Source organism: Bombus vosnesenskii, unplaced genomic scaffold (genome assembly GCF_011952255.1).
Source record: "Bombus vosnesenskii isolate JDL3184/JDL3185 unplaced genomic scaffold, Bvos_JDL3184-5_v1.1 scf7180000016261, whole genome shotgun sequence".
NCBI lineage: Eukaryota > Metazoa > Arthropoda > Insecta > Hymenoptera > Apidae > Bombus > Bombus vosnesenskii.
Genome location: NW_022884330.1, coordinates 864,258 through 1,869,272, shown reverse-complemented (window position 1 = coordinate 1,869,272; position 1,005,015 = coordinate 864,258). Strand labels below are relative to the sequence as shown.

General features: G+C 35.8%; 92 protein-coding genes, 15 long non-coding RNA genes and 1 other non-coding gene across 283 annotated transcripts; 56 read left to right on the top strand and 52 right to left on the bottom strand.

Moving 5' to 3' along the window:
• Positions 1–5,514: 5,514 nt before the first annotated feature.
• Positions 5,515–28,432, bottom strand: LOC117241738. Of its 12 annotated transcripts, none has more exons than XM_033507797.1 (10): positions 27,847–28,426; positions 27,545–27,604; positions 26,866–27,305; positions 24,267–24,505; positions 22,108–23,085; positions 20,431–20,782; positions 18,182–18,587; positions 16,730–17,001; positions 16,109–16,293; positions 5,515–6,017 (listed from the first exon to the last, which is right to left on the bottom strand). In XM_033507797.1, the coding sequence occupies exons 3-10, from the start codon at positions 26,965–26,967 to the stop codon at positions 5,954–5,956; spliced, it is 2,598 nt and encodes an 865-aa protein (XP_033363688.1). In that variant the 5' UTR covers positions 26,968–27,305; positions 27,545–27,604; positions 27,847–28,426; the 3' UTR covers positions 5,515–5,953. The 12 variants fall into 12 exon arrangements, with proteins under 12 accessions (XP_033363688.1, XP_033363685.1, XP_033363687.1 ...); XM_033507794.1 differs by having other exon boundaries at positions 5,954–6,017; positions 26,866–27,154; XM_033507796.1 differs by having other exon boundaries at positions 5,954–6,017; positions 28,333–28,413.
• Positions 28,433–28,870: 438 nt separating this feature from the next.
• Positions 28,871–33,872, top strand: LOC117241734 (Golgi apparatus protein 1). Its single transcript, XM_033507774.1, has 13 exons — positions 28,871–29,392; positions 29,498–30,478; positions 30,572–30,673; positions 30,751–31,035; positions 31,127–31,296; positions 31,368–31,485; positions 31,573–31,769; positions 31,847–32,066; positions 32,140–32,466; positions 32,536–32,715; positions 32,799–33,027; positions 33,128–33,234; positions 33,305–33,872. Exons 1-13 carry the CDS (start codon positions 29,069–29,071, stop codon positions 33,467–33,469), a joined length of 3,405 nt encoding a protein of 1,134 aa, XP_033363665.1. The 5' UTR covers positions 28,871–29,068; the 3' UTR covers positions 33,470–33,872.
• Positions 33,873–36,293: 2,421 nt separating this feature from the next.
• Positions 36,294–43,216, top strand: LOC117241770 (carboxy-terminal domain RNA polymerase II polypeptide A small phosphatase 1-like). Of its 2 annotated transcripts, XR_004495112.1 has the most exons (5): positions 36,294–36,405; positions 36,625–37,058; positions 37,144–37,329; positions 37,402–37,708; positions 41,156–43,216. XR_004495112.1 is itself a non-coding variant. In XM_033507879.1 (4 exons), exons 1-4 carry the CDS (start codon positions 36,336–36,338, stop codon positions 37,591–37,593), a joined length of 882 nt encoding a protein of 293 aa, XP_033363770.1. In that variant the 5' UTR covers positions 36,294–36,335; the 3' UTR covers positions 37,594–39,460. The 2 variants fall into 2 exon arrangements, 1 of the variants encoding a protein (XP_033363770.1); XM_033507879.1 differs by lacking the exon at positions 41,156–43,216 and having other exon boundaries at positions 37,402–39,460.
• A 1,390-nt stretch (positions 43,217–44,606) lies between these two features.
• Positions 44,607–47,405, top strand: LOC117241756 (KICSTOR complex protein kaptin-like). 7 transcript variants are annotated; one of them, XM_033507845.1, is made up of 8 exons: positions 44,607–44,777; positions 45,359–45,568; positions 45,646–45,911; positions 46,023–46,189; positions 46,306–46,478; positions 46,568–46,646; positions 46,708–46,999; positions 47,085–47,405. In XM_033507845.1, the coding sequence occupies exons 2-8, from the start codon at positions 45,364–45,366 to the stop codon at positions 47,154–47,156; spliced, it is 1,254 nt and encodes a 417-aa protein (XP_033363736.1). In that variant the 5' UTR covers positions 44,607–44,777; positions 45,359–45,363; the 3' UTR covers positions 47,157–47,405. The 7 variants fall into 7 exon arrangements, with proteins under 7 accessions (XP_033363736.1, XP_033363734.1, XP_033363735.1 ...); XM_033507843.1 differs by having other exon boundaries at positions 45,341–45,568; XM_033507844.1 differs by having other exon boundaries at positions 44,607–44,805.
• Positions 47,406–47,607: 202 nt separating this feature from the next.
• LOC117241740 (tetratricopeptide repeat protein 7B) lies at positions 47,608–53,611 on the top strand. 2 transcript variants are annotated; one of them, XM_033507805.1, is made up of 15 exons: positions 47,608–47,941; positions 48,534–48,685; positions 48,796–48,964; positions 49,393–49,455; positions 50,277–50,459; positions 50,763–50,892; positions 51,035–51,171; positions 51,256–51,494; positions 51,577–51,765; positions 51,838–52,016; positions 52,084–52,523; positions 52,612–52,850; positions 52,951–53,055; positions 53,140–53,231; positions 53,332–53,611. In XM_033507805.1, exons 1-15 carry the CDS (start codon positions 47,818–47,820, stop codon positions 53,462–53,464), a joined length of 2,574 nt encoding a protein of 857 aa, XP_033363696.1. In that variant the 5' UTR covers positions 47,608–47,817; the 3' UTR covers positions 53,465–53,611. The 2 variants fall into 2 exon arrangements, with proteins under 2 accessions (XP_033363696.1, XP_033363698.1); XM_033507807.1 differs by lacking the exon at positions 49,393–49,455.
• A 1,021-nt stretch (positions 53,612–54,632) lies between these two features.
• Positions 54,633–55,955, bottom strand: LOC117241781. Its single transcript, XR_004495113.1, has 2 exons — positions 55,766–55,955; positions 54,633–55,519 (listed from the first exon to the last, which is right to left on the bottom strand). It is a non-coding gene; the product is annotated as an uncharacterized LOC117241781 (long non-coding RNA).
• LOC117241783 lies at positions 55,410–56,734 on the top strand. Its single transcript, XR_004495115.1, has 2 exons — positions 55,410–55,536; positions 56,119–56,734. It is a non-coding gene; the product is annotated as an uncharacterized LOC117241783 (long non-coding RNA).
• Positions 56,735–59,933: 3,199 nt separating this feature from the next.
• LOC117241777 (calmodulin) lies at positions 59,934–64,515 on the top strand. Its single transcript, XM_033507889.1, has 4 exons — positions 59,934–60,167; positions 63,217–63,391; positions 63,651–63,893; positions 64,055–64,515. Exons 1-4 carry the CDS (start codon positions 60,165–60,167, stop codon positions 64,081–64,083), a joined length of 450 nt encoding a protein of 149 aa, XP_033363780.1. The 5' UTR covers positions 59,934–60,164; the 3' UTR covers positions 64,084–64,515.
• Positions 64,516–67,348: 2,833 nt separating this feature from the next.
• Positions 67,349–69,764, bottom strand: LOC117241772 (GILT-like protein 1). The gene is made up of 4 exons (XM_033507881.1): positions 69,396–69,764; positions 68,684–68,862; positions 67,886–68,206; positions 67,349–67,774 (listed from the first exon to the last, which is right to left on the bottom strand). Exons 1-4 carry the CDS (start codon positions 69,508–69,510, stop codon positions 67,685–67,687), a joined length of 705 nt encoding a protein of 234 aa, XP_033363772.1. The 5' UTR covers positions 69,511–69,764; the 3' UTR covers positions 67,349–67,684.
• Positions 69,765–70,277: 513 nt separating this feature from the next.
• LOC117241764 (DNA-directed RNA polymerases I and III subunit RPAC1) lies at positions 70,278–71,948 on the bottom strand. Its single transcript, XM_033507867.1, has 7 exons — positions 71,825–71,948; positions 71,682–71,741; positions 71,410–71,600; positions 71,145–71,329; positions 70,886–71,074; positions 70,529–70,777; positions 70,278–70,439 (listed from the first exon to the last, which is right to left on the bottom strand). Exons 1-7 carry the CDS (start codon positions 71,876–71,878, stop codon positions 70,324–70,326), a joined length of 1,044 nt encoding a protein of 347 aa, XP_033363758.1. The 5' UTR covers positions 71,879–71,948; the 3' UTR covers positions 70,278–70,323.
• Positions 71,949–72,436: 488 nt separating this feature from the next.
• LOC117241769 (ATP synthase subunit gamma, mitochondrial) lies at positions 72,437–74,934 on the bottom strand. The gene is made up of 3 exons (XM_033507877.1): positions 74,786–74,934; positions 73,141–73,687; positions 72,437–73,056 (listed from the first exon to the last, which is right to left on the bottom strand). Exons 2-3 carry the CDS (start codon positions 73,668–73,670, stop codon positions 72,690–72,692), a joined length of 897 nt encoding a protein of 298 aa, XP_033363768.1. The 5' UTR covers positions 73,671–73,687; positions 74,786–74,934; the 3' UTR covers positions 72,437–72,689.
• A 466-nt stretch (positions 74,935–75,400) lies between these two features.
• LOC117241742 (transcription factor IIIB 90 kDa subunit) lies at positions 75,401–95,612 on the top strand. Of its 3 annotated transcripts, none has more exons than XM_033507810.1 (15): positions 75,401–75,408; positions 82,987–83,200; positions 83,298–83,382; positions 83,478–83,614; positions 83,883–83,987; positions 93,169–93,318; positions 93,553–93,646; positions 93,725–93,857; positions 93,934–94,027; positions 94,111–94,266; positions 94,344–94,429; positions 94,488–94,725; positions 94,815–94,989; positions 95,074–95,252; positions 95,328–95,612. In XM_033507810.1, exons 2-15 carry the CDS (start codon positions 82,987–82,989, stop codon positions 95,459–95,461), a joined length of 1,980 nt encoding a protein of 659 aa, XP_033363701.1. In that variant the 5' UTR covers positions 75,401–75,408; the 3' UTR covers positions 95,462–95,612. The 3 variants fall into 3 exon arrangements, with proteins under 3 accessions (XP_033363701.1, XP_033363702.1, XP_033363703.1); XM_033507811.1 differs by lacking the exon at positions 75,401–75,408 and adding an exon at positions 82,499–82,744; XM_033507812.1 differs by lacking the exon at positions 75,401–75,408 and having other exon boundaries at positions 83,064–83,200; positions 83,275–83,382.
• On the bottom strand, positions 75,839–77,024 carry LOC117241774 (protein jagunal). The gene is made up of 4 exons (XM_033507883.1): positions 76,716–77,024; positions 76,394–76,535; positions 76,116–76,331; positions 75,839–76,035 (listed from the first exon to the last, which is right to left on the bottom strand). The coding sequence occupies exons 1-4, from the start codon at positions 76,805–76,807 to the stop codon at positions 75,907–75,909; spliced, it is 579 nt and encodes a 192-aa protein (XP_033363774.1). The 5' UTR covers positions 76,808–77,024; the 3' UTR covers positions 75,839–75,906.
• Positions 77,420–79,322, top strand: LOC117241766 (tRNA (adenine(58)-N(1))-methyltransferase catalytic subunit TRMT61A). The gene is made up of 5 exons (XM_033507872.1): positions 77,420–77,663; positions 77,774–78,194; positions 78,360–78,632; positions 78,757–78,926; positions 79,147–79,322. Exons 2-5 carry the CDS (start codon positions 77,840–77,842, stop codon positions 79,306–79,308), a joined length of 960 nt encoding a protein of 319 aa, XP_033363763.1. The 5' UTR covers positions 77,420–77,663; positions 77,774–77,839; the 3' UTR covers positions 79,309–79,322.
• LOC117241755 (tubulin gamma-2 chain) lies at positions 78,970–81,836 on the bottom strand. The gene is made up of 9 exons (XM_033507840.1): positions 81,788–81,836; positions 81,288–81,490; positions 81,028–81,174; positions 80,827–80,963; positions 80,543–80,737; positions 80,344–80,455; positions 80,111–80,242; positions 79,863–80,045; positions 78,970–79,723 (listed from the first exon to the last, which is right to left on the bottom strand). The coding sequence occupies exons 1-9, from the start codon at positions 81,834–81,836 to the stop codon at positions 79,520–79,522; spliced, it is 1,362 nt and encodes a 453-aa protein (XP_033363731.1). The 3' UTR covers positions 78,970–79,519.
• On the bottom strand, positions 84,161–92,233 carry LOC117241750 (BTB/POZ domain-containing protein 3). 2 transcript variants are annotated; one of them, XM_033507832.1, is made up of 7 exons: positions 91,959–92,233; positions 89,867–90,148; positions 89,620–89,767; positions 89,336–89,552; positions 87,690–87,876; positions 87,448–87,626; positions 84,161–87,323 (listed from the first exon to the last, which is right to left on the bottom strand). In XM_033507832.1, the coding sequence occupies exons 1-7, from the start codon at positions 92,053–92,055 to the stop codon at positions 86,859–86,861; spliced, it is 1,575 nt and encodes a 524-aa protein (XP_033363723.1). In that variant the 5' UTR covers positions 92,056–92,233; the 3' UTR covers positions 84,161–86,858. The 2 variants fall into 2 exon arrangements, with proteins under 2 accessions (XP_033363723.1, XP_033363724.1); XM_033507833.1 differs by lacking the exon at positions 91,959–92,233 and adding an exon at positions 90,756–90,774.
• A 432-nt stretch (positions 95,613–96,044) lies between the features above and the next one.
• Positions 96,045–97,879, top strand: LOC117241765 (COP9 signalosome complex subunit 5). Of its 3 annotated transcripts, none has more exons than XM_033507871.1 (5): positions 96,045–96,164; positions 96,534–96,713; positions 96,801–97,035; positions 97,107–97,301; positions 97,376–97,879. In XM_033507871.1, the coding sequence occupies exons 2-5, from the start codon at positions 96,562–96,564 to the stop codon at positions 97,826–97,828; spliced, it is 1,035 nt and encodes a 344-aa protein (XP_033363762.1). In that variant the 5' UTR covers positions 96,045–96,164; positions 96,534–96,561; the 3' UTR covers positions 97,829–97,879. The 3 variants fall into 3 exon arrangements, with proteins under 3 accessions (XP_033363762.1, XP_033363759.1, XP_033363760.1); XM_033507868.1 differs by having other exon boundaries at positions 96,063–96,223; XM_033507869.1 differs by lacking the exon at positions 96,045–96,164 and adding an exon at positions 96,311–96,425.
• A 2,246-nt stretch (positions 97,880–100,125) lies between these two features.
• LOC117241736 (AP-1 complex subunit gamma-1) lies at positions 100,126–109,578 on the bottom strand. 11 transcript variants are annotated; one of them, XM_033507781.1, is made up of 16 exons: positions 109,456–109,578; positions 108,193–108,257; positions 105,583–105,644; positions 104,883–105,066; positions 104,636–104,782; positions 104,231–104,546; positions 103,697–103,714; positions 102,630–103,040; positions 102,317–102,547; positions 102,008–102,229; positions 101,758–101,885; positions 101,405–101,651; positions 101,028–101,283; positions 100,792–100,952; positions 100,624–100,716; positions 100,126–100,534 (listed from the first exon to the last, which is right to left on the bottom strand). In XM_033507781.1, the coding sequence occupies exons 2-16, from the start codon at positions 108,249–108,251 to the stop codon at positions 100,433–100,435; spliced, it is 2,637 nt and encodes an 878-aa protein (XP_033363672.1). In that variant the 5' UTR covers positions 108,252–108,257; positions 109,456–109,578; the 3' UTR covers positions 100,126–100,432. The 11 variants fall into 11 exon arrangements, with proteins under 11 accessions (XP_033363672.1, XP_033363676.1, XP_033363674.1 ...); XM_033507785.1 differs by lacking the exons at positions 108,193–108,257; positions 109,456–109,578 and adding exons at positions 106,001–106,119; positions 107,235–107,371 and having other exon boundaries at positions 104,883–105,075; XM_033507783.1 differs by lacking the exons at positions 108,193–108,257; positions 109,456–109,578 and adding exons at positions 106,001–106,119; positions 106,748–107,262 and having other exon boundaries at positions 104,883–105,075.
• On the top strand, positions 107,045–107,621 carry LOC117241782. The gene is made up of 2 exons (XR_004495114.1): positions 107,045–107,177; positions 107,258–107,621. It is a non-coding gene; the product is annotated as an uncharacterized LOC117241782 (long non-coding RNA).
• Positions 108,671–110,439, bottom strand: LOC117241773 (ADP-ribosylation factor-related protein 1). The gene is made up of 5 exons (XM_033507882.1): positions 110,098–110,439; positions 109,854–110,024; positions 109,704–109,785; positions 109,456–109,627; positions 108,671–108,890 (listed from the first exon to the last, which is right to left on the bottom strand). Exons 1-5 carry the CDS (start codon positions 110,188–110,190, stop codon positions 108,791–108,793), a joined length of 618 nt encoding a protein of 205 aa, XP_033363773.1. The 5' UTR covers positions 110,191–110,439; the 3' UTR covers positions 108,671–108,790.
• A 1,293-nt stretch (positions 110,440–111,732) lies between these two features.
• On the bottom strand, positions 111,733–113,142 carry LOC117241699. Its single transcript, XR_004495100.1, has 2 exons — positions 112,673–113,142; positions 111,733–112,265 (listed from the first exon to the last, which is right to left on the bottom strand). It is a non-coding gene; the product is annotated as an uncharacterized LOC117241699 (long non-coding RNA).
• Positions 113,143–113,294: 152 nt separating this feature from the next.
• LOC117241698 (vesicle-fusing ATPase 1-like) lies at positions 113,295–116,850 on the top strand. The gene is made up of 10 exons (XM_033507701.1): positions 113,295–113,456; positions 113,682–113,770; positions 114,111–114,335; positions 114,407–115,034; positions 115,116–115,340; positions 115,425–115,724; positions 115,829–116,119; positions 116,200–116,384; positions 116,472–116,630; positions 116,693–116,850. Exons 1-10 carry the CDS (start codon positions 113,445–113,447, stop codon positions 116,808–116,810), a joined length of 2,232 nt encoding a protein of 743 aa, XP_033363592.1. The 5' UTR covers positions 113,295–113,444; the 3' UTR covers positions 116,811–116,850.
• Positions 116,851–118,962: 2,112 nt separating this feature from the next.
• On the bottom strand, positions 118,963–124,651 carry LOC117241894 (serine/threonine-protein kinase STK11). Of its 2 annotated transcripts, none has more exons than XM_033508146.1 (6): positions 124,103–124,446; positions 123,419–123,539; positions 122,781–122,966; positions 122,499–122,635; positions 122,011–122,354; positions 118,963–121,000 (listed from the first exon to the last, which is right to left on the bottom strand). In XM_033508146.1, exons 1-6 carry the CDS (start codon positions 124,444–124,446, stop codon positions 120,840–120,842), a joined length of 1,293 nt encoding a protein of 430 aa, XP_033364037.1. In that variant the 3' UTR covers positions 118,963–120,839. The 2 variants fall into 2 exon arrangements, with proteins under 2 accessions (XP_033364037.1, XP_033364038.1); XM_033508147.1 differs by lacking the exon at positions 118,963–121,000 and adding an exon at positions 121,321–121,446 and having other exon boundaries at positions 124,103–124,651.
• Positions 124,652–125,820: 1,169 nt separating this feature from the next.
• Positions 125,821–127,864, bottom strand: LOC117241896 (zinc transporter ZIP9). 2 transcript variants are annotated; one of them, XM_033508148.1, is made up of 5 exons: positions 127,438–127,864; positions 127,165–127,291; positions 126,687–126,913; positions 126,453–126,587; positions 125,821–126,359 (listed from the first exon to the last, which is right to left on the bottom strand). In XM_033508148.1, exons 1-5 carry the CDS (start codon positions 127,531–127,533, stop codon positions 126,108–126,110), a joined length of 837 nt encoding a protein of 278 aa, XP_033364039.1. In that variant the 5' UTR covers positions 127,534–127,864; the 3' UTR covers positions 125,821–126,107. The 2 variants fall into 2 exon arrangements, with proteins under 2 accessions (XP_033364039.1, XP_033364040.1); XM_033508149.1 differs by having other exon boundaries at positions 127,165–127,344; positions 127,438–127,857.
• A 465-nt stretch (positions 127,865–128,329) lies between these two features.
• Positions 128,330–136,617, top strand: LOC117241893 (serine/threonine-protein kinase SIK3-like). Of its 3 annotated transcripts, none has more exons than XM_033508144.1 (13): positions 128,330–128,528; positions 129,276–129,572; positions 129,691–129,861; positions 129,939–130,062; positions 130,154–130,274; positions 130,354–130,591; positions 130,668–130,992; positions 131,064–131,197; positions 131,284–131,443; positions 131,967–132,098; positions 132,279–132,497; positions 132,586–132,782; positions 132,930–136,617. In XM_033508144.1, the coding sequence occupies exons 1-13, from the start codon at positions 128,376–128,378 to the stop codon at positions 133,431–133,433; spliced, it is 2,775 nt and encodes a 924-aa protein (XP_033364035.1). In that variant the 5' UTR covers positions 128,330–128,375; the 3' UTR covers positions 133,434–136,617. The 3 variants fall into 3 exon arrangements, with proteins under 3 accessions (XP_033364035.1, XP_033364034.1, XP_033364036.1); XM_033508143.1 differs by having other exon boundaries at positions 132,276–132,497; XM_033508145.1 differs by lacking the exon at positions 131,967–132,098.
• A 342-nt stretch (positions 136,618–136,959) lies between these two features.
• On the top strand, positions 136,960–141,679 carry LOC117241892 (histone-lysine N-methyltransferase eggless). Of its 2 annotated transcripts, XM_033508142.1 has the most exons (15): positions 136,960–137,117; positions 137,250–137,520; positions 137,618–137,747; positions 137,818–137,961; positions 138,039–138,403; positions 138,486–138,715; positions 138,797–139,205; positions 139,276–139,509; positions 139,602–139,755; positions 139,855–139,946; positions 140,029–140,196; positions 140,258–140,566; positions 140,629–140,891; positions 140,982–141,309; positions 141,423–141,679. In XM_033508142.1, exons 2-15 carry the CDS (start codon positions 137,290–137,292, stop codon positions 141,627–141,629), a joined length of 3,264 nt encoding a protein of 1,087 aa, XP_033364033.1. In that variant the 5' UTR covers positions 136,960–137,117; positions 137,250–137,289; the 3' UTR covers positions 141,630–141,679. The 2 variants fall into 2 exon arrangements, with proteins under 2 accessions (XP_033364033.1, XP_033364032.1); XM_033508141.1 differs by having other exon boundaries at positions 139,602–139,946.
• Positions 141,680–142,223: 544 nt separating this feature from the next.
• LOC117241785 (myotrophin-like) lies at positions 142,224–143,905 on the bottom strand. 2 transcript variants are annotated; one of them, XM_033507895.1, is made up of 4 exons: positions 143,818–143,905; positions 143,660–143,740; positions 143,283–143,393; positions 142,224–143,083 (listed from the first exon to the last, which is right to left on the bottom strand). In XM_033507895.1, exons 2-4 carry the CDS (start codon positions 143,726–143,728, stop codon positions 142,907–142,909), a joined length of 357 nt encoding a protein of 118 aa, XP_033363786.1. In that variant the 5' UTR covers positions 143,729–143,740; positions 143,818–143,905; the 3' UTR covers positions 142,224–142,906. The 2 variants fall into 2 exon arrangements, with proteins under 2 accessions (XP_033363786.1, XP_033363785.1); XM_033507894.1 differs by having other exon boundaries at positions 143,660–143,857.
• Positions 143,906–144,471: 566 nt separating this feature from the next.
• On the bottom strand, positions 144,472–151,711 carry LOC117241701. The gene is made up of 2 exons (XM_033507704.1): positions 151,465–151,711; positions 144,472–145,517 (listed from the first exon to the last, which is right to left on the bottom strand). Exons 1-2 carry the CDS (start codon positions 151,580–151,582, stop codon positions 145,174–145,176), a joined length of 462 nt encoding a protein of 153 aa, XP_033363595.1. The 5' UTR covers positions 151,583–151,711; the 3' UTR covers positions 144,472–145,173.
• Positions 151,712–152,084: 373 nt separating this feature from the next.
• LOC117241809 (uncharacterized abhydrolase domain-containing protein DDB_G0269086-like) lies at positions 152,085–157,897 on the bottom strand. Its single transcript, XM_033507950.1, has 3 exons — positions 156,711–157,897; positions 153,842–155,027; positions 152,085–153,776 (listed from the first exon to the last, which is right to left on the bottom strand). Exons 1-3 carry the CDS (start codon positions 157,699–157,701, stop codon positions 153,716–153,718), a joined length of 2,238 nt encoding a protein of 745 aa, XP_033363841.1. The 5' UTR covers positions 157,702–157,897; the 3' UTR covers positions 152,085–153,715.
• Positions 157,898–159,097: 1,200 nt separating this feature from the next.
• LOC117241808 (plectin-like) lies at positions 159,098–166,710 on the bottom strand. The gene is made up of 3 exons (XM_033507949.1): positions 164,205–166,710; positions 162,042–163,053; positions 159,098–160,405 (listed from the first exon to the last, which is right to left on the bottom strand). Exons 1-3 carry the CDS (start codon positions 165,927–165,929, stop codon positions 159,309–159,311), a joined length of 3,834 nt encoding a protein of 1,277 aa, XP_033363840.1. The 5' UTR covers positions 165,930–166,710; the 3' UTR covers positions 159,098–159,308.
• On the bottom strand, positions 161,675–163,161 carry LOC117241700 (antifreeze protein Maxi-like). The gene has a single exon (XM_033507702.1). The coding sequence runs from the start codon at positions 162,955–162,957 to the stop codon at positions 161,974–161,976; it is 984 nt and encodes a 327-aa protein (XP_033363593.1). The 5' UTR covers positions 162,958–163,161; the 3' UTR covers positions 161,675–161,973.
• Positions 166,711–169,336: 2,626 nt separating the features above from the next.
• Positions 169,337–179,285, bottom strand: LOC117241651 (sorting and assembly machinery component 50 homolog). 7 transcript variants are annotated; one of them, XM_033507584.1, is made up of 9 exons: positions 179,090–179,285; positions 178,769–178,840; positions 178,603–178,677; positions 178,301–178,519; positions 177,945–178,159; positions 177,492–177,870; positions 177,111–177,405; positions 176,001–177,017; positions 175,359–175,377 (listed from the first exon to the last, which is right to left on the bottom strand). In XM_033507584.1, the coding sequence occupies exons 1-8, from the start codon at positions 179,108–179,110 to the stop codon at positions 176,833–176,835; spliced, it is 1,461 nt and encodes a 486-aa protein (XP_033363475.1). In that variant the 5' UTR covers positions 179,111–179,285; the 3' UTR covers positions 175,359–175,377; positions 176,001–176,832. The 7 variants fall into 7 exon arrangements, with proteins under 7 accessions (XP_033363472.1, XP_033363474.1, XP_033363473.1 ...); XM_033507585.1 differs by lacking the exon at positions 179,090–179,285 and adding an exon at positions 178,928–178,998; XM_033507581.1 differs by lacking the exons at positions 177,111–177,405; positions 177,492–177,870; positions 177,945–178,159; ... (2 more) ...; positions 178,769–178,840; positions 179,090–179,285 and adding exons at positions 169,337–169,711; positions 173,334–173,568; positions 173,659–175,231 and having other exon boundaries at positions 175,314–175,377; positions 176,001–176,514.
• A 914-nt stretch (positions 179,286–180,199) lies between these two features.
• On the bottom strand, positions 180,200–190,379 carry LOC117241794 (anoctamin-1). Of its 5 annotated transcripts, XM_033507922.1 has the most exons (13): positions 190,082–190,379; positions 189,549–189,782; positions 189,262–189,461; positions 189,091–189,191; positions 184,252–184,377; positions 183,711–184,190; positions 182,518–182,911; positions 182,209–182,441; positions 181,919–182,116; positions 181,412–181,841; positions 181,128–181,333; positions 180,765–181,049; positions 180,200–180,690 (listed from the first exon to the last, which is right to left on the bottom strand). In XM_033507922.1, the coding sequence occupies exons 1-13, from the start codon at positions 190,150–190,152 to the stop codon at positions 180,379–180,381; spliced, it is 3,270 nt and encodes a 1,089-aa protein (XP_033363813.1). In that variant the 5' UTR covers positions 190,153–190,379; the 3' UTR covers positions 180,200–180,378. The 5 variants fall into 5 exon arrangements, with proteins under 5 accessions (XP_033363813.1, XP_033363812.1, XP_033363810.1 ...); XM_033507921.1 differs by lacking the exons at positions 189,091–189,191; positions 189,262–189,461; positions 189,549–189,782; positions 190,082–190,379 and adding exons at positions 184,480–184,784; positions 185,190–186,292 and having other exon boundaries at positions 181,406–181,841; XM_033507918.1 differs by lacking the exons at positions 189,091–189,191; positions 189,262–189,461; positions 189,549–189,782; positions 190,082–190,379 and adding exons at positions 184,480–184,847; positions 185,190–186,293 and having other exon boundaries at positions 180,379–180,690; positions 181,406–181,841.
• Positions 190,380–190,383: 4 nt separating this feature from the next.
• LOC117241797 (wee1-like protein kinase) lies at positions 190,384–197,908 on the top strand. Of its 7 annotated transcripts, none has more exons than XM_033507925.1 (7): positions 190,384–190,520; positions 191,158–191,201; positions 191,353–191,507; positions 191,583–191,845; positions 194,034–194,352; positions 194,439–195,321; positions 195,402–195,719. In XM_033507925.1, the coding sequence occupies exons 4-7, from the start codon at positions 191,650–191,652 to the stop codon at positions 195,717–195,719; spliced, it is 1,716 nt and encodes a 571-aa protein (XP_033363816.1). In that variant the 5' UTR covers positions 190,384–190,520; positions 191,158–191,201; positions 191,353–191,507; positions 191,583–191,649. The 7 variants fall into 7 exon arrangements, with proteins under 7 accessions (XP_033363816.1, XP_033363820.1, XP_033363819.1 ...); XM_033507928.1 differs by having other exon boundaries at positions 190,398–190,520; positions 191,158–191,161; XM_033507929.1 differs by lacking the exon at positions 191,158–191,201 and having other exon boundaries at positions 190,391–190,520.
• Positions 197,909–198,405: 497 nt separating this feature from the next.
• LOC117241799 (sodium/bile acid cotransporter 7-like) lies at positions 198,406–201,252 on the top strand. 3 transcript variants are annotated; one of them, XM_033507939.1, is made up of 6 exons: positions 198,406–198,504; positions 199,395–199,552; positions 199,633–199,859; positions 199,960–200,103; positions 200,173–200,422; positions 200,611–200,855. In XM_033507939.1, exons 2-6 carry the CDS (start codon positions 199,417–199,419, stop codon positions 200,853–200,855), a joined length of 1,002 nt encoding a protein of 333 aa, XP_033363830.1. In that variant the 5' UTR covers positions 198,406–198,504; positions 199,395–199,416. The 3 variants fall into 3 exon arrangements, with proteins under 3 accessions (XP_033363830.1, XP_033363829.1, XP_033363828.1); XM_033507938.1 differs by having other exon boundaries at positions 198,423–198,748; XM_033507937.1 differs by lacking the exon at positions 198,406–198,504 and adding an exon at positions 199,123–199,268 and having other exon boundaries at positions 200,611–201,252.
• Positions 201,253–201,995: 743 nt separating this feature from the next.
• On the bottom strand, positions 201,996–207,140 carry LOC117241796 (RNA-binding protein 26). 2 transcript variants are annotated; one of them, XM_033507924.1, is made up of 10 exons: positions 206,914–207,140; positions 205,780–205,898; positions 205,425–205,722; positions 205,179–205,337; positions 204,748–205,106; positions 204,425–204,673; positions 203,837–204,352; positions 202,953–203,737; positions 202,608–202,862; positions 201,996–202,434 (listed from the first exon to the last, which is right to left on the bottom strand). In XM_033507924.1, the coding sequence occupies exons 1-10, from the start codon at positions 206,970–206,972 to the stop codon at positions 202,354–202,356; spliced, it is 2,880 nt and encodes a 959-aa protein (XP_033363815.1). In that variant the 5' UTR covers positions 206,973–207,140; the 3' UTR covers positions 201,996–202,353. The 2 variants fall into 2 exon arrangements, with proteins under 2 accessions (XP_033363815.1, XP_033363814.1); XM_033507923.1 differs by having other exon boundaries at positions 205,179–205,340; positions 206,914–207,139.
• An 810-nt stretch (positions 207,141–207,950) lies between these two features.
• On the bottom strand, positions 207,951–210,516 carry LOC117241798 (excitatory amino acid transporter 3-like). 3 transcript variants are annotated; one of them, XM_033507934.1, is made up of 10 exons: positions 210,207–210,314; positions 210,095–210,129; positions 209,836–210,013; positions 209,721–209,763; positions 209,559–209,589; positions 209,299–209,482; positions 208,986–209,219; positions 208,711–208,902; positions 208,234–208,368; positions 208,027–208,160 (listed from the first exon to the last, which is right to left on the bottom strand). In XM_033507934.1, exons 3-10 carry the CDS (start codon positions 209,997–209,999, stop codon positions 208,034–208,036), a joined length of 1,110 nt encoding a protein of 369 aa, XP_033363825.1. In that variant the 5' UTR covers positions 210,000–210,013; positions 210,095–210,129; positions 210,207–210,314; the 3' UTR covers positions 208,027–208,033. The 3 variants fall into 3 exon arrangements, with proteins under 3 accessions (XP_033363824.1, XP_033363825.1, XP_033363826.1); XM_033507933.1 differs by having other exon boundaries at positions 207,951–208,160; positions 210,095–210,516; XM_033507935.1 differs by lacking the exon at positions 208,027–208,160 and having other exon boundaries at positions 208,326–208,569; positions 210,095–210,516.
• Positions 210,517–210,791: 275 nt separating this feature from the next.
• LOC117241793 (ankyrin repeat domain-containing protein 50) lies at positions 210,792–427,306 on the bottom strand. Of its 6 annotated transcripts, none has more exons than XM_033507911.1 (19): positions 426,654–427,306; positions 355,776–355,822; positions 314,829–314,907; positions 287,511–287,618; positions 220,208–221,097; positions 219,437–219,970; positions 218,489–219,263; positions 218,013–218,186; positions 216,656–216,826; positions 216,066–216,377; positions 215,115–215,436; positions 214,760–215,006; positions 214,496–214,679; positions 214,209–214,425; positions 213,904–214,095; positions 213,557–213,804; positions 212,646–213,184; positions 212,272–212,449; positions 210,792–211,485 (listed from the first exon to the last, which is right to left on the bottom strand). In XM_033507911.1, the coding sequence occupies exons 5-18, from the start codon at positions 220,531–220,533 to the stop codon at positions 212,278–212,280; spliced, it is 4,413 nt and encodes a 1,470-aa protein (XP_033363802.1). In that variant the 5' UTR covers positions 220,534–221,097; positions 287,511–287,618; positions 314,829–314,907; positions 355,776–355,822; positions 426,654–427,306; the 3' UTR covers positions 210,792–211,485; positions 212,272–212,277. The 6 variants fall into 6 exon arrangements, with proteins under 6 accessions (XP_033363802.1, XP_033363805.1, XP_033363806.1 ...); XM_033507914.1 differs by having other exon boundaries at positions 213,566–213,804; XM_033507915.1 differs by lacking the exon at positions 216,066–216,377.
• LOC117241800 lies at positions 252,649–274,150 on the top strand. Its single transcript, XR_004495117.1, has 3 exons — positions 252,649–253,208; positions 259,045–259,046; positions 273,955–274,150. It is a non-coding gene; the product is annotated as an uncharacterized LOC117241800 (long non-coding RNA).
• Positions 427,307–462,311: 35,005 nt separating the features above from the next.
• LOC117241639 lies at positions 462,312–523,528 on the top strand. 3 transcript variants are annotated; one of them, XM_033507558.1, is made up of 5 exons: positions 462,312–462,433; positions 462,690–462,781; positions 510,416–510,553; positions 513,493–513,585; positions 513,686–513,842. In XM_033507558.1, exons 2-5 carry the CDS (start codon positions 462,736–462,738, stop codon positions 513,721–513,723), a joined length of 315 nt encoding a protein of 104 aa, XP_033363449.1. In that variant the 5' UTR covers positions 462,312–462,433; positions 462,690–462,735; the 3' UTR covers positions 513,724–513,842. The 3 variants fall into 3 exon arrangements, 1 of the variants encoding a protein (XP_033363449.1); XR_004495084.1 differs by lacking the exons at positions 510,416–510,553; positions 513,686–513,842; XR_004495083.1 differs by lacking the exons at positions 510,416–510,553; positions 513,493–513,585; positions 513,686–513,842 and adding an exon at positions 523,188–523,528 and having other exon boundaries at positions 462,313–462,433.
• Positions 523,529–524,608: 1,080 nt separating this feature from the next.
• On the bottom strand, positions 524,609–527,436 carry LOC117241635 (S1 RNA-binding domain-containing protein 1). Its single transcript, XM_033507551.1, has 2 exons — positions 525,511–527,436; positions 524,609–525,426 (listed from the first exon to the last, which is right to left on the bottom strand). The coding sequence occupies exons 1-2, from the start codon at positions 527,362–527,364 to the stop codon at positions 524,653–524,655; spliced, it is 2,628 nt and encodes an 875-aa protein (XP_033363442.1). The 5' UTR covers positions 527,365–527,436; the 3' UTR covers positions 524,609–524,652.
• Positions 527,437–527,561: 125 nt separating this feature from the next.
• Positions 527,562–529,192, top strand: LOC117241637 (mitochondrial potassium channel-like). Of its 2 annotated transcripts, none has more exons than XM_033507555.1 (3): positions 527,562–527,826; positions 527,930–528,228; positions 528,318–529,192. In XM_033507555.1, exons 2-3 carry the CDS (start codon positions 528,064–528,066, stop codon positions 529,083–529,085), a joined length of 933 nt encoding a protein of 310 aa, XP_033363446.1. In that variant the 5' UTR covers positions 527,562–527,826; positions 527,930–528,063; the 3' UTR covers positions 529,086–529,192. The 2 variants fall into 2 exon arrangements, with proteins under 2 accessions (XP_033363446.1, XP_033363444.1); XM_033507553.1 differs by having other exon boundaries at positions 527,899–528,228.
• Positions 529,193–529,227: 35 nt separating this feature from the next.
• LOC117241638 (protein SGT1 homolog) lies at positions 529,228–530,648 on the bottom strand. Of its 2 annotated transcripts, XM_033507557.1 has the most exons (6): positions 530,485–530,648; positions 530,311–530,421; positions 529,963–530,164; positions 529,684–529,883; positions 529,528–529,606; positions 529,228–529,412 (listed from the first exon to the last, which is right to left on the bottom strand). In XM_033507557.1, exons 1-6 carry the CDS (start codon positions 530,524–530,526, stop codon positions 529,402–529,404), a joined length of 645 nt encoding a protein of 214 aa, XP_033363448.1. In that variant the 5' UTR covers positions 530,527–530,648; the 3' UTR covers positions 529,228–529,401. The 2 variants fall into 2 exon arrangements, with proteins under 2 accessions (XP_033363448.1, XP_033363447.1); XM_033507556.1 differs by having other exon boundaries at positions 529,392–529,606; positions 530,485–530,646.
• Positions 530,649–530,745: 97 nt separating this feature from the next.
• On the top strand, positions 530,746–533,041 carry LOC117241636. The gene is made up of 6 exons (XM_033507552.1): positions 530,746–531,128; positions 531,362–531,763; positions 531,856–532,060; positions 532,243–532,458; positions 532,536–532,795; positions 532,954–533,041. The coding sequence occupies exons 1-5, from the start codon at positions 531,059–531,061 to the stop codon at positions 532,783–532,785; spliced, it is 1,143 nt and encodes a 380-aa protein (XP_033363443.1). The 5' UTR covers positions 530,746–531,058; the 3' UTR covers positions 532,786–532,795; positions 532,954–533,041.
• A 116-nt stretch (positions 533,042–533,157) lies between these two features.
• LOC117241633 lies at positions 533,158–543,393 on the top strand. Of its 3 annotated transcripts, none has more exons than XM_033507550.1 (3): positions 533,158–533,600; positions 533,956–534,342; positions 538,678–543,393. In XM_033507550.1, exon 3 carries the CDS (start codon positions 538,680–538,682, stop codon positions 542,619–542,621), a length of 3,942 nt encoding a protein of 1,313 aa, XP_033363441.1. In that variant the 5' UTR covers positions 533,158–533,600; positions 533,956–534,342; positions 538,678–538,679; the 3' UTR covers positions 542,622–543,393. The 3 variants fall into 3 exon arrangements, with proteins under 3 accessions (XP_033363441.1, XP_033363440.1, XP_033363439.1); XM_033507549.1 differs by lacking the exon at positions 533,158–533,600 and adding an exon at positions 533,807–533,854; XM_033507548.1 differs by lacking the exon at positions 533,158–533,600 and having other exon boundaries at positions 533,861–534,342.
• Positions 543,391–559,388, bottom strand: LOC117241632 (intersectin-1). Of its 15 annotated transcripts, none has more exons than XM_033507531.1 (38): positions 559,058–559,383; positions 558,883–558,938; positions 558,509–558,662; positions 558,276–558,424; positions 557,970–558,197; positions 557,537–557,632; positions 556,746–556,835; positions 556,163–556,336; positions 555,999–556,022; positions 555,559–555,717; positions 555,114–555,471; positions 554,814–555,027; positions 554,570–554,721; positions 554,364–554,486; positions 554,145–554,283; positions 553,765–554,079; positions 553,308–553,679; positions 553,070–553,227; positions 552,793–552,994; positions 552,442–552,726; positions 552,196–552,306; positions 551,928–552,023; positions 551,812–551,820; positions 551,505–551,642; positions 551,284–551,410; positions 551,035–551,199; positions 546,770–546,897; positions 546,585–546,691; positions 546,440–546,512; positions 546,171–546,377; positions 546,012–546,095; positions 545,773–545,928; positions 545,556–545,702; positions 545,249–545,489; positions 545,005–545,079; positions 544,720–544,794; positions 544,132–544,305; positions 543,391–544,051 (listed from the first exon to the last, which is right to left on the bottom strand). In XM_033507531.1, the coding sequence occupies exons 2-38, from the start codon at positions 558,902–558,904 to the stop codon at positions 543,900–543,902; spliced, it is 5,679 nt and encodes a 1,892-aa protein (XP_033363422.1). In that variant the 5' UTR covers positions 558,905–558,938; positions 559,058–559,383; the 3' UTR covers positions 543,391–543,899. The 15 variants fall into 15 exon arrangements, with proteins under 15 accessions (XP_033363422.1, XP_033363423.1, XP_033363427.1 ...); XM_033507532.1 differs by having other exon boundaries at positions 553,076–553,227; XM_033507536.1 differs by lacking the exon at positions 544,720–544,794.
• A 977-nt stretch (positions 559,389–560,365) lies between these two features.
• Positions 560,366–577,503, top strand: LOC117241630 (organic cation transporter protein-like). Of its 6 annotated transcripts, none has more exons than XM_033507525.1 (10): positions 560,366–560,933; positions 574,524–575,098; positions 575,253–575,544; positions 575,641–575,899; positions 576,018–576,186; positions 576,279–576,512; positions 576,601–576,815; positions 576,905–577,086; positions 577,156–577,292; positions 577,375–577,503. In XM_033507525.1, the coding sequence occupies exons 2-10, from the start codon at positions 574,956–574,958 to the stop codon at positions 577,490–577,492; spliced, it is 1,749 nt and encodes a 582-aa protein (XP_033363416.1). In that variant the 5' UTR covers positions 560,366–560,933; positions 574,524–574,955; the 3' UTR covers positions 577,493–577,503. The 6 variants fall into 6 exon arrangements, with proteins under 6 accessions (XP_033363416.1, XP_033363414.1, XP_033363417.1 ...); XM_033507523.1 differs by lacking the exon at positions 560,366–560,933 and adding an exon at positions 562,775–563,009; XM_033507526.1 differs by lacking the exon at positions 560,366–560,933 and adding an exon at positions 569,766–569,984.
• A 537-nt stretch (positions 577,504–578,040) lies between these two features.
• On the top strand, positions 578,041–581,727 carry LOC117241629 (DNA replication licensing factor Mcm3). Its single transcript, XM_033507522.1, has 11 exons — positions 578,041–578,498; positions 578,566–578,678; positions 578,786–578,994; positions 579,094–579,224; positions 579,299–579,537; positions 579,612–579,854; positions 579,939–580,302; positions 580,368–580,672; positions 580,742–580,892; positions 580,963–581,381; positions 581,457–581,727. The coding sequence occupies exons 1-11, from the start codon at positions 578,430–578,432 to the stop codon at positions 581,653–581,655; spliced, it is 2,442 nt and encodes an 813-aa protein (XP_033363413.1). The 5' UTR covers positions 578,041–578,429; the 3' UTR covers positions 581,656–581,727.
• Positions 581,728–581,915: 188 nt separating this feature from the next.
• LOC117241631 (sodium leak channel non-selective protein) lies at positions 581,916–599,351 on the bottom strand. Its single transcript, XM_033507530.1, has 53 exons — positions 599,164–599,351; positions 598,974–599,059; positions 598,753–598,902; positions 598,522–598,680; positions 598,310–598,457; positions 598,002–598,235; positions 597,762–597,935; positions 597,529–597,676; positions 597,285–597,433; positions 596,945–597,055; positions 596,392–596,502; positions 595,760–595,902; positions 595,221–595,679; positions 595,016–595,142; positions 594,787–594,932; positions 594,590–594,714; positions 594,332–594,519; positions 593,982–594,258; positions 593,760–593,913; positions 593,557–593,685; positions 593,203–593,479; positions 592,953–593,118; positions 592,695–592,878; positions 592,417–592,609; positions 592,185–592,344; positions 591,111–591,244; positions 590,808–590,993; positions 590,518–590,741; positions 590,177–590,451; positions 589,842–590,089; positions 589,381–589,770; positions 589,079–589,267; positions 588,882–589,019; positions 588,596–588,802; positions 588,316–588,512; positions 588,113–588,235; positions 587,844–588,017; positions 587,575–587,754; positions 587,213–587,465; positions 586,974–587,141; positions 586,662–586,870; positions 586,459–586,579; positions 586,265–586,398; positions 586,019–586,184; positions 585,562–585,756; positions 585,256–585,473; positions 584,914–585,137; positions 584,683–584,819; positions 584,464–584,600; positions 584,241–584,397; positions 584,064–584,180; positions 583,813–583,990; positions 581,916–583,737 (listed from the first exon to the last, which is right to left on the bottom strand). The coding sequence occupies exons 2-53, from the start codon at positions 599,042–599,044 to the stop codon at positions 583,559–583,561; spliced, it is 9,441 nt and encodes a 3,146-aa protein (XP_033363421.1). The 5' UTR covers positions 599,045–599,059; positions 599,164–599,351; the 3' UTR covers positions 581,916–583,558.
• Positions 599,352–601,614: 2,263 nt separating this feature from the next.
• On the bottom strand, positions 601,615–606,797 carry LOC117241622 (heterogeneous nuclear ribonucleoprotein H). Of its 2 annotated transcripts, none has more exons than XM_033507513.1 (9): positions 606,672–606,797; positions 605,869–606,146; positions 605,656–605,799; positions 604,679–604,817; positions 603,220–603,392; positions 602,940–603,133; positions 602,736–602,855; positions 602,551–602,650; positions 601,615–602,438 (listed from the first exon to the last, which is right to left on the bottom strand). In XM_033507513.1, exons 2-9 carry the CDS (start codon positions 606,125–606,127, stop codon positions 602,353–602,355), a joined length of 1,215 nt encoding a protein of 404 aa, XP_033363404.1. In that variant the 5' UTR covers positions 606,128–606,146; positions 606,672–606,797; the 3' UTR covers positions 601,615–602,352. The 2 variants fall into 2 exon arrangements, with proteins under 2 accessions (XP_033363404.1, XP_033363405.1); XM_033507514.1 differs by having other exon boundaries at positions 605,869–606,136; positions 606,672–606,796.
• A 283-nt stretch (positions 606,798–607,080) lies between these two features.
• On the top strand, positions 607,081–611,470 carry LOC117241623 (MOB kinase activator-like 1). The gene is made up of 5 exons (XM_033507515.1): positions 607,081–607,494; positions 608,425–608,591; positions 608,673–608,900; positions 608,971–609,134; positions 609,217–611,470. The coding sequence occupies exons 1-5, from the start codon at positions 607,481–607,483 to the stop codon at positions 609,295–609,297; spliced, it is 654 nt and encodes a 217-aa protein (XP_033363406.1). The 5' UTR covers positions 607,081–607,480; the 3' UTR covers positions 609,298–611,470.
• A 3,021-nt stretch (positions 611,471–614,491) lies between these two features.
• On the top strand, positions 614,492–627,766 carry LOC117241803 (fatty-acid amide hydrolase 2-like). Of its 4 annotated transcripts, none has more exons than XM_033507942.1 (11): positions 614,492–614,704; positions 621,632–621,811; positions 622,650–622,869; positions 623,893–624,110; positions 624,560–624,671; positions 624,821–624,978; positions 625,441–625,578; positions 625,819–625,911; positions 626,110–626,277; positions 626,793–626,975; positions 627,089–627,766. In XM_033507942.1, exons 1-11 carry the CDS (start codon positions 614,702–614,704, stop codon positions 627,194–627,196), a joined length of 1,581 nt encoding a protein of 526 aa, XP_033363833.1. In that variant the 5' UTR covers positions 614,492–614,701; the 3' UTR covers positions 627,197–627,766. The 4 variants fall into 4 exon arrangements, with proteins under 4 accessions (XP_033363833.1, XP_033363834.1, XP_033363835.1 ...); XM_033507943.1 differs by lacking the exon at positions 614,492–614,704 and adding an exon at positions 614,895–615,009; XM_033507944.1 differs by lacking the exon at positions 614,492–614,704 and adding an exon at positions 618,622–618,716.
• A 262-nt stretch (positions 627,767–628,028) lies between these two features.
• On the top strand, positions 628,029–636,471 carry LOC117241719 (fatty-acid amide hydrolase 2-B-like). Its single transcript, XM_033507751.1, has 10 exons — positions 628,029–628,213; positions 632,510–632,688; positions 633,491–633,716; positions 634,355–634,572; positions 634,772–634,883; positions 634,966–635,270; positions 635,393–635,485; positions 635,599–635,757; positions 635,852–636,034; positions 636,122–636,471. The coding sequence occupies exons 2-10, from the start codon at positions 632,515–632,517 to the stop codon at positions 636,209–636,211; spliced, it is 1,560 nt and encodes a 519-aa protein (XP_033363642.1). The 5' UTR covers positions 628,029–628,213; positions 632,510–632,514; the 3' UTR covers positions 636,212–636,471.
• LOC117241714 (myosin heavy chain 95F) lies at positions 636,335–657,071 on the bottom strand. 5 transcript variants are annotated; one of them, XM_033507732.1, is made up of 19 exons: positions 656,976–657,071; positions 643,483–643,676; positions 643,150–643,223; positions 642,696–642,825; positions 642,453–642,617; positions 641,958–642,370; positions 641,733–641,744; positions 641,258–641,517; positions 641,029–641,186; positions 640,787–640,951; positions 640,490–640,713; positions 640,121–640,312; positions 639,048–640,031; positions 638,753–638,892; positions 638,482–638,526; positions 637,984–638,104; positions 637,779–637,896; positions 637,477–637,692; positions 636,335–637,245 (listed from the first exon to the last, which is right to left on the bottom strand). In XM_033507732.1, exons 2-19 carry the CDS (start codon positions 643,661–643,663, stop codon positions 637,094–637,096), a joined length of 3,750 nt encoding a protein of 1,249 aa, XP_033363623.1. In that variant the 5' UTR covers positions 643,664–643,676; positions 656,976–657,071; the 3' UTR covers positions 636,335–637,093. The 5 variants fall into 5 exon arrangements, with proteins under 5 accessions (XP_033363623.1, XP_033363624.1, XP_033363627.1 ...); XM_033507733.1 differs by lacking the exon at positions 656,976–657,071 and adding an exon at positions 649,675–649,886; XM_033507736.1 differs by lacking the exon at positions 638,482–638,526.
• A 1,750-nt stretch (positions 657,072–658,821) lies between these two features.
• Positions 658,822–659,593, bottom strand: LOC117241722. The gene is made up of 2 exons (XR_004495103.1): positions 659,190–659,593; positions 658,822–659,056 (listed from the first exon to the last, which is right to left on the bottom strand). It is a non-coding gene; the product is annotated as an uncharacterized LOC117241722 (long non-coding RNA).
• A 5,311-nt stretch (positions 659,594–664,904) lies between these two features.
• On the top strand, positions 664,905–681,592 carry LOC117241716 (zinc transporter ZIP3-like). 8 transcript variants are annotated; one of them, XM_033507745.1, is made up of 8 exons: positions 664,905–664,921; positions 670,831–671,085; positions 671,468–671,635; positions 671,731–671,892; positions 671,981–672,142; positions 672,392–672,599; positions 672,691–672,817; positions 680,083–681,592. In XM_033507745.1, exons 2-8 carry the CDS (start codon positions 670,859–670,861, stop codon positions 680,370–680,372), a joined length of 1,344 nt encoding a protein of 447 aa, XP_033363636.1. In that variant the 5' UTR covers positions 664,905–664,921; positions 670,831–670,858; the 3' UTR covers positions 680,373–681,592. The 8 variants fall into 8 exon arrangements, with proteins under 8 accessions (XP_033363636.1, XP_033363632.1, XP_033363637.1 ...); XM_033507741.1 differs by lacking the exon at positions 664,905–664,921 and adding an exon at positions 664,976–665,138; XM_033507746.1 differs by lacking the exons at positions 664,905–664,921; positions 680,083–681,592 and adding exons at positions 664,976–665,138; positions 676,227–676,562.
• On the bottom strand, positions 666,292–671,456 carry LOC117241724. 2 transcript variants are annotated; one of them, XR_004495107.1, is made up of 6 exons: positions 671,368–671,456; positions 668,464–668,609; positions 668,309–668,404; positions 668,065–668,240; positions 667,191–667,354; positions 666,292–667,114 (listed from the first exon to the last, which is right to left on the bottom strand). It is a non-coding gene; the product is annotated as an uncharacterized LOC117241724 (long non-coding RNA). The 2 variants fall into 2 exon arrangements; XR_004495106.1 differs by having other exon boundaries at positions 668,133–668,240.
• On the bottom strand, positions 676,437–678,990 carry LOC117241721. Its single transcript, XR_004495102.1, has 5 exons — positions 678,508–678,990; positions 677,117–677,877; positions 676,847–677,024; positions 676,684–676,761; positions 676,437–676,573 (listed from the first exon to the last, which is right to left on the bottom strand). It is a non-coding gene; the product is annotated as an uncharacterized LOC117241721 (long non-coding RNA).
• LOC117241720 lies at positions 681,541–683,712 on the bottom strand. Its single transcript, XM_033507752.1, has 3 exons — positions 683,391–683,712; positions 682,761–682,883; positions 681,541–682,678 (listed from the first exon to the last, which is right to left on the bottom strand). Exons 1-3 carry the CDS (start codon positions 683,549–683,551, stop codon positions 682,501–682,503), a joined length of 462 nt encoding a protein of 153 aa, XP_033363643.1. The 5' UTR covers positions 683,552–683,712; the 3' UTR covers positions 681,541–682,500.
• Positions 683,713–683,947: 235 nt separating this feature from the next.
• LOC117241718 (probable pyruvate dehydrogenase E1 component subunit alpha, mitochondrial) lies at positions 683,948–686,613 on the bottom strand. Of its 2 annotated transcripts, XM_033507749.1 has the most exons (7): positions 686,409–686,613; positions 686,225–686,242; positions 685,589–685,825; positions 685,293–685,511; positions 684,976–685,224; positions 684,650–684,898; positions 683,948–684,579 (listed from the first exon to the last, which is right to left on the bottom strand). In XM_033507749.1, the coding sequence occupies exons 1-7, from the start codon at positions 686,457–686,459 to the stop codon at positions 684,394–684,396; spliced, it is 1,209 nt and encodes a 402-aa protein (XP_033363640.1). In that variant the 5' UTR covers positions 686,460–686,613; the 3' UTR covers positions 683,948–684,393. The 2 variants fall into 2 exon arrangements, with proteins under 2 accessions (XP_033363640.1, XP_033363641.1); XM_033507750.1 differs by lacking the exon at positions 686,225–686,242.
• A 107-nt stretch (positions 686,614–686,720) lies between these two features.
• LOC117241723 lies at positions 686,721–688,711 on the top strand. Of its 2 annotated transcripts, none has more exons than XR_004495105.1 (4): positions 686,721–687,003; positions 687,869–687,979; positions 688,157–688,383; positions 688,494–688,711. It is a non-coding gene; the product is annotated as an uncharacterized LOC117241723 (long non-coding RNA). The 2 variants fall into 2 exon arrangements; XR_004495104.1 differs by having other exon boundaries at positions 686,992–687,073.
• LOC117241715 (amino acid transporter AVT1B) lies at positions 687,132–691,253 on the bottom strand. 2 transcript variants are annotated; one of them, XM_033507739.1, is made up of 10 exons: positions 690,318–691,253; positions 689,507–689,627; positions 689,320–689,432; positions 689,127–689,259; positions 688,911–689,045; positions 688,737–688,846; positions 688,607–688,660; positions 688,454–688,534; positions 687,600–688,372; positions 687,132–687,321 (listed from the first exon to the last, which is right to left on the bottom strand). In XM_033507739.1, the coding sequence occupies exons 1-9, from the start codon at positions 690,547–690,549 to the stop codon at positions 687,669–687,671; spliced, it is 1,683 nt and encodes a 560-aa protein (XP_033363630.1). In that variant the 5' UTR covers positions 690,550–691,253; the 3' UTR covers positions 687,132–687,321; positions 687,600–687,668. The 2 variants fall into 2 exon arrangements, with proteins under 2 accessions (XP_033363630.1, XP_033363629.1); XM_033507738.1 differs by having other exon boundaries at positions 688,454–688,660.
• Positions 691,254–691,391: 138 nt separating this feature from the next.
• Positions 691,392–698,567, bottom strand: LOC117241713 (DNA-directed RNA polymerase II subunit RPB1). Its single transcript, XM_033507731.1, has 9 exons — positions 698,405–698,567; positions 697,417–697,686; positions 694,671–697,332; positions 694,393–694,598; positions 693,644–694,303; positions 693,185–693,573; positions 692,976–693,094; positions 692,705–692,893; positions 691,392–692,616 (listed from the first exon to the last, which is right to left on the bottom strand). The coding sequence occupies exons 1-9, from the start codon at positions 698,480–698,482 to the stop codon at positions 691,481–691,483; spliced, it is 5,709 nt and encodes a 1,902-aa protein (XP_033363622.1). The 5' UTR covers positions 698,483–698,567; the 3' UTR covers positions 691,392–691,480.
• A 359-nt stretch (positions 698,568–698,926) lies between these two features.
• On the top strand, positions 698,927–700,569 carry LOC117241656 (pre-mRNA-splicing factor RBM22). 2 transcript variants are annotated; one of them, XM_033507594.1, is made up of 3 exons: positions 698,927–699,145; positions 699,220–699,273; positions 699,366–700,569. In XM_033507594.1, the coding sequence occupies exons 1-3, from the start codon at positions 699,092–699,094 to the stop codon at positions 700,491–700,493; spliced, it is 1,236 nt and encodes a 411-aa protein (XP_033363485.1). In that variant the 5' UTR covers positions 698,927–699,091; the 3' UTR covers positions 700,494–700,569. The 2 variants fall into 2 exon arrangements, with proteins under 2 accessions (XP_033363485.1, XP_033363486.1); XM_033507595.1 differs by having other exon boundaries at positions 698,937–699,145; positions 699,418–700,532.
• A 241-nt stretch (positions 700,570–700,810) lies between these two features.
• Positions 700,811–705,414, top strand: LOC117241655 (transmembrane 9 superfamily member 3). Of its 2 annotated transcripts, none has more exons than XM_033507590.1 (10): positions 700,811–701,124; positions 701,486–701,681; positions 701,774–701,896; positions 701,967–702,211; positions 702,500–702,739; positions 702,859–703,143; positions 703,226–703,434; positions 703,497–703,643; positions 703,726–703,809; positions 703,878–705,414. In XM_033507590.1, exons 1-10 carry the CDS (start codon positions 701,044–701,046, stop codon positions 704,020–704,022), a joined length of 1,755 nt encoding a protein of 584 aa, XP_033363481.1. In that variant the 5' UTR covers positions 700,811–701,043; the 3' UTR covers positions 704,023–705,414. The 2 variants fall into 2 exon arrangements, with proteins under 2 accessions (XP_033363481.1, XP_033363484.1); XM_033507593.1 differs by having other exon boundaries at positions 702,859–703,147; positions 703,230–703,434.
• A 956-nt stretch (positions 705,415–706,370) lies between these two features.
• LOC117241657 (stress-associated endoplasmic reticulum protein 2) lies at positions 706,371–708,009 on the top strand. Its single transcript, XM_033507596.1, has 3 exons — positions 706,371–706,667; positions 707,172–707,244; positions 707,346–708,009. The coding sequence occupies exons 1-3, from the start codon at positions 706,584–706,586 to the stop codon at positions 707,381–707,383; spliced, it is 195 nt and encodes a 64-aa protein (XP_033363487.1). The 5' UTR covers positions 706,371–706,583; the 3' UTR covers positions 707,384–708,009.
• A 217-nt stretch (positions 708,010–708,226) lies between these two features.
• Positions 708,227–709,571, top strand: LOC117241907. Of its 2 annotated transcripts, none has more exons than XM_033508184.1 (5): positions 708,227–708,440; positions 708,567–708,775; positions 708,869–709,061; positions 709,152–709,250; positions 709,319–709,571. In XM_033508184.1, exons 1-5 carry the CDS (start codon positions 708,392–708,394, stop codon positions 709,441–709,443), a joined length of 675 nt encoding a protein of 224 aa, XP_033364075.1. In that variant the 5' UTR covers positions 708,227–708,391; the 3' UTR covers positions 709,444–709,571. The 2 variants fall into 2 exon arrangements, with proteins under 2 accessions (XP_033364075.1, XP_033364074.1); XM_033508183.1 differs by having other exon boundaries at positions 708,228–708,440; positions 708,567–708,808.
• A 98-nt stretch (positions 709,572–709,669) lies between these two features.
• Positions 709,670–711,684, top strand: LOC117241908 (putative malate dehydrogenase 1B). The gene is made up of 7 exons (XM_033508185.1): positions 709,670–709,919; positions 709,976–710,179; positions 710,259–710,572; positions 710,642–710,931; positions 711,018–711,202; positions 711,258–711,393; positions 711,459–711,684. The coding sequence occupies exons 1-7, from the start codon at positions 709,773–709,775 to the stop codon at positions 711,662–711,664; spliced, it is 1,482 nt and encodes a 493-aa protein (XP_033364076.1). The 5' UTR covers positions 709,670–709,772; the 3' UTR covers positions 711,665–711,684.
• Positions 711,685–712,039: 355 nt separating this feature from the next.
• LOC117241906 (eukaryotic translation initiation factor 2 subunit 2) lies at positions 712,040–715,597 on the bottom strand. 3 transcript variants are annotated; one of them, XM_033508180.1, is made up of 7 exons: positions 715,361–715,597; positions 714,558–714,818; positions 714,311–714,467; positions 714,203–714,235; positions 713,351–713,535; positions 712,979–713,263; positions 712,040–712,891 (listed from the first exon to the last, which is right to left on the bottom strand). In XM_033508180.1, exons 1-7 carry the CDS (start codon positions 715,376–715,378, stop codon positions 712,847–712,849), a joined length of 984 nt encoding a protein of 327 aa, XP_033364071.1. In that variant the 5' UTR covers positions 715,379–715,597; the 3' UTR covers positions 712,040–712,846. The 3 variants fall into 3 exon arrangements, with proteins under 3 accessions (XP_033364071.1, XP_033364072.1, XP_033364073.1); XM_033508181.1 differs by having other exon boundaries at positions 714,203–714,208; positions 715,361–715,575; XM_033508182.1 differs by lacking the exon at positions 714,203–714,235 and having other exon boundaries at positions 715,361–715,573.
• A 380-nt stretch (positions 715,598–715,977) lies between these two features.
• Positions 715,978–729,970, top strand: LOC117241901 (protein spire). 6 transcript variants are annotated; one of them, XM_033508162.1, is made up of 16 exons: positions 715,978–716,244; positions 716,330–716,473; positions 719,603–719,928; positions 720,946–720,977; positions 721,096–721,219; positions 721,303–721,460; positions 721,593–721,811; positions 722,279–722,308; positions 722,754–723,017; positions 723,139–723,280; positions 726,490–726,623; positions 726,701–726,959; positions 727,049–727,362; positions 727,499–727,747; positions 727,820–728,106; positions 728,221–729,970. In XM_033508162.1, the coding sequence occupies exons 2-16, from the start codon at positions 716,430–716,432 to the stop codon at positions 728,462–728,464; spliced, it is 2,826 nt and encodes a 941-aa protein (XP_033364053.1). In that variant the 5' UTR covers positions 715,978–716,244; positions 716,330–716,429; the 3' UTR covers positions 728,465–729,970. The 6 variants fall into 6 exon arrangements, with proteins under 6 accessions (XP_033364053.1, XP_033364052.1, XP_033364054.1 ...); XM_033508161.1 differs by having other exon boundaries at positions 715,978–716,473; XM_033508164.1 differs by having other exon boundaries at positions 715,980–716,627.
• LOC117241910 lies at positions 725,829–726,409 on the top strand. Its single transcript, XR_004495139.1, has 2 exons — positions 725,829–725,941; positions 726,300–726,409. It is a non-coding gene; the product is annotated as an uncharacterized LOC117241910 (long non-coding RNA).
• Positions 729,971–732,019: 2,049 nt separating the features above from the next.
• On the bottom strand, positions 732,020–738,787 carry LOC117241898 (polycomb protein Asx). 5 transcript variants are annotated; one of them, XR_004495136.1, is made up of 8 exons: positions 738,134–738,786; positions 737,746–738,001; positions 736,491–737,615; positions 736,125–736,406; positions 735,193–736,014; positions 734,869–735,105; positions 732,399–734,188; positions 732,020–732,309 (listed from the first exon to the last, which is right to left on the bottom strand). XR_004495136.1 is itself a non-coding variant. In XM_033508154.1 (8 exons), exons 1-8 carry the CDS (start codon positions 738,400–738,402, stop codon positions 732,272–732,274), a joined length of 3,303 nt encoding a protein of 1,100 aa, XP_033364045.1. In that variant the 5' UTR covers positions 738,403–738,786; the 3' UTR covers positions 732,020–732,271. The 5 variants fall into 5 exon arrangements, 4 of the variants coding, with proteins under 4 accessions (XP_033364045.1, XP_033364043.1, XP_033364044.1 ...); XM_033508154.1 differs by having other exon boundaries at positions 733,915–734,188; XM_033508155.1 differs by lacking the exon at positions 732,020–732,309 and adding an exon at positions 734,509–734,552 and having other exon boundaries at positions 734,090–734,188; positions 738,134–738,787.
• An 837-nt stretch (positions 738,788–739,624) lies between these two features.
• On the top strand, positions 739,625–744,885 carry LOC117241899 (retinoblastoma-like protein 1). 4 transcript variants are annotated; one of them, XM_033508156.1, is made up of 8 exons: positions 739,625–739,887; positions 740,398–740,929; positions 740,993–741,289; positions 742,009–742,110; positions 742,304–742,401; positions 742,508–742,891; positions 742,968–744,353; positions 744,433–744,885. In XM_033508156.1, the coding sequence occupies exons 1-8, from the start codon at positions 739,750–739,752 to the stop codon at positions 744,619–744,621; spliced, it is 3,126 nt and encodes a 1,041-aa protein (XP_033364047.1). In that variant the 5' UTR covers positions 739,625–739,749; the 3' UTR covers positions 744,622–744,885. The 4 variants fall into 4 exon arrangements, with proteins under 4 accessions (XP_033364047.1, XP_033364049.1, XP_033364048.1 ...); XM_033508157.1 differs by having other exon boundaries at positions 739,750–739,887; positions 742,511–742,891; XM_033508158.1 differs by lacking the exon at positions 742,009–742,110.
• A 1,840-nt stretch (positions 744,886–746,725) lies between these two features.
• Positions 746,726–750,653, top strand: LOC117241905. 2 transcript variants are annotated; one of them, XR_004495137.1, is made up of 7 exons: positions 746,726–746,875; positions 746,988–747,182; positions 747,255–747,487; positions 747,583–748,162; positions 748,235–748,588; positions 748,658–748,721; positions 750,328–750,653. XR_004495137.1 is itself a non-coding variant. In XM_033508178.1 (6 exons), the coding sequence occupies exons 3-5, from the start codon at positions 747,369–747,371 to the stop codon at positions 748,547–748,549; spliced, it is 1,014 nt and encodes a 337-aa protein (XP_033364069.1). In that variant the 5' UTR covers positions 746,726–746,875; positions 746,988–747,182; positions 747,255–747,368; the 3' UTR covers positions 748,550–748,588; positions 750,328–750,653. The 2 variants fall into 2 exon arrangements, 1 of the variants encoding a protein (XP_033364069.1); XM_033508178.1 differs by lacking the exon at positions 748,658–748,721.
• Positions 748,624–752,386, bottom strand: LOC117241903 ((Lyso)-N-acylphosphatidylethanolamine lipase). Of its 9 annotated transcripts, none has more exons than XM_033508170.1 (9): positions 752,161–752,349; positions 751,703–751,903; positions 751,500–751,623; positions 751,196–751,272; positions 750,860–751,066; positions 750,172–750,495; positions 749,906–750,023; positions 749,565–749,751; positions 748,624–749,466 (listed from the first exon to the last, which is right to left on the bottom strand). In XM_033508170.1, the coding sequence occupies exons 3-9, from the start codon at positions 751,514–751,516 to the stop codon at positions 749,230–749,232; spliced, it is 1,167 nt and encodes a 388-aa protein (XP_033364061.1). In that variant the 5' UTR covers positions 751,517–751,623; positions 751,703–751,903; positions 752,161–752,349; the 3' UTR covers positions 748,624–749,229. The 9 variants fall into 9 exon arrangements, with proteins under 9 accessions (XP_033364061.1, XP_033364062.1, XP_033364064.1 ...); XM_033508171.1 differs by having other exon boundaries at positions 751,707–751,903; XM_033508173.1 differs by having other exon boundaries at positions 751,703–751,796.
• Positions 752,387–755,979: 3,593 nt separating this feature from the next.
• On the top strand, positions 755,980–788,998 carry LOC117241902 (synaptic vesicle membrane protein VAT-1 homolog-like). The gene is made up of 7 exons (XM_033508168.1): positions 755,980–756,570; positions 776,843–776,972; positions 781,047–781,262; positions 785,453–785,601; positions 785,703–785,862; positions 786,298–786,730; positions 786,901–788,998. The coding sequence occupies exons 1-7, from the start codon at positions 756,266–756,268 to the stop codon at positions 786,924–786,926; spliced, it is 1,419 nt and encodes a 472-aa protein (XP_033364059.1). The 5' UTR covers positions 755,980–756,265; the 3' UTR covers positions 786,927–788,998.
• Positions 781,700–785,446, top strand: LOC117241909. Its single transcript, XR_004495138.1, has 3 exons — positions 781,700–782,701; positions 782,816–782,909; positions 783,008–785,446. It is a non-coding gene; the product is annotated as an uncharacterized LOC117241909 (long non-coding RNA).
• Positions 788,999–791,432: 2,434 nt separating the features above from the next.
• Positions 791,433–799,191, bottom strand: LOC117241897 (CD109 antigen). Its single transcript, XM_033508150.1, has 6 exons — positions 798,943–799,191; positions 798,598–798,770; positions 794,362–798,394; positions 794,103–794,296; positions 793,747–794,027; positions 791,433–793,665 (listed from the first exon to the last, which is right to left on the bottom strand). Exons 2-6 carry the CDS (start codon positions 798,765–798,767, stop codon positions 793,463–793,465), a joined length of 4,881 nt encoding a protein of 1,626 aa, XP_033364041.1. The 5' UTR covers positions 798,768–798,770; positions 798,943–799,191; the 3' UTR covers positions 791,433–793,462.
• A 2,211-nt stretch (positions 799,192–801,402) lies between these two features.
• LOC117241807 lies at positions 801,403–803,975 on the bottom strand. The gene is made up of 7 exons (XM_033507948.1): positions 803,729–803,975; positions 803,290–803,575; positions 802,882–803,170; positions 802,733–802,818; positions 802,452–802,652; positions 802,138–802,357; positions 801,403–802,030 (listed from the first exon to the last, which is right to left on the bottom strand). Exons 2-7 carry the CDS (start codon positions 803,563–803,565, stop codon positions 801,522–801,524), a joined length of 1,581 nt encoding a protein of 526 aa, XP_033363839.1. The 5' UTR covers positions 803,566–803,575; positions 803,729–803,975; the 3' UTR covers positions 801,403–801,521.
• A 198-nt stretch (positions 803,976–804,173) lies between these two features.
• Positions 804,174–808,855, top strand: LOC117241726 (mediator of RNA polymerase II transcription subunit 25-like). Of its 3 annotated transcripts, none has more exons than XM_033507753.1 (15): positions 804,175–804,313; positions 804,909–805,042; positions 805,131–805,176; positions 805,266–805,393; positions 805,476–805,695; positions 805,770–806,361; positions 806,446–806,762; positions 806,882–807,066; positions 807,130–807,292; positions 807,372–807,557; positions 807,631–807,825; positions 807,993–808,178; positions 808,274–808,333; positions 808,423–808,536; positions 808,633–808,855. In XM_033507753.1, exons 1-15 carry the CDS (start codon positions 804,311–804,313, stop codon positions 808,771–808,773), a joined length of 2,670 nt encoding a protein of 889 aa, XP_033363644.1. In that variant the 5' UTR covers positions 804,175–804,310; the 3' UTR covers positions 808,774–808,855. The 3 variants fall into 3 exon arrangements, with proteins under 3 accessions (XP_033363646.1, XP_033363644.1, XP_033363645.1); XM_033507754.1 differs by lacking the exon at positions 804,175–804,313 and adding an exon at positions 804,401–804,627; XM_033507755.1 differs by lacking the exon at positions 808,274–808,333 and having other exon boundaries at positions 804,174–804,313.
• Positions 808,856–809,159: 304 nt separating this feature from the next.
• Positions 809,160–815,790, top strand: LOC117241660 (phosphoribosylformylglycinamidine synthase). Of its 4 annotated transcripts, none has more exons than XM_033507605.1 (20): positions 809,160–809,175; positions 809,882–810,160; positions 810,239–810,380; positions 810,450–810,600; positions 810,683–811,073; positions 811,148–811,260; positions 811,338–811,598; positions 811,676–811,749; positions 811,838–811,994; positions 812,079–812,425; positions 812,499–812,735; positions 812,832–812,957; positions 813,026–813,253; positions 813,316–813,514; positions 813,606–813,871; positions 813,940–814,156; positions 814,232–814,411; positions 814,484–814,645; positions 814,727–815,008; positions 815,256–815,790. In XM_033507605.1, the coding sequence occupies exons 2-20, from the start codon at positions 809,892–809,894 to the stop codon at positions 815,429–815,431; spliced, it is 3,978 nt and encodes a 1,325-aa protein (XP_033363496.1). In that variant the 5' UTR covers positions 809,160–809,175; positions 809,882–809,891; the 3' UTR covers positions 815,432–815,790. The 4 variants fall into 4 exon arrangements, with proteins under 4 accessions (XP_033363496.1, XP_033363495.1, XP_033363493.1 ...); XM_033507604.1 differs by lacking the exon at positions 809,160–809,175 and adding an exon at positions 809,210–809,229; XM_033507602.1 differs by lacking the exon at positions 809,160–809,175 and adding an exon at positions 809,608–809,768.
• Positions 815,475–820,454, bottom strand: LOC117241661 (alpha-N-acetylgalactosaminidase). 5 transcript variants are annotated; one of them, XM_033507606.1, is made up of 8 exons: positions 820,420–820,454; positions 818,177–818,338; positions 817,014–817,188; positions 816,765–816,939; positions 816,598–816,692; positions 816,172–816,531; positions 815,934–816,098; positions 815,475–815,851 (listed from the first exon to the last, which is right to left on the bottom strand). In XM_033507606.1, the coding sequence occupies exons 1-8, from the start codon at positions 820,452–820,454 to the stop codon at positions 815,663–815,665; spliced, it is 1,356 nt and encodes a 451-aa protein (XP_033363497.1). In that variant the 3' UTR covers positions 815,475–815,662. The 5 variants fall into 5 exon arrangements, with proteins under 5 accessions (XP_033363497.1, XP_033363501.1, XP_033363498.1 ...); XM_033507610.1 differs by lacking the exon at positions 820,420–820,454 and adding an exon at positions 819,683–819,931 and having other exon boundaries at positions 815,663–815,851; XM_033507607.1 differs by lacking the exon at positions 820,420–820,454 and adding an exon at positions 818,814–818,952 and having other exon boundaries at positions 815,663–815,851.
• LOC117241662 lies at positions 818,953–820,275 on the top strand. The gene is made up of 2 exons (XR_004495091.1): positions 818,953–819,092; positions 819,274–820,275. It is a non-coding gene; the product is annotated as an uncharacterized LOC117241662 (long non-coding RNA).
• A 499-nt stretch (positions 820,455–820,953) lies between the features above and the next one.
• On the top strand, positions 820,954–862,086 carry LOC117241858. Of its 2 annotated transcripts, none has more exons than XM_033508078.1 (8): positions 820,954–821,381; positions 851,917–852,133; positions 854,120–854,223; positions 854,566–854,757; positions 856,239–856,381; positions 856,839–856,965; positions 858,009–858,455; positions 858,626–862,086. In XM_033508078.1, the coding sequence occupies exons 2-8, from the start codon at positions 851,965–851,967 to the stop codon at positions 861,263–861,265; spliced, it is 3,822 nt and encodes a 1,273-aa protein (XP_033363969.1). In that variant the 5' UTR covers positions 820,954–821,381; positions 851,917–851,964; the 3' UTR covers positions 861,266–862,086. The 2 variants fall into 2 exon arrangements, with proteins under 2 accessions (XP_033363969.1, XP_033363970.1); XM_033508079.1 differs by lacking the exon at positions 820,954–821,381 and adding an exon at positions 844,116–844,899.
• A 6,037-nt stretch (positions 862,087–868,123) lies between these two features.
• LOC117241871 (charged multivesicular body protein 2a) lies at positions 868,124–870,518 on the bottom strand. Of its 2 annotated transcripts, none has more exons than XM_033508110.1 (5): positions 870,185–870,518; positions 869,770–869,971; positions 869,529–869,704; positions 869,308–869,442; positions 868,124–869,210 (listed from the first exon to the last, which is right to left on the bottom strand). In XM_033508110.1, exons 2-5 carry the CDS (start codon positions 869,935–869,937, stop codon positions 869,006–869,008), a joined length of 684 nt encoding a protein of 227 aa, XP_033364001.1. In that variant the 5' UTR covers positions 869,938–869,971; positions 870,185–870,518; the 3' UTR covers positions 868,124–869,005. The 2 variants fall into 2 exon arrangements, with proteins under 2 accessions (XP_033364001.1, XP_033364000.1); XM_033508109.1 differs by having other exon boundaries at positions 869,770–869,968.
• Positions 870,519–871,287: 769 nt separating this feature from the next.
• Positions 871,288–875,080, top strand: LOC117241861 (DNA topoisomerase 3-beta-1). 2 transcript variants are annotated; one of them, XM_033508087.1, is made up of 14 exons: positions 871,288–871,378; positions 871,520–871,662; positions 871,747–871,941; positions 872,016–872,183; positions 872,257–872,385; positions 872,487–872,605; positions 872,690–872,890; positions 872,960–873,164; positions 873,246–873,428; positions 873,504–873,713; positions 873,782–873,999; positions 874,083–874,307; positions 874,405–874,666; positions 874,764–875,080. In XM_033508087.1, exons 1-14 carry the CDS (start codon positions 871,288–871,290, stop codon positions 874,968–874,970), a joined length of 2,556 nt encoding a protein of 851 aa, XP_033363978.1. In that variant the 3' UTR covers positions 874,971–875,080. The 2 variants fall into 2 exon arrangements, with proteins under 2 accessions (XP_033363978.1, XP_033363979.1); XM_033508088.1 differs by lacking the exon at positions 871,288–871,378 and having other exon boundaries at positions 871,524–871,662; positions 871,751–871,941; positions 874,764–874,970.
• A 703-nt stretch (positions 875,081–875,783) lies between these two features.
• On the top strand, positions 875,784–911,595 carry LOC117241860 (lutropin-choriogonadotropic hormone receptor). Of its 6 annotated transcripts, none has more exons than XM_033508081.1 (13): positions 875,784–876,670; positions 902,801–902,872; positions 903,979–904,050; positions 904,310–904,378; positions 905,180–905,323; positions 906,127–906,267; positions 906,844–906,909; positions 907,011–907,154; positions 907,234–907,305; positions 907,617–907,909; positions 909,331–909,450; positions 909,539–909,733; positions 909,921–911,595. In XM_033508081.1, the coding sequence occupies exons 1-13, from the start codon at positions 876,435–876,437 to the stop codon at positions 911,315–911,317; spliced, it is 3,021 nt and encodes a 1,006-aa protein (XP_033363972.1). In that variant the 5' UTR covers positions 875,784–876,434; the 3' UTR covers positions 911,318–911,595. The 6 variants fall into 6 exon arrangements, with proteins under 6 accessions (XP_033363972.1, XP_033363971.1, XP_033363974.1 ...); XM_033508080.1 differs by having other exon boundaries at positions 876,435–876,670; positions 909,271–909,450; positions 909,921–911,594; XM_033508083.1 differs by lacking the exons at positions 875,784–876,670; positions 902,801–902,872 and adding an exon at positions 903,475–903,847 and having other exon boundaries at positions 905,074–905,323; positions 909,271–909,450; positions 909,921–911,594.
• On the top strand, positions 877,735–879,599 carry LOC117241874. The gene is made up of 2 exons (XR_004495134.1): positions 877,735–879,157; positions 879,218–879,599. It is a non-coding gene; the product is annotated as an uncharacterized LOC117241874 (long non-coding RNA).
• A 4,175-nt stretch (positions 911,596–915,770) lies between the features above and the next one.
• LOC117241863 (stromal interaction molecule homolog) lies at positions 915,771–936,217 on the bottom strand. Of its 6 annotated transcripts, none has more exons than XM_033508092.1 (12): positions 936,085–936,217; positions 930,584–930,845; positions 928,962–929,101; positions 928,773–928,892; positions 928,580–928,692; positions 928,384–928,499; positions 928,134–928,303; positions 927,918–928,061; positions 927,672–927,839; positions 927,315–927,579; positions 927,033–927,107; positions 921,060–921,592 (listed from the first exon to the last, which is right to left on the bottom strand). In XM_033508092.1, exons 2-12 carry the CDS (start codon positions 930,789–930,791, stop codon positions 921,060–921,062), a joined length of 2,052 nt encoding a protein of 683 aa, XP_033363983.1. In that variant the 5' UTR covers positions 930,792–930,845; positions 936,085–936,217. The 6 variants fall into 6 exon arrangements, with proteins under 6 accessions (XP_033363985.1, XP_033363984.1, XP_033363983.1 ...); XM_033508091.1 differs by having other exon boundaries at positions 930,584–931,228; positions 936,085–936,210; XM_033508094.1 differs by lacking the exon at positions 936,085–936,217 and having other exon boundaries at positions 915,771–921,592; positions 928,962–929,041; positions 930,584–930,913.
• LOC117241862 (protein cramped) lies at positions 931,140–935,463 on the top strand. 2 transcript variants are annotated; one of them, XM_033508089.1, is made up of 12 exons: positions 931,140–931,277; positions 931,626–931,711; positions 932,035–932,097; positions 932,204–932,589; positions 932,717–932,980; positions 933,047–933,250; positions 933,331–933,521; positions 933,620–934,114; positions 934,198–934,503; positions 934,590–934,919; positions 934,998–935,108; positions 935,181–935,463. In XM_033508089.1, exons 4-12 carry the CDS (start codon positions 932,385–932,387, stop codon positions 935,283–935,285), a joined length of 2,211 nt encoding a protein of 736 aa, XP_033363980.1. In that variant the 5' UTR covers positions 931,140–931,277; positions 931,626–931,711; positions 932,035–932,097; positions 932,204–932,384; the 3' UTR covers positions 935,286–935,463. The 2 variants fall into 2 exon arrangements, with proteins under 2 accessions (XP_033363980.1, XP_033363981.1); XM_033508090.1 differs by lacking the exons at positions 931,140–931,277; positions 931,626–931,711; positions 932,035–932,097 and having other exon boundaries at positions 932,419–932,588; positions 932,715–932,980.
• Positions 935,739–936,902, top strand: LOC117241872. Its single transcript, XR_004495132.1, has 2 exons — positions 935,739–935,993; positions 936,700–936,902. It is a non-coding gene; the product is annotated as an uncharacterized LOC117241872 (long non-coding RNA).
• Positions 936,903–941,190: 4,288 nt separating this feature from the next.
• LOC117241873 lies at positions 941,191–942,176 on the bottom strand. The gene is made up of 2 exons (XR_004495133.1): positions 942,081–942,176; positions 941,191–941,982 (listed from the first exon to the last, which is right to left on the bottom strand). It is a non-coding gene; the product is annotated as an uncharacterized LOC117241873 (long non-coding RNA).
• LOC117241869 (ETS-related transcription factor Elf-5-like) lies at positions 941,480–945,692 on the top strand. Of its 4 annotated transcripts, none has more exons than XM_033508102.1 (7): positions 941,480–941,967; positions 943,586–943,718; positions 944,042–944,296; positions 944,449–944,520; positions 944,607–944,693; positions 944,771–944,966; positions 945,044–945,692. In XM_033508102.1, exons 1-7 carry the CDS (start codon positions 941,914–941,916, stop codon positions 945,153–945,155), a joined length of 909 nt encoding a protein of 302 aa, XP_033363993.1. In that variant the 5' UTR covers positions 941,480–941,913; the 3' UTR covers positions 945,156–945,692. The 4 variants fall into 4 exon arrangements, with proteins under 4 accessions (XP_033363993.1, XP_033363995.1, XP_033363994.1 ...); XM_033508104.1 differs by lacking the exon at positions 941,480–941,967 and adding an exon at positions 942,031–942,143; XM_033508103.1 differs by lacking the exon at positions 941,480–941,967 and adding an exon at positions 942,228–942,337.
• A 1,283-nt stretch (positions 945,693–946,975) lies between these two features.
• On the bottom strand, positions 946,976–949,946 carry LOC117241866 (protein arginine N-methyltransferase 3). 2 transcript variants are annotated; one of them, XM_033508100.1, is made up of 9 exons: positions 949,544–949,946; positions 949,345–949,472; positions 948,709–949,062; positions 948,454–948,623; positions 948,229–948,387; positions 947,973–948,160; positions 947,669–947,895; positions 947,222–947,581; positions 946,976–947,146 (listed from the first exon to the last, which is right to left on the bottom strand). In XM_033508100.1, the coding sequence occupies exons 2-9, from the start codon at positions 949,355–949,357 to the stop codon at positions 947,037–947,039; spliced, it is 1,581 nt and encodes a 526-aa protein (XP_033363991.1). In that variant the 5' UTR covers positions 949,358–949,472; positions 949,544–949,946; the 3' UTR covers positions 946,976–947,036. The 2 variants fall into 2 exon arrangements, with proteins under 2 accessions (XP_033363991.1, XP_033363990.1); XM_033508099.1 differs by having other exon boundaries at positions 949,345–949,946.
• A 220-nt stretch (positions 949,947–950,166) lies between these two features.
• Positions 950,167–952,221, top strand: LOC117241867. The gene is made up of 8 exons (XM_033508101.1): positions 950,167–950,519; positions 950,654–950,900; positions 950,957–951,082; positions 951,151–951,253; positions 951,325–951,448; positions 951,523–951,688; positions 951,771–951,899; positions 951,961–952,221. The coding sequence occupies exons 1-8, from the start codon at positions 950,403–950,405 to the stop codon at positions 952,134–952,136; spliced, it is 1,188 nt and encodes a 395-aa protein (XP_033363992.1). The 5' UTR covers positions 950,167–950,402; the 3' UTR covers positions 952,137–952,221.
• Positions 952,222–952,227: 6 nt separating this feature from the next.
• LOC117241865 (fidgetin-like protein 1) lies at positions 952,228–954,659 on the bottom strand. 2 transcript variants are annotated; one of them, XM_033508097.1, is made up of 2 exons: positions 954,229–954,659; positions 952,228–954,145 (listed from the first exon to the last, which is right to left on the bottom strand). In XM_033508097.1, exons 1-2 carry the CDS (start codon positions 954,381–954,383, stop codon positions 952,348–952,350), a joined length of 1,953 nt encoding a protein of 650 aa, XP_033363988.1. In that variant the 5' UTR covers positions 954,384–954,659; the 3' UTR covers positions 952,228–952,347. The 2 variants fall into 2 exon arrangements, with proteins under 2 accessions (XP_033363988.1, XP_033363989.1); XM_033508098.1 differs by having other exon boundaries at positions 952,228–954,137; positions 954,229–954,341.
• Positions 954,660–955,104: 445 nt separating this feature from the next.
• LOC117241870 (DCN1-like protein 5) lies at positions 955,105–957,701 on the top strand. 3 transcript variants are annotated; one of them, XM_033508108.1, is made up of 8 exons: positions 955,105–955,246; positions 955,325–955,417; positions 955,498–955,557; positions 955,646–955,858; positions 956,319–956,454; positions 956,586–956,952; positions 957,022–957,229; positions 957,310–957,701. In XM_033508108.1, the coding sequence occupies exons 5-8, from the start codon at positions 956,330–956,332 to the stop codon at positions 957,393–957,395; spliced, it is 786 nt and encodes a 261-aa protein (XP_033363999.1). In that variant the 5' UTR covers positions 955,105–955,246; positions 955,325–955,417; positions 955,498–955,557; positions 955,646–955,858; positions 956,319–956,329; the 3' UTR covers positions 957,396–957,701. The 3 variants fall into 3 exon arrangements, with proteins under 3 accessions (XP_033363999.1, XP_033363997.1, XP_033363998.1); XM_033508106.1 differs by lacking the exon at positions 955,498–955,557; XM_033508107.1 differs by having other exon boundaries at positions 955,325–955,557.
• Positions 957,702–959,484: 1,783 nt separating this feature from the next.
• LOC117241672 (protein unc-45 homolog B) lies at positions 959,485–963,799 on the top strand. Of its 3 annotated transcripts, XR_004495096.1 has the most exons (6): positions 959,486–959,777; positions 959,990–960,432; positions 960,569–960,898; positions 960,988–961,428; positions 961,526–963,300; positions 963,596–963,799. XR_004495096.1 is itself a non-coding variant. In XM_033507647.1 (5 exons), the coding sequence occupies exons 2-5, from the start codon at positions 960,010–960,012 to the stop codon at positions 963,152–963,154; spliced, it is 2,823 nt and encodes a 940-aa protein (XP_033363538.1). In that variant the 5' UTR covers positions 959,485–959,777; positions 960,001–960,009; the 3' UTR covers positions 963,155–963,373. The 3 variants fall into 3 exon arrangements, 2 of the variants coding, with proteins under 2 accessions (XP_033363538.1, XP_033363537.1); XM_033507647.1 differs by lacking the exon at positions 963,596–963,799 and having other exon boundaries at positions 959,485–959,777; positions 960,001–960,432; positions 961,526–963,373; XM_033507646.1 differs by lacking the exon at positions 963,596–963,799 and having other exon boundaries at positions 961,526–963,373.
• Positions 963,458–965,581, bottom strand: LOC117241674 (cell division cycle 7-related protein kinase-like). Of its 2 annotated transcripts, XM_033507648.1 has the most exons (8): positions 965,387–965,426; positions 965,106–965,313; positions 964,938–965,031; positions 964,700–964,842; positions 964,524–964,638; positions 964,115–964,445; positions 963,876–963,994; positions 963,458–963,748 (listed from the first exon to the last, which is right to left on the bottom strand). In XM_033507648.1, the coding sequence occupies exons 1-8, from the start codon at positions 965,424–965,426 to the stop codon at positions 963,626–963,628; spliced, it is 1,173 nt and encodes a 390-aa protein (XP_033363539.1). In that variant the 3' UTR covers positions 963,458–963,625. The 2 variants fall into 2 exon arrangements, with proteins under 2 accessions (XP_033363539.1, XP_033363540.1); XM_033507649.1 differs by lacking the exon at positions 963,876–963,994 and having other exon boundaries at positions 965,387–965,581.
• Positions 965,582–965,915: 334 nt separating this feature from the next.
• LOC117241707 (mitochondrial import inner membrane translocase subunit Tim22) lies at positions 965,916–967,619 on the top strand. Its single transcript, XM_033507713.1, has 5 exons — positions 965,916–966,132; positions 966,216–966,559; positions 966,632–966,816; positions 966,900–966,972; positions 967,041–967,619. The coding sequence occupies exons 2-5, from the start codon at positions 966,316–966,318 to the stop codon at positions 967,121–967,123; spliced, it is 585 nt and encodes a 194-aa protein (XP_033363604.1). The 5' UTR covers positions 965,916–966,132; positions 966,216–966,315; the 3' UTR covers positions 967,124–967,619.
• Positions 967,620–968,171: 552 nt separating this feature from the next.
• On the bottom strand, positions 968,172–970,327 carry LOC117241706 (septin-1). The gene is made up of 6 exons (XM_033507712.1): positions 969,906–970,327; positions 969,549–969,741; positions 969,206–969,464; positions 968,761–969,126; positions 968,577–968,681; positions 968,172–968,506 (listed from the first exon to the last, which is right to left on the bottom strand). The coding sequence occupies exons 1-6, from the start codon at positions 969,927–969,929 to the stop codon at positions 968,374–968,376; spliced, it is 1,080 nt and encodes a 359-aa protein (XP_033363603.1). The 5' UTR covers positions 969,930–970,327; the 3' UTR covers positions 968,172–968,373.
• Positions 970,328–971,601: 1,274 nt separating this feature from the next.
• LOC117241692 (eukaryotic translation initiation factor 4H-like) lies at positions 971,602–974,029 on the bottom strand. 4 transcript variants are annotated; one of them, XM_033507692.1, is made up of 6 exons: positions 973,765–974,029; positions 972,908–973,078; positions 972,559–972,809; positions 972,274–972,321; positions 972,085–972,213; positions 971,602–972,007 (listed from the first exon to the last, which is right to left on the bottom strand). In XM_033507692.1, exons 1-6 carry the CDS (start codon positions 973,794–973,796, stop codon positions 971,862–971,864), a joined length of 777 nt encoding a protein of 258 aa, XP_033363583.1. In that variant the 5' UTR covers positions 973,797–974,029; the 3' UTR covers positions 971,602–971,861. The 4 variants fall into 4 exon arrangements, with proteins under 4 accessions (XP_033363583.1, XP_033363584.1, XP_033363580.1 ...); XM_033507693.1 differs by having other exon boundaries at positions 972,592–972,809; positions 973,765–974,028; XM_033507689.1 differs by having other exon boundaries at positions 972,085–972,321; positions 973,765–974,027.
• A 306-nt stretch (positions 974,030–974,335) lies between these two features.
• LOC117241691 (myb-binding protein 1A) lies at positions 974,336–978,953 on the top strand. Its single transcript, XM_033507688.1, has 10 exons — positions 974,336–974,512; positions 974,617–974,814; positions 974,886–975,284; positions 975,361–975,947; positions 976,051–976,163; positions 976,248–976,771; positions 976,839–977,483; positions 977,570–977,818; positions 977,894–978,327; positions 978,411–978,953. The coding sequence occupies exons 1-10, from the start codon at positions 974,336–974,338 to the stop codon at positions 978,829–978,831; spliced, it is 3,747 nt and encodes a 1,248-aa protein (XP_033363579.1). The 3' UTR covers positions 978,832–978,953.
• Positions 978,954–979,415: 462 nt separating this feature from the next.
• On the top strand, positions 979,416–988,493 carry LOC117241612 (isocitrate dehydrogenase [NAD] subunit gamma, mitochondrial). 4 transcript variants are annotated; one of them, XM_033507486.1, is made up of 5 exons: positions 979,668–980,859; positions 980,931–981,555; positions 981,650–982,064; positions 985,693–985,921; positions 986,083–988,493. In XM_033507486.1, exons 1-5 carry the CDS (start codon positions 979,753–979,755, stop codon positions 987,019–987,021), a joined length of 3,315 nt encoding a protein of 1,104 aa, XP_033363377.1. In that variant the 5' UTR covers positions 979,668–979,752; the 3' UTR covers positions 987,022–988,493. The 4 variants fall into 4 exon arrangements, with proteins under 4 accessions (XP_033363373.1, XP_033363377.1, XP_033363374.1 ...); XM_033507482.1 differs by lacking the exons at positions 985,693–985,921; positions 986,083–988,493 and adding an exon at positions 982,160–983,609 and having other exon boundaries at positions 979,416–980,859; positions 981,650–982,060; XM_033507483.1 differs by lacking the exons at positions 979,668–980,859; positions 980,931–981,555; positions 981,650–982,064 and adding an exon at positions 985,428–985,581 and having other exon boundaries at positions 986,083–987,922.
• Positions 983,307–984,948, bottom strand: LOC117241614 (chromobox protein homolog 1-like). The gene is made up of 4 exons (XM_033507488.1): positions 984,816–984,948; positions 984,318–984,425; positions 983,997–984,234; positions 983,307–983,908 (listed from the first exon to the last, which is right to left on the bottom strand). The coding sequence occupies exons 2-4, from the start codon at positions 984,411–984,413 to the stop codon at positions 983,682–983,684; spliced, it is 561 nt and encodes a 186-aa protein (XP_033363379.1). The 5' UTR covers positions 984,414–984,425; positions 984,816–984,948; the 3' UTR covers positions 983,307–983,681.
• LOC117241613 (probable ATP-dependent RNA helicase DDX10) lies at positions 988,116–991,687 on the bottom strand. Its single transcript, XM_033507487.1, has 12 exons — positions 991,475–991,687; positions 991,215–991,406; positions 990,857–991,129; positions 990,595–990,716; positions 990,316–990,517; positions 990,080–990,242; positions 989,819–990,002; positions 989,555–989,731; positions 989,249–989,463; positions 988,978–989,174; positions 988,495–988,892; positions 988,116–988,385 (listed from the first exon to the last, which is right to left on the bottom strand). The coding sequence occupies exons 1-12, from the start codon at positions 991,568–991,570 to the stop codon at positions 988,253–988,255; spliced, it is 2,352 nt and encodes a 783-aa protein (XP_033363378.1). The 5' UTR covers positions 991,571–991,687; the 3' UTR covers positions 988,116–988,252.
• Positions 991,688–992,544: 857 nt separating this feature from the next.
• Positions 992,545–1,001,247, top strand: LOC117241729 (collagen alpha-1(I) chain-like). Its single transcript, XM_033507761.1, has 18 exons — positions 992,545–993,127; positions 994,060–994,266; positions 994,381–994,697; positions 994,817–995,311; positions 995,451–995,958; positions 996,088–996,329; positions 996,409–996,606; positions 996,689–997,156; positions 997,217–997,261; positions 997,338–997,796; positions 997,887–998,048; positions 998,146–998,307; positions 998,379–998,756; positions 998,843–999,112; positions 999,211–999,824; positions 999,905–1,000,113; positions 1,000,198–1,000,382; positions 1,000,474–1,001,247. Exons 1-18 carry the CDS (start codon positions 992,989–992,991, stop codon positions 1,000,831–1,000,833), a joined length of 5,418 nt encoding a protein of 1,805 aa, XP_033363652.1. The 5' UTR covers positions 992,545–992,988; the 3' UTR covers positions 1,000,834–1,001,247.
• Positions 1,001,248–1,001,535: 288 nt separating this feature from the next.
• On the top strand, positions 1,001,536–1,001,608 carry Trnav-uac. Its single transcript has one exon. It is a non-coding gene; the product is annotated as a tRNA-Val (tRNA).
• The last annotated feature ends 3,407 nt before the right edge of the window (positions 1,001,609–1,005,015 follow it).

Sequence of the window (1,005,015 nt, the reverse complement as noted above, 5' to 3'; positions counted from 1 at the left end):
GATACGCGTACGTGCCGAGATCCAAAACTTCGAAATAAATCGTTCCACGTGTTCGCGACTTAAAAAAGAAAGGAAAAACTGTGGCGTGCATTGAGAAACGAGATTGAATATCGCAGGACGAAGATTTTCAGACGTTCGAACGACGTAGATCGCTTCTATCTTTCTTCGAGTAAACAGAGAACAAATCGATCGAATATTGCGAGAAACTTTCGAAAAATTCTATTTTTTTTTTTTTTTTTTGCGAAGATTTTTCGATATTCAAAATATTTTAACGTTATAAAATTATCCAGATCTCGGGATTTAATAGAAAATGAAGATGCAGGTACTAGACACTGTGCGTAAGAAATTTTTCTCATTGAGCCAGCGAGTCTCACGTACTGCGACGATTCCTCGCGGTAAGTGCGGCGCCTCTTTTCCTCTTTCACGGTAAAATGCAATTCCAGTTGAGTAACTTGCGTTTGCTGGCTATCGAGACGCTAATGGCGGATTACGGCCGATGTTTGTCCTTGATTCTACTACTGTTATTATCTGAAATTATGACAGGCAACAGTCTCACGGGCGAGCAGTATACCACGCAGATTCGATGAATATGCAACGAGTCTGCAATGCCGACGATGAATACCGTCAGGATATAAAAATAACTTTTCGCCGGTCTTTTTCCGGGCTTCGAGTCGAAGAACAAGACAAACAACGAAGGCTAAACGAGATTCACACCGCTACGTTTCCATCTGTCACCGAAATCGGATTCGAAACTCGAAGATACCCCTTGTATCGTGGTTGTAATACTCGGCGAGTTTTGCAACGACACATCCGTCGATACGTTTCGTAAAAAAAATTATTTGGCATAAGCAACGACCCGATTGATCCACATTTAACGAAATAAGATCCTACGTCGAGCTCGATCTTCGCCAGTCGCCGTACAAAGTTGCTCTCGCGATCGACTTGCCTCTATCGTTCGATCAGAACGCGATTCGCGGATTCATCGTCGATGGCCAGACGAATCTGTTCGCACGGAGCGCGAGAAGGACGATATCCGTAACATCGACGAGTCTTGGACGCGTCGTTAATCCATCAACGACCAGGACAATTGACAACGCGTGGGAAGTCAATCAGGAGGACGAATTAAAGTTGGAACTTGGTAAAATCGTAATTGCCCTTCGTCCAATGTCCAAAGACGAAATTCGATAATAAATAGACAAATGGTAGAAACGGATAGCAGAATGAAAGGTCCCGTTAACGCAAAACGTTCGGCCTGTCGATGGATCAACTGGACGCGTTTGAAAAGGATATCTCGAGACAGTCCTTCGAACGAAGACGCTCGATTAAAAGTCTAACAACTAGAACTCCGTTAGTTAGCGTCAGCTTATACTTGCGTAGTATTTCGCTTAAAATCGTTAAAACGGTACTGCGACTGTTTGTCATGCCGTTTACATGTTGCACGGATATACAGATACAGGAATACAGACACGCGTTTAAATATTATGTTTCTCCACGGATGCACAGCGATTAAGATATACACAGCTCGGATTGTACAGAGTGTCCTATAGCCTCTTAAATACTTGAAAACTCCGCCGGACGATAATGTACACGTGTATAGCCTCTCTGTCTTTCCTCTTTTATCCTCTTCTTACGTTTCTTCACAACGTCCTCTTTACATCGTCGTCGAACAACGGCGCGAACAACGACGCGAACGGCTGTCGCCTCCTCGTTCCGTCTGTTACGCGCTCTTGCTCCTCCTCACTTTCCAGCGTATTACGCGCGCACGTACAGACGTACTCCAGTTTGAAGAAATATAGCGCAGCCGTGGATTCGAAGCCCTCGAACGACGGCGTACCCGATACATCGACATACGTCAGCGTGTAGACGCTATTCCACGATTAGAAGCTTCAACTTCTCGGCGACCGAACGTAAGTCGAGGTTCGTGGAAAGTCGACGAACCGAAAGGGGATGATGATCGCGCGCGAGAACGTAGGTCGAAAATATTGTACGCCACGTCCTTGCGAGGATGCTTCCTTTTCGAGGACGTCGATGTTGAACATTTTTCGCAGTACGTTCATAGGAGCGTAACGGAGCACCATTACGTTGGAATAAAAATTGATTTCCAACAATTTTTGCATATTGGTCCTCGATCCTGGTATCGTTGAGTCGTTTACTTTGGCAAGATCACTCGATTTTTTGTTCCTCTTGTTGTTGTTTCTTGATTCCTTTTTAATTTTCCTTGTTAATGGAAACCGTTGCGGTTAATCACGACTCAAAGGTGCCAGTCGAGGGCTAACAGGAAATAGTCCTTAAGCGAGGACACGCTTATTTCGCTAATTATTCTTCGTTATACCGAGCGGTCCGTGAAACTGGAACGAGCCGTTGCTTTCCGGTTTCGGCAAGCGGTTCTTCGACAAACATCGCTATTTAAAGCGTCGTCGTGAAATCGATCGCTCGTCTATCAGCATATTCGCCGATATGAAATAACGAGACGATTGTCCCCTTGCAAACGGAAACTACGTACCGCTTCTATGCGAGAACGACGTACGATCGTAAAATATCGTTGCAACTACGACCAGGAAAGAAGCGCTTTCTCGCTCGTTCCAATTACATAGACCACTTTGTACAACATACGGTAAACACGAGCAACAACACGAATCGTACAACGATATTTCTAGACTTAATAAAACCGTGCGAGAGCATGCGTGCATACTCGATTTTCACGTTCAATTCTCAACAACTTCTGTTCCCTTCTTCTCTTATTATCTTCTCGCTCAGACTTCTAACGACAAACTGTGCGCAGGGCGCTTGGTCTAATCGCAAGATGTAACATTCTGCGAGATACAATTGCAATATACAGGGTGGTTGGTAACTGGTGGTTCTACGCGGAAAAAGAAGTCGAAAATATAGAATACAAATTTAAAAATTTTTAAAATTAAAAAATAACGTCAATCGAGACAACGATCTACGGTGAGATCCGTTATAACGAGACGTACCGAGCGAAAATTCAAAGTGGATTTTCTCGAAAACAAAGCCTCGAACGAAAAATTCTTATTCTATATTTTCGACTTCTTTTTTCGCGTAGAATCACCCCCTTTTCGCTTGTACCACCAGTTGTACCAACCACTCTGTATATACATATTCTACGTATGTACATTCTTCGAAGAATGATAATCGCGCGAAATTCGCCCAGATACCCGAAACACGTTTCGACCATTAATTTCCAACGCACTATATTTCTTCGAACGAGTATACACACACGCGATGGCGTAGAATACGCACAGTGTTTCGCATGATCACGCGAACATCTGCGACGCTGGATGCTGCGATCCACGCGTGATGGAGACGCGCGTGAATCCTTTTGCGCCGTCAGTCGTCGGCGAACACGTCGATTCGCCCATAGTTTTCGTTAACATCGTCGTCGACGCGTTATCACCTTGCATGGGGCCGAGTCGCAGCGAGGAATCGATATTGTCACTTCGGTAACGCGCGTTCAACGGTGTACTACGCGCAGAGTTTCCCGTAACGGGCGTTGCGTTGGTCGAGAGAAGGCAACGGGTCAATTCTGCTTGGAAAATCGAACGGAGAACGCCAGAGGAGTGAAATTTCGAAACGGAGCAAAGAGCGTGGAAATGGAACTGCGAGATCGACGAGAGAGGAAAAATGCACGGAATGAAATGTCGAAATTGCACGGACAACGTGGAATTTAACGAGTATCGTTTTTCCAGGATCGTTCGGTTCTTCAAACAGAAACGTAGGAAATTTTGCTGAGAATTGATTCGGCACGACGAACGTGAAATAGTAACACGCTGGGACTGATTCCATGGATATTCTAGGAATTTCGTGGTATTCGCGAAACGAAGGTAGACGACGAGGATGGAACTAGAGATTCGTCTTTTCTTTTCCTTTTTTTTCTTTTTTGGTAGTTACAGAGGACGAGGGAAAATGTTGTCAGCGTACAGTGAAAACTTCAACTTCGAACGTATGTTTTCTTTTGCACGATGATATCGTTTATGATAGACTTTTGTGCGCGTGTATGTGTTTCTTATACTTTATATATAAATAACAATCGATTCGACCGTTTATTTATCAAATCCGTGTTATTAGAAAGAAGAATTCCGAGCCTTTCGATTTCTTTTCTCAGACACACGTCACCTTCTTCTCGCCTGTTACGGGAAACTCCGTAAACGTTAAGTATCGAACGTAACGTGTATATAAAATGTAGAAGAATCTGTTGTATCGAACTTTCTCGCGAGAATCCTTCGTAATTGCCTGATCGTCCTTCTAAGAAAAATTCCAGCAATTCGTTCTGCCTTGGACGAACTTTTACGAGCTTTCCTCTAATTTTAATCGTCTAAGAGACAATCGAGTTTCTGCTCTAAATTTCGAGCAAAAGATTAAGCAAAAATACGTTGATAAAGGTACGAACACGATCTCGCGTTTATCCGTAAAATTATCAGAAAATTGATGCAAAAGCAGTCGACACGACTCGAAGAATCATTTACGCGATATCGATCGAATGCAGAAAGTAGACTGCCGCGTATTGAACGGTCCGAGTTCACAACGTTTCCAGTTTTCCCGTAGAAAACAATTTCATCGATTATCCCGGCCAAAATATCTCCTTAATTATCCGCTTATTTACTTATTTTCGTTGACCGTTAAACATCGCGAACCTAAATTTAAGAAACTAACGATCAATTATGAAATATTCCCCTTTATTTTCCTATATACCGTTTCTGCCGTTTCGTTCGAGCCTAAAAGAAACGTATTCCCTTTATCGATGTGGTATTAACGACGAGTCTACAACTACAATTAAAAAACGCTTCCGACAGATTTCTTTTCTTCAATTAAAATCTCACGATCTCAAAGAGTATTATAAAAATAGTCTCGTATTTGTCTAGCGTACTCGTGCTACGTGTTCTCCTTTGGATACGCGTTTTTCCTCTCTTTCCTTTCCAACGTATCGCATACGCTGCAAAGTGTACGTGCATTCGTTTAAGAAGAAGAAAAAACGATAAAGCGAAACAGGTAAACAGGATCGTAAATGACAATAACGAGTCCTTCATTGCGATTACGACGACGAGAGATTAGTATTACGACGAACCTTGCTAAATCTAAATATTCTCTTAAGAACTTGTTCCTCTCGCTCTATCGCTCCCTTTGCTATCAGTTCGAATCGTTCACGAACGGATGATCGATCGATGCGAAGTATCGCGAGAGATCCATCGATGCGATTATCTTCTTGCGCGTCTGTTCGACGATACACAAGGTTTGTAACATACAGGCCCGCGCGACAATTATAATACTGATTCACCGATTTTCAGGCGGAAATCGTTCGCAGAGATCGACAACGAGATATCTAGAACATCTCCTAAGTACACGCGTCGATGAAGATCGTTGCACGCTGGCATTCGTCGTTTATTATTATTTTATCTGTCGTTCCCATCGACTCTTCGTTTTCGAATTTCAAAGAACGCAAACTCGTCTCGTGTCTTCGTGGTTACGCCAACGCGAACGACCATCGATCATCGATGGAAACGCCTTTCTCCGTCTTAAGGTACCGGCGGGGGAACCAGGTCCGTTTGCCGATGCGATCGAACGTACTTCGCACGATCGGAGAAAAGAAGGAATTCGGATGGAATTTCGCACGAATCAGCTTAAAATCGACGAAATACACGATTCGAATTCCGATCGTTGTTTGGAGTTTGCGACGTACGTCGGCCGTATCGACCGCCGTCAAACGTCCCTTCGCGAAGCTTTCGAAGCGTCTCCTTCTCACGTGAACTTACCCTTGTCCGCTTTTGTACGTTAAGTGAAGCTTCGTGGACGATCACGACGGAAAGGAGCGTCACGTACTTGTTGAACCAATCAGAGATCGCGCGTACGTACGTGTTTCGTCGTTTTCTTCTTCCATTCACATGGTGTACTGAGACAGCAAAATTCGGGGAGTCGTGAGGCTGGTCGGCGGTTCGGGTCAAGTAGTGCACCAGGCCAGGATCACTTTCTTGAAGGGGACGAAGATTGCACGGCCGGGATCGCTGCAACACGATTTTGTCGTAGAAAAGGATTTTAGTACGTTAGATTTTTTGGTTATTTTCTGTTTCGGTGAAAACGCGTGGAAATTCTTTTTTTTCTTTTTTATTTAAAATTTCACATTCACAATTTGTCCAATTTGGACATTTGGTAGAATTTTTTATCTGCAATTCTTTCGTTCTTTCCTCGTTGTTGTATTTGCGTCTGGAGACGCAAATTCGCGTCTTACGTACCTCGTACGGTGTCCTATGAAAGATGTTAATGTTGAGATATGTGTAATTTTCTGTGTTGGATGGGTTAAACGCGTAGTAGAGATACTTGTATGTAAACATCAGTGTGTGGAGGTATGTGTGTGCGCGGCGTCTCGAAAACAGATGAATGTAAACAGTCAGTCGGTTAACAGTCGGGTATAGAAGAAAGTGCTGAGACGCGTGCAAGTGTGTATCGATGAATATAGAAGAAATCGTCCATGAAATAAATATATTGCTATTTTAATATTAATCCTCGGTATCAATATAGCGTTCCTATAACATTATTTCGGCTTCGAAGATCCACAATTCTCAACAGTTAACTACCGTTGAATAGAACAGTAGGAAAAAGCAATGAATGCTATAAACAGAATGTTACGAATGTGTTTTTACGTTACATGCTTGAATAATTGGAAACCATTGGGATTTTTAAGGAATTTAATAAAATAATAAATTTTGCTTAGTAGCTCTGCATCGAGGAAATTCTTTTCAAGCATATCTTTAAATATGGTAATTGATTTTGAAGAAAATGTTACGCTTGTTGAACGCTGCTCGAAAAGTTCCTTCCGATTTTTAAAGAATTTTGACGACATAAGAAATTATATCGAAGCATTTCTCGCCGAGAAACCTGAGAAATTCTGAAAGGATGGAATATTCAAGTCGCGCGAAAGGAGCAGAAAGGTTGTGCAACGAAATCACATCTATATAATTCAATAAACGTATATCGAATCGAAATGTAAATCGGAACGAACTTTCTCAGCAACCTTTCGAATCTTTTCGATGAATGCGTCAACTACCTTCGTTGAACCAGTGAGTAAAAAGAAGAAAAAGAAAGACGGCAAAGGAATGTAATAATTACAGTGTACTGATAAATACGAAAAAAGGATTGTACCGATACGTCAGAAATTGTGTTATTTTCAAAGCTGAAACAGAAGCTGAAACTGAACAGAAGAGAGAAACATGATCATTTTTTATAATATATTAGCTTGTTGTTCTTCTGCAACAAAATAGATCATACGTAATTCGATAAAACAATACAAAACCAAAAATCTTGCGCGTCTATATTTCCTTATAAAACGAAAGAAACCTTTCGAACAATCTATTGGGTTGGCAACTAAGTGATTGTGGATTTTGTCATTAGGTGGTATTGAAAAGATCCGCAATCACTTAGTTGCCAACCCAATAGTTTCAGAAGCGCCAAAATTGAAGGTTCTAGTATTGGGTTGACAACTAAGAGATTGCGGGTTTTGTCAATACTATCTAATGACAAAATCCGCAATCATTTAGTTGCCAACCCAATAGATTGTCCGGAAAGTTTCTTACAAAACTGAAGTTTCAAAAGCGTTTCAGAAGCGCGCAAAATTGAAGGTTCTGGTATTGGGTTGGCAACTAATTTGATTTTGTCGGGTTTGAAAAATCCGCAATCACTTAGTTGCCAACCCAATAGTTTCAGAAGCGCCAAAATTGAAGGTTCTAGTATTGGGTTGACAACTAAGAGATTGCGGGTTTTGTCAATACTATCTAATGACAAAATCCGCAATCATTTAGTTGCCAACCCAATAGATTGTCCGGAAAGTTTCTTACAAAACTGAAGTTTCAAAAGCGTTTCAGAAGCGCGCAAAATTGAAGGTTCTGGTATTGGGTTGGCAACTAATTGATTGCGGGTTTTGTCAATATCATCTAATGACAAAATCCGCAATCACTTAGTTGCCAACCCAATAGATTGTCCGGAAAGTTTCTTACAAAACTGAAGTTTCAAAAGCGTTCCAGAAGCGCGCAAAATTGAAGTTTCTAGTATTGTATTCTAGTATCAATACCACCTAATGACAAAATCCGCAATCACAAAGTGCGATAGAATTAATCACGCGACAGGAGTATTCCTTGCTTCGCAGTATAAAGTTCGTTAGGTTACGTATAACGTAAGAATAAACAAACTCCGAGCAAAAGAACGTCGCCGCTACATGTAACCGTAAAACAAAGACAAATTTGGATCTTCCGACTTCCCCCCGACTATTATAAATAAACGGACGCGATCGCAAACGGATTATAACTGCGACCAAACGACGTTACACACACCGTTTCGCGACTAGGACATTGTACTGACAATTTTAAACACATTAACGATTTCACCTACTAGTAATCTCATCATTCAACCTCCTACATACGAAAATCCTTAGCTTCTTCAAAGACTTAACCGAAAATTCTATCCTTCGAGGAATATTTACTCTCGTTAGAGGCAGTCGAAGGAGAAGTTAAGGCTGAGAAACCGAATCGTGGCGTACATGTTGATGATCGTGGATTATTGGAAGGCGTAAGAACGGTTAAGAGGGCAAAAGGAAGAAAGGGAATTAACGACCGGTTAAAGATCGATGTTGCTCGGTTCTCGTAGCGTGGTTCGCCCTTCTCGGAAGAATCGGATGAAAACGCCACGTAACACGTGGATCGTAAACCGGTGCCGACTTCACGAACCAATAAGTCATTTGCATTTTCCTTGTACTTCAAACTTTGAGAGCGTGCACTTCGATTTTTATCACTCTATAAATCTGAAGAAACAAGGAGAAGTCACGCAATCGAGGCAGGTTACACTACGTTGTTTTCTACGCGAATTACAGAAAAGTACGTGGCGTTTCACCTTTTCTTCGACAAATTGCAGAAACGTAATTCACTGGGTCGCGTGCTGCAGCTGTACATCAGATTATGCGAAAATATCATTTTGGCATTATTCTTCCATTTTAAATTTCCATTAATAAATTTCCTCCGCGAAGGCTGTACGAAGAATTATTTCAGAACTACTACCCCATTTTTTTTTAAAAAAACGGTGTCGAAAACAATAAATCTCCTACGAAAACATCGAAACAGCGAGATACTAAATCTTCCATAGGAATACTATACACGAATTCGTTTAAAGATCGTTCCTCCTTATTTTCCTACCAAGGCATCGAAAACTGAAAACGCTAGATTTCCTATGTAAACGCTAACGGAGTGAAATATTGCCGTAAAAATATTCCTCCTCGTTTCTACAAAAGCGCGGAAAACTCGGAGCGATAAATTTCAAAGAATTCCTCTCTCGAATTGTTCGAATCCTATCGACGGCGCAGAGCTACGAGAGGAATTTCCCTTCGACCGCATTTCCACGATTCGATTTACACGACGAGACTCGAAGCAACGCATAGGTGGTAGGTACGTTCTCGAGATCAAAATCGGAGGAGGTGCGCTTTCAGGGTCGACGATCGTCACGCGACCATCTCGAGCCAAAGTTGTAGCGATTTTCCAAGGCTCCCCGCAGACCGACGTTTCTCACGATAACGTATGTGACAGGAATGGCTATCGACCAACCGCGTAAAGCCAACAACGTTTCATCCGTGTTCTGCCATTCGTTTCACTTTTTCGCCGGCTATCTCTATGTTGCGTTTTATCGTCCTTCTTTTATCGCTAGCTATATACTACCAGCTCGGATATCTTTATCTTTCTGCCAAAATATCTCTTATTTGATACGATTTATAGACGAACAATGGTGAAATATCTCGTTTTCGCGACTCACGTTCGTTCCCCGCAACTAATATCGCTTGCAAACATTATAATTTAGCGTAAGTTTTTGGCTATTCGATCGTGACAGCTCTGGACGTATTAATTCATTGGAAACTATGACCTTAGTTGTGAACAGCGAAGGCACGCGCTATGAAACTGCATATTAGGATGTGCCGTGGCAAGAAGAAGAGGTCTGAGATATCTTCACGTTTGATTTGTTTAAGTTCAAGATGAGATTTACGTCGAGTTTACTTCTGTTTCAGTTGAATTCCAGTTTAGGCAGGTTACACGGGTAGGAAGATGGGTTTTGTGGTGAAAACAGTACGTAAGATAAGAGACAAGTCATCGTAAATGAAAATGGAAACCAGCGCCGCAGGATCGCGGACGAATAAATAATAAATAAACAATAATAAATAAGATGAATAAATAATACAAGTTTTTAGTTCAATTTGCAATCTAACGATAGAGAAATTGTTATACCGGAATCCCGTTTTTATGTAAGGCGTTTTCATCGTTTCCAGAAATATGTCGAGTATTTTATCGTAATTATTATATTATATTTTATAGTAACCGTGAATGTTCGTGCAATTGTAGCTACTTTGTATTTGAAGCTATAAAAATGGATAAATAATACAGGATTTTAGTTTCATTTGCAATCTAACGACAGAGAAATTGTTATACCAGAATCCCATTTTTATGTAAGGCGTTTTCATCGTTTCCAGAAATATGTCGAGTATTTTATCGTAACTACTATATTATATTTTATAGTAACCGTGAATGTTCGTGCAACTGTGGCTACTTTGTATTTGAAGCTATAAAAAGGGATAAATAATACAGGATTTTAGTTTCATTTGCAATCTAACGACAGAGAAATTGTTATACCAGAATCCCGTTTTTATGTAAGGCGTCTTCATCGTTTCTAAAAATATGTCGAGTATTTTATCGTAATTATTATATTATATTTTATAGTAACCGTGAATGTTCGTGCAACTGTAGCTACTTTGTATTTGAAGCTATAAAAATGGATAAATAATACAGGATTTTAGTTTCATTTGCAATCTAACGATAGAGAAATTGTTATACCAGAATCCCGTTTTTATGTAAGGCGTCTTCATCGTTTCTAGAAATATATCGAGTATTTTATCGTAACTACTATATTATATTTTATAGTAACCGTGAATGTTCGTGCAACTGTAGCTACTTCGTATTTGAAGCTATAAAAATGGATACAACACGTGTGGATGTAATGGACGTGTACGTGTAAGTGAAACAAATGCCTCCTTGAATCTCTTCCCTTAAATCGGAATCGCAAGAAAAGAAACGAATCTGCATAAATATCGGCAGTATAATAGTAAGAAACGCAAAACACCACATTGTAAGAAACTGCAACTGCGAATCGGGTTACATCACTGCGACTATCTGTTCGCCGTTAAATAATTATAGGCGAAGAATTCGAAAAAAAAAAAAAAGTTGAATCTGCATATCACGCGAATAATATACTATAGTAAGAGGAACGAACACGTTGCACGATGTTTTATAACGCTCAAAGTATAATATGTAAGTACCCTGCTAAAACGTAGTTATGAAAGCAACGACGGTATACCCGTGGGTCTAATTATTTCTTAATCTTTTAGGTGAAATTGCGCGAACTCTTATCTCGACCGGATACATTTAACACAGTCGATCCTAAATTGATACCGCATTATGGTAAAAATTAGGTCGATTAGCCTTGCATCGTAATAATTATTCATTTGGTAACACAGTCTGCCAGCGTATTTTACATTTTCGTTAAGGTATATCGGATGTAACGCACGCAGAAGCAGTCCAGCTATGAGAATTTATAAAAATACCGATCGATCGTATAAAATAGTACATTTCACGTACCCACTCTTTTTATAGTCTCGGAATAAGAACAGGGATAAACGTTTCTCGTATGATACGCGAAGCATACGTCGATTAAAATCTCAGATTTCGATGTCTTTCCAATCTGGATATCGATCGAACTTAATTAGAAGCTCAAGTACTTAAGGCGCTTTCGTAAGACGCGAACTTTTACACAAATCCATATTTATACCGATACGATTAGGGAAACGCGAGCTGAACAGAAGCTTCTTCCACCCGTTCTAAATTAAATTAAAAAATTAAAAAAAAATTAAAAAAAGAATTTTTATTCTATATTTTCGACTTCTTTTTTCGCGTAGAATCATCCCCTTTCCGCTTGTACCACCAGTTACCAACCAGCCTGTATATTTGTATATTTTTGCGTATCACGTACCTACGTATATCGATCTTACTAATTTCCTAAAATTCTTACCAAATTTCCCACAAATGTGCAAACACGCACAGTCCATTTGTAATTAATAACTATATCGTTTCGAATCGCTCGATATCTTTCGCGATTTTCTTGCCAATCTTTATCAGGGCAATGATTCGCGCGACTCTGGAAATTCTAACGAATGTAAGAAGATCAGAGAAAAGATCCGGTAGGATTCCAAAGTCGTACTATCATCGTCGAAAATACCAAAATACCTCTGTACGTTCAATAAGCATTTCCTCTCGGTCGGATCGATATCGATTAAAACGCATCACAGAGAAGAACCAGCCGTGGAAAGCGTAAAAATAACGTAGCATTTTCGCTAGACGTTTCTAGTTTAAATATAAAGCGTATAGTCGATACAGAGGCGCATATATCGCTGTACGTACGTAGAAGCTCGGAACGTGCTGGTCGGATCTCGACGATCTACGGCCACGACACGGCGGAGAGTCTGCATTACTTATTCATTGTGTTGTCGATCGGCGAAACACTTGCAGCAAAAGTGGCATTACGTTTAAACGTCGGTTCACGTGTTCAAACCGGCAAGGCGTAAAACGTTCTCAGTTGGCGAACCAAGAATAGCGATTACCTACCAGTCAGCGATAAATTCCTCAAACATTCAACTCTATGCGCCAGGTACAAAGCTGTAGTTGCACGAACTCTTGCCCGATAGTTTGACCAAAAATTTTGCTAAACTTTCTTCGCTGCCTGCCTGATAGCGTAAGTCGAATCTACGAATGTAGATCAGACGACTTGAGAGTAAGACGGATTACGCACGTTCGATCGATTAGACTATCGTCGCGTTTCCTTCGAATGATACGTGCGGTTCTATCTATCAGGCAAGTCGGTCTCGTGGTGCGATCGAGTGGCGAAATGATACATTATGCAGTTTCCTTAACACGCTATACACTTTCTTAACTTTTAAACGCCCTGCATTTTTCAAGACGTTACGCTTCTTGTTGCTCGGCTAACTTTTAAAAGCACGAAGCATGCATTCGATGTATGGACGTTCGGGTATCGGTAAGTTTTATGGCGGCCAGTAAACCGTTCGTAGATATTGGAAGATCCGCTGCTTTCGAGCACAGTCGACCCAGATTCAGACAAACGATTAATTGCATTTAAAGGCGAACTTGTTAACCGTCGATTTTAACGCGATTTCAACGTCGTGATACATAAGAATCTTCGACTATTATTCTGCCGCGTTGATTCAAATAGGCGTATTCGTTTAAGAGGATAGTTTTGAGAAAGAGGAGTTTCAGCGTCTAAGAACCAAACGTCGATTTCGCCTGTGTCCGAAATAATTGAGACGAAAGCACGCAATTCGATGAAACGATCGCGCATCTATTATTTCCTTGTGAAACGAAAGCGACTATTCGGACGACCCAATACAAACCGTCGTACCTTCAGTTTCAACGGAAATTCCGCTTTCTTATTCGATACGCACGCAGATGAACTATTTTTCTGCCAGCTGGCTGCAATGACTCGAGCATTGCCATTAGCGTTACCATTTGAGCATTTCAGCGTTCAGCATTACCATTCTACCCTCTCTCGTCGCAATCGTTCGCGATTGTCTATAATTTAGAAGTTGTAAGATTCGAAAGCCGGTGAAAAGTATTCCGTGAGCCGGCAAGTAAGCTATACACCGGCAGAATTTAGACGCGCTCGAAGCAACGAGCAAAGCCTTTTTCCTGCTGCAACAAAGAGGGTATTTTATAAAAATGTTAAGCCGACTTGCTGGAGACTCTGCTCGTTATCCGGCGGAAGTGAGCGAATTACCGGTTCTTTTACGCGAACGAACAATGATTATTAAAAATGGCATAGTATTATCGAGCGCGCGGCGTTCATAGGGCGAGCTTTGCATTCTTCTACGAGAAAGAGAGAGAAAGCAGTAAGTCCACGTTTACGTCACTCTGCACGTGAATACTCGTGCTCTCAGGTGCACGTACGCGAAACTCGTACAAACGAGAGAAACTACGAGCAATAAGAGAGAAAGAGAGAGAGAGAGAAAGTTTATCGCGAGCGGAATTGCTTTTGTCACGCAGCTCGTTCCACGTTCGGCCTATTATCTCGAACACACGATGCAATTACGAAATTAAATACGTCGCCGGCCGATTCGGGAAAGGCGGCTGCTGCTTGTGGCGCCGATTTAATTAAGGGCCAAACCGAAGAAGTCGTAACGCAGAACCTTCTGTTTCGGCCACGTCGTCGTCGAAAGGGAGGAGCGCCCATTGCCAAGACGCGGCAGGCCGACCCTCGTAAATACAGGTAAACGAATGTATCACGAAAGCTCGTGCGCGCAGCAAAATGATCACTATTATCCTCTAACTGCAGAAACTCGAGCAATCTACTCGACCATCGAATATACCTTGCTTTATACCGCTACTGGAATTCGAGGTTGTTTCGCCAAGAGTAGATAACGCCTTTTCAAGTATCCTTTGCCTCGATCGCTATCTTTTCTCTTGGCTCGGAAGATGTTGGCGAATTACATTGTCGGATGGTTCCAGGCCAATATCCAACGAACGTTCGAGCGGTCGTTTCATCTTTCCTTCTTTCAATCTTACGCTGCCCTTCTTAGTTGAAATCTGTTAAGGGTCATTCCGAAGACGAAGGAAACTATAGTTTTTGAAGGGAGAAAACGGAACATCCAAGTTCTTAAAAACGAACGTTCTAAGCGTCTGAAATATTTTGCTGTTGCTTCGCAAAAGCGCGTAACTTCGCTTAATCCCTTGACCTACAACTACGGGCACGTAGTACGTAGTACGACGATCGGGCCAAACGTAAATATTATGCGCGTAGCTCGTAGTAGATGATCGCAGCAAACGTAAATATTACGGGCATAACCCGTAGTACGACGATCGGGCCAAACGTAAATATTATGCGCGTAGCTCGTAGTAGATGATCGCACCAAACGTAAATATTACGGGCGTAACCTGTAGTACGATGATCGGGCCAAATATAATATACAGGGTGGTTGGTAACTGGTGGTACAAGCGGAAAGGGGGTGATTCTACGTGAAAAAAGAAGTCGAAAATATAGAATAACAATTTTTCGTTCGAGGCTTTGTTTTCGAGAAAATCGACTTTTCGCTCGGTACGCCCGCGCTTTGTCGCGTTACAACGGATCTCACTGTAGATCGCTGTCTCGATTGACGTTATTTTTTTAATTTAAAAAATTGTTTAATTTTTATTCTACATTTTCGACTTCTTTTTTCGCGTAGAATCCCCTTTCCGTTTGTACCACCAGTTACAAACCACCCTGTATAGCAGCTTGTTTACGTTTTCGGCCCAAAATTCTCGAACGTAAGTCGTAGCTTGTGGGGTTAGAGGATAAGAAACACGAGGAGGCGGGGGGATTTGATGTATCTTGAAAAATTCTAAAAATGCTAAGCGGCACATTTCGACTAAGAACTCGACCGAGAAAAATACGTAAGAACGTGAATACATTTTTGTTAACGATAAAGAAGGTAGGTAAGGACTAAAGGAAGATATAGAAGGTAATTTCGATCGTGTAGAATTCATTTTGTACGACTTTTATCTCGCACTATGGCGTATAAAGCGACTACTGTTTCCCTTAAATAAAAATACATCGTGTTTAGCGTCGATATCGCTTTACTCTCATGATCCGATATCCGTGTGGCGTTTGCTAAGCGTCTCGTTAACACTATTTTCACTGCGGTAACAATGCAGAGTCGCGATTGTGACGTTGTGTTAATGGGCAACTGCTAACTGCGAAAACGCGACCGACGTTCGTTCGATAAAAGGCCTCGTTATTGTTTCAGCGAAGCAACGAAGCTCGTTTCATAGAACTGTCTGACATAACGCACGAACCGTAATGTGTAACGACATGATCGTTGCAGCTCATGCGAATACGCGATGGACTATCCTCCAAAATGGATACTAACGAAATCTTTAACAGTTGACTAGCTAATTACGCTACGAATGATAATTCATAATAATCTCCAGCGACAAGAAAATATATCTGATATAACGTACACATGATAACTTACCAATCGAAGAATCTTCTGCCGTGAAAAGTGCCGTCGGAGGAGCCATTCAAATAGGGTAACTCCACACCCACGTGAGTTTCCTCTCGACTTGGCACAGGTCCGACGTATCTCACTCGTCCTTGAAGAACTTTACCCTCCGGCGATATAACCTTCACGAGATGATCCAGCTTGAGATCTCTTGGTATCTGTCGGAATAAACACCGTAGATCGTAAACCAAGATCAGCAAGTGATCTACCGTAAAGTATACGATTTTAATTCCATGTGGTAACGATTTTAACGGATCGTTAAGAGACGCTCGACGTTCGATTAAGTTTCGTCTATCATCGACGAGTTTAACACCGATAACCATTCACCAGGATTAAAAAGAGCGAAACTTTCAAGCATCTGACCATCTCTCGTACGTACGGTAATTCATCGATTAAGCGAATTGACGGGCGATCGTACGAACTGTATGTAATAACTCTCCTTCGTAACTTCGCTTATTTTACAATTATAACGGTTTAATCGCGCCGGAGTGTTTTCCACCGTTCCAAATGACACGTTATCGTGCCACGTTCTAATCAATTGTCAGCGAAGCCGGATACGTCGAGGCACACGCGAGACACGCTGGTGAAATTCACCTTTGGCAGGTACGGTCTAGCATCCTGCGGGGGATGCCAATCACGGATTAGATCAGGCTCGGAGTATCGCCGCGTACGTCTCCGCCTGGCTGTCTGTCGGCTCCAATAGTCGGAACTGACGCCGCTACTGGAGATCGTCAGCATCGAGTCGATGCTCCGTCGTAAATAATCCTCAGCCTCGTCGATCAACGATTCGGTCGAATCGCCGCTGTTATCGCCGGTCACCAAATCCGAGCGCAGATTTGGCAGACTGCCTCGCGTCATCGGGCATTCTGCGAACAAACAGCGTCCTGACAGAAGTCGCTTTACTGTTATGACGATACACCGTTTATAACGGGTGTCTGGCCAAACGATGTTACTTTAGTGGATCGTTTGGAAGAACTCGTCATTTATTTATTATTTATCGACGCCATCGGCCAGCATTATCGGACAATACGAATAAGTTTGGGGGAAAAGTGGTGCAACGAAACCTTGGGCGGTGTTTTATTTTTGTCGAGGTCGACGGGCTTCGCGTTTTTATTATCTTTATCGTTATACGCGCGTCGCAACAGAGTAATTAAAAAAGGTTTCGTCAAAGCACAGGTTCAATGGTAAAATAGAAAGAACGCGACAAGTTGCAGGTTGACTGGGTTTCACCCACTTATAATTATCGAGGACGGTTTACAGCGAAATGAGCGACACAAAAGAAAGCGAAGGTACGTTTTCAGCTTGTGCGAATAAAGGAAGTACGGGTTGAAACTTTACAGATTATCAACTAAGTAAACGTATTTGGTTTGCGGGAAAATTGCCCGCAAGTTCTAGTACTTTGTGTCTGCTCTACGAAAACATAGGAAAGGATACGTTTGTATAGTTTCTATGGTTAATAATTGGCAAGAACAAATCTGTCTCGAGGTCTGAAAGAATTCGATCCCGAAAGAATTAAGAAATCTCATTCCTGAAACAATATACAAACAACTAGCTGCCTTTGGAATTTTCAAATATTCGACATATTGATCAGAGCGTTTGCGAAAAGTCGAAAAGCGAAAAGTCCTTTTATGGATTGTTTTATTTTGCAGGAACGGAAGGTTGCGAATATAGGTGCAAAATATCGAAACGATGTTAAAATACAGCCACGTAATGTAGATCGGTTACGATCGAGTGACTCGTCTTATAACGTTGCACGGAAACGCGAACCTGCGATACGGTTCCAGCCGATCGTAAGGTTTCTGAACGCGATAGAAGGTTAATTTGAAGTGGCTGAGCCTGAGATTCAATTAACCGCAACTGGCTTCTGCGAGTAAATAGTAAACTACATGCCCATTTGCGACAGTTTATCTCGATTGAAATTAACTCTACAGGCGTCGTTTCAAATTGCACACGCACAATTAAGATGTATCGTGACAAGTAGACAAACTGTAAACTATGATTTTAAAATAAAATTTTAAAATAAGTTAGTGCGATAGAAAGACAAACCTTGGAAAGTGACCTTCGATCGCGTCCTCTTTGGAACGCTCTTAGAAGCTTTCGAGGACGTCGCAGGAGGGTGCACGTGTGTAGGCGAAGAGGGCATAGAGGACCAGGTTGGTCTGGGGGTAGAAGTGGCCGCCGGAACTCTCCAGGTATCGAAGGACGTCGCGGTTGCTCTCCACGAGTGTCTTCGAGACGGGCCACCGACAACCTCCAATCCAGGCGACGGGATCGAAGACAAAGAGCCACGATATCGAGAGGAGTAAAAGTCGGTGGAGAGGCGGCAATCGCACGGACTCGGAAGTCCTGTGCTGGGGTTGCAACGAGGCCAAAATCCCGCAGGAGAGCCGAGCGATTCGCGGCGATGCACGTCCGGTGTTCGAAGGCCACAGCCGCGAGAACTGAAACAAGTCTGAACAAAAGGAACGATATGAGTCATTGTTGATCATTCCGCGATAGTAAAACCGATTGATTATCCGGTCGATCTACCGAAATGTGTTCGAGTAGAACGAGTCAATTTTTAGAATAACGCACGTAATTGGAAATACAAAATTACAAAATAATAGAAAAGTAATTGTGTACGCTAATCCTTTTTTATTTCGTATTTGCCATATTTATTAGACTACGAATGCAAGAACAAGCTGCGGCGTTGTTTAATTTTCGTAAGCAGCCGATTTTCCATGTTTTAAATTACCGTTGGAGGACGAAATGGAAGTGAAATGACAGAAGAGCGATTGTAAAAGAGATAAGCGATTCGTTATTCGCGTTTCAGTGAGATATTTAAGATCGTAGGTTCCCTTGCACCGCAGCGCAGCGGAAAGGAGTATAATCGAATAATACAGTAAACATTCAGAACCTACAGTATCGGAATAAAACAAAACGAGGCAAGCAATTAGTCATCCAAGTTGACGGAGAGGCGGAATTGAAACGAACGTCAAAGTGAATCGCATTAGCTTTATTCGTTCGACCTTCTCCCACGCGCCAATCATTTCTGTATATATATATATATACGGAATATATATACACATAGATAAAACGGTGTTACGCCATTTTAAGAATAGTCTACTTTACTGCTTCCATTCATCACCTACGATATTGAATTTCTACGCGCATGGATAAAGATAGTTTTAACTATTATTATTTCGTGTAATATAATCGCCTCCCAAAGAGCTGTCCTTTACCAAGAACGCGTTACTCTAACGTTGTTACTTGGATTCTTCGAAGTGAATATGCAGCAATTCCATTTTAGAGGTGATTTCAAACACGTAGGATGCTTGGAATCGGACCTATTCATCGAGATAGCAGAGAATGTTACTTATTACGTTATTACGATAAATAAAAAAATATTAGACACCAACAAAATATATTTTTATTGTCCATTATCAGCTAAGTATACAGAATTAATTCATTGGCATCTGAAATATAACGTAACGTTAAACAAATATGACAAAGTACATCTCTATAAAATATATTGGTTATCAAACAAGCGTTTAAACAACACACATACAGGATTTTATAAATATAGTATTATCAACGTGCAAAAATAATGTTTGTTACAAAAACAATGCTGACGATTAAGACCTAAATGTGACAGGAAGACTGCTCAAACATTCCATCGCAGCATCGTACGTAAATATTGCGAACGAAGACAAAGAGCAGAAAGTTGGGATATTACGACCGATAATTATTCGTATTCTGATCTGGGCATCATAAAAATTGAGATCCTGATTACACTCTATTGACGCTAGAATGACGCGATTCGCACTCGCTGCCCTTCCACTTCTCTATCGCGTGTACGATCCTACGAGTCCTCCAATGATTCAGAAATGTTTCTACTACTTGATAAACAAATCTAGTTTGTATCACAAATGTTCGCTATAAGTCCAGCTTACACTGCAGCAGCAGGTCTGGTTTCGATTCTTAAACGATTAACTCCATAAATGTGCATCGTTCCTTCTCACACGAGCGCAAACCAATGTTACGCGATGTTCCTCTCGCTTTCTCTCTGAAATTGTCGAAACTTCAAAAATGTGAAACACCACATTGCACGAAAACCAATGATTCGTAGATGAAATCCATGCTGCAGTCGCGACATACTATCACCCAACATCAACATACTGCAAACTATAAACTCCTAACATAATGTATTTATCGTACTTTCCAAATCAAAAACTACAAGATTTGTCCTTTGACACAGAAGGATCGAATCTTTATATTACGGATTAGGAAGATTCTGATCCGAATTCGGATCCTACCTGTGCGTGTGGGTCGTGGCAGAGATGATCGGCGCTTCTGGACAACTCTGGCACCATGCTAGTGAAGCTGATGTCCGATAGCATTACTCTTCTAGCTTCCCGGGTTTTGTCGGACAATCGAAGTCTTCCAGGCACCCCGGTAGGCAGAGCGAACTTGCTGGGCAACGTGGTGAACGTATGGGCCACTTTGTGCGCGAGATAACTCTCGGAACGCCAGTGGGCTGGAAGCGCAGAAATGTCAGTTTGGGCACCAGACTCTCGTCTTGCTCCGCTGATTCTGTCCATCACCGGTCTCAATGGTGCCGCGCTCTTTCGTCGACTACCCGCTAAAGCTTCACGATGAATGATCGGTCTGAAAAAAGGTATAAAACTATACGGTAAATTGTTTAACGTACTTGGCATTTTCGCCATTTCTCCACTCTTCCAAGAATCGCGCAATTGCGACGGCACGCTTCTTAGTTAAAACGTTGCATCGAGCATACTTTATTATTTATTAAATATTTCAAATTCCTCGTGTCTTCTTACTTTACATTTTAAGGGAAGTTGTACGTACTGTTAAGAAGTAACATTATTACTGTTGCAAAATTTATAAATTTATAATATATGACTTTTTCTAGAAATCTAGAATGTAAGTATAGACGATTAACCATATGATTCGTTCGACATGTCGAAGCGTCTTCTGTTAAGGTGGTTGCAAGATGTTGAGCGTTAAATTTGCTGTGACAAAATTTCATATTAAATTACGTGCAATTTCGAACTATTAGTAGCTCGTCGTTGACACCCGAATACTATTAGAGCCTAGACCATCGACTGTGGCTTCTGATCTAATTTTCAGTCCATAATTGTATCAGAATCAGAGCCAATTTCTGATACAACACATACCTCGCTCTATTCTGACACAACAAACTGAAATCACCGAACTACCCAGCAAATCAATCGAGAGAGAATCGTCGATGATATTTCATTAACGATATGTGAAATGAATGGTGCAAGTAGAGATAAAGGATTTCTTTGTCGCGCTAACGAAACAATTTCAGTTACAAACAACGGTGATGTAAAAGTAAAGCAAATGACAAGCCAACGGATGTGTTTGATAAGTTATTGATAATTATAACCGACGACGTAATTAAATCGCATAAATACGCGTGTGCGCTAACGAACAGGAAACACGTTTAAAGTGTCGTTTCGTGTATGCGTACGCATCATTCGTTAGGAAGCTTCGCATGTGGCAAATTGCCGTAGGCGAAAAAAAGCAGTTGGAAGTAAGTGAAAACGTTTTATGGCTGTTAAATACCAAGCAGCTAATTAAAGTACTTTCAACGAATACACGCATACATATATTAGCGTGAGAGTCTTTCATCAAGTACAGACTGAAGAGCCCTACGAGATGTTAAATAAAATGTCGGTACACCTATTCAAGCGAAAAAGTCGGGTTCCCTTTCCTTTCCTTCGTTCAACGATGATCAACAATAATATCCACGATATTTAGTGTATCTTTCAACGAAACCAATAGATATTCGATAAAAACAACAGGTAATTTAAATAAAGATTTACGCTCCAACTGTTACGACATTTTTCAAGACGTTCGACGGAGGCCTGGAATTGCTGTAACGCAAGTGCCGAAAAAATAAAATCGATAGGCTATCGTGCAACGCTAAAAAAGAAGCTGCTAGTTACCTGTATGCAGTAGGTGGCGCGGCTAAAGTGTTCCTTCTGACCGCTTGTCTGGTAGCAGGCTCAGGTTCTTCGACAACTCCACACTTGCTGATATCTGTTTCGACCAGCACCGAGCACTGAGACCATATTTTGTTCAACCTGGTGCTGGAACTTTCGTCGAACCTATCCACGCTTTCCTCGCGATCGATGCTCGAGCTTTGCGAAGAAACCGCTTCCTCGACGGAGCTGGTCTTCTCACCGTTGCACACCAAGGACTCGCCCTCGGCTGATTTAGCGTACTTCAACAACGCCGGTTGACCAGTAGGCGCAGACTGTGGCCAAGTTTCGGTCTCGGTTATGGAGACCAGATCTTCCTGAAGACCAAGATCGCGACAAGTTTCGTCCGTGGTGAATATCAGCTCGATATCGTCCAACTCCTCGGACTCGTTCTCGGATTGATCGTTCGGCTTCGGCTGGTCGGCCAATTGATTCTGGCGTTGATGTTGCTGCAACACTTGCGTGTCCGGATTATCGCTGAACACCGAATTGTCTCCGTCGGAAACAGATTTCAAGCTCAGATCCTCGAGATCCTTCTCTGGCACCTCCAAGTGATCGACCTGCGCCGCGTTCGCATCCTCCGCCTCGACGTCCTTGGATCGTCTATTCGTCAAGGCGGAAGCCAGGTCGTTCGAAATCCCGCTCTTCACCGTATCGTCCAAACTGACACCAGATATTCCAGCCTGAGATTTAACAACAGTCGCGTCTCTCGACATCGTACACTTCGACGTCTGACTCCTGGATTCCGATTTGGACGAGGATTCTACATGACTGTTAGGCACTTTCTCGACTGTACGAGACTGCAGATCGGGAATCTCGCCGTTACCACTGGTGTTGCTATCGGCACGAGGCTCGATGACCGGCTTAGGTGCCTCTGCCATGTCCTGCGTGTCGACTTTGTCCCTGGACGCGTCCATGAGTACGCCTGCTTGCTCTGACAGACTGACACCGTTTACAGGGTAAGAATGACAGCGAGAAACCAGCCGCGTATGCACGCTACACGTGGTTATTAATAGGTGCATCGAGAATGGAACGCGTTCCTTTTAATTAACACTAACGCTACGGAGAAGCTTCATTTGGCGATTCACGCTTCTGACCGGCGAATTACGCGAATATCTTCCGCTATTATCCTGAATATTTAGATCGTTAATCTACATAATAACATTAACTTTGCTTTGAGCTGAATGGGTTATACTATTTTAGACAGAAATAAAGTGACCTTATCGTGGAAATGTTAAGTAGACTTGAAATGTACGAATAATAAGAAAAAGAAACATATATTTAACGACGAAAGAGCAGCAACAACTGTCGAAACTCTCGCACGACTCTTTTAACTGATCAAAGATTTACATAGAACTCCCTTGCTTATCGGTCATACTGCACTTTTAAAGATCTCACACGCATGGCACACAATTTTGCAAATGTGCAATATAATCTCCACGTACTACCATTCGTGTCAAATCTCTACGTGCATTCTCAGAATCGCTTTTCATTCGTTATCGATACATTAGCATAAACAGTAAACATTTACTGAGTTCTCGATCGCGCATTATCCACGTGAATTTTTTGCTGAAATATCGTGAAATAAACGATGAATAAATAAATGGAAAACACTTTTCCAGTAGTTTCTATACGTTAACACGTTGACAGCCACTACGTTGTTGCTTTATTTCCTCCTTTTTCTTTTTTTTTTTTTTTTTTTACTACATTTACTACGATTAAAATAAATCACGTCACATCGACCGAGAAATTTTTAATACAAATGACTAGATAAAATAGTAGAACGGAAAGTGTGCTATTCGACGATTATCAATTTTCATCGGAACGTAATATTTTGCATAAATCAAGCGCGTGAAACTTTTCCGCCTATTATATATATTACCGAGCGAACAAAGCGCGTAAAATTCGCGCGGCAGTCAACGTTTTCACGTTATTGCAATTCGTTTCTCCGCGTTAATGTTATTCGTAAATAAAATCAATAAAACGAGTCTCGCCGGTCCGCGCTAGATGATCACGATGATCGTGAAACGCGAAAGTAGAAGAAGACGATGGCGCGTGACAAAGAGAAACGAAATCCACGGACGATCTCTTAATTGCTCACAGAGACGCATTTCAAGACTCACTCTTTGACGTCTTCTACTGCGAGTGAAAAAAGACGGGCCTGGGGCGGCGGGCTTGTGGCAGCATCACTAGAAAACTCACTATTCCTGCTTAGAATCTTTCGCCTAAGGACGTGATTCTCAAGAGCGAGCCTCTCGACGACGTCAACGTAGCTCTCGCCAGAAAAATCACCAACGCTCTGCTTAAGACGGCGAAGCTCTTCCCGCGAAGAATCCAGCGCGGAGCGCAGCGATATCACAGTCTGAAAGCATGCATATCGAAAAATCACTTTTATCCGTCAAGCGTATAACGCTTGTTTCTGAAAAGAATTTTTAAAACGATTCTTCGCACTCAAAACACAAATGATAAGTAGAGAGCGGATTTTTGTGCGCTTATAGAAAACTCGGAAGTACAGCGCTCTTCGTAATATTCGCTAGGTAAAACAATTTCCTACCGAAGCTCCACTTTCTTAAATTATACTCTGAAAAATTTAATTGTACGAATTTGCGTAAAAATCCGCAGTCTAACGACAAGGAGGATCAAGTTCAAGGAGATTCGAATGCAAGATTAACTCTGGTACGATCCCCGAATTTTGTATGTCCCAGTTATCGGTTATTTTCTTCTAATTTAGAAACTTTCCTGACGATAAAAGGATAAAAGATTCTCGATCGAAAGAACGAGGGGACAAATGTGATTTTATAGTAAACGTTTCGTCACGTAAATTCAATGCAAATATATTGGGAAACTAACATTAGAACATTTTTAAGCTATAATTCTAAGTATTCTGCGTAAGAACGTATAACCCTACGAATACGACAAGAAATTTCCAATTTGCTCCTTTCCAATTTCCAATTTCTAAACAGTGTATCAAAGAAAATTAACCTTGCCTAATTATAACATCGTTTTCTTAACAAACACTCTGCGTCTATGATTACCGTGGACGATAACAGTAGGTTTCAGTTGGAACGTTCGCAAAATAGCTGCGATTATTATGGGTCACCGTTACCAACCAAGGCGCTATCGGGAATTATTGTAATTGAGACGATGGATGAATGTTTGAAGAGAATTGCACACATGATCAACTTTATTACCCTTTCGATTTCATTCGCCGTGTACATTTAATGATCAGGTCTTGGTATATTCTTAACGAAAATATTCACATCATACACTATTATTGTATACTATCGAGAGTTGCCTATTGAAATTACAGAGTGATCGATGATTTTTTTTTTTTTTTTTTATTTATCGAGCAGTTGCGCGATTAAATTATCCGAGAGTTCTGATTAGTCGTGTTCGAGATGGAAATTCAGAAAATGATTAGAACATGGGAAATCCGTGTGATAAGTCTGTGAATCGGCAATAATGCCTATGATTACAAAGTTAATAACGCTGTTCCGAGACGAATCGCGTACTTTCTAAGACGAATGAAATCTCGGAAGACGAAATGGATCTACCATCTCGATGGGATAAAAATCTTGGCGAAAGCTTGCATCTATACTAAAATGCTTGAATGTGCCTAAATTTCGTTGGTTTGAATAGATGGTCGTTTTATTAAGTGGTTTAATGTAATTTAGCTTAAGATAGCTTAATAATTGAGCGCTGGCAATGCACGGTAGGAAGTGCGGTTTGATTTTCCGCTGCAACGAAGATTAGAAACAAGACGAATCGCGTTTCCATATTACGCTGAATAAAAATCTCACGGTATGGATTTAAATACGCGAATAAAAATATCAGTTTTACAAATAACTGCAATAATTAGAAAATAGTTAGAATACAAATAATAATCTCGATAAAATCAAAATATTTATTATGATATCCTGAATTTTTCTTATGTTTATTAACATATACCCCTTCATCTGATGTACCATGAATCGTACACAGAAGAAACATATCATACACTAAGGTCAAAGGATCACAGAGGTAAAAAGATCGAAAGAGAGCGAACAGCATCGGTGTATTATGAAATCGATGGCTCAGGTAAGGGTGTATACAGTGATCTGATGCCCTTTTAGCAAGCATCGTGTCATCTGACCAATCACACACATACACGCGCATTAATAATAAGTCAGGCATACTGACACACGTAGGTATAACAAAGGAGCGATTTCTTCAAAATTAAACTTATTCTTTAACAGACGAACAACTAGTAACAAACAGGTAGTAACTTGACAAAAACTGGCTTTTTGTATCTACCTACATATGTTGGTACGTAATATTTTACAAAGTTGCAAACAAAAGTTCAAAGCAAGTACATAAATTATACTCTGTGCCTTTTTGTTTAAATATATACACCTTACTATATAAAAAAAATAAATAGAATAGCATATCAAACTTTAACAGAAGTATTTTTTTTAATTTTATTTTTAATTTTATTTTCAATTTGAAATCTATTTTCTAAATATAACACACATACACATACACACGCATACGTATACATATATATATGTATAATAACGAGTTTGAAATTTGTATTATTTAATTAAAATTCTTTGACAAGATTATTTTATGCCAAGATAGGAAAGAATAAAACAAACGGGATGAACACAAGTTCAATTATTGTGATTAATTGTAACAAAGTTAATCGTGGTGCATTAATTAAATTTGTGATTCAAACATTCAAACCTGATGCAAGGCCCTGACAACGTCTAGTCCGGGGATTCCCGGGGATGGCAGGGTAAGCTGCAGCCCCTGATGGTGAGACTGCCGACCAGCTTCAGCTTCCATGCCTCCTCCTCCCCACCCGATATTTCTAACGAGATCTTGCCACCGCCACAGGTCATTCCGAAACCGTCTTTCTCTTTGTTCGTTTCACCACGTTTTTACAATTTCACCGATTCGAATCGATCGCGTTGTTTCCGTTACCACATACACCCGGGACCACTGATCGATTCTCCCTCACTGGACCTCGAATCTTTAATGAAATACCGAACAGATCAATCGCTGAACCAGTCACCAACGATAATCCTAATTCGCGGAAACGATCGTCAGTTTCTATTTTCCTATGTCACGAGAGGGGCGTGAAATCGGATGCAAAAACACCATGGACACCCTTAATGGCAACGCTATAAATAGAGCCGAAAATGTCAGGGATAGTTAATACACTACGCTATCCATTTTACGTTCGAAATTAGAAAATTAGGATTGAACAGGCGATTTTAGTTTTTCCTTATAACGTTATGTTTAGTCACGGATGAAAAACGATTTAAGAAATTTCCTCGATAATGCTGTTCATGAATAAAGAAAACAATCGGAAATAACTGCATACAAGTGAAACACCATATACCGTTGTTCGAAATATTACCTTTTACGTTAAACGTAGGTTTCACCCTGTCGTGAATTTTCTGCGCGCTATGTTTGACTTCTAAGTGATTGCAAACGAGTGTTATTCGTCAAGCAAGATGTGTATAATATATTTTTACTGTAATTTTGAATGACTGTATAAATAAATTTGATATATAGTATATGTTTAATATGCTGTGTAAAATGAAACTTATTAAAAACGATAGAAGTAGAAAATTGAAACATCAATATTCAAGGAAAGAAGCTGCGCTTACGATACGAGCAAGCTTTTATAATTTTTCGTAAGATTAAATTGCAACTTACTTTTTACACGGATTTATCAATATACATCAAGACCATTAAAAAAATTGATTATCAATAAAAAAATTAATATTTTCTTTTTAGAAAGTGACGCCGTAGTAACTGCGCGTAATACCATACGGATTGATTCACTTTTACGCACGCACTTTATCGTTCACTGTCGAGAACGTACTACTGAGAACAACGTTTACGACGGTGCTTGAACAGAGTTTTCCAATAAGCAGTCATTGTTAGAACTACTAAAAGATACTAATCAATATGGAACAGCTCGAAGGGTTTATAGGTACCACTTTAATCGTAATCGCTAAGCGCTTCAAATCTATTAGCCCAATGTAATTATATTCCTCAAACACCGATTATCATTTAATTCGGAGTTTCCTTCTTATGTATACACAATTCACCGATATCGTTTAATTAAAGTTTTTATATCAATGAAAAAAAAGGGAAAGTCCACTTGTATATCTCGATCTTAATAATATATAAAATTACATTTTTCGTGAGTACGACGCGGTAGCGTAATTTTCATACGAATGTCAACAATATAGTTCGAGCTGTCACTTGGCCTTTAATGCAGACGACGAAATAGAAATACATACCCAATTACAACAGGCTTGCCAACGTTGTATGATGCTACTCACGACAAGGAGCATTTTCACTAGGAGATGAATGGCAAATATCGCAAAACTTAATAATTCCCTTTTATCGCTACACATTGGCGCGGATACAAGTATAGTTTAAGCTGAAATTAAAGTATTTTTGTCATTATACATTTTTATAAAGCACTTTTGTATTCATTATACAGTAAAGAAGTATAGTGAAACAGTAAAATTTTCATCAGCAAAATGAATTAAATCTGATTCATATTAAAAATTATTATTTTATTTTTTCGAACAATAAAATACAATTAAAACAATGTAAAACAATTTAATTCTCTTGTATAATAAATTAATTTCATTATTTTTCAGTAAAATCTGCCGTTTAAGGTTATTTGAAAATTAAATAGAACTATAGATGACGAGTATTATATAGAGCAATCTGTCCGCGCAAAGTTCGGTATTATACACGAGTGTACTATTATTCGTGACGTTGACATTACATAGTCCATAATAACAGACGAAAAGAATAAGAAAAAAAAGGAACGGAAATCTCATAAATGTACTAAAACAGTATAATATGTTTCATGGAAAATAAGTTCTAATTGGAGAAGTGAACCTAATTCATAAGGATGGAACATAAGACGAATATAAGAAGCATTTTATTTGTGATTTTTTTACACTTGTCGGTGCTAAATTGTACTCACTTGACGAAAACTTATTTTAAAGATGAAATTACAAATAATGGTGACAATATACCAAAAATCAGTTGGTTATTTAGCAGTTCTGCTGACAGTTCCGTTAGAATTAAAAGAGCCAGCATAATCAAGTTAAACGAAGATAGTTTATTAAAATCTATGAATATTAAATGTCGACAAAATTTAAATCGCCTGTGCGGTGATATTACTAAAAATAACGACGAATTAATGCTGTTAGAATGTATTCAAAGTTTTAAGGTATAACTTTGAATTAACAAAACAGTTATTTTATAATATAGAGTACTTAATAATACAAGTAAAATAAAATTACTAATTTTAATTTGGTTTTTTTTCATTTTACAGCCAACTGAAGTATCTGGTATTGATGATGAATGCCGACAAGCAATCTGGGACTATATCTTAAATGTTACAGGTAATTCAAATATAGAACGTTTAGCTAGAAGAACCTGTGGCAAAGAGTTAGATTCATTGGATTGCACAGCTTTTGGTAATAAACATGGAGCGTATCTTTCATGTTTAATTGATCAAAGAGAAAAAGTCAAAAATCCTCAATGCATTACATATATCCAAAGGTTGGAATGGATTGCATTCAGTGATTTTAGGATTATAACACCATTTTCTTCAGATTGTGAAAATGATATTAAAAGATTCAAATGTGACAAGGTACAACCTTACAGAGACATATCCCAAGGACAAATATTAGCTTGTTTACAAGAACATGTTAATGAACTTCAACTTCAATGTAAAAGACATATACTTCATGTGTCTGAGATACAAGCAGAAAATATCAACTTAGACCGACAATTGTATTTAGCTTGCGAAGAAGACCATACTAGATTTTGTCCAAATATTAGACCAGGAAGTGGTCAAGTATATAAGTGTTTAATGCAACACAAAACGGATAGATCTATGACAACAATGTGCCAAGAACAGCTTGCAAGACGAGGGAAATTAATTGCATCTGATTATAGAGTTAGTAAAGGACTGGTTAAAGCTTGTAAAGATGACATTAAAAGTAATCATTGTAGAAGACCTGTGTTTGAAGATAAAAACATAAGACTTGCACAAATTCTTCTTTGTTTGGAATCTGCGGCAAAAAATGGTAGTAAAATTGATAATAACTGCCAAGCTGAAATGTTTGATCATAGAAAACTTTTAATGGAAGATTATAGATTATCCCCTGAGATAGTTGATGGTTGTGCTAATGATATTACAGCATTTTGTAATAGTTTAGAAGTTGGTGGTGCAACAATTCATTGCTTGATGGAGCATACAAGACCAAGAAAGAGGAAATCGCGAATATCTAGTAAATGTCAGAGAGCGGTAATCAAATGTTTTCATATATACATTTATTATATACATAAGAAATTATATAATAATAAATATTAACGAAATGTTTTTTAAACATATTAATAGTTAGAGGATCTAATTATGGAAGCTGATGCCGGAGAAGATTGGAGAATTGATCCTGTTTTAAAGGAACAGTGTGAATTAATTGCTAATGTAGTTTGCAAAAATGTAAGAAAAGAATTGAAACAAATCAATTGATATTTTATTAAATAATAAGTGAATACTCTAATTTGATTTACATATAGGTACAGGGAGGTGATGCCAGAATGATATCCTGTTTAATGGAACAGCTTGGTACAGACAAAATGACAGAAGCTTGTGAAACTGCTTTAGTTCAGATACAATATTTTGTAGCTAGAGATTTCAAACTAGATCCTCAATTGTATAGAGCATGTAAATATGATGCAACACATCTATGTCATGCAAGAAATGCATGGGCTAGTGATGGAAAACAAATGGATCCAGAAAGAGGACCTCTTGTTTTACCATGTTTATATAGACATGTGTATCATCCTCAAAAGAATATGACAGTAAGAATTCATGTAGTTTCATAAATAACTGTATATAATACCTTAAGTAACTCTGGAAGTTAAAAGCTATTCTTATATTGGCTCATTTTAGTTAAGAACAGAATGTGTTGAAGAAATTAGACGCGTTATGAGGCAAAGAGCAGTAAATGTTGATTTACAACCTGAAATTGAAGAAGTGTGTCTGGCTGAGTTAGCATCATTTTGTTATGACAAAACAGCAAAAGGAGAAGAAATATTATGTCTTCAAGATAATTTAGAACGGTAATAGTAGGTGTATTCGGTCATATGAAAATTTCTAAATTTATTTTACAATCCATTTGTTTTATTCGCAGTTTAAGCAAAAATTGCAAATTAGCGGTCGGCAATTTTACGGAAGAACAAGCAGAACGTGTTGAATTGAATCCAATAATTTCTACTGCATGTTTCCATATCATAGAGCGTCATTGTGAGGTGCAATATAATTTTTTCAAAAATTTAAGTTAAATATTAACACATAATTTTTACTTATGAAATTTATATGAAATATTTAAAAAACAGGAAGTATTAAAATATGGTAAAGATGAGGGTGATATGATGGAATGTTTAATAGAACACAAAAATGAGATAGAAGTGCGATCTGATTATAAATGTAAAGCAGCAGTGGAACACTTCCAATTGATATCATTAAAAAATTATCACTTTACCTATAAATTTAAAGAAGCTTGTAGACCATCTGTTAAAAGATGGTGTCCAAAGTGAGTAGATTTCTTAAATATTTTATATGAATTTTTATCAATACAAGAATGTTTATATTTTAAAATGTAATATTTAGATCTAAAACTAAGGCAGAAGTAATAGAATGTTTAAGTACAAAAGTGCAAGAAGATATAATAAAAGATACTCAACATCACATAACAAAAGAATGTAGACAACAGTTAAAAGCGCAGCTTTATCAACAAAGAGAAAACATTCAGTTTGATCCTATCTTACAGGCACAATGTACAAATGATATTAAACAGTATTGTTATGATCTTGAACCAGGAAATTCTCAGGTTGTGATATATACATATTTATCTTTATATCTATATTTTGATATCTATATTAATGCAAACATTATTACTTCAGATTCTCGAATGTTTAGCGGCACACAAGTCAAAATTAACAGATGCGTGTCATAAACAATTGTTTAAAGTGAGGAAACAAGAATTCCAAGACAGTTCAAGCGATTTCACTTTATTAAATAATTGCCGAGCGATGGTAAGGCAATTCTGCCATGATATAAGTCGTTCACAAGCGTTAGATTGTTTAAAAAAATATAAAGATGAACCAACATTTGATGATAAATGCAAAAGTATTGTTATTCGAAGAATGATTGAACAAAACACAGATTACAGATTTAATACTGCATTACAAATTGCATGTTCTTATGATATTAATAAGCATTGTAAAGAGGTATGTTTGAACATATTTTACTTACATCTTTTTTTCTACCTTATTATATGTATGACATTCCCTCATTAGGTTTTATTAAATGAACCTACCGATAAAGAACTTGAAGGAAAAGTTATAAGGTGTTTAAAAATTAAATTCCGAGAGTCAAAACTTTTAATAAAATGTGAACACCAAATGACTAACATACTTAGAGAAGCAGCTTTAAATTACCATTTAAATCCATTATTAGCCACAATGTGTGCACATGAGGTATTATCATTAGAATATTTTCAAAAAAAGGATAAATAATTTGAAATAAATATATTGACCAATATAATAACTATTTGGAACAGATTGAAACAGTTTGTAAAGCAGATGACAATGATCCAGGAGCTGTAGAAGAATGTTTGAAAATGGAATTTAATGCTGGAAATAGAGATATGAAAGAAGAATGTCGCCTTGAAATTGCTGACTTAATAGAACAAACAAGAGCAGATATTAATGTAGATCCATTATTACAGAAAGCATGTGCCGTCGATGTCAATAAATACTGTAGTGATATTCCTCAAGGCGCAGGGAGGCGTACGTTAAACAAATAAACAATACATTTTATATATAAATTAGTTCATTTATTAGAAGTATAAATCTGTCAAAATTTTATTATTTCTTCTTCTTTTCTTAGATATCATGTGTTTACAAAATGTATTAGAAGACAGTAACAAGTCTCTACAACCTGATTGCTACAAGATGTTAACTACAAGGATCGAAATGTTCAGAAATGCAGCTAAGGTAGCGAATCCTATATTTCTTATAATACATATTATATATTAGTAATATATGTATATTTATTTATTTTCAGTTAATTGGACCAAATTCAATCCAGGAATTGTACTCAACGGTAAATCAATCTCCCGCAAGACGATATTTCATGATTATTGCGTTAACAATGATTGGCTTAATTTTCATCACCGGCTTATTTTGTGGGAGAGTAACAAGACGAACAATGTTAATGAAAAATAAGTGATAAATTATAGTGAGAAAAATCCGTCCTCGAAGATTTTCTATCGCTGTAATTAAAAAGAAAGAACAAAATCAATTCCAAGTAAACATCGAAACAAAGAAGAAGAACAGAGTGATTGTACTGGTGACCTTCCTGCAAGATATCAAACTGTGCAAAATTAAGATAGAAGTTGCATTTTTTAATATTTTTATTTATCTCCTTTTTTAATACACATATAAATTTATAAAAGAGAGCGAAAGGGAGAGAGAGAGAATATATATATATTCATATACATATTATGTACACGAATCTACAATTTGTCATTCAGTAGTATTATCATAAATATAAAAAACTGTAAGATTGAATGAATGTAATGTATGATAAATTGAAAATGATTTGCATTTAAGGTAGATTTTAATAAAAAAAATATATTAATAGAGAATATATATATATATACAATAAATTGAAATGAGGAATGAAATTTTATGTCAATATTCTATACATTTGTGATATATAACAAAAATTCGTATAAAAATAAAATGGTCACATTTTATTTAAAGCAAAACATATTATCTGGGCACAAATTACCTTGGTCTTCCATTTTAGAACGTTAGAATGCATATAGAATAAAAATTATCGGGAATTATTTACAATGAATGAACTTGGACAATTATGTAATGTGCACATAATATGAAACGTATAAGAATATTACATATTTCCTGACAAAAAAAGTTATGCTCAATTTATAGTAATTAAAGCTATTTAATCTTATCATTGAATACATATATTGCTACTGTGTATCATAAGTTAAGGTATAAGACCAAATATTGTGTTACACGAAATATATTACGAGGTGAAATTTCAAGGTAAAGATGCTGAACTGTAGTCATGCCGTTGTTAGTTATAAAAAATAAATTTTCTTTCTACCCATATTTATATTGTAAAAAAATATAACCCAAGTATCATATACGTAATTCAGTCATAACGTCTAAATATAATGAAACTCAAGGTAAATGAAGCGAATTTCTCATTTAACAAAATTTAATTTCTAGTAGGCTATAGTTCCGCTGAAAATCTATCTATCTGATATGAATCATTACTAACAAAGTTAGTTGATGGCCACAAAAGGAATACAGCGAAACCGTGCACCTTGCTTTGCTTTTATGGCAGTAATTTTTGAGTTCAAACGGTGCGCAACGGTCGTACATATAATTCGATTGAAGGTCGCGAGGAGGCGCGACAATCGCGTGAAGTACAAGATCCAGCAAAACATTAACATCAAAAACCTCTGTAGCGCAGGTCCGCAACGTTGTTTCCGTTGAACGGACGAAATTGTAGCTACAGTGAGTGTTTGTTGTGTGAGAAATCTACATTGTTTAATGTTGTGTGTGTCAAGTGTATAACATGATTGTTACGAACTATTAATGAATCCCTATTGTTACCAACTCAAATAATAAACAAATACATGAACTAATTATATCAAACAATAGTATCGAAAACCATCGTGGAAAGATTGATATATGTGACGTGCGTCGAAGGACATCATCATCGAATAGAAAAACACATTGAAGGAGTAGAACGCATACGACAAATGTCGAATCGTAATGAACTGCGCAACGACATAGGTGTGGCGCGTAAAAGAGAGAGCGTACATACACGTATAAGTAGGCATACGTGCAATACGAGCTCCCTTGGAATGAATGTAACCAAGAATTGGATTAACTTTCCCCAGTTACATTTACGTTTAAGAAACCGATCGATTCTTTCAATGCGGTATCAGCTATAATAATCTGATCCTACTAAGTTAATCGTCTCTGCTCTATATCGCCGAGTTACATTGGTATTTAAGATCAAGATAAATCCTGTACTGATCTCGGTGAAGTAAATATCACTGTTGGTATTGAAAACACACCGTGTGGGTGCGTGTGCGTGAGCGTACTCGTGCCCGTGCCCGTGCCTGCGCCTATGCGTCTCCGTTCGCCAAGTTGTGGTGATCTTCGTAGAGGTGGCGGCGGCGGTGGTGGAGACAGTGAAGGCGGCGGCGGCGGCGGCGGCGGCGGCGTATGGATCGACGCAGGTGGCGCCGGCAGCAGTGGTGCGCTTATCAGGAAGCTGACATCTTCGCGGAGGTGGCGTGGCGGCGGCTGCTGCTGGTGGCGGGTCATGATCAACCGCTCGAGAGGGTACCGTCCGTGACCGATGGCCAGAGCGATGCCGAGGTGCGGGTGCGCAGGTTACGGTATATCGCCTCTCATCCTGAGATCGTTCCGGCGGTGGAAAAGGTGTTAGGGGAGAGGTTATGAGCATAGCATATGGCGAGGCCGCGCCAACGGAAATTCTCAATGATCAGCAACGCAGGGACTCTCAACAAATGTTTAAATGGACGCATCGTCCATTTATCACCCGCGTCGCGGGATACTGTTGAAATAATTTAATGGGCCGGAAAGCGTAGGTGTTTTCAGCTGTGGAATATGCAGGGCTTGCCGCCTTACATTTTTTTTTTTTTACGTTTTTCTTCCAGATGCTGGATGGAATCTGCACCTGTTACGGGACTGCACCTCGCTCCTCACCCTTTACCTCGGCCCAACTTCACCCTCACCCTCTAATTCCTTCCAATGCTATTCCGTTTGGTACTTCATCTCTGACGTTCCTTTTCCTTCGCCTTGCTTTTGCTCCGTCTTCGCCTTTTGCTTTATTCTTGCCTCGCCCCTTCAGCCACAAAATCGTGCTCATCCTTCTTCCCTTTTTCTTTCACCTGTTTCGGCGGGGACCCTATTGTATCGTCGTACCATACCTTGCCGCCGTTTTAGACCACTTAATCCTTCGATTCGTACTTTCAATACATGTTTTGGACGAAGCCAAACAATGTTTAAATTAAGATAAAATAAAAATGTTCCCCTCCCATTTCTTAAAACTGTCAAAATATATGCTTATAGAAATATTCTACTATCCTAAAAATGGTAATTTCTAGTAATTCATCCCTTTGTACATTAAGCAGAAAATAACGTTCCATTAATTATAAGAGCAAATTTTACGTTTTATCTTCCATATATTTTTGTATAAATATATCTCTATTTTGGCACAAATTTTAACAATTTTGATCACTTTTTAATGTATATATCATATACATATTTACGTATGTGTATTTACAAGATGATATTTATTTTTTCCAAATGTAGCTCAGTTACCACAAGAGAATGAAGTGAACAGCACCGGTTCAGCCAGTGGCAAAAAGCCAAGAGGGCGTGGGCTTCTGCGATCTCTACTTTGTTGCCTCGGTAGAGGACGTGGAAGTAGTTCTAAAAGTTCAAAGACAAGCTCGTTACAAGGCGATGGACATGGTTCTCCATCCCTAAGGACTGGATCCCCAAGGTTCCTTCTCCCACCTGTCAGACATCAGGATATGCACAAGAAGTGCATGGTGATTGATTTGGATGAAACACTAGTGCATAGTTCCTTCAAACCAATCAACAATGCCGATTTTGTTGTTCCTGTAGAGATTGATGGGACAGTGCATCAAGTGTATGTTTTAAAGAGGCCTTATGTGGATGAATTCTTACAGAGAATGGGTGAACTGTACGAGTGTGTATTGTTCACAGCAAGTTTGGCTAAGGTATATTATGCAAACAGTTGTTTATTATTACCATGGGCTTCATATTTAGATTTGTTTGAACATTCGATATTTCTGATATTTACAGTATGCTGATCCAGTAGCAGATCTGCTTGACAGATGGGGAGTGTTTAGAGCAAGACTGTTTAGAGAATCTTGTGTTTATCACAGAGGAAATTATGTTAAAGATTTAAATAAACTAGGGCGGGATTTACAGCAAATTATTATTGTTGATAATAGCCCCGCCAGTTACATTTTCCATCCAGATAATGCAGTAAGTTTTACCAATGAAAAATATACAAAAAAGAAGAAAATAGTTGAAGAAATAAAATAAATTCATTTTTAGGTACCAGTGGCATCATGGTTTGATGATATGACAGATTCAGAACTATTAGATCTAATTCCATTTTTCGAGAAGCTCAGTAATGTGGAAAATATTTATACAGTCTTGTGCAATAGTAATCATCCTTATAATCAAGTACCTCCAGCTGTACAAAATAGTCCAAGCCCAGGGTCAGGTTCACTTGGTGCTTCCTAGCCCTACCTAAATTCTGGCCAAGTAGCCAGTATTATCATCGCTCAATGCACTCTGAGGAGAACTTTGATTGGAATATTCCACATTGCTTGCTTGTTATGTAGCAATGGACAACCAGGTATGACCCACTAAGTGTTGGGTGTATAATGTAAGCATACCTATCAAAGAGTCATCCAAAAGGAGGTGAAAATTCTAAACCCTCCTGTATTCATTTTGACACAACATGAATCACAACTGCTTTATCATTGGCTTCAGTTCTTTTTTCTAAGAAATAATAATATGATATAACTGCTCACAGTATATCAGGTACAATGAACTGATTGTATTTATCTAATTATTAAGGTATTTGATGAAAGATTAAAAAGTAGCTCAATTGGTCATAAACAAATAACTCTTCCAATCACATTGACATGGAATAGATTTCGAATACAACTTATTGGTTGCATAATGAATTAATGCGAGTTTCCGTGTTTGATGTACTTGAGAAAAGGAGCAAATGATAATGATAACAATGAATGTAAAAAGTGAATATGCATTTGAAATCGAATAAGTACATGTACGTGATTTAAATTCATGCAGAGTATATACAAAATTATTTGCACGAGAGAATAAATCAAAGTGTAGTATTAAGTAACACTGAGAGAAAAAAATAGATTACTTAAGAGTCTTTTGATGGGCCGTTATAATTTTTCCCTCTGTATATTCCGATTATTTACCGTAGTTTTGCATTGCTTTTAACCATGTTATGTGTGAAACTTCAATAAGTATTTCTTATATAATCATAAATATTGTGCAAAGAAATAATTAATTTTTATACAAATTTTATGAGGCTGATAATTCCAAATAGTTACGAAAAATGAAATTAAATCATGAAATTTTCTTACCTTTATAATTAGAATTTGTTAGAATTCATTGAAAATTTGTGTGTTTGATTTTGCTTGATCAAACATATATTTTATAAATGAGGTTGAGATATAAATCGGAAATTTGGGGAAATGATGCAAATATAAAAAAAATTATGTTTTAATAATTGGGTTGAATGAAAAGTACAGAGAAAGAAAGAATATATATTGTTTTTATTATTTTCATGCTATTTTAATTTCATTCCAAAGAATAATTAAAAAAAACAATGCAATGGGAATTGTATAAGATAAAAAATCAATATATATTTGAAACATTAGGTCAATGCATATCATTCTTTCCCTCCAGGCAGTTATGTGAATAATGGAACATTATGTTAATCATTACAATATCATTAACAAATTAAAATCATTTAGATGTAGTCCATAAAGGATGAATAAGTAAACAAATGTATATTTACACATGTAAATATATTTACTAACAGATAGTCGTCAATTTTGTACGCTTAATTCGTGCGTAAGAAATGTATAGCTAGCGTTATACTTTCATATCCAATCAAACTGTCGTTACTTATACTTTTTTATTTTATTCGTATCGTTGCTAATATATTTGTCAGTATGAATGATGCAGTAAATCAAATTTTATTGTACTGCCGTCATTAACTTAATTTCAAATATCAGACTACTAAGGATACTATACGTCGGTCGCATTATTGAATTTTTGGGAAAAAATTTTTACAGAGGAGAACAGGCAGTCAACTAGATACAGTTTTATAATGCCTGTTAAATAATTTTCTAATCATACATGTTACTCACGTCTTAACGTTCATCCTATTCAATATCGATGTATTTTCATCATCTATTTTACATAACATAACACAAAAATCTGAAAATTAACTTACTGTCTTTCTTCTGAAATTTTAATGTTTTTAAAATTTAAAAATAAAGAAGATACGACATTAATAAATAGAAACCAAATTTTTAATCCATCTTTTATTAAAACGAATTAATTGTAAAGAAATTTTATAAATTTTAGAATAAATCGTTGTTATTTTTAAATAATCATTCAATAAAGTTTAACAATATTATATATAGTTTGGAGGTAGTTTTTTTTATTTTAGTCTATATATTATTATTATCTGATATTACGTCGCTATTTATCATTGAAAAAAGTAAGCCATCAGTGTTGTAGGTTTTTATTTCATTAAAAAAGGGCTAGGGTATACAGAGATAAGAATATTATACAACAAGTTATACATATTGCATAATATTAAATGGCTTCCAACTATATATTTTATCAGTTTTTTGTTTTATATGGCAGTGTTTTAAACGGATCAGTATCATTCACAACTAGATCTTACTTTTAACCCAACTGGTATAACAGTGCATAGTGTACTAAAAATCCGAATAAGCAAGAACTAAGAAATCGATTTTCATAGCTATAATATTTTTATGTAAAAATCATATTAATACTATTTAATCCAAAATACGCGAACTTACTTCTCAGCATTGTATATAAATGTTGAATGTTTATATCTAAACCTTAACTTGTTAGCCGTATTTTTATGTTCATTATTACTCGTATTTAAGAAGTAACAGCATGCTATGGAACATTTGTACTTATTGTTAGTAAACGTACCTCGCCTTCTTCTGATTTAACTGTTTTCAAAATATAGAATTATGCAATAACCATATATCTTTACTTCAATCTTGATTTATATGTGTATGCTTTTCACAAACTCGACGAATTCATTAAAAGAAAAAGAAATCGAAAGTTATACAAAACGTTCGTTAGCTCTTAAAATTTCTCGAAAACGCAATCGACTTGAGAGATTACATAAGTAACGATATTTACCGTACACTTTTACAAAAGTATGTCAATAAGTGTGATTGTTTCCACTCGTACAGTGCCCATCGAAATGACTCTACTAATTATAGTGCACCTTTTCGGGAAGTGCATACAAAAAACACGGAGAATATGCCACCCACACAAGGAAATTTTATATGTATATTCCAAATTGAACACAATGTCTTTTATAATGTTCTCGTGTACTGTCTGAAAGCAGTCATAAATTTAAGATACGATATATAAGCGATTACAATGCGACATATACAGTCATGTGGCAAAATCCTAAGAAACAGAAAATATTTCTAAATTCTACGGTCTTCTCTTTTTTTTTTTTTTTACCATTATTATTTATTATTATTTCGTTCTCTTTTAATCTCAGAAATCTTTCATCTCTAATGATTGTTATCATAATCAAATTCAAGTACAGAAACTGTCATCGTAATGTAAAGCTTCATCGGTTTGATGGAAGATCGGGAGGATGTGTGAAGAAGCAAAGTTAATGTTGCATCCGACGAAGACCACGTTCCTTATCGGATCTAACATTAAACACACGAAATATCATACATCAAACATCCTTAAGCATCCATCATGTCGTGCTTCCGTGATTAATTAATATTAACAATCTAGTATATTGCTTTTATGGAATGTAAACCCGTTGGATGCTCTAGACGAGTATCCATAGTATTTCATAATATAATAAGTGCGTATCTTTTGTCGTGTTTCGTTTTTCCAAGCATTTTGTTTTGTTTTCTTTTTTAATTATTATTATTATGACTATTATTATTATTATTATTATTATTATTATTATTATTATTATTATTATTATTATTATTATGGAGTTGTAACATGATTGTAGAGACGCTATAAAATAACATTGAGGATGATGGCTTTCGTCTGCTACCAGTTGAGCGACAGAGAGAGAGAAAGAGGGAGAGAAAGAATACAGTACATTTAGATTTATTATAAAAGCAAAAAAAAAAAATGCGCCGAGAAAACTGTTAGCGCGAGAAAGGTGTAGCGAAAACGATCGTGATACGTAATTATATATATATATATAAATATTTAGGTAGACCAATTAATTTTTAATGCGCGATACTTTCGTACAGCGACGCAACGGTGTCTTCGAATTCGTAGCTCTTCGCCGCTGTAATCTGACATATATACATATATACATATACTTACATATATATATATATATATATATGTACAACGCATACATACATGAAAGTACAAGAGCTGTTACTCTTATTCACAAACAGGGAGCGTACAAGTGATATATTTTTGATTAAATTCAATTGTACAATATCATTCGCTTGTATGATTACGTTTACGATACCGTTAAATACTGAGCTATATCTTGAATTTGTTAAGAGCCCACTATTATACGTACCAGTGATTTTATTAAAATTAATTATAAATTTATCTATACCTGTATATGTGTAATGTTCGTTGCTATGAAGCGTAGATTTACTTAGCGATCTATGATAGAAACGATGGAATTTTAAAAGAAAATGTGAGGGGAAAGGATAAGTAGAACGAATTCTGTGTCGTTACTTTTATTGGCGCGTTTGTCATTGCATTAATTTCGAATGATTATTGTTATCGGCTAGATTCGCTCCGAAATAAAGCGACTATTTGGTAACGATATATCGTGTTGCAATACAGCAATAACGAACCGCTAACATTTTTCTCAGTGCCGAAAAAACATCGTTACTTCGCAGCAGCTTTGCTGTAGTACGAAAGAAGCAAATATAATAAGAGGATTTAATTTTGAAAGAGAGGAAAAAGAGAACGCGTGTGTGCATGTGTGTGTATGAGCGCGCGCGCGCGCGCACGTGCGTCTGTGTGTGTGTAACATGGAGAGTATAATTTAAAAAAGAAATTTTTTAAATGAAATAAAAATAATGGAAAGAGAAATAACAGAAATGGTAAAAACCGTTCGCCGGGCGACGGGCGCAAAGTCGAAACTGAAATTTTTTATATGTAATCAGTTTAAATGAATGTGAATGGCGAAGAGGCGAAATAAAGGAAAAAGCTCGAGACTCCAGTCGTGTTGCCCTGTTACATCCTGAACGATTGCTAAATTATTGTATCATTATTATACATACATTGTACAAAAAAGTGAAACAATTCGTCACAAATGGAATGAAATTACATACTATACTAGGGTTCATAATATCTCGTCGGTAAAATGTGTGAACGTGTCCGCGTGAGATAAAAAAAAATGAAAAAAAGATACTAAAAACAGAATGAGAGATGCGAGTATGCATGTGTAAAAAAAAAAACAAACGTAATTAACGATATTGCCTTGATTTGTAAATAAAATTTAATTACTTCCACTAATGAAATCTTCTCTGCGGATACCGAGCGGGCCGCGATCAGTCTACGCGGGCTCACCATCTTCGATTTCGTATGTTTTTTACTAAAAAGCCGCAATTGATTTTTTAACAGCGAGTATATTTTGTACAGTAACGGAACATCAAATATATATATAAATACACACACACACACATATATATATACATTATATATATGTATTTTTTAAAAAACGTGGAGGTGAGCCCTGTGCATCGTACCAGAAGAATCAGCTAGATTATGTAAATCTCCCATCCCTCCGACATGTCCAGTTTGCTCTGTGATTCTGTGTTTAATAAAAAAAAGCAAAGAAAAATATATATATATTATGTATATGTATATATGTATATGTACATATACGCGTTTGATAAACGAGTTCAAGTAGTTTTTGCATGATCCCCGTATGAAAGTGTCCCCCATTTACTGATTGTTGTACATTATATACGTACTTTAGAACAATTTTTACATTCACATATTCATTTGTAATAGTAAACGTTATTAGATTCTTGGAAGGAAAATTGTATTATGGTTTTCAGTCTTATAAAGAGGTATGGTAAATTTTCATCGTTGGTTTTAATTGTGTCGTTAATATGATGGCAGAATTAGGTCCACAAAAAGATTATACTATTTAGCAAATTTATCATAACACAAGGTAGAGCGACATTTAATAATTTTTAGTGTATATTATGATATTTCGTAGTTTAATATTATAAAAAGAATTTCATTACATGAAATTAGATTGTACGAAAGAGTGTTAGAACAGGACTGTGTTCGAAATACTATTCTTTACGTTTGCGTATGTATCATATGCACCTCTATATTGGTTTAAATGACACCACAGTATTTAGGTCAACCTGCTCGATCGCACACGATTAATTTCGATATTGAATTTTCGCGAATGGCAATTACCTTACTATAAAGGTAAATGTCATGACTGACGTACATATGTTATTAGTTTCCGGTAAACCGCCTGTCAGTGGTTAGAGCATATACCATACATGGTACTATACATGATAATATGTAGGTAGTGTTAAAACGATTGACATTCTGTCAGGAAAGGACCCTAAATTATAGGTAACTTCACTGATACTAAATTAAACAAAGTCAAGGGATATCTATAATATTTTGTAAACGTAATTTAAGTTGTATTTGGTGTGTATGTTTTCTTTAGATAAAACAGGTAGGCTTGCACTCTGACAAATGTATAGTTTTTATGCTTTTATATTAGATTATTTGGAAAATTTTCAAACGGATCAGATAATTGAAGTACCTAAAATCAAATCTATATACATTTTGAGTTGTTAATTATATTTTCATTAGAATAGAATTTTTATTTAGCGTATTTATTTCAAATCGTAGCAGTTGTTCGCAAATGTTTGAAAATCGATTATTTTTTTACAAAATAATAACATTGAGATACATTTAATAAATATATCCTAAGGTTAATTACTAAATTTTGTATAATTTTATTTATGTATTAGAAAAAATAATTTCATCGTAAATAAGATCATTAACTAAATACAGGGTAGATCTGACATCTGACATTATGTACATATATAGAACTGGGTGTCTCACGTTCTGAAATACCGACCTCGACAAAATTAGAATTTCTCACGCCCCCTGCGATTTGTTTCGGCGAATATAGAAATTACAACCATTGACTTAATCTGTGATGTGAATCACGTCTATTCTGTACATCACAGATAAGTAGATCTATGTATTTATATTTACTGTTGCAATTCGGCACAATGCACGCACGAGGCACCCTTATCATACATTTTTTTCGCAATCACAGTCACGATCATATATATGCTTTTGTTTTCTCTCTACTCTCTACTCATTTCTCCTTTCTATTCGAATCAGGTTCAATTCGAATGTGTGGCAAGTGGGTGACCTAGCGATAGCTTTTGTCATCCGTCCCAAAGCGGCGTAGTGGTCGCTAGACGCGCATGTTTGTTGAGAGATTTTGTGGTAGCGCTATGCGATTAATACACATCAAAACACCATCAAATGATGACATCTCCCACCACCAAAAATTGAACGAGTTGTCGGATCTGTGTATACTAGCGCTAGTACCTCGTCTATGACTATACGAACGATAATGTGATAAAGGTGCCCTAAAGGTAAAGAAACTTGCGACATAAAAATGCAGTGAGTGTTAGGTCTATCATGTATCTCGTTTGTACTACAATTTCAATATAAAAAATAATTACACAATAGAGAAAATAATATTTAACATTCTCAACTTCTAATGATTTAAACATATGCAACAAAATTATATTTGGCAAAAGTAGAGAAATATAGTACATATTAAATGAAAATATACATATATGTATGCAAATAAAATGTATCTTTATGTTTATACTTAATTTATTGTTAATGCAAGATGATATTCGCTATTCATTAACAAACAAAAACTTAATTTCTAACGCGAAAATTATACAAATCTGTGACTTAATCTTGTACCTAAAATGAGTTTTATATCCTTAACCTTAAATTTAAACTTGAGGCTATTAGAAGAAAAATAGGACATTAAACATAAATAAATGAATTATGATTCAGAATAAAATTTAACCAAAGAAGAACATTTTTAATGATTTTATATAAATATTTAATTTCATTTATTTGCTTTTATAAATATGATACAATCCAAACTAAATGACAATCAAATTATTGTGTTTATTAATAATTTCTTTCTGTGAAGATAACATGAATAATTTAACAGACGCACATTGGTTTCCCTTAACATCACAGGGAAATATTTATTCAATGACCAAATTGTGTTCTGTCAATGGTTCCAATAAGGTATTAGTGGCTTCTTTGAAAAGAAAAATATATTCTTGTGAATACCATTTGATGCCAAATCTACATTTAAGACCACTGGTTAAAGAACTACTTTTTACATACATTCCCAGTTTGTAACCTTAAATATTAACACTTTATCCAAAAACAATAGTTTTCTATATCTGATTAAAAGTTCCTATTTATTAGGTGGTGCAGAAATCATATCTATTGATGCTTATAATAAGTCTGACAGCGGTGATGGATTTGTGATAGGAATAACTATTTTGAAAGCAAGTACAGATACATCTGTAGAAAGATATCTAAATATATATACAGAAGGTGCCATAGATGGCGAAGGAGATGAAGGAAGTTCCATTGAAGCTATAGCACAAAATTGTCTTATGGTGGAATTAGCATATACACCGTACCATTTATATCATACTATATTACCCCAACAAAATGTTCCTAATGAGGTAATTTTTTATATTAGTAATGATCTTTTAATTATACTTAAACAAATGGAATTTAAGCAAATGATATTTTATGAATTTATAGCAGAATTATAACTTTTCCTAAGATTTTAGGTTGTTTGGTTACTCTCTGGCAGTGATTATAAAATACATATGATCAGAGAAGATAAATTAAATCACAGTTACAGCGAATCACCTATTGAAAAATACTTTCCTGAATTGCATGATATCCAAGGAATTGCAATATGGATTAATATTTACTATTATGATAATTACAATTGGTATGATATATGTGAAACGAATTTTTATGCATTACATTATAATAACTAATAATACTCAGCTAACTATATATATAATATATATATAGTTATAATAACTAATAATTTAATTTGTTTAGGAGACTGACAGTAATCGGTTGTGAGTGTGGATTGGTCAATGTAGCTATAACTAATGTTTTAGAATTAAAAGTTTGCCGAAGTTGGAAATTAAGATATGACAGACCTGTTTCCAATGTATCCATTTTTTCACTTCAAAATAGTATTGAGAAACCTTCTTTTCTTAGCTCTAATAGTAAAATTCATTACAAATATTAATATCTGTATATCCTAAAAAATCTTGATTAGAAATCAAAATTAATGTATATTTTCAACTTGTTGTAGACTCTAAATCTTTCCGAAATGATCAAGAAACAAAACTAAATGTTCTTGTTGTGAATACAAGTAATGCAGTTGTCTTTATGTAAGTTAATTTTGTTTTATATATGTATAGTAAAAAATAATTCCATATTTTTTATAACTAGGGATGTTTTAAATAATGGGATGGATGAAGATATAACATTAAATGGTAGTGAAACATCTGATTGCATTTTATGTTCTTGTATTGCTGACATAAATATGGATGGGCAAAATGAGATACTTTTAGGAACCTATGGTCAAGAAGTTCTTATTTTTTGTTTCATAAATAACTCATGGGAATTGATCATAAGAAAATTATTTGATGCACCTGTACATTCTATATGTTATATGGATATCACCAATGATGGAATGAAAGAACTTATTGTCCTTACACAACGCGGAGTACATATATTACAGGTTATAATTTGTATTTAATTAATCAATTATAATATTAATATATGACAAAAGTTTCAAAAATTTAAAGTAGACATATAAATTGCAGCATAATGTTATGGATGTCAAAGATAAGTGGAAAAAGCGATATAAAAAATTTCTTGAAGAAAATAGAATATAGCTTAATTTTCAAATTGCCATATAGAAAGACTTGAATTGAGGTTTAGTCTTCAGGGATTGAGAAGAGAGTACAAGAAATTACAAAATATAAATACACACGTTTCATATTATTGATATTATGTATATACATATGTGTATACACACACAAATGGATACATATAATATCAAAAAGAATAAAAGGAAATTTATTTTTATTATTACTATAATTGTAAAGTTGAATAATTTTAATAAATATAGTCAAAGAATAAAATATTGTTGTTTATTTCTAAATTAAGAAAGATTATTTACTTTTCAAATATAGCAAATCTATATTAGTAGATGACTCTAAATTATAAATTTTGCAGATTTTGTTTTAAGAATGAAATGATATTTTCATATAAACTAGTCAACTCACGTATTAACAGTCAAACGAATGCGCAATTTCACTGGTTCTTAAACCAACATGTTTCACGATGCATCGTATCTAGACTTCGCAGAATCAGTGACATAACAGACAGTTCAAAATAGTGTGGCACGTGCTTGAAGTGGAAATTGTCATACGTGTATCTTTTATGTTGTACCCACGCTTCTAACACTGATGATCGATATATTACATTACGTCTTGTTGAATATTTCGAAAGAATTTAACAGCGTATTTCATTCTTTTTCTTACGTGAATTAGAATGACTAGTAAAAAAGGACACACCCTCCGAATTGAATCAGAAATCGATAAAAACCGTGAGGACGGAAATTGGAAAAAGGTTATAGAATTGGCGGAACACCTGAAAGTACAGTACCCTAGTAATGGTAAATGTTTCTTTTTCTCGTAATGTTTTAAATAATCAGATTTACATGTTCAAAAATTTTTTTTTTGTTAAAAGATTTGATAAAATTTTATAGTAATTAACTGTCACGTCACGAGTTTCGTAACCTGTTTATGTAAAAAGAAGTTGTTAAGTCATTTCACGAATTATAAGGATTACATGTATATCAATCAAACATAATTGTAGTAAAATGTCATTTGATATAAATCTTCTTAATTCAACACTTTTTTAAATTTAAATTTATCTGTTTGTTAATAAGTATATCTGATTTTAACAAATACTGATAATTGTCAATAAGAATATTTTTTATGCCTTCTTAGAAATTTATTTTTGACTTCGAAAAAATAATATATCTTTCTTATGAATTTTGTATTATTGAAATCTTAAATGAGGAAAATTCTATACAATTTTACTTAAGTTAATGTATTAAAAAATGAACATTTATATCTATATTTAATAAACATTTCATATTTCTGAATATTTTAATACCGTTAAGAAAATTTAATTTCATACTAAAATATATAAGATAAAAATATATATCCAAAATTATGTATTCATGGTGCTTTTGATTGTAGAATGTTTAGCAAATTTTTTATGTGGGGAAGGAAGATTAGAAAGCTTTTTAGAACAAACTCCACCTATAGATGCCAACATTGGAAAAGCTAGAAATGGACTACAAGAAACTAGAAAATACTTGATCCTTGCAGCAAATGAGAAAGATAAACAAGTAATTAAAATCATAATTAACAGTTTTTAATTGAATAAAAGATAAAAATTTATGAATCTGCTAATTTTAACTTTGTATGAATAATTAATAAATAATATTTTTAATTATAGGCTTTGGTTGTATTGGATGCACATTTACTACTTGGTAAATTGCATTATGCAATGGGGATGTATGAAGAAGCTCTTAAACATTATCAACAAGCTGAATTACACACACTTACAGAAAAACCATTACCTTGTAGAAGCCTACGTATTATTGCAGAATCATATGCAATTAAAGGTTTGCATCAGATATTATTTAAATCATTTAGTACGTTGCTAGTATGTACTAGTGCATTATTATTTCTAATACCACACATAATAGCTTGCCAGTTGAATAAAGGAATGATTTATATCTATCATAGTTTGGTGTCTTATATATTTCACTTAACAAATTTCTTTTTTAATAATTCTGTACTTTAGAACATTAAATATATGCTGAATTTGATAGTATTGCACTTAATGTAATTATTCTAACAAAATTTAAAGAATTGCATATTTTTTTCTTATTTGTAATCTCTACTAAGTATAAATCATCTTGTACATCAGCCTGAAGGTAATACCTAATCAAAATTTAGTTACACAAGCAATGATTTTTGAAAATATTTGCTGTATTTTGAATATCACAACTAATGTACAACTTAGAGAAAGAAAGACTGTTTACTTTAGACACAGAGAAACATTTATCCTGCCGAAGACTGCGCATTATTGCTGAGTCGTACGCAATTAAAGGTTTGTATTTTGCTTCATTTTTATTTCTTTTATTTGCCATGTGTAAGTGTATTCCATTTTTTTATTTTTGTTTGACTATCCGTTAAAGTGTTATTGTATGCTTTATCATTATACAAAACATTTTTATTAATATAATAATCCAAATCAAAAATATTTTCATTAACTTTTAAAGGTTTGAAATATATGTTGCCTTGTCAATATCATTTTCATGCTTAATTTTATTACTTTCAATAATCTAAAAAAGGGAAAATGTTCTATTCATGGTAACTATGTTTCCTTACTTCTGTTTAAATTAATGTTTACTTGCATCTTATCAATATTGACAACTGCTGCATGATAAATGTATACTGTTTGAAAACATTCATTTTTTCTGTTTGTCTGTTAGACATCCTCTTATAATATTTATTTTAATTAGTGGTCATTTTATAACATATAAAAAGACTCTTTGCATGTTTTATCGATAATAACTACTACATTTCAGTTGAAACAAAAAATTAATAGTTTATACCTACTGTGCTGATGTCTTATTATGCAAAATGAAAATAAAGCTAATATACTTTCTGTAGATAATTTGATTGTTATGTTTGTATATCATAAACTTTATCAATGCATATAAATAACTGTAAGTGTATTGCATAAAATTTTATGAAATAAATCTGCTTAAAACAGTGCTTCTTTTTTGCTGCTTCTCTTATTCTCTGTGAATATAATATTTGTGTATTTAAAAATATGTACCTTAATATTAAAAATTATTGTTCTATTATATTCATACCAATCCTTAGACAATAGATCCTTTTAATAGATGTTTTTATTTACAACAGGTCTTTGTTTGGAAAAGTTACCACCAAATTCTAAATCAAAATATAAAATAGCAGAATGGCAAGAACAAATCATCAAATGTTATGAAATTACTGGGGACCTGACATTGGTGTATTTACAAGAACAAGAAAAACTTGCAATGCAACATCAAAATGGCACGTCTACCGTAAATAGTAACAATGCAGGTGATGATTCTTTTCAGCACATTCTTTTCCATCAGACAATGCTAATTGATGCTTACTGTTCCATAATTAATGAATGTATGAATAATGTTTTGATTGGTAGTCGAGATATTCACTGAATGAAAAAACAGTAGTAGCAAATAAACTTATTTTGTTATTATTAAAATAAACATATTTTATAAGAATGTTGCATTAACTATGTTTATTTACATTTTTTCAGGTGATATTATAGGGTTGTTGGTGGAATGTGACAAAACTTGAAATTTGGGTTTTGTAGTTAATACCTTAATATCATTTGATCAACAGGTACATATTCCTCTCAGTCTTCGTATTGTTCTACAAAACATATCGGGCCAATTTTGGAAACTGCACTACAAAGGGCACCCATATTGTACATTCAAACTGGTAATATTCAAGGTGCAATAAACCGATACAGGTAATTAACTGTTTCTATTAATAAAAAATGCAAGGAAGAAAATGATAGCAAGAAGATGACAGCAATAGCAAATACAATTTAGAAAAAATATTTTAACAATTAAATAAACAATCTTTATTCATGAAATTCAATAACTTATAAGGGAAATTTTATCTGCTGTGGAGTCTACAACTACTCAAAGTCTTAGAGTTACTTTAACAAGACAATTGGCAGAAGTATTAGTTCGAGGAATTAGCGGTGCGGAATATAAAGCTCCAGAAGCACCAAGTGATTCGACAGGTAATATTATTAATAAAACGATTGTTATTATGATAAAATTTGAGATAAAAATAAAATATTAAGTCATTATTGTACTTTTCCCAGATTCTCCTTGGAAGCCAAAGAAATATTTAGGTCCTAATATGTTTGTGCCAAGAAATGAGTATGAAGAAACAATTCTGTTATTATTAATAAGTGAAGCTATGGCAGTTAGAGATGCTGTCCTTAGTCAATCTCCAGAATTTAAAGATGCAAGAATACATGCTTTTGAAAATGCCACTGCAGTATATGATCTCCTCACAGTAGTCGTTGTGAGATGGAGTCAAGTAGATTTGCTATATGAGGTAATTAGAATAAAGTAAAAGAAAAATAAAGACTCAATATTTATTTCGAATGAAAGTTTAATTCAATTTTATATCTTAATAGTCATTTGAAAGGGCAATGAAATTTTCTCATGAGGAAGCCCATGTATGGACTCAATGTGCATTATGTTTAATTAGTATGGGGAGATATATGCATGCATATAGGGTTTTGAAAGTAGTAGCAAGATTATCACCACAGAAGGTAATGCCTTGTCTTTTAGCTGCAAGGTTGTGCTATGAACAATTAAATATGGTAAGGATTATGTTCTCCTATAAAATAAACTACATAAAATAATATACTGAAAGCATATTCGATTAAAAATAGATAAAAGAAGGTATTGAATGGAGTCAAAAAGCACTTCAAAGAGAAACATCAAATTCTCAAGGAATGCAATCAAGATGTCATCTCTATATTGGTATTGGTCATAGTATTCTTGCTACAAACACTATAGTAAAAATGGATAAAACCTACCATACCAAAACAGCTTTAGAATGTTTTCAAAAGTATGTACAGTTAAATATAAAATAAAGAATAAGTTACGTATTATAGTATTATACATTTACTTAATAGGGCGCAACAGTGTGATCCAAATGATCATTTAGCTGAATACTATTTAGCACACGAATATGCAATTAACAGACAAATTAACGACGCAATGGTTCATGTAAAAATTGCGTTAAATCTTCGGGCAGAACACATTCCATCCTTGCATTTATTGGTATTACTGCTGTCTGCACATAAGCAATATTCAGAAGCATTGCATCTAATAAACAGTGTATTAGAAGAATATCCAGATAATTTAAATTTTCTTTATGTAAAAGCACATCTTGAATTACAAAGTATCGGTGGTGAACAAGCATTGTTCACCATAAGACATATGCTTTTACTTTGGAAAAATTTGTATGAAGATCAAACTAACGCTAATTGTAATGAACAGCACAGTGAGAAACGCAGTGAAACAAGAAGTGTTTTTCAACTGTATGCTTCTGAAATGTCTGATAAAGACTCTAGTATGTATTTAATATCTTTTCTCTAATTTGTAATTTTTAAGATTAAATTGTTTTATATAAAAATTTCAAATAGCAAAATTTTAAATAGGTTCTGTACATGCACAATCATTGGCTGCTTCAAGAGTAGAACAAGCCTTATCTGAAGTTGCATCATCACTTAGCTCTTTTACCCCAAAGCCTGGACCACAAAGAGCATGGCTATTACAATTACAAGTTTGGTTACTACTTACCGAAGTATACCTAGTTTTAGATCAGCCAAATGGTGCTGTTCTTTCCTTACAAGAAGCCACGAATATTTTTCCACTAAGTCACCATATTATGTATACAGTAAGTTATATTATCAAACAAAAAACTAAAGATGAATACTTTCTATTTTGCATAACTTCATTATCATGATACAATGTATTGAAGCTACTTCTCATTCCAGCGGGGTCTTCTTCATGAATATAAATTGGAATATATGGAAGCAAAGCAATGTTATCAGAATGCAGTTTCAATTAATCCATCACATATCAAAAGTTTACAACATTTGGTAATGTTTATTGTAATTTATAAAATAATAGTTATTACTGTGTGAAATAGTATACAATTTTTTAACGATTATTTTTATTATTAGGGATTAATTTATCACTATTTGGGAAGTCAAAGGTTAGCTGAAAAAACTTTACGGGATGCTGCAAAAATTGACCCAAATTCTCATCAAACATGGTATAAAAATATTGATTTATTTCCATTTATATTTGAAAGTGCAATGGTGTAACTTTTAAATAATTATACTTTTAGCCGAATTAAATCTTTTTATTTGTAGGTATAATTTGGGAAAAGTGTTGGAATCCTTAGGTGAAGTAGAAGCAGCAAGTGATTGTATGGCAACAGCATTGGAAGTGGAAACCACAAATCCAATATTACCAATTCTCTCGATTCCAGTTACATTTGAATGATTTAAAATTTTAATTGTTTAAATATAATTAAGGACAAATCACAATTTATTGTGCAACATTGGCATTTGTTTGCTCTTGTGGCAATAGTACCTGCTTATCTCTAAACTGTTGCATTATTGTACAAATAAATGAATTCTTTAAAAAGTATTAGAATTATGCAAATAATTTATCAATAATCAATGTAAAAATCTCTAATAAAGAAATAGTTATAAGATACAAAATTATTATTCCTTTAGATTTTTTGTAATATTTAATTTTAAATGTTTTCTACGAATAAATTTTTTATATTTTATAGATATATTTATATTAGATAATATCAAACAAAATATTAGAAATACGTTTATAAATATTTATTTTTATACATTATAGCTGTTACACTATTTTTATCTTATGATATTCTACTATTATATATTTATTCTATACCTTAACGCTATATTGTTAATATATAATTAAAAAAACATTAAGGTTAAAACCAAATGACTGTAGAATAATAATTATTCAATAAACATTCTAAAGGGAATGTTATTTCGTAAGAATTACGTTCCGCTAAAAAATATTTTGTTAAATATAAATCAATTTACTTTTTATTATTGAAAATGCATATAATGTAGGTTATAATATAATATAGGTTATTTTCTTCTGTTTGCACATATTGTGATTGAAGGTAAGGGTTTTTTAAAGCTACTAGATAATGTTAAATAAATTTATTGAACATCTTACAAGTTACAGTTGAATGTGTGCCCTTATAATTTATTACGGTAGAAATATTTTTACAGTGGATATTGATTGATTAAAATAAATTCTAGACTTTTGCTACAAATATTTATAAAGTAATATTTTTTAAATAAATATCTTTGAAGGTTTAATTTTATAAAAATTTAATAATTATATATATATATATATCATATTTTTTAATTTCAAAAGAATTTTAATAAACGAAACAAATGGAGAAAGATATACATGAAGTATTAGAGAAACGAGAATAATTACGATACAATACTGTATATATGATATAATACAAAATTTGCGTAATTTCACGATAAAATCACTAAAATTTAATTTACTCAGAAGACTTCATAAAATATTTTCACATTGGTGAATGATGAATTTTTTTAAAAACTTACTGTATACCAACAAACTATCGTACAATATTTCTATATAGACTGAATTTAAACGTTTTTTATTTAGTACAATATTGATATTTCGAATATAGTATCATTATTTCCTTAATCACACGTACAAGTATTGCTTGCAATATCATTAATTAAAAACAAAACGTAACAAGAACCTTCTAACATTTTTAATAATGCAATCCAGGAAATTTAATAATCGCATAAAGTTTTCGATTTTTTCGAATACAATAAAGAGACAGCATCCTCTGCTGTATCAGATACATATTCAAATATAAAGCGATTGAAAATGAACATTATTTTGTAAATTGAACACGAAATAGTCTTCAATATTGTATTTTCTGTGAAATTAACACCAATTAGGCGCTACATCGATGTACGTAAGGTATAAAATTAACATTCTTTGCCGTGACACCCATTAAATTCCCTTCCTTACCGTTAATCGTGAACGCCGCTGTGCGCTTCTCCATCCCCCGTTCCGTCTCTTTTTAACGAGATTACGAGACTCCCTGTCCTATTCTATCGCGTGTCGCATTGCGCGTTTATTCGTGCGCAGGCTCACTGCAACTTAGACACAGAACTTTTTCGAAAACCTTGCTTAACAGCAGCTAGGCCCTTTGAGGAACTGCGTCATGAATCCATATTTTCTGTGTCCTATCAGGTCGAACATCGATTTTTCCCAGTAACGATGCCCAAAAACAGTGTTCCGTAGATACTGTTAACCCGCGGAACGTCGTACCGCGTCACGTTTAGCGCATCACGCATCTGCAGAGCTTACGGCTATGCGTAATACAATCGACCAACTATTATCATCTTACTCCTTTTTTCTTTTCATACTGGTCGAACGATACTTAGAGAGGGTTACAAGGCTCTACTGCATTGAACTTATAAAGATGTAGTAATACTGAACGTATGAAAGACGCAACTGTAATAATTATATAGGTTAGGAACTTTGACATCTTTTTTAACGTACAAGATACTTAAATACGCTTATAATAAAAGGGGGAAAAAGCATGCTACAAAGGATAATAGTAAATAACGTAAATTAAGTCAGTGATTCTTTTTTACATAATTACAGTGGAGAAAATTTGTTTGTTTGCTGATAATACATTAATAGAATAAAATATGCTAAAATTCATTGCGAAAAATATTCAAGTAAACGATATTTTACCTTACTAAATCTAACCAATGAAAATATTCCTTTTTTATATTTAAATGATTTCTTTTTTACAGTAGTTAGTTTCTTTCTGCAAATATTTTATTTTCTACATATTGTACTTTTACAAAATATGAGGCAATAGCTGTACAGAAATATCGTAGAACCAATTTCTGCTTTTTTTCTTTCTTGTATTAGAAGTTAATGCTTATTATTGCAAAAAAATTGAAATTATATGGTTAGTTATTGGAAATTTTTGGGAAGAGGATTACGATGAACAAAAAATTCATTTAAACAGATATCTCGTACATATTTTCATGATCAAGATGTATTTATGCTTGTTACTGATACTGGTCTTTATATCGTAGGTTCTTTTGACAAATCCAAGGTGACCTTGGTATATTTTCAAAAAATTGGCGTGTAGGAATCGTCACTTCCGTTAAGTAGCTACATACGTGAACGTTCTTTTTTGCCGCACGCATGCTCATCGCTTATTATTGATATCGCGAACATCGTGCGACGGCGTTACCGCATATCGGTCACGGCCACCAGCGAAACTGTTAATTATCTATTAGATACGAACGAAGTTTACGAATATCGATACTTAAGCGACATCGTAATTTTAAATGAATTAAGAGTTTTAGTATACAGGAAATAAGCGAACAAGTCATTTACACGTCGATGAAGAAAACCCGTGTTATATTTTATCGCACCGTGACTAGATTAGCATTTAATAGAAAGCTGCACTTGCAACCATATTACAACTTCATTATGATAATCAATATTAAATAGTAATTACACTATGCAACAGTTGAACAGATATAGCAAAAATATTGTGTTATTAAGACATTACTTCATTTTCCTCAATAAACTAGGAAAATGATATGGTGTAGAAATGTTTCGAATTATGTATAAACAACATCTGTACTTACCTTTAATTAATTTGTTCTTATCATAATAGTATAAATTATATTATACATTTTGCAATACACCATATGTCTCATCTTGTACATTTAAAGAGTTAACAACTATATATTCATTTTATAAAGTTAATAAATGATCACTTTATCCGCACATAGCTCATAATTTAGAGAGCTAGGTTATGTAACTAAATAAAATTTCATACAATTACAATTATATTTTTAATCTTAAAAGTAGATGCAGCAAGGTAAACGATAAGATAGACAAGCTTATAATCCATAACTGATATATGATTATGTTGTATGACGTAACATGGCATAACAGTATAGTATATAATATGTAGTTAAAGTAATATATGAAAGATTCTATTTTATTATATGTTAGAATTATGCAAATTATAACTTATTTCTCTTCCGAATTAATTTAAAATCTATAATTATAAATGTTACAGGTTGTTAAATGTAATTGTTTCAAGAATGTTTAACAAAGGTTTATGTATCATACTTAGACAAATATCAAAATATGTATAGTATTCAAGTATAATATTATGATTATCTTTTTAATGATCGAACAGTAGATTATCTATAAATGTGCCAGTTTAAGAAGGAATTATGTACACAAATTCTTTAATGAGTGCAGTTTTGTCTTTTAATACTAAACTTAAGTAGCAATAACTGATTACGATAAATGAATACATGTCATTTTAATTATTTGGTCTTGGAAAATCTAATTTTTATGTGAAGTACAATTGACGAATTACTCGCTACATAATGTTGGACATACCGTTGACGTAAGGAAATAAAAAAAACAAAATAACTCTGAAACGTTGTAACGTTTGAAATTACCTGGAACCTTTTAATTGCAAATGCAACAGAAACAATTGGTTTATTGGACATTTCCTTTTTTCCTCTTGCATAGAATCGTGGATTCGTCATTCACATTTTTCTCCCGCGCGTCATGCGATGATCGTATTCAACGTAATCAACCGATACATTCTCGTAAATCGAATATCTATCCTTTTAGTAAGGTGTTCAGTCTCCATTCTGCCTCATCATCTTTTTTTTTTTAAGATATTCGTAATTCTTATGATGACTCTGACTAATACAGAATTCAGTTTAAGATTGACTTACCTATCTCTATTTCGGTGGACCTAAATTATTATACAATGCATCATCAAAATAAGAAACGTAAAATCTCTCAATTTTGTAATTCAGTTTATATTAGATTAAATTTTTAAAAATTATTGCACAAATTTACGTTCAATTCGTACTTATATGATAAATTATTCGAAGCAGATTGCAATGTCATTAGATATTCTTATGAAATTATTAAATAAATAAATAAATTATTCTGATATATGAAAAACGTAAAGAAATGAATTAACAACGTGTTGTAAATTGTATCATGCCAATTTAAATTGTGTTTATCCATTGATGTAATACTACGCAATCTAATTAAATTTATGCACATCGTTACATACGTACAAAACTGAATGCTAATTTTTTTACAGATCAAATTCTTTCTATCTACGAACTTATCTATTCTTCACTTTATTTCCATATCTTTTGCTCCGACCATTAAGAATGTTAAACCCTCCTAAAATTATACAGGTCAAAATGGAACTAAAGCACTAAGAAGAGCTAAAATTTTTTGCATAATTCAACGATGATAAAAGCTCTTTCGAGAGGCATCGTGAAAAGAATTTATCTCGCGTTCTGATCTTCGAATTTTAATTTCAGTATTGTACCCGAAAAAGAATCTACGAATAACTGCAGCAAGGAATAAATTTTGGGAATTAAATATCACAATCGATAGTTGTTTCTTGGCCTGAAAACGGCATTCGCCTAATCGCACTATATTCTTTTATCCAACGAACGTGTACGCGCATTATTTTTATTTAAGAAGATATCGACCGATGCTATGAAAGGACATTGAAACCGCCAGCACTTCTGGGGTTAACGCAAGGGATGGTCCACGTGAAATAGGCCATCCAAATATTTCCTTTCCATGAGAATACGTGAGAACAGCATCGATGAATTTTTTGTAAAAATTTTATTGTAATAAAAAATTTCAATGAAAAGTTTTGTAAATCGCGCGTAAGGAAAAATAGAACTTCAAGGAATAGAAAAAGGTAAGGATTTATATTACTGAAAAATTATTCCAATTCGCTTTATTTATCTAAATTAGTAAAGATATGCAAATATCAATTAACATGTCTACTATAAATAAACGAATGAAAGATACAACTCTCTAGGGCATGAAGAAGTTTGATTCAGTGATAAAGTATTCGAAAACGTTTCCTATAAACTATAAGCATTAATCCATCGTGACCCAATATCATTCGCAGGACGAGACAGCGAAGCAGACTCAAGAACCTGTTTTGCACCTGACGACTGTCATGTAAGATGCGAATTTCCGGCCATTCCAGAAACTGGAGTTGAAATCGGAAGCTGACTAAAAATGACGAATGTCATCGGGATTATGATACCAAACGAACGAAATATCGTTGCAGCAATTATTCTTGTCAGTAGAATAAGCTACGATAGCTTAGGGCTTAGGGGACTAACGATATAGAAATCGTAAGAAAGCGAATGAAAAGAGAAAAAGAGAGAAAGAGAGAGAGAGAGAGAGAGAAAGAAAAAAAGGCAGAAGAGAAAAGGTAAAATGGAAGAAGAAAATAAGCATAAGATAAAGACAAAGATAGCAAAGGGGAGGAAGAGAGAAAAAAAGAGAAGGGATATGGTAAAGAAGAGAAAAGGAAAAAGAGAGAGAAAGAGAGAGACGTAAGGCCTAAACGCAGCCGAAAAACGCGCTCATTGACCATTGCATTCGAGCCATCTCTCGCAGGGAAGCCCGGCTTTGACCCGGTAGCCGGCGGCGGCACAGTCCGCGCGGCTGCCTGACGCATTGCAGGTGCGCGTCGGCCAATCACAGGCCTGGTTAGTTCGCCCGGACTTGTCCTGTAAACACGACCGCACCCACCCCGCATGTAAAGCGGATTTGCACGATTGTCTATGACGACCGTTCTCTACGTTGGACGTCGTGTCGTTCCTACTTCTTCCCATTTGTCCAATTAAAAACCAGTCGTTTTTTCAGGGTTTTCGCAGAGGAGAAGCCGCACGGAACTATCTGTCGATCGCGTAGGAAACGACGCAGCGCATCGCCGCGTGAACTCCCCTTAACCCCCGTCTAGACCGTCGACCAATCAGGAGACACCGTCATGTAGCCCGTTAGGGGCGGCGTAGTGATACCTGACCGAGACAAGCGGCAGAGAGGCTCGTACACCGAGAGAGAACGGTGGACTCCATTGCTGTTCGGAGTGCGTTTCTCGTCGGCCGTGTCGTATTGCGTGTCTGTCCGCGCTTTCGTGCACACAAGTTTTACTTTCCACGTTGGCCCAGAGAGAGATTGTGAATAGTATCCTTTGTGTTCAGTGCCTAAACCGATATTTCAAATCGTCGAGCGTACTGAGATATAAAAGAACCGAGCCAAAATGGTAAGTCGAATATGCTTTCTTTCCTGGTGCGTGTGCCTATGCGGACGTCGTTCAGCGGTCCCTCGCCCTCACCCTCCTCCTAGGCTTTCGTTTGCCGCATTGACGCGTCGAGTGCACGTGCAACCTACCGATACGCATTTATTGCAAAACTTCTTTTTTTCCATTTTTATCCGATTCAAAAGATTTCATTTCCAGATCCTATGATATTTTTCCACTTTATCCCACGTATGTTTTTTTTACCTACGCACTATTGCAATATTACATTCGTAATGGCCGGTATGCGGAGATGGACCGACTATCGATCCATTTCTACTCCGATGGCTTACATACGTTTTTCTCAGTCTCTTTCGAGATGTCATGAATTGTGAAACTTCCTCCGATAAAAATCGCAAAAAAACATCGAACGATCTAAACAGGAAACAATGATTTTTCAAATCTTCCGGCCGACCGTCAAGATACAGCGTTATGATAAGGCGCTACGGTGAAAACTTTTTCAGAGTCAACGTCGTTCGTATTACGTTGTGTCATGTATCAATGTAATGTGTAACGGTACGTTGGAATATCGAATGACGCGAGAAAACTTTCTTAAAATCGTTAATTCACAACTTTTATCTACATAAAATACCTTATCTTTAGATTATCAAATCTAATGAGATAATAATTGATATCGTATTTCTTTTTGGATACATCAAGGAATTCCAATTGACGATATGTTACTAGCGCTAAATTCGAATAAATACATTTCTTCATTTATTCGTCGAAAAAATTCAAGTTTTATGTGAGATATTTCTAAACGTAACAATAGTAGTTGCATATACTGAATAAAATCTTGTCGCTTATAGGCTTGATACACCTCAGTATCGTTTTCGTTTCGAAAGGAACTTGTTTTCATCATACAGTACAAACTCCAATATTTCATCCAATTTTTATCTTGTATCTAACAGGTTATTTTTTCGTAACATTTTTTAGGATTGAAGTACTTAATGAAAGAGTACAATAATCTTGTACATTTTCTTTTATCATGCGTAATCCGTTTTTTTCGCGATATTCAATGTTTTTCTTATGTAGCATATAGTATTCGACACAGTCAACCGTTACACGGTATACCTCACTATTGATTTTCGCGGTCTCTTGCTGTTGCGCCAATTTCCCTGATTCCTTGTACGTTCTTGCATTCATCTTCTTCTAACGATGACTTCAATTAACTTTTCACAAAAGTTAATTTTTTTTAATACGAAAATATAAACATTAAATTCTACATTTTATTTTTATACTTAATCACGAGAACTTTATGAGAATTTTATACTCACAGTATAATATAAACACATTTTTTGTATATTTTCTAATTGCATAAGTTCAATTTTTATGATTTCAAATCAAACAAGATCATACGCTATGTAATATTCAAATTTTTGAAAATATTTTCCATTTTTAGTTGCAGTTTTATGATGTTCGACGATGTTGGTCGATCGTCTTACCGCATAACCTAAAATATAGATACGACCATTCTAAAGTGTTTCTTAAGCATATAAATATTTAGTTTTTATAAATAAACCTTCAGTTGTATTAAAAATTAATTATACTCCAACGTAATATAAACTTTTTTAGTTAGATTCTTAACGAATATATATATATATAATATTTGCGCTTATATATATATATATTTATATACATATATACTTTCCTTTTAATAAACAACTGAAATATTAAATATCAAATTATTAGTTTATTTATGACATTTGTTTTTATATAGGTCTAGGTGCTCAATGGATATTTTTGTATAAAGTATATAGAAGAAAGCATAGTATGTAGTACATATATATATATAAATATATATTTATATATATATGCACAACTGACCTATATTGTAAGGTGTTTTATTCTAGAAATCATAGGCTGATTTAAAACAACTTTTTATATTAACGACTGCACTTCCTTATCATTTATTTAATAGTTGTTTGTCTACAAATACAAAAATGTATTTAATTCGTTATTTTATTTAGGGATCTGATTATAGCAACAGATAATTATTTCTTAGATATTCTTCGACCGGAACGAGCTTATGGTAAATATTTATTGATAGTTAAACAGCCACGATATGTATTTTATTTAGAATTAAGGTTGAATGAATTGGATTTCCGATGAAATAAAACAAATACTTTAAGTTTAGTTGGTTGTTAGATGTATACACTTGCGATTGAACGTATACAAATGCAAGCATAGCTTCATTTGAGAAATGAATTCTTCATATAGTATAAGTTTATCGTATGGTTTGACTTAGATTAAATCTCGGTTGTGTGTCTTGGTTAGATGTTTGATTGAATCTAATTCGAGTAAGAATCGAAGCTTCTTCGAGCGTTCAAGCTTCGCTCTACGATTTTTCAAAAATACACGTTGATTAGCAGGTGTCTTAATTTTCCAATCAACGGTATCCTAAGTATCTCGACCCTCGCGCTTTTTCTTAGTGAGGGTGGGGCAATACCTGAACGGACGTAAAGCGTTTCTAGTTTTCAGCAAGGTGGCGGCATTTCCTCCAGATCGAAACATCGGCAATGCATTAAAGAGCGTTATGCATTAAGCATGAAAGAAATGAGAAATTTTACAGAAAATAATGTTCATTGCTGTCAGGAATTTTACTCAAAAATAATCTTTCTGTGTAATCGTGTTACGAGTCTCGTCAATGAAAACTTAACGTATTATTTTTGTGAGCGTTTCTACAAAATATAGAATGTTCTTCATTTTCTCAGCATACACACTTACTCCATATGACATACTTCAGACAAAAATATATCTTCAGTATATACTCATAACTAGCAAGTATATAAACAATAGAAAATATATATATTTATGTATTTTATGAAAGAGAAATATAATTCCCATTATTGCAACTAATAGAATGGTATTTTATGATATATCAAATTATTTGTATGATGTCTGATAAAATAAAGATCCCATGTAATTGATTTAACAAAATTTTAACTAGATTCTTTTAACAATATTATGCTAATAATGTGAACATGTAACTGTAACTTTTATTTTTTATTTCAAGGCTGATCAACTCACAGAGGAGCAAATTGCAGAATTTAAGGAAGCATTTTCGCTATTTGATAAGGATGGGGATGGTACTATCACAACCAAAGAGTTGGGTACAGTTATGCGATCGCTAGGACAAAATCCTACAGAAGCTGAGCTTCAGGATATGATCAATGAAGTGGATGCAGATGGTATTTTACCCTAATCTTATTTTATAACTGACGTATAACTCATTGCATTGTTATTATTCATTATGCAATTTTTGTATTTCTTAGATTGCATGTGATATCATCAGCATCATTTTCAAATCTATCAATTTAGATTATCATTCAATATATTTGCATAATGAAAGAATGTTTTTTTACACTGTTATCATTATCTCGTTGTTAAAAACATTGGAAAAAATCTGATTTCAGAAAAAATCAAAACTAAAAATACTTGGAATTGTAGGTAATGGCACAATCGATTTTCCGGAGTTCTTAACTATGATGGCTCGCAAAATGAAGGATACTGACAGTGAGGAGGAAATTAGGGAGGCCTTCAGAGTATTTGATAAGGATGGAAATGGTTTCATATCTGCAGCGGAACTCAGACATGTTATGACAAATCTTGGCGAGAAACTCACTGATGAGGAAGTTGATGAAATGATTCGGGAGGCTGACATTGATGGTGATGGCCAAGTTAATTATGAAGGTTGTGCAATTAAATTTATATTTACTGTAATTTCTAGATTAAATTACTTTTATCAATATTTCGTAAATTTTGATTAAAAGTTTTAAAGCATTTGTGTAATTTCTAAGTTTAAATTACATATTTGCAATAGTAACTCTAACTGTGTTATATTCTTTGTCTAGAATTCGTCACAATGATGACATCAAAGTGAATGCAACCTGTGTAATGGAAAAACTTGCAACTTGGAGTGGTGTTGACGTATTAAAATAAATCAAGAAACAAAGAAAAATATAATGTTAACAAAAACGAATCGACCAGAAAGTGAAAAAAATCTTGTATCTGGACGCAAAGATGTCTTTAAAACGCGAAAAGTCAACGTCCAACACGCGTTAATCATCATTAACGATAAGTAATACAGGGCAATTGTTTAATTAAAGAGTTATACCACTAAAAATCATTATCTCTAAATACACAAAATACTTAACTACACGCAACATAAACATAAAAATACATATTACACACACACATAAACGAATACAAAAAATATGCAGTACACACATAAACACATCTATACATAAAAGATGATTTATTTCCGTATAAAAAATATAATTATATATATATATAAAAATGTTAGATATATATATGTATAAAAAAACAGACGCGCATGTTTGTTGATGATAAAAGTAAATAGTGTTTCCCTACTTTCCTCTCTTTTTGGCCTTTTCCTATTTCTTCTCTGCACGTATCTTTGAAGACTTTCACATGCAAGTTTTCCTTGTAAATTCTACTTTTCAATGTATTGAAAAAAGATTATTAATCAGTAGACAGAAGAGAGGAAAAGTATTAAAAGAAGGGAAAAATCTAAGGCTATTATAGCGCATTGTGTAGGTTCGTTTATTGATCGAGATAAGTTGGAAATTTATTCTACTTGTTTCTCGATCAAGAAGAACGTGCTTGTGTCATCGATACAGCATTTGTTGTAGCGAAAAGTTTTATCAGTAACGTACATGTTAAGCGTTTGTTTTACTTTGCCAAAGAAAATTCGGATTGGACATCGTTTTCCAGAGTTCGAAATATAATGTCTTCGACCTTTGGTTTATCGATGATTCCGTACATACTGAATTCGTTACTACGCCATAATGGATAATTTAATTCTTTTAATAGCTGAGAAATAGTATCAAAGAAAAAGTATTAGGAGGATTAAAAAAAATACGGAGTATCCTCAAGAAGTTCAGAGATGCGCGTAATGCTATCTTGGACCACGTTTATGAGATCTATGGAATCGGGTTATATCAAAGTATTGATATTTCTGGTGAAACGTCTCTATGCTTTTTCAGCTTTGTTAAGCCTTTGAAAAAACCTATATAATACATGACACGTATTATACATGTACACATATATACACAGACACACAAACGCGTACACAACAAAACATGTAAGACATATTTCACCAAGTGCGTTCTGTATCCAATTTCATTATAATCTCCCGTTTGTATCTTATCTCCACTGAGAAAGCCTTAAAACGCGTGCGCGTTACACAACGTCGACACCACTTTTGTTGAAATATAAATGAAAGCACACAGAGATAGGGATGAGGGATTAAAAAAGAAGTCAAGTCACAACAGTGATTGGTGCATTATATTTTCCTTCGCCCAGGGGTGCGTGCCAGTCTCGCAAGATAAGCAGGAGAAACTGGTGTGGTTTTGTGAGATTCGTATGATAATGTTAAGTACTAAGAGAAAAGAACGATCACCGAAAAGTGGAAACACATGCGTGTCGGTGATTCAGTCATTAATATATATGTAATATATATTATATATACATATATATGTATATATGCACACATATATACACATATATGTGTATATGTATATATATATAAAAACTAATTTACGAAGAAAAAAGGAAGAAAAGAAGAAATAATTCCTCCACAGTCCTTTATTATTTAATATTGAAGTGAACAAAATGAGAAGTACTTGTATTTCTGGTGACCTAGATCGCATTGATCATAAAAAGACAAAATAAATGTACCCTCATTTTTAGGTCACAACTACTCAATTCGTTTCCTTCATTAACCAATGGACCTCTCGTTTCAGCCATTTTTATCTTCATCGTCATTTTCAATGGCATCTAGTAATAGTTTGCCGACAAAATGTATGTGTATAATTCACTGTCAAGATTCGCGTTAACATATCTACGAAGTTTCATCGATTCGGAAGCCTTTTATAGAGATATTAAGGCATACGAATCGCAAAAGGAGAGCTCTTAAAACTATTTTACTTCACTTGCGGTCGTTCTGATAGTTGTTATCGTTATTGTGAACATAAAGTTAAAATTTAGTGATTTACGGCGAAAATGTTCTCACTTTGTAAAGATGCAAAAAAAGAAAAGGAAAGAGGAATCACGACAAAGTCCTTTTGTAAATGGTGATATAGAAGTTATTCAAAGAACATCCCTATTTAAATGCTTAAACAAGTTATTGCTCGTTTCATCGATCATTGACGGTTAGTGTTTAAGTCTAAGTTAAAAGAATATATTCCAATATTTAATATTAATTTTATATTCGTGTCGCAAGTTATACATAGTCTAAACTATAATTTTATGAAAGTTCTTTACAGCGGGCGCTAAGAACGATATTAAGTTTTAAAAATGAAAAGAAAAAGCAAGTCAGTATTGTATCTCAAGAATAACTAAAGCTTGAGATCTATTACAGAATCATATTCTCGTTTTCTTCAAGGATCGTTTCCCGAAACATTTATTCCTCGCAAATAAAATAGTGGAGATTCTACTTCAGTCACTCTTGTTCTCAATCTTTTGTCCGAAACTATATAAAATATTAAAATGCGATATTTATGAAACTCCGTCGTGACGTGAATAAGAAGTTATTTATTTTTGATGTTTATCTTTGAAAAATAATTCCAATAAATGTATTTATTCATTCGGCTAAAGAAAAAATATTCGCTATATGTTTTTTTCTCCTGTATTTGAGATTGTACATTCATAATTTCTATTTTATGTGAGATATTTTCCGCCATATCAAAGGCATACTTCACTTATCGTGCATGACGAAGCGACACAGTTTGTATAAAGTGTTGATATTAAGTTAATAAATTGTTCCCATACATTAAAGTACTGATTAACTCTTGTTTCTTTTAATGTGAGAATAGCAGGTTTTTTAGTTTACCAAAACAGATTTTTTTTAAGTATATCACCACTCTATTATATGTAACTCTTAATTTATTCAATTTATTTATAAATCCAAACGTAAAATGCATTATAACCGAGCAATCAAGTATTACTAATATTAACATTTTATATAATGACAAACAATTTTAAGTTAAAATAATATTGAACATCATGAACAAATTTGAAATATATATATATATCATTAATAGAAATAATACAACATAAATATTTTAGTTTACTATCAGTCATAAAATAAGTGTAATTTAGGGACTAATGACCTAGATCTTTTAATTTGGAATTTTCAAACAACAATGCTACTATATGTTACATACCAGATAGTAACAATACGGAAATTTCAATATCTTAAAATAAATAAAATTAAAAAATTTTTTTAAATAGTTCTACAAAGTATTATATATGTACTTATACCTAATATATGCCCTTCTTTGATTCACTTAATTGAATTTTTACATTTTTAATTTCATTTCTTATTCTTAATAAAAAATTGGAAGGCATTTTTCGTTTAGATCTTAACATTCATTAGATACATAAAAATTTATGTAAAAAATATTGTATTTCATGCAAATCTATCAGGGAAGTATGTTTTATAAATACTTGATGTATCTTTATAATATACAACCTTCTGGCATAATTTTAAATTGTAGGCACACTTCATGTAGTAAATTTTTTAATATCCTTGCCTGATTCTCAGAATTCTGTAAATCCATATTTATTATAATATATATAGGAACAAAAATTTTTAATAATTTACATTGATCTGAATATATTATTTTGTGTTTTAAAATTTCTTGACTTAAAAAACTTACCTCATTTAATACAACAGTTGGTATGAAGGAAATTTGTGGTGTTAAAGCATTTGTTAATTCCCCATATTTAGCCAAAAGTTCTTTGCCCTTATCTCCAATAAAGCACTTAAAGATAGGATTATAATCTATGTTCATTTTTTTTGCACAAATTTCCATGATATTTACTGGCACTATGTTATTTTTAATCATACAAGATAGATACTCTAACTGAATGGAGGTATTCTTCAGGATATCTATGGAACATGCATGAATGATATTTGCTCCACATTCAATGGGTCCATGTTGGCACATAAATTCATACCCATTTTCTGTTTTCACAGTCTGTAAGAATTTTGTAAACTCAAATAAGCTTAGACTTTAAAAGTTCATACTTATTTTCATTTATCTCTAGATTAATCAAATATTTCCAACCAAAAAATAATTAAATATTACGATAAGTAAGATATTTTCTAGTAATCTAATGTTGATTGTTACTAAAGTCAAAAATAAGATAATACTTTAGTTTACCAATAATTAGTCATTGTTTTAATTTTATATTGTTTCATGTTGTTCTTTATGGAAACATATCTTATTATACATACGTTATAATGTAAAAAGTAACGTTGATACGTATTTAAAAAAGGGATTATACAGTATAACAGGATAAAAATATTTTACTATGTATATTATCTCTACTGTATTAATATCTGTAGAATAATAAACACATACATGAAAATCAAAATTAATATGTTACATTATGAATGTATTGAGGAAACATACTGTTTTTAAATCATTTTTTCTCTTTATAAAGTATCCTACCGTAGCTTTCCCATATGGTATAAATTCCAACTGTACATTATTTGGAATTTTGTGGTACATTGGCAATAATTGTTTTATGAAAAAGTTGCGTGAATCTGGACATAGTGCTTCGTAATACACAGTTATGTGAACCTTTTGCTTACTCTCATCATTTGTTAGCTGGTTGTCCTGAAGCTGTGCTATAGAAAACTTAGCAGATACCCAAGAAAATCGAGAAAGTTACATAATAGTAAATTAAAATTTTTATTTAAGCCATTGACACAAAAATAAAAATTTTATCTAATATTTTGTGTTGATATAACAGATAATTTCTACATTTAGAAAACAAAAATACAAATTTTAATAAAATTTCTGATTTTGGGCTTACTACAAATTTTTGCACATTTATATTTTTTACTTATTTAATGTAAATATGCGATATGTAATATAATAATGAGTAGAAGATAGAGATTGTCATCAAAACAAACCAAAAAAGCAGAATCCATAAGAAAAGCAATAAAGATATTATCTATCTATCTATTTAATGTAAAAAAAATGCATTTTTATACAATATTCTTATAATTGGAAAAGTTATTAAATCAGTTAATTTTAAATAAAAGTATTAAAGAAATAACGAATAATTCTAATATACAAATCAGAAACAAATATAATCTTGAAATATTAAATTATTCCATTTCGCATGACATTTGCTCGTAGATATATGGATTTTTACCTTCTATGCCATATTTCTCTTGAGTTAGATTCAACCATACTTTCGAGGATTGCCAAAGAAGTAAAACAGATATAGCAATCAATAATATCTTCCATCGAAAAATTCCTAGTCCCATTATCCGCAATTTTAAAGGTAGAAACTAGAACGATGGTACAGAATAAATCTTACTCGTGATATAACAATTTTAAACCAGACAAGAAATCTGTGCTGTCACATCGCAATAAACATGGAAGTGAATTAACAATATTCCGTACTGCCTACATTCCAACCGAGTTTCATTTTATCATAATATAAAACGACACACTTAATATAGATAAGATAAAATTCGATCAATATATAGGTTACTAATCACATTCTTAAGATTATTTTCAATTCTTTTTATAAGTCCACTAAATAATGGATATATATACATACGTATACATGATTCTTTACTTTTACATTTATTATTAGTAAATTAATTCCCATAAATAGAAAATTAAATTTTGATTATTTATAACTTTTGAAATAATATGTTCTATTCACAAATTATATATATATATGTATTATTAACAGAGTTAAACCAGTTGGTAAACCAGAGTCAACAAATAACCTCAAATATCAATGAATCATTGGAGAAAATTATCATGCCTGCATAATTTGAATTCAACATATGATGCTTTTAAAATCAAAACTATCACAAATATATGTTTATATATATACAATTTTTATAATCATAAAAATTGAAGAAAATCAATAATTGGAACTAATTTGTATAATAATATCAAGATATTCATAGATCTTACATATAGTATTTACAATATTTTTTTTATATTTTTTATTAAATATATTGTACATTACATTTTTTATAAAAGTAAATTTTAATGAATTAAGTAAAGTCAAAAAGTTAAAATATTTTTGATTGTCATTACTAACATCTTAATACTTCTAGCTATTTTTCAATGTTTTCCAGTTCTTCCAAGAACATTTTACACTTTCCCTTAAGTATCTTAGTTGCTTCTACAAATAATACAGATGGTGGTAATGTTCCCACTGATTCAATGGTAACTATAGGAAGAAAGATATACATAATTAATATATCAGCATGTGCATAATCTTTAAATGACAAATTTTTTAAATAAAGTATTTAAACTTACAAATAATATGATTTCGTACTCTACTTAACCGTACATATCCTTTGAGGTCTTCATGTTGAAACACATTTCTAGAACAGCTATCATAGCGAGGATTTTTAACCTTTGCCTCACGTGATTCTGGATCACCTGGTTTAGTTTCAATTACTTCTATAACACCAATACTAAAGCAACTTTTCAAACGATCCGCCATTTCTCCTCTGACAGGTTTTACTAGTTGTATATCTGGTAATAGTCTATATGATGCAGTAGCTAAATAAAAAATAATTTCGAAAGTATTACAAGTAAAACTTATTGAAATAAATTCAGTTATATTAATATTATAAAATTTAATGACTTAAATGCTAATATTCAACCTACCTACGGGAGAAAATTTAGCATGGTCTTTCCCGATTCCTTTCACTGCATGCATAAAAACATGAATTTCTTGACCAGGGCGCATTTTACATATTAAAATATCATCTTCTAGAACACCTAATTGCTCTGCTCCTCGAGGATAAAGTTCTGCTTGACGACCAATGGGAACCCATTTAATATCTTTACTATACACTAAAAACAAAATTATTTTTCTTCTTACATTTGTATAACTTTCTTTTAACTATATTAAATATTTATGTACCATTGCTATTTCTATACATATCATTTGTTCTTCGAGAATCTTTAGGTGCTTGGGGATTCCAAGTACATGATACTTTAAGTTCATATCTTAGAGTATCTTGATCACTAACTTCATCTTCATCTTTAATAGTGGATGAAGGATACTCAAATAATCTTGGATCAGCTTGAAGTGGTACTAAACCTAATCTTTAATATGAACATACATATATATAAATTTATTGTTTTTGAATGAAAAAATAATATACATTTTAAATATAAATAACTACCTGTGAGCTAAAACTTCATCTTGAATTAAACTTGTGTTATTTACAATGTAAACCTTTTCTATAGCCATGGTTGGTACTTCACTTAAAAGGACTCTACGAAATGCGTTAGCAAATCCAACAGGATAACCTATTAAATCAAACTCTAACTCTCGTTCATCTTCAGACTCTCTTATCACTTGTATTTTGAATTCCTAAAAATATAAATCAGTATAGTATGTAATAATTTTATAAATATTAGAAATAATATATTTTTTATTCAGGATAAAAAATACTTTTTTAAAATTATGCAAGTTCCAATCTTGTTGTGGTTGATAATTAGTATATTCAGAAGCCTAAAAGATAAAATTATTATTAATAATTGCTAATTTGAATTATCACAAATATATATATACATATGTACATTGTAGAGCCTCACATTAGGTATACCATGTTCTTCAAGAATAACACGAGATTTTCGACTTCCTTCCATTATTTAATATTTGTTATGACATTGAGGTTACATTTACAGATAGCAGGAAAACGTGGAATAACTCTGGTGTTCCTCAAATTATAAAATATAAAACTGGTGTTCCTTAATACATTATGTTTCGCTTAAATTTAGGAAATATTTTTAGTATAATTTATGAATTAATAAAACGAATCACACAACTACTTCAGAAATATTAATATAAATAATATTTTACTTAGTTATCAGTACAAAAATTGATGGTATAATGGATTTTCAACGAAATTTTTCTTTATTTTTTTATTTTAATTTTATATTTAAATTAAAAGTTTATAGATATTATAGGTAATTCTTTTTTGATCACAGCCTATAAAATGCAAAAAAAATTTCATATACTTAAATTATTAAAGTAAATTTTTTATAGAATATACAAAGAAATGACTTAACAATAAATAGCAATAATGATAATAAATTGCATACTATTACATACATAAATATCTAATAATTCTAATATGTATTATTAGCATAGATATAATTTATTTATAGATAAGACATAATTTATTGCGTTAATAAATACAAAAATTAATAAAATCATCTAGTTTATTTGGCAGTTTTAATTGTAACAAATAAAGTATTTCAGCGAACAGTTTTTAACAGTTTATTTTCATGTTGGGTTATAAACATTATATTTTTAAATGATCATTTTTAGCAATTTCGAGAGATTGAAATTTGCTTTTCAGAAAACGACACATTCAAATGTCAATTGACAATACGTTTGTGACCTACTTCCCAACACTATGATGTTTTCCCTTTTTAATGCACATTATATATTTCTTTAATCCAAAGCAGCAGCACCAGAAATGATTTCAATTAATTCTCTAGTAATTACAGCTTGCCGAGTACGATTGAATGTCAGAGTTAATTTATCTATCATCTCCCCTGCATTTTTGCTAGCATTATCCATAGCAGTCATACGACTTGACTGTTCACTACAGGCACCTTCTTTCATAGAATAAAATAATAGAGAAGCTAGAGAAAATTCCAAATAGCTCTGAATTACACTTTCATCCAGAGAGTCATAAACTGACAATTTTGGTGCATTAACTACTGCATTTTTGTCAAAAAGGGGTAACTGATCAACAGCATATGATACCACAGACTTGAATCGATTGTACACAATGCGGCCAGAACCAAAACTGTACCTGTAGACATCAATATATTGATTCACATATGTTAACATGAAACAATTTTATACATTTGAAAATAATATATAATTATTAGCATACCCGCTATTCATAATTTCAATTGCTACTTTGGCAGCATCATTAAATGTGGGTGGTTTACGACCAACTTCAGATGCAACAAACAATATATTGTTAGCAAACAAACGTGATAAAATCGCTCGAGATTTTTCACCAACACATATAATCTTCGTATTTTCACGTTCTTTGGGATCAGCTAAAAGGACATCCCTAATGTTACGAGAAACTCCAGTGTGTACAGCACCACACAATCCTCGATCACTTGTTATTGCTACTACAAGCTTTTTCTCGTCATCTGGTGGTGCTTGAATTTCAGCTTGTTCATAAAATGCTTTTGTACCAATCCCAAGAGGTCTAGCTTGTTTTAAGTCTCTTTCTGCTCTATTATATTTAGCAGCTGACACCATCTTCATTGACTGAGTAATTTTTTGAATATTCTTTACAGATTTCAATCTTATAGAAATTGCTTTAAGAGTTGCCATACCACGTTTTTGTTGCTGCTGCTGCTGTTGAGCAGCAAGCCGCACAATTGTTGTCATATGATTAGAAAACATTTCGAAGTTGAATGTCCCTGTGAAGTTAAATAAAACATATACATATATATATATATATATACACACATTTTTATTGTAATCTCATAATATGTACACCAATGTATTTATTAACTTAGGGTTTACAAACAAATCTTACAATATCAAATAGTCAAAATAATTAAACTTAATATCTGTTTTTCTCCAAATGAAAGAATTATTTATTAGAATTAGGAAAATTACTTTCTTACATTACCTTCATATAATATACTTTAATGTAGATCTCAAATTTTATTTTCAGATTACTTAATACTTTATTGGTAAAATATAACAGAAGTAAAATAAATTATAATACTTAAAACAAATATTGCAATTTTTAATGTAGGCTACTAATCATACATATACAAAATTTTTTAATATATTAGTAAAATTAATACTAATTTATAATTTCAACTTAGACTAATTAAATATAATCAAAACTAGTGATATACTACATAGAAATTGAAAAACATAACATTTTAAAGGAACACAAAGAACATTACTGCAAAACTCTTGTGTGAAAATACATTAAACTTACCAACACCGTTATTTAAGTTTTGGAAAATAAAACAATAAATTACATAAGACATACATTAATAAGATCATAAACTTAATAAACAAGATAGTAAAATACATTCGTAGTTTATATTCTTAATACATATTAATATTGCAATGTTAACATTATATCTATTACCAATATTAATTCATTTATTGTAATTTGTCATACTGAAAGATAATAATTACTATATTGTTCCACAGAAAACATTCATCTGTCTGACTGATTTAAAGATAGACTTCATAATGAAAATGAAATTTAACATAGATAAAAGTTTAAAAAAAAAGGGAGAATGTAGAAAGCGAATAATATATGACACAATATAATGATATCACAGTAATAGCAATAATATATCAATAAATGTGAATTATTTTATACTTAACTACAATATTATCTGATTTATATAATCACAATGGATACCATTTGTGTTCAGAATTAATTTATTTCAATGCATATATTTGTTGCTTTTTATTTATTTTTTTTATAAATCAATTTATTAAAATAACTACTTTAATTTTTATCTATTATAATAATTGAAACTCACCGCACGACTTAGAATAATGCGATAAGAAATGAGAAAACTGTGTCAAACGGAATGGGAATTATCATAGAGCATGAAGTCCCTCACGAATCACGAACAAGTATAATATCCATATATGCATGTAACTTCTATTACGGACGATCAATAGGCCCCCTGTGTGTAAAGATGTCTTACGATCTAGGGTATTTATGGATTCAGTGGTTATTTCAGGATTTCATTTGTATAGGTTAGCACCAATGGTATCCTAACTTCTCTGCTCATTAGACTGCCAAAATTTAAAGTAACTGCTAGGACATAAAGTCGACTATTTACAATTTTAACTAACTTAATCGACTAATTGTACGAGATATAGATATATGATATGTGAAAATTCCCTTTTTTCAGGACCCTCTTACTAGATCTAGGTATCTTCCTTTCCAGGATCCAGTAATCAATTATACATTTGATCGATAATTCTCGCCATTATTCCTAACAACGTAATGCACACGTATAAATATAAATGCATTATGCATGGATTTAGTTAACATTAACATAATGTACATGACTAATTATGTTACTATTAGTTTTTATGTAAGTTTTTGTATTGGGTAGTTCAGGTATTTGTTGTAGCAAACAATACAAAAAAGGTTAATAATTTATTTGAAATTTTATTTTACTCTTATTACATAATGAATTGTGTATTTAATATAGAAATTGTGACTTTTATCTCTTTTTTAATATCAATTCATTATTAAAATTGCTTATAAGAAAACAAAATGAAATGTTTCAAAATATGTGATTTAAGATACGTAAAATACACATGATATAATGTACATGAACACATGTATATATACATATTTACATATTAGCAATATTTTCACAGTTTTAATTTTTATTAACAGTATATGAGTTTGTTCCAAAAGTTTCTTTTGTTTTATAAGGAAATAATTGATGCACAACATTTTTTGTTTTATATTATTTTATTGAATTTTATAATAATAGAACAAAATAATATAAAACAAAAAATGTTGTGCATTTATTATTTTCTTATAAAATGAAAGAAACTTTTGGGACAGCTTAATATATTATTATATTACCAATAGTGTTCACAGATATGCCAGATTTCAATGAATTTTATTATTAAATTAGTCAGCTTTTTTATTTCCCCGTGTTTTCCAAGCTACTATAAGATTCCAGGAAAAGAACAAAGAAAAAGAATGAACTTGAGATGCTAAAAGAATAAATGCATACCATAATAATCCATATGGTAGATCCTAGAAATTAATTTTTATAAATTTAACAAATATTTTATATGAAAATTTCCAATAATAGATAATATATGACTTATTAATACCTGCCAAAAGTGAATTTCATTTGTTTTACCAACAGTTAAATATTTCCAAACGTCCTTGAAATAATATACAACTCCATAAAGTAATGGACCATATCCTAATAGGATGATACCTATCATGTACTGTTTTAATGTTTTAATTCTGTTTCTTTTAATAGCAGACAATGCAAGAAAACTTAACATCAAACTTGTACACCAAATATATTCCCACCATAAAGGCTATAAGAAAAGGGAGATATTATAATTTAATAGATTAATGTTTTATATTAAAGATCATATACCTGAGGTACTTGTAGTTCTTCAATCTCCAAAATAAATATATCCAAATGGTCTAAAATATCGGCTGATAGCTTGGCAAGCATAACGAAGAAAAGAAGATAATGAAAAAATATGCAATATTTCAGTCTTGATTTATTTGTTGCGCTAAAAGGAATGCACGTTTAATTCTAATAATAAATAAATAACAGTTGAGGAATGATTTATTTTTAATTATTATTTTATTCAATTTTAGAAATATTATACGTGTAGAATATCAAAATATTTTTAATGAAAGAAAGAGAAAAGTAGCTGATATACATGTCGTTTTTGTTATGTCTTAATTACCTGATTTGATAATGACCAGCAATCTTTTGTCTATGATTAAAATCACTTCCATCTGTACCCAGAGCCTGGGACAGTGTTACTTTTGAAGCCATATTTCGAAATTATGGTGACTAAGATATAAGAAATCAGTTTCTGTTTTAACAACAGAAATTTACGTATAAACAATTTTCGAGCTGCAATTCAAGATAAACCATTCGGCACTTCATTACCAACTATTTTACTATTTTTAAACTTTTTCGAAGCTCTGTTAGTGGCCTCATGGGTCACGGATCTCTGCAAATGTGTCGCTTTTATTAAGTCACGTTTTCATTTTATGAAACTGAACATTATTTTTACTGATTTTCTTTTTTATATTTTTTTCACAAATAGATATTTTTAATTATTATAATTTATTATTTGTATCATTTTGTAAGTCGATAAATCAAAATCTTGTAACTATTTAGTAGATATAGATAAATAATGTAAAATGAAGATTATCATCATGAACATTAGTTTCGCATTATATTATATGATATAATTAGAATTTATTACATTTAAAAAAAATTTTTTTAAATAAATAATACAGTTTTGTTTCTAGATAATACACAAAATTATATTACGTACCACGCAATTACTTTCTATTATGTTTTATATTAGCGAAGGAAATTATATGTTTTATATATTATATGAAGATAGGCAAGACATTTTTTTAGAGTTTCATTTTTAATTTTATTTATACATAATGAAGTGAATTCATTGTCATAGATAGTAGACAAAAAAATGATAGAATGCGTACATATAACATACAAGTTCTATTTCAATTAATCTATATAATATATATGTATGTATAACAGTTTGAAACATGACTGTAATTTAAAAGGTGTGAGATTTAAATATTGAACACGTGTATTACGAAACATAACCTTAAATATGGAACATTGAATTTAACATTCAAAATATTATAAAATATTATGAATGATATAAAGTGATATGATAATAACAATGTTACAAAACGTATAAAGAAAAAGTGTTATTTATACAAATTGATAATAATTATGATGTAAAATTAATAATGTTATGATATAAAATAGAGGAATATTACTATAATATTATTTAACGAATAAATCCAATTTGTTTTTATTAAAATGAGTTTTAATGAAGTAAAAGAATTCATTGAAGAAGGAGATGTAGTCATTTTATACTTAGGACATAATAATATGCATTCTTTAGAAATAAAGGCAAAAATTCCCAATAAAAATGGTGAAATGGTTGACAATGTTTTTCAAACAAAATATGGAGCACTTAGAGTATTTTCTCTTGTGGGACACAAATATGGAACTATGAAAAGACTTTCGAAAGGATGGGCATATGTTTTACAACCAACATCAGAACTTTGGACATTGACAGTACCTCATAGGACACAAATTATATATAGCCCTGACATAAGTTTGATCATACACTTGTTGGATTTAGTACCAGGAAACATAGTTATTGAAACAGGTTCATCAACTATTAACTATTTCCTAAATACTTGTTTGATTTAATTCTAAAAGTACTAACTTATCAATATATTTTATATTGGAATTTTACTTATTAATGCATTTTGAAGTTACATTTAGTTCATATAATTATCACAATCTTAGTTTTAATATCTTATTGTTTTAGGTACTGGAAGCGGATCTCTTTCCCATGCTCTTATTCGTGCAATTCGCCCTCACGGTCATCTTTATACATTTGATTTTCACGAGCAGCGTGTAAATATTGCTCAAGCAGAGTTTGAAAGACATGGTCTTAGTAAATTTGTAACTTCAAATCATAAAGATGTTTGTATGGAAGGTTTTGGAAAAGAATTAGAAACAAAAGCAGATGCAATTTTTTTAGACCTGCCACATCCATGGTTAGCAATAGATCATGCAGTGGTTACTTTAAAGAAATCAGGTACAAATTGTTTTAGCGAAAAATTTTATTTTAGTTTTTCAGTTACTACGAACTTACATAAACAAATTAATAATAATTAACACAGTAGGACAAAGAAATGATTTTTTGATTATTTTATGTTTAGGTGGAAAACTATGTTCTTTTTCTCCTTGTATTGAGCAGGTTCAACGTACTTGTGCAAAATTAGTATCAAAAGGATTCATTGAGTTGAATACCTACGAATGTTTACAAAGAGAAGTACATGTACAATATAGAAACCTTCCTATACTGAATTTAGAATACCTGCAATATGAGGTATATATAATAGATGCAATATATAGAATTAATATATGTGTCGTAAAATGAAAGATTCTTTTTATTAAGTATTATTTTTCGTTAAATTCTTATAAAAAGATATGTGTATAAATATCATAACTCAAATGGCACGAGCTTAGTTTATGTTTTACACTTAGGATGATATTAAATATCAGTTTTGAAAATATTAATATGACCTTTTTTGGTAACTATGTTTTAGGATATACACGAAGATATGGCACAACAAAGTGAATATGAAAAAGAAGAGAGAAAGTTGCTTACTGCAATGCATGCTCGTTCTTTACCTGGTCATACAGGATTCATTACAATTGCTACATTACCTCCATTTTGTGTACGAAAGATAGAAATGGATTTAAAATAAAAAAATTGAGAATATTTGTAATTGTACTAAAATATCATAAAATTGCTATTTACTATATGTATAGTATTGAAACTTAATTTTCGTAGAACAACTTTAATACTGCTCAAAATAGCATCTGTGATAATAAAGTAAAGCATAAAATAACAAGTGATAATCAGATCTCAAGTTTTTCTTTATATGCACGATAATCTTATTAAAATTATTGAATATTTTATGTTTCTACTTTGCTGGGGTTCCATGATAAATAATCCACTCGGGTGGCTGCCTGGTATTCCTTTACCAAATATTCAACGACTTCTCTAGAATTATCCAATTCGTCCAAATTATCTTCGAACATTTTTTCCTTACGAAATTGTTCTAAAAATGCTTCTCGCTTTCGTAATTTATCATACTGTTGTAAGGCACGGTCAAATAACTGAAATACATATGTATTACAGATTTAACAAGGCCTTTAATTGTTTGTAAACATAATTATCAAATAATTTTGAAAGCACTAAATTTAATAATTAAAATAATTTAGTACCGTTTAATATAAAGATATTTTTGCAACTTACTGATGATATGTTAGTATGATTGGCTAACATTAAGCCAGATACTCTATGTGTACTTTGAATATATGGTGATTTTCTTGAAAGGGCTACTTGTATACTAGCAGGACCCCAAGGTATAAATTGCGCAAGTTTTCTTTCTCTGATCCTTTGTAAAGATTTATGAACTTGGGTTGGATCTACTTCACCCTAAAACATTGTATTTATAAGATTTTATTTTTATTTTTACCCTTAATATTTCTAATAAAACGTACTTGAATGATGTTTAAGATAGATATATAACAGTGAGATGCATTTCTATCTAATGCTGTAGAAACCATCATATTTTTCGGCTGAAGCAAACGTCTCATTACATCTAATACAGAAGTTTTTCTTACAGATGCTCCCTGTGAATTATATTTTATTAAATATGTATATTTTTAAAAAAATTTTAAATTTGGAATAAGAAACAAAGTTGCTCTATATATTTCATTAAATGAATACTTACTTCTTGATCTGTAGTAAGAGGAGTATAACCAGTCATGAGGAAATGTAATCGTGGTGTTGGAATTAATGGAGCAATTAAACCAACTAAGTCATTGTTCATATAAGAAGGATACCTAGTATTACATGTGAATTAGATAAATAAATCTGTATAATCTTTTACATTAATTTTTTAAGCAAAATACATATAAATGGTATATTACCGAAGTGTGGTGGTGCTAACAGACATTATTGTAGAAACAAGTTTATTAATTTGTGTAAAACTAGGATTTTGGATATGAAGTCTATCTGATGCTATTCTATTAAGTGCTGTGTTGTCGAGAACAACAACACAATCAGCACATTGTGTTAACCTTTTTAAAGTTAATAAGGAATTGTATGGCTGTACAACTACATCGCTGAAAAGAATTTTCTTTTTAATTTATTTATATTAAAAACGTACTATTGTTTTAATTATTATAATATAGTTTTATTGCATAATATATACCTTATCTCATCTTGGTTTGGGAAAACGCTATATGTTTCAAGTAATTTTTTTGGAAACCTATCTGCGAGGGATTCAAGCATGAATGAACCCATACCTGAACCAGTACCACCTGCGATAGAATGACACAAAACAAATCCCTGCAAATTAACATAATGATTACAATATTAATGATATAAATTCAAATAACATAACTACACATACCTCTAAACTATCACTTCCATCTGCTTCTCTGTCTAAAATATCAAATATTTCTTCTTGAAGTTTCTCTCCTTGATGATAACCAGATGCCCAATTATTACCAGCACCACCTCCATGTTTTGATAAATAAATATTCTCTGGATTATATAACTTGTGGAAAATAATATTTATAATAACAATGTATTTTAATAAAGAATATATTCATATAAATTCATGAAGTTAAACATACTTATAATATTTATACAAAATATAGTAATGAATACCTTTGAGTAGGGAGAATTCATAATTGTATGAATTACTCTGGGTTCCAAATCTAATAATACTGCTCTTGGTATATAATGTTCATCATCTGATTGATAAAAAAATACATCTTTTCTGTCTGTACCTTCTGTTGCATAATCTTTTAAAATACCTTCTGGACTAATACCATGTTCAGCGCATAATTTTTTCCAAAACTCAAATCCAACTAAAAATTGAAATTCTTTTATTATTTATTTTTTTGCTAATGTAGTATCGTAATACATCTTATGAATGTATCTTCAAAACAGAAATTTAGTTTCCTACTTTCGTGGTACATAAATTTTACAATCTTTATATTTCTAGTAGAAAACTAAAGATAAACAAAGATTATTTTAATAAAATATTAATGAAATAATAAATTATACGTAATTAAAAGTAAGTTATTTGGTTACATTTGCAAATTAATAAGAAGAAAAACAGAGAACAACATTTTAACAAAGATGTAAATTGCATGGTTACTTACTTTGATTACCGCATTGGCCAAGTTGTAAAGTTATCATTTCACAAGGCATCTTGAATTTCTTATTTAATTCTTATTGAGAATTCAATTCTTTATTATAATTACTTCACTTTGATTTTACGCGCGATGAACCTTCAATTTGATTGATACTTCACATATTACAAATATAACTATTCTTTGCGAATATTACAATAATATATATATATATGATTATGTTATTCGTACAGTTACGAAATATTTTTGATTACTGATAATAGAATTATGCACACAGAATAATATTATTCGAATCTGAATGTTATTGCTGTTGTATTCAGTTATAGATGGTGCTGCATTAAATGTCAATGTTTTTCGCCGTTTGAAACTTCAATCAGTTTAAAAATGCAAGGAAAATTTTCATCATGAATGAATTTATATTATAATGAAACAATACAGACAGAAAAACATTTTTTAATTATTTTGGATAGTTTTACATTTTAAAGAAATAATGGTTTTTATATTTAAAGAGGTTGGACGCAATAAATATATCTTACATTACACTAATCAAAATTGTATTATTATTTTTATTTAAGTTATTAAGATAATTGTAAATTTTATGATGTGTTATATAACAAAACAATTACATGAAAGTTAATGTTACTTTGAAAATTACATTTACATTGGACGATGAAGAAACTATACATATAGTCATTTAAAGCAGTGAATATATGCGCATATTTTTTGTATTCAATCTAATCCTTATGTCATGTTTGTAATAACGAGTGTGCTTCCAAACTATTTGATTAAGTTCGTTTTATCAGACGAATGTTAAACTTATCCTGATTCTACATATTTTTATGTAAAACACGATATAATAAAGTGTGACATAGTCATCATGTTATAATTATTTAATAAAATTATTTAACCTATAATACTTGATATGTCATCATTTCAATAATTTAAAGTTGAACATAAAGAACAAAGGTAATTTCAAAGTATGATATAAAAATTATTGTTTTTTCATTATTGCTTAATATATTAAAAGTAATTCTTTTATTTATTTTTTAAGTATCTTGCATAATTTAGGGAAACATTAATAAAATTTAAATATTTTAGTTATGCATTGATTTTGAACCATAAAAAATAACATAAATTATGTGAAAATGTCGTTTTAAATTCTTAATAATAAAGATTTCCTTTTGAATGATGGTGTTGTCATTTAACAGATGTCTGCGAGTAAGTGTCGGAATTGTGGATCTACAAATATTGAAACAGATCCAGCCCGAGGAGATGCTGTCTGTACAGATTGTGGTTTTGTGTTGGAAGACCAACTTATTGTTAGTGAAACAGCTTTTAAAGAGACACCATCTGGGAATATGATGGTACTTGGTCAATTTGTTGCTAATGACAGCACTGGTGGAGCTACAGGATTTGGAGCAAGTACGTTATTTTATAATAAATATGACATTAAATATTCTTTATTTTCTTATTACTAGTTTCCATCATTTGTCTAGTTTAATCATTTTTATGTTCATAGCATATCACGTCAATGGAAAAGAATCCAGAGGAATAACATTGCAAAATGCAAGAAAAGGAATAACTCATTTATGTATGCAATTACAGTATGTAAATTTTTTCTATAATACAATCAGTAAATTATTAATTTCATTTATTATATTTTATAAAATATTTAATATGTATTTTATTTTGTTACTAGATTAAATCAGCATTGTATTGATACATCTATGAATTTTTATAAAATGGCATTGAATCGTCAGTTAACTCGTGGGAGGAAGCAAGCACATAATCATGCAGCTTGTGTTTATATTACTTGTCGTACAGAAGGCACTGCACGTATCCTTTATATTTTCATAAAATAAAAAACAATATTTTTCTTATAATTATCATTCTTGAATTTATTTTTGCTACTTTATATCTATTTCATAAATACAAAGTATTTGGTTTAGTGTGAAATCTTATTGAAATATAAGTTTTTTTATGATATAAGTCGGAAGCTATCCCAAACTGAAAAGCAAGAATTATAATAAATAATAATATAAGTTTCGTTTGTTATGTATGACAAGTTTTCAGAAGTAAAGTATGTACTTAACCAATTATTTAGATATGCTTATTGACATCAGTGATGTGCTGCAAATTTGTGTTCATGAATTGGGACGCACATATCTGAGGTTTACGCAAGCTCTTTGCATCAATATACCTTCAGTAGGTAAGCATTTTATAAACTTGCATGTTATAAATTTTTACTTCTAATTTATGCCTGTATTCAATTTATTTGCTCTCATTTAAGAACAAATTAACTAATTTTTAAGTATCATTAAATGTTACATGATACATACATAATCTTTAACTTCTAATAAAATAAAATAGTTCGATTTGCAATTAATTAGATTGACATGTTTTATTCTTCAGATATAAATTTTCTTATTTCGTAAGGTACTTTTATCAGAAACAACAGTTATTGTTACATTTATTACCGCTTGAAAAAGATTATAAACAGTGATTTCTTACATACATTATCGTTGTATTAAATGTTAAATTTGAAAAAATACAAAATTAAATACTTGATTAACTATAGTAAAAATTTGTTCATATTTGAAATATCTCTAAGTATTAAATATAACATTTGTGTCTTCACATACACTCAGTTTTTTAATAGTAAAGTATAATAGTGAAATATTAATTCAAAATTTAGCCCTATTGTATACGAGATGTACAAAAAAATTGAGGACACTGCTAAAGCTGAGGATAGAAACCTTAGAAACATGTAGTATTCATCATAACAAGCAAAAAGCTTTTAATAATCATGGGTCAAAAACCGTTAATTTCAGAGATGTTTAATTACGAAATGTTTAGTATATAATAAACCAGCTGCTTTGTTGCCAAGAGATATTAACTTCACTTCCGTAAAATCCAAAACCAAGAGATAAGGAAAATGCCGAGATTTTTCAATGTATATGTATTTCTGTAAGAAAATATGCTGAAGTGTATGCTGAACTGAACAGGGGTCATATTGAGCATATGTTGTAAGGGTAATATCTTACTGACAAAAAACTTTGTAACTCTGAAATTAATAGTTTTTGAACCTATGTTTATTAAAAATTTTTGCTGAGTACTACATGCTCCTAAAGTTGTATTCAACTTTTTTGTTCACTCCGTATATTACTAAATAATCAAGAAATCTGAAGTACTTTAATACATAAAAGTATAATATAAGATGACTATTCTTTAAATTTATTGCTTGTGTAGACATTTTCAATTACACTTTTCATATTTTATATTGTAATGTTAAATAATTTTTTGATTTTAAATAATATCAAATATCTAAAATGGAGAATACAAAACTAAATCTCTTATTTATTAGTAATAAATTAATCTAACTTAAATCCAAACTAAAATTGTTCACTGAATATTTTAATATTGTTTTAGAAGTTAATGATATAATTAATATCTTTTTTAATGCCAATCTTAAGACAGAGATGCTCTCAAAATTTACTTGTTCCTTTTTTTGGCACCAGCCAGTCATACTAGTAGTAGGAAGGCATTATTTTGTACATTTTATTATTATTGGTATTGCAATCCATTGTACTTTTTTAAATAGTATTTACTATTTTGCAATGTAGACTTTGGCGCCAGATTCTATAGCATTACTGGATACAATATAATGTTTATTATAAAAAAAAAAATAAGAGAGTTATATATAATTAGTATATACTTTATCTTGAAACTATACTAGAATATTTTTCTACTTTTTACATAGATTATAGTAAATTATAAAATTATATAAACATGATTAAAATATCGTACAATGTACATATAAAGTATTGTTGTGATTTTTATATTGTGTACAAAAACGCTATTTGCTTTAAGGATCTACATTTAAACATTCCTTCTAATAATTTAACAATCACCTTTTGCAGTACATAATTTCATACATTAAAGAATCAATAAATCTAAGAAAGTAAAATGTATCTCCTCTCTTATGAATATGATACAAAAAACAAAATAATAATGTTACAATAAAAAACAAATATTATTTTGTATAGGCAGTTTCACTTATAATACTATTCTAAAATTGCTTATGACGCTTTCCAATAAGTATAGTATATTCTAAAATACATGATATATGAATGCAACATTAAATCAATATTACTTATGTTAGCAAAAACAGTATATTCTCCTCCATAAAACGATAATGTACATTGTTCATTTAAGATTCTAAAGCATTTCAATTAAAAAAAATTATAGTTTATATATTAGTATTTTTTAATTGAGAATTAATTAGTCGAGATAACAATATAGTTTCCAAAATTAATTGATTTTTGCTTATTTCTTTATATTATTATTTAACAATAATTTTTAAGATAGTAAATCCTTTTAAATAGCACTTATTAACTTTCTCAATTGTTTTCTATCAATTTAAAGATCGTTTTTACATCTTCTTCTTCTTCTTCAAATCTAACAAGTATTTTATATACTTCACTTGTTGCATATTTACAAATAATGTTTCAAGTATTTAAGTTATATAAGAAATGTAATATTTTTTCGGAAGAAACAAAGCATAAATATGAATACATCAAAAGTTGTAGTAGACACACTCCTCTGCAAAAATGTAAATTTAAAATTTAATTTTAATTTAAACATAGTAAACTATTTATTTCCTTAGTTTAATACTGCCTTATTATTTGATATAAAAGCAAATATTAGTTTTTATATATATATTTGACTTTTATTTTACGAAAATAAATTTTTATGCAATTGTTCATATTTATATTCAATGTATCATAAAACAGAAAGTTTGTTTTCAAGTCTTTGAATTAAAATAAAGACATTTCTTTTTATATTTGATTAATAGAGTGATAATAACAGAAATAAAATTATAATTTCTTCTGCAAACTATTCATTATGATTTTATACTAAATTCAAAATATTTAATATTTTTTAGAGTGCATCTATTACACAATATTCGTCATCGATTTAAAAATAGTACTCAAAACAATTATACAAAATCTTGAACAATGTCAAGGTACATATTTTTAGAGACCAGCAGTTAAACCATTATTTCTGTGGTAAATTTCCATCAGTCATCTACTGGTGGTCCATAAAAAATTAATTCGGGTATTTGCCCTCCTTGTACACCAGTACCATTCGTACTTTCCGAACTGCATTGAAATTGAAAATTTACATTACCAACTGTTATCTCTGACATTCCTTCTTGACCGAAGTAACTTAGCTCGCCTCCGTCTAATATTACACTAGCTGTATAAAAGCATTCTGGCTCGATTTGGATTGGATTCTCAAAATATACATGAAACGTACTGCTCGAGCCATCCGAAAAAAATTTCGTACTATTTTCAGATAAAACACATCCCAATCTTTTAAGTTCGATTCTAACATTATAATCTGCAGCACCAGATGAACTTCCATAAAGTCCGAAACCAACAACAAATATTCTTTTATCAACGCTAAATTGAATTGAGTCACATCTGCCTCTGTAACGCCACTGATTTGATCTATATGCACATGACTGAAACCTATGACACACCTGCAAATAAAGCATAAGAAATTTTAGTTCTATTACTCTATATGTAACTTATGCAAGCTTACTAACTTATGAATAGTTGTTTTACATTAAACCTAAATAAATGATTTTGTTTTATAGTACTTACTTGAGTTTTTAAACCTTGTCGAGGTTTGGTAGGGAAACAAAGTTGAGGTTTATTACTAGCAGTGAAATGCAAAAAAACATCAATTGTTTCTTGTTGTGTTAAGATTCCAGTCTGAGCAGCACTATTGGCAAATTCTTCCAAATTCATAGCAGGAAGTCTAATTAAATATAAAGCAGATCCTAGAATGAAAAAAGCACTAGTGATACTAGTTTTTGATTTAAAATTTTAATTTAGATATTTACCTAATAGTCGTCTTTGATTGGCTGATGAAGGTTCAAGTTCTTGCCGAATACATTCTGCAGTAGCCCATCTTAATGCAGCATCCCATATATGTATCTCTTTACAGTTTAATGTTTCTCGAGAGAGCACTGATTCAAGAGTGTGAATATCAATATCCACAAAACCATCTGATCTTAGCGCCATTTCTGCCTGTATTACATTCAATTTTATATATATAAATTTAGTAAAAATATATATTATCTTTTGACGAAAATTTAATTATTAAAAAAAAGGATATATTTCTTAGGAATATATTTTCATTGATTTTATATATATTGTATGAATTACTTAGAAGCCAAAGTGATCAACTCTATTTCCTGAAAAATACTTAATTTTAATATTAGAATATATTAGAGTTTAATTTTCTAAAAATTAGATGATTACCCATGATGTTATTAATCAGTTTGGCCTCTGCATGATGCATATGTACATATATTAATCTTATATTCAAAACATCCAAAAAGTATATTTGTGTTCTTTCTAAATTTAAAAGTATTTTTTAAATTCTGAGAATTCTTTAAAAAATATTAAGAATATTATCAAATACAATTAGTATATGTAAAATATAAGAAAATAAAAATATAAATATAAAACTAATTTCAATGATTTAGTTAAAACTTAATCCTTTGTTAATATTGATATTCGCTATATTTACTAAAAAAATGCTTATTATATGATACAGGATACAATTTAAAAGTAGAAATAAATTTTTAAAAATCTGTTCTAAATGTATATATTAAACATGATATTTTTATGAGGAAACTAATTTTATAATTTTTTGAAAAACATTTAATTTTATGATGGTATAATTTATTACAATTAAATATTTTATGAATATTAGTGTAATAGTCATATATGTACATACAAAATTAATTAAATAAGTATGATATAGTATATAATATTACAAAAAAATGTTGTTGAAGTATTTTATTTTCATACTTTATAAAATTGCTTATTATGTATTTAATCTTTCGTAATATTATCTTTAATAATTAATGAATGGAATTTTTATAATGAAGTTTAGACGAATTTTGATTAAAAACGTATTTTAAAAATTAAAAAAATATATTTTTATAGCTTTTTGTCAATCAGTCTTTCAAATATTCACTCAATTTAATTAAAAAAGGGATAAGCAATTCTATATATCTTGAACTTTTTAATATACAGAATAAATGTTATAAATTCTTTAAGTAATTATTGGACTAATATTACATGTTATTTTGGAAAAATCATTATAATCATTTCTGTTGTGTTCATATTCTTCTATAAAGTTATCTTCATAAGTTACATTTTGTGTTACTTCAATTTCTAACTTATTATCTGTAAAATAAGGTTCACTTCGAGTTCGAAATAATGAAAACGATAATTTTTTGTTGTTAAGTTTAGAACAACAATTGTTCTCAGATAAACTGAAGCAATGAGATACTACTGATAGTCCATTTTTTATATTTCCATAATTATTAGTTTTTGTAGTTTTCTGAATAAACTGCTGTTCAGAATCATGTAGTTTGTTATTCAAACAGTTTGAAGAGTTTGATTTACTCTTTAATGTTACATTTAAATTATCATTAAAAGTAAGAGACTTCAACATTCTTTTATTTAAACTTACTTGAGCATCTATAACTTCCCAGCAACGTTGCATAAGATCTGGTTCTTCAAACAAACGAGATTGACTTAAAAGTAAACATGCATTCTTTGCTGTTAAACTTGTTTCTAAATAATTAACACATGCTCTTGCTAAATGAGGGACTATATATTTTTTAGCAACATAGAGTGTTGCTAACACTGTGTCAGCTTCTAATTGTACTTCATCACAGTACATATACCTGAGAAAAGATAATAAAATAAGTAGTGAATAATTTAAGATGTCTTCATCAAGTTTAAAACATTTACCTTAATAGAGCAAGAAAAGCAGCAGGCTCTACATCTGGTACTTCTATATCTCTTTTATTCTCTGCTAGACCACCATAAAACATGGCATAAAATACAGAACTACCAGTGGCCAATACATACTTATGTGCTGGTATAGTTTGTATGTGACCTACATTGAGCAATCAAATATATTATTATTTAATATATTTAATACATTAAATTATTTTTACTGCTTATCCAATTACTAAATGACTTTATGATTAATTACCTGGGCTGCCAACAATAAATATAATATCAGCCATTAAATGATTGTTAAACATGGCAGCATTTCGTTCTCGAACTGTAGGTTTTGTTGCCTGCCAATTAGGATCTTGTGTACAGTCTTCAGGTGATGACAAATTCAATTGAGTTAAAGGAGATGATAAGGAAGACAAAGGTGAAGCAGGTGCACTAAGTGGTTGGTTTATCGTTCCTTCACGTTGTAATACAATGGAAGAAGATAATGGGCTTACAGTAGGTGGTGAATCTGATACAGGAATCAGTGATTCCGCTAAAACATATACAATATCAATATATTAGGTTTAAGTTAGGTGAAATTCATTTCTATTTAGTATTTGTTTTTGTTTTTTTTTTGTTATCAAACAACAACATATTTAGGCAAAATTATTATCTTATTATGTTAAAACAATTTAGCATACAGAACATTATATAAAAAAATTTAATGGATTTAACGGAATAAAATATGTTTAAATATTACTCTTTTATTTATTATTTTTAGTATCATTACATAAAGATTAAACTTAAAAATGGATGAGTAAATATTATATAAAAAGTAATTATAACAAACATTAAGCATATGTCAAAGTAACAATAGTAAAGTTACAAAAAGTAACACTATTCTATATTAATTTTCATTAATTCATTAATAGTACAATTAATAGATAATACCTTTATATAAATATATTAATTATATTAAGCTAGAATATATCGAAAGCTGATATTACCGATTGTATAACTTCATCAATAAAAAATATTTTTCATTACTAATAGAGGTTATGCAAGACAATAACTGTAATAAGGTTTAAGATCTCTAAATTAGATTATTCTTCCTAAAATTAATCAAAGTTTGTTTTCGTACATCCATTATTTTTATTTACCATCGCTTTAAGATGTTGTATAATCTATCACCTTTTAGCGACGGTTCAATTAAAACGAATGCAAAGCAAAATCATCAAAATTTTACCGTTAGTGTACATTATTCCACAGTTTTGAGAACAATTTTAAATAGAATCTTTTACTTCTATCATAACATAGTAAATATTTGCTACCACTGTAGCTTTAAAGACCACCTCTCATATTCAAACATTACGAACACAAATATACACTTATGTATATGTAATGTACACTATACACTTAAGGAAAATTCATCTATAGGTATAAAGACTTCGAATGATATTAAGTTCGGTTTGTTCCGGTTTTATTCGTATAATTTCGCAGAAATTTTGTGGTGCACGTGATACGTATGTCAAATAAATTCATATGAATGTATGTATACATACATATTATAGGGTTAATATACTTTTTGCATGATTTCAAATTTTTATTAAATTGGATGTATCTTTAGCTATTACAAAAAAATTTATTTATTATATAAAATGGTCAGAAGACTTTATAACAATATAATAATAGAAATTATTTAAAACAGAAAAGTCACATTTAGTTCGAAATTTTTAAAATATATATTTGGTTTAAAATAAAACATAGGTTAATAAGTATTATAACGCTATTATCGATTTATGAATTTTTCTAATTTTAATTTTTATGTTTTAATATCATATGAATAATACGAAAAATATGATCAAAATTAAACGTTAAAAATATGTACAATATTATTCTATTTGATTCAACATTCTCTGATTCATCGAACATTTATCGTAATAGACATATTTTATGAAAAATCATAAGATTTAAATGAAATTACGTAAAATAGTTTAACACTATAATATTGTATATTTGAAGTCTGTACAGTTTCATGTTATATACTACTTTGTAAAATATATTTACTATTTCATCTATCATTCATAATTCCTAATTGACCGAAATTATTTTTACAGAATGCATTTCCAAATAAAATATTTCAAAGCTCAAGGTAAATTAATTAAAATGTTGTTAAAATATCATTGTGTGTTTCAAAGTGAAAATAAACATTATGGAAATGATACAACATTACTCGGATATAGCTAAACAAAATAAAAACAATTTCATTTATTCTTATTTCTATAATTCACTTTAATAAATGCATGGACAGTATATATTTAAAGTGCATATTATGTTTATTTATATCTGTAATAATCTCTCACCGTTTAACCATGGATTAGTCTGTTTGACTGTGACGTTGTCCTGGAACCGTTTCATTGGCTTCGTTGATATTTTCGAGTAAAGATTTGACATCGCCATTTTCACTTTTTAAACTTGATTGCCCGTTTTCTCTTCAATTGCAACACGGAACGATTTTGGATTTCATTTACATGGGCGCCATGTCAGACGGGCGCTGGTTAGATAGTTCCGTACGTCGGTCGATAGGAAACTTAGGGCACGCGCGTCCATATATCTGGTGTTTCTCAAAAACGCAATCTTTAATCTGCGCAGTATGTGTATACAGGGTGTTCGCTCTAACGTGTGATTTTTCATCTGTTTTGCGATTATGTACTGTCTTGCTAACTGGCCATCACCATCCTCACCATTTCTTGAAAGTATCTTTATGGAGCGTAACTCCGGTGTTACGTACATATATTTCTCTCATTTTGTTTACAGGAGTTTTGAAATTCAATTGTCTTGTATAAAACATCTGGAATTGAGTACCAAGTATTATTATCCTGCTCTATATCTTTATCTATTTCATATTCAAGCATAATTATTGATGGTGTAAACTCCTCCCTTGTTAATTGGTCAGATTCAGTATCGAGTCGTGACCAGTTACCAAGATAGTATTGTAATAAAAAATGTTAACTATAATCTATTTATAATATGAGTGAACAAGATATAAGGATGATGAACATTAAAATAAATCCCTTTTTTAGTGTAATATGATCAACAAGATCAATATGATCGAGACTAAAGAGAAAAAAAATACATTTTATTTTAATACGTTGTCCATTCAGCATAATATATTGTTCATTTAACAGAAATAAAGTTTATTTAATAATCTTTTTATTATATTACTGCGAACAATTTGAAAATTGTGCGAAACATTAAAGTGAACACCATCTATATTTCGCAAGTAATGTCCACTTACAAACAATAGCGTACAATACAAACGTAATCTAATGGAATAAATATTAAATAGAAACTTCAGGAATTATATAATTACTATATATTTTATTCTTTTTGTTATTTTACCTTCTACGTTTAAGTAAGAATAACATAAAAGTGTATTATATATTATAAAAAGGAAATTCTTGGCAATTATTTTAATATAATATACTATATTAATAAACTAATAAAATGAATTTGTTAATATTTGATGAATTTTTAAATTTAACACATTGTTGACATTATTTTTCTTTATAGATCCATGTTTATATATTATGAGATTTGCAAATAAGCTGGAGTTTGGTGAAAAAACTCACGAAGTATCAATGACGGCTTTACGAGTAGTTCAAAGAATGAAAAGGGATAGTATTCACAGCGGGCGTAGACCATCAGGATTATGTGGCGCTGGTATTAGAAAAGTTTCATTTATTCGTAATCTAAATTTTATTTAATTTTAATATAAATACTTAGGTATTAATTAATACATTTTAAAATTTTACATATGATGCTTGCATTAACGTTTGTTACAAATTCACCTAAACACTTAAAAAGTCAAAATTATATTATTAAATATAATTAAAAAAAGAGATCATTGAAATTAAATTGATATTAAACAAATATACGATATTTCTTTTACATTAGCTTTGCTGATGGCTGCTCGATTACATGAGTTTAATAGATCACCGGCGGATATTATTAAAATTGTAAAAGTGCATGAATCGACATTACGCAAGAGGTAAAAAGTATTCAAATAAGTCTTTTTCTAAATAAACGTAAAAATTGATAACAAATTTTTATACATTAACATCTATAGGCTTATAGAATTTGGTGATACACCTTCAAGCGCATTGACTCTTGAAGAATTCATGACGGTCGACTTGGAAGAAGAACAGGATCCTCCAGCTTTTAAAGCAGCACGAAAAAAAGACAGAGAACGATTACAAAGGGTATAGAATATTTTTATTTTATAATATATCGTATATCTACATAATTAATTATGCATAATTTGTTGTTTTTTCTTAGTTAAACATAGATACAGAAATAAATGAATTGCAAGCAGAAATTGACAAACAATTAGAAGAACACAGATTAGGAAAAATGAAAAAGCGCAAAGATGGTAATTGTAATAATAATTAAAAAATTGATGAATTATTTTATTGTTTTTATTATACAAAAAAACCAAAAAATATTAATTTCCAGCTGCTTCTATAGAAAGAGCAGATACTGATAGATTTATAAGGGAAAGTAATTTAGATGTAATTAAACATTACGTTGGAAACGATGTAGATGACCCTGACAGTGATTTTCAAGATTCCGAAATGAATAACATAAACGATCGATTAATTACTGGATTAGGCAAGGATTTAAACAGTTTCTTAAATTCTATTATAATGTTATATTATAAAATTTATAATACGCCTAATTGTTTAAAGGACCTAATATTGCTTCTATGGGATTGATATCAATAAATGATCGAGAAAATGAAACAAAAGAGTCAGTAAACACAAATTTTGAAAATGTAAGTAAAATTAATTTTAATCAAAACAATTGTTATTCATTAATGTTTTCTATTTAAGGATACTGGAGAGATTGATGTTGCTGATTTAGATGACGAAGAGTTAGATAGTTATATTATGTCAGAAAAAGAAGCACAATTCAAACACAATTTATGGAATAAAGTGAATGCTGAATATTTAAATCAACAAAAAGAAAAAGAAGAAAGACGGCAGAAAGAAAAAGAAGAAGGTAAACCTGAGAAGAAACGACGGCGGATTACTAAACGTAATAAAAATCAAGTACCTGCAAATACTGCAGGTAATGTTATAATATTTACTACAAATTCTATAATATTAATTTTTTATCAATTGTTATAGTTTATTATGTTCATTTTATAATTTTATTAGGCGAAGCAATTGAAAAAATGTTACAAGAGAAGAAAATATCATCGAAAATTAATTATGAAGTACTGAAAAGTTTAAACGTTAGTTTAAATAATTCAACCAAAGAACAACAAAAGGTCGAAGAGCCAATTCAATCACCAAAGAAAGAAATGAACACTTCGTCAAGTTCTAATAAAATGTTAGTATATAATATTTTTTGTTATTTTTTTATTCTGTACAAGAAACGTATCTCTACAATAAATATCAATGTTTATATTTATAGATCTAATATTTCTAACTCATCAAGAATCAAAGATAAGCCAATCACACCAGTAGTAAAGAAACCTCATGTAGTTAAACCTCAAATACAAAAAACAAAAAAAGAAGTGCAAATGCCAGTTGAAATAGAAACTAATACAACTGAATCTATACTTCCAAAAATGGATACCTCTTGTGATATGGGTAAGTTATTAATTTCCACTCATGTAAAATTTCTTTTGCTTGATTAAATTAATTATACTTCTCTTTACAAAATAGATGAGACCGATGATTATGTTGATGAGGATGTTGAAGCTGATCCCACAGAAATGACTGTTGGAGAAATGCTTGGACATCATGGGTCAGAAGATGAGAATGACTTTGGATATGGATATGATGAAGAAGATTATTAATTATATTTAGTGAACTAATATTAAGATCCTAAAGATGCGTTTAACATTTATAAAATGATTATTTATTTATTAGAATACCATTTACTAGGATTTAGCAAAAAGACTGCAGTATATAATGTAAAATAAAGCATTTACTATTCTTAATTTATAATTCTGTGAATTTTTTATTTAATTGCAAAAGCATCATAATAATAAAATGATATAGCGGTTAGGGTCCAACCTCTTGAAGGCGTCATTCAAACGCATGCGATATAGAAAAATTAACTGCGTCGCGCTATATTTATGAAATAAAATTTATCTCTATAATACCTTTTTCTATGTTACTTAATACTTTGGAATTAATCGTAAATTAAACTTTGCAGTCTACTTCTTAGTATACTTATACTTAATATTTTCCTTACACGCATGTTGGAGATACATAGTATCAGAGTAATAATAAACAAGATAGGTTAAAATCTCTCCTTGCGAGTAGGGAAAAGATCATCATATTACATAAACTATAATATTAGGTATTGTATATAACATAAAATATTCAATTAATACCGCAAAATATAATAATGAAAATCTTGTTGATAGATGGCGTTAATAATACGATGTATTGAAAGACGTGGTGGTGGTCTATCATTTATTATATTATAGTATTGTTTAATTCGAAACAAGCATATGACGTAGTAATTCAAAGTGTTGTGGTAAAAGTATAGGAGTATGATTTTGAATTATTTTTAATTTTCGTATTAGGCGGTTTAGTAAAGGCTTATAAACGTAATTTATCAAATATCTATACTTGTATTAAACAGTCACAGAATACATTCTCATATTTGGATTATGTAAAAAATCAGATTTATGCAGTGATTTAAGATTTATATACTGTTTCATAAAATATTTATCATTTGATATATGATCAGTGGAATAATTTTATTTATTTTTTCATAATTAACAATTGTTTTGATTATAGTTGGAAAAGGTCTTATCCACATTAAATAACAATATATGTATACATTCAAGTATAATATTGAGAAAGAACATGACAAAATACATATGATAAGTCTAATTTATAATTTCTTTATTTTAGAACTTAAGCTGTTGAATATAGATTAAATATGGCGAGCACTTCTTCTGACCAAAGTACAATTGCCAAAAAAACATGGGAAATGTCAAATAATATTGAAACAATTAGCACTGTTGATGAAATTTATAGGTATGATCGTAAAGAACAACAAGATATATTAGCTGCAAAACCATGGGAAAAGGAGTATGTTATTTTTTAAATATTTGTATCAATATTAAGATATATTTTTATGATCTCATTTCCAACCACACATTCTTGATCATATTTCAGTCCTCATTTTTTCAAAGATATAAAAATCTCTGCATTAGCATTATTAAAAATGGTTATGCATGCTCGTTCTGGAGGAACTTTAGAAGTAATGGGTCTTTTGCTTGGAAAAGTTGCAGCAAATACAATGATCGTTATGGATTCTTTTGCATTACCTGTAGAAGGCACAGAAACAAGAGTTAACGCTCAGGCACAGGCTTATGAGTATATGACAGCATATATAGAAGCAGCTAAACAAGTACTTAATTATTACAGATATAACATGTAACAACTGCCTATAATGTAATATTTATTTTTCAATTTATTAAGGTTGGAAGACAAGAAAATGCTATTGGATGGTACCATAGTCATCCTGGCTATGGATGTTGGTTATCGGGTATTGATGTATCTACACAAATGCTCAATCAAAATTTTCAGGAACCATTTGTTGCTATTGTAATTGATCCTGTGAGAACAATATCTGCTGGCAAAGTTTGTTTGGGTGCATTTAGAACATATCCAAAGGTGGTATATATTTGCTAATATTTATAATACATAAAAGAAATAATAAATAATAAAAAAAAATTTGATATAAAAAGGGATATAAACCAGCAAATGAAGAACCATCTGAGTATCAAACAATACCATTAAATAAGATTGAAGATTTTGGAGTTCACTGCAAACAATATTATTCTTTGGAAGTTTCTTATTTTAAATCATCATTAGATAGAAGATTACTAGATTCTTTGTGGAATAAATACTGGGTGAATACTTTAAGTTCCTCTAGTCTTCTAACAAATGCTGATTACACTACTGGGCAAATATTTGATTTATCGGATAAACTTGAGCAGTCAGAGGTTGCACTTGGAAGAGGATTTATTTTGGGTGGAACGGATCCTCATGATCGCAGTACTGTAGAAAAATTAATGAAAGCAACAAGAGACAGTTGTAAGACTACTATTGAAATTATTCATGGATTAATGGCACAAATAATCAAGGACAGATTATTTAATCAAGTTGGATGTAATCCTATTGAAACTCAGCAACAGTAAAACATATATATAACGTGTAATAATTACAATAAAAAGAATGATTATAATCTACGTAAGTTGTAATTAATATAAGGAACATTTTTTACTAAAATATAATAAAAAAATAAGTTTGTCTTTATATTTTTACTATGATCATAATTATCTTAATATACATATTGAAATTATTCTTGCATAAGATAATCAACAAAAATTGTAATCTAAAAATAAGTGAAATAACTAAATAACTATTAATACAATATTTTTCAAAGAGTAGTGGAATAAAAATACATTTTATTTTCACACCTTGAGTCTCTAGAAAGTATATATACAGCATCTTTATCATTATTCAATATCCTCACAGTTGATTTATATATATTTATATTTATAAAACTAATATAATATTGAGAACAAGTAGGCAGAGTACACCCCACCGAAGGGCTGACACTGTGTCATAGACTTTAGGACAAGGCCACTCAGAAACACACCCACCTGTTCTAGAATTATACACCGCATTCATAGCGCACAACATATAAGGGACGGAGCTAAAATGCATACAGTTATACTGATAATATACTTTTACTAGTATGTTATGATAATTATGCTTTAAAAGAAATTTAAGAAAAAGAAATAGTAAAAGAACATTTTGTTAACTTAGTTATTCAAAGTACTAGACGTTTTATAATACTAAAATTAATTGCGCTTAAAAATCTACATGTTCATACAATACTATTAGAATAAGGTAAATTAAATACAATTAAGTACAACTGCATCGTAACTTCATTTACATAAAATCTTGAAAAAGGTGAATACTTGCGAGTAAGATTTGCTATTGCTACTTTTTACGCAATTTATTGTGTACTGTTTCGCATGATTTAGACGCACATTCATCATCAAATATTTGCTTCATATAGGAAAAAATAACACGTATAAAAAGATATGAATTTTTGTTTCAAAAGGTTCAATTCACTCATACAATTTTCAAATCCATTTAATTAAGATTAAGAATTAAATCTTTTAACTTCTCTTAAATTGAATCTTACACATTTTTACATAGTTAAATAAATCCTATAATAAAAGGAATGTAAAAATACTTCTTCATATCATAATTTCTACTCTATTTTTAGTTAGTTCACAAAGAATATTCAAATATATGTTTTTTTCAGAAATTATGTATTACAAAACGATGTTTATCAATAATAATAATTTTAGATTTTGTGCATGATGCTTAAATTATTTAAAGTTTTATGTGAATTTAATTTTTTTATGAAAAGAAAATTTGTTAATAATTTTAAGTGATTTAATAAATGAACATGTATATATAAAATAATTTGACAACCAGAAATCAGCCCTCCAATGATATCATATACTCCAAATACATTCAAAACAGTATAAACACCACCCATAACAGACGTAAATATGGGGTATAGCAAACGTACACGCTACATGTATATGTATTTATGTGTAACCCCCTTCTCACTTAAAAAAACTTTTCGTGAAAGAAGCAATGTTCCTCTATAAATTGTTGACATGTCAATTGTATCATAAACATATGTAGTAAAGAACCCCATTTTACATTCCTCGTAATAAGAATTTAATTACTTCTATGTTACTGTAATTATTTAATTATTTACAAGGCAATCGCGTCCGTTTATTACTTACAAATATAGTAGAAAAGATCAATTATTACAACGAGATTTAAGTGCTTGTCATTTATAATTGGGCAGCAACATTTTTAGGGGCAAACACCTTTTATCAGTATTATTAAGTGAGTTTAATAGTTTCTCTTATGTATCCTTTTTTTCGTATGTATTTTTTATTTTAATTATTCTATACGAGAAATTATACGCTAAATCAGAAGCTGTAAGATTAGAAATCCAACAGATCAAATAACAGTGTTGCATGTAATATTGTTCTATCTGTCTATTATTCAGTTAGAGAAAATATTTACACATCTCACAATACATGCAGCATAGTACAAGAGAAATTTTACATTCCTTTCTTTCTTTTTTTGACATTTAATAATTTCATTATAATAATAAATTTTACTATTTTTGAAAGACTTCAAAATAAATATCGTACCATCTGCTCAACAAATGCCAATTTAAATCAATTATAAAACTATTTTATAATAGCTAAAAAATTATTTTATAATGGAAGTAACCAATTTATTAATAATACTTGTTTTAAAAATACTAAGAATGGTTGTTTATTGTATAAATTTTTAAATATTTAAAAGATATTTTATTATGTTATTATACTCAACAGTGTAAAATCAGAATTTAAAAACAATTTATACACAAGCATATTTGCAAAAATCATACTTACAAGAAATTACGTCCTCAGCTTTCTATAAATATAAAATATGGCTTGTGAGCAGATGAAAAATTTGCAGATGTATGTTAAAAAAAGTGTAATTCATTATAGATTTGAATCTTATTAGATTCAATGATTATTTCTGACGAATTATTAGATTAATCAATCGGTAAGCGTTTTTGCCAAACGTGTCATTTTACCAATATATTTTCATTTTATCTGATGAAAAGATGAAATTGGGTTTCAGTCTATTTAAGACTCAATAATTATTTAGACAGGCATATGTACAATTGTCTTCCTTAATATATCTTGTCACTGCAATGTTAGGGAAGGAAAATTATTTACTTCCGTTTGTTCCAAAACTGGTCCTGTTGGTCCAGTGTAAGATATACGTAATCTCATTCTTAAAGGTACCTAAATTAGGAAAATATATGGGTGATCAATAATAAAGCGAAACACTTCTGTAAAAATTTTTTAAATAGAATACTGTCATATGAACTTACTTTGCTGATATTTGTAACTTTCAATACTTGAGTAACTTGTCCAGAAGGAGGAATGACTGTGCTTGATGGTGACAACATTTGTAGTTGGAATGTCTAAATAATAATACATAAAAAGTAATCCCCATGATTCTTTATATTTAATAACTGTAACACGAAATTGACTACTACCTTAGGAACTGCTGCTTGAAACAGAAAATCAGTCAATATAGCACTTCCAGAATTTTGCGCTGACATATTAATAATTAATAAATCAGCAATGTCTGGTGGTCTTTCCAATTTGAAGGTTATTTTAAGTCCTGCTTTATCCAATACAATCATAGAAAGTGTATCTAGAGTTATAAAATAAAATGAGGTTTGTATAGTATTAGCAGTAAGAAATAAGTATTTGATTAAGTTGCACAAACCATTTTGAATTGATGATGAATTAAGCAAACCATCCACTAAAAAGTTTGTTGTGTTAGTGGGACTAAATATTTGTAATGGCGTTTGTGCCTGTGGCAGTGTAGATGTAGATGTAGGTGCACTTAAATCCAAACTACCAAGTAGATCCAAAAGATCATTATTGTTTACTGTATTTGTTGAATTAGAAGGTGGACTTTTATTTGATACAGAAGATGTCATTCCTAAGTCGGTGGTTCCAAGCAAATCTAGAAGTGCACTCTAGAAAAATATAAAAAATATTAAACTCTGTTAATTAAATATAAAAATATTTCACATATTTTGCTGTGCAGGTTATTTCATTCAAATTATAATTCTTATAAACTGTTCGATACAAACTTACTGAATCAGATGGTGGAGTACTTGCTTCCAAAACTGAAGATTTATCTTCTTCTGGTTCTGGTTCACCATTTACCATACCAATAATTCCATTAGCTTGTGGTCTAGCAGTTTCCATAGGAGGCATTCTTTCAAGTAATGCAGGTCGTAAATGATCATATTTTCTGAACAACTGTGAAAATTCGATACCTCGTTGTTGCAATTCTATATGTAAATTGCTTCCAAATGTATCAATTATTTGACGAATTTTTCTGAAATATATATAAGGCTTATGTAAATAATTATTTAAATATGAAAATGAATGCAAAAAATAATATAATAGTATCAGTAATAATTAGATTTTTCAGCAATACTTACTCATTACCCTTCTGAAATCTTGTGCTAAGTTTTGTGAGAGATAATAATGTATATTGTTTCGTGACTACTGTATTTTGCGGACTCCAGAGTAACCTTTGATAAACATCAATAACTTCATCTTCTGTTAACTAATAATAAAAGAAAAAGATATACATATATTAATTATTTAATGCTTTTTAACTATCTTAATTTTATCATAAAGAATAGAGGGTAAGCATATACAGATATACATAGTGTCTAACATACGTACATTGACAGGAGTATCTATATCTTCTGATGGTGGTCCATATAGTAATAAATCACCATATTCACCAATACACCATGTTGCAACTTGAGCCAAAGGTTGCTTATCGGATGTATCTTTTTCCAGTGCTCTCCACAATGCACTGACAGCATAGCTTTGCTGTGATTGGGTTTCTGAAATTAACTGAATGGTGCATGCTACTACATCATCTCGAACATAATTACCAGCCTAGAAACAAGAAAATTACAATGATGAAGATTGAAAATAACTATAAATAGTGAAATATATGTAAAATTAATGTAATAAATTTCATACAGCAACAAGAACTTTGAATAACGTTTCAAGATGCCAACGTTTATTTGGCGCAAATCTTTCGGCAGACATTACTATGTTACTACTACATTGTGCTTTAAATTCTGGATCAGCACGTTCCAAAAAAAGTAATAACTCTTTCATCATGTTCCTAATATTGTTTGAATTTACAAGTGCAAAACTAAGCTCCATAGCTCGTCTTCTAATCGATACATCCGGGTCTTTTAGACACTCCTGAGAAACAAAAAATGAAAGAAATGTTTAGTAATATAATAATATCAAATATAAAGATATGAAATAATATGATAAACATTACCAGGATTGTTGAGCGATGTCTTTGTACTGCACTTGTATCTACATAAACTGTTTTTAATAACGTATTCAAAGCAACATATCGGATGTTCTTATCGTTATTTAATAAAAATCGACCTAATATATTCACTGCTAACACTCTCAGTCCACTTTCAGATTTTATATCCATAATAGATAATACAGTTTCATATAATATAGTATTTCCAACATTTTTGCTAGTTTCTGTATTAGTTGCAACTTGCGCAAGTATATCGTTCATTGCTTCGGATGCATCGATATCATTACGTCCCAAAATTCGAAGGAGACGTAATATTTTTACTTGAAGGAACGGGTCAGATACTCCAGATACATCATGTTCTGGAGAATATCCAGCTAGTATTAAATTTTTTAAGATCCTCACAAGATTTGGCACAATCTGAAATAATAATTTTATTTTTATTGAATAATATATTATTTACACAATTTTAAGTAAACAAAGTTTAACCAAGAAATCTGTAAACATATACCAATAAACAAATTATAATAGAATGACAATGCATAGTTCCATTAAAAACTTTTATGAAGTTATCAAAAAGCAATATTTAATTCTAGATACAAAAATAAAGATATACATTGTTATATTTAAGAAACAGATATAAGCTGCTAAGAAAGATCACAAAGTAACATCAATTATATTACATTATTTGTGCACAAACAGATACACCTTAACATCCATAATATAAATAATATAACTAGAAAGATATTCAATAACTGTGCTTCATATAATTAAAATACATTCTTATACAAACATATGTTCAATAAAAAAGTAAAATATTAAAATGTTATTTATAAAAATTCAATTAATATTCAATATGCATTTATTGAAAGTATTTCATGTTATAGGTACTATAATTTTAAAATACATGCATGTGTTTTCATATTTCATTATTTTATATTGATTTTGTATTAGTAAAGCATTTAATATAAATAATCAAGTATCTTCAATAAAAATTACATAGAATAAAAGATAAAAATGATATCCACAATAAGCATAACATGCAAAAATATAAAAAATGCTCGTATGCTTTTTACCTCTCGATGGCCGCATTCCTAAAGAAGATAAAACCATACTTATATTATGAATATCACTATGAGCAAAGAATTATTAAACAATAACACTTATTTAAGATTATTAATCACATTTGAAGCTTTTTTATGAAATATTTTATATATATTAAGACATTTGTGTTTTATCAACAGATACATTTATGTCCTTTGTCATAGCACTGTTATTAATAAAATATAAGTAAAATTATAGACTACACATTCTTTTTGGTAATCTTTTTTAGTAAATGTTCAATTTGCTTCAATATAAAAATTTTTACTAGGAGTATGAGTTCAATGCTCTGGTTAACTGATAATGCTACTACGATCTAGCTTGCAGCTATTGAACTAGCAGACTAGATATGACAACATTAAAAAAACTTAAATTGAATTAAAAAAATAATGTATAATGTTCTTTGATGCAATGACAAAATGTTTGTAATACTAGTCACAAACAACTAAGTATTTTACTAGTTTTGATGTAGTATCCCTCTATCACTTATTAAAACATGTAAAATTTACCTTTTTAAAATGATTCAATGTATCAACACTATTTTCACACATTTCTGTAATAAGTGTGACACCTGTAATTAATACACCATGGTTTTTCTCTGTAATTAAACTACGAGTAGCAGGTAGAAACATTTCCATTAACTCTGGTACACGTCTAATAATTCTGAATGCACAAAGTGCTGCTTTTTTTCGAATATATGCATTTGCTGACTTCATTAGCCTTTCAACTTCAGATGCCAAATCCCTTGCCATTTCTGGTGATGCAATTGCACCCAAAGTACATAATGCCAAACCAATAACAAATTGTGTGGAGCTATTTAAATCACTGCAAGAGGAATTAAATGTTTAAAATATTAAAATACCCTATTATATATGCTTTTAAAAAATATTAAAATAATTTTAGCGAATTATTACTTTTTTAAACAATTTGTAATTAAAAGATGAACATCTTGTCGTTCATCTAGCAGTAACATTGCACCTAAGTAACCAATTCGTTTGTCTGTAAACCTTGGGGATGCAATAAGTTTTAGACATTCTAGTTGACCAAAATGAGCTGGATATCTACAAAATTAATAGAATTTTTATTTCTAATAAAAAAAAGAATATTAAATATACATTGTTGAACTTATTAGTGAATATGAAGAGAAAATTTAATACAAACCCAAGCATATGAATATATAAAAGTTTCGCAATATTGCGACATCTCCATACACTATCTTCTTCTCTGAATGTTGAACGAATATAAGCACATTCCTTGTTAACAACTGTCCTTTCTTCTGCTGCAGTTCTAGCAGCTCTTATTTGTCTGATGAGATCCCTCAATCGAGTTGGTGCAGGCATTCTAACTGTTGAGACTTTTAAATTATAACATGTTATCAAGTTTAATGTTAGTAGGATTTAATGAGTTAAATGCTCAAGTTATGAATAATAATCGCAGAAAATTATTTTGTATGTGAAATACAAGCAATGATATGGAGCAATATTTAATTCTACAGGAGGAAATTATATAATAGTAAAGTTTTATAACAATGATATTTCTAAAATTATTTATGTTCTATTCTTATATCACCCTTCCATTTATTTTAAAAAACATGATAAATATTTCAATGTTACTTATTTATTGAAAAATTAAATTATATTCATTACTAAAGATAATCAATTTAAAGTAGATCAATGGAGTTAATTATGACACCTATTTAATTAGAGTTTTAAGTTAATATTATAAAAACATGAGATATTTCTTAAGTTTGAGGCTTGTAATATATAGAATTAATAATAAGCATACAAATTACAAAATACTATAAGAACTAATACAAGTATTCATTATATATTTATTATAAATAAATATTGCACTCTCTTACCTCTTTCTACTGCTTCATTAAATGCTTGTTTTATGGAGGCCATATTAAAGGCTGGGTTAAACCTGCAATATACACACCCATGCTATTTACACACACAAACCATTTACATACCATTTTGTTTGTTGTGCAATGACACTCATGATACGATTCCAATTATTCTATACTTGCTTCAAATGAACAATGTTTTTTTCAAGCAATATTACAAAAGACTATTGAAATAACATATTTTCTATCATTGCAATAACAAATTGTTCTTTCAATTAAAACTTAAGAATAACTGTATTAAAATTAGTATAGTATTAGAAAAAGATCTAAAAGATTAGCAGTAATTTACATTTAATAACATTTTCATATCTTTTCATTATATAAGGGGATACTGTTATGAATAATTAACTTAATGTTAGAAAATATATATTACCCGTGTTCTGAAGCATTCATGGTTCTCAATGATGTTCTCAATGATGTTCTCAAATGTATATGACGAACTTCAATAATACAAATGAAGTATAGATGAGTATGGAACACACAGTTTCCTTCCTATTGAGAAAAGGTCACATAATATTATGGACAATTGTAAAATATCATTTGCAAAAACTTTAAACAACTACAAGTATAAAATAAATAAAAATAAGTTGATGTTCTCTATCTTTCTTCTTGAAAAATTTTTAATCATTAATTTAATAAAACCATCATTATATAAAAATAGTACAAAATGAAAAATATATTAAAATTACAATATAACAATATACGACATAAGAACCAATTAAAATTATATTTACATATCACACAATATAAAAAGTAAACATATATATTGTTTTTGTATACATTATAATTGTTTAATTATCTTTCACAAAGGGGATAAATAAAAGTAATTATGAGCAATACTATTTGGAAAGTATTATATCTTGAAACAAATACAAATAAATTATTTGTAATATGATTTTAGTTTATCAGTAATTTGTTGCATACAATAAAAGCTTGAAAGTTTGTATATAAAAGACAAAAACAAATACAATACACAGGTTCTTTGTCGAATAGAGAACATAAACTTAATATTCTATTTTAAACGCGTTATAAAACGTGCATATAAATACAAAATAACCGGTTTCGCTGGCGAAATCTAAGTAGTCGATCAGAAGAGTGCAATGCATGCAATGGATATTACCTAGTTTTTGAATGTCATTCGACCAGAAATTCACGTGCTATAAAAACGCGTCGCGGTCGTACGCTCGTACAACTCGACAGCATATTGTAAAACGTGTAAACCGGTTATATAAAAGATCGTTCGCACTGAAGGGCATCGAACCAAGGGTTAGTTTTCTAGCTGTCAAACAGTACCAGTCAAGGACGTCGTTTTCAGCAAACTTGAGATCCGGAAATATCTAAACGACGTTTCACAGCGTACGTATGAGACGACACGAAGACGCCGTCGAATCTATCGTCGTCGTATCGCCCACCTTTTACACGTAACGTCGTATGACAAATACGGCGAGATATGCCTCGCCTCCTAGGGCGCGAGTTGTGCGCCCTCACTCACTTCTGCATAGTCTCTATTCTGCACCTGGTATATCGGCCTGTATCGGTTTACATATACGGTTTGCATTCCGAGTATTTCGCTCCTAATTTGACTTTATATCGTTGACAATACGTACCGTACGAAACGTTTGATTCACAGTAAAGGGTTAATCAACTGGGAAAAAAACCATGGACATAGTTAAACGTCCACAGTCGTTTAGCCTATCACACGACAAACACTCTTCACGATGGTCCGCGGTATTCGCACACCAAAAATCAAAATGGCTACCCATTTTCACTGACGTTGTTCCTGATAATACCATGGCTTTTTGGTTAATGTTATCGTGACCATTTTCTATAATATACATTCCTTACAATTGAAACATCAGTGAACGGATGTAACAATTATTCTTTTCCGAAATTCCAATTGTTTCATTATACTTGTACCGTTAATTCCAACTCTCTTATTTACACTTTTGCTCAACGTAGTGAATAAAAATGATGTTCATTTCTAAAGCGCGAAATTTGTACTGTTTTGTTCAATCGAAAGTTTATGATCCATTTTTCCCCCTATGTTCCGATAAGATGTCTTTATTGAGAATTTTAGTGATGCATATTTTCTCATTGAAAATAGAATTTTTTCTTTCTCTCTCCCTCTCTCACTCTTATGATGAAATATTAATATATAATTTGAGCGTCATTGCACAATTTGTATTAAAAATAATAAAATTGTGACATACATATGTATATCTACAATATGTTAGCATATCTAATATAAAAATACTTATTTGGTATAGATTGCTATTAGATATTCATTAAATTAAATTACATAATTTTTTGTTATTTCATTTGTATCAAATAAATTTTTCAATGAAATATAATTTTGTAATATTTTTCATAGAAGTAATTCTAATAATATAATTATATACACTGTTAATGTTATGGAATAATTTATATCACATGCTTGTTACAAATAAACATTTATTATATATATATAAATAGTTTAAAGTGATAAATAGATATGTGATTATACATAATTTATATATATCTAGAACTAATTTTTGTATGAGATGTTAGAGATAACAAAATCGTCACCTTCTATTCAATTCTGGTGGTAAAACACTCCAATCTTCAGATTCGTAATATGTCCACATGGTGCACTAGAAGATTATTACAAACATTTAATACTGAAATTATAAATCGTATATTGTCTAGTAGACAACTGAAGTAACAGTTTTGAAGACTTTTTATCACCAACATGACAGAAGGGGAAATAAGGTGTTAGCATTATCTCTTATCTCAACTACCTTGATATCAGTAATACAGATCAGTTAACAGAGTAATTGGGAAATTCATTAATTATACTAAATAAAGAATAAAAACTATTAAAATATCAATTGGTAATAATTATCATGTAACAATTGATAATAAAGCTGATATTAAAGTAGATTAAAAAGCAATGAAACAAATAATAATAAATAAAATGTAAAAGAGCTACCTTTTACAAATTAAAAAGAGATATTAATATTCTGTTATCGTAAATACAAAATGACAGAGTAAGTAATTCAATTAGTACAGATTACAAAACAAAGTTTATTAGTAAAAATGTAGTTTCTAATGTAAATGTACAGAGTTTTTACATTAAAATACTGTTCATATATCAACTTATATGAAAGAAATCAGGAATGTCTTGTTAGGACAGACAATTGTCATTCTGATTACGAGGGGGCCGAACGTCATTGTTTCTCTTGACACAATCCACGAGCCAGTGAATTCCTTCATCTATGCCATCCCTTTTGTATTGTATAAATAATTATATGATATAATTGTTTTAAATAACTCATAAATTTCATAACATGCCCATCTTATCAATATAACATATTCAAAATTATACAGTATAATTTGATTGATAATTTATTATTTACATTAAAAATGTTTTATGTTTTCATTAAATCTTATGTAATTATATGTATAAAAATAATATTTAAACTCAAATACTATTGATTAAAAAATTAGAAAATAATTACTATTTTAATTGTAATTTTAGTAAATCATTACAGAAATAAACAATTTACAACTAAAATAGAAAATTGACATGATATCATGTTATGAAGTATTTTTTTTACTTAACATAAGATTTGTTGCATTCAACTTAAAGTAATTATTCTTTTTAAGCAATTTTCTTTGTAATTCATATTTTATTCATTTATCAATTAGTCATTTATGTCATTACACTAGAAACTTAAAAAAATTATATGTAACTCATAAAATCATATTAATATAAATAAGTACATAATACAATTTAATTTCAATAAAAGAAAACAAAATTAAAATAAATAAGTCTAAAAATTTACATACCCATTCAAAGCAGAAACAGGCATCACCATACAATCTCTTCTACCTATTAGGTGTGCATTTTGATTAAAAATTGGTTTTACTTCTCTAACACCCATACAATCAGGCACATCCTGCTTATTAGCTAGGACTAAAAGTGGTACACCTATTAAGTGTTCTGACGATATAACTCTATCTGTAATAAAATATAAATATTTATCCAATAAAAAATGTAATAATTCAATGTATATTCTATTTTTTTTAAACTTTACCAAAAGTTTCTTTAGATTCAGGTATCTTTTCTCGATCTGATGAATCAACTATGTAAATGACAGCATGTGATTCTGCATAATACTATAAACATAAAATATATATAATTTCTTGCAATAGAATAAATAGATATATATCAAATTATCAATTACCTTATCCCACAGTGATCGAAGTTCCTCTTGTCCACCAAGATCCCAGAAGTTAAAACGAACACCAGCTATATCAATTTTTCCAATATTTAAACCAACGGTTGTTGTAATTTTGCAAGGATTCATACCTTTGTAATTCTTTGTAAATTTTGTTTTCGCCGCCTCTAAATATGTCTATGGATTCAAAAACCATTTAGAAACGAATTTGTTTACTTAACCACAAATACACAGCTTTTTAATTCCTCACCGTTTTCCCTGCATTATCGAGGCCTAATATTAATATAAAATATTCATCTTTTTGCACAAGATACTTGTACAACCCATGTAAAAGTGTGTACATTTCAAAGCGCGATTAATTATCAAAAAATTTACATTTCATGTTGTTTACATATCATGTTCGAAAAAAATATATATGTATATATGGTCGTCCATGCAGATCATATATTCTATGTGCGTATTTTACATATATGTAGTATGAAGTCACAGTGAGATTAATAAAAACAAATATACTGAAATAATGTACGCATTACTAAGTGTATGTGATATAAATTACACAATATATATGTATGTATTTTTTACGTACAAACTATGTATATTGTAAAATAGATATTTACAATTTTAATTATCTATTAACATATAACCTGAGAAAACATTATTATTTTATATTACTTCTTATTATATTCGCATTCAAATATTTATGCAATGACTTCGTTAACTTTTTATGTTCTTATCTTATTTTTTATCTTCAAGTTGAAACTTTACTAGTTCAGCCAAATTAGCCCCAAAATGGTCCAAATTTGGCAAAAAATCGTATCTGAAATTTTATTATGCGAATTTGTTAAAATCATATTCAGAAACAGATCCGATACGTCTGCCACTCAAAATTTCTTGCACAGATTCTGTAAACAATCTTCAAAGTTGCTGAAAACACATTTTTTGCATGTAATAATAAACGTAATAATCGATCCCCAAAAAGTTTACAATAAAAGTCGTAGATATTAAAAATATCTATCAAATGAGATATCGAACGTTAAGATTGGTTAGCTCGTTGAGCTGTAAGCAAATAAAAACCGTTCAAAAACGCACTTTTTTCAAATGTCAATTATTCATGTAAAATTGAATATACGAAGTCGAAACTTTACATAAATGTAGCTTTTATCATCCTTAAAAAGTGTACCATATTTCATTTCCAAATATTTATTAGTTCTTGCAAAAAGCTATTTGTCACATAAACACACAACTTCATAAAAGTTAATTTTTACAATTTTAAGAAATCACACAGCAAGTGGCAGAGGCTTTCTCCATTCTTGAAGAGTTATACTATTATGTACAATTCGAAACTAAGCGACTTTTTAATTATAAACTATTAAAAAATAACGTCATATCATTATGTCATATCGTGACTTTGACAAATTCGCAAAGATATTTTCGACATTATATATTGTACTTCTACAATTTTGGATATGTTTGGGTTAAGTTCTGTAGCAAAGCATAAAAATGCAATGTCAACAAAATCAATAATTCGTGCGTTATTTCAGATTTTTATATCAAATATTTCATTTTTTAATTTAATCATTGATTTCTTTAATGTTATATTTTAATAAGTTTTAACGTAGAATGTTCCGCCAAATCGATATGTGTAAAAAAGATATATAGTTCTATTTCTCAGAAAAAACTATTTTAATTTTCATGTGTTCTCTATGCATTCTTCTATATAAAAAATAATCACATCAAATTATTTTTTCCTTGAAACCACCCAATTTTTATCCAAAATATTTTTCATTAAAATTATTACTTACGTAATAATCGATTTTATATTATTAGTACAATATTATTATAATATAAATAAAATATTTGTATTAATAATAAAAAATTGTTCTAATTAAAGTCATAATAATCTGCAAAATAACAACATTTATTTTATGAAAGATACATATATCTTGTACAAAAAACATAAATGAATTTTTATTTCATCGCAAAGCTACTTTTCTTTACTGTTCCTGTTTTAGATCAGCAATATTTAAGGAACATTAATGTAGAATAATCGCTAAAAAATTTTTAGGAGAAATGAGTTTAAAGATATTTGTTTCCATATAATTTTTCTACCTACTTGTTCTCTGTTATGGCTAGTTCTTAGTAGTATGTATTTGGTCCAAATACATTTAATGCAAAGCTTCCATAAGTGTTTTTTTTCAGAACTATTTTTTCTTAAAGCTATAGCAATTTCCTACATAGAAATACACAAAAATAAAGTACAAATTACCGTTTCATATTTCTAAATAGAATTTCATTCTGACTCCATTAAAGTATAAACAATATCTGTTATGATTGTCTAGATGACTGTCATTGTACATCATGTGTCTGTTGCTTTTGTGAGCCACATAGCTATTGTTGAGTCAATTGTGGCAATTGTTCCTGTGATTAAATGTAGAGGATCCATGTAAGAGATCAGAAACTATTACAATTTTTTTAATTTTTACATTTGAACTATTTTTCAAAACTTAATCATTTCTGAGACATTTAAAATCACTGATTTCACTTGGAGATACTTTCTTATTATTGTGTACTATGTAATATGTAATACCAGAGAGGAAATGTAGTACTATATTGTGGTAACGGTACCAGACAGATGATCAACAACCACAACTTGTGATTATAGTTAGTGGATTACTGACGTCATGACTCATACTTAGTGTTGTATACAAGTTATATACAGTTTTAGAAACTCCCGTAGAAAGAGTAAGATTCTTAAAGCGCTTTAATCAAGTGGTTAGGATTTGTTGTGCAACGTCAATATGCAAATATAGCCCGGGTTCGTTTACCTCCGTCTCTTTTTCATTCAAGTGTTACTAATCGCCAGCCAATAGTTGCAATCACAGTAGTCAAGTTTTGTTTACGTTTACTGTCTCGTCTTGTTAGGGAGACTATATATGTACTTATTTTAAGTAAACGGTGAAAAATTATAAAAATTATGTCAGTTTAACCCAGTTGAGTAAACCCAGTAGTTTAGTTTATATTCTTTACTTTCAATCAGTTATTGTTTTCACTGCAGGATGGCGTTAAATGCAAAATCCTAATCACTTGAACCCAGCGTCTGTGGTGGCCGATTTATAAAACACAACTTCCAATGTTAAGACCTTTACCCCATCCCCAAGAGTCTCCAGATTTGTGGATATGACCATGCTCTCATCCATACTGTAGGCAAATGGAGGTAGGGGGATAACGTTGTAGATGCAACGCGAAGAAGCATAAAACGAAATTCATGTGATATAAGCGAGTGGGATTAATACGACGTTATATTCTCTCAAGAGAGAAATTTTGTGATAACATCTTTATTTACACTGTGAACATATATAGATACGGTAATTCGAATTTTTCTCTTTTGGGAATTTCATGACAGCGCCGTTATGCGGCTAGTGAGAGGATTAAAATATATTAAAACATTGATGACATTCTCCACCACCAAAATTTCGACGAGTTGCCGAACCTATCGTATACATACTTATACTGTATAAGATCGTGATGATATTTCTATCCTGCATTGCAGGTCTCATACTGTGAATATAAACTTACTCCTTTCAATTCTATCAAAAAATGTCAGCAATGGTAAGTTTCAAATATGAAAGTGATTTAATACTTTGTTTTATTTATTTATTTTATATATTTTACGTAATAAATATACGTTGTATGTAATTGAACATATCTTTAAAAAGAATTTTGTGTCATCTCCTCCTTGCTCAATACTTCATCAATACCTAGGACTATGAAAGTGATATGCTGTCAATAAGTATGATTCACTTTTTTAATCGTAAAATTTACTTTTTTTCATAGAGGATGAAAGCAGTAAGGTGTCCTACTGATGAACTTAGTATTACAAATTGTGCTATAATCAATCCAGATGATTTCCCAGATGATGTCAGGTATAGGTATCTTATTAATTTATTGATTTGTTACCTATAATAAGATTTAAAGCTTAAGTGTCTATGTATACATATATGAATACATATATAGATTTTGATAAGACTTTAAACCAATTAAATTGAAATGCAATTTAATTTATCTTTTTATTTGTAATTGTTATATATCAATCTTATGTATAAGATATTGAGTACATATTGATAGATAATTCAAAATTTCAAATTTATATAAAATAAATGAAATAATTTAATATTACTATAATAAGATAAAAGAATAATACAATTTAATTTAATTTGTAATTTAGAGTTTTAGAGATAAGTTTAACATGGTCGTATTTTTTAGGCATATTGAAGTTACCACCGCACCAAATCATCATTTTGTATTTACTGTAAAACGGCATCATGAAGTACCTAGGGGAACTGTTGGATTTAGCTTACCTCAGAGAAAATGGGCCACTCTTTCCCTTAATCAGGAAATTGAAGTGCGACCGTATCATTTTAATCCTACCTCAAGTACAGAATGTTTATGCACTATTGTCTTGGAAGCAGACTTTTTACAAAAAAAATCGTATGTACATTACATGAAAAATTTAAAAAAAATGGCACCCGCAAGAAAATTTATGATACAATTTATTTTAGGACTACTTTGGAACCATATAACACTGATGAAATGGCTAAAGATTTTTTATTACAATTTTCGGGGCAGGCATTCACCGTGGGTCAACAGCTGGTGTTTCAGTTCAAGGATAAAAAAATGCTCGGCCTTGTAGTTAAAAGTTTGGAAGCTGCTGATTTATCTGCTATAAGTTCTGGACAAAATACAGCACCTAAAAAGACTCAAATGGGACGTTGCTTGGGTGATACTGTTATACAGTTTGAAAAAGCAGAAAATTCAAGTTTAAACCTTGTTGGTAAAGCAAAGGGGAAAGTCGTTCGTCAATCAATTATTAATCCAGATTGGGACTTCCAAAAAATGGGAATTGGTGGTTTAGATAAAGAATTCAGTGCTATTTTTCGGAGAGCATTTGCATCACGAGTTTTTCCACCAGAAATTGTTACTCAATTGGGTTGTAAACATGTGAAAGGAATTTTACTTTATGGCCCACCAGGTACAGGTAAAACGTTAATGGCACGGCAAATAGGGACTATGTTAAATGCTAGAGAACCTAAAATCGTCAATGGCCCTCAGATTTTGGATAAATATGTTGGAGAAAGTGAAGCTAATATTAGACGATTATTTGCTGATGCTGAAGAGGAGGAGAAGAGGGTATGAAGATATTTTCAACCTTCATTAGGTGTTTTATACAAGTTATTACTAGTATACTAATAAATAAATATTTATTCTTAGCTTGGACCAAATAGTGGATTACATATAATTATTTTTGACGAAATTGATGCTATTTGTAAATCTCGAGGTAGTGTTGCCGGAAATACAGGGGTTCACGATACTGTTGTAAATCAGTTGCTTGCAAAAATAGATGGTGTGGAGCAGCTAAATAATATTCTCGTTATTGGTATGACTAACAGAAGAGATATGATTGATGAAGCTTTATTACGACCTGGTAGATTAGAGGTATTCTTCTTAGTATCAAATATGCTTTAAAAATAATGTTCCAAAGACCATTTACTTAATTAAGTAAAATTTGTATACATACAGGTACAAATGGAAATTAGCTTACCTGATGAACATGGAAGATTTCAGATACTTAATATTCACACATCTAGAATGAGAGATTATAAGAAGATATCACCAGATGTTGATTTAAAAGAATTAGCCACATTAACTAAAAATTTCAGTGGTGCAGAATTGGAAGGTCTAGTTAGAGCTGCACAAAGTACTGCTATGAATAGATTAATCAAAGCTTCTAGTAAGGTAGAAGTAGATCCTGCTGCAATGGAAAAACTTATGGTTTCCAGGGCAGATTTTCTTCATGCTTTGGAAAATGATGTTAAACCCGTAAGTAATTTTTAATATAATTCAAATGTTATTAACAGAAAGCTATAACTTTTATTTATATTTTATTATATATTTTTTATTAATATTTGCACTTTATGTTATAGGCATTTGGTACAAGTGCAGAAGCATTAGATCATCTTCTTATACGTGGAATCATTAATTGGGGCAAACCAGTGGCAGAAATTTTGTCTGATGGTAATTTATATATTCAAGAGGCACGCTCTACAGAAGGTTCTGGTCTTGTATCAGTTTTGTTAGAAGGACCGCCGAATAGTGGAAAAACAGCACTTGCTGCTCAAATAGCTAAAAATTCTGATTTCCCATTTGTCAAAGTATGTACACCAGAAGATATGGTTGGTTTTACAGAATCTGCAAAATGTCTTTTAATTCGAAAGGTAAATATAAAATGAATATTTTCTAATTATAATATATTTAATAATATTTGGTATATATATATATATATATGTTTTTTTAGATATTTGACGATGCATATCGTTCACAACTTAGTTGCATTTTAGTTGATAATATCGAGCGTTTGTTAGATTATGGTTCCATTGGACCACGATATTCTAATTTGACTTTACAAGCGCTGTTAGTTTTACTGAAGAAACAACCACCTCGTGGTCGCAAATTATTAGTACTTTGTACCACGAGTCGTAGGTAAAATACTTAATGTTAATACAATGATACTTAAAGATAATAATACAGTATATATTTTTATTAATATAATTACCGTACCCTTTTTAGACAAGTTTTAGACGATATGGAAATGTTGTCAGCATTTAGTACAACTCTTCATGTACCTAATTTATCTACTCCTGACCATCTCTTAAGCGTTTTAGAGGAAGTGGAACTATTTAGTAAAGATGAAATAGCATCTTTACATGCCAAACTTCTGGGAAAACGGTATGTCTTTATACTAAAAAATTATCAATATCGAAAGCATGATTTGTATATTTTTCTTTCAGAGTTTTTATTGGTATAAAGAAGTTGCTATGCTTAGTAGACATGGCACGTCAAGTGGAACCAAATTATAGAGTTTCAAAATTCTTATCAAAATTAGAAGAGGAAGGTGGTTTGGAGTAATAAGTATATAAAGCTGTAATTATTTGTGTAGAAATGAATTAGATGTGATTTACGGAAGAGTATATAATACGTACGTAACAAAGAAATTTGCATTTACATACATATGAAATCTATACCAGTCGAAAAGATTAGGTACAATTGTGTGAGGTATATATATCATAGGAATACTTAAGTAAAGCATTTTAATTATTTATAAATGTTATGCATATGCTTTATATAAAAATGATATTTTCTACTATTTTTTTAAATGATTCTGTTAAACATACAGTATTCATAATTTTTTAATTGTATTTTTTTTAATTACTTGATAACAACTTGCTTTAAAGTTCGAAAATAATTCCACTAATTTAAAAATATGTAAAATACACAATGTAAAAAGATGCAAATATAATAGCCAAGATAAATGAAAATTTTCGTTAAGTGATAATACAACTAAATATGTGCAATAGATTATTGCATAAATTTTTAATTTTTAATTTCTTGTGGAAACTAAAAGTTTATTTTACATTTAACGTAATATAATATATAATATCATTCATATATAATTTTATTATATATGAAATGGGCACTATGTGTTATATCTGTGCAGAAATGAAATTTACATGTATCTTTGCAAAAGATAAAGAGAAATGCTTCCTTTAGTTTTAATTTGTTATTATAGTCTACTGTAAAATCAGTTTATATTAGTAACGTGTTTTCTAACAATGTTATAGCAATAAACATAATTGTTTATGTATTATCGAAATTTGTTACATGTATTATAAAAATATATTTGTATGCCTTCACTTGTATGTAATGTATATCCATACAACAATCTGCTATGTATTTATTATTACTTTACAGTTTGCTGTAATTCTAGTTGTAAATGTATGTATGTATGTATGTATGTATGTATGTATGTATGTATGTATGTATGTATGTATGTATGTATGTATGTATGTATGTATGTATGTATGTATGTATGTATGTATGTATGTATGTATGTATGTATGTATGTATGTATGTATGTATGTATGTATGTGCGTTAGTATTGATGTTTGTAGCATCTACATGCTCTTAATGCCTTTTAGAGATAAACAAAACCATTCCAAGAAATATTTACTTTTTTGCAATTGATAAGAAATATATGAAAAGATGAATATTTTTTATTAATTAAAGTTGAAAACTAATTTGATTTTAGATAATTTCTAAATTAATTTTGAAATTATCGTGCATGTTATAAATAAGTAATTTATTTTGTGCAAGTTATTTAAATAATTTGTTTCATGTTACTTTCTCTGTGTAGTGAAAATGTATTGAATAATTTCATTTAATTTGACATGTGTATTTATATACAGTTAAATTGTCTACAAGAAAATCTGTATATCAATATTAAATACTAATAGTTACACTTGATAAATATGTAATGTGAATCATATCTGTGTTAATATATTACAATAATAAATTTACGACATATGTAATATGTGTAAAAGTAAAATAAAATCTGATCGAGTGTAGTGATTAAAAATGTTATTATCTATCTACATTTTACCTAATTAGTAATTTATACATAAAAAATAAAACATAATAATAATCATAATGTCGCTCACTTGATATTACTCTTATTTTGTTTTGATAGTTTGTATACAAATATGATTATATTACAATTAAAAATTACAAACTATGTAATTACATTAGTGTATATAATTGTGCAATAATTTTTAATTTTTATACTGATCGGTTTTTAAATATGCATACAGTATGTTATAATAATACAGCTTAAATTTTTCATGCAATTCTTCATTGCATTGGGCCTGTTTCGCGTTATATTTATTATTCTTATTTACAAATTTTATTTCATTTGTATTAATAATTAAAATTATGATGATATCTACTATTTAATTCAAATTATTTACGTTAGAAATATTAAAAATTATATTAAAAATCAATAGTAACAAATTATATTTGTTATAAAAACTATTTTATTCAAATTTTATTATAGCATGATAATTAAACATGTTAAAAGATCACTCCATTAATTTTAATAGTTCTTTTTAACCTTTTAGTTACAACTTTGTATTAATATTTGAGAAAAAAGAAGTTTACAATTGAAAAAAATATTGGGGGACATTATATACTACTGATATATAAAAATAGTACACATATATTTTCATGTATATGTCCTTTTTTTGTTAAATTTACTATCAGTTTTGTTAATTTTATTTTGCATATTACTAAATTTTGAAAAATATAAATAAATAACAAATATTCAATCAAAGGTAATTAACAAAGCAGTATCCAAACTTGATGTCATCAATATTCCCTATTTTCCCATAAAGTTATCATACACTTCTTATCTAATACCTCATATTCTTTAAAGTAACACATACAATTTTACAATAAACAGTTTTTAACCAGGAAAGCAAGATTTGATTATCACATAAACTTGATATGAACTCCTACTTCTTAATTATTATTTCGTTCATTCTTTACGTAACTAAAAATAATTATAATTCTTTATTGTTTATAATATGTACAATCATAAAAAGTATAACCATTTTCCATGTGCTTTCAGTGCTTGGCAGTATTTAGGCACCTTAATTCCGTCAAGGAAAGAGAGAAAGAGAATAATTTATGATTTTATTTTTGTATAAATTGCGCAGGCGAAATAAGCATATTTAAAATAACATCGATATCGATATCGTTGATCTTCGCTTATTCTAAAAAGAATATTTCTTATTCCTGCAATAAAATTTTTGTTAATATTTCTTTCTTGAAATAAATAATTCTATTGTGGAAGCGTATTAGATACATAATATATCTAAACGTCGAAATGGTCGTATATCTTTTAACTGTTACATTTACAATTCGTACTTGAAATATATGTATGTATGTGTTCCTGTACAAAGATTTTATACACGCCAAATGTATCACACCCCATTGGCAATACTTGGTGTAATATTTAAAGCATGAATATGGAATATTTAGTACAAAATTTAAAAGTAGACATATAAATCAACAATGTTGTATTTATCCTTAATGATACTCAAGTACGCTTTAATAATATCTATTATAAGTATGTGTGAAACAATCCTCAATATTCTTGTATTATAGAAGAATCGATGTTTTATATTAAGTCATGTTACAAGAATTGCGTTAAGTGTTCATAAGTCATCTCACGATGATAATACTATAATATATATGCAGTCTACAAACACAGATCATATTTTCTAAATAACAATTATATATAAAATATTTTTAACATGTACATATATTGGAGGAAAGTTTCAATGTCGATTTAAAACAATATTTGTGACATATGTTTGATATTAGTCAGCACCAAATATTCTCTTTGTATGCTCGAATAACCTTATCCCCCATTATAACATCGGTCATAAAGTTTTTATATTACAAATAGTTTGTTGATGCATTATATAAATAAGCTTGTTTAATAAACAAAAGTTTCTGCTTTCCACTGAAAAGATAAAAACGAGTACAAACTCTTACAACGTCAAAGTTAGTAAAAAAACTCACACATATTCCTTTCAGAGTAACACGCTTTTTTTAATTTATAAAATGTGAGAGTAATAGAACAATAGCAAAATGATGATTGTGAAAAGGATACTAAAAATAATTTTATAATTTTCTCTGTGTTGCCTTTTAAATCTTTTTATCGCCTAAGTTAATAAAAAAAAAGAAAGAAATTGTACAAAAAAGACGTTTAACAACAGATATCCTTAATAATTGTAACTTCATTATGGCACATGAAAGAAAATCACTTTATTTGGATGTCGAGTCACTAACCTCATAATTAATAGATCATAATGAATTATCTACTATGACTATTTAATATTAATATCACAAATGTTTACATTTTCAATGTTTTTGAATTAGTTCAAATTTCATACTCAATTCGAGCTGTAGCTGGGTCGTTATTCTAGCACGGTTCAGCATTTATTAAATTTTCAGTCATCTCCATTGCAGAGAAACTTTGTATCTGACATAGTCAGGAAAATATATAATAAAAGATAAGCATGGTAATGAGTCAAATCACGATGGCTTACAAGACGGAAATTTCTTAACGTTAATACACGAAATTGGTTTGCGCCATCGCCGTTTACTTTGATGTGAATTTGGTTTGCTGTTGTGACTATTCCAAGTAGTTTTTTGGTCTTCACTAATTTTGTCCATTTCTTGAAGCCGTTTTTCTTCTGGACAAAAAAAAAGACAAACTTATTTAGTAATTGTTTATAAATTTATATTATGAGGGTTAATTTTATTTTTTTTTAATGTATATAATATAATAACTATAGTTAATCGTGCAATATACAAAACAAGTCATCATTGCAATAGTTATAATATTACTACACACAGTTTAAAATATGCATGACACATTGCAAAAGCTAATACATAGAACTATTCGAAAACATTGTTGAGTTAAAGATTTTAATTCCATAATTAATTTATATATAACTTTAGATGTTACAAAAGGCATAGGGGCAAAACAGGGTATACACTATATAGAGAGTACCCGTTTTTGTCAGCTCGCAACATCATAGGTAGATATAAGCGTGTCATTGTTACAGAATGGTGCATGTCTTTGATAAGAATACTAGTAGTCGATTTGAAAAAGATTGTTCAGTATTCCGTTTAGAATCTGAAAAGCAAAAGCTGTATTTTATTCAAGTGTTTATGTACTTTTATTATAATTATAATTTGTATAAATATATATTCTCTTTAATGATAATTGTTTTCTAATAATGTATATAAAAAAGATAGATAAGTTTTTGACCAACTTTTAATAACAATTTCCTTTGTCTTCAATTTAAAATAATCTATACAAATTATGCAAGACATCTTAATTTATAAATAAATATGTACAAATACTACGCTAATTCTGTTAAAATACAGTTATAGAATGTTTGTATTAGATAAAATTATTAGTTCAATTATAAAATAATATAATTAACAAATCGTTGCATAAATGCTACTTATGAACTGTAATGTATTATACCACAAATGTACTAACATCTAGTTTGTATATTTCTTATTGGTGTCTTTATACATGCAGATTTTATCTTACCTTTCTGTTAGTTGTGAGAATACAAATTAATATCAAATATTATCGCAACAAAAATTTAAGCTTTAATACATAAATACAATAACACATAGCACAATGCAAAAAATCTAACTAAAAAGAAAAAAGAATAAAAATACATACCATTTAGCTGATGTTCGGTATAATACGTAGGATTGTCGTCACCTCCGTAATGATACTCCATCAGGTACGGTAGTACGGTCATGCTGTGCCATTTATGTCCTTTAAGAGGAGGTATAGGCACTTCTTCTTGCGTTTTAGGATGCCTGCATATAGTCCATGGGTGTTTTTTAACTTGTTGCAAAGTAAATCTTTTATCTGCGTCTTTTTGCAGCATTCCTTGTATAAGAGATTTTAGTGGCTCTTCTACTTCTTCAGGTATAGTATATTCACCTTTTCCTATATTTTCATATAATTTATAAATATTATCGCCTTGAAAAGGATATTGACCTGTAGTTATATTGTACCTATAAAATATTTATAATCTTATTAAAAAGTGTTTGCTAAATCCCCTTATATTATATTTTATGAAAAATAGAATTTGATTTGTAAATATAACTTATTTTAACACAACAAGTAAATAAATATAACTTATAGAAAAGTATACTTACAATGTAACTCCACTGCTCCATATATCTACTTTAAAACCAGAAAATGTTTCACAGCCATTTGCAATTTCAGGAGGCTGAAATGCTGGTGATCCTTGTCCCATTTTACATGTATCATCTTCAGAAAACATATCTAATGCCTAATAAAAACGTAAAAAATTGTACAATGTAATCTTTTAGTTTATGATCTATTCTATTAACACAAACTTTAACTTTATTAATTTGGAACACTTGAATTTAAATATTACATTAGTATAATAAAAAAAAAATAAGTTAAATATATACCTCTGCAACTCCAAAATCACTAATCTTCAATGTGCCATCTAATGCTAATAATAAATTCCCTGGTTTTATATCTTTATGTACTATCCCTTTGCTGTAGAGGTATTCTAAACCATCCAGTAACTGACAGAAATAGTCATGTGCTTGCCAAATTGGAAGCTTCTTAAGAGGTGTGCTTCCCAACATATCCTGCAAAAAATCTAATAAATAGAAATCTAATTGTTGTTAATTCCATGCAGGTTTTTATTATACATAAAATTTACATAAAATAACAGATTTTAAAGTGTAAAAAGCTATTGTACTAAATTACAAAAATTATATCATATGGAGTTAATTAGATTAAAATATTAATTTTGTTATATATACTGTCTATTGATACATATTACATTAAAAAATTAATTTTAAAACTATATCTTTTACTCTTATACTGAATATATAAGATAAATCAGTTTTAAATATTGTTATAATATATAGTAAAAAATTTTTCAAATGTTTATAAAAGCACTACAAATATATAGAAATGTTGAATTAATTATCACACAGATTGCACTAAAACTTTAAACACAATCAAACATCAATGTATAGAGGCATATGTGTATAACACATTCTAAAATAAACCATGTAAGGCTTTTGAACTTTACCTGTAATCCACATACACAAAATTCCATAACTAGGTACATCTTCTCCTTTTCATCATTATATAAAACATCTACAAGGTTAATTACATTCTTATGTTTTAATATCCTTAATAGTCTTATTTCCCTGTTAATGAATGTGAATAAATAGTATTTAGAATTCTAGAAAGTAATCATATATATGTCTTAAAAGATATATATTACTTTTATGTATCAACGTAGCCTTCTTTTCTAAGGTATTGTATAAATTATAAATTGTCAGCAAATATTTATGATTTCTAACATTGTGTTTTTTAAATAAACTACATTAAGAATAATAATACACACATAAATTTTAATTTTTTTGTATATACTAAAATAATTGTTATAAGTTTTATAATGTTATGTAATGTTACATTAAACTTTTAACGATTCTAATAATGTAAATGTTTACATTACGTGTATTATTCTATTTTGTACATTCATTCTTATTGGATTAATATGAATATCATACGAGTAAATATTGCTCTTTCTTTGTGTTTTGTACAAATAATAAAAAATAAGATTTAATATAACAGAAATCATGTGGTATCATATCTACAAAATTCAACAGATTGACTGCATAGTATTAGCAATTAAAAATTGTTTTAATCGATTTTATTTCATGAATAAATAAGATATAAAGGAAATATTAAAATTTTTTAATCGTACCGTTGAACGTTAAGCTCTCCATTTGGGATTCTACGAAGTTTCTTCCTTTTCAAGATTTTCACGGCTCTTCGACAAAGTGTCTCTGAGTCCAACACTTCTTTCACCTTTCCGTAACTACCTTCACCAAGAACATCACCCATAACATATTTACCGATAAATTTACATTTTTTCTTTTTTTCTTCGTATATAATCTGATCTGAATCCACCCTATGGAAGAACATGTTGATCTCATCCAAATCATAGTTCGGATCATCATTGATCCACGTGACTGGCTCGATATCCCGAAATATTTCATTGTTAATTTCTTCTTCGTCTGGGTCACATATTGTGATCCTATTGTCCATTTTTCACAATGCTAATTGGACTAAAGTTACTGAAAACCACGCAACTTTAACCTAAAACACGACCGGCACCACCATTGTTGTGAATTACAGCTGTGTGTTCCACCACGGCTTGTGATAATAAAGGACACGATCGTCATCCCAGTTTCGGAACAGCATGTACTTACATACTAACTATACTAGCGCTTAAATTCGAAATATTACTTTAGCACCTGAAAATATACAGTGGCTACAAGAAATATTAACACATGTTCTTATTTTCCAATGAAGCGTTTTTTAATCGAGTTCTACATTTTGTTTTCATAGTATTAAATTTTTGTAACCATATGAAAATATGTACTATTAAATGGTACGAAATTTTATATACTTGGATTAGATTAATTAGTGTGTAGGTACTATAATCAGGTACTAAATACTGGGGTATATCAATACTTTTTGTAACCTCTGTACAAGTATGTATATTGAATTGTATTATATTTTGTGTTTATACAAATTTTCTTTTTGCTTGTTTATACAGGTATTTTATTCTTTCACTTTAACATATTGACTACCATATGAATTTTATATGCATATTTTGTCTTGGGAGCCGTAATAGATTTAAATACATATATATTTAATTTTATATATATAATTTTTGCAAAATATTTTTAGTATATCTACGCACTTTTGTCTGACATCTAAGTCATTCATATTGTTAAATATTTCTTAATCCATGAAATTTATCTTACTTTAATTATACCAAAAAATTGAGCAATGTGAGTTATTGATGACACACTATAGTTGTCAACGGATCAAAGCAAAAGTACTGAAAGATACAAAAAAATTTTAATTTAATGTTAGCAACTTAGACTAGTAAAAAGAAATGTATTGCATAAAGATATATATATTTGTATGTCAGATGTTATATTTATTTAAATATTCTTGTAGTATTCTTATAAATAAATGGATTGATATAACAACAATTTTTTAAAATTATTTCAATCTATCCTTATAAAATAACGTATATTTTGATAAGAATCAGATAATTTACGGTCCCAAAATCTCATGAGTATAAAGAACTTCCTACTATGATTTCTTAAAATATTTTATATAAAAATTAAAAATATAGATTTTAATAGATGAAATAAATTAATTGTAGTATGTTATATTATTAATCAGGTACTGCTATGTTACAATATGAAATATATTTCTTAAAACATATCTTTTATAGTATAAACAATAGAATAAAACTTTAAGAGTATAATACAAAAAAGTTTTATAGTATAATCAATATGGAGCAATAAAAAAGTCCTTTAATTTATTTTTTATATTCAAAGTTCCATTTACTAATAAATAACATTTATGAAGTTTCATTGGAAAATGAAAACTTGATAGAAATGTTTTTTGCGTTATTTTATATAACTCTGTGTCTTACTCTTTTATCTTTAAATTTATACAAATATATAATAATATGATATGCCCTTTCTACAATTATGTACAGTACATAAAAGTATATCTCTTGATTATTATTGAAACAGGTGTCTGAATTGACGAACTTTCCAGTTGTCACTTCATGATTTTATATAAAAATCATGGAATATATTAAAATATTATACCTTTTAATGAGAGGGACATTTTATATTACACATAGTGAAAAAAAGATGTATTTTTTGTATGATATTTTGTCAATGATGATGACCAGTCGTAATTAATGCAGGTAAAAGGGAACCCAATACTAAAACTAATATTTCTTTAACTTTTAGTCCAGAAGAAGACACTGCAACATTTTCGGCAGTTGGTAGATGTGTATAGTTGCCACTATTTCTTGTCATTAGTTCTGGTAAAACATGTACTGTTGCAACATATAGGAATGTACCTGCACTAAATAACATTGCTACTCCAGTTGCATTAACATTACTAAGTGTTTCTTTCCCTTCCTAAAAATATATATAAGTATATCAATTTTACATTAATGTTCCGAGAATATATATTAAGGATTCATTTCATTATTTAATCTTAAAACAATTTACCTTCCCAATACCAAAATATGTTACAAGAGCAAGACAAGGTGCAGCTAAAGAAAATACTAAAAGATGTCTACCAATTTTTTTTCTATCTACTCCCTCATGTAGTAAAAATGATACCAGACCAAATGCAGCAGGTGCCTGTAAAAAATACCTGAGTTATTTATTTAACACTTACTACATATATTTTTAACATTTTTCTTCTTAGATACGGAAAACTACTTAATTTATTTTGTTTACCTTATGTAACATTATTGCTAAAAAAACAATTAATTCTACATCAGCCTGTGATGTAGTTGCAGCAGCTCCTAATGCTACTCCATCAGCTGCTGCATGAACTACGAGACCTAAGGTGGCAGTGACACTCCTTTCTCTTACTCCACTTCTTCTAGCTGAACATTGATCAATCAGTAGCATAAATACAAAACCAAGTATTAAACTAATACCTATTAAGGAGTGAGGATCACCTAAAAAGTGGAGGTCAAAAATATTAAGTTTTACTGAAATAATATCAAATTACATCTAAAGGGATTTCAAGTATTTTAATTGGCTATATATATAGTTTTTTATATAAAACTAAAATACAAAATATGAAAAATATTTCTGTTCATTATAAATATAAATATTAATATCTTATATTATAAAAAAAATACAAAATATGTATGTTTATCATATATAAAAAACTATTTCATTATAAATATTATAGTGAAATACTAACTGTGAACTCCTTGATCACTATTGCTTCCATCAGTAAACAATGCTCTTATACCTTCAGGTATAATCACAGCTAGCGCAGTGCCTACAAGAAGTCCAGCACCAAGTATCGAAACCAGTTGTAATTTATCCTAGAAAGATTAAAGGTTCATGATGTTCATGATCATGGGGTTCTTTGTAGAATCTGTAATCAGTAGTTTAAGTATATGACAATCACAGAAAATGATAGATAAAAAAATTGTTCTTTTCATCTATCGTCAAATGAAAAGGACATTACCTCAGATAAATTCATGACTAATGGCAAGGATCCAGCTATACAGGAACCGACTAACATTACCAGTGAAAGCATCCATAGTATTGTACTTTCTTCCATTTTCTAAGATGTATTTTTTGAATAAATGAAAGATATTTACTTCATCGAATTAATACTTTCCCATTGCCATTTAATATTAAGTTATCAGTTCTATTGTACCTGCTAAAACAATTCAATTTTTTTTCTATAACATTCTAACTAAAATACCATTTCTGACAGCGTTTAACAATCTGTTTTCGTCTACGTAGCAGTTTCGCGGTGAATACTGTGATTATAGCAACGACATAGAAGTGGAGAAGTTAGATGAAAATAGAATATGTCATAATGAAAAGTTTTCATCGAAGATTCATTTCGCTGAAAATATTAATATTTAATATATTTCTGTCATATTTGAGAAACTACTTAAAAGTAAAATGAATGCTTAATGAAAGATCTATTAGTTTATTTAAGAAACAAGCGATATATGTATACAAACTAAGGATGATACATTCAATGCTCTGTGAACTTAAAAAAAAAAGGATCAACGAACTCAAATCTATATATTTCTATTTATTAATTTTCATGAATAATATTTACTTGCATAGATGGCGTATAAGGATTTATCTCATAACTACGTAAAAAAAGTAAACAAACAATGCATATAATCAATAACTATAGATAATTCATGAACCCTTCTTACAGATTTCATTTATTCTATCCTATAAATCATTTTTATATGAAACATCGTTTTAGGATTTTTTTTTCGCAATTGATAATAATACTTGATTTCTTTTGATTTTTTAATTTAAATTATTTTACTAGATGGCAGAAGTGTCGATTAGCCGTAGCACCCCTAGCGGAAATATTAATGTACTAAACAGTAAATGATTGGTAACGAGTTGAGCGAGACAAGTGATTAAAAAATGGCATCCGCGACGACGTCGCACAATGAAGTTTCGCAAGAATTTTCTGTCAACAAACTTATTCGTGTCGGTTATTACGAATTGGAAAAGACTATTGGCAAGGGAAATTTTGCCGTTGTTAAAATGGCCACCCACGTTGTGACTAAATCGAAGGTAAGTCCATTGTTAACGCATTTTTCTCACAAACACGAACACCCGTCATTTTGTCGTTATATCTTTGGATAACGGCATGGACATATAAATTATATCATATTTTACGCATCATAAAAGCTTTCTATGTAATAACAATGTGTCAAAACACGAAGAGAGCTAATAACTTGAAAGAATGTTTCGCGAACCTATGTTACCAACAGATACTATTACATCGATTGAAATATGTTCGTTGGATGTTTTTTCAAATCATTATTAATGATAATAGATTGGATATCATTGAAAAGTAAAAATAAAAATACCGTCAATTAATGTTCATATAGAAATTTATTGATTCGATATGTATTGATTCTATATGATCCTATGCATGTAGTATTTTTTTTAAATTTGCATTCATTTGTCTTGTTTTTCCTCTTTGTATGTTTTCCTGTTTTCATGTAGTAATTAAATCAAATATATTACATTACTACAATTTTATATATTAATTTTCTGGTACTGCAATGCAATTAATTTTTATAATTAAATACGAATTATATAAAAAATACATCTCTTTTTTAATGATCTTTTATGTGCTTTGAAAAATTTGTAAACATTTTGTGTTAATAGATGATATATATTACTAATGATCATGTTGTGTTTTAAGTTTTTTAAAATAACAAAATATCAAATTAAACTGAACACATTAGACGTTACTTGTTTGTGATATTTCTTAACAGTCATAAATTCGTAATATGTATATTTCTGTTATAGGTTGCTATCAAAATAATAGATAAAACAAAATTAAATGAAGAAAATCTAGCAAAAATTTTTCGTGAAGTACATATAATGAAACGATTAAGGCATCCACATATTATAAGATTGTACCAAGTAATGGAAACAGAGAAAATGATATATTTAGTTACTGAATATGCTCCAGGAGGAGAAATATTTGATCACCTTGTACGGAATGGAAGAATGCCAGAACCAGAAGCAAGAAGAATTTTTCGTCAAATTGTTCTTGCTGTTCGTTACCTTCATCAACAGAGAGTTGTTCATCGAGATCTTAAGGTTTAAATGCAAAAAAATGTATTTTTAAAGTATTTCAAAAATTTATGAAAAATGCAAAAAAATGAAAAAATTGTTGGTATTTGTATATAAAATGACTATGTATATATTATTATTTTAGGCTGAGAATTTACTACTTGATGCAGACAATAATATAAAACTTGCAGACTTTGGATTTAGTAACGAATATACTCCAGGTGTCCCACTTAGCACCTGGTGTGGGTCCCCACCATATGCTGCTCCAGAAATTTTTGAAGGAAAGCACTATGATGGTCCAAGGGCTGATGTATGGGTATGTCATATTATTATTACAATGTATTAAAATAACAAAAAATTCTTATAATTTAAATATTTCATCTGTAATTATAGAGCCTAGGTGTTGTTTTGTATGTGTTGGTTTGTGGTGCATTACCATTTGATGGACCCACAATGCAACTACTACGTTCTGTAGTAATCTCAGGGAAATTCAGAATACCATTTTTTATGTCTGCAGGTAAATGTACAAATTTATATAATTTTAACATATTGTACTCCATTATGTGTTTTAAATATATACATTTGACTAATATATCAATTTTTTGTAGAATGTGAGAAACTGATTAGACATATGTTGGTAGTAGAACCAGAACGACGTTTAAGTATTTCACAAATTTTAGCACACTCTTGGATGGGTGGAGATGGTACAACAGAACCTGAACCAGGAGGGTAATATATAAATATTAATAAAATACGTACAATAAATATATGAAAAAGGTATTTTATTTATTTTAATATATGTTCTCAGGTGTAATCCTGAAAATGTGCCACCACAATTAAATCAGGTAGTGATAGAAAATATGTTAAGATTACCAGGGCTTAGTCCAGAAACATTGTTAAAAGCAGTTCAAGGAAATGCTTTTGACCATGTGTCAGCAATATATAATCTTCTTGTTGATCGATTAGAACCAACAATGCCTAGTTTACCTAGTATTCAAAGTATACCAGGAGATTATGCTCCTGATGGAGCACATCAGTTAGAAAAGGTAAATATTGCATTTTATCCTGTTATCTAGCAGCATGTATTTCAAAATCATATTCTTCTTCTTTGCTGTTCAAAAGTTTGGTGATACAGAAGCAGAAACAGAAGAAAGAAGTGGATTGCAACTTACACCTGGCACACCTTATCACACAACAAGAAGACACACAGTTGGACCTGGTGATACAGCTCATCAGCCACCAACATCATATCCTTATAACTATAACCATACTACAGGCGATCCTGCATTACGACTCCTTCCTATATTACAGTATAATAATACTGATCCTCAAGTGTTACCTCATACAAATCTACCCTTAAACCTTCCTTTAGTACAACATCAACCTCCTCAAAACTTCCAAATCAAAGATCAACATTTATTAAAGCCTCCTCCTGTGATGGGAGCAAGTAAGTAATATATACTACAATTTATTTTAATAAATCATTTCACTTTTTAATAAACATTTTATTAATTATAGCGGGGAGTTTTGGAAGAAGAGCTTCGGATGGTGGAGCTAATCTTCATGTCTTCTATCAACAACATGGCAGCAATTCTGGTGGTACTGAAGATGGAGGATGGAGTCAACCTGGTAGTAGAGAACACTTACAACCTGTAAGAAAAATAAATACTATGACGCTATGAAATATTTATTAAAACATTAGTTTGCAGCACAACTAATTTGTTCATGTTGTATATAGATACAAAGTGGAAGTCCAACTTTGGTACCATGTGCTCAGTCATTAAATGTTGGAGTTAATAGTGGAAATGGTGATGCAAATGGTAATAATAGTGGAAGTGGAAGTGGCGGTAGCGATAGAAGAAGACGAAGTGGTGTTACTGCCGTTATGCAAAGACCAGGTACTGTGGATTATCCTTTTCAGGTATTTGTGTGCACATTATCAATGCACTTTATTACAACATGTTTTATATCACTTCGACGAAAGTTGATTATTATGATTTGCTGTATCAATTAGTTTAAAAGCTTGCTATATTTCTTCATTTCTAAGTTGTAAGTATTATCATGCCTTGTTTATATCTTTGCTTTTGCAATATTTGCATATTGGTATGTATTTTTGTTTCTTTATTTTGACAATAGTATATTGCATGATAAATGTCCTTATGTGACAAAATCTTATATTGTTACTATAAATATTATAATCATTGTGTATTATTTATCACTACTAGTATAATGTTACATACTATATGTAAATATATTTGAATAATAATTTTATTTTAAATTCGTATATAATTTTATTTAAATAATATACATGTGCACTTTATCTGCCATGTACTTCATTATATTTGATTTTATTTTTGATTTTGCATGGTTTTTTGTGTCTACTGCACTACCATGCCTCGTTGGTTGGTAATATGCATGTAGTTATAAATCCGGAAATGGTAATGGAGGTGGAAGCTAGGATGAATAGAGCTTACCTCCCATCACGGCTGTTACCAACACATCTTAGAGGATCTACACATCCTAAGAAGAATCCATTGTATCATACTAGCACTGGTAATTTTTGTGTGGTTTTTTGCGTTTTGTATAAATAGAAAAACGAATTACCATAAGTATTGTATATTCACTGTTAACACATTTACATGCTTATTTATATTGTATCATATATACAAGTGTGTGATTTGTATAATTATAATAATTAAATAATACATTATTTTGTTTTGCTGTTTTTAGTAGGCAACAGAGATTCATATAAGGAACCAAGTACTCATGTTTCTACAGAAAGATATTCTCCTGTTCGAAGAGCATCCGAAGGTTCTGGTCCCCCTGGACCTGGGATTCAGGCACTTCAGCAAGAATATCAACAGTTGCAAAGGTTAGCGTCACCATCACATAGTCCTGCAAGTATTCCTGGATCTCCTGTACATGAAAGAGGGGTAGCAGCAATCACACAAGGTATTTTTAATCTTGTTGTTTGTTGTATGATATATAAAGTCTAAATAGAAAATTTTTAAAACTATAATATAATTCATTTTATTGTTAGGTTTAAGTGGATTAACTACAGCAGCAGTACAGGGCAGCATAGTTCATGGTACTCCAACGCAACCACCTGCAACACCATTAGATTTGAGTCCATTAAGACACCATAGATCACCAGCTACCACACCAGTTAGTTATTCGCCTAGTAACAGTCCAGCTTTGGATATGATTCAAGAAGAACACCCTGTAGAAATACCAAGGGTAGATAAATAACTTTCTTATTGTTAAACTTATTTAACAAATTGTTGCTGAATTATAATTTTCTATATTGAAATATATATATATATATTATATATGTTATATAATATTCTATTAAAATAACTATCATATTGTAATTATTTGTTCTAGGTACCACCTCAAATATCTGTAACAGATCTTGGGGGACAAGTAACACTAATTAGTTGTTCACCTTCACCATCTCCATCGCCTGATTCGCTCGAAGATACGTTACCTCATTACAGTCCTCTTCCCAGCTTCATCATCTCTGAACCATGTGACCCATTGAGACCTAGTATTACACGCGGTATCGGTAGGCCACTAAATACGTCAATACCTACAGAAGTTGAAGTTACATTATCTGATGAATCGAGTAGGTTGAATTCAGAAGCTATATTAGGTCGTGTAAAACAAATTATAGATGCAAGAGCCCCTCCAAAAGGATTTGTCTTCTCTAGAGAAGAAGTGAAAGGTGGCGGGCTTAGTTTAGAATACCCAGGTGGTGTTCAAATTGAACTTAGAGTATGTGAATCAGAAGAGAAGGAAGTAAAAGGCATTAAGATGCGAAGAATTAGTGGGGACCAATTACAGTACAGTCAACTTTGTCAGCAGCTGATCTCGTGTATTACTGTTTGACGACAGCCAGCTTATAATATAATGTTTTTCTTATATATTACGTTACATTCCTGGTGCCACACACACCACTCATTACAGTATTGCACATGCATGCTGCATACGTACGAGCGGTACTTTAAGCATACCATTCTTTATATTGATACATTCATATATGTAACATTCAGTGTGCTTCGTTTTTCAAGATTCTTTCTCCTTTTTTGTTTTGATTTATAAATCTGGAAAAGAGGAAATTTTTTAGCTTGTGCATAATATGAAGTCAGAACAAAAACATTACAATAATTTTTGGAAGTCTTATTATTAAGACTTTAAAAGATATACAAACATATATGCTTTTACGCAAGCAAGACGATGTTTTGCTACTTCTAAACAATCTAAGTATTAACAACCTGGACGTTTTTCATAAACTTTAATCGTTAATGTACATCACACATCATTCCTTTTTGTAGAATATTTGTCTTCATGTTAGAAGTTTATAGCTAGTAAATTCATATTTTACTGTTCAAATCATCATCAGGTGCCCTTTTTAGCTTAGGTAAAAAGAAAAGCGTCTTTTGTACCGAATTAGATGGCAAAATATAAGCATTTTCATGGTATATATGTCTTTCTAATATGATAGAGATGTTTTATATGGAATTTACTATACTTAATCGATTGCCATTGCAGACAATTTTAATTTCATAATCTATATTCCATGTTTGTAAATATTCGTTTTACAAATACTGCAATCTTTTTCTTTTATGTTATTGAAACTAGAAGAATTGCCTTCTTTTTTCTGGTACAAATATTACTCCGTTGGATAATTTAATTTTAATAGCTAGAGACATATACATAATCTTTTGTATAGTGCAAATACACTATTGTGGTTTGTAGTTCAAAAACTACACAGACTGAGTTACGATTGTATATCTTTTTTTTTTTAAATCGGATATTAACATTTGTTGCAATTTTTAATGATATAATCACAGATTATAAATTTTTGAAAAACAATGAAATATCAGAATAGAATACTTTCCAGTGGTTGCACTTATGGAGCATTTAATTATTGCCATTTAAAAAGAAAAGTATGCAACCTAGCTCTCCTTGTGTAACCAAAGAGTTGAGTTGCTTTTATAGTATCAAATATTGAAGGTACATCTTTTACCCACATTTTAAAAACAAAAGGGAAATATGAACTATAATAACTTCTAGGTAATATTAAATGAAGTTGTAACTAGGCTAGCCCTTTTTTTATCATTATGTTGCAATGAGTAGATAAAAGACATTATATTAGTGTCATATAAGAGAAGTAGAAAATTTAATTCATTTAACATAAATAAAATATTTTTCTAAATTTACTTATTCGTGAACTAAACAAAAGATAATGTGCAGAGAAATGTTTTCTGTGTATAGAACAAAGTACAATGTTTTTTATAGGATACAACTTGTACATGCTTAATTTTTTTCATTATATTATTAGATGTGTGTTTATTCTCTTTCTGACAAAAATACTTTGACTTAATGTATTTATTTTTTAAATTTATTTATTAGGTTCAATGATAAAGTTTAATGTTTTAAACTCTAGAATGTTTTAAATTCATTACGATTACTTTGTAATAAATACAACACATGTAATTCGACGAATAATTTATATACTATATACAAGTTGTATTCTGTAAGTGAAATTGCAAAACGTTGTATTTCCCGTACTAGTACATCTTTTATTTGAAAATTCCACTTTAAATTATAAATCAATTTATGTTTATTAAAAGTAATAATGCTTTTATGTTTCTGTAAATAATGAAATTTGATGTAAATATATGATATATACTATTTAGAGATCTCTAAAGTATACATTATGTAGGCTATTCTATTTGAGATAACTGTTTTTAATATTTTAATGCATTGAAATATTTGTTAATGTATAATTATTCTTGCAGTATATTTTATTATAAAATCTCTTGTAAAAATGTATATATTAATTTTAGATTCAATTAATATTATGTTGAAAGAATAATCGTGGAATCATTTTCATATTAGATTAAATCAAATTGTAAAGGAGTTTACATATATTCAAATTATATGAATAAATTATTTCATTAGAGTTAGTCAAATCAGAATAGCCTACCAATATTATGTAATGCCCAATTTCCATCGAATAATTAGTAGTTTATTAAGTTTTACCATTTTTAAGTTTTGTTTCTAGATATTCAAATCAAAGTGGGAATCTTGTACATTTGCACTTATATTAGAATTAGATTTATAATGAATATATATCATTAAATGTTATGATATAACTTGATAATTCTTTGAAGATTATTCAAGTTGCAATTTTTTAGTAATATAGATGGTATATTTCATTATAAATCATTTCCGAATAAATCTTCTGAATAATTCTTAATATATTAAGTATTAGATATCTAAAAATATCTACTACACTATATAAATTAAGTATATTGCTAGTACATGAGATAAGCGAGATTACACTCTTAGCATCTATTTGCAAAGATATCTTAAAGCAGTGATTCATTTGTACAAAAATGTTTTTTACCAAATGTTTCAATTTTTTTTCTATATTTTATATAGGGCAGTAATATTATTTGGGTCTTCCTTACAAATTTTGATTTTCTTATGATAATATTGGAATGCATGCTTTTATCCTTGTACATTATGATGTGTTGTGTATATTTTGTAAATTTTGAAATCTGGAATACCAAAATCTAATAATTGAAAACTATATAAATTATATTATTTTAGACATTTTCTGCTATCAGTTAAAATGTACATAATTGTTACGAGAATGTTAAAAAAATACCAAAAAATTTAATAACTAAATATTTTTTATTTTAGCTGAATTTTTAAATATCATGATTGAAAATGCAATTGTGCACAAACAAATTCTATATTGATGGAAAATGGGCAAAAATATTACAATTACGCACAACAGTGAAAGTGTAGATCAACATAATCCAATTTACTGTACATAACACATATACATAATTATTCATTTAGGATACATACTACGTGTATGTATGCAGAAGCAAACTATGTACATTGTAAACATTTGCTATATGGATAGGATACAGATAGTATTTTCTGCTGTCAATTCTTCAACTAAGACTGTGATTTTTAAATATACTAATGGCTAGGTAGATACAATACATATTGATTAAATATGATAAAATAAAAATAAAAGAGATATTCAAGACATGTGCATTTTTAATGTTTCTATTCATTTTGTACAACAATAAACGTATTTGTTAATTGCGTTATTTAGTATCTAGATCTCGATTGACTAATATATAAATCACTCTTTTGATTATACCCAAATGCTTAAAAATTATATATTATGAGTTGTACCAGGATTTCCTTTACTTATATTTGAAATTATGAATGTTTCCCGCGCTAGTTATTTGGTAGGTGGCACTAATTTGTCTGGCTTTCATATCGTTCTGTTGTAAATAAACTAATAATGGACATTTTATTTAGTATCATTAAGTTTTTTTGACCACCCGTGATATGAATAAATGTAAAAAGAATCAATGTATAGAATCAACAAAATATGAAATGTTTAAATATTTTTGTATGAATTAAATTCAAAATCGAAAAAAGTTGTCGAATAAGAACATATTTCATTAAATAGTTTCATCGAATAATGTATTAAAGAAATTGTGTTTATCTGCTATTAATGTAAAAATTGTTACTTTGGTAAATATTATCTTTTTTTACATTTTTAATACTTAATCAATATTTTAGTTATCTAACCTATATATTTGTTTTTATTTACATTTACGTTATTATACTTATCTGTAAATAAATAAACATTTCTTTGTTTCTAAGTTACCAGAAGATTATAATACTTTTAATAATATTGTACAAAATGGAAGTCATTGAACTTGTTTCGGATGATGAAGCATCAGGGGATAACACACAAAAAAATAGAAGTTCAATAATTTGCAATTCTAATTGTGTCAACTTTGAATGTTCTTCTGGAGTAGATATGAAATTAGCACCTTCTTTTGCATGCGCTTTTTATGGAGTGAATACAGAAAAAAAGAAAAAGCGTATGATATGTACAAAGTGTTTTATTGTTGCTTTAGAACACCAAAAGGTTTGACTTATAAAATATGTATTTTTGACTACTTAATGTGGTATAGTAAGAGACAGATTTTTGTTTGATATTTACACTATGATATTAATTTTCATAGCAATTGGTCGCAGCTTTCGTAGATCGTAAGCCATTATTGAAGTGTGAATTTCCTGACCGTACAATGGAGGTAGAAATTTCTGATAGTGATGATTCAGATGATGAGAAAAAGAAAGATACATGTGATGAGGGTAAAATTAAAATTGTATTACAATGTATTATGTATATTTGAGATATTGGTACATGTTTTATTTGTTTCAGAAAAATATTTGCCAGGAGAAATGCTTGCGGATATGGAAGAAATGTTAGATAGCACATTAAACAATATTTTGGAGAAGTATGATGTTGACTATCAAATTAAACAAGCTCATAATGTACTAAAAGATCAGTGGGATAGAATAGATGGTATATAATTATTTTGCGAAGTATAATTTATATGTATTTGTTACATTTGAATTAGATCACATAATTTTTTTAAGCAGAACAAAATGAAGTTCTGGATAAAACAATTAAAGATTTGATGTGTACTATGGATATGTTACGTAATAATTTATATGACGAATTCAGACCACAAATTCAAATGCTCCAAGAACTTCAAATAAATGATGGATATGTGGATAATGGATTTTATCCATTAGTGGCAACAAAAAAAGTTACACAAATAAGAATTGCCTCTTCTTCAACGTTAGAAGATAATCAACCAGAAGTTTTACCAATTGAACAAGATAATAGCCAAGTTGTGGTTTTGGATTTACCTCCAATTGGTCCACTTGTGAGAGCACAGATAGATATTGATACCATTGTATATATTATGAAGCATCCACTTATGCCATGGATTAAAGCAAAGGTTTGTGAATATATTCTTACTTAAATTTTATACAAATAGTTCTACATTTAATCTACTTAAAGATTTACTTATTGTTTACTAGGTGCAAACTGTAGTCTATAGAATTCCCTTACATTGTCGTGTAAAATTATTACAAAAGAAGTATAATTCTGTTACTAAATCTGTTTCTGGTAAACAAATCGCAGCTGCTGTAACTAGCCAAGTAGTAATTCCAATTGGTACACGAGTAGTTGCTCTATTTAAAGATGTTTCATCTAGTAATTTTTATAGTGGAGTTATAGCTGAACCACCAAAAGCTACAAATAAGTATAGGTATATTTCATAGATGAAATTTTAAATAAATTAATAATATATGAATAATAGTAAGTAATAATAGATTTGTTACTTTTTTAGATATTTGGTATTCTTTGATGATGGTTATGCTCAATATGTTGAGCACAAATGTATTTATTTAGTTGCTGAATCTTCCAACAAAGTTTGGGAAGATATACCTAATGAATCTCGTGATTTTGTGAAGAAATATATTGAAACATATCCTGAAAGACCAATGGTCAAACTACAAACAGGACAAGTAGTAAAAACAGAATGGAATGGTAAATGGTGGGTTGCAAGAGTAATTCAAGTTGATGCAAGTTTAGTACAAATGCATTTTGACGCTGATGGAAGAACAGAATGGATCTACAGAGGTTCAGCTAGATTAGGACCTTTATACATTGAACTTTTAAAAGCCAATGCTAGACAACAAGGACATCATGCATCTGTCAATACACCTAGTCGACATCGACTGCCTGCTATCTCTAATGTATGTGAATCATTTTAATTCTATTTTTATAGGAGATAATTAATTAATGTAAATCTTACTAATATTTTAGAAAAGCAATTTACCTTATGTAGAATATACATCTAATCTAGAACCTGACGAAGAAAGATTTTCTCAATTAGAAAAAGAACAGAATATAGTAAATGAAACTACAAATACAGTTACATCAAGTGCACCACAGCAATCACGTGCTGTTGCTAGAAAAAGTACAAGTAAAAAGCAAAATATTGTGGATACAAGTTCCTATAATCCTACAACAGAAACAAAACCTTCTCATAGTATCGTTGTAAGTGCATTAAATAAACTAATTATAATTCTTATAAGATAATTTAAAATGAGATATAAGATTTAAAAGCATATATTATCACTTCATCTTAGTACTACCAAACGCAGAACAAGATTCAAACAAAAAAATTTGTTCCACATAAATGTGGCCCTCAGTGCGTTCAAGGAATATCTTTTACACCTGATGACTTGAGAGGTTATTCACCTCTTTCAATACCATTACTTTGTGGTTGGAACAGACAACTTTGTAAATATCCAAAAGGCAAGAAAATTACATTATATCAAGCTCCATGTGGTGTCAGATTACGAAATATGGAAGAGTTACACCAATATCTTCGCAAAACAGGCAGCCCAATGTCAGTTGATTTATTTGATTTTGATTATTGGGTGCATTGTCTAGCAGAATTTGTCTTGGATAAATGTTTTATCAATATAAAGGTAAATAAAATATTACGATTATTGAGATAATTAATACTTGCTTATTATTTTATAACTCAATCGTTCTTTTTTTAATTTCAAGGATCTCAGTTATGGTATAGAAAATGTACCAATACCATGTGTTAATGAATTAGATCACACTCAACCAGATACCATTAGATATAGCACTCAGAGAGAACCAACAGAAGGAGTTAATCTTAATTTAGATCCAAATTTCTTGTGTAGCTGTGATTGCGAAGACGATTGCCAAGTATGCTCTTTTTATAATAATTTAAATTATAAGATATCTAATTATATAAATCATTTTATAGGATAAAACAAAATGTCAATGTTGGCAATTAACAATACAAGGTGCTACTCTCGGAGGAAGAGTGCCAAATACATCTGTTGGTTACGTATATAAACGTTTACCAGAGCCAGTTACTACTGGAATTTATGAATGTAATTCTGAATGTAAATGTGCTGTAAAAACTTGCTTGAATAGAGTAGTGCAACATCCATTAACATTAAAATTACAAGTGTTCAAAACAGCTCCTCGGGGCTGGGGCATTCGATGTCTAAACGATATTCCTCTTGGATCTTTTATTTGTATATATGCTGGTAGATTACTTACAGAACAGGTAAAAAATTATGATAAGATATAGTACAAACAGTATAACTTATTTTAAGATTTATCTCTAAGGGAGCTAATGAAGGTGGTAAAAATTATGGAGATGAATACCTAGCAGAATTGGATTATGTGGAAGTAGTGGAAAGTATTAAAGAAGGATATGAAAGCGATGTTCTCGAATCAGAAATGCCATTATCTACCACAGAAGATAAAAAAAAATCTATAACTAGCGATGATGAGGATAATACGAAAATAAATGCAAATGATTCAGACGAAGATTTTAATGTTAGTAGATACTTAAATTTCAATGTAGATTCTACAGAACCTTCTATTAGGTAAGTAAAAAGTACTTAATTATTAATAAATGATGTAGTCTATATTAACAGAATATTAATAATAAAAAAAAATTATTAATAATGATGTAGAAAAAGGCTAAGAAAACGAAAACGAGATGATGTCAATCAAGATGGATCTGAAGAAAATAGCGAAGATGGACACGCTGCTAAAACCACCGAAAATATTACGAAGTCTTCTACCAATGAAAATCGTTCAAATGATCTAGATGCAATTACTATAAGTGATGAAGAAGAAAATAGAAGTGGCAGACGCGAACCAAGTAGATTTGATCCAACAGTGGAACCAACGCAAATAGAAAGACCTAAATTTAAATCAGTAAGAGATTTCTTTGGAGAAGATGAGGCTGTTTATATAATGGATGCTAAAACAACTGGAAATATTGGACGTTACTTAAACGTAAGATATATTTTGAAACTTTTACATGACTAGAATACTTCGAAACAGAATTTGGTATTGTTACTTCTATTATTAACATTATATTTGAATTATAATTATTGGTCATTTTTCAGCATTCATGTGATCCAAACGTTTTTGTGCAAAATGTATTTGTAGACACACATGATGTAAGATTTCCATGGGTGGCATTCTTTGCTTTAAATTACATAAGAGCAGGTCAGGAATTAACATGGAATTACAGTTATGATGTTGGAAGTATACCAGGTAAAGTCATCATCTGTAAATGTGGTGCATCTAATTGTAGAGGTCGACTTCTCTAATATGTGACATACTTTATATAAAATTAATAAAATTTGATTAATAAACGTGATTTAGATTTCCCTTTTTTTTAAATAATATGATTTGTTATTATAAGTTGTATGAAATGCGCAACAAAGTATTTTGCTCATCATTAAAAAGATGTCATTTTTAAGTGGTTTAATAATATTTTTATTTTATATTTATATTGTATTTATTGAAATATTAGAAGTTAGTGTACAAAATAAAATAAATGCAGAAAATTTAAAAATCAACTGCACTATATTTTACAAACATAATGTTTTGTCTTAAAATATTTAATATGTTAATAGTGCATTTTATATATAGATATGATATGAAAAAAATAAGATATTAGCAAAAATATATATTTTATAACTATAATAGATACAATTTGTATTTTTAACAATTGACATTTGACAAATAAATTTTGGTATATAAAACGTTTTAATATATATATTATTTATATTTTATTTTTATTATTTAATTGCATATATATTTTATTTTCTACTAATATATGTTATATTAATATACTGTAAGCAATAATATGTTGAGTAATAAATAAATGATAAATACAGGTTTAATAAAATACAATGATATACATAACAATGATGCACTGGTTTATTATTTTTGATTATTATACACCTTTAAAACTTCTTAAGACATGTTAGATAGTTAGTACCATAAAGATAGCTCTTTAATTTTCTTTTCTATAATTTATACATATCATTCTTGAAACTGAATTAAATTATGTAGTATCTTAATTCAAGCATTCAAATATTTCAATATATACTATAACTTTTTGTCACAAAAAGCTGTTTTAGTTAGTAGGTAGTTGTAAAAAAATGTATAAAAGAAATTTGTAATATTTGTAAATTAATAACAAATATTTAAAACACGATGCTGCTTCTTATAAATGTATCAAAATATCTCTTGCTATATAATGTTACATGCTTTAAAAATAAATTTGTTTCTATTGTTAGTTTGCAAAACAATCTGTATGATATAATATTTTAAAGCTGAAACTATATATAGTTTAAATCTCTAAGAGTAACCATATAAAAGAATATGAGTTCATGATTATATGCTCCAGATGTGCAATATATTATTATAAAACTACATGTGTGTACCTATATGTTTTTGTTTTTTAATTTAAAGTGTATAAATATGATAGCCTAGTCATATGCAGAAAATCAAGACAAAGCAATGATGATACTCCTATGAGGAACATTAAAATACTAAAATAACAAAATTATTGCTTCATGATTTGTTTGGCTTTGTGCTAGTGGAATTTAAGCAATTCTTTGATCTCATCCTTTTCAGCAGCATCTAAATAATTTGTTCCATTTGGTGTCAATCCATCTGCTCTAGCTCCTTTTTCTAATAGTAATTTTACACAATTTGTATGTCCTTCCCAAATTGCTGCTAATAATGCTGTTATTCCATGTTTATCTGTTACCTGTAAGTGAATACATTTTGCTTAAATGATTGTAATACGATTCATTTTTAGTATAATTTCTCTAATGTTCATCTCTTATATTTCAAGTAAAACTAATAAAATATTATGTACAATGCTTAGTAAAAAGAAAGATAAATAAATTTTGAATATTTTCATGTTTCAATCTCACGCATATTATCTAATATTTATATACATTTACATTTGCATTTGCACCCTTTTCCAAAAGATATCTGACTACTTCACTTTGGCCATAATCAGCTGCATAATGTAGGGGTGTCCTTCCATCAATCATTTGATTGACATCAATATTCTACCAACAGGAATATATTTAGACAATTTAATATATGTTCACTTGTAAAAAAAAGTGTATAACTAATTTGAAAAGGAAATATGAATGATCTTTACAACTATTAGTTTAATCGGGTAATTAGTATTTTTTTATATGTTTTGAACTATATAAAATTCTATGAATTCTATATTAAACATCATAAAGCGATATCTTTTTATGACGTTTCTGAGTAGCGGCAATCAAAAAGCAATAGAAGAAAAAGATGATTTAACGTTTCATATATTTGCCTTTTTCTCAACGATATCCCGCACTTGCTCCAAATCACCATTTTTTATTCCCCACACGAGTTCACTCATTTTCGTTGTAAGCTATTAGAAAAATTTTATATATCACACAGCCTCTCAAATTTCTACGTTTATTCTAATCAGTTCACGTTCGTACTCACTCAAGTCTCACGTCCATTAAATTTGGTTAAACAGCGAATTTCGCTGGAACAATCTTTCCAGGCTGCCAACATATATAATAATAAAATGAAATCTTCTAAGATACCAACATTAAAGATAGCGTACTAAAGTCAGATAAAATGAACGATTTTCTGTTCCAATTAAATAACCAATGCTTATTTTATAACTACAATTCTATATGGTGATATTAAAAACAAGTAATGAACTATACTGTTTAATTTTCAATTTGTGTCTATATTCAAAGCTCTCTCCAACTATGTATAGAAATAATGATAATAAAAAGGTAGAAATTTTTTAATTTCTCAGTATTGCTTTGTTTTTAATGTAAGTACAGTAATTTAGCGTATATAATTTAAAATTTATTTATTACAGCTGCTTTTTCATATTTCTTTAATTAAAATTCTATTAGTTATGTTTATAGAACAATTACAAGATCAACTTAAATACTATTTATTCTTCCCGGACATAATGATAATAAGATAAAGATTTCCCAAACACTTGGTAAAACAATTTTTTTCTTAAAAAATTTAAAAATCAAACAAATATTATGCACATTAATTTATATTAGGAAAGTAGTTACGGTATATTGTATTCACTATTGTCGGAAGTATGGGATAAAAAGTACACAGTGTATGTAGTATTGAATTAAATAAGTATTAATTTAATCACATATAATTACAGTCACACATGTTTTTACATTACATACGCAAGACTTTCTACTTTTGGAGAAAAAGAAAGAATTAATTTCCTATGTGACAATTATTGTTTGGAGAAGGGAATAACAAAACGGCTATAGGAGCATCTAAGTCTCGACTTCCAGGACTAGGAGACTGAAGAAACTCAATATTTTCGAACAGATTCCGAAACACTGATATTACTTGTACACCATCGTTTATCAATGATAATGTTAACAATACGCTTACTTTTATCTAAGCTATGTATGTTTTGCTATTTTTTGATAAGTTCTTCGAGTTAACTCCTGAATTATATACAGTATATAATTTGGGTCTCGCATTAAGTTAAGTCGAATTGCGTTGAAGGGTAACAGGATGTTGCAGTAAACCGCCTTCTCGTGATGAAACAACGGGTATCGATGCGCGACGTTAAAAGTAATACATATTCTTTTTGCTTTAAGTAAAGACGTTACCGTTCTTTTCGACAAAAAATCTCAACTAAAATTATTTTTTCCTGTTTCAGTTATTAAAAACAGTTATCTCAGAATACGATAACAGATCTTCGACTTCTACCTTTTAATCGACCGTTCAATTTATTGTAGTTTACGAAAGTCACGACCTGCATTTTTTTCGTTTCTTTGAAATTTTTTTTAAATTAAAAATTTAAGCCTTCGCCGGAGTCGCTTCCGGGGTTTTCTCGGTCTCTACGATTTCCGTGGGTGGAGGCAAAGTCGGAATTTCCGGATATTCGAGTTTCGCTCCTTCTTCGCATTCGAAAATGGGACAGCAGTCTGGGAACGTGGCAGTCTTGTTAGTTTTGTCTGACAGTTTGCATTTCGGGTTAGCCTTCGGCAGCGGTCCACAGTCTTCAACGAGTTCGAAGAGGCGACCAGAGTTATCGTCGGCTGGCACGCAAGTGGAACGGCCGCAGAATGGTGTCAAATCCCAGGATTTCGTTGGTTCGATGGTAGCGCATCTTGTTGAGGCGAAGCACATACCGGGGAAATCTAAAAAAAAAAAGAGTTAGATGGAACTATATAATTTATATCACAAAATTAATCTTTGGCAGTAAGAAATTAAAGTTTCGAATTTGATAATTCTTATCAAAATGTTATTATAACATTCGTATAAAATTTGTGCATGAAATTAAATTCTTTCTAATTCTCTATAGTTTGTTATAATGTTATATCATAAGTAATTGAACGAGTAATCGAATATCGTAACAACTAGACAATCGCTAATATTTTTACGGAATACAAGTTTCTGAATTACATAAAATATATTACATAAAGAAGATATCGGATTGATATGTTGTATTAACTAGAACACTAGATTTGATTACGTAACGGTACAGTCTTTTATGCAATAAAACGTAGCAAATGGTAGCCTTTCTTTGTGGAGAAAGGAATCCATATCGTTTAATTTACTAGGAATAACCGGAATCTTCTACCCGGAAGGTATTGCGTATTTAGAACTGGATTTTTTAGCAAGTAAAAAAACAAGAAGCGATTAATCGTGGTCTATAGTAAATATCCTTATCAAATATCAAATTATTTCCGCGATTCCTAAAAAAAAAAATTAGAAGAAAAAAATATACATGGCATTCAACATGGTTTTTTTTAAAAAGGAGCAAATCTATATAATTGCAGTAAAAAATTTTTTATATTTATTATATTTATATAATTTCTTCAAGATGTTTTGAATTCCAAATGAATCATCAGCGGATTTTCACCAACTGTGACGTAAAAGTAAAATCTCATTCTATAAGAGCAACGACTTGTACAGGTTGTGATTCTTCGACAGAATGCATCGGTACCGCGCACGATGCGTGGACGTGCTGCATTATCTGATTACACGCACACCTGTGAAAGGTTTCATTACTTTCTAACATTAAGCCATTTTTAACGTCTCGTCGCGCCTTCTAAGTTTATACAGACACACACACGCACGGTATTCTATTATAATGCGTCTCGATCGATCGTAGATAGATGACAGAGGAGTTTCATTGGTGCCGATCGGGCTAGAAACTTCAAGGAGAAATACTTTCACTGTCACGCCGTGTTACCACTTGTGTAATTATCGCAAACTCTGACTAAGCCAATTGCCATACTTTTTTACTTCTTTCTTTTTTCTATTATAGAGTTCCCTGGATTTAACAAGGAAAGTGAATCGCTTGAAATGATTAGAAGATGATTGAATAGAAAGCTTTTATCGCTTGGCAAGATAACGTAATACATCGAGAACTTTAACATAATGTACAAGTTGAAAAATTAAGATAAAAATTGTTTAAAACGATTAAAAAATTACTGAAGTATCTGTCACTTAGGGGGTAAAGTATAACTCGTTCCTCACGTATTTGTGCATTGATATTTGTGTATTTCAGATCTATAGAAGGGACGATAATGGCAGAAATAAAAGAAAACTTTATTCGAAAAAATTATTCAAAAGCTATTTAGCGTTCTTTACTTTTTAATGACTCGACTTTTTAAACATTACGCAATATGAATGTCTAATTAATTATGAAAGGAAGACGCAATGTCTAAAAAAATAACAAGTATGTCACTCAAACATGAGTCGCTTGTTACCTTCTAGGAATAAGATTTATTTGAATAATGACGTGTCTGTTACCGTTTCCTCAATGCCAGTTTCGATACGTCGAAGGCATAAAACGATGGGCGTTTACGCCAACGCTAAAAGTGCCGTGGTATACGACACCAGTTCTTGCAAGTCACCTGAATCATAAGAAAGTGATTCGGGAGCCTTTATTCTAAATGATCGGATGTTCAATGGAATATTCCAAATCGAGGAACATTTTGGTTCGATATCGATGAGATACAGATACAAGGTTTTTCCTTCTAATACTTTTAAACACCATAATCCATCTTTCATGCAAACTTCATACAGGGAATTAAGTGCTTAGCAAAATTATAATCATATAATAAAGCTCATAATTTCCAATTCATCGTAATGACATTGATTTATTTGAAAGTAAAGCTAAATATAAAATTTAATTCTTAATGATTCAATTGATGGGCGATAACCAATATGGAATCCAGAATCATCATTGCAACGTGAATTTCAAATTCCGTATACATGTGTACAACTGCAAACAGTACAATTGTTGCGAAAATAAAGTGAGTATGTGAGCAGTTTCACTTTCCTTTCTATATGGAACATACGTGATCTTAAAAAATGTTATTGAATGTGATTTACGCTAATTAATAGCAGGATTGCAGATTCGAAGGAAAGAGAAGCGTGCTATTCATACGCTAACCGAGAAAAGTAACTCGAAAAGAGAAAGGGATGATGAAGTCGACTTCATGGTTTGCTGTGCAATTTTGTTAATAACATTGTAAAATTGCTGGCTACGGAAAAACTTTAATCTGACGCCATTCACATGGTAAAAGGCAACAATTTCGACCGGTAAATTGGTAAAAATCGTAGACTTTTTATCGCCATCACTGAGTTGAATGTATTGATCTGGAAGGAGTTATAACATACAAACACAGTGCAAATTAATTTGTAATTTTCATGGAAAGAGCTCTGGCCTCGTCACTTTTAAAGCGAGCCATTTAAGGAAGAGGTATAAAGAATGATTTATAGTGGACATTCTTAGACTTTCACCGACATTAAAGATTCATCTGTCTGCAAGGGTCGACTTTCATGCTCGTAGGAGTAACGTTACGTTCACTCACTTTGTTTTTTTCGTCGCGGTTGGCTACGTTTCCGTCTGTTAACGCTTTTCATGGCTCGTGGATCATCAGTGACCCATGATATTCCAGATAGAAATAGAACTTTCATTGAACGGACAAATATGTTCTTCGTTATACTCAAGTAAGATAGATGAGCGAAAAGATCAACGTACCAGATGTATTAAAATGTTTACTTAGAGAACTTTACATGGTGTGTATAGTTAGAGAAAACTAATGATATGAAACGTGTTAAGATCTAACTAATTAAGTATTTGTCATCTTGAAATGAAATTACTTAACAATTTTACTTAATAATTATTTAAATCTAAGCACGTTTTATTGTGCTCATAATGTAGTATTCTCGCATATATTAGTTTATAATAGTATATAACATAATAGCTTGTCAATTTCAATAACGCTAATTAAGTAGAAACTTGAGATAGAGATAATCATAGCTCCTGTCGCTTGGTTGTCCGATCAATAAATCTGCGATCCGACATTTCAATAAACACGCGATATTCTCGAGAAATAACACGTTATCTATTGTATGGTTAATCAATGATGCATGTCGCGTTTAGAAAATTAGTCACTCGTCACAGGCCACGATCACGAATTGCACATCGAGAGAATAATCGAAGGGTAACGATCTCCCGGTTGGAAAGTCGCGAAGCTAAGGGGAACAACAGAGTGCAATCAGCCTCTTTCTTACGAATTTTCATTCTGGCCCCGCTTTCGTCGCCGATGACCCAACCCAAGACCTACTTTCTGTAATCATCCTGTTTCAAAACGGGTACACTCGAACCAATGTTCGTGACTGTGTAAAACTTAACTTCAATGGGAACACGCTCACCTGCACTTAAATAGACATATTTCTCGTTTTTTATATTTCGATGTATTCATTTTTTCATGCATAATAATATTTAATTCGTGCATAAGTTTTGTAAAGCAATTTATAAAGCTTTGTAAAGGCTCTCCTGTTCACGAAAAGTACAATATTTATTGTATCGCATGTTTCAAAAAATTCATAAAGTAATGGTAAAAATGTATCTCATATTTGTCTTATCTTTTTTTACAGATTACAAATTTTCGTTCGCATTATTTTCGTGTCACTCTGTATACCTATTGGCAAACCAATCGTGCGTAGAATGTGATTATGGAACGGAGTAAACAATCGTCTAGCTGTCTTCTACTGAAAATTTCATAATTTTACCTAATTTCATTATCTTTGTTTCGATAGGATTGAATAAAATAAATGTTCTCAATGCGTAAATGACGTTCAAGACATCGTACATAAACGTACCTACGACGACACCATGTTCAGCATTCGCCGCTAGCAACTCATCAGCAATTCGATTATTCATCGGAATCTAGGTCTGGAGCGAAAAATACGGAGTAACCAGGCCACAGTCTGTGAATCAGCAAGACGCTATCTCCAGATTGTTCTTAGATCCTTCTCAACGATCTCTAATTATAGATTATTGGAACGATCAACAAACGAGGAGAATCAAGGACTATGTTCTGCATCGTTAACGATTACCGTCGATAAATGGTCCAGACTCACGACTTCACGGAAGATTTCTGTGTGATAAAAGTCGCCAACTTGCTTCCTATTCGATTTGTATGGATACTGTGTTCTTGAAACGTCGTTGTGTTTATGTATGTTTTATGTTTGCCTAGCTATACGCTACTAATGTTTTTACCTTTGAAGAATTACAATTCGCACCTCATGGACTCGATACGCGAAAAACTGACTTTGCTGCGGTAAATAGAATGACACTTAATTATAAAAAGATAACATTATTCTCTTAAGAGATTAAAACGTGGAAAGTAGTTTTTGTAGAAGGTATCTTACGGTGAACGGTAGGTGAAGTCGAAGCTTATCCGAACACGTATATCCCATATAAAGAAAAGGCTGGAGGGCAGGTTGCGGGATCGATCGAAGAAGAAGAAACGAGTCTTCGCAGTACGAAGACTTTCACGCGATGATGGTCTTGTTATTGTTTCCTATTCTTCTGTTCGTGTAAGTACGTTATTCACCTAAATTGTCACATAACTGTGGATCTACAAACCTATGAAAACGCTTATCTTCTCGATCTATCTTTTTCTTATTTTTTTAAACGAGGGAAAACATACATCTATCCGCCTTTATTTGTATTGTTGCAAACATGTCACGGCATGGTGAATAATGCGAGAGGACAAGATGGTAACGACAATGGTAGGGTGAAAAGAGCGTGGTTTCAAGGACCTGATTCCTCTATCGCGAATGGAAAGTCGAAGAAGCAGGAATTATCAAATGAAACTGTGATTTATGCCCATTTCTGTAAACTCGTTGGTATGGTCGCTTCATTTGCAATTCTGGGAATGGTTTTCAAGTCGAACGACTGACGATCCGAGGCAAAGGATGGAGAAAATGTCGAACAATTAACAAGATACGTTTACGCGGTTTTCGATTTTCTCTGCTGATCAGTTTGCTCTTCAAAAGTAATACCGATTCTTAGGCATACGTTATGAATGTGTGTGTGTTTTTTAAAAGTATTTTCTAAGTGATTTCAGTTTTGGCAAAATGATAAAAATCGTTCTACTTTCGTGTCACGCATGTACCGGGTCACGTCTGCCGTTTCAAAGAACCGCCACACCATCATCCTGACATACGTTTCTAGGTAAGAATAATACTGTTTGTGGTAGCACGATTGGATGTTGTTAATGCAAAGGAAAAAGGGGAAAAGAATTTATTCGAGTAAAATCGATTGATTTGACAAAATTATCGTGGATAGTATTCTTTTTCTACAATTTTTATTAAAATTGTAACGGCAAACATGTAATAGTTTTGGTATACTTTAGATTCTAAACTACTTTAAATTGTGACGTTTCGTAAAAAATGTTTTACCTTCACAGTATGGCGCAGCTTGCTGTAGTTTTGGAACAACAGATATACAGAAATATGTTATGTTTCATGAGATTCATTATAAAAAATTCTACCTACATTGCTTAATCACCATTTAAATATTTTTAAAAGTTTTAGAACTATCTTTCAGTATCTGGCATAGTTTAATTAGCTTCGTTAGAATTGGCGACCAAATCCATTTACCAGGCTTTCCTAAACGCCTGACAAAAAACATTAGACATTGGTACCACGATATTATTTCATATTTCTATGTGCGCGAGAGATATACATATTGCAAGGAACTACATAAACCTTTCAAATTCCAGAAACGTTCATGAAGAAAGAAAGAAAAATAGCCCTCAGAAAAATAGAACTTACCGCGAAGAACGTCAGCAGGTATGAGTCTTCTAAACGTTTTAGGACGTTCTTCCTCCTTCTTCTCCTCGGCGGCGAAAACGATCGCTGCGACAAGCAACAGGACCGGGACGAGCTTCATGATCTCGACGATGACACGGACAGAGAGAGAGGAAGGAGAGAGCAGACCCAGCGTACCTCTGAAGAGGAAAGGAAAAAAAGGATCTTCGTGTACTCTGATTAAGACTGGTTGGGTCCGATTCTCGTACCGGCATTTTATAGCTGTTCATGGGGCGGGGTCCTGTCGTCCCCACCAAACATTTATAGTCTCTCACCTCTTGAACCACCAGTCACCAAAGAATCGTTCGCGTCCCCCGATGCTCGATCGTGTGAGCTCCTCGTTCCTTGACGACGGACGCGCATGTATACACCTAATCGGTACATGAAGTGTACGATAATATACATATATACTTTGCTCTCACACCATCGAAATATGTAAATCGAATCAAATCCACAACCAATGTATTCCACTTGAGAGCGATACATATGACAAAGTGGGTTACCATTTGGTTTACGGATCTTTCATCCTTTTTTTCCTCGTTTCCTCTTTGATTTTGTTATACCAAGCTTCTTGGGCCGCTATTTTCATTCATTCATTAGTGGTGATCAAAGTATTCTTGATTCGATTAATTAGGAGAGAGTCCCAAAAGTATTCGTGATCTCTTAATTAGTGCATCTATACGATTGATATCTCCATAGGAGAATAAAGATTTAATAAAGATACGCGCTATATTAGTTAAGTCTTTCACTGGCATAAATATTATGAAGAAATAACGATGTAATATACTAAGAATAATTAGTTTAACGAACGTTACTAAAAGTTGGCAGAATACATCTGTAACCAATTGTACTTTCAACAGATCGTCGATAGCTAATGTATTAATTAGCGCTCTATGGATATTTGATTCAAGTTTTCTATCGTAATTTTAGCATAAGGTACAAATCGAAGTAAAAGTTTATATGAATCCAAATTCGTGACAAAGTATATTATATTCAGTTCAGTGAGCATCAATTTTACAACGTCGAACAAAGGGGACTAACAACTTGTTCGTGATCGGGTCACGTGTCGCGAAATCGTCATTGTATTCGAGGAAAAGAGGCTGGGGCTAACCCGTTCTCCTTTCGTTCGCCGGTTTCGTCGTTCTACCACGCACGATGCGCTCTCTTAGAGGCTGAAACAGTCGAATCTTTCACAAAACATCGCTTACCACATCACGAGTTTGCCATTATAAAAACTTGTAAAAGCGTATCGCATATACTTACTCGATGGTAATTGCCAAGCGATTAGGATGCACGCGTGCCCGTTTCGTAGGGTTGATGCAGAAATTTCGACGGCGATGTTTCGTGTCTGTTAAACTATATTCTTTTTAACCAACTTTCGCTGTTTCATTACAGTATCTTGTGGCCAATTAAAGAAGCGGCGTTCTCTCGAGAGCACTACTGTCGCGTAAGAAAACAATAATAACGGGCCATAGAGAGTTTCTTCCGGGCCATTTGAGCCAACAAGTAGGAAGCTAATCGGGTCTAGGTACCTTATGGTTAATAGCGTTTACGTAACAACCGTACGCAATATAGAAATTACGATCGAACTTTAAAAAAGTGGAGCTGATAATACCGTTTCTTTAACGTTCGCCAGTTACCACGAACCTGCTCGGTGTACAATAAATTTATTAACCGCGCAATCGCGTTTTATCATTCTGTTATGCATAATTAACGAGCTGAAATTATGAAAAGTGATCGCAAAGTAAAATCGCGCGATATCACGGAGGAAAGTAAAGAAGAAAGGGAAAGTTGCCTAGTGGCATCGTTCTTCCGAGTGAAGAGACTGTAACCTTCTGAATCACCGATCTCGGAACAAGTTCGTGGTATTTCAAGCGTTAGAGATCCTGTCTTATATCATGAATGTCATTTCTGTAAACAGGTACGTGTTCAGACTTATATCGAAATACACGACGTTCAACCATTCCTTGAGAATAATTTTTGATAATGTTGATATTATAAATAACATTACAGGGATTCCACGAGGTTGTTCTAACATACGTTTGACGAATTATTAACTTCTACGCTATCATGGATCCCTAACGACGGTGAGGCAAGGAACAAAGAAACAGGTATATGCCAGGAAGAAGAGTGAAATTTTTGCTCATTTGCTAGAACAATTTAATAATGTCATCCGTACAATTTCGATTCGCATTTACTAAACTGGTGTCTCTAATCATCTCCTTTGCTTCTGCTCTATTCTAGAATATACTCTGCTTGAAGATGTTGAACCTCTTCTGCGGAAATGTTCCTATATTGCCGTCCTTAGCTAGATCTCTTCGAGTACCTCGTCCCTACTTACTTCACTGACCATTCTTCGGTGTTTTCCTTCTTCAATGGGGAAAGACGTGCCAACGGAGGTAACTTAAGCTCTCCTGCCCATGCACCAGCTTCGGCGGATGCCTCTGAAGTCGCCGCAGCGGCAGATGCAGAAGCTTGTGCTTCCGCAGCAGCGGAGGCGGCTGCTTGTGCTACACCAGCGGCGCTCTCCGCTTGTGCCGAGGCTTCTTCTTCCGCCTCAGCAATGGCGTTCACTGCGGTCGCACGAGCTGCGGCTGCTTCTGCGACTGCTCTGGCTTTTGCGGCCGCAACGGCGGCAGCTGCTGCATCTGCTTCCGTTTTCACCGCAATTTCGGCAACTTTAAGGGCGAGTTGTGTTGCCTTGGCAGCAGCGGCGGCTTTAGCCTGGGCTTCGGCGGCGGCTGCAGCCTCAGCTTGCGCTAGCTCGTTCGATTTTTCCGCTTGGAGAGCAGCACGGGCATTCGCAGCAGCGGCGGTCGATGCGAGCGTTTCCGCCTTTCCGGAGGCGGCCCTGGCAGAGGCCACGGCCGACTCAGCTTCCTCAGCAGCCTCTGCGGCCTCTAAGCTAGCCTTCGTCGCGATTGCTGCGGCGGCAGCCGCTTTTCCTTGTGCTGCTGCTGCTGCAGCAACCAACGCAGCAGCACTGTTGGTGGATTCACCTGCATTCGCGGCAGCTGCCGCTGCTGATTTTGCTTGCGCAGCGGCGGCGGCTTGTGCCTCTGCTGCAGCTTGTCCCGCGCCAAGGGAAGTTGCGATAGCCTCGCCAGAGGCCGCCGCTACTTCAGACGCCCCGGTTCCTAGTTTCTTTCCAAGGATAGGTTCGCCCTTTAGTATGAGCTCGTCCTTCGTGGCAGTTGTCAAGCTCGCTATCTCGGTTTCTGACGTCAATGCCTCGCTTTCTGACGCCAATGCCTCGCTTTCCGAAGCCAATGTCTCACTTCCTGACACCAATGTCTGGCTTCCTGACACCAACGTCTCGATTTCTGAGGACGATGACGTTTCGGTCTTGACCTTTCCTACTTGCGCATTGGCAATGAGTGGTTTGCTTGCGCTGGCCAGACCCCAAACCAGCAGGGACACCGCGAGTATCGATGGAATCTTCATCTTCGAGGCTGCTTCGCAAGATTGATGCCGATTGGGACACGATTTGCCTGTTTTATACGGCCATTGGCAATTGTGAAAACATCGTTGTTATTACGCGAAATGTTGTTTCATGGGTTTCTAAATATTTCTTTATCTTTTCTCGTCGATATCATTATTGGTCGAACCAGAGTTTATTTAGGTGGATTCGAGTCTGAAATATAGCGTTTGTTTCCTTTCCGGGCTGGTTCGGTATTGTTCGAATTATTGCAAGATTTTGGCGGCGAACATTTATTATTTCAATTGTACCGACCCAAAAGTAAAGTAATTGCTTTTGGAACCCGTGTTTTGAGAGAAAAACAAACGTTTGGGAATTTTATCGGTATTTCAATTATTCTGCTTCAAGTATTCGTCACATTTAAATTTATAAAAAATATTATATACATGTTTATATCTTCTAGCGTGAAATGTTGCTTTTAACATAGAATGCAAATGTCGTTATTGACATTGAACACTTTTACTAAGATAGCATGCATTTCACCTTTTCAAGATGTATTCGTGCTTTCTCTTAATTAAAAGTGATTCTGGATATTCACCGCGTCTATGCTGAGTGCTTAGTATTCTCCATTAATTCGAAATATTATTTTCTTATTTGCTACTTTCTCAAGCCTATCATTTAATGATTCAGTGTTCCAATATTTCATCGAATCCTGTGGCACAAATGTTTAAATCAGTTGTGATTTCACTATTATTATTTGCTGCTGCAATTTGGACATTTAAATATTTTTAGTGTAGCTTATATTTCTCAATATTTAGAGACGAAAGTAGTGACAGCAAAATAAAAAGTTGCAAAGAAGGCAATTGAGGAAGGCAAAGGCAAATTAAAGTAAATTTATTTATTACATTCATAGTCTACAAATATATTCGATTAAAATAACATGCTTCACGTAATTATTAAATACTATAGGTGCTATAAAAGATAAGCTAATCTCTTATCTGCTTTCCAATGTATGCATTAAACAATCACTATTTCGTTTCGCATAATTATTCAGTTGTATTCGATAATCCAATATTTATCGACCAATGTAGCCGTGCATGATTAAGTAATTAGACACCGGTTTTAATGTACATAAATTTAAATAAGTTAATTAAAGTTTGCATATTTTTGTGATAATTTATACTCATATATTTAGTAAGTGTTATTTACTAATTTATTAATAGTAAATACTTGTTGTTTTAATCTAGATCAATTTAATGCAAACTGGCCTGATCCAAGATATCTGTATTTAATGTATATTTATATGTAGTCGAATTGTACACACACATGTGTATTACATGTTCAAAATACAAGCTATTTTTTCGTATTCTACGTTAGAAACATTTATCAAATATACAAGATTATAAGAAGACATTTATTAATTGTTTAAACTTTCATATACTAGAAATCGCAGGCTGCTCTACCGTCGCCGACATCCAGCATCTTAAAGCCAAGCCAGGCATGACTTCAACTCAGCAATCTCACGAAAGATTCTATGGGAGATCCATCTATCACAAAGGATTGGAGAAAAGGAAGACAACGAAAATCATCAAGAAAATACATATTTGCTAAAACAGTGGACCTTTATTATCACGTAGGTAAGCTCACTTCGACAATGTTACTCTTAATTTTTATCGACTCCGTCTGTCGTTCTGTAATCATATTCAAATAATTTTCTATCGTGCTCAATCAGAAATTTCTCAAAATCGTCTAAGAAAGACTTCCTCTTGTCCCCTTCAGATATCCCTTCATTTCCTGTCCTTGTCTAAAGCATCTAAGCTGGCACTAGCTTCAGCTAAGGCTTTAACTTCAGCGGCTGACTGAGCCGCGGCACCAGCGTCCCGTCCAAGTCCTAGAACAGCTCCATCTCCGATAGCTGCGGCTGCGGTGGCCTTCGCTGCGGCGGAAGCTTCCAGTTGTGCGGTTTGCGAGTTCGCGCTAGCCCAGTTGGAAGATCCCTCGGTGGCTGCTGCACCTGCGATCCGTGAAGCGGATTGTGCCTCCGCTGCAGCGGCAGCTTCTGCGCTGCTAGCGTCAGCGGCCAACACGGCGGCCTTACTAGTAGCGGCAGCGGTGGTTTCCGAGGAAGCGGTGGCCTTTGTTTCTGTAGCGGCTGCAGCAGCGGCGGTTTGGGCGGCCACTGCGGCGGACCATTTCGATTGCGCGGCGGATTGTTCTGCTCTGAGGGTGGCACCTGATTCAGCGGCGGCTAAGGTGGCGACACGTTTCTCCAAATCGCTGGAAACGTCTTGGGCGATGGTGGCCGCTCTGGAGGAGGCCTGGGCGCGTTCTAGCGCGGATGCGGCTGCGGCAGCCGCGGCGTCCGCGCGAGCAGAGGCAGCTTGTTGCTCAGATTGAGTTTTCAACGCTATCAAAGCCTTCTCCTGTGCCAGCAGCTGTGCCTGCGTTGCTTCTTTTACAGCGGCAGCAGCTTTGGCCGTAGCAGCAGCAGACGCTGCCGACGCACGCAGGAAAGCCTCAGCGAGGGCCAAGGCAGAAGCTTTCACTTTGGCGGATGCCTTAGCCTCTGCGGCTGCAGTTGCCTTGGTACTAGCCAGAGCCGCAGCTGTGCTCTCGCCGAGCTTCGGGGCGCCGTTCTCCTTTCGCTTCGCGCTAGTGTCCACGTTCTTCAATAGGAGCTGCTCCGCGAGGGCAGACTCCTGCTTGGGGGCACTGAGTTCGATACTTGCGTGCACCAGGCCCCATGTGAGCAGGCACGTGACGAAAATCGCTGGGATCTGCATGGTCGACGGAACTTTGCCGATTGATGCCGATTCTTCCGGCACGCGCCAGTTATATACCGGGGGTTGCAGTTGTACAAATAGTTAGGGCAAGCATAGGGACTATGCAGTTGTGTAAATGCAGGAAGGTGTTGTTGCGATTGGCGTCATTACTCGCTGTCTCGCTTTGTTATTCTCACCTTGATGAAGTTGTAGCTTATTTTTTCGGACCCAGATAGTGTTTGCAGGTGTGCTTTGCTTTGCCTGGTGAGGAACATGTGTAATTTTTGTTGTTCCAGCAGAGTTTTGTATAGAAAGCAAATGTTTAGTGAAATAATAAAAAGATATGGTTGTCTGTTGTTCTATGGTATTTGAAGACAAATTTTTGGATTCGATGTTCAATATTATTTATCGATAATGTACATATTTAGAATTTTGAGGTATTAAAGCGTATTGTATGTACAAGGTAATTTAATTTGGTAGCTTATCAATGAAAGTAAGTTTTAAATCCAATAGAGATATTTCTTTCGAAATTACGTCAGTAGCCATATGCCCATAAGATCTTGAACAGTACTTTAAAATTAGCATAGTAAATTAGCTATGATAGACTAAAACAGTTTGAAACATCTTATAGTTTAGACTTGTTTTAATATTTTGATGTATAGATCAACAATTGCAGTATTAACGATTGCAATAATTATTATTATAAGTAGCATATACACATGTATCTACATGGCGTGTACATTTTTATACATTCTTCTTATACATTCTACACGCATTTATTTCAAAAAATATATCGAGGGTAAAAGTCTAATCTAGCTTTAATTAGTCGATTAATTTAATTAATTAATTAATCAAACCGACATCAATAGGATTATTTCTGTATAAAGTAACACGCTGGTTTATTATTCATTTTTTAAACATTTTATTTACACCTTTCTATTTTTACATCTTCTCTTGAACAACAATGACATGTTACAAATGATGTCTTAAATTTCATGGGAAAATAAGATACGTAAGATGAAATACGCAAGATCGTATTCTTCGTAATCTTGTTTCATATAAAAATTAAAAAATTCGATGGAACGAATCCATCCATTGTGAATTTAGTGTAGAATTTAAAAAAATTATGCGAGGAAAGTCTTTGTTTTCACCATGTTCAAATGTAATTACGTGATAATTATCGTTCAAACTTCCTCATATACTTATGTAATACATATATTATGAAACTACGTTAAGTTGTATCATCGTATTTAATTAATTTCTTTCAAACAATAGGGTTTATGAAAAACTCATCAAAGAAGAAAGATTCAGATACTTCTATTATATATCGTTTCATTGTAATATAAAACAAATGAAAGAGAATCAAAATATGGAAGGAGAGCTTATAATCAGGGAAGGAAGAAAGCATTCGCAAAGATTTCGGGTTGCTACGACAATTTATTTCCACTAAAACAATACACGGACGAATCTCAGTTGTGCTAATCATTATCTGCCTTCATATTATTCCGCCAGTAGTCATCATGTTTAACCAAATTATCAAAGATAGTCGCGTTTGTCCCATCGACAATGTCTTTCGTCTCTTGACCTTTGCTCTGGCTTAACCATCTACCAATTCTCTTGTCTCTCGTTTAATCGATCTTCGCTAAAAGTAACTTTTTCTTGTTGATGACGTTCTTTGCCCAACCGGTAGCTTTGGTCGCGGCTTCGGCTTCCGCGGCAGAGACGGCTTCAGCCGTGACCAGCAGAGTTTCAGCCTGTGCTACAGCGGAGGCTTCCGCGTTAGCTGCTTGAGATTGCAGCTGAACGGCCGTGGCAGCTTGAGCGGTGGCGGTTGCCTGTGCGCTCTGCGACTGTTCGACGGCGACTCTGGCCTTGGCCAGTGCTACTTCCGCTTCGGCTGCGAGTTTAGTGGCCTCGGATTCGGCGCTGGCCGCTAGTCTAGCCTTAGCTAATAAACCGGCGGCCGCTTTCTTGGCGAGTTCCGCCTTAAGCGAGGCTTCCGCTGCGGCTTTCGCTTCAGCTGCCGAAGCTCTCTTGGCGATGTTTGCTTCAGCGTTGGCCCTCACCTGGGCTTCGGCAGAAGCGTCAGAGGCGGATGCAGAAGCTTTGGCAGCTGCACTAGCTGCGGCCGTCAATTGCGCCGCCCTCTCCGACGCTGATGCGGCGGCTTCGCTGGACCCAACCGCGGCTGTCAACAGCTTGCTGGCTAATTCGCTCGCTTTGATAGCCTCTTCACGCTTGGCGATAGCGACGGCAATCGCAGCGCCCGCGCCAGCTTCCGCGGCCTCTGTATCTTTGGCCTGCTTGGTCGCAGCAGCGGCTGCAGCCCGCGCGGCTGCGTTCAACTCCGTGCTCAGGCCCACATTCTGCGATGCTCTGGCGACTTTGATCCCGTTCTCCACCGAGGCACCGAGCGCGTCAGACCCATCGCCGAGTAGTTCCGGTAAAGGCGCGGGTGCCTTGAGCTCCTTGTCGCGCTTCACCACGTGGCCCTCGGCCAGACCACCCCAGACCAGCAGAGACGTAACCAGTATTGCTGGAATCTTCATGTTCGACGCAGCTTCGCTGATTGATGCCAATTCCGGGCAGCATTCGCGGTTATATACTGATGTCCGGACAATTGTAAAAACAGCAGGTGTTTTGCACGAAATTCGCGTCTGTTCTGACGCCACCCTAAAATATTGTTTCAACGGGTTACTGAAGGAGAGGATGTTCCGTACTGGAGCTGCATATTATTAAGACACGTTTATTTAGGTGTAGTGATTGTTTATAGTTAAATATTTTTATCTTGCCACGCACCTCTCGGGAGCGTTTCCTTGAAGAGCGGGAGAAGAAGGGATTTTACATTGGGGAAATTTGGAAAAGAACAGAAACGAATTGATAGAGTTATGGTAGTTCGGTGGTCATAGTTTTAGCATCTATGTTGTTCCTCTTTTTTTGCAAATATGTACTCTTACGAAATAGTTTAGAGTAGGCTGAAATTTTCAAAGGAATCTTTCTTAAGCTATCGCTGAATTATTCAATTATTTGAATGAATCCTCGAGTCTTGTTGCTCGATTAGGCAAGAGAGCTAAATTATCATTGATTCAGGCTAGTTCTGCTAACAGAAATTTCGCACGTTTGCGATTGCATGTTGACAATGAATCTCTTTAATCGATACGATCAAAATATACAATAGTGGAAAGCGAGTAAACATTATAGGCAAATGAGCAAATAATGCGAAGAATATCTTTATTCCAATAGTGACATTATTATGACAATTGGTCACAGTAAAAGCTACTTTTGACTTATCCAGCATTGAAACAAACGTGTTGATACGATAATATAATGTAATGAACTTAAATGTATTACGAAAATTTACAATAATGTTGGAATAGAAAATTGTGAAAGTACGAGGATACAGAACAATGGCAAGGACATTTCAAGTTCAGTTTAAAAATAGAAATAAAGCTCTTTCATAGTTTTCATTTTACTATATATGTTGAACTGTGTTCTGTAGGGATAATCATCTTAAAAAAAAAAGGATAATATATAATACAATCATACAAGAAAATCCGAAGTTCAGTTGAATAAATCATATAATTAATGCTTTTTCTTCTTATATTAATATTATTAAATCTGTTGAAAATTTTACAGTGTTATAATGATATTATCAACAATTGTATAACCATATAATTTCATAAAAATAGTATGCGTATTGACGGTACTTTATAATACCGATCAACGTCATCGCTTTCATATATTTCTTGTTTTCTGTATCAACTCTGTATTTTACTTACAATATTTAATTTACTTTTCAAAAAAATTATTTTAAAACGGTCTTTAAAATGAATGACCATCATCCATGTCGACTGTTCCAATATTACATCCTATTTATTCGCGGCAAATCAGCTCCACCCTAGTCAGTCGAAAAAAGGTTTATAAAAATATAAAATAAAAGACAAAGAGTTTCCTATTACTGGCAATAGTTTCTTTATTAAAATACTCTGGACAGAGTTGCAAACAGGATAGAGTACAGCTTTAATTAAAAATTCCAAAGTACGAAACTAAATGAATTTATATATCCATCTTAATTTCCCATTCAGCTAGAAAAGTGCAAAGAAGGCAATGCAAGGAATAACACCACAGGCCTACGTATATGCTAAACCAATTTATTTTCATCATTACAATCTCTGTCTGACTATAGGCAACATTGACACGTGAATTTCCTTTGGAAACATCGAATACATCCTACATCGACCAAACATTATCCTCGAACGAAACGCGTTCCCTGGTACTGCATCCAGTCATCCCTTAAATTGACCATGCTTCGCTGCTCGTTTCTACCGCCACGTCACTCTCTGAGCTCGCGATCGCGGTACTCTCTTCTTTCAACGCCAGCCCTGGCTCCGGAAGTTTCGCTGGCTCGATGGGAACCGCCAAGACCTCTTTGGCTAAATTGATGTTAGCTCCGGCAACAGCCGTTTCTATGTTTCTGGAGCTAGCCGCGGCAGCAGCGCGTGCCTTGGCCGACGTGGAAGCGGCGAGTTCCCTGCTCTTCTTGTCGAGTTCGCTGATCAGTAGAGCGACTTCGCTCCTAGCTTCGGCTTCGGCGGCGCTCCTTGCGCTGCTCGTGGCGGCTTCCTTCGCGGAGTTTAACGCGGCTGCAGCGGCTCTGGCGGCTGCTTTGGCAGCGGCTGCCTTGGCGATGGCTTCTTCTGCTAGTTTCTCAGCTTTCAGGGCTATCTCGGCGGCGGCGCTGGCTGCTGCTGCTGCGCTGGCAGCGGCGGCTGCCTTGAGTTTGGCCTCTTCGGAAGCCAGAGCTTGATTCTTGGCCGTCTTTTCGGCGAGCTTCGCCTGCACGGCAGCCGATGACATCGCGGATGCGGAGGCTTTCGCGGACGCTGCAGCCTCTCTGGCAGCGGAACTGGCCGATGCAGCAGTGGATTCTGCCTGCAACTCGGCTTTGGCCGTAGCTGCCGCTGACTCCTCGGCTGATTTTGCTCTGGCGGCAGCTTTGGACTGCAAAGACGCCGACTGTTGGGCTAGACTGGCCGACTGGTCGGCGGAAGCGCGTGCAGCGGCCGCGGCAGCCGCTGAGGCATCTGCCTGAAGTGTGGCATCCTTCTGCGAGGCCAGGGCTACCTGACCGGCACGAAGTCCGGATCTAGCGGTCACAGCGGTGGATGCGGTGGCCGACGCGCTACCCTGCACGATCTCGAGCAGGGATGAGCTCGGGCTGGCGGACGCGAAGCCCCAAAGATAGAGGCACGTTACGAGCAGTGCTGGAATCTTCATGTTCGACGACGCTTCGCGGATTGATACCGGGTGTGCAAGGATGGACGGATTTATAGCACCGCCGACAATTGTGAAAATAATGGCTCGCCTGTCTGACTAAGCGAGATTAAAAATATTGTTTCAGGTTGTGCTCTGGAGTTGGTTTGCAAGATGTTTTGCTTGCAAGTTTGGAGGTGTTTGATTAAACAGCGTTATCAGTAGAGAACAGAGAACGGAAGTGTTGCACGATCGACGAATTTAGGTAACTAAATTTTGACGATCTTCAAATGACGACTTTCGTGGTATCTTTATTCTTCGGTATCAAGGTCACCTGTTTTCGTTGTTTTTTTTTATGTTTATCTTGTTTCTGGTTAGGGAAATATTTAGGGGAATGAAGAATTATGCTTTAATTTTGAAATATTTAGAACCGGTATTGCTTTTTTGGACCATTTTTGATTCACTGGTATGGGTGATGAACAATGGAAAATTATGTTATTTGAAATGTACCAGATATACGAATCATGGTAAAAATAAAATTTAAGTATGAAGATAAAATTAAATATATATAAAAATCGTAATCAAGGATAGAGATACGTAGATATTTTAATAATACTGATTCTTTTGCACGTTAAGTGATTATTCTAACATGGTACGTTAGAGAATGACGTTCTTGCATTTATTTACTAATTTCGTGCGTTTATTCTAATAAATCATATAACAATTCGATAAACCAGCGTATAATGTTCATACATTATACCGTTATATCAATGCCCAATTGTAAAATTTTTGTTCAAACGCAAAGTACGATTTAATACAGAGAAAGTATGCTATTCGAGACATAGGTAATTCTTTATTCCATACAGGCAATTGAGCTTAAGAAATCTACGTATGTTACAAGAAATCTGTATGTTAAATTTTATTTCATATTTTCGTAGAAAAAAACACACATAAAGATCAGCAAGTAAAATAAAATACCGCATCGTCATAGTAACACGCTTTATTGACAAAATTAAAAAATCACAAAATATACATCAAAATATATACAATAATTTCGCTCTTTATGCTTCTATCCGTAATACATGGACTTCTATATAAATTCTACAAAAGAGAGGACGAAATCAAAGGAATTTAAAGGAAACAAAGGGAATAAAAGACAAGATCTACATTGCTACATTGCTTATATTTATAACTTTTCATATTCCTCCTCTAAAGAAATCAAAATATCATCGCTCTCCTTTACATCTATCCCAACTCTTTGCTACTTCTTATGTCTCTGTTATCTCTACGTTCTTCCCATCTTTGGCGGATGCATCCCATAATGCTACCGCCTGTTGCTCGTTAAGCTTGGTAGCGGACGAATCCAATCCTATTACAATTCCGTCCCTTACACCTTGAAGCGCACTCGCTTGAGCCGCGGTCGCAGCTTCAAGAGCAGCACTTTCAACATCTGCTCTCGCCATGACGGCCGCCTCCTCCTTGGCCGCTGCATTCACTTCCAACAACGAGGTTTCCGCTCTAGAGACCGCAGTTGCTTGGGCGGCAGCCAGTTTGGTAGCAGCGTTCAGATTATTCGCCTGTGAACTTGCCAATTGATTAGAAGCAACAGCTGCAGCGGCAGCCGCGGAGGCAGCCGCTTCCGCGGAGGCTTTCGCCTTCGCGATCGCTTTCTCGCGTATTTCAGCTCTGTATTTCGCATAGTCCAGGGCAGCACCTTCAGCCACAGCTGCCTGTACGACTTTACGAGCTATGGCGTAAGCTTCCGTTTGCAAAGAAGCCGCAGCTCTCGAAGAAACTATAGCCTGTTCGAGGGCGGCGCTCAAAGCGCTAGCTGCGGCTCTAGCGTTGGCGGAAGCGACTGCCTGGATAACGGTGGCCTTCTGAGCCGACAAAGCCTTAAGGGCGGCCTTCGTTCGAGACATGGCCGCGATCCTGATCGATTTAGCAGCTTCTCTGGCAGCCACGCTCGCGGCTATAGAAGCTTCCACCGAGGTCTTCGCCTTTTCCTTTAGTTCTTCCGTGATTGCGATTTCCTCTTCGACGTTGGTACGAGTACGCGTGTCGAGGATGGAAATGAGTTTAGTCTGCAGTACGGAACGAGCTTGTTGCTCCGCCTTCGCCTGCGCTTGTGCCTGTGCAGCTTCCTCGGTACTGGCCTTAGCTATTGCTCGAGCGGAAGCCAAAGCCTTGGATTCCGACGCGACCAATGCTTCTGCCTGTGCTCGAGCCTCTGCTTCTGCCTGAGCTTTAGCTTGCGCCTGTTTCAGGGCATTCAATTGAGACTTCAACAACTTTCGAGCTTCCGCTGCCTCCGCCTCGGCCTTCGCTCGTGCCTCCGCTTCCAACTTGATCCTAGCTTCCGCCTTCGACTTTTCTTCTTTAAGAAGCTCAATTTCCTCATTGGAGGAACTCCGCGACTCATTGCCCACGCTGCTCCAGCTCCAGGACTTAACCGGCCCTTTCTTCACGTACGTCTGAACAATTCGGTTCTGTTCGTCGGTGTTCGATTCCTCCTGGACGCCCTCCCAATTGGATTCGACTTTAGAACTCGATTCCTCGCTGATCTCAGCTCCGATAGATTTCTCCTTGGAAAGCGATCCATCGGCGATCAGAACTTCGCTGGAAGGTTCACTTCTTAATTTTGACGACGCTTTCTCTTCGCCGATGTCGAGTTTCTCATCCAACGCCGATAAAAGCGCTGTCGATGACGCCGCGTTTTTCGACGATGTTCGCGCAGACGAAGAGGAGAAACTCGACGCGAATGTCTCTCTGCTCGATGACGACTCTGCCTCGACTCGTTCCCCTGTCTTTCCATCGCTCTCGTACGAAAAACCATCCAACGTAGTCGGCAGTATGTACTTCACGTTCTCTACTTGGCCATCATTTTCCTGATTCTGTGCTTCGATGCCGCTCGCGAGTACGATTTCTTGGTTTATCAGCGTCCAGATGACGAAACAGGCGACGAATATCTTCATCGTCGATGGAGCGACCTGCATTGATGGACGTTTTCGCGATTCGTCAATTATATACCGTGGTGAACAGTTGTGAAAACAATGCCGGTAGTTGGATGACGTATCATGCTGATTGGAAAAATAGTATCTTCCGTCGGAATTTTTAATTTCACATGAAATACGTCGGTTTTTCTTTTTCCCTTTTTTTTTTACTGTAGGACCACTTTATTTCCAAGGATTCTACTTTGAGCGTTCAATAATGATAATATTTTCATAGCTTTTTTTAATATTCGTAATTTTCGTGTTCTATGAATTATCGAAGGATTCTTATATCGTAAGGGAAGCTTCGGACCTTCGTATCAACTTTTAGAATTTCTTTTAGCTTTCTTTTTACGAAAGTCCCCGAAGAATGATAGGAGCTGAGAGATTTTATTGACCCGTCAGCGAGACTGAGCAGCAGTTCGTCGCTTGAAGAGCTCTGCAGCGGAAACCTGTACGTGTTTTATCATATACTGCCCCGAAGTCTCTCACTTCCTTAAATAAAGCTCCGTGTAATAACAGTGTGTGCAGACGTGTGCAGTCCCTCGCCCCACTACCATAAATCTGTAGTGTCGCCTTCTTTTAACACCCACACGTTGTATTTTCTTTCTTGCGTGTCGTATAAATTTCTCGACGAAGACGTCGAATAAATACAAATTTCTAAAAAGAGAATGACGTCAACGATTTCTTCTCGTAGCTGATAACGGAAGCTTCGGGAAGAACTGAGAAAGATCCACAGAATTGCATTAACACCTTCCTCACGAGAATCACACGCGAAGCACGCGAGAGAAACATCTCTGTTCAAAATGATCTTCATATTTATCAGAAATTGAGGAAAAACAGCCATAACACTTTCAATCGCGTCGCTTATATAGATCTACGTCGTGTACCTTCGGTTTGGGAGTGGGAGTTCTCCTCTTCGATTTATTGAAATATTTATCAGCAGACTACGAATTTCTATGCGTTTTTTGGAAAAATTTGGAAAAATTTAAAGACGCGAAGATGCATATAGAATACGCATAATACGCAAAAATATATAAAATATCCAAAGTAGGTGTACCGTTTGTAATTCTTAAAACGGATAAAACAATTTCTCACCCATGTTGCAATTTTTTAGTCATATTCGCAAAAAAAAATGAGTTCGCATATGTATCTACATATCTCTGTTTATCGCGTCAGCGACGATTCGTTAAATAAGAATTTTCGATAGATATTTGCATTTGAAGACAATTACATGCTAGACGTAGTACGTGTACTCGCATTTCGTTGAAAATTTCCATTCGTTTTTTTAGTCTATGATTAAGTAATAATATGTAACATTTTTTTCTTAAAGAAAACACGCATCGGCTGCTTGAGTCGCTATAGTCATCCATCGTGGTGCGAAACATTGTCGTAAATCCGGAATGTCAGGTTCAACTCGTGTTGCAACCGGTTATCTGCTGCGAGGTTTAGTAACATCGACAATGCGCTCTCAAGTATTCCAGAGAAGGTGGCTGTTGTCGAAGGTTGAGCCAAAGAATCGAACCAGATCGTATTGTTGATTACGATTTATTAAGTGGACCCCGATCACGCCTGCGGTCGCTATTGTAACATTATATCGCTAGGGAAACAAGACGACTTGCTTTGCGATCTTAAGTAGTTTCGAAATTGCTCTAATTCAAATATTGCGGTAATTGTGGCAGTAGCGTATACAACGATATACAATAGAATTCGTATAAACATTTCTATAGAAATCAGATGTCCTGTTATTTTGCTATTTCGAAAGTAAGGGGAAAACTGGATTTTTATAATATCCTTTGATATTGCGCTACGAGGAACACATAAAGGTGCTTTCGTGCCGGATATACGGATGATGTAATTGTTTTAGAGTTCCGTAACCGGATATCGTTGCATCGTAACACATATGTGAATAACGTTCCGATCTAGTTAAATTATACCGGTGCATATATGCAGACAAATGTACAAACACCTGTCAAATCTCTCATTTCGTCGTTAATGTGCTTACATATATTCGCTTAAGTGCACGGTGCACTACCTAAGATATAGTACATATGACTAAATGTCTGGTCGGTGAAAGGGAACTTCGGTTTGGCGGATTTATAACGCATAAAATTCTAGGATTTATACGAACTTTTTGCGCCAACGATTTGCTCCGCTCGACATTATTCATACATAACGAACCGCTTATTTTTATACGGATATCTTTAACAATCGGAAACAGCAGAAGGATATTAAAGACTTTTTTTTATATTTCTACGTACGAGATGCCGTATTTTCCCAAGCCTTTCATTTATTAGTAAAAAGACTTATTAAGTCACCAACAACTTATTTTAAAAAGAAATAACGAGTGAACGAGAAGGTTCAACGTTTTCTAAAGTTTCTAAAGTTTTCTAAATTTCTATTATTTTTTAGATATTTAGATGAAACTTCGCGATGATTGACGACCGTTGTCGACCGGAAATTCAGCTGAATCAGGAGTAAGTGCAGATTTTCGCGTACTATGTGCATTCTTTAAATTTCCCAGAAATGCATAAAAGTTCATAATCTGTATATTAGTGTATCAGAAGTAACGATCATTTGATCGAGGATACTCGACACTGTCGTTGGCGATGGATGATTCGCTTCGTACATTAAACGGCCATATCTTATTACAGAGCACGAAGACCTTATCGTCGGCATAGAAAACCGGGACAACCGCTGTACATTATCTAGCCAAACGAGAAGCCTTCTAAAATTTTCTCGTACCGCGCGGAACCTAACGTAGATATGCGTCATACGCGGTCTGCCGTCCTCGTCGCCGATCGTGAAAAGGTGAAAGCAGATAGCGTGGAATAATCCTCCAATACTCACGACTATTTTCGTTTCTTCTCTTTCCATTAGAGACGAAAGGTTTGCACTCTGCAGACGAGAAGACGCCGCGTGAAATCGTAAGTCACGATAATCCGCATTTAGCAATGCGCGTTAGAAGCGACGTGTGTTGGTTTTAAATGTGTACCGTATATTCTGATAAGAAACGAACGTGTCGTTAGAACGAAGCAATGATAAGGAAAAAAGAATGAAAAAGGAACAGAAATACTAAGGAGATGTTTGAAAGAATGAAAAGGAGATTATGAAATATATCGAACAATGTACAAAAACGCTAAATTGTGTAACAAATTGTTTTTATTGGGATGTAAACAGTATCCTTACGTTATCGATATAATTTACTATTTTCGTAGATGCGTAAGAAGCATGATATCGTACCTGAGAATTCATTTAACTGACTAGTATAATATATACTTCTCCTCGTCCAACATTTTAAATAATTACTCACTGTTTCTTTATTTAAGAATTGTCATATCTTTGTTTACTAATTCATTTTTCGCGATACACAATTGAAGTTTACTGTTGTCAGACAGAAATATTGCGTCAACTGAGGAAACTTCCCTTGAACTTTATTAGTATCATTATCTGTTATTGGCCACATTAATTGCGTTGGCAATTAATTGCAATGACTGATAATTCTGTAAAATTTAATAATTTCGTAGCGCAAAGCCAAGAAGCGGACACCGGATAATTTCGTATTTTTGCAATCGAGCGACTCATCATTTGACCAAGGGTCGACGTTTGTCAACGTTGTGTCAACAACACATCGCGTTCTACATCGCATCGAGAAACTACAGTGTTGCAATGGTCCGTGGTGTAGCCCTCTCTATTGCGCCAGCCATCCAGTTAAAATCGTGCCCATCCTCTTCCGGTTCACCTTCTCTCCTCAGTGCTCTTTTCACTGCAGATGTTTGACACGTTTCCTGGACAATGATGAATATACTGTTGCGAGTCGTTGTCATCGTATTTGTCGTCATTTTGCTTGATCTTGTAAATTATGTATCTACTAATAAAATTACAGAGATCGTAATCTCTTGCTTCAATTAAATCTTAATTTCTATAAGAAATTTTTTATACAGATTTGATTCACGCATATTGAGCGAATTCTACTACACTTCTCTACTATTCATTTCTTGAGAAATTCCCTTTACATTTATTTCCTAAGGAATTTCTCTTTCTCTGATATTCGTTTCCTGAGAAACTTTGTATAGAATTAAATCTAGTGAAAATGTGTTGAAAAATATATTTGAGGTTTCAGGGAAACGTCCTGCATAAATGAAACGCCGACTAGAATACCTACGATATAACACGGGTATATTCCGTTATCTCATGTTTTCATTCATTCTGCAGGCGTTAAATCATTTAACCACTTCGAGCAACACATTACGCTTCTACTGCTTAATAGGTTTCTTCATTATATCACGCGCGCTATACCTTATGAACAAAGAAAGCGCAGCAAAAGATCAAAATTTCTAATGCTGTAGTTGTAATTCAATTCCGTGGAGTCATAATTCATTAAACGGCGCACGAAACGGAACCCTAGTAAAGAAACGAACTTCCAGGAACATAACTATACTGGGACTAATACGCTCGCGGTAATTAAATGCAATTCGATCTTTCTAAATCTTTCTAATCTAAATCTTTCGAGCGTATCTTTCTTATCCAATCGCGAGAAATCTATCGCAAATAAAAAATGCACCTGCACAGATTACGATAAAATACATCATTTTCTGTGGAATAGAACGAACAACAACGGAACTTTCCCACGAGATATTTTTCTGTTCTTCAATGTCAGAAAGATATAACAGCTGAAGGATAAAACTATTCCACTCTTATTATTTCTACTGCCAAGGCTGCGCCTTTGATGATACGTATTACTTTACTTGGAATGACCATTAGTATTTCTAATTTTCTAACGTTAGTAATTAATTTAGACATCATTAGTAATTCACTTTCACGTTCATTTGTGAATCATTGGTTTAAACACAACACTTGATTTCTTAAAAAAAAAAAAAGAAATAAAAAAGGAAATAGTTTATTAAAAAAGTAAATATTGTCTAATTAAAAACACTGTAATGAACCATCTGTACATTAGATGAAAGTATCGGTACTGTTAGAAATATCCATCGTATCCGTTCCATCGGAACCAAACGCTACAGTGTCGAAACGACATTGTTCTTCAAAATGAATTCGTAGGACAATCCGTAGGCAATTAAGAAGCGGGGTCCGTAACTGCAACGTTAATTTTCTGACCACCAATCAAGCACTCTATAGTCATGTAACTTGCCCTTGGCATAATTCGGATTGTATTATTACATTCATTGTTAGACTCTGAGAAACTTCTCAAGTTACTCATGACAGGGGCTCTAATAATGTGTCGGAACCATTGTCAGTCCTCCCTCATTGGCATATACAATTAATAACGTCATGTTAGTGACAATAAGAAGTGCATCTAACTCCAAACCAGCAAACGTATATACATATTTGGTATGTGACCAAAATTAAATGATAAAATCTCATACCAAAGCGTTTGTTGTTCTGTTACATGAGTCAGATTTTATTTTGGTAAGATCTAGCCTTCTCTAATGGTGTTTGATGGAAAATTACATTAATCAAAATCGTGAAATGTTAGTTGAAGCTTTACTCCTGTTAGTGGGTATCATATATACAGTGAAAGTTACTTTTACTAAACAGGTGTCGAAAATTTTTTCAGACCAAACATCTCATAAGCCATAGTAAAAGAGATTAATGTGTTTATTCAATCGAATATATACATATATTTACATGCTAAATACATACGTAATGTTACTCTGATTTCCAAAATGAAAATACTATTTCAATTTTCCTTGATAAAAGTTAGACATAGGCGACTACGTACGTGAAGATCGAGTCTCCTTTTTTGTAATGTTACATATTAGAACTTAAAATAATTTCTAAACTAATGGAAAGAAGTTGTTAAATAAGTGTAAGTAAAAGATTATTATAAAGTAGATTATAATTTAATTATACAGATTTTTCGTATAGCGTCACACATATCATTGACTTTTGTTATGTACACGCAGAATAATTGCTAATTGATTTTAAATATTATTAACAGTACACAAGTTTAGCAAGAAGAATTTTCTTTGTCCTAGTCCAAATTAAATTTAACAGAAACTAGACTTATAAATTAACGTTTCTTCAAAAGCATTAAAAACAAATTTATGTTCATTCGATTGAATTATGAATAAAATATGCATTATTTATGCAAATATATACTTGAACATAAGTTGAATATTTATTTATTAAATATTTTCGTTAATGTCTTCTATACATATTTAATATAATTACAATCAAAAATAAAATTTAGATACAAATAAATAAATATGATATTAGATAATGATTAAAACTGAAATAGAATTTATCTTATACCATCTTGATCTGATTGTGAATTTCAATTCCTAACTTATTGTAACTTTGCCTTGTTATAATTTTTTTCTAATTCCAATATTCGTGATACAATAGTTACCCATAAGAAATATTCAGATTCTTAAATAAAATTGTGATAAGAAATCTTTCTAATAAAAAGATGGAAGATAAATAATGCATATTAATAAATAAGGCAGATGTGCGTAAGCTGCGTATTTGAAAACGAAATTGAGTGGACATTTTTGATTTACATTTACTAATTTTTTATTATTTAAATTAGTAGAAAAGAGTAATTATATCAAGCATTTTATATTTATACTTAATATTTAATATCTACTTGAAATGGATTTAATTATATCGTACAGAATTAAATCTCTATTACACGTGTAACAAAATTGCTACAATTACGTGTAATTTTATGTGATTTAATCTCGTATTTAAAAAATGTACATATTTTATAGTTACATTATTGGAAATGTTATGAAAAAGTCCCGACTTTATTACAAAATAGTTGCACAGATGAAGAAATGATGTATATTAAATATAAGAAACATGAATAACTAGTAAATTTCGATAATTTATTTTTCTGTCATACAATGAAAATGATATCTATTTATATATTTAGTGACTAACATATAATTCAATTTCATATTTCATAGATTAGATAAATAAGATGAAATAATTTAACCAAGAATATATATGTATGTATTATTTACATATATATAGTCTGTTACCTTATGCTATTTATTAATAGTTATCAGATATTTGAGAAATATTAATAGAGAAACGCTTATATAACTTAAGTTTCCATTCTTCTCAAATTATATTAAATGATCCAATATGAAATTTCCATGTCTAGTAGGATATAAAATTTAGCACTTGTTGCATTGATTTATAAATTTGTAGTGAAAACAAGTATGTAGAGTACACCGATCAATATAGATAATCACAGAGAACAAAATTTATTTCCATCACTAATGAATATATTGCAATTTAACACAGACATCGTACACTAGTAACTCACAGCCTATTTTGTCATCCTACAAGACTTATTATACATATTTTCTTTTTCTTTTTCTTTAATACATCATCTCTTCTTCTATCTTATATAACATTAATTTTGAATGATACAGTTACCTTGAAGGAATGGTGAATATCAACTTTATTCAGTAAGTGTAAATCGCTCATGCCAAATATGAGTTCTGTGCTGTACTGTTAATATAGGACTAAGAATACGTTCTATAGAATTTATTCGGCCTCTAAATCGTTCTCTATCTCTCGCCATTTCTTCCCATGGACCTTTTCGAGCTGCACGGTATGCATAGTCCCAATGCACCATTATATGAATTACTGGATTCAAATTAAATTTTACCTATAATAAAAATTTTACAATAAAAGTTTTAATAAGCGGTAATTCACAAAATTATAATAGAAAAAGTTTAAGTTGTAAACGATTAATTACTTTTTGAATCGGAGATACAGATATTTCATCTTTGAATATTTTTTCATCTTCGTTTGTTTGATCTACATCGCTCTCTTCACTGTCTTCGCTATATTCAACATCACTTTTGCAAGTTACTTCGGAACCAGTCTCAAATACTATGCAGTAACTATCTTCTGAGTCAATAGAACTTTCTGATATTAAACGTGGTCGAAATGTATTCTTTTGCAAATCGTATCTGTTTTCAACAAAATTGTGATCAAAGGTATCTGTTTGTTCTGGATATTCGAGTATACTTCTCATTTTTGCAGAAAATCTAGATATACCACAATTAATGTTTCTACATATTTTTTGTTTCTGAATTTTGGGCTCTACATTGGCAAACGTATATGTTAGAGGACTCACTGTCTCTTCTATAATATATTGTACAGTATCTACTGTAGCTTCACCTAAATATAAATTTCCTGATTCTTCTGTTTTCTGAATTTCTGTTATATCATACTCTTCAAGTTCTTGCCAGCATTTAAAATCGTTTTCTATATCTACTCTAATATCATGTTTAGTACGTTCCTTTCTGTGTCTCGTTTGGCTGACTCCAGAACGCCTAAGCTGCGACTTTGCTCGTCCCCGTCCTCGACCTTTTGCCACTATATTAAGTTTCCTCCGTTGCCTCGGTGAGAATGATCGTTTTGGACCCAAGTCTGATTCAACAAGGTCTGTTTTACAAAATCTATCTGTTACACTACTAATGACTTTTTGCAACATATTTGTGAACAAATTAGGGACTGCAGTTTGTTGAACTATCTGTGTATTTAATGCATTTGTACTAGGTGTTGAACAAGAGTTTTCTTTATTTATAATAATCTTATCATCCACACTGTTACTAATGCAATTAAAACATTGTTTTTTATCGGACATATCCTCACTGTATGTGTCTTCAAAATTATAACAATTTTCCATAGCACTCATTTCCTTCGTGTTTATATCAGAACAAATGTATTCAAACAATTCCTCCTCACTTGTTTTGTTCGAATTTTGAAGTGATATTAAATAATTACAATTATTTGTATTACATCTAACATCTTTATGAATGACTGATTGCTTTTCATCAGATCTCTCTGCATCTTTGTTCTTGATACCAATATATTCATAACTAAATTTTAAATTATCTTTTGTATTTTTATTAAAAATTTTGCACATGTATGATTTTTTTTCATCAAATACATCATTATGAATACTCTCGACAACATCTAAAGATTCTTTGATCTCGCCATTGGAGATGTACACATTATCGGTATTTAATGGTTCTCTTTTACCTGTCAGATTCTTAAAAAAGTCGTGTGAAATTTCATTGTTTACAACTGTTACAGACAACGGATAATTAATACTTGCTATGAATGAAGCAGGAACTTTAGAAAATTGTCCCCAAAGTACGTTCAAAGCGTTGAGGACACTGTGAAACATGTTTTCTTTCTTTGGGCTATGCATGTTTGTGTGTCCACTCAATGTATCGTTCATCGAATACATTTTTTCCATTGTTGTATCTGCAGGTAAACTCTGCATAGAACACATGCTTAACAATGAAGCAAAATTTCTGCTAAAAAAAAAAACATTGAATTTAAAAGACAAACTCAGATTTTTGAAATATCATATGATATACATTTAATTATACATACATTATTCAACACAATGGTACTTTTCGACAACCTCTTCCTGTTCTCATAAATCTTCTTTGTTTAGCTGCAAAATCAAATTTAGCATTTTAGAAATATTGATTAAAAATGGTTTGCTAACTGTAAAAGCAATAATATTATAGTTATCTTTCATAGTTAGCAAACCATTTTTAAACAGTGTTTCTAAAATGCTAAAAGCTGCTAATTATTAATAAATAAATTTAAACTTGATAATAACATGACAAAGTGACAATATGTCAAATTTTGCAAATTATCAAATGTTTTCTAAAACTTTACAAGAAAACATTCGATAATCATGATCGTTAGATTTTCAATAAATTATGTATATTAATTTCCAATGTAAAAAGGAATTCATATTTTATAATATATGTAATTTTATTATTTCGATACTCAATATTTAATTAATTGACAAAAAGTGTCATTTTTGCATTTTCAAAAACACGCTTGAAATCAATATATATAACATTTATAATCACGATAGGGACATCGTGAATTTATCGCGTACACTCCAAATATTAATTAAGATAATAGATTATTAAATAACGACATATCCAAATTTGAAGAATTACTCAGATTACTTCCGTATGATCATAACGGCATCATTATAATTTTAATATTAAACATGATAGAACAATTTTACAAGATATTATTTTCTTTCACTCAACATACAACAAAGATAGCCTCCACAATCGCGACAACCACAATCACGTAGGATATTTTGTTCGCAATATGACAACTGATTTTTTCCTGTACCACACTTTCTATGCTTTAACAATGGATATTCGATAAACTTCGTTACTTCAGATACAATATTTCGCTTTAATTCTTTAATAATTCCGGAGGGTTCCATTGTAAAATGACGCATTATTATAACACACATTTGAACTATAACTTCTAAGCGGCCATTTTCAACTGGTTACTGCATGGGTCATTTATAACTCATTTATCACAGGGGCGCTGTCTGTCACAACGATTTACATTTAGACTATCAATTCACGAAAGATAAAAGTCTATAAGTAAATCCAATTCTGCAAAATATGTCCTTGATAACATCTGATATTGGAAAATAACATATGCATTTTATTTATATTTTATTTATTATTGATTACACTTAAATATTCAAAAATATAGACAAACCATACTATGTAATCATTCATTTCAAACAAGTATGCATCATAATAAACTGATTCATCATACTTTGATGCAATCTCTGACTTTTCGCAGAAAATTGTAGTTGGTTTCGTACTTGATGCAAACTAGGAAATATATGTGCTCATCTTATGTAAACAATTGTAATATAATGAGATGTAAAAAAATTCCGAAAATACGTTTGAATTAGCTCTTATTTGAAATGCTTTTTGCTGATACTTATCTCTAATGGCATTAGAATGTATTCTTCATAAGAATAATAAATTTATAATTGTAATTTATTTTACATTAAATGCGTACGATTGACATAAAAATAGTATAGAATATACAATTTACTATCCCAAAAAGTTATTTATAAGTACTGCAATCCAAGCCCGAATTGAAATTGTTGCAATACATCGCTTCTGACAAATAACAAAGGCATAACTAAATTTAATTCTACTCTCGCTATATTTCCAAGTTTCATCGCAATACCCCCGCCAACTGCACAACGAACATTTTCCTTAAAAATTTTCATATTTTCCTTATAATCATTTGCTGCAAATAACAAAAAATTACTTATTTTTGTAACTTCACAGATGATTGAAAATAAAGATAAAAAAAGATATTTCAAAATTTTTAATGTCGTACCAAATTTGAAAGTGAAATTTGATACATTTCCACCATTGATGAAACCATGTAACTTGAACAAATCACCGAAACCGTGACGACCGGGCCTAAATGGCAGTGGTGTGTATAAATGAAGCGCAAGTGCCCAATATACATCGCCTCCAATTGAATTTCCATCGTGGCGAGGTCCACAACCTCTCATATCGAATCCTCTAAGATTCAATGGTCCACCCAAGAAAAATTGATCGGCGATATTTATTTTCATATCATTGCTGATTCCTCGAAGCAATCCAGATTGAAAACCCAGCTGAAAGGTCTAATAAAATTTCTATAATCAGACAAATTGTATAGAAGATAAATCATTCAAAAGTCTAATCTAGTTCTGAGTTAAAAAATACTTGCTGCATATTCATGAGGCGTCCAATTAGTTTGCATGATAAATTCATTTTTAACAAATCCAATATCTCCTCCGAGACCAGCTACTTCTGTTGAAAATTGTACGAGACTTCCCGTAGTAGGAAATATTAACGAGTCTCTTTTATCGATGGAACAAATATGTCGCAGTGCAGATTTCAAATTTGGACCACATTGTTCCCTAACGCGAAACGACGCTTGTTTGGACGAAATAATCTCCCTATATGTAGCTTCATATTGTAAATTATGCTTCAGTATACTTGCTCCATCTGTGTTAAAAGCAATATCTAATAATAAACCTTTATCACATTGACTAAAACCAGACCATGGAAACCTATTTGATGTGTTAAACACACTGCCAGTTAATCTGTAAAAACAGTTAAATTATATATTAACTGTAATTTATAACATTAATATTTAAAATGGAACAATTTTACATACACTTTATGAGGCCAACTGCCTATAAATGGTTTAACAGCAGATATACTTATATTAGTTGAACTTTTTGAACCATAAGAGTATTCCATCTGAAGACGTTCTCCTCTTCCAAATAAATTGGGTGCTTTTGCTTGAATAATAACTGAACCCTCATTATTTCCAACCATAGTGCTAATTCCACCTGTTAGACGTCTCATTTCATGTACCATAAAAGTGACCTGAAAAAGAATATGATTTAAAGTCTCTCATACAAATATAAGCTAACTTTTAGAGAAATGATTCATGAGTGAACTGGAATGAATTAAATCTGAGAAATTACTTATTTTTTGTTGAATTAGTGTGTAATTATATAGACCCACTTCAACACCTTCTGGGGTAGCATGAGGACCTTGACTGGTATCAATGTAAATTCCAATATTCCCAAAACATCCTAAACCTTGCAATTTTTCTCTCACTTTATAGGCGCGTAAAATAATATCATAAAAATCTTCAGCTTTAAACAATTCTGTTACTTGGGCTTTTATTATGTCATCTTTTGTTCTCATGAGTCCATCTACATGTATTCTATCAACTCTTGCCTAGTTTACAAAATATCAAGACTTAGAAATTAGTAATTTATATAAATAAAACAAATGTTTTATGTTTATATTAATGAGTGTACCTTCACTGAATGAAGATCAATGGATTTCTCTTTCCTTTTTTCAAGTAAATTCATCTTCTCATGAATGTGTGAAGACTAAGGAAGATCGTTAATCATGAAAAATATATTTAAAATATTGAATCTATATTGGATAAATTTTAAGTCAAAATATATGTATATTACTTACAGGATTATCTTTTTTGAAATTTTGTCTTTCATTATTTGAAGATTCGTTTATATTTCTAAACATATTTGATTCCTGAAATGACAAAACACGCGAAACGTTAACGGACAAAATTTAATTAAATAGTAACTTGCAAAAATTCACTAAATGTACAGTGACAACCTGTATAATAAAGAAAGGAATGCTCAAATTTAATAGAACATTTAGCACAATTATTAAATTTAAAATAAAGACGTTAAAAATTATTATTAGAAATTACTCATGCAGCAAATTAATGGTTTTAATTTTAGGTTATTCTGTAATTTTCTAATAATAAGCGTGTACCTTCGCATGAACAGTTCCCATTTTTGTTAGAAATTAATTTTTACTATTTGCATAAGAATTCACATTAAAATCATGTAATAAATTATGTCAGATCTCTTTTAATGTTTAGTAAAAAATAAATGTAAATTTTTTTAAATCAAATATTCGGAATGACTGAGAATAGGGTAATGTGGTATTCTCAATACCGGTTCTATGATATCGCCCTCTGCAATACAATACTTTTGATAATAGAATAATAATAAAATTATATCACTTTAAACTTACAAAATTCAAAATTTTCATTGTATATATGAAAATGTTTATTTACTTTAATTCAAGATTTTATTTATTTTAATTGCCTTTTATATTATTTGAAGGCTCTTTATTTTAGTTACACATGTATGATGTAAAAATTGCATACATTCATAAAAGTATTACATATTTATCCTTATTAAATATAGCAACTGTATCAAAATGTATATTTTAATTTTATATATTTAAAAATATTACAAAGTTTATGAAAATTATGGGAAAATTTTGTAATCAAGTAGAGGTAGATGTTACTATAATATCAACAATACACATTATCTTAATATTAAGAAACCTCATTGTTACTTAACAGTTAATAGTTAATTGCTATATTGTGCATAAATGTAGAATAATTAATTCATTCTTAAGAAGTAAATCCATATATTAGAATATAATATCGCTTACAGGAACTTTTAAAAGAAGCTTTATCAATTATGTTTATGGAATTAAACTTTGAAATAATACAATAACAAAAATGTAATTTATGAAAGATGCAATAATAAGTGAATAAATAAATTACATTACTACGCGCATTTTTCTGGATTAAATATATAATTTGGCATAAAAGATAAAAAAAGACAGAATAATGTAATATATTCATATATGTATGTCTTTAAATTAGGTCATGAGTTTTCATTTTCATTTGTTAGGAACAATAGTATAAGATCCATATACATACACATACATATTTTAACAGAGATATAAAATATCAAAATTTGTTATAATAAAAATACTTCCTTCTTTTTAAATAATTATTCATAAAAATATATGACAGCTTCAATATCAACATATATATAAATTATTATCATATATATCTAAATATCATCTTTCTTATTTTTCTTTATTATTAATATTAGTTATACTTTTTATATATTTCTATTAAATAATTTTTTCAAACACATTCATTTGGAAATCAGATTAATGAAACCAATATATGTAGATGTGACTAGCATCACAGTTATTACTTTTTATTGATTTCGTTAATTTGGTCTGCAAAATGGTTATAACGCGGCAGGACCAACTCGTGAATGTGTACTAGTCGGTGATACAGGACTTCCATGAACTTCTAAATCAAATTCAGAATTAGATAAACTATTTCTTATGACTCTGTTCCATCGATTCGTGTTTTCATTTAATGTAATATGTTGATTTGTTTCTACATCATTAGTGGAACTTTCACGAGCACGAAGTGCTTCTTGTTGAATAATTATTTCATTAGTTATATACGTCTCGCGTCGAATTTTATCCCTTAACTTTGGATGGATATCGGGGATACACCATCGCACGAATATCATGACCAAAGCAACAACATTCTGGAAAAGATTGATTTTGTTAGTTGTTAAAGTTGATTTTTGAATTTAAATTTGCATTGATGATATAACAATACCTCAAATACAACAATAAAAGCAAGTCTCGCTGCAAGTACGTGCCAAAACATAATTGTATATTGATATTTGTTTGGCGATTCAGGAGGTTCCCTATAATCTGGATATCTACATATTTCAACCTGCTCGTGAGAAGGTAAAAATGGTTCAGTACCATTTTTTAAGTCACTTGTATTAAATTTGGAGAGAGAATGATCTAGAAATCCTTCCAGAGAATAATTATCAGAGACAGTTATTCGATAAACTAGTCTTGGTATAAAATTAGAAGTAAAAGCTATAATGAATGCCTAAAAAGTTCAAATTATGAGTATAAAAAAATTATATATTGTTTACATAGAATACTTTATAGATAGATACAAACTTACATTAGTTATAACTGATAACTTAGAAATAGAATCAAGAATACGGAACCATATGCCTATATCTGTAACACGTTGTCCAACTGGCCTTCTGTACATTGTCAATAACTTTTTGGCATCTAATCTCATTTCAAAAACGTTATTCAACAGTGCAAAAAATGGTGCTAACGGAAATGCAGCAACAAAGATAGTAACAAATCCATATTGTAACACTGTAATATATAAAATATTAAAATTTAAGTAGGCAATATAAATATATATATCTAGTTTTAAAAATATAATACCGCTACCCATTTCTAAATACTCAGGAAATAAACTTCTTGGACCCCAGTCCACCAATTTATAATCCTTAATCCATTGAAGATATTTCCGAGTAGTAACTTTTTTCTGCCCATCTTTTGTCTTCATCCCAACATGTACTTTTAAAGTATTTAACCATTTGTAAAATAGTGGAAACAACATTTCTAATATTGTATTCATAGCCTGCTTGCCAATCATGATAATGCTTAACTGTATGCATAATTCCATAAGGCAGCCACCAGGGCCACATTCTTCTTGTCGATATTCGAAAAAGCGATTATAATTTCCCGGATAACCAACGAATTTTCCTTTAAAAAATGCTATATAAAATATGGAAGCATAGTAATTAACAAATTCGAGTAAATATATTTTTAATGTTAAACTATCATCAAATTCAGTTTGAGTTCGAAGCAGTTCAATCTGTAAAAATAAAAAGAAAAATTTAATATTTTTAAAAACGGAGGAAAAGATATATCGTTATTATGATATTAAAGTACCTCGGTTAAATATTCAGCTAACCAAACATAGACCCAATTAAATACTATAATGCAGCACAAATTAATGCTAGCTGCAGTAGCTGTTGTAAATAATATTGCATAACTTGTTACCATAGGATGTCCATAAACACTTAAGGCGGTTAAAACAGACATTCTATATAAAACAACACCTAACACTGCTGCCATTGCTATTGCAATCTATAATTTAAAACATAAATAAAAAGCAAATTTTTTGAAAAGAAATCGTAATTATTAAATTCATTTCTTTTTTATATTCTATATTTACAAACCAGCAATAAAACGACGGAAAAACTGAGAATCGTAGCGGGAACTCTCATTTTCCAAAAGGGAACTTTCGGTTCTTCGGTATTTGTAATAATATTGAGCGATTTCTTTTTTATATGTGCTAAACGTGCTAAGTACTGAGGACGAGGATGTTCCTCTTGAGCATCTAAACCAGTTAAATCCCATCTGTGAGTTATTTCTGCTGAATACCTCTTCCACAATTCCAAAAACAATGTAGCTAATAAAATATAATAAAAATAATAATGAAACTTACATTGTGCATGTGTATAGCTATTAAAAATACTATTACATACCCCATAATGACATAAATATAGAAAAAAACACGGTTGATGGATTATCAAACAAATACGTAATTCTTGCGTGTAAGCACGTTTCCTTTAAATCCCAATATCCACAAAAATGATCACATAAGGGACACATTTGAATGATACCCTTACCATTACAAACATCTTCGCTTGGTTCGTTAGAATACAAAGTCGCGCAACTGTATATGAAGCATAAAAGGCCTACGATACTAGCAGGTATCAGCATATGTGTATAAAATCCGAGCCAAGCAAAATAAAGTCCAATTTTTACTCCAAAATATTCTTTGATATAATCCAATGGTTGATAGTGAAGACATTTTTTTAAACATGCCCATTCTTTGTATAAAAGATACCTCATAGAATCTGGTGCTTGTAAATCCCCCTGAAAATAAGAAAAAATTTTATTAATTAAAATATGTTCTAAATAAATTTTTATCTGAATTATATCTAAATTTGTTTGAAATATATATTGCATGAAATATGAAAATTTTTAAATGTACATTTACTTAAATTTATGTATAGTAAAAAGTATAAAATGTTGTTTACTCAATAAAATATCTTAGTCCTTGTTTTATAATCAAGATAAATTCAGCATTTTTAGTAATAGTCATATGTGGTGTATTAACGAAATATTCACTTACGATCGCTAACGGAATTTTATAGATAAAAGGAGATACGAACATAAACGTTTATTGTCGTATATAAATTGAAGATGATAATGAACAAAAGGACAATAAAAGTTCAAGAAACCTCAGTATATTTACATACCTGAAAATTCACCCTTAATAATTTGTCTATCTATATAAATATATGTATAAAAACGTATTAAACACGATAAGATACGGAAATCCTATAAACTGCTTTCTGTTTAATATAAATCCACATAGAACAACTACATTTGAAATGAAAGGGTAAACCATAAATTATATATTGTCGTTCTTTCTTTAAAGATTTCAACGGATAATTCAATGTTTTGGAGATGTGAAGAACGGCGCGAAATAAGCGAATGGAAAACAATAAAGCTTGTTGATATTACGATATAGCCGTCCCTACTTGTTAACGACACTAATAATGTAGAAAGACAATATAAGCATGTACCTATAACTTGACATAAATAGATGTTATCACAATAAATTTAAAACTGAAAAATTCGGAGAAAAAAACAAAAAGATATGGCTTACATCGTGAAGAGGATATGCGGCTATGTATGCTTTTTCCGAAATCAACCTTTCTATCCCAAATGCAAAATCATCATCCTTGGTTTCTGTAAATCTGGTTCTATCTAAAATAAACTGTACAATTCTAGCACGTGTTGCGGCAGTAAAAAAGTTTGGCGAGTCCAAACTGAATAAGTACTCTTTATCGCGGCTATAAACAGCCGTAAAATTATGTCTCATAGTTGGAAATATTGTTTGGTCTACATAATATTTTTTCATAATTCTCTTGAATAATGAATTGACTTCTTTAATTAATGCGTTACTACGACTTTCAGGAATTAACACGGTAGGTAATTCCTTCATTGGCAATCTAAGTTTTAATATTTCAGCATACCGTCTTAGTACTTCTCGAGGTGCATGAATTTTTATAAAATGAAGACCGTTCGGTTCTGCCTGTTCATATTCTAACTGTAAACCTTCCTTCTCCAAATTCTTTTCAAATACCTAAAAATTAAAAATAGATATTAAATAAAGAATATTATTTCTTCACTATACACTTACTTACACGTCTATATTCAGTACAGCGATATGTTTGAGCTTCCACATTGTACTCATCCCAAACAATTACAAAATCAATTGTACGAACTTCGTCACGAAAATATAAACTAAAAGCTGTTCCACATTTTGAAATCTGAAGAAAACAATTATTATTTCATGATTAACACAGTTTCATTTTTAAGTATAAATAATAAAGTTATAAAAATATAATAAAAATAAAAAGTTATAAATTTACCGATTTTGAACTTCTTCTACTATTCCTTAAATCTGTACAACTACCATCAATTGTTGTTCCATTATTAAGGGTTGATAAATCATCATTATATGATCGCTCAATATCTTGTAGGGAGATTGCACTATGCATACTATTCATGCTCATACTTGTAGCATTATTTAATGATGAGATATTACGAACACTTTGATACAAAGTTTGTATAGATTCTGCATTTAAATTACTTGGTATCGATCGATAAAGACTTGCTTCAGATGTATTATTTCTATCTTTTTGTATCCATGGTATAGAAATTTCTTCATCATCCTCTTCCATTTTGAATTGAATTGATCAGTATTCAAATCCTATTTATTTGAATCTAACAACGTATACTACATGCAAGCCAAATAAAAAATATTTATATATTCATAAAAAAAGTGTCACATAACATGTACATTACAAATATTTTACTCGATTGGATATTATAATCTTATGATAAACTGAAGAATGAAATACATGTCACAAAGTAAGACATGAATAAAACAATGAATAGTATTAATGAAGCTATTAAAATGGACAAAGGATTATATTAAAATTTATCTAATTTATATCAAATTATTCCAACTTTACAAGAAAAGATGATTTATTATTAATTTTATACAATATCTAATTATAATATGTTTACAAAATTCTCTATGTAAAAAGCACTAACTAAAATATATTAGTATGCTTACAGAATTTCCATGTTCCAATTAGAAATCTTTAATTCCGGATGCTGTACAGATATGGTACAGGAAATTGTCACAATATAATCGTATCGTGCATGTATTTTTAACCTTTGATTTACTACTACACAGATTTCTTTCTTATGAATTAGTTAACTTATGTGCATTTTTACAAAAGTAACATACTTAGCATTTTAATTTTTGAATAAATGCAAAGTAATGTATATAATCACGAAGATGTAATTTCATGATTTGTATTAATATATTGCACTACACATGTGTGCAATTGTATGTATTGTATTGTATGCAATGTGTTAAATGATCACGTAGTCCATATAAATTGATACCATTTGTCACCTCCACTTGTTTGTGTCAGTTCAATTTATATAAATTCTTAAATTTGTAGCGACCAAAGACACGTACAACTAAAAACCTTTGGTGTGTCAACAATCAATATGATTTGTGACATACGGGCCAGCAAAGCTATTTTTAAGAAAACTATTTTTTATGTGTCGCTTCAATTAGTCTCATCTGTATGTATCTTTTTGTTCAAGTTTTGTTATCAGTCTCAATAGCATCTACAAAAGTCATTAATCCCAAGTTTCTACGGACGAGACAACACGAGCGTCGAATCGACGTGTTGCGTAACGTCTGTGTAGAATTATATGTATCTATGTTGAAGAGCTCGCACTAAGAACGCGCGTCACTTCAGTATACGATAATACATACATAAATACATATATTTCTACAAAGGATATCACGCAACGGACGTCGCTCGACGTCGGTGTGCATCCAGGCTAAATGGCCCATTCGTCGAAGATCTAGTGATCACAGGCCAAAAACAACCAGAGACGTCATTAGAAACCACATCACATGCCTTAGGCCAAGGAGAAATTACCCTGGATCACTAAATGTGATAAATAACACTGATATACATCATACCTTATATATCAGTGATAAACAAATTCCGCTTTTGAAGCGCGTTAAGGATGTCGAGAATACGATGTGCAACAAAAGTAATTAAATGCCTAATTGGTTGCGCTAGTGTGGGAATCAGCGACAGTTAGAGAAAGTTCCTATTTCATTTATCCGAGAAAAAGTCTGTAATCCATTAGCGAATAAAAAGCTTTCCTATCGAACTATTTTGTAGTTAATAATACCATCTCATCCCTTCAAACTAAATAAAAAGCAACGACGTTTCTATAATACATTACAATCAAATATAAATTCTCTAATACATATTTCATGATACATTCATATTAAATATTTTCTTCAATAACGAATGTTGAAATGAGACTATCATTAAAAATATTTTTACAATTATGGGATTTTGGAAAGCTACAATTAATACAAATATTTCATTGTTTTATTTAACTTCCTATTACAAATAGAAATATTTATTTTGCAATAGTAGTAGTACAAAATTATTCTTTGGTACTTTTTGTAACAAAGTAAATTATATATAAAGATCATTCATTTAACACTTTGACTGCCATGTTGCTCATATATGACCGGCCATGGTTCTTCTTGTGACGCCACGGTGGTCATTGGTGATTAGGGCATTTTGAATATAACCAACAAATAGAAGATACTTAGAGCATCAATAAAAAAAAAAAGAAATGGGAATATATCTTGCATCTAACGGTGCACTGTGTTAAAACACTTTAAACATAAATGTGGCTCATCAATACAATCTGGACAATAGGTAGTCACCTTTTTGGTGCGATTCTTAGCAATTTTTGACCCTAACTGTTTAACATTTTTTTTATAGCACTCTCTGCAAAATTTTCGTGCCAGGTACGCTTGCCCTTCTTTCTTCTGCATTTCGTGTCGCAACCTTTGTCGAATAAGTATATCTGACGGCTCTGGTGAGTGGCATTGTGTAAGGTGCATTGCAAGTGCCATTCTAAAATCTGATACCTTGATTTTTGTTTTTGTTGCTTGTTTATAGAGTATCATCGCGTTTGAAATTGATGTAAACAATAACTCTAAAGCTAATTTTATATACCACTTGAGGGTTCTTCTATGTGGTGTAGAATATGCTATCATTTGATCTGATAAATCTACAGCACATCTTCCTCTGCTGTAATCTACCACTACCATTGGTTTATCACAAACATAATTTTTTTTGCGGACCTCTACCATTTCAGCCGAATGTTTCGTCGAAATCATAAAAATGTCACGCTCGTCTCTCCATTTGAGGACTGTAATCCCCTTCTTATTTTGCATTGCAATAAGTTCACCGCGTTTTAATTTTTTAAATTTGATGTCAACAGGTATTCCCTTTCTATCTTTTTTTAGGGTTCCTACTAAATGAGTATTGCAATCAATTAATTTTTCAGCTAAATTTATACTTGTATACCAATTATCGGTGTAAATTGTGTGGCCTCTATGAAGAATATTGTTGCATATATTCATTACAACATTTGTGGGGGTTACGCATGGCGTATCTAAGTTTTTTCCCGAATATATTTCAAATTTATATGTATATCCTTGGCCTGAACACATTTTGAAGACTTTGATGCCGTATTTATGTCGTTTCTGTTTCAAAAATTGCCTGAACTTTATACTTCCTTGGAAAGGTACCAGTGACTCGTCAATGCATATCTCTTCATCTAAATCATAGTATTTAGAAAAATTTTGATTTAGTATATCAACAATTTGTCTTAATTTGTACAGTCTATCATTTGTGTTTGCCGTTTGATTATTTGTAAAATGAAGGAATCGTAATAACAACTCAAACCGATTTCTCGACATAACTGTTCTTGGAAAAGATTGGCAGTAGGTGTTATTGGTATACCAATATGCGTCATATTTTGGTAACTTGACTAGGCTCATCCATATTAGTAGCCCGAAAAATCGTCTCATTTCATTTTTGTCGGTTGGTATCCATTTATCTACACGAACGGATCTTCTATTTTGCATATATTGTTCAGCATATCTATTGGTTTCATCAACAATTATTTGTAGAATTTCTTCCGTAAGAAAGGCAACGTAAAAACTGTATGGCTGATTACCCTCGATCTGTACAGCAGTTCTAGATTTTACAAATGGGATTACACTTGCTGCAGTTTGTGTTATATTATTTGACCATTCGTTATCCTCTATATTATGTTCATTTTCATTTTCGATATCCATTTCATCCTTGGTATCCGGTTCGATTCGGCGCCGCCTTATCGTGGGCGATACGTGGAATGTTTCGTCTTCTGATGCTTCATATTGAGACGAGTCTTCCGATGAAGACTTCTCGGATGCACTCGAAAAATATTCAGTGTCCGCATCCATATCTTTGAAGGGTAATCTATGAATATTATTATAAATACACCTTAGGAAATAATCGTAAATGCTGCTTTATAATCATATAATTGAAGTTAGAAGTGTGCACATACCTTACTATTATATATAGAATGAGCAAATACTGTTTACTAGTATCTTCTATATGTTTCAACAATATATTCTGGACGTTTTGCTTACGACGAAATAACGAATGCGAATGGTTTGTTGAAATAAATGAAGCCTTGTTATAATATATCGCTATCAACTGTTACCAAGGCGCCACGGTGGTCACCCGTGACCACTAATAAGATAAACGGTCCATTGGGGGAGAATGTTGTCTTACATCATCAATTTATTATTATTTTGTCATTATATGCTTTAAATAATAAAAATACTCCCGTAGCGTCCTGAGTGAAACATGTGATTTCGACGTGGCAGTCAAAGTGTGAATATATATATATATTATTTAATATTACTTCTATTCATTAAAATTAAGTTTGACATATTATTCTACTAATTATATCTTACATACATGTATCTTTTAATAATGTATAATGCTTTATATTATCTACATATTACATAAAATTTGATTAAAATTTGATATAGTACATATCTATTATAATAGGGATCACACTTCTTGCATAACTAAAGAATTGAGTTCATCTTCTCCTGGACATAATATTGAGTCAATATTATAGAATGCTGCATGTAAAGTTATTAGAAACCAGGATACGCCTGAGAAATAAAATTTACATATAAATAATCTTACATTATATCTAAACAAAAGGATACTTGTTTTATTTACCAAGAACCCAGAAAAGAGCTGCACCAGCACCTACTAAATAAAAGATTGGTAGTGAACAGATTCCTACCAAAGAATAAACTTGAGCTAGCGTTAATTTATGATTGAATATTGTAAGCTCCTGTTTAGCATGACGTTGCGAAACCTTATAACAAGTTCCAAGAGATGCAGCAACAGCAAGCAGCAATAATGGTGATGTAATCCTAATATCAAATATTTATTTTGAATTATTTAAGGTAAAAAGATATTCTATATAAGTGAAAGAATAAATACACTGTAATAAACCTTACAAACAATATATAACTAATCCAACAAACACGAACAAATAATTGCTCTGGAAATATTCAATATTTCTCATAATTCTTTTACTCAATCTTGGTAAACTAGGTGGAGGTCTTATGTTGCTTGTATTAAGAAACATAGACCAAGGCCTGATATTAGCTTTTCTGTGTTCAATCCATTCATGAGCTTGTGGATATCCTATGTTACTAAGTGGAAGTTGTGGTATCTGTAGGAATTCGAGCCTAAATAACAAAATGTACATGAATTATTAACATAAATTACTATAAAACAATACAAAATTAAAAAACTTTCTGTTTCTTTTTAAAATGTTCGTAATAAAGAAATAATTGTACAAGAAGCTTTTAGAAATGTAATCACAAGGGAAGTGTTATTGAAAAATATGGTAACTTTAATTAACCAATAACTATCAACAAGATGTCAGTGTTCTTATCATTGTAAAATTTCCTTGCGTATTAGACAACAAATATTTAACATTCTATCTGCGATCATCATATCCGCCTATCATATATTTAATGATTACCCAGTGCCAGATTTTTGCTTTTGTTGAGGTATTTGCATATCTCCCGCAATCTCAATTCCCACGTCTGTCATTCTCGTTTTTTTTAATGATCAAATTTTCGGGAATGGAAACGTATGATAAAGAAACAACTACTTATTCTCTCTGTTTGGCTGTTTTACGTGGAGCCTCGTATCCCCACTGCAAAGCATTTGTAGCCTCGTTTTAGAAAAAACTCGTCGAAGGCAGTAAAACTCCCATCATATCGCACATCGAACTACTATGTTACCCCTACCACTACGACACTACTACACAAACACGAGCCAGCCGTCGCGCATACAAACGCTACAGGTTGCAGCTGCTCGATAAAAATTCTTTCATTGCCTCCGTGAAACTTCTTTCACGAAAAGAGCTCTTTGTCTGAGTAGAGGTAGAAGACGCGATACATTTTTCCCTTCCTTACGTGAGTTTTCAATGTTTTCATTTAACAAATGTAAAAGATATGTAACCATACATTCAGTGCATGTTTAGTTTTGATTGAATTTTTCTTTTAAACTTAACATTTCACTTTTACTTCTTTCTATTCTCGGAAATCGGATTATTCATCATTTCGTCTTGATTTCCTGATGCTTACGATTTAAAAATGTAATCAAAACAAAACTGTAAAGATGTAAAACATTTCTACAATTAATAAAACGACCATATTAAACTAATACTAATAGTAAATAACACCAAATTTTCTTACAATCAATTAAAGTTTGTACGATATTTTAGCCACACAACGGATGTTTATGCATTTCTAGGAAATTCAAAGCTATACAAATGTACGAAATATATATAATATAGAAAAATATGTATATAAAATATCTAACATAAAATTGTGGATGAAACAAATTACTATTTAGTATCCATTTCTTTATTTATATTCACAAGAAAGTATGAATTTGTATAAAAATTCGTAACGTATTCATAAATCCGAAATTCTTATTCAACTTAACTTTATTCAGTACATGTTTTCGAATTTCTAATTTATACGTCGTAATCGTATGTATACATAATTTAATTCATAAGATTGTGGCATGTGGTTTCATTTGTTACAGAAACGTAAGTTTTTTAGACGTCGAATGAGATCATCGGTGCAAAGGTAAAAGTTTGTTTTTGTTCTTTTATTCGACGAGTGATCATCGGCTATTTTAAGCATCGTTCGGTTTCGTCGAAAACTCGCGGAATAAAGTGTGACAAAAGTTTTTAGAATTTTCATCGAGAATGATTTCACCCTCTGAAACTATGTGCAGATGACGCTGCCATGTATTAGCATTGTGAGCAACGAGAACCAATAAGAGGACGCATTATATCGAATCCAGTACACCCGTTCTCAAGGAGGCTTTTGATTGGTCGGCTTTAATTTCCCAAGTAACATCGGGCCACCCGCCATAACGAACGTAGCGTGGTACGTACGACTGTTTGAATGAACATTTTTGGAAAGCGTAATTGATAAGGTTCACAAATTAGTACCTTATTTCAGTTTAATACTAATAGTGTATACGGAACTGGTTGTATACGAGGAAACTTATGGTGACAATTTGAAAGACATGGAAGTTGCACAAAAGTTGCATTTCGACGCATGCGACATTCAAAATGAGGAACTAAATATTAGCTGTCATACAAACAGCTCCGGCTGTGATGTCGATGATATATTGGACTCTTCCGCAGAGGATCTTGGATGTTCACCTCCGCTTCAACCGAAAAAATTGTTCAGAAATACGATGGGCTGTTGTGACAGTGAAAGTAAGTAATCAATCCGTTCTAATTGCCTTGCTTGATTGCCGAATCGGAGATGCTCAGTAAGGTTACCCAACAGACTCGTGTCTTAAATATGCTTGTATGGAAAGACTTTTAAGCAAGTACTTTTAAAAATTGTGTTTTCGGTGTGTATTCCTCTAGTGATGAATGTGAGAGGATTACAACATTACGTTATCTCTCTATTTCTATGCTGTTAGATATCGATTATTCTTTCATTAATTTTGAGAAATCAATAATAGAATTTTATGTAGAGAAAAGGAATTAATAATTTGAATCAAACATTTTTCAACAGTTTCGTATTAAATCTTATTTGTTTTAAGAAAGCGAATGACAAATTATTAAATCAAATTCATTTGGACTAAAATATGCCCTTTGAAAGTGATTCATCTACAACTCAGAGTTAATTAATTAGAAATGTTATTGAAATAAAAATTGGTGTGAATAATAATGAATAATAATAAATAAATACAGGAACAAAAGAAACATTGAAATAACGCAACGATACCCGTTTTGGAAAGACAATTCAAAACTTTAGTTAATATTCGCGAAAATCAATATGAAAATCTAGAAAGATAATAAAAAGATAACTTCAGACATAAATAACTAGAATGAAACTCTACATTCTACTTTCCATTAGCGATCTCTCATGCCAAGATAAGTCCCAGTACAGTGTCGAATAAAATGAATCTACTTGAAGGAAGTATAGATATTGTAATATTTATTTAAATAAAGTTAATACAACTGTTAAGAACGTGTAATAAGCTTACACTTTCGTCACAAGGCAACGGCGTCACTCAGCTTATTTTTGCACATGCGCATTACTGCGCTCGCCAGCGACGCGCTCGGCTATAACAAACAACTCTATCACGACGTTTTCTTTCGTTCTTCTTACTTGCCAAATTTATGTTATCTGAAAACACAATAATAATAAAAATATGAATAATAACGTGACAGGTTAGTGCAGTTTCCAATGTTTTCGTACTTTTACGAGATGTTTTTGTTTGGTATCCTGACTGCAACACATTTAAAGGTATTTCATTTATTGTTGTATATATTTCTATTGTAAACAATTTTAAAAGTCATAATTTTGTTTTTTAAAACATCCTATTGCCAAAACTCAAGTATCTTGTATCTTATGGTGTTGGTTTTTTTTTTTTTTCAAATTTTAATTGTGTACTCTAAGTAATTCTTTCTTTGGTTTTCTTGTTTTATTATTGTAATTTTTATGATTGTCTGCATCATTTAAAATATAGTTGAGGTGAAATTACATTTTTGTTTGTTTCATATGATATGTCAATAGTATATGTGTAATTATTAATATATTATGTAATGTACTTTAATTTTTAATTTTACATATATTAAGCATGTTTTTCTAGACCTTCCTTTCATTTTTAATTATTTATTTGTGAAAAAATTATGTATAACCTTTTAATGTTACTGCGATATTTTCATGCATGGTGTGAGAAAATTGATATTTTTGTTGGGCAATTGTTTTACATCATGCTAAGTTGTTTATAATCGAAAATATACAGAGGTCGAGAAGTAATCAATAGATACAATAGTATTGTGCACTGTTATTACCTCAAATCGTTTCATTATGCATGTACATATATACAAATATTTGTGATATATGTATCTGTATGTATAATTCTATGCATTTTCTTTTTAAATGGCGATTAATAAGTAATATTTATATGTGACTTTTTGCAAATTCTTTTTTATTGTTAATAAACATTAAAATATATATATTACATATATATAATAATAATATACATATTTCATTATAGGAAACAAGTAAAAAAAAATATATATATGTTTGTTTTATTTTCATGTAAAAACGTAATTGTAATTATACTGTAATTTATTGTCAACACATTCTATTGATTTTATATGAAGTCTTTGTTTGAAACACAAAGCTTATATTTGTCAAAAATTGGTATCAAAAAAGACAAATTATATAAAAAAAATATGATTAACATTAAAAAATTAAAAGAGAGAAAAATAAAAAGAAAATAAAAAAATATAAAAAAACAATAAGAAAACTATGAAAAAAATAACTACCAATAAAGCAGTAAATATAAGATTTGACAAAAGTTCTTGAGTTTAGTGTGCATATGTATAGAGAGAGTAGAAAAATTGGAAAATTGTATGTTTCAATAAATATAATTCACAGGTACATCAAGAATTAGGATTCCTCCTCGTGAAAATATATGTTCTCAAAAAATATCAATGGCATGTAGTCCACCTTACAAACGTGTTAGAGCATTACGACTTTTTGATTCTCCCGCTACTCCAAAAACGCTAATGGAAAAGAGTACGATGCATACTCCATTTCCGACTAAATGTACCAGACTGTTTTCATTAGATAAACCTAGACCATGTAATTACCAAAATAAATCTGACAAACCTGCTGCTAATGTGAATCCTTTTACACCAAATGGAATGCTGTTAACTGCAAGGAAACGCACTAGATCTAAGCGTAGTTTGATTGGGTAAGTATACATATAAAAATCAATATAAAAAATTCAATAATGCTGTAAATTTTAAAATAAAAATGGTTTTGTTTTTTTAACGTCAGTTCTCCAGATATTCAAATTCCAAAATTTGATCTCGGTGATTCCGAAGATTCCGATAACGAAATAGAACAAGCTACAAAACGTGTAGCATTGCAAGATTCTAATATTCCACGATATCATCAAGAGTTCCATGAGCTTGGCTTAATTGGGACAGGTGAATTTGGTTCCGTTTACAAATGCATTAACCGATTAGACGGATGCATTTATGCCATTAAGAAAAGTATTAAACCTGTGGCTGGAAGTATTAATGAAAAGAATGCCTTAAACGAAGTATATGCGCATGCTGTACTCGGTAAACATCAACACGTTGTAAGATATTATTCTGCATGGGCAGAAGATAATCACATGATAATTCAAAATGAATATTGTAATGGTGGTAGTCTAGCAGATGGGATTATCAACTTAGAAAAAGAAAAAAAGCATTTTACTGAAGCAGAAATGCGACAATTATTGTTACATGTTGCTGAGGGTTTAAGATACATTCATAGCATGCAATTAGTACATATGGATATTAAACCTGGAAATATCTTTATTTCCAAAGAGAAGAGGTTACTCGCAGTTAATTATGATTCAGCTGACGATGGTTTCGACGAAGAGGAAACTGTAGAAGAAGAAATTACTTACAAAATAGGAGATTTGGGTCACGTTACATCCGTTAATAATCCTCAAGTTGAAGAAGGGGATTGTAGATATCTTCCAACGGAGATTTTGCGGGAAGATTTCAGTCACTTACCAAAAGCCGATATTTTCGCTTTGGGATTAACTGTTTATGAAGCAGGGGGTGGAGGTCCATTACCTAAAAACGGACCAGAATGGCATGATATTAGAAATGGAAATTTAAAGGAATTACCACATTACAGTCGTGATCTTAACGAATTACTTAAAGTAATATCATTATCAAATTCTTTCTTTTTTTTAATTTGAATTAGAATATGAAACTCAATGAAATTTTTTTCTGTTTATAGTTGATGATTCATCCAAATCCTGAAATGAGACCATCAGCAATATGTCTTATACAACATAGAGTACTGTGTCCATTTGGAAATAAAACAAAAGCACAACTTCGGCGGGAATTGAATGCAGAAAAATTAAAAAATGAAATTCTATCAAAACAGCTGCAAGAAGCTGCTAAATGTCTAAAAACTATTGCCCCAAACGTAGCAGCAATTAATAATAATACAATGAATGCAGGAGGCTATGAATTAAGACCTACACCAACTAGAACTTCGTCTCGAATAGTGGGTAAAAAAGTCAACAGAAGCAATAGCACTACAAACTTTTAAATGTTCTGTGTTATGTTTGTGCCGGACTAAAGGAGAGGGGTATAGGTGCTTAAGGAAAAAAAAATAAATTTTCTAAGTGCCTTGACATTGTGATATGAATTAACTCTAGTTTATAAGAAAAACTATGATCAATATTTGATAGTAAGAGAATATGATAAGTATACAGAGTGAAATTGTACAATAGCCACGGGTATACTCTTGCAGCGATGAAGGCATTATACAGATAAGATAAAGTGTGAATTTTATGCATGATAATTATAAACAGGTAACTTCTTAATTATCGGTATTTTACATTTCATCATTAATTAAATTTTTAGATGGATAATACAGTAATCTAATATCGTTTACTCATGTATATTGTTTGGTTTTTTTTCTCTTATATAAGATAAAAATTAGATTCATAAGGTTTGAAAATTCCAATAATTATTGGTATTGTTTATCATTAGTCTATTTATCATAAAAATATAGGAAATGTAACAAAATCTATTTCTTTATAAAGAATGAAAATAATTTTATTAAATACTTCCTTGTATGCCTTTAATGTTTCTGTTAATAAGTTTTTAATTACCTACTTTGTACAATTACAATATACATATATTTTATAACATTACTGCTTTTTTACTCTATTCAAGCAGTATTATAAAAAAGAGTAGTATTGACGGAAATCGAATGAAAATATTTTTAACATCAGTTACTAATTAAGGTTTTGACATATCATTGTGTTATACTTCCATTTTTCCCGTTTTTGTTTGAGAATTAATGTAATAAATAACTGGAAGTACTAACAGTAGACTATGAGAAATTGTCCATTATAAATATATTTTTATATATAGATATTTACATATAATAATAGTTCGGCGTTGTGTATTGTTTAGTGTGTAATTATTAATTAATCTCTGTATTATCCATCGTTTATTATTATCAGATTCTTATAGGGGTGTTCAAATAATTACTTTTTTTTGTAATTTTCATACTCAGATGAAAGACTGTTACCTTAAATATATTGTATTGAATAATTTTTATATTTTTGCACGACATAGACTCAATATTTTTTAGGAGTATATATATACATGTTTTTTAAATTAATAATGAATAAATCGATATTATATATTGCTTGTATAGAAAACTAACCAAATAGAAACTAATGACTGACATAGTACTTCATCTAAGCATAATTCCTAGCCCTAATACTTACAATTTTACTCTGTGTATTCTTTATATAAGGGAATAAACTCTTAAAATTACAAACAATTAAAGAGTGAATCTTTGAACGTAAAAATGTTTTTAGTTTAAATTATTTTTATGATACCTTTTTATAGTCATATTATCTTTGGCATGCTCTGAAATTCGTATTATACAAATTTCCCTTGTGTTTTTAATATATATACATATATTGGATAAATATTGATGTAAAATAATTTGCATTTTTAGTGTAAGTGGTACTACCGATTAGATATTTCTTATTCTACTTGCTAATACAAAAATTCACAAAAAAATGTATTTGTTTCATTATCAAATGTGTATTCAATTTAAAAGTACTACAAATTTTTCTATGTTGGACAGACTGACCAATGCATTTTTTTACTTCACTTTTTGTTTTGTAATATACTGTGTTTCTTGATCAAGAATGACAAAAACTAATGGTTTATTACGGTATAGTGAATTCAAAGCCTTGTACCAGACAAATGCATTCAATGAATTATTTTGTTCCTCAAACTAGCATCGAATAGATGTCTTATGTACAATTATTTGGCTTCTAGCTAATAAACAAATCAAAGCTTTTGTACCTTGACTTAATATTCTCGTGTCACTGAGCATGCTAATATGTGATCTTTTTTATATCTGCATTACTGAAGCATTTCAATATTTATATGAAAAAAGAAAGAGGATATATATATATAGCATGTGTTGTAATGGTTTACATTACTGTTTAAAAAACAATCTAGATTGCAGTTTTTAATATCATGAGGTTCTTTTTTTTGTAGTTTGTGTTACAAACTACTTGTGTCTTTTATTCGCAGTATAAATTCGGTTCTTAAAAATAAGGTTTATTAAAAAGTTTTCTGTTATATTGTCAAAATGTTGAAAAGTAATGCAATCAAATATTAATTCCCATGAGTGTGTAACCTCGTTTACAAACCAATGTTATGAATGTAGTCATACACCGCGCTATGTATAAAAGTTATGAAGTTTTGTAAGAAAAAATGTGAATAATCGATAAAGGAGCTGTGTAAGCTTCAAACTGTGTGCTAAGAAGGGTGGACCCCAACTCATGGCAGCACGTTTATTGTGAACTGTTGTTTCATTAATCTTATTATTATTATTATTAATATTATTGTATTATTATTATTATTATAATAAATAATTAATGAATGAATAATTAATATCGTTTGTTTATTTATCGTTATATTCATTCCAAGTATAATAATTTTGTAAATGTAAATTACTAATTATTGCGTTTTTCTGCTTTTAATTTATTACAAAAAATAAAGACTTTCATACTAACATTTTGTATTATTGTAACAATTTGAATAACAACACATACTTTTTTATTATATTCGAATTATCCTTATAAACAAGCGTTTTGTTAATACAACTTTGTTAATATTGCAAGCAGCGTAAATTTTGATGATACTTTATGACATTTCTAATAAGAACTGAATTTTGATAAAGATGATAATAAAGTTGGAAATGTTTGTTTTCAATTACGCATGCGTAAGAAAACGAAAACAGGTTTTCTCGATACATTTTGATGCTATAGACATTGGTATTTTGATACGATGCAGTAAGAAGCATTGTATTACTTGTTACTGTTGTTACTTGAAGAATTGACCATTAGAGATAATAAATATTTTAATTAACTAAACGTTACATGAAACTGTCCGTTATTAATGTTTGAAGTATTTTAGAAAAATTTTAACGAGTTCTAATGAATCGAAACTTCGAATTTATTTGTTATGGTCATGTAATAATTTTTTGTTCTTTCATGTACAATTTTTGAGTTTAAACAACTATCAACACGATAACGTGTAAATACATAATTATATTTTGATACGAGTTTAATTAGCACAAAATATTATTATTTCGTGCAATATAAAAATCACAAAAAATGTTAAAAGATGAATGACAAGTTTTGTGCATAGTATAAAAGATTAATTATAAATTTACATATTGCTTCAATTTAGATGCATTTATACTTTAATTTATATTTGCCTAATTTTATACTGTAGTAATTAAAATACGTACTTTATAGAGATTTTTAGTGGTAAAATATACCACAGAATAATTTATAAGAAGTGAATGTATAAATACTATATCAAATAGATCTGATATAGTATTATAGCAAATAAGGCTTGCTTTATTTAATTATAATATTTCAAGCATGTTTAAATAGGACTATAGTACATATAGTATTTTGTACAAATATGCACGCACAAAATCTTTTAAGAGAGAAAGTGCATGAAATTTTCTCAAAGAAGATCCAGAAAAAATATGCTACACTGGCTGAACTTGCTCGTAGGCAGATGTACTCTAATTTTTACAAAAATGGTTTGAATCCCCTTTATTGTTATCGACACTTTTATTGTATAAATCACATTGCATTTTCTTCCATTATTACTATGGTAAACAAGCTTTTTGAAATAAATTCATATTAAACTATTTAAATTATTACAGGCACATATAAAATTAAGTGAAAATGCGAACAGATTATGTACAGGATGTTCAACCAAAGAAAAGGCAGAATGAACTTTTATATAGATATGGATATTTTCTATCAATGCTTTTATGTATGATGCTTGCCTCACTTAAGCCACATTTTGGTAAAACAAATGGTATTAATTCTCAAACAATTAAATTTGTAAATTATATATTTTATGTCTTACTATTCTTATGTTGTATGTTTGTAATTCAGGTGTTCTGAATGGAAATATTATTATTCGATATTTTGCTGTTCCTTTAACGTACTTAGAAGCAGGCCTATTATGTGATCCAAAAACACTTTATTTAACATTAAGCAATGGTTCTCTCTTAATATTTACAATGACTTTCATATATATTTTAATGCCCTTTCTGATGAGAGTTGGAGTATGTTTATTGACTTATGCCAATGTCAATGTGTGGTTATTGAAAGGAATGGAAGTAAATAAATGAAAATCAAAATATTTTCAATAATTGTATAAATACTCTAGTCTAATACAGATACTTTATAGTAATCTATTTTAATTTTTTTGGTTTTTAGGTACTTTACTGTATGCCACCTCCATTTAATACAAGTTTTGTTTTGTGTCAATTGGCACAAGCAGATTTGTCAACAAGCATTGTGATTACTTTAGTATCTCATTTTGGAGGATTATTTATATCTCCTATATTATTATACTTTGTGGTATTTATTCATTATTAAAACTTAAATTGGTATATGTTTTTCATTTTATAAGAATTTTAATACTTTTAGTTAGGGGCATCTACACCTCCCTTAGTTGGTGTGAATGTAAAGGAAACCATTTATAGTACAATTGTACCATTAATTATTGGTATTGCAATTCAAATTGTGATCTTAAAGTATGATGTTTGTTTCAAAATTAAGTCACCTTGGTTTTCTCAAGGACTATTATTAGCTACAGCATATCATTGGTTTTGTGATGCTGTGTTGGTAGACGCATCATCTTTGCAAGCTACTGATGTGTTATTATGCGTATTACTTGGTAAGTTTCTATTAAAATTTACATCTATGTAACCAGATGAACATTAACGGCAATAATTGTTGTAATAATGTTAGTGCATGTATGCACACCATCTTCATCAGTCAAAGTACTATTAATTTGACTTAAATACAAGATATTGTATGTTTTTTGTTACTTCATTGTGTTATTAGTATCCTTTTATGTTCAAGCTTGCGTGGGACAACTATTTGTTAGCTGCTTGTGTTGGATTTTGTGCTCTCGGTGGTTACCTCGGAATATCTTGCTAGCTGCACTTTTTACAAGTACTCACAAATCAGTTGGTCTTGGAAGCTGGGTTTTACGTGGTGCTTATCATGGTTCAGCCCATGGTCCTGCAGTAAATTTACCATTGTCTGTACTACCAGTTGCACAATTGCTGTTAGGTAGTTTATTAGCTAGTTGGTTGTCTCCATAATGTAAAATACGTTATGTGATTAATTTGAATAATTTTGTTTGTTACTTTGCATTCCATGTAAAATTGCATGTATATACTATTTGTTGTTTATGTAAATTTCCTTTGATTATATGTATTTTTTGTGTACTTCCTAGTATATAAGCTTTTTAATAAGAACATTCTTTCCTTTCTTCTCTTATGTTTGTTAATGTACTTACATAATAGCGAAACATTGAAAATATATACTATATTACTTTTTATAGTAGTAAAATATTGTAAGGTATTTCGGTACGTATTACTAGAATACTTAAAAATGTAATTAATCTGTTTATTTAATGATCACGTTCATTATAGAAAAGGATGCCTTAACAAGTAGTATTCAAACATGGAGTTAAGAAATAAAAAAGGCTTAAGTAGATTAAGATCTTAAATTTTAATATATAAAAATCGTATGAAAATTATTTACATAATGTAATTTGAAAGTGTTTAAAGAAAACGTTTAACAAAATATTGGGTAGGATTTTACTCAAAATTGTTTTCAAAATGTATCAAATAAGTTTATTTATATGTATAACGAAATGCCAAAGGCTTTGAAACATAGTCTGTGATTCTTTTTCTTTAAATTTCACGCAGGGTGTATATGAACTTTATTTATTGCGAAATTTAATACTTACCTTGGAAACTAATTTAAAAAATTTGTATATAACAATTATATATTATTTTTTCAGTATATATTGAAACAACTAGTGTAAAATTATGCATGAATAAGTTTTTTTTCAGTTCTAATCAACTTAGCTTCATTGACATTTGATAAAAGGAAATCATGACAATTATACATTACACTGTACATCATTACAGGAACAATTTTAAATAGTACATTAAGTGAAAGTAAAAAAGAAAAACCAATTACACTACTTAAAAGCGTTGTACGCTAAATCTTATGTAATAATTATATAATAAATTGTATTTGTATCTTACAAGTTATAAATATAGTTTCCTCACTTTCGATTGTAAAATTTCTGAAAATTATAAGTATCTACCTACATCTAAAAGTCTGGTTACTTGTTTATTATAGATTATCTCGAAAGAAATAACAAGAGACAAGTCACAATTCTACACACAAAGAAAAAGGACTTTGAATTCAGAATAAGATGTTTCCCATACAAAACATAGCGATTTTATTCTACAAATAATGGGATAAATTTGGTTAATTTTTTTGTTGTTGGAAACTTGTATATCTGTTTTCTATTTCACTATGCGCAATTTGACACGGCACATGTTTTTATAATACCGTTATAATGCGCATGTGTATATATTTAATAATATTAACAAATAGTGTAACACTCATAATAACGTGTATGAGCTCATAACCTGATTTTTTCATGTAAATCATGGCATTTGACGCATTAAACGATAGTGCAGCAATGGCGCAAGTGCTGAGCATATATTGATTCGCCCAGATCATCACACAGTCATTGTAGTTGGTACCAAGTTTTTGTCACGAATAACGCTGACGCTGCTATCGCCGCCAGCTTCGCGACTCACCATCTTCGTCTTCTTCTTCTTCGTTTTCTTCGAGAAGTAATGCCTCAGCGTTACCCTGTTACACAAATACAGGTTTGTACCATGAAAAAGATGAACAAAATATTTCGCAATTTTTATTATTTATTTGTATGTTAGAAAACAATTAGGAGATTTTAATAAAAATAAAATAAAATACAGGTAATTGCGTTTTTAGAAATTACATCGTAATCTGAAATTTTAATGACTCACTTCTAAGTCAATATCCTCATCGGTGGGTGGTGGTGCTTGCTCAGAACGTGAAGAAAGTTGTACAGATGCATTTGCATTTGTACCACCACCGCCACGATGTAGGTGATGTCCAGAGACCCAAGTTATAGACAATAATCTATCCTGAAATGTGCGTCCTTTTACTAAAGCTATCTCAGCTTCTTTTCTTGATTTGAAATTGATTACAATCGAAGGCGTTGCGTCATCTACTATTTGATTCACTATTTCTCCAAATTGCTGAAATACGAATAATACAGATTTTCATTTATATGATCAGACAAAAGTAGAAACATACGTATGTACGAAGAAATAGAAATGAAATCCTACTTGAAAATGTGCTAAAACTTCAGCCTTTTCTTCGGTTTCGTAACCAGAGACTAGAAGACTTGTAGGTCTATGATCTACTGAAACATGGGCAAAGCTTCCTCTGCCGCGTCCCCTATATGATAATGCATGACTACCTCGTATAACTCTACTAGATCTTGTACCTCGACCAGCAGTTGGCCCTGCATTTAAACCTAATGCAGCAGCTTGTGCTCGCAATTCATTTAATCTCTTTTGCAATTCTCCAGCATCTTGTCCTTCCTGTTGCGCGGTCATTAAATCTAATTCTGCGTCTAAGATCTCTTTTTGGGTTTGTTCTCTAGATTTGATTTGCGTTTTGTTACCACCAATTTGGCCGTTTGCAGCCAAATCTTTACGTAAATTATCAATAGATTGTTGCATCGTTTTGATTGTTGCCATAATTGCATCTTTTTGTTCTGGATTCTTTTCAGCTTTGTCAATCAAAGCTCGAATTTCTATTAAATGCTTATCTAATAATTCTTGTTTTCTTTTACGCAAATCAGCAGTTAATTTTAATGCCTCTTTACGTTTCTCTTCCTGTTTTTTCTTTAACGTTTCCTTAGCGGCTAATATTTCTTGTGTCTTTTTTATTGCAAGAACCTTGTCTTCTCGCGTAGGAACAGTGGTGGTTTTTGGCGAAGTTGGAACCAAAGTCTGTGAGACTTGTTCTTCGGTTGAACGACGAGTGGGAATATATTCATTTTCTTCAGTTTTTGCTGGCGCAGTTACAGCAGCACCTAATCGTTCTTTGACAGAGGGACGGCATCCTGAATGAAATGGAGCATTGTATTAAATATGGAATTTTTTTATAAAAAAATAATTGGTGAACAAGTCAATGTATGGGAAAAAATATGAATAGTACATACCTGGTGGTACGTTTTCAATAGCACCACCAGCTGCATTGTTGTTAACATTGTTATGCCAAAAAACTTTGATAAATCTATTATTCAACACAGCCTCCGTGCTTCTGTATGCAGCCTTTGCTTCAGCTGGTAGCTGGAAGGTAACCAGCGCTCCCTCAGGATCTCCCCCGAAATTAACTTGGATATTTACAATTTTACCAAATTTTGAAAAATGATTATTCAACTGGGTTATGTTGTTCAGGCTACGCGGAACTTTTTTTAATTCCAGAGAACAATTAGCAGGATTATGTACCACTCGTTGTTTTGGTCCAAGACGATTAAAATCGAATGCTTGTTTACGTTTTAACGGATTTGTTTGAGTATGTGATATATCAGACGAGTTTGTATGTGGAATTACTGGCACACTGATCAGTTCCCGTCGACCCCTCCCATAAATTCCAGGTCCAGGTTGAGGATGTCTACCCCATGGCATTCGCGGCTCCATACTTGGTGCATCTGGATTGTATTCCGCAAAAGCATCTATCAAGATTCACATTACACCGTTATTACTACTATGTATTAACATTTTATATATGAATAAAAAATACTTACCCATATCAGAATGATGTTGATTCCTTAAATGTGGAGGAGGTAAACTTGCGAGAGGGAGGTGTTGTGGTGGAGCATTTCCATTAGGTCCTGGGGGTGGTTCTGGTACTGCTGTTACAGGTACTGTTCCTGGTGCTTGAGCACTATGTGGGCCAAAGGTCAGAACGCGACTTAGAGCTACATCTTCTAATACAACAGGATCTGTACCATGATCATAGGGACAAAGATCACCTCTCATACAGTAACCTTTTTCTGTGAATATTAATTATTTATTACACAAAATTCCCTACATTCTTCTTTGAAATCTCTTGATGATAAATACAAACCATCAAAATCCCTGCACCTCCTCTTGGCTTGAAAACCTGGTTGGTTATTTGGAACACTAGAAGCGACGGCAACAACGCTTTGAATTGATTGACTAGTAGTCGACAACCTCATGTCTACATCACCATGATTGCTATCCTGTGTTGGAGTACCTCCACCAGGACTTCCGTCAATTCTTTCTGTTCTATCCACTTCCATTCTTTCGGTGCGATCTATCTTTTTACGATCTAATGATCTTGATCGGGATCTAGATCGAAGTGGTGTCGGAGATCTATTTCTAAATCGCGCTCTATGATCACGATTATCAGGACCATCTCGTATTCTTGGTCGTATTGGTGATGTGCTACGACTTCTGCTCCGTCTATAAAATAAATTAAATATTGTAAAAAAAGAATTCAAATATCTTATTAGTTGAAATAAATTTTGTATAGACCTTCTGTCATGTCGTCGTGTATTTGGTGGCGATTCGTTTCTCCATGGCCGACTCCTGTCGCGTTCTCGATCACGACGAATATGTTCCCTGCTTCTTGATCTACGTCTATCTCTCTCCCATGAGCGCGAACGTGACCTTGTTCGGGACCTCATCCGACCACTTCTGAAATATGTATAGATCATACTCCAAAAAATTGTATTACACACAACTTGTAAGATTTTTTAACAATTTGAAAAAAAAACTCACCGACTCCTAGAACGTTTTTCCTTCTCTTTGTCAACTTTATCAGAGTCTGATTTTCTAGTTTCACGTTTACCTATTGCCATAGGTGCAGATCCATTCATTTGAAGTGGAGCAGGGGGATTTGTATTCATAGAAGTAATTGCAATTGTACTTTCAGTTACTTTATCTGTAGTTAATGCTGGTGGTGGTGGATTTACACCTGGTGGTGTCCCACCACCATCTGGATCACTTTTTGGAGGCGGAAGTACATATTCTTGAGTCTCTAATGTTTTAAATAACAATTCCACAAAATTTTTTGTTTCTGTAAAGAAAAGATATCATAATACAAAATAAATTTTCCAACACTGTTTGAATATACCTTGCTGCAAAAATACATCGAGCTGTTCAACCATTCCACCTCGCAACTCTTCCAGTGTTTTGTCCTTCTTAACGAGAGCATATACATATTTTGCTAATGCAGCAGGATCTGCATCACAGCTGTAAGATTGTATTAATATTAATGTTTTGGAATAAATAATTGTAAAATAATTATGTCTATTATATGATAGATACATAAAAAATTATAAATTAATATATATTAAATTATACAAAAATTATGTAACAACTAAGTTTATATTTAAAATCTTATATCGCATATATAGTAAATAATTATGGAACATAATAATGTAATAAGCCATGCAGTAAAATTTTATTTTGTTAGTTATGATATGTTGCAATAGAAACCTGTTTACAGGTTATAAAATGCAAAACAAAAGGTTAAACTTTATTAAATCAATAAATTACAAATGAATAAATGAAGTTAGTTACGTGTTTGCAATTAATTAATTATATATTAATGAAAGAATTATTTTAAGTAATATTAAAGATCTAATTCAATATGTATGTATGATTTAAATTTTAACATATTTAGAAATATGTCTTTAACTAAAGTATCTTCTATTTTAGATGTAATAATATATAATTACTAGGATGTTTATAATAAGAATCATATATAAAATAAAAAGGTATTTCGAATATTGATCCCTGTCCATAGGGTAAACGATGTTTTAAATAAGCATTACTGTCAACAAATTGTTATGGAATAAGTAATTGCTTAAGTTGTTTATGTGGGAAGATTAGCAAATAAAAAGTGTGTTCTTATTAGTATATTTGAATAAAACACATATAAAATATGTGTTGCGGGTTAAAATGCAACATAATTGAACAAACTACGTTCAATTATTCGAAATGCGTTCGCTGCAAAATAGATACGATATAGTCGTGAGAATGGGGCATATCATTACTTGATTGATTATTATTAAGAACACGATAAATTTGACGGAGGATCGCTAGTCGAAATGATTTATCAACAATCAGTCAGAAGCAGGCAACAATAATACATGTAAATATAATTCTGCATAGGGTGTAAAGCATAGCACATGTACGGCCATTTACTACATCAAATGCGTACACATACACCTAAGACTGTACTCGGACAAGCTGGCCTACTTACAGTGGTTCCAAGACGGCAGTGAGCCACGCCTTGAATTGATCCGGGTTCTCTATTATCATTTTCAGTAAATACGCAACGAAAATCACATGGAACTTTCCAAAGACACACGTTAATTATACAATTTCTGGGCGGGAATAAGTACTCTCCTAAGTAAAGACAGTCGCCATTCTGAAATCTCTCTCCCTATACATGCAATGTTCACATAGATAGACTTTTCACTTCTAGAAAATGTCACGGGAATCGCTGCAGCAGTATGTTAAGTAGGTTAGGTTCGCTCGCTAGTTTATTAGCATAGAGTATATTGTACATAGTTGTGTTTGCATTGTTCCAAAAAGTCTTCGTTTTAGTGGATTTTTGATACATTTAAGAATGCCTATACCTTGTTCAATCAGTCGAATTTGGAAAAGTATAACTGATTTTAGTTAATAGTTGATTACTATTGAATTATAATTTTCAGATGATAGCTTTATATTATTGTAGAAAATGTTTAAATTGAGCTATTAATCCTGATAAATAATTCTTTAAATAACAGTACACATATTTATTTAACTGTTTGAGGTTAATGAGGTTAATATTCGAAAAAGTAATTGTCTATTTGATAGTAGATTTCATCTTGTTTCCTCTAGATTTTGATCACTCGTTAGCAAGAGCACATTTAAATTCAATATACTTCACGTTGATAAAATGTAATTTTTAGAGCTAGTAATTCTTATCGTATATTAAAAAATTGAAAAAGACATAGTTGTAAAATATTCTTAATTGAAACCACGAAGATCATTGCAAATAACTATCCAACATTGTCAACACAAATTACTAACAGATTACTAGACTAGTGAAATTCTGAAAATCCTTAAATTCGTAAAATTTAAATTTCTTTCGATGAATACTTTATCACTTATATATGTAATGCAAATTTAAAAAATTGATTTAAATCATGGGAAAACATATCGAATATCTTTATAAAACTTGAAGAAAAATATAAGAGGACCTTTTAAGTTTACATTTACAGTATACAAACATTATTTTGTTTACAAATGAGTATATTTTTAATAACGTTTAATATTATTTTTTACATTCCAAATATTTCAATAATTTTTGATTTACTTAAAATTTCAACTTATTACGCGGAAGTATATAATCCTATTTCCTCTGGTATAGAATTTTGTTTACTTTTTTTATAATGATGACTTATTATGCCAGCCCCTAATGCATCTGCTATGATGTTTAAAGTGGTTCTAAAACGGTCTCTAAACACAAATTGTGATTATTAATATTTTAATGAATATTTAAAATCGCATAAATACATCGTTGGATGCTTACACGAACCAATCAATGGCGATAATTAATGAAACATCTTCTACTGGAACTCCCACGGAATTTAATACCATTATTAACATTACATAACCACCACTAGGTAAGCCGGCAGCACCAATACACGACAAAGTACATGTTATACTGTAAATTTTCCAATATTATTGTATTATTATTAGACTACGGATTTTTATGCAAATTTATATTTTTATAATTGCAGTTAAAAGAATTACACCTATGTAGAGAATTCATTTACTTCCTAAATATTATAATAAGCACCTTCAAATATTTCACATATTTTTACATATTATATCCATTCTCTACATGTTTGCACCTTTAGATTTTCTATAAATGTAATTCACAATTTTATAAACACAATTCAACAAATAAAAATTCATAGTCTATTTATTATTTTTCATTGTGTTTCTGAAAGTTGTTTATCAATTCATAAATTTATATAGGAAGGTTGTTTATCTTCATACAAACCAGATTATTATGATCTTGAACAATGAAAATTGTAATCCATGCAATTGAATTATAAAAATTGCACCAATGCTTTCATATAATGCTATACCATCCATATTTATGGTGGCTCCAATTGGTACAATAAAATTAGATATTTTAGAAGGTATTCCAATGCGTTCCAAGCATGATATTGTTACTGGAACTGTAGCTGTGCTGAAATATAAATATAAAGTATATAATATAATAATTTTATTAACACGCAATAAATTAACAACATATTGTCTTAGTTTAAATACCTTGATGATGTACCAAATGCTGTAGCAAAAGCTGGTCCAAGTTTAACTATGATGTTGTATGGAGATTGACGGGTACACATAAAATACACTAGAGGAAGTAATATTAAACCTTGTATAAGCAAACCACTAAAGACAGTTAAAATATAAATTCCAAGCCTTTTTATTAAACTGTTAAAGTCTTCTACTTCAAGAATTTTTGCAGAAATAAGAAATAGTGCACTTATTGGTACTAGCCTGTATAAAATGGATATGTCTGCATGTAATAAAAGTTAATAATTTCTTTTTTATTGTATTTAGCATTTAATAATTTTACATTATTGCCCAACTCATGATCTTCATCATTGCATCTGATAAAGACAGAAAAAAGTTTATTAAAGGTTCTCCTTTTGCACCTATATCTCCAATTGCTAATCCCAAGACTAAACTAAAAACTACTAATCCTAATACATCTGTTCCTGGTACATTCATATGATCTATTTTCCATTCATCAATTGGTACTAAAAGATAGAAATCAAATTTTAATTTAACTTTTATAAGCTCAATTTACTCCTTTCTTATGTTGCTATAACATACCTGATTCATTCTTTTGTAATACAGTTTGATACTGAAATAGTGTTTTATTTATTTTTGTTGTTGTTCAAATTAAGTTGTTGTACTAAGTTGTAATTTGTTTTAATTAAATTGATCATAATAATGGCTGCAGATGAAAGATAGAAACTTATAAAATTTTATTACCTGGAATAAGGTTGCACTCACTATGTTTTCTGGGATAAAATTTCTGTAATATAAATAAAGAAAATAGATTGAATAAATAAAAACAAGAAACAAATTAATATTATACATGAACTACCGAAATAGATCTAAAATTGTGTCCACTGTTATTGAATATCTGGTTGCATTTTGTGTTATGATGTTTTTATCTTTAAGTAAATCACCAGGTCTTATTGTTTGAACTAGTATAACACTTAATATTATTCCAAGTGATGTTGTCGTTGTATAGTAATATAATGCCATTGTTCCAATGCGACCTATGCATTTTAGAATTTTAAGATTTGTAATAAGAAATTCTTGTTTAACAGTGATGACAATGTAAGTTGCTTTATACTTACCTGATTTTTTCAAGTTGCAAGTAGCACTCACTATACTGGATGTTATAAGAGGCAATATTAAACAATTTACAATTCTCATGAATAGTTCTCCAGGAAACTTTAGATACATTACATTTCGTTTGGTCCATGGTTGAAGAGTAAAAGTTTTAAGAATGAGTCCTAATGAAATTCCAGCACATACACCAATAACTGTCCATAATATTATCTTCTGTCTCAGTACTTCTTTTAATATATTCATTATGTATCAATTTACCAATATTTGTCACTAAATTATCGTGATTTAGTATAGAGGAACTTGTATTTTGTATTAAAAACTATTAAATTATTTTTTTACATAAATATTAATAACGCAAAATCAGAGAGAATTTTGTATGTATAAGAGATAAGGATTCTTATCTAATGTAATGATACAAGAAAATTTTTTCTTTGTTATAGAATTTTCAGAAAAAATAACTTTTTATGAAACTTACTGTTTTATCTAAAGTGTTGAGGATATGGATGAAGCACTACTTAAAAATAGGGAACATTACCTTGAGAAAGATATCTTATGACAGAGATATATTTATGACCCTTTTACAATCATAATACAATATAAGAGATAGTTGTACTTTTATCTTACAACTATACTCTAAATGATTCTGTTTCAAATTAGTTTGTTGAAAAAATAGCCTTATCATATAAATAAATAAGTGACTAATATTGATATTTTATTTTTTATTTATTTTGCATCTATTACAATATAATAAATATGATCGTGCACAGTACATGAAGAATGTGTATTTACACACGTTTTTATTAATTTTCAGGCCATAATTTTACGTATTTGTAACTGAGTTCGTATTATAATGATATATTTTTTCTTAAATCGCTCAATATAATTTATACATATCTTTACAATTCTGCATAATCCACATCACATTATGCATTTCATTTGCACCCAGTCTTCTGAAGAAAAAAAATCTCATATTATATCGTCCTCTCCCATCAAAGTCATGACTATTAATCCTTAAAGATTTCAATAATTAATTCATTTTTTATTTCTTTCGTTTATATGAAGTATTAGTGAGATCAGTAAAGAATTTTATTAACGTTACATTTATACAAAGTCATGTTTCGTAAAGTTTACATATCTAGATCTACATATTTCTCTATACTGTTTAATATTTGGTTTTTTTTTGTATTACGCAATTTTCATCTTCTTTCTTTTTTATTCAACAGCAATTCTTATAAATCATATTCTTTTTCGTTTACTTTTTCATACGAGGTAATTTGATTTTGCTCAAATAAAAAGAGAAGAATTTGTTTATTGACTTCCGCTTTTTGGTGATTACGATTCGCCAGCCGCAATAACGGATTCCGGCGTCCTGCTGAGGTGTTTCTGACAACACAACCTACATCACAAAAAATTAAGGTTTTGATTAGTCCTTTGTCTTTGTTTTTTTGCTTTATTGTTAATTATTACATAAATAATAAACTCGACACGACACACTTAAACGTAGATTAGTGAGATGGTTATTCTGAAAAGATTAAAACATTAAAACTCTTTAAATTTCATGTTTTGCTAAATTTCTAATCTTATTGTAAAATCTAATGTTATATATGTATAGTTATTTCTGATCATGCAAAATATTTATAAGTTACGATTTAGTAGAAAAGGAATACAAAAATCTACTGATACCACTTCCAAAACTGAACACTGTAATTACAGTGCATAAGGATCAGCTACTTCTATTTTCTTATAAATTGAATATATATATATATATATATATATGTATGTATGTATGTCATTCAAGTACTGTAATATTAAACAAAAAAAAGAGAAAAAAGAAAAAAAAGAGAAGAAGGAAACTTAAAAATTTATCATTCAATAATTTTCAAATTAAAACTGAATTAAACGAAAACTTCAAGGGATGAAAATATTTAAATTCTAATACTAAAGTGTACGATTGAATGGCAATTGTAAGTATGTATATTTGTAAAGCATAATGGAATTATGCAGTGCATTGTAAAGAAAAATACAATTAAATACAATGCTGTAAACATTTGTACAATTTCATACGAATCAAACGTTTCTTTAAGTGTTTGGTGATTTATTGTCTTTTACAATCATTCAAAATACGTTGTATTTGTATCATAGACATTTTTTATGACCCTCAAAAGTGAAACTGTGTCAATACCTGTCCCTACAAAGGTGTTTCCTTTCGTGCCTCGGCCTTCCACTGAAATCCATTAACTCGTGTTGTGATAGGCTTATTTCTATTAGTTGCATTTTCAATTCCATTTCTAACACCTGCTACTAATCTCATGGCTGGGTTGGAAACCAAGCCATTGCGCTTTGGTTTTGCATTGCTTGCACTGTAATAAAAAAATCAATTCTTTCAAAAAGTGTCTTTTATGCTTAATCTCTAATATAGTCTATTAGAAAAGTCGCTCCAATATGTTTTAGAAACAATTCACAACCAATTAACCATTATTAGTGGTTTATATTTAGGACGCAATGTGGAGGGAGTTTCTTTAACATTTTTATTATATTATTGAAACGCAATCTTACCTGGCAGGTGTATGGTCAGAGGTATGTTTCACGCTTCTGCCAACACCAGCGCCACTGTTTCCCAATATTATCCTCATATGAGTGTCCCTAGTGAAATGAGTATCGGCCGAGTTTCTTTTCTCGTCAAGACCATTTTTCTTGTCCTTCGTCACGCTTAAACCTAACATTTCGTTTGTTAATTCAAACGGTTTGCTAATGTCGTTTTTATCGATGATCTCTGTTTTTATGTTGATCGGTTCGTAAATGGCTGACGTGTGATTGTATCCTCCGATCTGCGCTTTGTACGGTATATTCTGGTTTCCAGTCAACAACGATACTCCGAGCTGACTCTGTATCACGTTTGCAGCGGTCTGGGCACTAGGTGGACTCGTATTCGTCGGCGAGTAGGGTATCAGGCTGTCGCTTAACGGCGAATGAGGCGGCGACGCGTAGATAGGACTCTGCGGTTCGCTTTTCAGAGGTGACAAAAGTTTGCTGAGCGGACGACTCTTCGCTCCCCTCGAGCATTGTTGCAGTTGTTGCGTGAAAGATAATGGTGTCTAAAATTATAGCAGTCAGATAACGCGTGGTTCCCCATAGGAATCAAATTCGTAGCGTGTATAGATCGAGTTGGCCTCTAACGTTTGCATAAAAATCAATCGAATGTACGTTTTAAATGTGCATCAGGTTGTTCGAGAGAGTTAGTAGATTGCATTTAAACAAAATCTTCGTACGAAGAGTGGCATTGTATAAATAACGATCTGTACACGGGTGCATGAAAACAGAATAAACAAAACATGCAGCCAGAAAGAGATGATGGAACGTGACGGATGAGAGCCGATTGGAAGTGGTATCGGAGAGCTCGAACTGGCTCCTTAAGTTACACAAAAGAGTTAATCGGGAAAGCATTAGAAACAACAATTGTTACCTACTTTTATTACCTGATTCACCACCGAGTTCTGGTTGAATTTCCCTTGATCGCTCTTTGTGCTACCAGTCAAGTTGCTGCTGGATTTGCTGTTGCTGGAATTGTTGCCTAAGGACACGCAGCTTCTTCTTTTCGTCGAATCAGGTGACTCTGCTGGACTGTATTGCGTCGACAGAGGATTCAAGATTGCAGACGATGGTTTCGTTTCAGCTGTGGAGTTTGATGTCACCGAAGTAGCGCTACTACTTTCACCTGCATTATATATGCATTGTAATAACGTAATAAATAATATACATAATTATGGACATGACGAAAAATTACGTATTGGAGAATTATGAGAAATAGACGAACCTCCGTTGATACCGGGCCTCAGACTTCGTTGATTAGCCGAGTGTTCCTCGAGTAGCCTGACCACAGTGTCATGGCCACTTTTGGCAGCAACCTTGATAGCGTTTCGGCCACAATGATCGGAATGACTGGGATCAGCACCGTGATTTAAGAGTGCTCGTACGCAGTGCTCATGACCCTCTTGTGCGGCGATACCTAATGAATGTTGATCAGTTTAATTACTTTCTTATATAAATACAACAATGGTGATAGTCAAGTATGTGAGAAAAAAGTCATGTTACTGATCAAACTTCGGTCATTATCAGTACCCAGAGCTGTTGCGCCTTGGTTGCAAGTATGATCAGGGGTTGCTCCATGTTCTAGAAGCAGCCTGACAATGGCTGCGTGACCCTGCCAGGCAGCAGAGTGTAAAGGAGTTCTTTTCTCATTGTCACAGGCGTTTACGCTCGCACTGCCTTCTGTTAGCAACAAAGCTACCATTTCGACGTGTCCTTGCCAAGCACTCACATGCAAAGGTGTTCGACCCTGGAAAATCACATTAAATTTACAAACATATACAAAGCAACTAAAGAGATACAAGAATTCTTATACTTACTTCTGAGTCTCTACTTTCCACGTCAGCTCGCGCATGCTCCAGCAAGAATCGCGCCATCGCCAGTCTGTTCTCCAGAGCAAGGATATAAAGAGTGCTTCTTCCATCGGCATCTTTCGCATTAACGTCTGCATTGTGACTCAATAGTACCCTGACGGTGTCATAATGCCCCTCCAAAGCTGCGAGTCTGCAATTGACACCATGAAGATATTTTATAAAGTGAAACAGATAGAGGATTTAGCTAAGGCATCGTTATTACTAAATTACCTTAGAGCCGTCTTTCCATCGTGAGCGTGTTGATCGATCGGTGCTCTATGTTGTTCCAAGAGTCTCTCAAGTAACGCAGCGTGTCCTTCTTGCGCGGCTAGCATCAGAGCGCCTTTCCCATCGTTGTCAGTTTCGTCAATTTTGGCTCCAGCTTCCAGTAATGCTTCGCAAACATCGATATGCCCCTCGAATGCCGCATAATGTAATGGCGTCCATCCTGAATTGTCCCTGTGTTGCTCGTCCAAGCCTAAAATATCGAAGATTCATGTTGCAAGTTATCTCCAAAAATAATTCACAGGACTTAATACTGAATTAAGATAAAAGTAATCGGGAGGAAAGGGAAGGTATTTTATACCTCTGTTCAATAATTGTTTCACCACATCAGTGCCGCCTTGGGCAGCAGCAACGCTCAAAACGGTCCTGCCCTCGTTATCAATGCTGTCAACGTAACATCCCCAGAATAAGAGAAGAGAGACCACTGATCCATGACCCATGCTGGCAGCTGCCCACAAAGGTGTGCGCCCCGTAGCATCGCAATGATCCACATCTGCCTCGTATTCCAATAACAACTCGCAAACGTCTTTGTGTCCCTCGAACGCGGCCACTAACAATGGTGTCATGCCATCCTTATCCTGGTGATCGACTGCAGCTCCTCTCTCCAAGAGGATCGTAACCACCTGTGACACAAGATCATATATTCGTTTATATACGTATACCGAGATCTCACAAATAAATAACTTCGCGTAATTTTTAATTTTCATGCTTCAACTGACTGTTACTTGTGCATTTTAGTGCTGAGCGTTACTAGGATCTCTTAATAGGAATTTTAGATCTCTCTTTTTATCACCCTATATATATATATATATAGTGTATAAAGATCATCATAAAACGTTAAAAGTCTTTCAGTTCGCGGGGGATGGAATTGAACATAAAAATTCGAATGCAGCCAGCTTAAAGACATCAGCACTAAAATGATTAAGGATTTCTAATGTCAGCTAGTGTCTGCATAAAATCAATCGATTAATCAGATTGCATTTACGATCTTCTTAAACTTTAACTACCTTATACAATACTAAAAAAAAAAAAAAAAAAGAAACAAAGAACAATAGTGTGATACGATAATGGAATGATATCAAACAAACTAAAATTTCGTTGTTAGTACGTATGAAAAGAAACAATATTCGTGTTCCAGCAGTGTTTTGTGCAACGATAGATCTTGCAAGTATTTCGTTCTTGCTTGTCCCATAACATCATTGTCTTTCTTTATCTTTCGACAGCCGTGAAAACGAGGGGAACGGAAACTAACTTTTGCATAGCCATGATTGGAGGGTACACATAGGGCAGCTACGCTGAGGGCAGTCCTTCCGTCGTTATCAGCGTGATCGATCTCCGCGCCGAAGTCTAGAAGGTGTTCGACGATCTCGCTGTGACCCATGTAGGCAGCGGCAATTAAGGCGGTTCTACCCTCGTCATCGGTTCTGTTGACGTCGGCGCCGTGCTGCAGAAGCGCTTTAACGATGTCCTCGTGGCCACCCCATGCGGCTGCTCTGAGCGCGGTTCGTTGATCCCAATCGGCGCAATCCACCATTGCCCCGTGCTCCAGCAGCATTTCGACTACCTATATTTTTATTTCACCGTTTATATTCCTCCACTGACTTGCCCCTTTTATTATCATACTTCAATACTTGCAATCCTCATTAAGATATTCAGATATATTAATCGACTGTTACTGTGTATTGTTTGACTGTTAACACGTGCTGCAATCAAATGTTATTTCGTCTGTTAAACGTGTATCAACAACGACTATATTTTTGACTGTATGGAAGGATGATGATGACATTGTTAAGGATAGATGATTCGATGTCTCGAGTTCTGTTGTTTTGTTTTAACGATTACCTCAGTATGTCCACCCCAGGCAGCAGCTCTCAGGGCTGTCCATCCGTCGCAGTCAGCGTGATCCGCACAGGCCCCTGAAGCCAGCAAAACTCGTACTACGTCTGCATAACCGTGTCTCGCTGCCAGATTTAAGGGTGTTTGACCGTGACGATCGGTGGCTTCCAGTTTTGCCTGCGTGATTAGAAAATATGCAACATGTAACATGGTATTAAACACGGTTTGCTAATCTGTGGAATTTTCGGATTTGCGATTTTTTCGTAGCTGGGAAATGTTTTTTATTATTTTTACTCTATTAATTAAATACATATTGAGTTGGTAAGTTTTATTAAAAAAATTTTTATATAGAAGCCTGTGGTTATTACTTTTTATTACGTATTTATTTAAAGATTCTAGCACTAATTATAAATATAAATTAAAAAATTATATACCTGAAAATTTATTTTATTTATCTTATTAAATACTCTCTTGTGTAGGAGGAGGGCGATAATCTCATTATCATAAAAAAGTATCGCAACCCAAAAAGTGTAGGGAAACACCGGTATAAAGGGTTTTAATTTATGTGAATCTACTTTTCTACAGAGTGACTGTCGAAATTTTCCAAACTATATACCAATTTTGGTTCATATAATATGTTAATAAAAATTGTATTTTACGAGCCCAGGTACAAATTGTGTATCTTTCCTCTTTATTTTCAGAAAGTCGTTATTTCAACAATATAATGAGATTACACCGTAGTTAGGAACTTTTGACAAGCGTTGTATTTATGATAATTGCTGCAACTAATAAGGGAAGATCGTAAACCGGTACAGTTGCGGTTAATGCTTTATGATTCGTTTATGCTTCTTCCTTATTACATTGTAAGCTTGGTTTCCCTTAAATACTGTTCTTTATGATGTCCACTTACAATTATTACGGTATAAATGCTAGTATACATACGTTAGGGAAGTGAATATAATTGTCAAACATGATTAATTATTAATTATATATTATAAAATGCTTATCCAATTTCATATTATTATGCGAATGTTACTAAACGGACAAAGATTTCTTTCACCCACTATATATCATAATGATTATTTTATTTTATGCTCGTATCTTTGCATATTTGTACATTTTTACATTGAAATTACCACAAATGCGTAAATATCCACAGTGTAATTAAAATTTCCATAGAAAATCCATTTGTGTGTTCTAAAATTGTACATACTATGGTTTAGACTGTACAGAACATTAAGAAAATTTTTCTTTTGTAAATATTTTTCTGTAAATTTATAATTCTTCGTTCGGCGTGTGAAAAACGCATTGTTGGTATAAATCAAGACGCAGCTTTTTAAAAATGGGAGAGGTTGATCCTTACCTGAGGACATGTCGTCAGAGCCAACTCCAGCAGAGATGCATTACCGTCTGCAGCAAGCGTGTGCAGCACTGTTTGTCCGCAAGAATCAGCTTGATTGATGTCCCCGCTTTCGCCGAGCAGTTCCGTTAATGGCTCGCTGGGAGATTCATCCATAGGGCTTACGTCTTGCGAGACCTGTAACAAACATTACAGTTATACGAATTCTATTTTTAGCTTTAGTCCTTGCGCAATCGCGAATTGCTTTTGTCTATGACATATAAATAAGAAGAAGCTTACTACTTATCCTAAAACTGTCGTTTAACAAAATTAATAATTTCAAATCGTTGTCCGCTCCTTGTCAGATAAACATCTTCATTCTCTTAATTGCTAGAGTCTAAGTTTAATCGACAGATCAATTTACTCAAAGAGAACAGCAACAAGTATTCGCTTTTAAAATTTCAGTTTCCCAATAAACGCAAGCTTTCGAAATTAATTACTTGACTAGAAGAGACAGCATCCTTGCTGGTATCGTCCTCGACGACCTTTTCCGAGGGCTTGGCACCCGCATCGATCAACAGTTTCAACAGCTTCACTTCCTGCCTGGGCCAGAGGATGCACTCTGAGCTGTCCAGGTAGCAATCTTCTATCGGTGCTCCGCTGCCTATCATCCAGAGTACTTGAAGCGTGTGCACGTCCAGGTTACAATTTGTGGTAGCGACGTTCGTTATGGACCGTTGCAGGTGTTGTCCAAGCACGCAGATCTCATCGGCGTTCAATTCCGGTCCGCGAAGGGTGTAATAAGCGGCCAGCATCGCGTGACCTTCCACAGCGGAGCACAAATACTTCTGCGTGCAGTGTTTCACGTCCAGCAACCATTCTGCGAAGCTATGATGGAATAACATCAACGCCCCTGCACGAGAAACAGAGATGACTCTGCGTAGAAGGTGGAGACGTCGATTGAAGTCTTCTATGGTGATGTTGGTGCACGCAGTTTTCACGCATTTGTAGAGTATCTCCTGGGTGATGGGTAGTTTTGCGGCTAAGATCACGTTCAATAGAGGTTGGACTTTGACAAATTGCTTTCGACTGAAGAGCCTTTGACACAGCCATAGGTAGAGACCGTTCAAGGTGCATGGTATCTCGCGAACCTCGCGTAGAACGATGAAGTTCTCTGCTACTCCGTCGAGAACTTTTTCTATATAGAGGAAACAGCCGTTGCTCTTGATGTGCAGCTGGTTCAGCATATCGGCTGTGTCGGGCGTGATGTGCTGCCTGGATGAATGAAAATTAACTCGTATTTAGCGACTGTAATTACAGGTGTTGGCTTTTAGTTATCAGTTTATACGCTACAAACGACTATGGAAGTTTGGTATTGAAAAGACCAATCAAAAGTTCCAATAATTTCAACAAATACGGGTGTCGATGCGATATCAACAAATACACACCTGATCGCCTCTTCTTGATCCAACCGTGCCAGGATATACTGTTGGATGTCTCTCATCACCAAGGGCTTCCTTAGATCGTCTAAAGGGATCTTCCGGAAGCCGCTGAACATTCGTGAGAGGGGTCTGCTCTGACGTCGAGCAGTACAAACCAGAAGTAGCCATTGAGGGAATAGGTGATGATGATTACCCAATAATTCAGCGATCGTCCTACTGACGTTATCATTCTCCCTTCTCGAGTCTCTGGTGCCAGTTTGAGGAAAATCCAGAGTCTGTCTCTCGTCGATCGAGTCGACTAATAGGAACAGACAACATTTTGGTGGCTCTAACTCCAATAGAGGGAACAGCAGTGCTTTCTTTAAAGCGTCATCGGGATCTCTGTCGAGGACATCCGGTTGCAAAGCAGCTTGTATCTCTGGATCGGTTCGAAGCTTCTCCGCGTAGGCTTCTGCTACCATTTCCCTCGATGTCAATGGCACTGTGGTGGCATTGCTGGTTGTCGTCGCGCTGCCTGGTATCGGTGAGCTCGAAGACACTCTGCGGAATGTTCAAAGAAAATCATTTGTAAAAATCATCGTTTTAATATAGTAATATTAGACTCATTGTTTGGAATTAATGGAAATTGTGGAATATATTTTCCAACCATGTAAATTCTACCTTTACTTATCTGTATAACTGAGATAATTTTCACCTGATCGAAGCGTAATTCTAGCGTATAATATAAGTATAGTATTTTAAGATTAAGTTACGAATCTCTGTATAACAGTCACTGACCTATGAATCTCGTCCGAACCAGGTTGCAGAAGCTGAGCAACCAGAGACCTCACGAATTGAGCTGGTGACAACGAAGCCTCGCTTCTAGCCTGACAAAAGTGCCTGGCTAACAATCTCTTGTTTAAGAATCTCTGATGTCTAGCATTGGCACCAGCCGATGGCCAGGCTAATTCTGCACTGAGCGCGGTCTTTCCACTTCCTGAGCCACCAATGACCAAAACGCCACACGTCTTCGAGGTTGGCCTCTGTTCCAAGTAATGGGACAGTTTGATGAACGCCCATTCGCGGCAGAAAAACCGCTTCTTCTCTATCACTGGTGCAGCCATTCTCTTGCAATAATTCTTCCCGTTTATAGTTAGTCAAACGATCGGTAATTAATCTTTCGTTGCACGGTGTTCTTTCAATGGACCTTCTCCGCGATGTCTACGTTTCTACTAAACACAATTCTGTCGATTTGAAGCAACTTGTGCGTCTAGATAGGAAACAAAGAGAGGCCGTGTCACCGATGAAGTACGTCTTTAGAATTGCCTAGGCTAATTGCGTTGGTTTATATCTCGTGTTCAGGTATATCAATTCTTCAGGATACTTCTTCAAACAGCGAACCGAAGAGAATGTTACAGTTTTTCTCGTGTTTCGTTGGTCGACGATGGTATTTATTTATTTGTCGTGTCCTTAATCGTGGTTCTTGGTGCAGATTGCAAGAGTAATTGAAACAGGTGACAGTTTAGATTGGCTGTGGTGCGCCACTACGGTTCATCTCGCTGTACTCTGACGAGGGAACATTGGTCGGAGCCCCAGGGGGCTCTGAGGCTTCCTCGGCCTCCATTCAGCCTTCTCATCGCCTCGTCGCGGACGAGCACCGCGCTTCGTATCGCTGCATTCTACGACACCTGAAACAAGGGAAATGGACACGTGGTTTACGTGGATCTCAAAGTTATTTTACCCATGCGTAGTTATTCTATGGTTACTTCGCGTTTCTACGTCTCTTACGTCTCTCTCAATTCGCAAGCTTAAAACTTTTCCGTGTGTTTTTCAAAAGAAGCTCATCGTCCCCGAGACTACTACCGTCGCTAATTAAAGAGAATTCGATTATTCCCCTCGACACTTGTTTGCATTGGAATTATGTCGTTTCGAGGCGACCCTCGACCTACACCGGAAGTGCCATTGCATCTTAATGGATGGCAACGTCTGAATACCGTAGTTCCCTTTTTTCTATTTTTCTGTCTCTTGACTTCTCGTGATTGGATTCGACGTTAAAATTCCATAAAAATCGATTTGATTAGCTTTAATTAAATTGGAAATTTCTTCGTGGATCGAGGCCCCGACAGCTACCACAGAGAAAGGACATATTATTCCCCCTTTGTGCTATAATTATCGAAATTACAAGTTAACCACGTACCTACCAAATTCAGAGACTTTTAACGCTGCCGTGTAACGATTATTTCCACGTACCGTGTATAATTGATATAATCGTTCGATGATTACTACTGTTCGCGCAGAACCGCGAATTTTCAGTCCCATAAATATAATACGAAACATCTTGTTGTTATCACTTTCTCCACGATAATTCGTTTAAGCTTATGAAAGAGCGATTTTCATTTCCATTTATCGTAGTTCGTACGAGTGTAAAAGCGGCCGCGTATAGAAAGTAAATTAGCTCGTGGAAAGAAAGAAGAAACAGCGTGGCAAAAGATCGTATCGTGCGTGCAAAACGGAGGAAAAGTCTCGCCAATTCCAACTGCGAACGCATTGTTCAATTGGAATATCGAAATAATTCACGATATTGTAAATTAAGCGTGTTTTCGCTTCATTCAGAAGCATCCGCCGTTCGAGTTTTCCCAGGGTTCAGTCTCAACAAGCGCAAATACGCGGCGGGTAATAATTAGAAAAGTCAGACGCCGAGCTATCTCCTTCTCATTAGTGGAACTAGTTTGTCATTGGCTCTGCGCGTTTACGTTCGTCTCGAGCGTACTCCCGTAATTTTAACCCACCTGTCTCCCGCGAACAGACAATTATCACGGTCGTTTAATACGAATTTCAGATCGTTCACCGTGCAACGAACAACACCGGAATGAGGCTTTTCACTACCTGCGACAGAATCTCTCTCTCTCTCTCTCTCGCTCTTTCTCTCGTCGTATTTCATTCGATAAACTGCTATAGCTAGAAACAGAGTCGTTTGTTATGCCACTCGCAAGTTTGAACGGCGAACAATACAATACATGGAGATTGCTTTCGAAACATTTATTTTTCATATGTAATATGTATCTCTCTCTGTCTCTCTTTTCGAATACTAAGAGGTGATTATACGAAACAATGGAATAGAAGGAATTGTAGGAATTTCTTTTGGACAACGAAGCTTCAGACGAGCTTAAGAATAACAGAAATTGGTAGAACAGTGGAATAATAGAAATAATTTTGATAGCGTTTTCCGATTAATAAATTTTAAAACATCGAAGAAGAATAGCAAATATTATAGCATCGAAGAAGAATTAGCAAAAAGATAACGAAACGAGGGAGATTTCAGTCGTCTCTTGGAGAGAGTATATTTTAAAGGGAACTTTCTATCGATATTTTTAACGAGCGATTGAATTTTGTTTGTTAACGGTGTGTGGAAGAACCGAGTATATGTGTATGTGTGTGTTAAACGTATCGAGATATATATCGATTAAAGAAATTGAGGGATTAACGATGAAAGATTAGGAAAGCTTGAGGAAAAAATTATCCAACAAGTTCGCGCGTGATTCTAAAATGTTTCACGCGATATCTGTTTTCGATGATTATATATTCAGAGAATCAGGCGTAGAATTGACGAACCACGATGGATCTTTGGCGTGGCGGTATTATCAAATGGTCGTTTATAAGCGGGCTTCTGGAAAATTTAATATTAGAACCGGGGGTATGTGGTGGAAAGTAATTCTCATTGTTGCTTGCTTGCTCGCTGTTGCTGCTGCTGCGGTTCTTCGAACGTTCCGCAGCGGACTTCCGGCGGCGAAATGAGGTCGTATCTTTCGTGGATGCGAGTCGACGCGTGACTGGTTACCGCAGGCTTTTCAAAGCATCTGCGTAACGTCTATCAAGATGCTTGTTCTCCCAAAGGAGAACTGTCGTCCCTGATTTACTCCCCCGGAACAACATCTGTGTTTTGTAATTCGTAATTAATCAGTTACGTTTGACTAACTAGCACGTATTTTTCCATTCTCTCAAGTGGAATATCGCGGAATTAGAATCGTAAAATTATTCTATGATTGTTACATCGATACACCTTTTCCAGGATTTCAAATTACCAGGCGGATATTACGTTCTGTAGAGGATAGGATCTCATCAGATATCACGAAATACAGACTACTGTTTGTGAGCAATTTATTTAAGATAAATATATTGTCTATAAAATTGATTTGATACTCATGAAACTCATGATACTCCGAAACAAAACAACAACAGGATTTGAATTTGTCCTGCTCGCGTGCCGCTACAGTTCTATCCCTTTGACGGTGTAGCGAAGTGGCGAGGAATTCAGAACGAACGACTCAAAGAACGAACCTTACTCGTCGGATATAGGAAACTACGTAATTTCGACTTTTCGTTCATACCCAGTTGCCCAGTTATAACTGACGAGTCTACGCTGCAAGTACCTTAAGACGTGCACTTCTGTCGCGAAGAACACACGAATATCTTCAGATTCTCTTCACCTCGTTCTCCGAGAAACTGAGCTAGGAGATATTGCTTCAAATTTTAGCTACTCGTAAAGAAGGACACGGTGTACACGTAGCTAAAATTTGAGGAAGCCCAGCGGTACCGATGTCGAGATATTGCGCCCCAAAGTAAGACCATGTTGCGCCAGAACTGTGCAACGTATACATTGTTTATTTATCTTATCTTTTGGTTTGTTCGTATTTATGATTTATCGGAAAATTGCATAAGAAACTATCGATCTCTGCTGCTATAAATTTCTCGAAAAAAGCGCTACGAGAACGGGGAGCCTAGCAACCGGGTCCGGAACGACCGATTACGGGACTTGGTGTCGATAGTCCGCGCGTTAAAGGATCTCGCTATCGAAGACAGACGATCGACAAAACCCTCCGATCCTTCGTAACAGCTTCCGTTTGCCCGAGAATCACGCGCACCGATACGAACAAATCAAACGTCTCGTTGGACGCGGGATGCATCGAAGATTTACTGCCTGACCATGCAGGCTACGCTGGCGGTTTTCGGGCTTATCGCGTTTGTCGCGTCACTGATAGCGAATTTTCGAAATACCCTGGGATAGCGGCGATCGCGAACCCGGACCAGCCTCAACTATCAACTGCGCCGATAAACCTTGACGCGAACGAGCCATTGTCGGCGTTTCTCTTGCTGTTCGTTTTTATCTCTAAACAATGTCGCAGCGCGTTGCGTTGTCTCGAGGATATCGTGGTCGACAAATTAACGCTAACAAATTTCCAGGCTGATCACGAGCTGATTCGATGGGAAAAATTGAACGCGCAGTTAATTTATTCGACATCTTGCGGATCGTTGGCGATGGAAGACGCCAAAGTGGCGCGTGTTGAGTGGAAAATTACCTCTCGACAACATTTTCTTTTTAATCAGTCAGCTGTTGAAATCTCTTGGAAAACTTTGAAAGGCGTGTACTTAAAATGCGTCGCGGGAAGTAAACGATGACGAGTATACTGGTCGAACGTAGAGTACGTGTAGCTGTTATAATTGACAGTAGAATTAAGTTGCAACGAAACGACCGTTTTACTTTGTAATTTTATTAGCGACAGAAAATTCCCCGCGAGGAACAGCTAACTGGTTAAGCTTCCGCAATGGTTCGGGAAATTTTCGAAACACTGGCTGTCGAAATGGGAAGACGACGTTCTTTTATGACATCTAAAAGTTTGTTACGTATTGGAAATAATCCATTTGCGTTCTCAATGCTTCGTACGTAGCAATATGAAATTCTAATATTTCTGTATATATTTCTAACATTAACTCTGCTTCAAGTTGCTGGAAATTGAAAACTGAGAGCGAAGTACGAACACTGTTCTACTATATGCAGGAAGCAAAGGAAGTTAAGACGTTTCGCAGAAACGAAGAAAACAAACTCGTCGATTCGAGATCTCATCGTCGCTTGCATATCCAAGTAGTACGGTAAATAAGCGTAGCGATTGTCGTTTAATTTGTTTGTCTTATAGCACGCTGAGTAAATAAGCCTAACGCTAGAAGAAAGTACTATAAAAAGTAAATATAGGAAAAAGTCGAATATAAATATAAAGTAATCAAAATACAGACGTATCTTTTCCTACATAAAGTTTAGCTTTATAACTGACAAATTGCGATAGGAGGTATCTTAAATTGCCACAATGAACACATATATACTTGCGCATCTACAAATCTACACAAATCTACTCTGAGTAATTAAAAACGTTCCAAAGTTGAAACGTTTCTTTACTTTCGACCGAATCGTCGCTTTCTATCATCGGAAAATTTCTTAGATTTATGGAAACTCGCCTTCTTTCGCTTCCTATCTTCCTCTCTTGTTGTATCGAAAACCATAAGATGTAGCGTTAGAATCGCAACGAGATATATCGTTATACATAAATAGCCAACAGACGATTCCGCTAAAGGATCTGTGCGTTTTTGATCGGTTGGGTCGAAGAAAATTGTACGTTGAGGGATCGAAACAGCCGTTCGACGGTCGCATTATACTAAGAAGACCTCGCTTCGATCGTCGCGGATTCAGCTTCGCGCTATTTAAAATTCATACAAAGCGAAGTGATGCCAGGCTTGACCCACTTAGAGGCTGGTGAACATCGCCACCCTCCGTATTTGGTCAGGAACGAGAGTCTAGCCAACGATGTTCATTAAATTCACGACGGATAGACAACGACGTCGACCTCGGGGACCAGATCTCACTCGTTGTTCCGTCGTTGGCGTATCGTAGCTTATCATCATCTGACACGAATAACTCGAACGTTATCCCAGATTCGATTTTCCGATACGTCGATCGCGTCCCTCGGCGAAACATCGAAGGCTCTTCTCCGCGATTCGCCAAGGTTTCTAGCCATTTGTCACGGTTCTCCCTCTCCTTGGCAGATCCTTCTACGCGAAAAGAACGTTCCGCGAAAGATACGCGTGTTACAAGGCTGCCGCACAGTCAGCAGAGCTAGGTATTTAACAAACAAATTCGGCATAAAGTTATAAATTCCTCAAGAGATTCAGAATGCGTTTGCTCGGGAAGTGCAGAGTTCCTGGAATCGTAGGCGCAGGTTTTGATCAAAATATCCGAGAAATGACGGTAGAAGGACGCGGCGATGGAAGTCTTAACGCGTTTATGGGAAATTGGAAGGGGAAAGAGGGCTGAAGATATGCAAAAGTATAGTATGTATTATATAAACGTACAAAAGCGTATAGAAATGGATATTCAAAGTGTTGGTACACGTTGGAATATTTAATAAGCCAGGCAAAATGCTGTTTCCTTTGGTTGCGTTCGTCAAAGAATGTAAATCTCCATGGATATCGCCAGTCTAATTAATTAACAACGATCGGAGGAGAATTGGAGATTTGTATAGGAAGATATGGTGGAATAGACAAAAGACGATGATCGCAATGGGAGCCGAGAGATCGGGTGCCTTCTAATTACGTTTCTGAAGCTGCTTGTTCGAAAGCAGCTCGAGGGAGAAGAGGAACAATCGATCGTCGCGGAAGAAACCGAGGGAAAACACGCTTTCGCGTTTTCGCGCAACTCTCACGGCCGACGTGAGACAGATTTACGGTAATTAAAACGTGGCGAATGCAAGGAAACTCCGGCAGGATTGGCTAACGGATGATCGCGGATCATGAGAAATCTAAATCTACGGAATCATGAGAAATCAGCAATGTGTTTTGTCCAACAGTCTGTTCGGTTTCGAAAGGTAAATCGTACGAGCAATCCATTTTGTCGAAGATCTTCATCTATCGCTGCTGATATTCTGTACCAATGAGGCAGGCAGCACCATGAGTTTTCGACTTGAAGTTGTTCGATGGAAATTAATTCTTGCACTCTGTCGTACGTTTGGATTAATAATATGATATTAATATAAATTTTACAAGCCAGCGAGAAATTCTGTTTAATTCTACGATCTATTTGCAGAACAAATATTTTCAGAGAAATTTTACAGGTCACAAGCTGCCGATTTGTAATATCAATAACTTGTTCTTAACTCTTCGATCTGCTCGTAAAACAAACCTTTATTTGCGTCCTATTTTCTTTATTCGTCTTTTACGAACATAAGAATCAGCATAAAAATTCGTAGTCCGATTGCTAGTTAGCAAACTATTGCGCAAGAGAAACTTGGAAATTTGTGTCCGACTCTATCTACACCCACGTTTCTCCACTGATCCTTACGAGATTCCCTAGCCCACGATGAATATTGTTTCAGCGAAGATCAAACTCGTCGAACTGTCGCTTCGAAATATCGTTTGTCGTAAGATTAGGTACCTAGGAAGGTACATAAAAAGGAAGGAAAAATATGCAAACGAAGCTGCGTTAACCCAGTGTAAGGTTAAACTTGTGCTATCCAAGGTGTGACGGTAGTTCTGCACGCATTACGGTCTTAACGCGGACAAATTGGATTTGTCGTTAGTCGAGATTAGAGTAATCTACTTAGAAAGAGATGTAAATCATGCTATTACGACTGATCTCAGCCTCCGTTATGATTCATTGTTACGCAGAGTCGAATTGCTATACGATTATTTTAGTTTCAATATCAGAACGATTTGTCACACCGTAGTGTCGACAGATCGAACTATCTTTTATCCGCAGTTTCGCATAATCAGATCGAGTCGACGTGAAAATCCACCAGGTGCAACCTGCTCCCGTTGCAGTGACGATCTTTGGCGAGAAATCAGCGAAGAATTTAGACAGCTTAATAGAATTTGATCGAACTGTATATTGTACGCATTAGTCGTTCGATCTAGGCCAGCCAACGATCGAGGGAAACCCTATGCTCAAGTGTACTTGATAAATTTTCAAACTCGATTTTCTCCAAAGCTAAACCTTAAATGACAAAAATGTTGTTCCACATCTCGTTCCTATTTTTTCATAAGGAATCACCTCGTGGCCGCTTGTACGCGTTATTCGGCCGCACCCCGTATATCTGTCAGGACTTCAATTGGCGTGGCATTCACAGCGCTATACAATCAGATTGAATCGGCGCGAAAAACCACGCGCAATCTACTCCCACCACCCTCGAACCGGTAATTAACCGGTGCATTATACTAACTAGGAACGCGCGAACGCGTGAAATACAATGGGGCGGTGCAGGACAAGCGGCAAACGAGACGTCGACCATTCGAATTCATAGCGAGCAGGAAGGCCGAGTAATTAGGTGACCCGACTCTCAAACGTCGACGTCATTATCCGTGCAAATCGTACGTTGCAGTGGGAGGAAGGGGGTACAGGCTGAGGATACACTCTCTCTCGTACGCGATTCATAATTATCGTGGAGCCTTCTTCTTTCTCCTCGCCTATTCGCCTCCTCTCTCTCTCTCTCCAACGTTCGTCTCTTGTTTGTTTTTTTTTCTTCTTTTCCCCTTTCTTTCCATGTTTGGTGGCGCGACACGTGAATCGAGTCGGCGAATTAACCAGACTGCCGTCGTAATTAAAGCAATTTGTCGGGTAACACGGCGGCGATGCGAATCGCCGGGGCGACAAATTCAAGATGCCTGTCGACGATAGTCGATTTTGTTGATAACGAGGAAAGGAGAGAGGGCAGCGTCCTTTGTTGAGACTCTGCCCTCCTACGCGTTGAAACTGACTGCGACGCATCGACACTTGGATTCGCATCGGTTTCACATTGTCGGCATTTAAAACGATTTCTCTCGGTTCGTCGCGCGTAGCGTTGTGCTGTCGATCGCTTGGAATCGCGTCGACTATATGCGAACTGCCGAAAGTCTTGGGAGTCGTGAAAGCGTCGGATATTTGTGTCGAAGATCTAAGCGGTGGAAAGCACAAGTCTCGTAAGCTTAGCGCGCGTAGTCGATGTTTCGTGAGCATTTAGAACGCTTTAATCCAAACAACGTCGATATGGCGCGAAATATGGGAGAAAATATAAGGAAGTTGGAGGTATCAGTGGTAGAGGAATTCACCGCGAACCGCTTCCAAGATTCACAAGGCTTAGGAAGGCTTACTAAGTTGCCAAGAGTTCGATCGAATATAGACAATTGCTACAAGCATCGAATCGTTTCGAAACTTTTTGCATGCGCTATGTGTACCAAATTATGCGAAATTTACAACACAAGCAGTTTTCGAATAAATGTGTACGACGTTAAACTATGTTTGTCTTAGATTTTGCGTTTGAATGAGTTGCAGTTGGATGACGTTCGGACGATGGAATCTCGTTGAGAAAAATCCGAGCGTTCGATGGACCGTGTTGTCTTAAATAAGTTTGAATTTTGATCTGCGGCTTGGGTCACGCGAGAAAGAATAAGAAAATTCCATTTTCTAATTGTTGCGAATTATCGACTAAAGAGCAACCGGTCAGGTGAAACCGATCGGTCGATATCGCGTACCTCGAATGACTTAACGCTCAAGGCGAAGGAGGTTTAATAGATCGAGTGTTAGAGTAATCTAGCACTGTATTTGCACTTGTTGTATAAAAGTAACGTTTGATGTTACGAACACGGCGGTGGTAAGATCCTGTTGAGAGCGAAGTATTTCACCCACACGGTACGATGTCTGACGATGAACTGTCCTCCTACGTTGCCGATTCTCCCTACCAGCCGTTGGGTTTCGTCTGTTCTTCGTGTCCTTCCGGCTGGTCCTTCCCGGGGTTTTTTACCTGACCTCGGAGTCATTACGTTTACAACTCGGGGAGGACATGTAATTCGGAATTTTCTAAAGAAGGGGATGGGCCTGTTCGTGCCATAAACGAACGATGGTACCCCGCTGGGGGTAGCCACCCACGTGATAATCAAACAGCCAAAAAATTCTACCAAATGTCCAAAGCGGACAAATTGTGAACGTAAACAACTAAATAAAAAAAGTAACGAAGACGAAAAAAAGAAGACGAGTAATTTTAAAAGTACAATTTCATTAATTACAAGAGAAACACGTACGCGGTGATGTCGACGAAGCAGCGTAATTCTGCGAAAACTCTCTTAATTTTCTCGATAATAAAAATAACAATATGTTATTCGATCGATGCCGCATCGATCGCGATGAACTGTTTCCGTACCTACAGACTGATAATTTCGATAAACAATAGGATACTTAAGCCATAGAATTTTTCGACGTTTGCGACGGCCAGTGATACGAGGATCTCTGGAACAATGGTGAATGGTATCGATGGGACGTTGATGGGGATTAATGGGCCGTGTCTGTTGCGAGATTTTCATGGTGCGATGAAAGGTATGGGCGCGTTTCGATGTAGAGAGGAAAAGCTTGTAAATTATATAAGTCAGCATATTGTACTTCGTGAATGTAAATCATATGCATGGTAATTTATGACAGCTTGAAAAATTAATTTCGAGTAACGCAATATCGACTATACTTACAATTTATGATCCGAGGGCGTACGAACGTTATGTTCGTTGCATTAAATTAACAGAAACGCGAAACCACTCTGATCGTCCATATATTTTACACCTTCGATATAAATATAGCTTTAGAAAAATATCTCTCTAGAGATCTTTAAGATCAGTTTTCAAGCTCGATCGCGAAAATGTTTCACGCGCTGTACGAGACACTCGCTTTTGTTTAAACAAATCCTATACTCGACGAAATATAACAACCCTTATAATAATGTACTTGCTAAACGTTAATTACATAAAGCAGCGATAAGACAGTTGCTATTGTCGGAACTAAATTCGCAGTACTACGATGACTTTCCAGTGAAATATCGCGGTATTTTATTTCGATAAAAATAAGAAGAATTCTGCGAGAGAAAGGATTAAAGACTTAAATACTCAGCCTTCGATAATAACTTTGACGATAACGAGGTATTCGATGGATAGGTAGACGCGAAACGAGGAAGACAACTGAAGGAGAATGTGTACAAACTTTGTACGAAGAAGTTCGGATCTTTGAGGCATCGATACGCTTTTCACGTGCTACGTATGTGCGTGTGCTTCGACCAGTTCAGCTGTTGTCACTTCTTAAAAAAGCGTGTACCTAAAAAGAGTAAGCGACGACGAGTATACTCGTCGAACATGGAGTACGTGTGAAATGAATGAAATGATTCTTTTATTCTTTTTACACGACCAGTGGGCGGGGCAACCAGCTACGCTCGTTAAGGCCCAGAACTGAAGACGACGCGTCGCGAGTTCGAATCCTCGGCAAGAAGAACTTTGAAAAAAGGGACGGAAAAACCAAAATTTCTCTTACACGACCAGTGTACTCGTCGCGACGCAAAATATCGTCGTTTCTTCGTGACGAGTATACTCGTCGAAAGCAGCTAACTGGTTAAAAAATACACGTTCGAAACACCGTGATCTCTGATACAGATCCACCGACGCGAGAAGAAATCCTCCCCTTCTAAAGATAATTTCTAAAGATAAATTTATCATACGCGATACTTTATGACGATAACGAGCGAAACGAAGGAAACAGAGGGAAGATGTGTTTAATGGCGTAGATCGAAACGGGCCTGGCTTAGATTCGCGTACAACTAGTTTCGTACAATGAGGATCAAAGCTCTACGGAGAAGGAGGGAGGGATCCAGTCAAAGTTACTTGGTTGGCCGAAGGACGTTGCTGGTTTCAGTTTTCGTCGGAAAATTCGCCACTTAATGAGGCGGCGTCTGGCCGAAGAACGCGCAAATTGTGACGTCTCACCTGCATGGGAAAGTACGGTGACAGCGCACAGGTGTCGATGACGTTATTATCGCGAAAGGCGAGGAAGAAAGATGGAAAGGTGGGGGGTGGGTTGACTTTTACAGTGGACTGACGGGAATTGCATCTCACGGAAGCTCGTGTACCGCTTTGCCGCGCCTACAGTGTGTTTAGGAATTGTTAGAAGCAGAAGTTGCCACTTTGGATGCGCCTTCGAGGTCGACCAAGAGGGATACTTGAGAGTTGCAGAGACTTGAAGAAGAGAGGAACGCGAGGAGCGAGCCAATGTCTTTCTCGAGTATTTGCAGTTAATCGCGTATCGTGCAAGGACTTAAACGATGTTTAGTTTTGTACAATGGCTCGTCTGATGGTCAATTTTTGAAAGAAGTTTAGCAAATACATATGTACGTACTCGTGGTTGGTCGTGAAAGTTTCGAGTTCGGTGATCCTCTCTGGACCGAGGATCCATAGAATAGAACGATCTTTTTCAATAATAAAATTCAGCAATCGTATTCGATGATCAACTACTATCTATAGTATAATAACGACGAGTGCATCTGACGGAATAACAACGATGAAAAACTACTTGTTTAAAAAACGTCACTTTTTACCATTTCTCTGTCAAAAATTGGAAATTATTATGTGATCGTCTGATAACGTGGAAATCGATCAGTGCCGATCGGAAAGCAATTGAATATGAAGGAAAATCTACTTGAAAGTAGATTCCAAAGTAAATTCCGATAAAGTACACGCAAAGGAATAAAGAGATGAAAGCAGTTACCACAAAAACTTGGATTTCGACATCGAATCCATTCGTTTCCTCTTCTTAAACGACGCGACGTATCAAAGAGACCAAAGGTTTGTGCAGTTCGATCGCTTTGTCTTCGCCAGTTGAAGTATCCTTAACGAGAAAAGTTCTCGTTCTCGGCGATATCCATTAAAACTGAACACAAATCCGATAGCAGCGAAAGCGTCGTGTTATACACATTTCTAGTCGACTAGAATGAACGACGAAATAAAGGAGAAATCGTACAAGACGCGACAAGATCGTCCAATTAGGAGGACAATTATACCGGTAACACCTTTCGCGGCGGACTTGTTGATCGATCCATCGAAGCTAATTAACCCTTCAGCTATGGAGTAGCCGTAGAAAAACAGCGAGGAAAAAAGAAAATACGCCGCGAGGTATTTGCAAATCACTTGTCGCAGGTATGTCAGAAGTTCTAAGCCTCTATGGAATTTTTCTACGATAGTTTCATTCATGAGATTTGAAAAATTTGTCAGTGTAGAGAGAGTCTTGAAAGATTCAAGTATCTGAGAATTGGTACATTTGACAAATTATAGAAATGAAAAATTGGAAAATTTCCAAATTTGGAGGTTTCGCGATTCGAAGCTACGAAGATTAAAAATTTGTAAGTTTCGCAATTTAAAGGTAGAAAAATTTCCAAATTCGCAAATTTCGCAATTCGAAGCCGTGAATCTTTGAAAATTTGCACTTTTGAAAAAGTTTCGCAATTTCGCTGCTATAAGAATGTGAGAATTTCAAAGTTTCGCAGTCTGCGAAGCTACAAGAATTTGAAAATTCCAAAATTTGCAAGTCGCACGATTCGAAGTTATCCAAAGTTGGAATTTTGGATAATCTTCAAACTTCAAAGCTCGAAAGCTTGAAGATTTCAGTTATAATTCGAAACTTTCGAAATTTCTACATTTCACAAGAACAACAATTTCAAAATTCGTGCGTTTCACGCCTCGAAAATTTTAGATTACTCAACAACCTACAAATTTTTCGCAGTTTTCTACATTTTCCATTTTACGAACGACTAATTTCTCGATAGAATTTAAATATTGCGCTGGCAACTAAGTGATTGCGGATTTTATCAATACCATCTAATGACAAAATCCGCAATCACTTAGTTGCCAAGCCAATAATACACAGTGGCTTTTTCCAAGTCATTACGTTCGTACAATAACATTCGTTCGAGCGTTCGCTGTTGCATCAATCTGACAAATGCGTAACGATCTAAAATCTAAAGTGCCGTACATTGAAGCCATTCATAGCTAAAGGGTTAAAAGGAAACGACGAATGTAAAAGGCGCGGACAGATCTGTGCAACGAATAACGTCAAAATTCCGATAGAATAAGGAAAGGCCAGGCCTCTTATCTTGTTAGATCTTAGATGTATACGAGATCGTTAATGCGTTCGTGGTTAGCCGTATTTGGTTGATTGAGCAACGGCCTCGTTTCAGACAGGTCGGCACACAACGATCTTGTCTTGCCTCTCTACACGTGCTTCTGTACCGATGCACTGCCTTAATCGGTTCTCGTTCGTGCGTCGTGATCGATTTAATTATGGTACTGGATATTGAAACGTTTTAAAGGGACAATGATGAACGCGGTAATTAAGAAGGATCGAAGCTTGAAGGAACAAAAGCTTCGATTTATCCGGAGACTCGCGATTCGTGCTCGCTTAAGCTTACGTTTTCGCTTGTAATTTCCTATTTGATATTACAATACTGAAGTGTTGATCGTCTCGTATCTGTTATAGTTTTCTTTTATCGTATTAATCGTATTCATTCAAAATTTTATTCACGTTACAAGCGTACTTCGAAGATAAGGAACACCAGGGGAGAAGATTAAAGTTTGTTTTATCTTCGAAGGGAATATCAACTGAAGAGATTATCAATGTGTCAATTGGAGAATATCGACTCGATATTTGCTGTTTATAATTTACATTAAACAATATATACGTTTGCTTAGTCGGAGAAGCAGATACGCTTCCGATTCATTTAGATCACCGAATCACAAAAATCGTTGACTTGAAAGTTTGAGAATCAATATGGATGTAATTTTGTATAAAATGAAGAAAATTGCCTACTTAGTTTCTACATGGGAAATTTAATGCAGAAGCATATACCTTATAACGCGTACTGTCGGAGAGAGCATTGCCACCACTCGAGGACAATGCGTAGTAGAGCTTACTATAGTAACACGACGAGGTTTGGCAGCTCAAGGTTTCTTCCCCCACCATGCGTTAAGGTTAAGGAGAATTTGGTCCTCGGTTTTATGGTCTCGCGCGTACCACGGTTTTCGATATGTTTATGGGAAAAGCGAATATTTCATTTTACGGTATAATAACGTTAATGTGTTCGGCTGTAACACCAAAATGTTTAGTCACTGATACACAGAATTAATATTAATATTAAATTAATCCTTTTCAAGCTGACATTTCACGTTGATTTTCTAGATTTTCCTCCGACGATATTATCTTTGAAAATGAGGAGCAAATTGTATCTGCGGAGATCTCACAATCTAAGATAAACCAACAACGTGCCATAAAGAAAGAGAGGAATCGGTTTACGGGAATTCAAATCGCACAGATGCTTCATTTTAGAAAATTTCTGGGAAAAATTATGAATCTTAACCTGAGAATTCCGGCGTAAACTTAATAAACCCAAACCGATCGAAGACAAAAGTGCAGGTGTCAAGAAACAAGCTTTCCCGGGATGAAAAGGAAACTTGTGCGCGAACATAGTCGAAATTCGCGAAGAAGAAAAGCGTATCCTTGGGAAAGCCTGTATGTGTCTCCTCTCAGTTCATTCATTTCGATAGATAAAGGCCAAGAAACAACGAACTAACGTATTTTCCTCTGAAGAATCCAGGGAAACTGCGCTTATATTCCACGCTACGGTGTTCTCGTTGCTATGTAGAAAATTTTCCCACCGAATGATCATGAAATTTTCCAATTTTCCCACTTACAGCGTTTTCTACAGCCAATTAGTTACTTAACTTAATCAATTAGTTAGCTGTTGCGATCTGTTTGAAAACTTTGAACAGCGTGTAGCTAAAAAGTAAGCGATGATGACAGAATGACCGTTTTAGTTTTTAATTTAATTAATTTATTTAAACGATTCAATTTAAACCTTGAATCAACGCGCGAAAAAAAAAGCAAAAAATGTTTAATTTAAGAGGGTGGCACAAAGAAAAAAGTTATCAAATGGCACTGTCCCTCGGAGACGTAGTCAGCTACAAGAATCGGGAATCGAATTCACGCGACAGAAAGAAGGATGACGAGATTCGAAACGGAAATGGGTTCAGCAGCCGCAGAATCCTTCGGAACGGAGTCAGAGTCGCGGCACGTTTGGGACGATCTCTATCGTACGTAGCGCGTTGGTCGGAGACCGTTGAAAGCAGGCCCTGAAATATTTATAAGCTGTACACGCTCGTAAATTACAACGGATTTCGAGGGGGAGGCTTTCCACGGATATCATGTTCGGCAGTTTAATTTTTCATGGACGAGCACGAAGGACAGAGGCGAGTGGCCGCTAACTAGAAGCGTGATTAGAATCTCATTGAAACGTCACAACCTCTTCCCTACGTTCCTTTCTACTTCTATTTCCTCTTCTTCTCTTCCATCTTCTGCTACTTGTGCAGAGTATAGGAGTGACTTTAAGAGGATGTAAAAAGTTCGGGTAGAAAAGCGCTCTTTCGACCCAGTTCTCCAGTTTATAACACGGTATAAAGCATCCTCTTGCTTCTACTACGCGGGACTTTCAAAATAGCCATTTCTTTTTTCTTCCTCTTCAACGTCAAACGTTTCATAATTCATAGGACTGTGCGAAATGACGTTTAAGAATACGGCCAGCGGGAAGCGTGTGAGGGCAAATAGGCACCGAGTACCTACATCCGACAGTTTGCTGAAATAATTTTTCGTTTATACGATTTAAACGGATTTTTATGCAAAACATTGTACGCTCCTGGAATATTCGCCAGAGTTTCGCGGACGTTACATTTCACAGCATAAGAACGGTAATTTAGAAATAAATAGCACGCGTTTCGTGCCAGTTATACAAAGAGTAAAATGTCTTTGTTTCAAATGCTCGCAGTATTACGTACGTAAATTGTGGTTTCTCGAAGTTTCTTGCAAAAATTTCCTGTATCCATATCAGACGTTCCTTAACACGGTTCCATTTTGGATTGTACAAGATTATGTCTCTAAAGCGTCTTTATGATTTAAATATTACACGTTCATCCCTGACGAAGGCATCGATTTTTCCAAATGAAACAAATGACAAGTAAAATTAGGAATTACTCGCCAAACGATCCATTCTCTATCACGACGTTCGACTTGAAACGTTTGCTGATAGATTACTTGGATGGTAAATGAAACACTCGTTGGTTGATCCCATCGCCAATGGGGATTTTACCGTTTAATTAAAAACACGTGACAGAGGCGAGCTTGAAAAAGAAAAAAAAAAAAAAGGAAACGAGGAAGTTCAGGGTTGCGGACGAATTCATCATCCGCCATCGGGTGGTACGCTTACGAACGTGGACGAGGGGAGTTATTAAAAAAATTTCCATAATGTGCATCGCCCGCCGGGATTTACATTCCGCGAGCTATTAAATCCTGGCTCGCGTCTAATCGCGGCCAAACAAACGTCAGGGCCAAAGGGTTAGGGGATGAAGGGGCAAAGGACGAAGAAGGGAGGTTAATTAACGAGATTCGAGATATTAGACTGATTGCAGCTCTTTCGAGGGGAACGGCGGTCCTGGAAATTGAATACAATGCTTTGGTTTTCGCGTTTCAGCTAGATTGGCTAGTTACTTCCATTTTTCTCTCTCTTTCTTCTCTCATTTTTTTTTTTTTTTTTTTTTTTTTTTAAACGATGAGCGAACAAAAGAAGCAGCAGCAGAGTTATGGCAGCGGAAGAATTTTTCGACCAGGCTTAATTGCGACGGCTGATACAGTTCGACCAATCGAATCGCCGGAAATTGAAGTTCAACATCGGGGTGAAGTTTCATGGTGAAGTAAACTGATTGGACTTGGAGGCTTGTGTTTTTTTTCCCTTCTTTTTTTTTTATTTTTCGTTTCGCTCGTTTCTTTTCCAAGGGCTCACTTTTTTCAGCTGTAATTAATTCTAGTTCGTTATCCGTCGATTGATTTCATCGTTCGCGATCGGATTTTACGAAACCAAATTACGAGACTGAGTTTTTCCACGATGAGGCGGATGATCGCGAGCAGATTGTTTGAAGGTAAAACACCCGATGATGCGTCGATAGGACAACGAAGAGACAACGTTTGCGTAACGCGTACGCGCATACAGACACGCGAAACGTTAACGCCCAAGTGATGTTGTAAATTTGACAGTAATCGATTTTATTAAGACAGAGTAGACATATCGTGTAATTTAACGCGTACGCGTAATATTCACAGCGATTGCGAAATCGTACGTAACCAGCAGGCATTTCATATTCCATATTTTATACGTTACTTTGATATCACGTTTCATATAACACTCTGATTTTACATTTCATAGGATCTTTCATATTTTACATTTCTCATGTTACTCCTATCTTAATTACCTTTTCACCTTTCAAGTTAATATCTCCTATATAATCTCACTTCCTTTTCTCGTTTCTTCCGATTAATTCCGCTCGTTTATCTCAACATCTATTCCAATGACGATGCAATGAATTTATCTATCTGCAGGAACGTGTACGCAGTAATATTATGTATGCGTAGGTAGTACGGATTGCCGACTGTTCTCAGGATAAGTAATATCCTTTTGGAAAGCGGTACTGCGGCATCCTCAGGCTTCCTGCGCAACTAGTTGAAGCTTTAACGAGACAGTGAGATGGTTTTTCAAAAGGACACGATTCACCCTCTCGTGTCTTTGAGAGTTGACTCTGTAGACGACGCACATCAGACTCGCAGTAAGTTGAACAAAGCAGCAATAATTTAACGAAGTGTAATAGAATTTAGTGGAAATGGTTCGCCTGTGATAAGACGTTAAGGGGGTATTCTGGTCTAGAAATTTGAACAAATCGAAAAATTTCTTTTTCATATTTCCAAAGTTTAGACATTCAAGAATATGCCATTAAAAGGATTCTTCAAAATTTCAATTATTTTATGTGTTACAGTCATTTTTGTGACGCGGCATCTGCTCCGGTCTCAAAACTTGTCTCAAAACTTTAAACGCGTTTTTCTCGAAACTACTTTTTCCGAGTTGGCGTGCACGATATCTCAAGTTCTAATGAACCGATTTATTTTAAATTTGGTCTGAATATTCCTTATATACTCCTCTATCGTCCGGATCACGCTCAGCTCAAAATCTTTAATATTACTATTTTTTAAACGTTCGGAATTGTCAAAAAAACGTGCGAAATAAGAAATTTTTTTCAAACGGTCGTCATTTTGTGAAAAAAATGTTGTACTGACTTTTTCAAGGTTCGGACGATAGCAGCATCCATACTAATTAAGAATCTATTCGCATTTTTTGCTTCGGATGATCAGAAGGGTTGATATCATGCACGCCACGACACCCCATTTTTTGGCAGTACCCACTTTGCCAGCTCGTAACTTTTTAAATATCGAGTTTTTTTTCCAGTGAATTTTTTACGTAATCTCGAAATACCAATAAACAAATGCTAAAAAGAAGGATAGCAAATATATTCTTTGTTTCGCTTGTACAGAGCTTCAAAAATCGCGCGAAATTCATGCCTCTAGACCAGAATACCCCCTTAAATCGCGTCTAAGGTTACAAACGCATCGGTGTACGATTATACATTCCTTTGGCAGTTTCCAATTAAAATGATCGATTTAAAAATTACACCGATGATACAAAATTACAGATTCCTCTTGTACAAATACAAGATACGTATAGAGCACGCAGCATCGAATTAACCCCTTCCCGTGCCATTTATTATAGTTTGACGAAACAGACCAGACTGATGCTCGTAAACAGGGACTAACATTCAGCGACGATCGTAACGGGCAAAGAAACAGTCCGCGAGCTCGGCTTGTTATGTTTACGTTTGGGCCAAAATCTTCATCGCGAGTCTGACTCGCTAAAGTACGGGAAGGGGTTAAAAATTACCGTAAATATTACATCAATGCTAAAACACAGATTCGTCTGATAATTTCGAAGTGTGATTAACGTTAAATTCATGAAAATACGAGCGTTAGGGGGAAAAAAATATTTGCAAAATATTTTCGCTTTTAGAAATTGGCGATGAGTCGCAATTTTACGATAGCTATCGCGCGAATAGATAATGTGCGAATGCAGGATGATAAGAGTGCAGTATCAGCGCGTTGCAAACTCGATTACTCGATGACGTGGGCTACGGTGCATGTTCGATAAATTTTTCACCGACCCGACTTCCGATGTCGCGTCAAATATTTACCGTGCATCTGTTGAAGATTCGATTTTATTTTCCAGTACGTTGATTAGCCCGCTCGGCAATTCCGCTGACCGGTTACGCGGTAATCGATAGCGACACGTCGAGATTGTTAACCGGAGGATCCAATCAATTTTATATTTATGGTTCTAGCTCGTAAATTAAAAGAAAAATTGATTGCGATGCCTGCGCTAACGTTAGAAACGAAATTTCTAATTGTTTCGCGAGTTAAGCTTATCGATGATCGACAAATAATTCATAAAAGGATTAAATAGCATCGATCAAACACGCATTTCGTCGTTGTCTATAATTCCATTTTTCGGCCCAGTTACCTTGAAAGAAAAACTTGGTTATTTTAGCTTAGGGAAAACTACAAGATGAAAAAGTATGTCGAGGAACGAAAAGAACGTCGCTGCTAAAGTTAAACGATTAAATTGAAATTGTATAGGATCGTAGTAAAATTAATTTGAGATTAATTATTACATGTAATATAGAATCGTATATTATGGAAAGTATTTTATATCTGGCTGCCTTTAAATCATTTAAAATTGGCAACAACTTTGCTAAATAATTTGATCAATATTAGAAACTAGTTTTCCGATATTTATTATTATCTAAACTTCCATAAATCACCTCGCAATTCAGAAGAGTCAAATACTTAAAATCTATGAATCGATATTACCGATCAAACACCTGCTGTAATTACGATCGACTTATTTATCTCATTCAAATTACTCGAGCGCAAGAACGCAAGCCCATGACAGATCCAACATTCGTCTACAAGATCATGGACAATTACATAAATCTTCCTGACATCCTCAGCCTCGTGAAGCTTAATGTTCCGCCTAGAACTTTCAGGTCACATCCGCCATTCCACTCATCTCGGCGTTTAACCAACTTTGCCGCAAACAACTGTCTCGGCCGTGTCTGTAAACAGGCTAACTCCATCGCTTGCCAATTCCATCTTTTCCGTGGTTTATTGCTATCGTTCGAAGCTCCAGCGAGATCCGTTTTACACGCATTGGCTCGTTTCGAGAATCGACAAAGAAAAAAAAAACACACACGATATAGCGCATTTGAAGAAATTAAAATCGATTAGCGAACGACTTTATCGCGATCGGCTACGAGCGGCAAATAAAATACAAAGCAAAATGAAAAGGAAAATTGTAGCAAGGAGTGTAACCCGTTAACTGATAAACGAAAAGGCAGACAAATAAACAAATAAAACGACAGAGAATATATTCGTGTAGCTGGGATCGTCGAAAGTTAGCTTCATGATTAATAATAAGATATCCAACTTGCAATTAGCTGGCCTCAAATCACGACGTGACCCAAAACTCCGTGCCACGGGTTAATTAGGATAACAGGTAGGGAATATTCAAGACTCGTCCTCGGGATAACAGAACAAAGTCCAGAGACGGTTCTTGACATTTCTATTACTCGAGAGTGGTGCTGCTGGCACTAATAGAAATTGATACGCGCCAGACAAATTGCCATATTCGATGCTTGTTCTATGATCGGCTCGTTTTACGTTTCATCTTAGCGAGGGCGGCAGGAGACAGACACAGAGAGAGAGAGAGAGAGCCTGTTTGTGTGTAAGAGAGAGAGAGAGAGAGAAAAAAGAAAGAAAATTGATCAGGATTTATGCGAGTCGCTCAACACGTCTACATTTGTCTCGCGAAGCACGTGCAGTATTTCATCTCCCTGGTTAGGGGTCAAGCGAGCGGAATGCGTGGAGTTAACTGAGACCCAGATAGGTTTCAGCCGCTGGGATGAATCGAGATATCTTTCACGTGGCCTTTTCTATCGATGCTCGTGAAATTTGATGTGCCACTTTCATCGTCTTCGAATCCTCGCGCGTGAATAATTCCACGATTCGGCTAAGGTTTTGGAATGGTAAGGTGGCTCAGCGAACTGAAGCGTGAGGACGGTGTGCGGGCAATATTGCAAATTTTGTCGATGTAGTAAGTGTATAATCGAGATAAGAAGGAGATACGAAGGCCGAGTTAGAGTAGTATTCGAAGACGCATAGACTTTCAAATGGGATCTTGATGTATCGTACAGTTCGGATTTTTTGGAGACCTTGAGTAACCCCGAAGTTAGGCCATCCATAGTGGAATCAACGACCTATGGGATTAGGGAGCTCAGGTAAGATTTTTCTTCGTTGGGCAGAGAAAGATTCTTTGGCTCGTTTCTTCAATAAAATTCACGTCAGAGGCGAAATTGCTAAGAACTTCAAGTCTATCGATATTTTCCTACAACTGGACGTTCATTTACGAACAAACACAAGCCCTTTGATGTCTCGAAGATTTTAAATAATTCATCTCGAACGCCAGGTAAGAACGATATTCAAATGATCCCAGAAACACGTTGATCAATCGTCGAATGATAAAGAAACTTATCCACCTTATTTCGTTTTGGATAAAGATACGACAAAGATGCAAAAAGCAGTACGATCTTGCGAAATGAATGGCTGGAATGAAAATGGAAATGTTCAGCGTTGCTTAATAAAATCGACGATGGTCTATGTTTCCATTACTATGTCAATTCCAAACCGCTAACTACATGCAGGATCAAATTGTCCACGATACTATTCATAGGGATATCGAGCCCCGAGTGCATTGCCAATCAGAACTTGGAATACGGCATTTGCATTTGGTCTAATACGGAGTATCCCCATGAGATACTAAGGGTAGGTTCTGGTCCTTCGATCCTATACACGATCAGATACGATCAAAAGCTTATTAATTCCATTGCGCTGGAGACTAAGAGATCCTGTTCGGCTCCATCGACAGCCAATCATCGATTCGATTAGGATCTCCTCGAATAATTCATTTTCACCACGATCGTGTCCAAAGTGGGTTTTCGCTGTTAAAAAAAAAACAATCAGTTTATGTATTTTATGCAACGGTATAGTTTGTTAGTTCGCTTAACATTTTCTCGTATCCTTCGTCGATTTTCGTCGATTCGGTACAACTATCAGTCAGCATCATCAATTTTCGTGCAATTTTCCGATGTAACTCGAGTCAAATATTTCTCGTGCAAACATTCCTGCGCATTGTCCTAGTGTAGATGGAACATAAGGTAAAGTAAATTTTAAAATGTTCGACTCGTTTAAGTTTTAGACTTGCGCTGTTTTCATACTCTTCGGCAGATATGTGCCGAATATCTTCATCAGTCAGTTCGTGGTATTTCGTAAATAGGGCGATCTCTTCTCACAGACAACCAGCTCCACTTTCTTTCTCAGCATTGTTCCACTACCTTCCTCCCCCACCGGTGTATCGCGTAAATTTTAATAGTTACTTTTCTCACGAGTAATCGCCTGGCAACAGAAACCATCAGATGCTGCCACGCACGCATTTCCATCGAGATCTATCCCGAAACAGTTTCGTTCATTCCCTTTAACCGGCGGATCGATCGATTATTAATATCAATCTCATGGAAAGCAGATTTCGTTTGATGGCGAATTTCGAACGATTAAAGTATACGTATAATATATGTATTTCTGATATGTAATTGATTAGAATTAATCATCTTTAATGGGGGAGCTCTTAAAAAAAAAAGAAGGTAATTATCGAAATTAAAAAATTAATTAACACAACATACATACGTATATTTATGAATATTTTCCTATTACAAGTTTTATAAAGTCTCAGATTTAATAGAATTTTTCTTCAATCAGTTCGTACATATTTATGAACATTTTAATTAATTAGAACTTTCTATGCTGTAAACGTGTATGCACGAATGTATATATTTCTGAATATCTTCGTATTGCAATTTTTAAAACGTATATATACATATTTGTTTATACATAATGCACATATTATACAATGTACGAAACGTATGAACGTATATATTTATGAATATCTTCGTACTACGTTTTTATACAATTTTAAATCTACATGATTATATTTGCGCGAGACCGGTTTTTCTAATATCATCGCGTTGGCAATAAGCTTCCATTTAATCCGCCCATTTTCTCCCAGCTGGTTTTCCAAACGAGCGTGTCGGAAGGTAACTACAAATTTCCGGGAACGCGGCGTTAAGGAGTATAAATCCTAATGACGGTTTCCGGTCAAACGAGTCTGACTCATAATTGCGATCGTTGCGATGGTAATAACGCTGTTAAACGGCCTCGCTACAGAAACAAACGAGGTCGCTCCCTTTCGACGATAAACGAACTTATAGGCGGGAAAATGCACGACGATGCGTTACGTGCCACGAATAATCCTTCAGCAACGAAGGAAAAACCCATCGCGGAGAAAGGAAGCTGATTGATCTAATTGGCATGCGGTTGATTGTCGAGAAGAAATGCTAAAATATAAAGAGGGGTGAGTTGGAATTAAGTTAGCTTCTCCAACTTTAATAATAATCACTTGCATATTAGATTAAATTAAAAAACCAAAAGAAAGTGGAACAAGTTGTTTATTCGAAGAAAAAGAACTCATCGACTGTAAGAAGATTAACATCGAGGACGAAGATAGTTTCTTCTAGGAAGATATTCTTGGGATTAACGAAATGGGAAAATATAGGGGCGAACGGAAAAGCGATCAGAAGATAATAATTACTTGTATATTAAATTAAATTAAAAAACCAAAAGAGAAAATTAACGGTGTAACAAGTTGTTTATTCGAAGAAAAAGAATTCATCGACTGTAAGAAGATTAACATCGAGGACGAAGATAGTTTCTTCTAGGAAGATATTCTTGGGATTAACGAAATGGGAAAATATAGGGGCGAACGGAAAAGCGGTCAGAAGATAAGGCAGACACATTAATGAAATTCGTAGAAATCGGCCGGAAGAGAAGCGTCGAGGCGGAAGTTTTTAAGTTTCGTTCATTCAACTTTTTCAATTCTCGAGCAAAAGTGCAGAGCTGTGTCCTATGCATCGCCCCTCCACCTGTCGAACTGAATACGCTTTGAAGAACTTTTATCGTTCTTTCATCCCTATCGCGAAACACAGCTTAAACGGTTGTTCTTCCTGCCGTTAGTCTCGTAGGTATGCAGAGTATTACGTAACAGAACTTTCGAGTCTCGTCCGACATACAGTATGACAAAGTTGCTGTGTTTCGTCGTTTCGAATGTACGAAAAAGAAGAAAAAGAAGGATAGTAAAACGTAGAGTAAGAATGAAAAATTTGGACGATGCGAGTTTCGAAAGATCAAGATATAATGGAACTTTGGATGCTTGCGGGGAATCCTAAAATTCCGCTGACTTTGAAAGATTTCGAGAATTTACAATAGTCTAGAGAAGTATAACAAAACGTATAGTAAGAAAGAAAAGTGTGGAAAATGTAGCTTTTGGAAGATTAAGATGCACCAAAGTTTCGAGTGCTTATAGAGAATCTTAAAATTCCGTGAATTTACGTTGGTCTGAAAGTCTGCACAGTCTAGGAGATTTAAGATTCCGTTTGGGAATGCTCGAAAAATTGTAAATTCTGAAACTTCCCTCCGCGAAATCTGTAATTGCCATCAATTTTCTTCTTCCTTTCTTTTCTACCTTGGATAGAATTTTTCGAAATGTCTGTACATTCGAGAATTCCCAAAATCAAGAATTCCGAGAGCAAGCGTAATAAATTTTAACGCTCGATCCTCGATATTCAAAATTCGCTGGATTCACGAAAATGAACTACTCTATGTTCTAAGCACGCACAGCTCCAAATATTCCCTGGAATCCTAAGTTGTTTGGTAAACTTTACACTTTTACCAGCGAGCAATTTCTTCGACTTGACGGTGTCGGAATGTTTCCAACTAAATAGAAGAAACATCGGGCGAAAGTCAATCATAAAGAATCCCGGTCGAACAATATCATAACAGGGAACTCCGTGAAACCAATAAATTCAACAGCGAGACAGGGAGAACCGGCTAGATGGATTTATCACGTTCGAATCGGATTCGCGTCGCTTTATCATTTATTATTGGAAATTCTGTCGCCTCTAACAGCTCGGTTCCACGTCGAAAGGAGCAGCCTATCCCGAGGCACTTTATTCAACGTAGTTGACTCGCATTAAAGCCGAAACTCGGCTTTGCTTCTTTATTAAAGCAATCTTCGCTGTCTGTGACCTCTCGACCAGCTGGAAATCGCTTATTGAAATTTCCTCCGAATATCTCGACTACGAAATGAGATAAAGAAAAAGAGTAAGAGAAAGAGAGAGAGAGAGAGAGAGGGAGAGGAAGAGAGAGTGAAGGAAAAATCGAGAAGACGAAGAACGAAGAAGAAAAAGGCGCTTTGCTCGAGTTTCCTTCTCGATTTTCTCCAGGCTCTCGTGTTTTCGCGTTCTCGTTACGTCAACAAGGGGCTGGAAACACCGGGGCGATTACGTTGGTTAATTAACCAGCCGCCAAGTGTAACGCGACTTAATGAGACATCACTCGTGTAATTACCGAAGTTGCGTTGTTGATAAGCGACCAAACGAAACCGCCAGGAATTTAGAAGCGGCGGGACCCTTGCATTTTTCCACAGCCACGTTGATTAATTGCCAATTATTTCTCTAATTGCGTTGATCCTTGTACTCCGAATGCGTTTTCTCCTATTTCGTACTCGGCCGCTCCAGTGTCGAGTTAATTGGAAGAACCGCTTTACTCGGCCCGAACACCGTACGTCTTTCTTAACGTCGTTACGTGTTTGAACATTTCGCCGTAAACGAAGTGACACTTGTAGAATTGACCGATACAATTAACAGGAAGCCGCCTACGAGGATATTGGCTGTGGAAAACACGCAACTTCTCCGTCAAATTTTTCACACACGTTCCATTCTTTTCTACGTGTATGAGATTACGTGTTATCGTTACGTCGAAATCTTAGTATTTTGGGAGAATTTCTTTTTTTTTTTTTTTAATGTAAACCTATAGCGAATTTTGTAACTGCGTGAACTTTCTACTGTTGATTAGTAACATTTCTGTGAACAGCGGAGTCGTAGCAACTTTGGACGGGTGATAATAATCGGGACGTTGTGGGATACCGAAACGTCCCTGGCGCAAGGTCGATGCAAATAGCTGCAGTTAATTTTATTAACAGAGATCTGAAGGGGATTTGATCGATATACCATCGCTTGAACCACAATAAATCAGCCGTGCAGCTTTAAAGAAAGGAAATCGAAGGCATTCGAGGTTGGAGAAAATCTCTCTTGGTCGATGTGAAAGCTTTCATAAAGCGAATACAGTAGAGACGAAGCAGAAGTAATCCCTAAAGAAAGAGCATCCAGAATAATAAACCAGATTGACGGTAAATACCACTATGTGTAGCCAACACCGCTTATTTGTTTATTATATTAAATAATTACACGGAGATATTATCAAACACAGCGGACATTATTGCTGTAATACGTTCTCTACGATCCTATTCTTTTCGAAATCTTTATGACAGCGTAACTCTTTCTTTTCCATCGACGATATATTATTAAATAATATACTAACACGATCAAAAGTTCAAAAATCCTACTTTCTAAATACAAAGGACAAAAAAAAGAAGAATATTCTAAGATATTCCCAGTTACGATCAGTTGATGGAGCAGTTGATTAGCAATATATTAATCGTAGGTAGGGTAAGATGAAGAAGTAATTTTAATTTTAATTTTGAAAGTGGTCGTTTAACCGGGTCTGGTAAGGTTAGCGTTAAGATTAGATTAGGTCAGCGAATTTAGAGCCAAGGTAGAGATAAGGTTTGTGCAATAAAGTTTATAAAGTGGCTAATATTATACGTGCAACGTACTAGTATGGCTTATACTAGAATCAAATGTATATATAATAATACCGTATGATATGTGCTATTTGCGTGCAAGCGGAACATCGTAATCCCGCAGAGAAAGCAATAAAAATTACAAATTACGATCGATACTTGATTCAATTATCACGTACGGTAAAAACTCTTTCTCGAACCAAAGTGAATATCGGCTCTGTCGAAAGCATCTGCATAGTTTTTATCGAACTACGTCACTTCAACGAGGTTTGGTAATTCCAGCGTTAAAAGATCAGCGCATCCCTCGTCCCTGTGTTCCAGATTTTCATTCGCACAGCTCTCGACGATTTCAGGTAAAAACTGGTAGCGATGAAAGGAGAGGAGAGAGCGGGAAAGAAAAAAGGAGGACACAGGTGACCGACCATCGGTTCCACTGCACCGCCACTTCCTCTTCATCCCCTGAGAGAGCAAGAAGATCCTACTCTTTCGGGTGGTTCTTTCCACGCGTAAGCCGGAACCTCGACGAGCACCCTCCAAGCCACCACTCTATTTCCGATACGGTCAGGTCGCGCGTGTCGCCCCGAGATTAACGATTCAGCCCGGCGACACGTGCATGACCTATCGGCTTCCGGCGACGCTGACTTGGTGTCACGACGCGCCGCTACCCACGGACGCGTTGTTAATTAATTTCACAAGTAGCCGCGGGAAAACGGGTTGCCGCCGTGAAAGAGGGAGAGATCGAGCCCTCTCGTCGGCCCGGATTTCTCGAGCACGCGACAACCGTGCCTTGTGATCTTCGTGGTCGATGAACCCAGCCGAGGGAGACGTGTTCCGGGTCTTATAGAGATTTCGCCTGGCTCAGGTTTCGTTCGGGTTTCACGGCGCGCTTCGAGATCGCGAAAAGCTGTGTTCTTTTGTTTTCCAGACGTTTCTGACGAGGTTTCGTCAGATGCCACTTTCGAACGTTCCAATACTCCGTCGTAATCGAACCGATGATGTTACCGATGGTTTTAGGAGTTACGAGTCCACTGGCTCTGATTTAAGCTAAGCGAACGCGTAATCATTTTCGTCTTTGAAAACAAATGAGATTTCGCGAGATGCTTCCTTGGAGTAACGTTTGGAAATTCTTTCGTAATTCGACCGACATTGCTGGCCATTTTAGTGGAAGTTAGAAGTCATTAGCGCTACTTCGCGGTCGATTCTAGATCGCGAAAGTGGAACGTTTCTGACGAGATTTATTTGTTTCTCGGTACCAAGCCCGTAACCAGTTTCACGCTCAAAATTCATCCCCTATTTTTCAGACGAATAAATTGGCGCACGTTGGATTTTAGCCTGGTTAACCGGGCTGACCTTTCTTCGGTGGCCTGAAACCGCAGAATCTCGGCGAAAACACAAAGTAAATGAAATCGAAAATCCGTACAGGGGCTGCACGTGCATCTGCAATGCGGCCTGGAGCTTGGCAAGAGTCGAACAACCCCATCTGACCGAATGTTGCCTCTCTCTCTCTCTCTCCAATTCTATCTCTTTCTCTTCCTCTACTTTTATTCAGCTTTCTATTCCTTTCTCCTACCCTTCGTACCTGTCTCGCGAGAAGAAAAAAACGATAATTATCGGATGGGTGCCGAGATAGCGAAGGAAATTGGTCGGGTGGTATTGCCGAGCTGTATCCAAGAGAAATTGATGTTTCGATGTTGGAAACATCTCTGATCGATCAGGGGAGGGTGGGGGCAATGATACGGAGAAATCTTGTGATTCCTGGTAAAGAAGTTGCCCAGATGTAATTTATCCTTCTGGATGTAACGTAATTTTCTCTGTCTCTGTAGAAACTGAATTTACGTTTCTTCTGCGTTGCACCTTTCTACGTTTATCTTTCATTATTCTTCCTTTGACACCCTCTTAACTTTTTCATCCTCGTCCTTTATAATTTACGTCCTTCGTGTTCTACTATTCCCTTTCGCGCTTTCTCTATCTCTTTGTTAATTTAATATACAGCGAAGATATTTGCACATCGTTAATATTTATCGTAGCGTTTGCACTATAATTTTTCTTTATCTTTACTTTTGATTAGTCGGCTACGTTAAATATTCTATCACGGTTACAGAAATTTTACAGCAAAGATGTAGGCAAGCAGAATCCGACGGAAAAATGTTTCGTTGGGAAATTAGAGTTTAAAAGAAACGATGTTTTTCTTAAGCGTTTCCTAGATTCGTTAACGAAAGAAGAAAAATAATTTCGCTTGGATATTAATTAATTGGACGAAGATACCCTCCGGCGATTTTCTCTTTTCCAACGCGATTTACTCGTATACCGGTCTATTTTCTTTCACGCTACTTGAGGATTGTGCGGATAGCACCTAGCGGTACTACTATGACTCATTTCGGTATACGGCGTGAAACGCGCGTCATTTCGCGCAGTGTAAGCATCGTAAATTACGGCTGTCTACGATTCACCTGACGTGATTCACGTTTCTAGAAAAACAGCTTCTCTCGATCTTCGACCCACATTTCTCGAGCGGTATGTAATCCTCTATACAAACTCGTAAATCTTCTCTTTGCAAACGGTGTGCTTCGAAAGAATTTTTACAAATGCGAATCTCGTACGAATAAAACGGCTGAATTTTAAACCAGGCAATCACAGAATTTTCCGACGACATTCCTCTCGCCATTTTTCCCCCCCCCTACCACTTTTTTATTTCCTGTCTGGTTTGATCAAAGTCCCTCGATTTGTCCGACATTCGACGAGAAAGATAAGAGTGGCTCCTCTACGAATACCACGGGCGGCCTCTTAATTCGCACTTGCACAAGCCTTTCATTGACCGAGTCAAGTGAATGACTCACGATCTCGCAGACATTAATTAATCATGCTGCTTCTCGCCCAGCCTTTCTGTCTTACTTTCTACCATTTCGTTCGCGTTCGCACGAGACAGACGTGCTCCGGCGACGCTTATTCTACTTTAATTACGCAACGTCTTCTCGTGAATTCACGAACGACATCAGCGATTACGCAATCTCCGCTACGACATTTACGCGGAATCCAGGATATCGGCGGATTCAACGAGGAAGTTGATAAGATACGGTAGAACCGTTTGGACAGTTAGATTTTTAATAATCATCTTTCGTCGAGACTCGCCGCTTATTTGAACGATATACTACGTTTCACGGTTGGTACTCTACAAGCATCGGGTAACAGATAATCTCGACGGACATTTCCTTTTCCCAACTGACAAAGTAATCGAAGAATAAAGATACACTGGCCCTGAGAAATTTCCTCGGCAACAGCGTAACGATTTAACGAGATACTCGACAAAGGACAATACTTGTTCGGTGCCCTTGCTCCTCGAGGCAGAGTTCAGCGCGAGTAAGAAAAGCACTCGCGGACTCTAGCAGCAACGTTCACCAGAAGGAACACGATGTCATGGCCGAAGATATATTGCCCGGAAGAATTCGAGACTGCGCCGGTTTATTGCCTTAATATTAAAGTTGGACCTTTTATCTTCTTCCTCTTCGGTAGAAATAAGTAGAGAAACCTCGGCAGAAGAAGGGTGAAAAGAAGAAAACTCTCTTCTATAATACGTTGCCGCTTTCTTCCTCTATAGCCGTCTCCTTCTAACTTCGCAACTGGTCGGGGAATCTTTACTCACAGCGCGAAAGCCACTTCAAAGATTTACAACTTACACACCGCGGGCGCAACCTCTCCGCAGGAGTATTACCGTGCCACTTCGAGCCAGGGAAATATTCGACTTTATTCGAAAATTATGCGAGAACTTGGCCCCGCAGCGGTCCTCGCTGCGCGGTCTTCCGGGCTGATGTACCGACGCGCGTGCGAGTGATCCTACAGCGCGCACCCCGGGAATCTCTGTTATCCGGTATTAATGTAATTCGCCGTATAATTCAGGGCGGTATCGGGCCGCGTGGTCCGCCACGTTACAAAGCTAATGAGTTATTCCTCTCATCATCGTGAAGGCGTGCCACGCGTGCTCCTCGCGCCAATGTGTGTACCCAGCTTCGTAAACACCGGCCGGTTATTAGGAGCCGGAAGTTTAAGGGGAGCTCGCTAAATTGGTATGCCGATGGTTCCCGGATGGATGTTCCGGTTGTTAGAAGCGGGCAGAACTTCGAATAAACTTTCGCCTCGTAATAGAGCAACTTTCGGCTGGATTTCTTTTTCGGCGGGCAAAACTTAGTTTCGTACGTTGATGGATTGGAGACTTTAACAGACGTGATAGAAACATTGGCGTGATAGATTGACGCGTTGGTAGGTGGTATTAGTGCTTCTTAACTGTAACTGGTACGAGAGACGCGGAGAAAAATTGCCGCAGTTAGTTCGAAGATATTCATTCCGTTAAGCGGACGTGTTTGTCATTCGAAGTGATTTTCACGGCAAGTGCATGGCAACTGTATATAGCGTCCTGATTCCAGCTGGTTTATCGTATCGTTAGAATCCTCAACTTTGTTGTAAGAAAATCATATTCGTTTTATAAATTTGACGCCCTATCGAATTTCTTTTCAATTCCACCTCGAAATGGAGAAGAATATGTAAATGTCGAATACGATACGACCAACAAGAATGAAGAAATTGGTACGAAGATTTGATCGACTTATTAATCGACTAGAGATATATATTTCTATTAAATATCCTGTAGCTTGTATATACATTTTCAAATTGCTTTCAAGTCACGATGAAACTTCCGATTGCTTCACATAGCACGAACGATATATCCGTCAAAATTTTCTATGGCGAGTGTTTGAATATTTTTAGGAACAACCGTATACGATATTTTGCTACGACGAAATAAATTGTTTCTCTATTTGTAGAAGGAAAATCGAACAAACGATTAAACACCAAAGGACACATTGTATGTCGGCGGATCGGCGGAATGCAAATTCCCTAGGAACACTGATAAAACATAATGCAATTGTATAGAGGGCGGTGTGCAAGCCGAAATCAACGTAAATTGTTTGAGGATATCAACGCACCAATTGTAGCTGGTTCGTGGCTCGTGATCGATCCGCGGTATTGACTATTGGCGCAACTGGTAACTAGCCAATCTGCTACGTTGGTCAGACATCTGATTACGAACAGTAATTAGCGGTGGATCGGTATACCTGTGTTGACTGTCACTGTACGAGTAAACTTTGTTCCCTCTCCCACCCCCCTCCCCCCGTAACGCATAAATACGAACGACGCGATCGAACTTTAGAAACGCGAAGCTTTCGTTCCCCTTTCTACGTATAGGGTGGACTGAAAATCCTGCTGCAAGCCGTGAAGTGATTATTCATGAAAAAGTAAGTGAAATGCGTAGAACAAGAATTTTCGATACGAGGCTCCGTTTTCGAGAAAATCGACGATGAAGTTTGGTCGGGTGTGTGTGCACTTGAAACGTAAGAGCGCCAACCGCACCAAACTTGATAGTTGATTTTCTCGAGAACGAAGCGTCGTATCGAAAATTGTCGTTCTACGTTTTCGATCTGTTTTTGCGCGGAGAATCGCCATCCTTCGGCTTGTACCACGATTTTCAGTGCACCCAGTACATCGCCGACGAGCGCGAACGTACTTAACGCAGCGAAATTCCAACATGGAAATGGTGTGTTTTAAACATTCGTGCGTACGAGCTATCGTAAAGATGAGAGCGATTTGCCGACTACGTGGAAACGCTCTCGTCAATTTATTCGTTTCACGTCCGCCCGCTATCCACGTATTTTACGGCTCTAACCTATAATATAATTCAAGTCATTTCTCTTAATTGGAGGTTAAGCGACATCGACGTGGCCAAAGGGTTCCAGTTTCCCGCGAATTCTTCGTTGTATCTTTCCACGTTGCCAGCTGGAATGAATTGACTTTTTTACGAGCCTAAAGCCGTTTACGTTCGAATCCGATTGGAATTTACATTTTCGATCTCTCGAAGGCTTATCGTAAAACGACCTTGATACACGAAAATGATTTCGGCGGTGCTCTTCGAGAAAAGTAGCTTCTCTCGTCTGAAGGGAATACCTGACTTGTTATCGATAAGTTGTTAACGGACATTTATGCAATTTCACGTATTTATAAATTAATAGAGTAACAGTACCTAACATTTACCAAATATTACAATATGTGATAAACTTTGCATATTTTATATATTTGCTCGTATTATGCGCGTTCCGTGAGTCTTTGAACTTAGAAAATTTTCATAGACGCGTAAAGGTTTACGAAAGTCGAAGGTCCCTCGTTGGGAGAACAGAATTTCTCTTTCGGATTTTCGCCAATTTTTCGCGCGACAGCGTCCAATTGGCGCGCATGTGCGTTACGTCATCGTTAATGTGGCGGCAGATTTTTTAACCCATTTTCTCTCTGCTTTCCCGTTTCCCTCGGCAACGTTGTGCCAACTGGAATTGAGAAATAACGATCTCGACGGTTGTATGCAAATATCGGAAAATAAAGTGCATTTCGTACTCGTAACCGGTTCCAAGCGCCAAGCTTATATGGAACGGCGGAAACATTATCGTATCGCGATTTTTCTCCATCGAGAAAAATACGCGATAGTTTGCAACGGCGATATTAATAATAAACGTTATTGAATGTAAAATGAACGATATAGTTCACGAGCGAAATAGATTGTTATCGGTTATTCAGACTACGATGAATATTATGAATTTCAGGGAATTTTAAGCTCTTTATCTTTTTCGCCTATCGCTAGAAGACAGTACGCGCATACGCAATGAAGCCAATTATACGCACATTTTAAAACGCTTAACCTGCTAACGAACGGGTAGAACGAGTTAATTTGTGTTATTTCGCTTGTTAAATACCGCGAAATTGATAATTTGTTTATCCAACGATTGGCTGTTTTTAATAGCCCATTACGTTTCTACTGTGTATACATTACACGTATTCTACGTATCATATTATTAATAAATCTTATTAATTCATTCGTCGAATCGCTCATTATTCCTCGAACAATAATTTATATCGTTACTTTTACGTTAAAAAGAATATTCTTTATTTCCAGTCTCACCACTAAGAAACGGACTTGGTTTGCGAGATTCTATTCGAACAAATAATTTCCATTCGCTCGAATCTCTCGTTTTCATACTTTTAAATCATCCAAATATCTCGTAGTGCAGTGCGAAAAGAAATTTTTAATCAAGAAAACAATCTTCTAGCTATCGCGTCAAACTCGTGTCGCAGCTGTGAAAATCGTTCCCTAACGAAATTTTAACGCGCTAATTACCTGCGAAACGCGCTGCTCCGCTGCAACATCAGCTCCTCTCGGTGCCGATGTTTTAATCGAACTCGACAACAAAGGCAGCTCGTAATTACCGCGTTATTAGAGTCGGATATAAATCCACGTTGCGTTAATAGGTACATGGAGCTGGAGTTGCATCCCAGGGTGCACTCACGTCAGCCAGCCTCTCCTCAATGAAATTCTATTAAAACGAAGCCAGATTCCGCGGTCAGATTAATCTCGCTGTCAGTCTTATCGCGTTTACCTCTCACTAGACTTGATTCTTCCTTAGTCACGTTCGCGTATCGCCTGCTGATTGAGACAGCCGTTCGACAAAATTGTTAATAACATAATATGAAATCGGGGAAACAAAGATGATTTTCTCATACTCTTCGAAATTATACTCGACAAGGTCTCTGACGCTCAGCCTATTAGCCTTCCTCTGTAGATTTCACTTACTTTCGTTTCTAAAGATCGCTCTGACTTATTTTCTCAAGTCAGAATTCTGCCAATGAATATTTAGAAGAAATCAGCTTCTTTGTTCGTCTTCTTTAATTCTCTATCGACCCTGTTAATTTTCCCTACGAGCACAACCAGCGAGCATGGTAATCAATGATCCATTAATAAACCTAAATATCAGACAGACTCAATGTAAGACTTATCGTATGTCTCAAACCACTGTTCGTGCTTTCTCTAGTAAATGTAATATGTTCGCATATTTAAATGCGCGGTAATTTTCTGCATAAATTTTCAGATTTCAGATTTCACGAAAATAATCAGAGACGGTGGTGTCTGGTACGTGTCAACGATATCTTAAAACGGTCTTACGTACAACACACGCGATATACGCGCGAAACTTTTCCACGGTAACCGTTAAAATACTTTCGCGAGCCGCTATAGTTGCAAGTAGGATATATTTTGTTTAATCGCTTTATTAAAACTTAAGCAATTTCAACCGTACGAAAACCAGTTATACTTGTAACTCGCACAGTGTGGAAAAAATCGACTCGTACCGTTGCGCGTGTAATTCATTTACGATAACCGATTGCCATAATCGTTCCACGCAACGTTACCGATCGAAGGTCACTAAATAAAGTTGCCAGGTTCATAGGAGGGTTTCAATTAAATTTTAACTGGTCGCATCGGCGAATTTGCAGATTTCGCGGCCAGATTACATATCGCCGGCTTGCCTTATCGCGATTGCAGAGGGGGGTACTTTACTGGAGCACGATAATCTATAAGCATTTATCGATTAAACGTTCCCTTGGTCCAACGCGCGCTAAAATAGAGTGTTGCGAGCGGAACAAGCCGGCAGCGATGCAAATAGCCTATGCGGAATGCAATATGCAACAGCACGATCGTTTTCGTTCGGTGTCATTATCGGAAATTAAGCGTCTCATTTTCATTCGAATATTCCAATGCTTCGTCATCCGGTGGCCGATTAATTTGCATCCTGTTTTTTCGCTCGAATGACCACCACGTAGGTTGTATTATAACGTTAGACTAAAATCGGTGTTTCATGATTATTAAAGTGGCTGGTAATTATGCCTGATGTATCGGCTATTTATTTAATCGACGTATAATTATAATAAAATGTAAATGTATGTAGATATTGGACCTTCCATATGGATGAATTATATCAATATCACACAAAATTACAATTTCTCTGAAATCATTCGTATTACCGGCAACAGTTGAGAAACACTTCTTCATTATCATTTAAGAACTTCTAGCTTATTCTCCAATGTATATCAATTGCTGAAATTCTTTTATCGTTTAAAAGGTGCTGGTGTATCGTCGAACAGATAAAAGTAGAAAATTTCACGCTGAATCTAAATCGAACGTATTAAAATGGATCGTAGAACATGAAACACCGTAAATTTCCTTTAAGAACTTTCTTGATATAGTATACACGGTGTTTAATTTTAATCTATAAATGAGAATTGTTAAAGTATCTGCTATATATGGAAAATATTGCGACAGAGATTGAATGGTTTCGAGAGCGAGATAATCTGGTGTAATTAATTTTTCTGCAGATGGACAAGTAGAGATTGTACGAGGGTGACGTACGTCTCTTGATATTCTGTATAAAAAATTATTTACCAGATATTTCAACTTTTATCTCGTGAAACAGCGCCATACGAAATACAGGGCAAACACGTAGTTTAATTAACGCAAACGTGCATTAAAAATTATATCACCTCATTTAAGAAAACGTACGTTACCTTCGTGCTATCTCTGTGCGTCCATTCACGGGTAAAATAGTTACACCAGATCGTAATCACCTGGAAGCCACCTCGACCTCTTGTCCGAGCCATTTTTTTCTATATAACGGACAGTTCACGAGTAATTCGCACCTATAAATAAAAATCGGACAGCCCGTAGAAAATTGCAATTTCCTTCAATTATTCGCTTGCCACGAGACAATCGAAAGTCTTCTCGAATGTAAAGTGAAAAATCTGTCACTGTCCGGAAACTTTGGCGCATAGCTTCACGTACTCGTACGCATCCTCGGTGATCGCGAAGAGAAGGAAACTGGAACTCGTTACTCTGACATTCGCGATTACGCAACGTTCCAAATGGCCACTAGAAATGTTCAGCTTGCCAGTGCCAAATCACCGTGGCAATTTGAATTTGCCACAATGTTTATTCCGCGCTATCCCACCGCGTCGCGTTCCACTAACAGCGTGGAATTAATGCGAGATAGCCGTGGCGCGTATGAAATAACGCGTATTAAATAACCCCGGACAAACTGAACACCGGCGACAGATCGTTAACCCGCGGGGCCAAGAGCGGTCGAATAATTTCCGTGGCCTCTTATAATTGGCCGGGACACCGCTGCCGGACGCTTTAACAGCGCTTTATTTTAACCCGCTGCTCCTCCCATTCATTCCCTCCGGATAAATTAATAATTAATAGATAAACACCGGTGAACGCCGATTATATCCTGCAACCGCGGACCGGTTCGACCTGCTAATGTAACAGGCTGCCGATAATTTAAGCGGTCGCCGCGAGAGATCACCGGTCACGTTCTTCCTTTACCCATTTTATACCCGTGGATGAGCAGCACCGCGGATTCTTACGCGAATCTAAAATTTTCACCGCGCCAGTTTGAGAAATCGAACCTGAGCGGAGATTTCGTTCGCTCTTTGCGCGTTACGACCAAGTACTTTGAGAATCTCGCGTATCTTCCCACGTTGCGCGCGTCTTCTCTACATCTTCGCACGTTTACGACGGAAATCTGCGATCTATCGACGAGCGTTCGAGGTTAAACTCCCAGTTACAGTCGCGAGAATCGAAGAAACCCAAGAGTCGAAGGAGAGTTCTTTGAATTCCGAAGACGAGAACTTAAAGTTGGCGCAACGACTGTCGTTTTCGACGACGAGGCAAGTTTAAGGACGACACAGTTTAAGGGATAGCTCGTTTTTGTGGTCGTTACGTTCGGATCCCGGAGGCTGAGAGAAAATTTTTGAGTCGCGCGTTCCAGAGACTTCGAACGTGGCTCGACGAAGAAGGAAGCGAAAAGTCAGAAAATTAGGAGAGCAAGGGGAACTTGAAAAACTGGATCATTAGCGAAATTAGACCGGAAGAGGATTGGCAATGAGAGAAACGGGGCTCTGGTGTATTGGGAATGCACCGCGAGCGTGCGGTGCAGCAACAACCGACGACAATCGTTAGGCATTCGAGCGAACCGCACGTGACCGAATCGGGAATTCCGTGGATGGAGTTGGCCGGCGCTCGCTTACGCGATTATTTCGGGGCACGTACGGCCATTGGACTTTTAGCTACGGCTTGGAAACGTCGAAGAATGTTTTGAAGGCGAAGGGTGGCGGGAAAACACGATCGTTCGGGATCGTTATGGGCCTAACGTCTGTTCGAAAAGACGACTTTCTCGAAACGCGACGTGGGCGAATTCAACGTGACGGTCGTTGCGAATTCCACGTAAATAACTTTGCTCTTCGTTGGTGTAAACGACCAGGTTACTCGAGAAGTTACACCGGTTTAAACGCGATCGTGCGAATCACGCGATGGTTTGATCATCGTTCGAGCAGCTCTTCGGATTACGGCCATTTCTCGAGACGTTTCCTTCTTCCGATTATCGCGATTTCACGGCCTACGAGCTTTACCATACGTGCGTCTAAATTCCAACCAACGTTGGATGGAAAATGAATTAAACGAAGTGCGCGTTTTTCGAGAAAAATTCTATTTCGATTTGATATCTTCCAAACCACGGAAGACCACATTTTTGAAGATATTCGAGTCTTTTACTTTCGAACATTTCGGACAATTTTCGTCGATTTTCGTCCTGATCCTTTTGAAGAAATTCTCTTCTTTTAATGTATCTTCCGTGCCTTCGATAATAGCGATAACTTCGATGCCTAGCGCATTGCGAAGTCGCGCTAGTTTAGCAACAGAATTGACGCTGTAAAATTACGAAGAATTATCGAAATTGAAATTTTCGACGCGTAAAACATACTATAGATATTTCTTCCATTATCGATACAACGTCGGATCGGGCTAAGCTACAAATGTAATCTTTCTCTGTATTTTGAGACGCTTCTACCTCCGTTTTTATCTACTTTCTTTACTTTACTTTATCCACTTGCAATATGCATTTAACAAGATATTGTAACACATAGGTGTAATTACTTTCAAGATAATGCAATTACTTTGAATGCACCAACGTAACGAGAAAATTCGATATGCGGAGAAAGCGGCTGCAAAATCATTTATCTAAAGTTTCATCGTTTCTCGTTGCAAGTAAAAGATCCGTCTTCTCTGATGTCATTTTAGCCTACGTGAAAAGCGAACTTGACGCGCTATCGATTTTACAGGCTTCTCGTAGATATCGCGGTTCTGTAAACGAAAGAAACTTTCGACTCTGAATACTGAAACTTGCGGAACACGATTTTAGCAGATACTCCGCAGCAACTCCTCGATTGTACTTTGCAACGGCAAAGGAACGTTCCTCGTTCACCGACCACTTAGAATTGCATTTTTAAAGCAAACTACAAGCTTCCATTTTCGCTGTAAAAGCTTGCCAACGCTCGGTAGAAGCATCCCAGGTCTAATTTCTAGTACCTAATACCCTGCTCCACCAGCTTCTTAACCACTAAACGTCCTTCATCTCCGTCGTTCTACGCTGTACGCATCCGTTGGTCCACCGATTGTGCTCGCCTCTCGCTCAAAAACGTTACGACCACCTGCAACCCTCAAAGAGAATATTCCCCTCTTGCTCCTTGATATACAGCCGGGGCAGGACCCGGTGAAAAAGGAATAAATTACAAATTACGTACAAGATCGTCCCTCAGCCACCATCCGCGGGCTAATAAACGAGGAATTCAAGCGGCGTCGCGCGAATATTAATTACCAAAATTGTGGACGGCGCGTTAATCCACTACCCTGTCCTGGCTGTTTCGCCGTGGCGAACGGAAGTCCGTCGTCGTCTTAAGTTAATATCGCGGCCTCGGGCCGTGTCGGAAATTGCGGCTGAAGTTGGCCAGAGGAGAGCAATGATTAAAGTCTCGCGATGCCACCCTCTTCTGCAGCCGTAGTCTTCGAGAAGGTTACCGGCAGACGAATCAATTAGTCTGACCGACGAGCTGACCGGCTAATTGCAGGGTCAGGGAGCTGGAAAAATGCCGAGGAACTAAGGTCGCCGTGCCTTCGACCGGGGAAAGGAAGTTGCTCGGAGAAAGGCGGGACGTTTTTCTGACGGACTCTGGCAACCGGGGAATTTTAATATCACTTCGGCCGAGACAAAGACGTTTCTTATACAGGCTGATGACAGTATGAGTTGTATATATACACGCTACTATAAGGAAAAATTAAATTATACATACGTTTAAGTGTCAGTATTAGATATAAGATGAAACGTGCTTGTAGATAAGCAAAAATCTTAAAAAAAAATATATATAATATAGCTTTTATTTATTCTTCGGCCTCACAGCGCAGGAAAAGGATTTGGCTTACGAGTTTCTGACTCTCACTGGTTCTCGTAATTTATTTAGAGCATACGTTGGAAGATTTTTGCTTATCCACACGCACGTTTCAAACATACGTGTCTCATCTTATGTCTAATACTGACACTTAAACGTATGTATAATTTAATTTTTCCTTGGCCTATATAATACACACTATCCTATCTAATCTTTTTTCCTACTATAATAATAATAATTTTCCTACTATTTCCTTACTATTCTCTAATCTATTACTATTTTTACTATTTAATCTATTTAGTGTATATTGTAAATTGCCACTGATCTTTTTCTAAGCCTGTTGCGTTAGACACTCGATTTTCTCGTCTTTCTATTAGAAAATATATTGTACTTGAGGAAGAAATGAAATCGTTGTTGATATAGCGATATTTCCTTTCGATCTTCTGGGGATGTTTTGAGGAAAATGTCTGCGAATCTTCGTGTTTTTAAGTAATTTCTCCTATTTTCCTGTCGTTTTCGAACCTGCGAAATTTTTGTCTTCTTGTTCGTTGAAACGTAATTCAAATGTACAAACAAATGTACAAAGACGCAATGTTGGTAAAGAAATCATAAACAATGACAATAAATAAACAGAGTAGAGAATGGTTTCCTTAATCTTTACTCTTAAGTCAAAGATAATTGATAATTGCGTAACTAACAGGAATCGTTAGCCAGCATGGGCCACCACCGTCTAAGGTTAACATACGGTTAACGCACAGTTTAATTCGCGGAAGCCAGACGCACATAAATTCCAATCTGTAACAGCATTGTTAAAAAAGGAAAAGAAGCAATCCTTTGATCCTGTTTATTCGTCCACTCAATCTTCGTTACCATTACTATTGTTTCGATCACTGTTCCCTAGAATCAATTAGCATAGAATGAAAGGAACACAAAGGAAACGTCATTCGGGTTCGTTTAACGCCACTCGAGACGATCATCTTCCGAAAATATAAATAATTCGAACGTTTCAAATAGCCGATCGCTGTCATCGATCACGATGCTCCCTATTTCCTTCTCCATCGACTCCTAACGCTATAGAAGAAGATTACCTTCGTAAAATAAAAATATTTCCAGCAGTCTGAACACTCAATCGATGCCGTTTCCTCTTGCAATCTACAAAGTGCTGTGCCCTACATTTCTTTTACCATTTCCTTTTACATTTCCTTTTACCAATTTCTAACGCCATTAAGAAAGCCACTATCTCCGTGACGTAAAAGCAATTCCAATAATTCGAATGTTCAATTAATCGTATCGCCTGCTGTTTCACTTCGCCACGTTTGCTCTCCCATAAAATTCGATATAGATATTAATTAAAAATCAATCTCGCGATATCGCCAGGTGTTTTAACGTCTCGTCGGTGACCAGAGACCAAAGGCAATTAGTCGAACGTTCGACTAATTAGACAGTCGAAACGAGGAACCTGCAGCCTCTCGCGGTTATCGTTGGCAAATCGTTTCGAGGTGTTTTTCACGGTCCTCGATCGGCTACAATTAATTCCACGTGATTAATTACGACCGGCACGCAATACGATTGAAAGATTCGCGTCGAAAGATTAAGAATCGTCGAATCCTGTCTTGTCTTGGCATTCCTCGTGCCTCTGAACGACACACGATAATTTATTCGGTGCCATTAGCCTCGCCTCTTAGCGACGGCGGTTCGTAAATGAGCTTTCACGTTAAAATAGCTCTTGTCTTTGCCCCGCTTTTTGCCTTTTATACGAGCGCGCTGGTCCCGGCGAATCCTTTTGCCCACCCTTTGTGCAAAATGCGCGTTATTAATTTTGATGCAGAGGAAGAAAGGTCGGAACGATGTAGGACGAGGATTACATCTGCCAGATTTTTCACAACGATTGATGCATTTAAGAGAAAAGGTTTATCGTTATTAAGAGCAGCGATTTCACACTGGCGATTTTCTTTCTTTCTCGAGTTGCTATTTAGTAGCTATTACGTTCAAACAATATTATTATCAACGTATTAGCTGCTAATTTAGCTGTCAGTCTCGAAAACGGTTTCAACCGTCTTTCAGTTCAGTAGAATTTTCTTACAGTATCATTTTTCAAATCTTATCACTAATTTACAGATTAGTGCGAACGAACGTAAGATTCGTTTTGTTACTCGAAACGATAACATTGGGAATGAAATCTGAATGAATATTAAAATATTATATATTTTCGATCGATGAATAATTATGTATACTTGAGATTATGTTTTCTGGTGGATTGCGCGACTGGAAAATGCAGCGCATAGCATCGAACGCAATATCGCGAAGAGGCAACGGAGTAGGCAGGCAGTAGCAGGGCTTCTTAAAATTAATCTAATCAGACGTGGCGGGGCGCGCCTAAGTGGATTCGTACATTAACAGAGAGAGAGAGAGAGCGTTTAGCGAACGTGGCCGAGGCAGTTTCCAACCTCTAGACTTTAGATTTACCTAGCCCTTCTATTACAGCCGTTCATTCACTTACCGAATAATTCATAATTAGCTACTACGTGTTTGCCAAAAAATGATCTCCACTCTTTGCCGTACGGTGGTGAAATTTTCCCACCACTTACCAAGTGTTGGATTTAATTCTATGAGTTTTCTCAATCTTCTATCTTCGATAAATATTTTTATCTCTCTACGAATCGTTTTATAGAAGCTGAGAATTTTCTTCCTCAATTTCCTAAGGGTTTTTTCTGAAACAAATACTTTTATCGTCTTACAAATCATCTTATATTGGGTTGGCAACTAAATGATCGCGGATTTTATCAGTACCGCCTAATGACAAAATCCGCAATCACTTGGTTTCCAACCCAATATATCCTTTTAAAACTGAGAATTTTCTCACTCAAATGTAGAAGCTTCTATTCAGTGAATTATCGCTCATGGGGACGAATAATTGTTTCATCAACATAAACGGAGGTTCCGAGCTGCAAAAATATTTTTAACAATTATTCGTCGAATCGTTTCTTCCAACGTTCGTCGATTTACCTCAGGATACCGCACTTGATTGTTCTTCTCGTTCTACGCTTGTCAATATATCCGATCGTTAAAATCGTACGCTTGGAAGAACGTGAAATTCAAAGGCTTTCTCTTCTAATTCAAATGTACTAAATTATTCCAATGAAGTATTGTGCGTAAAAGAACGAAATTATTCGAAGCCTATCAAAAACCGTGTTAAATTGTATTCGTTTAACGTATCGAGGCTTGCGCCTGCTACAGTTTTTTCGTACACGCGCCACACATCGTAACTGTTATCAGACAAATTTGAAAAGTCACGATAGTAGAGTTCATGTCCGTAATTTAAATATTTTAATTACAAATAACCATTATACGAACGATTGAAATTGTTTTGATGGGAATTTTGTTCGGTTGCATGGGAGTTTTGCTTCGGTTGCAAATAGCCATTATCGACGACAACAAATTTTTCCTGTTATATTCGACCATTGGCCGAGGACAGGATGGACTCGAGTGGCGTTTTAAATGGGATTCCGTGTCTCGTGTTCTAAAATACCGAACTCGAAAAAACTCAATGATTTGTAACGTCGCGTCGCGACGATTGTAATTATGTTAAATCCATACCCTTTGATGTGGTCCGTTTGAACGTGGTTTGAACGCGATACGTTTATTCAAACGAAACTTTAGCTAGTGGTCGATTGAATAAACTTTGTCGAACTCGCCTATCTCGCCACGTGAAATTATGCCACGCTATTATACGAACAGAAAATCGTAAGTACATGGTAAACGCACGAAGTATTTGTCGCGCGACAGTTTCGAGTAACCGGAATTCAACTGTATATTAAATGCAAATTACAGACGTTATTACACAAAATAGTAATTAAATTGATAATTCGACTAAAACCATGCTTTAAAATAATCTTACGGTGGAAAGTAAAACGGAGTTGTGTGAAAGCAGATTTGTGTATTTAATAATTAATTGTTTGTTAAATTAAAATGGTATATAGAATTGGAATTAAATTGAGAATTAAAATTTCTCTTAAGAGAAAAGTAAGAGTATTTGTTTATTGTTCATTTTTAATAATTCATTTTTATATTTCATTTTTAATAATTATACTATTAATTTAAAACAATCCTACTGTTAATTTATGGCAATTACGAGAATAATTTTTAACAATATAACATTAATATAAACTAATTCTACTATTAATTTAGAGCAATGCTATCGTTAATTTACAATAGTTACACGATTAATTTGTAACAATATACCATTAATTTAAAATAATTATACTCTCAATTCTCAAGAATTGTACAATTAATCTGAAGCGATTCTACTATTAAGACAATTCTTCCGTTAATTTATAACAAATTCTACTGTTAAATCATAACAGTTACACCATTAATTTATAACAATACCTCGTTAATTTAAGATAATTATTCTCTTTACTTATAACAATTACGCCGTTGACCGATAACAATTCTACTATTCATTTAAAACAATACCAACAATTCGTAACAATTAAGTTAATAATTTATCTTGCTAATCTTTATACGTAGCAGACACGTAGAAAGAATCATACTAAAATCAGCGACGCTACCACAGCATTCTCGATATCTTTCGTAACGAATTAATAAATCCCAATACTCGCCACTTCTTTATATTATCAAATAATTGTACATCTTCCGCTCTCGATAACGCAAATAACGATTACTCGCCAATCAAATACAACAGAATCACGTTTAAAAACCTTTTACGTAATCTACCCAATTCATTCTGCTCGATCATGCTGCAATTTCCGCTCCCCAATTATGACCCAACCGACACGTATAACGTACGATAGATATTTTATCGATAAATAGAATTAATTTCTGATATACGTATAATGGGACCCGAGCGTAGTCACCTCCCCGTGGTGGGTCCCGGTAATTGCTATCGTTTTCCAAATATTCATGTTCGAAATACCACTGCAAATATTAGAAAATTAATATAACATTGATTTTGCTACTACGTATAATGCATACACATCCATTAAATACATACGTTATACCATTTGCAAACTGATACGCATATTAACGTCTCATCATCGGTATCGCTACATCGTAAAACGATATGAAGCTAAAAACTACGCTAATACAGTCCAGTCTAGACTATGCAAAATTCTCTTGAGAATTTTTTTTTGGTAATCCAAACTGGACCGACAATTCGTCGTGGGACGCCGTGGCATATCGCAAGGCCATCGTGGGATGCCTGCGTCTTAATTTTGATCAATCGTAAATTAGATATGCGTAGGTAGTAATCTGCGATTTATCGCGTAATCTCTGCGGTGATTTATGTAATCGTCGTACGCCAGATAGATGCGGCGTGCCGTATGCTTTGCTTTGAAATTTGTAAGGATCCAGGTAATTGTTTTGCGGGAGATGGAAGATGGTGCTTAGCGTATGCTTACTTGGAAGTTTTAGGTTTAAGCGTTAGTTTTAATTGGCAACTTAGAAAGCCAACGTGGGATGCGCGCGTCTTAGCTTTAATCGATCGTAAGATAAAGAGAGACATATACATAGTAAATTATTATCATCCGCCGTGGGACGTCGTGGGATACCGTGAGATAGCGCGGGGATATCGAGGGATGTGTACGTTTGAGTTAAAGTCTTTGATACGAAAGGTTGCCACTAGGGCTACGATATAATGTACTTTAGTTTAAGTAGCTTTCAGTGCTAAAATTGAGATTAAGTTAATCGTAAGCCTCGTCAGTGGACGGCGAGGGATACAGAGAGATTACTTATTCTTCGTTTTATGACTCGTTGTTGGTTTTACGCTTTAGCTTTAAGCCTCGATTTCAAGTCTAATTTTTACGCCTTAATTTTACATCTTAATTTTAAGATTTAGCTTTAAGTTTCAGTTCTAAGTTGCGCCGTTACTTTTTAGACCTACTTTTAGGTCTTAGCATCGAGCTGCGTCGTTAGTTTTAAACATTGTTATCAAGTTTTAATCTTAAGTCGCGTCGTTCGTTTTATGTCTTAGTTTTAGTCTAATTGCGAAGAAAATACAAACACGAAAATATCGTAGGGAAGATGGAAAGTCAGATTTTTATGTTTCAAATGTATGAAATTATAATTTTCTTTGAAACTAATCAAACGAATCATTTTGTTACTTTGTCATGTATTTTCGTACCGTCTTTTTGCTTAATAAAACGCGTCAATTTTATAATTCATTATTCCATGGTACATACGAATACTAATTAGCAGCGATGTTAACAACGATCGTAATCAGGAAAAATTCTCGTCGTCGATGATGATTATCGTCAAGCAAAATAAAATTCGAGCTATCGGTAACGATTGCTGTTAACCAAAAAATATTCCCATCATTTACATCGGTTACTGGTAACCAAAATTAGATTTTCGTCATGGACAATCGGTTACTGATAGGCAAAAAATATGGCAATCATTCATAAGGTTATTCACAAGCAGAATATTTTAGAAATTTCATTTTTTGAGAAATATCTTCAAATTCTATCGACTGAACTGACTTCCATTTAAATAGAAATTAATTTCTCTTTCAATGGTCTTTTTTGTGTCTTTGTTTATCTATTTCTTGAAGTTAAATCTCAATTCTCCATCCATCCAAATTGACCTATAATCTTCATTTATTGTACAAGTTGTTGTATATCTTCTATATATCAGTCTTTGGTATTTCGTATTTTCTATATTTCTGTTCGCTTTTTTTGTTGCTTTCTCTGTTCGTTCACGTAGAAAGCTCTCAATTTTATGCTTCTTTTTGCGAAGTTTGTCACTCCCCATATTCGTTTCTCCTTCGTCATTGTTGCTATTTCTGTCCATTTCTTGCTTTTCAGTGCGATTGGTCTAACTGCTATATACATATATATTGTGTATTCGCTTAGTATGTTTCCATTCTCTATTTCCTCGCTGTGGCGTAGTTCGACGAGGTCAGTTCTCTATTTTATATTCCAGTCATCGTGTTATCGTCATTGTCCAACCTAGTTTCCCAGCTAATCTTACCTGCGCGATAATTCTTTTTATCGACAGTGGAATATTAAGGTCAGGTAGTTCGTCGCTTCTATTCCTGTTACATTCTACATTCTTTTTGTACGCGCAGTTCGTTGCTCAGTCTGCTTGTCCTGTTCCATAGATTTCTCTGTCATCGTTCGTTGTCCGCCTTCTATTTCCTCGTACAGAGCCACGCGTAAAGGCACGAAAAGTTAGAAGCGATAAAATTTGGGAAAAAATCCGCCCGAAACATTCGACAGGTTCGATCGGTAAATATAGCATACGACGCAAGCATAAAACGGTGGTTGAAATGGCTGCGATCAGGAAAAATATTACGAAACGTATAGGCGAGGAAAATACATGCGACGTCGCGTCACGTATCAAAAAATTGATTCTCGGGGCAAATAAATAGAAGCGCGACAGCGGCGGGCGTTCGCCAGACGGAAAAAGACGGCACGAGATGGTCAGAGTCTTTATAGCCGGCGCCAATTTTCCTAAGAAAGCGAGCAAATAGTAAATGGTAAATGGTCGACACGTGGGCGTTGACTCGTGCAACACGAACGTGCCACGTAACGACAGAATCGCGACGCCCACCAGATGCTTCGATCCAGACTGTCCTCTGTTCTTTGAAACCTGCACAGCCACTGCGCTGCTTCGCAGGTACCTCGCATCCGTCAACTCTGGCTTTTTCTCATCTCCACGGAACCACGAAATTCATAGGTTTTATATTTCTACGCGATAAATTGAATTCGTAGCAGCAGATTCTCATTTCGTTACTCGCAGTCTCCAGTTCGAGTCGTTTCCATCTTTGGATGGAAGAAGCCGATGCGACGATCGTCTACCAACAGATCGACCGATCCTTCGTTTTCGAATCTTCTGACTTCGAATTTGCATTGGAAAGGCATCGAAGAAGGCTTGAAATATCTTTAATTGGACAGCACTCGGCTTCTGAGATATTCGCGTTGTCTAAGATAAAAATTTGCCTATACGTACACGTACACAGCAAATGGAAATTCCTCTGGCACTGGAAAAACATTCTGCCTCGTGCGATGGCCTAATATAAAATTCCTCTATACTCTAAATTCATCGTGAAAATTCCTCCATCTGTCCTATCCTACATTCCTCTGCGACATTATTATGCCATCAAGCGACCGTTATCGCTGAAAACGAACGAAATTCGAATGTTTCGACCAGAGGTTGATCGTTATTGGAACAACAGACGTCGAACGAGATTTCTCCTTGAATCCTCTGGAGAAAAATACAAATTTAGCAGAAAAATTACTCGTTCAAATTACGAGCATCAAAAAAAAAAAAAAAAATAGAAAAAGAATTTTCCACGAGCTCGATTAATCTTGCAGAAAAAAATCTGCCAATCTTACGAAATAGTAGTTGATACTCGATATGTGATCGTGATAAACGTCCAAACAGCCGGTCATCAACGCGTCGTTCAGCGAAACGATTAACCACGACACGTAACACGTGCCTTTCGAAGCAAACGAAAACCCGGCTCAGTTCCTCCATAACGATCATTCAAATTGATTTAAACAGTTTGAACAGACTGTGTCTCAACCACCTTCTCCAGACGTAGGACGTATCAGCGGAGTCGATCTGGTCGACAGACCCTGGATAACTTTCCGTCTGGTCGGTAATAATCGCCGGTAGCGTGAGTCTATTTCCATAGTAATTTCTCGTCAGCGAATAACCGTGTGCTGTGGCGTGTGTACGTGCAATGTGCACTTGCTCGGTGAATTTCGCGCACAAATTATATTTTAGATGATTCCGGGCGAAGGGCAAAGAAACGAAGAAAATGCTTATATCGTGGAAATTGAACTCGATTTAATTGGTAATTCTTACTGGAAATAAATATTTGCAAGTTGTTCGATATTCATAGCGCGTCGCGTCGCAGAATATTTCTAGATTCCAGAGAGATTTAGAGAAAAAAGAATGGAAACAAAAATTCGTATTGTTAACTCGTATCTCTCTACAATTTCTATCTCGTGGATTTCGAATTTTATCGGGTCGTTTATCGGCCATGTATCCAGAAAAAGTACGATTTCAGAGAAAACGAGTCCGAACGTTTCGAACTCTCAGAGAGCTTCGACTCTCGTGACGCAACAGCGATGCGACTTAGGCGGTGAATTTTTCAAGCTCGTTCGTGGCACTGATAGCTGTAGAAAGTACGAGGAAACCACTGTGTTCCTTTCGTGTCGATAACTAACAAAGAGCTACAAATTTTCAATTAAGTATCAAACGTAAGAAATTGACTTTCTTAGATTCTATATCGCAGAAAAATACGGAAATATAATTTTTATCATTAATTTCTATTTGCCTAATCTTCGCATCTTTTCGATCGACTTACGATTTGCGTAATATACGAGCAACAGATTCCGAATAAATTTGACCCGTTCAACGCGTATCGTACGTACTCGCTTTTGACTTGTGCTGCATATCCTGCAAGTTTACACGCCAACCGTATGACAGAATCTGGTCTCTGTGTAAGCAGAAAACACGTATTTCCTTCGTTACAGTATACATACACACATATATCTTCCTCGCTCCATTACTTCGCGAGTCAGGTGAACGGGCTTGCAGCAGCCAGGCTCCTGTGGATTAATTGGTCCGTGAACGCTACCAAATGCAGTCGGTTCGCGAGAGCTGGCCGTTTTAGGACAGTCGTCTGAAACGAGGCGCCTCTACGATAGATATCTCGCGAGCTTTTCACCTGTGTAACATTATACATACGGGTGTACAACACGTGGGTCGTTGCGCTTGTTACGCCGCTCGGTGCATTTGTGGTCGTTTTGATGCCGGCCTCGGAGAAATCGGTTCTATTTGCGGTTTTCAGATAGAAACTGTACGCAATAACGGCGCGCATGTGTTTCCTTGCAGTCACTTTAATCGCGCGGCTTGAATTTCATTTGTAGATTCTTCGAATTTTATCCCAAGATACTTGGAATTTCATTCGAAGATCCTGCAATTTCATTCGAAGCTCCTCCGAATCGGGTATTTTGCATTTTCACGTATATCATCGGTTTTATGTTATATTCTTTGATACATATTATAACATTCGTCTTATCGAACGATTGTTTTACGCTACAATAATGATCCTTTGCCTGTAGCGTTGCTCCTTTTCTATCTTTTCTTTGCTTCTCACCTTTCTAACGCTTTTTCCATATTTTCCATCATCGCTGACCTTTTCACACCTATCGTTTCGTCTTTATCCCTTCTTGAAGCTAAAATATCAATCGTTTCTTTTTATTCCGATGGTATTCCTTTCTTACTTTTCCACCTTCTAATTTCCCTCATTTTTTTACTAACACTTCTAGCGAAACTCTCGATACGATACGCGTATTCTTGAAACATATCTCACAACCGATGCTTCCTACATGGTATCTTCGCATAGCTTCTTCCTACCCGTATATTTAGGGTTTCAATATCGTTACCGCCATTTTTTTACCATAAATTACCGTACACATCGATGCAAATGATACTGACAAATCTTTCGTATCTTACTTAGAAATTCTCCCATCTTTCTACCGAGAGATCTACATTCCAGAAATTCATCCATCCCTCAGCTTCCCTTAGCTTCAAGAAACAAAAACACCAAAGTACACGTAGAAGATTTGGTTGAAGGTTGGTTGGCTGGTTTAATGACGAGAGATCTTCATATAAAAAACCGTCAAATATATTTTAAAATAATAGATACAGAGAATGTTCGCTATCGACTCGTTTGCATCATGGCTCTGCTTAAGAAGACTGGTCCCTATCACCGCGCGCGTTCAATCGTAGGTACAGTAAATGACATCCGAATTCTTCATGGAGTTTATCAAAAATTTACTGTTCGAAACGATTGGTAGACAGTGTTACTCTTCATCGCATCTTATATTCTTTATAACAGAGGAAAAAAGAATTATTTATTTAAAAAAAATAAGAAATTAAATCATATTATTTCTCGTGGAATGCTTTAAAATGTTCAATACGATAAACTGATATAGGCCAGATACTGACAAACGGGTCAAACGTGATCTCTCACATCCGAAGAATACTCAGCGATTGAAATAAAAAGCAGTCGCAGCGCGCGGATTAAATCCGCGCTCGGATGCGAATCAGTTAAAATCGCATTGAGACTGAGACTGAAAAACTGATCGCGTTACGTTTATTTATACCGGTCGGGCGTATACAGGAAAATTTAAATTCGTCTTTGTTTGACGGCTGCTCGTAGCCGCGACGTTGTTTTTGTCCGGAGTTTATTTATTATTACATTACGTGTATCCCAACGATGTTGATACTCCGAGGCAAAACAACAACACGATTTGAATTGTCCTCAAGCTCATGCGCCGCTACACACACACACACACTCCCACGCACGATCCAGCCCCTGATCTGTCATCCACACCACGAACCGCGCATCAATGCCTCCTCTTTGGTATTAAAATCTGCCGCACGAGGGGTTCACAAAAAAAAAACTCCTTTCACCCGCTGTTCTCAGCCCAGCAGCAACAAATTACCCGCCACCCCTCGAGAACGTTGAAAAACCATTTGAATGCTCTCGAAGCGGACCAACGCGAACAACCAATGGATCTCGTCCCTTTTTCTACCCCCCTGCGACCGTGTGATTTCGCGAAAGTCGCGTCCGTGGCCCTTTTCACGCCACCGCCGCTTCTCCTTCACCACGCCTCCAGTCCCAACCATCCTGCAACCACCCTGCCTGCTCGAATTAGTATCCCATTCTGCGTCGCTGGAAGAGAAACGGTTCTGCCGTATCCTACAGAATAAACAGGCTCTGCTGCTCTTTCATCCCCTTCCCTCTTCTTTCAGTTGCCAGCCTCTGCTTGTACTTTGTAAACCGAATACTCGCGCACTTTCCCTCTTTCTTTCTGTCCCGGTGAATATACGGGGTGTTTCGGTTAAGTGGGGGCATCTAAGTATTTTATTTTCAGCCGCGTGAAAAGATTTCTCAGGACAGTGTCAGGCGCGTTATTTCGAAGGGTGTACGGAACATATTTTCTTTATATTGGATTTTAGCTCGCTGATTTATCCATTAAGTGGCTGTAGCTATGTATTCCGTGTGATTGATCCTAAGTCTGGTTATGGCTACGCGGTCTCTAGCTACCTAGTCTTTTGTTTTTTATTCGAAAGATCAAGTGCCGAGTTTATTTGATTTCCATTGCCATTTTGAAGTCACGTTCAGAATTTCCGCTTCTGTCTGTACGTACATCGTTCGTGGTGTTCGTAAAAGAAAGAAGTAACCCGATGTTGACGTGGTTAATTCGACTCACTCTTCTATCCGTGACATCGTTTTCTCGTGGTAAATGATATCCAGGGAGAAGTGAAAAGGGAAAGATAAAAGAAACTCGTAATAAAAGTGACGAGTCGTTGGAAAAAACCAGCTCGGACCATCCATAAATGAACCAATAAAAATCCTAATCCCACGGAAACGACGATCATAAGCGATGCTTGAGCGTTCGATCATAAAACAGCGAGCATCCAGCCAAGGTCGAAGATCATCCGTCTATACATATTCATATGCTTCGAGATACGATACGCACAGTTTTCGAATAATATCCGGCTTTGAATTTCATTCCGGGTTAATCCTCTCTTGAATCATGCGCGGTTACAGGCGAATATTAAAAGGCGGTATCGAGTATTCTTGTTATTTTCTCCTGTTATTCAACGAACGTTGCACGACCCTCGCGCAAGTATCGATCGCTTCTTGACACAAATATGCAATTCCCATCGTCTCCGTGTATTATACGCAGAATAATCCAGCCGTAGACTCGCAAAAAGCTACGAAACTATTTGCGTAGCCGAATAGAAATTTCGTTTCATCGATGGTACACATGGCAATTACAAAAATGCAAAAATTTCCAATTTTCTATTATACGATACAACAGTTTGGCCACTACGCTCTCCTGACTTAACTCCGTTTGACTTTTATTTATGGAGCCATATTAAATCAATTATCTATTCTGAAGAAATCGCAAGTTGCGAGCAATTGAAAGAAAAGATTATTGTAGCCTTTCATACTTTAAAACAAGCGAATACGTTAGAAAGTGTTCATAGAAATTTAATTAGAAGAGCAGAAGTACGTGTTCGGCGGAATGGGCAACATTTTCAGCAATTTTTGTAATAATAAACTTTATGATTACTTCGTATTATTTCATTATGTATTCCTAATTTTCCGTTACAAACTTAAACTGCGATAATATCCATCGAGACAACGATCTACACAGTGAGATCCGTTATAACGAGACGCGATAAAGTGCAGGCGTACCGAGCGAAAATTCAAAATCGATTTTCTCGAAAACAAAGCCTCAAACGACAAATTTTTATTCTATATTTTCCACTTCTTTTTTCGCGTAGAATCACCCCCTTTTCGCTTGTACCATCAGTTACCAACCACCCTGTATATCTACGAGCAAAGGACAGTTGTAAAATTCAGTGTATAAAAGAGAGACAGTTACTGGATCAAGGAATATTATCTTTCTTCCTCAGTTTTCTTCCCGATTTCTCCATACGTCCGCTTTTCTACTTGTTCCTAGCTCATAATCATCGTTCGCTTAATTAAACGCTATAGAAGCGCGAAGGCCGCGACGAAACTCGTTCATTTCCGCCTTTGATCTCTTCGTGTAATCGAAATTCTTCGTGTACTGGCCCACTCTGTCCTTCGCCCTTTTTAAACGTCAGCGAACACGAGACCAGAGCACCGGTGTACCGCGTCCACGACGCTTTTGTCCAAAACGATTTCCATTCAGGGAATTACGACACGAACGAACCGTAAGATTCCTTTTAAAGCACTTGGAAATATTTTGATTAGAAATTCATAAACGAATTCTGGAGAAAAGAGGTTCTTTACGAAACCTCCTCTATCTTATCAAACTCGCACTATCCTCGAAACATCGCGCAACTTCGCATATTTGCCTAGCGCGTGAATTATTCGAAAAATTCTTCGTTGAAACCACGACGTAGAGACGCGATCCGTGCCGAGTGCACAGCGAACGTACCAAAAGCTAGCCTGAAATTAATTTTCTAGATGGCCTGTACAAAGAAAAAGGGGTCGCTTAAGAGGATCAAACAGAAACTCTGACACTTTCAACGTCACGTCCGTGATATCCAACGCACGCTGCATAACCAAGGCCACTGTAGGCGGCTGATTTAATTCCGTTTTGACCCGAAATTATCCCCGGGTTCGTACCGGTGAATAGGAAACGTGTGCTTCGTCCATTGCAGCCGAGGTACATCCATATCTCTAGGCCACTTTGTAGGCGAGCAGCCTAGGCCAGAAGGTTCGCGATGAAACACGAGTCACGGCGAATTACTGCGCTATTCCGCTGTACAAGCAACCTTGCGATACCGTGATACATATTGGTCCAGAGCACGATCCTCCTTCTATGTGGCCGAGGCTGAGCGACCAAGAGTTACGAGGCACATGGAACCGGAACCCTTTCGAGGAGAAACTGCGACCAGGACCAGGTTGCTTTATTTATTAAGTGGACTTCAAAGAAGCGGAAGTGCAGCGAGGAACGGCGGAACTCAGGGGACCAAACAGTCTGAGAGGATGGTATTGTCTTGAGATTTCCGGGTGCTAGACACGTACTCGGAATACGCAGCCTTTCTTCTTCCTAGCTCTCGAAGTAATTTTCAAGTTGCTCGGTTAACGATTATGATTTACTTTTTTTTCCTTATGAAAGTCTTCTTCAATTTGTGATATTATTAGTCTGAGTGATAGAATTTGCGATATTATTGGTCTTAGCCATAGGAACGTATAATAACGATTTATTAATTTCGGCCTTCGAAGCGTACTTGGACATTAGGATTGCTAATTCGTCCAAACTTTCGCACACGTGTCTGACGAATTACAGATCGATACCGTACCTCTACTACTTCGTGATACTTATAAGCAGGGTTCGAATAAGCAGCTATGGGACTTTTCGATGGGTTTTATGTACGTTCATGGAAGCGAAGCTACAAGATCATATAGAAATTCTCGTATCGTATATCGTCCTATTAACAACACGTTTTTTTTCGCATATCGAATGAATAAAAAATAGTAATATCTACAAATTGAAGCCTCTTACGCGTTTCTTCAATTTCTCAATGTCTAGCTTCTTCCGTATTTTCTTTCTCGTATCCTCCTTCCTTCGCTAGTTCCTATACTCCTTGCTCTTTTTCTTCCCTTTATTTAGCGTGTGGTTATCGATTAATCATCGTCGTAGAATTATCATCGTCTGATACGGAAAGGCGTTCTTCGTGGGACGTTCTTCGCCTTAAAAATACAAAACGCGTTTTCACGTGCCCGTGGAACCTACGAGAACGGATAATTCACGCATTTCGCGTCGTTAAATTTACAATAATCGAGCTCGAAAGGGTTAATTTCCACCCCTGTTACACCAGGCGTCCGAAATAAGCGACGAGGAAATAAAAAGAGGGGTGGAAAGTTTGGAAAGTTAGACCGGAGGAATTTATTTTCTCGTTTTATGCATCGAGAGGGCTGGCCTGTGTATCTGTACTCGTTTTATCCGGAGCCGGGACACCACCGAAGCAATTTCATCTCAGGTAACGCAAACTGATATAGAGGAAGCTTTGTTCCCCGGTGAGTTCGCGATACGGCACTTCTACCGCCTCTCTCTCTTTCTTCTTCCTGTAGGTCCCGAGATCCCTTTCCTGCCACCGTTGTCCGTACAACTACCCCCCGTCACTCTCTTCCAACCCTAGCCGGGATTAACAGCGACGGGACCGCTAATGAAACAGCCTGTGGTCAGATTAAAGCCGCTCTTCGCACGGTTAACGACACACCTTGATCTCCTCCTCCTCCTTCTTCTTCTTCTTCTTCTTCTTCGCCTTCTACTTCTTCTTCTACTTGCTTTCTGTACTAATACGTCGCTTTGCTCGTTTTCTTAGTTTGTGGGTTTACCGGCAATGTGTTTCTTGTTACATGATTTTCTCTTGTTTCCCGTGTTGTACAGCCTCGTTCAAAAGCGTACATACGTTGGGTATTTTAGTTGTTTCAAGTAAAATTAGCAATTCGTGTATTTTAGTTAGGTCCTTTAATATACACATTTTTGGGATAAATAAATAAATATACAGGGTGGTTGGTAACTGGTGGTACAAGCGGAAAGGGGATGATTCTACGCGAAAAAAGAAGTCGAAAATATAGAATAAACATTCTTTTTTTTTAATTTTTCCATCGAGACAACGATCTACAGCGAGATCCGTTATAACGAGACGCGATAAAGTGCAGGCGTACCGAGGGAAAATTCAAAGTCGATTTTCTCGAAAACAAAGTCTCGAACAAAAAATTTGTATTTTATATTTTCGACTTCTTTTTTCGCGTAGAATCACCCCCTTTTCGTTTCTACCACCAGTTACCAACCACCCTGTATATACGTTGTAGGAAAAGTTTCTTTCGTTTTATAAGGAGACAATAGATGCACAATATTTTTTCCTTTCCTATTATTTTATCGAACTATGTATGATCCATTTTATACTGATAGAGCGAAAACAATATATTTACAAACAATATTATATACATATTATATTATATATGTATTAAAACAATATCATTTATTTATTTTTTTATATTGTTTTCGCTCTGTTACTAGAAAATGTATCGTACATAGTTCGATAAAATAGTAGAAAAGGAAAAAATATTCTGCATCTATTATTTCCATATAAAATGAAAGAAACTTTTCGCACAACTTAATATTAGGTTGTTTTTAGTACGAATTACGTACGATTCATTTTGTTCTGTTGAGATAAACATCGCGACATCTCGCAGACTTGGTTTCACGTTTGTACGAAGCTGCACTGTTGTAAAAAACACGTTTGCGGAAGAAAGACACTTTCCGGACAACCTAATACGTTGGACAAGCACCGTTCGCAAGTAGACTGCTGTTTCTACAACGTTTGTACGCGGACAGAAAATTGAGAGTCGAGTAGAACATTCGAATCGCTGGATGTAGCGAGCAATGAAATTTCTGTTCATTTTAAAGTTACAACAACTTAATGGTCGTAAATGTACACTCGCAGCGAACGACTTCCGTACACGTCGTCCGATTGCTTTCAAATTTTCATACGGTCAAGACGCCACTCGTTGCAACGCTAATGAAATCTCCGCTAACGATGCTTCGACCCGCTGCTTGTACGCTGCTTGCTATCGATCACCTTCGTATTAACGTTGCTTCTAATTCTTCGAATTGCCGATCATAAGCTTCGACGATTACTGTTCGATCTTGCTTTAAAAATCGACGATACAAGATACGAGGGAACATTGCTGGTGGAATGAGAGTTTCGCGTTCACCTGACTTTCGACAAGCGTGCAACGCTGTTACGTTTTCGTCCGTAATATCACGTTCCCATATAATCCCATGAGAAGACAACGCACGACTACGTGACACGTGTTTCTCTATCGGTCGATCACGAAACGACCGGCGATTTTTCACCACACAGACGAGAAATAAGTAACGTAGCTTTCCTTTTCTTCCATTAATGGCGGAACGATGGTCACGTAGTGGTACGTGGCAAGTGTTAGCCAGCTGTCCGTTCCACCAACGGCACAGATTGCGTCTTTAGGGATTATATCCTTCGTGCAGTTAGCAAACTTACTAAAAAGCAATTTTCTTGCTCGTCAGGATTCATCGTGCACCGAGTACACGGAAATAGCAGAGGCAGAGAGAGCAGTATTTGACCAACTGTGTTTCGCGTGTAACTTATGCAGTGACGAACGAGGTCAGCATCCAGTGGGACTGGGCACAGTTTCAAATTCTTGTGTCCGTTTCTTAGTCGAAATTTAAGTCAAGGAAACGACCCAGGAGTTTGTAACAGATGTGTCGTTTACTTCCAACTCCCTCCCTCCTCCTTCTACATCTTCTCTTTTCTGTTCTTGTGTATACGGTGTGTCTCGCGTGGGCGTCGTTGCGAAATTTTACGACTTGGAAGTTAAGCAATTGCGTTAGAAAAAAGTTCGACTACGTTTAATCTGAGGCTGAATTACGGGACACACAGTGGCTCGCGAAGGTATTTGCATAAGCAGACGATATTTATGTATAAATTACAAAGGATATAACGAACAATGATTTGACAAAATCACACGAAACTTCATGCGAAGCTTCATTAGCGCTGTAATTACACGCCACATCACGCACCGTAACATGCAGAAATATGGCCAGTGTACAAAATGAAGTATGCTCGTTGTAACGTTTAATGGATGAAATAAATCTTTGCGTGGATTCTTCCTTTCTTTGGCTATTTCGTATGTTTGTTAACGTACGAAATTGCGTAAAAATCCGCGGTCTGGTTATCACCATATCGAGCAAGTCTAAAACCAATTTGATAATGCACGTAGAAATTACAAGAGCGAACTATGAGAGCAATGCACCAAGAACGAAGGTTTGCTAAAATGTGATAATACGAATAATTTCGTTAACCACTTTGAATAATCTGTGCTCGAGTCGAGCAGCGAGAGACATTTCTTAACGCCAACGTTCGTTGTTATTTCTTTCGTTCGTCTAACTTTACGTAAATTCTCCTACTAAGAAAGATCGAGAAATTGATTAATCGGACGATATAGGAACTTGCATAAAGTTAGACGAACGTAGAATTTTAATTTCACGTCGAGCAAACTCATGGAAACGAGTCGCTTGTTTCTTGAGAATCGAACATTAACGATGTATCTTATCTAGTTATGTGACGAGATCGAACAATCGATAAAATACCGATCGGCACTGTCTCTACTAGACTCGTAATATTTCTCACTTTATTCTTTAAACAAAGACGAAAAAATCTGACGTCACTTGTGGTGCGATAAATCTTGCGAGAAGAAAACCGCCCACCGAAAATAAAAAAAGAAAAAGAAAAAGAGAGAGAAAGGAAACAATTACACTGGAAATTTATTACCAAGCAACCTCTCACCGTTATAATCCACCAACTAATGCGTTGTTCGAAAAGTTTCTTTCGTTTTATGAGGAAATAATAGACGCACAACGTTTTTTGTTTTATATTATTTTGTGGAATTACGTACGATCCGTTTTCTTCTATTGAGACAAACACCGTGACATTTCACAGACTTGGTTTCACGTTCGTATGAAGGTGCACCGTTGTAAAAGACGCGTTTACGAAAGAAAGACACTTTGACCAATATGTCCTTGGTACAGCGACTTCTCATATTTTAAATATTCTTATAACAATTAGCATCCGAAAAATTGTAAAACATTGCAGAAGTGCTGTAACAGATAAAAGCAGTCGAAAATTGATCAGAATGAATCTGAGGAATTTAATATTAAAAAAGCCACAATATTAATATGAAGGTGCACTGTTGTAAAAGACGCGTTTACGAAAGAAAGGCACTTTCCGGACGACCAATATGTTCTTGGTACAGCGACTTTTCATATCTTAAATATTCTTATAACAATTACCATCCAAAAAATCGTAAAATATTGCACAAGTGCTGTAACAAATAAAAACAGTCGAAAATTGATCAGAATAAATCGGAGGAATTTAATATTAATATGAAGGTGCACTGTTGTAAAAGACACGTTTGCGAAAGAAAGACACTTTCCGGACGACCAATATGTTCTTGGTACAGCGACTTTTCATATCTTAAATATTTTTATAACAATTAGCATCCGAAAGATTGTAAAACATTGCAGAAGTGCTGTAACAGATAAAAGCAGTCGAAAATTTATCAGAATGAATCTGAGGAATTTAATATTAAAAAAGCCACAATATTAATATGAAGGTGCACTGTTGTAAAAGACACGTTTGCGAAAGAAAGACACTTTCCGGACGACCAATATGTTCTTGGTACAGCGACTTTTCATATCTTAAATATTCTTATAACAATTACCATCCAAAAAATCGTAAAATATTACAGAAGTGCTGTAACAAATAAAAACAGTCGAAAATTGATCAGAATAAATCGGAGGAATTTAATATTAATATGAAGGTGCACTGTTGTAAAAGACACGTTTGCGAAAGAAAGACACTTTCCGGACGACCAATATGTTCTTGGTACAGCGATTTCTCATATCTTAAATATTCTTATAACAATTACCATCCAAAAAATCGTAAAATATTACAGAAGTGCTGTAACTAATAAAAGCAGTCGAAAATTTATCAAAATAAATCTGAGGAATTTAATATTAAAAAAGCCACAATATTAATATGAAGGTGCACTGTTGTAAAAGACGCGTTTGCGAAAGAAAGACACTTCGGACAACCTAATATATGTTGTATACTATCGGTCATTCTTATTATTCTCTTATCACCGGTTTTTCTCACGGATTATTCCCACTCGTTCGTTCGTGCTCGTCCGTTTAATCGAGAATACGAGAATGAAGTTATTAAAGTGGTTCAAAGGTGAGAAACCACCGGTCGTTTCCTATTTCACTATCTTGCTCGACTGATTGTCCCTTATAGAACAGATAAACGTGGATTTATCGCGTCAGTTTCGCCGTGCAGTTGGATTTGCGGTGGCTCCCACCTATATTATCGAAACCGGGCTGGACGATCTTTAGCAGCCGCCCCTCGCGATCAAATTTATCGCGTCGCCCACGCGCGACACTTGGATTTGTGGCTTTCAACGAAACGGTTACCCTCGCCACTGGCTGCTCCATCCACCAGGTCGCTCCCCTTCTCGGCGATCGTCGTGGTCGACGTGATTTTGTCGCCAGGCTGGACCGACAGAGAAAAACATCACGAGCGCGTTTTTAGGGGTTGGAATTCGTAGTGGGAAAGGTAAAACAGAGAGGAACGCGTATTCCAATGGACTATTTACGCGAAAGGACGAGCGAGATTATAGGGAAGATTAGATGTAGCGTAATCCGACCAAGGGAAGTTTTCAAGGGCGATAAACGACCTTGGAACACCAGCATATTTGGGTCCGTGAATTGGGCGTGGAATGGTCGTTCGAATAAAAAGATGTAATTCCATTAAAAATGAAAAAAATGATAGTCGCCTTGAAGCCTCGAGGACACGTTCGCTTGGACGAGATTTGAGATCATCGCGACACGTTCCTCTCGAAGCGAAGCAAGTTTCGATTAGAATGGTGTTTTTTGACAAGCAGTAGTTTGGCAGATAATTGCGCGATCCGCTTCAAACGGGACACCTGGATGATCTCGATGACCTCGAAATACAGCGCGCAAGTCAGCGTTGCGAACTCTCCTGTGCCTTTTACCGCCGCTCGGACATAGTTTCTTTAGATATTAGATAGAAAGCTTGGGTGCGATTTATTGTGTTAGGACCGTGCTTTATTCAGGCGCATTTTTACATTGTCTAACGTAAAGTTAACTCGTTGACGAGAGACGATCAGTCATAACCAGTTAGTTGTTTCCAGCTCTTTGAAAATTTTGAAAAGCGTGTGCCTGAAACGTGTCGTAAAGAGTAAGCATCGACGAGTATACTCGTCGAACGTAGAGTACGCGTAGCTGTTATAATATGGAATAAAGAAGAGAAACGGTCGTTTTATCTTTTAATTCTGCTACTGCGATTACTAAATTGCAATTTAAACAGCAAATTCTAACTACTTTTCACGCAGTGTACTCGTCAAAAACAGCTATCTGGCTAATGTTAATAAAACGGAAAAGCGAATGAGTTACAGTATCCGGTCGTCTAATGGCAATGCCAGCGTGAAATAACTTTCAATGAATCTATTGACAGAGGAAATGTCGCAATATGTTTTATCGGTCTGCTCGTCATGTACATGCTAATAATTAAGGTCAGCAAATATGTATACACATCCCTCACACGTAACCTAATAATAACCACGCACGTTCTTAGTTCTTGAGTTGTACGCAGAAGCGTGTTTGGTGGTACAGTACTCGTGCATAAATAATAATTAGACGTTAATAATCGAGTTTACCGTTTGCTTACAAAGACGATCAGCATCGATATAATTGAAGTTTACGTTTAGGTTGGTCTATGTAAAAATGCGGACATCCGTGTACATCTCGGAAAAACTAGATTTGATCGAAGCTTCTTTGCGAATATCTCGAAAACGAAGGCCAAGAGCTTGGCAACATGTTTCAAGGTCTTGGAAATCTGCGAGGTTCTTTCCTATGCAATTAACGAAATTTCTCGTATCAAATTCGACCTAATCTTTGTTTCATTTTGCAGATGAAAATTTCAATGTTCTATTTATAGTTTGTAGCGTTTCAAGGTATGAGAAACGTCTCTTTGAATTCTACGTATTACAACTTTTTAGCTCTACGTATTATAAAAAAGAGGGAAATAATATTTCTCGCGATACAATTAGTTAAATTTACTATCGTTGAAGTGGCGATAGATTTCAACGTGTAATTACGAGTCGAAGTAAATTCCGAGGGGAATAAACTGGAGTTTGACGAATACGTAAACGAGGATTTTATCTTCTTCGAAGGGTACGTAGAGCATCGCGAGTTACGAACGTACAATTGATCGAAATTTAGCAAGTTTAACACCAGAACTACCGATAGTTAACACGAAGCTATTTCTACCAAGACCAGTGAAAATGACTGGTCTTTAAAAAATACCTAATAATAGAATATTTTTATATTTATCGATTTATTACTTTCTTACAGAAGCAATTCCACGTTATGTAGTAGATTTTTCGTATTATTAATCCATCTGGGATCCCTAAACGAGGGTCGACGCGTTTATAAAATTGTAGAACCAGTCGTTTTGACTGCTGTGGTATTTCTAGCGTTAGCATCTAGCGATCCAGCGATCGATCCGCAATTTTCCTGCTAACTGATATCGTCGTGTCGAACGATACGCGGTAAAAATTTGAAAAACGCGTGGCAAGTCGTAGAAAACGAGGAAACTGGTTAACTGGTCTTCGAGAAACAGATTGCAGCACCCTTTTGCACTTCGACGAGTACCAGTGATTTTCACTGGTATTGGTATAAGTAGCCTCGATACGAAATTATTTTCAGTTTGAATACATAAAAAACAAAATAACATTCGTTATATTATTCTTTTAGTTATCGTTGCGAAAGTCATTACATCATCGCGGAAAAAATATAACACGAAGTAGGAATCTTAAAATAAAATTGTAAAACCAATGAGTTTGACTGGTGTGTCAATTACTACGGAAACGTTGAATTGTTTTTAGTAAAAACAAATTGGTAATTCGTAGTGGCGTCAAGTAAGTAACATTAAAATTGCACGAATCGACAATCCAGAGAAGAAGAGAATTAAAGGGACGTATGGAAATGTTATCGATGTATTTAGATGTAACGTAAGGGACGCATCGAAACGTAGAAAATTTAATTACCGCGATAGAATCGAAATTTGATAAACGGAGGATTCGCAGTGGTAGAAAATTGGCGGAACGTGGTTCTGCGTGATTTTAATTAATCGAGGCGAAGTGATGGTACGTGCATTGGGGTTTGACAAGTTCAGTCTCTAGGAGAAAATTGAAATTTCATGAATTGGGGATTTAGTGTAGCGGCAAGTTGAAGGAACCTACATAGTGCTTTGCTACTTTAATTAATCGCAACAACGCGGTGTACAGTGGTGTTTGTATTAGAATTTGACAAGTTTAGTTGTCGAGGAAATGGAAGTTCGGTAAACTAAGGATGCACGCTAGTTGCAAGTTGACATAACGCGTAGTACTGTGCATACCGACGGTACAGGACTAAAGCACTTAATAAATTAGATTGATTCGTAACAATAGAATTAAACTCACGAACGTATCATTTGATACAATAAATTAAATTAACCTAACGTTACATATTTCTCTCAGAATCACCGAACAAAACCGATAATTAAGAAACGAAGGCTTGAAAAAGAATTAGCAATTAAAAAATCGAAGCTTGAAAACAAAAAATTGAATTGCAAATTGAAACGTTCGAGCGGAAATTACAAATTTGTCGTTCTTTTTTAGTTCGAATCTCAACTACCATTTACGTTTTATAATAAAATTGAAGCAAGACAAACGATACGATCTACTTTTCCTTGCGATTAACAGATATCGATTTAACGGTGTAATTAAATTTCTCAAATTCACGTGGTTCGTTTAAGACCACGCGAGTTTCTACTTCAACGTTTCCATCAAATTACCTGTCACGAGTATGTAAAATTAATTATCGAGACTACATTCCACGTTATTTCACGACACCCTAGACACTCGCACACCCGGCAATATTTGATCTCTCAACTTACCTAATTTAAGGCTCCACCTAATTTAGCCTAATTTAATCCAGCCTCTTACATCAGGAAGGCGTAAAATGATACAAGGCTGGATAAACAGCTGACAATCTTGTTCCCACATGCGAATAAAATAAATTTCTTCGCCGATAATACAATGCGAAACACGGAGCTAATAATCGAAATCCTAATATCGTTGCATTCGTGCAATTCGAAACTCGAAATGAACGTTAGATGGAGAAATTTATGTCTGTCGTAAGTGTACCAAGCGTTTCGTGATTTATGGACGATAGCGTGCATACACAGGACACCGTATTCGCGACTTGTTCTCTCCAAGTTCGAAACTGTGCCGATTCCTGAAAGCATTCATTCGCTTCGGCACGTGTCACGCTTCGGACAGCTCGAGGATGGCGGGGTGGTAACATTATGCAAGCGGTCTACTCTGCATCTCTTGCATCCATGCACGAACACACGCACACACATGCACGTGTTTCGGTATACGTTCGATACATCGGTAGATGCCGTCGCGTTCGACCCATTTTCCAACAATGCTCGACCCGTTTATTATTAGATGCGGAGACTCAGATACACAGCCCTGTCGAGCCGAGCCAGCGGAATAAAGACGACACGAGCACACACGGTTCGTATCTCGCGCGATACTCGTCCACGTTACGTGTACCGATATACGCCGTGTAGATGTATCCGGATCACACGAACACGCTGGCAAACCGATCGCACGTTCTGCCTTCTGCTGATTTCAGTGATTCGAGAACCGCTTCCGTTACACGTCGTGCGCATGAATAACCAACTACGTATCTGTTCGATGGTTGTTCATTTTCCAATTTGATTCACGAACAGAGTACGCGACAGATCTTCGCAATGGTTGGATACGTCCAAGAAGCGAAAAGTATTCTTTTTGAAATTAGGGATTATTCAGCGGACAATCGGTCGTTGGATACCTGGCTCGGTATTTCGTTGTCGAAACTTGGTCGATATTCAAGTTACCGTTACGACGTTAAGCTAAGTTCGTCTTAGATTTTGCGTTCGAATGGGTTGCAGTTGGATGACGTTCGGACGATGGAATCTCGTTGAGAAAAATCCGAGCGTTCGATGGACCGTGTTGTCTTAAATAAGTTTGAATTTTGATCTGCGGCTTGGGCCACGCGAGAAAGAATAAGAAAATTCCATTTTCTAATTGTTGCAAATTATCGACTAAAGAGCAACCGGTCAGGTGAAACCGATCGGTCGATACCGCGTACCTCGAATGACTTAACGCTCAAGGCGGAGGAGGTTTAATAGATCGAGTGTTAGAGTAATCTAGCACTGTATTTGCACTTGTTGTATAAAAGTAACGTTTGATGTTACGAACACGGCGGTGGTAAGATCCTGTTGAGAGCGAAGTATTTCACCCGCACGGTACGATGTCTGACGATGAACTGTCCTCCTACGTTGCTGATTCTCCCTACCAGCCGTTGGGTTCCATCTGTCCATCGTGTCCTTCCGGCTGGTCCTTCCCGGGGTTTTTTACCTGACCTGGGAGTCATTAGGTTTACAGCTCGGAGAGGACACGTAATTCGGAATTTCCTAAGGAAGGGAATGAGTCTGTCCGGCCAATCACTCAAAATTCCGAAGTTAGTGTCAAGTTATCGTCACCATCTGTGACGATGACACCGAATGTCCATCGTTAGCACAGCAAAACGAAAGGTCGTGGAACGAACGAAACAAATTCGGTTATCAGAACTGTCCGGATAAACGAGGTTCTATACTGTGCTCGTATTTTTCTAGAAAGCGCGTTGCCACACCATCTTCAAGCACTATCGATGTCAATAACTATTTAGAATGGAAAATTGCACTTAAATTCCATACCGAAGCATTCGGTGGTTGAAATATTTTCGCGGCCCACGGGACAGAAATCGTTGGAAAGTTTGCTGTCGAGTGCCACTACAATTCTCGTTGGCACGTACAACATTTCCCAATAAAAAGATCGAAGCTTCTCGATTCTGCAACGTGCGCGTGTTCTCAGCAAAGCGATCTTCAATCGTATTTAGAAAAAGGCAAAAGCATGGAAACACTCGAGTCGTTAACCTCGGACCGAAATAAAGCGAGGTTGTTGTAAAATCACGCGTTATGCAACCGAAAGAGGGTGTGCAACCGCGTCAGTGGATTCGGGGAGGAACGTGTTTACAAAAGACGGACGACGGGGACGAATAAGCCGTCTGCAAACACGTAGCTTCAGCGAAAAACTATGTCATAAGCGAAATTTCGCTGGAGTTTGTTAGCGTTGTCTTTCTCTCCGACGTATACCAGTAAATCAGAGTGTAAGAGAGGAAGAGAGAGAGAGAGAGAGAGAGAGAGAAAGGTAGAAAAGCTTTTGTCCGAGGAATTCCTTAAAATGCACGCTACGTTGCGCGACTCACCTCGCGACACGTCGGTACACCCGTTCTCTGCGTCGTCTTGTCGAATTTCCAGCTCTTCTCGTCCCGCCTCTGTTCCCCTTTTGCTCCTGTTTTTCGCAGAGGAAAAGTCTGAAAACAAACGAGAGAACGAAGAGGTTAGAGGCGATGATATCGCACGCGCAACAGTTTGAACGTCGCAGGAACGTAGAAAGTTCGCGTTGTGCTTCAAAAAGCTCCGCGTTCGTCCTCGAGCTCAGTAGCGTTCGACGAGCGGATTCGATCGAATCGCAGTAGCGTAATGGTTGCGGACCACTCGCAGCATCAGTCGCATTAATTTTAGAAAAATCTACTGCTTGTCACGTCGTTCTCCTCTGGTTTTCTCGTAACGTCGCGCACGCGTCTGTAAACTACGCTTATCCGATAATCGATGCAACGATTTCCTTCGGCCATAGGTGGAGCATCTCCACCGACGAAACGCAGTGGGAAAGGAAGAAAAGATAAGGAGAAAGAGGAAATATTAACGGGAGAAGAAACGAAGGTCAATTTCAACGAAACAGTCGCCTTCGCGATTTCAGCATCGAACGATTCACGTCGTCGTAGATCATCGTCAGACGAACGCGACGTAGAATGTCTGTGGTTTTAAAGGGGTGTGGAGAAAAGGACAGGGACGAAAGAGAGGACGAGAGGGGAAGGGAAGAAGAGCCAGGATGGAATCCTCGTAGGACTATCGCGACGTCGATCGTCGCTTCGTCGAGGTATGGGTTCAACGAGCTGACTAATCGAAACCGCTTCTCGACTGCTAACTACACTTAACTCGAGGTGAAAGAGAGACAGTAGACTTTGAGCAGGTCCATCGTCTGCCCTCGTTTCCTCCTTTCGCGATTCCTCCTCGGCTATTACTCTCCTAGTCCCGAGGATGTAAGCGTACTTATCCTCGTAGCGTTGAAAATGTTGAAAAAGTAGAATTAACCGGTCAGCTGTTGCCACCTCTCAGAAAACTTTGAAACGTGTGGCGAGAAGTAAGCGACGACGAGTATACTCGTCAGACACAGAGCGACGTGTGGTTGTTATAATGTAGGTTATAATGTTAGTTGCAATGACATGATCGTTTTATTTTCTTTACATGACGAGTATACTCGTCGGAAACAGCTAACCGGTTAAACGAAGCAGTCGCCTCTGTTCGTTCAGCGACGAGGAGAGTTCGACTTTTGTCGATTAATGCGATTGGCTTACCTTTTTCGTGGTTCTAAATGAGAACCGGAATACTTCTCTTCACTATGTTTTTTGTAAATGGTTTTTCTTTAAATGAACGTTTTTTTTTTGTAAATTAAAAACAAAAATTCACATGCACATACGTTCTAAACAGAAGAATTTAATACACAAAAAGCAGCCGAGACAGTAATGGAAGTTGCTGGCTAAAACCCTTTACAGAAAACTCTATTGTTTTGGAATAAAAATCAACATTCCCTGTTCGAGAAGCAAAGTACAAGAGACAGCAGATACTCATTTCCGTTTGTAATATCCACTCCATGAAAATCACACGATCCGTACGAGCGTGTACGTACGGTAACGTAGGTACGCGTGAATGTATTCAACAGGAGAGCACGCGGTACGTTTTCGCGGTTATTAATTAAGGGGTGGCACCAGGGTGTATCCGATTCGGCAGAAAAAATAGGTCACTTCGTTCTTCTTTTAGAAACTAAAACTTGAAATTCAGCGGGCCGTGACTGCGAATGGCTGCACGCTTCGACGGAAATTGTATCGAGGGAGACAAGAGCTTTTTACGGGGGCGAAGATGAATTTAATGGAGGCTTCTCCGACCTGCTCCGCCCATCCTCCACTTCGTTCCTTCAATTTCCTACATTTTCAAGAATGCAAGAGAGTCCTAACGTAATTGCACGACCCGTAACGAGGTCGAGCGACACTCGTGCCTGTTTTCTTCCTTAATGAATACGTTTCTCGATAAATCGCACGCTTCTTTCGCGCATAATGCAAGTACTTGCTGGTTGCTGTATATATGCGTTGAAACGATCGCGAAAAGCATACGGTAGACCTCGATTTCGTGTATTCAGACTCTCACCACTTACGTTTTCTAACTTTAGAATTTTTTAGTTTCTAATTCTGATCTTCCGATTCGAGGATCGTTGAATCTTCACAATTCCCAAGTTTCAGGCAAACAGAATTCTTCCACGTTCTATTCTCCGGATTATCGAATTTCGAGATTATCCAGTTGTCGAATTTTCCAACTTCCTTAATTTCCTTAATTTTCCTTTGAGGCGATTGAATTTTTCAATTTTCCAATTTCCAAACATTCCAGCTTTGAGGCGATTGAATTTTTCAATTTTCCAACTTCCAATTTCCAAACATTCCAGCTTTGCAGCGATTGAACTTTTCAATTTTCCAACTTCCAATTTCCAAACATTCCAGCTTTGCAGCGATTGAATTTTTCAATTTTCCAACTTCCAATTTCCAAACATTCCAGCTTTGAGGCGATTGAATTTTCCAACTTCCAACTTGCAATTTCCAATTTCCAAACATTCCAACTTTGAGGTGATTGAATTTCTCAATTTTCCAATTTCCAATTTCCAGCTTTGCAGCGAATGAATCTTTTTATTTTCCAATTTTCAACTTCCAATTTCTAGAACTTCCAGTTGCGAATTGATTCAATTTCCTAATTTTCCTAATTTTCCAAATTCTAAACATTCCACAGTTTTTAAATCACTGAACTTTCCAATTTCCCAATTTTCGAATTCTCAAATTAACCAACTGTTAGATCTTTCGATCTTTGAATTCTTCAAACTTTTATATTCGCCGAGTTTCAAGCTTTCGCGTTATTTCGCACCTTTTAATAATCCACCCTCTGAATATATTTCGAATGAAAGGAAACTTCATTTCTGTGCCTGTACAATTATGTGATTCGCCGCACGAGTGGAAAGGGGTAACGTAAAGGTGTTTCATATCGAAAGCACAAATGTCCAGTTTGTTCTAACGTCGGCAAATATGTAGCCTACTGTTTCAAATACGCGCGTTAATGATCTCGGGACGGTGCGCACACAGCCACACGCTTCCTTTCTTTCATTCGCTGCTAGCCAGACTATTTTATATTAAATTGCAATTTTTCCAAACTTTCTTATCCACCTTTTTCTCACGTTATTTGCCTCGTTACAATATTCTACGTTATATCGTAAACCTTTCAAATTTTTTACTCGCCACTTTAGCTTCGTATTTTTTGCAATTTTATCCCAATGTTTAAACCACGTTCGAGAACTATTACTTAAAAATTGTACGTACGATAAATATTAGCTGTAGAAACGAATAATCCAGACTTTTCGAAAGGTTTATTTTACCTCGGTTTATATCAACCATCGAATCGATTCGCCTGCTTTTTTAGCATTTTTTTTTTCTTGGAATTCGCAAAGAATACAATGACGGGTATACATTTTGTTGTTGCCATTATCGACTCTCATCGATCGATTATTTTTCTAAGATTACGTTGAAATTTTCACTAAACGAATTGTCGTATCGCCAAGTTTTCGATGCTTAAAAAAAGAACTCGAATTATTCGTTTGTACGCCTAATACTCTAACAATAGCTTTCTCGCGATCTTCGTCTCAGTGAAAAATACACGTAAAAAATTGTTAAAAATATTGGCAAACGAATTATGAAGTAATAAATATTCGAGTGTAAACGATATCGACAGTCCACGTAATATTTTTAAGTAGAATTTTAAAAGTATCAATTTCTGTGTGCGAGGCAACGAATCTCTTTTAGATGCGACGAGACAGGTATACGAAACAAGAAAAATGAACGAAGACGTATACGTTCATTCATAAAAGCGGTCATCAAGCTCGACAGGAACAGCGGGTTTTACGCGTCTGCAAGTCGCGTGACAATAAGACCGTCTCGTCTGTTTCTTTTTTCACCCGCTTGATGGATTGTTACGCGAAGCGGAGTGATGTATTAGCTGCTACCACCTGATACTTTCCTTTATTTATCACGTCTCGATAAACAGAATAATAAGCGCGAGTATAGCGAAACAAAATTCCACCATCTCTGATTCTCGAATTTCCGTGCTTTTCGAATTTTTCACACGTTCGAACTTTCCAACTTTTATTTTCTCAAATTGCAAAAGTAAGCAAATTCGCGACCTTTTCCAACTTACGAACCGTCGAACTTTCGAGCACCTGAATATCCAAATTTTCTGTCTCTCGAATATCCGACATGCAAATTCGATTCCCGAACTTTCGAATTTCTCAATTCCTCAGTTCAAGCTGCCACTTTTAAGTCTCGAAAATCAACAAGTTTCAGCTTTCGCGAGAACAAAAATACCTTCGCGAAGAACAAACAGCTTCCTCTCTTCTTCTATCTTCTTCTATCGCGATCAAAGATAAGGATAGCGATTGCAGAAATGTTGAAACATTTCGGAATTTATTTCACGTTAAACAGAGGAAGAGTAAGGCGAACGATACAAACTGCAAATTGACATATTAGAGTAGGTAATTATTTAGCTATTTAAACAAATCTATAGGAATATCGATAAGAGAATACAAACGACTGGGCGTTGTTTGTACGAAGATTCGGATCTTTCCTCAACGTGCCATTGGAATAAGCGCGGAGATAGCCGCGTTTATGCGCGCACTTCCGTGCTTTCGCTTATCGTCTCGATCCAAGTTTTCCATCAATGCCACTCACCCGGTTTGTTGAGTTTGTAACGTGTTAATTCAAGACGTGTTCGCGTGTCATGCTTTCGTGACACAGAATCTGATAGGACATCTATTTACCTGGTCGCTCATGCGGCCCATTAAACGATCGTTGCAAGCGCTGAAAGCCAAAGAGCGTCGATTTTCTCCGCGATCGCGGATTATCGCGCTTGCACTGTGAAACCCGACCACCCGAATCTTTGATCATTCGCTTGTTCCCTAATCGAGACGCAAGCAAAATCTCTTCTCTCTATTTGTATCTATTGGGTTGGCAACTAAGTGACTACGGATTTTGTCATTAGTTGGCAAAGACAAAACCCGCAATCGCTTAGTTGCCAAGCCAATAATTTTTCCTTTTTAAAATCGGTACATTTTTTAAAGAAATTGATTCTTAGTCTTGTTCGAAGACTCGGTACGTAGATTTCTCGATCGATCTCGACTGATTTCTCGAGAACAAAGGATCGTAGCGTGGAATCCTCTTCAGACTGTTTCGCCATCCACCCAAACCACCCATCGCGCGTGCAGCCAAATCGCTCGAAATTTCGCAGTTCTCGCTAGTTTCTTGCGAGAAGCAGTCGAGTATCGCAGGATACAGAAAAACGCGCGGATCTCGCGAGATGCATAAAAATTGCAGTGTCACTTCTGCCAACACAAACGAGTGTTCCTCGGCCTAAACGATAGTCTATTAATTATTTCGCGGTACAGGCTGGCGAGTTTGCCCAAGTGTGCGGCAAGTTTGCTGCCATCTTGACTCTGGCAAGAGCTTCCGGCGATTTCTGCTAACTCGGGAAATTCAGCAGCCACGAGATCTTCGGCCGGCCGTGCGCGTTTCAGCCACCTCGAGCAACTTTGCCGCGTTTCGTCCACCTACGAATTCTCTCTGCGACGTACATCGTCGGGCGAATCGCCTTTCGTCTCCACTTTCTCCATTAATATCCGTAGTTTCGCGCAGTTTCCTAAGTTTCCGGACTTTGCGGCACGAACATCGAACATCGGGCTTTTCCATCTCGAAGAATCGCGCGATTCCAACTACTCGGCGAATCACGAGATTTCGAAAATGTTGAAACCACTGTGAGAGTTAAAGAAGAAATCTGCATTTCTTCGTTTATGGATTTTTCCTACGAAGATAGTTTCTTTCGAGAAATTTCAAGGTATTTTATCGATTCTTATCCTGACTGTTCGCAAGCGATTCTACACGAACTTGGTAGCAGAAATTTCGAATTTCTACGCAACCCGATCGATCTTCCAAAATCTGATAGGATCCCGATTCCCGTAAAATTGCAGTCTACCGTGAAATCCTTTGGGACTAGACTTGCTCGAAATGCGATAGAAATCGCGAACATCTACAAAGCGATCGTTGAAACGGCCACAAAAATCAGGCTTTCGTGTAACTTCAATTTATGGGAAATTCACGAAACAGAGCCGTTTTAACCGTTTAGATGCTTTTCGCGAGTATACTCGTCGCGAACAAATGGCAATATTTTGCGTTACGACGAACCCTGTCGGGAATAAAATTAAAAAATAAAACGGTCATTTCGTTACAAATTCGTTCTACGTTATAACAGCCACGCGTGCTCCGTCTTTGACGAGTATACTCGTCGTCGCTTACCTTTTGCTTCTCACAGTTTTCAAACAGCTGGTTAACGATAAATCTCCAAGACGACACTGATTCTCGCATCGTTGACGAAATGTCGCGCGATCGATGAATTTGTTAAAATTTGTCGTTGAAAGATGCTTCGCAAAAAGAGAAAGAGACGACTAATATTCAAAACGACGCGCATTTGATAATTGGCCTTTTGCACGTTGTATTCAACATCGGTGTAAACAGAAGGCGAAGTTCGCAGTTTCAGTCCGACAAGGGCGGTGGTCTCAAAGTGTCATAAATAACATTTCCCACGTTCTGAACATTCGGTAAGTTAACGCAGCCTCCCGCGAGCCAACCTCCAAACTAACTAACTTAATTAGCCTGCCACCGACCGACCACTTAACTTCATCAAGCTACACTGTTGATCCGCGCGTTTCTGCACGCAACTTTAGCCGAAACTGCCTCATTGTTATACCGGCCAGACTTTCGGATTATTCTACTTAATTACAGCTCTTTGATGGCCAATCGATAGAGGCGTCGCTCATTGTCCGCCAGAAAAGCACGTTCGTCGAATATCGACTCGAATTATCGGGATTTTTACGTCAACATTTTGACTGCCACGTTGGTCATTGGTGACCAGAGCGCTCGAACTTCTTGCAATTGTAAAAATTGTAGGAAAATTCACAGTTTGGGCATTTTGGATATAACCCATAAATAGAAGATACTTTGAAACAACAGGTGCCCCATTGAACAATTAAACATTTTTATTAGAACGTCAATAAAAAAAAATGAGAACGAATCTTGCGTCTAACGGTGCACTGTGTTTGCACGCATATGTTTGAGGGGTAATCTACGAATATTATTATAAACACAGCTTAGGAAATAATCGTAAATGCTGCTTTATAATTGTATAATTGAAGTTACAAGTGTGCACATACCTTACTATTATATACAGAATGAGCAAATATTCTTTACTAATATCTTCTACACGTTTCAACGATATATTCTGGACGATTTGCTTACGACGAAACGACGAATGCGAATGGTTTGTTGAAATGAACGAAGCCTTGTTATAATACGTCACTACCAACTGTTACAAAGGCGCCACGGTGGTCATTGGTGACCGGAGCGCTCGAACTTCTTATAATCGCAAAAATTGTAAGAAAATTCACAGTTTGAGCATTTTGGATATAACCCATAAATAGAAGATACTTTGAAACAACAGGTGCCCCATTGAACAATTAAACATTTTTATTAGAACATCAATAAAAAAAAATGACAACGAATCTTGCGTCTAACGGTGCACTGTGTTTGCATATGTTTGCGGGGTAATCCACGAATATTATTATAAACACAGCTTAGAAAATAATCGTAAATGCTGCTTTATAATCGTATAATTGAAGTTAGAAGTGTGCACATACCTTACTATTATATACAGAATGAGCAAATATTCTTTACTAATATCTTCTACACGTTTCAACGATATATTCTGGACGATTTGCTTACGACGAAACGACGAATGCGAATGGTTTGTTGAAATGAACGAAGCCTTGTTATAATACGTCGCTATCGACTGTTACCAAGGCGCCACGGTGGTCACCCGCGACCACCAATAAGATGAACGGTCCATCGGAGGAGAACGTTGTCTTACATCGTCGATTTATTATTATTTTGCCATTATATGCTTCGAACGATAAAAATACTCCCGTGGCGTCGTCAGCGAATCACGTGATTTCGGCGTGGCAGTCAAAGTGTTAACGGGGTGTATGTAGACTTTTACGACTGACTGTATTATCATACCGTGGCAGAGGATCGCCTCCGCTTCGTAGAGACTAGAATAAAAGAAAGTAAGAACGTGGAGCACGAGGATTTTAAAGAATATTCCGCGGAATATGAAAGTTTGCTGAAACGCCGAATTCGAGACGTTTAAACGAAACTTCCTTCCATTCCATAATCCTTGGATATCGGTTTTTTATTCAATAGCCGAGATTTTACCTCCGGTATTTGCGTTCTTCGGTGAAGAAGATATAGTTCGCGCGAAATACACGTGGTGCATCGGTCCCAACACCGATCGCGGCTACACTTTCGCTTTGCAAAATGTAATCACGACTCGTTCCTTTGTATCTCTAACGATTTTACCATCTTTACGTTCTCTCCATATAACGCGTCGATCGTTTGCCATTTTCCTCCAATGGATTTTCCGATTATATTTATATTTCATTTATTTTCATTTGTATTGTATTTATACGTCTTTAGATTATATAAAGGAAACGTTAAACACGGAATAAGATTTGCTACGAGGTATGGTATTAGCATCGTAAATCCTGAATTACGTGGTCGTCATTTCCATCGCGATTTTTATTCTAAATGCTTGCAAATTCTGTCATCGTATTCTCGGTACGAACGACGGCTGTGAATTCCCCGACAATTGCTCATTTTTTAGCCACCTACTTTCTCACTAGCCCAGTCGTTTTATGAGTTGGCAACTAAGCGAGTGCGGATTTTGTCGATACCACTCAATGACAAAATCCGCAATCACTTGGTTGCCAGCCCAATACTACGATACGACGTTTCGTTGTAACGTCTACACCTAATTCCATATCTAAGAAAATAAAACGCAATTCAATTAACACATAGACGAATGTTCGCGCAGATACAGAGCACGTCGTTCACGAGGAATAAAAAATTCCCTGTGACCCGGTCTCGTTTTTAGAGGAAACCGTTGGGTCGCGAAAAGCGAAGCGAAAGAGGCGACGAAGACGAGACGAGTTGCAAAAGAAGCAGGAGAAAGCTCGATCTCCAATTCCTTTTTACGCGAACCAATACGAATTTCACCCCAGTTTACTTTTCAATCCACAAATATATTTCTTCGCGTGCTGCCGCGTTTCCAGTGGAAAGAGCAGCTAGAGATTCATGAATGAAAAATATGGTCGCATGAATCGGTGGCTGGATCGAACCCATGGGGAGGCTGTGCCGTGTTTCCTTTTGCCACGCGTCACCCATTTCCCTTTCGATCGATTTCCACAGTGGAAATCGCTCCACCTCGTTCGTATCGAGCACGCGAAATTTATGGCTATCGTCGAGGAGCTTGGTCGAATTCGATCGACCGATATCGTCGTTACGCTCCGACGCGTACGAGAAAATAAAAAAAAAAAATGCTAGTACGAAGCGAAGAAACGAATTGGCCGATCGCAAGATAATTATACCTGTTCCATAATTCTACACGTATCGATATTTAGTATATCGCGAAAAGTACTAAGAAATACGAAAACAATTTCATTGCTTAAATCTTGCGCTAGCGACGATTATCGACGCTTTAATCCACGGCGAATAGCTTGAACTCGCGCCATGAAACGTAACGCGGTTGTTACGTGCAACGACAACACGGTGCGCACTCCGCGCCGATTTACGCGATTACCAAACGTTACGTTCGCCGTAAGAAGCGAAGGAAAAGCTTTCGGAATAGGTGGAAAGGATTTTGGTAAAAGGACCGAGCTGTCCTGCAACGAACAAGTTAACTTTCGCTTGGATTACCGGGCGAACACGCGGTTGTGTGCTTTGCTGCGAGTGTTTCGGCGCGTTAAAGACGTTGAAAGCAACGACGGAAAGCTCACGCGGAGTCACAGCGAGAAGATCAAAGGGATTCGCCGGCAAGGACGTACAAAGTGGCGTCTGGAACGGAAGGTTTGACTTGTTTCGTGTTGTTTCAGTGGATCTTCGTGTATTCTCGGCCGCATGAATTTTAATGCTCGCTAATATGCTACTGTGGCGAGGCGAAACGAAGCAGTGGCATGTTTGTAAAAGAAAGACACTTTTCGGGCAACCTAATGCTTCCTACATATCCTACTCTTTCGTACTCACGATCTCGATCGCTATAATAATAACAATAACAATAACGATAACGATAGTAATAACAGAACTAAGTAAACAAAGGTTTTTTTCAATTTCTTTCGCCACGGAAGGTAGAAAATCGTAGAAACGTCTCCGCAAAGAACGTTAATCGATACTTTCGCGAGCCACTGTACGTGAGATGTAACCTGTTCCGAGGAACAAACTGGCACGTTCAATGCACCCAAGGAAACTATCAGCGACGTTCGTTCAAGACGACTAGGAACCACCGAAAAATAGCTTTTTAACGGTTGCAGCCGACGGTTTCTCGCAAATTACCCCGAACCTCGGCGCAATCTTTCCTCTCGTAAGAAAACCAGGCTTTTCTGCTCGTTGCGCGATCCAGTCCAGACGAACTTTTGTAATATCCAGACAGTCGCGTCTCTCGTGCAACCAGCTCGCGGTACGAGAGGATCGTCTCGTCTTCCGGCTGAAAGCGCGCCGCGTACTTTCGTCCATCTCAACCGTGGACCGATGAAAAACAAAGCGAACGTTCGACGCAGCGCACAAGGTGAACGAAAAGCGAAATAATCGTCCGACTTTCGTCTTACCGTTGAATCTGTTAGCGTTGAATCAACTTACTGTTGAACAGAGCATCATCGGACTGCGAGTAATGCGGACGTAACACAGTAATTTTTAAGGAACCGAAGATCGTTTGTACATCTGATAGCTTGAAGATTAGCTCGCGTATTTGCTACACGTTCTCGTTTTTTAATTCTTGACGAACCAAGTGTTTGTCGCGTATTAAACGCGGAGAATTCGAGCAGAGAGCAATTTTTATTTCCGATTTGAATGTTTCTTTCTTTCGTTAAAGGGAACTTTGAAAAAAGGAAAAGAAGGACTCAAAGCATCTTGCAATTTTGATCGTTCCGTGTCAAGAGAATACAAGCGTATCGCATTGCTATATATTTTTCTGCTACAAGTTGCCACGCTGAATGCTCTGTATTTCTTTATTTTTCTTAGTGAAATCGATCGCGATTTTCGACCACAGTTAGTTCAAGAAAATTTGTTAAGTTGCACAGGGAACTTCGCTTCTTGCTAAATTGCCGATTTCAAGCGAAATTTTTATCTACGTCTGTCTCGTATCCTCGTTCGAATGCCGCAGCGACCAGCGTCCCGGCGAATCGGTAAATTTCACGTCCGACGAGAGTCAAAATTTCCGAATTTCAACGACGAGCGGATGCGCGACTCGCGGGATGGAGATAATACGACGCCGAAATGAAAATCGGCAGGAGTTTGGGAATTTTATTATACATAGAGGTAGAATCGCTATACCGTGAATTCATAAAGGATTTTCTCTTCCTTCCTGGAAATATTCTTTGGGAATTTTTATAGACACATTTCTCACATCAGAACTTTACGATTTATTTAGTTGTGCGAAATTTATTGGCGGTATTTTGTTATACGATGAAATTGCTATATCGCGGGCTTTTCCTTTTTTTATGGCCAGGCTCGCGGAGGTAGATAATTTTTCACAATTTCCACCGGAGCTTGTCGGAACATCAGTTTCTAAAAAATCTCTAAATGCTTCGATTTTCTGTATTCCATACGTTTACGTAAAATTTCAACTCGGAAGAAGCGTCGCCTGGAATATTCCCATCGAACGAACCTAACGTTTAACGCTAGAACTACCGATAGTTAACGCTATTCTACCAAGCTATTTCTACCAAGACCAGTGAAAATGACTGGTCTTTAAAAAATACTTAATAATAGAATATTTTTATATTTATCGATTTATTACTTTCTTACAGAAGCAATTCCACGTTATGCAGTAGATTTTTCGTATTATTAATCCATCTGGGATCCCTAAACGAGGGTCGACGCGTTTATAAAATTCTCGAACCAGTCGTTTTGACTGCTGTGGTATTTCTAGCGTTAGCATCTAGCGATCCAGCGATCGATCCGCAATTTTCCTGATAACCGATATCGTCGTGTCGAACGATACACGGTAAAAATTTGAAAAACGCGTGGCAAGTCGTAGAAAACGAGGAAACTGGTTAACTGGGCTTCGAGAAACACATTGCAGCACCCTTTTGCACTTCGACGAGTACCAGTGATTTTCACTGGTATTGGTATAAGTAGCCTCGATACGAAATTATTTTCAGTTTGAATACATAAAAAACAAAATAAAATTCGTTATATTATTCTTTTAGTTATCGTTGCGACAGTCATTACATCATTGCGGAAAAAATATAACACGAAGTAGGAATCTTAAAATAAAATTGTAAATTTAATTTGACTGGTGTGGTAGTTCTAATGTTAATCGAACATCGTAGAAGAAAAATAAATTTGCATCTAAAAATGTAACCACGAATGAATGAACTTAACTTTCGCCTAAACCAAGTACCCTCGACGCGCTATCTGCTCGATTGGAATCTCGAATATCCTTGGCGATCGATCGTTTGCCAGTTGCTGGCCGCCAACGTAACAGATCCAGCGCTAGATAAGTCAGTCACTCGAACCAGGTCAGCGAATTCCATCGGTGACGGAAGCGTGTCTCTGACGAGAATGATCAATGCGATCAGCCGGCTAGCAGCTGACGTAACGATTTCAACGAACGTGACCATCCGGTAGATGGAGGATCTCGCCCGCGAAAAACCGTAAGCGAACCAGTCTGCGTTGATAACTGTACTCCGTGGCGGATGCATCGTGAAATCGAGTTTCCAAGGGGTCACCGAATTATCCTTACAAACGTGTTCCACTACGCGTGGCCACGATGCACGCTAACCTTTCGGTATTCCGGTAAAACTCGCTTAATGCCAGCTACACACGCGGGTTATAAGGTCTCGCGATGTTAAGGTAATGCGATTACCAGCGTACTACGTTTGATTACATGGGAGCAGAGAAGCTGGATGGACTCTTCTCAGAAGATTAAAGTTCTTCTGTGATATCGAGGCGCGATTGTATTAATTAGCTTGTGTCAAAAGTCTTCTTCCTTTTTTTTTTAGGAGAACGACAATTATATTTTCATTTATGTTCGTAATTATAATAATTCGTAATTATTCGTTTATGTTAATTACAAAAGTTGCCACTGTGTCCCACGTCAAGAAAGCGCCATGCAATTATAATTACACTTAGAATATTATTGCAATAATAATAACAATATTAATAATATAATAATAATAATAATTTTTTTCTTCAAAGGTAGCAAAGCATAGAGTTCAAATATCGAAGTAACGCGGAACGCAACTGTGCGAAATATTTTTCACCCGCCGTTTCCCCCATCCAGGATCGATCAACGTGGTAACAAAATTTTTTCGCCGCAGCTCCGAGCGGTCCTCCCACGTGTCCAGGTAATCAACCTTCCGCCGTTCTACGCGTCGTACCGGTTCTCTAATTGGAAAACAAGGGAACCGTGGTTTCTATCCGTGTTCGAGCACGGACATCGCCTCTCTACGACCGATCTGCTCCTCCCCGGCTACGCTCGTACCCTGCTACAGACAAAGGTAGGCGTTGCGCGTGCACGTTGGTTCAGGAACGCTCTCTGCTCCTCCCTACATTTCACCAACAACCCTGAACACATTCCACGATGTAGACAAAGGCGAGCATTAACGTTCGAAACCTTGGCTGAAACACGCGTACACGCATAACGTTCATCGTAATACGCGTGCTGCGTACGCACACGTCTGCGTCACAGAGGAATATGGTTCAACCATTTCAGGGTACAAACCACGTATTTTCGCCTTTATTTTGACGTAAAAGTGGTTGATCGTTCGCTTAGATCAGCGGTTACTTGATTACGCCGATGGTGTTAGGAATTTAGCGTAATTGTTTGGTTTGGAAGATAACGAGAAAGTTCTTCGTATTCGAAAGCCCGTTTTTCTTCGATTCTCAGGACATAGAAGAAGGGAAATTTCTTTCGTTTATCGGGTCCAAAGAGTAGCTAATGGAAAAATTGAGTCTATTCGTGTAAAGGATACTAAAATAAATAATCTATGCAGCAAAGTACCAGTTACTTCGGTTCGCTGTCATTCTTTTTCAGAACCGAACTGCTTTAGCTAAAAATTACTTGCTACGTCGATTCTACTAAAAATACGAAGAAGAAGAAAACAGCAATCTCATCCTACTGTTATCTTTCTACGACCAAACATCTGTCTTTCCGTTTATTTTATTATTTCTCGATTTATTTACTCGTAATCCATAATCTATGATCATTCGTTTGTCTCCAGCTTTCCACGATTTCCGGTTGCATCTGCAAAATCCATCTTCCTACCCTTGTAAACTCAATATTCGAATTGGAATTAAAAGCGAAAGTAAACTGAACACAGAGCTCAACTCGAATTCGAACCTTTTCCTTTCAGCTTTGCCATCGAATTTTCATTTCTCTCTCGACTTTAACCCACTGGCCGTCGATCGATCGTACTCGATTGGCATGTCGCGATATGACAAAACCAAAGAACTTAACAACCAGCCATCTCGACTAGTTTCGATAAGTCTAGCCGTTAGTCCAGTTTATTAATCGTCAGACGTATCAAGCTGCAATTTGCAATTCAATTATCCGCGTTATCAACCAGTTCCTTTGTAAATTTACCATCGTCGAGACGCCGGGCTATCTACCGCGCGTTTATGACCATTTACCGTTACGCCGATGAATTTCCAATGACGAACGAGCCAAGCGTTTAACGCTACGACGAATTTACCCGCGAGAAAACGCATTTTCACCGCGGCCAATAAATCATCCAGCCGTGATACGGCAACGAAGAGACGCATACTCGCGCACCAACTTGCGACTACGACACGAACAGCACCGGCGACTGTGTTTGTCGCGGAGGCCCATCACACGATGGCGCACCACATCGTCCACACGCGTTTCAGCAAAGGCGTGTAGCAACTTCGCTCTATTCGCCAAACGCGCTTTTCTTTTTCGGTGTCTATCGCTCAACCTCGGATCGATGGTTGGCGCGAATCGCCGATTATTCGATCGGCGAGGTTGAGACGAAACGGCGGTCGAAAACTGTGATACTGAGAACGCTGACGCGTTTATGGGAAATTTATTTCCATTTATCATCGTTTTTTCCCGATACGTAGGAGGAATTAACGACGTACCTTCGCGTGGAAGCTTTTCGAAATGAAATTCGAAAAGACAGAGACTGTGTTTCGAATTGGAGGAAATCTGACCGTTTTATTTTTGATCTTTGTTATCTATCGTAATTTTTGCACGATTTTCGATGGTTTACGCGATATTTAATTGTCGGTATTTCGCGTGCTAACACGAAGGGAATTTCGTCTTTCCCAGTTGGAAGACTCGTTTAAACTTTAACAAATTTTCATCTCATTTCGGTTAAGAAGCTTTTTGAAACTACGTTTGGTGTAAGCAACACGCGAAACAATCTCCGCGTTATCAAAGTGTTATTACTCGGAATTGCGAGTTTGCGTGAACGCTTGAGATTTAGTCGTAACGAGTTGGAAAATTTTTCGTTGTGTACTTTTACATCGTAGTTGTTGATTTAATATTCTAAATAGAGTTCCAGTTATTTCGGTACCTCGAATAAAACTGTAGCAGCTTAAACGGAGGTCGAGTAATATCTTAAAAAGAAATTATTTCCTATACGGTCTACGCTAAAAATAGAACACAACGACGAGTTGATAATTAAGATTCTTTAACAATAAGTGCATGTACAACTACAGAATCGGTACAGCTACGTAGCATATTTTGTTTTGAAAGGAACGCAGAGTAAATAAAAAGTAAATAAAAGAGAAAAGAGCAAGGTAGAGAGAAAAAGAAGTGGTAAAGAAGATAAATGGTCTGCTAGGGATCAGTGTATACTACTGTAGTAGCGACAGACTACTATACAGCTGTTTTCAGCTAGCGATAGGTTCCCAGCGCATAATTCTTTCCTTTACCATAAATGTACTTTTAAATCTTGCAACATAATAAATTTTTGTTATTTGAGGAATTAAATAGATCTTTGTCAACGTCCCGACGATTTGCCATTTATCCTGCAAATTACGTAAAATATGGAAAGCGAACTAAAATACTTAAAAATCGAATAAGACCAGTTAAAATCTTCCAAGTTCCTTATCCATCCAAAATTACCTACTAAATATTATTTAATCTCATCTTCAGGAATTCTTCTTGATCACTCAATGAAAATTTTCAACGCTGTTGCCGATATTTAAGATTCTCAACATTAGAATCGTGTCATCTCTAGGAGATCCTCTGGAGATCGACAAACAGGACGCACTGAGCGATTGTTTCGCGTTATAACTCTGTTATCGGTTACAGAAAAATATGAAATGGAAGTTAGGGGGGAAGAATTATTAGTTACGCAGGAAGAAGAAAAAAAGAAAAAAGTAAAATCTTTATCGGAGATGGTCGAACGCTGCATGGCAATTTCGTAATCGTCTACGTTGATGTATATGTGCTCGTAACAAAAACACATTCGTTATTTAAAAAGTAGCACAACAATCGGCAAGCATTGTCTGGAACGTTCGTTACAACGTACAATAAACTCATTATTTTTTATGAATTATTATTAAAACAATTTTGTCAAACACCCCGACAACTAACAATTTTTGTACCACCGTGTCCCGATATATTTTTATCGTAGAAAGTCGAGAGGAATTTATAAAAAAGTAAAAAAAAAAAAAAGAAGTGTGCATTTCCATTGAAAACAATACTGCGATCGTCGATTGCACGTGCACCATTGCTCTCCTAAAAACAACATAGTTCTATGCACCGCTCTTTCGAACATTCATCTATCTCCTTCGACATTTTTCTGTAACTGCACCGGTGACAGAGTTATAAGCTGAAACGATCGCCTGGTCCATTCCGTAGATTGTCGATACGACGATTAAACTCTTAAACATCGACGACGATATCGACTGCGATATCGACGATAATATCGATCGTCTGAACGCACTTTCAGCGTAGTCTTTCAGCGTAAAATAATTGTCGAATGTGCGTCTGTCGCTTTAGTTCGCCTTTAACAAACTTTAAAAACGAGATAATCGCGTGTGAGGTAGAGAATCGGCGCGTGTAATTACGAGATGCCCGAGGGAGAGCATACGCGTCGCGTCGTTTATACATATTTCGTTTCTTCTAATATTCTAGAGGCAGAAGACCGAGTTTTCCCGGGGTTTGGTCCCTTCCTTTGTTTCGCCAGAGAATTTTCTGGACGCAGCGGCTGCTGCGTTTATCGCCGACGAAATTGAAGTTTACCGTGTAAAGGCAGTTGTATCACTTTTCGCACAATTTCCAGCAAACGCTTTGTGTAATTACACGCTCTCCTTCCACTCTGCCTTCCCCTTCGCCTTGTGCTTCGACAACTTCATTAATTAAACAGTGTTCGGGGACAACTAGCGACATCAGCAGCATCGTCGTCGTCGTTCATTCCGTTGACGGAAATCTGGCTAACTTAACGAATGAAATTGGACGAAGCGAGAAGTCTTTTATCGCTCGCGATATCTTTTGTGGTCATACGTCTATCTTTCTGGTGCTTTTACGATTGCTTGGAATACGCGAACGTGGTAGGAAGGAAATATCCAGTTTCCTCTTCATTCTTCTTTCTTTTCGTACGATTTGACGCTGAAACCACTGGCTACGGTATAAAAAATTATTCAACTTATTTAAATCCTCAGAAATTCGCTATTACAAATTCAGGACAGAATTGGCACATTTTGGTAAATCGATGTACGTAATGCAACGATTCCATCAATTCTTTATTGCTCTTCGTTCGGATTTCACTATCTATGGGCTTACATAAATGTATGAACTATGTATATATGGGCTGCATGTATTAATTCTTACAAATGTACTGGTAATAATGCAGCACATAAATTGAGGATTGGTGCATTTTGCAACTGAATATGTTTAATGGAATGCTTCCATTCATTTCTTAACATTGCTTTTACTTTGTATTTTACAATCTATAAACTGACACAAATATACACACTGTGTATATGGTCTGTATGTAGTTAAATTCTAATAACCGTATTATTAAAAATTGAGGATTCTCTAGGATTAGGAATTTTATAATTCAATATGTTCAATGGAATGCTTCTATCTATTTCTTAACATTGTTTTCACTTTGTATTTTGTAACATATAGACTGACACAAATATACAAACTATGTATATGGTCTGTATGTAGTTAAATTCTAATAACTGTATTATTATAAATTGAGGATTCTCTAGGATTAGGAATTTTGTAATTCAATATGTTCAATGGAATGCTTCTATCTATTTCTTAACATTGTTTTTACTTTGTATTTTGTAACATATAGACTGACACAAATATACAAACTATGTATATGGTCTGTATGTAGTTAAATTCTAATAACTGTATTATTATAAATTGAGGATTCTCTAGGATTAGGAATTTTGTAATTCAATATGTTCAATGGAATGCTTCTATCTATTTCTTAACATTGCTTTTACTTTGTGTTTTGTAACATATAGACTGACACAAATATACAAACTATGTATATGGTCTGTATGTAGTTAAATTCTAATAACTGTATTATTATAAATTGAGGATTCTCTAGGATTAGGAATTTTGTAATTCAATATGTTCAATGGAATGCTTCTATTATAACATTTGAAGATACGACTAGACATTTTGTACTTCGATGTGTTTAATGGAATGCTTCTGTCAGTTTTTCAATATTGCTTTTACTTTAATCTTTACGTATAGATTGACACGACCATATGAACTATGGATACGAACGATCTGTTATACAATAGCGAGTAACGAGCTTACTAAAATTGAATTTCTGCAAAAGGTACTCTCTGTTAGGTAATCTTTCTTCGCATGCTATATCCAAGAACAATAACATAACAGTGATACACGGTAACGTAAGCGTTTACAAGTAAAGAGGCGATACAGCCAAAGAATCGATATGTTTCTATGCTACCGTAGCTATCTGCAAGCTCAGTTTTTTATTTTTGTTCTACGTTCATAAACTACGTAAAGTCAAGTCCAATGAAAATGATATAAAACAAGTTTTGGCCATGCTATATAACACAAAAAATAAAAGTAAATAGAAGACAAAAAATAGTTTCTTCATACAGCGCTCGGTTTTCGTGAAAATCCAGATCGAACATTGGTCAAGTACGGAAATGATGGAAAAACCAGAAAATTCTCTGGACGGGCCGCGTGCAGGGCCCGTTGAATTTAACATCGTTGAATTTATTATCCAGCGTCGGAACAACATTAACGGGAACAGAAGAACGAGTACGAAGGGTGAAGCGAATCGTGGGGTAATTATATTCGCTGGTTTCCTCTCTCGTCCCTCCTGCAACGTTTCAGGGAAATTGTAACGCGATCCTCTCCTCCCGCCGTGCTGCACGGGGGGCATCCGATTTTAAATCAATTTCGCCACGTAATTGCACAGAAGCCGCGGATGGTTTGATTACGGAAGGAAAAGGCGATGGAAATTATCTCGGCGGGCTCCTCGTTCGGCTTTGAACGGATACTCGTGTACAAACGCACGAGCACACGTGTACAAAGGCACGAGCACACGTGTACACGTTACGTAGGGACGATTTCAATTTGGAACCCTTTCGCCGGCTCCTACTTGCCAGGTTCATTTGCGTTACGTTCGCAACCTACGCTCCAACACAACGGTAACCAGCCGCTGCTTACCTTATCCTTTCATTAAATTGGAAAGCCCCGGTGGATAGGCTCTTCCGGGGCTTTCCAATTTAGCCAAATAATCTTTGAATATCGCGCCATGATCCGCCGGACTTTGCAGGGCAATCGTTTTGCTATTTGTTTGCTCGTCGAGTAAGTAGACGTTCGATAGAAAAATACGCATTGTAGGTAACGTTACAAATACCAGGTTTCACGTTCGTTTCCGTTGTGTCAAGTTTCAGCGTCAAGTCGTACGAAAGTGATAGCAAAAATCATTAGAAAAGAAGAAATATCAAGTAACTGAAGAGTAGTGGGGAGAAAAACGAAAGAAAAAAGAACAATAAAGTAGAGAGAAAAATTGGATATGGATAAGGGTAGATAGAAATAGAATAGGAAAAGTGATAAATTAAAAATGCCAGATTAATACCTACAGAGAAAGAGAAAAAGAGAGAGAGAGAGACGTGTAACCAATCGTTGGACAATAAATTATTGCTATTACTCTACGGAAATTAATAAACTTGGACTTAATCTATTAGCCGGTACGTAGGTGTTGTAACAAATACAGTAACTTTTTCCTGCGTGTTCATCGTTCGCAAGTATCGAGACAACATGGACTTCGTATTAAAATTCTTCTGTTTAATTATAAAACGATATTAAGATCGCAGGGAAACGTACTTGTCAGGTTTCTCTTCCGCGATATTCGCGTTAAAAGAACCTGAATATCTCGTAAAAGGAAAAAGAATCGAGAATCACATCGACCCTGACGAAATTAAATTGGATCCAACAAATTAAATTCGATACACGCTGCTTTCTTCGTCCTCTTCTTATTTTCCGTGTGGCGAAAATCCGCCATTAGGATCGAAATTGCGATCGCCTCTCACATTGCTGCGATGCACCATCCTCGCGTGCACGTGTTCTATGCACGTCGGATGCACCGCTGCCAAAGAAGGCGTGAAAGCGGCGCTTGGGCGCGTAGATTTTGCACCAGGTACGGGCTCCATCGTGGCGCACACAACACACGTGCGTGTCGGTGAACGGAGAATCGACGATAAATTAGCATTATCGATACGGCCGTGTAATACGCGGCGTATCGTGAACGAAAAACCAGTCGAAACCTGCTACATTTAGACGTGAACGCGAAATTACGACCAGTTGGTTGACTGTCGAAGAAATTCAATGGGGACACTGTGTCCATATTTGTCTTCTAATCTGGACAACTTATTTTACGATCGTCGAATAGTTTCCTGATCGCTAATTAGAATAAATTACAGCGTCGTTTTGCTGGCTCAACGTTCCTTACGCGCAACTGTATATGCGTAAAGTCGACGTTGCGATCGTTTAAGCCCGTTTTCCTCAAATTCGAATTCTTCAATGAACGAACAAATTTTATGAGAATTAAACTAGCTTTAAATTAAAATTTCCTAGTCTTTAATTTCGTTGGTCGTAAAACGGTCACTCGCCCTTTCCTTCTCGCGTGTAATACGACGACCAATTACATTATTTATTCATATGGCTAACACATTTTGCTTTAGGTACAAATGCAACGTGAAAGAACATATCTCGATATATAATAAAAATACGAATCGTAATCGTAAAACGTTAATCGTGCGGAAGTGAAAGCGAATGTAAAGCGTTTTTGATGTACCTTAATTTCTCAAACGTGGGCAACGATTTGGAGAAGAAGCGTAGCCGGTGTGAGAACGAGTTGCTGTGCGTACATATACGATTAATGCAACTATTACAAGCGTAGTTGGTCATGTGCATAGATGCGTGGAACAAGGGAAATCTCGCAAGCGTTCTCGAAGGAGCATCGAGCTTTAATACGTGGAGAATTCCCGAGCAGCCTACATAGTCGTTTACAATTTCGAAGGCGAACGTAGCAGCATCGACAACGAGTCTATTCCCATTCCAATGCAAACAGTCCGAGATCCGCTTTTGCGGATCGCAGTTGTGGCAAGTGGTCCAAATGGATTTAACAATTTCATAGGCAATAAAACGCAGAAATCTACGTTGCTTTTTCTCGATCGAATTGGCATACAGTATTTGTATAATATCCTCGTGTTATTACATAGAATATATTTCGTTTATATTACAAAATTGTAAATGAGTCTTCATACTGTGTAGCAATGTGCAAAAAAGTACACAGAATGCATATAATATTGAAAACTATTAGAAGAAGGTATTGGTTACAATTTTTAGGAAATAGACGAAAGAAATTTCTATTTAATTATATCGATCGAGGTCAAGACGTTAAAACCCTCAAACCGTAAAACGACCGTGTGTCTACCCTCCATTATCGTTGATTTTCGATCGAATTCCCGACTTTATGCAGCCGCGACAGGGAACAGACGTACCGCACCGGGGAAACGTTTTTCTTAATTAGTCCCGGCACGGTCAGGTGCAAACCAGGAAGTCGTGGAAGTATACACAACTTTCCTTGCTCTCGCCGAGGGAGATTTATAGTTTGCGAATACGTACACGCGTGCATGTAGTCACGTAAAACATACGTGAGACGCGGGAGGAAGAGATCTGGCTCGCAGATACGTGCGAGCGTCTCTGCAGGATTCCCCGTTGCGAGCGGCGCATCCTCACGCGCATGCGTACGCGCACGCGCACGTGGTTCCGCGCCGCGTCGCGTACGCGCGCATTTTCAAATGGAAAGAAGCCAGAGTTGGGCAAAAATTCGAACGACGACTAACCAATAGTTTTATTCCTCTCCACCGATAATGTTATTTATTCGTAAAGCAAATGAAGGGAATTCGATGAATATAAATTACACAATTTGTAACCACCGATAAACCGCGGATGTTTATGCAATTTCAACTCCGTTGATAAAACGTTTTTACCGTCCACTAATACGCAGGATGCCCTTCGCAATTTTCAAACGGTAGAAAATGGGCAAAAATTGTATGAAGTAAAATTCAATGGTTTCGAACGATACGTGAAAGTTTCGATTATTTTGATCTTAAGCTTTGGAACCATCGAACAATTTGAACAGGAACATCGAATAGAACGTCGATCCGACTCGGCAGCCTGTCCTTCGGGATCTTTTCATACGACTCGCCGATCAAATTAAACGACTTTCGGTCAGATCTGTCGTTTTGAGCATTCGTTTAAATCGCCTCGACGTAAATGGAGGCCGTAGGGTCTGAAATGCACAGTTTCAGATCCGCCCTGAGGAAATAGACTGCAACGTACGCGCAAAGTGCGAATACGATCGCAGCCAAAAACCAATATCACGGCATCTCACGGTCGCGAAAGTTGGAAATATGAAATTTCGTGGTTATATTCGGCTGAATCCTCGGCTCCTTCGAAATCTCACAGCTCCGATCTGCTCGTTTGCCGAAGAATCCAATTGTAAGTTCATTACCACGCACCAGCCATCGATCTAAATACTTATATTGCACCTGTCAAGACGCGAGCAGATCTTTTTCGCCCAAAAGACGCTATCGTTCGAGCGATCGTTGGAGGAAAGATAAACGCAATTAACGCGAGTCACCTTTGTAGCGGAGCGTGTCGACAGTGGAACGTACATAAATTGAACAACGGCAAAGGCGCGCGCGTCCTAAGCCGTGCACACAGTTGGGAAACCGGTTCCCGGTGGCATTTAGTGGCCACGTCGAGAGAGCCTGTGTACCGCATACGGTCGTGGAATCGGTTAAGTTACAACAAATTAACAGGTCGTTTATCGACTTCTTTCCCGTCGGCGAGGCCCATGCTGGCGCACCGTGGAAATAATTGAACTAAAAGCCGCAATTAATGGCCTGGTACCCTTGTAGACAATAAAGTAGCCGATCGTAAATAAATTGGCTCGCGCGAGTTACACGCCGGCTACCCAAACATTTTTCCTATGTTCCTTCTCGTACGTACACGTTCTACTTCGTTTATCGTTGGCCAATTGCTAACATCGATCGATATTTTCCAACGTGACTCACCTTTTCGGTCGATACTTTTTTCGATTTCGGTAGGATATCGTAACGAACGCGAATGCGATTACGTATTCTCGGATGACAAAGATCTTCTTTTAAAATCTTCTTGAGATCGCGAGTAAATATTATCAGGCGCGCAAAATCTCTTTGGCAGCGAGAAATAATCAATTCCAACTTACAGCGGTTATGCATCCTATCAAGGGAATGACGATTATGTTCGTACTCTCTTCCTATTGTAGCTTCAGGGTTGGAGTTGAAGCGATTGAGACACGAAACTCGAATCGAAGAAATCGAAATGAAAATTCAGATGTTTGCAAATGCACCGTTCCAAATCTATGCAGAAATCTCTACGAGAGTAAAATCTACGAATCTCATTTCGACCACGCAGTACCTGCCTAATATTAATCGATTTATTTCTGAAGAGAAATTAGGGTAAATTTGCAGAGTATCTGAGTCATCGACGTTTCTCACGATCTTCCAAATTTTATGATAAATACCAAAATCTGATCCAGCTCTAAGAAATGTATTCCTCGAGTAAATAATCGAGGAACCTCGTGATCTTTTAATTTTCTAACAGTATCCATCCAAAATAGAAGGCAAATCGATCACCTCCATTTTTCATCGATTTCTCCGTATCTCGTTACATAAACAAGACGTGAAAAAGCGATACGAAACCGGGAAGACGATAATCTCGTAATTCGCTGAAACAAAACAGCACGTTTTTCACGTCGACGCAAACCTTTGGCGCAGTTTCACGCGACACTAAAAAATCAGCGTAATTCTCGTCATCGGCGGCGCGCATCAGCCAAGTGCATTGCAAAACGAACACACTCGCGCCTACGAGACGGCATTCGCCCATCGCGTGGTGGTACGTGATCGCCTGAAACTATCGTAAGGTCGTCGTTTACCTCTCGTTAGCGGCGCGCATGCAAGAGAAAGTGACATTTACCACCCAAGCTCTATTATATCTCTCCGCGTGTTTTTCTTTTTCTCTCTCTTTTTTCCCCCCTTTATTTTTCATACGGACCCGGTGAATTAAAATTCTTTGAGAAGTAGCGTTCCAAGTTTCGCGCGGGTTACATCCTTTTCAACCGGTGGGACTCGAGACCGTTTCTCTTAATATCCCTTTCAGGGACAGGGGTGCATGAAAAAGACGTTGAATACGCTGAAAATAACCGTCGTGCAGCCGCTTTCAGACCGCCCTGTTAACGAGCCCCGCTGCCAGCGATATTCCAACATTCCCATGCACACGTGTCGATACGACTAAAAACGAACCTCACGACGACGACGACGACGACTGTATCTGCAAGAGTGGCGTTATCGCCGGCCAGAATTCATATCGTTCGCGTTCCCATGCGTATCGCGAAACGTATTCTTGGCATTTGGTAATTTTAATTTCACCCATTACATTAGCGATAGATAATTCTATCGAAACGTTGGCATAGAAATTTCAATGGGCTCGTTGTTACAACGTTACTACGATGATTCTCTAACGACTACGGCTACGGCTAGGTTTATGCAAATTTATTTTACGAGTACAATTAACTCTACGCCGATATAATGGGTCGCCGAGTTCCACGCTTTTCATTGTTTAGTTTCTCTGAAACGAAGGTGTCGGACTACGTGGCTCTCGCCACTTGCGAAGCTACGCGACTGCTAAAATACCGTTTGCTTTCGTTCAGTTCGGTCCTGAATACCACGAGGTGAGAAAGTGAACACTGTGCCCTCAGCGATTCGTATCATCGTCCAGTCAAGTCCTTGGGCAAGTAAATGCCAACGTTGGAAAAATTGTACGCTGTAAATTGTTCGTCTCGTATGTCTTGTACCTTTCTTACGATTTTAGTAAAGTAGCTTTTACGATCTTTTAGCTCATTCTTATAAATCGTTACATTTATTATCTTTGAAAATAACGTCTCAAAATAATTCCCAATAGTAAATTACACACTCAGAAATTTCGCAAATTTAGATCTCGAGATAATTATACTTTGACAAAGGTTGGCAAATTTCTTTATATTCAAGTGAAATTCTGCAATAACTTCCATCGATATTCGTTTATTACGAAGGTACCTATCAACAAACAAATTCCCATTTTTCCATAACATTGTCTGAGACGTTCATTTTTATTGCAAGAATGTTTAGACGTTTGACTAAAATGTCGCTAATAATTAAACGGTAAACTAGGAACCATAACAAGTAGCTCGGAATTTTTCCAGATTTTCTTAAGATCCAAAAAACGGTAAGAAATCGCGCGTTACGTGAACCGCGTTGATGAAAAACCATATAGTCGGCCGAGGATTAAAAAGATCGAATCTGGGTAAATTATCGTCTCGCTTTTTAAATGTTAAAACGAGTACTACAATTGTGTAACGCTTGACGTGTTTTTGCCGATTACGATGCAACTTACGTCTTCAAATTTTTGAGAATTCTGGAGAAACGCACAAAGATCCACAAACTCAACGTCGACGTTTCGACTCGACCGCGACTTTACGCTGGAACTGAGACGGTATCGTCGCGGAACGTATTCAGAAGGTAAAGAGTATTCAGAAATAGACAAACAAATCTGATAGGATTTTCCTGTTTTTCTGTTTCGCTCATAGAGCGGAAGACAGAAGGCAGACACGGCGGAAGCTTCCTTTCGTTCGCCAGTAAAAATCTCGAGCTGTATACGGAATTTAGAGGTTTCGGTCAGTTGCGGATTAGATCCTCCCTTTTTCCTCTTTCTACGTCACACGCTTTCTACGCCTCAATGCCAACGCGTATTTTCTTGTCTTACGTTCGTGTATCACTTCGACAACGTGTTGCTAAATTGACTCGTATATTTTAGTAAGGCGCGTATTTCAACGATCCACGCGTTGTTAGCAGAAACACGTGGCTCTTTATTTGCGTTGTATAGCGCATTTAAACACTCTGCTCACGTCGCCTTACGTAACTCTAAAAATCAATTGCGCGATCCCGTGTGAACTGGTCTGTTCCCTTCTCGATTCGCCGAGTGTAATTTTATTTTACGTTCTGTTGTGCTACGTTACTCTGCGCTCGCTGTAACTAAGAGTCACATATCGATAAATAAACGACGATAATAATAATAAAATGGAACGAAATGGCCGTGTATTTACGAGCGAAAGTGTAGTACACGTGTAAGTAGCTTTATCTATGAACGTCAGAGGATTTTCCCGTAATAGCGTCGACGCATCCCATCGGTCGGTTTCCCACGTTTTCACCGAGATCCCATAACACGGATGTAATTCCCCGGCTTTTCTCGGCTTCTTGCCGTGGCGAGCAACCAGCATTTTACACCGTTCACGGAACAGAAACCGAAATTTCATCTACCGAGGAAATTCCATCCGAGAGAATATGCAAATACTCCGTGTTCCTCGGTCTTATGGGATTTCGTTCGATTTCTTTTACCTTAATAAGCCTCCATCATTTCTTCCGCTCGATTTCTTTTACCTCGCTAATTTCGTTCGCGTAACCTTTCCACTCTGTTTCTTTTATTTTTCCTAATTCCGCTTACCAATTTCCGCATTCGATCTCTTCCTCTAACTTAGGTACGTTCCACGATTATCGTCGGTATCATCGGTAAAAGACGCGTTACGCAGCGTGGACGAGGGTTTAACATTAGCATAAATAAATAAATAAATAAGCCGAAATTACTCGATAGCTTACCCGTGCTTTACGAATGCGAGTAGAGCTTTTCAGAAATATCGGCGATCTTCTTCCACTGTCACGCGCGCCAGTTTCATTTCTGAAACAGAAATAAATCGATCGATTAATCCTATCGATTACTAGCATAATCGTGGATTTTCATTATTGCTCGTATCTTTCTAATGGCAAGAGGGTAACGCGAAGAGAAATTTTTCCACGCGGGGTTGAAACGTATCGATTAGATAATTGCGAATTTCGTTGTCGAGGAACAACGGGTCGCATGGATTATTATAATTGTAGATTTTGTTTGTTCTAGCAATTTTCTTAGCTCACCGACCAACTCTGAATAGCAGCTTTTATCGTTTAGATTTGAATAGGCTGATAGGTGGCCTTTTTAGAATTTTCTTGCACGTGCCCCGAGCGACGAAAAAATTAGTCTCGTTTGCTCGCGAAATTACTAGCACGATAATTCGCCCCGCACAGGCAAACAGTTATTTTGACTGAAAAATCAGCGGGAAAACTCGAGAAGAGCCGGCCAACAAAGGCAGCGGATAATACGAGCGGAAGAAATGGTACGCATTTTGTTCCGGAGAAGACTTGTTATTAACTTCGCTTCGTTTGTTGCTGCTTTAGAACAGAAGACGCGAGATAGGAGGACGGTAAATGGATCGAAATGTCGTCGGTGAAACGGAAAACTCGCAGAAGGTGTAATTTTTCTCGCCCATTCATTTCATATTCGAAATTGTGCTCGTTGCGAATTTTCGTTCAATCTAAATCCGATATCTAAAATTCGAACTGAAGTTCAAATTGAAATTCAACTTCGGATTCAGATTCGGATCTTCGAACTGAAATTCAAATTGTCGAGTTGAAAATTAGATTGGAAATTCGAATTGCAAAGCACAGATCTATGCGTCGAAGTGGAAATTCAAGTTTCAAATTCGCGTGCAAATTTTCAAGATCGCGTTAAGAATGTGCGAACTTGAATCCCAGTTTTAAATTCACCTTCAAACTTTCCACGTCGCATCCGAATTGCCAAATGCCACGTGTACGTAGACCGACGAACTTCGAATTCAAATCGAAGTATCCAAATAGAATTTCGAGTCTTCGGATTTGTATTTTAATCTACGAACTCGAAATACGCAAACTCGAACGCAAAACGGTTTCTGGGGGGAAAATCTCCCAGGGTTACCGCTTCGAGTACGCGTTGCAATTAAACTGATGTTTTTTATCTTTTTTTTTTTTTTCGTAGCCACGACACACAGATCAGAATAGAATATATTTTTACCGATCGTTTTGTCGGGCGGGCGCGATCGTGGTCGCACGTGTGCGTTCTGCGTTGCAAGCTGCACTTGTTTTGCTTGACGCAATGCGGCTACAGTCGTGGTACAGTTGGGAACGTGTAAACCACGGCAGAGGATTCTCGTTTTATCGTTCTGCCCGCTAGTCGAGGTACGTTCAACCATCGAAAATGATATAGCCTTTGTTTGGTGGAACGATCATCGGTTCTGCCAACGCACCGAACCAACCAAACACGGTCCAACGCACGTTGACTCTTTTTGCTGCGAAATTTTAACACGCCGCCGATCGTCACGCGCACATTTCATGGAAATAACAGCATTTAATAAATTGGTCGCCTTAACTCTGGAAATGTTCTATTCTCGCGAAGAGAATTTCGCTTGGCGATCTTTATTTCTCCACGTTTTACATCCGTTGAAGCGAAAGTTTAATCAGCAACGATACGTTCAGGTTTACGTTCGATTTTACAAAAATTTCGCCGATACGCTGCACCTTCGGACGTTACACGGGCAAGCTGAGGTTATTTTAAGGAACACGGAGGCTCGTTTCGCGCGTTGGTTGTCAGAAAAGACGGGAATATCGTCGTTTCGAAGCCCTTCGCGAGATTATTCCGTTTATTATCGTTTCGAATTCGAACAAAATTTACGGAAAATCACGAGATCGCGATAAAACACGCTACGACACGTTCGATCCGTTGTCCATTTGCGGCTCGAACGTCGTCCTATGGCGCGATCCAGATCATCACGAGCTTCTGACTCGCGGAACCGATAATTCCAGCTCATCCAACGTTACGTTCTCTCGTCAATTCGACACGTCGTTAAATAATTGGACGAGAAGATCCGCTTGATCGGACAAATGAGCCGGAACACGGCTTAATTCGGCGATGATTAACGCGAAAAGAGACGAGAACACGGAAAGACAAAACCACGGGACAAAAGTAGAAACAGGCATGAGATTTTAGAGGGTGGAACAGCGATGAAACGCGACTTATTCACGCGTTTCTGGCTTCGCATAAAGGTGCCTCGTTTCGGAAAATATTACGCCCGTTTCCGGTGTCCGTCAGCGGTTACCAGCTTTGAGTTAAAACGTAATTTCACACCCCCATCCCTCTCTCTCTCTCTCTCTCTCTCTTTCTCTGGTCTGAACGACGACTGAAACGAAAGAATAGCGGAAAGCAGAGAGAAAGAGAGAGAGAGAAGGCCGAGGCTGTGTAGCGCAAGGGCCGGAAAATCCTAGTGGAAATGAAAAGCCTGGTAAAACGGAACATTATACATACAAATGGCGTCGTTAATAGATGTACACGCAGCGGAAACGTCACGGACGCCGCGGTTGTCCAAATGTTTTCCGTGTTTCCGCGCGGAACGCCGCTCTTAATAGCCACCGGGATACTTTTACTTAGCGCGCAACGAATCTCTGGCAAAATGTTTCTTCGTTAATCTCGCTCCTTTCTTTTATTACGGACTTTATTAGGAGGTTTCACGGCGAAATTCGCGTAATGGCCGGGTTACGAACTGGCAGCACGTTGCCAGTGATAGCGGCGCGGTGATATCTAGCGTCCTTTATATCCCGCTTTAGTGTCTCGCTCCACAGATACCTCTTTTATCTTTTTAACGCCACGGATATGATTTTTACGTGGGTGCTTTTGAATCTCTCGAGACATTCGCGCGGTTATACCTTCACATGGACTTAAATTGCTCGCAGCTTCCAGTCGCGATCGCCTCTTTCCTCCAACTTCTTTATTTCTCTATCGAAGTTGCTAGGAGCAGGGAAATCCTGCGATCGTAAAATATATAGCCGCGGAAAATATGCAGTTACAAAGCTACAGTACCTAAAACATGGCCCAACAACGGTGCATCCAACTCGATCCAAAGATTCCTCGAAGCGTAGAACACAGTCATAGAAAAGATCGGTCTGCTCCGGAAATGTTTCGGCTAAGTTCTACCATTCGATTAATTGGGACACTGGAGCCGTAGTTAGGTTTGACGTAACGAAATTATAACCATAGCGTACGTGATTCATTGTAAAAGTTCTTGCGTAAAGTTCAGCGTAAAAATAAACAAGCTGTAGCAACTGAGTAGCAAACGATATCTGACCACTGATGATCTTGAATAGGAAAGAAAGATCGCTGACATTGATGCGATCGTTCAAAAACATCGTATCAGACGTGTTATTGCTCATCATATGTAAAATATTCCTCGATTCGAGCGATCGAGAATCTTCGAGTTTTATTCGAAAGACCCTCCGGCTTCGAGACTGGTCTCCGATCCTACAGTTTAACCATTCTATTCGTTTTATTTTTACCAAACAGAGCGGACAATCATAAATACGTTAAGCTAGACTCTAGAAGTTTTTTTTTCTTCAGAAAAAACCCAACACCGTACCATACATCTTATTCACTGTCAACCTGGAACTGCGTCGCTATCCAATAACAATCCCGCCTATTCGTCATCGTACGATCAATCTTACCGAAGATACATCCTCCAAATTACCACTTTGCTTCCTTAACGAATCGACTTAGGCAGGAAACGGGCCAATTTTTCGAGCGAAAGTACGCTGGAACAAGAAGCGAGCAGTGGAAAAGCGTGCGGAGAAAGGAGCGAGGGTCGTTGACGACGCAAACGCTCTGAAAAACACTTAACGGCCTTTTTCAGCTCTCTTCTCTGCTGTTGCCGACAACTTAACACTTACAGGACCAGTACCAGGGTACTTTAATTTATTCGGGCGTTCAAAAAATGATTTGTCGCTCGATGGTTGAGCATTTGCTCCTGTACGTTCCCCTTTAACCGGCTGATTTCTTTCGTCTTGCTTCTAACAGGATTTTGTGGCGGACAAACGGGCAGGAGCAGAAGCGCGAGACAATGCCGAGGAACTCGCGTGTTTCGATCTGTTTGGACGTGAAACAAATTATTTAGTTCGTTCTTCTTTCTTTCTTTTTTCATTCGTTGGTTTTCTGCTTGTTGTCCTTGCTGAGCTTTCGTAACACGAACAGCGGGCAGTAGAAACAGAAGTCAAGCGAAGATAAACGCAATTATTGGGAAATGAAGCGGGAGCGAGAAAGAAAAAAAAAAGAAATAAATAGATAACGAGTGGCGGAATTAGCCGCAAATTTTCGCAAAATCAGCTAATTTTCCCTTCAAAGTGTTCCAAAAAAGTGAAAAATTGAAATTTCGAAAAACCCTCCCAGCGTTACCTGAAGAAAACTATTACCTAACGAATGAACTTTGATTTTTTGATTTCACATGATCCAGCACCAAGTTATCAGGGGCACCGCAATTTTACCTTTTTTCCGAGACACGTCCGAATAATTGCTGCCATTGCCGTATTTTTTTAATATTTCTCCGTGAAAATTTTATACAATATTCTTCGAATGTCATACTTTAATGTACTATTGGTTTTAATAAAGAGGTTTTAACTGTGTCGTCAGAAATAATTCACAAAAACATGCCTTATTTTGTACGAATTAACCTTAGCCACCCTTAAAATCGGAGGGACTCGTTAAATAATTTTCTTTCTTCTGAAAGCAACGATTCTTCTAACAAAAATAAATAATGACAAAATTACGTAATCGTTAGGAAGTACGTACAAAGCTGTGTAAAAATTGTTTCAACTAAATACATGGTGTTTTAAAAAGATACGCGTATGCTCGGAATTTAATTTTATAATTTCTGCCCAACCATTGTATCTCATTTTCTTCTATTGGATTCACCAGGCACTTACGAAACGCCGCTCCCGCCAAGATCTTTGCCTCGTTGAAACGGTTTCTGGACGCGGGAGTGCGATCAGCTGTGCACCAATAACGTACTTACGGACCACCCGTAGACTCGTCCAACGGACTTTTTTGCTCCACGCTTTTTAGTCTTTTCAAGTTTTACGCGTCTCGGATTTTTTAATTCTTTAGTCTTAGTCCAATCTAACCCACCTAATGACAGAATCCGCGATCATTTAGTTGCCAACCGAATATTTACATCGCGAAAATATCTAATTCCTAACAAGCAGCGGTTAGCCTAAAAAAGATTCATAAAAATCGTTCGTACTCGTCGTTGTTACGCGAGAATCTGTCTTTAAGAGCGCAGAAACCTGCAGAAATCAGACTAGAACAGAGATAAATCTCCATTGAGCGGAGCCAGTTGGGCTTTGCGAGGCTTTGGTCGACACGTTTGCAGACTCCGCAAGGCCAACACGGCTTTCTTCTTGTTTCGTCTTTCGAGGCAAGGCATCGCCATTGGTTTCTTGCGTGGCTGTAAAACACCGAAGTACAACAGGGTACACGGTGATCCTGGCGCCGCGACGCCCCATAATCCCGACGACGTTGCCCCGAAACTTTTTCTCTCGCTACTTTCTTAACGAGGAAACATGGCTGAGAAATGTTTGTTGGCTCGCGTATCAACGTCATCGCGTTAATTAATTGCCTGATCTTCGTCGGGAGGAAATAAACAGGAAAATCGAATAACACGTTTCACTGTTGCTTTTGCGTTTGGATTATTTTCGCTTGGTTGAGTTTCGTTGCAAATTGTACGATTTATCTTACAATCTGGATATCTGGTTGATAAGTGCGGAAAAGTGAGCTCGTTAACTGGATCATCCCTTAACTAACCAGCTGACTGTTATCGACGAGTAACTTTTCGCTAATAAAATTAATCATCGCTTACTCTTTGCCACACATTTTAGTTGACACGCTTTTCGAAGAGGTCGCAACTGATTCAAAAGTTTCATCGTCACGGAATTTAATGCGGAAATTACTTTCGAAGAGATCGATAGAGGCAAATCGATTTCTATCGCTCTAATCCGTGAAAATTTCCATACGATGTGATTTGTTCTTCAACGTAAAAGCACATCGAGTCCGTGCATAAAGTGACTACGTATTATGCTCGTTACTTCATCTTCATTGACCGACAGATTAAAACGAGATAAACGACTGGATGGAAATGATGAAATAATCCTGAAGCTCGAAGCTATGTCCAATCCTAATCGAGTTAACAGAATATTTATGTACGACCGATGCGCTGTGATTGGACGAGTTTTTGGAAATGTTGGCGCTGCTACGGTATGGGAGACCTTGTTCGGCGGGTAAACTATTGGTAAACTATCGGCTCGTAGGCATTGAGTTTTACGATCGCGGCTGTTGGTTTGGCATAGTTGGAAAGGCTGATTTACACAGTGGCTGGTATACAGCGGCACGAGTTTTAGGCTGCAGCTTGGTCGCAAGGCGTTAACACCGGTATATGTACTCGAATGTCAGCGATATAACTTTCTCTTTCTTTCGACAAATACAATTGCAATGTTCGAACTTGCTCTTCTCGTTCCTGCAAATTGTTCGCTTTGGTTATTAAACGTTTTATCGTCGACTACGCTAGTCGACACAACAGCCTACTTTCCTATTGCGATTATTTATATGGACATTTAACCTTTAGCAATAAATATAAATGACGTTAACAATTACCATTATTATTTCCATAGTATCGTATCACCTCTATTTATTCATCGTCCATCAACGAACTTCCAACTCGACCAACACAGTTAGCCGAGAACTACCTTAACCTCAATTTCCAAAGGACGAAAAACTCTTCTCGACAACCGGTGATCAATCATCCATCTGGTATTTTCCTTTAACGCGTCCAACGTACAATTACGCAGAAAGCTTAGCTCCCTAGTAATAAACCATACTTAGTATTACCTAAGCTCAGCAATCTTTCGGATCTCGACGATAAGCCAGATTTACGAGTGTCACGCCATCGTATCGAAAGATGGCGCCTTTTGGTCTGGCTCGTTCGACCATCTTCTTTGTTCTGCCAGCAGCCGAGGAATAAATTCCCGATCCCAACCGGCGGGTAACAGTCGTCGTCGTCGTCGTCGTCGTCGTCGTCGGTGTAGATGGGGGAAAACGAGTGTGTTTCGCGTCGTTTCGCCGGGAAATGGAGAGGAAGCGGGCGAGATGTCGTTTTCGCGTGTGGCTAAGAAAAATACAGGATAGGAAGATAACGGCGGGACGCAGTGTTGCCAACGTCCTGGGATCAGGGGATTTCCCCCACGGTAAATTAAGACCTCCAGCCGACGGTGTACGATCGAACCATTGAACAAACATCTCGACGAGCCGATTCTGCTTTCTCTGTTTCTCTGTATTCTTCCTCGGTATACGCGTACTCGTCGACCCTCGGATCTGATTTCGTTCTTTATGCCACGATATCGGCGGTCTCCTTTGTCGTAGGGTGGATAAGTTTACTTTCCGAATTCACTGGCGTTTCCGTGTTATATGACACGGCGGTTTCGCGAAGGTATTTCAACAGTTGTAAGAAATTTTTATACGTACAGGGTGTCTCGTTCTAATCGATCCATGCAGATATCTCGTAGTTCAAGTAGTATACGTTGTTGGAAAGAGCGCGTGGAACGGAACTTGCTTCTATAAAACGTAGTAATAGTTGTAGCTATAAAACGCAGAAAGTCGGACGAATCACGCGACAGATTCAAAATTCCCGGGCAATTGGAGGAAGCACTCGGTTCGAGTAGCAAGCTGAGAAAACCTTCTGCAACTTATCTAATCGATGGACACGTGGGACGATATCTAGATATAAGCAAAACCGTGGCTAACGATCGCGTCGTTAACTGGACGTGCAACGTAACGGAAGAAGAGCAAGAAGAAAACCTAATTTGGTTTTATCCTAATAAGCGGTAATAGGCGATAAAGTTGCAAATACAACCAAGAATTCTTCAAAAAACGACTCTTCTTTGGTTTATTATCGATACACATTTTATTTGTATATTTATTTTACGTTCTTCTTTACGTTTGTAACTGAGATCGCGTAAAATTTTCCGAGGCCACGAAATACGGTCGCGAATGGAGAAAGTTTAGGAAGCGCCGATCTACGGCTAACCTAATAACGAAATAAAATTCCGATGCATTTCCATAAAAGCTTCGCGAGGCTCGTTCGGCTATTATTTTTAGATATCCATCGTTAAAAGTAAATTGTGTCGAAGGCTTTTCATCGCGCTACGATCGATACATTTTCATCGTTCGCCACGGAAACGCGAATCGTTCTCCTTCCTTGTCTCTTTCTCGTTTTTCTTTCTCTTTTTTCCCCTAATTGAATTCCAGGTTAAGTTAATTACCATCTAAGGTAACGCGAAATTCGAGGCCGCGAACGCTCTCCAATAAATATCATCGTTCCCGAGAGATCTCGACAGTTGCTCCACGTTCGACTTCCTAATGCGAGTCCTCGTTTCTTCTTTTTTTTTTTTTTTTTGTATCCAACCGACTCGCGAACTCGTTTTTATCCGGGCCGAGCGGAAGATCTCGTTTCCTAGAGAAATTTCTTTCCGCGCATGTCGCGTTAGACCGCGAAGAAAAGAAAACCATGTTGAAAACTGAATCAATCGAAGCTTCTACGCCGACCATTCGATCGTTTCATTCGGATCTTGGAAATGGGACTTCGGACGAGGCGAAGTTTGGCAAATCTGGTCATTTTTAACGATCTACGAAACGAAGTTTTAGTGGACTAAATTTGTTCGTTGCACCGTACAACTTGATAAGGATCACGCACAGGGAAAATTGTTCTTTCATTTTGTTCATCGTTTTGTTTAGAAGCAGGTTTCGCTTGCGTGGGTAGCTCGCGTTCGAAAATATGTCAGAGAATATTTTTTCTACGCTGGAGAAAAATTTCTGACGAAATCTCACGGAATATTTAAATATCCGTCTTACAGTCTCTTTAGACGTTCGTGAGAATTTCGACAGGAAATACCAGCCACAAAATTAATCGAGTCTCTCTATCGATGAATCTTCGATGGATGACACAGGGAAAACATCTTTTCAAAATCCGATAAATTTAACGTTTCGTCCAGTTCCGAAAATATTTAAGTAAACTGAATAAAATATTTCCACAAATTTTCTGCTGGGTAAACGCTTGCTAAAACTTTGAAAAAAAAAAAAAAAGACAGCTAGAAAAATCGAGAATTGTCCAATTATCGATCGCCTTTCAATTTTCTTAACATCGTCGTAAATCAACGACCCTTCAACTACCCAAACATAACGAGCGATACGAGATAATAAAAGGAAATTCCGTCGATAATAATCTGATAACGTGGCGATTCTTTCTTCGTAGATCGTAGACGTATCAGACGTAAGGTGCGAGTCGGGAAAGCCGGAAATATACAGAGAAGGAGTCGTGGCGCGCGTGTTATTCGTTGCGTGGCGAACCGGAAACGCGAAACTGACACGGAAAAGTTATCGGTGGCCGGGAACGATGGCCCTTTTTCCTCCTCGTTCAAGTGTCAGCTGTCCCTCGTGAGCGAGAAATTACAGATTTTTCGAGAGCTGCCTTTCTCGCCTTCTTTCATGGGACGCGTTGCACGGACAGGTGTATGGAAGACGACGGAAAGCTTTCAGGAAAGGGAACAAAGAACACCTCGTAACCGTGTCAGCTTATTTATGTTGCTATGGTGTCGGCAGATGGAACTGTTCGTGATACGGATACGTTTTTCAAAGTTGTCGTGAAACGTTGCGGTACGTTGCAGACGGTAGAAAGACGTAGAGTAACGTCACAGGAAAATTAATCTTTCGCGTATTATACTCGTAAATATATATTATTATTTTATTTATTTAATTTTCCTAGTCCTCCGCTTTCGAGTTTGCACCAACTATCGCTTCTTCATTTTTAAGATCTTCTTAAAGTTTAGAATTCAGCTTCACTCGCAACGATCCGTAAAATAAGAAGCTTATTATTATTATTATTAACTTATTGCTATTATTTTATTCATTTATTTATCCTAGTCCTCCGCTTTCGAGTTTGCACCAACTATCGTTTCTTCATTTTTGAGATGTTCTTAAAGTTTAGAATTCAGCTTCACTCGCAACGACTCGTAAAATAAGAAGCTTATTATTATTGTTATTAGCTTATTGCTATTATTTTATTTATTTATTTATCCTAGTCCTCCGCTTTCGAGTTTGCACCAACTATCGCTTCTTCATTTTTAAGATCTTCTTAAAGTTTAGAATTCAGCTTCACTCGCAGCGGCCCGTAAAATAAGAAACTTATTATTATTATTAACTCATTACTATTATTTTATTTATTTATTTATCCTAGTCCTCCGCTTTCGAGTTTGCACCAACTATCGTTTCTTCATTTTTAAGATCTTCTTAAAGTTTAGAATTCAGCTTCACTCGCAGCGACCCGTGAAATAAGAAGCTTATTATTATTATTATTAACTTATTGCTATTATTTTATTTATTTATTTATCCTAGTCCTCCGCTTTCGAGTTTACACCAACTATCGTTTCTTCATTTTTAAGATCTCCTTAAAGTTTAGAATTCAGCTTCACTCGCAACGATCCGTAAAATATGAAACTTGAAACAATTAAAAGTATTCTTCGATCGAGTGAAATAATTTGGTGACAAGTTTACACGTACAATCAATGAATTTTCGATCGATTGTAGGTTGTAGGTGCACGATCCATGTTTGCTAAGATATCTGTTCAATATCTCTGGAATATCTAAAGATATTTCCACAGGGAGAAGATGTTTATTTTATATAAAATTCATCGAACAACGTTTGATTATCGATAAATTCCATTAGTCAAGATGTTGGAAATATTTTCAGGATATGTCGTGTTCTTGGAACGTACGAACAGTTTAACAGTTTAAGTATCGTAGGAAACTTATTGCTACGTATAAAGTAAAAAAAAAAAAAAAAAAGAAAAAAACGGAAAATTACATGAAAATCGTAAACGTTCTAATTCTCTTTGATCTGTATAGGGAAAGTATAAATTTTGTGCAGACTCGATGGAAACGGAGCAACGACATCGATTACGATACGCGTGTAATTCGATTATCAGACACGAAGGAGGGATCATCGAATCCATAAACGTTACAGATAAACGTCATCAATCAGAGACACGGTTCGAGCGTGAAACATTAATCTTCCGTCAATGTTATCGATGCGAATCGTCCGTCTACCAAGTTATAGGAGAATCGTGCAGTTGTTGTCGATAATTATCGATAATTGTTACTCGGTGATTAATAATAAACCAACCTTGGAACATTTATCTCTTCTTCGGAGTATTTGTCTTAACGATAAATATTATCTTAACGCAATACTAATCGATCCAGATACGTAGTATACCGGTTTATTCGGCAAACGAGCATCACGCGAAATTAATCTTACAACCGCGAAAACAACAAATTGCTTAAATAAATCAATCGAATGAAACTTCTTACTTATACGAGCGTCTCGACGATTAAGAAACAATGGCAGTTTTCGCAGACATAAATCTGCGTTGAAACGGCAGAATCCTTTTAACGAAAGTCCGGTTATTTGGCAGAGAAAAACGCGGCTCGATGCAATTGAGATTTCACTTTCAACGAGATGCGAAAACGCGACTGTGCACGACGTTGCTCGTAAAACCGACGAATACGAGCAGCTGACGACACGTTCTGCTCGTCGTTGCATAAATGGCCACGGAGACGCTTTCTAAAAGGTACACAACCGCCATTATTTAAACGCATCCGAGCGAATTGCATAATAATCGAGGCCTGGATAAATTCGTTTGTCCAGCGAGACGCGCCTTTACCTCGTTGAGAATGCGCCCAAAGGATTACGCAACGTCTCAAGGTGAGCCGTTTTATAAACCTGGTGGCGGCAAAATTGCGAGAATTTATGAAACAAAAGGAAAGCAAAAGGTTGACGAGTCTTTAATTAATATTTCCCGTTTCTTTACGATCGTCTCGCTTGCCAGCGACGTTCAACCGCTCGCAACCGCTTAATTGCAACCGAAAAAAAGCGTCGATTTAATATGCGCTGATTCGCGTCGGATTTTCAACGGGGGCGAACGAAAATCTTTCTCCGTGTTTTGCAACGGGATGTATGTTTTTTTAAACGCCGATTTTATGCTGCCGATTAATTTCGTTGCAACATTCGTTCAAGGATGTTGCGGATCCGTTAAGTGCCATCTTCGGGTAGAATTTCATACGCTTTTGGCTAATCGCAAGCTTGTGATCCGCACGTTTCCATATCTTTCTTTATTATTTGTGATTTAGTCGAGGTCGAAAGCTGGACGTGTCTTTTCGCAAATATCCGAAGATACCATAAGCGCCATTTTTAGATTGTATTTCATTGGCTCTGGCTAATTGCAAGGCTGTACTCTGAACCTTCCAATATCTTCGCTTATTATTTGTGGTTTATTCGAGGTCGAAAGCCGGACAGGTGCTTTTGTACATAATAATTTTTGTAATAATAATAATAATAATATCTTCAAATATTATCGTTACTGATACCAAACACCGCAGCTTCGTTGAAAATAACAAATATGCTGAAAATAGTTCGTTGAAGAGCGTCGTGCCATCGAAAAGGTTGAAAAAGGTAGCTTGATATTCGTAATAAAATAAACGTTCTAAAACTTCTCGCTAAATGCGAGCGTTGTGCTATTCTCGCGGAGAAAGTCGATGTTCACAACGAACACCAAGTGGCAAAGTTACGATAGAAATAAAAGATATGCCGAGAGATTTTAACGGAAGTGTATTATTCTATGCAAAAACGTCGAGAAAAATCCGTCGTTGTGCGGTGTCGATCGGGAGGCCCGCCGCTGCTATTAATCGCATTAAACAGCCTCTGTCGCTAGAATCGCCGGCCCAGCGGCGTGGCCGTTTAGTCGATTCACGCTTTCCTGTCCCGGTATCAATTAATTCACCCTCGTACGCGGATATATCCAGGTTGGATCGATTCGATTTCGAGGCAAGGAAACAGCTGTCGCAACGAGACGGAACGAGATTCGTTCCGCGTTCGACGTTGGACGCCGCGCGCGACACAGTTGGCTGGGGGTCGTTCAACCGCGCTGTCGAACCAGTGAAAAAAAACGGAAAAAAGCGGGGAAAAAGGAGAGAATGAAAGAAAAAAGAATGACACGACAGAGATATAGAGAGAGAGAGGGAGAAGAAAAGGAGAAAAATAGGAAAAAATCGAGGCGACGCGAAAGAGGTGGGGAAGAAAAGGGTGGAAAAAGAGGAAGCAGAGAGGGAGAAAGAGGGAGAGGAAAAAAATCGAAGGGGAATTCAATCGATATCGGATTACAGATTGAGCTCGACGGGCCCGAAAGTTAGGGGCGTGTGGCGGCCAATCCTTTCCCGGCTCTGCCAATCCGCTTAACTTCGCAGATTCAACTGCGAAACTTATCGGATCGCTGGAGCAACGGCCGATACGAAATCGGCCCATATATCTGTGGTATCGATAATGTATTCGCCGGTGAGATGCGCGATTCCGATCGTCCGTGTCGTCCCTTTCTCCATTCGCAGACTCATTTTTCCATCGATCGATGCCACGAGGATACAGCAGGTGCTTCTTCGGAGATTGTCCTTTTTTCATTGGCTATCGTTTTTCGAGGTTTCAAGTTTCGACGGCGGAGGTTGTTCACGAGGAAAGTTCACGATGGAAATTGGAAATTTGGCTCGTCCCGATCATCGATGATTCGTTCGAGATTAATTCCATGTAATTCCATGTAGAAATTTCGTGTAATTCTATGGAGCTTCTCGCGGTTTCGTGTAAACACGGTAGCCGCAAGAAGTTGATCAGCAGTTGAAATGCTGAATGTTGAAATGTTGAAATGTTGAAGTGGAATGTTGAAATGTTGAAGTGGAATGTTGAAATGTTGAAGTGAAATGTTGAAATGTTGAAGTGAGATGTTGAAATGTTGAAATGAAGTGTTGAAATGAAATGTTGAAATGTTGAAATGTTGAAATGAAACGGATATTTTTTGCCTGAACGATAAATAAAAAAAAAGAGAAAGAGGAAAGAAGCACGAATACGTAGTTCGACGTGAACTTTTCTTCCCATACGTCGGATCGTCGTTCCACGTAAAACAATATTGCCATAACATGGTCGAAAAGTGATCAATTTAAAAGATATTTCAATATCGTAGAATATCGTACGAGAAACGAGTAAAGACCTAGCTCTGTGCTTTTATATTCGTGTTTTCTTCGTCTTAAGTACGACGAATTCTACGAAATTCTCTGCCACAATGTCCTTTAAACCAATCAGTCTTCGTTGCCCTAATACCCTTTTTAATATCCGGAGCAAACCTAAATGACCATGTTGTCGCATCGAATATCAAACTCTATCGAACGTCTATCAAACGTCAACGTTCCATCCGCAGCAACCTAATGTAGATATTTATACAACTATCAATCCCATTCAATTGCTCTAACTGCTCCGGTTGATCATCTCCATTAGCTCTTTAACCTGATCATTTGCCATCTCGATCGAAGACTTCAACGTTCCTGCGTCCATTCAATCACGAGATTTTTAATTACCAGCCACGAGACCGTTTCTCTGAAACGCGACACGAGCGTAAATCGAATACGAAAGGCAACGATTTCCGTCCACGCGGCAAACGTCGTTCTTTTTCGCCATGGACAGGTTCATTACGCGTTGCAACGCGACTAACAGGATTTTCGTCATCCCCCGTAACGAGCTCTCTCTCTCTCTCTCTCTCTGTCTCTCTGTGTCTCTCCCTCTTTTGCCCTCTCCGGAGGCGTAATTCAAAAGTTGATTCGAGCAGCGTCAATTTATTGCCTGTGAGGGCAGTCGTCGAGACGTTTTCCCTCGTGGGAATCGGCGTCCTTCTGGCCGAACAACTGTCCAAGCAGATAAAGTCGCTGGCAAATTGCATTAACGCGTTCATCGCCACGTGAATTTTATTCAGGTGACGTGCAAAGGTTTCCGGCCGGATACATTTTTCACTTTATATTTCAACGGCGGTATTTCACAGAATTTCAACTAATACTATTACGATTTCTACGTGACTGTGTTTGTATACCGTACAATTTTCTCTTGTCATATACGCGATATTATTTAAAATTCTTTTAGATATCGCCTTTCCAATAAAAAGTTAGAAGTTCATTCCGATCGGAGATTCGTTTCGCCCGCCACTGCTTCAACCAATTCGCTCTGCGATAGATCGAAATACAGTGTACCGTAACGTTGGATCGAATTTTAGTCATTTCAAAGTATTTAGCAACGTCATCGATGACCGTCAACGTGGCAGTCAACGCGTTAAACGGAGACAGCGCACGCTCGACAGACGAAAGGCGGAGCGGAGGAAAAAGGAATTTCGCAAGGAAACACGAGTTCGAGGACGTCGTCTGGTTAAATAAAAGAGGATCCTTATGGTTGGTCTTAGCGAACGCTGCCTGCGTCCCTCAGGAACGTCTTTCGCCACGTTCCGGACCTTCCATTCATTTTCTCCTTTTTTTCTTCCTCGTCATTTTATGTCGATCGCAATTAAGCAGCTTTAAACGTCGCCTTATCGCTCGAGTATGTTCGACATTTGATCAACGCTGATCGTATTTTGCGGAGAATTTTGAGTAGTCGAAATTGGCCCCGTTTTCTTTAAGCTCCTTTTTCTTTAAATAAAACAGAATTTCTGCAACAGAGAACTACAACATTGTCAATTTTCTTTTATTCCTACACGACTTACGCGTAACGAATTAATGTCCGAAATATTTTCCCGCATTTCCTACGACTTTCTCTCGCGTTTCGGATTTCGCCGCGAAAAATGACACTGCAACGTTTTCGCGTTTCTGCAACGTTTCGAAAGCGACTAGAGAGCGCAGCGTCGACCCGAATAAGCGACAATCTGTCGATGTCGAATCCGAAGAAGAACTTTCCAGTCCAAGTTAACCAGTTAGCTGTTTCGACCTCTTTGAAGGCTTTGAAAACGTGTGGTAAAAAGTACGCGATGACAAGTATACTCGTCGAACACACAGAGTATGCGTGGCTGTTATACTATTAGAATTCAGTTGCAACGAAAAGACTGTTTCGCTCTTTAATTTTATTAAATGGCACAGGGCTCGTTGTACAGAAAATATTTTCCATAGATGAACGCGTAGAGCTCATGCGGTAGATTCGATCGTATAATTCTTAAAATATGCTAATTCGTCCTGGCATTGTCTGTAAAAAATGATCGATCCATTTATTGGGTTGCCAACCGAATAAATTAAATTAAATTTAGTTGTCATCGAGAAACCGTTAGGTTCGCGGGTGTTTTAACTTTTAGTCTGGAAAATCTGACGTAAGAAATACGAGGAAACACGTAGTTACTAATTTCGTACTTTGTGTATTTGTTTTCGGGATATCGGTATAGGTATGCCAATACGAGATATATACAGGATGTCTCACCCTCAAACATCTGCCTTATTTACGATTGTATGAAAAAGTTTCTCGGGATGAAGTTGAAAGAAAAAGGAATGCTCTTCTTCAGTTGGTTCTTTTTTTTTTTTTTTTTTTTTTTAAAAGATTTCGAGATCATCGGTATTTTTCAAAATAGAACTCTACAGACCTTTTTACATCGGTGCGAGTGGCTTCTCGTTTTCAATGCAAAAGCGTTAAGGTACTCTTGTCGGAAAATATATAATTTAAAAGATATTTCGACTTTAATCTCATGGAACGTGGTGCACGAAAGTCAAGGGGAACATGATCAGAAGTATATCGCTTCGCGTGTATCTTTCCTCGTATTTCGTACGTCGAGTTTTACAAAATTAATGTTGAAATATCCTTCAAACTGAACATTTTCACACACCAGTATACTTCGTGTCTTTGTGCCGAGAATGAACAGAAAATGCGTCAATTGATAGATAGAAAAATATAGAAATCGACAAACAAAATTCCTTAAACTTTGAAGTCTCCTAAAAAATAAACTCGAGAGAAAATTCTTCCCACCGTTACGATTACAGCTACATTCTTCGAGTAGTTCAACTTTGTTCCGAAAAGCTTTTTCCTGCAGTCGCGAAGAAAGCAGATACGTAGGAGACGTCGTTCAGCTGAAACACTCTGATTTTGTATCAGATTTTGCGCGAGACGGCGAGCAAATGTCGCGATGTTTCTTAGTTAAACGTTTAGTCGACACATCCTCGTGCAGGTGTCACTTAAAAAGTGTTAGCAAATAAATTCTCTCTTTTTCTATTTTCATCTTCGATTTTTTCTTTTTATTCTACGTGACACAGGAAACAACAACAAAGAAAAAGAAAAGAAGAAAAAAGGAACAAACGTGGCAAGTTGAACGCGTATTCGACGTATTCTCCAAACGCGTCGATCTTTTTGGATCAGACGCGACAGTCAGAGGCTGGTTGTAACTGGAAAAGGTCGGTGCAACCCTTTAGTTCCGAAATGCGAATCTACACGGCCGTCTTCTCGCACCTGGCAACGTAGAAACGATAAGAGCGTTAAAACGTCACGAGTTTTTGTCCGAGAGATCCGGCTAATCCAAACGTTTCTCGTGAAAACGTCGCTTTCATTAGCCAAGCAAGAGGTTACGCGACGCTCCCGCCATCGACTGTCGCGGAATAGGAGAACAAAGCGGTTGCCAAGTAATGGAAAGTGGCTGCGAGACTTTCTTTTGTTGAATTTCACGCTTTAGAATCATGTCAAATATTCTCTTCTCTCGGTTCTTTCCGCGTTTATTCAACGCTAGACCTACTCTACCAGCTGTTTCTTCGCACTTTCCTTCCTACAAAATGCAATTTCATTTTCCGCTTTCCCGCGGCGATCTTTCCCACGAGTTAGTTAAATTCAGATTTTTTTCTCCAATGGTACTCGAGCGGAAATAAACGTCTCGCCTATTGGTGAGTTTCGCAGCGAATATTGTAGTATGGTGGACAAACGGCCTAAGAAATATCGGGTGAACCATAAACAATGTTGCGAGAAAGCCTAAGTGCCGACAGGTCAAAAGGGTCTGGAAACTTGAATGGACCGAGCGGCTCGTCGATGTGTCGTTGGTCCTTCGGCCGAATAGTTTGGCAGAGAAAAGGTCCAGGTGACCATGACAGGTGAAGACCCCGTAAAAAGACGTTGACTGTTCTCAGATTGGAGAATCACTTAGTTATAGCTCGCAAAGGGTATAACCTAACAAACACGAAGATGGTACCCCGCTGGGGTACCATCCACATGTTATATTATTATACCACTAAGCTATAATATTTTACCAAATGTCCTACTGGACAAATTGTAAAATTTAAATAAATAAATAAAAAAAGAAAGAAACTTAGTTATAGCACATTACTGTATTTAATTCACGTTAAATAACCATCGTTTCCTGTTTAATCCATCGTACATAGATCTATCGATAAATACAAAAATCCTACAATACGTTAAAGGTTAACGACAGCTGAAAATCCGATGTTCGATATCGATGCAACGATAGCAGGGATGGTGTGAACCGTTACACGCGAATCACCAGCGAATCGATCACACGTCCGTTGCCAATCACGGCGATCTTTCACAGGGGTTCGTGATTTCTCGCCATCGCTTCTGATCGCTACAGAACGTAACTGTTCTTTGTTTATTTTTTTTCTTGCGCATCGCGTAACCTGTATATTTTATATCGACCATATCAAATGAATATTTAAAGGAATTCAAATGAATATTCAAATGAATATTTGAATGGATATTTTGGAAGAAAGATTTCAAAATCGTCACTTTACTCTTTAAAATACCGATGTGAGATAAAGGAAAGAAAATTGAGTCACCTCGTGCCTTCGTCTTGAAAAACCTTCCTCCAAAACCGATACGACTAATCACAATGATTTACAATGCAACATTAAGAATCCAATACTATCCTAAACTGTGGAAACTAGCACAGATCATAATGTTACCTAAAGCAGGCAAAGACCCACACCAAACAGCATCTTACAGACTGTATTTTCGACCAATCGCGAGGAGAGACGTCAACGGAAGTCGTAAATTCCCGTTACGATTATAATACCGACACCACGAGTTGATCGATCCCCTGATTTCCGTTGAGACAATAGGGTTGATTCAGTTTGTATAACACTGTGTTTCACAGAATTATAAATTATATATTTTTTTCACTTAAGTTACACCGTTGCTTATAATATATATCGTCGACAATGAGTTAGCGTATAGAGACGCGATACACTGGCACAATATGCGTTGAGGATAGAGCAAGGCTCTTAGAGTTTTGTTATAGTTGATTAACGCGTTACTGACATGTTGACTTTTCTAGCGGTGTAGAAGAAGTCGTTGAATTGACCCGCCTGATGTCGTAGGAGAAGTAAGGTACAGTGACGATGCTGTGTCGTAGGAAAGCTAGCGATGGGCGTGTCTAGCGCACGGGACCATCGGATTCGTTCGTGACATTTTTGGTCAGGAATGTGAGGGCAGTATACATTGCTTCTGATTGGATAAACGTAGGTTGGTGGACTAGGAAGGGTCTTAGCCGCCCTCGATAGAAAGTTGCTAGTGGGAAGCATCGTACGTGAGAAAAACTAACTTTCCCTTGTCAAGCCGTAGTAGACAATAGTCTATAGAAAAGAATTTGGAAAAAAGATATTTGTTGGGCCTGAAGGGCCTTAGCTAGCAAATTACTGGGATTTATGATGGGTCCTTGAGACTATTGAGGGTACGCAGAAGGATAAGCGGACATTTGGTTTCCGTCTGGCTGGTTCCGCGGTATAATCCAACTGAACGGCGCCGCATAGCGCAAACAAAGCAAGTCAGGTATCTAGGAATACATTTAGACACACACCTTACATAGAAGCATGGAATCAGTAATAAACAGAATACGTGAAAAAAAGAAGCAGATGTACTGGTTAACCAATAGAAAATCTAAATTAAGAAAATTATAAAGAATTAAATAGAAAGTCTAAATTAATGAATAAACTAAATATATACAAAACAATAATCAAACCAATCTGGACATAGGGAGTCCCGCTATGGACTCCCATAATGAGTCCCATAATCCAATGAGTCACATAAATCAAATAGAAACAGAGCAAGCAAAAATTTTAAGGACATTAGTTAACGCCCCATGGTACGTCAAAAATGAAGACTTACGAAAAGATTTAAAAATCCCAACAGTCAAAGAGGAAATCGCTAGATATGCAAAACAGTATAAAGAAAGACTCGTAACACACCCAAACCAGCTGGTTGCTGAAACGAATAAAACCATAATAGAAAGAAGACTGAAGAAGAAGCATCCCGCAGACCTCGCAATAGAAATAAAATAAACAACTTGGAAGATGGAACCCCGCTGGGGATAACCATCCACATGTTATATTTGTCAGGTTTGTCGGGTTGGCGCTGGTTCTTGGGGCGCGTTGCGTTTCTTCATTAGGACAAGCCATTGTAGTTGTTCAAAGAGGTTTCTATTTACAGTGATATGTACAAGTGTTGATTTAACAGGGTTTAACAATTAAACGCGATTATAAGACACTCTCAAAAACAATGTTCTTAGGTTCAAACGAATCCACGGTCAACGGGATAACTCTTTCTTCAGTTGGATATGTTTTGATACTGAAAATGACGTTAGCTGTGACGCACGGTATCTTTCAGACTGTCTGACTGACGTTGTGTGTAAACTCTCCAAGGTGATCACAAGAATAAAAGACTGACACGATCAATTGACTTATCAATTTCGTATTGATCGGGGTTATCAACAAAATTCCAGGCGCCGTTACTCGCGTAGAGCCGTCATTGCTCCTGCCTCGGAGCTTGTTTGTTAATACAGCGTGTGTCCCTCGATATTGGTACTTCTACTGTTAAGTAAAACGTTCATCACGTGACCGTGGCTGCGTTCGGTGACCAGTCGTGTCACCTCGACCCCAAGCCCACTGTTATAATACTATAATGAACAGCTATAACAAACAGTTTAGACCAAAGTTTTGGGAATCTTCCCAAAATTCCAAAAGAAAGGCCCGTTATCCCTACATCTCATACCACTAAGCTACAATATTTTACCAAATGTCATACTGTACAAATTGTAAAATTTAAATAAATAAAAAAAAAAAAGAGAAAACCTCGAGCTTTCGATATCGAGGAAAGAAGAATTTCCGCTATACGAAGAGAACGCAGCGTAATTGTAAATTAACGCGCGGATATTTTTACGCCAACTATATGGAGGCGTTCGAGATAAATCGGTCGAGATAAAAGAAAGGTCGTGTCTACCTTCGTTCACGACCGTGATCGTGATTTAACGATCACCGTGATAAATCTAAATTGTACGATATCACGAGGTACAACGATATGGCGATCGATAGACAAAATGGAAATTAGGAAACAAAGCTAAGCGGCTGTACGGACGATCGCAATTTCTCTTCCTATCTCGCGATGCAAAATCGCGAAAGGCTGTAAACACGTACGATATCCGCGTCTGTATCGGTTTCAAACTTTCAACGTTAACGACGCGCGTTTCGTACGCGCGAACGTAATCGAAATAAACTTGCAAAATCAAGTATCACGGAGAGCTAAAAGCGTGGCGCTTTATTCGCCGTTAAATAGCATTGGAATAGCGCGTCGAGGAATCTGCTTGCTCTCGGTAACTCAATTGTTCGCTTTTAATTTCAACACTCTGCTCACCGCCCACGCGCCGCTGCAACGAAACGAGTTACGACATCGGAGTCGCCGTAAATTCTTCGATCGCGAAATGAATCGAACGATACGTGCAGACTATTCGGTCGGAAAATGCTCTCTCTGCTCTACGGGCAACGTCTCGATCTTTTCCATCTTTCCTCGATGCTGCCCTCGAGGTTTATATAGGTACCTTCGGACAACCTCGAAGAGATACGACGTTAGATCTGTGTCTTAAGCGCATTTTTTTTTTTTTATTTTTCAATACAGGCTGAACGGTGAATTTGAATTTTTAAATAAGAAAAGACTGCAGTTTTCAGAGAGTGTCAAATCGGAAACGAGCAAGTCAAATGGAATCTTTGGATCGGACGATGCTGCAAGTTGGGGTAGGGAATTTGTAGTTTAAATTTGTTCGATTCAGTCAACGGCTGATTAAATTTTCGTTGTTTCCCTTGGATTTTTTCCCCGGTCGTATTTCGTACTTGCGCAATCAATTTTCAAGAATAATCGTTAAGTATATTGAAAGGAACGAATAAAAAAGGGAAGAAGGTTTTTCTTAATTCAATTAAGCAACGCTCGAATCTCATAACCATCGACTAAAAGGAGGAAGAACTCATCCCTTGCATAGTTTCGTATTTAACCGAACAACCCTTACAAATGTGTATCACACGCTGAAAACACTAGGAAAGCGGGCAAAGGGAACAGCAAACGAAGGAACCTATAAAACGAAACAACAAAAACCTCAAAGTAAACCTGACCAGAGGACCACGCCAAAGAGGTGTCAGAACTCACTTCCCCATAAAAAAAAGGGGTGAAAAAACGGAAAGGAAAAAAACCAAACATAGAGAACCGAAAGGACCACAGAGAGAACAGTACTTTAAAAATGATCACTGCGCGCTAAAAACATTAAAAAAGAACAAGCTAAAAGGATACTGAATCAGCGAACTTGTAAAACAACAGGAAACTCGAAGCAGAACTCACTGTCTCGTACTGAAAAAAAAAAAAAAAAAAAAAAAAGAAAGAAATGGAGGAGAGGAAAGTAAAAGAACTGCAAAAATCACAGAGAGAACAGTGCTTTTTTAAGAACAGTAGAAGAAACCTTACCAGGTCCGGTCAAACGGTTACAAAATTTAATTTAAAATTACACCTTCGCTCTTCATATAAATTCCCATATTATCTGATCAATCGATTTCTCAATTTTTGTTGATAGAAGAACCTGCGTAATGTTGTACGAGCGACGGAGACAACAACGAACGTACAACTTTCAATTAAATCTTGAAACCGATCGTTCGTCCTGGTAAGGCCAGTGTTAGATCAAAGAACCTATTAAAATGGTACAACAATGGGAAGTTGGAAGCGAACCAGGCCAACAGACTACGCGAAAGAGGCGTCGGAGACTCGCTGTCCCATAAAAGAAAAAGGAAAACGATAAAAAAAAGAAAAGAAAAGGAATGGAAAGAAAGCAAACGGAGACCTGCAGGAACCAACAGGGAGAATAGAAAACCGAAGCAGCAGAACGTGGTTCCCTTGCCTTGCCTTGCCTTCTCTTCCTTTCGAAAGGGAAGTAGTTCTCGAACTGCCGATGGGGGTGACATTTAACCATCCACGCACAACGTGACCATCGTTCGGCGTACGTGCAACGTCTAACGGGTCTTTCAGAAGTTCTGTAGGGTGCGCGCACCCTGCATTATCAAGGGGTTGGTTCTTTCAGTTCACCTCCCGCTTCTTCCGAATCTTCCCAGCAACCCTTCTCGTTTCGTTCCGCCCTCCCTTTCACCACCATCCCCTGCCTCTCCCTTCTATTGCCCCCCCTCCCGCTTTTTCGCCTTCCCGATATTCGTGCCTCGCCACGCTATTGCCGAGGCCTTCGCGTCGTTCTTGCCTTCGCTAAAAACTTTGATACCTTTTTAGCTGTGGATGGCCGGCTGGTATTGTTTCGTAGCCGGGGAAAGGGAGCGAATCGCCGGTTAAAGAGGGTCGAGATAAGCCGAAGGGGGTGGAAAACGAGCGCCGCGACGGCGCACCGCCACCGATAAGAGCAATCCTGAGGGCGCGTTCACACCGAACTTAGGCTTAGTCACGGAAAGGTAACGCGACGGGGGACCGGTAAATTTCGCCGCTACGATAGCGATCCGACCGCCGGATGGCAATAAGAATTCCGCCCGTTATCCGCCCGTCTATAGAGGGGATAGAGGATAGGGGGTGCGATGTGGTTAACAGGGGGTAAGTTACAAGCGGCCGTCTGCACATGGCTGGAATACCTTAGATCGGGGTGGAACGAACGCGAAAGAGCGATTCTCTTCGTTAGATTCTCGTACGTTCGGGTATCGTGGCGCGCCTCGTTCGGCTTTCGCAGCCTGGGCCCCACCATATTTTTCCAGTTTTATTGTCCTATAATTGTACAGCAGATAATAGGCGATAGGCGAGCTAAGGATCGTAACGCGCGGTCCGAAAGATGTTCGAACGCTCGGTTGCTTTCCGCAGCGGAGGATTTCCAACGATTTCGTTCTTTCGTAATTTTCATGGTCACTTTGCGGCGACGCACCCGAACCGGCTGGCAGCGGAAGCGATCAACACATCAAGCATAGAAAGAAGACTAAAGAGGAAACACCCAACGGATCTCACGAAGGATATAACCTAATAAACACGAAGATGATACCCCGCTGGGGGTAGCCAGCCACATGATAATCAAACAGTCAAAAAATTCTACCAAATGTCCAAATCGGACAAATTGTGAATGTAAACAACTAAATAAAAAAAAAAAAAACTTTGCGGCGGAATATGGTGACAAGGTGAGATTGGCTTTAGCGAACCAAGTCTAAGGAGGAAATTTGTTCCCCGCGTTAAATGTTGTCACGAGTACTTCGCCGTACTTTGAATATTTCATTTATTTCTCCATATGTGCGTTTCCCGTCTTTAAATTTCTCACGAACACACGCATGGTCGGTCTGGTAACAATATCGGTGTTCATTTTAGTCGGATATTTCTTCAGCGAATGTTTTCCGCATCGAGCACGAAAAGAGTATGAAATGTCCTGGAAATATTACTTTAAATTCATCGAGAAGACGATAGAAGTTGTAACAGGTACGGAGGAAATTTTGCTGGACGTTCTTCTTACTCGGATATTTTGTGTGATGTAAAACTCGATCTAATATCTCGTTCTTGTTTTAAGAAAGTGGATAAAAAAATTAGACTATGGCCAGGGTAATTTCAATGAGACGGCTCAGGGGGATGCATGCACCATAGAAGACAAAGAACCGACGATAGGAGGAACGATAGAACGAGCGAACGCCTACTCGATAAACATCGATACCTCGCAGGAGACAAATATGCTTCCCTATCTTCCCTCCGATCGTCGCGAATCGCAATTCTCGAGACGTCGGGGACTCTTAGATTATTCGCAAGCTCGGCCACCCCTGCTCGTGATAGAAATTTCCCGAAAAAAAATGTACGAATGGCAATAGACGAAAGAATAAAAAATAAATATACGACGAAGTGTGTTTAGCGTAATAAAAGATTGGGGGAAAAAGACGCGTAGATATTCAGTAGAAACGGAACAACAAGGATAGAAGTGGACGAATACGAAGAATTATACGTTTCGATGATAAATCTCGAGATCTTTCGGAGAAGTTTTACGAGGACAATGGAGAGCGATTACTCGGTCGATCATCCTCGATAAGTTCAGAAACGTATAAATTCCGAGAGATCGATCGAAGAAATTCGGGGATGAAACTTTCCAACTGATGCGAATTTTCTCCGACGATATAAATTAGAACTTTCTTCGGGCTCTGATAACATCCAAAATTCCATTCCTTTCTTATAATCTCGATTCTACGGTTCTTCCACGTTTTACTATTCAAGTGGATTAAGCTCGCGTAGTTAGACCATGTCCTCACGCCACGGACGAATCTTCAGCGATAAACTTTTCTCTTTTCTTGCAAAATCCTGCAAACGTTCGGCTTGAAAAACTGATTACGCGATCTAGTACAGACTTTAATTCTCAGAATCTTTTCGGGTCTTTTCAAAGTCACTGAAATAAAAAAAAAAAAAGATTTGGGCGTAGTTGCGTACGATTCAAAATTAAGCAAATTCCAGAATTAATTTGCCCATGAAATTTAATTAACAACAACCATCAGGTTTCGATATATCGCGAATTAACAAAATTTCAGAACGAAATTAACGTTCTTCTATTAAAAGAAAAATCTTTTCGGATCTTTTAAAAGTCACTGAAATGAAAAAAAAAGATTTGGGCGTACGATTCAAGATTAAGTACATTCCAAAATCAATTTGCCCGTGAAATTTAATTAACAACAACCATCAGGTTTCGATATATCGCGAATTAACAAAATTTCAGAACGAAATTAACGTTCTTCTATTAAAAGAAAAATCTTTTCGGATCTTTTAAAAGTCACTGAAATGAAAAAAAAAGATTTGGGCGTACGATTCAAGATTAAGTACATTCCAAAATCAATTTGCCCGTGAAATTTAATTAACAACAACCATCAGGTTTCGATATATCGCGAATTAACAAAATTTCAGAACGAAATTAACGTTCTTCTATTAAAAGAAAAATCTTTTGGGATCTTTTAAAAGTCACTGAAAAAAAAAAAAAAAGATTTGAGCGTAGTCGCGAACAATTCAGAAATTTAATCAACAGTAACCATCAAGTTTCGATATATCACGAAATTATCGTTCTTCTATTAAAAAGAACAAAATTCGTTCTGCTGTCTGGAACAAAAATTCGTATCGAAAAAAGAGAAGAAAAAAGAGAGGAAAGAGAAAAAAATTAGACGCTTCAACGAATTCCGAGCAACACCTCGTTATTCTTCTGCCTCGCTTACTCGCTCCAAGTGCACATAAGCAATTCCTCGCCTCTAAGTGATTCCGGTATCTCGTAGATCGGATTCTGCGAACGAAAAGGGGGCGGTGCTGATTCGAAACGAACGCCACTTTCGGTTATCTCCTCGAGGCTCTAGACGCTCTAGACGCTGCTCGAATTACCGATATTATTAACGACCAGTCGTCCATGATAATGTCTCGGGGCTATTTTAACCCTGGCCTTGGCCAATTACATTCTTTTCTTCCTTACGACTGCGGCTTAAGCCTTTCCATCACCGTCTCCCATCCAACCCATCCGGATATCTATATTTTACGACCATTTTTTTCCCCCGTTTGCTTATCCACGCGTCGTTCCATCGTATTCTATCAACGCGTCATTGCATCAACGATAAAAAAAAAAAAATCTATTCGCTGCAATTTCACATAATAACGTGTCATAGGTAATAACCTCGAGGTGATAAGATTTATTTATTGTAATTACGTTTACCGCTTGCGTTAAATTAGTAACGCGTTCTACGGGCTAGCTTAACATTCCATCGAGGGTAAAAGACTTATTTATGGTAATTCCGTGCGCGTTACGCGGTAATATTGAATTAATAGCGCGTCGTAAATAATCTTAAGGCGAAAATTAACCTTCGTAGGATTTAATCAATTCTTTAACGAACGATCATATTTCTCCGACGACGGACGTAAATCGTGAAACTGCTATCTTAATAATCGGTAAACACTAAAAAAACCAGCGCGATAACTGGTTTAACGCGCAACAAAATGGTACAAAACGTGGAAACCCTAGCATCAACCTAGACTACATGGAAAATTCCAACGTTCGTAATTCCTTTTCCAAAGATATCCAGGGTGCAACCACGCGAAGTGTCGATACGAATTTGCAAAATAAAATGTACGCGGTGTGATCGTTCGCGTATGACGTATCCGAGCGTGCAGGGCACAAAGTGACGAGGACCGATTGAACGAGAAAGTAGAAAGACCAGTGGACGGGGGAAACAGGCTGAAACACAGGGACGGGGCCCAGAGAGGAACGCGCAAAGCAGCCAGCGAAGCAACGGAAAGGGAACCGTGCGCGTATCCGCGCGACAGATGGGAAAAGAGGAGGCAGCAAGAAACACGGCAAAGGGAAGAGGAGACGAGCTACGAGACAGACGGATAAAGATGGTCGTTGAAACGGAGACAAAGAGGTGGGACAGAGAGAATCACGAGGAATAGGAATGAAACGAGCGGACAGAGAGGCCCGCGGCGTCAGATAGATGCCTAGATGGAGGTCCAAGAACACAGAGAAACTTGCAGCGAACAAAGTGGGTAGTCGCGCTGATAGAGAAAGATAGCGCGCGCGCGTATATCGCGAGACGCGAAACTTTCCCAACAAATGGCAGTTTTCGTGCGTCTTTTTGAAGCGCGACACGTTGAATTTAAGTTGCACGAGAAACATCTCCCGCCGCTGGGGTTTATTAATCCCTTGCCGTTATATTTCATCGATATTGCGTTTTTTCGCGTCCTGCTTTTTTATTTTTCCCTCGCGCGGTTTATCATCTCGCGTAAGGACTACTGGATTCTGCGGAGACGTAACGCGGACGTGTTATATCGGTCAGCACAATTTACAACTGGAGCCGAATTGAACGGTAAATAGCGTTGGAATCGAACGTATGGAAGACGAGCTGCGGCATTTTCCCCTTCGGATGGAGATACGAAAAGAATAATTCGAACAGGGGATCGCGGAACGATGAAGTCTTTCGAGCGAGGCAGAATTTATCGCAACGATAATTGGATCATAATAGATAGCGCGCTGTCCGATTCGACGATTACTGAAATTTATGTTCCCCCATTTATAACATATATCAGTTTAAGCAGATGGCGTCGACGAATGATCGTGCTAGGGGTGACAAAATGATCGATGCGATAATAAGAGAGCCGTGATGTCATCGAATGTACCGTTTTTTCAAGTAATACGATCGCCATTGAATTTTCTCTTGTTTGTTAGTAAAAAGAAAGGTACACCTAATATAGTCAAACGAAAGAAATTGCCTCTTTTCTCTTCCGAAAAAGAGACGAGAAACCGGTATATTTTCGTATTTTCGCGGTATAAATTACCAACGAGAAAGAAGAATACAAATTAACGATATTGTCGGATCGAATGAACGCGAGTAGATAAGGTACAAGGTTGGAGAAGAAAAATCGATTCGACCACCACTTTTGCACGACCTGGTAGCCAAAGTGAGTAAGTAAATACGTGCCTCGTATAAGTCAGCGCCGAGACTCATATGGAAAAAGCACAAGGGCAACACACTCGTACACGCTCGTAGAAAGACAGAGAACATAGAAGAGTGGCGATATTGCGGGAGAAAGAGAAAAAGAAGAAAGAGATCGTAGATGATATCGAGGCAGGCAGCAGAAATACAAACACAGAGGTTGCATTGTAGTCGGTGGGCATTGTCTGCGGCCGTGCAGCGCGCAGACCCACGCGCCCCCTGCAGTCTCTTCTTAAAACAAAGCTTCTTTCTAGCAGGCCTGCCAACAGGGGAACGCACAATTACATACATGGCCGCCTACTACTCCACACTTTATCTTAAGAAGCTTTAATTAACGGGGTCTCTCCGCGTTTGAAAGCGAGCACGCGTGACCGACCAAGGGCCTGACCCACCCCCACACCGCCGCCAATAACGAAAGCCGAGCTAAGCCACGTTGTGCTCAGAGTTCGATGGCATTTTCCTCGATACACAACTGCGTATGCAACCGTTTCCAGCGAAAGCTATAAGCTGGCACGGTTTTAATGGAAAAGACGGTTCCATCGTGTACAGGGTGTGTACAGGGTGATCCGTAACTGGTGGCAGAATTTTGGCTCAACCGAACGGTCGTCTTATCACGGGTCGTCCGATTCGTCTTTTCGGCGACTACGACGCAGCATGAAAGAAAATATAGGCAGTGGAAAATAGCTCAGAAAATATAAGATACCAGAAAACAGATAAGTTGGTGAAATTTGCAGGATTTTGATGAAAACCCCCACGTGCTACGTATCTGCATCGAAGCAAACGCTTTCAAACCTGGCACGGCAATAGCGTAGAGTAACTTGGCTCTGTGAATGATCGCCAGGTTCTAGTCGATCCGCTTTATCCACGCCATTCCGCCCCCCAATACGTCAGATTTCGTTACGCGGCCAACGCAACGAACGACTTCCGCGTCAACGGTTCCGCCTTTCGATCCTCTTTTCTCGCTCGGATCGAGAATCGACTGCAATTATTCGACACGCTGACGTTCAGCCAACCCCTTGGTCGGATTAACGCGAACCGCCGACACCCTCTCGTTCGTTACCCGCCGCTTTCCAACGATTCTTACGCTCCCGTTCCGTAATTATTCCAACGACGGGGTCTGATGCTTCTTTTTTTCGCCTCTTTTTTTATTACGGTTCCGCGAGTGTTATTTGGTCTAGGGATTTTCGGACCGTGGGGTGGGTAAGAGCTCTTGGTGCTCTTGTGGCGTCTGCAAATTTTGTTAATTGCTTTGTTTCTCTTTCTTTTTTCTTTCTTTTTTTTTTTTTTTTAATGTTCTCCGCGGTCCGAGTAGTTTCGTTTCTTTCGAGTAGCAACGGAATTACTTTTTCTTGCAACTTGCAGGCAATCGTTAGAGCGGTGAAAGATGGTTGGCATGATCTTCCGCTAACATCGTATGGAATTTCGAACGCGATAGATTACCAACAGGTCTGTGGAATTTGAATATTCTTCTTCGATTTAGGAGCTCGGAAACGGCAACCATCCCGATCAAATTTGTCCATCTTCTAAATAGCCGGAAACTGAACTCGACGCGGTGGAGTTCAGAACTCGACCTTATAACAGACGATGTATATTTTCGCGGATCTGGGAATGAAAATTTACCGCCGCTCTATAAAACGCTTTGCCTTGGTATCCGCAACTTTGTGATTTAATTAGATACTTAATCAGCTCTTCCAGTATAACAGTACAAGCCCGTACAATACGATGAATATTTCGTTTCAAAAAATTGAAACGTATCGGACACATATTTTTGTTTTCTTCATAGAGAAAAAAGAAAGAAAGGAAAAAAGAACAAACATGGTAAAAAGACGTAAGTGTCGATACACCAGATAGAGCCTTTCTCGTGCTCCGCTGATGCAGAATTAATTTTAAGTAACTGGGCAGACGGCAAGTCGCGAGCACGTTACCAGGGACACGCTAAATACACTAAACTAGAAGCGATTTAATCAACATACCTAACGTAATTCGGTATAACTACAATTTACTTACTAATGATCACACAGCTTTAAGCCGGGTTAAACGCCATGAAAACGTATCACCGCGTAATTCACCAGTCGCAGCAGCATCAAGCTTTGAACAAGCCACTGCTATTTTCGGCGCCGTGGTAGTATGATTTACGGAGCGCATCCTACGCTAGACCGTATCAAAGGGTCCAACTGTAGAGCGTGTAACTCGATAACAGTCGGCGAATCGCGATAACCTTATCACGGATACCGCTGTGCGGCGTAACTCTGTCGGTAACAGTGCGCGATCCGTATCGATTCATCTCGATCGTAACGCCGTTACGTTTCGCAAGTGCGTTACGCGTACGCGTTTAAGACGCGTTTAGGGGCAAACGAACAGGAACAGAGCAAGTAGGCTCGTTCGTACCGAGACAGCTTCTTCGCGATCTTCCGTGACGAGTCCGCGATACGAGCAAGTTGGCGGTGATCAGATCGAGCATTTAAAACGTTCATCTTCGTTCGGATTTTTGACAAGGATGTTTGAAGAAATTTTAATTGAAATTTAAATTAAATTTAGAGCGCATGGGTGTTCGATTTCCGATTCGTCGCCAAACAGCGGAACAACGCTCGTCCGTGGGATCCTCGGACGATCGATGTACAGGCTGTTCACACGAGAAGAGTACGTTATATAAACGTAAATAGAGTGGCAAACGTTATTAGAAAAATACCAAAACTATAAGTTACAGATGGCTAAATTCTAAATAAAAATGTGAGACGGAATAGGTCGTGATAGGTACTGTTGGTGTATAAGATTTTTGTCTTCGTTCGGGTTGGGGGATTTTCTTTCAATCATCCGGACCGCTCTCTTCTTCTCATCTAGGAATTGTGAAAAACGTGACTATGTGTGCCGGGATTCGAACCTGTGGTTTGCAACGTTCGTAATCAACTATGCTAACCACAGCACTGCCGTTGTCCGGGGTAGAAACCGTTGGAAAGTTTGCTGTCGAGTGCCGCTACAAATGGAACGTCCTGTACGTACATCGTTAATATTCCATAGTATATTCCATAATATTCCATCATTATTTTATTGACGACGTGGCACTGGCGTTATACATGTCGCAGATGAAAGAACATCGGGGCCTTTCTTTTGGAATTTTTGGCAAGATCCCCGATACTTTAGTCCAGACTTTTCACTATAGCTGCACTTAAACAATAAAACTTGGAAGTAGTTGTTTATGATTTAATCCGATTATGTGTGCCCGAGATTTATGACAATGGACTTGGGCTCGAAGTGACACAATGGGTCGCTAAACGCAGCCACGGTCACGGGATGGACGTTTTCACCTAACAGAGGTATGGAGTAATTGTATAACTCTCCTTAAAAATATAGTCGAACCGAGGGGTGCAGAGAGGCGCGGAGAAGAGCATGTAAGTGCAGTTCCACTTGGACTGTGGAGTCAGTCGAGTTCTACTTGTACCGTGGACAAGTAAGTCGAGTTACGCTCGAATTGTGGACCAGTAAGTTCAGTTCGACTTAGACTTTGGAAGAAAACGCATTTGCTATCCCGTCGACCGTGGATTCGTTATTGAACCTAAGATCATCGTCGTTAGAATCTCGAGTATCTAATCGCCACGGTTACTTGTCAAACTCTGTAATAATCATATTTGTACCAGTAAATATCTTCTCTATTGCGTAACAACGATGTCTAATTCAAACGAAGATTCGTTACACGCCCCTAACCCCAATAAAAACTCGGTCGAGAGCTCCTCTACACATTGATTTTAGTAAAGCGACGAAGAAAGGAGGATTCGGTCGCTCGGTCTAAACGCACCTTTACACGTATACAACCGGAGCATCTGTCACGAACAAGGTTCCTAGCGTGAATCATCCGGTCGTGTACGTGAGTGCATGGCGTGGATCGGTAAAAGGTATACCCGGAAACAGGTGTTGGCCAGTGACGCTGCACCTACCAAAGACTCGGCAGCACGACGACGTCAGGTTCTGGCTCGTAGCGCTGTGATTTCGCGTTCGTTACACCGTAAATATTTTATAGACGGATAGTTAAGAGTAAGCTAAATGTTCGTATAAAGCAGATCTCCTAAATTACGATAAACAGTGCACATATACGCGTTGTACGTAGACATAGAGACGCTCGTATAATAAACTTCTGTCGTGCTGTGTCATCGTGTGAAATACGTTCCTATAGGAAATGCACACGGCTTCGTATTATTAACGACACGAAACGTTCGTAACCGTCGTCCGAAAAGATTTCGTTTTCGCGTAAACGAAAGGTGAATTACGGTGGATAAAAGCGACAACGAAACAGTAGAATCGAACAGCTGCCGCGTATTTACTTCCGCGATAAGCTTATTTCGTCTCATATACGCACGTACACGTTGACGCGTGCTTTCCACGGGAAAATGGACACGTTAGATCGGTTCGTGAAATACGACGAGGTCTTTAGCGTTGTTTCGCGATAGAAACGAAGATCGGACGATTTGGTAGCTGCGTTTGCGAGCCGAAACAAAGAGGAGAAGAGGACCGGGCAGACAACCGTCGTTATGCAGAAGATTGTACATTATTAACGTGTGTCGTGCCGACTGACAGACGCGAGGGATTTTAACGAGTTCCGGCGATTGTTCCCGCTCGATAGAAGGAACGAAAACACGACGTAGCTCGAAAGGGCCTCCTGGTCCGATTGTTACCGCACCCGAACATTTTTATCACCGTGTTTGTTCGCCTTGAGTCGTGTATCGTGGAGCCGCGACATGTTTCGTACGAAATAAACTAAATATCTTGTTTCTGCGGGCTGCGAGATGGAAGCTCGATGCTTGCAATTGCGTATGGCTAGCGGTCATCGCACGGATTACGATATTTCCAAGTTGGAATCTCGACTTCCAAGTAGAAATTGATGGAAGAGATGAAAATACATTAGATACTGCACGTAGTGTACCTTCTGTTTGTTACACGATACGAGGAACAGTCTCAATCGGTTTGTAAGCGTATGATACGAGAGCTGACATTTAAATCGCCTAGTCGTACGTTTTATCGCACATGAGACATTGAAATATCGTTAGCAAGAGATAACTGTACTTTGTCAGGTGATAGCTATTTTACAACGAGGAGTATCGCGCTTCTTCGATCATCCATATCGTCTATTGGAAATCATCGATCAACGTAAATTAATTAGGCGAACGAAACGCATACGCGGTAGTATATTTATCTTAATACCATATTCGCGTTAAATAACACATCGATAATTGTACCTTCGTGTAAACGTCTAATAACATCCGCAGACTACAAATCCTCCGATATATTCTGTCACTTGAAAACTCGAAACCACGTACGTAGTATACCCGCATCCGATCGATCGATCATAAAACGTATCAAGCGTATCGACCACGTTGAATACCTCGTCGACAATTATACTTGCTTTTTAACAACTGCCAACATCCAGCTCACGAATCACGTAGCGATTCGTTTTATCGCTCAACGTCAATTACGAGCGCAATGAAAATCATATTTCTTCGTTCGTCGCTATCGCAACCTTATTCGGGGCCAGCCTTAACGATCGAGATCCACGGCAGACATCGTACTACCTTTTTCGCGTGGTCTACATAATCTTTAATCGTTGCATCGCATTCGCCAAGCCGCGCGTCCATTTGTCATCGTTTCCACGTGTGCTGACGTTCAGGGGCAAAATTGGAAGGTTACGAGTCGCGTTCCCAGATCGAATCGATTTCGCAGGAATCAACCGGGTTCCCCCTTTCGCGGTACGCAGAGAGAAAAAAGAAGTGAGGGACGATATAAACGACAAATGAAAAAAGGCAGGAACGTAAGGTGAAACGGGTCGTAAATAAATCGGCAGCGTTATTCACGGTTCGCTCGTTACTCTCTCTCTCTCTCTCTCTCTCTGTCCCTCCGGCCTCAATTCTCGCACGCGGACCCTTTTTATTTTATTCCAGCGAGTGTCGCGTCGCGATTGAGTCAGCGGCCGCCTCCAGAAAATAACAAATCCAAACAGATTCAATTTGCTGCACAATTCCGCCGGTCTATCGTCGCTTTCCTTCTTCTACCGACGATCGAGTCGAAACGCTCGAAAATTCGATTCTCGTGCAACACTTTTCCTCTATGGATTTATCGAAGCGATTTGTAAATCATCTGGATGCTATTTCTCCGCTTCTTTTACCGCGTGTCGGCTAGTTGCCGTTTTAAAGCTGGCTTTTTGAGTGGAGATGTTAATCCCTCGCGTTTACTATCAAACTTTCTGCAAACTAAGTGCATTTCTTGACCGCGAGGTGGAAATTAACAATAGAACTACCACACCAGTCAAATTCACTGGTTTTACAATTTTATTTTAAAATTCTTACCTCGTGTTATATTTTTGTTCCGCAATGATGTAATGACTTTCGCAACGATAACTAAAAGAATAATATAACGAATTTTATTTTGGTTTTTATGTATCAAAACTGAAAATAGTTTCGTATCGAGGCTACTTAACCAATACCAGTGAAAATCACTGGTACTCGTCAAAGTGTAAAAGGGTGCTGCAATCTGTTTATCAAAGACCAGTTAATCAGTTTCCTCGTTTTCTACGACTTGCCACGCGTTTCTCAAATTTTTACCGCGTATCGTTCGATACGACGATATCAGTTATCAGGAAAATTGCGGATCGATCGCTGGATCGCTAGATGCTAACGCTAGAAATACCACAGCAGTCAAAACGACTGGTTCTACAATTTTATAAACGTGTCCGACCCTCGTTTAGGGATCCCAGATGGATTAATAATACGAAAAATCTACTACATAACGTGGAATTGCTTCTGTAAGAAAGTAATAAATCGATAAATATAAGAATATTCTATTATTAGGTATTTTTTAAAGATCAGTCATTTTCACTGGTCTTGGTAGAAATAGCTTCGTGTTAACTATCGGTAGTTCTAGTGTTAAACGAACACGCGCGTATGCATTTCGTACGAGCAGATTACAAATTTTCCATGTGAACACGTTCTGATACGTTCTAACGTGTGCGTTGTGTTTTCAATCGATGAAACGTATTAGCCCCATAAGGTGCACATTTGCCGTGGAATTTAATGGTAAACGCGGTAGTAATTCAGTGAACGATAACTTGAAATTCAGCTTCTGTCGAGTGTGTCAGGCGAAGAACGTGTTCGTCGAAATGCAATGTCCACGAAACGTGGACATAAATTGCAACGTGCGATTAGAACACGATGGAATCCCGAAAAACCATAGATACGTCTCGTTCAACCTTGTTCAATTTCTGACTATCACTTTATTAAACTAAAAAAACTCAAAAGCAATTCCATATTCACGGTGTTTCAGGATACAACCAGTATGTATCTTTAGATCCTACGTCACACCGCAGACGATGGAAATAAATGTTTTCGCGATACAATTGCAGTGAAATTAACGAACAAGAGTTATCGTTATTATTTCGAAACACACCACTGTACGCGTACGCTTTCGTCCACGAATGAATACGTAAATCTTTCATCCGCACTCGTTGAACTCGCAGCCGATACAAAAACACGCTGCTCCCGTTAAGAAATAAAAAGAAGGAAACAGGGCAACGGTTCTTAACTTGTCCGCGGATCGCCAGAGTTCTCGCACCAAGTGCTCGCGCGCGCGACTTATTATCGTATTACTCGAATAAAACCTATGTTTTTCCACGTACGTTTGTTCATTTACAACGAATCTCTTGCCTACGAAACGGCTCTCGAGCCAAGCAGTCGAACGTGCGCACATTTTGGCGCGTCTCGATTCTGCGTCGAGTCTTCTCGGCAAGTCCGCGACGAGAAAAAATTATTTAAAGGGACTGCATGGTGAACGAAAGGTTAAGAACCGTTGAAACGCGAGCAAAAGAAATTGAAAGACAAGAGGTAAAAGCTCGTTTAACCGACGCGGAGGAAACGTGGAAAATCGTTTCGCGACGACGACTCCGTGTCGACTCGTCGTCCAAGAAAGGTCGAACGTGACGAAACAACGGCCCCTTAACACGCGGCTCGCTTCCGCAGTAGCTTCACGTACGGCACCGAAGACGCACACTTGACACGGTCGACGAATTCACACGTGATAACGTTTACGGAATACAAAGCTGATGGAACGAGAGGTACGACAAGGTACGACAAGACATCGTTCGAACAGAACCAACGAATCACTCGAGAGAGATTATGGCCTCGAGAGATTGGCCTTTCTTCGAGCGAAAAACCACCTTCGATTTGATCCTGCTCTTTGTACGCTTGGCGAAAGATTTTCGGTAGGACAGGCGCTCCCCTCGAGAATGGTCCGATTTCGTTAAATCGATCGCTGGCTTTCGAAGGAAATTTCAGATACACAAAGAGTACGGTTACGCTAAGTACAAACGCGCGTCCTTATTCCTCCATGCAAAGAACATTCTCATTTTCGTCAATTTTCCGAAGAAAACGTTACCATTCGAATCGTCTATCTATGGTCCTTACGCTGTTTCTTTTGTTTCGTTGCTGGAATTTCCTCGAGTCTTTCTTTTCTTTCCAGTTCATTGTTGAAATTCCCCATTTTGCAGCATCCTGGCACTGGTTTCTGCTTCGTTGCTGAAATTCCTTCCTGTAACGTTTCTCCCGCCTCAGACACTCTTGCGCGATTTTGGAATCACTGGTATTCTTCCTTGGTCAATTCCGTAATATTTCTTTTCGTTTCTGCAATTTCCTCCTTTCCCGCGAACCTTACTTTTCGTTCAATTAATGGAAGCCTTTATCTTATCACCGATCTTCCTCTCAATTACCGCTTATCTTATCTCTTTCTCCTTCCATCGCTGCAATTCCTCCAACATGTCTATCGCTGAAATTGCTTGCAAGATCGCTCGCGATACTTTTCGCCTTGTCTCTGGAATTTTCCTTTCTACAAATCCTCTTTTACGTTAAATCGATCGCATTCCTCTTGCCTCGTCTCGCAATACTATCCTACCTCTAATTTCATTTTAATAAATATTCTCTCTTTAATAATTGACCGCTCGTTTTCTCGCTACTCTGGCGCTTCTTTCTGTCCGCCACTCTCTACACACGGCGCATTTCCAACCTTTCTCTCTTAAATATTCGCGAGAGAAGAGACGAGAAACCCGACTTCTCCAAACAAAGTAGTAGCCTGGGAGGCGAGCGAGGTTCGTGCGACGAATTCCGGATACACGCGCTTCACGGTAGCTCGCTGAAAGAGACACACGCGTATACCTGCGTGTCTCTGAAAACCTATCAGAACAGCCATCTAATATTTGCGCCGATACGCGAACACGCGCGTATCCACATAAAAAAGAATCCTATTTGCCGACCCGCTCGGACGACTTTCTTTTCTCCTCGCCGGTCGTCGACTCTCGGCAGAGAAGAAAAGGGAAAAACTTGTAAGTGGATTACAAGGGTGGGTAGGTGGAAGGGGCGCTTCGAATGGAAGTTCGTACGGCGATTTTTTCCGCGCTGGTATCCGTAGAGAGGCACAGGCGGCCGTCGTACGCCGGCTCGAATAAATTTCATCGGCTGGATATTGAAAATTTCCACGCCAACTCCCGCCATAAGGAAGCCGATGTTCTACGTGCTGCAAAAACGAAAATCCCGCGGACAGAGCGAACGCATGGAGCTTGGTCATTCTCGGCGATTCTTTGACTTTCAAATTTTTCTTCGTCCTTGCCCTCTTCTCCCTTTGGCGCGTAATTTGGAAATTTTTCAGTGAGACACAGCAACAGGGGAATGGCGCCAGATCCCAGACTATTCGTATCACGAGAAGTTTCGTTTCTGTTTTTCCTTTTTTTTCTTCTTTTCGCATCTTTTGCTCCGATATAGACATTAAAGGCATATTTTTCGAATATAGCTTCTATTTCGAGTAAATTTTACCCATCGAACGTAACTTCTCGTACTCGTATCGATCTTTTCGTCGAATTTGCGGCGACTTTAGCCGATCTTTGGAAATATTCGGGTTAAAGTATCATCGGCTTGCATGGAAATTTCCTTTCGTTTTTTCTAGCGACACGAATTCATCCGAGTTCGAACAATGACCATTAACCTCGATCTAATTGGTGCAACGCGTTATCGTCGATTAGTCAACAGTCGACTGTACAGCGTAAGGCAAACGGTTCCCGAAGTACCTGTTTTTACGCGAGTTGAAACATGGTTGGCTAAGACAACGCAAAACCGCGCGTCACAAAAATTCCCGCAACTTGAATCTTCTGCCCCATCTATCGTATTCTCAAACTTTCAGACTTTCCAGTCGTGAAACTTGCGAACGCTCAAACTTTCAGACTTTCCAGTTCCGAAGCTTCCGAACGCTCAAACTTTTAGACTTTCCAGTTACGACCGCCCAAACTTTCAGACTTTCCAGTTGCAAAACTTGCGAACGCTCAAACTTTTAGACTTTCCAGTTACGAACGCCCAAACTTTCAGACTTTCCAGATGCAAAACTTGCGAACGCTCAAACTTTCGGACTTTTCAGTCGCGAAACTTGCGAACGCTCAAACTTACAGACTTTCCAGTTGCAAAACTTGCGAACGCTCACAATTTCAGACTTTCCAGTCGCGAAACTTGCGAACGCTCAAACTTTCAGACTTTCCAGTTCCGAAGCTTCCAAACGCTCAAACTTACAGACTTTCCAGTTCCGAAACTTCCGAGCGCTCAAAGTTTCAGACTGTCTGTAGTTGCCAAAATTCGGAACGTTCAAACTTTCACACCTTTTAACTTTCAAATTCGAGTTCTCAAACTCTGGATTCTCCAAACTTTCGTATTGTCAAGTTTGACCAGATTCTGTCGCCATCTTCACACAAAAAGTACATCAATCCGACTATTCTCTGGTTTTTCCTAACCCTCCATACCATGGATACGTTTTAACGCTGAACTTGTCGAAAATTCCCGCGTCACAAAAATTCCCGCAACTTGAATCTTCTGTCCCGTCTGTCGTATTCTCGCTATTTTGCACGCTCAAACTATCGCTTATTCCGCTCGTTACAAAACCACGTGGATGCTAAGAGCCGATGTTCTTTGGAAGACCGCGACCACGAATTGGAACGTTTTCTTTTCTCGAAAGACTAAGTAATTGTACGCCGATGGAATGACGAAGCCGGCGCAAACATCGGACAAGATCACCGCGGAAAGGAATGTGGCGCGTACATCGATCGGAAACAATACGCGCAAAGCAGAAAACGCGTTCCTCGGTTTCACCGCAAAAGCGTGACCAACTTTTCGTTCGATCGCGTCGCGCTACAAATTCTTTGTCCTAATTGTACAGTATGATATATTGGGTTGACGACTAAGTAATTGCAGATTTTGTCATTAAGTGCTAATACAGCAGGATGTACGATAATATTAGGTTGTCCGAAAAGTGTCTTTCTTTTACAGACCCGTCCTTTACAACGACGCGTCTTTATACAAACACGAATCCTAATCTGTCGAACGTTGTGATCTGTAGTTTGATAGAACAAAATGGATCATCCGCAATTCGATAAAATAATATAAAACGAAAAATGTTGTGCATCGATTATTTCCTTCTAAAACGAAAGAAACTTTCCGGGCGACCTAATATAATAAATACGAGAACGATGAATAAAGTTCGCGCGGACCTGTGCGCTACACGACCTCGTCTCCGAGTTTACAGCTACATTTGTGTTTCAACGATCCGCAACCGCTTAGCTCGATAGAAGCTTCTTGCAAAATTTTCCGATCTTTCGAAAACACCAGGTGTGCGTCGAATAACACGGGCCGAGGGTAGCCATCTCGAGAAACTTTTACCAAGGCGAGCGATTGCGGATTATCGAGACACAAAAATAACTATAAATTCGAAAGAAAGTGGAACAGAAACACGCGTTTCTATGAACCTTCTTTCGTCGTTTCTGTGCCTCGTGCTCGCTCCTGAAGCGGATTCTGAACAGCTTACGATATCTCGTATCTCGTAATACGCATATAACGATAACGTCGTATCAAATGATATCTAATCGTTGCTCGATATTATCCAGTTGGCTGAACATCTTCCATCACGAACATTACAAGCTTGAGAAGTATTTAAGCGAAACTAAGCGAACTGCTTGTTATTCCAGAGATGGCGTTGGCTCGGCTAATCTTTTCATTAGCGTAAAGTTAATTACTTTGCAAGGCATCGACAGACCACAGTTACGTGTCCTCGAGGCTGGCACGCGAACCATAGCGCGCACGCAAAAAGAAGGAAACGCGCGTCGTTGGCCGGAGTTTCGCGCCAGTTTCACCGGCGGGTGTTACCCTAATAGGATTCAGCAAATTACTTACCAACTGGTGCCGTACTGCCAGCTCCAATTCCTTCGGGATTTCCCGATCTGAAAGAGAACGACGAATTAGCGTGTCTGTAACAGCCGAATCACCGCAGGTTTACCTAAATAGCTAGGTAAAGGGGTAAATGATTAAGCAACCGTGTGTTTTCTCTACGATTAATTGTAACATTCTTCCTTACAGGGGAATGAGCGAAGTATGTGAAGCGCTAATCGATTCTTCTCGTTAGACCAGGTAGAATTAAATTGAATCGAACAAGACGTACATAGCATGGCGATGGATAGAAAGTAGTCTCGAGTTGTCACACCGTGTGCGTCGATAACTTTTATGTTAAATATTTTTGTGTATTATATGTTTGTCCATCGGTCTTATCAAACGAAATTCTACAATTTTGTAAAATTACCGTGCCTCCTCGTACCGTACCTCGTAGCTGACGAAACTTCGTTTTTACGTTAGTAAGAGAAAATTTGATCTGAAAGGAGCTTGAAAAGCGCGATTTCAAACAGTATAGATCGTTCACGCTACCTGGTTACGTTTGTCTGGACGATAATTTACATCGAGTATCTTTCATTCTACGTCGAGATGAAGCGCTCGTTGAATAAAATAAATCTCTGTTAAATAAAAATATAACGTTTAAAATGAAATAGACGAGGTCTCGGATCTCAAGAAACGTCGATGTAAAATTCGAAATCTAAAGTTACAAGATCACAAACCGTCTAATCCAACCGAACGCAGTTTGATTCGTGAAACCGATTTCCCTCGTTCTATCGTAGAGCTTAGACAAATGGTCAGGAAAATTCGATCTCGTCCGTTTTTCCCCCAGATCAATTTCCCCCATGCACGATCGAATCCCCTTACTTAGAGTCGAGACAAGTGGAAATAATTATCCGGTTAGTTGGATCCCGTTAGACGAAATCGGTGGTCAAGAGGAATCTTCCAAGTTGGACTTTCGTTGGTCGAGCACATCTTATCGTTTGGACCTCGGAGCTTCGAGCAGACGGAGAATCGGACGAAACGAGAATAAAATCGGAGTAGCATGAAACGTGGTACGTAATTAGCGTCGGCTTTCGGTTTCGTCGTGAACAGAGGCTACCATTTATCACGAAGACGACTATGCTAATCCATCGATAGCAACGGGTCCGGTCCAGGAAATCTCTTTTTTCAACAGCCACTGAAATCGAAGATTAATGGACCGCGGATTTTTATGCGATTATATTTATGGTTAGGAAGTTTAAACGTGAAAAATGTGTAGAATCTACGTCGTGCGGAAAGATATATGAAATGTTTCAGTTAACATGGAGAGATTTTAACGAATCACCGTGTATAAGTTCCGTATCTAAAGTAAGCAGAAATAGGAATTTGAGAAATTAAATCTCGAAAGCTTGAATTATCGAGTTGAATCTATCGCATTCAGACTGCGAGATTTCCATAGAAACTTAAGATTGCAAAAAAAGAAATATTCAGCGGACGAAATAAATCCGTCCTCGGATTCCATTAATTAATTATTAGACAAATTTGCATGAAAATAAAAAAATGCCACCTAAGAATTTGCAACGCGTACAAGTTCCGATCAAACCGGAAGATGCGAAATCTCGAGAAGCTTGAATTATCGAGTTGAATCTATCGCATTCAGACTACGAGATTTCCATAGAAACTTAAGATTGCAAAAAAAAGAAATATTCAGCGGACGAAATAAATCTGTACTCGGATTCCATTAATTAATTATTAGACGAATTTGCAGGGAAATAAAAAATGCCACCTAAGAACTTGCAACACGTACAAGTTTTTCGCACAAATCTTTCCCTCCTTTTAAGACGATTTCTTTCTTCTGAAGAGGGAAACACGTGTAAGCAGAGGGTGGCCGCGTTTCTGAATTCGTCAAGGGGAGGATTGGCGTGGTTCGGGGTCAAGAGAGCGACACAAGAGAGACTTTATGGCAGTGCTGTTGGTCCGAGTTAAGCCCCGGAGCTTAGGGACCTTTCCCCCATTCTCTTCGAGTTGCTACGCTATACGAACATCGGCCAGATAACGCAAACTCGGTGTCATCCGTGAGAAATAGGTATTAGCAGCTATGATTGCTCTCCCGTGAGAATCTGTTCATTTCTATCTCTTAGAGTTACTACGTAGATAGAAGCCAGACCACTGTGCGAAGCTCCTTTACCTGCACGTACCTACCTTCATGGACGACTATTATTCGCCGCATTAAAACGCAAGTTAGTTACGGACTTCCTGATAATTCCGACATTTAGCACGGAACCTTCCGATATATTCTATTCTGCTTCCGTAACCGATCTTGCAATTGATTCTGCGATAGCAAATGTTTCGCGTTTAGCATTATCCCGCTATATAATTAAATATGGAATAACAGATTGCGAAATCGGAGTTACGAAAGGCGGATGGCGCAGTTCAACGATGGCTACGAGATCCTACGACAATTCGTTGTACTTACTGTTGAGAATTGTGCATCTTAATTGCCATAATAAATTGCCAATAAATAAAAGCAAAGGAACACCGAGGTTACACTTAGAATTCGTATTAAAGTAGTTTTAGATTTATTTAATAAACGATTGCCAGGATCTTCGTCGATGTACATTTGCACGCGTCTCAGCACTTCCTTTGTCTCGTCATCTTCCATGCCACGCTGCCAACGGAACAGTTACATTCGTCCGTTTTTCGAGACGCACGTACTTCCACACACTGATATTCGCGTACGTGTGTCACTACCACGCGGTCAATCTAGTTTAGCACGCATATCTCAATAGTTACAATCAACTAACGAGCGAGGAGAGATTCTACGCTGCGCGTATTTTATAATTTTGCGATTTCGTATCGAGCAGGCTAGTTTGCAGTTTGTAAAACGCTGTGAAATTTCGAAATTTCGCCAAACTTTCCGTCAAAATTCACAACGACTCGTGATAATTCGCGAATGGAACTGGTTGTACCGCTGGAATCCAATTATACGTAATTTCGATATCGCAGGTTGCAGATTTCGCGTTTATGGCTCGAGACTAACTTTTGCTTCAGACAATTTTATTGCACCCAAAAGCACAACGTATGCATGGAGAAACAAATATACGTACACATAGCACAGCGATGTGTTTGATACTCGTTCGTTTTATAACGTTTCATTCTTTAAATCGCTCGAATTTAAAGCAACTAGACTCGAGATAAAATTCAGCGGAACCGGAGAGACATTAGACGCGAGACAAAGTACGTTTTAATAAGAGTCGTTCGAGTGGAGATTGGTATGCCGAGGGACCGTTTCGTTGGACGTCTGTGCGTTATACGTATTTGCCTGGGGTCTGACCTGAACGTCTTAATCCCCTGTTCGCGGAAGCCAGGTTTCCGAGATCCCCAGGTTGCTTCTCAGAAGGGACTCTCGGAACTGTGTCGACTAATTTAGCGATTTAAGACGGGGAGGAAATTAGGTCGTTTCCATGAAATAAACGGAACTAACGAATCGACGACATTTGGAAGCAGAGGTCTCGTAACTAAGAATTATCGAATTATCCAAGTCATTTTTACTGATTCCTATAACATCATCGCCGACTATCGTACAACTTACTGACTGACCGTCTAACGGAAAAGCAGGTTTTTCCTCCTCCTATCTTCATTTATTAACGTTGGCTATAACCAATGGGCATCGCTGATCGTTACCCTCGCTTTCCTAACGAAAAGTGCGAACAACGAATCCGCGTTCTTAGTTCTAGAAACGCGTGAAAACGTAACGAAAAAATTCTTTTTTTATTATTTAATTTGTACCTTACAATTTGTCCAGCTGGACATTCGGCAAATTTTTCGAACTTTATCGCTAATTAACACGTGGATGGCTACCCCCAGCGGAATACCATCTTCGAGTTTGTCTATTTTGTTTCTTTAGCGAGAACAATGGGGTGTTTTCTCTTTGGTCTCCTTTTTATGAGAATTCTGCAAACATCTTCTCGATATTTTTACTCCGTACGCAATTTCCTGGTATTAACGAACGACCTGCATCGAGAAGACAGTGGTTCTTTGCTTCGTTTAAACGCTACCGACAATGAGAATCAGTCAGCTGTGTATTGTCCACCCAGTACAGTCGGACAACCCTCCGGCAGGTCTACCAACCTATCGATCAGGCAAACCGATCGTAAAGGGAAACGAAATTAGCCATATTTCGTGCAACGTTTATTTCCAGACCTAAAGGGAACATGAAACACGAAAGATCATACGTGGAACATCAGTGGCGAACGAAATTAGCGACACGTGCAACCAGAAGACAACTGACAGGTTCCAACAGAAAGGCCGAAGGTGATGCATAAAATAAACGGCGTTTCCTGTCAGACAGACGAAACCGAATAATTTTCACGATTCGCGGTGAAATTAATACGAGTTGGAACGATGAATGGAATTAATAGCAATTACGGCCTCGAGTCTCGGCTGAAAATATTGCCATTTCAGGTCGTGGTCGACGCTGACAACCACGTAGCCGCTAATTAAACGAACCATTCGAGCTGGAACGATGGATACGCGTCGAAGAGGAAATTCTTTTTTCTCCTCTGCCATCGTTTGTCCGCTTTTTTATTTAAATCTGCTGTCCTCCTCGCTTCTCCATCGCCTTGCGCCTCTTCGGGTATCTTCTTCTATTCACGCTATTTGCTCGTGAAAAGTAATGGAATGGTAGAATCAAATTCTGCCGATATCTATTCAAGTATAACATACGTATTTCGCGTTGGAAACGAGTGTTAAACACTGTCAGACGCGAGATCGAGGAAGCGTTCGAACAATCGCCGACATCCTTCGCGAACACGAGCATCTTAAACTTTCACTAACATCGTAATGAGATTCGACAATCGCGACCACGTTGCTAAAGTTTGAAGGAAATTTGAAAAAAGAGAAGAATATAAGAATTATGCATATAAATTACAAGATTCCCAACGAAGCATCTTTATCATCGGAATATACGTTTTCAAAGTACCAAAGTATCGTAATCGCGCGAAAGTAGCGTGAAATTCTAAGAAAGCCAATATGCTTCGACACAATGAATCGGCAGGAAAATGTTCTAATAAACCGAACAGCGCGTCGATACTTTTCGTAGCCGGTGTGCAATGTCAAAACGATTCTTTCGAAACGGTAAATTCCTCTTTGCCCGACATTCGCCATTAACAATTCGAATTCCACGCCATTGAAAATTACGCCACTGCCGTCCTGAACCCTTTTTTCACGATAGGATCGCGTGCCGGTCTCCGGAAATTGATCGTAAAATCGCGCGTTTCCATCGGGGACGAAACAATAATAACGAACGTATTCCCGCTGCGTCCACGGAAACGGGACCTGTTTCGCGAAAACGCGGTGCAATTAGACGCCGAACACGCGAGTGAAACGCAACGGATAATGCGTCCGCCGAGGGAGATCCGTCTTGACCTGCTAAAAACCATTTCGAAACTTGGCGATGCACCGGATGCCGATAGCACCGGCGGCGAATTAAGTCGCGGTCTTGCGGGCCATTTTGCCCAACGAAACTTCGCATTGCACCTCGGGGAATTCTCGTGTTACGCGCCACGACGGGTCATGCAGTGCGAAACACCATTAACAAACGTCCAGAGATCTACACGCAGACTTTCCCCGCTTTATGTCCGAGCTTGCGCGCTTTGCCGTGCAAATTCTGCTTCGTCACGGTTGCTTCTAAATTAAATCGGGTCGATCAGAGTCGTCTTGATATTCTGATCGAGAACGATCGATCGCGTATATTGTCGTAGATCTACGGACTACTCAGACTCGCGAGATTGGATCCGAGGTGCGGTATATCGGTCGATAGTGCTATTGCTGGCTGATGTATAGGTCGCTATGACGTATTGCTGTTGCTGGTGTATAGGATTTTTTTGTCTTCATCCGGGTTGCCTTTTTCTCAATTAGGATTCGCGGAGAAAAAAATCGGACTACGAATGCCGAGATTTGAACCTGGGTCCTGAACGTCCGTAACCAACGACGCTAACCACTGCTCTACGGTCGTCCGGTTATAGTTTGCTGTCGAGTGCCGCTACAGATCACTCGGATTCTTCGCTGTGGAAATTTGATCTGGAAAAGTTTGCTTCTGAATAAAAGCATCGATCGATGGTATCAATGAATCGACTGAGATTCGGGGTCGTGTACGAGATCTAGAGAGCTACGTAGGCTTCTAAGATCCGGCCATTTGGATTTTCGCTGTGAAATTCTCTTTCGTGATATTGGGTTCTCAATTGACGTATTGATCGGTGGTATTCGATCGATGTACTGACTGACGTATTGCTCGTGTTTCTGCGTCTTTCGAGTTTTAAGGAAAATACAAGAGTTGGAAGATGAATACGAAGATGAAGATGTTTCTTAGTATGTGTTCTCGTTGCTGTTTGTATTAAATTGTCTTTTTGAAGATATTACAAGTTTTCGTTCGCCTTTATTCGATGATAAAAGTGGTAGCACGCTATGGATAAATGAAAATGATAAAAAATACGTCGCCCAGTATTTTCTATACGATATGAATATTTACAGTGGAACGGTCGATAAATCAAATTGACAGTTTAAAAATAGGAAATGGTAATTCCGAATTTCGTCAAGCGGGAAATGCCGAAAAAGCGTGTTCCACCAGTGTCAATGTTTAATGAACTTTACTACGGGACAGTATGCGATGATAAATAATCAAATTTACACTGTACAGCATATATGCGGATATATAGTCCTGACCGCCAACAAATAAACACGAAAGGGGATCGAGTAAAATAATATTTCAAGTGGCGCAAACGAACCCATTGTCCCTCGCAGGTACAGCAATGTTAAACGCGAATTCTCTACATTTCGACATTCAATTCCACGATTTTGTTGTGCTTTATTGCCACGATTTTAATCAACTGCGTTTAGTTTAACAATCGAATTAAGTGGCAGACAGAGTGATCGAGTTACGTATATCGCGAGTCGTAGATGGAAAATATGTTAAAATCGAATTTTGATTTGATAAATTCGCAATGTAGCGAGTTAATTTAGAGGATTTTAGGCTCGATGCGGGATTGACTAAGGAGTAAGCTTCCAGTGTACAACCTTAACAAATACGAAATTACTTTAAACTTTAATGGAATTATGATACTTGTCAACTTCCAGACCTTCCAGCTTCGAAACTTCCATGCGCTCAATCTTCCAGACTTTCTGCAGTTCCAAAACTTTCGAACGCTCAAATCTTCAGATTTTCTATAGTTGGAAAATTTTCGAACGCTCAAATTTTCACAATTTTCAGTTCCGAAGCCTCCGAGCGCTCAAACCTTCAGACTTACCAGTTCCGAAACTTGCGAACGCTCAAACTTTCAGGCTCTCCAGTTGCGAATTCTCCGAACGCTCAAACTTTCAGATTTTCCGGTTACAAATCTTGCGAACGCTCAAACTTTCAGACTTTCCAGTTACGACCGCCCAAACTTTCAGACTTTCCAGCTCCGAAACTTGCGAACGCTCAAACTTTCAGACTTTCCAGCTCCGAAACTTGCGAACGCTCAAACTTTCAGACTCTCCAGTTGCGAAATCTCCGAGCGCTCAAACTTTCACACTTTCCAATTCCGAAGTTTTCGAGTGCTCAAAGTTTCAGACTGTCTATAGTTGCCAAACTTCCGAACGCTCAAACTTTCAAATTCTTTTCACACCTTTTAACTTTCAAATTCGAGTTCTCAGACTCTGGAATCTTCAAACTTTCGTATTGTCCAGCTTGACCAGATTCTGTCGCGATCTCCAGACAAAAGTACATCAATCCGACGATTCTCTGGCTTTTCCTAATCCACCATACCATGGATACGTTCTAACGCCGAACTTGTCGAAAATTGAAAACGAAGCAACTGCTGAAATCGGATGGGAAGAACTACTAGTCGGCGCAATCTCTGACAGTCGATGGTGATTAATCGAGTCGGTGAGAATCCGGTCAAGTGGAGCCTTCTCTAAAATCGGTTATCCGCTCGCGAAAGATCATTAATCAAGGTCGGTGCGAACGGAACGTTCTCACCACGAGAACCAAAGTTCCAGCCACTTTCGCCGTCTGAGCGCGTTGTCGCGCGATGTTGGCACGTTGTATTACAATCTTGGTAGCGATGGGACCAAGTTCGTTTACGTATTTACGAATTTGTAGTCGAATTTACACGCTGTACATTCCGAGCTGGAACGATGTAAATTCGTCTCGAGTCAAACCCAATACTCGAGCTTTAACTCGTAAGGTTTGGATACTCGCAAATAGACTTTTAATTTTTACGTAAATTCGTATTTCCAAGGATATTATTTAAAAATGTTATCAGACTCGGTAGACAATTGTTTCGCCTACTAAGAATTATAAAAAAAAACACTGCACTTTGAATATTTTATAAATCATTTCATATTGCGTGCATTCTGTGCGATTTCGCGCTATCAAATTTCCAATAAACGCGTAAACATTTGCAGCGAGATGCGGCGATTCGTTCGTTGCACTTGCCAAGCGCTCGACCTTTGCCAGCTGCTGTCGAACCACGTCCAACTACAACGTTTAACGAAATATCAACAACTTTCGTACAATACGAACAACATACGCGAAAAAGGAGGAAAATTCTGCGCGTTGGAATATCTTGATAGTGGAATATTTTGAGCGAAACTTTTCGAATATCTACGCGAGTCATCGTACTTGCGACGTACTTTGGCCCATCGCTGAGTCTTCGTGTAACACGGTACCGCGACACGGTGTCGCGAGTTTACACGTTGTCTTCTGTCTTGCGACTTTTCGCTCGGTTACACGTGTTAACGTTAAATCTTCGTTGCTGTAATACCGTTAGCGTGTACAACGATTCTCAGTCTCGCCAGCTCAAAACCGTAGTTGGGATTAAAATTACATCTTACTAATCGTGCGATTATGTACTCGCTTTCGTTGGCGTTACGTTAACGTGTCCAAAGATTCGATTTTACGAGATAAATCGTCGAACCTCATTACGAATTTTATTACGGTGTATTTGAATCGCAGCGTGGCCGAGAATATTTGCTGTAGAAGAAACGAGTCGAACGACTTTCTGAAACTTTAGTGGCACTTGGATCCTAAATTTTTAGGGACTCGATGACGAATTCGAATTTTTTGTTAGGTCCGGACACGGTAAATGAGAGGAAACGCAGAGGGGGGGGGGGGGGGGGCAACAAATTGCAGCAACCGTAATTGGATGTAACTCGTGGAATGTACGCACGAAGTTACAATTTTCAGAAACAGTTTATTATACGAGAAACGAGAGAAATAAAATTCAGCGGGCGAAGAATAAATTAAATCGCATCTATCCTTCTTCAGAGTTACAACTACATTTCACGTAGAAAGAGTGGCCAAACTTGAATAACTTCGAAACACAAATTATTCCTGCTATAATATGTACATTTTATATTTTCCTGCTGCTTTATGAATAATTTGAAACGACCAAGTTAATTTCGCTGGATACGCAGACAGTAATTCTTCCTACACGTACGCGATAACAACGACATCGTCGTTATAATAATCGTAAAACGTACAAAATGTAGGGTTACGATCCGCGGTTTCGTCGCTTGTCCACGCTTACGAGTTTCCACAAGGCGACTGTGAAAACGAAACGCGGAAACCTGATAAAAGAGCGGTTTAATTTTGTAAAATTAGAGAACAGACGATTGTACGTTGTACAAAGACTCGATTGTACATTGGCGAACATTCGTTCGAGAGTCGATCTACGTCTATTTTAAAAATACGATCAAACCCAAAAAAAAAAAAAGAAGAGAAAAGAAAAAGAAAGCCACAAATACCTACTAATAATTACGAGGACAGTTGAAAATCGAGAAGCATAATTGATAATTTCCTAAAATGACCGTTTCTCACTGTGCCGCGTATTTTTCAAACTTTCTACCGCCACGACGGCTCAGAGAACCGACGTGATTTCTCAAGGAGAAGACGCAGCGACGTCCCAGAAACACATCCGGCGAAATTAAACGTTGGTACGATTAGAGCGCGAGAGAAAAATCACTGGCAGCAACATCTGTTTCGCTGGTTGGGACAAACGGCCACCGATTTCTCCGTGTCTGGAAAACGGTTCGACCCCGATTGCTACTTGCCGCGAGAAACCAGAACGAACAGAACAAACAACGTCACCAGACGGGGTGTTATAGGAAAAGAGGGAAGAGCTATGGTGTCGTCTGTGCGGTGCTTTTATTTTTCCAACTTTAACGAGTTTCTCGCGCCTCTTTGTCTCCCCTGTGTTTCTACTCTCTGTCTCCAACTCTCGTACACTGTGTACACGTCTGAATTACGAGAACGCGAATTACTCGAGGGATTGGTTTGAATGGCCGCGCAACGAGCAGCTATTGAATAAGCAATTGCTCCCGTGGCCTTCCGGCTTGCCTGGTCGATCGATTTTCAAAACTCGTTATCCGCGTAATGGAATCCTAAAATTACCGGAATACACACTGGCCCAGCTACTACTGTGCAAGCGCCGTGTTTATTTCTTCTTAATGAAGTAATGGAGAGACGGAGTGGTAGAAGAACCGGCGGATGAAAGCGGAATGTTTTATCGCGACACGCTTGCGCAGCTTTGTAGATTTTTCGTAATTCTGTTTGTTCTTTTCATCCGACCGGTTCTAGTTATCGTTAACGTGCATAATATCCTTGATGGATTAATGAAAGCGAAAGAGAAAGAAAGGTAGTGGTGGTGGTGGTGGTGGTGGTGGTGGTGGTGGAAGAATGGGGATGAAAGCGAACGTCTTATTATTGTGGGAAGCTTGAGAGGATTTTATCGAGGATTTTACGTATTCCCTGTCATTCTCGTCAAAGCCTCGCTATTTTCAATCGAACAGGACCATCGAGTACGAAGATGTGAGAAAGGACTCGGACGAATCAGCGGGTCTGTCGAGTTTCTTCGCGAACAAATTCCTGAAACCTGGAACATAGGGTGTATCGTAACATGTGCGACCCACTTCAGCAGCGGACAGCAGGCATAAAAACAATGAAAAAAGTTCATACGAACACGTGTTCTATCCGACCTTCTCTCGAAGTTATAGCCATTTTTCTGCTTCAATAATCCGCAACCGCGTTTGCCTTGATAGAAGGCTCTTGAAACGGCTACCCACGGTCAGTATTATTATATACACGTGGGATTTTCGAAAGATCGCGGAATTCTTTGACGCGACGACTGCAAGATTGCATACGGATCCAGGGACAGCCATCTCCACCACCTTCTACGAAGCCAAGCAGCCGCGGGTTATTGAAACACAAAAATGGCTATAACTTTGAAACGAGGTCACATAGAACACCTTTAGCACCGACTTTTCTCGCTGCTCTTGTACCTCGTGTCCACCGCTGAAACGGCTGCCACATCTTACGATACACTGTACCGATTCAGACGATGACCTTCCTTCGGGCGACACTCCGAGACATTACGCAACCATAAAATATAAATAACAAAGTAGAATAACGAGAAAACGCGAATAACGAAACAAAAACGTGAATGTAATTTAATATGTCGGAGTCAGGTTGGCATTTTGGGGCGTACGATGAACCTTTACTTACTTTACCGTCGCGGATGTAGCTAATATTTATCAGTACGAATGTGGACACTACAAGAGGCCATGAGCCATAGCGGCGATAGGATGGTCGAAATGATGGTGGCAACGAATTCAGGCTCGACAACGAATCCACGGTCCACGGGATGACGAGTGCAAACGTAATACACGATTCGGGTAACTTTCTCCATAACTCAATCAGCAATTCGTACAACGACTAACTAACTCGTAATCCAAAAGAAACCGCCCTTATATACTCCTGTCCCCACTTCTCGATTCGATCTTTGTTTTTAAGGAGAGCGATATATAATCATTTCATACCTCTGTCAGGTACACGTCCCTCCCGTGGCCGCGGCTACGTCTAGTGACCCGCTAGGTCATCTTGAGCCTGAACACATCGTCATAAAGCCAGATTGGAACATTAAAGTTATTTCTGATTTATTTCTTTTTTTTTTTTCTTTTCATTGCTTAAATGCAGCTATCGTAAAAGTCTGGACTAGGGTATTGGGGTTTTACCCAGGTATTCCCGACGAGAAATCCCGATGTTCTTCCATCTCCGACAAATAAATTTGTAGCAAAGAGCTCTAGAGCGTTCGAGCTTGGCGATTTCGCGATCTATCGAGAAGCAAGATCGCGAGAAGCTTTCATCGTATTCCGAAGCTTTGATACCGTGCGTTGATCCACGGGCTAACGACGGAAACTACGATCTGTTGGAAGACGACGGGATTTCGAGAAGCGTGTTAACGCGAGATCGTCGCTGACGGAGCATGTTGCGAGCACATGGCGCTGCTAAGGCCGGCGTTGCACGTACAGACAGCAGAACCGGCATATCGGGGAACCGTAATGACGCACGCACGCACGCACTCGCGTATCAACGCCGGTGGCTGCGTGTGCGTGGGTGCGAAACGCGGCGTGCTCCGCAGGCCGCTTTCGTCGGGGACATCGTGCACGGCTCGAGACATCCGGTACAATACCCTCCGGTTATAATGGGCCGCTAGTTCCTCGCATTGTTCGAAGGCTACATTATACGCGCCGTACACCCTCCAAGTTACACGCGAGCGCACCACATACACGGATACGAGAGTTGTAGCGGATATATGCGAAGGACAGTACACGTCGTATCGTATGCACGGGTCGGATTGAAATTCGTTGTACAAGCGGCGCATCGTACGGTTGAAAATAAGTGGCAATTCAGGAATGAGAGAAGTAAATTGGCAGCTTTGTTTTTCGAGTAAATCGAGCTCGAAACTCGGTCAAGCGTTGGCTGTATATTTAGGTTGTCCGGAAAGTGTCTTTCTTTCGCAGACGCGTCTTTTACAACAACAAATCTTTGTACAAATATGAAAACTAATCTGTCGAACGTTATGATCTTTAGTTTGATAGAAGAGAAAGGATCGTACGTAATTCGATAAAATAATATAAAATGGAAAATGTTGTGCATCCATTATTTCCTTTAACCCGTTTCCATCATGGCCCTACTTTTAAGGGGACGTTCGAAGGTATCAGCGGCGTTCAACTGACGACTGGTCCCTATCAATCCGCGCTCGGATGCAAATGGGTTAAAAGCGAAAGAAACTTTTTGGACCACCTAATATATGAATCGCTTGAGATTCGTGTACGAGCTGATCGTACGTCTGAAAGTATTGAGTTGGCAACTAAGTTACCAAGTTGGTAACAATCGCTTATTTGCCGATCCAATGAGAGGCAAACGAGTATCAAAAGTAAGAAGAGTAAGTCGAAGGTTTCGTTTTGCAGCAAATCGATGGTAAAAAAGGATGGTAAATTCCCTCGTAACATTCGTGATAATTCGTCGTAGAATTCGAGCTACGTGGCACTAAACAAGAAGGCAACGAGGAAAGTGTACGTCAAGTACTTCGTTTTACATAGGAAATTCGGTTTGAAGATCAGCCGAATATGTACAGGGTGTGTTGCAAATTCAAGCAGACTGCACGGCTAAGAGGAAGAGAAAATGAAATTTTAGAAATTCACGCGCACACGAAATCGGCCAATTTGAACAATCGGTGGGAAGTTGTTGTACGTGTAAAAATATCGCAAGTTGAAAATCTACGGTAACATTGCTTCGCTGAAAATTCCTTAATTTTGAAAAGACCGGGAACTCGAAATTTTGATCACGCCCGCACTAGGCTTCAAATCCCATCCCGAATTTCCACTCATCCTGTGTACACGCGTGTACATTTCTACACGAACAGCGTATGTGTATCCCTGCAAGATACACGTGCGTGGTTGGTAGTTGTGGTACAGCGAGCAGGGCAGTAAATGCACGACTATGTACAATGGTGTGCATATGAATAGAAACATGTTTTCGCAACTCGTAGGAAATACGATATTTATTAAATAAAAATATATCCTACGCGTATAAAGAACAAATATTTTCAGTTAAATCGCGTGTAGCTCAGCCCATCGCATATATACGCGGAAACCATACGAGCATATTATTCGCGTTCGTGCGATACAGAGGGTTGCGAGGGTACAACAACGTGCGCGAATGCGAATCAGCGACAGGCTGGGTATTATTATAGGAAGGTGAGGTATGGCGTTGTTGTTGCCTCTCGTCGTTATTATACGCGCGTGATATTGGCCATCTCCGGGCGGCCTCATGTAAATTACGACGATAGGAAACGGCTGGATTTATCGGTGGAGCGATTTCGAGCAAAGGGGTTGAGGTTGAGTAGGAGCAGGTTCTCGAGAAGGTTTCGAGACAGCGTCGCCCGTTGCGATATTTCGGGCTGTGTTGAACTTTACCCCCGTTTTCATCTATCCAGAAATTCTATCCATGTACTTTTAGCATTAGACGCTTCTAGATCGATTCGCAAATTTATGGCATTTGAACGATCTTTCGTTTTTACGAATCCAATTCCCCGGTTAGTTTCGCGCAACATTTCTGCTTTAGTCGTAGCAAAATTTTAGTCTCAATGTACAATGTACCGTGTATCCGTCCATAGGTTCGATTCGATGAGACACGGCTGGAAAGTAGACGACGAGCAGGAAAATCGGAGATGGCGAGAATCGGTCTTCGATGCTGGCGAAACCGGCGAAATTGAAAAAATTCGAAAATCGAAAAAATGCGCAATTCCTCGTCCTGTTCGCTCTTAAAATTCAAGTCGCCGCAGCGAAATGGAAAATAATGGAAGACGATCGAAGGCCGATCAAACGAACGGGTCACACGTGCGCGGAGCCGGAAGTACGCAAGCGTGTGCAGACTATCTGGATAGGTGCGACCGCGAGGACGTATCGATTAGGAGGTTCGAACTGGTTGCCCGTTACTCTCGAATCACGCCGGCTAGCGAATAATCAGATGGCCAATTAAACGGCCCAATTAAAATAATAAATCAGCCTAATTGGCCGTTGATCCTCGGTTGTATTTCGTTTTCGACAGCCGGTTCTTTCTGTTCCCTTCGTTTTCCTTCCTCTTTTTTTCCTCCCTGTCTTTACGGCGGATCGATCTCTTCCGTGCGTTTAACGCGAAAGAGAAGAACCGAAAGGGGAGAAACGAAATGGCGACGAATAAAGGCGAGCGAAGGGAGATGATAGCAAAGGGCGAGAAAAATGTAAAAAGAGAGGAAAAAAGAAGAAATAGGGGACGGAGGTAGAGGAAGAGAGTGACGAAAATATTTCGCCGACCAATGCAACGTAATTGCCACTTTATTTTCGCCGCGTGACCCGCTGCAATTAACGCTTTAATTTCATCGAGTGCCGTGGCCCACGAAAAATGGCGGCTGTCTGTGAAAATACGACCCGAATTTTTGTCCTGGGTCGCTGAAGAATGCCCTACGCGTCCGACAATCGTTTTTTATCCCTGCTTCTGGCTATTGAACGAATAGCTTGGAGAATTCTATTTCTCTTTTTTCTATCATAAAGGCGAGCAATGCGACAGAAAGTATTTCAACTTATTTCTCGAATTTTAAAGTTATTTCCCAGCGAGGCTTTTTCTCATCAGCTATTACATTTCAGATCTTACGTTCGATGTTACAGAAGATACAACGATCGACGAATACCTTTTGTACCCACTCTATTTAATATACAGTATGACGCGTATGTACATGATCTTTTCTATTGAGGAGAATAATAGCACGATAGCAGGAAGACAAACGCAGACAAAAGGCTTGGCGTAAAGTCCGAACGTTTGCCTTGGCACTTTCAGTAGCCGCATTACGCAACGTTATCGTATTTGCGATTCTACGACTATTTGTCTACTCCTCGCTTGTCCAAAGCGTCAAGGAAAACTCGCTGCCACCTGCCGTTAATGTTATTTAACAAATATTGCGAGCTCTCGGTCCTCTAAAGCTATATATATACAGGGTGGTTGATAACCGGTGGTACAAGCGGAAAGGGGGCGATTCTACGCGAAAAAAGAAGTCGAAAATATAGAATAAAAATTTTTCGTTCGGGGCTTTGTTTTCGAGAAAATCGACTTTGAATTTTCGCTCGGTACGCGTGCGGTACGTTATACCGGATCTCATTGTAGATCGTTGTCTCGATGGTAAAATTAAAAAAAAAAAAAAAATTGTTATTCTATATTTTCGACTTCTTTTTTCGCGTAGAATCACCCCCTTCCCCTTTGTACCACCAGTTAACAATCACCCTGTATATTTAACTTGGTACAGCGTATGGAAGATGGAATTAGAGATATTCGTCCGGGGAGCGAGGCCGCTTTATTAATTTTGAAACGTCACGGCAAAACGTGGTCGGTGCCGTTGAAAAGCCCGTGTATGGAGCAGAGGGAGATTTTATCGAAACATTTCGACCTACTTCGCGTATCGCTCGTCTTTTGTCCCATCTCGTGCGTTACATCGGACAAATGACGTTGCTCGCGCGGTGGCGCGACGCATATAGAACCAGGCAGCTTGCGTTCCCCGACGATGTATCGAACAGACCGATAAGAGAAGGATCGATAATAAGTGATGATATTAAAGCAGGGCAGACAGCTGGAAACGCGCATGCAAGTTCTTCATCGAACCAATTCCGAGATCAATCGGCTGAAAGTTCATTTCGGCCCATCAGACGCCGGCTGAAATCTGGATTAAACGTCCGGGTTATCGAATTCAATCGGCGCCACGTACCGTATATCAACGGGTGCAGCGGCGATATCGAGGATGGTGCAGCAGGTATACGCTACCCCATATTAATCCTGTAACCTTTTGAGCGCGAAAAACGAATTGCCTCGCCGTTTCACTGTATCGCGTGTACGCTTACCCTTCCTAAGCATTGGCTGCGTATTATAAATTATTACGACTGCTTTGGATTATCCGGCGAACGATTATGATCGATCGCGACTTTATATCGACGCGGAATAACGATGCGACCATCTCGAAGAAGTTTCCGTAACTGAAATTTTGACAAAAGTTCGCAGATGTACGCGGAAATAAATATACATACAACTTGTCATCTCTTCGATACACCAAACTGTGAATAGTTGGCGCTATTACCGTGGAGTACGTTAGGAAAGAACGAGAGAGAGGACAGAGTTTCGTAGTTTTCTTTTTCACACTTTTTCACACTTGCAACGTTTTTCAAGAACCGAAGGCGATCTTTGAATTTCTTAATCGAACGTTTCCGAGCGTCGGGTCGAACATCCGACGCTTCTAAACACATCGCAGCGTAACGTTCACGAAACAATTCTTTCGTCGCGGACGTTGCATGACTCTGACGGCTATCGTGTGGCACACGGGTGAACTCGTCCGCGCACACGCTTTCACGCCACATCGAGAAGCACACAGCGTTAAAAGACGACGCACACTGTTACGTCGGCCATGGAAAACTATAAAACCTTTCCATCTTTCCTTTCTTTTTCCCAATACGCCGCATCTACGATACAGACGGGGAACGCTGGCTAGTAGTGACAACGCGAACACCCCGTATATAATGCATCGTCTGCCTGCAGGAGGCTCGTACGTAGCACGCGTGCTCGGCGAAAGAGCAGAGATACGCCTAATGCAAATGATCAATTTACGTTAAGGAGGTCGTCGCGACGTCGAGGCGTAAACGAGTGAAACTCGGAGAGACCGGCGGGGCCAAGTACGACGGAATCACAGGATCGAACGCAGCCACGCGAGCATCGTTAAATAAGGAAGTTCATTGACGAGACGGTTAACGACGTATTATAGCGGCTGTAACAGACGGTAGAGCGCACTTTCGTGCACGACACAAGGCCCGAGAGCTGCAACACCGTGACACACGCTATGGGAAAAAAGAGTTGCAACATCCTGAGAATCGAGCGAGTTGCGCTTTTTACGTAAGTACGTTCTTCCGTTCGAGGCGAAGTCGCGTTTAAAGTTGCGGATACAGTGGCCACGAGAAGTATCAGGCCGGTCGAAAAGTTTCTCTCGTTTCGTAAGGAAATAACAGAGATGCGCCACGTTTTTTCTTTTATATCATTTTATCGAATTACGTACGATCCATTTCGCGGTAACAAGAAGAAAATGTTCTCTTCTGTGGTTTTACTAGAAAATTTTTGTAGTCGCGAAGAAACGTACAGCGCCGTGAACGATTATCGTCTCGGACGCGTTTTCTGCCTTGTTTCTTTATAGATATTTCCGAGAAACCAGCGATCGTGAAATTGTTTTTGCAAAAGAACGCTGCGGGATAGCGGCGGACGTTACGCGGCGATCTGTCGCCTCTCACGACCGAAATAGAAGACAAAACGACGATCCTTCGGCGAGGCGGTGCTCCTATTCGTGCGGCAGCCACTGCAAAAAAGTGGTTCCAAGATTTTGGAGTAGGATCGTCGCCGTGGCCAGCATCGAGTCCTGAGCCGAACTCGATCCAGAACCCGTGGGGAATTCCAACAAGAAAAGTTTACGGTCCGGACAAGCCAGCTATAGAAAATATCGTGGAACTTGAAAAGAAATGGAATAAACCCGCGTGGGCGGATATTCGAAACGAAACTTTGAATAACTCGGCGGATAGTATACTTAACGGGTGAACGAAAGTGATAAAAAGTAAAGAGAAATCCATTGAACGGCGAGCGAAAAGTTAACAAAATCAACGTTGCACCTCTGTTTGTTCATAGCCAAAAACACGGGATGAAGAGGAAAGTTTCTTCTTCCAAACTTCGAAAGAAGGAAATTTTTCTTTGTCGTATCAGGTAGTCCGAAAAGTTTCTTTCCTGTTTATAAGAATTTTTGTTTTATATTATTTTATTGACCTAGGTACATCCATGTCGTTCTATTTCTATTATTACGTTCGTGCATAATTCGATAAACTAATATAAAACAAACAACATTGCGCGTCTATCATTTCCTTATAGAACGAAAGAAACTTTTCGGACAACCTGATATCTTCAGTTTCGTTTTAGAATAGAATCGCATGAACTGGTCATCGCAATTTTTGTTTCGTTACCACGAAGAATGTAAAAATAGCGTTGAATTTATAACTATTCTGCTAACAGCGTAAATGATACGCTATAAAAATAACGAAACACTGTGTTAACGGTGAACCGGACACGAGTAGCAAAATATTATGAAAATGCTGCGTTGTTGATCAATGAATCGCATCTAGAGGAATATTTGGCGTAATGCTAGCCTGGAATGTAACGTAATAATATTTTACGACGTTAAAACGCGAGGCTTGTTGCGAGCTATCGATCAAACTTCTTTCAACTTGCCACTTAAGCAAACGTTCCGTAAAAGGAATAAAAGAAAGGAGACGCGGGATCGCCGCGTTTCTGGAATTATCATCTTTCTAAAGATAAACGTAAAAGCAACGAAATTGCACGGAAGCACGTAGGAAATTGAAGGTAAAACGACGACGGTGTGTGTACCTACTCTCGGATGTTTCATTCGAACGAGGAGTTTCCGCGTGCGGTATCACGAGTTTGCAGAATTGGCGCTTAGTCATCCGCCTTGCAGCTCGGTTTAATAGATTCTGTTATGAGAGTTGCAAGGACGACAGAATCCAGCAGCGATGCAAGAGAAAACTGGAAAGCTCTCGCCAATCGTCCATTACCGGTGCATGGAAAAACGCCACGCGACTGTTCAAAGCTGTTTTTCATCGAGCTTGACAAAGACCTGTTTCAACGATTCTCGCGCTTAATCGCGTTAAACGTCTAAACGTCGAATAGGATACCGCCAGGTGAAGAGAGAAAGAGGAAGGCAGGCAGAGGGAGGAGACTGGCTTTTAAACGTAATAATTCACCGACCAGGCGCGCCAAATTAATTATCGCGTACGCGCAGCGTACGGTGTAACAACAGAGGAGGAGAAATCGTAAGAAGATCCAATTCGAAAAAATAATATCAAGTGTTTCGTGTAATGACTTTACTACGGTCGGCTACACTAAACGCTAGTAACAGTTATAGCCTACTAAATTCCGACGGATCTTCGATCTATAAAAGATGTTCGCAATAACACAGTGTGCATGTACGTATATCGCGCTCAACGAGCCAAAGTACGCACGCGTCTGTATGTTTAATTCATGATGATGCATTACTCATTCATTCATGCGATCGTGCACAAGCCACTTCCGCGAAGAATGCCGTAACAAGTTTCTGGAAGACACACACATACGCATTCTCTCTCTCTTTCTCGTTTGTTCTCTTGCTTGGGTCTAGCGGTGGATTCGGTACGCGCGAAGCCCAAGAATAAAGGCGCCAAGAGGATAAAAATCGACAGTAAATCTCGAGAAATAAGATGGAAGCACGGAAATCGACCAAGGGTGTACAACTATCGACGACGATTCTATGAATGAGACAAAAGTTGCACTCGTGCAGTATCCATTGGTAGCAGATCGTAAGGACACCGTGAAATCTACGCGGTTCTTTCGATTATTTCCTTCTTTATTCATTTTTAAAATTCGATGCTGATACTGCTTTTATAAATTCCTGGCTTCTTTTCCGGTTAACGTACGCTGATAACTTTCCAACGGTTATCTCAAACTTTCAGGATTTAGATCGAGAAAACTGCGACGCTTAAGCGACGTGGAAACTATAGTCTCGGAATACATGTTTGCCTATACCTTAAATCGATAGGTAGGATTTATCGTAAGGTGCCTCGAGAGCGTCGTAGGAATCGTAAAAATTGTTTCGAAATATTTGGTATATTGGAATATATCGATAATATCGATCGACGTACCGAGCGAATATCGTTCGAGCAATTCGACACGTCACGAACAATGTCGAAACACGTTAGGTTCTCGTAATGTTATCGAAGCTTAATAAACGGACGATTAGAGAAACAGATCGCGAAATAAACGATCGCAATAACGCTGTGGATAAAACGATACCGAAAGTCACGTACGCGATCTTTCGCAGCTCCGCAGCTATTGCTCACGAACCGTTAGTCTTTCCTCGAGTTTGTCAGAAATTATCCGATACCAGTATTTTCATCGAATCGCGACAAATTCGCGTATCCGTACGATTTAACGTATCTGCTATCGCGATCCACCAGTCACGCGGCTTAATCTTCCGCTGCAAACGAACATTTCCTGCTTCGCATCCAACGACCTGTCAGTCACGTAGTATTACGAGTTGCATTCAATATCTCGGTCTCTTTTCAAACACACGTACACTCGTGTTACGCAATCCACGCTTAATACCCCCGGGGTGCCTTCGCTACGATACGTTCCTCCCTGTTATATCGTCCTGCTCTTTCGTTAAAACACTTTGACTGCCACGTTGACCGGCTACGGTGTCTTTAACTTTTTATAATTACAAAAATTGTATGAAAATTGACAGTTTGGGCATTTGGAATATAACCGATAAATAGAAGATACTTTGAAACAAAAGATGCCTCATTGAACAATTAAACATTTTTATTAGAACGTCAATAAAAAAAAATGAGAACGAATCTTGCGTCTAACGGTGCACTGTGGTTGCACGCATATGTTTGAGGGGTAATCTACGAATATTATTATCAACACAGCTTAGGAAATAATCGTAAATGCTGCTTTATAACCGTATAATTGAAGTTAGAAGTGTGCACGTACCTTACTATTATATACAGAATGGGCAAATATTGTTTACTAATATCTTCTACACGTTTCAACGATATATTCTGCACGATTTGCTTACGACGAAACGACGAATGCGAATGGTTTGTTGAAATGAACGAAGCCTTGTTATAATACGTCGCTATCGACTGTTACCAAGGCGCCACGGTGGTCACCCGTGACCACCAATAAGATGAACGGTCCATCGAGGAAGAACGTTGTCTTACATCGTCGATTTATTATTATTTTGCCATTATATGCTTCGAACGATAAAAATACTCCCGTGGTGTCCTGAGCGAAACGCGTGATTTTGGCGTGGCAGTCAAAGTGTTGAAACGAGCCACCGAAGACAGACTAACCGTAGCGAAAGAGAAATGGAAGCAACCGCGAGTCCGAGGCAAAAACTGGCTCAATTACATTTTTGCGTATGAAATGTGAGACAAGGCACGATAATCGAGAATCTATCTTCTACAATTGGCTATTGCGATCTCCGCTTTGACTGGAGCTTCGTTCTATTTCATCGACTACTTTTACGGTCGTTAGTTCGATAGTTAGCAGTAGTGTTTCTAATTTTTACAAAGTAATTTGCCTGTCGTTGTTCCTTTGCGCAGTCCCACTCTTTTTCATTCAGTTCGTTTCACAAGTTTCATTCGCTACGTTTCAAGCTTCAGTCGGTTTATTTCCAGTTTACGTCGATCGTCCGTTTCTCCCAGTTTCGTCAAGTTTCGTTGCGATCCGCTTCGTTGCCGGCTGCCTTCGATCGCGTCGAACAAGCAGAGAAAGAACAACAGAAATGTTCGTGCAATTACGTGCAAACGTGGTTCGTACGACCTCGAACTTGAAAAAGAAATTCGAACATAATCGCATTTTCTGCAACCTGATGCATCGAACAGCGACGTGGAATATCCGTCCGATGTCTCGGAAGTCAGTCGCAGCCAGCACATCGCAGGACGCGTGTCTTGCAGAAAAGTCGTTCGCTCGTATCAATTGCATTCCACCGGGTAGAATGCGATCCGATCGATCGGAAGCTTCGATAGGGTTTCAGGCCGGTCGAAATCCAGCGGTTCGATACGACTGGAAAGGGCCAGCGCGATATCGAGGACGCAAAGGAGAAAAAGCTACAAAGCGAAAGAACGCGTCGTCCTTTGACGACGTATGCACGCGTCGCTTCTTCTTCTTTCCTTTTTTAGTTCAACTTTAGTTGAACAACAAGCAGCCAATAAAATCGACGAACGCTCGTTCGATTCACCGGACCCGAATTGCGTTTTATTTTATATTTGTTCGAATAGGACAAAATTGATCACGCGCAATTCAATAAAATGATAATAAAAGAAACTTTTCGGTCAACCCGACATTAGTTTCTCGACAAATGCATCGAGGAAGCTGTTCGACGTCAACGCGTCTGCGATAAGCACGTACGTGTTGAACGTGGTTTTTGATTTTTAAACATTCTCCGAGGATCTGACGCGTTGCCAGTGATTTTTTTAAGTAAACACCGAACGAACAACGTTTTATTTCGATTTCTTTCGTCACGGAGCATAGGAACCGCAGAAATTCTGTCACGTTCTTAATTAATCGATAAACAGTTGCTAGTCCGTAGCTCTGCCACGATGCTCAACGATATGGAAGAAGTCGTTCTCCAGAGATTTCCATCAGCATCGAAAATTCTATTACGCTTCTCCAGAAACACGCCGTGGGATGTAAAAATACGACCTTCGCGGATGATATATTCTACGTTCCGCTTGATACACTGGCTCACGAAAGTATCCCAACGCTTGCCACGGATAATCAGACAAGCCGCCGGAGGAGAATAAAATCATCGTTGTCCCGAAACGAGAGAAGATAAAGAAGAGGAATTAAAGCTGGCATATATTACAGTCACTTCGTACGCTGGTCGAATTAATCGATACATAGGATCTTGCTGGATTTCGGGACGAGCATTGACGAAACAGATAAGAGAGCTGGCCACAAAATGAACCGCGGTGAATCGTCGACCGGTCTGATTAAAATTTAATGCGAAATTTCCAAGGAACTTTGCGTCTTTCTTTCTTTCTCCTTTCTTTTCTTTTTTTTCTTCTTTTTTCTTCTTTTCACACGACGCGTCTCGCTCTTTTGAAGTTCGTCCCACTTTCTTCGCGATACACCGAGAGATCGCGTAATCCTCGTGTACACACACCGTGTATCACGTCCTTTTCTTTCCTTCCCTCTTTCTCTCTTTAATTTTCTTCGTCCTTTTTTACTGTTTGCCGAAGAAGTTGCACGGCTCACCTTGGTAAATTGCAAGCGGACGATATAGTTATGTAACTGGACGGCGAACGCAAAATTTATGAGTCTATTAAACGCGAGCCACAGCTCGTTTAATCCAGCGATTATTATTATTACCGCGGTATTTGCTTCAATTTTGATGCTCGCGTCGAACGCTTTCAGCGATGAACGATCGTTTCCGAAAATTTACAGCCAACTGGGACTTACACTCCAGGCGAGAGCGTCGCAGCGACTTCGATAATTTCCAGGACGGAATATCACGAGCTCGAAGAACGCGAGAAAACGTATTTTGCGTTTTGAAAGATCTGTTCTTTGAGCTGGCAACTGTCAATGCCACCTAATGACAAAATAATTAACAGGCCGACTCGTAACTTGTAGATACGCTCGGGACACACCAAATATCCGTAAAGCTGAAAAAATCCCCAAACGTACGCGAAACAACAGGAAACGCGTTCCTCGGTTTCCTGTTGGAATCTCGACGAAGAAGCAGATAAAACCTCGGCGATCATCGTGAGACGGAAAAATAACTCTCCGAACGACAGACGAGGAAATTTTCAGATTCGTCTGTATCTCGAAGATAAATTTTCCATTTAGCTCCATTAGCTGAAATTCCGATTTCACGAAACTGCATCGAAGAAACTAAAGGCCACCTAAATGTTCGACAACGCCAATCTCGTTTGCGTTGGTCGAAAGGTCGACATTTTTCGACCAGGTATTAGTTTGTCCCAAAAGCGTTTTCCGCTATCTGCACGCAGCTGCTTTATCTGTCGATGTTTGTACCAACATTGTGCAAACCTAATCTCTCGAACGATGTGAAGTCTTTATCTGCAGTCGTCCTCTAGCTGTCGTAGGATACGTTTCGTTTGCATTGAACCAAAAAATGCTGCCTCGTCTGTTATTTGCTTATAATATAAATATAAAACGAGAGAAACTTTTTTCAGACGACCCAATGGATCAGCTTATCGTCGTAAGATCTCGACCTGAAAGGAAAATCGCGATTCCACGAATCTTTCTAGTCGAGAGAATACGTGGAAACGTAGAACTTGGTCGCGGAAGCTAGACAACTAAAGTGGCAACATATTCATCCGCATTGATCAAAGGACGGTTCACCGCCGAAGAAATAAAAAGAATCGGCTCGTGAACTGAATAATTCCCGAGTGGTCGAACGTGGATGTCGCAGATGTTGCAGATCGATACTCTGTTTCTGGCAGTGGTTGGTGCTCAAAGAGCAGCTTGTCGCTGCGGCTCGATAAGATACGACCCGATTCGACCAACGTCCCATTCGACAAAGCAGAAGAGAGACGTTTCTTATAGGTTGGACTTTAGCGAGAAGAAGCATCGATAACTGCGCGTAATTGAAAGAAAATATCCTGGCAGCTGATTGTTTGGCGCGCTCCACCAGCAACGATTCCCAGCATCTTTCCTCCTTTTCCACGATCCTATCCTTTGTCCCTTATCTTTCTTTGTGTTTCGGCCAAGAGAAATATCGTTAGACAGCGAGAAGGAAATATTTCCGCGGTTTTCTTTACCGATACGAGTCCTTTTGCGGGTAAGCTGCGTGGTAAAACAGGCGAGAAAACAAGGGAAATTTATTCGCCCGTCTAGCACGATTTTCTAGCGTGGAAAAATTACGAAAGAAACTATCCGCTGCTATCGTAATTTCGATATAACGAGAAGGGAATAAGGTAAACGTAAGTTGCGATATTAACATAGCAACAAAGGTGTAACGTAATCCGCCAGAATCTTAAATTATAAAGGAATTAAAGTAAAGAGAATATACAGGCTGCGTATATATAATTTCAATGTAACTAAAATGAGATAAAACACGTCGGTATTAATATACCGCAACGCGATAAAAATTCCGCTGTCCGATAGAATCTTAAATTGAGGACTCTGAATTAAGGTTAACGAATAATCATAAATGAATATTACAAAATTATTATTACAATTATTATTATTTATCATCATAAAATAAAAAAAAAGTCGAAAGATAAATAAGCAAAAAGTATCGAAATTGTCGCGTTAACGAGACGCGAGAAAAATTCTTCTATCCATCGTAATCCTGAATTTTCGAAAGAAATTGAAGAAAAGAGAATGCAAGAGACGTACCGCGATTACGATGTTACGCGTGCAACCATAAACATACGAAATAATGAAATACGATAGATACTGGACAACTGCTGCGATCCGAGACATTCGTATCCATTACGCCGTTTCCCTCTTTCGTCCAGGAGGAACAGTCGCGTAAATTTAAATCGCCGTGCAATTTTCTCCCACGAGTGATTTCCCCGAGATCGATCTCGCGAGCCAGGCATTTAGGGCACCTTACTTTCACCTAATCGACGGCGAACGCTGGTGATTTATAACGATATTAAAATGGTCACGTCGATTCTACGTTCTATGTGAGAGAGAACAGCCGTTTCTTAGCGTTTTATCGGCTTTTATTTATGAAACCGGAGGAAATGACGCTTCCGGCCAGAATCGCGGCCTATCTCGAACCAAACGCGCCACGTCCACCGTTTCGACCGCGTTTAACATCTTTTTGCGTCTTTCTCGACCATTCGCGGCATCGCAAGTCTCGATATATTCCGTTTCGTACGATTTTTTATGAATTACGACACGTGCCGGTGATCGCGAGAGTGGACTGAGCGAAGAATCTAAAAAGAAAATTTATCGTTTACTTTGCGCTGCGTCCATTTACACCGCAATGATCCCAAACCGTGTTCGCAAAGTAGTCGAAATTGAACCGTGTTGCATCGACTTGAGACGGAGGATTCGGTCGACGCGCCAAAACTTTCGCGATCAACGGCTCACACGCCAAACGTATTCTCGTATGTAGAATTATTGCGCGAATTCGACGAGCGAAATACGACAAGGAATCGTGGACTTGCGTTTGGAGAAAATTTTATAATCAGACGATGACGGGATATCCTTTCTTCCCTCTCGTTGCGTCTCTGAGAAACGAACAGCAAATCTATTGACTAAACTATGGTATTTAGGTTGTATGGTATTTAGGCCAACGCCCACTACAACGCGCGATACACCCTCGTAATAAAATCTGAGGCGCAACTTACGATATATTTTTCATTAAATTTCTCAATGCGACTAAAAGTTGTTTCACGGTCGACGGCGCAACTGTGCAACGCGCACAGTTTTTCCATCGATCTTCCGCGTTTACAAAAGACGAAATCGCTTTTCAATCGTCCTCGATTCCCGTATATTCTGTAGTTCGCAGAATGAGAAAGAGAATTGTTGGCGCGACAAACGCACAATGCAGTTAACGGAGAACGAGATATCGAGAACGATCGCAGTAGCTACGATCAACAAAGGGTACTTCGATTCGCGTGGGCGTTTTATCTGTGCAGCTGTTTCCCAACTATCTGGAACACCGTGTACATAACGCGGACCGCTCGTCCGTAAACTGGGCCAGCAAACCTGCTCCTTGTTTTTGTTAATTTGCTCGTGGAAACCGCCAAGTTGCAGATAAAAAGTTTATTAGGACGCTCCATACTCGACAGGGGGCGAATCCCAGCCCTCGAGCAAATGTTTCCACCCCTTTTGTTCCAGCTGTCTCTTCGTGCTTTCGGCTACCTCTCTTCTTTCGCCGTTGTTTTCACCCCGTACGCGTTTACATTTGTTTTCCTCCTGTTTCGTGGCAATTTTTTACGGCTTTCCCTTCGTTCGTAAGTTATTTTTCCTTCGTTTCTCAATTTCCGTGTACTCGGAGCCTGACGAAATTGCGCAACGAAATTTTCGAAAATTGAACGATAAACGACGTTTTCTTGCACATTTCCAAACAACTTTTCCAGGTTCCGCGTTATCCGAGCAGTTCCTTTCGACCGCGTACAGTGGAAAAACGTGGTGAGATACATTTCCAGAAAATAAAATATTCTCTATGATCGAGGGAAAGAGAAAGGTTTGAGATCAAATTTTCTCTCGTTTTTCCGAAGCGTTTTTTTTTTTTTTTTTTCAGGTTTTGCTGCGCGAGAAATTCCTCCTGGGCGCGTAACTAATCGAACCGTGTAAAAATTGTAGAACGAATTTTTTAGAAAATTAAATTTTCCCTCTAGTCGAGACATTGGTATCTCGTCGAATGGTATTTTGTTTCACTTTCCCGGTGAATTTTGTTTTACGTTCTGCCGTTTCGGAAGTTCTTCTTGAACGCGTATAATCGAAACGCGCAAAAATTGTACGATACATTCTCGGAAAATTAAATTTCCGCCGTGATTCCGACGAATGGTATTTTGTTTCACTTCCAGAAACAACTTTTTTAAGTTTTGCTGTTTCACAAGTTCCTCTTGCTCGCGTATAATCGCACCGCGTAAGAGTTGTGCGATAAATTTTTCGAAAATTAAATTTTCACTGCGATCCGGATATTTCGTTTCGTTTTTCCGACAAGTATTTTAGTATTATATTATACAGAAATCGAATTTTTACGTCACTCGAGTATTGTTTGCAAGAATTTAGAGAATATTAAATTAAAAACTAACTAAAATAAGCGGCACTTTTTTCTCCTTTTTTGCTAGAATTTCGGCACACATTTCGAAAACTGGAATCCCATTGATACTTTGATTATATTAACGGGGAAAACTCTGCTCGTAATGTCTTTTTCCATCGATGAAAACACGGTTTGAAACGGAATCGTTCGCGAAAATAGATTTTCCGGTCGATGATTTCGCCGATCGGTACAGTTCGCCGAAACTTTGTCCGTGCTATTTTTTCCGGATATCGATCTGTTGTTTCGCTCGCGTTATCGCACGTATTCTTGCTCGCAGGAACAACAAATATGAAAAGATTAATATTGGACGAGAAATATTTGTCGACACGAATTTCGGAATAAAGTTTTAACGATAGTTTGTTGCACACAAACGGGTATCTTCTTGTCAAGAATTACAACAATTAGCGACAAATGGAAATTTGATTCTTCGATGAAATTGAAAGTGAATTTTTATTTCGTTCACTTTTATTTCATTCTCTTGGCTGTACGCAGCTTCCTGTAAACCTAATTTCTTTCCCTTTGAGCAGTTCGTAAACTCGGAGTTCCTTTCCCGCCATAAACTTCAATTTTCTTGAAAAACAAACTTCCAAGCTTCCAATTATCTTGCTGTTCAAACTAACAACTTTCGATTTGTTGTCTTAAGTAATATTCGAGAAACCAGCGCGGCAAGAGAGCGAGTGAAAATTGAAAATTCTAACTTGATGCTTGAAAAAAAAAAAGAAAAAAGGATATCGAGTTTCTTAACTCTCCCTCCTTCCACGTACTACCTTAACTAACCATCAACTTTTTATCCAATCTAAGCCGAGGAATATTTCAAATGGAGAAACGTGTATCGCCGCAAGAGACGCGGCAGTTAATAAAGCGCGAAACGCAATCTTTGCGCGATCAAAGCGCAAACTTTGAATATCCTTCGTTAACATACCGTATCGAAGATCGTAATCATCGTGTTTCTTCATTTTCCCTAAGAAACAAAAGTATTGGGTTGGCAACTAAGTGATTGCGGACTTTGTCATTATCATAAGTGTAAATTGTAAAGTAGAAAATATACAGGGTGGTTGGTAACTGGTGGTACAAGCGGAAAGGGGGTGATTCTACGCGAAAAAAGAAGTCGAAAATATAGAATAAAAATTTTTCGTTCGAGGCTTTGTTTTCGAGAAAATCGACTTTGAATTTTCGCTCGGTACGCGTGCGGTACGTTATACCGGATCTCATTGTAGATCGTTGTCTCGATGGTAAAATTAAAAAAAAAAAAAATTGTTATTCTATATTTTTGACTTCTTTTTTCGCGTAGAATCACCCCTTTTCCGCTTGTACCGCCAATTACCAACCACCCTGTATATTTTCTACTTGACAATTTATCCACGCGTTCCTCTGTTCATACATCTAATAACCTCAACACAACAAAATTCTAACATTACAACAGCCACGCATACTCTATAACATTACCAACTAATGACAAAATCCACAATCACTTAATTTCCAACCCAATATTTCAGTGTCACTAATTTTTTTCCAACAAAACGATCTCTAGCGATGCATCTATTCGATTGTCCAAGGAAATCCATAGCGAAATTCAACGTTTATTTCGCGGAAGTAAAATTGAAGGTCGTATCGAGCAACATGCGCGATCTTCCTCTCGTACTAAATTTCTCAAATTGTTTACAGATCGATTTTGCGATCGTTTTACCGAAGAAACGTTCCTCTTGCTCGGCGAATCGTTTCAAGCGGAATCTTGCGAAATATGATATTTGTTGTCGTTGAAAAAAGATGTTTTCTTAAGAAAGCGTTCTCGGCAGGACCCCTCTGCTGTTCGTAAAGCTGTTCGTAATCGATCATCGCGGAACATCCTCCATATTTATCAACATCCGGCACACGTGTCGCTACATTTACACACTCGGCTCTCTCGATACGGTGGAAACATTTTTGGCAAACGGCCTAGAAACATTTAGAGAATCGTCCGACGAAACGGACAGAGATAAACTGAGACAAACTGGCGTAAAGATGATGATAGGTGCCGGAACAGTGGCTCGAATCTGCCACTCGCCTAATCACTTGCCCCTCGACGGATAACGATAATCGCCTTTCTACTTTACGTCGGGCAGAACGCTAAAACGAGATACGGTGTTGTACAATGGCAACGAAACACAACGCGCGTAACATACAACCGAAATATGACACGTTGAACGTTGCTCGATCGTTTGATTCGCCTGTTACTCGATGGCGAAAAACGGGTACTTCGATACGACGTTCGGGATCGGTCGATGGTTTATCGCGTTGGGAAGAATTTTCATGGAAATTCGCGTCAGTCGTGTAAGCGGAAATAAAAGAGTGAAACCTAAGCAAAGATCTGTTAAACGTTGCCCGTACAATAACGCGTACCGTAGTTTACATATATCGCGTATTTTCCCATTTTACGCGAATTCTCCTTACGTGTATTTTTGCCAGCGAGGTCGTTTTTCGAAAGTACAGTGAAAAATTGCAAACGAATGGAATAGATGGGATACGGACGTCGAGGCTGATGATGCAAGTGCGCGAGAGAACGACGCGGTGATAACCGTAACTACGAACGAATGGGAAAAAGATATCGTAGAGCTCGTACAACGACCTTGTGCAACCAGCTATTCAGCGAAAGATTTCAAAAATGGAAATACAGAAGTACGTCGTCAGCTACGAACGCGTTAACGGGTTAAAAAAAAGAAGCGAATCTCGTTCGTCCAACTAGACGCGTCTCAACGCACAAAATTTCAGCCGACAAAGAAACTCCGGACAAACGAACGATGATCGTCGCGTTGGAGGTTCGCGTCGTCCTCGTCCTATTCCCGTAGGAACGATTCGTTCGAAAAACGCGACACGAAGGGATACCGAGTGCTGCTCATTAATCCCTGATGCGTTTTCTCCGCCTCTCCCGTCGTCGCTCGGTTCGCCTTAACCGTCGCATTCCTTGTGTACATAGTCCAACGATGGATCTCGATGGAAAAAAAGAAGAAAAAAAAAAAAAGGGTAGAGCCGAGGAGAAAGAAAAAGGCGAGCAAACGGAAGCTGGCTTGAGCCCTCGACGGCCGGCTAGTAGTTTAATTAGTTCGTTAGCCTTTTCACCGAGCTTCTTCCTTTTCTCTGTCTTTTCTCTCTCTCGTTACTTTATTTTTTCTTTTTTACCTTCGTTTGCCTGTTCGGTCGTCGTGACTCTGATTTCTCCAACACGGCGAGAGTTGCGATCCTCGGACGCGTGGTTGGCGATCGAGAGAAGCGAGTTTTTCCAGGAAATCGATTTGAAACGCGGCACGAGAAGTAACCGGAGGATGGTTTCTCGTGTCATTTTCATTTTCATACTAATTGCTGTACGTTATGTTACTCGTGTCTGTGTACGTTTCTGTGTCTTCGTGACAACTTCTTCGACTATCTTTCGAGCCAAGTTCTCCGACATGTTTTTGTAATTTACAGCGGTCGATTAACGCTCGATTATCGTCTTTCCCTGCCATGTTAACAAAGGTCAAGGGAAATGAGCGTTCGAATATTTCTAACAATTGTACTCGTATTTAACAGGCTTATATATACTTGTGTGTATGTAATTGTTTACATTCAATTTCTTCTATTTTACTTTCATTCTCTCTTTTATCAATAGACAAAATTCTGACTACAGAATGTTGAAAATGTTTTAATACAACAAGTATTCGAGTATACTTCTACCAACAGCTGTGTACAACACGCCCTATCGTTATCTACGATACATCAAGTTTCTCTTATTCTCCTCGCTTCTTTCTATTCCTCTCGCGAATAGACAAAGATCTGGATTATACAAAACGTCGATAAGAATCCAAAGAAACAAATGTGCGACTAATTCTGCGAACAACCGTATTCAACACATCCTACAATTATTTAATATACATCGAGTTTCTGCTATTCTCTTTCTTCTTTTCTTTCTTCCTCCGATAAATAATCGAGATTCTAATCACAGACTATTAACGAAAATCAGAATCTCCATAATCTCTTACATAATTTCTTCGCAATATTTTTAAACAATTTAGACGAGGCTACGAGTTATTCTTCCTACGAACGACCATGCTCCTATTTAACGCCTCTACGTATACGTTTAATTATCCACAGCAAAATTTCACACTCTTTTACTTTCTTTTTCCCACCCACAAATAAACAAGATTCTAATTAAACAATGTTGAAAAAGGTCTGAAAGAATATTTATTCCAATATACTCTTTCTACCTTTCTTTCTTCCTCCGATAAATAATCGAGATTCCAATCACAGACTATTAACGAAAATCAGAATCTCCATAATCTCTTACATAATTTCTTCGCAATATTTTTAAACAATTTAAACGAGACTACGAGTTATTCTTTCTACGAACGACCATGCTCCTATTTAACGCCTCTACGTATACGTTTAATTATCCACAGCAAAATTTCACGCTCTTTTACTTTCTTTTTCCCACCCACAAATAAACAAGATTCTAATTAAACAATGTTGGAAAAGGTCTAAAAGAATATTTATTCGAATATACTTGCACGAATATCCATGTAACACACCTTGTAATTATTTAATATACATCGAGTTTCTGCTATTCTCTTTCTTTCTTTCTTTTTTCCTCCCCTCTACTACGAAAGGTTTAAATCGAACAAGGGTTACGATATTTTTCCACGGGGTCCATCGGTGCTCGAGTTGCAGGCCCGCTCACGCTCCCACGGCCATAATTATGGATAAGAGTGGCAATAAATAACGTACGTGCGGCTCGTATATAAAGTCAGCGAGACGGGTATAATTCGTGCATAATTTACTCGTTTTCGATAGGTGGGAGCTGTTCGGGTGTGGGACGGGACCAAGTTTTCGCGGTTCCTAAATCGACGCAGCACTTTAGAAGGAAATCGTGCCGGATACTCGTCGAATCTCTTTACATATTACAGCCCGTACAGTCGAAATAACCGTTCGATAGGGACCATTTTCCTTTCCAAGATACTGGATGCGCTTGAGTTACGACCATTTTTATCTCCAACTTTACTCGCCAAACTATTTTCTCTCTTCTTTTTCCAATGCCAATCCAATCGATCTCTGTACTCTCTCCGTTTTTCCTTTCCGCGTCTCCTCGCAGCGATTCGTACGACGAACGGTTCGTCGAATTTGCTCGAGAAATGGGAGAACGATTCTTAGTTCAAGAGCTGAGATTCTATTCGTTCAGATTTCTCTTAGCCATCCCGTAGCCTTCTCGCGCTCTCGTTGAGGCACGAGCTTCCGCGAAAGAATCGCGTGGTCGCGGATTCTTCTCTTTCAAACGCGCGCAAAATGTTAATACGAAAAACTGTAGCAAGGGACTACTGAATGAATTTTGGTGAAATTCGAACAAACCAGAAACAAAGTGCAGTGTTGGACGATCGTATGGGTTGCGCAGCTATTTCGCAGGAAGATGACTTGATAACTCGGGTCGTTTCGCGGATACTTTTCGCCAAAAACCGAGAGATATTCGCTCGGCTTGTTATCCTAATAAGCATCGACCATGAAGGTGTCGTAAAGAGTCGTGGCTCATGCAGAGTAATTACGCTATGAAGAGGCTCGTTACAGCAAGAAGGATCGTTAAACCTTTTGCAGCAGTTACAAAGTAGAAAAGTATAAGGAAAGATCCGGTCGATCGAGCACGATCGCAGACTTCTTGTCTGGCGAAACGATCGCGTTAGATGCAGTCGCTACGATTGCACGCCTCTGCTCTCGCAGCAGCGAGATACGTCGATAAATAAGACGATATTATGACCAGCGGCGAGCGGTTCGCGATGCTTTCACCGGTATCTAGCGCACAGCGTTTAAGAGGCACGGCGAGGCCGCGTTATTATCCGGGTGCGAATACTCGTCTCTTCTCCACGCGCTGTCCGATACTTCGCGCGATCGTCTGCTTTTCTTATCGACCGCCGCGCGTCGATCGTTCGACTCCGCTGTTAAACGTATACAGACACCTGTATCGCGTGTAGAAAAATCAAAATTTATCACGGATATCGATAATATAATTTCCACGATTTTCTGCTTATCTCGTAGAAACTTGAAATTTCCCGCCATACCTCGCGCAAATGTCTGCCATGCTTTTCTTATCAGCAAGCGCGCGTCTATGATCGTTCAAACCTGCGGTTAAACGCCACACGGATACAAGTCGTATCGCGTTTGTGGAAGAATGGAAATTTGTTGCAATGCGCATCGGTGGATACCGATAACGTGGTTCCAGGTAGATCTTTTAATTCGTGCAAACTCGATGTTTCCTCGACGATACCTCGTGCGAACATCTGCAATATCCGCGTGTATTTTTCTTCGTTGGCTGATCGTTCGCCCATCTCGCGATTAAACGTACACGGCCGTTCGTATCGCGTTTAGGAAAATACAAATTTAAAACGGATATCGGTAACGTGGTTGGAAGATTCTTCGATCCACGAGAACTTGAACTTTTCAACGACGCTTCGCGCGGACATGTACAATAAATCTTTTCTTATCAACCCCTGCGCGCCGATGATCATTCACCTCTGTGATTAAACGTATGCTCGTGGATAAGCGCGCGTATTGTATTCAGGAAAATAAAACTTCGCAATGGATATCGCTGGATATTGATAATACAGTTCCCTGCGTTCTTTCGATTCGCGTAACCTTGCAGTTCTGAACGTGCAACTCGCTTTTTCGCGTAATTTAAAATATCGGTTTGGCAACTAAGTGATTGCGGGCTTTGTCATTAGGTGGTGTCGACAAAATCCGCAACCACTTAATTGCCAACCTGATACAACGTTGCGAGTATAACTGCGAGCGTCTTTCCAACGAAATGGATCTGTTGAAGTTTTCTAGGAAACTCTACATCTTCAGTAGTGTTTCTTCTCTATCTTCTCTATTATAGTACCGCCGATATACAGACGATAAAGCGCAAATGCCGATAAGCCGAAAGGGTCGGAAAATTTCAACAAGCCATCGATATTAATATTTCGGCAGCGCAGTCGTCGATCGTCGGTTAGCCACCGGAGAGTGAAGAGTGAAGAGTCCTTAGTCAAGAGTCGTCATATCACGCTATTGCATTAAGTTCAAGTGAAATAATCATCGTTTAATCTACCGTAATAAATCCATCTATCAGTACGTTATCACGTAGGATAGAAACCACTGGAAATCCTAATTTCTAACATTCTTGAATAAAGAATTTCTATCATGCATTCATACACGCGTTTACTTTCTCTATTCTGAGATATTGGATTGGCAACTAAGTAATTGCGGATCTAATGACAGAATCCGCAATTACTTAGTTGCCAGCCTGATATATATGTCGCAGATGAAAGAACATCGGTGCCTTTCTTTTGGAATTTTTGGCAAGATCCCCGATACTTTAGTCCAGACTTTTCATTATAGCTGCACTTGAATAATAAAGCTTGGAAGTAGTTGTTCGTGATTTAATCCGATTATGTGTGCCGAGATTTATGGACTTGGACTCGAAGCGACACAACGAGTCGCTAAACGCAGCCACGGTCACGGGATGGACGTTTTCACCTAACAGAGGTATGGAGTAATTGTATAGCTCTCCTTAAAAATATAGTCGAACCGAGGGGTGCAGAGAGGCGCGGAGAAGAGCATGTAAGTGCAGTTCCACTTGGACTGTGGAGTCAGTCGAGTTCTACTTGTACCGTGGACAAGTAAGTCGAGTTACGCTCGAATTGTGGACCAGTAAGTTCAGTTCGACTTAGACTTTGGAAAAAAACGCATTTGCTATCCCGTCGACCGTAAATTCGTTATTGAACCTAAGATCATCGTCGTTAGCATCTCGAGTATCTAATCGCCACGGTTACTTGTCAAACTCTGTAATAATTATATTTGTACCAGTAAATATCTTCTCTATTGCGTAACAACGATGTCTAATTCAAACGAAGATTCGTTACACGCCCCTAATCCCAATGAAAACTCGACATATAAAACCTCAACAAGATCGAATTACTGCGAAATTTGTATTCGCTTCGCAAATAGTACGAAAGCAAAGCTGTTTCGAGATCGTTGTAGTCGTCGTTTGAAACGCATCCAACGTTAGAGAGCTGCGGAATCTATGAAATTTATTATGGCGCTCACGTTCGAGGAAGGATCGTTCGTTATGGGCGAAAATCTAAAAAATTCACACCGTCGTAAAAGTTACTTCTCGATCCGCGAGTCGTATAAATTTCCATCTTTTCGCACACGGCCAAAGAAATAGACTCGCAATGGGAATTTCTTTCGTTCGTTTACGCGTTTATGGGAAATTAACCCTTTGCGGACGCGTATCGGCATATAGCGGCCCGAACCTGTTCACAGTTCCTTTTGTCCAGGACGGTTATTTTGAAATGGCTGGCGTACGTCTATTTTTCTAAAGGATAATCTTATGTGTATTTACGCATGGCTATAGTAAACTAAACAGTAATATGTTTTTTAATGAAAGAAAATTATAGATCTTTAGAAATCTTATTATTCGATTAATCTTTATTCGAGTCAGAACGAATTTCAATCCTTCAATGGCATTAGCAGACGAATCAGCAAGCTTTTTATATATTTTATATTTTTTATAATGCCTTATTCACGATGCTTAAAAGATGCAGAAAGGACATGTTCCATAGTGATCGTAGTGACGAATATTGTTAGGTTGTCCGAAAAGTTTCTTTCGTTTTACGAGGAAATAATAATGTTTTTTGTTTTATATTATTTTGTCGAATTACGTTGAGATAAACACCGCGACATTTCGCAGACTTGGTTTCACGTTTGCGAAAGAGAGACACTTTCCGGACGATCAATATGTTCTTGGTACAGTGACTTCTTATATCTTAAATGTTTCGGAAAATCGTAAAATATTACAGGAGTGCTGTAACAAATAAAAGCAGCCGAAAATTGATCAAAATAAATCGGAGGAATTTAATATTAAAAAAGCCACGATATTAATATGAAGCAGCATTATTGTAAAAGACACGTTTGCGAAAGAGAGACATTTTCCGGACAATTTAATATTTCGAAGCTGACAAGATAGAAGACCACGACAGTGCTTCAGACAGTGGAAACGAACTCCATTCGACAAGGATACTGCTCAACCGTTTCGATATTTCTAGCGATAGCGACAGCGATGATAAACCAAATATCGAAGAAAGTAATACAAGCTTCGACAATGAACACCGCAATCGTTCAACCTGTACATTTCCTCAACTGCGCCAATACTTTTTCGCATCCCAGTTAAAGGTGGTTCGTCGGTTAAAAATCAACGCACAGGCACATTTGGCAGACAAAAGCGCACGGAGCAACGCGCGTAGTAGTTCGCCAGCGACGCGAAGCGCGATGAATAATATTTAACGAGAGACCCGATGGCCGGTGTGCATCGAGTCTAGAGGCATGAATACGCTTAGGGAAATTAGAGTGGCGAGAGAAATGGCCGGTGTTGTCGAGTGGCGGTGTATCGCGAGTACACCGGTGACTGTGACAGAAGCACGAGTCGACGAACAACGTACCATGACCGTACCGTTACCGGCGCGCCGGTGTAAATCAAGCTTTAGTGGCAGCCGACTCTCCTTCGACCTTAATAAAACGAGTCACGGCTAGCCTACGATCATGCTAATCGGCGAAACAGCCCGCGATCCTTCACGGTGTGATAAACTAATCGCAAAAACAAATCGCTCTTACTTAATCTTCTTAATCTCCTCGTTCTCTTTCTATTTCTTTTCCTGTTCCCTGTGCCAATAGCATTTTATTTTATTTAATCCGGCTACGTTTTCCCCCGGTTATCTTCCACCAGATCATATTTTTCTAACGTTAGAAAAATATCTTCGATTTGTCGTTTCAACGTTACGTTAAACGCATATTCTTCCAGCATCGCGTTCTTTCTGCTCGACAGAATCGGAAGGTTCAAACGTAAATAGAAATTTCTACATCTCGATCTTGCTGTCGTTTTAACGATCAACGAAAACAGGTTGCAACGTTTCGAAAGGATGTAAAAAGTTCTTTTTTCGCATAGAATCACCCCCTTTCCGCTTGTACCACCAGTTACCAACCACCGTGTATAAGAAGCGAAATAGGTAAAAGAGATGTAAAACCGAAAGCTCGTCGAAAGCCGAAAGGCACGGACTAAGCAATAATAAATAAAAAGTAGTATGTATTCTATAAATCGATCTTGCCAGCGTCAATCTTCCCATTTGAAATGAAAACTCTGGATAAATTTACTCGATCTTTTTAAATTTCAAATAAAGATTCGTCAAGTTTGGAAACTAAAAAATAACTCGAGCAAATCCGACTGATTTAGATAATCTTGCATTGTTCAATATTCTGCCTTTGTCGATAATGTATCGACAAGTCGAAGCCAGTTAGCCGATTAAGCTAAATACTAGACGGAAACACGATCACGAAAGAATTGGAAACCTTCCAAAACGAAGATAATAAAACCATAAAACCCTGTACAGCACGAGTATATCTTCTCAAATCCGCTAATGAATTTTCAATGGGTGAAACGATCGGCCGAAAGAAGATTTCCACTTTCGACCGATTAAATCGAAAACGATCGGTTCGGGGATTCAGCCAACGAGCTTTAGTTGTCTTTTTGTGAAAAAAATCTTGGACGGTGATAGCGATCGTCCTCGAACATGATCAATTTCCACGTATCACCTAAGAACTCGAGGAGAAATAATATCTTTTGTGACAACGATATTACGTTCAAGGCTGTTTGGACCTGTTGTTTCGTATCCTTAATTATGCCAATTGCTACGCTGGCCGCCTCGACTTTTTGCTTGAAAATACCACCTCGTTGAAACGTGCCTCGCGCAGCCTTGCGGCGGTTTGACGCCGCCTTTGTATCTTTCGAATTACGTTCGTTTGATTGTCACGTTCGCACGCGTATAATTGGGCCATGGCCTGTTAACGAACCATACGAAGTGGCACGAAACGAAACGGTTGCGTGGCAAACGGAACGCGGTTCACCGTCCAACGTCCAACGTCTAACGGACGAGATGAGGCCGAGCGCAAACTTGAAAAATTCATAAATCTTATCGTTAACATCTGTTCGCGACGCGTTCGAGCTCGTTCGTCTTGGCGTTCCTCTTATTTCTTTACGCCGGCTGTCTCTAGCATTTCTCCAGGGCCACGATTCGCCTTCGTTCCCAGCCAGCCGTGCATCCTTCCCTTTTTTCCTCGGCCCAAGGGTAGCCAGAGGTTACAACGAAGAGTTTACGCTGCGGACAGCAGGTGCGAGCGCGAGATCTACCTTTGGTTCTAATGGAATTTTGTAGAAAATTCACTGATACCTTCGTATCTAATGTTATTAATGTAGTATCGTGGAGGGAAGAGCCTGTGGTGGCACTCGATAGTAAATAGCACCACTCGACACTAACTAGCGTCGGACGACGGTAGCGCAGTGGTTAGCGCCTTAAGTTGCAAACTTCGGGACCCGGGTTCGAATCGCGGCGACCGGATTTCCGATTTTTCTTCCACGATACAAAAATAGAAGAGAAGCGGCCGTACCCAGCAGCGACATCCACAAGCGCTATAAGCGCAGCCCAAATTTTCACGATATTACATTAAATAATAAGTTTGGGATTTGATATTTAATCGATTCACACAGATTAGTTTCGTATGCTCTGTATTTCACCAGCTTGTGCAGAAATTTCACACACCGGATACTTGGACAAAAAGAAAAAAGAAAATGTGGCGAACGGGGAAAAAGAGAAGAAAATCGCCAAGTAGTCGTACCAATTCTGCATGTAGGAGCCCAGCGATCATACCAACCTGACGGTTAGATACCTGGTTTTTCCGTATAAAGAAACCGAGGATAAAGAAATTCCGCAGTTTTTGCACGTTTTACTTGGAAACCGATTAAAACTTCATTCGAGAAACGTCTATATATGTCCGATGTTGATTCACGAAGCGACAGGTGTTTACGAATAAACGTTGAAACGCCAATGAGACGAAAGGAATTTGATATTTTTGAAGTGAACTCACGTTTAAACTGGCGCAGAATCTCTTCCACTGATTTTTGGTGGCCTATCCAAGACGATGCGTTTCCTCCGTGTACTACCAGAGTACTCGCTGTAAATCATAAAAACGAACAACTGATACACTAAAATTCGTTATCATTCGCTGACTTAATATCAGAAATAAAACAATTGCAAGAAAGCTATTACGAATGTACAAATCCATGGCTGAACATTCGTACGCTAGAGTTGTATTTCGTCTCGATTTTCCAAAATTGTATCGCCTCTTAAGAGCTCTTGACAAAAATTAATTACCGATCAATGTCGACAATTTGCCGAATACGTCAATATTTCTACCGCGCAACATGAAAATCACAATCGCCCGTGTCATGACTGTTCACTTTTCAATCCACTTTTCACTCTGTGGAACTAACGACAAGCAACAAGACCAGCACGCATCGAATTGATTTCATATCGAAAATAAATGATCTGTCGGTCGAAAACGATGGTCGGTGGCAGGAAAAGGCCTGCGGTGGTGTAGTTTAACAAGGACGTTAAAATTACGCGGTTAGCATTGAGCAAATTGGCGGTACGATCGCGAAATTATATCACGCGCGGCCTTTCTATTCGCGCGCGTTCGTTCATAAGCCGTCGATGCCGCTGGAACGTGACGGCCAAGTATTTTAACAGCTCCATCCAACGTCCTCCGGATAATCCGATATTCCGGCGATTCGGTCGAAATCAGCGATCAAAGGTATCCCTTTTCGACGAAATACCGGCCAAGTATCGATTAGTATCGTTGTGCAGTTGCACGAAAATTTTGCCATTTTCCAACGCTTTTCTCCAATCGTATCTGTTCGATTACGCAAAATCGTCGAAGAATTACGCCGAAGAATCGTCGCTGAATATATTTTAAAAGCTTGAAACTCGTGGCGTTAACGTTTAAATCCCGGTTTTTAAGACTTCTAACTTCGAGTATCGCAGCTTAGAACTCGAACTTCTGCAATTGAACTTTTCAATTTCCGGATATAAAATAAATTTCCATCGAACCGTAGCAGCCGTAGCAGCTGTTTTAAACGTAGCCAACACGTATTTCTACCTTCGAGTCGAAGAATTTCTCATAATCTGTACGAGACGCGCGACAAATTTGGACGATCGATTTTCACAAAATACGTACTATATAAATTTTGCTGCATCTTCCGTCTTCCAGTTTCAAGATACGCGATTAATATTCGTTCAACTATAGTCGCCGAAGCTGCTTTCAACGTAGCCAACACGCGCTTCTACCTTCCAGTCGAACGATTCGTCATAATCTGTATGAGACGCGCGACAAATTTGGACGATCGATTTTGACACGATACGCGCTGTATAAATTTTATTCTATTTTCCATCTTGCGGTTTCAAGATGCGCGAGATAAACTTTCGTTGGACTATAGCTGTTGAAACTATCTATCGTGATATATGTAAATTTCATTTGTCACTGGAACAGCTGCAAATATAGATCAGAGTATTCTCTCGAGGATACCGAGACATTTTAGTTAAAAGAAAACAATTCTACTTTTCTACGTCTATCTTATGTTTGCACGACAGTGAACGCTAACGATTATCGATCACTAGTCAGGAATTTACAGCTTTCCATGGAACTACCAACGACGTGAATAGCGAGCAAAGTTCCTCAATGGTCCATTAAATGGTAGATCCATTTAGGAGGCAACCTCGTTCAACACGGTTTAACATCACCGATTATCGTGGCGCATTACAAAAAACAAGCACACGGATCCTTGAGAATCTAACTTTATATCGCATATGCCTCGAATAAATAATCGAGCAGACAGAATATCCCATGACGCGGTAATCGAGTCGAACATATTCGCACGTGTTCTCAGTTTCCGCTAGGATTTGGAAAAATTCCAAGTTTTTTAACCACCGATCGAAGCCTTCAAATATAGCAAACATTTAAACTACTTCTTGATCGAAACAACTTTTCATCGCATTCGAAGCAACTTACCAAATTTGCTCGAAATTTAATCGTAAATGGTGAATCGCGAGTCATTTTTCTCTCATTACGAATTATTATTTTGTCGACTGTCTTTAATCGTTTAATAAATTCCAACAGATCGTAAATCCTGTCTTTCTACGTTATCATGAAGAAACGTTAAATTTGAAATTTAAGCGGACACTGCTACGATTCGAGAAGCGTATGCTTCAAAGGCAATCATCATCCATTGATATTAAAAAAAAAAAAGGAAATAGGAATAAGCGAAAGACAAAGTAATTTATTTAACTTTTGCCCGACATTTAACCCCCCGATTAACATTTCACACTGCGCGCATCAAATACACGTAACAATACGTATTAATAGAAAATAAAGCTGCCTGTTTATTGGCTGGCGTTCTATCAATTATCAGGAATTCGAAATTCGTCGAGCGTCACGTGCAGTTGATAGATAGTTCTAGTTCTATTTGGCGAAAGCGTGCTCGAAACAGTTTGAACGATCGATAGAATCGGAAAATCCATTCGGTCAGCCAATTAACGTCAAATTACAGGCGCGGAGCGAGCAGGCGAATGGAGCCGCTCGTTGCACGCCGGAATTTCGAATTTAGGACGGCAAGATCGGATAATCCAGCTGGGCTCGCGGAACAGATGATTAACCCAGTTTTAGGAAAAGTAAGTTTTACCAGGTTAATAGCTTCCGGGCTGATAAGAGCGACTGCTACACCCTCTCCTTCTCTCTCTCTTTTTCGCTTTTTCTCTCTTATTCCGCTAGTCGGAGCACGTATTAATTCCACGACAGATCAGGATGATTAACGTTGCCCTGGTTCCATAGTGAAATATCGTTCTTGCGCGCCATCCCATCTCCTAATTTTCCGCGAGCTTCTCTATTTGCGCCGTTTGACGCGCCAATTTTTCCCTAGCTCGCACGCTTCATTGGGTGACACTGGGTGGCCGTTGTTTGGCTGTCGTCACTCGGTGAGATGAATAGTCGGTTTTAAAAAAATCTTCCTTTCTTTACCTTTTCTTCTTCTCCTCTTCTTTTTTTTCTTTTTTTGTTTCAAGATGAGGAGGAAGAACAGCGTCAAAGCAGTGGAAAAGGTAGCTCGATCTTCGAATTTTGGAAACATTTTTGCCGAAAGTCTATAGATGTTTAGGGAACTGTGGGTGACGATCTGTCGTGGACATTTTTCGTTGGATGAGGTGAACAGCTGGCTTCGGAAATCTATCGTTTCTCCTAAGAGTTTTATTCCGACACGCGGAGTAAGAAGAACGTCTCGTGAAAAAACAGGTGGATGAATTTTGGTAATTGTTTTTGATCGACGTTTCTGGATGTTCAGAAGATACGAGCAACTATTTTTAAAATATTCCAGACGATCGTGGATTTTGTAATACCTGGATAAAGTTTAAGATTGACAATTCGACGTGGAAATTTTTCGTTCAATTTCGTCTTCGCTAGACGAGACGAATGACGTTAATTCGTTCTTTCTCTTAAGACTTTTATTTCCACTGCAAGGACTGTTTCACTGTTTCTCGGTAACAGCGATACGCGGCAATGCTGCGGGACAAGAGTAGAAAGAGAAGATACGCTCGTTTGTCACGATTATGATTCTGGTTAAAAGCCAGGCCGATGATAATAAAGCGGTGGCACGGTGACAAAGGCGATACCAGACGCGATTTCCTTGCACGGCATTCGTGGACCGTGGACGAGGTGTTAATTAGTGCTAATTAATTCGAGAGAATGCTAATCGCCGCTAATTGATTCCATGCTAATTAAGGCTTTTCCCGTCGATCGGTTTCTCTTTGTCCGATAGCCGATGTATCGCGACCGATCGATCGACGCACGACGCGTGATCGATCGTCTCGCAAAACTAACGTAAAATAAAGTATCGTTGGCAACTGTGTTCTTCGTTCTTGAAAAAATGATCTTCAAATTTTGATCTACAATCTTCAAAAATGATCTACAAATATTATATATTTTGAATAATAAAAATACTTCCGTGGCGTTCCGAGCGAAACACGTGATTTCGGCGTGCCAGTCAAAGTGTTAAGATTCACAATTCTCAAAAATTAATTATTTCGAGCATCTTGCGTACAGGCGATTAGATAACGCGACATAAAAATAGAAAATTCGTTATATCTGCAGCAAGGAAGCCAGGCGAACAACGTTTGTATCAGCTTTTTCAATCGTCGTCAGGTGTACGATCAATTTTCCGGAAGTAGGTGCCACGTGGTCTCTGATCAAATTTTTCCATCCTTTATCGCTGGAAGCCAAATAACAATTGTCAATCTCTTCGACCGTTTCGCAATTTACTTTCTTCGTTCGTCTTCTATTTCGCGTAAAATACACGTTTTTATAAAATTCATAAAAGATACTTTTTCCCGAGGTAATTTTATCAATTCGCGTTTTCTCTCTCGTTTGTACTTTTCGAAATTCCTCGTTATTTTCACCTCTCTTTCTATTATACGTCGTCGTAATTTTCCTCGGTATCGTACCCCTTCTTCTTCGAATTTTCTTTCTTTTATTCGCGCGCGAAAACACCACGCAACGTTCGCTACGTTTTGTATTTTTGTTCGCAGCGCTGCTTCTTTTTTTCCGCTTTTGCCTCGGAATGTCGCTGTTTCTTTTCTTTTCCGCTTTTACTCTCTTTCCGCGTAACGTAACTTCCTTCTTTCGACTTCTCCGGAATTTTGCTTGTTCCGCCTGCTTTCCGCTCCAATTTCCCTTCTCTTTCTGCCACTCTTTTCCTCTCGGTGTATTTTAGGATTCGCTTGGAGTGACGTAGTTCGACCTCTTCTCGTCGAATCTACCTCTTCCGCGTGATATCGTCGGTTACTCGAGGAAGTACGTTCTTTTTTTTTCTCTTTTTTCTTTTTTTCATCGACGTAATAAAGTTTGCAATTAAAATCGCGACTGAATCAACGGTACCATGAAACACGCGGAACAGAAATTTTTCGATGCCTTCCTGGCCGAGCGATACAGCTGCTTCCAAGCTTTATGCTTGCAAATATTTTGCAATATATTTTACGAATTATTTTCGATATAAATAAAAAAAAGTGACAAGGTCGAAATAATAAAAATCCATTTTTATGAGAATAATATCTGCTCGTTTTTACGAGCAAGTTACGAGGTTAGTAACTCGCGTTTCGTCAAACTGCGCTTTTTGGTAGAAGAAGGCAGACAGGTTTTAATTAATTTTTTTCTCCGATTAAATAAAGTCATCGTGCAGTTTCTCCAGAAGATAATCTTTGGAAGGAGAAAGGCGTCACGGTGACGTGTACAAAATTATGGAAAGAACGCGGTGGATAATAAATTTCATTCTTCCGATGCAAATGTGATTTTCGAAATTTTCTCGGTCGATACGTTCGACGCCGGAAATCGCGATGAAATATTTCGATTCCGAGGAAAATAGTTGAAAACGAATAAGAAAGTTCGATGTTACGGAGAAACTTCGCGAAACAGTGGTAATTTGTTTCGACGAGAATTCATGTTTGAATAAGAAACTCGGACAGAGCAACAGCCAATTTATCAAGAAATAAGAAAAAGCGGATGAAAAGCGTGCAAGAAGAAAATTGAAAGATGTGTTCCACGAACAAGAAAGAATAGGTATTACGTAAATTCAGGACAAGGATGGAATCGCAATGGTATCGAATTTTCGAAACAGAAATCTTCGTACTGCCAATACGTCGAAATATCAAATATACTGAGCATAAAATATAAAATACTGCGTGTATTTCACCTACACAGGTCCATGAGGTTCGACTCGAGAAATAGACAAACACAGAAAATGACGATTGCGACATTATCCCTTAAAAGCCTTGAAATTAGCAATTCACGAAAATAAGTTAAAATATCTATATTTGTCGAGATATGTATAATTTTGTGAATTTGTGAATTCACGTATGCGAATATGAAGTACGTGTGTGTATATTAGAGTAGGTTATTTGAGTTTAGAGTATTACGTTGAGTCGCTTATTTTCTAAAATCGTGGCACTTTTTACTCGACTGTTTATTTACATTGAGATGCGTACAATTTTATGTGCTAGACTAGACTTTGCCGCGTAGTAGTGAATATGAGTGTGTGGAGGTATGTGTATGCGCGGTGTCTCGAGAAACAGACGAATGTCACTGTTCCGTTGGCAGTGTCGTATGGAAGATGCTGAGACAAAGGAAGTGCTGAGACGCGTACAAATGTATATCGACGAAGATCCTGGAAATCGTTTATTAAATAAATCTAAAACTATTTTAATATGAATTCTAAGTGTGACCTCAGCGTCCCTTTACTTTTATTTCGGCAATTAAGATCCACGATTCTAAACAATATTAATCAATTTCTTTCATTTGCTCTTCTAAGGCAAGGTCCAGTAAGCGGCCAGATATTTCAAAGCTTCCTCTACTCCTCTAATCGCCTACGATTTATCATTCGCAATTTTGTTCTAGGAGCTGACTACCAACGTGTATCGGTCAGTTTGCTACGCACTTCGACTACGTTCGACCATGTCCTGCCTGACGAAACACAGCGTTTCGTGTCAAATTCCCAATTCCACGTTTGTCCGCATCTGTCGGCCACGATCTTGACGAACGAAGTCGACCAGAGTTTCTCCTGCCAGGAACAATGGTCTTCGTGTATTTGTCACGAGGTAACGATAAACGAACATTTTATTAAACACTTCCAGTTATTCCATTAGGTTGTTCGAAATGTTTCTCTCGTTTTATGAGGAAACAATAGACGCACAATGTTTTTTCTTTTATTTTATTTTTTCGAATTACGTACGATCCATGTTAAACACCCCGAAATTGCACAGATTTGCTTCCACATTTGTACGAAGGTGCATTGTAAAAAACACGTTTGCGAAAGAGAGACACTTTCCGGACAACCTAATACATTTGCCGCGTAATCAAACTCGCACGAGCCGCCTGAAACTCGTACGCACCGTCCGCAACTGCAATCGGGCCGGAATATACGTTCCTCTCGTTTTCGAATTCATCGACGCGTCAACGAAGAGTAACGAAGGACGAGGGGGCGAGGATATTTCTGGTAACTGGAACGATTCAATTATCCTTCGTTCCCCGGAGTGCGAATTAACGAACTAACCGGTCCTCCGGATCCAAATATTTGCGGAGCGCGCGAGACGTACCGTTCTGCAAAATCGTTTCCAGCGACCCCTACGAGCCGAGCTAATCGAGTTACCCGGGGAATACGAGGGAATCGAACTGCAAGATCGGAACTGGTGCGGAATCGGTGAGAGAAAAGGGCGGTTGGCTGGCGGAAGTCGTGACCGGAACTTGCCTTTTAATTTCGGCCAGCGAATTTCCGAGCAAACCAGGAGAAGCTGTTGCCTGCTCTCGACGAGCTGGAATGCGAGGTGGAGATCGCGTCACGGTCGTTTCTAGACCGGCGGTGCGCTACAGAGTTTGTTGGGTTCAGCTCTGGTGGCCTTGGAATTGGCCGTAAGTGCGTTTATCGCAGAACCGTGGTGTTTTTGTTCCTTTCAACGACGATCTTCTGAGCGAACGTGGAGTTTTCAAAGTTTTGGAGGAATAAAGTAGCTGGTTGATAATGCGCGAGGGAACGTTGCGAAGAGCACAACGTGGTTTTTGGGTAATCATGGAGTCATGCAGGCTCGTAGTTGCAAAAACAGGTGGTACAAGTGGAAAGGGGGTGGTTCTACGCGAAAAAAGAAGTCGAAAATATAGAATAAAAATGTAAAAGATTAAAAAAATAACGTCAATCGAGACAACGATCTACAGTGAGATCTGTTATAACGAGACGCGATAAAGTGCGCGCGTACCGAGCGAAAATTCAAAGTCGATTTCCTCGAGAACAAAGCCTCGAACGAAAAATTTTTATTCGATATTTTCGACTTCTTTTTTCGCGTAGAATCGCCCCCATTCCGCTTGTACCACCAGTTACCAACCACCCAGTATATTAGATCGTAGTTGAGCGTACGTGCGAATGTGCGAATTTCAATATTTGAGTTTGTACGTTTGAATATTTGAATTCGCAGATTTTAACTTTAATCCGGATTTAAATAATTAAATTGAAATTTGCCATCTACGAGTCTGCATTATTTATAATATTCGAACGTTGCAATTTTGGCGCGATACGAATGGATATAAAAAGTACGATATAAATCTTATTTTTCTTCTCGTTCGTTTAATCGTCGAAGCGGGTATACGTTAATAATAAAAGAAGAAAAAAATCTGCACGATTAATCGCGATAAAAAGTGATAAGACAACGATGCGATAATAGAAAAGAATCGTATTAAGAAGAAGATTGAGTCTTCCAAAGAGTTTCGAAACGAGAAGGAAAATCCGAGATATCCTACATTTTCTAGCCGCGTACTCGTCGTCGTGAGAAACGTGCCTCGTTAATGAATTTTTATAACAATTTGCATCGCCTTGTTATCTGTACCAGCCACCGCTACAATCTCCAGAGAGAAATACTCCTCGTTAATTAATTCTCGTAATTTAACCTTCTCCCGGGAATCTTGGCGAAACGAGACACATTATCGAGCAGAAAACTAAAACGTTATAAAGAGTTGAACATCGATAATCATTATTTACGAAGGATTAAACGAAGAGAATTATTCTCGAAATTCTTTCATTCCTTCAATTTCAAATATTCAAAAATTCTCACTTCCATTCCAACTCCGATATTCTACTTTCTTAGTGCATCTACTAATGCAACTTTTTGATCGAGTAGTTGGCAATTTTGCTATTTTCCTTCAACCTTTCCCAACCTATCTTAATTATAGAATTTTCGAAATTCTCAACTACAAATACCCTGAACGTTTAATCCACAATTTCTCAAATCTTCTGATTTCACGCGCGGAGCCAGTTTCTGCTTTTCCACCTCGGAAAGCCGCATTGTTAATTTCGATCGAACATCTTCGAAGGTCAGCGCGGATCTTCCGAGTTCGCAAAATTTTCAAATTTCCACTCACCGAGCGATCCGGTCCGACGATTTACCGAAATTCGAAACGTTCCCACTTCGCGTATCTCCGCGTCAAATTTTGTTCGCTCTGCCACTTCCGAATGAAAATCTCTTTGCGAAGAATAATCCGTGGAAATATTTCAAAGGTCACTGCGCACATTTCCAATCGGCGACGAAATTCTCCGACGATGGAGCGCACCGCGTTGGAACTCCAAAGCTTCAAAAATCGTTGGACGCGCGTTCCGCGTTGAACGTTGGACTGTGTAACGCAGTCGCGTAACCAACGTACAAAACGACACGCTAACGATTTATTAGCTACCGATTCGCGTCGCTTTACGAAATATTCGCCTGATACGCGAGATTCGATCGCCCTTGCTAACGTTCCCGCCAATTAGCATTTCACTACGACAATAAAACTCACCGATTGCAAAAGCATTTTCTGCGTGTCCGTATCCTGTTTCGAGAATAAATAGCGAGCGTACGTTTACTAGATTTGGAAATTTTATATGTATATCTTATATGGAATTTAACACTTATTTCAAAATTTAAACCGGTTTCAAAATTAGATTATTATTTCGTCCGATGAAGTTCGTCCAACTTCATGTAAATTCTTATATTAACAGAAATGAAGATAATAATTGGTTAATTCGTTGGTTGATACGTTCGTATCTCTTTTGTCGTAACTACTAATTATTATTATTATTATTCGTTTGATTTTATTATTATTCAGATCGGGCCAGGACTAATCCGATTCATTTAAATAATCAGAAAATTGCGTATCGTCCCCGTACTTGCTGCCAAATATTTAACTAGATTTGTAATCATCGCGTTGTTAATTCTCCTTTATTCGACAAGTCGTAGCGATTATTTCGATTTAAATAGCGCGTAACAAATACGGCCGGGGAATTAATAACACGATTATAATAATTTTCATTACTTTACCTACATCGATACGCAAAATGTTTCATTGTATCTGCGAATGTTTCTACGTTGCCAGAAACGTTGTCTACAAATATTCGTAAAAACGTACATCGCGTAGAGTTCTAAAACGATTTACGATACTCGAAAATTTCCCGCAAACGGCGGGGACATAAAGAACGTAAACGAAAAAAAAAAAAAAAAAAAAGCGAAAACAGAATTCGAAAAATTCAGCTATTGATATCGCGAGGTAAAAAGAGCCGGGCCCCGTCCGACGAGCTCGATGATAATTTACATCGGTCGTTTACGTCTGAATTCGTTTCGAATTCACGGCGAATTCCGCTGAAACCGATGATACGCCGACAATGAAACGGCGCGTCGCGCGGTTCGTATAAAATTTTCAATTCTATCGGCGAATTTCGCGACCAACCATCGAGCACAATTCCTAACAAACAATACGCGCCAGCGAGAAAAAAGGCAAAGAAAGATTACAAAAACAAAAAAAAAAAAAAAATAGAAAACATCGTAGAAAGAGACAGAGGAGGGGTAGCAAGGACGAAAAAAATTCCACGTCGAAGCGATTTCGACAGCCGTTCGCGCGACATTATTTGCACGATCGTTTGCCTTCCCCCCTCTCCCTCGCATTTCTATTTTTTCATTTCTACTCTTCCCCTGCTCCTCTTTCACTGGTCAACACGCGGCCAGACGAGCGAGCGATATTCAACCGTTGCAACGAATTTCCACGCGCAAATTGCCCCCGTATTTGGCAGCTAGAACTTGGTCACGAGTCGTACACGCAACGTATGCCCGATATCTCGTTGAATTTTCACGGGGACGCGTTTAAATTTCAGGGAAACGGCTCTCGATGCCTATCCGCCAATCCTGTCGTCCTGATCGCCGATATATCTCTCGTCGCTGCCCGTGATAAAGTGCCACGTGGTTTGGGATATTGTAAAATCTATCGACCGATTCGATTCCATTTAGCTGAATTCTGTTCGAAACGGATGGATGGAGGATCGCAGGTTTCCGGCTGCGAAGAGTTCCCAAGGGTCGATTTCGCGGTGATTTTCACGATTTTTCGGCACCGGTGTCGAGAGTCGCGGATTTCAACTGTTCACCGGTATCGTTGGGCCGATGCAAATCCTAGCAACCCGAGTTTCGATTATCCGATCTTGGAACTTTTAACATAATTTCAGGCCCGATCAAATTACCGGTTTCGAAATTTTATTCAGAGTTGTCTAACTTCGCGTAAATTCTTGCATTATCAGTTCTCGTTGCTACGAGAATTTACATACAGTTGGACGAACAAACGGAATAACAGCGTACGTACAATTTCAAGTGAAATTTCGTTACTCTGCTCAGAGTTGACCACTCAGAGTCAGAATTTAATCGAAGCTTAATTCGATTCAATGGAAAAAGACAGTTTTCGTGTCTTCTTCGTACCCCATCCCCAGCTTCTTCTGTTGCTCGTTCGTTTACCAAATTTAAATGACTTGGATCCCGAGTTCGCGGATATTCGCCAAGACACCGCGTTCGAACTCCACCTTGGCAACGTGTAAAGAGGCTTAATCCAGCCTTCGTCCGTTCAAAGGAACCCTGGAGGCCACGTTCCTTCTCTTGAAAAATTCCAGGGAAATTGGAAGACGCGGCTTGTACGCCGAACAGGCGACCACGAACGCCTCGACTGAAATTTCTCGCGAGCCGATCGTAACTTGGGTAATTAGAATGACGTCATGCGACGAGTCGAAGCGGACAGAGCGATCGGAATAAGCTACGCTTTGTATACCACGCGATTCACGCGTATGTGTTATGGGAATGTTGTAAATGTCAGGCAGGTTTCCATCGACTAAACGTAGAAAACAAGACGGTTGCGTAACGCAATATTTAACGATAAAACAGCAATAAGCGAATGATGATTTAACTTTAAAATTAACCGTTTCGCGAATTAACAGCTCGCTGTTGCGAGTTTCCGCGTAAATGTGCCAGTCGACCAACAATGCTTCCACCAGGTTTTACGATAAAAGCGTAGAACGTCTGTGCGAATGTACACGTGTGCGCATCTATTAGGATAAGTGATCCGACCGATAGCATTACGAACATTATACGATGGAGCACCAAGCGAATATTTGCGTTAGAATATCGATAACAGCCGAAGCAGAAACGATTCGCAGAATGCAGCAGGAAATTTACGGATGCGTGCTGTGTATCGCACAGAATATTCGCTTCGTACACGTTCAATAGAGCAGATTCGTTGAGAAGAAGCTGACAGTGTACCGCGTACGTATTAGGTTGTCCGAAAAGTTTCGTTCGTATAAGGAAATAATAGACGCACAATGTTTCGTGTTTTATATTAGTTTATCGAATTATGCACTGAAAATGGATCGTACCTGATTCAATAAAATAATATAAAAGAGAAATTCTCGTTCATCTATTATCGCCTTACGAAACGAAAGAAACTTTCCGGACAACCTAATACCCTCGTCAACCACGTACACTGTTCAAGAGGAAAAAACATCATTATCGTGAATATTTTATCATTATTTATCGTTATTTTCGACTTTGGACGAGACTTTTACCTATTTCGCTTCTTATACAGGGTGGTTGGTAACTGGTGGTACAACGGAAAGGGGGTGATTTTACGCGAAAAAAGAAGTCGAAAATATAGAATAAAAATGTAAAAGATTAAAAAAATAACGTCAATCGAGACAACGATCTACAGTGAGATCCGTTATAACGAGACGCGATAAAGTGCACGCGTACCGACCGAAAATTCAAAGTCGATTTTCTCGAAAACAAAGCCTCGAACGAAAAATTTTTATTCTATATTTTCGACTTCTTTTTTCGCGTAGAATCACCTCCTTTCCGCTTGTACCGCCAGTTACCAACCACCCTGTATATCTACCACCCCTCTTATCCACTCTATTATATTGCACTCCCTTAATTATTCCATCCCTAAAACTATGGCAACTTTTGGGCTTCTGCCTCCTTGCTGTGCTTCCTTATTGTCGTTCCTCCCCGTCTTGTATTGCCCTTCTCTTCTCTATTATTGCTTTTAGTTCTCTTGGTCCTTCTCCAGTCTCATTTAGTATTTTTTCCGTGTCCTTTGGCCCTCCCGTTATTTCTCATTCTTCTATCACATGTCTCGGGTCTTCTTCTTTCCTTTTACATAGTCTGTATCCTTTTTCCCTCTCTTCTTTCCAGTATTCCCTCGCTTTGGTCTCGTTTCCATGTCTGAATCCTGCTAATCCTTCCACTTTATCCTCCATTCCAATTTGGCGATTTTTCTCTAATGCATTTTCGTGAATATCAAATCTTCCATATACATTCAATTGGACGAACGAAGATGTTCATCGAGTAACGAAGCTTCGTCCGAACCGGATCCGGCTTCCATCTCGGATCCTCTGTTACGATTGTTCGTATTTCGATCGTGTTTTTTGATAAAACGCCTTGCACTCTGCACCGAATCTTGTAAATTTCAAATCTGAAAGTTGCCTTAGACGTAATACAAATACACATACGTTCGGCGATTAGTCCAAGTAGCGCGTTTGTCTCGTTCCTCGTATCCCCTGTTTACGTATTCCTTCGCGGTTATTGCGGAGGCGTTTTATCGGGCGAATTTTATCGTTCGAATGGCATCGATCGGTGAACGAGGAGGAGTGGCTTATATTTAATCAATTCAACGTTTACGTTCTGACGATCTATCGTAGCGAGTAAAGGCTTCTGCGATGCTTGTTTTCAATTAACGTGGCCGACCGTGAAAGGGAGCTTGTTTCGTTGCTCGTAGAAATTGTAAGTGGCTCTCGTACGATAGACTCGAACGCTGCATTAACATCGAGCATGGTATTTCTATCTAGTGGCTGAGCGATCGACTTTTTCCTTCTGGTTGCCTCTGCGTAGACGAACGATAATCGTAAAATCGATGCAACTTTCAAATTCGCGTTGTTGAAACATCTGCAGTGGCTCGCGAAACTATTCAAACGGGAAGCTCTCTCGTATAGAAAAACTTTTTACCGCTGTATCGTGGGGAAAAAGCATCTGGAAATTTCACTAGCAATCGTAACGAGATACGATTATCGTGATTTTAGCGATGTCACGTTGACCGACAGCGTGGTGGATTTAAAAAATTCTTTCCTTGGAAAATAGGAAACGTGATTTATCTATCCCTGTGCTCTATTTCGTACGTAAAGTAAACAGACGTGTTTGCTTTCAAATAAGTCGCGAGACGAGCCCTCGGAATCAGTCGTCGAACCAAAGAACAAAATTCTAACGGAAGAAAATCCCAGCAAAATTCTAGCGTAAAGAAAAATGCTAATTACGAGAAACTACGCTGAGAGATACAAAATACAAATATTAATAGAGCAAAATATAAAATACACAATCTAACGACAAAGACATCGAACAATACGATCGAACCATGGAATTTGTATTTTATCATGTCGAGAATAGAATTTCTCGAAGGGAGAGGGAAGAACGAAGAGAGAAAATGGGAGGAACGTTTAAGAAATTGTGTACAACGAAGAGAAGGAGCGCTCGTTGTTCGGTAGGAGAGCTAGCAAGTGTATAGCATAGTACAGAGACGCTGGAACGAAGAAGAGAGAATCAATAATAAACTGGCATAGTGCCACAGACTATACCGCGGATGCATCTTTGCTTGGTCGAGCTCGATTCTCGAACAACGAATGGAGGAAAGCTACCGGCGACGAGACGGTGGCCGAACTCGCCTGTTTCGAGCAAGTTGATCGAACAAAGGCCGCTAACAAGTTTAATTTACTTCGGATTCAAGGGAAGGAAAAGTTTAAGTAACACAAGCTGACTTTTACTTGATCGAAATTAGCTCGCACTATGATTATACAGAGATTGTTGGAAATAATGGGAAACTGCTTTCCAACGAGTAATTATACCGCCGTGGCAAAAGAATAATGGCGAATCTGAATGGAAATAATTTTTAAATTGGTGAAATTGAACCGAACTTTCTCGCAGGCTGTAGGGAACGTTTCACTCGATCGATTATTAATAACAGCGACGAACTAACGCGCACTAACAAGTACGAAGACACAGAGGATTTTCACCAGCGACAAGTACACTTATCGCTGGGTCAACTAACGACTTAACGCAGTTTTATGTTTTACGTTTACACGTACACGTACTTTTCTGCATTTTTATCTATATATTCTTCATAAATTCGTAAACGTGTGCAATCTATCGATAAGATAGTCGATAAGCAGTAACGCTCGATCGTAAGTTCTATTTTTTCCAAACGATTCCTTTTATTCCATTGGCCCAGATGCCAAGATTACGCGGATCGAAAGAGTTTCGCGCTATTTCCCAACAGTATCGTAACATCGTACAATGAGAAAATACTTTTACGCGTTATACTTATCGTGTAACTTATCGAAGATAATGCCAATAAACTCGTATTTGAATGTAGCTGTTGGAAAAAGTATGCTTCGAATCTTTTCGTATTTGAACGTTCAAAGTTCAAGTTTCTCTCGACTCGGATATAGATCAGATTAATTACTCTAATCTGTGATACTTGGATCTTCGAATTTCTTCGTGCAATAAGAGTGGACAATCGAATAGACTCGACCATCTGTAACGATGAAAAGTAACTGGAAAAAGAATGGACGAAGAGACATTGGAACCATCTGAAACAACTAGGTCGTCGATCGATCTATAGATCGATAGAAAGACGATCGGGATCCAGAACGATAGTTGGCGATCGTAACGAATACGTTGATTCGATAATAAAGGTAAACTTCGGGCCATGTATACCCTGTGTGTCTAGGTACATATACGTGTGTAAATTGTACACAGAGGCGTGTAGGATGCACCCAGGTCGATTTCTGCGTGGCACCGGTTACCATAACGGTACTTGCGTCAACATGGCTCATCATGCTTCTAATAATGACTTGTCGATTTTTCAAATACCTGCTGCACCCTAATCTTTTCCCCTGTTCGCCCGTCAAACGTCGCCCCTTCTGTCGTAAATTAATCCGAGTAATCGTTTTATAATAACAGTACGTTCTTTGGTCGTCTACGACTTTTTCTCTGGAAGGAAAAACTTGCTACTTACGTGTTAGCGTTTATTCGGGCCGTTGCTCTTTGTACAACGATCTCTTTTACTTTCTAGGATGAGTCGAAACAAAATTTAGAAACGACTGGTTATTTCAGTCGTTTCTAAATTTCTTTCAAAGTGAGATACGACAGCTTTCTTTTTTTTTTTTTTTTCTTTCTTTTAACATTAATATTTGATCGACGAAATAGCTTCAAATGTTCGAGTCGAAGTGCAAACATACGATTACAAATTCAAAGAAGGTAATCCTAACGGCGTGCAATTACAGATTCGAATTGAAGTATTCAAATTCAGATATACGTAGAATTTGGAATTGCAATTTGCAATCAGAAGCCCAAGCAGCTTGCCTGTCGATGATCCAATTCGAATATGCCGATTAAACGCTGAAATCTAAAGGTTCAAGCTCGAAACAACATTTGCATTGTTAGATACTTTAAGTCGAAAAGTTCCGTTAGAATTTTCAAATTCGAATATCTAAATTCGAACAATTGAATTCGAATGGAAATATGGAAGCTCGCGGCGCTTCGATCGAAGCTATCGGAACCAATTGCCAATTCGGACATTCAAATTGAAATTGAAACGTGTCACCGGCCCGTTCGTCGACAGTTCATCAACATCTACGTCGCCTAATTCAGCCCTCGTTAAAAAACCAAACACAATCGCGTTCCTCCACTGGACCCTAATAAGCTCGACTCGAATAGGCTCAAATTAGATGGACATAATTAAATCCAAATTCCAATTCGAACATTCCAATACACGTGGAAAGCCAGCGCGTCAACCTAACACCGGTTTCTCTACTTTCTGCAGCTTTTTCCATCGTCCGGCTGTGCCCTCGATGGGAAACCAAACGCAATCGCATTTCCTCGCTTCTATCGTATCATTGCCCGTATAAATCAAATACTTAAATCCAGGTAATCAAACGCGTAACCCATTCAAACATTGCGATTCACGTGGAAACGTAGCAGCAGTTAACCTACCGGCACCCATTGGTCCACGTTCTGCAGCAGTCTCTTACGTCGTGTAACTCTACCCTCGATCGAAAACCAAACGCAACATCATCGACGACTGTAGAGCTGAAGCCCTCAAATGCTGATAATTAAATCCGATTTCCCATCCAGACTACCAAATTCGAATACGATCGCGGTCGCTCCACTCGATCATATCAGTCAGCCTGCCAGAACTTTGGTCCGGACGTCATCATCGACCTCTGTGTCACCTCGTCGACTGCTGTTACGAGAGCGAAGCTAGGGAAATTCGGTTGAAGAGGCAATCGCAGGATCGTGTTCTCGATCCTCTGGCTATAGAAACCGAAGAGAGCGAGAGAGAGAGAGAGAGTGAGAGAGGACAGACGACCGTCATCGATAACTAGGAAATCGCGTCTCCATAGTTCGCTGTCTCTCTCAAAAGGTTTCGTGGCTCGAGGCACCTTTGACTGCGTCGCTGCTCGCCTCGCTCCTCAGGAACGAAAGGAAGACTAACTCAGGGTCCTCCGCGCTCTCTCTCTCTCTCTCTTTCTCTGTCTTTCTTCCGCTTGGAGTACTGCCACTCTATATTTAAACGGGCCGCGCACCACCGGCACAATAGGCTTTATGCTAGCAATCAGTATTCTACTTCCGTGACTAGACATCGAGGCGCTCTCCGGCTATCGATTCGCTTCCTTCAATGTCAATAACCTGCGATGCTCGCCTCGATGACGGACGTATCGAGCCTCGCTGACGATGTCATCTAGCGACGGCCGATCATCGATTCTTCGATCATAGGCATTCGATTCTGTCTAGGCAAATCACTGCTCCACAGCGTGATCGATAACGAATTTTCCACTGGATCGGTGATTATACGTGTACAATAGCATGGGATATGAACGAGAGGAAATTTCGATACAAGTGCAAGTTTTAGGTCGTTTATCAGGCAACAGGTATTTGATTCAACGGGTTAACAGCAGAGGTTATTCGCTTTCGTTTAATTCCATCCATCGATCCTTCACTTTGGATATCGTAATACGGTTCTTGCGCTTCGTCCGACGAGTTTCCAACGAAGATATCAGGAAGACGATATTTTCACCGGTTAATTGATTTTCACGAGTATAATTGAACGAATAACAATATCTTGCGTTACGACCAGTCCTGTCGCCGAGAAAATTGAAAAGTGAAACGTTCATTTCGCTACAACTTAATTCCATGTTACAACAGCCACGCGTACTCCGCGCTCGACGAGTATATCCGTCGTCGCCTACTTGACAACGTCGCCAACCGATCTAGTCGAAATGTACGCAAAGTTTCCGAATATCGAAACTTCCAAATTTACTCGTCGAGCTGCTCTTTTGCTATCTCGTCCCTTGAAATCGTCAAAACCGAAGTTCGCGTATTAGGTTGTCCGTAAAGTTTCTTTCGTTTCATAAGGAAATAATAGACGCGCAATATTCTTTTGTTTTATATTAGCTTATCCAATCATGCACGAGCATAATAATAGAGATAGAACGAAATGGATCATACCTAATTCAATAATAAACAGAAATTCTTGTTCGTCCATTATCACCTTACGAAACGAAAGAAACTTTTCGGAGAACCTAATAATAGCTCGTACCTGTGCGTATCGGGTCGCTGTTAAGAGAAAAATCCAATCTCCGGGGAATTAAAGCAAACCAATTATCCTTCCATAAGCCGCGCAAAATTCCCTAGCAGAGATCCAACGAATCTTGCTGTTCTCGATCGGAACAAAAGCGCCGCAGATTTTCCCTTGTCCAAGCTTCTCCTACGTTCATAGAAGGAACGAATGGAACAGAGGGATGATGGATTTTCCTATTTGCGAGGTCAATCGCCCGACAAATATCTCGTCGGATCTCTCGATCGTAGCCGGAAGTGCTGCTGACGTTCGTCAACCGCGAAACGTCGATGACAGACGCACAAAGCGAGCTCGCAGGCAAGAGTAAAAATCAATTGGACGGGACAGGGAAATTTGTTAAGGAAAGCAATTTTTCAACGTTCTATGCTCGTAAAATATTCCAGCCCGACGTCTATCCGTGATCGACGACGAGAATTTTCGTATACGAAAGTAAATATTCTTAAATGGACGGCTATTATAAAGCGCGGATTAGCGTCAGTGTCAGTGTCAGTGCTTCTTCAGGGCTTTGTTAAAGTCCGTTGTAATGGCGAAACGTCGAGACACTTGTCTAAAAAGAAAAAAGAAAGAAGAACATACTCCAACCGCCGAGAGAACCAGCCTGCAAAAGCCTAAAAGATCTTGCAGGTCTCGTTTCCGTCTGTTTGTCCTCGTTTGGAGCTTTAAGAAACGCGAAATGTCGTGTTCGAGGCACTAACGGTCGAAGGAACTTTAAGTTTTAGTATATTTCGCGCTGTAAAATTTAATATCGTTCTTTATTTCCAGTAGAAAATATGCAGAAAATGATGAAAGACCGGGAGAGGATCGTCAAAGTGAAACGCGTGAAAATCTATATTCCTTCGATAGATGCTACTACGCTCGGAAATAAAATATGTATGCGAGAAATATTTTGTCGTATAAATGGAAATACGTTGGATATACGATATCCAAATAAAATATGCCAAAGAAATATTCCTTTCGTAACAAATTTCCCATATCTTCCCATCGTCGATTGAGATTAATCTTCGACTATCGCTCGGTAAAACATTCGGTAGTTGGATAAAATATTTTTAGGAAATGGCGTAAAATTCTCAATTCCTCGGCGATCGATCCAGCGTATTCGATACTTTCGTTTCGAGACGATTTTTTTCTCGTAGGATGAAGACAGGAAACATAGAAGGTTCGTACGTTACACGGAAAATTTGCACGAGCTCTGTTTATTGCGTGCAAGAACAAATGGTATTCGTCGCGATGAAATTTTCACGACGGTGTTCTCTTCGCGCAATTCCCATCGGTTTACCAGCTGGTAAACGAAAAAAGAAAAAAAAGTATATAAAACTAACATGACAGGGAATCGTTAAAATTCCGGTCCACCTCGGTTCGCGAAAACGGATCGAGAGGATTCGTCAAGCGTTCGCTACCAAACATCCTCCAAACTGCGTCGTACACGCGCGTGGGAATTACGAAGATCGCACGGAGAACAGCGAGCGTGCGATCTGCAAGATTAATCGCGCGATATTTATTTCGCTGAATTTAACTGGCGTGGAGTGTGTGTTTCAGGGAAGTGGAAATTAGAAAACAAGAGACGGAGCGACGATCGAAACGTTCGTAAACTGTAAAGAGGAGAACGGAGGCAAAGTGTACAGCGGCGTAAAAGGAAAAGTAGAGAAATATAGGAGAACTGTAGGAGACGACGAAGCGTAATGAAAAGAGCAGAGAAGCAGAAGAAGGTAAGTGGATGACACGAAATGAAACGCCCAAAGAAAACAGACCACGCGGTTCAAACGGTACGATGAAAGAAAATCCGAAGAAACTCTATCGAAAAAGAAAGAGAAATTGTAGGAAAATAGAAGATAAAAAAAACCAAACACGTTTAAGGATAATAAATAGAGAAAGGAGCAAGCAAACGAGGATAAAACGGAGAAGGTTTCCTTGGTTGCGATTTCATGCGGGAAAAAGCATCCCATGGCCAGGAATATTCTTCGCGGCGGGTCTGGCATATTCGCGCGTGCCAATATTAAATTCGTCGGTTCGGACGATCCACGAAACTCGTGGAATGCGAGAGAAAACATTCCTGCTTGGCTTCGGCCAGAGAGGGATCGTTGCCTCTCTCACGGTTTTCGATTTACGCCGTCCAACTCTCGCATCGATTCCTATCGGATCCGCGTTTCGTTCCATCCGCTCGTTTTTCGCGACTTCGTCGCCGTCCTTCCTCCTGTTTATTCATTAACATCGAGTATTATTCGATGGAATTCGAACGTTTCTTTCTACGAAGTCGTTTCCGCGTGCGTGATTGTTCCAAAGAATTAAAAATTTGATGGATACCGGAGGTGCAGCGGAATGGAATTTTTCATAGAAATTTTGTAGATTTGCAGAATTCATGGAATTTTACTGCGCAATTTAGGGGATTCGATCGCGAAACGATTTACTGGAAAATGATGGATGGCGAGCGTTTTTCTCTCATTGCATTATTTATCTATTCGTGTACCTTTCGTTCTGATTTTTACAGCGTAGATTCTTCTCCAAAGAATTCTCTCTAAAATTAAACAACAAACATACAGCGGTAAGTGTATCGAATCACGAAGAAGGAAGAATCGCGATCGTTCCATGACGCCTAATTCGCGTCCCACGTTTACCTCTTTATCGCAGCCTAACGTGGTCCAGTCGATTCGTCGACTCCAATCGATACGATGAACGCAACTTCACTTTTTATAGCTGTTCTCGTATCAAAATAAAAACGCCGCTCTATTATCCGTTTTATTCCGCGTCATTTTCAACTTTTACTTCCAATCTTTACCGCGTTGAACAGCGAAAAATAAAAAATACGTTGCCTCGACTTCTTCCAACTACCATACAATTCAGATGTTAATGCGAATCGATACGACCTAACCGCCGACGAAGAGCACGCGCACGGATCCATACGAGAGAATATTAAGCGGAGAATATTAAGCTCGTGAACCCTTCTTCTTCGACCTTCTATTGGCTTGGCAACTAAGTGATCGCGGATTTTCTCATTAGATGGTATTGACAAAATCCGCAATCCCTTAGTTGCCAACGCGATAAATCACGAGGACGAGAGAAACCGTCCGTCGATCGTGCAAGAGCCACGAGCGGTTTCTCGAAGCAGCCCGAAGGAAGCATTCCTCGATCGTACGGAAACGTGTACGACGACGAACGAAGGAGGGAAAGTGGCCGAGGAATCGGCGGCAGCCATCTGCGATCTCCGTACACGAGTAATAACTTCATGTTAGCGAGCAGTTGTTTGCATATCGTGCGGTATAGTTAGGTATAGCTGGCCTCGCCAGGCCAGATTCGACCGGCCTCGGGTCAACGACGCGAAACGCCGATCGTCGCCACAGAGACGAGACAGTTTCCTCGAGACGAAACTTTGCTGGAGCTCGTTGGCAACGCGGTGAGGAATCGTCTACCGTGTTCGATGGTCCGGTAACGTCGAACGTTACGCTCGTTCTTCCGGCTTGCAACGTTTCGGAGGAAGCTGGGTTTCTTGGTCGAAGCGAGTCGGATCAACGAGGGACACGATACGACGTCTGGCCTCGTCTCCAACCAGAGAATAAAGCTTTCGCCTCTTTCCACGATGGTTCTTGGTTCTTGGAAGGACGAGTTTTATTTTCCACGGATTCGATTTATCGACGGATGGTTCTTCAGGCTGATCCTTTCTTATCTTTATTTGCAAGAATGTGGATTTGAAGAGGAACGCGAGTAGGAAAAATTTCAAAGCGCAAAGATTCACGTAAATGTTGCGAATAATGTACGAAAGTATATAAAATACAGAGAATTTAGCATCTGTTACGGTGTATTATAGCGAGTGAAACAAGTCTCTGCTAATAGGTTTTAGTCTTCTATTCGTCTTTCAAAAATATGAATTTGTACAAATATTTGCGATCTAACGATCAGTGTTTTTGAAAGGATTTGGATTTAGCGTGAAAATTACTCTCGCGTCGTGTAATTTTATGTTTGGATAAAAAGATGAAAGCTAGAGAGGACGATTTCCATTCGAGTTTCTCACCCGTGTTCTTCAAACGCTGTCGAAAGAGATTAAGTTGCGACGGGACCAGTAATGAATTTAACGAGAAAAGATGTAGATGGAGATTGGTGTATACTGTGTGCAATTTCATACTCCAAGAGAATAATTTCCGTAAAAATTTTTTATGCAAATTCCTCCAACGTTTTCGCAGGTTTTTTTTCGATTTTTCAACCTACAGATGAAATTCATCGATTTTATCTGACGCGCGATGATAAAATCGACGAGTTTTATCTGACATTCGATTAAACGTTTCAAAAGAACGTATTTATAAGCAACTACGATAAAGGAAATATAATCGCTCGACTGTACGATAGAAATATATTTAGAAAGGAAAGGAAGCGCAGCACATTGAAGCGAAAAATTGTAAAATCAATCTGCAGTATAAAATCAACAATGGAACAGCTGAAAGAGTGGTTTCCATCGATCTAAAATTTTGTTCGCCCGCTACGACCTACGTACAATAATGTCCCGAATCAACGAATGGAGTAAATTGCTCGTGTGCAGTATGTGGGAAATACAAAACTTCGAATACGATCTTCTCACGAAATTCGTGTTCAGCACAATATCGCACACGCAAAAAATATGAGGCAAATCGATGACCCGAGCTTCGAGTTCCATAATCGAGTACACGTGCACTCGATCGCAGCTTTTCCAACCGAATTTCTTTACACGTAGTAAATGCGCATCGCAATTTTATACGGTCGTAGGCGTGTGAATTATAAGAAAAAGATGAAAAAGAAAAGTAGTAATTGTATTAAAAAAATAATTACACAATTAATTAAGTAAGAGTAAATACGATTATTATACTTTATTTTAGTATAGTAATTTTGAGTTGATAACGTGTGAATTTGGACAATTTGTTTCAATTTTCACGCGTGTATTCTGTTGAATTATTATTTATTAATATGTTGCTAAGACTTCGATCTATACTTTTACTTTCGTATTGCGCGAAATTATTATTTTTCGATAAACGATGCATCGAACAAGATATCAGTTCGTATTGTTGTTCATTAAGCGGTACATCGATCGAAAAAACATCATTGTTAACTCGTATATCATTATAAAATATAAACGTTGGAAAGTTGGTATCGTCAAAGAATTTATTAATCGTTTGAATCGGCGAATGTTTCTGTAATTCAGTGTCAGGTATGGGCAACTTTTATAAATCGCCCTGGCTCGATCTAGCAAACACGTTTAACGTTTGAATTTTATCCAGAGATAGAGTAGCTGTCGCATTTATCAAAAATATTGGAAACGTGAAAATTTCCAATGGAAACGGTAACTCATATTTACTGAACCCGCGTAAAGATTAAGTTAACGCAATTAACGAGAAACTGTCCGGCAATGAAATGTAGCGCTGTGTATCAGTTTTTCATTTTTACAGTGCTGCAGCTGAAATTCGTGGAATAGAGTTATCGGTATCGTTATATATTCCGGGCCTTTTTTCCATTCGCTCGTAAATTTTCCAGCATACCGGCGCCTCCTCAAGTAATTTTACAATTTACCACGATTTTCTATAGGCTCGTTCCGATAAACATATACCCTAACTTGCTAAAAGAGATCGTATCACCTGGCAATTATCAAATTTGATAATCGTTAAACGATAATTTCACGTTATATCAAATTTGACGATTATCAAACGATAATTTCTTTCAATGATCGACAGATTAACTTGCTGGCAGTATCCTAATTGTTCGATAAAATTACGCTACTTTGCGCAATTCAATGCAATGTCGCAATTCAAATTATTTAACATCTTCGACTTCAACATCTCATCGGAGAATCTCAAAATCCAAAGACTATCAGCACCCTGTTAAAAAACATTGAATTGTAGAAGGCAAAATGTGCTCGCTATTGAACGAATAATCGATAACTTTGGACTTTCTATTCCAAACTATTATCTATTTATCCTCGAAGAATGTAATTTTCTTTGTTCTATCGCTTCTTCTAGCAAATCGATTGATATAATTATATTCGTGTTTCGATAAAACTCAAAATTACAGTAATTTGTCAGAGGAACTGGTATATTTATAATGACCGCAAGCCAGTCATTTTGATGGATTTACAATGACCGATCGGCGAATCGTACGAGATAATTTGTAAATGTGACAAGTCCTTTTTATGCCAGAGGAATAAAGAGAGAGAGAGAGAGAGAGAGAGAGAGAGGAAGAAGGAACACACATTATTAGCGTTATAAACGTCAGTTTAATGCTTCAGGATATACCAAGGAAAAAATAAACGCAACCGCGGCAGAAAATTCCTTTTCCACGGGTCAAAGCAGCCACGTCACCGCTCGAGCATCCGATCCTCGAAGGTTACCATTCCACGATTCCTTCCTCGATCCTTGCCACATCCACTCAACCCTACATTTCCTCATTTTTCAGCGAGGAATCATCACCTGCTACGAGATACCCTGTACACGTTTCGCTGCCTAAGTGGGGGACAGAACTGGATTTGAAAGAGAGAAGAGGCTAATAAGAACGAAACTTATCACGGTTGGCAAGCGAACGATAATTTAAGAGTCGAATATCGAATTTACAATAATAATGGAGCGCGAAAGAATGAAAATTGATCGAACAGAAAAGGCGGAAGATACAATACGTGTTCTGTTACGCACGATCTTATGAATACGAACGCAAGGAATTTCGACAACGAGAAAAATAATCGTGTTTTCGCTAGATTCTTCCGACTGGTTTATTCGCCTTGTTTCGCCGCGAAAGACTCGCCAAGATTCAAAGAACGCGTTAATTTACTTTTATCTCGGCAGGATCGTCGATGTCCTTGGATCTGCTACAAGTTACTAGGCCAACTTTTCAAGGAACGTTTCAACGAAAGGAAAGACTTGGCCGCGAAATTTGCAACGAAACGCCCTATCCACGTCGACGGCGACTCTCTCGTGTTCTTCTTAAACCCAAGAGATTTCTCAGCGCTGGAAAAACACGATTAAGTAAAAAACGATGTAAGGAACGCAGCAGGGTTACGAACGACAAGGAAAATAATCTTCTTAATCCGAAAACAAACTCCGCTCGCTCATCCGCGTTACTACGATCCATATTTATAGGAAAAAGCTGTTCGAGAGAAAAAGCAAATGGCTGAACGAGGCCGAAACGTCTTGCGCGTTACCTCGAATCTCCGTGGAACGAGTATAGGATCTGTTGCAGAGGTTACAAGGGTTCCCTTCGAGGGAATTCCAGGAGGAGACGGCCACGTTCCCCGGAAACGACAACGCGATCCTTCCATTTACACCGTGTCACGACGAGTTCGGGACACCGTCGGGAGAGAAGCGGCCGGGTAAACGAGATAAATAGAGGGGGAGGCCCGGGGGACAGAGGAATATATTTGCATGGGCGAATTGGAACACCTGGATGCGCGTGTATGTCCGCTGAGAGAAATTGCACGGAACGTCCTTGCTCGTTCCAGGCGAAACCGAGGGCTGGTTAATTCGAGGAAAGTGTCCGGCTAATCTGTGCTGCGATTTTCTCCGATGACTTCCACCAGCTCCATCTTCTTCAAATCGCTTTTTTAGTTATATTCTCGCTCCGTGTGTGCACGCGTTTAAATTCCTGTCGTTCATTTTAATACCAGAAATATACACCAGTTCTCTCTTATTTAATATTCGTATCCCGTCCTTAAACGAGTATTTTACTGGCTAGTATTTTACGTAGTTTTGAAAGAAAATTAAAGATCTACTTGTGTAAACGGAAGCGAGTAAGTAATTCAAAAAAACATTAAATTACGTTGTAACGTTGCGACGTACGATATCGATGTAACAGACATACCACGTACTATGAAAAAGAACATATGGTTTCCAGAAAATATATTCGAACCAAGTCTAACCAACCTATCCTATTCTACTTATCCTTCTCTAATAAGTCTAAATGTTAAACTCTACCCTTACATTCTACCCTTAAAACCAAACAAAACAACGTTTCACAGACTTTACTTTTATCCTTCGGCAGTCCTTCTGGCATTCGTAAGAATAACAGAGTGGAAGATTTTCTGGGACCATTTAACCGATTCAGAACGACTAGAAAAAAACACACACGGAAAGAAGCTTCAAGGTAAGAGAGAAAAGCGAGAAGCAGCTGGCTGGATGACGTCACTACCTGTCTTACAGGCTCTGCCAACACCCCTTGGGGTATGGGTCAATCCTGGTACACAGCCGAGAGTTTTGTCCAACTATTCCAAGTGGCGCAACTTCATTTGCGTCCGGACCACATTTTCCGGAAACGCTATACGCGGTGACTGCTAAGTTTCCTCAAGTATTTCCACAGAAGGTTACATAACGTCTCGACGTGCCCTGTCTCTATGCGGCTGTAATACACGAAGGCGAGAAGGTATTCCACTTGCAAATTTTGTAGGAAAATTTAACCATATGCCATCAAGGACGAAGGCATTTTCCTGTTGTTTTGCTACTGAAAGCGGCCAACGAGCCGATAATTGTGGTATCGGAGATTTAATTGAACAAGCGGGAATTGCAGAGTTTGAGGGAAAACGGTGAACAGTGGGGAAATTAATCGTTCGGAAATGTGAACGTTCGAGCGTCCAATTTTTATACATTCGAGAATTGATATTTTTATGAAATTAACGTTTGGAGAAGGATCGAAGCTGTCGATATTTAATTATCCCCTGAATATCGTTCTTCGATTATTTGCAACGATGCGGTAAAAAATGTCATCCGTATCGATGAGGAAAACATTTAAAAAATGCTTCCTCTCTATATTGAATTTAAAGTATTGTCAAGTATAGAACTATATGCACAATATTCGTACGGAATATTTTAGTAACGCGTATCATTCGTTATCCATTCGACAGAGATAAATATTGATTAATAATTGCTCGTATGGCATTGGTAAACGTCTGAAAAATTGTGCGCAACGATAAAGCGAACACCCCGTGCATTTTTTTTATTTGCCATTATTTATACTTTCTATATAGACGTAGAACAATCGAAGAGGAAAAATCGTGCGAAAAAACGATTTCAATTATAATCGAGTAAGCACATTCTGCCAGCTAATTAAAGTTAGTAGCTGTAATTGCGCAGCGCTCTGTATATATTATTATACCCCGCCATTATCTAGTATTTGTATGAGAATAATTAGCGGAATGATTGTGGTTAACGACTAATTAACGAAGTTAGTATACGGGCAATCTTAATGTACACCATTGTAGCACGCCTTCAAATGGTTCATTTTCAACGTTAACGTTAAGTTAGTAAATGGCGAACTGCAATTTTCCTTTTATATAGCTTGATTCGTTTTAATTCGTTCCACTATTCCATGTAACTGTTCTTGGATAATGAACGACGCAATCGATCTGTCATTTAAATTTAAGCGCATGTCGATGAAGAATACGTTACGCAAGATGATGTCACGACGTTGACTCACAGGTTGATTTAATTTAATGGGAAAAGAAGCGTAACGTAGGTTAGTGTCAAACGAACAAGACGAATAAAAAATATCTGGAAAGAGGTTACACAACGTACGTAATAGAAATAACACTTAAATATTCTTTTCTTTAGTCAGACTATTATAGATTAGGTTACGTAAAATATTCCTTAACCTACGCTTACATGACAAATAGATTTTCGTCGGTATCGATCGTCGATAGACGATAATTCTAGATTCAATTTGTTGGTAATTACACAGAAGTAATTAACTGTTCCGAACGTTTACGACAGACTTAACCTCTTAATGCTTTGTACGATATGTACATATGTTACATACTAAGTGTATCCATTTTGAAGGAGATTTATAATCATGAATATCTTAATCGATCTATGTTTATAACATTATATTCAAATAATATTATTCATTGATTCCAAATGTTATCAATATAATCATAACAATCGCGATTCACTACAGTGTTAATGAAATTTCAAAATATTTTATGTAACACATACGATGTATGTGCTTATACGCAAAAGTGTTTCTATAGTATGCATTCAAATGAGCCAGTGTATGATTCACTATTATTATTATATTATACGACTACATAATCTTTTGTTAATAATTCGAGCATTAAAGTGTTAAACGTATATAAAACGCAGCCAGATAAAGTTACAACGTTGTAAGATATTGCAAGTTTTATAAACTACCGTTAGTCACGATACATCATATAAAATAAGGTTATGTACGAACCAATATAGCGAAGATCACTTCGTAAATCCTTTTGTTCGAATGAAACACACCCGTAAAAGCATCCCATTGCGAAAGGATCGGTCGTTCACGGAAGAAAATGTTAATTAAAATGCTTTACGTTCCGATCGCGTTTAATCGCCGTTAAGGTCAACGGTTTCCGATCGCCGATACACACTACTTCAGACGCGTGTACTTATTTATGTACTTGTAACAAATATAACGTAATTCGAGCGCTTAAGATAAGGACAGCGAATCGAATTAAAACGGGAAACGTATCCGGTTCTACGGCTAACGGCTAATTACTTGACAATAAATTCAAACTACGATTGAACGTCGCGTCGAATCGAATGGTTGCATGAAACGAGAGATCGATTGTATGTGCAAAAGATGCCAACGACCGGCGGCCGGCGACTCTTTCTAAGTGGCGACTCCTTTCAACCGTTTCTTTCTCAAATTATTATCGACCAAGTAATTCGCGTAAACAATATCGTAACGTCTTCTCCGAATTTACTGCTATCGTTGCGCCAAAGAAATCAACACGGATTGTTTTCATCGTAAATGCAAGTGTGAACTTTCTACGACTTTCCAGGGCATGTATTCGCAAAGGAAATTAAGGTTAGTCGTGAACAATATCGATTCCACCATATTGAATTCTTGTTTCTTGTTATTAAAGCGTGCGATAATCTAAAAAATAAATAGTTATTAAAGGAATACATAACAGAAAAAAAAGATGACAAGTTCTCGTTATGTTATCAGTCTTTTAATTATTTTCATACTTTCTTTATAACGCTTATGTGATTGTAATACAAATACTCGAGTGCTTTCTCACGTGATTTCAATCATTGTATACGAGTAGGTATTCCTGAAAGAATATATATTCTCATGTTTTTTTCATTACACTTCCCGTCGTCGTACCGTATCGACTAACAAATGGTTATAAAATTTTTGAGCGATTTCAATTTGGATACAATGGAGGAATAGCGAATAGGTTGCGAAAAAAAATGGTGTCCGGAGAAGAAATTAATATGGCTTTCAAAATGCTGTCTCCGCGTCGGATATACGAAACCCGCACGTTTTCCTCCAACCAGATGGTCTATTCACATAACACTCCATTCAACTTCTTTACAAACGGCTACCATGTTCCCAGTGATCTTCCATTAAACTTTCGAAAATTTGCCGAAAGTTTACCCCTTTTAATGGAGGCTTTAATAACTCCGCGCGAAGAAGTGTCTTTTTCATTCGATTCCTTTTATTACCGAAACTGTTAATCACTCTTCCATAAAGAATATTCGTCTCAAATCGGTAAAATTTAGAAATATTTTGCGTAAAAAACAGCAACGGTAGTTACGAGGTCGACAATTTCAAATTTCGTTGCATATACATACATACAGTGGCTACGAATAGCATCTATTCATAACCTTAGTTTCCAATTAAGCGTTCTTCTATCAGGTTTTCATTTTTATAGTATCAAATCTGTGATATCGTAAATAACATCCATGACAATGACAAAGATTACGCGATATACTCGATACTTCGTTAGTAGAAAAAATTGAATATCCACTGAACAAAAATATCTCTCGGTATCAGTTTAATTTCAAAGGGTTAGAAAAAAATTGACAACCATCGTTTTTGACGCGAACTCTTAAATCCCACGCACACAGAGGGCCATAGAGCCGCACGACGGCTGCCCAGTCGAGACTTCTTCGAGACAATCGCGCGCGTCTCACGGATCGCGAAGAAATCGCATCGTCGCGTCGTCTAACCTCAATGACACAATCGAGCGGAGGCAGTGAACTTCTCTCTGGCGTCGGACTATTTCAAGCTCTCGAAACGCGGCAGGACAAGAGAGAGAAGAAAACCAGTTCACCGCGCGCGTAGAGCTACGTGACTTACGTAAAATATAATACGCTTCCGAGGAAAGATGCGTCGTAACACACGTAAATACGTATGGGTACATACATACACGTACACATAGACGCACACGTACACGTACGTCATCACTTGGATCATTACTCGCAAAGGACAAAATTCATCGACTTACGTCAACTGCAGCTCCACTCTCAATCGATACACCACGATGTCTCTCTCACACTCTGTTCGTCTGCGTTGCTCTTTCACAGCCGTTCGCTTCGTCCCTTTGTTCCTATCGTCCCGGTAGATTCTCACCAATAAACACCAAAACAAAATCGAACAGGGATAAACGCATAGAAGGAAGGAAGGAAGGAACACAGGACTGTATATTTTCGACAGGATCTTCCTTCGTCACGATAATCACGGAGAACGGCGAAACGATAGGAAATAAGGGGGGACTAGCACGAATAGAGAGAAAGAAACAAGAGAAAAACGTCGAACACAACACACACGCGGGCCGCGATTCCGGCGCACAGCTGGTGGAACGTCGTCGCGCGCGTTACGCTGTGTCGGCCACTCGAAACTCCGGCTGGCGTTTCAAGGGCAAGGCTAGCCCTCGTCGTCGAAGGAACGCGGTATTATCATGGCTGTACGAATGAATGGTTACGCGTCCAACGATGCGAAAAACGGATTATACAACGAGTGACCTTGCCGCGAACCGAACCGAATTTTCGTCGTAGAGAATCGCAATCGACCCTGGTCGAGCTTTTGTTCCGTATCAAGAGGAGAAACCGTGCTCGTCGCGAACCGACTCCCTCGATGGACGCGACGATACTGAGGCGCCGGCGTGTTTATTGCCCCCACCACCGACCGCCCCCCGCTGCTTCTACCGACCTATCCCCACCACTCGCGCTCTCCTCTTTCCTTCTCCGTTTGAACCATGTAGGACTCTTCCCCTATCACGCTGCTCTCCCTACCACCAGCTTCCCATTCGACCCTCTCCTACCTTCATCCCGGGGTCTCAGCTGTCCTACGGGTGTTCTGCTTCAAAACCTTCTCCCTCCTACTCATTCTATCGTTTTATCCTCGTTCCTTCCGCGTCCTTTCCCTATTTCTATTCCTGTCGCTCGCAACCCTGATCCATCCTCAACATCCTTGTTCGCTAACGATTCCCCTACGTTGTTCCTCTCTTTCGTTATCCATTTCGCTCTTACCTACGTCGTTTAAGTTGGACCATTCCTTTCTTTCACGCGGTTGAATTCGAGTCATAAACTGGGTCGTTATGTTCACGGTGGCACACGCGTGTTTTCGTCGTTCCTCGAGCTCTTTCTCGAGTTTTCTAGGGAAGAGGAATAAATACCGTGGCGAAACGTATTGAAAGCACAGGGCTTCCCCTTGGAATCTACGCGCTTTAAAGAGGGTAAAGCCTGACCGAGGATTAGCCGACCGAGTCTCTCGCGACGAATCCGACGTCAGTGACGTAAACTGCGCCAAGGATTCACCCTCTCGCGAGACCAGCGACTATGCAAATGTAGGCTGCGCTGAAAGAGCTGCGAATGTCGATCCTGCCACTTTCCACCCGGAGAATGACTGGTCGGAATGTGCAAGGGATTCTGCTTTTTCTATTGTTTTATCTTATATAATAGAGCCCATGTAGAATGTGATGAACTTTCGCAGATTCTTTTTTTAGCGAAGGGTCAAGGTGACTTCACTGGAGATCGTAATTTATAGTTTAAAAGTTAAAGGTTAATCCGTTTGCCTAGTCGAGTGACATTCAATTAAGTGTGCGAGTTCGATTTATTTTTAATAGATATTCTTCTTTGCTGCAGGAGGAGAAAGTACTTTTTGCGAGATAGGAAATGTTTTTCTTTCTTTCTCTGCGAGATGTGGTAAAGATGAACATCGATGCATAGATGGAAAATTGGTTTAGGAAAGCTGCAGTTGTTTGATTGCACTCGTAAACAGTTTATGGAACGACTATTCGATGGAGGTAGAAAAATTTAGTTATCGCGCGATCCTTTCGGTCTTTTGCCGGATCAAATTCAATTATTCTCCTCAATTAACCTAGTTTTACTAGAAAAAAAAGGCCAGGAACACGTTCTTCCACACCGTAGTTCTACGATTCCTTCGTAACGAAGTTTCTTTTATTTACACACCTAACAAACCTGCGTAAATATTGTAACACGGATTCGAAAAGTAAATCAGCGCGGCAGACATAATCCGTGCGCAAACGGAGAAACTAGCTTCGAAATAATCCGAAGATTTTCTTCTCCATGTTCATTTTTCACTCGAATTTTATCTTCTTATAACTTGATTTAGATAGTAAATCAAGCGTACTAAAAATGTTATTATTTTACTTAAAGTCACGTGCAGCTTCTTTTTCATTCTGATAAATAATTTATTTAAGCAGATACCTCTTCAAAATTCTTATACCATTTTATACCACTCTATAGATAGAAACAACGTCGTCATAAAAATTCTACTTTTACGAAGGAAATATCCTTCTGTTATATCCATTTAGAATTTTAACAAAGATTACACGTATCTAAAAAAAGAAGTCAAATTTTACACGTTTCATTCTCCTTGTTTTACAAATCTCGCGAAATCCATACCATCGCCAAAATCTGCTTCCGTCGACCAAACAATAGAGTTCATTTGGCTCGACAGCAGCGTTCGACAGAGTATCATATCTACTACCGTAAGAGACGCGAGTCAAATTGTAGAATTTAATCCGCTCTTCTTTCGCTGCTCTACAAAAACAAGATTTAATAAATCGTACGTAGTTTCATACTGATTTGGAACTTCACAACCGTACTGATCACACGTGTTTATAAAAAAAAAAAAAAAGAAAAAAGAAAAAAGAAGAATTGCCCTTGCTCTTTCACTCGCTGATACTCGTCCGTATCAAAGAATAATTATAACAGAATTTCAACATTTTTACGTTCATATTGACTATCCTCATTTATAAAATAGAAAACGAAAAACGTAGAATTGTACGCTTGGATCTTTCGTTTTTCCACTATTCATGCAAAAACACGAGCCTCGGTAGGATTCTACTTCTGGCAAATGATCTGCCGTCGCATCGAATTAATCGTTCTCCATTCTCAATAATATATTCGAGGCACGTTCTACCGGAAGCCGCAATGCGATCGTAGGAGCGCAGCGGATAAAAAGCGAATGTTTACGCGACGGAAAATATAGCGATCGTTTAACAGTAAATCCTGCGCGATCGCATAAAGCGGTCGGTTAATCCGGCACGCATAAACGATAGAGTATAGCACTACGTTTCTCGGACCCAGTAGGGATAAAAATGATATTGTGCAATTATCGGGCATTCCATCCTTTTTTAGCAACGTTGGGAAAAAGAGAGAATAAAAAAACGTACACCTTCGATACGGGACCTTCTCTTCTTGCTAGGCGAGACCCACGCGGCCATTTATTACGGTATTCATTTATTAAGACCACCTGGGATGTGTGCTGTAATTATACTGCCTGAAACTGCGTGAAACCAGTTCGACAGTGAGCCTGGCGATAACTAAGGACAAGACTTGCTCTGTTCCGATCTTCTCGGATCTTCGCGATCGTGAGATGCCCAGCCATTATTGAACAGAGATTGTCTCGTTAACGTTTGACAAATTTATTTTTCCGACCTGAATTATCTTTCAAGAGTTTCACGAACTTTTGAACTTGTTACGCTACAAGTTTTGTAATTTAGTTGACACGCAGAATTGTAAAATGTATAAAGTTCTGACGAAAATGATAGAGACGAGAAAAAGTCTGTACTCTATCGTCTTCTATCGAACGATATTTTATTTCCCGCAATTTTTACATCATTTTCTATCGTTCTTATATCGCTTCCTTTCTTTGTGGGTCTTTGTGTCTAGAATTTTCGATTTTTTTATTAAATCTATATCTCAACAGCGGGTAATCATTAGCGCGGTAATCGATGTTGGATGTTTCAATTATCGTTCCAATTATCGTTTCTTCTAATTAGTTTGTCGATTCGTTATTTTTAGCTTCTTCCTATTTCCAACATTATCACCAGGCACAGCCGGTTCTCGGCTTCCTATTATCACCTCGACCATTTGCTATTTGCAACCGGTGTTACTACTCTTTATTGTTACGACCACTTTTATCTTCACCGCGTGGTGGATTGGTCACGCAGCTTCGGTTCGTTCGCGTATCCTTCCCGTAATCTTGTTTACCTTCTTCTTTATCGTGCGACGTTCCCAAATTGTTCGGAAGCTTTCGGATCATCGATGGGTTTACGCTAAGCTGAATCTTAAACCTTTTCTTTTCTTTCTTTGAAATTTAATTAGCGGTATTTTGCCCGTTGAAAGTCTACACGTATAAGAAAATGCTGGATCCTTTGTCGCGATAATACACGGCCGTTCCACAGCTATAACGACGTAACTGCGATTTGTGAATTTCGAGACAAACGCGTTACCAGTATAGTACCTCAGCCGCATCTAATCGTCCCATTGTAAAAGTTTCCCAACGTCCCCAACATGCCTGGCCGCCGGATTATTATCGCATTTCGTAGCAATAACGACACGCGAGTATCATTTGCGACTAAGACACACTTCCAAGTAACTGCAGAATGCAACAACAATGTCGTGTATCGCAACATTACGAAACATTCCCCTCGTTATTTCATCACGAGATTTTACTCAATGAAGTTGCTTTCTCTTCGTCTGCCGGAAGATCACCTTCTCGCGGTCGCTTCCCCACGACGATATATTTTATACTCTACTTTTGCATAAACTATAAAACACCGTGAAATATCGCAACGGTTTCGCCACAACGCGAACATCGTTGCTCAAATTAGAGCGATCTATCGAGGTATCGTGTGACGCGTAAGAAGGTAACTGAATGTTATCTTTTTCCATATCACTGTATCGGCAATAGCTGCCGCATGCAGAATGAAATATAAAAATCAGCGGCTCGTACCAACGTTTAACCAAAGGTCGATTCCTTCTTCGGAGGAATCTAACGGGTACAGAGAGAAGGCGCGAGCGAACGATTTGGGTTAGACGATCCGGTGGACGATAAATTATACGACTTGTTCCGGAAACAATCGGCAAGGTGAGACCATCTACGACGCGGCTTGCATTCTAATTTCCGCCGCGCTGATAGAGGCGCAGCTTTATTACCCTCGCATCTTGTTACGGTGAGTCACGAACAGGTTCCGCTTCGGAGCGGCGAATTTTAAATAATTTCAGCTTGTTATTCTTTCGCGACACGATGCTGTCATCGGCTCGATTTTACGCTATGCGGTCATCCGCCGGCATCCGACCAGGAAAGCACGACGAACATCGATCGAACGTGATTAATAATAATTCCGTTCGTGAAATGCATCCGGTTTCTCTTATTGCTTCCGCGAAATCGTTCTTGACGCGGCAAATTTTTTCACGAGAATTTGGATAACGTAGAAGATTTGGTTTGTTGTTTTAATACGCGCAGCGGACGTTTAGTGTGCACGTGCGACTCGGTTTGAGCCAGGTTTAAAGGTAGACTTAAACTGGCAAAAAGTAGAGAACGAAGTTTACGGATTTTTTGTTCTTATGGGACAGATTGAAGTGGCTTTGCGTGATGCATCGCGTGGTACGTCGCGTGTTTGTCCCGGAAGTGGTGGCGTTCCGAATATTTCAAGAACAGATCTGTTTTTTTTTTTTTTTTTTTAAATATGGTGATATGTTCGCTTGAAATACGAGCCGATGTACGTTTTTATGCATTCTCTGTTTTATTTTCTGTATTATATTTTAAGGTAGTTGAGCCTGAAGGAGTCGGTTTACAGAATGTTTTAGCTTTAATTTTGCAAAGGAATATGGTACGTTCGTGGCGCTGTGCTTCGCAAGAAGAGTTGACAAATATATCGATATATTTTCCTAATAGGAGATTTTATGGCTGCGACTTAATTCAGTTGTATGAAACGCTTTGTAGTTCTCGAATGGGAACTGGATTTATTATATGGAATAAATTTTATACGCGGAAGATGATAATCTCGAAGAGAATAATCATGCTGAAGCGGGCAAAGTTGGAAACGAATGAATCATAAAACGAAGGAAAGTAGCACGATACAAGTGAAAGCAAAAGGAAAAGGACAAAAGATTTCAAAGATAGAAGAAACGAGGAATTATTCTTATTTCAGCGGTCATTTATTATACTCGTTCTTCCTTTGTGTTTATCTTATTATCGTATCATGTTACGGAATTAAATTTGAATAAATTTAATTCCTCGTTGTTAAAAAAATACGGACTCGTTGTTTTGCTGTTTCTTTCAGTAATAAAAAAACGAATGATTATTTTAGTAAAAATAATAATAATTTAGCAGCACTAGCGTTATAACAAAATGTATTATTTTCTATCGAATTTATCTTAATTTTTATCCTATTTCCAAGGAAATGAATTCTCCGTTCCACAAAAATTCAACAAATCTTTTTTATTTATTTGCGATCCGTACCTTCCGGCTTTTGACGTCTTCCGGCTGTGCCTCCATTTGCGATATCTTATCTTGTCGTATCTTATACTCGCCACAAAACCTACCTTCCTGCCCTTATAATCGCACTAAATTAGAATTAAAAGCAAAAGTAAGCTCAACATAGATCACAATTTGAACCGAAATGAAGCTTAAACGTCTTATAAACATAAACCTACCCTACGCTTGTTCTTTTTCACACATCGCACTAATATTTCGGACAGTTCTAACAACATTTCTATTCCATTGGATTGGCAACTAAGCGATTGCGGATTCTGCCAATACCATCGAATGAGAAAATCCGCAATCACTTAGTTGCCAACCCAACAATACTATTCCAACGATATATCGTTACGCGCGTCTTTCTCGTCGTTCAAAACGAATTCCACAGTCGCAAGTTAATTAATACGCAGCCAAAAACTGTCGCGTAATTCAACAAATGTCTAGAACAAAACGATAAAACTACCAATATTCGCGACCTGAAATTGTTCGCTCGTGAAATTATCGTTAGAGTTATCTCGGAATTATCGCGACATCGTTTCTCGCGATAAACAGCCGAGAATATCAGACAGTCGAACAAGATCACAGACCGTGAATTAGTTCGTTTCGCTATCGCCAAGCCTTTGTAGTCTTCGCGCTGCAGATTACCGCAGATACCAATAAAGTTATCTGCGGTTAAAATCGAAAGTATACGCCGCCGGCCTGGATTACATTAACAATTCAGTCATGGTGTCAGTCATGGTCCGTTCAAACGTTATTCAATGCTCCTAGGCGTGACCGGACCGTGAACGTTCGAACACCATTGCGGAGAACGTGGCCCAGGTAACCGGAACCGTTTCGTCCAACATCGCAAACACTCTGCCTTTCTCGCGGTGATCGGTACACGCGGAAAGATCAGCAGATCCGAGGTGTGCCCGTGTCACGAGCTCGTTTTACCTTTAAAAAGTGCCAAATATACTCGCGCGTACGCGATTAGCGTGGGCGGTATTAAGGCAAATTCGATGAATCATAGAGCTACCAGCAAGCATCATCGCAACTTTCTCTTTATGTTTCGTCATTGTAGTCATTCAGCTGGTTACAAGTCGCGTTCTTCGAACGGAGTTGGCGAATTTTCTGAGAGAAAGTTTTGCTTCTTTCGAGCTAAGCAGCTTGAGGAGATCAATTTTACAAAACCAATGATTTTTAATATACACAAGCGTGACTACTTCGTGTTGTAGTCTGCAACAGAGAGGGTTGGATTTGTTGAATTTCCAGATTCCAGGTAAAGGATGATTCCAGTAGAAAGGCTTCTCGTTAAATTTATACAGAATTTCATACACGCGAGACTTTATTCGTTGCCTAAATCGTACACTGTATGTTGGAAACACGAACTCTACTAGATTAACAGAAACTAAATGTTTAGCTCGTGAAAACAAGGATTCTCCTCGTATGCTAATTTCCCTAATCAGTCATCTTATTCCTATGCATTTCGTTACATTGGTATACATTTATAACGTAAGAACATATTGCTCAGACGTTCTAATCTCATTGCGATGCCATTTCCAAATCCAAAAATTCACGCGTCCTTTTCATTTGCACTTGTAGCTCTATCCTTCAACGTTGATAGCAGATCGAGGGTCACCCTTTGCCTATTGTCCTCTGTTCGGTCTTCTCGCGTATTGTTTACACAACATAATAAACGTGAAATACGCATTGTTTACCGAAACAAGTAAGTTGGAACTTACCATAGTGGAACGAGTCGAAGGAAGATGCCAAGGTCGCCAAGGAGCAAGACAAATTGTACTGCAATCGTTTATGCAAAAGCCAGAATAAACAAGAGAAATATCTTCTTTCAGCCAACAAGCCGCCGCTGTTGATAACACTTTCTTTTTTTCTTCTTACGATACGAGATATCAAGCGACAAGAAAATATTTACGGACGTCGCGGCCTAACTTCTTCGACCTATCTATGTCGTATTCGTCGAAACAAATGCCAAGTGATTCTCTTTAGCAATTGACGTAACGATAGAACTCGTAGATACGATTGCGCCAACATATACCGAGTAGACTCGGAGATAAGCTGGTTTTACGTTAGTCCAGTTTGGCCGGATCGAGTAATTACGTTTCACTGGTTCGACTGCAGATCGAACGATGTCTACGTTGTTCCAGTCTTTTACGAACCGTTTTCGAAACAACATTGTCTGTACTGGCGATGGATCAGAAAAAGTAGATTTTCCACGAACGACGACACTGTGCTGAAACGAATAGACACCGTTTACGCTGTTCCAGTTACAATCCGATGCCGGACTGAATCACTGGACCAGGACGCTCCTGGACCAGTGTAGAACCAGCTCTACGATTGCTTCGCATCTTCCCTCTGATTATCCTCTTTATTTCATATCGCGGTATTCCTCACACGGTATTATGCTACGTATATACGTATTATTAAATTGTTGCAAAAGTTTCTTTCGTTTTATTATTTATATATTAATTGTCTATGATCCATTTTGTAGTAATACAACAAAATACAAAATGGATCATAGATAATTGAATAAAATAACGTGGCACAAACAATTTAATGCAGTATTGGAGGTGTTGAAGAGAAAACCGGTTAATTTTAGAATTATTTATATATTAATTGTCTATGATCCATTTTGTAGTAATACAACAAAATACAAAATGGATCATAGATAATTGAATAAAATAACGTGGCACAAACAACTTAATGCAATATCGGAGGTGTTGAAGAGAAAACCGGATAATTTTAGAATTATTTATATATTAATTGTCTATGATCCATTTTGTAGTAATACAACAAAATACAAAATGGATCATAGATAATTGAATAAAATAACGTGGCACGAACAACTTAATGCAATATCGGAGGTGTTGAAGAGAAAACCGAATAATTTTAGAATCCAAATGAAAACTCATAGCATCATCGGTAGCCGATGCTTCACATATTTATGGGAAATTTAAAGATGCTGAAATGTAGGGATTGCGCACAGTGACGACACATCTACATACGAAACATCGTCGAACGTTCGACAATTAACAGAAGCAAGATACCAGAACACCCATCGCCCTCCGTTTCTCTCGTTGAAACAGCCAAATAACAAAATCCATCTGTTCAGAAGCAACCGGGATAAAAGGAAGATAATTTTACAGTTCGCACGAGCACATCGCCAAAAACAACAGCGAATCGCCCTAAATTCACTCGGGCTTGCTCGTAAAGCTCGCTAATCTCGCTGCACCATGCAACGTGCCACGAGCTTTTGTATTACCTTCAGCTTACACAGGTCGCAAACGCTGGCCGGCCGTGTAGCTTTGGCATAAATCGCGTCTCATTTTCGTCCGCGGGCGACGTGCACGCGGCAGTAAACGAATTTCCAACGGTCGGCAATGGCCACGGGAACCACGGGAATTCGCCTTTGAGCGCGTTATTACGCGCGTAGACGACGCATCACGGTCGCGTGCGTTTCACGCCGGAAACCGTGGCCGCGGTCGGTGAACGTTCCCGGAAGCGGCGTGTTTCACCTGGTGCGTCGCGCCGTAGAAAAAAAAAAAAAAAGAAAAGAAAAGAAGAAACGGAAGAAATTGGAAGAGCGCACGCGGCTGCAAATTTTCTGGGATTCGTCTCGCGAACCTTGTAACCGGCGTGTAATTTAATCGGATTTAATTAATCGGTCGAGCGGAGCACGGCTGGCCGTCGCGCGGGGAAAAACTGGTACTCGGAACCTGGTGCGCCGGTACTTCGGCGTAAATCGTCCAGTTTTTGAGGGAATTACAGATGAGACGGGAGGTTTCCAGTTTGCTCCCGGGTTTCCCTTGGTGAACTGTACACTGTCAACGACGCATTGTTTTAGCTTCTTTGGATAAGTCATTTCTTGGACGCGCGTAATTTCGAGAATTTCAAGGACGACCAGGCGGAGGGTACGAATTACGAATTGGCGGTAACGATCGTTAGGAGTTATGAAATTTCCTGGCGGTTTTTTGCTTGCGGAGAGAACTGGTTTGGTTTGGTTTTTTTTATTTTTTTTTTGTTTTCACAAGGAAATTTCGGGGATGGGACAGCGACGAATGAATTACGAAATGGTAGTAACGAGGAATTGGATGTGCAGGTGTTTTATCGTAGGAAGTTGTATTCCGATTTAGACAATTAAAATTATTATCGGAGATTACTGGTATCCATCGTTAGTGCTGCTGTCCGACCGAAGCTCTTGACTGGGTTTTCAACGTATCGGAGCTTATTGCGCACAGCGTGCAATGATAATGTCGAGAAACAAATAGTATTTTATAGGGGAAACTAATTTTAAGTTTTGGAGGGAATCGCGCGAGTTTCGAAGTTTCCACGAATTGCATGAAACTTGCATGAAACGAAGACGAGAGTTGTTTGAGAATTTTGGGCATGATACAGTGGTGACACGAGTTGCCAAATAATTATAATATTCAAAAGTAAATGATTCGATCGAAAATTACTTACAAGGAGAATAGCTTTACATTCCTCGAGTTACACGATGTATTTCCCTTTGAAGAATTTCCGTAAGAAAGCAGGCAAAATAGTAGAATAAGCTAATTGCCATGGATAGATGATCGGATATTTCAAAGACAGAGTTTCCGGAAGAAAAGATCTAAAAGGTGACAAACCATGTAATTAATTCAGATAACAAGAAGGATTACGCGAAACAGAGATGTTAACATACAAGATCGATATCGATATGTTCTAATTATCGGATGAGATTGTGAAGATTTTTCTACGGATGCGAGTCTAAAGAAGATTCTCAGCTGCTTAGAAATTGTTCGTTTCGAACACGTTAAGAAACGTGCGCACGATCGTGTTAAGAAACAGATAAAAGATAGAAAATGAAATATCGCTCTTTTTAAAGGCGCAGCTTCCTCCTCAACCGTATTATTATGCCACCGACGATAAAACACAAGTCACGCGTAACACTCTGTACTTATCAATAACGATAAAATTTTATCGTCATTCCGAGCTCATTAAAGTCTGCTTAATTACCGCAGCATCCTCCAAATCACGATCGACGATCTCTATAACCGTATCGCGAAACATACGTTGAAATCTACAGAAAACGTAACAAAGGAGACGCGTTCCATTGTTGTTTCTACGGCACGTAAACCCGAAAAACTTCTCACCGTTAAAAACTTTCCAATTCCCCTTGAGATCTCTCGACGACCATACTTTTTACGATCTCGATTAATTATTCGTGCCGAAATATTTACGTATTTTCCTTATTATTTAAACACCTGCATTCTGCCTGAAATATGCTCTCGTTACTAAAACTCTCAAGAGCATCTACGAAAGTACTTTCGGAAATATCCCAGTGAAACACGGTCGAACAATCAAATTGCCTGTTGGTTGCCGATGATAACGTAAAACACATTGCGTCATAGGCTTTTTTCTCCAGTTTTTCTACACGGTAGCATCTCTTTGCTTATCTAAATAACGTCCCCTTGGATTTTATTGGCCACAGCTGTCCTCCTTCGGAGTTGGTAACCCCGATGCACACGATATTCATCGATGGCTGCTTGCGATCGTCGACGAACGTAAATCTTTCGCTAGCCAAAGGTTACCTGTCTGCGACGTACTGTATCGTAATTTTCAAACAAATCGTTCCAACATTTATATCTCTTTGATTCTCCATCCTAAGGTTTCTCGCGTTCGTACGATCTCGTTTCGTTTCAGTTTCGCATTCGGTCGAATTTCGCGTAGCATTATTTTCATAACAAAACTACGCTGTATATCGAACGAAGAATTCGTGGAATCGGCGGGGAGCCCAGATTAGGAAATTGATCGAATGCGTGGCGGACAAAAAGGACGACGGGAGCGGCTTCGTGTGGGAAAATTGAACTTTCGAAGGAATAGGAAGAGGGACAAAAGTCTAGGGAAATGTCGCTTCTCTAGAATAACAATATAATTATGCTGTACATATTTTCGTATATACTATATGTGTATATACGACTAAAGAGACACTCGGTGATTGTCGAGGTGATATTGGCTTGGCAACTAAGTGATTGCGGATTTTGTCAATATCATCTAATGACAAAATCCGCGATCACATGGTTGCCACCCAATAGAAGGTCGACCAGAGTGCGGTTAATTTTAGACGCTAATTAAAATTTGGTCCGCGGCACTGGGATCGTGCGAGAGGTCTCTGATGGATTTTAAGTCCTTGATTTAGTATAGCGTCGTTGGTATATATTGAGATATGTATAATTTCATGTGCTAGACTAGATTAGGATATAACCTAACAAACACGAAGATGGTACCCCGCTGGGGGTAGCCACCCGCGTGATAATCAAGCAGCCAAAAAATTCTACCGAATGTCCAAATCGGACAAATTGTGAGTGTAAACAACTAAATAAAAAAAAAGAAAAGAAAAAGACTGGGTTAGCTGCGCAGTAGTGATACTTGCATGTGAATATCAGTGTGTGCAAGTATGCGTGTGCACGGCGTCTGGAAAACAAAGGAATGTAAACTGTTCAGTGAGCAGTCTGGTATGGAAGAAAGTGCCGAGACGCGTGCAAGCGTGTATCGATGAATATCTTTGAAATCCTTTATCAAATGAATATATAACTATCGTAATATCAATTCTAAGTGAAAATTTAGCGTTACTATACCATTATTTCGGCTATTAAGATCCGAAATTCTCGCTACGGTATATTTCTTTCTAAACGCGGTATGTACGAACGCGAGAGAGAAACAGTCACCGAGAATGATTTAAAGTAGAGCGCTCCTGGAGACTGTGTTTGCGAGCATCCACGGTGTCATTAAAACGCGGCGATTTATCGTGATTTATATCACGGCTGTCGGATTTAATGCGACGGTCATCCGATTATGTTATTACAAGCGTGGGCGTCATTTTGATATACGTCTTCGCAGCTCTTAAAATATGCACACGGCGTCCGTGTCCCCTGTTCCGTGTATACCGCCATCTCCAACCCTCCAGATGGAAATTTATGCGCGTAAGCGCGCGCTCGTCCGCTCATTAACCGTTTAATCGACCGATCGTTTTATGGGAAAGGAGTCTACCCGGTTCTTTCCCCCGTGCCTTTCGTCGAATACTTGGCAATTTTGCCAGACGATTCTATAGCTCGTTACATATTTCCTTCGCAATATTTCCCTCTATCTGCCAGCGATTTTCTATTTAAACGAATGCCTTTCAGTCTGCAGAATAGCGCCGAAGCGATAGAATCTTCGCGCGAGTAACGAGCGATCTGTCGCTTCGGTGTATCTTCGAGATCTAAAAACTTCAGGTATTTTGATAATTTTGTCGGACGATTCCGCAGATCTCGATCGATGCTGCGATCGACAATTCGCGAAGTTCGGAGAATAGCGTCGAAGTAGTAGAATTTTCGCGAGTAACGAGCGATCTATCCGCTTGCGCGTATTTTGCAAATCTGATAGTCGCCGATTATGCGAAACAGTCGCAGATTCCGTGTATCTTGACGATCTCCTGAATATTTCCCACTTGCAGACGACTTTCGAATTCCTCGAATCGAGCAAAGGAATCGAAATTTGGCAAATAGCGCCGAAGCAACGAGTAGTCTCTCGTAATTGAAAAAATGTCTAAAATCGCATACAAGTTCGAAGCGGATTTTCCTAATTCTCCGATAAGCTTGAGAACATGCGATCCGCATCTTCGACGGACGAGACGTTTCGTCACAAACTTCGTATCTCTCGCTCTAATTTCTCCATTTCTTCGGTAGAAATTTCATACGGCGGTCGCCGATATCGTCGATCTGATCGCCAAGCGGAATCGCCGCGACTACGAGCTTCGCGTAAAATCACCATGCTTCGACGAAAGGAGAGAATACTTTGACGTCGGAGAACCCTGACGTTTTTAGACCGACGTAGAAGCGGAGGCAGCCACGAAAAGTATCGAATCAATATTTGTTATCGGACGAATTCCAGATGCTCCGTGCGATTTCGCCTCGCAAAGTGGAATTTGTTCGTGCGTCAGCATTAAACTTCAGGTTTCGCGTGGGCGGCGGTGCAGCCCCGGTGAAATCGATTAAACCGCGCGCTGAAAATCGTACAACGTAAATACACAGGCGGACGGGGTGGGGCCATTTTCTAAAACGAGATTGCGTAACAAGTTACAAAACCGTATATTAGATTCTATCTTCGACTTTGTTTTCACCGCCGTTTTAACGGACATTAAAGGACATTTCCGATCGTTAAAACGAAATGAAACAACTTTCTGAATATCACGAAATTGCTACAAGTAACACGGCAATAGTATCTAACTCGTTTAAGAACGCGTTTAACGTTGTTGCGCTATTTGAGTTTCTCCCTTTCGTTTCGACAAGTCGAAATAATCATCGGATATAACGGCGCTTGTCGAGCTGTACGAGTCTGTAATATCGAAATGAACCGAGAAAATCGCCCGTTTCAATTATTATTTGCGTCTTTGTTCGTAGAACCTATTGGCGATCCGGTGTTCTAATTAAACAACGCAATTTTCCTTCCGTTTCCAGGCTCCGGTATATACAGGGTGTCCTGGGTTTCAACGCCTGAACGTTGTCGATTTATCGTAGGTACGAGTCTATTGTAGATAAGAGGAAAATGTTACGTAAACGTAGATCGTTTAAAGCTTTCTCAGCAAGTTGCGACAAAAGTATGAAATACGAAGGAAACGGTGGAAGACTCGCCGCTTATTTACCTTCGCTCTGCTTATTCGAAGATAGCTGATTCTTCATCTCGAGATGATCCAGTTAGATACCAAAGTGAAACGAAATAGAAACGCACTTAATAGATTCCATTTTCGGTCGTTGTCAATTTCTCGTATCGTCAAGAACGGTGGATGTCTTTCTCTTTTTTTCTTTTTTTTTTTTTTTTTTGGTTGTGAGAACCTGGCCACTCTGTGTAGATAAGCGATAAGTAGACCGTGGACTTCTCCGTGTGATTTCACGTTTTCGCGAGAAGGACCGGGGAAATGGAAGTCGCATGGTAATTTGTTTCGCTTGCCACAATACTAAATTTACGGCGAGCACCTCGCTTTGAATATTTTATACATTTTCGTATATTACGCGCGTCGCCTGATTTTTTTCCAGCTACAAATTTGTCAGAAGCGGATAAAAATCCGGGCTCTGGCGAATAAGTAACAGCAACGTATACAGATGTGGTAAACGAGATAAGTTACGACCATTTTCCCCAGCAGAGTCGTTGAAAAACGTAAAATTTCTGTTGAAGATTAGGAGATTTGGAATAAAACGGCGTTGGATCATGTGAACGAAACATAAAATTCGCGCTTAGCAGGCGTAAAATGTTTTTAAACACGTTTGAACGATATGGTTAAACGTTGTTTCGGCTGAACATTTTTCAGTTTAGCGCACGCAAGTATTTGGTAAAAGCCGCTACAGCACGAAGCTCGCGTAATTAATGCGTACAAAATAGACGAAAAGGAGATATGTTAGGTCTTTATTTTGTAGTTTTATTTTTCCAGTCGGACAACGCAACGAAAAATCGTATCCGCGCGCGAACAACGATAACATTTTTCGGCGTTATGCTCGCTATTGCGAGTAATTTCCTGATGTAAGGTTAAATACCTTCCGAGCTTACGCTGCGCTTTCCAACGCGCAGTATTCATTCGCGTAATAACGATCAGTATTAATTTCCAGAATTGTTCAGATCGTATCGTACTTCCTTCCGAGTTGAAGCTTTCTTTCCAAACTCTTTCTTTCCTCCTTCCTTTTATGCTATTTTCCAATTTCTATCATCCTATCTTTATTTCTATATATTACATTATATTTCTAGTTTCCTTTTGTTGCAGTTTCAGAAAAAAGCTAATGTATAATAAACTTCCATTCGGTACTTGCTACATCTTTTTCGTCGATTTGTCAATTTCCCTTTAGATCGAAGCGTTAGATTCAACCAGAGTCAAACATACCAGTTTTACTCGCACTATTGTTGTATTTTCTAATTTTCAAGCGTATGATATATCTTGAAACAATTTCCAAGATACAAGATGCTGCTTTTCTTTCGCGCGTTTCACAAAAAAAGGTGGACATGAAAGAATGTCGAATTGAACTCGACATAGGACTACAAAGGGTTAAAAGACGTTTCAGCAGCAAGTTGACCAACGAAGCGACATGTCCCAAACGATGAAGTTAAAAGAGACATCCTGTATAACAATAGGAAATTTAAAAAATCATAGCAACGCGTCTAACATCGTCGCTTTTCTCCATTTATCGACTCGATCGAGACGCCTGCCGAACGTCTGAAATTACAAAATTATCGAAACAGCGTTAGAACCTCTGCTGTACCAAAAATCCAAACCTTTTGCATGGAGACTTTCCTTCAGGACGACAAATTAATTTCGGTCGGCGGATTACAAAATTATCGAAAGAGCGTTAGAACGTCTGCTCTACCAAAAATCCAAACCTTTTGCATGGAGACTTTCCTTCAGGACGACAAATTAATTTCGGTCGGCGGAATCGCCGGGCTCTGATGTTATTCCTCGGACGCGGAATGCGTCGATTCACCGTTGCGGGAAGCTGGCTGATCCGCCGGTATAATCTGGTCGGCAGATCTCGACGAGAGGCGGGCGTAGATGGCGAGTTTAGACAAGGGTTGCCGCTAAATGGATTCGAGCTGGGCGAATAAAGCACGACGAGCGAGCGAGCGAGCGAAGCTAGACGCTTTCACTCGTAGCTGTGCAGCAGTTCGACAGGCCACGGGATCGCGATTGCTCTGGCGTATCGCGACAACGACGACGATGACGTTGAAAGCGAGTCGCGTGGTAAAAGCGTGGCGAACCTCGCAAAGTGTCTGCAGGCTCTCTGACACGCGGACAATCTCGTTACGCGTCGAGCTGAAAAATTCAACGCTTCTGCATGTTTCTCGGCAGATGATCGTTCCTTTCTTCGTCGCCCTGTCGCATCGTTTGCTCGTTACAAGCGTTAAAGAGTCGATCAGAGAGACTTTAAACGGATCTATCGACTTGTTGGATTTTGCAAAATAGTCGGCCATAAGATTCGAACACTCGTTATGCGGAACGTTCCGAAACTTCATTAGCATTCTGATAACATTGGACTATCGTGATTACGTTGATGCAGTTGCAAACTAATTTGCAAACGTGTACAGTAGCTACAAGCACGCGGGTACGTATTAGGTTGTTCGACATGTTTCTTTCATTTTATAAGGAAACAATGTGTTTTATCGTTGAAGTGGTCATCACGTCTAGGAAAACTCTTCGTCTGGTCTTTTTAGTTTTCTCAAGCACCGAAGCCATCGACAGCGTATAAACAATAGACTGGGACGAAGGCAGACCATAAACAGTAGACAGGCGCCGATGGCTCCCGGGTTTTCAGTTATAGGGTAGACTAGGGCACACTACTTGTACTTGCACTTCTGCGTTAAAATATATTTTCTACTTTTCAATTTATCCACGCGTTCCTCTGTTCGTACATCTAATAATCTCAACATTTATATTAGTTTGTTGAATTATGCACGAACATAATAATAGAAATGGTACGAAGTGGATTATACCTAATTCAATAAAATAATATAAAACAGAAATTCTTGTTCGTCTATTATCGTCTTATGAAACGAAAGAAACTTCTCGGACGATCTGATATATCTCGCGGAGATGACAAAAGCGTGCAAACAAGCAATTATCTGGCATATTAACGAGCCTCGTTCGTTACGTGTCTAAGACAATAGTTCATGGGATTCAGAACGTGTATTAATTCTTCGCCAAATGCGTATTTGCAGTAACTTCTACGTACCTATTTATACAGAGTATTCAGGCTATTACTTTCCAACGTTTTTCCCGCGAACGACGAGGATCAGTGAAGAGATGAATAGTTCAAAGTCAACTACACATGTTCGCGATAACATGATCTTCGCAGGTACAGAAATCCACGTGCACTTCTTACGGTTGCGATACTTTTTCTAAGCGGAAACCTACCTTTTCTTTGTATACGTCGAGTGTTCTACGAAAAAGAATATCGGACCAACACGATGGAAAACTGATCGGAAAATATTTTAATTTCGTAAAATATCGTACGACGTACGAGGAACGATGTAATGCAACGTAACTCTTTGTATTTACGTTTTCTTCGTCTCATACAATAATAAATTCTAGGAAATTAAAGTTGAGATAAGTCTTTTAAACCGGTCAATTTTCCATCGTATTATCGTAATACATCGTGGTGGAATGACGGGAGCATTTGATGTATACGCAAAAAAGAAGGCAAGTTGATATACGCAAAAGAGAGAGAGATAGAGAGAAGGTCTCGTGCAAGATGCATGTGCAATTTTACACTTGCGAGAAAAATATTATCGCGAATACGCAGTTCACTTCCAGCCATTCATCTTTTTCCCCTTTCATCTTTCCCTCGTTTCTACTTGCCTTCCGTTTACGGAAAAGGCTACGCCGGCAGCACTAATAACGTGAACACCCTATATATACACGCACATTGCCAGATCGGATTCACATTTTACCCGTATAATTATGACAGTCGCGTCTCGTCGCAGTGTCGATGAAGTTTCCAAATGTTTCACATAATACACACACACGCCAGCGTCCAGCCGCTTTCCGCGCCTATGAAAATTCCATTTTCCTATACGCGTTGTATGAATAAATCTCGTGCGAGAAACCTGCCACGGACGAACGAGGGATTAAGATTAATTTCAAAAATTCAGTCGATACGTTGTCTAGTGGAATGAAAATTCCGTAGAATGGAAATTGCACGCGTGAAACGAACGAGGCAAAGGTAAACGTAACGCGATGTTTATTGGATCGGTGGCGTCGCGCGGGCCAATTACACCGCAAAAGTGGCAGCAATAAGACGGGCCTGGCTGGCTGTTTCGATGAAAAAGCCGTCCCGATGATCGGTCGGAAGCCGGTTTCCTCGTGGCAACCCCGCGGTGAGCGAAGTGAATCCAGGCTGGATGAATATTCAACGGCGTTCCACTTCGTTGTCCCCGTATCGGCGGCCACTTTAATTCGATCGGCGGCGATGAAGCGCGGCGCCCGCAAAATTTCGACTCGAACCAGCTCGAATTTATATACTCGACACTGGTCATGGACCCTTCAAGGACGTACTTAATTCGCGGTCGCTTTTTACCACAGGGGATAGCCGCGTGTTTTTCATCCGACGTGCGAACGGAGATACGGACAGAAGATCGGTTAACACGCGCGCGTTACTATATTAGTGCGAATGCAACTAATGAAACAACCCGAAGAAAAAGGACCAACGCGTGTAAAGATAGAAGTAAAAATATGTTGGAAAATCGTGGAGTTAATATGAACGCGATATATTTACGCATTTTCTCAACGCGACTTCTGAACAATGTGGCATTTAATTGCCGTTTAATAGCCAGCTATTAAAACGCCACAAATAAGAAGGAGAAGCGACGTATTCTATTACATTTGCATATCTGCAAAACGGTTAATCCCGAGTGATTAAACTCGCTAAGTGAATCTCCGTGTCGGTACATTTGGTCTTGAATCGAGAACGGTCGACCAACGAACGAGTTAAGCCGTACGGATGCCTTCGGCAAATGCGGCTTCGTTAACAAATGCTCTTTGTGGTCTCTGGCCACGGATTGACGAACGAGAAGTTTCGCCTAACCTCAGCCTAAACTCGCGCTTGTTAAACGAGAATGCGTGATCGGGCCGGTAGAACCTCTGTTTAAGCTGTTTTCTGTATTCTGTGTGTTCTACTTTTGCTTACTTTCGTCCTATTAAGATCGGGGTGGCATTTAAGATAATTTTAAGGCGAAGCACGTGACGATGTTTCGGCAAGAATAACAGTGGCGGCGTGTTCGGAATCTTTTCCTCTGCAATTAAGTTTGCGTAAGAAATTTTTCCAGGGAACGTGCCTCTAAGCTTTTCCCTAGATACGTCAAACGGACGTTGATTCAAAGTCAGCTCGTAATTCGATAGAATTCGAAAAATTCGCAATTCGCGCTTTTAGATCAATCTTTTTGTACAACGCATACTTGTAAACGCTTATAATTAACACTTATACAATTGTAATATAGCAAATGCTAAGACTTGTAAGCCTTCTATCGAGATATGTATAATTTTATGTGCTAGACTAGGTTAGGATATAACCTAACAAACACGAAGATGGTACTGGGGTTAGCCAGCCACATGATAATCAAGCAGCCAAAAAATTCTACCAAATGTCCAAATCGGACAAATTGTGAGTGTAAACAACTAAATAAAAAAAAAGGAAAGAAAAAGACTAGGTTAGCTGCGCAGTAGTGATACTTGCATGTGAATATCAGTATGTGCAAGTATGTGTGCGCGCGGCGTCTGGAAAACAAAGGAATGTAAACTGTTCAGTGAACAGTCTGGTATGGAAGAAAGTGCCGAGACGCGTGCAAGCGTGTATCGATGAATATCTTTGAAATCCTTTATCAAATGGATATATAACTATTCTAATATAAATTCTAAATGTAAATTTAGCGTTCCTATACCATTATTTCGGTTATTAAAACTCAAAATTCTCAACACCTTCTAACACGAAAGGATGTCTCTTTTTAATCTTAAAAAGTCTGTTCACCGATTGCGTAACTCGTCAACGAATTTCGCGATAATTCTACGTAATATTACGTTGAAACTAATCCAACTAAAATTTCTGGTTTCGCTGAAGAAAGGTTCGTACGAGAAGATTAATAGGATGAGAGACGTCGGTTGGGTTATAGCAGATTCAAAAGTGGTAGATCGTTTGATTCAACTGTTGCTAGAATTATGTTTATACGTGGATAAAAGGAAAGGAATTTAAATTTCGCAAATGACGCGAAATGAATTACAGAAATACAAACATTTCTGATTCATCGAGGAATGTTCGAGCATGCCTTTCGTAATAACAAACGGCCGACGATATTCCAACTTGATATCCCTTCGTAACGACACTGATTTCTCTTCCTAAACGTTTGTTTAACAAACTTCCATCGACCATTATGCGCCAAGTTAGAATGAAAAATGAGCGCGAATTATTCGCAGCCACAACGACTATCAAGTTTCCTCTGTTGTTGCTTTTCCAAGTTACCTCTTCCGTTTTACAAATCGACGTTCTAATTGAACTACGCAATACTTCTCATTATCCAGTTTGCAAGTTTGCAACGTGATAAATATGCATAAGCAACTTACCCATCCTTTCTTATATCTTGTAATAAATTTACATCTGATCCAAGCACAGATTGTTGCAACGTATTAATGCTATCAATTCACGGTCTTGCTAGACTTATTAGATTGCTGGAAACCAGCAAACCAATGACAGCCTATCGTATATGTTGTACGCGTAATTTATTGCACGCTCGTAAGTTTAAAAGGAAATTAAACTTTCTGTCTTCGAAAGATGAACGTTTTCGTTTGCTTGTAGGATATTTGCTACAATTATTAATTAATAATAAATGGATTAAATAGATGTTGATTAAACAGGAAACGATGGTTGTTTAACGTGAACTAATCGCAATAACGTATTATAATTAAGACAACTAGATAATTAATTTGCAACTCTCGTCACCGCGGATCCAACACTCTCTTTCCCACGCGGACCACACTCTCTCGACAATGCTAGCAACACAATCTCGACATTGCAGAAGTCAGCACTCTCTGACTTCTCGATTCACACTCTTTCACTTCTCAACTCACACTCTGACTGTTAATTCGTCTTTCTCCCTTGGCATCCCTTTGTCTTTTGTCTTAGCCCCACCACGCACGTGTCCTTCAACCGCTCGTGGTCAGGATCACGCAGGCCTTTTCCGCGAAACTATTCGATCGAAGGACCGACGATACATTGTTGGGCCTGTCGGCACTTCGGCTTTCTCGCGACATTGCTTATAGTTCGCCCGATATCTCTTAGGCCTTTCGATATTACACTATTATCGTCTATTTAATTCCGCGTAATTAACTCGTGAAATCCTAGAAATGCATTTGGCTGTCACAGTTCCTGTCAGATTCATTTTCTTGTACTTTTATCTCGTACTTTCTCAACTCGCTCCTTCGTTAACCAATCGCTCATTCTCTTCACCTATTTCGCTTTATCACTACCTAAGCCTCTATCCTTGGTCTGCTTTGTCAATACGAAGATGTACAAGCGATTCTGCCAATTTTCTTCGTAACGTTACGGAAACTCTAAACGAACAGCGTTCGCTCTACGATTAATCCACGGTACCGTGTGTATCAGCCTTAAGTCGAGGTAAAAACGTCATTCCCGCGGTAATTACAACTTGCCTCATCGAAGATGAAAAGAAGAGAATCACCACCGACCTGTTTCATGGCCAAAGTTATACAACCTTCCGTTGCAATCATTTCCGAGTCCAACCGAAATCATTCCGAAGAGTCTGGAAAATCTAGAAAATCCTCGAGAGACACTGGCGCTGAGAACCGCTTGCTTAAACGAATTCCCCAAGATCCAGCGTCTTTCCTCCGGCCGGCAAGTGCTTCCGATCCGAAGAGGCGTAGTCGCTAATTGTCCCAATAAGAAGCGCAAGCGGAAGTCCGCAGAGACGGCGGAGGATCGACGTTGAACGTCGTCCAGCGTTTGTCAGATTAAACGAGCAGCCGCGAAGGGTTCGCGAAAGCTAATCGCGTAACTCGCTCGAACGAACCGCACTCAGTGGCTACAACGGGGCCGGTCTCCGAGGCAGTCGCGGGGCTTTCCGAAGCCCTGGAATCGAGTCCCCAGGCGCAACCCATGTCCACGGATTCCTGCGTTTATCTTGCCAGGTTGTTGTTGCTCAGATTCCACGAGTCCCGAAACACTCCAACTTTTCCCTGTCGATTCCTGTCGGTGGCCAAGAGGCTGGAAGGTGCAAGAGGGTTCACCACGTTTCCAAGGTTAGGATCGCGACTCGAACATGCGTGCACACATATATCGTATATTCGAGATTCGTCTCGACGTTTAAGATCACCTTGCGCAGTGGCGGACTAAAATAAATTTGTGGTTTGTAAGTAATCTGTCTGGTAACTTTTGCGTCAGATATCTTCCATCGTGTTGCCGATGATCACGGTATTTTAGAGTAGGTTAGTACGTATTATGTTGAGTCGTTTATTTTCTAAAATCGTGGCACTTTTTACTCGATTGTTTATTTACGTTGAGATACGTACAATTTTATGTGCTAGACTAGACTTGGCCGCGTAGTAGTGCACACGTACGTGAATATGAGTGTGTAGAAGTATGTGTGTGCGCGGTGTCTCGAGAAACAGACGAATGTAACTGTTCCGTTGGCAGTGTGGTATGGAAGATGGTGAGGCAAAGGAAGTGCCGAGACGCGTGCAAATGTATATCGACGAATATCCTGGTAATCGTTTATTAAATAAATCTAAAACTATTTTAATATGAATTCTAAATGTAATCTTAGTATCCCTTTATTTGTATTTTGGCGATTAAGATTCGCAATTCTCAACAATTTATCCATTTGATGTAAACATTTCATATGGGATACGACGACTTGCGTAATATGAGGTCGTCCGAGAAGTGTCTTTCTTTTACAGACACGTCTTTAACAACGACGCGTCTTTATACAAACATGAAACCTAATCTGTCAAGCGTTGTGAATTTTATCTTAATAAAGCAAGATGGATCATACGTAAAATAATATAAAACGAAAAATATTGTGCGTCCATTATTTCCTTATAAAACGGAAGAAACTTTTCGCACGACCTAATATTATTCCAGTGATCAAGTCCGTCACAATATGTTAAACGAGCGTTACGTTTAAAATGACACGGAATGGCGAAACAAATGTAAAATATCGGTGAACTTGTTAGCTGGGTTAGATAATTTAGCGACGATATCGGTGTATTCAAACCGGCAGGAGTAAACACTCGAAGCGAGAACGTAGGAGGATACTCGACGACGTCCCCTCAGGTGCATACGGGTGTTAATGTCAGTAGGAATCGTTGAATAGTAAACACATCCGCGTTGAGTGTTCCGCGAAAGTAAATGAAATCAACGGCGATGCTCCTACGTTCCAAGCTCGTGAGATTCAGTGTTCGCATAATATCAGAGTAGTTATGGTTGGTGGCAGACACTGGTTGACCAAGTTTGTAGGCAGAACGTGTCTGACAAATTTACCGTTTGCATCGTTTCAGCCTGTCTCTTACGACGTTGCTCGAATCGCGGTAACTAGACGACTGACGCAAATTCTACCTAAAGCTGAAGGAACGAGGCTAAAGTACGATACTTTATGACACCGGTTCGCGCCAGTTGTATTTTAACTTTTTTTTGTTCGCTACCGTAGCTCGTTGAATTCGCTCGTTTAGCGTCGTTGTCAAAGACGTGGTCGAAAGAACGTCGACTTTAGCCGATACTCGACAAGATATCTCGAGTAAAACAAGATATTTTCGTTAGTAAAATATGTTGGGACTGGGAAGGATTGCAGAGACGCGCCTTTAATTGAAATGTCGAGGAAACGATATCAATCTCGCGCGAGCAGTCGATAAATCAATCGGTGGAAGCAATTAGAATTCCGGAGAGGTGGCGTGGTGCGTTAAACTTTCGTTTTCCGTCTCGATCGTTTGACGATCCGTCACGGGGATGCGTCGTTTTTATTAAAGTTCCCTTAACCGTGGGGCCAACAGAAGGGGCTAGAAGAACGGAAGGAACGATCGACAAACGTCGTTACCCTGCCACGACGAGGTTAAAAAAGTTTTCACGACGCGACGCAAGTTTTTTCGCCGAGGCTGTCGCCTCTCGACCTTCGACGCCCGATATCACGCACCTCCGAAGGGCAAACGACTAGCTCGAATTCGTAACGAGACGGGTCTACCGGAGCGAGTTTGCCAGACGAAATTTTTCTATCGTCATACTCGATCAATTTAGTCCGAATCCCTTTTTTCCCAACTTTCGTAAACAACGGTGGAAGACGATAGGATTCCCTAAAACCTGGCTACATTGCAGTCTCGGACATATTTCTACGCTTCTTCTCCAATTGCCAGCTTCGTATCTTTTCTTTTTTCTTTTCTTTTCTTTTTTCTCGCATTTAGTTTCAGTTAAACAAACATCGTTTTCTGTCCAATTAATACCTGTATATTCAATTCATTATTAATAAGTTGTAGATAATCGGGAAAAAATTTATATTTTAATTTCCACGACACTACAATATGAAATTTTCGTTGAACGATTCTCTGCGAACGATGAACTGGTTCGTCAAAGTCTAGTTTGCTCCTTGGTAGACTGTTTTTCTTACCTATTCATTCTCCTAACTTCCTTCCTCCTTTGAAAGGATTTTAATCGCAGCAAAAAGATCGTAAAGATTTAAAAAACCGGCAGCCATTTGTGTATATCTGGTAGCGTAGGAATGACGCAAGAGGATCACCCAATTACCTGAAAAATAAGGAAAACTCTATGGGAAGTAACTTTTGTTGTACAGGGAAAGTCTTGGAACTCTGACAATGCCGAGAGAAAGAAGAACTACAATGCGTTGCTTAGCGCTGCAGTATTCGTTTCGTTCTCCATCTACGGTGCGGTTGACTAACAGTTAACCGAAACGACAACTTGCTTTGACCGGCGCTCTCCTATTTGCAGAAGATAGCACGGTCTTTCCACCGAGACGACTTTATTGGCAACGTTCGAGTCATCTCTCTCTGTTGTTCGTTCGTTTGTCTCTTTATCAGGGCGTGTTCTTTCAGACCTTCCCGCGCCGTACCAGTTGTATACATTGGCGACTGTCAGTTTGACGTTCGTCTCGATCTCTCTCATCCGTAGCCGGTAGCGTAGCTGCTTTAATTCTAATTTAATTTATTTCTTCTCGTATCGCGACGACGTCCAAGCGATCGTTGCCGCTGACACTGTCTCGATTCGCCTCACAATCGGCTGATTCCAAGCAGCCACAACTCCCTCGAAGGAACTGGAACTCCAGCGTTCTCCAAATTTCCCGCTCCCTTGGAACAACGCTCGCAGCAACGTAGCAGCGGCCGGCTAATTTCATTTCGCCGCTGAACGCAAAAAGACGCCGTGTTTCAGCTAGAAAGGGAAGCGTGTAACGAGGACGAGTACTAGTTGACAGGTAGGTCACGCTTCGCAGCGCGTCAGTTCCACGTAATAGTAGCGGGTCCTCTGGGAAGGGTCAGAGTTTCCGTCGAAAACGCCCTAAGCGCAGCGAGGGACAGAGAAGAGCGCGACTGCGACGAGGATAGGGATGGAAAGAGGGGTACGAAGAAAAGGGACCGCGAACGTTGGGGTACCGTTGCTGGTCGTTCGACCGAAGCGGCCAATCTACCGGAATTGAACCCGCGGATCTTTTTTGCAAGGCGAACAGCTACCCTGGCGCGACACTTGGGGCTGGTCTCGCGAGGAACGTGGTCGGGACATGTGCCAGAACCCGACTCGATGCCGGTCTATGAGATTCAGACGACGTTGTGACGCGGCGATTGGAGGATTTGGTTGGCCAACGGGGAAATTGTACGAATAATTACGGAGAGCGATCGAATTTTCTGCGCGAGAAAAATTCAGAAACTCGAGGCAGGGAATTGCACGGACAATTAACCAGTCGGCTGTTGCGACCGCTTTGAAAATTGTGCACATAAAATGCGTCGCATAAAGTAAGCGGCGACGAGTACACTCGTCGAAAACGTTTCCGATTGAATGGAGCCGAAGCGTTTTATCGAGAGAGCCCCATGTACGTGTGGAACATATGGGAACCAGCCGTTTGGAAATTTCAACGTCACCTTCGCGGCACGTTTCAAGGCCGGAACGCGAGGTCAGATACGCGAAAGCACGGGAAGCCTCGATACGGTCGACCAGTTCCGTCTCGCACATTTTTTCGTATCGTTCTCATTTTTCCAGATACTTGAGCGCCTTCGGTTAAACTGAAAATACTGTGCCTGGGGATGGAACGTACACTTACTGAGCAGAGCAGATGAACCGAAATACCCATTCGCGTTTGGGCACTTCGCTTTGGCGATATACGTTGTTGCCGAGTGCCGCCACATAATAATTAAGCCCGAGCACGGTAAGTTTCCCATCGTTTCGTGGCGTCCGACTGGAAAAATTGAATATCGTGAAAAGGAAATGCGAAACCTGTTGCGAAGAAAGCCACTTCGTTAGAGGATAAGAGTATGCGCCAGTATTGCTTCTCGCAGCCCTGTTGTATCTCTATTTGCTCGTCTTTTCGACTGCGTAATTTCAGCCGTCCAATCCAGCCAACTCGAACTTCGCACGTAGAAATTTCATAGAGAAGAGGAGACATCCGGAATCGAACGGACGTCACGGGATGCATACGCGATCGTTGTACCGCGATTCAAGACTCGCTCGTGCTATCTGTATACGTACGTATATGGTTAGCAGAGAAAGGCGACGAGGAAGATCTGCGAAAGGCAGGGGACGGCGGATATTCCCATGGCTCGGAGAATAGATTGCTTTCGCGTGCACGCCGGTCCCCGGTGGCAATTTCTACCTCTTCGCCAACAGACATGCTTGTATCTCCCGCGGAGCAACGGTCGGCTATATCCAGAGATTCACTTAGCGCGTTTCGATAACGCGACACGTTCCTGAATACGTCTCAGCGATCAACGAACGTGAGATTCCGTGGAGATCTCGTTCTCTGCCCGCGAACACCCGTTCCGGTTAACCCGACACAATCGGATTTTCTGTCCCCGACTTGGAGATGATTAGAGCGAAAGATTGTAGCTTCGGGTGTATAATAATTTGTCACGGTTATAGTATTCTTTTCGTTCTATTTTATAACGGGAGATCGTAGTCTCGGGTGGCTATAATTTCTTCCTTTTCGTTTCCAGAGGGAAAATCGTTGCAGAAATCTCGATTTAACTTGGCGACGGTTATGAGGAAAGATTGTTATCTACGATTAATGATGAAATCGTGACTAAAGAATATTATTTTTTTGCTGTGGATAATTAATATTAGTATAACAAATAGTAATTAATGATTATAGAAGAAAGGGTAGAATAAGACGTGGTAAAAGCGCAATAGGAGATTACCAGCTGTAGGGGAAGAATGGCGCCGTGGAAAGCAAACAGAAGCACGTTGCTGTGTAAGCTTTTAGTTAGATGAAGTGATAGTAATTGATTGCCACAACACTAACGATAATTAATGGTAGCAGAAGAAATAACAAAAAATAGGGTAAAAAGGTAAGTCTCTGTAAATATACAACTGAAAGATAGAAAGATAATGCTGCTGTGTAATATAAACAAATAATTCTCTTCCCCTTAAGCTTGATAAACCCAGCCCTGAAAACGTATAAATGCGTTTACATAAAACAAAGTCTTCCAAAGACTAAAACGTGTCTTCCAAAGAAAGTGCACTGTGAGTTCGCGCGATAGAGAGAAACTGATTCAAACTAAACTAAGAAATCTGTCTATTAACCTTTCCCCTCTTCCGTTAAAAGCTCCAAAATTCACTCCGACGAACTAAAAGAATCTTAAAGTTCGCTCTTAAAGAGCCGCGCGAACAGCCGTGCAAAGAAACGAGAAAAAGAAATCTAGCTGGCCATCCTCGAGGAAAAACACCAAGTCCATCCGGTCGAGTTGCTCGTTTTGTTATTGCAACTTGTTGCGAGTATCGGCTCTATCCGACAAAATCAACCACTTTTCCCTGGCGCCCGGGCCACAGCCGGTACACTCGCGAGTTTCGTACAGTGGAGGCGGTTCGTAGCCAATTTACAAAGTGGCCTGGTCGAAGGCGAAACTTCCATTGGAAATGAATCGTATCACTGGGCGGTCCTTCGATCGCCGATAAACGAACGGAAAGTTGAACGAAAGTCGTCGACGACGAACAGACGACAAAAGGCTGGTCGATAGAAACGCGTTTTCCCTAATCTCGCCGATTCGAGTGGCACTCCGACTCGTCAAGGTTCTTAACCCTTTGGCGATGAAGCGCGTGTACGGGGTGGTTCAAAGTTATGGAGTTACCACCTGCTTGATCGAACGGGTGGCGCGAGGAAAAGAGTCTCTGATCATTAGAATTCAGATCATTCGATATTTCTAAATAATTGAAATTCTAAATTGAAAAAAAAGTTAGTTATAGTCGTTTTCGTGCTAGAACATTCTTAACGAATAAATGATAATTTTAACGGACTCGAGTCTCTCGCGAAGAAACACGTCAACAGGAGTCGTAAATTCCTCTTACGATTATAATAATCGACGCCGCGAATAGATCGATCCTCTGATTTCCATTGAGATAATAGGGGTTGGTTGAGTTGGTATAACGCTGCGCTTAACAGGGTTATACAATTTATATTTCCAACACTTAAAGTTACACCGTTGCTTATGATATACGTCGTCGACAATGATTCAGCGTATGAAGATGCGATACACTGGCACAATATTCGTTGGTAGTCGAGCAAGGCTCTTATAGTAGAGTTTTTAGTTATAGTTGACGCGGCAATAGAGGAAACTAACCCGGTACTGGCATGTTGACTATTCTAACGTTGAGGAATAAGTAAGTTACAGTGACGATGCTGTGTCGCAGGAAAGCTAATGATGGACGTGTCCAGCGCACGGGACCATCGGATTTGTTGATGACACCTTTGGTTAGGAAAGTGAGGGCAGTAGACATTGCTTCTGATTAGATAAAAGAAGGTTTGTTTAGAAAGGACCTGAGCTAGCTGTTACGTCAGGCGACCTCCTACCTAGACCAGGCCATACACCGCGGGCTAGACGGAAACCAGATGCGTACCCTCACTAGACTCAAGGACCCATCATAAATCCCAGTAATTTGCTAACTAAGATCCTTCAGATCCAACAAATATCGTTTTTCCAAATTCTTTTCCAGAGACTATCGTCTATTACGGCTTGACAAGGGAAAGTTTTTCTCACGTACGATGCTTCCCACTAGCAACTTTCTATCGAGGGCGGCTAAGACCCTTCCTAGTCCACCAACCTACGTTTATCCCATCAGAAGCAATGTATACTGCCCTCATTTTCCTGACCAAAAATGTCATGAACGAATCCGATGGTCCCGTGCGCTAGACACACCCATCGCTAGCTTTCCTACGACACAGCATCGTCACTGTACCTTACTTCTCCTACGACATCAGGAGGGTCCAGTCAACGACTTCTTCTACACCGCTAGAAAAGTCAACATGTCAGTAACGGTTTAATCAACTATAACAAAACTCTAAGAGCCTTGCTCTATCCTCAACGCATATTGCGCCAGTGTATCGCGTCTCTATACGCTAACTCATTGTCGACTATATATATTATAAGCAACGGTGTAACTTAAGTGGAAAAAATATATAATTTATAATTCTGTGAAACACAGTGTTATACAAACTGAATCAACCCTATTGTCTCAACGGAAATCAGGGGATCGATCAACTCGTGGTGTCGGTTATTATAATCGTAACGGGAATTTACGACTCCCGTTGACGTCTCTCCTCGCGATTGCGTCTCCCCGCGATTGGTCGAATATACACTAGCAAATTCCTGAGATTTACGATGGATCCTTAAGACTATCGAGTGTACGCAGTAAGGATGAGCGGACATGTGGTTCCCATCTTGCCCGCGGTGTGTGGCCTGGTCTAGGTAGAGTGTCGCCCGACGTAACACAGGATATGTGTTATAATATTTGGTAGACGAAACAAATTTTTGTTTAGCTTCCTTTCTCGCAGTGACGATCGTGAAAATGTAAAAATGCATAAAAATCCGTTGTCTGCTCATTGTAATATTTAGTGGGTCTTCGCAGTCTGGCGTGTACGTAATTGTAATCTCCTTTCCTCATCAGTGAACGAAGCGTACGTACGTTGTTGCCTTTGTGTAATAACGAATTTTACGCTACTTGCATTTCAAACTCTCCCTTTGTCCACTCTATTAAAAAAAAAAAAAGAAAAATGAACCATTATTTTATCAGTCTCATCAATAACGATATTAATATGTATAATTCAACTCTCTGTTAACGTTTAGTAAGCAGAAATCATGCTTCTTTGTACTCGTTGTCCTCTAAACTTTCTTCTCATCCACTCTAGTAAAAAAAGGACAGATCAATCAATACTTCATCAATTTCATCAATGACACTAATGTATATTCAACCATCTGTTAATGTCTACTAACCAGAAATCATGTTTTTTTTCTATACTATCGCTTCAACGTTCAGCCAAAGTGAATGCATCTTTCTTTGCAGTGAGAACACGCTGCATCTAAAAGGTTAACAGTTGCGTGGCCGATTGAAGCCCTATAGCGTTCCGCGCCCCTATCCACCATTCTTCCGGCGTCTCCGACAATGCGGCAGCTATCGACCGCGGACGTTGGACTTTAAAGTCGAGGAACACGTCAGCAATATCCTGTTCGGTAGCCTCCTTGAACCGAGATCGTCGCGCGCTGCTGCCGGGGATATAACCGACTCTATAAGGGACGTTCGTCTCCTGCGAACAAAATATCCAGTCTGCTTTCAAGGGATCGGGTTTCTGTCCGTTTTTCTTTGCTCTGCCGTGATTCTTAAACACTAGACATGGTTAGACAAGCGTTGACACTTTGACTGCCACGCCGAAATCACATGTTTCGCTCAGGACACCACGGGAGTATTTTTATTATTCGAAGCATGTAATGGCAAAATAATAATAAATCGACGATGTAAGACAACGTTCTTCCCCGATGGACCGTTCATCTTATTGGTGGTCACAGGTGACCACAGTGGCGCCTTGGTAACAGTTGATAGCGACGTATTATAACAAGGCTTCGTTCATTTCAACAAACCATTCGCTTTCGTCGTTTCGTCGTAAGCAAATCGTCCAGAATATATCGTTGAAACGTGTAGAAGATATTAGTAAACAATATTTGCTCATTCTGTATATAATAGTAAGGTACGTGCACACTTCTAACTTCAATTATACGATTATAAAGCAGCATTTACGATTATTTTCTAAGCTACGTTTATAATAATATTCGTAGATTACCCCTCAAACGTATGGATGCAAACACAGTGCACCGTTAGACGCAAGATTCGTTCTCATTTTTTTTTTTTATTGATGTTCTAGTAAAAATGTTCAATTGTTCAATGGGGCACTTTTTGTTTCAAAGTATCTTCTATTTATCGGTTATATTCAAAATGCCCAAACTGTCAATTTTCATACAATTTTTGCAATTATAAAAAGACACCGTGGCCGGTCATATATGACCAACGTGGCAGTCAAAGTGTTAATATCATTGATAAGATTGGCAAAATAGCAGTTGACCTTTTTTCAGTACACTGGACAAGAGGAAAGTTCAAGAGGCATAACAAGATAGGATTTCTGGTAAATGAACGTTGATAAACGCGCTAATATTTCGTTGATAAGACAGGTAGAACGTTAATGACTGACTTCTTTTTCGTAGAATTGACAGAACAAAAGTTTGCAAGTCATTTGTACAGTTTGTATCGGACAACTGTGTCCAGGTGAAACGTCGAAATAGGATGGTTCTTGCCCGCGTCGCGTCGGTGACGTGGGCGCGACGAAGAACGCAATCAATGCAGTGATTTCTGTAACAAAGCGTGGATCGCGAGGAGTTTTTTGCATTTGCTAATAATACGTAATTCCGCAACGGAAAGTTTTCCGTATGAAATATCCGCGTCGACGGTAAACTTTCAGTCCGGTTATCCGGCGAACGCAAAGGGTTAATTGCGTAGCGTAGCACACCGACCACGAAGGCATAAAATAAAGTTCATAATTGCATTCTCTTTGGCCAACGTTAGCCAGCACCGCTTCATTTCTTTAATTCGTACAACTTTCGAAACCCCTTTCATCGTCTCTACCGCCGTATGCCCGCGCCGTTTCCCTCTGTGAAACAGAGAAAAATCTCTGCTCGTTAACGACGATCCTCGTTGCATCGTGAAAATACGATGTTCTTTTTTCTTGATTTTTGAACGATGTTGAATTTGTAATAAAACCGCTAGAATTCCATTACACCCGTGTTACTTCCTGTGAAACAGTTTCTGGCGTTACTTGCAGTTGGCTCTGGGTTGAGAGAAATCTTGTTATCCTATTTTAATCATTTTTCTAATATTTCCTTAGTAACGCGATAACACGACGACGTAGAATATTACGTTGCCATTAGGTTGTCCGGAAAGCGTCTTTCTTTTACGAACGTGAAACCTAATCCGTCAAATGTTGCGCTCTTTATCTTAATAGAACAAAATAGTACACGATTCGATAAAACAATGTAAAACAACAAATGTTGTGTATCTATTGTTTCCTTAGAAAACGGAAGAAACTCTCGAGACAACCTAACGCAAATGGATAAAAATTCCGGCTCGGTAGTAAACTGAGCAACCAAAGACAGACGTTCGTTCCATCTGACAAATATTCCGGTCCTTCGCGTAATATTTTTACAGATCGCGTTGCATTCGTCGCGTACATTTTTACTTGCAATGATTTCCCGCAAATGAGATCCGGGGTTCTAAAATGCAGAGCGAGGGAAAGCGTAAAAATCGTGGAACGTCGAAACGCGATTGGAGTCGCATCGAAGCTCGTAAATAAGAATTTTCGCGCGCTGTATACTAAGTTGGAAAATGCCAGCGAAGAGTTGGTACCACCCATGAGACTCAGGCCCTCGTGAATCGTAACACGTGTAACTATACGCCAAGAGGGAAATTCCTGCTGGTGCAATAACGATCCCCGACGAAGGAACCACGTGGAATACTGTAACAGTGTAACACTTGGTTGGGGAGAACCATTGAATAGACCATAACGGTAACCGTTATCGTTACCCACCTAGCCGACCCGATACGCTCAATCAAACGGTACCTGTTCCTCGGCCATGCTGCTTCTTACTTACAACCCCTTATTCGTATCTCCAAATCGTCAGGGTTGTCCTAATTTAACTGAGAAATCGATACGTTGAATATCATCTAGATAGTACGACTCCTGGCTATTGAAAATTTCCATCCTATTTAGAGGATTCAAATTTCCATGTTGTTCGTTCATTTGACGTAATTGCGAAGCGTGTATGGTTGTAACGCTAGCAGAGTTTATTAATTACCAAGATCATAGACAGAGGTATTAGACGCTCGAAGACTGTACCGATTAATACGACGAATCGAAAGGTAGAAGATTATTTTATAGAATTTATCTTGAAATCCAGGATCGTTCACGTTGGTACTTCGATACGGTAAACGAACTTACGCAAGCAAGAAATTTATCTTTCCAAGCGTTCGATGCTAATTACATACTTTTTGCCTCTCGGACAGGGAGCGGACATCGACGTTAAAAAACAGATAAGAAGAAGAAGAAATCGTTTTTGCATTCAAGCCAATTGCGGTTTGTCGCAACAGATTCCCCCTATCGAGCTTTCGGATGCCTAGAAGGAATGAAACTACCGACTAAAATGTGCCTACCAAAAAATCCTGCTGCCAAAGATCGTAGAACGATTGTTGCCAATATCCGACTAATGGACGTGCGATTAAAATCTGAGAAGAAAGAGGACAAGAAAGTTTAACCAGTCGTGCGTTCAACCGAATTCCAATTTCTGCGAAAAAGCTTCGCCATTGCCGGCGAACGTAGCGGTTTAACGATACAGGATATACTTTTTCTCGGAACGTTTCAGCGTAATCGAAGAAACCGATGCCAGAGGCGATCAATGCGAACTGCTCGCACCCGTACATATGCATCCCACCTCCCCCGTGTATATCCGTAGAATGGTGCCGCCAGGTTTCCGAGGTTTCCATAACGAGAATCTACCGGACCCTTCGATGCCTTCAGACGAGGATCACAATTTTCCCCATAACATCACGTGCCGTTCAAGCCGTATCCATGGGACCGCGACGAGATAAGAACCTGCAGCGAGCGAGCCTCGGCATTCGACGTATTGAATGGGCCTGTCGATCGCCAGCAGGGGGGTCGGAGAAAAATATCCTCCTTGCTGGACCAACGAAATTTATCAGGTTCGTCGCGAGGCTTGATTTAATTTCCCCGCGCGGTCGTCGGGAAGTTGGAACGATTGTTACGATTCAGTACACTACGCGCTTTGTACCTCTGTTTTATTCTCTTTTACTCTACGCGATGAAACTCGCGCGGTAGATAAGATAGAAAAATAAGGGTTCTCGAGATAACAGAGTCGCGAAATACGTACGTGGAATTGAGTTCTTCGTGGCTTTCGCTTTTTCTCATTCTGCAGTTATCGTCGATTACGGGGTAAAGGTGTATTAGAGAAATTAGAATTGGCATAGGAACGATATGAAATATTCGGTTAAAGTCATTCCCGTTCTATGTGTACTTCGAAGATAAGAGTCATCTGTGATATTATAAAATTATCTAAAGATTAAATATAATACTAGTTACCTTAAGAATTTCTTACTGTTTACTGTCTAAGGAATTCTATGTTATAATTAATAACGATATGTAAACTAATTATAAGACTGTATTTGTATATTCGTACAACGTATGATTACAAAATATTCCACTGTATTTGAACAGATTAAATTAGCGCGCGCAAATGTCGCGTGCCAGCTCGTGTCACCTCCCCACCACTTTACTAAACGTATCTGCGACATGGGGTGCCATTGTTCTATCGAAAATCGTCGTGTTTGGATGTGTAACCTTGCTCGATGCGCTTCGCTGTGCCTATTACCGTGTGTCACGTACTTCCATTGCTCTTTCGTAAGTATTTATACGCTATTATTAGCATTGATTCGTTAGTACACGTTTATCTAATCGTTTATTAAGCATAGTTAATCGAGTTTATTAAATATAATAAAGTTAAACAGTTCTTGGAGGTTAGTTTACAATTCTTCCGTAGGTTGTACTGTATATCGCTCGATTATCGATAGCTTTTGTTGGCAACTTTTAATACAGGATTTATGTCATTTTAACATCATTGATTTTAATCAATTTCAATCGTTAATCTTCCGTGCAGATTGTTGGCTGACGCGTGGATAACATCGAAAGAATAACAATACCGTATGATGTCACGGCCGATTGACAACCGATACGACGTTCTGCTATTTCGTAAGTATTTGTATACTCATATCAGTTTCCTTTAATTACTATCCGTTTGCTTAATCATTTATACGTAGTTACAGTAGAATTAAGTAGCTTCTCGAAGCTACATTAGTCTGTTTTTGTTCGTCGCATCGAATTAAACTTGCACGCGCAAATGTACAGGAAAATATTTTGAGCAAGCTTGTACCACCTGCTGCCAACCGAGTTGCATGGTATACCTATGCCATGTGGAATGTTATTGTACTGTCGAAAGTTGTGGTATTAGGATGTAACCTCGGACGCTTGAAGCACGTCGTTAAGCTATTAACTGCGCATCGTTGCGAGTTTGTAAGCATTTACATGTATCCCTCTATCGACTTCGTTTCATTACTGCGCGTTTATTTAACCTTTGCGATAAAGATAAACACATTTTCGAAATAGTCTCGCTCGTCCCTTCCTTTGATCGTATATTTGACTGTTTGTGCGTTATCGATAGCTTATATTACGAACTTTTAACATAAATCTTCGATTTGTTTCTAGTTACGTTCTCTTTTTTATTCATAAAGATATTATTTTTAGGGAGGTAGAGCACGATAAAAGGTAATGTTTCTTTTAAATTAAACAATCTTTTCTACCAAATACTCTGTAATAACTACTTTATTTATATACTTCTATATAAATAATATAAAAATATATATGAAAATATTTTATTATTATTATACAAGCTATTATACAAATTGTTCAACATTTCAGAGAAAATTGCGAGTGTCCCAATACTTTTACCCGACGATATACCTGGTCTGTGGTTATGTCATACAACAATGGTTTCTACTCCGCAAGTGTAACGTCCGGTTTCGTTTTCACGCTTCTTACGTTACGTCGAAACGCGATACCCAGCGACGTCGCCGGGTTCGGTCCGCGACATTCACGCTCAGGTATGCATATACACCTGGGAAACACGAGAATCCACGACTTGTCTCTCGAAACGAAACGATCGCGAGCCAACGGTGAATCGTATAGACTCTCGCTCTCGATCGTCGAAAGTTTCGACTCCGTTTCAACTTCGTTACAAGCTTCCCTCACGTTCGTGGAATCTCCTGTTTAATTTCTTCTACTCGGCGTCCGCGAGCTCTCCAAGTTTATATTAAATGCCGGAAATTGTATTTGGGAGTTGTAATCTTCTAGGAGTAATGATAACTTGTGCAGAATATTAAGAAGCAGGGGTTGAAAGCTCCAAAGAGTTTATGTACAATGTTCGTGAAGAGTAATCAATGATGAATCTAAAGTCAGTTGTTCTTAGAATGCAACGTAATTTCATATTTGACGGTAAGCTAGTTCTCTAGTTGTCAGATTTAACTGCATTTAACTGCATTTAACTGTACAAGTTCAGTCATTTTTCGCAAGACTAGCTTCGATCTCGAAACGTGTATAGTAAACGTCTCGAAGGGAAATGAGATAAATAGAGGAATCGATCTCTAGGAAGATATTGAGAAATATCGTGTCGTAACACGGAGATTATCAGTGGTATTAATCGAATCCCATGGTACGAAACTGTAATTCTTTAATTAGATTAAAATCTTTGTCAAACAAGAAGCCTTTTAATCGAGTTTAAATCTGTTTGAGAATCAAACTGGCGGATATTTTTACGAATTAAAAATTTCTATCTCTCGGACGTTTCGCTACGTGTATTGTAAAATTCTACCTCGTACGTATCAACTTGAAATTTTAATTACTTCGTTTAATTCAGATATGCCTATCACCCTTTCAAAAAGATAATTTTCCAAGATCCTGTTTTTCATCCATTTGCTCATATTATCCAATTGTTCGTTGTCCATTTCCAACCCTATACGTTTAACTTATACAAAGCAAAGAACGATGCTTTGGAGAACATCGTAAAGATAAATTGAATAATTCTTAGATTTTGTTCATAGCGAATCCATATTCGGTTCTCCATCGAAGAAAATTGCGAAACGATTCGCAAGTGCTCGCGACCCGCTGCTAAATACGGCGCCAACGACCGTAGTGCTTTTCGTCGTTCGCCAATATTCCGAGATACTTCTATATACGAGGTGGTTAAATGGTAGCAGCAGAGCGGATCTTTCGTCGTTGCGGTGCACCGCAATTTTCGACCTCTAATTTTATGGTTTTTCGTGGCGGACCCAACGGAGAGGAGGTCTGCCCTCTCAACCAGAAATCCCGCACGGTGAAATACCTTTCGCATACGTTTACGTACGTGCAATTATCCTGTCGGTTACGCCGGTACACACCGATTATTTCCTTGGCGCGTCGCGTGACGAGCATCGTCCTTTTTTCTTACCCTTTCAACCATCCGACGATGGACGAGAATCTTCTCGATGGAGCTACCGTGCCAAAGTATTGTGTTTCAATGTTTATTTTTTCCTTTTCTTTCTTTTTTCGTTGGTTGGTTGTTTTTCTGACAAGTTAACACTCGCGCGTGTTCAGCTTCGCAGACGCTGTGAAATTGAACACACGCAAGCGCCAATTTGTAGAAAAGATCGACGGTATTCGCTTGATCGCGATTTCTCCGGGTTTGTCTAATGAAAATTTTAGGTCGATCGACCCCTCGGGGGAAGGATAACGGAAAATTGAAAGATCAGCGTCATAGCCAGCCCCATGAACATTTTTCATGGCTTGTTCACGGCTTGTTCGACGAGAATGTTGGTTGCACGATTTTTCAAAAATAGCTATCGCTAAATTTAATAAAAAAGCCAGAAACTTTTTCATTGATTTCTAATATAGCATATGGCTGTCCGCGCTTGCCCATCCAATCTTGTTCGGCTTCAAAATCAATAAAAATGTTCACCAGGCGCAGATGTACAATTTTTTGGAATTTTCATTCGGTGATGACTTTTTCTTTTGAAAACTCGACGAACGAAAATTGCTGTCGGACAAATGTGCACATATCGTGGACAATCATATCCCGTTTACGAATCAGTGAAAAGTGTTCATGCGGGTGCTGATGATAAATATTGTCATTTGACGATAACTTTTTTTTTTTTTTAGAGGCGGAGAAATGAAAATTTTGTTTGGACAAATGTGGACGATTCGCGGACAAACGAGTACTGATTGTATTTTTTTTTTTTGCGTGTAAATTTGCACTTGGAAACGCCAGTTTCACGAACCGACTGGTGCAACTATTATTAGTAATACTATAATATTAGTAATACATATAATTAGTAATAATAGTTGCTACTTATTCGAGCATATATTTCGCATTCTTACTCTCTGAATCTTGGTAGTGATTCAAATAATAATTACCAATTAAGCTGGATGAAACAAGATTTCTAACGAAAATTATCCTCGGTGACATTTTAATTACGTTACGATATCAAAACACGCGGGAGGAACTTGGTAGCGTTGGCAAGTTATTTTGTTCACCATATATACAATTTCGTAATTTTATATACCATAAATTTTCATACAATCAATACTTGCGTTAATTTAAAAATATCCAACTCGTTACTTATTCGCTCGTAGTTATTTTTCCATTCGACTATCCTTCGCTGACTATGGCCAAGTTTGTTAATAAATAGAATAATCCATTATTTTCTTTTACGATAAGCAAGATCACTGGCGAGAAGTGGATCACAATGTGCAATAGGACGACATCGCGTTGCAAAATAGCTCGCTGTAAACGGTCACCGTGGAAACATCGACGGTCAAGAATTTTCCACGTCTTTTCCCCAAAGGCGTTGCTCTATCGATTATCGGCAACGTGTTTTCTCCTCGTCACACGCGTCTTTGCTTCGAGAATGTTTCACGTTTTCGTATCCGTAGCAGCTGGAAATAAATTTCCATTTTTAGTGGAAACACTGCGCCGCGACTTTGACCTTGCAGCTACTCCACATTTCTATCTTCGTCCATATGACGTAAGTTTATCAACTTTCATAGTCGTTCGATATTTCCAGGTTTAATCGATGAAAATTCATTCGAATTGATACAGAGCGGTGTGCAGACGTTTTTAGCCGGACACATCTTTCAGCTTGCGTTCCAACATCGAGGGAAAAATCTATCCTAAACTTTTGCACGTCGCTGTACCTATACGTACGCCGATGAAATAGTTCGTACGATAGAAAGGGTATGGGTGAGGTATGCAAATTAATTGCGTCGTGTATTATACCGTAAGCTTAATCTTTTAAGCTTCTTTGCGCGCTATGTGCGCTTCTCGCATGTGCATGTTAATTGAAAATCCATGTGAAGCAGCAGTTTTCGCCTGATTTAACGAGCTGAGATCGTTTTCGAGACAAATATTCGCTGACTTTCACGATTTGTTTGCCGTGTTTAATTGCGCTCGCGCGTGATCCACGTACCATTTTCAGTGCAAACCCGAGCCTCCACGTTCAACACACCGATTTCCACGTAATTTTATCGGAGAGTAACTCGTCGATAATTTTTAGTACGCGAGTATGATCGATTTGCAGTAACGATACAGGAATAGCATAGAACCTCTTTCGTGCTGTACACGCAACGATCGTAACGCGAGTTACTCATTAATTGTATTACTTTATTAATTATTTATTAATTATCTGATCGTCCTATACATTCCGATGCGTCATGTTTCTTCTGCAAGACGCCCGACCGATACAAAAATTTCTCTCGCAGTTCAAAACGGAGTTTCATTGCAGTAGAGTGGAAAGAAAAATCGTCGATTTAGCGGAAAAGTGGCGCACTTGGAAACTCGTCGATTTTAAGCTACATCTTGGAAACTTGATTCTAAGAACACTTATCTTTTTGAAACTAAATTATTGTTATCGTTTCTTTAACAAAGTTACGCGGATCACCTGTGATTCGTAAAATTTACAAAATTTGTAAAATTTCAGTTCAGTGATATCGGTTGGATCGTGAACGAGTTTCCAGAGTGCTGTGTCGGGACGAGAGAAACGCCTGGGTCCGAAACATACTTTTTAACCCCGAAAAAACGGCGAAAGGTATCGAATCCGTTCGAATAGCAATAAATATTTGGGAGATCGCAACGCCGGAAGTGAATCGTATAAAATACGTATTGATTAGAAAGAGGCGGCCAGAGAGGTGGGGCCATTTGTCCATTTAATGGCGAAGATCTTGACAAAAGGTCTACAAATCCCTCGTGGAACGAGCGGCGCATCGCGGGATAAAGGAAAGTAATGGAAAGCGGACAGTAAATCTAGAGCAAAGCAGCAGCGGCAACTTCCTGGAAAATTTCAAGTATTTATAGTTGCGCACGTAGGCAGCACCGAGTGCCAAGCTTTGGTAAACAGTAACCTGTTTCGTTTATGTCGGATGAAAAGGCGGCGAGTGTATCTTTTACGGTGTTTCAAGGTCTCCGTCGCTCGTGCGTCCATCGAAACGTTATTATTATCATTCGTTTTATTTAACCAGTTAGTTAACCGTAGAATTTAGTTTTAGAAATGTCTCGTGATATTAGGCGATGGAGTGCGTAAATGAATACAATGCATATATAACTGATGATTAATTAATCCGTCAAATATATTAATTTTAATCAACTAGAAATTCTCCTGCATAAAGGTAATAAGTTTTTAGCGATGAATCGATCAAAGTTCGGATGCGTCAATTTTCTATATTACACGCTGTGCAATTATTTTACTTTACGTTCATCTACCGATGATATCACTTACGAAGGTACTTTCTTTTTTCAACAGTTGACAGAGCAGCGTAGTTCTACGTTGAAGTTAGTGTTGGAGTGAACTATTACGTTTTATGTACGCCCTATAGGTATCTTTAAGAGCGATGTTACACGACGTGCTTCTGTTGTCCTACTTTACAATAGTTACGGCACTTTTTCACGACACCTCGGGAAAGCTTCGTACAACGTACGATCTACCTACTGTATATTTTTTTATGTATTTTATATGTAGTAAGTATGTTTTTACTAGCAAACGATAACGCTTTCTTACGTCTACCATATACGTACTCGCATACATATACGTTGCTCGATGGCATTTCGTTAAATTAGGTACAATAATATAGGATTTTTTTTAATTTATTTAGAAATATTAGAAATTAGGGTTTACAGTGATTTCTATCCTATATGATAAGTTTATTGATCGACAAATCTATTTACAATGGATTAAACAGGAAACGATGGTTATTTAACGTGAACTAAATACAGTAACTAAGACAACTAGATAATTCACAGGTCACAACTGATAGTTTACAACTCGTAACAACTCGGCGACTCAACTCTCGACTACTCACAACTCGACTCCTCGCCATTCGACTGTCAACTCCCAACTACTGAACTCGACTCCTCTCATTCCTCTCAATTCACGACCACTCGACTCCTCATGTGACGACCACCCGGTAAAAACTGTCAGGCCCTTTTGACCTAACGGCACTTAGGCCTCCTCGCAATATTGTTTATAGTTAACCCGATATTTTTTTAGGCCATTTGTCCACGATACTACAATAACGTATGCCATTATACAACAAGTTGGTATTGTATCTTAAATTGCCCACTCAACTTCTACTATGTAACCATAGCAAGGTAACACGAAATTACTACAGTACCAAAGAAAGATTTGGAAGATTCTGCTGCTAAAATCCATCGCGTCTATTCATGAACGATATTCATAAAAGCGTAATTAGCTCGCTTGTCCCGTTTAGTAAAAGAGGAGAACGCAAGACAATATCAAAGAAGGTTCCAAAAAAGGAAAACAGTTTGTCAGCTTTGCGTGTTTCACTTTGCAGGTATACAGCCCTTATTCAGCCGTAAACCCTCACCTGGTTAACCTGATATTCAAGAGACCAATCACGGCACGTGACGTTGATATTTCTGCGCGTTTCACATCCTCCTCCTCCTGCTCGCTTCATTTTCCAAGGGAATTTATAACGATCGGTCGCGAAAGAGAAAGGAAATGGTAGGATGTTCGCGACGAAGACGTTGAATCGGCGAAATACGAAGAAAGGCGCCGTAATTATTTCGCATTCGTATCGAAGCGGGAATTGAAACGAGAACACGCGTCTGTGCGCACCAGCGTTGACGATACGGCGCGGAAAACATTTTTCTCTCGGTTGAGCCGTGTGGTCGTTACGCAGCGAACGTCTTGCCGGTAAAAAGGATACTTTTGTAAAAATCCACCTGGCGCTCATTGAACGGAGAACGACAAGAGGAAAGGAAAGAAATTTCTCGAGTTATTGTTCGCCGCAGTAGAATGGCCTGCGATAAGTCAGACGTCGAGAGCGCGTTCTTCAATACGCTGGATTTCACTTCGTCAGAGCGTACAAATCGCTAGATTCTGTTGCTTGAACGCGTGTTAACGCGTTGTTGTCTTGGTTACTCGATATTTAAGCCTGTTTTCGTCCCTTTTTTTTATTGTCAGATAATAGCGAATGATTTTGTCGATTTGAAGAAAGATTTACTCGAGTTTTTCACCTCTAACTGTATACTTTTGTAAGTTGTCGATCCATTAAGCATCGAACGATGCGCATATTACAATTTATTTTAATGATATAGATACTTCGATTTCTTGAACTTTCTTAAAATCAGTCGAATCTAAGTGGAAGAAAGAGCAATTGTACGCAGTGAAACAGTGCTCTTGCATCGTCTTCAATCTCCACCGTCAGTGTCTCTTCCACTGTTTCTTCTTCCTTCAAATTCTTATTCGCTGCTCTTATTCGTTCGTACAAAGAACGTTCTAATAATATGCATCCTGTGTTTTTGTACCAGCCACGTTCTTCCATTCCCCCTTCCCTATTCTTCGTCTGTATCCTCCTTCTTTGTAGCAGAATGCTTTCTTTTGCCAGTTAGTCTCGGTTGATCTATCCTTCTTATTGCCTTTAGCGAGATTTTAAAATTCATGTACTTTTCCCCTCCTACATTTCCTTCCCTTAATCTCTCGTACCTTTCCTTCTTCCATCCTCTTCCACGTGCTGTCCTCGCTCGCTTTAACTTGTTCCGTATTTTCCATTATTCACGGTGTTCCATATCCTGCTACGTCCCTAGCAAGGGCTCTAGTTTCGTGCGTTTCCTCCAGTCTCCTTTTCTATTCGTCTCGTTGTTTCCCTTCCGATCGTCCCTCTGCTTCGCCATCGGTTTCTCCGAGAGCGTATCCACGTTCGTACACTTACGAATTTCCCTTAAACGCTGTTTGCGTCGTCGGCGACGTTAACGCTGACGAAGATCGGTGGCGGAAACGCGAAAGACTCTTGTTCCGTGGGGTCTCCTCTCGGTCTGGCCCATCGGTCTTGTCCGCGACGATTCGCCGCTGTATTTCCTCGTTTAGGAAATTTAACGATGATAAAGCAGAATGGTTACGGACTTGGGAACAACAAATTAACGAAGAGAGAATAAACGAAGGCTCGCGGTCGCGCCCTCTCGCCTCAGATTTCATTTATGCCCTTAATCTAAACTTCGCAGACCGCTCCTGTTGCTCTTAAATCAAGCACGCGTTGAAATAATTCAGGCTACCTTACGGGTTCGCGCCTACACCTCAGAAACCCGATTTACCGTATCGGAGGAAACTTTGGCTGAATAAAGTGGCCTCCGACTCGCGCCACCCTCGCCCGCCTTTCCAAGATCTACAAGAGCCTCGGTATACATTTAGCAAAAGCGCGAACGGTGTTCACGAAACGGTAGCGATATCTCTCGTAGGATTTTATAGAGTCCTTGATATTGCGAGCGGCCTGTTGTAAATCTTGTTTAGCCTGCGGTAAATATAATATGATACGGACTTCTTGGAACAACTCGCAGCAAGTTTATTGGGAATTTATACGGTTATGGGCGAGCAAGGTACTCGTGAGCCGTTCTTTCATCCCCCCCCTCCTTTTTCTCTTTTTGTTATCATTCGCGTCTTTTTTTTCTTCTTTGTTTTCGCGAAGAATTATTAGCGAGTTATTCTCGTCGGTGATTTACGCAGAATACATTGGATACACGGTCATTTACTTCGCGAATATTCGCGAACCAAGTCGTATCTTGGTGCATGACGCTTGCGAAATACCTGGCTGTTACACGGAAGATCGGAATTCGTAGCATCCACGGCGAACGAACTCGTGTCTATCGATGACGTTCGTAGACTTTGTCTCCGGATGCAATAACACTCGGGTCTGTACCTTCCGTTTTCGTTTGAACGTGTCTGATACCTTCGGATAATTGTCGAATCCCGTGACGACCGAAGCATTCGCAAACATTGGAGCCAGTCGGCTTAGCATTGCAGAAGCTCGATTCTTCCTTGCGATGAAGAATCGGATTAAGAAATCGCGCGAAAAGGGCGAAGTTGATCGTCGACTGGTCTTGCGAAAAGACCAATTCTCGTCTAACGCGTATTTCGCCATTACGACAAAACGATTCGAGGTCCGCATCTTTCATTTCTATTCAGACACGTTCAAATACCTTGCGATAATTTGCAAACGCAGCGACACAAAGCGAGCCACCCTATCTGTGTCAATAATCCTTACATTCGGTTCTTTAGCCAGCATCGATTTCTCTGAAAGAAGACGAACAATGCGTATGGTACGCCGCCGGTGCCACTTGAATAAATGATAAACGCGGTAAACAGGGTCCTTTTCGTCTCCTCTGCTGTCTGTTTCATGGGTTGAATAGTCGCTGGTATATATATCGAGCTCAGCTGGATTTCGATGGAGTTTCTTTTTTCTCTCGTGGTTGGGGTTTCTCGGCTTTTCGCGTGTTTTCTCAGTCTGCACGGATAAATAGAAATTTTTCACCAGTGAAAGGGGATGGCCTCGCCGCTGGCATTCAGAACCCGGAAGCCGTTTAATGTAACGGCCGAGGAATGCGTGGAAATTGCGACCCCGTCTGCTCTCTCAGGATTAAGATCGAGATAATTACTCGGCGCCCGCGAAACGTACGACCAGACGCGTCGTCCCGACGCCTCTGCCACGAATCGCTCACTACCGAAAGCACCGTCGCTCTTCTCGCGATCGAGTTCTCTTCCCCGAAATTATGAAACACTGAGTCAGCTTTTTCTGCTTTGCTCGGGGAATAGACGGCAGTCAGATTTTTCTGACAAGTTTGAAGAATAGGTGATAGGTTTCGCTGATAAATTTGGAAAATAGATGATAGTCAAATTTTTCTGACAAGTTTGGAGAACAGACGATAGTCAGATTTTTCTGAGAAGCTTGGAGAATAGGTGATAGTCAGATATCTCTGACAAGTTTGGAAAATAGACGATAGTCAAATTTTTCTGAGAGGTTTGGAGAACAGGTGATAGATATCTCTAACAAGTTTGGAGAATAGACAAGACTGAGATTTTTTTGAGAAGTTTGGAGAATAAACAGATTTTTCCAACAAGTTTGGAGAATAGGTGATAGTCAGACTTTTCTGAGAAGTTTGAAGAATAAGTGATAGTCAGATATCTCCGAAAAGTTTGGAGAATAGGCGATAGACAGGTATCTCTGACAAGTTTGGAGAATAGACAAGACTGAGATTTTTCTGAGAAGTTTAGAGAATAGGTGATAGTCAGATATCTCTGACAAGTTTGGAGAATAGACAAGACTGAGATTTTTTTGAGAAGTTTGGAGAATAAACAGATTTTTCCAACAAGTTTGGAGAATAGGTGATAGTCAGATATCTCTGACAAGTTTGGAGAATAGGTGATAGTCAGATGTCTTTGACAAGTTTGGAGAATAGGTGATAGATATCTCTGACGAATTTGGAGAATAGACGATAGTCAGATTTCTTTGACAAGTTTGGACAAAAGACGATAGTCACGTTTTTCTGACAAGTTTGAAGAATAGACGATAGTCAGATTTGCCCGGTAGGTTTCGAGACTACGTTGCGGTGTATTCACGCGTACTCATTCGTAGGTTTTTGAGAAATATTTATCGCTTCGAAAGTCACGCAACGGAACACTCACCCCGAGAAGAAGTATCGTTCTCTTCGCGATCAAGTTGCTCGATATTTTCAGAGGCGTGATCATATGTTTTTGGTGAGTTTGAGGACTAGATACTAGTAGCGCGTTCGTTCGTAGTTTTCCTCGCCACTTTTATTCCTCCGAGAGTCGCGTAACGAATCATTCACGCCCGAAATAAAACGATCTAGTTCTTCCGCGAGCAAAAGTCTCGGAAAATGATGTCGTAAATTCGCCAGCGTATAATTTTTTTTATCGATTTTCACGTATCCGATATATTTTCGTTTCACGATTGCAATATTCGCCGATAATCGTTCGTGGGAATCGATCGGTGAGAATCGCGTTCCAATTCTCCTGCTTCTCTCATTTTCCAAGTTCGTCATCTCGCAATCTGATTCTCCGCCATTCCGGATCTTGGGTTCACCGTCCTCTAGCTACTTACATAAACTTTCCACCTTCTCATATCAGTTTCCGTTCCTCCACTCCAATTCGTTCCAACTTCGTTAGTTGGGCAAGTTCGATGAACCGTCGGACGAACGAAGAAGGTGACAATGCGACAAACAGGTGACGATCACGCGTCGACGAATAGCTTAACGAACCGATAGGGTTTACGTTAAAGTTCTTACGATTGATAACGCGTTATCACGCTGTTAGTTGTAGAATCTGTCGTAATCGAAACGACAGAGAGACGAACGCGCTCGGATAATGCCAACTTTCGGATAAATAGGGCAGTCGATTTTCTCGCGTTAAATTCTATTTATTCAAATAGGGATCGTGCAAGTTGTCGGTTCGCTTTATTTCACACGCGAGAATTCGATATTTTTTAAATATCGCGTTTCATACGGGAAAACCGATGATCGCGTGGTTCGTACGTCAAAATTATCAGAAGCTTCGAACGAAACTGTCGCGTCGATGATATTTTATTTAATCGTCGTCGGTCGAGCGAACGCGTAACGAAAATTTGTCATATAACGAGGGCTCCAGGCCTGCTCCATGAAATTTCCACCGTTGAACGCGTCGAGTTTTTCGCATACCAGAAGTGTTTTTCGATAAAACGAGGGTTGGTCGAATACGCCGTTATGGAAAAAGTCCAACCCCCAGTTAAATGCGTATTTAGCAAACTCGACGCGTGAGAAATTAAACAAAGTCTTTGATATTTAATAACGTTTCCCGTTGAAATAAATAAAATAGCTTGCGACAGTGGACTCGTGAAATATCATTTCTACTTATTTATTTATTTATTTGTTCATTTATATACCTGGATGAATCCATCAGTGAGAATACGTACCTTTAAAACGACAGGTGATTACCTGACGCAGGTATACACGTAGAATCAAATAAGATACGTTTGCACAGAGACCCTAATGACATTATCGGTTCCAAAAAATCAACCAGTTAGCTATTTTTCACGAGTATACTCGAAGAAATGGCAATATCTTGTCTCACAACGAGTCTTAGTAAAATCAAAGAATAAAACAGTCACTACTTACCTGCTACTTAACTTTAATAACAATAACAACCGCACATACTTTGTGTCTCTGACGAGTACACTCGCCAATGCTTACTTCTTACGACACATTTTAGGTACACGTTTCTCAAAGAGCAACAGCTAACTGGTCAAAAGGCAGAGTTTGACGAAGAACGTAACTAAATGATCGATCGGCGAGTGTTCGTAGCCACCGTGAATTAAACCAAACTGAAATTTAATCCAAAGCAAGTAACTAAATTACCAAAGAAAGAAGCCAAAAAGAAATACAGCTACAGGAGCTTCGAAACCAAGAAATTAGAGAAAATTGTCAAACCACTTTGCCCTTTGTGCGAACTTGAGGCATCGGATTTGAAAGTAAGATGACGCTGTGAGTGCGCCGAGTCCTTCCGAAACCGTGCGGAGGAAATTCGTTTCTCGGTTACGTTCTCGATGGAGGCAGGCAATGCCGTGGCGGGTTACCGGGAAAGCAGGCGAACAATGCGAAAACTTCTCTATTCAATGGCGTTCGAACGAACTCGTCGTCGCGTGGCCGTCTCCCCGACGCGAAATGACTGCCGTCGGGGCATGGATCGTATAAAATTGCGCATAAGTTAGCCCGAGTCTCTTGCCGTACGAATAAACGATCTCCAGGTCGCCGGCGCGGCGTAATGATACGCTTCGGAGAATGCAACGATGAAACGACTTGCCTCGGCTTCGTGCTCCTCGTGCTATGGCATATCGCACGAGCTACGCGTTCGAATATCGTCTCATTCTTTTTTCGCGATATCGAGCTGAATTAGGAAATTGAGAATAAAGGAATTCGTAGCGATCACCGCGTATTACGGTAAAATTATAGCGATGCTTTCGCCCGACATCCTACACGATCTTTTTTTAATAATAGGACCGACGATTTTGTGAATTGATTTTGTGATTTTGCGAATGTGAAACGGCATCGATTGTCCAAACGGCGAAGTCTCGACAACGTCTAATATGCTAAGACGCTGTTACACGAGGGACGCATCGGAATTCTTCCGGTGGTTCTCGAGATTAGCCCGAACATACGGACGCTTACCGAGGATTTTTATTTTATGCTACACGTACATGGAAGATAGATGGGTGAAATTGATTTTCTGAAGGTTACTTCGTAGCAACAGAATTAGTGTTCACGGGTCTCTTCGGATCTTGTAGAACTGTTCCGCTACGTAGGATCTCGTAAAAACAACCGAAATCTCCTGCTGCGTCGCAACGATCCGATACTTGGTCAAACTCGATTTCGGATTTACTTCGATCAAGGAATGTGGCTGGTAAGAACCAGCAGCCCATTCGCTCAAATTCCTGTGAAACTACAAATTTGAATTTTACCAAACTCCTACAGACTTACGCAAACCTACCCAAACCATCGTCCATCGATAGTTCCCAATGTATTAGGTTGTCGCAAAAGTTTCTTTCGCTTCATAAGGAAATAACAGATGCACAACGTTTCTTCCTTTGTACCATTTTATCGAACGTTCGTTCTTCCTGCAATAGAACAAAACGGATCCTACATAATTCATCTATCATTCACAGAAACGAAAGAAACTTCCGGGCAGCCATTAGGCTCGGACGTCTACGATTTCCAAATTTTCCCTGCACCCTGGCCAGTTTCCAATTTCCCCGCTACTCTTTGCCAATTTCTAATTAACCCCAACTTCGGTCTGCCTGCGTTCTACGCTTCTTGATCCGCTAATCCGCAGCGATCCCTCGAAACGCCGGATCCCAACGCGTCCCACTGTCCCCCCGTGCATCCATCATCCGCTCCCTCGGCCCCCTTGAAAACAGGCAAAGCACACGTGTCTCTGGATCCGCGGATCCGCCTAAACCCGAGCACGCTATTCGCGACGCGATGCCACGCAATCGCCGAGAGAAGAGTTCTTTTAGAGCCGTCGAAGGCAGAACGCCGACGACGTCGGCGGGGTCGGAGCGGAGAAAGCCGGGGGAGCGGCGGAACGAATGGGAAACAATAACGATACAGCGTTCCATAATGCATATCAACGGCTGCCAGGCTCTCATTTCCCGCCACGTTTTCCTGCGCTCACTTCCCCTCTTGTCTCGCTGGTCGCTACATCATTAAGCTCGCGACGAGGTCTCTTCCTCCCCTGCGTCAACCTCCGGATGCACCGTATTCCCTGCAACCGCGTGATACGCCTGCACCGTGCACCCTACGCTGTTATGGTTAGTCCTGACGATGGCTTTCGAGATGCCTAGTTTTCTCTCGGATCACGGCGAATTATCGATCCGAGGGATGCTGCGTCGTACTCCTGTCGTTGCGCTTCTTCGACGAAAAGAAACGCGCAACTTCGGAGGTTCCGTTGTTCTCTGAAGTTGCGCTCGAGCATAGCTGCACGTCTTGGACCGTCGCTGAGCAATGAACCGCGACACGGTGCAAATAAAAGAGACAAATATCGATTAGACGCGGTGGAAGGCGGATTGCGAAGAAGAGTCGTTCGACGCGACGCCTCGAACGAGATCGTCGGGTTGTTTGGCGAAGCGTTGCGTCGATCGAAGAAGGTCCGGTTATCTTATCGGGAAAGTTACTTCTCAAGATCCGTCGACAGGTTGGGAATCGTGGCGAATCATCGATCCAGGGGATGTCGCGTCTTTCTCTTCTGGTCTCTCGTTTCCTTGACGGGTAGAGGTTGGTGGTTTTATATTCTCCAAAGGTAATTCCAAATACGAAGTTGGTCCAGGGTATTCCTGATATCAATTTGGAGATGGTTAGGGATCGTCGCTGAGGAAGCGAGACGATATTGGAACAAGGCAGACAAATATCGATTAGACGTCACGGAAGCCAGATCGTGAAGAGACGTCGAAGGCGATATCTCGAAGGAGATCGCGTGCGATTGTTTCACGAAATTGAAAGAGCTCTGTCTATCTTTACTTGCTTGGGAAACTTGCTTCTCAAGATGCGTCGACTGGTGCCCAATCACGGTGCTTCGTAGATCCAAAGGATACGCCGTGTCTTTCACCTTTTGTTTCGCTTCTTTCGTCAAAATTTCTCTTTTTCAATTTTCTAAAATCGTATATAGCTATACGATAAAACTTCGTTCATACGAATGAAATTTAGCATCGGCTGCTTATCCAAACTACAGCTGATCTCTTGTTATATTAGATCGTCCGGAAGGTATCTTTCTTTTACAGACACGTCTTTTACAACGACGCATGTTTATACAAACATGAAACCTAATCTGTCGAACGTTGTAATCTTCATCTCGATAGGACAAAATGGATCATGCGTAATTCGATAAAATAATATTTTTTTTTTTATTTGGTAGACTATTTACAGTCAATTCTCATTGAAAATTATAAGTAAATTATTTTGGTACTGCAACTTGGATTATAAGAGTTTATAGTATGTTTGATTCTAGTTGAATTTAATGCTTCGATCTAAAGAATATTGTCTTTTTAGTCTGTGGTTCTGATTCGTCGTGTCGAGTAATTGATTAACTGATGGGTTTTCGTGAACCCCTGAACTTGGATATTCCTTCTTTAACTGTGGGTATAAAATAATATAAAAAAAAAAGAAACAAAAAATGTCGTGCATCCATTATTTCCTCATAAAACGAAAGAAACTTTTCCAACGGCCTAACGGCGAGCGTCTTTCCATTTCTTGATACGAACGTCCAATAATAAGATGTATATGAAGTAGGAGCACGCATTATGCGACACGGTCTCGTACTCCCAGTCGATTCTAGTTCGCCACATTATTATGTATTTAAGAACAAACGTTTCGTGGAATCCTCTTATGTAGAAGATGTGAGTTCCCATTATGTGAACGAACAATCATAGACGGTGGGGAGAAATAGGCGGGCTCCTGTTATACGAACGACCTGGTTATGCGAACCGACTTTGTTCCTTTGTTAATGGGTTCGTATAAACGGAGTTTCTCTACTGTACTTACTTCTGAAAACGTGTCGACTGCTTTCGAATTACGTATCCGAAGGATATCGTATCTTTCCTTTCTTCTTTCTCTACGCCTTTCGATAGCGAGACGTAGCGAAGTATTATGTTGTCCGGAAAGTATCTTTCTTTCGCAAACGTGTTTTTTACAATAATGCATCTTCGCACAAACGTGAAAGCAAGTCTGTAAAATGCGGCGGTGTTTATCTCAACGGAAGAAAATGGATCGTACGCAATTCGACAAAATAATACAAAAGCAAAAAAGATTGTGCGTCTATTATTTCTTGATGAAACGAAAGAAACTTTTCGGACAACCTAATAGAAGGGAACGTTTCGTAGAAAACAGCGGAATAAACGAAAAGCTTCTCCATGGTATCTGAGACCGCGTCTATTGTGTTTTATCGAAATTTTTCCTCTGTGTGCGACGATCGTTTAAATACTTGCTGCAAGTGTATTGACATCGCAAATGACCAAAGTATGCGAATAATTGTAATTAGACTGCGGATGTTCCTGCGCGTATGAAAAATTTGAAGGCGAACAAAGACACGTACGCGATATTGAAAGCGAGCAACGATGTTTTTCGGTATTCAGCGAACGAAACGAGTCTCTGGTTAGGTAGCTTCGATCAACGCCAACGACCGGTTTCGGAATTTAATTAAAAATTCTCGTATTAACAAAATTTGGGAAATCGATTAATCGGAAAACGTAAGAATTTACGTAAAGTTAGAGGAAATAACAACGGACGTACGATTTGAAATTAAATTTTAAAACCGGCTATCTCACCGGGTCTGGTAAAATTAGCAAAATACGAACTTAGAATCCACGGCCTGACTGTAGTTGTTAGGGAAGTGATACATTTACACTGTACATGAGAGTGTGTGTGTAAAGGTTAGAGGGCGTCAAGGACTTAGTGGAGACAAAAGACTGTTGCCAGATGTTAGAAGAATCTAGGATAATCGGTTGGCGACCAGCGTGCGTGCAAGACGTTCTTCAGAGAGTAATATAGATGTATAATTGTTGTGTGGGAAATATAGTCAATAATTTGTATTCCCAAATCCTCGAATTTCCTTAACAGTAGTAAATTAAGAAAAAGATGAAACAGAAAGCACGCGTTTTTCCGTGTGTTCGTTACGCGTTACGGAACACCGTGTACACGAGAATCGGAAGACACTTTGTCCACAGCGCGGAATAAACGGAGAACGTCGCGTTCCAAGTTTAATGATCCGCCGACCGGCACTCATATTGAAGCATCGTATACAACTCCCTGAAGGGCCCACGGATTCCGATCAATATTCGAAGCAATTCGGAGCTCGTACATTCGAGATAAGTCGAGGCATCCTGAGATCTACGCCACCGGGGTATACCGTATGCATCGGAGACCAAAGAGCACGTGCACCTACTTTGGAGTTGGCGAAGGTACCTTGTTCGTATTACGATTAGGTAGCGAGTTTGATACAGTGTAAATTAGAAACTTGGTCCGGTTCTAACGAGATGTTGGGAGAGATTCCAGACTCTACGAATATTCGAATTAAGTTCAGGAAACAATTCAGTCGGAAGCTTCGTTTAATTTTCAAGAAAATTTTATTCTTTCGAAACGTAATCATCCACGTAGTCGTTAAAAAGTAACTTTCGTTGCCAGTAGATGATCTTTTTCGTGAGCTGTGAAGTCGGTGATCGTTCCAACACGTTGGGATCTGACACGTCGCTCTGGATGCAAAGACCGTACTTTCACACGAGAAAGTTAAAATCGATTCGATATAATGCGTGGAAGAAAGTCAAGGTGTGAAAAATATCGATTTTAACTTCCTCGTGTTTTACCATAAGCGTAAGTATGGTCTTTGCGTCCAGACCAATCCCAGTGTCCCAACGTTATATACAGGGTGGTTGGTAACCGCTGGTACAAGCGGAAAGGGGGTGATTCTACGCGAAAAAAGAAGTCGAAAACGTAGAATAAAAATTTTTCGTTCGAGGCTTTGTTTTCGAGAAAATCGACTTTGAATTTTCGCTCGGTACGCCTGCACTTTATCGCGTCTCGTTGTAACGGATTTCACTGTAGATCGTTGTATCGATGGAAAAATTTAAAAAAGAAAAGAAAGAACAATTTTTATTCTATATTTTCGACTTCTTTTTTCGCGTAGAATCACCCCCTTTCCGCTTGTACCAGCAGTTACCAACCACCCTGTATATGTAATATATTTATCATACGAAACACCCGATACGTGTCTCCATCCATAGAACAAGTCGCACCGTCTTCGACGATGCCCTCGAGACAACGACACGCTTTGAACCAGTTCGATCGAAACTCGAAACCTTTGCAGTAGGCATTCGTTGAAGTTTGTATCGAGTTTAGCGCGAATGTTGCTACGGTGCATCGTTAACGTCGAGATGTACACGTACTTGTTGCTGAGAGTTCTTCACGCAGTTTCAATGCACGCGTATTGTACATGGAACTGATAGGTTTAAAGAACATTCTCGGTTTCCTATTTTATTCGATGCGTTTCGATAGAATTGCGCGTACACCCACGCAGGTCACAGACACCTGCTACTGCACGCGATTATCGCGAAACTGCGACAAATTTTACTTTAGTTTCGTACGTCGCGACGTACGTACTAGCGGCTATTTGATCGAAACGCGTCGCAAGAAGTAAGCGACGACGACGAGTATACTCGTCGAGCACGCAGGTCCACGTGGCTATCGCAATATAGAAATAAATCGCTTTGGTCGTTAATCTCATTACCGTCGTAACGCGGTATATTGCCAGTTCCTCGTGACGAGTATACTCGTCGGAAACAGGTAACCGGTTAAGCGAGTGAAGGCGGCGATTTCACTTAACAACAGAAAAATAGAAGAAATCTTGTGCGAATTCTTGCGCCCGGCAATCGTACGCATCGTATCGGTACGCGCGAAGAAACTGCGCTTGGCAACGACGTTTAATCTTCGATCGGCGGCGCCGAGGAACGCGAAACCGCGGTCGGATCGATAGTCGAGGCCTGAATTTCGCGAGCTCGCGGCGACAAAGAGCGTTTCCTCCCGTTTCTTTTTGGGGTAATTAACCCGTGCTCATGCTGCTGTCGTTTCGCGGAGTTAACGTTTCGTTAAGGGGATGTCCTGAATTAGAATGTTCTAAAACAGTGTCTTTTTGTGATTTTTTTTAGGAGAGAAAGAAAGAAATGAAGTTATCGAATTTTGAGGTATGGTTTTATATATATTTAACGAATACAAAAAAATTTGTTTAAAGTAATAAAAAGAATTATAACAGATTTCTAAGCCTAATTCATGGGATGCAGTGTTCAATCGGCGCGAAAGATCTACCTCGTAATTCTTGACTGAAACAAAAAACCAAAAAAGGATTAAATTATTATATATTTTTCTTCTGGGTGAACTACAAAAATGCGTCGAAAAGTTTAGATAAATAATTGTTATAGCACCTTAAAATTTATTTTTCTTTTCAATCCGCCAAAATGTTTAATTTCACATTCTTTTCCGCCGTTGTTTAGTTAAGGACACTCCGAGAATCAACGCGATAAACAGCGTTTGCGTTGCTTTATTCGGTTTGGGTTTGCGGCAGAACTCGCGTGATCTTTTTACTTTAAAAGCTTGACAATTATTTTTAACTTAGATATTTAGTTGGATACTTGGACGAAGAACGAGGATAATTTTGAACCGTTTTAAACGTTAACTTCGATAGAATTATTTCCGTATTAATTATTTCTCATTCTTAATAGCGTTCAGGGCGCTTAATACGTTTCCAATCTCGTAACTCATGGTATGTCACTGTAATATAAAAACATGAAAGTGCAGCTTGTATTTGGCAAACGATGGTAGCCTTTGACACGTGTTACTCGGAGCAAACTAAATGGGAAAAGAAGATGAAAGTGCGAAGAAGCGGATATAATTGCTATTTACTATTTAATATTTCACTGTCAGCGACACGGTGTAATTACTAAATATTTTACTGTAATCAAATAGTCGGCCATCGGAGAATTCAGAACAATTGATATTATTCTCTAATGAAATCCACCTCTGCGAGAAACTCTGAACAGCCGAGTCAGCATCGTTTTAATTAAATATTACGTTATATAACAATCCTAGGAGAGTTTGCACGATACGAAATCGTTTAATTAAACGTCCCACCCCTTTGAATCCGGAATAATAATTATTATTCTAAGGTGGATTACGCGTTACCTCTGCGATGTACGAACCAACGATCGAACAAAAATTTCAGTCTCGATCCCTGCAGAAATGTCTAACGAAGCTTCAAACTCGAAATTCATCGATCCATCTCGGCAAGACCAACTTAAAGAATCAATAAGCAACGAGAAGAAAGAAATACGCTGGCGCTTCGGGACTGGCTATTTGCATACCAAAAATGTCTATTTCCGCGCCAGTCCAGTGTAGTTGGTCTAAAAAAGAGTCGCGAGAATCTTCATCGTTGTTACGCGAGAATCCTTAATCACGATCGATTCGTATAAAAGAAGACGACAAATTCGAAGGAAACACCAGCCAGCTACCAAAATCGTACTCCGATCCGACAATATCATTTTCCTGAAAATCCTAACGAAGGCGACACGCATACGCGCGCACACTTTGCTTAACGAAGCACTTTCCATTCTACGCGCATTTCCGGTCAACCCTGACATCGAATCCTCCTGGTGATTGCAGTTTCAGCGACGCTTTCCATCGAACGTATACCGAATTTTCGAGTATCCAAAGCTGGGGAATCCGGGCCAGGATTTCTCGACCGAGTAACGCGACGTATTCGAGCTCATCTCGCTTGCTTAAGACTCGCGCAAGAAAGAACTTTTGCCGATTTGCGAAAGCTACGCGGAAATAAAAGTCCGATACGAGAGTGGCGCGATGTCTCGTAACGATTTCGAAGCTGTGAAAGGGAAACGGCCAGAAATGATATAATAACTTTATTGTTCTTTGGAAATCGCGTTTATGGAGTTCGCACGGTCGTGCGCGGGTGTCAGATGGTTTTACGGCGATGGTTTTACGGTATCCGACTTGGCAAACAGTTGCATGGATTTACGTGTGTGTGTTTCGAATATTTCCCGAGGATTTTCGTTTGGTTTACGAGCGGAAACGGTGGATGGATGACGCGGTCGTGTTATATTTCGCGATAATTCGATCCGTTTTTCTCATTTTAATCCGCATTTTTCTCGCAAGATTTCCGACTATCTTGCAATTAGCGGTGGTTGATGAGTGAAAGCGACAGGGGGCAAGAGAAACGACTTTTATTCGTCGTCTTCTCCGAATTTCTCTGCGAATTCATATTTTTCGGAATATAGTAGCGTCGGTTATCATGAAACTGGTGGAAGAAGAAACATCTACGTTATGCATTGAAATATTTCGTAAAATACACGATCCTCTAACGCGAAACTTTCAGCTATCGTGGTACAATTTTACGAATAATTTGTTCGAGCACGCATCTTTTAAATACTTGAAAGATTTATACCATTTTCAAAATTATATATATACCGCTAATTAGTCACTTAGGGCAATAAGAAGACTACGAATTTCATTAGGAAAACGAGCTGAAAGCAACCAAATTTATTTATTTATTTATTTGTGTCATATATATATGTCGGAGATGAAAGGACATCGGGGTCTTTCTTTTGGAATTTTTGGCAAGACCCCCGATACTTTAGTCCAGACTTTTCATTATAGCTGCACTTAAATAATAAAACTTGAAAGTAGTTGTTCGTGATTTAATCCGATTATGTGTGCCGAGATTTATGACAATGGACTTGGACTCGAAGCGACACAACGAGTCGCTAAACGCAGCCACGGTCACGGGATGGACGTTTTCACCTAACAGAGGTATGGAGTAATTGTATAGCTCTTCTTAAAAATATAGTCGAACCGAGGGATACAGAGAGGCGCGGAGAAGAGCATGTAAGTGAAGTTCCACTTGGACTGTGGAGTCAGTCGAGTTCTACTTGTACCGTGGACAAGTAAGTCGAGTTACGCTCGAATTGTGGACCAGTAAGTTCAGTTCGACTTAGACTTTGGAAGAAAACGCATTTGCTATCCCGTCGACCGTGGATTCGTTATTAAACCTAAGATCATCGTCGTTAGCATCTCGACTATCTAATCGCCACGGTTACTTGTCAAACTCTGTAATAATCATATTTGTACCAGTAAATATCTTCTCTATTGCGTAACAACTATGTCTAATCCAAACGAAGATTCGTTACGCGTCTCTAACTCTAATGAGAACTCGACATATATATTATAACTGTGCACGATTAAAATATTCGTGATGAATCGGTGGAATGTAAAGTAGTAGGTCCATTACGTCTTTGTGTTTTTCTTCTTTTGTCATTGGCCACTCGCTTGCGTACAATGGAGATAACTGTAAAATACAATATAATTTTGGCCTTCCCCTTGTCGGTGAAACGTCTAAAACATGAAATTCCACTTCAGGCTCCATTCACGTTTTACAAAACATTGTACGCGCCGCGTTACTCCGTGCGCCGTATCCGAGCCTTTATTTAACCACATAATGCAAAAATACGTAATTATATCCCTTCCCTTAATCCACGCGTCAAAAACATCTGACTTACATCCACGTCGTTCCTCGTCGTCTACGTAGCAAAGATTCTTTTACGGTACAGCGATATCGAACAGGTGCAACGTCAAACATAAAACAAACGAAAATCTCGATCCTTTAGGTTTCTCGACTTACATCGTCTTTGCAATCGCCCGCGCAATTGCAAGAAAATAAAATTTTCCTATCAAGCGAAGCGTGTTATATCAGCTTGTCCGAAAAGTTTCTTTCGTTTTGCGAGGAAATATTTTTTTTTTTTTTTTGGTTTTATTGAATTACCTATGAGCCATTTTGTAGTGTAGCGGCACTCGACAACAAACCAAGATCCGGACGACGGTAGAGCAGTGGTTAGCGCCGTTGGTTTACGAACGTTCCAGACCAGGTTCAAATCTCAGCACACGTAGTTCGATTTTTTCTCCTAACTGAGAAGAAAGCAATCCAGCCGCACTACCTCACAGCGACCTATACGCCAGGAGCAAGCACTATCACCACTACCCTATATCCACCTCGGTAGTAACGAAACAAAATTCAATAAAATATCACAATTATTCGACAAAATAATATAAAAGAACATCGCGCATCTATTACTAAAAAAACTACTGCGACAAGCCAATAGTTTGCACGTTTCGTATATTTTCTCGTATGACGTGCATGCTGTGCGATGTTACGCATTCAAATTTTCTATAAACGCAGGAACACATGCACAGCGTAGGAAACGCCAGACGCCGACTGGCTGAGCGATTAGCGCACACGCGACGAGGACGATTGGCGCGTGGACGAAAAGAGAGGAGAAAGAACGCGCGTAGCAACGTTTCGTATCGGTAGCAATTGTTGGAACGAACGAAACCGTCTCTTGGACGTTCTTTTTATCGTCTACTTTCCATCTAGACAGAAACGAACGTGGAGAATGGGCATGGACAACTAACTCACGATCTTCCGTTCGAGCGAGATAAAAATACAGCGCGATGAATTTTTTCATTGTTAGAACGGCTGACAATGCGCATTATTCTTTTTCCGCTTTTGTGTTATATCCGGTTTGTTCGTTATCCTTGCCTTAATTAAGATTCGAAGACGGAAAAGAGGAAAATCGCGTCCGACTCTTTCTTTCTTTCTCTCCTCTTACTTTTTTATCCGCTCGTTTCCGCCTCTTTATTTTTGTCGATCTTTTGTAAGCACGAATTTGTAACGACGGGAAACGCGGGTCGAAAGTAAACCGTGTAGTTTGCTCGAGATCTGCATTCGTTTCGTCGCCGACGAATTTTTCTCGTCCTCGCTTTATCTTCAAAATCGTTGATTATACCGCTGCGACCTATCTCTGTTCGAATTCATTTCAATTCAACCGAAATTCTGTCCTATCGCTATTCTATCGGTAATTTCGCTTGAGATACGCGCGGTTCCTTTCGCTTGTTCTTTGTTAGTCGAGTAGCTTGAGAAACTACCTACTACAGGGTAACCCTGTCTCTGGTGATACGCAGCAACGCCTGATACGGAACGGTGCGGTATCTCGGCAAGCAACTAACGAGAGATCGATAGAGCAAAGGCGTGAAATGATGTTTCGTCGAATGCAAATGACGAGCTTACTCGTATTGGGTTTGGCAACTAAGCGATTGCGGATTTTGTCATTAGGGTCGCCTCGCTTGGAAATCTGTCGTCGAACGCAATTTTCTAAAATGCTAAGGCTAAAATGCCTAAAATGCTTAGGCTGTAGATGTCGCGCTGCTGCTGGGTACGGCCGCTTTTCTTCTCATTTTTTGTATCGTGGAAGAAAAATCGGACTCCGGTCGCCGGGATTCGAGAACCCGGGTTCCGAACGTTCGTAACCTAAGGCGCTAACCACTGACTAACAATGTCGAGTAGTGGTATTTGCTATCGAGTGTCGCCACAGGCCTTTTATTTCCACGATACTACAAATATCTGTCGTTTTTCTCCTGTTTTTCTTACGTTAATTTCATTAAACAAAGAGAAGCTTTTGACACCAGACGTTCCAGATATTAAACGCACTTTCTCAATACGAACAACGAGCATAATTTCTTCGTTTGAAGTTATTCTCTCGTATTTCAAACGTGATTGAAATTTTGTCAATTATTGCTAGATTTCAAAGGAACGACGATACCTAACACGACATTCTTTCCAATTTCGTGGCGTGCTTTTCTAACGCGCATGCTCTTCAATGAATTTATCACTCGATCTAAATACAATACGATGCAATTTCAGAAAGCTTAAGATCAGTGAATGCGACGTGTTTCATTGTATTTCTACACACACACACGCGCGCGCACACACACCGTTGCAGTGCTCTTGATAAGAATCCTAGGAGAATCTCGACGTTCCCAAAAAGGAAGAAGCTTAAACGAACGGAAAACCGCAAATTCAAGAATTTGTGGCAAGGACGCGCGTCCCGGTTCGCTAGATCCTTTCCGAGTGGCATAAGGGTGGAATGGTGCGGGGACTCGACGTCGAGCCACATTTAGAAATAGCGAGAACTAGAGATTTTTGCCCGCGATTTCGCTCCACTTCGTAAACTGCCAACGCACGCAACGATGTTAACCAGTTAGCTGTTCTTGACGAGTATACTCGTGGCGAAGAAATGGCAATATTTTGCGTTACGACGAGCCCTTCCAGCAATAAAGTGAAAAAATAAAACGATCATTTTGGTATAACTTAATTCTATATCATAGGAACCGCACATATTCTGTGTTCGACGAGTATACTCGTCGTCGCTTACCTTATACGACATATTTTAGGGTACAGGCTTTTCAAAGTTTTCAGGATGGTCGCAACAACTGACTGGTTAAACGGATGAATTTTTCTGAATGAGAAAAATGTATGTTATTTTTGTATTCGAAAGGCGAAAGTTGGAAAAATTAATTTTTGCACCTTCGTTGCTTACGAGCTGTTCCTCGATGACTGCTTTGTCCTTCCTTTTATTTTCATTCAATGTCCAGGCTCGAGCCTTCTACCGTTTTATTTATTATATTTGTAGATAATATTATACTACGTATTATGTATTAGGTTGTCGGAAAAGTTTCTTTCGTTTTATAAGGAAATAATAGACGCGCAATGTTTTTTGTTTTATATTAGTTTATTGAATTATGCACTGAAAATGGATCATACCTAGTCCAATAAAATAATATAAAATAGAAATTCTTGTTCATTTATTATCATCTTATGAAACGAAAGAGACTTTTCGGACAACCTAATATACATATAGAGAGATATGATACTACGCGTAGATATATTGTACGTATAGATAATAGACAACTTGAGTCGCTCGGTGCAACTTGTGCGTGCACAGGATACGCGCAGTGTGAGTCGCCGAGTCTTTGAAAAAGGAAGTTGATCGTGCACGCGTCCCTGGATACCGGCTATGTACACATAGGAGACACCCTTGCTGCTCCCGGGGGACATGTTAGCTTCGCACGTGATATTCCCAGCCTGCGACGTCTTTACGACGAGACCTCTCAACCCTCTTTTCGCTTCCATAGACTGCGCGAGTAACCTCTCCGAACGCGCGCGTGTAAGTGCCGCGAATCCGCACCGATGAATCTTACCGGTATGCGAGAATATACGAACACGATGGTGTAGATGTCGTACGCAACCCTTCTTCGTTCGTTTCCCCCTTTTATTTTCGACATTCATGTTAGTCGACTCGTGGAACACGCTGCTCCTCTACGTGGGCGAATTTCTTTCTTTTTTTCTTTTCCTTTTTTGGATTCGACAGAGATATTATGCATATGGTGGAAGGTAAGGAAGAACACTGGAATGGGGAGGAGAAAAGGGGAGAGCAAGGGAAATTGAAAAAAAGAAAGGGAAAGTGGAAGAAGGAATGCGAGGGTAAGGAAGGAAGGGAAGCTATGAGAAGGGGGGAGGTAAGGGAAAAAAGAGAGGGAGAGAAAGAGATATTGAAAGGAAGGAATGTGAGGAAAAGAAAGGAAAGGAAGCAGCGAGAAGGGGAAGGGGTGGTAAGGGAAAAAAGAGAGGGAGAGAAAGGGACATTGATAGGAAGGAAGGAAAAGTAAAGGAAGGAATGCGAGGAAAAGGAAGGAAGGGAAGCAGCGAGAAGGGGAAGGGGTGGTAAGAGAAAAAAGAGAGGGAGAGAAAAGGACATTGAAAGGAAGGAAGGAAAAGTAAAGGAAGGAATACGAGGAAAAGGAAGGAAGGGAAGCAGCGAGAAGGGGGAAGGAGAGGTAAGGGAAAAGAAAGAGGGAGAGAAAGGGACATTGAAAGGAAGGAAGGAATGATAAATAAGAGAAAACGAAGGGGAAAGCAGGAAAAAGGAAATAGAATCAGCCTGCATAAGAAGTGAAACAGAACGAATCGACCCATGCGGCGTGCAACATCTTCCGTTCAAAATGTCACCTTCCAAACGTGTTAACAAAGTTATTGTTAACTGTATATTTCATTGATATTTGTCGAAACAGAATATTAATTTCGAGTCACGTGGAAATGAGAAGGGAAGAGAGGAAAAAAAACATTTGCATGTACGTCAAACGAACGAACTGCCACGATAATGTTACATTTATGCAATTTTTACATATTAAGAAGCCCACGTTCGGGTATGTCGGTTTATTCGGCGTGGATTTATGGTTCGGTTTGCTATGGGAATTTGGGAATTCGCGGATGGTTGTAAGTCTGAGATATATACGTGGCGGTTTCCCAAAATCCTTCGGGACAATGAAAACCGGAAATGGCCGTACTGCGAGGGTTAAATATCCCCAGGGTCGACGTACGATGTAACTTTAGATTTCAGATAATTAAGAATTTCGTTTGATCGTCCAATCTATGTTTTCATCTATGAATCGATCAAATTAACGACAAATGCTATTCTACAGTTTATAATACAAAATGTAACAAAGAGACGCGTAATCGGGTCGACGTAGAAACGGTCGTTCGCGATAATCCCTCTTTCGTTTATTTTTTCACTCGATAATCGCGTGTATCGCTGCGAGAATATCTTAGCAGCTGATATCGCCATCGAGAAGCTCGATCCTCTTGTTTATCCAGCGGCGCCGTCTCCAAGGAGCCGTGGAAATTTTGAAACGAGGTGACGAGTGTAATCAGATGCCGACTAGCGTCTAATTATCGGGCTAGTAACGAGCTCGATGCCCTCGTTAAGCTTGCGGCTAGCTGAATACGCCAGAAATTCGAATCGGTGGAAGCCGCGGTAGTGGGAATTAAGCCGCTGTTGCATCGGAATATCGGCTATTTACCAGCCAGAAACAAAATGAAACGAACTAACAAAATTGATTTTCCTAAAGTTCAATATATCCCTATATATATATATATATATGATATAGGTAGGTCTCGTAGAAATTCAGCAAGAAAGTAAAGATCTAGTTTAGCTATCTCGTTAATCTGTGACGACGAAGAACAGAGATTCGAGTTTAGACGAACAGAAAGACGATTATTTGTTTGACGATGCGTGCAGAAAAATACGATGGAACGATGGTAACGATAAGGAATGGAGGAAGAAGGTATAAAAATTATGCTTCGATAAAAGATCAAGTTTTCTTTAATGACACAATATCGGTGGCATTATTACGTCGTTTACATAAACGTAACCCTGCAATCTCCTTTTCATCTTTCCTCTTTCCTATAGTTTTCTTACTTTTCGAAGGGAAAATAAGATCGCGTAACAGCAATTTTTTTACGCTATTGAGAATTACTTTTTATTACTCTAATTTTGCGAAAGATATACAGGGTGGTTGGTAACTGGCGGTACAAGCGGAAAGGGGGTGATACTACGCGAAAAAAGAAGTCGAAAACGTAGAATAAAAATTTTTCGTTCGAGGCTTTGTTTTCGAGAAAATCGACCTTGAATTTTCGCTCGGTACGCGTGCACTTTATCGCGTCTCGTTATAACGGATCTCACTGTAGATTTTAAAAAAAATTAAAAAACCACCACCAGTTACCAACCACCCTGTATATAGTGATCGTTTGCCGAGAAGCTGCGATCGATCGACGAAATTGGAAATGTCGATAGTCAAAGACCGTAGAAACCGGCAGAATATCCGCGAAACGCAGACGAACGTTTAAAACTGACGTTCGGAGCTGTGCTTTAAGACTTGCGCAAGCTCTAGTGCACCCTTTTCGCCGGTCCACTTTCGGGGCTACTGAGCTCCGATCGCCGAGCACAATCGAACACGAACACCACGATAACGACCATTGTTTCACACGTGGACGAAATTCTGACGAGGCACTCGAACCGCACGAGGATCCGCTCTTGTCTACGAAACAGTTCCATGTCGAAATTTTAAAGAGTTCGACGACCTTTTTCTCGCTCTTCGTGTTCTACTGGAGCACCTTCCGTGACGAAGGAAATCTGCAAGTTGGATAAGAGAATTATTGCGCGGTGTGACTACGCGATGCGAGTACCGAAATCGGTACGTATGAAACGCATTTTTGCGAATAGAATTTTAGTGATATTTTATCGAATAAAAGTTAATATTTTATTCGTTGGTCGATGCTAGAGACGCGCAGTTTCTTCGGAATATCGTATCGATTTAACCCATTTGCATCCAAGCGCGGATTAATCCGCGCGCTGCGACTGTCTTCTATCACCAAGCGCGAATTATTACGCGATCCGCGTAATTTCCATTTTAATCTAACTAATTTTTTTTTAAATAAATAATTTTTATTGCGTGCCTAATTTTTTTTTATTTGAAATTTCCTCATGACGAGTGTACTCGTCAAAAACAGCCAACTGGCTAATTCATTTCCACGTGATACATTTCGATGCATTTTTTTCAACGAGTAATTCTTCTATCCTCGTTATCGCAAATTTATAAAAATTATTTAGAAACGTAGAAATTGAGAAATTCTTGCAACGATACCGTTAAGCACTGTTAAGCAAGTAACAGTTTCTTCTTTCTCTCAAGGTGGATAAAATACGCTGCCTAAAATTTGATCGCTTTTTTCTTATTAACGCGAGTAGCGCTAGTCGATAAGGAAAAAAGGAAAGCCGCCTGTAGGAGGAAGTTTACCCGCTGAAACGAACAACGAAGTTCTTTCCTTCGTTGGTCGGGGCTAAATACACGAAGCTACAAGGCAGGAATATTAACAGAGGACTATCTCGACGTCGTACGGCTCCTCGACATGGTCGAGTGTCCATAAAGCGACGAGTATTTAGTGCCACTACGAAACTGTGCTTCCAGGCTTACAGCAACTCTGTAATCGGATCTTCGTGTCCGACTACTTCACTTCCGGGCTACGGAACCACGGAAGAACCTCGCGTAACGTCGCTAACTAATTTTGTAAAAGTAACGAGAAAAAGAAGCATTTAATATTCTTTGGTAATCATTTGGTGAACATTTGAAATTGCTGTAATTAAATTTTATCTCCTACCAAATTCTTTGTTCACGCTTTGCCGCTAAATATCACTAAAAAAAAAAAAAAAAGAAAATTATTTAAGAAAAATATTATTCCCTTTAAAATACGTGTACGAACTCAATTTGTTCTCAATTTTGCCACTGAAATTCCAACAAATCCTTGTGATGAAAATTCTTAAAAAAGTCATCCTGGTCCTTCTATGAAACCTCTTTGGAAGAACAAACGCGTTCGCTGCCAGTCTTGCGAGAAAATTCATAATAAGTCACCCCGTTGAAATCCCCTAAAATATCTCGTAATTGGTCGGCGTTAACGAACAAACCATCGAGCCACGTGAATTCGCTGTTCCTCCGTGGCAACTCTGTCCTTAATCTCTCGCCACGAAACGACAATAGGCATTCAATCGGCTATCCGAAGTGCCGGTGGCTGGAAAAGTGGCAATTTCCTCGTCGGCAAACCGCGTGCAGGAGCGTCGTAAAGCGTCGAGCGACGCTTTTTATTTCGGCGCCACGGCGTGACGGATTTAGTGGCCTAGAACTATGTGCCATCTATCCGGACCAGCGTCGAGTCGTTAAATTTCGCGAGTGCTTTCAACGTTTCCCCAATTTTATTTTATTTCTATGGCAAAGGCAGGTAGTCAGATATGGAATACGATTTTGTTTCTCGAGCGTCGCTCTCACGAAAAGAATGGCAACGCAACTAGCTCTAAAGAGTTTCGCGAATGTCGTACATTCACGTTGAATTTAAGGTCGCTCCTTTATACTCGTAACGTTCTTCGTGAACAATTTTCGATATCGAACTAACGTTAAAAAAAGCGGAAATCGTTGAAATTGCGATATGAAACAAATATTCGAATTTAATGTTCGTAACGACCGACGAACCAGCCGATTCAGAGATACACATTTGTCAGGTTTTAACAATTTAGAATTTGATAATCGAAGAATATGTAAATAAATTAACGAATTCATTTGATAGTTTTTAACGAGTCAAACAGAGTTTAACAATTGCGCTATTTTATGTGCATGTGTTATTTTAAGTGCACCATTGCGCGTAATTGGCTATTCTCTTGCACCTGTGTAAATACATCATTTTGCAAAAATCTTGAACTCGATGTAACGAGAGCTACGATGATATTTAACGCTAGAACTGCCGATAATTAACACGAAGTTATTTCTACCAAAACCAATGAAGATGACTGGTCTTTAAAAAATACGTAATAATAGAATATTTTTATATTTATCGCTTTATTACTTTCTTACAGAAGATGTTCCACGTAATGTAGTAGATTTTTCGTATTATTAATCCGTCTGGGATCCCTAAGCGAGGCTTGACAAATTTACAAAATTGTAGAACCAGTCGTTTTGACTGCTGTGGTACTTCTAGCGTTAGGATCTAGCGACCCAGCGATCGATCCGGAATTTTCTTGATAACCGATATCGTCGTATCGAACGATACGCGGTAAAAATTTGAAAAACGTGTGACAAATTGTAGAAAACGAGGAAACTGGTTAACTGGGCTTCGATAAACAGATCGCAGCACCCTTTTACACTTTGACGAGTACCAGTCGTTTTCACTGGTATTGGTATAAGTATCCTTGATATAAAGTTATTTTCATACATAAAAAACAAAATAAAATTCATTATATTATTTATACATTATATTGCGAAAGTCATTACATCATTGTGGGAAAAAATATAACACGAAGTATGAATTTTAAAATAAAATTGTGAAACCTGTCGATTTGACTGGTGTGGTGGTTCTAGTGTTAAATCGTGAAATTTGTATAATATTGGCTTGGCAACTAAGTGATTGCGGATTTTGTCAATACCACCTAATGACAAAATCCGCAATCACTTAGTTGCCAACCCAACAGTATGTTCGCCGCTTTACAGCAACTAAGGTTGCAAAACGCGTACTCGTAGGTCGTAGATGAAAAAGAAATTTCAGGAAATACGACACGCCGCGAAATTGCGATATCGCTGGCTGCGCTCGTAGATCCGCTCGAACGCACGCGGACGGTAGGCTCTTAAGAGTTTCTGAAACTTGGCAATAATGTCGCGACGCTAATGCGCCTCGTTATTCGACGCACTACGTACGCCGTTTACATCAGCGTAACTCTTTGAGTGGGTACTTCGATTTTTCTTCCTTTCTCCTTTTTTCTTTCCTTTTTTTTTTTTTTTTTTCTTTCGTATATTCACCGCTTCTCGTGTAATTTCATTTAGCGCACTCGTTAGCGTAGATAATTGGTGCAGCTTGTTATGGAAATAATTAATCGATTAGAATTTTGTATTCGTATACAGCTGGGAATAGACGACGAGAAATTGTGGAAATTATTCGCGAGAATTATAGAGGAGAACGATGAATTAATGATAATTATACGTCGGAGACTGTACAGTTGTGTGGATTAGATTTTGTTGAAAGAATTCCAGCTGAGTAGTCGAGAGATGAAAGTACAGGATGAAAAATTGTGACGATTATTCGCGAGAATTGCAAAGCAATACGACGAGTATAATTCTACGAAGTTTGAACAGAACCGAGTAGTGCAAAGCGTTTCGATTTCTCGAACTGCGTTAACAGCATACGACATTTATTTGCGCATACATCCTTAGATTTGCACTATAGGCACGTTATACCAATTAATTGGCAAAATTCAAATTCTTATTCTTATTTCTTTCTCCGCTCATCCTCTGTCCATTTCTGAAACCTCGTCCAAATGCCGTATCCAACACTCCTTTTTGCTAACCCACCAATGGCCAGGTATGAGAATTTCACGTATTTTATCCGTCTGTTCCCCTCGCAGCGAATCGATTATCCAGAAAACAAACGCACAACACGCTGCAACACGTCGCCAGCTTGCAACCTAGTGCCGTAATAATCCGTTTCAAAGATACGACTTTAGCCCGGATTTCGTTGAGGGATCAGAAATTGCAGCGGAAACGCGCAGCAAGCGGACGTTGCGCTAAACGTGGAAAAAGGAGTTACGGTGATCTTCGCGTTGCATCGAAGAAACCGCGAGAAAGACGAAGAGAGCGGAGAAGAAAGTAGCTTCTGCACGGTGAGACGAGCTCTCGGAGAGTTTGAAGAGCGGGAACAAAGAGGAGCGCGAGATGTCCGAAAGAAAAAAGGAAGAGAGGGAAGGGAGGGAAAAGAGCACAGGCGAAGAGGAAGAAAAGAAAAAAGGAAGAGGAGAGTTTATTACGCTTTCGCCAAGTTTTATGTCCTTTAATCTACACGGCACACCCGTGGGGAATTGTTTTACGCCGATGTCGCACCCGCAGCATTTTACGGGCCACTTTGGATAACGTGGAAGCTGCGCCACCGTTTGACGAAAGTTGGAACAAAACGGCGGCGAACGAAAGCCAACGCATGGATTAATGCGTCGATGTTGAAATTGGCCCGTTCGTAGAGCGGAGCGATCGAGATCGCCCAACCGCCCTTTCCTCACCCTTCCAACAACCGGAGGAACCGGCAAGAAGAAGTAATTTTCCGTCTGAGAATTTTATGAGAAATTTGACGAGGGTCCCGCACGATCGAACCCTCGCTGTGATATCCGTCGCGAACTTTTCGATCGTTCGCTATATATAGGGTGTCCCGTTGTGTACTCGTATTCGTAAGAACGAGAGCATTTTACGCAAAGATAGGATTAAATGTGAAAATTCTCCAGGGGATTACAGAGGAGCCTGTATTTCACGCGTGTCTAACGCCGCTATCGGTAATTTAAATCAGCTTAACAATACCAATCGAGCTCGCAAACGACGTATATCTTTGTTCTAACACGTGTTCTAAAACAGTACTCTTCTACCTACGAGTTAGGGTACGATCATGTAATCGTTGAAACGCTAATTTAATCGCTACCACCTTTAAGGTTGTTGGTTAAATTGCTTAAAATTACGAAGATTTTAAGATTCTGGAATTAACAAATAAATTTTTGATACACCTACGAGCATCCATAGACGATTGTTATTTAGTTCCACGAATATTATTGATGGTATAAATTATTTGTATTTTCTTTTCTTTTGTTCGGAATTTACTACGTGCAATACGTAAATATAGGAAAGGTCTTTCGTCGGTTAGGAGTTTTCAGTGCAACGATACCACGTGGATGGTAACGTGGTCGTTCGATCGCGTTATTCCAAAGTGATATAAAGTTGAGATTTCGTTGCGATAAAAAGGAAAATAAAAAATAGAACACCGATACTCGATGGCGAGAGGATGTGCGACAGTTATTTGTATTGCTTCTTTTTATAGTCGAGCAAGTTAGCGAGGATGATCGACATCATCGTGTCAAAATGTAGGAATAAACTCGCTAGGTCCTACTTCCAATTCGTGTTCGTTTCAACGTACAATCGTGAATCTACGTCAGTCTGGTCGGTACTATCTTCAACTAAATCACTCAACGTACGACGCTACGACGATCGTGTAGATGACATCGTCGTATCAAAGTATACGTTTAAGGTTTTTATTTATACCCCATGAAAAATGTATTCTCTACCTAAAAATAAATATAATCTCTACGTGACATCATCGTGTCAAGATGTACGATCTACGTGTATACGTCAGTCTCATCGTACGATCTCAATCTACGTGTATATCAATCTCGTCATACAACCTGGATCTACGTTGTTCGACGTACGATCTATTATACAACGGTGTACGACCATCGATGACGTTATTTGCACGATCGTAGATGTACGTTGAATGACGTAGGTCGAGACGTACGATGAGATCGACGTACACGTAGATCGTATACCTTGATACGATGATATCGCGGGCTAGAGATCACATTTTTCCTTGGAATATAAATATAATTCTTTAAACTTGGACGAGGTAATAATCGAACTCTTTCAAAAGCCACAAGAATCGTCGTTAAAGCGCACCGCTAATTTCGAAAACCTCCGCTCACAGGCTGACGATTTGTGGCTACCCATCTGCGGAAGAAACAACGAAAATATCGCGCACAGCAACCTTCTCGCTCGCAGGTAAATATAAAATCCTTCCGGCAAGGTACATAAGGTGTGTCCCGAACTAAACTGTGACACACCCTCGTATATAACGATGAAAGGAACAAAAGTGGACAGGTCGAGAAATAGAAACGGGCGAAAGAGCTGTAGTAATAAGGTATGAAGAGAAATCGAGGGCAAGGGACACAAACGAGACGGTGGTCGAATGCTGGAGAAAAACGGTCTCGAGAAGCTGCAGAAGGGAAGAAGAAAGAAAAGGATACGGTGTGGAGGAGGGCGGTGAGGGAAGCAGAGGAACCCGGAGCAACGCGTACGAGAGACCCGAACACCTAGTGCAAATTGAAAGGACGGAACAGGGACAGTCGCGATACAACAGAATAGTAAAAGGGAGGAATAATAAAAGAATAGTGAAAGGAAGTAAAGGAATATCATGGAAAATACAGGTCATTAAGAAAGGAAAGCGAAGCAGAGTAGCCGAAGAATATAATGGAAAAGGAATGAATTAATAAGGTAAAGTTGGAAGAGAGGAAGGTAGAAGGTCTCGTAGAAGAATGCTGAGGAATTGAGAGAGAAGTAGAATTAACCGGAAGGATGATCGTGCGGGGACAAAGAGAAGGAGAAGTAAAGGGACGAGGAAAAAGGTAGAAAGGAGAAGGAAATAGCTGAATAGGTTTCGCGTGTATTTTAAGTATTTGAAGTATTGTAATTACGTCACGTGACTTTGACGTATCGCGTTGCTACGTGTACACACCCTGTCCATGGTCACCGGACATTTTAATAAAATTTGGATGCAAGTCGTCTTAAACGTAATCCGCATTAATCGCACGAGGAATTATATAATAACTCGTGAAGAGAATGTTTTCACCTCGCTGCGACGGATGCCATCGATGTCCTCTAACTCTTCAACGTGTATCGACTTTATCGCGAAGAAATTGAAACCCCAGCAAATCTGACCGTGCTTCCCAAATCGTTAAAGAAATCCCTCTGCGATACGTAGAACGTCGAAAACGTCGAATTTATTCATAAACACCTCTACGAATCCATCCAACTACTACCGCGATTCCTTAAATAAACAAGAATTTGGGTGGGACGATTTTTTATTACGAAATAAAATAGTATTTATCGATTGTTTGTAATCGAAACAATACGCGAATGAAACAGTATGTCAGAAATCCTAAGAAAGTATTTTATATTCGTTTTTCATCCGCCCTTGTGCAAATATCACCGCTTCGTCTAATTTTCATAGCCTGTCGATTCTTTTCTTCTTTTTTTAATATTCCTGCTGTAATCGTCTTACAACTTCCTTCTAATAATTGCCATAACCGTTTCTTCGACTTTTCGCCACTCTTCGTTTATTCTTCCGCGTATTGTAACTCGTCTCGCAATTTCTCAAATAGATCCACTTAACCAACCATTCTTAAATCGGTTCTATTCGAGTTATACAAACACGTATTTAATTCCGTACTCGAACGTTATCGTAGAGTAGCTCTAGAAAAAGGAAATTAACCGAACGAAATCAGGCCGGAAGATCGTGCTCGCGTGGTATCAATCTAACGACTAATTTTCCTAAAAATAGCTAACAGTCCGGTGATTTATGCACGGGTTGTATATCGATTTTATAACCGCAAGCACGCGCCAATGACTTTTTCAAGGCCGAGAGTAGAAGAAAATAAAGTTTCGTGTCTAAATATAAAATCATGCGCGATAATAATCGAACTCTGAAATCGTGACGCGGTAACGTTCGCCGAGTGGAATGTGACACGCGCGTTCCCCCGAGTCTCTTACAGAGATTAAAAATCGATCCGTCCTTAGTCCATTCTAATTCGCATGAGCCATCGACTGATTAAAATCCGCTCCCCGGATACGACGACAGGGCCGTACGCGTGTTTGCGTCTCACCCTCGCCGTCACCCTCGCGTCTTGCTGCACCCTCTTCTTCTCTGGCCGCGGAAATTGGACGCGATTTCGACGACGAGATCAAGCTAGCGTCGAATGGAACGAAGAACGAAAAGAGCAACGCCACGTCGTCCTTTGCACCGTAATAGACAGACTCTGTCGCCGATCTGACGCGCCAACAAAATTTCATTGTGCAGCCCTTCTCTCGAGACCGACGCTGACCAGATCGGGTGGCCGTGCGCAAATGCCCGTGCACATGGTGCACCGTGGCGTGGCTGATTGCTGGGAAATTTTATATTTCACGCTTGTATCGCCCGGTGGCTGTCACACCGCCAGGTATCGACGTCACGATCTTAAATGGTACTCCTTCGTTCTCCTTTTCTGTCTCCCTGCGTTTCTTTCGCTACCATTCGCGCGTCTCCCTTCTCACGCGCTTATCGTCGAATAGTTTGAAGATTTACTCGGAAATTCTCGTTGCTTTCCGAGCGACGACTCAGGTCAGATCAAGTAGCGTGAAAAGCAAGGGGAAGCGTTGATATCGTTCGAAGTTATTTCAACGAAGATATTTACCTGCGGCTTTTCGCCGCTTGTTGACCGACGAATAAGTTCGGCTTAAATAAACGAATTAAGTAACGAATAAATACGAGTGAAAGTTCGACGAGATCGGATTAAAAAGCGGAAACACAATTGGAAAAATAATTGTGCTTTATCAGAGTAAAATCGAACAGGACGCGCAACTACCCTCCATCTTCGTCGATTAATCACACGCTCGTTCCACTCGAGGCGCAAAGGCACAAGACGAGAAACATCATCGATCACTCGATTTGCCTGCACGTTCAGCCATCAACCGGTGCTTCTCAACAAGCTTCGAAAAAAGGCGCACGATTTTAATAAACTTTCGTCCCCGATAAGCCCCCGAACGTCCTTTATCATTCCGTGGAAGCTCTCGCGTCGGCTTATCGTTCAACTTTTTTTCCATCCTTTCCATCCTTCCGTAACCACGGCTTCACTCCATCGTTTCTTTAATAACCGAAAGGCTCGATTGAAATTGTTAACGAAGGAGCACGAACTGTATAGAAGGGAACAGGATAGAGTATCGTTGAACGAGGAAAAAAGAAGAGTAGAAGGGGTGGAGGCGGAAGAAACAGAGAGAGAGAGAGAGAGAGGAAAAAAAAGCAAATTTCAAGCATCGACCGTACTTCCGTAAGCAGCTGATGCCTGAGAACAGGCGCCGCGGCGTCTAGACGCCGGCGGGAAAACCACCCCCGTTGTTTGGCTCTGCGCCACCCCTTCAACCCCGCCATCAACCTAGGGGGAAAAATAAAGCTTCGACTAGATTCAGATATGCCATGGCCAACCGAGTCTTCTTCGTCTTTCCTAACATTTTTCCAACTCTCTCGTTTCTTTCTTTTCTCCATGTTGTTTTTTCGCCCTTTCAGAGAATTATATAAGATTATCGTAGATTATAGTAGCTTCTCCGTTTCGTCATACTTTTATATCGCACTCTGAAAATCCCTCTCCCCTATTAATCAACGTAGGTGTCTTTTAGAATAATAAATATTAGGTGGTGGTGAAAAGTTTCTTTCGCTTTATAAGGAAATAACAGACGCGCGATATTTTTTCTTTTATATTATTTTATCGAATAAATATTATACTGTATTGAATTTTGTTCTAGTGCTACAAAATGGATCGTGTCATGATTCGATGAAATAATATAAAAGAAAAGATGTTGCGCGTCTAATATTTCCTTATAGAACGAAAGAAACTTTTCTAATAGATCTGATAGATTGATTTTGATTGATCGTTTAAGCTTGACACGCGCGTCTCGTAAACAGTGGCTGATCGCGGATAGAAATAAGAATTGAAATTATATTTAAGAAATAGGAATTTTTACCTTCGATGTGGCAAACGATTTTCTCGTTTTAATTAGCGTACGCGGATGTCTTTTATAGACGAACGATTCGATTTGAAAATTTTTGATTTATCTTGAATTATTTATGTGGAATATTATATTTTATTTTGCATCATTTAAATCGTAAGTTTGGAATCGATCGAAGATGAGAGTATTCATGAATACATATTAAATCAACGATAATTCATGGCGATGACGAGAGAGGCCGGTTATGAGGGAAAAAGCAAAGTTATTAATCAATGTTTCACATTTGCGGATAACGATTTCCGTTCATATTAATTAAAATCCAATATGCGGGCTTGGCTTTATGGCTCGGTACCTGCAATCTGCCCGACCCGGCGAAAATTCACGTTAACTTTCACGTGGCTGTTTCGTTTCGTTTTAATCGAACGTTAATAATGGCTTTCTTTGTTTTCCAATTAAATTAAAAGCGGTGCCTTGCGACTAATAGAGACAGGATATTGCAACTATAGATTGGAATATTTCATTCCAACGTAACGTTTTATTTGACCGCTTCTCAGGAAAGGTAAATTTTATAGTCAACTATAACATACGAAAAGAAGCAACTCTTTGCGAGTTATCGCGCACGATGAGAGGAAAAGAACAGTTCAAAAACGTTGATCGAAATCGAATTAATTAAATCTCGTTGCCACCTGACAAATTTAACTTCCATTCGAAGCGCTAAAACTTGGAGTATTTAGATTCAGAAAACAAACTTCAAATATGCAAATGTAAAATACCAACGTTTCAAACGGCAGCATCTGACGTATATTCCAGTTCGTTTCTAAATGTGGAAAATTTCAAAATATTACACCTCGACCGTTCGAATCTAAACCGCTCGAAACTGTACAACATTCGACGTTCAAAGTAGCCAGATTTCGGGGATTCGCGGTTACTGACGCGGAAACCTCGAAGCGACGAAATTGCAGCCATTTTCAAAATTCAATTGCCAATTTTCTCGTTAATTATTCGCTCGCATAATTGATTATTCGATCGCCAGCACCAACTCTCGCGCGATTCAACAATAGCGAAACGTCGTATAAACGTAAATTCGGTATGACGACCGCGATTCTACGCGAGCGGGTAGCTCGGCTTGACAATTTGCCGTGGCAAAAATCCAGTGGCGCGCACTCGTTGCGTCATTTACAGGGCGGAGCAGCGCAATTTGAATTAGTTTAACGAGATACGGCCATCGAAACTATTCCGTGGGCCGACACGTTGCGCCATAAACGCGTTCCGTGGCTTCTGGGCCCTTGAATTTACGTACGTACAGGCGCGCGCCCCACACTTGCCAACTTATTGCACGTATCCAAATTGCCACTGGCCGGATTTCGCTGTGTTTATCCGGCTAATTTATCGCGCGATACCAAGAACGGTAAGCGGCGCTCGAGCGAATCGAATTACTCTCGTTAATGAAAGAGCACAGGTACGAAGAGCGCGCGATACTTGGAAATTGCTTATCGTCGCAGGAGGAGAACGGAACTGGCGATTTGCGGGATTTTGGATTCCGAAAGAATTCAAAGACGCTGGTCCATCGATGTACACGGCGCTTTTCTACGCGCTAAATTATAACGCAATTTTTTAACGCGGTAGTTTTTACGCGCGATGGTAATTTACGGGGCCAGTCGCGAGTTAGCGTTGTCACGTCGCAGACACGGGGAGTGGTGAAATGAAGAAAATCGCTGGTAGTTTTCTCGCGTCGTTCGAATGATTTCGCGTAAGTTTAAACGTCTCACGAGCAAAGTAAGAAGAAATTCAGACTAGATATACTGGCAGAGTTTACTATGTGAATCCAACACAGCGACAGTTAGGAATGTTTTTTTTTTATTTGAAAGTAGATTACAGTCAATTCTCATTGAGAATTATAAATAAATTAATCTGGCGTGCTACTATAACGTTCATGTTAATTTCCTTTTCCCAAGGTTAATATTAAATTAGACCAACATTTTGCTTTTTGCTAAAATCAAACTCTAAAGCTAAACTCTGACTCTAAAATTCCGCAAAAAATAAATTGCACAAATTCTCTTGTAACGTTAATATTTATAACACGAAATATTCATTTCGGAGCATACGATTATCGTTTAATCGAGAACCAAATCCACTTATCCCGTTACCTGTACCTTACGAAGTTAATGAATTTCGCTGACGAACCTCGCTCGCGTAAGAAGCGAACGAAATTGAATCGAGCAACGGGTACTGGCAACCGTATCGTGACCACAATGCGTAGTCGCGGTGATCGATTAAAACTGTAAGGTAATTAGCAATTAGCGGGCTCTTCTGCTACGGCTAGACAGGAGGAGACGACGACTGGTCGTTAGGTCCGCAGGGGTTTGCATAACGAGCATGCCAAGAGTTAAAATGTCAGAGGGTTGAGGCACGTGCGTACGCCGATAACCCTAATAAAGTCGTTATTGCATTACCTCGAGGTCCGTCACTCGAGGAAACTCTGCAGCTCGCTTCCGCTTCTTCTCTCTACCGTCGTTCCTATTTCTTTCTCTTTCGCTCTTCCAACGGAGGCCATAGACAAGGGAATCGAACTCGTCGGCCGGTCAACAAGATAAACTAGTTTATTTCAATGACCGCAACGTAGGTAGCCCTCGTTTAGTGTCTCGTATTATTTAGTAGACGACACGCTCGATGCTGGAAGACCTCCGGTTGGGAATGCTGCAAATACGAATCATGTGGCTGAAATTGAAATACGTTTGATGGAAATGTGTATTGGAAGCAGGATATCGCGAGTATGGTTGCTCGCGAAAGTATTGGTATGTAGCGTGCCCATATGTTTTTTTCTTTTTTTGTTTTGGAAATATTGGATGTTGAAGTTTCATTGGCACTGTAATCACACGCAACTGTTGTGATTATGTTGATGAAATTCTTGACGATTCCGGGAACGTATGTGGAAGTTATACAGCAAATTATATGATTAACGCTAGAACTATCACACCAGTCAAATGGACTGGTTTTAAAATTTTATTTTAAAATTCCTACTTCGTGTTATATTTTTCTCCACAATGATGTAATGACTTTTGCAATATAATGTATAAATAATATAATGAATTTTATTTTGTTTTCTATGTATGAAAATAATTTTATATCAAGGCTAGTTATACCAATACCAGTGAAAATCACTGGTACTCGTCAAAGTGTAAAAGGGTGCTGCGATCTGTTTATCGAAGCCCAATTAACCAGTTTCCTCATTTTCCACAACTTGCCACGCGTTTTTCAAATTTTTACCGCGTATCGTTCGATACGACGATATCGGTTATCAGGAAAATTCCGGATCGATCGCTGGGTCGCTAGATGCTCACTAGAAATACCATAGCAGTGAAAATGACTGGCTCTACAATTTTATAAACGTGTCAACCCTCGTTTAAGGATCCAGATGGATTAATAATACGAAAAATCTACTACTTTACATGGAATTGCTTCTGTAAGAAAGTAATAAATCGATAAATATAAAAATATTCTATTATCGCGTATTTGTTAAAGACCAGTCATTTTCACTGGTTTTGGTAGAAATAGCTTCGTGTTAACTATCGGTAGTTCTAGCGTTAATGTGGTATATACACTCGTGCTTCGATTTACTGAAAATTACATAAATAAAGTCTATCGGTAGGGAAGAGAACATATCGCAAATGAAAGCCAGCACATGTGAATTTTGAGAATACATATTCGTTTCAAATATCTTGACGAGAAAAATAACGAAAATAAAAGTAAATTTTGTTCGATGCCACTGTCGCTACTGTAATTCAAAACAATCAACATCTTCTTCTTAATCCAAATTTGAGAAAACATATTAGACATGCCATTTAAAAACCTGAAAGTGACTCTAATATCTCGGTAAAAAAGCAAGGTAATAAGAAAAACAGATTAGAACACTGTATAGACACCGTGTAACTCTCGTTTGAAACGTTTTTTCCTACAACGAATAACATACGAGTTATTTTAAATGATCGTGTCAGGAGACTCACGTTCTCTGTACGTTCTCCAGTTGGTTTCAAATTTCCCTGTTTTCCAGCCACGAAATTTCAATATGTTCCGCACGTAATGCGCGTAACGGTACATTCGTAAAAATTTCTCGCTCCGAATGTTTGAACAATTTCACCAGCCACTGCGTGTAATATCACGTTGTATCGGATTTGTCCCGATTCCGTTGCTCGCGATAGACGATCGCGACCGAAAATTGTCCCAAAATTGAAACCCATTGAAAGATCGCTTATCTTTTGATTATCGCAACGATATATCGCCAGCCCTAAACACCGATAAACACGTTACACTACGAAATACACGGGTTTCTTTTCGTCTGTGACGCCGTCGATTGCATTGGACGGAAATTCCTCGTCCAGCTAGACACGTTCGGTTCGTGTGCAGAGCGTTGATCGAGAAAATTAATTGCAGAGCTGCGAGGGAATTCGCCTGTCGCCGATGCGCGCCACGACGACTACAATTAAATATCGCGAACGTTCGATCCGCTGGCGCGCAAAATGCCGCACATACGCGTTAATTCTGGCGAATATTCGCCGCGTAAAGAAACGTCACGATCCGCCAGAAAATAGAACGGTGAACTTTCGATCGAAGGATTTACCGGATGATCGTATCTCGCGATCGAGATATTGAAATCTCTGGCTTTGGCTAGCGCAACTTTTATGGAAGAGAGGGCAGGCGGTGTTTCGTTTGAATTCGACTCGCTGGCCGCGGTTTTGCTGGCATTTATCAATGGGCGAATCTCTCGGTAGAATTAGACGGCGGATATTTACGCGAACCCGCGGTTCTACGAACAGCATGGTGTGAAAAACGCGCGCAGTGAACTGTTTCATCTTGTCGAACGTTGTAACGAGCGCTATGAATGTTCTATATTCGTCGTATTATACGCGTCTATTCTGCATCTTCAGTTTCACCATCCAAGTGTAATTTTTATTCCCAATATTACGACAAACGATCGCTCGATCCTCCGCAGTGGGTTAAGAAAAACAGATATAGAGGCTGGAAGCAAATAAAATACAGAATCCGGCGAAACGCAATCTGTGATAAAAGAGAAATTTAATAACTGCGCGTAATAGATCGAACGACTGATGCGAATAAGAGGAAGACGCGATATGCAATGTACGATGAAACGCGGATCTAATAACTCGCGTTGCTCGGTGCACACGGTCCTCCACGTGCACAAACTTCCTGGATTACAGGAACGCGTACCGGTTATATATCCGGTTACACGAGCTTCGTTTGCTCGCCGGTCCAGTCACATTGACTCGCGAGTCTGCAAGTAGTTAGAAGGGAAAAAGAAATAGTTTGCCGTGCTACGCCACTGCACGGAATATTGATCGACGGGGTGCAAAGAGACTCTTATACTCGACACCAGTCGTCAGCCAACCCTTACGTAGGCCCTCGCACGCTCGCGGCATACCTTGCAAGACACCGCCGATGGAGTCGCCATGGAACGTTAATTTTTCCGCCGTATTTCAACCTCGCGGCTAACTTTGTCAATCGCGACAGGCATAATGGCCCGTGGGAACTCGATGATCCTGCGGAGGGCCATCGACGATGTTGAACAGAGAATTTGCCAGGCATACATTGAAAAATGACAAGAACGTTCCGATATCCATCTTATCAGTGCTACTTTACGCGAGAATGCGATGCAATTGATAAATAGTGCAGTATCGTAAACTATTCTAATTAGTTTATTAATAATAAATGAATTAAACAGGTGTTAGTTAAGCAGAAAACAATGGTTATTTAACATGAACCAAACAAAACAACGTATTACAATTAAGACAACGAGATAATTAATTAACAACACAGATTCAACTCTCTCTCAACAACAACGCTAACAACGCTATCTTGACAACGCAGTGCACGCTCTTTGGCTTCTCAACTGATACTGCTGTTATGTCGTTTATGTCCCATAGCAACCGCTTCTTTATAATTCGCACGACACTACAATAGTTTTAGGAGAAGTAATCGTTGTTGTAATAACAATCTTTATCGCTTTCCCTGCGGGATCACGATGTTCCGCTTCCACTCGGATATTCCACGTACCATGGAGTATGATAGAATAGAAACATAGTAAATTTCATTTATATACATCGAGGGACCGGGCGAATAACATGCAAAAGATAAAGATAAGAGAAAAATATAGATAATAAAAACGTAAATACTTTTCGCGTATTTTACGGACTCTAAGACCTTTTTGTAGCACTCGTTCTAGGACTCTTTTCGCATCCGCCAGCGAGGTTCGCTCCGTATTTGCCGTTGGCGAGAAAAGTTTCAGGGTGGCAAAAAATCGTAATTTTGATTAATGACAGTTTGCTGTCTCGTTAAACGCGCTTCCATTCCCAAGAAGCGAAATTTTGCAACGGGAAGGGCGAGGCTTCCGTGTCGAGGCCACGGTCTCCGTACCGCCCCCGGCTGTTATTAATTTTTTCAATTAAAAATGCCGGCAGTGCAGTCGGCTGCACCCGTTGCGCAAGAGTTTTTAACGGGTCGCGTTTCGTTTCCAGCTCGCGTGAAATTTCTACCTCGGCTATCTTGCCGTTTCTTGTCGTTATCCCTTTAAATTTTACGCAATCGTAAAATTTGCCAAGGAACACGCGGGCGAATATTCTTCCTTTTCGTCGTCGCAATTTGAAACAACAGACTCCCGGTGATAACGCGAAATGATCGAAAATTGCGAACGAAATGTTACGCGTTATGGCAACGTTCGCCCTTAGCGGATTAATATTACCACGATGATGATCGCTTTCTCCATTTTTCACTAAAAGTTAGTTAAACGAAAGTGCAAACGAACAATCACTCGGAGATCGAACATCGGATACTCTGCAAGAAGTGGTATAAAAAATTCTCCAAGAACGTCGCAACAGAGCTCCGACAATGTTCAGAAAGATGCGGCAAAAGTGCTCCTTGTTCGGTTATTTGAACGTTCGGTCTACTCTTCGCGAACGTTTGGTCGCGTTCGTCGTGAAGACGCAGAGCGACCGCTCGAACGGTGAAATTAAATATTCCTTTCGCTAAATATTTCTCAACTTCCTGTCTAACATCGGAACGAACCATACGACACGTGTACAATGGTTGGAATCGTCGAACAAAACCAACGATAACTTCGTATCCGTCGAACTGTGATTAAACCAACCTGTAATATAGCGTTAACAATCGTTCGGCGAAACGACGATTTCGAAGATGACGAAGCGGAAAGGGGATTTAATATTTCAGCAGGGCTGGCGTGTAACATCGAGGGACATCGCAGAGGCTAACAAAACGGGCTAGGGCCGAAAGGTAAAGCGGCTTGGTTTCTGTCGTACATATTTGAGAGAGCAGAAGGGTTGGAAAGAGAACAAGATACAACAGTCGATGTTGGTTCGCGTCCAATGTTCATACGTCGCTACGAATATTATGCATTGCGCGTAGATATTCTATTCGAAACGGCTGGCATGAATATGTAGGGAAGCACGGCATCTCTGCTTCAGGGTGTCGGCCACCCTTGCATCCCCTCGGCCGTGGCAGAGGTCCCTCGTGAGCCTGCAGTCACCGAAATAGCTACATTTGGCAACTTTCGAATTTGTTACGTTGTACGACGATCGACTCGGTGGAGAATATCTTCGATGGATCGATTGTTTTTATTTATAAAAGAGACGCTTTTGTTCGACAAAAGAGCAAAGGTTTCGCTTCTTTTCCTTCGCTTTGTGAAATCGTATTATAAATTCTATGCACTTGCTGTCAGACGATTGACTGCCGAGACTATTCTTCTATTTAAAATCTTAAATGGATTTATCGACTGTCCACAGCTCCTTAGCCTTATCAAAGCCCTCCACACGCACCATTCTCCGGTTCTTTCTTCTTATTCTACCGTCCGTCCTTCCTCTTCAGATTTGCCCACGTAAACGCTGTATCGGTTGTGAGGTAGGCGACGCTTCGTGCAACGAAGTCAACTCGACCAGCGATCTCGGAAAGAAACTGTACGAAGCCTCGGCTGACCCGAGCGTAGCTTTAGTATACCCTGTATATGTCCAGGTGTTTGTTGCATTGTCTAGCAGCGACTCGTGTCTCATAGCCCCGACGCTTAACTCCCTTTTATCGCGTAGAAGTTTATCAATAAGTAAATTAAACAAATTAAACGATGGTTGAATAAAACCGAGCCTCTCGTTCATCCTGCTGCGAAAGAACTTGCTTCGTGAAATTTTAACGAATATCAGCGACAAATCCTCTTGAAACGTTCGTTGCGTCATCTTTCGACGTCGAGTAAGCTTTAAACGTTCGACTTTCTTTTCCTTCGTACAACGAAGTCGCAGAGATACGAGAGGAACGTAAATTCTCCATTTACGTTGGATTTGGAAGAGAAAAAGTTGCCGACTAAAAGACCCTACCCATTTCCCCTCCACTTAATGAAATTAGGTATATCACTTAAACCTTTAATTCGTCTCACTCTGAAAGAATTTCATTTATTCTACTCTAGAAAATTCCGCTTCTCTCCTTTACGCAAATTGAAAACATTGAAGTTTCAACAAATACCGCGAACCAGCCCTTTCAACAGTCGTCTTTACGCCGTCTTTTGACGTCTACCGAGGTTACGATTAAGCGTTCAACCCTTTTTCTCTTCGTATAACGAAATTGCCAGGGACACGAGGGGAGGAGGAGAATGTAAATCCGCAGAGAGAATAATAACTCAAGCCGGCAACCAAGAAGAAACGCCAGTTGTATTCATTAAATCGTTCTACTTCCGTGCAATTCGTTCTTAGAACGTGTACCATGGTTTGGCAACCGCGTGAAAAGATTCTGGGTGAATCCCGCAGGATCCGATGCATATTCGATCGGTACCGGCATTCGGGACGTCGATCGATCGGACGAATCTCGGAGACAACAACGACGACGACGACGACGGAGGCAATCGGATCCGGTGAATGCGGGAAAAGGTGTAGCGGAACAATTAGGTGGGTAAATCGAACTTCGAAGGAGGAATGTCGAAACTGGTAATCGAGGAACGCAGTTTATCTTCTCGATGAGGAAAAAGTGGAAGGAAAGTGGCGCACGATGTAACCGATGAATATAGAGAAGATGAAAATGGAGGAAGGAAATTGATTCAATCGCAGAGTCTTCCAGGTAGTAGTCGAAGAATATCATTTCCTTCCTTCGTAAGTGGAATAGTAGACGCGGCGGTCATTGAAAAATTGTGCGAGAGGGGAATAAATTAATCGAAATAAATGTGAATATTTACATACAAAATTGTGAAATTTATTAAAATTAAAATTATTTCAATTTATTCAAATATTTACGTACAAAATATTCGTATACCAGACATGTAAATATGAAACCGGCATTTTTGTATAGAAAATACACGTTTATTGTATGAAAATGATTAAAAATATTTTATTCGAAGTATTGGCCATCGCTAGCTGTACATTTTTCCCGCCTGTCTGGCAATTGGTGGATGCCATGCCAAAAAAACTGTCGCTCTTTCGAGGCAAACCAGTCATCCAGCCATTTTCGTACATTTTCGTAAGAAGCGAAGTGCTGGTCAGAAAGTGCGTGTCCCATCGATGCGAATAAATGTGATAATTAGCGAATACGCAGGGACGAGTATGTATTGGGTTGGCAACTAAGTGATCGCGGATTTTGTCGTTAGACGGTATTGACAAACCCCGCGGTCACTTAGTTGCCAATAAATAGCGAAATATTAGGCGTAGAAACGAGTAATTGAAATTTTTCAGTGAAGCTGATTGAAGAATAACGCGGCAGGTTGTTCGATCGAAATATTCGCCGTTGCTCTCTATTATAACTTTAAGCCATCCATCGTCGAACCAACGACGAATTTTATCGCGGAAAAAGCTACCACTGTACCGTCTAGACCGCATGTAGTCTTTAGACAAAATCCGATCGTCGAGTATCTTCCCCGCTAATTGGAAGAGGGTTTGTCGGATAAGGCGTGTTGCATCGATCGAAACAGGTAGCAATCGGAAGGAGTAATATCCAGTGAATAAGCTGGCTGTCGCAAAACTCGTTATGATGTACTCTGTCGTAGCAGCAGTTCGAGGCTTAGCGTTATCGCGCAGCAATTTCACAGAACGTCCGTCTTAATCAGTAGCCTGACGATCGGATCTTGTCAAAATTGTAAAGACACGCGATATTCTTCCGTGATTCTCTTACAAAAAGCAAGAAGAAATACTTGGATCGAAGAACGAGCGGTATTTGTTTTTTTAAATAAACGTTGAATTTCGCTGTAAAATTGGAATTGTTCGGTCGTACGCCTAATACGTAATCCCGAACTCGTTTAATTGTATCGCGTGCAGTTTATCTCTATTCCTCTTCGTAATACAGAGTTTAAAAATACATTTCTTGCACTTTGGAGCTTTATATAAATATAAAACGGCTTTCGAATTTTTATTTCAAATGGTAATAACGAGATAAGTTACAAATTACAAAATCTGGTACAAGCGCTTCCACTGGTCGCACGCTCAGAGTTGTAATTGCGCGTCATACGGTATAGTACCATTGTGGAAAATCGTAGTACTATAGTGGAAGAATAATTTGTAAGACATTCTTCGGAACGACGTTACGGATCTGTGTCCGAACGTTGTTGATAGACAAGGTTACACGGAACAATGACCACGAGATACTAGAAAATCTGAGACATCGCTATATCGGGAGATGAGCGTTAAAGTGGCTGCAAAACAACGTAAATCTACGATAACATAGAACATTATAGAACGGTATAAATCAGCCAGAATTTCTTACAACCTCGTTCCGTTCTTCTGGAACGGTTCACCGACTGAGATTCAATTTTTATCGCCTCGAGTCACACCGTAATCGTATATCACCGTCGAATAATACGTATACGAGTGATCTGTAAATAATACGTGGAACTTAAGCGTGGTACAAATTGCTTTCCAGCGGTCGGCCGAGCGGCTTTAGCGGACGTGCAACCTTTCGCCAGCACAAAGCGCCTCTTCTACCGAAGAAGCTTTTTCCGCCCCGTGCTTTCTTTACCGCCTTGCCATTTCGACGGCTTAAGGCCTTCCGATGCGGCCCTCGACCAACGACCTTCTAACAAGATATAATATTTATATCAACCGGTGAAATATTCTCCACTCGTCGTTTGTAAATATGGAGGCCGTTTCGTTCAACAGCTCGGTAATTTGGTCCTGGCCGTGGTAATGGCCAAAGGTATAATAATTCCGAGTACGACACGCTAACTTTCATGGTAGTATAATATACCAAGACTATTGCGACTCGTCGTTGGTTTTATGGAAATGCAATGCCATGTGCCGCTACAGATTTGATTCGACGTGGTAGTAAGACGTTATTACGTTCGTCAAACTCGTGCTACGTTCTTCCGGTCATAATCGTATTTTTCGTAACGTTAAGAAATATCTTGAGCTTGGACGTATGACGGAACTGTTATTATTCGGTATACATGTTTTTACTCGTTGAAACAAGAACAGCATTGAAGTATAGATTCGATCAGCGTGTCATACTACGTGTCATACTACTTCCAATTTTGTATTAAACGGTGAAAATCTTTTTGCTTGTCGATAGCACAGTAGGTTTCAAATATGCGAATACACCAAGACGAGTTAGGTCGATAAATCGACCAGTATTATACAACACTAATTTTCCTTCCAATTTTATATTAAACATTAAGACTTTTTTTGTTCGTCGCAACAGCAATAGCATCGAAGTATACAAATTCCCCGGTCGTCTGTAAAAATCCAACAGCTCCATGATCCCCTCGAAACCATCGATGAAATACACGTCGTAATCAGTTCGATCTGAAAGGCACGGCGTGATGGAAAGTCGTATTTCCGGTGCTGGCATTCTCTTGCACGTCCTTCTTCCCATTTACATTTATATCGACATTTTTCATTGTTTCTAGGTGTGTACGATCAGTTACAGAGATGGACCTCGCGTCTCTTCTTCATCCTGATGGAATCCATAGATATTATTGGCTTGGCAAGTGATTGCGGATTTTGTCATTAGGTGGTAATGACAAAAATAATGACACGTCTCTTCTTTACCCTGATGGAATCTATAGATATCATTGGGTTGGCAAACAAATTATTACGGATTTTGTCATTACCACCTAGTGAAATGGTGTTGGATGTAACTGCCCAAGAAATACTCTTGATCAACAAAAAAGGGTTTATTTAACAATCAACAATCAACAATCAACAATCAACAATCAACAATCAACAATCAACAATCAACAATCAACAATCAACAATCAACAATCAACAATCAACAATCAACAATCAACAATCAACAATCAACAATCAACAATCAACAATCAACAATCAACAATCAACAATCAACAATCAGCAATCAGCAATCAGCAATCAGCAATCAGCAATCAACAATCAACAATCAACAATCAGCAATCAGCAATCAGCAATCAGCAATCAGCAATCAGCAATCAGCAATCAGCAATCAGCAATCAGCAATCAGCAATCAGCAATCAGCAATCAGCAATCAGCAATCAGCAATCAGCAATCAGCAATCAGCAATCAGCAATCAACAATCAACAATCAACAATCAACAATCAACAATCAACAATCAACAATCAACAATCAACAATCAACAATCAACAATCAACAATCAACAATCAACAATCAACAATCAACAATCAACAATCAACAATCAACAATCAACAATCAACAATCAACAATCAACAATCAACAATCAACAATCAACAATCACCGGTCAACGGTCAACGGTCAGCGGTCAACCGGTCAACCGGTCAACGGTCGGCGCTCAACGGTCAACGGTCAACGGTCAACGGTCAACGGTCAGCGGTCAACGGTCAGCGGTCAACGGTCAGCGGTCAACCGGTCAGCGGTCAACCGGTCAACGGTCAACGGTTAGCGGTCAACCGGTCAACCGGTCAACCGGTCAACCGGTCAACCGGTCAACGGTCAACGGTCAACGGTCGGCGGTCAGCGGTCAACGGTCAACGGTCGGCGGTCAGCGGTCAACGGTCAACGGTCAACCGGTCAACGGTCAACGGTCAACGGTCAACGGTCAACGGTCAACGGTCAACGGTCAACCGGTCAACGGTCGACGGTCAACCGGTCAACGGTCAGCGGTCAACGGTCAACGGTCAACCGGTCAACGGTCAACGGTCAACGGTCAACGGTCAACGGTCAACGGTCAACGGTCAACCGGTCAACGGTCGGCGGTCAACCGGTCAACGGTCGGCGGTCAACCGGTCAACGGTCGGCGGTCAACCGGTCGGCGGTCAGCGGTCGGCGGTCAGCGGTCAACGGTCGGCGGTCAACGGTCAACCGGTCAACGGTCAACCGGTCAACGGTCAACCGGTCAACGGTCAACCGGTCAACGGTCAACCGGTCAACGGTCAACCGGTCAACGGTCAACCGGTCAACGGTCAACCGGTCAACCGGTCAACGGTCAACCGGTCAACGGTCAACCGGTCAACGGTAAACCGGTCAACCGGTCAACCGGTCAACCGGTAAACCGGTCAACCGGTCAACCGGTCAACCGGTCAACCGGTCAACAATCAACAATCAACAATCAACAATCCACAATCAACACTCAACCATCAACCATCAACCATCAACAATCAACGATCAACGATCAACAATCACGCTTCTCGAATGTGTTTGCTTCGCTGTTACGCCAGAGCTTTCGCATTCCGCAATTCGGAACGGAATGAATCTTTTGTTAAAAGCCAAACGGATTCTTTTCTCCCACTACGCACGCGTTTGTTAGATGTTCGCGACCGTTGCGGCGTATGCAATTTTCAGTATATTCGGCGAAAGAACCGTAGGGATATCGATGGTATATTAGGCATGGTTTGCCTTACGCTTTGGAGGTATAGCGCTTTGCATCGCGAAACCATTAGAAAGTTCCATCGTCGAATGCCGCCACAGTTTTATTCGAACGTACCACATTTTCGGCCAAAAAGCTTACCTTTGTAATCGCGTCGAGTGTATCAAAAATAACTGATCAGTCCCGCGTTCCATTACCCATACTAACTGTCTTTTATACCACACCGCTCTCTATTATACCACTATATCGTGCGCCGCAGGTTACTTAATTTTGGTCGCTCATAGGAGGACTCATAGGAGGCTCGGTGATCCAATTATCGTGGTGCACCGCGAACGCTGGAGCACGGATGACGCGACACCCTCCGACCATCCCTTTTCACGTCGAAGGGGAAAACCAGGCTTGCCGCTATCTACGTTGGTAACGATCCTCGAACGTAGAACGGATGATGTCTCGCCATAGGCAGCGAGGATTCCATTCCGCTGACGGATATCAATTCATTTCCTGCGAAAGCTCGCAACTGCCGTATTAAATCGCCGTATCCGAATGTTTGCGAATCTTTCTTCGCCTTTGCTTCGCAATTATTCTCTATAGTCTGTGATCTCTATCGACCTGTTTCTAAGTGTGAATGGAAACTGTCTGTGCGTGTATGTGTGAGTGTGTGTGTTTGTGTGTGTGTGTGTCTGTATTACGATACCGTTAGGTTGAACGAGATCGTCGTATACAATTTAGATTCATCGCGATACGTGACGATCCGAGAGATTGAAAATGAAGAATCGCGCACGCGAAAGAATTACACTGTCTCTGTATTCGATGCTTCGTATAAGAAGGGACGATATTGTCCGCAATTGCACGATCAATCTCCTCGTTCGCCAATGAAATCGTAGCGTGTACAGGGCGCGGCCGAATAATGCACGTACGAACGAGCATAAGGTGTGCACGATAATAACCCGATGAAAGAGTAAGAAAGAGACGTACAGGAAGATTTTTTCGTCCGAAAAAACCGAGCTTTAGGTTGAATAATTATCAGCCAGGTATAGGTAAGCAATCGGCAGGAAATAATCGTACATGTGAAAACAAATGAAAAATAAGGAATTTAAGGCTTCGTTTTCAAGACGATAGAGTACGATAAATTTTCAAATTTAATTCTCTCGTAAACCAAGCAAACAAAAATACATGTTCCACTCATCCTCGCTCGTTGAACAACCTCTTGCCGATTATTCGCTCTTGTCCGGCGTGGAATCGGTCATGTTCAAGTATAGTTGATAAATTTTCAAATCCGATTTCCTCGGAGAAATTTCATTCTATGTTTTCTTCTTATCTGTGCATAAGTAATCGCCTTACGGCCGCCTGTACATTCCGCCACACTCTCTACACCTGTAACTTCCTACCTTATCGATCTCCTGAAATTGTTCAAACGCATTTTCGCAATGCGATTAGCCTGATCAAGACCTAAAATCCATTAGTCGATAGATCGAGACAGCGAATCGCGTAAACTGGAACGCAAAAGCGTAAAATATCTATCTATCATAAATATCTATCTAAATAAATATCTATCGGTCGCTGAAAACGTAATAATAGTGCACTCGCATCTGCTAGTGTGCGTTCGTCGTTAAAAGATTCAAGCTCGTCCGGAATTCTTTGAAAATGACCAGGATATAGAGGAGTGGCGACATTCGCAAGAGAGAGGGTTGCGATTGATTTCCTCGGAGCAATCGGATAAATCGGGCGACGTCGGTGGGCGGAACAGGCCGCGACGTATATTCGATGCGACACACAATACCGCACAGTCGAGCGTATTCTCGATGGAAAATAGAAAGCTCGCTTACAGGCCAAAAGTGAAACGATCTAGAAAACTAGAAGGCACGCGCGATAAGCAGCAAATCGTTGCTACGTGACCATCCCCTTTGCTCCACACGCATCCAACGTTCGAATCGGTCGGGAAAATTATTGTAATCTTCGGCAGCGCTTTCGATATCGGCGTAACCGGCCCGGCCCGGCCCTGTGTCGTCGAACGCTCGATAAAGTAAGGATATTTCGCTTGCTATTTATTTTCGGCTCGATAGGCAAGAAGAAGAATGCCGCGCGAAGCTTTTTCATTCTCGTAGCTGGCGGGAACGATCGAAAGGTGTACTCGTAGAAAGGTCTTGGTGATGCAAGCTCCTCGTTCCATTGGCAGATAGTAAGAAAAGTTAGAGGATATTTGTATTTAGATGGACGATTCTTACGGATATTTAGCTCAAGAGAAGAAAATGTTTAAAGAGGCGGATGAAACGGGGGTAGCGGAATGAAAGTCGATTTTTGCGGGTGCACGCGTAACTTCGTAGAATTCCGCGCGCGTGTATAATCGTGGAGTTAACGCCTCTGTTAAATTACGTCGATCTGAACAAATACTTAGCGAGAAAACGAATAAATTCTGAAGGTACACGAACGTTGACATATTCCACGGTGACAAGCTTAAACAACGCGACACTTTGTTCTACCGAATAGTTGCACGAGGGTACAGTTCTCCTAAGTTGTGCAATTAAGAAAGAACGAAGAGAAACTAGTAACGAGTGTAAGGATCAGAACGACGTGATTTGTTAGAAAAGGGTTAATTTCATTGCTAAAAACGCCGTCTTCTAGGATCGCGATAAATCTGTAGAAATGTTACTCTTCGCGTGTTTAAACGATCATCGTCGTACAAACTCGTTAAATAGCAATTTAAATAAGAAGACGAGGAAATGAAATAGAGCAAAAGGAAGAGACACGTGAAACGCGATAATATTGCTGCAACGCGGACCGTATCAGCTCGTGAACGGAAAATATCGAATATCGATTTAACCGAAGGCTCGAAACCTTGGCATTGAATTCACCAGCCTGGCTGCCTCTTTTGCCTTCGCTCTCTATCTCCTCTTTATTTTCCGGTACGCTTTTCATGCGTTCCGCTTTTTCTTCCCGCTTTTCATACGCGCCATTGTTAGACTAGACTAGACGCTCTGAAACTACTTTTCACCCGGGGGGCTGCAACCTACACGCTCACCGCTTCGCAATATCAGCCTATATTTTGTCGTTACGCCATTGTGGCCCCTGCTGCAACTCACGAAACCCCGGTATCCCTTGTTTTCTTTTCACCTACGCTTCGGCGAAGCTCCGCGGTTCTTCTTAATACCCGGTGTCATTCCGTTGCCTGGTCAGAAGGCTTGGTTCCTGGCTTTTGTCTGCCACAGACGCGATACAGGCGTTTAAACGATCTAAAAATTGGAGACGAAAGGGATAAAGAGATCGCGCGATTCCTAGAGAGATACGACGATGATTAATTACGTCGTGACGATTCCGCACGTCACGGACCACCTGTTCCGATTTTCTCGCAGCCATGTGCCTTTTATCGTCTCCTCGTTACACGCGTTACGTTCGTCATCGAGAATCGATAAATTCTTCCCAAAAGGGAATCTACGCACGAGATTCTTTCACGCGTAATGGATCACTCGCAACGTCAAGAGCAGAGTAGCATCTCACGGGTATTTGTTGCTCCAAAGAAAGAAACCACGAAGACGGACAAAAAAGAACGCGTTTAGGAAGAACATATTTTTTCAAAATCGCGAACGAAAAGCACCGCTCTTCCATTCTACCTGTACCTTTCTTATTTCCGTAGAATATTCGCGGAGAGGTGAAATCTGTCGCGTTGAAATTCCAGTCTTAGCCGCAATCTAGTCGGTCGGATTTCAGACTCTCGCGACCTTTATCGAGCCACGTATTTCCGATTCTTCGAGTTTCGCAATGTTCGCTCAACGTCGTATCGTTAACGCGCCGAGATTTCGGTCTCGCGATTTCATCTTTTATTTCTTTCCAGCGACTGCCTGTATTTAAAACAAAATTACTGCCAACGTCTGAAGCTTCTTCGCAGAGCGTCTTCGACGATTGCCTTGGTACTTTGCCATGTTACTTGTTACGTCGCTGCCTAATCTTTCTCCGTTTTCATTATTCGCTACCATGTGCCACGTGCTTCCTTTGCTTCGCCACTGCGTGTAAACGCGTTCTACTCTCGACATTCTTTTCCGTCAAGCAACACGTTTCACGTTGCTCGTGCTGCGTGTAGCGCAGTTCAATAATCGAACTAGCTAAGCCAGCGGTCTAAGTAACGTAAGAAGAATACATCTGTGAAATTTCTATTACTCACTGTCGTCTCTAATTATTCGTCTGGCAATCCACCTGTCTCAACGTATCGTTTCTCACTACGAACTGCAAAGGGTTAAGGGGATGTCCCGAATTAGAACGGTCTGAAACAGCGTTTCTTCGTGATTTTTTTTTTTAGAAGGGAAAGAAGGAAATGAAGTTATTGAATTTTGAGGTATGGTTTTATATATGGTTTAATGAATACAAACAAATTTGTTTTAAAAGAAATTCAATCGGCTGATTGAACACAGACTGAACAGAAAACCGAAAAGGGATTAAGTTATTGTATATTTTTCTTCTGGATGAACTAAACAACGGCAGAAAAAAATGTGAAATAAAAAAAAGAAAAATAAACTTTAAGGTGCTATAACAATTATTTAAATAAACTTTTCCACGAACTTTTTTAGTTCGCCCAGAAGAAAAATATATAGTAATTTAATCCCCTTTTGGTTCTTTGTTCCAGTCAAGAATTACGAGGTAGATCTTCCTGGCCGATTGAAGACTGCAGCGACAAGACGCCCATGAAATAGGCTTAGAAATCTGTTATAATTTTTCTTCTTTTACTTAAAAAAATTTTTGTTTGTATTCGTTAAACATATATAAAACCATACCTCAAAATTCAATAACTTCATTTCTTTCTTTCCCTTCTAAAAGAAATCACAAAGAAACGCTGTTTCGGAACATTCTAATTCAGGACACCCCCTTAAAAAACACAGTGGAAATGCGGAGAAACGTATCTCGAACCCGTCACTAAGTAGTAGGATCGTTGGTAAAGTCGACGCCGAATACTCGCGACCTACTTGCTATCCATCAATCCGATACATGGCAGTCGTGCGAAATTTATTCGCAATTGCGAAGGCGGCTGACAGAAGACGAAAACAGGATAAGCTTTTGGGAGAATCCGCGACACAAAAGCGTGGCAGATTACGCGCTGAAAGTTGCAGCGTAGCTTTGGAACAAGGTCCACGAATATACAATAACGAAGTAAAACCTAGTTCGCCAAAGCGTGTTACGTTCTCGCAGCTGAGCTACGCGTCTCGTTACTTCTATCCACGACTACGCTCTGTCGTGTCTTCTCGTCCAAGCGTACGTACAGTCGACAACGAAAATATCGTGGACAAGTTAGCGGCAACCGGCTACCAACGAAGCTTCGCTGAACGCCGCCTTGCCTGTGTCAAAAATGGAAATATATTCGTTTCCACCGTTTGCTAAATGTTAATTCGCGTAGAGGAAAATCCCGTACTAAAACGCTCAACTTTGCGAATTTATTTACGCGAATTTTTGCGAATGGATTTATTAGAGCTTCGCGGGACTTTTGGGTTTACACGCAGCTCCTTACAAATTCTATACGTTTACTTATCGCTATATAAGCTTTGTCAGATTATACTTTGGTAACTTGGTAATTGGCAAGGGAGATTGCACGAAGCGAACTGTAATTCTATTTGGATATTTTCGTAATGAACAAGAGAGAAGAACGAGAGAAAGAGAATTTTGAAGATGCGTTTTATTATTTATCCAGTTGGCTGTTTCTCACGGGTACGCTCGTCACGCGTGAAAAGTAGCTAGAATTTGCTATTTAAATTGCAATTCCAGTGAAAACTAAGATATATCGGTAAATTTTAAGATCTTTCGAATATTTGCAGACCGAGACGAAATAAAACGAACAAATAGAAAGATATAAATAATTATTACGAGATCGTATACAGCCGTTTCCTTCGTCCTCTGCGCATTTTAGCTGCACGCTTTTCAAAAAGGTCGCTACAGCTAACTGATCGAGATAATGATAAAACGAAACCTCTAATTTCTTCCGATTTTGCCCAATGGGCTGGATAAGACCCCCATACGTGGAGAATGATTAGGTTCCTCCATTCCCTAGCCGATACGGTCTCCGTATGCCCATCTATTACACCGTGTACGTACAGTGTAACCAATCTTCTTGCAAAGAAGCCCGCACCATATTCTTCTCGACGATATAAGCAGATCTACCGTTTGATTTAGTCTCTTTCTTCGCCAACTTTTCCTGTTTTCGGCTGTTGTTTGTCATCCTAAGTTCGACGGTTACTCGTCCTTCTGTCTTTTCCCAATAGCAGCGAGCAATTCGTTTTCGTATCGAGGCGATTCCCATTTTACGTGATAACAAATCGATCACGAAACTCTGTCGACGAACGCTCGAATATGACAGAAGAAGACAATTACCGAACAATTAATTATCGGATCATTCCATAAGTAAATTCGGTAGACAGTGGTTGGTTTCGCATACCAGACGAAACTAAAAAGTTACCTGTCGACGATCCATCGATGATGAATTTTCTCGTACTTTTTGTAATTCGTTAGCCCAGCCTCTGAAACTTCTCGCTTCAGTTTTGTAAAACTCCGACAGCGACGACTTCCACCGTCCTAAACCGAGCTCTTAGAAGAAAACCACGTTACTTACGGGATGATCGAACGTACAAGTACGAAATAAGTAAAAGTACGTTGTACAGTTTTGTACAGCTTTCTTCCGCCGTAGAACGTACGAATAAATAAAAAATAAATAAATTAAGTAGACGCGAAACTTCGTCGATACTTCTTCCCACCATCTGGCCATTTATTTTTGTCTCCGACTGTAGGTGTATCCGCGCTACGGTTTTTTAGCTTTTTCGCCATTGTTCTGCGTACACACAGGGGAATCCCCGCTTCGACCCGACGAGCTGTTCCGTGTTTTCTTACGCCTCCGCTTTCTCTCTCGAGCCTCGCCGTGTTATCGACAAATTAAAAGCTCGCAACCTTCCGCCACTCTAGACGCGTCATCGCGGCGGAATCAACGCGGAAACGCAAGCTGGATACGATGGTGTGTCGCCAAGAAGCGTAAGGATCGTTGGCAAGATCAAATGATCGTGAAACGTTTAATGCTGTAGTCTCGCGCTGCGTGTTCTGTTAATTTCGACGAACCACGTTATTACCGCGCGATCCTCGCGATGAACATGTACAAAATGTAAGTTTCGTTCTCGATCTCGTAGAGAAAAGTAGGAAAATCCAGCGCACAGCTGAAGAGTCAAACGTCTTCTGGGAACTGCAAACGCTGGGTTAACTGTAATTTCTTGACACCTACATATTCCACGTTCGTTTACTTGTGTATTATTTATTATTACTAATGGCTAGCTAAAGCTAATAATTATAACACGTAGACTGTCAGGCGATATTTTTTAGCTTTGCCTATGGGCAACGATATTTCATTTTTGTAAAATGTTACATTAATTACGATCAATCGTTGTACAGCACTTTGTTCATTTTATACTGTTCCCAGCTATTCGAAATTTGTTGGTTGATCGACTCAATCGTTACGAAATAACGTAAAAAGTCCTGTCATCGATGAATACTGTCGTGAATATCGGTGAATGTAAACGTGTTTGTGATAAATCGAACGCTATGGGCTTTCATAAACGCTTTATGCTCGATGCACCGCTTGAACGAAAACGTATAAATTAAAAATGCCTGTTAAAACATTGACAGCTTACCAAGCTATCAAAATCTGTCGAATCTTTCAAGACTTTCGAGCTTATCGATACTTGCGGTACTTATCGAAACTTTCAAGAGTTAGAATCACGTTCGCAGTGATTCGAATTTTTCCTCGCACCTAAACGATATTCCAAGTGTTTCAGATTCCATCGCTGACTGGATACTCGAGCCTCAGCATGTTCCAGGCGAAAAATCGTCTACGAGAAAGAAAGAAGAGGAAGGGAGACACGGAGAATCGAGGAGCAGCAGAAAAGAACGGAGCCCGCGTCGCCTGGACAAAGAATAAGGGGATTAGTTTTAATTGGAACTAACGCGGCTAGATTCTTGTAAAAATCGTGGATAATATTTGCATTTATCCACGGTAACGATACCCGTTAGAAACTCGCTGAAATTTTTACAATGATTTAAACAATGGCAGTTACTTTTAATTTCACGCGCATTTTCGTTGTCTTCTTTCTTTCTTTTTTCTTCTTTTTTTTTTGTGTGTGTGTGTGTGTGTGTGTGACGGGATCAGAGATTTTTAGGTTTCTCGTACTTGTCTGGAGCGGTGTTATTATCTGAAAATTATATGTAGCCGAGTAGTAACGTGTAGGAAAAGTAACATGCATAGGAAAAGTGAGGAAATGGGACGAACGAAGGGGATGATCGTGTTAGCGTGTTGCGTCTGGTACGTAAGAATGTGGCACGAGACAATGTCAAATTGCGTCTCGTTAAGTTGTATGCGCGAATGCTCGTGCTGTGTTTTAACTACGTCCACGACCAGCTTGAAGAATTAATCGTACGATCGATTAAACGTGGTAGAATTGATAAATAAATATGAAATTATAAAATGAGATAACAAAGAATTCTCTGGATAATTTTGTGATCTATCGTAACTTTATGATCAATTTCTATCTTCTCAAGTGAAAATATAGACGTAAAATGAAACGAAAATAATTTAACCAATTGACATCGAAGGATTGCACATCTGAGAGCGCGTCTGTGACTTTTCGCTGCAGCATCCGATGCAGAGTAACATCTGACCATCGCGCAACCTCGAACTGCCTTCCTTAGGGAGAGACACCTCGGGACGTGTTCAGAATTCGTCTCTGCCACTTCTCAACTCACGGAATAGATTCTGTTCCTTCTCTGTATTCGAAATTTGTAGCTCGATTCCAGCTACATATTTCGTGAAGTATTGCCGCACTTAAGATTCCCTAGGTCGTTACAATCAATCGCATTACCTATTTAGAGTATTATAAATAAAATATCAGTTTGAAGCATAGTGGTAAGTTAAGTATTGTATAAAAGCACAGACTGTTCTATCTACCAAAATTAAGGGACAATTTATTATCCGTCATTAACCCGGAATAAGTGGTGCGTGAAATATGCAAATGCTATTCCACGTGTATTCCGCGTTTATGTTTATTCATAGAGTTCTCAACAGTTCTTACTTTACGAGAGAAAAAAGGGTGAATTACAGATGTACACCGGATATATTTCATTCTCTGTGCCTAGTCCAACAAAAGATCATTGGGTGACACGCTTCATCATTTGGGAAAAATAAAGACCCTTGTGTAAAAAATTAGAATTTATTCTTATATTCATAATAAATTAAATATTATAATACGTTAATTAATTCTAAGCCAATTCTTTTGCGGTCAACATCTACTGAAAGTACTTTCACCTCTACACGCTGACCTATCGAAACTACCGAATTCTTTAACCATTTCGTTGGTATAAGCCCGTCTCTACCCGCTCCTATATCCACAAACACTCCAAAGTGTGTAATGTTTCGTATCGCACCCGTGACTGTTATCCCCGCGCTCAAATCATTAATACTGAGCAAACTCTTTCGAAAAAGAGGAGTACGAGTCTTTAATCGTATATCCTCGTCCTTCTTCATAGATAAGCCTTTGACTATCACGTCCATAGTCGTCTCGTTAGTATCAAGTTTCTGGGCCAAACCAGCGAGCCCTTCGTCAGCACACGATTTTACTTTTTCGATGAACTCCGTAGTTCCGAAATTCTCCAAGTTACAATTGCAATATTTCAAGAAACGTTCGGCTATTTTGTACGATTCAGGATGGATCCAGGATTGATCTAATAAGTTATATGTCTGCTTAGACTTCTTAGCAGGCTTGCGTTTCTCAGAATTATCATTCATCGAAGTCTCTGGCAATATCCTAATGAAGCCAGCACATTGTTCGAACACCTTGTTCCCAATTCCTTTCACATCCAGTAATTGTTGCCTATTTTTAAACGGTCCAAATTCGGATCTCCATTCTATAATGTTATTTGCCCTGGATGCATTCAAACCTGCAACTCTTCTTAAAAGACACTGAGATGCAGTGTTCACATCCACGCCTACAAAGCTCACAACCTCTGAAACAACCTGTAGTCATTTTTATAGTTGTTATTGAATTTGTCAATTAATTACTTCATCTTGAATTTTAAAGCTATTGGATTTTATATTTACCTCATTTAATGCCGCTAACAATTGCTTCTCTGGTAGATCATGCTGATACATTCCCACACCTAAATGTTTAGGTTCTACTTTTACTAATTCAGCGAGTGGATCTTGTAGACGTCTCGCTATAGAAATAGCAGAGATTAAATTCGTGTCGAGGTCCGGGAACTCGGATTTTGCTTCGGGACCACAGCTGTAAATCGATGCTCCGGCTTCGTCAACTATCGTGTACGAAACCTCGATCGATCCGAATGCATTGGACTTAATTAACTTGTTTAGAAACATTTCAGTTTCTCTACAAGCTGTAGCATTGCCCAACGCTAAAATTGTAGCCTTATATTTCGTCACTAAAGCTACCAAAACATCGGCTGATTCATTATAAGATTTTTTCCCCTTTGTGTGTGGATAAATTACATCTGTTTCAAGTACATCACCCTGTTCAGAGATTACCGCTAATTTGCAACCGTGCGAAAATCCTGGATCTATAGCAAGTATGATCTTTCCTCGTACAGGTGGAGTAAGAAGCAACTGTTTAACGTTAGTTACGAAAACTTCTATAGATGCTGTCTCTGCTTTTTGTTTCATTTCGCTTCTCACTCTACGTACTACTAAGGGTTTTATCAGCTTTGTATAAGCATAGTTAATACTGTCGTTTAATAATTTAGAATGTAATTTAGATGCTGTGATAGCTGCGTTATATTGTTTATAACAGTGTGCTTTAAATCCATTTTCAAAAAAGTCAGGAATGGTCATTTTTACAGTAAGAAATTTTTGTGCTTCCCCACGATTAATAGCCAATATCTGATGAGGTTTAATGTATTTTGTGTTTGCACTAAAGTCATAATACGTTTCATACTTTCTCTGAGCATCCTTTTCTTTACTATCTTCAGATTTACTATTGGTTTTACATTCTGTAATCTGGATTTTTATCGCAGATTTGCTTTGAAGCTCTTTGACTTTATCGAATACAGTTTTATTCTTATTTATAATATCTGCTATAATATGTACAATTCCATCTATAATCTGTTGCTCAGTTTTTAATCCATCTTTAGTGGAATCGATAAAAGAAGATAATGGAGGTAGTGCCTGACCCTGTAACACAAAATCACTTACAGATCCCAAACCTAGCTCTTTTGCTCTTTCTGCTAAAGTTCGCTTAGATGCCGGCTTAAAAAAAGAATATATATGTTCTAAGTCGTCTAAAGATTTGGCAGATACAACAGCAGAATGCATAGCAGGAGACCACTGTCCTAATTTATCAATAGACTTCAATATAGTATTAGCACGTTGTTTGATAACTTGAGCATGATCAAGACTTTCTTTCAGTGCTCTTAGCTTATCTGGCTCCATGCCACCAGTCATATCCCTCCTATATCTTGCAATAAATGGGATTGTATTGTCATTATTAAAAAGCTTTATAACATTTTCTACTATATGTTGTTCAATATTGTTCACTTCGCTAACATAATCTTCAACAGTCCATTCTTTCAATTCTGTAGATTTTAGAGATATATCTTTTAATATTTGTTTAATATTTCCTGCATCAGAATTTTGTAGTTCTTCTTTTTTCATCTTTGCATTTTTATTTTGTGTCTTTTTATTCAAATCTACTGATTCATTTGTATTATCTATAAGTTCTGTTTTTATTTTTTTTCTTCCAAGTTTTGTTACTATTTGTTTACTATTTTTACTTAATGAAACGGTTCTCTTGGTACTATTTGTAATTGTCTTCCTCTTTTTCTGAGGTGCTTTCGTGGGAACATAATTTTCATCACTTGAAACATCTGCAGGTTCACCCTCAGAATCACTTGAAGAAATAATTATTTTACTTGCTCGAGACACTTGTCGTATGCTCCTTTTCATTGTAACGTTTTTTACAAGTAAAGTACAAATATCTAAACTACTTAAGAAAATGAAGATTCGTCCATAACCTTCGGTAATTATAAATTAAAAAATTCTAGGTTAATTATTAAATGTACAAAACATATTTATACACATATATGTCATATAATTTCTCTTAATCTCTTACTTAACTACGAATAAGATTGTCATAAAAAACTAGAAAATTGCTGTAACTCTACTTAATAATCATAATAATCAATAGAATTTTCCGAACAAGTTCAAGTACATCTTCCGACTAACCTTTGAAAATGTGCCTTAAGTTAAGGCGCTTGACGAGTTCGTGTAATCGGAAAATTCTCAATATTTTTCGAGATTATACAAAAATTACAGATGAGATTATGAAATTATAATGAATAACTTTTGTAATTTTTCAATTATTATATTTCATACAGATTTAGTATAAGATTTCTTCATATATTTCAGGTGATTTTGCTTTACATACGTAGCTAAAATCTTCATATTTATAAAAATTTGATAATTACTTTTTTTTTTAAGGTACTTTACTTAATAATGATTTGTCTCAAAGGATGATTTACGCTTCTGTAATATTAAAAACATAGGAATTAAAATAAACATAATAATGTGCAATAATACCGGAATACAGCTACGTATTTTGATATTGTAAATTTTTATACGATTCAAATATATAAACAATATATTATGGCAGAAAAATTTCGATCGTTCATCAAAGTATTAAACAACGAAATAAATAAACATCAACTGTTTAATGCAACTACAAGAATTAGTAGCGTCACTGGAAAGGCACAAGAAAAGTTGAACAATATACAAAGTGCAGTTGCTGCAAAGTATGATGTTCTTGCAAAGGTATTACATTTCATCTATTCATCAATAAATATAAAAAATTATAATGTACGTATGTTTAAATATAAATCATTTAAATTTATTTACTCCAGCAAATCAGTAATGATTTAACAATAATTCAAAATGTAAATGGACCACAATTAGCACCAAGTCCATTACCAAAGAAAGTTGTAAAATGGTGGCAATGGTATCAACAAATAACAGGTTTGGACAAGGTTGAAATAGCCAAACAACAAGTGATCTTTGCGCAAGACAAGTTGTTCAAATGTCAAGATGAGAGGAGACAATTGAATCGTGAAGCAATGTTAATAAATGATAAATTAAAGGAAGTATATTCAGAACTTATTCAAATTAAGAGGGATGATCCAAAGTATGTACAATTGACAATAGTGGAAAACAAAAATCTTCAAGATCAAGCAAAGATTATGGCGGAGCTTAATTTGTTAGAGAAAGAGGAAAAAGAACATTTCACATTATTAGCAACAGCTATTAAAGAATATCATGATAGTCAAACAATGAATGCCCAAAAGCATAAATACTTATCTATTGTTGCATCTGCTTTATTAGCAATCATATCATTGGTAGCTTCGATAATATATAACAATATAAGGGTAGCAAATATTCAAAACATTCTATCTGAAGCACAAGAAAAGAATGAAAATGTGCTCAGAAATAGTTTTGTATCATTAGAAAATAGTTTAAATACAATTCGTAAAACAATAGAAAAAAATAGTGAACCAAAAGTAGTCACGGTTAATGAAGAATTAGATAATAGTAATATTACAGAATTGCACAGAGCTTGTGTTGTATTTGGGGCATGTATTGTTGGCATATATATACTGAGATCGGTAATTGGTTAAAGGTTACTTTTCAATTCATAGTAATGAATTTATTTTAAATAATTTTTTAGTAACAGAGATTTATTCGTTTATCAATGTTTTATAAATAAATGTATAATACATGTATATAATTATATAATGAAATAAAAAATACATTAATATATGCATTTAATTCGATATATTGTATGATGTTTTGTAGTATTTTGTTATCATGTTATTTAGTTGCATTGTTTTTTGTATAAGAAACCAAGGCTATACTTTTCTCAGAAAAATACACATATATATTTGATAAACTGGGCAAATACAATGTGATATTCTTATATGGACAATCGTTTAACTAATTTTTATCTGCAATAAATGATTTCATTAAAAATAAAATGAAATTGTTATGTGTCAAATATTAAGCAATTTAAATTTTAATTATCTGAATTATTTTATGTATTCCAGGATTTCCATTCCATACCATCTGGTAGCTTTACTTCAACTTTTCCTTTGCTCACTTCTGACCAATTTGTGCTTAACACTGTACCACCAGACTCTTGCTATATATGTAGAAATATTACAGTGTTAAAATCAATACAACGTATTTGTCAAGCGCTTTTTGAAAAGAAATACTCACAAAAGATTTATTCATTGCACGTCTAACTTCATCAGATCCACTACCATATATCTGTTGGAATAAAGCATAGAGAGCAGCTTCTCCTATAGGCTTTTCTTCTGCTTCTTGTTTCTCAATCTCTTTCTCTACTTTATTCCAATCCCGTGTCTTTTTGGTAGTTCCAGGATTCTCTGGTGGTTGATTTCCAGCATGCAAAATTTCTTAAAAAATTTAAGTCATTTTAATATGACAATTCAGAGCAGGTTCTATTTACACATAATATTTGGATCTTTGGTTTACCTTGAGGTATGGGTTGTACTGTATTTTGTGCAACAGGATTTCCTTCCAAAGCAGACCATGTAATTCCATCTTGTTTTTTCAATTTAATTTCTATTTTAGATGGATCAACTTTGTATGTGCATTGATCTGGTATTATTGCATGAGCTAAATCTAACTCCAAGCTATATTCATTGCCTGATGGTAACTGGGCAGACACACTCAACTAAGACCAAACAAAGAATAAAATATACAACTGATATTCAACCAAACGATAACTACTTTCACGTAAATATAACCGACAAAAATGCAAAATGCACTAGTTGAAAAAACATTATATATATCTTACACTTTCACAAATGTAATAATTACCGTATTTTTCTCGTAAACAACTTTGACATTTTGTGCACTTTTCGCAAGAATCGGAACTATAACATGACTTTCTGTTTGATACCAATCGTGCCTTATTTTTGGAACTGGCATCTGTAAATGTTAAAAATTTTTATGTTACGTGTACAGTATTGATGTATTAACCACATTTCTTACTTCATCATTATTCACTGCTGTTGGAGTTTCTTCGTTACCCATTAGATCGATTCTTCTCTAAAATATCAAAGACAGACCATTAAGAAATTTAACACAACATTCACATATATCGTACTTCTCGAAAGTTCATATGAATACTATAGACAAGGAACATAATACAAAAGAGATGCTAATCATAAAAGAGAGCAAACTATAAGGTGTACCATCTTATCGGTTTAGAAAAATCGGAAAAAGATTTTGTTGTATCTGTTTTAGATTTTATATGTATAGTAATAAATAGACTGTAGATTATTATGCAAATTCATATTTTTGAGAATATAATGAAAGAAATAGAATTTCGGTAAAGTGATTCTGTAATTTGATTGATATGGTTGTGTTCTAAAATAAGTTTATTTGGATCCATGGATCTCTTAGAAATTAAGTCAAAATGGTTGAACTTCCTGTGAGATAAATGAAAAGAAGCCAACTTCCGGCGGCGCTTCAATGTTTTTATTAGTGTTACAAAATTTAATGTACACAAATGTGAGGTTAAAAATCATAAATAAATATTAAAGTTAAACAGTGATTGATAAAAATGAAAGAACCGTTCAAGGCGATTATTGATGATGTAATTATAGAACCATCCAAAGTTCAGCCAATCATTGGTAATTGCACTTTTATTCATTAAAAAGTATTTCGATATTTGAAACAACTCGTGTGTAAATTATTTTTTGAAAAATAATCGAATCGTGAAATTATACTACTCTTATAATCGTAATTGCCATTTGTTGATTTAGTTCTAAATTACAAGTGATAAACAACTTGTTCGATTTGTCAATTTATAATTCATATATTACATGTATTCATTTTGAGAAAAACCTTTATAATTGTTTTATAGTTAATTTTCAAAATGGAGAGCTCAAGGATGAGGAAGCCAAAAAAATGTCGTGTGGATTATTTTACGATCAAAACAAGAAGAAGACGATGCTGGCTATGTCAAATGGACAGATTGTTTATAGAGGCTATAAACCAGATACGAGCCAAGATTTGATGCGTAGTATGCTTGTTCTTCGTAACAGAAGGACAGGGAAGGTAAGATTGGTTCAGGTTGAACGTTGGCAAGTGACTCCAGTTTTGGAAAAACCTGCAGTAGAAGATAATAAGGGTGCAGAAGATGAAAAGATCGCTAAGTTGAACAAACAGTTTGGTTCAAAGAAAGTGAAAAGGAGGACAGAGCAGTACGAAAGATTAAAAGTGAATGTAGAATCTGTTAAAGAACAACTTGAACAAACTGTAGCTAGTAAGTAATTGTCTTTGCAAATGTTTTATGATATACGCATAATCTCATGCTAATTTTGCTAAGAATAAAGTTAAAATTTATTTTCTTCACAGATGTTGAAATTGACAGAATGGACTTGTCAATACAATTGCCAGATAATGAGTATATTACAAATACCACTTTACCAGAGTGTAATAGAGATGCAACTAGTGTAAATGATGTATATAATATTTTTGATATTGTACCAAAAAGTAAATTGGAATCTTTGTACGATAGTGTTACAGAAATTTTAAATGGCAATTCTAATAATAAACAAGAGTATGTTTATTTCGAAAAATTATTATCTTTCTTTATTATTGTATTGTATACTAATATATACATTTATTGTTATTATATGTCTTATTATTTATTATTATTAATTATTATTTATTATTATTTATTTATTATATTATATGTCTTATTATATACTAATATATACTAATATATACATTATTTTTCAGAAATTCAAAATTTTTCACTCGGACATTATATCATGTGAAATCTGATCCAGATAATCTTAAAAAGGCTGCGCTGTTGATTTATGTTCAATCAGTTGCAGCCTGGTTAAATATGCCAATCAAGGATGCTAAAAAACGTGGTATTGAAGTTTGTTCAGCTTCTCAAGAAATTAATTCGCATATAATAGACACGTACAGTGTTCAGAGCAAACATGGGAGGTATGTGCAACAGACATATAATAATCACATAATAAAAATGTTTAATAATTCAATAATTAATTTTTAATATTTTATAGAATGAGGCCAACCAGTGTAAAAGATAAGGGAGTAATACATTGTATGATCTTAGCACTGATAATTAACAACTTTACATTAGATTTAGAATTATTTGCAACCATATTCAGTCATCGTATGGGTCTAAAAAAAATGACAGACCTTGCTAGAATTGTTGGTGCTTTACCTAACAAAGAGAACAAGAAACTTATTACTCTAAAAGTTCCATTGCCAGCAGCAGTGTCTGTTGTAAAAAAGGGAAAAAGGAAATAGTTATACATGGGTACAAATTTTCTATAGCTATTTTATAAATGAATTAAATTTCATATTTGTTAACTTTGTATAAATCGAAACCGAATTTATATTTAATTGAATAAACATTCGTTTATTATAGTTCGACCATTCTTACTATTTTAATGCTTCAAACTTTCCATGTTACAGTTTTTTCACTCTTCCAAAATATTTCCATAACTCCTGCAAAAATACGAATTCCAATGTCAATAATCAACATGAATTACCAAAATTCGAAAAAAGAATGCAGATCAATAATTTTAGCGATCAAATGACGAACGGTGTAAAAAGCAAGAAAGTTCCTAAGTTGAAAAAGGAGGATGAAGAAAGATGTAGAAAGATAATTACATTCGAATAAACGATAGGCATTTTAGAGAAGAAGGAAGTAGAGGAAGGATTTAAATTGATGATTAAACGATTTTGATATGATCCTAGAAGATCTAGCTTGCATTAACGGAGGGTAAGGTCGAAGAAACTGGCACGTTGGCCGGCCCTGAGCAACTCCCAGTAATGTGGGTCGTCGTCTAACTGTTCCACGTACCGTTCCGTCGACTCTGTGCCGTCCATTAGTCAGATTCAACTACTCCTTCTCTTTCTTACCTCCACCACCCGATAGTCGTACACACACGGTGGAGCATCTCACCTCTTCTCTTCCTTCCTCATTTTATCGACACCTACCACGTACTGAGGAATCTTTCTACAATCGATACACACTGAGAAAACCTTAGAAAGTTTGTCCCTGTTCTACCGAGCGTGTTACATTTTTTGATGAAAACAAGAATCGGATTTTTTGTTCCGTATGTAGCATCAACATTGGTGCATCTTTGACCTATATGTTATTTAGATGTGATAAACTACATAAAATTATTTGTAAGAAAATGGATTATAATTTTATATAAAATAAATCATAGTGCATCTTTAAAAAATTAATTTTAGTAGCTACTCAGTAATTATTATTATTAGAATATTATTAGAATTTCACGAAGTTTATAAACAAATACCAAAACAACAACAAAAACACAAGAATCATACATCAGAATTTTAAAAAAGGGTAATCTAATAAAATATGAAAGGTTTATGATAATATTTCTGAAAATCGAAATCACTTCAATTCAATGATCTTTATATTTGGTGATACTTTCATTCCGACAGGAGAATCTTCCGAGATTATCTTTTTCCTTCTCTGGACTTTCGTCTTGCTCTTGTACAACATTTTGTCCACGTTCCTCTGAAGTTCCACCTCTTCGCCTTACCGCCACTACTTCAGCCGTCTTCCTACTATCACCTGGTTGCCGAGGTACCTCAGTCGACGTTTGACCCTCTACCAGGGCTGCAAGTTTTCATGGTTTCGTCGCACGTTCTATTCACCTTCGTCGTGTCCGCGTTTTACGATTGCTTTTCTTGTGACCAAAAGACCGAGAGTGACAGGTTCAACGGTAATTAGAATTGAAGTACATGGAGTTTTAAGTGCTTAAAAATACTGAAGGTCGTTCTGAGACCACTGGGGTGCATCTGCATTCATCTCATCATTGCATCCAGGTATTTTTTTCTATGATGTATTGCTTTCCTTTTAACTACAAAAATTCATTAATAGAAATTATACTTAAAAAGAAAAAGAATACTTTTTGTGCTGAATATTTTTCTATTGTTTTACCTTTGTTATCTTTTTATTTTAAAACTAGTTTCTTTTTTAAAATATGTTTATTTAATTAATGCTTCTTGTAACAGATAAATTGTATAATCAAGTAATGAAAAATTGTAATAATGCAATTATTGTCGAACAATAATATTTAATTTTGCTTAATGAAACTACAAGTTTTTCTACAGATTACTCATTAAATTAAAAAAACAATTAAATTAAGTTATTAAATTAAGTAGATGAAAACGGGGTATTATAATATTTCGTTACAAATTTCACGTATCCAGCGTACAATTAGAATATATATATATATTCTGTAATCATGATACCGTTATAATTAGGCCGAGTTTACGCTGTATTAAACGTTCCATGGAGGAGCATAAATGCACGTGATAAGAACCACGTTGAAACGCGTTAAAAATTGAGTTTGAAACCGGTTACTGCCATTGCGTTTGCAAACGATTCGTTTAACAACGAAGAAAACCTCGACTACACGATGATCTATTTATAATGTTGTCTTCCGTACGTATAATTCAATTGATGATCAAGGTATAATTAAGTAAGATTAAATTAAATGAAGATTAAATTAATAAAAGAAAAAATGAAAGATTCATTAATGATAAGAAGAGAAAAACAGTAAAGGTAATAAAGAAAATCCTGTATTGTTGAAGACTCCGTTATGGCCTTAACAGCCGTGTCAAACAAGATCATACGAGATGAAAAAGAAAAGTTGGGAACAAATTTTTTATCAAATATTTTATTATCTTTTCAATCGAAAACTTATGATAACAATAATAATATTCACATACATAAAACAAAAGAAGATGATTACAAGAAATATATAAAAATTAAAGAGTCCATATAAATAGGTGAAAACATAGAAGTTCATATAAATCGTCTAGAAAACAAGCTAAATTTAAGGAGAAATTCTTAAATAAAAAAATAATGATACAACTATGATAAAAGTTCTAATTGTTAAGATAAGAATAGATTTTCGGTTTTTATGTATTTATGAGAGTGTATAGAATAATATAATATACAAAAATATATAAAATACCCAAAGTATAGTACTTACTATAACATTTAATAAGTAAAACAGTTACCAACATCTAAATTTCATCTTTACAATTATATATATATATGAATTTGCATAGATATCAGCAGCCCGCTGATACAAATGTGCGTACAATCCTGCAATATACCGTGAACAGAAAAAGGGTCAACAAAAAAGTCTTTACTAAAATAATTGATCGGAGACCCTTGAACGAAGTCAATAATCACATTCATCGAGATCACAATGAACCATTGATAGAAGTACGATAAAGGAGAAAGAGGTCGAGGAGGAATGGCAACGATGAATATTATTACGGTTCCCTCCGGTGTCGTTGCTCATGGAAAAGCTGATGATTCACGAACCTGATGTAGCCGAAACAACTCTCAGGACTGAAACCCCAAAAACAAGCCGGTTAAAGTGGGTCATCCCGATGAACAGTACACACGTTTCTGTTTCGTGTACCAGTCACCGAGTTAGGAGGCGGTCACGGTCACGAACAAGCTAAAGACGAATATTATGACCACCGAGAGACCTTGGACGATGATCTCACAGGCAACAATAGATTGTTTCAGGTTGTGTTGCGATCTATCAACTAGGTGGCGATCAATCAGGTTGCAACTGTTCGGCGAGGTCGCGAACCTTGAACGATATTAACGTTTAAGGTGAAGGTAGATTAAAGATGTCTATTAAGCTTATGTTTAGTAGGTTTATTTGAACTTTTTAGTACAAACGAAAGAGCATGAACTGTAAATAACGGAGTTTAAACTTAGGCGAATGCGTGATGAATCTGTTGTCTCTTAAAGTGCCTGGTGTTTATGTTCTGTCAGTCTAGGGGATGTGTTTTAGTCAACGTTTCCTATGACGTGGAAATCTGTTTCTGTCCAATCCTGTAACTGCCTGGCTGTCATGGATGTCCATGGTATCAGCATACATGGTCGAGGGTGCATAGCGTAACGTCCAGTTGATGCCATCGTCCTTTGCCTATTGTCGAGTTTTATCGGGTGTCGAGGTTTATGCCACGTCTTTTACTGTTGAGAAGACCCGTCGAGTGCTTAGGATGCCAATTAACCTCTCGACGCGGTCCCAGTTGTAAATCTTATAATATGTAGTGTGGCAAATTCCGATTTCCCCCAAAATAGAAGATGTGCCATCTATACTGCAAACTGAGGACCACCCAAAACCCTGAACAGATTGTTAAACCTATTGGAGTTCCATGCTTTTATCTACCCACATTAATAAAGATGACGGTTCATTTGCTTCCGACTCTTTCTGCTCTACTTTATTAACACCACAAAGTAATTCTAATTATAAAAGAATATTATTTAATCTCTTTCATGCTGATGCTTCTTAAAGGGTTTGTAAGTTTTAATTATAGTTTATTCCTTAGAAAATGGAATTTTATAATGGAGACTTATAATTTTTTATGATTGATCAATTTATGGTTCATGAGAAGATTTATAACAGGGATGGTACAAAAATAGAAGTACGTTTGGGTCAATTTAGTGAAAATAATATATGGAGTATCTAGGAAATGGCAAAAGTGATTTTTAATCACTTTCAGTATTTCTTTACAAATTTAAGTTTTCTATAGAAGATTGTCACTGAAGTAGAGAAAAGAAGATATGTTATTTAATTCCAAAGAAGTGCCATAATTTTCATCAGTAATCTGTCGTTTAATAAATCTACAAATAAAAAAATAATTAAGTAAAAAATACAAGAACAGATGATAAAGTAAAAATATTTAATCATCGTATTATAATTAATATTTATACTACTATAAAATATTTAGTCACAAATGTTCTTCAAAAAAGATGTTCCTGATGGGTCGGCGGATGTTCCTCGAGGCACCAGTTCCGTTTCGTCTGTGACAACGAAAGCTTGCTCGAAAGTGCGAGTAACAAAATGCTAATGCCAAATACAGCAATCGAGATTGTGGCACAACCTCGACAAAAGCTGCTGGAATGCTACGGGAAGAGCACGAGAAAGAGGAAAAGAGAGAGAGGACGAGAGAACCCGTTACGCGTAGGAACGCGATTCCGCTTGATGAAAGATGTAGCAACCTGTTCCTGTTTATCATTCTATTGTGCTGATGATTTTCTTCGCGGTCAGAGGATCCGTTAATTAGTGGCCAGAATCTCAATGTATTGTCGACGATAAACGACTTTGATTTTCATTTTGCAAATAATTCCTGGCAGTATCGTCCTAAATTTCCGGGTCTGACTCGTGGACCCTTCCTTGATGATTACTGTAAATTACAAATTATTATCAATCGCTCTGAAATGAATTATCGAATTATTTAATTAAAAATACGTCACGTAGATGCAAGAAGAAAAGTTGAATTTCTTTCTGGCAATTGTGAGAATGATTCGTATTTCGAGATTTTAAATGGATTAAAATTTATCACCTAATGAAAAAGAAATAATTCTAAGTTGAAGATTGTAGATGTAGGTATATGCAACTGAACGGTTAATTAATTAATTTGCATTTGTTCGCATTGTTCTTGTTTGGCGAAGGTGATGCAGACATCGGTGACGCGTTTACAGTAATTTCGGTGATGGTATGACGCGACAAATCCGGTGGGCGTATCTTGAACTGTACGTGTATCCCGCATGCACGTTTCACTACCGTGTCCAGATATATTAAATGTAGGACACAAGGGACGGAACTGTTTTCCGGCCTTTTACTTTACCATCCGTCATACTGACAGTTCAGAAAACTAGCAAGCATCGTGGATAATTCGAAGTTTCATAAATATGTATAATAATGAAGTACTAGAAAAACGGAAACCGAGCATGTCTTTAAACGCTTACAACATTCATTTCTCTAATTTGTATAAGAAAATGTAGAATTTCAATTTACGTAATTGAATCTTTAGAAATACTATGTATAGAATATGAAGTCTAATTTGATGCTCTAACTTTCTACAAGTATAATGATATTTTCATTAATAATAGCCATAAGACTGCTATAAATAAGAATCGTAGAGCCATAATATATAAATACGTGTATTATATTAATAAATACTATATGTAAATACTAAATATAAATAAGAAAAGCAAGCCGTGACCAACTTTTACCTATCGCACGTATTCTATAATTAAAGTTAATAAAAATGTATAAAAAAACATTTTCACATAGAACTAAAATTCTTTATTTTATTACCAATGTGACACGCTTTCAGGTATGCGAAGAACAATGCGATTCGATCCATGGATACTAATGGTCACATTGGCCTGCGTGACGGGCACCTTGTCGGAGTATTTGATGGGAGGCCATATGGACAACAGTCCGCCAAAGTCCTTACTGGAGGAGATGGAATCTTCTCCGAGTTTGGCAAGGACGGCGCAGCTGGGTGACCTTGACCTGGATCTTGATGCAGAGGAGAGCACCGCTGCGCTGTCGATGTCGGACGACGAAGAAGCGCCGCGTTATCATCTTCCGTATCCTTTCGCCTTCAACGGTGGCAGACCGTTTTCGCTCGAGAAGGATCCTATCACCGGTAAAATTGACTTCGAGAAGGCGCCGCCAGTCAAAGCCCTCAACTTCAGCACTCGTTATCAAGAAAACGTAAACGAAGATGAAAAGGTGAACAACAAGGACTCAGCGAAGGAGAACGAATCTTATTTAACGAAAAAGAAGATCGAAAACAACAAAGAGACCGATGATGTTAGTCCAAACGAGATTAATCCTTATTCGCCTAATTTTCATGATTTTCTTAATCTTCCTGTTCATTATTCTTCCGACAAGTATGGCAAGGACAAATATCCATTGATATCAAGTTCCTATGCGAATACAAAAGTTCAGAGTGGATCAAATAGTTATAGTACTTATAATCACAAGCCTTATCATGGAGAAACTGTAATGTATTATCCTACCAGAAAACCGTATATGCCTAAGACAACTTCGACTACAACAATGAGAACGACTCCTAAACCAACCCCGTCGACTACATCCAGAGCTATCACCACTTCTACGACTTCTAGACCCACGACAACTTCGACGACGACGACGACGACGATGACGACGACTAGTACCACTACTTCTACTACGACATCTAGTCCTCCACCATCTACTACTGTTTCCACTTCGACGAAAGCACCTGTTGTAACAACCTGGAAGCCTCCTGCCTCCACTCCCAAACGATTTACCGATCATCTGGACGATTACGATGATATTCTTCCAATAGAGAAGCTTCAATCCTCTGTGTACAGTAATGGTCATCAAGGACCAAATAATATAGTGCAGCACAATCGAGATCCTCAGACGATGCCTCCTATAAACCATGAAGAGTATATAGATAGTTACGAGGATTATGAAATTGGAGATGGAGAAGATGCGAAGGATTATGTCTCGATGAAAGAGACGACCAATGAAATTGTAAAAGCTAGTACAGTGCCTAGCACAACGTCGACTGTTCATAATATAACCGCAGCTGTTGGAACTCCAGAGACCACTCCCGTAACCACTACGACAACAAGTACGCCAGTTCCATCATCGTCTGCAATATATTCTTCACCAGTGTCTCAAGAAAGTATCTTCCACAGTAACTCGCTACCGTTCCAAGCTCTTCCTTCGCGTCTAGTAACATCTATGCCCTTGGACAACGAACACAGAATACCATCAGCGTTTGAAAAAGATAATCGAAAACATGGTATTGCGGATAATATTATCATGAACCAGGGATATCGTCCAAACGCAGTTATTAATCAGAGACCAACTGGATTAGGTGGAGGAATTCTGGTAGAGAGCACTAGCAATATAGTGATACCACCTGATCAGGATACAGTATCCTTTGTCCTTGGTAACAGACAGAACGTCGAAGGTGGATATTATTCACTAGGCACTGCAATTGGAGAGAATCCTTATGGCAGTTCCACTGGAATCGATGCTTCTTTCCGACCTTTATATGGTGTTTCACCGGACAAAAGCAATTACGATCCACAATCAGATTACCGAGGAACAATTGGCCTGCCTTCAGTATCCGTACTGGAGAATAATCCTGCTTATGCTGCTCAAACATGGAGACAACCTAATCCTACTGGAACTCAGAAGCTGGCAAACGAGATAGAACCTTCTAGAACACAGAATTCATTCGTAAAAGGCACAGTGCTTATGGAACAGCCAGAAGATAAGAAGGATGACAAGGACGTTAACTACGTGGTGTTTCCTAAAGATGAACCTAAACAACCAGTTGAGGAACACATCGTTGTTATAAACGAAGCTGATGGCTCTGTGCATGAAATAACACCTTCTTCCACAACGTTGAAACCTGTAAGAGTAGATCCTCCAGTTTTAAATGAAGATCACCTGCCACAACTTTCGGAGAACTTGACTCCGCCGGCTGAACGACCAAAGTCGCCACCACAGTTCTATTATCATTATCATCACGGAGGTACGATAAGACCGGATCATCCAAGACCTCAAAGATTGCCTTTACCACCTCGTGGGAAACAACCACCGTCTCCTCCCCTTCCACCACCACCTCCTCCTTCAGAACCTATGGGAATAAGAAGACGTCCTTATCCTCCCGATTCTACTTTGCCAAACATTCTACCACAATTCCGTCCAAATGCTAAAACGTCTCATGGACACCGTGGATCAGAGGCGATTGGAACGATTCCAGCTGGTCAAGGCTATCCCACCAGAGTGAGACAGCCTGTTCAGTCTCATCCTCCAACCAGAAGACCTCTACCACCTCCACCTCCATCTTATCTTCAGAGATTAAACCCTCCTCCTCCTCCAATTCATGCCGTTAGGCTTGCCGGCGCAGCTTCCGCGAAGGCTGAGAACATAGTGCCTCCTCGAGACGTGGAGTCCACGGTCAAGAGGTTTCGCCTTCCATCGATACCAGCCACCTCCAGAGGGGAGGACGATGTTAAACTAGCGCACCGTGTGCCCAATCAGAAATTGCGGTTGGAAGAGGAAGAACGGGCAGAACGTTACTCGGAGGAACCGCCTCAGGTGCCGCCAAGACCTCCCTTATTTCCTAAACGAAGAACTGCTGATCCGCCACACGTAGCTACTCTTCAGATGATCCAACAACATGGCGAATTCGCGGAGGATATTACAGAAGCAAATTTGTCCTCTATGGATGAAAATACAAATGACGAGTCAGATAGAATAGTAACTGAGCAGAATGCAGATAGAAGAAAGTTTGACAGCCATGAACCAATAGCTGAGCCACCGGTTTACGTAGTCTATCCTGTGAATACTGCTGTGAATATTCATCCTGACGATTCTAGAGAGAAAGATGAGAGCGTAGTTGTTGGAACGAGAGGACCACATAGACCCCTTCCTCCAGAAACATTGCTTCAGGATAATGAGGATCAAGAAATGGATGAAGAGCCAAGACCTTCTGTTCATAACGTCTTTAATGGACGGCCACTTGCCTCAGACTTTCCGTATCCTCTGGAACGTCCTGACCCTTCCATTCTTGTCAATGGAATGAGAGAAACGCCATTATTGGTGCCCAGCGATCAGCGACAAGAAGAAGATTCTATGCAAGAAAATACAGAAGAGAAGGACGAAAAAGATTCCAGCGTGAACGTTATACCATACTTACAGGATTTCGTACCTTTCCCAGCAAGGAAGAATGAGGTTATCTCAGCTACCCTTCATCGTTTGCCAGCCTTGCCATCTTCTACGCCAATTGCTTATGTTTATACTCCAACAGCTCAAGCTTCTCATCGTTTAGACGTAGATATGCGTGATGAGGACAAATCTAAAACTGAAAATAGTGATCAGAAGCCCATTCTGTTGCCTTCACAGCAACCCTCTAGTTCCTCCAGCTCTGCGCCGTCTCCACAGAACTTCATGGCGCCGTTTGTAGCAAGTATCAGTGCAGAAACACCTTCAAAGAACGGCTGGAGCGTTGTCGTGGTTGAACCTACCATTAGTAGAAAATCGGATGACGATTCTTCCGAGACCACTTCGAATGCAGAAGAGTCTCAGACAGAAAAAACTGAATTCGATGCTGAGAACTTCAAACCACAGCTCTTCGGTGGATTCAAACCGATTTACGAATTTCCTACGCAGAACGAAGACCGATCAGAGCGTAAAGAATCCAGCGAGTTGGAAACAGAAGTGAGCACGCATTTTCAAGAGTCTGCCAATTCGACAGTTTGATGAAAGCATATGTTTATCGTGTAGAAATATTAATTGAGCGAAAATAAGCTTCGTTTCGAGTATTTCGTTAATTACTATTACGCTCCTCTTGGCATTGCTGTCTTTCTCCAGAATGAAAGATTCGGACCAATCTTAGTTGGGTTATTGGAGTAATGCTGATTGGAACACTTGCTTTGAAAAGGGAACTAAAGATCTCGAAACTATGTGCACTGGTGACTGGGACAATTCATTGTCTTCATGGGGAGTTAAACTATACAAGTCTGAATATTCACATGATCTTTGATAATTTTGGATCATTGAATTCGATGAGAAGGGTTGGATGCAATGGGGTGCAAGCGATACAGTCCGAGTTAAATACTAACAGTTTAGTAACAATCTTAACTACTTCATGTAATGCAACATGTTAGAAACCATCTTGTAGTAAAGAACAAAATTTTATTAAAGGTATTTGCACCGCTTTGCATGTAATCCTCTTGATTACAATGACTACAAGGAATCATCTACAATATTTATTTTATTAAGAAATTACTATATTTATATTAATTTATCTATTTTATTTATAGACTATATAGTAATTTTATAAAATTCTATTGTGTTAAATTGTAGAAACCACCATATTTTGTACATCTACTTCATACATTATCATAGTCAGCCTGAATCTATCTAACGAGTCAATCTGAAGAATGTATACTACATTACTTATTTTCTACTTTCTCATTGATGATCGCAATTATATACTAAGCAATTAATATAATAAATTATTCCTAAATTATTTATTGCATACTTCGTTTATTTATATTAATGCCCTCCTAAATGCTTAATACTTTGTACAATGTGTTTAATACAAAAAACAAATGCTCTCTGGCTATATACTATCAATTTTACAATAACAATAATACTGTGGCGCTTCAAACGAATATAAATTATTAATTTCTAAGGAAGACTAAGAATTGACATGATTGGATGAACTTTATACAACATGGAAAGCAATATAAGTACTCGCTTTCTTATAAACTAATATCAGAGTATCAATTCCATATGATGAAAAGGATGCAATGCAAAGAATGCATATATCATAAACTTTCTTAAAATACAATAAAATAAATATACAATAAAATATTAATTGTTTTGTGCCCTTATTGATCACTTATAATTACCAAACTACAATTACCAATTACATTAAGGCAAGAATTTGTTTTCTTATAATTAATGATATAGAAAATCTAGTCAGCAATAACAATTTTTAGTTTATGTCATAGTCATTTACTTCTAATCCTTTTATCGATTACCAAAGAGTCGTAAATCCAACTTTAGCACAACGACGCCTTTTTCGACTTCATGTAACTGAATACGTTTCTGTATTGGCCCACACGAATCTCTACTATCTCTCATTATGTCAGCAACTCTTATTTCTGCTCGGCCGAGAAATTCTGTGATAATATTTAAAATATTTTGTTACTCTGAAATTCTTTTAGTTATGTTTATATGAGAAGTATAGAATTAATTTTACCATCTGGACTATAATAGCCTTTATCGAAGACCGTGATACATAAAGTATCCTCAAGTAAATCCTTTACTTGAAACTGCATTGATGTATCCCATAAAGGGCAATCAGTTCCTGATATGACACCCGTTCTCTCTTCCTGTGAGCCCATACTCACTTTACAAAACGTATTGCACTTTCCTATAAAGTTCGATATCTTATTATAATTGTTATAACATTAAAAAAATTGAATTTTATGTAGGATAGATTATAGTGCTCATACTATTAATAAAGCATAAATTGCAAGTGTAAATTGCAGTTGCATAGTTTTTGCAGCTAAGATGTAAGATAATAATATTATTAAGTTTAATGTTACTAAATAGCTAGATACTAACATCATCTACTACTGCAAAAAAGGCCTCCCATACATGCGCAATATATTTAAGAAATGAAGAAGCAATAGAGATAGAAAAGAAAAATTTTAAAATGTTTAGCTAAAATATAGGATGTATGATTTTCAATTCTTTGTAATTTTCATCTTATTTGTGTTTATCTATAGGTCTGTCCATGTACCAAGTCTCAAGGTAGAACTTCCATGCAAGCAGAAAATTTTACCTTTTTTCAACATAATTAAATCTTCAGCTTCCACAATTACTAATCGAAGTCTACCCTGGGGTGGTCTTCTGCGAACTACAATCATGCCAGATCTTTGTTAGTAAAATTGCATTGTATAGTTAGAGAGTGTAATTGCGATACGAATGACCCTCGATAGTTTTATTTCCTTCCTTTCATCGTACGCTTTTACAGAAAAATAAAAAATAACAACCAAGCAACCAAGCAACCAAGCAAAGCACATGCACGAAAAGGCAAACAACTTAAGCACACACAAGTTTAGCTTACCAGGTATTGTCTTTAAATTGAAACCTTCAAGCACTGTAACAAGAATTCTGCCACACGCTCCAAATTGCGCCTGCTCTGTTTACTCACACATATTACGCGTTATTATACGTTAAATTTATTGTATTCTTATACGTTGCATTATACTTATGAAAGTTACTATTACAATAACGATACAAAAATAAACACGGAGTATATTATAACTTAACAATAATATGTAGCTAGATATAACGAAAGTATGACTTACTTGATCTTTGTCTTTGCAAACGTGTTTTTTCGTTCTCCATAAATTTCTTTCTTGCTTCTGTAATTCTTCTGATCCATAGTGAACATTCACTTGGAGACGGTGCTAATAATATTATTGGCTTTTTTTGGTCTTTCAGTCGCAATATTTTTGTTGAATTTTCTGAACCCTCACAAGAACCTAAACTAATATTACCATTCATTTCTGAATCACCCAGAAAAGATAATTCGTTTAAAAATATTGGCTGCAATAGATAAATATTTCCATTAGTACCGTTATACTGCTATTACAGTAATTTACTGTAAGATACCTTTCTATACATCTTGAATTTTTGATGTTCGTTTCTCTCAAATGAAAACTGTTGTCCAGTGGATGAAGACTTTCTGCTGAGTACTGGTTGAGCAAACAGTAAAAAGTCGTTTGTGAGAAATCCAACAAGTTCTTTTCCACTTTTTGCCTAAGAGGCATTAAGGTATTATAAAGTTGTTATTACATAAAAGAAATGTGGTCTCTTAGATTTGACCTACCTTATGAAGTATACCAAAATGAAGAAGTTTTCGTGGACCTAAAGAATTGGTTAAAGAATTAAAGATAAGTTGTTCTTCAAGACCATCACATGCCACATGTGTTTGCAACCATTCTAATCTATCACTATTTTCTTTCTCTCTAACTCCTTCGTTTACCTACAGTAAAATAAATCAAATTAATATTAAAACGTTAGTAATTCTTTTTTTTAACTGAACAGTTGATATTTTAAAAATTTTACCTGAGTACAAAATTCTTCTGCTTTAGCCAATGCTTCTTGGAGATATTGCCTATCAGGATGGTCAACTGGTGTGTGCTCTAAAATCTAAAATAATAATGGTAAATTGATGTAAAGATGTTTATACTTTTCTGAAACCAAGAATAGAAAGATGATAGATACTTTGCCAATAATAAGAGGATACTTTGTTATCCTTTGCATTGGTTTTATAAGGAAAGAGCTCAAAGGCATTCCTTTTGTACGTGGATCTTGCTGACAAATTTGAGCAACTTTGACAAATTCTGGCATAGTTTCAGTTAATCTCTGAAGATAGACAGCAGCGGATATTTGGCAACTGCAGAATCTTATATATGCTGACATTCTAGGTATCTAAAATATACGAATATTAAACTATGATATAAAATTAATTACAAATAGTAAAAGAAATTTACATTTTCACATAGAATGTCTCCAATCATTCTTACAATCCCTCCTTCACTATTATCTCGTCGTATCCGTAATGTTCTGAAAAATATTTATTAAATAATTAACTGGTATTCTAAATGTTTTTTGAATTATATTTATATAAAACGCTACCTTAAGAAATTATCGTTACACGCAATGATATCTCTCCAATTAACAAATATTTTATCTACTTCATCCACGGTTAAAACTAAACTTTCAATGAGAGGTTTCTCGAAAACCTGTAAAAGAATTTTTACTTTTAAATAAATTTAAATATAACACATAGGAAATTATTTTATATAAAAATTGTTATATACCTCGTGAACAAGTCTCATGTCTTCTATATATGCCTGTTCAGTTGTGATAAGTTCTTTTATGTATTCTTGCCGTTTTCTTTCCATGGAATCCAATCCAGCCACTAGTAAGTTAGTTGTCATCTCATTAGCTACACATAAAATGTATGCAGAGGTTTTTCAGTCTCTTCTTATTTTTTTTTAAATGTACTTTAGCTAATTTTAGGTGACTTGCTCCAAATAATAAATGAAGTTTTTAGCAAAATTATTACATACAATTTTGTAAGAATTAAATGTTTGAGAAATGAAACTTAAAAATCATAAGAAAATATTCTAAGTATTTATGTTAGTCGTCGGGTTTCACTGAGTAATGGAGAATTGTTGTACTCAACAATACTTTACAACAGACAGATACTTTATTTCAATCAGCAGTTTTGCGAATACGTCTGTATATTATGTATGGATATGTGTACATATGTATAAGAACGGCGTGTATATGCATATGAGAAATTTCAAATATATCCACATGAAGTGTGAACAAAAACCTGTAATAGATACAGAACGATTTAAACTTGTTCACACTCATATTGTGTCCTTCACTCAAAAGTATACCACACACAATTTGAGATTCATAATGAGATTCGACGATACAACAAACAATATGGATATTTTGCAAATAGTAACAACCTTAAGGATATAGCACTACATAAGTATTTTTCTCATCTAAGAATAACCAGTTGCATAACTTGCTTTACACATTGTCAACATGTTTTAGATAAAGATTACAAGATTATGGGCGCATCTAGAATATTTAATATTAAGCACACAATGTTTAGTTCCATGATCAGGCATATTTATACACTTTTTTTTGCAAAGAGTTATATAGAACGTGTAAAAGGATTAATTAGTGTATAAATATGCTGATCTACTGTGCGCTTTTGCGGTGATTCGAAACTAGTTATTCCATCAAATTCCTGAATATTTCAATGGAATGAATATTAAATGTAATACAATACATTCAATGATTTCTTCTACTAATTATTTTGTATTACTTCGCAAAATTTGTATAAAATTTTAAACACTACAAAATTAGGAGTAATTAGAAGTAAAAATAGTAAATTATTTCAAAATAATAAAGCGACATTTAAGTATCTCAGCACAGAGATTCGTAAACTTATAAGCAATAAATATAAATAAAGAATAAGTAAATAACAATACATTTGTGAAATAACATTTAGGTACCCTATCCTTAAATAATCTAAACTATTATACTCAGGAGTAAATTGATGGAAAAACTGGTTTACGACAATATAACATTACTTAACAAATCATTCTCACCACTGGAGATAATATCTACCTAACTTTATGATTATTATTAATGATATTTTAATGATGATTTAGGCTCTATAATAAAAGGCTGTGAAGAAGGAGCACATCATCTTTCATTATGTTATCAGACAAAACTCAAAGCAGAAAACAAATAATAACTATACATATATAGAATAAATAAATAGGAACAACGGATTTGGTTAAAACTTATTGAATTCAAAAGAGAGCAATATTTTAATTCTCTTTGTAAACATTATGCACAGTATTACTACATCTCTTTCTGATTCCTATACTTACATATAAAATTTTGAATTTAAACAGAAGTTATAGACTGTGTAATTGTTCAAAAATTTCAAGGCTATGTAAATATCTCCTATATATTGTAACAAACTCTTCACCCATGGTAAAGAAAAGGTTAAATGAAATATTCAACACTATGATTTAACAACTCCTTCTCCCTTTACATTGAAGACAAGCAGAAAAATAATATTCTGTTGCCCATATTGTTGCTCTAGGCCTCGGCGCAATATAACTGTACAAACCATCTGTATTGCACACCAAATAACGTACTAATGCTAATAGAAGAGAAGGGAACAGAGACAGGCAGCAGTTAAACATTTTAAAAAACTTCACTCTCAGGGACATTAATTATAAAGTTCTAATACTACTAATAGCACTTGTACACGTAACTTTTATTGATCTAACACTTTAAGCCCTTTAATTATTTAATAATGTTTCTATATTTTTATTTACACATAAAGCTGTTCAAATGTTAAATACATAGAGTAGTATGAATGTTTTACAGATAAATACTTCGATGTTTATTGTCTTCGCTTCTAGCAGAAAATTCTTCTGTTCTACTATAGCTATATCTTTGAATATAACCGCATTTTTGTGGATTTTAAAAAATTTTTTTTTGGGCCAAAAGTGCTAGTATAAACAGAAAATACGTCTAATGTCCTCTAAAAATTAAACTTCTTAAATAAATATATGTTCCTTCCAATTTTTATTTGAGATATTAGATACTAATGGATTTTATTTCAAATGGTTAAAGAAATCATATTCGATTTTTAAGCTCTGTCCTAAATTAAAGTAGAGGGTTGAGGTAGGATTTGGTGCACATGTCAGGTGGTTGTAATAACACGATATTAACTAGTTACTCAATATTTAGCGCTCTCCTTTATGAGTATATATATATATTATATATATAAATACTGCGCAATGGTAATTGCGTTTGTAAACCATACGTAGAGATTCAATAGTTTAAAGGATAATAGTCATTAAAACATATGGTAACAATTTGAACGATAATGAAAATAAAGGACCGAGTAGGACCCTGAACCAGAAGAAAAAGACTCGCAATAATTCGGAGTAATATAAAAACGAAGAACCAGCCCTGAGTCTGTCTTTCCCTTCTTTTGCTTTCATTTCTATGCTCATTGTCTCCACCGATGAGACTTGTTGGTTGTAACATGTCGCGTTCAGTGTAGAGACTGCTATCATTCTTATTGCACTCGAGACGCTTTTATTTTAGCCTGCAATGCTGCGGTGCTGCTCTGCTATCCTTTATGCTGCATGTTAAGCAGAGGCGAAAGATAACAATTAGTAAAAAGGATTGCTTCCAAGTATTAATGACAGATATTCAAATTCCTTGAAGTAGCTATTTCGCTTTATGACACTACTATTGATATTATAATTCCACTCAAATACTTTATGAAGCAATAGCTTAAAGTAATAAAGCAAATTAACAAAGATTATATAGACGAATAAAATAATAATAAATAATAAAAATAAGTAAAATAAAAAATGTGATTATAATGATTATTTATATTATAATGATAACGTTTATAATTTGATATAATATATGCTAAATAAAATGTTTTTCTTATCTAACTCTTTGATTACACTTAATCATACGATATTTCTAAAATAGGGATAAATTTAAAATTTTGTACTAAATATTAGATAATATTATATAATTTTCCTTTAATTGTATACATATATATAAAATCCTATAAATATTTTATTGAAACGAAGCAGCTACCTCAAACGGACAGACGGACGGACAGGCAGGCATGCAGGCAGACAGGCAGGCTGTATAATAGAGAAAGTACGCTTCTTTGATAACTGATTCCGCAAAAAACTACCCGTTATAAATAGACCAGAAATAAAATAACGATTATTGTAAAGTACCGCTATCTTTGATATACCGCTTTCCAAGCCAAAGGCGGAATTTGAACGCAGCCATATCAGAGGAGGAAGCACACATAACATCCGTAGTGTATAATAGTGAAAGAAACACTGTTTCCGTATAATTTTTTATCATAAATTAAATGTAGTTCTCATAGACTACAAACAATGAAAATCAATAAGTAATATTTATATATCTAACTTATCAAAGAACTTGTCAAAATATTCAATAACTATCTTATTTATGCCTGTAATTTATAGTTAATTTCAAATTAATTCTATAAGTTATTAGATAAATATTATATATATAAATGACTATAATATGTAAATAATAACGTATTTAAAAGCAGATTTTTATGATATTTTTAAAAATATAGAATTATACAGTATGAAAATATACATTATGTATAAGTAGATGAAATAGTATTCAGGAAATTACTATTTTATGTGGTCCTACTAAACGACCGTCGCATTAGCTTATAAATTGCGTTATTAAAATTTTGAAGACTGATACTGTCATAACATCGATTTATATCTTATAATGATAGATAAAATTTGAAACCTGACGGTCGTCCGTCTATCCGTGTATTATAAATTGCAAATATGGTATAGCAATTATATTTGTTTCATATAATTTCAAATTGTATTGCATTAGTAGGTTACAAAACTGTTTCAAAACTGCTCCTTATTAAACACTTATGATAGACATAAATTATATTTCAAATTCTATAAAAGAAATGTAAAACTTTGAAATGAAAAAGAATACTTACACATAGGAGATACATAATTACTAGGGAAAACGCCAGACATTCCGTTCAATTCGCCTTTCCACCATGCTGCTTCATCCTTTGCAAGTACGGTTATAACGTCGCCTTTCTCGAAACTTAATTCATCCTCATTTTGAGCCTGATATGGGTACAATGCCATAACGCGTTCTATATTGGTAAAATATGTTACTGATATGTTCCTCATATTTAGTGCATATAAAATAACATTACACAAAGTTAAAAACTACTCACCAACATTTGGATCTGTAGGAGAGTCTTGATATCCATGAGAAACAGGTGTACTTCGATTGCTACTACTGGTTAAAGGTTTAACATAAGAAGCTGGGAACCAACCAATTTGTCTTTTTTTACCACGTGCCTAAACAGTATAGCAAGAACACGAAATATAATACAATTATAAATAAAAAACATTATTTTATCATAGTTAATTTGGAAGGACTAATAAATTATACCTGTAATTCTCCTTCCCACCAGCCACTATCTGTCTTCTTACGAATCATTATTAATTGCCCCTTTTGTAAATCTAACTGCTCAGAACTAGTGGCTTGATAAGGTGCAATAACTTGTACAATTTCAGGTTTCCTTCCTCTCTGTCAACAAAGCCTTTGTGTTATAAAAATATACTATATATTCTACTCATATATATATGCTATAAATATTACAAATGTATATTATTATTTATAAAGCCATAATATATGGATATCAAGCACAAAATATAAGACAGTACTTAGCAGGTACATTTTGTAACAAATAAAGTACCTTATGATACTGCGATAACGGGACATCAGCAATAAAAAAAAACAATTAAATTTTATTAAATAACCAATATTAAATATTCCTAAATTACATATATGTCATAAGCATATATTAATTACCTGCTGCGCAGCCATTGCGGAAAAATCTGGCAATTCTGCTCTATCTTCCGCGGCTTGTCTTTCATCTTCAAGCTGCTCAGCAGTTTTCTCTGCTTGCTAAACATGGGATATATATGCGTCTATCTTTATACCTTACAGGCTAATTATTAATGCGTACAAAATTAAATCTATAAAGCTTTTAAATACACAATAGCTTTTTACAATACAGAGGAAATGTATTCTCAACATAGTTAGAAAGTAGAAATATTACAATCAAAATATTACGAACCAATGTTGTCTGAGCAATTGAAGTAGCTGTTTCATGATTACTTGTGGTTGTGTCCTCAGTTGTTTCAGTAATCGCGTTTGTTTCAGATACGTTAGTAGTTATAGAGGCACCCTGATTAATGTTATATATGTTAAAATTCTAAAATCTTGTTTTATTTCTTATGCATATCATCACATTGTATAGTAAAAGTTGAAATTAGTTACTGAAACTTCACTCAATAAAATGGAAGGAGAACCACCATTTTACCTGATCTGGAGCATCGCATTTTTCTACATAATTGGCAGGAAAAATTCCATTCCTATCTCCTGTAGTGCCTGTCCACCAATCACCTTCCTTTTTAGTGACTAATATAACTTCTCCTTGGTTGAAAGTTAAGTCTCCAACTTCGGCGGAATCATACGGATATAAGGCTACGTAGTATTCATTAAGTCCTTCAACTACTGCAGTTTGATTAGCAGAAATTTCCTTGACATACGATTTAGGGAACCAACCCTTAGCTCCATTACCAGATGTACCATACCACCAATCCCCCTAAAGAGTTAAAAAATGCATTAATGTAAATGTATATATACGCTGTGAATATATCTTTATACTAACCTGTTGTTCATCTACTTTAATAATATCTCCTTTTTCGAAGAGAAGATGTTGCTCTATCGTAGGACGATAGTGATACAAAGTGGTTACTTGTATATCACAAACTACACCTAATCCAAGAGTAGGTATGATAGGTTCAACAGGAGGAGGCTCATCGCCGAGTGATCCGGCATCAGATACATTCTCAGGAACTTCAGCAATCCCTCTATATTAAATAAATATAATAGTAAATTATATATCTTTTTAGCAATTAACTATAATTTCAGTTTAATTAACTAACTCTAACGTTCTCTTCTCCACACTGTCTTGTTGTACGAAAGCATTATCATTTGCGCTGCCAACATCTATTGGTTCTACATAAGATTCCGGGAACCAACCAGTATGACCACGAATTTCGCCAGCCATCCATCCTGGTTCTGCATTTTGAACAGGCGGTACCTGTTAGAAGAATAATTTAATTTTTATATTCTATGTTCTTCATATTGTTCTAATATACGAATATAGTTTTATAATAATACCAAGATAATATCACCAGGTTGAAACGATATTTCGTCTTGATTTCTAGCTACAAATTCGTATAAAGCTCTATATTTCATAACCCCTGGAGTAGTTTCTTCCACTGCATTAGTTGTGATGGCATCATTAACGGGCCATGCAGAATCGTTAACTGCCGCTGAAGTATCATTCCAACCACTATCACCCCATGCAGATGTTGTATAATCAGTACCAGCTCCAGTACCACCACTTGCTCTGAGTTCTAAAACTTTTAATTTTTTATCTTCGAAAGTTAAGTAAAGGTTCTTACAGTCAGCCACTAAAGTTTCCAGTTGCGTTTTAATATCTTGAAGCTGGCCATTATTATTTTCTATGTCAGCCATTTTAGCATCAATCTGTTAATATTAATTTCATATTAAAAAATTACAGCACTTTTAACATATTATATATTACACTGTATTTTGATATACTTAAGTATACCTGCTGTTGCAAATCAGCAATTTTATCCTTCATTTGTTTCAGGGTAATTTGCTTATTATCGAATGCCATTTTGATTGCTTCTTGGCCCGCCGACTCCATAGCTGTATTTAGCTTATTCTTTGCTTCGATTCGAGCTTTCTCTTGACTCAAGGCTAGTAATCTTTGGTTTTGTTCTCGAAGTTTATTCTTTAAGGCAGCCATCTCTTGTAACTGTGCATCACGTGTCGACCGCATTCCATCAATCGTCGTTTTTACTCCAGATACACCAACTCGAGTGTCACAGATTTTTTGAGATAGTTCTTTCACTTTATCGTTCTACGTTGTAACCAAAATATTATATAGATACTAATTAGTTTATTAATAATCTCTTCAATACTTACAAGTGTTCCTAATTCGATAGTTAATGTTTGATTTCTTGCTTTCAATTTTAGTAAGACATCTTGTTCTTTCTGCCTCTGAGTTTGAAGCTCTTGTGATTTCTGTTTTTCCCATTCTAATTGTCGTTGTCTTTCCATCTCTCTGTTAAAAGAACAAATTTGCATTACTGGAAATTTTTAAGATCTTTATAGATGCAAATATTCATATAAAATTTCACTTACTTTCTTGCTGCTTCTCTTTGTTCTTGAGCTCGTTTTCGTTGTTCTTCCTTTTCCTGTTCAATCTCTTTCTGCCTTTGCATTTGTTTCTCAATCTCTGCTTGTCTTCGTCTTTCTTGTTCTAATCTGTATAATATTTGTTCTCAGTCAATATAAAACACTTTAATACAAACGTTCACCTATCCAATCTTCAGGAAACATTTGTTTACCTAATTTTCTCTTGTTTCTCAGCCTCTTCTCTTTCTTTTCGTTCACGTTCTTCTTGTTCTTTACGTTGAATTTCTAATAAAGCCTTGCGCCTACGTTCTAGCTCCGCTTGTCCTTTCTCAAAGTTTTCTTTACGTTTGTCTTCAAAAGAAGTCTGTAAGAAAACCAATTGTAATAGATAATACCTATTATTATACATAATTATGAAATTATTTAAATATAGATATACAAAGAAAGAGAACTTACTTGCGGCATACCAGCCGATGGATCTACGTTTTCCGTTCCAGTTTGTGAAAGTGTTAAGCTACTTTGTCGTTGACGTCTGAATGCAGGTGGTATAAGTTCAATTGGTAACGTGGTAGGTATCTTTTCACCAAGCTTAGCTATATCACATAAATGCATTGCTAATACAAATTCGTCGCAACTCAAACGACCATCCGAATCCATGTCCGCTAACGCCCTAGTGACACATTTACATTCTATAGAAATGTTAAGAATTATCCTTTCGATTGTTATTGTTTAATATTTGCTGTTATATTATTATACCATATCTGTGCCAACACTTGTTGAGGTAATTGTGACTGCACCATAATATTTCTGGCCTGAGGGCCAGATAGAAATCCAGATCGCGCCCTGTCCCAGGTATTAAATAATTGAGTATATTTCAATTTTGTTTGATGAGGTACAGCCCATTCCACAGATTGCGGAGAACCTACTGAATGCTGACTATGTTGTGAATCAACCGAACCCACCCTATCTATACTTGGTGGACGTGCAGTTGTGCTTAATGGTGTACTTGTAGATACTGGTGTTTGAGCAATTACACCATTCACTAACGTACTTGCTGTGGTTGCTGATGCTAGAGGTAAACCTACAACTGGAGGAGTCGATACTACACCAGTTCCTGAAAGAAAATGTAGTAAATAATGAATCATATCATGTAATAATAAAACAAGATACTTTATGATTACAAAACTTAAATTATATATACCAGTGGACATTGGTGCAATAGATGGTACCATAGTAGAACCACCTGCAATCATACTAGTACAAGATAATGGTTGCATAGGCATTGCTTGTGCCATACCAAAAGCAGCCATTGGTGTTGGAGTTGTATTTAAAGGTGCAATTGGTGCTGCTGCAGACATCCCTGTTTGAAAAAAAACATGTTTATTAAATATATGTTATCTGCTCCTGTGTGATATTAAAAATACTATTCGATGAATGATTTAGTTAATAATGTTAAATTACTAATTATCATAGTTTATTATCTACAGTAGTGCAGTATTTCTTATATTAGAGTCTTAGCTTAAGGTATAGGAAAATCAAGATTTAAGAATACCATAAAAGAATATTTAAGTTACATTATTTATTAGTTAAATTAAGTAAAAATAACAACTATGTCTTTCTACAGAATTTAATAAAGTATACCTGAAAACTCAAGATCAAGTAAATCTGTAAAAAGAGGAATAAAACATCATTCACAAATCAATAAATTTTCTGATTCAAATATATCACTGGAAACTAAAAATCTAAATAAATATTAAAGAAATAATGAAGAAATAGAGCGTGGACGAAAGAACATATGGTTTTACCCATGGTAGATGTAGTCATTGGTTGTGCAGATTGAACAACAGGAGGAACAATAGCCGTTGCAGAAGCAGGTGGAACTTTGACTGGTGAAATCCCAGTAGCGACAGGACTATTAGGAAATGAAGGCGGTGCTGGCTTCGGTGGTGGACCACTAGTAGCAGGTGAAAAATTTACCCCTAAAATACATAATTGCATTTTTAAAAACAATCTCATTAAAGAATTACTTTAAATAAGATGTATAAAATAAAAACATGATATAACAGCAAAGCAAAGCAATAGCAAAGTAATTGAAAAATAAAATAATATAAATTACAGCTGCAACAACTGGAAAGATTAGTAATAAAGGCAAAATTAATTCATAATTATGTGCATTTTATACTAAAATGTATGTATTTGATGCTATTGGATGGTCTTTTATTAAAGTAAAGTGTTTATTGCAATAATATATAATGCAAAAAGGAATCATTTCTTTATATTAAAATTTAATTCTAAAGATATGGGAAACTATCTAGATTTACATGCAATTTTATCTTTTAAATAAATGGATAAACTACTTCTCAAATCTCCTTTGCACTTTGAACATACCAATATTTGAGGGTGGTGTAGGTCTTTGAGAAGGACCACCACTAGGAGTGGTGGTAGTGGTAGTGGTAGTACTTGTAGAAGGCACGATTCCTTTTTTTTTGCAGCACAAATATTATATTATTGTATACAGAGTTGCATAAGTGGGCAGTTATATATATATAAAAGATATATATAGAGAGGAAAAAATAATAAAGTAGAATATGTATATGCGTAATCAGTAAACAAAGCCATTGCAACATTGATTATACATATAATGTCACATATAATATACATACTGTATTGTGTGTTTTTATAATGAAATAAAAATATAGATGTAGACATGAAGCATAAAAATATATCTTTTGAAGATAAGTGTTTGTGTTATCTTTTAGTGATATGTAATTGTGTAAAATATAACATAATACCATTTTGATAATGATATTGTACACATTATTATATATGTTAATATTAAATAATATGTATTATTTACATTACAAAGTTAATTATATTTTATGTTCCTAAAATGATACGAATGACATACAATATTTTTACAAGTTAGATTTAATAAAATATAAATAATTATTTAAAATATAGCGAGTTCTTTCATGCAAAAGTGAGTCTTTGCATAAAAATATTAATGCATATACAACAGCACATCATAACATTATATTATTGATAATATCAAGAAAAAGGAAAAAATATGCCTTAAAGAAAAATCATAATATTTTTACAAAACTTGAAAGAAAGGTACGAACTAGAAGAAAATTCAGACATAATCATTCATATGTAAACATCCACTTCTTATAACATACCCACAGAGGGTGGTGCAGGTCGAGCAGGTGGCTTTGACGCTGTGTGAGTTGTGGCATGTGTAGTGGCAGCCACATTCTGTCTACTTTGTCGTGATGCTGTGTAGTATGATGCATAAGTATAATAATGCTACATAATGCTGTTTGTTACATAAAATGTATCTTTTTTCTTATTTTTTTGGATCTATAATATCTATAATAAGCAATGGTAGTAATTGAAATAGACTCTAATTCTTAATAATGGAATATTTTGCTGTTATGATATACATCAATCATAAATTCAACTGAAAGATGATTTGTATTTGTTGTGAAATAGAATTCTTAACAGTAGTGTAAGAGTTTTGATGAATACTATGAAAATTTATATTTCTTTCACCATATGTACTCATTTATATATGCTTTAGATACTTGAACATAAAATTTTTAGAGTAATCACCTGGTAAGGTCATTGGTGAAACAGGCCTAATAGCATGTCCTGGTAATGGTCCATTTACAGGTGGTGGTCCTATAAGTGGACGTGGAACAGATCCAGTCATAGGCATCCCACTAATTAAAGGCTGTACTGGAACTTGCGGTGGAGCAGATAAATTTACTAATGAAGCAACATTATTCTGTGGTAGAATATTAGCAGCTCCGTTTGTTAAGTTCGTAACATTACTATCACCTAAATATTATCAAACATTAGAGTTCAGGACTCATAATTGAAGTAATCTTGATTATTTACTATCTTTATCATACTTACTGGCAGATAGTGACTTCAAACTCTGTATTAAAGCTGAAGGCAAGGCTTTAGGAATTTCAAAACCACGTAGCTTTAAATTAATTAATTTACATGCAATACTAAATTCATTTATGTCCATTTTTCCATCTGCATCTGTATCTGATAAAGCCCTATATAATCATGTTTTTATGATATGTATGATAATTTCTGAAGATATTAAATACCAGAGTGATATAATAATAAAATGTTAATACCATATTTGTCCAAGGATGACAGGTGGAAGCTGTGATTTAAGTAAAAATTCTTTTGCTTGCTCTCCAGTAACAACTCCATTGATTGGTTTTAAAGAATCAAACTGCTCTCTATATCTTGCACGTTCTCTGGGTTGGATTACCCAAGGATCCATACCTGAAAGAATTGCCATCTCCTTTTTTATCTTATAATATTCAAATAAACGACTCCTTTTGAATGAAAGTAAAAGTATTTGTGAAATGGTCTAATATTCAATCAATAATATCTACAAAATCAGAAATTTCAATTCTCTCCTTAATTCAGTTACTGTCAACATGACAACTAAATAGGAGCATGCCTGTCACTAGGCTTGGAAACAAAGAAACAATTGACTTACCCGGAGTTTGAGGGGTGGCCATCTCTGTTCACCCGTAGGTGACCACCGAATCAAATCTGTAATTAAAGAAATATATAACTTTTATAAAAATTATTGTAGAAATCGATGAGAGAAATTTGTGATTTCAAGGTTAGGTCATGGTGACCGAACTTAGCGAAAGTGACTCGCTATGTACCTCACGAAAGAAGAATTGTCGAAACGCTATAAATTTAGCGTAGATTCAATCACGAACAAACCCAATTAACTGAATACTACGAGTTCATGAACTTGAAGATTGATCGAGACCCTAACGCACACGTATAAGAGCAAGATTTTTTCTCACGCCAGTTACACAAACATACAACAGTGAACTACTTTCTTTGGCTATGAGACCTCTTTTACAATTTTACTAAAAGAAATTCATGATTGCACGTCGCGACGTTAGCGATCCTTTAGTAAGAAACAGAATCAGACAGATTTCTTCACTATACCGACAGTACGCGGGTCGGCCCACACTACTGACGTACATACGTCACTTTCACGACCTCGGTTATTTCCGTAAATCTTCGGGAGGAATCGATAGCTCACCCGAAACCGCCTCGTTCATTTTCGGCAGAAATCGCTATTTCCGCAACCCTTAGTTCGAACGTTCAAATTTCCTGCACTTCATTCAATAGAAGAAATTCTTTAACACGTATATCATATTTATTCGTGATACAATGTTTGATTAATCCTATAATTTAATATATAAATATTGGCGTCGATATAATGAAGTATCGTATTTCCTTGAAATTTACTCCATTAATCTGGTCGACCTTGTTAAACACATATGCCAGAAAGAAGACTTCACAATTGAAATTAAACAATAGATTCAGCTGATAGAATAATAAGGTAGTAATCTAATATTTTACGAACAAGTTCAGGTCAAAAATGGTTAAGTAGAAAATTCTACACGATGGTTCAGATGTTATTACACTGCATCAAACGATCAATATATTGTTTACTCGTTTAAAAATATAATCTTACATCGTTATACTCGAGACCGGAAATATGAATAACCTATTAATTACCATCAACTACTTTTTTTAAACAGGTATAGAATCAATTGGTTCATTGATATTTGCAAAGAAGGAAAAGGAAATATGTAGTAACTATGCAAAATACAAAATTGAGAAGAAAGTAGGAATAACGAAATCTTACTTTTTTTCTTTTGAACAACTGGAAGTGACTAATATATGAAATAATTTGGATATTTAATATTAAGATAAAGGTAAATAAATAATAAACATTTGACATTTTTTCGCTTTTACCGCTGTGTTGTTTTGTGCTTAAATCGAATATAATTAGACTGTTGTCCAATACATGTACGCCTGAAATATTGTATTAAAGTGAGATTTCAATTTACCGACAGGGTTCCATGTTGCCACCTTCTCCTCTACATGTTCGAAATACGCTACTTTCGTTCAATGAGGAGTAATGTGAATTACACGAAGTTACAAGTAGCCTATGCTTAACACGTCCTTGATTGTATCTGTTTCATGCCCACTCTAGATAGGTGAACACGACCTGGAAATTACAAAGCTTCATTTCATTGTCAGTTAAGCTCATGCGAACGTTAAAACGAGTACGGACTGTAGTGAATCGGTTTCAACAAACAAAACTCTCTCTTGACATGGAGAACACTGTTCCGCGGAATAAACGAGGTTTCCTATCCTCGATACCTTCTAAATCTTTATGGAAAACTGAATGTTTATAGTTTGTAAATAATTAATCGTAAATTCGATCATAACAACAATCATACACGCGAATATCCTCTTTGATCGTTATAGTGTGCTGATATAGATATTGTTAATCAAAATATTTAAATGTGCTTCTTACTAAGTGTCATGATTTTTAGCGATGTAATTATATAGCAATTGTATCTGTGAAATATACCAATAGTAAATGTGTGTTATGTTTGTACTGTTCGAAATGATATACATAGTTATACATCCAATATGATTGATTGTTGTATCGTGTAATATAATCAATGACCGTGGGACGATTAAAATTTCATTGGATCCAAAATTTAAGTAAGTTTTATTGTATTAATATTATTTTTTTATATGTATATACTTAATTATGTACTGTGACATTTTCAAACAGATTTTTAAATGTTATAAATAGTATCAAGAATGATCGAATGATTGTAATATCAGTGATTAATATGTTCGCTGCTATTCCCGTCCTGCCATTTGAACACAAGATCTATATGATGTTAAGTGACGCTGTCTAATTATATTATTACCGCGATAAAGATATAAAAATAAAAGTAATATATAACTGTGTGTATGTGAAGGAGGAGAAGTAAAAATACAAAGATATATAAAAATAAAATTAGGAATGAAATAGTAAAAGGTATCCAAACAATCATCTTTAAATAGCTACTCCGATTTCAATAAAATATTAAGATATGCAATTTCTAGGAGAAACTGAACATTCTTCATGGATTCAAATTAAAAAAATTTTACACTATCGATGTACATATATTTTTATTATATCAATTGTTTGCCTACCAGTATTGCTATTAGTTAATTTCGATATCATAAAAAATTGTTAAACTAATAATTGTTACATTTTAAATTTCCCATTGGATTTATACATGCATACATATGTACCAAGATCTATTTATATATTATTATACATTAATTATTTATTTATTTATACTGTACATAACTTTATAAAAGAAAGCATAAGAAGATGATTTTTTTATAGCACTTGTTATGATTCTATACTTAATGCTGTCGCCCAACCGGACTGTGGTCCCATTCAGAATGTACACTGTTAATGCGAGGTGATTACGCATTTGTCACCAGTCAATGCCAATCGTTTCGAGTAGAGAACCGGTAGAGTTCGACGTTAAGGCATTACAGTACGGATTGCATCTAACAATTGACATGAGGATAGTTAAGTGCGCTAACCTACACAAAACAAGGAAAAAGCAGGTGTTTCGATGATTCCGAATGCTGTTAGAAGTATTAAATAACGTTTAATCGATTTTGTATTTATATTGATCGTACTTTATTGGTGCCAAGCTCTTTTTGCTCTTTTCTACACTAATGTCTCCACAGAGCCAATTGCTATCCGATGCTGAACGCTATTCTAATAATTTCTCAATTGATAAAGCAGTAGTTTGAAGGACAGTAGAAATGTAAACATAATTCAAGTATGTAATATAAATTAATAAAAAATAAATAATGAAAGTAATTTTAATCCAGCTATTTACAATAGATATTTTAAAAAGAAAGACACATTATTGTAGAGCATACATTATCAGCAAGTTGAATTGTGTGACATGCATTAGAATCATGCGTCTAATCGCATTTCTGTTTTGTATGCAGGATTGTGCATGAATGTAATTTAAAGAATAGCGCACATAGTTCAATACTTTGTTACTATTATGCTCAACATTTTATGCGCATTGCAATGTAGTGCAGTTAACAGATATTTGCTGCCTTTAGAATGAAACAACCTTCCCTTTTTGGGATTGAATTGGTTACTCAAAAATGTCGAACAAACATTTCATTCCAAATGCAATCATGCATTTCTCCCAATACTATCGAACGATATCGCCCATATGAATCAATATTCAACTGTACATGAGCATGAAACTCGACGAGAGGTCAAGTGCAAGTATAATGCACAATATCAAAGTACAATAGATCAAATATATGATTCGCTCTTGTTAACTCATATTGAACAAAGTTGACAACGTATATACGAATGAATACTTTTATGCATTGCAAACATTTTCGAAGCGATGATGCATTAGAATTATAAATTATATTTTTATAAATATTTAAAATATACATATATTTTCTTTCGTACGAGTAAAACGCAGAGCGTAAAGTAACATAAAGTTTAAAAAACATTCTAATTATGTAAAATGTTACTATAAATCAAATGGATATTCGATAATTCATAAATTGTGTACAACGCCATCTTTCGATGGCTTTGGAAAGTACATATTCAGTATCATAGGGTCTTCGACCTGTCCTTTTCTCGTTAGTGTGTGCTTTCAGTGCTTTGACGTTTTAATGTGTGACGTGAGCCCCCGAACTAGCTGCCACTCGCTGGGAAATCTACGATTCTATGACAGAGACAGACAGGTATAAAAGGTTGACATATGTTTCGCGTGTAGTGGGAAGTACAAATTGGTTCACTTGTCGTGGAACCGCTGCTTTTACGTTCATTATCGATTAACTGTGCATACTTGGCCGGCCGGCAGACAGTCGACGCGACGCCGGGTCAGCTAAGCAACTAATAAAAAGTTCATATGAACGATCGCGAAAGCAATCCTCAATCATAAGAGGGGTATATGTTCACACGTTCTGCGTATTAGAAAATAATATTGCCAGAAGGTTTCGTACAAAAAGAGTAATTATATCATTGATCATTTCTGTGAAACAATCTGGTTCATTAGCATGCCAACTATGCGCGAGTTTCTGCTCAACAAATTTACCAACGCGCATGCTCGTAGTACAAAATACACGCGGGAAAATATTGCAGATAAAAACGTAAACTCCATGCAAATATTCACTCTAGAACTTAAGATTTAATCATACAATTTATAATCTTACACTTTTCTATGCTGCAGAACATGAGTCACTGAATATTTGCAGCAAAAATTATGTAAATATTTGCAATAACAATGATGAGGATTTCCTTAAACATCTGAATATTATTGTCCCGTAACCAAGATAAACATTGTTGGAATGCACATTGGATAAAATGGAATATGGAAAGTTGTGGAAGCACGATCTTCATCTCGTATGCGAATAGACGACGGATATATATTCTGACACAGAGACATGTTAATGAGGAAGACGATTTCATAAAATCTTAGGCCTTTGAATATTGTTGACTCTACATATCACCAATGTTTTGAAACGTTCACGTTAAGTCAATCATCCATATAAAACATCGTATAAGAGCTGAAATGTTGTTTACCTTGAATCTTTAATAGTTTCTTTATTTAGAATAGAGTATAATATAGTACTCAATACTTTACATTTCATTTGTTTCAGTTTTTGAATCGAGTAACATCAAATTTAGAAATTAAGGAATCTATTAGGTTCAGTTAAAAGTATTGTTAAGATAATTGTTATGCATAATTGTTGATATTGATCTTTTCAATATTTTAATATTATAACGAGCAATATTTGTAAAAATATTCAAACTTGAAGAAAGGATAATGTTGGTAATGTATAATTAATTCACAAAAGAATATAGAAATTTAAAACTGCTGCTCTGTAAAAAATTAAGAAAATAGGAAATGTGACTTATTATATCCTTTCTCTCTAGTCTTCAGTTGAAGGGAAGTCAAGTGATCCCGGGGAGCATTTAATGAAACGGATGACTCGGCTGGCCAGTTTCCCGCCAGTAGCCTGAGTTTGGTGTCTGTATTTCTACGTTAAAATTTCTCAGAGGGGGATGCAAACGCCTCCAGCGACTTTCTTGCTTCCTCCGCGAGTGTAGTTCACGGGAGCGCCCTTGCAAGGACAGCGGCCTTTCAGGGCTTTCAAGCCTTTCGGGGCGAACGCTTAAAACGAGGCAAATGGACAAGAGAAAGCGAGTCAAGACGAGTATACAGACAGAACCTGCCGCCTTCTCTCGCTTTCCTGTGTCTCCTTCTGTCTCCTTCTCTCCCCTTCTTCTTTCTCCGTACCGCCCATTCTTCCCTCCTTTCATTTACCTCCCTCCAAAGTTTAAATACTTCCCTTCTCCTCTTTCCTTCTCTCTGGCTCGCAGGAAACCAGTCGCGATTTTTCACGCGGTGGGAACTAGAAGCCGCTCCCTACTATAAATAGCCTTCGAGTTCGCTCTCGAGCTCTGCTCTCTCGGCCTCCAACGGCGATGGGAGTAGCTAAAAGGGGGTAGCCATCCATGGGCGCCGACACACTGACGTTTTAACATTATTTTTTACCACCAGTTTCTAATTCTACATTCTACTTCAACAAGGATGCTGTGCCCCTTTCTATCAACACTTGGACTCGCGATAACGATTTCAAGGTGGCACCTTTTTTCTTTATTTTGTTTACTTTACTGTCCTCTTTACTAAACTTGATTAATTAACGATGGAATTGTTTGTAGATAGTCATTAGTAGACTGTGAATCTGTATACATATATGGGAAATTTGAAGGTACAAAAATGCACAGAAAACACATAATATGCAAAAATATATGAAACATCCGAAGTATAATACTCTTTACAATATTTAACAGATAAAACAATTTTCTATCTGAGTTCCATTTTACAAATCATATTTACAAAAATATGTTTTTTCATAAGTGGTAGAAGACAATGGAAGATTGTTTTTTATCTCTGTGTTTTAATTAGAACCTTTTTTTGTAGAAACATTGAAGTTTGGCGCAACTAAAAATGTTATGTTAAATGGGATCTTTAAACTTAAATGAGAAATATGCAGTTCCAAAATGTTCAAGAACATTGCCTTTGATAAATACGGAAAATTTAACCAGTTATATTCGCATCCTTCATAGAACACATTGCTTGAGGCAAGCAGTGACGCTATTGGAAATTATTCGTTTCCCTAAGGTGCGCGATAACTGTAAAATGTGAGCGTTCCAAGAGAATGTCTATCCACGTGGGTCGTGGAATCACGCGTCAAGGGAAGGCGTGGTTGCTGCGATCCCGTGTGAAACAGCATGTTGATCAGGTGGATAGATTTTCAATAATACTTGTATTTTTATCTAGATCTTCATTGTATTTCATAAACTTATATAATTTTTATTATAATGTATACAGCTAGAAAGTTATGTCAAATTCATTTACTAAAGTACAAAAAAAAAAAGATTAAAGATTCATAAAAAATGATAAAGTTAATTCTGTGGGATAGTTAATGGTGGATTTGAAAAATTATTAATTTTCCCCATTTTAGACGAAATTCTATCGGCGCCCATGTAAGTCATGACTTTGTACGCGCGTGACAGAGGAGTAGAAGGGATGAGCGTTGGAATTTTTATGGAAGGAAAAAAAGGAAAAACTTCGTGTCTGCGACCAAAAGAGGCGGTCGGTAAGCGCGAGGAATAGGTATACCAGAGTGAACAATCGAGATAACTTGGCAAAAAATTATATAATTCTAGTTAGTCGGTCCTTCAGGAAAAAGAATGCTGTTCTATGAAATATCGGAATTGTCTTGCATTTTCCTAAAATCCATAAAAGGAATAGATATAAAGGACATAGACTTTTAACTTGTTATAACATAACTGACGATAAATTTCTTTAACCTGATACTTATTAATACGAATACTTTTGTTGATTCATTAAAAATTAATTAAGGTTATTGCAGAAAATAGCATTCCGAAAAACTTAGTTTTAGCAAAACACCGTTTTAATAATTCTCTAATTACTGTGTTATTAGATACTTCGATGAGTAATTAGAATTTATGATAAAAATGATGTGGTTAAAAAATTAAAAAAAAATTATGATAAAAGAAAACGTTTATCCGTTGCATTAAGATTGTTACTAAAAGAATTTATATGACCCTATTTATCAAATCTCTAGAAGGATCGTAATTGTAAATGGTTTCATATTCCTCCGTAAGGATTAAATATTCGAGTTGAAGAGCGTAGTGAGTGATTAAGCAATGACGCGCCTCTTAGAATCTATCGTGCAGACGGTAATATCTCAGAAAGATCTTCAACGTAACTACTAAAATGAACACGTATGAAATAGTTTCATGATAGAAAAGAAATGTCAAAAACAATAAACGTTAATGATCAAAATTCATTGTCAAAATTTATAATATATGTAACTGGATATCATATACCATAACAAGGCTTAGGATAAGATTATCTTATCACGAACAAAACCAACTGGTCGAATTGTTCTAACTAAATCGTATTTTTTATAATGCATGTTTGTTTACAAATATCAATATCAATTACCACTTGACTTTGTACAAATTAAAATTTAGTATCCTAAAATTAAGTAACCTACTTTAGTTCAAATTGTTGCATAGTCCATCTCTGACCTATGATACTTATATTACTTGTAACTAAATTACAAATATTTATGCAAATTCATATTTTTATAAACTTAAATAGAGGTTTCTCTCGTCTATTAAACTGTAAGGAATACTCTACTTTGGATATTTTAAATACGGATTCTATGCATTTTCGTATACTCGAATTTCGCATTAATGCATAAATATGCATGACCCAACAATAATAGTGGGACATTAATCCCGCAATAGATACTTTTGGACGTTAACATACCTCTATGTCGAATTCAACTTCACACGGATATTAAAGCCGTTATAGCGTTCTAGTGTCGTTGTAAGACACTTTTATGTTTGATGTTCTGAATCTTCCATTAATGGTTGTCATCGGACCAATCATCCAACATTGGTGATACAGCCGATTAAGCTATCGACTCGAGATCAGTTTGGTGAAACAATCTATATGATGTAAAAGAATGTTTCCATTGCAGAAAACAATTCTTTCTTGAAAATAAATACTAAGTTATACTTTTAATTGGGATAAACAATTATTCATTATGATAAGTTCACTGAATGTTGTGTGTCATCCATTTTAGGAATTTCAACAGCTTTTTCTAATTCCAGAAAGCCGCAATCTTAATTAAGATCTTCTCAAAATAAACAAAGAATCATCTACTCGAATAAAATGACCAACATGCAAGTTATTCTGAGAGAGCATTTCAAGAATTCCTCTAAGCTTTGCTACTTTGCGTGCTTATAAGCAAGCGGCGCTTTACTACGACGACGTTAAGTATAGAAGGACTTTACACTTGTTTATTCCATGAATATTCCTCTAAATATTTAGAAGCAATTATTTTTACGTCACAAAAAATAACTAGTTTTCTGCGAAGATATTTCGCTCTTAGTCAAAGAGGAATTCTTCATTCCTATTTTGAAATCTTCACAGAAGCATCCTAAGAAGGTTTTAATTTTCAAAGTATAAAAAATGTCAAAAAATAGCATAGAGCAATGATTTTCATTTAAGGAACAAAGTGTCAAAAGGACGAAAATTTATGTAAATTTATTTGTGTTAGCGTCATACTATATTAATATTAGAACGCTTTTCAATTAGAAAATTTAAACGCAGTCTTTTATCAACAAATAATCATAGAAAAATGCTCTCACGATGAAGGAAAGCAGATAAAGAAAAGAAATATCGGCAAGTCCGTGGGCACGAACGATAAAGTTACGATTTGCTGGGCAATCAATGTGAAAACCGGTTGTCGGTTGGAGCATAATGTTTCTCAAATCAATTCGTACTCGACGGGAAATACACCTGTACCCCGACTTCTCCCTTTCACGCTCTAGCCTCTCGGCACTCGCTCCGAACTCGCATAAACGCACACACTCTATTTATAGATAGCGTAAGGTTGATTACTCTTTTCACAGATATATGCCGCCCGAGTCCTTAAGTTTCATCATAAACGTAAAATGGGAGAATCATAAACCAACGTGATGAGAGAATAGGCGAATGAACGATGGCAATTCCAACAGATAGGAGAAAGAAACAAAAGTCTCTTTTTATTCTATCTACTTGTGTTCTAAATATATCGAGGTGAAAAATTTTTAATGATAGAGACGTAAAATTATTTGATAATCATGTTTTAATTCATTACCAGATGATATACAAAAAATATCAAATATATAATTTAAAGTAAAAGAATAAAATATCTTAACTTATTTTAATAAGTATCGTGTGTCTCTGAACTATTCGATCTATTTTTCAGATCGATTTCTATATTAATAATCTAAAAAATATATTACATTATTTGAAGTAAGTTAAATTACAAACGTTTTAAATAAATCCCACAGAATGACAATATATGTAATATGCATTAAGTAGTATAGCTTAAATACTTAGATTTATTGAATGTTATTGATAAAACCACCTCTTTACTAGGTTCGCTATCAGTAGAATGGATCAATAGTTGAACATTATCAAGAGAATACTATCCATCCCAAGAGTTCTGAAAGAAATAAAGTAGTATAAGCGAAACAAGCGGGAGAAGCGTTCCACTGTGGCATCATCCATATCTTCCAGCATAATAACTTCAATTTCGTCCCGCGGTATTGCAATTTACAAAGAATTGGGGTAACTATCGAGCATCCGGTTATAGTGCGCAGAATACGTGCAATTATCCGTTTCTTTTAAATGCACCAGACGCGAAATGGAGTAGACAAAGTGTAACAGAGAAAGAGAGAGTGAGATCTACGCTGACGAGACAAAGTGTTATGGTTCTTAATGTTACGGGATATAATCTGGCGTCTGAACGACTGTGCGTTTCAGTCATGCCCGTCAATGTTTTTCCACGGACGAAAACCTGTTGTAAATTACATCTCTGCGTCTCGGTCCTCTTTTGTACTCGTCCTTCGAGGGAGATCGTCCGCACGAGGATCACCGGAGAATCGTAATTTACAAGATCTCCTCGTCCTCCATGTTTTTCGTGCCTCCCATCGCCACGCACCCTGAATAATTTACATTTTCTTGCAGTTTCCATCGATTTATTTACTTTTCTACCGGGTCACGGTGTACTGGAGATCCTCAAACCTATCTTGCACCATCAACTTCATCCCTGAAGAAATTTCTCCATATCAGGAAGAGAAACACAAAAAATGAAGGACTAAGAGAGTATTTTAGTCTTGAAGGTTTAAAAATAGTTACATAACAGATGATATTCTATTTCCCGTGTTATTGAAGACAATTATTTGAAATTTTGGTTACAAGTTAAAAAATATGTATCTACATATTTATCTACGTAGTTACTGATTCTTTTTTTATATTCCGTAATAATAGATAAAAGTAATTGTCTAGGGTAGAGTGCTGCCTTATGACAAAAATAAACCTCTTTTCTCTTCAGAGAGGATCGAGAGATAATAAAAGGAACATGCTCTATCGGATTAATTCCCGAAAGCAAATGGTCAACCAGCACCTTCTTGAGCAATCATAAATATTCGAAAATCTCTAAAGGGATTTTATTCTGGAAGGATCCTAAATTCCAGCAGGAGCTGCGTTCTCCAACGGTCCTAAGCCTCTTCGTGAACGAACATCAGGCCCTGCTTCAGCACGCGACTGAATTGCCGCGGTATGCCGCGAATGCAAACGACCACTTTTTACCTTGTCATCGTTTCCAGCGCGTTACACGCACGCGGCACCATCAATTCGCCCAGCTCGTTGTGTTATCAACTCGCCGCTACGCGATCTGTTTGCATCCTGAGAACTGGCATGACTCAATGCGCATAGTTATGACCGCACGATATATGCACCTTTTCTAGTTGCTTTCCACTGTGTGCTTGTGACCATTGGTACTCTTTTTGTGTTTAATGATTATTTCATATAAAATTAATGGTTAATTATGATATGTTTCCTTAATTGTTGAAGAAGATTTTACCAGATAAGGATAATTAATTGTTGCTACAAGTTTTGTGATTATTAGTATTTTATGTGTGTTGAGTTGGCATGAAAAAATGCGTCAATTATTTTGGTCACAATTCAAGTGCATTTTTTATGGTAGTGATGAATAAGTGTCTTCTTGAATCTTTAAAAAGGTGTAAATACTGGTTTCTCTTGAAATATTTTTTTCTTGCAGATATTTATACAGAGATCTGTCGTTGTAATATTTAACTCTTCTTACATAATACAGTGGGCATTGAAGTTTTCAACAGGAAGATAATCTAAATATTTACTTAGGTCATTAACGTATGAAATATCTATTTGAAGATAGTCTCCTGTTTACATCTTCAAGCATTCACATGTATGAGTAGTAGTAGAATTTACTTGCTATGTTTCTCTTTATAATAGATCGGAAATAAACGTAAATTTTATTTTTAAATGATGCTTATGGCAAATAGATCATTTGATGATCTGATCAGAGATATGATCATTCTCCTTCAGATATTTAGACACAATTTTTCTTTTTTCAAAAATTATTTCAAGCTTTCGATATAGATGATTCTAAACCTAATTGAATACTTTATTCGTTTATTAAGAATTATAATTGTTTCCTCTTGAAAGATACATAGTTTATATATTTTATTCTAATATGATAGTAGCATTTAGATAATAAAAGATCCAAAGGAACCTCTACATCAATCCAAGATGGAATGCAAAAAGCAAACGAACCTCCGCCAGCAACATGATCCCAACGATGTTGTCCGCACATTGCTGGCTGATTTCTCCTGTTCATCCACCTTGTCCAAATGAATTTGGCACGGTGAATCGTCTGATTCAACGAGGAGCAACAGGTTTGCAACAGGTCTTTGGTCAGGATGAGTTCGAGAAGTCGAGCGAGACAAAGAATTAGAAGTAGAATTTTTAGCCTCTGGTGAGGTCAAAGACACAGATTTGGAGGTTCAATGGTCAGAGATGAAACGAATTTAATTAAGGATAACGAACTTTAAAACAGTACTGAGAGTTGAACGAGGGATTTTAAACCAGTAATATAGTTCAATCTTTTTAGCATTAATGAAAGATAATTGGATGGAAACAGGAAGAGACGAAATAAAGAATTAGGAATCGAAAGTTTCAAGCATTGATAGTAACAAATGTGAAAATATAGAGAAAAATTGACCACGAAAGATACCAATACTATAAAAAGGTAAAATATAGATCGAGTATAGAAAATGATAAATATGAAAATACAGAGAAAATTGAAAGTCAAAGGTAAAATCTCCAGCTACCTATGAAAAGAAATATTTAAGGAAGAAGACTATAAAGTACCAACAATTAAAGGTTCTTCTTCTATTTCACGATCTTCCTTGGGAGCAACAAGTCATCGACATTCAGACAACCATTTGGTATGGTTGACCATGGCACTCCCGAGGGTGGAAGAAAGCTGGTGGGAGTCCTGGTGGATGGCAACGGTGAACGTGATAGAAAAGTGAGGGTAGGAGGAGGGTAGACTTGTTCAGTCGATGGTGGTGGTTGCGGCGCCACTGCTATACCTCTGAGGAAGGGTCATATACTTGAGTTCCTGTGTATCATCGGCATCGGCCAAAGCGCCGGCAGTCGTCGTCCGGCTTTCGTGCGTGCAAGATTGCTTCGTATTCGTTCGTCCAACGACCACTCTCTGATTTCTTTAATAAACGTGTGATAACTTGCCATATCAGTGACCATACTACGTGAGGAAACATATACGATACTTTTAATTAGCGACTATCCGGTTGAAATGCGATTAGGATACTTAATATGTATAAGGCATAAGAGCGTATATTGTAGAGTATAATAGCACGTGACGTGTACAAGTACGTTGATCATGTTCTTTTGGCTCTTGTAAATAAGGCAATATGCTTTTGAAGTTGATACATTTAGGAAGAAAATTATTTTTTAATAATTTTAGAAGATGCATGATTTGAACTTATTTTAGTTGTATGAAAATCTGAGAAGGGCTTTTATAGAGATCTTGTTATATTAGAAAGATAATCAACGAGATTGTGTAATCTTTTTAAATTTTATTTAGGTATTATTTCTGATAGGGTAGTATTAATAGATGAGAGGGAACGAAGTTAGTGCTGCTGAAGATTCGTTATCTTCTTATAGTTTTGTATAGTTTTTAGAAAAAATATTTAGTTAATTACTTGTTAATTTAAATTAGAAGCAAAAAAGTAATGCTTATTGTAAGATAAGCGTAATTTTGGTATAAGGATCTTTTAGATAAAAAATGTTTCTGTAGTAAAGATCACACGAGGTATATACGTTTAATTCATAAGTTTCATTGAGTGGAAATACAGAACAGTTAGTCCACTGTCATTCTTCAACCTGACACGCGAGGCAACGTGTACTTACTTTCTTCAGGAAGTCTAAATGATATTGCATAAGATTCATATACACGCATCTATGATTCTATTACATTATATTATGCATTATATCATATATTTCATAATACATCCAACCTATTTACGTACATGAAATCTACTGATTTTCGATCGTGAATTTATTTTTATGTAATTTCCACATAGAACTATAATATAGCGTACAAGTTTTATCAATCATTTCAGAAACTGTTTTTCAATTAGCATACAGACCGACTTAAATAAAAGTCGAGTTTATACTTGTAAATTAAGAGACTCCCCTTTGACGATGATCACTCTTGCAATCAGCGGTAATTGTTTTCCTTGTCACTATGCAGAAAAATATCTATCTTCTTCAAATAGGCCTGCTCGTTATCTCAATTGTCAGTCGATTGTTCATTATTTCTTTTCAAGAGATATTGAAACAAGATATAATTTGAAACGTTTACTCACTATATTAGTAGGATTATAATTAAAAGTTTAAGTATTCACTCACGCAAGTTTACTTTCCAGAAAAAGGAACGAATTATACTGATTTTCTACAATATCTATACGTATAATACAACGATTACGGCATATTTAAGATAGTTTAGAAATTCTGTTTGAAATAGGCATCAAAACTCCAATATAGCTCGTAAATTAAATATTCGTATACTCATTTAAACAGTGTTCCATTTTAAGTAATATATATCAAGCAAGCATACAACATTTCTTTCATTGCATAATTTCGACTTGTTTATTTTGCCGCTCTGTATTACCACATACATATTTATTTTGTCATCTCATGTTGTTCGCTATTAACATAATGCTACATTCGTTATCAATCTTGAAAATCATTCATTAAACATTCTTGTTCAACTTGACACATATTTTTCGTTATTTTTATCTGATGAATTATTCACAGTAATCTTCGCGTTACGTAAATATTTCTGATAGATACAAGTACATATTCGTATAAATGTTTTAGTCGGATTCGATCCCGATGATTATCTGTAGTTAGGTTGAATTCAAGCCGGTAAAACCAAGCAAGTGTATATTAAATCATTTACATTGTTAATGATTCGATAATGTGTAGCTCATATCGCAATACTTATCGCATCGTGTAACATTACAAGGTACTCCATCTGATTGAGATGCCTGTTGGTCCCGATGTCCTGATGATTCTTAACTGTGCACACCGTGCAGAACGATTTTATATGTATATATCTTACCTTGAGAATAGTTTCCGTGATTATCCAGTCAATTTGCATATCCTTTGAGTTACAAATTATTTTTATCCTTATACAAAGCATTTTGCTCCCAACTATTGTTTCATGGCCTGCATTTCCTACATTTTCTACCAGTCATTGAAATGGGCATTTTTAACGAGCCTTTATTGTAATATCAGTGAATTTTATCGCTACAATTCTGCTAAAATTGTAGCGCAGTAAAGATCGTATTGGAGATCGTGTAGGACAAATTAGTAGTTCAAAATCATATTAGTTTATTCCATTTTTTATAATTTTGTTATTTACTTACTAATACAAATACCGATATAGATAAATGGAATAAATACATTCATCGATTTTTATGTATATAACGGGGAATAATTAAAGTGGAAAAATTGAAGTCAGAATGCCAAAATAGCTAACTAATTTGGCGAGACATCGTTCTTCGATGTCCTTGAATGCCCAACTAATTTTAGGCAAATTACAACGCTTCGCTGCAAAAATGATTAAGCAATTTTTCTGAATGATATTTGAACTCGATTGAAATTGTTTTCCGATTTGAATTGTTTTATTGTTAAACGTGTTCACGAGTTAATTTCACAAATCTATTCAATTTCTAAATTTCAGGGTGAAAGTGGGAGATCTACATGCACCAAAATCCGAGCCAACACAGTCAATCTAAACTTTCGTTAGATCATTGACACGTTCAAGAAACTGTCTGCTTAGATAAAAGTACTCTTAAAGACTGTCTTATTGACAACGACTTCGATATAACTTCTATTTTATTAAAAATGACATAGTCCACCAATATAGACTTACACTCTTCTCCTAAAGAAGAAAGGATAGAGGGAGGTTTTCCAAAATTAAAATTCATGAATCGGTAACTCGATTCATCGAAGCGGCGATACGGTTAAAGACCTCCTTGAGGCGAGAAATCATTATTTTCGGCGAGACGGATTCGACGATAGAAAAAAGTTACTTTAGAAGTGTATCCCCGAGCAGAAGGACTACGGGGATTTGGAGGCGCAAACGGAGAAGAATTAGAGGCATCAAGGAAAAATGGCGTATGACGATGTTATACTTCGAATGGGGGAGTTCGGCCGATATCAACGCAGAATCTACCTGTTGCTCTGTCTACCGGCGATATCCTGTGCTTTCCATAAGATCGCTGGAGTCTTCCTGAGCGCAAAAATGAACGCTAGGTAAAATCTTATTCTAGCAATTTAAATAGATTGTTGATATTTTTATATTGTTGAAAGAACAATATCTCTGAGTTTTTCAAATTGATTAAAAACTCACTTTGGATAATAAATTATATATCTAGAATGAATTTTCATAAATAAATTTTCGTTCTAGATGTCTGTTACCACATGAAAATCCGGAGAATGCCACATATTTTTTACCGCCACACATACTGAATACGAGTTATCCAGGGGGTTACGAGCAGGAAAAATTGTTACAATGCTACATGCTGGATCTTCCCAATATCGTTAATGAGACAACGATCAATAGGTACGTCGACACGTCAACGGGTAATATACACGGAGAAAAACCATTAATTCCGAATAGTCTCAACACCCAAGGATACAAGCCATGTGAAACGTTCGTTTATGATAGAAGCAAATATAAAAGTACTACTACTTCTGAGGTATATTTCATGTCTTCGTGACATTAAAATGATAAACCCAAATATTTTCTATACCTTCGAACGTTTTAACAAACAATTATCTCGTTTTATTTCCAGTGGAATTTAGTTTGCGATAGGTCATGGTTGAGAGCTACGGGGGATTCGTTGTTTATGGTAGGAGTCATGCTTGGCTCGATGATTTTCGGTGGTTTGTCCGATAAGTTTGGGCGTAGACCAATTTTCTTCCTGTCTTTAGTCATACAGTTGGTCGGTGGTGTACTAGTCGCAATTTCCCCCGAGTATATTTCCTACGTTGTCTTCAGGTTAATAGTTGGCTCCACTACTAGTGGAGTCTTTTTAGTCGCCTATGTAATAGGTAAAGTCTTACGAATTTCGTATATTTAATAAATCTCATATATTCTTCACTACTATTATTTAATATTATAGCTTGATGTTATAATACTGACAATGAGAACGACAACGTTGCCTTTCAGCCTTGGAAATGGTAGGACCAAAGAAGCGTTTGGTAGCTGGGGTCGGCTGCCAATTGTTCTTCACAACTGGATATATTCTAACTGCTGGTTTTGCGTATTTTCTAACCGATTGGAGAATACTACAAATCGCTATCACTGTGCCTAGCATTGCGTTTCTTCTCTACTGGTGGTAAGATCAATATCTCTTTGTTCAATGCTTTCAATCAAAATATATTTTTCTTTTCTTCATTTTTTTAAATATTGTTGTGACAAACTTTATAGGTTCATTCCTGAATCCGCACGTTGGCTATTGACAAAGGGTCGTGTACAAGAGGCGAAAGATCTCCTCCAACGAGCTTCCTTAGAAAATGGCGTAGAGATGCCGAGCGAAGCTCTGGATACGCTTCTTAATAGTAATAACGAGGAAACTACACCAGATTATAGAAAGCCATCGTTATTTGACCTTTTTCGGTATCCAAACTTGAGAAGAAAGAGTATTCTACTATTTTTCAATTGGTAATCTTTACTTTGATTTTCCTTCTGATTTTTCAGTACTTTTTGGCATATAGTATTTGCAAATATATCATCCTTTCCTTATTAATAGGCTTGTAAATAGTGGCACATATTATGGTTTATCCTGGCATGTGTCCAACCTTGGTGGCAACGATTACGTTAATTTCGTCATATCCGGGTTGGTGGAAATACCTGCATACACGTTTTTAATCTTTACATTGAATCGTTGGGGAAGAAAGATCATCCTGTGCGGTTGCATGCTAATAGCAGGATTTGCATTACTTGGAATCTTGTTTGTACCTGCTGGTTAGAACCAAAACAAAAATTAAATTTTATTGCATTGTTTTTTTAATCAATAAATTTATTAATATTTTCTAATTTATGAATATTTTTAGATGCTCAGTGGCTCGTAATATGTTTAGCGATGATCGGTAAGCTCACAATTACATCATCTTATGGTGCTATTTACGTTTTTACTGCCGAACAATTCCCTACGGTTATTCGAAATGTCGGTCTTGGAGCAAGCTCGACTTTCGCTCGAATCGGTGGAGTAATTGCTCCACATGTCATTCACTTGGTAATTCATTACTTTAACTTCCTAATCATGTTTATGATGTATTTATTTTTGATAAATAATATTTTCTAGTCTGAAATCTGGATGCCTCTACCATTTGTTATTTTTGGATCGTGTGTACTTTTTGGTGGAGTTATGTCGTTACTCCTTCCAGAGACGTTAAATAAGAAGCTCCCAGAATCTATACAAGATGGCGAATTATTTGGAAAGTATGTTGATATACGACACTTCTTTTACATTTCTCAAGGTAAAATATCAAAAAATCCTATTATCACATTTCCATGATTTTAGGAAATCGGAGAAGAAGAAGAAAAAGCAACAACTAGATATAGAACAACTAAACGAAGTTGATGTGATAAAACCATTGAAACCACAAGAAAACGGTGTTCACGAGAAACAAAACGGATGACGTTAAATTAGGAAAAAAATACAACGGTTATGCTCAAAGTATATACTTCAATCCTGTCTGATTGTATTTTAGGCACCCTTGTATACGCGTCTTACGTATACTAATCTTAGTGTGCCCATTGCAATACTGCAATACCAAAAACAAAACAAAAAGAAAACAAAATCACATTTATCTTTCAAATTATATCACCAATGATGTAGATTGCTTTTAATCAAACGAAACATGCAAAACGTGAAATCAAAGGATGATAAGAAATGTATACTTAGACTTTCAGCTTGTTTCGTAATTACTGGAAAATACACAATGAAAGCAAGAAGGTAGCAGTTTCCTTATGTTTATACATACACGTAATATACAGCTTTTGTATTTAATAGCACATAAAAATTCTGCCAGCATATATATCATTTATTTTAATTTCTAAATGTGGTTTACATACATGTTAAGTGACCTTGAAATATAAGCCTGTAAAAGCTTCTTTCGAAAGCTCACGCAGGAAATAATTATATTTCTGCGCCGAGATCGCAGATAAAAAATACAAAGACTTTGACGTTTTAATTATGTCTTTATTTCATTATTAGTAATATATAACACATACCCCATCCTCCTATTTTAATCATTTTAATATTTTAGATGTATTACTGTTTTAAAATAAAATGTTCAATTTTATAAAATCTCAAATTTTTAGATTTTGTAGCTTGTGCTGACACCTGCTGGAAAGCGCAATAAATTTTGTTAATGTATCGAAATGTGGAAAATATCGATTCTTTGAAGTATATCGAAGACGCCTCAACTTTCTTGTTTTCCCGCGTAAACTGTTACGAATGTGTACCGGTTGCATTCAGTCGTGTTTGTGTATACAAATTTTATAATCGTCAAGATATTTGTAAAAATATTTATAAATAATATTGTGTTAAAACAGTAAGATTATTCGGAAAAGATGGATATTGATCGAGATCAAAGATTAGAAGAGATACAAAGAGAGTATATGGATTTTTTAGATGATATGGTAAGTTTGTAAAATTTTATAATTCTTAACCCTATATTATTCATCCTTTTTCTTACTTATTCCTTAGGAAGATCAAGGCATTTATACTACTCTTGTTAAAAATATGATTGAAGAAAACAATCGCAGACTATATGTAAATGTTAACGATTTACGAAGAAAGAATCCTATTCGTGCATCGAGGTATGCATAAATCTACTTTGTTCATTCTTGATCTTGTTTCTCAAGTATGATTAATTATATTAATTTTACAATATTTTATACCACATTGGTTCCAATTTTTTTTATAGTCTATTAAATAATTCTTTTGAAGAGCATCAAGCTTTCCAAAATGCATTAAAGCAATTTGTTGCAAGCATTGACACAGAGTATGCAAAACAAAATATAGATTTTTTTATAGCATTTGAAGGAAGTTTTGGAAATAAACATGTTACACCAAGAACCCTTACATCACGCTTTTTAGGTAACTTGGTGTGCGTAGAAGGTATTGTTACAAAATGTAAGTTATATAATTTTATATCATATTATATATATAAATTTTATGCGTAAATATTATTACATTTTGATTCTGTAAAATATGTGTTTTAAACTTTGTTAGGTTCCTTGGTACGTCCAAAGGTTGTGAGAAGTGTTCATTATTGCAGTGTAACACATACAGTAATTGAACGAACATATACTGACTTTACTTCATTTGAAGCATTTCCACAGTCTGCTGTGTACCCAACTACAGTAATTATTTATAATACCATCATTCAAAAGTAAAATAAGTATTTCATGTTATATTTTTAATTTCGCAAATATAGGATGAAGATGGTAATCCATTAGAAACAGAATTTGGCCTTTCTACATACAAAGATCATCAAACATTAACAATTCAAGAAATGCCAGAAAAAGCACCAACTGGTCAGCTACCAAGAAGTATAGATGTTGTATGCGATAATGATTTAGTAGATGTTTGTAAACCTGGAGACAGAGTTCAGATTGTCGGAAGCTTCAGATGTCTACCTGGTAAACAAGGAGGATATACAACAGGAACTTTCAGGTATGCCAACTAATAAATATAAGTTTTGAAAATAACATTTAAATCTATTTAAATATAAAAACTATCTTCTACAGATCGATTTTAATTGCTAACAATATCATGCAATTAAGCAAAGAAGCTAATTTAACTATTTCTCATGATGATGTTGCTAAATGTAAAAAACTTGCAAAAAACAATCCTTGTAAAAATATCTTTGAACTACTTGCTAGATCACTAGCACCTTCCATTCATGGTCATGATTACGTGAAGAAAGCAATTTTATGTTTATTACTTGGTGGTGTTGAGAAATTATTACCTAATGGTACAAGATTAAGAGGGTAAGGAACATTAAGCTATATGCATAGCAAGTAAATTTTCTAAATTGAATTTAAATAAGATTTAATATTTAATTCCTTTATTAGAGATATTAATGTTTTGCTCATTGGTGATCCATCTGTTGCAAAGTCGCAACTTTTGCGCTACGTTTTGTGTACAGCTCCAAGAGCAATACCAACTACTGGCAGAGGATCATCTGGTGTGGGTTTAACAGCCGCAGTTACTATAGATAATGAGACAGGAGAACGTCGGCTTGAAGCTGGGGCTATGGTATTAGCGGATCGCGGAATTATTTGTATAGATGAATTTGATAAAATGTCAGATATTGACAGAACAGCTATTCATGAAGTGATGGAACAAGGAAAAGTAACAATTGCTAAAGCTGGAATACATGTTAGCTTAAATGCAAGATGTTCAGTACTGGCAGCTGCAAATCCAGTTTATGGAAGAGTAAATCGCGTTATATTCATTAATATAAATTAATATGTATTTGTTTATACATATATCTCTTTCAGTACGATCAATATAAGACACCAATGGAAAATATCGGACTCCAGGATTCATTGCTTTCACGTTTCGATTTATTATTTGTTATGCTGGACATTGTGGATTCTGAACAAGATCAAATAATCAGTGATCATGTTGTTAGGATGCATAGGTATAGAAGTACAAAAGAAAAAGATGGAGAGGCACTACCTCTAGGCAGTAAAGTAGATATATTAAGTACAAAAAATCCAGATCAAATCCTTCCTGATGAAAATGACACTCAAATTTATCAAAAATATGACCCCTTATTGCATGGATTATTGCAATCTAAAAGGTACTTAAACTGTTATACATTCATACATTTATATTTATAGTACTTTGTAGAATGATAATGTTCTTTTAGCGATCAATTATTAACTATAAGTTTTATGAGGAAATATATTCACATAGCTCGTTGTATGAAACCAAAGCTTACAGAGGAAGCTAGTGAAGTAATTGCTTCCGAATATTCGAAGTTACGATCTGAAGAATCAATAAGTTCTGATGTAGCAAGGGTACATTGTTTTATTCATTTGTAGTTTATTTCATTTATTTCCTTATTAATTTTGTATTACTTCTTACTAGACTCAACCAGTAACAGCTCGTACTTTAGAAACATTGATTCGATTGTCTACTGCACATGCAAAGGCTCGTTTATCAAAAAACGTTACCGCAGATGATGCGCATGCAGCAATAGAATTAGTAGAATTCGCCTATTTCAAACGAGTTCTGGAAAAAGAAAAGAAGAAACGAAGGCGACATGATAGCGAAGAAAGTGCAGGTGGAGACGAGGAGAACGAAAACAAGAGGAAACGTACAAAGAAGAGTAACGCGGGAGAACAAGATCCATATGATTTTGAAAGCGATGATGACAGCCACATTGATGAAGCTGCAAGAAGAATTACTAGGTCGCAAATGAAATCGACTGATTCAAGTCAGCCATCAGCACCAGATTCTGATCAAACTGTAGAACCAGAAGCTACTGCAGCTATCACTGAAGAAAGGTGTGTGTTTAATTGTTTTCAAACTGCTATTTATATCAATGAAATTTGAATGTTATATATGTTCTGTGATTTCAGATTGAAGGTTTTCAGAGCACTTCTTCATAAGTTGTTTCAACAACAAAGGGCGCAATCACTTTCATTATCAACAGTACGCGAATATATCAATACTCAACAAAGTCAAGAATTTACATCGAGCGAAATTACCGCTGCAATTAATAAAATGTCTGATGCGAATCAAATTATGGCCGCAGATGATAATATCTTCCTTATGTAAAATGTATTTGGTACTGTAAGTTATCCTGTATTTTTTACATTAAGGATAATTGTAAATTTGTTATGAACGTATTTATCGTTAAAAAACATTCAAGTGCATATCTATATTCCGGTTAAATTATACTTTTACTATTTAAAATTTATATTATATGTATAAGTACTTGATACATTTTATATTTTCATAATTGACAATTCATAAAAATGGCTGATCTATCTCTTTTTTTTGTAAAATAAAGAGAGAGTTTAATATAATTGGAAATATTTATATCTATTAACATTTATTATCTCTCCATATTACAGTACAGCACATTGGCACGTAAACTAGCAACAGTGATCAACATTCATTACAATATCGTAAACAATATTGTTTATATTTCTAAGTCTTTGTTTTGTATATATATATATTTATATAAAATCAACCCATATCACATAGATATAAATAGTTGTGCTGTCTCATTTAAATATATATATATATATATATATGTATCTAATATTTAGGCATTTTTTACATAACTTGTTCTATCCGCGTTTTTATACCGTTAAAAAAGTTCTTAAATTTGTAACGTCATAAATTTTCACTGTATACTAGCTGTCATAAATTTTTGTAATTATCTTGAACATATGGTATTTCTAGAACTGCCTGATCAAGTTTTAAAAAACCTTGCTGTATAATATTTAATTTTACATAATCATATTGTTTGAAATTATGTATGTTGATTTGTATTTACAGGTCTAATATTTGATTTGAATATACATCAATGATAATATTGTAACATAATATATTGCCTTTTTTTTCATACGTACAATTTGTATAATTAAATTATGATCTTTGAGTGTACCAAATTGTTCAGATTTTACTATATAGGTATATATATAATCACAACAAAAAAATACTACAACATTTATAATCAGCTATTTTCTTATTGTTATAATACAGGCCTTCAGGACGTAATGTTTCTATTGGAAATGAACAAATTTCGTTCGATCGTCTTTTGTTCACATTCGATATATTAAATTTTCAACAACTAAATTGTTTATTTTTTTAAAAAATCGTCACTTAAATTCATTGTACTCATATTATTCTCGATAACGTTAATTTCATTACTCTTAATTAGCACTTCCATGGCTTAACTTTTTGCTGTATAAAACCTACTGTATCTAATCCTATAATTCTGTACAAATTACACATTTCAACACCAATAACTGACACAGAATATATATAACACAATAACAAATTATATTCAATATATCTTAAAATATGTTATTACAATCTACGAAACATTAATCTATATAGAACCTGAGTATTTGCAATAGCAAACTGAGACATGAGGGAAAGAATAAACTTCTGTTTCAAAAAAAATAATATCAAATAACACGATAAATAATTTAGAAATAAGAATTGTATTATACAATTCCCTCGTGCAGTAATAAAATAATACTTCGATACAGCATTGCAAAATTTTCTATATAAAAATAACGATTAAAAATGGATATAAATCATTTTTCTGCATATATCTCTACATTTTTCACTTTATAAACAACGACGTAAAAAATAAGATTCGAAAAATATGCAAAAGAAATAATTCTACTTCGATATTTTTCCGATAGGATTACAGAAATTGTACCTTGTCTTTTCTGTGCTCAAAAATGCTTCTCTTATGCCTTACCTTTAACGCTGGTGTTTCAGGCACATACTTATATTTTTCTTCTTATTTACCAATGTTTTATTCGTGTAGACAGTTAAGAACGAAGCACATGTAATCAACAGTGAAATACAAATTGTATTTGCATTATTTTTAATTTAATTCACATTTTCACCAAGGATGCTAAAAAGCATGTGCTCCATTTTTAGACTGTACTGCGCTATAATTTATATCCGCGGCTATTTGTTTAAAAGCGTTTACTTAAACCTCGTCTTCGCTGGACTCACTGCTGTATGCCAACTGTTCCTTCCACCATTCTCGAACCTCTAGCATGACGCTGGAAGGTTTTGGTACAGTTGCTTTTGCGTTGACTACTTCCCGCTGCTGTCGGCTTTGCTCGGTGCTCTCTGTGAGATGTGGCAAATTATTTTTCGGCGCCGCTTCAAATGGAAAGCTCACGTTGGAGAAAAACACGATAAAAAGGATATAGTTACAAAGTATAAAAATATACATACGTGGTGGTCTATTATTCTTCTTCTTAGGTGCCGCACTCTTGTCTTTTTCAGACCTAATGGAAGCAGGATCTGATAGTGTTGGGATTAAATATTTTCTTCCTGATCCACTACCTATACTATCAGATCTTGGAAGCACTACTGGTTTCTTTGCTTTACAGTGCCTGATTGCATCAATCTCCTGCTTGGTAATAAATATTATTAAAAATTATATATGTATTTTTTACTATCAATTGATTAAAAATAAAATTTACCTTTGTTTCAGTTTCTTCTTCTTTGGCTACTTCCTTCCCTTTTTCTTCTACATGCTCTTGTTGTTGTACTTGTTCAGTGTTGGCACGAAGACCGGCTACGAGACTATTCTGTTGCTTCTATAATTGTAAATTATAAATTAAATCCAATTTTCTGTAAATTGTTGTTTATAAACTTACCCCACTAGCACGTATTTTTTTCAGACAACCTTCTAGCCAATTTCTAATTGTTTGCTTAGCAACCTCTTCTTCAATAATGTATTCAAACTCCTCTCTTGCCAATAATTCTTCAAGCTGAAGAGCTTTTCGAATATCAACCGAACGATAGGATAACATGCTGCAAAGAATATGTCGTCGGAAAATATTTCTTACAATAATGATAGTTACTTATACAAGGACTTACTTGATAACGTCATGAAAGGTAACATCTTCACCATTGTTCAACTTTTCTAATTCGTAGCACATATGTTTGAAGAGAAGTCGATCCTTCTGTGGGTCAGTTTCCAATCTACCTTTCAATAATCTTAAAATAAACTTCACCTAAAACAAACTAATATATCATTACTTCTAGCCAATTTATAATAGCATGTTAAGCCCGTAAAGACCTTTCTTTTAGGCGTACCCGTTTCACAGGTATAAAACCTTTCTGATGATTATCAACAACGTTCCAAGTGTTCTGGAAGTTTCTAATATCAGCATACGATAACAAAGCGTCTTCTTCATTGGAGTAAAATAGAGAAAAGTTCTCCATAATAATAGCTATTATGAAAGATTATAAATTTATGGTACCATCCTTAAAGAATCATTCCAAAACAACCAGTGTATCTATTCAATGAGATCGATTAGTACTTACCCACCAGAAGATTTAAAACAATGTAAGTGATAATGACGTAGAAAGTACAAAAATATATTAAGGAAGCATGAAAGTTGCCGCAATCGGTTTCCCAATAATTAGCAGCTGGAGTGCAATATGGTGGTTGTATCATGCAATCGTGCATTATTTTATTCCAATCTTCCCCTGTGACAATACGGAAGAGCATCGCGACGCCTGTTACAGGTGACTCAAAATTGGCACGCCTAAATGATAATCGTCTCTCTTAAGATTGTATTAGAAATAAAGCGCCTGCACCATTTAATTATTTTCTAATCTTAACACTACTCCTTCATTTTATTGCACTGAAATACGTAACATTACCTTCCTATACCTTCACCATACTTTACAGTTCCAAAGATGATCGTGCCAGCTAGCGCATAAAAGAAAACAAGAAGAAACATGCCAAATATAATGAAGAAACTTTTGCAAACGGATACTCCGACCGTTAACATCAGCATTTTGAGAGTTGTATGTTTGCCAGTGATTGTGAAAAATCTAAGGATCACGACCATGAAGCCGATTACATATGACAAATCATTCTGCAAGAAAGGTATTCCCGTCATTACGGTCATTATGTTATTTTTTAAACAAACGAACGATCACTGGATAATAATATTACCGACCTACCTTCATTGTACAATGAATGACGATCCAAATAACACCGACGACTGTCACGAGCAAATCATATCTGTTTCTTCTGGACTGCCAATAGCCACGTGGTGTAAAAGCAATATTTTTCATAATTACTTCCACGAGGAAGATGAGTGTCAGAATCGTGGACACCGTAGCGAGTGCTTCCGTGTGTTCTTCCTCGATTCTCCACTTAAGGGGGGAAAAAATAAAAAAAGGTTCATTAACGCAAAAAAAAAAATATTGTGTCGATTTACTTTTACCACGGTCTAATGGTAGCCGGCAAGGAACAAATGATTCAAGGTAACAGTCATTGAATCCTGTCCTTTTGCGAGTATGTTCTTTTGTATGCGAAAAGTTTGCTAATTAATTTTATAAAACGATGTTATGGTGTTGTGGTTGTGTTTTTGTGTGTTGTTCTTATAGAAAATGAATGAAATATTATTCAACTCACAGAGACACACAGAAGAGCACTGTTTATGAGCACCATGACCGCAATAAATCTTTTAAAATAGATATTTTGCGTGATGTCATAGATAAATGCCCTGAATTTTTTCCCATCTGGTCTGGGTGGTAAATGTAACGGTTGTGCGATTTTCAGTCGCTTTTTCAAATCACACCTATTCGAATCATAATAAATATTCGTTTACAATTTGAACGTTTCATTTGAGAAATCCATTATGTTCAATTAAAACTTTACCATCGTCTTTGATCGACCGTGAGTAATGCGGTTCCTTTATTTTCAGAATAATTAGCGATAACAACACCGACGAACAGCGTTAAACCAATCATGCAACCCAGGAAAATATAGATATGAATATAAATAGCATGGACCTAAAAAGTCATTGCATAATATCATCGCAGAAGTACTCGAAGGTAATGTTAATGACTTACGGGACCAAGAGCTTGTATAAGAACATCTCTAACGTCGAGCCATCCTTTAAAAGAGAGTACTTCAAAAAGTGCCATCAGCGCGTCACCAATATTATCAAAATTAAATCTTCTAGGATTAGCCCTAAAAGATTTTAACATCTACTTAGTAACTCCTTCCTTTGTAGAATCATTTAAATTTGGCATTTTCTTTTTAATAAGCCTACCAAACGCGTGGCACTAGTATCGATGGATAGCTCTCATTTTCGCTAGGATTTAATTTCATTTTCGTCACAAAAACTCTCCTCATGAATACTCCAACGCAATCTTCTCGTTTTAAAATAGTGGGATCGTTGCAACGAGCTAATCTACCCCCGTAGAGCTGTACACCATAACTCGCGAATATAAACATCAGTAAAATCAATAGAGTAGAGACCTAAAAAGCTTCTTATTCATTTTTTGTCTGAACTCAGTGCCAAACGGCTTTTATGTATTCAAAAAACATTTGCATGTTTGAACTTTTAATTAGAATTATTTACCAATAAGATCTCTTTGAACCCTCTACATAATTCATAAACAACTTTTCTCATGTGCGGTACAAGAGTGAAGATTCTTAGTGGTCTAACGCAACGTAAGATCATAAGAAGTTGCGCACCGGAATTCGGAGGCACGCTCTTCGGCATCCAACAGAGAAACACGAGGCTGACCTAAACGACCACTGGATTAGCGTTGAATTTATCAGATATCGAATAGCAAGAGTGATTTTTTATCAACGTACGACATAAATAAAAATATCCAACACGGAGGCGACGTCTTTGATATAGGCCTTCGGCGTAAAAAATAGCCCGTCTGCCAGAATTTTCAGAGCTAATTCGATACTCATAAAGATCACGAAACCGTACTCCGCAATTTGCAATGCCGGAACTTCCATTACGCGGTATCGTGGTGTTTCGAACATCATAGAGATACAAGACATAGTGGTAGCAAAAATCATTACCCAATCAAGGTATGTGACCAAGCCAAGAAAATTGCTACAAAGCGTATAAATATATGTGACTATAATTAATATTCCTTGTCTTGAACTTCAAGCAATAGTTTAATGCATTTTAAAGTATCAATGCTTATACTGAAAGCACTTACTGCAGGCTTTTATATTGAACTTTCCTCTCTTTTCCAGTTAATGGATCTTTTACGTTTGTATCGTATCTCGCGTAAACAAGCGACTGGCAAATTTTACGAAATTTACTTTCACGCGGTACTGCGAACAATGGTGTGTCAAAAAATGGGTGATTTTCGCGTAAATCTTCTTCACGCTGATTTCTACATAAGTGCAATGTGGTAAGCAGTTCAATTAGAAATAGAAAGAGTGTAAGTGTTCGAACCAGTGAGGAGAAACTATTGCATCTTACCTTCGCATCTCGGCCTGCTGTCGTTTAGCTTGCAACAATTTAATGTCCAAATCATGCGGTCTACTCCGAGAAGAGCTAACTCTGTTTATACCTCCGATATCACCGTTTTCCATTAAATGTTCGTACGTCTGTTTCAACTTGATTGATCCACTACGGACGCTTCTTCTAATTGATCTATTATAATGATCATTTACAAAATTATTATTATCTATAAATACTCTTTAAGTAATACATTATTATGTAATTATTTGTAGAACTTAAGATCTTACTTTTTCTGGTCAAAACGAAGTTGCTTGGCACTACTGACAGTACCCTGTGGCTTTAAAAGACCTTTTCCTGGCACTGGTATCATAGCCGAATCACCTAGTAATAATCTTTGATTATTTGAATCACTGAAAAACAGTACACATATTGTATGTTTAGCATAAGACTTATAAATAATGTTCAAACATTTTATGATATAATAACTCACTTTATAATATAGATAACAGCTGCTTTTTTAAGATTTGTAGCAACGTTTCTTACTTTCGGTGGATTATTTAAAATTTTTACTGGACGTTGTTTCCTGTATATCATTTTTGAATCAAAAGTTTCATTTATTTTCTTGACTCCTTCGTTTTCTTCAGTTTCCATTTCAAATACGAACTGTCTCATGAAACTTTCACGAACCTAAATTAAAAATATAAAAATGTATACGTTTTACCCATTTTTTTGTAATAAAAATACACAGTAGGATAATAAGTAATACTTACTTTTGGAAGATTGAAATCTGATGGCACTTTGTGTAAACATGTCATTTGAGGACTATCAGGAAACTTCTCAAAGATTCGCAACCTAAATGGTAGAGTTTCCTTTATCTCTGCACTTTGTTCGCGGAATTTTAATTGCTTCAGTTTCTTGATATCTTCGTCCAGTTCAAGATTATCCAAAATTACAGCGACGAACAAACTTAACACAATCTATAAAAAAGATATAATATTATTAATTACATCACGATTAAGAAGAAAATAACTCTAAATCTATTTCTATTTTTTTTACCAGCGTGACGAAAAGATGGTATAATATGAAATACATAGCAGCAAGAGGAGCCATTGTTTCATGTGTCCTTAACATTGTTTCGTCCATAACGTCTACCCAAGCTTCTTGTGTCAAGATTTGGAACATGGACATAAATGCCTAAAAAACCTTCTATCAGTATAATTTGATTACAGTATAAATCTGATCACATCTTTTACCTCTGGAAATGTTTCAAATTTCGTGAAATCAAGAAAGCAAAAAAGCTGCATAGAAATACTGGACGATATGACTAGCAGGCACATGGTAAATATAATGAGGCTGCCTAGCTTCTTCCCCGGACCAAATATTTTATATACAAAATCCTCGAGCATAGGTGATGCCTTGATGAGCCTGACTACTCTAAGAACCTAATTACAAAAAAATGCCATATCAATTTATCATTGTATACTTTGATTTTGTCTTTTTTTTTAACTATATAACTGTATCTGTTTTAGGGCTGAACAAAAGTGAATATAGAAACCTGAAAATACGTGAATCCAGAAAGATAGAAGAACGGAATGATGTGTAGGGTTGTACCAATTGCCAGCAGCAGCTCGAATTTGTGAATCGAATGCTTGTAATAACTGCGAAAGCCGAGACACCAGATTTTGAATAACGTCTCGAGGTCCAAAAATACGGTGAACGCGATTTCAGCGTAGTAATAGTTGTCATAGTACATATGCCTTGGTTTCTCATCATGCTTGAAGCTCATCGTCGCAGTGGCGATTCCATTTGCCAAAATCACGAACATTACCACCATACGAAATTGTGGAGATCTAAGAATTGCGTGACATATGGGAGAAGCCAATCCTCCGTGTTTGTTCTCATCTAGAGTTACCAATTTCCAACCATTATCGTCACCAGTTAATATCTAAAAAAAAAAGAGACATTATATGTGGAGTCCAATTAATTATTTTACAAACTACAAAGTTTATTACTAACTTGTGACGCTGTATTGTTACTGATGTGCCCCCTAACACCCCACATTTGTTGAAATTGTACTCGTATTTCATTAAAAGTTTCCGTAATGACGGCTATGAATACGTTTTTCACGAGCCATGCTAAGAAAAATATCATCGTACTAAAGTAAAGAACCGCACGCCAAGCGGGTAAACTATCTATAGCACGATACATGATAAAAACCCATCCCTCTTGCGATGCAGTTTGATAGACAGTAAAAATACTAGTAGCTGAAAAACCAAAGTTATTTCTGTAAAGTACATTACTTAATAAATAAGGTTGTAAGAAATGTATTATACTATAAGATTTGTCATTACCAAATTCATCGAATCCATTGAAACCCATGATGTACTTCGACAATTGGAGTTTCATACAAGTCATTCCTTCTGGACATTGGTATCCTGATTCAGGATCAGTAGAACAAAAAGTATCAGGAATGGCTAAACTATTTATAGTTATATACTTCGGATCTGTAGTATTAAGAACACAATGGTTTTTCAATTCACCGAAGAATTGAACGCCTAAAAGACCATAAAGAGACATGAAGAAAAGGAAGAAAAGAGTCACATTATATATCTGTTGACTCGAACGCCTGAAATCACAAGTAGCGCAATAAGTATAAAACGCTCAATGAAAGTTATGTCTCCAAAATACTTACTTAAAAATTTGATTAATTCTAGCTTTCGGCATGGAGAACTTAAGGAAGACTCGTAAGAAGCGTATCATAATCAAAGGTCGTGGTGCCCGCAATATCGAAATGGGAGTGAGTCGTATATCGAAACCTAGCATCTCAAACATTTGTAAAATTACAGATAACCAGAGAAAGATGACCATACTTCCATCGAATTGGCACCAATGATCTTTTAAATAAGATTTATCCCTCTGTAACTAAATGATTGTCAGTTTTTTGTAAATTGTTAGGTAGATTTACAATATTATACGAATTACCTTCAGTATGCCCCTTATGTGCATCTTAGCAATCATTTCAGCAGTAAATAAAAACGTAATAACTAAATCGCAAATAAAGGTAACATATTGAAGAGGTGGAACTTTTTCAAAAGTCTTAGGAGTATTTAAGCAAACAGAAGCTAAAGATACTAGAGCACAAGACCTCATCAATCTTCTCACCCATAGCTACAACAACCAAGTAATTAGTTAGTAATTAATATTAATAAATGTACACGCAGTTTACAAGAAGAAACGACAAATATTTGACTTATTCAGGAATGAATATACGTGTTTCTGATGTACCTTATTCACCCATTCTATATCAGCGCTCTCATTGAGGGACTCCTCTGGGCCATAATCGGCCAAGACGGGTTCCCCTTTGAGGCTCTGCTTGCGCCCCAGCATCATAATAGGAATTATGTTCGCAATGGTGAGGCCTATAATTGAAAAGTATTACGAATAACACAATATTACGGAATAAACATGAACATCAATAACAATAAATAATAATAAAAAACAATTCTTTCGATATTATTATGAAAACAATTATATTATTATAAATCAACAGCAATATGATGGTTAAATAATTACATGTTGAAAATTAAAATATAATATATGATACTGATATACGAAGAAGACAATAGTTAAAATTACTATAACATAATTAAACGTGTACATAATGTATAATTTTAATTAAGATTACTATAATTATCGCATCCAATAAAAATGATGTAATTAATTGGTCCTACCTTTTTTTTAACAATTTGGACGACAACGAAAATTGCCTTTACGGCAATTCATATAGACTACATTTCAGTATAAAACAACGATAAAGCTTTAACGTGTAATAAACATCTTATTAGTAACAACAAGCTGGCGGCATGGCGGTGATCATTTTTTGGTTCAGTTCTGGGCTTTCCAGTGATAGTGAAAGCTCGATGTGAGCATGAGCAGTAATATTATCATTGCAAACAAATCAATATTTCAAATCGTGAACGAAGGCGCGTGAATCGACGATATTGTAAGTAACAAAGGCTTTTATTTTGATAATCACTATTCATTAATGAAATATTTAAAAGAATAATGTCGATTTATTTTAAAAATGTAGTCTTCTCTCATAATTAAAAAGGAAATGTTTTACTTTCATTATTAATTTTATTTTCCAAAAATCGTATATTAAAATGTGCTTAATATATATTTTAAAGAACACTTTCATTTTTTTTAATTTGTTAATGTTTGCATTTATTAAATATAATGCTATTGTTAATATTGATTAAGTTTTCTTTATGTTCTTCTCTGTTGAGGCCATCATTTTCGAAAATTCGGAGTTTGAATTGGATAAAAGTACAGATGGTGCGTCAAATTCAATTATTTGGCCATTCTTCATAACGATAACACGATTACATGAAATAACAGTCTTCAAACGATGAGCTATCGTTAATACAGTAGAATTGGAAAATGCGTTTTGTATGGTATTTTGAACAGCGACTTCAGTTTCTGGATCAACAGCAGCAGTTGCTTCATCTAATACTATTATCTACAATGGAATTATAAATTATTAAGTGAAATAAACATTAATTAATACGAAGAACTTTCGCTGACATCATACTTTGGCATTACGCAAAAGTGCTCTTGATAAACAAAGTAATTGTCGCTCGCCAACGCTTAAATTGTTTCCTCCAACTTCAATAGGAGCATTGAGTTCTCCTGGCATAGCTTGAATTTTCTCTTTCAATTGAGTTTTTTCTAAAACACTCCAAATTTCGAAATCGTCAAATTGTTCAAAAGGATCCAAATTTGATCTACAATATAATTATAGATATTATTCAATTTCTAATATTCAAATTTACTTCTTTGTTTATTTTTTAATTTGTTAAATGTACTTGCCGTATGGTTCCACTAAATAAAACAGGATCCTGAGGAATTATAGACAATTTATTCCTTAATAATTTTAACTTCACTTTTGCTATATCTATGCCGTCAATTCGAATTTTTCCGTTAGAAATTTCAACTAATCGAAACAAAGCAACGATAAGAGAACTTTTCCCAGCTCCTGTTCTTCCCACAATACCTAAAATTCATTATGTCGCAGAAAAAATAATCATGTAAATAATGATCGTAAATCTGTTATCAAATTATTATTACCTATATGTTCACCGGATTTAATAACAAATGAAATATTATCTAATACAGGTGGCAGTTCTTTTCTGTACTTCAATTCGACTTTATGGAATTCCAATTCGCCGTCAGTAGGCCATTGATCTGAAGGATTTATAGGATCATTCCTAAAACTTTCTTCTTTCTGCAATGTCTGTAAGGTGCAACATATATATTATTAGCTATGTGATTTAATTATCAATTATTGTTGCAACTAATAAGTACTAATTTTATTTACCCTTAAGTAGTAACTTATTCTTTCGACACTTATAAAACGAGTTTCTGTTTCTGCCATTAATCTTACAGTATACTGAAAAACACCGGTCATTTGCATTGCATATGCCATTGCCAAACCGGCAAGAGATGGTGATATTTGGTTTTTAAGCAATATTACAAGAAACGCAGTAATGGAAGAGGAAATAATCGCTAAAATATCGAGTCTCACGGCGGACCATCTCATGATAGACTGACACAGGTAAAGACACAAATTGTTCAAGTCAATTAATTCCTCAAATCTAAAATGTAGTAATTCAGTATTATATTTTTATCTCCTTCAAATTACTTCATTCATGATTCAATTTAAGAAATATACTTGTTTACAAATGCTTTTCCCTTTTGGAATGCATGAATGGTATTCAAACCATGAATAGTGGTTGTAACAAAGCTCAAAACGGGAGATCGCGAGGTACTCTCTATTCGCTTGAAATCTCTCATTGCTACTCTGAAAAATTTGTCTTTTCGCTACATTTGATAGTAATAAATATGATAAATTCTTGTTTAGAATATTAATCTCACCTAAAGATTTTGCTAATATAAAAGAAAACAGCTGCAAGAATGATTAATGGTATACAAAACCAGGGTAATATTGCACATATAGCTATAATTGCAAAACTACATGTAATAATATTCTGTACCATGTTTTCCACAGAAATCGGTATGTAACTGTCCACTACAATAAAAAGATAGATAAAGAAATGCATTTACTTACTAGTTCCAAAAATATTTAGGAGGTTTTACCTTCATCAATATCTCGGCTAAAAATATTTTGTATTCTTCCAATAGGAGTAGTTTCAAAAAATGTAACTGCTGATTTAATCATTTTCTTAAAAACTTGATTGTGTAATGTCGTTGAAGCCTTTATTGTAGCGTACATAATAGCCAAGCCACGCAGTAAACTTGTTAACAAAATAACTCCAATGCAGCCAATATAAATGTTTTGATAGTATGAATAGTTTGGATTATCATTTAAATTGTTTGAAGTTACAGTTTTATTGGTATTGGGATCAGTGACATTCTTAAATGAAAAAGATCAACGTTAACTAAAAATAAGAAACATAAATACCAATTAAAAAAAAAAACATATTTACTCCACCACCAGCTTTAATCCATATGGCTAACCACCAAGTACTAAATGCTGAACTTCCAACATTTAACAAGAGCGTAAAAAATACCAAAAGAGCTATAAAATAACCACCTGCAGATTTCACATATGTATGATACGTGTACAATTCCACAGTACCCGTCCCCATTTTTTCTGGCGTTGTCAGAATTGCTCCTAGATAACAAATATGAATAACATAAATGACAAATATTTTTAAATTGATGATATAAATCTTAACACACACCACCTCCATGTATTTCCTTTGATATTGCAATATTTTCATTGTTGTCTCCAGAACTGCATGCTATTTGTTTCTCCAAATCATTACTAGATTCTCTGCTATCTATCTTAGTTAATGCTGTGGTTTCACTAATTAAATTAGAAGTAATTGTTAAAATTACGAAAATTATAGTCTTTAAAAATTATTTGTAAAATGCATACTCTGTTGAACTATTCTTCGTTTTTAATAGTGCACTGTTTACCATTGCAGCGTATTCTCTATTTAATTTTATCAATTCATCGTGTGTACCCTGTTCTACAATTCTACCTTTATGCATTACATAAATTTGATTAGAATGCTTTAGGAACTGTAATTGTTCGGATATAATGTTATTTGTAATTAAGTATATATATATTAATTGAGTTTCATAAATATTTATTTAAAACATACTTGAACCTGATGTGTTACAAACAAAACACATTTATCCTTAAGCACTCCGAGAATTAAATTTTTAAAAATGTAAGAACCCACATGTGTATCCACTGCACTTAATGGGTCGTCCAAAAAATATATATCTCTTGAAAAAGAATACTTTTTTAATATCCACTTGTAATAATAAATTAAGAAATTTTAATAGAGAAAGGAAACTATTTACCGATTAGCGTAGAGTGCTCTAGCGAGAGCAACTCTTTGTTTTTGTCCCCCTGAAAGATTTATACCTCTTTCTCCAATCTCAGTTTCGTCTCCACCCGGTAACATATTCAAGTCTTCTTTTAGACTGCATACTGTCAATGCTTGATAGTATCGTTTAGCATCAAACTGGTTTCCAAACAATATATTTTCCTTAAAAGTTGCATTAACAATCCATGCCTGCTGACTAACATAAGCGCATGAACCTTCTCTCAAAATATGGCCATTTATCATTTTTAACTGCCCTAGAGCAGCAAGTAAGAGACTAGATTTCCCACTTCCTACTTGTCCACAAATTCCTATTAATGTACCTTTAGCTGCTCCAAACTTAATATCAGAGAGTACTTCCACATATTGTGTTTCCTGGGAGGGTTCATTAAGTTTCTCTAGTTCAATTTTGGTCTTTAAATATGATCCAACATTCCTGAAAAAATACAAAAAAAAATTATTTCAAAGGAATAATTCCAGATGACAGTAAAAATACACAAACAAGCAAAAACTCACTTTTTTTCTTTAGCATTTTTTAACTTCTTAGTGTGCAAGTTAGAATTTTCGTAAACGAATGTACCATTAGCAATGGCTACAGCTTGCGATTTTACTATTGGTTTAGATATGTGGCATATCTGTTCTTCTAGAAGCAATACATCCTACACAAATATTACTAATTACTAATTACTAAAGGCAAACATCAAAAAGTGTAGTCAAAAGGAGTAACTCGTGACTGTTTTGACAATCAAATCATTATAAACATGGTCAAACGATTAATTCTAATGACAATACGACATTCACATAAGCAAGCATTGAATTTCTCACATCTTACATTACATACACCAATTATAAATAATAAACTTAAAAATGCATACAAATTAGAACTTACAACATGCAATGTGTCACACAATCGTATTGTATTAATGCCTCTAAAAAAAACAAAATGAATCATCACAATGTTTATATATTTAAATGGATTATCTTAATATCAGGCATGAAATTAACTATATTACAAAGCATCGTGCGTTGCTCTAACTACGATAACAACTTTTTTACAATGCAAATGTTATTTGCAAACTAACTAATCTTACGTTTTTACTATCATAATTAGTAATTGCTATTAACAAAGAAGATCCAAAAGTAAACACCTGAAATCTGTTGAGTGTTATGTTTGACTCATTAATATTAACTAATGCCACTTGAAGGAACATAAAAGAAGAACGAAATTGAGAATTCAGCAATGTTACAAAAGGGAACACCTGGAAAAGTAATGGATTATAATTTAAAGTAGTAATAAGACAAACTTATGTTTTGTTAGACTATTTTCAAACATTTGCATTTCAATCATATGAATAACCCTGTATTATTTCTTTAATGTATATAATACCACAAGGAGGAGTAAAAGAAAAAGCAATTATTCTGTGTATATTTACATGTATGCAACACTTTCCCCTTTACGACTACAACCGTTCAACCATTTACAATTAAGGTGAAAATATGAGATTATTAATAAAACAAAACTTCCGTGTATATTATATCATAATTTTCGTTCAATTTTTTCTTCAAATAATTTAAAAAATAAATTTGGTAAATATAAGATACACGAGAATTTGTTTGATAGTAGTAAGTACGAAATACCCATCCATTAAATATAAATTATGGAAGAATTGCAATTAAATTGTAATTTAAATTTTAAGAGACCTTCATTCTTCTAAGTGCAATATGAGCGTCGATAAAATGTCGTGTAGAATCCTTAAGGGAGGCGAGTGCCATTCTCAGCATATTTCCAAAAAATGTTGTAATTGGGAAAGCCTGCAATATATATCCCATTAAGTGCAACACTTGTTTCTTGACTTGATGACTTTAAATATTCTGTGCAAAATAAATATCGTTGACCATACAAATGCTAACTATACACTTCTTAAATTGTGCTGATGTCGATTTACACATGATTTTTTCGGTATTACTTATTCTAATATTCCTCCAAAAGAATATAAATAAGTGACTGTGCTAAATGTTTACTTCATAAATTAATATATACCTGAGCAGCAGTTAAATTACTGCCTGTAGATAAATGAGCTAGAAATGTAATAATTGCAGCTATCACAGGTATAGCTGGAGTTAAAGAAATAGCAAGACTTTGGAAATATACAATTTTATGTAACCAGTATTCCTCCTTCTTTCGTATACCTGAGAATTATTTAATATATTAAAAGGCGATACAAATTAAAAATATAGTACTAATATATCAAATAGATAATATATTAAAAAGATGGTAATCATACCAAGAAGTTTGTGGCTGAAATATTTTTCCCATGAATACATTTTAATCAATTTTACACATTCTAAAATTTCGTTCATTAATTTCACTCGTATGTCTGTAATAACAACTGTCTTAAAACGAAAATGTCCGACTAAACGGGATATAAGATACTGTTAAAAAATAATGTCATGTAGTGAAATTTTGAATAGATAGAAAAAATAACTTGGCAAACTTTATAAAAAAAACATTGTTTACCTGACAAGGATAGAATATCAGAAAGGTCAATATTCCACAAATAGCTATGGGACTAAATATCCACAGAATATAGGCTATACCACAGATAATAATTATTGGGCCACTGAATATCATAGGTCCATAAATGACTACGTCAAAAAGTCTTTGACTATCATTAGTAAACAAATTAGTTATCTGAAATTGCAAAATGAACATAAATATAAAATTAAATTCAATTTGACAATATATTCGAAATCTCACTTCTCCTGTGCTTTTGTTTCCGAGACTATTCAGTCTAATAATCTTTTTGTATAAAAGAGTAGTACAAGCAGATTTTAATCTCAGTGCTGTTCTAATATTAGTGTTCCAAGTCCAATTAAAAAATACTATTCGCAGTAGATCACAGCATGTTAGTAACAATGCCCATTTTATACCTATCCATGTACCTTCTTCTGGTGACTGAACGTGTTCCAGTACTTTCTTCATTAATATCATCTAAGACAAAAATATAGCATTCTATATAGTACTATATATAACACTTGTATTCTACATGAAACTAAAAGTCATACAGAGGTAATAAATCCGCAAATTGTAGAGCAACTTAATAAAAATCCAGCTATACATATTCTTGTTCTCGTGAACCTCCAAGCTACGCTTGAAAATGATGCCAAGTATGGACCATGTTTGCCTATCTCCTCTTGCCAAAGTATTTCTAATCTAAATATGAAATTTATTTTAGATATAGTAAAAAAAAGATAGATTCACAGTATAGTGCAGTTACCTATGTGCATTGTATTTGGAGCTCTCATAAATAGAAATACGTGGTAGATTTGTAATGTCAATACCCTTTTTATAAGCTTCCCATATATATGGCGTTATCCATGTATAAAAAATATATGAAAATAATCCAGCACTATCTGCTGGCATACTTTCTTTATTTCTAAAATACATACAGTAAGATATTACTTAAAAAATAATTTTTTATCTCAAAAACATCTACTTTAGTACATACTGATTTCTATGACGTATTGGTATAAGATTCCTTAGAGCTGGATTGTACCGGCTCATATTGGTTCTTCTGATATATTCTATTGGTACTTTTGGTGAGCGTGAATATCTACTAGGAAGTAAAAAATGCTGTCCTTCACTAGCATCATTGTACCTAAAAAAATATAAGAAATATCAATTTTTCACTTAGATTTAAAAAATATAGACAAGACTATAGTTCTTTACCCTTCACTATTAATACACTGAACTTCATTATCTTCACTTTGACCACTAGGAGAATCTGTCTTATTTTCCATGATTTTCTTCTAACACTATATGTTAACAATACATAAAGAAATTTAAATTACACAATTAAATACATAAATGGTAAGAATAAGATTATAATTTATAAAATATAGTTTTCTCAAATATTTACCAATTCTTCAATTTATTTGATGATATTTTACTTTGTAGTACTACTTATGCATTGTTACATGTTTGATAGAGATACCAGTACAATAGTCCGTAAAATTATCAGAGAAAAATTAATTTTGATAGTATGTTACCGTTATCTATCCAACGATTAAACTATCAGCTGTATACCAGTTATCAGTTGTGTATCAGTTATGTCGTTCTTCACCTTATGCAAAAAAATAATAACTTTATTACATTTGTTATTTATTTAGTCACAAGAGAAAAACCAAATAAATTTAGTTTTCAGTGAAGCTATACATACATAATGTACAGTAATTTCAGCATTTATAGTGAACATTAATAGTGTTAGAAAGCTGATAAAAAGTCTAATCTTGTGTAATTAACGATAAGTATCAAAACTGAACAAATATGTAGTTTTAAATTTATATGTGAGAAGCTATGCCCTCTGTGATTTGACAATTCGTGTATGTTATGTCATGTGACATAATCCTTAATTAACCTGATTTTTTAAATATTCGTTTAAATCAACGAAGTAACAGTATTTTATGTTATAATTTTGGGAATTGTTTCATAAAATGATTAAAGATAAAAACATATGGAAAATACTTATATAAACAAAAAATATTTCACAAGAAGTATATATATGCATCAGATTAATAAACTATGAAAAATAGCTGTTATTTTTTTGTATTGTAATAAATATTTTTGTAATGTTATACCATTTGTTCATCAAAAAAATAATGTAATTAAATTAAAAGTTAAAAAACCTATGTTTCTTGTACATATAAGGATATGTTGAATGTATATTTAAATTATACTTCCTCTACTTACATTTTATGGTAGAAATGTATCAAATTTTTACCGAATTATATCTTATCTTCCAAAATCTAATGTCGCCGTTGATCTCAACTATGCTTAAGATACTGATTATCTTTGTTTATGGATGATTAATTTTGATACATGTTTTTGTCAAACCGTGTACGTTTCATATTCCCCACCCAGTCACTTCTATACATGACTAATAGATTTCAATTAAATACTTGATATACTAAATATGTACAATACAATGTACTTCATACTTCTCTGTCCCATAGTCCCATTTATTCCAACCTCATTTATATGTATTCATTATTTAAGTTATAATATTGAATTATATCATACTTGATTCACGAAAATCCGAAAGTCTAAAAAATAAATAAGAATCTTATATTAAAAAAAAAAATTTGTAAAAAATGGATTACTTTCTAGAATGGAAATTTACAATGATGTCTAACTATAAAAACACAATTTTTAGTTGAATAAATAAATTAGTTAATCACTTATTAAGTACAACACAATATGAATAGAGGCCTTCAATCATGAAGATAACGTTTATTGCTATGCTTTATAAAACACAGGTCACATCAAACATACGTCATTCCTATTAAGTTCATGCACAAGATAAGTTTATAAGGATACATTTTATTATTATTATTTGAATATAGAATTTTTTCACGTACAAAATATAAGGTCCTAAACAAATACAAGCATTTCTGTTTTGTTTATAACATTCATTTTCACAATGAAAGATAAGGAGTATTTTGTCTCTGTTTCCTTATATATAATGAAATATTACATTTGTATCTTTTTGTAATATTTTTTCTTTTTTTTTTTCATGTTAACATCTCTCATGAAAACTTGTAGAGCTACACATACTACAAGTAAAATTGACTCAAAAGCAATTATAATCTTTATAAATGCCAAAAATGGAGTAGAGCCTAATAGCATTTAACACTTTGACTGCCACGCCGAAATCACATGTTTCGCTTAGGACCACAGGAGTATTTTTATTATTCAAAGCATATAATGGCAAAATAATAATGAATTGACGATGTAAGTAAACATTCTTCCCCAATGGACCGTTTATCTTATTTGTGGTCACGGGTGACCACCGTGGTGGCTTGGTAACAGTTGATAGCGACATATTATAACAAGGCTTCGTTTATTTCGTCCAAAATGTATTGTTGAAACGTGTAGAAGATTTAGTAAACAGTATTTACACATTCTATACATAATAGTATGTTCACACTTAGATGCAAGATTTGTTCTCAATTTTTTTTTTTATTAATGTTCTAATAAAAATGTTTAATTGTTCAATGGGGTACTTTTTATTTCAAAGTATCTTTTATTTATCGGTTATATTCAAAATGCCCTAACTGTCAATTTTGGTTAAATTTTTACAATTGTAAAATGTTCAAGCGCTCCGGTCACCAATGATCACCATGGCGTCACAAGAGAAACCGTGGCCGGTGATATATGACTAACGTGGCAGACGAAGTATTAATACACATTGAATTATTTAACATACTCTCAGTTTTTTTAATAATATCGTGTATATATCATTAAACATGAGTTCATAGTCGAAGAATTTCACGTATTATTTAATATTCGACAGGGTTAACATAAATTATTATACTGTATGTAACTGTGAATTACTATTTGATAAATATATTACAATATGAATCGTAATTGTTGAACTGTTTGTGTTTTGATATAAACTAACTATCCTTGTACGATTGCAAACTCTGACATTTCTAACTTTGACAAATAACATGATGTCGAAGCTGTTATATAATTTATAAATATGCTTATTCTCTAATATTAGAATTTGGAACACTTTTGTGAGGTTTTAATGAAATGGTGGATGTACAATGCATCAAAATGATACTATAACGAAAAAAAAGAAAAAAAGTTATACTTTTGTGACTTAGATTTTTACGATTCAATGAAATTATACTAATTATATATGAAAAATATAATTTGTCTTTTATGATCATTATAATTGAGATACGTATTACATCAATAATTTGATAAAAGGGTTTATAATATAATGCTTAATATTTTACCTCAAAAACGAATGAAGATTAAACAGAATTATAATAAATTCCGATCAACAAAATTCATCCCTTAAAATAATATTAAACTAATTAATATTTGTCGATTTTATATTAGTATAATATAAACTAAAACAAACTTTATTAATTCTATTTAATGATTTCGTACGTAATACGAAAAACAGTGAAACAGTAATTAACCTTTAACTGAACGTAATATGAAAATGAAATTTCACTGTGATATAATTATAATTCAATAAATCTTTGATTTAAGAAATATTTTATCGTCGATAGCGCAAGAAACGCGACATCCGACCTCAAAAACTATTATAATTACTTCCTCCTAGTTGAGAGCTGAAGCCTCTGTTTGGAGAATATCCAGGCCTGAAGTTATTACCCAAACCTAACAATATAAATCTTTAATTAATATTTGCTTAATATAACAAAATTGTAAAAATTTAATAAGGACGAGAATGTTAAAGAATAGATAATAATAAAAAGCAATTAGGAAGTACCTCCACAGAAATTTCCAATACCACCCAAAGACATTCCACTTGAACCACCAGTTGAATTTAGGAATAATTCAATATACCTATGAGACATATGGCTTTTGTCCTATAACAACATTATGACAGAAAATAATTAGTATATAAAATTATTAATTGAAAATCACAATGTCAATTATATTTATTCAAATAACCTTAGACATGGCTTTAACAGCCTCCTCATGAGTTGCAAACTCTACATCTGCTTCTCCAGAAGGACGTCCACCATTTTCAAGAATAATTCGAACATTTACCGGTTCAATAGGTCTGAAGAACTATAATTATACCGCCAAATTTCATTGTAAAAATATTAACTTAATAAAATATTCTACATTTATTTCATTCAATTATAAACTTACATCAGCTATATCTTGTTCAGTGGCTTTAAATGGTAATCCACGCATGTGTATACTATGAATACCGGAATTACCACCCCATGTATCACCGCTGCCTCTGAAGTTCCCACCTTTCATGTCCAAACCACCTCTCATACCCATGCTTCCTCCGCGTGAATCGAAGTTATTACCACTTCCCCATGGACCACCATCAAAGTCTAAAACATATTAAACAACAATAAGTGAAAAATGATGTAATAAGTGACATTTCACATTTTAAATAACTAACGAATTCGTGTAGTACCTCTATTTCTAGAACCTCTGCTATTATTGCTAAAACGATTCATCCCTCCGAAACGAGAGCCTCGGTCATAGGGTGCTGGTCTCTGATTGAAACCACCCATTGGCCCACCTCGCATTTTCGGTCCAATGCTAGCACGTACTTCGGACAAACTGCTTCGGAAGATTTCGATGTATCTGTTAAGATTAATATTAATTATTATTATTCTCGTTTAAATATTATTGCCGTTCATATAGTCGGCTGCCTTCTCAAATAAGAGAAAATTTAATGCAAAAATATCAATGAGCATAAAATTTTAATTTTAGAGCGCACTTTTAAACGAAGACGGATATAAATAGGAAATGCGAATGTTGAAAATAACCTTTCGCGTAACGGAACTAAACAATTATTGTTCCAATATAAAAAATTAGGAGATTAAATGAAAACAAAAATAAAATAAAAAGAAAAACGACGTGATTCGAAGAAAAAATCCATACTGAGAATTTTGTAATGGATTAACTGTTCATACTACACCTCCACATATATATTAAACCTGTGTGTAGATACCCTCCCTCGGTGACATTGCATTCTGATGTATCTTATGTCACCCTAGCCATTGAGATGTTGATGATCCTCAGGTATATGACAATTACAATTGCACTTTATGCAACTCAGGAGAGAAAGAAAAAGAGAGAGTGGAAGAGAGATCGGGTAAACAATATATAAGTATCGAGAAGCGATACAACTAAAAGAAAGTACTTCGAATTTAAATATTTAATTTAAAAAAAAAAAATAGAAAAAAGCTAAAATAATTGAAGTTAGCATATCTTATCGTATGACGATGATAATAAAATATTTCCGTGCAATTAACGAGCTGTATGTATCAACTATAAATAGTGACGTTACAAAAGAAAAACTGTGCAAAGCCTTTGAGTTCAAATTATTACATTGTCTCGCATAAAACGTACAATTGTGCAATTGTCAAACAGGTGTGCCAAATTAGATCGATGATTACTACCTCCGTAGCGCCCACCCATCCTGGGTTAGCCCTACCCACCTCCCATGGGATTTGGTGACGATGTAAGGGGGTACCTCCCGCCCGGCACCCACCCATAGGTTTCAGTTGGGCCAACAGTACTTTCGCTTACGTACCACTAACTTTCTTTTATTTGTGTTTAGAAAAAGAAGCAGTTTCTTTATACAATTAACTTCTATAATAGCATATGAATAGAATAATACGAATGCAAAGTTAGTAAATACGTTTTAATAATATAATTCATTCCAGATTATTTGCAGTAATAAATAAATTATTTTATATAGTATTTTTCTGTTTGTAAAATAAGATATTAAAGAAACTGCATCTATATAAAAACTCGCTCCCGCTAGTTACTAACAAAATTTATATACCTACATGTACTACAATCATAAAATGATATTGAAAAGTCATAAGTATACCCAAACCCAGCTAGCGTCAGTGCCCCACCTGTGTCCTATCTTTTCCTTGTGTTTCTGCAGAGCGCGCTCCGCAACATCTTTGTTAACAAATTGAACGTAAGCCTCCCCAGTACTGCGGCCCGTGTAGTCTGTCGGTAGTGAAATCCCGTTCGGCAATATCTCCAACCCTGACCCACACATAATCAAACATCGACATTGTAGCGTAACACCCATTATTAATTATAGTATCGTCAGTTTATTTAAAACCCTTATAAAGAAGCAAGATTTAAAATATCCTTTGCACATTATGTGCAAAACGTCTCGCTCCAGAAATATAGACATTTTTTCTCAATTAAGTCAAAACAGAAGAAAATGTTAACTATGCCGAAGTTAAGAATTAAGTTCTATATACAAAACTTAAAAATATAAATAAAATAAATAAGGATATTTTTATACAATTATATAAAACACGCATGGAAATTATAATAAATATTCCTTTTCCAAGTCTATAAAGGATTATAAAGCGTAGGGACTTTACTTCCTTAAATCTTAACTAAGGCCATCTGGTGATTATAGAAACACAGAGACACTGCTTGGGACGGGCATAAAACAAATTTTATACTTTTATATGTAAAACTAGTGAAATGTTGGACACTTATTGTAATATGTGTATTATTTTGCCAGATACTTTTATTCCCATATTTATTCTCTAATAATTTAATTCTAGGATATATGTCTCTTGTATATTAATTTGCAACACCTATGTCCATTCTTTTAAATTATGAAGAGATAAAAAGCTGTGCTGTTTATATACTTCATATGTATCATAACCATCAAAAGCATTTAGTCCCTGTGATTCAAGATTTTTATTTGATTAACAAAAATCAAACGATAGGGAAATAATTTTATTATAAAAAATAAAAGAAAAAACAAAACACATTGATCGCCAATAAGGTGTAAGTGAATTTCTAGTAATATATAATATAAAAAAATGAATAAAGATACAGGTTTGAATGTATAAAATACCTGAGAAGAACTGAGCAATTTCTTCTTTGGAACAGCCAAATGGTAGACCACGTAGTCTCACGCAACCATCATCCATGGCATTCTCTAGGTTCATACCGCTTCTCTTGACTACCCACTCCATTTCACCTCTTTTTGCTTTAAAGACTATGATGAGAGACATATTTTATTATATATTTTTTAAATATTTTTATTTTTATATGTTTTATAACAAACCTTCTATATAACGATGACCCATGTGATCCCTATCTCTTTTACAAGCTTTTTCAATATCTTCAAGTGTGTCCATTTCTACATAAGCCTCTCCACTTGGACGGCCTTCCCTTGACATTGTCATATGTACACCATTTTTACCATTTGTAATAGAACAGTCACTAAAGAATTTCATGATTTCATCAACAGTAGTAGACCATGGAAGTCCACGTAGTTTAACAACATAGCCTTCATCATCATGGTCTCCACTTCCATTCGACATTTCTGTAGTCTAAAATAAACTATGTTATAATTTGTATAAATATATCCTGATGTTTTCCTATACATTATAAAATATTAAATAAAAAGCAATATAAATACACAGCATGATTATTTTATAATTATTATTTATTTTTAAAGTACAATATACCATAACAAATAGTTGTATATTATTTGTTCCTTTTTACTTTTTTTATTGTTTAAATTTTTGCTGTATTTAAAAGATATTGCATCATTTATGCAATAGTAAATTTATGAGAACAGTCATTCAAGAATTTGAAGGTCAGTAATATCCAACAAAATAATAAAATAATGTGAAAATGTAGCATTTTGTAACTTGTTATTGAAATTCCAAGAATAAATAAATAAATAAATATATATATATATACGTTAAAAAATGCAACATTGCAATATAGTCGGAAGAAAAGTTTGAAAAAAAGATATTTCTTTACCGAAGAATTGTTCGTATCGGTAATATACTAGTCTTTGTTTTATGTCACCAAAATATATTCATTTCATATATTGTAAATATTATTATTCATACTTACGGTTTCTTAGTGTTGATTTACAAGTTAGAAGGAATCACGAATTAAGTTTAATTGACAGCAAACGCTTAGCCAACGCCACGCTCCGCGAAACTATCTGCAAAATGGCGTCTATCCTAACGAAACTAATGGCTGGTTTATAAACATAAATGTACTACATTGTAACATTATGGTATATAAAATCCCTGGTTTCTTTAGAATTTATTTAAGTTTTATATATTAAAAGTATATATTAGAAGTTCATAAAATTTACAATTCGCGCCAGTAATATTAGAGAAAATTTCTGGTCATATTTGAAATGCATTAAGGCGAATGCGCAGTACTAATAAGTCCTCCATGTTAGCGTTCCTAAACTTATTTAACTTTGACAATCTATATTTTTTACCTGCTATATCGATCGTGCTACACATAGTAAAATATTTGGACTATAGTTACTTAAATAGTATATCGATATAATTTGCGATTTTCGCAGAGGCTAAGACATTTTAAACGTCGAAATGATATAAATCATAAGGTAACAGGAAAAATTAGAAACTGTGTGTCTGCGATCACGTCTGTATAGAGGTCGTGACCGAATCTAAAGAAGTAGAATCCCGTTCAACAGTGGAAGGATTGAAGTTGAGGTGATTGCAGAAAAGGTAGTTGACAAAACGTCTATCGTGCTGTCGCGGGAGAGAGTGTATGGTGCATGTTAAGAAGGATCGTTTGCAGCTTAAATCTCATAATATTGTAGAATATTGCAAAAATCAACGACACGTGCAGCCGTGTAGCAGTAAATTGAATTTCACCGACAGGTCATCCAGGAGTGCACAATGAGCTTCCTATTGTAAGTTTTTTTTCCGTTTCCAATGAAAATCGACTTTTACTCTACTATAATGCTTTTGCCTTTTTGATATCGCAACATTAAATTTCCGATGCATTCAAAAAAGTAAGCTTACCGAACACTCAATGTTTTCCTGTTAATCGATCGCCTGATATCACACCAATGTTATTTGCAAGTGACAAATGACAGCAAAGAAGGAATCGATGATTTGTTACCATAGACCGATTGGAGCGAGGGCAGATATTGACAGAAACTGGTCAACCAGTTTCGTAAATATTACCTTCTCGGCTAATTTAGGTAACCAACCCGATGTACTCTTGAATTCAAGTACATCGCGATCGACCAATCTGTGGATATCTAAAAATAGCACGATGCCATAATTTCTTTGAAAAATCCTCCGTTTTCACACGATCTTCACCCCTCTCGTTTAGCTAATGCTTTCACTCGTGCTCTGTTGCACGCGCGCATATTCGTCACACGTCAAATTAATCGCCACGGGACATATCTTATCGCAGTGGATTGCACCGTGGAAGTAGAATTTTTTTTAAACGCTCCTGATGCGATATCGGGCAAGTTCTTAGTTGCAATTGTGGCCGATCGATTTGTCATATCCGCCCTAAACATCGTTTTGGTCACTCGTTAAATTTATGCGTTTCCTGTATTTGTATTTCGAATGATCAACTGATGTTTGTTTTCGTCTTCAATCGAATTGCGAATATGATTTATAATAAAATGCTTCAATCTGTAAACAATTGAACATGTAAACAAAAATGTAAAAAATATAGGTACAAATAGAAATTTTCTAATTCTGATTGTGTTTTTTACTAGTATAGTAATTAATACAAATTGCTTAAAATTAACTATTATTGAAATATAATATTGTATTTTTACAAATACAACAATTATTGAAATACATTTGTATGGCTTTTTAAGTGGAAGCAGATCTTCGAAAACCTTTAAACCAAAGAAGAATATCCCTGAGGGAACTCATCAATATGACTTGATGAAGCATGCAGCAGCCACTCTAGGCTCTGGAAATTTGAGACTTGCAGTTATGCTCCCAGAAGGTGAAGATTTAAATGAATGGGTTGCAGTAAATAGTATGTATTACAAGCATATTATTATATATTCCAACCTGTAATAATTAACAAATTACAACTAACTTTTTTATATTGTTTCAGCTGTTGATTTTTTCAACCAAATCAATATGTTATATGGCACTATTACAGAGTTCTGTACAGAAGAAAGTTGTCCCATTATGTCTGCAGGACCTAAATATGAATACCATTGGGCTGATGGGCATACTGTGAAAAAGCCAATTAAATGTTCCGCACCAAAGTACATTGATTATTTAATGACTTGGGTGCAGGACCAGTTAGATGATGAAACCTTATTTCCTTCAAAAATCGGTCAGTCACATTATCTTGTTGGATAAGATAATTTCGTACTTGATATACTGATAAAATTATAATCTCTTAGGAGTCCCTTTTCCAAAAAATTTCTTGTCCATTGCCAAGACAATATTGAAAAGATTATTCAGAGTGTATGCACATATTTATCATCAACACTTCAGCGAAGTGGTTCAACTTGGTGAAGAAGCACATTTAAATACTTCATTCAAACATTTTATCTTTTTTGTTCAGGTAAAATACTCAAAACTAAATGAACCTTCAACAAATATAGATATGCTCCATTATGATCTTTTATTACTTTCGTTTGTTGTAGGAATTTAACTTGATAGAAAGAAGAGAATTGGCGCCACTGCAAGAATTAATAGAGAAGTTAACAGCGAAGGACGCCCGATGAACGATTTTGATCGTCAACCGAAAACTCCTCCAAAGACTCTCACCCGTGCTATCTTTTTAATCAAACGTGTAATTGTGCATGTTATTTAACTAATCCAATTCATTGCTAACGCGATCATCGCCTTGAAGCAGGAGTCACTGGTATTGTACTGCATAACATATTTTATTCATTTACAAAAACGAGTAACTGATTTACGCATTTTATAACGAAGACGAATCTCGATAAAAACAGAGTTCTGTCTATTTGGGAGATCGATAAAATTACAGAGTAAAGATCGATAGGGTGAGGATTATTAACGTAGACTTTTGTAAAATAGTTATACATTCGATACAATTCGTCCGTTTTATTTTACATCTTGAAAGAAGAAAAAAACTGTTGTTTCTTAAGTAGTCGAGATGTTTTGTGGTGAATTGTAATTTATTACGCGTAACGAATTTTTATACTTGGAACTTTGAGAACAAAGATTAGCGTGAGAGACGAAAAAAATAATTCATATCGACTATATAAAATGGATTACATTTTTAAAAAAACGTTAGAAACAATGATTACACTCGGTCTTACGTTTCTTATTCTCATTGTTTGTTATTATCTTTTATACTATTGCACATTATGCTGTTTTATTGTAAAAGTTCGAGAAATATCGTAACTTTTATAAATAGAAACGATACTACGCGTAATGTCTCTAAAATAAGAATGCTCTCGATAGCATTTCTATATCTTTTTTTTAAATTTGCGACAACTTCGTGAAAACGTTGCGCCTTTGATTATCGACATGAATTGGTACAACCTGATATTGAACATTTTATATCACTGCTAAACTATACATTGTTAGTACATAACATTATTAAGTTAATATTACGCTATTTACATTAAACTTCATACTATGTAATTAGTTTAGACGATTATTATCATCGTGTCAAGCGCTTGCAATAGAAATTATTTATAGCGTTAGGGATTTTATACGCACCATATCTTTTATTCTTTATACGAGTGAATTTTTGAGTCTGTTCTATTTTAGAAAGCATGTTATATTATATTTAAGCCGTTTGCGTCGCATTACTGGGAAAGTTCTTTTTGCATTTCAGCTTTTTTTATTTTTGGTATTTTATGTAAAAATGATTGCTTCTCGTACGTTATAAAAACATTTGTACATGAATATACCAAAAATTAATAACTTCATTTCTAGGTATAACATAGATTCGATTCAAAACATGTTTTCTAAAGAAGTTAGAATTAATTCGATGGATACAGGGTATCCCAGGAGAAACGCAAAGGGCAAACATTTTCGTATAAATAATACTAAATATGTGATGTGCATAGTCACAATATACACAATCACACATGATTTATTTCGCTATTAAGAAATCAATTTTGATATATAGAAATGTCAAATAGAACGTATATTCGTTTATAGCGCGTTCAGCTACGTACGATAGTTTTCTCGCTTATAGCAGAGATGAGATGTTAATATATATACATATATATTAATGTAAATGCTTGCTGTTTTCACGCGCGGTGAGACTGCACCCGTTGCATTCGAATATTTAAATGGATGCATTATATTCGCTTGTAACTAGATAATACTCCTCAGATAGTTTCTGTTCATACACTGTGCCCTTTGCTGTGATTATCGGACTTTTGCATTTCTGTGTAACGAGCTACATTTACGTATGGCGGGGTGAAATTTTAACTAAGTTTCCGTACTGCTATTCATGTAAGTGGCTATCGTTTGAAGGAGTAATATAGGAGGATAAGAAGTTATTGCTTATACGATCATGAGACATACGTTTGCTTTCAATGGACCAGCCTATTTTGTGATAAGTAACGCATAAAGTGATTACTGAATCAGAAGAGATACAAGGAGATGTAGTGGCTGTACCTTTCATCTTTGATATCTTTCATTTAAGATCTTGATAAGAGAAGTCCAGAAAGATTCGTTTAGTATTATATCTAGCATAAAAATGTCAATACAATCTTGTTTATTATGATTCATGGTTCACATATACAAAGACTATTTTATATGCAAATTGTGAATTAGGTGTTGTTATGTGAGTCTAAAGATTCCTTGTCATTTAATATAACAAAAAGATTAATTCAAGTCATTCAAATCATTTAAAAAAGTCATTTCTTTTTTAACAATTAAATGTGAATCAGAAGGGACAAGGACAGGTAACGAAGATGAGAAATTTATAAAAAGTGAAGTTGACGAACTTGTTTTCCGAAAGGTTCGTACGTTTCCAAGTTTCTAATATTGCTCGATTTGTTGTCAAATTTTAAATAACTAATTGGAAATAACGGATCTAGGATTTTTGATAAAAATTTGATATATCCAAAAGGAGGAACTCGTCTACTATCGCAATTCTCCTTGTATATCTTATCAGTTTAGCGACTATACATGAAAAACTTATCTCAAAACAGTCTAATATTATGATGCAGCGAGCGAAAACATTGTAATTAATGGAATTCGAAATCGCGACATAGATTGCAAGTTGTTAGCATTCGAAGCGAATGAAAGGAACAAAATGTTATTTTTTTATAATAAGGAAAAATGGTCTGCTATTGTTTAACAGGCACTGATTAGAGTTTTTGCTTATCTCTCTCGCGTTGGCGTATAAACGATCGAAACATTATATGAGGTTGCTCGATGTGATATCAATTTTCATGTAAATCACGAGGATCAATGAGAAATTTCACGAGGTCCAGGACTAATATAAATGTATTTTATTATAAACGATATAAACGAATTAGCTTTCGTAATAATCTAAATATATATCGATAGAGGAAGGAAAGGATGAACGAGAGGAAATAACTAATAGAAATGGAATAGAATGGAACAAGTTTCAAGGGAGAACGATTACGAGATAGGCTTTCTTCCGCGATGGTCTACAGGCGTGTTTCTCAATGTAAAATGAATATAAGTAACAGTAAAAGTAACAATAATAATGGCTCGTATCGACGATAATATTGTATTCAGTACTTAAGAAGACCGGAAGAATTGTACCTTATAGAAAAATGAAAAAAAAAAAAACATTTCTCGCAGCAAACAAGCACGATTTCGTCTCTCTCTGTCTCTCTCTCTCTCTCTCTCTCTCTGTCTGTCTGTCTCTCTCTCTCTCTTTTTTAATCACATATTTAGGTCAGAGGGGCGAGATCGTTTGAATATATTACCGTTGTCAGTTAGAAATTATTTTACACACATGTAACGCTGTTATTAATTACAATTATTCATATTATTATTTTTATTATTAGTAGTATTATCGATATGATTATTATATACGATACCGACGCTTCTATGGCTATTTATATAATAATTTACACGATTAAATGTCGTTAGATCGTCGTTGAACGATAGCCTTTAACAAAACGCACTTGAGTCACCTCTCTTTGTTTCTTTTGACTGAAAATATACGCGAACCCGGTATGTTACATTTTTCGACTGACTTGTTACTTGAAAAGATAAGCGATATTTTTTTTATATATATATATATATATATAGATATGGTTTCTCTTTAAGCTTGTGCTGTTCTTTTTACCTTTTTCTTCTTTTCTTTTTATCTTTCTTGTCTAGAATCTTTTTGAGGATCGTTTCCTTGGCATCGCTGGAAGCTCTTTCATATGATCACCAGTTGAAGAAACGTTTAATTGTTTCAAGATTTTGAACGAAAAAGCAAAGTAAATGTAAGCAAATAAAAGAAGAAAATAGAAAAGCGAAGAGTGCGTGTCAAGAGAGGTTGAATAAAAGATACTTTAAGGATTCAGCTAGGTTCTTAGATGTCGAAATTTCTATTTTATGAAAATATTTACCGTTTTTTTTTTTAGGCAGACAGGAACTACTGGCGCAACTTAAAAATTTAATAATTTGTTAATGATAATTGATTTTGTTTGTGTATCTCAAAGAAAAGAAACATATTATTTCAACGATTGATTTTTATTAAGTTTATAAGAGGATTAATTCGGATATTAACTGTAAGACAAGTTTGTCATTATGATTGATAGTTGAATAAAAATTGTTTGTTCCTTCAAAACTAAGTGCGAAGAGCTTTCAGGAATACCGATTGTTTATTCGTTTTTTTAACGACGCTAGTGATATATCTGTGCAATGTAAATAATATTTTTTTCAAATAAACGAAAGCTCACGCGTAACCGTAAACATAGGACCATCATTTCTTACGAAAACCTTTGTTCCTTTTTCTCTTCCTATTATTTCGAAATTGAAATTCCTACACCTCACCTTTCACTTTTGTATTTAATTTACCAACTCACTGAATATTTTCCATAAGGAGACTCGAAACTGATACAGAAACATGTATATAAATTACATTATCTTTAATTCTAAGAAATAAGATAAATTCTTATATTTTAATTTTAATAAACAAGATTTAATAAATTTCATAATCGAGATTGCAAATATTTTTGAAATATTCTCAGAACTTTAATTAAACATCTCAATTTACTTTTAGATAGCTTCCTAACACGTGACTGAATTTGCGAAATCTTGGCGCGCGGTTTTCACGCTCGCATGGCCTAGCGAAACAGAAAGTTTCGCATTTAATGAAACGCTTGGTTGTTCCTTCGAACAACGCTGGAATTACAATCGTCTAGAATTCTCAAGGCGTGTCCCAAGCGTAAATTTTACAGTATAAAGACCAGAGAACGACGAACGACACGTTAATTATTTCGAGTCGAAGAATGTACGTAACAAGAATATAGCTGCTAATTTATGCTAATTCACTATTCACACCGATGCTCAAAGTTATTGAGGAAACGAAGAAAACGAAGAATTTCACTACCTGTTATCATATGGAATCTCTTGTTACGTTAAACCATTTGCGAAATTCGATTTGAACATGCCAATGAGCAAAATTACCTGGATATTTTGCGCCTCCTTCTCTCGTCCAACATTGTTCACGATTTATCTCATCGCTGTTCGTATCTGATAGGAAAATGGCATCACAATGGTAATCAATGTAGTAGTAATATCGCGTCCAGCACAGGATTAAGGTCAACCACGTGTCGTTTAAATGGTATGACAAATTAAAATTAATGAGAAGGCAAGAAGAACCATAAAAATCGTATGCGATGATATATATTGAACGATAAAATTTAAATGAATCGATATGAAAATGGTCGAATGATTTATCGCAACGTGATGGCAAGTGTCTGGACAGCAGTGGAAATCTGAATCTTCAGAGGTCGGACGAGGACAAAGGAAAGCAAGTGATACTTAGGAGGAATTCGGCCGCCCCACTCGTAACAACTACGAAAACCGTTTTCTTTTTGTACTCGAGTGCCGTGGCGATCTCGAATTAGTCTTGCAACTGCCGTTTATCGTATTCGGTCTCCGTTAAATTCTTGTTGCATCGTGCATCAATGCCACCACGTGGAACGCTTTACTATCTTCAATATGGTAATCAGAAAACATTTTTAATCGGTAGAAAGAGTACTACCATGTCAACAGAATAACGCATAAATAAAATCTCATTATCATATTTAAAAAAATATTTAAGCGCTTTCTGACAACTGTAGAATAGAAATTCCGAAACCTGTTATGTTTATGAGTTTCATTAATTCTAACATCAATCGTTCAAATTTACGCGTTTCGAGTTTCGAGAGAAATACAGCGACGAGTACATGTACCCGAACTGTTACTCGAGACGAAGCTCCGAGGATCGTTCTCTCTGTGTGTACAGTGCTTCGAAATAACAAGGATTCGTAAGTTTCATACGACAGAGGAAAAATAGAATAAGATTGTTTATAATTCTTTTGGCTCGTTTCTCTTTCTCACAATTTTTCCGCGCGTTTCTACTTTTTCACGCGATTCCGTGACGAAAAATGACAGGTTGAAGAACGACGATGAAGAGAAACAAGTCCCCGTAAATGAGGTTCGAGAAAGCGCTAGACCAACAGACGTTGACACCAACCCAGAATTATATTTATATCGATATAGTTGAGAATAAAGAATTTTCATTGCTAGGAGTTTCGTGGAAGTTAGAGAGAACGTTAGATTTCTAAGCGCTATTTTTGTTTGAGGCGAGTTTCAGGGCTTACGAATACGTAGATCGACTTCCTCCACCTTCGTAGATTTTTGATTCAACACTATTTTCAAGTAAAGGAATTCTAAACTGATCTGTTCTTAAATTGTTCGGGTAATGCAACGCATAGAGATTCCAAAGTTTTGCTAAGTCAGTGAAGCTCGATGTCACGTCGATCATTGCTCGTGCAAGTGATCTTGCGGCTGGTGATTAAAAAAGGCAGATCTCTGTGCTGCATTTGTATTGAATATAATATATCGAATAATCCTGAAATCTTAGAAAAAACTAGCTAGAAGGGTAGAAAAGAAAGAGAAAAAGGTCGAAAAATCAAAATTGACAGATCGAGAAAACAGAGAATAGGAATTGGATTATGGTAACTAGAACTCTGAGGCTAACATACGAGCAAAACTGATTTTTGTGATTATGAAACTGAAGCGAAGCAGCAATTACCGTAATTGAATCTCTGCTGGTAGAACAATGTTTCGAATAACGTGTCATGCAATTAAGTTAATACGTGTTCCATAACGTGTATTCCTCGTAAGAATGTGACCTTATTCCTTAGTCTAGCTTATTATGTTAATCGAGTCATTGATAAAGCGAAACATTTTCATTGGTATTAGCTCAGATTCGTATTAATTGCAGATTGAAATTGACGTCATCAATGTTTATTACGCTGTTTCACCTTATACTACTTACAACATAATCGTGTTTTTATGAAACCATAAATCAGAAAAATGATATCAAAAGTGAAATTAGTAACGCGAAAATGTATGGTTTGCACTATCATTAATGTACAGTTGCCCGTTAGAGTTTCGTTTGTATAACATCAACTACAGTGACGATTCTGTGAGTTTTCATTGAGAATTGAAAATCAGATACGAAACGCGTCGGAAGCGTCGTTCGTCGCGTGATATTCGTGTTCAAACTTCGTTGTCGGCTAAATAACATCGTCTGATCATATACAGAATATTCTCCTGTGAGGATTCGTCGTTACCGTTGCCACGGAAAACACGAGTTTGTGTGTCACGTTTCATTGAAATTTAGATTAATCGAATTAGTTAAATTTTCGGCGATACGACTGAAATGAATTGGATACAATTATTTGTTATTTAGCTTTATGGATATAAATATAATCTGTAATCGAATGAAATTTAATCGACTATGACAGAATAAGGTTTAATCACGAAATTATTACGAGTTCTTCTATCCAACTATTCTCGATGAAAATTATTGACTTTTTCTCTCTTTTTTTTTTTTTTTTAATGTACGAAAATATTCTCTCGCGTGTTAAAAATATTATCTCGATATCCGCTAGCAATTTTGGACGCAATCGATACGATTTACGATTGATCTCCAATTAATCTTGATTATCGATAATAAAATATTGACTAACAAACTACATGGTTAAAATAAGGCCATTTGGAAACTGTTGATGTTCAATTAACAACTCTTATATAACTACTGATTTTTAATGATGTGCGATGAATTATTTGTGATTTTTCACAGATTTTAATCGCGACGTCTCGTATTACACAAATGAGGTAAAATAAGCTACGACTACTTGTCGTACTTACTTGACTTATGACTAGCAATATTTTTGGAATAGATCGAGACGATTGCATCATGATTCAATATTTATTCAATTTCTCGAATGAAAATATCGACAACACACGCGGCACGAAAATACGCGTCAATGTCGAGAAGATAATTTTTTAAATAAATCATTTTTCATATTCATAGATTATTTCCATTTTTCAATTTGCAACAGCGATAGACGCAAACAAATCTATGAATGCCATCGAATAATCTCTGGAGATCATTTCACGTTTGCTCAAAAGAAGATAGAGAATGTCACGTTTGACAAAATTAACACCATTACGGTTTGGCATATAACAAAGTTTTCGGGGAATAAGGATCTTTTTACAAAATTTCGCGACTTCTTGTTTCAAGAAATTTCATGCTCTGTTGCTTAATCTTATTCGGTGTTACGTGGCGCAATAACATGGAAACACTCTGATAAACGTGCTAAAGCAAAGAAAGAGACAGCGAACTGACTTATTTGTTAATTTGTTTAATAATTAATATCGGATTGGCAACTAAGTGATTGCGGGTTTTGTCGTCAGGTGGTAATGACATGACCCGCAATCACTTAGTTGCCACCCCAATAATTACTTCTCGTTTCGTAAATAGCGAAGTTCCATAAACGATAGAGTACACATATCAAAGATCATTTAATCAAAGTGACTCCACGTTTATTTGACAATGTAGAGGACACTTAAAAACGTGTATTATTTTTTTCCACGAAGAATGACGAGAGGATTCAGTCTACGCAAACAAAAGTGTACTCTGTGCAAAAAAAAAAAAAAATAAATATTATGCAATTGTATATTACGTAGGAAATTCATTTCCTTTCATGAAATTTCTCTCGAATCGCGATGGAATCGTGGCAAAGAAAGAAAAGGAAGAGAACAAAAGGAAGAAAGGGAAATGATTCGTCTGAATCGTGCTCAGTATCCAGTAGATTAGGCAAGCCAGACGAAAAAGAGAAGAAGAATTGAGAAACGGCTGTAACTCAGCACGAACACAAACGAGTCACATTGACATCATTTTTTGTTCAAGACGAAGAAAAACAGGACAATGATCATAAAAGCAAGAGGGCGTATCAATTGAATGGATAAATTAATCGTTTGTATAAATTCTAAAAATAAGAATTATCATGAAGCCGCAGACGAATTTATCAGGGATAATATTTTTCTGCGAACGAAGATAATGAGATATCTAGGAGGAAAATTGAAATATCGAAACATACAACAAAGTATATAGAGCCTAGGAATTTGTTTAATTCCACTTTGAATAATAATTAAGGCATGAGTCAATATTCTAATGAATAGGAATAAAATTTCCATTCTATTATAATACCATTAGAACATCTAAAAGCTATTACAACTTATTCGTTAAATAGAAGATTTATTCAAAAAATATCGTCGACGTCAATGCCTGTTGTATAATATTTTGCATGAAATATTATCTTCGTAAAATATTTGCCCATAAACATACGTTTGTTAATGATCATCGAATCATGAAGTACGAAATACTCTCTTAAATACTATACTCTTACTATATTAATCGTGCTCATTGCTACACGTTACATGACATTGATAACATTCGCATTGTTAAATCGGTATCTTCTTTTTCTATTTAGTCACACCAAAAGGTCGCCGAGGGTTTCACAAAACGCCCCACCACGATAGATTTTCGCTTAAGTATGCCACTTGTGCACCAGAACCGTTTAGTCCGAAACTATCAACCGCTATTCTACTTACGACTACTTCGTAATCACGTAACGGTAAAAAGAGAAAGATAACAGGAAAAATAGTGAAAATACAGGTGTGTACCTTCACTATCGTACATTAAACGTTCGCACATTCTAAATTACCGTTGATATAGAAAACGTAGGTACTTCGGATAAAGCTCTTTGATCCAATGTTCGCTGCTGATCTCGCCCAAGGCAAACACATACCTATGGTTAGTAGTTATCAATGAAAGCAATGATTGATATTGATTAGTACGAATAGAAGGGCATAAAATTAAACGAAGTAAATGAAACTGAAAAGTGAATGAGAATCGCTTTTACGGAAGTCACACCTACGTAAGTTAAAGTGGCTTTAAAAGCGTATCTGTCCGACGTTGAGATGTTAGAACGTTCGGAATACGTATGCGTACCTCGATCACGTTCTGAAAGTTTGCACAGATTTTATGAAACGTCAGCTATTTCTTTGATATAAATATGAAGCTCGATCCACGCTGCTGTGTGTCGTGGTGTATTGTTTCAGTTTCAATTTAGCAGAACGTTTCTTTTTCATTCGAGCTACAAGCGAGGAACATCCTTCGTATAATAATGTCGAGGATGTAATAAAAATATCAGTCTTCTTCGACTGGATCGTACCGAGTGTCGAAATACTGCACGCCAGTATATACAATATGTAGGTACAGAATCATAAACGTTAAATTTTACATCGAAATCGAGTGCATATTTGTAATACGCGAGTGTGATCGATAAGAACACAAGTGTTTATTTATTCTTTATATAGAAGTTTGTTTCACGTGTACTTTTTTATTAGCATTTATGAAAATGCATGAACGTTCATTTACATTTTGTGTTTGTCATTTGTATTGCACATTCAAAGTCGACGATTCGCTATGTGCCCGATAATAAATAATCCGATTATAGATAACGTGTTTTCGTTTTAAACAAAAGAAAAAAAATGAATCAGCGAAGCTGAATTTGAAATTGTCAGTTTGAGAATGATATAAAATTTCAGTTTGGAAAACGTGGAAATAAGAACACCGTTAAATCAATTTTTAACGAAGCAGATAGAATATATCCAGCTTCGTCTGAAACCAGAGGAGATCCGGAAAAGATGATCGAGATGCGCTTTGACCGTGGATGTGTCTGATTCGGTGACAACCAAACTAATTATAATAAATCTAATCAGTGAACAATACGAATCAGCAATGACGTAATTTGTCTTTGTGACCACGTATCGTGGAACAGTTATTTCTACGCCAACGATCGGATAATTCGAATTGAAAAACAGGAGGATGAAACTTCTATGGCCATTGATATATCCCAAAAATCTGGTACAGTACAATTTTTTAGTGAATAACGGCGACCTACAACAAGTTTCTACAAACGATTACTCGAAAGAAGAAAACGATCAGTATGATCTCACAGAGCGTAGATAAAAAAGAAAAAAATAAATAAAAAGTGCCTTGTAATTAAGAACATCTCCAAGACAGAATTGTATGAAACAGAATTAACAATCCTGATAAAAATATCTTCTATGTTTTGATATATGTTTTATTGCCTCTTTTGTAAAAAAAATGATCAGCTTCTTATCATTTTCCGTCATTCGTTATATTTTTTTAATATATAACGATTTCTTCTATCGACTTTTGCCCTCATCGTATAATACGAGCCATAATCGAAAACCAACGACTCATTAATGACTAACATAACATCATTTGCAAGTATATATGTGCAAGGTGCATATAGACATTTCCAACGAGTTGGAATTGCGGCCGAGCAAACACGGGACAGCGATTAGGGAAGAATGTTTGCTTAAAGGTTCGCTTTCACGTTCGCCGGGACATGACATTTCCAGAATGTAACGATTTGCATTGATAGTTTTCGAAGTTCGTTAAAAATCCTCGAATGAATGTCGCCGGTAAAAGATATGGTGTATGTAAAATTGAAAAGATCTACTAATGTAAAGAATTACCTAAGACTAATCGAATGTTTAATTACCATTAGCTGCATGCTTAGAATAAGAATGAATAGTTATCAATGAGAAATATTTTGCGCGTAAAATTGAAAAGACTTCGCTGTAAAGAATTACCTAAGCTTAGTCGAATGTTTAATTAGCATTAGGTGAATCTTCAAATTATGTAGAGTTTTCTATGTATTGCATTTTGTGTGTGAAATTAAAAGTATTCCTGTTTTACATTTAACGATCAAAGTCCACTAGACGAGACGAAATTACGATCGAATGAAAGATAGGTTTAATCCAAACTACTTTAATATTTATTACAGATAAATATAAGATAAAATGGGGATCATTATGGAGATCCATTATAGAGATTATCTATAAAGATAAGGATTTATTATGCAGGAATTTATTATGCAAATCTGTCATACATTCATCCAAGTTATGTCATAACATCGCTCCTTTTCTACATTAAAAATCCTCTGTATTTTATAGTCGCTAACAGACGAACGTTTGCTTAAAAAAATGTTCAAGTAGTTTGGCATTAGGCTGTTAATGATTATTACTTTCTATGTCGAACTTTCTCTCGATTATTTGTTTCAAAAGAAACCCTTCGAACGATTCTATACGACGCAAATATAATCGTTCATCGTTGATCGTTAAATTAATTATGCGGTAATCGTACGATACTGTGATCCTTCATCGTACAAATTCCATAAAATTTCGAAGTGAAAATCTAGTTTGAAATGCGACAGAAAATATCTGTATCTGTTGCAGTTCAATATAACGCGTCATTTTATTTAATTATCGTGTCACTAATTTTCATTACCCGCCACACTCATTTAATGTATGAATACCATTAATTGAACTCTCATTATCAGTTTAATGAACTTCCACTGCGAATGTAGATACGGAAATTTTAATTAATGTACGTTTTTCTACGTCTCGTCCTGTATTCTCATAAACTGCGTTAAATTTCGTAATACGTAACATGCAAATGTAGCAACTTAATTTTATGTTTCTTTTTTCCTGTAGGATATGGTAAACCTGGTGATTCAGAGGTTGCTAAAGTACCTTGTGTTTATGCTATGCTGTATCGTGACGCCAATTTTAAAACTGCAATATTTTAAGAAGCGGAAACGAATACCAGCGATCAAGAATCAGCTGTTGTTGATTTCAGCGACAGAAATTGCGCGACAGATTCGCAAGAAAATGGTGAGGACACGATAACGGCTCAACCGATGAATACAAATTGATTTCTCCTCGATCGCTAATAGTTTGATCTCGATAATTTAATTATCGAGCTTTCTAATTCATTTTCTAATTCGGTTTTCATCGATAATAAATTATATCGTTTTCATATTCAAATTTATGAAACAATTTCTAATTGCACCTTCGGAGACATTTTTTTTTTCGTCAAATAAATTTAAAATCTTTTTTCCGATGCACAAAAATCTTCTTCGAGATTAAGCCGGAAGTGGATGAACGAAAGAATAATTACGATCTTATCTCTAACGATTCGCAAACGATTAAAAATATCGGCTCTAGCGTGGTAACTGCAAGATATTCAGCTTCAAGATATTTTACGTGTTTCTCAGGTCGCTGAAGCCGAAAATTATAGTCGTTTTTCACTTAATAAGGCGTGAAAAATTTCGGTCCGTATGTTGTACCTTTTTTCAAATTTGCTACTCTTCCACTACTCTATGATTCTGTGCGCATTTGACTCGCGACTATCGGATTAGGATCGAGTTATTTTTTATCTTTTCCCGCGATCGTACAAAGTGCTATAAACGGTAAAAATAAAACGGAAAAATGGCATTTGCAGCATTGGTATTGGCTGTACCACCGCTTATCTTGCCGCTTATCGCTCTGCACGTTCACGGTCTTATGCGGATTTCTTTCCGGTTAAGACCAAATATTCGTAACGCCGAAGTTTCCGGAACATGTCCAATTTTCGGCTCTAGCGACCTTAAAATGCCCGCGAAAAGACACATTCGCACGAAAAGTTTCGCAGTCCGGATACTATACTTCATGCAAAATATCTCTTTCGTAGATCAGCAGCGAGGAAGTGGTGAGAGCCTATGTGGAGAGATGCAGAGACGTAAATCCTGTGATAAACGCTATCGTGGAGTCGCGTTTCAGCGCAGCCATTCAGGAAGCGCAGGAAGTTGACAAGCTCTTAGCGAGCACCACGAAAACCGAGGAGGAACTTGCTCGTGAGACGCCTTTTCTTGGCGTACCCATAACTGTGAAAGAAAGTTTCGCCGTTGAAGGTTCGTCCAATCTTTTTTAACGGGTCAGATTTTCGTCTAGACGAAGACAATTAATCAGAAGATTGAATCGGATTAATCAGAATAATCGAATACACATTTCACACGGCTTCTTCATCGTCCGCAGCATTTATCGCAAGGGAAACTACAGCTTGTTTTCAAAAACATTCCAAATCCAAATATTTTGAAGCTATTTTCAGTTATATTGTGTCGTGCGCGTAACTTGCCACGTATTTATATAGTACAATCGACGGTCCTAGCTTTAAAGAATTCAAAAAAAAAAAAAAAAAAGAAGAAAGAGAAGGAAATCATTGTTGTAGCTATCGTTCAAAAATGTCCTTAACATCGAAGGTAACAGTTGTCGAAACGAACGAAAGAAATCGTGCGATACTTTTCATTTCAGTCACGCACGGCAACGACTTATTCACTCCCTTCTCTCTGGTGTTTTCTTTTCCTTTTCCTTGAGCAGTCACGATTAAACGGGACAAACAAACATTTACATACAACGATACTGATTGTAAATGGAAGGTGAACTTATTCGAAGCAACGTCGATGATCGTTCGTGTTTCGAATGCGAGGTACGAAAGAGCTCGTAACGCGTGTCTCGTACATTTCCTGTATTCTCGTTTCCATTTTTTGTCTATTAACATATTGTCTATTCATTTTCTCTTTTTCTTCTTCTTTTTTCTTTCCCTTCGTTTAAACCAAAAAGTGCAATTAAAGTTTCATAAAAACATCGTCGACCTCGAGTCGCCTTTAATCGTTCAATCATTAAGCTCATTAATTTTAAGTCGATCGCCGTTGTAGTTACACACTTCGTCGATATTTTTTATCGTATCAAAAAAAGTATATTTATCGCTTTACGATTTACCCATTTCCTAATATAATTTACTACGATGCAATTTAATTGCCCGATAACAAATAGCATCGCGCGCATCGTTGAGAAGTAAATCGCGTTTGCTTGAAAGAACCGATGACTTATTCGATACGAGTAGAATTAAGTTCATCGAATTGATCCTCTGTCAGGAATGTCGCATATGGCCGGCGTGAAGAAAAAATCTCCACAGAAAGCGACTAAAGACGCAGTAGTTGTTAGCATGGTACGCAAGGCTGGCGCTATTGTCCTTCTCGTCAGTAATACTCCCGAGCTATGTCTGAACTGGGAAACTAGCAACAAAGTTACTGGTACTACTAGAAACCCTTATGACACCAGAAAGATACCCGGTGGCTCTTCCGGTGGCGAGGTTTGTATTTATTTAAACTGCATTCGTCTTCTCACAGAATCATTCCAAGAAACCTGCATTATATTTCTGTATGGAAAGCTTCGAGGTCGCTTATCATCAGATCTAACAGACTTCACATCAGACATTACATAAAATGTAATTTTCAAAAATAAAATCGACTCTTCCTCTGTTTTATTTCTACTTCTAGAAAAAGCGAAGAATAATCGAGTTACGATTATAATACAACCTCTTTGCTCCTCTCTTTTTGCTTTCTCTTTGTTTCTTGTTCTTTCTTAGGCGGCATAAGATCACAGTCTGATTTCTAATTTTTCGTCTCCGTCGTTCTCTCCTTCTCATCGTTTTTCATTTATTTTCACGCAGCGTAGGATTATAATTCGCCGAATGAAAATTATTAACGTGGCTTTGCGGTCTCTCCTCCTTTCCCTTCTTCTTTTCTTATTTCTTTTCAGGCAGCACTAATAAGCTCCGCCGCCTCCATCGCGGGCATCGCGTCGGATGTCGCAGGTTCTGCGAGGCTTCCGGCCATGTTCTGCGGTATTTTTGGTCACAGACCCACGTCAGGTAAATCCTGACACTCGGTAAAATATCCATTAACTAAACTCACGATCGTTCTACAAAATCTTCGTCGAATATATATTCCCGTTGATTACATATCGAATCGGGAAGAATGGAAGATAAGAAAATATCATTTTCACTGTATAAATTTGCAGGTCTGATCTCTACAGAGGGCCATAAGCCATATTCTCATGATGAATCATTTACCCTGTACTGTACACCAGGAACGATGGTCAGATACGCCGAGGATTTGTCTCTTATGATGAAGATAATGTGTCAGTCGGAAGAGACGTGGAGGAAGTTCGAGCAGAAGGTTGCTCAACTCTTTATACTACGAAATTTCCGCGCCGTTAAATTCTCAATTCTCTTGTGTCTTTCCGCAAACAATCAAAAACTGCGGTATCGTTTAATTCTCAACCGGTTTCTTCAAATTAATCGCAGAAGATATTTATGGACGTATTATATCACAAGCAATATTATAAAAAGCTTTGTGAGAGATGAACAGTTACAAAGGAACGATCTAAAATTGGACATCGAATAGTTTTAACACGGTTTCGTATTATTCGAGCATGTAACGTAATAACACTTTCATAATATTTCGTTTATAGTATCCACTGCTTTCTTTACGGTAGTTTTATTTAACAGTAGTTAACATTTTTATAAAATATCGCACGAAGTACGTGGGAACTTCGTTTCTCATTTTTCAAGTGTTCGCGTCTCCAGTAAATCTCTGATTATCTTCGCTGAATATTTCCTGGAATTTCTACTGCTGTAGGTATGTTTGAAAGACATGAAATTCTTTTACCTGGAGGACTGCTGCGTGGTAACGGACTCTATAAGCAAAGATGTAAAACAGGCGATGAAGAAGCTGAGGATCCACATCGAAACGACGTACGGTCTCAAAGTAGAAAAGGTATTTTATCGGTTTAAGTGCTCGCACCAAGTACGTGTATGACGAGTTCCGTGAAGAAATAGGCGTTTGAAATTCCATCTATCAACGAATAGTCATTTCGAAATGAATAAATCGCGAAAGAGTATAGGTTCTAAATCTGGTGACTTTCGTGATGATTTCGAAATGATAAAAATGAGATGGTTAACTTTAGTCGAAAACGACGTTTTAACGTAATACGTTTACGAAAATATGTAATTTTAGGCACGGTTACCTGCCATGAAATTTATGCTTAACATGGCATCGCTTATGCTATCGGTGAATCTCGATGACATCAAGGATGATATTAAATGCGCGGTAAGTTACCATTAACACGATCTGCGATTCTATCTGGCGGCGGGGGTCACCGGTGGGTTACATCTTCTTCATTTTTTTTTTTTTACTATTTTAATTTATAAAAATGTAATTTAACGGAAAATAGAACGCGTTGGACGCGTTTAACGTCGCGCTTCCTTGAAAGCTTTCCAATATAACCAGCAAGCAATTATCGCGCAGGGATCGAGTAGATGTCTGCTTGAAGAATTGAAATCCATTTGTGGCATGTCGCAGAATACGCTCTCTGCAATTACATATATCATCATGAAATGGGTATATCATAAATTATCAGAGAGTTATGAACGCGAAGTGTCCGCTAAGAGGGACGAGTTAAAGAAACAATTCGAGGTAAGCAAGTTTCAAGTAAAACAGATGTACTAACAGGCTTGAAATAATTTCCAAGAAATTTCGTGTATCCTTTACGACAATGTCTGATTTCGAGATGCAGCGTTGTTTCTGTTTTCAAGTAACCTTCCACGTTAATTTCTTGAAATAAAAGTTGACCATTTTATATCTAAAAACTAACACTTGTTTGTTGGTGTATTAGCGAACATATTAATGCTTCCTATTAAAAGTAATGTAGCGTTGTTGTATAAATTAGGATAAATGTTACATTGTAGATAGTTTAAGGGGACAGAGCTATCGGTGACGAGAGTCCTTGTAAGGCTGAAGCAAAAAAGGATGTGCATGGGTGTGTGTGTGTGTGCGTTTGCAGCGAGTGATCGCGCGAAGACAAGAGAGTCTTAGCCAGCGAGTATGGTCGAACGTCCCTTTTTACCTAGCAATAAAATAATAGTTCAACTTCCCGTAATAGTCATCCGGTCTATCATTCCTACAGTAAATTATAAACGTTTTTATTGTAGGAGCTACTAGGTGATAACGGCGTACTGATATTCCCAACGTTCGTATCGTCAGCCTATTACTCGAACGAAACCTACCCGAATATCTTCAATTTCATGTATCTGACAGTCGCTAACGTACTAGGAATACCAGCGACACACTGTACAATGGGGCTCAACAAACAGGGTTTACCTGTTGGCCTTCAAGTAAGTAATTTACTCTGTACCTGTGAAATTCAAGCATCGGAGTAATGACATTTCGCATGCACCTTTCTAAGTTCATTGCGTAATGCGTTTTCATCCTTATTTGCCTCATACAGATCATGGCAAACGCGGGCAACGATCATCTTACGATCGCAGTGGCTAAAGAGATCGACAAAGCCTTCGGTGGTTGGCAGCCGCCACCGATGTCCGAGCTGCAAGTTTGATTCTCTCTTTCTGTCTGATCGGACGATAAAGACTTCGATACGAGGATCCATCGCGATAAATCGAGTGTATTCGACGTGATACGATCGGCGAAGAGACTACGATAACGAACGTGTGCTTCTTCGTTCAAACGACGAACAATTGCGATACCTCAAGCGTGAACGAATCTACGATAGAAATTAAGATGTGCAATAAATATAGGCTGTTCTTATGACATGTGGGAAGTGGCTAGTCTGGCCCTACCCTGAAATAGCTTAGGGATAAGTCGAATTTACAATCGTTGGTAAAGATATTATGAATAAATAACGAAATAAAAATTTGACCTTCGATCGTTGGAGAAATTTGCAACAAAGCGAACGAGCTTTGTCCGAAGCTGATTTAATAAATTAGTTTCTCGATTATCACGCGCGCCAGTTTAAAAAGTAATTAAACGTAAACCGTTCAAAAAGCTAATGAACAATCAGAAGAATTGGAGTAAAAAGAATTATATTTCATGACTCTGTACTTACATCCGCAAAAAGATTCAGAGCTATGTAATTGATAGTTGATGTAAATAAAATTCATAAAAATGATTTGCATTTATTTTTGTTACGTAAAAATTTCCCTCCTCGTTGCTTTCTTACGTCTAATTGAAGTTGAATAATTCAGTAAAGGAATTAAATTATTCATAGATCAATTTACATAACTTAGTGAACAACGATAAAATTGCACCATTTCCATTTAAGAGCTTATGACAGACGGCAAAAAACGTCTTCAAGAACAGCTGAGAGTGTGCTTGAGTGTAACACGGACACAGCAGCTATCAGAAGAGCATTAAAAGTCGATCGAAGTCGGTCAGTTCACTGCGAACGATTCATTCATTGATAATCGTAAAGTAAAGAACTTTAAGAATGACGTATTCATAGAGTGTTATTTAACGATAAAGAAAGTGAGAATCTTGTTTTATTCGAATTTGTGTCAAAGTTTGTGTCAAAGTATTTTCCATAGATACCGATCTTCATTTGGCAGAAGGAAACAAGGTAAGTTCTACTAAAACTGAAAATTTTCTCGGATATTGAGAAATTCTATTAATCGCACAATTAGGAATTTTATCTCGATGAAAAGCGAAGACTACGTCTATTTTTTTCAATTGAACAGCACATCTTTTTACGCACCATCCCATGGATTTTTTAATCCTCCACAAAAAAGTATTAAGGTACTTGAGGTAAAAAATGATTATTTTTCAATTAATCATTTTTCGATCCCAAGTACTTCGAATACCTTTTTCGTAGAGAATTCAAAAATCCATCGAATAGTATATAAAAGGATGTATCGTTTAATTTAGGAAATTAGAGTGACCTTGTGACGAGCGAAAAAATGATTATGTGCATATTGATCATGAATTACGTATTTAAACTGCTATTATATTCTCCTAAAGTTTACTGGATATTTCACTTATCCGATTGCCCCTTTTAGAAAATAACCTGATGCAACGATATACAGAACGTTAATTAGTTTAAGATACATCCGTAACCAAGATTTCGGCAATAAGTTGAAAAAATTTAAGGGGTGATTCTTGAAGCTAAAATAAGATGAAAATCAAGAATAAAAAATTGCATCTTCGACTTTGCTTCTCAGTTATAAATAATTAAAAATTAGCTGAAATATCCCTATGCGCAAGCAAACCTTCTTACACGAACGAAAGTGGGTCAGCTGAAACAGCGGCGTGCACAAGAATCCACAACATGCATAAGTCGTAAACAAGAAGATTATGACATTTGAAAACGTAAAGCATTCTGTGCGACCTTTTGCAAGAAAAATCGTAGATTAAGCATTATACCTGCCTATTCGTTTCATAACAGCATATCGAAAACCGCCTCATGGACTTTTTGTGTACAGAGGTTTAACGTTTCCTCTGATGCTTCGCTCGCATAAATAATTGTCTGGACTGTGTAAACAAATGTCTAGACTGTTTACAAAAATATCGCAACAAAAATAGCAATCGTTTAATAGCAAAAATAGCAAGCAAAGTACACGATAAGCACGATATATACAGTGCGCATTGTACACGCTGTACGTCCAAATTGTTCGCGTTGGAACTAGATGAAAAAGATTGAAAAAAAAAAAAAAATAGCAAAGAATACAAAAATACAGTAAATTAAAGAGTTCAAAGAACTAAAGATGAAAAGGCTCAAACAAATCATACAACGGAGTAACGTAAACCTATAATAAATCGCTATATAACATAACGCTAATAAAAAAAGAAAGAAGAAATTGACCTCCATATGATGTTTACGCGTCTATCTGCCAAAACTATTTACTATTTACTTCAAATTATATACCTTTGAATGGCTGCGTATTTGGCCTGACACGTTATTCCCTGTCACTAATAACAATTACAGTTACAACATAACGAGTGTTTTAAGTTTGTTTTAACTTTGGCTATATCGTCCGTTTATAATAATCTGTTAAGAGTAATAAAAACAGATATGCCATTCATATTTCATTTAACAAAGGTTATCAATGTTTAAGACGAAAGGATGGAATATAGAGAGAAAAATTTCCTGAACGTAACTGTCCATCACGTTATACCGATAAAAATGTAACTAATAATTATCACGAAGCTAATTACGTCGTATACGTGTTATTTATTGTCACAATTAAACGATGAAAGCCGTTACATAGGAGATGAATAAAAGAATTATTAAGCATACTGATAACGAATATTCACGTGTTAGTCTAAAGTTCGAACCCCACTGTCTGGTCATGTTCGAGAACACTGTTTGCAAATATGTTCATTCGATGGGGACCGACCTGTAGGTTAACGCACGAATATTCGTTATCAGTATCCTTAATAATTTATTTCCTTTCTAGAGTACTTGTATCAAATAATATTAATAATATTATTCAATATAAGAAAAATAATATGAGAAAATAATATTTCTGAAACAAGCATGATACGAACGAGAAAATGTTTCAACCATGTCATTTATTTCTTCACCGGAGTCTTCACGGAAGAGATTTAAAAAATCGCGTGGATTTTTCGCAGTAGGATAGATTTTTCACAACGATACGAGAATAATAGATCATCTTGTGAAAGAATCTTCTTTCATATAGAAAATAAATTGATTAATAAAATATTCAAATAAAAAATATTGAAACACATCGAAGAAATATACTGAATCTGGGAAAAGACGAAACTTTATCGTATTTTCCTTACGAGTTTATTACTTACGAACCAAAAGCTCGAAGCTCATTATCGGATATCACGTAACAGATACATAGGTGCCACGTACAGGGAAAATGAAGAAACGCGGAAGTCAAAGATTGTGTGCACATTCACTGCAACGAGAAAAAGTATTTCTAAGAAAACCGTAAAAACTGCATACATTTCTGGTGATTTATGTTGCAATAAACACTGTACTGTATTTCAATGTTGCTATGTTCTTCCTTCACGGGCAAATACTGCTAAATCTCGAATAAATTGATTGTATGCACAGAGTGTATAAAAAGTAAGTGTAAAAGACACCGATTTGCGTTTTTATATCTCTGGATCGATGGAGATTTGTAATAAAGAGAAGCTCATGTAAAATTCATCTTGATCGTGATTTTTTATGTTTTTTATCGCAATATATCTCACTTGTCGCGAGAAACGGAAGCTTGAAAGGAACTACAAGTAGCAAACACCTCTCCTAGGAAAAAAATGTCGAAGTTTTAATAATTCTTCGACTGATTTTATTCAAGACGTGTTTTTGTAGCAACATGTTTATCTACGTGTAGTACGCAAATGCTTCGGATCCATTATTATATATGTATATGTGTATCTCATATCTTCCTTTCTCTCTTCCCTTTTTTCTTCTTCTCTACTTTCTGCTTATTTAAGCAGTCCCGATCTCGCATTTCTAGTTTTGCTAAGTTCTTGCTCAAGATTACGTAGTGATGTTGTATTTTGTATCGTAAAAGCCACATTCGATCGGATGCTGTAATTGTTTGACGGATGCAATCCGTTTGTTTGAACAATAAACAATTTCTTCATCGAGTCTCCTAAACAGAGGGACCGCACGTGAAGAGCAGGTGTGCATTCTATCCACGGTAATCCAAACTTTTCATTCAAACATTGTCGTACCGATCGGCTATGACGAGGCGGAGTGCCATCGTGCATAAAATCGATGAAGCGAAGACTATGTCATAGTGTACAGTAATCTGTCACGTAAGTCGTTTAGGAAATGCGAGCGTAAAAATCGCAAACGTGTTGCAGTTGTCATCTTTGTAGACAAAAATATGGCCCAATAATTCCTGTCCATACGTCCATAATTTTTCGATCAAACATTTAGGAGCTCGCGATATTATATATTTCTTCTTTCTTGTCTCCCTCTGTTCAAGTAATATTATTAATGAAATTTCACGAATCATAAGTGAGAAATTATTAGAGCCAGTAAATTCCCTGCTATGGTCGAAACAATTTTAATAATACGACCAGCGAGTAAATTTGTAAGTAAAATTTACAGGCTAAGAATCGTTTGACTCTCTTACGTAAATCATGAAATTATAGAAGAATAGTCTATAAAACACGAGCTTCCCACGAAGATGTAAATCGCGTGTCAAATATGTCTGATAAATCAGACATGTCATTGTTGATTTAAAAAAATAATTATCTGGTTTGAAATATGCAACGCGAAGCGGAAGTAACCCTGGCATATATTTAAAAATTCCACAAAAAGAGATTAATTCAACCTACAACGTACACCTTATGATATTATTCATTGAATATTTATTAATTTTTTTAAATGCGAGAAATCAATAGAGTATGAAAAACTAGCAAATTAATCGTCACATGTGTGTCAAATAAGAGAGATTTAAACGTGCATGTTTGTTATTAATGGGCATATGTCCTAATAAAAAATGCGTTTATCTGAACTTCTCAGCCGACAAACAGCTTATGTAATTAGAATTTATATAAGAGCGCAATAACATTGGGTTGGCAATTAAGTGATTGCAGATTTTGTCAATACCGGCTATTGACAAAACCCGCAATCACTTAGTTGCCAACCCAACACATATTCTCGTTTATACAAAGTGCAGTCGCATAACACGTACAAGCGGGCATGGAATGATCCCTTATGAGAAAATAAGAACAAAATATGGGATAAAATTTGTTCATTTAAGATTTAGTTTTAGTAAAATTTAGTAAATTTATCAAGTATAATTGAATGTGGCTAATTACGGACATGTATTGTACCATAGTACAATCGAATACTATAAAAAATCATTCCATCCCTTTAATTATCCTAGCAAGCTTAAAACAGCAGCTTAATAAATAATGTTTCCTATTGCAGGAAAGATGATAGAGCCGTTCATCAACCTAATAATAATTTTGGTACAAGCGATAGGCAGCATTCATCGTCTTGTACTCATGGTTATTCATTGGAAGAAAAAGCCGAGTATACCTCCAATTAAAAATCCACTGTTAAAATTAAGCGCAACCACGCTAGCCAGCAAGATCAGAAACAGAAAAGTAAGGAACTTACTAAAAATGATTTCGTTCTGATCAATTCATACACAACTTCATTTTTATTCTAATCATTTCTTCGTTTTTTATTTGCTCTTTGCACTCATTATCATCGGATTAATAAATTAAATTATCTTTATTGAAATTAAAATCTCCTCTGATATTTCCACTTGAACTTTGTTATTGAGTACGTTCAAGTTTCTTATCGTCAGGTAAACAGAACATTTGATTAAAAGCGCCTAAATGAAGTAATTTAAATGTGCCTTGTTCTTCACCTTTTACTTTGTCTGTTTTCTGACGAAAAGAACCCGTGGATTTCGTTTTACGTTTCCCCGACTTTCAGATAAATCCCCCACGATTCGAAGAAATAATTTATCCCGATACCATAAATACTTGAATTTTCTCGAATACTCTGGAAAATAAAATTATAGGATCTGAGTGAAAGAGATAATGATACAAAGAATGCCCGTTACATAAAATAGAGTCACAAGTAAACTCTTTATACTATCATAGTACTGTAAGTATCTTGATATCGTCGAACTTTTTATAGAATCATAGAATTGTAAGTAAAAGAACAAAATATTAGCGAGAAAGATACCAAACAAATTTTCAGTGTTTCCTCTCATAAAATTAATGCAAATATAATATAAATTAATTGAAAAAGACAATATATAAAATAACATAAATTAATCGAGAGAAAGAAAAGATAAAACGGAATTACGCGTGAGATGTTGCGTTTGTGAAACGTTTGGCCCTTGATAGTTGAAATACGTCACAACTTTTGTAATTTCTTTTTATTGGAAAACAGCTCAGTAGTCAGACAATAGTGGAAGCATATATCGAGCGTATTAAAGAAGTGAATCCATTCATAAACGCAGTAATAGAAGATCGATTCGAAGCTGCTCTAGAGGAATCAAAGATATGTGACGCCAAACTGAAGAGCGGTGACTTAGCCATGACTGCCGAGCAGCTGGAAAGGAATAAGCCTCTTTATGGTGTGCCGATATCTATCAAGGAATCGTGCGCGGTTAAAGGTAACAATTTTTCTTGACCATTTGACGAAACTTGATCGAAACATTGCTTCACGGATATTTTATTCCAATGTTCGTTTTACGAGTCGAAATTCATCAACAGAATTTTAATTAAGATAAATTAAGTAACTTTTACGATACACAAATCGAGGTCGAAGTATTATTCTCATTGCCATAAATATCCTTCTCTTCTTTTCCCACCATTCCCTTTTTCTGTTCAACGAAATTTTATGAAATTGAACGTGAACATGTAGAAGTCGTCGTTGATATACGCGCGATGTCTTAAGATATTAACAATCCTTATGTTCCTTGAAACGAAAGCAAGATTGGGGCGTAAAAATTCGAAGTTACGAATTCTGAAATGTCTTACGAAGCCCAGCGAACAAAATTTAAAAATATTCTCTTTTCCTATTTTCTTTAATACTCCATCGATCCTTTCGATCCATCTTCGTATTGATACTGTTTGTATTTTAAACACTGTCGGACGACCAAATTCTTACATAAGAATTTCTTAAACTGTAGACCCTCGCTACTGTGAAAGTAATAATAAATTATAATATAACTTTTGTAGTTAATATATTTCTAATATGATAAAAAAGGCGATCGAGCGTGATATCGAAATTTGTTCTCGTTTAAATTAGGAATGAGCTTTACCTGTGGTTGCGTATCCAAGAAAGGCACGAAGGCCACAGAAGACGCATATGTAGTTCAAACGTTTAAAAACGCTGGTGCCATTCCTTTATTGGTCTCCAACGTTCCCGAGTATTGTGTAACTCTGCACACTTATAATTTTCTGTTTGGCCATACAATGAATCCATATGACACGAGAAAGACATCAGGAGGATCGTCAGGGGGTGAGGTAATCACTTAGATCATCCGAGTTTTTACGTTTACAGTAATTTAATGCTCCTATATACTGTATATGGCGTAATCAATAAAATCGTGAATTATAAGAAAATATATAAAAGTGTCCATATAATCGCAAAAGAATTTTCACCCTTTACTCAATTGCTAAGTATTTTTTTGTTTAATTATTTTTATTATCTTTTCTATTTTAGACTGCGTTAATTAGCTCAGGAGCATCTGTGCTTGGAATTGGAACGGATTTAGTTGGATCCCTAAGAATACCAAGTTTCTTCACTGGTATTTTTACTCATAAACCTACTGCAGGTATTGCACTCGGAACTTATACGTACTTGTTGGAATATATGTATATATATACATATATTTCTATACGATTGTTTCTTTATAGGTACCATTCCTCTCGATGGACATTTCTTTCTAGTTGACGATCCTATCTTTAAACAGATGTTAACAATAGGACCCATAGCAAGATACGTGGAGGATCTTTACTTGAGTATGAAGGTGTTGGCCGCATCTCCCGCATGCAGATTGCCTCCACTTTTCGACGTACCAGTCGATATAAAAAACTTAAAATTTTATTATTTCGATAGCATCAGTGGCATTTTCGGTATTAGATCGACAACATCAGAAATAAAGGAGACAATTCACAAAGCCAAGCAGTATCTAATAACGAAAGGCGCTAGCGTGGAAGAAGTAAAAATCTTATAATAATTTAAATCTAAAAAGAAGTCAAATTTTCGAAATCTAATAAATAAGTAATATAATTAATATAAGTAAATATAATAAATAATTAAGATTCAAATATTGCATTCCAGTTTCCACAAGAATGGCTCCAGGATATATCCCACATGATGTTATCCACATTAGGAAGCCTAAATATTGATTCTATACTGGAACCAAACTCAAGTGTAATGATAATTCAAATATCGATAATTAAAACTGTTCTATTGCATATATATTTTTGGCTTCTATTTTTCAAGCTAATAAATTGTAACTTTCTGTTTCATTTCTGTGACCTAAGGGATCTGGTATAGAATTCACAAAATCATTATTAGGATTGTCACAATATACACCAATGCGTACGCTTATGCAAATGTGCCTAGACCACAAGGGATTCTTGTCATCTTCACGTATAGCATATTATGAAAGGTCTAAGGCAGAACTTACTCTAAAACTAAATGTACGATTAATAATTCTTTTAAGTAATAAAGGCGTAATTTATATATGCTTGTTGTATCGAATAAGTCTTCAATATTTTTTTATGCTGCTTACAGACTATGTTAAAAGATAATGGAGTACTAATATGTCCAACTTGGTGTCGTACAGCAAGTTTTCCACAAATGATGTTATGGGAAGCACATTGCAGTATTTATACCGCCCTAGCTAATATGACAAGTACACCTGCAACGCAGATACCAATGGGTTTCAGTAAAGATGGAATACCACTTGGTTTTCAGGTAATTAATGGATTTTAAACTTCAGGCTTTCTAACATGTTTTTTGCATGTTCATTTCTCTATGATACATCCCATAATTGTGTTCCAGGTGATATCTGCATCTTATCAAGATCATCTTTGTTTAGCAGTTGCCAGAGAATTCGAGAAAAATTATTGTGGCTGGGTACCTCCTAGCTAAGCTTTTATTTTAGCGTTACTAATATACTGCTATGAGTACAAATATTTTTATTAGAAACTATACACGATGTTACCCTAACACAAAACGAAAAATGGCATAAATGTTATTTATTTGTAAGAATAATTGATCGCATATTATATATTTCATGAATTTTTTTATATCTACTAAAAAGACGAACGTACAATTCGCGTTAAATGTGCAACGATATATCTTGTAAATAAGTAAAATTACTTATACATAATAGAAGATAGTCTTTTCAACGATGCTGTATATTACTCGAAGGAACCATGAGCCTTTTCCATTACAAAATATGAAGGAATTTTATATACTAAAAGTTCATCGATTTTCAATAAACCTTAATACCATAAATTGATTTCATTAGGCAAATCGACATACATACATACTTTTTCTTGCTTTCAAAGAAAGGTATAAGTTCAACTTGAATGAGATCTATTTTTTTCTACAAATAATTTCCTTTTAATTACAAAAATTTTTAACACATTTTTATACTGACTTCGAATACTGAACAATTAAATCTATCGTATTAAGAATCCTGTTCCCACATGAGCATTCAAATAGCTAATTGAAATATTGTGTATATATCACATCTCACCAGGCATCAGGCGTATATGCATTATACGTCCACTCATCCTTATATCCACTGTAGATGCAATTATCTCCCTACACTTCTCATGAAAAATTTTATAACTGATAATAATATTAATCAATATTATCGTGCTTTTCAAAGAATTGCCTTTTTTGTGTAACGAGTAAGGCACAAATCCTAAGGCACTGTGCTATGGGTTCACTTTCAAAGTGGGTTAATACAAAAATTTATAAGATCTATATTAAAACTACTTTCGTCTGTTTGATGGAATGGTCTCATTTTTTACGATCACACGGAGGTACGTACGGTTTGCCTCCGTGTTTCTCCCATTCACGATTGAACTCGTGTTCCAATACCTCGGCTCCGCGTTTCCTCGTCAATCCAGTCTCATCTAGGCTCAGTTCGCACATTTGCATGTCATCAATACCTTCACAAAAATTAATTTTTGCTCAAGATTCTAATTACCCTAATGAATATGCGCGATTATTTGTTCTCTTCGAATGTGATGTCTTCGAAAATAACTTTTTAACTAACATATAACATAAATGTATACAGTGATTCTAACTATTGTTGCAACGATGTATACAGATAAGATTATAGCTGATAAAGAAAAAAAAATAGATTAAAATGAATTAGAGATGAATATCTAGAATTTTACCTGCCACCAACAGAATCGGTGCCTTATCAGGATGAAGTTCCATCTGTCTGGCAACGTATTGACCATCGAAATGAGCGTACCACCATCCTCGTTTACAAGATGTATGCGAGTTATCTTGCTGACCGGATGCAGCTGGTCGTACGAAGGGAATTCTGAAATATCGTTGCGATGATCCGATTATGGGCTGTTTCATTTGAGGCACTGAGGTTTTGGCCGCTGAAAGAAACATTAAAATATATTAATATAATACAGAATGTTCCGTCTTTGATTTTCAGATAAATAAACTTGTCTGTATGCATTACCGGCTTCCATAATAGATTTTGGTGCCCTTTCATTTTCATCCATGGTTGTTCGCCTGCGATTTCTCGCTTTCCACGCGTGGTAAACTTTTAATCTTCGATGGAATTCATGACGACAAGCCTATAAAAAAAAATTACACGATAATAATTCTTATTGCATTTTATTTACCTTATAGTCAGTTGATAATTCTATAAAAGTGAAGCGTACCTCTAACAATTCGATATCGCAGGATGTGTTTATAGCGTCTCGTAATTCCGAATACTTCCACTTAGATAAATCGTATTTTTTATTGGCCATAGCTGCCTGATTATTGCGCACTTGCTCCGATCTATTTTTATAAACGAAATTAATTAATGTTAACAGAACATATGCTATATATATTATCACTATTAAAACATTAAATATTTATGCTTAAAATACTTATTTTTGACATATTTTATATTGAAAAGAAAAAGGAGGGATTGTTTGCTAAAATTGCTCTTAAAGCTTGCATGTATGTATATCAGAAATATCATTGTGCATTCCTTAATTGCAAAACACGAACAATGGTTAGCATGCTAAAAAATCTCCAAATATTACCCATTCAGAAACAATAGAAATCGAATATTGTTAATATTACAGGAAAATATATGTTAGTTAATTAGTTACAAAATATTAGTAAGTGTTAGTTGTACATGCAGTAAACCTCAACGAGTTTTACAATACCTTGCTAATCTGTTGTTGTTTGATGGTACTCGTACATCGGAACCGCTATATGTACATATTTAACAAAATAAGATCATATTTTTTCACTCAAAAAAGTTCTTCGAATGATCAGCAAGATTAATTTCGTTATATTTTGGCTACATTTCATTTAATCAAAATTTGTTTATTATCCATTGTAGCTCGCTCTACTTTCCTCCAATTAGTATCAAAAAAATAAAATGACAGATTCCAAATGCTTAAATTTTGATGAAAGCAAAGCAGGATACAATACCTTCGCACAAATGGTGGAGAATCTTCGACTTGACCATTCGATTCTTGAGCTAATCTGACTGCCAATTCATGATCCCTTCTTTCTTGCTCCAATAACTCGCGATATTTGCTGTTTTCCATTGCTTCTTTTTCCAACTGTGCCTTCAGAGCAGATAGAAAATGAGATGTTTATGTATTAAACACTTTTGACAAATTATGCTACATTACGAGAACTCTACATAAACAAGTAATGTAATCATATCAGTATATAAGTAATAAACAGGGGAAAGGCTAATTGTCAAAGATAAAGTATGTACTTTACGAAGCTCATCAGATTTCTTATCTTCTTCTTCTTGCTTTTTCTTTTGCTCCTCTTCTGCCTTCCTTCTCATCTCGATATCGTGTTTCTTTCTTCTATTTTCTTCCTCCTCTCTCTTTTTACGTTCATCCTCTTCTTTTCTCTGCTTTTCGAGTTCTAACTCCTGTTGAATCTTCCTCAGCCTTGCTTGTTCCTCGGCAATCTTCTGTTGCTCGACCATATCTTGCAACAACGCCATTTGTTTGTTTACCTGGTTCACCAAATTCGTATACAAAGAATCGATTTCCACTGGCTTTATTTTTTCATTCATCTTTATTTTCTCAATAGCCGCATTCAAATCCCTCTGCAGTCTTTTAATGTCGCCCATAGGTTTTTCACGATTTTTCAATTGCTCGGACGTTTCTTCCATGCCACTTAACTGTGTCTTCAACTTCTCAATCTTCGCTGTTCCCTTTATGCGAGGACGATGTTGCTTCTTAGCTATGTACATCCTCGCTGTTTTTTGTAAAATAATTAAATGCTGTCTTCGATAGATGATCTTATTTTTCAATTTGATCACAGATAACGCACAAAACTGCATCTTGTTCCACCGAGACTTAAGTAACCACTTCTTTACGTTAGCTACTAACTTCCTTAGGTTCTCAGGATCTGATTTCATGATCTTATCGAATTCAGCAAATTTTCCAGGTTTGAAAAAAACTCTGGTAATTCCAAACTTAAAATCTTTCTTGTTCAATTTTAAGCTATGAAGTAACGCTTCGCAAAAAAATCTGGGCTCCAGTTTGGCCAATTCTGGCGGAAGATACGATTTGTACATGTTATACAATTCCTGGAATGGAACTCTACTAGGATAGCCATGTTCCATGAGTTCTAAAACAGACGTCATTCCAGAACAACGAAGCTGTCCCAAAATACTGTTTCCATCGAATTGATGAGCCACCATCTCGCTATTCGGTTTGATGCAGCGAATAAAATTTGTTCCCTGTAAGAAAAATTTAATTTACCTGCTACCTAATTATCTACTTAAAAATAGCATAATATTAAAATGACTAATGTAAGTAATTCTCTTACTGTGCTTTTTAATTTATCCATTAGTTCCCCAAGTTGTGTTTTAAATTTACTGCCTACACTGATGAAAGTAAGTTTCCCTTTCTGACGAGAATTATTGGTAAACTGTGTTCTTAGAAATTTGTTATTACTTTCTTGAATTAATGCTTCCAAGGAAGCATGTAGAGCATCGTTATTTTTCTCAATGAATTGATTCTAAAAATGAGAAAAATTGCTAGAGATTTCTTAAAGAAAAGAAAGTCAGAAAGTGAGATAGAAAGTGTACCAAATATAGAAAGCATAACAATATAGCGTATCATATTAATAATAAATATACTTTCTATAAAGAACAAGAGCAAAAATAGGATATACTACATATAACAGATGAAGTACCGTTTGATAACAAACACCACCAGCATAATGACGAATTACGAATCCTTCATCGTCACGCAATTCTCGGTGGGCTTTCAAACGAGAAGTTCGCGGTAGGGTTATTCTAAAATGACCATTCCAAACACGATGAACTTCGCTAGTAAAATGTGCAAAACTGTGAGTTGGTAATTTTGATTCTTCATCTAAGAGACTGAAAATCCCCATGTTCTTCGATTCGATTAAATCTAAAAATCGAACATGTAGAAAAGAGATTTATTTGTTTAGGCAATGAAATGACGAATTAACAATTAAACTTACCAATGCAGTCCTGATTATCCACGTAAGATATCTTCGGCACATTAAGCGATTCTCTTGCATAAAGATCTTGCTCGTATTTCAAGATCCTTTCATTAAAAAATTGTTGTAGCTTTTCATTACAATAATTTATACAAAATTGCTCGAAACTGTTGACCTTAAAGTACTCTATAAGAGATAATAAGAAAAGGATCATAAATTTATTGAAGGAGTAAGAATAGCGTAAGAAATATCATAACACATACCAAACCCTGCAATGTCTAAAACTCCAATATAATAGCTCGAAGCTTTAAAAGGAATGCTCTTATTGATACGAGCTACGATATGATCGAATAATTTACTGTAAATAGCTTTAGCCAGAGCATCCCTGGCATTATTGGCTTCGTAGACTTTCAGTGGTACCCTTAAAAGTATTCAGTCAGTTTATTAAACTTTCTTTTTGTTTCTCTATTTCTGATTTTTATATAAACTTACATGATGACCGTTCCCTTGATACCGCCGCGACTAGTCTGCATTACTTTCGAAACCAAAGCTTGCCTGAGTTCCTCGGGATCAACAGCCAATAACTTCGCACTCATTAATACTGCTTTCTCAGAGTTAGAGGATATCCTAGAGCCGCCCTTCGTATCTTCGGGATTGTCCTCGAATGTGATGTTCCCAAGGTGGAGTACCGCAGCTACCATTGTATAAATTTCCATTCTTTCCGCTTCAGTTAAACCAAGACGTGTTAAAGCCTTCGTAAAAAATGAAAAATAAAAAAAGCAATTAATCACCGCTGTACTAAAAAAACGTATATAAAATACATAAATATCAAAATCAATCGTGTAATAAAAAATTGTATGGATGGAGGAAAACCATTTTGTAACTAAACATGAATAGATTAGTAAGATCAAAAATTGCATGAAATGAATGGGTGGTTTGATAATAATCAAAAAAATGATCAAATTACCGTTGCTTTTTCCTGAATTTAGAAAGTTATCCAATCAGCAAAAAGAGGTAAAATATAATTATCAATCTTTCAACAAAAGAATATTTTCCTCTCTGAATTATTTTTTATAATAAATAAATTCGCATAATTTACGCGGTTATAAAGATCTTTAAAAAGCTAAGACTGTTAAGAATCTAAACTATTGATAGTCTAACTCTAAATACTAATTATAATATTTATAATTACTTGATCGATGGCATTGAATCCTTCAACGTCATCCAAAATTGGATCGTGCAAGGTACCTTTCATGCTCTGATCGCGACTCTTTTGAGCGTCGTTCAATTTTTTTTCCGACTCCTCGTTGCAAAAGTACTGCGTACAACCATTCTTTAGATACTGAAAATCGTCTGGCCTCGTGATCCCAAGTTTCGAGCGAAGTTCTGGAGGTGCTCCGGCACACATCATGTAAAAGACATGGTAGTTTCTCTCGTCAGGACTTTGAAGACACACTCTCGACTTTTCCAACAGATAATGGGAAATGTAACCGCCGACCACTTGACATTTCGAATCGAAATGAACCTCCATGAATTTACCAAAACGAGAACTATTATTGTTTCGTTTGGTCTTTGCGTTTCCAAAAGCTTCCAGCACTGGATTAGCTAAATGTATGAATATACAGCAATGAATATAATTGATCGATCGTGTTTAATTATAGTATAGCGTCGATTTTCTAGAATATACCATCTAAAATCTTCTGTTCGATCGGTCCAGCCGTTGATCCCCATAAGTCACAGAGATATCGTAGCAGATACTTGGTAGATTCGGTTTTCCCTGCTCCTGATTCGCCAGAAACGATGATACTTTGTGATTGCTTCAGTACTTTCATATCTCTAAACGCTTTGTCCGCTGTGAAAGGGAAAGCGAATGTTTAAATTAATCCAAATTACCAAAACATCTGGTAACAACAGTGAAAACTAAGAGTACCGATAGCGAAAACATGAGGTGGCGTCTCTCCCAAAGACTTTCCCTTATAAGCCTTGATCGTTTCAGCAGAATAAAGATCCTTGACCTCCCAATATGGATTTACAGCGATTAAGATATTGGCCACGTAAGTCTGTCAGGTATCAGCAAAAACGTACGCTTTAATCATGATGTATTACATACAGTGGCTAGAAGAAGTACTTTCACGAAATTTATAGAATCTGATAGAAATACGGTCCGTTGAAAAATAAGACTATGCGTCAATGTTTGTTATAGCCACCGTATAACGACGAGAAAATACCAATAGCAGATTTGGCCTGAAATATCCAACATCTTTAAAAGTAATAATTTATTATTCGTCTAAAGCGCATTCGTCCCATATAACATCGAGCTATTTAGGTACGTGATCTGCCAATTGTTTCGAACAGTGCATCGCAGTTTGCGCGCAATTACTCACGTATATTCTATCCTTGAAGTAACGAGTTCGTACGTTGTTGAGCAGCGTGGCCTCATTCAGGTACATCAGAGCGCCTGAGAATATGAAAAACAGAGCAAACCCGTGAAGATAGATGTTGTAAAGCGACAGAAAGAGAGAGTCACCTGCGACATTTAAAGACTTCCGTTGCTGACGGAAATCCCCGTGACTCGTGTTTCCCCTTTACACGTGAATAATTGTAAAACACATTTGTTATTGTCTAAACCCCATTTAATCAATGGACCCAACATAACACAATTTTTCGCGAGGAAAGAATCGCGCAGATAAGAACGAGAGTTGCAATGATGAAATTACAATTATCTTCAACGTCTTTGGTGTATTCTCCAGCAGGATAAACTTCGTCCAGCGGACAAGTGCGTTGCGGATATTTCGGATCCAATGGTATGATCAACGCATCCCCGTCGACCATGTCCATGAACTTGCCGATTATGAAACCCTCTTGAGGGTCTCGCACCCACACCTGCTGATTCTCCATACCGGCTTACGCTCTAAAACGAGAAACAAATGCATTAATTCACAGAATTATACGTACTTACATTTGCATACTAGTTTACGTACTATGACTGCAAGTTCTATTAATTTAACGTTATTGGGTCTCGAACATTTTTGCAACATTTTTGAAGATAACGTAATGTTTGCTTTGTTCCGTATCTATAAATCGAACGATCGTATTATTTCGCTCTATATATTATACGTTTCAAAGAAATAATCCTGTTACCAGAAGTATGTACGTCGAGAAATATAATCCAAGCGTACGTCTAAGAAAATCAGGAAAGAACGTGGAGCGTTTCAGAGGAAATTATTGAGAATTATTGACATTTGAAATTCTGTTATAAATTTGCAAACACGATATAACAGCCTACGCGAAAATCACGAGACAGCCATTGATAAATAAAGTAGAAAATATTTTCAAGCTCTAGTTACGGCTTTACAACACGATCTGTTATCACCTAAATATGTATCTTTACGGCCATCACGACGTAAAAAGAAACAAACTGAATGAAAGCGAAATTTACAACTTCCCCCCGCAGGAATAGACGATCATACGCATTTTAACATATTCGCCACGATATATCTTCTTCTCTGCTGGCATCAATCTCACCACTCCAGTTCTAAAGAGTTAGTTAAACTAATTACACGGTGGAAGGAACAACAGGCACATTTGAACCAGTGCGCATAATTCAAATGGTTTCGCATGAGCTGCAATCGCGTAGAAACTGCTATAACGAGAAGCACGACAAACGGAATTTTCCTTTGCAAAATTCGTTCAACATGTCGCCCAACTTTCACCTGTGAAAACGGACGAACGTTTCCGGTGAAAGGAGCAGTCTTCCGAGATTTCCGCTGGCGAGATTACGAATTCAAGAAGAAATCCGCACGAACGCCACTACGCGAATGGCATCGCTATGTTAAGAAAAGAAAAATCATGATACTCGGTTTCCTGGCAACGGTTGGTAAAAAGAATTTTTCAACGTACATTATTTATCCGCCTAAACAGTGGCTACGAAAAATAATATTATTACTACAATTAACGCGCTCATTTTCCAATGATGCACCATATTATCAAATTCTACGTTTCGCTTTCATAGTATCAAATTTTTGTAGCCACGCAACTACCACTGTAATTAGTGCCGCTAGACGATAAGAAGTTTAATATCATTGGATCTAATTAATTAATGGATAAATATAAGGATGTGTAATTATAATTTGCATAGTCACTATTTTCCAGATAGGAAATAAACGGCATAGTGAAGTTTAACTTCTTCTAGCATCTTGCTTTCTGAATTTCGAAACGTGAGCACCGTATACAAAAACAAAAGAGAACGATACGTTATCTCTTTAGTATTAAAAGGATGAAGAAAAATGTTATCCTAATATAATTTGACCGTCTCTTATCGTTTTTAGACAGAGATCAGTCGAACGAATCGAACAAACGAAAGTGATCCGCTACGTCTAATTTGTAGATCGATCGCTGCAAAGAAGAACAACTCCGCCTTAGATTAGACGAACGAAATTGGTTCGCGCGGTGTTATTGATGGAAGAAGCAGCATAAGTGCCGTTGTCAAAGCCGTTCGACGAAGACTTAAGATGACCCTCGACCGACCAGTGCAAAAGGTACCTGACGAAGGACGCAAGGTTCCATTGATTCTACGCGAATTTAGTAAATCACGATAAGCAATAATATAATAATATAATAATAATAATAATAATATAATAATAATATAATAATAAACCGATACGCAAATCGCTATAAATAATGACGAGCAAGTACCAGCCGTTTGAAAATCCATTAAAAAACGATTACGTTAGACGCTATAAGACTATGTTAACGCTTTGCGGACTGGAGACGCGAATTTGCGTCTTACGCACTTTGTACGGCATCCTATAAAAATGTTAACTACCGTTAAATAAAACAGTAAAAAAAAAATGCAATGGATGCTATAAACGAAATGTCGTGAAAGTGTTTTTACGTTACATGGTCGAATAACACGAAACCGTTATCAATGTATTAGATATAATATCAATTGCTAGGAAAGTTCGTTTCGGCTTTTAAGGAATTTGATAGAATAATAAATGTTGCTTAGTAACTCTGCATCGGGCAAATTGTTTTCAAGCGTTAGCAGAAGTATCTTTAAATACGCTTATTGATCTTTAATAAAATATTATACTTGTTAAATGCTGCTGGGAAAGTTCGTACCGATTTTTAACTCTTCGGTCGACATAAAAAATCACATTGAAAAGTTCTTCTCCGAAGAACCTGAGAGGTTCTGGAAGGATGGGAACATCCAAGTCGCGTGAAAGATGGAGAAAGGTTGTGGCAACAACAACAACAAAATACCATCTATACAATTCAATAAATGTACATGGAATCGAAACGTAAATCGGAAGGAACTTTCCCAGGGACTGTTCGAATCTTTTCAATCGTACCAAAAATATTCAGGCTACGGTCCTCAAAGTATCAAAAAAGATAGAATACTATATAAAACCGCAGTCGTGATTCAATGGATTCTTTGATTACGGAGGAATGCGCCCGCTCGAAATTTCTCGACTCTTATCGATCGTTATCACGAAATAAGACATAGATAAAAGACGCACGGTACCAAACTGTCGTAATGACTCACTGAAGCTGTTACAGGAATGCCATCTTACCTGTTTTTTCAGTTGCCTTTCTTTTCTTTTCTTTTTTTTTTTTTTTTCGTGCACTAGTTAAAAGAAGAAGTGGCAAGAGAATCTCGTTTCTATAAACTGGAATTGGCAATCCTGAACAGCGGACAATATCGTGGTGGTAAAATAATCTAGACACATCCTTTCGGATTTATCGTTCCGCTAATTGGATGACAGTCACTGAATCGAACAAAAGTCGTCACGTACCGGTGCACCGTTGTCGCACAAAGTACAAGCCACCGTGACAGAATTTTGAAAACGCCCACGCGAATCGAATCGGTGCGCTCTCAAGCGACACGTTGCGCGTTCACCTCGATGAAATCGCTGGTAAATGATTTTTATCGGCATGAACGAGCCGCTAGAACTCCTTTCGTGGAAAGTGAATACGATGAACAACGTGTGTGTGCCGAGTTATCACGTTCGGTAAAACGTAGTGTTACATTTTCAGAATAGATCTTAGCTTACGGTGAATTTACAGATATTCTTCGATCGTTATATTTTGTAAGTCATCCGTGAAATATATATACAGCACTACGTTTTTTTACAACAAATTTCAGCTCACATACGTATACATATAGATATAATAGTCGATGAGCGTAATATTCGTAGAAACCTTTTACAAGAATAATGTAACTTGACCAATACGATCTCGACAATCGGGTCTTGTTATATCGTTAATGAAATTTCCAAATGTTCTATATAACATACACATCGTATAGATGTAGAAGTTTTCTACGATAAAAGTTTAAATACCTTCACGAGACACTATACGTACGATATTTTAAATATTTTTGAATTACGTAATGGTACGTTTTTTCTTTTCTAGATTTCATACTATCAAGCACAGATTACATTTTGAAGATAATTTAAAGTTACGTATGTAGAGTGTAGTAATACTCTATAGTCGCCAAATATAGTAAGAAATTATAAGGTCGATAGCATATTGTAAAACATTTCCAAAGGCAAAGCGCTTTCCTCGCTACCTAAGACATCTAAATCACGTTACACCGCTTGCCAATTATCGATGACCTTGAATAGCACAACGCTGCGATAAGTTAGTGCATTAATAAGTATCAATGCTCGAAATGAGCGACTCAAACTGATTATGTATGGGAACTTTTCTCTTCCCTTCCAGTTACACTTTTTCATTTGCTAATCGCTGTACCTTCTTTTCTATTTCATTTTATTTTTTTTTTCTCTTTTTTTTTTTTTTTTAGAAGTCGATCGGATAATTTTAAAGGAGAATTCATAAGTGCAAATATCGAACGATCATTCGCGTGGCTGATCTAGAAAGCGCGAGAGAAGGCAATGCTTTCGGCTAGTTCACTCCGCCGCCGCGTCGCATTCCCAGCATCCCGTTAGGAATATCGTAACGGTAAAAGTAACCGGTAGATCCTTGCATCGATCCTTGAAACACGAACCACGACTGCATCACGCTAATCTGTACGGGTTCGTGACCTACACGTTGCCCGCTACAATAATTTATGACAACACTGACATATAGTTATCGATAGATACCGATAATCCAACATTTTTCTTTCTTATTTTCCATATCTTTCCTCTGCGTTTCGCCTGTGGTAACATTCTGCGGATTAAAGTGGCTGTTGACACATTTGTAGTGTACACGTTCGTATCTTTGCGCTGAAACAATGATTTTGGACGAGTTAGAAATTCAGCCACAGCCACGTGAGAAATAATTAATCGTTACCCTATGATTCTATTTATCAATAACATAATGTGCATCTTTAATCGAAAGCTCTTAATCCATTAAGGGTCGACGTTATCTTATCAACGTTTCATTTATAATTTCTCTCTAGTCGACTCGCGTTATCGAGTTCCATTAAATTCATACCGTAATCATGAAAAAAAAAAAACCTGTAAGCCGTCGATCTGCGACATCCGCGTTTGTTAAATCACCGTCAATCACGTTCTTTTAAATCGTCTTCAATACAATCTCTCGCAGATTTCTCGTAACAAACAGCATAGATCGAAGGAACTCCAAGTGAAAATCTCTCTGATAGAAATCGAGTCTCAAGCTTTTCCACCTTTCCGAAAGATACATCGTCGTTTAGCAAAATCTGACTAGTAAATCTCTCTCTCTCTCTCTCTCTTTCTCTCTTTGTTCACATAGACGTTGCTGACAATCACAGAGGAGCAGGTGATACGACGTTAGAATCTATTAAAAAAAAAAAATTCCAAGAATCTGCTGGATAATTTCTCCTTCACAATCTCTTTCATCTAAATTCTACAGTTTTAGAAGATTTAAAGAAATCGAAGTGTCCTATGGCACTACGATCATACGAGTTTTTTATCTCCACCGTGTCGTACTTTCGCATATCGTTTCGCTGCTTGGCCTTTAATTAATGGAGTTAAAACGTATCGAGCAGAGAATTTCCGTATCGGTGAAAGAAGAACGATCGAATGGTTCGGTTCGTTCACCTTGTTCCCCTGTAGAGAAACGGCGATACACGCTCGATCGCCGTGCGTTACCACGAAAACCAACGTACGACACGTCTCGATGAAATAAAATGAATGAATCGGTAGGGGAAGCAGGAAACGGCAGGTGAAGCCCAGGGTCAGGAATAGGGAGACACGCGTCAGTGGCCACGTGGTTACCAACGAAATTTCACTACAGAATCACGAAGCGAGAGTAAAGGGGAAAAAGAAGAACAACGCGTTTGTTACGCGATCCACGATGAGTAAGTACGTGCAGGCACAGAGTAAGATAAGCTTGTTTGAGTTAGAAGGATACTTGGGTCAAACTAATCGTAAGTAATTTCCCCCTGTAATTCGACAGTTCAACTTATCAACGAGTTTTACGATCGATGTACGTTTGAAAAATGACCTGTTTAACTCCGTTATCGGTGGCCTGACGGAAAATACATATATCGTACATGCATATTGATAAATCAGCGACTATAGTTTTCCACGAGGACAAGTTTCGCTCGTCAAAAGATAAGAAATTGTTTCGATCAACGGTTAACATTTTCATCTCGTCCGATCTAACGATCGTGATACGATAGTAAGCGTATGTTGCTTTCCTCGTAGAAATTATTTCGTTGTTCATCTTGTTAGTTCTTACAGCGTAATATCTCCTCGCTGACTCGAATAATCCTATCGCAGAGTCATTCTCGAATCGTTCTCTCGGTTTTCATATAATTTTCTTGCTTAGAGCGCACGATATTTTCTTTAGTTCCTTCGTCACTCTGTCGTAAACTGACGATGGTGTCTTAAAACGTATAACGACGCGCGATTATTCCGTGCAACGTTCAAGATTGAACATTAAGACGTAGAAACTTGAGTGAACCCCGGTAACTCTACCTTATTATAGCGCATCTTTCTTGTCTCGGAGGCGACATTGGAATACGAAAGTAAGCACGCTCGAATCATAGCTCTTTTCTTTTTCTTGCGTATCGACTTGGTCTACGTCTAAACTCCACAGAGCCTAGACACTCTTCCCGTGGTGCTGCTCGGTTTCGTCACCGCGAGAAAGTAAGAGCCGCCTATCTGTTGTCACGGTCAACGAACTCGGGACAGCTACTTCACCTTCTGCGAACATACTCATTACGCATTACGTCCACGCGTTGCGTAGCTGCTGTGTAATTAGACGTTACGCTTAGTCCGGTTTCGTAATTCATTCGACGCGATTAGAGAGCAGAAGTGGCAGAACAATGCAGCCGGCGAACTTGATGGACAACAGCACGTGATGCAAACATTCACAATCAGATCTGTTATTATAATATAGACGGTGGTTCTGCATTCGCGACGAGAGCGAAGTCACAGAGACTGCGTGGTTCGAGGTAACACAAAAATCGAATGTAACGAAACTACGTTGGAAGGTTCGGCTTCGGGAGAGTCGAGTTCGAAGAGTTTTGAGTTTGAAGAAGATAGAATTTGAAAATTTGTCAGGTACTGGAGAACTTTTGATCAACCAGTTAGCTGTTTTTCGCGAGTATACTGGGTAATAAGATTAAAAACTAAAACGATCATTCTTTTACAACTTAATTCTATATTATAACAGCCATACGTACTCCGTGTTTGACGAATATACTCGTTATCGCTTGCTTTTAGCGACGCATTCTAGGCACACGCTTTTCAAAGAGGTCGCAACGGCTAACTGATTAAACACGTTCGAACTTTATCTCCTCCGAAACGAAGCGTTAAGAACAAAATTTCATTCCTTCCGACTTATGTTCGTTGGTATAGAACCATCTCCTGTCTACTCTTGTCTGCTTCAGATCGGGCAAATTCACGCGAACGTAGTGGTAGATGATATTCTACGGATATCGTAGATAACTATCGTCCTTTTCAAGATCATTGCCACGGCCTCGGTAGCAACAAGTTAACGGTCAATCTCTTGCCCCGTAATATCAAATTAAAGGCATCGATTCGGTTTAATTATCGGGTATCGAATACACATTGCAAAACGCAGCACAAGATCAAAATAGAGAAAGAAGGAGAAAGGGTAGACAAGGGATTTACAATGGAGATTACGTTAAAATGGAGCGTTGGCACCACCACAAAGCGCGGTCAACGAACCTGTTCTCCCTGGACAAAAGGACAAAATCAACGAAAAGCGAAATCTCGATACGGTATAGTGGAGGCGCAATGCGATCATCCTCGATTCCTTCAATCGCCTCTCTATCTCGTGCTAACCAGTTGTTTCAGTGCAACGTGAAAAGAAGTACTCGAAAATTTGCCGCGAATAGGCAGAAGAAAATTTTGATCTAGATTCGGAGCGTAGAATCTTTTTAATATAAAGCGAAGAAGAACCTACGCTGCGAGTGTATCGGGGGCATAGTAACGAGTGCATGGCCCGTTAATACGCTCACGTACGGTAATATCATCATTTCGCAGGCCGTTTAATATTAATTGGAACAACCTTCCCGCGATCATCATCATCAACCGCTTTCAACGATTAGATTGAATCGTGGTGCATATGATCCCGAGCATACGTTGCCTTACCGTGCTACTTAATCTCTCTCCTTCTCTCATTTATTCATCATTTTTCCTATCACGTCGATAATTTATAAAAAGTTACGTCGTAAGAACTATTGACCAGGGAATTAGTCGATATGGAGGAAAGAACTCCACTAATCGCGTTACAGAAGCTTATACACGTATAAACGGTTATTTATGTAACTTACAATTGATAAGTATTCTGTCGAGAAACGTATTTATAATACGTGTACTTTACCGATTAGACATTGGTATTCAAAGAACTATTAACATCTCTCCACCTTCGGAATTATAATAATTATATTATTACGCTGTTATATTGTGTGCAGGGTGTTTCGCAACGTGCGGCATCCACTTCGCTCCAACTTCGATAGTGGACACCAAAAACAGTGAAAAAAAATTCATATAGACGTGTGTCCTGTTCGATCCTGTTCCAATATTGTAGCCACTTTCGTGTCACGATGATCCGCAAATTTGGATTACCTTCGTGGAAGGTATTGGAAAGTATTGAACCATTTCATCGCTTGTATTATATTCCATACATGCGCCTGGAATTTTTGAAAGACTGCGAAATTCTCTGACACGGCGACTGCGAGCTTGCGTAGAAACTGAGGATGGTCATTTCGAGAATCTTCTACGAACATAAACTATCGCCGATTGTTGTAAGTAGTTATTGACTTTGAAACGAGGTGAAATAGGACGTTTCAGGTGAACTTTCTTCGTTGCTGTTGTGTCTCCTGTCCACGCCCGAAATGGGCCTCACGTGTTATGAAACACCTTGCTCTTTCTTTATCAGAGATCATCTAGTCAAATATAGAAGATCGATTACAGTTTCTCAGTGGTATTTAAATTTAAAAATATTTTAATGCTTACTATAAATATTAGGTCATCCGAAAAGTTTCTTTCGTCTTATAAGGAAATAATAGTTTAATTTTGTAGTAACAGAATAAATCAATAAAATAATATAAAAGAACAAATGTTGCGCGTCTATTATTTCCTTACAAACCGGAACAATCTTTTCGGGCGATCTAATATTACTTGCTGTTGCAAGTTACACAACATTGTCTATTTATATCTGACAAAAGTTTTCGTTCTTTCACCAAAAAAAAGGACGAATTTCGAAAATTTACAAAGACGAAATTAAGATATCGAGACGACAACTATAGAAAGTTCGAAGTTTCACAGATAACTGAGTTCCAAAGATCCGTCAAGCATCAGAGCAAAAAGTACAGTTTTCAGAGAAATCCGTTTGATGTTTCAATTAACGGTCTATTCAGCCTAACGCAGTCTTTTCCAATGCTGTAGCTTCGTTAATTACATAAACTTAAAAAAAGTCCTTCGTTATACGTTATTCCGTGCGTGCGGCACTTACGGAACGTGCAAAGAAACTTTGTCCATCCTTTTTAAACCGACAAAATGACGTATCGCCTTAAAAAGAAAACCGCCATTTGTAATATTCATGTACGACTCCGACTATGTAGATAATCGTAAAGAAATAACGTAAGGAGATCTATATAATTCAAGTCGATTACGTTGATCGGTTAATAACTCATTTGCATGTCAAAAAGACCTTGCGGTACGTTACCTTTTTCCATTGCCGAGATAATTAGTCTGGCAACCGAGACTGCGTTACGTAATTGCGGAAAAAAGATCGTTCGTTGCCATATAGGTTAGCCGATATCGTAAGACGAGGATCGTGTCACCAGTGACTCATGGAGACGTACTACTAGAGAGAATCTCGGAGAGAATCGTTAACTGTGTTCCTGTGTCAGCATTAAGGACACATCAATGTACAATACATTATAATTAATACATTAGTCGATTGAGACCAACTTTGTTAACATCTTGATCGTATTCCTATCCGACGCGATCTTCTTTACAATGAATTAAAACCGATTACTTGTACGAATGATGGTTAATAACATGTCAAATCAAAAAAAAAAAGCGGCGACGTGCGACTCACGTGATTCCATTATCAGACAATAATACGCTGTAATACGTTTTGTATGGTATCAAAGATTAACGATCTTCTTGTTATATTGTTGAAATCAAGATACGTAGGTTATATAAACATGTAGATGCTAATAAATAGTTATAAAAACAAATAGAATGTAAAATATGTAATGTAAAATAAGTAGGTATTACGATATGTATATTTGCATTAAGTATTTCAATTAAGTAACTAACAAGTTTTTAAATTAGACTTTAAGAGGTTAGGGTACAATCCCAAGACTGATAAAATAGACAAATATTTATGCAAATTCATGCTTTTGTGAATATAAATTTTAAAAAAAAATGGAACCTAGGTGGAAAATTGTTTTACCTATTAAATATCATAGAGACCACTATATTTTGGGATATTTTACATATGCTTTTAAACATTACACGCGTCCTGTGCATTTTCGCATCTTTTGCTCATAAATGCATAAAAATCGACAATCTACTCATCAGAAAATTATATACTTTTGTAATATGACATATCACATTTCGCGATAATGTTTATGTCATAATTTAATACGAATAACATCTTTGTAATTTTGTACTTTATTCCGATGACTGAATGTATAGTGATACACAGGCCTATAGTTCTGATCATCAAGAGAAGAAACTATTCTTGAAGCAACTTTTCTTCTTCCATATTATTAATAAATGATGCATGGAGGAACTCTTGTGTGAACAATGATTCAATGAACGAAATTTAAGTGGTGAAAGGAATCGTGGTTGAAAGACGATAAAAGATGTACGCTCTTATAATTCAAACCAATTGTCAATGGTCAAAGACGCGTGACCAAACAAAGCAGAATTTTGTAGTGCAATAGGGGAAGCAGATGCAGCTGTAAAAGACACATTGTTTCTAAATAAATGCTTTGTTACATATCACACATCCTCACACGGTAGACGAACTCAAACGAGCTTTCATCACGCACTAGGAGACGGGAGATTTATTTCCTTCTTTTTTTCCATGACTACCTGATACACTTATGAAGAACGAAGCCGCGCACAATTCACATGCTAATTCACCTACACTGAATCGTCTGTTTTCTTTCGCGCACCTGTGCACTTTCGTTCCACTCTCCTAATCCTCTTGCAACTCGCAAATGAGAAATATCGCACATTTTACGTCGCACAATGTCGTCATAATAACACAAACTTACATAAACATCTGCCACATTGACTAACACCTTCATATCGTATACGTAGATTGTCTCGTTTAAAAGAGCTTACAAATTATTATAGAAAAACAGGATAACTATTCATTTTACATGTTTCAATTCGATACTGACACTCAAAATTTTGTGTTATATTTTTTAATGGAAAAATTCAAGTCGAGCCTAATTAACCTAATCTAAACTATGTTAGAAAATAAAATACCCTATATTTGGTCTATTATTATGTTACAATTTCTGATGTGTGTCAGTGTGAAGTATTAATAGTATCGACACGATATCTTGATCAATGAATTACGATTCCTATTTATGTAATTGATAAACGAAACATACTAGATGTATATATAGCTAACCGAACTTGCTATACTTGCTATCGTAGTTAGAAGTACGACTTAATTAAGAAAATTCTTCCCCATTAGAGAAATAATAAACAAGCGAGATCGTTTTGATGACAACGATTGTGAGTTTAATTAGTTCTCATCAAGGAGAAATGAAGCACTGAAGACACTCTTGTTTCATATGAAATTTTCACGGACGATGTATAGGATCTATATAGCATGCTCCCCTAACCTAATTTAAATAAAAGAAATATAATTCTACAATATATGGTTGCTTAACCTAGCTGTCATGAGCAATTGTTGGTATAAATTACTATATAAAGAAACATTAAAAAAGCTGTTTAAATGACGTGTTAATAAATGATAAATAAATTCTTAAGTAACTTCGACAGAATATGTTTTCGAAGTGATTCAATAGAAATAACTTCAATGGAATATTTTTCCAGAATATTCTAATAGAGACCAATAGAATAAAATATTTCTTGGTTTAATTAATTTGACATAAATTCACGATTCGATTGCAAAAAGCAGTTATAGTGTTTCCGGAAGATTCTTCGTGTATAATAGCGGAACTATCCGATAAATCGTTCAAAAAACAACAGTACTGCAGTAGGAAATTTATCACTGTTCAAAAAAACACGCGCATATGTTTGAGCAGGCTTTAATGCATCATACTTGTGTCAGCAACTTATGCTTGAAACCACCGTTACCTATCATTAATTATTTTTCACAGACTAATCGACACAAAAAATTTTAATAGCCCAAGATTTTTTTCGCGCATTGAAAAACATAATAAGTACTAATAATTCCATACATTTGTCTTTAATAAATATACACGTAAGTTAATTTCTAAAAAATAATAAATGATGATATTAACGAAAACACGAATAGTAAGTTATTATATTATGGAACATATGTTGCGCTGGATTTCAATTTCTAGTTAACTTCCTGTTTCACGTTTTACACATCATTTACATGTAAATATAAACACACACGTAAACGTACCAAGAAGGATAGACGACACCGATGCTTGATCGACAATTTCAGAATCAATATAATACATCGAATGACTATAAACCGACGCGAGTTATTTAACAATAAAAATTATATCGAGACGAATTAGTCTCCCATCTAGTTTTTTGAACGCTACTAAAACCTCGTATAACCTTCTCGAATTGCATAGTAGTTTGATACAATCACCGGTCTGCATTGAAGTACAGTAAGGCCTTGCTAACTGACAGCGGATCGGGACTGAATGTGGTCGGTTAACAAGGAAGGATTTTTATATTTATGTCAGGTTGCTCTTGCACAAGAATACCAACTAACAATATTAATAAGTTAAATAGAAGTTGTGGGCTATAGATTTCTTTTTCATAATTTTATAACTTTTTGTCAAATAGGATAAATCAGATAATTTATAATTTACAAAATTTACTTATGAAATTTCATTTGTTTCATCATCAAACTTGTTAATTAGGAAACTTACGACATATAAAAGATCGCTAATGATAATAGTTCAATAGTGCAAAACAGTCCAGGAATCCTGACTCGACGAGTTAACAGATAATTATGTCGATAGAGTGAAACAGTGATACTCGATATCCAATTTTAAATATTGAAATTTAAAAATCGGTACTTTACATAAAAACAGTTAAATATGCAAAATCACAACAGATAAAATGGAAGAAATACATATAACACTGGAGCTTTAGTTCCACGCAGACACTTCTAAAAAATAATGGGGATAACGATGGCCAGTTAGAAAAGCAGAATTCTAACCAATTAGCAAGAGAGTATTGTAATATGTTACACACCAAAAAGCGATTCAAAAACTAAAATTTAAAAAAAATATACGTGTAAAATGGAAAATGTCAACAGTGAATGCGTTAGCCATGAAACACATGTAAATGAAAAAGTATGTACATATATATGAATATTTTTAAATACTAATTCATATATCCCTATCTTTATTATATGTATTTCGTACAAGCGTATATTTAACAAACTGATACGTATTTAAAAGTTATAAAAAAAATGGCAACATGAAAACTATGTTAACTTGGTGTTAACTTGAAGAAAAGTTTGTTATGTTAAGAAATTGACAAGTATTCACAGATGTCGAACAGAAAAGAATGCATGTTAAAACGAAGTTACTCACCAAAGAAAAGAACAATACCCACGACACGAACGGAACGACGTCCGTCTTGCAACTGGCGCTTTGATGCGTCAGTTCTATAGAGTCGGGAATTTTCGTGCGTTTTCGGACATGCCACGCGGCAAATAACAATCACCTGGCGAATCGCGCCACGGGAATTTAACCGAGATTATTATCGTAACAACAGGTGGTAATGAATTTAAAAATAAAACACCATGAACATTCCTCCATAGATTTTGTGTACTTTCCGATAAAAATTGTTATAATTGCAAAAATCTGAGCAAACAATTATGATTATCAAATGAAACATTTGAATTTTAAACATAGAAGATATTTCAATCCACTTAAAAAATTTTAAGTTCTTTCCTTATATTCTAAATTGTTATCTCTAAATATTGTTGCAACATATGCAGAAATAGATATATACATTCCTCTTATTTTGAAATTTTTAGATATATTATTTAGCTGGAAATTTGTAGATACAAGGAGACATAGACAACAGTATTGATATAACTTAGAGTAAAATTGTTCACGTGACTTGCGCGAATAGTAATTATTGAAATATTAGAGAATGTAATATATATTGTACATATCTACAAATTCTCTATAACAATACTAACGTAGTGACACCTATCTTAACATAGACTGTGTTACTGTCGGTAAAACAAAACATCAAGTATGTATGTACATACATATATACTTGAGCTGGAGGGCTTTCCTGCTATACCGATCGTCATTATTATCGCAGTTCAACTTTAATCACCGACGATGTGTATTTAGTCTGTGTTTTAACCGTGGATACGATCAACACCTCTTTATACGAATTTCAAATTGCAATATAACTTCGATTCACGAACGCTTTAATCGTGTAAAAGTTAATTAGTTGTAATTAATTCGTATTCTAATTCATTGTTGGCGAATTTGCCCCGATTAACTACGCTGACTAACTTCTTTTTTGTGTAACCGTGAAATTGCGCAACGTTTGTAATGATTGGCCTCTATTTTCCCAAAATTAGAGTTGCAAATTGACATCGTTTCTAAAAATTACTGATAGAACTACTGATAGAACTGATAGAACTACTCATGATTCTATAGAGTTTTCAATAAATATTCAATAAATATTAAATAATGATTTTTTAAAATTAGCGTTTTGAATTACTTTATTCAGTGTAAAAAATTTCCTTTAGTTTTAATATTGCAACCTCAACAGTGTTAATAACACTTTATAAAATGCAAAAGCAATATCTATAAATAAGTCTGTGATAAATTATAAAGCCGTATAAAAGTCATTGACCTCAACAGGTTACAGATACTAAGAACATAATGCACATACCTTTAAAGCTATAAAAAGCTAATTCCTCAATTTATGCGACGTAAAAGTTTGACTGCCATATCTTGCACTAAAACATTCTACAGAAGTCATTGCATATTCCACAGTTCCCTTTTCGTTCGTAACAGCAGTATTTCTTCCGCCTCCAAATTCTACGGAAAAATATTTCTCGTCGTTCATTCATTCAATGAAATTGCTGATTAGACTTCGCAAGAATGTATAATTGCAACATTAAATTAAAAAGAAAAATTCATTCGTTTAATACAATGGAATAAAGGCGAAATAAGTTTTCATTTATCTTAATTTAACAAAAATTAATTTTATAAGATTATAAAGCTTAAGAAATTTGCTTCCGGTTGAAGAACGGTCTAGCTAATGTCTATTTCTCATTACAAGATTTCTGAAATAGAAAAAAGATCGTGGAATTGCTTTTATCCTTGACATTTAGTGATTTGCCAATCGCTGTTGTTTTTAACAGTACCAATATTCTTACTCACGTAGAACATATTCTCACGTATCTTATTTTTCTTTCAGTCCCTCTTGTCTTTATTTCCAATGATAATTCTTTATTAAACATTGGACTTGAATACAATATTGCATTAAATATTTTATACACTTGATATGTAGTTTTACCTTAAATTTTGTCTTCCTTCGTTCTTATACTGTGTAATTAATGTCTTCAATGATTTTTGGTTATAATAGATCCCATTTCTTATTATATATATAAAAGTATAATTTTCCACGAATATCCGCACTCTAATAATAATTACATTCGCATTACAATTTAGTTAAAAAACATTAAAAGATATCGTGTATTACAATTTAATTATTTCAACCCTGTTACTTATATGCATATCGACCAAAATAGTAATAGAATTACATTTTACTTAAATTGATAGAATATGCGGTAAGATCACGCAATAATTCTGTCTTCCGCTTTCTCTGTCCCCTTTTTAAACGCAATTTCTATCAAGTTCCACTGGAGGACCGAGTTTCCGTTCACTTCCTTGTGCGATGACCTCTAGGAAGAAAATTGCTGACCATTTGCCGCAAGATGCATCAACCACGTCAAACATTTATTACCACCAGTTATGTACACACATAAACCTCTCGGAGGATAAACCGATCAACTCGAGTTTTCGACAATTGCTTAACTTCATTAAATAAGTACACAATTAATGTTCAATTCTTAAGAAACAAATGATTAACTTCCACAAGTTCATTCTAAAGTAAATTTAGAAACCAGTGTTTGTAATATCTAGGCATATTTTTCTAAACATAATTTGAGGAAACAAAAGATAGACAGAAATTTGCTTTACCTACCAAAACATTACAAGAAATATTTTTAATATTCCCGTATATATATCTTTGCATATTATGTATATTCCGTGCATTTTTGCATAAGTGCATAAAAATCCACGGTTTACTGATCAGAAAATTCTAGATTTTTATAATGTAGCGTAGCATATCTTGTATAGTCGCTTTTCTGTATTTTTGAGTTTATAGAGTTGATCAGCGTGACTTCTGAATGGCTCATATATCGCGTGAAACAACGACCTGTCGCGTGGGCAAAGAACAATTGAAATAGACGGATTCCTCCTATTACCAATAATCTCCAAAGAATCTTCTAATTGCGGATAATACATTGGTAATTCCCTTATTACGCGATCAGTCAGATTTAAAATGAAAATTTTTTTTACAATAGCCGTCTAATGTGTTCCTTTATATTTCCGATTATAATACTGCTTCACAAAAAAGTATAAAAGATATAAAAGAAAAATTACCATAGGAATGGTACCAAACATATTAAATCATTCTCCAATGAACATTCTCTTATAGTTATTATATGTACATATATTATCTTATCTCTTCTTTATTTATTTTTGTTTTCTTCTATTCGACCATACATTAATATTATTCGATTATTCTCCATAATTATGATAAACGATAACATTTTCTTAGAATTATTGTTTTTCTCCATTTTCCTGTTTCCTCCTTTGTTTCCTCGTATTCGATAATATTCTCAAGGAAACGTTAAAGAATAAAGTTCATAAATAATGGCATTATTTTGTGGAACATGATTCAACATACAAACAACTGCAAGTTGTGAGATAAAAATGGAGATTAGAGAAGACCGTGTCTGATAATTGGTTACGATGAAACGCCACACATACATTTTCCTTTACTTATTCTCTTCTTTTTTATACGGAGTAATATCGCGTTTCCTGCATGTCAGCGATCCATGCTTGTCCCAACTAGCAAAATTGCAGGTCACGCGTAGCTATGCGTGCGAAAAAGATAATCGGAGTTAACTGCAAAGAGCAGCGGCGCGACGAATCTCTGGATCTGAATCGCTAAGGAAATTCCTCTTGTAGACGTCTTTATAAACACGCAATGATGTTCTACGATTCCAAACGGACTGCTTCATTCTCTCGTATGCGCAATATTCTTTTAAAAGCTTTGCTAGATCAGTTAGTATAGGAAATTGATTTTTCTTGTTAAATGAGTACAATTATTTAAATATTCTAGATGATTTTTGGAGTTTTCGCATCTCTACGATTTTATACGTCATATACTTTTTCATTCGTAATAATATACAACTAAATCAGAGTTAGATAAGGTTTGATTTAAGTAGTAATGTAAATTGCTTTTGTAAACACTAGTAATAATAATGGACATGTTCTCTTTTATTACGCAGTATTTTCCGATTGTTTCGCCGATTAATCGTGACATTACGTACCTCGAAAAATCATAATTAGATACAAGAAGTCTTAATTATTCTTTTAATATCTCATATATTATATATACGATTACATATCAAATTCTCATTGGCATTTGTTAGGCTTCTATTTAGTTTGTAAGCTGAACATCTAATTGCTTCTCACCATAGGGTCTTTGGTAACTTCCTCTTGATGAACTTGATCCTAGTTCTATTATAGACTTGCCATTTTGCTGGGGTGTGTATGGGCACATACACTAAATCCTTATTACTCGTGATTTGCAGTAGTTTTTGAATGAACTTGATGTGAATTCTTTACCATTATCTAGTCTTACATTTTTTACTACTATTCCTCATTGGGTTTTAATTTCTGCTATCTAATTTTTAAAATTTTCTTCAGCTTCATTCTTTTGTTTTAATAGATACATTATTGTAAAGTAGGTGTAGTCATCTGTCACCACTTGAAAATACCTATGTCTATCTAGAGTACATGGAGTTACTGATCCTGATGTATTGGAGTGTATCAAATCTCCTATTTTTTGAGATTGTTTCTTTCTTTCACAAAAAATGGGTCTTGCAGCTTTGCCTTCCACACACATGGAGCAATTGTCACTGTTTATTGGTAGTCCTAGAATTCTCATACCTTTTTTATCCAAATGGCCAACTCTCTGCGTCACAGTTCAGCCTTTTAGATCTGACTTGCTTCCAAACTTACACAAACCTCATCTTTTTTAGGCCTTAATTTCAAGATATGTAGGTTATTCCCCTTTTTGCAAAATAACATGGTTTTTTCCCACAATTTCTATGTCTTCCATGCCAAATATCACCTTATAGTTATTTGAATTAGTTCCCTTACTGACAAAAGGTTATGTTCTAGTCCTTTTACTATTAGACCATTTATTCTTACCTATTACTCTTTGTACATTGCAACAAAGTCACCTTTCTTTGTAGCCTTTATCTTCACTAGTTATATGGATTTTTACCTGTTCCTGTAACATTTCTATATTACTTATATATTTTTCCATATTTGCCTTCGTTAAATATGCAGTTACACTTGAATCCAGTATAAACTCTGTAAATTTACTCTTATTGCAACTAACTATGCTGCTTAAGATCACAAATGAGATTTTGTCCTTAATAGATTGATTAGCTGTCTCTGATCTCCTTGGTCAATAACCCCTATCTCTGAAGGAGCCTCAATCCCTATACAAGTTTCTGCTGGTATTTGGTCTCTCTTTTGCTCTACATTCACTTATTTTGTGACCTATTCTACCACATTTAAAGCAAGCAAATAGGAAGACTTTGAATATTACCTGGCCATTATTGCTTTTCTTATTCAACATCTTGCTCATCATTTTTCACTCCTCATTAAGCAGCCTAGTTTTGACAAAGTTTAAAGTGACTTCTTTATTATTCATTGTCTCGATAGCAGTTATCATAGTGTTATAGTCTTCAGGCATTGTCTACAGTAGATGACAAATTTTATCAGATTCATCTATTTTGGATTCCACATTTTCCATCTCCTTTATGATGGTGTCAAATTTTAAGAAAAAATTTTTCATTTTGTCCATACTTCAATGAAAATAGCTTTCTCCTTAAATGCAACTTTGAAAACGTGCTTTTTCTCTCAAACATATTTTGCAAAATCTTTTCTTTTGCAGTGAATGCACCTTTCACTAGATATAGATGCTTGTCCATAATACACTGCACCACTATTGACTTGGCTTTTGCGTCTTTTAATATAAAACTCCTTCTATATTTATCCCGCGCGAATGACGGGATTTCGACGCATAACATATCATCTTTCTGTCTTTCAGTCAACAGGCATTTAACTCGAAATTTCCAGTTATTGAAATTCTCTGCGTATAACTGGGGAAAATACTGTGCTGAATCCATGTTCTCTTTTGAAATACTCTTTTTGAAACTCTGATCTTTTATCTTTTTGTTATCCGTGATTACCCTCCCGATTGTCCGTTAAGGCATTTCTTTCGTTTTCTCTTTTATTTCTACCTCTTTTACACCTACTCTGGGCTCATAACCTGATGAGATTAATCAATCAAGCGTAAAATTGTAAAATAAAAAGTATAAATGTATTTAGTATATTGAAATAATAATTGTACACGAGCCAAGTTATCTATACGTTCTTTGTTGCACGCTGTTCTCACATTCTCTCTGTACACACTCGGAAATCATGCTTTCCCCCCTAATTCACTCACCCCTTTTTGGTTAACATATGGCTTATACTACGTTAGTCAATTCGGGTCCCAACAATGTTACTTTTAAAAAATTACACAAATACTTGACCATTTAATGTTCAGTACAAATCCTTATCTTTTACCTGCATTGTAAAGTTTTCTTTTCAATATATTTATAATTCAATCCGTGAATATAAAAATATACACGAAACGAATCGACTACTTCGACCGTACGTACACTCTTATCAAATAGTATATTTTCGCAAATAAGTGTGATGTAAGATTTATCGAGAAGAGGAAGGACGAATCGGTAAGAACCAAGCTATAGCAGCTGATTGGTATTCACCTTGGAAGATTATATAATTAACAGCATAAAAGAAGATACGCAATAGAAAGGAAACAGAGAACGGATGGCATGAAAACAAATTTGGTCCCACATAAGCAATTCATTGGCACAGCTGTAGCTTTTAATGATATTACATAGGTAATGATGAGACTGCGAACGTTTATGCATTTATAGAATAAGATGTAAATATTGAATGATTATAGAAGAAGATGTAAATATTCGCAAACTATAAACAATATGCAAATATATATGAAATATTCAAAGTTTAGTACTTCCTAGAATATTTAATAGATAAAAGAATTTTCTAACTAATTGTAAGCGAACGCAAGTTGGATGAGTTATGAGAAATTGTTGACATTTTTGTATGATTATTGCATCGATTTGTTTCTAAGCAATTAGAATAAATTTTACAACATGAGCGGCGATACAATCAATCACTGATTTCAAAACTGTAAGTTGATACAGCGAAATAAGATAACTAGATTGCGGTATTTTCCCACATTAAAATGCAGTTAAAATATTTCATCTCTTTCGATGGAACGTTTATTTCTATTATTAAAGGAGTCTTTATTCTTGAAGATTTCAAAATTCTCACAGCGTCTAAATCAAAGAGCTCATAGCAAAAACGGACCTTATCATATTTATAGACTACTTGAATAGAGTTCAACATTTAGGAGTTTGGATCGAAGATTACGTTATAATCGATAAAGAAGAAAAAACAACTTCAATAGGACTGTTATTGTCTTTCTACTAGCAAGATTGTTATTTTATCAAGATATTATAATCATTACTTTTTTAGACAGTAGTTCACATATTGTGTCCATTAAATTATTCAATAAATTCAAATCTGAACTTCTGAACAAATCTGAACAGAAACCTAATCCCAATCTGTCGAAAATAGGATATTCTTTCATTTTCCTAAAAGAAAAATAAAAACTGGAAAGGGTACTTTTCGTTATTCCTTCAGCTTCTCGTCATATCAGATCGTCAGCAGCATTTGGTTTATCTTATATTACCCTTTTATGCGTATATATGTATGACTGTCAAACTTGAAAAAATATTCTTATCGTAAGAAGAATAGTACATAATAACTTGCATTTTGCATTAGATAATTTATGCCACGAGTGACTCAGTATAAAGAGTCAGGTGGACCACTACTGATTCAGGGTGGTTTTTATCCTGACCTATCAACATTTTCTCCCTTTGATCTTGGCATGGTCATTAACTAGATACTGGCAACAGGCTATTTATGAATGCAACACACGTGACCCGGGGTGAATCGACGACTTAACCCGTAGCCAGGAATCCCCGGATAAAGGCGGGACGCGTACGCACACACCAGGGAATCCCGATAGACAGGTATGAAAGTTTCCTCCGCCGCCTCTGCTTACTCTCTCCCGTGCAATACTTACTGTTCTTCATTCACTCGTCCGACTCAGTGCGTTGCGATTCGCCGCAACTCTTACAAGTGCCATTTACGTCGTCCTCCGTAGTGTTTGAAGTTTGGTAGTCTGTTCACCTGTGAAAACTGTTTACTAATTATCCAGGATATTATACATATGTATAATAAACATTAGTAAGTCTATATTACAATTGATTATTTACAATAATATACTATGTAGATGATCCATTTATCCTTTTGATCAATGTGTTCACTCCATGAGGTTCATTCTGTGGTTCCTTCCATTATGGATGGATTCAGATGGACTTTGTTCTATAAAATAGTTTGTTGTTTTTTGATGAAGTTTAAAGATGTTCTATGATTTCTTATTCATGGTCATTTTTGATCGATCGTTTTGTTTAAAAGTTTTGCTTGTGAGTTTCATTTAGAATTGATTTTTGACAATGTAGTTTGTATTCCAACGTTTGTTGTCTTCTTATGTTTATCCACATGGTAATGTTTTCATTGAATGTCTTTTTGTGACAGAGATAACAAAATTTTACTGTATAGCACGAGTACGTTCAATTATTAATTCAGTGTTCGATGAAAAAATGATAAACAAAGATTGAAGTTTAATGTAATTAGTGCTACATTACGTATTAGACAAAATTATCGTAAAATGGTTATGGTGAAACAGTGGCTGCTCGCTGTCAGAAATATTTTTGATGACCAAGTTGACTAATATTCACTGCCTAATTTCGCCTTAGAGAATTCGCTACATTACTACCTGTCATTGAGATTATAGCATCATATTTCAACTTTATCTTTAGGATCTGTCAGGATCTAGTGTATAAAATTTCAAAGCCTTGTTAAAAAGCAACATTGTTCCTTTTCCATTCAAGTAACAAAGTATGTTTTATTATCACGCCTTTATTCTTGATGTCAATAGTTCAATAATCTCCAGGCAGTCCAGTTTAACAATGTAGCAGGTGCGAGAAAGCACATCATTGATCATCATTCGATCATTTATAGTTACTGAAAATTGTCTGTCTGATCGGTTATCTTAATTACGTACCGCGAAGCATCTTGTAATAGCTGCCTCGCTGATGAAACAGTTCAACAAAGCTCAATAACAGGCCAGTACGATTTTCATTGAAACGAATGGTAGAAGTGTGACAAACCTTGAATAGTTCAAATAGAAACGTGTTCAATTATGTTCAATATCGTTAAATTGCACAAAAAGATCGTATTTGCATTCCTTTATGACAATTTTCATTTAAGGCTGTAATCTATTTTGGCTCGATTAATTGACCAAGGTCAGCAAGCAATACTTCCACTTCATAATACACGTATAGGTAATTCAAAATAATTGTTTAAAATTATTAATTTTTTAAGTTACTCAAATCTGATTGTATTATTACTACATTCACGCATTAAGTACTTTTATAGACAGTATAAATTAATTATACTACATGATGATAAATTGTATAAATTAATCATAAAATATACACAGTACATATTATGAGCATAGTTATACATATACTCATTAGATAGAATCTAATTATTCGATAAATTAAAAAAATTCTGCAGCTTTTACAAAAAGGCAATTGAAATGTGCAGCGAAATAAGCGAAGTGAGGATTCCGATACCTATATCATTTATAATGAGATAAGTGCTATATTTATCCTTGTTTATCCTCCTTTGTAATTAACATAATCACAGATACCTATCACCTATCGCTCCTCACATTTATACATGAATGATTAGTAGGCTATTCACATTCAAGTAAATTATTAGATTATTCAAATAATGATGATAACACAAAAACATGAATTCATTGAACACTACAATTTAATTAAAATGACTCATGAAAAGTAATGAACGACTCAAGACGAAAAATGGCGTTCGAAAAAGATTTTTAAACAGTTAGCAAAGCGTTCCAAATGGAACAACCTCGAAACGACGATGCGCTACAGCTACGGAAAGGGATCGCTATATGTATGTACAAACTATGGGGAAAAACGTTGGAACTCGTTACCGTTCCTGTTTTTGGACCATTATGCCAGCCAAAACTGGTTTCGCTGATACGCGTACAGCTGGTGGACATTGACTGACTAGTCAGTCGACTACCCTAGTGTCCTTCAATAATCGAAACGTATTGTCTCAAAGATCTGTAAATATAATTAATTTTATACTTGCCGTATACTGTGTCATGTTATGATAGAGCTAAAAAGCTACTTTTTATACCGATTTAAAATTTTAATGGAAAACTCATGTATATATATCATTTAGATGTTGACGCAATCGCAATATTTTTTAACGAATGGCTTCTGTTTATCGATCAGATAGTTCGAAAAAATCAGATCGAGAGTTAATCGAGAGTAGTTTCGTTCTTCTCTCCTTAATTTTACCTGCAAACGAATGTAAATTAGTTTAAAAAGAAGCTAAGTTGTTGTTAGATTAATAATAATTGAATGCGTAAATTAGTTGGTTCCATAAATACAATAACAAAAACTTTAACTACTACAATAAGTGTTTGATTATGATAATTACATCTTGAACCAAGATCTGTAAGTAGTAGAAATTAACAACTGAAAAACACACGTGCACAGATAAAGTAAACGTCGAGGAAAAAATATGTCATCTACTGAAGTGTGCAAATATCGGCAACGTATAAGTACCAATTTATCTATGGGAAACATCCACAAATTTCCAATTACTTGTTTTTAAATTCTTTTAATCAATCGATCTGCTATCTTGATAAATACAATATTATCAAATTTCCTATTTTTCATATCTACTAGTTACATCGAAGCAGTCGTAAAAGATATAGAAGGTAAAGGAAATAACCGAAAAAAGGTTCGTTGTACAATAAGTTCTTAAAAAGATTTATATAAGCTTCTGAAATTATGGCAATTTCTACGCAACATAAAATTTGTAAGAAAGGTTTTACTGAGTTGATAATAAGGTAGATAACATTAAAACGCCGCTGGGCGCAATTTTATTATCCCAGAGAAATAAAGTAGTGAACGTGAAACTTCAATAAGGATTGCTGGAATCGCGAGAGGAAAAAAGGTTGCAATCTATCGTTCACAATGATTTCAGAGGTTGTGTAGTTTACCTTGGATAAACGCAAAAGTCATTTCTTCCCTCTTTGTTTTGCCAAAGGAGCATAGCGAGTGTACTTACTTTCACTGTACTCGCGGTACTAAGTAGTACCATCTGTACTCGGCACTCGTTTCCTCCGCTCCCACATTTAACGACCATTCAAATCGATTGCTTCTAGTCGAAGGCATCCTGAAAAATTTCAATTTCGAAGGTAAACGGTCTCATATAAATGCAAGTGACTTTCACAGGATACTAACGTTGTGTAAAAAACGTAAAAACAATTACTTCCACAAAGCGTGTTTCAATATCATTGCTGAAGAAATGTTCATGGAATGTTTACGATCATCTGCAAACTAAGCAAAGATTTCACACATTTACACATATATTCGAACCTCTCATGATTCATACTTACTGTCACGACATATGTATCTTTTTTGAAGACAGATGAGTTTCCAGCTAACTCTGCGATAGCACACTCCTTTTTTAGAGTATTAAATGACACGCCAGAATCATTTAGATCCAATGCGACTTTCATATGTTTAAACCAGATAAAAAGTTCTAAAAAGATTCGAAATATTTTAGAAAGAATAGTTGTCACTGTCCTATATGAAAAATTGTATTTAATGATGTAGACATATATAACAATTAGTAAACTTTCCTTTCTTATATATAATTTGTAATTTTACGTCAGCAATTATTACAAATACTGCTTCGATGATTTTCACAAATTTTGCTGTAATCTATACAACAGAATCTATTATTTCGAAAGCTATTGTTAATATACAAAATTGGAAACAATATGTCATTGAAGCGTTGATACTGAGACCATGAAAATCATATACGTATTTACACCCGAATCAAGAATCGTTAAATCTTTATCTGAGATATTATCAGAGATATCGAATAAGATGTGGAGCAGATCCCCTAAATCGAGCGACAACATAATCTTTATCGATTCGTATGTATATCACGTATAACACATCTAATTCAGACTTGCGTCAAAACCGATATTTGTGAATTTTACTTTTTACTTGAAAGATCGCTATCGTTATTTCTACGAAAAGCCCCTGCTATATGCAATCTCTCGTACAAGAAGGCAGGAGGTATTAGGAATCGTCAGTTCCGATTAGGAAACTTAGTACCATTATATGTACATCTTATCTCGACTACTCGCGATTCGAATGATCAAGATAAAAAGCTGGATAGACATTGACGTTACATTCTATTTATACATATATGCGGCCCGTTGAAAGAAATAATTAGTAGTATGTCCACTCCTACGGCTATACGAAACACCTGAAGTGCTTTCAGTTGGGTAATAGCTAACTGAGCGAACAGGTGTCGCGACACATTAAAATCACCACGTTCAAGTATTCGCGAATTTTCAATTGGTGAGTTGACAAGAACGATTTTTAAAAACACTACCATAACACGAAATCAGAAATATTTGTTAATAACGTTAACTGTTTTTCATAATTCTATTATTATGTTAATGTAAACTGAGTATTAAGTACTCTATAATGACTCAAAATTCTCTTATATGGAAGAAGACTTCGTGATAACGACAATTGCAATGCAAAATACATACAATACTTTATCTTAGCATGGAAGTGTAACTAAAGATTTGTTGATCTTAGTTAATCACAGTGATAATTCAATTACTGTCAGTACGAGTCAAGTTTTTCATTGCATCTACATACACTGTACATTATTCTGACATCTAGTTGCGGAAAACAACGAGCCGCGATAAAATAAAACTACAAAATGTTCATATTTTTCGTGTAAAAGATATCTCTTTATAAAAGAGAAGCGACCATCATTTTCTCAATTTTGGAAAAATGTGTCGATATTTAAAATATGCTTTTCTGTTATATATTATTGGATAAAATGCCTTATCTACAATTGAAGTAGACTTAAAGTATTTTACGCTTGATATGGCTACCTTAATTACGAAATATTCACGTCAGTATCGATTGTTAACAGCAATTTCAAGTGAGACGTAATCATAACCTGATTCCGATCTTTGAAATTCAATATCTATGGCTATAACTTATTTGGCCATCTAGCCCCCCATTTCTTGATTCCAGTAACAATAGCGTTTTTTTTTCTTTTTAACTGAAATAAAAATTTATGTTGCTTTGTATACAAATCTTTATAGCACGTTTTCACGTTTTTAAAATATAAGTTCACATTGTATGAGATATGGATTATCTACAATTGTAAAAAGAACATAATAATACCAATATGACATTAATTTCCTTCGAGGTAAAATATTTATGGAGTTCCAGGTTCAAGGATAATCGATAAACAAAGTTTCTATTAAATTTATACCGTTTTCAATTTATATATAGTCGATGCTATAATAACGATCGATAATATAAGATCTTGAACGATCGTATCATATAAGATGCAATATATACGAAAAGACTATTTTAAATCATAGCAAAATGTATTTATAATAATAGTTTTAGTTATTTTAATGATGCGTAAATAAATGAAGTGTGCATTAACACCGAAACGAATCCAATTACGTACATACTCAAACTTACGTTATTTTCAAAGATGTTAAAAAATTGAAATTTAAAATATTCGATTTACAGAAACAAAATATTTGTTGTTTAAAAAGTTCCTTAATTTTTGTCAATCTTTTTTACATTTGTATTGCTACTATTTTTCTAAAATAAAAGATGTTGATTGGTAACTAAAAATTAAAAGTGTTAATTCTCTACAGGTAACCAAATATAAATATGCAAACTACACTCATGTTCTTTATTTGTAGAACATCTCGACTGTCAATAAGGCAAAATATGTCTCCGTTAGAAGACAACACACTTATACAAAGGCTAACGAATACCGTTCATTTGCTTCACAAAGATAATGAAGATGATCACGAAGATAAAAACATGTCGAATATACTGGTCGCGAAAGGAGTCACGATGGTCATATTATGCACAGTAAGCATCGCCATGGGCATTCTACCAATGCGAGTGGCGAGGCGGTTGAAATGGAACACTTCCGGTGTTGAAAATCCTAGGTATCGATACAATCAATAATAAATGATATAATCGTAATTCTTTATTTGTTAACTTCACTCAATGAATGATATCCTTTGACTCGCATGCCCTCCCCACCCACTACCAAACAATTATTTCGTTTTAAAATGTGAGTCCTTCTTGATCAAACTAATAATTTACTCAAATGTGCATCATGCTGTATACATTAAAAGTAAACGTCTTAAATACCAAGATTTGCACATTATATTATCACTATGGTGATTACGATATATATACACAGTTTTGTGTGTTGTAATACTTACCAAAAATAACCTCTATAACGTAATTTCACATACGAATGTAAAACTCTGAAACTGAGTCGATAAATTTGTGACGTGTTAAAAATCGATTATGTTGTAATAGGTCAATGAAATTGGTAAGCTTGCTTCTGGGATTCGGCGGTGGCGTTCTTTTCTGCACGACGTTTCTTCACTTGCTGCCGGAAGTGAAAGAAGGGTTAGAGCATCTTGCAGCAGACGGAAAACTTCCGGAACTCAATTTCTCTTTGGCTGAGACGCTTACTTGCACTGGGTAAATAAAATAAGATTAATGTATGTCCCTGTAAAAATTTAAATTAGAGGATAATGTTTAAAGAATATTTAATAGTATATTATACACTTTTGTAGCTTTTTCATCATGTATTTGGTCGAAGAATCAGTACACACACATTTACGAAAGAAACAAGCACACAGAAAAGAAAATTCGAATAAGGATGTTACCAAGAGTACCAACGAGTTGGTTGAAAATGGACAAACATTGGCAAATTGCGTCAGTGGGCACTCACACTAGTAAGCAAGATACTGTTTATCTATCAGGTGTCGTGAATCTTATGTAAATTAAACGAGTGATGATGAATACATACATTCGTTGTTGTAGCAACGGGCACGGTCATTCGCATCACCTACCTGTCATAATGGATGAAAAAGACGACTTCGTCATAAGTTCACTACGAGGATTATTAATAGTTCTGGGTTTATCCGTGCATGAATTATTTGAAGGACTCGCTATCGGTCTAGAAAGTTCAGCCTCCTACGTTTGGTATGTTTGGTTTCTATTAAACGATAAAACAAAATTTAACTACAAAACGGAACAAAATCGTGATATTAAGATTTCCAATGTTATCTGGAATTTCAGAAAAAAATTTTTAAACAATATTTGAAAAAATCCTAAATTAATAATAGACTAATAATCGCGAGCTTTTTTTCAACTGATAATCGTCAAATCGATTCATACGTAATAATATTTAATATTTGCTAAGATTGTTAAAAATGTAAATTTCGTTTCTAGGTATATGTTTGCGGGAGTGGCGGCTCACAAATTCGTGATAGCATTCTGCATTGGTTTGGAGCTAATTGCTTCCAACACCAGGCAGTACCTTTCGGTGATCTATGTTTGTACATTCGCGATTGTTTCTCCTTTAGGGATTGCTATAGGAATGTTTTTAGTTGGTGAAGAAAGTGCAACTGCCAATGGCATACTTCCAGTCCTACTCCAGGTATAAATGATACACACTTTTATAGTTTTCTATAGCGTATTATAATAAAAAATTATGTAATTGAAAAATTATGTTTGTTTAATGCGTATAGGGTTTGGCGTCTGGTACTTTATTGTATGTAGTATTTTTCGAAATACTCCAGGAGCATAGAACTGGCCTCCAGCAATACATATCGATCCTATTTGGGTTCGCTGTGATGTTTGGATTACAGATACTAAGTAAGTATAAAATTTATTTTGAAGTAAAACTTGCGAGTATCTTAAACATATCCTTATGTGTAAATAAAAGTAAATAATCGAAGATTAGATATAAAATAAAATAATTGTCCTTCTACTAAAGTTGTCGCGTAAACATCTACTACAAGTAAGAAGCGTTTAAGCTTTAAATGAGAGATAAGTTCAGTGTACTTAAAAATGTCTAATCTTTCAATTACGGCTTCGTTCAACGATCGAAGCCGTCTCTGTAAACATCGTTAATTTACGATTACAATGGACTTATAATACATTAAAATAAATTAATCGATTCTACCACAACGAGACATGGACGACCATGATAGATTATAGGATAACAGAAGCGAATGCGTGGAAATTATCACACTCTTATTTGACTCTTATCGATTACCAGTGCGGTCAGTAGTCGGTTATCGACTGCTACAGCACACAATTTGATCTTAATAGAGCAAAAAGCTGACGCGTCGAGGTCAATGTACGAGATGTCGTTATTGAAAGAAAGAAAATGAGAAGAAAGACTAACTTTTCAAATAGTGTTTAAATCATCAATTCAATTAATAATGGAACTGGTTATAATAGCAATTATTATTATCGATATAGGAACAAATTTTTTGGTTTATGTTTAAATTGTACTTAATCCAATGTTAAGTACAATCGAGCTTCTACTTCTAATCGAATTATTATTTAATTAATTTAGAGATTATAAAGACATTAACTATATAACAAAATAATGCGTTGCATGATTGATTACTTAAACTTTATTTGATAAAATTTTCATTTCATCAAACATTACCAAAATATAATGAATATTATGTGAAAAACAACCTACACGTATGATAATAATGTTTTGAACCTACGTCACGTAGCAAAACAAGAGCTGTTTCTGCATCAATGATTTAATTCTGTATTGCCATTATGGAAACGCCTTTCACCATGAAACTGCTTCACCCAATTAAGCACAAGCATACTTAATTCGTAGTCGACATAGACGTTTATGTGGTAAACCTGATCAAACTAGAACTGATTTAAGTTTGTAGTACAAAACTGCTCTCAAAGATCTCAGGGTGAATAATTTAATAGAAGAGTGTACAATAATTACTTTTACTCCACAACTATTGAATTCCAGGCTTAGAAATTTGTAATTTACAACACAATTCCCTACTTTTGAAATTCGTGCAAAATTCTACAAAAAAAAATGCAACAGAATTCTCAAATCTTATTCCACTTATAGTAACATTTCTACACTATAAAAAAGATCTTAAAACGAATTTCCAACATCCTCGAAGTAACAACACATTTATCCAACTACTCATTCTGCTCACCAAAATTATTAAGCATACCCAGCCTCGCAACCGATCGATCCATCGATCAATGAAAACAACAATCGCCCAGCCGCTACCTACATGCACTTCAAGCACGCGATGCTTGCCAATCATTCATTCTGCCCGACGAGTCGCGTTCGCTATCAGGTCACCAAACAGTCGCGTCGGGTTCATGCATCTGCGAGGAACATTTACATACATGCTAGCTGTGGCACGCAACCATCCAGAGTGGTGACAGCACCGTGTACACATAGGGAAAGGAGAGAAACGAACACTAGCCTGGTAGGGAAGCGATGTGTCTAATGGAAGGGGAAGAGAGCAGGAAACGGTGCGCTACGTAAGACGCGAGGGGATTGTGAGTCGAGTGGCCAACGAGCCCCGGAGTATCCGATTCACCGTCGTACCGCGTGGAACGGGTATCATTCCTTCTGGCGCTCGTTTATACTGTTCCCTTGAATCCTCTTCGCGATTCCCAGAAACAGTGATCTCCTCGCGATATTACCGGCTAGAGTGCACGGCTGTAGAATGCGTCCGGGGGGGGAGTATCGGCAACTAGATGCTCATTTCGCAACCAGACGCTGACTCGTTCACGCTTTCCGAAGGAAAAGTAAAGTATTGCGACACGAAGTAACGAGTGTAGTTTCAGGTAGCAGTTTGAATTTAGGATATCTTACTTTCCACAGAACTTTTTTATCGAGTTAATACTCGAATAGATAGAGTTCCTCTTAGTAAAAGAACATATAAATTGCTTCATTATAGATCATAGACCATATACAAGTATAGTGTAATTCATAATAACCATTATTTTGGAATAGTATTGTAGTATATAAGTGAATAATAAAGTTGTAAAGGTTGATAGGTAGAATTGTAGATAAAGAACTCGTGTTTGTCCTTGTTAAGGAATATAGAATCTGAAATGACAGAACGGTATAGTGAGGTATGGAAGACCCTTTAACTTTCATATTGTGTTAATACTTTAGTGAAGGTAACTCGATGGTCTTGCCATTTAAACGTGGTTCACCAGTGGCTCGTGCGTGTGTTAAGTGAAAAAGTGATCGCATCGTTGGTGGATTGACTGTCTCTGGACAAAGAAGAGAGAAGTGTAAACCGCTTAGTAGATAAAACTTGAAGAGGAGGACAAAAAATGAAATGTTAATTGAAGATGATGTAGGAAAGAAAGACGTGATGAATTAATATTAAAAAACAAAAATATAAAAAAGAAATCCGAAGGCTGTTCGTTGAAGTCAACTGTTTACTTTGGAAGACAAAACAAATTGAAACTTACTTAGATTCAAACTTACTTTTTGCAATAAAGTAATAGAAAGAAATAGAGATGGAGGAACCAACAACGGCTACCGTTTTACTGATAGCAAAAATAGGAGCAATGATTGGTCTTGGCTTTGGCTCTTTACTTCTGGGAATGTTACCACTGATTGTCGGACGTTACAGAATGAATCATCGTCAAAAACGAGATCGCAGAATTTTCAGTAATTCCAGTACCTGTACCTCCACATCAATTTCAAACGCCTCTTCCTCCAGTGTAATTTCTGCATCTGCAACGAATTCACAAGTACGTTCCGAATCTATTAAAGTTGTGAAAATATATTATTTGATCCTTAACTGATAAGATTATCTATATAGTTAAAAATTAATATACTTTGTCTTCATATTTTGTCAAAATATTTGGGAGCCTTAAATATCGCATAAAGTAAATAAACTTATGATAGTTTGCAGTATCCTCTTCATATTGTATTATAATGTACATTATGAAGTCATAACACGTAGCTTCCAGCTATTTTGCTATTACCATATCTCATTACCTTATTAGTCGAAGATTAAGTAATTCCTATCTAACAGTCATTTGTTACGATAGTGATTTGATTGAAAAAATTCCTAACTTCGTAAAAAATTTGTCCTCGCAAGTTAATAGTAATATTGAACAATGTATAGAACCTAGCAACGACAATTCTAATTAACCAAGTGCCTTCTCAATGATTAAAAAAAGAAAGAATAACAAAGTCGTTAAAAAACATGAAACGACCGGTAAATTAGAGAGCGTAACATGTAATCTCCAGGGCCTGCAAACATCGTTGCTGCTTTGCTTTGGCGGGGGCGTTCTACTGTTCACCACATTCTTGCATCTAGCCCCGGAGGTCCGCGTGAGCGTAGAAAGACATCAAACGAACGGTCAACTGCCTACTCTAGGCACGCTAAATCTGTCGGAGCTGCTATTCTGCGCCGGATTCTTTCTCGTCTACTTCGTTGAAGAGGCGGTGCACGCAGCGCTGACGGGAAAACCCGAGTCATCGGAGGCGCTACTCTATAGAACGGTGTCCGTACGTAGATGCAACAATCAAACAGGTGCGTCAACAACTACGAATAGTGGTTCCACCACCACGGTTTCCACTACGGCTAGGTCCACCTGGAAAGATGGTAACGACGAGTTAGAAGACGGCGAGAACGAATTAAACAAACGATCTAGACAACACGGCTTGGATGATTTTCGCGGTGCCAAACAAGATAAGATGTTACCTGCCATATTTGTCCTATCTGCCCCTACGGGATTATCTTCCACGCAGCGCAGTCCTCAGGATGGCACGAGATATCCTTCTAATACAGATTATCCAAGAATGAAACATCATGAACATAACCATTCCGTTATAACAAAAAATACATCGATACAAGGATTACTAACCGTACTAGCTTTGTCTTTTCATGCAATTTTCGAGGGTCTAGCAGTAGGTCTAGAACCCTCTATTGGCTCCGTCGTATATCTGGCTGCTGCTATAGCTACGCATAAGTTGGTAATTTCATTCTGCGTCGGTATGGAACTTTACGTTGCTGGTGCCTCAAGTAGAACTACTCTTGGATACCTAACGATATTCTCAATGGTAACACCAATTGGCATCGCCGTTGGATTGGCTCTTGGTCATTTTAAGAATGACAGCGAAAATTTAGGACCTACCCCGACAATACTGCAAGGAATGGCCGCCGGAACGTTACTATACGTGGTTTTCTTCGAGGTGTTAGCACGCGAGAGGGCTAACGAGAAAAGTGGCCTCTTACAGTTGACTGCCATAATTATTGGATTCATGCTGATGTTGGGTCTACAAATCGCGAGTGAGTGTTTCCCGGATAATAATCCGAGGCCAAAGCATGTCGCGCACTGATTTTCATTCATGAAAATCAATTTTCGCAAGTATCTTCCTTTTTCTAATTTCTAATCTGTGACGAAGCTGTAATTGATTGTGTCAAGAATCTGATTTTCTCTATTATCTCCATCTCTTTGTTGTTAGTTTTATCTATTTTCCAAAAGAGTTGGTCTTCAATGGATTAGAAAGGGCAGTATTTTTAGGAATGTGAAAACAAGATATATTCTAATTACTGTTCCTATTAAGAAAGGATTTCTAGTGAAACATTGTCTTAAAAACATGTTATTAATTTTAATTAAGTGGACTAACTTTTTAACATTTATTAAATGTTATTATAATGATACTACTAACTTAGATAATGGACTTACAAGTCCTGTTCTATATGTATATAGAAAAAAGTTCGAGCCTATTATCAAATTAATTGCTTATAATATCAGCCTTCATCAATCGGCGTTTTGGCAACCTTTCATCTTCTTTTCTTGAACCTATCAACGTCGGTGCAAACCTACTGCCGGTACGTCCTTGATGCAATCACCACCCACGTGTTCTCGTAACGCATGGATACCACATCCACCTATCGATTGAGCAAAAAGTCAAGCGGCAACGTTCAAAAAGTCACGGTCACGAAAACCGTAAGAAATCGAATAATATATCGTATACCGGATGTCGCCGATTTTATTTCTCCATCTAACTTTAACTTTTTATCAAAAATAACAAGATTAATCATCAATTCTTATATTACATTCGAAAGATTTTATTTACTGCCTGATAAATTTTTATGAGCGGCGATATATACACGGTGGCTTATGAAAGTATTAGAACTCTTATCATAAAATACTTCCATGTCTATATTGTGTGTATGTGCTATGTAAAACATTTTCACAAATATAATTATGATGGTCAGGATTCTCCATTGCTAATGAAACTTCAAAATGTTTTGAATAATATCTACACATAATATATCTATAAAAAGTGCCTACTAGTATTTAAATACTTTCGTAAACCACTTTGCGTTGTGAATGTGAATTGAGATTATCAATCATTCTTTTGTCATTAAATATCATTCGTGCCAAAATTTACGCATAATGTTGAATGTATGTCCCCTTTAGAAAGGTTATACCAAGAAGACCGATTACGCGAATCACAGACAGTCTAATTTAGTTTAGTTTAGTTTGGTTTGGTTTACATAGTTCAGTTTACTCACTCGCTATTCCTTTTATTTTTTCATTGTCCGAAGACATTCCAACACACTCTTTCAGTTGCAGTTAGGTTAATAACTTTGATAACGGTGGTGGGCAAACGCAATGAACTCCTGCTTCACGGCAACGTTGGTCGTCGCGATGATTTCTCGCGACACGCAGTCACAGACAAAACTCGGATGTACCTATTAACCTATTAATTCACAAAAAGTACGTGATATCATTACCAGCTCGAATAATAAGCACACGCATCTGTACACGTGCGTGCACGACATGTCTTGCAAGTATCTAGAAAGACCGAATTGGAAGATAGACCAATCCGCAGAATTATATTATTATTGTTTTATACTGATTCTTATTTATCCCTTTACAGAGATAATAGCAAAGATTATCGAAGAATTAAGAATAAATTATTACTAGAATACGGATATTAGGTAAATTCATATATTTGAAAAAAGTTAAGGCTTTTTATTTGACCGCCTGCTGAGTGAATATTAGGATTATATTTCACAGTGCGTAATGAAAATTTTCACCCATTAACCACAAATGTTTGCTAGATATAGACCTCCAACGGTACATGTATGGGACACGTTTGCTGCCCATCTTAATAACAGTATGTGAGTTACCTAAGAGGTCTAGACTGAAGACCTACAAGGAATTCATAATAACAATTATTTTTTGCGGAAGTATCACTAGTTATATAATTTGATCTTATGATATACCATGGCGATTGCCTACAAGTCTAGTGAAACGATACAGGTTACATTCGTCAATTTAAAAAGAGATTCAGTAAGCATAAAACGATCTATTGAGCTTGTTTACATTAACAACCGCTAATCTCATTAAGTTTAACCTTTTCATTTGTTGTTGTAACCCATATTATCGCTTCTGTCCTCTTAATCATTATTATTTGTACTAATGGAATGATTTTAGATAGAGTAAATGCCGCAGAATCATACGCAAAATTTTTAGTAATCGATATTTGTTTAAACTTAAAAATTATGATTACTTTATTATTCCTATGTGTTTTATTAGTGAAAGTAGAATTGTTACGATTAACCATGGTTTCAAAAAATTAAATAAAATTACTTACGAAGAATAATGAAAAAAAACCGGCTACGTATAAGCTTTCTCCACCCATGGCAATGACCCAAGACGATATACAATCCGACCGACTTTCGACCGCTTTCTCGACTATTTATCTATGGGATCTATAATTGCCATTTATGGTATACAATTAGAACGGGAAGCTTTCTTCACATAACTAGAATAGTTAAGTTATTACATATCTGTACATCGAGCAGTTCAAATATTTATAGATGTCCGATACATTGTATATAAGGAGGTGTTATCTTTATAACTTTATATAGATTAATTTCAAATCACAGATTAGATCTTATCTACATATTAAGTATAAACGAATAAGTTTTACTTCGGATTAACCGATCAATAAGATCAACCGATCGCTCAGATACGAAAACGCATTTCTAAAACCTATCTATTAAAAGTAAATAAAGTCCCTGAAAGGATAAGCTTTTGATAGTAGTTATTTAAAAAAAATTGTTTCGTTTATTTTACAGCTGCGCATTCTCACTCTCATTCCCATTCGCATTCGCACGATGGACACGTAGACGTACATAGCCACGAGGTTAATCATCAGGAGAATGATCACGATCATAAACTGGATTCCCACGAACACATCTATTCAAATGAAATGAATGAACGAATACTTACCGACAAAATCTATAGAGTAACGGAAAGCATCGCGGAGACTGTCAGCAACGTCCTATCCTCTACGATGAAAACACCAACCGATGTTTCCTTCAGAAGTAGTAGTAACGAAACGACGTTACACTCGAATCGAAGTTAAAACTCGTTTGCGTGACAGGCATCCTTTGACTGATTGTGAGTTACTAGTAGTTCTTTCATGGGATAAATATCTTCTGATTGATACTTACTTTCGAGGATATGTCAACCGAATTCATCGATTATTTCGGAACGACGCATATAAGTAAGAGTAAAAGGGGCCTCGATGAAAGAAGGACAGTATTATGAAACTTTGGTTTCAATCTGGAAGAGGAGAACAATACTCCTGGTTTACAGTTTATACCTATTATGCAGATGTCACCAATTGTGCAAGTACAAATAGTAAACGGTGATATTTGTGAAGTACGATAGAAATCTATCTAAAACAACAAGAAACTATTACCATTGTCATTCAATGACCAAATGTGATACGATTCACGAGTATGTATAGCTGTGCAATCGCGTTACTTACTCCTTTTTCTTTTTTCTTTTTTTTATTGTAATATAAACTGTATGGAATATCCGATATCTTTTACATCATAATTAGATTAAGAAAGGGAGAGTATTTCTTAAATGTTTATACCAATATTTAAAAACTTGCTCATATAATATGCGTATTACATAACATCGCAATGAAATGAGATATATTTTGCTACCGTCAAATATCAATTCTTCCGAAAGTGATAACTTTAATCGTGTTTTTATGATTTTTAATATTTACAACTTTTGTATGTATTAATACTTGTCTTTTTTCTACGCGATTATTGACATTACATGTCATTAAGAATGATAGTACGTCATCATTAATACGAGGAAGATTTCAACATCAAAACATAAGAAACTGTATTCTATAAATATTTGCGATATCACGTTTCTTGTTAATTTTTTCATTTGTATACATATCAGTGTGATATGACAGGTACACCGCTAGGATTTGTAAACATATTTCAGTAACATGCATAAATATCATTTTCTCAAATCAAAGAATCAATTTTTAAACATAAATTATATTTTTCACGACATGTACACAAAGCAATAAATTGAAAAAATATACACAAAATAAAGTATCACATCTTTTAAATAACTAATTGTACCTGTCAGAGTTTTCCATGGCTTTGTCATCTCCATAATATTTTACATTCAATATAAAATAAATAATAATACAAAATTTCTTATAGCATAATTAAATTTGCGACTATATGATAAGATATGAACCACTCGAATTTCATGTGTATTTTTAATACTTTACGTTGATTTTTATTTATTATCATTACTCACATAATATAGCATGAATGCTAGTATATGAACATGATTTGTATATACAGTTATCCTTCGACAAGTAAGATGTACACACATTGTCATACAAATATATTTTGTATATTGCAAAATTTACTAATAAAATAAAAAAAGCTTTGATAATAAACTAAAAGATTTTCCTTTCTCTTATAAATAAATATGTTGACAAATTGTGCCAATTCAAATTTATAACAGAATTTATTGTATAAATAATACAATTTCCTGTTATAGTGCACGCATGTATATTTTTGCAAATCATACACACTTTGTTCTGGTTTGAAACTAATTCTCAATAACATGTTTTTTATTTGTTATACTTACGCTGATTCCAAATACTACATAAGTTATTACAATATAAAATCTTCTGAATTTTTTCTAGTACAACATTTATTAAAACTGCTGAAAAAATGTGCACATTTCTACTATTACTGCTAATCAATTACTTGAATAAAGATGGTATATGTTTTGGAAAATGTGTTCGTGTTAACAAAATTTTTCTTCCATTTTTTCCTATTCTTTTTTTTAACATATAAATTATAATTTCATACATACAAAAAATGTGAGGTATATTTTTAATAATGATATTTAAATTTTTATTTTATATGTCCTCTGTGTAATTGTTAGAACTTGCAAATAATTAACAAATACAAAATAAAAGCAATTCATGATTATTTTCAACATAATTTGACTTGTTATTTCCTGACATTTATAGGACAAAGATCATAGAAAATATAAAAATTTATAAACTTTCAAGAATTCCTTGCTTAGTGTGTAAATTTCTTTCTTTGTTATCAATTCAATATAATCTGCTATTTTACGTTATATTATTGCAAATTTTTTGTTTGGATGCATTTGATATATATTGATCATATGTCAATCACAAAACTTATTTCAATCTACTTTTTTGGTATCTGACTATCAACAAAGTTTAGATAACTGGAACCAACTTTGATGAATGCAAGCCCCGAACTAATACCAATTACTGTACATAGAGTTGGATTAGGTGGTACAATGGATCGAAGTACAGCCCATACTAACACTGATCCAAAGCTCAGTAATACAGCACCAGCAGTACTGTAAGAATTATAAATGAATTTATTAATATCTTGTGTATATTTAACAAAAGTTGAAATATAATACAATGAAAATATCTCACCTATACAAAACTTTTACACTTGTAGAAGCACTTTTCATATGATCACGACTATATATGTAAGAGCCAGTGCCAAGAAGAGCACTTCCCAATAAGAAGTTTGTAATATCTTTTTTTGGAAAGACCCTAAAAATATACAAAAAGGGAAAACGATGAGTAATTCAAAATAAAACAATAAATAATTATGCTCATAATTAAGCGATAAATATTTATACATTTATGTAAAATTTAGAGCTGCAAAAATGATAAAAAGCATATAATATACAAAAATGTATAAAATATTCATAATATTCACAATATAAAATATGTATAATATATCCATAAAAAAATAAAAAATATGAAATTGCATAAACCACTCATGATCGAATACAAAAAATAATACATCAATTAATTTGTTGATTGAATAGCATTGTAAATATAGATCATGACATATATATTTAACGATGACCCTTATTCGACAGAAAAAAATAAATGTTACAGTTAAAAGATTTGAGTAATTTAAAAAAATGCATCGGTCAATATTTTGTCTCTAAAGATTACGTAACATTCCAAGAATTATGAAACCCTACAATTCGATGCGAATGCAATAGAGGTTAACATTTGAATGCAGAATGGGTTCGTTATCTATCTTACCTGATGACAAGACTCGGATTCATCACGTTGATAGATAATGCGGTGTACGAAGCAACGCCGAAAGCGGGAGCGTAAAATTTGACAAGACTACATTTCGTGATCGGCTTTAAACCGAGTTTCTGTAAAATTGTACCGGCACTCGTACTTCCTGCAGCGGCCATTGTTCGTTCGTCTTCGCACAACTGTTGTCAATGAACTACTGGCCAAATAATCGTGTTCATAAATGTAACCTTACGAGAAGAGTGTTTACACGAAGTTCAACCAAATGAATGATACTAAGTAGACCGAATTTAGTGGAACAAGGATAGAAAAATGGATCCCGATAATGTGTTCGTAAATACATATTAGTGCCGTGAATCTATCCTGCAACCGTAATGTGTTCTAAAATTAAATTGATATATTGTAAATAAAATTGACTCCCAATTATAAATATTTTTTTATTTAATTTTGAACGTAATATTTCATTTTTAAATACATACCAGTTCACTATTCATATCTCTTATTATAATATATAGTCTATTATCCGAAATCACATTTCAGGTGAATTACTTTACAAATAGTTGTAAATTTCATTTATTTTATTAAATTAGGACAATGAACACGAGTGGCACGTAAGTTTATCTACAGTTATTTTATGTAATTCCCTATTATGGATAAGAGAATAATATAATATAGTCCCCTTTTTATATGTACATGTGAAATCACTGGCTACTATAGAGTAGTGAATTTTACCATGTACTGATCGAATCTTTCTTTCACGGTGTTATTATATTTCTATAAATAAAATAAATATACAATTTGTGTATATACAACTGATAAACAATGATAAACAAAAACGTGTTCCAATGATTTACTAGTTTCCTTGCCTAACTCCAGGGGATAGAGTTATTCTCCAAGAACCCTTTGTAACTAGCTAGAACCTAATTAATAATTCTAATAACAGACATTGCTATAATAAGTAAGATTTAATGTAGAATTCGTTTAAGGTTCTATAAAAGTTAATTTAGGCATTCACAGCTTCACCTAGCCTTGCATGTGGTAGAGGTTTAAATGGAGTAGTGTTACGAATTTCTTTCTCTACACAATTGGCATAAATATCGGCAGTAAGTTCGTTCAATGGAACTTCACTGTCCGCCTTCGCAGCTTTTACAGCGTTGTCAACGACCTTTTTGATATCGTTTTCTATCGCCTAAATAAAGGAAATCAATTTTGAACAATTCTACATTTTCAATATATAAATTCATTGAGACCAAGCATACCTTTATTTCCTCTGGAGTAGCGAGATTAGCATTCAATATTCGTTCCTTAAAGCCAGTTATAGGATCTCTAGTCTGTCTCACTTCTTGGATTTCTTCCCTCGTACGATAACTTGTTCCAGGATCGGACATACTGTGTCCGCTGTATCTATAAGTTACAGTTTCTAAAACAAGGGGACCTTTTCCAGATGTACAATAGTCAATGGCAAATTTGGTAGCTTCTTTAACTGCTAATACATCCATACCATCCACCTAATAAAATATTTAATCGATATAATTTGCAAAATAATTACGACATCACAAACGATTATTTTTATTTGAAAACAAACCCAAATTCCAGGAATGTAATCTCCCCTTGTGTAGTAATCAGTACTAGCAGAAGCACGATCGACGCTAGTACCCATACCATACCCATTGTTTTCACAGACAAAAATACAAGGAACATCCCACAATTTAGCCATGTTGTACACTTCGAACACTTGTCCTTGGTTAGCTGCACCATCTCCATACAATGTAACGCATACTCCTCCATTATTCATGTACTTATTAGCAAAGGCAATTCCTACTCCCAATGGTACCTACAAATTTGTTTTATGAAAATGGCATATTTGTAATTAATTTAATAATTTTAATAACTGATGCTCACCTGGGCACCGACGATACCATTTCCACCATAAAAGTTTTTGGAATACATATGCATAGAACCACCTTTACCTTTTGCATTTCCTCCTTTTCTACCAGTTAGTTCAGCTAAAACGCCAAATGGGTCAATTCCCATTAAGTAGGTCCATCCATGAGCTCTATAAGCTGTTATCACACAATCTTGTGGTCGGAGTGCTGATTTTATACCAACTGCACAAGCTTCCTACCAGAAGAATATAGAGATTTTATTAATGAAATTTTTCACTGAATGAATTCCAAAGACTAAAACATGATTCTTACTTGACCAGAATATAGATGGCAGAAACCTCTGACTATTTTTTCCTTATAGAGATTTCCAGCAGCTGTTTCCATACGGCGGATCGTATGTAATTGCTTATAGAGCTCTATTGCTTCATCTTTGGTAATAGTGATGTGATTGGATGGTCCGCTATCCAATTTGTGTAATCGAAAAGGTTTTGTTTCAAATGAAGCTTCTGTGGCATAATTGTTTTTTTTGCTGAAGAAGTACGATATCACCTACAAATACATAGTAAAAAACATATTCCTTGTACTTTATTTTGTAAAGTAGCATATGTACATCTAATATCACAATTCATTGTAATTTTCAAGAATGTACAAAAAATAGTAGCACAAAAAGAGATGTAACATAAAGTTAGTTTTCTTGTTACACTTGTGAACTTAAAAAAACGTGTTCACAAAATCACAGTAAAAAATCACATAAAATTAAAAAAACGCACCATTTCGTTACAATTCTAAACTTACTTACATTCTGATTGATCGCGTATTTGAAAAAAATTGAAAAAAAGAAATACATGGAAGGAAAGCAGAAAAACTGAATACCAGGCGGTGTGAGGAAAAAAAATTATGATTTATCGGCGATAATAAACACATGAATAAATCTATACGAATAATTACCTCTTTCCAGCTGCCGAACTGGCAAGACACCAGGAGGAGATATAAAAAAAGAAAAGAACGAATCTTCAATTGCAAGACTCCCGAGCAATAATTGTACGATTAGAAATTATAACAAGACCCTGGCATGGAACGTGTTGGCAAATATCTAGTTTAGAGGTCATTTATCGTTCGGTTGTATACTCACATTTCTCTTCGACGTTTGAGCACCTATATTTCTTATACAGTTTGGTATCATTTTTAAAATGATTTGCTAACTAATCGTTCAGTTGAGTTCGAATAATTCAACAAAAGGTCGGAGTTATTATAAAATGTAGATCCAACAAGAGCGAATCATTCGTATGGCGCGGATAGTATCGTAAGACCTAGCTCGTAAACGTCACAGGTTAATTCGTATCGTATCCCCTCTACAATCGTCATTAAAAAATGTTGGACGATATGACGTAATGAAGTATCTACATGAAACTTTATTAAGAAATAATACACGTGTATAGGGAATATGTGCAAAAATGAAAAACATTATTGTAATGATAAAAAGATCTAATTAAAACTAAAAGATGCATTATGTAGTATTATTGAATGATCAATTATATGATGTTGATATGTTGTTAAAGCTGAGCTATGATAATAATGAACATATTAAATAATTTATTCTAAAAATAATGCCTTGATATAGAAATTTATTCTTGTAGATATGAGGTTGACAAGATTGTCCGTAGGAAATACCAGCGCATAGACAATCAGAGAAATATAAAGTCTATGGAGAGAAATGACTTGTCAAGGTAACCTTCACAGTTAAGAATAGTTACAAAATCAGCTGATTCTTACGACATTTACTGCTCGGAGGCATGTGTATGTTAAATAATAATTCTAAATTTGTGTTTTTCATTCTGCGAAATAGAAATTGAAATATAGTACATAAATTTATTGATATACATTAACAATTTCATCATGTTAAAGAAAATGCGTCCTATCGAATATATAATATATAAATATAAATTCCTTAGATTTAAAATTACACGTGCTTATTATAGAGTGTGAACCCTTATCAGTAGCATACTACTGCCACTCCGTGGCCAAATGTTGAAGTAGGAAGCCCGCTGAAAAAAATTCAAATTAATCGTAGACTTAAATTGACGAGAAAATATGAAACATGAAAAATTTGTAATGCAGTAAACCAATAAAAATTGACTATGCATCTTTTTACGTTAAAAATGTTGAAAGATGCTTTATATAATCAATATAAATAGATATATTGTTATAAAATAATATATCCTACTTGTGTATTTGTTACAGAAATTTGTTTACACAATATTAATTGACAAAATGTTTGCAAAATATTTAAGATGATAGAAAACTATCTTATTCACAAACTTACCTTCAAAACATCAATTAAAAGATTCAGAAAATTTTTGTGCAGCTTTTTATCATTAGTTAGTATGTTATTTTATGTAGGATTTTGTACTACTTTTGTAACGTTCACGATACATGGTGGCGTGAATTGTACATAACGTATAGTATTCTTTACATTCATGTACGTCGAAGATATGGTAACGACAATACCAAAAATTATGATTAAATAACCAAACCAGTTGCACCATTTTCTATGATTGTAACAAATCACTAATTTGGAAACCAATTCTTTAGGAGCTGTGATTCTTCTGTAAACGCTGTAAGGTTGACTAGCGTTTACGAATGCTGGTGCACCATCATGAATTACTTTTGTCATCAAAAATTCCTCATTGGTTTTTCCAGAAGGTATAGCATCATTGTCATAATCCATAATTTCATCTGAGTCATCTTCCAACCCATCATAATAAACATATGAATATCGATGATATTCAGTGTTAGGTACACTCAGAACGCCATAATAAGTCGACCTTGAATGAATTCTTGAGTCAGTTGACATGCCTTCACTGTTTTGACGTCTCTCAGTTGCAGAGTACACTTCAGGAGTTAAAGGTCGCATGGACTTTGCTTTCAAGGCAATTGCTTTTGAATATATCAAAGGTGGTAACACAAAGACTAATGGACCAGTCAAGGATCCCCCAATCAGTGCCATCACAATATCAAATCTAGGCACAGATTCTCCTACAGCTACTCCAAGAAAGACAATAGCTGATCTTATGGCACATCTTTTCCATCCAAAATCTGTGATAAAAGTACATATCTTGTAAAACCAGTTCTTGACACCTTGAGAAATTGTTATTATTGTATATTAGAATTTCTTACTTCTTTTAATATTACATTGTTCTTCTACATCTTGGAACAGAGCTGAATGACCAAGAGCACTAGAAAGACATAGCTGAAGAGCTGCAAAAAGAACAGCAGCACTCACTGTGAAGTTTCCTGGAATTACTTGCAGAACATTGGCTGTTGTACTACCTCCATACTTCCAAACAGTTAAAATTGTAGTAACAATAAATAATGAACTGCTGACTATAACGAACAATCAATGTAGTCATCATAATATATAGAATAATAGTTCAATTTATAGTTCATATTAATGATTTACCTAAGAAGGAAATTACAACTGCCTTATTGATGTCTTGAGGACGATGCATATCCACTTGTACAGTCATCAATGTTGGATGTACATCAAATTGAAAGGCTAACATTCCATAACTGAAAAATTATTTAATAATAAACGTTAAATATGCGAAATGAAATAGCTAATAAGTAAACTTGCCCAGAAATAAACTTCTCCCAGCTAGGAGATGTGGGTACTGGGATAATATCAAGCTCTCGGTCATCGGTAACTATACTCCACCATATTAATAGCGCCGTCAATACAACCATTGTGCAGGAGAATGTAGCCAATATTCTGCAAGTGTTTATAATATTTAAACAAACTGTATTTCCGTTTCATGAAGTATAATTTACATAAAATTGTAATGAGAATTACTTCATATCACGGGGACTGCCAAGCCACATAATTGGACATAAAAGAACGCCCACAATTAGGAGCCAATAGCAGAAAGATAGATCAAATCGTTGTCCCGAAATTTTTAGTCCGAAAATTTGCAAATTCTGCGAAGCTGAAATTTACGAATGTTAAACATAGATCAACTTTTTACTTAGAATTTTGATCAACTTACCAACCAATAAGTTAGGTATACTACAACCAAAAACTGTAAAGTCCAAGATTATAGTAACCAAGGTTCTCGCACGAGGACCCAAGGTCAATTCGGTTACGGCCGCAAGAGGATTTCTGTAAAAATTAATTCAAGTAAAGGTTACTATCGTCAATGAACATAAAATTAAAATAAAAAAATTAAATCTTACCGATTTTTTCTTAAAATTTGCGGATCTAGAGTGCTTATGATAATCCATGTTTTACCAAGCAGAACAGCCGTATAGATTTGCAAAACCAATACGACAAAGACCAAAGGAATCCCATACAATCCTAAAAAGACTTAACGTGCTCGTCTTGTTCTTTCATCAATAGTACTTCATAATTTTATCGAAAAACATCTTTATGTTCTCATGTAAGAATTATGTAAACATGCGATCACGATAATATAAGATGTGGTAACAAGAATTGCTGGCAGATTATAATAGGTCAAATAATGAAAAAAGGATTAACAAGTTAACCAACTTTATTTTTATTTAAAATAATCAACTTTCTCACACGACATCTCGCGTTAAAAAATTTCTCTTATAATGATCGTCATTGAATAGTGAATATAATAAATCAATTATATAAATCGCTCCATTTTAAATAAAACGTTCTACGAAACAAATGTGCAAGTTATATCATACATACAATCCAATTATATTTGTATATCAATATTATATGTATATATATTTTACAGAATAGTTGTATTTGATCTGGATAATGTATACTTACGTTATATATAATAAAACAGAAAAATTACTTAATGCTAAAAAGATAATTTAACTGAAAAAAAGGAAAGAAGCTATTCACACAAACAACGCCACTTGAAAAAGAGAAAGAAAAGGATCACATTCTCTTTACTGAACATTTACAATCCTTGTCTCGGTGTTCTCCTAGTTAGATTGTGAAATGCGGAAAAGAAAAAAAAATAAGAGGAACAGGAAAAAGTATAAAGATTTTAGAGACAGAGAAACTTACCGCATTGCACAATCGAGCGCGGTAATGCGATAATCGGAAAAACGCCAAAAATGTCGATAACACATAATGTGGCAAACAGAAGCGACAAATCCGAATTAGCATCTTTGAAAAGTAGCGGCTGTTTCTCGCGATTCATGATGAGAAATGACTCACACTGTCCGATATCGATGCATATATACCGCGAACTGGTTTTCCGTTTCGCGGTGACGAGTACCGTACTAGGACGTAACATGATAGTCTATTAAGCACAAATGGGTTACCTACACACGACTATAGAAACGAAGGAAGACCCACAACGCGTTAACGTTTCTTCCTTCGAAGCTATGTACAGCCATGCGATGCCAAAGTATAATATGAACTGTCGGGATCTGCGTCTTAAATATGAAATTCAATTATAGGTATATAACACGTTCGACATGTATATATGCTATATAATAGAAAAAATATCTCTCGAACAATGTCGATAAATTTTACATACTTTTGATGGAAAAGATATAGTAAAATCATAAATTGAAGCATTAAGTAGTCACAGCTCGAACCACGAATGTCCCGGACATAGCCTTTCATTAAAATTACACAATTTAATCTTAAGTCACTTTCTATTTTATAATATAGTTATTATACTGGTAAAAATTAAAGATTTGCAGCAACAAAGAACATGTTAGGTCTAATTGACATCTTACTTACGCTTCTTGCAAGCCTCAACTTCGTTTAGGTTTTCCAACATTTTTGCTTTGATGTTCGAAATCCGTATACTTTCAAATTTGAACAATTCTACGACCTCACTATATACATATCTTCCATCAAAAGTACGTGTACGAACGAATTCATTGATTCATCTTATCGAGCGTATGACTTGTATTTGCTCGTTATCTTCTGGCTCTTTTTATTTCATACTCACTTCATACGAAATACTTTACTACTTCATACTCATTCAAACGAAACGAACGATTCGAAGTTCCTTCTCCTTTAAAAACAAACAAAAATATCCTTCGGCCTGTGATTTAATAGATGTTCACACCATAATTAAGATAATTGTTAAATTTAGACAATATGAAGTCAAAAAATCGAGAATTAAAAATCGATAATTATAACTTATATTTATACCTAGTCCACATTAAATGTGTAATAACAAAAAGTCATACAGATAAGTATAATACTTCTTAATCGTCTGTTTCGTAGGCTGGTGACGCCGGGGAATACGTGGGACTCGTTGGCGAGTACCCTGGCACTGGTGGCGAATAGGTTGGACTTGTTGGTGAGTAACTAGGGCTGGTTGGTGTATACGTTGGGCTGGTAGGCGAGTATTTAGTACTCGACGGTGAATATTGAGGACTCGTAGGCGAATATGTTGGACTAGTAGGGGAATAATTTGGACTGCTAGGCGAATATCTCGTGCTTCCTGACGCCGTGTGTTGCGGTGAACTGGGTGAGTATGATGGACTCGTTGGGGAGTAAGTTGGACTTGTTGGAGAATACGTCGGACTTGCTGGTGTATACTGTGGAGAGGTTCCAGCGAACGACGGCGACGTAGGCGAATACGACGGACTTGTCGGAGAATATTTTGGACTACTCGGAGAGTAGCTTGGACTAGCTGATGAATATTGTGGAGAACTTGGCGAATAGCTTGGACTCGTTGGAGAATAAGATGGCGAAGCAGGCGTATAATTTGGTGAACTCGGTGAATAGCTTGGACTGGTTGGCGAGTAACTTGGACTGGTTGATGAATAACTTGGTGACGTTGGCGAGTACGATGGACTCGGTGAGTAGCTTGGCGACGTTGGTGAATAGCTTGGACTTGTTGGAGAGTAACTTGGACTCGTCGGTGAATAGCTTGAACTTGTTGGCGAGTAACTTGGACTTGTTGGTGAATAACTTGGACTAGTTGGTGAGTAACTTGGACTCGTCGGTGAATAACCTGGTGATGGCGAGTAGTTTGGACTTGTTGGTGAATAACTTGGTGACGTCGGTGAATAGCTCGGACTCGTTGGTGAATAGCTTGGACTTGTTGGCGAGTAATTTGGACTAGTGGGTGAATAAGTAGGGCTTGTAGGTGAATAGTTGGGACTCGACGGAGTTATACTTGGCGATGTTGGCAAGTAGGCGGGAGAAGTAGGTGAATAACTTGGTGAAGCGCCACCTGCTGGTGACATTGGGTATGGACTCATGCTAGGACCTGGGCTTCCTGGACTTCCGGGTTGTGGTGAATACGCAGAGTATGCAGGAGATAGTCCTGATGCATCTGATGCTCCAGATGGGGAGAAGCATGCTCCTCCTGGTGTCATGCCACTACCCAATGCTGTGATGAAAGAAACGGATTATTTAGGGTACATGAGTAATAATACATTTTATTATTAGAATAATATAAAGCCACAGAATAATCTTACCAGGTGACATACTTGAAGCGCCATAACCAGGTGTGGCGCCCATCCAAGGTGTCATTTGAGGACTCATGCTTGGGGTAGCAACACTGCCGAAGAACATTCCAGCAGTTCCCATTACACCAGCACCCACTGCCATTGGTATTTCAATACCAGCTTTACATTTCTCAGCATCCAGTAACAAATCGAAACATCCTGAAAAAATAAAATTAGACATATATTAACCTAATAATTTTTGACTTGTTTATTGAAGTCGTTAAAAAAAAAATAGCAATACCTGTTCCTATACGTGGAAGTTGTCCCATGATAATATTTTCAGATACTCCTCTCATTGGATCTACTTCCGCGTGAGATGCTGCATCTAATAGAACGTCCACTGTTTCTTCGAAGGAACATCTAAAGTAAAATATGAATTTTGGAAATCATATCCAATACTATAATAGTTAATAAATTAATAAATTTACTTCACCTCTTACAGTAACTTACCTCATAAGAGCACCTGTGTCTTGTCTGTTAATTCCGTGGCGAGTTATAGCCATCAAATGCCCTTTAGCAGTCATTACGTCACAAAGCAAAGCAAGATGGCGATAGTTTACGTAAAGGCCGTAAAATTGCAAAACAGCATTCATTTCTTTCTCTACCGATTTCCTTACAGCCTCTATACCCAGTACTTCAAATATCTCGCAAATATCATTACTAAATGTTCTAACTGGATCGACATCTCTTTCACTCAACACTTTCATTAAACTCGTACCGTCCGTTTCCAATAACCATTCTGCTATTGCTTTGAATTCACCAGTTTCTGTAATAACTATACGTTTCTTAGCATCAGTTTGAGGCAAATGCATGTACACTTTCCCTATTGCTTCGATACCCTGCATATGAAAGTAATAATTTAAATATTATTTGAGGATTATAATATAATTATAAAATTAATGGACGTACCTGTAATGTCATGTCACTAAGCATATTCGCTTCAATACATCGAAGGAACATATCATCCTCCATTTTATCTACAGTCTCTTCCTCACTATCTTGGAACTTGTTATCGTCGCTGTTCATTATCCTAATTCGTAGAACTAATTTCTCAGCGTTATCATCGTTAAAAATACAGTTCAAATCGTCACCGAATCCGGCATTAATTTTTTCTGCAATTTGTTCCATAGTTAACTTTTTATCAGTCATCCTCTTGCGATCCAACTCAATTCGAAGTAACCATGGTGATATTTTATTCGGGTCAAAATCAGGCATTTCATAGTAAACGTTGACGAATTCTTGATCTTCCGCTATTACGGTATTTTGTGGATCTGGATCGTAATAGATCGCAGTATTTGCTGTAACTTTCCTCAGTGTGGTATGTTCCAATCGACAAAGTACATTCTTTGCTTTCTCGGCATCTCTTGCTGCAGCTCCCGTCAAAAATACGGTCAACGACGGAGCCTTTGGTTTCTTACTGATGTTTATAATTTCCTTCAATCTAGGTACACCAAGGGTTACGTTTTTCGACGATACACCAGCAAAATGGAAAGTGTTCAGTGTCATCTGGGTTGCAGGTTCACCAAGTGACTGTGCAGCTAAAGCGCCTACCATTTCTCCAGGTGATACCTAAAAAAAGTAAAAGTACAAAATTAATCCAGAATTGGAATTTTTTAATGAGGATTTAAATATCATCACATCATTTATTTTCTACAAACCTGTGCTTGTTGGAATCTGGTTTCAATTTCTCCAATAAGCCATTCAAAGGCTTCACTGGATAATCGAAATTCTTCAGAAACACATTTTGTACACAATGTAGATCTCACTAAGCACTGGAATAGCAATGTGGCATTTTCATTAGCCTGTTTGCTGAGTCTATCATCACCAGCCACAATGATACATTTATCCAAAAGATCCTTTACACCTATAAATAAACACATTTTAATATTAATGTTATCATACAATTACTACTATATGAAGTTATCAAATTATTTACCCTGTATGACCCTCATAGGACTAAGATCAGTAGGTGCACGTTTATTTATATGAAAAATCTTCTGTACATTCCAAATCATTCTTTGTAAATTACAAGGCAGTACAACTTTTGATTCTCCACTAGGGAAAATTTCTCTAAGTATAGCACGATCTTTGTTCAATTGTTCCCATTCTCTTTCTAGTTCGGATATGACTTCACCAGACCCCATCATTTCTCTAACTATATCTTCGTTAAAGATACGACGAAGATATCGTTCATTGGTTGGATCGAACTTGAACTTCTTTTCAAATGCTTTATTACTCAATTTAATAGTAGGCAAATTCTGAAATTCGACGGTTTCACCGCATAGACCATCCTCGCCATAACGCAATTGGATAAGTTGACCCACAGAGTTTCTGACTGTACCATCATAATGTACCATTACAGACTCCATAGCTTTTATCAAACGACGCTGAATGTAACCAGTTTCTGCCGTTTTTACGGCAGTATCGATAAGACCCTCACGACCTCCCATAGCGTGGAAATAAAACTCAGATGGTGTCAAACCAGCAAGGTACGAGTTTTCAACGAATCCTCTGGATTCCGGACCATAATCATCTTTAATAAAATGGGGCAACGTTCTTTTGCGAAAACCAAATGGGATACGTTTACCTTCTACGTTTTGCTGACCGACACAAGCAATAACCTGAGAGATATTAATATTAGATCCTTTTGATCCTGATACTACCATAGCCTTTAGGTTGTTGTATTCAGTCAAAGATTTCTTAGCAGAACCACCAGTCTTATCACGAGCATCGTTTAAAATTCTGTTTACTTGATTTTCGAAAGTTTGCCTCAAGGTATTACCAGGAGTAGGTTCCAATTCCATGTTGTGAGCTTTTTGAATCACTTCTATCACGTCCTCTTTAGCTTTCCTAATGGCTTTTTGAATTTCTAAATAAGTCTGTGGATCGGCAATGGTGTCTCCAATACCGATCGAGTGACCTTCCAGTAGTAACCAATTATTAATTACAGTTTGAATATTTCCGTAAAATCGTCCGCAAACTTCGTGTCCTAATTCCAACATACAAATGTGAAGCAAAGATCCAGCAGATGTACCCAAGGTCTTTTTACAGAGTATACCCATAACAAGTTCTCCGTGTTCTACCATGACTTTGGTATCACCAGGTGAAATCCATTTGTATGGGCCATCATCTTCTTCATCTGGATGTGTACTGTGAGTTCTTATCATATTCACGTTGCCTGGTATGATCAAGGAAAAGATTTGTTTACCAGTCCATAGAGGCTTTGGTTTTAATATGCATGGCTGAGGCATTTTGCCATTCCAACTAGGTAAGAACATAAGGATATTCATCATCTGTTCCTTTTCTATGAAAACGTCTCTTTTAGTCATTTTTCTTACAGCAGTAAGTGTGTCCTGTACAATACCCATGACTGGTTTATTAGCTTGGGGAGTAATAATTTGACGCGGTGTTACATGAATGTTTTCTACTTCTGCTCGAGTCTCCATTGACTGAGGAACATGCAAATTCATCTCGTCACCGTCAAAATCGGCATTATAAGGAGATGTGCAACTAAGATTCATACGGAATGTACTCCATGGTAATACTTTTACCCTATGACCCATCATACTCATTTTGTGTAGTGTTGGTTGCCGATTGAAAATTACTAGGTCACCATCCCGGATGTGACGTTCCACTCTGTATCCGCATTGAAGATGCAAATCGGATGGTTTTGGGTGGAACCTTAAATCGATTCTTTCCCCGTTATCTCTGACGATATATTTAGCACCTGGATATTGTGAGTTTCCACGTCTAACAAGTTCTTGCATTTTATCGATATTAAAAGGTGTAACAATTTCGGGGAATGTTAAATTCTGAGCAATACTTCGAGGTACACCGACCTGATCAATTCGCAAATTTGGATCAGGAGTAATAACAGTCCGAGCAGAAAAGTCAACACGTTTACCCATCAAATTTCCTCTTATTCTCCCTTCCTTCCCTTTCAATCTCGCTTTTATAGCTTTTAGAGGTTTGCCTGATTTCTGCATAGCTCGTGGCATGCCAGGCATATCGTTATCAACTAACGTTGCTACGTGAAATTGTAACATTTTTATATTTTCCGATATCACGTGCGCTGCTGCTCCCGCTTGCTCATTTCTGATTAATTCATTATTTGCTTTTATAATATCAGCAAGCTTATGTGTTAAGTCATCTTGATTCTTGGCAGAACCATACATAATAACTGCTGGTCTGACCGATAAAGGTGGAACAGGCAAAACAGTTACTACCATCCAATCTGGTCGTGCAAATTTCGGGTCCATGCCAAGGATAAATGATTCTTCATCTGTAATGTGCTTTAAAATTTCCCAAGCTCTTTCTGCAGTGAGTGCCATCTTTTTTTCCTGTGAATCTTCATTCACGTGTGTCCATTCTGCAGTAACATCTAATCCAGATCTCCGAAGATTTGGTTGATATCTACCACATCCACCATGTCCAGGTTTTCTCTCTGCAGATTGTTGTTCTTGATTTTCTTTATTAATATCCATCTCATCACCACCCTCACAAATATTTTTACTTTTACATAAATCATAAACAAAAGTTAGACGTTTCCGTGGCTGACCTTTAGTTTTCATAACAATTTCTTTGATTTTTGGATTGTGCTGTAATCCAAAAATAATGCAAAATTAAATAAATAATAATGAATATGTGGATAAAGAATATGATTACTAATAATCTGTACTTACTGGACTGACAAGAAGTTTTGAACAATAAAAACATACACATCTCAAAATTTTTATTGTCTTTGTTATGAAACCAACATGAAAAACTGGTTTTGCTAAATCTATATGACCAAAGTGTCCTGGACATTCTGTCATATTACCAGCACAAGTTTGACACCTAGAATTTCTATCAATGACACCTTGTCTAGGATCCATAAGTCCACCAAGCTTTGGGCGACCACCTTCCATAGTTTCTGGAAATCGAATGCCGCCATCTGTGACCGACATCCGACGCTATGCAAAATATTATATACAGTTATACACCATTGACAGATTCACAATTTAACAGGTATTATTGAATAATCACTTTAGGAAAATAATAGAGATGCATATGGAATGTATTTGTCAGAAATGATGTAATATTTTACATTTATTTTTTCACATTATGTTTAACATATTATGAAACACAAATATATATAGACATATGTACAAATACATATAAATAGATGCAGATAGATAATTGTAAAAGAAGTAGTGGACCAACAGAAGTAAACAAAACATACAACTATTTATTTATTAAGATCCACAATATCAATTTATTATTAAAATTATGTTACTTTTACAAAATATGCAATTTATTCTGGATTTGATCATTTTTAATACTGATATTAAGAATAGGAATTTTCTAATTCCTCCTGTATGAAAAAAGCAATTACGATCTTTTAATTAAAAAAAAAGCTAATAAATCACATGCTGTAAATAAAATTTACATGGGCTTTGATAATTTCGTAATAAATCATTTTTATTGTATATATTTTATAATTTTAAGTAGAGTTTTTCCACAAATATAATAGGACATAATAAAAATTTACACACGCGACTGTTTGGAAGTAACACTGAATGCTTCGTATGATAACGTATCACATAATGTCGACTCATGATGAAATAATTCCGCGTACCATAGAAAAAATATATTCCACGAAATCCATTCGTTTACTACTAACGAACTTACTATTTCATCGGGTGAAAGAATGCCGAATTGAACCCTTTTTACGGTTCGCAGAGGCGCTTTGGAGTCGGACGTGGCCATCTTGCAACGAGCACGTACAGCTTCTCCCGCGGCCTTCTGCGCCTCAGCTCTCTCTAACCGTTCTTCCCCGATGGAAGCATCTCCCTCCCCTGACTCCTGACAATTCAGTTTGTTACTACTTTCGTACTAACCTATTTTAAGCGTTCAAAAATGTATTACTATTGTACCTTAAGGAACCTTCTCAATCTTACTTACTAGATAAAGATAATACGATTATGAACATTTTTAATGTTGAAATACAATGCTATTATCATAAAAATTTAATTGTTAATTAATACAAGAATATACAAAAGAGGTTATTGTACAATTTTCAGAAATTTTTTAATTTCATAAAATATAAAAAATATAAAGAATGACTTTTATTGGTTCATAGTTGTTTCAAGTACTTCTTTCTCTTGACTTAATTGGCTGGCCAAAATTAAGTTTGCTAGCAAAGATTTCATGAAAACTAACATAATCTTATTGGCAGGATAAGATCGTGTTCAATGAGGTAGGCGGCGGACGTAGAGCATTCTTTGTCTGCTGTCTGTCGCCAATCGCCATTGAATTATAAACATTAGTGTTGTCGTAACATTCATCAAGGGTTTTATAAATTAAATAAGCAGTAAAATGGCTACTTCAAAGACAACGAATATGTATAATAGGCAAAATTGGGAAGATGCCGTAAGTAAAATCTAAATTATAACATAATCGTAAATTTGATACGTTTAAACATTTGTTTATTTCTTTCCTTATAGGAATTCCCAATATTATGTCAAACTTGTTTAGGTGACAATCCGTACATTCGTATGGTAAGTTAATTTCGTCAAAATTTGAATTTCGATTCTTATAAGAAATATTTATTTGTGTGTAACATAATATTTTTTTTTAATTATATTTGTAGACAAAAGAAAGATATGGAAAAGAATGCAAAATATGCATGCGTCCATTTACAGTATTTAGGTGGTGTCCTGGTGCAAGAATGCGGTTCAAAAAGACAGAAGTTTGTCAGACTTGTAGTCGCTTGAAAAATGTGTGTCAGACATGTTTACTTGATTTAGAATATGGTTTACCAATTCAAGTACGCGATGCAGCACTTAAGATCAAAGATGACTTGCCCAGATCAGATGTAAACAAGGAATATTATGTACAAAATATAGACAGCGAAATTGGAAAAATAGATCCCACATCACCAGCAGGTGCTGTTGGTAAATCTGCAGCTGCTAGTGATCTGTTGATGAAGCTGGCAAGGACTAGTCCTTATTACAAAAGAAACAGGCCACATATTTGTTCTTTTTGGGTTAAAGGAGAGTGTAAAAGAGGAGAAGAGTGTCCATATCGTCATGAGAAACCTACTGATCCTGATGATCCATTAGCTGATCAAAATATCAAAGATCGTTATTACGGAGTTAACGACCCTGTTGCTGATAAATTAATGCGCCGAGCTGCAGCTATGCCTAAGTTAGACCCACCAGAGGATAAATCCATTACAACTCTCTATGTTGGCAACTTAGGTGATGTTTTAACAGAAAAACAATTACGCGATCATTTCTATCAATACGGTGAAATACGCTCCGTTACTATGGTTCCTCGTCAACAGTGTGCTTTCATTCAGTACACACAGAGAAGCGCCGCCGAAGCAGCAGCAGAAAGAACATTTAACAAACTAATATTAGGAGGACGAAGATTAACAATTAAATGGGGACGTTCACAAGGAAGGCAAACTGTATCCGCAGCAGAAGCAACTAGAGAAATCTTGGAGCCTGTGCCAGGTTTACCAGGTGCTCTACCACCTCCACCAGAAAGCATGGGAAATAATTTTTTCAATCTACAAACTACTCCTGGCATGATGCCACCAATGATGATTCCACCTCCACCAGTTGCTCCCCAATTTATGTTCCCACCTCAAATGGCAGCTGCCACTGCAACACCTATTTTTCCACCTGGAACAACTCCAATACATTATCCAAGTCAAGATCCATCAAGAATGGGTGCGTCTCAAGGCATAGGAAAACCTTGGCCCGAAGAATAGTAATAACAATATTTTGATTTTTATTAATTGTAATTATAATAAAACGTGTATAAAAAAATAAATATATATCTTTGATTTTGTTTAAACTATTTGTGTCACAATAATTAATAATTAATAATTTCTATTTTTCCATATATAATTGTGAATATACGACTGCTTAGTAAATTAATTAAATCTTAAAAAATGTGCATAATATTATTTGCAAACACAGTTTAATTTCAATGTGTCTCTTTTGGATCTTTGAATTCATACTTTGAATTCATTGGAACAGCCTTTATGATGAATAGTAGCTTATTGCAACTTGAACCTTAGTAAAAGCGCCATCTACTATGATTGTGAACTAACATTCTTAACAGCTAGCGCGTATTAGCGGCCGCTCCGAGTGTCATCATCGTATTTTAATACGTGTCCATTGGTGCCTGTCCGTCCGGTGTTTCTGCTACGTAACTTTTTTTCTGTAAATCTATGGAGTGTTTTCATCGTCAAATATCTTTGAATTTCTGTCTGTATTAACATAAGGCGCCTAGTGCGCCTTCCCGTCACGGTGAACATGTGTCGGGCTCGATTGTTATTCCACTTTCTGGCGCTTAGCCTACTCCCCTTTGCCCGTCCTGACGAGCACACTCACATCGTAAGTATTCGGAATTGACATATTTTCAAAATGTCAAAGTGGCAAATACGTTACATTCGTGTCCTTGTTGACTTTACAACGTCCACATTTTATATTCTTTTATTACAATTCGTTCTTTCCTTATCTTACCATAAAGATTTGACGTGGAAAATATATTGTCCATTCATATATTCTTATTTACATTACTTTTTGTGATAAACTACCTTTGTTCTTTATCTTTTCTACAAGTGGTGTAGTTTAATAGGTGATTTTTTTATTACTTGCTAGAGATTGATTCGTTCTACTATGATGTATAGACATGTTAATTGTATTCTATTACATATAAGAGGAATGTGTATTACCAGATGTATTTTCTTTCCAGTACGAAGATAATGATGAAGTTGTACTATGGATGAGTACAGTTGGACCATATCACAACCGTCAAGAAACTTATTCATATTATTCATTACCTTTTTGTATGGGTACAAAAGATGTCATTAATCATTATCATGAGACGTTTTCTGAGGCACTGCAAGGCATCGAACTCAAATTTAGTGGCCTGGAAATTGAATTTAAGGGTATTTTAATTTTATTAGTTAGTGATAAATATTATAAGTATTTATGTGGGTAATATATATAATACATACATATATACTTGGTTACCTCATAGCTGATATCGCCAAAATGGACTATTGTCAAATAAAATTAACAGAAGAAAGTGAAAAAGCTTTCATATATGCAGTGAAGAATCAATATTGGTATAAGATGTATATGGATGATCTACCAATATGGGGTAATGTTTTCCTTTTTCCAATACTAAAATGTGTTACTGTTATATCAATTGATTATTGTAAAATATTTAGGTGTTGTGGGAGAACCAGAAGAAAATAATGGAGTTGTATCTTATTACATTTGGACACATAAGAAATTTGATATAGGATATAATGGAAAGCAAATAGTTGATGTAAATTTGACAAGTGAAAATAAAGTAAAACTGGTACAAGATGCAGCTATCTCTTTCAGTTATGAAGTTAACTGGAAGAAGAGTAATGTTAAATTTGAAGACAGATTTGATAAATATCTGGATCCTAATTTTTTCCAACACAGAGTAAGTATTCTGGCAATGTTTGCCTAAATTTGAGCTCAATGTAACGTAAACATATTGACAAAGACACTAAATAGATATAGCAAGAGTAAGTGAGAGGTATTGTCTTTCTTGCTTTCTCTCAATTCTTGTTCCTTGTCATGGAACAAGAGAATATTTTCAGAATAAAATTTTTATCTGTTACACGATTATTCATTGAACAAATTGGAATTTAAGCAAGCATTATTAATACTATTGCTTTAAAGATTATACATTACTACTAAACTGATCATTGTCCTTTATCTTTTCTAGATTCATTGGTTCAGTATTTTTAATAGTTTTATGATGGTAATATTTCTTGTTGGGCTTGTTTCAATGATTTTAATGCGTACGTTAAGGAAAGATTATGCTAGATATAGTAGGGATGAAGAAATGGATGATATGGAGCGAGATTTAGGAGATGAATATGGATGGAAACAAGTTCATGGAGATGTATTTAGACCAGCTAGTCATGCAATGCTTTTTTCAGCTCTAATAGGCGCAGGCTATCAAGTAATTACTTTAATAATACAAAATTTACAAATTTAATAATAAACATTTTTAGGACAGTATATTTTTAAGAAACGTGTACTAATAGGCTCTTTTATTTTAAATTTGGCTTTTTACCCTAGGTTACTGTGGTTGTACTTAGTGTTATTATTTTTGCTATCCTCGGAGAGCCGTATACAGAAAGAGGATCGATGTTATCGATAGCAATATTTGTGTATGCTGCAACATCACCTATAAATGGTTATGCGGGAGGAGGCTTATATGCACGTATGGGAGGACGTATTTGGATCAAACAAATGATTCTCAGTGCCTTTATGTTACCTCTTATTGTCTGTGGCACTGCATTCTTCATTAACTTCATTGCAATGTATTATCACGCTAGCCGTGCTATACCATTTGGTTCTATGGAAAGTATTATTTACATAGTACACATTCATTTGTACGTATATACGTATCTTGTATGTACTAACAAGAATATTTCATTTACAGGTAGCAGTAACATGTATTTGTATATTTGTTATATTACCATTGACATTAGTCGGAACCATATTAGGCCGTAACTTAGCTGGGACACCGGACGCACCATGCAGAGTTAACGCGGTACCTCGACCTATTCCTGAAAAGAAATGGTTTATGGAACCACTTGTTATCATAATGCTTGGTGGTATCTTGCCCTTTGGATCGATATTCATTGAAATGTAAGCTTCATCATTTACATACTGTAAAATTATTATATTACAGTTGTTTTATCCTTTTTTAGGTATTTTATTTTTACCTCATTCTGGGCATATAAAATTTATTATGTTTATGGATTTATGTTACTAGTATTCGTTATTCTAATGATAGTAACTGTTTGTGTTACTATCGTATGTACATACTTTTTGCTAAACGCCGAAGATTATCGATGGTAAGCATTGTGTTACTGTTTATTATGTATATTGTTTAACAATGATTGTTTTTTCATTTACATATGCTATCTTGTCTTATAGGCAGTGGACAAGTTTCTTATCGGCCGCCTCAACCGCTGGTTATGTCTACATATATTCCTTTTATTACTTCTTCTTTAAAACAAAGTAAGTTTATAATGCTTGATTACATTGATTAAAAAATAAAATTACATTTCAAACTTTCTTTTTTCCAGAATGTACGGTCTCTTCCAAACAGCCTTTTACTTTGGTTACATGGCATTGTTCAGTCTTGCCTTAGGTATAATGTGTGGAACTGTTGGTTACGTTGGTACTAATGCATTTGTACGAAAGATCTACTCTACAGTTAAAATAGACTAAAGCACAATGCTAGTGTAACGTCTAAGATGGATTAAATTGAGAACATACAGAGTGAAACCTGCCGGTCTTTATAAAGTAGGACTCTTTTTGGTAGTTTAAGTTATTTACATTATTCGTTATGACGCGCAAATGTAACTTGTCCCAAGAGACTATTAAACCGGCATCAATAACATACTAATGTCAATGAAGTGTAGCGTAAATATTTAAAAAGAAATATTTGGTACATCGTTATGTTTCTTCAAAATATTCAGTGAATATTTTATCACTTTACGTCTATTGATGTAACATCATAATAATATTTTCATTTAAAAAAAAAAGTGATTAATTTATTTGCTGTAATTTAGTTGTGAAGATGGGTCCTATAGTACAGTACAGTACACATCTGTGAAACGAATAGTTCGCCAATTATTCAAACAGTCATATATAATATTCATCTCATGAGTCACAATTTGGTATTACACAAAATGCAAGATCCGATAATTATGTAATATTTTAGAATTACTATTTTACTCTTAAAACAGGTAACTTTATAACGTTGCTCAATTTTTTATTTGTTTGTTGAATTTACTAGAAACTTATTAATTATTCTTTTTTCGGGGGATTTATAGAAAGAAAGTTGTATAAATTAAAAAAATGTTTAAGAAATCTCATTGCCTCTTTCAGAATATATATCAACAAATACAAATGTCTGAATTCTTGATCAAAAATATTAACATTCCAAAATACCAACGAATGCTAATAATTATGATTGCGAAAATGGAATATGTCGATACTGAAATAAATGAAAGAAAGAAAATACATGTTATTAGGTATAAATTGTACAGTATAAATTTTCGATACGATCTATCCAGAATGCAAGGGATATACCTTAGTTAGCATAATTAGAAACAGTACCCCAGTTGTGTGACTCTGTTTTGAGATTTTAGTTATATACATAACGCTTGATTACCAATAATTCGAGTAATGTTAATTTATAGATAAGCTAGACAGTAGGATTAAAGAAAGAATGTGGATAATACGAAATTTTTTTACTATTGGCTATGTATCACATATTTTCTTTGATATAAATAGTTTTTATTTTAAATGAATGACTTCTGAAATGTGAATGCATTGATAAAATGTAAAGTATTGTGAGTCTATAACCGGTGGTAAAATGATTTTTTCACTTGTGATCCTCTTCACGCGACTAAATATCTAAGAACACGTTTAAGCGTTGCTGAGAAAAAAAGTAAATCGAGAGGATTGTGGAATTTAGGAATGGCAGTGAATGTGTTTATCCTAATGCGATGCATCGAGCGACAAATATCAATGAGAATATTTGAATGAACATACAGTTTGTTATTAAACGTAGCAGTTCTAAGAAATATAAAATTTCTACGTACAACAAAAATATGATCTATTTTTATTTATACACCATTGATCTTTATCTACCTATATTACAATGTTATCTCGCTAGCGGGAACTTTACCTTGTTAATTGGATAAATTCCGACCCGTGGCCTACGACCTAAGGAAGAACTTATGTTTATATAAAAACTTTAACTTTATGTGAAATAGGTAGAAAATCAACAAAGATATTGAAATTCTAAGGCCAGTAGTTTGTATAAAAGCAATTAAATGATAAAATAGAAGAAATAGGACAAGTGAAATAAAAGAAACAAATATAACGCTGAGCTCTGAAAATAGTTTTTAAGGAATAATGGGGATAGTGATGTTCAATTAGTAGAATACTATTGTATTCATCATGATCGCAGTTGGGCACGGGCGGTATATTGCATACGATCGTGCGATCGGACAACTCCTATAGAGGGGCTCACAGTCGTATGCATCATTATGCATTCACTGATATGTCGCGTTATACATGCGCAGGACAAGACCTTTTCTTATCCACCATCTTGATTTTTGTCGACTCAATAAAATAAACAGTTTTGTCAATGCTTTCGGTATAGGAGTGTCCAGACCTGCTTATATGACCATAACCAGACGTGTGTATAAAGCCCAATGCAAACGGGCGACCTTTTTCCACGTGATATAGCTCGGATCATATGTCTTTATTGGTCTTAACTGGGAACTCAAAGAATGACATATGATTACAATCATATCGCGCGGAAGAAAGTCGCTTATTTGCATTTAGGATAAGACCGTGATATTCGTATTTGAAAAAAATACTACGTTGCTCAAAAGTATTTCATGTAAAAAATTATATCACGATGAATATGTTATTTGTAATCACTGATTAAATAAGTAATGATATAATATAGCAATCTGTATGTATAATTAAAGGATTCAGAAAAGATCAGGATTACAAAAAGTATAATTGTTGAATTGATTCTGATGGTGCCAGTGTGGCACTAAGAGCTCTGTCGTACATTCAGAAGTATTCACGTGTCAAAGCGTACTCGTCGACGCAGCAGGTCGGAGTGTAGTATACACAACTATTTATTACTACAAGAACATTACATATTGTTGTAGGTGTACAGTGACTGAAATACTATTTAAATTGTTTTCTATTTTATTTCAAGTTATAAACTTAACACTTCCGATAAATAAAAAGCAGCAAAAATGGCACCAAAACAAAGAATGCGTATCGCAAACGAAAGAGCTACAAAAAACATCACACTTCGTGGAAATGTTCCAAAGTCATCGGTATGCTGTGTTCTATTGTTTGATAAAATCTATTTTAACAGTAAGATGATTAAAATATGTTAATTGTGTAAAAATAAACAATTATTTTCGTTTCCAATTTTGAGGTTATAAACTATAATAAGGTTGCCAAATTGATTGCATGTGCAATGACATTTATAATAATATTATTGTTTCATATTTTTTATTTTATGTTATACATATTTCGGCTAGCATAGTTAGATCTTTGAAAAATGTTTTTGATTAAAAATTTGTTGACTAGTAAAAAGTAACAAATTAATAGATTGATAATTGTACCATATGTGACATGAATCTATGCTACAAATTTGAAATCAATTATTTAACTAATTTATACATCTTTTATGAAGTAAATATGAGCTGTAAAACACTATATAAATTTCATTTTATTATAAATCTATTTATTTCACTGATTATATCAAATTACAAGCTTTATCTGGTAATAATAACTGAAGTTACAATGATATGTAATAATTATTGTATTTGTAGAAACCACAAGATCAAGGATCTCCAGTTGGACCTTGTCTATTAGCACTCTTCATCTTTGTTGTATGTGGTTCTGGTAAGTTTAATATAATTTAAATATAAATAAATTCAGTAAACATAAAATACATAGAAAAGAATGTTCACATCTATATACAAGTTAAATTTTCTAATTTTCAGCTGTATTCCAAATAATTCAGAGTATTAGAATGGCTTAAGAAAACCAAAAGCATGTGAAGTTAAAACGATGTTGCTGTTACTGTTAATATGAAAAGAAGCTGTCTACATCTTACTGGTATATAAGCGAGATCAACAGACTGTTCTATTGTAAAAACATAATGATATTGACATGAAACTAAACTCAAATTTCCACTAAATAATATCCTTCTTTTTGCTACAACTCAAAGGAATGAATCTAGCATTTATAAACATTTTACTTAATTGTGTATCAATGAAAGAATATTGCATTTAATGTACTTTTGTTTTGTAGATATCAAACAAAATGTTACATCTTGAGTATGACTTCAATCTGTTCTATAGCTTTGCATAGCATTTTTCATTTTGAGTCTTATGAAAAGCTTCAATTCTTTCATTGATACCTATATATAGTAAATAATTGTACATACATGTGATCAATTTATTGTATCAATTCATTAATCAAAGCATTCCACTGTAAACAGTTGGTAGCTTTTGGTTGTCTATATATTTTAGAGGCCTTAAGACATGATAAGTCATTATACATGTAAAAATATATATTATATATATTATCAATGTAATTTATCCTAATGAAATATTTGCTACAGACAATTCTTTGTCTCTTTTAATAAATTACATTATGGATAAATACGTTCTTGTGTAAACTTTATTGATCCTTATAGGCTAAAGACAATAGAAGCGTTCTAATTTTACTTTATCATAAATAATTATAATGGATGAATACAATATAGATATATTCTGGTAGTAATAAAACAGTATTTTCGTATTTTTTTTTTATTCTACCAATTTTGTTTTATACCTAAAAAAACTTTTAGTAATTTAAGAATTCAGTGTGACCAATTTTCCCTAGTTTCGCTTAGAGACTGTTATTTAAATTAAACGGAAAGCTTATGAAAAAGAAGTGAAAACAGATTTTTCAAAAGCAGAGTTAAAAACATTAAATTATTTTCTTTAGATTCAGAATATCTTTCTAATCATTTTGGGTTTATTTTTCATATAAATTTTTATAAATGGCAAACATATTTAATTTGTTCGGTGAAGTATCGGAACTTCACAAAGGTAAAAACAAAAATACGTGGGGTTAATATTTACATTTTCTTTGTTTTATCTAAATATTATTTTAAACTAATGGTTTATGTTAACTGCTTTAATTCTTTAAAAGTATTAATAATATAACTATTATAGATCCAGCTATGAAGCCTTTGGCAAGATCCAAAAGTTCTCTTGGTACAAATGATACTCCTCTGAAAAATGTTAGCCGATCAAAACCAAAAGGATTGTCAATTAGATCTAAGTCTGACTTAAATGTTTCTACTACTGTACAAAGTAGTACTCCCAGTAAACAACAAGAATTATTAAAGCCTAAACTAACACAGTTAGACGACAGCTGCCAAGTAATATCACTCAAGAGAAATATTTTATTAAAGGTACAACTCATCGCAAATTTGTGTAAATAGGATATATAATATTTTTTTAATTTTTTATAGAAACCAACTATATCTTACAACAGAATGAAGGATGTATCTCCAAAAAAAGTATCTAATACAAAAAATATAAAATTACCAGAATCGTATGGTGAAAGTATTTTTAAGAAACCATTACCAGTAAAAAGTAACATTCACAAATCATACCCAGAGCCAGAAAGTCTAGCACCATATTATGATATGCAACTTGAATTTGGTATTATATTTAGTTACTTGATTAAATTATAATTCATGAAAAGTAATTAACTTGAAAGAATAATTAAATTATAGAAATATATTTTTACAGATGACATTTATACTAAAACTATAGAAAATGAATTTAAAGAACTTTGTGTAAAGAAGGAACGTGAGACAGTACCTTATGAAGATGAAGGATTTGAGTCAGGTATTAAACATTAACTATATATCTTTCATGTATTATATATATATATGTTTTCCAAATTTTTTATATAGATCTAGAACAAATTGAGATTGAAATGCCAGAATTATGTAAATCACCTGAAATATTTGATGAAGAATGGATACAATTTAAAAATCCTGATTTACCAGAAATATCAGATGATGATGACAAAATTTAAATATACAAATGGAATAGTTATCTAACTTAACAGTGGCTTTAAGTTTCTTATTATGGAATTTTTGAATAAAATAATCTAAGAATATTATATTATGTTAAACTATATAAGTACATTATGAAATTGATTTTAAATAGGTGATTAAACATATAAGTTAAAAAGAAGATTAAGAATAAGTAATATAATAAAATGTACCTTTGATACATGATACTTTTTTTGCATAAATAAATTATTTTGTTGTAAGAATAACACACTATTATTTTATTGATGGATTTTTATAAAAATTTTCACAAAAATAGCAATTAAACGTTTTTCAATTGTTGTTGTACAAAATGACAACAGATAGAAGTTTGACTGTAATAGCTGGTATTTTAGGAGATTGTACTTTCAATTATATATGTTTCGTCGCTGAAAGTTTGTCTACGATATTACCGAATTTTCATTACAGAAGTATTAGTAAAAGTTCTGCAAGATGGGATGTAAGTTAATATTATTTTATTCATAAATATACTTCTTTATGAAACTTATTCTCTAGTGTTGGTTGAAAGAAACTTGTGATCTTCATGGATGGACTCACACTAAATCTCCTCTAATATGGAGAGAAATTGGACTTAGTCGGTCTCATGTAACTTATATTGGAGGTAGTTCCCAATTTTGGGAATTATTGCATAATTATTATGACATCAGTTTATATTTAAGCAAAGAAGAACTTGATGCATTACAAACAGACTTATTATTTGTATGAAAACGTTTTATAGCAAAAATTTCTATATTATATTTAAGAGTTCATTTTTCTAAGTTAAGTTCGTTTAATAAAGGCTTGTAATATAAAGAAACAAAGAAGCAAACCATTACAAGTACAAAAAAAATACCGTCAAATAATGATAATAGGAGCAGGAAGATCAATGTGCCTCGATCTTGTTCCTCAGTTACTAATGACAAAAGAGCTCTGGATGACTCATGGAATTGTTATTAACTTGTATGATGAACCAGGATGTTTCTTTAAACTTAGGAAAATTTTTAGAGATGCAGGAACAATAGGTGCTGGCATAAATACAGTACATATTGTGGAAAATATCCCTGATGGATTAAAAGACTGTGATATATTAATTTACCTTGACAGTTTAGCACGGTAAATCTATTAATATTGTTTTTATTCATTGCTATTATGTCTACTAGTATTTACATACGCATTTTTCAGAGAAGAATATGAAGGTACAGATAATTGGCTGCAACGTAATTATAAAATTATAGCAAATTTATGTACACATATAAATGAACATGCGCCTTCACATATGAAGGTAATTTTCTGCTCAATGAATCTTCCATGTTTTTACGCCAATATCATGATGGAACTTGTTACAAAATTATCAAGCACAAACATTGTAGTTGCTAGTGCTCATTATGGTTTAGAACTTATATACACATTTGTAAATTCACTTGGTCTTAATCTGCAAAACTTTGGTTGTCCACCTGTTTGGGGCTTCTTGGGTTGGTTTATATATTAAAGCAGAATACCATGATATTTTCGCTTCTATCTTTTTGCATATATATTAAAAAATTACATTTAATTATAGGAATCAATCACTTTGTAGATGTTCACCACATGATTCAAAAATATGATGTTTATTATCCAAATAAAAGAGCTCTAAATTCGAATGAGAATATGATACTACCACTTGGAACTCAACATTCCGAACTGAGGTGGTTTTTTTACAAGACACATGATAAAAATCCTTATAAAAACTATTTGAAACGCAAGGTACATAACTTGTTGCACTTTTTTAAATAATATGAAACAGCAGAAATTTTTTTAGGCCCTTCTTCGATATCAAATGGGCACATCAGAAGATTTTCCAAAATGTAGAGCAATTTGTGATCTTTTAAAGTTATGGTATAGTAATAAAAAAAGCATCAGGGATGAAATTATATCATTAGGAATTGAATCTGATGGTAATATAAAAATAGTAAGAATTGCAAAAAATGAAATAAAATAATAAATAATTTACGTCTTTTAGGTTCATTTGGTATTCCAAAGGGATTAGTATTTTCACAACCAGTTTATTTAAAAGAATATGAAGATGGTTCACGAGTATGGGTCCCTTTCAGAGATTTCCCAATGCCGAACATGCCAATTTCTATATTCCAAAGCCTTATAGACACTGGTATTTATGTTAAGAAAAAAATAATTGAATTAAAAAACAGTTCTGATGCCACAAAATAATACATTTCTAATCATTTACATGAATACGATTTTAGTGCTTTACATCCACTAAACTCTATGTTTATTTTTAATCACAAAATCATAATTTTTATTGTATTATTTAATATATATAAATAGCACAAAATTATTCAAATTTAATATATATATTCAAGTTAATCGTTATAATATACATTTGTAATCATTAAAATTGCACATCGTTTTATAACCAATGCTTCCAATAAACAAGTTTTACATCAGATTAATTCTAATAAAAAATATTTGTGACTTGCACATAAATGACTTCTAACAAACCATAAGTCATGATAATACACTAGAATTAAACTTAATAAATACAAATATCTTTACAGTGTTATTAATGAAATATAAGAGAAGTAATGAAGTTTCTTAAGATAGATTTATTACCTAGTAAATACAATTGAATAAATTAGCTAAGAAAGATAGCCATTGATCGCTTTAAAAAAAATCACTGCATTTTATTGCAACATTTCTCATGAAAAGATATCAGGAATAATACTTTGGCCATGCGTAATAATGTACTTGAATTTAATGTTACAATTTTCTTGTATACAGAAAATGATATAACAAATTGTTACCAGCTTAAATCTATCGTTAACAACTGGTAATCTATACCATTTTATACGTAATCGTTCTTTATACAGGATGTTGATGTCACAATGGTAGACAAATGGATAATGCATTACGTATTATCGTGTGACTGTTTTATCCATGCTATTTAAATAGTGTGTTCAATTCAATTATATGCCTTTTCGAAAGTGTTTAATACGCATCGGTCATTACGAAAGGAATGAAATGCGTAAAAAAAAAAATAAAATTCTATCAAATTATATGATTTTATATATGCATTCCAGGAGGAAACAATGTATTAAAGATTTTAAAATCAAAAGTAAGATAAAAATATTAAAAATAGTTGGGGGACTTGAAAAAATTTGTTCAGAAACAGTACTTTGTATAATTTCTTTTTGTCTGTTGCGAATTGATAAAAAGTGTTGTGCTGTAAATTTTACAATTATTCTTCTTTATCTTGACAATCCTCAGTTTTCATAAGTAAAAAATGAGTGTTCAGATAATAGATATAGTAAAAACTGCGTTCTGACACAAGAAATCTCTGATAATTTCAAAATTATGCTACAAAATTGATAAACATGACATATGACAAATTTTTTAGGCAGTTTTTGCTCGAATAGCAGCACGCTTTCCTGTGACGGCCTAAAATAAATAATTGGTTGTTAAGATAGTTATTAAGAGAGTTAATATCAAGAAAATTATACTAATATTGAGAATAAAAATAATTACTTGGAAACCAGATTTTATGCTAGCTACTGAACATCTTGAGCCACAAGTTTCACACTGTAAGAAAAATAGTCGAGTATCTTTTTGAAGAATGGTATCTGGAGAACGACAGGTGTGGCAGGTAACATATTCTTTAATATATCTCCTGAGAACATTTTCTATTTGTTTCTGTTGGAAACGGCCCTTAATGATAAGTTGACTGTTTCCATCAACAGAACCACTAGTTCCTAATTCAGCAAGTAAAAAGTCCAGTAAGTGTTTTGGTTGCCTATGAAGTGTTTTACATATCTAGAATTAAAAAGTCATAAGATAAGTAATAATGAAAGGATTTACAGTTTGATAAATAAAATAAACAAGTATTATAATGCAACTGACCTCTGTAAAATTAGCAAAAGATGTCTTTTTGGTGCCTATACGTACTACTTGAGGAGGACGCATGACAAACTTCTGCTTTTTACCAGCAACCATATCAGGGTTCTTTTCTCTCATAATATTAAATACTCTTACCAGCAGTTCATCATATGTATAATCTCTATCTGAACCAACCCAACTGGTCTCTTCTATTGGTAAATATAGTACACATTTAATATTTGATTGAAAATTGATGAAGACAATAAAAAATTTAATAAATAAATCTATGTCTAATTTCATTAATTGTACTATTCTTTTTTTCTTCCTTTGATTTCTAAATGAAATTTATTTACATTTATATATATGTATATGTTTGCTTATTTGATCTAGTATTAACAAAATTAGACATGCGCATGTAAAAAATACGAACTACTGATCAATTATACAGCAGCAGATACATTCAGCTTTTAAAGGAAGAGAAAACATTATTTTAATAAATATAATTGACTCTCTATCATACTATAATTTACAGAAATAACGTTATCATAACTGAATAAAACTACCAAAATATTAGTTTAAGAGAAAACAAGTTGAAGGCATGATTCCTTGGGCACTTTGTTTCCTGTTATTTGCAATGTATATCGAAATATTCTTATTCAATATTTAATATACATTAAATTTCTTATTATCAATATTCAATACAATTTTGTTTCAAATTGATTATTAATCAACTTTTATAAAGTATAAGAGAAATCATTTTTTATGTTTTGCATTAAAATGAGATTTATGAAAGTGTAGATGATATATGTACTTGTGACTATTATATGTGATATATATATATATATATATATAGAAAACAGCAAACATATCCCTTACCATACTCTGCACTTCGCTCAGATTCAGTGCAGCATGTTAACAAATAATGAGTAACATAAACAACTAGTTACCCCAAACTATAATACTCTTGCAATATGTAATATTTACCATTTTCTTTATCTTCAACGTCCTTACGTTCTTCCTCAGCTACTAACTCATCAAGATCTTTTTTTTTCTTTTTCTTCTTTTTAGTTTTTGAGAAGTCCATATCTAAGTCAAAGGTATCATCCACAACAACTTCCTCTGTTTGTTGCTCAACAACATCCTTTTAAAAGTAAGTAAATATATAAACATATGAATAAGTAAATATAATATATTGTTAATGCATATAATAATTATATACAAAGTTATCCACCTCTTTCTTTGTATCAGGCAGAGCCGCATCAAGTTCATCTAAATTAAATGCTTTTTTCTTCTTCTTTTTTTTTCTTCCAAAATTTTCTAAATCCAATGCTTCATCATCCTCAGCTGGCGTAGGAGGTTCAGGCTCCTGATTTTCTTTATCACCAGTAGCTTCCATTGCATCGCCAGTATTACCACCTTCATTAAATGCAGCATCAAGATCAAAAGTAGTTTTCTTCTTCTTCTTCTTCTTTTTCAAAGTAGGATCGAATACCTAAGAATTTTTTTAATTCTTCAATAAATCTTTAAATATTATGTGGAATTCTATTTATATACCATATTTATAGAACACTGTAGTTTTATTAACACAACAAAATGATTATTATTTCAAACAAAAATATATTTTCATATAAAACTCCGAAATATTTTATAGATTAAATATTATATTACAATAATTTAGAAGTATTAATGATCATAAAATATTACAGTATATTGCATTATAAACATCGAATATGTTATAGCAACCACGCTAATGGAATATGTGTCAAGAGATATTACACTAATGATAGATGTACATTCTTTCGAATACTATCCACATGGTTTTGAGGTTGGAATCTATAAAGTAGCATTATCTTTATTTTATACAAGTTTCGTTACAAAATGTTCATATATATGGGAACAAATTTCAGTTTTTTATTCATAGGTTTTAGCATATTTTCAAAAAATCAGAAAGTATGTCAAGATGATCATGCTCCCATGCTTTTCCAATACGATACAAACTCATCCTAAAGATATTTCTTTTATATGATTACATACCGAGTCTTCTTCAGTCATTTTGAAAGTTGCTTTAAACACTTTGGCGTCCTCGATGAAACTTATTAATTTCCTTAGCCTTTAACTACAGATCGGCACCTTCATCACGCGGGTCTCAATCCTCTGGTACTACTTATACAGTGCATTCACGTCTTATTAACGAATATTGCATCAGAAATCCGACTTTTAAGAGCAAAGTATGATTCACACTTCTAAATGCTTGCTGAACTACCAATTCATCCTGCACTTTAACGAACTTTTCTATTGGTCGACTTTATAGCATTGAGAGAATATACCAATGAGAGAAGACAGCATAAGATACAATTTTATACACACTACATATGTATCTCATCATTATATAAAATGAAGAAATACATAATACAAACTACACGAATAAAAATGAAATACATGAATAAAAATTTTTTAATTCTTCGCTAATAATAATTTGTTTACTAATTTTAATATCATTTTTTACAGGGCCCAAATAGATAAAGAAGTAGATAACAGATGAAATATAATTGAAGTTTTCAGTAAAGATAAAATAACAGTTTGTGATATTATTTGAATGCATTCGATTTATCCATGTGTTCTGTACTTACTTTATAACATTGCACTTGGCAACTCATGTATATATACATAAATCACATAGGTATAGATATAGTAAAAGTACAGGTTATGGATCGGATGGTAGCGATTCAGTAGTTTCAGTCGCGTTACGTTTCAGCCTGTATTGCAATATTTAACCACCAGTGATCACTAGTTTAAATGTTATAATGAGTTTCAAGTCAATTTTTTTTTATTGTAATTAAATTCACTGAAAGTGTACTATATGTCGAGACTCTGACAAGCTGAAAATTCCGCAACATATAAAAACCTACATACTGCCGGTATTCTTATAACTTATAGTAGTATCGAACAAAGGATACGCATATATATACATTGAATGTTTCATTTAATCCCACAATGTTGAAGGAAACGTTTCGTTGCAACGATAAATCGAGGAAATATCATGCCTGTATAAACAAAATATCATGTCGAGTCTCGATTGTCAATATACTCCAGGAAAATTAATATGACCGATGTTAAAAGTCACAAGAGGAAAGTTCAATGTGAAAGGTTGTTTGTGCGTAAAACAATCTTTTTACCTAATCGAAAAAGTGATGCAAAAAGTCTCATGCCAGTGATGAATAGAATAGTGATAGCTGTAGTGAAAAATCTTGAAACGTGTCTTGCGTCATAACTTGCATGTCAACCACCTAAATAATCAAAAGTACGTATTATATTTCACTATTAACATTTTTCAATGATCCTTATTATTATTCGATTTGTTCATAATACGTATTTCACGTAATAACATATATCTTACACATTGTGGATTTGTATATATTCTGTCACTTATACATTCCAAAATATGTAGGTATTGATGAATGATACTCCTGATTTACAATTTACAAGGTGATACTGCAATGCGAATTTTATTAGGAATATAAATTAGTTATGGGATGATTTAAAACCCTGACAAAAGATACTATAGATAGGTGTTCAATTCCATTATTTATATCCTTCTGTAACTTCATTAAAAATAGTCAATAATTGCTCTATTTGTTAATTGTTTTTATCCTTAATATATACTATCATGGGTGAAATTTCATTTCATGTGAATCTTGTTTTAATATTATCGTTCAATGAGAAGCTACCATTCGTTTGATATTAAATAATAATAAAATATTTAATTACGTTTAATTGTTTGACTTTATTGGTCTTTAAAATAAAACAAATCTTTTGTGGTGATATCTCAACTTAAAATTAAGGAATCAAACTATTACTGTGAAATATTAATAAAGCTATATAAATCATTTTGTCAAATACATAAACAATTTTTGCGATATTTTGTATACATAATATCTTAAACATATATAGCATAAATATAAATAGTACATCTAATTAAATTATTTCGCAGAACTTTTATTTTATCGATCGTATTTGTATGTAAAATATTGATTAATACTAAGACTACTAGAGTAGTCAAAATTATCAATTCCTAGTTTGTCACAGAAATTTATATATTGATAAAGATTTTTACGGTCTTTTAAGAAATTATTTGATATAAAAATGGCATATTCTAAGAAAAAGCAGAAGTATACATGTAGCTTTTTTATGCATTTAGTCTTAAACTTGTATATATAGTAATGCATGAGTGGATCGCATGTAATTTGTAACTAGTAATTTGAAAGTACTATATACACATCTGTGTGCAAAATTTATTGAAACGGTTCGGTAATGTAATCTTAAATGATACGAAAATCAATTGGCAATTAAGTACATATCAAGTTTATACATATGTATTGAAGAGTTTAAAAATAAGGTCAAGAAAAAAGAAGATTAGATCGAACTATTATCTGGAATTATTCATGTCAATGTCATTTTTTAATTCAATTTGTCAAGAATGAATTTTTTACGGAAATGTTGCGCAATGATTTTGATCAGTAAAATGGGCGTATGCGATGCATATTGCGATATTGCATATTGAGAATCATTAAACTATCCTGTAGTTACAATGGGCGATTTGCGCGAACTGACATTCTAAGTTCTAACGAAAGAAACATCTGAAAGTCGAAATACACTTATAAGAATATTTCATTAATTTGGACAATACCACGTATATGTTGCGATATGTTGCGATATGTGATCATATAGGCATCTTCATACGTCTTATATTGTTCAGAAAATTCGTAGCGGATGTTAAGAAAAATCTAACTACAATTATACTTTTTACCATCTATTACATCACGAATATTTTCGGTAATCAATTTCTTCAAGTACAAACTTCTTTTACAAACTTCTAGAGTATTTAATATTTTGCTTATTGATATTTTTTGAATAAGTTTTGTAAAGATCACTAAAAATAATACACAATAAGATTATACTACATATGTATGTATGTATATTTGGCGAATAAAACAAATACAGATGAATATTTCAGCTACGATTCAACATTTTTTGGATATATATATATTCAATATTATCTCGGTGAAAAATATTAATCTGTTCTTTTAACGAATTTTCCATGTTTCTCTTTGATTCTTCTCAGTATCAAATTAAGAGAAATATTTGTACGGACGTTCTATTATTTGATAAATATTTTTCTAATATTTATTACCTAATATTCAATATATCTAATAGTAAAATCGCACGCTCCTATCATTAAAAATATAATCTTTGCAAATCGTAGTGTTACAAAGATGTCGCACTGCACTGTGTTCACGATACATTATAGCTTCACGAGTATGTCGTCACTGCATGCGTGATGACAACTGGTCGTAAATGTTTATCTGCTTCTATATAGCTCTTAAGAACAGAAAGATATTTAGTCAGTTCTGTTCTCACATAATTTGAAGAACGTATTCGAGTCGGGTCCATGGTTGTGATTAAAGTGAGTTTTAATTGATTCGAAAAATTGTGGAGCTATGTACTTATGAACAATTCATATTTAATTTGACTAAAAAAGACGAAGAAAGTATTCTAACAAAAATAATTTTATGTATATTTGGACTGAAAAGATAGTAATAAAATATCAATGCGCAATTCTTCTGTAGTTGAATTTTTTGTTGCAAGTGCCGCATTATTTAATTATTAATGTTAACACATATCAATTTTAGATGAAATATATATTTTTTAATTTATACTTAATATTACACTTAATAATTAATATATAATATATATTTTATGTATAATTAAAATTTTTTATTTATATTTGATCCTTACATACACATATATGTTATGATTCTCATTAATTTTTTTAATGATTTTATTCTTGAACATATCCTTAATCTTTAAGTAACTTTATGATTATCATCATTGTTTTACGCTGTTCTTATCAAAATTATTAATATGTATATCGTGCAAAACAACGATAATTCGAACTTAGCGCTCATACAGCCGTGTGAATGTAGTATTCGAGTACATGGTATTCAAATGTCCACTGTGTAACAATAGTGTATACTGCTATTATCTGATTGTTATATTAATAACAGGTGCTCGTATTTATTATTATCATAAAGAGAAGCTGAGCATTTACATCAAATTAACGCAACTGATAAAACGATTATCTACTAACGCAATCTAGGTTTAAATCTTAAACTCGTGGATGAACTTTGATCGCGTGTCCGAATCGCTTTCCTCCTTTTTTTGAATTGTAAAATTATATAAGCATATCTAACGGCAGATTCTTTGGTGAAATTACAGAAAAATGACGACGCACAAAGGGATTTCCACGTCGTGTGAGGACGGTCTCGATGTCTCCGATAATGAGAAAAAAGCGAACGAGAATAAAGAAGAGGAGACACCGATAAAAAGGTCGAGGTGCAAACTCGACGCGAACGGTCGACTAAACCTTAAAGATATTCTACTGTCTTTCAATGGACCGATCAGCCAAGAGCAAGCATGGGCCTTGTGTTATCAAACCGCCAAGAGTTTGTCACGTTTGTCAGAAAACAATTTCTACGAACTTTCGGAGTTATCACAGATCGTCCTTCACAAGGATGGCGATGTTTGGCTTGGCGATCTAATCGGTGAGCTGATATAATCATTTGGTTTCTTCAAAGAAACACTCAACTATCTTTTATCGTGGAATATCTTATCGATGTATTGTTTTGTAATCAGTAACAAAACAGATATAGAATGATGATACGATATATATGTACATATACATATATATATGTAAATGAATTCAAATCGATAAAAATGATAGTAAACATGGAATGCATTATATAGTAATTCTTCGTACAATATGTTGTTTAATATATATATAATATAATATATAGTTGTATAATATATATATTACACGCGTCAATTATAATATAATAATTATTGCCTAATAATTGTGCTTCTACTGAGTAGGAAAGGGTTGCACCAAGGTTCACTGTATTGCCGAATGTAGTTGCAATATAGTCATCGCACTATATGTCTATGTATAATTATTGTATAGTTGGTATATTTTACGATTTATAGTATAAATATCATACAATTATTATATAGTCATGTGCTATAAATTATAATATGATATATGTATATAGTATGGTATGTGGTATATAATCTTCTGTTATACATATAGCATTCTTTTGTACAGTTATGTGTATAGTAATATATTTAAGTACAATATGTATTTATAGATATTAGTTATGTTAATGTAATATAATATTTTAGTATATATTATAATATACCAGTAGACGGTAAGTAATTGTATAGTAAATTATACAGTATACGTTTACAAACGCTTATAATTCAAAATATTTCAAATGTTACATAATTTCTAACATTCGTTTGTAAATCAAGTGCAAAATTTACGAATGACTCAGGGTGTTTGTATCGTAAGCTTGTAGGCTGATTAGCAATACTAATTAATTGTGTCTGTGAGCAGTTTTCTCGATAAGACTATTAATATACGTGATCGCAAAAAAGAGACGATCGAAAGTTATTGAACTTCGTATGGAAATAATCAATCATCGTTTCTGATCATGTACAAAGCATTTTATAATTTTAGAATCCACTTTTTTTTTTTTATCTATTTCCTGATGTGTTTGTTACAGAATCGGAAAAACCACGCGTATCCGAGAAAAAGGTAAGCAATTTTAAATATTATTTTTTAATGAAAAAGCTATGATATTTTATATTATTTCGTTAATATGAAATATATATAATATATATATAAAATAAAAGTATATTTTCATTTTTTGCAGGCAATGTTCTCACTAGGCATGATGATATTCAAAACGCTTGATTTCGGCCTAGATGAACAAGAAGAAAGGCCTTTATCACCGGATTTAGAAGCCCTTATAACATTAATGACAAGCGCCGATCAAGGTACAATTAATTTATAAAAAATAAAATTCAGTAAAAACATACACAGGAGTCATGTAAAATTAATTATTTTTCTTGTTGCACAGAAATTGAAGGAGAAACGGAAGAACGTCCGCAGGAAACGGACGACGAGGGTATTGAACGTGATTCCAGTGATGCCGATGTAGATGAATTTTCATCGCAAAAAAGTAACGATATGTATGAGGAAAGATCATCGGTGTATTCATTAAAAAATGTAATGCAAGTAAGTAAAATATATTTTTTATTTACTTTATCACATATGCAAATAATACATATGATATGAAGATAATATAAACAAAAATTCGAAATTTGTATAATAAACTCTATGAAAATATATAAACAAATGTATATATAGTTATGTACCAGGCATATGCAAACTTCTATGGAATCTGCTGAAATTCATTATAAGGCTGTAATACGGGCTTTGGTAGCAGAGGCTTTGGAACTGTCGCACTTTTTGGATACAGTAGCGGCTGATAAAGTACATGCTAGTCAAAGGGAATCTGTTACTGATGTCAATAAGCAAACCTCGATGTCTGTTCAAAACCTTGATACGTTAGATTTTATTGATTGGGTAAGATTTCACAATGGATCAACCACGAAAAATATATTATATGATTCATGTTGCGAGCTTATGTAAATGTAGCATTGTTTCTTGTTTTATGAAATTGAGATAGAGTGTTTCGAGATACGAATATTACGTGTTAAAATTTCACGTGAATTAAACGTGTTCACCTAGTCTGTAAAAATATTTTTGTTGTACTGTAATACAGAAACATCTTGTTAATAATATCTATATATATCGTATATCAAGTTTGTTCGATATTTCTTGATATTTTCTTAATAAGAATGAGTAAATTTCAAAATATAATAAAATAATGAAATAATCGCATTTGAATTGTGTTATAAAACCACGCATAAATACGTGCTATAACTCGCGTAAAATAGAACAGTTGACATTGCTGTGTCGCATAAAGTTATTTGTCACTTTGCAGAGATAAGATATTTGCGATTTATTGACTTGACTCTCTATCGTTATAGACTGACATTAGGATTTGGAGGGCTATACAAGTACGTGATTGTTAATAATACTTGCGCATGTGAAAGCGATATGTTAGAGTGATATGTTATGTACTTAATTATTGAGCATGTAGCATGATTAGTCTCACTATTATCAAGCATTGTTTTCTACATAGTTAGAACAATATTATCGGTCATTATATTTTAAATGCATGTGGTGATTTGATTTCAAATTTATCTATGCAAAATATTTCAAAAGTTAGTCGATTTTTATGTTTCTAGTCTATTTTACAAATTCAAGTATTTAATGGCTTTTTGAATACTCTGTGTTATATAAGTAGCATTGGTAACATATAATATATTTATAAGTAAAAACAACAAAAAGGTACTTAGTAAAATTTAGAAAAAATGTTCATCTAATATATATGTATGTTCTCTTTTTAAAGCTTCAATTGCATTTACGAGATCGGAAGAATTAAAATAACTATTTTAATAGGCAAGATTTTGGGTGCAAGTTATCCAGGAATTAAGGAAAGGTGTAAAGCTAAAAAAAGTGGAAGCTAATTTGGGTTCAAAGAATACTACACGTGGACGTGGAAAGGGAGCTGAGTTTGAATTAACTCCGTATGAAATTTTGATGGACGACATACGAAAAAGGAGGTATCGTTTGAGGAAGACACCATCCCCGACGCCACATTTGCGAAAAGACGCGCATGCTGTTATTCTTGAATTTATTCGGAGTAGACCGCCTTTAAAAAAGGTAACATGCTATTGAAAACGATGCTCTATTCAGACTTCATTAATGAGATTCCAATATAAGAATGGTAAAAATTGCAGTTTTTTAAAGTTTTACTAGATTTTAGAGACATAATTTTATACAGGCATCTGAAAGACAGCTGCCACCCTTGCAAAAGGAATGGACTCTCCGGGAATTACTTATGGAAAGTATAAAGAAGCCGCCAAATTTAAGGTCGTCGCGCAATAGATACGTTCCTAAGACCGAAAGAATATCTCTTCAGAGTGGTAAGTTGTATTTCATATTTACATACACAATGATAACTTTGTGCATGTCATACTGCTTTATAAAATATATTTCCTCTGTTCGTGTACAATTATATAATAAATTCATGAAACCAACGCATTCAGTTCATATTTCGTACACCAATAATTGCGACATTACATATCAATCAATCGTACTGGTTATCGGTTTTTGTGGTACCTCAATAAATCTTCGCTGAACTATAAAATGAGCGAAAATTTCAAAATGTGTAGTGATATATTTCTTCTGCCTAGAATGACGATTAAAACTAAGAACCACAATACATATGTGAGCTATATTTTATTCTGTGTCTTCTTTCAATTTCTAAACAAAACTTTTAACTTCATTCCTCGTATAGAAAATAGATAATAGTATATAGTGTTTGAAGTAAACAACTTTCGTATTCCCATAGAAGCATGCATACAGAGAAGAGATATATGCTTATATATCGATCATAAGCAGAAACATTTTAACCGAGATGCATCAATACCGTTGCATCCGTATGCTTGGAATTTTATGGACCAACATGGTGTGCATACACAGCCACGCGTTGCACACGTGCGATTGCATTTTTATAGAAATATATTCAACCGAGAATACACATGCGCGAGGAGATGAGCGCGAGCGCAGTGCCCATACAGGGTCGCACATCTCTCAGCCTTAACATACTCTTGCGGGATAGGATTTGACAATTGCACCGCAGTGCGGCCAGGGCAGTGGTATCTGTGTCTTCATTTTTTTCCAATAATAATAATCATAATAATAGCAAGAATAATGATAATCATTTAATGTTCGTATCCCAATTCTTGAGAGTAGAATTTGACAACTCGAACGCAGTGCGACCAGTACAGTGGTATCTGTGTCTTCACATTTTTCCAATAATAATAATAATACAAACAATAATGATAATCATTTAATGCTCGTATCCCAACGATACTTTGATATTTCGATATATGTATTATTAAATATTCTCTAAATTAAACACATTGGCTACTTTGCAATAAAGAGACCAGTGTAATGATTTTGGTCAACAGAATATTAGGAAGATAATAATTTTCGTGTTTAGTCATTGTCCGTTGGGGGTGGTACGGATCGTGACGAATATTTTTTATCGCGATAAAGAAGGGTCGATCTGTATGAATCATGATTGGCGACGGTAGGCCGGCTTAAAGCATCGCAAGTCCCAGACCGTTCGTGCGATCAATAACCGAAAGCGCACAAGAGGGCGAGAGCTGACGTCGCCCGAAACGTCATCGTACAACGCGACCGCTAAATCTTTGCTTGATTTCTCGCGTGTCGCTCGCTCGTACTGTTGGCCTTGCTCATTCGTTTCTTCGCTTCAACCGTATTTCCTTGTTTCTCGTTCTGTCTCGTTCGCGCGTTTCCGGGGAAAAAGTAAAAGGTGCAGCTCGAGCGTGAAATTCAATCGGGTTGCGTCTAAACGTGTACGAGTAAGTCAAGTGCAAAGGAGGATAGGCACACTAACGAGCACGTGTGCTTGATGTACAGTCCCTACCAGTGGATCTGCAAGCATCACGGTGGGCCAAGGATTTGACAGGATGGATAAAACGAACAGATGAACAAGGAGAACAGCTTGGACGCTGGTAATCCAATATTTCTGATTGTTTATCGAACGAAGAGAAACAATGGATTTATGAGATCTTAACTGGAACGTTTCAAATTGATGAACGTCTTGATTCACAGGCTGTGAGATCGTCAAGTCGAGCCAAAAGATTGTAGAAGAATCAACAGAACTAGTAACTTCCGGTTGGACGTCGCGATCGTCGCAAGTAGAGCCATTGTAAAGAATTATGTTGACACGCAGTATGTTCGGTTTAAATGTGCATAGCCATTTTGTTACTAAACTGTTTAACATGCAAAACACGTTTAAAATCGTTAATAATTCTTCTGAAGTGAATACTTCGTTTAATTCTGCAATCCTTTTAATCCTGTACTGGGGAAAAATAAGTAAAGGTAGAGAAAAGTATAATTTTAACGATATAATCTCCACTTTAAACAAATTTAAATCTGCGTCTAAATAATCTTCGCATTCTATATTAAAAGACTTATCAGAAAGTATAAATAAAAAGAAAGCATCAGCTGTTAGAAATAGTAGACAAAAATGAAGGAAAACATCGAGGAATGTAGTATTCTACCCTAATATTCTAGAATTCAAATCATGATACTTTGTTTGACGTGGGATTGTTTGGATCATTGTTTATGTTGAAACATTAAAACACTGATTGCCATACGTGAGACAGGCCAGAATGAGGAAGATTAAACCGGACATACTGTATATATTAGCAGAAGAAAAGAGTAAATATAGAAAAGAGGAATAATATTACCGATCGTAGGCGGTGAGTCCCGCATGATAGTCCTGGGTGAAGTTCCACCGTCGCAACCGGAGCAGGAACAGGAACCCGCGCAGGATGTGGCGGCACAGTGGTTGCAGGCAGAGAATCAGACGAATGCCGCGGTCACGACTACAGTTGGCTCGGTTACGACCAACGTACCGACTACCGCGAGTCGGAACAGAACGAACGTACCACCGGTTCCGCAGCCGAGGCAGAGAATCGGCAAGCCAGAAATTAGGGTTCCGGGAAACAGGAATCGTAAGTCGCGTAGAAGGCGCATTACGGTCGCAGGTAATCATACCATTCATCTTTTTTTCGGCCAGTAACATAACAACGGGTAATATATATAGAAATGTTTTTGGGCTGCAGACGATGAATTCATTTTAGCTATATTTCAATTGATGCAACAGCTACTTAACACAAATTTCACGGATTGTTAGCCTGATTGCGTTTTGCATAATAACTTGCATAATATCATAATACTTGAAATGTAGCGATCAGAATTTACTATGAACATTGATCTCAGTTTTATTGAATTATAGGAGCATTAGTTATTTCTGATACTGAAAGATCTAAGATATTTTTCTCTTTTATAAATATTTCTATGTAATTTTAATGAGTGTATTTATAATCTTATGCGTCCGCGCAGGAGGCAATTATGTATGTATTTAGGATTTACTGAGGTACCACAACTTTGTGAATATTTAACCATATTTTTTTTGTACAATTTTACGGTCACGTGTCATGTTCATTAGTCATCAACATACACGCAACTATTCTTCCGATAACAATGATTGATGTATATTTTGGGATCCATCTCTATGAATGACGTTTTTTAGATCAAATCCAAAGTACTGCTGATATCAAGGATAGTGAATCACCTACAGTACCGAAACCTCCTCGAAGGGATTTGGACAATACGAATTCTACGACAAATAAAAGAAAAGTAATACCTGTAGATTTTGATTTAAAGGTAGATTATAATTCTTCATTTCTTGTATCTTCGTTCCGAATTCTTTTTACTTAAGTTAGTATATATTTTGAAAATAGCTCGATGCAGAAGATGAAGATGATGACGAAGATTACAACGATGAATTGGCAGTAACAAGATTTGAAGAAGAGGATGAAGGATCAAATTATTGGCAACTAAAAGAAGATTACACATTTGTAGATAGGGGTAATGCTCGCAGTAGGCATAAAGATCAAAGGGATGACGACGAAGCAAGTTCTGCTAATCCTTGGCGAAAAACTGGTGGTTTACGTTTGACGAGGAATGAATATCATCGATTTTGTGATGCGCAACTTGAATGTAATTATCGTAATTATGATGTGTCTTATTTCATAATGAATGAAACCGGATATTGGAAAATATATATATTCAAAAATAATTACTTTTAGCATATGATCTCGCAACACAGTGTCCATCTAGAAGAGCGTCGGCTCGAAAACACGCAGCAAGACGTAGTATAGCACTTACAGCGTTAACTGGTACCACGTCTCTTCCTCACTCAAGGCCACAGAGTCGTACTCAATGTACAGGTGCAACAGAATCATCGTTAAGTCAAGGTCCGAGTCCCAATATCAGCGTAAACCCTAGTCCGAGTTTGAGTCCTCAGCCGAGAGCAAGACAACCACGACGATCGCAAACCATTGTCGAAGGTACAAAGGATAGAGAAGATCAAAATGAAGACTGGCAAGATGATAAAGGACAGGTATTATGTTACAGAAATCAGTCTACTATTGGAACAATATATTTCAAGAATAGAGAAACCGTCGTTTATATAAAATACATTTTAGAAATTTTACTGAACGTAAATTGCTTAAAAACAAATAAATTTTTTTTTGTAGAAGCCTACATTGGGTGACATGTTCCTGGATGAAAGACTTTCTTTAACCCTAGAAGAGATTGTGCATATTCGTAGTGTATTAACTAAAGCAGAACTGGAATCTCTGCCCGTAGAAGGTCGTGTAAAGGAAGATGTAGAAAAGAGGCGCGTTTGTTTCCTTTGCCTAAAAACTAGGTTCGGACTGTTAGGACCATGGGGGCAACGTTGTCGCTTATGTGAGAGGACAGTATGTGTAAAATGTTATTCCAAAGTAAGTTACCGAGATTTTTGTTAATTTAGTCTTAATTAATAAATTTCGATTAAAATATTACTCTTGTTATAGATGCGAATTCCAACAGAACATTTCGCCCACGTTCCGGTAGTTTTATTATCCCCTGGTCTTCTTCTTTCTCCATCATCTTCAGAGCCAGATACTAGCAAAAGTTCATGGCTAAGAGGCACTGGCGCAGCTGGATCTGCACCGGCATCACCGGCTTCTAGACGCAAGGATTCATCATTGAAAAGTGTGACACCTTCATCTACGCCTACTACTACACCTGTTTTGATACTTACACCGACTTCCACACCGCCTTCCCATGCTCGTCGCGAAACAGAGAATCAAGATAAAAGGTTTACTTTTTACTTGCGGTTTTTACTTTAAAAATGTTTGCTCTTTATGTTAACATTAGAGATACCTATTTTTTTATAATTTGCTATTTTCCATAACAAAATTTGATCATACAGGAGTTATAAAAGCACTGGCAGTCCAGCCAATGTGCCATCACTGAAGGCATTCTCCAGTTTCACTAGTCAAAGCTCGGAACAACGATTGGCCGCGGAAAGATTGAGAGGCGTCTCTATGGTAGTCTGTCATGACTGCCGCATTATGGTGATACAGATAATTAAGAGTTCAAGAACAACACGAGCTACGATACGTAACAATGTCATTTCGCGACTTACTTTGAACCTTTCGCCAGCCTATGTTTGAATTTTCTCTGAAAAAACGAAGTTCCATGCACGAGATTTCTGTTGGATACAATGGCGCATCTCATTTTCTATTTAACTAATGCGTAACATGCTATTTATGCCAATAAGTGAGGCACGTAGATTAGATTTCTTCTTCTTGTACCGGTGTCTTCTTGTGCTCCTTATGCCATTAATCTCCTATGAATAGTCATGGATATCTCTAAAAAAGCGAGCCCATCAGATGCTACATATTGTGATTGCATTACACGAGATTGAGTACTCAGTACTTTATTGGTTCTAAAATTTATCATTTGATAGTGATGGAATTATTCTATTATTGTCATGTAACTTTGTTTCGAGAAATGAAGTTCTTTCTAAATAAGTTTGTTCATTTTTTTATGTAGGAACATATTAAACAAAGTAAGTGATTATTTATACAAACTGATTAAAAATTTTGTTTAGAGTCTACAAAGTACGATTTTTTTAATTAAAGTATACAAAGGAAATTAAATCTATGATATATTTGAGCATGAATGGTGGAATTTAAAGGATGAGTCTAGTACGAAATCGGCACAGAGTGGCATTTAATATAGTCTACGTACCTACATTCAGGCTTACATCTAAGTAGATCGTTAATGCATGCAAATTTGAAAATGATATGATTAGAGTCAAGTATTTAATTACGACGGCTAAGGTTCCGTTTGGTTTTCAATAACGGTGAACTATTTTTCGCTTCCCATTTCAATAATTACTAATAATAATAACTGTATTAATAAAAAAAGATAACAAGCTATTGTGCGATTGCATTGCGCATTATGTGCGTTCTCAGTTCATAAAAACTGAGAATCCATGTTTAACCCGATCAGTTATCTCGGGATTTTGAGAATGTGTACATATATGTTCCTTTTGCTCCCACATTGTTGTGAACACTAAATCTAAAAATAATATCACATTTACCGTAAAATTTAGTTGAGAGAAAGAAAATTATCATAAGCGAAAATCAGCGAAGAAAAAGTAAAAATGTTGAGATATTAAATGTAATCTACGTATATGTGCCAGAAACATTGTTTCACGCAATAGTGATCGAATTATAATTAATTCTGATCTATCAAGCTGTGCGATAGTTTCGATTATGCGACTACTAATTCGAATCATTGAAAAATTCTAATTTTCTTCATTATTCGATTCGCTAATGTATTCATGTAACACATAGTTCTTGCGCGATTATAGATTTTATATTTCATATATTGATGATGATTGTGTTTGAAATTCCAAGTGTCTTTACTTTTGTCAGTAATTTTTGTTAATAATCTAATTAAGGCGAGAGGTACGCATACATAAGCACACACATATTATAAACTAGCGAGAGAATCAAATACTCTGACAACCCCGAAGGAAAAGAATGTTATTTTTTTGCGTCCGCGTGACATTAGTTTATTTTAAGAGAATATATTTAATTCGTAGAGTGAGTCAAAGTCGGAGCACAATTGTACTATAAATCCGTTTTAATGGAATTCATTAATTTAAATTCTTTTGTATGATGTTTGTGATATTAATTTATTGCTTTCTATGTCTACTATTTATTATATTTATTTAATTCTGCGAATTAATTAATAGCTGTGTTCCTTTATAATTGTATATATAATTATACACCTATATGTTATATATTTCATATGAACATGCTGTGCAATTTTCATATTTTGTTGCATATTATTATTCGTTGAAATATTTTTTTATTTATATTATTTATATTTATATTATTATTGGTATCAAAACTATGAAGTTTACATTTTCGTTTGCGTTTTAATCTCACGTAAATTAATTATATTGCGACACAAGTTAATAAGCGGAGAAGAGAAAATGAATTTAAAAAATAAAAGAAGAAAATAGTGGCTCTTGTTACGGCCACGTTTATAGAAAATTAGTACAATTAAGTGGCTGTTCGCTTGCACTGGTTAAAGGTGTGCTATTAACGAGGAAATGTACAAATGTAAACCTATGATGGTTCAGAGTACAAACAAAGAATGCGAATTGCACTATGACGATTAAAATGCTGGTACAACGTCTGGCACCGGGTTATATACATAAAAACAGCGTGGTTATAAATTTATTCATACGTGTAAAGTGCATTGGTGGATTTTACAAACGGGTGAATTAGTTTGATTGAGGATGAAGTTTATTTATTTTTTTAATCACACAAGTACTTAGATTTCCCAATAATTTCCAAGCAAAAATCAAAATAAATATAGTTCGTATAGTACTTCAAGAAAAGCAATGTACAATAAACAGATTTTTTCGAAAACCATGTAAAAAAACACCACGACACTTTATGAACAATACGAACATAAAATTCTATTTGTAGAAAATTATTACAATAAAACTAAGCTGAGAAAAACTGCTAAATAACAGAGTCACAATGGTATGACATTATAAGACATAAACGACTTACGTGATGGCAATTGAAAAAGATCGTTTATTATATTAATTTATTGTTTTTTATGTACGATGTATATGTATACCTATAAATAATTAGAAATCTTGTTTTTATGATGAAAGCGACCAAAATACATTCTATTCCGATTCATTACTTAAACCGTTATCTTTCTGAACAAAAGCATTTCTCTTATTTTCTACTTTTATACCAACAATAAGAAATTTTTATTTACATAAATTATATATTACTGAAATATTTTTCATATATAACGACACACCTTGTAAAAAATATAATTTCTTTTAAATATTTTTTATTCGTATTATATATTAATTAATACTAAAATGTAAAATTTTTTAGTTAAAGTGATATTTAAAAAATATAACGGAAATTATTGTATAGATGCTAATTCGTATAATAATATTAATATTTTGGCATTAATTCCTCAAATGATTAAGGTCCCTAAATATTTGAATTAATTATTTAGAATTTTTTCACACAAAAATTTTCGTTTGGAAATAAACAAAAGTTGAAACGTAAATAAATGAACCAAAAATATTAATGAAGAAAATCTAAAATATAGACAAAAGAGATCTAAACGTAAACGGTTTTTACTATCTTTACAATAAAATTTACCAAATCTTTTATGTTATCTTAAGACATCTATTTACATATTAATTGATGCAATATATGTTTATGCTTGTACATATGATACAGAAATAAGGTAATATATACATACGAGTAATACTGATCAATTACAAAGTTTACAATGAATTTATTTAAAAAAATGAAATTCGCGTTAAAAAATGAAATACAATATGGCGAAAATTCCAAGGAAAAATATCATCACAGCCGTTGATTCTATTAATTGCTAGAAATGTAAAATCGTGCAATTATAAAATATCAAAACATTTGTTTAAAACATTAAAATGATTCAAATATATATGAATAAGATATTCCATGCACGATAATAATGTGTTAAAAGATAATACAAATTTTTTAGTATCCGTGCCAAATTTGAATGCCAAAACTTATATCTTAGAAATAACAGAATCCTTTATCTTCAGTATTATGTTGTAACTTCCGTGATGAACTTAAAAAGAAAAGATAAAAATAATCTCATGGTTTGAAAGAAATACTCTTTTATCTGACTTAATACTACTTTTTTAATTTCAGCATTCTTAAATATAGAATACCTTTGTACATACATGTTAAGTAGCTATTGCTGTTTCCGACAGGTAATGCGTTATCGTATAAAGTACGAATTCAGCGTACGTTGCATTGTGACGAAGTATACTTTGCAGATATTTGAAGATGGTTCTGGGTCTCGTAACCGCATCAGAAACTTAAAATTGCTCTGCTCCATCATACCGCTTAGGTGTTGTTTTCCCACAACGCTCACGATCGCCAAATCCGCACTTTAGTCATCACGTACACTGCGCATATTAAACGAATATGATTTTATTTACATTTGAGCGACAAATACACAATGGTTGTTCTATCGAATCGCAATAATACTACATACTCTTATCTATGATTTCAAAGAAACATATCAGTACGAAAATTTATCTTTATATACCTATATGATAAACACAATTTGTATGTTCGATCAAAGTCGATGACACATACTTTTTTTAGCGAAACATGAATCATGTTATTGTACTTATACACAGACGCAACGATCGTAAAATATTTGGCTACAATTGCATAAGAAAATAATATGATAGTAGCTCTTAATTTTTCGAAGATCTATTTCGTGGTAAAATAAGAATCATATTCCTCGTAAAGATTCAAAAACATATATAAAAACATCTGTAAAATGCGAATTATGTACACAATGTAAAATGTTGGTTGTGGAACTATGGTTTTTACTTTTATGCGTTTTCTTGTTCCATACTTCGTTTCATGATATTTAATTTCATGTTAACGTGAAGCAAATAACATATCCGATATTTATTCTAGAAAATCGTTTACAACGAAGTAAGAGATAAAGCTAAAATATGTAAATTCTACCATTTATCTAATTAGATTTCATCACTGCAATAGATTAATAATATTAATCATCAATAGTTATCCTTAAACAACATTCCTGTACAAGATGTTCCATTATATTAAGTGTCCCATGATGAATGAAAACTTTGTCCTTGCACTTAAAAAACTATGTTAACAGAAATGAGTACGAGAGAGCATATAAGAATAAGTTTCTGACTTTCTTTAATAAAAGTTGAGATCAGCATGTACAGGAATATCTTCTAGGTAATAAGAATAAACTCAAAGTTCTACTAATAAATAAATAGTACAGACGTATGTTGAAAAATGTGATGCTTACTGGAAGACGGTATTAGAGTCTGACTATAAGAGATTTATTTTTTTTCACTCTCTTTGATGAGAATTACAAGAATACAGTTGTAATATTTCAATCATTCAAATCATCAATTACACATTATATACAATCACCAATTAAAGACATAAAAACCAATCAAATTATTTTACAAAAAATTATTTTATTAAAATTTTGGCAAAAACCATTCATTGTCATGAAACAAATAAAATAAAATATATTAAAATACAGGGCAACATAAAGAGAAGATTTTACGCACAAGCAACCGCAAATTAATACTGAAAAAATAATCACAGAGAATACAAAATTACAGATTCAGAAATGTTTGCAACTGTATTCATTGATTCTCTCTGCTACATGAATTACCACTTACATTAAAGTGCTGAACAACAAATTCGGTTGCCCGTACGAGGTCTTCCAGCTTTATTTTCAAATTCATGCAATATATCATTTTTGATAAAGACTCCATCCAAAATAATATGTTTATTCGTAATTTGATACTCAGCACTCTGCACGGCCTCTTTTTAATTTATACAGAAACAATTGTTAAACAATGATTAACGTATCAGACAGGTAGCACAGATACGTTGAGGCCCGATGCAGTCATCGTGACAAAACGCGCCACACTGTCGACATATTACCATAGCACCTCGCATATTACATTCGCAGGGAGGTGGTGGATCTCCACCCATGATCATACCAGGTGCTCCGGGTTCGGCGCCACCGCCTCCTCTACCATCAGTGCCCCTTGCTTTCAACGTTACGGCCTGATGCGAACCTTCTCCTGCACTGGCTGGTCTACCACGTACTAGATGCACCCCGACTCCCATTCCCGCGATCTGAGGAGGTAGAGGTGGTGCAGAAGATGCTCTTGGTGCACTGTCTCCAACTCCTGTTCTCTGTACTAGTATATATTGACCTAATCCGCCTGTTGTAGTGGATCCTAATTGTGCTACGGTATTGCTTTCTGGAACCTAAAATGTTGTTTAACAATTAAACTTTTTAACAATTTTTTTTATTTTAAAGCAGTAATTTAAATTCATATCCTTCTCTCATAGGAGGTATAATTGCAATTGGTTGGTCACGAGTAAAAATATATGACGCCCAAGTATTTTTATTAATATATGTAATTTCTTTTATCCTTGTTCTGTTTATTTTCAAACAAGAATCGTTCTGTAAAATAGATCACTTTGATATTTCATTTTGGTTGTTGCTCATTTTAAAAATATCGCGATATTGTTTCTACTACTTTTAGAAACTCAAAACTAGTAAGTAGATTTATTTATTTAGGTACCTGTATGATACAGTGATCATCACAAACCACCCGCAAGATTAGCACTGTACACACAGAAAAATATGAAATAATATATGATGCAATCTTGAGTTTCTACTTTATGTGTGAATATTCCAAACATAGATTGCAAGATTAAATAAACTTTTGAAACATTTAAATTATAATGATACCCCTAATATTTTTCTGTTCTATTTTATTTGTATTTATAAATAAGATTTTGTATTTCCTTTTAATATACTTAGGACCTAAATAAAACTAAATTAGACAAACAATGCACCCTTGTTTTCAGAATAAAATAGGAAAAAAATGTAACATGTAACATGCTACTATCATATAATTTCTACAAGAGGTATGTCATACCTCTGTGGAAGTAGCTTGGCGTGCTGTTGCAAACACGTGTCTTAACATAACTGCTTGCGTTTTATTTTGAGCTTGTTTATTTTGTATCGTCTGTGATGGTTTCTGAGTTTTGACAGTCGTAATTGTACGGCCACCAGATTTATTCGTCGTAAACGCTCCATCACCTCTGGCAAGTAAACTAGGCGGAGGTTTCAAATGAGCCTTCAATTGATCTCTATTTGGTGAACTTTGTATGACCTACAATAGCACAAATACATCTTATTTCACATAAAACAAAAATTAAATTCCAAACTCTTCTAACAAAAGTTAATTTGTTAAAATTACCGCTTGACATATTTGATAGCTGCGTTCTAAGTTAACTGCACCAGGAGGTTCTTTTGTAGTACTACGAGATCGACCTCCTCCTTGTTCTTTATTACTATTTCTGGAACCTCTTTGACTACCTTGATTATTAGAACGCGAAGATCTTGAGGATACAGCGACCGCCGTACCAGGATATTGTTGTTGCTGTATGGTTGCTACAACTTGTCGTGGTTGCGTAGGAGCCGACGCTTGATGTTGAATAACAATAGTATTTTGTGCACGATTTTGTGGTTGTACACCAATCGCGGCCGTTACGGTATTCGGAACTTGATTTTGAGTTACGGTGTTTCTAATATTCCGTGTGGTGCTATTTTGAGTATTTAATTGAACGACTTCTTCTTGCGTTCTCATTATATTCACTTGCGAGGTTGTATTCTGTTGATTCTGAATTTGAGCAGTAATTGGAGATGTGCTATTCAAAGTCGATGTAGTGTTTTGGTCAGAAAAATTTGTTTGTACAAATCTGAAGGACTGCAGTTGTGGAAAGCTAATAATAGGTGGGCTTTGAGACTGAAAATTCTTCATTATACAACTCGTTCCTGGTGTACCGATTGCGAGACCTTCTGACTGAAACGGAGTTCCCTGAACAACTGGTAGTTGAATACAGTTGACTGATTCTACATTAGAATCTGCATTAATAAATTGCTGTGGTGGGTTAGCTGAATCAGTCGAAGTAGGTGTCTCGTTGCATTCGTCCTGAGTGGTTACCGTAATGTTAGCGGCCACAGATCCATCAAGAGCTGCAGCTACTAGTGGCCATGGAACTTGAAGCTCTTCCTGAGTCTTCATAAAATAAAATTAACTTTTTTCAATATAAAGATACATTGTTGATGATTATACATTAAAAAAAAAGGAGATACGAAATTATTTGAAGTTTTTATCAGTACACTTACCCTGTTATTATTGTTAATATTATTAACTGTGGGGTCTACCGACCAACTACATTCTAACATTTCAGAACAAACGTAGTTATTTGCTTCTCGAAGAGCTTCATCTTCGTTTCCACTATTTACATCTTGCTGCTCTCTAGTAACTTCCGACTGCCCCGAGACCACTTGCGTTTCAGTTTCTTCGGCATTATTCGACCCCATTTCCATTCCATCAAGAATAGGGTATATTATTTCTTCAGAACATCCCGAAATCTCTTCGTACACTTCGCGCATTTCTCCCCTTACCTGAAAGAGGTGTATCATATTTGTTTTTTAACAGAACTTGATAATTTTATGTTGTAAATCTTTACAAACAGTATAAATTATCACCTCCAATTCGTGAATACGTTGCAACGTTTCACTGTCGATTTCCATTCCTTCAGGAATTTGCGATTCACCGTCCGTTGGATTCTCATGAGAAACCTGTGTTGCTTCAGTTTGATTGTTATTAATTAACGTAGAATCATCCATAACGATTTCGGTCGGTCTAACTTGCTCGTGCGATGGTGAAGTCTCGAGTATAGTTGTAGTCTCACAGTCAGACATTGGATAAATTTGTTCTTCCGACATTTGAGATATTTCCTGTTTCGAAATTTGCGGTACTTGATCTATGGAAGTTTGAGACGTACATTCTGTTGATAATTGGGACGATGTCTCCCTGGTTGTATGAGGGATTTGTTCTGTTTGTTCACTGGATCTTGGTGAAGTATTCTCTTCAGGTAAGAGTATTCTATTTTCCTCGGATACTTCGAGGATGTGGTTCTCCATTGATTGAAGATTCTTTTCATCTTGAGGTAAATGAATTTCTTCGTCATAATTCGTCGTGTTTGAAATACTTTCTTGACAAACCTGAGTTACTACTTCATTCTCTTCAATTATATCTTGTTTTTCTGGAAGATCAATAATTTTCTCGTCTTCCTCTAATTTATCCTGACGCATTTCAGTATCAGGTATCGTTTCTACAGAATTTATGTTTACAGATTCTATATGTTTTTCATCGATTAATGTATGCGTTGTTTCGTTATATTCTGCTGGTAATAATTCTTGTATTTCTGTTGTTTCATTCAATTCGTCTGAATTATTTATACTAGTTTCAACTTTACAATTATCTTCTTCGACTTTATCTTCAGACATAATAGGACAGGGAGTATCTGATACAGGTGTATCTACATTAGATTCTAAACGAAGTCTTAAACTTGAACGCGTTACAGCTCCGCCAGATCTTGTTTCAGTAATACAGTGAAGACCTGATCTAAGTTTAGGTTCACGTTTCTCACCCCATATGGGTTCAAAATGTTTAACTTTCCATGGATCCAATTTATTCTTATCTCTCTCTGCCTCCATCTTCAATCTTTGTTGATTCTCTGGAGTAAACTCTCCTTCTGCCAAACGTTTACGCCATTCTAAGCAAGCTCGTGCAAAGAATTCATTATTTAATCCAGATGTAGCAGCATCCTGGTAGCAACAGATAAAATAAAAAGTTTTATAAAACAGATATAATTTTAAATATTTCAAAAAAATAAATAAGTAAGATAATAAAGCATTATAAGTTAAGCATTATTAATAAACACATTGTTAAAATTACCTGTCTATCTACAGCCGGTAAAAGTTGTGCAAGTTTCCTTTGATATAAAGGTGGTAAACCTTGAAAGGTATGCCTATTTAAAAGAGCACGTAAACTCGTACTTGCTAAGATACTTGCTGGAGACTCAAGATCTACAAGACCAGCCTCTAGTTGTGCAGTTGCTGATAATCGTTTTGTTGATCGTCTACGTCCAGATTTTAAACTAAATCCTGGCAAGCTTGCTAGGACTTCTCTCATTGTGGCAGCAGGCTCCTCAGTTGCTATATTTGAATAACGTTATACTAACATATATAACAATAAACTAGTAAATCAATGTATATTGAAATTATTAAAATGTTATATCATTTTATTTATTTATTTATTTAAGCTTATGTAAACATAAATTAATATATCTGACTTACTAGTATTAATATGTTGTACATTATTAACAGGAGAAGGAGGATCATTCGGCGGAGGTGGAGGTAGTGGTTTAACGACAATCCTTGGAAGAGTACGAGAATTGCCAGCTGCAATTGTAGTATTTTTTCTACGTCTCTTAGCCTGCTGACGTAGTGCATGTTTAATAACTTTTTTACTGTGCACCATGCTAGAATAGCCAGAGCAACCTGGACTAGTTTCACACCCTTCACCTTTGGCAAGTTCTACATCTGTGTCCATGACAGTACCTATACTGTGAACATCGTTGATTGAAATGCCGGCTAATCGAACATGAACTCACAATAACACTGTGTTCGACCAAAAGCGGATTTTTCACGTTTTATTTCATATTGTAGGAAAAAATTAAAAAAAGCGATTACTCTGATTGGAGAGAAATAAACATTCTTTAGTAGTAGCGCCTTACTGACATTTCGATATAATCAAGGAAACTTGAACGATTTATACAGTATCGTTTAATCCGTGTCATTTAAAGATTTGTGCACGTAGAAAATTCGAATGAATTTACAAATTTCACAGCTTCTTAATCCATTGGCAAAATGCCACTCGGAAAAACTCGCAAAGTTCCGCTTCTATCGGCCATATTGTATTTACATATTTATACCATGAAAGCGCTATCGACATAGAGAGCGCTTCTTAGTTCCAGCAGGTTTCATAAATATCTGTCTATACGTCGTCTATACTAAATTTAATAAATACCACACAATTTTTTCTGATGAATCATAAATTTAAACTTTGACAGATTTTAAAAACACAAATATAAGTACAAGCGAAGTTATCATATGATACCTATATTTAACATGTATGGTTTAAAATAAACGAAAAAAAAATAGATATTTTCAACGATGTAACATAAATAAGAATAACAGAAAGATGAATGTGCTAAAAGCATCTTGCTTTCCACCAAATACTTTTTCACAGGTAATGCAAGTGCACAAATATTTACACACACACACACACACACACATATATTTCACTATAGAAGACCAATAAGAACACATCATTTTAAATTACAAAGAGTAAGATTTTGACTTTTGATTGGATAATACGTAGTATCTTAATAAAAATTTCGTGGATTCTATTAATGAATAATTTAACACATAAATTAATCTTAATCAATTTATTATTTATACGTATGATAACATTTATAAATAACAAACAATACGTTTTACTACTCTAAAATTAAAAAAATATTGTCCGAAAATTTTACCGCCCATTTTGGTTTCATTGTTTCAAAGATTGTAAAAACTACCAATTCGTATTTAATGTTTAGGAATTTTTTAAACGGACATTTTCTCATTCTTCCTGTAATCCAAGATATATTGCATAAAATACATTATTTTGAAAATAAGTCAGTTGCGGAATATATTAAATTTTCGTGCAAAATCGACCTAAGGATTTTTTTCTTATAATTGCTATTCTACATTTCCCGCCAACATGGCAAATATGGCGGAGCTCGTGTCGTTTCCCGCCAAGCCCTCACGGAGCTCTCGTATGGCGCACCTCACTTATATATCAGTATAAATTAATCGTGTTTTTTTGTGGCTTTTCTCAAGTTTTTAGATAAAAATGGGGCAGTCAGATGATGTAGAAGACTCTACTTACAGTAGACATCAAGATTTGTGTCAGAAATTGAATATGGATGCGACTGCTGCATCTGAAGCTTGGAAATCTTATGAGACTATTCGACAAAATTATACTCTTGAGGTATTTTTTGAATTACTCATTACCTTAATCATTTCACATTCTATTCATTGTTTCAGATTAATTACCGTAGTTTCTTCATCTTTGAACTATAAATCGAAAATATGTTTCTTTTACTGTTTATCTACAATATACAAATCGTTTAACTCCCCTGCTCAATGTTTAACGTTATTGAATTCGCGGTTTGTTTTACTCAACCGATTAAAGCGCACCAATTTAAAACAATAAGACTAAATGTTAGTTGCTTATATAAAGTATTTTTATTCAAACACAATAGTTAATTTATAAAAGAACCTGATGTAGAACTACCATAATTTGATCCTCTACTATTTAAAAATTGACACTGATTTTAAATATTATTGCATTCATCAATGTTTTACAATATAATTTACTTTTGTCTACTGTTATTTACAAAATTCTATATCAGATTTATGTGTATATTTTTTAAAAGCAATATGTATACATGTATCTGTGTAATCATACACGCATAGAAATTCCTGTCTGTTTTTTCAGGGTGATCAGTTACATTGGATAGGGTGTGCATTATATGTAGCTTGCCGTAAGTCATCTATACCTACTGTTGGGAAGACTGGTACTAATGTGGAAGGAAATTGTGTTTCATTGACACGTTTATTACAATTGTGTAATCTTCCTTTGATACAGTTTTTTACAAAAAGTAAATCTTGGGCTGACATGGCCAATATGTCGCAAGATTTTCGTTCAAAGATTGAGAAACTTGAAGGAAACTTTGCTGTGTCAATGGTTATATTCAAAAAGTATCAGCCAATCTTTACTGACATATTTAAAGATCCTGTAGATGATATTTCACGGCCACCAAGATCAAGGAGACACAAAGCAATGCCATGTACACCTGCAAGAGTATTTGAATTTTGTTGGACATTATTTATTTGTATAAAGGGTGCATTTCCAGATATCTCTGATGATTTAGTTAATTCTTACCATCTTCTCCTAGTGTGTTGCGATCTTATATATAGCAATGCTTTGTTGGCTAACAGGAAGGACCTATTAAATCCTAATTTTCCTGGTAAATATATGCTGGTTATGTATGCAAGAAGAAATAGATTTTTACTTATATATTTTTTGACAGGTTTACCATCAAATTTTAATGATGAAAATTATATTCCACCACAGACAGCAAATTGTATTGTTAGCTTATTATGTGAACGTCATGAAGCTATTGCTGTCGAAGCTAAAGTAATTAAGGAATATTATCTGAAAAATCATATTAATAAATTGTTCAATGAAAGAGTTCTGCGTGGTGATCAGACAAATTTCTCTGGTATTTTAGAAGCTTTATATTTTGATGGAAATAGCAAAGCTATTAACAGAGTGTATGAACAACATGTACTAAGTGTTGGAGACTTTGATGAAAGGATTTTCTTAGGTAATTTTTTTTTGTTGTTACTCTATATTAACCTTTTTTATAGCTTTTAAACTCGCTTACTACTAAGGAAACAATGCTTGTAAATAAAATAGTGCTCTTAACTGTATGCCTGTATGCTTGTTGTTATACATTTTTGCTTTCATAAACATAGGTTGCTTGTAAATCATAAATTTGAGTAAGATATGGATCTTATTATTTATTTTATCCTATATTAATTAATATAACTTATCATATGTGTATGAAATTACAAATTCAGATAAAATGATATACTATTATTTCTATTTTTGTTTAGAATGTTCATAAATAGCAAATTTTCTTATTTGTATATACAATAATGCTTAAAGCGCAAGCGTGTTTTCTTATGAGTTGAAAAGAACAAGAAATGAAAGAGAATGAGAAGCAAATTCATTCAGTTGATTCTTTTAGTCACTAAATAATAGCTTATTACTTTGACTTATAAAATAATGAAATCAATATACTTATCCTTTTATCACAACATGTAGATTCTTAATGAATCTGTGAAAATTCTCTGGGACATTACTGTAATTATTTGTATAAAACCAGTAAGGTTATTTTATAGATTTGCTTATGTTTTTTTGATTTGCATTTTTTAATAAAGGACAGATAATGAGCTAACAATCTTTATTTTGTCTTTTTGAATAATTTTCATTTCTTGCTGTTAATCAATTTGTGTCTGCTTTATCTTGATTGTGGTATAGCTGATTGGAGAAGAGTGAGATTAAATGGAATATCAAGTTTGGAAATTGTTGGAGAAGATATAACTTATCATGCTAAATTATCTAAACATATTTTCATGAAAGGTAGGTTTATAGTACACCGAAAGCTGCTATAAGAAAGTAATAAGCTTGGTAGTAAATAGCATAAGGCTCTGGCATGAATGCATATAAATTCTAAATTGTTTATAAGACAGCTGTATATAATTTATCCTAAAATACTCGAAAAATGGAATATTAATATGTTACAAATATTATACATAATTTTATTTCATTTCAGGTCATGATGCCAGTAATAACATCGGTTCACCTACACAGATGATGAATGTTGGTGATCTTCATGAACAGTTTCAAATGAAGAAAGAACAATATAGCGGAGTAAGTATTAAAATAATTATATATATGCATTTATCATTTTTATAAACCTTGCAATTTTAAATAAATTTTTATTGTAAAAAAATTGATGTATATTTAATGTTTATAGCAGATACAACACTTAGCTCCACCCACTCCATTAACTGGACGCAGTTACCTCAGACCAAAAGATATTACTAATGTGACACCAGTATCCACTGCAACGCAGAGTGTAATTCGACTCCAAGCTATGTTAGCAGGTCAAACATCACCGAGCGAAAATTTGTTGCAAATCTTAAATAGTTGCTCTCAAGACGTAAAGACGCTCGTCGAGACGAAAGTCAAAGAGCTCGGAGAACTATTTTGCGCCAACTACAACAAAAGTACAAACGCGAATGATACCACGTCAGATTTTGGAAAGATGAGACTTTATTTGGGTCAAACCCTTTTCTATAGACTTCTAGAAATGATTTTAAATGACGAGAAACGCAAGAAACCAAATTATGACGTTACGGTATGTTGATTAGTGATTTAAAATTTTAATAAACTAAATCAGTAGATGAATAATATCTTATCTTGGTATGTTGTAGAATCTTCTCACGAAAGAAATCTTTATTCAGTGCTTATTTGCTTGTTGCTTAGAGATAGTCATTTACTCGTATAAAAGCAACGACAAAATCTTCCCTTGGATTTTGAATGCCTTGAGTTTAGATGCCTACTATTTCTATAAAGTGATAGAAATTATAGTTAGAGCGGAAAATCAATTATCACGCGATGTTGTAAAGCATTTGAATCAAATAGAGGAAAAGATATTAGAATCGCTTGCATGGCAAAGTGATAGTCCTTTGTGGAGTGCCATTCAATCCACGCCTGAAGGTGTACCAAGCTGCGAAGAAGTTTCTTTACCAGGCATGTTGGAAACTGTTGACCCAAATATTCCAGGACAACCCGTATTGAGAAGAATCGCTTTGGACCGTGGTACTCATCACGATGTTCAACAAAGCCCTATTTCCTCTGCTTCAGAAAGATTTCAATCTCCTGTTGCAGCATCTGGTGTAGCTAAGAAACGTCTATTTCCTGACACTAGAATTGGTGGACAAAGCGTCTTACGAGTGACAGGTCAAAGTGTTTTACCATCAAAAGTTTTGACCATTGATGGCAATTCAAGAATACTTCTCTTACCTGAACAAATTACAGTTCCAAGATCATCTAGTGTACAATCTACAGGTACTCCGATGCAAACTGTAGCAGTTAACAGAGAGCCAGCAAAACCAAAACGAACCGGTTCTGTCGCACTATTTTTCAGGAAATTCTATAATCTAGCTAGTGTACGCATGCTAGATTTATGCGGTTCGTTAGAAATAATGGACATCGATTTAAAGAAGAAGATATGGACAATCTTTGAGTACTCTATTAAGGAACGAACAGAATTAATGAAGGACCGTCACTTAGATCAAATTTTAATGTGTGCAATTTACGTCATATGCAAGTTGGCAAAGATGGAGAAGAATTCGTTCACTGAAATTATGCGATGTTACCGATTACAACCACAAGCAGAATCTCACATATATAGATCAGTACTTATAGCTAAAACACCGTCCGGCGAATTACAGAAGAATAATGAAGAGATCGGGCAGAAAGATGTATCCGATAAAGAAACCAATGCGGCACCTCCTACACCTACAAACATGGCTGGGACTTCGCAGAACTTCGGAGAAGAAACACGTGGGGATTTAATTAAATTTTACAATACAGTATACGTACCACAGGTGAAAGAAGTGGCGAATAAGTTGGGACTAGCACGCGGAAGCGTAATGAATCTATCATTAAGTCCACTACCGAAAGGGAAACCTCCCGCGAGTTCACCGGTGAGACGTGTCACCAGTAGTATTATGACACGTACATTAGATCCGAAAGCTATTTCTGCTTCTCCAGCACCACAACTTAGTTATTGCTTTAGTCGTAGTCCTGCTAAGGTAAATTAAAATCGCATATTTCTTATGTAAAATTTTATTGTTAAATCATGTATTATACGTATTTTGTTCTTATTTATAGGATTTGGAGGCTATTAATAAAATGATGATTTCTGTCGACCCGAAAAGATCTGTGGGCAAGCGACTTTTAACGGATGAAACTGACGTGGAGATGTCAGATGGAGGACCATCTCCGATCAAAAAAACAACTACATTTGTTGCGCGTAAATTGGAAAACATAATTGGCGAACGACGTACGCAAAATCAATAAGAGAATTTAATTGAACGTTAAAATAACTTATTGAAAATATGGGTAATGAAAGGAAAACTATTTTTTTGAGACGTCGTTCTCATTGAATAAAAAAAAATTAATTAAAAAATCAAACAAATAGGAACAATCATTTTGAAGTCGAATTTTTGTTTCTTGGCTGTGTGGCTTAAAATAAATGAAATGTTCGCTCGAAATGTTCTCAGGTATGATCATGTTAGAAACAGAGAAAAAGGCCGTGTAATAACTGATCGTACGTAGGAATAGTATAATGTCATATTAGGTAAAGACAGAATTTTATTTCCAGTGCGCTTTTTTTAATTATTTCAATGAATTTAATTGAAAGAAAGTTATTTTAAGCATTGTTTCAAAGGCAATAATTCCGGGATGTAAAAAAGTTAATTTGGGCATTAGATGTAGTTTAATTTTAAATATTATATTTTCGTTGTGTAAGTATTCTATATCACATGTTAATAGAGAAGATACGAAAAACATACAAGGTGGTTGGTAACTGGTGGTACAAGCGGAAAGGGGGTGATTCTACGCAAAAAAAGAAGTCGAAAATATAGAATAAAAAAATTTTTTTTTAATTTTTTTAAAAATCTACAGTGAGATCCATTATAACGAGACGTGATAAAGTATACGCGTACCGAGCGAAAATTCAAAGTCGATTTTCTCGGAAACAAAGCCTCAAACGAAAAATTTTTTATTCTATATTTTCGACTTCTTTTTTCGCGTAGAATCACCCCCTTTCCGCTTGTACCACCAGTTACCAACCACCCTGTATATTACGTGTCTATCAATTGATGATTATGAATGAATCGTTCGATTTTCGTATTATACTGGAAATGATTCTGACTTTTATTGATATCGCTGATCAGTGATATTTTAATCAAGCTATGTACTATCTTTACAATTATATATATTAACTTATATATAATATATGATGAATTTGTAAGAGTTATGGTCATAGACGTTAAAGAAATTTTATTTTACCAGTAGATTTAAACATGCTACAAAAGCAGTCGAGTGCTCGAAGCATGCAAATACGATCTGGGTGATATTTAATTAAATGTATGATCATTTAATGTATACATATATATATTGTTTGATCTTTCGATTATAATAAGTTATTCGCGTGTCTCGGAGATTTCGTTTGTTTCGTGAACTGAGACTTTTCAATTTCCGATCACACCTAACTAGGTGCGTAATGTTAGGATGTAAGCGTTCTTTTTTCTTTTTCTTTTTTCAAATTTTACATTTGATCTCATTAAATTTGTCTTTTTATTGTCAAACAATACATATTAAATTACAGATAATATTATTATTAAGATTAGATCGATATTTAAATGACTTAGGGTTTAAAGGAAAGCTCTCATTTGTCCAAGAAATTTTGCATAAATGCGGAACAAAAAAAAATTTTGTAAAAAATTTGTAAGTAAAAAAACGAGTCGATTATCTCGAAGAGAAGTCGTAACGCGATTGTAATAACAATATTTTCAGTATCGTTATTACGCATGATAGTTTACAGCACAAATAGTGTACTTGAAAAGTTTTCGAACTAGAACAATATAGTTCAGTGAGGAAGAGATCTTGCTTCTCATACACATACGGCAGTTCCTCTAATGACTTCTTTTAGATAAAAAAGAAATTGTAAAGAGTTTTATTGGCATATAATAATTATTAAATAGTTTATGTGTACATAGTATTGTAATTCGAAAGTAAATTAGAAAAATAAAAGGCGAAAATTTTATATGTTACATCTGCTCTAATATTACTGTGAATCTTTATGCAAATTCATATCTTTATAAACACGACTAAGGGGATGGAATTTAATTGGAGATGTGTTTCACCCTCAAAATATTATAACAAATATTTTGAATATTTTACACATTTTTACATATATCGTACATTCTGCAATTTAATTATTTTATTAAAAATTTTTGCATATCAAAAGTATTTTTAAAAATATAAAGAAATTTATAATAATTATTACATTTTTCCTTTTTATTTACAATATTTTTAATCTAATATAATGAACATTAATGACAATTAAAGGTGACTCGATTATGTAAAAGCAAATTAATATTCAGAGATTTATAGGTTAGAAAATTGAAAGATTGATTGCATAACTTTTCTCTAACCTTAGTAATACAAAACAAAAGGTGATTTCACACTAAATCGATTGCTTTTTTCTTTCTCGATATCTGGACTTTTATTCCAAATGGGATATGATGTAGTTCACATGAAACTAGAGGTTTAACTCATCATTTTAAAAATCATTTAAGAAATACAACCTTTTGAATTTTGCGATCTTTGCTCATCTTTGAAAAACTTATATATTTATATTTTTAAAACTTATTTTTTAGTTGGAACATCGAAAACTATGACATTGTAAGCAAAAGAAGTCAATAATTTTGTGTTCCCTAAAATAAAACATAGCCATAAAACTATGTTAAAAAAGTAGGTTATATTTAAATAATAAAGACATCAATTTATTTTCACTGAATTAATTAACAGTTAAAGGATACATAAATGAAATACATAACCTCAATACATTCATAGTAAGTATACAAAGTTTGTTGTAACGGCAATTTGTAATAAATCTAATAATTTTATATTATTTTCATAAAAAGAGTGCTTTTGTATTATATTTAAATTACTTATGTGAAATAATATGTAAATCAATGTTTTAAATACAATATCGTATTGTGTCACGAAAAATACATCTCCACAACAAAATACAAAATATGGAAATATCAACAGTAAAACAAATTTTTCGACGCATTTTTACTGACAGCACAAAATATGATATAGTGAAACAAGCAAAAGTTATGAATAAAATTATGAACAAAAACAAACCAAAAAGGTAGTACACTCTACATTTTCTAAGCAGATGTAGATTTTATTTATTATTTCTTAATCTCCTTTTAACTAAATGGTGATTGTTTTATTTGTAAACAGGGAGTCAATCAATGATAACATAAATCCTTATGCACATGCAACTTCAACAAGTAAACTTTCTATACATACAGTGCGAAGGATGATTGTTCTAAATAAGGTTTTTATGAAGTATATTACAGATTTAATGTCAACTGGAGAGATAGTTCCTGAGATTCTAAATAAGAATATAGAAATTTCTCATGTTAAAGTAACTGCAGATTTTAAATTCATTAATGTATATTGGATAGACAATAATACTGAGAATACTGATATAGTGGAACTTTTGCAAAAATGTGCCTTTCAATTGAGGCATGAATTGTCTCAACTCCGTGTTATAGGGGTTGTACCTCCTATTAAATTTGTCAAATGTAAAGGTATAAGTATTTTAAGGGAAGTAGAACAAAAATTGAAGATTATGGACTTTGGGGAAGATCATGTATCTAGTCCATATCCAGATGCTATACAACAGATCATTACTGCTTCTGAAACTTCTGATGTTAATCAAAATGTTGAGAATGTTGAAAATAATAACTTTAGTATTACTTTGCCAGTAATGAGACATGATGTATTTGGATTAGATCATTTTCGAATTATGTCTCAGGTATATTATGTACATATGTATAATAGCTATGATTATTAATATAATATTTAAGAATATTTCTCTTTTTTGCAGATAAAATCCTCATTAAATAAATCAAAAAAAGTTACGATAAGACAAATAGAAAACATGCCATCCTCGAATTCATATTCTACATCAAATATAAAAAATAGCCCAAATTTTGTAACTAATAGGGAAGAACAGAATGAGTTTAAGCAATTTTTATATCACAGACGAAAAGAACAGAGAAAGAAAATGAAGAAATATCGAGTAGATAATTCTATTTATGATTCTGAAGAACAAAGTGACAATGATGATCTTGGAAACGATTATAATGATTTCACTGAAGACAATTATGATGAAAACATTGATTATTACAAAAAACAGTAAGGACATGATAAACAATAGGGAATTGATAGCATATAAACAGTTAGTATAGCAAATTTGTTTTATACAAACATTAATAAACTAATGTTAATGATATTTATTTTCCCACAGTTCATTTTATTTTATGTTACATTTGTGCATAATGTACAATTCAACTTCCCTCTGTAAGACCCATGTAAGTAACATGACATATTTGCAATATTTGTCCAAATTATTGATCCCATTGACTCGATTTGATTCTGATGATTTATTATATGTTTTGTTTGTGATCAATCTCAAGTATTTAAATAATTCCGCACATGTACTGTTATTCCCTTTTTCAATATTTATTATTTATTTTATCATATCTATAATCATGGCAAGAAATTGAAATTTGTACAAAAATCCAATACTCCAACATTCAACTAGTTTTCGGAAACGTAGGTGGTGGGATAATAAACTTAAACTAAGAATTGAGTACTGTCGTCCTTGAAACAATTCAAGAAATTATAAATTATAAAATTAACAAAGTAAAACATAAATTAGAAATTAAATTGTACAATAATATTAATCAACACGTGATTCTTGTTTGGTATACTGCAGTACATGTATACCTAATCTAAATCACATAAATCATCCAATTCGTCCGAATGGATATTAAAGTCAATAGAGTATGATTTAACAATAAAATTTTATACTAAATTTCAACTAGATCGCGTTTGTGGCGTGTTCAATTCCTGTTCCTGAACGGTTTTAGAGTCAACTTCCTCGTTAGTTAAAATAAGTGAAATTTGTTGTTCATTTATATTTTTAATGTTTGAACGAATATCTGATACTGTTAAATGGGATATCGAATCACTTAGATTGCATGCTTCTAATACATATTTATTGAAAATTTCACTTTTATCAGCATAAACATGATGTCCTGCTCCTGTTATGGCCTATAATCAATCAAAATATACCATTGAAATAACTTAAAATTCATAATTCGTTCTCGAAATTCTTTCTAGATCTTTATATCTTCTTTTTATGTTCTTACCTGAACATTAATGTACGACAATGTTCTAGCTTGTTTAAGTGTTTCCCAAGATGAATTATCGACCCAAGATCGACTACCATATAATAGAGTTATGGGAATATCTGGACTTAGTTTATCCATTCTCCTAACAATAGGATTTTTGGCCCAACCAAAATGTTGCATCATCGCATGAAATGCACTCTCACCACTTTTCATTGGACATGTGAAAATGTAACTTTTACATTTTATATTTAAAAACTCATATATGAAAAATTCGTTCAATGAAGTTAAGAACGTAAGACTTCAAAATCTGTGTGAATTCAAAAATTTTTATTCTATATTTAAAGATTTTAAATACTTACGATGGTGTTTGGGCATTACATTGATGCAAATACTGTGAAATCACAGCAGTGTCATCCTTTAATACAGGTGCAAATTTTTTTACTATATCTGGCCTTGTTTTTTCAATTAACCACTGCCCTAAAAGAAATAACATTTTATATACTATGAAATACTACATATTTTATATAAACATGAATACATATTATATACTACTATATATACCAATAGTACAAAATTTTACATCTCAAAAATTGGCACATGAAAATGTGATAGAATAAGAACTAACCAAATGGACCAGCTACTCTCACTGGCCATAGTGGGTTTAATGGTTCCATTATATATGCTATAACTTTTACCCACATAGGAGCTCTGGAAATTCGTTCTACAGGTCTTTCAGGGAATCCCCAAGGATCAGCAAGAATTAGATGTTTTATTCTTTCAGGGTATTGCATACTATATGATGCTGCAAGGAAACCACCCATTGAATGACCTAACAGCACAAATTTCTCTAACTGCATCTCCCTGCGCCACTCCTCTATGGAACGAACTAGTTGACTCTCAGCTACTTGTGCTTCATTGCTAAAAACAGGACGACTACTTCTACCAAAACCTGGATAACAAGAATTAATTGTTTTACATAAAGCATCAAATACACAAAAACATAATTGTACATTATAGATCAACAAATCAATTTAATACTAATTTGTGATTATATGATCTTATAGGTAAATAAATACAGTGATACCAACTGTCACTCTTTGAAAAATATGCAACATCATTTGTTTCACAAATTATATATAATTCCAAAGTTCAATCTCAGTCATCTATGAGTCATGCATGATAGCTACTGTATTAAAGAACAAAGTATATATCTGAACAGCTTACTTTGAAAAATAATTGGATAAAATTGAAGATTTATATCTATTATATGTAATAAGACTTTTAAGAGATCTATAATTTCCTTCTATTTTTACCTAATATATCAATGGCATACACTGGTCTCTGTGAAGCCAAAGCATCAAGATTTAAACACCATAATGCTACACCTGCCCCTAAACCATGCAACAGAACAATTGGTGTGTTTGGTGATTCTTCATTTAAAGAAATGGTCCATATTTTATCTGATGTTCCTACAACTGGTCCTATGTCCACATACCATCCTCGATATGCAGTTTTCAAACCTACATTGTCAAAATATAGTAATTGTTAAATCAAATAATCATTACCCTATTTGAAATTATCCTGTTAAGTTGTAAATCTACTTTACCGTATAAACATTAAATGAGAAATAAATAATTTAAGTAACTTACAAGAAAGAATTTTTTTCTCAACAGAACGTAACATAGCTGAAGATGAGCCAGACCAGCTAAACCATTCCCAAAACCAGCTAGTGAATAAAAAAAGATTTATTATTCATGAATAAAAAATGTTTTTCATAAATAAACAATAAACTTTACTAAACCTTTCATAAATTTTACATTATATCATGCATTACATATTTATAAAATTACATTTTTATAACAGTATTTTTTACATAAAAACAATATTAATTATTAAAAATAGAATAATAACAAGAAGAATTTTTAATTTAACGAAATTTTTCATGGTACATACCATTGATCACGTATCATTGTATTTTGTTTTTTTTCGATACTGTTACAATGTAGTTTTACAAATGTCACGTTGCAATTTATATGACACTGAACTTGAAAAATTGCCTCATGTTATATAATAAATCCTGACAAGCATGTTAAACGTGAGATCTGTGTAGTTTCAATTTTGAAGACTTGTAATGCGTAAATTACGAAATAAATTACCTACGTGCTTGTACGTAAAATATAACTTGAAATCGGATTAACTACATATTTCTTTGGTTATGATTCTTCGTGCTAAAAGTGTTTGGCGCGTGACCTTGAAATGCAACCCAACATAATATAGTTAATTCTTTGACTTCCATATTCATTTTTCTTTCTATACATCTATGTAATGTTTCAAAATACTTCTATGTGTGCGGTTATCTATAATATAAATCTATTAATTACAACGATAATTTCTATTGCCAACATTGAAACGCGCGTCGAAATTTTTTAACTTAAATCTTGAACACGAAAGATGATGCAATCGTGATAATGAAATTATAATAAATTCTGAACGACGCTGTGTGTTTGATGTCGCCGAAACACATGGAAAAACCAATCAGTTTGAACTAAGAAAAAAATAATAATGTGATTGACAGTCATGAAGGAGGAGATATTTAAAATCGTTTGATTCGTACCTTTTCGATCTGACAATTTCATGATTTGCCATTAGCTTTTACGGTGCTGTCGTTGTTCGAATACGATGATTTCTTTGTAGACAATGTTAGAAAAACAGTGCGTCGACGTAGCCAATTCTATTATCTAGTCTGTGTCGATTCGAGTATACTGTCTGTTGAAGAGCGAAAGAGTGGGAGAATCAGCTGATGTACATATGTGCTGATGTGCTGAAGAATTTGTGGAGTTTCTTCTTTCATGAAATACAAAATACAAGTTTTATCGTTTATTGTTATATGTATATATATAAATTTTTTTTCAAACTACGCAATAATTACTTTATTATCAGCACATTAGTTTTCGAAAGTTCTATTACGATAATAAACAAAGTGTTGCATCTAGCGAATGTAATTTAACCTAAAAACTTTCACGATAACCAACATTAACATGTAGATGTATATATTGTATATTATGAATATTTTAGTTTTTTTTAAAGGAAGAAAGAAACTGATTGTTTGTTTACTAGCATTCGTATTATTCTAGCGCAGTTTATATTATTCGTTATCTTGTAAGTTAGAGAAGTTCATGGCGATTTGATATGAACGATAATTCAATTTTATAATAATTCCCATTAGATAATATTATATCTATATTACTTACAGTTTCTTTTTAACATATATCGTTTTATATTTAAATTCTGGCATATAAATTAATGTGAAACTTACAGAGAATAAAATATATTGGAAATGATAGAATATATCGATTTGTGAAAGACAGCGATTAAAGATAAAAAAAGAATGTCGTATATTGTTGTCGGAAAAGGTATAGAAATAGGTGTTTTATACATTGATAAGAGGAAAAACAGGTTAACATCGATTACATCGATTACACAAAATTAATGGTTAAGATCTTATTTTTGTTTCCAATTAATAATTTAAAATATTTTCAACTTTTGAATAATTAAATTATCCGCATGATTAACATTGGTCTTTATAGTCTCATAAAGTAAATGAAACTAATACTTTATCTTTGTAACACGCAACAAAGTGTAAGCGTAGTACAATGAAGAATACCAGACAAGGCATTTTATAATGATCAGAGAGCTTCTATACACAGGCTCCTGGGTGCTTTTGGCTCTCCCGACAATATGAGCTATTCATCCCAATCAGCACATCCTCATTGCACCCATGCACAATTCTCATTACTCGGTCCTATTGTTTCGGGAATTCAGACTTATACGATAAGTATAGTTTTATACTTGCACTTCTATTAGAAGTAGTATCTATAAAAACATGATAAAACTGGATTAACAAAGTTAAGTGATAAAAAATAATAATTAAAAAAAGAGATATATATGTATATTTGTCGTCCTTTTGTTAACGAAAGATACAACCGATAATATACAATAAGAAAGTCATAAATGATAATGGAAAACGAAGGGAACTGTAAAACACGTTCAATACCACCAGAGCTAGAAATCGATAACTTTGTTAACTGAACTGTAGACCATTATAAATATTTTTCTTAATTGATGTTTATACAGTATTCAAAATATAATTTCATTTTAGGTACAGTAATGTATGTTTCTTGATAATATGTAAACATAGGAAAAAGATTGGTTAGTGAAGGAAAAAAATGAAATGCTCTCGTATAATATCCCCACCCATTTAAAAGAGTAGATCATATTGTTTTCATTTCATTAGATATAGTAAAAGAAATATATAAAGGACATAAGAAAGGTAACAAGTATTTACATTTCGATAAACGTATTCAAAGAAAAATGATTGTGCCTATATCTATATTCGATGTAATGCATAGCGTACGTGGCGCAAGGATACAAGTACAATTCGGGCGTCGTCTGCTGGCACTACTTTCTTGTCTGCCAGTCAGAAAGGAGAATCTCGAATGAAACGAATAATAATTTCCATGCGTAAGACTGCATATTGCATTGAATTGCCATTTCATTAATCCTGAATAAATTATGTCAACTCTAACCCATAGGTAATTTATCTTTAAAATCATAATAGATAATTCATCTTTTGTTCAAGTAAAGACAGTTTTTATTTTCTGAATAAAAATTTTCTACATAATTATATAATAATTCTTACTTTTCATGCTTTTTAAATGTTAATTCTAACCTATTGTAATGGCAAATAATAAAGTAAAAACTTACTTTCATTTTTATTGTTTTTATGTTTATGGTAAAAATGTATCTTTATACTTCATTTTTGTGGGACAATGGCATATGCTTCAAACTAATCGATAATTCACGAATACAATTCGAAGCTTGTTTTCAAATATCGTGAATATATATGCATCGCTCATTCTCCATTGTTCTTTGACGACGCAATTAGCTATCAACGTGAAAGAAACCACTTTTCTTCGACGTATCTGCGTTAGTGATTCACGATACAAAGGCGTACCCCTCAAACTTTATGCCTTTCTGTAGTATCGAATTAATTTCCACGCGTAACTCTCTCTCTCTCTCTCTCTGTCTAACGTTTCAATCGCATTTTCTATTCGAGAAGCGTTCGTTTAATCCTGAATCCGTTATTGGAATAATTAATTGAAATATTTAATTCGCATAATTCCATTTTTAACGATATAGCTCAATTATGCAGATAATTGATTTTATTCATTTTAGCCATCTTCATGTTATATCTACGTTTACATATCTACTAATATTAATCATCGATCCCGTACAAAGTAAGTTATTCGTGACTTTATTGCGAACAGTATAAAAAAAAGCAATCATTTAGATGCCTTATAATCAGGCATAATATACAATATTTCTCAGTAATGACCTCGATACCATGATCAATGAGAACACGAATTTGTTCGTATTTTTTCTTCTATTCGCATGCAACATTATACTACAACAATCTATGATAGATGTAGAGTCTCATAATCAAACATTAGTCATTGTTAGATTATGGTAAATGATATCATGTTGTTTTGTAAAACAGGTTTCGAGTACAATATATAGTTAATGCAAAACGAGGAAGTTCACCTAGAAGATAAAAACATTTATTCAATCTTATCGTTAAAGATCGTTTGTTTAATATGGTTCAATCTTGTCAACTTATTATCATCCATTTATCATTTATCACTGAGCGTTGACTGCCACTCGAATTATATATATTTTGTCCTGTTGGTGTCACAATAAATTGAAATATACTATAACATAAGATTTAATTTTTGAAAAATATTATGTCACATTTGCGCACTTTCTTCTGTCAATGTTACTTGAGTCATTCACATTGTTGACAATTTGCTAGTCCAGAAAATTTATTTTATTTTAATGATTCCAAAAAATTTAGTAACATGGCTCACCAATGACTAGAATACGAATTTTTATACATTTATGGGAAACTTGAAGATGCAAAAATGCACAAATTGCATATAACGTATATAAAATATTCCATAAAACATGTATTATGACGTGCAATAAATCTCTATTTAAATACCATTTTTTTCGTTGTATTCATAAAAATTTGGATTTGCATAAGCATCCTTAGTCTATCGATAACCACCATGGCAGCTAACATGTTAAAAAGGATGCATGACAAGCATTGAATCGATCGATTCGAAAATCGTAGTCGAAGATGCGTGGGTTAATGCAAATTTACCCAGAGGAGGGGAACTACTTTTTAATCGCGAACACCAATGTTCCACGACTCGCGGCACCTGTCATACTATGCGCAATGTAGTTTAACGTAGCGGTGAACGGTGGGACGCGCAGCTATATTCTGATTGGTGGGTTGTAAGGGGCGCGCGGTTGCTAAGCAACGGCAACACCGCGCGCGTCACCGGCCGGCGTAGCCGGCACCAAACGTTCCCTGCCACTGTGGCGGAAAATTGCGCAGAACAACGTTAGCTCTCGTCGGGTGCAAACGTGCTAGCGGTCTTGATTAACGCGGTAGGGATACAGAGAGAGAGAGAGAGACAGGACTCATTGAGGCATTTTCCTTCTTTCTTGCTCCTGTCTGTTTTTTCATTAATTATTAATACAAAGGCAAAAGAACCCTTCGTGGTCGTTCTATTGAAAAAGAAGTTACGCGCTTCTAGCGAGAAAAAGGAGCGATAGAGCTACGTTTTTGAGTAGAGCAAAAGAAATCGAGAGGAAAGATGGCAGAGGACAAGAACGAGACAAGCCCGAGCGCCGAGGGTGAAAAGCCACCTCAGGAAGCGACGCCGTCTAAGCAAGAGAAAGAAGAGCCAAAGGAAGGCAAAGAAGAAGAAAAGAAAGTCGAAGAGAATGGCGACGGTGATAATAAACCGAAGGAGAACGGCGAGGAGAAATCCACGCCAGAGCCGAAGGACATGCGGGCTATTGTACTGAATGGTTTCGGCGGATTGAAAAGTGTCAAGGCTTTGAGGAAGCCCGAGCCCACCCTCGCGGAGGGAGAGGTCCTCATCAGAGTCAAAGCATGGTAAGTTTTATTTTAATCTGTATGCACGTATTTTCGTATTATCTATATATAGTACTAGAATGTGGATTTCATATTTTTGAGAATATCATTAAAAAGGTAGAATGTTAGTGGGAAATTGTTTTATTTATACAGAGCACTATGCTTTGGATATTTTATATAGTTTTATATTATTTTATATATTTTTCATATTACGTACATTCTGCGCAAATTTGTGCCCTCAAATTTCTTATAAACGCATAAAAATCCGCAGTTTATTTGCTACCAATTGATCGAATAGTTTAATAGTCAATTGGTCGAACAGTTTAATGATCCGTACAGTAGTGCTTCTCTAAGTGATAATAGTTGACACTATCTGGCCAATTATTGGATATATTGAGAATATATTTCTTGGAAATTCACCAGAAAGAACACTTGATATATTTGTCTATTCTACATACGTAATACAAAAAGGCTACTCCAAAAAATCACCAATGGTAGACATAATGACGGTTAGCCAACAAAGCAGAATCTTGGTTGGTTAATGTAGTACTACTATATAAAATATGCAATAAAATACGAATAACGCGTCAGTTAATGCTAAAAGTTCTAATCTGACTAAAATTTCATAATTCATAATTCTTCATAGAAGTTTGATAGATTTATAGCAGTAGATTTTTTGCATCGCTTGAATGATTTTTATAAAGTATATATCAAAGAGGTTTGATTTCTTCCTTCTATTTTTTTATGTACTTTTTATTTTTATTCCCTTGGTACAAGTTTACTTTAGTCGTAGATAGTTCCGATGTAAAATCAATAGTCGTATTAACAATTTTTTCATTTTATCGATAAATTCGTGTGAATCGGATGAAAAGTAAAGGAAGTTAATTAAGATTAATGTGACGTTAACGGAATCAAGCGACATTTTGATAGCGTCTCTTATCCTGTTTGAATATAAAGCAGTTAAAGGCCGCTAAATATGGTTGGTTTTACTAACCAGAGACCCGTATTAACACGTATAGAATATCTTTCCTTTATTTCTTTAGTTTTATACCAGTGACTGATAATAATTGTTCGTTATCGAAAAATTTTCAAGTAAACGTAAAGTTTATAATTCATAATACGTATATTATGTAGATACAACTCGCATTACGTTTCGGTAGTTTGTTATTCGTTTCAATCAAGGTGAATCGCCGGGAAGAAAACAAAATAGAAAATATAGTGTCGAGGTTCCGATCTCCTAGCGAACAGACCGTTACAATACCACTGCATCTTTGAAATTTAAGGCGTGGTATCTGCTCCCCGAGACGTTGGTAATTAGAATTTCATTGCTACGTTACGAAGCGGATGAGTAATTTTATAACGGATGCGAAGGAATTTTAATAAAAACATTTAATGGTTTTGCATGCGTACATGTTCCACTCGTTTAGTTTAAAATTATGTCCTAAGTATTTCTCGGCACAAGGTCACTTTAATATACAATCAATTTCTAAACAAGATTTATTCCTTATTCCGATACTAGTTGAATTTCGTTTAATATTTTATACAATATATTATTTATCATTTATTATATGTAAATGAAAAATTAAATAATATTTGGTAAATTTTTTAATGAACATTTTTTAAAAATATAATTCACTTCTAAAATTATTTCTTTCTGTTTTAAAAGCAAGAATGTAAAGAATGCTTTTACAATTGAGTAATTGAAGAATATTTCCGGATTAAGAATAAAATTCATTCGAAAGAAATCCAATACGGTATAAAGAAATCGCTATTTTCTCGAGGAAACAACGTACCTGCATCTAATGAACCGATGTATAGAAAGTTTTGCATCATAGAATATTGTGCACTGAATATTATTAGCAACAATTGTCAGTCGTCAGAACACGATGCAGTCTGTAGGCTAAACAGGCAGTTACATTTATAGAATACTTATCCATGTGTTTAATGTCCGTGTATGCGTCCGCAATATACGAAACGGAGTTTGATAAGCCGTTTAACTGCAACTTTGTTGAGTATCCGGGGGTACAGTTTTGTCTTGTCCATCTATCTTTACAATTCACATTGAGAAGTTCGATCGTGTTGCTATGTACATGTTCGTATGTAAGTGTGCACACATTTTAGTATATATATATATATATACGTACATATGAAAATGAATCGAATAAAATTAAAATGTTATTATGGTTATGGCTATGTATTACATCGGAAGTAGCCAGCCTTTGGAAAACCGCGTCTGATAGTTCTATGTACGATCCATTAATTCGGACGTGGGAAAAAGGATTATTAGATAGGTAACCATGCCATTAATGCATGTACTTAACTACGACATACAAGGGATATTCGGGAATATTTAGTTCCTGCATTACGTTTATACATTATGTGGTACATAGCATTGGTTTGTTCTAGGGAATTGATATACTACAAAAATCATCAATTTTGAAATATTTACAAGAATAATTATTGTGAAAGTAAGTTATTTATTAAGATAATTATTGAACAAAATACTATTTAATAATAACGATATTATAATTCGGAGCAGGATTGTTTTTAATTATTTTGTAATTATGTAGATTTTATTAGAGATTTCCAAAATCTAAGGAATATTGACTTTATTGTAAAAGAGAACAGATTTTTCTTTCGCTAAATAGTTGAATAATTGATAATTTTCTGTTTCAAATCAATTCCTTAAAATATGTTTTTTCTTATCTGTGTCACTCTTCTAACCGATATTATTCACATAAGTGAATTACAATTGCAAAAATCCAAGATTTCGACCACTTTTAATACCCTACAATTTTTTTAATAAATTTCACTTTCTTCGTTACTTACATTTTTAACCCTATTTTCATTCTCCGCGATCGTACTCGTGTCACCGTAGCGTTACAAATGGCGTACGGATATTACGACTAATTTTCAAGCGATAAACCAGCGCTATCTCCCGTACCTTACGATGTATGCTGTAAGGTATTTCAATATTTTTACGATTATGAAAAGACAAAAATGTTTCTATTTTCCTTTCTTTTGTGCAATTATATAAAACACTGAGTTCGTTCGCGAAACTTCGTCTTTTAGAAAGCGTTATATGTTCGTAAAATTCGCACGACCATTTGCGCAGTACTCTAATCAATGATGATGTTATGGAGATGCAAAAGATCTGTTCAACATTTCGAATCCTACTTTCTTTGCTTTCTTTGATTTATTATTACGTATTGTATTTTACGTAAAGCTCTATTCTTAGCCTATAAAGCCTATTTCTCGCAAGAGAAATTATAATATTAACAGTCCACTCGAAACAAGTTTGCTTAAATAATTCAAACGTCAATGTTATTGCCACTTGTCGATATTCGTAAGATTGCTGCTCTGTCAATAGGGAAATTCTGATAACATCCGATGACAATACTTTTTCTTTGCCGAACAATTGAGTAATAAATACTTTACAAACGGATTTTCTGAAAAATTTACTTTTCGTAATTTCGTCGTTCTTTTATTCGACATTATGTGTTTCTCCAATACAAAGTCGCATCCGCTTCTGCACCATGGTAACGAGGATAATGATATTGGGGCTGGTAACGCCTGAAACTCACTGTTCGCTAAATAGTGAAGGTTAGGTATCCAGAATTCTTGACCATGAAAAAATCAGTCCTGAGTATATACGGCTCTTTTTCCTATTTGCAGATAGCTCTAGCTCGTGAAGCGTGTTTCTTTTTCTCTTCTCGAAGTGACCATAGTATGTACATAATATGTAACAGAAAGAGAGAGTAGTAGAGAAGGAAAGCGAATATAGGGGGAGAATCGGATTCGCCAAAGGCGTGCGGACCTTTTCACGCGTGAGTCACGTTTCATAAAAGCGATTGGGATTGATGAGAAAATAGCCCCCATAGAAAGATATCACGCTGCCAATGCTTGCTCGAATGAATTTGTCTGCACGACTACAGACGTTCGTTACACGCTGCTGCTGGCACCCCTGCGTATGCGCGCGACGCGCCCAGAGAAGAGTGCCTCGCTTGAAATCGCTGGGAGAGAAATCCGGGCCACTCTAGGTAATTCGATTGTCTTTAGAAAATGTTTGTCAATGAGTATTATCGAAAGCACTCTTGATTATTTCTTAATGAGCAAATGGATACTCCTTTTGGAGGAACTATAACGAGAACTTATAATACTACGTAATATAAATATATATGTAACAATAATTTCACTCTCCGAGGTAATAAATTAAAAATTGCTTTCGATTAGAGGTTAGAATAAAACACAACGGAAACTGACAAAATTTTCAGTATGAAACAAATTTTCATTTATACGATGCTGACTATAAGAAGAGTTGTTGTTCACATATGCAGCGATTTGGCAAAAGTTTCGTGTTTTAACGATCGTTAAGAATTGTCTAGAAAAATTGAGTACACTAAAGTAATTTGAAAGGGGATGAAAATTGAAAGCGTTCCAAGCGTTGGTCATCAGGTTGGCATGCCTGCGTAGAGAAACGTCTCGTCTCTGACGCGTAGACATTAGTGATTGAGACTCCGGACAATTCAGCTCTCATTTGAAAATTTCCCATCTCCGCAAGCGCCAATGATCGTTAGCTGGCAGCCAACGAGAGGAATTGAAATGCGTATTTGTTGCAGCACAACGAGTATTTGTTAGGAATAATACGAATAATATAAAAGTAAATGTAACGTAGAAAAAATTATTTACAGGCTAGATTATCGGTATTGGTGATTCACTCCAATCATCAACAGTCTATTCGTTAATAAATTTTAAAAACTATATGTAAATATAGTTATGAGTATTGTTATTGTCTATATTTGAATGATGCTCTATCTATAATATTATAAATTACATTCTTTGTTTCATAATTATCTGTTCATTTATTTTTAGCAACAAAATTCTGAAAGCACATAGAAAACGATTTATGTTATATAAAGTTGCGGTATTTAATTTTTAACAATATACATGAAATAATTTACGAGTGGTTCATTAGATGCGGGAAGGGTAAAAATTAGACAGGGTACCCTTCTCGAGAGAAAATGAACAGTTTTATTTTTCCAATTCTTTTTATTTCTTTCAATTACAAGAAACGAAAAATTTGATAGATTAAGGTTAGACGCTTCAAAGAAAAATGTATAGAATCATGAAAGAGGTCAGTTTGGAAGAGATTCTAACAAATAGACTCAATAAATTTTACGACCGTTCTTTCCGTAAATTGTACACGTGAGACTGTCAACAGATAAAGGGGAATAAAACTATGAGAAATTATGGTACGAGGATAGTGATCCCCACTTGCACGTATGAGTCACCGCTATGAAGTTGGGAAATGACTGATTGGCAGTTCATCGGATTTATCCAAATTTCACGGTATTATGTAGAGTATACTTCTAATAACATATATAGCGCCATTTTAAGCCTAGTAATTTTTCTATTTCATAATTTTTTTAATTTATAGCCAATTAAGATTATAGATCTCTTCCTTTTATTTTTCAAAAGTTCTACCCAAATAATTTCACCTAAAACTAGTCTAAAACATTCCTTAAGCTAGCATTTCGAAGAATCGATAACGACATGAAAGAAACTTTTGTCGGTTGTTGTGTTGATCAGTTTTCTACGTTTTTTATTCCACTGCGCTTTCTAAGTACACCAAGTTTCTCTCCGTTGTAAATCGCGATAAAAACGAATTTTACCAATCGTGGGCCGGTATTGCGCTCGATTATGCCAGCGAAAGTTCTAGCGAATCAGTTGAATCAGCGATAAGATAAATTTTATTTACACGCGGCAATTTTTAATGTTTCGATTCGTTCCCTCTTTTCTATATAGAATCCATAGAAGGATTTGTTTTATCTTCTAAATTCTAAGTATTACAATCGGTATCTCAAATACTTGATATAATTTTACATATTACGTGTAACTTGCACAATTTTGCATATGTAAATTTACTATAAACGCATAAACATGTGTAATCTACTACAATTCGACCTGAAAGCATTTCCACGCCTACAATCGTTGCTTTCTCTCAAACTCCGTCAAACATGCTCTCATAATCACGAAAAAGAAAAGCAGAGGGGGAGAGGGAGGGGGGGGAGCAAACTTACAAGCACATACATAAAGGAAATATCCTACTACGTTTGCATTATGCGCGGAAACACGAATAGCAAATAACGTCGTAAATTTCATTAGAGCAGTACTCGAGGTATACAAACTGGTATCGTTCCGCATGAAACTTTTTCTCGCTTTCATCCGTGCTATTTTCCGGTTGAAAATGTTAACACGGTGGATGAACCACGTTTCTGGAGGTGTATACTCTGCATGCGCAAAGCATCGTCGGACAGTGAATTAGTATAACACGATAATTCATCCGCGTGCTTTTCTAAGATGCAATTTTCCACGGTGTGACCGTGCGTGCGCATACCTACGTTACCTATCGTGTTCCAGCCCAAGTTGTGTGTCACAAGTGAAGCGTGTGATTCAGACAGCAACCTCTGTGATCCTCAGTTACACTGCGTATATGCTCATAACCGTTTCACGCGATGAAACGGGGATGATATAGACGTTTTGTCGATACATATTTTAATATCGTTACTTCGTCTTCTATTTTGTGAATGTTCGATAAAGAAAATTCAATACAAATGACAGTATATTGTTTCGAATCCGAAGAACGTTTTATCATATTCTTTGTGCCATCCTACATTCAATTTCAAATACTCTAGTCGTTATATCATTATTAACAGGCTGTATAATATAACTATGCTTGAAAGGTAAATGATAGGGGTAACTTCCAATATTTCAATGTATATCGGAAAATGGGAAATTTCTACGGTTTCGTCATCTAATTAATATTCACACGAAGGGTTGATCCTGACAAACCTTCGCGGAAGAAATCGATCCGTAGCTAGTGCGCCTGGTAAATCAGTTTGAAATTGCGCTTGCTCGCTCTCACGAGTGGATTACAATAAGCAGATTAGAGCGTGTAGTTTCCCCGTGTATAAACCTATTGTTTAAAGTTCGTTACGAGAGAACTCGTGAATCGCTGCTGGACTCGTTCCAGGGTAACCGATTCTTGAAATCGCGTTTTCTTTTTCAAAAAATATTCTCGCCGATATCCAGCCGATCCATAGAGACAACATTCTAAAGACATGAAATTAAAATTGTTTCTAACGTCACGGGCCAGGAATTTCTTATTTTATTCGTAGAATAAAAGTTTTGTAATCAATGTTAAGTTAATTATGACAGGTTTTCATGAAATCACAAATTGTTTTCTAATTCTACTCTTTGATTTTAGATTTCTTTTTCTACATGATATTCTATATATATATAGTCTGCGTAATTAATATTATGGTTAATACATACATTTTAATAAAAGTAAATTTTCTTTCATAAAGTGTACCTACACGGAGACTTTTGTGTATGATAAGTTACAATGACCTGAAATTGTGGGTCAGTGTACGCCTTTTACGCGAATAAGCAGCAGTATACCCAATATTTGTCGATCTAATATTTGAATACCAGTTAAGCAAACGCTACTCGACCTTCCTAATTCCGGCTCTGTGACAGCGTGTTTCCTTTACCATAATTTCTTCTGTTGCTATCGCAAAAGTATTTTAGATTTATTGGAAAATTAGTCCCCTTTCACTCTTACGCGATTGCGTTGTGTAACAATTAAGCATAATAAAAGGAAGAAAAATGGGATTAGGATTGTATGCGTTTAATGATAAAACTAAACATATACAATTTTTGATAATTGAGAAATGTTAGAATGTTAGGTTGACTTAGTAAGATAAAGCCCTCAAATGTTTAAGTAAAGAAAACTTTTATAACCTTTATGTATATATACATATTATGATATATGTATAAAATAGTGAAAGAAAGTTATGCCAATGTGTACTCGCCTTAATACGTTCAAGTACTTATAGGAACACTTAATTTTGCTGTTCAAACGAAACCTCGAAATTAGTCGTGGGCATAACTCACTTTATGTCTCACAATACACAAGACAAAACGTATATTAGATTACACGATAGGAATATATGTATATTCGGTATTTGTACACCAACTTTACCAAGCAACCTTTCAACGTGCTTAATGAAAGGCGCCATTATATCTGACTAACCGGCTTTATCACATTAACGAGGTCTTAATATCGGTGCTATGGGAAACTGAACGGATACCATTCAACAGTCGATATACCGTAATCTCTTCTCCGTGCAAGCCTCATTTCCGTCGGGTTTTACTGACGATTTTTCTGCGCGAGACCCACACAAACACGTCCTATAGGTTAGGTTTAAAAATAACTCTGTCGAACATCTGTTCGTTACATTTCTTCCTTTGTAATAATAAAGTTGTTGATAATTTCTAGAATGTAATAAATACGATCATAATCATAATATATAGGTTTCGAACACCTTATGATCTCTTAACCTCAAAATTTATTACCTTCCTCTATTACAATATATAATACAATATATAATACAATACAATATACAATACAATATATAATAGCTACAATAATTATTAGAAAAATTGACTTCTGTCAATATTATTACTATTATCAATATTTGAGTATAGCAGGTATTGAGCGTTGCAACTTTATCTTAAAGATTTGTTAACTCTCGAAGATATATATTTTACGTAATGATAAGGAGTTAAAGGTAGGATTTTAAACTGAAATAACTTTTATAGACGGTCACAATTTGAGGTGAATCACCTCAAACAAACGTGTATACCTGTGTGAGGCACGCACCGATGGATCCATGGGATGTTCGTATTGATCGAACCACACCCGTATTTTCTACATCCCCTCCCACACACACACAAACGCACAAACACGTACAGACGCAGTGCACACGGATTACGGATGCATGCGCACAAAATTCATGGAACACCATGAACCCCCTACCCCTATTACAGCTGAACCCCACTCTTCAGACTGAACTTCGGGATTCAGCAAATGCTCTTTCAGTCGGATATAAATTATTTTCTACAATATCGATCCGTTTGTATTTTTTTAAAATATTGTCGACAAAAATCATTACTTATTGTCAAAAATAAATTAAAAATTGTACGTTACAATTTCAATTTAAAGCTTTCGTCGAACAATAGGTTATGTCATTTCTACCTTTCCTATCTTTCGAATTCATATCTTTCTTCTCCTCTCAATAATTTCTTAACTTGTAGGGGGATTTGTATTTCGCAGAACATGTAGCTCTTTACTGTCTACTATAGATATTACTGATCGGCAATATACTGCGAAATAATGGTTCTTCTTAAAGGCTGTCAAACACAGTTGCTTTGAAAGTACGTCGGAAAATAGTTCGCAGTTGAACAGAAGCGACACTTCTGTTGACATTCCGTTATTGCCACTCATGAGTCAGAAAAACAATAACAGCTCGCGTTTGGAACCGCAGCTGTTCTTACCGTTTCAATTCTTCGCGTCTACATCTGGTCAGTCATGTACCGGGTGTTCTAATAGATTATACCTATGAAATATTTATAAACGTGCCAATAATAGAAACATTTTTTTAATTTACTACTTTCATTATTCCCTATACAATTAACCTCAAAACAAATATTTTATATTAAATATAGTCAATAATAATTCCCTATACAATATTCCCTATACGATTAACCTCAAAACAAATATTTTATATTAAATATAGTCAATAATAATACAAAAATTAGTAATTTATTTACATTATTCTCGGTAGTTAACCTTCGAATAATCTTTAATGTTATGTAGCCGATAATAGTAAGAAGATTAATAATTTATTTCGGATATCTTTAAAATAAATATCTTTTAAACATCTAGCTGTCCTTGTTTAATTATGAAAATGTTTAATGGTACTATTAATTTTTGACATTAACTCGTGCATTTCTCATGTTCAGGATCAGAGGAAAGTAAGTGTCCCGTGTAATTAGACGTGATGCAGCGTATTCACGGATGATTTACGCGGTGGCACATGATTTCCGCTTTTCCCTTTGTTCGTAATCTTCTATCGCTGGTGGACCATGTCCATTCGTTGTCTATTTAAGCTGGACACATATTGTTCGGATAGAATTTGTTAATCCACTCTCTTATTAAACGTCAGCACACATATATTTCCATTGAATAGATGTTCTTTATAATACGTGCTACCATATGTTAACATATTAGCATTAATGTAATATACAGCTGTTTATAATTAAACTTCCAAAGTATGTAGCATATTGTAGCTTTTGGCTCAAAAACAGGACGTTGAACTTTATCTTCTCTCTTTTTAACCGTCGTTATAAACTGATTTTGTAACACGTAGAGGTCACCAGTTGCAGAAGAAATGATACATACAGTATGCGACGAATTAACCGAACCCCTGGATGCAAACCCGGATCTTTCGTTTCCCGGTGGGCTACTCAAATCAATTGGCCTATTCAGGTCGTGACAAATTCTTTCTCCCTGTCTTTAGTATTCGAAAATGACTATCACCTACAATAGACCTAACTACGTAATTAACCTCGTTCGAATCGTGGACTGGAAACTAAAGTAACCTAAAAAGGTAGATTACCTAATCTAGAAGCAAAAAGTATTCAAGAACAAACGTTACATCCGAAGACTGTAAAGCGAAACGGAAGTGGCTTATCGAATTACTATGTTGGAATTCTTTTGTTTGCTCGACGACTACTCTAATCAATATTCTCGTCGAAAGATGGCCACCACTTGCGGATCAGCACTAACAATAATCCTGTATCAAATTCGAAGAAGTACTTAACAGCAGCGGCAATGGCCGAAATAGAAAAGGAAACAGTAGGGAGTAAAAATTTTGTTCCCCAGTTTCCTGTGTCCTTTGAAAGCAAGACACATTTGGTGTTAGAATGAAGGATCTATTTTCAGTCCTGTGCCCAAGCTATGCCTGGCAGCAAATTAACCTTCCCCTCTTCTGGTCTGGAATAGTATGTATACGCTACTAGTGATATACCACGTTGTATAGTGGAATACAAATGCAGTAAGGCATGCAGAGGGGAGATGACGAACCACGTGAGGGTTTCAATTGTGGACAGGATTGATCTATTTGAAGGAATCGATGGTTAGGCAGGAACTCGTGGGAATGAGGATTGATGGGTGTCCCTCTGATAGCCAGAGTAGAGCTCATGGAAATTGACATTAAGGGCATGAAGGGCAAACCATGTTTTTAGAAATTGCGCTTTAAATATATGCTACTAGGTTTTAATTTATCATGTCAGTGCTTACGGAAGTATTTGAACACTTATAGAAATAAATCTAACTAAATCCATATAAATTTAATAATCTAATAAATTCTTATGAATCTAATATACTGGATAATCGACAATGTAAATAATTTTGGGATCTCTGCGAAACGTATGCTTCTTCTGTAAATACATATCTCGTACATTTTGTCTTCGTACATTTTGTTTTGTTTCGAACTTTACCGATTTAATCTTGACAGTCATATTTTATTGAAATTTCAAAATAGTTTCTATAATACATGTAATATATTCGTAAATATTTTCTATATGTATTGATTTTCATGACTCAAATTGCATATATGTATTGTATCATACAAGAAAGCGTGACTGACAATTGTGATAGTTTTCTAGAATTTTCTCGTAAAGGTCAATTTATTATCCGTTCATTTTATCTTGGCTTCAATTAATTCCCTTCAGAAATGTGGCACATGTTATCGCGGGCTTTAACATTCATCGAGGTCAATGCCTGGTGCATAGAAAAAGCTAGGGAAACCACCCTTTACGAAGCGATTCGTCTTGATCGGGACTCGCGCACATATGGTGGTTGCAACGAAGACGATAAAAAATAACAAAGAGCTTCTGTATCAGTATTCTCGCCCAGTTTGAAAACAATTGATAACTCCATGATGACGGCGGGGTCATCTATCGTGCAAAATAATTATTGCTTGCTGATATGTTTTCCATGCTGTTTCTGTGCCTCGTGTTTTTCCATTCTTTCAACGCGCGATGGTGACCTACAAGAAATCATGACATCTCGTGGGTCGTTCAATTTCAAAAATTTCTTTTACGCTTATAACTGTTAAAATATTTTCTAACTAATATCATTGAAATGTCGATGGAACATTGAATTACAGATTGTTTTGTGCATATTAATTCGAATGTTAAATTACTATTTTTGTATATATGTATGCTAGAAGAATTATCTAGAATAATACTCGTTCATCGTTCGCTGTAGAGAACCCGTAGATAGGTATCATGGTTCATGATCGTTTCGTCGTAATTTAATCGGTTGATATATACAAACGTTGAGGTTAGTTCCTCGATTTGCGCTCAACACAACAACGAAAACAAAGAGTTCCGATTGGAGAGTGACTCGTAAACAAATCGTTGGACGCCTCATACGTCATGAAGACGTCTGATGTATGCTTCATTTAGCCGAAGATTGCCGCAGCCTGTTCTGCGACTAGGTGCGTGTATCCCACTCCTTAAATACTAGTCGTATTTTGACCCTTTGTACCAATAATTACACTACCTACAACGACGCCCCACTATGCCTACCGCACGTCACGTGACCAGCAATATCTTATTCCAGATCTTATTAAGAAGTTGAAATTTACTTCTATTTTGCATAGAAAGTGATGGTTAATTAAAATATTTTTTTTTTTATAAAATCAATGTAGCAGAACGTTTTCAGTTATAGTTTAATAGTTCGTTGCTGATGACGAGTATAGAGTAGACTGGAAATAATCATCGCTATATTTCTTATAAACGCTTAAGGAAGCTGCATGGAAGTCTTAGCAGCGATAATTGGGGGTAATGCGTTCCTACTTAGAAGCATATTAATTGTCATGGGTTAACGTCATACTGACCGTAAGTCCCACGGTGATGACTTAAGAGCAAGAAGACGTCGGTCAATTTTAATTTAATGAGAAGTATTAAAAAGAGTTTCTGAAATTCTATAATGTAACTTACATTGGATCCAATGAAAGTTATCAATGGGCATTGGTAATGAAGGTCATCTCCGATGTAATTGGTAATTTATTTCAATTATTCATCACATTAATGTTTCAGAAAATCGGAAAAATTGGGTAACGTTTTGAAGTATAAAGTCATTAATAGTATTGCATCGATGTTTGATTGGGCATTTATTTATAGCAGATGCAAACGCGTGACCAGATAAACGGCTCACATCTCTCCGTGCGGGAAGATAAATGACGTTCGTTGGAAAGAAATTAGACGAGTAGGATATGTCGAATCGATTCGAACATGCTGTTTTAATTCCCACCCGATGCCACGATGTTGGCTGCTCCTATGAAAGCCAACGCACTACCACCGCTGAGTCTTTTTTAGATTCACGCTTTGTAATTCTAATATTTATTATTATTTATGCAATTACGCCCATGTTAAGCTATCGATGGACTTTCGTTTTCTATTTCTCTATAATCTCCGTCGATTGCTAGCTTTAACGACAAACCTTTGCATTCTTGGATCGATATTCATATTAACGATTTCAGTAAGAAAGAAAGTCTCTTCAAAAATTTCGTCTTGACACTTGCATACACTTAATCGGATTTCGACTGCATACACATGTATACGTATTTACATAAATTAATCTGTCTTATCTGCTAATCCGGATCTTATCTTGAAATTGTCAGTGGAATGTAATTAATCACAAAAGATTTAAAGAAACCAGAAATCTTAAAGTCTTGTAAACTAATTTCTGGGTCTAAAGTTTAAAAGGATTCATTGCTAGACGTGCGAGTATTAACCTAACCAAAACCTGTACGCAGAAATTGCGGTACGAACATGAACATCGTCAGACAGCCGGACTGCACTTTCGCTGCGTGTTGAATCAACTTCACTTTGATATATATATATGTGTGTGTGTATATATCAAGTCACGCGAGATTCGTGCATGCGATTTTGCTTGGAGGTTATGGTTTCGCAGGCGCCTTGATGTCTTCCCTGTCGATCGATTGAACGACCGACGACCACGCTCCTCCTGCAGGTAAACCTATCCGACTGCCATCTATCACGTAACAATACGTAATAGCAATTGAAATGACTGGGCGATACTGCTTCGCATAAACGATATCCAGTCATTTCTTTTTTCTTCTACGTATTTTTTTATACGGGTTCATCCATGTTCATGCGATCTCTTGTTAATACACGGGTCTTGTCACTACGTATATAAATCTCTTACGCTCTTCGTCGTACTTACTCTCTTTTATATTTTCGCTTCTCTTTTATACTTGTCCCTTCACGCACACTTACGCGTGCTTCCTCCCGGTTCAGTGCGTTCTCTCACGGTCTGGTTTGTAGAGGGATCGCGGCGTTCAGAGGACTCGATGGTCGAAAGTCGAGTTGAACTACAGTTCGAGGAACAAAGGTTTAATAACATCAATGATTAATAATACTGATTTAATTAATCAATGGCGATCTATCAATTTTTATTTTGTGGAACTATTTTTACTATATACTTGATAATACGATGGTTAGTATTATCGGTTTTCTCAAGTGCTCGAACAGCTATATGCTTGTTCTCTTTCCAACTTTCTCTCAGTTTCTGCCCTCTCTATTTTCTTCGACTTCTTTGTTTTATGTTTTTACTTCATCGCTCCCTTTTCGTTCGTCCTCCTCGCACTCTCCATCCCTTTCGCTTTCTGTTCCCCTTCGTCCTATGGTCTCCCTTTCTCTGGGTCCTCTAACTGTCTTCTTTTATTCGCGCACATGGTGTGCGTGACCCTGGGGTGCGTTGTTGCATGTCGTCGTCCACGATGGTCGCCGTTCTTCCTCCCGTACAATTGGTCGGTGCCAAGAATGGAGAAAATTATTCCCCTCAATTCCATGCAATTTAGAGGAATTAAGCGATCGCGAATCGTGCCTCACGTAGTAGTCCCGTAACTCCTGGAACCTTTCCCTTTCGCCCTTTGCTGGGAACTCGTTTCATGCTCGATTTTAATATCAGAACGGAACAAATCCGTTTCTGATGGTTAACTGTGTAACATTCATGCAAATGACGCAATCATTGATAATCGAAGCTTTGTAAACTGTCATAACGAGAATTTGAAAATTATAATACATGATTCTATCGTAATATATGATAGACTATTCTGATAATATATATGTTATGTTATTCTATTATTCGTTATGATTTAATGTAAACTAAAATAATTGATTATATATAGGCATCACGAACTAGGTTCTGATATAGAGGCTTGTTTCTATCGATTATAAGAATCTCAAAAGCATTCTGAAAGAATTAACATACTAGTTCACTGATCACGAGTTTCTTGAACTGAATCATGCAACAACTAAAATGCAGGGTACTCTCGTATCTTATCATCCAGTAACTATATTTGGTATTTTGATATTCCCGTTCGATTTAGCGCTGAATTCCATCTTCGGTTGAATTCCGGTATGCGATTCGTGTTACGCTCCAGAAATTGTCTGGCAATTATACAAAAAGCGAAGGAAAATAACTGTTCCTCGTTATGAAATGCAGGGAGGAAATCGTTGGATTGCAAAATTTTATAACTCCTACAAAATTGTCTACGCCTGTACAGCTTTCTAGCGTAATTAATACTTCCGCGCTGAAACAAACGAATATTTGTCAAAACGTATAAACGTGTTACGTACGCACACGTGTAAACGATAAAACGCATTGTTCGAATTAATTTTGAATTATGATGATTATAATTTGCGACTTGCGCAAATATTTGAACATACACAGCAGCCTTTTGTCAATATATTATGTGTACGAAATATTTTGAAATTTCATTAGTACCATAATGAGACTCGATTATTATGATTATATCGGTAAAGTTTCCTGGAATTGTTTATTATATATATTCAAGACAACTTCATACAACAATTCGTATTTTATATTATTTTTTATCAAGTTCATGTTTGCTGCGTATGCCTTGTAACTTCTATGTACATTTTCGGATTGATTCCAAATTTTACCAATATAATCATGATAATGGTTCCGTCACAATGTTTAATAAAATCTTAACATGTATCGTATAGCTCAGATAATATACGTATACATGATAGCTTTCTACGATAAGCTCTCTATATCAAATACCTTCGTGAGTCAATGTATCGAATCAGCATATTTCAAATCTGAATCGTCGAACGATTGAGAACAACAAGCGATAAATCATATGGAATGTAATGGAAGATTAAGCGCCTTTCAGTGAATGAAAATGTTTTGTGTCACGCGATCGGCTTTAAATCACGTACAATTTGTCCGGTTGTCGGTAATAATGACGCATTAAGCAGCATTTTCATTGTACAGAATAAAAAACTATATCATTAGATGTAACTATATATATTCAAAAAGATAATTAGAAGATCACGCATCATAGTCGTCGTGTATAAGTCTTTCCTTAATAATTGACTTCAACTAAATCTTGCTTTTGTTCACTTCATTAGAATAAAATTGTTCGTAGTAGCGATTCTCCTATTACTTCAAACGGTGCAGTTTCGTACTATCTTTTTCTCGTACCATTTCCTTTGTTCCTTTCTTTTAACTTTGTAATATTGACGGGTCAAGTTACACGGAGAAATAAGGTTTTGTTCGTTCAAGCGCGTATATTCGTTTCTTTGCGACGAGACGTTAGTGGATCCGCCATGTTTGTTCTACTCGATAGAATATTTACCCATGATGTCTTTCTGTGTATATGTTCGCCGAAGGATTAACTTGTATCGTTCTGTTTACATAGAAGTATCCACATTGGTTAACGGAAACGGTGCTGCCACTTGTGACGTGGATGTATACTTTTATTTCCAATATTCCTTCGTATCGGATGAGAATCGAAGCATGAAATATGAAATTTATGACTTTTTTTATCGGTTACAGTTCGTTCAATTCATAAATTGAGAAAATGAAGTTGGTCTGGTGAAATCCATTAAATCCGCAACAAAGTGAAACGTAACTCGATGCTATTTCCTTGCTGTCGATAACTTTAGCGGGTGAAATTATTGCGTTTCATGATTCGTTGCGATCAGGCCGCTTTCATCTTGAATGCTGCTTTCATCATAGACGTGAGGCTTTTATCAAATGACATGGAAATAACGTGTATCGATAGAATGAATTCTTCCAAGCAGAAAGGATGTTTCGTTATTGAAGAAACTTCCAAGAATTTAATTGAAATGTCCGATGACTGGTCATGTCAGAATTAGTCGTGAATCTAGTAGAACATAAAATGTACTTTTACTTTTTCTTACATAGAAGGCAAACTCCGACGTAATTTCGACGTGGTCGAGACAAACAAAGAAACGTTTTAGTGACCATTTTTTGTATACATAATCGTATATATAATTACGTATAGAATTGTTGTACGAGATCTGCTTGTATGTTGCGCTTGATAATTCGACCAACAGATTCGCGACTCACTGCAAATTGCAGGAGCATAATACATACATACTATATATGTATAATATACGACATATGTTATTTTGAGGACATGTATTACATTATACTACATCGTAATCGACGACCTGTGCGATTCGTTAGTGTCGACAGTATAATTTGGAGAGTAATTATTTGATTTTAATTATTACGTTTAACTGAAATAATGGAAAATTACTGACTACCAGTTACTAAACTATTGTTACTTTTAGTTCGTTCGATTCTGAATAATTATCTGACAAAAGTAAATTTTTACACACAATTTTTTAGCAGAATAACATTGAACGATATGATTGTTCGACAGAAATTTCCTGGCCCGTTGTTTTAAATATTTTTTATTCAGATAACAATGACAATTTTCTCGTCTATTATCGCTCTTGCGTGATATTTCTCGATTCAAGCACAATGATTCATCGCGCTGGTCATTCCCAGGAAATTATGTGACACACACAGGTCATCGATAAAGCTTTATCATACATCTCGCAATCAGAGAACTCGCTGAAAATTCGTTTCCAGACCAATGACGTCCTAGAAAATAGAGAATGGATGACGAGAAAATGGTAGCGGAGGATTCGATGTTCCCGCGCAATTTGACTCGATTTTTCTCCTACAATTACTTACTTTGGAATTACGTATTTTGGAAATCGACCCAACATCACACTAACATAAAACTTTATAATTCTTTCTTCTCGATCAATCTATATTTTGGAATTTTTTGACATATAGTGGTTTCGACAGGAAGTTTCGATGATTTTCTCGATATCATTTTCGCCGCATTAGATTAGTATTAACTCTAACAATAAGTAACAGCCGAGGCTATGAAAGGCGAGCCATGCGCAAGTGTACTGTTCGCATGCTTAAAATTCCTGTATCCCCGAGTGTATTTGTAGAGAACTGAGTAATCCCCCGCTGATAGGAGGGACAATTGCATTATCCCATTTCCGTTCCAGACAACTGTACAGCAGACCTCTACCACTTCCCATCACTTCCCTTTCTGTATGAACATTCTCCAATCTCTTTCTCCGCGTTACTAAGTGCCATTTCTAATTTTGGCTTTTTCCGAGGCCAAGGACAGCTACGTCTGCGAGGTCAGTCTACCTGGAGATAGTACCAGCTATGTCAAATATTAACCTAAGCTAGGGAGAAATATTGTTTTTTTTCGCTCGCTCCTAAGTCTCTTGAACTACATTTTAACACGAAATTAATATATATAATAGCAAATGTTATCGGAGATCTTGACAAAGAGAAATCAAAGGAATCTTTCGCTCTTATTAAAATGTACATGGCCGCAGTTTCGTAACAAACGAGAGAAACATTCATATTCGAATCCAGTCACGCCAACCGAGTCGATACCAATTCTTTTGCCGCGTACGCTCGTAAAGGATAAAAATAGAGACTGTTCGGAGGGAGAGAGAATTTTTCCAGTTCCGGAGTTCCGGGGAATGATAGTCTCGAGTACGAGTCCCGAGGAGGCGACAGAGCCGCACGTGAATGCACGCGCGTGAGGTGTAATACTACGCCGCCTCTGTCTCTGTGTGAGTGTTGCGCGTCATTAAGCCGCGATCGCATGAACGTTCGAAACAGAAATTATTAGAAACAAACGTCATTCTCGACGGATATTGTTACGGGGAGAGTTAACGAGGAAGAAGTCTCGGCGAGGACTCTGTTGAAAGAATCACATAAAAGACGAGGAAAAATGTAAAGATCGTCTCAAACGATCCGTAGAGAAGTTTCACCATTCGCTTAATACGACTCAACATGAACTGAGAATAAGTAATAAAGTTGATGTAAAAAAGAGGTAAAGGTAACGTAAAAAAAAAAAAATAAATGCAGCCGCGTACGAATACTTTTTGTAGCCACTGTACACGCAGAATAAAGAACAACGTGACTAATATGAACGCGGCTTAAGGGATTTTAAAAGCGGCTGAAATAGAACATTTCAGATGCGTGTGCAGTCCCACGCGACTTGTGCCTCCGTTTCGCCTCGTATAAATACACGTGTGCGGTTACCTTCGAGCTTCTGTTTAACCCTACGTGGCGACTGACAGACGGGGAGGGTAAGTCGAGGCGCCACGACGCCTAGACCGACGCCTGGCGTCGCACGCAACGCACAACCGGTGTCTCTCTCGTGGCGACCACGTCGGGGACCGTGAAACAACGCCGGTACATGCTTTATCAGTGCTTCCTATAGTACTGACGCCGCTCGTTCAGGTTGCTTCCTGGAAAAGCGGCGCGAATACTGCCCACGAATATTTTATCTGCATCGATTGCCGCCTTTCCGACGTTATTACGTGAGAAGCGGACAGGCACGCGTGTCTACGGTACCCGTTACTGCATAATGCGATAAGCTTTGCTAAGTGGTACAGTACTTTTATTCTTTTGTCCCGATGCTATCACAGAATATAACGGCAATGCAGGACAATTGCAGAGAATTTTAGCGACGATGCAGGACTATCGTCTCTTCTTCGGGCGTAATCGTTCGGAATATCGAGGATAAATTTACTATGGTATATAACTATATCTACTAAATATACTTGTCGCGATAAGACAATGATACCTATGAGGAGCTGCACTAAAAATAGATTTACCAAATTAGCCCTCGTTTCTTTTCTTTTCTTCTTTTTTTTTTTTTTTTTTTTTGACTATAGCGTCGGTTTGTCGGAAAGTACTAAAAACTTAAAAACTTATACCTACGTCATACGGTTAATCCATATCATCGATCGTACTCGCGGCTCGTGTTTGCAGAATTGGTTGTTTTACGGAGTGGTAAAAAGAAATGTACAGTGCTAACCATAAGTATTAGGACACTTAGACTGAGGTAGTTTGTTAATGCGTCGAATTATCTTCAACATTGTACCTGTATTAATGCGTACATAGAGTGTTTACATTAATAGCAGGTTTTTTTTAATAAAATGTATTTCTATGTCTTTTCAGTGGATTGAATTTCCAAGATCTGATGGCCAGACAGGGCGCTATCGATTCCCCACCAAAAACTCCTTTCATTATGGGATCCGAGTGCGCAGGTGACATCGAGCAAGTTGGCGAGGGCGTGGAGAACTTTAAAGTAAGTGAACCAAGGAACATCCCAGCCAGAAAACTTTACATCCAGCTTTGTCGGTTGTTTTATCGGCGAACAGTCTTTAAAAAGCAGTTATCTTTAACTTATTCTCAACTCTCAGCGCTCTATCCAAATTCTGCGAACCATCAAATTCAAATCTTCAACGAAGTATCATCACCTTTGCTTATCAACGTCAAACGAAGAATTTCAAACGATTCATCGAAATAATTTCTAAAAATCTTCACGAAGAATTATTTTATCTTATTTTATTTATTTATTTTTCCATAGTCTCTCCCCTTCGAATTCTCACGCACTTCTGATTGCATTTTTCTTTGATTTACGCCCATGGTGTACTTCCAACCACCAACCTTGGAACATCTTTCATGCTTTGAACAAAAGTTTTTTAATAGGTAAATGTTTATCAGCGATTTAATGCTAACCTTATCACACCCGGTCAAGTGACCGTTTGGAAAATTTAATGTAAAATTGCACATTTGTTATTATCGTTGTTCGTCTAACTTTATGTAAATTCTTATATTATCTGATTAATCGATTTCTCAATTTTTGTTAATAACAGGATTTACATAAAGTTAGACGAACAATAGAAATAACAATAAATGTACAATTCTAAATTAAATGTCGAAACCGTTCATGTGACCCAGGTCTGGTAAGGTCAGTGTTAAAACGATATATTTATCTGTGTGTAGCTCTTTTATTCGTGGCATAACAGCGTATAATCTGCATCAACAATCCCCTAAAATATGTATGAAAGGGTGGCTCAAGAATCGCTTGATATGATAATAAATGCAAATTTGTGTTAAGGGGAAAAAAAGAGGCGTGTACTTTCGTTCTTTTCACCTGCAACGTAATATACTCTAGTCTCGATAGTTATTCCTTTGAGCTGGCTCGATTCCTATCGATTTTTCCATGGTTGCCTCCGGACAGAAACGACGTCTAATATTTCCCAGCGACATATCGAGCCAACGCAACGTTGTGTCATGGAAAATATTGTGTCCACTGAGGAAAAAGCGACGCCACGCTTAGGAACGTTATTATACTGTCGAATCATCTTTCTCCCGTGATGGTTTTGCCCCGGACGCCACGTGGTGGTTATCCGTGAAATATCAACCGTTTCAGTTTTTGATTGTCGTATTTAACGAGACGGAGAGAAATTTCTTCCGATAAAGATAACTAGGAGTAGATTGTGGTGACTCGATTGATAGACTGCGGCTGTTGATGCACTTTTGAGAAATTTAAGATTCCAAAAATCTATGTACAACATGCAACGATATGTACGATATTTAAAGTACTTGAACGCTCGTTATATTTAGCAGGCGAAACAAATTTCTATCGATATTCCATTTCTGTAATTACGTTCGTAAAGATATAGAGCAGCATAGACATTTACGATCTATCGATTAAGATACACACGAAGGATTGAGAATTCTAACGCCATAAATTAGCTCACTGATATTTCTCATAAAATGATATTCCGCGTTTATCGTTACCCACGAATCGTTACACTCCTTTAAATTGTAGAAACGTACTCCGACAGAGAATAGAATTGTAATTTAATGGACCGTGAGATTAGAGGGCGATACCTTGACGAGTTGAAATACGCGACTCCCAGACTCCAGATTTGAGAAGCTAGATTCTCAAAAGCTTGACTCAAACCAATATGATTTTCAACCGTTCGATTGTCACTCGGAACGTAAGAAAATGCGTATGTAAGTATTTATTCCTGTTTTACTCGCTTTATGATAAATACACGCAAAGTTACAGTCAGTCATAATTTATATTTTCGTTCTCGTAAGCAAACAGAATTCTTTCTACGAGCTCAACCATTCCTTCGAGTCGGTGAAAAAAGTCAAGAAAAAAAGCCGTCAAAGGAAAAAGGTTTCTCAACGAAAAACGCGTCCGGTGCTCATTATGAAGCAAGAAAAAGCGATCGTTTCACTCTCAGACAGAAAACGTCTGGCGGCAAAGCGGTAGCCCGCCCGAAGGAAAATTCGTTCTCGAAATAGTCGTTCCGCGTTCAGTCCATCGCGTCGTCCTTGAATTTTTCACCCACTAATCTTTCCGCAAGGGTGGAGTCCCACGGTACTCTTCGAGCTGGGTACTCTGGTAGACGCCAGAGGAAAACGCTTCTTTCTCCAAACTCTATTCTTCCTCCTTTCTCTCTGTCTCTCGCATCTTGGGGTGGTCTATTTTCGCGACTCGCGAAACTGCTCGAGGTCACGAGGGGGAGAACCGAGGAGAAGATGCCAGGTTTAAGGCTTTAGGGTCAAATATCCGAGCAGCGCGTGTAAACGACCGGCCAGCCTATACGGCATATACAGGATGTTTCAGAAATATTACCTTGCAATAGGAATAATCTAAATAACGCGTAATACGAGTCAAACTGATCACTTCTCCGCTTCTTTAGAAATTTCCGGTTTCGTTGTTTGGATACGTGGCTGGAATCGAATTTCCACCTTTTGAAACCGGCACAGTTTTGGAGAAATAAATTACACGCGTGAAGTTGTTTGTTATCGAGAAACGAATAAATAAAGCAAACAACGCCAATAAAGTTTCGTTAGTTAGCGCTTTTCTAATGTTCTAATTTTGAAATTGACCGTGCAAAATGTTTTGCGTAATAAATTACGGTATATCTATAGAAATTTCGTATGGTAAATGTTTGGATATTTTCACGAGCCGTCGTTATGCGTAACAGCATACGCACGTAAAATTTCGAAACAAACAAGGAGTATTTATATCTCGAAGAGGAAGATTTTCCAGAGACTAATGTTTATGTAACATTTTCCCTTCCTGAGGGAGAGTAGAATACAGTACCGAAGATTGGCCACCTATTTTTGAAACATCCTGTATAGAGAGTATATACGCGAAAGTGGGAAGCTTTTCGAGATGGAATATTCGAGCACGCAGCGCCCTCTAACCCAGACCTTTCCTTCCCCTCTGGCTCGCTTCCTCGAGTTCTTGGCATTGTTGGGTTTATATGTGGCGATCTTCCCTCTCTCTGTTTTATTCATTTACTCGCTTCTTTATGGGATAATCTGCCTTGCCGCAGGGGTTCTCATTTGAAGATGGTTAATCGCTGTTCGAAGGAATTATCGGGATGCGTTATATCACGCTGTTGCTGCAACGATGGCGGCAAGCGTTATGCCCCTGTGTACAGATATTTGAAGATCGATGACGAAGCGACGCGACCATAATAATTTGTAATACTTGTTTGATCGTGATAGGTTCGTAAAAAGATTTGGAAAATTTAGGAAATATGCTTTGGGGTACGGATACGACGGAGGGTGTAAATAGAGGGAGTTGGAAGTCGATACCTTTTAAATTCGGGGATACGAAGTGGATCCCTATTTCGTTCTGCTGGGGAACAGGGATAACGCGCAATTTTTCGAATCTGAAATTTTTATCAGATCGAATGGAATTGGTTTTCAAATTCAATCGCCGAATTGTTACATAATCTATACGTGTTATGTGCCCTGGGCTTCATACCAATCATTGTAAGAACGTTACATCATTGAAAATCGCGTGAAAGTATCTATAGTATCTATAACCTTCTTTCGTTTTATACGTGTTAATGTATAACTTAATACGATGTATAACCTAACCTGAACCTAACATAAAATCTAACTCTAACTTCAAATTTGTCACAAATGATAGTCACAAACGAGAGATTTTTAAAATATTATGAGATTACACCAAACAGTCGTCGGAAGCATATGTATTAAACATACGTATTAAGCCTTCTGTGTCTTTTACGTTATTTATAACAGAATTGTATTTTTCTATCGTTAGGAAATTTCATAGATTTTTGGAAAATATAAGAGAATCGTTATTGGTACATGTTTAATTTCTTCTGCCAATGCTACAGTTTCGAAAAAAACATTGAAAATCTTTCTGCGGATTGAAAGCAAAGCGAGAGTGAGACGTAGATGTTCAAGGACTGCGGCAGGGTCAATAAAATCGATTTAGAAAAGCGTACGAAGACAGTACTAATTTTAAAGATGAAAAAAAAGAGAGATGGTAATAAAGTTAATGTACAGGAAACATTTGACTACTTATTTTCAGGTGGGCGATCGAGTGGTCGCACTTCCTGATCACAAGGCGTGGGCAGAGCTCGTCTCCGTGCCGGCCACCTCCGTTTTCGCGCTACCAGCCGGGATGAGTTACCTCGATGCAGCGGCAATCACGATGAACTACACTGTTGCTTACATACTGCTGTTCGAACTGGCCAATTTGACGCCTGGAAAGAGTCTCGTGCTTCACAGCGCCGGCGGTGGTGTGGTAAGTCATCTCTTCTCTTTGATGTAGCGATAAAAAGCGCCGCAATTATCTAACGTGAAAAATATTCCAAGAGACAACCGCACTGTGCGTCAAAGACGGAGACGACAGGAGAAAATGATATAAAGAAACATTGTAAAATCTTGCTCTGGAGAATTGAAGATGATCGAATTAATTGTTAGGCTGTTAAAACGTTTTATGCAACCGTTAAGTGATCGTTTGCTACTCGTTAATCATATAGATTGATATAGTTGATACGCGATTATTTGTTGCGCGGTTTACTTGCTTATTTGTACTTAGGTTCCGTTACGTAAAAAGATCGAAGAGAATTATTCACATTTTCTTTCATTGTTAAAGAACTATGTTTGGTTAAACGGTTCAAAAGCTCCTAGTTATCAAATATTTACAGTACTTTTTCAAAGAGAGAGAAAAGAGGGAAAATGTTCTAACGCGTTAGTACGAATAGCATATGTTTCACCTTTTTCCCTATCCTCTTTCGATAACACGATCTGAATTACGAATTAAACTTAGCTAGAATTTTAACCAATTAAAAATATCCCTAGACTAGTTACCAAAGCCTTGCGAATACTGCGACTACCACGATAAAACAAGGGAAATGTAATCGCAACTAACGCTTACGCAAAATCAAAGCTTCTCTTAGAAATGAAATATACAAGTACCTATCACAGCCCTTACCACCAAAGTCAGAACCATCAGACATCTCGTGTCCCTCAACGAAAATCACGAGATACTTCTATCCGAAAATTAAAAGCGTCCTCCCATTGTAAACGTCCCATCTTCAACGTGGTGAAAGGTTTATCCAAAAAATCATTCACCGTGTCTCGTCGTTACTCCTGGGGAGGGAAAATCGCATTTTAGAAAAGCGGAAGGAAGAGGGATAGGATCGCGCGGCAATTACGACCCATCGAGATAGATAGATAGATAGATAGAGAGAGAGAGAGAGAGAGAGAGTCCGCTACACGATGCAAGGTTACTGCCCCTTTCGCGAAGTCTGCTCGAGTCACATCCGTGCAACGCTTTCTCTCTCAATGTCGTCGAAGGAGAAGGCGGGAGCAGCCGACTAGGTACGTCGGGATCAATACGGCTCAACAGGTTACATTCGAAGCTAACTACATCGCCCCCGCGACTCCTACCTCCCCCTCTCCGCATCCCCTCTCTCTCTTAGTCTACTCTACTTCACCCCCCTCTACTCTGCCCTCCACCCCGCGCCACTCATTGGTCTATACGCGTCGCGTAGCATCGTTGGAAGTTGAGACGACGAAAATCTACGGGGGATGCTGCCGCCGCTGGTGCACGGAACGACAGGGGTGTGAGGGTTGCCAAGCAACCCTTCGTTCTCTCATCGACCACCGTGACGGGCCGCGCCCGTCTGAGACCACACCACCACAACTGTTACCACTACCGTCATGCTATCACCGTCAGTACGTGTTGTACGCTGGCTCTTAAGCCCCGTTTGCACGAACGAGTACTGTGGCCAGTTCGATTTTTAGTTGATCGCATTATGAAGGATCATTATTAATGTTATTAACTTTCAGATTCCAAAGGAAAGGAATATCGAGCTAAATCGGTGGCCCTAACTAATTGTAATGTATCTGAGTCTGACGTACATCGCACCGCGGTCTTTCAGTTGTGAGAATTTTTTTACATATTTTGAATACGTAAAATGATTCTGGAAAAACTCAGTGAAATACATGATATGTACAATAGTTGAAATACTTGGTATGTAGTTTCAGAGTATTCAGAGTTCAAACGTGCGTAGAAACGTTAAGGAATTTTTCCACTTGCAATTAGTTTGCAATGCAGTAACCAAAACCGGTATCCTGTTACGATTATGAAAGGCCTCCGTGTGCCAACTTCAGGGTTAATATCGTGGTTTTATTAAAGAACGAACGAATAGATGTAAGTGACAGCGATGTAAATAGAAATTATTGTCTAATAACGTTTAAGGGTGTAAATGTAGAATGTATGATTTGATAAGTGTGGTTCTTTTCTGGCTGTATCGGGAGGATTCTTGGATATACCGATTTCGAACTTATCTTTCGATGACCCTATCCTGATTACCTAATCCCGTCAAACTATCGCATCTCGATTTTAAGTATTTATGTAATGCCGTTTTAATCAGGCAAGAAATTCACTTCTGATAACCAGTTTGAACTCGAATCCCTGCGCGCGTCTTTGTTACGTCATTCTTCGGTTTATCGAAAAATAAAACCCACCGAAACAAAGATTCTTATATCGCTTTAAAGACACAGAAAAATTATTTGTCTTATTGGGTAAATGTTATTTGTTCTTTTACATAGAAAATTCAAACAGCTTAAGGTCATCTGACAAAGAAAAAGCGAAAGAAGAGAGACAGAAATCTGTTCAGATTCGTTATTTCATTAAAACTTGAGATTGTCGACGCGTGCCTCAAATACGCTTTTCCGCGTGTATCATCGTCGGAGAAGGATTTAGGCGAGTCACGTAGACGAGGAAAGCTAGAAAAAGCACTTGACTTGAGAGATTGCATTTCCCGATCACGTCGGACTTTTCCTCTTTCTTCGAACTCGCTGGCGCTACCACACCATATCAGCTCATATTTTCCTTTGCCCTGTATTGCCATCCCCTAGTTACGTATATTCTTGTCGAACTAACTGGTATACTCGCGGCGTTTCGTTCGACTTAACCGCATGAAATATGTTCGTTGCTGTCAATGATGCGTGGAGAATTTCACAGTAGTGGTGGTGGTGGTGGTGGTTTGAGGAAATGTCGTTTGGAACAGATGTGTATTGCGATAACATCGAGAAACTTCTAGAAAGTTTGATCTTCGGGAATCTTTCGATATTATTAGGATGTTTTTACGAGGGGAAATTGATCGATCTGATATTTATACATGATATATTATACAAATTTTGAACACATTTTGTTTGTTTATTAATCTGCTTACATAAAACTTTTACGACAACCTCTACTCTAAGAAATTGATTCGTATAAACTATCTGAATCTGTTGTGCATTGTTAGCTAGGGAACGAAATATTATTTATTATAAATAGACTGTGGATTTTTATGCATTTAGATGAAAATCTAAAGGCGCCACAAAGCAATATGCAAAAATATGTAAAGTATCCAAAACACTGGTTGTAACGTTTAATACGTGAAATACGATCGTCTTTATTTTTAGTTATATTTATAAAAATATGAAATTGTATAAATATCCGCAGTCTAATTATGAATAATATGATGATAGAAAACGAGATTCCTTCTAAACGGTTGGCAATGTGTTACGTTATGACGTACAATGTAGAGTGGCTTCTTAACATTCTGGCCCTCGTCCGCGCTCTTTCCCTTTTTGCTACCTCTTTTCTTCGATTTTTTCGTTTTCTTAAATTCTTGCTTCTCTTCCCTTCGAACCTATCGTCCTGTCTCTGTTCCTTTCGCCGCGCCACTCGAGGCTCTGGGATTGGTCAACGTTATTGGGTATCGAATTCTCGACAGAACGGTCAGAGTGGAGAGACAAGGAGAAGAGAAGAGAGAAGGGCGGTCAGCTCTCTTGATTCTCGGAAATAATGAATGCTGCTTCTGTTGAGAAAATCTCCAGCAGCTCCGCTTCAATTTTTTCTTCCTCATCGTGTGTCCTGCCCCGGCTGTTCTTTCGCGGTCGCGCAATGAAAAGACTTCAGAAGACGCTTTTTCTGCCTTCTGCCACCATAATGGGATTACGAGTTTGGTGAACACGATACGAACAGCCGGGCAACTAAAAATAATTTAAGCGCGCCCCTGGCCGCCGCTTCTGAAGTTTTTAAAAGATATAACTCGCCGCTATATCCTTTACACCGTGAAAAATTCTCGTACCACGGAGTTAACGAGTTTTGTTCAAGTATGTTAACAGAAAATAAAATTTCCTTTAATGAGAGAAAAGAGGCGATAAGAGATCTCTAGAAGATTAGTGAAACACGATGGCTACGGAATTTAGATGTGACCATTAGAATCGAGAACTTTTAGTCTTGAATAAGGAATGTTGCATTTGAATAATTCTTCGAATCATACGCGGTTTCTGTGTACTTTAGAAAGCTGAAATTTACGCGTATTTGCTATATCCAATCTCAAATTTATCATTTGAACGTACTAATGAAGGATAGTTCCTTTTTCCTATCTTCAGTTATTAGTATTCATTTAATGAATTCTGTTTTAGGGTCAGGCAGTGGTCCAGCTGGCCAAGACCGTGAAAGACGTGACCATCTTTGGTGTGTGCAGTAAATCAAAGCACGAAGCCCTGAAAGCAGCTGGCACCATCGACCACCTCTTGGAACGAGGCACAGACTATAGCAACGAAGTCAGGAAGTGTGTAACGAACTCTATAATTTATCGTTTTTTCCCTTCATGGTGTGTTTATATATCATAGGATTCTTTATCGGCCGTTTCGATTCTCTTTTGTTCTACAGGATCTCCCCAGAGGGCGTAGACATCGTTCTGGATTGCCTTTGCGGCGAAGAATGCAACAAGGGTTACGCTTTGTTGAAACCAATGGGGAAATATATCCTTTATGGATCGAGTAATGTGGTCACCGGAGAGACTAAAAGCTTCTTCTCGGCAGCGCGATCAGTACGTCACAGAAATTTAACTTTATTATTTTTTTCTTCCTCTCTCTGCATCGTTGTACAAGGAGTTATTTCCTCCTTGTAATAGCGGTAACTAATTTATGAATAGGACCAGTAGTTTAATCAGTAAACGCGCTTAATCCAAGAGGTACGAAGTCAAGGAAATTAAGTACTTTTATAAGGATGAGAGGCTTTTTAGAGATCCATTAGGTAATTTAAATATAAATTAGAGAATGAATATTTCAAAATCATTTACTTTTCTCTTTAATAAACCACGATATATACATGTATACTAATAAATGAAATTATTTTAACACAATAATTTCATCCTTATAAAATGTTTGGAAATGTATTTAATCGCAAAACAGACTTGGGCTATCTTATGTATGACAATATATTACATCAATGTTCAAAATCTTTCATGTTTATCATTTTACAGTGGTGGCAGGTAGACAAGGTATCCCCCATCAAACTGTTTGACGAGAATAAAACTCTGTCTGGGTTGAATCTGCGCCACTTGATGTATCAACATGGTAGCCACGCGTTCGTGCGACGAGCAGTAGAACGAGTGTTCGCCTTATGGAACGATGGTCAAATAAAGCCTATGGTAGATTCTACGTGGGCTTTGGAGGACGTCCCGGAAGCCATGCAGAAGATGCATGACCGTAAGAACATTGGTAAGATCGTGCTGGATCCGAGTCTCGAGCCAAAACCGAAGCCAGCCACCCCAGCCAAAGGAAAGACGAAGGATAAAAAGGCGGCCAGCCAAGAAAGCCAAGAGAAAAAAGCGACGAGCGTTGAATCTGAGGAGGGGGAGAAGAAGAAAGAGCCTGAACTGACAAATGGAACATCCGAAGACAAATCCGATAGCGGTAAATAAAAACAGAAAAAAAACGTTCTCTAGCTTGTATCGTTCCTGGAAAAAAAAATTATTTGTCGTTGCGCGCTTTGTTACCCGCAAACGGTAACGAAATATTCAATTGCCCAGTCAAATATTTCGCGCGTCCTTTCGATTGACCGAGCCTCCTTTGTTTGCTTTCAGATTCTAAAGAAAAAGAATCGAGCTGAATTAGCGGCGCTAGCTAATTTTAATATACGTATATACATAAAAATACATATATATATAAAAAATGTAAAACACTGATATCTCCCGTGAAGATCAAGAATTTTGCAGATAAGTACTCTATTATTCCTCACTATCCAGAGATCTACTACGTTTGTTGCGCTATACGACGCTTGATTATTATGTGACGAATATCCGTAAAGTATCATCGTGCTATGCAGATGACGAATTAATTTGGAAAAAGAAAACAAAAAAAGCAAGACAACAAAAACAGAAACGAAAAATAAGGATTTTGAAATATTTAGTTTGTCAAATTCAACCAAAAAAAGAGAAAAGAAGGCTCGTTTCCCCAGAATTCATCTGCATGCCTCTCTCCTCCCGTCTGTTTGCGCTGAAAGAATTCTTCAGTGGAATTCACGAGTGAAAGAGCGGGCGTGAAAATACACGTACAGGTTCATTCATGTATGTGAACCAGAGGGAAACAAAAGTAAAAACAAAACATACAACCAAATATAAGGAAACAATATCAATCTTGACGTGGTCCACAGTAGTTTGCAGAATATAAGAATTATTATTTTTATTTTTTCACACTGACCAAAACATAAGATTCATTTTCATATATGATAGACTAAATGAATCTGGTAGATGCTAGACTTATTGGACGATCTCTTAATAATTTCATACTTCCTTTTTTATTTTTTATTTTTTAAACATCATATTTCGTACTTATCGAATATAAAATGAAATTATACATACGATAAAAAAGACGGGTCGTCTAATGATTCTGCATTGACCAGTAAATTGCTACTTTTATCTACTTACATCGAGAACTATTACTGCTGCAATACATATATACAATATAGGTACATATTATATATATGCAGTGACATTTTACACACTAAAATAGTACCATTTACTGTAATTTAAATAGAGTACGATGGCAATGATAATCTAATCAGCTTTATAAAGAAGGGAAGAAAAATTTATTAGATGAAACCCTGAATATCAAAAGGCTGAAAGAAAACAAACGACTGTGTTACTTTTTACGTGTATCTCCTTCTTATCGAGAACGTGTCTTTTTTTTATTATCGATTGTATGTAACTTAAAGACCACTTTAACAGTAGCCAGCCTAAACGATATAGTTGGATAATAAGCTTGTTGTACACTCTGTGTACCAGGATTCGCTGTATTATTTTAGATAAGTAATTTTTTTTTTAATTTTCACCACTGAAAGTACTGAATCGCCTAACTGCCTAAAAAAAAAAAAAAAAGGAAAAAGAAAATTATTGGTGAATAGCTCAAGAAAAGAAAAAATTAATAACTTTTGCAACGATTCACCAACGATATGCTATCTTTTTTTGTTGTCATGATTTTAATGTTAGAGCTACGATATAAAAAAAGAATATAACGTAGTTTTCAATAGACTTTTTATATATGTATAAACAATGAAATTTTGCTTTAAGCGAATAATTATTTAAATCGATATTTAGAGTTGAACTTTAATGCTCTGTAAAAATGTTTTTAAATTTTTATTGAAATTATCAATTTCTTTTATTTTGTAACGAGATATATTCCATTTTAATTGTGCTTAGGGGAATGAATGACGGTGTGAAACTAATACTTCATTTTCTATGCGTGAATTCTGTGAGAAATTGAGTATCAGTATATTTTAAATAGAAAATTCACAATCGAGATCGAATTTTTCTAGATCTTTAATTATTGTATAATTTAATGTAAGAGATACACGACCGATCTGTCGAATCAAAGACAAATGAATTTCCTAATGGATAATGATGATAATGATGATGAAGATCATGACGATGACGTGAAAACGAGGTTTTTAATAATGTCATGAGGTTGAGCTAATTTATCTAGAATGATGAAACAAACAAGAAAAGAAGTCTAAGAGCAAAAAGGTACATTAAACGAAAAGAAAAGAGAAGAAAATGACTCTGAAAAGAACGAGTAGATGCAGAGTGAAATGCATATCTCTCCGAAACGGTTGGAACAATTTTTACATAGCATCGATTCTGTTAGAATTTGATACTAGCTCTGTATACCGATATATCTATATATGATTAAAAAAAAGATCGCTATTAACGAAAAAAAAGTTACGGACACGGGCGAACTATACATATTATATATATATATAAATATAAATATAAATAAATGAATAAATAATTAATAAAGTAAGTCGATAACATTCTTCGAGTCTATCGGTACGAAGAAGTGTAAGAATTTATAAGAATTATTATTATATTATTATTATTATTAATTATTATTATTAATTATTATTATTACTATTACTACTATTACTGCCGTATCGAGTCTCAGTCCAAGAGTACACTGAATACTGTATCTCAATTTCAAGGACATATACCAATCTCCGCTCTATTAACGAAAAGAAAAAAAGGGAAAAAGATAGAAATAATAATAAAAAAACGAAAAAAAATGATCGTAAAAAGAACGTGGCTGCATATTTTGAGACGTCTTTTGAACACGTATAATAAATATATATATATACATGCTCTCTGATAAAGTTCGACGTGTAACGTAATTATTCTCTATACGAGAAAAACGAATGATATAAAACCACATACACACATAACACACATACACAGGTACCACACGATTTTATCATACATGCGTGACGATACACATCATACTGTATATTTTATGTAAGGCTTTAAATGTTTCATCAAATAACTATTATAATATACCTATATATTTGTATCGATCGTTTTCCCTATCCTGGTCATAATTTAGGTCCGAAATTGTATCTGCGTCTGAAAGTAATTTGTAATTAATGTCCGACGATATTTAACGAAGATCCTTGAAAAAAAATTTTTTTTTAAATGATCCTATTCGTAGTTAGAACTTTACTAGCTAATCTCTACACGGTTCTCACTATGACGATATTCCTTGTTAAAACGCGCAACCAACACACCGTGTTTTCTATTGTTGTGCTGATAATACTAAGGAGGGGAAAGTTAGTCTGTTTTCTCATAAAGTAATCCGTCACTGGGATTTATATCATTACGTATCTGCGTAAGTAAGGAAAGAAATATGTATTGGATAATCATAAAACAGCAATTTATGGGAAATAATTCATGGAATTACGTCGTTAGAAGCCTCGATAGTCGGGCCTTAATTACAGGGACATCCCCTCGGATCTCTGCTTTCCAATTTTGTTCAAAGTCGACGTTTTCTTGCACCGTTTGATGTATTTTGAACGCACGTATCTCTGCGAACGCGTACGACTCTTTCTCATGCGCTTTAAAATCCAGAAAACTGGAACTTCTTGTGATAGAGTTTCAGCGTTCGCCTCCGCCATTGAGAATGGAGTGGATAGAGGAGAATCGGCGTCGTGGAGATCGGACGGTTCATTTGTGATGAAACTCGTGACGCATTCAGCTCAGAAATGTGTACTCGAAACAAACCCTCGTCTCACTGACATCTTTTCAACGGACATTTACCATGCCCAAAATGTTTCATTCGTTTAAACTATCTTCTTTCGGATATAACGTTTACAAATTGGCTTATTAACGAATAGATGGCGAATGTTTGTACAGAACCACGTTTTTATGTCTTAACTTAAGCGAAGATTTGTTTCGTCCATTAAATGTTACAACTAATGCTTTACATTAGATATTTTATATGTTTTTATATTACATTATGTACGTTTTCGCATTTTTCTTTTAAATTTCTCGTAAGAGTATAAATGTTCGCAGTCTATTAATGAAATATATATTTTTTCCTCATTTTCAGTTTTATAAATAATGAAGTTGCCGATAGAGTGGTCAGATGGAAAATATTTCAACGGCATAATGACACATTTCTGCGCTCGTTGTTAGATTGCAATTTTTCAGCTATTGATTCAATGAAGGGTTCACCGAAAGTAGGACCAACAAAATATCATTCCGTTGCCGCGGCGAAGAGAACGCGGTCCATATACATTCTTTTCTCCCTTAACGTTCTTTCGTTTGTCGACACCTGCATCGTGGGAGAAACAGGACCTACAGTTTTGCAACGTGATACATCATATAATTATATGTAAAATTGTAAAATTCGTCTCAAGAGTTCGGGCGAAATGGTCACGTGTTTTCCTTCTCTGCCGCGAGATGCGGCCTTTCTTCGATCCTTTTCGGTCCTACAATTCGTTTCACGAAGGAAAACAGAAATCATTTTTCGCCCGTTCTCCAGAAGCTCGATATATAGATTGTATTTTTGGCTTATTATTGTAAGACTGACTATGTTGCTATATTAAAGATTGCTTCGAAAATAATTGCAGCTGTTTCGAATAATCCAAATCCAAATTTCCACCCAAAACTAACATAGATTTATTCCAGACGTCAGAAGTAAAAAATACAGTATTGAAAGTATGTTATTAAAACAGAGCTGTTACATGTGCAAAATTATTAAAAGCATGGACTTTAACAATATATTTCGGGATCATTGAAATTTTGTAAACAATAATTGAAGGATCTTTTGTAAAATAAAAGATGATGAGTGAAATATCTTTTTACAGTTTTATTTGTATAAAGATTATAAAACTTAAAAATACGTTCAACGCATGTTAAGTGCTATTTTCTTTTCGCTATTGTATAAATATACTTTCGGACGGATTATATGTTTTCGAGCAACCAGTTTCATAAAAAATTGATTTACAAATAATTTAATATGTATTATAATATGTTACCCTTAAATAAAAAGTTATAACTTCATTTAATATGAGAACTTCATGATAAAATACATTCGATAGCTGTATACGCTCGCATGTTAAAACGAGTTAATTAATATTTTATTGTGTTTTATTATAAAGCAGACTTTTTATATACGGTATTAGTAACGTTATATGCGTTATCATATTATTTGAAAATTTGCGACGATACTTTTAAAGACCTTTCATCGTCCAGTAACTCCACTTGTTCTTTTTATTTTATCGAAGCGACTGTTTTACTTAATTACACGAAAAAAAGCAAATACGAATATTAGATTATTGCTTCGTACATGAATAAATTATTAACTAAGTAATTAGGTCGCACATTTTCAAAGTATCAACGATATAACATTTCCTTTTAAAAGACTTACAAATTATTGTATTACCTTATTGTAAGTGCTATATTACTAAAAATAGATCTTTGATGTTCGAACAGACAATTAACTATACAAAAGAATATAAAGTTTCTTTGCAGAGGCAAAATACCTTATTTGAACGAATGCCTTACATACTTTCACATTTCTTCTTTCATGTGAAAAAGTACACGAGCATGTGTTAGAATGACATCCGTATTCATAGATCTTTTTCTCTAGCCTACTATTTACAAATTGCCAACCAATAGCAACTTTTCTTAACCGGAATGTAAATCTTTGATTCATAAATTGATAGTGTTCAAGGGGCATTGCGAAGGCACAATTTATGAGCACAATTTTCAAATTATAATTGTAGAATTTAAATAAAAACTCTTTATAGAAATAGCGATACTTATAATTTCTCTAGTAATAACTTAATGCTAGCACAATTGAAGCTTCACATGTAAGTGGAACAGAAACGTTGCAGCGTACTTTTTAAATAGATCTAGTCAGAAGAGAGAAAGAGAGAGAGAGAAAGAGAGAGCGAAATTCAAGCATAAAATTGTAGAGGTAAATTTAAAAATCTGAATTTTTTAAATTGATTAGAATAAGAAGAAATCATGAATTTTTAATATCCATTTAACTAGACATTATTACTAGAACATGTATAAAGATGTTTTTTTGGTGTATCATACTTACAAAAATTCGATCTCGACTAATTGTAAGTTTCATTTGTACTTAAAAATTCTTTGCCTCCTAGAACACATTGCTCTAACTACGGTTTTAAATTGTTAAACTATACAGAATGAGTCGCGTAAAACAAAACACCTAAATATCTCTGTTAATATTGAAGGTAGAGATGTCAGAAAGGACAGATATACTGTTCAAGGAGAAAAATATGATGAAACTAAAAGGTCTGTTGATTGACGTTTCTTTCAAGATCTGGAAAATATTCAGGTGTTCTATTTTTACATGATGCACCCTGTACATGGAATGTTGAAAACATTCGAATAAATTGACATTCATCGATTAACAACGTGAATAAAAACACACGATATGTTTTAAATTATATAACATATCAAATATTGTAAAGTTAAAAAATGTATAAAAATATGTGTTTTATTAAAATTTCTATACTTCCACGCTAAATATAAATTTCCCACATATGTTAACAAATCACAAATGGACGGTTTCTTTTTTGTAAGTAACTTGATGTAATGTTACAGTAAAAAAAGAGAAAGTATAATTACAAATAAGGATAACTGGAACTTCATCTTATAAATTAATTATTTTTACTCCCGTGTACCTGTATTTTCAGGTACTGTTCCAGTTGTGCACCAGACTTAAGGACGGATATAAGAATAAAAGTCGAGAAAAGATGACAATATAACGTAAAATATAAAATCGAGAATATTCACCCTTCTCTTTCCGTTTTTCTGTTAAATCATCATATGTTATATATGAGAATTAACCCACACTAAACTCCTGTGTTCGAAAATATCTTGTCACAACAACGAGAACAGAAATTGCAAGCAGACAACCTGTTGGTGTGGCCAACATCGTGGCGGTATTATAAATCGGACAGTAAGGACACTGGGAACTACCGCAAACTTCGCAAATATTTAGCGTATAAGTCGGTAGAGCATCAAATATAGTTTCGTTGAAACGCTCTAAAAAAATATAATGAGTAACGAATAAAAAATGATTGCTTCTTGTAAAAACATTAATATTATTTAATTATGTGTATTTACCTGGAGCATAATAGTCGTAAATTCTGATAGGAAGATACCGTGACATATTTGCAACCGGGAACCATCTTTCTATCGTGAAATTTACACACGTTTCTTCTTGGTCCAAATAATCGAAATAAAAGAGCACTTTCTTTTCATGGAATCGTGCTCTCTGAAGATTTCTTACTTGTTTCGATTGAATATACCTATCCAAAGTTTGTTGTTGGATTATATAACCTGTTGGAATAGCTACATCCAACACTGCCATTCCAGAACGAGAAGATTCGTTCGTATTTATCCACCTGCGAAAAAGAGCTGGTAAATTTTATGTAAAGACTGAAAGAATAAATTACAGTATTTATATATCAATATTATACCTCTGACAACTGAGATATGATATGTGAGACTGATTTCTGCCATGGAAATTTGCTCTCGTTACCAGGTCGAAAGATTTAACAGGCGGCTGTGTTTGGAATTTTGCGATATCCACATTGTATTGTACTGACATTTGAAGAATTGCATATCCAGCACCTTTTGCTTGTACTTTTACTGTTCCCCATGCTTCAGGTATCTATGATAATGAAATAGAAATTAAATAGAATAAGAAATATATTAATTTTTCAAATATGGACCTACCTCTATAGTCTGAAGCCTTGCAAGATTATTGTCATTGACAAATAGTGTTTTAGTCTGTCCTGGAAGAGCTGTGGCTTCTACAGTAACAGCCAGTGAACTAACATCTCGAATTCTCGATCTGACCGTATAATCCATTAACGCTTTCATCGCCCAGGCAGTGTCTTGTGTCGAGGCCCAACCACCGTCGGTTAATCTCTGAGAATTCAACCATTTTACTATGGGTTCTAACATTATCTCTTGTCGAGCAACGTGCACCAAAAGAGCATACGCAGTGGTTTCGATATTTTCTGAGTCGTACATGTATGGTAAACGTGGAAGGAGGAATGGTTTCTGATTTTCCAGTTTGTAAGGAGGAAGAGGTACTGATTCTCTGCCCCAATAAGTTAATCCTCCTTCTCTACGGGCGTGTCTAGATAAAATATTAAAAGCTTGTCCTGCAGTAGAAGCTTTTGCCAATAGCAGAGCATACGATACTATCGCTATCTCGTAAGGCTTCCCTCGTACTTCTAATAATTTCAAATTTCTCTCCAACCACTTGATTGCACCAGCAGCACTTACAGCAACTTGAGTTCCTAGACCCTCAGGCAAATCTTTCACACTTTGTAATGTGATTAGAACGTGAGCTGTAAGACTGATATTTCTATGTGTTATTATATCATCGTCGTAATTTAGAGAGCTGTTCATCTTGCGATCAGGCATCCATGTAACTTCATAGAACGATCCTTCAGGTGTTTGATATTTCAATAACCAAGACACAGCCTGTGCTATTACTTCAGGGTCAATGTAAAGATAATTTTCCCACTCGTAGAAGCGTGCTTCTTGCAAAACACGAGCACAATATGCTGTTAACCAAACGCTTGGTGACGATTGGTTCCAATCGCTACGGAATAAGCTGAACGATCCATCGGGATTCATAAACGAAAGTTGTCTCTGATAGCCAATATTCATGTAATAGAAACTTTGTTTCTCTTGCGTTCTATTACGTTGATTAAGTAAACGCATATACATTGTCGTGTATAAATTAGCAGCGAAACTGAACATATTTTGTTCTGCACAATCCATAGGGAGATTCATGAGACTTGTGGCGTTAACAGGCATCGTCGGAAAAATTGGTCCAACGACATCTCCGACCAAACTTATCACAGCCTTATTTGATCCAAATACGTAGTAACGATTTTCGTCGTAGGGTATAATAGGTGTTTCCGTAATGTTCACGTGCATGTATTGGAACACATATGCACGATTACTAAGATCGAGCAGGATAGATTGATGTCTGTGCTGAGGAAGGCCATCAGCTTCTACGTGCAACGTACGCGTAACCGAATCCCTTCCGATTACGGTAGTGGCATAGATGTGTACTTTGATATCTCCAAGCCTTATCGGTACAATAGGTAGATAAACAATAGAAGCATCTTGAGCAGGGATCCAAATAAAGAACTGGTGTTCACCAAAAGATGTACGAGGCTTGTACGATTGTACAATACCATTATCTTCAACGTGAACGAATTTATAATCCTTGGAACCAGTTAAAACTACTACAGCTTCTATATTATTGCGTAGGTAATTGAAAACGGAGACGCGGATACCAATTTGTTCTCCTTGTTTACTATGAGTAGGCATTTCCACATTAATATAGAATGGCAAGATACCCATATATGCAATGGCTTTTGGCAGCATTCCAAAGCCCATACTTGGAGACATACCAAACGCTGTAACCATCCACAGAACTGGTCTTCTTGGAACGTCTATATTGAAAATGTATCTACCATGAGGACCAATATTGATATCTTTCCATAACCATACGTTTTCGTATTGTCTCTGTAACCTGTTAAACCGCCACTTTCTAAACTGTACAATGTCTGTGACATTTCTGCGCTCGCAGCCTACTTCATCAGTGCCATCATCGCAATCGTATACACCATCGCATTTTTTGTCTAGTCTATAACATCTTCCAGAGAGGCATTCCCCATATCCTTGAGTTGTGTTACAGTTATCAGGTCTTCGGTAAATAATGGCGTCTGTGAAGGCTACTAATCCAACGTATTCGAACGTTCTATTGACGTCTATACCAAAGGTTGAAGAAGGGAAGTAAACAACTTCATCCGGATCACCTTCATGGTACAACCAAGTGTGGGCATGAGTTCCATTCGTCTCTTCGTCGAAATGTGCCATTTTTGATATAACATTGGCGTAAGTCAATTCATTTCCTGCTTGCATCGTGAAGAAAGATCTATCTATACCTGAAAGAGCGACGTACGCTCCTGGTTCTCCGTAAATGGCTACTTCGACATTCTCACCTGTTCTAGATTTTTTATTGTTGATGAATACAGTGAAATTATTGCGTGAAATGCCATTTACAGAGAAGGTTAAAGAGTCTGCTACTACATTGCCATATTGCCCAACATGATATACGACTGCAGTTGCAACGGGAGCCATTTCCGCACTTAAAGGAACGGCGATCGTTTTTATGTTATGTTGCATATTGTCTTGTCCAGTTAAAAGTATTGTACCTTTTGCCATAATGAGATAGTTGAAAGTATCAATATAGAAATTAGTTTGAACATGGAATATCATGTATTCTCCAACTTTAGGTTTTTCTGTGGACGTTGAGATTTTTATGTGCTGTTGATTCGGCGATTCGTGAGCCAATAACAATAATTCAGTTTGCGTTCTGTAGCCTTCTCCATCGGTAAGATAAGCAAACACTTTCATAGAAGAGATATCATTGAGAATTTGCTGTGCTTGATTCGAATTATGGTCAAGTCCAAGTTGTTTTCTTAAATCGATTCTGGTAGACCAAATACCTTCATTGTCTGCCGAATGTTTTAGATATTGAGTTTCTAGCGTTCTATGACCACCTGTTCTCATTTCGATATCCGCGCGAATTTCCATTACAGCCCCTTTTAATTGCGTTGGTCTCAATACTGAATTATCATGAAACGACGCCACTAAATTCAAGGTAAATGGCATTGCTGGCTTAAAAACTTGCGGTGATCCGCCCAAAAATCGAACTTTTGAGGTAGAGTTATATATTCGGGCTGTGGAGTAACCTGTAATTATTTCGTCTAGAAATCTTTCACCAACCGTTGCAGTCACAGTGATCTCCACTCCGCTCGCAGTAGGTACAAAACTTAGCAATTCTGACATTGGATATCGGAAGTGATAAGTTCCATTAAAAAATCTCAATACAGGAACCTTATTATTCAAATAATTTGAAACTTTCAACCACGCTGGATAATACTCATCAAAATAAAAATATCTTTCTGCAGATTCAGAATCAGATTCTGTATATGCTCTATCTAGTGATCTAATGCGTGCTTTTAGAGTTAAGTTTCCCCTCACTGGTGCACCACTAGTATAATTTGCTTGGACTATACCATTTATATATTGATCATTATCAAAAAAGAATGCAGGCATTGTTACATTAACTTCGAAACGTGTTTGATAGTATTCCTCAACTAGGAAAGTTTTCTCTTCTACCTGGCTTTGTGCTATCACTTGTATAATCCATTCTCCAAAAACTGGTTGATCAGAAAGCTGGTATGATAAAGATACTGTTCCCAAATTGCTCTGTCTGCTTAACCATCTTCTCATTACTCTCCTATATGGATCTAACATGTACACATCTATAGGATTATTAAATGCTTTGAGTTCAGTATCTATGGGTATAGTTCTAAATCGCACAGTTTCTCCTTGCATATATACAGGTTTGTCCAATTGAATAAATATAGTCATTGATCTTTGTGAAAATGTAAGTTTGGTCTCATTTAAAAATGCTTGGCCACCAGTTAGACTATTATATGTTCCTTCTACTCTCAATCTGTATTCCCCATTAACAGACGTAGATGGCAATCCCATCATTAGAGTTTCTGGTATGCCTTCCTTTACTTCTTGAAAATCTGCAGCTACCTCCACTCCATTTCTTTGAATGGACGAACGTACTATGATTGGAATTGGGCTATATAAGACATTTACATCTACACGGTAGATCTGCCCTGGTCTAACCATTCGAGATGCGACCACAAAGTAGGTACTGCCAAAAAAAAAAGTATTTCAGAATTGCTATTTTGTTGTTACATTTCTGATTCATTTTGCTTTTATATATTCAATTTTTATATTTTGAATTATATTGAACATTATTGATATTAAAAAGTATCATTTATGATACACCACATGCATATTGTTTATCTCCAATCATATATATTTTATTGCCTAATTATTATATGTAAAACTTACGCCTCTTTTATTATAATACTGTCAGTTGGATTTCCAGAACCTCGTAAACCAAATCCAGCCTGATCTCTATCATCGAATCGATTCCAAGGAGAGCGCGTCGATTCAGTCGATTCTTGCGAGAACTGACTATTCCCGTAAGCGAAGGTTAATATCAAAATCCAGATCCACATTTTCTACAATATACGACAATTAACGATATATGACAATTTACAACAATTGATACAGTTTACTTCATGAAAAAAACGGAGCTAAGAAAGAAAATGTTGTGTTATGTATCATGATTAAAACTAGCGGTCAACGCCCAAAATACACATTTAAGATAACTGGTATTTCATTTTAATTTACCTTGGATGAATAATTTTTTCTAATCAAATCCAATCGTCACTGACACACATCTACGCAAAATTTCAAAAACCTTCTTTTTAAATATTAAACTTATCGTGTGTTTGAAAAAATTTCATGATTAGGAGTGGTCACTTATACTATTACATATACCTCACAAACACTGAATGTATTTGGTTGGGCACTCGGCACTCGACACTCAACACTCGGCACAGAAAGTAAGTTACTCACTTATACCTTACCCCTTACTCTGTCTAGAAACTGAGGTAGTCCACAGAGTGGGGATAGAACAGTGGGGAGCAAAGTCACCAACGCGCGGCTGTTGAATTGGCGCCATACTAATGGAGGGGCTTCAAAGCATACCGAGAGGATCAACAGGGAAAAATACATTTTTCTGTCTTTACTGTGGCCATGTGGCCATATATTTGTAACTTATGTGATCCGATAATCTTGTTGCATTTTATTCCTTAAAGCACTAAAAATTATTAAAATCTCCTTTGATCATTTATTTAAATTTGTTGTATAATTAACAAAATATATAATAATAATACTAAAAAATTTTTCATCAATCCTTTTACAATATTTATTTTCTTTTTACATTTTTTTCTATAAAATATGTACCTAGTTTTAGTTACATTTTGTTAATTTAGTCCCCTCATTTTTATTAAATAAAATGATTGCTACTTTTGTCCAGAACAAATATTACCAGCGCATCCAATATTGATACACGCTCTATGTTTTGCAGCAAATTTCGTATTGACGAAGACATCAGGCTTTTCTTCGACTAGTTTTTTGAACCCTCTCCGTCTTGCTCTATCGGCATCAAACGGAATTTCTTCAACGTATATATCCGGTATTTTCAACGGATAATTCGGGGGAATTATATTTAGAGGATATCCGTCTCTTTGTGATAATTCTTTACAAACTAATACTAAAGCAGCTATATTTACTGGTCTCGGAGGAGTATCCAATTCACTTTCCTCGAATATTTTTTCAGGCAAACAGAATTTTGTGCCCGTCTCTGCGGCTCTTCTTTCACTCTCATCCGGATATGGTACTTTTGTACATAAAAATTCATTAAACGAACCCGTATTCTTAAATAATAATTTCTTCTCAACAATAGAAAATGGATTGATCGTATATGTCCCGAAACATATCATTCTGAAGAAAATACTTATGTAACCAGTTGGTTTGTATTCCTCGTCCACGAGACCAAAAGTGTTTTTTATCTCATATGCTTTTGGTAAGTGAAATAGGTCGTTGTCTGGCATCATCACGTGGTCACAAAGGCAACCTGGTATTGGGATTACTGAATTTCCTAATGGATCCTTTAATACTTCCTCGGGGCAAATAACGATCTCTCTGATTTTGTATACATCCAGTAACAATGGTTTCGATCGCATTTTTTCAACCAGTTCGCCAGGATTCCTTGTGAACAGGTATACTTTACCGACGTTGAAGTTCACAGTATGCATCCCCTGCCCGCGAATTATTTCCTTCGGTCTATCCGGTTTGGTCAAGAGGAAGTTACTTTGAAAGATTCGAAACAATGGCATGTCGATAAATTGTAGATCGACGCCTAATTCATTCGGCGAAATTTTCTGCAATTTCTCGGCGTACAAGGTAACAGAATCGACGAAGACTTCTAGGATGTATAGCTTCTTATCTTTTACAGAAATGCAGGCTTTGAGATTCGCGTTCATGTTAAATTTGGAAAATATTTTATTTTCATGAAAGAAGTAGCACGAAAGTTAATTAACGGGATAGTTTCGAATTTATTTAAAATTTTCTACATAAAATCAGCTAAAATGTTTGCTTGTGTGTTAATGTTTCGATTAAAAAATGATGAAAACAATTGAACTGAAAAATTGATAATTCGCCACGTTTTATGTTATATTTCCATGATTAACACAAGCACATTCAGTTATTATGTACAATCATTATAAACATAATCGGTGATAATATATTTTACATCAAACTGATATTTGTCATAATTATTTTCATGCAATGCTTTATATTTATCCTTCTCTATCTATTGGTTCCTTGATTTCGAATGGATTGTTGTGTATTTTAATATGGAAAATATATAACACGTGTATAAAACATGTATATATTATATGATATGATATGATTACATTATACATGTGTATATAATATGTATATAACATGTGTTAAATTTCTACCCACTGCACTCAAATTCTGATACTTGCAATGATAATACATGAAATGAAATATATTGTTATCATTTCATGAATTATTATACATAAATGCATTTTTGCATTCATGCGTAAAAAAATATGTTGTAGACGATACCAGGTAATGAAAAATTAAAAATTATATTAATTATTGTATATTAAAATTTTTACATTATAAATTTTAACTAAGAAACAAAACATATTGACATAATAAAGTAAGATTTTAAATATGAGCAATACAAATGATAATATTATCTTTGATTGTATATGAAAAATTGTGTCTTAAATTTTTCCTAAGCATTTGAGCAGGTTATTTTTTCTAATTTCATTATCAAAAATAAAAAATATTCTTGGATTATATATTTTTGCCATATAAAACATATTTATCTAAAATATATGGGTATCCCTTTCCCTATTTGATCGTGATGGAGTAGAACTAAATATATTTTTCATGTTCTCTCTCCACTCGGGTAGACGAAGTTCATCGTCACTCATTAAAATTCGATCTCCCCAGTAAGCCTTTTGCTTAGTCGGAGTAGTGCTACAACTATCAGTAACATTCGCTGTATTGCTCATACTGCAAGTTTGATAACCAGTGTCTTGTATAGAATTCGAAACACTCTGCTGACCAGAAATACCTAGCATCGCGTTAGTCTGTTGGATCATACAACTTTCGTTTGTACTCGTCTTGTACAATTTAAACGTGTTGGTAGCATTACTGTATTTAACATCAAATTCTGTAGTTTTGTTTTCGCAATTATGCTCAACGTGAATTGAGTTCTTTGCTAGGACTTTTATTTTTGTATGGGTATCATCTTGAGTACTCGCAGATTCGCTTTGTAAATTTAAAAGATCACCTGCCTTTTCGTCTGCATTTATTTTGCTAAGAGATTCATCTAAAAGATATATCATGTAAGTATTATAAACAATAACATTATTTTAGTAGTATTTTAGTAAAGGATAATTAAATATTAAATATTATTGATGTGGGTGAAATAATTACCTAAAGAGTAATTGTTTGATAGATCTTTAAGTTGCATATTAGATCGATCTATACTCATGTCCATACTGAAGTTCAGTCGAGCAACCGAATGAGATCGAGATTCCCCGCTTTCATACGACATGTGATTTACTGTACTGTGTATGGGAGATATACTAGGATGCGATAAATTTCCTGTGTCTATTTGCGACGCGTTGTAATGACAATTTTCATTTGGCGAGCACTAGAAGGAAAGAATTTGATAATTTTTGACTTCAAAACTCACATGTGTAATGTGTGTAAGATAGATAAAGATAATTAAAAAAGCTGTAATTTACCTTCAATGATGTACCATGAATTAACATTCCACTTTGTGGAGGACTGGAAGATAATACTAAAGATCCATCCATTTTTACTGGCGACGATAAAGAGATTGAAGAATCTTCTTCATTATCTACACAATCATCAAGATTAGAGAATAACTTCCGTCTTAAAGAGTTGTTACTCGAATTTGCATCGTCACTCTCAACATTTTGCTCCTAAAACAAAATAGGAGACGTTTAAAGGCGGAGATTTAATATTTAAGTAGTTTAAATGATGACTTTAGCTTTGTATTTACTTGAATGAATGTAAGGTAAGGTTTTAACATTTCCATAACATGAGCTGGCAATTCAGATGGAAATGTTAATACTGTTTGACTCCATCCTAAAGCAATTAAAATCAAAATTAAACTATGAAAAATATTCCTTGATTAATTATAATAAATACCATCTTTTTTCAATTTGGAAGATTCTGAATTCAGTTCACTCGAACCCTTTATATGAGTATCTACATTAACTATTGTTCTATTCTCTTTCTTCTTTATCTCCCATGGGCTTGGAATTATTTCATTTTTATTAAAAAATTGATCAATAGCTGCTTGAGCTTTTATTTCAATCTCTGGGTCTACACAATGTATTTGTTGCATAGGAAATTCTTCTATTTTCGCTGGCTGTATTAATGCCAACTCATCCACACTCCATGCAAAGTCTGGTGATTGATGAGATGGATTTGAAACCTAAGAATGTTATTAGCAGTTACACATAATCATTAGGAAATAATATAAAAAATGATTCTATTAAATCATTTTATAAATAAACTAAATCTTTGGTTTTAATAAAAAATTTAGAAAATTACCTTACTGAACACAGTTGGACTAATCACAGATAAATGCAGTCTATTAGTTAAATCAGTCTCAAATGGATTCCTTGCTATAAATTTTGTTAAACCTGAAGGGGGTGTAATGTGATTTGGAAGCACATTAAAGGAATTTATATTACTTCGATATGTTGTGTGCTTTGAACTTGTATTATACTGCTTTACAGGAGTTTTATAAATCACAGGACTCTTGGTTGACAAATTTTCACATTCGTTTCCATTCTTAATTGGTGTTGTCCACTTTAAATGCTCCATTCCAATATACCTATAATTATTCATTAAATTCAATTTGTACTTAAATTATTTTTCACTATTATGAAATTATTGTTACGAAACATGTTTTTTTTTATAATACGTATAATACGGAAACAATATTTTTATTTATAAAAGACATTTAGAAATTATTTGATAAACTTACTTATGTTAGTTTCTATCTTTTAACGTCTTTTTCAAGCTCGTTCTTCTAATTTCTGACTACAAGAACGTACAAATGGTACAAATATTTTATAGACTTCTCTTGTCGAAATATTAGATTTAATTTACGTATTCCGATTTTTACATTATAATAATATTACCCTAATTCGTAAACTTGTATACAGTTTGAATTATTTTAAAACGTACATAATCAACAGTCATGGATAATGTAAGTATATACTAGAAGATAACCGAAGTATAAACGTTGAATACCAAGAATAGTTTGATAATTTCAATTAAATTACTATGCTCTGTCCATGGACTTATCTGAAGACACGTAATCCCTACCTAACCCCAATCTAGGGGAAATAGGTTACATTCATAAGTCAGATTATTCTTGACATCATTGCAGGAATTCTGTTAGTCTGCATTGTGTTAAATCACCTTCGTGAAATACGTATATATACAAATTTGAAGATTTTTTATTGTATTTAATTAAAGTGTTTTAATTTGTGTTAAATCCCTAGAATATTTATCACCAAACTAGTGAAATAAATTTGGGAACCATCATCTTAAAGAAATTACAATGGTTTGTTCTATTTCATGTTTAAATGTTCTGTACAAATCATTTAATAATAATAATAGTAATATTAATGTAATAATAATATGTTAACATATTTTATTTCGTATTGTATTTGTGATACATATAATGAAATTAATTAGTACTTGAAAAAATTATACATAATAAACAAACGTAACCTATAGAACTACAGACTTTGTTGATTGTTTGACAAATGATCAACTACAATATTGAAAAAATCCTGATTTTAATATTAGCAAATATTAGTAATGAATGTGAAGTGATATAATCGTTGATGTCAATATTTATCTGGTAAACTTGTTGTAAGTCTCACACTACATGCTATAATGCTATTAATGTAATTTGCAATTAGTAGAAGTAGAATATTAGATAAAGATTTGTATTAAAAAGGTCTCAATACATAATTATTGTGGAATAAATTTTACTATTTTAAACGTATCAAAGATAAAAATTTTGTTATAAACATATTATTTATTTCTAATGTGATGTTTGAAATAGTTATAATTTATGCATTATTTTTAAGTTAAAAATAATATATCACTTATTATATTCTTTTGTATATACTTTTTCTGATATTTTAAAGAGTGGAGTAAAAATGGTTGCTGGCCCTACAGAACATGGCATACAAGCTGATGTAATATTTGTGATTGAAGGAACAGCTGTTAATGGAGCTTATCTTAATGATTTGAAAACAAATTATCTTACTCCTACACTTGAGTAAGTTATGTTTTCTATATTAGATCATATTGAGTATTTTTTATTTTGTTTATAGATGCTTATTAATTTAAGACATTATATTATATAGGTATTTCAGTCAAGGTGGTATTGAAGATAGAGAATATGTTTCTGAGGTAAAATAATGATATTAACCATTTTTATAATATTTCTTACCTTTTTAATTTCTTTGTTCTTATATTTAATAATAAAAATCATTTTTTAGCAAAATAGTACAACGTTATATGGAATAGTAGTATATCATGCTGCTGATTGTTTACCAGCACCATGTACAGAGACTTTTGGACCATATGCAAATCCTCATAAATTACTCCTTGTATTAGAAAAACTAGAGTATGTAAAAAATGTATCAGATTTTTAATTAATGAACTTTTAATCTTATTAATGAACATTGCTGATATTCTTGTTTGAATAGAATGGTTGGAGGGAAGGGGGAATGTTTTGCCAATATTGGAGAAGGACTTGCAACTGGACTTCAATGTTTTGAAGATCTACAATTAAGACGTGAACCAAATACAGCATCGCAGAAGCATTGTATTTTGATTTGCAATTCTCCTCCATATCAAACAGTCATACAAGAATCATATAAATTTGCTGGACACACTATAGAACAGTTGGCTTCCCTCTATCAAGAAGTATATTGCAATTAATTGTGTGAATAGAAGTCGTCATTTAAGCCTATATAAAAAAATCATTTTTTTTCTTTCAGAGGAATATTAATCTTTCCATATTATCACCTAGAAAAATACCTGCCTTATTTAAATTATTTGAAAAAGCGGGAGGAGATTTACAATCGTCACAAACCAAAAATTACGCTAAAGATCCACGACATTTGGTCCTCTTACGTAATTATAATTTAAAAGAAAGACCTGTCAGTCCAACAATTGGTGGAGCTGTTCATACTACACCAGGTACTGCTGCACAGATTCCATTGAGCCCATTGCAGAGTAATGACAGTCCAAATACAAATCAAGTGCAACAGAATATTGCACAACCAACTCAACCTCAAGGTCCTCCATTTAGAGGTCAAACTCCTCAAAATATCGCTTCAGTTCATCAAACAGTAGTACCAATGGCTGCTGCGATGAACGCTGGTCGACCTCCTTATAATCCCCCAATATCCGCTCCGCCAACTTATCATCCTAATGTAACAAGAGCAGGTCACCCTAGATGGAGACCTTTCGTGACACCAGGGGCAACAGGTCCAGCAAATACGCAAAGTAGTGCTTTAATAGCGCAATTAAATCAACCACCTCCTTCAATTGGGCTCAATGTAACTCCATTTGGACAAAGAATGGATGGTAAAAGTGATAGTACTTTGTAAAGTTTTATTACTTATCCTTGTTTCAAAAGTTAATGTGTTAATGTATATTTTATATCTTTAGTGACAAATAGCAATGTTATGGCTGCAAATGCACAACAGCAACAGCAGCAGCAACAACAACAGCAGCAGCAGCAATTAACTCAACAACAGCTAAGATTAACAATGCAATTACAACAACAACAGCAAAATGTCCAGCAACAGGCTCAAATGCCAATAACAGCTCAACCAACGCACGGACAAGCAGGACCGCAACTCACAGTATCCTGCGTGAGCCAATCTATGCCAACTCAAGTACCACAAACAGTTACAGCTTCGCAGACACAGGCACCTGTATCGTCGGTTACTCAACAACAGCAAGTAACGCACTCTCAGACACAGGTATTTTAAGTTGCTTAAATTATTTATAAGGAGAGACTGTTTTAATGTTGTAATGTTCGAATGTTGATTTTGAAACGAAAGGAAAAGATATGAATCACATTAATATAACTGTTTTAAAGGGTAATGTAACAGGTGGTACAGTAGGACCAGGACCACAAATTAGTACACCACGTGAGAGACAAACGATATGGCAAGGTATTATTGAATGGGTTGAAAAAGCTAAAACAACTCCAGATGCACCAAAACAAACTAGGCATCTTCCATGTCAAGTTTCCGCAAATTCCAAAGATGGAGATCCAGAATTGTAAGTTTTTGTGGATGTTAATAATCATAAATTGTTATAAATCAATACATTAATATATTATAGGAAAGCTGATACGTGGCCTCAGAAATTAATTATGCAGTTGATGCCCAAGCAGTTAATAGGAAATATTGGTGGAACATATTTGAAAAATTCCAAGTCCGTTTTGTTTCATCCTACACCTTGCGAAGCGTTAGAATCGTTAACAAAAGTTATGAATTCGGGATTTGTTAGTATATTACACTATATCTTTTCAGTACAATAAAATGAAAAAAATATCTTTAATTACTGATAAAAAAATATTTCAGGCAGGTTGTGTTCATTTCACATTCTTGCAAGCAGCTTGTGATATAAAAGTACTTATCCTCCTCTACACGGCTGAAAGAAGAACCTATTTGGGATTTATTCCAAATGATCAAACAGGTTTCGTAGATCGTCTTCGAAAAGTGATTCAGCAACAAAAAACATCGCATGCTTCTATGAGACAAGGACAAGTAAGTAAAAATTTATACTCTAAGGTATATTAAATGTTTCTTGATATATTTACAAATATAATTACTATATCAGGCTGGAGCTGCTCAAGGAAACGCAATAGCTGGCACAATGCCTACTACAGGTACTTCTCAAGGAGGTATACTTATGTCACAAACAAATACTATAGCTATGGGAGGAGGCCAAATAACTCAGAACGTAGTTTCTACAAATGCTCCACAACAAACATTAACTTCATCTGCTGGCCCTCAGAATCAAATAAACATGCAGGTAAGGTTTACCACATGTATACAATGAAGTAAAATGGATTTAAAACATATATAATTAGCTTTATATATAGATAATATATTTAAAGAATTATGAGTTAGAAACAAATGCTATCTATATAGATATACACAGATATCAAAATGAAAATAAACCATTCTTTTTATTGATAGAGTGGTGGTATTACTGGTCCCCAAGTGGCTCCAGCTTCTGGTACGATGATAGGACAACAAAGACCACCATTTGATGACATAGAAATAGCTAGGCAACAAAATTTATTAAAAATTCAACAACTACGGCAAACGTTAGAAGCTGCGCAGCAACAGGAGGCGCAATATAAGTCACAACTGGAAGTAAATGTAAGCCAATAAATATAACAACAAAATACGGAAAAAAACAAAACACATATTAAAATAAATTTCACAGAATTCATATAATATAATTAACTTTATAGATTCAACAGAATCTAGAAGTAGCACAGCAACAGGAAATGCAATATAAACAACAGTTGGAGGTGAACTGTTTTTTAGAAGTTATCATACATTCTGTTGTATAGCTTCGCACAAATAGGGAAACGAAATAAACGAATAAAATTTGTTACAGGCTCAACAAGCCCAAAGAGCACTAAATCCTGCCGCTATGACGAATCAGCAAGCAAATGCTCCAAGGTTGATGAGGCCTGTCCCGAATATAGGTCTTAGGCATTTATTGCAACAAGTATGGATTATCATGTTCATTATCATAATTATGAATTGGTAATTGTATATCAGAGTTAAATTATATCTGCAATTAAAAATAATTTGGATTTTGTAGCCACAACCGCCATATAGACAGGTACTTGGATTACAGCAACAAATGGTTCCTAGAGGGCAAATGGCGACAAGAGCTATGGCTCCTGGTAATCCACAAAATCAGCAATTCGAGGACGTCTCTAATTATGATTTCCTTGGATAGATAATTTAAATAAATATTTTTTTTATGGAAATTCTACTGTAAATATTCGATTAGAATAAATTGCACATCGAAAAATACAAGAGCATTTTAATGGTCTTTACTTCCAATATAAATTTTATAATATTTATGTATTTCTAAATATATACACGCATATAACAAAACAATTTATAAAATATACATATTCATCTTTATACGAAAAAGAGAAGTTACTACATATATATTAGGATCGATAAATTAAATTAAAATATTGAAATATTCTTTTATTACTTTAAAATTTTTATCTATATCAAAATTTTTAAAAGCATGTGGTAAGAAACAGCAAGGTTATGCATCGTTTCATTAATTCCGTAACACGTGGAAACCTGTTGCTTGAAAGATCAGAAAATAAAATACACTCTATTTGTATATATTGTATATATTGTATATATGTTGTAAATGAAATATCGTTAATAGCAAGTAACTTTACTTTCAACTATTATTTCGACGATATTTAATACTACATAATTTAACTTAAAGTTCTATTGTGCAATTCGATTATTTTATTTGCGTTTAAAATATTTTTGACAATAATATTCTTCCATAGAACTTTATACCCTTGTTTCCTTTTGTTACATGTTTACGAAAATGTATTTTTCTTTTTGTTTATAGCTAGTACGATAACGTCTGTTTTGTAAAACATGACGTAAATATAATCCAAATATTATTATTAGTTTCGTTTAAAGATTTTAAATGGTATCAATGTCTATATTTCATAATCGAAAATATTCAAAAGTATTTAATTTTAATTTATTTTTAACAATAAAAAATACAATTGAAATATATAATTTCAGTAGAAACAGAGAATACTATATTGAGTAACATGCTCTTTTGACCTCAACTCATATTTTTGATATTATTGTTATGATACAAGCATACTATTTTGCAATTATTACACTGATAAATTGAGATAATTCAGTGACTCGCTTGCCAGTTCACTCTAGGGGGTCTTAATAATTGTAATTAATTATCAGTTTAATATATCATATTATATTGTCACGTTTACTACTCTTATCCTTTTGTATTGTGTTTTTTAATTCTTTTATGTACTTTATCATTTTGTAATTCTCAGTTTTTAGATCATGGATATTATAAGGTTCTACAAAGTACCTGGTTTAAAGTCAGGTCAATTTAAAAGCAAATTTAACAGTCTTGTTCAAATAACAAATCTGATTAGTGGTTTGGAAACTGAATTGTGTTACTATATTGAAGTTAAAGAACCTCTGAGTGAAGAAGAATTGGCAATCTTAAAATGGATTTTAACTCCTCCTTTGGAATCACAAAGTTTGAAGAATTCCAGTGCATTTGATAAAAAATTAAATAACTGCTTTATTATTGAAATTGGACCAAGGTAAGATAAATGATAAAAAACTAACTATTTAACAATAATATTTAAAATTGAAATTAATTAATTTTTATGTTGTTACAGATTGAATTTTTCTACAGCATTTTGTAGCAATGCTGTATCAATTTGTAGATCTGTGTATTTAGACAAAGTAACAAGAATTGAAGCAGCAACTAGATACTGTATTAAATACAATGGAGTAATTGATAAAGAAATTGAAGATGCTGTGTGTAAATAGAATAGTATTTATTGAATATAAGAAATATACATCTCTTACATTTGTTTCTTTATTTAGATAACAGATGTACTGCATGACAAGATGACTGAATGTAGATATATGAAACCAATAGAAACTTTTGATCATGGATTTAGACCAGAAAATTGGTTTGAAGTTAATGTCTTGGGAGATGGAAGAATAGCATTAGAAAAAGTAAATTCGAAACTGGGTATGTATTCAAAATGAAATATAATAAAAGATAATAGGTAACTTAAATATCATTTTCAATATTATTTGAACATTTTATTTAGGTTTAGCATTTGACAATTGGGACTTAGATTTTTACACAGATCTATTTCTTAATAAATTAAAGCGCAATCCAACTAGTGTGGAGTGCTTTGATTTAGCACAATCTAATAGTGAACACAGTCGTCACTGGTTTTTCAAAGGTCAAATGATTGTTGATGGTGAAAAGATGAAACAATCTTTAATTGATATGATTATGGAGACACAAAAATATTCCAATCCAAACAATACGATTAAATTTAGTGATAATAGTAGCGCAATTAAGGGCTTTCAAACAAAAGTTCTACGGCCAATGAAGACTTACACATGTAGTCCTTTCTGTTTGGAAAATGTAGATCAAGATTTGATATTCACTGCAGAGACTCATAATTTCCCAACTGGGGTTGCTCCATTTAGGTAAATAATTTAGAAATTTCATATAATGTACTTCACTCTATGATATGTTTCATAAATATTATTTTAATTTACAGTGGAGCTACAACTGGAACTGGAGGAAGACTGAGAGATATTCAAGGAATTGGTAGGGGAGGATATTACATTGCTGGAACGGCCGGTTATTCCGTTGGTAATTTGCATATTCCAGGTTTGTACTTTATATAGCTTATTTACTTTTATAAAAATAGAAAAACGTCTTCATTAAATTGTCAATCTCTTTCTTAGGCTATAATTTACCATGGGAGGAAAAGAATCTACAATATCCCAACAATATGGCTTCTCCATTAGAAATTATAATTGAAGCCAGCAATGGAGCATCCGATTATGGCAATAAATTTGGAGAACCAGTCATATCTGGTTTTGCTCGTTCATTCGGTATGACGGATGAAGTTGGTGTGCGACGTGAATGGATTAAACCCATAATGTTTAGTGGAGGATTGGGTACCATGGATGCCAATATGTCTCAAAAAATTTTGCCACAGAAAGGTGAGTAGAAAATAAAATTTAAATGGTTTTTTTGTACAATGACATTAAAAGAAAAATGAAAAATTTTTGTATATCAGGTATGGAAGTCATTAAAATTGGTGGTCCTGTTTATAGAATAGGCGTAGGAGGTGGTTCAGCTAGTTCTATTGAGGTAATTTTATATTCCAAAGAATAATGTAACTGATTAATATACATTCTTAATGATCCATTAAAAATTACGAAATCTATTATTTTGTTAGGTGCAAGGTGATAATAAATCAGAATTAGATTTCGGAGCCGTACAAAGAGGTGATCCTGAGATGGAACAAAAATTGAATAGAGTTGTTCGTGCTTGCACTGAGATGGGACAGCAAAACCCAATACTTAGTATACATGATCAAGGAGCTGGAGGCAATGGTAAATAAACATTCTTAGAAGATCAGGATATAATTAGATCGTATATTATAATGTTGAATCATTAACTGTTTGAAATTACATTAGGCAACGTTCTAAAAGAATTAGTAGAACCAACGGGTGCAGTAATCTTCACAAAGAAATTTGACTTAGGCGATCCAAGCATTAGTACATTGGAATTATGGGGTGCCGAATATCAAGAAAACGACGCAATTCTTTGCAAATCAGAAAGCAGTAATTTACTTAACGAAATAGCAGCGCGAGAAAAGTGTCCCATAAATTTTGTAGGGATTGTCACAGGAAATGGGAAAATCATTCTTTCAGAAGAGGATAATTGTGATTCATCGAAATATCTAAATGAGAATTACGAATATAAATCGAGGCACCCAGTCGAGTTAGATTTAGAATTAGTACTTGGAAAAATGCCTCAAAAGGTGAACATGGAAATATAATAAAATAAATTAAATATAATAATGTTTAAGTAATAATCTTTTTGTACTTTTATAGTCTTTTAATCTGCAAAGACAAGTAACTCAGTTACCTGCTATCAAGTTGCCCGTAAATCTAACTGTACAAGGTATCTTAGAAAGAGTCCTACGATTGCCTTCAGTAGCAAGCAAACGATATTTAACTAACAAAGTTGATCGTTGTGTTACTGGACTAATTGCACAACAGCAATGCGTTGGTCCTCTGCATACTCCCCTTGCCAATGTTGCTGTGACAGCAATATCTCATTTCTCTACGGTAAAAAATATAAAAAATAAACAAATAAGAAAAATAAAATCAATCAAAGTTAAACAAAAATGCAGCAAACGTAATATTATGTGTTTTATCCTACAGGTTGGTATAGCAACTTCTATCGGAGAACAACCGATAAAAGGCCTCGTAAATCCAGCAGCTGGAGCCCGTATGACTGTAGCAGAAGCGTTGAGTAACTTAGTTTTTGCACAGATTTCAAATATACAGGTAATTTATGAGTATGTATTAATTTAATAAATTTTTATTCTTAGTATAACTTATTTTTATATATTTAGGACGTTAAATGCAGCGGAAATTGGATGTGGGCTGCTAAATTACCCGGAGAAGGTGCAGCTTTATATGATGCATGTTCTGCTATGTGTTCAATTATGAATGAATTAGGAATCGCAATTGATGGAGGAAAGGATTCTCTTAGCATGGCTGCACGAATTGGGGAGGATGTCGTCAAAGCGCCTGGTACACTTGTGATTTCTTGCTATGCTCCTTGTCCCGACATACGACAAGTAAGTTGAAATTACTTTTACTTTTCTATTTAATGTTATTTTCTATTATATTTTTATTATAGGTTGTAACACCCGATTTAAAAGCTCCTGCAGCTGGAAAAAATGGTTACATATTATTTTTAGATTTATCAAATGGAAAAAGTCGAATTGGTGGCACAGCTTTGGCTCAGGTTTATAAATCCCTCGGAAACGAAGTTCCAGATGTACAACGCGTTGACATGTTAAAGAATGCTTTCAAAGCTATTCAACAATTAATTGCAGGTGACTTAATAACTAAAGTAATTTATGAAATTTATTCTTTTATTTCAATGGAGGAAATTACTAGTATTTGAAATATTTTTCACTACAACAGAGGGAAAAGTACTAGCAGGTCATGATATTAGCGATGGTGGACTTATTACATGCCTGCTTGAAATGTGCTTTGCTGGTATATCTGGAATGAACGTGAATATTTCTCATAAATCAGGATCTCCTATTGAAATTTTATTCACCGAAGAAGTAGGATGGATACTAGAAATTGATTCAATAAATTACAATTATGTTTTGGAAGTATTTAACCAGTTTGATGTTCCTGTATATTTAATTGGACGATCGGAAGGATTTGGATTGTCATCGAAAGCATGTATTTTATACATTGCGTAAATTTACAAAATTATGTTTATGTAATAGATATTTTATGTCCTTAGATAAAAGTTCAAGTACAAGAGAAGATTTTTCTGGAATCAACAGTATTACCGCTAATGAGTCTATGGGAAGAGACGAGTTATCAATTAGAATGTCGACAAACGAATGTTGAATGTGCACTTCAAGAATTCAGTGGATTACAAGATAGAACTGCACCATGCTATAAATTAACATTTAATCCTGACGTTAGATCTACGGCAATTTACAAACATTTATCTTGTTAGTAAAGATTTAATTCGATGTAAAATCTAAAAATTGCTGGATCGTATTTATATTTGTTTGCCATTTTTTCAGCAAACATTCCAGTTGCTGTAATAAGAGAGGAAGGCATAAATGGTGATAGAGAAATGGCAGCATCTTTGATAGATGCGGGTTTCGAAGTTTGGGATGTTACAATGCAAGACTTGTTAAAAGATAAAGTCACATTCGATAGATTCAGAGGAGTTGTATTCCCTGGTGGTTTTAGCTATGCAGGTAAATTATTAATAGATTAATTTTTGTTTTACAAAATGGAAACGAATAAAAATTAATTTAAATTTATTTCAGATGTTTTGGGTTCTGCTAAAGGATGGGCTGCGAGTCTTTTATTCCATCCATCTCTTCAAAAACAATTAAAATCATTTATTTCTCGAAAAGATACGTTTAGTTTAGGAGTTTGCAATGGATGCCAATTAATGTCTTTGTTAGGATTGATAGGAAATGAAGACGGTACTATTGCATCATTAAAAGAACATGTTTATAAAATTATTAAATACAATTAACGTTTTTAATTGCTTTTTTGTGTTGCAGATGATACTAAAGAACCAGATATTTTTCTAAGTCATAATGTATCGGAAAGATTCGAATGTCGGTGGAGTACTGTTAGAATTGATAAATCGCCATCGATTATGTTAAATGGAATGGAAAATAGTGTCTTAGGTGTATGGGTCGCTCACGGTGAAGGAAGGTTTACGTTTAGAAATAATGAGGTTTTACAGAAACTAAAGGAAAGTCATTGCTTGGCTATTAAATATACTGATGATTATGGTAATCCAACCGAACGATATCCACTTAATCCTAATGGAAGTACAGGTATTATTTGATTAAATACTTCTCTTAGATTATATAATATTAAAAATAGGGGTTAGCTACATAACATGATTCGTCTTTAAAATCTTTCATGGAGTTTGTCTTTTTATAAATCTACAAAGATACTTTAATTTTGCCTTATATACAACTATTCATTTGCAAATAATACAAAAAAATAATAATAACGAAATTTTATCTGGTTATATACAATTAATCCTGTGATCTATATAATATTTATGATTAATTACAGAGGGTATTGCTGGTATCTGCTCTGCGAATGGACGACACTTAGCAATGATGCCACATCCTGAACGCTGTTCACAAATATGGCAATGGCCTTGGAAACCCTCTAATTGGGAATATACTATTTCGCCATGGCAACGCATTTTCGACAATGCATACGCGTGGTGTGTAACAAAAGATTGAGACAATAACTTTTTTTTATAATATCTTGCATTAATGCAGTCACTGTGTAAATAATGTAATCATATATTTTCTAAATAATCTATATCACGTTGTTTAACAAATCATAGAGTATTACAGATTACAAAATTCTTTATTTCCTACTTTCTTAACAAAGTATGGTAACGTTCTTTTATCAAATATTACAAAAAGAGAAGTAAATTACAGATTAAATTCGTTAACGCTTAGTTCGTATTATTTAAATGAGTTCTGTCTAACCTTGAACAATTGATTTGATGGCGTAAATTGCGAAAATTGATTTGTGGAGAAAATATCCTCTAAGTGTAAATCGCACCGTAATATCACAACTCCAGAAGGATTAACTTTGACTTTTATTTTTGTTTGCGGCGTTAAAATGCCATAATTCACATCTTCATATAGATCCTACAAATATGAATGGTTACCTTTAACATTTTATTACAAACGGTCAAGCGAAAATTTGTATTAAATTTTTGTAATTACATACCTCTACATTATATCCTCCAGGATATTGTAATCCGAGTTCTTTTAATGTAACGGACACATCAGACGGCGTACCATCCGTTCTTCTGTTTACGAACGCTATGGCGTAAGAGTAGTAATTCTGATAAACGGGAGTTATAGGTCTTGCCCAAATTTCAATACCTTTGTGCTGAAATTATAATAAAGTTCACATACATTCGAGTTTGGTGTCAATTATTCACATAAGAAATGAATTTACTAACTTTATAAATTCGTCGACCCTGTATACCTAACGGGTCTTGATCTACAGCAATGATTTTCCTATTTTGTAAAATAGCTTTGTACTCGGGCCTAATTGTTCGTAGATCAACGGACATTAATAGAGGCGCCGCTAATATTGCCCATAACGCCATTTGCGTTTTGCTCTGCTCATAACTTAGTCCAAAATTTCCAATAATTAACATATCAGGATCATTCCAATGGCCAGGACCAGCATTTGGTACAATTGCATCTTGATTATTTCCATAATAATCTATTATGGTCTCTAAACTATTCCACGAATCTTGTATATCATCAAAATTTCTCCATAAATTACAATGTTCTGTTATAGCAGTGAAATTTGGCTAAAATTTTGTGCAACTTAGAATTTTATAGCTTTCAGTCTACGATGATATTATATCAGTACCAACCTGCATGCCAGCATAAATTTGATAAACTGGCCAACTGCAGGAATATACCATTGGCCGACCAGTTTGGTTTAAATAGAATCCAAATTCAGGATATCCTATAATTTTTCATGAATTATAAAGTTAGATCTCTTTCAATAAACATGTAATTATTGATGTTTTAATTATACCTCTATCCATTTCTGAAGGATGTGAATAACATCCATCTAATTTTACATAATCAACATCCCATGATGCAAAAGTAAGAGCATCAGTTTCTAAGTACCCCAATATTCCAGGATATCCAGCACACGTGTAGTTACCAAAATCCTCATAAATTCCAAACTTAAGACCTTTTGAATGAATCTATATAACAGAAATACATAACAATAAGTTTGTAATTCTTGTGGCAAAAAGTTGAATGGTATATTAAAACTTACATAATTTGCAAGATTTTTCATACCATACGGGAATCTTTGCCTATCTGGCACCAGCTGACCATTAACACTTCTATCTTTTTCCAGCCAGCAATCATCAACATTGATATATTCATATCCAACTTCTGCATAGCCTTCTGCTACAACAATGTCTGCCATTGTACGAAAGAGCCGATCACTATAAAGTATAAAAATATATTCCTCAAAATTTTAAACAGATTCATTTCTGTTAAATTGTAATTTGCAATTCATTATATCTTAAAATATGCTTCACTTGTAATATATTAATCTTTTGTTACTAATAAAACTCCTTGGACTAAGATACAGATTTATATAATGGTTATAACATAGCTCTAAGTTAAGTTATTAAGAATCATTCTTAAGGTCAGATAACGATGAATCATATTTAATATCTTGCAATTTATTCTAATTGGTATCTTGTGAATTGAATAACTATAATTTCATGATTTCAGTATTTCCACCTTTGAATATTTTCAATATGATATTTATCTTTTTTTAAATGTTCTATTATTATTGATGTTGAATAGTTTAATAATGAATATAATAATAAACAAATTACTATAGATTTAAGAAAAAATATACAACTTTGAAAGTGTATTTGATATTATAAATAAACACATTACACAACAAAACAATTTAAATGTATATTAAATTAAAAATTCTTCATATGTATGTCTATAAATACAAAGAAGCTAAAAATTCCAATAAAATATTTTTGACATACGTTTTTTGTGACCAAAAGCATTTCAAAATGCAAAAGTATTATTGCATTATATTTACATAAATAATGAATAATATTTTATATTCAAAACAACATTAAAACAAAAAGAAAAGTTTCAATGTTTGTATATTTACAATCCAAAAAGAATTCATAAGACACTTATAGATCATATTTCATATTTTTTCTTGCTACCATTAACAATTAGAGTTTGTAATATTAATCTGTAGACATAAAGCTATATAACAAAGATGCTAATGAAGTTTCACTTTATCTTTAAGAATCACATTATAATGTTAAATATCATTCAGATAGAGAGTAGATAATGCTCCAGTGTATAACATACTCACAAATATTAATTGAAACAGGCTTGCGAAATTCAATTAAAAAAAATGTGCAGAAATAAACAAAAAAGAGCAACGCTTACCTGATACAATTATCTGGATCATTTTTGCAGTCTGTGTTACACCTGAATCGTTCCCAGGCAAGCCAGCCCATGGGCGGTGTTTTCACCAGACCATTTTCAAGGGCCAATGTCAAATCTGCCACTGACACAATCAAACACCATATCCATATAATCTGCGACATTCTGCAAAAACGAACACGTTTCTTTCTAACTATTTGAAAAGAAAAACTTTCCACCAATTTTTATAAAACACCAAACACTAAATTATCACTGATTTTATGACTCCGGTAGCATAATGCTTGGAAAATCTCGAATAATTTAACAAAAAGAAGAAACACCGTCGGAGTCTAAGTAGCAAAAAGATCTGATCATTAGGAGCAAAGCAGCATCGCCATCCACATCCTGCACGGCTGTTTGCAGACTGATCTGATATAAGACCTCCAAGCCAGGAGTACTTTCACCCAATGCCCCATTTCATTTTTACACACAATCACCGCGTGCTTCAGTAGTGTGAACATTGATTTCCTTTCGTACACATAACGAGGCGGCTTCGTATACTAACGCATTAAATCGCCGTTGTAACTATTACAGTGCAATTACGCCTAGCAAAGACAATCGTAGCTATTTTATGTCGCGAATCTCCTTCATTTTTGATTACCTCGAGCGATCGTTGTACTTTGCAAGTGCTATATGTAAGTTTCATGAGGATGAACTACATGATGCTGTTACGACTTTACAGTGGGGACACTATGATTCGGCACTCGGCAGCTTTATAGTTTTAACACGTTCCATGCCGCCATGAACGGCTGTCAGACGTCAATATTTCTAGCGCATGTAAAACAATTGACGGAATGTATCTTCGATGGTACACGTGGATTAATTTGAATAGTGCGACATTCAACATATTTAATAACAGAATTGTGTGAATGCGTGTACTGTATCCTTAAAAATATGTATGATGAAGTTATCAAATTATATCGCATAGCATTGTTGTTGCAATAAGATTGCCTCGCTTGTTTGTACCAGTCTTTAATCTTTCGGTGCACATATTCTATAAATTCCTTTCAACTGAAAATATTTGATTTTCAATTACAAATTATTGTTATATTGAATTGAAGGATGTATTTTTCGAGATATTTTAATGGGAAAAATCTATTTTGTGGAAACATGATAAGAAGTAAAGAGAAAAATAGTTGTTACGTAATAATCTGGTGATTAAACGGATGAATGGTTATTAACTTCGAGCCTCGAAGTTCGAGGAAGCTGACAAACGTTCATTCGAGAATTACAGCGGTTTACGACACTAGGAATGTTCGTATACGAGTTGCATACGCGAATATAAACTTGACATTTCAGTGACTGAGAGGGATAACGAGTAACGAGACATATTGGATTCCAATATAAGGCGGACGCTTGGAACGTGCAACTTTAAGATTCGAGATTATTAGCTTGGAGAATATGTGAAAATGTTACAAAAATGAAACATAAAAAGATGTTGTAAAGATTATATAAAAAAAAATTGTTTGCCTTGTATGTATCTACAAAGAAATGTCATGTAGTTTTTTATCTATTATTTATTTTTTAATCATCGTGCAAGATAATCTTTTATGAAAAGCAAAAATGTGTTTAAAAAGTGATGGAGGCGTTATTTGGAGCCCAATTCTTAGTATCCACCGGTTTTACGGCAACTGGCAACGTAACTTTCCATACTTTCATTTTGATTATTTAATCGAATGGAAAAATCAATAGTAATAAGATGAATTCAGATATCCTTTTATCGACTGATGATATTGTAGTGATATCGATTTAAAAATATTTTCTAATTAAAATTCTGTAAACAAGAATATGAAGTAAAATAATGATCCTAAAAATTCTAATATTGCGAACGAAAAGAAAATTGTAAATAAAAAAATTATATGAAAATATGGATGCTTTTACAATCGTAATAAATCGATAACAGGATTGATTTTTAATACATATTCAAATGATAATCAGTTTATAAATCTTTTTAAGAGATTTTGATGATATATTAAATTTCTTCTTATTAAGTAAATAGTTGGATTGTTATTATATAACCATTATTATATGTGATCTAAATAAACTCGATTTAATAAACTCAATCAATAAAATCTTTGGCGTTTATTATTGATACTTATTATGTCATTTATATTATGTGTATCTTTGAAATCCATAGGATTACTGAATAACGATCTCAAAAGGAGCTTTTAATATTCGCCTTGGTATCTTTCACTTCACACACTTACTCGTTATAGCACAATGATTTTGACACAAAACGCATGTTTAGACACCGCGTATCGTTTATATACCTGGGAATTTGTATCGATAAGACAAATTCACACAAACAATTGTTTCGCTATCGCATAATTTGTCATATTTTGTAGATAACAAATTTTTCTATCGTGCTGCTATTTATTTCTTACAAAACGATAACGATAAGAATAATATTTGAATTTGTTTTGTTTCATTCATATAGCAAAGAAATTATATTTATTTTTAAACTTTTCTAAATATATATCGAGAGGTTGATAAATCATTGCAAACACAATACGCGGTAGTTTATCAAAGTGAGAAAAATAATACCATAGATGTTAAAACAATAAAACTTCGCATACTACATTCCTTTGCGTATTATACACATTCTGTATATTTTTGCTTTTTTAAGTTCCCCATAAATGTGTAAAAATCCGTAGTCTAACAATAATATTTTTCAAATTATTGGATGATTACGCGAGCGAGATTCGAATGTGGCGCCGCGGCGCGTCACACCCCCAAATTATTTATTGTCCATCTCACTCGCGCTATGCCTTTCTTTGTTTAACCTCTTCCTTGTTCCCGTTCGGTCGTTCCCAACCCCCAACAATCCCGCAGCCACCGTCTAACGCGGGGCTGCTGGAGGGACAGTCGGTTTTACCTTGTAAACGAAAACGTGCTCGCCGCACTCCGGTCGCGCAAATTTTTCTCGTGTCGCGTGTCGAACGTCAATCGAACCGCTTATCAAACGGTTCATCGGTTTAATCCTGCCGATGCGACATGTCATGTGAGTAACTCGTCGCGCGTTTCTGACGTGTTATGGCGTGGAAGTGGTGGCGAACCATTGCAGTGGCATCGTTCTCGTCCGACGACACCGGGATATATTACCGCATTGACGATCAACTGTGTTGAGCCTCCATGGGAACATGAAGATACCACCCCTGTCATGACCCAGGTACGCGTACATCTTCTGATTTTTCATCCTTTGTCAATGTATGCCGTTGCTTGCCAGATTTCGTAACAAGGGTTGCGTTTTATTTCGTTAGGTGCTTTTCTTTTTTGCGATTCGATGCTACATTGCAAATATATCAGGTATACAAGCTTCATTAAACGATTAATAAAATGTTTCGAAATCTAAGATCGACGTTGATTAATTTGGTTTTCGATGGATGTCACAGTGACGTTTCAAATGTCATGTTGACAGATTTAACGAAGAAATGTGTTTTAAAAAGGTATTCAGTTAATCTTTAGATTATAAAAATCCATGGTATTTTAGGTTAGCTAATTTAAAGAAACTTTTTATGGTTAGTAATTATATGTAGATCGTGTGGTAGGATGCATCTGCAATCTGTTGGTGCATCACATAGTGTATAGGGGCATCTAGGAAGTGTTTCACGAGATCAGTGACTCAGGGATGGTGTGTTTCTGTCTATTATTTTTGTTGAATTCGAGCAATAGTCGGAGCTCGATGTTGTGCGTTATCGTAAAGGGGCTGGGCGTTCTTTTGAATGGTAGATTTCGGTGCCATTGACGCGCAAGGAACTCGGACAAATCGCATGAATGGGTAATGGCGGCACCCCAGGACAATAATTTTAGGTAGTGACATAAGTACGTATAGCGCTGCGATCGTTCCATTGATCTGTGTTACATCGAAGTCCACATTTCCTGAGTCTAGTAAAACGTTTTGCAAATTTCCATTTCGCTTTACAATCTATGTATGGTTCGACTTTATGCTCGATTAAAATAATGCAAACTTTTTTACGATTTTATAAAGTTATACCGACAGTATATCAATATCGAAGTAAGAATAAAATAGTTACTGTTTCAGGTTATATTTGTGCTTTTCCATCGTCCAAAGATTTCTTAAGTTTGGAAGAATTATGAAAAAGTTGTTAATGCACAAGAATTTTCCGTTTCAATTGCTTTGCCGAAGTTTCTCTTGAATTTTTTCGTTTGTTGAAACGAGCGCGAGATTGGGACGTGAAAATTCGTAGCCGGTTTAACAATTACTATCGGTCAATTTGTCAACTGCGTAAAAGTTGGTCGCATTTGCTTGCAGTCATGAGCGTCCACCTTGAATTACTTTTTATTACAGTGCTGCGCGTGTGTGATGTACGTAGCACACGTATGACGTATGACTTTAACGTGGTACGTAATTCCTGTATACTACGCGAACCATGTAAATTATTCAGAAGTAAAAGTAGCTTAAATATGGACGTATCGTTCATACTGGCAGAGTAATAGCGACCGTTCAACATGAACCGAACGATATTCTTTTACGCAGTAATTCAACAATTATATAAAATTCTTCTTCGTATCCGTATACTAACAATCTATTTAACTTGCGGAATATGCATTAAGAGGTTCGCCCTGAGTATTCTTGCAAAAGAATCTGCTATTCATTTTTTTCTATCATGATCCGGTTCTGTTCTACACTTTTTCCATGGATGATTTTGCTATGTTCGTATGTATGATACGTATTAAAATTCGAACTGTGGCGTTTCTGTATAATCGAATATGGAGAAAAATACTTGATAGCTGGACAAATAAGCGGCGTTATGCGCGATGACGTTCTTCGTTCGTAGCCCATTTCGGCTCACTATTTACCATATTTTATCTAGGGCGGCGCGGGTAAATCGATACGCGCTACTTTCATTCATGGCTGCTTCCCCTCACACGGTTAGCACGTTGCCTCTGCGTACCGCCACTGACGAGCAACCTCCACAACCCCTTATCCCCACTATCAGTGCCACCACCACTATTTTGCCCATTAGTGGCTATCTCTGTTGCAGTGATTCTCAAATTCCTTCTCCTTTCTTGGTAGAATTCCTTCTCCTTGGCGCTTGATGACGTCATGGAATTTAGTCCTACGCTGTACTTATATATACGTATATATTCATGTATAGAAAGACCAACGTATTGAAATCGACGATTATAAGTATACAGAAAAGTTGATAATTTTTTTTATAAATAAACTAATCTATTGTATATGCTATTATTCAATTAATTTATATACTGTCGTGCATTTATAAGAAAACTATCAGCTTCTTTATATTACTCGTAGCTTATCATAATTATAAATTAACGAATTTCTAAGAGATAATTATATATTTCAAAATCGGATTTAAAACGATTTTTAAAATTTGAATGCTTAAACATTTGAATGATCATTTGAAGATTCAAAAATGGAATAATTATTATGGAAAGTGAATTTAAAAGTTGTTTCGTGGAAATGAAATTGGAAAACAAAGGCACATCGTCTCTTCAGAATTTAATGGAAGTGTCTTATGATTTTCACGAAGCCGATTCGGTCGGTTTGAAAATGCAACTTTGTTAACAAGCTGTTAGAGCGAAGCCAGCGAATCGGGTCATTACCGCGCGGTAATTTGTCAAATTACCTTTACGAACCAGGCGTGCTATGGATCGTAACGTTTCGCACATAAACTTTTAGTCTTTGCTATGTTAAGTGCACGTAATTCGTAGATTTTCACGGGCAATTTTCTTCAAGAAGAAATTAGAAACAAACCTCCGAGTCGACTAGAAATTAGATTAACTTTGAAAGTTCGAGCAATCGGAGATTCAGATGTTCGATTACTTGGGAATTCCAAAAATTTGATAATTCGTGAACCGAAAATTTATGAAACCAAAAATTTCCGAGATTTAAGAGCTAAAAGATTTCAAGATTCAACGATTGAGATTATCCAAATTTTGTTGAAGTAAAAAATTTAAAAATTTGCGAATTGAAAAATTTAGTAATTTGAAAGTTAAAGAATTTGAGATTTGAATGTCTCTCTAATTTTTGTAACCTTCTTCTAGACAGAAATTCTCTATACATAAATTCTGTGAATAAATTGTCTTTAAGCAATAATTCTCTGTCAATGGAAATTTTCTTTGGTAGCGTCCCATCGTGACGATTCCTAGTCACGAGCCTGTTTAATATTATTCGAAGGTATTCAGAGAATCAGACGGGCGGACAGTACGATCGAGATTATAGATTACATTTGCAGATTCTATTTGCATACTAGGTTAAGAAGGGCTTCTGTTAGTCTGTGTTCAATATCGTATCACGACTGAAAAGAATTATCCTTCGGTAGGAAATCTCGTTCTCTTCGATTGTCTCTTCTCTTACTTTTTTTCTTTGCGTTTATCGTTTATCCGAACGATATACGTAACAGGTAGCTTTCAATAGGGCTAGGCATTTAAACATCAGCTTTCAACTGAAACGTAGCGCAGAGAAATAAGAGGTACTTATAATGCTAATGGAATAATCCGATGCTTCTTCGCGAATTAGATTAAATCCGAGATTCCAAGTATTTCGAGTGTTCTCGTTAATCCCTTATTCTCTGTATCGATGTTCGAATAATTTAGTAGGTCGTTTACGAGCCAAATTATAAATAATTCTTGGCGATCAATATTTAACGATATTAATTATTTACTCTAATCGATCATATATTAACTTAATAATTATAATATAATTAGCAAGCGTGTAAATTAACTTTTTAATTCACTCTAGTTTTAGTAATTATTTGTAGTTCAAATATCGTTTCGTCTTATTTTTAGTTTCGCTTGCATAATTTCACGCGAGATAGCCGAATATAATAGAGATTATTTTTTTAATTAAGTTTATATTACCTGATTTATAAAAGGAATTTCATTTCGTTTAAAATTAGTAAATTGCTAGTTTTTCACCAATTCGTATAGTAACGTAATGAGTAATAAAAGTGAATTGATAGTTGTATCCGTTCGGTAAAGTACAAAGTAGCAAGTTGAGAATCAACGTTCTGCTACCATGTTGATATCACTACCACGTTCACCACCTACGGGATCATCCTCGTTGGCGCATGGTTGCAAGAACTTTCCAGTACCACCTCCGCTACCATCGCTACTAACGATGAAGGTGATGATCTCGTGATTTCGAAGCTTGATTCTCTCGTATACAATTTTCAATCGCTTCCGACAGTTTATTAACGATAAAAACACATTATTCAAACGTGTAGCATATTTTAGTCGGATTATAGGTAAAATATATCAATAGAAAAATTAATCCAGAAAATCAGATTATCATCTAGTATTATTTATCGATACAGTAAAATTATAGAACGCTGCCAAACTCTCAACGACGAATTCGTCAAGCTGCCTTACTACTCACTCTTTGCGATATTATTTTCGAATGATTAGAAAGTCTGTAATATCCGCACATCGTACTGACACATGTATATTATAAAACGAATAACAGACATAGTTCCAGATATAGCGAAAGAAATACGAAGAAAGACAGTGTTTCATTTCCATCTGAATAAACCTTTTGAGACTTATACATATGCATCGAGCTTTTGTTTAACCGAGGCCACGTACGTGTACGATATTTCTCTCGCAGATATCAAAACATTTTCCAATATCATCTGTCTTCTCCGACGCTTATAAAATACACTCTGAACAGATAAAAACGAAACATAAGAGAAATAATTATTCCTTGCCTTGATCCTCCTATGTTTCCCATATTTCTTATCTGCCAATTACGCGTTTAATAACTTTTTCTTCTACTTCTCGTCTCGTATTGAACAACGATAAGACGTCTAATTTCACTTGTGTCTAACGTTATTACGCTTTTTAATCGTCACATTTTTAAGAGATATTGACATTTAAGAGATCGCTGCGGTCAGTTTGATGCTCCTTCAAAGAGTTCAAATAAATAATATGGTTACGTATGGACGAACAACGTGTCTTCTGTAACGAACGTAATCTTCTCTAGGGATTGATATGAGTCATGCCAGGAAGTTGGCTCGAAGCCATCGCTATACACCATATCGCATCGCCGGGCTACCCCCACTATTCGCTATCGTCACCACGTCACTGCTGACGCCCCTTTACACCCTCGCAGCCGAGTATTTCAATCGTTCGTGGCTGGCTGAGTCTTCCACCCACCCATTCTCCCACCCTTCGCTCACCCTTGCCCTGACCCTTCTTCGTCTCTGTTTCCTCGTCATCGGATTACCACCCTCTATTTCCCTCTCTCTCTCTCTCTCTCTCTCTCTTATACGTTAGCTATCCCCTTCTCTGACTCAGTCGTACACGCGATTCACCAACGCTCTCTGTCTTTCTATTTTTAGAACAGCCCGCGCGGAATAAACGGCCCCATAACCACCCTGTTCTCGCTGGCTGCACGGGGGTAGAATCGACCGTTGAAACTTTGATTTTACTTCTACGGAAGTTTAGTAGTTGAATTATTGGGGCGGATCAGTTAAGCGAGGGGAAAAAGCAACGATCGAGATATAACGAACTTGAACTACTTAGGGTAGAATTCCAGTTACAGCGGAATCCGCTTATTACGATCGCTCTGGCATTTCTTGCAACTCTCGATAAGAGCAACCGGCTGATAACACAGAAATACACGGAATACACAGAGGATGGAAAGTTTCCATTGTCGAGTTCGATTTATTACCAACGATTACGATATCTGTACAATTTGTATCTTTCGCGAAAATAATATAACAAATTTATTTGAGAAAGGTATCAAGTCGCAACTCCTACGCGTTGTAACTGCTGAATGTAATTCAGCAATGTAATGTTACAACGCATTTCGAAGTTCGTCGCTCCGTGTAACGTGTGAAAGTTACGAGATAAGATAAGAAAGGTATGAATTTGCTGCGAACTCTTGTCCTTTCTCTCTTATCTATTGCTCAAGTGTCATGCTCGATATCAGCAGCCGTAGTTTGATTACAACAGGCGGATTGTTTTTATCTGTTTTCACTTCTAATTTCGCTTTTACCTAATTTTAACTAATTTCCTTTTGGGATCCACTCATTATCATAATAATAGGCGATTAACGACGTTATCCGTGATTATCACAACCAGATGACCAGTTCACTGATTCTTCCCACTGTCTGTAATTTGTTGTTGTTATAGCAAACGATAAGCCAAGTTTCGTTTCAACAAATAGAATTCGTGTCTTTCGTGTTGGTATCTTGGAGTTCGTATTTTGTGAATGAACGACGCGTGGGAAAGGTGTTCCGTTAAGGTTGGTCAGGTTTCTTTAATCTGATCTCCTGGTTTCCGTAAGAGCAAGAACCACGTGCGAGGGCAAGATACGGTCAGATTATAGCAATTAGCAATATAGCAATTTGAATCGAATATTCAAACTCCAGAACGAGATGACGTTATCAAACAATTTTCGTATTTCGGTTGTTAATTGTGATTCGTTTCTACCGAAGTGATAACGATTTATTATAATATTACTGGAAATAAGAATCCCTGGCTGAAAAATATCTTACCGAAAGAAATCGCACGCAGAAAGACAAATTTGTTTCTCAGTGCGCATCACGCATACTTTTGAACTAACTTCTTCATGAAAGCAATCGTATCGAGCGTTGCATCTTGTTACTCGCACATCTGTATTTACATTGGAAGGGGGGCGGATCTGGTGGGTAGTTTGCAATTCCGAATCGATTTTATCGTATCGCTATAATAACAGTACGTGCGTGCGTGAATCAGTTATAAATATAGAGTTGCCGTGTTCAAAGATTTCTCGAATGACCCTCGTGTTATATGTTAGCTGCGTTCCTCCTTCTTTTCCTTTTTCTATTCTCGTAGGGCCATTGCGTGGGTGTAACATTCGAGGGCGTAATACGTTCGTAATATATTGCAGAGGGGGTGTTGGAAAAGAAAGACACGATAGAACACGAAATTAAGGATAATAAATGTGAAACGATCCGTTTATCAAATTTATCAAGTTTAGTCAACTATACATGATTCGCAGGATTTGTCTGACTTAAAGAAAAAAGAAAAAAAGAAAAATGTATTGCCATTCACCACGAAAAAGAAAAGAAAGAAACCAACCTTTCCATCCAGGATGTACTTCCGTTTACAGGAGATAGGTTTTATAAAGCTACAATATTTCATTTTTTCGGTCGTTTATTCAGTCGCGATCACGAGTCGAACCCAGTTGCAGACTTTAATCTCGTCTTGAAACGCTCTCCTATTGTGCCTGGTGGGTCCGATTAGAAAGGATACTAGACTTTTTTCCTGTCGATTCAATATGCTCGCGGCCACGATGAAAATCTGATTGCGAGGCTCACCGTGTATCTAGTTGCAGCAGTGTCACCGCTTCCGTCTTTTCATACTTTCTATCGTATCATCTCGTTTCGTGGTTTTCGTCTACAGCTTGGAACAAGTACGCCGTGATGTCGAATCGAACGTAAAATTAACCATCGTCGGTTGGAACTGGGTAATTTTGGGGAGGAAAAGGGGACCATTAAGGAGGATGATCATCGTTAATGATTGGATTTACCAGACAGGAAATTGAGATTATCGGGAATAGATTAGATTGCTTTGTCGAATTGTTCCTCGATCACTTTCTACTTTACAGTCTCCGTTGGTTGAAATTGAAGTTACCGATCGATTTAGTCAATTAATTAATTTAATTAGCCACCGATCAAGTTATCGATGTAGTTCCCGTTGCCTTTCCGTATTTCCATTATTATTATATTATTTTATTTTTCATTCTCAGCTAGCGAAGCATTCATGCAGAAACTCGTAGATCAACGAGTGATTAAATATAGATATTTTTATTTTTTATTCTACCAGCTCGGAGAATTATTTTTTAATACTCAGTTTTACATCTCGCATATTTTTGAATTTTTGATTAAGCGTCCAGACAAATGAAATTCGATAAAAAATCGTGGAAATTCGTTTCTAAAGCAAATCGGCGAGTAATAAAATTGATAAACAAGCTGAGTGGAAAGTACTTAAGAGTAAAATTTCCAATTCCACGGTACGATCTCTCGTTCCTGCCTCGCAATTAATTTTCTACCGAGCATCCAGACTAATTAAATTTAATTATTAATCGTGGGAAATGAGTTTCAAAATTCGTTTCTAAATAAATTCGACGATCAGATAGTCGCTATTCGTGAACTAGGAGAGATAGAGGGAGAACGATCGGACTATATCGTAACTACGGTCTGAGAGTGGAGAACAGTAGAACACGAGCGTTCGTGATCAGCCACATTGAAAGTGCCTCGCCTATAAAGGTCAATTCTCCTGCTTTGAAATTAATATCTTGAGCGAAGAAACGTAGCTCGTTGGCCCATAAAGCCAGCCTTTTTTCGAGCAATTTCAACATTCAGTCAAAGGCAACCTACATACCTCTGTACAATTTCAAAGTGAAATTTTCTTGTTTCGCTTGTTTGTCGCTTGACTCGGCTATACAGAGTTTCACGATTTCAAAGTGGCTTCGAGGAACAAAGTGAAGGAAGACAATGGGCACTGCCATATTTGGGACGTTGAATATCTGAAAAATCTGGTCGGAGAAAGACGTATAGATTGCTAGGAATTTTGTTACGCAACGAACATATCGGATCGTGAATTAATTTTGTATTATGATTTGCTACCAAATCTCGACTCTTTAGTACGTATAGTAATGTATAAGTAATGCCAGATTTGATTAGATAGTCAATCATTAGGCAATTTAACTAGATAGAAAATTATTCGTTTATTTCCTATGAAAGTATTGGTATTTATTTTGTACGAAAGATCGAAGCCACGTTATTTTTATTCGACACTGAAAATACAGCAAAATTGTTCTCTAAATCGGTCGGTTTATATTCTTTGTTATTTTATTACACCATCAGAAAATTAAATAACATTATCTGTGATACTGATAAAATCGCTTCGACGTCAAAGCTTACACGTTGAATCGGAACGAACGAATTGGCAGGAATTTAAGATAGCGAGCGTCTAAAATTTCAGTCACATCGCGTGAGTCATTAGTCGTTCTTGTAAAATGTACAATCTTCAATTCACCTCGCTAGTTCATGCTGTAATTTGCCATCTCGCTATACGTACATAGTATGAACCACTATAGAATATGAAGTCTCATTAGTTAGTTTCATCGCTCGTTTACCAATGGAGAAAGTGATGTTACGAGCGATTACTCTTCTTTATGCCATCGAACCGTACAAGACAGGGTTTGCTACAATCTGCCAGTTAACGCACGTTAAAGACGATAATTAAGATCGTTCGAGTAACAGCTTCTCGAGTTGTACGAAGACGAGGTTCATCCTTTGCGAGGAATACAAATTGTACTGCAATCGTTCCAACGTTTCAATAGATATGTTTTATGAACGAAAGCAAATCCGATGTTACAAATATGGGAAATTACGCGTATAAGAATCGTATAATCTGCTCATATAATCCAAAATGCTGGAAGTTATCATTCGAGCGTTATTAAAATCGTTGTACAATATTTTAGATTTTAGATCGAGGTCGAACGCGTTGCGTTACATTCGTGATTGTCTCGTAATTGGAGGAGTTTTCAACATTTGAAGGTCGTCATTATGCTTCATTTCTCTTTTTTCATTTAATATGGAATCGCGTGATTTTCTGTACGTGCAACGGCAGGAAAGACAAAAACAAGGCCCGTGCAATCAAGGTTATTCTGCCAATTAAGTAATTGCTCGTGATTTCGTTAAGCTTAATCTGTCCCTCGTACGATTATCAGCAAACAATCTTGGCTGGATAGTGCAGAAACTCCACACCGTATTTGTGCATTTATATTTCCAAATACAGACAAGATACTAATCTTAAAAATGAAATCGCAACCAGATATTTAACATTTAAAAGTGCAACAGTTCGAAAAAGTTAAAGAGAGTCGTTAACGATTTTCCATTATATTTATCTCAGGCACGCGTGCTTCACTTTTCGAAATTGCCTTTTACAGTTCATTTTTCTAAATAAAAAAATAAATAAATAAATAAGAAAAAGATAAATCGGTCGACAATGTTCTTTGATCCTACTTTATCTGTACACGTGTACGTTTAAAGTTCCCGAGTCTCTTCCTACAGTTCTCTTTCACAAGCAACGTAAGACAAAGAAAATCAGAAAATATCGCGACGATACCAACGCTATATAACATCGTGTACGCCTAATATTCCCGAAGAAGCAGAATCGATCCCAAAACATCGATCCTTGAACGTTATATAGGCCGAGGACATTCTTTTCCGAGAACGAAAGCAGTTTTTAGAGAGCGATCTATTCTTGCGCGTGAGCCGAATAGCGCCAGAGAAATTGTAATAATCTGCCGCCAAGTGTACCGACTGAAACAAAAAGGAGGCTCTACATCAATCGTGCAACGTTAAAGCAACTGCGTTTCAACGTTAGAAATAGCAGCGGGTATTTTTCAAGGTTCAAAACCGTTCCTCGTTGTTCCATCGATAAACGCCAACTAAATTAATTCGAGTGACTCTCATCCTACGCGGTTTTTATTTTTCCTTCTTTTTTTTTTTTTTAGCATAACGAGTTATGACACGTGGAAAATGTCATGATCGAAATGTCCACCGGTATTTTTTTTCTGCCCCACGGTCGGTTAAGATCATTTTTCTGAGAAATTCCATCCTTTGTCCTTCGTCCAACGTGTTTTCGCGTTTCTTCGCCGCGGTTTATTAATAGTTGTAACGTCCACCGTGAAGTTTTTGTCGCACCACTCACGCAGACGACGTTGAAAAACATAGCGGACGTGGATCTCGTTTGGTGCATCGATGCATTCTTGAAGATTTGAGGGGGCAGCCTGACGCGTACAGTTCATCTTGACATTGAATTTCAATCAGCCTGGATCGTTGGCGAATTTGGAAATTTCAATTTCAATGTTTTGCCTCGCGTGTGCTTATTTGGATATTTTTACTGAAATATTTAACATCGAACGTGTAAATCGGAGGATTTCGACTCTTTAAACTTTGCATTTTAAACGTCGATTAATCGAAATAAATGAGACTTGTTCCTCCATTCGACTGTATATTTCGTAAAATGTGCCAATGTAACGTACGTTTATTCTAACGTTGCCAAATTTTAACAGAATTCCAGACGAGTCGCGCGTTACGTAAGAAATGGAAAGAGGGGAAGCTTTAATGAAGATTTCGTCTTATCTATCTATCGTGTTTTGAAATTTATTGCAAAAGATTAAACGAGATTTAGTACGGATTTTACAAGTCTGTTTTTAATGCAAATGAGAGAAAAAGATGTTACGACCTGACGAAAGAAACGGCTACTCACAGGCACGTGTTTCTCTTTTCCATATTTAAGTTGATGCTGTTAAATAACGATCAACCGTCTGCAGGATTCTGTATCAATGTTTGCAACACGCCTTAAAAATTCCAATGTATATCGTAATTTAGAAATTCAAAGTCGAAGATTTGAATTTAATTCCGATTCATTCGAATTGTAAAAAGTTATGTTTCCAGCCAACGTATACTATTTTCAATAAGAAGATATTTTCTAAAGAGCTGTCTCTCTCTAATTAATTCTGTTACTAGTCATTAGACGAAATACGAAGGAGCAAGAATGCACATAATCTGCAGAAATACATGAAATATCCGAGATAAATCACTCGTTACAATATCTACACACAATAAGTGACAAAAACTTGTATCTATGTTCGATCTCTTTAGCTACGTTTATGAAAATATGAAATTGCGTAAACATTTGTAATCTCCTAATCCGCGATATCCAGCACTTAGATTAACATTCACGTATCGAAGCTTCAGAGGCTATAGTTTATATAAACAGAAAGAAATAATCAAGCTTCTTACGAAATTATTTTCTCCAGCGTAAAAAGATTAGATACTGTATCTAGCATGTTGCAAATTAGAAACGATGCACGAAGTATACCGTCATCTTTAGCAAATCTCATCTTCGTCGTCAGCCTTCGAAGTCAGCCGTAAATACACCGTTGTCAACCATAAAAATCCTACAAAGGAGGACGAAAACATCAGCGTCCGATCTTTTGTGACCCACTTGGTGGTGTCCTTGCACCTGCGATGGAATGTGGGTCGAGTCGAGCGCCTCGTCTGGATCCCTTCGAAATTCAATTGCCATTCGTTATTCCTCGGCTAATAACTATCCTACACGATGATTTCTTGTAGCCTCACCTCAGACGAAACCAAGATCGAGGAAACGGAACGAAAAAAAAAAAAAGGAAAAAGGGAGGATCAGGCTATCACTTCCCGCTGGGCCACCGCTTTACACCACGTTCACGGGTTCAACATACGTACTAATAATTTGTCGTCCTCTCAGAATTTTCAATTCTGCGTTCGTGCCTCGAAAAGAAGAAAATATTTATTTATTTTTTCGACCTGACAGCCTGGAAAAAGGAATTGGCTTACGTATACGCGTACGTAACTGCCATTCATTTCCATGTGGATCTTAGCGGGTGCAAACATCTATCCACACTCTTACCCCATACATATATATCCTCTCTTACACCTGGTGCTACAAGTTAAATATATATCCTTATTTCTGTTCATCTATATACGTTATTTTTTCACCTAATCTGTCGTATACTATCATACATCTACCTTCGGCTTACAATTAGTTCCTTGCCTATCTGCAGAATCTTCTTCCAGAATCCTGGCATTCTCGTAACGATAATAAAAGTAAGTGATTTCTATGATTTCTTTTTCAGGCTGACTACTAGTTACGCGGGGTCATTGGACTTTCTTGCAACGTAGATAGTGCCGAATACAAATCTAATTTCTTTATTTCACTCATTTATTTCGTTTATCGTATGTTATACAACTTCTGTGATCATCTTTGACGATGTAATCATCGTTGGCATGCTGCACAGCATCTGCCACATCAGAGGCATCGGAATGCAAAATTTAAGAAATTTCACGAAGATATTTACGTCCCGAAAAAGTTCTACTCCCATGTAACCAGTGACTGATGCAAAAAAAAAAGGTCTAGAAAAATCTCTTGCTGTTGTTACACGAGAATTCCCTCTTTGAGCAGCCTCTTATCATCGTTTCAATTTTTTACAAGCATAACGCGTGCACGCGTTCCGAGATGCTAACATTCCTGAAAGGGTTCACTTGCTGTTTACCGTTTGTTCAGCTGCTCGTTCAGGTTTCTAGAACTGGAATCTGATTCCACGTTTCTCGCGTTTCGATGCAATTATTCCATCTGCCGATACACTGGGTGACCGTGCTTACAAGCGAAAGTCCAGTCCATTCTTCGCTTGTAGTTCGTTCGAGACGCTCCACCGCCCTCGTCATTCTCGTTCTCTCCTTTCCCACACCTCGCATTCGCCTTGCCTGCGGTGCATGTTTGTTTATTTAAACGAAAAGCAGAATAAATGCCTTTGCTGTATGAGACGACAAAGCAGGAGAAAGTTACTGTTAACATATGCACATATGTTACATATGGGTTTAAAGATACGGATACAGGCATAAGAATAAGTTAAGGTATACTTCCAGCGAGTGTTTTATGGCTTCTAAGGGGACTAAGGTTCGTCCAGGTAGATTTACCGTCGCGTGGGAGGAGTTGGTACGATTTAGCACACGATTAGAGCAATTAAAATAACTATAAGTTGCGCGGCCTTGATTACATATAATTAGATAACGGATTGTTACGCATTCTTAGGTAATTTAAAGATGTAAATATGTAGAAAATTCGCGTGACTGTGACTATAGAAATTATTAGCGTTGCGCCTCCGACCAGTAGAATAACAATTAGTCTGTGGACATTTATAGGAAATAAAAGGTAATAAGGATACCAAACAAAGCACGGAATATGCAAAAATACGTGAGACATTGAAAATAAATTGGTGCTTATAATATCTATATAAATGCATTTATGTAAATTTTACAAAATATCTGCAGTCTAATGATTATATGTATTTCTTTTTATTATTTTGAAATATGTACAGTGCTGTCTTGTTAGTAAATGGCCACGGGACGTGACCTTATCTGGCCAATTATAGAGGGAGATATTTCTAGGAAATTCCAAGTATTTCTCTCTTCTGGTGCGGTTCACGGTATACCTTCACCCTCTTGCACGTTAATTTACAAACCAATATCAGAATGTTAACAAGCTGATAAATTACACAACTACGTTTCTCTTAAATTTTATAATTTCATATCAAACCTTCTCGACCAGGTAACTCGTAAAAATCACTATCCCTGTCAGTAAATTTGATAGCGTCTTAATAGAGAATCTGCTAATACCAATGAAATATTGCTATTATTAAATCGATCGTGCAAAGAAGCTCCGATATATCTTTTCATTCGACGTACATAATTTCGAAGGACGCTTTCACAAAATTTATTTCAAGAACAAACGGGGATAGAGACAGACAAAATCTTGGCCAATGTTTAACTCAGCGTTAACGTACTATGCTGTGTATCCAGTGTGGACGAATCCTTAATGGAACGGAGGTCCTTCGATTTTGCACCATGCAAACTCAATTTGTTCGCCATATACCGGCTGACCTAGTTCAATGGTTACTCGGATTATGCGATATGATATGTACATGCGTATAACAGTTCGTAGAAGTATACGCCCAGTTTGAAGAGAATGAGAATATCGAGCCAGAGAGAGAGAGAGAAAGAGAGAGAGAGAACTTACAATTTCTAATAAAGATTTTCGACGAAAAGATGGGCTAACGACGAGCCAAGGATGTCGTTGAAGATTCCTCTTGATCTTGTTAATCCTGTTACGATTTATTAATCTCTGTAATATATATATATATATTTCGATTTATCTGTGATCAGTAAACAAGAAAGCTTTGTAATATTTTAAGAAGACGTCTAACATTTACGTTGAGACGCGAGATCATGCGTGTCAATAGAAAAAGATAATTGGATCGAAATCGTAATAAAATTTCTGTTTTAAGAGAGAAGAGAATTTCTTGTAACTTCATGGTGATCCTTAATACCTTAGGTGTTCTAATAAAAAGAAGCGAGATCGAGACAAAAGAAAGACTTTGCAGAGCTACATACAGCGTACAGCTTAACATAGTTTAACAGTTTAGTACGGTATCTGCTATAGAAAGTATTCGAGCTGGAAGAAATTGATCAGAGTTGTTGATTGATATTTAAAGAAAGGTATAGCGATTAAATTGAAGGATATCGTTTCATTTTACTGTGGCGTTGTAATTAACCGCGTCTCGTGAAACTGAAAGAAATCGCAAGATCGTGGGTGAAAGTGGCGTCGATTCTTGCGACTGTTGCGTGAACAAGCGGCCGATCGGTGAGGACAAGTCTGCTGCTCTCAAAGGTTCCTTCGTTGCATAACTTTGTAACGATCATTTACGATTACGTTTATAGTTGGACGAACGAAATCGTCCATATTTCGTTACGATTTATTTTCACGTACGCTTTCGCTTGCCGCGTATAAATCTTCTCTCTTTTTTTTTTTTTTTTTATTCAATCTAACTCTTTCACTTTGTTCCATTAACTTAAATTTTCATCCAGTTTTTTTTTATTTCGTTTTATAAATCCAATACATAACGTAACATATGTTGTTTCATATTGTCTGATCTATTGTTTTATTTTATTAACCTAACGTTTAATCTCCATTTTATGCGACCATTTCGATTTTCAATTCGGTTCTTTCATTCTATATCGTTGATTCAATTTCTGATCTAGTTCCATCGGTTTGTTTTATATTATATTCGCAGGCGCTCACGTACAATTACGTCTTCTCATGACCTATATCTGGTTGACGTAAAATTACGTCATTCTATAAGACAGTAGAAAGATGTAAGGCAGGCAATGGGCAATTGGTAACCCGTACGAGCAATAAGATCCTCATCATGAACAATGGTATCGTAGTGGGGCAATCTGTGAGTGTAGAAACCACAGATCCCGTTGAAATAACAAGATGGCCCAGAAATGGAACGCGATGAGATGACAAACGTCAAACCTATAGAGATATTACAGATTCCTCGATATTTTTCGTTTTCCCTACAAGAATGCAACGTTGTAGATCGATGCAGATCGTAAAGATCGATGAAAGGTAAATTGATGATGATTTATGAAAATTCAAAAAAAAAAAAAGAACAGGTATACTTACACAAGTAATAAATTTGAAGAAAATACTTGTCTACGACGAGGAATTAATTTACATAAATTATGACGAAATGATTTGGTGGTGATATTTGAACTAAACTATACATAGATAGGAACCGATTCGAAAATACACAGTTTAGATAGAAATACATTAGAATTAGATAATCTTTTTTTCTTTTTCTTTTTTCAATTTGAAACAATAGCTAGTTACGATAACGTTTGTGATTTGTATCCCTTTGTTAATAAGACTCGGTTAAAGGCGACATAAAGTGAAACTTATTTCTCGAAGCATTCTAGTTGTCAACTATTTTGGCGCCGTAAAATGGTAGCGTCTTCGAGGGTAGTGGCGTTACGACGCTTTAACGCTGCTAATAAAGTAAACTTAACGATTCCATAGCGCTTTAACGCCTGTACACTGTGATTCACTTAGAACGCGCATAATTCAGCCGCCGTGAAGGAATATTTTACTATCGCTTAATCGCGTCGAGTGTGCCGTGATTTATCGTCTGTTAAAATTGTTGCCGCTTCGCTCGACCGAGGAAAAAAGTCTAAACACGAAGAATATTAATTTTGGTCACCTTGAATCAGCGTCGATTCAAAGGCAGCAGAAAAAGCAGAAGAAAAAATGAAACAAGGAGCGACGAATCGATTCGTTTACAGGGTGACTCAGGAGATGAAAACCTTTCGAGAAAATTAGTTTGTTTTTTCAGAAAAATAATCTCGAATCGTAAATTATTTCAGCAATAATTTAGTATCGTTAAACGGACAATTTGTAAATATTTATACAAATTCGCGAATATTTATACAAATTCGCATTAAAGAGACGAAGCTTGAACAGAGATTCCTTGGAAGATCTCTTCCTGTGAATTTTTTGGAACGTTTCTGTCGTAGATATAATTTCAGAATCTGCTGCATGATCTTTTTGCTAATAGAAAACACCGGAAGGTTCTCGCGTTTTGAGTGTTTTGCGAACTTCGAACGATCTTGAAATGTTCATTAATTTGATCACAAAGAATGTGCTATGTACTTTGAAACGTCTTGTATAGCTAAAAATATTCTTCCGACTGCAGCAGACTGTTAGCCAAACATCAACGTCTCGTCTGTCCAATTAACGAAAGGAAGGAACAGAAAAAAGTTGACAGAATCGATCTCTGAAAGAATAAATTTACACAATACATAGAAACACATTACCGGTTAAATTATTTAATTGCCAAATCACGTTGATCCAATAGTTTTTTTCCAGTCGGTAAATAATACCTCTAGTCACAAAATTGAAAATTAAATACCGTGAGTCAATATTAGGCTGATCCTTATTCTTGCGCATGCAAATATGGCGCAAAGTATTCTGAATACAGATATTACGACTTACAAAATCCAGAAATAGCGAATAAATTATCACGAATAAGATATTGGCAACGCTAGTAATAAGACGTATCTTATTATATTCATTACATATAATATGCACAGAGAAGCACAGAACAAGCAAGCAAACTCGAACGAACTAATAATATTCCATACGATCGTTGGAAACCACTTTAACGTTAGCTACGAATGTTTAGTCAAGAAACAGTTAATTATCTGAACCGTATTCGTTCTAATTGCACGAAAGATTTTGAATTATCGTATAAATATCATTGATAAGAAAAATTCGAGTTAAATCGTTGGAGCATCGATTGAAAAATTGCCGAACGACTGAAAAAGTGATCGGAGTAAAACGATAAATGGAAAACCGTAGGAAGGAGAAGAAAATCCGTCTCGACGTTGTGTAAATTGTAATTAGGTTAAAGTTGCAAGTCGGAGGCGTCTATTGCGTTGGAACTGGGACTCGATCGACGAAGGACGTCTATAGAAAAACGGGTAAAAAGGACCTCGATACAACTCCGTCGCGTAAATAGGTGACAAACTTGAAACTCGTCGGTGAAATCGTTCGGAAGAGACATACCATCTCGAAACGGATCTCCGCGAGATTTCATCGATCATTTTACCGCCCTATATTTTTCTACAATTTCTACAATTTCTCACGATCGTTAACATTCGCAGAATCTTTCAGCTTTATCTCTTCGTGGACGTTGAATCGTCGAGAAACCCGAGAGACTCTGTTTCCGCGATGTGAATTATGGATTATGCTATAGTTACTTCTTCGTCGTAATAATTGTTAAGAATCGTAATCGATTCTCTCTCGTTCTGAAGTTTAAATTTCTCTGAGGAAATTTCGAATGTCCTACTTCTATTCTTCGCTTAATTTGATTGATTTATTTAACCGCGGCAGGAAAAACCACTTTGCTATCTTTAGTACAGAGGATAAAAGTATAAGTTTCAAGACAAACCAAACGCAAAAATTCAGTAAGCGTGTTACAGAGTGTTTTAACGAACCGATGGTTCAGCGTTAGAAGGAATAGCTGTGCGATTTACGCAATTAAAATAGCCATATGTTATACAGTTGTTGTTCAGAATGAAGCAAATTGTAATTCCTTGGACTTCTAGAAGCAGCGTTTAGAGGAAACAGCTGAATCACGTCAGGTCAAGGTATTACGCCCTTGAATATCTTACAATCGAGCAAGATATCAAACATCATCCTTCTACTGCTCAGTGGCTGAAGGTTCAAGTTGCTAAGAACAACGTCATAAATGTGAGAAAAAGGAGGTGCGGGACAGCCACGATGTTCAGCAGTGTGTTTCAGGAATTTATATATTATAGTGTTATAATATAATATAAATATAATACATTTATATTAATATATAGATATTTAATTATTTTATTTATCAATTATTATTTACTAATATTAATTATTTATATTATATAATATAACTATAATAAAACTTCTTTGTTTCGACAGCTTTTAAGAATCTCGATAATTGCAATTTTTGTGCGAAATCCAATTACTTTAAGTGAAATAAATATTCGAATAATTTTATTTATCATAGGAAATTCATCTTATTTAACCGTGTTCCGACGTACAAACAGATTCGTTCTCTATAAAGAAAATAATCGGAGAATTACACCGTCGATCTTGAAATCGTGTTTCAACGTGGAGCGCGTGCCTGAAACGTTTTCCGCGCTATCTTGCTCCTATCTTCTCCTTTCTCCTCGACACTTTCACTATCACTTGCAACAGCTGCGAATTCTAGCTTACCCTAGGTATTTCTATTCACTGCCTCCGGACGTAATACGCGTCGTCGTTGCCGACGAGCCATTACGCACGCCTTTTGTCACAAGGAAACTTTTCAACGCGTTGCTTCTCCATAGCTGATCGACGTATAGAAACCTTACAATTATTGGCTTGGCAACTAAGTGATTGCGGATTTTGTCATTATCATCCAGTGACAAAGGCCGCAATCACTTAGTTGCCAACTCAATACATATCTCCGCTAAGATTGCTCGTGAATTTCATTCGAAGATTACTTACGTCACGTTTAATATATAAATCCCGTTATGGAATTATTTAAGTAGGTTACATTTACGTGAAATTCACGTGGAATTTACGTGGAATTACGTGGTCTCATCGGCGAGTTGTAATTTATTTCACGAACAACGTCCGTCCAGAAATCATTTCGTCGTATCGTGACGGTGAAAGCGTAAATGGAGTAAAAGCGGTTTTTCTTTCAAACGCTCGGGCTATCGTAGTGAGGATCGAAGCTCGAAGCGGATTGGAGGATCGTGCATGGAAATTGCGTGCGTGTTTCGGCCGAGAGTGGCCAATACAGCGTGCGACGTTGGTCCAACGTGCGTCGTTAAATTAGTTAAACTAGCGCACCAAAATTAACCCGGTTATGTGAAAGAGGATATCGAATAAATTCAACGCGCAGCCGCGTATTGGTGGCGTCAGTATATGCGCGTATGTGTGTGTGATAGGATGTATCAGTATACGTGCGTTAGTGACACAGAGCGGTGAGGAAGAGAGGAGAAGAGGAAGAATATCATGAATGAAGAACGGAGAAAGGCACACGATCACAGGCGAGTTAAACAAAAAGTAGAGGGGAAATAATCGAGAAATAAGATTAAGAAAAGGAAACGATCGAGTGGAAACTAGTTAATAAAGCTAGCTGATAAAAAATAATAGAAGATTTTACGGCGAAAAACGCGAAATCGATAAGAAAAAGAGAGTGAAATGGGAGCGACTAGGATAAAAGGAAATGTTAAGGTAAAGATCCTATAGTAACCGGTTATGTTTTGTAATAAAGCCATAATTTAGTAGAGTACTGGCAGAACAAGCCCCGGAGATTGAAACAAAAAGGGCGTCGCAAGATGAAATGGACAAAAACGAGAACGAATAAAAAGTGTAATAGAGAAGCGGACACGCGTAAGGCGAAACAGGGAGTTTAGTTGATGAAATGGACAGAAGTAAGAGAGATTCATAAAGCGTAATGGTGGAACAACCGCGCAGGGTGGGAGAGGAAAATTCTGTTGATTGGATAGGTCACGGAAATATAAGATTACAAGCAGTGGCTGAAACCGGGGACGGTTGAACCCCAAGGTACTGTATTTGCTGGAATAAACTGGAATGAGGAGGAAGGTGACATACAGAGAATAGCAGAGTAATATTTTACTTGATAGAGCAGAGTGTGAGCTAGGAAAAGCTGCCCATAGAGGATAACAAAGAACTAGGAGCACCAGAAAGGAAGTTCGTGTACCAGAATCAGAAGAACTGTAGAGAGTGACAAGTAATCGCAGAAGCTGGAAGAAGATTTCGAAAAAGAGAATTTCCTTACTAGTAGACGTTTCTCGCAAAGGCTAACAAGAAATCGACAAGACAAAGAAGAAAGAAATTTTGTAACAATTGACAGAATTTCGGTGCTGGAAACAGACAGTTCGACCACTGCATTATATGCTTGAAAATAAGAAGGAAAATCGCGTAGACGTGTCAAGACGAAGAACGAAAGATTCTATTTCTACGGACGGCTTGAAAAAGACAGTTCGATTACTGCTGTATGTTTCAGAGTAAGAAGAAAAATCGCATAGATGTCAAGACGAAGGAAGAAGGATTTTATATCTAGAGAAACACAGTTTCGATTACTACTGCGTCCTGCAAAGTGAGAACGGTCTGTATAAAGAGTAACGTACGGAAAATCAGGAAAACTGAAAAAAAGGAAGATCTTGATATAACATATTGTTGGTGCAACGAGAGATTCATTGTTGGTACAACAGAGAATCGTTCAGCTCTGTTCCATGCGAAGCTCCATTTTTCAGCATGTGTCTGCACAGGACCACGATGTCTCCGATAAAGAGGGGCAGAGACGCGTAAAGCAGAAGCTGGCCGTGGGTTGGAAAGAGATCGAGTATAGGCGGCAGTGAGAGAGACAGAGAGAGCAGATAGATAGAGGGAGAGAGAGAGAGAGAGAGAGTGAATAGCGCGGTCGAAGCGAGGGAGCGACAGAAAAGCAGAGAAACGAGGCCTCCTCCGTTCCCTTTGAAGGCTTGCTACCACCTGCTACCACCGCCGCCTCTATCGGTGGCTGTCTGTACAGAGAACAAGCGGGGGCGGCGGTGCAGCGTCACGAATGGAGAGCAGTGACGCTGTTCACGGTTCCACGGATTGATCCTGCCGTTCCCTGTTCTTGGAAACGGGCAAGTCGAGGAGAACTCGAGGAGAAGCAAAGTGTGTACCGTTTACCTTTCACGGCGGATTTTTGTGATCCGTGCACTCGTGGTGCGCCGCTGCATCGATTCCGGGGATCTGCCTCTCTGATTACACGCCGACAGTGTAACCGGCGGTTTCGCCAACCACCGATAACGTTTCCGTACGTCAGAGATCCGATCTGCCCGTTATTTCGTGCAGAGTATGAGCAAAGGAACGATTCGTTGGACGAGGCAGCCTCCTTTCGATCGGTTTGTCGTTGACGTCGAAACAGGAAGATAGGCGACCGTGAAATCAAAGACGGACGATTCTGGAGCGTGAAGTTGTAAAATATATTTCCATATATGGTAGCGGATAGGAGCAAATAGTAGCAAGGGGAAACAGATTCCAAGGAAGAGTCGTAGAAACGAGAAACTGGAAGGATTAAATAGACGCTGAGATGATAAGAAGAAACAATAGCTACGGTGAGAGACAAGTATAAAAAGAATGATAAAAGACAAAAGATTGTAGGGTGAGGATGAGTTATAAAAAGAAGGAAATATGAAAAGATTAAGTAGAAGCAACCGTAGTAAAAATAAGTGGATTCTAGAGGGAGAAGATGCTGTGAAAAGAAGGAGGCAATTGTAATAGAAGATAAAAGATCGTAGAGGAGCCGTGGCAAACTTATGATTTAGTAGAATACTAGTGAAAGAAACGCGAAGATTGAAATAAAAGGGGACTTCGAAGATGAAACGGAGCAAAATGAGAAGGGAATCCATAAAGTGTAATAAAGAAGCGCGGGGATTAAAGAGAAGAGTTTTTAGTTGATGAAATGATATCATACGTGTTCAATAAGGACACCGTTGAGTTGGATAAAAATCGGATTAGATTTTTCACTTGCTTGGATAAGAATTTATCTCTGTTCGATTTTAGAATCGAGACGTTGTTTGATGTTTAATGACATCTGTTCGTCGAACTGTCGACCGAATCAGCGGATGGGTCTGTTTGAACGTTCCACAGACTTTGATCGATGTGCAGACAGTAAAATGCGAATTTATCGGTACGCGATAAGGAGATGAAAATACTCGATGTTGATCAAATATCGGGATGTTTGTATCGAACTTTTGTAAATAGTGGATTCTTACGATGATTACATTAGGTTAGCGACGAACCTCTGACGAAGATTTTACTGAACATTTAAAATATTGGATGAATGGAAACGCAGACCAATTAAAAATCGTCTGGAAGATGATTGTCTTTTAATTTAAACCTTAACTTTAAAAAAAAAAGAATTGTTAGGATCATGAATTTACTATCAACTATGAAACAATTACGAACTATTTCATTTATAAAAAGCCTTTAACGAAGATTCCATTAAACGTTTAAAAGATCAAAGGACGCGATATCAGCGTGTCTTCGATCGATTCATTTTCTCTAAAGCGCATGAAAAGGAAAGAAAAATTCACGAAATTTATAAAGAGTTAACTGAACATTCGTAACACCAAAGCCCCTTTAAAAATCAATTCAAAGTCGTGAAAAATCTATTAAAGAAAGGTCGCTAATTCCAAGCGATCATTCGTTGCAGGTGCTAAAACATAGGATAAAAGAAAAGAAGAAAATACGCGAGATTAAGAACAATAGAATTTTTCGAAGAAAGAAGATTTTCAAAACGATCGCCTACTCATCGATGGGGAAGAGCGTCGTCGACCTGATGATGTTCCTGGACGTCTGCCAGCTGTACCTTCAAACGAAACGGAAGTCGCGGAACTTGTGCACGCTTTGGGCCATCGTCACGTTCATTCGCACGGAAGACACCGGTGAATTTCTACGTTGGTGCCGAGCGTACACAGTTCCTTATCTACGTTACAGGGACAACTATGTCAGTTCTAGCGCCAAAGAAAAGCAGAGGGTCGATAAACTGATTCTGAAGGTTCTGCAAGAGTTGTTCTATTGCGGATGCATACCACCATCCGATATCGGTCTATGAATGAAATTTTCTCACACATATTTATAAAAATGTTCTACCGTACATGGTGGATTATTTTAACGAAGATTTTCCTGCTCGGTATCTTCTTCTTGGAGATGTAAGTGTGTACGTTTGTTAATAGCCATTTTCCCCGAATTTTTCTGTTTTACGAATTTTACCAATGATCAAACTCTAAATAAGAATCGCGAATCCAGAGAAAGAGAGAGAGAAAGAGAATGAACAGGTAAAATGTTCACGAAGGAATCGTTACAGGATGATTATTATTTTATTGGTGGTAGTTTGCAACGTCTTTGTATCGCATCGTCCACGATAGACTCATTTAGACCCTTTTTGATTAAACTGTGAATGGAATTATTTCATATCGGTTACTTAAGACCACTCCTTTTTTTAATCAATGTACGCTTACGAATTTTCCTAAGTATAATTATTCAAAGACTGCTACGTATCTTAACAAATATATACATAGATGCATAATCGTTTCATAATATTTCATAAATGAGAAACGTAGTGCTCAAGAAGGCAGGATAGTTGAGATTGTGTTCGATGCACGGAGAGCGTCGAAGAGCAGTGTCGCTCTCGATTTTAATCCCTCTGGAGGATCGATCTACCTGTGGATTGCTCTTTCAATTCGACGTTTCTCCCTTCTCAGCTGTTATTCTTTTCTTGCGTCGTTCTTCACGTGCTCGTGGCTCGTACAGCCACGAGCGGACGCGTCTTGCAGAATTCCTCTTTCGTTAATGGAAAGACCACTCGACCTGTTTGTGTCGTCCATGTTGACAACGAACGTCGACGACGACCATTTCGACGAGGGTCCTCCACCGTTGCCAGGAACAGAAGCTTTAGAAACGTTGCTCGAAGGAGAAGAAGTTATTGTTCGATGGTCGAGCGTGGTAAGTTTTCACTAGTGGCGCATTCACGCGAAATACGAGAGGAACAGGCTTAGCATGTCTTGTGCAATTATGCGGTATTTCTGGCTCATAAATGGCCACAACGATTTCAATTAGGTTTATTATATCAGATTTATATTAGATTCGATTATTGGATTCTGAAATACTTGGTCCTTTCGTAGTTCTATATTTTACCTGATAAATATCATCGATGTGACGTTTACGATACTCGATTACATTTATTACAAGCACCGTATCGGTATCGATAGAAATACCAATAACGATTAAATATTATAATTCGCAATTATATATATAATTAACTAACAATTATATATACATAATTATAAGTTGAGGTTTTATATCTCAGAATAGAGAGACCAAACGCGTGGATGAACGTATTATAGAAATTCTTTATTCAGAAATGTTAGAACTTAGAATTTCCAGTGGTTTCTATCCTATGTGATAATACATTGATAGATGGATTTATTATAGTGGATTAAACAGAAAACGATGATTGTTTAACTTGGACTTAATACAGTAGCGTGATATGACAACTCTCGGTTAACGATTCTTGACTCCTGTCTCTTCCGGTGGCTAAGTGAACGATCAACGGCTGCGTTGCCGAAATATATCGATTAAAGTTTTCCGATCCTTTCAGCTTGTCGCCATTTGCGCTTTATCGTCGATATTGTCTGTATGTCGGCGATCTTTCCGCGGTACTATTGGGTTGGCAACTAAGTGATCGCGGATTTTGTCAACACCACCTAATGACAAAATCCTCAATCGCTTAGTTGCCGACCCAATACAACGGAGGAACAGCTGCAAAGAGAATCGTCGTGCCAAAAACTAAACACTAGAGAAGACGTAGAGTTTCCCTAGAAGTGAGACCCACTTGAACAGATACGATTCACGAATAACGTTCAGGTATAAAGTATTTGAACTATAACCGAGTTATTAGAGTCTCGAAGAATCTTTGGAAGCTATTAATTATTGTTACGAGTATTACGTTAATTGCTCGCCTTTCGTTAAACGAAGTACTCTAATTGCCTCGTATTCCTCTTTTCTTCGAATTCAAACACCTCTATACAAACTTGATTGAACGTTCGCCTAAAGTTTACATGGCCGTTTATTCGAAAGAAAGTACAATTAATCTCCACTGCGATCTAATCTTCACAATGAGATCTGCTACGTTATTTCTATATAGCTGTCGTAATAAATTTAGCTGTTTTGTTGTCCGATTCGCGATCGCAGAAAATGTTACCACGCTAAGATATTTAGATGGAGACATTGCTGCAATTACGAAATCTAGAATACAGTTTCACGATCGTTCCAATCGTCGTCCTTCCTTTGGACAAACTAATATTGCACGCCTGGGGAAACTCATAGGAAAAAACAGCGTTGATTGATCGATGGATTGACGTATATGGAGCATTTCTCTTTGGACGCGATAAAACCCGTTCGTATTCACAGGCAGATATACTCTCGGTATCTCGGTTTCCCTCCCGTACCTTTTGTTCGGTTTGTCAAACAGCCAATTATAGATAGTCCGATCGATTTTTCAAATCAACACTCTGACGCGTTGATGATGATTCCGTTCGACGAAGTTGATTGGTAGAGAGCCGAAGAGTAAGACGATTTTATCGCCTGTCTTCTCTCCGCTTCTCTTCCCTCTTTTCCTCTACACATTTATGGAAAATTTAAAACCACGAAAGAACACGTAATACCGTTTATCGTTGCATCGATTATTAGTAATTTTCTCGATTCTTGATTTACGACTAGACAGGATTTGAATAAAGTTCCATCCATCGGTAGCGGCGCTATGGAACGCGTAACTAAGCAAAGTCCTTGTCATACGATTCATCGATTCTCGATCATCGTCAAACCGAGGAAACTAAGGAGGAAAATAAATAAAAAAGCAGAAAATAATACACGAGGCTATAGTAACAGGCGCAATGTCGCACGTAGCGAAGAACGTCACTGCACGCGATCACGTGGCAATATCAATTTCGAGCGTGGATATCAGTTTGGAACGTACGTTTAGTCGAACATCTCCTCTTCTCTTTTTCAATGTCCAAAGCTATTGTTTCGAACTGGATTCGCGACAGCTGTCGACCGATAATCTCGTGCGTGCAGCTCAGTTGTACTGGTCAATACGCGATTCATTAGGATGTAGGCCAACCAGCGACGATTAATTAGGTCGAACGTGCTACCTGTAGATTCTGGCCCGGTGTGTTCCGCCAAAACGCTCCACCGACTATTCCCAATTTCACGGTTTTCAATTTTTGCGAAGCGACGATCGGAATAGAATCGCTTTTTAACACGGTTGCAACAGTCGAAAAGTTTAACGACCATAATGGGCGTATTTTTATTCTCGTTTCGTCATTCTATGATTTATGTGAATATTTCGTTGCAGTTCGTTGGAAAGGTGAACGCGTTTTGGTTACATCAAAAAGTAAGATCGATTAGGCTTTGACCGTGGAGGTGAACGAAAGTCGAGGACAGATATGTTCACGGATGATTTTCCTTGAATTCGATGAAAGAGCTTGGAGGCTCGGCGTTTAAAAATATCTTAGGTCCTCTTAAGGATGAACCTCCGGTGAAACATACACGGAATACGGAAGTATTTGGAGCTGTTATTTTAGCGTTAACGGAAGTACTTGCAGACGACTATTTTTAACCCTCCTTTGCGTCGTTCTTTTTAAAAAAACGCGCCTCTAGACTCTTGCTGGCATTTTTAAACTTTAAAGCCTTTTAAACTTTAACCTTTCCGCCGGCTCTGCCGCTTCACCGCGGAATATTTTATACGTTACGTTGCGTTTCTGTATTACGTTTTAATCGGCAATCTATCGGAAATTTCAATTGTACGTAATAGGAAGCGTTTAATTTGATAAAAAAAAAAAAAAAAAAAGAAGAATTTAATCGTCCTTGGATTCTCATGTGAAACGATTTCCATGCAGAAGATTATACGAATATTTTACGAAGATTATACGAACATATTTTTTCATATGTTCAATTGTTTCAGAGGCACGGTAAACTCCAGTAAAATCGCGTTTTCCGAAAGTAACGTGTTCCAAGCGATCGTCGCTATGTCGACTTTTATTTTCTACGTTTTATCGAATAGGACAATATTTTAAAAACAAATAACGTATATACGAAGTTGATTAAAAAAAAACATGTTATTCATGTATGTAAAGAATGTTGTATTTCATTGAAATTTAATAAAAATGTAATTATACAAATCCACGTATTGTGTTCATGAAGATTCTTTTTAATTGAAAAATACTTTTACGATCTTCGTTATCAGTCATCGTCGGAATCGTCGCAAATCGCGTTGCAACGTCTTCGTTTTCATGCAAGTAAATATTCATTTTCAATCGTTGAATCACGTTCGATCTTTTCAACGAATCTGTTGCTTTGTTACGCGTATTTGCCGCGTTATATCATATTCGCGTTGCAAAAACTCGCGTTATACGACGGTTTACTGTATTTGCAATAAATTCCTTACGAGATATTCCTCGTACAGCACCGACGATCTACGATACGCGACTAAGTAATCAAGTTTAAGCGGATTAATAATTCATTTCCATGCGATTCAATTATCAATTGAACCTTTCTAAATATAACTTGAAACGATGATGTTGATATCACGATTGTTTACGAGTCTATCGATATATCAAAGAGAGAAATATTCGCCACGAAATCACGAGGGGAAAGACGTAAGATACGAGAATTTATTGGGAATAAGAGTGGTCGAAGGATGTTAATAAACATCAACGATTTCCTCACAACTTATCGAGGTGGAACCGTGTAGGGAGCGCTTGGTAAATGAAAGTGACGAGAAAGTACGAAACCGGTACCTTTGAAAACCGGAATCCATCGTCGGCCGCCGATTATGGAATATCAATGGATGACCAAATAAAATTAAAGCCGTGCTTCGCACGACTGCAGCACTGAAAACGAAAGCGATTCCACTAGGAGGATTCGAAAAAACTGGGAGATTCGTAGCTGGACAACAGAGGAATGTTTATTATAAATTAACAGAAAAGACAGTACGATAAACACAATATTGCAACACTCTCACAAAATCGAATATAATATCGCGCTTCACGAATTCGCTTATCACTATTTCTACGTCACAGCAACACGATGAACTTCTCTCGACCACGATTAATTCAACTCTGACAGCATTACCACGCTCATTTTTCCCTCAACAAACCTTGGTAACGCTCACAACACTCCTTGACAACATTAACATACCTTAACAACGTTTATAAACAATCAGCCACGTCTTTCACTAACGTCACACCATCGCAAAATTGTATCTTCTTTGTTCGGGACGAAAATTCCGACGAAACGTTCGATCAACGAGATCAAACTTCATTTCTTTTCCTAAACAAAAATTCCCGTGGAAAATATCCTTAGAATATTTAGAGGCGTGGCGAGATACGCGTAGCTGTCCTGCGCTCGAATAATTTAAACCGATCCTTTGTTTCCATTCATCGTAGGTGATAAGACGGAAGACAATGCGACGCGGAGGATAGTTTTGGCGAATAAACGGAACGAGCAAGTGAAAATGCACCGTGACACGAGTCGAGAAACCCGCTGCGCAGAGTTTCCGAGCTTCCGTGTTATGAGAAACTGTCGCGTTATTGTTAACGTGGGACGACAATGATAAATTTCGTACAGAATCGTCGCGTGACCTTGCGTAGGTCTTTTATCAGATTAAAAAAAAAACGCAGAGGATTAGCGAGGTAAAATTAATTGCAGCGGTTTTGGGTTGTGTAATTCCAGTTCCATCGTAATTAGAAATCAGGATCAGTTTTATTTACCGGCGGTTATCCGGTCGCTGCCAGTGACTGTACAGACCGTTTCAAAACAAGCGTAACGTGAAACGACAAGTAGAAAACCACGGCAAGAGCAAACAGTCCCTCGACTTTTGCTGTTTCCTTCACTCTGTCTCGTTTAATATCGATCTACATATTTTTTCAATTTGAATTCACAGCTTATAAATTGTTGAGGTTATTCGATGTGTAAACACGTGGATAAATTGCAAGGCAGAAAATATATTTAAATAGAAGCGTAATTATAAGTAAGGATACAATTTGAGCTGGTCCAGATCCGCACGCTAGTGTCGCGTAATTTTTAGGGTTGGTTGATGAGAATAAAAATAGCTGAGTCGTAACACAACTATTAACTTTGTTTTAATTAAGCTTTATTATGAATTCAGCAATCACAATGTAACACACACTGAATTAACATAAATCACAATTCACTCCAACCACGTTATGTAAGACTTAGTTACAACGATACGTTAAGTACGCCACTTATAAGGGTAGAGACCGGTATAGATATGTTGACTATTCTAAGGATATAGAATAAGTGAGCTTTTCTGGCAATACTATGTCTGAGGAAGGCTAGGGGTGGGTGTGTCTAAGGACACGGGACTATCGGATTTGTTGATGACAATTTTGGTTAAGGAAGTGAGGGCAGTAGACACCGTCTCCGATTGGATAATAAGACGGTTGGTGGACCAGGAAGGGTTTTAGCCGCCCTCGCGAGAAAGTTGCTAACGGAACATACCAGATGCGAAGAAAATCAACTTTCTAAGCTAACACGTGGTAGACAATAAACGTAAAGGGAAATCTAAGACAGGAAATACTCGCTTGGTCCGAAGGACCTTAACTATGAAAATGCCAAGACCCCTGGTGGGTAATTAAGACTATTGAGGGTGCGCACCAAGGATATGCAGACAACTGGGTGTCATCCTGTCCGTGGTGTGTGGCCTGATCTCTGATGTGAATTGACGTTACACTAGCTGTGTTACCCGATAACTAAAAACCCCGAAGCCAACGTCGCCTGTCTACCGTTTATGGTCTGACTTCGTCGCAGTCTTTTGTCTACGCGCTGTCGATGGCTTCGGTGCTTGAGAAAACTAAAAAGACCAGACGTAGAGTTTTCTTATAAGTGGTGTGACCACTTCAACATAAATAATATAATTGTAATAATATAATAATCTCGCTATAATAATAAATAAATAAATACTCGCCCTATATACAGAGATATTTTCAATGGATTTCAAGTAGAAGCGTTGTAGGTTTAGTCTCAATTTAGTCTTTTCGTACAACGACAAAATTCCTTGCACTCTGTCAAGTTCAAGTAAAGATATTTTACTGTGAAATTTATGTTCGCCCTTATGGATCGATAACGAGTGACGATTTTGTTTGCAGTTTCGCGGACACGCGTGTGGATGAGGGTAAACCATCTTAGCGAGAGGGATGTCTGAAAGCGACGGAGAGCAAGTAGCTCGGTCGGTGGCCTTGGAGCAAGCCTACGTCCACGAAGTTTACGAGCAATGCGCCGAAAAAACGGTCCAGAGTCGACACTGGCCACGAATCTATCAATTTCTCGAAGAATTGGAACCGGGAGCCCTTGTTTGCGATATTGGTAACTTCACCGACTTTTCACACATCGTATAGTCTCCTTTGAACGAAGATATTAACATTTACCGTGTACAGGGTGTCCTACAGCTTTGTCGGTATAGTCTATGTACACGATAGAAGAAAAAATGTTATTATCGTAATCGCTGTGGTCGCTTAAACGTGTCGCTCAAAGATTCATTGAATGGTCGTATTTAGTAAACGAAGCAGGTTACAAGAAGCTCGGAGAAAAGTGAATAGAGAACGGTATATGGAAATAAACCGTTCGATTGAATTAAAATGAGATTCTGGCACAGACAAAATCGGTAGGAAGAAAAGAATGGGAAGTCAAATAAAAGAAGTAGCACGATGTACAAACGAAGAGGAACCGTGTCAGGTACGTGAGAGAAAAAAGTCAGGATCCTTCGAGCACATGCTAAAAGACTGCTCGATGTACGGTGAATCAAGGCCAGAGGTACCCAGGAATAAAAACAACAGGCGAATCACGAAAGCGAGCATCGAAGAGGATGTAAGAAGATTCCACTGCTTCGTACAAAGCGCAACGAGAATTTTTATTTCTAAACTTTCATTTAGGACAATGTGATATTAATTACGCTGTACCAAAGAAAGATTGTTACCTATACATTTTTTCTTTTCTTTTTTTTTAGGAAGATTGTATAATTTGAATAACAAGTACAAGCATAACACGCACGAGGTGTTTCCTTATGAAAAGATAGGAACAAAACATGGAAGAAAATTTGTTCGTTTAAGCCTTAGTTCGAATATTTATCAAGTATACTTGACTGTGGCAAAATACGAAAGGAAAAGCAACGAACTTGTGGTTACCACGCTATAAGACAATACTGGGACACCCTGTACAATTTACATACATAATTTAATCAAAATATTCTAAGATTTTTGTATCGGAAACGAACAATTTAATCTAGCTGCTCGTTGATCTCACGAGTCGATTCGCAGATTTTTCAGTCTTACCATAGCCGCGCCCCATGGAATATACACATACACACACGCGCGTGCACAGCCCATTTATAGACGCGTGTCTTTATTCCTTCCTTTGGCCGCTTTTTCCCCGCCTCTTAACTCCGGCTACTTGCGCTTTCACATGATCAATTGACCTCCGCACGGATGTATCAACGCGAGTTCGTGTAAATCACGTACAGGTAACGCGTACGCTTGTCTAAGTTCAAATGCAATGTGGTCGAACGATATGTCGCGTAGCCACCTTTGAAATACCGTGGGATACGTTCTCCTTGGATTACACAAACTCATCGACCAGCGAACTTTGAGGCCGGGTTCGCGTACCGTGTTCCGCTTCTGAACCGCTTTTCGTTCATCGTTTCAACTACCGGTTTCACTCGTCGAATTAGTCATCGGTTTTCCGGTCTGTTTCTTACAGGCCGATCAGCTGATCGCATTACCAAACCGGAATTCCTAGCAAAACCTTTGATTTCGCTGGTAATTATATTGCGGATTTTCCTGCAATTTCGTATTTTTCTTAATTAAAGAAACTAGCGCGTAGATTCATTTCGTTGATCATATAGATTCGCAGAGAACGTAGTTCACTCTGAATATTTTCCCTGTCTTTGCATGGTACGCGTATTTTTTTACGTTCTCAAATCTGCCGTTTTACGTACGTTTTTACGTTCTCAAATCTGCCGTAAATGCAGTAAAATCCCCGCGGTTCACTCGTGATCAATTTAATTTTATTTTCTTGCTGCCGCGCTCCTAGAATCTGTACGTTCCGAATCTTATTTCCGTTTCAGCGAGCGGCAGGACTCGATACTTTAAGGGAAACTTCGTGTAAAGCTTGCCATAAAATTGATACACGCGTGTCGGTAATGACCCGTTCCATTTGTGTTCCATGTTAGGAAATTTCGTAGCGATAAAAACACACGTTTAATCGCAAACGACTGAAAGAACGCAGCTGCAGATACGTTTATTTGTGAAACTTTATTAGACATCGTTAGCTAACGAGTCGATCGCTCTTATTCAGGTTGTGGCAACGGGAAGTACCTGAACGTTAATCACAGCATCTTTAAGGTAGGAGTGGACCGGTGCAAGCGTTTCACGGATATCGCGCGTGAGAAGGAAAATGAGGTGAATATATCACTTTAGAAAATATAAATATCGAGAGTACATAAAATGGAACTGCAGTCTAATACCGGAAACAAACTCTCTAACGACCTGATTAAGCTCTAATCATAACGAACGTTATTAATTGTATCCGGGATAGGTCATCTCGCGATTATTATAATGTCTTTCTAATTAAATTCTATCCTACAACTGTACGTAATAATATTGACAACAAGCGAAAAACTAATATCATTGTCGCTAATAGACTGTGTCTATGAGGCATTTGAATTTTCGCAGAAATGTAAAAGAGAACGCGCGTAGTGTTTAGAAAATAGGCGAGATATTAATTCGTCGTTTACATTGCAGGTATTGATCTGCGATAATCTAGCTCTGCCGTTTCGAGATGAGAGTTTCGACGCGGTCCTCTCGATCGCCGTGGTGCATCACTTTGCCACAACAGAGAGGCGGGTTCACGCGTTGAAAGAACTCGCAAGAGTATTGCGGATCGGCGGTCGACTGGTTATATCGGTATGGGCTATGGAACAAAAACACAGGAGGGTAAATAAAACGTAACAAATCAAATATTTGTATTGTATTGTGTTCGTTTATCGTATCGAGGCATACGTACCTGTTACAATCTCTTGTGTACGCTTCCTGCATCTTGCTCCTATTAGGTTGACCCAAACAACTGTTGTATTACTACGAAATGGATCATATGTGATTCAATAAAATAATATAATTTGAATAGTAAGAGAACATTTTGTTCTATTACTAGAAAATGGATAATACATAATTGAATAAAATAATGTAAAAGAAAGAATGTCGTGCATCTATTATTTCCTTGTAAAAGGAAAGAAACTTTGGGACACCCTAATATATTAGTTTATTCCTTAGAGCCAACTCTTAACTCGTTACGCTATTTATCCAAATGTATATCTATATTCTGTGTTTTAATTTACTATACAGATTAGTATGTGTCTTCTACGTGGTCAGTCTTTGGTATTTCATCCCTGTTCATCCCCCTTTTGGTTTCTCTATTCGTTCATGCAGTGAACTGGTAACTTCGTGTAATGAATAAAATATTGCTTCAAAATAAATAAAATAACGGAGATAGAAAATCAAACGAAACATTGGACGTAGGAAGGTAAATAATTCTTAACTATTTCTCATTAAAAAAAAAAAAGAGAAAAATTACAAAGGGGCAAAATAATGCGATGCTATAATATTCCATGTGTAAATTTTATTTTATATTATTTCTTCGTATTTTTATTTTCATTTCAAAGTCCCGTATACCATCTGTTTCAATTTATTTTTTGTTTTACGTTTCAAGTTAAAAGCAGATATTTAGTGACACAAAAAGCTTCAAATGTATGGAATTGTGTATAGCACGTGGAGCGTGTAAACGCGCTTAAACTTCGGATTACAAGCTATTCGAAGGATTTGCGGATATATAGGCTATTCGATTCAGCTTAAAAATGTCGTCATCCGATACGATTGAATTCAAACGGTATTCGAACATGCCTATGAAATACACCCACGCCAAGCATGACGGTCAATCGATACGATTATTCCAATGCACATAGTCAAGGTAAACCGTTCGAATCTATCGCTATTAAATCTATTTTCCAGTCCAATCTTTCGTGCACGTACTTTGTTCATTTGGTTATGAAGCTTTTTAATTACCAACGCTGGATATCCTTTTATAATTACTTCTATCTTTATTAATATCCCTTATCCCTATTAATACTTTTACAGAGTGACCATATTAGCAATTTCTAATAAATTTAACCTTTAAAGGCTAGCCATGGGTAAAACTTCACCCCAAGTAAATTTTATCTCAACCACTGCAAGTAATAACTTTCTCTACTTTTGACCTACAATATAAAAGAAACGTATCAGGTTGAAATTTCACTTATAATAGCATAAACGCGATTTCCTTTGACGATAACTTTCAAGGTGAAAGATACGTATCTTAATAAATAGTAGCGAGTAAAAAATATGAATATTAATAAAAAAAAATTCGTTCTTTTTGTTTGCAGTTCGAGTCTCAAGACGTGTTGGTACCATGGCCGAAAGCTTACTGCATGAACTCGGTGACAAATAGGTCGAAACGTTCGAGCGCGCCACACGCCACTGAATTATATTACAATCAGAACGCTCAAAAATTCCCATCTTCCAAAAGGTATCTAATCGATTCAACGATCCAAAGAGGCTAAAGGAAGAACGCGCATTGCGCTCAACTTAATTCGTCTCTTCATATTTTAGTACTTCTGTGCACAAGCTGAGTCGTTTACGTCACGTTGATCGCTGTTTTACGCTTCCGAAATATCCGCCAAAATTACTCTGACATATTCGTCCAATCCGTTGTACAATCGATCTTAAATCAGAAGATGTAAAAGATCTTTCAGGAAAAATAAAAATTCCTAGAATCGAGAAAATTCACGAGCGAAGGTTCGCTCGGAATGTAAACGATCCAGGTTGCCACGAGTTAATTATTCGAAAACTTTGACAGTGCTGCCAGATTGGTAATTTACGAAAATTGCATCTCCATCGTCTACCCTAGTCTTCCTCTCTTCTTCCGCTTTCCAGAGCCAACATGGTAACCTCGATAATTACTGCTAATGGGATTCTTGTTTCAGGAACAGCCAACGAAAATGCAAAAGCAAGAGCTATTGGATCGACCCGATATTCAGCCCATCACCGTCAACCAGCAGCCTATCCAGCCCGAACGAGACCTGCTACAGTTTTTTCCGTCGCGCTTTGCAGGTAACATAATCTACGTACCACGTTCGTGGCTGGAAACTTGGCTGCCGGAAGAGATATAAATTTCGTTGATTAGAACAGACTGCAAGATGTTCGTGCAAATTCATATTTTTATAAGTACAATCAAAGCAACAAAATATACGGCAAAGAGTAATTCGTCTATTATTGTAACGAATATGTTCTATATTTGGAATATTTCTTGTATTAGATAAAAGCCACTTGTCTACTACTACTATACCGAGAACCTGTGAAAAGATGAAACGAAAGAAAAATGTATATTTCGCAGAAGAGCATCAAAGATGATGGGGTCCAACTTTCCAGCCACGCATTACGCTCACGTTTCCTTGAACAGTTCCCAGTTGTCACGTGTTATACAATCGCGTGCAAACGCTGAGATTGTTTCTCCTTCTCGTTTTCTGTATTCCTTTTTCGCCTGTTTTTTTTTTCTTTAAACTTTCCGCCTGCATGTTGTTGCGACACGATAATTTCTAGTAATAGGTGGCTAAATTGTTGCCAGGCCTTATCGATTCCGCGCGCAACCGTAACGATGCTCGGTACCGAAAAAAGTAGGCTAACTGCTTGCAGAATACGCTTCGAATGTAATTGGAACGGGCAAAATGCAGCGAAGATCGTTTGTCAGCGGGATGCCCGAGTAATTTTGCCTCTCGTTGTTTCCTCGTGGATGTTGGATAATCGATTGAACGAAATCTTAGGAAGGAATCTTTAAGGCGACTGTCTTCTTGTAATTTGGAAACCTCGAGCATTCCTGTTTCCTTGTTTTTTGAAAATCAGACGAACGATTCAGAATTGTAAATTTAATTAGTATCTCGTTTATTGAGATACGACGTTTCATGACATCTTTTCTCTTTTTATAGATAAGTCATTTCTGAGTGACCTGGGAAAGCCACTGACTTGAGAAACGCTATATTGAACGCTTTACAAACGGCTTTGTCTAATATACGCATCTGCTCATAAATATTAGAACATCATCGTACAAGACTCGATAGCCAAGCTAAATTGTTAACTGGAATTTCTGTTTTTTTTAGAAATTAGCAGGAAGTAGACGTGGATCTGGCAATCGACCTTGGTTTCTTGACAGTTGGCAGAGTGGCAGTGGGAAGAATCGCAAAGACTACGAGCAAGAAGAACCACCGGACGTGGACGAACTGCCCATCGAGTTACGCCGCGTAGAGGATGTTAACGTGACATTGAACAAACAGTCAGACTCTCTGAGTATTAAATCTAAGAGTCTGGGTGATATTTTGGAGATTCAGCGACTGGACCTTGTACGATCTAGATCCAGTATTCCTGGTTTGTGCTCCGTGTTGACGTCCGAATTGAATTTGGACGGGGAATCGAGGACGTCATCGTCGATGAGTGGCTCGAAGCCACGGCTAGTCAAGCAGAAGACTCACCTCGTGGACGACACCGGTTTGGAACATCCTGATAACACTGCCATTCAAGAAATATCTAAGGACATTCCAGACTTTCAGGTTCTAACCTATTTTCAGTTCTTATCGTATCAAGCTTTGATATTTTAATTTAAATTATATAGAAAAAGTACAATTACGCAAATTTAGCTTAGCTATAAATTAATTTTTGTAGATTTCGAATTTTAACTACTGGCTAGAACATTAATATCTTTGTTTCGTTCGACACTCAGATAACACCTGGTCATAATTCGAAGCGGGGAAGCATCCTGAAACAGAGCTCGATGAACGAGGAACTAATGTCTATCGATAGGCTAGAAGAGAAAGAAAGGGTACGAAGGAACATAATGAAACAGGCGTCCCTGAACGAGGACATTATCTGCAAAGGGAAAACCTTCGAATCCCTTAGAGACTCTCTCTATTCCGTAAACGCGACGAAGAGATTTCAACTATTGAAAAGTGGCCTTACGAACAAGATTAAACAATCCACGACTAACATCGAGGTATCCGGTATATCGATCAAGAACGGATTCGTGAAGATCTTACAAGGATGGAAATCCACGGAAAATGAAACGAATACAACTAATACGTCGACCGACGAAGCGTCTAAGATGATGTACAATGACTCGAAGGTTCAGTCTGTAACTGTGCCGAAAAGAGAGACAGAAGTGATCGAAAGGCGTTTGTCTCGCGAGGACGGTTCGGATTCGTCGAAAGACAGTAGTTTGCAAAGCGACACAAGCGTCGATTCCGAGGACAGTTTCGCATCCGTGATTTACGTGCCAAAGCAGGACGCACAGCCAACGATAGAGGCTATTATTCCAGCCTCCAGTGGTCATCAGCTGGGAAGCATCTCAGCGCCCCCTTCACCACGCGTCAAACATCCTCCTGATACATCTAACTCAAGATTGAAGGTCATTACCATATCCCCATTGCTCAAACAGTTCTCAGCTACTAGCAAGTCTCTACCTCCACCTAGTCCACCTGGCCTATCCCCTTGTACTTTAAACCCCGTATTTAGCAGGCCATTCTTTGGTTCAACCACAGTCGCCAACCAGCAACAGGTATCTGGAGACAATACTGTTAACACAAAGAGGACGGAGGTTTTGAACAATGGCTGTCATCAAACAATCAATGGAGACTTGCAGGGTAATAAAAGGAATATCGAAAGTGAGATTTGTGGCAGGACTAATTTCTGCGAAGAGAAGAAACCTAGCTTGCAGTCTATACGCGCTTATAGATCTATGACTGAGAGTGTGGAGATTGAGGAACCGAAAACTGACAAGGACACTGCTCCACTTTTACCTACTGTTGATGATAGTCCTGACGTGTCTTTGCACGAGAAAAGTACCTTTGAAGTCAATAAGGAGGAAGAGAATCGTAAGGCCAGACTAAATCAGATCAAGGAATTGCTGAAACAGAAGCCTGGTTTTGCAACTCGAACCAAACCGTCGTTTCCTCTGGTTAGAAGAGCTTCGACGACAGCTAGTGGTCGTTTGGAGGCTGTTACCAAAGTTCTACCACGGTTGCTTTCGTTGGAATTATTCAATCCTGAGACTGATGATCTGGATAGCGATTCCAGTGGAGTGTCGTCGCCGGATTCGGTAGGTTCTGTGATTAGCGTAATCTCTGATGAGAAATACATGGCTAAGAAGGATAATACTAAGTCAGAGTGTACCGAATCCGAAGTGCTAGATAGCTCGGCTGAAAACGTGTCTGATCCCAGTGATGCGACGGCTGATGAATCATCAGGGTACGTGGCTGATTCCAAGGAGGATGAAACGAAGACAACAGGAGACAGTAGTTCGTCTCAGTCTTCTAGACTTCTAGAAGCTGCAGCTAACGTCGCCAATTCTCTGGAGGATACTGTGGAGACGGTCATCACAAAAACGCACACTAAATCGTACTCGACGCAAATAGCACAACAGGAAAGCGTTGAAAGTTCAGCTAGTAGCGAAACAAGAGTCAGAACGAAGTCGGATATTCAATTGCCAAAAGTGGAGGATACGTGGAACGAAGAATGTCGCAAGCATCTGATAGACTTTACCGAAAAGCTTAGTGAAAACTTGATGCATGAGTTGGACGAAAACAAGAACGATCAGAAAATTTTAGATAAACCATTCCTATCGAGGAAAGACTTGGACAAACGCAACTTTGAACACCTACCTCCTTACGACATTCCATCGTCGATATCTACCAAGTCGAAATACAACGATTTATCCAACACGATCGCATGGCTGAGTAACACCAATAATGGTTTCCATGAAGAAATGCATAGGAGCACTTCAGACGACATAATGGATTTCGTGATGGTCTCCAATACCGGGGAATTCATGAACGAGAAAGACACATCCTCTTTGGACAAACAATCTTCGGAGAAACCTTATCTAAGAAGCGCAAACTCCATAGAGTCTAGCGATATTGGCGAGTCCATCGATAATACGATCAGTTTCAGCGACGGAAGCCACGCGGAGTCCACTGGACGATTGTGCAGCAGCATGATGTCGCTATTATCAAACACCAACGAATACCCTAAATCATACGCTGAGAAACGAAGACTCCAATTACAAAGGAGGTCCGCCTCCGAGGAGACGCCACCTAGGTATCCGGACAATAGCAAACGCAGCACCGATTGTCTGGTAACCACGACAGGAAGTAACGATTCCCTGACCGGATCATCGTCCCAGGAATCTTTACCGTCCGATCGCGGAGGTGGCGCCATTACTTATCATCAGTACTATCACGTGTTCAGGGAGGGCGAGCTGGACCAACTGATCAACAAATACGTGGAGAACTTGCATATTATCTCGTCTTACTATGATCACGCGAGCTGGTGCATCGTCGCGGAAAAGGTGCAGGTCTGGACTATATGACTCGAGGCGGACGCCCCTGTCCCGTTTTCACGCGGAGCGTCGCGCCTCGTGCGTCGCCACGCCGCCGGTTAGATCGCTTATCGGGCAAGGATAATCAGTTCGTGAAGCTCGCTGAAACTTCGTGAAATGCTTCTCGATTCATTTTACGCGGGCACACGCGTTACGATGAAGAGTAGGCTAATTTCTTTATTATTAAAAGCAAGAGGTATGGTTGGTAGCTAATGAAAATACGTATACAATACTTAAATGAATTTATTATCGCTTTTCTTATTGTTTAGATCGAAAGTGATTACATTAGCTAGCCATGAGTTATGGTCGAGTCCAGATAAGCGAGTCACAAGTATATTAGAATTTTAAAATTGATTTGGAAGACTATGAGAAGACTGGATTTTAACCAAAAGAAACGAAGTATAACTTCTAAGCACAGATTTTTGTTTCGGCCAGTTAATCTATTTTTCATCTCAAATCTTACTCCTATCGAGGCATTGTGTATGACTTACATTGAAGAAGAGTATTTTGCTATTTCGAAGTTAAAGTTAATTATATGATGAATTCTATTGATCTGCAATTGATACCATTAGCTATCTACCAGAAACAAGATAGGTTAGGGCAAGATGTTAGATAAAGCGAGTTATAAAAGATTTGGAACGAGGTGTAAATATGTAAAATAAAAAGAAAAAAAGATACGTTTCCGACGTAAGCGCACAGATCGGTAAACAAAGGATAATTCATCAGATAAGCAACACTACTAGAATAGCGATTTGTATCATTCGTCTAAGTGCTTGACCAAATGTTTCTTCTTTACTTGTTGGTTCATTGTTTTATCATTGGAAAAAAAGTCTCCATTCTAGTCTCGAGTTTCGATTACGTGATAATATGTAGCTTTAGTTTAAGAGTTAGATCTGTGGTTCCTAATCTTTTCATCGTTCAACTCGTCGGCCACTTGTGATCATTCTCCCATAAAAACGGACGCTATCTTTTCCGTTGCATTCAATCTCTATAGTTCGACTATAATTCCATTGTAGGCAGCAGCGTTGCTGTTATCTCTTGATTTATCTCTGATCATCCTTCTCTCTATTCAGTATTTTTTGTTTTTAGTATGATTTTATTTAATTTTTTGTATAAGTTCTTTTTCCTATAATATTATGGTAATAAAAGATTCTATTTATTTCTTTTTATAAATAAATTAAGTGTAACGTGTTTAGAGTTTTTTAATGCTATTATTTATTGTCATGTCAATATAAAAAGAGAAAGGTGAAACAACGGCGGTAGGGAGAACTGCCCGACCTTGAACATACCAAGAACTGTTCTCTAGTATAGTCATTCAATTTTCGTCACTCTTTCAGACGTGTAATGTTATCAGGAAGTCTTTCGCTGAATTTCATCTGTCTACAATTTCATAGTTCGGCTATTCTTTTTCCCCTAAGAATGGCATAAAAGATACTTCTGTGACGGAACATTTAATTATAGAATGTAATAATAAGTAGGCGCGTTCTAGTAAGGTTAGGAAAATGAAATACAATTATTCCGCCACGATAGTAATTCTCTTATGTCGTTCTTAATTTAAAAATAAACAAAAAAAAAAAAAGAAAAAAAGATATGCGACAATTGCAACAATCATGGGAGACTTTCTTTTTACAATAACGTAAATAATGTAAATAACGACGATTCTCGTTTGACAAGTATTTAAGTATTCACTTCCAGGTATAAGAAACGACGCTTCAATAACGTTCATTTGCCACGCATGTCTCGTAGATAGCGACAAGTTCGTATTATGAAAACCGAGAGTTTAGGGTAATAAATTGTATAGGAACTGCTGTTCCAAAGTAAACGGATGTTATTGCGTTATTACCACGAGGAAATTCAGCTGACGAAACAGGAAGATACGCTGCTTAAAGTTATTGGAGAGTCATCCACTTTGATGCTTAGAAAGCTATTGGACGTTTAGTGAAAATCTGCGACTATTATGGGAACGGTATTATAATTTCGTCGTCGACATTTACTTATTTTTGACACATTAGAGAAGCCTAACTCTGTTTAAGACTGTTCTCGGGAACAAATTAATACCTTCATTTTTGAATTTATATAAAATTATATAATTTATGTAAATTATTTTCAGGAATGCTATTACATATGATATTAATGGTATTACAGTGAATTAATTAGTTGTTTCAAACATTTAAAATATGCATATATCGATCATCGTGATATTTAATATCTTAAATATTACAAAATGTAAATATTTAAAACGCATGGTAAAAGTGAGACACCCTGTACATAGAAGCTAGTTCAAGATCTTTTTGTGGATAGGATTGCTCCAATTACTTCAAGCAGAATGTTTACTCTTTAAAGTAACAGACTATACAGAAAAGATACGGTTTGTAAGTTTCAATTGTAAACAAATGAGAACAAATTGGATGAATATATTCGAAAGTGAAATTAAAGGAAAAACACGTACAACAGATGGTTCCGGTTCACTACAATTTGATATCAAGAAAGTCTAAGAATTTCGATAAAATTACGAGAATTTATCGTGAATGAGATGCTAATTATTAGAAAGTTACACAAAATACATACGTAGTTACTCATCGAGATTGAAATCGAATTTCGCTAAGGTGAAATCTACTTTATCGACAGAAGATGTAAAAAAATTGTATAAAACAGGACCAAAGTTCAAAATATAGAATACGTTTGTTATTGGCATCGTAAATCGGAGTACAAAGTATTGTATGTTCAACAAATAGAAGACTCTCCGACGACTTCGAATTCACTAGATTCAAAAGGGTAAAAAAAAAATGGGAAGCGAGAAACATCTCGGAATTCTGTGCATTTGTAATACCGCAATAACTATCGGACCATTCGAAAAAGAATATACCACGAGATAGCAGAACAACAGTTGACCCTTTATTTAGGAAAATTAGCGAAATCTAACCTTCATGATTCCTTGCTTTTTCAAGGATATTCACGACGGGACACGACTTCTAGAAACCAAAAGATTTTTCGCGACTTTTAGGGAAAAGTGTCGCGAAAGTTCATCCATAGATGCGTTACATTACGGAACAATTAGTAAGGAACAAATAAACGGGTTAAAATATCTCGACCCTACGATACGACCGGACTGTATATTCCATATATGCATATATTTAACAAAAACAGTACTGACTGCGAAAACCTTATAGCTAAAAGGAACAAAAAAAAAAAGAAGAGAAGAAAGAAAAAATATACATATACATACACGTAGTTCGTGAAGTTGTTGACTTAACGTCAAACCAATTTACAAAAACGTTAAAAACCGTAGATATCATATAGTGGTATATATGATCGCGCACGTACGAAAAGGATTAAATAATTCTTTAAAAAAAAGTAAAGTTTTACGGATCCAGTGATATTATATTTCACATGTTATGACGAGCATACTTTGCTACACTTTTTTTTGTAAATATCTTACTGAAAATACAAAACCAATACATATATACATAAATACGTGTATACATATATATATCGGCAATCTTCTTACAATTTTGTGAATGTTATCGTGAAAGGTACTGTCTTTAAATGTTAAACAATGCTCAGTCATTCTTTTATTAAATATATTCTTCTCTTTGTTAGGAAACCATTTCATCGATAGGTTCACTTTGATTGTTCCTTGTATAAAGTTTGTATAATTGTAAATTGCCTTTTATTAACTATATTAAAACTGAATTTTATTGTCACAGTTAATGTTACGATTCTCAATACTTAAATGAAAAAAAGAAGCGTACAAAGATATTGTTTTGAAAGATGCGACATTTGGTGACACTAGCGCCATCACGGATCATAACTAGTGAAGCACAATCGATAAAATCGGAATTCTACGTAATTCGCGATTTTAATCGAAAGCCTAATTGTTGCTCACCTATGTTACGAACGTTCACGTTCATTTCCAGCAGTTATATGACGCGTTCTTTTTTGTTCTTCTTTTCCATAATATAGTTGTAATATTTTATTTCTAAGTTTAACCAACATAATGTACGATCCATATAGAAATGATATGCAAAAATAGATCTCGAAAGCGAATGGTCAAGTACATGAAGTAAGGTTGTAAAAAGGGACAGTTAAATCAATAATTGAAATGCGGATATGCAAATTCTAAAGAAAAGTGAAGTTTCTTTTTCATCCATTAAATATTATGGCAAGTATTTTATTTTGAATGTTTTATATATTTTTGCAACTTTAAATTTTCCATAAATGTATAAACATTCGTAATTTAATAGTAATAGCTATTATAGATTGAACATGTGCGAATTATTGTTTCTAACTTATCGAAAGAGAATTCTATATACAAAATATTCGTATTTACCACGATCTTTAGTTAATATTTTCATATGTGCGTATAGTCTTCCTCAATATTATTATTACGTTATTATGCTCGAGCGATCAATTTCCGTAACGGAAATTTCTTCGGTTCGATCGAATCAAAAATATCGATATATTCGCACATGTCTACCAGTAGATAAGAAATGATTTTAGGTTTTCTATTTGTAATTCCAGCGCAGATTAAAGAACGAACAAAAAAGAATACGAAGAAAACTGTCAGATTATAATGCTGCATCTAGAGAAGGCTGTGTTTGACATAGCTTAAATCTGTATATATGTTACGTGCATGTATATGATATACATACACGCATACCAGTGCGTACACAAAAAGAACATTGCGTACAAAGGAGAAAAACATACATAATGCACAGATTACACACCGTATATAAGGTCTAATAATCCCACACTTATATAGTGAATATTTAAAAGGAAAAAATGAATTGTTCTTCGCGCATATTTATTCCCCTTCCATCCAACGAGAAGTGTATAATTATTATTGCGATAATAACATGAGGTTCAGTGTTGCATACAACTTTCTATTACATTATAGCATCTGGCGCATTATTCCAGTAAATACTACGAATCAGTCTGAAAACTTTCCTTTGGTATCCTGGAAACAAGGAACAAATACGTATTTTCTATTGATACGATTTTCTTTTCAATTTGTTCGTTTCTTTTTTACTTCCTTTGTTTTATTTTCGATTATAAGATCAGTGCAAGATATACCATACTTAAATCGTACTTTTAAGACAAAGAGCAGTTTGTTTCTTGTATCCTTGTTCCATTTGAAGCTTCTCAGATCGATTCTGATTAATACGCATTATAAAATTGTACTCGATGAAAATGATAACTATAGAAATGATGTTATTTACGACAGATCCGTAATTGCGTACCATGAAAGAACCACAGTTAGTAGTAGATGTACTCAAAGCGAATTAAAATTCCTGTTTTGTTTCCTCTCGATCATTTCCGTTTATCTGCACGAATATCAGGGTAATAACCTCACTACGTGAATTTTTCAACGGACGTCGATGAATATAATGGCAATGAACTTAAAATGATTTCTCGATTACATCCTCTCGCATGATTCAATGTAATGTTGCTTGTGGAAAATAGTTTTTCCGCCAAAAGTTACTGATGTTTAACCAACAAACATTTTAAGCTCATGTAAGACATTCAACTATATATAAGCGAAACAGATCCATCCCCGATATTACGAACTTGCAAATGTTTTATTTTATTTAATACTTACTGTCATCTTATTATTAAACACCTATTATCTAATTACAATACTTCGTGTGACTATCGAAGTGTTAACGATGGGTGCGAATTTTTGAAAGCGTTTAATTCTAAGTGAACATAACGGGGAACGTTACAAGACATTTCTTCGGTAATTACGATTCTAGCTTGGGGTACGTTATGTTTGGGCGGTACCTCTGAGATGTTTAAAAAGATATTGACAATATATATACATGTGATTGACAGAAGGTTCCATCACAATTTTGTAAACTACATCGTATTTCTATAGGGTTTACCATTTGGAGAATGTAGGAAGTATAAAAGGGCGCGCGAATTTAATTAATTGCATCGAATTTAATCATTGAATCAGAGAAAGAGAAAAACGATAAATTAACAGTTTTAATAACACGAATAATAAGCTAGTTTTAATAACACGAATAAAACAGTTTATTGTAACTGTTTTAATTTTCAAAATGATTAATAATTGGGAAAGCTGCATGTAACTCGAAAAATTCGCGTGCCCACGAAATGTCCTTGTTCTTCCGCTTTAGTAATATCGTATAAAATAGTGTTTTCCTTTCTTTTCTCTTTTTTCTTTTGTCTCTCAATAACACCGTAAGTACATGCGGTCCAGTTACACGTTGCATAAATACGTTTATTGAAACTTTCTATAACGATACCGAATTATCGATTCAGTGCACTTCGATCAATTAATTAAACGTTCGTATTCATTTTGAACGTCTAGCTAGGCCATGTTCGAAACCAGACCAGACTACTATTTTATACCTGTATTTCACGATCAAGATATTAAAATCATTATCCAATGCGCATTATTATGTGTATGTACATTTTGTTTAATAGAGATAATATTTCATATTTCTCACAGAATTATTGACTATGATACCCTTTGGAAATGAATACTACTCCAGGCGATTTTGAAAAATATTAATCCGTTTTGTGAGTTTTTAAATATTTTCAGTAGTAATACAGAAAAATTATTTTAATTGCTTTAATTTAGTTTAATTTGCCAAATTGTTTTAATTTATTTAAAATGGACTGTTTTCAATCTCTCTGACCGGTTGTTTTTAATAGTAGTTTTTAGAGGTAAGTTATAATGTTTAATTACTTATATCAGCAAGGTATTAAAGAATGCATTTTAATTATGTCTTTCGTTTATTTATAATTACCAATAGTTTTAATTGTTGTTAATATTTTCATTATTAAGCGATTTACTGTATGTATATATATATATATATATGCGTGTATGTGTGTGTGTTATCCACATATTTAATACATCATTGCACAATCTTGTTTCACTGCATTTCTATCAACAAATTTGTTAATACATAATACAGATTACGTTGTTGTAGTTAATACAATTTATAAATAAATTTTATTAATACGGTTATTATGCCTGTGAACAATATATAATTTTTACTATTACATAATTATCAAAAGTAGATATATTATGAGGCACTGAAAGATTAAGTTTTGATAAAAGCAGTGAACGAACTTATTTATTGTACTCCTTTTGAATATGCGAGCATATAATTTATATGCTGTTTTTTTTCATATAAAAACTGCTAACATATTTCCTTTATTTACTTTTACGGTAAGTGTACAATATTTCCTAAAAAAATGAAAGCGTATATGTACATGTACGTAAATTACAAATTTCCCAAGTAAATCTATGTACATGCATTTATCAAAATATAATAAGTAAGTATCTTATCATAATATATTTGATAAGCATTTTAAGTATAAGTTATCCACTTTACAAAATTATCCTGTGCAAATAAAATATGCACAGAAACTTCAAGATACCATCTTAAAGTCCTTTCATTTTTCTTTCTTTTTTTATAAAAAAAGTAACAATACAGATTAATACATAACGAAGTTATATGCCTCTGTTTCTTCATCATTCATATTTCATGAATTCATAATTGTTTTAAGCGATAGAAATATAACATTCTTCTTATTTTTTATAAATCAATTATTTAAGTGAACGGATTGAAAAACAAGTGCTATGATGAAACATTCATATCTCTAACTAAAATCGTAAAGCAATCCTAAAATTAATGCTTATAAAACCAATTCTTTCCTTTACATCTTTTATACATTTGTCATCTATATAGAAGTGTGTTCTTATTCACGTCTTAAATTTTCAAGCCTAGCTTGCAGATCTGCATCCGCATCTGTCAAATTTCCACCTTCGTCATTCCCTGTCGCAGTCGCAACTGGTTGCTTGGAATTTGATACATTTAATGAACCGGATGCTTGAGGTAAACCTGACAATTGATCTGTCAATTGGAGACCCAATTCGTCCAAAACTTGCGACACAATGGCATCACTGTATAAACAGTATAAATACAATTGAAATATTCAACGAACAAAAGTGAATACTTTTTAGAGATACAAATATTTTTATTTAGAAATTGCAAAAATACCTTTCCTCTTCATCACCCTCATCTTCCATCGCGTCATCAATAGCATCATTCATAATTTCCTCTTTCATATCCATTATTTCTGACTGCTTTTCAAACTCTTGTAATATTTTTTGTATTTGAGGAAGATTTAATTGTCTGTACAATCACACAATTTTCATGTATAGCAAGCAATAAAAAATTCTTTCTAATTCTAATTTTAAATGAACAGGACAAGTACTCACTTGTTCATATTTTGCATGGCTCTTGTGACTCCCTTCATTGCTTGTGCCATTGTGTTTTGTGAACGCAATGTTTGAATCTTTAAAGAAACTGCTTGGATATTTGCTTTCATCAACATAAATTTTTTCACATAACGTCTAGTTCTTACAAGATCTTTAGCCATAATCTTCACTGCATCCTATCAAAAAGTAAATAAATATCACCCAATAGTATACAAAACAAATTCAAACAAGATCAGATTACCATTTGCCCATCTTTAGCAAGTTTCTTTATATCCACAATGATCTTTTTTTCTTGTTGTTCCATCCTCATTCTCTCTCTGTCAAGATCTCGCATAGCTTTGTTTAAAGCTCTCTGATTTTTCCTGAGCATCTCCTCAGGAGTAATACGTTTCCCAAATAACCACTCCATGATTACAGTAGAAATACTATTGCAACTTCACCTACTAAAATTAATATTGATGCATAAATCATAATGAAAGGTTATGATTACCTTTGAGCAAAAATAAGAATAATTAATATTTGAGAAAAAAAGACATAATTATAGAAATAATTGATAGAAGATGATTAACTTTCAAAGAATCGATTATATATAGACATACAGAGAAAATATATTAATATTTATCTTATAAAACAACAGCTTTTAATGCAAAAATTACCTAATTATATTAGAGACTATCTCGGAAGATATGAATAAAGAAAATTATAATAGAATGCTTGATCGTTTGAAAATGACGTTTTATAGGTTAGGAAGTTTATATCAAGATCAGGAGTTTGATTTGACAGACTGAATGAGTCACAAAATAATAAGTCACAGGTCAAATATTGTTACAAAAACTACTGCATATAACTGTGTATTACAGATCATTTTGACTCTGACATTTTAGTTTTTCTTAAAGTATAAGAGATAATATAACGTTATCATGATATATCGCACGAATATCGTATGAATATGGCTATATGGAATTTACGCATCACTTCGCTTCGTAACGATACCATAGAATTACAAATATATGTAAACAATCTACGTATATTAAAATATAACCGCATGCAACTTACAAGACTGACTTTAGAATGTTAATTTGACAATTATTAATGTTATCATAAAGAAATTTTTTATTTTTATCCTTGCATTTTACTAATAATACTGTAAATTGTAAATTAATTTTTTTTAATCAAAAATAAAATATGTGGTATTTAAAGACTGTGCAAAATTAAAAATTTATTTAGGAAAAATTGTGGAATTTTCCTTGGTACTTTAATAGTTTTAAAATTGTTTTAAGTAGTTTTAATCTAATTCGTGAAACATAATGTATCAATATAATTATGTGAAAGAAATAAAATTCCAAGTTTATAATTAATCGAGTTAAACTGTTTCATAAACTAATGAAGTTGAAAAATATACAGGATGGCGCAGCTAAATGAGATCATACCTGATCAGTGATCATGTACATATTGCGTTGATAACTTCACTTTACATTATAAAAAAAGTATTATTATGTGTCTGCTTATACTCTTTATCTTAATTATTGTTTAGAAACCGCAACTTTATTTCTAACTGAAAAGAAACGAAGTTATAAAATAAAAATAGTTAATTTAAAACATAATGTAACAATTATCAAAATATTTTGAAATGAATATCATGTCATGCGTACAGTGTCGCATATTAAGCATCTCCAAATGTATGATGTCAGAATCTCTTAGTTAAAGTTAATAATATTTTCTTGTAGAAACAAGTATAGAGATAAAATATTCTACAAAAATGAAGACGGCTTTAATGGTGGCTGAAAAACCATCTTTGGCAGCTTCGTTAGCCAATATTTTAAGTAATGGTCGGTGTACATCTCGAAAAGGTAGGTTATGTTTTTTTGAAATTTAATACATAGATATAATTTTATGATAAATATTATAAATTAAAAAGATAAAATTTACAATACCATGATTCATAGATACCTGTATTTCATAATGCACATTTTAATAAAAAAAAAATTTAGGTTTAAATGGATCTTGTTCAATACACGAATGGATAGGTCAATTCAGGTCTGAAAATATAAATTTTAAAATGACCTCTGTCTTTGGTCATGTTATGACATTAGATTTTATTGGCAAATATAATAACTGGGACAAGGTTGATCCTGTAAGTAAAAAATGTTTAGTCTTGCCATTATATTTTATTATATTATTTTATTGTATTAGTAACATACTACTTGTTATGTTTAAGGCAGAGTTATTTTCATGCCCAACTGAAAAGAAGGAAGCAGTTCCTAGATTGAAAATTCCTTTCCTTTTAGCTAAGGAAGGAGCTCATTGTGATTATTTAATATTATGGCTAGATTGTGACAAAGAAGGTGAAAATATCTGTTTTGAAGTTATACATGCAGTCCAGCAAGGAATGAATAGGAGACTAAATCCAAATGTAAGTTTGCTTAATTTTAATCTAATTATTCATATTAATTTAATGAAACTTTATAAATTTTATATGTGTTACAGGATATTTGGAGAGCAAGATTTTCTGCTATTACGGAGAAGGACATAAAAGCTGCATTGGCAAACCTGGTAAGGCCAAATGAAAATGAAGCAAAGAGTGTTGATGCTCGACAAGAAATAGATCTACGAATTGGTTGTGCTTTTACAAGGTTCCAGACAAAATTTTTTCAGGTAGAATGATATTAAAGCAGTTTTTACTGTTCATATTATATATTAATTTAATATTTCTTTTTTTTTTTCATAGGGTAAATATGGAGATTTAGATGTGTCTCTTATTTCCTATGGTCCTTGTCAAACACCAACGTTAGGATTTTGTGTGCAAAGGCATGATGAAATTCAAACATTCAAGCCAGATCCTTACTGGGTTCTACAGGTATAGTATTAAAATAAGTGTCTTATCTTGGCTTATAACTTTCCCTTATATGTCAGAATATAATTCCTCTGAGGAAGAAGATAAACTTGAATGTATTGAAGGTTACAGTTAAATCATCCGATGGTCAAGACATTATTTTGAGTTGGAGCCGCGTGCGATCTTTTGACAAGGAGATAGCAAATATGTTTCTGAGTCACGTGAAAGAGTATGATCAAGCAACGTAAGTTTTAGATATTTGTATGTACGAATATTTCGTGTTAATATTAAAATAATGTAACAATGTTTATCCAATTAATTATTATAGGGTTATAAGCGTAGAAAGTACAGAAAAGACGAAATCGCGCCCTATAGCTTTAAATACAGTAGAGTTAATGAGAATAGCAAGTTCGGGTTTAGGAATGGGTCCCCATCACGCTATGCAGATTGCAGAACGTCTTTATACTCAAGGATACATAAGTTATCCTCGAACTGAGACAACATTATACCCAGAAAATTTCGATTTGCTGTAAGTCAAAAGCAACTTCAAAATTTATTTATATTTTACTTATATGTATGCAAAAGTATCTATATTTAGTGCAGCATTGAAGCAACAGCAGAACAATCCCGATTGGGGCGATCAGGTTCGTAAAATATTAGCAACGGGTATTAATAGACCGAAAAAAGGGCTCAATGTTGGAGACCACCCTCCTATTACTCCAATGAAACATGCTACTCGAAACGATCTCGATGGTGATACATGGAGATTATATGATTATATAACTCGACATTTTATAGCCACGGTAAATATGTATTGCTAATTGTATATCTTATATATAAATTTTTATTTACTTTAGAGAGTTTAAATATTTAATATCTTGCAGCTGGCTCACGATTGTAAATATTTGAGTACCACGGTTAAATTTGAAATAGGAATGGAAGTATTTACGGCGAATGGTCATAGTTCAATAGATCCTGGATATACTAACATACTTACATGGCAAGCACTTGGAAGCAACGATACTTTACCCAGATTTACACCGGGTGAAAAAGTTAATATACAAGAGGTAGTAAATGTAGAAAATGAAGAGTGCAAATACTTTAATCAAATAATTTATAACTGTGTTTTATAATTTTTGTAGATGAAGTTAGTCGAATGTTATACACAACCCCCAGATTATTTGACAGAATCTGAATTAATATCACTTATGGAAAAACACGGTATTGGAACTGATGCCTCTATTCCAGTACATATAAACAATATATGTATGCGAAATTATGTTAATGTAACAACTGGTAGAAAATTAGTACCGACATCTTTAGGAATTGTGTTAGTTCACGGATATCAAAAAGTATGTAGCTTTTTACATATATAAGGAATAATAAGTTACTTCTAGTAATATGTTTGTATTAATATTAGATAGATCCTGAGCTAGTTCTACCTACGATGAGATCCGCGGTAGAGGAGCAATTAAATCTAATAGCTTTAGGTAGAGCAGATTTTCACGCTGTGTTACAACATACCGTTGAAATTTTCAAGCAAAAATTTCATTATTTTGTAAAAAGTATCGAAGCGATGGATCAGTTGTTTGAAGTTTCATTTTCTCCTCTTTCTGCGTCAGGAAAAGCTCATTCCAGGTATATTTTACATTCCAGTAAATATATATGATTACTTAAATATTTATTTTTTTCTTTTATTGACAATACTTTCTTATATTCAGATGTGGAAAGTGTCGACGTTACATGAAATATATACAAACAAAACCGTCGAGAATGCACTGCGCACATTGTAACGAAACGTACAATCTCCCACAAAATGGGAATATTCGAATTTATAAAGAATTAAAGTGTCCATTAGACGATTTCGAATTGCTCTCATGGTCCACTGGTGCACGGGGAAAAAGTTATACATTTTGTCCATATTGTTACAATAATCCCCCATTTAGGTAATTTTATTCTTGCGAACAAATAGGATATAGAGAACACATTCAATCTCGTATTATTTAAATACGTACTAACTATTGCATGAATCATGAATTCCAGAGATATGAAAAAGGGAATGAGTGGTTGCAATTCTTGCACACACCCGACCTGTCCACATGGCATGAATTCTAATGGTTTATCGAGTTGTTTAGAGTGTAATGCCGGTATACTCGTCCTCGATCCTTCGGCTGCACCAAAATGGAAACTTGTGTGCAATCGTTGTGACGTTATTATTCATTTATTCGAAAATGCTCACAAAGTGACGGTTGATACGGAGGTGTGCGACTGTGGGGCTCAATTAGTTACCGTAGAGTATAAGCAGGTAAAGAATAATCAACCTTAAACGTTACATTCTAATTGGAAAAGACATTTATATTCGAAGAATATTAAAATGAATTTTTCTTTTGTTTAAATGATAGGAAAAAAGCAAGCTTCCCAATGAAGCTACGGAGATGACTGGTTGCGTTTTTTGCACACCAGCTTTCATGGCTCTTGTGGAAAAGCATCGTGCAGTCGCCTCAAAACCGGTTACAACTCGTGGCCGTGGTCACGCTAAAGGTCGTAGTCGGGGTAAACCCCGTCCACCGAAAGATAAGATGGCACAATTGGCTGCGTATTTTGTATAATTGATTCCATTTGTAAATGAAGTACATAGATGACACTAATCCCTCCCTATTCACATTTTGACACCTTCAATATATCCCGAAAATAAATCGAACTCTATTTACTACCTCAACGACTCATACATTATGTTACTTTTTTTTTATAATCTTTACGCATTTTACAAATACGACATGATTTACATTACCACACAACAGTATTATGTTTCGGATAACAGATATTACGAAAGTAAAAATTTATGTTCTTATGAAAAACAATATATATATTCGTGTTATTGAGTGTTGAAAACTTTTTAGACATTTTATTTATCCATGGAGGGAAACTAATTGAAATTATCGATTGCTGTCGCTGCATGTTTTGATGTATAACGTAGAGAGGGCATACCATACATTTTTTATGAGTCTTTAGTAAAAAATCAAAAACAAAATAAATTATTATATAGAAAATACAAAAATAATGTATAAAAAGTACGTAAAGATTATTAAACAAGCATTGAACAAAATTATGCTTCCATCTATAAACATTTTCAAATTTCGCAATTTATGGTATCTATTGCCTATACTCACATATTGTATCTTATCTTTTGATAGCAGTTAGCCCTTTTATATTTGATTTTATTCGGTTGTATATAATTTAAATTTCATTCCTTGAACATTATTTACTATATTCGGCAGAAAGAAATACGTACAACGTAACTCCTTGTTTTCCTTTAAATCTATTAAATCCACTTATGAATACTTTTTACGTATTTAATAAAATCTTTAACGCGTTGAGTACGCTTTTATATATAAATGCATACAAATCCTCGACCTATTAATTATATATTCTCCGAAGAAATACCACGCGGTATACGATCTTCCTCTTTCTATTCTGCCATCACCAGGTCAACATCCGACCATCGAGACATTCTCAATCGCCTACTCAATCACCCTGAATTTAAAAGAGACGAAATAAAAGAAGAAAATCGATCGGATCTCTATATACGGGAGATCACGAAGTGCCGATTGCCGCGAGTCTATTACAACTCGAACAGTATCGGTAGCGGCATTTTACGGAGAAAGTTGATTGGCTCGAGGCGGCGAACGCAGTGATGGTGGGGGAAGCGCTTCCAACAAGAGGGCGGATTGGTTCAGTTACGCACGTACCCGCGCTGTCAGTCGGTAAACGTACGCCGTGCTGTACGGTTTATTCGTTTGTAATTCGGTCCTGGGGCAAGTGTTCGCGCGTGTTATCCGTTTCGCGAGCTTAAACACAACTAACGTAAGCTCCTCAACACGCCGCGCGTACTTACGCTTCTCTGTATGCCGTGTCGTTGTGTCCGTCTTTTCGCGCGTCGAGGGGATCGTGGTCCCAATGTGATAAATGTAATAATGCAGTCTGACAAATATAATGCAGTGAAGTGAAACGTGTCCTGGGCGCGGCGACTCCGGCAGAAGGAAGGAAGAGAAGCCTAGTAGAAGCTGGCCGGCATGTGCACGCAGTCCAGCCGCGGCATCACCACTGCTGCTGTCATATTGGCGATGTTCCTCTGCCGGATTTGCTCCGCCGAGGAACAGCCAGGTTCCTCTAGTGGACCCGGTCTCCTGGAATCTTGCAACGTCACTGCCGACGGACGGGAGTTCTCCTGCCGCGGGGCTGGATTCCTGTCCATCCTGGAGCCTCTCGATGTCACTGTACTTCCATCCACAGTCAATCTTACTAAACTGTGAGTATATACACAATACACATGGCATATGAATAAAAGAAATATAAGAGTTTTGCGAAGGGACAATTTTAAAATTCGGTACCTTGTCAACCACTTTCAGATCAAGACTGCATTGCCATTTGACTTTGAGACTGGTTAGTGAAAGTATTTGAACACTTAATCATAGAGAACTGTTATGTGTATATTGCGTGTGTTATATTGGACAAATCTGAAACAAATTTGAAATTCTACATAGAAACTATAAGATATTTAGTGCAAGCATATATTTTGCAACGGTCATAAAAGTATTTATATAACACACGTAATACATATATGAAAGTTTTACTATGGCAAATGTTTATACACTTTCGTAAGTTACTGTACGGGTATTTGCATTGAAAAGTTGAAAGAAATTTTTTTTACGTAAATCACATTTAGGTTATTATTTCGCCGTAAAATAACTATAATAGATGATGCAATTATTCGTACAATTCTTTTTGAAATCAGTTTATAATTTATAATCATTTATATGTTTAATTTGTTAACCGAAGAGGACGAATTAAGTCGTTATTCTAATTGTAAATAAATAATCTCCTTTGTTCAGACAAATCTACGAAGGAAGCAATATTGTATAAAATCTGCTCTTAACCAGGTTTTCGACGCAAATATGCTATTGCGGCATGTCTTCTCGCGTATCATTATTTTGACAACGATATATTTCGAAGCGTATCGAACTCGAACGATGCTTCCAAGATCGTGTTTCGCTGTTGTTTCCTTTTTCGTTGCGTCTCTTTCGTTCGCGCGGCTTTTCGAGTAGTGTGGTCGCGCGGTTGCACGGAGGTCCTTCGAACTTTTGCCTTGAGAGTTTGAAAGGTTTGACATCGGATGAGGCGCTGAGACCTTGACGCGTTAACATTTTGAGTAATTGCCAAGAGCGGTTTAAGGACTTTAATTTAAAATTCACGTTTAGAAACTGATATTAATTGATATCATTGGGTCCTTTGGAATCGTAACAATTTAGTATTACATCAATTTTAGAATTTCTAACTTCACGCAATTATATAATTAATATCTATCACGGAGAATGTAAGGTATAAAATTAAATTAAATACACCAAACTTCAGTAATCTAATACGATAAGTTGAATTACGATAAATTGAAATAAATTAAATGAAAATATAGGTTATGCGAATGTACTTTGAAACAATTACCACGTGACTGGTCGAGAAGCGCGCAATTATTCAAATGTCCAAACTATCTGTCAAAACTAAAACGTATCTTTCCAACTCCACTCTCTTCTCGAAACCACTCCCTTTATTCACGTGTTTTCGTGCAGCTAGTATCAAGTTTCAAAACAACAATTTGCCAACCGTCACGTGTCGTTATTAATTTTTCCTTTTTACTCTCGGCGCTTAAAATAGAGATGTCGCCATTGTCGTCGCATCTAGTATTTATCTGCACTTTACTTGTACTGTGCATACAACATATTCTTATAATTTTATATTAACCTGTTAATCTGAAATGACACGTTTCTATACGAGGCATAATCGAGAAAATTAATCGCATCTTTGAATACGGATGGGATTCGTACAAGGCGATCAGAAACGAAAGAATGAAAAAAGTGACATTTGCAGTTTGGTTGCGCGCAGGAAGCGAGAGAAAAACGAACAACGAGGTAATTGGAACTTTTTTCTGGCCTGGATTCCATCCGAAAGTATTCTTCGGGACAAGTTGGTCGTAGTTTTCCGTGTGTACAGTCGGAAACGTCTGTTCGTCTGACTTGCTACGCTGCATACTACTACGCGAGTCTATTTCCGTTTCGTCTGTTCGATCGTTATTGCTTCCATACTTTCATATTACAATTATTACTTCCATTATTGAAACTGTTCATTTAAGATTCCTTTGAGACATTTACCAAAGTAGTATTTTCGTAGACTGAATCTAATTGTAGCTATTGAGTATTATCGAAATGTTCGTGGAAGATATTTCTGGGAAAGATAAGTAAATTAAAATTGTAATGGAACTGGCTGCAAGCTGACCTAGAACGCCACCGGAAGTGGAAGAAAATATAACTGTGCAGGAAATAGCGCACTAAAATGTCGATTTTATAGAGTGCATCGTAAATTACGTTACCATCAAAATAACCGACTCTTATCTACTATGTGGTTACTAAATCTTTGATCCAACAACTAAAAATTATTATTTACTGCCGACCAGGATAACTTAAAATTCACAGTGTCGCATAATTCTTGTCCTATATTTTCCTTCTCTACTCTTTGTAAATTATTAACGAATTTTTAACATTTAACCTCTAATTGATCGATCAAGTAACCTCTTCTACTCTATCCCTATATATTGTGTTTTGTAATTTGTTTTCTAGGTAAATCGTGTATAGAATAAAATTAAGTTGAATTCAGAGATTTCATCAAACTTTTAAGATACGGTAGAGGATAAAATAATAAAAATGGAACTGTGCAGAAGTAAAGATGCAAGGAAAATCAGGACAAGGTAAATGCACTTCGTCAGAAATCTAATATAAAATTCCCGGTACGGTAAACTACTTTGCAGAAAATCACTGTCAGGATGAAAACCTGCGAGAATAAGAATTCCCGGCAACGAACATCGGGATGACGTTAAGTCTCCAATCAACACGATCGAGGGAAAGGGCTTTCAACAGGCTTGTAGTGATTATGTTATTCAGAGATAATATTGGTCGATCGAAAAAGTGGAAAGTGAAGCGGTTCAGGGAAGTTTCTTAATCGGGCAGTTGCGTTAGCTAAATTAAAGCTTCATGCCGTGCATGCTTCTCATCGGTCACGCGAAGTTAGGCTCGCGTGTTGCGTGTGACCGCGGAATAACTTAGACGGGTACACGGCAAACAAATAAGGCTACAATAATTTCAATCTATTATGGAATCTCGGCGAAAATGAATTATAACGTTATTAAATCATCGTGATGCTTAATGTTCTTAAACAAAAACATATCTTATACTATATTTACTATATATACTATACTATATTTACTATATTTTATCACAGGAGGATGATTCTTTGATACTCGTTTTGTTAAAAGCTCTTTTAATATTCTAATAATTTTATGATCTAAATTTAGTTAAATCGTAAATATTAAGCTACGTAGAGAGTTTGTTTACGTTTTCTTGAAAGGACAACTGTTACCACTAGACTGCAGATTCTCATGCGTTCATGAACAATTTGGAGATACACAAATGCACAGAATATACATAACATACAGACACGTAAAAAATGTTAGTACGTATAGCGTTCTTCATATATATATATATTTAATGGATAAAACAATTTTTTATCCATATTACAGTTTTTCAATGATATCCGTAAAGATGTGAATATAGAATTTGCACAAATATCTGCAGCCTGGTCGTTACTTTTATACGTAGACCACGAAACAGGAACATGATAACTTATCATTGATAAGTCACGTTTCTTATTTCTTTATTTTACATACATACATATACATATATGTATATATGTATATAGATTTTGAGAAATGTTTCAAATTGTATACCTAATCAGCATCTTCGTGCCTCGTTATAGGATCGGTGAAATCTCAAAGCGTTTTATACAATATGTACATCAAGATTTTCTTTGGCTAAATGTTGCAATACCTTGGCGAGTCACCGTAGATGTGACATAACGACGTTTGATGATCTTGTGAAAAAAAGTTAGTAAAACTTTAGTAAAGGTATAAATTCAACCTAATTATATAGCTGAATACACCGTGCATCGTATACTTGTCGTCATAATGCATCGAGGCAACGAGTGCTCTAGCCATAAAAGTCTGTCTTTAGGAGGTAAGATAAAACGAAGGAGAAATATAAACGAGAGAGAGAGAGAGAAAAGGGAAAGAGAGGAGAGGAGGAAAAGCAGCAGCGTGGAGCATTAAAAACGTCGTCCCGGTGGAGAGCCATAAAAATGAAATCGCACGGTACAATGACGAACGCTTCCAAGAATACAGGAACGTGGCATCAAAGGCGCGGGATAGCATCTTCTAAAGGCAAAAGGTATGAAGTATAATCCGTACAAGTACGGCTGATGATCGCCGACCTACATAGCTAGACGTTGATCCTTCTCGACTCGAAGACAGTCGATATTTTATAGATCGTGGTTTAGGATCAAGGAAACGGCGAGGAATCGAGGAAATGAGGAGTCGAAGCAACCGAACTCGGCATTCACCGAGTGCCAATTCTTGCAGAAACTAAGGGATATTCTACGGTTCGTCCACGTTCGTTCGATCAACATTTTCGTTTGTGTGCTCTTCAAGGAGGAAGTCGTGGCCAAATTAAAAAAGGGACTGCGAAATTCGCATTCTTCTCCAAATGCGAATTTTTCCGAGAACCAAACGGTGTACGTTCGTCTACGATTTGTTCTCTCGTCTATCTGTCCGCGTTTGCCCAAAATTTTCGAAAATTACGTGTGTTACACAACGAAAGAAACTTTTCGGACGATCTAATGTTAACCCCCGCTATTATATTACATAGCATCACCGTATAGTATCGTTGTACAGGGTTCTAACATTTATTTTCTTATTTGTACTAAACGTCGTGTATCTTAGGTTCGAATGTCTATTGATGGACCATGATTAACAGATTTTCATACATTTATGGGAAATTTGATAGTGCGTCACTTTAGAAAATCTACACAGCGTGAGGAAATATATGAGATGCCGGAAGTACGACGCTTTCTGTATTAGTTGATCGATGAAACAATTTTCTACCGAGTTTCTATCTGTTTAATTATATTCTCAAAAACGTGAATTTGCATAAAAATCCGCTGTCGATTTAGAAATTCGATAGATTCAAGATAGAGTCCTGAAGAATATTTTCCTATTCTTCGCTTTCTTCGAGATGTATATTCCTGTTTCCTCGAAGTTCTTCTCGCGGAACATAGTGTACCATTATATCTGTTTTCAACTTTCGTTTTTTCTCTAGCGGAGTAGAATTTCCCATGCGACTTTCCACGATGAGATCTTCGTTTTAGACAGAGTCTCGGCGAATCTCTCTCTTTCTCTCTTTGGTTTTGTTTAAGACCGTTTTTATAAAAGTTTTCTCTACAAAGGTAAAAAGCGAAAGAAGTTTTCTCCAGGCACAGCGTTACCGGAGAGACAGGATTAGTTCATTAGGAGTTTTTCCCGCGGGCGAAACGAGTGTCTAAAGTCACTTTTTTCCTCCACGACTTTTTATCGCGTCTCCTCTTTTCACGAACAGCGACGAGGAATTTTCTAAAATAAAATTTCTAAGCAACCTTCTTGCCATCGTCTTTCGGCTCCTTTCCTTTCCTATTTTCTTTCTTTGTCGTTTTAACGAAACGACTTTCCTTCTCTAAAAAGTTTTCGAAGGTTCCTTCCTTTCGCCGTGATTTTTTCTTCCACCGCGATCTTCTTACCACGACCGTAACTTTCTTCACAATGATTTGATCTTCTTTCAATTTCGCGATATTCTTCTTTTCCTTCCCCCGCCCCCTTTTTTTCTTTTCACCAAGGAAGTCGGTTGCAGGAAAAGGCCAGAGGAATAGAAGGCGATAGCACGGAGAAGAGGCCACTTGAAAAGCGAAGCAATTTATCTTCCTTCGTCTGTGGAATCGCAGTTGATTAATCGACGCAGGTCGTCGAGATTAATTCGCGCTCTACCCAGGAAACCGGAGCTGGAAATTATCGCCAATTATTGATTGTCAGCAGTCGGTAAATCGACGGAGAAACAATGCCATACCTATTTCTGTATCTAGCTCTGATATAGCGATTCTATAGCTGCAGTTGTCATAAAGAAAATACAAAGATCACGTCTTTTAACCGTGCATCGTATTTTTGTATTATGGCCAGATGTATCGTGATCAATAATATTCAGAATTTTTTCATTTTCCTCGTATTCTTCTTTAAATCTCGTTTCGTCTAAATGTTAAAAAATCTTAAAAAATCAAGTAACGCGTAGTGTTAAAAATTGCTCCATAGCGATATCATCTAACGACGAATTCAACGTATTTTCAGGCATTTTTTTAAACAGTAAAAAATATAAAAAAGACTGCATGCACTCGAAGCTTAAGAAGCTTGCATTTTGAAGAGGAAAAATTTATATTATAATATATACAAATAAACAAACACGTGTACTAAGTATCCTTTACTCGAATAATACGACAGTATTTCGCTTGCGAGGACTTTGTGGCTCCACTGGCGTCTGCGGATTACCAGTTAAGAATCGTTGCATTAACTTCGTATCCTCTAGTTTATTTCGTTTCGTTATCCTAAAATTTATCAGCCAAGGCGTCTGTACGTTTGTACGCTATAGCACTGTGCGCGAGTATACGTTCCCTTGTTAATAATTCCTTGTTCTTATGCCAGTCTTTGGCACTACGTTCCAGTTGCTGGCAAAGTTCTAATTAATTCGTAAAGTTCTTTAAAGTTCTCTAATTTACGCGTTCTTTAAGAAATCTGTCAATCGAACCATCTTTTGTGAAACTTCCATGGATAATCAGAGGAGTTAGAAGTTGATAGAGCAGAAATTCCTCAAAGTGCACGTTAAGAGCGTAGCCTTTACTTTCACATAAAATCGACCTGATCAACGTCGATCGTCGTTTCTTCGTGCCATTTCTCTGAATCTGTGTCCTTCAACTACGAACCTTTAGAATCCAGTCCTTAAGCGACTTTTACGCTCTTCCGTACACCGAACAGAGTCGAACAAACTCGTCGCTGGATCCAATAAAATTTCACTGTCCACGGTATCTTTCCCCATCCTTCGTCCCCGTGGAAACTCCAAATGCAAAATCTCCACTGTGTAAGCACCGACCAGCCAAACGTTTCTCTTAAATCTTCGAATAATCGATTTCGCAATTTGTCACCGGAATAACTGGTAACTGTGAAGATCAAGAAAAACTCGCAAAAAAAAAAAGAGAGAGAGAGAGAAAAGTGTTACATAAATTTCCAACGAGGGAAAAACCCCCTGGCTGGCAATCGTTCCGCGATCAACAGTTGCTCCATTTATTACGTAAAGACGGTTCTACATCGGCTCTTTCAACGACCGATATCTCGGCGTGCAGTTAGGCGCCGATTAATCTCGTTCGCGCTGCACGAAAAATAAATCAGCGCCGTTTTTAAAAGAGAGAAAGAGAGAGAGAGAGCGCGCTCGGTATACGCCGCCGCAGTGCACGCTTTTACATCGATGAGAATTATTTATAGAAAATGAGAAGCAGGTTCGAAAAGCACAGCGTCGAAGGCAATGCCGTTTCATTCATCCTTTCGTCGAACGGACGTGAATCTTTTGCTCCGTTAATTACTTCCATTTAGTAGAGCTGTTCGTTCTAATTATAACGCGCTCCTCTTCCTTCTTTTCACTTTTCCTCTTCCTCTTTCTCTTTCTCTTTCCGCTTCCGTTCTTCTTTCTCTCTTCCTTTTTTCTTTTTTTTTCTTTGGTCAACTAATGGAAGGTAAATAAGAAGCTCGGACGAGTTACGAAAGCGGAGAGACATTTGTGCGGATCGTCTCGTTCGTAATGCAACTGTTACGCGTTTCGTTATTTATTTTTCTTATTAGAACAGCGCAAATACGCTTGCCACGATCGCTCCGGCAATTGCAATTTCTCGTAAGGAAAATCGGCTGAGAACGTTGCACAGAGGATGAGAAATCTTCATCGTCGGTTCATCGCAAACCATTCTCATGTTTGCGCGTTTCTTGCGAACTTTTCTAAACTATGCGATATCTGTTTGGCAAACTTGTCGAGCGTTATCCGTCCTTCGCTTGGCGCTTATTAGCTGCTGAATACAATTCTCATAGTTACGATGCTTGTCGAAGTTCGCTGATCTGTGTAACGCGCGATAGATGAAGCATACGCTTCCACCAAGTCGCTAGGGATTCTTGTGTTTGTGTAAAATTTCACATTGTTTGTTTAAAGTTAAAACTGCGCTCTTCGTTCTCTTCCTTTCGTTCGAATTATTGGATTGGCAACTAAGCGATTGCGGATTTTGTCATTAGGTGGTATTGACACCAACACGTACTTACCTTCTTCTTGCTGATTACGTATTCTGAAACATCGTGTATGTACGTTATACAGGGTGGTTGGTAACTGGTGGTACGAGCGGAAAGGGGGTGATTCTACGCGAAAAAAGAAGTGGAAAATATAGAATAAAAATTTTTCCTTCGAGGCTTTGTTCTCGAGAAAATCGACTTTGAATTTTCGGTCGGTACGCGTGCACTTCATCGCGTCTCGTTGTAACGGATCTCACTGTGGATCGTTGTCTCGATTGACGTTATTTTTTTAATTTTTTAATTTTTATTCCATATTTTCGACTTCTTTCGGCTACCACCAGTTACCAACCACTCTGTATATATTTTTATTTATTTATATTTATTGTTGCTTTGCAGTTGTTTTGGGAAATAAATGCGCTCTTACTTGTCAACGACTGAGATCCGAAGTAACAGTTGCTTTAAATACTTTTTGAGCGAGTGATTGAGCGGAAATTCAGTCTCATTTAAATGGAAACCAGTTATCGATGAATCCGAAAGAAACTTTCCAAAAAATAGTAATTTTCGATTGTTCCGATTGCGGATAACCATTATGAAGGATTAAAATGTTTTTTGGCTACCAATAAACGTTATCGACGACAGGAATTTCATTTCGGTTGCCAGTAATCGATATAAATGACCGGGATTTTTTCTGCTTCCCGGTGACCATTATCGATGGCCCGAATTTTGTTTTCGTTACCGATAACCATTATCGATGGCGAAGAATTTGTCTCTGGTTACCGCTGACCAATATAGACGACAAACATTTTTTTCTGACTACGTTCGATCGTCGTTAACGGTACTGATAATTGATATTCGTCGACAACACAGGAAAACTTGTATATTTTATTGAGCAAAAAATCGCCATGAAGATATAAAAAAAAAGGATAAAATCAAAAATATAGTTTAGTACAATATTTTTACTACGAACACTATACGACAATATTTTTCACTTATAAATTATACCTATCTATAATAAGTATTAACTTATTGTAAATAAACAGCCATGTCACTGCGCCACGCCAGAAAAATTACTGAAAATTCTCAACGCGAGAATTGATTGTAATTTCAACAAATAAATAAAAAAAAAAAAAAATTCCTCTTTTCATACATTTTCATAGCATCTGCTCGATAACATATACAAGTTTCATAGTTAATTCTTTTTATATCGTAAATAAGTATATATACTAATTCTAAGTAACGTTAACAACAATCGACAATATGCAGGAAAAATGTCTATCACCGATAACGGTTACCGGCAACGAAAAAACACAAAATTCGTTTATATCGGTTACAGTACGGTAACTAAAATCAAATTTCCCTCGTCGATAACGATTATCCGTAATCGTTTTGAAAAATTGTAATCGTTCGTAAAGACTATCACGGGTAACCAAAATTGTTTGATCAACCATACTAACTCTCGTACCGTAACATTGAGCATTTCTCTTGCAACAGCTATCTAGGTATCCGGACAATAAAATACTCGGATTAAAGGACTTGTACAAGCAGATACGAGGTTCCCTAGTAGAAACGAACGAAGAACACGGTTCTCTATCAGTCGATCAATCTCCAAAATTCGCTCTGCACATCCAGCAACTTGTAACTTTGGAAAATCTCACGCGTAATATTTATCGAGTTACGACAATAGGAACAACGATATTCAGTTGATGGTCGAGCTGATATTAAGAACGTGAGCGAACGTTAAAGGAAAACGTTAAAGGAATACGGAAAAAATGGAAGAACGAAAGGAGGAAAAATGGTACTCGCCGTTTCCGGTTAGTTGGTCGTTAGGATTCTCGCGTTGCACATGTATTTTCACGCCGGCGACAACTTTTTATTCGCCAACGACTTTCACGCTCAAGTGGCTGCTCCAGGTCGTGGAGTTCGCGTCGATTCACGACGCGGAAACGAATCTCGTGCAACGTTTCGGGTCAACAGCTCGTTCGCCTAAAATTGGACCTGAAGACGGAGACCCGTTTCCTCGATAGGAAGCTGCGAGGGTTCGTTAATTGGCCGAACGTGTTCGTTTGCGACAACACGCAATCCCACGGATAATCCGGGGTAGTTTCTCAATTCTTTCGTCGTTGAATATTCATCGAGTTTGTAGGAAACAATTCGTCGTTCGACGATCGTCCACGATGAAGGTACATTTCTGCTGACTTTTCGTTAATTGCGAATAATCGCCACATTCGACGTTGATAGATGAAGATCGTAGCGTCGTAGAATTAGGAGAAGTTTAGCGAAAAGCGAAGACCGCGGAGGAGAGACGCGATAAGTCAGATTCTCTGTTCTTTACAGGGCAGTGGTCCTGAAATACGAAATTACCATTTTTTAACTATTTTACGCGAGAATGTGCTTCGGCTCGCAGTGGAACGTCGCGTGGATTTTTCACATTATTATTAGCTCGCTCTGTACTTGTGTAAGCGAAATACGAAAATATGTAAATCGAACAGGCGTACGTGCATCTCGTATTAGTAGGAATCGTCCTGTTCCAAAGTCGCGTTACCGTTAGCTTCGTGGTAATCGATTAAATGTATATTCGCAGAGAGCGCAACGTTAGCCGTGGAAACGATGGGAAAAAGAAAAAAAGATCGCTCGACCGAAGCATCCAATTTACAAATGAAAGTCTCGAAATTAAACATCGCAAAATTTTCGCAAACACCGGAAGATGGGATAAGAGTGAGAAAAATTTCGCCAAAACTCCTCCGCAACTTCTTCTCGACCTCTTCTCGAATCTTCTCCGATCGAAGACTTGGAACATCCTCTTAAATACGACGATACGCGAAGAACAAAGGAGGAAATTTTCCAAAGTTCATTCAGCCGATAGTTTCCAAGAATATCCGGGAGAAAATAATGTTTATGAATAGCGGCAGCGATCGAACGAAAAACACTGACACCGGTGGGCAATCATCGGGGAGAAGTGGCGTTTCGAGCGCAGCGAGCGTGACCCAAGAAAAGTGATGTATCCGGTACAGATGTGACACGAATATTTCCGGATTACCGGCTCTCGATCGTCCGAGAGTCGCTCGACACGCCGAGATTCTTTCTCGTCGGGATCGATCCCTCTCTCCCCGACCATTTTATCAAGGGTGACAAGCCTCAAAGCGAAACGAAAATTCATTTGGCAAACGTCTGCGCGCGTTTCTCGCGGTCTTGCAATTTTTCTTTCTCTCTCTCTCTCTCCCCCCTCTTTGTTCCTCTTCGTCTCTTTCTTTCTTCTGGTTTCTTTTTTCCCTTCGCTTTTACCCCGTTTTTCTCTCGTGCACGATGGAATCTCGATAACCAGAGACGACGTTCGCTCTGACCTATATCGCGACTCGTCACCCCGATGGAATCTGGCGCAGAACGCTCGATTTCGAAGGAAATTCACTCTCGTAGGATCGCGTTCATTCATTAAGGTATTTGTAGCGCGACAATATCAAAAGTAAAACGTCGAGGAGCAGAGAAAGAGAGAGAGAGAGAGCGCAGAATTCCTCTAAGAAGAAATTCCTTGGCCGTTCGTATTTCCTACGCGCGTGCACTGACAAACACGTCGCGTTACAACGTGCACGTCGCTGCTTGGCATTGATAGCGTTACGAATAATTTCGAATTTGCTTCTACCGAATCAAGAAACAGGTCTACGTTACGTTTCCATTTTTACCTGTTGAAATTTGCTGTATTTATAATTCCGTGGGTTTTGCGTCATATGGCCAAATTACCACTTACACCGCTATCAAGCTGGCCTTAGTTCTCCACCAACGTTCGCTCATCCTTGGTTGTATCGCTACAAGTAGAAGGTTTCGTAGCGCTTTGGCGAATAGCGGTCGAACCTCTGCTATAAAATTTACGTGGCCACTGTCAATGCCAAGCAGCGACGTGCGATCGCGAGAAGCAGATACGGTAACGAAATTTTCGTTAGACGAAAGCGAAGCAACTGCGTTCTTCGACGTTGGTTCCTTTGCGCTGAGAATGAAGAATCGTGTCCAGAAATGGCGTAAAGATAATCATTCTCGAATATCTCGTAAAAATATCTTCTTGTCGTTACATGCGCCTCTTCAGGATAGTTTAACTCTGAGAAGCTGAGAAGATTTCTTTTCGTACGATCGTAAATACGTTGTTTCGTTGTATGACACCTTGTATTCAAAATTTTGCTATCTCTTCGTACTCAGACTTTCGTTATTTAGTTTCGTTGGTCGGTTTTATGCGATATCTCCAACTTGGTTCAACAGGAATGTCTATAAGTATGCATGGTAGTACATGTCTCAGGGTATATTGAGTTTCCAGCCTTATGTCGTCTGACATTTGAGTTCTGGAATTTGTTATATAGGTCAATACTGTCCACGTACGCTGTACGTACGTGATATTTAATTTAGCTACGAGTAGGTATCGGCGTGGACGTACGTGATCTTTACTTGATTGGTAAATAACGTATCGTCGAGCAAGTGTTTCGACGAATTTAGTCGCTACGTTACCGAACGACTCGAGGTTTGAATATAATCGACGAATGAGAAATCTCTGACCGATCTTAGGAATTGCGTAACTTTCTGAGAAATTTACAGTTAATGTAACTCGAAGCAATTTTACTTATCATAGTTTTACATAATCTCTACTCCACTTACGGTTGACCTAATTTCATCACCATCTTTGCGATTAAATACTTGTTACGTAAACCTGCTGAATTTCTTTAAATAACATTCTAGATAAATAGTTAAGAATAACAAACAGAATAAAAATACATGCAATTACGATACACAATTGTAAATATAATTCAAAACGCAGTTGTTAATTAATCGTCTAAAAGACACTAGCCTCTAACGGGAACGATAAATTCTTCGGTATGAAGAATCGTTAAGAGAAAATCATAAGAATTTAAATCAGAAGAACGCGTACGCTATCGGATACGAGACTTGTAATGAAAAGAAAAGAGATTCGATCGCGTAAAAGAAGAAGGAAAGTTGCGAGTACAACGTAACGAAAGTTTCGTATCTAATAAAATGAAATAAAATGAAATGGAAGGAAATAAAATGAAAGAACACGTTGTAATAGAATATAAAAGACGTCGTTCGTTTGACGAACTGCTTTTCCGATCAAACAACGAATAAAATATTCTTCCAGTTCGTTGGAGTGTCGATCGCGCAAACTCTCGTTCTCCGCTTGCCCAACGAAGCGCACGAGTGACTGTAATCGAAGAAACAATAATCTCGAGACTCGGCTTTTACTTTCCCCTCACGATATACGTAGTCGTGCTGCTTTACAATATGAGCAATGGAGATGAGAGCAGAGAATAAAAAAAAATCGTATCTCGTTGTAGCCGAGAGGCGAAATTTATACGGGGGATCGTAATAAAATTTCTTTAAAAAATATTCCTTTTCCGTGGAGGTAAATGGGTCGAATTTGGCAACGGTCGCTGGAATTACTTTCACAATAACGTCATGTACACGCGATCCACGTCATGGACGTGACCGGCGTGATTAATAGTCCTTCACCGTTCCTTTTAGATGTTTACGCTCGTCTATCGACCATCTGGCCATAATAATAAATAATCTGAATATCAGTGGGCATTTTTTTTATTTATTTCGATTGATCGACGAGCCGATTCACGAACCATTAGCCCTTTCGTTGTGATCGATATACAGGGTGGTTGGTAACAAGCTGGAAGGGGGTGATTCTACGCGAAAAAAGAAGTCGAAAATATGGAATAAAAATTTAAAAAATTTAAAAAATAACATCAATCGAGACAACGATCCACAGTGAGATCCGTTATAACGAGACGCGATAAAGTGCACGCGTACCGACCGAAAATTCAAAGTCGATTTTCTCGAAAACAAAGCCTCGAAGGAAAAATTTTTATTCTATATTTTCCACTTCTTTTTTCGCGTAGAATCACCCCCTTTCCGCTCGTACCACCAGTTACCAACCACCCTGTATATTCAGAAATATTTAGACACGTAGCGCAGTGACTATAATAGCCTTTTACATACAGTGAAAGTACAAAGTTGGGTGACTATAGTCACCTCTGTAGTATATCATAAATCGTCTGTATTAAATGATTACTGTCATCTTCGTTATACAACAACCACTGGACACCGAACGACTATAACGATATTTTTATGCAGCGAAAGCACGCGGTTGAACGACAATAGTCAGCTCCGATATATTACGAATCGACTGTGTTAAATGATTACGATCATCTTTATTGTACAAGACACACTCGAGACTGAATGCCTTTAATCGTCTTTTTATGCAGTGAAAGCACCTGGTTGAATAAAAATAGTCAGCTCCGCTATAATACGAATCGACTGTGTTAAATGATTACGGTCATCTTTATTATACAAGATACACTCGAGACTGAATGTACAATCTATAATCATTTTTTTTATGCAGAGAAAGCTCGTGGTTTAATAACAATAGTCAGCTCCAGTATATTACGAATCGTGCACGTTAAATGGAAGTTGATCGACTATAGTCACCTTTAGCAATAAAAGGGTTAAAAATGAGACAGCGTTTCTTTCTCTTTAATAAAAGGGCGAAGTGACATGCTTATTTAAAGGTATCGGATTGAAACTTTCTCGGACAGTAACAAAGTGATTCGAATACCAGCGGTGAGGGCGTGACTGGAATATCAAACGATCGTTTTGCACTCTCCTCTTTTCACTAGGGTCGTCCGGGATGAAACGTAAGATCTTTAGAGTTTGAATCGGGTTTGAGTTAAACGATTTTTTATTTTCTATTCCGAGCTATCGCTCCCCTTCTTTCTTTCAATTTTTCCTCCCCTGCTCTTTTGTTAGAGCAGATTGGCAACGTTCGTAAGTATCGTTTGGTCGTAGCACGTTCGATGCAGTTTGAGAGTTTGCCGAGAGTTCGATAAGCAGGGGAAAAAAGAATTTTCTTCCTCCCTTTTCCTTTCTCTCGGTCAAATTAATGGGACTTTTAAGTATTTCCCTCTGCCGTGGTACGTTTGACATTGAGTTTGAAATTAATCGGCGAGGGAGAAGAAAAACGATCGTCGATCCTGCGTTCACGAAAGAGACGTATCGATCGATGCCTATCAACTGTCGTCGACGAAAAATTAACGCGAGGCGACGTTAATGAGTTTTGGCTTTCGCCCGTGAAAACTTCCAATGCCACGTCACTGCTACTTACCTGGCCACATGATTCATCCACATCGTATAAATAATCTTCTTACAAGGTTGTAACGTCTCTCTTCGCAGACAAGCGAATAATAATTAACGCAATTTTCTGTCCGCTTGTAAATATCGGAAACTTTAAAGGCACACGGTACGAGCAAGTTAGCGTTAGGAGATCAGCCTCGAAGATTCGTCAAGCGACGAATGGTATCGTTACGATTAGACGTTAGACGATTAAACATTAAAACTCGAAATTCGACCAAAATTGCTTTTCTTCCGTAATCGTCGACCTCGTTTTGTACAATTTTTTACGAATTTTTACGTATCGTTCGATACAACGGTGTCGATCTGGTGAAAATGACCGGTTCTACGATTTTATAAACGTGCCAAGCCTCCTTCAGCGATCACTGTGCCAGATGTATAATACATTTCGTCCAATAAAAACGTACCACGTACCGTGGAATTCCTTTTGCAAGAAAGTAATAAATCGATAAATATAAAAGTATTATTACGTATTTTCTAAACACCGATGGTTCTGACCGATTTTGAAAGAAATAGCCTCGTCTCGACAGTCGATAGTTCAGGTGTTAGCCTGTCCATTCAAGAAGAAAGTACCAGTGCGTTTCGAGTATCTGTGATATTATCGCGAAATTGTAAATTATCGTAAAATTCAACTTTTCATCGTGCACAGATCGTCCCACTGGCCACTGCGACCAGCCCAATACGCGTCTAAGAAATCACGCGACGCTTCGTGGATCCTCTAATTCGTCCATCCGACGCGAAACCGATCTCCAGTAGATAGAGGAACTCCTGGCCAGACCCATTGCCCGTTGTCATACGGTAGCTTTTATATCACCGCGAAAGTTTTCGAGTATTATCGTGAAAAACGACCGGTCATAAACAGAAGACGGATCACTCGGTCCCTGTCCTGGTGAATTCTATCCTCCTCCTTCTCCTCCTCCTCCTCCTCTTCTCAGACATTTTCCAACTGCTGTTACGCGTTTTTCTCTCTTGCACGATACGCGTAATCTAATATCTTGATCGTATGGCGTAATACGGAGGACCAGAATGGTTCTACCCGGTGTAATATAAGGGTCGTTATCGAGCGAACGTTGACAGTAAATTTAGAAGTCGGAACAGAATGGCGCATTAATTCTCGTGAGTAGGTTTTTTTTTTTTTAATTGTTCGATCCAGACACGCGCTTTCTCTGCACCCGGGTTTATTTCTCCTTAGATCCATATCGTAAATCACGCGATACTAAATTTACAGCGGGCTAACCCGAAACACGATAAATTCACAGTTAGATAAATCACAGACTTAAGAATCTAATATTAAATGCCTGGTCGATTTCGTAGAAATACTCGTTAAATCGTTGGGCTATGAATCGAATCGTTCGAGCTTCGTCGTTATTCCACACATTTTCATTAACGTTCATACTCGTTGTTTGGGAATATAATATCTCGCGCGAACGAGACGATCGTTGTTAGAAAAGTTGTTCCACGTTCCGCAGAATATATTGCGTCTGTTTACGAGTAGCGCGAATTATCCTTCGTCGAGATTGTCCAGAAGATTTATTTTATTTATAGGATAGTGTAGATCTGACGTAAAACACTTCTTAGATAGAACAGCGTAGATTTTCCTTCGTTCTACGTAAAACTCTTTTTTTTTTCTTTTAAATAGATTGGTAGAAATCCTCGTTCATTTTGTATGAAACTTTTCTTAGATAGAATAGTATAGATTTCCATTCGTGTTACGCAAGACTATTGTTTTTAAATAAAATAGCGTACAATTGTTCGTTCGTTTTGTGTACAACTTTTTCGATAGAATAGCGTAGATGTTCATTCATGGCACAATAGCGTACGTTGAAACGAGTTCAGTGATCAGCCACGTAAGGTCATTCGAACGTAACACATCGTCTTAAATTAGCGAGATCTCGAGTAGTTGTGTCATGCAAATCGCGGGTCATTCACTAGCGAAACCCGCGTGATTCTCGTATACGCTGGAATTAGATCGCTCGTTTATTGACCGTGAATCGTTCTATCATATTGACGAAGATAATAATAATAATATTTCAAAGCATCGAGGATAAATAATAACGTAATAAATAAATAACGTACGACGAACTGAAGGATGGTTCCCCTGATAAATCATGAAACTAACGTAACATTTGCATTAACGAATTAAAGTAACGTCGTATTAAAATCCAGGCAAGAAACACGACGAAATTTATGAAACGATCTATTCTCTAAAGCCTTTCAACAGTCAAAGCGACGAACTTGTGTTAATTCTTTTTATTTTATTAGATACAGTCGGATTAGGAATAGATGATTCACTCGCGTGATTTTCCTTACAGTCTTCGTATTGATCTCTGTAAGTTTGAATTTTCTATTTGAATCTTAATCGATTCATATAGAAGAAAAAAAACATATTTTTCAACAAGGAATCGATTTTGAATTTCACGGAGTTGTGGCCGTGTACAGGATGAATTCGACGATCTACTACACTGTGACTTCGGGACGACCTGGAATTCGGAAATTTCGCTTCCACCAAACGAAACAACATCGAGAAAGTTTATCGATACAGCGTGTTTACCTACAGGTTTTCCACGGTGTCGACAAATATTAAACTAAAAGGGAACGAGTAAAGCGAATATCTTTCAAAAATGATAGCCGACTACGCAAGAATAAAAGAGCAAAAAAAGAAAAGATACACGCGTTCTGCTAATTGTCGGAGATACGAGGTACTATACACGTTCAGATATTTTCAAGTAACTGATATCCTTGCCGAATTTACAGATATGTAACGTTTAAAAATAACGTAGTCGCGTACGCGCGCCGATTAAAAATTCTCTCAATGGCGATTATTATACGTTCTGTAAGTACCGTGAACGTTCGATTACGGCACTTTTAAACGTCGTTTGTCGCCGCAAGTTCGATAACTATATCGGTTGCTTGAAATTATCCGAACGTGTACCTCGTATCTTGCTGAATGAAACTAAAGCATAAAGTTTATGTCCTGCCTTTTTTTTTTATCTTCCGAGGTTAGCGTGATCGGGTATCGTTTTCTTTTAAATTCTTGTTTCATTCAATATACGGCGACGATCAGTCCGTGAATGGTTTAAATATCACTTGATACAGAAATATTATACCGACAATGGGCTTTCTGCTCGTGTCTTTTCTCCCTTCGCAGAAAATCATCGCCCCGTTCGACTCAAGCTACGATAACATAATGAAAAGCGGATGGAAAATCGGTATAGTCCTCGAGCCGGATAAACTACCCTCCAGCGATCGATCGTTCGAACACAGTAGGGGAATCATTTCCCTTTTACTGCAGTAAGCTCGTAAAAAAGACGGTGGCTGCATTATTTGTGGAACAACGCGACATACGGGAGAGAGAAAGAGCCAAAAAAGACCGAGATAAACCTATGATGAAAAGTAGCGAGACGACTACGATTGGAATAACGATGACACCCGCCTCCGTTCCGCCTCCGAATGACCGATCCCTCGTCGTTCCCGGCTCCTCTTGTTCCTCGCTGTTCTCCTCTTTTTTTATTTTCGACCCAGTCGGAAAAAATTGCGATCGATAAAAGCCATTTTTCGAGAACGTTGTATCTAACGTACCGTTTTTATTGCCAAGCGTAGCAATTACCATTTTCGTGGAAATATCGCCGCTCAACGTAAAAATTCTTCTAGGATTATCCGACAACGATTCCACGTTTATTTCGATTATTTTCCACATTGTCCGCGAAGTATTTCGTCGAAGTACTTCGACGACGTAGCGTTATCATAGCGTTTTTTGAAATTCAATTAACTGCTGAAGCAGGCGTTTAAAGAGATGACGAGGAAGATAAATTGTCAGAGAAAGAGCAGCTAGTTCCGCGTAAACGCGTCTCTCGTTACGACAAACTCCTATCCGTGGCTCACCGCTGCTCCACGCTACACGAGACGCGCGAAAGAAAAGTTGTCCGAGCATTCGCCATCCATTTCTCTCCCCCGATCCGAGAAACTAGGATTCTCTCTTGCAAACGATCCCCTCCGCGAAACTTCCTCTTGAAAAAGTCATCGAACATTCCCATTGAACGCAAACAGCCTTCCTGTCCTCTTCGTGAAACTCCGCGAAACCTTTTCTTGGGAGCTAAAAAACTTTCATTACCGAGGCAAAGATGCTGGAAGAAAGGCAAACCTCGCAAAGAGTTCACGTTCTTTCTTCTCTCTTCCTTTTTCTTTCTTTCTTCTTCTTTATTCGAGCGACGTTCAGTCGACGCGAAAAATCAATGCATCCTTTTCGTTCTGCTTCGTTTTCGACGAGTCTCATCTCGAGCTTGCGTCGGATGGATCGATGTTTGCTTAGCCGAGCGTGAAACAGGTCGGATAAGAAGAGCCGACAGAATGATTAATTGGCGGCGATTATGAAAACGTACGATCATGGGGGCCGAGTCTTTTGAAATTCATAAACGTCGTTGTTCTTCGTGTCCGGCCGTCGTCCGAACGAAAAACAGCCGTTGACGAGGAAGCATTACGAAGGAAAGTTTTCGGATCGGGCAATCGCTGGCTGCGTGTTACGCGAAATATTCGTCTTTTGCCTTTCTTCCTTCTCTCGCGAGCCCTGTCAGTAATAACATTCTCAAATAAAACAGTCATTTCGTTGCAACTTGATTCTATATTGTAACAGCCACGCGTACTCCGTGTTCGACGAGTATACTCGTCATCGCTTACTTCTCGCGACACGTTTTAGGTACACGTTTTTCAAAGTTTTCAAAGAACTCGCGACAAACAACTGGTTAAACCGTGGAATCGCGTACATATCGTAGTATCGTAGACAAATGGCTAGGAGATATTGGATGGACCATAAACAATGTCGCGAGAAAGGCGAAGTGCCGACTGGTCCATCAATTTGTCGTCGGTCCTTCAGTCGAACAGTTACTCTGAGAAAGGACCTACGTGACCCTGGCCTTTGAAAAGACAAAGGGATGCTAAGCTAAGGGAAGACAAAGGGAGAAAGACGAATTAACGATCAGTGTGAGTTGAGAAGTCAAAGTGTTGTGAGCGTTGGAACCGTGATGACGAGAGTTGTAAATTAATTATTTACTTGTCTTACTTATAGCACATTACTGTATTTAGTCCACGTTAAATAATCATCGTTTCCTGTTCAATCAACGCCTGTTTAATCCACCTTAAATAAATAAATAATAAAATCCTACAATATGAATTCCCAACCAAGCGTATACGTCAGAGTTGCGCTCGGTTACGATTCGTTGAACAAAAGGATTCGGAGAGTGTACCCGGCTTATTTCGCAAGTTTTTCTCGTCGATTAGCATAAAGATCCGATAAAACTCGATACTGCTCGATTCTTTGCATTCCATCTAACCTAGATTCGGCTTCGTGCTTGATTTTGGGCACGTTGTTTCCAGCGGAGGTGGCTTTTCCGTTCTACCATCTTAGCGTAATGAGCGTGACGAACGGGGTTAATCGCGCTATTAAACGCCAGGCAGCGAAACAACGTGCAAAAGTGGCGTAAATGTATGTTATTGTTTTGTCAAGCTACGAGACCGTATTAGAATAGATAGAGGAAGTGCAGCGCATTTGGAACGCTGTTGGTAATTTCGAATACCAAACTACCTAAAAGGCTACTAACTTTATCCAACTCGTGACACCGCAAACGATAAGAGCGAACGATCTGTTAACCAAAGACATTGGCCGACGAATCGTAACTTTGATATTTCTTGAACTGAATCTGCAGCAAAAGGCCAACTTATGGTAAATTAAAAATAAAAGAAAATAACGATTTCGTTAGGGTAACGCAGATGTAATTCGGAACAGCGATGTTCCAATTTACCTTCGCTGTATAAGTTCAACCAGTTAACTGCGGAATTTAGTTTCAGAAATTTCTCGTGTAAATAAATATAAACGACGACGTGTATACTCGTCAAACGTTAACTGATTAAAAAACGAGATGATAATAAAATTACTTTCTCCTACGATTTAATCGGACACAAAAATCGCACAACGTAGGAACTAGACTTGATAAGTATCAGTTCTAGGTCTTCAAATTTACTTGCGGTAGATACAGGTGTAACTTTTGCGCTCATTAACCAGTACATTCACAGTGTACTCACGAATTTCACAAGAAACACTGCACTCTTCGTCCCTTCTGTCCTCGTAATTTTTTTTTTATTTATTTATTTAAATTTTACAATTTGTCCAGTAGGACATTTCCTCGTAATTCGCATCGCGAAAGAGGCCTACAACATCCTCCTCGGTAGGTTTCTCTTCGGAATTCCGAATTCATAACGTTAAAACGAAACATTAAAAGCCTACAATTTCACGTCACAGTTTGTACTCTCGAGAGTAGTAGGAAAAAATTGTTCACGAAGCCGTAGAATTAATGCACGAACGGATAGATTATGCGATTTATTAACTTTGTAGTACTGACAATTATCTTAATCAGTTAGCTGTTTTTGACGAGTATATTCGTCATGAGGAAACGGCAATATTTTGTAATTTTTCGATCGGACCAGAGTTTCATATACTTTTTGCTTTTCGCTGTTACCGAAAGTTTGAAACGTCCAAGTTTATTCATTTCCCGTATAATATAAATAAATATAAATAAAACGCGGTTTTATTCGTTCTTCCATCCTCTGCCATAATTTTTTACTCGTCTTAAGCAAACTGATATTCCAAATATGCAGCATTTTCTTCATTATCGTAGAAGACTGCTTCGTAAATTAGAAGCACAGAGGGAAGCTTCATAATTCGGAGAAGAATGGTTTATCATACTCGAATTCCTTCGAAGTTTTCGCTTTTGCTACTGAAAAATTCTGTGAAATATTTTTCCATTAAACACACCGACCAACTATGGGGAACAGCGAGTAATTCCAACATAGAAATTCTTCGACGATTCCAATCAAAAACTCTAAGATCCTTGATAGATGCACCTTGGGACCATCGGATTTGTTGGTGACGATTTTGGCTAAGAGACTGAGGGAAATAGGCTTCGTTGTTAATTGGTTAAACGAAGGTTGGTGGACTAGGAAGGGTCTTAGCCGCCCTCGAGAGAAAGTGGTTAGTGGGAGGAAAGTTGCATCGTGCGTGAGAAAAACTAACTTTCCCTTGTCAAGCCGTAGTAGACAATGGTCTTTAGAAATGATTCGGAAAACAGATGTTTGTCTGAAAGACCTTAGCTCGCAAGTTACTGGCATTTATGACGGGTCCTTAAGAATATTGAGGTACGCAGCGAGGATGAGCGGACATCTGGTTCCCGTCTGGTCCGCGGTGTGTGGCCTGGTCTAGGTAGAGTGTCGCCCCACGTAACAATTGATAATCTGATAATCGGTAACGCGTGTGTGTATGAAGTCATCGGATTTGTATCGCCTCGGATAAAATTCGATTCGTTTGAAATCCGACGTTATGGGATTTCTATTCACTTCGTTGGGCTCCAGCAACCATTCACGATATCCCTCTTTTTCTCCGCGCTCTCGTAAAACATCACTTTTGTTCCACTTCCATCTAAGATTTCGTACGATCGATCCAGCTTAACCAACGGGAATTCGTCTCACGATTTAAGCAATTTTCATATTATCCGCGCGATCTCCCCGATCTAATAAAACTTCGCTCCGCTTTCGGTTTTTCAGCAATTTCGACGGCAGACGCCTTGCTCGGCGCAGACACGCGTGTACGCTTCGAAAAGATTCGTATCGCGAACTTAGAATCGACGAAATCGAATTCTCTGGAATGCCGGAAATGAAGTAAAGAAAGATCCGCAGGAAGTTTCATCCTGTTAAATAATATCTTTGTCTTGCATAAGTTTGGCAGAATTCGCGGATGCGCCTGCGTAAGTTAACTCGATCGATGTGTGGAAACACGCAGGCCACACGGAAACCACACGGAACAACGGAGCTTCGCTTTCTTTTGCGTTTCTTTTTCTTTTTTTTTTCTTTTTAATATTCGCTTTTTAATTGGTGCTTTTCAACGTTGTTCTTCGTTCGACGTTCGATTAAGAAATAGAGAAAATGGAAGAAGAAGGCACATAGCGTTTTAAATTCGTAAAAACATTTGAGCATGTGCGAACATCCTTTACGAATATATCACAAGCGTTATATGGAACATTTTGAAATTTTCTTAGCACCGCAACGAGATCCGGCTGTCGTGATTGTATCGATATAGTTTGGAACAAATCTGAAAATGTACTTAGGAGGTGCGCAACAAGATATTTATATATTGTACGAGTGTAGCAAGTATACAGTATGTTTCCAGCGACTGGGACGAGCCATATAGCGTTAAAACGGTAGAACATAGGCATTTTCATTAGGAAAACTCGAACGGTTTCGAGTGATACGTCACGTGGCGCACGTGTTTTTTTCCGAAAGTGGAAGCGTTTCAAAGATTTCGAGATCATCTCTATTTTCTTATACGTTATTTTACATACTATTCGACGCATTTCTTCGTTCTCTGCCAAGATCTATCGACTTCAGTGGTGGTCAAAGTATCGATGAAAAAAACCATCGGAGATTTGCTCGTTCTTTTGCTTCGTTTTGGAGAAAATCGAGGGAAAAGGAACAAAAATCTTGTCTTAGCTTATTTATTTACATCTATTTATTCGTCTTGCCATCGATTATTACTATTATTTATAATAATATATTATTAATTATAAAATAGTCGTCTAAAGCAGTCATTGTTAGACGTAACGCTCGCATTGCTGCGACAGATCAGAATTTCGAACGACGATAAGACGAATAATTCGCGATTCTCTTCAAAATTTATCAAAAACCAGCAAATCTCTCCCTGTTTATTTTTCTATTTCTCTCTCTCTCTCTCTCTCTCTCTCTCTTCTTAGTTTATCGCCTTCTACACGCGGTTCTAAAGTTCCGACATTTAAATCGGAGACACCCTGTATATACTTTCAGATTGAGCTGAAATTTTTCCAACAGCAGTAGTCGCGTCCCGTTGCGTAGCGCCGATAAAATTTCAAGATGCTTCACCTAGCGAGCACGATATTATCCACGTTGTATTTCATTTTCTGTATCTTCCTCACGTTGTGTCTTCCATGGTAACCGTTGGAGAATACTTTCGCCAGATACCGTCAAGCTTCGAATACCATGGAAATTAGCGAAAATACCGGCGTTGCTTCTAGCAGCCAGGACACTAAGCGCATAAATCGTCGAGTCACGCGTCAGCCATTTAAACAGACGGATACACTCGAACAGTCATTCTATATCCGTGGTGTTCAAGTGGCTGCGTGCTCGATATCGGCGAATTTATGCGGCCGTTAAGGGGTAACCAGCACGTAATTGATACTATACCGAGGATAATATGACCACCGTTCGTTGGAAAATCACTTTACGGCCGTGTAAAACGAACGATATTTAAAACGACGAGCGACAGAATTTTCGCAGATTTGATGTTGCCGCGCGAGAGGCTTACGCTTCGCCGAATTGTATCCAGCTTGCAGGTCGCCGTAAAACACGGTGATTGGATACGCAACGAGGGGGATGGCGTACAAACGTAATTGTATGGAAATTTCTGCGAATTCTTATTTTTCCTACCCTATGCTCGCCATACGATTTTCACGCTTACTCTACGATATCTCTTTCGAGCAACGATTACGTTAGGTTGTCCCAAAGCTTTCTTTCGTTTTGTAAAGGAAATGTTAGTTGCATAACATTTTCTCTTTTGTTGAACTTATTATTATTATTATTTTAAAATTTATTATCATTTCATTGAATCATGCGGTGACCATTTTCTTCTATTACCCTGTTCCGTTTACGTTTCACAGATTAGGTTGTCGGATGAAGCAACTGCGCGCAGATAGCGAAAGACACTTTTGGGACAAGCTAATAGTATAAATTATATTCGTACAATTTTCATTACAATTGACAGTAGCAGCGCGCGAGCTTTGGTAAAGTGACTCAAAATCGACGAGATGCTAATAGCCAAATTGCAGATGTTTACGCGTATTTTTGACCTGGGGGTTTTTTTAATTCCCAGTTCCAAAAGTCTGCAAAATGCGTGTTATGATATAATACGTAGAAGCGTGTGAAATAATCAAAGTACAGCAAACTTATATTTAGTGGATAGAAGGAAATTTGTATCCTTGTTTTATCCTAAATTTTAATCCTTCGAGAAATCCGCATCGAACGCGTTGAACATTTCCTCGTATCGTTGAAGGTAACGAAGATATCGTTCTCTGACAGAAAACCGAAATTTCTATCGAAATTGCTGCACGCTCGTGCGTCACGACGTATCGTACGACGAGATACGTAAAAATTCGTTGGACCGACAATTGGCACGACGAAACGACGAAATACAACTGGTTTTGAGACACCCGGTATGTAGAGGGTGTCTAGAGGAGCGCACCGAAGTAGAATCGGTCTGTCGTAAACTCGGCGCGTCTGTCCTGTCTCGTGAGGTGGGTGTGAAATTGGGAAGGCAGCTAAGCAGAGGAGAGGATTCGTCAGGAACGTTTGACGACGGTTCACGCTTGAAAATACAGAACGTACGTGACGGCGGCTAATAAATTTTCAGTTTTACGGGTCCGTACTATTTGCATTTCTTTCTTCGTTCCATTACCCGTCTTCTCCTTTCTCTTTATTTTCCTGACTTTATATCTACGTTATATAACAGGGCCGGGATAAACGACACTAAGGACAAAAAGAAAAATTACAAACAATTCCCCTTATCGTTATCGAATATCTCGGCTAATCCGACCATCGAATTGCCATACATACGCTTTGTGTTATGCAAGTTCCATTTTTGTCGCGGATAACAGACCAACGAATAACGCGTTGGACGTAACTTCGTTAGATTTTCTGTTACTTATGTCGCTCGTAATCCGGCTGTTGTGTAATAATTACAAAAAGCAGGGAACAAACACGACGAACAGTTCTACTCTTCTATTCCTCTGCTTGAAACGACAGGCTAACACGATCATTTCACTTCACTCGTCACTTTAACAATATATTTAATAGTATGTATCGATACAGGTGTTTGTATTCATTGTACCATTCGTTGGATTGTTGCAGAGACCTAACGAGCAACAACATAACAGACATTCCAGCCCGTGCCTTCCATCGAATTTTCAATCTTGAAGTGTTGTAAGTACAGAGAGGAAATGATAGATTTCCCTTATACATATGTATATATATCTGATACATATTATTAGACACGTGCACTATTGCAATATATATATTTGTTGAAAATGACAAGGTAAGCTCGTGCTCGCCATCCAAATGCAGATGCGCTAGTTACAATAAATAGTAACTAGAAGCTAGTTCCAGATACAATCGACAGATTTAATCGATAGGTTCGAGATGTTCTTTCGATTTTATCCCTAGTCCATGTAAGAAAGTGCGATAAAGGTTTTTCGACTCAGAACGGTGTGGTGGATTTATCCAAAGAATAAAATAATAGCTATTGTGATCCTACCTCTGAATACAGAAATAACAACAATATTTATACCTTAATTGCAATAATCTTGTCCTAATTGCAATAGTGTACGTATCTAATACTATGTGTCAGACTGCCCCAAAAGTGTCTTTCTTTTACAAATATGTCTTTTGCAACAATGCACCTTTCTACAAACGAAGCCTAATCTATCAAATGCTGTGATTTTTGTCTTATTGGGTTGGCAACTAAGTGATTGCGGATTTTGTCATTAGCTAGCAATGGGTTGGGTTGGGTTGCCAACCCAATAAAAGAACAAATGTGGTGCATCTATTATTTCTTTACGAAACGAAAGAAACTTTTGGGTGAACATAATATACCGAAAACTATCAAGCGCCAATAATTATCTAATTATTATTTTATTCGATAAGTTACGATAATCAGCAAATACGTGCATCATCATACGAACAATAAATGTAACGCCTAATTTCTTTGAAACGCTGAAACAACGCAGACATTGTCCATTTACGATTGTTAGAACGATAGAACAAATCTATTTAATGGGAATGCAACGATCGATATACAACGCTTCTAGAATAGAGTCGTTACAATCAAACGTATCCGCTAGAGTAAGTGAACTCTACTGGACTGGTGCGCGTCGTTAGACAAAAGAAACGAAAGTTCACGTAAGAACGATAATAAAAGAACAATTCGCTAGATAGGTCAAGAATACGAATATATCCGCCGTTTACCCGACAACAATTTTGTCGCTTGTTTTTTTCACACATTTTTAAACGTATTTTACTGTCTTTTCCAGATTACTTCGACGAAATCATTTGCACACGATCGCCGACGATGCATTTACGAACTTAACGAGCCTTCGAGTATTGTGAGTGTTCCACAAATCGCACCAAAAATTCTTGCAAAAAAAGAAAAAGAAAGAGAGAAAAAGCAAAACGAAAAAGAAAGATTACTCTGTGTTCGTAAGAGAATTTATCGCTCGAATAATAAAAAGAAAAAAGACGGAGACCGGATGATCCGTTATGTGCTAAAAAAAAAAAAAAAAAAAAGAGAGAAAAGATAAAAAGGGATCACGTGTAGTGTCCGCGGATCTTTTTTAAAGTTGTAATTCTCTGTCTGCTTTGTAGGGAGCTCGATGACAATTATTTAACAAAAATTCCGACCGCGATCGTTAAGCTCTCTGGCCTTGAAGACCTGTAAGTGTGCATCGATTAAGTAAAATGTAATTTGACAACTTTTTTTTACATTCTATGAATACTACTTCCTTATCGAGCCGCGTCTCCTTCGACCGGATAGTTATATCATCGCGATTTTATCTCCATAATGAGAGATTTCCCGTTTTCTTAACGAAAATTGTTCGCCTAATCGTACCAACCATTATCACTCTGCATTGCTGGGAAATCTTATCGGGGCCGCACCTTGAGATTTAAATTGAACAATAAAAAGACTTCTAAACTTTTTCATCTAACTTCCTGCTTTATCTTTTGTCTCGTTTTTTAACTGAAAGTTTGTTACTGCGGCGAACAAACTTCCCTTCGCAAAGGAAAATAGGACAAAGAAAATGTCGTGTTTTAATAAAAAAAGAGAGGAAAAAGCGAATCAACGAAACTCGTTTCTCATCGGTGAAAAGAAAATAAAGAATCGTAATTTATCTGGAAGTCAGAACCGAAGAATGCTGGAACAAAAATTCAATGTATGTACTATCGGTAATGTCACGCGCAAAATTTCCAAAATTCATCCGAAACTAAAAAAACGATCAAAGCGATTTATGCAGAGTGATCATGATCGTTATGATTCCGTGGAATATCCTTTTCTTCGATCTTTCTGCTTTTCTATTGCCGATGTATGGTTAAGAAGATAATGACAAAATTTTAAAAATTGCTGAAACAAGCGAAACCGCGAAAGAGAGATCGACGCCGGTCCTTTTGTTTTCCGTTTTCACCGAAGGGAAGGAAGCCAAGAAAGTCGTATTCGTGTATGTTCCGTCGGTTCCGTAGGTCCCTGTCGAACAACCGGATCGAAACACTGGAGGAACACGTTTTTCAGCGTGTCACTAATCTATTGTCGCTCGATCTACGCGGAAATCCGATCAAGGAAATACACGGCAACACCTTCCGCAATCTATACAAGCTCCGTAAATTGTGAGTATAGATCTTTCTCGAGACGATTTGTCAGCTGTTAACCAGTTAGCCGTTGCGACTACTTTGGAAACTTTGAAAAGCGTGCACCTAAAACGTGTCGCAAAAAATAAACGATGACAACTATACTCGTTATAATATAGAATTAAGATGTTTTATTCTTTAATTTTATTACCGACAGAGCTCGTCATAACACAAAATATTGCCGTTTCTTCACGACGAGTATACTCGTCAAAAACAGCTAACTGTACTTAAAAGTAAATAAATCTTATAGCGATTCTTGTGGTCAGACACGAAGATCGGACTCTTTTCCATCAGAGATCTCATAATTATAATAATAGATTCGGGGAATAATTGGACTATTGATATACAAGAAAATAAGTATCTATATTTTTAAAAACATCCGCGTATTGTCGGTAAAGAAGATAATTAAATTTGTTTCTCAAAGGGGAAGGACAATGAAAGAGAAAGAATTAAATGAATTTAAAAAATTACATTTGGTATACGTGTGGGACAACGTGTTTGAGAAATAAATACAGATACAAATTTAGAAAACAAAATTTGCTGGAACTTCAACTTTCGACCATGTATTATAAAAGAAAATTAGAAATTTGATATACTTCAAAACGAAGTTAAGTCGAAAGCTTTTATATTATGCTTTAACAATGTAAATAGAAAATATTTCCTTTGGATCAATATCATGCGAATTTCCAAGTCGAGAATAACTAAGGTCTAAATCTGCCAGTTTATCGCTAAATAGAATCCAAGTCTATTAAAAGAAATGTAACGTAGAAATTATTTTCTAGGATTCTTTCGAATCTGAAAGAATTACGGATATTCCCGAATCTAAATGGGACAAAATCGCTGGAGGTATTGAGGTTAGATCGAGCACAAGTGACGAGCGTTCCAACAAGTCTGTGCGAGCAGTGTCCAAAATTGAAAAGTCTGTAAGTGGATTTCGATTGTAACGCGAATGATTAATGCAAATAAACGTACGACAGGATGTAGAATATCAAAGACTGAAGTATAAATTCACCGTGGTAGTTTAATGCGGTTGAGGCAGCATTCTATTATAACGAATTAATTGCACGTCGATATAACTTGATTAATGGCAAATTAAATTATAATACGATGAGAAATTGATGAAGTTAAACTGGCGTATAAATTCGTTGTGCCGCATCAAACTGTCTGGTACGCATACATCGATATGGAAGAAATTACCATAACATAAAGTTATAATAATAAATTATAATAAAATTGTGTTATGGTAATTTATTTCATATCGATTTAGTCCGAGGTATCTTAAACGAGATTCCACTATAATGGATTGCCGTACTAATGTAAAGTGGGTAGAATATCAATCGATTCAAAATAAAATCAGATTCTATGGATAATTAATTCGTAATTCGACCTTGCACCGAATTCTCCCTTTATAAAAATCGTTCGATTGTTTATTTCAAAAATGTTATTTCTTCCCCTATCGAGATTGTTTATTTATTGAAATTTATTTTGACCGTTTCCAGCGACATGAAATCGAATTTTCTAACGGAGATGCCAAATTTACGAAATTGCAGCGAACTGAGGGTTCTGTAAGTATTGAGAAAGCAATAATTAAGTAGTTGGGTAAATACGAGGTTCGCAAAATTAAATATTTATTTTATACATAAAAAGGAAACATCTCTCTTTCCAGGGATTTGGCCAGTAACGTGATTCCTTCATTGCCAGATGAGCCGTTTAAAGGTCTGAACATGTTACACGACCTGCTTCTGTCGAACAACAAGCTGCAAGTGATCCCAAGCGACGCGTTCGTCGGGTTGTCAAGGTTGCAGGTGTTGTAAGTGTCGTCTCTCGCAATTAATCCCGTGTAGGTAGTTCACCGTTATCGTCTTGAAAAAGAGGACTTTATGTTTCAGGGATCTAGAGAGCAATTACATCGAATATATTCATCCAGATGCGTTTAAAGAGACGAAACATTTAGAGGATTTGTGAGTGTCGAAGGAAACCGCATTTTTACTTTAAAAACCATGACTGTATTCTATCTTCTATATACAATTCTATGTATAATTATATAGAGTAAATAGTAATCGAAGAGCAGAGTAAAAATTTTGTTAAATTTATCCTTTCTTTCGTGATTTATTATATGAAAAAGAAAATTAAACTAAACGTAGGAAATTTCAAGTAAAAGCAGGGTCTTTAATTTTCTATAATTTTATTCTTTTTTAACACATTTCCTTAGTAGTATTTATTGGCTTGTTATTACACGTTATACATTTATTTTGTATTTTTTAAATTTCAGAAATCTCGGGAATAACGTATTTCCAGCACTGCCAACATTAGGACTGTCAGGTCTGTTACATCTTAAGACGTTCAACAACCCAGCATTAAGAGAATTCCCGGCTCCCGAAAGGTTTCCACGTGTGCAAACGATGGTACTGTCGTACGCTTATCACTGTTGCTCGTTCTTGTCGGTCGAAGTGGAGGATCCGGTGACCAAGTCCTCCGTTCAAGAGTCGATCCTGTTCCCAACTGACAACGATTTTGATATGATCCTCTGGAACTCGAGCTTTACCGATATCTGGCCACAGCTTAGTAAGTAGCTCAATCGACTGATTCCCCGGTTGAGATCCTTCGAGCTTTCATAGTCTGGATCCTTCAAGTTGATACTGTTCGACATTTCCTTTTGTTCTATATTTATCATTATTCTTTCAAGAAATCCTTTTATCTTTCTATCGACATTTCAATTTTTTTTTAAGATATTCGACAGAAAAATTATAAATACAAATCTATATACAAATAGATTATATTTACCGTTCTTTTTTAAAACTTATATAAGTTTATAATTGAATTAAAAATTTATTTTTTTCTATTTTCTAGTTCCTTCTTGCCCTTTTTGTCATCTCTGTATTTTTTATCACGGTTGCAATCTGTGTATTTTTGCACCTTCAAATATAAACACATATAAATATGTTTGAACTGCATCAATTGAAGATTCCTTTGATTACTTTACTCATTGCCACTAATCATCTTATCATGACACCTCTCACAACAGTATCAAAATACTTCACTAACAGATGAAGAAAGTAACAAGTTTTCGGAGATCGCCACCGTATTAGAACATTGTAACGGAAATGATGAAGATATCTACATCAATCTTGTAGTAATAAATGAATCGTAACAGCGAAACAATTCTATCCTGTTAAAAACTTAGCTTGTTACATTTTAGTTTATGAGTCGACCGACACTGAAATGCTGCAAAGCGCAAGCCGCATAAATTCATTTACGTTGTTTAAGACTGTTTCAGTGAAAATTCAAGCTGTACAAGTTTTGAGAACATTCCCAACAATCCACATGCGAACACCGTTTTTCCACATGGATAAACAAATTTCGACATTCGAGAATTAAACACTTCAAAGATAGAAATAAAGTATTCCACTTGAAACAAATTACATGATGTTTCGACTATCATCTATGGCGAATCTAAAATTCATTTTACAATTAACAAGGTTAAAATTGATGGATAAATTTTCCATTTTTCTGTACTTTCTCTTTTTAACTCTTTGATATCAATCTTTCTATTGCTCAGAAATATTAATAAGAAACATAAATAATTATTATGTAATAAACTTTCCACCTATAATTAACTGCTATTAATACAGCGTATTTCTTTGTACATATTATTAACATTTTGTTTCAATGAACGTAAGAATATCTTGTAAAGCTCAAAAACATATACTCAAGCGAAACTACAATATACTCTATTTTAAATTCGCCATTAATTGAAGGTTCTCAGAGAATCGTTAAAAAAGGCATAAGTTCACGACAACACACATTCTGCTACGCGAGAAATCATCCAAATATCTCTCTTCGATCATCGATTCGTTCAAATCAAATAAAAAAAAAAAAAAATGAAAAAAACGACTTTGCAGCACTGAAGTGATGACGTGTTCTAGATAACATGACCGACAAATTTGGCTCGCAAATAAATGAACTTTGGGCTAACTTTGGTTCAGATTTTACGTACCCTGGTAACCTGCCCTCATACGTTGAGGATTATTTTGAAGAGCAGAACAGCCGAGCTACCCAACCAGCTCGAACACTGCCTTCTCACGTACAGTGCCTACCTCAACCTGGTAATTCTATCACAAGCTCCTTTTCAGACATTCGAGAACTTTTTAATCACAGTATTACAAAAAGTCTGAAATATTTCGCGATTTACAGGTCCTTTTCTACCCTGCCAGGATCTCTTCGACTGGTGGACTCTACGTTGTGGTGTATGGGTAGTATTTCTGCTCGCCATGCTTGGGAATGGAACTGTAGCATTCGTGTTAATATTCTCCAGGAGCAAGATGGATGTCCCACGATTTCTCGTTTGCAACCTTGCAGCAGCAGACCTTTTTATGGGCATTTATCTAGGTTCGGTTAAAAAAAAAAATACTGTAAAGAATGTAAAAATATCGTTCTATGACGTAAAATCATTTTCTACTTAAGATCACTGTGTATAGTATCTCTTCACTACGCCATCTGTGTAGCTTATTATTTCTACGCTATCTTCTTTTTCAATTCAAATTTATAGTTTCAAATATATATGTTACAATTTTAGGTCTTTTGGCGGTGGTGGACGCTTCTACCCTAGGAGAATTCCGGATGTATGCCATACCATGGCAAACTTCTGCTGGATGCCAGTTAGCCGGCTTTCTAGGTGTTTTCAGTTCTGAGTTAAGCGTGTATACGTTAGCAGTTATTACTCTAGAAAGGCACTACGCCATAATACATGCCATGCACCTGAACAAGAGACTTTCTCTCAAACACGCTGGTTATGTAATGATTGCTGGCTGGGGTTTTGCTTTGTCGATGGCAAGTTTACCCCTAGTCGGTGTATCAGATTACAGAAAGTTCGCTATATGCTTACCATTCGAGACCAATGGAAACGCGGCGTTGGCGTACGTGACCTTTCTCATGCTGATCAATGGCGTTGCGTTTCTCATATTAATGGGATGCTATCTGAAGATGTATTGCGCGATCAGAGGCTCCCAAGCGTGGAACTCAAATGATTCTCGAATTGCTAAGCGGATGGCTCTGCTGGTGTTCACCGACTTCGTCTGCTGGGCCCCCATAGCGTTCTTCTCGCTGACTGCCACGTTTGGGTTGCAGCTGGTGTCGCTCGAACATGCGAAAATATTCGCCGTGTTCGTACTGCCATTAAACTCCTGTTGTAACCCGTTTTTATACGCCATCTTGACCAAACAGTTCAAGAAAGATTGCGTACTTATTTGCAAGGCGATCGAGGAGTCCAGGGTGACCAGGGGGATCGGCAGATGCCGGCATAGCTCCAACTTCAGCAACAGGCAGACCCCTGTAAATACGAATAGCCTGGTAGATAGGTCGTCGCGAGAGAATCAGGCACCGTGCGCCTGTAATTCAAGATTACTTGAAACTAGCCAGTGTTCTGGTTATCGACGATGGGGCACCAGGATACTGTGGCCATGTGCCAGGGACACCAGGCCTAGACACGCACGTAGCGACCAGTACGCTTATCAAATCGCGGAGATCCAACAGAAGCAACATAAACGAGCCTCGTCGGTGTCCTCCAGTGAAAATTTCTCTTCGTCTAGATCGGATTCCTGGAGACAAACTCATCATTGCGGTATTCCATTGAGGTTATTGGATCCTAAACGAAGAGCTTCTTCGTGGTTGATCACCAGGAAACCGTCGCAAGAATCGAACCTCAGTTCCTCCAGGAACGATTCCTCCGGTTCTGCTACTACTGCCAGCACCAGCACCTGGAGAATTTCAAGGTCTAGTGCATCTTTAGAGATTAATGCGAGGAACACGCCTAGGCCAACTAGGTCAAAGCCACGACTTACCCGTCAGCTGGCCATCCAGGAGCCTGAACCACCCGGATCACCAAGCAGATTAGCCGTCAGGCTCCTCGCAACCATACCCTCCGCGGCAGAAACCAGTGACCAGCAAGATGACGACAATACGCCGCAAAATTGAACGATCTTGCACACACTTCAGTTTGTTAGAGATTATAGTCGGTTGTAATAGAGTAAAGACATGGGTCACGTTGCTCCCGAACGGTTTCAGTATTAAGTGTTCTCTAAGAGGTATGTGAGGAAGGAGAGAATCACTCCGTACATTGACGATTCTCGTTGTTGCATGTTTGAGGTGATTTGAGCGAAGAAAAAATTGACAATTTAGTAGATTCTTCTTTCAACGTTTGTGATTAAATACGGTGTTTATGTAATATACGTATATATATAATATTGTTTAAAAATATTACGTCTTTATTTTTTGTTTTCTTCTGGATTGTTTCTTTGGTAAGGAGTCTTTTATATTGAAAGATCTGCAAGACGTTGAAAGAGGAAGAATATAACTATACTTTTATTCTCTTTATACAATTATTTATGCTAATTTCAGTAGAAGAGCGAACGATGTCGTAGATCGTTTGGACTAGTGGAAGAAACAGGATCAATCTACCTTTATTGACCGTCCGTTACACGTGCACGTAGGCAATTGCACCAAGTGCAACCGGTGAATACAATAGTCATATTCGTTAGATACTGCCAAGGATTTTTAACATGTTGACTGTCAAAGGAATTTTATACTTTTTACGAACATTGCATAAAATGATATTTCGTTTATACCAATATAAAAAGAAAATAAAGATACAACAGCAGAGAATTTGCTATAATATTTTTCATATGTAATATTTATTTCTATGTATAAGTGTAATCTGAAAATTTATCACGTATTATAAAGTTTCACCAAAAAAAATTTCCAAGACAGGCAACGTGTTTATTTAATAGTATAACATACTAATTTAATTTGACAGAAGAATTCAAACATATGGAGAAACGTGTCAATTTCATTGGGTTTTCTACCATAAGAAGAGTTGTAACTTCAAATCCATGACGATGAACTCAACGTTCTACTATAGTTTTCAATTAAAATTAGAGCGTTGAACTATTTATTGATAACTTAAAAATAGGGCACACAGTATTCTTTCTTCTTCTCTTTTTTCTTTTTTTTTTTTTGTGGAAAATTATTCGACTCAATAGGAACTCGAATGCTTCTTTATTCGTTGTTCAAAAGAAAATCTGTTTATCGCGAAATCAGTATTTCAAATCCATTGTTCGATTGTTAATAAGTATGCTTGTGTTTTCATAAGACTGATGGTTTATACAATTTGTCCTATAATTCTGGATTTCTAGTTGAAAATCTGAACACGTAATACGATTTCTAATCAAGTATCATGATACCAGTGACGAAATATCTAACGATTAATTTATTTGTTAATATCCAAGTTGGTCGATAAATTCTCAAATAAGTTGGATTACATTGAAATTTGAATGTACTCAATGAATAAATCCTTTTTATGTAAAAACATCTTTGTAGGGCAGGAAAATTGATCTTAGCCTGAGTCATGTAGCAGTATACAACTATTTGAGAATTTATAGATTAACTTGAAGCCAATGTATCCATTGCTGTGATCGTTAATCACAAAGATGAACGACCATAGATTTGTGCAGTTATAGTTAGTTGATCGTTAGGTCACAGTTAGACCATTCTAGCCTAAAGACTATTATAAGATCGTTACGGCGTGTGCAGATGTTTATACATGGTTTTAAATTAATGACAAAGATATTCGCTAGTATTAGTTACCGGACTTAATTGTTGATGAGTGTGTTATTTCGTTCTTCGCGCAATTGTTTCCATGTTTAATGCCGTTTGAGACCTTCAGATTGTATTTCTTGCCTTTTTGGGAGGATATTCTATAGTTACATCCAGTTTTATCAAATAGGCAGTACCTTTTAGACTTTTAATAAAACTTAGGAAAGAGAGAATAGAAATTAATAAAGAAATTATAAAATAATCTTATATATATTGTATTATACATTATATATAAAATAATTATTCGTAAGAAAAAAAACAACACACTTGATCACTGCAACCTGATAAAACTATTTGGACTATAGACTTTAACATATTGTTTCAGAGAAAAACTAGAATTTACATCTGAAAATCTTGAACTGTACAAACTGTATGAACCTAAGCCACAGAAGGCTACAAATTCTAATTTGCTGCAACCATGTCTAATTTTGTCGGCAGTCAACATTGGTGTAACACCGATGGAAAACATGTTTTGCGTGTGTGTCCGGTCCAAACTATTTAATAACGTTTTTCTAATAAAATAGCGCATTACGACCAACTGAGTTGTTGCATTGTGTTACCCTGGAAAAAGAGAGAGAGGGATAGAGAGAAGATTCAATAAGACTAAAAAAAGAAAAGAAGAAACAGAAATTAGCTGGGAGCTTCAGGCTTTTATGAAATTTCTTTATTTTTGATCAATTTCTCTATCACGTTACAAGGAAGACCTATCTCGCCATTAAAACAGGCGAACAATATAATAGTAACATAGTAGGAATAATTTACATGTTTATGTAAAATAAATCCAAGTTCGAATAGCCCGCGCTTCCCGCGCCGGCGCGTAAATACCTCGCCAGCTGGAAACATGTGACTTTAAGTCGAATTATTGTTAAATCGAATTATTGTCATACTTTATGGTACAAGGATAAAAATGAAACGTCACATCAATTAATATCCTAAATATTAACCTTTAATGAACATTTAATTATTGCTTTATAACGGCAAATTAGCTTGGTATACATTTCAGGTACTTTATTTAAATATTGAAAACGTTAAAATATGTGTTCTAATGGGATCTTTTAATATGTAAAAAGTAGTTACGTCTCAGAATTATATTTTATAAATATTTTAAAATCCATTAGGACCAAGAAGTGTTTGATTTATAAAATTACGAAGAAGCAGATCAAGAATTCTAAAGCAGTTGCAGGTCATTCCCTTTCGAAAGATTATGTCATTGAAGACAGGATATAGAGGCTAAGCATAATGTACAGTTCGAGTCTCATATTTTCAACTGGTAGTATATGTAACTTATGAAGTAACGCGTACCTTTGAACTATACACGTATTCTTCCTTTTCGCATCTCTTGCATTCTATCGTTCACTCTTCGTCTCTACCAATAATTAGTAAACTGGAGTCAGATTTCAGTATCAAGCGATATAACATATAACAAGATATACACAATCTTAAAAACTGTCCTTTATAAACATCACTCGTAATTATAAAATACATTTTGATCTGAAGTGTCCTAAGAAATTCTACGCACTGTGACGACCTTTTAACGGGTCCATTAAGTACCAGCATTTGTATGTGTTATGTTGCTTGAAACCTCCGTTTTCCCTAGAGTTTTGACAACGACTTCGTCACGTTTCATTACGCTTGTTTCAAAATTCTTCCTCGTTTTCTTTCTCTTTCTAAATTCGATCGTTTCAGAATTTATATGTTTTTTTGGATAATTTCGACTCTTATACCACGATGAGAAGCTCCTTAGCTTTTTCACAACTTCTATCGCCATAATTCGGTGCTAATGACAAATGTAACGTCTCAAACGATTCGTTTGATATCAATAATATTAAACACAGGAAAAGGGGACAAACGAAATTAATTAATACGGAACACCAGGGGAACAGATAACATAACGTTCCTGAGAAACTTATATCAAATTATTTTTTAAACGCTCGCTTTCCGACATATTGTTGCTGGGCTATCATATGAGGTAAGAAAGATTGCAGATTACCACTTGTATCATAGTACACACGCATACCACGTACGTCAGAAGAATTGACGAAAAATCGAAGAGAGAAAAACAGCCAGACTCTACCACTCAAGCTAACAATAAGTCAGTGTATACAACATACTTTTATTTTCAACTATAAAGTACACATATTCACAGTACTTCGCTTTTAAGAATCTTCTAAGATATTCTCATCGTTTTAATCGCTACTATCTTTCCAACAAGTTATTACGAATTCTCAACAGCTATTAATTATTTGTAGGAATGGTTAACGTTATATTACGTTCGCTTAAGAACTACATAGAACAGTCCGAAGAGAACGAGAAGACTATTGAAAGGGGCACATATGATACATAGAATATTCACAACCTGGCAAACCATCTTAAAGCTGGTACTTAATGGGTCGATCACGAAGTAACACGTTAAAACGAAGCTGACACATTTTATTCTCACAGAAATTGTTAGTGATCGATGATGTATCTGCATAGTTCTCGACGACTCTGCGTTCGTCCGGGTCTCTTGGAACGGAAACGTTGGAAGGAGAAGCCAACGAACTTAGTCGTATTACATCTTTCAATTATCATTCTATAAATTCATGCGAATAAATCGTTCTACGATCGCGTAAATCGTGCTCGATATTGCAACAGACGAGAAGAGAATCACGCCTTACAAGGACGGTACACGATTTTTCGGACGGCCTGTGATTTCTTTTCCCAGTCGAGAAAGGTTCCCAGGTTTCACGCAGGGAATACAATTTATAGTTTGCACGAGAAGAACGTCGCAAAGAGCTAGTTAAAATTGACCTTTGCTTTTATTCCGTATGTCAGCTCTTACGATAAATCATACAACCATAAAGATGTCACGCGGTTTGATCAACGACTTAAATCGTGGGAGTGAGCTTCTTTCTTCTTTCTTGTTTCTTTTCATTTGGAGAACATAGCATCCCCGACAAAGGGAAACATGATTTATACATCAGATATTAACAATATTTCTTTTTCAGTTCTGCTGGGGAACACGAGTGTCACACGTGTTACATATTGCTATTGCAAGATTTTCTCACTTATTAATTCATTGCAGTCTTAAGTTTTTAATCGAACGTAATGCATCGTATACCTATAGGAAAATTGATTTCATTCGAAGATGAAACCTTTTCGCGGAACAATCGGATACAAGCTAAAGAAGAAAGATATTTTTGAAAAAACTTTTCTGCTGTAGAAGACTGCAGATGAATCAACGGATACACACTTTCTCAAATTTAACGCTACGTTTACCTAGCAGTTTCGTTATCTACATCTTTAAATATCGAAAAAGTGTGCCCTGAATAGAGTTTGGACCATTTTCTCTCAAGCATTTTAACAACGATACTACTGTAATGATAAAGTTGGCAGATTTGTATAATTGGTAAACAGTGTGTTACGATAAAATTGATACAATTATACGGCTGTATTTTTACATATACGGAAGCCCTCGCAAGCTGTGATATCTCGTTCGAGATAAAAGTTTGTTTAAATACTTAACTACGACAATCTTCCCTGATGCTACTATTCTATAATACTATGATTGAGCCTAGAAGAACGTTCCAACTATCGATGCTTGCAACTATACCTCTTCTTATTTTTCACGTAACGCTACATAACGTTAATCGAACTTGGTCCATTGAACGTCAGATCGCTTCGCTTATTGCTCTCTTATAATACGTCCCTAAGTAACTCGTCCAGAGGGTCGCGCGATGTCTGTTCAAACGTGTGTATCTCTACAGATAGAGAGATGCCCCCGAAAAACACACTCGTGATCGTACTCATAATTAGTACGTTGTCGTGATCAGAAAAAGAAACTGAGACTAACCCTGAGATACAAATGTGTCAGTTTGCCAGTTAGGAGAGGAGCGAAGTAAGCGTCATCTGGAACAATAAGCTGGCAAGAGGAATGCGCGTCGCGTGAAAGGGAAAAGGAATAAGGGCGAAACAAAAGGAAGATTTTCCAGGATACACGTAGAAAAACCGCAAAATAGCGAACGAAATCCACTGCTCTTGAGTCAGGGTAAAGATGCACAACAAAATAAATATTAAAAACATCGGGTAGCACAAGAGAGAAGATCAAGCGAAAGTGGTCGATTAATCGTGCAGGCATTTTGGAAGAACAAGTGAAACAAAAAGGACAATAAGCGTTTGTTCAAACTCTCCGTGGTCTAGGTTCTCTCGAATTTTCATCTTCCTCAATTTCTAGACGTTCGCGTATTTCAATGACCTTCAAATTGTTAAGCTTCCAAGTTTTCAGCTTCTCGAACCTCCTAACTCTCGAATTTTCCGATTTCACGTGCCAATTACGAACGTAACTTTTGCTAATTAGAATTCGTGTCGAGCGCATCATTAAATTTCCAAGATAGAATTCCTCTTCGATTATGGAGAAACCGGCGCACGGAAAGTTAATCGACGCGAGGGCGATGACACTTATCAAAATTGTCTGTAACAGTAGCTTCGCATATTCATGTGATAATGGTCGATTTAATACTCGAGTTTAAATCTTATCGCACTATCCTTCTTTACATGGTATAAGTTTCAGAGAGTTCCAGCCTCACCGCTTTTAAGCTTCTACGTTTATATGTACACGGACATACTTGTGTGTGCATGTGTGTGTGTGTACATAATGTATATACGTACATATACAGTGTATATACATAAAATGAGAAAAATATGATAAGAAAGGAAGAAACCACTTCGTCCTGTATTGTATGTTCGTTGCCACGCGCGACAACTGTAGAGAATTATGCGTAATACGAGGAAGCGATAATAAGTTAATTCTACAGTCTGACCAAAAACAGTCAGTCACTTAAGGTCACTTTCTTAATTATAAATCATCGTACCCTTTCCTCCTTGCTAAACCTCTATCTCGATAATTTTTCAACGCTGTTACAAAGGGAGCTAGATAGTGCTTTCCATTCCGTACTAATAATATTCTAAGCTTTCAGATTTCTAGATAATCCGTGTAATAGCCTTCTCCACTATTATAATGATGAACGTAAATTTAGCGATGAACGAAATTCTAAAGTATATGAAACAATAGAGATTATTCGATGGCCTTGAACGACTAATTGATTTCAGGCAGACCATAATCGTTTAAACATTAGAAGGTGTCGCAATATTATGAACGAGTCGTTTGAAAAAAGAAGAAGAAAAGAAGAATAAACGGCGCACAAATTGAATAAAAAACGCGACGATAAAACGTCACGATTTATGTACTCTTTTATGATTCATGGAAGACTGCAAATAATTTGAACTAGAGATTCTCTATATGGTACAAGGCAAGCACAAAAGTCGGTTTTTATGCTAGTTCCCTTCCTCTCTCTCCTTTGAGATTCGTGAGCTTTATTCGTAGTGTTAAACCTAGTAATACTTGCAAACATTATCGTGTAAAGTCACGTATAGGAAGAAAAACAGAGACGTCTTAATGATTATTGCTTTTCAACGATATTCTATTTACAAATCTTCATGAACCTCGAAGGATGAGTGTCCTAAATCTCTTTATGATTATTTGTTATTATGTCATTCCACAAGTATGAATTTTATCAAACAAGGAACTAATATTATGGTTGACTGCGATTAGGTGAACAATTTTACTTCTAAAAAATGAGAATTACCCAAAATTCACATACTTTGGAAAATACTTGAAATCTGATCAACTGCAAATCCTCTTTCAGTTGTTATTTGTGTTTTTATTGTGTTTATTTGTATTTAATTGTGTTCTTAAGAAGATAATATTAAAAACGCTACCTCACTCGTGGGATGACTTAATAGTTAAAGATATTTTAGGTATTCTCTTATCTTATTATCGCCTATTTCAGAACAGAGCTCTGCTCCTTACAGATATACCAAATTCAACAATGGAATCTGATATTCGTGCTATTTAACCGAACGCGATTAAATGGAAGATATCGTCATTAAATTTCGCAAGTTTTTCAAGAAATGAAGACACATTTGGATAAAGAAGGGTATAATAACTCAGCGTAATACGAAGAAAGATAGAGGGCAATTGTAATTTGCAAAAAGCAAAGTAAAGATAAAAAATGATAAAGTGTGTGAGATCGCGATATTTAAGTGTATATTAAGAAATCAAATAGGAAGGCGAAGAGGAAGAATTTGTGCTGGACCTGTACTGTAGGGGCCAAAAAAACAATGAATACGAAAAATAAAAGGGAGAAAAGACAAAAGAAAACAGAAAGAAGATTTACATTTAACGACTACCACTAGTTCATCGATTGAAAAAGAAACAAAAAAAAAGAAAGGAACGAAAGCTTCAGCACGCTAGAATTTCGTGTTTTTGCGCAAGAGAAACAAGTCACGATGGATCTAGGAATGAGCGATCGCTTTTCTTTTTCTTTAAATAAAAATCTATGTTGGAATTATAATACCGGACTCGTGAATTATAGTCAAGAAATGAAGAACTTGTTAAAGCAGATACGACAGAAACTTCTTTCTTAGTAGATTTCGCTTAATGATTACTTAGGCCGAGTATCGTCATGGAGAAACATCGGAGGAACATACATTTTTATAAATTGTAATCGATTATGAAATCATTCTAGAACTTCATTCATTGTTTTACTGGCGTTCGAAATAATTTTAAGAATGAAAATGCACGAAAGAATAGGAATGGACCAAGTAAAGTATTTCCACTGCTTCAAAGAAGAGGTCAATACGTTGTTAGAGATTGTAAAATATCGTGTTCATTGTAGCTGTTCAAAGATCAATTTTCACTATCATAACTTACTACAAAACTTAATCCAAAGACAATTTATATTTATTATAAATATTTAAAATTGAGATTCTTTTATTTCAGAGAGACTAATCGAAAAGTGAACAGCTGCTGGATACTATTCAGTGGAGTACAAAGGCGAAATTAAAGGAACGTTCCAGCGAAAAAGAAGCTCAATTTAAATTACAATGAATGAGACAGAGAGCTGTCGGTATACAATTCTACCTGAAATTGAAAAGGAGGTACACGGGTATAGAGAAAAGATCGCCCATCCCTGAGCCAAAATATTGTCGTGATTAAAGAATTTCGCGAGGTTAAAAATCTAGCTGTCTAAATTGGACGTCGCTTGATGATGTCTGGTTGCGAACAGAACGAAGATTTGGCAGAACAGGAGACACAGCAGGGCACCAAAAACATTCTACACGACAGTAGCAGAGCGGAACATCGCTTCTAACTCTCAGAATTATCTATCTCTCCATCGTTGGCCGTTAGGTATGTTTTTCTCGTTTTCTTAGACTTACTTAACTAACGCTTCTTTAAACCGTGACACTACTATTATTGTGTAATTAATCAGACACTGGCATAATCAATTTCGTTATGCGTCAAGCTCATACTGTACAATTCCTTAACAAAATCCCTTCCTTATGCTTGTATCATACATTAATGTACAGATTGCAAAGAGGCAGCTACGTTTCTCAAAATCTAATAAGATTTGAACGTTCGTAGCTGCGTTTGTTTGCGATATGTATACTACAAGGAGCTTCGACACCAATTACATACAGTACCTAGAAACTACCGAAACTGGATTGACTAAGTAACTAACCCCTAAGTCGTATTTGAATGCTCTTCCATCGAGAGTTTACTGAAGAGTAAGTACCATTTCCATAATTCATACGATACTTTCTAATTTCCCCTGTTTTTCTACGTGCCTTCTGCAATACAGTAATACACGATGGAAGCTCTCAAACTCGTACAATCAATTTCAATAGCATTGGGCTTGTATAGAAGCGAGATTAAATGCCAACATCCGATTTGATGCAGACCAAAGGGTCAACGAAGGGAAGTCATCGATGTTCCGCCAAACTATACCTGTCCCTCTATTTGCGTGTACAGATAATGTGTGTCTGTATGTACGTATACGTATATGTACCGGCTGTATCTAATCGCTAATTAATGATCAACCGGTTCGCGGAGACAAGTCGTTTTCATCATGTTTTAAGTGCACGTTGCGGCTCGTAATGACACAATTAATCGATCGCAGGTGAGTTAGCGTTAAGTAAGAACGTTACAACACAGATATATAGTGTATGTTATGTTGACTAGCGGGCTTCATAACGTGACCTTGGTCTTGTTCCTCCTGAACGTGAACAGCATCTTCCGGCGTCGTTTTTTCGACTCGTCGTTGTCCGTGGTCGAGTTCGAGTCCGTCGATAACGTTTCGTCGTCCACCGTTGACTGTTGTTGCGGCTCCTTCAGCGCTTTCCTGCCACTGCTCGATATGCTCGTCGTTGTCGTGGAGTTGATGCTGGTGGTACTCGCGGTCGTCGCGAACGTTGGACCAATTTTTTGCTGCCCTGATCGATCTTGGCTCGACGAATCCAACGAATTCTCTGAATAAGACGATTTCGACAGGAATGGTGAGGTAGTCTTGTTCTCGACGGCGACAGGCATGCTCGTGTCTTGACTGTGGGAACGCATGATGTTGGACTTCTCTTTGCTGGATGCTCTGACGGGCTCGACGGGCCCATCGCCGACGGTGAAATGTACAACGTTACTCTCTGGTGGTGTATCCTTCCCGGTTTCACTGCTGGACGAGTCTGGAGGAACCGACGACTCCTTCCACATTAGGCTGTCTAGTGTACCTGTAGATTAAGATTGAACTTTGTTATGCTTTGTATGTATCTGCGGTGGCTTTTCATTTTATGATAGCCTTTTATTTCTGCAAGGGATTTTAGTACGAGTGATTGATACATTAGAATCACAGATTCTTGAAGATTATAAAAATTTGTTTGAAAATATGTAAGGTTTTAGGAATCTATTTGCTCGGTATTGGAATTGAGTTCATCAAAGTTGATGGAGAATGGATGGGCTAACCTGAAAGTGCATTTGAATCTTTAGTAAAACTGATTGGAAATTGGAATAGAACTAATTGTTATATGTATGAATAGATTAACGTTAATGTAGGTCAGGAACCAAAGAAACTGAGATTTTCTTGGAAAAATGTATTCCAATATCAGTTTCTTTGGTGCCTGTGGGATATTGATTTACTGATACCATTGGTATTTCGATGAAGATATATTGAAATAACTGTAGATACTATTTTTATTCGGCCAATTGTAATTTTCATGCACTAATTAGTTAGAACTGCTTTCGACAAACAGTGTCAGAGGTCAGTTCCATGCAGAATCCAGTTTGTGGAAGGAAGAAGAGAAACAAACAACACAATGGATGATACTCTTTTATATTCCACAGTAAATAATATAAATTTTGTCGCGATGCTTTACTGTCTCGCAAACATTAGTAGAATAACGAAGAAATCGTTATTTAAAAAGCGCAATGCATGAAAATTCACGATCTATGCGATAAAATTTATGTTTGTTCCTAAGAAGACTCTTCAAATTCGTGTCACATCAATTCTGAGAAAACTTTACATGCTCCTCAGATGCCATACTTTACCAGAGAACGCAGCTTGGTCCCTTGTTCTAGCGAAAACAAAACACACAAAATCCTTCATAAATTTTTTTTTTACAGACAATCAAACATTTTATGAGTTTCTTGTTGAAAATTCTATTTTCATAGTGTTCCATATAAAAACGACGAAGTCAGAAGAATACAATAAATAGAGAAAAACGTCAATTCTTTATTGCTTCAACTGGGAAAGATATCTTTGTGTTCCTGTTTAAAGAAAATATTCTCTAATGACTTCTCTAGACTCAGTTATTTTAACAGCAATAATTCATAAATCTCATTGGTACATTTTTGGCGCATTTCAATAGGTATGTATAGCATTTAAGACTTACAAACTACTAAGGAGTTAACATACTAAAGCGTCTAACTTGAAACTTCGGTTTGCAGGTAACAAAGACAATCATATACAGACTGTTGTACAGATTGCAGTACAGCGTATCATTGTGCCAAATATGTAATTTTAATTCAAGTGAGTCACTCGTGAGTCGTACAATGTTAACTAGATTATTTGAAAGACAAAATAGACAAAAATAGAAAGACAAGATAGGAACTTGAAACATTCATAGAAACACGGCAAAATTTATACGAGTCCAGGAACGGATCATTTAATTTCAGGAACTAGCGTAGTTAACGTCGCTCGGCAAGAAGATTGAAATTAAAATTACATACTCGGTTAAGTAATTGGTCATCTTGAAACGTCTCATCGCAACTTAGATCATACAAACGAGGCTTGTACACGTCGGTTTCTCGCAAGTTGCTTGATTTATTAATTACGACATTTGAATCGCACACAATAAAATGTCGAGAGGGAGACATAACGTATGCATTGCAACAATCAGACAAACAATGTACAGATCCTCCGCTTCTCGTCTCTTAATGTACAATAATGCACACGTTTGCCTATGTGCATTATATGCGGATACATATACGTATATAGCTCAATGCCGTTGATATGCTCGAGTTTATAATAGAAGGAAGAAAAGAGCCGTTTCGATTGTCACGTCTTTCGCATGAAATCAAACCGATTCGAGAATATATTTATTACGCGTCGTGGTGTAAATACGTGTATTGCACCTACGAGTTAAGTCCTCGGACGTATATAATCGTATCTAATTTTAATTGATTCTAATCTTAACCATGACGCGGATCTCCCAGGAAATAAAATTTATTTCTTGGCATCATATTAGGAACCAGGAATCCTCGATCATTCGAGCTTTTCCTAATCCCTAGTCGCAGCCAAAGGTTTCCACGCTTAAGGCCACACTACTCCCACCAATTGATATAACACGATGATCTCTGCGTTTATTCTTCAACTATTTACCTCTTTAATCTCTAAAGAGGTTCCAAGACACCAATACTAGTAACATACGCCCAAACAATTATCCAACTCTTAAAAAATACACTGTAACATACAATTACGCAATTACCCAAAATTTTAGAGAATGTTTACTCCAAGATTTCGGATAATTGATTGCTTAATCATTAAGCGTGCTCCACAAAAAGATCTGAGGACTTATAGGTACTACAGTTTCAGGTATAATTATAGTTCAGAAGTTGATGGAAGTTCATTTTTTGCTACAAGAAATATCTGTATAACGGACAGTCGAGTATCAAGAAAACAATTTTGCTCTTTCTTAGATCTTAAAGAGCTGAACAGAAACGAGAAATCAGACGAAGGAAGTAGCGACGCCACCTCGTGGTAAAGTGATCTTGAACGACCGAAATCTTCCGCTCGGATTATAGTACAGCATAGATATGATGTATTTAATCGCCGGTTATAGCTTCAGCTAGCGAGCGATAATCGCGACGGGGAAAAAATTTGAAATTGCACACGACACGTAAGAAAACTTCCAGCGATGTAAACACGATCGTCGAATTCAGATAGGATGCTGTGCTAGCTTCTAATTCGAACTATTAATACGAAGATTGTTGTGCAACGCATTACTGCGGGACCTGGCAAAATTGAAACGTGCTCTTGGCGAAATAAGAAAACGCATCGACGATCGGTCGATTCTCATGAAATAACCGGGAAATCGTAAATGAAAAATTTCTACTTTGGTTTAACGTTTTAATAGGATTAAGCGATATATTATATTTTCGTATAGTAATATAATAGGTGATCGATCATCGAAACTTATTAAATAAAGTGATAATTAGATAGTTATCACGCTTGGCACTTGGTCGTCTTCGATATATTGCTACTAGATACGAAGGAACGAACTAGAAGGCTTATTATACTTGATGGAGCTTGGATCGTTGGACTGCGGATATGTACACACGTATAGGAAATTTAAAGCTGCGAGAATATACAGAACATATGGAAATATACATAACATATATTTGGAGTACTCGTTATGATATTTAGTAGGTGATTAGAATTTAAATGAGACATTCGATACGACTTGTTAATTTTGTTCATAAATACATTCCCAGTCCAACGATCGTATGCCTTGGATAGACGAAGAATCGAAGTCGTAGTTGCGACACAAATTAACCTTTGCAAAATGACCATTAAGCGAATTAATCATTGCTGTCATTGAGTAGATGTTCCCTAGTTTTTCAAGGAAGAAACTTACATATTACACAGAATAGCGTCTCAAGAAACGTATAAAATTCTTTCCTGAATTTTTTCAAAGTAAATTAATATTTATTTTCTGACCTCTTCGATTTTCTTCATGGCTCAGATTTTCATTTCCTTTATACTTAAATAAAAATTTCTTACGAGAAAAGAAAAAACTAAAAAATTTGTATTTTGTATGTGGAAGAAAAATGACATTATTCGTAAAAATATCACATGCTTCTGATGTTTTCACATACACATCTTTGTAAAGATTCTGGCCTTGTTCGTTCATTCGACACATCATGAAAATTTTTGTACAAAAATATGTCATGTTCTTTCATCAAATTGTTATCCTAACGTTTCATAATCTGTACGAGCAGGTAGTTGTAAAAAAGCAACTCCATATAATTGTACTGACAATACACTGTTCTTTGAATTATACTATAATATAATGTGTGTATGTGAGAATATGTGAGTGTATGTTCGCGTGTGTGTGCTCGTGTGTGTGTCTGTAAACTTACGCGTTAACAATAAGTTAAGAAACTTGTCATTGTTTAAATAATTAACACGCCGTTATAACTTGACAAATCTCGATTAGGAAAGGGGAACATTCCAATTTTCAATCCTCCCTTTTCCTGCACACAAATCCTTTCATTAAAAATTTTTACCAGATTTCACTGAAAGATCTGCTGATGCTCTTTTAACGCTACTTGCATTGTCACATGTCAGAGATAATCAAATTTCGTTCGTAAGCATTTTTTTGGTACAATGTACTTTTAATTACGAACATATTATTCATGTCACACATTACTTGATAAAATATATAAATAAATAATTTTTTACATTGATATGTAACTACTCGACAAATAACAATAACAATTTTTTCAACAACTATGACTTTTTTAAACTTTAAGTAAGTTTCTATACAATGTGCAGGATCAATAATATACATAAAAACGGGTTAGAAAGATTTGATTATGTTGCTTCTTTAATCTTTTTTGGAACCATTAAGTATAGTTTCTTCCACCCCTAGAATCAAATGATAACACAACATAAACAAACAATAACCTAAGAGAAACAAAGAATATCAAGAAATATTGTATCTTATCACAAGAAGAGCAGCTAAAATTGTTAATTCAATAATTCAAACATATAAAAATATATATACACTTTCTTTGTACTTTCTTTGAACAAAGTTTTATAAAATCGGGAATTAGTTTGAAAAAAGCACAAAAAATGATATAAGCAATAATAAACAATTTGAGCAAATTTTTCAACAAAAACAACGAGACAACAACATTTATAGCATGATTTAAACAACACTTTATGTAAAAGACACAAGACAATAACGTAATCAAACTTCACAATGTACAAAAATATATTTAAAAGAAAATGACCATAAAAAAAGTCGCTAATGTTTTTAATGTTTTAATGTAAAGCTTTTTTTAAACATAAATCTTTTATAAGATTTTTGTATTCTTCAAATATTTTCTAACATTTGTAGAAACATGACATTAGAACATCTTCGTAATGTGTGACATTAGCCATCTGCTTTCCTAGAACCAGTAACATCTTTCATAGAAATCATAGATGCATACGTTCGTATTTACGATTTGCAAAAACTACTTTTTTGTATCAAAATGAATCTTAAGGCATCGCGTGAATTTTTTAAATTTATATTTTAGTAAAAATTTGATTTCAAAATCTTTGATAAGAAATTCTTACGAAGAATAACTTATCCGTAATTTCATTACAAACTTCTTAAACAGTTAGCAAAGTACATATCGTAATTTAGTTTTCACGAGTACCTACGCTGGAAACCCGAAGGTTTGATTAAGAGAAATTAATGTCACAAAAAGAACCCAAACTACTACTATTAGGACGACAAAAAAGTTAGTAAATTATTGATCTCGAAAATATATCTACGTGCGTAAAAAGAGAGAATAGAAGATATTTAGATATTGTAAGTATCATATCAAAGTTACAATAGTATTTACAAATTGAGCATTGTTACTATCAATCTAAATGCTCGTGGAAGTCCGTTTCCAGCTTACCTGCGGCACCACATGTTGAAGGCGAGTAAACTGAACTTGCTTCGTCGTCTAAGTCATCTTGGCTACTGAGTCGACCTGTAAACATGAATCGCACGCATGATAAATTATTCGCGTTAATTTATTGTATCCAAATTTTTAAAACTGAAACTTTATACGAATATCAATCATCAATTAAACCAAGATTCACAAATAAAATACAAAAATCATTTTTAAATTATTAAATATTTAAAAGGTCTAAGCACTAATCACTAAACAATTTTGTATCGTCATAAACGTAAATACCTCTGAGTCCAAGACCTCGACCGTTAGGAGTTCCTCTGTATAGAACAGTTTCTAAATAACTTAGACCATTATTATTTATTATATTAAAGCCACATAGCAGCTCAATTTGCTTCCAACGATGTACTCTTTCTTGCAATTCTACGGTGACTTCGTTTAGAGCAGTTCTTGCCTCAACTATACTTTTGTCAACTTCATCAATCGATTTTCCATGAGTTGAAACAAACGCTCCTACTAAACTCGATCGTTTTTTTCGCAGTTTCTCGCACTAGAAATAACATTACGTACAATTAAATAATAAATAATGAAATTGTAATGATATACAAAAGTAATTTAATTGAGAAAAAATGTATCACTTACTGCTTCTCGTGCTTGTTGCAACTGTTTCTCTGCAGATATCTTTTTCTTGGTATATGCTTTATTTTCAATTTCGTGAGTTAATTGTAACCAATGTTGTAATCCAGAAGGAGGAGACCAACATCTGTCTTCGAGTTCGCCCTCTGCTCGTTGCAATTCAACTTTTAACATCTGTAAAGTCCAAATTAATTACACTTTGAAGGAACCTAATCCTTAAATTTTAAATGTAAAAATTTATGGAATATTTACTTCGATTTCTGCCTTTAATTGAGAAACTTCGAGATCGGAGTAAGAAGCGTGCAATCCTACACTTTCGTCTTGTAAACGTTTCTCTAAGTTTTGTTTCTCAGTAGTTACACTTTCTTGTTCCATTCGTGCCCTCTCCAATTCTTTCTGTAAATCGTAAAACATAACATTAACGAAGATTTAATGCGTTACTAAGACTTTAAGAAAAGTAAAACATACTTGCAAGTCCTCCAATGCCAATTCTGCTTTATGTAAACTCTCCATATCCTTCATCATTCTGTGGAGATGTTTCTTTGAGTCTTGCCTCTGCCGATATGCATACCAACATCCTATACACACTCCGAAAAACAATGTTATTAATACCGTATCTTTGATGCCATGTCCAGTATCTATAACAAGATATTAAATAATTATGGTAAACCAGTCAAAAAATTTTTAACAGAAAAATGATCTTTTAATAATTGTTTACCCTTTGGTGGCCCAAAAAGAACTACATCCATAGCTTTTAAGGCAATTTTTTGTTTATGAATGGGATCCTTGATGCCTAACACATTACTTAGGTATTGCATATTGTTCACAGCCAATCTATACATAAAGTAATAAATATTTTGCTATTAAAACAATTGTTACAGTATCAAGATGATGTACTGTTTAAAGAAAGTGACCTTGGAAGTGTAGCACCAGTTACACGGTGTTGTATAAAAGTAGGAACATATTGTGGAAGATCTACACTAGAAGCTAACCATTCTGATGTTTGTTCTATAGTCCAATTATGAACCTATAAAGAAATTATTAATATAGTAAGATATCAAAAAAAATAAAAGTTATTTAAAGAAACAATTATATTTTAGACAATACCTCTGACCTTAGCCAGGCTTCCCAAAGTTCTCGAACACTAATATGCATATCATCATTATGATGGAAAGCCCTCTGTCTCCTTTCATACCCAGCTTCATATTGTAACTCTTCTCTTAAAAACTAAAAGAAATACAAATTGCTTTTTATATCTCATAATGTAGAAGGAATTATAAGTAAAAATTTATTTACATCATCTGACTCTGTAAGATCCACATTTCCATTGGCATCATCGTCTAGTTGACTGTGGAGTGATTTGATAGCTTCTAAACCTAGTCGATCATGAGAAGCCAGTGTAAGACAAGCTAGGTCATCGTTACAAGTATCGGAACCTGTAATAAATTAAACAGCCTACGTTTGATTGTATGTGTTTATGATTACATGTAGTTTGTTTACAAGTGCCTTTTTTCTTTAGGGCTATGATTATCCTGTTAACCACGTGTAAGAAGCTTTTTGTCCAATTATTATTAATGTAGAAATGTCAATTAGAAAGAAGTATCTTGTTAATAGACATAGAATAAGTTTACAATAACAGTTCGTTACTATTGAGTCAAGACTAATCTTTGAATGATTAGATCATTTGTGAAATTTATCATCTGCAATATGAGCTTTTATCATAAACACATTTGTATCTCTTTTACAACAAAATCATCAAATTAAAGAAGAAGGCCTATTTTTTTAAGTAAGCTTTGTAAATGTAAATATCTTTAAATAAAATGATATAGCAGACAAAACTTATTTTCTTTTTTTTTTTCTAAAATTAAATATTAGTCATGCATATACATGCTGCCTATTTACACATACATACAAAAGATTAAAACAAAATATTAATGAAACAAAACAATAAATAATGGTATAAACTAATGGTTTAATTTCAAAGCAATTTGGAGTATCTTATAACTAATCATTAATTAACCCTCCAATTATCATAGCTCAGATTATAATGCAATATGAGAAATTTTTAATTTCTATCTTCATTAATAAACAATAACAGAAGAAAAAGAAGAAGAACAAACATATTTCTCAAAAATATATTTTGAAATACATGTAAAAATTACTTTTGATTTCATAATAAAAAAATGGACATGATAATACAAATAGCAGTATATTACATCAGTATATAATTTCAAATACATATAAAAACTTAAATATCAGAAAAATATTACTAAACACTACATGGACCATATATAAAATGTAAACTGTACACATAATTCTTCTTGACATTATAAAGACAAGACTATGCAAGAAAGCAATTATACAACTAACAATATTATGACTGAACATATTAAAATAAATATTAAACTTGTCACCAGAATACAACAGGAACTATAAGCTGTCAATGCATTTACAGTGGCTCATAAAATATCTTGTAGCTTCTATATATATTTTCAGATTTATTTCAAACTTTAGCAGTATAATTATGATAGTCTGACCACATTGCTAATGAAATCTTTAAGTGTTTCAGTATAATAGCACATCTAATATATTCATAAAAAATTTTTACAAATATTTGAATACTTTTGTGAGCTACTATAAGTTACAGAATAAATGAAGGATATTTTTCATGGGCTATGCATATTGGAGGGTTCGGACAACAAGAAAAAAACAGATAGCGGATTTTTATGGACGTAATTAAAGAAATAAAAGTTAATAGGGATTTATATTACCCGTTAAAAATTATAACGAATATTTCACTCTAGATATATCATACATTTTTGTGTATTACACACATTATGTGCATTTTTACATTTTCAAGTTTTTCATGAATGTATAAAAATCCGCAGTCTAGTTTAAATAATAGAAATAAAACTTACCAGCTTCGTGAGCAACGGCTTGCGCTAATCCATCGGTAAGTGTCGCGGAGAATGCCGTAACTTTGGAATGTGAACTTCCAGTTGAACCAGATTGAAAGTTCGAGCTCGTGTCGAGTGCCCCGCCGCTGGCATCTACCGTGTTCCAACACCAATACGACAAATGCAGTCCAAACAGTACAATCACATTGGTTATCACGGATGATCGCATTTTAAGGTTAGATACACCTTGTCACTGACACCTCGCGCCACCCTTGCGCAGTTGCTACGAGTCAAATTAAAAACCGTGTAGCTTTTGGCTCGTTGTCACCTTTGACGTAGACCCGCAATAGTGAATATAACCAAGGTTACAGTTATCAAAACCGGGATAGCAATGGAATTTGTCGAGTGCATAACACGCGTGACCGATTATGATGTTACAGCGGGCTTAGTAACTGAGTGATACACTGTCGTTATTTGCCCCATCAAGGCGTCGGTCAACGTCCGAGATCTCTTTAAAATAAATCAATTGATTTATTAATTAAGTACACTACGCTCCTCTGCTCTGTGCCTCGGGTTTTCCTATCAAGGCCACCGTCCACGAACAACATCATGGAAAATCGTTCATTTAGATTGGACACAGCAATGCACTTTTCTGCACGCAAAAAACTGAAAAATTCAATTGGTCCCGTGTGCGGTTATTCGCGTGATTTTATTGGTTAGACGTTGCACTTATGATACGAATTATTCCCAGCGCCAGCGCAGCGCGAAAATCATTTGTAAAATGTCTTTGACCAAAACGAGATGATTTATATGATATTAGCGATATTAATGGGCGTTTCAATCTCGATTTCGAATATTTTCGTAGCGATTCGATATTTTTTTAATACTGTCGAAATTCGAATTTCTTCGAATAACTGATTTGATATTTCAAATACTTGAATCTTGATAAGTCTTGTGAATCTCGATAGGATTCGTAATCTTCATAAAAGAATGAATATCTTATATGTCATACTTTATATCTTATATGTTATATATTATATATTTTATATATATTATGTTTTAGATCTTAAATGACTGTCAAGTTTTTTAAAAGTTTTAAGTACCGAGTCATGTCTAAAGCAATTCAAATTTTTCATTACATGCAAATATGTAAGTACTTACATATTGTCAATACATGACAAGACAAATTTTTCGAAGTTCTCCCGACACGAGTTGATTAATTATTTTAATTAAATATAATTCTTTCGATGATTTTACTATATATATCTTTATAACAATGTAGTTAAATATTTATTAATTTTTAGATGTTAAGTACAGTAGATTTAAATATCCAATTTGCTCGAAAACTCGCTTAGAATTGTGTAGTTTGGAAGTAAGCACAGTGTGTGCATCTATCGTGTTTGTTGAGCTAAATATCGTTAGATTTTCATAATTACGTAATTTTTGCAATTACATTGCGTTTATGTTTACAGAAAAATTAAATCCTTCTTAATCACATTAATCAGCGTCGGAAAAGCTCGTGTTTACGTTCGAGCGTAAGTACGAAGATAATTACGTTTTAACGTGATTTAAACACATTAATAAATCACCATTACGTTTGTTTCTCGATAGCCTAATTATGTTAAAATACAATTTTTATAGAATTTCTCGACGGAGTTATGTTATTAACATCATAAATCGAAACGGAAATATTTTCGTCCGTAAATCTACTTCGATTTACCGATGTGCTACCTGTTCTAATGAGTTGTAAAATTCGTACTATCTAAGCGCCTCGAAACTGGTTAAGGTTGTTACCTAAAATTTGTCTCGTGAGAACGTTAAAATGGAAAATAACGCGAAAAATGAAGATTGTGAAATTCAGGGGATTAATATAGTGAGCAAGAAAGAAGACAGTTCATCCCAAACTGTACAAAATTCTTCAGACGCAAAAGTTCCCGTGGATTCTAAGAATACTCAAGTTCGTGTTGTCCGAGGAACAAAAAAGATAAAATTAGACGTTGGTGATGGTAATAACTTGGAAAAAAAAGGTTCGTATTTGTATAATCAATTGATCATATAAATATAGTAATCGAAAGAAATATTAACAACTGTATAACTTCTTAATTAAACTCCAATATGTTATATAGTTACAAAGATTTGTTTGTAATTTAATAGATTCCAAGGATGAAGAAAACAATACAGAGGTGAAAGTAAAATCTTTGAAAAGATCTTGTGAATTATGGTCCATGGAGGATAAAAATACCTTTTTCAAAGCTTTAAACGAGTATGGAAAAGACTTTGATGCTTTACAAAGTTATTTCTTGAGTCAGGGAAAGAAAAAAGGTTTACCAGATGTTGTGATAAAAAATAAGGAACAGATTAGACATTTTTATTACAGAACTTGGCTAAAAATATCGAAGCACCTAAAATTTTCAGAAGGTAATTGTTTAATGTATTTTTACACTTTAGTTTTTATTTTAATAATATAATTGTTTTGTTGTACAGATGTAAAAAAAACTTCGCAGGAATTGTATGGATTAATTAATTATGGTGAACTTAGAAGAAAGTTACCACGAATATATGAAAAGGTACAGTTGAAATTAAATGAGTTGGTTTATTGGGGTTCAACACAAGTCAGACTTAGAGGAAGAACTATGAGAATTAAAACACCTATATGTAGAGCACTGAGAAAACTGAATCAACTAGAAGGTATACTTAATCAATAAAATGTAAAATATAGTTCATGGAATTTAATAATATTTCATATAACAATTATAATATTTCTATAGATTGGCAAGAAGAAATTAAACTTCCCCCTAGGATAACAATAGAATTAAGGCCCCGTAATAATATGGCATGGTGGCAAGTGCAAGCATCTTCGATGAATCCAAGAGTACGCACTCTATTACCTATACAGAGACGTTTGTCTAGTTTATTAATATTTCTGCAACAAAGATGGAGACCTGCAAAGTATAACACAGTATCCTTACTTCAAAATAGATTACCAATATTAATGTATCTTGCTTTGTATCGAATAAGAAAAAGAGTATTGAGAAAATTCCTATACATTTAATGTAGTTCCCCAATTTAGAAAATGCAGTTGCTAATGAAATGAAAGATAATCGGTTATTACGAGTAGCACCACCTGAAGGGAGCAAAATTGCTTTGCCAATGGTGAACCTTGGAGAGTATCTAACCAGCAACAGTGTCAGTTTAAATTCTTATGAAAAACGTCTAGGATTGAAAAGTTCCAGAATGGACCTATTAGGCTCAGAACAATACATAAAAGGAGTTGGAAAGAAAGGAATTAAGAAAAACAAAGTAGACAAAAAATGCATGAGCCGTACAGAGGATAACTGTACCATGCCGGACAATAATAGTGATATAGATGCAATAGAATCTAGCAGTAATGTTGCAGAAAGGCCGTCGACTGTTAGTAACACTGAAAAAGCTAATCCAGAGCAAAAAACAGAATTTAACAGATTTCCGGGAAGGGAAACTATTGAAAGAATTCGGAAGGGATGGAACATCGAGGAAGCAAACACCATTACTGTGGGGGACCTCTTTTTGATGGTACACGTGTTAACCTTTATCCGAGTTAGCTTTAAATAAAAGTTGAATACTCCGAGTTGTCCTACATTTTTAAAATTTTTCAGTTTGGTCGCGAATCGAAAGTTACGCTGGAATATTGGTGGGACTGGAATCATCGGGAACAACACGTTGTAGAGTCTACATCAACAACTTTACGCGATGATAATTTGTGTCTTACCTTGCAAAAGCTATTATCTATAGCAAAACATAGTTATGGCACGAGTAAAGTATATGATAATACTTCTGGAAGTAATGAAACTGTGATTTCCTCTCGAATACTTTCGACGAAAGCATCGACCTTTAAAAGACCTTTAATTCCACAAACTTATCAAAAGATTGGAACACCAGATGCTTTCAAAACGCAGTTAGATGTTCGTTATCGTTTCAAATTCAATATTTCTTTAAGGAATTCAAAAACATTTATTATAAAAATGTGATTTTGTTTTTTTAAATGCAGAAGTTTACAACACGTTTCAGTAAACGAGGTAGAACCGTGCGGCAAAAAAGTCTTATTGTACAAAGAGTATTGCCAATAATATCTACTACAAGCAATGCACCAGAAGACGTAACTTCTAATAATCAAGAAGCAAATAAAATAAATGACCCTCCTATAAATAATGATGATCAACAAAATGATAAATCGCCATCCATAATTATAAATGTACCACAGGAAAAAAATTTTTTGGATGAACTTGAAGCAGCAAGAGTTCCGAAACCTACGAATTCCATTATAACAAGCGCAACGCAAATACTTAAAGAGGGAGAACATCAATGGTTGAATAGTGAGGTAAATTTCTAAGGTTGATTTCTAGAATTTTAAGCAAGAAATATTTTTTCTTTTACTAATATTGAAATTAAATTACAGGTAGCAGATTTTTCATTAAGTAGTTTCCTAGGTCAATTAGAGTCCCCCATGAAAATCTCACAGAGAAGTCAAAATGAAAATAATATAGAAGATAGTCGACCATCGTCCGATGTAAGTATATATAATAAAATTAAAAAAGATTGATCTATTAATATTTTAATCTATATTAAGAATGTATTACAGGTCGTTTCACATATGCAATGCTTGATGGGAGAGAGTAGCGTTGATTATATGGCGAAATTTGCAAACCTTGCATCGCAGATAGCATCTGACGATAACAAAAAATAAAAGTATAAATAATTGACTAGTTTTGCACTAATTTTCATATGAGCAACTATCTAAAATTATGTAAATGTGATGATACATGAGAGCATGTAATGATATTTAGACTGATTAATTTATCTCTTTGATATTGGCTTTTACAGTCGACTGTTATAATAATACTAATACTAATAATAATGATAACGAAAATAATAATATATGGAAAATAAAGTAATTCATATACATATACAAACTTCCTGTATGATTTCACTTTTCTATGATTAGCAATTTATAAAGTATGTATTATATATATATTATTTAACACTTTGTTCAGCATAAAATGCTTAGGCATATCTATTCTGAATATTCATTAATTTTTTATTGTATTTTTTTCTATGATACAGGATGCAAAATTAATTTATATAGCAAGTTCAAGTTCTTAATCTTGCATCAATAATTCATGAATGTTCATAAATATTTCATCCTACGTTTGATGCTAAAGGTTTATTGAAAACTGCACAAATGCGGGAGGAATACGTTTATAGGTGATATTTAGTATCCTTATTTAACCCACAAAGATGACGCGTCATCTGTTTATGGAATCATTTAGGCTAGTTCTCGTGTATGACTATCACTATTGCGTTGCAATCTCATGTAACTAATTAAGTATGTTGAAAGAAAAAAAACAAATCCCCGTTTATAACTTCCTTAACTAAAAGAAGTAACAAAATCCAGGTATATATAAACTCCTCCTATTTTTCTCGTATCATAAGTTCCACTAATTACGTATATATAGAATGTGAGAAAGATGAATGTGAGTACTTACATACTATTGGAATTTGTTTAACACCGCCTATTATTACGAACGGACAGCGTTAACCTTATACAGATTTTCCATTATTAGAAGTGCTTTGAAATACTTAAAAATTTTTTTAATATAAATTTCCTTAACGAAAACAATATCCGCGAGTACTTACAACTTGCATTACAGAACTGTGATCAAACACTGTCTAAGCTTATGACTTAACAATGGAAAAAGAATCTTTATCTGATGATGATGTAGGAAATAACGGTCATTATAATACTACTACAATCATTGTGATATTCTGAAATATGTACGAAAACGCTCACCAGCTGTATATTTGAATACCAAAATTTTAATTAAAGATTAAAGAGAAAGAATAGAGTATAGATCTATTATGATTGTTTATTAAAGCAATTTTCGATTAAATTGAGCATGTTTGAAAATATTGCAAATACGCGCCTAGGACATGATAGGAACGATAATGAGCCGAACACCCCAAGGAGACACATATTCTTGGAAACGAAGCCTATAGTGTTTTCGACGGCGTATTGCGAAACAGACATTGTGAATGATTCATAGTGCCCGCGTCCACGTGATCTTATGCGCACGCACCTATCAAGTATTTGTTATTTGCAGATGTGATTTTCCCTGGACGTAAGCACCTTCTTTGAGTGAACTGAACTGGTTTCACTCATCTCATCGATCACAGAAGAATAAATCGTTAACTATCTATGCTTTCTTTCCAGAAAAAAATGTAACATACAATTACACATAAAAATTCGCACACAAATAATATTTGTTATCTTTTCCTTTAAAGTCATAAACATAATTATATGAATGATTGGTATTGATAAACTTTAATTTTAAAAACGAGTTTAACCCAACTGAATTTCCTATTGGTTTTTCTTTTATCTTTTTTTTGTCGTACAACGTACGACAACATACGTAATATTTTTTATTTTGGAACTTGCACGTAGTCAATGACGTTAGTTAAGTACTTTTGATTTTTATCGACGTTAAAAAATTATGAACCTGTTTGACAGTCCGGAATGACCTTTCCCGTTTCAAAACACATTCAATTACGCAGAAGTACGAGTTATTACGCTCTACAGATTAAAAAGTTTACTATAAGACGTGAAAAAAAAGAAAGAGAAACGATCATGTTTGGCTTTCAATCTTCTTTGTCCTTTTCATTGCGTGTATTTACGTCTATTGAATTACTGTAATTGTCATTGATATATGTTTTGTTTACTAAACGTAGCATTTGTTTAAGCCAATTTGCATTTTCATATCAAGTACAGATAATTATAAATATACATATTCAACATCATTTATATTCAAAGTCGAATAATGCATAAAGTTCACGTGTTTTCTTATAAAATTTCTTTTCGTGACAAAAACTTTGGAAAATGTTTTTATTCGCAATGATTGATCATATTGGGACGTTTGTACTTTTGTATGTTTGTTTTGTATGTTAAGTTTGTAATTCAGAATAGGTATAATATATCGATATACATAAATATATTATTTAACGTTGGACTGTTTGGTGAATTTTTCGTATAATGATAACAAAAATTTTATATTTACAGGGCAGTGAGTATTTTCATTGAATTTGATATCTTAATACCTTCAAAAGATATTAATTTAACAGGACGTGAACTTTCGATAAGTGTTCACATATCGATACTATTAAATATTTCCCAGTTGTGATCGTATGTATTGTACATGACTTGAAATTTGCATACAACTACTATATTCAAACAAGTAGATTATTTCTTTTTCGACATCCAATCATTTCTGATCCTAATATTTCGATAAATGGATGGACGACAGAATTTTTGCGTTTGCCGGTTAAGGATAACCATTAACGTGTAATATAATCATTTATAATTTCATTTTGTGATTTTATATAAACGCGGTGCGATGCATTACGATCTTCAATGAATCCTGCGCAAAAGCTAATCGCATAGAATTTCTACATATTTAATGAGATTGCATCAAAGTATAAAAACAACAATCAATTTTATTTTAATAAATAATCTTACTCTTAAAAGACTTCGTTCAGACGATTTCAATGACGTCTAATACAATCTCATTCGACAATAAACGAAGGGGCAAAAGAACGAGAGATGCCCAAAATATTGACCATTTATATCAATACAATATTGCAACAGATGTAAATTTGAAATATTTGAAAATCTTCCGTTTATAAAGAAATGATTATTTATGTTATCTTTACGTGTCATGGACTTCTTCGTAATATAATAATTAAAAAATAATTGTAAAATTTTTAAATATCCAAGCTTTGTAAGTGACCTTACATCACATTTTTAAAAATAACAAAGATTATCAAAGGATTATTGGGACACCTTATAGGTCTTCCTGATGTTAATCAACATCTATCTGGATAGTGGAGCAAACCGAGATACACAAAAACTGTAACCTAGTAAATGTGATCAGGGATGCTTTAACCTGGACAACCAACGAAACGACCATTTCTTATATTTCAACAACAACTGCGAAGTAAGTATATACGTGTGTAGTATAAGTATATACCAACATCGACAAGATCGCAGTTTAACAAAATTATTAGAATTTAAAGAAGGACTTTACCAAGTAATACAAAGGATGGGAATCTCTGAGACCTTAGAAATTATATTCAGGTTTTCCTTAAGAAAATTCCATTTGTTATTCCGATTGAGTCTTTATCACAATTCTTATGATAGGTCAGTGATTCATCTTACGAGTACTATAGGCTATATTCGAGCTAAAAAACAAAGTGACTCGCAATTGGAAGAACAAGTTCGGAAGTTACTGGGGAATTTTTCAACTCTTCGGCATAAAAAATGAAAGAACGATTAAAGTGAACCACAGATATGTAATCCTTACATTTTTCGTCTAAATTTATGAAATAGACTGATTAAAATACCACAACTTCCTTAATTAACATCAGAACCGAAATAATCTTTGTTCTTTATCATTGTTGCCTTTTTCCTTCTTCGTTTACTTTATTCGTTGATTTTTCAATTTCTCTACAGGAAACAGAATGTTTCGAAAGAGCCGATATAAAATCAAAGCTCGGCGAGGTTTGCGCGATCACAGTTCCTCGAATCAGTTATTAGTAATCCCCAGGAGTTTCACGGATTGCGGTTATGATAAAAAGCGCGTTCTTCCCAGTGTAGAGACGTAATTGAAAGGAAAAGAAAAAAAGAAGGCGCATGAGAGAAAAAAGGAGAGAAAAGTACATCGTAAAATAAAATGAAGTCCATGGTAGTACCGACATGTTTACACTCCGATGTCGAGACATCGTGGCGTACTATAAATAAACGAGTCCATAGGCGCCGCCAATGTGAAAAGCTTTTTCGAATATTGCATTTTGTCTGGACGAATGCGATGGAAACATTATATGTATACAGGGTAGAACGTACGAATTGGACACATTAGTGGATCCATTGAAAATATTTCTGAAATGTATAGTACATGATACATACAAAGTTTAAAAATATAATTTCCGTATTATTGACGATCTATTTACCTCTACTATATGTAAACGTATTCCAACATTCCAGGAAAATTTGGTATACGTGCACATTATTGCAGAGTATCATTTTCTTTTTTTCTCACACTAGTTCTAGCTAGTCAATCTATTGAGAATTATGCGACGAACAACTTGTGTCTATTAATAACGCTGTAAGAGAGAAAAAAAATGGAATCTTCGTAGAGATCTTCAAACGCCTCAATGTCACGGGAATACCGACGAAGTCTTGTCGTACAGACGAATTTTTGTTCCTGGTTATTTCGTAACTGTTTCGTACGTTGAATCGTTGCTGATTTGCAATAAATGTTTTTTTTTTTAAAAAAGATACTTCCAGGAAAAAATCGAAACCCGATAGCGATTTCCATTTTATGGAAATTAGATTAACCGCAAGACTCTGGCTTCGCGCAACAGCATATCGATCGACTGGAAATATTTGAAGACATTAATATAATGATATCTGTAAATACAGCATATAAGTCGCATGCATTTTTATAAAAGATTGGAAAGAGTGAGAATGATTTTATAAGATAATTAAAGCAGTCGAATTTAAATATTTCATGAAATTAAAATATATTTAACTAAATAGATTAATTATATGCTTCTATAACTGTATATTATTCACTAGAAAAATTTACCTTACTGACCCAAATTAGTATTATTATAAATCATTACATTAAATCATTGAATGAAATTCCATCTATGACAACATATTTATATCCGATAACTCTTTCATGCGTTGTTTAGTTAATGAAAGTATAAAGTATATTTAAGATATTTGTACACAGACATGCACACTTAATTACATTCGATCATTTCTTATCTGTTATTTGTTTTTGCGGAATCATTTTATATACAACCGATTGGACGTACAACCTTTTAACCTTAAAAAAGATTGATATCGTTTGGTTGATTTAGTAATTTGAACTGCGAAAACTCGAATCTTCGCCACACGTGTTCCTACTTGGCGGCAAACAACCTATGTATTTGTTTGGAAAAAACGTATTTTAAACGCCACATATGAATTTTTCATAACATATATTTGCCCAAATATATATTTAAAAAACTCTCTTTTTATATAAACCAGAGGATCTATTTTACATGTCAGAATTTTGAATAGTACACTATAACCCCTTATGATGCAACCCTCTTCTCTTCTACTTTAAGCGAGATATGCATTTTGTGTTTAAACGCTTGAGGTTCTTCTTAAAAATTTTCTTGGTTCGACGAAAGTCTGCAAGATATTCCGTTTCTTTTTCTAAACTTTCGCTCTTGCATTATATCGCAAATTGATTCCGCATTATCAAATTAATTCCAAATGATTCTAGTGGTTTAAAAAATACGTAACATTATTATCATTTCTACTTACAATAGCTAAAGAAATTCAATTCGAGCGATTATACTATAAGCGTAACAAAGCATTCTTTACAATTAATTTTTTTTACAAAAATTGGGATGTATCCTGAAATATAACAGGATGATATTTTAAGTGATACATGACATTCTTAAAAAACATGAATAAATTATAGTCCATTTTAAAATATTGTTTATCATAAGAGAGTAGTTGATACAACAATAAAAAATACGGTATATAAGGGCTGAGGAGACCATTATCAAAATTTAGCTTTATTTATTACACGTATGTATCACTTCAAAGGTGCAGAAATAAAATTTGTAAATATAATATTCCTGCTTTGGTTTTTCCTAAGAATGAAAATTTCACAGTTGAGGAAAAATTAAAGAAGATGAATTTTCGGCTAGATTTTCGATGATACGGATACCCCAGTGCACCGTCCGGTCGACCTAGTTGGATCGCAAAATAATGAAGCCACTTGGGGAATAACCGTCGCGTTAGCTATATTTTCGGTTGCGTTTTCGTCTCGAATTCTCCGGATCTCGGCAACCGCCGCCAATGGTGTGTATCCGCAATTATTGCGTCAGCTATCGTGAAGCACGTCGCCGATGATTGGTCAATTCCAAAGAGCGGGAAATCCCCGTTGAAACCTGCTCTTCCGCGCTATCCGTCCCCGTGATACTCCCGCTGACGTCTTTCGCGTCACCACATCGCCTGGCGTCTTCGTCAGAGACATTTCGGCGACCGGCGATCAGTATCGCGTTGCGGGACAACGCCGCGACCTCGTGTTTAGTTTGAAGTATAATTGTTTTCGATCTGTTTTCCAACAGACAGTGATGCGACTTGTTCACGCCGCGCTGTGACATACATTTACCTTCGCGTAAATCGTGACACTTCTCTGTAACGAACATATTGTTACGTTTGTACGACAGTCTTTGTATTTGCTTAGTTGAAGAATCGAATGAACTTAATAATGGATCCGTTCAGTAGTTACGATAGAACCGACTTAGTGGAGGTGAGTTACGATTACCTAAAAAAGTTGTAAAGTTGTTGTTTGGATTATTTGAATTGGTTTTAGTGGATTGTACGGTGTTTTTTGATTATTTTATATGAGTTTTACTTGTTTACCTGTTCTGTAATCTTTCTGGAGAAGGAACGCATGTGTGAGCCTTACGTGCTAGAGAGAAAAAGGTTTGTTAGTACTGCACCGCGTGAAGCGCTAGTGTGCTATAATGAACTTTCTAAAAAAGTACTGTGTTTTTCTCGAATTCCAGACTGATATTTGAGTATGAAAAACGGAAAGCTATAAAACGTTTGGGAAAACTATTTCGTTTAATTCATACGTGCATATCGTAAGAAATGCCATTAATGTACTTTAGACTAAGGTAAAGTGGAATAGAGAGATGAACAATTACAGTGTTAATTTCTAATGATTAATCGAAGATTTTTGTAAATTTAATGTAACGAATAAAAAGAATTAGAAGAAGTTATAAATAGAAAAACTGTTCGAAGTTTTTGACAACCGATTTACGAGGTATCAAACGATGTTTCATTTCTTTCTTTAGATATAATAAAAATTTAAAACATATTTCTATCAAGTTAGTACGAAAGTTTATCGTTCTGTTTGGAAAAGAGTTGAAAGATTGTAAAAATTGCGTTTCTACGAAAAGTGATGATGATCGGCGACGCGATAACTCGAGCGTCTATATCGTACGAGTATTCGCACCTAAGTGCGAAACAAGTGCATTTGTAGATTTAGTGAAATGATTTGTGAGAGCAATAAAATGTTGTCAATTCTACGAAACAGAACAATATTTCTGACAATGCTGTATCAATTGTATTGATACAGAAAATTATTGCGCAAATATTGACACAGATGCTAGTTGGAATTTTTTAATCGAAAAAAAGGCTATATGACTATCTACTGACCGTCGTTGTATCAAATGCTTTTATGGCAAACTATATATGCTGCATTTATACATATTATTAAAAAAAAAAAGAAAATATATCAAAAGATATCAATAGCACTCATTACAGCGTCCAAATAAGTTTACACGGATTAACATGCATCCATACAAAATTTAATAATAACTTAAAGACTAAAAATTAAAATATGATACTTTCTCTATTGAATATTTGGAAATTATGAAGAAAAAACTACTACAAAGAGATGAAACACGACAAAAATAATTATAAAAATATGATACTTGGAACAATAATGTTACATATCAGTTAATTGCGGCTAAGCAACACTTATATGCACACTAATTTACTAATATAAGATATTATTATCATTTACCGCATGCTTGACTTTGCATAAAGCGTTCGAAGCCACGTAATACAAAATAAATAACATTTGAAACAACGATTTGCGGTTATTTATTGCAAATTACCGATATCCGTTTTATGTAGATGCTCTGCCCAGAATCGAGACGTAAATACATACATATATGTATATATCTTTGTCGTACGTATAAAAGCCAGTCCAAGGAAACGAGATTGTAGTGATCTCGTTTTTCTCAGTCTCTAGCGATAAAAAGAGACAAGACGGTTGAAGACGCCAACAAGGTCATTAACGTAGAAACCCGATTTCGTTTCGGATTTGTTTGTCATGCGATATGTTCTGTTTGCAGGTGTGCCCTTCGTTTCCTAATCTAAATGACGACGATGATCATTTCGTACTGGACATGGACTCATTGGTCACATTGAAAACTAATGCCCTGACCACGCGTAGTTACGAACCTCCCCGAAAAAAGTGTTACTTTGGTAATTCACCTATATTTTCATTTATATTAATAATGATTATATCTATACCTTCAAACGTCACTATTATAATTAGTATTATATTAATTCTATTAATATATCATTAACATTTTATTAATATACATTTTACAATATAAAATATTATTATTATTTATTTATATATCTATATATAGAATCATATAGAACCAGCTATTATGTAGTAATTATATTTTCCAAACAATTTGTTCTAAAAGATAATCTTGTTTTATGATGTTATAAAAGTACGTTTCATTTTATCTTGATATATTTTTCGTTTTCGACTTATATCAATTTTTTCAATTCAACAGGTGATGAAAATAATGAAATTGATGGTACCGGTTGGTCTGATAAACCTATTAGAAACTGGTGTCAAGAAGAAACAATAAACTGGTTGATGTCTGCGGCATCTTATATCGGACAACCGTATAGTCTGATACAACATAGTCTTGCGGTACCAGGAAACGAGTTGGTCACCTTTACCAGAGACGATTTTATCAACCATGATCCTATGTACGGAGATCGACTCTATGACCTACTCCACTCTCAGCATATCTCGAATATACGTATGTAATTGTGATTACGCGTGAATGTTGATAACAAAAAATAATAGTGTAATAAACTACCATAATATTATTTCGCTGTATCTCATTGATAGTTTTTATTTAAGAATCAGTCGTCATTAGTAGTTAGTAAAAACAAAACTATGTAATTACAGTTCCACCATTTAATACCATCCATCCTCATTCCGAAGACGAATATGCGCGAATTAATTCCAACAGTACATCAGGTAATATAAATCCTTCGAATTTTTTAATACGAAATGATTATCTTTTTTTATAATAAAGTACGTAAATATTGTTTTTATCTTTGTAGATGCAGAATCAGATAATAATAGTATTGATTACCAAACTACCAAACGGCCACCAGGGAGACCAAGGGTATTAAAACCAAAAAAAAGTTGTAAGCATTTTTACTTTGAATTAAAGTATATATTTCTTAATTCAATGATGTAATGATACCAATATAATGTTATATAGCTACTAGCCAGGGAAAGCTTTGGGAATTCATCAGGGACCTCTTACGTAATCGAGAAACGTGTCCAAGTTTAATCTGTTGGGAAGATTATTCTCAAGCGAAATTTCGGTTCGTTAAAAGCGATGAGGTCGCGAAACGATGGGGTTCAAGAAAAGGAAACACAAAAATGACGTACGAGAAACTGAGTCGAGCAATGAGGTAATTTTTCATTCACTTTTTGTTTAAATTATGTTTGGTGATTGTGCAATATTTTTATATAAAAAATATTCTTTCAGGTACTATTATAAAAGCAAAATTTTTCAACCTGTACTCGGTAGAAGATTAGTTTATCAATTTGGACCAAATGCAAAGGGTTGGCAAACTGATAATCCAAACTTCCGATATTAAAAATTTAGGATTGCATTTGTTATAACAATTGTACAAAAAAGTAAAAGTAACGTTTGCGACCTATTGTGAATTTCGCTCACAGGATGTATCTTAAAATTACTTTAAAAAGATAACGTTTCTACAATTAGAGATTTGTCAATGTATATTTTGATATTGAAAAAGGAAGTGAAAGTATTTTGTTAATTGAATCGAAACGTTTGAGCATCAACTTGCAATCAATAATCTAAATAAAAGACTAAGAAGAAAAGATCTAGTATTATAGATGATACATACTGACTAGATTTAAATAACGTAAAAAGCAGTATAAATGAATAAAAATGTTGAGGTTTTTATATGTATGACTGAATTTATAGAAATACGTGATAGCAAAATGTGAATACGAAATAATTTAAACTTGTAAGATTTTTTCAATTTATTTGATTTTAAGTATTAGCGTAATAGATTACTTATGTAAAAGTACACATATTATAATCAAGGAAGGCATTAATTCCTTCTGACTTACAATCAAATAAATTTACTATTACTTATTTTTTTATATCACAGAGTTGTATTACATACCTTAATCTGGAAGCATAAGTACTTTTTAAATTGACCCTGGGTTACAAATAACATGCCAGGCAATTTCAAAAGAGGGAACTAAATTTTTATAGGTTCGTAACCAATACAGTTCCACCATAAATTCTTTTCCTAGAATAGTCTTAAAGGAAATCGAGAAGAAGTATAATCACATTATTTTTTTTTATAAATTATATTAGATGAAATATCGGATTTATAATTGGTGTTAATTCATTTTCGTTTCATTAACGGTTAATTATTAAATGTGGATACTTATTCTACAATAGCACATGCAAGAAAGCTGGCAAAAATATTTGTATTTTTAAATAAATTCTGGACGATTCGATTAGTCATTAACAAGTATGAAATATTGAAATTCAAGATACATAGTATCGTGGCGGAAGAAGATATGCTGGTAAAAATAATGCATATCCCCTTTTTAATTCATTTGTTGAAGTTATTTATAGGATTCTTGGATTAAATTTAACTCGAAATCGTTGTTTGTGTAATAAAAGCGTAAAATAATCCCGACTGCACTAATTAAATTTGATCATTTTTTTTCAAATACATTTTTCAAATACAAAATATTATTATTTAAAATGATCATTAAGAAATATTTAAAAAATTTGGAACTATCATTATTTGAATCAATAGAATATTTGTGCAACCGGGTATGTACTTAAATATCTTTTTTAACACCATCGTAAAATTTTTTACATAATTCGACAGAACTGTAAAATGAAACGCTATCATATCGTTTTTCTCGGAACTACTTAATCTTCCAAAATGTTAACTTTATGGTCAATTATAAATGTTTAAGTTTATCGACTATCAAAAAGGCACGAATCGTAAATAATCTCTACCGTAAAGTTCGCATTAATTGCGACGATATCCTGTAGAAAGCATGTGCGTTGTGATTATGTAAGATAATTTACGGAAACAATCAACGTATAATCTTTGGTTATATATATTAAAAAAAAAGTATATAATAAAGTAAAAAAATCTTATATATATAGATTGTTTATATCTATCTTCATCATTGCAGGAGTCAAACCTTTCGATCTATACGAGATTATACGATTTCTACAGTTTTACAGGGACTCAAAATGTAAATCACAATCCTATAAAAAATACGGATACTGAACGATTTTTCCTACGCTTTTTAAACCATATTTCATCTATTATTTAATTTTTAATGATAGTCATCAATAATTTTATAGCCAGCAAGCTGTTATGGACCCTATGTTATTTGTTTTTTCTTTTTCTTTTTTTTTCCTTTTTGGCACTTACGTCTATTAAGTAGACTTCAAAGCGAATATCATTAGATTATTCTAAGTAATAAACCTGGCTAGTATTCTTAATATGAATTGTAACCATGAGTCCTCGAATATCTCTAACATGTCTACGACAGACTAATTTACCACGTAAAATTTCCCCTATAAAAAATTCTTATATTTATTTTCTTGTATTTGACAATCAATAATTTTTATTTCAACTTTTATTTAACTTACCTTCGGTAATGCTAATAGGTTCGTTCAATGAAAATACTGTTTGCTTCCAATGTGTTGGAGGCGAATAAGGTCCCGTACTAAAATAAATTGGATTGTCCAAGTCAAAGAAGATATCAAAATAGCCAACAATCGCAGTTAACGATCCAGTCTTTTTTACTTTAAATTCGAAAGGCGATGAAAAATTTACGCAATCTTTCGTTACTTTGTATAAATCGAATGCTTGTATCTCAACAGTGCTAGTTATTAATTCGTCGGCGTTACAAATCTCTATACTCGGTTCGCGTAAAACCTCCGCTTTCATACAGCTCATTTTAAAACCATACACGTTCGACCAATAATCAATGAGTTCGACATATCTCCCTACAAAAATTGATAAGATAAAAATAATAAAATAGAAAGAGTAAATTTAAAAATATTATATAATTCTATTATTTCAAAGATACATACTAGTATCTCCACTTCCCACAATACTGAGTGTGCATCTATTAGGAAGAAGTATTCCACCAGGAGTCAAATAGTTATCTCTCGCATATATCACTGTATCTAACATACCCTCGAATAGAAGGAAATATCCCATCCACTCAGACACAATCGCATCTACTTTATCTTCATCGAGATTAATGTCTTCCAGCCGACCTTTTTTTAAAGTGATAATGTCGCTTAAATTATTTTCTCTATGATATATTAAAAAAGATCATGTTAGATAAGAAAAACCAAATATTGAAAGTGCTATTTATTATACTCTATTTACCTCACTATATCGATTGCATGATATATTACATTTGATTGATCAACACTAATTACTTTGCGGCATCCAGTTTTTGCTGCAAACATAGACAGAATTCCAGTTCCACAACCAACATCTAATATCACACAATTACCAAATCTGTTAGCATTTGTTAAGAATGCATCTCTATAACTTTCGGTTCGTACTTTGTCCTGTAAAAATACTTGTACTCATTATTAAAGAATCATACTCATTATTAAAAAAATATACATATACATACTGTTAACATCTCATGGTGTATAGCAAAATGGCTGTAAATATTAAAGTAACCCTTATCAACATTACAATTAGAATTACCAGAAGAGCTGAGAGCATTGTTTTCATCTAAATCACCATCTAAGATCAATTTTTGTGCTTTTTCTGCCATTTCATCTATTTGCTAGAATTGAATGTTTTAATATCTGTTTTATTTTGTATATAGACATTAAGTTTTTTGTGTGAATACCTGTATTGCCAAAAGACATGCTGATTCACGTTGTTCCAATTGTGCTCTAAGTGTTTGTATTGTTCTTTGTAATTCGGCAAAATGTGCCTCAGATAATGTGACACACCCATTTTCTGAATTCACAGTATATGCAATAGGCTTCGTTGTCTTTTCTTCTAAATCTTCAATATCTTTGTGTGCAGAAATAATAAAGAAAAATCAAATATAATTTAAGAAACACTAATTTGTAATGAATTTAATTGTATTCATACTTACCAAACATTAACCAAGGGTCATCTTCTATAACAGGTCTTAAGTATTCCTCACTTTCCCATGTTTTTATGTTCAATGCATTTAGCTGATCAGGTAAAACATTTTTATGTCTAATAAAATTAATCAATTTAATATAGGAATAAGTATCTAAAGAATGTTTGATTATAAAGTTTTTTAAATCAAATCTATGTGAAGCTATTAGATGCTCTAGTGCTATAGAAAAGTTATTGGCAACTTCATTACAAAAAAGGCACGGTATAGATTCAAAATCTTCTGTCACTTCTTCCCAATCATCTCCGCTATCATCATCACTTGTTCCATCCATTTCATATTCATAATTATCTTTTGAAGAAATAGCTAAGGAATGAAAAACATTAAAAACAATCAACAATAATATTAAGAGTTATCAATAATATTAAAATTTAATATCAATAGAAAAATGCAACAGTTTGGTAATTCAGAAAATTACTGAATAAATTTTAAAATATTTATAAAATTTTTTAAATTATTATTATATTAGATATACAATATCAAAAATTTTCCAAATAATCAAAATGTAATATGTGATTGCTAGCTATAAATGTTTATTCTTAATTTTTATTATACATAAGTATATAAATGACAAAATATTATATATACCTTGATCTGTCATTTTGCAATTAATTATATAATGGATGAAGTAAATTTGCTACAGTTATTCTTATAGAGACGAGATTGTTTAAAATTTTCAAGGTTAGAGATTCCACTCATCCGTACACGTGCAGAACCTGGTAAAAGCTCTGGCTTAATGTCAAATCAATATTTTCTATGTCACATCACGTTCCTAGCCAATACAAACTTTTTGGCGTAGATGGTCCTCTTTAAACTATAATTTAATATTTATTGATTCGACTCGACATCAAATGCTCTTGACCTTTTTAAGCTTTTTTTATCCTCTTGATGAATCTTGCACTGAAACTGGAACACTTTCTCCGATATGTAACATACAACGGAACTTCGACCTACCCTACAAATTCTATAACTTCTATGTAGTTCTTGACATATGATGAAATAAAATGATTCTTCTTATAAACATTAAGCATTTTATGTAAAAGCTCTCAAATAGATTTAATCATACTTCTTCAACAATTATTAAATTTAGTAACATAAATGGAGTCACTCATCGGACAAATTTTGCGCCGGTGATTATGAAAGTTACTGAGTAGAAAATTAAAAAATCTCATTTATCATTTAGTACATATTACATCGATTTATGTTACAGTAACATAAAATATTTTCGTAAATTTGTTCAGCAGTTAAAAATCTTGTAATTAATTAAAAATTTTATCTAAAAAAGAATGTGTACTATAAAATTAAGAATTTGTCGTGAAATATTTTGTTTTATCATGAGAAAGTACTTTTACCCAAATGTAAAAGTCTAGATATCTAAATATCTTGAAAAAAAGAATATAAAACTTACTCCACTTTCATAATCATCAACGCAATTATGAATGGAAATTTCAGGAATTTTCAAAATTGTTTCGAACGCAACACGCAACAACATTGCGATGAAAGTCGATAACAATCGATAAGAACTTTACATACATTTATAGCATAGAACGTAGCAAGCAGCTAACAGGAGATACATATGTGATAGCTGAAAATCTTGAACATTTTTCATTTAGTTACGTTTAATTTGTTTGATTTATAATACGACAATGATTTTCCCTCCCGATATATGGGAACATATATTTTTGTACGTCGATCCACTAACACTTATAAATTTGAAAATAATTTGTAAATGTTGGAAGGAAATTATCGATAAAGTATTGCAGGTAAATAATTATAATTTTTACTACAAAGCTTGTGTGCTTTTAACAGAATGAGTATGTATACTCACATAATACATTATTATTAATACATATTCGTATTTAATCTCCCAATTATTTTTCTTACTTATTCGTTATAGCAAAGTACCCTGTGGCATAAATTGTGCAAAGATAAAATTCCTGAACATTTTTGGACCACTTTATGCGAAACATTGAGTCCAAAGAAATATACTAATTTTTATGAGAAACATGATGTTAAATTTTGGATAGCTATGTATAAATTATGGATTAAATGCAAAAACATGAAAAAATGTAATGCACAAAGTAAATGTATTAAGCCATTAAAAGACCATCATTCAGAATATATTACTTGTATAGATACTTCAGGTAATACATTAAAGATACAAAATTGTATTTAGTATTCATAACAAATGTTTTTGTAGGAAATCTATTAGCAATGGGGACATCTGCAGGATTCGTTCATTTTTACAATATACCTAATTTACGTACAAGCAAACATATAGTTGATCATATGGAATATATAGAAAGTGTAAAGCTTCTCAGAGATGGTATTTATAAATTTTACTAAATAAAAATCTGATAAGAAGGCTTCTAATTAATTATTTATATTTTATAGGAACAAGTATTGTTTGTATATCTAGTTCTATAAATAATCACATATGCTTTTGGGATGTGAGTACATTGAAGCCAATTGATAGAACCCATGGAAAGTTAATTTGGTATGATTTAAAGGACACACTATAATCAAAACAATCAATGTGATCATTACTAAATATTAAACATTTAATAGTACAAGTTACAGTTATTGCTATATCGCCATGCATAATATAATAAGTATTGTGGGATCAATACCAAAAACTGTGTATGAACTTGATTCAGATAATATTATTGCTATTGGTGCAGACAATAATAAAGTAATAATAATGGAGTAACTATATAAAGAAATTATAATTTCTTGATTTATTATTTAAATTAAATTGTGACTTAGGTACTTTTATATACAAAAGGAGGGTGCTGTGTAGATTTGACTTTGAATGCAAATCAAAAGGATTATACACTTATACATGTTAACTCTTATACACGTGTTCAACCACTAAATATAAGAATTCGTCGTTATTATGTATTTAAACCAAATATAATTGCCTGTATTGCAGGTAAGAAATTATATACACTAAATAGATATATAAAATAGTCATATAAAATTAATAAAATATTTCAATAATGCAATTATTATAGAATATGGATATGTGGGTTTTTTGGTACAAGGAAAAGAATGGAAGATCTATAATTTATTTCCTATTTTACATGGAACACCTACTGCAATTTTAATATATGCGCATGTACTCATTTTGGGATTGGACTCAGGTAATCTTTCTATTTAATATAAGATTATTTACAATTGTATTAAGTAATTACTTCTGTGCAGGAAATGTTCATATATATTATATAAAGGATTTTGGAGCAATTGATTTTAATGCTATTAATTCAAACAAATTGTGTCCTGACTCCTCAACTGTTATTTCATTAAATATAATGGTTAATATTGAGGAATATTTAATTATTGGTTACCACAAAAAGTTCTATATTGTTAAGTTTATGTAATATACTCTTTAAGCAAACCAAAATGTAATTATAAGACTAATGTAGAATTTTTTATAAATTAAGTTTTGTTTATAATATAATAATAAATTTGAGTTTTTGATTGTAATTATTAAGAAGTTGTTCACTATAGCTCAAAAATATTTTTATTATAAAAATTTGTACTGTACAAAAATACACTGTAATACTAGCATAAAAATGGTAAAACTATGTGTTATGCTTTATAATTCTGCGCTGTTCCAGTTCCATATATAGCATCCCATTCAACGTAAGTTATTAGACTTGATTCTGATACACTAGGACGTACATGTACCAGTGCTTCCTTGAAATCATCGACTGTTACTTGTCTGACATCTTCTTTTCTAATATTCTCTAATTGACTAAGTGGAATACTTCTAATTGGTCCCATGCTAGCTTCTTTACATAAATTCGACATATCGGCTCCGGAATATCCTTTTGTCTGTCCAGCTACATTATTTATATCTTCTTCAGTAAGATTATGTGGAACAGTTATTAATAGATTATTTATGATCTGTTTACGAGCTTGGAATTCAGGTAAAGGAACATACAATCTTTTAACCAGTCGTCTACGTGCTGCCTCGTCTAGTTCGTGTGGTCTATTTGTTGCTCCTACAATTAAAATGCGATCTTCATCTGCAGTTGTAGCTCCATCTAATTGCACCAAAAATTCAGTTTTTAATCTCCTAGAACTCTCGTGCTCAGTTTCAGATCTTTGAGTGAGCAGCGAATCTATTTCATCAACAAAAATCACTGATGGCTGATAAACCTTAGCAACAGCGAATAACGCTCTGACCATTTTTTCTCCTTCACCTATCCATTTTGAAGTTAAAGAGCTTGCAGATATTGAAAAAAACGTTGATTTGCTTTGCGATGCTATACATTTTCCTATAAGTGTTTTCCCTGTTCCTGGTGGACCAAATAATAAAATTCCTTTAGGTGGTCGACGTAAACCAGTGAAAATATCAGGTCTCAACATAGGATACACAACTACTTCCTTTATAATCTTTTTCGCGTATTCTAAACCAGCTATATCATCCCAACAAATAGTTGTCTTTGAATCCATTATTTCATTCTTGATTAGTTCAACCATTTTTGATTCTACATTTTTTAATCTCTCATCTTCCATTGTGTCACTTTCATTATTGTACGTGTTTTCCTGAGTTTTCTCTTTTTCCCTTTTAAATGGACAAACAAATTTAGAATTAACAGATCCCTTCCCTCCTAGGGTCTTTTTTTGCATTGGCTTATTAGCTTTCATTTGCTGCACATTTAGTTCATCTCTAGCAGTTTTGAAAAAACTCATTTTAGATTTAACAGTGTTAGGATCTTCTTCATTATGCTGAACAGAAACTTGTGTTTTTAATTTCATATTATTTCTGTGGTAATTCGATTGGTCCTGATTATTTTTAGATGCTTTAAATGAATCTTCTCTTGTAAATTTAAAGTTTGATCTAGATTCAAACTTGACAAGCCTTTGTGGCGCATAAATTTGATTTTCTTGATTGACAGAATAAGTCTTAGATTGTTTACTATAACTCATTTGTGTGCTAATACTTTCATCTGTAGAGCTATTGGATGAAAATAAAGATTTATCAATTTCACATTGCATGTTATTTTCAACTTCTTTTTTACTACTTGCATTTGAACTCTGACTAAGATTTGGTTTTGCTTGAGAACTTATCTTTCTATTTCTTGATTCAGTTTCTTTATTTTTCCATATATTAATAATATTCTCCACGTGTCTGTCATTAAATAATCTTGTATGACATGGCATGGTATTATTATCTTGGCAAGGTAAAGATTTTACAAAATTTAATGCCATATTTATATCGCATAAACCCGACTTCCATTTCTGTGGATTACTACTGATCTTTGGTATTTGTAACTTACATTGTTTCCAATAATTATTTATCCCATCTCTATTTTCCATTAAGTTTTGATAATCTTCCAAACTTCTTTGAAGTAGACAAGCTGCTACATCTTCTGATTCACTAAATGAAATAATTTATGTACGTATTTGATATATTGCATAAATTACTTATATCTGAATAGAGGAAAAAATTATACAACTTACCATTGTTTTGCTGTTAAATATTTCATAGCAAAACATCTACGTTCAATGTCCACAACTTCTGTATCATCTTTATCATTTTTTGAAAATTTTAGGATGTGATATGCAGCTAAGAAATTATTCTTCTCCTTATTAATTTCTGCATCAATAGTAGCCATATTTGTCTCTCAAAAATATTGTATTAACATAAATTTTATTTAATCTTCTATTATAATGTAGCATAAATAAACAGTCAGCTGTTAATTACTTTTTCAATTCGTCAATTAGACAGGAAGAATTAACAAAACATATGTAACTACTATCGATGATAATAAAATTTATAATGTAATTATTTATACAAATGTATAATTTCGAATTTAAAATCAACAACATTCACATTCATAATTTGGGATTTGGACTTTTCTGTCTCACTTTCTGAAATACCGATCGTGAAAAAAATCACGGAGATTTTTACGCCCCCTGTACCTTGACTGTCAATAACAAGATCTCTGTTTATTTAACGGTCGGTACTGCTACTTGACTATTGCTGAATCGGTAACGTTGAAAACAACATCAAAGTGATAATATTATTTGTGAACCTAAACTGTGCTACAAAAATATATATTGAATAATGCCCTTATCCTGTTGTTCACTTCTGGTTTGATTTGTATACATGTTATTTTTATTCTTAATTTATAAATAAAAGATTAATCTTAACATAAAAATGGCAAATATACGTAAATAGTGTATTAATATTTTATAAATTGTGTATGTTTTTTTTAAATTGTTAGTTTATGGTATCACACCGTATCACTTAAATTTTTACATTTTTAAGTTTCCTATACTAAGCCTTGCTAATATTAAAATAATACAAATTAATGATGAAACATCAATATTCATTTTTATTCCATAATTATTCATGCTAGTGGGAAATAAATTCTACATTTGGTATCCCTGCGAAAAGGCATGCTGTCTCAAAACGGCAATAAAATGAAATAAAGCTGAGCTGCAAAAAAATTTTATTTAACCGTACAGCGTTTAGGTAGTACAAAATATCCAAATTAATAAATTACTTAAATATTTGATGACGCTGGCACTATGTTTGATATTATTTTTATAGACTAAACTACAAAGCAAGTTTTATATTGATGTTGACTTTTGACTCTGAGAAATACATTTCTGGTACAATTGTTCTAGTGGTTCATTCAACAAGGTAGGGAGGGTCTTTTCAATTTATTATACATTTATATATTTCGTTATAATGTGATAATCATTGATTCATCTTTCTGCAAGCATTTGGTATTACGATACGACTCATGTCGCAGCAGAAAATAATTTGCATATATAAGCTCTGTAACTATTTAACTGGATACTTCTTTTTCTACATTAAAAACATAATTCAAGATTAGTGTGTCTGAAAATATATATTAATAACTCTTAGGTATTTATTTGCAACATCACATGTACAAAGCGGTTAAAGCTAAAGTAAAAAACATTGAAAATTACGATATACTGCAATTAATTGCCGAACCTAACCTCAAACTCGATCTTTTAAGACTGAAAGGAAATGTCAGTTTAGCCAGTATAAACCAGCTATATTACGGATCCTTTAAATCTTCTTAATCTTTTATATTACTTACATTGTTGCTGCGTGGTAAGTAATTTATTTATACTACTTCTTTTTATACTATTTCAATATATAGACAAATTAGTTATATGCCTCTTTTGATATTGACTTATTGTTGTTTTGTCAATTCATATTTTTTATTCTCTTAATGAAGGAAAATTGAGAGTATCTTTATAAATATATATATTACATATTTAGTTACTGAATTAAAAAATCAAAATTTATATAAATTAGATATAACAGTCTATTGTAATTAATGTCAGTTGAAAATATTTATAAATTATTAATATGTTATTAAGAGTTTCATTAATAATATATTTACTTTTGAGAATTATATACATATTCATTATATTAGGAATTTTAATATACTAGTTATTACATATTAATTAATAGGTAAGGACTGTGTATAATAAGTAAATAAATATATCAATTAGCTAATTGTTATATTCTATGGTAATTCATGTAAACGTTGAATTATTTTTTTTAGTTAAAAGAGGGATGCCACGCAGCAAGCGTAGAGCGCCCTCTAGCACAAATCATCATACGCCTATTGAAATGTCACCTAGTGCTCATGAAGAGGGTATATCGAGGCATCCTTCAAAAAGACTTAGACATACATCTAGGTAAATTATGTTAAAACAAATTTAAACTTATGTTATATGTATAAACCAATAACGATTTGAAGTTAAACTTTATAACTGTGTCACATTGTTGGATCCTTTTATGTTAAATACAATAAACATGTTACTTCCAGTGCAAGACGTTATTCAAAAACAGAAGATGTTCCAACTGCTTCATCTTTTTCCCAAAAACGTTGTATCACATGGTTTAGAGAATATACAACACCTGATGATTCAGATACTCTTGGGCCTGAAGGGATGGAAAAGTTTTGTGAGGATATTGGTGTAGAACCTGAAAATGTAGTAATGCTTGTTCTTGCATATAAAATGAATGCCCGACAAATGGGTTTCTTTACACTAAGCGAATGGTTAAAAGGTCTTTCGGACTTACAGTGTGATTCTATTAGTAAAATACAACAGAAACTTGAGTACCTAAGGAATCAATTAAATGATCCACATACATTTAAGGGAATATACAGATATGCTTATGATTTTGCTAGAGTAAGCATTATATTTTGTATGTATTAAAACTTTTGCAGACATGTATATGTATTATACACCATATTTTAGGACAAAGATCAAAGAAGTATGGATATGGAAACAGCAAGAGTTATGTTACAATTACTTTTGGGAAAACATTGGCCATTGTTTACACAATTTGCTCAGTTCCTAGATCAATCGAAGTACAAAGTGATCAATAAAGATCAGTGGTGCAACATTTTAGAATTTTCTCGTACAATCAATCATGATTTAGCTAATTATGATTTAGATGGAGCATGTGCGTAATCGCATAATGTCACTGACAAATATATTTTAATTATGTGCATACTTTACATTTAGTGCATGCATTTTTTACAGGGCCAGTAATGCTTGATGAATTTGTTGAATGGTTAAAAATACAACGTGGTGAAGAAGCATCTTCAACAGAAGCTAGGGGCAGCTGAAACATTCAATAATAATAGTCTACTAAAATAAAAAGAACTCATCTTTTCTATCACCATATTTTGTTAATAACGAAATTTCTGTTTCTATCATAACCTCGCAACATTTCAATTATCATCATTCGTACTACCTTTTTTATTAATCAATGATAATGTAAGTAGTCTATCTTAATATGATTTTACATGGTTCTAAATGGACTTTGGTTACAAATTTTCTAGATTATTCTTAATTACTTATCACCATTCATTGCTAGTCCAAGGTTCGTCGCGGAAATTCTTGTGATTAAAAATAAATATATTTTCATATAAGATTTACTTGTGCAATTTATAAAATATAATTTCTATTATAAAATGGAAAAAGTAGAACACAGTGTATATTACCTATATAACTAAGCTTTGTATAAAAGAGATAAATTTTCTATTGCAGTTTTCAATCTTATTTTCATAAATTAATAAAATTGTAATAGCTTTATATTTTAGATATTAATAAGTATAACGAATTTTTATTTTGATTTACTATAAGTTATACAGTATAAAATTACAAGCGAAGTTATTCATAAATATATATCCAAAATTCTTTTTACAGTGTTTAAGTATGTTTCATATAAAAATGTTTACAAAATTTAGACATATGTGTATAACTATTATCACGAAATATTTAATAGTCACAAATGTTATTAAGTAGGTTCATAAATAAAATAACATGTATAGTATGTAAGTGCTATTACAATGTTTAATATCTAAAATACAATAGAACACATTGGTACATATTACTTAGCTCACATAAAATAATTCCTATACATGCCATAAATATCGATGTACATTAGAATATCGAATTTCTTATTAAATCAATATAACACTTATGAAATATTGGAATTAAATTTATTTCGAAATATTCGGTAAGATAATACACTATTATGTTTTTATTCAATGCAAGAAATTTAAACAGGATTGAGTATATCTTTCTAATAAAAATCAAGTATATGTATATTTTTAATCGGTTTTCAATAATTACCAGAGGTACAGTACGATCTTTTTTAAATATGTTTCTTGTCATAAAAATTTTTGCGACAACTAAAATGGATTAAATGTATGGTGATTGTTCAAATAATTTGTATTATATTTTAGCTCAATCAATTGCCAATTTTTATCAGATTTAATCGCGAGTAGTTGGACATACATCGTGATTCTGAATTTTATTTAATAAACAAATTTGTCTAGTAATAATAACATAGGAAATTATTGCGGTAATATTATAAATTAGTTCAATTATTACATCAAAGTTGCTTAATTATGTGTATGTGTATATTTTTTCCTGCATGAGCACTTCTATTACAACTAATGTTATCATTAATGATATAATATAAAATTAAATTTAAAATTCCGCTCATAACTTCCAAATTAATAGTAATCTTAATTCACAAATGAAAAAGTATCTAATGGAAAATTATAAACCCATACATCATAATGAAGAAATTAGAAACAAGAATTAAAAATCATCGTATATCGCTGCAATACAATTGCGATGTGGAGAATGTAATGTAATGACGAAGGTAAAATAAATAAAATACTTTTTTCAATAAATGTATATTTTCTTTATTTAAATAATGATGTTCTTTTTCTTTCTCTATCTCTCTCCGTGTGTATGTGTGTATTTCTCCATCCACACATTATAGTTTTTGAATATAATCAATTGTCTTAGATTTTAAACCTAAGTTAGTCTTCAATCCTAAATATAAAATCTAGGATTATAACCGATAAATAGATAGCTAGTGGTAATAATGTTAATGATGTTCTCTAATTGTTATATAAAAGTCTAAAATTATACTTTTCAATTTCTACATAAACAATTTCATATATCTAGTGAATGTATCAATGCTTTTATAATGTTAAGTGCTAGTGTCTAGCGTATTTAAAAAACGCGCCAATATTTATAAGCGCACATACATATTTATATATATTTGTACATACATGCTACACGTATTTGTATTTCAATTCAAATAGAAAATATGAAGTATTATAAACAAACATTGATGATTTAATACATTTAAACATGTTTTATATAGATATAATTTTTCATTTTTGTAAAAAGAAAATTCAATTAATATAGCAAAGATGTAGGTAGCATGATAACATTACTAACGGGTTTAAAAATTATTTTAACCCGGCAGTTTTATTTTTATTCGATCGTGGGACGAACACAGTTTAAAATAAACATGCAATAGTCTAGTGACGTCTGGATAGATCTGTTCCCTTTTTAATACGATGCAGAAGCAGTGCCAGTCTCAGTATTGCATTAGACTTTCAAAAGAGATATCGGCAACCAAACTTTTAACATTTAAATTTCTAATATTTCAAAGAAAATCATATAATATTTAGTTCTTGGTACGTATTATAGTGTTTTACATATGTGTGTATCGGTATTATTCATAATTTCTTCTTGACATAGCAATTGTGTATTAAGTATTATTTATTTAAAATTTAAACGTATGCTATGTAAATAATATACTATAATTTATTTAAATAATTGTTATGTTAAACTGTTTTATAACATGGACATTTTTCTGAAGCAATGTATAATTAATCTTTTTTATTAAAAAACGTTTAGTTAAACAACATGACAAAAACAACAAATTTGACTGCACATGAATGGAAGGAGGAGGGCAATGTGGAATTCAATAAAGGAAATTGGTCAGAAGCTTTAAGTTGTTATACAAATGCATTGAAACTTACAAATGAAGATAATTCAGAGAAAGCTATATATTATAAGAATCGTGCTGCTACATATTTAAAACAAGAAGAATATAATAAAGCAATTGAAGATTGTGATGAAGCTCTTAAAATATCTCCAAATGATCCAAAAGCATTGTTTCGTCGATGTCAAGCATTAGAAGCATTGGAAAGATACGAAGAAGCATATCGTGATGCAAGATACATTATTTCTGCAGATCCTGGCAATAAAGCAATTCAACCTATTGCTGCAAAGTTACATGAAATTGTCCAAGAAAGATATAGACAAAATTCTCGTGTTAGTGTAAAGGTTTGTATATTAGCATTCATTATATAACATGATAGATCAATTACAAAGTGTATTTTAAAACTTTTGCATAGTTGAAACTATAAAAATATCTTTTTCTATAATACACAAACCAGTACATGAATATGTTCTTTTAAAGGTATCACAAATGATAGATATAGCTTTCGAAATAAAAGGAGATAGTGAAAAACGAGAAACAGCAATGAACAATTTACTTGTTCTTGCTCGGGAAAGAGCAGGAGCAGAAATAATGTTTAATGATGGAGTAATCTCTAAAATAATAAAGATGCTTAAACTTGAGAAAAGTGAGGAAATAATAACAATTGGTGTTCGAATTATTGCAGAATTATGTAAAGATAACATTAATAGAACTGAAACTATTATAAAGCAAATTGGTATACCTTGGTGTTTAGAGATGATCAACAGTATAATTGCAGAAAGAGTAAATGCTGCTCAATATTGCTTACAGGCTAGTAAATTTAATAAATATGAAAAATTGTTATTTTCAATGTTAAAATATATGTTCATTTTAATATCTTTTTAAAATTATGTTTGCAGACAATACTAAACACATATAGTGGAATGACTAACAAACCAGATTCAAAACCAAACAAAGAATTGTGTGATAAATACAACAAGGAGATAGATACTATTTTATCTTGTTTACTGTACAGTGTAACAAGCAGAACAATTTCTGGACTAGCTAGAGATGCAATTATAGAACTTATTATGCGTAACATCCACTATACTACATTAAATTGGGCAGAACGATTAGTTGAACTTCATGGTTTAAAACGTTTAATGGAAGTAGCTAGTGAGCTTGAAGAATATAAATATGAATCCTCAATGCACATTACATCATCTACTAGAACTATAACAAGTGTGTGCTTGGCAAGAATTTATGAAAATATGTATTATGATGCAGCAAAGGAAAAATTTAGAAATGCTATTGATGAATATATAAAAGATAAACTACTAACACCAGATATAGAATCTAAGGTAAATAATATATTTGTTTAATCTTTGGTGAAAGCTATATTATGAAAAATATAAATATATAACATATTTATTCATGTCATATTATTCTTTTAAACAGGTTCGTGTTGTAGTTGCAATAACAACTTTATTGCTTGGTCCACTAGATGTTGGAAATACAATAATTGCTAAGGGAGGTATTTTAGAAATGATACTTGTTATGGCAGGAACAGAAGATCTATTACAACAAAAAGTTGCTTGCGAATGTATTATTGCCGCTGCATCCAAAAAAGACAAAGCTACCACAATTATCAATCAAGGCGTGAATATATTAAAGAAGTTGTACCAATCTAAAGATGATTCTATTAGAGTACGTGCTTTAGTAGGATTGTGTAAATTAGGTAGTTCAGGTGGTACAGATGCTACAATAAGACCATTTGCTGATGGAGCAACGAAAAAATTGGCTGAAGCTTGTAGAAGGTTTTTAATTAATCCTAAAAAACAAAAAGATATGAGGAAATGGGCAGTGGAAGGATTATCATATCTTACTTTTGATGCTGAAGTCAAAGAAAAATTAATTGAAGATGTGCAAGCAGTTCAAGCAATGATAGAACTGGCCAAAACTGGAGATCAGTCTGTAATTTATGGCGTCGTTACTACATTAGTGAATTTATGTAATGCATATGATAAACAAGAACTTATACCAGAAATGATTGAATTAGCGAAATTTGCAAAACATCATATACCAGAAGAACATGAGTTAGATGATATAGATTTTGTAAATAAAAGAGTAATTGCATTAGCTAACGCCGGTGTAACATATGCATTAGTCGCACTTTCTAAAACAGAAAGCCAAAATAGCAAAGAACTAATAGCACGTGTATTTAATGCAATTTGTAGTCAACCGGATGTACGAGGAATTGTTGTTCAACAAGGTGGAGGAAAAGCACTTTTACCATTAGCTCTAGATGGCACAGATAAAGGAAAAAAACAAGCATCACAAGCTCTCGCGCGATTAGGAATTACAATAAATCCAGAAGTTGCATTTCCTGGACAAAGAATAATGGAGGTAGTTCGACCATTTTTAAATCTTTTAAATCCAGAATGCTCTGCACTTGAAAACTTTGAAGCTTTAATGGCCTTATGCAACTTAGCTGGTGTTAATGATAGTATTCGAAAACGAATTTTAAAAGAAGGAGGCTTCCAAAAAGTTGAAGCTTATATGTATGAAGATCATGAAATGTTAAAACGTGCATCCACGCAGGTTATAAATAATTTAATGATGTGTGAAGACACTATTAAGTATTATGAACAAGAAAACGATAGAGTTAAATATCTAGTCATTCTTTGTGAAGATGAAGATGTAGATACAAGCATGGCGGCAGCAGGGGCCTTAGCAATGTTAACATCAGTTAGCATAAAGTCTTGCATAAAAATATTTGATTCAAAGGATTGGTTAGAATCACTACATTATTTACTTGCTAATCCAAATTCTGATTTACAACATAGGGGGATTATAATAGTTTTAAATATGATGAAAAGTACAAAAGATGTAGCAAGTAGAATGATTGAAACTGATGTAATGGAAATTTTAATGGCTTTGACAAAGAGTGACACAGTGGAAAACAAAAAAATTAAAGAATTAGCAGCTAAAGCATTAGAAGCTGCCGCAGAATGGAAACTTATTAGGAAGAGTGAAAATGAAGAACAAGTACCGCAAAATACAAATAATTTGGAAAATATTGAATAAATATATACAGTATGCACTTAACTTAATTTTGGTGTGTAAAGAATATCTAATAATGAATATTTATCATAATACCGCAAAGTGCCTAAAAAAAGATTATCAATTTCATCTTTCATAGCAAACAACACAATAAAATATTTAAGTAATACGTAAGTATTTTTAGACATAGTTAAATTGTAAAAATATTGCATTTATTAATATTCTAATATTATACATATAATATAATTATATAAAAAATATAAAACTATTTATTTAATGCCTAAAAATCTAAATTATTTAATTTAATATAAATAATAATATACTATATATTTGTATACATTTATGTATATGTACAAGTTTCATAGTGTGCAATATTTTCAGTATAACATTAAATGTAGTATTATTTAGCTATTCTTATGATATTGACTGACTTATAATATACTGTTTTACATTTGCCAAAAATAGATTCAAAAATTTTTAAGATGAAAATATACACTATAATTTAAAAAATGGATGATTTAAAGCTTGATCTGCAGTAAGACGTGTTTTATAATCTAAATCCAATAACCTTAGTAAAAGATGATAAGCTTCTTTTGGAAACTGAGTGTCCAATGATACCTTAAAATATAAATATTATTTAACATAAAATCTTTAGTACATTACATTACATATTATTTAAAAACAAAAATGTTATACTTAAATTCTTAATTATATTTATGAATAAATGTTAAATTATAGAAGATACCTTTTCACATGTGTTATGATCTTTATTATTTAATAAACCTTTATTTCTTTTTTGTAATTTCTGACATAAAGATACAATATCAACCCCTGGTATATCTTCACTAAAGATAACTTTTTTTCCTGAATTGTCAAAGAAAGGTTTAAAATATATAAAGTAAGCAAAATGATAAATTAGAACAAACCAAAGAAAGTAAAAGACTACAATATAAATTGTATTTAAAAAAATGATTTTTTTCAAACCTAATTTGCGTGCACACTGTTGCATTTTATTTGATCCAAATATAGTTGTTATTTCTGCTAAAGCTGTACAATCATCTGGTGAAAGAAAAAATGGTTGAGTACCACTAAGAATACAGAGCATCATTACTCCACTTGCCCAAATATCAATTGCTGGTGTTTGTGAAGGATGCTTTAGTAAAACTTCCGGAGCACGGAAACCTGGTGTACCAGCTCTTGGGGCTGTCTGTTCTGGTCTTGATATACATAATGAACAAACTTTTGCTTTACCAAAGCAGTAACACTTCTCTTCTGTACCTTTCCTTCTTCTATCGAGAGAAAGATTTAAACTGTTCTGTAAAAATATTAGAGAGTAACAACATACGTTTTTTAAAGAAAATTCTTCTACAATTGTAAATAATTGATACATTACTTCATCCGTTCTTTTCCTTTTAACAACTTGTGTTTCAGAATTAAGTAATTTAAGATTGTTAGATTTTTTCTCTGCTATATATTCTTGTGCTAATCCAAAATCAACTAACAAGTATCTATTAAGAAATACAAAATTGAGATAATATATTCATATGAATATAATTTATGCTGTTATACCTTTTGTTGCATCTATCATATAAAAAATTACTGGGTTTGACATCTCTATGTATAATATTAAATTTATGAACCCTTCTTAATGCAGTTAATAACGCAATCATATAATCTTTTGTTTCCTGTACAGTCATATCTTGTACATATTCCTATTTAATATTATTAAATTTTAAGATTATTAAATTCTTATTTATAATATTATGAAATTAAGATTAATTGAGATATAAGAAGTCAAGTATTTTACCGAAAATTTATCATGCCTCATATATGGCATTACAAATATTACTGTTTCAAAATTTCGTAAACATAATTCTAATCCAACTACATAATCTTTTCCTCTGAAAAAGAAATTATAAATATATATTTATATACATATTGTTTGCATTTCAATCAAGCTTAAAATATCAATTACCCTATCTGTTGCATACATTGTAATTCTCGTTCAATTTTTTCAGGATGTCTAGTAGGAACTAAATGTTTCAATGCAAATTTTTTAGAGCCATCAGATAGTTTTAAAGTAGCTAAGTACACAGAACTGAAAGTTCCTTCTCCAACTTTTCCATGTACATGAAATAAATCTTTTATTAGTGGAATTGTATTTTTAACAGCAACATTATTTTCTGAAATTGTATATTGTTAAGTTTTGATTTTTTTCTAGAATTTCAACAAATTTTTGTAAATAAAATCTTTTACCATCATCATTATCTTCTTCCATTTGAGTTTTTTCTTCCATGACTTCAATATATCATTTAGTTTACTTAATCGAATAATCAAACAATTATTTTAAAATTACTTAGTGTAAGAAATTAATAATTTCACCATTTAACATTAAGAATTTAGCTGTCACATGTATGATAACCTATTAAATATTAGACATTGGCGCCATTCTAAATATTGAAACATGCACATATTAATGGTGTTTAAATAATAAAGTAAAATATCACATTAATAAAAAATGTATAGATTTAGAATCTAATTATTGTATAATGATAGTAATTATTGTATAATGATGAATTTTTAGTAAAATCTAAATTTTTATAATTGCGATAAATATTATTTGCAATTTTATTTCTCAAATAAGTTTTTACGCTTAATATGTAAAAATGTAATAATTATTTCAAATTTATATACCTATGCAGATTTATAATGTATATAAATTTCTTCCAAAGTACATATTTTTTAGAATTAACACTTTTAGGTAATATGTGTATATACATACTTAGAAATTTTTATGTGTATATATATGTACCAAGCAGCAAGCTGGTGTATTTATCGTTACAAAAAATTTCGGTTATATTTATTATTCTAAATGTAATATTGTTATATATAGTTAAACAGCAATAATAATTAATATTTTGAAAATATAAAAATTATTTTTTAATACATTTTAATACATAATTTAAAAAGAACTTTCTAAGTTCTTTTAAATAGAGGTTAAGGTAAGAAACATATTAATATTTTGATTGAATTGTATTAATATATTTCTATTTTGATTATATTTATATAAAGTTTTTTATTATAGGTTGCATAAATATAGAATTATTTTGCAGTTTAAAGATATAGAATTGAATTCAAAACAACTGGGACATTTCCTAATCTATCTGTTATAAGAAGTAAGAAATATGGAGAAAAATATGTTTAATATCAATTCATCCAAATCATCATCACAGTCATTAGAAATAAGTGAAAACAGAATGGGAAATGACATGAATTTGGATAACATAGCGCTTTATCTTATTGGTACTAAAGAAAGGTTTAGAGAAAATATTATAATTCCAAGAACTGTGGGACCTGTACAACTTAAAACTGATCTTCAAGGAGTAATGGACAGTTGCATCGGGAAAAGTATTGTTTCTTCTATTATAGGTATATTTATATTGTATACTATAAAATAACTATTATTTATATCAGTATAATTAAAAAAAATTAGATTCGTAGGGTATGGCATAGGAGCTGCAATGGGTTTATTCACATTTAGTTTATTTCCAAGTGCGGCAAGCATTGAAAAACAGCAAACTGTTCGTGAAGTTTTTATAGAAATGAAAACTACAACACTAAGTCATGCAAAAAGTTTTGCTGTATTTGGTTTTGCATGTGTGGCAATTGGATGTGCGATAGAATCGGTAATAATTCTTTAAATTTAATATAAAGTTGTAGGTTAATTTACATTTATCTATTTATCATAATATTTTACAATTCCCTTTAGTATACAGGAAAATCTAATTTGAAGATTGAGGCATGTGCTGGTGGTTTAGCAGGTGGAATAACAGGTCTAAGAGGTACTATTTTATGTTAAATTTAAATATAACTTTATATATTTATACTTGAATTTAATCTTGTGTTTTAGCTGGTGCGAAAGCAGGTTTACTTGGAGCAGCAAGTGGTGCAGCATTTTTAACAGTGGCAACCTACTATATGCATAAATATTAAACAATGTTATAAGTTACAGTAGATATATATTTCTATAAAAAAAGTATAAAACACTTCGAATATGCCTGTACAATACATATAAAAAGCACAAGAACATTCTTAGTATAAAAATGCATACACATAAGTACAATAGTTAAAAAATAAAGTAAATTCACATAATACATCAGTATTCATTGTACCTACATTCTTACATATCTCCGCTTTTCAACATAATGTATTAATTGATCTTTTTTAAGATACAAATTATAAAATGAATTAAATGGCTACTAGTATATATTATTAATTAAAAATAAAATTGATGTTATTTGAACATAATACTTTACATATTGCGAATATGTATGTAAACATGTAAATCTACATTTTATATTTAACACTGTTTATCACGGCAAAAAGTAAATGCTGTAGTGTTTGCATATATTGAATGATTATTGACAATTTAATATTGGCAGTCTTAAAAATTTGTTATATAAAAAAATATACATAGAATGTTGGACGATATGCAAATTGTATACCTTTACTAATATTTTTGTCAATTGTGTAAAATATCAATCTTCATAAAATGTCATTATATATATTTATCTATACAACAAATATTACTTCTTTATTATTAAATTCACATTGTACCTCATGAATCTTCTTTACCTGTTTTAAAATGTGATTTTCTATATTTTCTATATTACTTAAAAAGACTACGTCTGCTTATCTTTATGTATTATATTATATCAATACTATATGATATTTTACCGAATATTAGCTGTATTACATTCGTTATTTCAAGAAGTACAAATTGTTTTATAATAGCTTTATTTTATAAAAGGATTATATACTATTTTTGATATTTGTATTTTAATAATTAAAATTATAAGTTGTTTTATTAAAGAAAAATATGCAAGGCACTTATTACGCATTCTGTGTTGTGTAATTATGAAATTATAGTTACTTTATCTATAATTTGCTTTCTGTACTTTGAATTTACTTTACTTGTCGATTTTGTTAACACATTCGATTTTATGTCTAGTTAATTACCCATAGTTTTCTGAATCAAAAATATTCAATAAAAAACGTATATTTCTTGATTAAGATTGTCAAAAATAAATTCTTGAAAATTGTAAATTTATGTTTAAATTGTCTTGAATAGCATTAATTAATTAATTAATTAATCATTTAATACAACTTTTTGGCACCTGTAATGGCGAAGAATTAATTTTTCTTCACACATTTGTGCAGAAAGCATATATATAATTATATAATTAAGGTTGTTGTTGTTGCATTTGCGCCTGCATTACAGCCACTAGCTCCTGCATTCGTCGTAATTCAGCTTCTTTTTCTTGTAAAATACGATCCTTCTCAGATACAGAATTGCTTCTTTCAGATTCTGCAATCCTATTAGTAAAAGGATTGAATTAAAAAGTATGGTCCAAATATTTTCTTATAATTATAACATCATATTTACGTTTGTCTCCGAGGTGGTACAGGAGCTCCTTTTGCTAGTCTTTCACTGCGATAATTTTCATAATGTACCTCTTGAGTTACTTCTTGCAAATCTTGCATATGTGTGCTATAAATATAAAAAAACAATAAATAATGAAAATTTCCTTCAACACTTATATATATCCTTTTAAATAAATACCACATACATTAACATTGTCCTTAGTTTTATAAAATCACAATGATCTGGATTTTCAACTTCTACTACACCCCATGGATACAATCGTCCACGTACTTTTCGCCCTTTTACTTCTAACAAGGTATTTGCTCCACATACAGCAAATGGAACTGCTTCTTTTAGTTGTCTAACTTGTTCTTTGTAATCTTCATCTTCATCGCTATCACAATCTGGTAAAGGATAAATCTTTATACCACTACCTTCAATTTCTTCCATAACTCGTTTTTTTAAACGCAGTACTTCTTTTTTCGTAAGTACATCAGCTTTTGCAATCACTGGCACAATATTAACTTTATTATGAAGTTGTTTCATAAATTCTATATCCAAAGGTTTTAGTCTGGTAAAGATAAAAAGATATATAAAGGCATCGATATTTTATAAAGCAATAAAAAAAGCATGTAATTAATATATCTTACCCATGTCCGAATGGAGAAATAAAATAAAAACAACAGTGTATTCTATTATCTACTATATTCCTTCTATTTAAACCACTTTCATCACGTAAAAATCTTTCAAATTGATCATCTATATATTGTATGATAGCTCTAAAACTATCTGTATTATCAATTGCATCTCCATAACCCGGGGTGTCAACAACAGTTAATCTAAGTTTGACACCTCTTTCCTCAATCTCCACAGTTGAAGCATCAAGTTTAACAGTTTGATTAGTTTTCTCTGTTTAGATTATATTAATATATTGACTATAATATATGTGAGACATATATATAGTTGAAAATATATAAACAAAGATTAATTTACCTATGGCATCAGGAATTATACGTTCTGGATATAAATCAGTGAGGAACAAACTATTTACTAATGTAGATTTTCCAAGACCAGATTCTCCAACAACCATCAATGTAAATTCAAATCCTTTTTTTACTGATTTTCTATGGACTTGATTAGGTAAATTTGCAAATCCCACATATCCAGGTGTTTCAAGACTAGCAAACTATCAAAAACAAGGTAGAAGTTGACAAATTAAAATCGTATTTCAAATGCATATTTCGTAAAAAATTTCAGATTTAGTAAATAATACAAACATCTTTTTTTTCATAATAAAAAAGTATGCGAAAATATAAAAAAAAGTTTACGTTTCAATTATATTATACCCACCGTTTTTACGCTTTCACTAGACATTTTTTCGTATTAATTCAATCTGACGGTAAGAAGACGTTAATATCGTTGCGTGCTGTCTTTAAATATTATCGAGAAGGATCAGAAACTGAATTTCAAGTTAACAGGCGCCGTATTGTGACAGAAGGCAAGATACCCGAAATATACGCACATATATCATGAATAAGATGAATAATAGGTTATTTGAACTTAAAATTTCCTGTTTTAATTGACATCACTTTCCTATTATCTGCATGCATTGAATAAGCAAACAATATTATATTTAACAGAATTAAACACTTCTATTATAGATTCATTGAATATGAAACAAAGATATTGCACCGACTGTACAGGAAATGTTACGGTACATAGGAATATTGTATATCTGTGTTAGGAATAAGGAGGGGTACCCTTAATAAGGGAGAAGTTTAGGCGTGGCTACCGAAATAAACTTTGGTATTCCATAAAACGTACTATGATTATAATTTTGTTTTTAAGTTACAAAATTCCTTAACATAAATTAATGTTAAGTATTTAATTTTAAGTATAATAATTGATCTTAATTAATTATAATCGTATATTCGCTTAATATTTAAAAGTTATATTAAAATTGAATATTAAATTATTTAATAATACAACTTACAAAATATTAAGAATGTTATACATTATTCGCAGTTCAAATTATACATAAATTTTATTTTCTGTTTCTTAATTTTCTAAAGATACATTACACAAATACAAGGCAAACGACTACTTTATTCAGGAAATAATATCATATACAAGCATAGTTTTATATAATATTTGTCATTAATTCAAGTTTTTCTTTACTTATTATCTCATAATCATCGATACCTTCTTAAATGATCGATATTTATTACTAGCATAATTAATTAATTCGTTACACAATAGTAATGCGTAATAATCAACACATTATCCTCATACCATTCAGTGATGTATAATTTTTTCAATCACTCAAATATTTTTTATTCTTTATAAATATTTGTTATTTCACAAGCGCGTAAATAATTGCTTAATATTTTTGATCATATATGACTTTTTATATTAAACAATTATTTATAAATCATCTGAATATGCTCATACAATGATTGGTGTTAAAGTGAAACATAAAAATTATAAGGAGGGAAATGAAAAGAGGGACAATGTTTCTTGTACTCCTTCAAACAAAGATTATTCGAGTACGATACTATTAGAGAAGATCAGTTTTTATATGGAATCAAATGTATGTATGGTGATAGTATATATTTGTAATAGTTTGTACACATACCATCAATATTATTATAATCTGATACAAATACCCAACATGAAATTGACGTGAATATTAAAATGTACTTTCCATATCACATCATTATTCACGTGTATACACATATATATACACACATATAATTCAAGTGTTTGTGTGTGAGCGCGGACGTGTGTACATATATATATTATACATACATACATACGTACATGCATACATATATATATATATATATATACACACACGAGCACGCACACACACACATATATATACATACATACATATGTGATACGAGTGACCATATGCATATATATATATAATTACACATAACCAATATTACTCAGCATGCATGGTGCACACAATTTTTACTTCACATTTCCAATTTATTATTATATTTTTTTAAAACTAAGAAGTTAGTGTAAAGAGAGGGGGGCACTCGATGAAAAATTTTTATTTTTAATTAAAAACGTCAAATACGTCGAACTTAAGAATCTCATGAAATCACTTTCATTATTATTGTGGGGAAGACTCCCCTTAGGGATAAATAAAAATTATTCCAATTTCATCTCAGAAGAGATTTTCCCCATTACATTGGAGGAAATTAGAGGATCTTGATTTTTGTTTTCAAATATTTTTGTTGGGAAAGTTCCTTTCCCTGAAATTTAGGGAATCAGAAACTAATAATGATAATGTGTTTACTTGTCATCAGTATTAATTTTTTCCTCCCGAGGTTTTGCACCACCATAAATTGAGCTTGATTTACTTGATTCAGCAATTGCATTTATCGGATCTTGAATTGTTCTTGGTGCTAGTACCAGACGTTTTCTTCCACTTGTATCAGCTGTAATAACAATATTAGGAATTATTTTTATCATTTTAAAGATAAAATTTCAGAAAAATATTTATATACAGACAAACCTGGAGGTGGATCTTTGTGAAATGGTTCATCATGAAATGGTTTTCGTTCAGGTCCAGCTCCACGAGGAGGTGGTCTATTGCCATATGATTTAGATGATGCATTACGTGGCCATTCTCGACTTCCACCTCCTGTATCATCATTAAACTGACTATAGTTACCCCGGTTACCCCTCATGTCCCATGTACTACCTTGTCTACCAGCATGACCTTGGCCTTGGCCTTGACCTACATAGCCTCCTGCACAGTTATTATATAAAGTTTAATTTCTAATAACAATATGCCTTTGTGTATATATATATACTTTGAGTATATGTGTATGCATACACAATATAAGAATTTATTTTAAAACAGTTATTTAAAATAAAATTTGAAATCTTGCATTGGAACTTTAACTACTGCTGTGTCTATCAAATTAGTTTATGAAATCAAACTTAAAATATTTATGATATACGTTATGCAAAGCATAACGCTTACTAGAATACATAGATTTGCTTCCAAAATCATCACCATATCCACCACGGCCACCATCTCTCCCTCTAAAGCCTCCTCCACTACCACCGCCACTGCGACCTCTTCTGTCAAATCCACCTCCTCGATCATTTCTTTTACCCTCTGCTACATCTATTTTGATGACACTTTTATCTACTTCTACTGCTCCATCCATTTCCAATGCAGCTTCTAAGTCTGCCAACTCTTCGAATTCAACATAACAAAAGCCCTTAAACCTATAAAAACAAAATAAGATAATAAGTAAGACAGTGATAAGATAACAACTTTAACATTACAGAAGATGTATAATATAATCATATCAAAATTAACTTACCTATCAGTTTCTTTATCTTTCACCAATCTGATTCCTTTAACATTAAGTTTTTTGAAAATTTTATCAACATCTCCTTGTACAATTCCATTTGGCAAATTTCCCACAAATGCGGTATATGGTGGTTCGGTTGGCAATGGTTTTCTGCCACTTCGATATCCACCCCCATAATCTCTGCATAAAAGCAATTTACATTTATACACAGAAATTTTGTCAAATTAAATATTGTTTTATAAAAACATTTTATACACTGAATTTTGTACAAATTTTATACAATTAATATTCGTAAAAGAATGTAGCACCACTTTTACGTTTCACTACTTTTTAACCTCATTTAATAAAAAATAACATTGAACACTTCAGAATTGATACATAGTAATTTAATATTTCAAAAAATTACACAAAGTTTTGTATTCACTTTCAAGTATTAACTAAAGAATAGCAGAAGTATGTGGAATTTTATAATTCTGGCACTCATTTAGGCACTAACTTTCTTAAGCACATATTCTAACAAACTATGTAGAGTTAATTACTTTTGTGTATTGTATTAAATAGTATTTCTAAACAAATGGGTTGTGTATATCGCACGAATTCTAAGTTAACATCTTCGTTACTAATGCTATGACTAAGATAGACTATTGTTTGGCCGGCCAAAATAAAGCCGCGTGTCGAAGGTACCATATCTGCAAGGTGCTGCGCTGCACTCTAATCGAAACTCACTTAACCTTAAAATCGTAAAATTATTAAAGAACAAAAACATTTTTTTACTGGTTCGATGTAATGGTTAAATATCACCCTTGCTCTATATCGAAAAATCTCAATAACTATCGTACACGAAAGAAATTTTACCCTATACTTGCCTTAAATCTTCGTAACCACCTCGACCAGCCATATTGCATACACGAAACTGACCGGGACCGCGCGGGTCGAGTACAATACTATGTTCAAGATGGCACTTCTCTAATCACTAAAGAATTTGAAATCGTGAATCTATGCAAACTTACTTAGTTCAGGTACCGTTTCACCTATTAGTATATTTTGACAATATTTTATGAAACGATTAAGAATTTGTAGTGGGGGATACAATCGCTGCTGCTTTTAATATGAATTTGTCGACTATTAGATTATGATAAGTCCTTTTTAGAAAATAATTTATTTATGTAGTTTAGTTGCATAATATTACTAAAAAATTTTATTTATAGCAATTCGACAGTTTTAGAAAGGTACGAAATTTTTAACGAAAACGATTGACAGTCTATGTAATTAAAAAATGAAACGTAAATTTTTAATTTCATATTCTATTCATTATGTGTTTCATTTAAATAACGATTATTGCAAGATTGTTAAAATATTAATTTGTTCGACTGTTTTGATATTTTTCTCATCTAGGTACTTATTAGATTAACATAGGTCTAGTTGAACTAAAGCAAGATGGCAGACGAGACTACGCACGTGGCAGAGGTTGGTTCAAATAACTTCGAAATGGAAGATATAAGTAAAGTAGATTGTAAAATGCTTGATTGTTTTACTAAACTTATAAATGAAGTAGAATCAGAAAGAATACATGGAGGGATTGCCTTATTAAAATATTTAATTCAAAAAAATTCAGTAAGTGTTTATTTAAAGATAACCTTAAAATAAATCGTTTTTGTATAGGATGAAAAATAATCAGTGTTTTAATCGATAAATTATTTATAAATATAATGTCTTAGGAACACAATGATAGTCAAGAATTTAAGTATGCTATGAAAAGGCTTATTCGAAGCCTAGGCTCTTCAAAAACGAGTTCACGTATAGGTTTTTATACGACTTTAACAGGCTTTCTAACAATGAATCCTGATACGTCTATAGAAAACTTTTTATCTATAGTAGACAATGAATTACAACCAGTAAACAGCAATAGCAAAAGTGTAAGAAAATCAATTTGTTTTATTTTATCATAGTAAGTATTTTGTATTTAGTATCAACTATATCATTTCAGGAAAATGGTGACATTTATATGGGACGCATATTGGGATATGGAGCATTAATAAGGTCTAAAATACTCTCAAAAAGCTCTAGTGCAATACAATTACAAACTATTCAAAATCTTATCAGTGCAGGCAAACAACGTAGTTATTTATCATTTGTTTCTGTTTCATTTCTTGTTGAATTTGTGAATCAAGTTGATACTAATTGTATTAAAAGATCAATTTGGCCAATTATTGAAAAAGAATTTGGCAAGCCATGGGCAGAACAAACATTAGATTCATTTTATGTTTTGTTAGTAATAAAGAATAAATGTCCATCACTTGTAAATGATAAATTTTCAAAAACACATTTTGGTACAGAACATATTGTTACTAAAGAATCCATGAATGATATAGTAAAACTACTAATGGTAAGTATAATCTATAATTTGATTTATGCACATTATTTGTAAAAGGTATATTAATTAATGCATTATTAATGCTTAGGGCTTATCCAGAATTATATCATGTCATCATCCAGTATTCAAATTATTTTGTGAGAATTTAAAATCAACTGAACTCATTATCGATTTTTGGACTCGTATAGATCAGAAATTTGCAAAGCCATCTAAAACTGATGAATATTTAGTTATACAAATCCTGAAATTGATATTGTCAAATATCGTAGATAAATCTATACTTCCGTCATTATTGTCACCAAACTATGTGCAGCATATGTTAAAAAAATGTTCTGGATCTAAAAATCATAACAAAGATGAAGTACTTCTTGGATTTAAAGAAGTCTTAAATTTGTTAATATCAGCTACAAACAGTGATGATACTAAACTAAAAATACGAATTGCTGTATTAAAGAAATTAATATTGTATCCAGGTGATTTAATGATCGAAAAAAAAACAGGTACAAAAATAATTCAAATGCTTACTGGAAATTTGAACTTAGATGGTATAAAGAAAGTATCAAAAATATACAGAGGTATAATTGAAAATACAATATCTAGGGATAAATCAAATGTCCAAGCAGAATCTTTTTGGACAAATGCTGAAAGAATTTATGCTGCTCATTTATTAACAAGGTATTTGATATTTCGAGAGGTGGCATCTAATATGTTTTATCTTTGGTGCAGTAATTTACGTATATTTCTGAATATATCTAATTTATTTATTATGTTTTACTAGATTAATAGGACATCCTAAAACGCTTATGGATAGAGAATGGAGATTAGATCAGTTGAAGTTTTTATTTACTTATGGATTATGTGAAGTGCCTAATGTTGGGATAGATCTAGCTCGTAAATATTATTTATATATTTAATATTATAATATACGCATATATTTTTCCTTGTTTCTGTAAATTGTACCCTTTTTGTTTATAGCTCAATTTAAGGAAACATTTTATCATGCACTAGATCATAAATTACCAAGGTTGAATGATCTACGAAGTATATTAAGTGAATTAGTTCATTTTGTGAATATTAATTTGAAAGAGCAAACATTGAAATTAAGGAATCCACTAACGAATGAAGTAAAAAATTCGTGGGAGAAAGTTATACATTCAATAAAAAATTTAGAAAATAATTCGAAAAAGATAGAAGCTGTACCAGTATTTCATACAATGAATTTACACATGGGTTTACAATTATTCTCAGACCCACAAATGGCAATTATGGCTATTGATGAACTACAAAGTTGTTATGAAAGAGTATTAAAACAGACTAGAAAGCATAAAACTGGTAGTAATAAAAAGCTAAATGATGAGCCAGAGTGGGTAGAAGTAGTTGTTGATTTGTTATTGTCTTTTTATTCTAAAAATAGCCATTTGTTACGATCATTAGTGGGATGTGTGTTCCCACATATTTGTTCCTATGTGACGCCAACAGCTATACATCAAATATTAGCAGTATGTAAATGTTATAAATGTAGTTAAAAAATTAGTGACTCTTATATTTCGAATTTTCTATTTCTAGGTATTAGATGTAACAAATGAGAAAGGACCACTTGTAACAAGAAATAGTTATGATAATGAAGAAGAAATTTCATCAGATGTAGAATCGGATTCTGACAGTGAAGAGGATAATAAAAGTGATGGAGAAAATACTAATGATGAAATGGAGACTTCGTCGGATAATGACTCTGATTCAAATGAAGAATCAATGAGTGAAAATGAAGATGAGACATTAACTGATAGATTACGAATGGCAGTAAGTCAAGCATTAGGTGATGTTCAAATGGATGATGATGATATAAATGTAGATAACATTGGCGAGGAAGAAGGAAAACGATTAGATGAATCATTAGCAGCAGCATTTAGAATTCTTCGAGAAAATCGTCAATCGCGATCCAAAAAACAAGAAAAATCAGCCCAAGCTTTAACCCATTTCAGAATTCGAGTCATAGATTTACTAGAAACTTATTTAGAATGTGCCCCATCAATGGCAATTGTACTTGATATGTTACTTCCTCTCTTTACCTTATTAGAATATTGCATAAAAGATCCGTATCAAAAACCTCTTTATAATCGAGTTCGATCTTGTTTAAAAATATTATCAATGGTAAAAAAATTTAAAGATACAGAAAATGTTGACGAAGAATTATTAATAGTAATATTAAAGGTAATTATATAATACTTCATATCAACTTACTTGAAATTATACTTTATATCAACATATAATTAGAAAAAAAAATTGTACGTTTTAAGGCTTTAATAGAGAAAGGGGAAAGAACCACATCAATTTATCACGAAATTAGTGATAAAATAGCTGAGTGCTGTACATTCCTTGTAAGATGTGCTCAGCAAGCTATTGTATCTACAGATACAATAATTAAAATTTATCAGGAAAATTTAACAGTCTTTTTTAAAAAAAGAGATTGTGTATTATCCCCTCTATTATTTAAGAGCGTATTACAGTTACAATGGGAGGGTAATTGGGAATTAGCTCCTTTACTGGTAAATTTTTGGTTTTTATTTTAGTAGATTAATTAAGTTTTAAATAATAAATAATTTTAATATTTATTTTTATAGGTTGACTTTGCGTTTGATAGTACTGTAAGGTCTTTCCGTAGAGGGTATGCTTTAGAGTTTTTAATAGTTTTTTATAGTAATAGTCGATTAGTACATTTAGACACCAGACATTCTGATGTAAGAATGAAACTGGAAAAAACATTATGTAGCTGTACTATGGCTACACTTCAAGAAATAATTAATATGCACAAAATTGAAAATGAACAAGTTGTTACATCTAATGGCACTGCAATAGGGAAAGAGGTCAGACAAAGATATATTTTTCTTCTGTTAACATTATTGCGAAGCATCTACATGCATCATTTAAAACAAGCATGGAATTGGAACGACATTGGGAATATACTCACAACATATAGAGCTCACGTATCACTTGCGAAAGATACGAAAGTAGCATACAATAGATTAGCAGTGCAGATTGGAATTCCAGTGAATATGTAAGTATACTAATTGACAAAAGTATAACGTTAATTTTATTGTTATATAAAATTAAATAATAACATTCGTTTTATTATCTTAGGTCACAGAAAAAAGCTAAAAATAAACAAAATGCTATAGTAAATGGGGAGATCAAAAATGCTACAAATAATGTAGAGCAGTTTAATAATACACAAGAAAATGGAAGTATAAAAAGCGATTCAGATATTTCTACATCACAGAGGCACGAATTCAAAAAGAAGCAAAGAAATAAAAGTAAACAGAGAGATAAACAATTATTGAAAAAGGAAGCTCGGATGTTGCGTCAAAAAGTAACGTCTGAAAGTTTTGAACCTTTTAACTTCAGTTCTTTTGTTTTTAATGACCAACCAGATAAAGATGTATCACTCTTTGAGAATGGAAATTCTCAAATTGGACAGACTAGTTCTAATTCTTCGCAAAAGAGGAAAAGTATATCAAGTGGTAATAAAGCAAAAAAAAGAAAAAGTATGCAAACTGCTTGATATATGAAGTAAAAATGAATTGTTATTTTTATATAAGCATTTATAAAAGTATGTATTAAAGAGTCTTCTTTGTACAGCTTTAAAATATATAAATAAACCTTTTACATAAGCTATTAACGTTATATTAATGTATTAAATTATATTAATGAATAAGTTTCCTCCACATCTTTTATTGTAAATTTTCATTTCGTAAAAAATATAAATTTATTGTAGGGAATGGGAATGTATGTTAAAGAGTATATGAAATCATTTTTAACGTTACGTTTCATGGTATTTTAATGGTAGAAGAATTGCTTATTAACTGTGACTAATAATGTTACAAAATCATTCGCATGAATCCAAAGGTACGGTCTTAAACATAAATGTGACAATGAAGGATTCTATAGAGGGGGATCATCATTTTAATTTTAATACCATCAGTAACGTGTACTTTTGGAAATTTCATATGGTGCCGTTATGTGAGGAAATTAAAATACTGCGAGGGAATACTAGTAAGGGAATTAAAATACATCAAAATAATAACATCAATAACAACAATAATAATCAAAGTTTAAGTCGTGGGACTTGTACGTTATTGTCGAGACCTATTTATATACACGTGTATGACTGTAGCTATAGTCAAAACTTTCGAATTAGTGGATTTCTTGCCCCTTATACTTTCTGATTCTACATGTCGTAAACTACAAGATTGTAAAAAAGTTAACAATTTTTGGTTCTCTAAAATAACATTAATTGATATTTGTGTAGTAAATATTCTTTATTATCGTGAAAATATAACCTAACTAAGATTAAAATTAATATACTCATATCATATTGAGGTTAACCACGAGACAAGAATATTCCCCTACAAAGTATATATTGTTCATTTAATATTTCTAAATATATTTTTACGTAAATACTTGAATTTTCATCTGTAATAAGATGAAAAAGGGACTTAAAGAAGTGAACACAAAGAGTGCTAAGTGGTATGAAGAATATCCTAAAGAAGAGGAACCATGTAAACATTCAAAATCTGAAATAGAAATATCGAATTTAAAAAATGAAGCAAAAAGATATTTAGATGCAGAAACTTCTGTTTACCAATTAAAAGAATCAAAATGTACTGATTCAGAAACAGTATGGTTAAGAACAGCATTAACACAGGGTACAACCTCAGATAAAGTAGCAGCTGCTATCGTATTAGTGCAAGACAATCCAAAATACAATTTAACTCGACTTACAAAGCTTATAAATCAAGTACGAGTTGCAAAACATAATCAATGCAATATGGTGATAAAATCTTTAAAAGATCTGTTTTTATCAGATCTACTTCATCCTAAATTTAAATTACTGAAATTCGAGGAACAAAATTTAGATGAACTTGACAAATTTAGTTCTGGAGATGCACTTATTAAATTAGGTTTATCAAGAAAAAAACTAATGGCTCATTGGTATTTTGAAGATCAATTACATGAACAGTATGAACATTTTGTAATGTCTTTAGCTACTATTGCATCTGATACCGTGGATGCAAATCGTGATATAGCAATATCAACAATGAAAGATTTATTAATAGGAAATGTTGAACAAGAACATAAGTTATTAGAATTGATTGTTAACAAAATAGGAGATCCAAGTGGTAAAATAGGATCTAAAGTTATATTTTGTCTAAATAAGTTATTATATGAACATCCCAACATGAAACTTGTTGTATTACGAGAAGTTCAAAAATTATTATTTAGAAAAAATGTAGCACAACGTGCTCAATACTATGCAATATGCTTATTGACGCAATTTCTTCTAACTAAGAAGGATGAAAAGCTTGCTTCTACACTCATTGAAGTTTATTTTGCCTTTTTTAAAGCTTGTTTAAAAAAAGGAGAGCCAGATTCTAGAATGATGGGAGCAATTTTAGCTGGTGTAAATAGAGCATATCCATTTGCAAACATGGATTCAAATATATTGAATGATTATATAGACTCTGTATACAAAGTTGTACATATTGGATCTTTTAATGTTTCTTTAAATGCACTTAACTTATTATATCAGGTAAGTATGTAAATTATAATATATTAATTATAAGAGGTCCAACGTTTTTATTTCTTTTTTTGTTCCTGTAGATTACAGGTAAAGATGAAGCCCAATCAAACAGATTTTATTCAACCTTTTATCGGAAATTATTAGATCCACAAATTGGGGTGGCAAACAAACGTGCACTGTTTCTTAATCTATTATTCAGAGTTCTAAAAAATGATCGTAACAAACAACGTTCATATGCTTTTGTCAAAAGAACTTTACAAATCATATTATATTTTCCTGCAAATATGGCATGTGCTACTTTATATGTGATATCCAAAGTTTTACAGACAAATAAGGAATTAAAAACTTTATTATTAAAACCTCGAGATTTTATCAAAATTGAAAATGAAGATCTTGAATCTAAAGATAGTTCATTAAGTCCAGAAAATAAAAATATCTCTTATCCTTCTGATGATAGATCCAAATTAGAAGACTCCATTTTATTAACGAATGTTATATCTGAACACAATATTGATAAGGAAATTAATTCTGAAAATAAAACAGGAAATAACATAAAAATTGATTTCGATTCACATAAGGAATATGACCCCTTTTGTCGCAATCCCCTTTATGCTGGAATAACTAGAGGTCTAAATACAGAGTTCATAACATTATCTAAGCATTATCATCCAAGTGTTGCATTATTTGCAAATACTATTCTTGAAGGTACTTCACAGTACAATTATTTTCACATGTATTACTTGTATATAAAATCAATTTAACATATTAAAATTGTAACATATAATTTTTATAATTATAGGGAAACCAATCGATTACACAGGAGACCCGTTAGAAGATTTATCCTTAATGCGTTTTCTAGATCGTTATGTTTTTAAAAATCCAAAAAAGTTAGAAGATAAAAAAGTGCAGAGAAGGAATGACCCTTTAGCACAACGTGCAGGGTATACACCTAAAGGTATTAGATGTGTTCCAATTGATAGTATGTCATATCTCAATGAAAGAGAAGAACGCATTCCAGTTGATGAATTATATTTATACCGATATTTAAAAAAGAAAAAAGAATGTAAACACGAACTTAAAGTTGAAGATGATGATATAGAGAGTGTTAATAGCGAAGAATTTGACAACATGTTAGACAGATTAACAGATAATAAAGACTTTGGAGATTTAGATATTGCAGCTGATATTCAAAGTGGAAGAAAGAAGAAAGGTATGTATCTATTTTTTGTAATTTACTTAATCTAGAAATTATTTTTAAGATATTTCATATTATATGAAAACTAAAAATAAACATTTATTATATTTGTAGATATTCAGGAAGAAGATGAATATTTTGATGATAATAAAAGTGAAGATAGTAATAATTCTCACGATATACATGAGTTAGAAGAAAATATAGATAATGATAATACTGATGATGAATTACAGAATTTAAGTGATATTGATCTAGATGACGATGATGCTAGTGATTTGGAGTTTGATGAAGACATTGATGAAGCTTTGGATGATAGTATTCAATCAAAGAAGCAAAATAAAAATCCAAAAGGAATTGATAGCAACATATTTGTATCAGCGGAAAAATTTGCAGAAATGTTAGAAGAACATAGTAAACAAAAAGGTAAAACTGGTGGCACAAATGCATTTAATACTTTGGATGGTGCAAGTTCGAAACAAATAGATTGGGAGATTAAACGACATCAGAAACTCAGAAATTCTTTAAATAGAAATAAACGGAAAGGTTCCAAAATTTTTAAAAGAAATGTAAAAAGGGTTAAACATTAATTATAAAATAAATATATTTTAAAAGCTTTTATATAGCATGCATTTCTTGCCGTGTTCGCTGCCACCAGAAAAATTGTGTATGTTATACGTTAACAATCTTTCAATAGTAACAAACGTATTAAAGATTTAAAGCATTTATAAATTACAAAAAATGGATGCTTTAATTGATACGTTATACAAATTAAGGAACTACACATATACCTATATACTAAAACAATTTTTTACTTTACTTTCATAATTACTAGACACAAAAACATTAATCTACATTACATTGTTGATACTGAATGTTGTAAAAAAGATAATTTAAATCGTTAATAGACAGTTAACATATTTTCAATTTGATGCATTATGTAAAAGATTAATTTACAAAAACAGTAAAAAGATTTATTTTTTTTTTTTTTTTGACAGAAATATTCGATACTTCCACTATAATAACACTATTATCTTATGTAAAAGTATTTTTATCATCAAAAAGGTTTTTACAAATTAAAAGATTATTTTCATTCATATTTCTGTACTTACTGTACACTGTCACGTTGTATTTGAATAAAAATAATCAAGCTTTCAACTTCTTTAGCAACAACCGCAACTATCGTATAATCACGCTCATCTACTTAAAAGTTAATTGCAAATTAAGCAATCAGAGGAAAAATTACATAGAAAAACACGTTACATTCGAAATACATACTGTTCTAATTTACATTGGACATACTAAACTTTACATTTAAATTAACAATGAAAAATAAACTTTTTATTGATCCTCATACAAAAATGTAACAGTTGCAAAAGAAGTTGCGAGTATAGATTTTATGGAAGTATATTTCCTGTTTTTAAGTTTAAGAGTAATTATATTTTGACTAACAATAACATAATAAGGATGGCCTATCTCTTAATTTTTAAGTTATCAATAATCGTAAAAAAAACATTAAAATTTATAGTATGACTGTGCAATGATCAATAAATCTTCATATTTTTCATTTTGTACACGCTATTTTTTATATACGACATATTCTAAAGCGTGCTGTATATGTATATCGGAAGGCTGAACGCTACTCTGCATCAGCTTTTACTGAACTTTCTTCGTCATGAGCAGGGCTATGCCATGTCAATCGTTCTTCATAAAACTTTATCACAATTTGCGGACATTTCTCATTGGCAATTCGAGCAGGAACTAAATCTGCATCATCTGTTCCTTTCCATTTCATTAAAAACATCAATTCTCCACTTGAATCTGTTGCACCAATAATTCGTTCAGGTTCCAAATTTCTGTCAAAACCTATGTGCAATTAAAGCGAAGTAATTAAAAACATGTTATATGTATATTATTTAAATATATTGTTTAAGGAGCTAAAAATAAATTTTACCTTCAGGTTTCTTATCTTCAGTCATTTTTTTCTTAGTATGAGTAAGTACAGGACCACCTGATGAACTTTTTCGTTTCTTTTGTTCTTTATCTTCATGCCGTTTACCAGTGGCAGCTGCTTCTTTCTTTTTGCGTTGTTCTTCAAATTGTGCAATTAGATCTGGACAATCAAGATTTTCTTCTGGTTCCCATGTATTTTCTTCATTGGAATATCCTTTCCATTTTAGAAAATATTCAACCTAACAATATGTAGTTAACAAACAGTAATCTTAACGAATATACAAGAAATATATATGTATAATATATATTCAAAATCACATACTTTTCCTTTAACCACTCTCCTATCTAAAACTTTTTCAACGCTGAATTCCTCTCCTCCTGCGCTTTCTCCAGGGGATGATTCCTTCCCTTTGCTCATTCTGTTTTAATACTGCAAATATATTTTATATATAACAAAGGATATTAAAATAAAAATTATACACCATATAACTAAAAAAAAGTATTGACATTGAATATACAGTCATAGCCAAAATAATTCGTTGTATATAAATAATAAATTCATACAAAAAATAACTTTGGAAAAATTATTTCAGTATAAAATAACAATATATTCAACAATTTTGTAAGAAAAAGGTTCAAAGATGCTAAGAAAAACGACCATGATGCAAAATGGCGGTACGACAGCCGGGAAGCAATCAAAGATTTTTCTTGTGAACTTACGGTAAAAGCTAATCGCTAATGAATAATATAAACTAATATTAATATTAATTATGATTACATCTATAACTGTCTGGCCACTATTTGTAATTATGATACTTACTTAGAGAATAGATACAAATTGAGCAAAGATGCAACTACGAATGATGCGGCGGGCTTTCTGGCGCTTTAGCGTCTTATTACCGCGTTGCCGCGAAAAATGACAGTGTGACCAACATATCATTCGCAAATGATTTTACAAATTTATTGTTCATTGAGGTAAAAAAATATTTTATGTCATTGACATTTCTTTATAAGTATCTATTAATTTAAAACGCAAAACATCATAATTATTACAAAAATGGCATTAAAATATAATACATTTTTACTATAAATAATGGTTTTTGTTGAAGTGTTAAACGTTAAATTCATTATACATTAAACTTTTCTTAAAGAATATCATTTGTTTGGTAATTTTTATATAAAAGTTGTTAGTAAAACAAAATATGTAACTTTTTGATTTGCAATACAATAAATATTTTGTTTAATATTGAAAATATTGAAGTTTGCTGATGTACTGCAATCATTTCTAAAATTAATTTTTCTAACAAATAATTTAGCCAAATAATTAATATTTTAAATCTTTTATAAAAATTATAATATATAATGTTATAACATGACGCATTATATACAGAATAGTATTAAAAAATATTTAACGTTATATAAAGTTTGTACTGTGCATGGTATTAAAGATTATTTTTGTAGATGGCACTATTATTTAAAATTTTAATATTGATCTTCCACTCTTTATAAAAGTTATGGATTAAACGGCGTTGGAAGTTTGGAATTTGGAGTTGGCATTGTTGGCATTGTTGGCAAGGACTTTCAAGGTATTGTTAAAATAGAATTTGTAAAGTAATAGTATGTGATCAAACCATGTAATTTATTGATATTAAATAATTAATATTAAAATTTAATTATATTTTATAATTAATTCGCAGAATAATACTCAAAATGGCTGCCCGATCAGTTATTAAGTATTTACGTCCAAAAACTGTTGTATCTCAAATTCATAGATGTGCTTCACTCTCTGCATTTGAAATACAACATAAAACTCCATCTATTAAAAAGGTAATGCCTATACCAAAAGCTCACTATGGAGGACGACACACAGTTACTGTTTTGCCTGGTGCTGGAATTGGTCCAGAGTTGATGACCTATGTAAAAGAGGTACGACAAAATTTGTATATACCTTTAGTAAAAAATGATCTTTTAGGTATATGTCATTACTTCTATATTCTTTAAATTATTACATTAAATGTCCTGTTAAATTTTTAAACAATATGTTAAAGCAGAAAGTCTTATATAATCTTTTTATATATTTTTTATAGGTTTTCAGTTATGCAGGTGTACCAGTAGATTTTGAAGATGTAGATATTGATCCAAATGCAGATGACAATATTGATTTACATTATGCTATTACATCAATTCGTAGAAATGGTGTAGCACTAAAAGGGAACATTGAAACTCGTAGTACAGAAGCTGGTGTACTTTCCCGAAATGTTGCTCTTCGAAATGAGTTAGATCTTTATGTAAATGTCTTACATTGTGTATCATATCCTGGGGTAAATTCACGGCATAAAAATATTGATATTGTTATTGTGAGACAAAATACAGAGGGGGAATATGCCATGTTAGAGCATGAAAGTGTACAGGGTGTTGTGGAAAGTATGAAGGTTATTACAACTACTAATTCTGAACGTGTTGCAAGATATGCATTTGAATACGCTAAGCGAAATGGAAGAAAAAAAGTTACCACAGTTCATAAGGCAAATATAATGAAGCTTTCTGATGGGTTGTTTTTAGAAACATCAAAAAGAGTTGCAAAAGATTATCCAGATATTACTCATAATGATATGATTATTGATAATACTTGTATGCAATTGGTCTCCAATCCACATCAGTTTGATATAGTGTTAACAACCAATTTATATGGGGCAATTGTATCAAATGTAGTATGTGGTTTATTAGGTGGTGCTGGATTATTATCAGGTAAAAATTATGGTGACCATTATACAGTGTTTGAACCAGGTACTCGTAATACTGGTACAGGCATTGCTGGGAAAAATATTGCCAATCCTATTGCAATGTTAAATGCTGCTGTTGATATGTTACGTCATCTTGGACATAAGCATCATGCTACGTTAATTCAAAATGCTATCAATAGAACTATTAACCAAGGTATACATACTCGTGATCTTGGTGGACAAGCTACCAGTAGAGAAGTTGTTGATGCTATAATGAAATATATTAAAACAGCATCTGATTAAGACTGATACAGTGTATCTTGCTAAACTTAATATGAGAGGGAGAGTTAAAAAGTAAGTAGTATTTGTATTAAAAAAATGAAGTATTCAGTATTTGAAGTTAGTTTTTATTTGATTAGTATTTATTTGAAAATAGAATCTAAGTACTACTTTTTTACATAATCCCAATATTTATTGAGACACTTATCATATCACGATACCAGTTCTTCTATTGCATCGTTGAAGAATTGTCTTTCAACTTGCGATAACCATTTTCACGTCGCACTTCGACCTTTTTCATCAGAGCCGTATCACTTTGGAACATCTTTTTTTATTAGCCTGAAGACATCGAAGTCATAAGGGGAAAGGTCTGGGTCTAGACTGTACGGAAGTTGCTATACGTTTCACTTGAATTTTTCTAGTATATCTTCGTGGATCGTGCCGAGTGTGAATGTCCGATCCGACGAACGCGATATGTTTCACGATTGATAACAAATGAAAGGCAATCGTTATGTCGAAAATATCAATATAACCTTAGAACACAAGTATTGAGAAATGTTGTCACTTCGCTGCCAAGTTTCCTCAAGATATTTTTAATACACAAAAAGTTATAGACGAATGCAACTTACTTTTTGACTCACCCTCGTAATAATGTAGAACCATATATATTTAATTTTGCTTTTTAGAAAGAATATTCATTGTGTTTGGTATAATGTTAAAATATCATTGCAGTTGACAGTAGTAAATGTATTCTCTACTTAAAAGGAATTCTATACAATTGTGTAAATCGCACAAAATTATAACAATTTTTAAGTAAAATGACAAATTTGATATCTGTATTATAGTGATATTTCATGTAATATAAAGACATTGTAATATACTGAATTATTAATATTCAAAATTTGTAAAATATATGCTATAAGTACTAATATCAATAGAAATTAAATATTGTAATTATTCTTATAAAACGTGTTTGAGATGTAAATTTTTTTATTTACATCTGAAATATTTTCAGATGTAAATAAAAATATTTTCTTGTAATTATGTAATATTTATACATGACTTTAATAATTTTATGCTAATGATAATTCACTGAACAAATGATTTAGAGTACAATATATCCGAGAACTTAATTTAGTTTATTTCATTTACAAAATGTTTAGATAGTGAAAAATATTTAGTATTAACAATATTGTATTATAGAATATATAAAAATTATTAAAATCTTGATCAGTGAAAATCCTGATATAATAATTCAATTTTGTAGAAGTTGTAATGCTAATTCCTCATCTACTTTTAAATCTGTATTATCTATTTCATGACACGTTCTTTGTTTCTTCTTTTTCTTTTTATATTCATCTTGTGTTATGAGTTTTCTTTTAGATGATCTGTAAATGATAAAAAAATATGTGTACCAAATATAAAATTAATATTAAAAATAAAACAAATATATTTTTGTAGACATAATGATTTAATACAAGGTGTTAAAATGCAAACCTATGTATGCTGCTTTCTTCACTTTCCTGTGTTTCTGGAACATTCATAATTTCTTCATAATTTTCTTGCTGTTTGCCATAAATTTTATCTGGATCTGGTAACCAGGATAAATCTAAATCACTGTCTGCTTCCTCACTAGCATAGTCGTTTATAGTATTCTCAGTTTCATCTCGATCATCTTCATCATTTTTATCATTTATTTTCTTCTTGCTAGCTTTTAGTTTCCTTTTTTCTTCTCTATGTTTTTCTTTTATTTTTTCCCTAAAGCGTTGCTTATCAAATTTATCTTCTTCGTGTAATATCTGTTTAGCTATTTCTATATTAATTCCAGAACCTTCTTCATTTTCATATTGTCTAGCTAATTCAGAAACTTTATCTTTAGAGGGATTTAGTAATTCCTGTAAAGTGAAATATGTTATGATTGCACATTTGAGAGATTTATATTTATAATTAATGGAAAAAGCAAGAAAAAATGAATCAAACCTCTCCCCTATCATCAAAAGTAATTTTTTTATTTGGTACTATTTTTTTTCGAAGAATTTTTTTAGCTATTGCGGCTTTTGTAACGGCTTTCTTTTTGTTTACATTTTCGTCCTGTTTATCATTGATTTCAATTGGTATATCATCAAGGTTTATATTTTTTCGTTTCACAGTTAATATATCATCATCATCGCTATCATCTGTATAAGAAAATAAATATATTCATATAAAAAAAAATACATAATTTGATAAATTTTAACATTTATTTTTATACCAAGTGCAAAGTTATTTGGACTTATTGTCGGAGATCTAATTTCTTTTTCTTCTTTATTTTCTTTATAGTCACTTATTTGCTCATCTACATTGCAGTTTAATTTATCATTAGCAGTAAATTGTTTCATTTTTTCACTATTTTTATCAGATGGTTGTCGTTTTTGTTCCATTCTTTGAAGGAATCGAATTCTTGGAGGTATGGCTAAACCTAGAGATCTAAAACAAACAAATTAATTGCAAAACAATAAATCAAAAGTTGCTTATGTCATTAAAATTATTATTACGTGTATTTATATATATACTATACCTTGCAAATAAATCGGTATTTAATGCACGAACATTAAAGACTTCTTTATCTTTCATTAAGAAGACTGATTTTATATATGATACAAATCCTCTTTGAGCACTTTCTTTTAACAAAACATCTCTTGCTAATAGTGCTTCTATTTTACGTTGTGGAGATTGCAATTTATTTGGGTTAATTCTATATATATATATATATATATATATTTTGAATATATAAACATCATGAGTTGTTTAATTATTTATTTAAGAAAGACTTTTAACTCACTGTATCATGGATATTGGAATTTTGCGTTCTTTAAGTTTTTCAATCATTTTTTCTTCAGATGGTAATAAAACCAACAAGCATTCACCATTTTGTTGAAATCTAGCTGTTCTACCAGCACGATGTATATAAGCATTTACATCTTCAGGACAGTCCATTTGTACAACCCAATCCACAGCAGGGAAATCTAAAATTTATCTAGATTATAAATAGCGATATTCAGGCTAATTTAGAACCACGTGAAGAATCATTCTTTTTCCTTACCTAACCCACGAGCAGCAATATCAGTTGCAAACAAAACTGCAGATTGTTTTTTACAAAAAGTTTCGTAAATTTCCATTCTTCTAAGTTGATGTAAGGTACCATAAAGTGCTAACAAACTTATACCAGGTCTCAATCGACAAAGTACTTCAAATATATATTTTACCTTAAAGATAATAGATACCATAACATTATTCTTCATATTTAGTTGAAATAAATTATAACAAATATTGCTATACCTGTTTACAACTGGAGAAAAAAACAATAATTTTTTGTTTTAAATGATTACGTATGAATGACCACAACATTGAAACTTTGTCTTCTAAAGCGCAAACAACATAACTTTGTTCAAGTGCTTCAGGTGTGGTATGTGTAGCATGTTCATGGACAGACACATACATAGGATCTTTCAAACTCAATCTGGCCAAGTCTCTTACGGACCTGTTAAAAAATTAAATAAACATAATCTAATAAGTATAAAGAATGATTATATTTTATTTCTTTTTTAATATGCATACTTTGTTTGTGTTGCAGAAAATAAAAGGGTTTGCCGTTTTGGAGGTAGATTCTCAATAATAGAATTCATGGTTTGCTCAAAACCCATATCTAAACATCTATCAGCTTCATCTAATACCAGTACCTACAATTGTGATAGATAAAAGATATATATAAATAAAAATACATTGTTATTATTTAATTATTATTTATCTGTTTAATGCTGATTAAGCTAATTAACATTTTCACATCAAATGATCCACTTATATTCCTGTATCTATTTACCTGCATATTTATACAATCAAATAGTGGATTTTCATCCATATGTTGTAACAAACGACCAGGAGTACATATAACAATATTGCATTGATCCATACGTCTTTTTTCAAATTTTAGATCTTTTCCACCAATGATAAGACCAGCAGAAATATCATGATGTCGACCAACTTTTCTTAGTGTTTCATATATTTGATAAGCAAGTTCTCTGGTTGGTGTAATAACAAGTGCACCAAGTCCATCTAATCTTGTCCATTGTTTGCAATATAATATCTCTAAGACCTTAAACAATTTAAGACCTTTATTATAAATTTTTGTTACAAATTTCTTTATTAAAGTACTACATAAATTTAATAAAATCTCTTACTGGAATAAGAAATGCCAAAGTTTTCCCACTGCCAGTTTTTGCTGCTCCTAATATATCATTTCCACGCAATGCTAATCCAATACTTTGTCTTTGAATATCTGTCATTGCAATATAATTATTTTCTGTCAGACCCTTTAAAGTTTTCGGTGAGAGTGGAAGATCTGTAAATTTTGTTATTTTCGTTTCATCGATCTGTAAACATATAAATCTTATAAAATCTTATAAATTTTACAGTCTTGAAAAAAGAAATTAGAACTTACAGTATCATATTTAGATTGTAGATTAGTAATTATTTTTGTTTCAGGAAATGGTTTTTTCTTCGTATTGTAAATTTTCACTTTTTGTTTCTTTGGCATTGTATATTAGATTTATCTAAGGAACGTTGTATATAACCTATTTATAAGGTTATGTGAACAACTGATGCATATAATTACAACGCCACTGTACAACTAGGCGCTAACTGCAACAGTATTGCTTGACTTACTACAGATATGTGCATATCAAGAATACATATTTGAATATTTAAATAGAACAGCGAAGTACATTAATATTCGTATTTAAACTATATGCAACGAATACATTATATGTATTAATAATTTTCTTTAAAAGCGAAGAGGTATACGAAATATAAAATAAATAAAAATAATTATTTGAATTATTAACTTTCTTAGTAAATTATATGTATGTATATATATCTGCTTTCAAGTTTTTAACAGATAATACATATCATCGGTAATTTATCGATAGAATTAATTAAATGTTTAAGATAGTAATTGGCCTTATATTATAATATAAAGGTTATAGTATCCTATAAGTACATATATGGTATTAATTGCTGCACAAATAATTTGAACGAATTTATTTATAGATTAATTAATTTTTAGCAGTGTGATAAACTGACAGAAATATCATAATTTAAAATAATTATTTCCCAAAATATTCTTAGCTTATATTATTGATTAATACATTATATTAATTAGCACATTAGGCTCGATCAGTGACCAATACGATTATTCTCGAAAGATTAAAAATAGATGAATCAATCTATCAATGAACAAATATACTTATACATCACGTAAAAAAAAATTACCTTTTACTCGTTCAAATGCGTTGCGACTAATACTCTTTAACGTGATAAATATTGATTTCCATTCGGTCCGAATAGAGAACTCTTATAAAGTAACTTAAGTCGGGAAGTAGTTAATCAAAAGTATCGAGGAAGTAATTAATTGAAAGTTTCATAGTTAAACGATGACCACATTCGTTGGCGGAACAATTTCTTTTTTTTTTCTCGAACGAACTTTTGCAAGTATATATAATGTAACAGTACGACATTCAAGATAGAATTTCGCTTGTATTCTCATAAGAAAAATTTCGATGATGAAAAGATTCCTACCCTGGGTAGATCATAATGCACCACATTTTCGATGTGCCACGTGTTATCTGAATCAGTGTCAACAGAAGAAACGCGGGATTGTAATTAAAATACACATGTGTGGAATGCATGTGGATCGTTGCATCGGCGTTTACGTGAAAGAGAAGCGGGGAGATAGAATATTAGAAAGGAGGGATCGAAGTAGAAGAAGAGGAAACGCGTGGGGAAGGGCGACTGCATTGTGACAACGATTATATTCAGATAAATTTCTCGGGCTTTCTCGACTTCACATCCGATCGGTTCGTTAGTGGCTTTAACGATAGTGCGCGTTCTTTTTACGGTGATTGGTATCAGAAAAAGTTCCCTGTGAAAAACATGATTTGACGAAGAAAGGGTAGCATGCGGCGGGACCACGTGAAACAGCAATGGAGAACACTGCGACTGCCTCGCAATATCCACTCCGTTTCTTGGGCATTTTGTCTTCTCGTAGCATTAGCACTGTATCCGGTGCTAGCCGATATTATCTTGCAAGACATGGGTAAATGTGCAACAATTCCTTTTAAATCACAATTTGACTAACTTAACAATCAGTTTGACTTTGTGTCCTGACGAATAAGTATACGATTTAGAACAGTAAAACGACAGGCCAAAATGAATACGCTATTTCAAAGCAGATTTTATGATCGTATGTCTGCATTTCGTAATTTGTAATAATATCTATATCGAACAAACCTGAATAAGTATGTATATCTAAAAAGAAATAATTCTTTAAAATATAAGATTCCAGTTATATAGGTTAAATGATCACCGTGTGATATGTACAAGTACACGAGTTGAAATAATCATTCTGTGAACTATGTAATAGCAAGTCCATTTGCTAGTGAATGTCTTTTTAAGTGATCTCTATTGCATTAATTGAGCCACTGTTCGTAGCATGCAAAACTGCGTGTTCCACTCAGGAAAAGAGGACTTGTTAATGAAACTGGTTTAAACGCGATGAGTTACGTCTTTCGAGATCAGGGGTTATTGGGTTTCTAGGGGTTATTGGGTTGTTCGTCGTGCCGTCATCGTACTATTATGCTTATTTAATCGCATCTTTCCCTTTCCTTGTAAAATCATAAGTTTCGGCTAAAACAGGTTCATTGCTAGTTAAGAAATTACATATGCTATATATATATGCTATCGCTATATCTATCTATGAAATGTATCTATGTGAAATTTTATTGCGATGCAAGTATGTTTTCGACGATATTCTGATCGCTGAAAACTTTAACATTGAAGAAAGTATACGTAAATTTTATTTATAGAAACATTTTCAAAATATCTTTTTTATGAAAACATGTCTAGAATTGTGTATGCAAGAACTTTGTTAAATAAGAAATTCTAGAAAAATCATAGTTTTGATGTTATTTAGGCATATGTTAGTAATCATTTAAAGTGAACGCGAATCACGGTATTTCACAATTTCAGAAAAGAATATCGTAGACCTGATGGATGGTACGGGAATACACCAAGAGCCCGTTGGAGTGATCGTAACCGAAAATCGTTGCCACAGAAATGATACAATAGCATATGACATTACGGAAAGCGCGCTACTGACGATCAATACGAACACTTTGTTTCCGACTGGTATACCGCGTGATTTTTCCATTTTAGTCGTCGCGAAGCCAAAAATCGGTTAGTACTCTCTTTAATTGATTTACATTTATCCTGATCGTACTTTTACGGATCATAGATTATAATCACATAGATAAGATAATAACCGATACAATTTAACGATCACAAAATTAGGATCCTCGGCTGCCACGTTGTTTGCGATCTACAGCGACAGTGGTGAGGAACAGTTGGTACTATCATTGGGCAATGATGTCACTCTTTACTACAGTACAACTCCGGATGATGAGGATAAACCAATTTCGTTTGGTATTGATATATCCGATGGAAAATGGCACCGTCTAGGAATCAGCATCAAAGGCGATACTGTCACGCTAATTTTCGATTGTACTCAACAAATTTCCAAAGAATTAAGTAGAAATCTTGACGAAACGATTAGCGTCAGCGGCATCATAATTATCGGCCAACAGATCGTCGATGGTAACATGTATATGGTCAGTGGAGAATATTCAAATTAATTGTGCTTGATTACAACATACGAGTTTAATTCTACACGAAATCTAAGACGGAATTCAGTTTAACGGTTTGTTCGTTTATTTCGAATTATTCATAGGGTGGTCTGGAAATGTTGAAGATTGCACCGATACCAGACGCAGCTTACGAAATTTGCACGATTTTCGCGCCAAATTGTAGAAGTCAATCGAGACAAAGTGATCGTTCGAATATGCGGAATTATAATTCCGTCGTGCGTACAACCTCGTCTACTTATTACGAGGGTACAAATATTGGCGACGGTCAGACAGACCCAAGTTCTAGTTCTCCGGTTAAACCCTTCTCAACCGCTGGATCGTATTATGAAACGAATTACGACAATCTGCACCCGCCTCGAAGTTATGGCAGAACATCTGAGAGATCTGGACCAAATGCTTCGTATAATGAGCAGGATGAAAATCTTGTAAAAGGAACGGAGGATGATTATGAGAACGGGAGTGAAGAAGGGAACGAGGATACCGAAGACAGCGACAACTACAAGTTAGCTTATAGGCCAGTGAATGCAACATATGCAACAAGACCAACTGTGGAGACGTTCCTTCACAATCAAAGTGCCGTGAGTTAATCGTTATAATAATAGACAATAAAACGTGTTTTTCATTTGCTTAAAAACATAACATATTGAACTTGAGAAAAATATTGGTTAAAGGAATATAAATAATGTTTTATCATTTATTAAATAAATGTTTATGTAGGTTTTCAACAACATCGATTCAGTCGAAGTAGATCGCTATCAAACGACAACGCCAGAAATTTCTAAAACTTCCGACAATTTATCTAGAGAAGTTCAAGGAGGTTTGAAATATTCGGAATCGTTGGAAGGATCGTATTACAATCCAGCTTATTATAGTAGTAGGGGTTCGCCTGGGCCACGGGGATTTCCGGGGCCACCAGGGGTGCCCGGGCCACCTGGTAAAAAAGGAGAACCAGGAAGAGATGGGTTAGCAGGTTTGCAAGGCACGGCTGGCCCACCGGGAAACGTGTTCATAATTCCAGCACTTAACCAGCAAGGAAACGAGAAAGGACCGGATACTCAAGCGGAAGCTCTGAGACAAATGCTTTCACAGCATATGTTGGCTATGAGAGGTGCCGAAGGTCCTATGGGTCTTACAGGTATTGCTGGGCCCGAAGGACCACCTGGACCTCAAGGTCAGAAGGGAGAACCTGGAGAAGTTGGCGAATCTGGACCTCGTGGCGAAAGAGGTCAGTTTTATAAATTCTTTTCTGTATACAGTCCCGAAGTTCCATTAATTTGTTAAGTTGGATATTTAAATGTTACAACAGCATAATTTTGACAAAACAAACATTGGAACATTTAATAAATTCATACAGGTATTCCTGGAAATACTGGCAGGGAGGGTAGACGTGGTCGACCTGGGAGAGACGGAGAAAGAGGTTTAAGTGGACCACCAGGAATGAAAGGAGAACAGGGTGTGCCTGGACTGCCTGGATTACCAGGAGATAAAGGCGAACGAGGATTTATAGGTGCCACCGGTGAACAAGGTTTACCAGGTCATGAAGGAATGCAGGGTGATGATGGTCCTCCAGGTTTACCAGGTTTACCGGGTGAAATGGTGAATAACGAAAATATTATACAACAATATACTTGTATTCATATAAAAACGGAAGATCGTACTTTTGAAATTACTTTAGGGACCTAGAGGATTCATAGGCCCACGAGGTTTCCCTGGATTACCAGGGAATCCAGGTATTCCTGGAAGCGAAGGTCCACCAGGAGCAAAAGGCAATACTGGTCCACCGGGCCCTCCAGGTGTGCCAGGTTCTCCGGGTCCAATTGGACCTGTAGGACCACCCGGACCTCAAGGTCTTTTGGGTCCAACTGGTCTAGTGGTAAATTACTTAGATACAATTTTTTTAAAAAGTATTTGCTTTTTATTAAATCTTCTACGAAGTTATTTAACAATTTTATCAGGGTCCACAAGGGAAGCCTGGAATTCCTGGTCTGTCGGGAGCAGATGGATCTCCTGGTCATCCGGGAAATCCAGGCGTTCCTGGGATGAAAGGTGAACAAGGGCCTCAAGGACCGCAAGGTCCGATAGGCTTCCCGGGAGTCCGTGGCATGAAAGGCGACGAAGGCAAACGTGGATCGCCTGGTGAACGCGGAGAAAAGGGAGAGAGAGGTCCAGAAGGAGAGAAAGGTGACATTGGCGCGAAGGGAGAACCTGGATTATCAGGTCCACAAGGAATTCCTGGATTGGAAGGTTTAGAAGGACCAAAAGGTTTCGAAGGGCCACGTGGTGAAACCGGTTTAGTTGGACTACCTGGTGAAAAAGGTAAAACTGGTCCTCCAGGTTTTGTTGGATATCCTGGAAATGTTGGTGAAAAAGGTGATAAAGGTCAACCAGGAAGAGAAGGCCCTAGTGGAGATAAAGGAGAAAGGGTAAAAGGAGCCTATCAAGTAAAATTTAATACAATGAGATTTATCATTTCGTTATTTTAGGGTAACAATGGCGCGTCAGGAGAACGTGGTGAACCAGGACCTAGGGTACGTAAGGAAATACATAATAATATTAGCGATGATATTGTCACATAAAAGAATTAATAGAATATCTTTTACAAAGGGATTTAGAGGTGCTCGTGGAAGAAGAGGTGCCGAAGGATTGCCAGGACCGAAAGGTGATACTGGCCAGCCAGGCCCTCCGGGATTACAAGGAGAATCTGGTACGCCAGGAGTCGAGGGACCTCGTGGATTTGTGGGATCTCCTGGGCAAGCTGGTCTCAATGGTAAAGATGGAATCCCTGGACCTTCTGGTGAACGTGGACCAGTCGGTGATTCTGGGCCGCCAGGTCCACCAGGTGCGCCTGGTGTTATCGGACCGCAAGGTCCAGCTGGTGAACCTGGACAACCAGGAGAACCTGGAAGTCCAGGAAATCCAGGAGCTCCCGGAGAATCAGGTTCCCCAGGAGAGCAAGGCAAAGAAGGGCCACAAGGACCACCTGGTTTACAAGGAAAAGAAGGTTCACCAGGTCCTGGTGGTCTACCAGGATTTCCTGGTGAACGGGGTGCAAATGGTTTACCGGTTTGTATTTGTCTGTCTTTCTAATAATATAATAACTAAAGTTTCCAAGGTAACGTGTTTTTATTAATTGAACTCTTCTCTATAAAACAGGGAATGCCAGGTGCAAAAGGAGAGATAGGACCACCTGGGCCGCAAGGTCCATCAGGCGATAAAGGTGCTCAAGGAGAATCTGGGAAAGATGGCGAATCTGGACCTCAAGGAAAGCAAGGACCTAAAGGACCACCTGGTCCAGTCGGATTGAAAGGCGACAGGGTAATAATAACATACAAGTATAAAAATAAATGACTAAAATGATAATAAAGCGATACCGAAATTATGAATCATATTAAATAATACATATTCTTATCAGGGCGAGCCTGGACCAGTCGGTCCTACCGGGCGAGATGGTTTACCAGGGCAACGTGGTTTACCAGGAGCTCCTGGCCCTGTTGGAGTGCCAGGAGAAGATGGAGACAAAGGAGATATTGGACCACCTGGTGAAAAAGGCTTTAAAGGATCTCAAGCGGAAACAGTAAGCGTAATGTAATTGTAATCATACGACAGCATAATAGTAAAATGTAAATTATGATTTACTTTTCACAGGGACCTCCAGGAGCACCTGGCGCACAAGGACTTCGAGGTGAACCTGGCGCTATCGGCTTACCAGGAGAAAAGGGACCACCTGGAGAAATCGGGAGGCGAGGACCAAAAGGCGAAGATGGTCCCGTTGGTGCATCAGGTCCTCCTGGTCCCGTAGGGCCACAAGGATTGCCTGGCCCATCAGGATTAAAAGGAGAAGTGGGGGATACTGGCATAGTTGGTCCTGTAGGACCGGCAGGAAATCCAGGTGAACAAGGTCCAAGGGGCCCTAAAGGGTCTGAAGGTTTACAAGGTCCTCCGGGAGTAGAAGGTCGTCAAGGAGCAAAAGGAGAATCTGGAGCGGTAGGACTTCCAGGTTTAATAGGTCCAGAAGGAAAACAAGTAAGGAATGATACTATAATTATTTCAATAAAAATTTATGGAAATAAATTTTACGTTATTATAACTTAACGAAACGTGTATCGTAGGGCGAAAGAGGCCCTCCAGGACCAAAGGGAGAAGAAGGTAAGAGTGGACCTCCAGGACCGCCTGGAAGTCGTGGTATAAATGGTCCGGAAGGACCAAAAGGTAATGCAGGACCACCTGGTTTCCCTGGACCTCCAGGAGAACCAGGTTTAGTCGGCCCAAAAGGGGAACCTGGTAAGAATGGTGAAGATGGAAAACCAGGAGATCCTGGCGCACCAGGAGAGATTGGACCCCCGGGAAAGGAAGGATTACCTGGCCTTGCTGGAAAACGAGTATACATTATTATAGTCTTGACAATGATAAATCTTAAGGATTTGTTTTAAACAAATAACAGTATTGAATTAGTAATGAAAATTAATTTATTATTTAGGGATCCGAAGGTCCAGCGGGAGTGCAAGGTAGTCCAGGTTTACCTGGTGAAAAAGGAGACATGGGGCCGCCTGGGGCGCAGGGACCTCCAGGTTCCATAGGATCTCAGGGTCTTCCAGGACCATCAGGTTTGCCAGGTGTAAGAGGATTGCCAGGACTTGCTGGAGAAAATGGTCCACCAGGGATGTCAGGAGCTGTTGGTGCTCCAGGAAAAGTTGGACCGGTTGGACCAAAAGGTCCAAAGGGTGACAGAGGTAAACGAGGAATCAAAGGGCATCGAGGTGAATTGGGACACGTTGGAGTCAAAGGAGAACAGGGTGAGAAGGGAGAACAAGGACCACGAGGTGCTCTAGGACTCGAAGGACCCAAGGGTAACCAAGGGCCACCAGGTTTATTGGGTTTCAAAGGAAACGATGGACCTCCAGGACTTCCAGGAATAGAAGGAGCAATAGGACCCAAAGGTAATGCTGGAAACGATGGACCAAAAGGCGAACTCGGCCCTCCGGGACCTCCAGGTCCTCCTGGACCACCTGCAGAGCAACCTATGATTCCTCCGGAGTTGTTATTCACGAGAGAACAAATTCTTCGAAGGAAGCGCGATATTTCGACAAATACGTAAGACCTTTTAGGCATTGTATGTTTGACTTTCATGTCTGTAAATGTACTACTACTGATGATGATACTATTATTCGCAGCGCGGAAGACGAGAAAGAGAAAGATTCAGAAACGTTGGACAAGGATGATCAAATCGAAGAGGAATTTGGCCCAAAATTCTTGGACATGTACAGTTCTATATACGCCATGAGACAAGAATTGGATCGAATACGCAAACCGATTGGAAGCAGAGAAAATCCTGTAAGGACTTGCAAGGATTTATTTTACGGCCATCCTCATTTTCACGATGGTCAGTAATTCTATTTGCTTCGTTCGGAGGTTACTGATTTTGTCAGTTGTTTGAAAACTTACGAAATAACGGTTACCAAAACAGGTTGGTACTGGATCGATCCAAATTTAGGAATGGCTGACGACTCTGTATATGTTTATTGCAATATGACGAATATGGGCGAAACTTGCGTATACCCTGATATTCACACGAGTCAAATGCCCAATATACCATGGAGGAAAGAAAATAATAAAACGGATTGGTACTCGAATTTGCGCGGAGGATTTAAAGTGAGTTTACATTCATCTAACGAGAAGTCCTGTATGACATATTGAAATATAAAATATAAAAATCTCTTATCCATCGTATGTTATGTTATAGATTACATACGAAGCTATTGGGGTAGTGCAATTAAATTTTCTGCGTTTATTGAGCCAAGAAGCTTATCAAAATTTCACTTATACCTGCATTAATAGCGTTGCTTGGTACAATGTTTTGAATTTTAATTATAATTCATCTTTACGACTGCTTGGTGCTAACGAGGATGAATTTTCATATACCGGTATCAAGCCACAGATCGTTACGGACAATTGTAAAATGCGTAAAAGCAAAGGAGATACAGTGTTCTTGGTTTACAGTAAAAAGCTTCAACAGTTACCATTGGTGGATTTTTACCCAGTCGATTATGGATTGCCGCATCAAGCGTTTGGTTTTACAGTTGGACCCATTTGTTTCAAGTAAATCAAATTATCAAATCTCTATTGGCAAGACTGAAGTATAATTGTAAATTATTCGATAATTATTTTCTATCATTTTTTCCTTGACACTGTAATATCAATCAGCAGATAATAATTTATTAATCATCTAAATTTCTCTTACTAAGACGTACAATAGTGAGGACTATTATATTTTTCCGTGTACTTATATCAATTATCATTATCTTTTCGGATTTAAACGTTCGAAAGAATAAAAAAGTGCCATTCAGAACTTAAGTAGAATGTAAAAGGTGCAATACAATGTATTAACACTGTTATTTATATATATGTATATTATTAATATTGTAACCACTGCCATAAGTATGTGATCTACATTAATTCTGTGCGATATACGCCGAATTTTCACATGTTTATAAATAAAATGCAATAATACATAAAATTGCTTTCACTTTATAAGGTTATTCCCGCCTTGAAATATAATTTTAATTGATTCTAAATACGTACAAATCTCAATTGAATTTAATCCTTCATACTTATATACAATTTTTATCAGTTTTTATCTTAAACCCTGGTCTTGTTATTATCTAAATTGAGTGTTTTTTTCGTATTGTGCAATTAAATGTACTATTAGATATAATTAGTAGAATAACTTTTGTGAATATAAATAGAAATAAAGATTGTATATTATGAATAATGTGAAAAATATGAAAAGAGCTTCAGACATGTCGGTTCCGTGGTGTAGCGGTTATCACGTCTGCTTTACACGCAGAAGGTCGCCGGTTCGATCCCGGTCGGAACCATTTATTTTTACTATTTTTTTATGTCAATTTCCATTTGCTTTTTAATTGCTTATCTAATAATTTGATAAACGACCACAATCGACCACAAAACAAGTATCTATCTATCTATCTACCTTTTTTATACATATTTTCTTCTAAACCAGCACGAAATAATAATATCAGAATGCGAATCTATCACTGACTACGAGGATGACACATAAAATTGTCAACAATGCGGAGATATAGACATCAAGAAAGACAGATTGATTGATAAGATTCATAGCTGCTCGACAACGGATAGAACGTGGTTAAAAATGACGTCCTTAAGTCACACGGTGTTTCCATTGAGTCCCCATGCATCATTTGCTCGGAACGAGTAGAGAGTGAATTAACTTGTCAGTCGAGGCTTACCACGAACAGAACTCCGTAGGAGTTGGCTGGATAGCTACGCGAACCATATCGATTCGCATCTGGGAAGGGCTGAAGAAAGTGAGAAGTGATTCAGGCCAGAAGGGATCGAAGGAATTCGCGAGAATGGCGCTATATGCGTGGGCGAACCGTGAGAAAGGGCAGGTGGTATCTTGTCGTGGTGGTCGGCGGTTCACACTTCCAGCTCGTTCTCTTCTCGCGACAAGAAAACCAAAGTGACGGTGCAGGGCCGCTTTTATCGCCACCTTCTTCGCGTCGTATCGGATTTAACTTCGAAGGATTCAGCTCGCTGCGCGTCGCAAATCAGTGATGGTACTTCTTCAAATACGTTCGTACCTACTTCTACCATTAAATATTTCGAACATCTGTGAAATATTTTAACGTATCTTGGCAGAGAGTATATTTCCGATCGAGTAAGGCGAACAGAGAAGCAGTTGCATAATTAATCGACCCATTAGAGGGAAAGATTCTGAAATATTTGTATTTTAGTTCAACGAGTAAAAATGTCTGTTCATTCAAAACATAAATAAGACCGTCAATTGGTAATCGATGTTTAGAGAAAAAATAAAGTACGTAAATACGTTTAATGAAACTCGTGGCGTGCAGAGGGTAACTACTACGAGGGTGGATGGAAGCCGAGTTCTTTTGAAACGTAGCCGTCCCTGTTCCCGAGCGCTCGTCCAAGGAATGGTATGAGGGATAAAAGGTTTCCTTGTTTAACAAAATATCGTCTCCGAACCATTAGCCCGACCGTTACCACTTCAACGCGATTTTCTGCTCCTGCCACGTCGAGGAGGTGCTTCAGAATCCTACGGATCCTTCGACCTATCAAGTGCAGACCGCTTACTTTGCTCCGACAGAATCGCATCGACGCGCGACGCGTTGAAAATTAAGTTCCCTTTTTCTTTCTTTTTTTTCTTCTTTGATTCCTCTGTTATCGCGATTGTTCAATTTTATTGTATCTCACTCGGTAAAAATATTCGTTTAAGCAGAAAAATAATTCTTCTCTTTGAGACTATCAAGTTGAAACCGATGTTCTAAAAATAATCTTTTTCAGTTATTTATCAAATGGACTATCAAACACGAAAGATAATGTAATCTGTTAGAAGGTCGAAAAATGTGTTCACAGACTTGGAATACATCGTGAAACTACGATATTTTAGCAATGAAACGCTCCACGAAGAATTAAAAACTTTTGACACTAGTAGCGTAACTTTATCTCCACTTGCTTTAATTTACAGTACAAATCGTTTCCAATTCTGTTCTCGATAATTCGGATGTTCATTTTTCTTGTTATTCGCGCGTACTGTTACTATTTTTGATATTTTAGAAATGTTCAGAGACATAAAGTAGCCCAATTATGCAAATTAACGATCAGTAGATATAGCTATATAATACATGCAGGAGAAATGACGATCATTGATTTTCAAGCAATAATAAATAAAATATTCAACGATGGCGATGGTTATTACGACCATCTCTCGTAACGTTGCCCGTACCGTGCGAAGCATACAGGTGTCTTTCACTAACGTTTCACCGCTGTCACTTTCCTGAAAACTGTATGAACCGGAGCTCTAGCTCGATGGAAATTTATTCACAGCTCATTGTTAGAATCATTTGTCAGAGTCTCCGCTCAAGCTAACTTAACGCGATTTTGAATTTCCATTCGTAGATAACGAGTATGAACCATTTGAATCTCAAGTGGTACAATTGGCAGCATCGTTCAAATCAATAATGCGACCAAAAGAAAAAAATCTTCGTAAATTTCGAGATCACCTTTGAACATTTCATTAACAAGAAATAGAGCCCAGACATCGTAACCGTTGTAAGGCAGATTTTAAAAGTTGCGGTGTGAGAGTTAATGTAAAAAAAGAAGTAAATATCCTGGTTAAGGATGTAAAGGACTTGTAGAGGATTGTAATGTAGAATAACGAGAACTTGCTGTTGCAACCCGTCGAATATATTTAAATTAAATAAATTAATAAGTATAAATAATGTCGAGAGACCCTCGTACAAACACATTCGCTAAGACAGTGTATAATTGCTCGCTGATAACTCGTAGATACTCGGTATATACTGATTCGCCCGCGATCGCGTCTGTTTATTTATACCGGTCGGCAGACAGTCGGAAAATTCAAATTCGTCTTTGTTGCACGTAGCGGTGACATTGTTTTACCTGGAGATCATTTATTATCACATCATGTAAGTCCTAACGATATTGATACTCCGAGGCAAAACAACAACACGATTTGATTTTTCCTCTAGCTCGTGTGCCGCTACAAGGATAACCATTTTAAACGATGAAAATTTTGTCGACTACCGGTGATCATTATCGACGAGAGAAATTTTATTTCGATTACGAACAGCTACTCGGTAACAAAGACAGAATTCGCGCCATGGAGAATAGTTACTCAGAAGCAAGCAAAATTTCGCGCATATACGTTGATTCTTGGTAAACAAAATTAAATGCCCGTCATCGGTAATGGTCCTTTGAGATTTATCGATAACCGAGTTTAAATGAAAAATTCATTTTCGCTCGATCAGTCTGTTCACAGCACGTCCAGACAGTACCCGTGTTACTTTGTATCTCTGAAAGATAGCAAATGTCACACCCATCGTGCCATTAAATACCCGGAAAGTTATGGAAAAGCGAGAAACGAGGTACATGGAAATATGTTCTTGAATCGCCGCGAACCATTTCATCCCCTCGTGCTCCACGATCGCATCCCGCGTCAGATACACCTTACCCGTGACACCGAGTCGTCGAAGAAGCCGGGGGCGGGAGGGCAACGACAACGAGTCGAAGCTGATGGAGTTTCCTCGCGGCCACACGGGCCTCCGCCGATCCTCCGCTTCGAACAGACTTCGCGATTACGGGGGAAAACGCACGACGAGTTGACTTTCGCGCTTCCGGCGGCGGAGCTTACCCTCCGCCAAGGGGTTGCGACCCTCCGTGTTCGTACAACCACCGTGAGCTTCGTACGGTACGCCCCGCCTGT

Bases quoted from the DNA above. Each gene is read 5' to 3' on its own strand.
- LOC117241765 (XM_033507871.1), top strand. From the start codon at position 96,562: ATGGCGAGCACTTCTTCTGACCAAAGTACAATTGCCAAAAAAACATGG. The intron at 96,714-96,800 runs GTATGTTATTTT...ATCATATTTCAG, and splicing joins GCAAAACCATGGGAAAAGGA to TCCTCATTTTTTCAAAGATA. The intron at 97,302-97,375 runs GTGGTATATATT...TGATATAAAAAG, and splicing joins CATTTAGAACATATCCAAAG to GGATATAAACCAGCAAATGA.
- LOC117241698 (XM_033507701.1), top strand. The intron at 114,336-114,406 runs GTATGTACATTA...AATTTATTTTAG, and splicing joins GACTTTTTACAAAAAAAATC to GACTACTTTGGAACCATATA. The intron at 115,035-115,115 runs GTATGAAGATAT...ATTTATTCTTAG, and splicing joins CTGAAGAGGAGGAGAAGAGG to CTTGGACCAAATAGTGGATT.
- LOC117241636 (XM_033507552.1), top strand. From the start codon at position 531,059: ATGAAAGAACCGTTCAAGGCGATTATTGATGATGTAATTATAGAACCA. The intron at 532,061-532,242 runs GTATGTTTATTT...ATTATTTTTCAG, and splicing joins AATTCTAATAATAAACAAGA to AAATTCAAAATTTTTCACTC. The intron at 532,459-532,535 runs GTATGTGCAACA...AATATTTTATAG, and splicing joins GTTCAGAGCAAACATGGGAG to AATGAGGCCAACCAGTGTAA.
- LOC117241871 (XM_033508110.1), bottom strand. From the start codon at position 869,937: ATGGAGTGGTTATTTGGGAAACGTATTACTCCTGAGGAGATGCTCAGG. The intron at 869,705-869,769 runs GTAATCTGATCT...ACTTTTTGATAG, and splicing joins TTGCTAAAGATGGGCAAATG to GATGCAGTGAAGATTATGGC. The intron at 869,443-869,528 runs GTGAGTACTTGT...GTGATTGTACAG, and splicing joins GCCATGCAAAATATGAACAA to ACAATTAAATCTTCCTCAAA.
- LOC117241632 (XM_033507531.1), bottom strand. From the start codon at position 558,904: ATGGCCACCCCTCAAACTCCGG. The intron at 545,080-545,248 runs GTAAGTCATACT...GTGAGTAAACAG, and splicing joins TTTGCAAAGACAAAGATCAA to AGCAGGCGCAATTTGGAGCG. The intron at 544,306-544,719 runs GTAAAATTTTCT...CGAACTTTATAG, and splicing joins TTTAATTATGTTGAAAAAAG to GAAAGTGCAATACGTTTTGT.
- LOC117241742 (XM_033507810.1), top strand. From the start codon at position 82,987: ATGTCTGCGAGTAAGTGTCGGAATTGTGGATCTACAAATATTGAAACA. The intron at 83,988-93,168 runs GTAAGCATTTTA...TTTTCTTTATAG, and splicing joins CATCAATATACCTTCAGTAG to ATCCATGTTTATATATTATG. The intron at 94,267-94,343 runs GCAAGGATTTAA...AATTGTTTAAAG, and splicing joins TCGATTAATTACTGGATTAG to GACCTAATATTGCTTCTATG.
- LOC117241863 (XM_033508092.1), bottom strand. From the start codon at position 930,791: ATGCGATCATCCGTGATAACCAATGTGATTGTACTGTTTGGACTGCAT. The intron at 928,693-928,772 runs GTATTGTCTAAA...ATTTCTTTATAG, and splicing joins AAGCCTGGCTAAGGTCAGAG to GTTCATAATTGGACTATAGA. The intron at 921,593-927,032 runs GTAAGCTGGAAA...CTTAATCTACAG, and splicing joins TTCAACATGTGGTGCCGCAG to GTACACTAGACAGCCTAATG.
- LOC117241638 (XM_033507556.1), bottom strand. From the start codon at position 530,526: ATGGGTAACGAAGAAACTCCAACAGCAGTGAATAATGATGAA. The intron at 530,422-530,484 runs GTAAGAAATGTG...TAACATTTACAG, and splicing joins CAGCAGTGAATAATGATGAA to ATGCCAGTTCCAAAAATAAG. The intron at 530,165-530,310 runs GTAATTATTACA...GTTTGGTCTTAG, and splicing joins TTGTTTACGAGAAAAATACG to TTGAGTGTGTCTGCCCAGTT.
- LOC117241655 (XM_033507590.1), top strand. From the start codon at position 701,044: ATGTGTCGGGCTCGATTGTTATTCCACTTTCTGGCGCTTAGCCTACTC. The intron at 701,682-701,773 runs GTATTTTAATTT...GTTACCTCATAG, and splicing joins CCTGGAAATTGAATTTAAGG to CTGATATCGCCAAAATGGAC. The intron at 701,897-701,966 runs GTAATGTTTTCC...TAAAATATTTAG, and splicing joins GGATGATCTACCAATATGGG to GTGTTGTGGGAGAACCAGAA.
- LOC117241897 (XM_033508150.1), bottom strand. From the start codon at position 798,767: ATGTGGATCTGGATTTTGATATTAACCTTCGCTTACGGGAATAGTCAG. The intron at 798,395-798,597 runs GTAAGTTTTACA...TTTTTTTGGCAG, and splicing joins AGTATTATAATAAAAGAGGC to TACCTACTTTGTGGTCGCAT. The intron at 794,028-794,102 runs GTATAATATTGA...TCTTTTTCGCAG, and splicing joins TCATATCTCAGTTGTCAGAG to GTGGATAAATACGAACGAAT.
- LOC117241809 (XM_033507950.1), bottom strand. From the start codon at position 157,701: ATGCAGATCCCAGCGATTTTCGTCACGTGCCTGCTCACATGGGGCCTG. The intron at 155,028-156,710 runs AATGAAGGGATA...CGTAATAACAAC, and splicing joins TGCTTTAGACAAGGACAGGA to GATGTTTTCACAATTGCCAA. The intron at 153,777-153,841 runs GTAAGTAGGGAC...ACATTTCCGCAG, and splicing joins ACCGAAGAATGGTCAGTGAA to AAGAGGTTCAACATCTTCAA.
- LOC117241774 (XM_033507883.1), bottom strand. From the start codon at position 76,807: ATGGCTTCAAAAGTAACACTGTCCCAGGCTCTGGGTACAGATGGAAGT. The intron at 76,536-76,715 runs GTAATTAAGACA...CATTCCTTTTAG, and splicing joins GCTGGTCATTATCAAATCAG to CGCAACAAATAAATCAAGAC. The intron at 76,036-76,115 runs GTATTAATAAGT...ATTAATTTCTAG, and splicing joins ATGAAATTCACTTTTGGCAG to GATCTACCATATGGATTATT.
- LOC117241614 (XM_033507488.1), bottom strand. From the start codon at position 984,413: ATGAGCAAAGGGAAGGAATCATCCCCTGGAGAAAGCGCAGGAGGAGAG. The intron at 984,235-984,317 runs GTATGTGATTTT...ACATATTGTTAG, and splicing joins GGAGAGTGGTTAAAGGAAAA to GTTGAATATTTTCTAAAATG. The intron at 983,909-983,996 runs GTAAAATTTATT...AATTGCACATAG, and splicing joins TGAAGATAAGAAACCTGAAG to GTTTTGACAGAAATTTGGAA.
- LOC117241896 (XM_033508148.1), bottom strand. From the start codon at position 127,533: ATGGAAGAAAGTACAATACTATGGATGCTTTCACTGGTAATGTTAGTC. The intron at 126,914-127,164 runs GTTAGTATTTCA...TCCACTTTTTAG, and splicing joins TAGTGATCAAGGAGTTCACA to GTGATCCTCACTCCTTAATA. The intron at 126,588-126,686 runs GTAAACAAAATA...TATTTTTTACAG, and splicing joins TAGCAATAATGTTACATAAG to GCACCTGCTGCATTTGGTCT.
- LOC117241903 (XM_033508169.1), bottom strand. From the start codon at position 752,192: ATGGCAAATCATGAAATTGTCAGATCGAAAAG. The intron at 751,273-752,160 runs GTACGAATCAAA...TTTATTCACTAG, and splicing joins GAAATTGTCAGATCGAAAAG to CTGGTTTTGGGAATGGTTTA. The intron at 749,467-749,564 runs GTAAGAACATAA...GATTGATTATAG, and splicing joins TGTCGTACATTAATGTTCAG to GCCATAACAGGAGCAGGACA.
- LOC117241719 (XM_033507751.1), top strand. From the start codon at position 632,515: ATGATAGAGCCGTTCATCAACCTAATAATAATTTTGGTACAAGCGATA. The intron at 635,758-635,851 runs GTACGATTAATA...TGCTGCTTACAG, and splicing joins AACTTACTCTAAAACTAAAT to ACTATGTTAAAAGATAATGG. The intron at 636,035-636,121 runs GTAATTAATGGA...ATTGTGTTCCAG, and splicing joins GAATACCACTTGGTTTTCAG to GTGATATCTGCATCTTATCA.
- LOC117241870 (XM_033508106.1), top strand. From the start codon at position 956,330: ATGCCACGCAGCAAGCGTAGAGCGCCCTCTAGCACAAATCATCATACG. The intron at 956,953-957,021 runs GTAAGCATTATA...ACCATATTTTAG, and splicing joins ATGCTTATGATTTTGCTAGA to GACAAAGATCAAAGAAGTAT. The intron at 957,230-957,309 runs GTGCGTAATCGC...CATTTTTTACAG, and splicing joins TTATGATTTAGATGGAGCAT to GGCCAGTAATGCTTGATGAA.
- LOC117241700 (XM_033507702.1), bottom strand. From the start codon at position 162,957: ATGAAGATTCCAGCACTGCTCGTAACGTGCCTCTATCTTTGGGGCTTC.
- LOC117241716 (XM_033507740.1), top strand. From the start codon at position 675,485: ATGGAGGAACCAACAACGGCTACCGTTTTACTGATAGCAAAAATAGGA. The intron at 675,722-676,226 runs GTACGTTCCGAA...TGTAATCTCCAG, and splicing joins CATCTGCAACGAATTCACAA to GGCCTGCAAACATCGTTGCT. The intron at 677,272-680,082 runs GTGAGTGTTTCC...TTTATTTTACAG, and splicing joins GTTGGGTCTACAAATCGCGA to CTGCGCATTCTCACTCTCAT.
- LOC117241713 (XM_033507731.1), bottom strand. From the start codon at position 698,482: ATGGCCACGTCCGACTCCAAAGCGCCTCTGCGAACCGTAAAAAGGGTT. The intron at 697,333-697,416 runs GTAAGTACAGAT...TTTGGATTACAG, and splicing joins CAAAACTTCTTGTCAGTCCA to CACAATCCAAAAATCAAAGA. The intron at 692,894-692,975 runs GTATTGCTATTT...TTATTTTTTCAG, and splicing joins ACTTCCACGTATAGGAACAG to GATGTTTCGATTTGTTACTG.
- LOC117241797 (XM_033507930.1), top strand. From the start codon at position 191,650: ATGGAAGTTGCACAAAAGTTGCATTTCGACGCATGCGACATTCAAAAT. The intron at 191,846-194,033 runs GTAAGTAATCAA...TATAATTCACAG, and splicing joins GGGCTGTTGTGACAGTGAAA to GTACATCAAGAATTAGGATT. The intron at 194,353-194,438 runs GTAAGTATACAT...TTTTAACGTCAG, and splicing joins TCTAAGCGTAGTTTGATTGG to TTCTCCAGATATTCAAATTC.
- LOC117241860 (XM_033508080.1), top strand. From the start codon at position 876,435: ATGTGCACGCAGTCCAGCCGCGGCATCACCACTGCTGCTGTCATATTG. The intron at 876,671-902,800 runs GTGAGTATATAC...GGATTGTTGCAG, and splicing joins ACAGTCAATCTTACTAAACT to AGACCTAACGAGCAACAACA. The intron at 909,451-909,538 runs GTAATTCTATCA...CGCGATTTACAG, and splicing joins ACAGTGCCTACCTCAACCTG to GTCCTTTTCTACCCTGCCAG.
- LOC117241894 (XM_033508146.1), bottom strand. From the start codon at position 124,446: ATGGACAATAGGATCACAATATGTGACCCAGACGAAGAAGAAATTAAC. The intron at 122,636-122,780 runs GTATATATTTAA...CGTTTTTATTAG, and splicing joins GTGATTTTGGAGTTGCAGAG to GCATTAGATATGTTTTCTGA. The intron at 121,001-122,010 runs GTATGTATTTTT...TTTTTTGTCCAG, and splicing joins TACCGAACATCAGCTAAATG to AAGAAAAACGGCTTCAAGAA.
- LOC117241807 (XM_033507948.1), bottom strand. From the start codon at position 803,565: ATGGAGCATTTAAAGTGGACAACACCAATTAAGAATGGAAACGAATGT. The intron at 802,819-802,881 runs GTATTTATTATA...TAATTGCTTTAG, and splicing joins TTCCAAATTGAAAAAAGATG to GATGGAGTCAAACAGTATTA. The intron at 802,358-802,451 runs GTAAATTACAGC...CTTTCCTTCTAG, and splicing joins TTCATGGTACATCATTGAAG to TGCTCGCCAAATGAAAATTG.
- LOC117241902 (XM_033508168.1), top strand. From the start codon at position 756,266: ATGGCAGAGGACAAGAACGAGACAAGCCCGAGCGCCGAGGGTGAAAAG. The intron at 776,973-781,046 runs GTAAGTGAACCA...ACTTATTTTCAG, and splicing joins AGGGCGTGGAGAACTTTAAA to GTGGGCGATCGAGTGGTCGC. The intron at 781,263-785,452 runs GTAAGTCATCTC...ATTCTGTTTTAG, and splicing joins ACAGCGCCGGCGGTGGTGTG to GGTCAGGCAGTGGTCCAGCT.
- LOC117241651 (XM_033507581.1), bottom strand. From the start codon at position 175,209: ATGTGTTCTATGCAGAGTTTACCTGCAGATACAACAATGGAAAAAATG. The intron at 173,569-173,658 runs GTAATTAATCGT...TTTTTATTATAG, and splicing joins CTGTATCTCCGATTCAAAAA to GTAAAATTTAATTTGAATCC.
- LOC117241612 (XM_033507486.1), top strand. From the start codon at position 979,753: ATGAAAAAGGGACTTAAAGAAGTGAACACAAAGAGTGCTAAGTGGTAT. The intron at 982,065-985,692 runs GTATCTATTTTT...ATTAATTCGCAG, and splicing joins GGAAGAAAGAAGAAAGGTAT to AATAATACTCAAAATGGCTG. The intron at 985,922-986,082 runs GTACGACAAAAT...TATTTTTTATAG, and splicing joins TGATGACCTATGTAAAAGAG to GTTTTCAGTTATGCAGGTGT.
- LOC117241720 (XM_033507752.1), bottom strand. From the start codon at position 683,551: ATGGCCGCTGCAGGAAGTACGAGTGCCGGTACAATTTTACAGAAACTC. The intron at 682,884-683,390 runs GTAAGATAGATA...GTATATTTTTAG, and splicing joins AATCCGAGTCTTGTCATCAG to GGTCTTTCCAAAAAAAGATA. The intron at 682,679-682,760 runs GTGAGATATTTT...TAATTCTTACAG, and splicing joins AGTGTAAAAGTTTTGTATAG to TACTGCTGGTGCTGTATTAC.
- LOC117241674 (XM_033507648.1), bottom strand. From the start codon at position 965,426: ATGGAAGAAAAAACTCAAATGGAAGAAGATAATGATGATG. The intron at 964,446-964,523 runs GTAATGTATCAA...ATATTTTTACAG, and splicing joins AAAGGAAAAGAACGGATGAA to AACAGTTTAAATCTTTCTCT. The intron at 963,749-963,875 runs GTATCTTCTATA...TTATATTTTAAG, and splicing joins ATCATAACACATGTGAAAAG to GTATCATTGGACACTCAGTT.
- LOC117241637 (XM_033507555.1), top strand. From the start codon at position 528,064: ATGGCAGAAAAATTTCGATCGTTCATCAAAGTATTAAACAACGAAATA. The intron at 528,229-528,317 runs GTATTACATTTC...TATTTACTCCAG, and splicing joins AGTATGATGTTCTTGCAAAG to CAAATCAGTAATGATTTAAC.
- LOC117241772 (XM_033507881.1), bottom strand. From the start codon at position 69,510: ATGGGACTAGGAATTTTTCGATGGAAGATATTATTGATTGCTATATCT. The intron at 68,863-69,395 runs GTAAAAATCCAT...AGTTTTCTATAG, and splicing joins AGAGAAATATGGCATAGAAG to CACAGCTTCAGGACAACCAG. The intron at 68,207-68,683 runs GTAGGATACTTT...AAATTCTTACAG, and splicing joins TACCATATGGGAAAGCTACG to ACTGTGAAAACAGAAAATGG.
- LOC117241672 (XM_033507647.1), top strand. From the start codon at position 960,010: ATGACAAAAACAACAAATTTGACTGCACATGAATGGAAGGAGGAGGGC. The intron at 960,899-960,987 runs GCTAGTAAATTT...TTATGTTTGCAG, and splicing joins CTGCTCAATATTGCTTACAG to ACAATACTAAACACATATAG. The intron at 961,429-961,525 runs GTAAATAATATA...TCTTTTAAACAG, and splicing joins CACCAGATATAGAATCTAAG to GTTCGTGTTGTAGTTGCAAT.
- LOC117241892 (XM_033508141.1), top strand. From the start codon at position 137,290: ATGGAAGTCATTGAACTTGTTTCGGATGATGAAGCATCAGGGGATAAC. The intron at 137,962-138,038 runs GTATATAATTAT...TTTTTTAAGCAG, and splicing joins TCAGTGGGATAGAATAGATG to AACAAAATGAAGTTCTGGAT. The intron at 140,197-140,257 runs GTATGCTCTTTT...ATCATTTTATAG, and splicing joins ATTGCGAAGACGATTGCCAA to GATAAAACAAAATGTCAATG.
- LOC117241906 (XM_033508180.1), bottom strand. The intron at 714,236-714,310 runs GTAAATATTACA...ATTTGTTAACAT, and splicing joins CGTTGAAGATAAAGAAAATG to GCTGCACTGAATCTGAGCGA. The intron at 713,264-713,350 runs GTCAGTTGCATT...TTTTAATTCTAG, and splicing joins CTTTTGCTAATTTTACAGAG to ATATGTAAAACACTTCATAG.
- LOC117241777 (XM_033507889.1), top strand. The intron at 63,392-63,650 runs GTATTTTACCCT...TTGGAATTGTAG, and splicing joins CAATGAAGTGGATGCAGATG to GTAATGGCACAATCGATTTT. The intron at 63,894-64,054 runs GTTGTGCAATTA...TTCTTTGTCTAG, and splicing joins TGGCCAAGTTAATTATGAAG to AATTCGTCACAATGATGACA.
- LOC117241738 (XM_033507797.1), bottom strand. From the start codon at position 26,967: ATGGAAGCTGAAGCTGGTCGGCAGTCTCACCATCAGGGGCTGCAGCTT. The intron at 18,588-20,430 runs GTAGGATCCGAA...CCTTTTGTTCAG, and splicing joins GCCACGACCCACACGCACAG to ACTTGTTTCAGTTCTCGCGG. The intron at 17,002-18,181 runs GTTTGTCTTTCT...GTTTGTTCGCAG, and splicing joins ATCGAAGGTCACTTTCCAAG to AATGCCCGATGACGCGAGGC.
- LOC117241613 (XM_033507487.1), bottom strand. From the start codon at position 991,570: ATGCCAAAGAAACAAAAAGTGAAAATTTACAATACGAAGAAAAAACCA. The intron at 989,175-989,248 runs GTATAAAAATAA...TTTCTTATACAG, and splicing joins TCCAAATAACTTTGCACTTG to ATGATAGCGATGATGATGAT. The intron at 988,893-988,977 runs GTTTGATTCATT...TTCACTTTACAG, and splicing joins CTTTTGATGATAGGGGAGAG to GAATTACTAAATCCCTCTAA.
- LOC117241766 (XM_033507872.1), top strand. From the start codon at position 77,840: ATGAGTTTTAATGAAGTAAAAGAATTCATTGAAGAAGGAGATGTAGTC. The intron at 78,633-78,756 runs GTACAAATTGTT...TTTTATGTTTAG, and splicing joins GGTTACTTTAAAGAAATCAG to GTGGAAAACTATGTTCTTTT. The intron at 78,927-79,146 runs GTATATATAATA...ACTATGTTTTAG, and splicing joins TAGAATACCTGCAATATGAG to GATATACACGAAGATATGGC.
- LOC117241893 (XM_033508143.1), top strand. From the start codon at position 128,376: ATGGCATCCGCGACGACGTCGCACAATGAAGTTTCGCAAGAATTTTCT. The intron at 129,573-129,690 runs GTTTAAATGCAA...TTATTATTTTAG, and splicing joins TTGTTCATCGAGATCTTAAG to GCTGAGAATTTACTACTTGA. The intron at 130,592-130,667 runs GTAAATATTGCA...GCTGTTCAAAAG, and splicing joins GAGCACATCAGTTAGAAAAG to TTTGGTGATACAGAAGCAGA.
- LOC117241861 (XM_033508087.1), top strand. From the start codon at position 871,288: ATGAAGACGGCTTTAATGGTGGCTGAAAAACCATCTTTGGCAGCTTCG. The intron at 871,379-871,519 runs GTAGGTTATGTT...AAAAAAATTTAG, and splicing joins TCGGTGTACATCTCGAAAAG to GTTTAAATGGATCTTGTTCA. The intron at 873,429-873,503 runs GTAGTAAATGTA...TAATTTTTGTAG, and splicing joins AAAAAGTTAATATACAAGAG to ATGAAGTTAGTCGAATGTTA.
- LOC117241657 (XM_033507596.1), top strand. From the start codon at position 706,584: ATGGCACCAAAACAAAGAATGCGTATCGCAAACGAAAGAGCTACAAAA. The intron at 706,668-707,171 runs GTATGCTGTGTT...TTGTATTTGTAG, and splicing joins GAAATGTTCCAAAGTCATCG to AAACCACAAGATCAAGGATC. The intron at 707,245-707,345 runs GTAAGTTTAATA...TCTAATTTTCAG, and splicing joins CTTTGTTGTATGTGGTTCTG to CTGTATTCCAAATAATTCAG.
- LOC117241899 (XM_033508156.1), top strand. From the start codon at position 739,750: ATGGGGCAGTCAGATGATGTAGAAGACTCTACTTACAGTAGACATCAA. The intron at 740,930-740,992 runs GTAAATATATGC...ATTTTTTGACAG, and splicing joins ATTAAATCCTAATTTTCCTG to GTTTACCATCAAATTTTAAT. The intron at 742,892-742,967 runs GTATGTTGATTA...GGTATGTTGTAG, and splicing joins AACCAAATTATGACGTTACG to AATCTTCTCACGAAAGAAAT.
- LOC117241862 (XM_033508089.1), top strand. From the start codon at position 932,385: ATGGAAAATAACGCGAAAAATGAAGATTGTGAAATTCAGGGGATTAAT. The intron at 932,590-932,716 runs GTTCGTATTTGT...GTAATTTAATAG, and splicing joins TAATAACTTGGAAAAAAAAG to ATTCCAAGGATGAAGAAAAC. The intron at 934,115-934,197 runs GTACACGTGTTA...AAAATTTTTCAG, and splicing joins TGGGGGACCTCTTTTTGATG to TTTGGTCGCGAATCGAAAGT.
- LOC117241701 (XM_033507704.1), bottom strand. From the start codon at position 151,582: ATGAAGCTCGTCCCGGTCCTGTTGCTTGTCGCAGCGATCGTTTTCGCC. The intron at 145,518-151,464 runs GTAAGTTCTATT...TTTTTTTTTTAG, and splicing joins ACCTGCTGACGTTCTTCGCG to ATTTCCCCGGTATGTGCTTC.
- LOC117241740 (XM_033507805.1), top strand. From the start codon at position 47,818: ATGACTAGTAAAAAAGGACACACCCTCCGAATTGAATCAGAAATCGAT. The intron at 48,686-48,795 runs GTAATTAAAATC...TTTTAATTATAG, and splicing joins CAAATGAGAAAGATAAACAA to GCTTTGGTTGTATTGGATGC. The intron at 53,232-53,331 runs GTATAAAAATAT...TTTTATTTGTAG, and splicing joins CCAAATTCTCATCAAACATG to GTATAATTTGGGAAAAGTGT.
- LOC117241736 (XM_033507781.1), bottom strand. From the start codon at position 108,251: ATGTGGACATATTACGAATCTGAAGATTGGAGTGTTTTACCACCAGAA. The intron at 105,067-105,582 runs GTAAGAGAGTGC...AAGTCTCAACAG, and splicing joins TAATGAAGCAGTAGAAAGAG to TTAGAATGCCTGCACCAACT. The intron at 101,886-102,007 runs GTACGTATGTTA...TTTTATTATTAG, and splicing joins ATATAGATACTCCTGTCAAT to TTAACAGAAGATGAAGTTAT.
- LOC117241656 (XM_033507594.1), top strand. From the start codon at position 699,092: ATGGCTACTTCAAAGACAACGAATATGTATAATAGGCAAAATTGGGAA. The intron at 699,146-699,219 runs GTAAGTAAAATC...CTTTCCTTATAG, and splicing joins GGCAAAATTGGGAAGATGCC to GAATTCCCAATATTATGTCA. The intron at 699,274-699,365 runs GTAAGTTAATTT...TTATATTTGTAG, and splicing joins ACAATCCGTACATTCGTATG to ACAAAAGAAAGATATGGAAA.
- LOC117241858 (XM_033508078.1), top strand. From the start codon at position 851,965: ATGTCTGAAAGCGACGGAGAGCAAGTAGCTCGGTCGGTGGCCTTGGAG. The intron at 856,382-856,838 runs GTATCTAATCGA...TTCTTGTTTCAG, and splicing joins AAATTCCCATCTTCCAAAAG to GAACAGCCAACGAAAATGCA. The intron at 858,456-858,625 runs GTTCTAACCTAT...TTCGACACTCAG, and splicing joins AGGACATTCCAGACTTTCAG to ATAACACCTGGTCATAATTC.
- LOC117241633 (XM_033507550.1), top strand. From the start codon at position 538,680: ATGCGAAGAACAATGCGATTCGATCCATGGATACTAATGGTCACATTG.
- LOC117241798 (XM_033507933.1), bottom strand. From the start codon at position 210,332: ATGAATATATTAAAAGAAGTACTGAGACAGAAGATAATATTATGGACA. The intron at 209,764-209,835 runs GTAGTTCATGTA...TTTATATTACAG, and splicing joins ACAATTTTAGATCTATTTCG to AAATTTTATCCCAGAAAACA. The intron at 209,220-209,298 runs GTAAAATTATTA...CATTTTATACAG, and splicing joins ATCATGAGTTGGGCAATAAT to GCTAGTACCAATAAGTGCAC.
- LOC117241623 (XM_033507515.1), top strand. The intron at 608,592-608,672 runs GTATGTATTACA...ATATTGTTTCAG, and splicing joins TGAATGGGTTGCAGTAAATA to CTGTTGATTTTTTCAACCAA. The intron at 609,135-609,216 runs GTAAAATACTCA...CGTTTGTTGTAG, and splicing joins ATTTTATCTTTTTTGTTCAG to GAATTTAACTTGATAGAAAG.
- LOC117241905 (XM_033508178.1), top strand. From the start codon at position 747,369: ATGGAAATATCAACAGTAAAACAAATTTTTCGACGCATTTTTACTGAC. The intron at 747,488-747,582 runs GTAGTACACTCT...ATTTGTAAACAG, and splicing joins AACAAAAACAAACCAAAAAG to GGAGTCAATCAATGATAACA. The intron at 748,163-748,234 runs GTATATTATGTA...TCTTTTTTGCAG, and splicing joins ATTTTCGAATTATGTCTCAG to ATAAAATCCTCATTAAATAA.
- LOC117241908 (XM_033508185.1), top strand. From the start codon at position 709,773: ATGACAACAGATAGAAGTTTGACTGTAATAGCTGGTATTTTAGGAGAT. The intron at 710,932-711,017 runs GTTGGTTTATAT...ATTTAATTATAG, and splicing joins ACCTGTTTGGGGCTTCTTGG to GAATCAATCACTTTGTAGAT. The intron at 711,203-711,257 runs GTACATAACTTG...AAATTTTTTTAG, and splicing joins AAAACTATTTGAAACGCAAG to GCCCTTCTTCGATATCAAAT.
- LOC117241629 (XM_033507522.1), top strand. From the start codon at position 578,430: ATGGATATTGATCGAGATCAAAGATTAGAAGAGATACAAAGAGAGTAT. The intron at 578,499-578,565 runs GTAAGTTTGTAA...CTTATTCCTTAG, and splicing joins TGGATTTTTTAGATGATATG to GAAGATCAAGGCATTTATAC. The intron at 579,855-579,938 runs GTAAGGAACATT...TTCCTTTATTAG, and splicing joins AATGGTACAAGATTAAGAGG to AGATATTAATGTTTTGCTCA.
- LOC117241799 (XM_033507937.1), top strand. From the start codon at position 199,417: ATGCGAACAGATTATGTACAGGATGTTCAACCAAAGAAAAGGCAGAAT. The intron at 199,553-199,632 runs GTATTAATTCTC...TTTGTAATTCAG, and splicing joins ACATTTTGGTAAAACAAATG to GTGTTCTGAATGGAAATATT. The intron at 199,860-199,959 runs GTAAATAAATGA...TTTGGTTTTTAG, and splicing joins GGTTATTGAAAGGAATGGAA to GTACTTTACTGTATGCCACC.
- LOC117241796 (XM_033507923.1), bottom strand. From the start codon at position 206,972: ATGATAATAGAGAACCCGGATCAATTCAAGGCGTGGCTCACTGCCGTC. The intron at 205,723-205,779 runs GTATATTCAAAC...TTTTCTTTACAG, and splicing joins CGATGTATTTTTGCAGCAAG to AAACAAAAAATTTTGTGGAA. The intron at 202,435-202,607 runs GTGAGTCATTAA...TTTGTGTAACAG, and splicing joins ATGAGGATATTGACTTAGAA to GGTAACGCTGAGGCATTACT.
- LOC117241639 (XM_033507558.1), top strand. From the start codon at position 462,736: ATGATGTCACGGCCGATTGACAACCGATACGACGTTCTGCTATTTC. The intron at 462,782-510,415 runs GTAAGTATTTGT...TGAATCCCGCAG, and splicing joins ATACGACGTTCTGCTATTTC to GATCCGATGCATATTCGATC. The intron at 510,554-513,492 runs GTGGGTAAATCG...CATTGTTTCTAG, and splicing joins AGGTGTAGCGGAACAATTAG to GTGTGTACGATCAGTTACAG.
- LOC117241755 (XM_033507840.1), bottom strand. From the start codon at position 81,836: ATGCCTTGTGAAATGATAACTTTACAACTTGGCCAATGCGGTAATCAA. The intron at 81,175-81,287 runs GTATTCATTACT...ATTTTCCACAAG, and splicing joins TGAATTCTCCCTACTCAAAG to TTATATAATCCAGAGAATAT. The intron at 79,724-79,862 runs GTAAGTTGCAAA...TATGTATTTCAG, and splicing joins ATCATACTAACATATCATCA to TTATTTGACCGTGCCTTACA.
- LOC117241714 (XM_033507732.1), bottom strand. From the start codon at position 643,663: ATGGAGAATCAGCAGGTGTGGGTGCGAGACCCTCAAGAGGGTTTCATA. The intron at 641,187-641,257 runs GTAAGTTTATAT...AATACTTTTAAG, and splicing joins ATCAAGGGAACGGTCATCAT to GGTACCACTGAAAGTCTACG. The intron at 638,105-638,481 runs GTATTGTAAAAC...TTATAAAAATAG, and splicing joins AACAACAACAGATTAGCAAG to ATCGGAGCAAGTGCGCAATA.
- LOC117241898 (XM_033508152.1), bottom strand. From the start codon at position 738,402: ATGGACACAGATGTAGAACTTGCCAAAGGTGAAGGGTGTGAAACTAGT. The intron at 736,407-736,490 runs GTGATAATTTAT...CACCTCTTTCAG, and splicing joins AACGTATTCACGAATTGGAG to GTAAGGGGAGAAATGCGCGA. The intron at 734,189-734,868 runs GTATGACATACC...ACAACATTTTAG, and splicing joins GCCAAGCTACTTCCACAGAG to GTTCCAGAAAGCAATACCGT.
- LOC117241692 (XM_033507689.1), bottom strand. From the start codon at position 973,796: ATGGCTGGTCGAGGTGGTTACGAAGATTTAAG. The intron at 973,079-973,764 runs GCAAGTATAGGG...GCTTTTATGCAG, and splicing joins GGTGGTTACGAAGATTTAAG to AGATTATGGGGGTGGATATC. The intron at 972,008-972,084 runs GTTTGTCTGTAT...TTGTTATTACAG, and splicing joins TCACAAAGATCCACCTCCAG to CTGATACAAGTGGAAGAAAA.
- LOC117241901 (XM_033508162.1), top strand. From the start codon at position 716,430: ATGACCGATGTTAAAAGTCACAAGAGGAAAGTTCAATGTGAAAG. The intron at 726,624-726,700 runs GTAGATTATAAT...TTTTGAAAATAG, and splicing joins CTGTAGATTTTGATTTAAAG to CTCGATGCAGAAGATGAAGA. The intron at 727,363-727,498 runs GTATTATGTTAC...TTTTTTTTGTAG, and splicing joins GGCAAGATGATAAAGGACAG to AAGCCTACATTGGGTGACAT.
- LOC117241630 (XM_033507525.1), top strand. From the start codon at position 574,956: ATGGCGTATGACGATGTTATACTTCGAATGGGGGAGTTCGGCCGATAT. The intron at 575,545-575,640 runs GTATATTTCATG...TTTTATTTCCAG, and splicing joins AAAGTACTACTACTTCTGAG to TGGAATTTAGTTTGCGATAG. The intron at 576,187-576,278 runs GTAAGATCAATA...CAAACTTTATAG, and splicing joins GCGTTTCTTCTCTACTGGTG to GTTCATTCCTGAATCCGCAC.
- LOC117241773 (XM_033507882.1), bottom strand. From the start codon at position 110,190: ATGTACACACTTTTACATGGGTTGTACAAGTATCTTGTGCAAAAAGAT. The intron at 109,628-109,703 runs GTAAAGTTTAAA...ATTTTATTACAG, and splicing joins TGAATCTAAAGAAACTTTTG to ATAGAGTTATATCGTCAGAA. The intron at 108,891-109,455 runs GTATGTAAATTT...ACAATACAAAAG, and splicing joins CCTGTTTCTGCTTTGAATGG to GGATGGCATAGATGAAGGAA.
- LOC117241718 (XM_033507749.1), bottom strand. From the start codon at position 686,459: ATGATACCAAACTGTATAAGAAATATAGGTGCTCAAACGTCGAAGAGA. The intron at 685,512-685,588 runs GTAAGAATCATG...TTCTTCTGGTAG, and splicing joins GCCATCTATATTCTGGTCAA to GAAGCTTGTGCAGTTGGTAT. The intron at 684,580-684,649 runs GTATGCTTGGTC...TCCTTTATTTAG, and splicing joins CTACTCCAGAGGAAATAAAG to GCGATAGAAAACGATATCAA.
- LOC117241661 (XM_033507606.1), bottom strand. From the start codon at position 820,454: ATGCGTTTTGTGTCAAAATCATTGTGCTATAACGA. The intron at 816,532-816,597 runs GTTGGTACTGAT...ACAAAATTTTAG, and splicing joins AAATTTATGCTGGCATGCAG to CCAAATTTCACTGCTATAAC. The intron at 816,099-816,171 runs GTTAGTAAATTC...TTATAATTTCAG, and splicing joins AGGGTCGACGAATTTATAAA to CACAAAGGTATTGAAATTTG.
- LOC117241734 (XM_033507774.1), top strand. From the start codon at position 29,069: ATGGAACATAAGACGAATATAAGAAGCATTTTATTTGTGATTTTTTTA. The intron at 30,479-30,571 runs GTAATCAAATGT...ACATATTAATAG, and splicing joins CTAGTAAATGTCAGAGAGCG to TTAGAGGATCTAATTATGGA. The intron at 32,716-32,798 runs GTATTATCATTA...TATTTGGAACAG, and splicing joins CCACAATGTGTGCACATGAG to ATTGAAACAGTTTGTAAAGC.
- LOC117241866 (XM_033508099.1), bottom strand. The intron at 948,161-948,228 runs GTATGTATATGT...GTATTTTTACAG, and splicing joins TACACCATGAGATGTTAACA to GACAAAGTACGAACCGAAAG. The intron at 947,896-947,972 runs GTAAATAGAGTA...AATATATCATAG, and splicing joins CATGCAATCGATATAGTGAG to AGAAAATAATTTAAGCGACA.
- LOC117241794 (XM_033507922.1), bottom strand. From the start codon at position 190,152: ATGACAGACGTGGGAATTGAGATTGCGGGAGATATGCAAATACCTCAA. The intron at 189,783-190,081 runs GTAATCATTAAA...TTTGTTATTTAG, and splicing joins AAGCAAAAATCTGGCACTGG to GCTCGAATTCCTACAGATAC. The intron at 189,192-189,261 runs GTAAATAAAACA...TTTATTTCTCAG, and splicing joins AGCTCTTTTCTGGGTTCTTG to GCGTATCCTGGTTTCTAATA.
- LOC117241715 (XM_033507738.1), bottom strand. From the start codon at position 690,549: ATGTTACGTCCTAGTACGGTACTCGTCACCGCGAAACGGAAAACCAGT. The intron at 689,628-690,317 runs GTAAGTTTCTCT...AAGTCTTTTTAG, and splicing joins GCGCTCGATTGTGCAATGCG to GATTGTATGGGATTCCTTTG. The intron at 689,046-689,126 runs GTAATTCTCATT...AAACACTTGCAG, and splicing joins GGCAGTCCCCGTGATATGAA to AATATTGGCTACATTCTCCT.
- LOC117241756 (XM_033507841.1), top strand. From the start codon at position 45,313: ATGACAATCAAATTATTGTGTTTATTAATAATTTCTTTCTGTGAAGAT. The intron at 46,190-46,305 runs GTATGATATATG...TAATTTGTTTAG, and splicing joins TATTATGATAATTACAATTG to GAGACTGACAGTAATCGGTT. The intron at 46,479-46,567 runs GTAAAATTCATT...AACTTGTTGTAG, and splicing joins TTCTTTTCTTAGCTCTAATA to ACTCTAAATCTTTCCGAAAT.
- LOC117241869 (XM_033508102.1), top strand. From the start codon at position 941,914: ATGAACTTAATAATGGATCCGTTCAGTAGTTACGATAGAACCGACTTA. The intron at 944,297-944,448 runs GTATGTAATTGT...ATGTAATTACAG, and splicing joins TCAGCATATCTCGAATATAC to TTCCACCATTTAATACCATC. The intron at 944,521-944,606 runs GTAATATAAATC...TTATCTTTGTAG, and splicing joins TAATTCCAACAGTACATCAG to ATGCAGAATCAGATAATAAT.
- LOC117241867 (XM_033508101.1), top strand. From the start codon at position 950,403: ATGATTTTCCCTCCCGATATATGGGAACATATATTTTTGTACGTCGAT. The intron at 950,901-950,956 runs GTAATACATTAA...ATGTTTTTGTAG, and splicing joins TACTTGTATAGATACTTCAG to GAAATCTATTAGCAATGGGG. The intron at 951,900-951,960 runs GTAATCTTTCTA...ACTTCTGTGCAG, and splicing joins CATTTTGGGATTGGACTCAG to GAAATGTTCATATATATTAT.
- LOC117241622 (XM_033507513.1), bottom strand. From the start codon at position 606,127: ATGTCGAATGGAAGTGGAGACCATGATGATGAAGGCTATGTTGTTAAA. The intron at 603,393-604,678 runs GTGGGGCACTGA...TAATCTTAACAG, and splicing joins AAGGAAAAGATAGGACACAG to ATACATCGAAATCTTCCGAA. The intron at 602,856-602,939 runs GTAAGTTTATAA...GTATAATTATAG, and splicing joins CTGAACAAGATATAGCTGAT to TTCTTCAGACCTATTGAACC.
- LOC117241726 (XM_033507753.1), top strand. The intron at 807,067-807,129 runs GTAAGTTTTTGT...AATATATTATAG, and splicing joins AAAGATGGAGATCCAGAATT to GAAAGCTGATACGTGGCCTC. The intron at 807,293-807,371 runs GTTAGTATATTA...AAAATATTTCAG, and splicing joins AAGTTATGAATTCGGGATTT to GCAGGTTGTGTTCATTTCAC.
- LOC117241785 (XM_033507895.1), bottom strand. From the start codon at position 143,728: ATGAGTGAACTCGTGTGGGGAATAAAAAATGGTGATTTGGAGCAAGTG. The intron at 143,394-143,659 runs GCAAATATATGA...TCCTGTTGGTAG, and splicing joins GGGATATCGTTGAGAAAAAG to AATATTGATGTCAATCAAAT. The intron at 143,084-143,282 runs GTAAATGTATAT...ATTCACTTACAG, and splicing joins AAAAGGGTGCAAATGCAAAT to GTAACAGATAAACATGGAAT.
- LOC117241769 (XM_033507877.1), bottom strand. From the start codon at position 73,670: ATGTTTTCTAATCATATGACAACAATTGTGCGGCTTGCTGCTCAACAG. The intron at 73,057-73,140 runs GTATGCTAATAA...TGATGTCTACAG, and splicing joins ATTGAAATTATGAATAGCGG to GTACAGTTTTGGTTCTGGCC.
- LOC117241793 (XM_033507911.1), bottom strand. From the start codon at position 220,533: ATGGCTGCACCAGTGATAGAGAAGAAGCGGTTTTTCTGCCGCGAATGG. The intron at 216,827-218,012 runs GTAAGGATCAAC...CTAATCACGCAG, and splicing joins CTCTGACGACATGTCCTCAG to GCAAAACTGGAAGCCACCGA. The intron at 215,007-215,114 runs GTATAAAATACC...TCGATATTTTAG, and splicing joins GAAACAATTATTGAACAGAG to GCTTGGACGAGCAACACAGG.
- LOC117241770 (XM_033507879.1), top strand. From the start codon at position 36,336: ATGTTCCCCTCCCATTTCTTAAAACTGTCAAAATATATGCTTATAGAA. The intron at 36,406-36,624 runs GTAATTTCTAGT...TTCCAAATGTAG, and splicing joins ATTCTACTATCCTAAAAATG to CTCAGTTACCACAAGAGAAT. The intron at 37,330-37,401 runs GTAAGTTTTACC...ATTCATTTTTAG, and splicing joins TTTTCCATCCAGATAATGCA to GTACCAGTGGCATCATGGTT.
- LOC117241764 (XM_033507867.1), bottom strand. From the start codon at position 71,878: ATGGAAGGAAGTCGAAAATCTCGTGTTATTCTTGAAGAACATGGTATA. The intron at 71,601-71,681 runs GTATTTTTTATC...TTATATTTTTAG, and splicing joins ACTTGCATAATTTTAAAAAA to GAATTCAAAATACAAGTGAT. The intron at 70,778-70,885 runs GTAGGTTGAATA...TTTTTTATTTAG, and splicing joins TGCTAAATTTTCTCCCGTAG to CTACTGCATCATATAGACTA.
- LOC117241729 (XM_033507761.1), top strand. From the start codon at position 992,989: ATGCGGCGGGACCACGTGAAACAGCAATGGAGAACACTGCGACTGCCT. The intron at 993,128-994,059 runs GTAAATGTGCAA...TCACAATTTCAG, and splicing joins TATTATCTTGCAAGACATGG to AAAAGAATATCGTAGACCTG. The intron at 1,000,383-1,000,473 runs GTGAGTTTACAT...GTTATGTTATAG, and splicing joins ATTTGCGCGGAGGATTTAAA to ATTACATACGAAGCTATTGG.
- LOC117241865 (XM_033508097.1), bottom strand. From the start codon at position 954,383: ATGGCTACTATTGATGCAGAAATTAATAAGGAGAAGAATAATTTCTTA. The intron at 954,146-954,228 runs GTAAGTTGTATA...TATTTCATTTAG, and splicing joins TATTTAACAGCAAAACAATG to TGAATCAGAAGATGTAGCAG.
- LOC117241660 (XM_033507605.1), top strand. From the start codon at position 809,892: ATGGATATTATAAGGTTCTACAAAGTACCTGGTTTAAAGTCAGGTCAA. The intron at 812,958-813,025 runs GTAATTTATGAG...TTATATATTTAG, and splicing joins CACAGATTTCAAATATACAG to GACGTTAAATGCAGCGGAAA. The intron at 814,412-814,483 runs GTAAATTATTAA...AATTTATTTCAG, and splicing joins TGGTGGTTTTAGCTATGCAG to ATGTTTTGGGTTCTGCTAAA.
- LOC117241631 (XM_033507530.1), bottom strand. From the start codon at position 599,044: ATGGAAAATAAGACAGATTCTCCTAGTGGTCAAAGTGAAGATAATGAA. The intron at 595,680-595,759 runs GTGAGTTTTTGC...GTATTTTTTCAG, and splicing joins AAAAATGCTAAAGAAAAAAA to GAATGTTGGATCATATTTAA. The intron at 594,715-594,786 runs GTATGCATTTTA...TAATTTAATTAG, and splicing joins ACGAAGAATAGTTCAACAGA to TGAAACCACAGCATTAACTA.
- LOC117241907 (XM_033508183.1), top strand. From the start codon at position 708,392: ATGGCAAACATATTTAATTTGTTCGGTGAAGTATCGGAACTTCACAAA. The intron at 708,441-708,566 runs GTAAAAACAAAA...TAACTATTATAG, and splicing joins AGTATCGGAACTTCACAAAG to ATCCAGCTATGAAGCCTTTG. The intron at 709,062-709,151 runs GTATTATATTTA...ATATTTTTACAG, and splicing joins TGATATGCAACTTGAATTTG to ATGACATTTATACTAAAACT.
- LOC117241706 (XM_033507712.1), bottom strand. From the start codon at position 969,929: ATGTCTAGTGAAAGCGTAAAAACG. The intron at 969,465-969,548 runs GTAAATTAATCT...TAATCTAAACAG, and splicing joins TATAATTCCTGATGCCATAG to AGAAAACTAATCAAACTGTT. The intron at 968,682-968,760 runs GTATGTGGTATT...TTATATTTATAG, and splicing joins AAACTAAGGACAATGTTAAT to CACACATATGCAAGATTTGC.
- LOC117241635 (XM_033507551.1), bottom strand. From the start codon at position 527,364: ATGAAAAGGAGCATACGACAAGTGTCTCGAGCAAGTAAAATAATTATT. The intron at 525,427-525,510 runs GTAAATATAAAA...AAATGACTACAG, and splicing joins TGTTAGCGGCATTAAATGAG to GTTGTTTCAGAGGTTGTGAG.
- LOC117241750 (XM_033507832.1), bottom strand. From the start codon at position 92,055: ATGGCGATGTCAAATCTTTACTCGAAAATATCAACGAAGCCAATGAAA. The intron at 90,149-91,958 runs GTGAGAGATTAT...TATATGTTTTAG, and splicing joins GACTAATCCATGGTTAAACG to CGGAATCACTGATTCCTGTA. The intron at 87,627-87,689 runs GTAAATATCTAA...TTTTCATTCTAG, and splicing joins CAATCAAAGACGACTATTAG to GATCTGCTTTATATTTAATT.
- LOC117241691 (XM_033507688.1), top strand. From the start codon at position 974,336: ATGGCAGACGAGACTACGCACGTGGCAGAGGTTGGTTCAAATAACTTC. The intron at 974,815-974,885 runs GTAAGAAAATCA...ATATCATTTCAG, and splicing joins TAAACAGCAATAGCAAAAGT to GAAAATGGTGACATTTATAT. The intron at 978,328-978,410 runs GTAAGTATACTA...TTATTATCTTAG, and splicing joins ATTGGAATTCCAGTGAATAT to GTCACAGAAAAAAGCTAAAA.
- LOC117241707 (XM_033507713.1), top strand. From the start codon at position 966,316: ATGGAGAAAAATATGTTTAATATCAATTCATCCAAATCATCATCACAG. The intron at 966,560-966,631 runs GTATATTTATAT...TTAGATTCGTAG, and splicing joins TATTGTTTCTTCTATTATAG to GGTATGGCATAGGAGCTGCA. The intron at 966,817-966,899 runs GTAATAATTCTT...AATTCCCTTTAG, and splicing joins TTGGATGTGCGATAGAATCG to TATACAGGAAAATCTAATTT.
- LOC117241808 (XM_033507949.1), bottom strand. From the start codon at position 165,929: ATGCAGGTCGCTCCATCGACGATGAAGATATTCGTCGCCTGTTTCGTC. The intron at 163,054-164,204 runs TAAGAAGTAGCA...AATCTCGCTTAG, and splicing joins ACGTAGAGATAACAGAGACA to TCAGACAGGCGAGCCATTAT. The intron at 160,406-162,041 runs GTACCGCGATCG...AATAATATGCAG, and splicing joins GCTGGCGTTGAAAGAAGAGA to CTCCAGTACGGAACATCCTC.
- LOC117241803 (XM_033507941.1), top strand. From the start codon at position 619,932: ATGAAACTTCTATGGCCATTGATATATCCCAAAAATCTG. The intron at 625,912-626,109 runs GTAAGTTACCAT...ATTATCGCGCAG, and splicing joins AGGATGATATTAAATGCGCG to GGATCGAGTAGATGTCTGCT. The intron at 626,976-627,088 runs GTAAGTAATTTA...TGCCTCATACAG, and splicing joins GTTTACCTGTTGGCCTTCAA to ATCATGGCAAACGCGGGCAA.